This window comes from Lepisma saccharinum, chromosome 9 (genome assembly GCF_977018435.1).
Source record: "Lepisma saccharinum chromosome 9, izLepSacc3.1, whole genome shotgun sequence".
NCBI classification, from domain to species: domain Eukaryota; kingdom Metazoa; phylum Arthropoda; class Insecta; order Zygentoma; family Lepismatidae; genus Lepisma; species Lepisma saccharinum.
In genome coordinates, this window is record NC_139237.1 from 92,120,747 (window position 1) to 93,179,811 (window position 1,059,065).

General features: G+C 38.4%; 19 protein-coding genes and 1 non-coding gene across 38 annotated transcripts; 8 read left to right on the forward strand and 12 right to left on the reverse strand.

Annotated features, from left to right (window-relative positions):
• Positions 1-419: 419 nt before the first annotated feature.
• LOC145992251 (ATP-dependent RNA helicase DDX55) lies at positions 420-49,395 on the reverse strand. The gene is made up of 11 exons (XM_083128607.1): positions 49,189-49,395; positions 42,127-42,241; positions 35,933-36,040; positions 33,062-33,337; positions 31,058-31,422; positions 27,773-27,864; positions 22,564-22,769; positions 20,217-20,385; positions 17,710-17,836; positions 16,729-16,981; positions 420-538 (listed from the first exon to the last, which is right to left on the reverse strand). The coding sequence occupies exons 2-11, from the start codon at positions 42,220-42,222 to the stop codon at positions 455-457; spliced, it is 1,776 nt and encodes a 591-aa protein (XP_082984733.1). The 5' UTR covers positions 42,223-42,241; positions 49,189-49,395; the 3' UTR covers positions 420-454.
• A 7,349-nt stretch (positions 49,396-56,744) lies between these two features.
• Positions 56,745-93,774, reverse strand: LOC145992252 (uncharacterized). Of its 5 annotated transcripts, none has more exons than XM_083128612.1 (12): positions 93,297-93,774; positions 90,430-90,535; positions 84,255-84,462; positions 83,120-83,241; positions 79,666-79,790; positions 78,221-78,816; positions 74,277-74,543; positions 69,860-70,068; positions 67,050-67,224; positions 62,739-62,902; positions 61,366-61,846; positions 56,745-57,710 (listed from the first exon to the last, which is right to left on the reverse strand). In XM_083128612.1, exons 1-12 carry the CDS (start codon positions 93,332-93,334, stop codon positions 57,643-57,645), a joined length of 2,559 nt encoding a protein of 852 aa, XP_082984738.1. In that variant the 5' UTR covers positions 93,335-93,774; the 3' UTR covers positions 56,745-57,642. The 5 variants fall into 5 exon arrangements, with proteins under 5 accessions (XP_082984738.1, XP_082984737.1, XP_082984735.1 ...); XM_083128611.1 differs by having other exon boundaries at positions 67,050-67,236; positions 93,297-93,772; XM_083128609.1 differs by lacking the exon at positions 93,297-93,774 and adding an exon at positions 93,126-93,211.
• A 35,185-nt stretch (positions 93,775-128,959) lies between these two features.
• Positions 128,960-403,054, reverse strand: LOC145992253 (cytospin-A-like). 8 transcript variants are annotated; one of them, XM_083128616.1, is made up of 19 exons: positions 402,849-403,054; positions 324,356-324,467; positions 264,643-264,797; positions 261,357-261,512; positions 252,931-252,990; positions 196,752-196,974; positions 152,680-152,865; positions 151,821-151,975; positions 150,811-151,054; positions 149,763-150,029; positions 147,512-147,700; positions 144,897-145,166; positions 142,210-142,372; positions 141,853-141,993; positions 140,244-140,453; positions 137,608-137,808; positions 136,523-136,669; positions 134,291-134,565; positions 128,960-131,688 (listed from the first exon to the last, which is right to left on the reverse strand). In XM_083128616.1, exons 3-19 carry the CDS (start codon positions 264,777-264,779, stop codon positions 131,599-131,601), a joined length of 3,114 nt encoding a protein of 1,037 aa, XP_082984742.1. In that variant the 5' UTR covers positions 264,780-264,797; positions 324,356-324,467; positions 402,849-403,054; the 3' UTR covers positions 128,960-131,598. The 8 variants fall into 8 exon arrangements, with proteins under 8 accessions (XP_082984742.1, XP_082984743.1, XP_082984741.1 ...); XM_083128617.1 differs by lacking the exon at positions 402,849-403,054 and adding an exon at positions 383,988-384,003; XM_083128615.1 differs by lacking the exons at positions 324,356-324,467; positions 402,849-403,054 and adding exons at positions 290,002-290,264; positions 294,603-294,695.
• TRNAK-UUU (transfer RNA lysine (anticodon UUU)) lies at positions 339,929-340,001 on the forward strand. Its single transcript has one exon. It is a non-coding gene; the product is annotated as a tRNA-Lys (tRNA).
• A 21,532-nt stretch (positions 403,055-424,586) lies between the features above and the next one.
• Pp2C1 (protein phosphatase 2C) lies at positions 424,587-445,311 on the reverse strand. Its single transcript, XM_083128622.1, has 6 exons — positions 444,922-445,311; positions 440,122-440,256; positions 439,364-439,579; positions 435,977-436,191; positions 431,966-432,100; positions 424,587-428,624 (listed from the first exon to the last, which is right to left on the reverse strand). Exons 1-6 carry the CDS (start codon positions 445,223-445,225, stop codon positions 427,377-427,379), a joined length of 2,253 nt encoding a protein of 750 aa, XP_082984748.1. The 5' UTR covers positions 445,226-445,311; the 3' UTR covers positions 424,587-427,376.
• Positions 445,312-457,400: 12,089 nt separating this feature from the next.
• Positions 457,401-492,062, reverse strand: Lztr1 (Leucine zipper like transcription regulator 1). 2 transcript variants are annotated; one of them, XM_083128623.1, is made up of 16 exons: positions 491,833-492,062; positions 491,349-491,538; positions 486,562-486,714; positions 485,270-485,441; positions 483,720-483,856; positions 482,317-482,437; positions 481,504-481,667; positions 480,046-480,358; positions 475,520-475,720; positions 471,174-471,306; positions 469,570-469,634; positions 468,699-468,975; positions 467,807-467,985; positions 462,198-462,347; positions 461,759-461,893; positions 457,401-458,925 (listed from the first exon to the last, which is right to left on the reverse strand). In XM_083128623.1, exons 3-16 carry the CDS (start codon positions 486,702-486,704, stop codon positions 458,791-458,793), a joined length of 2,325 nt encoding a protein of 774 aa, XP_082984749.1. In that variant the 5' UTR covers positions 486,705-486,714; positions 491,349-491,538; positions 491,833-492,062; the 3' UTR covers positions 457,401-458,790. The 2 variants fall into 2 exon arrangements, with proteins under 2 accessions (XP_082984749.1, XP_082984751.1); XM_083128625.1 differs by having other exon boundaries at positions 492,040-492,058.
• Positions 492,063-492,293: 231 nt separating this feature from the next.
• On the forward strand, positions 492,294-502,297 carry LOC145992256 (actin-related protein 2/3 complex subunit 3-like). Its single transcript, XM_083128626.1, has 4 exons — positions 492,294-492,423; positions 495,212-495,385; positions 495,650-495,845; positions 501,403-502,297. The coding sequence occupies exons 1-4, from the start codon at positions 492,418-492,420 to the stop codon at positions 501,558-501,560; spliced, it is 534 nt and encodes a 177-aa protein (XP_082984752.1). The 5' UTR covers positions 492,294-492,417; the 3' UTR covers positions 501,561-502,297.
• Positions 502,298-515,677: 13,380 nt separating this feature from the next.
• LOC145992825 (GPN-loop GTPase 3) lies at positions 515,678-526,022 on the forward strand. Its single transcript, XM_083129216.1, has 4 exons — positions 515,678-515,841; positions 521,484-521,680; positions 523,118-523,438; positions 525,690-526,022. The coding sequence occupies exons 1-4, from the start codon at positions 515,797-515,799 to the stop codon at positions 525,973-525,975; spliced, it is 849 nt and encodes a 282-aa protein (XP_082985342.1). The 5' UTR covers positions 515,678-515,796; the 3' UTR covers positions 525,976-526,022.
• Positions 526,023-529,794: 3,772 nt separating this feature from the next.
• LOC145992826 (GPN-loop GTPase 1) lies at positions 529,795-560,403 on the reverse strand. Of its 3 annotated transcripts, none has more exons than XM_083129219.1 (6): positions 560,282-560,403; positions 553,513-553,738; positions 549,518-549,882; positions 544,546-544,775; positions 536,972-537,207; positions 529,795-530,051 (listed from the first exon to the last, which is right to left on the reverse strand). In XM_083129219.1, exons 2-6 carry the CDS (start codon positions 553,727-553,729, stop codon positions 529,945-529,947), a joined length of 1,155 nt encoding a protein of 384 aa, XP_082985345.1. In that variant the 5' UTR covers positions 553,730-553,738; positions 560,282-560,403; the 3' UTR covers positions 529,795-529,944. The 3 variants fall into 3 exon arrangements, with proteins under 3 accessions (XP_082985345.1, XP_082985343.1, XP_082985344.1); XM_083129217.1 differs by having other exon boundaries at positions 560,173-560,401; XM_083129218.1 differs by lacking the exon at positions 560,282-560,403 and adding an exon at positions 560,002-560,034.
• A 407-nt stretch (positions 560,404-560,810) lies between these two features.
• On the forward strand, positions 560,811-570,795 carry wbl (endoplasmic reticulum protein 29-like protein wbl). The gene is made up of 2 exons (XM_083128627.1): positions 560,811-561,000; positions 567,124-570,795. Exons 1-2 carry the CDS (start codon positions 560,890-560,892, stop codon positions 567,760-567,762), a joined length of 750 nt encoding a protein of 249 aa, XP_082984753.1. The 5' UTR covers positions 560,811-560,889; the 3' UTR covers positions 567,763-570,795.
• A 6,025-nt stretch (positions 570,796-576,820) lies between these two features.
• LOC145992258 (ran-specific GTPase-activating protein-like) lies at positions 576,821-587,106 on the reverse strand. 2 transcript variants are annotated; one of them, XM_083128629.1, is made up of 6 exons: positions 586,960-587,106; positions 584,983-585,119; positions 582,985-583,142; positions 581,767-581,895; positions 580,542-580,625; positions 576,821-578,358 (listed from the first exon to the last, which is right to left on the reverse strand). In XM_083128629.1, exons 1-6 carry the CDS (start codon positions 586,972-586,974, stop codon positions 578,162-578,164), a joined length of 720 nt encoding a protein of 239 aa, XP_082984755.1. In that variant the 5' UTR covers positions 586,975-587,106; the 3' UTR covers positions 576,821-578,161. The 2 variants fall into 2 exon arrangements, with proteins under 2 accessions (XP_082984755.1, XP_082984754.1); XM_083128628.1 differs by having other exon boundaries at positions 576,821-578,409.
• Positions 587,107-587,751: 645 nt separating this feature from the next.
• Usp32 (Ubiquitin specific protease 32) lies at positions 587,752-670,171 on the forward strand. Of its 2 annotated transcripts, none has more exons than XM_083128630.1 (29): positions 587,752-587,954; positions 597,454-597,581; positions 599,500-599,605; positions 600,537-600,658; positions 602,087-602,246; positions 602,810-603,049; positions 603,576-603,716; positions 608,680-608,810; positions 613,993-614,160; positions 619,546-619,817; positions 620,556-620,697; positions 621,812-621,952; positions 623,703-623,847; positions 625,262-625,431; positions 626,753-626,909; positions 627,734-627,872; positions 628,629-628,734; positions 629,966-630,139; positions 632,368-632,542; positions 633,125-633,276; positions 635,513-635,699; positions 637,701-637,864; positions 654,565-654,732; positions 656,266-656,456; positions 658,499-658,706; positions 660,629-660,820; positions 661,675-662,124; positions 664,679-664,771; positions 667,863-670,171. In XM_083128630.1, the coding sequence occupies exons 1-29, from the start codon at positions 587,897-587,899 to the stop codon at positions 668,031-668,033; spliced, it is 4,851 nt and encodes a 1,616-aa protein (XP_082984756.1). In that variant the 5' UTR covers positions 587,752-587,896; the 3' UTR covers positions 668,034-670,171. The 2 variants fall into 2 exon arrangements, with proteins under 2 accessions (XP_082984756.1, XP_082984757.1); XM_083128631.1 differs by having other exon boundaries at positions 587,753-587,954; positions 637,701-637,816.
• Positions 670,172-687,810: 17,639 nt separating this feature from the next.
• On the forward strand, positions 687,811-738,327 carry wkd (TBC1 domain family member whacked). The gene is made up of 9 exons (XM_083128632.1): positions 687,811-688,075; positions 704,198-704,356; positions 729,115-729,214; positions 729,892-730,106; positions 731,474-731,654; positions 732,568-732,642; positions 733,184-733,298; positions 734,531-734,685; positions 735,519-738,327. The coding sequence occupies exons 2-9, from the start codon at positions 704,220-704,222 to the stop codon at positions 735,621-735,623; spliced, it is 1,083 nt and encodes a 360-aa protein (XP_082984758.1). The 5' UTR covers positions 687,811-688,075; positions 704,198-704,219; the 3' UTR covers positions 735,624-738,327.
• A 3,283-nt stretch (positions 738,328-741,610) lies between these two features.
• On the reverse strand, positions 741,611-753,049 carry LOC145992262 (mitochondrial fission process protein 1). Its single transcript, XM_083128634.1, has 3 exons — positions 752,801-753,049; positions 747,267-747,394; positions 741,611-743,081 (listed from the first exon to the last, which is right to left on the reverse strand). Exons 1-3 carry the CDS (start codon positions 752,880-752,882, stop codon positions 742,785-742,787), a joined length of 507 nt encoding a protein of 168 aa, XP_082984760.1. The 5' UTR covers positions 752,883-753,049; the 3' UTR covers positions 741,611-742,784.
• Positions 753,050-764,218: 11,169 nt separating this feature from the next.
• Positions 764,219-792,135, forward strand: LOC145992263 (L-serine dehydratase/L-threonine deaminase-like). Its single transcript, XM_083128635.1, has 8 exons — positions 764,219-764,425; positions 771,700-771,882; positions 781,393-781,560; positions 781,967-782,067; positions 786,242-786,366; positions 787,768-787,870; positions 788,216-788,340; positions 791,156-792,135. Exons 2-8 carry the CDS (start codon positions 771,703-771,705, stop codon positions 791,353-791,355), a joined length of 1,002 nt encoding a protein of 333 aa, XP_082984761.1. The 5' UTR covers positions 764,219-764,425; positions 771,700-771,702; the 3' UTR covers positions 791,356-792,135.
• unc-119 (unc-119 lipid binding chaperone) lies at positions 792,136-850,823 on the reverse strand. The gene is made up of 7 exons (XM_083128636.1): positions 850,611-850,823; positions 827,396-827,476; positions 800,031-800,144; positions 798,973-799,087; positions 798,510-798,682; positions 797,529-797,690; positions 792,136-796,938 (listed from the first exon to the last, which is right to left on the reverse strand). The coding sequence occupies exons 1-6, from the start codon at positions 850,711-850,713 to the stop codon at positions 797,554-797,556; spliced, it is 723 nt and encodes a 240-aa protein (XP_082984762.1). The 5' UTR covers positions 850,714-850,823; the 3' UTR covers positions 792,136-796,938; positions 797,529-797,553.
• Positions 850,824-863,498: 12,675 nt separating this feature from the next.
• Osbp (oxysterol binding protein) lies at positions 863,499-911,544 on the reverse strand. 2 transcript variants are annotated; one of them, XM_083128638.1, is made up of 14 exons: positions 911,133-911,544; positions 903,173-903,235; positions 895,419-895,624; positions 893,074-893,327; positions 888,509-888,683; positions 885,695-885,834; positions 884,819-884,947; positions 883,537-883,719; positions 881,986-882,231; positions 869,829-869,976; positions 867,989-868,158; positions 865,872-866,038; positions 865,480-865,700; positions 863,499-864,244 (listed from the first exon to the last, which is right to left on the reverse strand). In XM_083128638.1, the coding sequence occupies exons 1-14, from the start codon at positions 911,258-911,260 to the stop codon at positions 864,102-864,104; spliced, it is 2,373 nt and encodes a 790-aa protein (XP_082984764.1). In that variant the 5' UTR covers positions 911,261-911,544; the 3' UTR covers positions 863,499-864,101. The 2 variants fall into 2 exon arrangements, with proteins under 2 accessions (XP_082984764.1, XP_082984765.1); XM_083128639.1 differs by lacking the exon at positions 903,173-903,235 and having other exon boundaries at positions 911,133-911,543.
• Positions 911,545-918,774: 7,230 nt separating this feature from the next.
• LOC145992827 (oxysterol-binding protein 2-like) lies at positions 918,775-951,568 on the reverse strand. Of its 2 annotated transcripts, XM_083129221.1 has the most exons (13): positions 951,397-951,568; positions 949,627-949,823; positions 945,548-945,750; positions 942,633-942,807; positions 940,907-940,989; positions 935,059-935,142; positions 934,321-934,425; positions 931,119-931,364; positions 928,557-928,704; positions 926,330-926,499; positions 921,859-922,013; positions 920,725-920,930; positions 918,775-919,047 (listed from the first exon to the last, which is right to left on the reverse strand). In XM_083129221.1, exons 1-13 carry the CDS (start codon positions 951,510-951,512, stop codon positions 918,905-918,907), a joined length of 2,031 nt encoding a protein of 676 aa, XP_082985347.1. In that variant the 5' UTR covers positions 951,513-951,568; the 3' UTR covers positions 918,775-918,904. The 2 variants fall into 2 exon arrangements, with proteins under 2 accessions (XP_082985347.1, XP_082985348.1); XM_083129222.1 differs by lacking the exon at positions 945,548-945,750.
• Positions 951,569-952,157: 589 nt separating this feature from the next.
• LOC145992828 (mitotic-spindle organizing protein 2-like) lies at positions 952,158-958,841 on the forward strand. The gene is made up of 3 exons (XM_083129223.1): positions 952,158-952,538; positions 955,195-955,340; positions 958,305-958,841. The coding sequence occupies exons 1-3, from the start codon at positions 952,536-952,538 to the stop codon at positions 958,474-958,476; spliced, it is 321 nt and encodes a 106-aa protein (XP_082985349.1). The 5' UTR covers positions 952,158-952,535; the 3' UTR covers positions 958,477-958,841.
• Positions 958,842-962,751: 3,910 nt separating this feature from the next.
• LOC145992543 (polycystin family receptor for egg jelly-like) lies at positions 962,752-1,050,539 on the reverse strand. Its single transcript, XM_083128896.1, has 34 exons — positions 1,050,403-1,050,539; positions 1,043,211-1,043,278; positions 1,041,447-1,041,702; positions 1,039,281-1,039,511; positions 1,036,914-1,037,079; positions 1,035,837-1,035,982; positions 1,034,405-1,034,550; positions 1,030,249-1,030,474; positions 1,028,539-1,028,695; positions 1,025,905-1,026,149; positions 1,024,721-1,024,924; positions 1,023,968-1,024,116; positions 1,023,016-1,023,130; positions 1,021,530-1,021,654; positions 1,020,742-1,020,938; positions 1,017,629-1,017,776; positions 1,016,739-1,016,864; positions 1,016,413-1,016,532; positions 1,015,105-1,015,410; positions 1,012,316-1,012,501; positions 1,011,835-1,012,002; positions 1,005,856-1,005,996; positions 991,495-991,634; positions 990,755-990,973; positions 989,315-989,430; positions 987,230-987,344; positions 985,070-985,498; positions 983,438-983,621; positions 980,207-980,338; positions 976,688-976,899; positions 974,293-974,444; positions 966,460-966,654; positions 964,416-964,642; positions 962,752-963,960 (listed from the first exon to the last, which is right to left on the reverse strand). The coding sequence occupies exons 2-34, from the start codon at positions 1,043,265-1,043,267 to the stop codon at positions 962,833-962,835; spliced, it is 6,864 nt and encodes a 2,287-aa protein (XP_082985022.1). The 5' UTR covers positions 1,043,268-1,043,278; positions 1,050,403-1,050,539; the 3' UTR covers positions 962,752-962,832.
• Positions 1,050,540-1,059,065: the final 8,526 nt, after the last annotated feature.

Here is a 1,059,065-nt window from a genome sequence, read left to right on the forward strand (position 1 = left end):
ATGCTGATTTATCAACAATGCATTAAAAAGGTACATGTCGTTGCTCCTATAATATACAACCACTTACATTAAGCAGTCTTCTTTAATTTCTCTTTTAGATATCACATAACATCAGTTGCATGCCCAAGGGGGGTCATAACCCACCCCTTCTTTGCTAAAAAAAAAAAAGAACATCGAAGGTAGGAAAAGATGGTAAAATGAAGGCTGACTACTGATAAAGCATATATAACCCTCACCCCCTTTCAAAATTCCTGGGCATTTCACTGCACAAGATGATTATGTCAGTTCCATTGCAAAGTGTGAGTTCACTGGCACAATGTATAACATTATGATTTCAACATACAAGGGCTCACACTTTCTTTTAATTAAAAGGATACACGTGTAAAGATTTACCACGTAGGTCAATCAAACAAAACACCTCTTATCATAACGACAAATATAATCTTTATTAAAATCATGATTTAGCACATTCTTCATTCGCAGGCTTTTCTCCTTCATTATCTCCACAAAACTCTGCCTCAAACTCTTTTTTTGAAACCTGTAAAAGACAAAAACAAATTAATTCCATTATCAGGGTGTCTACTAAATGTCTGTTTTTAAATTCCAGGTTTGTCCAGGTCCATTTATGTTATTTTCCAGGTCTATATTTTTTTAAACTAAGAAAAGTTGTTATTGTTAATAACCCCTACCAGAAGGCCAGTTGAGAAAAATTTGCAATAACTAACAAAAGCAAGCTGAGTTCTCACCGTTATCTGCCGTGTAATTCACATCACTTGGTAGTAGTATATTTTTTACATTTTGTTTTTACTACAAAAGTTCTAAAAATTATTAATTTAAATTCTAAGCATATGTTAATTTATATAATTACATGTTACTGCATATTCTTCTTGGATGGGGAATGGCCAGTTACTTTATTTTTACAAAATTTACTCATACAAATTTATTCATAAAATATACTCATACAAAATGTACTTTGCACTTGTACAATAATTCTGCAAGTAACAAAAACAATGTGTTCAAATTTGAGTTCTTAGAGTACAACATTTTCTAGTATAACTTTCTTGACATTTAAAAATATTACCAGCAGCAGTGCCGGATCTAAAAGCCGCAAAACCCCGCAGTGCAGGGGGGCCCGGAGACAAAGAAGCCTTTAGGGGGTCCTCGTCCATTGACATAGTAGAGGCTTCGCATATGTAAAAAAAAAACCGTTACTCAAGGGTTCAAAAACGAATATAATATATAAAGGTAAAGATAAAGTTCCCTGTGAATACAGCATCGTGCCATGAAGGCACATTTAGGGTTTGAGAGGTAGGGCCCATTTTTGATGTCTGACATCTTGGAGGTGATGTGATCAGCACCACGTTCCGGCCACCTTTACCGTCCACCTGGTACAATTTGATTTGAGGCTGGGTGGGCCCTGAAACTGTTTTATGTGGGTACAAATCCGGAAAAATTCCGATCTCAGATCACCCACCCTGGGTCTCCCCCGTGGCAGTCAGACTAGAATCAAATCAGGCTAGAGTTTTAAGAGAAATGCAGTGGTGAAGGTTTATTCAACCTATCTCTAATCAGGAGAAAGTTATGACTGTATGATTGTAACAAATGTATCATTTTCCAGGTGTGAGAAAACAGTGTCATATATATGAGGGGCAGTCAAATGAAAACCGAACACCCGCTACAAAGTGACAATGGAGTTTGTTTTGTTCAAAAGTAATTGCCACAAGTGTTAAGACATTTATCCCACTGGCAGACAAGACAATCAATTCCAGTCTTGTAGAAAGAGGTAGGTCGCTGACAGATCCACAACCTCACCCACTGTTGCACTTCCTCGCCCGAATGAAACTGACGTCCACGAATGTCTTTCTTCAGGTCACCAAAAATGTGGAAGTCACAAGGGGAAAGATCGGGGCTGTACGTACGATGTTCAAATGTTTCCCAGCCAAATGTCTGAAGCTTATCCCTCACCAGATTGGCAGTATTGGGACGGGCGTTATCGTGCAAAAGGATGATTCCGTCCGACAGCATTCCAGGGCGTTTTGACTTTATGTCGCGTCGCAGTTTCTGCAACTTGTCTGCATAGCTCTGCACATTGATTGTGGCTCCACGCTCTAGGGAATCGACAAGCAGAGGGCCCTTGCAGTCGAAGAAGAAGCTCATCATGACCTTACCGGAACTCATATGGACAGCCTTGGATTTCTTTGGCGGGGGAGAATCGACGTGTTTCCATTGTTGGCTTTGCCGTTTGCTCTCGGGCTCAAAATGGTGGCATCACGTTTCGTCCCCTGTGACGATACGTGACAGAAACGCATACTCTTCCTCGTGGTACTGCTGCAAATGACTCAGACATGCAGTCATTCTGTCAATCTTTTGTCCCTCCGTCAGTTGATGCGGAACCCACTGTGTGCAATTTTTTTGGGTACTGCAGATGATCTTTGATAATGGCATGCACAGAGCCATGACTAATGCCAACCTGAACACGAATTTCTTCCTTCTGGTCTTCCCGGATCAGACCATCGATCCTCGCAATCACATCAGGCGTAATGGCTTGATGGGCCTGTCCCTGGCATGGATCGTCTTGCAGTGATGTGCGTCCTTCGCAGAATCTATTCTGCCACTCGTGCACACTTGTCAAGGACATGCAGTGTTCGCCATACACTGCAGACATGCGACTATGAATTTCACGTGTTCCAGCACCCTCAGCCACCAAAAAACGAACCGCACCTCTCTGCTCTTCTTTGCTTGCCTCCATTTCCAATGCTGGACGAACACACTTTTCACTACACTCACCTCCTGACCAATGAAGAAGCAACTGTGTGGACCTGTGCGTTTCACTATGCATTTCTCCTACCCTACAGATGGCAGTTTCGATACGTAACAACAGTGTTGCCAACTTTTGCGAGGAATGTGTTTTATGGTGGGTGTTCGGTTTTCATTTGACTGCGCCTTATATATTACATCACCACGGGCACAAAACCAAGGGGGGGGGGGGTCAGGAGGGGCTGGGATCCCTCCAGTTCTTATTTGCCCCCCCCCCTATAGGGGGCCCAATCTATAACTATAAACATATTACATAACTTTTGCAGACAGAAACTTCACACACAACAGCAGGGAAATTACACAAGATTCTGCTCCGAAATGAGCAGAATCAATAATGAGGGACTATCGCTCCGTTTGAGTGTCTTTCTTGAGATTGTACGTTTATTAATTCAGTATTTCCTTTTTCAAACCGACAATGAATTAAGGAAAATGCATGGTATATTATGAATGAATATGTGCGAGAATAGAGGAAGAAGCATGGGAATCCTGTAGTCATCATGCTCTTGAATCAGCTAGTCCATTGCATAATAGACACTTTTGATTCCCTTTGGAAAACTTAAGCAGAAATTGAAAATATTGCATTTTCAATATGCCACTGTTTTAGGGCACATTGTAGGATTAGTATTTTTTTTTACATGTAACCGTAAACATGGGTGTGATACTGCATACTGCATTGATGTGGCTGAAAGTTGCAGTATTACATATTTATACCAGTACTTAACCAATGTTTAAAACAATACGTGTATGTGTGTGTGTGTGGAGGAGTGGATTAAGGCCGTGCAACCCAAACAAACGCCCGGTGCATCGCCCTCGACTGTGCCAGACCGGCGCGTCCTGATTTAGTAGAGCCAATTTCTTATTTCTGATTACATAAATGTGGATATTTGTTTCATAAATATCGTATCAATCCATAGGATTGTATGTTTATTTTATTAAGTCTCTCTGAACGCTTCATGTTGACCAGGGCATTCACTTGTTTTTCTCAGCTGTCTCAAGCCTCTTAGGCATGTTTACAATGCATTGTGTTGTGCCATGCAAACCTCCTGAGTATTCAGGAAGCAGGTAATACTTCTGGGTTTGGTGTCAGCGGTTTGCATGGTAGCAATTATAATAAACACGATTCGGCGATTCGGCATCGAGGAAGAGCTCGATGGCCAGGGAATATAGAGGTGAGACAAGCTGGGAAGTGACTGGACTTTGGGAATTGAGTTGGTAGAGAGAGGAGGTCAGCAAGACAGGAGGTCGATAGTGGAAGCACGCTTTGGTCAACAAGTTAGAAGCTTACAGAGGACTTCGCTATTTTCATTCAGCTCAGAGACTTCAGTTAGACAGGTAATTATCCTACACCCAGCCATGATACAGGTTCAACGGTTCACAAAATCCAACGAGTTGCCATTGTCTTTTCAGTAGTTTAATTCCTTTGTGTAATTTGTACCTTTCGCATGCCAAGCAATAACTCGTCATGTCAATGACGAGTGGTCTCATCAAGAGGATGAATGATGAGTAGTTTACATCACCCCATCAATTAACTGGTTCAGATCCCTTCATTCTAAAGAATGACACGTGGATGGAGGTGCTTAGGGCTTTCATCCATTTTTTCGGAAATGCGATGAGAAAAAAGTTTGTTAACCAGTTTAGGATTCAACCCCACCCCAAATTTTGACACGTAGTGGAGTGCTAGTTCAAATCCCACCCCAAAATTTTGCTCATTTGTTTAGTTTTTTTTGGTATGTCCTTGCCATATTTCAATTTTGAAAATACATAGGGCTTAAAGCTTTTTTGCATTAATGGGGGGAGAAGAATTTATATATGCCATGATAGATGTTTAGTCTAACATGAGGATGAATGCGATGAAATTTATCGATCTCGAGTTTGGGTCGATAATCAGCGAAATGTAAGAATGCGGAGGAACTGCGCCCTAGCTCCGTCGCGGTTACCCGCGTCGGGCTGGCGCTATGGTATCAGGAGCGTCCGGCATTCCGCGTGGCGGAAGGTTCGATATCGGATTTTAGGGAGGCCCCATTTCATCAAAAATGTGGCCGGCCCAGGGACGTCCGTGGACGATTCCCTATCAATCTGCTCCTGGTAGCTCTGTGGTTCACTCACGAACCCGGTACCATGGCTACAACAAATTCCCACCTGGGAAATTTTTACCATCCAGAATTTTACATAAGGAATAAGGGAAAGGCATTTAGATTTGAAGATTTCTTGCATTGACAGTGATTTTAGAATTTTTTTACATAATCTTGAATACGAAAATTATTACAACGTTGGTTATGAGGATGCAGTAAGCTACAGTGAACAGGAAACGATTTTACCCTTAATATTTTAATTAATTAATAACGTGGATTACAAGTGGATTTTAAAGTTATTTATGAATGAGGAAATTAAATTAGTGCCACCGAGTCAGAGTCAATCAGCACTATGGTGCAGTTTAACGAGTCATGGCAGAGAGTATGCTTGTTTGAGTCAATATATTGTTATTATTACTAATTGAAATTTCCTTAAACGTTTCATTTAAATTTGGTTTAAAACTGACCGTAACTTGTAAAGGATTTAGAATGCTTGAACTATGACTGCTAAGACTTTTTGCAACGAGGATATTACATTTTTATACATATATAGTTTTGGGAACGAATAAGGCCCCGAGGACCACTCATTTATATTCTTAATGACTGAAGTCTCCTAGCACCTCATGAAGGGAGCTTAGATTAAGGAGATAGTCAAGTTTATACGAGATAGTCACTTGCCTTACGTTACCTTAACTTACGCATACATTGCCTGAAAATTTTAATTCATGTTAATATGAAAAGAAACAAAACGCCAATTATATTCCTCGACACGCATGTACAAGGTTCGTACCGTGATTTAGGGTATAAACCGCCCGATTAATTAAAAGTTCTAGTTGAGAAGTAATAGATGTATTATTAGGCTGCAGTGACGAGAGATGTCCGTTCACAGGTAAGCAGTAGTGACGAGAATGAATGAATCCGTACACAGATATACATATACTTATATGCTTTAAGCAAAGTTAGGCACAGCCAACTTATTTTTGAATAACTAGAAGAGAATTATGAGAGCATCACACGGCGTGGACGTTTCTCACATATTAACGAGATTTTATTGTTAGTTTATATTTATATATTTTTTTCCTGTCCGAAACATTGTTTCGTTTGACAGTTGAATATTTATCCTTAGCACGTTGTAGCTTTGAATGTTAAAAACTTTAAAATGCAGATTATTTTGAAATCTTAAACATAAATATTGCAAGTTTGCTCCAAGTTACGGCATTTATTAAAGTGAAACAGGTCTAATATTTTAAATCCACTCACGTGATATAATAATAATTTATCATAGAATAGCACTAATAATATTAACAATTAAAAGCAGACTTATTATTTAATAATGTGCTTTAGGCACAAAAGTTTTTTTTGCAGTATGTAATAATACTAGCTCAGCGAATACATCACTAGAATTTTATAGTTACTCTTCAGAAGAAGGTATATGATTATATTAGCAAAGTTTATTTTAAGCGCCAGTTATGAGAATATTTATATTATATGAATATGTAGACGTCGACGTCAAGATTTTATTGCGCTCCACTAACAAGTATTTTCCTTCGGATATTGGATTGCAACCGATAATCCTGGAAATCCATTCTGCCATCGCAGAATGATAATGATTAAACCACAACGGTTTTAGTTTTAAGCTTTGCCACAATAATATGCTAAGCATATTTTAGAATGAGTTGAGAGAATTAAAGATTCTTCAAGTTTTAGTGATGTTAGTATTTTAATGCATTTAAAGATCGCATAAATAATAATTATTATTTTTCAGGTAGTCAGGAGTAAGAATAGAAATAACACCTGAAAGTAGATAAGAGAAGTTTGCAGTAAAATTTAAAATAAGATAAGTTAACCAGTGCTAATAAATTTAGAGAATAAATAAATTATATTAAATAAATAAATCACGCAGATAATTTGAGCCTAGAGTCAGAAATAATTAAAAGTTGAGTTCAAATATTTACTACTTAGACTAGGCAGGCTTAAAGTACGTATTAGCTTTGAAGAACTGTTTGTTTTGATTGCCTAAGCAACATGAAAATCATTGCGATTTTAGTTATTTTAAACGGATTTCTTCCATACGTAAAAGCTTATAATTTTATTTATCTGTTGAACAAGTCCTTTGATTATCCTTATAATATAATTACAATTTTATTATTAACAACATTTATTATTAGTATTTTTATAATTTTCATAATCTGTTATTTTCAATGTCAACGCAAGAAATCTATTACTTATGACCATGAGTGTACCAACGCATTACCGTTAAGCAAACTTAATGATTCACCGCCCATTGACCAGATTTATGACGATGTTGCGCCGATTGTTGAAGTGGTACCATTAAAAACGAGTCACCCGCCAATTCCCCCACCCCTTCCTCAGTCCATTATTATTCAACCTAGGGCACAAGAAGAAGTTCAAGACGTATCCAGAAATAGTTTAGTCACTAAAAACGACAATATAGATTTGCCGAAGAATATTTTATCCGTTAAAGATAGAGTTCAGAAAATTGCCGTAAGCAAGGGTCCTAATTTTGTTCAAAACAGTCGCAAAATGGAAAGTGAATTGCCTATTTCACACTGTGTTCAGCCAGTTGTAAAAGTTAAAGAGTCATTTGCTAAGCAGTCACCCGTAAAAATCGAGAAAGTTTCAAGTGTTACTTTAAAAGCAGAAAGTAAGCCAAATTTTCAGGTTTCCGAACCTGTTGTTTCGTTTACAGACCATATTTTCTACGACCTCATGTTCGACTAGAATTTTATATTAATTACGATTCAAATTTTAAGTATAATTCATTTTTTATGTTTGATTGTACCTTATGCAATGTTTATTAGTCATTTAGTTTGCTAACAGCTTCCCAACTGTTGTTATTACGAGGACGGAAGTGTTCAAGTAACACGCTGTCGCAAGAACAACGAAGTTTTCTCTCTTTCCATCCAATTTATTACGTCATTTCAAAGTCCTTGATTTTATTGCGAACTCCCGCAGCGCTTACTAGACTTTGTTCGTAGTAAGTTAAAGTTTTGTAAACAGTTACGCGTCATTCCATGTATCAACGAATCCTGGCGTTGCATTTTCCTTCTCAGTTTCTATGCCCGCTGCCCGAAGCAGCGACCTTTTTCCCTCCACCTCCCGAACGGAACCCGAACTTCCCCGAAGTCGCCGATCACGCCTGTCGCTGTAAAGAAATTTGTTCAGTCCATCCAAGCGACTACGAAGAATGCAACGATAAGCAGAAATACATTGCAGCTGAATTTGCAAATTCCTTTTCTGCACTCAAGCTCTCTCCCAAGTACTTTGAACACGCTGGAAGTCAGAAAACATTTACCATAAGCTTTGAATATTTTTTTTGAGTTAGTGGCGTTCGTTCAGTAAAATTTTAGGGGATCAGTTTAGTTACGCATATAGCCATCTGAATTTGATTTTTACGATAGAAGTTCACGTAAACAATGTTAGGGATATTTTGTTCCATATAGATAATTTTTTCGTAAAACGTCGCATTTATGCACTTCAGACTAATCACGACCAATAATTTTCAAAGGAACAACAAGACGAATTTTTTTTTTGCGTTTTTCTCGCAAAATTTTCCCGTTTTTCATAGAGATATTTATAGTAAGTAAGTTTTTTGGGAAATCGACGTACATTTGGTTTAAATCAGGATAAAGATAAACGAAATTTTGATAAAATCAGGGAAATTTCTACAAAAGGGCAATTTTAGCACTTTATGCACTTAGAGTAATCAAGATTATTAGCAACATGCCAGGCTAAGCCTCGGTGATTGGCACAGGCATGTGCAGCAAAAGTCGCCACAGCATCGTTAGCCTTTCCAAATTTAAACAGAGTGGTTTACCACAAATGTTATAATTTGAGAAATTATTATTATTAGTAATATTTATTATTAGGAAATTTAGCTCACTTACCCAATTTGCAACTTATTCGACAATGCAGCAATAAATTCATTACTTCTTACTGATTAACTTCATGTTAATGTTAGTACAGTAGGTAATAACTATTAATTTTTATTTATATTGTAATATATTGCATAACTATTCTCTATCTATTTTGTTTGAACATACCTAAGGGATTGACACACCATTCTTATATGGGTCAAGTATACCTTTTCCGCGGCGGGTCTGTTTACATGACCAAGTGATTTGAGGTATACGGCGGACTCAAGAAGTTTTGAGTGGTTAAATTTCTTTTGTTTAAAGAAAATTTGAAATTGAGAAAGTTTTATTATTTTTATTGTGTTTCAAATTTGAATATCACCTTTTTTAATTCCCTAATGCCATATTTTGTGACCACCTGGAGTTTCAACGACACTCAGAAGTAGCATTTACTGAAATTTTTGTCTTACATTGCATATTAATGAACCACGGCAAATTGCACCGGCCTATTGTTTATTAGGAGGCCATTAGAGGCTTGTCAAAGCAACCTCTTAATGACACTAATAGCTTGCTTTGCGCAACACAAATTTTATATATTTATTTTAAGGGTTCACAACATAATTTATTTTATAATTTTCAACAGAATTTAGAACATGCTTGCAACACTTACTTTGGTTTATTAATTCTACATTTTGTAATTTTGAAGTGAAGTCTAATACTGACAAGAAATTATTTCAGTTCATTAGGACACGTAATGGTATTTTAATATCAGGTTCAGGTCAATTTATTGTTATTCAGAATTTGAATAATAATTTGAATATGCACAGATTAATTCAGCTTAACGAAGGGGAATCTTTATTTTTTAATTATCAGGATTTTTCGCAAATTATTGTGGATCAACAAATTTTACACACAAGAATTTTAGCCTTCGAACAAGTCAAAATGCAGGAAATTGAGTTATTACTTAATATTCCAAAGAATTTATCTGATTTCACTATTCCCCAATGGACTTCGCTTGAACTTGCTTTAAAACAACTTAATCAATCAATTAGTAAGAACATTTCATTTCAGGAATTAATTCTAAACCCTTTGCCTATGTCTATATTAGTTTTTGTTATTTGGAATGTGTTATTAACCGCAACCGTAGGATATTATTTTTATAAGCATCATCAGCTTGCGAAACAGATTTATTTAGAGCAGCGCAGTAATAATTAATAGGTTAAGGCAACACATTAATCATGGACATTAATATTTTAATTACGGTTGGATATTTTATTTAAATTTTCCTTATTTATTTTCAAAGAGTTATGGCAATTATTTTATCAATTTATTTAAATCATATTTTATTTTTGATGAGACAATTTAATTTAATTTTAAAGAAAAGGCAGTGGAAATTAGTTGGTTTTGTGTACATGCATACTTGAATTATATATACCCATCCTATTGCAATTTCCTTTCTTTGTCATAATTTTTCCTTTTAACCTAACCTGTCTATACGGAGCACCATGGACAAGCAATGCCTACACCATCCATGGGCATTTTTCGTGACGGACATCCGCAGGCAGTCTATTACCAGGCAGAAAGACTGATTACCATTCTACGAGGGAGACATGCAGACATTTTAAGCACTATTTCAAGAAGAGAATCGTCAACACCAATTTGAGGGAGACATGCAGACATTTCTAATTATTATTACACGGAGACTACCTTTTACAGGAAGGATGTAGTCAACCATACATTTCCCAGTATAACAGACTACACATTATTAACAACAGCTAGTGATGGAGCTAGATAAAATTTCCCTCCACACTGCAGTTCGAACAACAATTTTTCCCCATCTCCCAAGTTCTACGGGTAATTTACCACATTTTTACATTGGCCAATGCAGTCAAGACGACAAGCAATCCAGAAAGAAGAGGAAGCAGAGAAAACATACATTCTACAAACAGCAGTTCTGGTCACAAACAATAATTACAGAATTGTGCTACAGTGTTTCTACACATACACATGCGAGCTCCTATCATGTGTATCTATTTGGTTATTTAACATGCATTATGGGAAACAATACTTTTCCATAGCTCTTATATACATTTTTTAGTTTTGTGTCATGCATAAGAACTAGTTTTATATGCATGCAAGTGTACATCATACTACAAGGAAGCGACACGCACCAGTGGTGTCAAGTGACCAGTGTTCGCATCAATTAGTGCATAATTTTTTTTACGATGAAATTTTGCACTTCGAATAATAAATGGACATGCAAGCAATACAAATAACATAATTATAGCACTTTCGAACATTTTAGAAAGCATGCTTTAGTGCCAATATTTTATGCATATGTTTGTCGCATGCAGGTATTATTGTTATTTTTTTTTTTTTTTTTTTTTTCTCTTTCTTCTCACCAACATGGAAGATTGAAAGCAACATATTTGTTCGCAAAACATTTTTGATATTTATAACTTAAGCACATAGTTTTGTCACTTGGAAGATTATTAATTTTGTGTGCAGTCATACAAAGGTATTCACCACGCCATAGTTGTGTATACAGTGTACAGTTTAAACGTAGAAAAGAAAATTGAACGCTATACTTAAGTTTTACCAGCGACAGTTTTCAGTGTAACTCACTATATGCATTTGAATATTGTATAATAATACATTGGAATGTGCAACACAGCCATGCAAGTTTATATATTTGGCGATGTTAGGAGTGCAGTGCTACATAGTTCGTAAAACATACGCATTTTGATATAATCAGGCTTTCACACGGACAAAACAGTGAGATGTGACAATGTTTTACATGCTTACTTACGTGTACTTATTTGTGCACCTTTTCAAGGTATTTTTTAGTTTGAAGAGTTTATATCGAGCGGCAATATAAACAAACATTGTGAATTCCGTTCCATCTTGCAAGACTTTCCCTCCAGCCGTTAGCTTCGCGGAACACACAGAGTCGTTACCGCGTGGCGAGGCATCACAGACTCTTGACTCGGAGCAAATGGATGAGCAATTATACATAATAAATAGTACGTACGCACAAAATGTGGTACATTAAGAGTTTTTCGCTTAACGACACGAATTTTTGTGATTTCTAGTCTTATAATAGTATATATTATTGTTTTTTACATCGTATAAACATACGAATTTGTTAGTATTAAGGGTATTATTCATTATAGAGTTTAGGGAATAAAATTTTTCTTTCCTTCAGGCTACGGCAAACAAGGGAAGGTATGTTTTGGTGGATTTTCTTTTGTATATTTGGGTTTTTTAAGAAAATATATGGAATTGGCGAACCTGAGTCATGTCAAGCTTTGCGATTTGACTTTTAAATTTTCAAAGAAGAAAATTTTTCCTAGAGGGCGCGAACGTATCAATCCATAGGATTGTATGTTTATTTTATTAAGTCTCTCTGAACGCTTCATGTTGACCAGGGCATTCACTTGTTTTTCTCAGCTGTCTCAAGCCTCTTAGGCATGTTTACAATGCATTGTGTTGTGCCATGCAAACCTCCTGAGTATTCAGGAAGCAGGTAATACTTCTGGGTTTGGTGTCAGCGGTTTGCATGGTAGCAATTATAATAAACACGATTCGGCGATTCGGCATCGAGGAAGAGCTCGATGGCCAGGGAATATAGAGGTGAGACAAGCTGGGAAGTGACTGGACTTTGGGAATTGAGTTGGTAGAGAGAGGAGGTCAGCAAGACAGGAGGTCGATAGTGGAAGCACGCTTTGGTCAACAAGTTAGAAGCTTACAGAGGACTTCGCTATTTTCATTCAGCTCAGAGACTTCAGTTAGACAGGTAATTATCCTACACCCAGCCATGATACAGGTTCAACGGTTCACAAAATCCAACGAGTTGCCATTGTCTTTTCAGTAGTTTAATTCCTTTGTGTAATTTGTACCTTTCGCATGCCAAGCAATAACTCGTCATGTCAATGACGAGTGGTCTCATCAAGAGGATGAATGATGAGTAGTTTACATCACCCCATCAATTAACTGGTTCAGATCCCTTCATTCTAAAGAATGACACGATATTTTGATTTGTGTAAAAAAAAATGATTGAAGTTACTTCTCAATGACAAATGTACATTGCAAAATCATATAGCAATCTAAACTAAGAGGCTACTGTTATTTTGATATCAACCTACAATATACACGTTCTTTGACATTAAGGCATTGAAAACACAAGGCTATTATTTATTGTCGTTAGAACCATAAATAAACAAAACGGTAATGTTTTTTTTTTTATTGGCCGAAGGTGGAAAGTAGTGGGACCAGGGTAGACAGTTGAGGTGGGGGGGGGGGGACAGGGTGGACAGTTAGGGTGCCAAAAATCGACCTCGCCTGGATGAACATTTTATCTTCGGCCTTCCTATTTTATGTAGAAATGTGTGAAGATATTAAACTCCTATAAACGATTGTAGGAATAAATATTATAAACCGAATATGATAACCAAATTCTCAGACAAACATGTAAAGAATTATGTTGTATAATTACATATTACAATTTTTCAAAGTTTAACTCAAGTACATTAGTTCCCAACTGTTTAAAAAAAAAACCTTCCGCCCCGCCCAAAAGCAGAAAGAAATCAGTATGTATGCTTTACTTAGCTTTGCCCCCCCCCCCTGCCCATTTAGAAGTTTTGAGTTGAATTCAATATGGCGGCCACCAATATGACAGACGTCCGCTTCGAACATACCAATGCGATTCTCCTTAAGCCTAACCTGTTTCTATCGTGTACCAAGCCTAATTCCTTTACTCTTTATAGGGAGTGTTAAGGGACTTTTGATTAACCCTGTAGGCCCATGTATGTGACAACATGAGATCAAGAATTACACACACACATAATATATGTGTAATTATATATAATGTGCGTGTGTGGTGTGTGAAAGTAGGTAGGTAGGAGGGGGGCCTTTGGTAATATTTTGCGGGGGAGCCCAAGATTTGTACATCCGGCACTGACCAGTGGCTATAAATGAAAGCATATGTTCTCATACATGTTCACACACTGTAAAGCAAATACAAATAACAAATTGCAGAACAAAACCTAATTCTTTGAGTACAACATGAAAGCATATGTTCTCAAGGGCTGTAGAGGGGGCAGTTTAAGGTCGTACCCAGGACCAATCTTTCACGGACGTTCTCAAAATTAAGGAAGACATCCCTTGAATCGCAGCACCCCCCTCCCCCCTGCCCCCAATGCAAATGGAGGCAGTGACAGAATCTGCTCAGGTATCCCCGTGGTCGCCATCCACGTACTCACATAACATAAGCCCCTAAGTGAAGTGGACATATGTAGTGAAAATGGTAACTTTGAGAAAAATCCAGGTTTCTGGTTAAATTCCAGGCTTTTTCCATGTTATCCAGGTTTTCCAGGTCAGTAAGACAGTATGTCCAAAAATATCTAGAAATATTCAACAATGCACCGAGTGTAAAATACTTTGTTACACATACAGCAAACTTGAAACTAACTATTATTTAGCTCGAAAATACAATTTGGAAGCAAATGCAAAAGAAAAAGATATCTGCGGGAGAGACTAACAAATGTAATGCACGAACTTGTTTAATTAACAAACAATTTTTGAGAAATGGACTGCGGCAACTGTTCGTATCACCACTCAAGAGATCACGCTAACAATGAGAACAGTGCACAGGTACTTTAAATCAATATAAGGGAAATAGTACATACATGCACTGGTCCATTCAAGATTTTTTTTACCACTCTGGTATTCGCCAGTTATTCACTGCTTTTATTTGAAAATGTTGATTTTCTGAAAATTTTAGAGAGGGCTGCAGCCCAATCAGCCCTCCCTCTGCGTACGCCAGTGGGGCTGAACAGTTATGCATTGGTAGGAAATTACTTAGCAATAACGACCGATATGTTTCCGATATTCTGGTCTTTCACGAGGTCCGTTAAAATGCATCACAGCACAGAGTCTAATTCAGTTTTCATTTCTTTAGCACCAACATTGCGTAAAAAATTACATGAATTTCATTCTTGAATATTTCAAATTAAAACTCTGGTAAATTGATGCTTATAATTGGAGTAATACTAACAAATATTTTTGAACAAATTTTATTTGTTACAATTTTCAAGCATCGGTATTGGCTGAACTTGATAAAGAGTTCAAAGTTCAAACTCAGCCCTACACTATGTAACCAAAAGTCACCAGACACCCAAGTGGATGTGACGGTGGTGTCATGGTCTGGTCTGGGCTCGGGCCATTACTTTTGGTCAATGGCAACATGAACAGTGGTGTTTATGAGAATGCTTTAGACAATAGCATGATGCTCACATTGTGGCAACAGTTTGGAATTGAGCACTTTTCTCTATCAGCACGATGATGTCCCTGTGCATAGCTGGCCGGTTCAAAGCCTGACTGGAACCCCATACAACATATTTGGGATGAACTGGAGTGTCGGTGGCGTGCCAGACCCACTTGAAACTAAAACCATCCCCTAAACGAGGCTACAGGATGAATGGAAAAAAAAACACCAGCAATATACCAGAACTTATTAGTGGCGAGCCTGCCCCGAAGAGTAAATGCTGTAAGGGAAGTCCAATATCTTAGTTACCTGGCTGGTGTCTTTGGAATGAACAGCACTGGGTGTCCTGTGACTTTTGGCTATATAACATTGGAAATTGCATGTGCTCTTTTATATTATGCATGTTATTGTATATCGTTCCATTTAAAAAAAATATGACTTTGCTCCAGATGCCCCATTTGTCGATATTTTTCGACCCACCTCATAGCTCCGATTTACGAGCCCCATTTGATATTATTGTTTCCCGCAAACCTCACACTGCTACTGTTTCTGGTTTCTTCGCTATTTCAGGTGGTACTTTTAGGTGCCTCACGAGGTATACCGTATTCACTCATGTATAATGCACACTTTTTTCCAAAATTTTTGCACACAAAAAGTGCGGTGCGTATTATGCACGGGATATTTTTTTGTGTTTACGGAACCCTATCATGTTACATATCGTTGTAAAGCTTGAATTCTGTTGTTTCTGAATATGGCAACAGTATTCCATTCAAGATGGCGACACTAATGTGCAATTCAGTTGAAATAAGCTAATTACAAAATGAAGGAACGTTCTGATTTTTGTGGTACTTTGGATGAAAGAAAAGATGAGAAAGAAAATCATAATTAAAATATATAACTGGCCAAATAATATGACACATATGGAGTGTGTAAATGCCTTAATGAAAGAAATCTTGTTCTGCTAACTGCTAGTTTGAGGGTCCTGAATGGGCCTCTCATAAAAGTTACGTCAGCCATGGAAAAAGTATATATTTTCACGTTGTTTTTTTTTTAGTATAAGTAAAGAGAAAATGAGCAAAACCATACATTCAAGTTTAAAGGCCATTTTCCACGATTTTTCACTTTGTAATCGAATGTTCTGCAACACAAGAAAAGCAGTGCTGTTCTGGCAGCATTGGAGCATACACCTCCCATCACATGGGATGCGTATCAGCAGTATTTGTTGGGTGAGAAATAACAGAAAATAACTTCCTGAGCACTGCAAATCCATAACATAATTTTGATCTCCCTTTCTACTATTACAGAATAAATAAGGTGGTTAAAGAGTGAAAGCTTTGGGATGCTAATCCTAGTGGAGGGAGAGGGGGGAGGTGACTTACTGTTTACACAAGAGGAATTCTCCTCTTGGTCCACAGCAACAGGTGACTCATTGAATAGGTATGATGTCACTAGCTCTTGATTGGTATAGCAACAGCTTTATCACCTACAACTAAGAAAGCCATTTCTTGAACCTGGATTATACTACGCATTATACGAGATAATTTTTTTTTTGTCACTTTTCCCATCAAAAACCAGGGTGTGCATTATACACGCAAGTGCATTATACACACGTAAATACGGTATGTAGAAAAAAAAGTAATCAACTTCAGAGTTCTGATCACAAATTACCAGCAAAATGTGGAAGAGGATTTCACCATACCTTTTGTTTCTTTAGTCTCTTCAGCAGATCAGCATCCCTCAGCAACTCTGCCACCTCATCCTCCGTGATCTGCTGCTTCCTCTTCTTCACCTTTGTCTTAGTTTTTTCTTTCCTTTCTTTCCTCTTCATTCTGCATTCCTTGCTCTTCGACCACGATACAGTCTCCTTTCTCCTTCTCTTCTTATCAGGCCACTCCCCAGTCGACCTGTACATCTCCAGTTTCTGTTGCCGTGATTTCTCACGCTGTTTGTCGCTGCAAGAGAAGAATAATACTTTTACGCACACGCATCATAATTGATTGCTTATGATTTGTTGTTTTAAGTCCACTTTATGCACAGTAAGGCTAATCGGGACTAGCCATACAGTTTTAAAGTGGATCCGAACCACTATGTGCCTCCACCGGGAATCGAACCCGGGACCCCTTGATTACAAGGCGACGACGCTACACACACATCATAAATATAAATATTTTACCAAGTTATAATTAAGATGAAGATCCATAGGAACAAAAATCTCAAAACAGGCATGCAAAAAGGCACCACAATGGTAAAATGAGCACTGAAAATTGGCAGCATGGATTATTTACAAAAAAGCTGTGAACTTTTAGCTTTAGAGGTGAAACAGGAAATATTTATTTATGAATATTTTGCATTAAACTGCAGTGTCCACAAAACAATGGACTACAGTGCATTGTTCTTTACATCTAAAAACCTCAAACACAGACAGCATGTTCAATACAGACCTGCATATGTATGGAAAATAACTTAAGTCTCATGCCAAACCTATCATCCCGCTACACTGTACTGCCATCTACTGAGAACTTTATAAACTACAATCTATAAGTGTTTGTGGCCTACTTACTGACTTCCCCTAATCATATTTAGCACACCATGACTTTTCTGAGCTTTCACAATTTGACAATTTAAAATCTCATATTTATCTCAAATGCAAATAACAAATGAGGCATTCCACAATACTCACCTGTATGGTATGGAATTTGTGTCCACCTCCATGGGTTCAAATTCAGACACATCTGCATTCTTCAGTTCAGGCATTTTTGGAAGCTTCAGCAGCCCAAATCCTTTCGCTAGTTTGCCAAAGTTTAAATCTGTGAACGAGAACATAACATGTGATTGCTATAGCCACATATTTACGGCGAATAAAACATCAAGACTTTGGTACAAAAACTGCTCACATTTCAGAGTGGTATAAAAAAATGGTATATTGGTGTTAAAATGATGAATAAAAGCATAAATCTGATTTAAAAACTACACTTATTACACAAAAGAAACATTTTCCTTCTAATAGAATATCTGTGTGTTTATCAGAATAATTAGAAATCCATTTTTGCTTCAAAAATATTTACAGCAGAATTAATCAATTTTCCGGGAATTGCATTAATTCACAGGATAATTCAGTGTCCCATTGGTAAATAAATTCTAAATTTCATGTTTACGGGTTTATTTCACTTTTTGCAGTTCATTTCGTGACAAAATATGGTAGGAAAATGCACCTCATAACTTTCAAAAACATGAAAAATGAACATTACAGTGTGTTATTTCATATTTAGTGTTTTCGTCAAAAATCTAATGATTGCAACCTGCATTGTTCATTAATGAATACGGAAATGTATCTTTAGGCTAGTTGTGTTGCAAGCTACTTCTGTGCAGAAACATGGACTTAAAAGATACAATTTTATCTTATTGAAACTGAATTTATAAAAAGAGAATTTAAGATGGAAGGTTCAGGTTATCTACAATTTCATAACAACAGAATTTCCTGACTTTTCCAGATAAAGAACCAAAATGTTCCTGACTCTGCACACTTTCAATCCCACTTCATCAACTTTTTATAATATTCACTTTACATGCAAAAGTAATGAATATATGGAAAACTCAACAGAAATTGACTGTTAGAATGGGGTATCAGGGGTGAGCTTTTATGTAATCCTTGGCACAAGGTTAAAAAAGATTTTTTTTAATAAAAATCATAATCATAGCATAAATAATTGGAGTAAAATTAAGTAATTAAACTAATCCGAATATCTACCACCCTCAGTACAAAATTTTTAAAAGAAAGTGGGGAAATCCAATAGGCACTGAGTGTAGTGGATTTCTACATTAAAATAGTTCAAAACATAATCCTTTCCTAGAGTATTTAATGTACAATTTCTACCAGTAATACTCAGCATATCAAATTGAAGTGTAGTTTGTCCATTGTCCTTTTTTTCTTTGTTCAAAAACCTACTGTTATTGAACTACCACAAAAATGTTGATTTTTTTTTTAGAAACAGTAAATTTCACTGACATTTCTAGAAAAAGTAAATTTCCTGACTCTTCCAATATTTACAGACTGGTAGACACCCGGAAGAAAAATAAAACTTAACAGTTGGGCTGAAAAGTTCGTAGGCTGACTCATAGATGGCGTTACTAGAATTAAATCCATGTGATTTTTACTTAGTACTAACCTTCAAAAGATACGTGTATAAATTTCACAGCTGCCGGATAATTAGTTCGTGAGATATAGCATTGTGAGTGAAGCAGCTTTTGTTATTGTGAAAAAATGGATAAAAAAGAATTTTGTGTGTTAATAAAGCATTGCTTTTTGGCGAAAAAAAATACTGTTGAAGCCAAGGCTTGGCTTGATAAACATTATTCGGACTCTGCACCAGGAAAATCAACCGTTGAGAAGTGGTTTGCTAAATTTAAACGAGGCGAAATGAGCATCGAAGACGATGCATGCAGTGGACGCCCCAAAGAGGCTGTTACCGACGAAAACATCAAAAAAGTCCACAAAATAATTTTAAATGATTGTAAAGTGAAGTTGATCGAGATAGCTGAGATTATTACATAGCGTTGTTGGAGCGTTTAAAGGATGAAATCACGAAAAAAGATTTGAAGAAGAAAAAAGTGCTGTTTCATCAAGACAATGCACCATGTCACAAATCAATGAAAACGATGGCAAAATTATATGAATTAGACTACGAATTGCTTCCCCATCCACCATATTCTCCAGATCTGGCCCCCAGTGACTTTTTCCTGTTTGCAGACCTTAAAAGAATGCTCGCTGGAAAGAAATTTAGCACTGATGAAGAGGTAATCGCCGAAACTGAGGCCTATTTTGAGGCTAAAGAGAAATCGTACTATAAAAATGGCATCGAAAAATTGTATGACCGCTATAATCATTGTATCGCCCTCAAAGGCAACCATATTGAATAATAAAATAAAATTTTGTCAAAAAAATATTTTTTACTATGTTAGCCTACGAACTTTTCAGCCCAACTGTTATGTCTATGTCTATATAAACAGTGGGAAAAACGTCATAATTCCATCTTTGTGAAATTGTTAACTTTGGTTAAGCAAAATGTATTCCGTTAGTGCTGCCGTATAGTCAAATGGTTATCAACGCTGCACACAACAGAAGAGAAGGACAGAAAGACAGGAGATTTTATTTACCCCCTGCATAAAAGAAAATGTTACAACACTCACCTTTGACTCGAAGAAGAAGATGACACTCGTGCTTCCTGTAAGCCTGGACGTAAGACACGAAGGCCCTTGTTGCCTTGTCCATGACAGCTCTGTCCTGCAGCTGGAGTTTCCTTATGGATTTCAACAAGTCTGTTCCCTTCTGTGGCAGTTCCATGCGAGCAAGTTTCACCTACCATGAAGTTCATATTTAAGTTCACATTATACAAATACAAAGACTAACTGGAGATCCATGTCTGTACCACCAAAATGTGCACCATCAGGTATCAAACTCACAGTAACACCACTAACAATACACCATTGGACACGTTGTTCACAAGGATATAAAATAAGGTACAGTTCCCCCTGCAATTTACCCCATGCCATGAGGCATATATAGGGGTATTCCAGCAGTCACATCATGGATGAAAAAAATGTCATCTGACATAGAGGGCAGGTCAGTCACCTGTACAATTTTAGAATTTTAACCCAGTGCCACTGTTGAAATTAAACTTGATGGATAACCAAGTAGAAATCTCACTGAAAAATACAGGCTCAATCAGAAAGAACTTAAAAGATAGGTCTTGGGCATACTGTGACATTGCTCTGCGTGTTCGGATGCAAATGCAATGACTGCAGCCACATATTTATGGGGAATGAAGGATCAAGATGTCAGTACGAAAAACGGGGCACATTTCAGGATCAAACACGGTATTTAAAATGGCATTTTGGTGTTAAAATGGTAAATATAATTCTAACTTGATATTAAAAACTATGCTTATTACAAAAAAATAAACATTTCTTACTAATAAAATATTTATGAAGTTGTCAGAGTATTAAGTTTATTCCCATGTAAAGGATTCTAATTTTAATTCTCAACTTTTTATGATAGAATTAATAAATATTTCCATACCTTTAAGTAACTCACAGAATAATTCAGACTTCAGAAACTGTCACATTGGTAAATAAACTCTAAATTTCGTGTTTAAGAGTTGATTTCGCATTTTGCAAATCATTTCATGACAAAACATGGTAATGAAATGTACCTCACATGTTTCAAAAACATGGAAAATATAAACTACAGTATGATATTTCACATTTCCTGTTTGAATAGTTTTAGCTAGGGATGGGGCAGATTCATCAGTATTCTATCGGTATCAGCCAATATAGGCATATCGGTGTTTCAGTAAAATTACTGATAATTATATCAATCCGATATATTTGGTATGGTCAATAAATAACCGGATTAATGGCAGAAATGGACTCATCCGTAATGGCATACTCCCCTGCGTTAAGGCACCTGACACTGTGAATGCCATGGCTCACCTCACTTCCACACAAAACCTCCCTTCCCTGCCAGTGCTGCCACCTAGCAACATGGTCTGGAACTTGTCTTGCGGACATGTGGTGTACCCCAGCCTGCCCTACATATCCCATAAGTTTCATTGCTCTGTCACTTTTTTTCGCTATTTCATGGCATAAAACCGGTTATTTATTGACCGCACCAAATATCTTACAATTTAGTGAAATATTGTGCCATTTTGTTACAATCTTAACGGATATAAACTAGGGTTGAGCCGATACCACTTTGAACCAACACCAATGTTGATTCTCTTACAAATTCCCACCGATACAGATACTTCAAAATTGCAATAATTAAAATTTGTTCAAAATATTCAATAATATTGGTGTGTAAATATTCTTCTCCAATTACAAGTATATGCATCAATTTTCCACGTGTTTTAGAATATTCAAGAATTACATCAGAATATTAAAATAAATTTTATTTTATCTATTTAAAATAGATATTATGTAATCACAAAATACAGTTTTTCATGTAAAAAGAAAAAGAAAGTTTCAATTTTGCATAATTTCCAGGATAATTAGTCTCCACCAAAGTGTTGCGCAGCATTTTTGCAGGTTTTCTGTCAATACAAATATGCCAAAAACCATAAGTTGGTATCGGTAGATGAATTCCAAATTATACTTTCTGATATCGATACCGGTGGTATCAGCTGGCTGATACCGATACGTCGGTATCAGTATAGGCTCCGCCCTAATATCAGTATAGGCTCCGCCCTAATATAAACATATAATCTCTATTCTGTACTTTATTTTTAAAGTACATAAGCAGCTTCTTTGGAATTGCAAAAGTTTGGTTCATCTGCTAACATACATTTATTAAGGATGTCAATGAATCACTTTATATTGGATATGCAGAATATCAGTTATCGGTAAATTTTATATTGGTACTTTATTGGTATCAGCCAAAATTTCATATCAGCACATCCCTAGTTTTAGAAATGATCTGCAATAGTGAAGGCAAAATTAATTGTTTGACAAGGGCAATGGAAAATTCATAAGAGATTACCTTCTGGTTTATGTTAATAAAGTCGACATATGTGTCTTCTGTAGGGAGCAGCATAACGAGTGCTGAGCCCTCATTTCCAATTCTGGCAGTCCTGCCACACCGGTGAACAAACGCAGCTGCTGAGGATGGAGGGTCAAATTGAATCACCCAATGAACAAGAGGAATGTCAACACCTCTAGCCATCACATCTGTACAAAACAATATACCTAAAGAAACATAAGTACATATTAGTGATGGTTTTATTATTATTGTACACTTGAATGAAAATTTTTAAACTTATTGAATCTAGATAAACGGTAACTTACACCACATGCAATCATTTCACTAAGCAGCAGAAGTTAAAATTGTCCAGCTTTGGCATGTACGAGGGAAAATTGAAAAGTCATTGCGCCTATTTTTTTTTATAGATTGTTATAAGTGTTATTACAAAAGCGATATATACAAGCAATGCAGTAGGCTTTTCTTGGAATGGCCCTATTGAGACTTCCGATTTATTCCACGACACGGTGCTGTTATCGGTTGGCAAAGATGGCTCAGGAAGACCATGCCATATGAGCAGTGAATTGTTATTCGTTTTTTATGGTGCAAAGGACAAACAGCCACAGATATCCACAGGGAAATGGAGCCAGTGTATGGGGACAAGTGTTTATCAGTGTGAAGTGTGCAGGGGTGGTGCAAGGGGTTTGAAAATGGATGGGAAATGTGGAGGACAATGAGCAATCGGGCCGACCTCGTTCCTTTCTGACACTGGACAACATTACCCATGTTGATGAAATGGTGAAAGCTGATCGTCGTGTTCATCTGAAGGACATTGCCACTGAACTTGGCATTTCCTATGGTAGTGTTTATGACGTTGTTCACGATTCTTTGGGATACCGCAAGATGTCGTATCGGTGGGTTCCTAACTTCTTGATGATGTCCACAAGGGCAAGCTAATGGTCATGTCACTGAAAGCGAAACCACACGTGACAAAAAAGACAATCGTGAAACTTCAGTCATGGGGGTCGGAGATTATGGAGCACCCCCCATACAGCCCAGACCTAGTCCCCAGTGATTACCATCTTTTTGGTACATTGAAGAAGATCCTGGCAGGACAGAGGTTCACGAACGACACAGAAGTACAGAACCTTGTTCGTCATTGGTTCAGTGATCAGCAACGGGCATTGCAAAACTTGTGGTACGGTAGGACAAGTGCCTCAAAGGTGTGGTGATTATGTGGAAAAATAGCAAAAAGTACGTAGAAGATTGTGTATATCTTGTTTTTCTTTTATGGTTTGTAATCTGGCAATAAATAGTTAGGCGCAAAGACTTTTTGATTTGCCCTCACACTAACTAGTGTTGGGTGATATACCCTCATGATATTTTAGCAATAAATATCATATCAGTGATATATCATCATGATATTTGGCGATATATATTGCGGAGTATCATATCATCTGTGATGATATTTTCTTGATGATATATCGCGATATCAAATTTCTGCTAAGCATCCATCTCTAGAGTCGTTTTCACGTTCAGAAGACACAATGGGTTCTTATGGGCAATGCTTTTCTTATGGGAAATACGAGCACGCTGTTGTGAAATTTCTGGATTTACAAATTTAGCTTAAGTAAAATCGGTACCTGCAGTTTTGCAGGAAATTTTGTAGAGAATACGATGGTGAACACAAAAAACTGGTAACTTGCTTACATAATTTTAGATAAATTAAAAATGCAAATTTAATGTGAAAACACAATTTTTACATTGTTTTCATTCCTAACGTTGAAACATGCCGTAAAATTGAAGCATTCATTATTAAAAAAATTGACACTGTTTTTTAATTGTCATCGGTGATGGTGGTACTCAGAATTTATCAATACTTTAAAGCATATTCGCATTAAAAAATATTCAAATAAAGTATGTGGAGATTTTTTATATTTGTGCAGTAGAAAATGTCGTCGCTGGCCATTTCTTGTTCTGTAACTCCAAGTAAAAACTTCCAGCGACAAAGTTGTGGAGAAAATAATGAAATTATTTTTTATAACCACTCAAAGGTTCCCAGAAATATTACTTCCATGCATTTGGAGTTTCTTTTTAACCCGAACCGCACGCGAAGTAAGGAGATGTTGTCTGGCCATCTTGAGCTGGCTCACCGCAGCATTCTGGCTAATCACCACCAAGTTTTCGAGTTGTTATTTTATTTCCATTCAGTAAAAATATGAACTTCATGCAGTTTGTTATAATGGAATTGAAATTACTTAAATTTAATAATTGACAATTATTTCCAATGCTGCTGTTGTGAGCAACATTAGTGCTGTCGCAAATACACAAAATACACGTTGTTTTTGTTTACATTACTGTCGACATTAATACTGAAATGAAGATCACCTTTCAGTTTCCAAGGTACACATAAATTCATAGACACCATATTAACCTTTGAAAAGCTTTCCAACACGTGGCAAAATATGGGGCTTCAAGATAGAAATATGACATGCCTTGCTTGAGTCATTCACGTCTTATCAGTTCACGTGGGCCATAACTCATTTGTTTGTTTGGGTTGCAACTTGAATCTAACCCATGTACTTGAGTGAGAGATCTGCTTTGGTCTGTTTAGACTTTTTCCCTCTCTCGAAAAAGTGTTTTCAGTTGTGTGAGCGCTCAGGGATTTTTTCTTTTTTAAGTGATTTCTGAAGTGTCATATTCGTGCATTACACTCGCGTGTGTAGTGATCGCAATGGATCATAGTAAAAAGGATAACTGTAACGTTCACAGTATAATATTAATATTAATAATTACATATAATTGTCATTATATATACAAAATACGTAACATCTTCATTGTGAAGGAAGGTCATCACTTCCCGGCGACATGAGCTAGCGCTGTATTGGCAACACTGTGCTGTTTCTCCATAAGTGCCGTTGTGTCTTCTGAACGTGCAAACGACTTTAGTACTAACTTATTTTATTCCAGCTTTTGCCACATTATGTGGTTTCTTCAGGAGTTAAGACAATAATCAATGTGGCTGCCTTGCTGACAAGAAGTAAAGATGTCAATTTGTTTATTGTACTCACAACAGGAACTGTGGCCATCTTTACTTCTTGAATGAAATAAATAATAATAAAAAAAAAGTTAGTACATGCCAAAGCTGGACATTTTTAACTTCTGTTACTTGTGGAATTTTGCTTGAAGATAAACCAAGTTTTGTAAGTCTCTCTGGGATTTGAAGTTTGGCTGTGAAGTGGCAAACCACATACAAGAGATGAAAGCTGATTCTCACTGATAACCATATACAGTAGAGCATCGATTATCCGAACGTCGGTCAACCGAACGACCGCTTAACCGAACTGTGTACTCGCTCACTTTCAGATATCTGTAATGAAAAAAGTACGTGACTTAGCTGCTCGTAAGCGTGTAGGCTTGCTTAGACAGACCAAAATAAAGGATTTTTTTAAACGTTAATTTTGTGTACTGTGTGTATTGTTCATGCAAAATGCGTATGTAATATGTACATATTTTTGTTTAATAAACTGTACCACATACTATATATTCCTACTAAAGTTGCCTTTGTACGTTACTTTGTAATACATACTTAAAGAGATGCCTGTTTTTATGAATAAATTTACTGTACAGTACTTCTTTTTGGCAAATAAACATGTACAGTTCGATTATCCGAACAAACCAGTTTTCCGAACACCCATGTCCCCCAATTACTTCGGATAATCGACGCTCTACTGTACTTGAAAATTGCAACAACTAACAAGTTGTTCACTGAATCTTGACTAGACCTTATGATGACATCAAGATTGAGTTGAAAGCTCGAACAAACTTTCAAAGTGGTTTGTATCGTGCTGTTTGTTTCATGATGGGTGCGGTAAATGCAGTTTTAGTATTGCATATGTGAAGTTTGGTGTTTCCACTTTCAGAATTTAGAGGATTTCCAATAAACTCCCCCCTCCACCCATCCAATAAATATGAACCATGTCCTAGCAAGCAACACAAGGCAGAAAACAACCCAACCTGCCAGTCACCATCCTGCAATGCCACCAGATGAGGGAAAGCAAAACAGCTGCCAGCATAAAACACAGCAGATGGTGACGCAAATCAAGAAATATGTACCAGATGGGGAAAAATGGAACTACTCGTACCACAGCTTAAGATCAAACAAAGCACTACCATTTCCATCCCAGATACTGCATTCTCTGTTAATGAAGGCAGTGTGCCTTAAAAGTTAACCGTAGCTTACGAGTGCCATACAAGAAACGTACTTACCTGAGGGGATTGGGGGGGGGGGGTCAAATGTCCACTTACTTTAATCATTAAAATTCAAGAAACCATTTCCTTATTGAATTGCTTCTTGCTTTCTTGTTTATAGAAGTTTAGTTATTTATTAAATATAATGACTTAAAAAATTCCCATCATTTATAAAAAATAATAAACAATTATTGCATGAGTGTCACACCCAATCTTACCATTCGCGAAAACTCACAAAAGCCATAATAATTTTTTCTTAATGCTTCTTTGTTTACAGACGTTCAGTTGTTTATTAATTATAATAATTACAAAAAATATCATCATTACCAACCAATTGTACTCTCTCACTAGCATGAGCGTCGCAAATAACATGCTTTTAAAGCTGGTGCCTGATACACCCTCCAAGTGCATTTTTCCTCCTATATACATTACATTTATGTTCTTTATGAACAAAACTAATATAGAATATTCCCTACAGAACAATGTAATTTATTTTCATTTCTTTATAAAAAATTTCAGTTGAAAAATTGAAAAAATAGAGGTGGTGGTCCTTACAGTGTGCTCCCACCCTGGACCTCTTGGGTATGCTAGGGCTATTAAAAAAAAAGAAACATCCTAATTCATGATGTGGAAACACAACACTTCACACATTCAAGAATTGTTCAAAATATTCCTTAATGTTACTTGGCGAGTATTCCATCCCAATGATAAGCACCAATTTACCAGAGCTCATCAAAATAATATTACAATACCTGTTACGTAATCACAAAATATAGCTTCTCACACAAAAATAAGTGGAAACTTCGAATTTTTCATAACCCCAGCATAATTATACACCATGAAAGTGTTGCATTGTATTTTTGAAGACCCCACAAAAGATCAAAATGCCAGGAAAGGATTGGCTCAGTCCTTTTACAGTCTAATATTATATTATTGCAATTATAACAATAAAATATAAAACTGCTTTAGTGCTACTTACCACTCTCCAAACTTCGGAAATCGTCAAAAACTTTATACCTCTTGTCCTTCATTTGTCCATGAAGACATCGTATTGGCACATTACGGATAAAGCTGCAAAAAATAAATCATTTTTATCAATTTTATGCTCTCCATAGATGAATATGGTTCACAGAGCAATTCCATATAAATGTCAAATTTGATGGTTATCATTCATGTTATCGGACTTTAGACATGGTAAGATATTAATATCCACACAAAACGTGCATAAGTGTCATGGAACAACGAGTTTCATGTGTATATTTCTATCAACTTGATGGTGAAAATTATATATCAGTGAAGAGCAATGTGCTGTACATATTTTTAAAGGAGAACATCTTTAGAATGTGAATATGCAATTCATGTGTTTCTAAACTCTAAAATTTGTCTGTAAGAAATTACTTCATCAACTATTATTCCACTAACTTTGATTCAGAAAATCCAGATTCATAGGTTGTAAATTATGTTAATCTGTTACCTTCAAAATTATTCTTATATACTGCTGGCAGAATATTGATTGATTGTTTTGATTTTGTTTATTTCACATTTCTGCCACTTTTGGCTAATTGCAAATATGAGTGATAAAGCGAGACACAAAATGCCCAGGCTGGGATTTGAAAACGGGACCCCTGACAATGTAGCATGGTGGCTGGCTGCTGGCAGAATAGATTTCAAGAAATATCCTGGGTTATATTATTTTCATTATATGTTTTATGAATCATATAAAACAAAATTAAACGTAAATATAACTGCTTGTAAAGTGCCAGTCTGTAACCTCTAGAAATCCTCTATACATATTCTATTCATAATTGGGAAAAGAGAGACCACTTCCAACCGCATAGCCAAAGTCCTTCTCCTATTTGGCATCAAAGTAGCGCACAAACCCAACTCCAAAATAACTGATAAACTGAACAAGCACAAACGGTACTTCCTCTCCCCCCTTGACAACCCAGGTGTATACGATGCAGAGTGTGAATGCAAGGCTCATTACATCGGCAGGTCCATCAGATCTGTCAATGAAAGAATCCAACAGCACCTAGCAGATGCGAAAAAAGCCCAACCCACTACTGGTCTTGCTAAACATATCAAATACAATAACCATAAAATTCAAAAGGTTCGAGTCAAACACACTGCCCACATGCTCGTAGACACCAAAATCAAGGAAACGCACGCCATAATGCACTTCCCGCACGAACTAAACATCGATAGCGGGGAAGCGCACCACACTTGGATTCCACTACTGCAGCAGTTATCGCCCGGAAATAGCAGACGACGCACCAAGATGCACAGCACACCTAACGGCAGCCAGAGAACTACGAACAAAAGACGCACGCCAAGCAACAGCGCAGCAAGTTCCAACGAGGATGGTGGCAGTGGCCACTGAAATTAATCGAAAAAGAAGAAAAAACAGCTTCGCGGATAAAAGTGAGTACTAGTTTCTCCGTATTTACAAATTCTAGTTTCCAAACATTGTATTTTCTACAGGATTACAGGATACAGTAACAGTTCACAAAATATGTGATGAAGCATAGAAATTTCCAACATACTGAGCAGAAGACAGGCAAGACCATGGAGAATAATTCTCTCTGGTCAATTCTCACTGATATCAAGGATTTTCATGCCAGCCCAGCAGCCAGTTGGAAAATGACACTACCTGGTAATCAAGGCACCTTGTTTGTGGTCTTTCAGTGGAGGACATTCCAGAACATCGGTATGGTATCGGGTATGTGACCATATCAAGCATTGAACCATAATCGTCGTAGATTTGGGACTCAGGGTGTCTACCAAAATAACAAATCAAAAATTATTGACTTTCTTTTGACCTTTTATTTTCATTTTCGACCCCTACTTATTTTTTTAATTAAGAAAATAATATTAATTTAATGAAAAACCCCTACCAAAAGGCCAGTTAAGATGAAAACTGAAGCTGTATTTAAGAAGAGAATTGGACTTCCTTTATCTATGAATGCATCCTGGACTGCATTTGGCAGACTAGCAAGGCTCCGGCATATGGACTCACAGCCAGTATAATCTTATGTGGGGCTTATGGTGTCATCCCTAAATATTTGTGATTGCCCCTTCATTCATCTTATCTTACCACCCCTCATTCTCATCTTCGCGATTAGCCAAAGGGGCAGAAAATTGAAGTAAAATAAACTAAATCAATGAATCAGTCATAGAAAATCATCAGTGATAGAAAAAATTCTTGATCACAAGCATAATTTCTTGCCTTTCATTAACTTCTTGACCTACTTGTTGATTTCTTTGCACTCTTGATTGGTAGACACCCTGTGACCACTCTGTTCACATGTTGTAATGTCTCTATATCACATTGTCTTCTTCAAACTGTACTGTGATCTAATGACAACTGTGTGTGGAAGAGCACAAAGTACCTACAATTAGAAACCTGATTCTATACACACACACACACACATATGCACAACATATATGAGGGGGTATCAAAAAGTTTTGCCTGTTGAGGTATAATTTGTTTAATAATGGAAAGATTGAAACAATGAACATACATATAGTTTCCTGTAGCATCCTCTACTCGGAGTTACCCTTCCACACAGTTGCCATCACGTTCGATGCATTTGTACCAGCGTTTTATCCAGCCATCAAAACCAGTTTGGGAAAATTCCACAGAACACTCCCTACCCCACTGTTCAGAGCTGTTTTAACCTCCTGTATGTCATCGAATCTCATGTCACGAAGCACAGACTTTATGGTATCCCAAACTCTCACTCATTGCATGTGCTGATCCATAGGACATGTATACTGAATCAGAAATTTCCTGGATGGTGATGCGTCTATCCTCTCGAATGAGCTCATCATCCCTGTGGCAGTTGTCGTCGGTCAACGACGTTGATGGCCTGCCACTCCTTGTCATGATCATACTTTCGGTTTCTCCCACTTTGAACTTAACTACTTAAGTCTGAGCTAAGTCTGTCCTTCGTGGCATGAGATTCGATGACCTGCAAGAGGTTAAAACAGCTCTAAACGGTGGGGCAGGGAGTGTTCTGTGGAATTTTTCCAAACTGGTTTTCAGGGATGGATAAAACGCTGGCACAAATGCATTTAACGTGATGGCAACTGTGTGGAAGGGTAACTCCGAGTAGAGGATGCTACAGGAAACTATATGTATGTTCATTGTTTCAATCTTTCCATTATTAAACAAATTATACCTCAACAGGCAAAACTTTTTGATACCTCCTCGTATATAAGTTCATCAACTCTTACTTTACGAGCATAAGCACTCATGACTCACTGTTTTAAAAGTATAGAAAAATACTCCACACATGCACATGTGGACATGAATATCATGAACTTCTTTTGACCCTGTTCCTTAATGAAAGATACGAGTTGGGAAAACTTCTTGTCAGCTTCGCACATGGTGTAATAATTGTCCAAGGTTGCCGGTGTGCGGAGGTCACTGTCCGTCCCCTTCTCCTTTACGGTGATCACGACGGGGTTTCGCAGACCGGCACGAATCAAGTTCTCAACTTCCTTGGTCTGTGTGGCAGAGAAGAGGCCCGTTCTCCTTTGGCGTGGCATGTACCGGAGGATGGAGTTGATCGTCTTTTCAAAGCCCAGATCTAGGAGTCGGTCAGCTTCGTCTAGCACCAGCACGTCCTAAATGGAAAAGAATTACATTTGTTAATTACATTGTGACAACCTTATGTGCAATCCTTTATGTAACAACTAGGGGTGAGCTGTTATTCTGTTTGAATACTAACAAACTGAAATGTATTGTTAATAAAAATGACCAATTTTCAGTCGTTTTCTTAGCTTGAAATGATGCCAATGCCAATTTCCAGGAGGGGGTGTCAAAGTACCAGTTCAACCACCCCTCCCAACGACCATAACCATATATTATTATGAATCATATTTGGTCCAACAACCTGCAAATACAATATTTCACATTAAAATCGTTAACAGATAATAGCAGGAAGCTATTAGCGTTTATTTTCAGTGCTGAGCACAGTATACAATCTTATACAGCACTAAGTCACATAAAAAGTACTAAATTACAAGGATAAAATATGCAAAATGCATAACAATATGGCAATCGTAACATATTATTAATTCAAATAACATATAAATAATACAAATCTTAGCAACAATAATAATGGTATACACACAAACAACGTAATAAGCAAAACCTGCTCTGTAGATTACAATATACTCTATGCACACACTAAATGCATGCCTCTTCCTCAATTGTGACGTTCAAAAGTGTTAAAATTACATCAATTAAATAATGAAAATTATTTGACTTTCCAAAGTATGTAGTAGGTGGGGAAATGACAGAGGAAATTAAGGCCCAGGAAGAAAAAGTGATATGTAATATTTAAGATGAATTATCATTAACATATGCCGGTTTGAACTATGTTCAAGCATAATGTTATGTATTTGCTTGTATGTGTGTGTGTGTGTGTGTAATATAAACTGTACTGCTTTATTGTTTGTGTCTCTGTGTTTATAAATTGTATTCTTTTTATTTATTTCCTTCTATTTAATTAGTAAACAGATGTAAGATAATAGGCATTATAGCCTTAACTTCCTCATGTACACAAATAAATAAGCAAACAAATAAATAAATAAATAAATACAGAGTGAGTCAAAAGTCAGGTTACATAGGGATTTATAGTATTATCTTCAATGTGTGCACCTTGAACATCAATGCATTTGTGTACACGATGTTTCCACATCTCCAGAACCCTTTGCAGAATGTCCGGCATTATCATGTCTGCACATTGCACAATGCGTTTCTTCAGATGCTGGATGTTCTGAATCTTAACTGAGTAGACGAACATCTTTAAATGACCCCAAAGGTAAAAAATCCATTGGTGTCGGTACGAAGACTCAACGAGATCACAGTGCATGCACAAGGAAACTGGTCAAAACAGACAAGGAAAACTCCTACGTAACCTGACTTTTGACTCACCCTGTATATATATAAAGGAAAAAGGTAAAGTGCTCCCTGTGCTTAGCACCACACCATGAATGCGTAGGGGGTGTGGGGGTAACGCCCCACACTGTCTTGATCCGGTCATCAGTGGGGGTGATGTGATCAGCATCACACCCCTGACCACCTTTACCCCCCAGGGTTTCCCCCAGGTACCCATGTCATTTGACGCTGGGTGGGCGTTAGAACGTTCCAACGTTAGAAAAGTTCCCAGATTTGAACAGGCCGGGACCTTTAGCATGGTAGTCAGATGCGTTGCCGACTGAGCCACCGCAGTCTGTATATATATATACATACACTTACCACTTCTTTTACGGCTTTTACTAAGTTGAGGTCATCTTGATTTGTGAGGAGGTCCTCTAACCGCCCGGGTGTGGCAATCAAAATATTGGCACCGTGCTTCTTCAACTTCGCAATGTCAGCAGACACATTGCTCCCACCTATTAGCAGAAGTGATGAGAACTGGGGAATATGCTTCAGGAAGGACTGGAGGACCTCGTAGATCTGCGTTGCCAGTTCTCGAGTTGGAGATATAACGATCGCCCCCACTTCCGTCTTCTTCAGCTTCTCTGATCGCTTCTGAGAACGAGAAGAGAAGATCTATTCAATAGCGACTGAAATCAATATATCGGAACTGATACAGAAATCATTAAAAGTTTCATGTTTAAGCCAACTGTGATACTCAACATCTTTGAAAATTTATATTTTCTAGGAATTGGACAGATTAATCCAAACCCTATTCGTATTGGCCAACACAGGCAATTGGTGCATTTGTAAAATGCATATTTTATACATTATTTGCTACTTGCAAGACTTGCAAAACAGATTTTGTACTGCATAGATATGTGACACCTGCACTGAAACAACAAAAATGGACCATTGAAATTGAAGGTGCTATACTTTCATTTCTGTCAATCTAGCTGTAATATTATGCTTATTAGTAGTTCTCACAAACTTACGGGGGGGGGGGGGGGGGAATTAAGTCAACCTCTGTGGTGGAGTGTTTAGGACAGCATGCTATGATGTCAGAGGTCCTGGGTTCGAATTTCGGCCGGGACATGTGTTGTTTGTGAGCGTCACCATATCAATTCTCATCCTCATCTTTGCGATTAGCCAGACAAAAGAGGCAGAAACGCGAAGCAAAATAAACCAAATCAATCAATCAAAAAAAAAAAGTTTTAGGTGCTTAAAAGTAAGAAATTAGACCCTAAACTAAACTCTTAAATTACATTTTACATAATGCTATAAAAGTTGTTATTATAACGAACTGCAGATTAAATGAAGTTTTATTCTTACACCAACGTCCATGTCTTTAAAAAATATATATATTTTAATAACAAAATTTTACAGCACTTGAGCTCCTCTTTTAATTTCACTTCATTTTAATTATACAACTTGGTTTTCATAATTAGCAGCGCAGTAAATTATGAAACATTTTCTCAAATTTTCAGTGAAACCAGTCAGTATCATTTTACAAGCAGAAAAAAAATCTCTTTACAGAGATTCACTTCTGGAGGCATGTCTTCACTTCAACTCATGTAAACTTATGCCACACAATTCAGACCCCTCCGGACCCTCACTCTAAATAAGACGTTGCTTACATACACTCCAATAACAAAAAAACAATAAGTTTCGTCTTCCTCAGACGAAGAACTCTGATACAGGGTTGAAACGTTACATGTTAAGTGCTTTTACATCTTAATAAACTGCCTTGGTCGCAACTTAGTGTTTTTAATATGGAAACAATGCTTAATTATATTACAATAACAATTGCATACATATAGGTATGTGTATACTAACTAAAAACGTTACTGCCTCCAATGAGCTTCCATGTAAAATGACTGGCAAAGGAAGGAAAATGCTTACAAGATGACGTCACAGAATCCTGTAACCGCGTTGATTGGTAGAAAGCACAGTTATGGACCTTCTCAGGCAGAAAGGGAAGATTCGGCAGACCTTGACGACAGATTGTGTACTTTAATCAGGGGTACAAAAATACAAGGTGCCCAGCTGCTTGCAAATTTTCACCTGGCACCTGAATTTTGAAACTGTTAAAAATATTTCAAGTTCACTTGCAAAAATTTCCATTACTTTTTTTTAAAAAATAAAAAGTATAATTTATGTCTTGTTTATTATTGTGTGTTTTCTGTATTGTGCATAATTATTAATTACAATAATAAACTTGTAATTACAACTTCTTTTCACTGATGCTAGCCACATTTTAAAATCTGCCGCAATATGATAGTCGGCCATACATTAGAATATATTACTAATGCTGTTACCTTCTTTAGGAAGGGCACTCCGGCACAAGAATTAATTACTTTTAATCCAATCTTATATTAATAAATTAAATACTTTAAGATCACATTTCAAAATATATAGCTTTATCTTAGTTGGATGAATGGCTTTCTCAGCACAGATTTTTAAAAAAATGGTGGTTGATGAGAAAAAGGATCTGGTGCATGAATTATTTATACAGAGCATTCCTTGACATTCGCTACAAGACTCGGCGATAAGCAGCCCGGCATCAGTGTTTGTCTTTCCCGGTGAACGGGTCCGCGACAATCACTTATATTAAACCTCGTAAAAAAGTTTAGAGTAACAGGGTCAGTTCTGAATAAAAGTGGAAAGAAAAATGGGGAAATAAAGTATACAAAGACAATCCGCACACCATCCATGAGTTAAAAGAGAGTATTGTACGAAAAATCCGGAGAATTACAGTAGACGAACTTGCACGTGTAAATGCCAATTTCCTTCGGAGATGCCAGGAATGTGTGGCAGCAGATGGACATCATTTTCAACACCTTCTGTAGTCAAGGTTAGTACACAATATGAAAACTGTAATTTTCATAGCCGTTTCTAGCGACTGTCACTGCCCCGTTCACCGGGAAAGACAAGCGCTGATGCTGGGCAGCTTGCTGCCGAGTCTCGTAGCGAATGTCAGGGAATGCTCTGTAGTTTTGTCTATCCCTGCTTATAATTTATGATAGATCCATTTTTTAAAAAATCTTCACTTTTTTCCCCAAATTATCACAGGTTTCTCAAGTTAAAATTAGGTGCATTTTATACAAAAAAAAAAAAAAAAAAAAAATTATGGTAACCTCTAAACTTGGTCCATGAAACTTCCAGTATACAACGTAATAAAAATTTTGAAATGATTACATGAATATTCACCAATAGCATTTCCAAGATAGGAATGATGAAAGCCAGTGTCTTCCCACTGCCTGTCACAGCTTCTGCTGCAACGTCCTTGTGCCTCAGAAATAGGGGGATACATGCTGCCTGAAAGCAGAAGAGAAACAATTTTACAGTAGTTGAAAATTATAACTTCCTATTGTTCAGGTATTTACACAAATTCAGTGAAAGAGCCCTATATGAGTGTGAGTGCTAACATGTACATATGAAATACAATCACAATAGACTGAACTGAACATTCTTCATTGGAAAAGAATAAAATTATATTCATGTAGAACTGATTCTTCTTTGTAGGTTGACTCATGATAAATGAGAATTGGGCTTTTAACCACTTTGTATCAAATCTGATTCCAACATTTAGTTGACTTCCATTTGTTTATGCCATAAATACAAATGAACTAGTGTATGATATTACGTTATGACATTGCAAGGAAAGAGTTCCAAATGTTTAATGATTTCCGCAAGTTTAATAGGAGTATTAGGAAGTGTTTCAAAATACTGGAGACAATTGTGGAAGTAACTTTAAAGCTTGCAGTGTTTCAAAAGACTATTTACCAAAGAAATTATGGTTTGAAAAGTAAATTTACACAAGGATCCTGCCCTTAGGGATGCAATACCCCTTTGCAACTAACATCAAGTTATATAGTATCAGAGGTGGTCAACATCCAAGACAGCAGTACCCAAATAGCAGTCTGAAAACAAATATGGACAGGGGGTATGGGAATGGGAAAATCATTCTCCAGGAAGGTCACAGTAAGTAATCACTAAGCCTTTGAATTATGTGTTAACAGACATATATAGAAAACAAACCATGCAAAAAAAGTATGTATTTAAAATTAAATTACCAGAATTTTGGCTCATTACTTTATTAACTTCTATGATTAACTCGTAGCGTTCCAACATGAACGCGGGGATCTTAAATAGGTATGTAACTTGGCCCTCCCGATATTACTATTTATGGTAGAGACAGCCCTGAAAGGGCAGGTACCAATATCTAAATTAACATTAAGATAAACTCATAATTAGGTTTTATACTGAGTCTGAGCAATGCGAATGGCAGATAAGGGTGAAGGATAGCTTACCCTGATCGGTTTTACAACAGATTTGGTGGTTTAGTAACGGTCCATTCCAGGATTCGGCCAGGGAAGCTAGCTAATTTATGAGCCAAGAGCTCGACCTAACATTACCTGGTCTTGTTTACCCGTTGCAGTTACCAATGATCAGATACTTAATTTCTTAATCTTGAAGATAAGGGAAACAAATAGAGATTTTTAACATATTTAATTAATGAACAACTAAACCTAGCATACTTACACGAGAAAAAGGATACACTTGTTACACATGTAAACCAAAACGTATCTCCAATTGACACTTTAATCAAACTGGCACTTTTACCACACACACGTGTACAACTTCATGATACCTTACTGTCCCGGGTTCGAACATGAGTCTTAACACACTTCTGTACCATAACTGTTACTGGCGCACTCTCGTGTTCTTAATGCATACTGTCCGTAACAAATCTCGGCGGGTACCCTCTAGTTCAAGTCTTGTCACCCATCGTCTTCTCTTCAAAACTATTTCCCCAAAACTGTAGCTTTTGGTGGATCACGTGTCCCCCTGGCCCAATGAGACTGTCCGGCGTTGTTTTTACCAAACTGTGGGAACAGCATATCCTGGTCATTTTCTGGATCCTACAGTTTCTGCCACATGTTACCTATATTAGTTCGGTGGCGATGGATCGTGTCCAGTCGAAGGGATACAGGGCTCATTTGTCACTTCTCGCATTCCTTCGTCCTGGTCCCTCCCTGGCTGGGGAGGGAAGAAATGTAGCCCACACAGGAAGAAACATAGTTCCCAACTCTCCGAAGGAAAGTATTTTCAACATGGAGCAACATAGAATTGCTATAGTTTATAAAATAGACCAGTAGCTCCTGCTTCTCCGATGATTCCAAGCAAAATGGCCTCGCGTTGCTCTCATGCACACCTATTTAAACTCTTGTTGGCCTCTCGTCACCTCTAGCCAAAGGCCAGTGTTTTTACCATTTCCTGTAAAAGTCTTATACTGCACATTTCTAACCAGGCTCTGGCAAGGTCTGCCAGGGTCAATATTTCTTAAACCGAGCGAATATGCTACGATCTCCCTATGGCAAAACAATTTCCCAAATTGAAATTGTAATCATTAAAATTTTAAATTGAACCTTCTGCCATTCACCAAAATTTAAAAGGTATTTTATTACACGAAAAAAAAAAGTTACATAAAATAAAATAAGAATGTCGGAAACACTTCACCTAAAATTAAAATTTGGTTGATCAAAATTGAAGCTCAAAGCTTGAACTGCAGAAAGAAAGGTCTTTCGTTTCCTTTAGCCACACACTGGAAGAGTCTTTCATTATCAAATGCTGAAGTTTGATCAACATGCGATAGCTATGCTACGAACTCTGCATGGTTTCAAGTTTCAATTTTGTTGTGAAGAATGCTGAAATCTTTTTAAAAAGCGTTGAAGTAGGCCCACTACACATAAAAGTTGGAATGTAATAGTGCAATGCTCATTGTGCTCATTGTACTTGAAATGGGTGGATATGATCTGAATACAGGGTGCAAAATCCTGGGGGGACAGGGAGGATGTCCCCCCACCAACAAATTTGCCCTCAAAAATCCTCCCAACCAAAAATTTCCAGGGGGGGGGGGAGTTTTTGTTATAACAAACAAAAGATAAGCACTTTTAATTTCAAATATACTTTAGTAAGAATAATATCAAAAACACACATAGTAGTGTGGTCGAGTGTTGAATGCTCTCACTCTCACATAACAAAAGTAAAACAAGAATGCAAGACGATATATAATAATAATAATAATCCGTTGCGCAACAGCCCATGAAGGGCCTTGGCTTACCTACATGAAATCTAATTGATTTATATTAACATAAAGCACAAACTAAACAAAAACTTCCACATAATAAAACCACTTCAACTATTTCATAATTTATTAACATCTTTAACCAGTTACTAAAGGAATTAGTTAGCTGCTTTGCAATACCTGATATGTATAAAAGTAAATTCTTCATAAATTGCAATCCAGATTTAACATCCATGGGAAATTTCTATCCTTACTACAAGACTATCTGAGTGCACGACAGCAGCCTGGCACCTCTTCCAGCTATCTTCCTGTTTTGTCTGGAGTTCCCCAAGGGAGCATCTTAGGCCCACTTTTGTTTCTTCTTTACATGGATGATCTCCCTGACAGACTGTCCTCTCTCGCTATAAATATACTTCTGTTTGCCGATGACTGTAAACTCTTCACAGAAATCTCATCAGAACACGATGCTTTAATCATACAGCAAGCTCTTACAGAACTATTTGTGTGGTGTCGCCAGTGGAAACTTCAATTGAATCCAAAGAAATGCTCCTGACTCACCATTTCCCTAAGAAGGAACAAACTCGATTCTGCTTACTATCTTGAAAACAATCCCATCAAAAAAGTTTCCTCTCAAAAAGATCTCGGAGTTATCATCGACGAAAAACTAAACTTTAATGAGCACATTACGAACACTACTAAAAGAGCAATGCGTCTTCTCGGTCTTCTGTACAGGTTCACTGAAATCCAAAACCAATCATCAATCAGCATATTTTACAAATCCCTCATCTCCCCCATTCTTGAATACTGCTCTCCTATCTGGACCGTGGCTTCAAAAACAAATCTTTCCCGGATTGATTCTGTTCTCAACTTTTTCCTCGCCATTGCTTGCCACAGAATACCTTCTCTGAGGCACCTTCACAAAACAGACATTATGTCTGTCTTCAATATCCAACCACCACACACTCGTCGTGAATTAGCAGACATTAATTCTTGCACAAAATCATGAATGGTAAAATTAAATCCAAACTTCTGCTCAACAAATTTCTTCTACGTGTTCCCACACGACCAACCCGCAACGTTAAGCTCTTCCACAATCCCACCACAAGGCTCTCCCTTCTACAGCGGTCTCTTTTCTATAGGCTTCCTCACTCATATAATAACCTGCCTCCAAATGTGGACATATTCTTGCCAGAAGAAAGTTTTAGAAAATTGTTAACGATATATGTATAATTTTGATTTGTTTTCTGTGCCATCTTGTACTCTATTTGGTTGTTGTTGTTATTGTTATTTTCCTGCTGTTACTGTTTCAGTGTAAAATGGTCATTCAGTACTGTATCTGAAACTTTAGGTAAAATAAATAAAATAAACAAATAAATTTCCTTTATTTAATTATTAATAATACACAAATGTGGGGGAGTGGGGTTTGTAGATTAAGAACTTGCTCTCCCAGTTCTCAATTATTTCGCACCCTGCCTGAATAGGAGAGAAAGAGTGGTATCTCTTCTATATAACTTATGTCAGTCCTACATGAAGGGCCGGATTAACCTATGGGCAACTGGAGCAATTGCCCCGGGGCCCCCACCAAAAGGAAGTTGTGAAGGGCCTCCACCAAAAAAAATATTTTAATCAGCTGGCTATGCTTTTAAAAAAATACATAAGAAGTTGTATTTTAAAAATAAAATAAAAAGTTCAATATTGTTGTACTACACTCTTCTGGATCATTCAAACAATCAATTCTCAGATATGATTAAGATAATAAATAATCCTACGAAATACATAACTTTCTTTCGTTAATAACATCGTATTAGAACTGTAAGTTTTTCTAGGGAAAAAATTGTGGAGATACTAGTGCTCTCCCTATCAAACTGTCGCAAAGAGGTTCAGTATTCTAAATGAACTTGCAGTGACAACTCCATCACAAATTACATCTGCAGCTCGTGAGCTTCTGAGCATCTACGAGGAGGATCTGGAACCCTCGCTAGAGAAGAGCTGATACAGTTTGCACACCTAGTAAGCAGTAGCAATGTCAAACATCAGGAAGACATCCCAATGGAACTGTCTATGTATAATATTGTATGTAAGGACTCGTTCCACAGTACATTCCCCAATGTCGAAATTCTCTTTAGAATGTATTTGTCTTAATAGTAACAAACTGCAGCGGAGAACGATCTTTCTCAAAAATGAAATTAGTGTAAAACAGGCTTCGTGCTGCCATGGGACAGGATCGCTTATCCAATCTTTGTTTATTAAGCATTGAACATGAACTTCTTCGTGAATTGGACTTCGATGATATAGTAGATGAATTTTCGGCAAAAAAGGCAAGAAAATGTGTCTATTATAAGTGTTAAGACTTTGGGAATTTTCTTGAAGAAAGTGTAGTTACTACAATTTCCACAATGAACCTGTCCAATAGACTGTAGAGATACTGATGTACCTAATTTATTATAAATGATATTATTTACAATTAAGAATAAATATATCACTACATATGAGGCATTGCCGATATGAAGGGCAAACCCAACAAAAGCACATTTTGAGGAAAATGTGTTTCAAGTTGTGAGGCATAGGGCAAACTCAACAAAAACCTTTTAAAAATCACGCAGGAAACTTTCCAATCTACTCTTACCAAGTTTATGTGGAGTTCGCACTGTGCCTGACAACTTCAAACGCATTTCCCTCACAATGTATGTTTGTTGAGTTCGCCCTTCGTCATCGGCAATGCCTCATATGTAGTGATATATTTACTCTTAATTGTAAATAATATCATTTATAATAAATTATGTACGTCAGTAGCCCTACAGTCCACTGCTCAGTTCTCTGTTTCCGTCTGAACCCTCTTAGTATTTACTATATATTGTAGTTACAGTGTTCACTCTTCATAATACACTGTAGACATTTAGACACAGAATTTTACTGCTGCTATAGCGCTACAATTTTCGTCCTGTAACTTTATTTTACTGCGGTATTCTCCCTGCAAACCTATCTGCGATATGTTCGATTGTGAATGACTACTGATTCTAAAATCAGGTCTACCTATTTCAACTGCTGAAAATTGGTGGTTAGCATATTGAGGTAACTTATAAAGCTCCCATAAAAAATAATTTAAAAAATGGGGGCCACCACAAAACAATTTGCCCAGGGGCCTCCACAAACCTTGATACGGCCCTGGCTACATGTTGTCATTCCTTTTAAGGATGGCTGTGCCATTAGCTCCCCTTGCACATGGCCCCAGAGAACAAATAATCGAACATACCACTAAAATGTCCGTTTTGAAACACGATTGGTGTTGTTATATAGATAAAAACAAGCATACCTGTACAGGAGTTAATTCTGTAAATCCCAGCTCTTCAACAGTCCTTAAGACAGGCTCACTTAATTTCACTTTCAATTGGTTCCACTTAGTTTCCATGTTCCTTGATTTCTTCAACCTGAAACATATATAACATTGCATTGCATGTACCTAATGAAATAAGTATCGAATGCATAAAAAATAAAATGTGGATAACTGAAGAGAAAATAATTTTTATGCTGGTTGTCCACAAAACAGCCAGTGTACGGTATTTAAAGGCACATTACAGATTAGCAATTATTTGTATTAGAGCTGTCAATTATCATGAAAGATTTGAAAACTCACTTATAATAAGGTTGTTTGATTTCAAACATGTGATTATTTTCAAAATTTATGACAAATCAGTTTAAAAATAAAGAAAAAATGGTACCCTTGACCCTCTGTACCTCCTAGAGAAAGTGAAAGATCTTGCATGTTTTATAAAGATTTTGTTGTTTATGAACGTTTTCAGTTGATTTTAGCTCTCGGAAATGTGTTATTCTGAAATGATTGATTGATTTAGTTTATTTTACTTCGCGTTTTGTGCCACTTGGCTAATTTGCGAAGATGGGGATGAGTGATGAAATGATGAAATTGATGAATGGACATTCACAAACAACCAAGCCCGACCGGGATTCGAACCCGGGACCCTTGGCGTCGCAGCGCGATGTTATTCTGAAATGAAGTATGTCTGTTCCTTAGTATGTACCTTTAATATTCAGTCTATTATTGAGATGATTTAACACAGGGGAATCAAATTGAAATGGAATTACATAATTTTGTGTCTCTGACTGGTCTTGTTAGCATAAATAATATTAAAAATATCAATAATAGAACGCTTGATCTAGTATTAACGAACGTAGATAATTTACCGGAAGTTCGAATGTGTACGGATCCTCTTGTGCAGATTGATAGACATCATCCACCGTCAACACTGGTAATGCAAAAAGTAATATTAAAAACAGAGCTACTAACATTCTTAATTTTTGGAAGGCGGACTTTTATAATATGTATAAAGACATTAAGGAAATGAACTGGGATGCATTAGGTAACTTTGACGATCCAGATAAAGCTGTATCGTATTTTTACAAAATATTAAGTGAAGTCATCACGAGACGAGTACCTAAAAAGAAACAGTCTTATCCATGCTGGTTCACTCAAGAAATTATAAATGTGTTAAAGTCAAAGGAAAATTATAGGAAGAGAAAAAAAAATCAGCTAATAATCTATTAAGATTTAAGGAGCTTCGTAAAGAGTCATAGAAGCTGAATAATGCTTCATATAGAGCATACATTAGTAACTCCAAAGAAGCTATTAAAACTAATCCGAAGTGCTTTTGGGATTTTATTAACATAAGAAGAAAGGGAATACTCGAGTGAATACAATGATATATAAAGGTACGGTTCTTGATTCTTGTCAGTCTATCGCAGACTCGTTTGGTGAATATTTTAGTAGTGTCTATGAAAAAGAGGATACAGAGCTGTTGGATATTGGTAATTTAACCATGGATGTGAGTCACTGTCTAGTTGTAATGGAGATCAAGGAGGATGAATGTAAACACTCTATTCGGAAATTAAAATCAAGTAAATCTTGTGGGCCAGATGGAATACCCTCATATGTATTTAAAGGTTGTTGTGAGTGGTTATGTTATCCTTTATGTAAAATTTATAATCTGATTTTAAAATCTGGTAAGTTTCCTACTCTATGGAAGATAAGTAAAGTTTGTTCCATATTAAAATCTTCTAACCCTAGTGACATCACAAATTATAGACCGATTTCATTAATATCTGTACCTGCTAAAATATTCAAACAAATACTCTACCATAAAATATTTGTGCATGTTAAACCCTATTTATCTTCTTGTCAACATGGATTTATACCGAGAACATCTACTGTAACTAATCTCGTTATAATAATAAATAAATAGTCCGTTGCGCAACAGCCCATGAAGGGCCTAGGCATACCTACCGACTGCCGGTCTCCCTCCCACGCTTTCCTTCGTCACCTCTAAGCGTGGAGATCTGCAACCAGTATTGGAACAGTCGGGGGGTCAGCCCGACGTATCCCCAGCCATTATAGTAGGTCTCCGTGACCGGATTATGCTCACTCACTCGGAGCTCAGCCAATTTCCTCACGATGGTGGCTCGCCACCGGCCCTATACGTAGGCCGAATAAATTCCGACCAGAGCCGGATTCGAACCTACGCCATCCCGCAGCGAACGATCTCAAGACGAGTGAACGCCTTAACCTGCCCGGCTACGGAGGAGGACAACTAATCTTGTTACCTTTACTCAATATATCGCTGAGGCAGTTAATCAAAATGAAGCAGTAGATGTAATTTACACTGACTTTGCAAAAGCGTTTGATAAGCTAAATCACCGCATCCTTTTACAAAAATTGGTACAGTTCGGTTTCTCGGATGATTTAGTTGCTTTATTTCAGTCTTACATATTAAATAGAGAGCAGTACATATATTAGTCATTTGGGTGTTCCACAGGGATCCAATCTTGGTCCCTTATTGTTCTTATTATATATTAATGACTTGCCTTCTGTTGTTAATTACTCAAAGTGTCTCTTATACGCAGATGATTTGAAACTCTACAAGAATATTGTAAAATTTAAGGATCTTACAGAATTACAGTCCGATTTGAGTGAATGCCATCAATGGTGTATAAGAAATAAGCTCTATTTTAATGTTGCTAAATGCTTTTCCTTGACATTTACAAGAATTTCATCTCCATTTTTATTTAATTATACTATTGGTAATGTTGGTCTTCAGAGAGTCAATATAATTAAAGATTTAGGAATAATTCTGGATTCTAAACTCACTTACAAGAACCATGTTGATAAACTAGTAGTTAATGGTCTCAAACCTCTGGGATTTATATTTAGAAACACAAAGGAAATGCAGTGCAGTAAAGCCTTAACAGTTGTGTATAATGCTCTGGTGAGGAGTAAATTGGAATACGCTAATGTAATCTGGAGTCCTTACTTCCAATTATATATTGATAAACTCGAACGTATCCAGAATAAATTTTTAAGATATCTATTCTTTAAAAAAATATAAAAAATAGTCTTGTGTGTTAAGAATACCTTATAATATGCTACTAACTGAGTTTGAATCTTCCTCTTTGAAAACTAGATCTGATATTGCAAAGCATATTTTATTATATAAAGTTGTTAATGGTCTAACTGAAACAGGAGAAGTTTTGCAAAGATTAAACTTCTGTACTAAACCTCAATCATTAAGATTGCGTCAACCGTTTATATACACTTTTTCCAAAAATTTGGTCCATCAGAATTCTGTGGTCATTACTATGTGTAGACTACATAATAGTATTGTTAAGGATAAAATTGATGTAGATTTTGCATTCCCTTACGCAAAGTACATAAAAGTAATAAAGGGCTACTATTCAAGACGAAGTTAAGATGTAACGATAAATGGTATTTAATTTTTTTATTTTTATGTTGTGTATTGTATGTATTGAATTGCACTTAACGTTATGGATTTGTATATTATCTTTAAGGTTATATGTTCGATAATCTGAAAAATATCAAAATGAGAGTTGGGTGTTTATCTCTTTCGTTTAGTGCAGGTTTTAATATGGAGTTTCATTATACTGTTTGAAGTCTGAAGCTTTAGCTTCATGTATATTGGTACTATAGTATTATTCTAGTTTTATAATTTTTCTTTTGTTGTATTATGTTTGTCGGTGGGTATATTGTATTGTATTTTGCATTGTGTGTTTTATCTTTTTATTAATTTTTTTGTGTTGGATAATGTGAGTATTGAGTTGTGATATCCCATTGCAGTTGGAGCATTGCTCTGTTATGGGACTGCTTATAAATAAATAAATGTTAATTTGCTGTGAAGCAGAACAGCCTGCAGGTTTCGCGCAAGTGAATATTGCACCCTGTTATGTGCCAGAACGGCAAATACAATCAAGTCGCAAAATGAAGTAGTTTGCGGGAGCGACAATAGATGTCAGCACGCTCTAAGGCAGAATAAGAAGAGAAGAAAGATGATTGTATATATAATAATAATTAGGAAACAAATGAATGAATAATACAAAATTATGTATGTTAAAGAATAGACAGATTGTAAATGATAAACTATTAAGATAAAGTATATATTAACATGAATGAAATTGAGGAAAGTTGATAACTAAGGAAACGATTATGAAAATGTATCCTTTTGTGATTTGAGAATCAGAATCATTTTTTAATTACCTCTGGCAAGGAGAAAGTTGTCAGTTTTATTATTGGTTGTCTGTCCCAGGAGGCGCTATTATAGTCGCCCCGAAGCACTTTCTGGCTGTGCTTTCTGTTAGTAGCACTGGGCCAGTGTCAGCGCTTCATGTTAGCGATCCGTGGTATATTCCCTTTGGTTTGGCCTAGGAGGCGGCGCTAGTTCTAAGATTAGACACCCCTAAAATTTCTTTGACTAGGTCGTTATGCCAAAGAAAAGAGGGAAGAGAGTACGTGAATTCATCTTGGAACGTCGACGACAAGAAGGCGAAGAGACGATTCAACCTCCTGTTACTGGCCGAGATCTGCTAGGTCTCCAATATGACATATCAAGGAGAGAGAAGGAGTTTAAGCTTGTAGCTATAGAAGAATCAACGTCAGCACAGGGCATTTATGACAATAGTAAAAGAAGCAATGATGAAGACCGAAGAAGAAAAGAAAGAAAAGAGACTCATCTTTAGAAGATAATATAAAGATGACAGAATTGCAAGTTATGTGCCCATAACAGAAATTTTCCAATGATTGATTGTAAATATAAAAAATAAAGTTCCAATGATTGATTGTAAATAGTAATTAAGAAGAAGAAGTTTCCAATGATTGATTGAAAGAAGAAGAAGCCTTTCACAATAGAAGAAGTTTCCAATGATTGATTGAAAGAAGAAGAATCCTTTCAACATTATAAGAAGTTGCCAATGATTGATTGAAAGAAGAAGAAGCCTTCCACAATAGAAGTAGTAGTTTCCAATGATTGATTGAAAGAAGAAGAAGCCTTCCACAATAGAAGAAGTAGTTTCCAAATATTGTTTGAAAGAAGAAGAAGCCTTTCACAATCGTAAAAATCCTAAAGTAGAAGCCTGTGGAATGTGAGAAGCAGCAACATAATCCATAGAATCATTACGACGTAGCAGGAAAGATAAATTTATTAACAATTAAAGGAAACTGTATAATAAAAAGAATACTATTCAGCATATAAATTGTAGGTATAATTTAACAATACAGGGAATTTCTCCAATTTGTTTGAAATTTCGGATACTTACTAATTTGGGTCTCCTAATCACGAATCTGCACTTAAAATTTGGCACTCACATATAGAAATTCCTGAATTATGGCTAGCCCCACGGACCATTGGCGCTAGCCCCACGAACCATTGGCGCGTGGTTAGGTTAGGAACATAGTTTAAAAAATTTAGGGTCGTAGTAATATCAGGAATATATATATTTCGTTCTTTAAGTATTCGAAACGGTAAATCTTGCGATAAATAATGAGCAATTGTGCATTGTCGGTTGCGATGACTGACCCTCTTATTTTGCAAGTTTGACACGTGAGCGGCAAATTTTAACTTCAGATTCATGATTAGGAGCCCTAATTTAGTGAGTATGCCAAATTTCAAACAAAATGGAGAAATTCCCAGTATTGTAAAATCGCTCCAAATTGTATAGATGTTTTTCCAGAATATATTTTCGGTTTAGACCTTCCGTAGGGGGTAAACTTTGTATTTTCTTTCAAGTACAAACGTTATTACTCAATCCTAATAGCCCTAGGTATCTTTTGTTTCTACCCTGAGCTAAGCTGGCTCATGTCAAATAGAACGTGGCAACCCAAAATGAATTTTTACAACAGTAGCTATAATTTTATGTAGGTCTAGTTAGGTTAGGATTGTTAGGTTTGGTAATGATAGTTGTCTTCGGCATGTTCTTTGCCTATTTTTGTGTACATACAGTATCTACTAACAAAAAGCGTCGAAAGTAGGGCTAGACTCTACTTTACGTCCTTACTGCCTTTTGGTGGTAGCCGATGGGAGTTAACAACAATGCAGGCTCATCTTCGTGCCCGCGTTGTGAATGCGTGTGCTTTGCTCATTTGCGTTCTGCATGGTGATAACCCCCCGAATCATTCACGGGGACGAGGTATGCCTACGAGGTTAGGTTAGGCTTGTTAGGTTCCATTAGCACTCATTTCACCCCTAAATACGTGCTTCATCATCGAAAAATTTCCTCAGTACGTTCAATTACGCATGGTACTACTTTACTATACCGGAGACACCTATCAATGATTTATTTTGCAATTTTTTACACTGATAACGTACTATTCTGCATTGCAGAACATTTCTTTAGGTGAAATAATGGATTTCTAACGAAAATAATGTCCATTTCTTACATACGATAGCCCCACGAACCATCACGGGGCCGAGGTATGCCTACTAGGTTAGGTTAGGTTCCATTAGCACTCCTTTCGTCCAATTTAGCATATACGGACAACATCGCATTTACAAATTCCACGGAATCTTCCACACCCGGCAACAACTTCACGACGCATCCTCGACACATCATGTTGTAGCAGCAGCAATAGCCCGTATTGTGCTGAAAGCAAATGGCAGCAGCAGAAATTGCGCGTCGGAAATAGATTTTCGTAGAAAACCACATGCATTCGCATTAAAATGGATCAAAACTACATTCCCGAACATCAACAACGCTACAGAAAATGATTTGCGTAAGTACTTTCTCCTGTAAATTTCAAGAAATCCGTCTCCGGTATAGTAAAGTGTTACCTTACGCATATCCGGACAACATTGGTTTTTATCGATTTCCTCCTCCAGGTAATTATTCCTCGCTTAGGGATTTTTGTTGAATTCCTTATACAATAAGTTTCCAACGATATATGACACGTATTCATTAGGAAAAGGACGTAAAGTAGACTCTTAACATAAATCGACGTAATTCTCGAGGGAGTACAGTGGGTAAACGGACCCGAAATAATTCAAAGACAAATAAAAGACATGTAAATAATCCTTGCACTTACACGTTGTGTACTGTCTGTTCCTCGCTACAACAAAAATCTCGATGAAATTATAACTACAACATGACATAATATACTTGCACATGTGATAATTCATTATATAATTTCAAAAACATAATAAACGTCACTGTAAACGTTCATTTAACTCTTAAACACCACATGCACGTACTAACATACGAAAAAAGTACAGCACACCAGTACCATCTAGTAGCATTTATCCCAATTACTTCAATTTAGGATGACGTCCTTCACTCTAGTTCAGCAGCTACAAGAACTTATCCATTGTAGATCATTACCTAGTGAAGCCAGAGTTTCATTGAAACACGTATACGTCCAAAACATTAAAAATATTCTAAATTAAGTTATAACTCTTTACATTCGCTTCTATTCCAGGAAAAATCGTAAAAACTACGAAAATCCGCACATATGCGAAGTCTTAGTGTTTGTCTGAATGGATCTAAAATGGCGTAAATTCTGAGAGAGAGGAAAGATTATAAACTGTGTGGAATGTTCGCTGGCTAAAAATCAATAATCAAAGTAATTATTAAGTAGAAGTTTAATTTACGATTAAACTAATATTCTTTATATCAATAAAATGCAAAATAAAACATTATATGGTATTAGTTTATCTAAAAACCATTACTTGATCTATGAAAATTGAAATTACGTATCGGAAATTTAACCGCAGGTGAATTGAAACTCAAACATGGACTATATATTAGTGAAAGGGAGGTTATGTCAGCCGGGAGGTCCGAAGCTACTGGGCTTGTGTTTCACGCCTACAATAAGTCATGAATTTGATTCAGTTAGTTCTCTCTCAGTAGTGACTTTGACCTCCTTTTTATTTCCTCTGTCGCTGCAATTATTTTTATTCAAAAATATTTTGCCCTCACTCCCAAATATCAACGTCAAAGTTTTATCAAAATAAGTGCATCCATAAGCAAGATTCTGATAATAATCCGTTGCGCAACAGCCCATGAAGGGCCTTGGCGTACCTACAGACTGCCGGTCTCCCTCCCACGCTTTCCTTCGTCACCTCTAAGCGTGGAGATCTTCAACCAGTATTGGAATAGTCAGGGGTAAGCCCGACGTATCCCCAGCCGTTATAGTAGGTCTCCATGACCGGATTACACTCACTCACTCGGAGCTCCCCAATTTCCTCACGATAGTGGGTTGCCACCGGCCCTATACGTAGGCCGAATAAATTCCGACCAGAGCCGGATTCGAACCTACGCTGTCCCGCAGCGAACGATCTCAAGACGAGTGAACACCTTAACCCACTGGGCTACGGAGGAGGACAGCAAGATTCTCATGCAGGCTGTAAATTGGATCTGTCCCAGTTGTTCTTCTTCAGGACATCGTTAACGAGGGACCCCAAAAAACTTTTACTGGCTTAGAGCAAAATTTGGATATAAAAAAAAATCCTAGCATTTCCAAAAAAAAGTCAACATGCATTTTTTTCATAAATACTGCAGTTGTCATAACACTCTTCAATATTTGTTTTCTGTTAAAACCATTGAAATACCCTCCTGTATTCTTTCATGTATCCAAATTTGGCTTCCCTCGTATACATCAGCCTAGCGTTAATGCATTCACTCGTCTTGAGATCGTTCGCTGTGGGGCGGCGTAGGTTCGAATCCGGCTCTGGTCGGAATTTATTTGGCCTACGTATAGGGCCGGTGGCAACCTACCATCATGAGGAAATTGGGGAGCTCCGAGTGAGTGAGCGTAATCCGGTCACGGAGATACGGAGATAACGGCTGGGGATACGTCGGGCTTACCCCCGACCATTCCAATACTGGTTGAAGATCTCCACGCTTAGAGGTGACGAAAGAAAGCGTGGGAGGGAGACCGGCAGTTAGGTATGCCTAGGCCCTTCATGGGCTGTTGCGCGACGGATTATTATTATTTATTTATTATCATCCCAGGTCTTCCTCCTCCAAGCACATGAGGACCTGGTGGAGGCATATTGCCAACGGAGTGGTTCAAGTCTCAATTAGCCTATCTGAGCATTAAAAAAAATAATAAATTGAGAGTTCCTGAGCTTCAAACTTTGGCGTGTTCTCCCATGTTAGCTGGTTTAACGCTGGTAAATCAACTTTTTTCATCTACAGTAGGCGCCCCCTAGTTTGGCCACCTCGGGGCCGAACTAAAAAATGACCGAACGAACCGAAGTCATGCAAAAAAGACCAATAAACCATCTTTAAGTGTATTTTACTGTTCAAAAAACAAACTACATCTGGCCTACTTAGTACTTACCGACAACCTGATGTTTTTCTCGTTGTCAGGTGTCATCTACTTTCTTTACCTTTACTCACAAATGCAACTGTTGATAGCTGGTTCATTAAGTATGAAAATGCAAGCAGGGGGTGGGGGCGCCTACTGTATACATAAAAAGCTGGAAAATTTGAAGTTGTCTGACTTCCGTTTTTGTTTTATTTGCATATCTAATTTACAGGGTGTCCCAATTGAAACTCCCTAATGGCAACAGTGTTACTCCACATGTATTTGATGTATCTACATGAATTATACATCAATGTTACATAATAATGTTTCTGTGAGCAAAGTAGTAATTAGTACATTTCTACGAGTCGCAAGTAGGATGTCCAGCCTATAATAATCGATATCCCGCCCCTTTGCCTGTAGCATGTGTGGTGTGATTGTCCCAAATTTCCAATGACAACTGTAATCCTTTCACGAAGCTGTTCGACAGTTGTCACTTTGGTTGAATACACTGGATCCATGCAACTTGAAGGGTGCATGTAGAAATGTACTAATGACTACTTTGCTCACGAAACTTTATGACTATGTATATCCAGTGATGTATAATTCATTTGGATACATCAAATACATGTGGAGTTACAGACAGTTGCCATTAGTGTGTTTCAATTTGGACACCCTGTATAATAAATGTATACAATAAAAAATGTTGCAGTAAACCAGGTTTAATTTTCAGAATAGGCCACTTGCAAACAGTTCCACCAGTCATTCACTGCCTCCCCTCTCTGTCAAATCACGACAAAAAAAATTTGTTTTGTATGAGGCCACTGTCTATGACACCTCATTTTTACAAAATTCAGATAATGAACAATCTCATTTTTAAAAAATGCAAAAATTCTGCTAACATTAACCGTACACATTGTGTGCATTCCTACAAAATTATTGTAGTTGTCAAATGGTGACGATATATTGCTGACATGCATCTCCTCCTCAACATTACGTCCAACATCACGATACAAGAAGTATTTGACCGTAATAAGCTCAGTGGAGCAATGGCAACATTATTTCAACCACCACCAAAAAAACAGGGTGTACTGATTGTAGCAGAAGGTATATGGTGGATATCATAGTATACTCTAGACTACACCCCTGTTGCAGTTCTTGCCTTGCTGTAATGAAAATACATTATCTCCCAAGGATAGCACTGAACTGTGTTTGTATAGAGAGCAACCATAAGTTCATAGTTACATATACACAGGATGATATTTGAGGGGGAATTCCTCCTCTAGCGATAAATTCTTGCTCCTTGACTGGGAATGCTAGAATTTATATAACATCCAAACACTTAGAAAGAAGTTACTGAAATTACCCCCGGAAATTCTTCAAATGCCATACTTTGTATGTACTTGATAATATGGAACTGTTCAACAAAAGTAACTTCTTGGAACACCAGCCATTTGAGGGCTAATTCTTGTAATAGGTGCATAGCAGTGGCAGCTGGCCAAGTGCAACAAGTGCAGATGTTTTCACCTAATTTTCAAATTAATATTGACATTTTTCATTTGCTTGTTAAATTAAACTATTTCCCAGCAGAACGCACACGATAATACTCAAATAATACACCGCTCGGTGCTAAGTACGTGAAGAGTTCATCGTAGCATAAACAAACCAAGAGCAGACACCGCCAGGTTGCGGAAGACTTTAGCCGGTTGTCATGGCAACGGTGACGTCACCTAGCATTGGAATTGAATGGGTGTCGCCATCTAGGTGCAGCAGTTCTCTCGTCGACAGAAAACATTGCATCCAGTGGTTGTGGCAAAATCATCGTGTTCTCGCGAGATCTTGTTCCACGTTTCCTATCGTGTGTTGTGTTCATGTGTTGAGCTGTGGTTTGTACAATGAACCCAGTAAATGACTTAGTGTGTAATTTGTTGCAGACACCATTTTCCAGATGGACGGATGAAGACAAAAAAGACTTTTTAAATTGTGGGGAGCCCACTGACACTTACTATTTGTTTTTCATTGCCTATAAATGTACTTCTACACCTGTTATTTTTAGGCACGAGCCGCTACTGATGCATAGTTCACTTAAGTAACATGAAATTAACTTGACAAAGACATGGCTATCTTCAAAATGATGTTTTTTTTCTTCATCTCAGCTCACTTACATAAGTGAAGCTTGAGTATAGAGGATAAGTGGCTTTTAAAGTGGCATCCAGTCCCACTTTCTTTGGATTTCAGGGATGAAACTTCTGCTTTTTTGTAACTTTTTATCCTTCGCAGCAGCCTGTAGTGCTTCGCTCTGCGCACTTGATTCCACCCCCCTTCTCCACTGCTATGTGCAGTCTTGCTCCAGATATACCCAGGACAGAATATAAGGATGCAATGTTGCATTCATTTCTGCAAGTTCATTTCCAAGTTTCATGTGTTGCTTCGGTGTGCAAGCTGTCTAATAGTATGCAAGAGGCCTCTAGAATGAAAGAATCAATTCAAAGTGCGTCACTTTGATCCCTCCCAACACTCATGTACCTTAGACTTATTTCATTTTTTTTAAATGACTCATCAAAAAAAGTGATTTCCTAAGTTCCAAATAATTGGATCTGTTTAGATTTCTCAAACGCTATTTGTAAAACCTTGTTGCAGTTAATACCACTCAGTTCTCTACATGAGAAAGTATGTGGCTAAGACCTTTTTCTTTTCACCATTTCAAACAATTACTATCCTGAAATAAATTTGTGTCGGGAAATTTATTTTGTGTGACCTCTCGCATAAAATATTCATTTAGCAATTTGGATAAACTCTCTTACTGGCATATTTATTCTGTTTTCAGTAGCAGACTAAGGAAACGTTAAAGTTCAGACTTCTTTTCTACATGCTGCATTATTTCAAGCAAACTTCTGTTTCAACGTGAATAAAAAAAAACAGCTTATATCACCTATCATAAATACGAGGCGTATTCGTAAAGTAAGTAGCGTTGGCAAATATTGCCGCTGTAGCGCTGCAGTCGCGACCGTATGAGTTCTCGCTGACATCCTTCATCCGTTAGTAAGCCACAGGCAGTCGTGGGAGCAGGTCATGTTTTTTCTTCGTAGGTTTATGAAGGTTTGAAATGTTCAAGAAAATCAATCGGCCCGCCGACTGTGAAGTCCGGTCTGTGTTTTGTTTTCTCAATGCAAGAATCGTGAAACCGGTAGACATCCACTGTCAACTGTGAGAGGTCTTTTTGGTATGTTTAAAGAAGGTCGTGAGACAGTTTACGATGAGCCAAGGAGCGGTCGGCCATCTGTTGTGACCGAGGATTTGGCGTGTGCGGTCGACGCGGAAATTTGTGAAAACAGACTCTTCACAATATCGTCGCTTTCCATGGAATTTCCAAAAAATTCAAGAAAACAGTCCTCTACGAAATTGTGACAGATCGCCTGGAATCGAAAATTGTGGTCAGTGTTTCTACGAGGATGATGATGTTGAAGCAGGAGTGCATGGATGGCTTTCATCACAGGCAGGAACATTCTATCACAATGGGATACAAAAACTAGTGCCACGCTTTGACAAATGCTTGAAAAATGGTGGAAACTACGTAGCAAAGTAGCTTAAGGTCTGTAGAATGCAATTCAAATAAAAAAAGGTACAACACTATTTTACTTTATTTCTTACACCCTTTCGGTACTTACTTCCCGAATACGCCTCGTACACGCCCTTTATTTTGTATACAATCAAATGAAGAATGTCAATTTCATCCCACTGCCATGTATTTGGTTAATATCATTATTATTTATCATATACAGCACAATTAGCCAATAAAATATTCCTTTAAACAATTTGAATTTGAAAATGAATATCATCTTGTACTAATTTAATCTATATTATTTTGTTAGTTATGCTTTTAATTTCAAATTTGACAAATTGCTTTCAAAACATAAAATTTCTCTTTCATTTACGTGCTCTTGCAAAAATAACATGGATAATTATTGTTGCTGATCATTATAATCATTAATCACTATAATAATTTACTCTTCTCATAATCATAACTATGCTGTTATGAAGAAAATCACAACACACAAATCAAATATGTCCGTGCCCAATTCTGTGCATTTTTCCAGTACTGACTGACCGTGCAAAATTATTTATTGTAATTACCAACTCCAAGCAACACAACCAAAAGTGCAAAATACATAATGTAACTTGCCTATCATTCCTACTTCACTATCCATTGCTTATTGCATGTACAGTAACGGACACTGCTGGCTTGTAATGAATATCAATTAAATCTTTACACGCCGGCAGTGTCAGTGACTGTACAATTTGTAGATAAAGGTAATTCCTTTTGATTCTACACCCATTGTTGTTTTGAGGAATGGAATTATAGTAAACCCCAATTTTACGTTCCCAGATTTTAGGTTTTCCCACATTATACATTCAATCTTGATGGCCACAGCATAGCAAAAGATTATAAGATTTTCCTCGATTCATAGAGGCATGCATATTTAGTTTTTGACAAAAACATGAAATGTGAAATAACACATTGTAAGCTAATTTTTCAGGTTTCTAAAAGGTGTGAGGTGCATTTTCCTACCCTGTTTTGTCACGAAATGAACTGCAAAATGCGAAATTGACTCAAACACGAAATTTACCGTTTATATACCGATGCAACACTTTCTGAAGTCAGAATTATCCTGATAGTTATGCAAATCACGGAAAATTGATTAATTCTGCTGCAAACATTTGAGAAGCAAAAATGGACTCCTTTATACAGGAATAAAATTAGTATTCTGGTACTGATTTAATGTGCTATTAGAAGGGATATGTTTATTTTGTGTAATAGTGCAGTTTTTAAATCAAATTTTGGATTATATTCACATTTTTAAAACCAAAATATCATTTTATGTGATGCTTTTTCACCGCTATACCAACAAAATTTCATTTTATTTACCACTTTTGAACCCGAAATTGACTGTTTTTGTATCGAAATTTTGCTTTTTTATTTACCAAAAATATGTGCCTCTATAGATTCATTTTTCCATATTTTATTTTTTCCAGCTAAGTCCTCTCAAAAGTGTAAAATCGAGGTTCCACTGTATCTTGGTCACATATTTATTTCAATTCATTACCCTCAAATTGAAGAAAATAGTGTGAATGACCATGACGACAGATAATTCACCTACTATTACTTTTGTCATTGGCTGTACATCATGCTGAGTGGAATGAATAAATATAAACAGACAAATTGTCTCTTTGTTCCATGTAATGAACAGAACTGGAACATTATCTACATATCAAAGGAAGGGGAAAACAGTTAAAGCAGTGCTATTAAGTTAATATTCATTTATTTTTTTTCAATATTTCATATAAAATTTAATCTACAAAGGGCACAGTAAGCCATCACCAGATGGAAACTGGACCACTTCTCTTCACTTTTTCCCAACCAAAATATTTCTTCTCTGTGTTCAACAATACTCGCAGCAAAACAAGATACAGAGCAGCTTCCAATCCTTGCCTTCAGGTTCCCACAATGACGTGCTTTGGCCGATTATGCATTCTGCTGATAATTATGCTACAGTTTAATCAGGTGGGCAACGACTTTCTCGCCTTGCTTACGTTCCGAGAATGCCAATCTCGTTCAGCCGAAATCTTGACATTCGCGACTTCTCGTAAATGTGTTTGTAGATCTGTCGTACGTTAAGTATATATATTAAGGCAACTGGCCCGCAGTTCACTCCTACCGTGCTAAGCCTTCAAGGAGTTTGTTGCACACGGAGAAGATTCTCAACGCGACTCATCTGTAGGACAGCAGCAATATTCTTCTACTGTGCAGTCTTGGGTTGAATAACTCATATTCACATTATGACATGTTAATTCGCTCACTCCATCCGTCACGCACGCACGCCACTCACTCGCATCATGCAGCCATCAACTCTCACTCACCACACGCACGCAGCTGCATATTATGCATCGTGGTACAACGACCGTGCATACCACCACACTAACATAGATCAATTCCCCAGACACTTCAGTTCATTTCTCTCCCCCTCCAAAGCTTTATCTACCGTAATATATAGATAAAGGTACAGGATCTATCGCATGCCAACGGAAAGGATAGAAGATAAAGTCCATCGCAGACGGACAAAGAGCACAGCATTCACAGAAGCTCCACCGGTTGTCCATTGCAAGTGAACGAAGCTGCCATCCCACAAAGAAGCAAACTCTCTTCCTTCCAATTCTGATCTACTAGTCACAGCCTCATTGACTGTGTGGTAGGATTACTTGTATATGGTGCTGGTTGCTTCCAACTGAAAAGAAAGGAAGGCCTTAAATATTTATAAACATATGTCAATTCTCAATAATGAAATTATGACCTACAAATAAGCATGAACTATACATATATTTTCTCATTTAACTCACTTCATGGGGTGAATTCTTTTATGTTAAGAATAAAATGCACAAGGGAAACAAGTGAAAATTATGAAAATAGGCTTGTTTATTCTTTCCAATCAATATAATATGCTGGGATATTTTCACATTCGTTTCGGTAGTGCACTTTATATGCCAACATTGCTACTATGCAATCATGGAGACCCAGCATGTGTATTTAATGATGGCTACATGAATATTACTATTGACCTCCATGGCTGAGTGGTTACCACACCATGGTACGATGCCAAGGGTCCCAGGTTCGAATCCCTGTATGTGTTCCTTGTGAATTAACCTTCAATTTCATCATATAATCATCACTCATCCTCATCTATACAATTAGCCAAAAGTAGCAGAAGTGCAAAATAAAATAAACCAAAGCAATCAATCATTGAATACTATCAACTCAGCAATTTTCAAGATAAATACATTACATTGCCTATGGCCCAATGCACAATAAGTAGAGGCATGCAAATTTCGTTTTTGACGAAAACACGAAATATGAAATAACATGTTCATTTTTCATGTTTCTGAAAGGTGAGAGGTGCATTTCTCTACCCTGTTGTGTCACGAAATAATGAGAAATGAACTGCAAAATGTGAAATATACTCAAACACGAAATTTACCATTTATATACCAAAGCGACACTTTCTGAAGTCTGAAGTATCCTGCGAGTTATGCAATTCACGGAAAATTGATTAATTCTGCTGTAAATATTTGAGAAGCAAAAATGGACCCCTTAACACAGGAACGCTGGTAACTACATAAATGTGCTATTAGAAGGGATACATTTATTCTGTGTAATAAGTGCAGTTTTAAATCAAATTTAGGATTATATTCACAATTTTAAAACCAAAATGTCATTTTATATAGCACTTTTGATGTGATTATAACACCAAAATTTTATTTTATTTACCGCTTTTAAACCCGAAATCGACTCTGTTTTAGTACCGAAATTTTGCTTTTTTTATTTACCAAAAATATGTGCCTAAGTCAATAAGACATTTAACACAGGTAAACTGCTCTCAGATGAACTGTTTTTGTTTCTTCTGTAATTTTATGGATGAAAGGTTTATCTGTAACAATAGGACACATTACACTGAAGAATTCTTTGAGAGTATATAAATAGAGAGAGAGAGCTGATTAATTTTGGAAAGTATAAGCTTAAATTTACTTCTTGGTACTTAATTCTGCTCACAAATTTGGTAGTAAAATTGGGCAATTCTTTGATAGATGAGTCTTTGTGTTGCAGAAGATACCTATTCAAATTGGAACTGGCCTAGCATTAAACTTTCTTTTCATAAACTAATACGCATGAGACTAGAAAACAAAATGCCCACATTTAAATCTAACATATGGGCATGGCTATGTTGCATTCAATATTCTGACTATTTAAAGTTCAAGTAGTAAATTTTGTAAGCAAACAAACTATGGGAGCCAGTGATTTACTCGCAAACCAAAAAAATTTCAACCCCCCCCCCCCCAAACTAAAATTTCACAAATGTCCAATTTATAATCATTTTAGCTCTAAATATACCCTTTCAACCCCTAAATGGAAATTTCTAGATAAATCCCTGTAGGGAGCTTTCAGATCAAAGTGTCATGGACCCCTTCAGTGTGCATGTGTGACCAACAGGCTGGGGTGACAACACACGCATTAAGAAAAACAGCCCAGTTCAAACGGGATGCAAGCAACAAGCAACACATGCAGCTTGTCCTTCATTAATTGATTTATTTTAATTCGCTTTTCTGCCACTTCTGGCTTCTTGCAAAGATGATGAGTGGTATGATGAAACTGATAAAAGGACATTCACGAAGAAAACCCGTGTCAAGACCAGAATTTGAACCCAGGACCGCTGGCATCATAATGTGCTGTGCTAACCACTCTGCCACAGAGACAGTGTTGAATCCAGCCAGTTTCCTCCGGAGGATATCCAACTTCCCGGGGAGAAATGCAACAAATTATAATACTAATAAGAACAATACTAATATTTGAAATTAAGGGTGGCTACTATGGGATCTTGATAAAATTCAAGTATAATTCCTGGTTTTCAAGACAAACTTTCCAAAAATTCAAGGGTACAGAATGATATTTTCTCCGTTTCAACCTTACGTATTACCACCTCCCACCACCATACATAGGGACTCCCCAATGGCACAGTGGTAGCGTCGTCGCCCTGTAATCAAGGGGTCCTGGGTTCAATACCCAGTGGAGGGACAAGTGGTTCGGATCCTACTTTAAACTGTAGGTCCAGTCCCGATTAGGCTTCCTGTGTATAGTAGACTTAAAACAACAAATCAATCAAACCACCCATACAGACATACACAAATATATTAACAATGTAAAGGGTCTGCGTGATTCCAATTTATCCAAAAATTTTAATTTAATTCATTCAAACGGTATATATACAAAAACAAAAAGGTAAACTGCTACCCTGTGCTTAGCGCCACACCATGAAGGCACATAGGGGTGATGAGATCAGCATCACGCCCCTGACTGCCTTTACCCCCTTCCCCCTGAGTTTCCCCCAGGTACCCATGTCATTCGACACTGGGTGGGTGCCGGGGGCCACCTCCAAATGTTGGAAAAAGAAAAGTTCCCGGATTTGAACTGGCCGGGAATCGGACCCGGAACCTTTAGTATGGTAGTCAGACGCGTTACCGACTGAGCCACCGTGGCCATTTATCTACCTGGGTATATAATGTAAGGTGCGGAGATTAAATTTGCCTTTTCACATACTCAGACTCGAAACAAATTGCAAACACTAGTCACAAATGTTGCGGGATATACTAATCTACGAAAAATTGTTACACTGTATAAGAATTTCAAACTGGAAATTTACCTAATCAACTTTCAAGATAAATCTTGCAATAATCTTCTGTCTTTCATAGATTGTTCTGAAAGGGACACTAACAAAGCAAACTGATTGACAGAATTATGTTTTATTTTCCACACAGCTTTCTTTTATTTTCCTTCCTCGATAAAAATAAAAGCTAAACTGTCACAGCCTTGCCTAACGGCATTAATAAATATGTATAAATTCAATGGGATTGGGATTAATAAAAGTTGCGAGTAGCCACCCTGAAATTGCTTTTATCTGTAATACATAGTTAAATTAAATGTAAATTTCGATAAGACTGCACAAGCACGTTAATACCATTCCTCAGCAAACTGTTGACTGACCAACTGTTAAAATAGCTGTTAGAAGTTGAAATTTGTTGCTACAATAGAAACTAATATTACACCATCTCTCCTGCTCTACACGTGCCCATCGTTGAGTTTCAATGAAATGGAATTTTATTACACGTTACTAGTTAACAGGTATCAAAATGGACGATCATTTAAATTCGTTCATTATTTTAACTTTTAATTGTAAGGAGGACTGAAACATTGCTTATTATTGCAAAAAACTCTGAAAAACTATGTTCTATGTTAAAGTGAATGAAAAAAGCCAAAGCGAACATGTCCGAATATCCCAAATACTTCCAATAGTCACGTGATGCTTGTCTGAAAGCTCCCTAACGTTCCAAGAGTAACGAGGAAGCACTTACCTTGTGCATGTGGATGTGGATGATGATGTATGTATTGAACTTGTTGCATCGACGTTACCGACGACGGCACCGACTGAGGCATCATGTGTGCATTTGGAGGTGGCATCTGCTGCGGGCTGATTATGGGACACATGAAGGGGAGTGCATGGGTGGTGGGGGGAGGCTGCGGGTAGGATGCAGCCGGCGACTGCGAGTTGTGGGGCGAAGGCTGCGACAAGTTACCCTGATGGTGCTGCATAGGTTGCTGGTACATGACTGGCTGTGGCGTGGCTCCAGAGGGGGTGGGGGGCTGAGGTGGTTGGTTCTGAGCAGGGGAGGGGGCAGGGTTTGGCTGAGGAGGGGGGTGGTGGTGGTGCTGCGGTGGGACCTGAGCAGCAGACATGTACATCTGGCCAGGTTGAGGCTGGGGTGACTCGTGGTAGCTCATGGAAGAGGGTGCCATAGGAACCATTCCACCCTGAGGAGGAACCATTCGCACCATCTGCAAACCATAAAAAGAAGAATACAGAACTTAACCTTGCATTTATCTGCATTATCAACACATGCAACTACAGTAAATAATTACCATATCTTACTTTCTCTCAGAAATATATACATACATTGGAACCTGCATTTTACATTTTCTCACATAATAAATTCAATCCCGACGGTCCTAACACAGCAAAATGCTATAAAATTGTCCTCATTTTACATTTTCATGTATTCTAAGTTTTTTCACCTTGGTCCCCTGATAAACATAAAAGCAAGGTTCCACTGTATATCTTGTACAACTACATACTTCTATTCCCATAATACTGACAATATATCTTGTACAACTACATACTTATATTCCCATAATACTGACAATATAATAAAGATTTTCTGTCATCTTTTTCTGAAAAACAAATCCTGTGAAACCCAGTCTATGTTCCAGGAGTTAAATTTTCCTGCATTCAATTCCCATGGTCCAAACAGTCAAATGTTACAAATTTCAGTAGGTTTTAATTTTCATGTATTTTAAGTTTTATCATGTTTGTCTCCTGATTAAACAAAATCAAGATTCCATCACTGTAATAAACAATAAACATCTAAAGGTTTCATAGTAATTCTTGAATATTTTGAAGCAAAAGTCTGATAAATGAATGCTTATAATTGAAATGCAATACTTACATACTAATATTAATCTATATTTTGAACAACTTTTAATTATTATTACAAAATTCAAGCATTGGTATCAGTGAGAATTGGCAAGAATATCGGCATCCGTATGGGTGCAAGTTCAAAGTAAACAAAAAATCATACTGCAGGAACCTGAAACAAATTTGAAAGACAATTTTTATACAGATGAATTTTAAAAAAATGGTAACAATTAAAGCAAGATAACATTCCTTTACCTGTTGATATGGTTGTGGTGTTCCAGGCATCATGTGGCCCTGTGGATTGTAGGGCACAGGGAATTGTGGATGAATCGGTGCTGGTGCTAGAAGAGGCTGCCCTGTGGCTGCTGCTACTTGCATCTGTGAAGTCATGTCTGGTCGGTGGGGCATGCCCATCTGAACTGGTGTTCAAAATAATAAAGAAACATGTAGTTGACATGATTTCATTATTTTACAGGTTCAACAGTGTTAAAAATGGAAGGAAAAACAACCCAGATTGCCCTTCCACTTGTTTCCTACTCCATCTCAAGTTGGCTATTGAAATTATGAAATTATTCTTCTTGTTCAAACTAGTGTTTTAATTCTAAGCCACTACACAGAAAAATTAAATTTATATCGTAGCTGGTAATGTTTCATTTTCAAATCATTTTTCTTACTACTTTTTTTAAAAACAACAAATTATTTACAATATTTATGTGAATGCTCTATGCATGGAACTTGTGGAAGCAAAATCACCACAAAACATGCATACAATGAAATTATTTTGAGTTGTCAATCACTGCATTAATTTTAAAATGCCAATCACCTTCATACTTATATAAAAATGGATGTCACTTGTACAGCTGATTAATTCGAGAAGAACATAGGGACTGAACCCAGGGCCACAGGCTTCATGTTACACATGAGGAACCCCCTCCCTCTAAATCAAGTAATGTCGTCTTGTGATACTTAAATCTAGTTCTACATTGTGAAGAAATTTTACAACTTTCTTGTTACTCTTTCATTTATTTAATTTATTCACATTCACCATGCATATGCTGTATGACAAAAACAATGTCTTAACATTATAAAAACATGTAAAACACAGTGTTTACCGGTTTTTCTGGATATATATATATAAAAATCAAATAAGGTATATATGGATAAAAGCAAGGAGGGCCAAAAGGGCTAAGTAAAAATCAAATAAGGTAAAAGGAAACACTCACCGGACAGTAGGAAAATTCAAAATTTTCGCTAATTTATAGCATCATCAGTGTGAGAAGAAACAGAAGACGGAACCGGAAGTTGGGGTCCTGCAGAGTTGCCAGGTCCCCATTGAAGAAGAAGCGGTGCGTAGAACGAAAAAAACACTGTTTCGTCACCAGGCTCGTCGTAAACTGTGAGTGGGTAGGATGAGTTGGGAGGGAGGGCGGGAGGGTTGGGCATTACTGGGTGGCCTTGTTCAGGCCAGGTGGAGTGGTTGCACTCATGGCCGATATATAGGCCCTCTCCCATCTTTTGCGAACAGAGGTGTTGGCTGGTTGGGGTAGGAGGTGGATGATCGCTACCCGGAAGCAGTCGTTGAAACTTCCTGACCCACCTAGCCCACCTTGTCCTCACTTGTAACAACTTCACCTTTGAAAACCAAAATTTCCTACAGATCCGAGGTACAGCCATGGGTACCAGAATGGCCCCATCCTATGCAAACCTCTTCATGGGCCAACTTGAGCAAGAGTTTTTGGCTACCCAACCCCTCCTCTGGCTCCGCTTCATCGACGACTCTGGACACATGGAGAACCATCCTTGTCAGCCTTCCTGGACCAACTTAACCACTTCCGTTCCCTAAAATTCACCTGGACACACTCCCCCAACCAGATCACCTTCCTGGATGTGGACGTGCACATCGAGGGAGGACACCTGACTACCTCCATCCACATAAAACCCACCAACCACATGCAATACCTACACTTCTCCAGCTCCCACCCGTTCCACACCAAAAAAGCAATTCCATTCTCTCTGGCCCTCAGGGGACAGCGCCTGAACACTTCACCCACCTCCCGCCAGAATTATAACCTCCGCCTACACCAGGCCCTGGTTAACCGTGGATATCCCTCCATCCTGGTCACCAAGCAAATATCATGAGCTGCCTCACATACCACTACCACCAAGAAACCTGCTGCCACCAACCCACCTGCACTCATCACCCAATATCATCCCCACCTCAACAAAATCAGGCACACACTGCACTCTCTTCTCCCAATCCTCCACAGTGATCCCGAAACCAAAAACATATTTCCCGACAAACCCAGGGTGGTTTTCAAACGCCCCCCTAACCTCCAAAACATCCTGGTCCACAACACTCCTTCACCACACATCCAACACCCCCCTGCCCATAAATGCAACCGACCTAGGTGCAAGACCTGTCCCATCCTCATCACTTCTCACACCCTCCAGGTGCACACGGCCACTGGCAAATTTACCCTCCATCCCAAAGGGACCTGCCATGCCTCAAACCTTATCTACGTCCTCACCTGCAACATCTGTGGTGATTTTTACATGGGGGAAACATCAACGGCCCTCAACCTCCGCATCAATAACCACCGCTCCTCCACCCACAACCTGGACTTCACTGTCGCCGTCCACACCAACCACCACAACATCAGTTTCAACGACTGCTTCCGGGTAGCGATCATCCACCTCCTACCCCAACCAGCCAACACCTCTGTTCGCAAAAGATGGGAGAGGGCCTATATATCGGCCATGAGTGCAACCACTCCACCTGGCCTGAACAAGGCCACCCAGTAATGCCCAACCCTCCCACCCTCCCTCCCAACTCATCCTACCCACTCACAGTTTACGACGAGCCTGGTGACGAAACAGTGTTTTTTTCGTTCTACGCACCGCTTCTTCTTCAATGGGGACCTGGCAACTCTGCAGGACCCCAACTTCCGGTTCCGTCTTCTGTTTCTTCTCACACTGATGATGCTATAAATTAGCGAAAATTTTGAATTTTCCTACTGTCCGGTGAGTGTTTCCTTTTACCTTATTTGATTTTTACTTAGCCCTTTTGGCCCTCCTTGCTTTTATCCATTATATATATATATATATATATATATATATATATATATATATATATATATATATATATATATATATATTGTACAGTCGGGAGTAAAGTATCCCTGTTAGGAAGTTACTGAAAAACAGGTTGAAGAATGTATTACCTCTATTTTTACCATGACCTGGTTTGTTTGCCAAATAAATTAGTAAAAGTTAGATGCATGCATATTTAGTTTTTGACGAAAACGCAAAATGTGAAATAACACATTGTTATGTTAATTTTTCATGTTTCTGAAAGGTGTGAGGTGCATTTTCCTACCATGTTTTGTCAGGAAATGAACTGCAAAATAGACTCTTAAACACAAAATTTAGTTTATTTACGGACAAGACCCAATTATGAAAGACACTTTCTGAAGATAGAATTATCCTGAGTGTTACGCAACTCATAAAAAATTGATTAATTCTGCTGTAAATATTTGGGAAGCAAAAATGGACCCCTTTATACAGGAATAAACTTAATATTCTGGTAATGACATAAATGTGCTATTAGAAGGAATATGTTTATTTTGTGTAGTAAGTGCAGTTTTTAAATCAGATTTTAAGATTATAATCACATTTTTAAAACCAAAATGTAATTTTATATACTGCTTTTTCACCGCTATATATATTTTATTTGCCACTTTTGAACCTGAAAATAACTCTGCTTTTGTACAGAAATTTTGCTTCTTTATTTACCAAAAATATGTACCTCTAGTAAAAGTATATCAGTTTTAATTTTCGATGATGCTATAAATTAGCGAAAATTTTGAATTTTCCTACTGTCCGGTGAGTGTTTCCTTTTACCTTATTTGATTTTTATATATATATAAATTAGCGAAAATTTTGAATTTTCCTACTGTCCGGTGAGTGTTTCCTTTTACCTTATTTGATTTTTACTTAGCCCTTTTGGCCCTCCTTGCTTTTATCCATTATATATATATATATATATATATATATCGGAGGTGTTCAGAAAAAGGCACATAAGTCACAAACTGCAATTTTCTGTGGCTTCCCACTGAATCAATTAATGAAAATATTGTAAGTATAATTTTATATTGGACATGTGTAAAGATTCTAAACAGTGATGATTCAACATGTATATATATCATGTCTTTATGTTTGTTATTATCCGAATAAACATACGTAACTGTCTGCTGTAAAATTGCATTTCTTGACTTCAGTGCTTTTTCCCTGAAAAGCCTTCAATTGTGCTACCTCATTTCATGAACTCAACTTATCCAGAGAACTCCTAAAATTTTCAAATAAGGCTAGAGAGTATAACTGAGGAATGACATAACTTGGCTAGCTATGGTTAAAACAGTTGAAAGTTACTTATTTTTGCCTCTTGTAAGGGTAAAAAAAAATCAGGTCAAAACAGTGAGGTATGTATTATGAGTAGCTGAACCTCACCTACTGAATAAAGACATATGAACCAAATAATGTTCGTATAAAAAAATTTAAAATACTAACCCTTTCTGTGGCGACCTCCTAGATTAGCAGGAGTGAAAGCCGGTTGGCTTGTTGTCACTACGTACGTGGGAACCACTGTTGGAACCATCGGCACGCCTGGTGGGCCTGGGAACTGAGGCGTCTGTGGAGTCTGGGGTGTGTGCGGCCTGGATGGTGTAGGAGTGCTTGGTGAACGCTGGAATGACAACTGCACAAAGTTTAATGCTTTCTCCTTTTATTGAAAACGGGCAGATTATTAATTACGCAACTTCAAGAAAAGACTCGTTAAGTAAATAATTCATCTTCACCTTACCTGTCAGAAGGAACACGGTGGAAACAACACTCCAACCACTAAAATAAAGGTTCCATTATTTTGTTGGTTTGTCAAGAATAAAATGGAGTTTAAAACAGAATATACTCTGAAGTGTCAAACTTCTAGATATATTTTTACGTGCGCTGTGTTTCCTCTTGTGTTCCTGCTCTGACAGGTAAGACAAACATCTTCTGTTCAGAATGTGGTTTTAGAAGCTCTTTGTGTGAAAATAATTCATGTCAACACAGATTTGAAAGCAGTATTAATAACTAAGTTTCAGTCACAAAATTCAGCTTAACCATGATGTGAATATGGAACACAATATTCAATCTACAATTCATGATGGTTGCGGTAAACGTGGTTTAAAATTACTTACGTGAAATTTAGAAAATTTCGCACTTCCGCATTGCACAGTTTAATGGTTAAATCCTACTAATTTCAAAGATCCACTGTCTTCATTCACAAAAGGGTACGGCGTTTGAAGCGGAGATGGTACCGCAAACAATGCAGTGATGTGGTACCATCTCTGCTTCAAACGCCGTACCCTTTTGTGAATGAAGACAGTGGATCTTCGAAATTAATAGGATTTAACCATTAAACTGTGCAATGTGGAAGTGCGAAATTTTCTAAATTTCACGTAAGTAATTCAATCTACAAGTTTTAGAACTGATTACGTGCATACACCAAAATTACTATAGCATTAAGTGTGTGTCTGATAAAGAGACAAACATAGCAATGCTCACGCTGGGACTCTATAACCACACACTTTCACAAAAGAAATTATAAGGGGGCCCCAACTCATCTCTAGTCAATATTTTTTTTTTCAAGTCAACTTTGTGCTCAGGTTAACAGACTGGACCTTTACTTTCTAATAGAATGCAAAACCACTGTACACTGGGAATTGAACCCAGGACCTCCTGATTACTCATTACATTATCAAGGAACTTCAAATTATTGAAGGTGCGATTACAAAAATTAAAGAAACTGTTGTTGCCTTTTCGGAGTTGTTAGAAAAAAAAAAAGGAAAATTAAAACTTAAGTGCACGTTTAATTGAATAACTGATTAACTTTCGAAGAAAGTACATTTTATCCAACTATGCATCATATATTGAACAGCACATAAGATCATGTTTTCAATAATTTAACGTTTAGCAGATGGCAACCTTTCTGGACACAAGCTTTCCACGTATGCACTTTTCAAATATGTAGTAATATATAAATAAATAAAAAATCATAACTGCTATAGAGAGGTACGGTATTTTTTTTTTTTTAACAATATGACTCACTAGAAGTGAAAAATTATACATTTTCCCTTCCAATAATAAAAGTTTATGAGAAAATGTGATGTGTAGCACTGTCTTGTTCCTTCCATCAGGCAATGTCATGTTGAAATTCATCCCATACTTCTGGGGGAAGGAAAATAATAAAAAAATGCTTAATGCAACTGTAAGCAGGGTATCAATCTTACTGAAGAAGTTTCGGTAACATCAGTTCTAGCACAGGCTCTGAACACTTAAAATTTGCACTGAGGCATAACAAAAGACTATTCATGATTGGGAAAAGAGAGACGCGGTAGTATATAAATACGGAGAAACTAGTACTCACTTTTATCCGCGAAGCTGTTTTTTCTTCTTTTTCGATTAATTTCAGTGGCCACTGCCACCATCCTCGTTGGACAACGAGGATGGTGGCAGTGGCCACTGAAATTAATCGAAAAAGAAGAAAAAACAGCTTCGCGGATAAAAGTGAGTACTAGTTTCTCCGTATTTAAAATACTATTCTTTGACAACATTTTACTCCCATTGCCACATTTAAAAAAATCCAGGATAGAATGCTGCCCGGAACAAAGACTACCATCTCCATCCGAGAAGCTGCATCTTCAGTTAATGAAGTGGGCTTATGAAATTAATCAAAAAACATCCAAATTCACAAAGTGGAAACACAAAACTTTACGTATGCATTATTAAAGCAGCATTTACCACATCCATCATGAAGCCAGAAAATATATTTGTAATTTTTTTTGGAAATCTGACATCATTAGCTGAACACCTAATTGTCACACCTCGAAACAAAGCTCCAGTCATAAGTGTACCTGCATCTGAATAGTTTCAAGTAAATTATTGTTTGGTTGAGTTGGTGTTTTAAGTCTACTTTATGCACAGTAAGGATAATCGGGACTGGACCTACGGTATAAATTTGGATTCGAACCACTGTGCCATGTGCCTCCACTAGGTGTCGAACCCGGGACTCCTTGATTACAAGGCGACAACGCTACCACTGTGCCATCGGGGAGGCCCAATAAATTATTAATTATGGTAATTGGAGTAAAAGTAGCAATTTCCTGCTAAGAAACAAGAGTTACAGAAATTTGGTTGTAGCATCAGCTCTATGAACACTGGACTTTTGAAATTTGCACGGAAGCACTGGCCATCCATCAACGTTAATTGGTCATGTCAATTTTATATTTTAAATCATGTAACTGCAAAAATGAATAGATTGCACTAAAGGTAATACTTACAGGGGTAAATGGTTTTGCATTAGGATTATAAACAAACTCTTTAGCATTTGGATTTAATGTTGACTTTTTCAGTGTATTGGTTACTTTGTCTATTTCACTCTCTTTGCTGTCGTCGGGAGATTGTTGAAGCTTATTCTTCTCCACTTCCGACTCGGTCAGCTTGAAGTCCTGACCAAATTTCTTCAGTTCTGCTATCTGTTCCTCCCTCCCTGTAAATGAAAATCGCATATATAAATACAATCAATTTAACATGGACAGAACTATATCATTTGTAAACAACTGCAGCATTGGATTTTCAACATTACAGTGGAACCTGAATTGTGTGTTTTTCGTGGGTGTGACCACAGCTGGAGCTGAGGGCTGGCAACTCTGGCTCCTGTCCAAGGGGCCATGCTACATAAAAATAATTGTTTTGTGGGAAGTCTTTTTTTATGCTTCCAATTAAGTAACTAATTTGATATAGCCTGCTTTCGTGGATTATCTTGACCTACTTAAACATATCCAAAATTACTGAAATCATATTCTAAACAAAGTACTACATAAACATAGTTTCAAATATTTGTATCAAAAATAGTTAATATGTATTGTTTGTTTACTCATAGAATGAAATTGTGCGAAAATATAATTTTATGAAAACATGTAAATTCACTTCAGTGTCAAAATTCAATGAAAAGAAAAGAATTATGTTATTGGTAGGAACCTAAAGGTTTCATTTTATTTTCCCTAAATTTCGGTTATTTTTTTTTTCTGCAATTCGATGTTATTTTTCGCAGTTTAGGGAAAATTCAGTGTTATTTTTACAAGTATATTTAATGTTCCTTTTATGCTTAAACTTACACATAGTTTTAGTTCTGGAAAATTGAGACAAATTTTGAGAAATGACAAAATTTCTTCCATTTGGAAAACTATTTCATCTCTTCAGCCTCCAAATTTGAAATGTTTATTGAATGATAACACCAAAATCTTTGAACACAATCATACACATCACATTTCCCAACAATGCCAGAAAATCTCTCTACAACCTTAAAATAACTACCATTTTTAGTGCACATATATCCCCCCAAAAAAAACAACAGGTGCTACTCCATAAAAAAATTTCCTATTCCTATGAAATTTCCCTCCCCGGAGCAAATTCTATTTCAGGACAAGGTTAAACCCTGCCAGTCATGTCAAACTGCAATAAGTGAAGCGTGATATCTCTTCTGAATCAAAGTACCACCAGCTAGACAAGAAATGACAGAATAGCATTTCAGGTAGTTCTTTTTGGACAGAAGAAGTGTTATCCCCAGTTTATATTGCATATTTCACGGCTTTTTTCACGTTAAACTGTAAAATTAAGTGTTATTCTGGAAAAAGGCATAATTTGCATTATTTCGCGATTCCAAAACACTGAAACTACCCAAATACATTTGAACACTTTATTATGCTTTCCTCAACTTTTCGGTGTTAACGTTAAAACGAAAACCTCATGTCCTTAGTTATTGGATATGATTAAATATTGCAACCTTTACAGTTAAAGTAACAGTTTGATATCGATCACACCCCTATTTGTAATTAAGTGTAATGAGTGTCACACCAGGAGTACATCAGAATTGAAATGAAACAATAATTTTGAAACTTTTATTAGCCTCATATAATTCTCAGTTTTAGCCTTCAATATGTTGTGCTAATTGCTCTTCGACAATAATACGAAACGCATATACATGAATTAAACGTAATAATGAAAATATTATGATTATATAGGACACTTGTAATTCAGACTAAGGAACACAAATTTGATAAAATTTTGATTTTAGGCCCTGCGAATATTGTATTCCCCAGGTCCCACACCTAGCTAGGGCTGGCTGGCCCTGTGTGTGACTAAAGAACTTACAATAAAGCAGCTGGCCCTGTGTGTGACTAAAGAACTTACAATAAAGCAAACATTTTCAACTCACTGCTTTACTGAGCCCACATTACAGGTCTGTCGAAAAAATGTAAAATTTAGGTTCCACTGTAATCTCTCTCTTCATTATGCACAGAATGCTTGCAAATTATTGACATTACAAATTGGTAATTCATTCTAATGAGTTCAAGTTTCATTTTCCGCACACTTTTTGTTCGCGTTAGATTTCGCCACCTGTCTGGTGGCTTCCTCGAGCATGTACTGGTACAGTGCATTCCCCCAAAATGTGCGGAAAATTGAAACTTGAATTCATTAGAATGAATTATCCATCTCCGTGTAACTGCCAAACAGATATCTTTAGATACAATATTACGAATTAAGTCTTCCAGGTATTTTTACATCTTTCAACTTGCTGTAACATGTTTTACATGTATTTCAAGAGTAGAAATGTTAAAACTGGCTTTAGCAGCAGGGCACAAGATCGGGGAAAACACAAAACAGGAGTTGTACCATTTGTTGGCAGGCAGAACCTTATGAAACCTGACAATTTTGGTACAAAATGATTACAATTTGGGTTTTAGTGACATTATGATATTTTGGTTGGTGAATAAAATCTCAAAATTGTTTCAGAAACTACACTTCTTAAAAAATGCAGCATTTTCATTTCAATAGTGCTTCCATAACCTTAATCTATGTGATTTGCAACTGAACCATAGGCACAAAATAAATGCTTAAAATGAATCCAAATAGATTTTATACAATTAAAGAGAAGTTCTGGTTAGAAAAACCTCCTTTTTTTGTGAGAATATCCGTCAAATTATTTATTTCTGAAGCTCAGCTCATATTAATGGAATGCTTTCTTCCTAGTGGATTTTTACCAGACAGAATTAACATTAATAATTATTTGTGTTAACAAAACAAATAGATAAAGATGCATGAATGTATCATGGTTAGAGCTATGAAAAAATATAAATATATATTCTTTTTTAGATAAAAACAATGCTAAACCTGATACCAGTCCATTTCACATAAGTAACAACCAGAAAACATTGTTTTTATTTTGAATTTCTTTGCATTTTTCAGTCTTTTTGGCTTTTAGGTCATTTCCAGTATTTTTGGCCACCTTTCTTGCATTTTTCTTCACTTTTGAGGTTTATTTTTCTTCTCCCCTAACGTGAATATAAAATACATTTGCTGGCATAATTTATGTATTTCATTCAAATTTCCTCACATGGTATTTTTAGCAAGTTCAAAGTACGGCCAATGGAAATGCACAATATTATATTTTTAGGTGAATGACTTACACAGAAAAATCTCAAAGTAAAAATAAAGCACTTAATTGCTTTTCCCCCTTTGTTTCAGTAGTTTAAAACACCACACCACTACTCTGTTGTAATTTATGAAAAAAATCAAAGTTTCATTTTAAGAGCAAACATTATTTTTAGGTCATAATTTTTACCATTTTAGTTAATTTTTAAATAATTTTAGGGTCATTATATAGGTCTTTTTTTAAAGATTTTTTTTTAGTTCCAATCTCCAATCATTGTAGCGTACCACTGGGTCTTGCTACATTTTCAAAGCACCACACATGTAACATATTTTCGTTAATGCTTTTCATGCATTCAGGTTATGTCATTATACACTGTCAGCTCAGCAGACACCACAAAGTACTTCAAAATTCTATAAAATTAGTCCATTAATGAAATTGCATGTCTAGAACATTACATTTTGTGTGAAATGTCACATAATGCTGAAGCACCACATTGTTTGTGTAATCATCAACAAGAATATTCTTGCCTTTCGTTTTTATTCCTTTGCAGTAAAACATAGGTATAATGTTTTGAATTTGTTTCATGTTGGTTCAAGACCAATGACTAGAGGCATGCAAATTTCGTTTTTGACGAAAACACGAAATATGAAATAACATGCTGTAATGTTCATTTTTCATGTTTCTGAAAGGTCTGAGGTGCATTTTTCTACCCTGTTTTGTCATGAAATAATGCGAAATGAACTACAGAATGCTAAATTGACTCTTAAACACGAAATTTACCGTTTATATACCGACGCGACACTTTCTGTAGTCTGAAGTATCCTGTGAGTTATGCAATTCACGGAAAATGGATTAATTCTGCTGTAAATATTTGAGAAGCAAAAATGGACACCTTTACACAGGAATACACTTAACACTCTGGTAACTACATAAATGTGCTATTAGAAGGGATAAGTTTATTTTATGTAATAAGTGCAGTTTTTAAATCAAATTTAGGATTATATTCACAATTTTAAAACCAAAATGTCATTTTATATAGCACTTTTGATGTGATTATTCACCGCAATAACACCGAAATTTTATTTCATTTACCGCTTTTGATCCCGAAATCAACTCTGTTTTTGAACCGAAATTTTGCTTTTTTATTTACCAACAATATGTGCCTCTACCAATGATGCATTTTGGCAAGGCAAGGATGGTGCTAGAAGGGAGGGGGAAGTTTCAGTGTGCCCTGCTTAACAGCAAAGAACATCCCACATTACCTGATTTTTCTATATTTCCAAGTTGACCAGCCACCATGGACTTGCCCCTTGCAGACTTCCTCTCTCTGTCCATGGTTCTCTGAGGGAGAGGAGCAGGAACTGGCAGGGGGACCGACTGAGAAACGTCTGGCATATTCTGGGCTTCTGGTTTGTGCATCTCGCTGGATCTGTTGTCGGGAGCAGCCACGGAAGTAGGGAATGGTGCCGGGGGAGAGGACACGTGATGCTTTGGCTCGTGGAAGCGACTGTCAGCACCTCGGATAGAATCTGCAAGCACACGATCAACTGGCATTAGCAGGGTCATCATGATAACTCAACATTTATTGATCTTCTGAAGAAATGTAAATTGCAACAATATTTAAGATTGGCTGTCCCCATCAATAGGGATTAGTTCACAGTAATTTCAGGTAGTTGAGATTTATAAATTTAGTTGAATTTGCACACTCCAAATGCAGACACCGATTCTGGTGGAAGCATACCATCTGTATCTTGGTGATAGATGAACAGCAAGAAAATACATATATAGTATGTTGTTTATACAGTACGGAGCTTTCAGACCGAAGCAAGAAGTGACATGGGCCCCTTCAGTCTACAAAGCATTCCCCTTGAATGAGAACAGAAGACAGACGTGTCACAATCCATGCTACTGAGAAAATGGCCTGGTCCTAGCAACATACAAGCAACAAGTGCAGTTTATCGTGTCCCTTTGGTTTGAAATGTAATATTGATTACTGAGGGTAAGTTTCAGTTTGATGTAATGGCTTCCAAGTATTAAAGTGTGTTTTCATTACATTAACCTATGTACATCAACGTGATGTCTAAGACAATGTAGTAGAAGTAATATGAATATTTGAAGTCTTCGAGAACAACAATACTCCCAAATGCAAACACTTTCATCTCCATAGAAGGTTTTAACCAGATGTTAATGTAGCTGAATGGTTAACACACTTTCATTTGGTTACAATTGGTATCAGATTTCATACATACGGAAGTATTGAAATATTGTGTTGCCCCAGAATCACGACAAAATGGACAAGCTACTTGAGAATAAGTTGTGGGCTCCAATCGAGAAACCTATGAAACAGTGACGTGTGACTGATTGAATTAGTTATTTTACTTCTCTTTTTCTGGACGAGTAATGATATGGTGAAATTATGAAGGGACACTCACAAAGAACACCCATGCCCAGGATAGGATTTGAACCCGGGACTCCTGGCATCATTAGCATGCTGTGCTAACCACTCCACCATGAAGGTTGGCCAGTGACTGTGTGACCATGCACTGGCCATGCATGATCTAATGAAAAAAAGCCACTTGACAGACTTTCACTCTCAATGGGCTGTTACACCTTGGAGCTCATCTTATCAATGTTCTTATCTCAAGATTTCATACAGGGTGTCATTTTAATGGTGCACACGGATCATGGAAACGTACAGAGGACATCAAAACAAACAACTTTTCTCAGTGTCATTTTCCTCGGTGCGTAGTTTCGGCGCTACAATCGTTCAAAAAAGCTCATTTTGCTGCCTGAATGCTGGCAACCACACACAACATTTGATTGCATCTGTGATGTCATTTCCTGTTATGAAGCGATGTGTTCCAGGGTTGCCAGGAACGCAGATATTCTGTGAAAACCGACATAGCCACAATCAGCCACATTATGTACCATAAAACAGAGCGAGAAAACACATTCTGTAACACAACAGCAAGTGAACAAACTACACGAAAAATGGTAGGAAAAAAGGAATTCAAATGGAAGTGGTAATATCGAATTACATATCAAATATTTGCAAATCTCATTGCCAAGTTGGCATCTACAGTTTAGTCTACCCAATGCATCCTTCTGATACTCGTTGTCTGTGACACACTGAACAGGTGACAAAATAAAAGTGAAAGAAACTCAAAATTTCAAAGGTAAGTAACACGTAATGTAACGTATATTCACAGCATTATGTGGCAAGAACAAAAATGGTTTAAAATTCAGGGATATAAGTTGTAGTAAATCAAGCTTTCTGACGACTGTGTTTATCTACGTACCGGATATACATGTAACAGTTTGCAACATTACTGACTATGGCAGTATATTCCCTGCTGATTAATAATTAGGTTGTAACAACCTAAAAACACGTGCTTGTTCGTGTTTTAGCTATAATGTATACTTCCTCTATCAGCACCACAATACCACAGTATCAGGACAAATGGCTATACAAACCTGTAGGTATCAACCTTGCAACGAGATTTGCAAATATTTGACTCGTATCTGGGCATGAACAGCCAGATGTAAACTGTAAGTCCAATAAAATTTATTGTTGATGATTATATTTGACATGTAGGCTGAGAGACAAAATCTGATATTTTGAATAAGTTCTTTTTCTACCATTTTTCATATCATTGGTTCAGTTCCCCCTTCCCCTGGGATGACTGGGTCTTCTGGCTGGTAGGCTGAGTTTCCCTACATGTTCAGTCAACTGGACGCGATTTTATCTTCGTTTTACAGATCATAATGTGGTTGGTAATGTGCCATTTTCCAAAAATTTGTGTTCCTTGCAAGACTGCCGAGCACTGTTACATCACAGGAAATGACGTCACAGATGCGATCAAATGATGTGTGTGGTTGCCAGCATTCAGGCAGCAAAACAGGCTTTTTTGAACAACTGTAGCACCAAAACTACGCACAGAGAAAAATGTTACTGAGAAAAGTTGCTTGTTTTGGTGCCCTCTGTACGTTTCCGTGGTCGCCATTAATATGACACCCTGTATAATCACACATACATAACAAAATAATGCGCTAAATCTTATTCTGAAATATGTCTGTCATTTCATTCTAGTTTCCCAGGGCATTTATACATCAACACTATGTTTAGTGCAATGACATGAGGTACAGCTGCGATAAATGTAACATTTACCAGATATCTATTTGGGTTACAACACTTACATGGATTCCTAGGACACAAAGTTCAAAAATTAACCAATCCACATCTTTTCTCATAATATAAGCAAAGAGCATTTATAATTGGAACCAAAAGCAAATAAGTTGGGTGGCTTTATATATGCGTGTGTGGTTACAGAATTGACTCAAGCATGACTTACTGTAAATTAGTGAAAAATGTTGGTCTGTCGCATTCCATGCCAATGTTTTACCACTGAGCTAGCAAGTCAATCACCATCCACCTAATTTCCACAACTCTAAAATCTCTGTGTATCTTTGTTTTAATGTCTAATTAGCATCATCAGATGTGTCATGATCTCTTTTGCATATCATTAATATACATTCTTGGGAGTTTTTAAATTAAATTACATGAATTATGTTTTCATGAAATTAAACAATATAACAACACAGTGTCACATGAACATATAAGGGACAGGGTAATGTCGAGGACATATACTGAGCAATAACTTGTTACAAAACTTATGCATAATGATTTATAATAATATAACTGTCCTGCTATGTTGACTAACAGTTGTTATTCATTTCATAAAATTTCATGTTAAGATTAATATATGGTATGAAATTATTAATTACTATCAATATATGTTTATTGAAAAAATTGATTGATTTAGTTTATTTTACTTCGCGTTTTGTGCCTCTTGGCTAATTTGCAAAGATGGCGATGAGTGATGAAATTGATGAATGGAGATTCACAAACAACCAAGCCCGAGCAGGATTCGAACCCGAGATCCTTGGCATCGTAGCGCAATGTGCTAACCACCCGGCCATAGGGTCTGTCTTATTGAAAAAGTGATGCACATGCATTTTCAATCAGTGAGAGTACAAAACTATTGAAAAACTAGGTATAAAAAAACAATAAAATAAAAATATCAATTCAAATTGTTGCTAATTTTCACATAAACCATTACAAGCTGATAGCCACAGTTTTATGCGTAAGCAATAAATTTCCTGCAATAAATGTTAAAAAAAATTAAGTTAGTGAATAAACGATCACCTGGTCTAACAGGAACAGACTCTGGCATGTTCCGAACTTTGTGGCCTTTGCCTTCCATTCCATTGACTTTTGCATCCATAATTCTACTTTGCGGAGGAGCGCCAGCCATGGCGGGGTTCTGTTGAGGGTTGGGGGCGTGAACCGTCCCGTATGTCGGAGGAGTCTGACTCGGCAAGGTGGGAATGGGCTGCGGCGGAGGGGGATGCTGCTGGTTTGAACTCGCAGCCACGGAGGATGATGTCTGGGCGAAGGGAGGAGTCATCTGACTCGACGAATGGTGCATGATGGATGCCGACGCAGGGGGAGTTGCGGTTGCCGGCGGGGAGGAAGAATGATAGGAGTTGTGAGACGGGGTGTATTGCTTTGATGGTCCATGATGTGGGGGTGGGGTCGATCGCATCAGCTTCCCCGTCTGAGGGTTCTTTCGTTTTGCTGGAGGCACGTACTTCCCATCTCCAGAGCCGGAATTCAACTCTGGTCTTTGTACAGCTGCATACCGTTCCTCTTCGTCACCATTTTCTAACTCCAGTCTCTTCTTGTATTGTGGACTGCTCTCGATCTCGTTTGCTATTTTTGCTGCCTTTGCTTCGGCATCCCTGCAATGACAAACAAAAAATGATGGGATACAAAACAAAACAGCTTGTCAGCATGCAAAAATAGTGATTCCTATAGTACCACACAAAATATACTTGTTCTTGTGGGTACATATTGCTTGCATTGCAGAATTATTCTTCTAATTTGCTAATTGATAGAAGCATGCATATTTCATTTCTGACGAAAACAGAAAATATTAAATAACATGCTGTAATGTTCATTTTTCATGTTTGGTGTGAGGTGCATTTTCCTACCAGTTTTGTCATGAAATGATGTGAAATGAACTGCAAAATGCAACATGAACTCTTAAAACACAAAATTTTAGAAGTTATTTACCGACATGGCAGTTTTTGAAGTTTCAATAATCCTGAGTGTTATGCAATTCACAGAAAATTATTAATTCTTCTGTAAATATTTGAGAAGAGAAAAAGGGAATAAACTTAATACTCTGATAACGACATAAATGTGCTATTAGAAGGGTTATGTATATTTAGTGAAATAAGTGGTTTTTACATCAAATTCAGGATTATATTCACAATTCTAAAACCAAAATGTCAGTTTATATACAGTTTTTGATCTGATTTTTCACTGCTATTACACCACAATTTGATATTATTTACCACTTTGGAACCCGAAATTGTCTGTTTTTGTGCCAAAATTTTGTTTTTTTATTTACCAAAATATATGCCTCTACTAATTGATTACGAAAATGCACCAAACTAAATATTACCATTACATTTTGCGACTTTCAACCACAAAATTTGACAGACTAGTCACCACTATAAAAGTCTAAAAGCCGATTGTTTGAATATGTTATTAAAATTTAACACTTAATTATCTTAACAACATACTTGTAATCCTTTGTATCCCTCTTCTGAAGCTTCATGGTGTAACCTTCCAAACTGTGGTCAAAGGTTGACTGAACACCATAAACTTGCTCATTCTTGCGAAACATGTCATGAGGGTCCCACCCATTCTGAAATTCAAATGCAGCGTTAAGAACCAGTAATTAATTTATAGTTAGGGAGTAATTAACATCATATTGAGGAATTCTTGACATTCACACTGGCATTACCGAAAGCCCAATCGATAACAGAACAAACTTCAAGAAACTCAAGACATTTTGCCTCCATATGTGGGAATTTCAAGGGTAAAATGCGGTGCTGCCACAAGCCCGATTTTTGTCGTCGTAGATGACACCTTCAGCTGCCAACATACACCCTTCGCTTGCAGTTCAGGGAGAGACAGAATCGAAGACACGTTTATTTGCTACCCTGTGGCCACCATTAGGCTTAGCCGGTACTTGGCCTTGTTAGGGGTGCCTTTGCCACACGTTTTGCAAACTTTTGCCATCAGGCATAAGTTTGGCACAGCAGAAAACCAGATTTTTCCCTTCAGAATGGCAACTAAACCAAGCCAAGAGTGCATGTGACCTTGATCCTCCCCGACTTTCGATGGAAAAGTCAAACATAGAATTTGAAGTTGGTTCTTTGGTCGAATGAGCTTCATTATATATCATCTGGATATTTCCTGCCACTTTATCTTAACTTCACCATGGCTGAATGCAAACTGCAATGGCATTATGATAGTCATTTCAACCTACATCTTTTTTCAAGAGCTAATAATACAATGAGATGAAATGTCAGCATGCCGTAACGTTGAGCATATGATAGAATTTCAGCCACAGAAGAAACAAAATGTAGTTATCAAAACGAGCAGTAAGGTGAAAGTGGGTGCCGAGACCATTTGCAAAGATTTAAAAATGCAATGACATTGTCTCACAAACACAACTGTTCCATTCATACATATCACAATTATTTTATTCATCCTGCCATTTCTGTTAACTTTTTAATTCATATATGTACGGAAGTTGTTCGCTTTATATCCGACCATTTTCGATTCGGTGCTGCCACCTGGTGCATCATGCTGGTACTATGGGTCTGCTGGCGGGAGTAGTGTTGTGTCTGATATTGTAGGTGCATGAGTGTTGGTAGTGTATGTTATCAAATGGTGCCGAAAATCAACCGGTATTGGGAGGGTTACGTAATGGCCCTTTTCCATGCTAAGTTTTCATACGTACGCATTTTGAAACAGTGTCGGGAGAATGGGTTAACACTCGGGGTGACTACTATGAAAGCTATTGCGGCCCGTTACACACAACAGGCTCTCCTGCAAGCCATGTACACCACCTTCTACCGTGTCACATTGCCGAAAGTAAGACGAACTGCAGGAAACTGTATGAAAAGTACCTGGCGGGTTCCCAATGGAAGAAAGTTGTCACAATGGATGAATCATATGTCCATCTCACTGCTGGTGACACACCGTGACATTGATGGCAAAGGGCGCAGCAACTTTGTTCGTCAGTGCAGGGAAAGTTTCCCTCGTGGCTTTATGGTTGTGACAGGATTCGGATATGAGGGTAAGTTGATGATACGCAAGGTGGACAAAAGCGTGAAGGTGAATGCCAGATAAATCCAAGACTCCATTCTGACACCTATCTATTGGAGAGACATCCCACAATTGTATGGAATGGATGCGAACCAGGTGATGATCCATCTGGACAAGGCTTCAAGTCATACCGCCAGAACATCAGTACGTTTTTATCAGGAAATGGCAGAGGAATTAGGAATTAGTGTCATTCCGTTTGAAGACATTCCTGTGAAAAGCCCAGATGCCAGTCCAATGGATTTTTGTGCATTTGGACTGTTGAAACGACGTCTTCAACATCACAGCCTGTGCACCCTGGATGGTCTATGGAAAGCTTGCAGGGAGGAGTGGGACAGAATTCCCATGCCTGTCCTGCACCGGAGCTTGCGATGCCGGGCGATAGTCCACAATGCTGGAGGTCCAATAGAACATGATCGGTGGTGGTTGCGTGGTATCTCCTGTCAAAAATGGTCGGATATAAAGCGAACAACCTCTGTATCCCCTATTTTACTTCGCACTACTGGAAAAATAAGGTGCACATTACTCTTATCATACATTTAATCACTATAAAACACACATACTTCATGCTTTGTCCCTTCAAATATGACTTTCCATCTTACGAGGAAAAACAGGTGCCAATTAAAAACATTAGGAGCAAAAGCCTCAGGCCTGTGTCCATTGGGTAACTGTTACATAATCACAACTTACTATGCAATTATTTTGTTTCCAAGAAGGACAACTCATTGGTGGATTGTCTGTAAGAGCAATTCATTCATTTGATAGAAACTTTGCACACTTTATTTACTGTTTCAACTGAATAGAATTGAAATTGCTCAAATAAATATTTGTTGCAGTTGACCGGTTCAAGCTGCTACAGTGTCACCTGATGATATCTGACAGGAAAGATGGATAAATGGTGATAATCGCATCACCTTAATGGTAGATGTAAAATCTGTTTTCCATAGCATTGTTCCAATCATTACACTATTTCCAAAAATATAACAGAAAAACCACTTCAAGATCATACAGGTAATGTTCACTAATTGGCATATATCTTTTACACATACGTAAAAATGGATTATTTTAAATGCAATGAAACTAATAATACGTTTAATTTTTAAAAATACATACACATCAACTACATCCTTACACATTGCCATTTGCGAAACATGCACAGTCATGTTCATGTTTTGAACACAAACATTTTCATCTGGTCCTGCAGGCGGCCACCATTTTGTCAATGACACACTGACAATCTACGGCATGATCCAAAATCTAAATATGCATGTTTCTATTGGTTTCTGCTTTGATGCACTTCCCATAGCTTCACAGTTCTTCACACACATTGCATTGGACAATGGAATAGGATCATGTCTCCAGAGATTAAAATAACCTTGATATTCTTGTCTCATAGTGGCAAGTGTCACCTTTTTATAAAATGCCCTCTCCACTCCCTCCCTCAAGCGATCAAGGTCTGTAACTGGCACACATTGGTGATGCAAGCAAATGACAATCAATAAGTGTTGCCAACATCATTAAAGAAACACTCCCAGTGAAAACAAAAAGAAAAATATGGCAGTCTGTATGTGCCAAAAATAGTGTGAACATTACCTGTATGAAAATATTGGCATGTGGTGGGAGTTACACTTTGACCAAATAAGGAGTTGCATGTGGTATACCTGCAGTTATTCTGTATCCTAATACTGCAATGCATAACCTACTTTAAACAGTCAACTCTTGCCACATGTGTATTGTGGAATTGATGAATACGAAGCGTATTGTTTATCTTGCACAAAACTGGATGTCAGAATAACTGAATCAGGTTGCTCAAGGAGCTGGTACAGTCTTTTTACACAGAAATGTCACTTAACCACTTACTGCGCTTCCTACATCCAAATCTATGTCGTCTCCATTACAAGGTGGCCCTTCCCAAGGCTCCAACTCTCTCTCTCCCATCTGGCCATTGTATTTGCTGATGGCAGTGTCGGTCAAGAAAGAATCTGGAAATACAGTAGAAGTTTAGCCAATTTATTTATTACATGTATAAACTGATAGAAGGAGCAGGATGATCCTTTATTCATGTAGCAAGAAAGCAATAAATTGTAATGGTTCTGGAACTGAGCAAAATACATTGGAATTCACTAATAAACACAAGATTCATGTTACTTGCACATGTCTCACATGAGATTATCTATCCCATCATGTGATCAGTACGATGAACCCCCAGTCATTGAAGGTTTCCGTGACCAGGTTACGCTACTCATTTATAGCTCACCGATTTCCACACGATGGTGGGTGGCCATACACTGGCCGAAATCTCAGGAGAAAAGTTGTTACGCTTCCCCCAGGAGACTCGAACCTGCAAACGTCCCGTAGCCGGAGCCTAAAGCCTGACACCTTGGACCAGAGGCCACAGTGGGGGACACATGCACACATACAAACACCTACATAGTTTATTCATCTCTTAATTCTTGAAGACTCTCTGCCACTATTCTTCTTTGGGGTCCAGACTATTAACAATATATCAACTGTGATTTAAGTAAAAAAAAATACATGGTAACGCAGCTTTAGCAACTTGTAGATATACAGTCAACAGTGACTGTTATGATATCACGTATTTTATGGTGTGGAAACAGCACTAAACTGAACATGCCTAACCTACTTACACATTTATTTCTGCTATTAGATGCATACATGTGTAGGTTAGGCAGGTCAGGTTTGGTATTTAGCATACATTTCCAAGTTGCTTTAGCTGTCACTAGCTGCTCATAATGTTGATGCTTTAATTTCATATTTGTTCACAGATGTAACTTGTACTGATGTTCCAGTTCCCTTATTATTATTATTATCATCATCATCATTATCATTAAAATAAAATCGGATGTCAAAGTTGATTGGCTTGCTCCTGGTCAGTGTTGAGAGTTTCTTTCTTACATACGATTATAATAACACATGAACAGTATAATGTTCAAGCAAGGACTTTACTTTTTATATCTAAACAAGTATTTCTTACCTCTTGATGCATATTCAAGATCAACATCACTAGCATGAATAGTGATAATGTCATCTGGCTTGAAAATTAGCTTTTCTACCACGCTCTCCACACTAATTTTCTTAGGATTCTGTGGATCTACTTTATGAGCCATTTCAATCACAACGTCAAACTGACTGGAAAAAGTGCGGAAGACTCCTTCAAACACAGAACCATTTTGAGTGTGAACCTACAAAGAAAGATAAGAGGGCATCATTGTACGCACACATCTCACGGTAGAACATTGTATCTTATTTGCTAGTCTTACTGTTCTCTGTACATGCAAGTCCAGGCATGAAGAGGAAGGGAAGAAGGGGGAGGGCCACTCCAAATATATTTCCAATGGAAGTGGGGATCCTGGCAGCTGGGTGCAAGTGAAGGGTCTCACAGTTTATTTTATCTCCATAGGCCTCACCATTTAGAAGGGTTGGTTAGCCTTTCTCAATAAATTAACCTACACTGTACCTTTCATATCTATAAAAGTAAATGAAGCGGAAGCATTTGCTTGTTTACTGATTTTGCCCATGTACTGCAAGAGTACTAATCGTTAAGCTAGTCTGTGACAAGATTTTTCATTGAAATAATACTATTAACATGGACCGAGAGCAACGGCGGCACCAGGATTAATCATGTAGGGGTGCTGAATGAAATCTAGCAGGTGTGATGTTGAAAATAAAGAAAAAATGAAGCGGCATGTTCTTGCCATCAAATCAAATACTAATCAACTTTTAGTACGCATCTGTGATAACATGCCAATGAAACTGAAGAATACTAGCTCTTGCTTCATTTTAGCACAACATGTTTACAAATTTGAAAGGAAAACCTTGTTCAAGGGAGAGGCAAGAACAGCAGTCTCACTTCAGTGCCTACCATTTGATGCTGGTATTACATAATTGGACACTGTAGGAGTTAGTGTTTTCGGTTGATCATTGGTTTTGAAACGGAGGTGCTGCCCTTAACTGAAGGACAGAAGATTAGGAAACTGAAGAAACACGTTCTAATATTACACTATGAAATAGGAATGGACCAATATAAAATTTTGGCCAATACCGATCTGATTTAAAATTCAAAATGGTCCTTGAAGATCCTGAAAGATTAATTGACCTCCTTAATAAATGAATGTTACAATGCAAAAGAAGCTGCATATTTAGACATTAGTATATGTTAATATCCATAAGCAGGATAACAAAGTGGCAGAACATTGCACTAAATTATAAAATATTTATAGGTACATTGGATTGGTTAAAATATCGGTAATCTTATTGATAAACTGATACACCTTATAATGAAATAAAACATTATCACTCTTCAAATCTCTCCTTAACAGAAGCTTACTATAAATGGCAGACACACACCTACAACCACCCACCCTCCCCTTCTTTTTTTACTCTTAGTCACTTTTCTACATCTCTATGTTATTCACAACGATGATCATTAATGACTACAATGATCAAACAAACCCACATCAATGCTATTTAAAGGATTTCAACCTAGGATCCTGTTATCATAGCATGATATACTAACCACAAGGACATCTGAACAATTAGGAAGGGGTGGTGGGGACAATGAAAATTATAACATCAGGGAACTTCATCATTGGTATTTAACCTGCAATTCCCAGACTGATGATTATGCTTTGAGAGATAATGAAAAAAGCCTGTTCTGCACCAAGAGCTTGTAACTGCATACTATTCTAACGTTATGCCAGTGCACATTACTCCAAGCAAATGTCCACTTTCTTCAAGAATAGCAACATACTACGAACAGCATGCCTAAGATATTTGTAACAGTGAGGCTTATGATTCATTAGTAATATAATTAAGCCTTGTTTCCATATTAAAAACACACTAAGTTGCTGACCAAGGCAGGTTTATTAAGAAATAAAAACACTTAACAAATAACGTTTCAACCCTGTATCAGGGTCTTGTTGTTTCTATTTCTTAATAAATCTGCCTTGGTCAGCAACTTAGTGTGTTCTTATGATTCAGTTTTAACTCTTGAGTGGTATATTTCGCATCCTTTTTAACCAGAAACTGTGGATGGATATAACACCCTCTAGACATACAATGAACTAATAATTCACTAAAAAATGCACATTATGATTGATTTGGTTTATTTTCCTCTCTTTTCTGGTACTTCTAGACAATGGTGAGGATGAGGATGGTGATGATATGATGAAGGGACATTCAAAGAACACCCACATCCAGGTTGTGACTTGAAGCCGCAACTGCTGGCATATCAGCAGTGTGTGCTAACCACTCTGTCCAAGAGGTCGGCCATCCACATTATGGTTTGAAAATAGTACACAGAGAAAGTTCATGTGAAAGAAACATAATTACGCAGTTCTGAAGTACAATACAATGTCTCCAAGATAGCTGAACAGGAATATCCTTTGAAACGCCAAATTAAATTTGCCCAACACAATCCACCTCACTGTTGATGACATATATTCTATTCTGTAGTAAAAATAATAATCAAGCCTCATACTTTATCAACAGCATGTTCATGTTAGCCATTAATGGCATTCTGTCATACTCACAAACAGTTGCGTGCCCCCCCCCCCAAAAAAAATGTCAAATGCAGGAAAACATGACAAAAGGAGGGGGGCTGACTGCTAGGAGAAAGTAAACGTAACCCCTCCCTTTTGAAAATCCTGGGCAAGCCACTGCTCACAAATTTAATTATATTCATATGACAGGGCATGTTAAGTGACCAAATTAAAACCTTGACATTCAAGTTCCAGTCAGGATATGTTCAGTCCATCATCCATTTCATGTCATCATTCAATCTTAACAACACAATTAATCCACTCTTTAACCAACCGAAATAAACTTAACAATAATAAACCCATTCTCATGTTTCTGTCTTCTTATTGTTAAACGATTCTGTTCATCGTATAAAAACACTAAAAAATGAATATTAAAAAAAAAACATATATATTAAAAAGTCCTTCAATACTGAATTCCCATTCCTAACAATAGACAAAGACTTGCAATCATTTTCACATCTGAACAGTACAATTGCCACGTCCGTTTAACCCTAATCATAAAAATCAAATACGAAAACAGAGGTACCAACAAGCTGATGAACATCAGAATCAGAATCCTAAAATTTTATAATCAATATGTATTATATAAATCATATAATGGACAGCCATTCTTTTATAACATACACCTCATAGCGAAAATTGAAAACTGTTTAAAATATCATATAAACTGCCTAGCTAAGCAGCAAATAATCTAGAATAACTATTTCAAGCATTTATTTCTTATTTCATTTTATTTTTCATCACATTTCCTTACATTGAAGTTGGAACACTGAGATGTGATCAGTTGTTAGTTAAAATCAGCTGCTTTGTAAACAGCTGAACATAATCAAATCATCCAGTGAGCTGTTCTTCTCAGTTATATGAAGAAATATTGATGTCTGGAGTATTGTTTACACTCAAGAGTTATTGATTTATGTAAGTATTAAGCTGTTTATTTGTTTATTAAGAAGGGGAAGAACAAATGTCACGTCCGTTACAAAAAACATGAATAAGTTTATATCACACCAACCCTAATAATGTGATGTAAGTGACTCTTGGTAGAAGTGGGGTTATGTGCATTGTTTATTGATTTCTAGTGTTTTCTGTTTTGTATAAAATAGCATTACCTGTGAAAATCCTGTAACGGACATGACAAACTTTAGTGTAACGGACGTGACAAAAAAAAAAAATATATATTTTTTGCTTGTTTTTCATATTTATTTTCCTCTCATTTAATTACTTTTAGAGCAGGGTCCATATTTCTGGCCTGATTTTCATATTTCTGTAAAAGTAGAACTAAATTTTCTTTATTTATGTAATTCAAAATTTATTTGTTGTTGGGAGATAAGATTTAATTCAGTTTTCAGACCATACAAGATAGGACTAAAATGTCTCATAAAATAGGTAGGCCTACCTAACCTAAAAAATATTTCTATAAATTAAAATGCAATTATATACTCAAAACTATAAGTTGTTTAATAAATAAGGATACAAGAACTAATGAGACTGAATTAACAACACTCAGATATAAACACCATGTGCAACTGATAGCAGAGCTTCAGATTCCATTATGCTACAAAGAAATAAAACTTTCCACATACTTCAAAATGGTATTAAGCTGTTAATGAAAAGCAATAGTACCTATTTTTAACATGTTTTGATAATAAAACAACCTTTTATTATGTTTAAAATCTATTTGAAACAAAACCAGCTGGAGCTGACCAACTTCAACATGTTTTTTCACAATTCTAACAGAAACTTATTAGCAAAGGCATGACAATAATATAAATATTCAACATTGCAACAAATGTTTATGTTAAATGTTACTTTTAGGTTGGCCCTACATTTATTTATAGGTTATTTGGCTCTAAATTTATTGTTTTGTTTCAGATTATGGCTCCCACTCCCAACAAGACAAGAATAGCTAAATGTAGAGAAGAGAGAAAAAAGAATCAAGAGCAATGGAAGGCTTATTTGGAGAAAGATAAATTGAGGAAGAGGAAAGTGAGAGAGAAGGAAAAAAATGAATTGACCAAAGATAAAAGACTGTTAGCTGAAAAAAGGCAGAAAGATAAAGAACGACAGCGGTTGTATAGAGCAAGAAAGAAGGTGATTCAAAATGGTGGTCAGAGTGAGCTCGGTTCATACAAAAGTCCAAGAACAAATGGCAAAGCAGTAAAGAGAATAAAAAATGCATTACCTAACAGTCCTACTAAGAAGGTTGCAATATTTAGAAAACTGGTAAGAGAAGACTTAGGTTCAGAATTAAAAAAGGATATTGTGAATGCTAAGAAAACTGGACCAAGAAAGATTCAATCAGATTGTCTTAAAAGAGTGAATGAGTTTCTCCAGTGCAATGAAATAAGTCGTCACGCATCTGGGAAAAGAGACGGGAAATCAGTGAAAGACCCTGTCACTGGTAAACGCAGTTTATACCAACTGGGTATTGGCGAGGCCTATGAAGAATATAAACTGCTGTATCCACATGACCAAATTTCAAAAAGTAAGTTCTATAGCTTACGTCCAAAACATGTGCTCCCGGTTAGTGATATGCCTCACACAGTGTGTGTTTGCATTAAGCATGCAATTTTTTATGACTGAAACACTGTCTAAGGCAGCAGCCTGTTTTCCAAAAACTAACAAGGAAGTGTTGAATGAAGTATGTTGTGACACAGTAAAGTGATAATTTACGACCTGTGCTGAGAAAAACATAAATAGTCTATAGACCTAGTGTCCACAAAGGTGTAATGTCTTTTTTGTTACTCAACCTGCTTATTAAGTGAGAATTAGTCCATAACTAGCAGAATGTAGCCTAATCTCTTTCCCAGACCTGTTTCTTTTATGTTAATTAATGTTAATTCACTAGAATTGTAGTATTAAACTTTTGCAACTATGTATAACTATATTATTATTATGTACAAGGATGTATTACATAATATTAGTGTTTTTTTCAAATAAAAACTGTCATTATAAATTATGCACTTTTTTGTCACGTCCGTTACAAATCCTTTGTCACGTCCGTTACAAAGTTAAACATTTTTCAATAAGACATCAAAACTTTTAACAGGTCATACTTTATAGTCTTAAAAGAGCAAATATTAACATTACTATAACAAATATTTACCAGTTAATTTGTCTGTCCAATTAACAGAAACTATGGAAAACCCAACCCTATGTTCATTAGAGGGTGTTTTACACGTCACGTCCGTTACACCTCTTTCATATCAGATAAAATCAAATACAGTTAAGTATTTGGCATGACAATTTTTGTGACTGTACATTTCAGTGACTACAACCTTTCTCAATAATTAAAATGGATACAAATCTTAATTAGTGTATTTTTTAATACTTTTACGTTGTGTACGTGTCACGTCCGTTACAAAAGAATGGCTGTGGACTTATTTCTTTTGTTTCAACTAATTTTGGTTGCAGGTGAAATTTAATAAATGGAAGCATATTTGTGTAGAATATGCGTAACTATTTGTATAAGTGAAAGCCTTATTAGTTTTCATTGTGTTAAGATAAAATGCTACATTTACTTCCCTATTGAATATACTTTGATCATTTTATACTTTATTATCTGTTACTATAATGAAAAATGGAGTTGAAAATAATCACTCTTGTACCTACCTGCACAATGTTTCCTACATGAGCAGTTATGGCATGCATAAAATGAGCATTATTGTAAATTCCTTCAGCAACCACATTTCGTTCAGGACCTCTGGTACGGGGAGACCTTTCAAGATAAAGCAAAATTACCATTCTTTACAATATTTTTATGTATCCTAACTAACTTTTAGACTAAAACCATAAATAACTGCATTTTTCCTTTAAGAAGTTCACCCTATATCAAGTTAATACACACAGACACTCAATATGCAATTTGGTTTTGCAATTACAGTGTCAGTTACCAATTATAATCTGTGCATAAGGTGTGCAAACGTTTCTTCTGCTTGAAAAAATAAAGCTTTCAATAACTGTCATGTACTAGACACATTTGAAAATAGGCAAAAACAAACAGGGGCTCAGTTGCCTTTAACGAAGGAACAGAAGGTGAATCGAAGTATATTAAAATTTGAATCAGAATAAATAATAACTGATCTTTCCAGATAACAGTGGGGTGGGGCCAATGCATTGACTTTGCATCACCCACTTGGCAGTTCTTGACATTACAAGAATTTTACACCACAGAGTTTAGTTTATAGCAAGTTTACATTACTCTAGTAACCATTTTAGCTACCTGTGTAGCTTTTCACTTCTACCACAAAATGTACTACATGATGACTATATGACTTGAATAAATTATGTATTTTCATCTGAACATCTCATTTATTTAAGTTTTACAGTATTCTAATAGTAAATATAATATGACAATTTCACAATTGATGGTCACAAGAGTAATGTGAACTTAAATATATATTTTAAAAGTCACTGTTATAGACACACTCTTTTGTTTTTTCTGATCAAACCTAGCAATTATTTGATATATTCACATTTCCACTCACCAAATATGATACATTGACTGTTCTACTGTTTAGTACTTGTAGCATGTATGTAAATGCACGTAATTGGTAAATTTCTCGTATCGGACAAACAGATTTCTTCAAATTTACAGGAGAAATTACTTACCGAATGCAGTTTCTTTATACTTGTGGAAGTTCGGGTAAGTGTTTTCTTGCATCGTTTATTGAATTTTGCCGGTAAATCTATTTTTCGATATAAATGTGTGACCGATGCACGAAAGCTCTTGCATCCATTTACTTCCAGGTGGATGTAGGCTGTGTGTGATGTAATCCCGGTCAGTGTTTCCAAACACGTGTTTTTGTAACTGAAGAAGGTACGTTTCCGCAAATGGTTTGTGGGGCTATGTGTCAATGGTTCCTGGGGCTATGCGAGAATGGTGTGTGGGGCTATGAATATTTTTTTCTAAACCAATTTTTAACTATTGTAACCTAAACATGACCCTACCTAACCTAACCTTACCGGAAATGGTTCGTGGGGTATGTATGAATGGTTCGTTGGGCTATGCGTCAATGGTTTGTGGGGCTACGTAGGTATTTTGGGGTGCAGTGGGGTGGAAACACTGCAAGCAAATTATGGTAGTGAAACTGCGACCGCCATTTTGCATGTTACCGAAGGGAAAAAGAAACTAAGAAAACTTACTCGATATGTCGCAAATAGAGCTTCTTTCCGTGAAATAAGCGAAATGCCACCTTCAGCAATGTTTCTCAATGCAGAATACGTAAGTACGAATATTCAAATTAAATGAACTAGCAAATTTCAGCCGTTTGTCCGACACGAGAAATTTACCCACGTAATTTACTTAGCCTACTTTTAACAATAAGTTACAAAGGGAAGAAAACATGTGGAAACTGAATTCTCATCTGAAATATATTGCATTAAGATTTTTCCATTTCACCTAAAGGGATGTAACAATCAATTACAAGTGCAAAAAGAAACTTATCCACATATCCCCCTAAACCCTTCAATTGCTCCCAAAACTCCTGAACTTTAGCACAAAACTCCAAATTATAGTAAACTTAGTGCTAAATTTGCCCTTACATGCCCTAACAAGCATAAAACCACCAGATGAAAAATCCTGGATAAACTCCACAGTGCAATTAAGAAAACAGTAACCTATTTCACAATATTTGTGATGAATGAAGTTTCATATTTCTAGAACAAAAAGTCATTCTGGTACTGACTACTTGTTCAAATCCAAAATGTACAACACAATGTTGTTACTTAGTAAAGTAAAACGAAGCAGATTAAAACTTCGCCTAATGGAGGGAAGGAGGCGGAAGCACAAATTCTAACAATAGTGATTCTGTACTGCACAAATGACCTATTACATAACTTGCAGATTACTCTTCCTGTCCCTGCACTTTTGCACCCGTACGCCCTTCACATGGCAAATAGGTGCAGCTCGAAGTTACTGAATGGAATAAACGTCCATTTCACGTAGTAGGATACGAGATTTGGCTTGAAAATAGGTCTATATAAAATCTCCAGCCTTTTGCTGCTCAGTGCAAACTTGATCATGGAAATTAATCATCCAAATTGTTAATCACTTGTTATATTTTGACATACATTGCACTTCTGATGTCAAACACAACTGAAACAGGAATTTACAATGGATTTCAACGTCGAAACTCCCCATCTGACCTGCTCAAAATTAAGCAGTAAATTTAGAACGTAATTTTTCGTCCTTACGATCCATATTTATGCACTTACAGGGGTAGTTACCGTTGCAGCCCATACAACAATAATATAATTAGTCACAATGAATTTACGAACTCTAATCAACGTAAGCTATTTTTAACAACCTGTGTTGTATTTCGTCAAACATCTGTGGTCTACGAGCTGCGCACAGGTCACTGTCCTGAATAAAATACATCACACACGCACATAGGTTCTACGACCACCGACGTACACTGTTCACGACGTATAACACTTTCATGCATATTGACATAATTTTATGGAATTCTGGTGCTCACCTTGCTGTGGTAGGACGATTTCTCCGCTTGTTATTCATCTTGCCTTCCTCGTTCCTGCCGGGATAGGCGCCTTCTCGTTTCCTTGTAGGGACCGGAATTTTGGCAAATTTTATTAAAACCCTCCCACAAATAAGATCAAAGACTTAACTGCCGATATTGCTGAACTTCCTTTCAAGTTCGGGTTCGATCTCCCTGTAACAGTAGTCCTTCAATTATAAATAAATGAGTTTCACAAAAATCTTGCTTCACTTTCTTCAGATTGTAGGCACAGTATTATACCTCAATGGCAGGTAATGATGGCGGCGGATGAACACTTCCTCAATGACGTAATTGATTATTTGTATGCAAAAGGAAGAATCGATCGTTGATGATTTGTATATAGTTTACGTTATTTTTCTATGAGTTCCATCTCACCAAGGGTCTTCATCTGTATTATTATCAAGCATTAATTTACTCGTAGGAAATTAGTTGGATTTCATTACTTGGTCGGAACCAATAGAAATGCTGGATGGGGTACATAGTGCCATCTGTTGGTTAAACGCAGAATTATCAAAACAAAATACGTGTTATGCGAAAAAAGGAGATCTCGAGATATGGGAGGGAAAACGAACAGCAGTTACGAAAATATAGCGCTGTAAGGAAAAACGGGAGAACTAATTGAATTTAACATAATGAATGTGTCAGAATTGGCCACTGATACAAAAGATACAAATTCAACACTAAATAAATAAACGAGGAAGACCTGTTAATTTGTATTTGTTCTTTTCTTATTTTACATAGTTTATGGATATGGATTAGTCTATTTAGGCTAATCGCGACGATGACGATGAATAGATTAAGTTAAATTGATGAAATTACACTTGTGAAGGTACACACATGCATACCGGACGTATTTAGGGGCGATCCGGACCTCCCGAAAGACTTATTAATTACAAAAATTAAATATTGAAAATAATGAAATAATAAAATAAATAAAATTAAATAGTTAAGATATACTTATGGTTATTCATTTCCGCCAAACGTTTTGGAAGACAAGGATTATATTGTAACCATACTACCAATCTGATACTACTTTGAATGACAGTGGCAAAGTAGATTTATGCAAGATGTATTACTACTTACAACGTAACATTCATAAAATATCACCAGCAACTTTACTTTTCGTCAACTGCATCTAACAATCTATTTTTTATATTTAATAAATATTCAATTCTTTATCTATTTGACATTAATTTCCTTGCCAGGGCAAGGTGCAAATTTTCCTGACCTTAACTAACACGTAAGCTAGATAATGAATAGTGTTGCCCACGAGACGAGACGAGACGAGACGAGACTTTGGTCTGTCCCGTCCCGTCTCGTGAAAATGCTGTCTCGTCTCGTGTCTCGTCTCGAAAATATTCGTTTGTCCCGTCTCGAAGGGTTCTGTCCCGTCTCGTCTCGTCCCGTCTCGTTTTGTCTCGCCTCGTCTCGTAAAAGTGATCAGGTATATCATGCCAACAAAAGTCAAAAGTAGCAGAAACACGAAATATTTTTCCGGAAAGTGGAATAAAGCTCCAAATATTTTACCCATTGCGTGGTGAGAATAAATAAGGTTCGTTAATCATGAGGACATTAATAATAAAAATGCAGTTGTTGGTTACTGATTTCTAGGTATCTTATGAAATCTACCTTTTGGTTTTTCTGGCTTCCATACAAGAGTGCTCTTTTCATTACTGCTATACCTTTTGGAAGTTTTGAAATGTTTTCCACTAGACCTTCTTTGTTTCTGAATGTCGAACTTCCGTGCACTATGAAAATGTATATTTCTTCTTTAAATTCTAAGCTTGGCGCTCGGGAGCAACAAAAAAGTTTTCAAATGTGTAGTACGAACACAAAAGACTATTTAAAATTTCAATACTTACTATATTACAAATCGAAAGCATTTATTGTTTTTAATATTGTTAAACATCTTCTATGACATAAGTTTCAAGAAGTGTTTCTTTGTGATATTGTGCTGTTTCTTATGCTCAGCTTATGACGCACATACTTCTCTGTTTTCTCTTTAGCCTCTAAGTCAGATACCACCACCGCTTGATCTAATTTATCCTTCGGCAGGCACGCATCTAGAAATATATGTCGGGGGAGGGTGTCCGAGCCAAGTATTTCAGAAAAAATGATAATAATAACATTAACGACAACAATTAAGCAAATGTTTAAATTAATACATTAATATAATTCATAGGTCTATTCACTTGAATATGTAAATTAATCAATTCTATTATTGTTATTACATGAAATGTTACAAATATTGTAAAAGAATAGTAATATAACAGCACGAATATTAGCTAATATCTAGCTTACGTGTAGTTAAGATCGCCTAAATTTGCATAAAAACAACTGTCTTGGCAAGAAGTTTAATGTCAAAAAAGGTGATGAATTGAATATTTGCTAAATAACAAAAAAGGATGTTAAGTCCACTTGACGAAAAATAAAATTCCTGATTAATATTTTATTCTCATTATTATAAGTAGTAGTGTACATAAATCTTCATTGATACTGTCATTCAAAGCCGTATGATCGCAATAAAATCCTTGTTCGGCATAAAAAAGTAACCCTCGATTATGCTAAAGAAATATATTTTTGTTTAGCTAGAGCAAGGCCCCAGGAGGATGCAAGAAGCCGTTCCTGCAAAAGTGTATGTTGTACGAAGCGAAGAAACGTGACAAAACCACCACGTATGGAAGGCAAACCTGCATATATTTTATATCGCACGTTTACAGAGCCGTGCCTCCTGAAGTTATAAAAATCCAAACTTCAATGATTCTTTTAGACATGCTATAGTTGAAAAAAATATGTTTAGATGCACCAAAAGTGCATCATTATCAGATTATACATATAACGTGTTATTGGAATCAACATATTTGTGTAAATTGGGTGCCTCCCCGATTTCGTAGTAATAACGTCGAGGTCTTGTAATCAAGGGTCCCCGCGTTCGATACCCAATGGAGGCACAAAGTGGATCGGATCGCACTTTAAACTGTAGGTCGGTTCGCGATTTAGCCTATTTGTGAATCAAGTGGACTTAAAATCCAATATCAACCTTAAGAATATTAGAACCCACTAATTCACCCGCAGCTAAGTCAAATTTCACATATCCCTCTTCATCCTCGTTCATAGACTTCCTGCAATACTTTTGTGCATGTGGGTTCCATCCCACCAGGTGCGAGAAATGTGAAGAGTTATTCTTTCCCTGTACTGCCTTATTTCTTTTCACAAGAGTAAGGCTAAATTCTCGTTTTATCTGAACTTTTAAAAAATGTGCAAAATACGTCTCTATCTTTAAACAACCACCCTTTCTCATGTATGTGTAAAATAATCCCACTCTGTCTCAGAAAACCTCTTCCTACGATCAAATGAAGGAAACAACTCTCAAGTCTCAACAATTATAATTTTTTGCTTAAATTTCCTATAATTTATACAAACAGTAGCACACATCACGTCCTTTGGTGCAACACTGTTAACAGCTAATGTTACTTTCCTCGTCCTAATAAATTTACTTCCAACCAGTGACGGCGCCAGGGAAATGTGACTGGGGGGGCGGAAGGCTGGCAATAAAATATTGTAAGGGGGCAGTCACATTAAAACGCCCGAAAACACTACACATATATATACATATATAATATAATAATACTTATAATATTTATTATTATTATAATTATAATAATAATTATTATTATTATTATATTCATGTATGGTGTTTTGTGTTTGTCTTTTATTTAGAGTGGACGTTTACTGCCTAAATTTACTTCTTGATTACGAATTTATCTCCACATGATTCGTTTTAATAAAGACATTAATTCTTTTTTATTGATAAGTTGCGTTGTCTCTAGTGGCCTATTTCAGTATTGGAAGACATTCATAATTTTATAATTCATCGTCATTCTATGATGAAACTACTGATATAAATATTTTAGTTATAAGATAATAATATAAATTACGAAAAAATGCTTCGAAGAGTTTAATTTTCTTGCAAAATAAACGTGACGTTGGAAGAAATGAATCTTCTTAAGTATTAGAAACAATGTGAGGCACTTCTCCTGTAGGACAATTCTGCTCTATGTGCTTTGGAGAACACATTGCCCACCTTTGGTACGTCCAGGACTTGACATTTCTTCTCAATGGCAAGAACAGCCAAATGAGGCAGTTTGCATCCAGCATCCTGTTTCGAGCAAGCCTTTTCAAAGATTCAAAGAATCATCTTCGTAATGCTGAAGAGTTTTGGGCAAAATTTGTGTTTCACCTTTCAGGGAAATGTTATCACAGGATAAAAAAATCAGACAAAGATTACAGTTATCTCATAATTCAAGAAATATTCTGACCCTGGCATCACTTACTCTTACTCTACCACTCCAACGTATGTCTGTGCTACACAATTACAGGCACCTATGGGGTTCGTGGGAAGAAGTTCTTCGATTTTGATATGTACGAGAAAGAGCGAACCTGCATCCAATGATTGAAGAGTGGCAAATCCTAATAAGCATTCTTTTACCTGCCCGCGATATGTTTTGAATCGAATTTTAAGTGTAATTTGCATTTTAAGGTTCACGTTCAATACATTTCCAAATAATATCCCCTCATTTTGAAATTAACTTCAAGAGTATCGAAGAAATTCCCTTTGTTAAGGTTTGCCTCAAGCTCATCATCTCGAAATTCAAGTCCGTGAATAGTAAGAAACCGCGATGAATCCACAACAACTGACATGTAGTGTCGAGTTTTCTTCGATCACCTTTGGTCCTGGGTTCGATACCCAGTGGAGGCACTTTAAACTATTTGTCCAATCCCGATTGGCTTTTCTGTGCATAAAGTGGACTTAAAACATCAAATCAACCAACCAACCAAATCTTGAATCAACTTTGAATGTCTTTTAATAATTAGCGTTGTCACTAACGACCACGATTAGAATAATTTGCCCGTACTACAGATGATGTATTGTGGTCCTGAAAATATTCGTGATTTTTTAAAACCATCCACATTCAACACTTTTTCCCGTTTCTTAAGACTGGTTAAAACTTAGGTTAATCTCGGCTATTACAGGACATAAATGAATGAGAAATCACTATGCCCAGGTCGGCGCTCGAATCTTTGACGAAGCATATTTGTTAATCAAGTTGGTATTATAAGCAGGAAAGTGATATCATGCAGAATACACCACTTTGAAAAAGTGAAAATCGTCATACTCTTATAAATGAACTCTCTTATTATTCGATATTTAATTAACTTCAGTTGGAGGGCCAGAGGGGGAGGGGTGGCGAAGTGTCTGACATGGGGCGTCCCCCTGCCTCTTCTGGCGTCGTCACTGCTTCCAACCCTTTAATAACTTCGCTGCTGATAGCCTCACCTTCGAAATGGAAGCTTGTGTGTCGGCGAATAATACAAAGCACTTGTGTTCACTGTCCCTCTTTCATTCAAAGTCTGCCGTTTTCCTTTTCAGCTTTTCCTGCAAAACTTACTGTCAGCAAGCAAAGCAAATTTCAGAATTTTTATTGCCCCTCCCTTGCATCAACCTTCATTCCTAGGCCTGGATTTATGGCACTTACCCGTTACTGCAGGTCAACCTCGCCCCTATGTTTGGTGTTTGCCCCCTGAAGCAACGGTGTCCATTGTTCAAAGCGAAACCTCTGTCAGTGAGGAACGGCGAAAAATAGTCTCGGAATACACCTTGCCGTAAACAGGCTCCCGCCACCCTGACATTGGTGTCAGCTTCCCTCTGAAGTTTGATAAAACTACTTTGTGAAATTTGTTTAGTAACGATTGAAAATGTAGACAATAGATGATACTACATGTATTTTGCTCATAAACTTGAAGGCTAAATTCACAGAATAAAAAGAACAGCTACAACATTCCTTTCATCTAATTCACAGGTGGCCGCGGTTGCTCAGTCGGTAACGCGTCTGACTACCATGCTCAAGGTCCCGGGTTCGATCCCCGGCCGGTTCAAATCCGGGAACTTTTCTAACGGTGGAAGCGGCCCCGGCGCCTACCCAGCGTCGAATAACATGGGTACCTGGGGGAAACCCTGGGGGGTAAAGGCGGTCAGGGGCGTGATGCTGATCACATCACCCCCACTCACGACCGGATCAAGAAAGTGTGGGGCGTTACCCCCACACCCCCTATACGCCTTCATGGCGTGGTGCTATGCACAGGGGAATACTTTACCTTTACCTTTAATTCACAGAAAGGCTAATCGAGACTGGACCCATACTTTAAAGTGGGATTCAAATCACTATGTTCCTTCACCGGGTATCGAACCCAGCACCCCTTGATTACAAGGGAGTCTCCATAGAACAACGTTTCTTTCTACGACGATTATACAGAACTTAGTGCACTTCCTTCATTTGAAATCTATTCTATATCAGGCTCAGTATTTCGTTATTACAATCCAAGGAATAGTATTCTCCTTAAATAATAAATAAATAAATAAAAAAAAAGCATTGGAAATAATCTTCAAACGGACGTAAAAAAATCGAATCCAACCACCTGTAGAATGCCTGAGGGAAACAACAAGAATTTTCTCTACAAAGACATTTCCAAAATTTCCATAACATTCTAAAAATTTCGCAACCCGTGCAAATAATCACGTGGTAAAATCTTGTTATGGTTCCCTGTAAACACTAAAATCATTAAATTACTTATTTCCATAATACCCGTATTTTCACCTCCTCTTTAGCTCTCAGCTGTTCGGAGTGGGATAATGCAAGATTATTTGTCCCTAATTATCTCTTGCTCTTAGTCTTGCTAATATCTTGGACTCCTTAATAACTTTCCCAACAACTCCTTATCAATTTGTACTGCCATGTTTCCCACAATGTTTTTCCTACTTCCTAATAACATTCACTTCTGTACACCCTTTGATGTAAAAATTAAATAATAATAATAATAAACCCTATCCGTCGGTCCGTTTATCTTTCCAACCTATAGAGCTGAGACTATGTTTACAAGATAAATCTCGGACTCCGATACTCCACGATCTTTTGGCCCCTCCTTCCACCTTCTCTACCTGCTCTTTTACTTGATGTTATTCAGAATTGTATTTGTATCTGGAGTACTATCGTAACATAAAATTATTAACCTGGAAAGAATTGAAAAATAAAAATGGGGAGTAACCCTGTGTTTCGAAAGAGTATAGAAAATAAGTTTAGGTATTCATTCATTCATTCCTCTCTCTAGAATAGTCTTCTTTTGACTTAACACGCGCTTATCAACGTTTCTAATTGAAATACCTTTTTCCAAGCAAACAAGTATTTGCAACTGATTAAATATTTTGCTTTTATTTTTTCGAGACATTCGAGACGAGACGAGACTTTTCAAAAGCCGTCCCGTCCCGTCTCGTGTCTCGTCTCGAAAACGAGACGAGAAAGGCATTCCGTCCCGTCCCGTCTCGAATTCCAAAAGGCTTGTCCCGTCTCGTGTCTCGTCTCGAAAACGAGACGAGACACGAGACGAGACGGGACATGTCCCGTCCCGTGAGCAACACTAATAATGAATACGTGCTGTTATATCACTATTCATATACTGTCCTTTACCTATTCATGAAAATATAATATTAATTAATTTGAATATTCTAATTAATACTAAAGGTACAAAAAAGGTAAAGTGCTCCCCTGTGCTTAGCACCACGCCATGAAGGCGTATAGGGGGTGTGGGGGTAACACCCCAAACTTTCTTGATCCCACAATTTTAATTAATTTAATATAATTATTTTTGTTTAAACATTATTATTATTATTTTTAGACATTTGGTTCGGACCCCCCCCCCCCCCGAAACATATATCTAGATACGTGCCTGGTATAAATTAGGGATGGCCAGATCCGGATCCTGGCGGATCCGAAATCCGGATCCGTTTGGCCATCCCACATGAGCGCTTCTTTGGAAAGTAAGAATGTATTTATAACATATTGTTACCTGCTAATATATATATATAGTGCGCGTGCGCGATTTGGAATTAATACACTAACAAGGGAGGTTATCTAAGTGTCCACTCCTATTTGTATGAAATTTGGCAGGTGTATAGAGGGGCCCAAAGGTAGAAGTACATGTTTTGTGTTTCAGCTAAAAAACGGATTTAGGGGCAACCCCCATCCCCCCCCCCCCCCGCTCAAATGTAAACATGAGGAGAAATTAAAGTAACGATCTGACCCCGAAACCACGTAAATATGGCATAGGAAGAAACAGGGGGCATAGGGTCCCTCTATACACATGCCAAATTTCATGGAAATCGGAGGGGGACACGGGTCAGATCCGCACGTCAATTTGTCCTCATCTTGACATTTTTTGACGGGTTTTGCCCCCTAAAACAGTTTTTTAGCCGAAGCAAAAAACACGTATGTCTTTCTTTGGGCCCCTTATACACCTGCCAAGTTTCATGAAAATGGGAGGGGGACACAGGGGTCAAATGCCCACTTCAATTTGTCCTCATTTTGACATTTGAGGGGGGTTTTGCCCCTTAAAACAGTTTTTTAGCTGAAACAGAAAACACGTATTTCTTCCTTTCCTTTGTGCCCCTCTATACACCTGACAAGATTCATGGAAATCGGAGGGGACACAGGGGTCAGATCCCCACTTCAATTTGTCCTCATCTTAACATTTGAGGGAGGGGGTTGCCCCCCAGAACAGTTTTTAGCCGAAACAAAAAAAACACGTATTTCTTCCTTTGGGCCCCTATATACACCTGCCAAGTTTAATGGAAATCGGAGGGGGACGCAGGGGTCAGATCCCCACTTCAATTTGTCCTCATCTTAACATTTGAGGGGGGGTTGCCCCCTAGAACAGTTTTTTAGCCGAAGCAAAAAAAACACGTATTTCTTCCTTTGGGCTCCTTTATACACCTGCCAAGTTTAATGGAAATCGGAGGGGGACGCAGGGGTCAGATCCCCACTTCAATTTGTCCTCATCTTAACATTTGAGGGGGTTGCCCCCTAGAACAGTTTTTTAGCCGAAGCAAAAAAACACGTATTTCTTCCTTTGGGCCCCTTTATACACCTGCCAAGTTTAATGGAAATCGGAGGGGGACACAGGGGTCAGATCCCCACTTCAATTTGTCCTCATCTTAAAATTTGAGGGGGGTTGCCCCCTAGAACAGTTTTTTAGCCGAAGCAAAAAAACACGTATTTCTTCCTTTGGGCCCCTTTATACACCTGCCAAGTTTAATGGAAATCGGAGGGGGACACAGGGGTCAGATCCCCACTTCAATTTGTCCTCATCTTAACATTTGAGGGGGGTTGCCCCCTAGAACAGTTGTTTAGCCGAAGCAAAAAAAAAAACACGTATTTCTTCCTTTGGGCTCCTTTATACACCTGCCAAGTTTAATGGAAATCGGAGGGGGACGCAGGGGTCAGATCCCCACTTCAATTTGTCCTCATCTTAACATTTGAGGGGGTTGCCCCCTAGAACAGTTTTTTAGCCGAAGCAAAAAAACACGTATTTCTTCCTTTGGGCCCCTTTATACACCTGCCAAGTTTAATGGAAATCGGAGGGGGACACAGGGGTCAGATCCCCACTTCAATTTGTCCTCATCTTAACATTTGAAGGGGGTTGCCCCCTAGAACAGTTTTTTAGCCGAAGCAAAAAAACACGTATTTCTTCCTTTGGGCCCCTTTATACACCTGCCAAGTTTAATGGAAATCGGAGGGGGACACAGGGGTCAGATCCCCACTTCAATTTGTCCTCATCTTAACATTTGAGGGGGTTGCCCCCTAGAACAGTTTTTTAGTGAAACAGAAAAACACGTATTTCTTCCTTTGGGCCCCTTTATACACCTGCAAAGTTTAATGGAAATCGGAGGAGGACGCAGGGGTCAGATCCCCACTTCAATTTGTCCTCATCTTAACATTTGAGGCGGGTTGCCCCCTAGAACAGTTTTTTAGCCGAAACAAAAAAACACGTATTTCTTCCTTTGGGCCCCACTATACACCTGCCAAGTTTCATGGAAATCGGAGGGGGATACTTAGATAACCTCCCTTGTTAGTCTTACACTTTGTAATTATATAACACTGAATATATTATAATGTTTTATTTTTATTTGTAAAACTGTAACTGTACAACAATTGTATAATTTTTGTATAACTTTTCTGTCTTGTTAAATGTGTTAAAGGTTCCATCCTGGAATGGTATGTCTCACATTTATGTGTGTTTCCATTTCCAATACATTCGAATGAATACATATTCCTTTCAATGGCATTTACAAAATCACCTCTGACATTTTGTGTTAAACAAGTAAGATTATTTTTGTGCACGAGTGTGTTAACCGATGCGTAGCAAAGTATTTTAGGAACAACACTTGAAAAAAAATCTTGAAGGACTAACTAATGAAAAATTTCTTTGTAATCGAAGATCATAATACCTTTTAAGGTGTGGTAATATTATAATGGGATTGAGATACGAAACTCTCGGATCCGGAACAGGATTTTCGGATGCACAAATATATTATTGTCCCCCTCTTCTCTTTTTTTTTTTTTAAAAAAAAAAAACCTTCGCTCGGAGACAGCAATTCCTCAACTAAGTAAGTAATCCAGTGCTGGAAGTGGAGGTCGCGGGGTCGCTACCCCAAATTGAGAACATTTTCATAAAGTATCCCTCACCTACTGCATTGTCTCCATAGAAAGCATCACCCCCTTCTATTCCCACTTCGAGCACGAAATAATCCGAACAGGCCCGTAGCCAGACTGGGGCCAGGGGAGGGGGGGCTCAGCCCTCCCTGGCACTGCCATCAGCTCCCCTTTACATTAGGTAAACTATTTTGCATAATTTGTTTGTAGTGAAGAGTGAAAATGTAGACAACTCACAACTTTAAGGATAAATCTACAGAATATGAACAGTAACTATTACAATCGCTCATTTTGTTTATGAGCAGAAGTAGCTGCAAGTATTTAGAATATTCTCTAGACTTCAAAAAGTTCTTTCATAGGGGAGCTTCTTTATCTGTACCTTCACTGTCCCTGTTGCAACCTCCCGCAACCTCTGTGACTTTGATGTCATCATGCAAGTTCCCTCCGCATCTGCGTCAAAGGTCAACAACAGCTCCCAAGTTTTCGGAAGGAAGGGGAGTTTAATTGCTTCGGCCGGGGTGGAATATACTGTAGCCACTGTGATTAAATATTGTGCGTTTATTGTGTGTGATATACATATCTGTATCATCTAAAATAGTATGGGGTGGGTAAGGGATAATTTCAGAAGACTTCAAGAGATGTTTTAACCTTTTGTTTACCAAGCCCATTTTGCCAGGTAAGCTCCTATCTACCGGGCCAATTTTAGGCAAAATGCAGTTTCATTTAGATGACTGTAGATCGGAGGCTAAATGCCCTAGACAGACGAATGATATATCGTTATACGCGGAATGAACCATACATTCGGACTACATACAATTTATGTACATTGAGTGTATATATGGATGCGGGGGAGGAGAGGAACTGGAAAATTTCAAAATCTCAGAAAAATGCCTCTCCGCCCCTGGACAACAAAGTACAGGACATTGTCAAAATAAACATGGAAATGATCGATGGCATGTCTGGAACAAGAAAATAATTGCACTATTACGATATGAACAATACAACACGACTTGTACCCCCAAAACGATATGTCTGTACGCCACTGAGCTATTCAGCAAAATGCGCAGTTACCTTGAAACGACTGTAGGTCCGAAGCTAATTGCCCTAGACGGACGAATCAAGTACCGTTATACGCGGAATAAACCATAAAATCGGACTATATAAAATTATGCACACTGAGTGTATATACGGTTGCGGGGGGAGGGGAGGAACCAGAAAATTCCAAAATTTCTGAATAAAAATGCCCCTTCCCCCCTCCGCCCCTGGACAACAAAGTACAGACCATTGTCAAAATACACATGGAAATGATCGCATGCATATTTGGAACAAGAAAATAATTGCATTATTATCATACGAGTAATAGAACACAACTTGTAACCCCCCAAAAGACATGTCTATTCGCCACTGACTCAGTTTCAAAGGAAGCCGCCATTTTCCCGCCATTTTTATCCCCTTTTTATGAGGGAAAGAGCCTTTACGGTGCAGTATATGTGTTAACAATAATATAAAAGAAGAAAATCGCAATTCCAGCGAAAAATAGCGACATTATGACGTAAAAACTACGACCTTGTCGAGGTATCTATATATACGTAGATAGCTGGTAAACAAGGGGTATACCTAGAGGTATCTATTTATAGATAGCTGGTAAACAAAAGGTTAAAAGATGTAGAAAAATGTAGTATTTGTGTAGTATAAGATATTTATGAATGAATGAGCGCCGCCCACACACACACACATAATTTACCTTCATTAAATATTTTTTTTAAAAATTGGACTTGGTTTACAAAGCCCCCCTGATAACCCGTGAGCCCCCCCTGGAGTTCAATTCTAGCTACGGGCCTGAATCCGAACCAGAAGTTATATCAATTTGTATCTCAAACGCGCTCGCTACGGCACCAGGGGTCCCGGGTTCAAATCCCGACCAGGGAATGGGTGTTTGTGAGTGTCCCTTCATTAATTTCATCATATCATCACTCATCCCCATCTTCGCAAATTAGCCAAAAGTTGCAGAAGAGACGAAGTAAAATGAAGCAAATCAATCAATCGTAGTAAGAGAACCGGAGAACCGTAATTCCAAAATTACATTTTTCACGTTTGTTTCAATAAACTCCTCTTAAGAGCTCTATTCGGAGTCAGATCTCCACTTCTAATCTTTAGCAGTGAGGTGAACGTGAAGTCACGTATCTCCATATTACCATATTAGGTCTATATAAGATATTTACACAGTACTTATCTATTTAATTAATTAGTTTTCGAACATAAGTATTTGTGACGAAACCGTTTTTATCTTGAAATGTGTACATTTTGTCGTTCCATTTTGACCCTTCAGGAAGAATATAAAAAATGTTCCGTTTTGTTGTTTCAAAAATCTGGTCACGTTACTGTAAGGGGGTCGAACTCGCGTGCCCAGGATTTTTGCAAGGGAGGGGTTACCTATACTTTTTCTTGGTAGTCCGCCCTCATTTTCTCATATTTTCCTACCATTGACGTTCCTTTGTTAGGAATATTGGGCCAAGGGGGGGGGTTATAATCCCTACCAACCCCTCCTTGGGCACGCCACTGATGCTGGAAGTGATGTGATTTCCTACACGCCCTTATAAATCACGTAAAATGAAAGAGAAAAATGAATGAAGATAGTCGTAGACAATTTGCCGAGCAATACTTATACATCCTACTGTACTTAGCCAAAAGTAGCAGAAAAGCGGCATAAAACAACACAAAACAATGCCAGTGGACACAAAGGCAGATCTATATTTTTCTGGGAGGGCACAGTCTTACAGAATATGCTGTAAGCATATGATTGATAAGATATAACACTGGAAATACAATGTGCATATTTTTGGCCATATTAAAACAGCAATTAATTACATTGATTCATTTAGGACCAATTGGTGGTCGGACTGAACCTTCAAAGTGAAACACGATAGCATAAATAGATTTTTTGTGAAATAGAAGTAGTTGTGCGTTATTTGTATTAACAATGATTACAGGAAGGGAAGCTTGAGAATGAATTTCCTCAGTTGAAACTTTCACAAGCATGGGAAATATTTGACCTGGAATCTTCTCGTCTTGTGTCTATTAGTAAACGTTATTACCTTGTAACCAACAACCCCCGGATGAATTCGATTTCCGGTGTCGTCTTATTTTTCTAGTAAATCTAACCAACTAACTCTCTAGCATTCTTAAGCCCGAAGGTTTATGGCTGCAGCAACACAAGCCTTCCATCTGTCCCTATCCTGGGCAAGATCAATGCAATATTTTCCATCCTTACCGATTTCCTTTAGGTTCGTCAACGTTATCCATCCACTTTCGTCTTGGCCTTCCTACAGGTCTCTTACCATCAGATTTCCCAACAAGAATCCTGTAAACTCTTCTTTCCTCTCCATTCGTGCCACATGGCCTGCCCACCTCAGTCTTCTTGATTTCATTATTCTAATAATATCTGGACATGAATACAAATTATGTAGTTCTAAATTATGTAACCTCTGATCCAAGTGATATTCTAAATAGATGGAAGAACTACTTTAATGACCTCTTAAATGTTCATGTAGGAGATAAATCAGAAGTAAATGAAGTACACACAGCAGAACCTTTAGTTCCAGAACCTAACTGGACTGAAGTTGAAGATGCTATTAAAAGGTTAGAGGACAACAAAGCACCTGGCATTGATTTAATACCAGCTCAGTTAATTAAATATGGTGGAAATTCGTTAATATGTCAAAATCATAAAATAATTAGTTTAATATTGAATAAAGAAGAAATCCCTCAACAGTGGATAGAATCCATAATTGTTCCTGTGTTTTAAAAAAGTGATAAAATGAACTGCAATAATTACCGTGGAATTTCTCTATTCTCAACAACATATAAAATATTATCTAACATTCTTTTAACAAGACTAACCCTATATGCTAATGAAATTATAGGTGATTATCAATGTGGATTTAAACGTAACAGATCAAATTTTTCACATCAGACAAGACACTTGAGAAAAAGTGGGAATATAATCAAAATGTCCATCAGCTATTCATTGATTTTAAAAAAGCATATGATTCAGTTAAAAGAGATAAATTATATAATATATTAATAGAGTTTGGAATACCTAAGAAGCTTGTTAATATGATAAAAGTATGCACCAGTGAAACATAAAGTAAAATTCGTGTGGATAATATGTCTGACAAATTTACAATTCATGATGGGTTAAAACAAGGAGATGCATTATCTCCATTGCTCTTTAATTTTGCCTTAGAATACACTGTTAGGAAGGTAAAAGAAACTAACGAAGGACTAAGACTCAACTATTAGCATATGCAGATGATATAGACTTATATGGGGATGATATAAATACAATTAAGAATAATGCTAAAATATTTTTTCAAATCAGCTAAAGAGATAGGTTTGGAAGTTAGCAAAGAGAAAACTAAATATATGTTTACAGGTCGAAACCAAGTGTTAGGTAATAATCAAAATGTAATTATTGATAACAACTTGTTTGAACCAGTTTCCAAATTCAAGTACTTAGGAGTAATATTAACAAATGAAAATGATATTAAAGAGAAAATGAAAAGTAGGCTTTATTCAGGAAATGCATGCTACTTTTCTCTTCATAAAATTTTGTTTTCTCGTTTAATATCCAAGAAACTAAAAGTTAAAATATACAAAACAGTAATTTTGCCTGTATTATTATATGGATGCGAAACTTGGTCCCTTACATTAAAAGAGAAACATAAATTGAGAGTATTTGATATTAAGATCCTTAGGAACATATTTGGACCTAAAAGGGATGAGGAGATAGGTGAGTGGAGAAGGTTACGTAATTTAGAACTACATAATTTGTATTCATGTCCAGATATTATTAGAATGATTAAATCAAGAAGACTTAGGTGGGCAGTCCATGTGGCACGAATGGGAGAGGAAAGAAGAGTTTACAGGATTCTTGTTGGGAAACCTGATGGTTAGAGACCTGTAGGAAGGCCAAGACGAAGATGGAATGATAATGTTGAGATGGACCTAAAGGAAATCTGTAGGAATGGAAAAGAGTATATAGATCTTGCTCAGGATAGGGACAGATGGAAGGCCTGTGTTGCTGCAGCCATGAACCTTCGGGTTTAAGAAGGCTAGAGAGTTAGTTAGTTAGTTAGTGAAATTATGTAACCTTCTCCACTCACCTGTCTCCTCATCCCTTTTAGGTCCAAATATTTTCCTACGGATTGTATTTTCAAATACTCTTAATTTATTTTCATCTTTTAATGCAAGGGACCACGTTTCACAAGCAGATCTAGTCCCGATTACTGTATTTCTGCTAAACCTCTTCTATTCTTTTACTATCTGCAAAATGATTGCTCGAACATGTTTCTCGATGTAATGTAGTGCTAGAATTTTTTTTTAATAATTCTTAGTCATCCCTTTTGGGAAGGGCAGGTGGCTCCGTACCCCTCCCGCTAAATCCGCCAATGAATGTGCACATTGCGAATACTCTTTCACAGACGGCACGGCATGTCAGGAACGTTTTATCTTCCAACGCTGTAAAAGGGACTTCCCCGAATTAATAAATATGACACGCATACTTTGATGCAATCGCATCGATTTTGTTGCCACGTGTTCTCATTCTGACTGTAAGGTGAAGCTTAGCTGGGCATAGGCACCGACTTTGGTGAAGCAAGGCACTTTCTGCCCCCAAATTCACGTAGGGCACATTTTATGTATGTTTACACACATAAAGTATTGTTTATGCCGATCTTGCCACTCCAAAATGTATCTTAAGCGCCTCTGAAGCTGGGTACCTTTGTTTTGAAATGTGGCACGCACGTTAAGTTTCAATATGGTGTCGTGTCAGTGGCGTGTCCAAAGCGGGTTTAGTGGGAGTCATAACCCTTCCCTTTGGCCCAGTATTCCTATAAAAAGAAGTAAAAGAAAAGGCAGGAAAGATGGCAAAATGAGGGCTGACTAACAAAAAAACGATACGTCCCCACCATTCGAAAATCCTGGGCACGACTGTCTCGTATCCTCAATTTAGGTCTTCAAAATGCAGTCTTTGAAAAATTACTTTTTAAAAAGTAAGGGCCAGTGTTTGTAAGCATCTAGTTACTTTTTTCGAGTAACGGCAACCATAACTAATTATAGTAATTACTTTTCTAAATTTGTAACTAACTCGGTTAGTTGCTCGCATAGGCGCCGACTTTAGGGAGTCAAGGCAATTTCTGCCCCCCAATTTACGCAGAGCGACTCTTGAAACACTATATATAATAATAAAAAATCAATAAACTTCATATTCAGCTTTAGATCAGGCGCGGCCAGGCTTTTAGCAATGTATTATTAAGTCTAATATTTTTCAAGACTCAAATGTTCCGTGTTTAGTTTAACAAGTTTGAGAATATTGTTAAAGTTTGATTTAAGTCCACTTCAGGCTCATAGTAGGGCCAATTGGAACTTGACCTACAATTTAAATTTGGGTTCGAACCACTGTGCAACATTCTCCAAAGATGATCGAACATGAGAACCCTTAATAGGCCTAGTAGGTTTCGTTTTCTTTGGTCATTCACTTTACTCCTTGTTCCGTTTGCCGTAGCAATGGAAAGAATAAAAATAACGACACAATAATTGCCTTGTATTCCAGCCCTGAACTCCTATTTATGCAAAACAATAGCTACTCTTATTTCCAGATCGTGGAAATCAGCTTGCAGCGGCGGCGCCAGGATTAATCATCAAGAGGTGCTGAGGGGGTGCGGGAAAAAAATTAGGGGGTGCGATGCTGAAAATAGGAAAACCATGAAACACTCATTCAACCTTTCAAAACTGGGGAGCAAGGTTTGAGTTGGTGTTTTAAGTCCACTTTATGCATAGTAAGGCCAATCGGGACTGGACCTACAGTTTAAAGTGGGATCCGAACCACTTGTGCCTCCACCGGGTATCGAACCCGGGACCCCTTGATTACAAGGCAATGACGCTACCACTGCGCCATGGAGGAGGCCCTTGGGAGCAAGGTGCCAAAACGGGGGGAGGGGCAAGGACAATTTAGCATAGTGCGGGCGCAGAAATTGCAAAAAGCGGGGGAAACTGCACCCCTAATCGTCGCCACTGATTAACAAAAATTACTGACTGAAATATAATAACTTTAGAATGACATTCATTTGCCAGGCAGGCTGTGCTCCTTTGCCTTCCCCCTGGACTTACATGATGATCGCATTAAGTCTTATACTCCAAGAAAGTGGTCGTACAGTGTAAACATTCAGATACACGTTGGAGTCTATTGAACTATGTAGTGAATAAAAAATGAAATTATCCTTGTCTTTAAAAACACAATTTTTGAAAGTTTTCAATGTAACCAATGGAGGTACCAAATACATAGTACATGCCGTCTGCCATTTCAGGACAAAACGCGAAGTACACAGCAACTTCGTCTTCGTTAAAATCCCTTCTCCCGCGCTATCCCCAACAACTAGGGTGACCAGATATTTGTTGACCAAAAAGAGTATAGTCTATAGGTTGAAGGTGTGCATGCACAAAACATAGAAAGAAAACTAAAATAAGGGTGGCTATTTGTTATTGCTTCTATTATATATAGCCCCTATAAAATAGGCCTACACTCTACAGATTCAAATTACTTATTGGTCTAATGTAATTAGCTAATTACAAATACTTACTCACCAATGGCACCATCGTTCATACTTCTGGGATGATTTTGCTTTCTTGAGAATGTTTAAGTCGTCCTTTATTGCCAGTCCAAAATCTTCACAGGTCATGTCCACATTGGATTTCACTTTCATTGTTTGTTCAAGTGTTGACACCAGGAGCGTACTTTTTCATCTCGCCAATAAGTTTTCATAACACACAATCAACATTTGTACCAGGCAGAGTAAACAAGAATTTTAAGAGGCATAATCACTTTTAAAATTGACCCAGCCTGTACTAAATCTTTGTACATTGACCTCCACTTACCCATCATTGTTTCTTTTCTTCCCCCCCCCCCCCAATCTTCAAGATGCTATTCAAATATATAATTATCATTAAATTCCAATGAACTTGAAATATGTTTTGCTTGTTGGTGGAATATGAAAATGACTCTTGAAATTGTTCATAGGAAATTCTTGACCCAAGGAGTAAATACCTCAGTTTGTTGACATCTTGACGTTTTCCGTTCTGTGGATTTTAACGCATTTTTATGCGTAAAATAATGAATGTAATTAAATAGCAAGGAAAAGAGTATATTTGGGAATTTTTGCAAATTGAATAGAGTATAGAGTATATGCACCTCTAAAAGAGTATAATACTCTTAAAAAGAGCATGTCTGGTCACCCTACCAACAACGAACTGTAAAATTTCTTCGTGAACATTGGGCCTCTTCCTAACTGGGTTTGAAAAAGCCTGAAATGGTACGTTTACTAGACATGTTACGTGGGACAAATACACTGAACGTATTAACAAGAAAACTACCCTTCACGTTACAACTGGCGTTCCCGAGCACGACTTGGTCAGTGACTTGGTGATACCTTGAAAGCAGCTGAATTTTTTGCTCCACTGTGAGGAAGAACAAATAGGCGGAAAATAAACAGTTTATCAACAATGCAAGAGAAGAAGAAAGAAAAATATAATTCATATTAATCTGTAGGCAATTATCGAAAACCAGAAACAGGCCACTTGAAGAAAAAAGGGAAGAAAAAATTCATAACAACAATGCTGACGAAAGAAAAAAAAACGGCCGCTGATATTTATAGAGGCTGCCGTCAGTACACGAAAGTATATATATCGACACCTCGGCACCTCTTTCAGTTCTTGCCTGATGCATACAATAATAACGGTCTTACTTCAGTACCTAACATTCGACGCTCGATATGACGACATGACATAATATGATAGATACTCTAAGGGTTAGTGTTTTCAGTTGAACGTAGGGGGTGCTGAAGTGGGTGCGGAAGAAAATTAAGGGGTGCGCAAGCACCCCCTCACGCCCCCCTGAATTTCTGTTCACAGTATAGTTGTTTACGTAAAACAGTGCAAATGTAGATTCTAGGTTGCAATTGGTGACGTGTGATACCCGACTGAAATTCGTCCTTCCCAACTGTAACTTCTGTGTCCGCCACTGATTTAGATTCGCAAATTGTTGCAGAAAATGCCTTGCTAACTTGCTTCTGTTACAGAGAAAAGAAAATGTTGCATTCCTTGAAACCAGTTTCGCACGTTGAAAGGAAAATGTCCTGGAAATTGATGCGTTAATGAGTGAGAATTTGACTTATCGTGGATTCTAGAGGCAATAAAACAGGGAATTATTATTTCGCCTGGCACGACTGCGGAAGTAGTTTTGGCGCTTTCCTGTTCACGCGCGCGAACTCGAGGGAATGTTCTCGAATGCTTTGATTTGTTACCGATACTTAGCCATGCGGAGAAACGTTTAAACGTCTGCAGTTCTGTGCGCAGATCTAGATTTCGATGCACGAACCGCAAGGAACATAATTTGGATTTAAAAAGAAAAAATCGGACTGGAGAATTATGCGTTAAAATAGGGTGACCAGATATTTGTTGACCAAAAAGAGTATAGTCTATAGGTTGAAGGTGAGCATGCATTTTGCTCTTTTACGGGGTCCGCAAAAATCCCGCGGGACTTCTTGACAGTCTAATTATCCTGGAAATTATGCAAAATTAAAACTTCCTTTCTATTTTACACTAATTTTGCACAAAAAACTTTAATTTATGACTACATAATATCTATTTTAATATTCTGATGCAATTCTTGAATATTCTAAAGCAAATTTCTTGGTATGTTGATGCATATAATTGGAGGAGAATATTTACACACCAACATTGATCAATATTTTGAACAAATTTTAATTATTGCAATTTTCAAGTATCGGTATCGGTGGGAATCGGTAAGACCATCGGTATCGGTATCGGTTCAAAGTGGTATCGGCTCAGCCCTAATAATTATCATTAAATTCCAATGAATTTGAAATATGTCTTGCTTGTTCATGGAATATGAAAATGACACTTGAAATTGTTCACAGGAAATTCTTGAGTCAAGGAGTAAATACTTCAGTTTGTTGACATCTTGACGTTTTCAGTTCTGTGGATTTTAAGGCATTTTTACGCGTAAAATAATGAATGAAATTAAATAGCAAGGAAAAGAGTATATTTGGGGATTTTTGCAAATTGAAAAGAGTATAGAGTATATGAACCTCCAAAACAGTATAATACTCTTACAAAGAGTATGTCTGGTCACCCTAGTTAAAAGTTTGTTTTTCTAAAACCAATTAATGCAAAACTGGGCTAGTCAAGAGTACCTTCAAAAATAAGATCCGTGACTACATATTTTTCCAAGGAAAAGAATGGGATTGGAAATGAAGAATTATCATGAAGTGGGCTATAATGACGTCATGTTATGTTTGAAAATGTTTGAAACTAAAATAAAGAAGAGAAGAGAAAAGGGGAAGAAAGAAACGAGTCACGCAGAGAGGGGGGGAAAAATAAAAAACCGAGAGACAGATAGGGAAGAATGAGAGGGTCTACGCGCGCACACAGAGAGAGAGACGTCAGGACAGAAAGGAGAGCGGCTATAAATTAGGGATGGCCAAACGGATCCGGATCCAAAAGTTACGGATCTGGATCCGGATCCGGATCCGGGTTCGAAAGTTTTGGATCCGAATCAGAAAATCCGGATCCGGATCCGAGAGTTTCGTATCTCAATATCGTTATAATATTACCACACCTTAAAAGGTATTATGATCTTCGATTACAAAGAAATTTTTCATTAGTTAGTCCTTCAAGATTTTTTTTCAAGTGTTGTTCCTAAAATACTTTGCTACGTATTGGCTAACACACTCGTGCACAAAAATAATCTTACTTGTTTAACATAAAATGTCAGAGGTGATTTTGTAAATGCCATTGAAACGAATATGTATCATTCCAATGTATTGGAAATGAAAACACACATAAATATGAGACATTGCATTCCAGGATGAAACCTTTAACACATATAACAAGATAGAAATGTTATACAAAAATTATACAATTGTTCTACAGTTACAGTTTTACAAATAAAAATAAAACATTACAATATATTCAGTGTTATATAATTACAAAGTGTAAGACTAACAAGGGAGGTTATCTAAGTGTCCCCCTCCGATTTCCATGAAACTTGGCAGGTGTATAGTGCGACCCAATGGAAGAAATACGTGTTGTTTCTTTTTGTTTCAGCTAAAGACTTTTAGGGGGCAAAATCCCCTCAAATGTCAAGATGAGGACAAATTGAAGTAGATCTGACCCCCGTGTCCCCCTCCGTTTTTCATGAAAATTCGCAGGTGTATAGAGGGGCCCAAAGGAAGAAATACGTGTTTTTTTTGTTTCGGCTAAAACTGTTTTAGGGGGCAAAACCCGCCTCAAATGTCAAGATGAGGACACATTGGCGTGCGGATCATCTGACCCCTGTGTCCCCCTCCGCTTTCCATGAAATTTGGCAGGTGTATAGAGAGGCCCTATTCCCCCTGTTTCTTCCTATGCCATATATACGTGGATTCGGGGTCAGATCCCCACTTCAATTTCTCCTCATCTTGACATTTGAGGGGGGGCCTCTATACACCTGCCAAGTTTCATGGAAATCGGAGGGGGAGACTTAGACCTCCCTTGTAAGTGTATTAATTAATTACAAATCGCGCACGCGCGCACACACTATATATATATATATATATATATATATATATATATATATATATATATATATATATATTACATATATATGTATATTAGCAGGTAACAATATGTTATAAACACATTCTTACTTTCCAAAGAAGCGCATGTGGGATGGCAAAACGAAAGTACCGGATCCGAAACCGAAAGTACTGGATCCGGATCCGAAAGTACCTGATCCGGATCCGAAAAATTTTAGGATCCGGAACCAACCGGATCCGGATCTGGCCATCCCTACTATAAACTTGAAATAAACCGTAACTGGCCCGGGCAGGGGTCCCTGAAGCGCGGAGCCTGGGCAGAGTGCCCCAATTGCCCTTCTGTAGGGCCCGCTCTGCTTCAAACTAAAGAAGTGTTTTTTGGAGGCAACGCCATTATAGGGGAAAGTATGCCTCGTTTGAGGGCAGTAAATATTTAGTTTTTACAATTCCTTTATTTAACATAAATTTCATGTGTGTGTGTCTAAACAAAAGCTAACTTAGTACAATGGTTCTCTTGTTGCATAACAACAACTAATTATTTTATTGGGAGACGCTTGACAATAAACTATCCTACCGACCTGTCAATGACATATTTAGGAGCGATGCCCACGTTTCCGGACCCCCCCCCCCCTCGCCGCAAGACTTACCAAGTACTAACATTAAACAATTAAAATATACATATTTAGCATTTGCTGTATAATCGAGGGTTATTTCCGCCGAACTTTGAATGACAGTACCAAATATATTAATCTCAAACTTTAATTTTCGTTAACTTGATCTAACATTCTATCTTGTTATTTAATAAATATTCAATTCTTTATCTATTTGGCAATGATTTTCTTGCCAGTGCAGTTGCTTTTATACACATTTTAGCGACGTACGCTATATAATGAATACATGCTTTTATCTCTCTATTATTACACCGATTTTTACCTACAATAAAATATTAATTTAATATTTATTAATTATTATTTTAATTTAATATAATTATTTTAATTTAAACGTTTATATTATTTATTATAATTATTATTTCACTTGGTTCGGAACCCCCCCACCCGAAATAAATTTCTAAATACGTGCCTGCTTGCTTGCCCCTCCCTGGAAAAATCCTGCGGACGTGTGTGTGTGTAGAGAGGGGGAGTAGAAGAAAATGAGACCAAAAGAAAAAATAAAATTAAAAAAAAACAATTGATCAAGAAAAGGAGGAATCACAAAGAAAGAAATAGTAATAGAAAGAAGATGCAAGATAAGAAAATGGAAAAGAATGCGTACAGACACTGTTTGTAATTTTCAGAGTGACCCTCGCAACGAGCGCCCATGCTGGGACCTATTGATTACGAGGGAAAGTTGTAATGTTGCGAGCATTTGCTCTTTTCTCGGTTTACATTAACAGGAAACTCGCAAGGAAACAACGATGCTCGCGCTTAGAACCCGCACTTTTCGGTGGGGAGATCGAGGTACCAAAACTGAATCTTTTGACTTTGAAACACTGATGACTAGAACGGAGGCCAATATTGTACTGATGATATTCAACTTGGCCTATCGCGTAGTAAAATGGTTAGCACTTTCGCCTTTGGTGCAAGCGGTCCTAGGTTTGATTCCCCTTGAATCACCCAAAATTTCTGCGTTGACCCAGCATGGTGTACCATGAGGACAATTAGGAAGCTACTGGAAAAGAAGAAGCTCGGACTCCTGCCTCGAGATCCAGAAAACGCGGCAAATGCGCTGACCACGCTTCACCCAATGAGAAAGCCGCTTAGTCAGCCCTTAGATAGCTGTTGCACACAAATAAAACAGAGGACGCGAAAAATCCACGCGGAACCAGAACTGTCTCGGTCAGTGATTTATCCACACCCCCCTAACACCCCCCCAACACCCTCCCAAATTTTGACCAACACCCCCCCAAGCAGAAAAGTGGAACACCCCCCCCTGTAGGGGGGTGTAAGTATGGATTTTTATATCAACAATAGAATAACAATACTTCAACATAAAGGAACCATTTGTAGCTCTACAAGAAGCGTAGTCCAATTGACCTTTCGATCAACTACAACCAAAGTGTCAAAGAAGCAGGGTGGAATTTTCAGCATGGTTATTTCCTGGAAACACCAGCTTCCTTGACAAGGCTTTGGAAGGAACACTGCCATCTGGAAAATGTCAAACTGACCTCTCGCCCTCCTTCCAGGGAGCACATACCGCACACAGTGTTGACAGTTCAGCGTTTGAATACCTAAATAAATATTTCTTAAATACGTTACAGATTTGTAAATTGAACCCCTGAGTCAATGAAATTTATATTGCGTTGCATTTTCCTTTCGATTCTTTCATGTGAAAATGTACGATAAAAGTAAGGGAAGATATTCAAAGATACAGGTTTGACTTCTTAGAGTGAATTGTGTTACTATGGTTAGCAACACTATTTTCTGTAACTTGGGCGAGATGGATGATTTTGGAGTGGTAGAGAAGAGAATGGTCAAATGCCTTAGGCCTTAGGTCAGAATCTTAGTGTAGCATCTCAGTTCGTGTGTTGTCGTTCTGCTTAGTGTAACAATGTCTGAAACTTTACTGCAAAAGTGGTTAAAGAAGATACGGGATTTTGAAAAAGAGAATGGAATCAGACAGAAAGAAACTGAAAGGGGTGAGTAGAGAAGCAGTGACACTATATGTAGGTATAATTTTTCCCAACGGATTCATACAGTACCAATATAAAATTTACTGACAGAGTATTCGCTATAAAACTGCAAGTAATTCATGAAGAACCAAAGTGATTCATTCACGTCTATAGTTGATGTATGTGACCATTTTTGTGGCTCTAAGATTTTTTACCTTTGTAAATGAAATTATATATTAGAAAGAGAGTTGTAAGAAAAGGGGGGGTTCGCACGAGGGGTTGCCTTGGAGCTAAGGACAAATGGGGTGTCGAACAAGCAAGAAGGATAAAAATAGAAAAGCGTTAATGTCGTGGTGTCCTGTGAAATTACTGGCATCCTATTAAATTAAAGTTATTGTCAGTTTGCAAAGATATAGATTTAGTAAAAATTGTCTTCCTCTTTTTATGTAGTCGGTTCCCTGACATAATGACATATTTAATTTTTTGCAACTTTTAAGAATAAGCAAAGGAAGTATGAGGAATTAAACATAAAAATAAATTTAATTTACATTAAGTCCCAAATTTATATCTGACCATAAGCGCACCAGTGGGGGCACGACGGCGCTTGCCACTCACTGCCTGCTGGAAAATGTGGAGATAAAAATTTTGTTTTGTTCATTTTGTTCCTTGTGCTGGAAAGTGAAATAAATGCTATTCAATTTTTAAATAATTGAAAATAAAACATTACCTCAATTTAGAAGTGAAAATTCCTTGCCTTCCCTTTGCAGCTAACATGCCATATGTTTATTTGCACATGTTTTATCATTTTCTTTTAAGGCAAAGATACACATGACTCCTAATTCCATAGTGTCTCTCGTCCAGTATTTGAAAGATAAATTCTCAACAGCGTGAATAGTATTTTCCAAAGTTTTGTAAGGGTATAGGACTTCAATATGAAATTGCTTGACCGATTTCGTTCAAAAGCAATACCAGGCATCTATCAACTTGCAACCTAACTTCCCACTAATTTTAAAGTCTTCATAACCATGCTCTATATATATAGTTTCATTACTTTATTTCATTTTGTGAATCATTGTTTAAATAGAGATTTGAAAACAACAGCAGTATTTGTAACTCACTCGCAACATAGAACTATTAAAATTATGCATATTTTCTAACTGAAGCTAGAACAGGAGGGGGCAAGGTGCATGTGCTTAGGTAAAGAGGACACCGAACGAGCAAAGCAAGATTGTAAAGAGTAAACATCGTGGGATACTGTGAAATAAAAGTATTGTCGCTATGTTTAATTAATAATATGCATTATCAGTTTGCAAAGAAATGGTTCTAAAAATTTTCTTGCTCGCTTCGCTCGCATTGTATTGATTTATTTAGGTCATATTATATCTGTATTCAAACATGCAAGCGCGCGCGCACCCAATGCATTCTCACTGATATTTCATCAATGAATTGCCCACCCTCTAAGATGAACTCCGACTTACACCTATGACAAGAACCATACAAATACAGTTTGACAATATTGCGCAAGTGTTCCTAATTTCTTTATAACTAGCTTAAGAATTGCATGAAATTATTTCTGGTAATAATGTGTTTAAATTTTGTGTTTTTCAATGTCATCTCGTGTCTTTTGTCTAACGATTGATTAAATCAAGTAGTGAACATTATCGGAAAGCAATACTCGAAATGTTAGACTGAAATGTTAACATTATCACAAAAATCTATTTCCCATCTTTTCCTGCATTTGACATATCTTTTTTACTGAAATGTTACGTGAAGGGAAGGGGGGGAGGGGGTTAATCTCTGGAAACATCTATGAACAAATTGAATTAGAAACTGTCCAAAATATTCACTTAACATCTCCAAACTTACACCCCCCCAAAAGTTTCCAACACCCCCCCAAGAGAAAAATCCTGGATAAACCCCTGGTCTCGGTAGTTCAGCTCAGCTAGACTCGACCGTAATCTGGATTCTGGAGCAGTAAACGCAAATCGCTAAGGCGCCAGATACAGGGTTCCTCGATACTGACTAAGATATGGACATTTGCGTGATCAATTGATATGAAGAAAATGAAAACAAGAGGTGCAAAGTTCTGGGTTCGCAGGGGCGGCTTTTAATGACGACATTTTTAGGTTTTAATGACGAAAAATAATCTTATTTTTAAAATTCATTGAGTATTAATGGTAAAGAACATGTTTATTTAATACCTACCTAATGGCATCAAAATAACAGTAATCTCTTACCTTAAATTGCTACATAATTTTGCAATATACGAAGTTGCATACTTATGAAGTTATGCAGCAGTACGTCAATTTACTGGAGTCAACAATAAATCCAACACTTTTAAAAGCAAATAGCACCGATGGAGACACACAGTGGTTCGGGATCTCACTTTAAACTGTAGGTTCGATTCCGATTAGTTTTTCTGTGCATTAAGCGGACAAACATAAACTCAAACAAATAGCCACCCTTATGTAATCAGAATTAAGCTTTGGGTGCTAATCAAGGAGGACTCTCCCCCAAGAACGGCACCCCGTGATGTGGGTTCGAATTCTGATTGTGTCCGTATTTTTCGCTTAAATTTCTACTCGTTGAATGTTTGCAGTCTCTAGCGAGAAAATCAGCCTGCAGTTAAATGTTTACTTCCGAACCTCATATCTTGGATATAGTGACGCTTAAGTCACTCAAATAATCCTCCCAAGAATTTCCGCTTTAAACACAAACACACACTAATTTATTTGGCATTGTACAATATAAAAGACCCATTAAGTCTTCGCAAGAAGTGATATAAATCCAAAATCTACGTAGAGTATAATTTAATGCTCTTCAACTTTAAGTTGTTTATCTAAGGGCTAATAAGTTTGTTCCTTACCTTATTGAAATCTTCAATCTCAGACTTCTTGAGCCATTTCACTGCCAGTTGAATGATTTGGCGAACTTTTCCAAAGTATTTTTTTTTCCAGATTTTCTTAACAAACAAAACAGATTTGAAATAAAGATAAAAGTACTTAGCAGTAGTAACAAGGATAATATCTTGGTAGAAATTTGCACCACATTTTGGCGAATATTCTCCAACAAAAAGTACATGGCAAGGCTCCAGAATTCTAATTAGCGTTTGCACTTCATCGAACACTTTAAAATGCATAAGCTACTTCCTCTTCCTCACAATGCGCAAATATCACGCTTCATCAGGACAAGGTGAATACATAGGTGGGGTCAATAACTTGTAGTGAAGTGTCATAGGTTGCTGAGGAATGACATATTTGACATGCGTGGTTGTAAAAATAAAATATAATCAAGAATAATCATTATGGAGTCTATTTCAGTAAAGTTTCCCAGAAACGTAACCATAAATTAAGAAGAGTTGCAATACTTCAATGTTATATTTCTTGAGAGGATTTAAAACTTGACTGTTTATGCAAACAGAATGAAGCACATTTTTGATGGATCATTTTCATTTATATTTAGACAAGTTTTGAGCTGCTGCTGCGAATACTACATAACCGTGATACACTCCATCGATACTAATCAGTACATTATCACATCCTCCAATTCACAATTATTGAGGGTATGTATAACAATCAATTTCATTAGCATTCAAATCTAAATCAATTATGCAAAATTTTCTCCTCGTAGCATATGCCGTATTCTACATAGCCAAATCGATATATCTATATTTATTAGCAGTGGTAGCGAGGGGGGGGGAGGCAGTTGCCCCTGCACTACACTCAACCTTATATACGTACAAAGGGAAAGTAAACTGTCCTTGCCTTCCCCACTTCTGGAACCTAATCACCGCCACTGTTTATTAGGTTATATTTTATCTGCATTTTAGACACAAAAACATGAATATTTTATTAGTGATGGAAAGTTGGTTATAATGCAGATTGTCATCAATTTTTAGACTCCCATTGATAGACAGATCGATTGAGGTAAATATTCTGCTGCACCAGCAGCTGGTATTTCTTCAGTTCACAAAATATCAGCAAGCAATCAACATACTATATCGAATGGTTCCGTTGTTGTCCAACAGACAAATGGACGAACCAATCAGGTCAGTTGGTTCACAATTGAATAATCTATATATTCAAATAACCATTATTTGCTAATACAGTAAAAAACTGCATCTCCCGGAACCTTTATAAGAAGGAAACCTGTAAATACGGAAAAAAGTTCCCAGAACGGACCGATTTTATACCTGAAAATGACCTGCTTAAGGCAGAAACGGAACACCATTTAAAGACCAAGGAGATGTTTTTATTCTCAGCAAGACGGAATTTTTTTCCTTTATTTTTTTCACTCGCAAGAAAACAATGCAATACTGTAAGTGGAACAAGCCTCTGTTGCCACTCGCTTATCGGTAACATTGTCGATATAAAAGAATGCGCTACAATACTCATAGCTGTTACGATTCAGTTTCTTTCATCTCTTACACTCTTTCTCCACCTTTCTTTGTCTATTTCTCCTCTGTTCTTTCGTCATCTTTCTATTTTTCTTCACAATCTTTCTTCACCTCTCTTATTCCATCTTTCAATTTTTCTCTTTCCCTCTATGCACATCGCGCCACGATGCCAGGGGCATGGATGTTTGCGAGTGTCCATTTTACTTCCCTTTTTGTGCCACTTTTGGCTAATTTGCGAAGATGGGGATGAGTGATGATATGATGAATGGATTCACGAAGCAATGAAGAAAGTCATCCCAGAAACAGTAAAAAAAAATATTCGTAAAAGCAAGTTTCCCTTGCGAGGACACAACTGTCGAGCATGATCAAGTCGAGGAGAACTTAGGTTGCATTGCAGACATTTGTAAAGAGGCTAATTTATCATTTGCAGCACAGGACATAATAAATTTCGACAGCGAATTGGCGACCGGACGTAGAGAAAGCTGTCGATTCATTACATCTGCAGCACATTGACGAAAAAGACGACGATGTTGTAGAAGAGGATGACGGAGGGGCAGAAGAAATGCCATGCGAGTTGAAGATATCCAGTTACAAACATGCACTCTTCAATGTCAACGAACTACAAGAATTCGCTGTTTCTCGCAACGACTCTGAATTGATACAACTCTTGCAAGATGTAGAGAACTATGTACTTGGTAGTGTTGCGAGCAAAAAAAATGTCAACCAACTTTGAAGCAGCTGTGGGGAAAAGATACGTAAGTACGTACTGTATGTTCTTACAATATTGTAAAAAGTGTACCAACATGTTGTGTAGTTACATAATTGTAATCTCTGCTATGCTTATTGAGACTATCACATTTTTATTCATGTATGTACATGCATTAGTACTAGGGATATGACGAAGCTGAAAATTCACCGATAATTTTTGGAACCGATACCGATGCCGATACATAAGGTTATAAAACAGAAATGAGATGTTATTTTCAGCATGACAAAAATAAATTTGCTATGTACATTTTTATTGCATATCATATGTATGTACATATATGTTCTCAAGAGATGCGAATGTACATTTCCATCTACAAAGGGTGGTTATGTAAACCTTTAAGAACATGGATTCTCAAGAGATTTAACATTAGTACACAAGCAGCTCTTTGAAATGCAAAATGAATTCCTGTTCTTAATGTTGGAAATTTACTGCTGCAGATTCAACTTCAGAAACACGAGTTTTGGAAGCACTTCAGGAAGTAACCTACTTCTTCTCTTATCGCAAATCTGTTCAGCAACACTAAACACTCAATCACTGAATACTGATGCAGCAGGTATGCCCAAGTATTTTCTCAGCACTTGCTTCAGGTTTGAATACTCACTTTTGCATTTCCAATACAACAGCAGATCCTGGTTCAGTAATGTACTGATTAATTTCCAATTTTGAGTTAGGTTGATCCTCTGAATGAGAGTTTGCAATATTTTTATTACAGAAACTCTACAATAATGATGAATCATAACCTAATTTTCAATAAATCTTACAAACCTAAAATATAAAACTTAATAGACGGTAAAACTCTAGTATAATCTGTACCGGTTTAAATATCGGATTTTTGCCGATTCCGATATGTCAATTTCTGCCGATTTTCATACATCTGTAATCTGCTTCGGCACATCCCTAATTAGTACTCTACATTATAAGTAATGCGAAATGTAAATCTGTCTTTCCATTATTTCCTGCAGCGCTCTATACTGTATTTAAAGTCAACCATGTATAAGAAGGAAAACTGTTAAGATTGAAAATTTTGCTCGGAACCATCATGTTCCGGGATAGACAGGTTTTACTGTACCATAATTTGCCAATTGATAATCATATCCTTTAAGAGAGACTTCAGCTTGATACACTAAATGAGTGATTGTCCAGCTAAAAACAAAAGGCCATGCTCAAGAGGCCTCTACCCAGGGCCTGCCAGAGTGGCTTTTTCCTTTGGCTGACTTGTGGTCAGCGCATCGAGTCCCATCACTACTGTTTGATGGCTTTTGAGACCGGAGGCCGCTACCAGTTTTTCAAGTACCCCAATACTTTTGGGGGCTCCCACCATACAGTTAATATACTAGCATGTGGTTCAACAAATATACTTTAAAATAAAGAGGGAAAATTCTAGATAAAGCTTATGTTGTGCACATGGATGTCTGAAAGGGGGGACCCCTCCTGAAAATTAAATAACTCAAAATTCTATATTTCATGCATACAATTTCATTGATATTTTATTTTAGGACATCTTAGGAACATGCTAACTTCAATTAGTGTGTTTTTTGAGGGGGCAATGCTATTATGGGGAGAAAATGCATCCTGTTCCACTGCTTCCTCCCTTCTAGTGCTGCCCTCTGGGTTTAAAGTTTGAAGCACAGTCATTACATATTCAGTCTTCTCTTTGTATCAATTTTGTGGCAGAGGTGGATGAGTAGAAATTAATGGAAACGAATTGGAGCTTCATGAAGAAATTAGGAAGCTATGAATGAGTAGCGTAACCTGGTCACTGAAACCTACAACTACTAATGGGGGTTCATCATGCTGACCACACATCACCTCATAACTCGTTGAATGATCACTCACCTCGACAGGTAGCAGTGGCACTGGCCCTAACTGGCTGTTACACCACGGGTTATTATTTTTATACTATACAGGGTGTTTCCGCGCTGATGATAAACTTTCAGGGATGATGGAGAAGGGCACATGTATCAATTTCAGATAAGGAACCCTGGTCCGGAAACGACTTAGTCGAAAGTTATAAGCGAAAATCTGAAAACCCCGGGGTCATTCGAACAATGTCACAGGCAGCGAGAATTCTTGCCAGGAGATCCTCTTCACTCTCGACAGGTGTCTCGCCAGAACTTTGTGTGACGATGTCATGCCTGCATGCGAAGCTGGGGGGACGCCACTTTGAACAACTGATGCGAGTGTAGCAGCTTGTGAAACTTGTGCAGATAATAAAAGTATTACATCTTCGTACATCGATTTTCGCTTATAACTTTCGAATGAGTAGTTTCCAGACCAGGGTTCCTTATCAAATTAATACATGTGCCCTTCTCCATCATTCCTGAAAGTTTGTATCATCAGCCCAGAAACACCCTGTATGAAACTAATCAAGGAAAATAAACTGATACGTGAATATTTAAACATGTTTCATGTGTATATGAATTAAATATACAATGAACCTAATTTTGCATTTTCTGTATTATACATTCAATCTTCATGATCCCAATAGATCAAAATGCAAAAGAAATAACACCAATAAGCCTTGTTTCAATGATATGAAAAACTAAATATGCTGACCAAGGCACTAATTTATTTTATTAAAAACATTAAAAACTCGACATTTTTGCCAAAGAAATACAAGATGAAGAAAGAGGGATGTTATTGGAACTTGAAGAAGAAGACAAGTTAAGCTACCTAGATATATTGATGAAAAGGAAGAGAGGACAAGAAATTGAAACCGCTTGGCATCAGAAGAAGTGTACAGCAGGGGTATTCTGCCACAAAAGAAGTGATGTAAGTGAGATGACAAAAATAAATTTTATAAAGAATATGGAGGACAGAATAAAGAAAATATGAATGAAAGAATGAAAAAGAAGGCAAAATAAATAGCCTATGGAAACAGCTAGAAAAGAATGGCTATGAGAAGCAGGATAGACTGAACATAAACAGAAAGAAGAAAAGGGGCAGGGGAGAATTGGAAGAGAAAGAAATAGAAGGTTTGGAATAAGGAGTATGGGGAAGACCACAGAAAAGATATGCAAAGTGCTTAGGAAAGCGGGCATTAAAACTTACAGGAAGGGAGGGAGGGAGAAGCATCTTAGGAATAGCAAAGAATGCAAACAAGAAAAAGGAAAACAGAAGAGAAAGAGGAAGGGATTATCTACGAAGTGAAATGTAAAGAATGTCAAGAATGTCAGAGTGTGTACATAGGAGAAACGAAACAGAGGCTGAAAGACAGGTTGAAACAACATAGGGATGATGTATGACTTAAGAGAGAAATGCGATATTTAAACACACGAGAGAAACAGGACATGACAGAGTGGGATGAGGCTAAGCAGATATGAAGGGAGAAGAGAATACTAGTGAGAAAATGGAAGGAGGCCAAGGAAATAGAGAAGAAAGGTGAAGAAGACACAATGAACTGGAATGGGGGACTGAAGATAAACAAAGAATGGAAGAATGTGTTAGAGTGGAAAGGACAAGAGAGAAAGAGGAGAGGAGAAGGAAGAAAAATGAAGGAAAAATAGCGTGAGATAAAAAGTCCAACCACATTCTATATGGAAGTAAATATATTTAGCCTTTTAGGTGAAGTACAGTTCACAAGGGAAAGCCACCTGCTAGAAAGTTCCATTAAAACTTTCTAATAGTCTGGAGGGAGTAATGTTTGTATATATACAGGGCGATTGGTAATTCGACCTATTCCTGGAAAGGGGGTAATACTAGAGCACATTTGCAACAAATTTGACCCTATGCACCAGGGGTCTGAAATCAATGGGTTTCGAGTTATTGCAGTTTGTAGATTTTCGTGACATATTCAGACTTGCGACCAAAAAAACTACTTCACCCTGGGCACTTAATCGACATGTTGCTAGCAGCTGACGAATGAGTGACTACTGAGAAAAAAATTCATGCCCAAAATTCCCATACTCAGAAAAAAACAGTCATTGGAGCACACGTCATGAAGAAATTTGGAAATTATCGTTTAAATCGAAGAGGATTACTCAAAAAAATGATAACACACTTAGCGTAAAAATTACAGAAAAAACAGTTTCATAAGCTCTCCAAAACTATACAAATGTTCTCAACTGGCACAAGGGTTTGGGAAAAAATCTGAATAAAAAGCGGAGAAGGCACGTTGTAGACCTCTTTGTAAAGTGAAAAGAAGTTGTCGGTTGTGAGAAATAAAGGAAAGAAAATGAGTGAAATAATAATATTATTTACCATTCTCATGATTCCAGGTTGTCAGAATTAACTGTTACGAAAACTACAAATCCTGTTCAAATTGCCTCCACGGTTACGTATGCAAGCACGCAGCCTGCGGCGTACTTCAGACACAGTCACTCGCATTAACACTCAGTCTCGTATATATTGTGTGGCTGTCACAATTCTCTCTCTCTCAACTCTTCTTGGGAATCCACTGGTGGACTGTAGACTAACTCTTTCATGTGACCCCAAATGTAAAAGTCGCATGGCGTCAAATCCGGACTCCTCGCCTCGATCAATCCATCGCATGGGATAATTGTCGTCCAGCCACTGTCTCACACCCCGGTAATAGTGAGCTGGGCAGCCATCATGTTGGTAAATCATACCCCCGTTTGTGGCGAGCGGCACATCCTCCAGCAGCATCGTCAATTCTTCCCTTAGTTTTCGTAGGTAATGCCATTTAGGTTTTGTGGCAGATAGAATGGCCCGATCACATGATTGTGGATGATTCCCATTTAGTGAGAATTTTCTCTGGTGAGCCTTTTCTTTAGATTTTCTGGGGTTATGACCAAAAATGCATATTATGAAAATTCGTAATACCATCGTGGTCGAATTTGGATTCATCCGTCCACAGAATTCTTGTCAAATGATGGAAGTCTACAACGTGCCTTCTCCGTTTTTTATTCAGATTTTTCCTCAAACCCGTGTGCCAGTTGACAACATATGTATCGTTTTGGAGAGCTTATGAAACGAAGTTTTTTCCGTAATTTTTACGCTAAGTGTGTTACCATTTTTTTGAGTAATCCTCTTCGATTTAAATGATAATTTCCAAATTTCTTCATAACGTGTGCTCCAATGACCGTTTTTTTTTTCCAAGTATGGGAATTTTTGGCATGAATTTTTTTCCCAGTAGTTACTCATTTGTCAGCTGTTAGCAACATGTTGATTAAGTGCCCAGGGTGAAGTAGTTTTTTTCACAATTAGTAGTTTTTTGGTCGCAAGTCTGAATATGTCACGAAAATCTACAAACCGCAATAACTCAAAACCCATTTATTTCCGACCCCCTGTGCATAGGGTCAAATTTGTTGCAAATGTGCTCTGGTATTACCCCTTTCCAGGAATAGGTCGAATTACCAATCACTCTGTATAATGCCCTGTTTTTGTATCTTGTTACATTTGTACTTGATACAGAGTCTGAGGAAGACCTTGCTAGAAGGTTGAAACGTTACGTTTAGTTTATGTTTTTAATAAAATAAATTACTGCCTTGGTCAGCAAAAGAAATATGTGTTGTAGGGAGCATGTGTTAAAAAACGTTACATCAAAAAGTGTGCAAGTGATTGTAACAACCACAAACTACAAGAGGAATAATTATCCTCGATTTTACATCTTCCTGCATTTTCACCTTAGGTCTAATGGAAAAAAAATCGAGTTTCCACTGTATCATTACAAATTTTTAAAAATAAATAATGCTTTATAGAAAACATATTTATTGCTTACATAATATTGAATATATTTTTTTTTACATATGGTAGACCTATACATTGCATAGGACCTTCACAAATCAAACTGGTGTAAATTTACAATGTTACAATAATACTGCTTCATTATATTTAGACTACACCTTCTCCAAGCAAATGAGCCACAAATTATAGGAACTTGGTGAAAAAACCTTCACATCATTGTGTGACTGCATTCTTATCTTTTTTGAAGAATAAATGATCCGTGCATACAAGGTGAAAATAATGTACAAAAAAAAAAAAGTGCCAAAGATTTGCAATCACCAACCGGCTCCAGCTTCTTTCTACAACAGAAAACAAAATGAAACAGCTTAACCCTTTGCTTGGTCTCTTTTCCTACTTAATATGACCTACATGGACTGTACATGTGAAATGCAGTTTTATTTATAAAGTGAAAAGAATATTATTATACATAGTATCTTATTAACAATTAGTTGCTTTGACCTCCATTGCAACTCAATTAGCCTTGTCGATTTCTCATATTTTGTTACTAAATTCATAAAAAAGTAACTGAAATGAATGTGTGTTTGATTGAAATGCAAGTTGAACTACAGTGATGGTTGAACCTCTTTAGTTAGTTGATTTGACATGTGTGGGAATGTAATTCTGTATTTCTTGAAAGGTGCAAGTGCTATGTGCCGGAGGGATAGGATATTAATTGAATATTCTTATTTTTAAAAAAATAGTAATATTGCAATTTATATTCTTCTGTGCTTGGCTTTAACACTTTAAGGCAATCAGCATCTCCTTATGTAGAGCATTAAGTGTCATAAAATACTTTTCAGTTAATAAAACTAAGCTACACATATCCAATAAGTTGCCAGGCGGTATAAAAAAAATGTGCAAATTTTACATCCTGATGTTAACCCCCATGCTGAATGTTACATTCAAGTAGCACATGTCAATTTTAATCCACATAATATCACTATAGTTCAGTGTAAATCTATTCAAACACAAAACTTTCAATTACTTTTTGGTACCTCTTCACTTAAGACATGTGCTGTTTACACTTACTCTTGACTAGATTCTAAACAGTCTGTTTTTATCAGCCTTAGGCATATACATGCATCCACAAACTCACTACGACTCATGCACTCATATGTAACTAAATAGCAATCTTAGTTTTATTTATTTAGTTTAGCCTATGAATCTTTGCCAACTTCATAATATGGATATATGAAAAATACTAATTCATTTCAAGGCTATTTCAGCATGGAAAACTTATTTGATAGACAAAACTGAAATATAGCATATCAGAATCAAAATTTTACTTTCCTCCTTAATTTTAGCAATTCTGAGAATTATTAAAAATGGACTGAGTACAGTTAATACAAGTCTTTTATAACATGTAACTTAAAAATTCACCTGAAACTTACTACAAAATTGCGATTTCTAGAATAATATGTATTAGAAGAAAATATCTTTAATTAAAAAAATTACTTCTGCACAATACAAAATTATTTTGACTTTACAAGTAAAAATTTAGTGAAAGTAATATGAAACTATCAATTTGTACAATTTCTTGAAACAGAACTGACCAATAATACTAATCATTTGTGAAAACAAAAGTTGCAGATTGGTTTATAAAATTATTTTCTTGCCCACTGATTTCCATGTGCCCCTGTGAATGAAACTGGATGTAAACAAATAGATCGACAATTGTTTTCTATGGTTTCATATTAATTAATTTTCTTTAAAACATTGTAAAAAACGTAACATTCAGACTCTCTCTCCCTTCACATGGAACACATATATGTACCTACACACAAAATATTTGAATTTATATTTTTGATGATGGTTACCACAAAACAAGGTTTTACTGTACAATGTAGAAATTTTTAACTGGTAATTTGTGCAAATGATTTACATTCAGTTAGCAACCTGAGTTTGAAATTTCTTTTCCTTCATAGAATTTACAAAGTTTACGCCATGTTCTTGGCAAGGCTGCCATTTTTGTCCAACATTTTGTGTGCATGTGCCAAGATTTATATATGAAAACATAATATGTAGTTATATTATATTTGTGCTTTAAAAAGTAAACAAATGCTAGCATTAAATGCATTTGTAGTAATATTAAGAATTATCAGGCTGATAAATTAATGTGTTAGGCACCCCGGTATGTGGTATTTTGCATAGACACGAATGTGATAGCAAGCTGCTGCAAGATTGCCATGAGCTTCTCATGCACGCACACACATACAATTCCTTACGATGCTTCAGCAGACAATACAATAACAACGTATATAAGTGCATATGAAAATAGCACAGTACAACCTTTGCAAGCACTTTAAAAATTGGCTATCTTTGCTGAAAGGCACAATTAAGCAGACTTTGGTAACAGCCATCAGTTCCTTTTATCCTGCTTCTCAACAGAATCTTCGATGTAGGACATGAGATGACAACAATGCAAGCAAAATATCTTCATATTGAACAGCTAAGCACACACTGAACACTTCAGTTCTGGAACAGGATCGGACAGTCACGTCAAGAGAACCGCTTTATATCACTTCAAAATAAATATGCGGGTTCTCTTCTTTGGCTGAAAATCCTGCTCCAAGAATGCACTGTGGTTCCACTCCAGTGCCTTACGCTTCAAGTTTCAAAGTGCTTGTAGATGGACGTTACGTATGCCATCACTTGCTGCCAATCTGGTCTTTCTTGCTGAATCATGTCAGTTATGTTCTGTAAAAAAAAAGGCATTCCACAATTAACCAGTGTTTGAAAAGTTACTTTTTAAAAGTAACAGTTGCAGTTACTCATTTTAAAAATAGTATTTCAATTACAGTTACTGGTACTTGGCTGGAAATTTCTTAGAAACAAATTACAAGCAATCAATGATCATTAATTGTAATAAAATAAATACATGAAGACTTAACATGTGTTATATTTGCAAACGGGTGGCCACAATCAACGTTGTCCTACCCAGAGCCTCCTGGAGCTGTTTTGATCCAACGGATTATGCTGAAACTTTGTGAAGAGGCTATAGAGACCTTGGGGAAGCAAATGCTGATGAAAAAAATAGTTCAAATTTTCACCACCAGGTTCAAATGTGGTGCTGAAATATGGTGCATAGTGAACATCATGGAAAACACTTTGTGCACCCATTGATCACACTGTGTTATGCTTCCAAAGGGTCGTTTGCGTTGACAGGGTGCACATTGATCACTGTGGTACCAATACACTCAAATTACTGGTGGATGTTACTCCAGCTTCACAATTTAACCTGGTGGTGAAAATTTGAAATACTTTTTTCATCAGCATTTGCTTCCTCATGTTTCACTGCAATCCGTTGCTTTGAACGGGCTCCAGAGCATTCTCAGTACGGGAATTTAATTTCAAGCACCACATTTCCACCTGGTGGTGAAAATTTGAACTATTATTTTTTCGTCAGCATTTACTTTTCCGTGGTCTCCATAGCCTTTCTACCAAGTGTCACCACAATCCGTTGCTTCGAAAGGGTTCCAGAAGGTTCCGAGTAGTGAAGTAAAGTGCTCCCCTGTGCTATGCACCCTGCCATGAAGGCATATAGGAGGTGTGGGTTTAGGGCCCCACACTTTCTTGATCAGAGCCGAAGGTGGGGGTGATGTGATCAGCACCACACCCCTGGCCACCTTTACTCCCCACTTTATAGGATGCTGGGTGGGCACCGGAGCCGCTTGAACAGGTGGGGCAACTTTAATTGTGGCCATCCAGTGAAAGTCTTCATATATTTATCACACACACACACAAATTCAACAAAACACTCAAGTCTTCAAGTGAAATTAGAAACGACAAAGTACAATAACATGTGGATTATCTAAATGTAACATGCAATGAACCTTAGCTTCCTTGCCTTAGGCAATTCTGGAAACAGTGTTGCTAAATTTCTCTCTCCCCCACCCCATTACAAATTTTTAAGTTAACAATTTAAGTGTTGTAATGCAACTGCTATTGCAAAATATAAATTGTTACAGCTACTTCCAGTTGGACTTTCTCAAAAGAAGTAACTTACTTGTAAAGTTACTTCCAAACACTGCAATTAACATGAACAACAGAACTGTAGCATGGAGACGCAAAGAAATTCATTTGTAAGAATAAATTCACACCTACAAATTGTGTAGGTCATCCTCATATTTTCCATTTTCATGATATTTTATCTGTGATAACCTATATTGTTGCATCTAGAATGGAGCATGTATTTTTTTGTCCCACCTACTAAAGTATTGTCCATGCACTGATCAGTCTTCTTGATTTTTCTTAATTCTTCATCTCTGCAATAAGATGCGTCATTGGAACCTTAAAACTACCCATTACACCTGAATACAGGCATTACCAACAGTTGACTGTTAGCTTATGATCATTCAGTTCTTAAGTATCTACGTTTATATCAGTATTGGACCTGTGCAGGTTACAATTTTGCATCAGTCCTTTTATAGCCAAAGACCAAAAGAAATATGCAAATGAACTAAGTGTGATAATATTGACACCACCAGCATAACTTGGGGCCTAACTTTAAGGAGGGGAGGGGGGATGTGAACCTCTGGTACCATGGGGTAAAAAAAAAAAAGATAAAGATGCCCCTGTGCATATGCACACATGCCATGAAGGGATATGTTTGATGTTCCCTACATGTTCTTGATCTTGGCCATAGTTGGGACGATGTGCAGCTGCAGCTGCCTTTACCCCTCAGGGTTGCCCCCAGGTATCCACTGATACGAGACTGGATGGGCCTCAGAGCCACACAGAAACTGGGAAATAACTAGAAATTCCTGTCCAGAGTACCGGCCCAGGGATTCAAACCTGGATCTTCCATATGGTAGCAAGATGTTCTACCAACTGAGCAGGTCCTGGTGGAGGGTTAATAAAAATCAATACCATAATTTGCAAACCTCTGCATAAACGTACTCCATTTTCTAACTCCATGTAAATCTTAGAATTATTTTGTGTTAGATCACGTTTACATTTGCATTATTTTGACAATTTTAATTTACAAACTTTAAAACCAGTATAACTACACAGTTAGGGTTGAGCTTTATTTCAGTGTTTTCTATTTGTGATCATTGTTATAGGGTTATGATTTTATGTCATAGTACTATCGTTAATAAGGTTTTAAAATGGTTGAGGGTAAATTGGCTTCTTACTGATTTTCTTCTTTCCTTCTTATGCAGACTGTTAGGTACTGGGATTATAGAACAGAGCATTTTTTTTTATATCTATACATGCGAAAAATTTGCATTCCAGACATGCATTTAATTAACTTTAGTTATGAACTAATTATACATGCATATTGAAAGGGGAACATTACCAGTGTTGTTGGAATGCCAACAGATTCAGCAGCCGAGAAAGCCAACGAGAAGTTTCTCCTCTTCTCGTTGGGCGTGAGAGAGTCGTAAGGAATTCTATCGGCGAGATATGTATGGAGTAAAGCACACAAGGCAAGCCCATCGTTCCACGAGCTGCTGAAATTTGTAATGTCTATGTTCCGGTAGCCAACAGTCTTATTCTGGCACCATTTGAGCAATGCGTTTCTCTTTGAACCTCCATTCTTCACCAATGCTGTCAGGGGGTCCTTCCTCTCGGCTGAAAAGGGAGAATCACCAGTCAATCAAATTCAGAGTTGACTGTAGTGTCTAGAATGCTTGTAGCAGCACTTATTTGTGGATCAAGCAGTAGTTTCATCAGTACGTTGACTGTAAGGTTACCACTAATGTTAGAAGAAATACAATGTACCTTATGCTCAGTGGGATCTGAGCCAAGAGATTGAGAGAGATCATGAGAAAGAGAAAGAGCGTGAGAACGAGACAAATGGAGAGATATCGAGAAAGACAGACCATGTTTCTTAATTATGTGGTCAGGCCTGGATTTAGGGGGGAGGGGTGCATCCACAACCTTCCGTCTACAAAAGGATCTCAATTGGGGAAACTGCTTTGAAAAGTGCCACACAATGGGAAAATAACGAGACATTAGAAATTTAGTGAAAATATTTTTAAAAAATATGCTAACCATCTGACAAAAATTGGCTTAAAGGTTATAAGTGAAATTGTACATGGGGGAGATCACAATGATTTTAGTCTCAGGCCTCCACATACACAAATTCAGGTGGTGGATGCCATTTTGTTAGCAGCAAAGAACACAATGTACCTACTAGGGATGGAAGATATCTGAAATTTGATATCGTGATATATCATCCAGAAATATAGTCACGGGTAATATGATATATATTTTTTCCGTATCTTTATATCGGCAAACATCATGATGATATATCGCTGACATGATATATATCACTAAAGTATCATGACGATATATCACCATCATGATATATATCACCAGATATGATGATATATTACCAACATATCATGACTATAGATCATCTAGTTGATATCACCTGGATGATATTTTTTCAATATCACGATATATTATTGTCTGTACGATATATCACCCAACACTAGTACCTACTCAAGACTCAAATTGATTTTTAGGATTAATATACTGGAAAAAATTGTTATATTTCTGCTTCCACAAGAGCCCAATTTCATTTTTACAGCTCGGCACTTTCTTCTGTATTTGCATTAACATTGAAGCTAATGTAAACTAAATAAATGATAAAGAGGTACATACAAGTGATTAAATTATGGTTCTATCTTCAAATATTTCAAAACCATTTCCAGCTTCTTCAGGGATGGTATGTCAATGGATCAATTCCTCAACATCCCTGAAGAAGAAACCAGAAACTGTTAAAAAACTGAATAAAGATCTGGGACTGATCATTTAGTACACCTTTCTCACATTTTATTCTGATCACATAACCCTATTAATCTATTGTTTTTTTTTTTAAAAATTTTACACACATATTCCATGTTTGTCCAGTTTGATTTATTCATGAAAATCACTGCTCCATATTTTTTAAAAAAATTAACTTAAAGCCTTATTTCATTCTGTTGCAGTGCTCGAAGTGGAAATTACCAGCTGGGGGATGCTTTGCCAAGTTTAGGGGAGGTGGGGGGTATGATTGTATGGATCAACATGGAGAAAATAGAGCCGCAGTGGTCTAGATGGTAGATGTGGAGACCCAGGTTCGATTCCTGGAGTGTGTGAACTAAGGTTGGAATTTTCCTAGCCTCGTTTTCACATAAAGTGGCTCTAGGGCTCACTCAGCCTCAAATCAAAAGGTACCTGGGGGGTAAAAGCAGCCGGAACATGGTGCTGATCACATCTCAAAAATTGCAGAGATTGAGAATGTGAGGAGCCCTATCCCCATGTCACCTAAATGTGCCTTCATGGCATGGTGAACATTATCTTTTACGTTAATATGGAGATAATGATGTGGATCGGGGGGATGCCTATGTAAATTATACTAGTCTGAGGGGGATATGCTTGATGGAAATTATATTAACTCTGGAGATAGCATCCCCTGTGTTTGCCCACTTCGAGCACTGTTCCGTTCCCATGGTTAATTTGTTGCTAACATCAAGTAATGAAGTTACTGGTTAGTACAATAAAAATAAAAAGGGGACGAAAACTTATTGCAGTAACTTACTTAAATCTGCGTAACTATTTCGGCGAGTGAATTCCATCTTGTTGGAGAGGATAGAGACAGGGTTGAGTGGCTGCACACTGTCCTCCCCCACCTTTCCGTTCCCCCCTTTCAGAGAGTCGTTCAGAGCAGGCTTCGTGTATATTGTGTCTGGAAAGGCCACAAGAATAAAATATTGCAGTGGATTTAAACCACATTTTCTGTTTTAAGTCTTGTTTCTAATTGAAGAATGGTTTCAACAATCATAAACAATGATTTGGCAAGATTTCACGATATCACGTCTCCCCACATCATCAGATCTTCATTAGAAAACTAAAAAAACATAGAACAACCATGAATCCTACCACTACCCAAAATCAAGGTAGCTAGAAAATTATGGCATTAAGAATCCTTAACTTTATCATTTTCAGTAAAAATAACATTACAAAATGTTTGCCATTCCTGACAGCAGTAAATTTAAACAAACTCTTACGAGTGAAGTACAATTAAAAAAACTGAATGAAATTTGGAACTTCTGTTGGGAAAAGGTCTTCGTAACTATAACCACATTGTTTTTCCTCTTGGCTGGCTTAGTGGTTGAATGCTTTCATTGGTCAATTTTAAATCTTGCCACTGAAGTTCCCTGGTTCAAGTTTTGGCTAGCACAAGAGCGTTCTTCGTGAGCATCCCAGCATTAATTTCATATCATTCAATTCTCACCATTGTGAGAAAAGTGGTAGAAAAACTTAAGATAACACACATTTGTTTCTTTGGGTTACCTCTGTTCTAGATTCATATTATACATGTGAAAGTAAATAATAGCAAACAATAATTAATATTATTTTAACACATTGTATTAGTGATTTGTTTATCACGTTATCAAATGTACAATTCATTATTCCTCTTTAATGTTTATACTGTTATGTTGATGAGACACATGATGCTAATTACATTGGAGTCAATTAACCTAACCTAACCAGATAGATACACAACCTAAAATAAAAAAAGGAATCACCTGCCATTGAATACTCTGACAGTAACTGGGTAGTTGTGGTACAACTTCACAATTACACCAACATTAAACACAGGAAATACTTGTAGATTCCTACCTGGAAAAGGCTTGCGTTGAAGTTTGTTGGCCGTCTGGTTGTTCTGCTGCTGGTCCCTCAGCGGAGCCTTGATGTAAGCTTCGGAGTCCGAGTTCCGAAACGATGGTGGGTTGGGAGTGGTGGGGGTCAGGGGAACACCTCGTGGGTCACTCGTAATGCTGCTCAGACTGGACGTTGAGCTGCTGCGGCTTCCACCAGGCCCTGGCAAGGAAAGAAAGATTAGACAGATATTACTAATTCAGTATTTGTCAAACTTTTACATTTTCAAGAATTCCTAGACAGGAACTAATATCCCTAATGACCACAATGATGTGGATGGTCACGGAGAGTGTGTGTGACAGAGTACGTTGGCTGAAATCTGAAGGAGTGAAGAATTGGATTAATGGTATAAGGCATAAGGAAAGCAGAAATGTGACTTATACATAGTATGGGGGCAGAGCATGCAATTTTGGGTGAACACAAGATGTAACATACCCAAAGTTCAAGCTAACACCCTTGGGTAAATTTTTTAAAAAATGTGAACAATATCACTGAAGTGTAAAGCTGTTGCTTGGACAAACTGATGTACATGTGTGATTTTTCAAGAGCAAGAATATAGAATGTAGAAAATTTTACAGGTTTGCATTGATCAACACATTGTGCGTTATGGAGCAACTCAATTATAACCAACTATTTTCAAATGCACTTTAAATAGGATAAGGAGAGTTCAAAGTAGCTTTTGACAAAATGTCTATTGGGGTGGTAAGTGATTATTCCCAACGAACAGTATATTGATTTAGCATCAAATAATTCTCTGAATGCTAGTGAAAATTGTTCTACATTAGCACGTCAATGTTAACTGGACATTATGCACTACCCAATGCTTTTAACTATACTTATGCTAGCACTACGTAACGAGAGAGCACCTATTCTCCCATCTTCATGTGAAGTAATTTCATTTTGCAGGTGGTGGGGATCAAACCTACGACACACCTGTTCATTTATTACAAATTTGGTGTGTTAACCAATTTGGGGGTAGTCACAGCAGCTACTTTGTAGGAAAAGGACGTATTGTCATAGGTTTGATCCCCACCACCTGCAAAAAGAAATTAGTTCACAAAGATGGAGAAAAGGTGCTCTCTCGTTACATAGTGCTAGTATATGTATAGTTAAAAGCACTGGACAATGTCTAATTTACATTGCATGCTGATTTAGCAACTGGCGGTTGTAGATTCAGTGCATTAAGATTATAGAGAAGCCCATCATACAATTATTGTCCAATAAGACTAGTGACGGGAATAGCGCATTGTTCACTACAAAATTCCATTTTGAATGAATGACTGGCTACAATCGCACCATGTCTCTTGCATGTGTTTTAGTTTAGTTTATTTGCGTCCAAGGACTACCGGTGTGTACAAATAACAGTACATGGTAATATAGGACATGTCAATACTTACATTACAATACAATACTACATTAATAGATTTTACACATACAAAATCCTGCTAGATGTCACATTTTCTTTGTTGCTGAATTGTACTTGCACTCATGTCGAATTAAGTTGTACTTTTGTTGATACTGAGCAGTGGTTCTCATCCTTTTTCAGTCCAGGACCCATCTTGAAGGATATTACACTTCATGGGACTGGCAGAATTACTTGTAGAGGTGTGCACTCAGTTTATAATCATGTTTTTGCTAACACCGAGTACTTTAAGAAGCTCTCTTTTAAGCTTGCTTAAACAAATTACACATACTTCATTCTAGAAAAGTAAATATGTAATTCAAAAGACTAATTTACTCTAGTCTAACATCTACCTAAACACACATACTGAAATTGAAAACATTCGTTTAAATCACTGAACTGTGATGGTTGGGGCTGCCTTTTCCACATAAGCTGGGGTATGTTGGGTTCAATGGTGGTTAACTTAAGTCTCACAAGCAGAAGCTGCTTATGTTCACTGCCCATTTCATCGTACAGCACAGAAAAAGTCTTGAATTTAATGGACAAGCTTTTATAAAGTTTACCATTTTAACAGCAAGAAATGTAGAGTTTAGACTACATACAACACGAGATTAAATTAAATTGTTAAAATAATATATCTGGGTAGTTTAAATGTAATGGGCTTTTAAGACAGTAAATAATTTTCCGAGCACAACTTCGTGACTCACCTAATGCCAACTCGGGACCCAGTAGTGGGTCACGCCCAATAGGTCGAGATGCAATGCTCTCTAGAGAATAGCATTTAATAATATATATAGACATTATGGAAATTTCTTACGAAGATTCCGCTTCAGATTTCGCAGTTAGTGATGATTTTGATCCTAATAGAAAGCCTCTACATTATTTTCATGAATTAATTCTATATAACCTATTCAAAATATGTTTTCAGTAACTTTTATGCAATGTTACATTTTTTTCACTTTTAAAAAATTGTTAAAAAAATTATAAATTAAAAATTTTCATAAAATTTAATATATTATATATCTGTGGAAGAGGAGATTATAAAAAAATGTTAATAACAACATACTTTACAATATATTTTCTATAATTTTTTTGAAAAACTGAAAAGAAATCTCCTGGGGAAAACTCAACATTCTAAGACCATCCGGAAAAGGTTAAAAACATTGCCCTACCACCAGACGAAGACTACACTTACCAGCTTTGGCTTGCTTCGTTGCATTCTCAATGCTCTCTATGAGAGACTTCACAGACAACTGGCTATCCTGACGACACACTCCTGCCTTCTGCCTTCGAGCAGTCATTTCTTGTGTGACTGAGCTGAGCACGTTCTCGTTGTTGGGGAAGCGGTTGGACACTGGTCGCAAGGCTCTCACTTCTAAAGGCGGCGGAGAAATGGGTTTCTGAGCTGGAAAACAATGCTTGTTGGTAACAGTGTCATAGAAAGCAACAAAATATATTATTTACAAAGAATGAAGTGGGTTCAAAGAAGTTGTTTGGCCAGCAAGTGTGGATTTCTATTCTGTGCATTATAAAGGACTTTGGTTATATTTTTGTTTAAAATTATTTACACAATGGAATGCATTTCCTATTTCTTGGTTTATACTTAATTGAAAATAGTCCTCACTTTACATTAGAAATTTATTTACCAAGTAAAAATAATATTAATGATAATACATTTGGAAATCGTATTATTAATCATGGATACTCATAGCTCAAAAGATTCAAATATCACAAAAATAACTTTTCATCTAAAAGACACTATGTTACAAAATGGATGATCTGGAAGCACATTTTTGTATATTTAACAAAATGAGTTTTCAAGAATTTGTATATCCTTCTGGTGTGATTTATAAGTATTATTTACAGTATATAGTGGTTAAATTATGAAAAGCATTGTGTTGATGATCAAGGCACTGGATGATCAAAGGAGACCCTATAACTACACAGATCTTTGTAGTATTTACATTGCATATGGCTAGTGTCATGCATATATTTAGTTTTTGATGAAAACACGAAATGTGCAATAACACATTGTAATGCTAATTTTTCTGAAAGGTGTGAGGTGCATTTTCCTACCCTGTTTTGTCACAAAATGATGCAAAATGCAAAATACTCAAACACGAAATTTAGAGTTTATTTACCGATGTGACACTTTCTGAAATTTGAATTATCCCGAGTGTCTTGCAATTCACGGAAAATTTATTAATTCTGCTGTAAATACTTGAGAATCAAAAATGAACTCCTTTACACAAGAATAAACTTAATACTCTGGTAACTACATAAATGTGCTATCACAAGGGATATGTTTACTCTGTAACAAGTGCAGTTTGAAACCAAACTTAGGATTATATTCACAATTTTAAAACCAAAATGTCATTTTATATACAGCTCTTGATCGCATTCTCACCACTATAACACCAAAATTTTATTTTATTTACCACTATTGAGCCAAAAATTGACTGTTTTCGTATCGCAATTTTGCTTTTTTTATTTACCAAAAAATATTTGCCACTTATACCATAGTGGTAATTCAAAAATTTACAAATAATATTGATGCCTAACCACAGATATTTTTACAAAACTTTGAGTGCGAAAACAAACAGAACATATTTTCCCATTTATCGTTATATGTGCATCAAACCTCCCACTTCTCTTCACTATAAACATCTCTTAGGATTAACAAGCAGACTGCATTCATAACAACTCTAAAACCAACTCCAAGCATACTCCAGTGCAAGCTACAACAGAACTATGATTGGAAAACTTGTACCCGCCACAGATACCTCCACCGCCAGTTCACTTACTTGAGATGACTTCCGAAATGGATCGCTGAATGAACTTCTTTGGTCTTAGCGGAACGTTGCTCCTTGCACTGGAGTCAACTTGATCATGCAAGTCATGCTGGACCGGATCCATGCAGGGAGAGGCAAGGCAAGTATTAGCGGCTGCAACAGTAAATGGTGTTACGGTTTGTTCAGAAGGCAGAGAATCAGTCATAGACTCTAGAGGAGAAACAATGCAATATTTCTCGCCTAACAAATTATCTTCTCCATCAGCATTGTTGCCAGGGCTATTAAATACCAACTCGCTACTTATACTTTTCACGTCATCGCTAAGATTTGTTTCAAACGATCGCATGCAAGATGGAAAGCCGGTCGTACCTTTCAATTTCTCCAACTCACTCTCTAGATTCCGAACTCTGTCCTTCAGGTTCTTGTTTTCCACGAGGAGCTTCTCGAGTTCTTGCTGGGCTTCTGTCTTGAAGTCGTTCGCTACACGGACGGTCATCAGAAGGTCAGACTGGAACTGTTCCCATTCTTCGTTCTGTAATCGAGACAAGTGGTCAAAGTGCAACCAAATAATTTATCTAAATATCTTGAATTAAGCAACAGTTGGAAAAATCAAAACACTGTACAAAATTATTACCGGTGCTAATGTATCAATACTGAAAGTATCGAATAAATCCAATTCATCCATCTCACAATAAACCAACAGTAAAAATTACATAAATTGTCTGTGAAATGTGCAAGCTCCCTTTCCTCAAAACAATTGTTCCTGCATTTAAAACAAAATCAATTAAGACAAGTGCTATTTCTCTATCTGATAATTTACAATACAATGCATTATGGAGAACAATGAAACAATGCGAACGATGCAAGCAAGAACATTTTTGGATCTAATTTTTTGCAGGCTGAAATCAATATTGATTTAATAGGGGTAACAAATTTCATGGGACGCCATGCATTCTCTCTAAAACTTTTGTGCCTCCCAAATGGTGTAGTGCTAACATCATCGCTTTGTGATCAAGGGTCACAGGTTCGATACCTGGTGGAGGCACATGGCACACTTTAAACTGTAGGTCCAGTCCCGATTAGCCTTTCTGTGCGTAAAGTGGACTTAAAACCACAAATCAATCAATCAATTTTACAACTTTTCTCCATTCAGATAGTTCGGCACTTAGGGCCGACTCCCGCAGCTCCTAGTTATGGTTATAAACTTGATAAAGACTGAAAAGCAGGAATTGCGAGTGTAGCGAGCAAGAAAATTTTACGAAAATGATTTTTACTTGCATAAAATGTGAATAGGATTTGGATTAATAAAAGTTGTAATTTTTCACGTCTACAGAGAAAAATTGAAGTAGAATTCACACATAATTCCCGGAACCAATAATTCACGCATAATTCCTGGAATTCCCGGTGAGTAGCCACCCTGTTGAAGTATTTTGTTATCGTCGACAGACTAAGAGTCAGATGTGTTGAAAGTTATGTGCCAAGCGGAAGGTAAGTTTTTTTGTGTGAGTGGTTCTTATTTCAGCTGCTACCCAAATGGATAAAACGCCTCGCAAACGATCGAAAATTGTTATGTTATCACAGCATACTTCAATGACAAAGAGGCAAATTGCTTCAGAATGTTGTATCGGATTGGGTACGGTTAATTTAATTTTGAAACAATACCGAGAGGCTGGATCCATCGAGCCTCAAAGGGAAAATGTGGTCTCAAACTGACGACTTCGTTGCAGGATGACCGAATCCTTATTAGAAAAAGCAAACAGAAACCCATACTGACTGCTGTGGATTTAACATGTGATTTTGTCGAGTGGAGTGGACGTCCACGTTACAACAGTGCATAGCAGACTACTTGCATCTGGATGAAAAGCTTGCAGGCCATTGAAAAAACAGTTGCTTACAAAAAAAAGTTTTTGTATAAAGTGTGTAATGTAGGAAAAACATCATCGGGACTGGACCGTGAGTGAGTGACTGGAAGAAAGTGCTTTTTTCGGACGAATGTCATTTTGAAGTGCATGGTCACAAGGTTTCTTTAGTTCGTAAAGGAAAATGTGAAAAACTTTCACCAGAACACATGCAACAAAATGTTCTGGGGTTGTTTCACATCTGAAAGGCGATGATGAACAGTGATAAATATATTGACATACTGCGACGAAAAGTCATACCTCATCTCATGAAATCTTTTCCTGATGGTGGTGGTGTTTTCCAACAGGACCTAGCAAAATGTCATACATCTTGAAAAGTCAAGGAGTTCTTTGATAATAACAATGTACAAGTACTCTCCTGGCGAGGAAACTCACCTGACTTAAATCCAATTGAAAGAAGGATGCCAAAAGTGAAAAATGCTTTGTGCCCTTGTTAATGTGTGGTACCATGATGAAGAAATTAAAAACATTTGTGCAAATTTAGTGTCATCCATGCCTAAACGTGTAAAAGATGTGATTACAAACAAGGGAGATCACATAAAGTACTAAGGGTATTTCTAAACACATGTATAGTTATGCATACTGCAGCACTTGCATTAAATGACAAAATGTGTATCTTGTTCGGATTAATTTGCATTTTCAGATTAAGCAAAATTCTGGTAAATTGATGCTTGTAATTGGAATGGAATACTCAATCCATTAATATTAATTAATATTTTGAGCAACGTTTAATTGTTACAATTTTGAAAAATCGATAAGAGTATCTGTATCAGTTTAAAGTGGTATCTACTCAGCCCTAAAAATTATCCAACTCAGTGTTTGCATCTTCAGATATCATTCGACTGACATCTGGACATCACACATTCTTGATAAGCCTGCATTTGATTGGTCATCTTCAAAGGACACAAGCCAATTGTCACTTCAGTGTGACAAGTCATTAGCCCAGTCTAGTTCAGTGCACTTACCGATGTAATGCAGTATAACCGATGTGCCAATTACAATTTCCATCGGTCTTCTGCATGGTAGCCAGATGCTCTACCAGGTTAGCTAGCGAGGCTCTTAGTGCAGCAAACTAGACAGGGCTATTAGCAATTCTCCCTCCTTTTGCCTATTCAGCAGCCAGAGCAACCAACTGACCTCTTCCTTCCGCAGCCTCTGCTCCTCCCTGAGGTCCCTCTCCAGCTCCTCGCACTGCTGCTCCTTCTCCAGAAGGTTCCTCTGGCTCTCCGACAGGTGGGCCTTCAGCTGCCGCTTGTCCTCCAGGTGGTGCTGGCACTGGAGCTGCAGCTCTGCCACCGAGTCCTGCAGATGCTGCACTTCCTCTGCCAACATCTGCTTGTCCTTCTGCACTTGGCTCATCTGGTACTCAAGGTCGCTCAGAGCAGACTTCGCATTGTTGCGGGCCACCTGGAAAGAACAGAACTGGAACTGTGAGTTTACGATTTGACATGGTAAATGTCAAAATGAATCCCAAGACTTGTAAAGCATACTTTTCTATGTTCTATTAATACCATGACTGGTCATTGTCACCGGGTAGGAACCTAAAAAATTACACACACTGGTAAACTAAGCACATTTTAAACATTATAAGAGTATAGTTGTCACGTATTTACTTGTAACAACAGGATGGTTACTCCAGCAACAAAGTACAAGTTTCCCAGGATAATTTTTCCAAATTTAAAGCCTAAATTTTTCTGTCCATTATATCTATTAGGGATGGAACATTAATCGGTACTCTATCGGTATGGGCCGATATAGGCATATCAGTGAATTACTGACCAATCTGATATATCTATATAAATTAATAATTTAGGTAAAAATTCTGCCATTTTGTTAATTTTTATGGATAATCTCCATGCCCTTCTTTGTAAAAAAAAAAAAAAAAAAAGTAAATGTCTAAATATGCAACTTCTTTTGCCCTGCAGCCACCTGGAACCCAACATTTACTAAGGTCGTCAATGATCCATTCAGGTTCTTCAAGGGCCATTTGGTATCTTATATCGGTATCAACCAAAATTTCATATCGGCCAATCCCTAATTTCTATATTAAAATTTGGTTATTTAGTGTCACTTCTTATTAGGTTAATTCTGACAATGACAAACAAGAATTATATGGAACAGATGAAAGAATTAACACAATGAAACAGCCATTCACTTGACCCAATTTGAACCCACCCAATCAGCTCAGTCACTAATGCTGCACCCATGGACGTCCACAGGATTTTTTCCAGGGGGAGCAAGAGAGGCATATTTTCCCCTATAATAGTGAAGTGTCCTTAAAAAAAAATCAGTCAAATTATCATGCATCTTCCACGAATTTTTCATAATTAACACAAATTACTGAAATGAAATTGTGTGAAATAGATAATTCTTAGGAGGACATTCATTTTCCAGCCACCCCCTCCCCTTTCCGGACCTCCATTCCTTTCTTTTTTGAGAATATTAATTGCAAAAATATCTCTAACTCAATCTACATATTTAAAACTAAATTTTTCAGGCTTTTTTTATAGTTTATTTGGCCAGTTTCCACCATTTTTTTCAAATCTAATTTTCCACACCTACTCAAGGAATTTCAATTACATTTCTAGACATCCTGTAATCTAAATGCACTGGCTCCAGGCACACGAGGGACCATAGTTTCAACATTTATTTTTTATTTTGTTCCAGTTAGCATATGTTGCAGCAACCTACAGGTAGCAAATATGTTTAGGAAGGAATGTTGAGCAGTTTAACAATTTCTGATTGTGTCAGGTTTTTGAATATTTTCAAGAAATTCCCTGGTTTTCCAGATCATTAAGAACTTTGCCAGTGTACATACTTTTACAGTTTGAGATTTTGTGCTATACACTAGGCTACTAGTATCAACAGATACAAATTGAAAACGTAGGTTCAAATTTAATTATAAATAAATGCAGTGGAACCCCGATTTTACATTCCTTGAGATTACATTTTCCAGCATTACATTCAATCTTGATGGAACCAACATAGTAAAATGTTATAAAATCTTCACCGATTTTACACTTTCCTGCATTTTAAGTTTTTACATCTGAAAAATGTAAAATCGAGGTTCCACTGTATCAATAAATAGCAATGTTTGAATATCCTGTAAATTATGCACTGGCAACTACTTTGCGAAGAAAAATGGATTTTGTAAATAATTATGTTAAATTAAGAACATTATGAAGCACAAAACTGGCAGATTGATATGGTAATAGATTCAATTAAAACTACATTTTTAAATTTATATATATATATATATATATATATATAAAAAAGGTAAAGTGCTCCCCTGTGCATAGCACCACGCTATGAAGGCGTATAGGGGGTGTGGGGGTAACGCCGCACATTCTTGATCCGGTCGTGAATGGGGTGATGTGATCAGCATCACGCCCCTGACCGCCTTTACCCCCCAGGGTTTCCCCCAGGTACCCATGTTATTCGACGCTGGGTGGGTGCTGGGGCCACTTCCATCGTTAGAAAAGTTCCCGGATTTGAACCAGCCGGGGATAGAACCCGGGACCTTTAGCATGGTAGTCAGATGCGTTACCGACTATATATATATTCTTCATAATATACCAGCAATGGTATTGGTATCAGATCAAAGTGGTATTGTCTCAGCCTAATTAAAACTTTGCACAATGTAACAAAAATAAATAAAAAACATAGCCTCTATGCACAGTCAACTTCCAATGTTTTTAAAAAACACAAACTTCAGACATTCTCAAGACCAGCTTCTGCCATCGACACACTACCTTGCACTCCTGCTGCAGGGAGGACACCTGCTCCTTGAGGCGAGTCGTCTCGCACTGGCTCCGAGCGAGCTGGTCCTGTAGAGACGCAGCCTTCAGATCCAAGGCATCCTTCTCCTTCCTCACGTTGTCCAGCAGCTCATCCATCTCAGACTTGTCTCCAAGCTCCCTGGCTTGCTCCAACTCTTCAATCTGCAAATACAGACGATCGTGATGGACGACAAAACAGAACAAAAGAAATGATACATAAATTAATGTAATAGGGTCCTTCCATACAATTCTAGCAACTGAAGAAACATGTACCAATTTTGGAATAAGTAGGTGGATTTTTCAACACATATCAACAGCATTTAATAAATGTCCACCATATGTGAAATTAGCCCCTTCGCTGAAAATATGAACTGAAGATAGAGCATAAACTACCTTAGCTTCTTCACAAATCAATAATTTTTCTTGTATGTACGCATTGCTTGCATTGTAGAATTATTTCTCTTGTAGTCTACGGTTCTAACAAGCATAACAACACAGTTTCTTTGTAGTGAAATACTTCTTCACAGATTAACTAAAACATGAAAAAGCAGTAATGTAATAACATTAAAAACTAAACTTTTATTGTGTAAACGGGTGTGGATCCATGGGGAGGGTGATGCAAGTGACTGACCCTCCCAATTGCCAGGCTTTTGGATATATTATTGTCTAGTATTTTTGAAGACTCAAATGTTCTGTCTTTTATCACTAAGTTTAATAGGTACAAGAATATTTTTTTAAGTTTCATGGAAGTCCACTTTATACTCATGATAGGGTAATCGGAACTGCACCTACAGTTTAAATTTGGACCCGATCCACTGTGCAACGTGCCTCAAGAGGGAATTGAACCTGAAACCCCTTGAGAAAATAGGTTTTTGTTTACTTCATTTATTCACTTTACTCCTCAAATCTGATCATTCAGTTTAATGTGGCAATGCACGGAATTATGGTAAGATGCAATAATAACCAACTATTTCAGCTCTGTAGCTCTATTTTCGCAAAACAATGCTCTAATCTACAGAACATGGAACTCAGCGTTGTTCCTGTTCAGTATGTTATATTGTTTATGTAAAACCGTGAAAAGTGTAGTTAGAAACAATTCTTGGTAAGGTTGACAAATTGACATCTTGCAAACAGTAACTTCAACTCTAATAATAATTAGGGCTGAGTCGATACCGGAAAGTATCGGTTCCAATTTATTTACAGATACCAGTACTTGATCTTTCATGGGGCGGGGTCTGCAGAAATACAGCATGAAACTTTCCCAGAATCTAATTATCCTGGAAAGTATGCACAATTCGAACTTACTTTCTATTTTGCACCAATTTTGCGGTAAAAAAATGTTTTTTTTTATTACATAACATGTATTCTGATGTAATTCTTGAATATTTTAAAGCAAAATTCTTGGTAAATTGAAGCACATAATTGAAGTAGAATACTTACTGATATCAATCAATATTTTGAACAACTTTCAATTATTGCAATTTTCAAGTATCTGTATCGGATCAGCCCTAATAATAAAAATACACAATTGATATTAATCTTTCTCAGGAGTGAATAAAGTAGTTTAGACACTAAGTACACTACAGTCCCGTTTAACCGAATCGCTAAAAAAAGCAGTTACTTGTGCACGACTGTTTTACGTGGGAGAACAGATGAAGCACTTTTGTCTTTGTTTTGGTCTAACAGTTTGTTATCAAAGAGTAAGTTCAATGTTACAATGCTTTGACTGTACTCACCCACTCCCGCATCTCCATCTATTTTTAGCATGCATACTGTGCTGTACGCTCAAGGACAAGAGACACCTGCCAGTTGAGATTTGTAATTTAGTTTGGTGCACCTGAAATCTGTTCAGTGAGTGAAACTTTTTTGGTGATCGGCAGTGATTATGGCGGAAAAGAGAATTGCATTTTGTACCAGACCCTTAATGTTACTGAAATTCATGTTCTTGAGTTAAATGACTACGAATTATTGTAAGCTATTTGTTTATGCTTACAAATGTACTGTATATCAAAATACTGTACTATATAACAAAAAAACTGTATTCCGGTTTAACTGAATTTTCTTTCAACCGAAGCACTATCGGTTCCATCAAATTCGGTTAAACGGGACTGTAGAGTAGTTTTTAAATTCTAGCAAGAACCTGACAACACAATCTGTCCACATTTATATAAATAATATTTAAAAAAAAAAAAAAAATGAGTGTAAAGACAATTTTTCTCCTCACCTTTGCCCGAGCATTATCCAGCAGGGTGGAGAGCCTGCTGATCTCAATGTGTCGAGATGAGCTCTCTTCACGAGCCAAGGCCAGCTCCTGGTCCAGCTGCTTTCTCTCGGCATGCGTCGCATCCACCGTGGATTCAAGGAGCCTGACACGGTCCTGCAGGTTGACCAGCTCGTGGACCTTCCCCTCCGTAGAGTCCCGGAATTCCTGGAGATGAGCATTTAACTCTTCCTGTTTTAGAAGAAGCATCTCTCGCTCTTCCTGGCCACTCTGCAACGATCACACAGGATATTACAACATACAAGATATACTACAATGCACAAGTCTATATTTCCCTTCTTACATGCATGAACACTGCACTTATGCACTCTGTGGGTGCTGAGAAGACTGGGTTCAATCAGTCAGTCAGTCAACATGACAAAGAATGATGATTAACCTAATGAAAACACCCATGCGTTCCTTGAAGCTTGAACCCAGGATATTTTTAGGGCAAGATATACGTGAGGCCGAAACACGCCCTCTCAATAAAGACGATATTATTATTATTATTATTATTATATGAGCCCACCACTTAGAGCATTTGACCACAGACAAAACAATTTAATCGAAATTTCACTGGAAATCTTTCAGAATTGTCCATATGCAATTTTAAAGAAAAAAGAAAATCAGGTGAAAATAGTGGTAGTAATGAAAGTGTCATTGCTGTAGTTATCTCTCATTCTAAAATGGAATCTGCTGATGTGTGTATCAAGTCTATAGTTATTACTCAGGGCCAACATCAAAACTTTGGATCTCCCACCAGAATAAAATTTGGGCCATCATACACTGAAGGTGAGAGAACTAACTATTTCACTAAGGAGCTCCAGTAAAAATATTTACTCCAACATATTAATTTATTTCAAAAAGCATGAAAGAGATTAAGAGTGAGGGTAGAACGTAAATGACAATAGGGCTAGATCAGCAACCAGAAAGCGATGCTAGAATCATTGGCTGACAAACCAAGCAACAACTTTCCAATCAGAGGGGAAAAAAACAAAAACATATCATTTACCTTGAGAAGATCCACCAGTTTCTGCTCCCGGTCAGGGCACGGAGGGTCTCCCTCCTTAAGCAGAAGCTGCTGGAGGGTGTTCACACGTCCACGTGTGTCTTCCAGCTTCTCAGTCTGCCGGCAGAGCGACTCCAGCAGCACAGCCTTCTCATCCGTGAGTCGCTCGTTGTCCTGTTGGAGCTCTGTTAGCTGCGTCTGAAGATCTGCCAGCTCCTGCAGAGTTGCCTGCAGTTCCTCGTTTGTACTGCGTTAGGAAGAGCAACAACAATTACTTACCGTTAAAAAAAACTTCTTAGCTCATGTGCCAGCAACATTATTGTTAAACAACATACAAACTGGCCAAGCTTTGACTCCATCTCTGAGTCATCATCAGGACTGGTCAAGAGATGGCGAAGACGTGGTTGAAGTTCAGATGATGCAAATATCATTCACGTCTTCGCCATCCCTCAACCAGCCCTGATGATGACTCCCGAGATTGAGTCAAATAAAGGCTCAGACAAACATTTCTCATATTGTGCTGTTTATTTTCCTTGTGTTGTATTAAAAGAACACTCATTTACTTCCCCTAAAAATTCCACTTATGTTAAATTAACTGATTGCATTCATTCATACTTAGTTCTTTCTGACACTTCTAGCTAACCACTAAGATGCGGATGAGCGATGAAGGGACACTCGCAATGATCCCTAGTGCCATATCATTCTATGCTAACCATTCCTCCACAGAGGTCAGTATTATGTTAAATTAAAATCAAATTCTGAGAACCTCATCAGTGTGGTTATATCTGGCAAATTTGTCACGAACTCACATGGTGACCTGCTTCCAAGCACACTGTGGTCAAGAGAGAACACTACAGCATGATGCAACATCAGCTACAAATTCAGTGTTCGAACCAACTATTCCACTAGCACCATACAATCGATAATGTCCAATTAACACTGCCTGCTAATGTAGAACCATCGTCTCTCTAACATTTAGAGAATTATTAAAAATATATGATGTGTTTTCATACCTGTAATGAGTCTCTTCCATCTGAAGAATGCGGTCCTGCAAACAGGCCACAGAGACTTCGCTCAGGCTGCTGCTGGACTGTTTGTCCCATTCTGGGGTGGGACAAGATGCATCCACTGTGTCACCAAGTTCTACTTCTGTGTGTGGTGACATTTCCTTAAAAAAAATAAAAGTTAAAAAATAATCAAGACACTTGAAAGAAGCGTGCTTGCACAAATTTATTAAAATAAGCTAACATATTTGATGCACAACTACGTTATTTCTCTATAATTTACCACCACAAAAATAATCTATAAAGCTCTACAGGAGATAAATTTCAAGGTAAAGATACATTTATCTAGAAACACATTTTGGGGAGGATTCCAAACCAAGTGTGTTAGAAATAATAATAATGTACATGTTAATATTAATACATTAATATAATGTATAGGTTACTTATAATATGTAAAAAGACTTAATAATAATACAGATATAACCACATGTATTCATTATTACGCTTCTGTGGTTAACTCACCATTTTTTAAATAAAAACTGTCCTGGCAAGGCAATTAATGTTATTCAATAAATATTTAATTCTTTATCTTTATAAGAAAAAGTTGTTAGATCCAGTTGACGAAAAGAAAAGTTACTAATTAATATGTTAAGCATATTATTATAAGTAAGAGTGTGCATAAATCTTCTTTGGTACTGTCAAATGATCTCAATCTAATTCTTGAATTCCAGTAAGTTTGGCGGAAAGAAATAATCCTCGATTATACACAAGTATACTTTCGTTATTTAATTTTAGTGGTTAAGTTTTTGTAAGGGGGGGGGGGTGTCCGGACCCCTAAATATGTCCTTGAAGGTAACAGAGCACTTACATGTCCAAGGATGCTCGGCGGGGCAGAGGAAGGGTGTCGTCGCAGGAGCAGCTCTTTCTCGGCGTCGGAGAGGGGAGAGCCCTCTGGGTGCTGGGAACTCAACTCCTTCAGTCTACTCCTCAGGGCCTTGTTCTCTGCCGTCAGCTGGTGCAGTCGCTCCTCCAGTTCTTCGCATTGTTGCTGGTCCTGGAAGAAGAGAGCGTTCGTGTAACAGCGCATGAATTGAGCAACTTTAAGTGCACATGCACTTGCAGTGTGCGATTTAACGGGGAGATGCCCGGGATTTATCCCCCTCAAAGAAAATAGAATTGAAAGCATACCGTATCTTAACTATGCAACAAAAACAATTGAAAAATCATTCGTGGCTAGTAATGGTCCGGAAGTGCAACCTCGTGGAAGTGGATGAAAGGACACCATTCGGTAACAGACCAACCTCATCGAGCTAACAAATGGCTGCTTTCCACTTTCGTTTTCATGGCGTAGTGATATTTTACATGTACGAAAGTGTTCCACAAGAAACTTGTCGGAAGGTTAGATTGATGTTAAGTTCGAACTTGGCAATAGACATTTGGTTAAATTTTAGGTGTTATTAGTTCGATAACTCTTTCTATATGAGTTTGGGTTTTCTGAGAATGTAAATATAGTAGTGTTTCTAAATTACACATAGTCATCATAAAATTTAATGACGTAGGTTAGAATCAATATTCTAAGGTGCTTAGAACCGCAAGGCAATAGAGTTTACAGACTTAAAATATATACAAATCTGCTGTAAACTCTTCGAAGAAATTTCATCTGAACGCGATTCACTAATCCTACAACAGGCCGTTACGGAACTACTTTTGTGGTGTCGCCAGTGGAAACTTGAATTAAATCCCCAGAAATGCTCCTGCCTCACAATTTCCTTAAACAAGAACAAAGTGCTCTCTTTCTATACTCTCGAAAACAGTCCCATAAAAAGGTTTCCTCTCAAAAAGATCTGTGTGTTATCATCGACGCAAAGCTAAACTTCAATGAGCACATTACATGTACTACTAAACGAGCCATGCGTCTCCTTGCTTGGCATTCTGTATACGTTCCATGAAATCCAAAACCAACCAGCCATTAGCATATTTTTCAAATCCTTTATCTCTCCCATTCTTGAATACTGCTCTCGCATCTGGACTATGGCTTCTAAAACTAATCTTTCCAGACTTGATTCTGTACTTAGCTGTTTCCTCGCCATTGCTCGCCATACAACACCTTCTCAGACAGCTCCATAAATATTTTGAACATCCAGTCACCACACACGTGTCACGAACTAGCATATATGAACTTTTTGCATAAAATCATTAATGGCAAAATTAAAACCGAATTCCTTGTCAACCAATTTCATCTACGAGTACCCGCACGGCCAATCCGCAACATAAAGCTCTCACATTCCCGCTACAAGGCTCTGTCTCCTACAGCGGTTTGTTTACCATAGGCTCCCCCACTTATATAATAACCTGCCTGTAAATGTAGATATTTTCTTGTCAGAACACAGTTTCCGACAATCACTAAGAATGTACATGTAACAATTTATTTTTCTTTTGTCTGCCATCTTGTATTGTCTTGTTCTTTAAATTATTTTTCTTGTTGCTACAGTTTCAGTATAAAATTGTCTTTCAGTACTGTATCTGAAACTAAGTAAATAAATACATAAAAAATAATAATTTGCACACTGTGTACTCGAGCATTGAATAAATCCTACTGAACCTTAAGATTACATGCCAAGTGAACGAATAAAAACTTCTAATTTCACTTTTTTAAAAAAGTTTAGGTCTACCATAAGGTAGTTCAGATCAAACTTTACTTTCACGAGTATCAAAGTTCATTACAGTTACCCTCAAGGTGGGTGTCGTCGAGATATCGCATGTGTAGTCTCACAGTGTAGGCCAAGCTATGACCACAAAAAAGTTTCCATTGTAGCAAATTCATTGGAAATGGATAAAGAAAAATAACACGCACAATGGTGCGCTTTCATTCTCTCAAAACAAAATACTATTTGTCTAGTGTGTCTCTGTGTGATGTTGCTCATACAAAAGGTTGACTGGAACAATAGTGTGCAGGCAGGGAATGCAATGTAAATAAATGAGTGAATAAAGTGGATATTTTTCCAAGAAAACGAACTCATACTGACGGCAGTTTTTGTTTCACCTGTTTATACTGTTTGTGTATGAATATTATGGAATGAACGCAAATATCTTCATTAAATGTGCGTGTGTTTGTATAATTAAATATATGAACCACAAACTCTCAACATACATGAAGTAAGTTTGTCGAATTTGCCAGCCTCCGTGGTGGATTAATTCGCACAGCGAGCTACGACGCCAAGGGTCCCGGGCTCAAATCCCGGCCAGGGTGGGAGTGTTCTTTGTCCCTTCATCAATTTCATTCCACTAATCTCATCCTCATTGTTGCGATTAGCGAAAAGTGGCAGAAAAGCGAAGTAAAATAAAATCATCTCATTTCTCTAAATAATGAGGTCGGCGCTATTGGCAGTTATTTGTTGACTTACGAACTCTTACTTTGTAATAATACACTCATGTTATGCGTCCTAAGCTGCAATGTAAACGTGTAGTATGTGCGAAAGGAGGCTAAAAAATCGTTCCTACACAAATACATTTTAAATGTCCCAACTGTACCGTTTAACGAAGTTAACAGTGCAATCATTGCCCCTTTTCATTCTAGGATCAGAAGAGTTAATAAAAAGATGTGGAAATGGGGACACAATAAGTGAAGCTGATAGCTTCAACGTCCACCCACGCGTTCCGATGTCGTCAGCTGTTAGGTGATAATGCGGCCTTGCAGACGTTGCAATTCACGGCACGTTCGCTTCAAGGTTGGGGTGTAGGAAGCAAACAGCTTGGTAGTAAACCTTCCCAACAGCTCTTATCAAGAGCCGAGGCTTCAATAGATGAAGAGACGCTACAGTCGTCAGATGGTCGAACGAAGAAAATTTGCATTACAATCTTTTCGTGGTGGGAAATGCACAGCCAAGTTCAAAGCTGTGTAGCCCCACAGTCATTCATTTTGTTTTCAGCTTCCAAAACTGTCCGTAAAGCAGAGGTTCTCTTCCTAACCACCCAGTACAAGGCCTTCCCATGTACAGACACTCAAAATGTAATATAATAGGCGTGTTTCACCTACGTTACCAACTGTTGCATTGTTGGTTCGAGCAGCCATGATTGATGCCAGTTCTTGTAAGCATACGGAATTCAAGCGGTAGTGAGGTACTAACACAGACATTCGTGATTTAAAAGAAACGTGCAGTTGGTGCAAATGAACGCTACGTGGTGGATATTTCCTCGCAAACGACAAATAAAACTGGCCGGAAACATGGCGGCTGTGCGCGTCCTTACGTCACATGAAACCCACCTATAGAGAAGGAAAATAGGGATGATACAGTACTGAATGACCATTTTATACTGAAACTAACAGCCGGAAGAGAACAACAAAAAATTAATACAATATGGCACAGAAAAAATTAACAACTCTCAGATACTGTGTTGTGGTAAGAAAATGTCAGCATTTAGAGGCAGGAGAAGCCGAAGAAAAGAGGACGATAGACTGTTGTACAGAGCATTGTACTGACATTCGCTACGAGACACTGCGGCAAGCTGTCCGGCATCAGCGCTTGTCTTTCCCGGTGAACGGGTCAGCGACAGTCGCTAGAGTCGGCTATTAAAATTTCAGTTTTCATATTGTGTACTAACCTTGACTACAGAAGCTGTTGAAAATTATGTCCCTCTGCTGCAACACATTCCTGGCATCTCCGAAGGAAATTGCCATTTACACGTGCAAGTTAGTCTACTGTAATTCTCCCGATTTCTCGTACAATACTCTCTTTTAACTCACGGATGGTGTGCGGATAGTCTTTGTATACTTTATTTCCCCATTTTTCTTTCCACTTTTATTCAGAACTGACCCTGTTACTCAACTTTTTTACGAGGTTTAATATAAGCGACTGTCGCGGACACGTTCACATGGAAAGACAAGCGCTGATACCGGGTCGCTTGCCGCCGAGTCTCGTAGCGAATGTCAGGGAATGTAGAAGGGAGAGCCTTTTAGGGGGATTGCGAAAGAGTTTTAAGTTGCGGGTTGGTAGTGTGGGTACGCTTATATTATATTGACTGATTTGAAATTTGGTTTTAATTTTACCATTGATGATTTACTATTCTTTGAATTTGACTGTTTAATCTTTCAGAATGTGTTCCAACTTCCGCTGCTTGTCTAATACGTAAAAGTACCCCGCCTCTCTGGGAATTGTGCGAGTGTTCAATTCAAGTGCCATCATCGAACGTTCAGAGTTGAGAGCCAAGTGTAAACTACGGAATCGTAGATTCATCTCATCAATCATCCTCATCGCCCTTAATTAACCTAAGAGGAAAAAAGTGACGTCAAAGAACCAAATACAATGTGTACCTTCCAGTACACAAGATAAATGTTACTTCGCAACAGGTTAATAAAACTGGAAACAAAATGCACTCACTTGCTTTCAATTGTCACTTCGTTAACTTCTCCCTGCATTGACTGTAAACAATAGCGTTAATTCAGAAAATTCACAGCGTGTTCAATTTTTAATTCCCGGAGCTAACAAATAAGGAAAACACATTGAGCAGTGTCGTATGGTGCCCACGGAGGAGGGGCTTCGATAGGCTGTGTTCCCCACTGGAACAGATTTCCTTTTAAAATACGATACAACCTCGAGACAGGTTATCCCGGGCGGAAACGACATTATTCCTGTATCCAAGTGATAATACAATGCAAATAGATAAGATATAAATTACAAACACCAAGACCTTGATACTGAATCTTCAACTAGGACTAAAACAAGTAGAAAATAATTACATATTACTCGTCATACTACACCGCATTCAAGGGGCGGACTGCATATTCATTTGGGTGGAGTTAACATAAGACTTGGGTTCGCCCAGCTTTTAAAAAGCTACGAACTTGCAACCCACGGAGTGGATGATTTAGGCGACATTTTCTTAGAAATCCTAATCCAATAACAAGTGAAAAAAAGTAAGACCTGTCACAGCGGCCACATTTTAGAACTCGAGATGATTGGTTGAGTCACGTGCGCGTTCTTGGGTTTTGACAAATATAAACCAAAGTATATTTTGCCCAACACAGAACTATCTGTCATTTAGTAACGCGAGAAACTGTCACGTTTAGTAACGTTCGCTCACTTGTATTAATGTTGTACAAAGATCGCAGTTTATTATGAACTTTGCACCAGGCCCGTGATCGTATATGTGGAGCAATGGCGTGCCCAAGAGGGGGGTTGGTGGGGGTCAAAACCTCCCTTTGTCCCAGTATTCCTAAAAAAGGAACGCCAAATCCACGAAAAAATGGCAAAACGAGGGCTAAAATATATGCTATATATATATACACATATATACATATATATATACACACACACATACACACACACACACACATACATACACGTAACTCCCTCCTTTCGAAAATCCTTGGCACGCCACTGTGTCGAGGTACTGTGCTAACAGTTACTCAAATCCTAAATTTATTTGTACCTTTTAGTTATGTCAGATGGTTAGTTGCACATAATATATTTTTTTTACCTAATTTCAGTTCCCATTTTTACATTCTTGTGGCCCTTTTCAAAGCAATTTCCTTCAGTGGATGAACTTTGCATATTGAGGCCCTCGACTGCAGACCCCTCCTCTCCCACCAAACTCCCCTTAAATCCGGGCCTGGCTTGCATACGGAATCGGGAACTTACAGTAGAATAATTTATGCATAATTAGTGGGTGGATTGTGTTAACTTAGGTCAATAACGTTGGACAGTGAATACAATGCTTTAAATAAAATTTTGTTGGCTTAGAAGGAAAAACCTGCCCCCGAATTTCTGTTACTATGAGAATTGCTGACAAAAAAAAGTTATCAAGCTTCCCTTATGAAAAATAAAGTTAAATACGTATCCAGAACACCAAAGTAAACAATTATGGATTACAGTTTACTTACAAATGAACAGTGGTGCCTTTTTAGCTTAACCAGGACAGTGATCAGTAAAGGAAAGTAACAAGACACTGAATCATGTAGTATTAACACGATTTAGTAATTCAAGCGATTTCCTTACATTTGTGACTTCCACGTCACGTCTTAATGCAAGAATGTAAACGTTTAACCAAAAACTATGTCATTGCTTGTGACAATCAGGAAAAACAAAATTAATTGATCACTATATCTACATTAATTCTGTACAAACATTTGGCTTGTTCAGAATGACTGCACTTTGAGTCAAAACCTTATCAATCGTGATGATGTCAGTGGAATGGTGTCCTCAACCAGAGTGAATTCCAGGAAATAGGAAGACCATTACCGGTACAAAATATGCAATGGTAGTGCAAAGGAGTACTTCTGTGTGTGTACTGGCCACAACGATATATTTTTCTCTGGATACTCAAGAGATCTTGAGAGCCGGGTTGTCTACTCAGGCTTGCGTAGATTGGCTACATAACGATTTATCTTTCTAGTTATATTATTGTAGAATAGGGTTTGATTCACAGGATGGGTGATGCGATTTTTTATGTTAGCAGTCCTCCATTTTTCTCATTTGACGTCGCTTTTCTTCGACTTTTGGTTAATCGCCAAGATGAGAATGAGTGATTATATGAAATTGATGAACACCAATGCCAAGGCTGGGGTTCGAGACCAGGACGCTCGCCGGCCTCCGTGACTGACAAGGGAGGTTATCCAAGTGTCCCCCTCAGATTTCCATGAAACTTGGCAGGTGTATAAAAGGGGCCCAAAGGAAGAAATACGTTTTTTTTTGTTTCGGCTAAAAAAAGGTTTTAGGAGCAACCCCCCTAAAATGTCAAGATGATGAGGAATTTAAGTGGGGATCTGACCCCGAAACCACGTAAATATGGCATAGGAAGAACACGCACAGCACAGAACTGTAGAATTGTCGGTACCAAACACAAGTGCTATCGTGAAGGACTTGCTAATAGTTCTGTGCTAATAGTACTGGCAGATACACAAGTGGGACACTTGAGATATGAAGTGCATATCACTGGCAAACACAGCTCTGGGCTGTGTGTGTTCCAATTATATGTGCGTGTTCTTCCTATGCCATATTTACGTGGTTTCGGGGTCAGATCCCCACTTCAATTTCTCCTCATCTGGACATTGGGGGGTTTTGCCCTCTAAAACAGTTTTTTTAGCCGAAACAAAATAACACGTAATTCTTCCTTTGGGCTCCTCTATACACCTGCCAAGTTTCATGGAAATCGGAGGGGGACACTTAGATAACCTCCCTTGTGAGTGGTTAGCACAGCGAGCTACCGAGTTAGGCCTGGGTGCTCTTTGCGAAGTGTCCCTTCATCAATTTCATCAAATCATCACTAATCATCTTTGCGATTAGGCAAAAGTGGCAGAAATGCGAAGTAAAATAAACCCCAGGCGTCGTTGCTGCCTCTGTGTTTTGCCAACCTGAAATATTAATCTACGATTGTCCTTGTATAAGTTGACCACGTTAATCCTCCACACCGACTACAGATTCAGGAGCAGAAGCGCCGATTCACCAGACGAGGGCATCAACCTGGTGGATGTCGCAACGGAAGGTTTCTTACCTGGCCCTTGCAGTTGCCACACGACGGACACGGACGCGGCCATTAGTTCCACCTGCTACGCCACGAAATTGGTTCTCAAAAAATAAACAAAAAACAAAAGAATTGCCTCGCCATTGTTATCTGCAAATAGCTAAATTTAACTGTCTTGGGATTATGGGTGGACAAGGAGCTACAGGCTTCGTCAGCAGAAGCACCGAGCCATCATGAGTCCTTTTCCCTCGCTTATTGCACGTAAGTCAAACACCTTTCCGGTCAAGCGCCGTAAATGCTTTAGTTGTTAGGCTAAATGTAGTGTATTTATGCTAAGAGATTTAAGCCTAACCTAACCACGAAAGCATTCCGCGCTTGCGTCAGAAAATTAAATACGGCGCTTGACCGAGAAGGTGTTTGACTTACGTGCGATGAGTCATACCATAGTTTGACCAAAAGGTTTCATTCACTGTGACGTGAGCTCGGTTCCAGGTGTACGTGATCTCGAATTTCCCATAAAATGTAGTGGTAACGCTGTCGCCTTTTAATCAAGGGATCCCGGGTTCGATACCCGGTGACGGCACATAGTGGTTCGGAACTCACTTTCAACTGTAGGTCCAGTCTCGATTAGACTATTTGTCCATGAAGTGGACATATCAATTTTCCCACTAATATTACTTCATATGTGGCTCTTGGTCTCGCCCAGCCCCGTACTTAGATAATTTGGCGCCATAGGCAGGATTGTAGTCCCCCGCCACACTACTTAGCACAGACATTTTATGTGCGTCTCTCGATATGATCATGGCATTCTTTATATTTATTTCCTACATATTTTGAAATTAGGAATCAAAGAAAAACTCATTAAAAATAATATAGGTTATATTTAAAGATTTATTGTTTGGATTTCAGATTTTTTAAAAAATATATTTAAAAATCACTATTACTACTACTACTATAGGAAACAAAAAATTCCAGCAATGTGTTAACAGAAAAAAAAATCAATGGTGCCCTAGGCTTCAGCCCCCTTAACCTACCCCTCGGTATGGACCTGCAACCTCGGGGAGGTTAAGGTATGAACAAAACCTCTGCCTTCATGGCACTCAGCAATGAACAAAGGAGAGCTTCGTTTTCTTTTACCAACTTCTAAACGAACTTCGTAATTAACATGGGCTATTAGAAGAAAGATAACCAGGTTTACTGTTTAACGAAATAACCACACATTTTTTTTAGACCGTAGATGGTTAGTGGCACAGTTTCAGCTCGAACTTTCAGATATTGCAGACATGCGTTGACTACAATGTAAAAGTTTCATATTCAGATTTTTTAGAAGGAGAACAAGCAAACGACCTGATTGTGTCAACCGCTCGGCCAATGTCAACAAGTTAGTCACCTCGATACGCTTTCTCCCCAGCTGTGGAGGTAAACAAGCAACAGGGAACGTTTCAAAACATCGACTTTGCCCTACAGAGCGCCATGACGAACGCAGAGTCAACCGTCTAAAACATGGAACTTTGGTAAACCTCATTTTGATAAAATCTACTTCACGTTAATCTGGTCTGAAGAGCGACTAGAGCCCCTAACTATACTTAGAATTCCTTCTGGAACGTTTAAGTGGATGTTCGTGGTGTTCTGCTTTCGCTGCTGTAATAAGCTATGTGGCAGCTTAGCCCTATGTTCCGCATTTTTTTTCAAAATAGAAGTAGTTTTCTGAAAAGTCTGTTTTCTTTATAGTTTCAAGTTTCGCCATACGGGTGGAGAATTTGATTTTACACAACAAAACATGTGTAAGTTAGGCCCTCTTTAGACGAAAGCGTTTTCCTCAACATATGTGCCATATGTTAAACATTGTAATCACAAAAGCTAAATGCTTCCGTGTAAAATACTATCGCTATGAGATTTCTGGAAGCATATACATAGATAGCATTTATGCTAGCAAAAATGTTAAAGGCAATGCTTTCGTCTACTCATTATGTTTCTTGTGTTCAACCCAGGAATCTAAGCCTGAGCTCTGATTACAATGTTCAACTCGAGTAATGCAAGTTTGCGGTCTGGCCTTCGCCTGTGTCCTGTTACTCATTTCACCGGTTAACAAATCATCATCATTGCCGAGATTAACCAATGACTTAGTGATGTAAAGTAACGGAAATAGAAAGTGCCAAACAGCTTGTTGCTCCTGTTCTCTCTAAAAGCACACAATTCTCAAGAGTCTGTATACACCAATCGGGAAACATTATTCGGCACATTTCCGATATTGTATTTACGTGTGTGTTCAATAGGTATCGAGAAATGGATACAATTTCCAAAAAGGGTTGAGCCAGAGATGTTTGCGAGCTCATTTGAAATGCATAGAAATGGAAAAGGTCAAATGAACAGAGAGCCTATTCTTCAGCTTAGATAGTTTCGAGGTTAGACCACAATTTTGAAAAAAGCAATTTATCTACAGAAATTGGAGTGGAAACTAAACTATAACCTCAGGTTCAGTTTAGCTAAAAATTACATATTTCACACAATTTCATTTCAGTTACAGTAATTTATGTTAATTATTGTAAGTGCCTTGAAGGAACGTGATAATTTCAGACCGAAGAAGTTTTTTGAGGGGCATCACTATTATGTCCCCCCCCCGATAAAAAATAGCTTGCTTGCCCCTCCCTGGAAAAGATCCGGCTGACGTCCATGTTGTGGGTTATGGATAAACAAACAGTGATTTACCAACGCCCTACTAGCACCCCCAATTCTTCACAAAAGCAAATTTAAGGTCATTTTGGCGCTAAATTTAATATTACACCCACTTGTCAATAGAAAATTCTGGACAAACCCCTAGCACACACATACACGCATGTGAAACCTCCGTTACTGCCACGTGTGGGTTCTCCGTCCAAACATAAAAAGCCCACGGGATGAAATCTCCAGTCAGCATATGAGGGGGGGGGACACTTAGAGCCACTAATCACGGGAGATGAAAGGTCGCCGTGACGGCCTCCGACCTTCCTTCCGCCAAGGAACACTGTGCCCATTGTGCTGAGGCAGCTGATAAGTAGCTGACAAGTTCAAAGCTCCCTGCTCGTCCAGAGAATGACTACACTTATACATTTCGAATTTCTTCATCGGCAGATACGTCGCGCAACCAAAACGGGACAACAAATTCTTCGTTGTTCAATCTTCAGCAAAAGCCACGATATATCATTTCATCTGGAAATGTTACACTTCTTGGAGTTCCGAGATAAGATTTTTCAGAAATGCAAACCAGGGCAGCCTCGTACGTGCAACCACTATTTAGTGCTTCCGCAGAATTATTTTTTTCGTTTCCTTACTCTGAATTGACTTTTCTGCTGCTCTGAGGGAAGTGTAAGAGGCGGGTTTTCGGAAGGCACTCAAATGTCAGTAACGAGTTTGGTTATACTTTTTGGTAAACAAACAAATTTGGTACCCCTAACTAAATTTGATAATTCTAGCCTTCTTAAACCCGAAGGTTTATGGCTGCAGCAACAAGTCTTCCAACTGTCCCTATCCTGGGCAAGATCAATCCAATCTTTTCCACCCTTACCGATTTCCTTTAGGTCCATCTCAACGTTGTCCCTCCATCTTCGTCTTGGCCTTCCTACAGGTCTCTCACCATCAGGTTTCCCAACAAGAATCCTGTAAACTCTTCTTTCCTCTTCCATTCGTGCCCCATGGCCTGTCCACCTAACTCTTCAGGATTTATTTATTATAATGATACCTGGACACGAATACATATCATGCATTCAAAATTATGCAACCTTCTCCACTCACCTGTCTCCTCATCCCTTTTTGATAAATTTGAAAAAATTGACCAAATTATTTGGCGAATAAGCAAATGTACACGATAACTAATAGAATTTATTCGTTGCCTATTTCAACATATTTTTGGATGCCATATTATCTTTTTTTTTTTTTGGTTATTCCAAATGAACTTACTTTCTCTATATACATCTTGGAAAACGCCTAGCACTACAGCCAGCACAATCTTCCGTGGGCATGTGTTTTGAGTCTTGGCACCATGAATTTTACCTAATCAACATTCATACTCAATCACGATCAGCCCAGAGTGTCACAGAAGCGACGTACAGTCACGGTCACTTCTGGATTGTAATGATCCCATTGAAAGTCAGTGGGGTTGATACAACATAGAAGCGTCCTTTACTGAGAACCATTATCTTGAGTAATTGGGACGATGAAGAACGAATAGCTGAGAACGGACATGCAAAGGAACACCTATATCCATGCCATGACTAATCCCGATTATTCGGTATCGAATTCGTGAGTCGACGACTGAACGCACTTTCCACCGAGACTGCTTCTAATTATGCTCCAAATAAAAGAAAGGCACTCATACCTGTGATAAGGTTTAAGTACGGTTGCTATATTTCATAAGTGAAAATCCAGGAGAACGCCTGGGAGGGGGCGGGGGTGAACCGACAAAGCAGTATGTGTGTACGCCATAATTATTAGACTATACACTGAAATTGACATAACGTTCCAAAGACGGTAAAGTATTGCAGAAACCATATCTACGAACGCGAAGAAAAGGAAGACAGGATTTTGCATCAAGTCACAGCAATTTTCAGAACTATATGTTCAAGCTTACATAATAGATTCGTGTACAGGAATGTAAATAACGAAATTCATGAAAGTATAATGTTAATCATTTCTGCTTTCCCATCCTATTCCGGGTCATTAGTGCGCCCCGAAGAAACTTTTCGGGACACTGGGACAACTATTCCGGGACTGTCCCGGCGAATCCGGGACGTATAGAAACTCTACGTATGAGAAATATTCGCAAATTCTGTCTAAATATAAATTTAGGAAGTGAGCAGTGACAACAGCAGGAGAGAGGTTCGAAGTTACGGTCACGGCTCTTGATAAAAACAGAAATGTTGTTGGCGCCAAAGCGACGAGAAACAAAGAACATCGGTTATCAGCCTGACTTTCGACCCTCGGTTCTTCAGCGTTATCCCAGGAGCAGGCAGAGCTCAAAGCGAAACAACCAACGCCTGCCTATCGGGATCCAATCCCTTTGATGGCTGCTGCAGGCGCTATCAGTCAATCGCTTCCAATTTGACACGCACCCAGGAGAAAGAAAAGGCTCATCCGATTAAGTGAGCTGATACACAACAGACGCTGTGGCTTCCCACCAACGGAAGCAACAAGGGATTCGGATTCTCACAGGGGCGACTACCCTGTTGCTGAATCGTGATGTTGCAGCCACAAGAAAGGTCTACACTCTTCTCAAATCGAGATGAATATGAGACATTCATCTGGTTCAATACTTTGGGTACATTTTCACATCAACCAAAATCACTTTTTCAGGGAGGGCATCCACCTGGTTATTTATAGATAGGTAAGGTAAAGTACCCCGTGCATATAGATAGCACCATATTTCTGGGATGTGGGGGTAGGGCACCACACATTCTCGATATCGGCAATTTTGGAGGTGATGTGGTCAGCACCACGCTCCGGCCGCCTTTACCCCCACCCCAAGGTTGATTTGGGGCTGGGCGAACCCCCGAACCGCTTTATGCGGGGAGAAGGTGCGAAAAATTACAACCTTAGATAACTCTCCCCGGGAATCGAACCTGGGTCTCCTGCGTGGCAGTCAAGACGCCCTGCCGACTAGACCACCGCTGCTCTCGACATAAAATACATAGCCTTTTCTATTCCTTTGTTATTATTATTCGAAGAATATATTTGTTTTCACAACTGCACAAAATGTATATGTGTGTGTAGACAGACGGCTCTGCTCGCACATAAGAAACCTACTAGGCAAGAGAGGAAGGAGGGAGCGAAAAAGAAAAAGCGAGACACAGAACAGTGAGGTAGAACACACATATGTACTTGTATTTCAGTTTCTCATTACACGTCTCCTTTCAACTTTTCTGGTTGAACAGACATAATAGAAGCAGCGTCTGTTCGGCTCACTCGAATTTCGCATTCCAAGTCCCCTGTCTTTATGTCACGTAACGTCAGCCGCTGTTTACAGGTTCCAGTCGTACCAGACGGCCGACCACATGCTTGACCACCACAGAGAAGAAAAACTGACCTCAATCGGCGACCTCCTTGCACGCAAAGTGGGTTTCCGTGCTTCGAGAATTGGTCGCAGAAGAAGGCAATAAAAAGTGCCTCCAAGTCGTGGCACAGGCGACCAATTAGAACCTTTCGACTTCACTTTTGAAGATGGAGTTTCTCATAGCTGTCTCAGTCGCGTTGATTGCTGTCGCGTGACTGACAGCTTCACTTGCTACAGTTATACCTCTCGGGCTAAACCTAGAAATGGGGAAATCGTTCAGATTCGTTTTCAAAGACAAATCTTCCACACACAGGGGCGCCCCATGGGGGAAACGAGGGGATGCTTGAGCAACCCTTGCATTCGGGTCGGCACCCTCTTCTGCACCCTAATTAACAAATAATGACCAAAATGAAAAGAATAAATATAGCCTATATGGAAGCAATACAGGTCTGAAGAAGACCCTGATACAGTAAAACCTCGTTAATACGGACTAAGTTGACCGGTTTAACGGAAGTCCGGATTAACTTAAATAACCTAAAAGAACAGCAGAAAGTGCATTAAAACTAAGTTTATAGCAACAAAACACGTTTATTATGGTGTATTTAAAGGACATAGGCCTAAATACACTAAACAGTACAAAGTCTGCGGGAAACAGAATATCATCAGTGCTCGACTTCCTTTTCTTTGGGAAGTTCTCTTGTTTACTTCTAGCCACATTTAAAACCTTGCATTCTGCTTTTTTTATTTTGCCCGTCAGGATTAAGCTAAGTCCGGATTAACGAGGTTTTACTGTATAGGGTAGAAACACAACGTGTAAAGTGTTTTTAGTTTATAAAACTGCCTTCGTCAGCACCTGTAGTGCTTTTAAATGTGGAAACAAGGCTTAACATTGTTACCATGAAAGCAAGTTTACTACAGTATATATTCCAATATACGTACAATACGATAGGCAAGTCAAAATTGTAATGCACTCACGATTAGCTTCTGTGTAACATAACTTGGTTTTTTAGTACTATTAGAAAACAATTATTTTAAAGCAGTAATGTGCACTATTTTTTTAATGTTTTATGCAGATAGTCGCTTTTATCAACAAAATAAGTTTTCCTTTGTGATTGTTACTTTTTCACCTATATTTTGCTTATAGGCCTACACTATTAGTGTATAATTACTCCTCTTAGTTTATGGATGTTGTATACGATTCGCCCTGGGGCTTGCGCCGTGGAAGTTTTTCCATAGTTCTGGATCTTACGGACACAGCAACACGATTGTGGTTTATACAAATCTTTTAATGTGGTTAACTATCCTACAATGACGATAACACGTTTGCACACAAACTGATGAATCACAAATGCCTAAATCCAAGTAGGCTGATATAAAGTGAAATGTTTATCTTGCTGCTGCGAGCCGACATGAACCATGTCATTGCCATCGCTCTCCCAGAATGTCGTGTTCTAACGAGTAAGTTCCCAGCGGGAGAAAAACAAAACAAATGAGGCACAGAAAGCACATACATTGAATCTTAAACAGTTGTTATAAGCATTTTAACACGTTTATTGATGACCTTTTCGGGAGAACATATGTTTCCTTCGTCGGACACATTTGTGACTTGGCTAGTGTATCTGTAACTGCTAATTTTTAGTAACCTCCCCCTCTTTCAATTTCGGAAATAGTGGAGGTGATGTACTCAGCCTCACGCTGGAGCCGAGGCCGGGTGAATCTAGAGCCGCTTTTGTGCAGCTACAGTGTCGAAAAATCCCTGCCTAAAGATCACTCGCGCCGGGAATCGAACCCATCTCTTACTTGGCCCTTCCGACTGGACAACCGCGGCCGTTCATGTTTAAACTATACTCTTGATGTCATCGGATATGTCCGGCAAAGTTCCAAGCTTTGTCTTCTAGCCGTGGTACATCAGGGCCAGGCGGTGTCTCAAAAGACTGTTCCGAATCCTGATCAATATTCCAAGTCCGGCTTCCAGACCGCCACGTCTTGTAGCACTGGACAACTGCCCACGAGATCACAATGATGTTAGCAATATTCCCGGCACATTCCACAATGTCCCATTGTCTTCAAGAGATACGCAGCACCGCGCACATCGACGTGCGTAATGGAACGGTGTCGTCTTTACTCACAAGGGTCTCTTCAAGACATCAAAGAACTTGCTGCATCCATTTTCTTGGAAAAAGCACACCCTGTGACACAGTCGCACGCTTAAAGAATAATATAATCCCCTTCTTCAAAGCTCACGGCTCAATGAGGAATCCTTTGCGTCCCAAGCGCATCAAACTTCCCTTTATGAGGAACACATGTTATCGACGCCAACATTAAATTGTCCTTTGTTCTTCTACAAAACTCTTACACTGCTGTGCAAAAAAATATATCTTGCTTTCACCCTGAAGCGATCTCTAGAACGTTAGATTCCTCAACTAGACTTCGCTTTTTGTACCACTTTTGGCTAATTTGCGAACATGAGGATAAGTGGTAAAGAATCAACAGAGATTTACTCCACTAGTGGCAATCTATCATATTTAAATTGCTGTTTTGGATTTGGATAAGGATTATGTTAGAATCAATTGCGAACTTCAGATATCGAGATGCTAAAAATAGCAACATAATTTGCTAGCAATACTTTTGCACATTCATGATTGATGAATGGACACTCACAAACATCCATGCCCAGGCCGGGATTCGAACCAGAGACCCCTGGCATCGTAGCGCGATGTGCTAACCACTCCGCCACGGGGGCCGGCGGCTGCGGGTTGGAAATTGAGTCGAAGTTCCAGGTTCAAACAAGCCAGGATTTGGATGCCAGAGGCTCGCGACATGCACATACCTAAACTCTGTGCCGGCAATCTCTGGAGCAAGCGAAGGAAAACAAGTGTGCGCAGGTAGCGACTCGGGAGGGCTCGACCAATTAGGGAGGGGAGGTGAGAGCATGGAGTGGAAACTGCGGCTGCCTCTATCAGCCGTTTGCAGTAATACACTGCTTCGTTCCGTCCACTCGTCCCCCTTCTATAACGGGACCTTGCTCCGCAGATTCCCGAGACAGAATGTACAGTCACGGACACTGCTGGGTTGTAATGATTCCATTGAAAGTCAATGTATTCACTACAACCCAGAAGTGTCCGTGACTGTACAAGTATATACATACATCCACATCAACATTGGGACTACTGTTAATTACTTTCTGAAGTGAGTAACCGTAACTTGATATCTCAACCCTCTTTCAGGTAGCAAGAAACTAAAATAACAGTTTGCTGTACGTTTCAACTATAAGAATGATTTGTTAAAAAATATAAACAAAACTTTAATCTTTGTTAGGAGGAAACGTTTTGACTCTCGTATTTTTTGTTGCAAGTACAATTTACTCTGGCTCTTCGTGTGTGTGTGTGTGTGTGTGTGTGTGTGTATGTATTTTCAGTTAACAAGTTACTTTTTGAGCAAAGCTCTTTTCATACGCATTTCTCAGATTCCTTTGTAAATTAACTCCCCTCCCCCCCAAAAAAAAACAAAAAAAAACTGGCCGAGTTCGAATTCCCTTTCGGAGAGAAAGTGGGCAAAGCAAGTGGCTCGACTGAAGACAAGAGGAAATGACTCTCATAATGAAAAGAATGAGATTTGCACAGCGCAGAAACATACGAAAAGATTGAATTTTTATTCCGGATAAAAAGAAAAGAAACTTGCCATTCCCCTTCCACCCTTCAGCGACCACATAGCAGGAAAAATAAAATTAAAAGAGGCTGCAGTCATCGTGTGCAAGCAGCAACACGCTTCCAAGAACTGTCGCAGCTCCCATTGCTTATGTGGACCGCACATGGCCGTAAAACATTTTACGACTCCCGATGCGTGTTTAGGCAGCCGCCTTCTGCATTCCCACTTCTTACTGGGCCATTCGCTTCCATTACAAGGAAAAATCCCTTCGACCTCTTTCCGATATGCGAGATCTCTTACAATTCGACTCCTTACGCTGCAGAAAGAGACTTGCTCAGTTTATTTATCGTCATTCGACAACATTCAGTAATTACTAAAGTTCGAATTTTCATGCAGGCAAAAATGCGATATATGTAAATAAACATTTAGAATAAATCAATTATGCAGTGGCGTGCTCAGGGGAGGGGGGTCATAACTCCCCCTTGGCCAATATGTCTAAAAAATGTATACGTAACCCTCCTCTTTAGAAAATCCTGGGCACGCCACTGACAGCAGGGAAATATATTAAAATATATAACTTGTAATTTTCAGTGACTTCCATCATTCCTGTCATATTACCAACATTAAAAAAATATTATTCTAAATTAATTATTTTCACGTCTAGGGCTTGCTGCTTCAATCATTGAAATTACTGATTTTTTTGGAGAAATCATTTTCAATTATTTTTTGGCAAACACACAAAAAATATATCTGCATTACTTAATGAAAACTAGAGAATTGGTGCAAATATCTCATTTTATATATATAAAGATATGTATGCCAAACTGAAAATATGTTATCCGCCTCAAAATATGTGACAAGGATTTCGTGTATATCGTTCGTAACATCGAGATTCCCGACATATGCCACTTTTGATTGGCTACACAAAAAGGGGGAAAATATGTACTAACATAATAGAGGCCTTAGTAATTACAGTTTGACAATGTGAAACATCACACCTTTCTCGTAACATTTTCCAAAACGTGATATTACATGGATAATGTTCGATGATGGGAGCGAGGAGCAGCAAACGGTTGCTAAGCGGAGATGTCTTCCTCGAGGTGAGGGGAAAGGGAGGGGTGCAGCTGTTTGGAGCTTCTGGCTGGAGGAAGAAAGCGAAGCTCATTGCAAGTGACGTAGGAGCATTATGCAAAGCAGGACGAAGGTTGGCTCAGAGCTGGCGTGAAGATCGCATTGGTTACGGAATCGCCTACATGACCTCCGACAGGTGATCGTGGGGAATTTCAAAGTAATTAGAGGGACTTTTGTGAATCAAGTAAGCTGGAGGCCAATAGCTATATGTGTGTAATCCTTCCTCTCGATTTAATGTTTAAAAAGTAACAATTTGCGTCTCAGATTTCGTAAAATATATTATCTACCAAAATTTCTTTATTTTGGGCTTTGTTGTTCTATGGTTTGACATGGAAAAGTTTAGCAGGTCCAAATCATTTCCATTGGTTTAGTAAAAACTTTGCACTAATTGTATAATGAAATAAACATCTCAAAATTAATCAAGACGATGGTTGAAAATGTTCGAAATTTATGTTAATATAAAGTAAATGTTTTGAATATAAAACGTTAACGTAATGAAGTTCATTGTACTAAAAATATATTAAGGTTTCGAAAAAAAGTTCTTGTTCATAGTTTTGAAATGATTATTAATAAATATACGTAACAACGACAATGAAAGTACAACCCGAAGCGCACTATTTTAGCTTGTCAGAAGCCAAGATTATGCATCATACACAGACTACCCAGTCAATACAAAAATTTAACAAAACAAGTACTTTTTTTAAAAAAAAATCAAGCACATTCAAGAAGGCTGTTGTGTAATAATGTGTAAATCACTTTACCAGATGTAATATTAGTTCACGTTATTTTTTCTTGTTAGTACATTCATCTGCATAATACTAGCTCGTTGGAATCTAAGTAAATAAATAAAATGAACTATCCTTGCGCTGCTGAAAGTTGAACCTCTTACATTCTTTCCGCGTATATGCGATAATGTTTTCTAATAAAGGCAAAATTCACCGAAGAATAGGTTAAGGAATGGAGGTAAAATCTTGCTTTCCAAGGGAATTTCTTACGAAAAACCTGCCACCGCTATTTACGGGCGTGACAGTCTCGGGATTTCACTTAAAAGCCATGAAGCAAGCCACTGTAATGGCTGTGTTTAGAGAAATGCAACTTTAATGCCTCCATTCAGTTGTCGCACACGGATGTTTTTCCTTCCCCCGTTCTTTAATCAATGCAGCTGCTGCTTGCAACCGATAGCCTCCATCCAACTCTGTTTGGCTAACGGTGGATACAGAGGCCTCCTTCACCAGGACGCCAATGACGCAGTATGTGCTTAACGCATTACGGGACAATGGGACTGTTCATATCCACGAGATTTACCCCTCCCCTCCCTCTTATGACTATATTCACCATCACGAGTTGCATGTTATGGAATCTGTTCCGGGAAGTCCTTATCTTCAATGTTCAGCTTATTTGGAGGAGAAAACTGTCACAGGTTCGATTTCTGACAAGAGGGCTCATGTCACTTTATATTAAAGTCAATCCCCGTCACGAAGGAGTAAACGAAACAAAAAAAATATTTATTTTCTGAGAAAATTCCCGATACAGTAGAAATGCAATTTGACGTTGAAATCGTCAACAATGAAAATAATAAAAATAAATCAAAGCTGGCATAATTTTATTTTATTTACCAACGTTTGTTCCGAGGAAAATATATCAACACTTGATGGGAGGTAATTGTGTGGGGAGGGAAGTACGTAGAAGATGGATCTATTTCTTATTTCCAGTCTAGGCTTTTCTGCGTAAATATAAAAGAGGTTTGTATTACGTGTTGTGCGCGCAGGCACTCGAAAGTGGAATTCCTGATAGTGTAGTGCAGCGGATTTTGCCATTGACAATTTTGTATAGATAATTGACATCATTCAACAAGCGACGCTGATAAGAGATTGTACGTTTATAAAGGACAAGAGCCATTTTACAAGTATTTTGACTTGGTAACATATTAATGTGCATTAACAGCAAATGCACTTTTTGGTGCATCGAAATACACAAATGCACAAAAGGGTACTTTTATCAGATGTTGTTCCGTGATGCAAATGAGATCAGACACGAATCGTTTCAGGGAAACCAAATTTCACATTTAACTTGTCCATTTTGTGCTGCACCACAGCGTATATTTCTTATTTGTTTCTATAGACACGGGCTAGATTTGCCCCTTGCGATGAGACGAAACTGCCTACCAAGTCTCTTGTCGATACCGTGAATGAAAATTAAAGTGCAGATTCAGCCATTATTATTAGCATATAAAGAGCTTTAAAGAAAAAAGAAGAAAGAACTAACGTTGGAATTACAGAAGCAAACACTGACATTTAAAAGAGGTCGCCACATGTTCCCTCTCGGTGCAAGCGAAGGGAAAGTTGCACCACATGAAAGGGAAACAGTCGTTTAAAGAACACTTCTGGAATAATTATTCGCGTTGATTTCATTACTCACAGGAGCAATTGAAGACTGGAATTGTCCATTAAATAAGTGACAGGGTGTGAACTGGAAGAGAAATCGAGCAGGACGATGCAGGAGTAAAAAAGCGAACACCGATGTATCTGATGTTTATTTGTATACTTAATCCATGGGAATTTTGTATTAGTGCAAATACTTTCACAAGTGTCCCCAAAAAAGGTTGCTGGAACGAAATGTAATACCATTGCCGGATGGGCGTCGCCAAAAATTTTTGTCAGGTTATTGATAGAACATGAATAGTAATATAATATATATAATAATGGTTATTATTGTACAACTGTTATAAAGTAATACAAACTAATTGTATTCCAAATTTATTATATTATATTCTTGGAAAGACTTCTACTCAATCTACCAGATGAGTGAATATCCAGAAGAACTGATTTTTGAATATATTTCATACAATTACTGACCTGAATCCATAGTTATTCTATTTCTTAACTTTTACACACAAACGTCAGATGGAAAGTTTAGTCATAAGTTTATGTTGTGCGACCTCTCAACTCTGGTTTATGGAATTTTGAAAATTGTGGAACTATTTATTATTTGAACTGATGGTAGTACATTAAAACATAAACGGTTCCTGTTATACCCTATTTTCTTGCTTGCTTGGTTCTAATATTAATTTAACTTTTCACTTTAATTGTTAACAAAAATAATAAGCCTTCTGCTTTTTTTTGTAACTTGAAATGAACTACGACAATTTCCAGGGGGGTTGATCCCCCCAAGCCCATGCATAGGCGAATATCGGGTTCCGAGCACTAACGAAAAAGAAATGTTTAGTTTGTATCTCCGTTTCAACACAAAGGTTTACACGCTATTGTTTTGTTGGGACTACAAGTTGCATTCGTTCGCATTGTCGCAGTCACTGTGCTCGTGGTGACATGTTCAAAGCGAGAACATATGTCCCGCTCACGAGACATTCCAGGAAGTTGTCTTTAGCTGCAACAAAAGGATTAATGTGCTTCCTTTGGCGTTCGAAAGATTTCAATGAAACCGGAAGTTGGCGGCTACAGTGACGCGGGTGGGTCGTCTTACTTTTCTGTTTGGGACATACGTTCTCTCTTGTACCCTAGAGTCCATTAAATATATTAAAATAAAGGCGGAAGAATCTTCAGCTCTTGGCGCAGACATGTAGCGTAAATGACCACGCCCAGTTTGATCATGTTAACGTTATCCTCCTCCTGGGGGGAGGATGTCCCCCACCAACAATCTTGTCCTAAAAAATTCCCCACCAAAAATTTCCGAGGAAGAAAGAACGAAAGATTTTGTCTATCCGTGTGTGTGCTTGTGTGTCTCATTCTCTCTCAAGTCAAGAAACCGTAACAGATCTTCGCCAATAACAAAATATGAACAATAAAAGTAAAACAACGCAAGACAAATATAAATATGAAATTAATTTATATGAATAAAAAGCAAAAATTAAACTAAACATAATAAAATAATTGCAACTATTTTGCAATTTATTGACATTTTGAACCAGTTGGTAAAGGAATTATTGCCAGTTTATAAATATCTGATATAAGTAATTAATGAATTTATTTACATGTATGTTAATAATATATTGTATCTAACAATAGAACTTTGCAGCCCTGTCGGAACGCAGGTGCGCACGCGCAGAAGTCTCCCACGGTTATGCAGCTGCAAGTCTGGCAATCAGTCTGACATGGAATCTTCACCTATTCACATATGAATCGTGGCATTGGACCCGTTCATCCGAACGGGTTCCATTCAGAAGACTCAGCAGGTACTGGGAAGACGTCTCCATCACGACGTGCCAGAGCATCACAACACGATACGATGTGTCCGACAATAGAAAGCAAATGGCAGCGTGCAGAAACAAGAAGTATCCAGGTCGGAGGAGACGCATTCTATGGTGTCATGCTTCTCAGTGCAGCACCTGCTCCGTCTCATCAATGGCACCCGTTCGAATGAACACCTCCAGCGCCACGATTCGTGTCAGCCTAAGAATGAGATACTTCTGCGCATGTGCACCTGCGTTCTGACAGGGTTGCCAAATGATATTGGTAGATACAATATGGGCCACCCTGTATTTAGTCATTTCCTAGCTTCACCAGTCTTCAACGATTTCACACCCTGGTTATTCTTGATATGTGTGAACTATCAGCAAGGTTTTTCTTCTTGCTTTCGGAAATGCTTTTGTTTGTGCAGACTGAGTAAATAACTGAGAAAAAATCGCAATTTCGCGGGAAACTTGCAACTTCGCAATTCTGGATGCATCGCTGACGGCAGCATAGGGAACCGCTGATTTCCTGTTTGCACTCTGAACCCAGACGGTGGCAACATGAAGGGCTGTGATTTGGTGTTCCATGCACAACTACAGTGATGCGCTCCGGTATTAGAAATTTGTTTTTAAGGTGACTATGATCAAACAGGCTACCTGAGACCTGATCTACAGTTTAAGGCGAGACCGCACAGTGCAATGTACCTCCACCGGGTATCGAATTCCAGGACCCTGTGTGTATGTGTGTTCCTGGCAGTAGTCTGTTCACGGGAGTTTACTGCGGTTATATACAAGGTGTCCGAGTGAATTACTACCAATAATAGCGGCCTCCCTGATGGAGCAGTGGTAGCGTCATCGCCTTGTAATCAATATCCGGTGGAAGCACATAGTGGTTCGGATTCCACTATAAACTATAGGTCCAGTCCCAATTAGCCTTACTGTGAATAAAGCGGACTTAAAAACACCAATTCACATCAACTACCAATAATAAATTGCAACATTTCTGAAACTAATACTGCTACACTAACAATATTTTGATTTAGTTAGGTGCCAAACGCTCACCAAACTTAGTAAATTGTTTTCTTTACTGGTAGTAGTGGTTTTGTAAAAATAAAAAATCATTAAGTTACCATTACTGGGTATATTTTCAATTGTCACTGGTAGTAATTCTACCAGACACCCTGAACTTTCTTATTCTCAGAATAAGAAAAGGTGAAAAAGCATAGGAGTGACAAACCAAAAAGTTAGGAAATTCCTGAGCATGCTACCGAATTGCGGTAGAACTAATGTAGAAGGAAGTAATTTACTTCGATCAAAATTGTTCTCGTTTTCCCTGCTGTTTTTGTGGTGGTTGTTTTTTCTTTCGCCGGTTTCTCTTAACAATAGCATTGATGGCGTGACGTGCTGAGAAGCCCCTAAAGCCACTTTCATCGAGATTTGGAATGCGCTGGTGTCAAGGGAACCTTGGGGGCAAATTAAATAATCGCCACCTGCAGCGCTGCGATCGCCTTGGGCAGAACTGCCACATTAACTCTCCTCCAATCTCGGAAGCCTCTTTATTCCAGTAGACTTCTACTAAGGCCAAGTGAAATTGTTGCCTGCAATCCAAAGACCTCCACAAAGGAAATTGAGGGATGTTGAAAGGAGTGTGGAAGATACGCTGGACACAATAACGCTCACAGTTTCATTTCAGAGTCCCATCAGTTCGGTCTTCCGTCAGAACAAACTTTGCTAAATAATATGAAATAGTGCCATTGATTGGTTGATTTGGTTTATTTTACTTCGCTTTTCTGCCACTTCTGTTAATATGAAGCGAAGATGAGGATGAGACAAAGAACAGCCCAGGCCCGGATTCGAACCCGAGAGCCCTGGCGTCAAATAGTGCCATCTTTGACTTCAGCATAAAATGGCCATGTATACTGTATGTGGAATTTTATAAATATATAAATAGCTGTTTGGGTTGTATGTACTCCTTGGTGACGAAGGTATTCTTTGTGAATATCACCATCACTCAACCGATCACCGCGATTAGCCAAAGTGGCAGAAAAACGATACAGAACGACAAGGCCATAATACAAAACTGCTTACGATTTGGCACACACAGGAGATGTGCTATGTAGAAATTTTAGCGAAAAATGCAGGCTCAATTTCTACACAATATAAAATTGGCATATGCGTAAACACATTGTTGAAAAGGGACAGATTTTCCTTGAGAGCCAGTGTATGTTGATAAGCTTATCTCCTTGAACTGGGAGATTAACGTATCTATATAAACTAATTCTTTTAATTACACTCTGATTCAAAAACACACAAATAAGAATCCAAGCTTCAAGAATGGTTTGAGATTTAACATTAGCTAAATTCCTTGGTGTCGAAGGCTTGAAGGTCGCTACACAATCACGTACGAGGCAATAATTCTACACGGAAATGCACTCAGAATTAAACCTCAGAAATGTTGAAACAAAAGCAACGAGTGAATGTTTACTGCAGAAGATTAAGGAAAGGAATTTGCCACAAAGGTACAGCCAGAAATGAGAATTACCAAGATTAATTCCATACGTAGGTTCAGTGCCAGTGTGCTGTCTTTAGGATATTCTGGAGGAGAAGTTTAGGAAAAAGAAAAGTAACCAATGACCGCCACAGCAAGATTTCATTTACAGCTAAGCCTTCTTTTGCGAGCATTTCACGTTACGGCCCAAGATGTAATGGTACCCTGATTTATATCACATGTATGTACAGTGGGTTGCATAAATGTTACCAAGCAAACTCTCGCATTCTGTTTTGGTTTGAGTTGGTTCACTTTATGCCCAGTAAGGCTAATCGGGACACGACCTACAGTTTCAAGTGGGATCCGAATCACTATGTGCCTCCACCGGATATCGAACCCGGGTCCACTTGATTACAAGGCGACGACGCTACCACTGCGCCATCGGGGAGGCCCTCGCATTCTGTTTTAAGGAGTGAAAATGTCCTGACGCTGGTGAGGTTGTCATACTGCTTCGTTGGCATTTTCTTTCAATTCTGGAACCCTGCAAGACTGGAATTTATCTACTACAACACTCAACAAATTTTGCATTTTGGAAAATAATCTCTGTTGCAAGTGGCAATTATAAAATGTAGAAGTGTTAAAAAGTCCAGCTAGGTGCAAGCTTTGGGCTCTGGCGCTGGTTCGAGTCTCCTGGGGGAAGCGTAACAACTTTTCTTCTGAGATTTCGGCCTGTGTATGGGACAGTTGGCTGCCCACCATCGTGAGGAAGTTGGGGAGGTACTAATGAGTCGCGTAAGCCGATTACGGAAACCTACAACACTGGGTTTCGTCGTGCTGACCACGTGTCACCCCGTAACTGGTTGGATCATCTCTAACTCTGGCGAGAGTGAGGCCCGCCGCGAATACAGATGTGAACGAAGAATATTCGTAAATACAACACACTCTCTCTCACACACACACACACACACATACATAAATATCGAAATTAATTATTTTGATGTCTTTTTCTGGTCGACGATACAAGTACAATTAATAATAACGTAGTATACTTGTTTGAAAAAAATCAGGAATTTCTTGGCCCCGTCCAAAGCAAAATAACTCGCAAGCAGAGTTCAGTTCAGCACTCGTCACTCGATCCGCGAATGTATTGTAATCGAACCGTTTGAACGCGGAGGGACCCGCTTCCTGCTTTCGAGCGGCAGGTGTACGCGGAAGCGTGTCTGCCGGGGGGCGTAGAAGCGCCGGGAGCGTTCCTTTCATTGCGGTAACTGTTCGGGAGCCCCGGGCGAAACCAGGAGGCGGAATTCTCCTCTCCCCTCCTCTGCCAGCGTCTGTTTGTCTGCCCTATCTGCAGCCTCAATCTTTTATGCTCGATGCGATTCAGTTAGCGAGCAAGGCAATCCTAACGGCAACGCAGAGGATAACAGGCGCTGGCCGAACACGAATCCTCGATCAATGCCTTTAAGATTAGACTGGATGCTGGGTTTATGCCAGCTTTAATTTTCTCACGTACGCCTCCTGTATAACGCACAAGCATTGCTCTTATCTGGCGGTGTACATGGGCCTCCCCGTTGGTGTCGTAACGTCCCCTTCTAACCATTGGATCCCGAGATCGGTGGAGGCCATGATGGTTCGGATTTCAATTTCAACTGTAGGTCAGGTCAAGCAAGATTAGCCCATCTCTGCATAGAATGAACTTTGAAATCACATTTGTGGCGCACACAACGCTACGTACCGTCAGAGGGAGGAAGTACAGGTCTCTCAGATTGAGTTTTGGTTTAAAGTCCACTTTATGCACAGGAAGGCTAATCGGGACCAAGTGGCCAACTTGAATGAAGTGATCCCGAACTCAATTCCCATGTTTGTCTCTACGCACATCCGGCTCCTAACAAGTCCCGAAAATCTGTTGCTAAGGACCCTAAACCTGGTCTAAGGTCTACTAACCTAGCCTAGACTAGGCATTCAAAATAGATCGCTCTTCCACACACGCCCCACTCAATTTAATAACCTTCCATCAAGTGCTATTTCCCACAGAAGAAATGTTGTTAAATAATATTAAATTGTGCTATATTGACATATTGTTATTTTCAGTGTAAAATGGCCACGTGCTGTATCTGAATAAATAAATAACAAGGTAAGACATTATTAGAATTTAATTGTGAAAATACTGCATCTTAGTTGGTTAGGAGAGTTAAGTTTTGATAAGCATGTTTTAGCATTCGGTTTTCGCAAAGTGTTGGAAGCTGAATGTGCCTCCAGTCAGATACTTCAATTGACGATGGAGGTATAGATCGACCACAAGGAAAAAAACCTTGGGACGAGAAGTCCCCGCGCAACTTTCCCTTCTTCCCTCCACCTCGGTCCATAAGGAAGCATGGTCAACTCTCCCCCTCCCCTGCTCGCGGGGGTACGTTGCACATGACTCGCGGGTCTGCGCAGGTTGTTTTGCTCGTGGTTCCACTTATACAGTGAGAGTTCACTCTGGCGAGGCCGGTCTCTGGTTTTACTCACACTGGAAGATCTAAAATGTTTTTGTCAACCCAACATTACATGGACAAATTAGGAACCACTTGAAAGAAGTAACATTGTCTTGAAAGGTAGATAACAGCCGTGATGGGAATGAGAAGTCGTCACACAACCGAAGTCCCTTCGCAGCGGGGATTCGAACTAGTTTCGAATACGATTGGGATCAGGTGTACATTTCACCTTTTACGATACAATGCCTCAACAGTTTCATCTCTAGAACCACTGCACTCCTCTGGACATGACGCAACATCTCCTCGCCGATCCAGTATCAACATTTCTCGCGGTCTCGTCAAGAATCTGCGGCGAAAGTGGGAACTCCGAAGAAATCTGAAGAAAAATCTCATAGAAAGTATTAACAGCATCAATAAACAAGGGAAGAGAAAGCTACGATTCGTAACAATTACGTCGACGTAGCACATCTTGGTGAACAAGGAAGAGCGGGCGAAGGATGGTTCCGAGGAGGGAACTATGGTGGTCGCCATCTTTCACTGAAACGCTTCATGCTGCGTCCCGAACGAACCTAAAACAAACTCCGCGGTGGTTTTATGTGGTCATTCACTTCTCCCACGCAACTATACTTTGTGATTATTAAAGTGTTTTCTCAGGTGGCTTCGACGTTCAAATAACCCACATATGCATGAATGTTCTGCATCGAAGAGTTACAAAGTGTCGCAATAATAAAAGGTGATGGTAAAGTGCTCCCTGTGACCAGCACCACGCCATGAAGGCTTAAAGGGGGTATGGGGGTAACGCTCCACACTTTCTTGATCCGGTTATGAGTGGGGGTGATGTGAACAGCATCACGTCCCTGACCGCCTTTACCCACCAGGGATTCCCCAGGTACCCATGTCATTCGACGCTGGGTAGGCGCCGGGACCGCTTCCAACGTTAGAAAAGTTCCCGTATTTTAACCGGCCGGGGATCGAACCCGGGACCTTTAGCATGGTAGTCAGACGCGTTACCGCCTGAGCCACCGCGGCCTTCAATAATAATAATAATAAATAATTATATTTAAATTCAAATATTAATTAAATATGTATTAGGCTAATATTGTATTGTTATTATTACATGAATAGGTAAAATATAGTAAAAGAATATATATAACAGCACGAATTCATTATCTAGCTTACTTGTAGTTAATATCGCAAAGAATTGCATAAAAACAACTGCCCTGACATGTCAAATAGAAAAAGAATTGAATATTTATTGAATCACAAAAAACGAGTTAGATCAAATTAACGAAAAGTATTTTATGGATATTATCATTAGTGGTGTGCATAAATCTTTGGAACCGGTCAAACCCGTATGAGCCAAATTCCTTGCCTTCAAATAAGTTCATCAGCGGAAATCCCATAGATTATATAGCAAATGCTAAACAATTATAAATTGATTATTTAATTTTAGTACTTGGCAAGTCCGGACCCCCCCAAATATGTCCTTGCTTTCAAGCAGGCCTCATCTCCAGGAAGGTATCAGTCCTGTAGGGTGAGAATGAGTCAAGGCAAGGACTTAAAATACATTTTCCTGCTCCTCCAAAAATAGGCAATAGTTAGGCTGTAGAGTTCAATGAACTAACAGATTACGCACTGGTAATCTGTGCGCCATTAAGATGTTAATAAAGCACACAGATTGCATCAGTGCGGTTTAAAGTACGGCCCGTGTTATTCCCAGCCACCAATAGCATATGAGCGCCGGCAGATTTCAAGAGCATACTTGTCTGATTGGCTGATTCGAGCTCCTGCTGTGACGTGTAGCAAAAGCAACTCCCCAAGTGATTGATCAAACACGTCGCCTATTTCAATACAATTATCCTTTATTGAAGGGCGAGGTTCAGCCTGCGGCTGTTCTGCCACCTTCCCCAAGTGTGACGCAACAGCTCTGCAACTACAAGTGCCCTCGTATAATACTGAATTTAGCAGTTTGCAAGGTACGAAAAGACTGCGCCGATTAATACGTAGAGTTGAAAAGTGGTCGTTGGCTTGTAAAAGTTTAGGAACTACTGCTAAATACCAACGAAGAATGTTCAGAAACCCATTACGCATACAATAAATGTACACACACACACATATGTACTGTGGAATTATTGCTGCTATCTTTGCGTGTTTGAACTATAGTCCACGCGACGAAACTGGGCCAAGGGTGAGTACAGTACTGCCGCTTTTTTGCTCAGTCTCATTCTCAGACAAACCATCTTTCGGCCAGTCAACATCTACCCTACCCTCGCCGTTCGCAATGATGGGGAAGAGAAGATACATTACATAAAATTACCCACTCCCTATCGCTAAACTTTTGGCACTGTTAAGTTTGACAATACCGTAAACAAATTATCTCCATGATAATGAACCTTCCTTGATTGGTTGAAGGGCCAACACAGCCCTATACGGCTACAAAAGTGACAAATGTTCACAGACAGTTCGGAACTCAGTCACTTTCAGAATACAAGGTCTTCATTATTACTATTTTATGGGGTTCACTATTCACACACTGTTCCAGTAATTGAAAATCAAATCTTTACGGTTACACACACACATTCTTAGCTTGGAGTAATTTGAAATTCTAAACATATATAGTCCTGCATAAAAATCTTAAAAGCCATCAGTCCTTTTCGCGTAAACAAGATGATTTCAAGTTTCACCTTTCTCTCCGCAATTTTATGCAACCCCTGCAAACAAGCCTGCTAAAGTTCTCTGCTTCCCACGAAAAAAACACAAGGTATTCGCTCATTTTGCAGTAAACAAAAGCAAGAATTGTCTTCACCTGAATGCACTGTCCCTCTCACTTGCGAACATCTTACTCGATTTCTCTCTTCCAGTTCGCACCGTGTCGCTTATTTAATGGACAATTCCGCTTTTCAATTGCCTCGCTAGCAAATCAACCCAAATGTCAACAACACCTGGTAGCTTCCACGGGGATATGCAGCTTTCTACCCTCTTCCAGCAAAACACCGGGTCTTACTTAACGGACACTATATTGAACACCGTCGTCGACTGTGTCCCCATAAATACTCTCCTTAGGTTAGGTTTAGAGAGCCCTTAGCATAAATAATTCCTTTTTCGTCAAGCCCCGAAAAATTGCAGTGTATGCTAAGATAAATAAACCTAACAGACCTGACAACGAAGGCATACCTCGCTGACGTCAGCAGATGACGGTGTTCAATACGGTGTGCGATAAGAGAGACCAATACAACTCCAAGCAAGACGTATGGATGGATGTCGACCGAAGGCGAGGTAAGATTTCAGAGCTACAAAAAATTCTTGTACTCGCAAGTGCATGTACTCTTACCATGCATTTCAAAGACTTGTGCACCGAAGAAACTTGATTTCCCTTTAAGGCGAATGTAACAAGTCAACGACGTGCTTATCGTGACAACGATGGAAGGATAATCCTGCATCCGGATATGACAGCTAGGAACTCTCCCTCACCAATGACCTCTACCACAATGCCTCGTTTCGAATAATCGCAAATTCTGGAACAGGTGAACTCTTTAGCATGAGGAAAATCCTTGTGCAAATCTTCATTAGATACTGACAATAGTTTCGTGCCACCCCATGCTTATTCTCAATCCAATTTCTAAACAATGTATTGTGGTAAGATCGCTAAAAGGAAGTAACCTGTTCACCACCAGCTGATTCTGTAGACCTAGGGTCATACAGATCACTTTATCCACCTTTGCCAACCTGACATTTACTTAGGGAGCCATAAACATTTCGGTGCTCTCTAATCTACTATAAAATGAAACACTTTTCAGATGGATCTTTCTAAACTTCAACCTCCGACCTACAGCTTCAATGAAACTCAGAACAATGAACTTTGTCTCCTTACAGAGTGTGAGGTGAATCAAACTACGTTGTTCCTTCCATGCTTATTTTGGGTAGGTTTCCAGTTCGAAATCTCATTTTTCTTCAATTTCTAACGATAAACAGGTATATTCTTCCTCATTTCGTACATTTTTTTTGTTATACACTCATTTTTATGCACTGGCGAAGGCTTCGGTTCTACAGATTCAAAATATTGCATCGCAAATTCCTGTATTTTTAGAAGATGGTAATTATTGTTACATTTCAGTTTAATACAGATTAACAGTCCATTATGAATCTTGATCCTTCACCGTATTCAGTCCCTGTGTGGTGGACAGAAGTCAAGCCTCTCCATCTTTTGTTGTCACTCCTCCCTTTCCACAGTCTTCCAATCCTGTTCCCTCTTCTCACGGTCCACGACCCGCTCTTCCACAGACATCTTAGTCGTCCCATTCGTGTTTTTCACTCCTTTCTCAGTGTATGCTCTTACTGGCAGTCCTTTAGTCCCCATCCCCTTTATATATCCAAACCAACTCAAGCGTGCTTGATCTGTCTTGCAGCTTCACTACCCCAACTCTTTCCAATCTCCTCATTCCTTACTGTGGTTTTCCTTCCTATACTCCTTAAGAATGCCACATTCACTGCCTAGATCTTACTTTCTATTTCCTTCACAATCTCCTGGTCCCATACATAATTACAGGTACGTTGTATGGAAATATTATGGAATTGTCATCTTGCTTCTAAACTGAAATATATCTATCGTGTTAATGAGCGTATATATCCAATGTTATATATCCATTATCTAGTGCGTTTATCTATCCTTACTCAACACTACGTTTCGAGAGATTACCTCTTGTCTCGTCCTCAGGTGAACCAATTCATTTTAGCCGATGGTGGGAATCGAACCGACGAAAGATCTGTGATTGTACTACAAATCCAGTGCGCTAACCAACTTTTCCACGGCTACCCCGAAATTCTATACTAACTTTTGTTCCTCTAAGTTACAATTTCTAAATTTTCAGGAGGAATTCTACACTTGGATGACTTATAAGGTTCTCGGCCACTGCTATGAAGGCTGCTTCGATTTTTCTTAGTTCCCAATTCGGTTCTGAGTGTAGTACTGTACTGGCAAGGAAACTAAGGAAAATCAAAAGTAGTATCATAGCAATGGCCGAAATGTCCCTCGTAACGTAGTGTTGGAATAAGTATAGTGTGGAAAGCACTATACAATGGGTAATGTTCAATTAACGTTGAACGCTAATGTACAACCCGTCACAACATTCAGTGAATTATTATATGCCCAATGTGCCTACAAGCCTATTGCTGCCAAAAATGTGACTCCCCGTACCATAAAAAGTTGAAGAACATTGCCGAAGCATACCACATTTGAAACAGCCAAGTAGTAAGATGATGTTGCAAATGTCGAGAATTCCTATTTCGTTCAACCCTTAAGTGATTTGAAACATGTCTGGACCGAACTAATACCATACTCGCACACGGGTTTCCAAAGAGACAAAGGCATCGAATGCAAAAGGTAACCCCAACACCAGAAACCACACAAAAAAAGAACCAAGTGGTTTATTTCGACGTCGCCTGACACAGTTTCTTTGTGGCAGTCTTCGCCAACATTCATTTCTTTTTTTTCAAAAAGGCTTCGTGGGGAAGGTATCAGCACCGCGAAGAGGGAACTTTACAATGCCAGCAATATTTCATCACCAGAGCTCTCGGATTTCGATATGGTCACGGAGAAGCGCTCGGATGCAGGACGTCGGCGGCACAAAAGCCATCGGGAAGTGGGTCGCGGCTGCAAAAGGCCCCGGGCATCAGCTGAAAGGCCCGTCTGTGCGACTCTTGAACTGTCTGCATTCACCACAAAAGCATCAACCTACTGTGCTGCACCGTTCCAATAGCCTTTTCTGTTCAAGGACATTTTCAGTCCCACCACACGAACAAAATAAACACACGAATGTCATCTGTTACACAAAACAAGTTTGGGAGCCATGGTTTGTATATTCCTCAAGTGCAACCTACAAAGGCTTCAGATGTGAGACTCAGTCGAGCCCTGTCTAAGATCCTGCATTGGATTTTGATGTGGATAGGATGAAAATTCAATGATTTGATTTGTTTTACTTCGCATTTCTTCCACTTTTGGCTAATTGCAAAGATGAGGTTGAATGAAGGTATGACCTCTGTCGTCGTAGAGCGCTGTGATAATTTCGCCACGGAAGTCAGCGGCTAACAATCAATGCTGGACACGTAAACAGAGGTCCTCGAAGAAGATATTGAGAACAATTAGTTCCCTTGAAAACAGTACCTGCGTGGTGGGAGGATGGGATAATGTCTCCGTTCAAATACACAGAACATATCCAAATATTGTGAACAGTGGCGTGCCCAAGGGGGGTTTGGGGGTATTGGTGGTTTGTTATACCACCCCCCTTGGCCCAGTATTCCTAAAAAAAAAAAAAAACATCAAATGTAGGAAAAAATGGCAAACTACCAACAAAAAGTGTAGTAATCCCTCCCTTTCGAAAATCCTGGGCACGCCACTGATTGTGAACAAATGATGTTGCAGGATAAATGTATTAAAAATGAAAATAATTTAAGTTCCATCTGATTTCACTGCCTTTAATAAAACAGTTTTACAATTCAACATTCATATAAATTGACAATCTAAGTCACGTACGAGATTATAGTTTGCATGAATACGAGTAAATTGAAAACAGGAATATTTCCCTGCAACCTCTAAGGCCATATTAGTATCGGGATAACTGCGAAGGCAATCAGACTAAAATCTGCTTCTATACTATTTTTCCGATTAGAGCCAATGACCACATAATGATTGCGTCTTCGGCCAAACCCCATCGGCACATTCTTCAGGATACCAAAACCAGGGCCCGAAGACCATTTCCCGAAGTGGAGGGAAAAAATGCGCCGAGCACGCTCTCCCACCCCCCGGAAGAAGGGATCACGAAAATTCTACACGCTACGGCATTGATCCACAGTGTGTACGACTTTTCTCCTCCTTTGGGAGACCAAATATTGCCAACTTCAAAACTGAATATTCCGGCAAAACGTCTACAACAGGGGAAGATACTTTGTGAAATTCGCATTCTGGACATCAGTAAGATAAACATTCAATGCCTTATTAGTCAAGGTTTTTAAACCAGAAAACAGAGATATCCTATATAGTAAGAAATTTTGATTAAATAAGTTTAAGTAATGGCACAAAGATAGTTTTAAATTGATGATTTGTTTCCATACTTTGGAAATGTATTTATTTATTTGCCTTCTACAGAGAAAGGATATCTCCAATTACAGAGGCATTAATATAACAAATAATCTAAATATGAATAAGTGAGATTAAATAGCATGCATACATATTACATAGTAATAACAACATAAGTATACTTATATAACGTAGAGTAATGATGTGCCCGCACAAATATATATATATATATATATATATATATATATATATATATATATAAACAAACACACACACCACAAATTATCCATATATCCACAACCAATATTATCACATTTCTCATGAATATACAAAATAAATATGACCATAATAGCATAGAAACACGTAGACTGTAATGTAAACGTTTAACATTTAAATTAACAAAAACATGTAAAAAAAAAGGCATTTGTGACTTATATTAAATTAAGGGCTCGGGAATCAAAATTGTGACATTTTGGTCATTATTGAGTTCATTAAGCTGAAAGGTTATTAAGCTATACTTTCACAAATTGTTTTCATTTTGATCAATTTCAGAAGTGTTCAATGCAAATTGCATGACCTGGCAATGACACGCGAAAACTGAAGGATGGCTCTTTTTACATTGTAACTTAGTAATAACAAAATGTCACCATGTTGTACTCCCGAACACTTCAATGTCAATTACATTGACAAAGCAAAACTGAAACATTGCCAAAACAAGAACCACAAGGTTTGTTAAACATAATTGACATGTATTTATTAATTTGAAGTGTAAAGGTAGGAAGCTATGTGAATCGTTATGTACATTAAAGAGACTAATGCCGGAAGAATAGCAAAGGACTGGCAAGGAGAGAAAAATGCAAGACGTAGTAGCGCCTGAAGGACCTATTACAAATCGCACAATACTCACTGATGAGCAATGACTAAAGGAAACAATGTTACTTTTTGCATGACCTTCCGTCTGACAAGCATATTTTTAAGAGTGATATGGCTGGCTGATAAAGGGACATTAGGCTGATAGAGGGAGGCCTGTGTGAAGGACCAGATAGATTCAAACAGTACAGATTTTTGACAGCGCATTCAGGGTATATCCAACTGATTAACTACGCGTGAGAACCGTTGTTATACCCACAAAAAGGCCGCAAACTTAATACTTATGTATTTGCTGGTTCTCCACAGCCAGACATAAAAAATCACTCACGATTAGATGAGGTAGAAAATATATGCGTCAGATATCTGGAGATAATATTGGACTTCCATTAAGTTTCCACGATAAGATATTACATAAAAGATTTCGATAACGATCATTATCTGCTAATATATACACAGAGAATATCTTCCAGTTTCTTCACATCGAAATACAGTACAAGACCACATTGAATATACTAATTTCTGCGGAATCGCAAGCAATGTTAATCGATTTTTTAATTTTATTTGTTTTACGTAGTTTCTTTGTCTACGATCGAATGTGATTGGGACTCATTCAAACCGGAACCTTCGGCAGTGGGGTCGCGAATGGATCATACGGTAAGCACTGCCACCGAGATGGCAACAATATTACTGTGGTATTGTTGAGGCTTTGTACCCAGATTCCAACCACTATGGAACTATATTTGCGAGAGAAGACTGAGTTAATGACAACCTACGTCGTCACATTTGATGGTTTCTGTTCAATATTTGGGCCACATTAAGTCAGATCGTTGGTACGTTTTGTATATTTTCACAACCCTCAAATTTATTTTATTTTGTGGTCTTTTTCAAAGCATTTTCCTCTAGTGGAGAAGCCTTAGCCCCTCCTTAGAGGGAGGCCTGTGTGAAGGACCAGATAGATTCAAACAGTACAGATTTTTGACAGCGCATTCAGGGTATATCCAACTGATTAACTACACGTGAGAACTGTTGTTATACCCACAAAAAGGCCGCAAACTTAATAAGGGGCACATACTCTAACACTATCATGGACATCTGCAGGATTTTTTTTTCCAAGGATGGACAACAAGCAAGGTATTTCTTCAAGCGATTTATTGATTAATTTGTTCTCAAGGAACATGTGTCACCTGTCACTTAGTTTGCATCAGCCATAGTTCTACGTAGAATCTTGTGAACTAAATGGAAATTTAAATATATTTTGACTTCCACACAATTAGATGTGTGATGGTCTGTACATACGTAAGCACATGCATAATTTATTATGTACAGACAATTCCTCAGACCAAGAATAATAACACACATGAACATTACTCAGATCTTGCTTTCATTAATTAAGATGTTCTCTTCCGGTTTTTCACACTAGGTACATTTACATCAGATAGATTTTATAATATTTGAGTAATCTACATGGATTTGTAGTCTTTCCGAATGACAATGGTCCCTCAAAAAGACACTCCTTCTGCAACGCCTTTCTGACCATTAACAAATTACTGTGACAAATTTGTGCGAAATATATATATATATATATATATATATATATATATAATTTTAGGTTTACAAATTACATTCACTTTCCAGTGACCGGACATCCCATGAGTAGTATCGATAAGTTCGACAAGATGTTGCGGAGGAGAAAGTGTGGTGTGTAAGTCACGTGGGCAACGGACGCCCATCCTCTTGCCTCTGGGGGACACGCAGATCGCCAAGTGGCGAGACCTTGAAGGTCTTGTTTATTCTGCGAAGCACGAACTCCAGGGGCGTTCTTGGGTTTTGGACCAGCTGTACGCAGCGAGTGGGATGCTCCTCCAAATTGCCTGTTGGGGATCCTGGGTGTGGCGAGACGTTCGTGACTGCCACGGGATGTTGCGCAACACCAGTCATCAATCCGTCAGGGGATTTAAACGTTCACGGCTTCTGGCACGGAGAATTTCACTCCCAAGTCTTCGGATCCATTACATTGTATATGGGAGAAGAGTATATTTTCGACGAGCAGCATGTCGGGAAAAAGAATAAAAGATTCGCAAATATAACATCAGGGGAAAATATGCAGAAAACCTGATACCTTGAAGATGTTAATCTTTGAAGTTGATCAGCAGGGGGAACTGCGATGTTGATGGATACAAAACAACTTCCTCGTGGAGCTTGGTCTTCCAAATAGTTTTGGCGTCACCGAGCAATGCACAAACAGAGTGGTTGCCGGGACAAAACTGAAATATAATTCCAAGTTATCTACAGTCATTTTTCCAAATTTACGATGTACATAAATCCCCCTTCCCATTTATTGAAACCTTTCTGGTAAAAATATTTAAGAAGTCTAATCCATGAAATATCTCGTCTATTTAAAATATATCATAATTCTTAGACTGTCCTCTACTTTAGATTATTTAATGTGATTGACAATCACGCTGTACATACATTGATAAGTCCATTTTCACACGAATGATGCGAAAGTTCAAAAGGACGTCACTTCCTGTTCACTTCAAATTTGACATCCTCTACAACAGGACACACATAGGTATCTCCAAAAAAGGGTTAGGAAACAGTTTTGTTTTCTATGGAGAAAGAGGGGCGGGGGTTCACGAAGCAACCGGTATTTCCAAATTTCGTAGCCAAATGTGAACTATGTTGAACATACATTAACATTATGGTCGTTGCAACAGAACAGAAAAAAGTAGTTTTGGATGAAAAGATTGAATTTTGTGGAAATATAACCGAGAGTTGTTGAAAAAATATTCACATACTAACAGTGTAAGAGTTAGCGCAACAATAAAACTGGTCCTTAAAATAAGTTCTCTGAAAGTATCTAGAGATGAGCAGACCCCCGTGGCGGAGTGGACAACACAGCGCGCTACGACTCCAGGGGTTCCGACATCGAATCCCGGCCTGCGCATTATTTGTGAGTGTCCCTTCATCAAATTCATCATATCTTTCATCCCTATCTTCTCGATTAGTCAAAAGTAGCACAAAAGCGAAGTAAAATAAACCAAATCAATTTTATCAGAGATGAAATGGCCGATCTCTTGCCATATTCTGTTTGCTAGTCTATTTTAGATTTTTTATTGCTTATCGATGCTTTTGGCACAACCTGTTCCTTTTGTTCCAAGGCAACTTTCTTCCTTTTATCTGCTGATCGGTCTGAGCGCCCGCAGTCTTTCTTTGAAGTCCCTGTGACGGAGTCTCCTGTTCGGAGAAAGGGGATCCACGTGTATCTCGCATCCCTGTTGCATCACTCGACAATGGAGCGGAAGTCGCTAATCGCGGTCGCCGACGCACGATGAATGCTCGTCTCCAGCCGCGATTCGCCATCAAAATGTTTTTCGAGACCATCGCACGCCGTCGCTCCGGACCATATTAGTAGATGGTGCCACACCTCGCGGGAAGGAAAAAACATCCTTGCAAAACTCTTCCGATTCGGCGACTACAAAGAGAGTGTAACCACGGACCTTAGCGTAAGGCAAAGAAGCATTGTGCAGATTGAATGTGTCACTGTTGCTAATAGCTGTGGAAGACCGCCAGTTTGCTCAGCGGGCGAACTTTGAACAACCCTTATAACACAAGTTAGTACTCGTTATGCAATATAATTGTCTAAAGATATGTGCGTAAGTAAGCAAGACGTTACGGGACGAAAATGTCGGCATCTGCGGCACATCACGTGCTATCTCGGCCCTGAGCCAAAACGAACGCACTGTACAGAGCACATCTCTTCTTACTGGCTTGCGTACCGATTGAATCAATGTATTAAAATTGTTTGGGTGTGTCAGTACCCATCGCCTAATACAAGTACATCGGCCACTCGTTTCAGCCAGTATATTAAAATAACTAATCTTATGAAGATAAACTTGCAACGCAGTTGAAAAATTAAACTCACTACGCCACTGAAACGAGTATAAAGCTGGGACTGTGGGAGGCAATGAGCACACAGACAATCCCACAGAGGACTACACTAGCTATGGGTTCAGGCGCCAGGACCTCGTTAGCCTCGCACTGCGAAGACAGATGTACTAGGTTCGAACTCCAGTTGAAGGTAGGAAGACAATTATATTTCTCTCTTGCTGCTATGCTGAAACAACGGTAAATACTGAAGCTCCAAAGAATATATACCCCCTACTGCACTAGTCTTTAGTTTTTTAAAAAAAAAAGTTTATGAAGAAAAGGGAAATAAGCTTGAAGAACACCTAAACAACACTTTTCCGTATCGAAAGGATGGCAACACTGAAAGAGTCCGGTTTCAGGTACTCACCCAGCCCCATTCGCTTCCACAAATGACAGGCCAAGGGCTGTCCACGCGTCCCTCCGCGGTGAGGGGAAGGGGGTTCTTTGCAGTAAAGACTGTACTCGAATTACAAATATTACATATTCTCCCTCTACTAAACATGTAACGTAAATTAGTTGAACGCATGGAGACAGTCAATCCTGCCCACAATCATGTCAATGCGAGGGACAAAATATCAATATACCTTACCATGACATTTGTATACGTTAGCCAATGCACTTTGTTTTAACAAGACAACGCCGGCCACATCAAGAGATCACACCGTACATCGCTGGTGAAAAGCAGGCTTTTTCAGATTGCGGAATTGAGCAAGACATCCTATGACATTTTCGCAAATTGTTCTACAGGTCGTGAAATATTAGCACCCCGCAACTCGAAATACAATACGTCTGCTATTTGTACAAAATCCAGCGGATGCCTTATTGGAAGAACTGACACATACGCTTATCAAACATGACAATTTTCCACTTCCACTCTTCAGATAGACAACACATTCAATCGCAGCTGTAATTATTTTTCATTAGGAGTGTACATACTATATGGCGTTAGTGCAGAACGGAACAGATATTTTATTCGAATCACCTACTCTAAACTGATTTGGAATACAACTCACTTTTAAAAACTCGAAAAAATCACCTGCAGAGTATGAAAATTACACTGGGACGATAGAAATGTGCTATTCACGTCTCATTATCGAAGTCTGTCGCCCACAATACCTGCAATACGGGATTGTTTGATCTGCTTTATTTTACTTCCCTTTTCTTCCACTTTTGGCTAATCGCGAAGATGAGGATGAATGGTGATAAGATAAAGTGGATGAACGGACACAACACATGCCCCACGGAAAAAATCACCTGCAGAGTATGAAAATTACACTGGGACGATAGAAATGTGCTATTCACGTCTCATTATCGAAGTCTGTCGCCCACAATACCTGCAATACGGGATTGTTTGATCTGCTTTATTTTACTTCCCTTTTCTTCCACTTTTGGCTAATCGCGAAGATGAGGATGAATGGTGATAAGATAAAGTGGATGAACGGACACAACACATGCCCCACGGAGGATTATACTAGCCAAGAGTTCAGACGCCAGAGCCTCGCTAGTCTGCGAACTTCTGTCCAGTGTGTACTACATCCAAGGGAGGTTGACAATTGAGGTGTCTTTTGAAAGGGTCACTCACCCTTTACACTACAACTTAGGTGAAATCAATACGTGGCGGGGATGTTCCCTCGCATCTCAAGATTATCATCAACTACACAAGCGTGCAGTAGACGCTTTGAAGCGAATTGTTTCTCGCCTGAAAACCAGGTCAGTGCTGTGAATCAAAAAAGAGTGGATGTGCCAGCACTTGGGCTATCTACACATGCTACCTAATGTGGCGCAATGAATTGAAATAAAGTCTGCACAATTACCAATCTTATGAAAATGGACCTTATCAAGGCTAATATCGATAAAAGCATAGCTATCAATGATAAAAGCTGATCTTGTAAGGAGGAACTCTGCACACATGGAGAAACCACAGGATAACCAGTGGCGTGCCAAGGATTTCGGAAGGGGGGATTACGTGTAGCCTTTTTAGTAGTCATTCCTCATTTTGCCATTTTCCCTGCCTTTTGACTTTTTTTATGGAATACTGGGCCAAAGAGGGGTTATGAACCCCACCAACCTCCCTTGGGCACGCCACCGAGGACAACACATCCCTAAAGAGAATTAATTATCCTGAATGCACATTATTCACATGGATTCAAGAGACCAAAAAATACCAGACGTCCTAATTTGTCATCCAAACTATTTACATCTGGTGATAAGGTCCTTACCGGGCGAAGCCTGGGGAGAATATTCTTTACAACCTCCCCCCCCCCCCCAACCCGACTTGGTAAATTGGTAAAATGAAATCATGGAGCAGAAATCGATGCAATTGGGAGGGGTGGAACAATGATAAACCTTACTAATGGTAAGAGGATACTGCAGGCCAAAAGACGAGCGGCTGAGGATTATGTCTCGGGTTGGGAATATAATTTTGCTGTTTGTATCAGGCCTGTTAAGGGAGATCGAGTAGTGAATTTACTTCATTTCAACTTCCCCTTATTCCGTGATCTATTGCTCACTCAGACCAGAATTCAAGTATGTGTTTCAAAGAAGGTCATATCCTTGATATCAACCTATGCCTAAATAAATACACGTATATCTGCACCGGAATCTTAGAAATAATCCGTTATTTGTTTTGAACTTACTGAAATTCTGATTGCCTAGGGCAACTGCACAACTAGACATAGGACACAGATTGTGAAAGAGGAAGCAGGGTGGACGAAGGCCAAGGTAGAGAAGGACAGTTGGAGGCTGAGTTCAAGGATCCTTTTCGGTTGACGACTTGTAATCCACGAAATGGAATATTTAAGAATGAATAATGTTCACCATTTCTGCTAGGGGTGTTACATTAATATGTAGAATATTTACCGATAAGATAGTTTAGTTGCATAATAGAGCACTGTTAGGAATTATACTCTTTTGTACAGGCACCTTCGATCCTAACTGCATACTCCACTTACACTGAATGTGAAAACGAGACTTCGCATAAAAGCAGCAAAATAACAGAGCCCTAGTTCGCAATCCCAATAAATGAAACTGTTCGAAAGAACAGATGTTTAGTATACAACCAACAGCTGTTGTCTACAAAACGCACAATGAGAAAGGGGTCAAAGAAGTTCCTTTTTTATTGCGATTTCATCCTGTTACGAATGCAATTTTAACATGGTTCGATTTCGATTTTGGGATTACTTAAGATTTTGTTCAATATATGCTTTCGTAGTTAGGTTAGGCAGGCCAGATTTGGTTCTTTTAGCATTAAAATAAAATCCCTAAATGCATTCTACTAAGGTTCCGATTTACTTCTACATTGATTCTCACTAGTATACGATACATACAATCGCTTGTAAACGGAAAATACACTGTCCATGGGAGGCGCGAATGCTTGCGTAAGGTAATTTTTAAGTTTTTATTCAACATAAAGTTTTTTCGAAATCCAAACAGTGCTCATTACTTTAAGGAACGTTCAAATTTCGTGTGACAATGAATTCTACGATAAATAGTCTTCCTGCTAGGAGAATTTGAAAAAAAAAATTATAAAACAATCGGAACCGTTACCGGGGAAGGTGTTTCAATCTGAAGACTATCACGTTCGAACTGATTTGTAGTAGAGAAGACAGAACCTTTCTCCCCTTCAACCTCCGAGTATATTTGTACTATAATAGTGATATTAATTTCTCATTCATAATTTTACGCTAAGAATACTTATACTGGCATGTCAAATCTTTGTGAAAAGATTAATCTCCTGAAAAACACGTTGTACAAAACTATTTTAAAACAAAAATGATCTGAGGCTGAATAATGCAGCATGCTATTATTTCTTGTTACTGTAATACTTTAACTTTTCTGGAAGTTTAACAATTGAAACGTATCGAACTTATTTCCCTCTACACTTTCTCCTTCTGGCACTGGCTAAATCATAGGGGCACATTTGACCACAATGAATATGAGTACGAGTTGAGGGTAAAATTCTTTACATTTGACCACAATGAATTATGACGTTTCGTACGTAGTACGAGTTGAGGGTAAAATTCGTTGGAATTTTAACCAAAAAAATAATAATTATACCAACATATCAAATCCAATGATCACTGGATCATGGGTCCGAATCACCATCAGCAAAGATTTCTTTTAATCCTGTGGGGCATTGAAGATACCTTTCGTCTGATTACAAGAAGAAATGTTCCTATTTGGTCCACTGTCTAGGTATTTGTAATAATTTCATAAAGGGGTTCGGTCTTGACCGATGGGGTAAAGTTAAATTTAGTACCAAAACGACAATACATTGGACCTTTGTGTAAATTTTGGAGAAATATGTGCGGAAAAATCGAGGCGTGTGGATAGAAATAGCTTAGAAAACCCATCTTACTATAAGTATATACGTACTCAACAGAAACTGCGTGGTACAACTTCTAGGTTGTAACAACAGGGTCATTACAACCCAGAAGTGTCCGTGACCGTACAAGACATTTTTCCGAACACTTCACGAGGCATTTTAATCACATCCACTTACAATAAAAGGACGCTTCTTCCAAACGCGGGAAATTTGGTTCGAAAGAGTATAGCGGAACCTCAAGATCACCACTTAGCAGGCTACCATGCAACCGGACATTCCAATCAAACTGTTACCACGGCAAAATAGACAAATGTATATCAGTTGCTTACCTTGAGCTGAGCTATTTCTCCTTTGAGGCTGTGGATCTCCGCCTGGCGGGAATCGACGCTACGTTGCAAGTCGGCGACGCGACCTTCCAAGGTTGTCTTCTCCTTGCCCAGCTCCCCCACCTGCCTCTCCAGGGACTCCAGCTGGAGGCTGCTCATGGCGGAGGACCCGTGGCTGTCCAGGCTGTTCACGGAGCCGGCCCCTCGAAGCCCTTTGCTCTGGCCCCTGCGGAACAAAGATTTGAACTTCATCATGGTGCGGTGGCGGAAACGGTCACAAACTGAAGTTACCTGTCGCTACGACGGCGACATCTTCATACACTCGCGAGTCGGGAGTCCATAGCCCGGGGACTGCCACGGCAACACCTGTTGAATAGCGACGCTTCGAGGAGCTTCGATGCACGTACACCATCACCTTCTGCTCTTCACCGTCAACTGGCGCTTCACGCGCCAATGGCACGTTGGGATCGCGGAAATTCCCCTCACGCGAAACCAAATATCCCTTCTCACAAAAAATCCCTCAACCTACATTTCTTTAGGTTCACATTTTACTTAGCTTTTCTGCTTCTCGAGATCAATCGCGACGATAAGGATGAACAATAATTGGCTGAAATCACTGGCGTACGCAGAGGGTGTTCATGGGGCTATAACTAACGTTACCAGACGTTCTCTTTTACCCGGGCATGTCCTCTTTTTCGGGCCCAAAAAATGATCCCGGCGGGTTTTTAGGAAAATGTCCTCTTTTGGGGGGGTACAGACAACTGCTTCAACCTCAACATTCGTAACGAAATTTTATATTTGTAAATAATTGTTAATATTGTTTCTATGTTCAATTTCAAAGCAAAGAAATACAACACTCTCGGTTGCAAGCGCAAATACAAGAAACTTTTCTTCCAACAAAGAAAAATTGTTGGGCGTTTGCGTCTCTTCTGTTGTTCCCACCGGCCCGCGTGAGGTTTTGATTTCAGATCATTTGAGATATCTACCAAGTTTCTAACAATAGGTAAGAATATGCGAGACTTTCTATGATTTGAGTTTTATGACATCAGAATTCGGTGAAGAGCAGAAGGTGATGGTGTACGTGCATCGAAGCTCCTCGAAGCGTCGCTATTCAACACTTCTGTAAAATCTTTTTTTTGAAATCTATAAATGTCCTCCGAAATTTTGAGAAAATCAATATTTTCAAATAAAAGTAGTCACTCAGAATGACCCCCTTTAAAATGACTCCTGATTACCATTTTGGAGAGTAGAAGGTTCTAAATGTAGGAAATGTCTTATTGTGTACCATCCTCCAAAAAATGGAGCTACGTACTATACACCTTTACAATTCCAGCCCCTCCCGAAATAAAATCCTGCGTAAGCCAGTGGATGAAATTATGGAAGGGACAGCCACAAAGGAACTCCCGTTTATATCTACTAGGTCGGCATCCGAACATAGAAATTTTCGGTAAAAACAAGAGAACTTACACTGAATGAAAAGGGGCTTCAAACACTACAACACACACAAATTAAAATTATGAAAACACCACACACAAAAATTGCATTTATACAGTTCAATATGTTTAATAACGAAAGTGTTCACTATCATAAAAACAAAAGCTGCATTCAGACAAAAGAACAACTGTATTTTACCAAATTGAAATTTCATAGGCCACTTCATTGTTTGGTTTGGTTTGAGTTGGTGTTTTAAGTCCACTTTATGCACAGTAAGGCTAATCGGGACTGGACCTACAGTTTAAAGTGGGATCCGAACCACTTGTGTCTCCACCGGGTATCGAACCCGGGACACCTCGATTACAAGGTAATGACGCTACCACTGCGCCATGGGGGAGGCCATAGGCCACTTCATTTCGTATGAAACAAGTGATAAATGAATTACTCGTAGTGTTATGACCTGGGGAGAGATTTTAGGTCGCTCTTCTACATATCTAGATAATCGAGACAATGAGGTTCAATGGAATGGTTGAAAAACAGTGAAAAATTGATGCCTTTCCACAGAATTCGAACATAGATAGATTTGATTTTTGTTATTTGGTGTCGCTTTTCTGCCACTTTAAGCTAATCTCGAAGATGAGATGAGTGATGACATGATGAAATTGCTGAAAAGGCACTAACACCACTCACGCCCAGGCTGGGAATCGAACCCAGGACACCTGTGCTAACCACTCTGCCACGCAGGTAGGCACATACGTGTTTAAAAGAGTAGTAATTGTCATTAAATTATTATTGTTATTTCATCGCAAAACTTCACCTTTTACCATCGGCGGCTAGTGGCTTTGAAATAGGTGAAGGAAAAATGTGATAGTAGAGAAAATTAGATCAATAGTTACTCATACTTATTACACCATTTTTTCCCCCTAATAGCTCTTCACATAATTCACAGCCACCAGCCACAGCAGCATTTTTACTCAACACGTATGTTTTTATTAATTACAAATTTCCTGAAATATATCTACTTAATTAATTGCTCAAATGTCGTTGAATTATTTTCAATATTTAACAAAAAAATGTTTCGTCAAAATGAACAATCGTCCCTCCAAACTTAATGCACATTTGACTGAAATAACCTTATGATTGATTGATTGCGTTGGTGTTTTTTAAGTTCACGTTATGCACAGTAAGGCTAATCGGGACTGGACCTACAGTTTAAAGTGGGATCCGAACCACTAAGTGCCTCCACCGAACCCGGGGCCCCTTCATTACAAAGCGACGACGATACCACTGCGCCATCGAGGAGGCCCAAACTTATTATTACATGGATAAATATAATCAGATATTCTGAATGAGTGAATGGAGAACTTTACATTTCAGTGTATTTTTCGACAATAAAATGAAGGAATATTATGGAAGGAAATTTCTAATGCAACGTCAGGGGCCTGTGGAGAGAAGCGTTTTTCATTCCATCCCTACAATTTACAGAAAGCGTTTGAAATTTCCCTCCGACGAGGAGGACTGGTCTCACCTTGAGAGAAATTTCCCTCGCTGAAACCTCACCGACCGCATTCAAAACGATCGGCCGCGTTGCCAAGTCGCACCCTCCTTCCTCGACGCGCGTCCCAGTTGCGTAACGACTTCTGCCTCGTCTTCCCTCGGGCTCTGGAAGGGAACCCACAAGGTGGATGGATCTACCTCAGGTCCCGTCGCCGCGATGTAGGCCAACGGACAGTTACCCGTCCACCTGGGTCCACATATGGGGCTGTTCACTGCCAAACTTTTCCGCTAGAGGCGCCATCCCCTGTTGTGTCCCTAAAGAATTTCGTTCATCTGGTTGTCCTCAGCTTTACATTGGAGAACGATAGGATGGCTATTCAACGTTATTTTCAACGAAAGTAAGAATTTCTCAAGTAAATCGATAACGGAAATGCGTTTAGCAAAGATTATGTAGCAAGTCATAATTTCCGAAAATTACATTCTCCTTAACCTAAGAATTAATATATTAAAGCGCAACGGCAGGGTAACTCAGGCGGGCCTAAATATAGTATGTTGATGCAAAAAGAGCACAGAACTTGACGTAATTTTGGTCGTTCCTAGCTGCCATGAGTCTATAATACAAACATTTAAGATTTTTACACTACGCTTTGATGTTTCCTCTTGTTGCGACTTGCGAGTATGTGCAACTCAAAGGCGGGAGTAGGAATAGGAGAAACTCACCACATTACAAAGAAAAATGTATTAAGTGAGTAAGCGCACGATATTTATTATTATACACTATGCCCTTTCCGATAACTTAATATTAACATATACTTTCTCTGTATTAAGCACACATCCCCCCCCCCCCGTATTTTCGTCCTTTTTGTTTGGATTACAACAATTTTAAAATTATAATTCCTGTAAATAAGAAAGCCCTAGAGGTTCCGAGACATGAAACAGAATATAAAATATTTTTTGTAATAACTATTCTTCTCGATAAATGTATATGTATCAAATAGCCATCATATATACTAGCCATGAGGAAAAGTATGATATCACGTAAAACAAAAGGAGTCAGTTATTAATAACAACTATAAAAATAAAAGTACAGTCGCGTGGAATTATTATGTATTATTCTTTACCAGATTGACAAGAATAAAGCACTTAAATTATGAAAATTGCAAGTGACGTAAACAAGTGCTGCGCAAATTTTAAGGCTATTCCGAGTTCCGATATATTTTCTGTTGTTGACGATCGTCTTATTAAAGTTCTTAGTTTCACAGCACTGATTATTGATTTATCTAATTCCGACATATTTTCTGAGGTTAAGATGAAATTAAACTTGCAATTTAATGTAATAGAAGCACGTTCAGCATAATAGTTCCCATGTATTTAAATGGGAGAACAATTGCCCATCAAAAGCGTGGGACACAACAGGGGTGCTGCCACCTACAATAGTTTGCTTTGACCAGGCCCATTGGCGAATGCTGGCATCGTGGCATCGGACAACCTCGGCCCATTTGCTTGGGTTTCGATTCGAAAAAGGCTCAACGAAAGGTACGAAGAGACACTGTGAACAAATGAATGATTTGATTTTTCACTTCGCGTTTCTGCCACTTTTGGCTAATTACGAAGATGAGGGTGAATGGTGATAAGATGAAGTAGATGGACAATTACAAAGATGAAGTAGATGGACAATTACAAACACACATAGACAGCACAAGTTTCATATGCCGGCCCCCGTGGCGGAGTGGTTGGCACATCGCGCTACGACGCCAGAGGTCCCGGGTTCGAACCCTGGCCTGGGCATGGATGTTTGTGAGTGTCCATTCCTCAATTTCATCATATCATCATTCACTCAACGCCAAAGGTGTACAAAAGCAAACTAATCATAGAGAATTATACCCTGTGCAGTGACCAGATGTCAGAGTCTCGTTAGTCTCTGAATGCAGTCCAGTGTGTTCTACGTGGAAGTGAGATTGAGATTTGGGTGATAATATCTAGCACATTTCTTCAATATTTTTATTGCATATCGTTTGTATACTTATACAACTTATACGGTTGTATACTTATACATTATACATCCATCCATGCCTGCCGAAGATTCGAACCTGCGACCTGTGGCTTCGTATGATTTTAGTCTGACCACGAAGACGAGTGCACTGGTACTTAACCAAACTTTATTTCAAAACAAAAAACTTTCCGTTTGTTCTCTAATTTGAAATGAAACAAATGTAATTCCCATTGGGAAGAGGGGGAAGGATCAACAGACCGTACCTACCGACACCCATGCCGCCACGTTTGGTTTACGTTTTCTAGAATGTACGTTACGTATGCGAAAATAAAGAGCGTGCAAAACAATATACAATTGAAATCATGATACAAGAGTATGTAACTGTTGGTCTCACAGTACGTTTCCTTTTGTTGATTTTCAAATGCCATGCAACAGGATTATAGCAACACGTCAACCACTTTATATTGCTGAGATGTTCGAACTGAAGAGGGGAGAGCAAGGAATCACCCCTCTCCACATTTTCTTCTCCGAGCACTATACCTATCTAAATTTATTCCCGGTAGATGCACATTGCACAGTCCCACTGTACTTCAGACCTGATTTACCTCTCTCTGTGCATAAAGTGGACCGAAAACAAAAGCCCCTTCTAGATGTATGCTAGATGGCTGCACTTTTTGACTCAATTTGACTCTCTTTGCACCGAAGCGTCAATAGTGCGCGTCAAATCTCCTGCATATGGCGATAGCCAATAGCAGCGCACTGCAGTGGTGCCATGTTGAAATCTCACACTGAAAAGAGGCAGCGTGGTTGAGCGAACTAGGCAACGCCGCACGTCTGTGATTCGCTGGTGCTGTTCGGCCGTTCAAGGCCATACGCAGGAGATTTTACGCGCACTCCTAGTTGGATGAGTGATGGATGATATGATGAAATTGATGAAGGGACAGTCACAAAGAACACACATGCCCAGGCCGTGTTTCGAACCCAGGACCTTTGGCGTTGTAGCGCCCTATGCTAACCACTCCACCACGGAGCCCGGCATTTTTTTTATTAGAGCAAAGTGGAAAATAGGAGGGCCAAGGTAGAAAGATGGGGGGCAGGGTGGAAAGCAGCGGGGGAACCAAAAATCCAACTCGCCCGAGTGAAAATATTTATCTTGATCCGCCCTTGTCGCAAATATACGAAAAGTGTGATGACAAGGGATTGTGACAACGCGACGGAGAGCCAACTGGCAACACTGTAGGCCTGCCCTTCGCCTGTCGTCTCGGAGGAGCTCCTCTTGAGCTAATCACTCGGAAAGTGCAACGTTTTTTAAAGCCGGAAGACGAGGCTCATTGTGTCTAGGCAAAAGGGTGCCTTCAGACTGGGACAAGATGCAAGGTCAAGACCAGCCTTACCACACGCGCCCTGCTCTGCTCGCAATCAACACAAAACCCTTCTTTATTGCCGACCTCCGTAGAGGAGTGGTTAGCACTTAGGACAGTGCGACTCAACGGTAGGGCTCCCGGGTTCGAATCCCGTCCTGGACATGGGTACTCTTTGTGAATGACCCTTAATCATTTCCATCATATCATCACTCACCCTCATTGTCGCGATTAGCGAAAAGTGGCAGAAAAGCAACGCCAAATATATATATACGTATATACAGGGTGCATCATAAGTAATAGCGCAAACTGACACAGTTTAAAGTACACGATAATAGAAGCAAAAAAGTCTCAGTAAACATGGGTCCGGAAACGAGCCGTTTTCGAGATAATTGCGAATGTGTGGTTACAAGCCGCCACTGACTTCATTGTTTGTAAACGCCATCCTAGTTGGTAAAATGCTAATAGTGTGTGCGAATGTGTGGTTAGAAGCCGTCACTGATTGCATTTTGTAAACACCGAGTGCTTTACTCCTTGTGCGTTCCGAGGTTTGCTCTTTGTTTACAAAACAGAACATTTCCGAGAGGTGGCGTTGTAATCAAACACGATGGATACAATCAGTACAGATAATTGTACATGCTTGTGACCAATTCCAAAATGAACCGGGGGTGTTCGAAAGAATGAAACTCAATGCGGAATCGCGTACAGAATTGTATCCACATGCAAGGACGACACTTTGAACACCTCCTTTAACAGGTACGAGTGTACAGTAATTGTAACATGTAACATACTAACGTTTGTTAAAGTAAGTTAAATGTTCAATAAAAGTAATAAGATCTCCATTGACTTTTCCTACTGTATTATTAGCATTTTACCAACTAGGACGATGTTTACAAACAATGAAGTCAGTGGCGGCTTGTAACCACACATTCGCAATTATCTCGAAAACGGCTGGTTTGCAGACCCATGTTTACTGAGACTTTTTTGCTTCTATTATCGTGTACTTTCAACTGTGTCAGTATGCGCTATTACTTATGATACACCCTGTATATAAAAAGCAATCAAATCTTTAAATAAAAAGGGACGGGGTTCCCTTTTTGTAAATTAGCAGACAGACTGTTAAATTTTAAGAGCAGAATATTGTAAAATATTGCGATTACTTTTAACAGTGTGGAAGCACATTGCACAGGTCGTCTGATCATGGACGTCCACAGAATTAATTCCAAAGGGGACAAACCAGATGCATATTTCTCCCATTATAGTATTGACCCCTCAAAAAACATTGCTCCAACTAGCTACAACGCCCTTGCAATAATTAGCATATTGTCCACTGAGAATGTTTGCGTTCCGGACCGTACAGGACCAAAACTGAATGTAGAACCTGTCCGGCTGTGAAGGACCAGAAATGAATGATGATCCGAACCGGTAGGATCTAAATGTAAGTGAAATTGTAGGTACCACTTACATCTCTCTGGTATGGATTGTGTCGCTACAGGGCAAAGTTCACCGCGATCCTCTTGGGAGTTGTAAAGAAAACACAGGCACACACACTGATAACTATAACTATGTATTATAAGATATATGCACATAACACTTGATTACACTTCCCATGCACTCCTCTCTAGGGAAAACTGTTTACACGAAGTTGCAGCTGGTGTACAACAACGCGCCACTAATGAAACGTAGCCACGTTGGGCTTACGGTATCCATAATTGTCCGCGACGGTTTCTGGCTGTGTCCCGAGTGGCCTCTCTACGCACACTGGCTGGAAGTAACTACCGCGCTAAAATGGCGGCAACTAGACACCGCGCTAAGATTGAATTAGCCAATGGGAGTGAAATACACAAATAAACAATTGAAGCTATATGCAATATAAAATATATAAAGAAAGAATAAACATGGTTACTTTTATAGATAAATCTCCAACATACTCCCCCCCGTTGGAATGTTCACATCCAACCTAACACTAGGGGATACATTGTCAATGTTTTAGCTCATGGAGCGTCTTCTTCCCAATGTGGTAAAGGCACAATTTTGCTTAATGCTCTCTTGTAGACTCCGTCTCTAGTACGAACGGTGACTACGCGCACTAGGTTATCCCTTCCCGGAAACACTTCTTGGACGACGCCGACTCTCCACGAGAGTGGTGGAAGATTGTCCTCCTTCAATAGCACTGGTGTGCCAGGCTTCAAATTCGACTGAACGGCTGTCCATTTCTGTCGCTGCTGCAGACTATGCAGATAGTCCTGAGACCACTTCCTCCACACTCGCTGCTGGAACTGCTGTATGCGCTGCCATCTGGATAATCTGTTGGCAGCCAGATCTGTAATGTTTGGTTCAGGAAATGAGGTTAGAGGACCTCCAATAAGAAAATGACCAGGGGTAATGTAGCTGAATTCATCATGAGAATCAGGGAGTGTGGAAAGAGGACGGGAGTTGAGGCAGGCCTCTATTTGGCATAGCAGAGTTACTAGTTCTTCGTATGTTAGCACGGCGTTTCCTGCTACTCTGCGAAGATGGTATTTCATAGACTTCACTGCACTTTCAAAAATCCCGCCAAATGATGGACTGCGTGGTGGAGAATACTTCCATTGGAAATTCTCTTCTGCTGCAAATCTGTTGATGTCCTTGTTGAACTCTTGTGATTGAAAGAGTTTACGTAATTCCCGCAATTCATTTTTAGCACCATGGAACGTGGTAGCATTGTCGCTAAAAATACTTGCACACTTTCCTCTTCTCGCGGTGAAGCGTAGTAGAGCTGCGATGAAGGCTTGCGATGTCAAGTCTGAGACAATCTCTAGATGAATTGCCCTTGTGGCAAGACAAGTGAAAACTGCAATGTAGCATTTTCTTGTGGATCTGCTTCTTGCGGCTCCGGTCTTGATGTGGTATGGCCCTGCGTAATCAACGCCTACGTGATGGAATGCCTTGCTGGGTCTCACTCTACTGGAGGGTAACTGCCCCATCAGCTGCTGGGCTGCTGAAGCCTTCAAACGATAGCATATGTTGCACTGGTGAATGATCTGTTTGACCACCTGTCGTATGCGAGGTATCCAGTATTTCTCACGAAGTGATGATATGAGAAGCTGTGGACCAGCATGTATAAGTCTCTTGTGTTCTGATGATATCAGAATTTTCGCGAAATGGCTCTTCGGATGAAGAATAATTTGATGTTTGCTTTGAAACTCCAATTCACTGTTTTCCAATCTTCCTCCGACACGAATTACTTTTTCATTGTCGAGAAATGGATGAAGGTTCCTCAAAATGCTTTTGTTGTGTACTTGCTGCTTGTCAGACAAATCCTTGATTTCCTGAGAGAAGAATGCACGTTGTGTTATCTTGATGCACGCAAGTGTGGCGCCTTGAATTTCAAAGGTGGTAAAGTCTTCACTCCTTTTCTCTCTTGAGTTTCTGCAATTGCTGATGAACCTTTTGCAGAGTGACACTACTCTCAGTAGCTTGGATAAACTTGAATATCTAGATATGATTTCTTCTTCAGTTGTTACATGAGTGACCAATGCGGTAGCTGCTACCTTACGCTGCTCTGGAATAGTGTTGTCGTCTGGACGGAATGCTAAACTGGATGATGGCCACTGTGTCTCCTCTTCTTGGAGCCAGGTGGGTCCGTGCCACCAAAGCTGAAGTGATCTGATAGTTTTTGCATCGACTCCTCGTGAGATCAGATCTGCAGGATTGTCTTTTGACGGAACGTGCTTCCAATCACTGACCTGTGTGAGTTCCTGTACAATTGCCACTCGGTTGGCAACAAAAGGTTTCCATTTACTGGCTGGTGACGCCAGCCAAGCTAGGACAATTTTTGAGTCGGTCCATAGGTGAATGGTGTCTATACATAGACGCAGTATGGACAATGCTTTGTGTACCAGTTTGGCTAGTAGAACTACCGCACATAATTCCAAACGTGGAAGAGTGGTTCTCTTCACCGGAGCCACCTTGGACTTTGAACACAATAAGTTCACACTTATGTGACCCTCTGAATCAATTGATCTTACGAAGATAACGCTGCCATAGTTTCTCTCTGATGCATCAGAGAAACCGTGAATTTGAACTTTACGTATGTCTCCTGGAGCCAAAACGAACCGTGGTACTTTTACTTCGTTAATACATGTGAGCTGCGAATGAAGACGACGCCATGTTTTCTGCAAATCTATAGGAAGCGGATCATCCCATCCTACATTGTGGAGCCATAACTGCTGCAGGAACGACTTGTATGTTATCACCACTGGCGATATTAGTCCGATTGGATCGAACACTTGTGCAATTATGCTGGCAACTTGGCGCTTTGAGAAGATCTTCAACGAGCCTACATCCACTGTTGTGGCGACCTTGCTGTCCATAAGAAATTCGTCCGTGGATGGGCGCCATGAAATTCCCAATGTTTTTGTGCCTTCTGTGTCGAATTGCACTAGGTCCTGTACTGCCTTCAATTCTTCTGGAATAGATTGTAACACTGCCTTGCTATTGGAGCACCATTTACGTAGATTGAATCCTCCCTTCCGGAGTAATTCTGTGAGACTTTCACGCAGCTTTATTGCACCTTCAATGCAATGATTTCCTCCCAGAAAATCGTCAACGTAGAAGTCATGTGTCAAGACATGAGTGGCTACTGTGAAATTTGATGATTCATCTTCTGCCAACTGCTTGAGGCATCTTGTGGCCAAGAATGAACTTGAAGTTAATCCATAAGTGACTGTGTTCAAACTGTAAACGTGGATCGGTTCGTCACGTGATGCTCTCCATAAGATGCATTGAAGTGGTCTGTCTTCTGAATGCATGTTAATTTGCCTATACATTTTAGCCGTGTCTGCAGTCAGTGCTATTTTGTGACTACGAAATCTGAGCAGGATTGAAAACAATTCTTCTTGTATCGTGGGACCAATCATCTGTATACTGTTCAACGATTCCCCCGTAGTTGTGGGCGAGCTTCCATCAAAAACCACTCTTAAACGTGTAGTTTTGCTTGATTCCTTGATCACACAGTGATGTGGAATGTAGTACCTTTTCTCCTTGTCTCTGGATACATCTTCCAATGTGCCAATTGCTTGCATGTGTTTCAGTTGTTGGTACTCGACCATGAATTCTGTGTACTCTCTTTTCAATTCCATGTTCCGATCAAGTCTTCTTTCTAATTGGTTAAATCGTGAAATCGCTGTTTGAAGAGAATCCCCAAGAACGGATCTGTCCTTCTTCAAGGGCAGCTTGACTGTGTATCGACCTTCTCGATCACGAGATGTAGTTTCCTGGAAATGTTTTTCACAGGTGATTTCTTCTGGCGAAGGCAACTTATCATGGAATTCCTCCAAATCCCAAAATCTCTGTAAATGGAAATTGACTGTATCTTCTGTGCGAACAAAGAATGACTTCGAAGGTCCGTTCGTAGATGGTGCATTGGGAATCCTTCCTGCTACAATCCATCCAAATTCAGTGTTTTGCAACGCTGGATAGTTTCCTGTTCTTGAAAGTTTCTCTGGCTTGAGAATCGTGTAGAACACATCTGCAGACAGAAGTAGGTCAATGTTGCCAGGTGTATGGAAGCTAGGATCTGCTAAATGTATGTCACTCGGAATTCCCCATGTGGAAGTTTCGAGCCTCTGCGCTGGCATCGAACCTGTGATGTTTGGCAAGATGGAACAAGATATATCCATGGTGAATCCACTTATGCTGGATTTAATCTGCGTCTCCATGGTGTGAAAGGCTTGCACTGTAGCTTCATTTATCCCTTGGATAGGTATTCGGCGTTTTTGTTTCTTGATGCGTAGCTGCTGAGCAAGATGCTCTGTCATAATATTACTCTGCGACGCTCCATCCAAAAGTGCACGACATGGGAGCCACTCGCCGTATGCGTTCTTGATTTTTATGACTGCTGTGGCTAGGAGAACTTGCGAAGTTTCTCTGTTCTTGACAGAACAATATGTTGCTTTAGTCTGGGCATCATTATCCTGAAAACTAGTATCATCGCCTACTGCCGATTTACTTCTGGATTTACTGGGCTGCTTCTGTGTTTGACGTTCTCTGCTGTTCTTATCTTCATGAAGAAGGGAATTATGTTTCTCGCCGCAATACTTGCAAGATCCTGCCTTGCATCCTGACCTAAATCCCTGGTGATCTGACTGTCCAAGACAATTGAAACAGATCTGGTTTTCTCGAAGAAATTTGTACTTCTGAGCTATAGTAGCTGCTTTGAAAGAACTGCACGCAAACAGCGGATGCTTATTATTCTTCATAGTATCCTTGCAATACAGGCATGAAGGAGATACAGTAGAAACATACGATCTTGAAGGAGAAGGATGCGCAGATTTGTAACTTTGTTGTTTGGTGTTGCCACTAAACTGTGGTTTGAATGTTGATCTTTCATTGGAAATTGGTTTGAATTTCTCTAAAGCCTTGGTTCTGTGCTCTAGAAATTGAAACAAACTGTCAAGAGTGGTGAATTCAGAATCATTCACTTCTAATTCAAAAGCCTTTCGTGTGGTGGCATCAAGCTGAGAGGTAAGATGTTGAACTAACACTATATCTGATAGTGAACTATCGCCTGCTAATAATTGTAACGCTGAGATGGAACTGATTGCTGTGTTTGTGAACGCTCGCAACTCTTCTGCGTTTTCTCTCGACACTTTTTTTATATGCAAAATATCATTGACGTGTGAAGCAGCTATGAGACGCTTGTTGTCAAAACGCTCTTGGAGTTGTTTCCACGCTACACCGTAGTTGGATGCTGTAATTGGTATGCTTTCAATGATTTGCAATGCCTCACCCTTCAGTGCGACACGTAAATACTGGAATTTCTGAATATCTGAAATATCCGAATTATCATGTATGAGCGAAGAAAATGTGTCTTTGAACGATACCCACTGAGTGTAATTTCCACTGAAATGCGGAAGCTCTATTAATGGCAACTTGACTTGAGACTTGCACGAAGCCCTGTGTTCATTTTCCGCGCCGTCTGTATTTGAATGATTTCCCTCAATTAATGTTAGCATCTGCGACTTGAGATCGAAATATGAAAGTTCGATTGTCTCTCGAACTGCCGTGTGTTCATCGTCTGTGGCTTCAAATTCAATGCAATCCTGAATTTCTTCTATCTTGGGCCATAATGTGTTCAGTTGCTCCAGCCGAACCTTGATCTGTTGAACGTTCGGCGCCTCTGGATCAACACTGCTAATGTACGACTGCAATCTCGTTATTTGCCCCCTGTAGGCGGCACGTTGCTTTAGAAGATGTGCTAAGTCTGCCATGCCTCAAGGTGGGAGGGACAAGCAATGCGTATTGAAATGAAAGGAAAAAATGAGGAAATATTGAACCAAACACTGTTGTACTCACCGATCTGGCATTCACTGGACCATCTGGGCATCTGAAATCCTGGTTAGGCTGCAACACTGCAGGTAGTCGTTGACACTGACGAGTACTGGAACAGCTGATGCACGGTCGCCATGGTGATGTCACGTCTGCACGCGTGGGCTGCTTGGTGCAACTCTCCGCGATACGTTTCTCCTCGCTCCCGCACGAAAACGAACGAAAAGCCAGTCCCGTGAAGGAACAGAAAACTGCAGTCTAAAAATAACTCAGGGACACACCACCGGTGTATGACGTCATGTCACTGGTCGCCGACTGTTCCTCACACAGCAGGAGGGGAGAAGGGAGCGGAGTGTGAAACGTCACTGACAAGTGAACAGCGAGAGCGTTCTCGTTCGGGGAAGTACCGGGCGTGTCCTTCAGCCACGTGGAAAATATCTCGCGCGCTACAACGAATGACGTAATGCTTGCAATAACTTGCAGTTACTGTACTTGAAAATAAAGTTTGCACAACACAATGTCACTAAAATCACTGATGATAACGTACCTCATGTTCAATACAAAGGAGATCGCGGCCTGCGGAGGACCAAAAATGTTTGCGTTCCGGACCGTACAGGACCAAAACTGAATGTAGAACCTGTCCGGCTGTGAAGGACCAGAAATGAATGATGATCCGAACCGGTAGGATCTAAATGTAAGTGAAATTGTAGGTACCACTTACATCTCTCTGGTATGGATTGTGTCGCTACAGGGCAAAGTTCACCGCGATCCTCTTGGGAGTTGTAAAGAAAACACAGGCACACACACTGATAACTATAACTATGTATTATAAGATATATGCACATAACACTTGATTACACTTCCCATGCACTCCTCTCTAGGGAAAACTGTTTACACGAAGTTGCAGCTGGTGTACAACAACGCGCCACTAATGAAACGTAGCCACGTTGGGCTTACGGTATCCATAATTGTCCGCGACGGTTTCTGGCTGTGTCCCGAGTGGCCTCTCTACGCACACTGGCTGGAAGTAACTACCGCGCTAAAATGGCGGCAACTAGACACCGCGCTAAGATTGAATTAGCCAATGGGAGTGAAATACACAAATAAACAATTGAAGCTATATGCAATATAAAATATATAAAGAAAGAATAAACATGGTTACTTTTATAGATAAATCTCCAACAGAGAATGTAAATGTTCTATGTCCAATTTCTCATTCTTCCAGGAGAGCCATTTAAAGTTTGACATGATATATTTATTGTACCTTTTCCACGATTGTGCTGAAAGTTTGTGCCATTGCAAAGGCTGATATATTGAAGCCTCTCTAAAAAGAAGTAGTTGTTTGGTTAGGTATTTATGCTGTAATGAATAATTGAAATTTCAATTGCACGCAGCTTTGATTTGAGAGTGCCAATGCTCTATCAACAGATATAACAGCATTCTGGAAACGAGATGGAGATGAAATAATTTCATTATAAATTTGTCATATGGTAGCAAAGTAAAATAAATAATTCATATTTTGGGAAATCAAGCAACTACTTTAATTCCACTACTATTCCAATTTTTTGTCTGTCAACAACAAAAGTAAGAACCGAAGACCACTACTATTGTTAAGCAACTACCAGAAGTGACTGAGGTTAGAATGCAAGTGGTTTGTCTCATACTCGGATGGCGCTTGTGGTTGGTTCAGGAAATTGTAGTAAGGTTTCATTGACTCCCGTAGCTGTTTCCAAATTCTGCACATGGACTCACAATATATCAATATTGGTTGTATGTAAGCATCAGGCGATTGCAGAGATGAAATAATTACGTCCTAAATAGACCATATCCAAAATATCTCGATTTGTTTACAATTTGGAGATAGAACATTTGCATTCTCAATGGCCGATATATTATTGTGACTGAAATGAAATTATATTTTGGGTTGACTTAAATCCCCTCCCTCTCTTGGACGATCCGATTATCCTATTTCAGCATAAAATGGACCCAAAGACAAACTTCGGCAAACGTTTTTAGCTAGTCTCAAACATCTGGTGACGGGCCCTGTCATCCCCTCCAATCAACCCGCCAACGGCCCCGGCTAACCGACAGATTCATGAAAGACTGTCGTGCGTGTCTGTGCTCACCCTTTCGCAGGCACGCAACGGCGACTATAGAATCGATGAAGTAACAGGGTGGAAACCCCGAAATGGGAAAAGAGGAGTCCACTACTATTGCGTCAGTAGCCTGAATGAGGAATCATCCACCAAAACACCTTGTTTATGAAGAACGGAGCCTCTCCCATAATCGAACAACTACTATTTTTGGGGAAGAGCTACATTAGATTAAAAATCAGAATAGGTACGTCAGCACTGAGGCCATTTGCACCCTTTTCCTAATACAAGGGACATAAACCCTTTAGAAAAACGAAATTATGCTCCGTCAGCTGTGAGAACTAAGTTCACATAAACAAATACACGAGGGTTGGTTTAAAATAACATTGTGCTTGCAGTTGATACATTGAATTAATTATGATTGATTGATTTGGTTTATTTTACATCGCTTTGCTGTCACGTGTGGCTAATCGCGAAGATAAAAACGAGTGAAGATATGATGAAATTGATGAAGGGCCATGCCTGGATTCGAACCCAGTATCACTGGCGTCGTAGCGCGCTGTGATAACCACTTCGGCACGGCAATAAGAACAAGTACAGTATTATGGAGAGGAACTGCTTGTCAAGAAAAAGTTAAACACGTCCGTGGCGAAGTGCTTAGCACAGACGCCAGGGGTCCCGGTTTGTAATCCCGGCTTAGGCATGAGTGTTCTTTGTGAGTGTCCCTTCATCAATTTCATCAATCATCCTCATCTTCGCGGTTAGCCAAACTGGAAGAAAAGCGAAGTCAAATAAACAAAATCAATCAATCAATACAGCTGTAGTTGCCTACAAGAGTGTAGTTTCTTACTTAGATGTAAGAAACATGTTTATCTTAGATGTTTATTTTAAAGGTACCGGGACTATAAGCGCGAGAAAGTATTGCGGGTGGAGATGGGATTTTTTCAGAGCCCCCCTTTATTCTTACTTGGAATAGGTTAACGGAGGTTTGAAATCAATTATTCCCACACAATCCCATTATTTAATTACGCAAGCACTGCAACTTGCGTAAATTAATCAACGTCAAAATTACATCATTATCGTTATCATCATCGCTTCAATTTAAATCTTGTACCAAACTGGGTCACATCCAACGGAAAGGTGAGTATATTCGTACATAATCCTGGATTCTTGCGTTTACTCGCTAACGATTTCTCGGGGTTCAGGGTAATTCGAGGGAAACGGCCAATCAAGTCGTGCATGAAGCGACCGACCTGTGAGGTGTTTCTAGATGAGGCGATAAGGAAATAAATCTTAGGTCCTTCTTCGCATGAGGCAATGGTATATCGAACGCATCTCAAACTCGCAAAGCGGGACGTCATTTCCATTGAAAATAACCGATGTGTAAATTCTGATCACGTGAAAAAGGGTAAATCCACTTGAACTATGTTAACGTTAAGACATTCTAGACAAGGACGTATTTAGGGGGGGTCCAGGGTATTCGGACCCCCCCGAAAGATTTATCAAGTTCTAAAATTAAATAATGAAAAATATATTCGTTTAGCCGTTGTTGTATAATTTCCTCTGAACTTATTGTAAGACAAGTATTATATTGGGATCATAGGGCTTTGAAGGACAGGAAGAACGTATTTAGGTGGTCCGGACCACCCCCAAAAAACACACACACACACACACACAAACACACATACACCCGAAAGATTTATTAAGTTCTAAAATTAAATAATGAAAAATATATTCGTTTAGCCTTTGTTGTATAATTTCCTCCTTAACTTATTGGAAGACAAGGATTATATTGGGATCATACGGTTTTGAGGGACAGGAAGGACGTACTTAGGAGGGGTCCATGCGTCCGGACCCCCCGAAAGTACTAAAATTAGGTACTGACAATATTAGCATTTGTTGCATAATCGATGGTTATTAGTTTCCTCTGAACTTTTTTTTGATCACAGAAACTTACATTTTCTCCAACTACATGTGACATCATTTTTTTTATACGATAAATATTCAATTATTCATCTATTTGACATTAATTTCATTGCCAGAACACTTGATTTTATGTATATTATTCCGATCTTAACTAAAGGTAAGCTACGTAATGAATATACGTGGTTAGCCTATATCTCTATTTTTATAGCTACAGTCTTTTTACCTAATCGTGCAATAATAATATAATATTAATTTATGTTTTGTAATTAGTAGTAATTTCATTTAATATAATTATTTTAATTTAAACATTATTATCATTCCTGAGACACTTGGTTCGCCCCCCCCTCCCCGAAACATATTTCTAGATACGTGCCTGATTGTGGATACCCAAATTGATATTGCGTAAAAAATCCAATTAACTTGCCGTAATTAGAAGAGGAGTATCATTCTTGTTTCTAACTTGAATGAATTAAAAAGTTCTGAAATTGACTTGCGACTAGGTTCATTCTGTTTGTCTATCCATGAAAATACAAAACCAAGCCCTGTGAATCAGCTTTTAACCGAGTGCCACGTGATTAGCCCATTAAAGTCCCAGCGTCGCTGTTATCTGGCTTTGGAGACCGGAGCTTGTACTTTTTCCTTTTTGAAGTATCTACCCAACTGTAAACTCACGACGCTGGGCCAAGAGGTAGGGCGCCACAGAGGGGATGGGCATCTTAAGATGTGTGGGAAAAGTTCATGTATTTCGATGGTGAAATTGTGTGGATATTTCATTACAAAGAATATTGTTTTATGTAATTTAGAGGCTGTAAGTTACAGCAATTAACTGCCATGTCCAACAAAATAATTACATAACGTTTTCACCAGACATTAAAAAATCATGTTGAGTGTCGTAACTATAGGGTGTGAGAATCGGGACTGTTCATCAACAAAGTGATGGATGTTTATGGAAAGGAAGCAAGGCGAATGCAGTCTCTATTTAAACAGTGGGCTCAAGTTTGAACTAGTCAACGTATTTTCAATTTGTAAAAAAATAACAATAACAATAATAAAAGTTTCTGAGATAAAATTCTGCGGGCGGCCACGGTCAAGAGCGAAATTTTAGAACTCGCACCGGATTGAAACTGGAACCGCTCGCACTGTCATTGTCTATGCGCCTAAGACATCATGTTCTTACAAACATCATGTACACACGATAGGAAGAAGAGAGAAGAAAGTTGACGTATAGAGGCAAATACAAGTACACCATCTGCAGCTTCTCGCAGTCTGTTCTGTCCAAGTTGCACACCATGCACAGAGGCTGCAAACCCTTCTTTGAAGGCCCAGAAAGAAATTAAGGTCAACCGAAGACGTCAGTCTTAATAGAGCTTCAAGCGCCGTCGCCTGCCGCGAGCAACATCGTCTGCCCTTGTTCAATTTTTCTCGCAAAATTGGTCTCTTCTCAACCATCTCTTTATTCGCCTCTGCCATTTCCCCACCAAAAAAAAAAGTGTACACATTTAATCCCGTCTAATCGCTTGATGATTTCCCCATCAAAAGTGGTTTGTAAACACTGGACCTTCGGCAGCCGTCAGGGCGATTTTTTTCAAATTTTCTCTCCATTCGAGAAACCGCTGTGATATTCCGAAATCTGAAAAAGTACATCAGTTTAGAATTCCTTGTAGAGCATTGAAGTGAATTTTCGTGTAGTTTGCTTTCACTGTTATCTGGATATTCTCAATAGTTTCGTGATTACGTAAGTCTATTAAACTATTGAGAATATCAAGATAACAGTGAAAGCAAACTACACGAAAATTCTCTTCAATGCTCTACAAGGAATTCTAAACTGATGTAATTTTTCAGATTTCGGAATATCACCAGTTTCTCGAATGGTGAGAAAATTTGAAAAAATTCGCCCTGACGGCTGCCAAAGATCCAGTCGAGCCTTAAGATCATTTTAGTCACAGACAGACACAATAATTGGGACTGTGTAACGAGTGCACTCCCGGTCCCCGAAATGACGTGTCAATCATACCCCGGCACGGGGCCAAACGTCGTTATGCGTACGGGAAACCGGTCGTGACTCACGGTCCAGTTATCGAGTTCGGTACTGAGACGGTCGTTTATTGTCATACTATTGCGAGGCGGAGATTAATACCTTGAAATGTTACACTGTTTGGTTTACCTTTGAGATGTAGATTCGAACAATCATAAAACACTAATAGCATAATATCCGGTACCTGAAAAACGTCAAATAACAACACTGACGAACGGTAAAAAAGTGAATATGTATTGTAACAACAAAAAAATATTGCAATCAACAACTGTTTACAAAGCCTCCCCACTCTCACAACATTCACTCTATCTCTCTTTCACACACATGAGGTATTTTTACATGTGAAGTATGGATACAAATCATGGATCTCATTAACATATCATTCCTTTTAATTTTTAAACCTTTATGTGAATTTAGGGCATTTGTCTGCCAGCTCCTGTGCTCTTTTAAATTAACTTAAGTGCCAGCCCTCGGAAAGCGGTTAACTAAGACAATTGGGTCGGCGTGGTCAAATATTCCGTTCGAATGAACGTGTGCATCTAGTCGTAAGCACAACATACTACCAGTTTCTCGGACGGGGGGTATTACACACAAGCCTCTCTCGTCCAATGAGAACAACTACACAATTACATAGTGATGCAAAAACTTAATTGGCTCCAGCTGCCGGAATACACTAATCAATCGTCGGCGCGAGCAAAAATTACATCAAAAACCACTATGCAACAAATAATACTACTTCATGCGCACGACCTTGCAATAAAAATTACGCTTTCACAATTAAAAAGGACACCTCAGTCAACTATTGACAAGTTAAATGGCGCAACGGGGCGGTCGGTTATACAAGAAATGGAGCACACTTTGACAATTTACACTAAATATTAAAGAAATGAAATGGAGCTTCTAACGCTGAATGCAGACAATTAAATTAGAACATCTGAACATGAAATAACCCTTTTTTACAATAATACCAAAAATTATCAGACGCGGGGTTAGGTTCTGGGTTTCCTGAGTAACTTTGCAGATAAATGAGACTTCGGCGTTAACTGTACGGTGTTGATACTAACGACGCACGTTTACATGTACATGAGACCCTCTGAAGTATACTGTACCAGACTCTGCTACATGGCGTGGTCATTCATCTCTCCTGGACGCGGGACTTGCACACGGTTCCTTTGTGGCGAAATTGTCCTCCGAGGCCGATCGCGACGAAGAATAATTGCGACGATCTGGTGTACTTGCACCTCCTTAGTACTTCGGGCGTTCCTCTTGCCACTAGCGTCGGATGTACGTGGTCACGCGCCGGTCAGGAATCTCTCCAGTGTCGGGCATCAATTCGGCGTCGTTCTGGAAGCGTCGTTCTGGAGTCGTCCTTCAATCTCTCCCTCTGGCTTCGATCAGCGTCGTTCTGGAGTCGTCCTTCAATCTCTCTCTCTGGTGGCGGGCTTCGATCGGCGTCGTTCTGAAAACGTCCTTCGGGCTTTGGGCAGTGTTTGGCTTTGGTGTCGTTTTTGGCGTTGGCTGACTGGCTTCGGCGTCGTTGCAGGCGTCAGGGGGAGCGACGGCCCCCTTCTCTATCTTTTTTTAGCCCTCCATCCTTATGTAGTCCACGCTTGGCAAAAACAAATCACCGCGTAATCTTCACCAAAATAAGGCGCACACTGGTAACGCTCTATCTGCGATTCGCTCACGGTACGTATGGAAACAAAGTCCACGGACACAAAACAATAATCACGCGAGAGTGTAGCGCGGAGATGCTCTCTCTATGAAATCCGGGTAAAAACTGTGTCTGGGATGGTAGCACCGCGTATTTAAGAGAGATTCGAATTCTTCCGTTGAAAATGACGCTCAAGTGGCTTGGCTTCTGTTTCAGAGGGATGGAAATGACCTCTCTCCATTGTCTTGAAACGCGGTCAAGTGCGCGTCTTCGATCCTTGCAGGCTTCGGACTCCTGCTGATTTTTCTGGTCATCCGTGAAGAATGGGTTTGACCGCCCGCTGACTTGAAGCCCGGTCTCGACGAAAATATTCCTTTCGTATCTCCGTGTCGGTGCAAATATGTCAAGTCCTAAGCCGAAAAGACAGTTCCGCTGTCACTCAAGAAAAACCCGTCCCCAACTCCCGATGTCTGGCTTGGATACAAATTTATCCACAAAATAAGATACCTTACACTTTTATATCTGAACATAACCTGAATCAATAAACAAAAATAATTTATATCGAACTGCGTTTCACATGTCACTAGATACCGTGACATCTCGTCCTCCTTCCGATCAAAAAATTCTGTAGGCGAATAAAATTTTTTTACTACTCCAGGGCATGAAATTTTGACTACAAATTTTTTAACACCCTGTACAAGAAAAAGTCAACCAGTTCGATAACACAAAACACATGATATAAATGATACCTCCAATTTTACATAACAGATCAACATATTATACACTCAATGATTTACACAAAAATAGGATAAATGTACCTCACATCCTAATCAAAATTCAAACCAAAGACTCGCCTGTGCTTTTATATCGCGCTAACCACTCTTGACGCTTTTCGTCGGAGCAGTTCCACCTTTTGCAGTTCTCTGTATGTTGCGGCGCTAGCGTCTTTCCGGTTGTGCAATCTACCAGTTCAAGTATGTTAGTGGCTAGCTTGCTCTTACAGAAATACGGCCCGTCGTACATAAAGAACAGCTTCTTTATCTTTCCCTCAATTTGCGAGCTGAGTCCGTGATTTTTCACGAACGCGAGGTCACCTGCTTTAACCCCTGCGCCGTCTCGTGCCCTCTTCTCGTTTGCTGTTTGTCTTGCCTTCCTCGTCCTTTCCACGGCCATTAAGACCTTTTGGTCGGCCGTTAGGTCGTGGTCACCCTCCTTGAGACCGAAGTGGCGGATTACGTCTCTTCGCTGCGTGCTGCCCCACTGAAGCTCTGCGGGCGCGAAACCTAGGGTGTCTGACTCCGTGTTGTTGAGAAGGAGCACAATAGATGGAATATGCTTGCTCCATTCGTTATGCTGCTTGTGACAAAATACTCGCAACAGACGATTCATCTCGCAATGCATGCGCTCTACTTTATTCGCCTGCGGTCGGTAGCTCGGTGTCCATATGGGCTTGACAGCATACTCTTCCAACGTCTTCTTCCATAGGCTACTCGTAAACTGGCCTCCTCGGTCAGTGAGCACGTAGCGTGGGGTCCCCATGTGTGCGAAGTAGGTGCCGGTCAATTTCTGTAGTAGTACTTTCGTCGTGGTTGTCCGGACAGGGTACGCCATGAGGAAACGGCTGCATCCATCCATAACGGTGAAAATGTACCTCATTCCGTCACTGCTCTTTGGAAGCGGTCCCACGCAGTCTGCGAAGACAATCTCCCGCGGCTTTTCCGCCACTAGCGACGTCGGGTTCTTGGCCGCCTTCGCACGGTTAGGTTTCGTCTGCATGCAGATTACGCAGTCTCGCGCCCATTGTGGCCGTACAGGCTAGCTCTTTCCCCCCTGGGCCGCTTGGTTGAAGCCGAACAATAGGCGGTTGGGGACCAAGCCGTCCAGGGTTCGATGCCCGGCTGTACCTGCACGGTGCACATAAACAAATAGAAAAATACAATTGAGATGGGGGAAAAGGATGGGTTGCATATGAAATTATAGCAATTTGATTGATGGACTGTGATATGTGAATGTGTATTGTGTTAAGAATCTCTACATGATATGAGAATTGCAAGTCCACACCTTAATTTCAATTCCGGTCACACTTACACTGATGTCCTGGCGCTGTGTATTGATGTCTCCATTGTCTGTCGTTAGGGAACCTGGTTGTCCCAACTGTCCGTGGTGTCAATCACACTGCCCTCCGGTGACGATTCCTACATATATATATCAGGCCGTCGAAGCACACGTCACAGTTCACATCTGTCTTCTGTACACTGACCAGTTACATATATAATAGTTTTATATGTAAGAAGATACAGTTTATCTTGTGACGAAAACTATCCCGTTCATCGTAACTTAAATGTTATGTGCAATACTCTGGGCACTGACGGACACTGGCTTCATAACGCAGACTCTTCATAACACAGACTTTTCTGTACTATTCCTAGACACACAGTTGTCACCTTAAATTCTCAACACAGATTCTTCACTTGCATTCCCAACACCGATGTCCTCTGTCTAGCTTATCGACGCACACTGAACCGCCAAAATTCACCGTTGGGTTAGGGGTTTTTGTCCATGTCCACTTTCTATTGGCTGGCGTGGAGGAGGGGGTTGGTTGCAGGGAAGAATGGAAATATTTCACGTTGGGGAGACAAAGGGGCTTCTGGGAGAGAAAGCGTAAATATAGCCGTCGCCTTTTGTGGGCAAGGCAAATGACCTTTGCTTGGCTTCTCAGATACTGACGGGGATTTCGAGACGTGCTGAAAGTTCGATAATAATAATAAATGTAGAAGATGATATATTTATATATTGATACTAGTGTGCACGTATGGAAATACGGGTACATTATGCCCCTCCCAAGTGCGATACTTGGGACTGAAGAGATCTCAAGTGAAGCACTGACACAAGTAATGATAAACATGTGGCCACCTTGGTCGCCTGACTTAAATCCTGAAATGCGTTGCATACATTAAATATGTTCCGTAGAACGTGAACAACAACATCATTGCATAAAAATAATAACATGTGTATCTATGGTTCCATTATACTACTACATGCTAGATCCCATACGTAAAATTCAAAATACTGTTGGAGAGTAAATACAAAACTAAATAAACAAGAAAATGATAATTCCCACAAATGAAATCATAAATCACCATTACTACATAAAACTAAGTACATATACATAATTACCATAGAAATACAATAGAAATGAAGTAAGACACTAAAATCAAATAAGAATGTTACATAAGAATATTAAATTAAATAGATAAAATACCAAATACACTAAATAGGTTGACAGATATAAAAGTAAATAATGTTAACGATTACAAAATTAACACAATATAAAACTTTACAATGAGAATAATCTTCTTTCTTTATATGCTTCTTTTCGTGTCATGCGACAGACTTTTAGCCGGACTTTCCTTGTTATCCTCCATTTTTCTGGACGTCTGGATAACTTTCTTATCACCTTCGCCATCTGTTCTTCACAGGTCATTGGTATGAAGTTAATACATTTCTTGATTGGAGTTTCATAATCCACCTTAATCTCATTAGTGTTTCTATTAACCGTGCGTGGTTCTTCACTGACAAGCTGCTTTTGTTTCAATAACAGTCGACGCGACATTTGTTGCTCCTTAGTCGATAAATAATCACAGCCTCGCACGTGATTCGCGATATCCTCTTCTGTGTATGCACCTTCCAAGTTAGCTTTCAGAACCTCTTTTCCCGCCATATTCGCATTCACACTTCTCAAGTAATTGCATGCTTCGTCCTCATGGTTTACATTAATTTCATTGATCTCGTCAACTGTATCAACCCACATGTGACATACGTTGCTGAGTGCATTCTCATTCGAAATGAAGGGTACGCTAACGCTTTGGTTAGCGACGTTAAGGTGCATTGTTTTTGTTTCGAAATCTAACCTGGCCTTGTAATCAAGCCACGTGTCACACCCTAAAATCAAGTCGTGCCGTAATCCAGGTACGACCAGAGCAGGACAACATAGTTTTGCTCCATTTATTTCAAGACTCAATAAAGCTTGTTCTTGAACTTTGACATCTTTTGCGTTCGTCGCTCCTCTCACAACGACGTTGGTTACTCTGAACGAAGGCAAAGAGGGGTCATTTCTTTTCAGCTGGTTGAAAAGATCTGCATTAATTCCCGCACAGGTGGCGCCTGTATCTACGAGACAATGGATGACTTGCTTTCCTACGCATGCTTCGATTTGCGGGAGGTAACGCACCCCTTCATTCTTGAGGGTGGTCCCGTTATCAGTGACGTCAATGGACGCTAGAGACTGGTTTTGAGCGCTCATTTCAATTCTGCACAATCCTGGGGCAGTGTTGCCATAAGCTGATCTATCAGCGTTAGAATTAAACTTTGTGCTAGAAAATGAAACATTGGAGGGCTCACTTTCACTTCCGACGAACGGTACTTTTACCCTTGTCTCTTCATCTGAAGCATTGCTTTGACATGTCATCGGCCTCGGGCTATCAGAAATAAGCGAAGGTCTCCTCTTCACGCCCTCTGAGTTTACAGTACCAGGAACTGGTTCTTGACTCAAAATCTGCTCTGCCGTATAAATGGGGAATTCACTCTTGGTTCCATGAAAATTCGCAACTTCGCCTGCAGGTCTCTCCCCGTCACCTGAAGGCGTATCTAGTTTAAATCTGGGTGATTGGTATTACGCGGGTTCAAGTCCCGGTTGCTTTCTTGTTCGCTGTGCCGCCAATCGGCTCTGTCCCGCTGGCTTCTCTGGAATCTCGGCGGCCGGTTGTTCCAGCGTCCTCGGTTCGAGTCCCGGCGTCGGTCATTCTGTTCTCTCTCCCTGTTAGTATTGCCAGGGCGGTCCGACGCCATTGCATTCTGATGAGCGACGTGCCGTCTTCTTTCCTGGGGGTATTCCCTGCGGGGTGCACTCGGCCTGTCGGAACTCACATTTGAGAGTTCTTTTAAAATGTTCATTAGTTCGGAAAGCGTGGAGGCGCCATGTGCAATCAGTGTCCTCTGAATACCTGGATTGAACTGTTTACTAATGGCTTTGATAAGTTCGCTTTCCGACAATGGAGTTCTCAGCGCTCGATTTATTTTCACCTGCCTTGCTGCATGTTCAGCAAACGTCATTCTTGAGGCGTTGTCGAATTTGTTGGTATACAGCGACAATTTCAGAGCAGACATAGTGTTATCGTCTCTGTACTCTTCTTCCAGGGCCGCCTTGAAAGTAGAAAGGTCCCGTATGTCATCCGCTCGCATCTCATATGCCTGCTTTGCTCTTCCCGCCAAGGTGTTGCGGGCGACGCAAACTTGCAACTCTGGAGGAACGTTGCTGAGCATCAAATAATCTTCCAGTTCTTGGAAATACGTCGAGAGATTCAGTGGACCTTCAGATCCGTCGAAGTTAGGCTTGAACAGAGCGTGAACCTTCACCGAATGTGACATCACAGCAGCGGCGTCCGGCACGGTGGGTCGGTTAGGCGTCTGATCGAAGAGCGACTGGCTGACGTTCGATTCACTGGACGTCGCGACTCGTTGTTGTTGTTGTCGCTCGCTAATCAAAGGGTGGCGAGTTGATCTCTCGGAATCGCGTGCTTCATGGCAAATGCTATTGCGCAACACATCTACGTCCTTGCGAACATCCTCCATCGATTCCAGTAGTCCCTTGATCGTATCCTGCGTAGCGCTACGAGTGGAATCCAATTCTGCTTTTAATTGCGTCAGGTCTTGCCGATTCGTAGCAATTGAAGCTTCCATTTGTTGTTGGTTTTGGCCACACGCTGATATTTCGACATCGATTCTGTTCAGGTCAGATTGGAATCTCTCAGCCAGTTTGTTGCGGTTATCCTCACAAATCTTCTGCATCTCAGCCCTTGCTCGTTCGCCATCTCTCGTCATTGAGTCCCTCAGTTTCTGATTTTCTTCGCTGATGTACGTGTAAAGGGCACCTATTGATTGCTCATGCTTTGATTGGACATTGCTGATTTCTTGGTGGATATGTTCCCGTAGTTCCTGGGCCATCTCTTGCGTCACGGTTCTCATGCTGGTCATTATTTGGGCCATCATCTGCTGCATACTCATCGCTTCTGGATGTTCCGTCGACGTGCTGGTCTCGCCACTCTTCTCGACGTCGTTTTCCCCGCCTGCCATTATTAATTTTGATTGTGCGCGGGTAAGCACCATAAACAATACGCCAAAATGCACTAAAGTTCAATTCAAGAAAAATGTTTTCCCTGTTGACAGCTCGTTGCAACTTTTATACTCGCCGATCGTAGCGCTTTGACACAATTCGAAAATTTTAAGCGAAGCACTCGCGAACATCCCAACGGTACATGCAAGCGACTACTACACCACATGCAAAAAAAATCAAGCTACATCTACGATACTACTGATAATGGAAACATACATGCACACAAGCAATTTAAAATATAAATGCGTCGATGTTGCTCTTCAAATGGTGGAAATTATGTCAATTGAAAACAAATATTGATATAAGTTTGTGTCATGAATTGAAATTGGTTTGAAGTGAAAAAATGTGAAATTTCATGAAAAGTGGGTACTTTTGAAGCCAAACTTTGGTTCAAATGCCTTACTGTTGGGCGCCATTTTATGTGGCCGTACAGGCTAGCTCTTTCCCCCCTGGGCCGCTTGGTTGAAGCCGAACAATAGGCGGTTGGGGACCAAGCCGTCCAGGGTTCGATGCCCGGCTGTACCTGCACGGTGCACATAAACAAATAGAAAAATACAATTGAGATGGGGGAAAAGGATGGGTTGCATATGAAATTATAGCAATTTGATTGATGGACTGTGATATGTGAATGTGTATTGTGTTAAGAATCTCTACATGATATGAGAATTGCAAGTCCACACCTTAATTTCAATTCCGGTCACACTTACACTGATGTCCTGGCGCTGTGTATTGATGTCTCCATTGTCTGTCGTTAGGGAACCTGGTTGTCCCAACTGTCCGTGGTGTCAATCACACTGCCCTCCGGTGACGATTCCTACATATATATATCAGGCCGTCGAAGCACACGTCACAGTTCACATCTGTCTTCTGTACACTGACCAGTTACATATATAATAGTTTTATATGTAAGAAGATACAGTTTATCTTGTGACGAAAACTATCCCGTTCATCGTAACTTAAATGTTATGTGCAATACTCTGGGCACTGACGGACACTGGCTTCATAACGCAGACTCTTCATAACACAGACTTTTCTGTACTATTCCTAGACACACAGTTGTCACCTTAAATTCTCAACACAGATTCTTCACTTGCATTCCCAACACCGATGTCCTCTGTCTAGCTTATCGACGCACACTGAACCGCCAAAATTCACCGTTGGGTTAGGGGTTTTTGTCCATGTCCACTTTCTATTGGCTGGCGTGGAGGAGGGGGTTGGTTGCAGGGAAGAATGGAAATATTTCACGTTGGGGAGACAAAGGGGCTTCTGGGAGAGAAAGCGTAAATATAGCCGTCGCCTTTTGTGGGCAAGGCAAATGACCTTTGCTTGGCTTCTCAGATACTGACGGGGATTTCGAGACGTGCTGAAAGTTCGATAATAATAATAAATGTAGAAGATGATATATTTATATATTGATACTAGTGTGCACGTATGGAAATACGGGTACACCATCTCTTCGCATCCTTGCGCATCCCTCTCCAGAAATAGAGGTGATCGAGATGCCTCCACATCTTCTTCCCGCCGAAATGGCCCGACTTGTCGTGCGCCTCTTCTAAGATTTTCTCCCTCGCTTCAGTTGGAACACACAGCCTCAGGCGTTCGGGGTTGTGGACGTCTACCTTGCATAGGATCCCGTTCGAGATGACGAAATGCTCCTTTACGCGTCGCTGGCGGCGGGCTTCGGCGGGTTGCTGACCCTCCAGTATACGGTAGTACTCCCCGGTCTCGGCATCTTCGCGCTGCATTTCGACGAATCGCTCACGGCTGAAGATGGTTAAGTACGGGGAATCAAATTGCATAAGATTCACGCGCACCTTGGTTAGTCCCTTTCCTTCGACGTATCTTGACAAGGCGTCTGGAACTACGTTGTCGCGCCCCTTCACATATTCCACATCAAACGAATATTTCTGCAAATGATGACTCCATCTCGTGAGGCGTCCGCTCCAGTTCTTCGCGCGGTGCAGCCACTGTAGGTTACGGTGGTCTGTCCTTACGACGAAGTGCCCTCCGGCCAGGTAAACATGAAAAATTTCTAGTGCCCAAACTACCGCCAGACACTCGAGCTCGCCGACGGAGTAGTTCCTTTCCGCCCCTCTCAGGGAGCGGCTGGCGTACTGGATGATCCGTTTTTCCCCCTCTTTTTCCTGATACAAGACCGCCCCTCGAGCCGAAATCGAGGCGTCGCTCTGCACATAAAACGTGTCCGAGAGGTCGGCGTGATAAAGGTAAAGCTGCTCACAGACGGCGTCCTTCAGCTTATCCAAGGCTCCTTGGTGTTCGGCTGTCCACTTCCATTTTTTTCCTTGCTTCAGAAGTTCGAAGAGTGGGCTCGCAATGTCACTGAAGTTCGGAACGAAGCGGCGGTGCCACGTGAATATTCCCAGCAGACGCTGCACTCCTTTTCTGGTCGCGGGGGCTTCTAGTTTCCGGATCGTCTCGAACTTCGCTGGATCTTGCCTCACGCCTTTTTCATCTATCACGTGTCCCAGAAACTTCACCTCTGATTGGAAAAAGGCCGACTTTTCGAGCTTGATCGTCATCCCCGCTTCTCGCAACTTGGTGAAGATGATGCTCAAATGTTCAAAATGTTCCGCCACGTCCCTCGAAAAGCACAATATATCGTCCACGTACCACAGGCAAAAATCTTTGACTTCGTCCCCTAGTACCTCCGCCATGGCGTGCGTGAAGGCCTGTACCCCGTTTGATATTCCAAAAGGAACAACAGTAAATTCATACAGGTTATCCTCAAACCCGAAGGCGGTGTATGGCATGCTTTTTTCCGTTAGAGATATTTGCCAAAATCCAGACAGCATGTCTATCTTAGAGAATACCTTTTTGTCGTGGAACAACTGCAGGGTGTCTTGTAATTTTAATGTCCGGACGCGCTCTAACTTGCACCTTTGGTTCAATCCGCGGAAGTCGCCACAAATTCTAAGGCTACCGTCATTTTTTTTCACAACTAGGAGGGGATTTACATGAACCGCACGTGACTTTCTTATGACGCCCCATTCCAACATCTGCTGCAACTGCCGACGCACTTCCGGGCGGTGCGTAAAAGCGATGGGGTAAGGTTTGCTGACTACCGGTTTTTCTCCCTCAACGACGATTTCGTGCACGTATTTGTTACACCTCCCTGGTAGCTCGGCGAGAACGACGGCATTTTCCTCCAATAGTTCGGCGAAGACTCTCTTTTCCCCTATGGTGAGGCTTCCGCAGGAGGCTACCGTTGAATCCACTTTCTCTTTAGGCTTCTCGTGGTGGTTGACCTCGGTGCACAATGCGACGTTTGGCTGGAACCCGCTCTCTTCTCCTTCCCCGGGCTTCATGAACTCGACGTCAAACTCTTCGTCGCGATTAGCCAGAGTTACGAAATGCTTGCCGATATTCAGGACCGAGGCATATCGACTGAGGAAATCCATCCCGATTAACAAGTCGACAGACAAAGACTGGACCACCAAAACTTCAACTTCTACAGGGTGATCGTTCATGGACGCATGCAGAACTGTGTGTCCAAGCGGCTTCTCTCTCGCTTTCCCGGAGAAATCTACGAGTCTGAAATCTCGTAGGTGGCGAAGTTGTGGCCGGCGTACCCCTTCTGTTACTCGCCGCCATGTTGCCTCGGAACAAAGGCTTGCCTCGCATCCTGTATCCAGAAGTCCAGTTACCACCTCGTTTCCAACTCGCAGCTCCACTAACGGTGATCTCGTAGGCCAATGGTCCTCGCGTTTCTCCTCCGCATCCTCATCGCCGTGCATATCTTCGCCCAACCAGGCAGCTCGAATCCGGATTGGCGTGGTTTTTTCTCCTGGGTGCTTTGGCTAGAATTTAGGTGGGTTGCGTGCAGTCTGTCCCGCATCTGAGCCCTGACGCGAGACTCCTAACGGTTTCCCGCGTGGTGGTAATTTGACGGCCCCGGCTGCGGTGATCCCTGTCTCGAACCCGGACCGTTCGCATTCCTAGTCGGGCTCCTCTGGACCCCCATCTGGCCGCGCCTTGTGTTCTCGTTGTCAGAACGCGGGCTCCCCGGTCTACTGTCCGGATGACGTTGGTAATAGCCGTTGCTTACCCGCCCGTTGAAGAAGTTGTTGTTGTCGCTGTTGCCATGGTGACCCGGCGACCTACGGCTCGGTCCACCTCGACGTCTCCTTCCTCGGCACTGGCGTCTTCGTCGCGGTGAAGGCGGATTGTCTAGAAAACGGCTTACTTCGGCTCCTGGAGCGTGTTGCTGCCCACCGTATCTTTGCTGGACCAGATGAACGCGTGGATGCTTATTTCCTCGGTTTCCTTCATCCTCCGGTCGTCTCCTTTTGTTCCATCTGTCACTCCGCGTCCTCTCGCGTTCTTCTTCGCACTGGTTTAGGTTCTCGAGCGTGAGCGACATGGCTTCTGCGTCGAAAACGCACGCCCCGTTGAGATGTCGTCTTATCTCTTGCGGGTAATGATAAATTAGGGCCGCAATTATCTCCGACGTGGTCATCTGTGGCTGGAGAGCTTGGAACTCATTGAACTTACGCCAGAAATATTGCGAAAAAGTAAGTCCCCCGTTCCTGTCGTGCCTCTCGTTCCTCAGCTGGATGAGCATCCTTTCCACTTGCATAGGGCGCTGAAAGTGTGTCAGGAACGCTTCCCTAAACGCCGAGTAAGAATGAAAGTGTCTTTCATTCCGATCCAGCCAGTTTTTTGCCCGATCTTGCATTAGGCCTTTCAGCACGAGTAATCGCTCCCCATCCGCAAGTCCTAACTCCCGGGCTGTTGCTTCAAATTCCTCGATGAAGGCAGACGGCAATATCCTGTCGGCCCCCGAGAACTTCTTGAAATGTTTTTTATATTCAGGCGGGAACAGAGCTCTTCTCGTTGGTGCTGGTTCAGACCGTATATCTTCCCGGCTTGAAGTTTGGGCTTCGAACGGTCGCGGCGATGGAAGATGTAGTCCAGGTTCCACTTCGCTTCCCCCGTTGACAAGCGTAGTCGGTCTTGCGTCACTCGCGCGCCTTGAAGACGAGGGGACCGCAGCTGGCTGCGATGACGTCATGGCTGCCGCCTCTCGCGATGATCCCGGAACGTCGGCTACGTTTAGTCGTTCCAGTTTGTCCTCTATTTCCTTTATTTTTTCGGAATTCCCTTCCGCTAGACTCGCTGCTCGCCGTACCTGTCGCTCGAGGGCATCGTTGCTCCGATTACAGGCTGACTCCAGCTGTGCACATTGTTGGCCGATGTGTTGCAAAGCTCCTTCCTGTTCACGCACGCTCTGCGCCAGTGTTGCCACCTTGGCTTCCTGTTCATTGAGGCGAACGTCGGTCCTGGCGATCCTGGATTCGATTCGAGCCTCGGATTCTTGGATCGTCTGAAGGAGCTGTTGCGTCACTTCTTCTCCGGAGGCGCGAACTGTCCCTTGGAGGCGTTCTTCCATCCCTCGTACGTCGGTCTGCATCCTAGTCTCCAACCCCTGGATGTTCGTCTGGACCTCGGTCTGCAATCTGGTTTCCAACCCCTGGATGTTGGCTTGCATCTCGGTTTGCATTTCTTGCATGTTGGCTTGCATCTCGGTTTGCAATTCTTGCATGTTGGCTTGCATCTCGGTTTGCATTTCTTGCATGTTGGCTTGCAACCTCTCGGAGTCGATACGCATCCCTTGGAGCATCTGGAGGATAAGCTGGAATTGGTTGGCACCACTGCCACTTCCTACGTCATCTTGTTCCTTGCTGTGGTCGCTGTCCGTACGTGACGATGTACCCCCTTGGGCACTTGGTATCTCCCTTTCCATTTCCAACGGGCCCTTGCACTGGGGACAAGCCGGTCTGGGCCCCTCGCTGTCGATTTCGAAATCAGCAAATTCCTTTCCACAAGCCTCGCAAACCATCATGACGTCACTCTTGTTCAAACAGTCTATACGACGATTTCTTAATCTCATGAAGGCCTTTCGTTAATTATCTGCTCAATCTTATGTCGCACTTTAGAACAGTTACGCAAACTTACGCGAGCTCACACAAAATGTGAATTACCAATCGATACATAAAAAGAAAAAGGAGGTCCGTCGGGAATCCCTTATCCCACAACTCAGCCTGAAACCATAAATTACGCCAAAAACCAAAAAAGTACACAAAAAGTACATAAAAATGCCCTATGCAGCTGCCCTTGCTGCTTTCGCCGAAAAAAAATATCTGCCCTATTGTTACCAATTACGCCCAAAAACGTGTCCTTACACGTGAACCTACGACAAATACATCAAAATAACCCTCGAAATACAAAACGAAAAACACACAAATAACCAGGAACCTAACACAAGAATTTTATGCGTGACGTATACAACAATGAAATTTCTACCGCTCTCGCAACCTGGCTTTCCTGGAAAGACATGACAAAAGTTGCCGTCCCATGTTCGCGGCGCCAAATGTAACGAGTGCACTCCCGGTCCCCGAAATGACGTGTCAATCATACCCCGGCACGGGGCCAAACGTCGTTATGCGTACGGGAAACCGGTCGTGACTCACGGTCCAGTTATCGAGTTCGGTACTGAGACGGTCGTTTATTGTCATACTATTGCGAGGCGGAGATTAATACCTTGAAATGTTACACTGTTTGGTTTACCTTTGAGATGTAGATTCGAACAATCATAAAACACTAATAGCATAATATCCGGTACCTGAAAAACGTCAAATAACAACACTGACGAACGGTAAAAAAGTGAATATGTATTGTAACAACAAAAAAATATTGCAATCAACAACTGTTTACAAAGCCTCCCCACTCTCACAACATTCACTCTATCTCTCTTTCACACACATGAGGTATTTTTACATGTGAAGTATGGATACAAATCATGGATCTCATTAACATATCATTCCTTTTAATTTTTAAACCTTTATGTGAATTTAGGGCATTTGTCTGCCAGCTCCTGTGCTCTTTTAAATTAACTTAAGTGCCAGCCCTCGGAAAGCGGTTAACTAAGACAATTGGGTCGGCGTGGTCAAATATTCCGTTCGAATGAACGTGTGCATCTAGTCGTAAGCACAACATACTACCAGTTTCTCGGACGGGGGGTATTACACACAAGCCTCTCTCGTCCAATGAGAACAACTACACAATTACATAGTGATGCAAAAACTTAATTGGCTCCAGCTGCCGGAATACACTAATCAATCGTCGGCGCGAGCAAAAATTACATCAAAAACCACTATGCAACAAATAATACTACTTCATGCGCACGACCTTGCAATAAAAATTACGCTTTCACAATTAAAAAGGACACCTCAGTCAACTATTGACAAGTTAAATGGCGCAACGGGGCGGTCGGTTATACAAGAAATGGAGCACACTTTGACAATTTACACTAAATATTAAAGAAATGAAATGGAGCTTCTAACGCTGAATGCAGACAATTAAATTAGAACATCTGAACATGAAATAACCCTTTTTTACAATAATACCAAAAATTATCAGACGCGGGGTTAGGTTCTGGGTTTCCTGAGTAACTTTGCAGATAAATGAGACTTCGGCGTTAACTGTACGGTGTTGATACTAACGACGCACGTTTACATGTACATGAGACCCTCTGAAGTATACTGTACCAGACTCTGCTACATGGCGTGGTCATTCATCTCTCCTGGACGCGGGACTTGCACACGGTTCCTTTGTGGCGAAATTGTCCTCCGAGGTCGATCGCGACGAAGAATAATTGCGACGATCTGGTGTACTTGCACCTCCTTAGTACTTCGGGCGTTCCTCTTGCCACTAGCGTCGGATGTACGTGGTCACGCGCCGGTCAGGAATCTCTCCAGTGTCGGGCATCAATTCGGCGTCGTTCTGGAAGCGTCGTTCTGGAGTCGTCCTTCAATCTCTCCCTCTGGCTTCGATCAGCGTCGTTCTGGAGTCGTCCTTCAATCTCTCTCTCTGGTGGCGGGCTTCGATCGGCGTCGTTCTGAAAACGTCCTTCGGGCTTTGGGCAGTGTTTGGCTTTGGTGTCGTTTTTGGCGTTGGCTGACTGGCTTCGGCGTCGTTGCAGGCGTCAGGGGGAGCGACGGCCCCCTTCTCTATCTTTTTTTAGCCCTCCATCCTTATGTAGTCCACGCTTGGCAAAAACAAATCACCGCGTAATCTTCACCAAAATAAGGCGCACACTGGTAACGCTCTATCTGCGATTCGCTCACGGTACGTATGGAAACAAAGTCCACGGACACAAAACAATAATCACGCGAGAGTGTAGCGCGGAGATGCTCTCTCTATGAAATCCGGGTAAAAACTGTGTCTGGGATGGTAGCACCGCGTATTTAAGAGAGATTCGAATTCTTCCGTTGAAAATGACGCTCAAGTGGCTTGGCTTCTGTTTCAGAGGGATGGAAATGACCTCTCTCCATTGTCTTGAAACGCGGTCAAGTGCGCGTCTTCGATCCTTGCAGGCTTCGGACTCCTGCTGATTTTTCTGGTCATCCGTGAAGAATGGGTTTGACCGCCCGCTGACTTGAAGCCCGGTCTCGACGAAAATATTCCTTTCGTATCTCCGTGTCGGTGCAAATATGTCATGTCCTAAGCCGAAAAGACAGTTCCGCTGTCACTCAAGAAAAACCCGTCCCCAACTCCCGATGTCTGGCTTGGATACAAATTTATCCACAAAATAAGATACCTTACACTTTTATATCTGAACATAACCTGAATCAATAAACAAAAATAATTTATATCGAACTGCGTTTCACATGTCACTAGATACCGTGACAACTGAGCCTACAGTTAAGTGGAAACAGAACTACTGGATGTGTGGCCCTTGGTCGAAGAAAATCCACAGAAACAATTCAAATTATTTAACGTGCACAGACACAAGAATTGCTTTTAAAAAAATTGGAAAATCATGCAGCCAGTGGTGCGTTGTAGGTTTGTAGCTAATTTTTGATCTGGAACATTGCGTATAAAAAATCATACATTGCGCGTTAAGTGGTCGACTTTCGATTTCGACACCGAAGTTTTCGGGTTCAATTGGAAAGGGTCTTATTTCTTTCATCACATCCAATCGTTACTAACCCATTCATCATGAATGAAAATAATGGAGCAACGTCGCAAACCTAGCACCGAGCTATGTTTCCTAATCCATCTGTTTTGAGAAGTAGGAGAGGTAATGAATAATTATGTTCTTTTACGTCGCTTTTCTGCCACTTATGGATACCGCGACGATGAGGATGAGTGATGATTGATTGAGTTTGAGCTTTTGTTTTAAGTCCTCTTTTACGGGACTTTATAGCACAGATAGGCTAATTGAGACTGGACCTACAGTTTAAAGCGGGATGGAACCACTATGTCACTCCACCGGGTATCGAACCCGGGACCCCTTGGTTACAAGGTGATGGCGTTACCACTACGTCATCGGGAAGGCACGGGATGATTGATTGAATGATTTGGTTTATTTTCTCTTTTCTGCCACTTTTGTCTAATTGCGACGATGAGGATGCGTGAAGATATGATTAAATTGAAGAAGGGACACTCACAGACAACACCCACGATCAAGCTAACTAACTAAAACTAACTAACTCTCTAGCCTTCTTAAACCCGAAGGTTCATGGCTGCAGCAACATAGGCCTTCCATCTGTCCCTATCTTGAGCAAGATCTATATACTCTTTCCCATCCCTACCGATTTCCCTTAGGTCCATCTCAACGTTGTCCCTCCATCTTCGTCTTGGCCTTCCTACAGGTCTCTTACCATCTGGTTTCCCAACAAGAATTCTGTAAACTCCTCTTTCCTCTCCCATTCGTGCCACGTGGCCTGCCCACCTAAGTCTTCTTGATTTAATTATTCTAATAATATCTGGACATGAGTACAATTTATGTAGTTCTAAATTATGTAACCTTCTCCACTCACCTGTCTCCTCATCCCTTTTAGGTCCAAAGATTTTCCTAAGGATCTTATTTTCAAATACTCTCAATTTATGTTCCTCTTTCAATGTAAGGGACCAAGTTTCACACCCATATAATACTACAGGCAAAATTACTGTTTTGTATATTTTAACTTTTAGTTTCTTAGATATTAAACGAGAAGACAAAAGTTTATGAAGAGAGAAGTAACATGCATTTCCTGAATTAAGCCTACTTTTTATTTCCTCTTTAATATAATTTTCATTTGTTAATATTACTCCTAAGTATTTGAATTTGGAAACTGGTTCAAACGAGTTGTTATCAATAATTAGATTTTGATTATTACCTAACACTTGGTTTCGGCCTGTAAGCATATATTTAGTTTTCTCTTTGTTAACTTCCAAACCTATCTCTTTAGCAGTTTTGAAAAATATTTTAGCATTATTCTTAATTGTATTCACATCATCCCCCAGTAAGTCTACATCATCTGCATATGCTAACAACTGAGTCACACCATTTAATTTTAGTCCTTCTTTAGTTTCTCTTACCTTCCTTACAGCATATTCTAAGGCAAAATTAAAGAGCAATGGAGATAATGCATCTCCTTGTTTTAACCCATCATGAATTGTAAATTTGTCAGACATATTATTACCCACACGAATTTTACTTTCTGTTTCACTGGTGCATATTTTTATCATACTAACAAGCTTCTTAGGTATTCCAAACTCTACTAATATATTATATAATTTATCTCTTTTGACCGAATCATATGCTTTTTTGAAATCAATGAATAGCTGATGGACATTTTGATTATATTCCCACTTTTTTTCAAGTGTCTGTCTGATGTGAAAAATTTGATCTGTAGTTGATCTGTTACGTTTAAATCCACATTGATAATCACCTATAATTTCATTAGCATATGGGGTTAGTCTTGTTAAAAGAATGTTAGACAATATTTTGTATGTTGTTGAGAGTAGAGAAATTCCACGGTAATTACTGCAGTTCATTTTATCACCTTTTTTAAACACAGGAACAATTATGGATTCTTTCCACTGTTGAGGGATTTCTTCTTTATTCCATATTAAGCAAATTAATTTATGAATTTGACATATTAATGAATTTCCACCATATTTAATTAACTCAGCTGGTATTAAATCAATGCCAGGTGCTTTGTTATTCTTTAGCCTTTTAATAGCATCTTTAACTTCAGTAAAGTTAGGTTCTGGAACTAAAGGTTCTGCTGTGTGTACTTCATTTACTTCTGATTTATCTCCTACATGGACATTTAAAAGGTCATTAAAGTAGTTCTTCCATCTATTTAGAATATCACTTGGGTCAGCTAGAAAATCACCGTCTTTATCTTTTATCAAGTTTACTTTAGGTTGCCACCCCTTTCTAAATTCATTTACACCTTTATATAAATCTCTGATATTTTTATTTTTGCTGTTTGTTTCAATTTCGTTAATTTTACTTTTCAAGTAATCTCTTTTTTTACTTCTGAAGGTGCGGTTAACTTCTCGCTTTATTCTATTATAATTGTTTAGATTTGTATCATCAGAGTTATTTAACCACCTAAGTCTAGCCTGATTTCTTATTTCTATTAGATTATGACATTCATTATCAAACCATGGTTTACTTTTTCTTGGTTTATGGTATCCTATACTTTCTTTAGCTGCTGATTCTATTGCATTACGTATGTGCTCCCAATTCTTATTTACGTCTGTTTCATTTATATTTTCATCATCATTTAAATCCTGCAAAACATCAAATCTATTTGACAGTTTAATTTGGTAATCTTTCTTAATTCTTTCATCAGCAAACTTTCCTGTATCAAATTTTATAACTTTTAGATTTTGTTGCTTATGATTTATCACTGAGAGTCTTTCTCTTAATTTAGCAATTACTAAATAATGGTCACTGGCACAGTCAGCACCTCTATGTGTACGAACGTCAATTATACTAGTATGCCTTCTCTTATCAATGAGAATATGATCTATCTGATTATGAGTTTTACCATCTGGAGAAGACCAGGTATATTTATGGATATTTTTATGTTTAAAAGTGGTACTTTTCACAATTAAATTCTTTGAGGTTGCAAAAGTAATCAATCTTATACCATTATCATTACTTAATTCATGAAGACTTTCTTTACCAATCGTGGGTTTAAATGTCTCTTCTTTGCCAATCTGTGCATTACAGTCACCTAACAGAATTTTCATATCATACTGGGAAAATTTATCAAAGATCTGTTCTAACTCTGCATAAAAATCATCTTTAGTATTATCATCTTTATCTTCCGTTGGTGCATGCATGTTTATTAAAATAATTTTACACCACCTACCCTGTAAAACTGCATATGATATCCTATCATTAATAAATTCTACTGTTTTAAGAGCCGAGATAATTCTATTATTTATGAAAAAGCCTGTTCCAAAATTATGATTTTCAGTACCACCATAGAAAAAAGTATAATTTTTAGTTTTACAATTCCCTTCTCCTGGCCACCTAACTTCCTGGACAGCTACTACATCTAATTTATACTTCACTATCTCATTAACTGTACACTGAAATGCCCCAGGCCGGTAAAGGCTCAGAACATTCCAGGTGCCTAATTTAATATCCTTATTCCTAACGTAGATTTTATCCTTAGTCCAGGGACCTCCCAAAGTAGTCCCCACCCGGAGATCCGAACGGGGGACTATTTTACCTCCGGAATATTTTACCTTGGGAACATCCATGGCCTTATATTTCTGTTTCTTGACATGTCTTTTTACAGTGCAGAGTTGTCAGCTCTACGCCTAACCCCCAATATGAATGGAGGAACTACTACACAAGACAAACACACACATATTAGACAGCACAATTACTACACAAGACGAACACAAACATATTAAACAGCATAACTACTACACAAGACACACACAAACACATCACAACTATAACACAATATAAACACAAACACACCACAACTACTACACAATATAAACACCACACACACACACACACACACACACACAAGACAAGAGAAAGTTAGAAGAAAACAAAAACAAGATGGGAAACAGAGGAAGAAAGGGACTGAGAGAAACGATGAAAGAAATAAAGAAACAAAGGAAGGAAGAAAAGAGAAATGAAATAGTGAAATAGGAGGAAGGAAAATGCAGAGAAAGATTGTTACTAGTTTTAGAAGTAAAATAATTCCAATAGGCTGGCTGAGGGCTACTCTGAAACCGCACCAGAAGAGAATCAAAGAACGTATTCAAAGGGACAAAATCATTTCTATTCCGGTCAGTGTTTGACTCTAATTGGACACTGGAGTGGAGACATTAGGAACTTCGTCCCTTGGATAGAAATTCAGAGCGAGCGATAATGCGGTTGAAAGCCAAGATTTTACATTTTACATTTTATGAGAAAATCGGGACGAGATACCTTGCTTCAAGGCAAGAGCAAACTTGAGTAATTACGTCATTGCGAAAATTGGGTTAGTTGAATTAGTCAGATGCCAAAGTGGATTAGCTAAATTAAACGCGACGTTATTTGGACCGATCTCGTCTTCAAGTTCCTGACTGAGAAGTGGGAAGGGGGGAACTTTGAAAATACTTGCGCAGGGAAGTAATTAAGAAGTTTTCAAAAAACTACGGGGTCAGTATCTTCCACTTCATTTTCTCCCTCTGGGAAACTTAAATTATTTACTGCAAACTCGAGACTCCTGTTTTATTCACTTCGTGTACGGTATGTTTCGGGGTAATAACTTTCCTATTGATCTCCGGATCTCGAAGTAGTGGTAAAGACTAGTGATGTTGGCGTCACAGAAACGCACGCTCAGATTTCCTTCCTCGCGAGACAGAAAAGGTTTGCACGGAGGTAGCACGTGCTTTAGCACTATCAACTATTCTCATTGGGTGACGTCACTGGATTGTGTGCAGGAAAGATGTGACTAATCACAAGCTACGAAGCCACAACATGTGCCTCACGTCTGGTTTGAGAAAACAACAACTTTGACACGACACATTGCGCTCGAGCTTCTGATCATTTTGTCACTTGTGCACAACAATCCCTACGGCACACAATGTAGTTCTAGTAAAAAAAAACGGGCAAATTAATCTCAATGAATTACTAAAAAATAGACACGAACTAATTGTATTGGAATTTGTGAACTGCCTTTCAGAAAAACTTACTTTTGAGCAGCGGTAGTTGCGTAGGCGTGGAGGACGATATGGCATCTTCTCTGTTTAGGTGTCCGAGTTTCGTTCCAACTCTTTCCTATACGATACAAATTTTCAAACATTTATTTTTCGATTGCGTTTATAAGTTTTGTTCCGAATCACCTTCATGAATTTCCTAGTGAATCAAAAACTAAGTTTGTTTTAAGTGCACTTTGTGATCAGATAGGCTAGTCGAGACTGGTGGTCTCCGAAGCACTGTACAACGTGCCTCCACCGGGAGACGAACCCGTGACTTTGTCCCTACCACCTTGAAAATTTCTGCAGAAGTGACAAGGGACACGGTCCCCATCTATTCTATACATCACGCACGTGCTACCAACAGACCGAATCGACACGATGCACTCTTCTGAGAAAACAACCCAGTCCGTGTGACACGCAACCCACCTCACTTCGAAACGAAAGGTTGCAGTTATTTCTGAAGGCTCGTTTAAAAGTGATCCGTGCCGCTTTTGCTTCGGTCTGAAAGCTCCCTCGCAGCGCAAGGGGCCGCTCTGAACGGAAATAAATATTAATATCAAAAATCGAATGTTTGATCACGCCAACCGCTATCAGTGATGGATGGCTTCTTGAATTTGTGGAGTAACTTCTTGAAGGCCAGTCCCACACGCACCACTTATCCTACGCGCTCCATTCTTCTCACGAATCAGACGACATTCCAGGATACTTGACGACCTTAGCCTCACCAAAAACCGATCCACCGGTTGGGATATGGCGGTGCAGCTCAGCCTCCACGAGCTCCTTATAAATCTCCGAGTGATTCACGAGCGTTCGAATTTTGCGCGCTCCTCATCGGAAAACCTAACGACAATTCGAAGTACTGGGTCAAGAGAAAAACCTGGAAATGTGCAGAGACGAGCTGTTCGTTTCGCAATGTCGACATCGGACAGGCTGGAACATTTTTTTCTGCCACGTATCTATTTAGGCTTTGTACGAGAGGTGCAAGACCGTACTTGAAGCGAGCATACTTCGAGAATGGTCCCGCAGTTCGGTCTCGAAGAAGTCTTTCGAATTGCACTTCGACTGCGGCGCCTCATACTGTCGGTTGATAAAACTACGAACGCATCGTTTTCCCCAAGCTGTATACATTTCTTTCTCACCATATAAATCGCATAGCGTTTAAAAAAGATCTTATATTTATATTTCCACCCAATAGAAAAACTACAAGCAGCAGCTGGCTCTTCGACTTCCATGATTTCAAACAAGTGAACAAGAAGCACAAGAGTGAGGCAGGGACGACGATCTGTGGTCCGTAGAGAAGTACAGGAGACTGCATCATCTAGGCCTTCCTGCGTGCTGCGGACTCGAATGCTTGTTCAATTGGCGAACTGCTAGGTCAAGTCCCTTCCGACAAAACTTACGGGCCTCCCCGATGGCGTAATGGTAACGTTGTCGCCTTAGGTTCGATACCCGGATCCCACTTAAAACTGTAGGTCCAGTCCTGATTAGCCTATCTGTGCATAAAGTGGACTTAAAACCATCAATTCAAGACTTACTTCAAGCCTGCATTTTGAAGCTTTCGGACACAGCTTCAAGATCAAGGGTTCTTACCTAATCGTAACGATGATTGATTAATTGATTTGCTTTGTTTAACTTCGCTTTTGTGCCACTTTTGGCTAATTTGCAAAGATGGAGATGAGTGATGAAATTGATAAACGGACACTCACAAATATCCATGCCCGTGCTTGGATTCGAACCCGGGACCCTGGCGTCGTAGCACGATGTGCTAACCACTCCGCCGCCACGGGGCCCGCTCGTAACGATGAGAATGGATGGTAAATGCATAATATAGATGCAGGGACAATCACAAAGGAACGCCCAAACCCATGCCTTGATTCGAACCAGTAGTCATCAGACACTCAGGCGGCAACAAACTTATGAATATGGAAACAGGATTACAATTGCAACCCTTTGTGGCCACCTCGAGGGAGACCTTGGGCGAGTCTTGGAGCTGACCCTGCAAGTCGACAGATTCCGTCAGCTGGGAATCCGATCACCCAGCTCCACTCTCCAACGTTTCCCCACCGTGCCACTTGAAGGTTGATGCCCTTCCCTCGGCGCTTCAAAGGACTTAAGGAGGTTAACGGTGCCTCCCTTTCCCCCGACAACCTTTTATATGTTTCCGATGGAAAACATTCTCCATGTGAGGCTCACGATTTTATTTCCTCCTTGCAGTGGCTTTCCATCATCTGGACAAGAAGAAAAACAGTCTGAGACCATCTGCATATTTATGTCAAGATAATAAAAAAGCATCAAGACAGTAAAAAAAAACAATGTGAACAACTTCTCTATATTTGACAATGCGTTACACTGGCATTTATTGCGGCTTTGAAAGTGGGCTTTCATTGTTTACCGTCGGTGGGAATACCCAAGGAACTGTGGAAGCAAAATGGTACACTCACGAGGTGTAGTAGATTGCGGTATATATATTTTTTTAGAAAAATGAGGAAGAAGTTGTCTGAATTAGCCACCCTATCCTTAAGATTAGGCAACCCACTATGCATGACTAGCTGGCGCGTTGCATACAATGTAAAGATCTCACTGTAAGAAGAAAAGTTTGATTGATTTGGTTCATTTTACTTTGCTTTTCTGCTTTGTTATTATCCGCAAGATGAGGATGAGTGATGATATGATGAAAACACAAAGAATACCCATGCCCAGGCCGGGAATCGAACCCGGAATCTTTGGCGTCGTCTGCTGTGCTAACAATCCGCCAAGGAGCTTTCCCGCTCTTTCTAGCTTTCTGTTTTGAGAGTCCCTCTACATGTTGTTGTCACCTGTATTTCGCAATACATAATGCTCGCTGAAAGAAGGATTTCACCACCGAAGATTTCTGGTTCAAGCCTGAGTATGGACATTCCTTTGTGAGTCATCTTTGATCCTCATTGTCGAGGTTAGGGAAACGTGGCAGAAAAGCGGAACTAAATGAAAAAACAAATCAAATACACAATATAGATATGAACGTAAAACAGGAGATTGGTGTTTCTTGGATCACAAAAATCCCAGTCCTAATAATAATCACCAACCAGGAGTTACGCAATATGTCAATTACTCTTTACTGTACCTTCCGTTAAGGCTAATTACACGACCTAATTCCAGCCAACCACTGCTCGCATCTGTACACCTAACCGCAAAAGTAATAGTAAACGAATTATTCATCATTTTAATTCAGTCTGTTTTCCACAATGCAATAATTATGAATCGAAATACAGTAAAAGCGTCAATAAGAGGGCAGAATTTCCTCAAAACAAATGAAAACCGATGGACAAATTGCTTGATGTCAACTGTACATTATCGATTGTCTAGTGCTTTCAACTACACTTATTCTAAAAGTTTCGAGAGAGCACCTCTTCTCTCGTCTTCAGGTGGACAAATTTATTTTTGTAGACGGTGGGGGTTCACATCTATGACAGACGTGTGCCTTTACTATTGTGCGCCAACTAAATACTCCACTAGCACTAGACAATGAATAATGTACAAGAAAGACTGCATGCTAACGACATCAATGTGTGGGAATAATTATAATACGTACTACATCTCGACACAATTGGCTAGAAATCACTAAGAATAGGCGGTGAGAGCCAACAAAATGACAACGACGACGTATGCTAATGTAGAACCACTGTCAACCAACCTTCAGACAATTATTCGATGGGCAATTTGTTTACTATTATCTTTGCCCTTGTACCACTCTCTAGTATTAGGGTAAGGTACCGTGAATACAGCACAAGATTTAATTTTTACTCCAGCTTGGTGTCAGTCTTTCGAACGTAAAGGTGAAACTTTTCCAGACGTAGTTTTAACTTTTGGTTCCTTTCTACGTATCGACTCTTAAGAACCGTGAATATCTTGGAATTCGTTCATTAACCTTGCAAGTGCAATGGAGACCCAATGAGCAGCCTGATGAAAGAACCAATTAGCCTCGATCCGAAAACTATGACGTAAGGCCTCGGAGCAATAACAATGGCAAGCCGTGTTCCTGAATATGCTCTCCCGATTTCTGCTTTATGACCTCCATCGCAAGCAGCATTAAACGTCCGATTTACAGCCATTCTTTTGCCCCCTCTCCTCGTGGGAAGGAGGGGCGGAAAACAGCCTTGCCGAGTTCCCACAATTCTTTCTGCAGGTGTCGAAGAAAAAGGAAGAACGCTTTAAAAACTTGGACACTAAAAAACTGCGCAGTTAAGCAGCGTGTGCTAATGTGGAAAACAAACCAAGAAATTATCAAGGTTCAAATGAGCCTTATGGTGGGTGTTAGTCCCTGAGCTTCTATACAAGAGTTGGAAGTGCAGAAATTCTTGTCTTTATTCAGTGCACAACTGGTCATTTTTTAAATTTTATTTCTATTGTGGTTATTTGAAATTGCTGTTCTACAGTTCTTGGATAAATGTGACATTGAGTGAATAAAACAAAACTCCAACACGATTCCGAGTGCCCTTAAGCCGGATATTTATTTTTTATGATAAAAACCACATTGGACATTATCCATTGTCTTTTTACCCACTTGTATTCTGCCATCGCGTTTCGATTTGATTTGATTTATTTTACTTCGCTTTTCTTTGCTACTTTTGGCTAATCGCGAATATGAGGATGAAAGGTGATGATGATAATGAAATACCGGTAATATCGATGAAGGGGCAATCACAATCGTATATAGACGACACAACAAGAGCCTCACAGAGGAATATACTGCCTGTGGATTCAGATACCAGAGCCTCATTGGTCTGCAAAATGCAGTCCACGAACTACTTGGAAGTGAGGTTGACATCTGCCTCCCTCAGAAAGCATTTCCTTAGAATTTTTCTTAACATTTATGCCATGACCAAAATGCTTCCGTGCAAAGTGAAAAATATTACATGGCATTCCTCAAGGAATCAGTCCTATGTCCGTAGCATAACCAATCAGAAGCGACCTCTAGGTCACGAGACAGACGTAATGGCGGCCAAGTGAGATGTAAACAATGTATCATTCACATTTTTAAAACCCGATAACTATTCAACCGAAATGAATAACGTTTTCTATAAAACGGTATTAGATACAAATAAATGGCGTTGCTTAAATATATACTCTATAGCGTAGAAGAATAAATTACTTGTTTCAATTGTAAACACCGGCCACTGGCTCATCTCGTGTACCTATCTAGCGTTCTCAGCACGCTTCACGTCGCTATCGCAAATGCTAACACAGGATATCCTTCCGTGTAAAGTATTGTCTGCTATAAAAACTACTATAAGATTTTCGGGAGCATTTATGCTAAGGGAAATGCTTCCGTCTACCCTTAGAATGCATCTTAATGAGAGACACGCGAAGATTCGTGTCGTTTCTGAACTATCCCTGGTAGCGACATTGAAGGACACTGATTAAAATCATGTATAAAATCAGTGTAAAATATTCGAGCACCATTCCTGAATTACTAGAGCGAAGAAACAGCAACAACATTACCTTTGTTCCCAAGCCGGCGGTAGAAACGCTCAACCTTACATTACAAGATAAAGTGCTCGTATGTGGAAGTTCACGAGTCAGTGTATTCAACGGAGCGGCGCATCTTTCCACAGTTCCGTGCAAGGGCAAGGACGCCAACATTTGTTTCAGGGTCGGCCACAACAGCGCGGGAAAGTAATTTGAGTTTCCTCCTTCCGAAATAACAATGCAGTTCCTGAGTTTACAACAACAAACAAGATGGAGTCTCGTAAGGCCAGGGAGAGATTCCAAGACTTTTCCACACATGCAATCAGGAGCTAAGTATGAAGCAACACAAGAGTCCTCAAGATCATCTCCACAGGACCTCACCGATGGCGCAGTAGTAGCGTCGTTGCCTTGTAATCAAGGGGTCCCGTGTTCGATACCTGGTGGAGGCACATAGTGGTTCGGATCCCACTTTAAACTGTAGGTCCAGTACCGATTAGCCTTACTGTGCACAAAGTGGACTTAAAGCACCAAATCAAACCAAACCACATAGGAGCATGGAAGTATTTTCTTTCCTTTTCAAAACTTTCTCTTCTGCCCCTACAGCTTGAAATTGAAACACTGCCTCTTACCACACTTCATACACCTATAACAACAAGTGTAAGGAAGCAACATCATCTCTGCAATTCGCCTTGTAATCAAGGAATCCCGGGTTCGATACCCGGTGGTAATTCGGAACCCACTGTATGTCCAGTCCCGAATAGCCTAGCTGTGCATAAAGTGGATTAAGAAAACTCACCATCTCTACAACGCCTTCTTAACCCATTACTGCCCACTGTCGACATTTGTCGACATAAAATTTAATAATTTAGTATAATTTTTTTCCCATGGGATATTGTGATATTTGTTTACAACGATAACTTTCGTGGGTGAGTTGGCAACTACTTCAGCGACTGCAGCAGAGTTACCTTCAGTTTCCCTCCACAGAGCTTGGGGAGTCATTGTTGTTCACACGTGTTTGCATTGTGTTTGCATCGTGCGCTATTGCTGCTAGCAATAGGTATGTTTTTTTCGTATTATCCTAAATCTTAATTAGGTTATTTTTATGTGTGCATAAATAGCACATGTTGGTTATATTTACGCTATGTTCACTTTCGTTAAATGGTTGTTATCATCTTCTACGTACGTCGTTATAATTTAGTGTCGACATTTGTCGACAGTGAGCACGGACGGGTCCACTGTTTTCATCACCGGCCCTGTTACGATATCAGTTGTATAATTTTTCCAGGTTAACTGTAGAGCAGATCGCTTGTATATTAGAAGAGACAGACGACCTCTTAGATGCAATTGTATACACCAAGCCCCCTGAGAATGTTCTTCTAAGCGATGGTGATAGTGATGAAGATGAACCCGTTGGAGATATGAACAAACTTTCTGGTAATCAACTTCGGACAGGTGCAGTGCTGGTTTGCTCCAAAATCACCGATAAGGGAATAGTGCATTTGAGACAGGGTGAACCAGATGATGATGCGTGCGATAATGTTGCAGCTGTTTCAGTGTCCGATGTGCCTCAGTTTGATTTTGGAAGTCCTGTGCAGAAGCGACCAAAATCAGAAGCGTCAGCAAGCAAAGATCCCGGTAGTTGTGTTCAAATCGAGAGTAAACAAATCAAGACTGGAGTAAAAGTTATACCTTCACATCAGAGAATAAAGTCTCAAGTTCGTAAGTGGGAAAAGAGTGACATCGGAGACAAACCTTCGATCGAGTTCACACGGCCCGACTTTCTTCAAAATGATTTCACACCGGTACAATTGTTCGAAATGTTTTTGGACGATGAAGTTATTGAATTTATAGTTCAATCCACAATTGAGTATGCCGTACAGAAGGGAAAACCTGCATTTACGTTGTGCAAGGATGAACTCAAACTTTTCTTTGCAATATTATTCCTTTCTGGATACAATGTAATGGCTATAACCAGAATGTATTGGGAATTATCTGAAGATGTACATCACGCAGGTGTTTCGAAAGCAATGTCAAGCAATAGGTTTGAAGAAATACTGCGATACAGACATTTTTGTGACAATTCAAAACTAGACGCTGTTGATCGTTTTGGGAAGATAAGGCCAGTTTGGTCTATGATAAATGAGCGTTGCCTTCAATTTTATCCAGGTGATACATATCTCTCAATTGACGAGTCAATGGTGCCATATTATGGGAGACATGGCGCCAAACAGAACATCCAAGGGAAACCCATTCGCTTTGGTTTCAAAGTATGGGCATTGTTGACGCGTCTTGGATATCTTATTCAAGGAGAGCCGTATCAAGGTGCTGCGACGGGAAATACAATACCAGAATTGGGAGTAGGTGGCTCTGTAGTCATGGATTTGATATCCGAACTTTCGGCTCGTTCACGGCTCTCTTTGTTTTTTGACAACTATTTTACTTCCATTCGTCTGCTGGAACATTTACAAGCAAACGGTCACGATGGAACTGGTACGGTTCGCCCAAATCGTGTAGAAAATGCTCCACTTCCGGATGTTAGTTCGTGCAGGAAACAAGAGCGGGGAAGTTACCATCAACTAACAGACAAAAGTACTGGCATTACTCTTGTACGCTACCATGATAACAACATCGTTACAGTAGCATCAACTGTCTCGGGTGTGTCACCTCTGGGACATGCAAGGCGATGGAGCAATGCGGACAAAAAATACATTTCAGTTCCTCAACCTTCGTGTGTTGCTCTATACAATACTTACATGGGTGCTGTTGACCGCATGGACCAAAACATTGCATGCTACAGGATTAGTATCAGGAAGAAGAAGTGGTATTGGCCAATGATAAGTTATCTGCTTAACGTTTCCATGAACAACGCATTTCAACTTTACCGCCTGACTGCTAAAGGAAAAGAAGATGGGCTTGATCTGCTCTCATTTACGAGATATGTAGTACGGAATTATATGCAGTCGTACGTGAAAAACCGTCCACTAGCAGGAAGGCCAAGCGTTAAAGTATCATCCAGAGTATTGCCTGAAGTGCGATTTGATGGCACATCACATCATTTGGAAACTGTTTCCAAGCAAGTACGTTGTGGACATTGTGGAAAGGCTACAAGGAAGAAATGTAAGAAGTGCAATGTCGGATGCCAAATACAGTGTTCAGAGGCATTTCACACACAGAAATAGATGAGCAACACTTACACAAAGTATGCATTGTTTTCTATTTCCAAAATTTAATTATGTTTTTATTTAGTTAGGTTCGAAAGTAGCAACTCAATTCAGAAATAATTGATAGAATTTTATTATGTACCGCTGCAAATATAAAAATATGAATAAGCATTGTAATTTCTTGTAAATATTTTCATGTATCAATATAATCTGAATGTCAAACAATAAAAATATAAAAGATGTGGAATTTCGTTGTAATAACTGCCCATATATTTAGTAAAATAATCATTTTTATTAAGGTTTTGTTATTCAGTATTGATGGTGCCATCCGTGCTCACTGTCGACATTTGTCGACATGCTAAAACTAAAAGACTATTGGTCGAAAAAAATAAAAATCATTATTTTGGCATTATTTTAGACAAACTACAAAAGGGTTTCAAAGGATACAAGAAATTTCGAAAAATAAATAATTTGGGCAGTAATGGGTTAAGTTGGTTTGCTCACTATTACGGCATATTAAAAAAAATCTTATGTTCCAAGTTTACTTCTTATAATAGATTTAGACCGCTTTCAAAATGTTTTGGTCATTCCTGCCTCTCCAAGAAACCAGTAACTGTCCGAATTAAAGCCTTGCACCGTCAGCTCTTTAAACTTTTTTCACGAATTGGTGGTAATCAATGAATACGAAATCCACAAAACCTCAGGAATGTTACTTGTAATATGATCACTTTATGTTCTAACTCACTGCGTCATCCACCTAACATTCAGGGCGTCGATGTATGTGTACCTACACAGAGAGACTAGCTGATTTGAACACGTAAACAAAAAACATAGTGATCATGATAATACAATGATAGAATAATACACTGAATTGAGTAGAATTTATATTGTTCTTAAGTCATGTAGGGAGAAGGGGTGTGCGTGATAAGTATGCGTTATATGAAGTGCAAGTGCAATTATTAAGATTCATGTAGGTTAAATGATGTTGGTGGAACGATAGTAAGTTTGTTTTTTCTTAAAACTATGATGGAAAATAATGTTAGAAGAAGTTGTTCTCAGTCGGCTGCGTATTGGACACAGCCGTCTCACCCATGGTCACTTACTGCAAGAATTGCAGCACAATCTTTTTGATTGATTGATTTGCTATATTTTACTTCGCTTTTTGTGCCACTTTTGACTATTTTGTGAAGATGGGGATGAGTGATAATACGATGAAATTGATGAATGGACACTTACAAACATCCATGCCCAGAACAGGATTCGAATCCGGGACTCCTAGCTTCGTAGAGCCACAATGTTTTTGAATTTTGCTTTCCTCAGACAGACTTTTTATCTTCCCAACTGTCTGTCGTCCCTGTTGAGAGATGACTACAGTGTTTTACCAAATATTCTTAGTAGGTTTTTGAGAAGAGTTGTTCTCTTCCACTGTCTGTGAGGAGTTGTTAGTGTATTCTTACCTTTCTAATGTGTTGTGTTTGTCTTGTGCACTTTTAGCTTTTCCGAAGGGGCTTTTTACACCACTTTTTAACTCTTAGGTAAGAATTGTAGATATGGGGGGCGGCTGCTATTTCACCGCGTACACTGAAGAGTGAAAAATGGCCATACGTGTTACGCACCCCAAAATTTTAAATCAATCAATGATGCATGCAGTTTGAGCCATTCCCTAATCCCTGTAACAATGAAGGACTTGACGTAGGTGGAGGTTTTGTTTGTAAGTATTTTTAGACTGTGTTTCTTGCGGATATCGTGTTCAACGAGAACAGATCTTATCGGATAAGTAACTGTCGAAAGTTAGGAACAGGATATGACGAATGGGATGATGCGAGAAGCTTCGCTGTGCAACACGGTTGAAACATGCATCCCTCTAAAACGAACAGTTCCCAATGCTTCGCAGTCTGTGTTGAGGTTCTTTTCAGAAACTGCTCTCTAATGCAAAGTTCCAATTTGCAAAGGAAGAGTTACGTAAGAAACGAATTTGCATCGGCACGACGGAAATTACACAACACCGCACGAACTCTCGAGCACACAATGAAGCATTATACATGACGATGTTCCTTGCTTTATTGGAAGACATTCATTAGCTAGTACTGCGTGCACACGTCACAGACGACGCACGTAGAACTGCGAATGCTAATCTGAACGTAACAAGGGATTTGGCTGTGGTTATGAATGATAATTAGCGTTTTCTTCAAATGTGTGTACCGTCACGACACTTCTGTGTTGTAATGATTGCATTGCAACAGACCCGTAGCGAGGGGTAAACTAGGGGGCTGAAGCCTAGAGCGATTTACAGCCACTAATTATTTATAAATAAATTTAAAAAATTAAGAAATGGAAATTTAAAACTCAGTTAGTGTGTTCAAATATATATTGTAACGTCGAGAAATTAAAACATACACTTTTCTACATAAAATTAACGTGGTTACATGAACAAGTTGCAAAGATTTGAAGTGTACATTCATCCAGAGAAATTATTCGTAAAGCTTGATATATTGTGGCATGGTTGTGATTAATTGCTCCAAAAGATTTTCTTCCGAATTTCTCTTCTTGTTCCCTAAAATGTCTGGACTTCTTCGTTTCTTAATTCTTGCCTTGTTTAATTCGGTATACACCGGGAATTAGGTTTATCTTTCTTCCCGAGGGAAAACACAGATAAGGGACTAAAATATTATATTTGCAGAGGATTCCAGATAAAGGCAGGTCTGTTTCCGAAGCCAATGTCATTCACGGCAGAGATACGATCCTAGCTTTCATTATCTACGAGGGACAACAGCTGCAACGAGATCTCACCCCATGATTTTATGCAATTTGTCAAGCACCAGGAGGATTATGACTCATCTTTCCATTTTTATGTTGCGACTACGGTACCAGGTGTGGGATACATGGACTAAAGGACATGATGAAACAGGAACAATACATGAGGGCAACATCATTAGATTTATTTAGTGTTGATTTGCATTAACGTGTTGCAATTTGAACATCGAAAAATTCCAATGACTGCTAATTGGGAAGTTATTATTAGGGGTGTGCAAGACAGAAATATTTTGGTCGTGACAAGATCTGGACGGCATTTTATAATCCTGACGTTCGGGACGGGAAAATTTTGCAACTTCACGATAAAGTCTGGAAATGTTCGAAATTTCATATCATCATTCATTCTCATCTTCGCGATTAGCCAAAAGTGGCAGAAATTCGAAGTAAAATAAACCAAATCAAGCAATGAACCAACCAATTCATGCACATGTTTGTTGGAGTTTTTTACGTCCACTTTACGATACAGTTTAGAGTGCGATTCGAAACACTATGTGACCCCGGTGGGTGTCGAACCAGGGATTCCTTGATTACAATTGGACGACGTTACCACTACGCCATCGGGGCGGCCCCTCAATTCATGCATGTGACCGTCGTTCACAGCGACACATTCCACCAACCCACGAAATGAAGAAACCAAGTGACATGATATCATGGACGCGTTCCACCACGTGATATGGTCGTCGGAACGAGCGCTGGGCTTCCGGGTCCCCGGGGAAGCGAGAGCATCGGAAAGGAGACTGCTCTGTGTGCCCAAAACCCAGAAACTGATTGAAACCTGTTCGGAATACAGGTCGCGGCTTATCAACGGCCACCTCACAAAGAGCGTGATGGGAACCTTCCCAGAAACGGCATTCCTCTCCTCTGTTGGAGCTGCGGTAACGCCACCAATCGGATGAGATCGCGCACTCGCGTGGACAACGACATACTAAGATAATTTATGATTGAGACATTACTTTGAGGGTATCGTGACCTAGTAGTGGCATATTTTTACAGTATCACTGTATTCCAAGTGTTCGAACCCGTAATATTCAGTGACAGTTTCACTTCCGATACAATTCAGAAGGTTCGTAGTGTCGAACCGAGGTGCCGAAAAACCTCATCAGGAAAAGTTGCTTTGAAAATTTGTGATGTGACACGATATGTTGTTTATATTATAGAGGGTGTCCGAATAAAATGTATACACACTTTGAATTATTATAACGTTAGTGTTTAGTAAGATACAGTTCATTTTCAAAATTTATAATAATCTACAGACATGAATAATTTTCTCTGCGAACGCCTGTTTTCAAACTGATGACCGTTCTAGTCCAGGCACTCCAGGAAACGCAACGCAATGGAATCGCAAACACCAAGAATCATCATTTGGTTCGCATTTTCTCGTTCAATGGCTTCAATTCGTCGCCTCTTGTCGGTTTTCTACCGTAAACTTAATCATTCTTGCATCCCTATACAAAAAACCTAGTAGCCTGAGGTCTGGCGAACGCGAAGGATTTTCTACTGAACGTCTTCTCCACCCAATCCACCTGTTTGGCACATTGTGCCAAATACCACCCACGAAACTGCACTCACCGGTCCGGATCATCTGAACTGAGATTGGACTCATCGTGGAATTGAACTGTTCCAATGCCAGAGCTTCAAAATGCAACGAACACTTGATTTTGAAATCCCTGTTAACGTGTGTATACATTATTTTGGAACACCCTGTATATTAAGAGACTCGAGACGAGAATGAGATATGGACACTGCCACGTCTGGTATATCGTTGCTATCGCCGCTCTCCCATAACTCAACGTGGGAAGGACCTCTTCGTAAAACTACAAAATTTTACGTCAGGTAAAATTTGAAATCGAATCCCTGACGAAGTAAATACCGCTTACGGAGTGCGATTGATGCATCGTGGAAACACTTCCGGCGTGAACTAATTATCCGTTTCCTGAGCTGCAAGCGAGCAGCCACGCCCCCTTGTAAGTTAACGAGTAGATTTTCTCGCTCTGCTTGTACGCGGGCGGGGAAAGAGACGGGCCTCGGCGAACTGTCACGATTTCACCTGCGGAGAACCATGTTTAAATGAACACTCATTAATTCCAGTATTTTAAAGCGCACTTTATACACAGATAGGCTAACCTGGACTGGACCTACAGTTTAAAGTGCTTTCGAAAAAATCATGAGCGTCCACATAGTATCGTACCCGGCACTCCTTGATTACACAGCGATGACGCTACCACTACACCATCAGTTAATTTCAGAGGGCGTCATTCGTTCGTAAATTGAATATGAATTGCTAACATTACACAAATCAGCAGTGATTACTCAATTTTATATGTGAAAAGGGGAAGGGACTTGCATTTTGTTTTTAGACGTTTCTAGATCGTCATATATTCGATGCCATGGCGGAGTGGTTAGCGTTAGCACAGCGCGGTAAGACGCCAATGGTCCCAGGTGCGCATTTACAAACCCTAAAGTACTGCAGGAACCTCCAGCGATATTTGGCTTCTCATTGGCTGCCATTCCGGAAGTTAATGCAGTGTTCCTTCAAGGTAACGCTAGATGGCAGGGTTCAAATTAACAGTGTAGATTTCAAATATCCATTCCAACAAGATAAAAAAACCATTTATACTAAGGTTGATATTTTAGCACAATTATTTAAATCAATGTTTTAGAAGACAGAAATCAGAACTCATCTTGAAGTGAATGATTTTTCTATTTAAAGTCACATCAGTGCAAACATTGTAACTACCAATGACAATTGAGAAAATTATGTATGTTCAACGTATATAATTTTAAACATTATATTTATTATATAAACATATATTTCTTAACATAATTTCGACAATCTCATTACAAACTTTATTACTATATAATCAGGAGTCTTATTTTTCCATACGAAGAAACAAGGAACAATGGACACGGACAATGGACATAAACACTTCCGGTGCACACAACCAATAATAAAGCTTTATGTACTTCTGGTTCTGCAGCACTATCGGGTTTGTAAATACACATCCCGGGTTCGAATCCCAACCTGGGCATGGTTGCACAAACTTTGCAATTGTGTGTCTATAACATACTCCTCATATCATCTCACATCCACATCGTCACGATTAGCCAAAATCGGAAGGAAAGCAATGCTGAATAACAAAAATCAAATCCAATCAACTTGACCATTAAGAGACGAAGCATGTATAATCATGGACACCTCTGTGTTGTAAAGATTCCAATGAAAGTTAATGGAATTCTTGTTGCAAAAGAGGAAAATCTACTCACCTTCCTTTGACGAGCGGAGCCCCGCGACCGCCCCTCTGGCTCCGAGCAGCCTCAGCCTCCCTGCGGAAAGACAACAAACCAATCAGATCATCAAGGATAAGAGGTATCAAAAACTTTGTAAATATCAGAAAAAAGTTGTGATGGAGAAAAGAATGACACTCGCAGTCGCAAGTAGCCAATGCGTGTACATAAAAAGTAAAAAAAAAGTAAAGTGTTCCCCTGTGCATAGCACCACGCCATGAAGGCGTATAGGGGGTGTGGGGGTAACGCCCCACACTTTCTTGATCCGGTCGTGAGTGGGGGTGATGTGATCAGCATCACGCCCCTGACCGCCTTTACCCCCCAGGCTTTCCCCCAGGTACCCATGTCATTCGACGCTGGGTGGGCGCCGGGGCCGCTTCCATCGTTAGAAAAGTTCCCGGATTTGAACCGGCGTGTACATAGGTTAGCATACTTCTAAAATATTATTTTTAAAATCGGCGTACGCAAAGAGTGGGCGGGGGGGGGGGGGGCACGGATGTTCACAATTTATTTCCCAGGGGGTAAATGAGGTATGTTAACCTCGTAATAGTGTTGCTCCCTCAGAAAACCCCCTTGAGTTTGAAATTATCATGTTCCTTGATCCTCATTATAATGATTAATGTAAATAACTGTGACTGAAATAAAATTATGTATGAAATATAAACTGTTAGGTTGACATTCATTTCCCAGGAGGGAGGTGCAGCCATTCTTGCTCCTCTTTGGGACGTCTATTAACATATATTATTAAAATCCCACCTAGTGTAGAGGAATCTTGCCGTTATTAAACGATATTGTACTCTTAAAGAAAATTAAGTACTTTCAACCCAATGAAAGTTCCAAGGAACTACGGGGGAGGGGGACGCATTATTTCCTATGTACTTGAATTATCTCGCTTTGTTCTCTAGCAAATGCATTGTTCTTAACACTCTCACATGATTTATTAGTCTGTTATGTTGCCTGTGTTGCTACATTTGCCTAAAATTACACTGAGGGTATTTTCTGTAGGTCTGGTCACACACTGTATACGCACAATACAATAAAACAGTGAAATGGAATGAGATTTTTCTTTCCCGATTGAAATTTCATCAAGTCCCCCCCCCCTTTGTGCACAACTATGGTTTTAGGTTTGTATTTGCTGCTACAACCATTTTCGTCTTCTTCTTCTTCTAAGAGAACCAAACCCAACAAGCCTAACCTAACCACCACAGATTAATTACCACCCCAAAAAGCTACCAGCCAATGGGAATGCTTGAAACAACAATCACTACCATGGTTTTAAATGCATCCACGAGGAATCGAACGAGGAACACTTTCCTTGCTATGCGACGGCGTTATCACTACGCCAACAGAGATGGCCAGCAACGCTGGTGTCAGCTCTTCCAGGAGCTCCCCCCCCCCTCCTCCCCAGAGCAGCGGGACCTGAAGCCGGGAACTCGAGTGCAGAGTCCCTCCGCAGCTGTTTGTGTTTGGCGTGACGGGAGATTTACAGGTCATCGATCCCTCGCCTCGCAGCGGCCACTCTGCAAACAATCCCGCGCGTCCTGCACTGTCTGGAGCGGCTGCACAGAATCCGTGCTCGCAGTCTACCCCAGATTTCAAGCGACGAGCCAGCTTCTTTCCAGCGATTAAAGGTCACTGATCCCCTGGAAAACTTTCCCCCCGCCTCGATCCGGAGCTTAAAAGTGACGGCAACACAACAGTGTCGTAACAAAACCATAGAAAGCACCTGGAAGTTCATTAATCCAATGAATTTCAAACATGTTTATAGAAATAAAAATCAGAGTGAAAAGATGTCCTGATTCTCGCAAGACAGGCCTTTTCTTTACGGTCAATCTGTGGTTGCAAACATCGCTACAACGGAATCGATCCACGGTTCCCCGAGAGGAGTTCTAAACAGATATACGAACATCACAATGGTTATTCGAAATGTTCTTCTCCTTGTAACAATAAAGTATTGGTTAAAAACGGTCAAAGATTCGATTCTGGGTGGTTCAGTGGTTCGGATGGCCAAATCCGCATAATTTTCTATCCGCATATCTCATATTCTGATATCGGATATCCTATTCGGATTATCCGAAATGTCTGGATATTTTATTGCTTGTCCGTTTTTACGGGCTATCCACATATTCTTTTATTCGTCATGTTTGCATTTAACTGTACCGATTTTCAACAAACCCTTCATCAAATCTGTACTATCCAAATATCCTGATTATCCGTTGCATCCGAAACGGATATCGGATAATTTGTTATCCGGATTTTGAGTCCATCCCTAGTTGGGATCTCACATGAAACTGCAGATCCAGTCCCTAGGGGTGCAATGTTGGCCAAAGAAACTAAAATATTCCATTAAAACCCAGTTGTTGCCAACGAATTTAAAACAATTTTTATATTATGTCAAAAACACCTAGGCATAATCGAACTAATTCTCTCTCTATGATTATCTATGACATAATTTATTTATTTAGAATAAATTTCAACGGCACATATTAATTAACGCCAGTGGCGGCGATTGGGTTTCAAAACCAGGGGGGGCAAGGTGCCCAAACTGGGGGGGAAGGGCGGTATATTTCCCTTTGAAGATAAGGTTTAGCATAGTGCCAGGGCAAAAATGACGAAAATTGGGGGGGGGGCAACTGCTCCCCCCTAATCGCCGCCACTGATTAACGTATAAAGTTCTAAAAAAATATTAAGCTATTTACGAGTAAAATTGTTGGGACCCAATTTACCGGGTCGCTGGTTCAAGAAGGTTGAGAACAACTGTAATAGACTCAGTGTACAAAGATGAAGTGGTATAATTTCATTGTAAGGTGAACAATCCGGCTCTTATCTGTCAACAGGAAATTTCTCCCTTGTTTCGAAGATGACGAAACATTAACCTCGTGAGTACATTGAGGGAATTAAGAAATTTCCCTCATCAATTTATATTGCTTCCTGGAGAAAAGTCCCCACGCATCAACCCCGGGCGCTTTCACCGATGACAGAACATTGGCATCGCTTTCCTTGCGTGGAAGAAAGCGATATCAACTCCCCACGGAGATGCTGTAACATCACTCTTTCTACCTTCTGCCAGTTCGTCGACTTGCAGTTGTTACAATCAGACAAATACACTTCTCTAATTTGCAAGTAAATGTTTGAGGGGGGGAACCAGGCACGTAGCCAGGGGGAGGGCTAGGGGGCTGAAGCCCCCCGAACTCCTACAAATATCTAATTTAACATTATTTTTATTGTTAATAACAGAAATAAAGTTATAACCACAGTACAAACTGCATTATATTGAAAAAAGTTTAGTGTATAATTGAGGAACCACGTTGTATTTTTATATTCTACCATATAATCCAAAGAATAAATGGATTCACAGCTTCCAAAACTTATTGTTTTCTTTGTGAGAGGTCACAGAATATAAACTTTATGAGTAAAATTTACCACTAACTGTTAAAGCCTTTCTTTGAACGATTGTGTAAAAGTTAATAACAATATGCAATAACTATGATTTTCAGTACACTAACTGTACAAAATTTAAGAAAAATAATGGACAACAATTGTGTTATTCACTGATACGGTGGATTGAATAGCAAAGACTCTCCAATTGTCTGATAATAACAATAAATTTGGATTGAAACTGGTATATTGTAATAACTTATAATAGTAATTATTGTAAAATAATAATTATTATTATTTTCATTATTATTTGTACTATTCAAGTTTGGCCTGACCCCCTCTACAAATATTTCTGGGTACGCCCTTGCTGGTAAGGGATGAGTTCCCCCCAGAAATAAAATTCTGTCTACGGGCCTGGGGGGAGCATATATTCTCCCGAAACGTCACGATAAAGTAGAACTGAGCTGATACCAAGTTTTATCGGTATCGGAAAATATAGATGATACCGGTCGATTATTTAAGAAGAAGAAGAAGAAAGAAAAAAAGAAAGAAAAAAAAAAAAAAAAAAAAAGCTCCGCGATACTTTTGCAAAGTCAAAGTAATGCAAACTTTTAAGTTTCCTTTGATTTTGTACCGATATTATATGAAAATATACTTTTGTGATTACATCACATATACGTATGTTTACATTAGGATGTAAATTTTGCATATTTTAAAGAAAAACTATAGTCAATTCGCCGGCTTAATGCTATTGTGTCGTATCTCCACTTTTCGTCGGATGGCGCTGTTGTGTTCCTTACAGGTTAATGCGTCAGATTACGAAGCAACGTAGCTATCTATTACCTGGGTGTCAAGTGGTGGAATTATCACAATAAAATATTTGCGCAAATCTTGTAGTGTACTCAAAAACCACTTATCTCAAACTTTAAATTAGCTCTTCTGCAAAGTCACTGACCATGGACATACGACAACATAGTATTCAGCTGGAGAAATGATTCTTATAATTGGAGTGGATTACTCACCCACTAACATTAATCCATATTTTGAACAGCTTTTAATATTTACAATATTCAAGCATTGGTATCCGTTGGACACAAGGGTACAAGAAAACTAAAATATTTCACGAGCGAACTTTTTAAATCAAATACTGTCTCAGAAAGTCATGAATGCAACTAACATAAAGCTACACATTTTGATATAAGATCAAAAGTCATTTAACTTATTAATTAATACACGATGGGATTAAAAGTAATTGATTCTTGAGAAGGGACGGCCTTCCTAAAGAAGGCTCTTGGGTGACAGCATGAATAACTATACTTCACATCCCAACACGTATATTGCCAACTCTACCATATCGCAGCAGATTTTAAAATTCGACTAGCAACATTGCAAAACTCTATAATGACACGTTTATTATTCTGATTTAATGATACATGTGATACAGCTACTCATTATTTTTTTAAAAAAATGCAATAGAAATTTCCATAAACGGCCTAGAAATATTACAAATAGATAGGCTTACACATTTTTTAGAACTGAATTTGAAAATTCAGGCTTCATGGCGACCGCGCCTGGGCAAGAGTATTGTTATCGGAATGGGTATCCGTTCAGTCCTAATAAAAAGTGTAATCTGGTTCCAACAACCGTAATTCGGCGAATGGCAAAATGTGTATCGAATAGAATAGTCTTTTCATTTTCTACTGAGCGAGGTTCAGCCTAGGGCTGCTTACCACCTAACTCAGGACTAGGTATTACATAGCATTATATGTGAAAAGCATTAAACAAAATGGTTTAGAATAAATGAGATACATGAAAAAAAAACTAAAAAATAGAAGCACACATACCAATTCACACACACACATGTGCAAAATTCAAAATCGTGTCGAAAAAAAGGAAAGAAAAGTACACAATACGCATTTATCGTGATGTCAGGCGGTTGTATGTATATTTTAGGGGTTTAGCCATATGAGGAGTGACTTAAGGCTCGGCTGGACCTTTGGCATGCAAATGGGCGATTTTTTTCAAATTTTCCTCTCCATTCGAAAAACTTCTTGTATATTTCAAAATATGAAACATTACATCAGCTTAGAATTAGAATTTAATACACTTATGTAATCACAAAACTATTGACAATATCTAGACAACAGTGAAAGAAAACTACACGAAATTTCACGTCAATGCTCTAGAAGAATGGAGAGGAGAATTTGAAAAAAATCGTACATTTGCATGCCAAAGTTCCAGCCGAGCCTTAATCGTTCTTTTTCCAGTAGGTATGGTATGATATTTTCTTTGAAGTGTTTGATTGAGGTAGCTGACCCGGTAAGGCATTCATTCCAAACTGTACCGGAGCAGAGAGAGAAAGAGCCATCAAAGCTGGCGACAGAGTGGACATGCAATTAATATGCTAATACAAGATGAAGTATACCTATTATCCTTAGCTAAGAGTCGGCGGCGAGCGACACGCGCGAATTGATATAGACCCAACACACGGAACAGATAAACAGTTTCCTTGTTTCAGGTTTTAAATCCACTTTATTCTCAGATATTGATCTGATATACTGAATTAGGTTATTTTGCATCACCTATCTATAACTTTTGGCTAATCGTGACGCGACGATGAGTGATGATATGATGAAATTGATGACGCGACACTCACGAAGAACACCCATTCGAACCCGGGATCCCTGACGTCGTAGCGCTCTGTGCTAAACCCACCGCCCACTCCCTTTTGTTGACCCACACATGCATCTCCCACCCTATCCCTAAATACGATCAAGCAATCCTCCAGCCTTGAATTTCCTCTTCGACTTCGAGAACTAATTCGAATTTAAATAAAGGTAAATAACATTCAATTGGAATGCACATCCGTCAATTCACATCTAAATATAAATCCCGATTTGTGCGTGTAAGCAAAACAGATTGTAGGCCACTGAAAATTTTTGCAGAACCGACACCTTCAGGGACTATATTTTGGTTTGATCAACGTGGCTTGTCCCCATTTCCGAAACTGTAACACTCCTTGTATTTACAACATTGACACCAGACGTCAGCAGCTACGCAAGCACAAAATGCATACCCTGGCAATGCTGCCACCTGGTGGCAGTTCTCGCAACTTCGACGAGACTGGACGACGTCTGCAGAAGATCCGAAGTGATGCGAACGCGACTGTCGATAAACCAGTAGAGGATGTGAGCGAAATAAAGGGGTCGGAAAGATGGCCGATTTTTTTTTTCAGCCATTCGTATATTGTAGTCTAAATATTCGGGGGAAAATATGCTCATTTTGAATGTAGTGCAGGAATGTGGGAAAAATAAATGTGACCTTGCACAATCTCGTACTGACCCCTTCAACTTCAAATAAGGATAAAATGTTACTAACATATAGAAGGAAGGGGTTCTGGCTCTTAGGGAGAGGGAGTGTGTATGTGTGTGTCTCTTTTTCTCAGGGGGGCACAACTCACAGGACACAACTGCTCTAAGTGGAGTGATGCTACCCCCCTCCCCCAAGTTCAGGAAACTCTCATCAAGCATCCCCACACTCGAAAATGAATGAAACCGAATGAAACCTTTTGCTTCGGGGGGGGGGGGGGGGGGAGGCCCACTCAGTGGCGTATTTGTGATTTCATTTTCGAAGGTAGGATATTTTGTGTATGCAAATTTGTATATGTTACCAGTTCGTCTGGGGGTTCCACGTGCTGACCACACGTCACCCCATTACTGGTTGAAAGCTCTCCACACCTCTAGTTAGGATTGTGGGAGGGAGACTGGCTGTTCGGAGATAGACCAAGGTTCCTACGTGCTGTAGAGCCACGGGTTATTATTATTATTACCAGCCAGTAAACTAAGCCTTGCAGTTCTAATTACCTTACCTAGGCCATTAAATCTTATGATGGCATTTAAACGTAATTTACACACATCCTGTATTTACATTCTAAGAAAACCCAAACTCATACGCAAAAATATCTATGGAACTAGCAACACCAAACACTTGGCCAAATTTCTCTCGCAAAGTTCTAGATTTGAGAATGGTGTTGTTCTTCCTTAATCCACAAGGCTGTATACTTTTATTTATTTATTCCAAGTTTCAGATACAGCACTTGCAAGGCCATTTTACACTGAGAACTCTAATAAATAAAATGTTTGATGACTGGACGCGGATGAATTTTCAATTGTATTTGTTACATAGTCAAGAAATGGCACACTATATGCTTTCAATCCCATTAATCTCTTGCCATAAATACACTGCAATTTATAGCATAGAAGAATTTGAAGAGACTTTGTAATATAACCTAACTCACTTCGTAGATTTTTCAGCGAAAAATGCAGGCTCGACCAGGACTCGAACCCGAGTCTCTGGCATTACGTTTAAAGAACCTAACTCACTGTATGTGCAACTTATATTATTAAGCTATGGTGTAATTTTATTTTGTAATAAAGATGTCAGTGGCGGTGACTAGGGGAGGGGGTCAGTTGCCCCACCCCGCCACTTTTACCCACTTTTGCATCCACACTATGCTCAACCTTATCTAACAAGGTAAAGTAAATGTCTTTCCCCGTTTTGGCACCTTGACACCCCCTAATTTTGGAACCCATTTGCCGCCACCTACTACATTATAACTTTTCTTGTATGTACGCATTGCTTGCATTGTAGAATTATTTCTCTTGTAGTCTACGGTTATTACAAGCATAAAAAAACAGTTTCTCGTTGTGACGTTTCAGGAGAACACACGCTCCCTTCATCAGACATTTATTTTTAGTTTGATTAAAGATACAGTTATAACAATGGGTAAAACTACATATTTGTACGACACTGTCTATTGCAACTTGAGGTTGCCTAACGACAATAAAGCATTCTAATCCAATATATTACCGAGTCAGAGTCAAATGCCTTCTTTGTTAGGTTAGGTTTATCACGTTTAGTTCTCTTGGCATAAAATACATTACCATTTCTAAAGGCGGGGCTGACCAAAAAGGTGTTTGAGATCCGTGAGAACCAGAGAAACAACAATAAACTAAGATAAAACTCACCGCGTCTGCGTGGAATTCTGACGAAGTGCGGTCCTTGGTTCGACCTTCCGATTGATCTCGGTGAGCGGCCTCCCAGAGGGGGTGGAGCTCCCGATGCGACTCTTCTTCACGTTGGGGGCAGGCGTCAAGTTGTCCTGGCTCCTGCTGACCGCCCGCCTGCGAAAAAAGGCCACCGTCACAACACAAACAAGAAGCACGATGCATAGCCACGCCATGGCGTCGCCCAGGCATATGGAAAATCAAGACAACGCAAAGCACTTCACCCTGTCCTGTATCTTAAAGATAATCAGTGATTAGATATGGACGTAATTGTTCCACAATAAGAACCTCACAACTGCCAAATTACTGCGCGAGGATTTTCTTCATCAATAAACTACCAAAAAATGTCCCATAACCTTTAAATATGGATTCATTCATTTCTTGTTCTGACCCTGTCAAACAAAAGACTGTCGACTTTGGCCAACGTTCCTGTTCTAATTGTAGGATTTCAGTTTGCAGCCTGTGTAATGTCAATGAATTCATGAGATTCACTCACCACACTATTTTGTAAATATATCCTGATTCTTGCACTTTTACACTTTATGTTCAGTTTATATTACGAGTTTACATTTGCGGGCGTATCCATGTAAAATCCAAATGAGTGGCGGGGATAAATCCGTTAACAGGGAAAAATAATGAAATAGGAAATGGAATTTTTAAGTGTATCAGACTTTTATATAGCATACTTCGTTGTTGACAGAATTGTCCGCATTCCAAGAATCAATGTTGGGCCTCGGGATTGTCATTACCACATGTGCAATTTTGTTGACAAGTAATACCTATTTTCGCTAAGTGTGCAGTGCTGGTATGGATAACGTTTCAATTGTGTTACATCATAATTGATATAAACATTTGTTTGTAAAGTTGTTTATGTCCAAAAATTTATGTTCAGACATGTTGGAGATTTATTTATCATTGCCACTCATTTCGATCTTATATGGATACGCCCGCAAATGTCAACTCGTAATACAAACAGAACATATTTACAAAATCGTGTCGTGTCACTGATGAATTCAATGACATTATGCAGCGAGTGAAAGATTTGTTACAAGAAACAGGAACGTTGGCCAAAGTCGACATCCTTTTTTTGACAGGGTCATAACAAGGAATGGAATGGAATGGCAGACATCTTACAAATAGGTCTGTAAGTTATGTATTAACCACGACAAAACCAATGATAATTTTGCTCGTTTTCTTAAATAGGGTAGAAATTAAGAATTTCAGCCAGTAAACTCATAATTATCATTAAAGAGTTTACAATTACTCAATAATATATTTGCTGTTAAACAATATCATTGTACATACATATGATGTGCACCTTTTAACAACGTTATTATTGTTCATTACGTTTATTGTAGTGCATTTACATTTCTTTCAATTTTTGAAAAATCTTTCAGAATATGTATGAATGTTCACTTTTCGAGACTACATAAATTAATTACTGCCAATTACAGCAATTTTTTTCCTTGACAAATTCTGAAACATACTTACGTTGTGAAGAAAATAACATTATCGTAATTGAAGAATGTGTGACCATCTATTACAGGGAGGTTATTGCAGCATGACACCGCAATAGCGTCGGCCGCTTGCCGGCCCAGTCATGCAACAGGTGCCGGCAAATTGCGTAACAGATAGCCCGTTACACAAACCGCTTGTTTTGTAATGTTTCCACTTTTCACAATTATAGTTACAATTACAACTTAAATAAGCACGTACCTTGTCGTAAGGATGCTGGAAAAGGTGTCCTCTAAAATACAAATATTTCTGGCACTTTATTTTTGACATGTAATCTTTCTTAGACACCGTGAGAGCGTCGGCCGCTTACCGGCCTTGTCATGCATCAGGTGCCGCCAAATTGCGTAACAGATAGTCCGTAACAGAAACAGCATCGCGGCGCATAAAGCAAACCGAAAGTGTAAAATTATTGTTTTGTGAAATAACTCGGCCATTCAATTCGAACCAAGCATCGTCTGAAAATATGATTAATTCTGGATTTACTCTGCCAGCAACAATATTATCCAGCATTATTATTCGCTTCTAGCGTCGGCTCTATAGACACTGGATGGACCAAATTTTGAGGGAAGCACAACAAAAGACTACTCTATGAGGATATGTAATGCTCCTGCCGCAACTTTGAAAAAAAAAAAAATATGGAAATTACGACGTTCAGAAATTTTGCGTAATTACGGGGAAAATAGAACTTTGGGATTTGGCCCCCGTTTCCCCCTGGACTCACAATTGTCGGAATTTACATAAAATGTTGCTTTTTGTTCATTCTTACATTTAGAATTTAAATTTCTTAAAAAGATGCAGTTGTTGAGCAGTTATAGCCTTTTATATTCAGTTTATCCCATAGTAGCAAAAGGGGAAAAGTGCTTATTTCAAATGGCGCTCTCAGAAAGAAAAACGCACACAGTGTATGATCGCTACTTTACTTCAAAAATATTCACACGTTAAAATTAAGTGACACTGTTAAATAATTCGTTTATCTGCGCTTTCGTTTTGCATAATAATGTATACGTAACCTCCCCCCTCGAAAATCTTGGGCACGCCACTGACTCTAGTGTTCAAAAGGATTAATCTTGTGTTATCTGCAAAATAAGAGTCACGGTTTTGTTTATTCGAAGGCAAGACAAGAATGAAAAATTGAATCCTTTATGTTGGATGAGTCATTGCTGTCAGAAGCGATATGGGCAGAAATAAAGTGCCAGAAATATTTGTATTTTAGAGGACACCTTTTCCAGCATCCTTACGACAAGGTACGTGCTTATTTAAGTTGTAATTGTAACTATAATTGTGAAAAGTGGAAACATTACAAAACAAGCGGTTTGTGTAACGGGCTATCTGTTACGCAATTTGCCGGCACCTGTTGCATGACTGGGCCGGCAAGCGGCCGACGCTATTGCGGTGTCATGCTGCAATAACCTCCCTGTATAAGTATAAATAATGAAAAATAACCGGTGGCTCGAAACCTTAAATAAAATTTTCAAAATGTTTCCAAATAATATAATGAAATTATTACCTGTTAATCTGATTATGTAATGATGCAAATTCATCAAAATCCTAGCTCCAATGACAACATTGTGGTAACACAGAAGTCAAAACTATCTCTTAACATTTTTAAGCATGTCATTGTATGATTACTAAATAATTATTCGCGTTGACAGAACCACTAAATATATTTCGCACAGCATCATTGTTTTGTTCAGCAGGGAAAACCAAATATAGAATATTGTGCGCAACTAACCTGCTAGGAAGGCCAGCCCTTGGCGCCGCAGAGGAGGCGACCTTCTGAGCAGACGCCGCACGCCCCTGTTTAGTGGGGGGTTGGGAAGGTGGGGGAACAACCCGCGAGATTGCGGGGGTCGCCCTCCCAGGCTTCATGCTCGTTCCTTTGGTTACCTGAAAGAACAAGAACAGAACGATCATTGGTTTGGTGGCGAGAATGCAAGAGTTTCAATGCAAAAGTAACATTCAAATTCATAGCATATAGTACAGTCACGGACACTGCCGGCTTGTAATGAATACATTGACTTTCAATGGAATCGTTACAACCCGGCAGTGTCCGTGACTGTACATAAACATACGCACCTGTAAGAAGATAAATTCTTTAATGAATGTAGTAAAAAAAATGTTATGGCGGCTAGGGATAATAGAACGAGAAAAAACTTGAAATTCATCGCGAATGTGCAGATTTGGTGTCCAAATTATCATAAATAAGGCTATGGCAAATAATTTGGATGAACAATGTAAAAAGCTTCACTGTTGGAAGTTTTCGTAAGTTTCACAATATTCTACCTGATAATTTGCACAAAAGATAGGACGCAGCCGTTTGTATTTAAATTTGTAATATTTTATCATGCATAGCGATAGATAATGTAACTGTAATTAAGAGCAACATATAAACACATTTTTGCGCTGTCAAACATTATAAGTACATGGTACGATTACTGAGGTGGGGTGAAACTGGCATCATACACGCAACTTGTCAAGAAATACTGAACTATGTGTCTGTTATTGTTGGCGAAAAAGAAATAAAGAAAGGTATGGATTACGGTGGGCCTCACAGATGGCGCAGGTCTAGTTTTTTTATAGGAACTAAGGGTTAACTGTAATTATAAAACTAGTAAATGTCAGTAGGTTAGGAGAGTTATGTTTGATACGGGGTTCTGGGTTCGATCCCCGGAGGACGTGGTTTGTATCGCACTTTAAACTGTAGGTTCAGTCTCGATCAGCCTGCCTGTGCATAAAGTGGACTTCAAAGAGCTTTTCTCGCGTTTCGTTATTCCTGCATGAAACGTTCGCAGAACAAAATGCACACGTAGAGATAATAATAATTATATTTTTTTTCTTTATTAAGCGGCGAGGTTTAGCCTAGGGCTGTCTCGCCACCAGATCGAGGGAATTTAAATATTTCTTGTGTAAGGAGACTTACAGACTAATATTAAGGTTTTCAAAATGCAATAACAATTCAACAGAAAGAGCAGTGGAACAGTGAATGCTCCTAATGAATTATTATACAGTTAATAATTATTTTAATGTTGCTACCCTCTAACCATCGCTAGTGACAATAATAATAACGCTCATACTGTACAACAGTATGTGTGTGCTCCACAAACACATCTCGTCCTCAAAGCAAAAAAAAGTTCATTCGTACGGCACAAAGCCAGTATAGCACCACAGCAACACAGTCGCGACGATTCTCTCAACTCACTTTCATACTTGCCAACTTCCTTATCCGTACAGGCGCACAACAAAGATAATACGTTCATTACAAGTCATTCCGCAGCACAGAAACAAACCTAAAAATCACACTCTTCGCACCTCCCATCACAGTAACACACACGCAGTATAGAACAGTTCGAAGTGCGAGACTTCAAATATCAAAACAAATGAAGTCGTTACCCGCGTATCTCGCAGAGGCTACGGGCAGGTTCTAACTTGTCAAGGTCATTACGGCACTTCCCTTCTCGTGGCAGTTGCTCACCCCTTGCAGGGAGGGAGGAGGATATCCCAAACTCGGTTCGAATCGAAATACAGCACGGACCACGCCCACCGCGTAAAAATCGCTGTTTGCATCCGTCTTCACACGCAATCGTATCTCACAACACATGCTGACAGTAGGTCCTCACGGGAACAAATATTTCCATTTCTTCTAAAAATTCCCTCAATTCAAAAAACTAATTTTATCATTAAAACCGTTAACAGTTCTTTCAAAACAATGACATACAAAGGAACTATATATCCCCATTTGTCCTGAGATATATTTTTAAAAAGTTCGATAGGTGGAAATGTGAATTATTGAACGCCACAAATCAACCGACAAACATTGAATTTCCCTGCGCAGAGGGAAATAGAGGGATATTCCCTCCGACACACTGTCGCACCGCTGCATCCTGTTTTGAAGTCGGTGACGTCACAAAAACGGTTGGCTCTCCGGAACGCAAGAAAAATGAAAAGAAAAAGGGGAGGAGGAAGCTCCCGACCGGCTTCACAACAAAACAAATCATGCAGCGGGGAAAAACAGAAAAGCAGCTGGGCTGAGTCTCGTTCTCATGGAGTGTTTATTTAACGTTCTTAATTTACATCTCACATCTCACCTATATTTCTCAACACTTTTACTCTCACATGTTTTGTGTTCACTTGCTTACTCATGTGGTTTTCGCTCAATAACATTCCTCTTTGAGCATAAACAAAATGTTATTCTATAGTCATTTAACTAACTAAACTAACCAACATATTTAAATTGATCTTTTCAACTGTATCGTATTTACCATAGAGGAACATCCTACACAGTGGCATGCCCAAAGGGGGTGGGGGTTATAACCCCCCCTATGGCCCAGCATTCCTAAAAGAAAGAACGTCAAAGGTAGGAAAATAGGACAAAATGAGAGCAGACTACCAAGAAAAAGTGTACGTAACCCCTCCCTTTCGAAAATCCTGGTCACGCCACTGATCCCACACCATTTTCTGGATACGAACCTAAAGACTCTGACTTCAATCAGTTATATAACAACCATATTGCCGCGTTGAGTGGTCGACTCACGATTTCGCTACAGAGAGTTCCAGTCTTGGCCTGCAGGGGTCTTTAATCAATTTCACCTTCATCACTCATTCTAATTCATTGATTGATTGGTTTCCTATATTTTACTTCGCTATTTGTGCCACTTTTGGCTAATTTGTGAAGATGAGGATGAGTGAAGATATGATAAAATTCATGAATGGACATTCACAAACATCCATGCACAGGCCGGGATTCGATCCCTGGTGTCGTAGCGCGATGTGCTAACCACTCCGCCACGGGGGGCGGCATCACTCATTCTAATCGGCTCAATCAGTCAATAGACGTAGAAATGAAAAGTAAAGCATAATTATTATTATTATTATTTTCTAAATCCTCCACAATTGCAGACAAGTTACATTCCACCAGGAGCGTCGCTATAGGTGGGCGAGGGGGCTCTGGCTCACCACGAAATATTGTTAGCCCGCCAAAATTGCTTACGTGAGAAATTGTCATAATTATTTACAGCACCTCCGAAATTTTCAGATGAAAATTTCCAATGATAGCAGTAAATAACTAAGGGAAGAATCAGAGTACAGAGTTGTAAATGCAAAGGCCTCGTTAAATGACCCCCAATTCCATTTTTGTCTTTCAACAATTTCCAACATGAAGGCTAAAAATAGTAATTACAAAGTATTGTGCTGTGTGTCCCGCCGCAAAACGCATCCATATAATATCCACCTTTACAATTCCTCCCTCCGAAAAAGAATCCTGCTACGCTACTGTGCAGAGATGAAAAGAAAAGAACAGAAAGAATAGGATATAGAGATGAAGAGAGAGAGAGAGAGAGAGAGAGAGAGGCAAAGAGAGAAAAAGACAGAGGGAACAGCAAGATAAATATGGATATAAAGGTAAAAACAGGCACTGAAAAGAGAAAGAAAGAATCACAGGCAAACGAAGAAAGATAAACAGAGTAAAATACACTGGTTGAGAGAGAGAGAGATATATATAACAACACATACAAATGTGGAAAGAAAAAGAGACAGAAAGATAAAAAATGATGTAGAGAGAGCAGAAGACAAGTAGAGGCAGAGAAATGTAGGACGGAATAAAAAGAGACGCACAGGAAAAAGAGAGAAGATATAAACCTGAAAATAAGCAAAGGATAAATTCTCTGGCGACGCCATAAACTCCACGTCATTTTCAAGAAAAATGTACATTTGAAATACAGGAAGTATCTATCGTACGTGCTGCCATCTGTTGCTCGAATTGAGGAATTAGCTCCGTCATCGAGCATAAAATACTGAACGTCACGGACATCTAGTGGCTGTTTTCCGAACTCAATTATAATCGCATTTCGCGTAAAAAAATGAGCTGTTGACCGATAACAGTTTAATTAAACACAGGAACTTCATTTGAGGTTATCTTCCTTACATTTTCGTTCCTTCGATTACTTTCCCATTTTCAATACCACTGCTACAAAGAGCTCTGTTCAATATCACCACAGCTCGAATGACATTACCTTATAAAATATGTAGTCCCAGAACATCGATGTCATTGAGTTTAATGGGTCATTTCAGCCAAGAAGTGGTAATGACTGCATAATAAATAAATATGTGGAATGATGCGAATATATAATTCTAGAAAACGTTTACACTGAATCAAAATATATACTCGAACGTGACCAAAATATTAGAAATAACTTCATCTAGTAATTATAACTAAACTTAAGAGTTACAGTTCATTCTTGTCGTAAAAGTAAACGCCCAGTTACACTTCATATGCCTGATCAGTAGGTATGCACACTTGTGTTGGTGTGTGTGTGTAATATCAGCAGTCATTAAGGGGATACATTATATTCTCAGATAAGTTAATCCGGACTGACCTACAGTTTAAAGTGGAAACCGAATCACTTAGTGCCTCCTCCGGGACCCCTTGATTTTTTTTTAGAAGACTTAGATAAGGGTTTTTTTCATCGTACACTTCGAAGGGTGCAAATGACCATATGTATCGACGTATCCAAAAATGTTAATTCATTCACTGATTCATTCACGGAGGCAGGCATACGTTAGGAGGACCAGCAGTCCATACCTTTTAGCATAGATTAACAATGAAAAAGCCAGTGATATGCAATGCACTACCCAGAAAACTTATGGTGTTATTGCTTTATTCTTGTTTTCTGTGTGCGCGTGCTTCTCATCTCTGTATTCTTACTCGAACATTGGGGGATTTGGCCCTATGCTAACAGGCAGTGGCGGCAATTAGGTGGCAAGGGGGGCAGATGCCCTCCACATTTTGCCACTTTTGCCTTCGCACTATGCTAAACCTTATATACCAATAGAAATATAGTGTCTTTGCCCCCCCCCCCGATATTGGAACCCAATCGCCGCCGCTGCGAACAGGGATAAAAATTGTTTTCTTTTGCCGGGGATAAAATATTTTGTGACGAGGTAAATCCTCGGCATCCCTCCGCTATTTCGTGCACCGGTCGAGGGTGTTCGTTCGAAAGGAGCGAAAATGCTATAGAGCAAAAAAAAAGGGGGGAGGAAGAAAGAACGTCTTCCGTAGAAGAGGCGAGTCACACGAGGCATGAAATGGAAACCACCGGAGCCACTGACCAGAGATTATGATTCCTGGAAACGGCCACAATGTGCTGGAGAAGTTGTCTCCGTTTCCGAGAGGGGCATTTTAGCACGAACGGGCATAATACGTCACGCCCGACTCGGAACGAGTCCAAATGAGTGGGTTTGGTTGAGAACTGTAAACCACAAGAAGAGGAGCTGCTATTTGGTGGGTGTGTCCCCTCACGACCTCCGCCTGTCAATGACTCCCTCCCAGCGAAAGACGATACCTTATGTGGCCATCACATCACAATAGAATTCCTTCCAAGTTCTGCGCTGGCTGTGCGAAACAGTGGAATTCGTAAAATACGACGTTGCTGAACTCTCGGATCAGGCACGCAGCCAGGAGGGCCAAGGGGGCTGAAGCCACCCCCGAAATCCTACAAATATCTAATTTAAATAATGTATAGTGGAAATTATTTTTACTTCCTTAGCAGGATTAAGCATTTTGCATAATAAGTTATAATATTCTGAAAAAAATCATTTTTAGGGCATCTACCTCCATTTTTTCACCTTTAGATGGCGGCTGCTGATAAGCATAGACGTTGGCAGGAGGAGCGTCGAACGGGTCCGTCGACACCCCTGGAGGTCGTTTAAGTTTTAAAAAGGCGGAAATTTGTTATTTTCATTGTTAATAACAGAAATAAATTATAACCAAAGCAAAAACTGCATTAGATCAAAAACGTTTAGTGTATAATAGATTGTTTCCTTGTTTGATTTGGCGTTTTAAATCCACTTAATGCACAGTAAGGCTAATCGGGACTGAACCCGCAGTTTAAAGTGGGATCCTGACCACTGTGCAATGTGCTTGCACCGGGTATCGAACCCGGGACGACGACGGCAACTACGCCACCGGGGAGACCCCAAATATTTTGATTTGTTATTTGGCGTCGCTTTTATGGCACTTTTGGCTAATCGCGACGATGAGGATTAATGATTAATGAAACACTCACAACAACCACCCATGCCCAGGCCGTGTTTCGAACCCAGGGCCTTTGGCGCCGTAGCGCGCTGTGCTGATTACTCTGCCACCGCGACGGAAGTCGGCTTTGGATCAAAGACACGATGTACATGAATTTGCCTGTAAAGGTTGCTCTAAACCACTGCTACCAAGCTTTCCTAAATAGTGATGACCAGGGATTTATCCAGAACTTTTCATCTGGAGGGCGTACGTTCGTATCTAAAGGGGTGTAAATTCACAGCCAAAAACATCATAGCTTTGTGAAACATACTGGGTGATGTTGAGGAAAATTGGGGTTGTGTGTCTATATAGCTAATTAACCGTTACGAACTATAGTGACAATGTTTACTTAAAAGTTGATAGATAAGCTGCAGGTTCTCCCTAAACCCTGTGTACCTCATCCGTTGGCGAAGAGGAAGGACCCACGGAAAATCAGCCATCGGATATTGGCGGGAGCGACTTCCTGGCTGCTGGTCATCAACCGAGGCGGTTCCTGCGAGGCGCGAGTGGACATCGGAATTGGTTCCTCGTAGCGCGATCGTGCCTTGCGTGAGCCTGGCGGTAATAGCCCCGTCGTGGCTTTGTATCGCACCCAAGTATGGCGTACCTTTTCGTCTGCGATCCCTCTTATGCGCGGTCGGTAATAAAGTGCCACGGTGATACCCCCCTCCTGAGAATAGGAATACTTGGAGACGCCAGTTTTAGACGAAAGCATTTTCCTTAGCATTTATTTTAACCAGAATGCTACCGTGCATATAGCACCTTGCCATGAGGGCACATTTAGGGGACGTAGGGGTAGGGCCCCTCGGCCATTTTGGAGGTGATGTGATCAGCACCACGCTTTTGCCGCCTTTATCCCCCCTCCGCCCTAGGTCCCCATTGATTTGAAGCTGGTGGAGCCCATAGCCGCTTTATGCGGGGACAAGGATGGAAAAGTTCCGACCTTAGATCACCCATCCCGGGAATCGAGCCCGAGTCTGCCGCGTGGCAGTCAGACGCCATATCGACTTTTATTATTATTATTATTATTATTATTATTATTATTATTAAAGGAAGATCCCTAAGCGGCAGCCTTCCCCACACATCATACTCATATCAATTAGTCTCAATTCTATTTTTTTCATGCAGGACAGACATCCATGTCTTAAGCGGGATTCGAACCCGGGACCTCTGGCGTTGTGGCGCTGACCACTGAGCTACTGCGGCCCATCCAGTTTCTGTCCTAGGTTCACTTTATGCACAGATAGTCTAATCGGAACTGGACCTATGGTTTAAAGTGGGTTTCGAACCACTGCGCAATGTTCTTCTACCGGGTAGCGAACCCGGAACCCTTTGTTTACAAGGCAATGTCGTTACCATCACGCCCCCAGCGACACACGATAAAAAGCTGTAAGCTCTCCGTTTATTTGTTATAAAGATAAGCACCGCATGTAGTTGTCCTATGTCGTCGATCGAACGAGGGGATTGTCATCTTGTGATTGTGACATTCTCGGAACCTTGAAGAGACCGCGCTGGAAACTGCTCCAGCAGAGTGGAGTACGACATCGGTTTCCGAAAAGTGTCCCCTGACTTCATAGAAATGATCCATCCAGCAGGGAAAGGAGGTTAGGCGCGACAGTGGAGCCCAAGGCGAAACCCAACCCTACCTGATGCACCCAACTGAATGGATACCTCGGAGATCTATCGCGTTACGTCACGTGAAGCTCAAAAGAGCCCAAAGTCTTCATTACATCGAGCACACAGATGTCAGAGGAGAGAAAAAGTCGCAATGGGGTGGACTTCATCCGCCAGTGGGACATTTTGGATGCTGACATCGCAAATATTCAAATATGCATATCTGTGTGTTAGTACGGTGTATTGAATTTCAACACATTCGAACCCGATCGCGAACAAAATGCACAAAATTGTTTTTGTCGGATGTGTTACGTACAATTGCGATGAACACAGAAGTGAATTGGGATATTAGACATTATTTCTTCTCTCATCGCCTTTTGTTAGCAAGCACGAAGTATATAAATATATTAATAAAGCACGTAATAACATTTATATGTGAATTTTATACAGGAAACTAATATCTTCTTAATGTCTCTTAATTTTTGTCCCTCCTCCCTTACGCAAATCATTGTTCATAGCATCAGTCAGTAGTACATTAAAATTCTCAATTTGCAATTACATTTTGAATGAAAGACAGTTGACATAATATATTGTATACTTTATAATATAATTTGATTATTTAATAATTGACATATAATATATTGTGTATCTGTCTGTCTTTTTTTCTGCTCCTCCCCCCACCAATCTGCAGTGATTTTGCACCCTGAACGGATCATTTCTACCCTGATCTAGGGGCGGAAATATTTTGAATCGAGCCCTGGGAACGAGGCCATCCTAACGTCCAGTTTTTACAATGCTGTACGATGCCACAAACGCCAAGCAAACAGCATCTGAACAGACTAGAGCTGCAATCGACAGCAATACAAGAGACCTGCATGTGTCCACGATGGCGGAAATAAGAGTGCTCTGCATGCGCGAGAACCGTGAAAATCAAAACTGCGCCAGTGTTGCCATAAGCAGGAAGCGCATTTTCCCTGCTAAATGAACAAACCTTCATCTCAGAAAAAAAATATTGACAGCACTTGCCCGATAATTCGAGGTGGGCGTGGCCTCGAATTACAAAAAAGTCTGACTGCCTTGGGACAATACGGAGAGGCTGAAGAAAAAACAATGTAACAAGAAAATAGTCTGTGAAGAAAGGGATACACAGTTTCGATGTGTATATTGCACTTACATTGCTCAGTACAGTAGTAACAGTGATGTTATGGGGGAAAAAATAGTTGTATCAGTATAGAAGTTATGCCTTAAAGAAATGGTCAAGTGTCTTCTGCTTCAGGGCCTTGCATCGCTTCCGAGCAGTGACGTCACGTGAGTAATAGATTGTCTGTAAGTGTTGCCTCTAGATGTTGTTCTACGCCGCACACCGCGTTTGGTCTTTTCGCTTCGGATTATCGAGACTCTACTGTATTTACTTTGATCCATTGGAAAACGTCAATTGCCAAAATACTATGATTGAGTGAGAGAATGACCAAAAAAAGAAAAAAAATACATGAATGACATCAAATTGTACACTTTGCTAACAAATATACGAAATAGATTTTCATGACGAGAGTTAACATTAGGTTAGCACTGGCGGTATATTACACGACGAAAGAAGTAAAAAGATGTATTACACATGAAAAGAGCTTCAATGTAGAATTGGGTATCTGCAAATATCCGTGCAATTTTCACTCTTTTGCTTTTCGGGGGCTTTCTGATGGCGTAGTGATAACGTCGTCACCTTGTACTCAAGAGACCCCATGTTCGGTGCCCGGAGGACACACAGTGGTTCCGACACGGAATCCCCCTTTCAAACTGTAGATCGAGCTTCAGTCCCTAGAAGTGGACCCAAAATTTAATCTGAATTTCCCTGCGACGAGGGAAAGCTGGCTGCCAGATCACGTGACCGCAGAGCATGATGTGACCCCACGTGGAAGAACGGGTTCTCCGCCCAGTGGACAGGCCTCGTGGCGACGTCATCACTCGCAATATTGCACGCGCTCCACTTCTCGCTCGGACGAGAGACCCATTACGACATTACATGCCGTAAAGCGGTTCTAAGTGTCCGGTAACGGCCCGCAATTAATTACAGCGTCCTTCTCCTTCCTGCTGCCACAATCCAAGGTCTCTTGGCCACCAAGCACCGTGACTCTTCGTTGTCGTTCACGGTTTCTTCCTAAATTGGGTCCGCACTAGAATGGCCCGGACTGGATTCCGGAGCAACAGTCCACTGCACGAACTTTTAAAATGGCAAGGCTATGTTTACGGCTGCAATTAGCCAATCACAAGTTCTCTATTTGGGGTGCTTGATGCCTCTAAGAGGTGAAAATATTGTATTGACCGAATTGGCTGTCTACTCTCTGCTACGTATCTCAATGTCGTATTCTGTAATTTTTTAAAACTTTTTGTACGAATTAACGGGCGGGGGATGTCGGGGATTCTTCCCCCTTCTCCCACACATTTTTCTTTCCCGCCAACAGAAAATTATTTTTATTCCTGCTTGGAATGAATTTTCCCCCTTGTGGATTAAAAAGGAACGCCATTCTGCAACTGACCAACCTCACCGAGTCGAGACATCAGGCTGTTTTTATGTGGCACGATGTTATCTTTAGTTCTCCTTCGTGCTTTGGATTCCGACGACATGGGTGCGAGTCCATCTGGGTTCAATCTCTGGGTATTCGGCCTGTGTATCGGACCAGTGGCAACCCACCATAGTGAGAAATTGGGGAGCTATGAGTGAGTAGCGTAACCCGGTCTGGAAAATTTATAACGGCTGCGGGTTCGACGTGCTGACCCCACGTCACCCCATTACTGGTTGAAGAACTCCACACCTCTAGGCAGGATTGTGGGAGTGAGACTGGCAGTTGGGAGATAGGCCAAGGTCTTTACGGACTGTAGAACCACGGGTTATTAATTGTTATTACGATGTTATCTTTAAGGAAAATAAGGATGTTTGCTCGCTTCTCTATCTGCAGTGTTCATACATTCCACATTACAATACACTGTCCTCTTCCATTTGTATATTTCGGATTTTCGTGCCGGTCCTGCATTCTCGCGAAAAAAAAATAGTTGCCATGACTTGTGGCCAACCCTAGTATATGTTGTGTCTGTGTGTGTGTAGACGGTATGGTGTCTGATTACGACACGGGAGACCGTTTAGAGAATATGCTTCGATGAGGCTATTACCAATATACAGGGACGGGCTTTATTTTCCCTTTAAAATCACTTATTTTGTATTTCAATTTGATATTATTTGTCGCGGTTTAAATTTAAAATCGCTACTACTTTTATTTTATTATACGTGTTATTTCAATATAATTTCTAAGCGTAAAAAATTCTCACACAGAATAAAGTGTTGTTTCGTTAGACAAGCTGAGTTTTGAGCTTTTGCACTTTATGCACAGATAGGCTAATTGGGGCTGGACAGTTTAAAGTGGGGTCGGAACCACTATGTGCCTGCACCGGGTATAGAACCTGGGACTCCTTGATTTCAAGGCGGCAAGGTTTCCACTAAGCAATTTAGACAAGTCACGAATTTTATAATAAAATAAGACCTCTGCGGCACAAATCTCCAAGGGATACTCATTGGATAAAATAATGTCCAATCGGATCAATGGATATACATTATGTATTCTGTTAGGGATATCTAATTCTGGATATCCATGAGATATACAGAACTGGATATCTAAAGCTGAACCATTTTAGATGACCAATACGTAGTCCAAGCATGTATAGAACTGGCTCTCAAAAACTCATCCAATTCTGGATATCCAATACAGGGCTAGATCTTGTACACAACTGGACATCGTCTAGGTAACATCCATAATATATTCTTTCCTGGATATCGCGAATGGATATGGATGTTTATTGGATATCCAGAACTTCCGATACGAATATCGAAGGGATATCCAATGGATGTCTTTTGGTCATTCTTGTCTGCTGTATGCAGTGGAGTGTCCAGGATTTTCGAAAGGGAGGTGTGATGTGCACATTTTTTTAAGTAGTCGGTCCTCATTTTGCCATATTTTCCTGCCCTTGACGTTCTTTTTTTTAATATTGGACCAAAAGGTGAGGATTATAAACCCCACCCCCTTGTGCACGCCACTGGCTGTATGGGTATATACACTTGGATGCGTACATTTTTGTGTGTACGGTGCCTAATTGTCGGCCTGTCCAAAGGAGCAAGAGAGATAATAGATACCGCTGCATTGACACAAACTAAAATTGATGGCCTCCCTCGGCGGACAAGCGCAACGTTCATTCGGCCAATTCGTCACCCGTCGATGCCAGTCGATCTTCATAAGGCGCGACGCTTCGCTGCCTGCGAGCACCGTGGTCGCTTGACCCCTCGCCCATCCGTCAAGGGACACGCTGGACCTCTGCTGAGCGGCAATTGGCACAAGCCCTTTTCGCGTGCGAATTCTTTTCGCATTAGTTTCACTAAGGTTATTAAAGTCAACATAGCTTTCTAAGAGAACAATGTCTGTTCATTTCTCATCTCCTTCTTTGCATTGTCTCTACTTATAGAATAAGTTCGATCTTCATTTAGGGTTCAGAGCGTTTGTTTTACTAATAAGTAGGGACACAAATTTATGGTAAATAAAAAATGAGGAGAGCGGTAAATAAAATGTTAGATCAGCGGTATATACCAGCGGTGAAAAAAAAAATTGCACACACTTTTTCATTATGAGAGGAAACAACATACAAAAGAGCTATAAATTGATAAACTACTTCATTTTTATATACTGTACACATACACAAGTACTTAGCTGTCCAACCAAAAAGAAAACATCAACACAAAATCACTTCATTTCTAAATTGCATATCTCAAGTGATTTATTCATTGTATGTATTTAAAGGATATCCTTGCTGTCCAACAAATAAAATAATCACTACTATACATACACAAACACATGTGGAAAATCACATGATGATAAACAAAATTTATACATGACTGGACACAAATGACACCATTGTTTCCCTTGATGTGCGGGAACAGACTAATGTTATCGCTGCTACAGCTAGCAAGTTCAATGAAACTGGAAGTTGAGTAGACATTCGGGGGAAGAAAGGAATGCAGCTCGACAGGGAGCGAAGTTTTCGAACTGAGATTATGTGCATGGGAAATCCCAATTTGCATCGTCTTCCCGATGTGATCGAAGATAAAACGTTCTTCAGCTGCAAGTGGTAGGAAACTTTAGGCAAACGTTTCGTTCCAAAACGACAGTTTGCGCGCACAACCTCGATTGCCGATTTTTGCGTGTTTTCTACTTAATTTGATGATATTTCACGGTTATTTCGCGAAAAAGCGTTCATTTCGTGGAAAAGCACACATTTCGCATTACTTCGCGAATAAAACTCATGCATATTTCATCATTGGGGGTGTAGTTACGTGCAGAATGTTCAAAATTGCATCTTTTTTTTCACATTTCGCGATTTCGCGCATCGCGAAAATTCAATGTCCCTACTAATAAGGCAACGTCATGCTCAGGGTATTCGCGACTGGACTTACAGTTTAAAGTGATTGATTGATTGGTTTGGTTTATTTTGCCTTGCTTCTCTGACACTTTTTGGCTAATCGCGAAGATAAGGATAATGAAATTCATGAAGGGACACTCACAAAGAACACGCAGACCGGGATTCGAACTCGGGCACACTGATAATTGCAATCTTGAAAGCCAACGAGGCTCTCCACTCAGCCACGGAGGACGGCTTCTGTGCACTGTTAAAAAAAAAGGACAAGAAGTGCCATTTAACGTCAAAACACTGTAATGGCCCTATCTCAATGTTATAACCACTGTGATATTTTGAAAATCTCCATGTGGGGAAAGCCGACCCCCGTGGCGATGGTTAGCCCATCGCACTACGATGCCATGGGTCCCGGGTTCGAATCCTGGCCTGGGCATGGATGTTTGTGAGTGTCCATTCATCAATTTCATATCATCACTCATCCCCATCTTCGCAAATTAGCCAAAAGTTGGCACAAGAAGCGAAGTAAAATAAAGCAAATCAATAAATCCATGTGGGAAAGACTCTTGAAGTATCGGCTATTATGTAAATTATAGTAAGTAGCGGCGGCTCAAGGGGTAGAGCCGCCGTGCCATGGCACTACCCTCAGAAGAAACGCATACCTCGCTAAGTATTGTTAAATGAATACATTGATAGTTTACAGACAAGGAGATTCGAATCTTGCAATAGGTCAAGCTGACGTGACGACCGCCCGAACCTCCTCACTGCATCACCAGCTGTTTCGTTCGTACCCTCGCGAGGCAACAGTCCGTGCCGTCCAAGAGCTGGCCTAACCCATGGACCTAACCAAGTTGACACACGTGCTGAGGGTTGAAGAAGTCTCCGCGAGGAACATTTCCACCAAGAGCAAAGAACAAAGTGGCAGGGGGCGGGGTTAGCCCATAAGAAACCGTGCCCTTCTTCGCCTGGCACAGCGAGGGAACTTTCGCAGTGTTGACACAGTTGCCATCTTCAGAGAAAAGTCGCTAAATACGACTGATTTGTAAGACGGGAAATAATTTCTGCCTACTTTTGGAGAAAGGAACCTAGTATTTTGCAAAGTTAAATGAACATTTTTGATAATAGATATAGTTGCACCAAGAGGGCCATCCAGACTTTTTTAAAATATAAAAGTAAAAAATCTATGATGATGCGAGTTTCCTTTGGCATTTCGACATCCAGTTAGAATACGTGTGCATGGGGGAGGAGAAGGTGATAGGAGTTATTTTTCCTTTCCTCTTGTAATTGTTATATTTTTAGGGAAGTGTCCTGTAGTGTATAAATAGTGTTGCCCACGGGACGAGACGGGACAGGCTTTTAAAAATTCGAGACGAGACGAGATTGATCATGTGTCCCGAGAACAAACGAATATTTTCGAGACGATTCAGCATTTCACAGCATTTCCACGAGACGAGACCGGGCAAAGTCTCGTCTCGTGGGCAACACTATGTATAAAGATAGATTAGTGAGTGAAGATGAATCGGATTAGTACGTTATTACTTAAACACACGTTGTATTCCACGTTACCAAACGAGGATAAACATCTTGGCCAGTGGCGCAACCTCAAGAATGGGGCGGGAGGGGGCACATTGCGGTTTTTTTTTCGATTTCTTGATCACGTTGGCACTACCCATCATAGTTGCCGCCGGCCGCCACTGATAGTAAGTACCAAAATTTAGTAACCAGAGGGGGTGTTCAGACACCTGGGGGAGGGGGAATCTCCCTCTCATCCCTCCATTCACATACGACCCTGTTTAGAGCAAGCGCTGTTACGTACGATACATCACTAGTAGGTATTTGGAACCTTTGCGCTCTGACACTATTTTCTTTTATAGTGTAGACAGACAAATAACAAACAACTGAATTGATTTTTAAGGTGACTTCCCAGAGGAAATAAAAAGGGGGGCTTCAAAAAAATAAAGCAGGTAGAGTCAATAAAATAAGCAATAACAGGCCCAATCGCCCGCAGGTGTAGGTCGGCTACACAAAGGCCCTGAATTAAAAATAAATAAATAAATCAGTCACGTCTCTGACGCAAGCCACAAAGTCAAAACACGTAGAAACGGAAATTCCATCATTTCCTGCCGTAGCTTTCCTGTCCATGTGGTTCTCAAATGAAACGCATACGGCTCAAGCTTTTTAAACAGCGTCATGCTTATGAAACACAAGTCGAAAATATAAACTGCATAGCTGCATTCGTTAAGTCACGTATCACATTAATAGTTAATCTGGCAGTTTGAACACCTATATATAAGAACCAGAAATGCGATTATTAAGTGTCGTCTTGTATTCAAGTTTCTTTCTTGGTCCTTATTTCTTGCTTCGTCTTATTCTTTCTGGTTAGAGATTGTATCGAGATGAGGATGAGAATGAGAAGGGGGGAGAGAGAGGGAGAGTTTTCCCCCAGCTTATCAGACTTGTTACTTCCCTGATTTTAAGGGAATAAATTTCCCTAATAGTGCTTTTTCTTCTTCTATTTACTTTATAATTAAATTAAATCAAGAAGACTTAGATGGGCACGTCATGTGGCACGAATAGGAGAGGACAGAAGAGTTTACAGGATTCTTGTTGGGAAACCTGATGGTAAGAGACCAGTAGGAAGGCCAAGACCAAGATGGAGGGATAACGTTGAGATGAACCTACTAAAGGAAATTGGTAAGGGTGGAAAAGATTGGATTGATCTTGCTCAGGATAGGAACAGATGGAAGGCTTGTATTACTGCAGCAATAAACCTTCTTGTTTAAGAATGCAAAAGAGTTAGCTCCTTGTCTGTCTTTCAGAGTTAAATCTGATGATAACAAATTCGAACTAAAGAAGTACCGAGCATTCCCTGACATTCGCTACGAGACTCGGCGGCAAGCTGCCCGGTCTCAGCGCTTGTCTTTCCCGGTGAATGGGGTCTGCGACAGTCGCTAGAGTCGGCTATGAAAATTACATTTTTCATATTGTGTACTAACCTTGACTACAGAAGATGTTGAAAATGATGTCCCTCTGCGTCAATACATTCCTGACATCTCCGAAGGAAATTGACATTTACACGTGCAAGTTCGTCTACTGTAATTCTCCCGATTTCTTGTACAATACTCTCACGGATCGTGTGCGGATTGTCTTTGTATTCTTTATTTCACTATTTTTCCTTCCACTTTTATTTAGAACTGACCCTGTTACTCTAAACTTTTTTTTACGAGGTTTAATATAAGCGACTGTCGCGAACCCGTTCACCGGGAAAGACAAGAGCTGATGCCGGGCCGCTTGCCGCCGAGTCTCGTAGCGAATGTCAGGGAATGCTCTAGATAGGGGAGCAAATACACATCTACGCCTCATCTAAATTCGAACTAGAATATGTCACTTTATGACTTTGTATTGCATAAATGCGTTTCTTCAGTACACTGAAAATAAATAAACTCAAATCTTATTTCATTCCATCTCAGCTAATTGTAGTGAAAATAGCCGGAAATAACGCTAACTCATTTCCTACCCTTCCGATACCGTCAAATTATTACATGAAAGTTGGGTTGCTAAAAATTCAATTCCGGTCCAGGAGAGAAAATCATCAAGCGTAAATAGTTTCTGGACCGAAATAACCTTTCTATCTGTAAAGTATTTCGATTCGGTCCAGGAACCTTTTTCCGGATCAATTTAAATACGGTCCAGGGAACATTTTTCCGGATCAAGTTAAATACAGTCCAGGAACATTCTTTCGAATGAAACAAGACGCAACTTGGGCCGTGCGCGATAAAAAAGGTTCCGGTCCTGCAGCGGAACCCAATAAAACCCATTAGAATGTATGAGTTCCTGGACCTTTTACAACCCTGCTTTAAACACAAACTCATTCATTCTTGAAAGTCGTTTCCTGATCCACTGCGTAGTGATTATTTATGTACGAATTTTTGTGTTGTTATTAAAGACAAATTTCTACCACTTCTGGTTGAGCACAACTGTGAGAACTAGTCATGCTGAGACATAGGCGCCGACTCCATGGGGCTTGGGGGGGGGGGGCTCGATGTGGGGGCAGAGCCCCTAAATAATTTTGCTTTAGAGGATCTAATGTATTATTTTGCTTCTCTTGTAAAGTTTACTCTGAATTGTGCCACGTGAACGTAACTTTAAATACACATTTGAAACGTTCTAGACCATCAACTTTGGGGGGCTGAGACCGCTAAACCTTCAACTTGGGGGGGGGGGGGGCTATGACCAGAGACAGCAAAACATATGACTTAATACTATATACTAAGTATGTAATTATGAGTATTGTTAAAATTTTTACTAAAAAGAGTTTCAAGAGACGCTGTGCATGAACTAGGGTAGTGGATGAGACGTTCGGGCTACAAATGGCTCTCACATGACATTCAGAACGAGATCATTGCTATATTAGAGAGATCTGTTTTGCGCTCCGTGGTAGCAGATATTAAAAGTCGGGAATATTTTGCTATTATGGTTGACGAAACTTGTGACATATCCATCCATGGCCTATTAATATTCTGCATTCGAACTGTGAATAAAAAATTTGATACTTTTGAGGAATTCATGGGCTTTTATGATATTCCGAACACTGAGGCCAAAACTTAAAAAAGGGAGAGAGTGAGTCATTTATTAATTTATTTCAGTGATCAGAGCCCCCCCCCCCCAATAATTTTGACAAGTCGGCGCCCCTGTGCTGAGATAACATCGATCAATGGACACTCACAAAGAATACCCACGTCAAAAATACTCAGGACCTTAGCTAAATTCGCATCATATTCAATTTGCGCACGCCAATGGAAGGGACACTGGCAGGAGAGGGAGGATGATGTTATTCCAGCGCCGGGAGGGAGGGGAATGCTTTCCAATGGCTTCTTATAGCCTGTAATTGGTTTACCTTCCAAGCAGTTGATAGGATTATAGAGCCTAACATCGACATTTACCTTTCACTTAATATAACTGCGAAGTACGAGGATGTTGGAACCCCCATTCTATCTTGGCTATTCTTGTGGTAGAAGCCGACCACCGTGGCGGAGTGGTTGGCGCGACAACGACAAAAGTCTAGGGTTCGAATCCCGGCCTGGTCATTGGTGTTCTTTGCGAGCGTCCATTCATCAGTCATTCTCATCAACGTGGTTAGCCAAATGTGACAGAAAAGCGACGCTAAATCACAAAAATTCAAATGTAAATCTTAAGACAGAAGACCCACCGCCCTCAATATGCACGAACCCGGTTTGGTAAAGATATGTGGGTTTATATTGGAACGGTACTCGCATTATAACTACATTTCTTACCATCTACCTCAGACCCTCATGGGCCGATTTGCCCTTCAAGACGATTTGCGAAGCTTTGCAATGTTGTTAACAAGCTTGTAAGCCCAAAATATAAAATAAACAAATTTATGAACTAAATATGTTTCACGCCTGTGATTACTTAAAACGTGACATAAATAGAAAATCTCCTGCCATCCGGGGATATGTTTTAAACAATTATCCTTTTTGTTGCTCTGTTACTTGTTTCCATGGAAACACATATTTAAAGAATCCCACGAATTTTCTCCACGTGAAATGTTGCAATGAGTGCATGTTATGTGTACAAATAAGCCTTTGCTGAAACAGAAGACATGAATCAGCAAAGGAATATTTGTTCACTAGAAGAAATTATCAATTAAAATATTGAACGCGTAAATGGAGTGATTATTTTTCTTATTGTAATTTCGCAGGTATGTAATAAAAATTGGTTATTTAAAAATGTGTCAATTTTCTGTTAAATTAATTACAAGTTAAGTTTGTCCAAAAAAGCCAATAATGTTAATATCATTGTGAAAGTGCTATGTCCATTTTGTAATTGAATCTTATATAAAAAGCGCCTCCCCGATGGCGCAGTGGTAGCCTTGTAGTCAAGTGATCCCAGGTTCGATACCCGGTGCAGGCACATAGTGGTTCGGATAAGGGATGGCCAAACGGATCCGGATCCGAAAATACCGGATCTGGGTCCGAAAGTTTCGGGTCTGGATCCGGATCCGAAACTTCCGGATCCGAGAGTTTCGTATCTCAATCCCATTATAATATTACCATTCGATTACAAAGAAATTTTTCATTAGTAAGTCCTTCAAGATTTTTTTTTTCAAGTGTTGTTCCTAAAATACTTTGCTACGTATCGGCTAACACACTCGTGCACAAAAATAATTTTACTTGTTTCACATAAAATGTCAGAGGTGATTTTGTAAATGAAATTGAAACGAATATGTATTCACTCGAATGTATTGGAAATGGAAACACACATAAATGTGAGACATACCATTCCAGGATGAAACCTTTAACACATTTAACAAGATAGAAATGTTATACAAAAATTATGCAATTGTTATACAGTTACAGTTTTAAAAATTAAAATAAAACATTATAATATATGCAGTGTTATATAATTACAAAGTGTAAGACTAAGAAAGGAGGTTATCTAAGTGTCCGCCTCCGATTTCCATGAAACTTCGCAGGTGTATAGAGGAGCCCAAAGGAAGAAATACGTGTTTTTTTTTTTGTTTCGGCTAAAAAACTGTTCTAGGGGGCAACCTCCCCCTTCAATTGTCAAGATGAGGACAAATTGAAGTGGGCATTTGACCCCTGTGTCCCCCTCCGTTTTCCATGAAACTTGGCAGGTGTATAAACGGGTCCAAAAGAAGAAATACGTGGTTTTTTTGTTTCGGCTAAAAAACTGTTTTAGGGGACAAACCCCCTCAAATATCAAAATGAGGACAAATTTAAGTGGGCATTTGACCCCTGTGTCCCCCTCCGATTTTCATGAAACTTGGCAGGTGTATAGAGGGGCCCAAAGGAAGAAATAATTGTTTTTTTTTTTTTTGTTTCAGCAAAAAAACTGTTTTAGGGGGTAAAACCCCCTCAAATGTCAAGATGAGGACAAATTTAAGTAAGGATCTGACCCCTGTGTCCCCCTCCGATTTCCATGAAACTTGGAAGGTGTATAAAGGGGTCCCAAAGGAAGAAATACGTGACTTTTTTGTTTCGGCTAAAAAAAAACTGTTTTAGGCGCAACCCCCTCTCAAATGTAAAAAATAGGACAAATTTTAGTGGGCATTTGACCCCTGTATCCCCCTCCGATTTCCATGAAATTTGACAGGTGCATAGAGGCGACCTATGCCGCCTGTTTCTTCCTATGCCATATTTACGTGGTTTCGTGGTCAGATCTCCACTTCAATTTCTCCTCATCTTAACATTTGAGGGGGGGGGGGGGGTTTGCCCCTAAAACAGCTTTTTAGCTGAAACACAAAAACACGTATTTCTTCCTTTGGGCCCCTCTATACACCTGCCAAGTTTCATGGAAATCGGAGGGGGAGACTTAGACCTCCCTTGTAAGTGTATTAATTACAAATCGCGCACGCACACACACACACTATGTATATATATATGTGTGTGTGTGTGTGTGTGTGTGTATGTTTTTATGTATGTATATTATATATATATATATATATATATATATATGTATATTAGCAGGTACCAATATGTTATAAACACATTCTTACTTTCCAAAGAAGCGCTCATGTGGGATGGCAAAACGGATCCGGATCCGAAAATTCCGGATTCGCGGATCCGGACCAGAAAAACTTTAGGATGCGGATCCGGATTTCGGATCCGGATCTGGCCATCCCTAGTTCGGATCCCACTTTAAACTGTAGATCCAGTGTCAATTAACCTATCCGTGCATAAAGTGGACTTAATACAATTCAATAAATCAATTCGAACATATTCGGGAGTTGGACTGCACGATGAGTTGCAAAAGCAAAAATTGTGACGCAATGTCACGATATTTCCGGTTTTATCGATCTGTCTCTCCGACCCCGTCAATTGTCCGAGCGGAAGTCCCGAATCACGCAGTCTCTGCCTGGAGCGTCGCCAATCGCCACAACAGCGTGTTATGTGCATCGCAAGTGACTGTGAATGCTTCGTGTCATCCAGCCATTTAGGGCGCAACAATGATCTCGTCGGTTGCTCAACACGTGCTCTGATTGCGTTCCCAGCTCAATTCCGACTGGCCATGTACTGGCGCCTTCGAACAGCGCATTGGCTATTTTATGTCGCGTTTCGAACTCGGGTTAAAGGTGTCAATAAGTGCACATACGAAATGCATGGGATTCGAACTCAAGACTCCTCGTTTCCAATAGGGTTAACATTTCAATGGTAAATCCCAGATGCGTATATTCTAGGTATATTCTCAGTTTCCAAAAACACCCTACCCGAATAATAACCGAAACGCATCGAAACCTTGGTTTTATATTGAAAATGGGAAGCGAAGTTAAAAAGAAAGATTGATTGACTGATTTGTTGTTTTAAGCCCACTTTATGCACAGAAAAGCTAATCGGGACTGGACCTACATTTTAAAGTGGTATCCGAACCACTGTGCCATGTGCCTCCACCGGGTATCGAACCCGGGACCCCTTGATTACAAGGCAATGACGTTACCACTACGCCATCGGGGAGACTTAAGAAGGTCAAAATATTATATATACAACTATTATGTTAGGTCAAAACTAGAATACGCATCTGCTGTCTGGTCTCCACAAACCCAAACCGATGTCGACAAAATCGAAAGAGTGCAATACCAGTTTCTTAGGTTCCTAACACTAAAAATATCCGGCGTATATCCCAAATATGTTCCAAGGGAAGCATTAAGAAGTTTTCTCAATATAGATTCCCTTCACAGCCGAAGCAGATCCATGAATTACTTTTTCTGCACAAACTACTCACAAATAAAATAAAGACTCCGAACATCTTCTTTCGAAAATTCAATTTTACGTTCCGTACAGCAAACTAAGGCTGCGTAAAGAACTATTCCAAATTTCCAGAGCGCAAACGAAATCTGCAGATGCAGCTCCAATTCGAAGAATGTGTAAATCATTTAACGAAGTAACAAATTAAAGGTACACACTGGACATCTTTCTAAGCACCCTAAAATTTAAATCCGAACTCAAGACCTACTTCAGAAAAGTGCAAAATACTATGCTGAAATAGTACACTTAATTGTTTACTTTCATTTTTATCACCATGTCTTACTTCGTTCACAGTCTGTGTCTACTGTTACATATTTTAAATACAATGCAAATATGTGTAACCTTCCTGTTGTTTATGCATCATTATATACTTGTATACGTTAATAATAATAGTACATGTATATATGTGTGTGAAAATAGCTTATTATGTAATCCCAGAGTTATGTATCCATCTTATATGCAATTTTATATATATTCATAGAATGAGAGTCATGTAGCCTATCAATTATATGTTTGTGTCAATTATTATGGTATGTACGTACAATACTATAAATGGGCATTTGCCTGTAGTGTGAAGTTCTTATAAATAAAATAAATAAATAAATCTGGCCCCAACCACAGAGACTAAAATACATATGGGACATGGACATATCTCAATTTTTGAAATTAAATAAAATGCTGTAACTTTATTATATCTTGTGAGTCAACATCTAGACTTGTCGTTTGGAAGTTAGAAGCTTTTGTTCATTTATTTTAACTTTTTTATTTATATTTGTTTTGTACTGTGTCCCAACCGTGACACCGAAAAGCAATTACTTTCTCCCTTAACTGTTTCATTTCCATTTCAACTGCAGCAGAATATTAAAATGTCAAATTATCTTCACTCTTTATCTTAAACAATTTATTTTTCATAATTTGAAAATTCACAGAAATTAAAATAAACTTCTTCTTAAGTGAAGAGGCAGTATTTTAAGGGTAGTTGTTTTCAATCAACAGTGTTTAGTTTTCATTGAAATTTTGAAAAAAAAAAATAATAAGTATGGAACACAGCCTCAAATGCAAATTTATTTCAAAATAAATAAATAAAATACATGAATATGAAACAAACCAAATTTTAAATTACAAAAACTTAATTTACAAATCCACCACATTGTGTGTAAATTGCGCAAACATTTTCCCATACATTTCCCCTATCCTAACCGTGGCAACAATAAATGAAATTGTGAAGATTTTGGGAACGTCGTGGAAAATCGTAGTAAGATAAAACGGTCGGGAGTCGAAAGGTTAGAAAAATTGTTGTGGAAATAAAAATGTGGTTGATCGAAAAAGCATACATACATTCACGGACGTAAGCGGGGGACAGGGGGGCGGGCCCGCCTCTCAGTACTCAGCAAGTTAAGTCCGAATTAACACAAATGAAAACGGACGGGTCAAGCCCACTTGCTGTTGGGCAACAATTCTTAGCCTACATGTAGATCAGTGAAAATTATAGCATTATAATTATAATAATTATAATTATAATTATAGCATTATAGCATATATATTATAGCATAGTGATTGTTCTCGAAAGAAAAAATTGGCTTGTATGCAAGGGCCTATTTAGTTGGAGGGTACTGTGGGTTCGGACAACCCCCACCCCTCCCACGAAAGACTTACCAAGTCCAAAATAAGCAAAAACTTATTTACTGTTGTATAAAATAAAGATTATTTATATCCATAGAACTTACACTGTGTTGAGAGTGCCTAAGAAAATGTATGCGTTCAAATAATAATAATAATACGCAAAAATAATGATCAGGGATTTTACATTTTATTAGCTTGAACTGACAACTTTCTTGGTATTGAATAAATAATCCATTTAAAAAAAAAGTATTATTTGGTAGAACGTGGTTTCTATACAATTTTTAGTGGTCTTAGCTAGACTAGGAATAAGTGTTGTTACAACTCTAGCTTTAAATCATCTTTTAACCTGTTCATGTAATAACAATTATAATAATTATTATTTATTGACCTATTTTACTACTGTTATCATTAGACAATATTGTTAACATATAACTATAAACTTCATTATTACGTATTATAATTACTGTTATATGTGAGACACGTGTCGAACCGTTCCAGAAATATAGTTCTAGTTACGTATGTGCCTGCTAGCATGGATATAGTGGAACCACGAGCAAAACAACCTGCGCAGACCCGCGAGTCCTGTGCACCGTACCCCCGCGAGAAGGGAAGGGGGAGAGTGGACCATGCTTCCTTATGGCCCGAGGTGGAGGGAAGAAGGGAAAGCTGCGCGGGGACTTGTCCTCCCAAGGTTTTTTTCCTTGTGGTCGATCTATAGTATTGCACAGAAAAAAGCGGATTTATTTGAATTGACCAAACACTTTGGTTAAGGTTTTTGGCAACTGCAAACAATAAAGGTTCGTAACCATATTAAATTTGGAAACCTTGACTATTTCTTTTGGTAATACTAAGCAAATGTGCACTCTTAGTAAATAATTTGGTTTTGGTGTACACTCGCATCAATTAGTACTCCGGCAGTTTGTTTCTACATACAGCAAAATTTGCAGAAGATACAATTCAATCTACAATATACGCTGTACAAAACACAATATGTTACTAACTTCGTTGACCCTGTCGCCTATTTACACAAATATTTGGTTATTGAAAAAAAAAGTGTTTTCTGTATGTAGCAATTTGTAACTGTTTGTGTTTTTCAATTCAAAAATAAGAAAAAATCAACTGTACTATAGGAAATCAGAAAATATATGACAGTTTGTTGTCGGTTTAAGTAAAGTGAATTCAGACTGAAAACGACGACAGTACAGAAAATAAATTTTATAGCAAACAGTAGTGTTACCGGCAGACATTTTTGAACATTTGTCACGATTAACATAGAAGGTAGAAACACGACTATAAATAGCCAACAATTAAAATATATATAGGATATTATAATCACCATTATTTCAATAATGGATAATAGTTAATAATAACATTTAGGTTCCATTCAAAAAGTATTGTTATACTCATAAAAATAATTATAATTTACGTCAACTCAAGGATATCAAGAGAAAAATAGAATTCCCACCTGTGATTGCCCCCAATAATTGGAAACTAGCGACGGCTATGCATGCATTGGGAAACGAAGGGCCGAGAGCAGAGCTCCATCACTTACCCATTGCGGCGCACAATCCTTCGCTCCGCCCGGCTGTCCAGCGACTGTTCCTCCGACAGGGACGCTCCACGTGAGTCACTGCTAAGTCCGTCAGGCAACGCCGCCGACGCGACCGGCAACGCTGCCTGCATCCACCGTCACGCACGGAACGTCACGAGTGACGTCACGCATCCCCTCGTTCCTGTCTCTCGCGAATCCCGCAGACACACCTACGCCGCTTTATAAACAAGGAGAGCGTGGCGGTCAGAGCTGCGGCGGCGAATCTGAAAGCATATGGTCGTCTGTTGCAGAAAACGCACCTCTTCCTCTTGTGTGATAATGACAAACATACCATGGGGCACTGACCCCTAACTTATTTACCCTAATATAAAAACCTTCCAAAATATTTACCACAAAACTTTGGATGTAGATCAATTGATTTTTTTTTTCATTTTAGCTGTTGTACTATGTGTGCGTAAATTAAATAAACCTATCTATATTCATATTTACCCTATTTCACCGCATAATCGTCGCAGATTTTATGCCATATTTTCTGCAAAAAAAAAAAGTAGGGTGCTACCATTATGCGAAGCTTTTTAAAGAAAAATGTGCCGTTATTACAGATACTGTAATAATATTACTAAACTGTATTTTGTGCAAGATTAGGGCACGGTACATTTATGGATTTATTGAATCCAAATCCAAGTCCAAATAGACGTACACCATTTCTTCGCGATAGTTTAGCGAACATTTCTCCATTTGAAAAGTATATATATATTTTTTCCTAAATTTGCAGCATCCCAAATTCATCATCCTAGCTACGCGCCTGCAAGCACGCAAGACAGGACATTATCCAGAATTCAATCGGGGTGAAGGTGAGGGGATTCAAATGTTGAATTCAGCACTAAGATGTGTGTGTGATATTATACACAACTTTGAGTAATTGACAGTAGTGGCGCAGAAATTATATGGAGGTGGTGTTAGTGGTGTGTGGATAAATCGGTGACAGCTACATTTCAATTACCTTTATCACAATTGTACTGGGATTATCATTTCAGAGGGCTTTGAATGCCAGGATCCTGAAGCGCCGTTGTTATTATTATTTGTATAATTGCAAGGTTTGTTCAGATATGCTGAGCCTACAGTTTAGTGGGATTTGAACCATTACGCAATGTGCTACCGCCTTGAATCGAACACGGGATCTCTTGATTACAATGTTATGACCAAAGGCGAGCCCTCGTATGATCATTATTTTGATGAAAGTCAGCTGAGAGCTTAAAAAAGCCACTAAAAGTCTAAACACGTAAGGAACAACGGCGAACACGATTTGCAACACTGGTATAAAAGTCAAATACGATTGAGGTGGCTCGGAATAAGCACGAAAGAAGTACCTACGAAGCTAACTCTTCAGTCCTTGAACAGAATTGGAATCGAAAGCAATCTACCTCGAAGATATAAGCGCGAACGTAGACAAATATCGGGATAAAATTTCATTAGAGATGCCTTGATCATTCCAGAAAAAAAAATTGCAAGGGCACCTGAAGTGTCCCTGTGCGAGCTGCCAAGATTTTATGTGGAAATCAAATCTGTGCTGTAAGGAAAGAACAGCGAGCCTCAAGTTTCACTGTCGCAAATGAATAGAAAACAATCGACAACACGAATTAAACCCAGCGACCGGAAGGCTTGAGTAAAGCAGCTTAGAAGCTTTTGAATAAGCCGTTAAAATTAGCCGAGGCATTAGAGCTTCGAACGGCCCTTTCATCAACTGCACCGATTCCGATAATGGTATATCGACTTGCAAAAGAAGTTTTAGTGCGTCGACACGTATTTTAGCAGTGTAGCCAGCGTTTCTAATTTATAAAGTTCTGTATTTGGGATTTTTTTTATTTCAGACGAACTTGAGATTTTCCACAGTACGAAATACAAATGCAGTCCACTGGTGTTTAATTCTCTCCTTCTCTTTCAAACACGCACGTATATACTATGTTCTGCTAATGAAAATTTGTTATTTTACCACGCTTTTTCTGTTTTCCTATGTTATTCGCTCGTGACAATGTGAGAGCAAAGTGGGCAAAGTGTAGTCCATTTCAACATTCATCGCCTATGCCGCGATTAACCCAGCAGATATAATATCGACGTAAATCAACCGAATAGAAAGAAGTAAGAAGAGAATATGAGAATTGAGGAAATACATCAATACAGACTCATACATGAATACAAACTGTCCACCAGCGTCCATGATGAAAAAAACAACAATAACAATGGTATAATAATAATTCTGTTGAGGCCTAGCTGATGGCGTATTGGTAACATGTCGCCTTGTAATCAATGGGTCCCGTGCTTGAGTCGAGACCCGGTGGAGGCACATGGTGATTCCGATCCCACTTTAAACTGTCCGTCCAGTCCCGATTACCCTGTTCTGTGCATAAAGTGGCCTCAAAACAAAAATTCAAACAAACAATAGTGTGTTGATGTGTCTCAAATCTGGACAATATGCAATAATGTAAGTTTAAAGAGGAAGATCGACTCTTACGAGTACTGACTTACTTGCAGAAATATATGCTAAAACATGCAGTAAAAATATTATAAAATCCATATAAATATAAACAACCATGACTCATGGCGAAATAGATCTGAAAACTTTTCGCGGTCCAAACTAGAATATTTTTTTAACGCGCCTTTGGAAAGACAGGTTTAATAAACTGATTACTTCAAGGGTATTGCCAATGCCATATTATTTTGAGTGCATTTGTGGCGGAGTAGCTACTGGGTAAACTACAGAAGGCGAAGAAACCGAGGGACAGAACTGCCGGAACAAAAGACATCCCCTCCCCCTTCTAAAAATACGCGCAGCTGTTCCTTCCCTGGCCTGAAAGAGGGGAGAGGGGCTGGAAGCCGGTTTGGAAGTATCGCCCTTGTATTCCAACGGAGAGGTACCATGTGTGGACTCCCAACAACGTATCCCACATGTTCCTACATACCCACGCTGCCTCTGAATGCACAGGGGGAAGGAAGGGATGGGTGTATTCAGCGGCAGACATAGGGGGGAGTGACCGTCGACAAATTAACTCCACGAGGAACATGATACACTATGATACTACTTTTCTTTCGGCGCTTTCTTCTGCCTTTAGGTTAATCGTGACGACGAGGATGTGTGTGCGAGCGCCTGTGACGGGTTCATCCAGAATTTTCCACCGGGGGGTTTAAGTTCGTACTTATGTACGGACAAATTTAGAGCCGAAATCACCACAGTGAAAACTTTTAGGGGTGTACGCGCAAATTTAGAACCAAATTCGTCACTGAAACATTTCTGAGCATGTACGGGCCAATTTAGAGCCAGAACCGTCAGTGAAATACATTTAGGGTGTGACAGGCAAATTTAGAGCTAAAATGATCTGTGAAAAAATTTAGGAAAGGCGTTGAGAAACTTGTGGCTAAAACACTGGCTGGTGAGCATTCAGACGAATAACGGATGAGCCGGTAGTTATTGGAAGGAGAATTCAATAAATGTGAATTCTAAGTTAGGTAGATATTGCTCATATTTTTCCCTAGACTGTTGCCCTTTCTCAAGAAATAATGATGATAAAAAAAAGTGAGTGACATAATCAAATATCACTCGGTTGAAACACACTGCACAGTGCTTGGGATCGCAGATTAAACTGTAGATCCTGTTGCGATTAGCCCATCTGGGCATAAGTGAAACTTGAAACAAACTTTTGAAAGTGGCATGGCAAACGATTAGTATGGAATTGTGGATGTTGTGGTTTCCGCCCTTTATCAACAACAATCCACATACCGTACACTGTTAATAAATATTCCGCACCAAGAGTATTCAGTTAATTATCTTGCGAGTGGCATCTTTACCCTCCTGTGTATTTCGCAAACACATATGCGACACTGTATTCGTCAGCATCAAGGTAAGAAAAGGAAAAAACTTGAAGAGATGTGCTCTCCCAAAAATTTCTAGTGTTATCACAAGGGAAAACTAGATAATTAAGTTTGAATGCCGGTGAAGACACTGTTCAGACAAAAATGACGGGTCCAATACAATACAATTGCTACAAAGCCTGGGGTGGTAGGTTCAAATCCTGAGTAAGGCATGATCGTAGTATCCTTGTCTCTTCGGTCATGTTCATCCTCACAGTCGCGATTAACCATCAGACGTAGACAGCGGTGGAAGATAAAAATTTACATTGCATGCAATTCGCGTGTATCAAACTGATACGATTGATTGATTTGGTGTTTTAAGTCCTCTTTATGCACGGTAAGGCTAATCAGGACTGGACCTATTTTTTAAAAGTGGAATCCGAACCACTTTGTGCCTCCACCTCGTATCGAACTCGGGACCCCTTGATTACAAGGATAAACGGATACGAATTATACTAAGATGAACGCGCGAAGATTAAAACCGACAACAGCACAAGCAACTAATGATAGTGTAACATTCTGCCTGTTCTAATCTCACTCTTTTATACTGTGACTGAGGAAGGAGCTCACACACGCACACAAGAGAAATTGGCACAGCACGAACAGACACCTCACAGGGTCTCTGTGCTTGACGCACTACACAACATAAAACTCTGAAACGCACTGTAACCACACGCACACAGATTCATACGTACACATAACGCGAAACCACAATATACGAGTATGTCTCACGCCTCCGCCAGACGCGTGTACTTCCGCACAGAACAACAACATCCACTCGCTGTCACAAAGTCGTCTATTGACTAAAGCCGGGGTGGGTAGAGCGATCCGCGTCGGAACGAACCAATCGATCGATAGGCGGCAGGGTTGCAATCTCCCGCGATCAAAAAGCTCCAGGATGAAATATCAAGTTGCGTCCATCTCGAAGCGGAGACTCGATACCATCCCCGACTCGTGAAGTGCCCAAGAGGGGGATTAATAGGGGGTCACAGTATTTCTAAAGAAAGGACCATCAAAGGAAGGAAAAGATGGCAACATGAGGGCTGACTACTACAAAAAAAGTTAACGTACACCTTCTTTCGAAAATCCTGGGAACGCCACTGGGTTAGCACCGTATTCTCATACTGCATCCGTTTTCTAGAGTGTGATGATCATGTCGCCACGCTTTGTAGTCGACTCACGCTCTCGCCACCGAAGAATTCTTTTTGGAATTTCAGCCTTGCCCTTGAATTTCATCTAACCGTCAATCATCCTAATCTCAACAATCGACCTAAAGTGGCTGAAAAAAGCTACATACAATTTGACAAATATGAATACAAAATACAAATTATACCTGCCAGTGGCGTACGCAAGGGGGGGGGGTTACGGGGTTTAACCCCCCCCCCTTGAGCTTTTGAAATATTATGAAAAATGGTGTGGAAAAAATAAAAATGACCAATTTATCACTGTCAAGGACCTGCGACAGTACTACTACTACCACTAATAATAATAATAATAATAATAATATAATTTTAATTATTATTCCCATGTAGCACGGAGAAAAGCACAGCATTCCAAACACGCGTCTTTAAGAGTGAATGCCTTGAAAATAAACACGAATTCTTGAAAATAATGTATAAGGGCAACCATGATTTTAAAGAGCAAAAAAGTTGTTTTGTATCTCTGCTGCAACAATGTTCAATGATCATTTATTTTTTTGTATGAACAATAAGCATTAACTAAAGAAAGTTCTTGGTTCGTTGAAAGCGGCTAACGTATAGACAAAGGCTAGGCCGACAAGAATAACTCATTCACCAGTCCACCTTCCCGCGGCACGTTTGAATTTCTGAATTCAAACGACAATAAGCTTAATTATTGTAAAATGTTTTGTTGGTAATAACAGTGAGACAATCCAGATGTGAATTATCGGGGATATTTATGCGGCGACAAAGCCGGAAAAATTCCAACCAATTCCGGGAATCGAATCCGGATCCCCCGCATGGTTGTTAGATGCCCTACTGACCGGACCCCCGCAGCTTCTTGGATGAGTTCCGTACTTTGATTATTTCGATTTACAAGTATTTTAATATATTTTCTAGTTTTTATGGATTTTCTTCACACTTAAAATGTCTCATCTCGTTAAGTAGACAATTATTTCGTAAGAAAGAAAAAATGCTCTAGAATTTGTTAAAAATCGAATTACTAGAAATTAATTCCGTTTTATTGCTTTCATAAATACTATATTTATGTAGATATCTACTACTTAATAGTAGTAGTGGTATTAGTAGTATTATTAGTAGTAATTCAACTAATTAATTAATTATAAGTATTATTAATTAATTATGAGTATTATTATTTAATTAAAGTATAATAAAACAATGGTAATGTGAATTTGGAGAAAGTTTTAGATATAACCCCCCCCCTTGATGAAATCCTGCGTACGCTACTGATACCTGCATTCATAAGGAGAGGAGTTGAGAATGATATCATTTTTCAATGTTTTGTACATAGTGCACTGGATTTTACTTGGGGGGGGGGGCATCATTTCGCTTACTTGATTAAATGTACATTAAATTGTAAAAAAGTTGCTTTTCAAACCAAACTATTGCTTCCTAGCAATTTTGTACATCTCTAAATACAATGTGTATGATATGTATATACGAACTACATAATACATACATTATTCGCGTACACAAATTTTACTTAATTGCTTATTACACTGTATAGAAACGTCCGTGTAAAGCGAAACAAAATTAATACAACATTCGACGGTAATTTCAATAAATCAAGTAGTCATTAGCCTGTCTCTGTGACGAAGTGGTTAGCACGGCGTGCTACGTCCTTCTTCAATTTCATCACTAATCCTCATCGTCGCGATTAGCCAAACGTTGCAGAAAAGCGACGCTTTATTTATCGTGAAAGTAAGACAGTGGAGAAAGCTCGCACGCGACTGAAACATTCGATGTTCTGTAAGAGTACGCTGAGGATGAGTCACTTCGTAAGCGCCGTGAGTTATGACCCAGCGTTGGAGTAAAAGTAGGCAGTTGGTGCCACTGACAAGCGAACAGACGCCCACAGGACGCTAGCGGGAGAGGCGAGGAGGGAGTCCTACAGGAACCACGGCTACGTGTTTACTTCCCATCGCCCGTCCTTTGGGAACAGGCTTTGGAAGACGGCGGAGACGAGAAAATAATCATTTCTCCACCGCGAACGTTACGCACATGGAAGAAAGTTATAACGTTTTACAGCATCCCTTCTTGCGATATTTATCCACTTGGAAAATTGTCTGCGTCCTCCTCGTTACTGTTAATTGTAATAAGCACATACGCCGTGGCGGGGTGGTTAGCACAACGAGCTAAGACAGTCCTAGGTTCGAATCCCGGACTGGGCATTGGTGGTCTTTCTATCACGCCTCCTCACGATTAGCCAAATTATTTAGCGACGCTATTCTGCCACTTTTGGCTAATCACCAAAATTAGTTTATAAGCCTTTCATCGGTTAATTGTCACATCGGCACGTCAAATTATTATTGATATATTAGTTCAGCATAGGATACATCTCCCAGTCTACTTACACAATACTTACACTAAGTAATGCACTTGTTGATTTATCTTTTCCCCTTCAGTGCACAACATGTATCTGTAACGGCGAATCAGATCACTGAGGTACAGGGAGGTTATTTCAGTCGTTTACCGCGAGATCGTCGGCCGCTCGGCGGCCCCTTCATGCAACAGCTCCCGGCAAATTGCGTTACAGGAAGTCCGTAACAGAAACCTCTCGTTTTGTCATGTTTCCACACAATTGCATTTACAATTACAATTGAAATAAGCACGTACCTTGTAGCAAGGATGCTGGAAAAGGTGTCCTCCCACATACAAATATTTCTGGCATCTTATTTCTGACATCTAATCTTAGATTAGACATCGCTACTTTCGTACAGTTTAGTAATAAATAATTTTTAAGTACCGGCAATACCGACACATTAAAAATAAAAAAATTAAGATAATTTTCGCACCCCACATTTTTGTACAAAAATTGGCATAAAATCTGAGACGATTATGTGTTGAAATACGGTACTGTAGAAAATATATTTATTTAGCTCTTGGCTTGCTCGACTCCACATTTTATTTTAGCTCCCCACTGGCGCACGCAGAGGGGAGGCTGGTGGGGCTACAGCCACCTACGAAATTTTGAGAAAATAAACATTTAACTAAAAAGGCGAAAAACCCGGGGGAAACTAGAGTGAGAAATGCAAACCTCCCTTGAAATAAACACGATAGCCGTTTTTGAGAGTAATTAACGAAATATTGTATTCCGCTCTCCTAGAAAGCAGCCATATACACTCACCGGCAATTGAAATGGGGCACCTAAATCCTGAAATATTCGCTTCTCTGCAAGGCGTTGTGTGTTATGCCATCTCTACAGCAGTAACTGGATTTTAATGGAAAATTTTTAATGGTAACTTGACGAACTTTATAAGGAAGTACATTTCTACATATACAGGGTGGCCCAAAAGTAGGTATACAGTACCAGTGACTTTATTAATCAACAAGTAATGAACAATTTTTAGTCACGCATTCGTCAAACATTCCCGGAAGACTGCGACACACAGTACGATACAAACGTTGGTCGGAATTAATATCTGTGAATGCATCAGAGATGAATCCTTTTAAATCGTCCAGTGTTTGAGGTTTCCTCTCATAAACCTTGTTCTTGACTACCCCCCAAAAGAAAAAGTCCATCGGCGTAAGGTCGGGGGAACAACGTGGCCATTCAATGCTACCCCGTTGCCCAATCCAACGCTGTGGGAAGATCGTGTCTAGGTAGTTCCTCACCACCAACGCATAATGAGGAGAGCACCATCAATACTTTTTTTAAAAGAAAAAGAGAAATGAACTTACAAACAACAACAACAAGAAGTTATGGTAGTACTACGACTGTGTACTTTCAAATTACCAGCCATCATTCATAGTATCAAGATATCTGAAAAGGATAATGAACTTACAAACAACAATGCCAGGCCGACAGTGGTATATACTGTATACCTACTTTCGGGTCACCCTGTATAAAGACTAAACTGTGCGTAGAAAGGATGAGCACCGGATTCCGAAGAAGATCCTAGGAGGAACCATGGGAGGAAGAAGACCTGCAGGAAGATCAAGGATCAGATGAGAGGGCAGTATCCAGAAGGACACAGACTCCATCCTTCACATCAGAAACTGGAGAAGAGCAGCCCAAGACAGGACGTTCTGGAGGAAGAAAGTTGGGGAGCCATGGCCAGAAAACGAGCCGAAGCGTCATAGGTAACAAGAGGTAACTTCTTCTGGCGCCGTAGAGTTAGGCAACACACATAACGCCTTGCAAGGAAGCGAGTATTTCAGGATATGTGACCCATTTTTATTGCCGGTGAGTGTACTATCCACCTTTACGATTCCAGTCCCTCCCGGGGAAAAAAAAATTCCTGCGTACGCCAGTGTAGCTCCCTAAGCTTAAGTTTCGTTTCGTCTGCGCTTCCAAACCCTTTCTTGGACGCCCCAAGATTGCATCGGAGGCCAACAACACGCCCTGGGACACGCAGCGAAGCAGTTACGGAGCAGAAATTGCAGCCGAGCACCGTTGGAGGAAGGAGTCACGCTCCGTGGCCGTCGCAGTCTGTTTACAGAGCGTGCCCCCCTTCCCCTCCCGGCCCGGAATAACGGAAGCCCCGCGGACGAGGAAGTGAAACCAATATCAAAAATGGCTCTTCATATCACACGGCGTTCTTACAGATAGGTCCATCACGAAAGAACTGGTCTGAACGAACCGTTCAATGAAATGGAGTGATATCGGAATCGGAAGACTTCGATTCTGAACCAGGATTGTTAAAGGTTCATAAAACCTATTGTGTTCCCCAAGAGGACAAAAAAATAAGGTGGCGTATAGTGGGTGTGGGGGTAACGACCCACACTTTCTTGATCCGGTCGTGAGTGGGGGTGATGTGATCAGCATCACGCCCCTGACCGCCTTTACCACCCAGGGTTTCCCCCAGGTACCCATGTCATTCGACGCTGGGTGGGCGCCGGGGCCGCTTCCAACGTTAGAAAAGTTGCCGGATTTGAACCGGCCGGGGATCGAACCCGGGAACTTTAGCATGGTATTCAGACGCGTTACCGACTGAGAGGGGCGGAACACAATTTTCTCGCAAAATTGAAATTCGGTTCAAGTTGCGTGTTGTTTAATTGAAAAAAGATTCTTGGACCGCATTTAAATTGATCCGGAAAAAAATGTTCCTGGACCGTATTTAAATTCATCCCGAAAAAAAGTTTCTGTAACGAATTGAAATACTTTACACAGATAAAAAGGTTCCTTACGGTCCAGAACCATTTACGCGTGATTTACTCTCCTGGACCGGAATTGAATTTATTAAAATTTCAATCTTCCAACTAGGAACCCTTTGATTACAAGGCACCGACGAATCTTTTATTGTATGTCGTTGTCGTAATCCAGCCCATTACTACGGTAAACAGACATGAGGAGGAAAGTTAATAAACAAAGCAAACAAAAACGCATCATCATGTTCAATTCCCTTCAGAGGCACACTAGTTCGGATCTAAATTTAAGCTGTAGGTCTGGTTTTCATTAGCCTGTTGACTTAATTAAGGTTTAAAATTTATCCTCTTAAACAAAAGACAGAACATCTAAGTCTTCAACAATATTAAGCATAATAATATATCCAAAAACCTGCCCTCCCCGTGGATATGTCATTGGAAGTTACACAGTACTTCAGTATATTTCACAAACTGCGTACCCATCCGACACAAGTCGCCGACCCAAAGTTTCTTCCCTTGGTTCCAGGATAGGCTGCCAACTGCGACCAGTGGCGTGTCCGAGAAGGGGTTGGTGTGGGTCGTAACCCACCCTCTTGGCCAAGTATTTTTAGAAAAAAGAGCGTCGAAGGCCATGGACGTCCGCAGGATTTTTTCCAGGGAGGGGCAAGGAAGGTATTTTTTTCCAGGGGGGGCAAACGAAGGCAAAATTTCCCCAAAAATAGTGTTGTTCCCTAAAAAACATTGCTTAAATATGAATTTATGGTGTTCATGCAATAATTAACACAAATTATTGTGGCTAAAATGAAATTATATGTGTGAAATACATTTTTTTTATTGACTTTCATTTTCCAGGGGGGCCACGGTCCCCCCTTGCCCCCCTTCCGGACGCCCATGTCGAAGGCAAAACGATGGCTGGCTACTAAGAAAAATGTACACGTAACCCCCTCCTTTGAAAATCCTGTGCACGCCACTGACTGAGACTGAAGATAAATATATTTTGGAAAGTCGGACGTTGGGTTCGCACAGCGTGAGCATGTAGACGACGGGACAAGGGCAAACGCCTCAATGCAACCACGCCTCGCAGTTAACGAGAGAGTGAAAGCATGGACATCCTTCGGAGATGAATGGAGAACGGACGCTCCCAGCATCCGAAGGAGAAAGCCGGCGGAAGTACATCTGTCGCCTTTCGCCCCTCCCCGCTCCCGCTTGCTCATTCACGACAGTGCTCGATGCTGCATGTCTGACAAATAACAATGTCGCTTAGCAGTAAGCAATAAGGACCTCTTGCAAACCGATATCATTCACTTCGAATTGGAAATCAAAGTACCACAAACATTATTACCAGGTAACGAAATTATGCCCTAACAAGGATTTGGATATGTAAATATGTACTTATAGAAAAAAAGGTAAAGTGCTCCCCTGTGCATAGCACCACGCTATGAAGGCGTATAGGTGATGTGGGGGTAACGCCCCATACTTTCTTGATCCGGTCATGAGTGGGGGTGATGTGATCAGCATCACGCCCCTAACCGCCTTTACCCCCAAGGACCCATGTCATTCGACGCTGGGTGGGCGCCGGAGCCGCTTTCAACGTTAGAAAAGCTCCCGGATTTGAACCGGCCGGGATCGAACCCGGGACCTTGAGCATGGTAGTCAGACGTGTTACCGACTTTTTTTTTTTAAAAAAAGGAAATACCCCCTACACGGAGGTATCCCCCACCATTTACACTTTTTCTCACTTTTACACTTTTCAATTGTTACAGTTTCTCAGTTTCGTATCATCTGGACAAACACTAATACCAATGCCTTACCCGGGACTCGAAACCGGAACCCCTGGCGTTGGTGCGGGGTGTAAGGGGTGACCTTCCACGTAGTACACCCAAATGTCAACCTCACTTCCACGTTAGTACACCCTGGACTGAAGACTAACGAGGCTCTGGCGACTGGCCCCATGGCCAGTATAATTTTGTTTGTGTTGTCCTGTTGTCCTTATGTGTGCTGAGTGCCCGTTTACAGCCTCAGCTTTTAACAGAAGTCAGAACATTTTAAGATTTTTAATTATGCAACGTTAGAGTTGTTCTTTGTAATGATAAGGGGCTGGCCCCCGTATAATGTGACGGGAGCAAAATAGCCTAAGTGCTGACGCTCCCACAATTTTAAAATCAAATTTAAAAAAATTCAACCCTGGCGTTGTAGCGCGCTCTGCTAACCATTCCGCTACGGAGGTCGACCGACTGAGCCACCGCGGCCACCAAATATGTCCTTTTTCATTTATTTATTTAAATTTTGAAATTTCCAGTACAGCAGAAGCCATTTTATGTTAATTACAATACGCATTAAATTCAATTACTTACATTTTAAATGCAACTATTTCACTAAGCTTTTCTGCCACTTCTGGCTAATAGCGAAGATAAGAATACAACCTCCAAATTGTTCGATTTATCAACGGCTGCAGGGCGCCCCTTAAAAAAAAAATGTTAAGCCAAGGGGTGGACTCGATCCATCGACCTCTGACACTTAACCTTAATCACCAGATCAGGCGCCCACCCATTCTAATCTCGACTTTTTCTTCTAATTTCATCTCGCCATGGACTATCAATCGTCATTATAGAGATTTCACCCATAAGAGGAACCACAAGGTCCCCAGGGCTCGGAAAATTTCGCTGCTTCGCAAATCAGCTTCACGAGGATCTACGTTCTCGAAACTGCCATCTAAATTATAACAACCGTGGGTTGGTGAACTGCGTAGAAGTAGGTAGGCAGTGTGCTGCTGTAATGCGAGATGTTTGTAATCCACGGTAAATTGTCTGATTTCATTGTGACTCCAATATTAATGCTAGTATTTCATCACCCATCGTCACGATTAACCGAAAGAGATTCGCAGACGATATTATACCGCGTGTGTTAGAACCTGTCCCTTTTCCCGCGTTAGCGATCGCTCGACAGTTTCGGTGCCAATGAGAAACGAGGAAAAATTCGTCTGCTGGAGAGCGAGGAGCGAATGGAAGCCAGAAGAGAGGCGCTTACGTAGACGCTGTTGCGACGTTGCGTATTTTAATTGGTTGCCTGGCTTTGATTTTCCCCAGCACCGAGAAAAGCCAGCGACCAGCTAGCGCGGGAACCGGGACAGGTTGTAACAAACGCGTTTTTTTTTTATAATAGTAGCTATTCCTCTATGATTGCAATGAAAAATCTTATCGCAGACGAACTTAACGGTTAGTATTGTTGCGGTACATGGTCGAAATTGGTAAACAAACATTAATCCTAACAGAACTTACACATTACATAAAATTAATGAGAAAGCGCGTGCATATTATTCATATCTGTAGTCGGCAGCGCTTGCTTCCGAGTTCCGCGTGCCAGCCAGAAGCCTCCGATTATGCTCTTATGTGATTACTATGCACTGCACACACGAATATTCATTTTTCCTATTAACTAAAGCACTTAATAACTGTACACGTCATCTTGAAACAGCCAAACGCAATTTGCAATTCAAAAATGATACCTTGTCTTCTGGAAATACATCATCTGCAACGTCGTCAGACCTGAACACTAATAGGTAAGGTAGGGAGGGTTAGCATTCTCGACATCTTATATTCCAAATCATGAGTTTCGCAGTGTTCATGCAAATTTTAGGGCAAAAATATCATATTTTGTGCATTTCAAGTTAAATTATGAACAGATACATTTCGGAACGACACCTAAGGTGTTCAATTCTTGTTCTCTAAGCATGAAATTCTATCTACATTGAGAGCTTTTTAGTTCGTTGTTGAACTCCAGATTCAAGATTTACATTGATTTTTGTTTTTTAAGTCCAGTTTATGCACATGAAGGGTAATCGCTACTGGATTAGTTTTAAGTGGGAACCGAAACTATGTGCCTCAACCGGTAACGAACCCGGGATCCTTTAATTACAAGGCGACGACGTTACCACTACGTCATCGTGAAGACTATTCAAAATTTACTTACAGAGTAAAAGGAAATAGCTGAAGAGTCAGAGACGCAGACTTTGCTTTATCATTATAACCATGTGTGTTTAAGTCTTTAACGTAAGAAAGGTGACATAGAATACTCTGAATAAACTAAGAAAAAAAGATTACTAATTTAAAAAAAAAAAATCTACATAAGACTTCGTATATTAATATTATAACAACAACAACAAAAGTGCAATGGAACGAAACGCTGAAGTCTTCAAATGAAACTAGAAATGACGAATTATAATAATGCGCGGATGTTCTAAATTTAGCATGCAACGAAGCCTAGCTTTCTTGCCTTAGGTGATTGCACGAAAATGCGTTCACCTTGGCATCCACAGAAGACATATAGTTGGAAACAGCGTTGCCAAATTTAGTTCTCCGGCGGTACAAATTTCACTGTCGTAAAATTAACTGTTGATAGAGTTACTACTATTACGAAAAAGTAACTGTGACTTGTAACTGCCTTACAAATACCTAGTTGCTTCCAAACATTGACACACACACATGGAGGTTGCACTTTGTACCCAACTTCAGAACACTGCGTCGGCCGATTGTTTTTGCATATTGACACCAGTACGTCAACTTCGACGGCGCGTGTGAAATGGACGAAAGCCATCATCAAGCCTTTCCTCTAGCTGCTAAACAAGGAAGGAAGAATAAAAAATCCACAGCTGGAAACGGGCATCACTTACCGCACACTTCTTAAACACCTTTTTGATCAAGCTCCGCCCTTCGTCTTCTGAGGTAAGTGCGGATTGCTTCGTTTCTTAGTTTTGATCAAGGCGTGAAAAATGGCAGCGTAGTTATGCTAAGAGGCCTAAACCTAACAACGAAAGCAATGCAGCCTACATCAGAAAGGGAAGGGCGGGACCATAGACGCCGACTCCATGGGGCTTGGGGGGGGGGCGAGCCCCCCCCAATGTTATCGATGTGGCGGCAGAGGCCCCTCCCCAAATAATTTTGCTTAAGAGAATCTAATGTATTATTTTGCTTCTCTTGCAAAGTTTACTCTGAATTGTGCCACATGAACTTAACTTTAAATACACATTTGAAATGTTCTAGACCATCAACTTTGGGGGCTGAGACCGCTAAACCATCAACTTTGGGGGGGGGGGCTATGACCAGAGACAGCAAAATACATGACTTATTACTATATACTAAGTATATAATTATGAGTATTGTTAACATTTTTACTAAAAAGAGTTTCAATAAACGATGTGCATGAACTAGGGTAGTGGATGGGACGTTCGGGCTACAAATGGCTCTCACATGACATTCAGAACGAGATCATTGATATATTAGGGAGATCTGTTTTGCGCTCCGTGGTAGCAGATATTAAAAGTCGGGAATATTTTGCTATTATGGTTGACGAAACTTGTGACATCCATCTGTGAACAATTGACATTTTGCATTGGAACTGTAAATGAAAATTTTAATATTTTTGAGGAATTCATGGGCTTCTACGAGATTCCGAAGACTTAGGCCAAAACTTAAAAAAGAGAGGGAGGGAGTTATTCATTAATTTATTTCAGTGATCAGAGGCCCCCCCCCAATAATTTTGACAAGTCGTCGCCCCTGGGCGGGACTTGACCAAAAAGTATTTGAGAAGTGTGAGATGATGAGCGAGACCCTTGGAAACTCGCTGTTCATGCTCAGCGGGGAAGGGGTAACTGACGAGAGGGGTAATATCAGATAACGTGCCATTTTATAATCATTCAAAAGCGCACATATAGCCTCCCGTCCAAAGAGCAGAAGAGACGCAAAAACAACAAACACGCAACAAGGATACTGCAATATCTGGACCATCATCGTGATTTTCTCATGATGTACCGCGAAGCTCCCTACGTTACGTGAACAACTATGCCAGTGGTTCTCAACCGTCGGGTATAAATATTAAAGTTTTTATAGGGGAAAGTCTTACAGTACCGACCGTCTTACAGTTCTCACTTCCGCTGATAGATTGCAGGGTACTACAGTGGTACGTGGAGGGATCCTGTAGTCATACCTCACATAGTTCGGACGCGATGTCTTTTGTTCAGTAGTTAGGGAACTGCGAGACGTTGAATAAGTTTCACGATATTTGGAGTGAGAAAAGTTATCTTTATGACACGATTGGTTCTTTGTAAGGTAAGTCCATCATGTGTTTTGCAATGTCTGTGAAAGGTACATGAGTTAGGTTAATATTTATGGTAAAAGTTATGTAATATATTCACTACATAGTGTGCCATCACCTGCAAGGTAACAACAAGTGTGTCGTCCAGTACCGACCACCCCATTGTCGTCCAGTACCGACCAATATTAACTGTAGAAGAAAATGTGGTCTAATTTGAAGATAGTGGTCAGATCCTTTTTCGATCATTACAGAGGAAAATGGCAACACCGAAGGAGAGGAAAATAGGAAATTAGGCGGAAGCCGTTATGAAGGCGGCTGTAGATGAAGAACTTCCTAAAATTCGCATATGATTTGGCAGAGCATCTAAAGCTACCTCATCAATTTAATTATTGCATATCACAGTATTACAAAATATAGTTATTACAATTGGGCAGACATTACTAATGTAAATGGTTTCTTGTTTTACTGATTTTAATAATTGTTTTGTATTTCACTGTCGTCCATATTTGGTGGTCGGTACTGGACGACATTTTTCAGTCTGTCGAAAATAATACATTTTTATTTTTCTCAATATGCAGGTATTTATAAGTAAATATAAAACATATAATATCTTTTTTATAGGAAAGGAATTCTGAAAGAATAGAAAATTGCTTTGAAATTCAGTTCTATCACTTTAACAGAAGTTATAATCAAAATACTTACGGTGGTCGGTACTGCGAGACTTTCCCCTATGGATTGTGTAAAGTGCAATTTAACACGTGTGTAGATGTTAAGTCAGTGGTTTGATTTGATGTTTGTTATTTAGCGTCGTCTTTCTGCCACTTTTGACTAATCGCGACAATGAGGATGCGTGATTATGTGATGAAATTGATGAATCGCAAAGAACACCCATGCACCGGGATTCAACCGCAGGACCCCTGGCGTTGTAGAGCGCTGTGCAAATGAAGTCAGTGGTGTACAGCTCAACCAAGATGAGAATAACCCCGGCAAACTCTCAAACTAAAGTGGTCGGTCATTACTTAATCCTCTCGATTTCCCTTCCCTTCTTCCCGAGTGCCTCGTGTTGCCATATATATCACGTTTCTTCCATGCTTCGCTGTCAAAAACTTCAAGTTAATACTACGCCTCACGATGGTATAATCACTTGGCACTGAATAATAGTTATGGAAGAAACAGGTCGCACATTTTGCAACGCAAGGGCAGGACTACATTGCAAACAGTTGGTTGCATCACCCACGCTATACCCATAGACAAACAACTATACCGGAACATGGACGTCCGCAGGATTTTTTCCAGGGAGGGGCAAGGAAGGTAGTTTTTTCCAGGGGGGGCAAACAAGGTAAATTTTCCCCAATAATAGTGTTGTTCCCTCAAAAAAAACATTGCTTAAATTTGAATCTATCATATTCATGCAATAATTAAGACATATAATTGTGGCTGAAATGAAATGATATGTGACAAATATATAATTTTTGGTTGACTTTCATTTTCCAGGTCCTCCACTCGTCTTGAGATCGTTCGCTGCGGGACGGCGTAGGTTCGAATCCGGCTCTGGTCGGAATTTCTTCGGCCTGCGTATAGGGCCGGTGGCAACCCACCATCGTGAGGAAATTGGGGAGCTCCGAATGAGTGAGCGGTAACCCGGTCGAGAAGACCTACAACGGCTGGGGGTTCGACGGGCTGACCACCCGTCACCCCAATACTGGTCTAAGATCTCCACGCTATAACAGGTGACGGAGGAACAGTGTCGGTAGGTAAGCCAAGGCTCTCACGGGCTGTCGCGCTATGGGTTATTATTATTATTATTACTGAGTGAGTGACCGTAATCCGGTCGAGACGACCTACTCTAACGGCTGGGGATACGTCGGGTTGACCCCCCGACTATTCCAATACTGGTTGCAGATCTCCACGCTTAGAGGTGACGAAGGAAAGTGTGGGAGGCAGACCGGCAGTCGGTAGGTAAGCCAAGGCCCTTCATGGGCTGTCGCGCTAAGGATTATTATTATTATTATTCATTTTCCAGAGGGGGCCACGGGCCCCCTTGCCCCCCTTCCGGACGCCCATGTACCGGAACTATACCTTTACTCGCTTTCACAGTTGAAAATTCGGCGATAGCGTCAGAGGTTTTTTTTTCCTATCTTGGTCAAGGCATTTTATTCATATTTACTTCTCTCACGATTCTACAGTTTCATTATTATTATTATTCAAGTGCAAAGACAGAGAGAAGGCGTCTTCTTAGTAACGCACAAAGTACAATTTTAAAATAGCGGATGTATTGAAAGTTTGCAGCCAAGAGCTTTCTAAAATCCATAAAATGTAACTTGTGAATGTTCGGCGACAGAGCGTGCAGTTGCGAGCACGTAGTTCTCAGTACCTTCGCCAGATGTCAGAAATACGCAGTACGGGTTTCTGCTTTCCTTCTTCGCTGGTAGATGGCGGGGAACATCAACTTTGCTTTCGTCACCCAAGGCAACACAGGAATGGATGGGTTGTTTAATCGAAAAACAGGGGGTGGGCAGACGGGTGTCGGGTGGTTTGGACTTATTTGTAAATTTTTAAGTTCGGCCCGTGTATAGGGCCGGTGGCAACCCACCATCGTGAGAAAATTTGGGAGCTACGAGTGAGTAGAGTAATCCGGTCTCTGAAATCTCTCTCAACGATTGGGGGCTCGACGTGCTAACCACACGTCACCCCATTACCGGTTGTACAACTGCACACCTCTAGGTAGGATTATGGGAGGGAGACTGGCAGTCAGGCCTTGGGCCTTGGGTTATTATATTTATTCGATTCTCGCTGAGAAAATTAATTTTCCTCACTTGAACTGAATTTCAGTTATTTGAGTAGCGAAATATGTCCTTACAAAACGGTGAATGTTGCCAAATGTTTGAATTGGAAGTGTTGCAGTTATTATTATTATTATTATTATATGAGGAAATTGGGGAGCTTCGAATGAATAAGCGTAATCCGGTTCCGGGAAACTACTATAACGGCTGGGGGGGGGGGGGGGATACGTCGGACTGGACTTTTCCAATACTGGTTGCAGATCTCCACGCTTAGAGGTGACGAAGGAAAGCGTGGGAGGGAGACCGGCAGTCGGTAGGTAGGCCAAGGCTCTTCAGGGCTGTTGCGCGAAGGATTATTATTATTATTATTATTATTAACAAAAATACAACCATTTTATTTTGGGGTAATACCTACGTGATGTTCCTCTTCTGTGGCCGTGCGGTATAAAGGCACCTTGCTTTGGACGGCGGCTGCGGAACGGCATGGGTTCGATCCCGGGTTCAGTTTCCGGGAATGTCCGGCCTGTGTATAGGGCCGGTGGCAGCCCACCATCGTGAGGAAATTGGGGAGGTCCGAGTGAGTGAGCGTAATCAGGTCGCGAAGTCCTACAACGGCTGGGGGTCGGCCGGGCCGACCACCCGTCCCCCTAGTCTGGCTGCAGATCTCCACGCCCCCCAGGTGGCCTGCGTGGGAGGGAGGCCAGCAGTCGGTAGGTAAGCGCTATAGGGTTACTTAATACCTACATGATAAAGTCGAAGTCATCATACTATACATATTCAATAAAGTTTGGTACGGAGTTAATGGGGATCCACGGCCCTATGCCAACACGCACCCCCCCCCACACACACATATATATATACCCCCACTTATAACTTCATCTCAGTCAAATTACTTTATGTTAATTATTATAAGACGTTGTCCTCCGTGGTCTAAGGCGCTGTGCTTTGGACTCCGACTGCGGGACGGCATGGTTTCGAGTTAGCCTGGGTTCTCGGCCTGCGTATAGGACGAGACCCCACGTCACCCAACTACTGGCATCCGGGAGATAGGCCAAGGCCCTTCAAGGGCTGTCGAGCCACGGGTTATTTATTATTATAAGGCTGTTGCAGGAACATAATAACTGCATACTGCAGAAGTGTTTTTTTTTGGGGGGGGGTAACGCTATTGGGGAAATATACCTCGCTCCTCCCCTCTCCTATCTGAAAAATATTATCTTGCTTGCCCCTCTTTGGAAAAATCCCGAGGACGTTTATGTTTCACTTCTGTTACTCAAACCAAGAAAGGTTTTGCAGAAGATGAGACCTGTCTCCAGAGAAACGCAGTGAAACGAGATTGACAAGAAACAAGTTGCACGTGCACTTCGGCTCCTTCGCCCACACGCATTCATATGCAGATCGAGCGAAAAGTGGACTTCGGGCTTCTCCTTCCCTGCGGCACGTTTCAAAGGAGCTCAATGCAATCCCATCCCTCGCCTTGCGACCGCAAACAATGGAGACGGACGGTTCTGAATGCCGCAGCAACGGTGGTGGTGTCAGCACCATTTGTATCCTGGGTGCAAGCCAAGCGACGTCATGGTGCAGTGTGTTGCAAGGCAAGGTTTGCTATGCATTCCTCTTTTGTAAAGACTGTCTTCTATCTCTTTCTTCTAGATTTTCTTCTTTCTTCTACCTCCTTCTTCCAGAGAGAGAGAGAGAGAGAGAGAGAGAGAGAGAGAGAATTTTAAAAAGCTTTTTCCACAGATATGGGGGGGGGATATATTGAAGTGTGACTCAAATAGTAAAGATCGGGGATCAAAAGTCACTGGGATGTATCCTCATGTATTATACCTCAACAATCAGGAGCGTATATTCTAGGCTAGCTAGGTTATCTGCGAAGCCTGAAGTCTAGAGAATAAAATACAGGAGGAAAATCGATCAGAAATTGTAAATATTATTATTCATATTCACTGAGATGATGATGATGGTGATTCTGGAGTTGGCAACCTGATTGCTTGAGAGTTGGTAACCTGATTTCCTATGAGTTGGCAACCTTATTTCCTATGAGTTGGCAACCTTATTTCCTATGAGTTGGCAACCTTATTTCCTATGAGTTGGCAACCTTATTTCCTATGAGTTGGCAACCGGATTTCCTATGAGTTGGCAACCTTATTTCCTATGAGTTGGCAACCTTATTTCCTATGAGTTGGCAACCTTATTTCCTATGAGTTGGCAACCGGATTTCCTATGAGTTGGCAACCGGATTTCCTATGAGTTGGCAACCGGATTTCCTATGAGTTGGCAACCGGATTTCCTATGAGTTGGCAACCTGATTTCTTAGGAGTTGGTAAACTTATTTCTATTCATAGCCTAGGACCACGTGACATAGTGAGATAGCCCAGATATTGGACTCAGTATACGCCACTGTCAACAATATATATACACACACACACACACACACCCACGCACACACACACACACACACACACACACACACACTCTTATATGTGCTTTCTCTATCCCTCCCCATTTTGCCTTTCTCTCTCTCTCTCTCTCTTTCCCTGCTTTCTTTCTATCTCTCCCTACCTGCCTCTTCTCGGCTTCCCTCTCTCTCTCTAAAAAAGAGAGAGGGATGTAGAGGAAGAAAAAGATTTGAGCATAGTTTCTCAACCTACGGGGCGCGACGCACTGCTGGGTCCCGAGGGGCCGTTTGATGGGTCGCAAAGTCGGGCTCGAAAATTTATTTACTGTATCTTAAACACCTATTACATTTAATTTAGTAAGATATATTGTTTTAATTTAAACCCGTGTTGTACGTAAACTCTACATCTCTGTTATTCACGCTCTACCATTCCTTTCTACCGGCTTCTCTCTGATGTTTAACTCAAGGGAACCGGATATCTGTCGATTTTGTTTCGGTGGCAGCAAAGAGTTCTTACTTATCTGTGTGTCGCATGCATGTCGGCTTGATATTTTCGACACACATGTGTGTGTGTATGCATGGCCGTAGGCAGGAAAAGATTTCGGGGGGGGGGGTCACTCATAATTGTTCCCATGCGCATCGCAAGAAATTTGAATAATAGAAATAACAACAATAATAATTATTAATTAATAATAATTAAAATTTCATTCTAAATAACTAATTGATACAAACGTATTATTATTATTATTATTATTATTGCTGTCCTTATATCCTTGAGGAGACTTTTCTACTCTATCCATCAGAAGTGTGAATGTGCAGCACAAATGTTTTTATTATTATTTTTACGTTTCATGCAGTGTGTACTGAGATGCACAGTTATTATATTTTGTTATTAAGTTTTAGGCACCTCAAGAAAAAGCTTTAAAAGTAAGAGAAGTTTTAGTCATAAAGTTTATGTTGTTTGACCATTCACATAAAACTTAATTTTTGGATTTTTGAAAACTGTGGAACCAGTTATTCTTTGGATTAAATGGTAAAACATAACATGGTGCCTGTATTGTAACCTCAATTTTTCGATCTAACGTCATTTTTCTTTGGTTATTCTGTTCGAGTACTAACTGGACATTATTTTTGTTATTAACAATAAAACTAACAAACGTTCTGCTATTTTGTTACTTGCAATAAACGATTTCAATTCGGGGCGGGGGGGTTCTATGGACCAGTTCGATCCAACTTTCCGACGCTCATATTGTTCCTATACTTACCAAACAGCATTATATACAACTACTACACATTATACAAGTATGTCCTTTATAGGACCGCATATAGGTTAAATGTATGTACTATATCGACCGCTGGGTGAAGAGTAGTGAATGTAATGCGCTACGAAGCTGGATATCCTAGGTTTGAACTCTTATAAAGGAGTTTTTAAACCCTTATCGAACAGAGAATTTAAAAGTTGGAACGGGAATTTTGGGACAATCACAAGGGAACTTTCAGTCTGATATAGGAACAGCACTGGAAAGAGGACAACAGAAGTGAAAATGAAGGGGTCGCGGGTGGGCTGCGATTCTGAGAATTAAACCCGTTTCGCTCAAATTGAAGAATTCAAAATGTTTGAAAATTCTAGCTCGATCATTTCAGAATTGTCTCGATGTTGTATTTTTGTGAAACTTCAAATATTTTTTTTGAAAATGTGTCAAATTTGGGATTCTAAGCTTCCATTAATCCAATATGCCAGAAGTTTCGGGGGGGGGGGTTGAACCCAAAAAACTCTAAATACGGCCATGTGTGTATGCGGTTGTCGAGAGGTATCAACTCTCATCGATTCACATTGATATCCAGACTGCTTGGATTACGAAGCTATGAACAAATGCATTGCGGCGGCTTACATATTTACTTTTCTAGAATGAAGTATGTGTAATTTGTTTAAGCAAGAGCAAAAGAGGGCTTTTTAAAGTACTCGATGTTAGCAAAAATATGATTATAAACCCTACAAGTAATTCTGTCGGCGTCTATGCTTATGGGTCCCATGATGTGTAGGGGTGTAATACCCTTCAAGGTGGGTCCGGACTGAGAAAGGTCGAGAACCACTGGATTAGAGGGAGAAAGAGAAATCTCCCTCTCCCTCTCTCTCTCTCTCTCTCACACACACACACACACTTTCTCTCAGGGGGATCCGCACCAGATAATAATTGTTTGTATATGGTTTATTACGAGTTTATAGGACAGTGGCGCTTCCAATTAACCAGCTAATCCGATTTTTTTTACTTCATGTATTCCTTTGACATGCCTAAAAATATCACAATTTACTGAAATCATAATAATAAAATAATAACCTATGGCTCTACAGCCCTCGAAAGGGCCTTGGCCTATCTCTCGACTGCCAGTCTCCCTCCCACAATCCTACCTACAAAAAAGGTGTGAAGATCTTCAACCGGTAATGGGGTGACGTGGGGTCAGCATGCCTAACCCTCAGCCGTTATAGGAGATTTCCGAGACTGGGTTACGCTACTCACTCCTAGCGATGGTGGGTTGCCACCGGTCCTATACACGGGCCAAAAACCCAGAGACTGAACCCAGCGGACTCGAACCCATGCCGTCCAGCGGTCGGAGTCCAAACTAGGGATGGCCAGATCCGGATCCTGACGGATCCGGTTGGTTCCGGATCCAAAAATTTTTCGGATCCGGATCCGTTTTGCCATCCCACATGCGCTTCTTTGGAAAGTAAGAATGTGTTTATAACATATTGTTCCCTGCTAATATACATACACACACACACACACACACACACACACACACACACACACACACACACACATATATATATATATATATATATATATATATATATATATATATATATATATATATACATTCATTCATTCATTCATTGTTTTCTGCCTAATTGGTAGGTTTTTCACTGCAATTTCCAGCTTTCCCTGTTCTCTGCCTTACGCTTCGTAATAGCATACGACCCAGTTAATTTAATATCATCCATAAGCTGATATCTCTTTCTTCCACGGACTTTTCTTCCTTCAACCATTCCCTCCAAGGCATCTCTTAGCAGGCAGTTTCTTCTTAGACAGTGTCCTAACCAGTTTCTTTTCCTCTTCTTGATGGTCTCCAGTATAGATCTTTTTTCACCAACTATTTTCAGTACGGCTTCGTTTCTTACCTTGTCCGTCCATTTTACACGCTCCATTTTTCGCCATGTCCACATTTCAAAAGCTTCGAGTCGTTTCTCTTCATTTCTTCTCAACGTCCAGGTTTCTGCACCATATAGTGCTACACTCCACACAAAACATTTCACTAATCTCTTCCTTAGACCTATGTCCATGGGTCCACAAAAAACATTTTTTCTTCTATTGAAAGCTTCTTTTGCTATTGCGATTCTCATTTTCACTTCTTGGTTGCAGCTCATGTCACTGCTTATAGTGCATCCGAGGTACTTGAAGCTATCCACTTGCTGGATTCTTTCACTGTTTGCTCTCACATTAATATTCCTTGGTTTCCGTCCTATAACCATTGCCTTTGTCTTCTTTACATTAATCTTCATCCCATACTGCTCACAGCTGCTGTTTAACTCTTCTAACATACTATTTATGGTTATTTCATCCTCAGCGAATAATGCCATGTCATCAGCAAATCTTATGCAGTTTATTCTTCTTCCTCCTAATTTGACACCTCCTGTGCCCTGGAAACAAGTTTTCACTATATCTTCTAAATAAATATTAAACAAAGTAGGCGATAGGCAGCATCCTTGTCGTACTCCTCTTCCAATTTCACAGCCTTCTGTCATTTCGTCTCCTGTTCTCACTTTAACTCGTTGATTCATGTATAAGTTGCTTAGAAGTCTTCTCTCTTTCCAATCTACACCAATTTTCTTCAGAATTTCTAAAAGTTTAACCCAATTCACTCTATCAAAGGCTTTCTCCAGGTCTACAAATACTACAAACACCTCCTTTCCTTTCTCTAAATATCTTTCCCCAATGGTCCTCAGTAAACCAATTGCATCCCTTGTACCTCTTCCTTTCCTGAAACCAAACTGTTCTTCCTCTAACTCGCCACTGACCTTCGAGTATAGGCGTCTGTTCAGAATTTTTAGAAGAATTTTTGCCGAGTGAGATATCAAACTGATTGTCCTGTACTCAGAACATTTTCTGGCATTGCTTTTCTTCTGCAGAGGCACCAAAACAGTCTCCGTGAAATCTTGTGGCCAATCCCCTTTCTCATAGATTTCATTGCATAAGTGCAGTATTTCTATTTTTCCATCTCCCAGGCATTTGATAAGTTCAACAGGAATTTCATCAGTGCCCGTTGCTTTCCCATTCCTCATTTCTTTGAGTGCTTGCTCAAATTCTTCATTCAGGATATAGTATCCTTTCTCATCGTCAGGCACGTCGTCTTCATTTTCTACATTCAGACTGTCTGGGCGATTCTCTTTCTGGTAGAGCTCCTCAACGTACTTTCCCCACACATTCGATATTCCTTTTTTGTCTGTGATTTCACATCCTTCCTCGTCTTCTATCATCCACATTGTTTTCCATTTCTTCTTTTGGAAGCCCAAGCAGTTTACTTCACGATACATCAAGTCATACCTTCCTCTTTTTTCCAGTTCTTCAATTTCTTCACATTTTTGTTTTATCCATTGTTCTTTTGCCCTGTCAGTTTCTCTTCTTAGCTGGTTATTCAGTATCTTGTAATTATGTCTTCCCTCTTCTGTATTTACATTCTTCCATTTTCTCCGTTCCTCCATTTTTCCAGCATACTTTCAGTAATCCATGGTTTCTTTGCACTTTTCCTTTCCCTGTAGCCTATTGTTTCATCCACTGCCTTCTGTAAGCAGCTTTTTATTCCATCCCACATCTCATCCTTATTGTTACAACTAGCTTTAAACTTATTATAGTTTCCTTGGAAATGTTCTGCAAATTTTTGTCTTTCGTCTTCTTCCCTTAGCTTCTCTAAGTGGGGTTTCTTGCTCACCTGGTTTTGGGTTATCTTCTTCAATGTAAGATTGATTTCTCCTATTAGCAAGATGTGGTCTGAATTAATGTCAGCTCCTGGCAATGTCTTCGCATTTTTCAAACAATTTCGAAATCTTTCTTGTACCAGTATGTAATCTATCTGGTATCTTTTACAATCTCTTGGACATATCCAGGTGTACCTCCTTCTCTTATGTTGTTTGAACAGTGTGTTTCCAACAATTAGGGAGTTTCTTTTACAGAAATTTACCAGGCTTTCCCCTCTCTCATTTCTCTCGCCTAATCCATATCTTCCTACTGTACTTCCATCCTGCATTTCTCCTACTACAGCATTCCAATCACCCATTACGATAATGCACGAACCCTTTCTCTCTTTTTCCATCAATTCCTCTATCTTCTCATAGTTTTCCTCCACTTCTTCTTCTGACAACCCACTATGTGGCATATACACTTGAATTAACACTAAGTCATTCTTCTTTCCTTGAAGTTTCACCATTATAATCCTGTCATCCACATAACGCACTGCTATAACTTTATGTTTCACACGTGGTCCTAGCACTATTCCCACACCACGGTTTCCTTGTTGATCACCTCCAGAATAAAACATATTGAACTCATCACTCACTATTTCACCATTTTGTTCCCACCTCACTTCTGATATTCCCATAACATCTACTTTGTTTCTTCTCATTTCTGCCTTTAAGTTTTCTATATATATACAGATGGGGGACAAAATAATACGAACACCTGTGAATGTAGAGAAAATCTTTATTAATAGGGGGTTGGATTACCCTGTGACTGAAGTACACTTTGTATGCGACGTGGGATGGACGCATAGAGGTCATGCACAATGTTTAAGGGAATATGGAGCCATTCTTCCTCCAGAGCAGTCTCCAATTCCGAAAGTGTGGCTGGAGGCGGACTTTGAGCACGAAGTTTGGACTCCGAATATCTCACAAATGTTCTATAATGTTCAGGTCAGGAGACTGTGGGGGCCATTCAAGATGTCCTACTTCATCGTCATGTTCTTCAAACCATGTTTGGACAGACCCAGCAGTGTGGATAGGAGCGTTGTCGTCTTGAAAAAGCAGCCGCTCCCCAGGAAATAAAGTCTGGGCAAAAGGATGGAGATGATCCCCCAGAATGCTGCGATAGTGACTGGCATTGATCTTCCCATGCAGAAAAACAAGTGGTCCGACACCATGCCAAGATATCGCGCCCCATACCATAATGGACCCACCTCCATGCTTCACAGTCGGCAAGAGGCAGTCAGGATGAAATGCATCTCGAGGCGTTCTCCACACACAAACGCACCCCGTGGTCTGAAATAACGTGAATGTTGATTCATCAGACCAGATGACTTGTTGCCACTGCTGTGGGGACCAACTTCTGTGAGCTCTGCACTATTGGCGTCGCTTGACAGCATTACGTGATGTCACCAATGGCTTACGAATTGCCACTCGGCCATGAATGTTTGCAGCATGGAGTTCCCTTTTGACAGTTTTGGTTGAAATGGGGTCCTGGAGATGCCTGTTCATTTCAGATGTTATCTCGGATAACGATTGCTTGTGCTTTCGGGCCACTATGCGCTTCAACACCCTCCTATCCCGAGCAGCAAGCTTTGTCTTTTGTCCACTGTTGTGCTTTGAAGACGCCATCTTACCTTGTGTTGTGTACGCGGTCATAACGGCTGATACTGTGCTCCTTGCACACCCAACAAGCTTTGAGGTTTCAGTCACCGTGGCTCCAACTGAACGTGCTCCAACAATCATGCCTCTTTGGAACTGTCAGGTCTGACATTGCGGTGTCTCTTGAGAGCGTATGATAGACGAATGCACCACCAATGACTGCTGTTGGCAAACTAATACCTTCCCCTTCACAGCCACTAGGTGGCAGACTTCAGTGCCAGGTGGTGCTGCTGTACTGCCAGTGTGAAATGTGGCATACTTTTTCACAGGTGTTCGTATTATTTTGAATATTTATATAGGAATATTTATCTTTCCAATCCTGAGCACACGACGTGGGTTTCGAGCAATCGCAATGCCCCTAAAGGGCTCTGGCTTCCACCTACCCTCATTGAAATTCAAAGCCGCACGCAATTTATCTCGGAAAGCAATTGAATGTAATGGAAGTGGTGAGAAAAGCCGCCTCGGATATCTTAAATTGTTCGCCTGTGACAGTCTCACTTTGTGTTATATTACTTACAATGTCAGGCCAATGGTTAACGAGCGGCCGGGCACAAATCGCGAAACAATTATGCTTCGTGACGTTTATCTGCGCCAAAAGAAGTTTCAATCCCTCGAAAATAGAAGCTAGGAATGTGTCACAGGGGCGGAGTACGTACGAAGGGTTTATTTTTCCCATTACTTCTGTGGCTTACCAAACATCTACGGAACCATTTTTCATCGTATTTTTTTCATTTCAGAGAATACTGACTACAAGTTTGAGTACAATTTAAAATTTTAATAATGTTCGATTTCCAAACGAAATTAAGGAAAGAAACCTAAAAATAGTGTAATTAATTATACATAATACGCCTGCACATTTGCTGGGTGAAACGATGCTAATTTTCAGCGACCAGTGGGATGCACAAGTATTGCTCGGCAAACTGTCCATGTCTATTTTCATTAACTTTTCTCTTGCATCTTACATGTTCTTAAGGAAAGGATTTTTACGTGTTATAGTGCAACGATTTAGCATCTGGCTTGGCGTTCAGTTCCAATTGTTGAAGCTCTCATTTCGTAATGCTTGGTAATACTTATATATCCCATTGTACAAAATACAGTAGAGCGTCGATTATCCGAAGTAATTGGGGGACATGGGTGTTCGGAAAACTGGTTTGTTCGGATAATCGAACTGTACATGTTTATTTGCCAAAAAGAAGTACTGTACAGTAAATTTATTCATAAAAACAGGCATCTCTTTAAGTATGTATTACAAAGTAACGTACAAAGGCAACTTTAGTAGGAATATATAGTATGTGGTACAGTTTATTAAACAAAAATATGTACATATTACATACGCATTTTGCATGAACAATACACACAGTACACAAAATTAACGTTTAAAAAAATCCTTTATTTTGGTCTGTCTAAGCAAGCCTACACGCTTACGAGCAGCTAAGTCACGTAATTTTTTCATTACAGATATCTGAAAGTGTGCGAGTACACAGTTCGGTTAAGCGGTCGTTCGGTTGACCGACGTTCGGATAATCGACGCTCTACTGTAAACCTCTTGCACCGGAGTGGCCTTCCTAAAGATACCCAGCTGGTAACAGCATGAATAACTATCCAATACATTCCATAACAGACTCTACCATATCACTGCAGTTTTTAAAATACGGATAGGAACAGTGAAAAAATTTATAATGACTTAGATGAACGTAACACAGAAAACTCACAAACATTAAAAACACATAGGGGAAGTTAGGGTAAAGTGGCCACTCTAAGGTTTGACGAATTCTTATCATACCCTTTCTAACAGCAAAGTTATAGAAACATAGACCAATAGTAAGTATAATAACTTTACTTCCAATTTCTATTTTATTATTTTTAATTCTTGTTTAGAAATGTACACCTTACTATTTTTTTAAAAAAAGTACGAAGTGGCCACTTTGCCCGCCTAGGTTGGGTAAAGTGGCCAGCCCCTTTCCATTTTACCTGCATAGGTAAATGAACAAATCACATTGATTCAGAGAGTGTATTTAATCAACACAAGCTGAAGTGATACACATTAAGCATAAGTATTATGTTTTTTAAGTATTATCTTAATGCGAAGAGGGACAATTACGCACCAGGCATGCATTTATTCCAATATCGTCGGAATGAGCAATGCTACTAAAAAGATCTCCGCCAGAAATGAAGAGTATGAATTTCTCCCCATGTGGCAAGTGGAAGCGGTTTCCTAAGTTGATTATTAAGCCTTATACGATTTTTGAAAAATATGATGAATTAGTATTTACCGAATCCCACGTATTCCTTATGGGACATCAACTTCAACTTCAAGTTACGGCTCATCAAATGGGAGTTTCGACTTTTCCTACTACTATGACATAGTTCAACGTGTCCTTTTTCCGTCCATGTACTTTTCTACGTCATCGGATGTTTGATATTCCCGAGAGAACGAAAAAAAATAATGGTCCCATAAGCCTAGTGCATTTCTCCTTGCCTCCTACGGCCATCCTGGCAGTGTTGCCAAACCTTATGTGCATAATAGAGCTAAATTTCACCATTAATATAGCTAAAGAGGACTTTCAAGGAGCTAGATTAACGAAGGCTGCATAAAGTGCCTACTAGGGTAATTTTAGTTGTCAGAGGGGTGGGGGTGCTGCTATTACCGTTAGCTTTAAAGTGATAGCAATTTATTCTTAGTTTTCACCGCCTAGATTTGGCGGCATCACCCATCTCAATAATCCAATGATGTTAATAAAAAATCGAAAATAAAGGGTTGCCGGATAACAAAATTGTCATCTTCATCTTAGCCACAGCGCTATATATAAAAATACATGGGGAGGAAAGAAGAGGTGGGTGACGCAGCCTATAGCTATACGAATATCACGTCACGTGCAAAATGTACACTCATGGCAAAAGTTGTTATTTATGGGCCGGAACCAGTGGTGGCATCATAGTGGGGCAGAGGGCGGAGGGCGGGTGCCACAGTTAACAGTCAAACGAGTGCACGAAAGAGCCAGATCTGGCTCCAAAATAGCGAAGTTGGCAACAGTGATCAGCAGCTGCCCCAGCGAGAAAGACCTAGGGGAAATTGTCCCTCCTCGCCTTAAGTATGAAATCTTTACAAGATAAAGTAAATAGTAATTCGTAATCAATAGTCTTATCAATAAAGGATTGGGCGTAGGCCTATTTGCAAAATTCGCACTCAAACTCATCATCTTCTTCGTCACAACCGGCGCACTCTTCATGTGCCCACCTCTTACATTTTAAACATCTAATCCATCCTTCATTGCTTTTTGAGTCTGTTTCGTGGCCCGGAATGACGCCATTACAAAAACTGTGGTCTAAGTCTAACCTACATGACTTAGCGTTTTCAAACACACATCATTTAAAAAGTTATTTCACGCTGATCAAACAGCACAAGAGCGTATAATTATAAAACTTACTATTATTTAGCTATAATCAACAATTTGTATCACTTAGCTAAAATCAGACTTGCGAAAAAACAATAAAATGAGCACATCTAGAAAAGTGCAGCCTCCCGCTTCAAAGTCACAGACAACACTGACAGGTCAGCAACCGTGGCGACTGTTTCGCCCGGCTCCCGCGTGGCGAAAGCGCTATCGTAAGCGAAGAAAACTCACATGGCCACTTTGTCCGCACTGGCTACTTTACCCTTCCTTCCCCTACAGTGCTCGTTAATTTTAGATTTATTTCTTTTTGTGCGAGCCCTAGGCTGTACGCACTACATATTTTTGATTTTTCTACACTATTTTGTTACCTTAGTTTTCGTTTAAGCTGTCTCTTACTTTGTTCCCTATATACACATTCTTCCCCTCCCTCGGAAGGTCTTCTTCCAGTCTTTCTCCTCACTTCTCCTTTCTTGCACTCTCACCAAAACACGCATACATTTTGCTTTACACACACTTACACTATAAAGATGGCTCGTCTGGAGCATGATCACTCATTTCGTTGCCTTCACTAATAGCTTTCCCCCGCCGTTCTCTTACTTCCCCCAGGTATTTCCCCACTTGCTGCCCCGCTTCCTTTATCTTTATTCTGTCGTCTACCACTTCTATAATCTCCCTGTCTGTTAAGTTTGCCATCCATTTGTCCCTTAGGTCACGTGTAGAAGGGCAATTCAGTAGGATATGCTTGTCCGTCTCCTCCCCATCGCACAAAGGACATATCGTTTCCCCTGCTTCGTTTCTCTTTCTTAGTTGTTTCCATCCCCCTAATCTGAACCATGCCAGCGCGCCTCTTTCATTTTTTCCCACCACCTGGATATATTTCGCTTTCCCCCATTCTCTTACTCTTAGCTGTTCCCTGATTGAGGTCTTTGTTTGGCAGTCTGCTATTATTTCTTGTCTGTCTATGTCGAGTAACCTGTCCCTGATTATGCTCGTCTCAAAGCCTAAGCCATGCATGTCTCAGTACAGACTTTACCAAAGTGAAACCGCGAATGGCTCATTACATATGCTCGTTAATTAATAAAGGCAATGGAAATTTCCGTAAGCGAACTCGAGACATTTAAAAAACATTTTTTTAGAACTGAGCTTAAAAATCCAGGCGTGAGATGAAAATTTTCAGGCACCATAACGACCAGACGCCTTGTATTTTTCTCTGGATCCAGCAATAGGCTGTTGGGTCCTGAACAATTTTGACAGAATTGTAAAGAATCCTGACAATTTATCAACGCCCTTAACGTACTTTACATTGGGAAACAAACAATGATTATAGGCTTGACAATGCTTAACAAGAATCAGGGCACCCACTCACTTGGAGCCACAACCTTGGAAGGTACGGCGGCTAAAAATGTTAGCAAGAAAATGAACCGCCAAAACCATGTTAAAACAAGACAACTGTCCGTGCCGGTAAATCACGTCGTGAATTCGGCGTTCATTGTGACCTTATCCTGAACACATGTTTACGAATCAAACGAGGGCGAACGAGATACGACGAAATTTATGACGCTACGCTTCTTAGCGGAGCAGACAGGCGTAGGCTAACAAGTTGCCCCGACCAAGATTTTCCCCCGAAACGCATTGTATTATAATGATGCTTGTCGGAAGTTTCAAGACTCAAAGACTTCGTAATTTGGAATTTGTTCACTTTGGTAGACGCGCGTTCCAAGACCCTTTCATAAACAAGCTCTGGTGTGTCGTGTCCTTCTGGAAGTCAATTGGTCGCATTTTCGTGTGTGACACCTTGCTGATTTATTTGCGCGATTCTAATACTGCGCACAATTCTATACCTACATGCAGTTTCGTAGATATACGTACATACGAACAGGAAAGTAAATGCATAAGTCTGTAGCTCAGACTAAATGTGTAACTACACCATCGAGAAAGATGCAGGAAGATGCATCAAAAACGGAACAATTGATGCACTAAAGAAGTGTTTCTCAACGGGGGCCCTGGCGTCAATTATACCGGGCGGTGAGAGTTTATCCTGAAGTTGCAGCCCGAGCTGGCAACAACCTGGAAAGTCTCCCGTGCAGCCTCAAAATTTGAATTTTAACGGTTGGGTCTTTCACCGAGTTATGGCTGGAATTGTAAGGCGACTTGCAGCCCGAGCTGGGAAAGATGGCTTTTCGTTCGGGTTTCGAGTTCGAGGGCGATAAAAGAAAATGCTTTCGCGACAGTCAGTGCTTCTAGAAGAGAAATCAAACTATCTGATCCGGGGACGTGTTCCTTCCCGCCTCCAAATTTGAAGGTTGTTGGACGTATTCATGTATTAAATCATGTATTCATGCATTAATTCATGTATTAATTCACGTATTACTTCATGCTTTCCCTTGAGAAACTATCGAAAGTCAGTCCCCTCGCCTACTTTTTAAGAAACAATCCTTCCTAAAATTTGAAGGATGCCTAATCTACGGCATCTTTTTAAAAACGCACGCGCATTTATACAATACAGTTCAATACTACAATTTCGTAATAAAAGTGCAATGTCTTAAACATGTACAAATTACAGCTGTCATAAAGTTCGTGATAATTTTGATAGGAGTGATAAAGGAAGATGGATTACAAGTGCTAATAGCCCGTGATTACTGATTGAGCTTTATCTGTGAGGTTACTGATTAGGTTGTAGGCTGACTTCAAGAAATACACAATGTTTTACAAGATAATGTCTCCATCTCTATTTCGACACAGTTTGAATTAGGCCTATTCGGTTCTATGACCGATGTTATTTCCAGAAACTACGAACTCGCGAAATTCGTACTTTGACTTACCCGACTTCCTTGGAGAAACGTCGCGATCTCGTGCAGCGTCTCGTTACAGGAAATACGATCTGCGCCTGGACCATGGGTTTCGATCTGCCTTGGCACGTCGTAGACAAACTCCCTGAAAAAGGGAAAGCAAAACAACTTAAGATCATGAATACCAGTAGGGTATACGAAATCACTGCAGATTGGCGTGTATGTGGGGGGGAGCAGACAGACACACATATATACATAGTCAATTATTAAATAAATTATAAAATATACAATACATTATATCGACTATCCTTCGTGTAAAATTCGATTGCAAATTGAAGATTTTAATATACCACTAATGCTATGAACAATGATTTGCGTGACTGAGGGGCAAAATTTAAGAGACGTTAAAGTTTCCTGTATAAAATTCACATCTAAATGCTATTACGTTTTTTATTTATATATTTGTATACTTTGAGATAGATGACGAAAGGCGATGAAAAATATGGAAAAAATAACAAGTCGGACTAATTTGTGTGTTTTGTGGATTGCTAGCTTCATTGTCCTTCTTTGTTGTTCGTTCTTTGTGCGTGTGTTTTCGATATTGTTCCAGTAAAGTATATTCGACTTCAAAACTGTTTATCTTTGTTGTTAGAAGAAAACCTCCTCTCCCCCCCTCCCGTCCCGTGCGATTTGGCACCCTGAATACCAGAGTGCTTATGCAACACACCACTGCGTGTGACACAAGCTTAATCAAATATACAAAGAATGAACTGGATCGCCATCAGGTTGTCCAAAAAGTCACACAACCGAGATTTTGAACGTACGTAGCTTTTGTACAAAAAGCGATGGGTATTAACGTTGTCTATGTAGATGTTTTTTAAACATTAAACAAGAAAATTATTCTCTACATGAACTGAAAAGTTACTATGATGTAAAAAAGTTTTGTACGAAGTAAAAACAAACATGCATTAAAGACCTTTATGGAGCAACTTGCAATAATTTTCGATGTGCATCCATGGTCTCCATGGGTATTTATCGAACTGATGAACGAACCACACATTTTAACGCATTGTGTGCATTATAGGACGATTTAAAGGGTTAATGATTGATGACATTCATAAAAATGTGTTTTTTTTCAATTACGAGGTGTACTGGCAACATTGGTCTTGTCAGAGGGCAGTACCAGGCGTGTCAGACATCTGGCTATGTTTTTCAATCAATGTCCAGAAGAAATAAAATATTTGAAATTTATCGCACACAATAGTAACCTACCTATATCAACTTTCAGTTTGTTCAATAACATAAACATTAGTATCATGATGGTGCTGTAGAATATCACGAACATCGGTTGATCACGCCAGCTACTTTTGTGTATGTTGATTGAGTGATCATGCCTGTTGTTTCAAAAACAGTTGAAGCACTGCTGTAGATGTAGAACCAAGGTTATAAGAATTACATGTGATCGAGTCGTCTGCGTGTTTACGTAAGATGCATACGACATGATGACGTAGTGGGATCATGTGAACCTAGCCCCCGAGCCCGAAAATTCACATGCGAACGCTCAGAACATATTTATCTTTTGAAAAATTACATGTATACAAAAGTAAAATAAAATGAAATTACAGTGTAAAATATACATTAAATATAAATGGTAAAGTTCCACGTGCACTTTGTGCCATGACATGACTATGAGGCATATGCATATAGGGAGATGTGAGAGTAGAGTCCTACACAATATTCGATCTCGGCCATTTTGGAGGTGAAGTGATCAGGAAGACCGCCTTTACCCCCAGTCCCTCCAGGTACCCATTTATTTCAGGCTGGCTGAGCCCCAGAGGCGTTTTATGCTGGAAAAAAGCCGGAAAAATCCAACCTGGGAATCGAACCCGGAGGTCCTCCGTCGCAGTCAAACGCCCTATCGACTGGGTCGCGGGTTTGAATCGCGGAATGTGCATGGCTATTTTTGTGAGTGTCACTTCATCTATTATCATCACTCATACTCACCATTGCCATTAGCCAAAAGCGACAGCAAAGCGATGCAAAATACTTGGTCAATCTTATATCAACAGGAAATTCTGGCGACGCCAATGACTCGACCGTCCATTTTAGTTCGCAGCATCAACACCAGGTGGCGTATATTTACAAGGTTTGTCTCCGACGCTTTCCTTCGTCCGTCCATGCAAATTTCCCAGCAAAAATCCCGTCCCGGCACTTAGGGAACGATAAATCAACTCCTGCCCAACCGGGCGAGTGTTGCGCCGACTTGAATGATTCCCAGCCCCGCTGCGTACGACACGTAGGCGTAAATAACGACGTTCCGAGACACGTTCTTCACGCGGACTTGACCCCCGTCGCCATTTACATGAAATGCCCATTTGGAGGCTTCCCAATCAATTCCGCTCTCCTCACGACTTCCCTTAGCCACGTTCGAGCGTAGCAAGATGCAAAATCTCATTTTTTGGTTCATCCAAGTGATAAAAAGATTTAAAAACTTCTGAAGTAATGCTCTCGCTTGCACTGATCTTGTACAGTAGCTGACAGTTCTAGCACAGATAAACCAAACGTATTATAGCTTGTTAGATGTAGTTCTAGGTTGTAAGGATTTCACTGGCTGTTATCGTGGTCCCTACAACCGTCGGCGACTGCCTCACCAACACTAACACATAAAAACGTAGTTTGCTGGCCTGCTTAGTATCAGCAATTTGTAAATATTTGAGTTTATCGTTTTCAAATTGTTGCAAAAATGTGAAAAAATTACGCTTAAAATCAATCAGACTAGGGTAAATCAAAGAAAATATGACAGCTTGTTGTCGGTTTCAGTGATAAGAATTAAAGAAACTCTGTTGTTAGAAAGCGACAACAATAAACAAGAAGATATAAACTTTAGCATTACCAGCAGGCATTTTTACTACCTAGACGCGACTACCCTAAAAATTACAAAAAAGCACAATAACAAAAAAATTATAAGTTATTGTTATTATTTTAATAATAATTAAAGTTATCTGGTAAAAGTAATAACAATTTGATTAATTTAAGGGTGTCCATATCTCGTCCGTCAGAGAAGACAGAATTCCAACAGGTTTCTAGCGACACTTTTGAGTTGACCAAAATAGGCAACGAACACAAACTTCTTAATTCTCTAAGTTACACACACGTTGACATCATTTTTTCAGTTTTTGGGGAAGTCAAAAACAAAAGAAGAGGAGGAAGAAAACATAGGCCATGTTGATACTTATTTAGTTAACTTCGTATGGGTGACCCCACTGTGCGAATTAAGCTTTTTGCTTCGGGGGGATGCCCACTCAGTGGCGTATTTGTGTTTTCATTTTGGGAAGTAGTTTTCTGGGGGTATGCAATTTTGTATATATGTTACCAATTATACCAAGCCCGAGCGGGATTCGAACCCGGGACCCTTGGCGTCGCAGCCCTTCGAACATTGGTTCTGATCTAGGCCATTAAATCTTATGATAACACTTACACTTAATTTAGAAGCACTTACTACGGTAAATTTCTAAGAAAGCACAAGCTCATACGCGAAAAGTGCTATCGAACTAACACAGAAAATTTGATCTAATTTCTATTACCTAGTTCAAACTTAACGTCCATCTAACCAAACCTACTAGTTTCTTGTAAACACTTTCTTTCACACATGTAAAATATCAACACCATGCCATGGAAACTTACGTGGAAAACAGCTTGTTGTTGTCTCGAAAGAGAGCTCGCTTGCAGAATAGAGAGAAAAGAGAGAGAGAAGAAAGAGAGAGGGGAGGAAAAGTGTGTGTGTGTGTGTGTGTGTGTATGACTCGGTGAGGTTGGTCAGTTGCAGAATGGTATCTGTTTTTAATCCACAAGGCTACATACTTTTCGGCAAGGAAATTTTTGATGGCTGAACTATTAACCTCTTGTTTACCAAATATCTCGATCGAGATATTTACCTGTAACCCCTCGGGTACCAAATATCTCGATCGAGATATTTCGACATGTTCGTAGTTTTTACGTCATAATGTCGCTTTCTTTCGCTGGAACTGCGATTTTCTTCTTTTATATTATTGTTAACACATAGTCTGCACCGTAAAGACTCTTCCACGTCTTGTTCTTCTATAAAAGGGGGGGGGGGAATGGCGGGAAAATGACGGCTTCCTTTGAAACTGAGTCAGTGGCGCATAGACATGTCGTTTGGGGGCTATAAGTCGTGTTCTATTGCTCATATGATAATAGTGTAATTATTTTCTTTTTCAGACATGCCTGCGATCATTTCCACGTGTATTTTGACAATGTCCTGTACTTTGTTGCCCAGGGGCGGAGGGGGAAGGGTCATTTTTCTTCAGAAATTTTGGAATTTTCCGGTTCCTTCCCTCCCCCCGCATCCATATACACACTCAATGTGCATAAATTGTATGTAGTTCGATTCTATGGTTTATTCCGCGTTTTGATTCATCCGTCTAGGGCAATTGGCCTCCAATATACAGACGTTTCAAGGTAACTGCGCATTTTGCTGAATGGCTCAGTGGCGTACAGACATATCGTTTTGGAGGTACAAGTCATGTTGTATTGTTCATATCATAATAGTGCAATTATTTTCTTGCTCCAGACATGCCAGCGTTCATTTCCATGTGAATTTTGACAATGTCCTGTACTTTGTTGTCGAGGGGCGGAGAGGCATTTTTTCTGAGATTTTGAAATTTTCCGGTTCCATCCCCCCTGCATCCATATATACAATCAATGTGCATAAATTTTATATAGTCCGATTCTATGGTTCATCCCACGTCTGTCATGGGCAATTAGCCTCCGATCTACAGTCATGTACCATAAATGAAACTCTGCATTTTGCTTAAAATTGGCCCGGTAACGGGGAGCTTATCTGGCAAAATGGGCTTGGTAATCAAAAGCTTAATGGATACAAACGATTTATCAATTGTAGGCCTTCCCGATGGCGTAGTGGTAATGTCGTCGGCATGTAATCAAGGGGTCCCGGTTCGATACCTGGTGGAGGCGCATAGTGATTCGGATCCCACTTTAAACTGTAGATCCAGTCCCGATTAGCCTTTGTGCGCATAAAGTGGACTTTTCAAACACAAACTCAATCAACTCAATTGTATTTGTTACATAGTTAAGACATGGTATAGGTCTTCTATATGCTTTCAATTTGCATTTTCTTTGAGGGGCAAATCTCCCCGTTACTGGTGACGACTGTCTCCCAGGGATGAGGAGTGAATTTCACTCTCCACAGACATTTTGTTCACCTACTCTCATCTCAGTCAAGGAAAATTCCACTGCGAAAATATAAAATAGGGAAGTACGATCGTACCGGAAGTGCAGGGACAAAAACCCGAGTGGTCTCGTTGGTAGTAAGGAAGGTTCACTCAATCGATAATTTATGTCTGACCGCTTCGCTCGAACAGCATCCGCGGGCAACAATTGACCATGAAGTTTCTTTGACGAACAAATGCTGGATTGCTGGTTCTCTCTTTGTTTTCCAAGGCGAACCGTCAATCTTCATAATTGTTAGAGCTCTCTTTCAATTCCAGCCACGAGGCCTGGTTCTAGACTACAAACTACGACTGTTCCTCGGGCAACATACAAACAATGAAAAGATTCGACAGCGAGAAAGTTAAAGGTGAAATATAAGGTACAGCTCCAGGGACCTATCGTTTCTGGTTCGCACAATGAAAGATAACAGAAAAGTGAATTATTGCTACGGCCTGTCAGTTCATGTTGACTGTAGACATCAGCCAAGATACACGACGATAAAATTTTGTAGACTCGAAGTTATTATGTTGAAAACTGTCTCATTCACTTGGGGGTCAACAAGGGTTTGTCTAGATTTTCCATTTGGTGGCAAATTGGCCATAAGTTGACCCTTCGTGATTTTCTCTTTGTAGGTGTGTGGATAAATTTGACAGTGAACAAAAGAAATAACGTTTTCCATGTAGCAGGGGTGGAAACTAGTTAAGTGGTCAAAATTACTGACTTAACTGACCTAAACAACAAAAAGCTGATCAAACACTGACATTTTTTCTACACTACATGTCAATAACTTATCATCCTAAAAGTAAAAGTGAGGTTTCATTGGATTTAAAAATGATTAACTGGTCTACACCATCCCCTCAGCCATCAAACACACATTTTTTACTGAAATTGTACAAAATTACGTAAGGCAATAAAACAACTTTTTTTAAAAAGAAAAAAGAAAAGAAAGAATGTGCAGGAGATATTGAAATGAAACTGCATGCATTCCTTTCCTTTCCTCTTCTGTTGTTTTATGAGCTGTACAGTGTTGGTCTCCACTATGTTTTTAATCATCGAACACAAAAAAGTGCTGACTAATAAAATGGACGGACGGTAAGACAAACACAACCCTGCAACATATTCAGGGTTCGATACTCGGTGGAGGCACATTGAGTAGGGTTTTTAAAAACGAGCTGACAAATTACAAAGATGAAAAAATGACTTTACTGATTGTATTGACCATTTCCACCCTGTGAATGGAGACAGAGATAACCAACACATTAAAGCCGACAATTTCATAGTGTTGAAACGTACAAAAGAGTAACTGTCAAGTATTACTTTCGTTACTCGTTACCTGAAGAAAGAAATTACTGTAATTATAGATACCGTTACTCACACCTCGTTACAAGTTAACTGCTACCATTACAAATAAACAAAAAGCTAGATAATAATAAGCGCAATCTCTCTGGCAGTGCATTGATACAGTTTCCCTACGGCCACCAACCTGTTTGATTCTACATCCACGGCGAATAGGTTGCACGACCCGTTGGATAACAAGAAAGCAACTGGTGGGAAATTTTTAATTCTTCCTCCGTAACCCTGCACCAAATCCAGCTGTCAGACACATCTACATCTGACGTCACCGGGGAGACGTCTTTCACACTCCACATCTGCTGCCCGACCGGCAAACACAAAAAATAGTCCCCGATCAACAAGGACTGCTGCACATCTGGTAATCCAGCGCCACCCGAAAAAAAGTCTTCATACGACACGAACGCACAACTCGGAAAGTAAGCTTGAAGCCTCAATCGTGATTCTTTTGCGCTGTGTGGTCCAACACGTGGAATGCCCCGAGAGTGGATGTTATGAACAAGTGGCTCTAGAGTTTACCCGACCTCTCATCAGTGGGCCTTTGGGGTAACGGCTGTCCAGTTGTGGTACTGATCCCACACCCCAACTGTGGCCGATATCGAAGGTACGACTTCTCGAGAACCATGTTCAAAGACTGCGCGTAAATATGAACAAGTAGATGGTATCCGAGATAACTCCAAACAATAGACCCTTTAATTGACATTAATGGCTTTTTTATTCATTATCGAGGGGTGACGCTATTGTTATTTAATCTAGCGCCACGTGGCGACACGTGTCGGGGGGTGGAGGAGGAGATGAGTCATCGATGACTCATGCACACGTGTGAGTTTGAAATTAATGGTTTTCCATTAGTGCACAAAAGATACTATTATGTATTCCGTTTTCGACCTAAGCTAACCTTTTGTTGTATATTATATATGCGTTTCTGCCGGATATGAGTCACAGATGATTTATACAGACGTTGGAGTTTGGAATTAATGGTTTTTCCATTAAGGTACAAAAGACACTATTGTGGAGTTCGTTTTCGGACTATTCTAACACTATTGTTGTATATTATATATGCGTTTCTGCCGGATATGAGTCAGGGGTGCTTTATGCACACGTGGGAACTTGGAATTAATGGTTTTTCCATTAATGTACAAAAGACATTTTCGGCCTATTCCGGCCATTTTGGCGTCGGTGGTGAGTCATATTTGGTATAATTGAGGAGCTCGAACGGTCCTGGGTAGAGGCTAGAAAATATTAACCAATGAGAGAAGGTTTTTAATAAATGATTCATCCAATCAGAGAAGAGTAATGAAAATAATATTTATATTGACTGTCCTTTTGTCTAAGAATCTATAAATATTGAGCGGAAGACGAAGCGGTCCAAGAGAGTTCTCAAGTGTTTGGCTTGAAAGTCGTACAGATTTTTTAGCGTGACTGAGTTGTTGCAGTGCAACTAAAGGCTTTTTAACTTGGTAAGTATCTCTTTTTGTATACTATTCTTTATTTCAAGTTGTTTTTTAACTGCCATGCAAACAAAGTTTAAGCGTTTTGCATTATTTTTGAAAATAACACTAACAATATGTATTGTTATTGTTCCAGGTTCTGTCACTTTCTCTCTTTCTGAATTCCACCCATTCTTTTGTCACGGCGATGTTTTTTAAAAAATATTATACAAAAATATTAGAAAATATCACTAACAATGTGTATTGTTATTGTTGCAGGTTCTTTCACTTTCTCTGAATTCGTCATACGCGGGAAGAATGGCTTCCAGCTCCAGGTCCAACAGCAGTGCGGTGAGTACAGCCGAATCTATTTTAACCCATTTTAACCTAGGATTTTTCACTTCTCCAGAAGATATTATTAATGCCTACTACAACTTTTGCGAGAGGGTGGTTATTTACTACGATTATCCATATTCTGATCCGACTTTGTTTTGCGAGACGGCTCACAATATATTGAATCAAATTGGTTCGGGCGAACCCCTTTTTTCAATAGCGGGGGAACGGAACAGATATTTCAGACGGTTTGCCATGCTAGGCAGGGAGGTTTCTTTTGATATCCCAACGCAGGTAGTCGGGGACCCTCATTCTTTTGTTAGATCGATGTTCAAGTTCATGATGAGAAGGGTTTTTTATGATGTTGTACCGGAGAGTCAAGTAGGGGTGATTATTTCTGCGGGAGGTAACGACAGGGATATCTATATCCCTTGGCGTCGCCTTTCAGCATTAAATGTGGACATTATCCAGCATTATGTTGCCAAAGTGCTCAATAGCAACGAGTCTTTCTTTGTAGGGAATACCATTAAATGCTCGGCGCATATTGTGGAACCGCGGCGCGGAAGAGGAAAAAGCAAAGTCCCTCTCTACAGAAAATACGCTCCGTTACTAACAGTGAATAATGCTAATCAAAGGCAACGGGCTATCACTGCAATTAACAACGATGATAATTTGTGTTTACCTCGGGCTATTACTCTTGCCAAGGCCAAAATCGATAAAGACACACAAAACATCCGCTCGTTTACACGTACGGATCATCTATTTAAAGAAGCCGCTATGCGTTTGTGTTATAAAGCAAGCGTCGACCCTTCCAACGGGTGTACAGTAGAAGATATTATGAAGTTTCAGAATAAGCTGGGGCCAGAGTACCAGATTGTTGTTTTTGCAATGAAAGACGGGGAAAGGGACTATGAGGTGATACGGACCACTCCGTTCGCCCCTAAACAAATCAATTTGGTGTATCATAACGAACACTTTGACATAGTCAATTCAGTTCAGAATCTTCTTGTGAAAAAATACTACTGTGCAAAATGCCAATTAGGTTATAATAACAAATATCAACATAGTGAGTGTACATTACACTGTTCCAAATGTGAAGGTAGTCATTTAGAGGAAAATACTAACTCTGTCCCGCGAAAATGTGGAGAATGTAACCGTACGTTTCTGTCTGGAAAATGTTTCCAGAACCATTTACGTACGGAAGGGCGTAAATCCAGTGTGTGTGAATCCATTCAACAGTGCACAATTTGTTGTAAAGTAGTGAACATGAGAAAGCGTAAAACTCCCCATAAATGTGAAGAATTTTTTTGCAAAAGCTGTAATGCTTTTGTCGACCCTACCCACAAATGTTATATTCTCCCAGTCAAAGTAGAACCAATCAGTAAATTTCTGTATGTTTTTTATGATTTTGAATGTATGTTGGTTGAAGGGGAAGATGCGCAGAAACACGAAGTGAATCTGGCTGTTGCCAAGCAGGCTTGTCACGCATGTAAAGACACTGAAGCAGATTTCTGCGAAATGTGTGGCCCTCGTATGCATATTTTCCCCAATATTGAGGAATTTATGCATTATATTCAAACACCCAGGGAAGGATTCGAGAAAATTGTGTGCATTGCACATAATGCGGGACGTTACGATTCTCATTTTGTGCTGAACTATTTGATCACTAAAGAAAATATTATGCCTTCAGTAATTATGAGAGGGCGTAATATTATTGAAATGAGCGTGGGCAAGAAAATCATTTTCCGTGATTCATTAAATTTCATGTTAATGAAATTAAAAGACTTGCCTACAAGTCTGGGTCTCGGAGATGAACTGCGTAAAGGCGACTTTCCCTATCTTTTCTCTACGCCTGAGAACCAACATTATGTGGGGCCCTACCCTGATATTTCTTTTTATGACGTGGACGCCAAGTCCACTAAAGAACGGGAGGAAATTCGCAAATGGCATGCGGAAACTGTTCAGACTGGGAAAATATTTGATTTCCAACAAGAGTTGCGTCAGTATTGTATTAGTGATGTTGAAATCCTTGCAGCTGCGTGTATTAAATTTTCAAATTTAATTGAACAATTATCGGGAATTCAATGCTTTCTGAGATGTGCCACACTTGCATCTTTAGCCTCATTGATATTCAGGGCTAAATTTCTAAAAGAAAACACACTTATCAAGATACCACCGATGGGATTCCGGGAGCAGGATACTTATTCTCTAATTTCGTTGAAATGGTTGAAATGGATAGAATATTCCAATAATATTACATTGAGGCATGCTGGCAATCTCGGGGAAGCGAAAGTAGGGCGTTATAAGCTGGACGGGCTCCATGAGGAGTCTAAAACTGTGTACAGTTTTCTGGGATGTTACTTTCATTCATGCCCGTTATGTTCCCCTGAAAATAGGAATCAACCCCTTAATGAAACAGGAGAAACATTAAACCAGAGGTACGAACGCACAGTAGCAAGAAAAGCGTTGCTGGAGCAAATGGGGTACACGGTAATTGAAAAATGGGAATGTGAGTTCCATAACGAAATCAAAACCAACCCGGAACTACGCAAATTTATTGGTGAGAACTGCTACTCGCTTGACTCCCCGCTTATCCCCAAACAAGCCTTCAATGGCGGACGTACTGAACTTTTCAGGGCTCTATACGATCGCCAAGATGGCGAGAATTCATGCATGAAACTTTTAGATGTTGTTTCCCTGTACCCGGCCATGATGAAACAGCGAAAGATGCCCACGGGCAAACCTGTGATTTACACTTCCGAGTTTCCCCCACTGGAGAACATATTCGGCGTAGTAAAGTGCGATGTTCTCCCACCTAAAAATTTATACTTACCTGTGCTTGGCATGGCATGCAATAGCAAGTTAATGTTTGCTCTCTGCCGTGCATGTGCACAAAGTGAGAATCAGGAAGAGTGCCCACACACCGAAAAACAAAGATACTTACATGGCACCTGGGTATCAGAAGAACTCAAGTTGGCTGTAGAGAAAGGATACAAAATACTAAAAATTTATGAAGTATGGGATTTTCCTTCAGCACAAGAATCAGATAATGTGTTCAGAGAATACGTAGATACTTTCCTTAGACTGAAACAACAGTCCTCAGGATATCCTTCCACTTGCAGTACAGAACATGACAAAGACAAGTATATTCGTGATTATTTCGAACATGAGGGTATTCAGCTTGTCAAGGAAGAAATTGGATACAATGCTGGGCTGCGTTACATATCCAAAATACTCCTTAATAGCCTCTATGGTAAATTCTCTGAATCTGTATTAAAAACTAAGTCAGTTTTTGTCAATACAGAGAAGAAATTCCATGATATTGTATTCAATCCGCAATTTGAGATTAAAAATGTAGTCCCTATTTCTGAAAAATGTTTGCTAGTAAACTTTGTCGACCTGGAAACGGCCAATTCGCCGCTAGTGCTTTCCAATGTCCTTGTCTCAGCATTTATCACTGCTTATGGAAGAATGCATTTATATTCATTCATGGATCAAGTAAAAGAATCTATTCATTATGTGGACACTGACTCTGTATTCTATGTTGAAAAGCAGGGTGAAACGCTGTTACCTACAGGTTCCTTTCTCGGTGAACTGACCGATGAGATTAAAGAGCCGTATGAAATCTCATGTTTTCTTGGTGGTGGCCCCAAGAATTATGCATATAAAATGGAAAACAAATATGATGCAACCGATGAGAAACATGTCATTAAAGTGCGCGGTATTACCATGAACTACAGGACGCAATTGCAAATTAATTTTGACTATTTCAAGCAACTTGTTAAAGGAGAAATTGAAAAGAGAGTGGTTGAAAACCCTCGAAAAATTAAACGTAAAGCTAATTTCGAGATAGTCTCGGAAAAGGAACAAAAAACTCACCAGGCAGTTCACACGAAACGCCGAAAATTGGAGTACTATGTATCTTTACCGTACGGGATGTAAACAAAATATAAATATCATTTTTCAAAAAAATATATTGTAAAAATAAATATTTACATAATTAGCCTCAGACACACACACACACACACGCACACACACACACACACACACACACGTATTTGTATATTGTTTTTTTCACGCACTATTATATGGTTTTTTATATATGTGGATAAATGTTATTCCCGAGTGCGACCTCCGCGAGTGCTGTCTTCTTTTTTTTCCAATATAGGGGGGGTGATGGAAATATAAATGGTCTATTAAGTCCTTCTTCCCCCTAAACCCTTGAAGGTCGCAGAAGGGGCACTCCTGCTTTATGTCTTCCTGAAAACAAAAAATGTACCATGTAACAAATATTATACTCTGACAGAAGGTTGGGGGTTATTTGACATCAAGCTTTCTCTCATGCATAAAGTGGCTCTAGGACCCACCAAGCCTCAATAAAATATAAATTATAAATAACAAAGAAACTCTAAAATAATCTGTTCTGTATATCTTTATTCTTTCTCCTACTATTGAAACTGATTTCACGGGGGTCTTATTGTGACGTATATTTTGATTATAGCAAATATCCCTTCAGTTGAGTGAGTGTCAGCCACAAAGTTGGATCACAATATGAGAGCCGTTATTGATTTTATAGGATTTCGGAATAATCATGGAAAATATATTCCGAAAGAAATAGCTGTTGTGGATCCAGATTCTAATTGTTTGCAATCATGGGTATTTAAACCTCCGTGCGCATGGGATGATCTCGATATCAGAATACAAAATGAAAATTTATGGGAAACTCAAAATGTGCACGGCCTCTCTTGGCAAGCTGGAGAAGTGAATTTTACCAATATGTCCACTATTTTATCCTGCTGTACCGAAAATGCCGCAGGCATTTATTCCTTTGGCGCAGAAAAGTGCCATTTCCTTTCTACCTTACTTCAACGCACTGTGATTAACTTGGAGCAGCTTGGATGCCCTAAATCAGCTCTACTAAGTTTCCCTACCTATACCTGCTGTGAGAAGAACCACCGCCTGAGAAAAATAGCTTGTGCTCTGAGAAACGCACACCTGTACGGTCAGTTTCTACACCACTACAGTTTCATTCAGCACGTTGTACCTGCATGTGCCTCAACCCAAGACGAGAACAACTCGTCATCAGACTACAAAGAAGGCAGCATCTCGTCGTCAGACGAGAACTTATATTCATTGAATTCGGCTGCAAAATGGATACCATAAGCATAGCCATGTCAGTGTTCTATCTGAAAGCTTCGTTGGAGTGTTTGCAGACAATACGTTACCGAAAAATATCAAGCTTCCAGCTTCCCTGATTATCAATACAGACAGAGATTCGGGGCCAGGAATACATTGGACTGCCCTGTACATTGATTCGAATTGCCACGGAACATACTTTGACAGTTTTGGTGAAAACCCCAGTGCTTCTGTGACAGCGTTTTTTTAAACTGAACTGTATAAACAGAACAGTTATTCAGAATCCATTGTCCAGTGTGTGCGGATTGTACTGTATTATGTTCCTCTATTATGCCAGCAGAAATCTAACTATGGAATACTTTCTATCTTTCTTTGGGAAAGATTTGAAAAAGAATGACCGCATAGTGAGAAAAAAATTTACAAATGCATTTTCTTGACTTTATCAACAGTGTGGATGCTGTGAGAGCCTAATCAATGAGCAGTGCCTCGTAGAAGCTGTGGCCCAGACAATAGTGTTTTACTATCCTCATCCTACTTGTGTGGAATGCGAGCTTGGAGAAAAAGAAGAAAGCAATCATAGATGCCTTAATCTTGAGTGCATAAAGAAAGAAAAAATGAAGCAGTTGATCAACAAATACAAAGGACGCGTGTGGGGCCTATTTCAATCCAGTCACAACAGAATAGTAGTGAGAAATAAACAAGCCTTTGAAACAAAAATAGACAGTCTGGATATTACTCTTGTTATGCAATTATATACCAAAATGCTATCTGATCTTCAGGTCAGCTTTGCATATACATGCAATGATCTGTGGCAAGGAAACAAATCAAGGACTGAGCAAAAAGGAGTAAGCCACATAAATAAATTTATCACCAATGATAATAAAGTGTATTTTTCTGGTACCCCCATACAGACATTACGAACAAGGGAGTTGTACGGTAATCCCGTACGCCACTGTTTGTTTAGATATAATGAAGTCCCGTCAAAAAAGTTTCACTTTTGTGGCCAGGGACCAATATATGTACCTGAGTCTACGTGTGCCTTACATACGCACCCTGCTCACATTCATGATCGTTCTTTAGAGGATGAGTTCTGGGAGGCAATTTGCAACAATCAATCCAAAAACTAGCTAAAAAAAAGAGGAGCTCTTTCTCAAACAATAATGTAATATTTACAAATGTATATTTGAGATAAAAAAGCGTTAGTATAACGCTACTTTGTAGTAGAATGATATGTAACAATTGAAAAAGCTTGATGTATTACATACTTTGTAGTAGACTAGTTTGAGAAAATAAAAATTTCGTGTGTAGAATCCATTTGTTTCATTTATAAAAAGCGGAATTGAGTTACTAAAAAGGTACTTGAAAATATAATTACAATACTTACAATACTGATAGGTAAAGATGCCATCTTTGGCTACAATCTGTCCGTTCTTAGCACTTCACTCCAAAGTAACAATTTGATATCAGATTACAAGAGGGAGCGTCTATATACCCCCAAGCATCATAAAGTACCTTATAAAAAATCCAGCTTTCATTTTACCCGCTAACTTTGCTATTCAGTCTTGCAGTCGCTTCGTAGCCCTCCCGGATACATAACTTATTTCTTCCTATTTATAGAATGTGAGATATGTGGCATTTCTCTTTCCAGTAAAACTATCTATATTCGGTAAACAATTATAGATGTTTTTTCACTGAAGTCTCGACTATCCCGGGGCGCGTGCAACTTTCCAAAATAAAATATTGGCCACACGTGCTAACCACTACAAATTTAAGCACCATTCAAAAAATCATAATAGAGGCAGGGCGTAATGCCCTATAGATGAGAGGAAAAAAACCTTTTAGCAAAGACCGCGAGAACTAACAATGGAGGCTCACCCCCGTGTGAGCGACTGGTGGGAAAATTTTCCCCCTGGGTTAGGGTCTGGCAGTCTTTCTTTGCTCCCCGCAAAACGTTTGTTCCACACTTGTTCAGGGGATTTTGTGAACCGTGTCTTCTAATGAATAGTAATGTCAACCTTATATTTTCCTTTCATACACATAACACTTGTATGCTATTGATCCCTTGGATATTTCTTAACATAACCAACTTTTCACGTGTAGAGCGCGTGCCCGGATAGCTTAGTTGGTATAGCATTAGGCTTTTAACCTATTGGTCCAGGGTTCGAGTCCCTGTCTGGGCTGTTACAATTTTTAAACTTTTGTCATCGGACTTTTGCAAAAGGCTATTTACATAGCAGAATCTGCTTTTGTAATTCTGTCTAGTTAGTGTTGGGGTGCAAGTGCTTCTGGTACATGTAGTTACTTGAATTAGGAAATATTGGCTGTGCAACTGGTAAAGCTTGCTTTTTGTAGTACTTTGCGCCTATTTTGAAAAATATATATATATATATATATATATATATATATATATATATATATATATATATATCCAACAAAATCACTAAGCATTGCAGTCTACTAGAGATACACATAAAAAACACAAGATGGAACCAGAAAGCCGCTACAACATTGATAACAACATGGATGTCATTATTCGAGGTACTTTCACCGACACTGAATTGATTTTGAAACATGAAAAAAATTACATTGTCCTAAATAGCGATGAGTACCCAGCATGCGTGTACAAATCAGATGCGATCTTCGACACTTACAAGAACAGATTCCCCACACGAGAAGACAGATTCAGATCTATAAACATTATGGGAGAACTTTACTTCACCTTCGAGGGCAGTGGAGAAAACATAAAAGTGGAAATCAGCAACGCCACCGGAGAAGTCACACTAAATTTTGAACAATGGCGAAAATTTCTCTCTTACTATGACACCCTCATGGAGGAATTCCAGCGACGACTAAATTGTAATGACTATGTGATTTTCGCTTATTGGTAGTCTACTTTTCGTGTATATAAATCTGATATATTCTTGAATAAAAATATACTTTTAAAAAATACTGCAATTGTTTCATTTGAATCCTAAATGAATATGTAAACTAAAAAACACATACAAATCAGCATTATTTCTCGAAGTGCACACTAATAAGGCTCTGGCGTGTGTTCCTATGCCTCTGTTACAACCCTCTGTAAAGTTCATATTGGCCCGTGCTTAACCATTCAACATGGTGTAGAGCCTAAGCTTTAAGCTTCAGTCAGTGGAATTTAGTCCTGATTGTAGCAAAAATAAGACTCACATGATATAACGCCCACAAATAATCCCTGGTATTACTAAACACTCAAAAGTCAATAGTTCTTGAAAAAAGGACTGTAAGGCTAAATAACAACATAGAAAACAATTATTTTTTCACAAATCTTTTATTATTTGCTCTAAAATACATTACATATTGGTAATTTTAGTATTGTACCAAGATACAAGTCTTTGTACATTTCTGAATGCACAACCTTGTTCTGATGGAGGCGAAGTATCAGAATGATACTTGCACAATCCTCCTTGAAACATGTACAAATTTCTAAGCGAAGGACAGTTTGCACTTTGCAAATCCACAATATTATAAATATTGAACAAATCTTTGAGAAGTTTGGATTTTTCTTCTCCCTTGCAATAGAAAGTTGAACCTTGACAGTTCAAATTTCTAATTACACTACGAACATAGTACACTTCACATCCCAGAGGAGTATCGTACGATAAAGCATGAATATTTTCTTTCACCCATTGGGATTCATTATTGTCTTTGAAATATTCTGGCACTTTTACAAGAGCATAATACACAGTATCCAAATTTGTAGAACTAACACACATCTCACGCAATATAAATTTATTATTGTACATAAAACCTTGCGCATCAATAATATATTGCGCCATTTTCACTTTAGATATTAACAAATATTGTTTCTTAACCACGAGCAAGCTCCGCTTCTCGTATAGGCGCTATAAGAGTTTTTACTAGTTCGAAATCATTTGAAATTTCACACAACACACTGTAAAAGTCTCTGTATCCTGTCGATTCCTCCTGTGTCTTCAAACCATCACCTACATCTTCATGATTAGCAAAATAAAAATCGAAAATATGACTTGTATTGTCCGGATCCTGCAGATAACGCTGGATTCTCTCGCACATCCACTCAACACAATGCTGGCATTTATTCTCTCCGCATTCCCCTTGGCAAATAGGAAAACATTCGGAAATCAGAAATTCATCTTTACAGCATACGCACTCGCATTCATAAAAATGGTTGCCTACATTTGAATAACAGCCCCAGCATGTAATATACTTGTAAGGGGTATACTTTTTCAAAGCCTCCAGCACACAATCCTTATCGATATAATCGAAGAAACATGGACATATAAGCACCAAATCACTCATCTCCCTGGGGTCCTGCTCAGCAACGTCCGTTTTCACAATTCGTTTCTTCCAATCGGGTTTTCAGTTCTTTGCAGAGTACTTCTCATCTGCTTCTCAGAAAGAACCTGCAACAATAACAATACACATTGTTAGTGATATTTTCTAATATTTTTGTATAATATTTTTTTAAAAAACATCGCAGTGACAAAAGAATGGGTGGAATTCAGAAAGAGAGAAAGTGACAGAACCTGGAACAATAACAATACATATTGTTAGTGTTATTTTCAAAAATAATGCAAAACGCTTAAACTTTGTTTGCATGGCAGTTAAAAAACAACTTGAAATAAAGAATAGTATACAAAAAGAGATACTTACCAAGTTAAAAAGCCTTTAGTTGCACTGCAACAACTCAGTCACGCTAAAAAATCTGTACGACTTTCAAGCCAAACACTTGAGAACTCTCTTGGACCGCTTCGTCTTCCGCTCAATATTTATAGATTCTTAGACAAAAGGACAGTCAATATAAATATTATTTTCATTACTCTTCTCTGATTGGATGAATCATTTATTAAAAACCTTCTCTCATTGGTTAATATTTTCTAGCCTCTACCCAGGACCGTTCGAGCTCCTCAATTATACCAAATATGACTCACCACCGACGCCAAAATGGCCGGAATAGGCCGAAAATGTCTTTTGTACATTAATGGAAAAACCATTAATTCCAAGTTCCCACGTGTGCATAAAGCACCCCTGACTCATATCCGGCAGAAACGCATATATAATATACAACAATAGTGTTAGAATAGTCCGAAAACGAACTCCACAATAGTGTCTTTTGTACCTTAATGGAAAAACCATTAATTCCAAACTCCAACGTCTGTATAAATCATCTGTGACTCATATCCGGCAGAAACGCATATATAATATACAACAAAAGGTTAGCTTAGGTCGAAAACGGAATACATAATAGTATCTTTTGTGCACTAATGGAAAACCATTAATTTCAAACTCACACGTGTGCATGAGTCATCGATGACTCATCTCCTCCTCCACCCCCCGACACGTGTCGCCACGTGGCGCTAGATTAAATAACAATAGCGTCACCCCTCGATAATGAATAAAAAAGCCATTAATGTCAATTAAAGGGTCTATTGTTTGGAGTTATCTCGGATACCATCTACTTGAACAGAATGGCATTTAAAAGAGTGGAGGGGGGGGGGAACACTCCCTCCATGATTACATTTTTTTTACTCCGAAAGGGAGACATTATATACAGGGTGATTAAAAAGTCCGGTCTGACAGGACAACTCCAATATTTGTGAACATGACCAAAAATGGAAAGAGAGGAGAGTTATGTCGGAAATAAGTTTCAATCAGTGGCGTGCCCAAGGGGGTGGGGGTTGGTGAGGATCATAACTCCCATTTAGCCCAGTATTCCTAAAAAAAAGAACGTCAAAGGTAGGAAAAGATGGCAAAATGAGGGTTGAATACTTTAGAAAAAAAAAGTATATGTAGCCCCCACATTCGAAAATCATGGGTATGCTTCAAACTGGTGTGCTTGAATTTTGAAACCTAACATGAACGGTTGAGTTTGTACGCTGGTAAGAGACTCAATGGTGGCCGAAAATGTGATGTTGCTACATGCTTATCTGGAATACCGCACGTCATGGTAATACCACGTAATACCGTGCATGCTACGTTGAAAATTTCAAGCATTTTAGATTTAAATTCAAACCTTTAAATTAAACAGAGAATACAAAACGAACGATATTCAGATAAACGGAAAACAAGAAGAGACAATGCAATAATAGCATGAATATTTAAAATTTAGTTTATTTTACTTCGCGTTTTGTGCCTCTTGGCTAATTTGCGAAGATGGGGATGAGTGATGAAATGATGAAATTGATGAATGGACATTCACAAACAACCAAGCCCGAGCGGGATTCGAACCCGGAACCCTTGGCGTCGCAGCGCGATGTACTAACCACAGGGTCCGGCATATATATATATTTGTGTGTGTGTGTGTGTGTTTCAAAAGTTTGGAAATACGAGTATGTAAAATAATTTAAATATTGCTAAAAGCTAACGTATACAAAATATGAAGAAAAAAATAATTTGGGAGCATCGTGTGAAGATATGTATTTACATGTAAATTCGTTCCCTGGAGTTATTACGCGTACTCTTACAGTTTATGTTACGCCTCCGTGGTCTACTTTTGAAACATTCGCTTGCACGGGTGCTCTGTTGCTCAACGCGCGGGTCTTTCCGCTCGGCCCTCGTAATTAAGGCACCTCCTTTCTCCAAGAGCCGCTTCGCCCAGCGCTAATTGGTGGAAATTAGTAGAGATTTTTGCACCTCCGTCCGGGAGATTTACTGCACGGCGTGGGAGACGCCCGAAGGAGATCAAGGTTCCGCCTTCCCTTTCCGATCAGGTAGGTTTGGACCGAGCGCTTTCTTTCATGCAGCGTTGTTCTGCGAGGCGTTATAGCCTATTATCCGGCCGCTCTGAGAACGCAGGTAATGTAAATAAATTCACGTGACTTGTGAGAAAACCTAAATTATTCAAATAGTAGCTGTGCAGAAATATTGCTCGTAGGAATATAGTGCATGTAATAATTGATTGATTAGGCACCGCCAGAAACTTTTGTAGGGAGGATCAGATAGTTGACATAAAATAACTGATACAAACTAATAAAATAAACACATTTTATTCCAAATTATATTTTACTACTACTATATAAATATTATTATTAAAAAAGGTAAAGTGCTCCCCTGTGCTTAGCACCACGCCATGAAGGCGTATAAGGGGCAACGCCCCACACTTTCTTGATCCGGCCGTGAGTGGGGGTGATGTGATTATATCGTTTTTTCTTTCTTTTTGGTTTTACTATTGCACAATTTATATTCTGCCGTCGGACAACTTCAATAACACAAAAGGAGACTAGCAGTGAATTTTTATATTTAACTATCTAAGTATTCATACACCACAAAATACAGTATTAATATTTATTAAAGGCCCGGGCACCTGACGTCTGCGGTTTACAAACGATTCCGGAATACACAGATTAGTCAGCTTCCGGTGTGAATTTGTTGAGATATTAGACCGAACTTAGTTCTTAGAGGTTATTTCGCTGAGTACTTACGTCTTCGATGTAACTTCTTAGGTATTCAATTCACTTGGCGATAAACACGCTGAAAAACACAAACGGTGAACACTTAAGGGGAGTTGGGGGGAAAACACAAATCTTGCTGACACCGAGTTCGACGTCTTCAATCTTCTAATCCTCCTGTCGTTGGTTCATAATAAACATGTAGCCTCTCTTCTTTAGTACCATGTTCTGGTAGAGATACTGCACAGACCGATAGTTCACTCACAGTTTATTCTATAGACTCTATATCTCTTTCCGGCTGAGATCATGGCCATTAGTTCACTCACAGCTTGTTCTTTGCCCGCGAAACCAATAACCAACGTGATATGGGTCCCAACCGTATCAATGCTTGACTCGGACTGTCTTCTCTGCAACGCACATCAAACGTTCCCTCGAAAAGACGTTAACGTCTCTTGCCGCCTTTTTTCCCCAGCGAGGGCGGGTCAACTTTTATAAGGGGTGCGTTAAGATCGGTTACATGATCAGCATAATGCCCATGACCGCCTTTAACCCCCAGGGTTTCTCCCAGTACCCATGTTTTTCGACGCTGGGTGGGCGCCGGGGCCGCTTCCAACATTAGAAATGATCTCGGATTTGAACCGGCCGGGATCTTTAGCATGGTAGTCAGACGCGTTACCGACTGAGCCACCGTCCCGAAACTTCTTATAGATCCACCAAATCAGTGGATATCCAGTAAAATTGTTTTTCATTATTTCCTTAAGTTTCATGCAAATGGTGCACTGAAATACATGCATATATTGAAACACACAAAGAAAGCTGAAAGTAGACGCCTAATGTTATATAATTTAGAATAACAAAACCTTTATTCTTCGTTGTGGCCTCTGACGCTCTCACTCTTAATGTGCACTTCGTATTTTGCCCCACTCCGCTTTTAATAAATGGTCGACCTTAACAAGTTATTTCACATCAATCAGAATTTGCCTCAACATGGCAGGTTGTGTTTCTTTATTTATAGAAGCACCCTCGTATAATCCCATTGGGGCTCGTAAGGAATCAGTTGTTACGCATGGGCGTACCATCTCGTGGTGCGCCAAAAGAATTGGCGAGAAGAGGTCTGCCACCTTCTGACCTTCAGCCATAATTTCCCGATCATGACACTCCCGCCTGGTCATCTAGCCCACGGCATCCACACCTGCTGCACTCCGCCTGCGATTTGTCCTCCACAAGTTTTTCCATTTGGGATTCTTATGATTTGTCTTGGCACAAATATGGCCGCCAGAAGGGAAGTTTTAACGCTTGCTAGTTGAGCTCACTTGCAACAAAATGACAATGAGGAAAGTCATGACTAGACCTCGGATTTATAGGTTCTAAAAAGTGTGCTTTTAGGTGCTAAAACAGGCTCTAAAAATCCGAAAATAGGCTCTAAAAATCCGAAAAATCTAAAAACCTTAAATTACGTTCCAAAAATCCTGAAATAGGTTGCAAAAAGACTTAACTTGGTACAACATGTCTGAAAAATACTGATTAGATACAATCGTTAAAAACAAAATTTCACAAGAACCGTAATAACCAAATATTAATTTTCTAAACAAATTCTAATTTCTTTATATCATTTTGAAAATTATCTACGAATTATTATAATACTGCACTTGTGCTGTTAGAAAATGTTACTTATTGATATGAAAAATGAATTACGTATGTCTAATCTAAGATTAGATGTCAGAAATAAAGTGCCAGAAATATTTGTATTTGGGAGGACACCTTTTCCAGCAACCTTGCGACAAGGTACGTGCTTATTGCAATTGTAATTGTAACTGTAATTGTGAAAAGTGGAAACATTAAAAAACAAGCTGTTTCTGTTACGGACTTCCTGTAACGCAATTTGCCGGGACCTGCTGCATGAAGGCGCCGCTAAGCGGCCGACACACTCGCGGTAAACGACTGACATAACCTCCCTGTATAAGTTGCTGCACAAGATCAGGGTGGCTACTCACTTGGAATTCTTCGAATTCTGGGAATAACACGGGAATTATTGGCTCCGGAAATTATGCGCGAATTATTGGCTCTGGAAATTATTCATCAATTTTGGCAAAACATGAAAAAAGGTACAAGCGGATGTCTTCTCTCTTCTAATTTTTTCTCCGTAGACGTGAAAAATTGCAACTTTTATTAATCCAAATCCCATTAAATTTATACATGTTTATAAATGCCCTGAGGCAAGTTTCTCTCAGTTTAACTTTTATCTTTTTAAGGAATAAAAAGAAAGCTACATGGAAAATAAAACTAAATTTTCTCAATCCGTTTATTTTGTTAGTGTTTTATTTAGAACAATCTATCTGACAGACGGAAGATTATTACAAAATAATATATCTTGAAGTTGATTAGGTAAATTTTTTGGTAGATTGGAATCATACAAAGCCTTTACACTGTCAATATTTTTGTGTGTGGAAGGGAGGGTGAGAGTCGGTAATACGTAAGGTTGGAATAGAGGAAACATCTGCTTGTATCCTTGAAGTTTTGGAAAGTTCGCCTTGAAAACCAGGAATTATACTAGTGACCACCGTCAATCTTTTTGCGTTATCTACACTCAAACTCCGCCTTTTGTCTGTGAGGATCATTTCATGTGCTGAAAATTATCTTTCAACAGAAACATAGTCAGTAGTGCTAACTTGAATGCTGAAACATTACTTCGCAAGGCGTGAATGACAAGAAGGACCAAACTGACACGAGAGTGGGCAAGGCCGCAAAGATCAGAAGTTTGCACTTGGGAGTGTGCAGGCAGTAGAGACGATTGGGTGCCAAAACTGAGAATGGGGAGGAGGGGGAGGCAAGGACAGTTTACTTTATCTTAGTAGGCAAGGCTTAGCATTAAGAGTCTATAGAGCACGGGTAAAAAGTAGGGGGGAACTGTCCTCTTTCTGACGTCACTGTTACCTGCAGATAACAGTGACGTCAGACATTTTTTGTTTTGTTTAATGCTTTGATAAAGATCATATACTTGAAGGGAGGAAAATCGACAGAAAACATGTTTCAAACACGCCAGTCATTGAAATATTATTCACCACCAAACCTAGTAAATACCTCTGTGAGATATAAAAATCATGTAAAACCTAAAAAAAGGTTTAATTTAGGCACATGAACCTAAAATAGGTTCTAACAAGCAAAATAGGTTATTATAGGCACTATAAAATTTCATCAGTTGTTTCCTTTTTTAATGAAACGCTGGTGTAACTTGTTATTTCTTATTTACCTGCAAAGGAAAGAAATAGGTTAAAAACCTAAAATACGACGTCTATTCATGAAAGAGTTTGTAGTAAGCGAAGAGATACACGCTCTGTCCGAAACATTCAAAAAGCAGTCTTGTCGGAAGTAACGCCACCTAGTGGAGTTCGAAAGCGCCAAGCTATCCGCACAACAGTTTTGCTACCTTGTGTTCTGACGTCAGACGAGGAATGCCTTAGGTTCCATTAGCATAAATACAATGAAAAATTATTATTTAGGTTAAGAGAACTAAACCTAGCTAGCCTAAAATTAAAAAGCTTTCTCCCGTGACGTCAGAACACAAGGTTGCTCAAGTGTTGTGCAATAAGTGAGACCCAGGGTGCAGCGCGCGAGATTGCAGACTTCTGCACACGTTTATTTTATTCACTTGTTTGAAATCGTGGAAATCGAAAGTCAACCAGATGTTGGTTGTAGTTCTTCTAATGTGTGGAAATGTAAGCATAAGAGCATTTTAAAGTGCTATGCGTGTTCTTTCCTAGTTTTAGCTGCTGATCGTATTTGGCGCTGCAGTCGAAGTGCAATTCGGAAGAAAATTTTTAGTATCTATTATTTTTGCTGTAACCCTGTATAAAAATAGTTATCTATGAAGTCATCAAATACGTAAAAAGAAACATAATGGTAACGATGTCAAAGCAAAAGTGGAAACCCACGTGGACTTCTGTTTCATTCATCGGCGTGGAGACTGTCCACGCGGAACTGAGCTCGCAATTGTGCAACGGAATTAAACCCCGTGATCCTGTTACGTGGGTGGGTGAGGCTTCCAACAGAAAGGCTTTCACGTCGGCCGATGAACTCTCGTGTTGAATGGGCCACGGATGGATGTTAGCACTCTGCTGAAAATGCCTCGGACACAAAAAGCCACTGCTCCAAAGCCGCCAAAGGCCTGCTGGAGATGAAGTCATTTCAAACTTGCTAAATGCCCAAGTGACGTGAGGTTTCCGCGACGAACTGCACGGCCAGGGATCTTGTGCTCGAATTTCGATAAGGATGAGTAAAGGGGTGTTTCTTTCTTTGTCTATTCCATCAATTTATTCTCCTCGTCGCGATCAATATATACAGGATGTAGACTGTACAGTCAGCGGCAATAAAAATGCAACACGTAATTCCTGAAATGCATGCTTCCATGCAAGGCGTTACGTATGTTGCCTAACTATAGTCCGATAAGTGGATTTTAATAGAAAATTTTCAATGACAACTTCTACCGCCACCGTGGAGTTAGGCAACACACATAACGCCTTGCATGGAAACAGGCCAACTGTACAATATGGACAAATTTTCACAACGTGCAGATGACATCAAGTTGAAAAAACATTTATATATTCTTCATGAACTGTAAGAAGAACGAACTTAATGTAAATAACTAATCCTTCTTCTTAAGACTTTAAACCTTATGTTCATTTGCTCAACCTTTTTTTGGACATTCGAAAAATGTAATGTTTGTTCTATCTTAATGTTGAAACTTTATACACACAGCACACACACAATGTGGAGGTAGGGTCCCACACATTAACAATCTCGGCCATTTGTGGAAATCATATGATCAGCACCACGCTCCAGTCGCTTTTACCTCCAGGTACCCATTTATTTGAGGCTGCGTGACCTCCAGAGCCTACTCCATCCAGGGAATCACCCACCCTCCTGGTATCGAACCTGGGTCTCCCGCGTGGCAGTCAGACGCCCCTTTGATAGATAGATATATAGTGTTATTTTTTTCTGGCGGTACGCAACCCTTTTGTAGGTGAGAACAAAAATAAAAGCACTTTAACGAATGAAATGTGTGTGATCATTTATGAATGTACTATAAGATTTTCTGTAGTCCTTACATAGGCGCCCGCAGAAAATTTTCCAAGGGCGAGACAAATTCGAAAAGTTCCATGCTTCAGTTGTATACAGGGTGTCTATAAAAGAACTACGGGATTTTAAACAATGATAGCGCGCAAACGGTATTAGGTAACTCAGGTTAGTTAATTACTTTGAGATCAGTAGTTCATCAAGTTTTATTCACACCGTTTGCGCAGCGTTGGCCTTGAAGTAGCCGAGCCGAGCCGAACCGAACGCTCAGTGCAGTTCACTGCAACGGTGACGCCACAACAGAAGGTGCAGTGTGTGATATGGCTGTTATTACTGTACAGCGGAACTTTCGACGGGAGTATGGTGGTGTTTAGCCTTCGGACACAACCATTCGTCAATGGCTTAAGGCGTTTAAAGAAACTGGAAGTGTTGATTGGAAGGAAAGGGCCTATTCCATGGCCTCCAAGAAGTCCGGACCTTACTCCCTTAGATGTTTTCCTATGGGGACACGTGAAGAACATGGTTTATACGGAGAAAATTCAAGATGTCAACCATCTAAGGCAAATAATTATCGCATCTGTGGCAACCATCACCCCAGACATGCTGGCCAGGACATGGCAAGAAGTTGATTATCGTTTGGATGTGTGCCGTGCAACAAACGGGGCACACATTGGAATTTACTAAATTGTAAACAAAACGTGATAACATTACCTTCAAAAATATGTTTTTACTTTTTCCTGAGTGTCACTATTTAATAAAATATTTAGCTTCAAAACATCGGAGTTCTTTTACAGATACCCTGTATATTGACATCATGTTTACGTGCCATCACAACAAAGAAGTGTTTTGAGGAAGATTGTAAAATTGGGACGAAAGAGACGAGGGAATATTTCGCGGTATGCATCGAAGGATGCAAAATGGCCTAATGTGCGGACGCACCGAACAATTTTAATTCAATCAAAGAACGGTAGAGAATGATAGAAAAGGATAGAATTAAAGACGTTACATAGAGAGAAGTTAATAGGGAAGCGAGACAGAAAGAGAGAAATGAGGAAGCGAAAAAGAGAGTGAGGAGGGAGAGAGAAATAAAGAAGCGAAAGCGAAATAGGGAGCGGGATATAGAAAAGAAAAAAGCGAGAGAGAGAACGAAGAGAATTAGCTGTATCTTTGCGGGTGGCCGTGGCTGTTCCGCGCAGAGTGAGAGATACGTTTAAGTAGTTGCCACCTACTCGCCCTTTGGGTGGTCGACAGCAATGACAGAACGCAAGGATAATGGCGCGCAGCCGGTAGCTCCTCCCCCTTGCTACTGCGCAACCGGGTTTGGGCAGAGTTCACCCGCAAAGATACAGCTCGTAAACTTTAGCAGAAGATCACTAGAGAGAAGGAAGAAAGATAAAGAAACAGAAAATGGAAGAGATACATAGAAAAGGAAACGATGATGAAGACTGTAAAAGGTCAAAAGCTAGGTAGAAGATACCCGGAAACAAAGAGACAAAGGTTTACAAATAAAAGGGAGAAAGGACGGAAGGAGGAATACACAATTTTACCTCATTAAAATAGGGTCAAGCGCTTCTATTTGACGCAATACAATAACAAACCAAGTCGAAGAGTAGCGGAACCTTTCTCCCCAGAAAAAAAGCATTGTATATATTTAAATGATGTGTTCAACCCTAAGGTTGGTTTGATCTTTTTTTCTTAATTTTGAAAGTTAGAGAGATGGCGATCGAAAGTTTTTCCACCCCTTGATTTAGTCTCCCGTTCATCATCACCAGGGAAGGGATTTTAAGGTGCAGCACCTATCCAAAAATATAGCTGTTTTCATACCGCTCGTTTGAGATATGTATTTTAGGATATGAAATCAAGTGAAATTAACACACTTTCTTGCACCTTTTGGTGAGATTAGCACATTTATTCCCTTTTTACCCTTTCACAAGATTCATTAACCAACACCCCCAGTTCTTTTCTATTTTCATTTACTTTTTATGTTTCAATGCAAGAGGCTCCCTCTGGTGCTACTCTGTTGCATGGAGGCCGATGAGTGTTTCGTGCGATGCGAACTTTCCGCCTGCACAATGCACCTAATAACCAAAAGAGTAGCACCAGAGGAAGCCTCTTGCATTGAAACATAAAAAAAATAAATGAAAATAGAAAATAACTGGGGGTGTTGGATAAATGTCATCGTTTTCGCAAAATTACCTCCCGTTTCTTCTGCGATGATAGGATGATAGGAAGAAGCGAGAGAGGCCTCACATGATGAGAGGTTTTCCATGGAACGAACACGACCGACGAGGCCTCCTGCCTCTCTCACTCCCTCCTATCCGCTCCCTGGCAACGCTTCAGCACCCCTGCTCCTTCTACAGTTTACTAATGTATTCGAGAAAGCTCTTTCACAAATACGGCTGGTGGACAAGTCCTGATTTTCTTATTGTTTTAATTCACTTCATTATCTTGTGAAAACCATATCCGAGCAAGTGTTGCTATTTTTTTCTTTACAGAGTGTAAAATTGGAAAGGAAAGTAAATGATTTTCATTTTTCTTTAGCAGATATAAACATCCTATAGTCTGTAGAGCAGAATGAGAGCTATAAAATAGTATAATATAATCATTGCAGCCCCAATAGTTCCTAAGATAATTTTAGCAAAACCCGCGAGAGAAAAAACAAACTTCAACAAAACCCATTCGGCAGAGCCACAGTTCTCTATGCGGTCCGCGCGCATTATGTACAGAAGGCGCAGAGAAAGAGAGCATTGAATAAAGGCAAATTATCCGCAGCTTTTTTGTACATTTTTGAAAACATTTTTCAGAACCTTTTTTTTTCCCCTTTCAGACAATAATTTTGCACCTTAAAATCCTTTCTCTAATCATAACTGTCCTCGTTACTACTCAGATATTAGAGCAAGACTTCTCTTGCGTTGTAGAAATTTGCCGTGACGCTTGATGTTCTGGCAAGTACGTACAAGAAATCTACACATTCCTGTAACCTGGTTTCGTCACGATTAAACCGTAGGCGAGGAATTAAGCAATAAACAAGGGTTTGGGATATCGAGAAAAGTCATCGGGTGCGTTGCTTTCACCTTCACGAAATACTGATACTGCAAGGTTCTCCCTGCGTCGTTGCACAACACCACCGCGCTATCAGCGAGGCATTTCTGCCCGCATCATTATCTGCAGAGCCCCGCCTGTTTATGGGCTGAAACTGCACTTTCGTCGGCCTTCAGTTAGCGCCTAGGAACCCCCTGATCTACGCAGGTACTCGTGTTTTCAGTGGAACACCATAAAAGAAAGAATGCTCTTTGAGCCGTTACCTGGCTCATATCTCAATTGGTCGAGCGCGTTGAGTGGCTGGCGCACGATCTCGCAACCCAAGGTTCCAGCTTAGCATGGCCATATTTAAAGGAGGGGTTTAGAGTGCAACCCCCCCCGCCCCTCCTTCTCCGAAACTTCTAGCAACCAAAGGTGACAAGTCATCAAATACTTATTCAAAACTTTTCAGAGTGTAAGAGGTGGCCCTTTCTGAATACACCCAAATGGAAGCAAATAATGGTTTCACTGGACCATAGGCTAGGAAAAGCTAAACTCCTTCCCCTCCCACATAGGGAATTTTCTATACTGCTCTCAAAAGTTTCCTTGTGTTACATAAAATACATTTAAAATTGTTTGCCATAATTAAACATACGAGGGTCGATCAAAACGTTCGTGGCGCGAGAACTAAGAAAATGAAATTACTTTATCTCCAACTTCTTTCATTTCTAAATAAAACCTTTGCAAGAACAAATGGAAATCTTGAATCTAAGTTATATAAAAAAGTATTTTCTTTAAAAAAAGGATTAGGGCTTTTAAAAATATACATACAAAATAATACACTATTGTTATTGGATTGACAATTTCAATTCATTATATATATGTATGTGTGTGTGTGTGTATGGGGGGATTCCATGTCAAAGTGTCCCTGGATCTCAAGTTTTGAAATGAAATGAAATGCTGTAACAATGTTCTATCTTGTGAGTCATTTGTCATTTGGATAAAAACTCAAGTATTACACATAATTTAATTACAAGGTAGAAGATATAATTTTACACATTGGTAGTTTATTTTAACTTTTTGATATACTTTTGTTTTGCATTGTGTCCAACCTGTGACACCAAAACACAATTAATTTATCCTCTAACTGTTACATTTCTCCTTCAACTACACTAGAATATTGAAAGGTCAATTATTTTCCCCCCTTTGTCTTAAATAATTTATTTTTCATAATTTGAAAATTCACAGATATTAAAATAATTTTCTTTGAAGTAAAGAGACAGTGTCCCAGATCTGTCCCACGCGTGACACAAAATTGTTCACTTGTAGCTATGTATTAAATCTGGGAAAGTATTTTAAGGATAGTTATGTTTAATCAACAGTGTTTAGTTTCATAATTCATTGCACAGAAACTGTAATGAAAATGTTGCTTAACTATCAGTAGAGCAGTTACTTTAATGACAAAAATGTAGTTTTGGTGTCCCACCAGTGACAATGGAATGCCCATATTTCCTGGTTCGATAGAGATCAGTGGCGTATGGTGAGTACAAGACCTGAACTACCTCACCATGACACGTGGTAATAGTCCATGGAGGAATGGAGGAGACTAGGCTCGACTAAACCCCCTTTATAAGTGGTTAGACACATCCATTGTGCTCCCTCTTGACGTCTTCAAGGAAGCCACGTTGTCATCCCGACGGCCAACTTCTAAGGATTGAGGTTGCCAACTCCTAAGAATTCGGTTGACAACTTCAGAATCACCACTATCTTCTTGTAGAAATAAGCAAGTTTATTCACAATTGATAATCGACTTTTTCTTTTGTATTTTACTTTCTAGACTTCGCAGATAGCCTAGAATATACGCTCCTGATAGAGATGATACTATAGTATATACTAAGTATACTTTAAACTGTAACCCAGTCCCACTGACCAAAAGCTGGACTTACAACAAAAGAACTATTTGCTATGGGTAATTTTAAGTGTGAAAACATAGCGCAGACGATTTTTGTTCAGTGCTCCATTAAGAAGTCTGGATCTGACCCAACCTTACAGAACACGTCAAATCCACCTGACACAAGGGACTAGATGGTAAGACAGATGGCCACGGCGCCTTGAATAGATACGTCGTTAGGAGCCTTACGGTAGTTTTTATCCATCGCAGCGTTTGACTTCGGAGCAAAAAAGAGTGGCAGGTGACGAGCAAATTATAAACGCGGCGGGACATCCCAGATTAGCATAACCCGCTCCAGAATCTCGAACGGTTCATTAGACTGAATCTCACGTCCTCGAAATGACCCGCTCCACCCATTGGCCATGGACGAATGGCTCATTCTGCGTCGATCGCTAATCCCCAAATAAAGTGGATTAGGTGTCTCAGCGTGTGCAAACAGAATATATATTTCCTTGGAATAGAAGCAACGTCCCAACAAACCCAGTCGATTTGGCAAAAGAAATTCCCTAGCCTTTTCCAAGCGATTTTAAAATACGGATATCTCATCTACATCTAATCGACGTGTACCTAGCCCATTCCATGTGAAAGTTCACCTGAACCTCAATTTTTAAAATTAAATACAATACTGTAACTTTATCCTATCTTGTGAGTTAACAATCTAAAATTTTCTTTTGGATAAAAATTCAATTATTATTCATAATTGAGTTAGAAGGTATTTTTACATATTGTTCTTTTATTTTAGTTTTTTGATTTAGCTACTTTTGTTTTCTATTGTGCCCCACACGTGACACCAAAAAAATCCTTTAACTCCTTTTTATTATTTGCTTTATTTTACTTCCCTTTTTGTGCCACTTTTAACTATTACATTTCCTCCTCAACTCCACCAGAATTAAAAGGTCAATTATATTCTCTGTTTGTCTTGCATAATTTATTTTTTCATCATTTGACAATTCACAGAATTTAAAATAAATTTCTTATTAAGTGAAGAGGAAGAATTTCGTCTGTCCCACCCGCGACACAAAATTGCTCACTTGTAGCTACAAAACCGGGAAAGTATTTCAAGGGTAATTATGTTTAATCAACAGTGTTAAGGTTCATATTTCATTGCACAGAAACTACTAGAAAAATGTTGCTTAACTATCAGTAGAATAGTTACTTTAATATAAAAAAATGTAGTCCGCTTGTCCCATCCGTGACAATGGAATGAATACCCCACCTGTGTTTGCTTAAATTGTAGAATGTTGTCTTGAAGGAGAAAGTGCCATTTTCAATAATAACAATTTGTTTACAGTTGAAAACAATCATATTTACAACAACAAAAAAAAGTTCTGGTATTTTCATTCAAGCAACAGCAAGCAATTGGGGAAAATATAAAGTGCAGAGATATGCTGTCTTTGTTTGCCTGGCAGGAAATTATTCGTAATTGTTAAGAAAAATACAAGGTATTTCTCACAATTCACTTGCATAATTCGTACACTATTTGCAACGTTGTTTACATAGACTATTACATCGTATACACTTTAAAATGTTGACGGTGTAAGACCGTTAAAAGAAACGAAATTCCTTACTTTTTTGGCTTTAATTATTTATTTATTTCGCCCCGGCGCCCACCCAGCGTCGAATAACATGGGTACCTGGGGGAAACCCTGGGGGGGTAAAGGCGGTCAGGGGCGTGATGCTGATCACATCACCCCCACTCACGACCGGATCAAGAAAGTGTGGGGCGTTACCCCTACACCCCCTATACGCCTTCATGGCGTGGTGCTATGCACAGGGGAACACTTTACCTTTTTTACCTTTTTATTTCGTCTTCTTTTACATGGCGAAGTTAAGGCTGTGGAGTCTTTTCTTCCACTTGGCCGTGTTTACAAAAAAAATTGAATGTGAAATAATTAAAATATTGAAAAAGAAAGAAAGAAAAAGATATAAAAATTACAGAGAAATAAAAAATACAAAGAAAAAATACATATAAGAATGTTAAACTAGCCTATAGATACGGGGACACTCACACTCACACATACATATTTTTGCCCTTACACACGTACAAGCAAATACATTCATAACACTACACTTACTTAAGCACAGTCCAAAACGGTATACTTTGACGATAATTCATCTCAACTATTACGTTAAATCATTTTTGTGCCTCACGTCCTTCTATCATTCTCTGCACCCGCCATATTATTAGGGAAATCAAACATTTCATTTTCATTACATAATATGTGTAACTTTAACAATTTTTCGAACGTCACGATTGAGGAAGAGACATGAATTTCAGGTGGCAACTTGTTCCAAAGGCCTGCTGAGGTAACAGTATAAAAGAATGTGCATAAAAGTTGGATTTGTGGAGTGGAATGGAGAGCAGAGACCTTTCGCGCGATCTGGTGTTGCGGCTGTGAAAGTCGGAAAGATGTTGAAATCTGTTAGAGAGATATTGCGGGTCTTTTATTTGGAGGATTTTGTACAGTAAAATTAACTTATGGAAATTACGTTTATCGCTTAATTTAAGCCACTCGACCTTCGCAAAGTACGATGTCAAATGCTCTGAATATTTTAGATCGAACACGAAACGAATGCAGCCATTTTGAATTCGCTGCAGTCGTTTAGCTTGTTCGTGATTGACATCCAAGAAATAATAGTCAACAATGGGAAATACAAGAGACTGGACCAGTTTAATTTTTATGCGTTCAGGGAGGAAGTTTTTGAGCCGATACAGCGAATGCAATGCACCGAAAGCTCTTCTAGATACCGAGTTAACGTGCTCTGCCCTGGTGAGATGGTGGTTGAGTATCGCACCCAGATTCTTAACAGTAGTGGAGAAGGGCAGATGCGTATCATTTACGTTGAGTCTAGGGAGGCTAAATTTATCTATTTTGCTCAAACTTCTAGGGGAACCTACAAGAATACACTGGGTTTTAGTCGGGTTTAGATGTAAGCCATGGTGTGCAGACCAAGTACTTATTTGTTTAAAGTAATTGTTCACAATTTCTATTGCATGCAGTATTTCTTGCGGGGGAAAAGAGAAATATAACTGAAAATCGTCGGCATAGATATGGTATTTACAGCATTTAAGCACCGTCGGGAGCTCGTTTATATACAGAGCAAATAAGAGGGGGCGGAGAACAATGATAGTTGCTAACGTTTTACTTTTTTCTAGAACACATTAGGAGGTGCCCAGGCACACCTGGTAAACGTCACACATGAAACTATTCTGTTCACTGGTGCACGTATAGGCACTGGTGGGGGAGGGGGAGCATGTCCCTTGGCTTGCACGCCATGCTTTTCCTTTCCACTACGATCGCCGTCTGGACCTTGAAGCCGGGGAAAGTGACATCCGGAACACAACGCAAACACTTGTCCTGCAATTCACAACTTCATCGAAAGCATGTTTTGTTTTGCACTGATTCGCACGGCCTTGCTTTTACTCGGATTATTTCTCCTTGCATTTACATCAACGCAGAAAAGTCGAACAAGGCTGGATCCTCTTGTAGTTGCTTCTCTCTCAGAAATCTTATTTACTTGACATAGCTCTTAGATTGTTTTATGAACTCATTTCTATGGAATTTTTCAGGCGTCATGGAGAAGTCCATTTGAAGATTAACATCCATTTTGTTAACCCTTTACGTGAGGAAAGTATATATCATACAGTGCTCATGTACGATATGAACAATATCCTACTATCGGGGACGAGGGGAGGTGAAAAAGGCGGGCTGATCGGGACTCGACTTAGAGTTTAGAGTGAAATGTACTTCCACCGGGTATCGAACTCGAGACACCTTGATTAAAAGGCGACAACGTTGCTACTACTATACTCTGTGAATGTCGGAGTTGAAAGAAAAATGTGGGATTTGAAAGCGAAGTGTCATTGTGTCCAATTGCTCTCATTTTAGAAATTGAAATCAGCAATCACATAATAATAATAATAATAATAATAGTTATAATAGTTATTATTATTATTATTACACCAAATTTGAAACAGTAAACAATATTAATATTGAAAATTATGATATAATTTTTCTTACAGAAAGTTGGTGTAAACAAGATAAAAATTATTTTATAGATTTAGATCCAACGTATAGGGTGCTAAGAAAAGATAGAAACCTTGATTTAAACAAACAAAAATGTGGTGGTGGTGGTTGTCTTTTATTTATTAAAAACACGGTTCAGTTTATGATTTTGGAATCACCCTTTACAGAATTAGATGTAATCTGGGTAAAATTAGTGTCTAATAATTCTGTCCCAACCATAATACGAGTATTGCATTATTTGCCACCTGATTTAAACTGTGACTTGTTTGCAAACTAGTTGAAGAGATGTTAATGAAACACAATAAAATAATTTTAGTTGGAGATTTTAATGCTGGTGGAATTGACTGGGCTACTGGAAATTTGTATTACTCTAATTATTATGTTAAAAGGAAGGCTGAAAAAATTGTTGAAATTGCAACACTTTTAAATCTAGTTCAGCACAATGTATCGTATGACCCGTCACTGCCTTTTAATGTTTTAGACTTTCTACTCACCAACATCTCCACTTGTAACATTAGTTTTAATGAACATCCTTTATCTAAAATTGATAAGATTGCAGGTATCTGTTATCTTGGAAAAGGATGTAAGTGATACAATTAACAAACTAAAAGGCAGGCCTTCAATAGGTCCTGATGGCATACCTAATTTTATTTTGAAAGCAAACAAAGATGTTAACTAAAATTGACAATATGTCACTTACTTCTGGAATATTTCCAGAGTAGTTGTATTTGTGATACAACCAGTGCGAGAAAGGAAGAGCTCCCCTCTTGCAGATTTGGCTACACTTAAAACTTGCTCAACATGCCCATATGAGCTTTTTGCTCAAGTGTGGAACCCTGCCTAATCCAAGATTTTTGTAAAAATGCCCTCAAATATTTTCTGAGAAAGGAAGAGCTCCCCTCATGCAGATTTGCCTACACTTAAAACTTGCTCAACATGCCCATATGAGTTTTTTGCTCAAGTGTGGAACCCTGTCTAATCCAAGATTTTTGTAAAAATGCTCTTCGGAAAGTATGAACCCCCCCTCAAGCAGATTTGCCTATACTTAAAACAATACCAAGTTCCCATATGATTTTATTGTTTATAGTGTGTTTTTTCTGTCAAAATCCCAGGAATCTTGAATTGATATAAAGCTCATAAGTACTAGATCTTAAAACCTAGTGGAGTGTGGTGCATAGTTTTTATTGCCTTGTAATCGGGAGGCTCGGGTTTGAATCTTAGTAAAATATGAAGCCTCTTCTGATTGCAAAGTGTTAATATTGTTGCCTTGTAAACAAGGGGCTCTGGTTTGAGTTCTGATAAAATATGAAGCCTCCTCTGATAGCAAAGTGTTAATATTATTGCCTTGCTGGGAATCACCCAAGCCTAGTTATTGCTGTTGTTTGGGTATAAAATCACCAGCTCAGCTATTAACTGCTGTTATATTTTTATGCAGGCAAAATTGCCCGATCAATACAATGGGAGACGAGCGAACAAACATAATTAATTGCTTCTATGTTCTTTATAATCTTTTGATCAGTCCCATGTTTCGGCCAACAATAAATTATTGCATGCCTGGGGGATTATATTTCTTGTATGCCAGCAGATATAATCTATATTGTGTCTTTTTAGAGAGAAATAACATATTATCCATCATCAAAAAGAAATTAGTAATTGCCTTCTTTCTGTATGCCTAGGAGATTATATCTGTTGGCATAACCTGCACTGTGCCTTTTCCGAGGGAAATTACATGTCATTTGTCATGGGACTCAAAGAGAAATTCTTATCTACACTGTGCCCTTTTTTCAGGGACCATCCATCATATTGAGGAAATTTCTAGTATTGGCTTCTTGGATATTGTCATGCAAACTGAATTGCATTTAGGTTTGGTCTTGTCGCAATAATATAAGCCCAAGTCTGTAACTTACAGAATAATTATTGCAATATTTCTGTATTTAAGCTTTTGGTAGATGTGCTATGTTATTTGGGTAGGTAATATATATAAAAGCTTTTCTGCCACGAGCAGAGGTGCTATAAAATTTGGGTAAGTAATATATTTTCTGACGGCAAAATGTTGGTATTATTGTTTTATAATCAAAGGGCCTCTGTGTTTGAATCGGCCCTCTAGAATTGCTCTGTGACCCTCTCATTTCTTACATCATAAACATATGATTTTTCACCTATGAGAATAACACTACATATAGTGTCATCAGGTAATGCCTCATGGAATTCACAGATAATTTTAATGTTTGTCCTGTCATTCACCACAACTTGTTTTCTTTTTGAAGTGTTGATTACAAACATGGTTCTCTGTGCTTTGAATTCATCTGGTGTGTAATACATGTCAGTATTGCCAGTAGTGACCCTTTTGTATGCTGTAAATGCTTCATATAATTTAAGGAAATCATCCTTGGAAATGTCTAAATTATAATTTTCTCTAGGAAATACCTCATTTCTGCCATTTTTAAGATATATGTTCTTGATGTTGCAGTTATCAAATCTACTTGAATTTTTTTCCTGATTATTGTGTCTTCCAGTCTGAAACAATACCACTACAAAATCTGGCATGTCATATTGTATACTGGAGAATGAATTTGTAGCATCAAACTCATAATAAGTACCAGATGCGGGCTTCTGTACACATTGATATGTATAAAATTGTAAAGGTACTTGTGGATTTTTTATTATATCTGCTTTGTATTTAAGAGCATAACTGGCCTCATATTCAACAACTGGGATTCTTAGCTCCATAGTCTGAATAATGCACTTGCCCTCATCAGGTAGGGTACTGGGCAGAGCTTCCCCTGTAGAGTTTAATGTGCTGTACCTCATCAAAGCATTATTATCATTGGCAGCTCTTCTAAATGTGATTCTTAAACCACCCTTCCACATAATATCTTTGTAATCTGAGAAGAATCCTGGCAACATGCGCATAGGGAACAGCACTGTGTGGCTCTTGGATAATATTTTATCACCAGCCTCAAATCCACCTATTTTGTAGTAAGAAGCCTCGGTTTTGGATAATTTTAGAGTGGCCAAAGCTGTGGAGGTAATGCCGGGATAATCCACTCTGTTTATAACAACACCATGCTTTCTGATCTCAATTTCAGAGAACAGATGGGGCACAAAATTGTCCACCAATCTTATATTTGAATTTGCCGGATAATCTGTTCCATCGAGCTTTACAACATCAAATTTGATGTATAGATCTGCTCTGTGGGGGTGTATAAATCCATCCCCTACATCAAGATCAACCTCAATTTCTGTGTTGGGTTGATTTAAATTTGCAAATGTCCTCCTGTTTGGAGGGAATGATTGTAGCTCATAACTCTCAATATTTTCCATTTTCTTCTTGTATGTATTTTTATTTAAATATTAATCTCTATGATTGCAGTTGTTGTGGCTCCAGCAAAATCAACTAATTCTTCTTTTTCATTAGTGACCATCAATTCAATATTATCTATTCTATTATGGCACACAGGAAAATATAATGTTGGGGATGGAGTGTAGATGATTGGCTCCATAAATTCAGAATTAGGTTTGAATGTTGCAATGATGCCAGTTTGTTTGTGAGTGCCTATTCCATTTGATTTGGTGATCATACCCTCAGCCACATTACAGTGAATATTTAGAGTCTCTATGGCTAAGAATTTAGGTATATTAATAGCAGTGTGTTTGATGGCCGCTTCAAGTTTTGTGTTGTTCTCAAAGCCTAACAGCTCTCCTATAGTACCCAGATCCACTGTTTCTGTAGCAGATACAATCTCTACTCTGTGAGTGACAGAATTTTGACTTAATACTACACCTCTGGGTAATTGAGCATTTAGAGTGGATAGATTATATTGCCCTGGAGGGATGACAATTTTTTGATCCCCTACTGCAATTTTGTTGTTGTGGTGTGTAATATTAGGGATCAAGTACATGCCGTAAAATGCTCTGAGAGCTATTGTTTTGGGATACACTATGTCATCATGCAATTTGAGTTTCAATATTGAATTTTGGCTGGTGAGATGGAATACCCCCATGATGTTTCAGATACAACAGGGCTTTTTGAAAATTTTCAATTGATGGTTTATTTATTTGAGACATATATCTAAGAACAGATAAACACAAATGTCCGCAATTAACATCTTTGAAGTTTTGAACACGGGCATTATTGTAAGAAAGATTAGCTGAATTTAGATATTTTATTAAATTTTCAGGTGGAACACCTCCAAATGAATCAAACACAAATGCCTCATTTTTTAAATATTTAAGATAGCAAATCCAGTGAGTGCCCTGATTTTTGTACTTATCCAAATTAACAATGCCACACTCTTTGTTGAGTGGTTGTTCTGGCAAAGAATCAGACATGTACACACCTCTAAAATTTTTGATGCCCAGTGGCTTGATTAAAGCTTCAATATCTTGGTTTGTAAGCGGCTCTTGTTTTTTTTAAACTTACTCATGGCTCTCTTAACACCTTTGCCTTGTTTCTCCATGGCAAGGTTATGGCGCTTCTGCTCATCTAATTCTGCCCTATTTTTCTTGGCATCTATTACTGTTTTTGCTATGGCAGCTGATCCCCCAGCCAAGCTCCCAACAGCCCCAAGTGCTGCTAAGATGGCAGGGATAGTAAATATGAATCCCCCCACATGTGATTTATTTCTAGATTGCTGTAATTTTTTTAATTGGGGGGTACTAAGCAACAATTTCATACCATGTCCCTTTGCAATACAAGAATTTTTTTTCTTGCGCTGCTTTTTAGTCAAAAGGCTATCAATAGGCCCAAGAGATTTAAGACCTGCATAAGGTATTTGATACATAACACCCTTGGCCTTCATTGTAGGTTTATTATATATATATTCACAAACCCCACCCCAGTTTTTGTTTGGTGTTCATAGCTATGGTGGTCCCCAATGCTGCTATTTTTTCACTTAAAGAAGCATCTTTGCTTACAAATCTACCAAATGCAGCCTCTTCTAATTTCTTGTCTGCAACATGTCTCTTGTCAAGATCAGAATGTGTGTTGTATGCTATGTCATGGTCACTACAAGCAGCATCTAGGGGATTTACACCAGGATTCCCTCTGTTTAATCTATGATCCAATTTTGTGCCTGGACCACAATACTGATAGCCTGGAATGTGTAGTTCAAATGGCAGCTTGTTTATAATGTCATTCACCAGGCCCCGACCCTCAGAAATATTCCAAAATTTAGGTGGTAGAGTATTAATAATTTTTATAAGATATCCAATCCCCTTAGTGTCATTCACTATAAAATTAGATAATTTGGTGCTTATCATGTCCATAATTCCAACCTTTTCATTGTAAAAATTGTGGTTCCCAGCATTTTCCTCCCCAGCTATCACCAATAACCTATCTACAAGTTTCCTGACATCATCAACCCACACAAATTCTTTAGGCAGGGTGTTGTATTGTTTGATTCCACTGCCAGTCTTAATTTGTGACCATATGGGCTTGATTAAATTATTGTATTTTGCCCCACTGCTAGACTTGACTCTTTTTTGTGTGGGATCATTGTTCTGGTATAGAGCATCTGATTTTATTAATATTTCTTTGTAATGTTCATAATCTTGATCTGTATAGCTGCCAGGCCTTTTCCTAGTCATCAGTTCCCACAACCCAGGTGTGCCGGGATATTTAACAAAACCACCTCTTTGTCCAAGATGAGATTTTGAATAAACAATTATATCATCTCCCATAAATGTTACTCTGAAATTGCCAATTCTATGTATGATGCTACCATCACGCTCTGTGTCAGCATATAAGCCAAAGACCTCATCTTTGTTGTCTTTAGGTGTGCTTAAATATTTTTGAGCAAGAAGACCCAATTCAATAGGATCCTGTGTAGCTTCAATTCTTCGAGGAGCAACAGGACTTGGTGTATGAATACTGGAAAGTGGGGTGATTGGATAATCTAATATGTTCCTTGCAGCTACAGGTACAAGCTATGTGATCAAATTTTGATTTTGCTCTGTAACAGTTTTGATATTTTTACCTAATTCACTAATAGCATCAATGATAGGCTGTTCTGTTTGTTTGTGTTGTTCATAAATTCCTCGGTTCTGTGATTTCCACCCCTTAAATCTTTTTACAAGATAATCTCTTAATTTAAGATCATCAATGATTGGCCTTTTCATGTTTATTTATATATGTTTCAATGTCTAGAAAATTGTTGATTTTATTTCTGTATTTGCCACTATTGGGTTTTCTTGTCATATCAATTGTGACAAACCCATAACTGTTTTGATTCCAGCACCTACTGCAAAACTTGGAAAAATCATTGTAGCTCAAGTCCCCACCTACATATTCATCATGTATGTGTTTGAGGTTGGTATGATCTTGATGAAACACACATAAAATTCCTGTTGTCTCGGATCAGCTGCTTCGGTATTTTTGAAAAAGTCTGTGCCAGGTAGAAGCAATCAATGTTTTTGTGTCGGCCCTGTGTAAAAAAATTTCTAACCTTGTTTTGATTATACAATATAATGTCATCAAACACAACAACAGAATTATCGAGACATTCATGAAGTGGCTTAACATCTGATTCAAAAGTGGCAATATCCAATCCATCATATAGCTTCATCACCTGCTGATATTTTAATTGTTCCAAGCTCTTAGAAAAAACATACAAGTGCCTGTTTTTCCAGTCTAACCAGTTGGGTGCCAATAAAAAATTATCAACTATTAGTGTAGTTTTACCACAAGCAGATGGCCCAACAATAAGACACCTAATATTATCAGGCAGCAAGTTGCCATTTCTCTTATTCTGTTGTTCAGGTTCTGGCAGCCTTTTTATAACATCCCAGGTGCTCATATTATTATTTTGTTTGCATCGATCCAGCTGTGTTCTGGAAGTCCTAGCCATTTGACAAGTATCTTGTTGCCTTTTCTGCGGATGATTTTTTCTATGAGATATGTGTCAGGCTGTTTAGTTTTGCTGAGCTCTTCTTCATAGAATCTGCCTTTGAGAATTTCTCCTCGATGATCCTTTATTATATATGTGTTAAGGGTCCCGGGTTTAACTTGAACCACTGTAAATAATTCAGTGCTCCAGTTTCTTGTAAAGCCTCTTTTGAATAAGTGCTTATATTTGCTGATTCTTACTTGATCACCCACCTTGTATTTGGCCTTTCTTGTTGTTGGCTGGTATTTAGGATAATAAACAGTCCTGATCAATTTTTGCTCATCAGATGAAGTTACTTCAGAGGGTTTCATGTTGATTGTGGAATGGACCGAGTTGTTATATTTATGTAGAAGTTCTGGAAGAATATTAATCCATTTATAATTACCTTGGAGGGTAAATTGTTTATACATAAGATTTTTTAGGGTTCTGTTGAATCTCTCTACAATTGAGGCCTTGAGATTACTGTAACTCGAATAATGTTGTATTGCCTGGCTTTTAATAAATTGTTGAAACACTGAATTATAAAATTCTTTGCCATTATCTGTTTGCAAATAGCGCGGTGATCTTCCACTCTGATTGATGATTGTCCTGATGGCTTCTGTAACACATGTTCCAGTCTTGGATTTGAGTGGCACAGCCCAGGCAAATTTTGAAAATGTATCTATGACAGTGAGTAGATAATTTGTAGCCCTTGTTGATTTTGTCTAAGTTTTTCAACTGTCCACTTGCCATTTCAATCAAGTCGCTCTGCCATACATCATCTATGCCCTTTGTGACTACTGGGAGTCTCTTAAAATTATGTCTGGCCTGTCTGTGTAATTCATCAACAATAATTTTTCTAGACATATAATGTAAACAAGAATATTGCAACTATGGGGTGTTCAGCAGCTGATACTGCAGGATTTTCTAAATATAATTTGTCCCCTATTTGTATTTTAAATTCCAGAGAGCCATCACCTTCAACATATGCTGTTTCTAATGTATTGGGATCTGTAAAATCCTCCAATTCTACACTGGTGATTTTTACTTTGTTGTCAGCATTTGTTATTGATAAGGTGGGGTAGTGGTGTGCCTGTGGTTGAAGCCAATATTTGATCTTGATTGGTCTCAATGTGCCCCCAACAAAAAATTGATAATAAAATTGTGCAGGGGATAGCATATATATTTTGCCACCTGGTGTAAATGGAGAATCATATTCTTTGTTGGGGATGCTGTACAATTCAAGAATTACTGAATGTTTTGGATTCTCGATTATGCCTGTTATTTGCTTTTCTGCTGTGAGCAATCTGCTTGTTACAGATTCAAGGTGCTCATTGATGGTCCTAACAACATCATCATGGCCTGGCTTGATTTTTATGTCCACAATAAGTTTCTTGTATTGTTGCACAATCTCTTGAAGCTGGGTGGCAAAAACAGACAGAGCATTTGCTTGATTGGATTCCATGGTTCCTAGCTGTTGCTTGATATTAGCTACAATTTGTTGCAAATTTTCAATAACTGCCAATTTTGAATTTTGAGCAGTAAGATCATGGACCTGTCTTCTGATATCCTCAAACAGGGCATGCAGTTCATTAATATGTTGATTAGTTGGTAGAGTGGCCACTGTCTGAGTAAGATGTTTGATCTCTGCTTGGATATTCTTGATATCTTCTGATTTCAATATCCTATTCACTGCCCTCTTTATATTTTTAAGTTCCTGTGATGTAGGAAGATTTGATACTGTATTTTGCAAAGATTCAAGTGCCAATTTTACATTGTTTAATTCAGAAGCATCAGCCACATTTTGCATAGCATTTTGGAGCAGGGCTATATCTGCCTGAGTGGGTGTGGATTGTTGTAAAATTTCAAGTTTTGTTTGAATATCATCAATCAAATGATGAAAATGAGATAGTTCAGATTCAGTGTTGAGGTTTTCAAGCTTTGTGATTTGGTGCTGGACACTAACAAGAGCATCTACAATACCGGGCAGGCGAGATTCTAGAGTTTCTTGTACATTTGCCAAATCACTTTGCACTGCTGCTATTGTACCTTCAAGATGGGTTATGGTACTTTGAATTTTTCCAAAATCTTCATATGTTTCAAGTTGCAGCTTAATATTTGCTACACTCCGAGTTATTGCACTCAAAGCATCAGAAGATGGCAAATTGTTCATAAAATTTTCAAGTGTCTCAATTTTTTCTTTAACCTCGGCTATGGCATTGTGCAGAGGATCCAGATTAGGTATCTGGAGTGACTGAATCTGTTCTTTTAGAGTGGAAATCACTAGATCAAAATCTTCTTGTGATTTTATGCTCTTGACAATTGTTTGGAGCTGTGCCTGGACATTATTTATTTGTTCTTCCAATTGTTGTTTCAATTGCTCAGAATTGGTGGCCTGGGTCTTAAATTTGGCTTGAAGAGCTGCTACAGCTTCTTCTAAACTTTGAAAATTATCTAATGTTGCCAGATCAGTATATTTTTGAAGCAGCACTTTGAGTTCAGAATCAATTTTAAGAAGAGGGTCCATGCATTGTGATTGCAAATTTGTAATTTCTAATTGAAGACTGGCATTGAGTGTGGTTTGTAAAGCTTGTAAATCACTTCTTAATTTCTTGACTCTGACATCAAGCATCAGAATCTCATCACTGTGATCTTCATGTCTTGTATGGCCAAATATATCATTAGGCATTTTTGTTTTAGCGGTTATTTATTATTGAATATCTGATTCTTAATTCTATAAAGAAAGGTATAAGCTTGTCATATGATCCAGGGACCTCAATATATAAGCAGTCACCAGCAGATACAGTATATACAGTGCCAGAAACCATGTTTGAGTGCTTAATTCTATAAATATTTCTCCCTACTGAAATTTTGGCATCACCCTCAGGGGTTGTAATAAATTGCAATTGCCCACCTACAGGTAATTGGTAATAATTTAAATTATTGTTAAATATGTACAATGTTTTACCTGTTTCATCATCCACATCTGTAAATATGCTGTTCAGATGAATAATTAACAAAGCACTTAGTTTAGATATCATATCAGAAGAGGGTTGTGGTGTTGGCAGCTCCATAATAGCCTGTTTTTTGAACCCAAATAAGTTCATAGGCATGTTTATTTATTTCAAATCATGCTCTGTAATTGGGCATTGATTGCCATTTTTCAAATCACAATGACCCCATGGTAGAGTATGTATGCCACATGATAAAATGCATCTCTTGTCATCATTTGGGTCCAGAGCCACTTCTGTTACAATATTGCTAGTCAATAAGTGATCCACACTCTGAATTCTATTTTCTGATGTTCTGATTGTGCTACATGATTTGAGACAATTTTTGTAATCCTCAAATTCAAGCTCTTTGTCAACAGTCACTTGCCAATGCCCTTGGCTTTCTTTTTGCAACAGCGCCACTACATGTTTCAAAACTGTACATCTTGGCCCTTAATCCAGCAAATGCCACAATAACATCACCAAGTGTCTCATCTTTTAACTTGCCAGGCACCTTTTTGTTGTGGTGTTGAATCTCTGTATGTTCACTGGTATCAAAGTATTGAAACAATTCAGGCTGTGCAATATCTTGATAAACATCTTCTGTTTGAATATCAAGAACAAAACTATCTGTGTCCATGTACATCAATTTTACACAATCACCATAAAAAGGTTTCAACACATCATAATACAATTTTAACATGTGTAATTTGGCCAATTCCAATATTACAGCCCCTACATAAATAGGGTTATCAAACTTAATTTTTGTTTTTTTCATGTTGAAAAGTGCCATATTTTCATCATAAATTCTTCTATAATTGAAATTAGGCTTTGCAACCAATTTTTTGCTCAGGCTGGGGTCAGTAATTATTTTAACATCGGTATGTTTTCTGACATTTTCAATAGTTTTGCCATACACTGAATTGACCATCAATTTAAACAAAGATTTATCAAATTGGCTCATTGCAGATGTTCGAAGTTCTGTATTTGTATCAATATAAGGCCTCAACCATTTTGAGTGCCTGAACCTCAAAACTTTGCCAATTTTGGTCACTTGAACACCATGATTCATCAGGAACTGGAGGTTTTTGTAATATATGACATATCCCTGTTTTGGCTCCAGTGTCATCATGAGCTTCTTCTGTTTAGAGCCAGGTGAGCACTGAACCTCGGGAATTGGGGGCAGATCAGAAAATTTGTTGTGTAAATTATCTGGAATTGTCAGATCAACCTCTAAGAAGAGGCCATAGTCACTGTCATCAAAATCCTTAAGATTCTCAATATTGAAATCTTCAACCCATTCAAGCCCTGCATATGGCAGTTTTTGCATCATGGCATAACCATACAGGCTGTTTGCATCCACATACAGTATATAATTTGATGGCCGTGCTGGATCATAATCAGGCATATATTTGTTATTTGCTCTGGCATATCTCTGAGAACATTGCACCATGCCTCCTCTTATACATTGTTCCATAAACAGATACATATCTTGATCTTGGATTAGATCCAATTACATTTTAGTGTTTAAAAACATTGCAGCCCATGCTAGGCCCGGGGCACTGTAAAAATACATTGGGTCCAGCTCATAATTTTGCATTGATGATTTTCTGAATGCTTGAAGTATATCAGCTAAGAGGGTCACATCAAGTTTTAAATAAGCCATGTGATAATCACCAAATGTCTGGCATTTTAAATTGTTCCACATCAATTGGGCATGGTGATAATCATCATCAGTGATTCCAGATGCTCTGATTTTGCTGTAAAACTGTTGTTTTGGTGGCAGAGCACACTCATCAAATTTAGGAAAATCTGTAACATAATCATATGGATATACCCCCTTCCGCCTAATTAATTTCAGGTCCTGATTTGGAAACAAAGCACATGTGATTTTGAATTGATCATCAGATAATTGAGTGGCCAGTGTAGCCAGGCTAGCAGATAAAATTCTGTAAGAATCAAGAAATCTTATGTGAATAGGAACACCATTAACTTTAATTATTTTGCTAATAGCAATATATTTCTCATCATTTTCAGCTAAAATATTTAAATTCTGCTTGTCAAACCCCTCGTATCTGATCAGATGATGGAAATCATAATTGGATGCTCCATGGCAAAATATGGGGACAAATTTTGGTCTCTGGATCTGAATATTGCAGCTATTACACAGGGCCATTAAGAATTTACCATCTGTATGAGAATGGTGTTTCACCTTGATATTTGTATCTGAAAATTCAGAATCACATACCGGGCATTTTTCTGCATTGTTGAAATCTTCAATCTGTTTCTCTGTTAAAGGCAACATGGGTTTTGATTTTAATAAAATATTAGATGCTATGTCATGGCACTCATTTTCTATTCTAAGTGCAAATTCTTTGATGGCATCTGCTCCCATGTATAAATTTTCTTTACTAACAACACCATCCTGTACAACCACATAATAAAAGCTGGAAGGTTCATGTAGCTGGTATGGTGTAATTGAAGATTCTTCAGGATCTGGATTGCAGAATGCAAGAGGTTTGAGGTTTGATTCAAAATCACAGACAATATATGCTGGGTGTTCCAACAAGGCTTCAAACTTTTTGAATTTTGCTTTTTCACTTGGATTAGGCATCACCATATGAACAGGTTTATAATTGCCACAGTATTTCAGATGCTCAATTAACTTGTTTTTGGCAATTTCTGCATTCTGTTCACAAACACCATTCACCATTTTTCTACCATCAAATACAGACAAACATCTTCTGCACAACTTGAATATTGTATGAGTTTTGTCTAGTTGTGTTCTCACCAAAGCTTCAAGACTGTGTATCAGAGTGTAATGATATGTGCCTTCCCCATTAATTAAGAGCAGATCAATCGGAATTGCAGATTCATCATCAAGTGTGCTGATTCTGAGAGGATCTATCAAGCAATTGTCACGGCCAGTGGAACAAATAAATACAAATAACAGATAATTGTTTTCCATTGATATTCCTGGCCTTTTTTCAAATTTATCAATATTCTGAACAGACATTGGATATTCTAAACCAGGGGTTTCCAACTGGCGGCCCCCGTTGCCTTTTTTGCGGCCCGCAAAGCCAGATTGCAAAAAAACATTATTTTTTTTTAAAAAAAAATACGTTCTATTTTTACTGAAGGAACGAAAGCTCTGTGAAGAAAGACAATATCACAGGTATAATTGATTTGGCAGTCAATAATGATCATCAGAAGAATCTAAAGTGACGCAACTTTCTCTTCACACCATGCATTCCACCCCTTCGCTATGCGGAATGAACTCCACAGCTTCCGCGAATGCTTCATTCACTCTTTGTGTTTAGAAACAAACTGCAGAGCGGCGCTATAGAGATCTGTTTTACTACGCACGAAGTACGAAGAGATTTCCAGTGTTCCAACTCGGATTGTACTGCGACTGATTGTTCAAGTTTGTGCAAATATCGAAATAAGCAATATCTTCAAAAAACGTAAGATTGAAAATGAAAATAGCTTCTCTCCAATTTGAATTGTGTAATTTGCAAGGCGATGTGTTCCTTCAAACTAGGCAAGAAAAGGGGCCAGAGATTTTCAAATACCTTTCAAAGGAACGCTTTGAAAACCTTCGTAGTTTTGGACAAAAAATGATATCGATGTTCGGCAGCACATACACTTGTGAAAGAGTTTTTTCTTCAATGAAGTTAATCAAGAATCGCTACAGAAGCAGACTGGCAGATTCTTCACTGCTTCACCTTCTGAGACTTTCAAGTTCAGAAATTGAAGTGGACATTCCAACTTTAATAAAAGAAGCACATCGACCACAATTTTCACACTGAATACTTACTATGAAGGATTCTTATTTGTATGGTGTGTATTTAATTTCTTTCAAATCATCCATAAGTATTGGGTTTTTGTGAAATAAATTGTAATTATACAATTTTGATTTGTGATTCCATTGTTTTTATTGCCTCATTTTAGAAATTTAGGTCATGCGAAAGTACTAAATTTTCAGTAGAGTACTTACAAGTTTTGTAATTTTTAGTCCCCCCCCAAAAAAAATGCGGCCCGCCAATCAACTGCTGGATATAATTTTGGCCCTCGGACCTTTTGAAGTTGGAAACCACTGTTCTAAACCCTCCATTGCCTCATCAAAATCATTTTCATGTTGTTTATAATAAGTTATTCTCTCAGGATTCCTTGAAACTGGATACAAAGCAGCTAAAATACACCACAAAAAGCATTTATCATCATTATTTTTTATATTAACCACGGCTGTTTTGTTTTTGATATTGGCAGGTAATGGCACATAAGTGGAACCTTGTAATGGGTTGAATTCAGAAATATTAACATATAACTTGTGTGGAGAACCGCATAGGCTCCATCCAGACTCTTTTGCTGCAAATTCAGAGTGTTTAATATTCAATTGATCTATCAAATTGCCTATTATTTTGTCTGAATTTGTATTTGAATATACCGGTACAGTTTCTGTTATGTGGGGCTGTGTAAATTTTGTGCCATTTGGCTTCTTATATTGTGCAAACAATTTGAGGGACAGCTTATAAGACCCATTTTGTGCATTTAGAATTGCCTGCACATTAGGATTTATACTGTTCAAAAAATTCTTAATACCACATCTTGGCTCTGATTCAAAACAATAATCACTAAGTTGGGCATTAAAACTGCTATGGATGGGTTCATAGCGTGGCTGCTTTACTAGCAAAGCATTAACAGGTGTTTCATGCTTCCTTTTCAGACCAGATGTAGATGGTTGTGTTGATGACTGTGCAGAGCAAGTACCTTTATGTTTATATGTGAAATATTCCATGTTATATTTTCTATGGCATTTGGGGCATATTTTTGTGGGAGTTCTGCATTTGTCTGGGTTACAAATCTTTTGGTGTCTGGCCCAATTAGAGCTAAATATATTTTTATGGCATTGGTCACAATATTTTTGTTTTGGCATTTTTCTTGTTGTTTATTATATAAGATTTTCTGGGCTTCAATTCAAAACTTTATACTTAATAAAAATATCAGTTAGGTTCAGCTGTGTGATTTGTATATTTAGTGTATATACTTAATATTAATATTATTAATATTATTATTAATTTTTATCCTCGGTTTATTATATAATTTTTTTTGGGTTTTTTAAATCAAAACTCTATGCTTATCTTATAACAGGTTGTAAAGCCAATAGCCTACAAGTGGAAAAAAAGAATAAATATTCATTCACACTGACCTAGCACAAATACCTGCACAGACATGCATGTCTAGAATGGCAATAACCTTGTTATGTATTGATTTTTGTATAACAGGCTGGGACAGATATAAGCCTGACCCTAAATAAGAGTGGATTACAACAAACAAGCTGGATGTAACAAATATCAGGCAAAATATTGTTCAATATACCAGAAATATGAATAATTATATATTAAAACAAACAGGCCTGTAAGTATGAGAAGCACTGTAACAACACATCTGTTCTCCTCAACCACTCTCACAATAGTGGCTGATGCAATTGTTTGCACGCAAAGCTTCATTACTCGGGAAGCAAAAATCAATACATAACACAGTGCTAGGTCATTGCCATTCTAGAGGGGCTCTGCATATAGATAAAAAAAATTGAACCTGGCATCCAATTGAACTTAAACCTGAAGTAAATATGTATATGTGGGTATGGGTTTTAGCTTAATTTCAGGTATAGCCAAAAAAATATCAATTTTTGACAAGTTTATGGACAAAAATCCGGCTGATGCAATTTTTGTAAGTATGGGCAAATCTGCTTGAGGGGGGGTTCATACTTTCCGAAGAGCATTTTTACAAAAATCTTGGATTAGACAGGGTTCCACACTTGAGCAAAAAGCTCATATGGGCATGTTGAGCAAGTTTTAAGTGTAGGCAAATCTGCAGGAGGGGAGCTCTTCCTTTCTCAGAAAATATTTGAGGGCATTTTTACAAAAATCTTGGATTAGGCAGGGTTCCACACTTGAGCAAAAAGCTCATATGGGCATGTTGAGCAAGTTTTAAGTGTAGCCAAATCTGCAAGAGGGGAGCTCTTCCTTTCTCGCACTGGTTGTATCACAAATACAACTACTTTCCAGATATCTGGAAAAATGTGTTTATTGTACCTGTAACTAAAAACAAAGATGGAAAAGTCAATGATATTAATAACCAATTACTATATTAAATGCCATGGCAAAGGTTTCTGAACACATAATTGCTGACTACTTGTCTTTCTGTGTTAAAAAATATATTGATGGAAATCAGCATACCTTTTTAAGGAAATGGTCTACTATTACATTTTTTTTTTTTTTTGGTTTTAATAGACTCACAAAAATCTAACATTATGAAGAAATCCCAGACCGATATTTTATTTATTGACTTGGCTAAAGCCTTTGATAGTGTCAGCCATCAGCTATTAAATTATAAACTCCACCAAATGAGGTTATCAACTCGATTTCTGAAATAGCTTTCCAACTTTCTAGTAAATAGAACTTTCTCTGTAAAGATTGGTGAAACAATTTCCTATAGAAAATAAATATTTTGTGCAGTACTTCAAGGGTCGCCACTTGGCCCAATTCTATTTGCTGTTTTTACCAATGATGTTACTTTATGTTTTAAATCTAGCACATGTTTACTATATGCAGATGATATAATAAAAAAAATTAAGAGTATTTTAACAAATAATGATGTCGTTCAACTTCAGGCTGATCTCGATAGAATAACATATTAGTGCAAGATTAGAGAAGTGGAAATTAACTTGAAAAAGTGTAAAGTTTTAAGATGTAGGCTACTAAGGAAGTTCATTACATAGTTTTCAACTATTATATTTATCAAAATAAAATCCAAATATGCGACAGCCATAAAGACTTAGAAATATTAATAAACTCCTCTCTCATATTTGATGAGGACATTTCAGAAATTTGCAAAAGAGCAAAGAAGATGCTTGGTTATATATTTTTCTCATGGAAAGTTTTTCAAAAAGAAGATACCTTAATATACCTGTATAAAACGATAGTTCGTCCTATTCTTGAATATACTAATGAATTATGGTTTCTGACAGCCACCAGTCAACTTCAAAAAGTTGAATCACTTTAAAAACTTTTTATCAGGTTATTACGTGTTTCTTTTTTCTTTTTTTTTTTTGATAGTATGACCAACATCACTCTGAATGGTTAACACAGTTGAATATGTTTACCTTAGAAGAAAGAAGAAAAATGAAAAGGATAAATTTTGTACAGAAGATCTTAATTTTCCATAGACAGTGAATACTTTTTGAAAAATACCTTATAAAATTACCAGATATTCCCAGAGGTATATCTCAATTAAGGTTTAGTAGCTGATCTTGTTGAAACCTACAATTTGAATTTATGATGATGTATAAGATTGTAAGATCCAGGGTATTATTTTATAATTATGTATTCAAGTCTGTAATTTTGTATGACCAATTTTGACATAGGGATGTACCAGGTTGTCAAATTGTGCTAATCACTTAAATCATTTATTATTATTATTATTATTATCATTATCATTATTACTTCTGTTGACTTGTTTTGATGGACATGAAACTCAATTAAATGAAAAATATATATATACATTTCGGACCTATGTTTAACGAGGAAAGAAGACAATATATGAAAGGAATAAGATTATTGATAGAAAATTATGAACTTTGCGAAAACAATACTAAAATCGAAAATTCGTATGATATTAAGACTAAGTTTTACTAGAACTAGAATAATTTTAATACTTTAATGTTTAATATTTCTATTTAATTTTGTGCGCATTTTACAATTCTTCAGTGTTTCAGTCTCCTGAATTAAAACCAGGGTGGTATTTGTAAGGGGGGATGGGATATTTCCTCCCTCTGGGTACTTGTGTGCCCTGTCTGCTTGATAAATTTTATCCATGGGGGAAAATGTTATATGGCATAAAGTTATTATCTCATGCTGTCCCTAGACAGTCAGTTGAATCCCCCCACTGGAAATTTCTTAAATACCACACTGATTATAACCCTGTATTATAACGAGTGTAAGTTTCCGTTAATTGCATAACTAGCAATGGTATAACTTCACTAATCATTCACTACATACGTTGTATTTGTATATTCTTGAAAAGAGCTGTAGGTTATTTGTGCTGCACTGACTGTCTTACGATTTGGAGGATTCAGAAGATCTATAATTTCCCATGATTTATTTTTGAATGCTCGTTTCGCCAGTTCCTAGCCGTGTTATGCGGGACCAGTTAGCCAGGAACACGAAAGAGCGATTACGTGCCGTTGGGCTTCCCTGCCACCACCTGCCGCTGGTCGTCGTCCACCTGTCGCTTTGCGAGCGGGAAATCTTCGACCCACGAGGCCATGAAGGAAACGAACGATTTATAGAAGGGCACCATTGACAAGCAGAACGGCAAATGCAAGACGTAATGCGACGTTGCTTCACCCTGAATCCCTAGACAAACGATTATCTAACTTTCATTTTAACATCTCAAGAACCGGTCGACGTCATCAGTTTTTGCCTGAGCACATAGACGTCCGAACGGGAGGGGGGGGGGGCAAGGTTGCAACCCCCCCGTAAAATGAAAGTCAATAAAAAAATTACATTTCACACATAGGCTCCCCCCACTTACTTATACTTTCCGACAATCATCCAAACTACAGTGGGATGCACAAGTATTGCTCGGCCAATTGACCATTTGCTATTTTCATTAATTTGCTTGGTAATACTCATGCATCCCACTGTATGTGTAACAAACTCTCTTCTCTCCCATCTTGTATTGTCTTGCCACAGATAAGGGTCTTGCTTTGTTGTTGTTGTTTCTTGTTGCCACAGTTTCAGTATAAAATGGTGTATTTCAGTACTGTATCTGAAACTTTTAAGTAAATAAATAAATAAACATATAATTTCATTTCAGTAATAGTGATTTATGTTAATGGTCGCAAGGGCGTAGCAAGAACATAACTTCAAACTGAAGCATTATTTTTTGAGAGGACAATAGTATTATGGGAGAAGAAAATGTGCCTCTTTACCTCTCCCCTCTTTTTTCTTTACTTCTGTCTTTCTCTGCCTCTTTCTTTCTTTCCTACTTCCTTACCCACTGGTATTTTTTCCTTCCTTTCTTGTCCATCTTTCTTTGTTCCTCTTTTCTTCCCATACTGCCTCGGAGACTAAACTCTATTGAACGCGAATATTGTGTTCTTATTACAAATTAGAAATATTTTACATATTTTAATTACACTAGTGCTAAATAAAGATTTATTGTACTTTCAGTAGAACTGGCAACACACATACAAAGCATCAGAAGAAGCGAATTAACTGGGAAAAAGTTTATTCACTATAATTGCTTCACACGAAACACAAAAGATATGATGCAACGTGTTTCTTATTTTGCTTTGCTTTGTCCACGCAGTGTTGTGTCTATGTGTTACGTAACCTTTAACAACCTTTAACGTCTTCCTTTTTATCACATGCACTTCTGTCGCATTCTCATTCATTCTTCCACGGATCGGCCATAACATGATCCAGATGCTAATAAGCATGAAATCTCTTTCTCGTTATCCGAGCAATGCCTTTATGCATTTGTAGTTAGTTTCAATCTTTATTTTTCCATCAAAAAAAATAGTAGTGGAAAAGTACAGATACACGGAGAAGCAGTGTCGGGATTCCTGACCAGGAGAAGTCAGGAAAATCAACGCATGAGTTGGGCGTCAGGAGAAATTTTTGTAGGAGGTGATCAGACCATGACAAGAATTGAATTATTATTGATGTAAACTAATAAACTATTGTTTCATTGCTCTTCAATTCATTTCATTGACACGGACTTTTACTCAAACCACTCACTATACTAATGAAAATCCTACGTGCTTTTTCTTTCTTGAAATGAAATGTATAGTTGTTTAATTATTATTATTATTACTACTATTTCTCTCTTTCTTAACTTTTACATGCCCGATCCTGTGGCCGAGTGGTTAGCACATCGCGCTGCGACGCCAAGGGTCCCGGGTTCGAATCCCGGTCGGGCTTGGTTGTTTGTGAATGTCCATTCATCAATTTCATCATTTCATCACTCATCCCCATCTTCGCAAATTAGCCAAGAGGCACAAAACGCGAAGTAAAATAAACTAAATCAATCAATTAACTTTTACACACCTGGTTCAAGAATAATATTTGAAAGTTAAGAGGAAATTTTGGTAAAAAAAATTGACGTTTTGTAACTTCTTGCAAAAATGTTATTATACCTTATAAATATTATTTTTAACATTTTGAAAGCTCATTTAGTACTTGGATTAAGTAGCAGAATATGAAAACATGAAGTTCTCATCTGGTTAATACATTTTACAATCAATTATTCCATCAAGTGCATTTTGTTACATTCATTATTCTGGAGGAATACTATTAATAATAATAAGCTTATTTTTCAATTTGAAATGGATGTAGTAAATTTGCAGCAAGTGTCGATGGACTGGTGTAGATGATCCTTTGTTTTTTAAGTTGCCCCAATCAATATACATATTCATTTAAGTTATATTGTTTGGGGGTCTCGGATGGATCCGTTGTAACACTGTCGGCTTGTAATCAAGGGGTCCAGGGTTCGATCACACTATAAACTGACGCTCGAGTTCCTATTAGTCGCATTTAAGTCAACAAGTGATGCTAACTACACACTCATATGGTACAAAGAAAATTTCAGTAAGTAATCTTGAAGCATAGGGATATTATGTAAATTATGTATATAATTCCCCTCAAAAGTAAAACAATAGCAGAGGTGGGGGAGAATTTCCTTCATCTCCCCTTCAAATATCACCCTGAGTACACCACTGCTGGATAAGTTGCCTTCATTACTGTTCAACCCTCACCCCCCGCAAAAAAAACTTGCTCAGTACTTATATTAAATAATGAAAATATATTTCTTCAGCATTTGTTATATAATCGAGGTTTATTTATTTGCTCCGAACTTATTGAAAGACAAGGATTATATTGGGATCATACGGCTTTCAATGACAGTGCCAAAGAAGATTTATGAACAGTATTATTTATAATAATATGCATAAAATATTAATCAGGAACTGTACTTTTCATCAATTAGATTTAACATCCTTATTGTTATTAAATTCTTTATCTATTTGACATTTACTTCCTTGCCAGGACAGTTGTTTCATACAAATATTGGCGATCTTATATACACGTAAGCAGATCATGAATACGTACTGTTATATCTTTATTATTATGCGGTCTTTTTACCTATTTATGTAATAACAACAATACAATATTAATTAATTTACACATTTAGTTCATATTATAGTTTAATTTAATGTCATTATAATTATTTTAATTTGAACAATTATTATTTCTGACACTTGGGTCGGACCCCATCCCCCGAAATATATTTCTAGATGCGAACCCGAGAGCAATGTACGCCAAACTGCAGTGGAAGCCTTGAAGATTCCAATCGATCTTATAGTGGAGCCGTAGACAATATCGTTTCATAAACTATGTTTTGAGTGAAGGGCGTTCCTTTGCTTTCGGGGAAATTACCTTCAATAATACTGCCAGTGTAGTAGAACCAAAAATTAGCAGCCGTGACTTGCATAGAAATGCCTCATCTTCCCCGATCACCCCGAGGTCCTTGTTTGCAATTTGCACAACGATAATCTCGACCATTAGGCAGACGTGTAATTATGAAAAAGGAGCCACATGAAAATATTTTCGCCAAGCAAGTAATTAGACGCTGAGCACCAGCATGAATAAACTCTGCCTGTACGACAGGCAATGCGGGACAACCACCCACGGCCATCGGCCATCAATCATTTCGGTCGTCAGCTAATGCTGGAGATAAGGAAACATCCTCCGCAACGTTCCTAACCTGGAGTCCCACTAATTGGCTCTGCTCCATCAAGGATATTTCTGTTGCGACTGCTCCCGAGGTGCGCGTGCCGGAGGATGCCCAGAAGGGGATGGTATTCGAAAATATCTTCGGCTTGAGTAGCAGGGGTGGAAACAAAGTCAGTCTGGAGGTAATGTTGACTGTTACGTTCATCTCCCCCTGCTTCCAAGAAGAGATACACATTCTCAGTTCATCACAGACACATAGTACATACAACGACAAAATAAATAGCAGGCGAATTGTCCATCACCATTTTCAGTCAGTCTGTTTTCGACAGTGTGATGGTCATTAATTGAAAAAAAAGTCAATAAAGAGAGAACAATATCTGCTTCACATCAACAACACAGGGAATAGAATACAAACGAACGAAAATAGTGATGGACAATTTACCCACTATTATCTTTGCCATTGACTGTACCAGCCCACAAAAGATGGATTCATAATACAAAACCGTGTAATGAGTCCGTGAGGCAGGTAAAATGTTGGTAGAGTAGGATGCATAGATATTACCAAGCACATTGTTCATCACCATGTTTATTGCTTTTGTTTTACGAAATAAAAGCTTCAGGAATTGAAAGAGAAAGCCAAATAAGCTGATGACAACTCCTGCATCATCACACGTAAAAATTCATTCCTTAAAAACACGTATTATGCAAGACAAAAATTAACTACAATAGTCATGGATAATTTGCTGAGCAATGTTTTTGCATCCCACTGTACCACTCATGCTGACAAATTTATCTAATTTTTTTATGTTTTCTATTCCCAAAGCCGTATTCAGCATCAACCCCCCTCCTTCCAGGGCAGTAAAAATGCCGCCCTATCCACGTTTATTTCCGTGAATGAATTGGGGTTTGTTTATATGCTATATTATTAATTAGAGAATGCAATGTCTCCTACAATTTCCAACAATTACTGCTACATCTACCGGTAAATGCAGCTTACTTGCATGGAAAAAAAATACTGCGTCACTCGTAGAATTACCGCATTTTCTGTCTATTCTGTATATTCTGAGTTCCACTCAACGACGTCCAGTAACCACTCATTAGCTTCACAAATATTATTATTATTTATATATAATATAATATTCCTTGTCGATCAAAACTTGTGCTCAAAACATAACACAATTTTTCCTGCCTGTTGACAAGTTAAACTTATTTGCGCGGCCTGGAAAACACTGACGTCTTGTTTTCTTTAGCTAAGAAATTCGGTTTCTAGCCTTATGTCGACAATATATTTCTGTATTTCCGTGCCGTAAAAACATCGGAGGCACTCCGTATGCGAGCCTAGATGGTAGTGAATGGCGCATTCCATATCAAAATAAACCTTGGTGAAGAAGTGTTGACATTGGCATCCATGTTGCCCACGTATCTTTGAAAGATAAAACACTGCAGTATTAATTTATTTACAGAATATATACTACCTCCAACAACAATATTCACACAAAGTTGTCAACACGCAAATAATGAATGACAGGCCACAACACGAAGGTGATAACCAGATAATTTACTTCCTTGCGCTTCAAAAATTACAAAACCAGCTTTTTTTTAACCTTGCATGATGAAAGAAAATTTATCACTCCCCCTTTTCTTTACAAAGCCAATTACGCAACAAAATATCTAAAGTTTCCATGACGAATTGATAGATGTGAACAAGCATAGAACAATATTTGTTTAGCACTTGCAGCATCCGATTTTTATCTATCACGAGAAACATACTGGAACCTTCTTAGATTTTTTCCAGTTCAAGCAACAATGACGAAATTACAAGTTCATCAATTGTTGTCTATGCCCTTGCCCTTTGCCTTCTTCCATTGTTAGCAACTCTGATCTTGTCACGAGTGTGAAGAGATAAGAAAAAACAAAGCTGTAATAGCACAACTGAAGCCTATTGTTTACGTGGCTGTTGTGTGCAGATGAAACAACAGCAAGCGAGATTATGATGGTTAGTTACATAACGCGAACTCAATGGAAGAAACTTCTTACCTGTTACAAGTATGGAAAATTTCGAATTCAAATGCAAATCTCTCATGAAATGTGGGAACTTTCGATGAATGGACATACTGGCGTACGTAGTGGGCTGATGGGGCTAAAGCCCCTCTAGAAACGTTTTTAAAAATTTTCAAGTAAAAATCAATTGAGAACTCAAAAAAATGAAAGGTGTAAATGCAACCTGCGATTAAATCACCACCGATTAACATCTTTGTCTTCGAGCACAGTTTTAATAGAGTAAAAAGCTCCAAATATACGAAATATTTTATTGTGAATATCGCCTCCCTAGATCGAATCTATGTATCTACCTTTACAATTTCCAGTGGCTTTCTGCCACTTCTGGCTAATCGCGAAGAGAAGGATGAGTGATGATATGATGGAATTGATGAAGGGAAACGCACACAAAGAACACCCATGCCCAAGCCGGGATTCGAAACCGGGACACTTGGCGTTGTAGGGCGCTGATAAGCACTCAGCAACGGGTTGCCCTGTGAAAGTGTATATTCACAGACGTCTGTGGCATATGTGGCACTATGTACATATTGCTTGTACACTTACCTCAATAAGTACTCCGGCAATTTGTTTCTTTATACAGCATATTTGCAGAAAATACAATTCAATCTACAGGTGTATCAATATACGCTATATAAAAACACAACCTATTACTAACTTCGTTGACCCTGTACAGCCAACGGCAAAAATAACAGTAGGCAAATTGTCCACCACTATTTTCATTGTATTTTATTCTGCACCCTATGACCTATGTTGTCTTATGGCATGGAATTCTGTTGATGGGAAGTACATATTTCCCTCTGCTTATTTATTTATTTTTATTTCAATTCATGATCAGCACGTTGTGGAAAACAGACTGAGTGAAAATGGTGATGGACAATTCGCCTACTATTTATTTTGCCGTTGGGTGTACCATACGTTTCTAGACTCGAGACTCTACATAATAATAAGAATTAAGAAAATTATTTCTCTTACCAAGTTCTTCACATCCACCATGACCTATATTTCGCAAGCATCCAATCCTATCCCCCTGCAAAGACACAGAGACAAGTGTACTTGCCCCTTGAAATCACCCTAAGCACTTGGAAAGTCCGTGACTCGAGATCCAATCATCCGCTCAACTTGTGTGGCGGAACGTGCACACAACAAGCCGTACACTAATTAATTCCATGCAAGCAGGACGCTAATTCACACCAAACGGTTGCGTAGCTCGAAAAACGAACTCTTACTTTCTCTGTTTGAAAACGTGAAGGAGGAACGGGAAAAAATCCTCCCACGCACGTCAACAATGCTCGGTCCTGTCCGCATTATCAGCGAGTGCCTGGCGAAAAGTTCCCGACCGCGTCAGGCATTTCCGCTTCCTTCATTAAGATCGGCTTCCTTCCCACTTTTCATTATGTCGGGTAAAACACCGCATAAAATTCTTCTTGTCAGGATGTGCAAAAGGTTTATGCTCGGAAGTTGTGTGAACGCATTGCAAGCGAATACCCCTATACCATCGATGAACTGAAGTAGAAAGCAAAAGCAAATGATATGAAACTATTGCAGTGGCGAATGAACGACCTTCTGGTTCTATAGTAGATGTCGGGTGAATATTTTTAGCTGTCGCCTCTTACTATGTAGGAGTATTGTGTTCATTCAATTGCGCTCGCAAGATTCTTTCGGGGGGGGGGGGGGGGGCGAAGTCAGATTTTACATCTTGACTTCACTCATAGAAACTTATACAGCTTTATTATTATTATTTTACAAATCATAAAATTGAAATTGAATTAAAAATACTTTGGCGTAAGTTCAGACTTCTGAGTTCGCTATTTAAATAGAAACTGATTTGCCTGGCTTCCTCGGTGGAGGCACATAGTGTTCGGATCCCACTTTAAACTGTAGGTCCAGTCCCGATTACCCTTACTGTGCACAAAGTGGATTTAAAACACCAAATCAAACCAAACCAAGCCTGGCTTCCTTTACATAAACATCTACAAATTGTTTATCAATAATTATTTGTCTTTTTGTACTTTTTCAGGATGCTCAGATATCAGACACCACTTAATCTGCTCTCCTTTACGCGTCGAAGGGTACTGTAAAAAAAGAAAGAAAAAAAAGTAATTCAAAATCACGACGCGTAAATTGTCATGGTCAGATCCCGAATTCAGGAAATGATTTCCAGACTTATCCAGAACAATCGAGAAAATCCAAAAGATCGTGTTTAAAAGTGGATACATCTTGGTATTATCTGCACTATATAAGTGTCTGAAATATTTTGAAATTAACAGTTCTTATTCCAGAAGTGCATAAACAATCACTTGAGGGGGAAATAGTGTGTAGAATTCGAGATTTCCAACGCGTTGGGAAATTTCGAAAATTGCCGTCGACCAAATCGGAAAATGGAAATCACTTGCAAAAGTCCATCCTCCTGCAAATGTTAAATATCCAAATAATCCAGTCCCTGTAATAGAGTCCCGTAAAAATTTTAGTTATGATTTGTCTAACCAATGGAACCTAGTAGAATTCATGTAGGAGAGTCAGAAAAACTTGGGTAGACATCACCATATTCTGGACCGGGTGTTTTAGACGCCATTTTCCAAAATGGCCGACAGCGACAATATTTTGCTTTTATTTCCGCTCCTGAAACCGTTAAAGTCATAATTTTGGTGTCTAAATATATGTTTTGAAGGGTGAGGAACCGAATAAAATAGTCCCTGAAGTTGTCTCGTTGTTATTTATTTCAGAAAATCTGTTTTTTGCATCTATATAGGATATTATGAACAAAAACTGACTACAATTATTTGGAAAGTTACATTTACACAACATAATAGATTTGAAAAAATATATATAATAAAATAAAGCACACATCAAAAAATTATATTCCAATAAAGCACACATGACAATTATGAAAACTCTGAACTTAAATGTTTTTTACAAGTTATTGCAACAATCTGCATAATAATATGATAATTTCTTATTTTTCTCCTACACTATCTTTTACATTCTTCGCCGCATTTGCAATACTCAGTGCATGGTAAATATTTCATAAAACATTTCCATCTACTAGTAGCACATGCTTTACAAGTACACTGTATTAGTAGCTCAGAAGGCATTTCATGAAGGCAAATATCAGGCTTTAGTACGCCATTTGCATCTTTTCACCATCCATAATCGGTTGGTTGCACGGTTCCATCAGGAAAGTATATATTCGTGAAAGTTTTAAGCATTTCTGGAGAACAAAAAAGAACTTCTCAAATGTCCATTTCTTATTGAGAAAGATGAGGGTGGTAGCTCAGATATGTGCTTCTGTTTGTGTAATGAATAACGAAGCTCATCAAATGTCTTATACTTTGAGGATGGATGTTAAACTTGAACAAGATATTCCTCTGCTTTATCAAGTGCTTCTTCAGACAGACTATTTTCTTCTGCAAATCCAATTAGTAATGTTTCTAGTGATGCTTTCAGTGAAGATGGCTTTGTTCCTATCTTGCTTGTAACATCACTACCTGTAACGATGTGTGCCTTAATTAAAGTGATGCAAAGCGTAGCTCCCATTTTTCTCCCCAACGTGTGAGGCACATAACGCAATTTGTCACCCACTCCCACTTTAATCCACATTTCTTCCAATCCTTTCGTGAATAGTTCAAATAATATCGAAGGACGAGAACAACTACATCAGGGTCATTACATAATATTATGAGGCATGTTATGCCTGACTCTACAGCATGGAATATATGGAGTATCATTCTGGAATCTGCTTCTTCTACAAAGGTCTGAAGGTCAGAGCAAGTTCGAAGTTCCTTGTTCATAACTATGAAGGCATCTCTGGTATCATTGTCCCCTGTAATGGTTCCACTTATCACTGTAGTGAAGTGAGTCGTTTTTGCATGTTCAATAAAACCGGTAGCAGCGGACAATTGAAGCAGCTGTTTGTTTTTACTTGAAGACCAGAATCTGTCCATCTGTATAGGAATTAGTGTGTCCCATTCGATTGTCATCATTTCAATTGGATCAGCAGGTCTCCGTCTTTCTATTTCACCTTCGTTTAGTGACTGCTCGATGTAACTGTCAAATACAAAATCCACTCTATTAGTTCCGTGGTATTGAGTTGCATTAGTCCAGACTTTATAAAATATACTTTTAAAAGTTCCCATACACTTAGTTCTGAGTTGGCGAACTTGTGACATAAAATCAACTACGACAGCAGTATTCATGACTTCACGTTCTTGAAAACAGTAATCAGTTGGATCTAGTTTTTTCTCCAATGTGAAACAGTAGATACTTTACAGGTTTTGTTGTGTAGCCATTATCATCTAATAACATATTAGTTGGCAGCAGATCATATTTCAAAATATCTTTCATTGTTTCTCCTCGTGCTTTAGCTATGTGTATACTTCTATCAGCTGCAGCAATATTATTCTTTTGGGAAGCAGGTGTTGTCTTCGATTTCGGAGCAGGCACTACGGTTTCACCCATTATTGTTAGGAGTCTTACCTTCGTGATGACAACAGAAAGTTTTGTAGTTTTCTTAACGAAACGTTCACTTCTGAATAGTTCATTACTCTCTTCTCCATGCTCTCTCACTTTCATCAGGCGGATAGCTTCCTCTCTAGGTACACATTGTTTACTGATAAAATTATGAAGTTGGGTCTGGCTGGATGTTTCATATGAATTGCCTCTACTGTTCATAAATTCAAATACTGCATTCACAAACATTAACATCTTGGAACTCAAGTTTCCTGATAATTCATGATGAAGAGTTACCTCACTGTAACTGGTATCATCAGCACCAAGTATTTCTCGGAAACAGTTGCTTATTCCTAGTACCTCGTGATATACCAACTCCCATTCAGTGACACACATTTGTTGCATTGTTTGTCCAATTATTCCTTTAGAACTCTTTCGAGATCGTTGGATAGTTTGCTCCAATTTCATGACCGGTGACACAGCACTAAATAATCGATTGGTTTGCCTCACTACAAAATGGCTTGTTTGAAAGTTCTGATACATTTCAGGATGCTCATCCTCTAACCATCGCATTTTTTCCAGATACCATGATGCATTCCTTAAATAGTTAATACTGTCAAATTCACAGAATATAGGTTGAAGGTTCTGAATAGCTTGAAGGTGGCTATTCCAATCGCCATCTCTGTCAGACGCTATGAGAAATTTCAACAAGTTTACCAGGTAAAGGAATGTATCCTAGTATCGGCACATTTAGAACTTAGTGGCACAATCATTTAAACATTTCTGAAAGTCATAGTACAAAACTGCTAAGGTTGCTAAAAGTTCATTAAACTCTGTTGGGCTTGTTATCACATTCTTAGTTGAAATACTTATTTTCAATTTTTCGGCTTGTTGAATGGTAATAGCTAGGGACACAAATTTATGGTAAATAAAAACTGAGGAGAGCGGTAAATAAAATGTTAGATCAGCGGTATATACCAGCGGTGGAAAAAAAATGGCACACACTTTTTCATCATGAGAGGAAACAACATACAAAAGAGCTATAAATTGATAAACTATTTTTTCATTTTTATATACTTTACACATACACAAGTACTTAGCTGTCCAACAAAAAAGAAAACATCAAGAAAAAATCACTTCATTTCTAAAATGCATATTCGGGGGAAGAAAGGAATGCAGCTTGACAGGGAGCGAAGTTTTCGAACTGAGATTATGTGCATGGGAAATCCCAATTTGCAGCGTCTTCCTGATGTGATGGAAGTTAGAAAACGTTCTTCAGCTGCAAGTGGTAGGAAACTTTAGGTAAACGTTTCGTTACAAATCGACAGTTTGCTCGTACAACCTCGATTGCCGGTTTTTGGGTGTTTTCTACTTAATTTGATGATATTTCACGGTTATTTCGTGAAAAAGCGTTCATTTCGTGGAAAAGCACACATTTCGCATTACTTCGCGAATAAAACTCATTGGGGGCGTAGTTACGTGCAGAATGTTCAAAATTGCATATTTTTTTCACATTTCGCGATTTCGCGCATCGCGAAAATTCAATGTCCCTAGTAATAGCATATTTTTCTTTGGGGTTACATTTCCAAAATTCTGACCATTTCATCTTAAATGTAGCTTCTTCAAGAATCAGTAATCCCTTGAGCGATCTCACATAATGACTTCCATTCATTACTGATTCGCATTTTTAACACCAAACACTTTGCACTCAATACGTGCATCCTTTGCACCACTGCCACACAGATATTTTCCAATAATGTGCCGGATGACCTTTGCGCAATAGAAGTTTCCAATCATTGGAATGATGTCAGGAAACTCAGAAGGGCTACTCATCATAATATCAGAAATGATATGGAATACACCCTCATCTGAAAATACTGGTAAGGCTAATTGTTTTAACTGTGAGCAAACATTCTGCAAACTTTTCAATGATAAGAAAACTGTAGCATGTTCTGTAACTGGCCTGGGGATGAATGGAAGAAATCCCACATGCATGAGAGGTGGTGTAGCTGTTGATACCAAAGCACGACATCCAGCCCATGTTGGAACAATTAGATCATCAGTTAGTTGTATCTTCAGGAATCCCATGTTTAATTAAAGTGATTGCAAATTCAGTTTCAGCATGTATCTTTTCAGTGCTCTCATTACAGAGCAGGTTTTCCTTAACTTTGAAACTTTCATGAAAACATGTTTTGCTGTCTGGTCTTTTGTAATGTAGACCCTTTGACATGGTAATTCCTTTCGTATGTAGTGACTTCGTTGAATAAGATTACTCTGAGATATCCTTGATTTGACTGGCAGTTTTGTTGGATCTGGACAAACAAATAGAAAAAGAAAATATTTTCTGAAATAAATAACAATCAGACAACTTCAGGAACCATTTAATTCGATTCCTCACCCTTCAAAACATATATTTAGACACCAAAATTATGACTTTAAAGGTTTCAGGAGCGGAAATAAAAGCAAAATATTGTCGCTGTCGGCCATTTTGGAAAATAGCGTCTAAAACACCCGGTCCAGAATATGGTGATGTCTACCCAAGTTTTTCTGACTCTCGCACATGTATTCTACTAGGTTCCATTGGTTAGACAAATCATAACTAAAATTTTTACGGGACTCTATTACAGGGACAGGAGTAAAACTCCTCAAGAGAGACATAGACTGGCTGACCATATATTTCTACACAAAATAGTGAATGGCAACATCAGAAGTGACCGCCTTCTTGAGGAAATTCACTTTCGTGTGCCTGCCCGCTCAACAAGAAGCACTCTACTTTTCGCTTCTCAGAAGCCGAGATTGTGCCTCATCCAGCGCTCTCTGTTCCATAGACTGCTCAGTGAATATAATATCTAGGAAGCCAAATAGACATTTTTGAAAATCTGGACCGTTTTAGAAGAAAGTTAGCTAAAAGTATGTAAGTCTCTTAACCACATGTAATTTTTCTGTTATTTTTTTTTTTGTTGTATTATGTTATTTCTTTTTGTCCTTATGTTCTATAAAATCGTTCCAATGTAAAATGGCTAACGCTGTATTTGGAATCTTCTATTAAATAAATAAATAAATAAATTATTTCAGTCCCGAAAGTCTGGATCATAAAATTTCTGATCCAAACCCCGTCCCGCACACTTATAATTACGGCTGCCAACATGATTCTAATGTCTCTGGTAAAAACGTTCTCTCGTGATTTTGTTGGATATGGTAGTTAACTTACAGCCTTTAATCAAAGAAAACAACTTTTCTTGTAATAAAGTATTGCTACAATTTCACGATTCGAATTCCATGAAATTCACCACATATCACCACATATCCACTACTAAGGAAGTCAAGTGGCCCCTCTGGCCTCCTTGGGATCATTGTTAACTTCAGACGTCATCTACGGAGGTATCGGACCCCTCCTGAAATTCTTATTAAATTATGACAATGTAAGGAGATTGTCAGCTGATCTTGAATATCTCGGTTCATTATTTGGCTGAAGCAGTAAGGAGCATAATTTCGAATGACGAAAAAGCACAACTGAAAATATAGACATTTTATGAACGCAGTAGTTTCGATTAACGTACAAAGCCATAGACAGGCCCGTATCCAGGATTTTCTTTCGGGGGGGGTGGGGGTGCTCATCCCTTATCAGCATAGGGATATATTTGTAGGATGGGCAGGCCACTGATAAAACTTGATTAGTAGAAATAATAATGATAATTATAATTATTACCACGGTTATAATTGTCATTTTACAATAATAACTATTATAAGTTATTAAAGTCCCCCTTCGTAGCCGAGCGGGTTAAGGCGTTCACTCGTCTTAAGATAGTTTGCTGCGGGACGGAGTAGGTTCGAATCCGGCTCTGGTCGGAATTTATTCGGCCTACGTATAGGGCCGGTGGCAACCCACCATCGTGAGGAAATTGGGGAGCTCCGAGTGAGTGAGCGTAATCCGGTCGAGACGACCCACTATAACGGTTGGGGATACATCGGGCTGACCCCCCGACTATTCCAATACTGGTTGAAGATCTCCACGCTTAGAGGTGACGAAGGAAAGCGTGGGAGGGAGAGGTAGGTAAGCCAAGGCCCTTCAGGGCTGTTGCGCAAAGGATTAGGATTATTATAAGTTATTAAAAATAAACCTATTTTAGTCTAAATTTATTTTTATTTTTATTATTATGTAGATGGAGAGACTATGCCACTCGATGAATATTCGGCTCAACTGTTGTCCATTATTTTTCATACATTTTGTACAGTTAGTGTACTGAGATTCATAGTTATTGTATTTTGTTATTAACTTTTACACGTTCCGTTAAAAAAGGCTTTAAAAGTTGATATTCTGTGACCTCTCACAAAGAAAACTATAAATTTTGGAAGCTGTGGATCTAATATAAAACTATAACAACCTGGTTCCTCTATTATAAGCTAAACTTTTTTCGATCTGATGATTAATCCTGCGAAGCAAGTAAAATTAATTACCACTATATACTATTTAAATTAGATATTTGTAGGATTTCGGAGGAGGGCTTCAGCCCCTTAGCCCTTTCCCTAGCTACGTGTCTGGTATTTCAGTACAATTTTCCCCCTGACTATTTTCCAATTGCATGGCTACGTAAGACTATTAAACTGGGCCTCCTCGATGGCGTAGTGGTAACGTCGTCGCCTTGCAAACAAGAAGTCGCGGGTTCGGTACCCGATGGAGGCACATAGTGGTTCGGATACGACATTGAACTGTAGGCCCAATCGCGATTAGCCTTTCTGTGCATAAAGTGAACTTAAAAAACAAAAATTCAAATTCATTCATGACTATTACAGTATTGCGAATATCTGAACAGCGAAAGGAAACCACATGAACATTCACGTGTATGTACTCTGAGGTGGGGTGACCAGACGTCTTGATTTTCTCAGTCCTTTTTTTAAGGGTCACGTCCTGCAGTCTGCGATGGCACTCCAAAATACCAAATATGTCCTATTTTTCAACAGCGTCCTGCAAAACATTTCTACTTAGTGCAGAGTCTGAAGAAGACCGTGCTAGAAGGTTGAAAAGCTACGTTTAGTTTAGTTTAGTTATGTTTTATAATAAAATAAATTTCTGCCTTGGTCAGCATATTGAGTTTTTCTTATTTCACAATGTATGGATGTTTTGTGGTAAGAAACCAAGGAACCGCAAAAAACAGAGAGAGATAGGAAGGTTAATCTGTAAAATTAAAAAAGGAGGAACGAAAAAGAGAGAAATGAAAAGGGAAATATAGCCTATAAGAAAGGAAGACCTGCGTGCGGGAGGTTGGACGCCAGGACTCCAGGGGTTCTGGGGTCGAATCAGGGGCATCAGGGGATGTGCCCCGGGGCCCCCGAGGTCAAAAGGGCCCCCGAAAGACTGTAATGGGACCTTAATGCCTTATCTTTTTGTTTCACTGGCCCATTGGAAGCACTTTATAGTGATCTGAGAAAACCGAAGCTGGTGGTTTCGTATAGGTGCATATCTACAGTAATTTTGCCACCATTTCCCACTATGCTAAGCAAAGAAAGCTATCGGGGTAAAACACAATTAAGCTAGAATTGCAGGGCTGGCCGGAATATCTGCTTACGTACAAAAAAGAACCCATCAATTTGCACCTCAAGCCACTAGCGCTGAAGGAATTTTTTCAAAGGGGGCTGGATTTTTTTTAAATATGGATATTACATAGCTGTGTTGTAGAGAAGGCGGTATGCGCAAAATAATATTTCGTAAATATAATTTATAACCTTTGTTTTAAGTTGTTAATACGTATATTGCGCCAGTCATGATTTAAATTTGGTTCTTAAAGATGGTGGAAGGTAACCGAGAAGTAGCCCTGTTGGTTTGAAACAGTTCAGAATATATATGTGTGTGTGTGTGTGTTTTGTAAGGAAGTTCTGCGAAGGCAGTAGTTAAAATATTTATCAAGAAATAAGCCGAACCCAACTTTCAAAGGCTTAAGTTGAGGTGTGACAATTTCGCATCAGGCATGCATTTATTTAAATATCGTCGGAATGGGCAACTGCTACTAAAGAAAATCCACACATAATTTGAGAGAATGAATTTCTCTCCATGTTGCAAGTGGAAGCAGTTTTTAAAGTTGATTATTAAGCTACGCGTAGATACCGTGTTTGAAAAATATGATGAATAAGTATCTACAGAATCCCATGTATTTCTTATGGAGAGAAACTTCAAATTCAAGTTATTGCTAAACAAATGGGAGTTTCGACTCTTTCTATAATATATAGCGCAAATATCATCTTCAATCAGTGGCGTCGCGTGGAGTAAATCTTTGGGTGTTCACAGCCAGCCTAAAATCAGAGAAAATTTACACCCCCTCCCCCAAACCGAGGGGGCTACAAACACACAGAGAGATCTAGTATTAATCACCATCGCAGAGAAGAGAACAGTGAACCTAAGTGACATTGGTTAAAGTTAAAGAATGCAAAAATTCATTTGCAAATTTTAATTATTGAAATTCCTTACTTTTCTCCTCGCCGAACTCCGTGGCAGAGTGGTTATCACAGCGTCCTACAACTCTAGGGGACCAGGGTTCGAATCCCTGCCAGAACATGGATGTTCTTTGTCAATGTCCCTTCATCAGTTTCATCATGTCATCACTCATCCTCATCTTGGCGATTTGCCAAAAGAGGCAGACAAGCGAAGTAAAATAAACCAAACCAATAAACAATTACTTTTCTCTTTATTTTAGTTTTGAAAATTCCTTTTCTTGCTCCTAAGAATTAACCCCCGCTCTCATTTTAGCTAATCATGATACCGTCGAATATGTGATTATTTTTAAATAGCTATTTGTAATTTCACAGCAGCTTCCCTATATTTCATTCGTAAGTCTCTCGCAATGCTCAAATTTCATGATGAGAATTGCAACTCGCGATACTTAAAAATTATTGTTTTAAAGCTTATCTGTAGGAGTTTATAACATTATAATTTCTTTTCCAAAATATGTAACTGGTAATTATCCATACTCGTTTTACATGTGTACCAAGATAAATATTATTTTCTGTAAACAGTGTCTTAGTCTTCCTTCGTTTTGACTCATCTATATTATCTAAAGGTTTAAGCAACACATTTTGATTATCGATGTAAGGGTAAATCTGCTCATTTTGGTGATATAGTGTTTTAAAACTAAAAACCTTCGGTATGCAAGGTTTTAGGTGCGCGACAACTATTTGCAATGGAGTTGTTGAGGAGGTTTGCGGTCTTCATTTTTGGTGAAATGTATTGGAGAAGAAAGATATTAGGTTAAAACATCGAAGATCTTAGGAATTACTGTAACAATGCAAACAGTGCTTGCATTATATCTTAACTGCTGCTTACTTTGCCCCAATACAGAAGTTAACGAAAGGAAAAATAAAATACCTCGTCCCCCCGTCGCTATCGGCATTCTCCGAACAGTTGCTGCCATATGTTGAGTGTGTTCTTTCGGAAGGCGCACGTGCTCCGATTTCCCCCTTGGTTTCTCTCGGCTCCTTCGGTAGAGCTACAACACAGGAAGAATACAGCAGAGGGAGTTCACTGCTCCAGATGTGCCCCGGACTCTCGCTGCCTCACCTGGTGAGCTTTTCTTGTCAACAGTCGGGGGAAATTGGGAAATTTGAAGCATTGTGAAGACTTTATGAACGAAAAATGCTGCTTAGTAAAATAAGTATATTAAAATGTAGTGTTGTATTGTGCAGAAAAGAAAACAAATTGAAATTTTTCCGTTTTCGGTTGGGGTTCGTGTGCTCCGTGAACCCCCTTCAGGCGGCGCCTCTGTCATCAATGGATCCTCTACCCGATCATATGTTTTTTTCCCGCCTTCGGAAGTTTGATATCCCCAAGAAAACAAATGAAATAATTCTTCCATAAGAGTAATGCATTTCTCCTTGCCTCCTACGGCTATCCTGGCAGTGTTGCCAAACCGGATGCGCATAAAAGAGCTAAATTTAACCTTAAATTGAGCTAAAGTTGACTTTCAAGTAGCTAGATTTACGAAGGCTGGATAAGTGCCTACCATGGTAATTTTAGTTGTCAAGGGGGTGGGGGTCGCAGCTATTACCGGCAACTTTAGAGTAATGACAATCAATTCTTAGTTTTCATCGTCTATATCTGACGGCATCACCCATCTCAATAATCCACCGATGGTTGTATGAATCGAAAATAAGAGATTACCGGATAACAATATTGTTATCTTCACCTCAGTCAAGGCTCTATATAAAAGTAGCTGGGGAGGTAAGAGGGGGGTGGGATGACGCAGCCAATATACGTAATAATATCACATGTTCAAAATCTATACGCATAGCAAAAGTTGGTCTATGTGGGCCGGGGCTAGTGATGGCATCATAGTGGGGCAGGGGGTGGGTGCCACAGTTCACAGCCAAACGAATGCACGAAAGAGCCAGATCTTGCCCCAAAAGAGCTAAGTTAGAAACGGTGCTCCCAGCTGCCTCAGAGAGAAGGACCTAAGGAAAATTGTCCTTCTTCCCCTTAATCCAACACGATGGGCACGAATATAAGAAGCTGTGTGTGCTCTTAAAGAGAATTTCTATGATGTTTTGAAAGTTTTGTCCTGATATAATATTAGCAAGCAGGAAGTCAAATGAAACAATTGAGGCACTTGGTTTCAAGAGGAAGTTTTAATCCCTCAGTTTCATTTTATTATTGAGTGTTCAATGTAAAGTCTTGGAGCAGATAAATATCACTTCCAAGTCATCACAAGCAGAATATCTTAGGGAATGCTCTCTTAGAGATAACTGAGCTTTGAGAATCAACATTTGAATCACTTGTTGAAGAAGCTAAGAAAGATATATGCCAAGTAGGAGATTCCAAGTGTGTTCTCTGACAAAAGAACCAAAAAGATAAAGTAGCACTATGATGAATTCTGTCAGAATCAAAGACTTACCAACCGAATGAGCTGGTTCAGAGTATCAATATTTTACCCGTGATAGACACAATTTGCTCACAACTGAACAACCGTTTTAAAGTATTGAAAGCTGTTGTAAACACATAGAAAGTGATACAACCTTCTATTTGTCTTGTTCTGTAGGCACTGAGCTGGAAAAATTGAAAAAAGCATTTCTAAATATTCATTACAGACAGAAGTATTATCAGTTAGAAGTTCTTTCAAACACAAGATTAAAATAAAGTAAAGTGCTCTTCTGTACTATGCACCATGCCATGAAGGCGTATAGGGGGTGTGGGGTTAGAGCCCCACACTTTCTTGATCATGGCCGAAGGAGAGGGAGATGCGATCAACACAAGATAAAGGACATGAATTATGTGAAAGAGCTTTCTTATCTCATTGTGGTACATCACGGTTTGTTTCCTTCCAGTTGTCCTTATGTATGCGTAGATCCTTTCATTTCCCTTAGTGTCCCTGTCGCAGTAGCAAAGGCATAGAGATAGTTTTCTAAATTGAAAATGAAGAGAAAAACACTATTTACGAAGTATTATGAGCCAGGAATGCTTTAGTGGTCCAGCTTTACTTTTAATTGGAAATGACAGAACAAAAAAATTCAATTTTAACAAAGTGATCGGTTTTTTTTGCAGTCAAAAAATCAAGAAATCAATAATTTAAGTCTTTAAGCTAACATTGTAAATGACAATCAGTAATGTAAGCACTGTAATTAACTAATCTTCATTTGTTAAAGAGCAAACAATGAAGTGTATTTCACTGTATCTATTTTATTAGTTATTTTGTACCCACACTCGTTATTATCTTCTATCATCTGTAAAAAATCTTTAATCAAAGAAGATAATTATATTTGCTTACACCCGACATGCTAAAATTAATTTTCTTTCTACTGGTAGATCCAGCCACTATAATAGCAGAAAATGGGGGCCCACTTCTGTAGTCTGCCCCGGGGTCCCCACGAGTCTCCCTGCGCCCATGCGTTGAATACCTGCTTCGGCATGGATGATCTTTTTGAGTGCCCATTCATGAATTTAATCATATCATCACTCATAATTATTTGTTGCAATTAAGCAAAAGTGACAAAGGCGACGTTAAATAAAAATAAAAATCAAGAAGAAAACAGATTAAAGAGAATTGTATAATATTTCAGGAGACATGTAAGCAGCATGACTTTTCCTTTGCCAAAGATGGAAGGGGATGCACTTGACCCTGTGCTCTTTCAGTTATAGCTCCAATCCCACCGTACGCATTCATGGATGTCCTGCTTTTCGTTTCAGAAAATCTGGTCACCCAATACTAAGGAGACGAAATTTTTCAAAATTTGAATATCATAGTAGAAGTTCTTCGAAGGAAGAAGACATTTCAAAAACGGCATTGACGGCGTCGGCCAAAGGTCCGGCCAAGCCTTAATTGACACAGTGATAACTTCCTTATTGATTCTGATCACCCAGCAGCCATTGTTAAAGGGATTCTGAACGTATCTCAATAGATTAAACAATGTGAAAGGGAAAACCCAGAAAATTATGTAAAAATTGCAGCAACTTTCACTTGTCTTCCTGAATCAGCCAGCGATATCATCGAAGTTACAAATAATGGACGCTCACAAGAAGGGTTAAGGTGGTTCTCCTGGTCACAAAAGAAAGTGTTTTATGGGTTCCACGTAATATAGTGCCCGCATCTAAAGCGAAAACATGGGTTATTCCACTAAGCATAGCATGGAAAAGAACAGCAGAAGTCTTTGGAGTTGTGCGTGTAGCTACAGTCATCATAGTAATAATATTATTCATAGGAATGCTGGGCGTTTGAATACACTACACATTTCTTACACAATGAAAATCTAATGCAAGTTACAAAAGATGATAACCGGAAACAATGTTATAACTAGGGAGACGAGAATCGAAATATTGCCTATATAGGTTGTGCAACATAGCAACATACACAGTGTATCACAGCCAGAGTACGAAATCATTGGGGGACAGAGGAGATTTCCCCATACCAACAATCTTGGCCACAAAAATCCCTCCCACCAAAAATTTCCGGGGGGTGAGTTTTTGTTATAACAACAAAAGATAAGCTTTTTTAAAATTTAAATATCCTTTACAAAAGATAATATCGAAAACACACAGTCGCTCTTTCAAGAGATCTTCAACAGATTTACAGCAATAATATATATATATATATATATGTGTGTGTGTGTGTGTGTGTGTGTGTTTGTATATATATATATATATATATATATATATATATATATATATATATATATATATATATATATATATATATGGCCGAGTGGTTAGCACATCGCGCTGCGACATCAAGGGGTCCGGGTTCGAATCCCGCTCGGGTTTGGTTGTGTGTGAATGTCCATTCATAAATTTCATCACTCATCCCCATCTTCGCAAATTAGCCAAGAGGCACAAAACGCAAAGTAAAATAAACTAAATCAATCAATCAATCAATATATATATATATATATAGCCCGTGCGTCTTCAACGATTTCGCAGCCTGGTGATAGCACAAATTTCTACCTTTCTTTAAGTTTGTTTTCTTGCTTGATCCCTCGTTTCGACGCTACGTTAGGAGTGAAACCGACCAACTTTGCAATTGCGATAAACAAAATAATATCACATATTTTAAAGCAATAATTTAACCATCCCTATATTTTACCGTCCCGGTACCATCGATAGCTATAACGAAGTGTTAAACAGAACATCTTTACAAGCAGCTACGTGAACAAGAAGTTTAGCCACTATAGATAGATATAGTTGTTGTTATTAATATTATTCACAAAACAGCAACTGGTTATTCTTAATTTCTTTCATGCACAAAATTTGCTTATTTGTGCATAATAATAATAATAATAATTATATTGTTATTATTATTATAAATCTTCCTTATTAGATCGGACCTACTTTGCTCAAAGGGCGTTTTTAAAGACTTGTGTATGATGATAGACCCTACCACTGATGACACTAATATCGTTAAGTGTCATTAATTATTGCTAGTTGTCAGTAGTTTATAATTCCTAGTGAACATTTTGTTTTAAGATGAACACGAGGCACTGAACTGCCTACATGTCTACATCGACAGTCAAATTTTAGAATTTTAAACTCCATGTTTGATTTTCACCGGTGATAAGCCTATCTTTACAAAGTCACTGAGGATTACACAACTAACTCTCCGAAAACTCAAATTGTAGTTTTGACAATGGAATGAAGTGTTTTGAGATAAGTAAATTTCCAATTCCAGCTCTCAAAATGTGTGTATGTGAAATAAACAAACTAAATGACAGCTGATAGGGGAAAACATGTCAAGTAGATGATAAAAAGCTGATAGATTAATATTTTCTTCGCGGCTGTTAAAAATGAATGTACGTTCTCATTAGAAAGAAAATTAGTACACCTTTTGCAAATATCAATAAAAAGTTTTGTTATTTAATTCTCCGTCAAGTGTGTGCTAGGTCTACTGCTGGTAGGTCCTCAGGGGTTAGCAAATACACATTCTAGCCTAGCGGTTGTCATGTCGAAGGCAAGGTACATCGCAATCGTAAGATTCACAGTGCACTACGACGCCAGAGTCCCCGGGTTCGAATCCCAATCTGGCCACAGGTGTGAGTGTCCCTTCATCATATCATCACTCACACTCATTTTCGCGATTAGCCAAAAGTGGCAGAAAAGCTAAGTAAAATAAACCAAATCAATCAATCAATCAATCGTAAGCTTAACATCGTTCATAATCGTCGTCCACCTATAGCTTTACTACGAAGATAAAAACCCCGGCAAACTCAAGAACTAAAGTGGACAGTCATTTGTTTCCTCCTCATGCCTCCCTTCCGACCTCGCCTACGTGTTCTGTGTTGTTGCCACATTCCTTACACTCAAAAGATATCATCAGAGTTTTGGATGCAAGTGTAGCGAGCATGTGTCTTATTATTTATACATATTTATTATATATATATTTATTTACACTGGACGAGCTTGCGACAGCGCTGAACGTGTTGATAATATAGAGACAGGGTAACAATGCAAGCGGCTGATTATATTGTTCTCTCTCGCCGCTCGCGTAAATTAGAAAACTCAACTACAGCGCCAGCATGTTTTTCTCTTCGTGATACATTCATGAAACACAGAACTGGCAAAGATTATATGCCCGGGTAAGATTCGATTTCTATATTTTCCTCGCCCAATGCTAAACTCTTGCAAAAAAGCAAATGTGTTGGAGGAAATTGATTGGTGTTTTCAGTCCACTTTATGCACAGTAAGGCTAATTGGGACTGGACCTACAGTTTAAAGTGGGATCCGAACCACTATGTGCCTCCACCGGGTATCGAACCCGGGACCCCTTGATTACAAGGCGTCAACGCACCATCGGGGAGGCCCAGTTGGAGGAAATATTTATGTAATAAATTACAATTATCAACTACTAAAAGGGACTGATATTACATTAATAACATTGATTATATTTGTCATGAATTGGCCATCACATAGATACTATTTTTAAAATTTTAAAAAGGTCAACAATTGTTACAATCAAATATTGACAGCACACCAATTAAGCTCGATCCAGTAATATTACAAGCAAAAAGTAAAAGTAAAGACGTCCCCTGTGCATTGCACCGTGACAAGAAGGCACATGTTTGCAGCAGCTGCCACTTCATCTCCCTTCTTCCAGAGGTAAGCCTCCACACATTCTTGTCCTCGGCCTCATTGGGGGGGGGGAGGTGTTCCCTTCAATAACCGCCCCAAGAATAAAGAAAATAGCCTATCATTTCATCCGATGTGGTTGTTAATCTTGCTTCGTGAAAAATCTCAAATACATTTCCATACAATTAAACCAGGAAGCAGGCGATGCAGAACCCTTTCACTATTATTTGCTTCCCGTCTGATATGGAGTGAAAGCGAAAAAGTTAATACGGTCTTGGCAAGTAGCTGGTCACGCTTCTATTACTATTTTTTGCATTTTCTTGATTCGTCTTTCCATGATCCATGCTTTCCGTGGAGAAATTTATGTCGAAATGCATAGATTTCCCGCATGCTGCACTGCAGTATACAATCACAACTTTCACCCCGCTTCTTTGCATATACGTACTAATAACACAATCTTATCAGACAAGGGCAATATTTTCATAACTTACTGGAAAGGGCTCTTGGTTGAGTTGTCCACTTTAGGCGCAGATAATACGTACTGGACCGAACAACCATGGCATAGTGGTAACGTTGTTGCCTTGTAGTCGAGGGGTCGTGGGTTCAATACCCAGCGGAGGCACAGGCTCCGACCCGACTTTAAACTGTAGGTCCAGTCCCGGTTAACTTGACTTAAAACTCAACCCGAAAATATTTGTGCATTACCTTAAAAGCGACGCTATTCTTATTATTGCTACGATAAAGTGATATTTTGATGTATTTCAATTAACTTAGTATTATTGCCGGCCTCCGTGGTGTACTGGTTAGTAGTTCGGAACAGACGTGGTCGTGCTCTCTAATTTATTTCGGCGGTTTCCAATGCAGTACCAGGCTGGACATAGCCGAATGATGTAAGCAGTGGCAACTGCCAACTACACGTTAAATTTTGAGCTAAGCTTCGTATTTCATTACGGCTAAATGAAAAGTATTTTCAACTAACTTATATTTTAGAAAATAATTAACACGCCTAGCAATTATGTTTAAATATAGCTAGAGTAACATGGATTTTGGCATTCCAGATAAGATCTTTCTTATCCTATTTAAAACTCTTGTTCAAACTTGATCAAAATATCAGCACTTCTTTTTTATATACTGAAATACACATATTTAATGCTACACTTATCTGCATTATAAACTTATGTTGTTCGTTACTTGACACAATAATGCTGATGTTTTAATGATCCATAGAGTATGTTCAGTGCACACACACATACACGACTCTCTCTACCTGTCCCTTTCACACGCACAACACAAACTGTCATTTCCGAGCTTAGATCCTTGTAAAAGATTAAGTTCGAAACCTTAACAGTTCTTCACACATATACGCACTGGCAACTCGATTGAAATTCTGTTCTTGCACCTACTGTTCAGCATACGCCAATTTAGAAATGTTAAATAACACCGCTTTTCGTTCATCGTTACATAATCTGTTTGCCTGTATTTTTTAACCTATTTCATCATTATTAGTTACCGTGCTATGGTGTGCATTATTCTGTTTTCTCGTTGTTCAATAATGTACGTACAAGCATCACAAGAAACAATCTCACACGTAGAGATTAATGAAATTCAAAATTTTAACCGGTTTTTCGGATAAATCTTCTGTTTGCATTTTTACATTTGTTTCATTTATGACCAAATATAATGCTTGCATATGGAGAGTATAAAAATTGGGGACAGCAACTAGCATTCTGAGATGCATTACAAATTATCATTTCACTGACAATACATGCACAGCTAACCTACGAATCCATTTGCCAGTGATATTTTTCTAACGAAAGAAGACGGCCTGAATCTAACAGAATCGAATCACTCACCTGTTTGAAATGTGGCGCTCCGACCTCTCCTGATATCTTCAACAGGTATTCACAAATGCACAGCTATTTCTCACTACACTATCACACTAATCAAGTAACTCGTTACACCACATCACTCCACGTTTCTCACTGATCGATAACACACCTGGCTGCTTTACGCATAAAACCGAAGCTTTCACGTTCCTTTGGTTTACCTGCAACAGAAGAGGCTCGCGTCGCGCCTTCTCCTCTCCGTTCCCCCACTTCGTCTATATTCGGAAATGTTCGGCCTCCGAGTGTTCCGAAGTACCCAGACAACAAACAAACCTCACGCCTTGCTACCATTTAAAAAAAATAAAAGAGACGTTCCCCGCTGTTTTTCTAGTGAAAGGATACAACTGTAACAGTCACACAAAATGCACAGCCAACAAGCGAACTGATTCGCTTTATTACTTGATGCAACCTTAAAACGCAAAATAATTTGTCGCCGAAACTGAGCTTATTTTCACATCTACAAACAAGTTATCTTCCACTGCACATTGTATGCAGCATGCATATCTTTTCATACATACACCTCAATAAAGTCGACCAGTATGAGTTAAGTAATGTCCAGTTAGCTGTGTGTCCAGGCGTGGATCTACGGGGAGGACGATAGGGGCGATCGCCCCTCCGAACTACCAGGTTTTTGGATACATTATTATATCCGTAGTCAGTAGCGTACGCAGGATTTCATCAAGGAAGGTGTTATTTCTAAAACTTTTTTCCAAATTCACATTACCATTGTTTTATTATACTTAAATTAAATAATAATAATCACAATTAATTAATAATACGTATAATTAATTAATTATCTAAATTAGTACTAATAATACTACTAATACCACTACTACTACTGTTAAGTAGTAGAGATCTACATAAATATAGTAAAAAAGGTAAAAGGTAAAGTGCTCCCCTGTGCATAGCACCACGCCATGAAGGCATATAGGGTGTGGGGGTAACGCCCCACACTTTCTTAATCCGGTCGTGAGTGGGGATGATGTGATCAGCATCACGCCCCTGACCACCTTTACCCCCCAGGGTTTCCCCCAGGTACCCATGTTATTCGACGCTGTTTTAGTATAGTATTTATGAAAACATTAGAACGAAATTACTTTCTAGTCATTCGATTTTTATCAAATCCTGGGAGCATTTTTTGGTTTCTTTTTTACGAAATAATTGTCTGGTCAACGAGGTGAGACATTTCAAGGGTGAAGAAGATCCATAAATACAAGAAAATATATTAAAATAAATTGAAATAATCAAAGTATGGAACTCATCCAAGGAGCTGCGGTGATCTGGTCGGTAGAGGGTCTGACAAGTGACAATCAAGCGGGAGATCCGGATTCGATTCCCGAAATTGGTTGGAATTTTTCCGGCTTCTTCCCCGCATAAATGTCCCCGATAATTCACACCTGGATTGTCTCGCTGTTCTTACCAACAAAACATTTTACAATAGTTAAGCTTATTGTCGTTTCAATAATTGTCTAGTCAACAAGGTGAGACATTTTAAAGAGAGACATTCAAACGTGCTGCGGTAAACAATACAATGGGAAGGCGAAATGGTGACTGTATTCTTGTCCGCCTAGCCTTTGTCTATACGTTAGCCTCTTACAACGAACCAAGAACTTTATTTTGTTAATTCTCGTTGTTCACACACACACAAAAAAATACATGTTCGTTGAACACTATAGCGTACGTACAGGGGTGGCCGATGGTGTTCCAGCCCCTACCAGAATTTTCAAATAAAAATCCGTTAAGAACTTTAAAAAAATCAAAATGTGTAAATGCGAAACCTCTTTTAAAGTGAATCCCGATGACCATTTTTGTCTTTGAACACAATTTTAATAGACTGAAAAGCTCCAAAAATACGAAATATTTTATTATGCATCCTGCCCTCCAAAACGAAGCCATGTGCTATCCACATTTACTATTCCAGCCCCTCCAGAAAAAAATCCTGCGTACGACAGTGCATTGAACATTGTTGCAACCGAGATACAAAACAACTTTTTTCTCTTTTAAATCATAGTTACCCTAACCTAACCTCATAAACTCGTGTTTATTTTCAAGGCATCACTCTGAAAGACGCGTGTGTTTGGAATGCTGTGCTTTTCTCCATGCTGCATGGAAATAATCATTCAAATTATTATTATTATTATTATTATTATTATTAGTAGTAGTAGTAGTAGTAGAAGTAGTAATAGTAATATTATTGTCCCAGATCTTTGACTGAAAAATTGGCCATTTAATTTTTTTACAGCATTTTTCATAATATTTCACAAGCTCAAAGGGGGGGGGTTAAACCCCGTAACCCCCCCTTGCGTACGCCACTGTCCGTAGTAATATTTTTACTATTTTTTATTATTCACGGCGTGGTGCAAAGTACATTCTATGGTACAGGGAAGCACTTTACTTTTTTTTTATTTATTTATTTAAGTCCACTTTATACTCATGATAGACTAATCGGAACGGGGCCTACAGTTTAAATTTGGATCCGAGAAAGTGGATCGAATCCGAGACCTTTTGAGAGAATGGGTTTTTGTTTCTTTGTTTATTTATTTTACTCCTCGTATCTGACCCTTTACCGTAGTAACGGGAGGAATTATGATAATGTACAATATAACAATCTATTCCAGCCATGAACCCCTATCTTTGCAAAACAATACTGCAATCAAGAAAATAATGAACATTTTCTTTAAACTTTAGTACAGTAGTATTGTTTTATTGATTTTCTTCACAGAGAGAGAGACAATAATGCCTGTTTATTGTTCATTCGAATGTTTTTCGGTTTTTCTTTGGAGTTCCACTGTATTTTCTATTCCTAAAATATATATCTTAATTTAGTGCAGAATTCTAGTGAGACAAAAGGCGGATTACAATAGAATAAGGCTAGAGGAAGGCTGAGTTAGTCAAAGAAATTAGTGAAGCAATTCGATGATTCTCGTTTGAAAACTTATTTCCAATACCATTCTTGCTCTGCTTACTTTTGCATTGCTAGTACTTGAACATTTTTAAATAAGTAGTTGTGTTTCATTTTTTTTTTTTTTGTTATTGTTTGTCATGTTTATATAAAGTTTGAGAGTCTACCCCCACCAAGAAGTCGGCGCCACAACCGTTAGGGAGCATTCAGATCGAAGCGACACGCGACAAGAGAAACATGTCTCTTGGAAACCATCAGTAATTAACGCAACCTTCCTTTCGAACCGAAGCGACACAAGCTGCACGTGTCGCCCGTCCCTTCGGCCTGGACGATCTCTAACGGTTATGAAAAGACTTCTGGCAGCATTTGAAAGTATTCCAACACCATACACTGGCGTACGAAGAGCGGGGTGGGGGTTGAAGGGGCTTCAGGCCCTCCCCCGAAATTTTGAGACAATCAAAATAAAATACGTATAAAACAGTGAAGAACTCGGGGAAAACCAGAGTGGTAAATGCAAACTCGCCTTAAAATAATCCACAATGGCCATTTTTGAGAGTGAAAAGTTTTTAATAGACGAAATATCTTTTTGTGTATGCCATTGCCACCCCCTAGAAAGCAGATACTATCCACTTTAACACTTCCAGGACCTCCAGAAGAAAATCCTGCACACGCCAGCGGCACCATGAGTACTGTATCGAACTTGGCCAGGTGAAAGAAGATAAGAAACAATTTATTACAAATCCACTGCGATGCAAACCAAAGCCAAATGTAGCGAAACTCCGCGGATGTTCAAAATGTCTTATCTTGGGATAGTTCGACGATGACGGGACAGATGATGACTGGTTTCCCAGCACTTGTGTGCGCCGCCAATCCTTCACGTTCAAGCGTGGAAGAAGAAAAAACATCGGTACACATATGATGGATGGTAGGAAACACATGCTGAGTTTTTACCAAGGTCATTACGCCCAACGCCTCCGAAGACATACGCCCAAGCCATGGTGGGCGTCAACTGGAATTAGGCTACCTCAGTGTTGTCACCATAGCTGCAGGCAGTGGCTCAGTTTGGACAAATTTATCTGGAGCCGTTTCTTCTCGTCAGAAGCAAGGAAATGCGGCAAACGTATGAAACGGAGACACAATACAGTGATGGAAATAGAAAATTTCGCGGTGAGAAATCCAATTGTAGCAACTGCACTTATAGCTAAAAATCAAACTATTCGTCATAATGTAATGAAATTTGCTCTTGTTGTATGATGACAAGCATGGTGACGTCATTCGAGATGTCGCCACAGTCTCTCTAGTCCTTGCGTGAGCATGCGCGTGCGTCTGGGCGATTCTGCCAATCGTACTAACGTGTGGTTTCAGTCTGAGTTCTTGGTTCTGCGGTTGTGATATCTTCCTATGGGTCATGCTGAAATCGTAATATGCCACAGACTATCATGGAACTGCAAGACAGCATTTGACGGTGAAATTGACACTGAGACTCCTGATGTGTTGGTAGCTACCTTCTGTAACAGGGAGAGGCGTGTGCAGGCATGAATTGATGCTAATGGCGATCACTTCCAACAGTCGCTGTGACGTCACCACGATTCTCGTACACCCATGCATGCCCGTAACAAATGTCATTACATTACGATCTATGACCAATAGTTTGATTTTTATAAGAGAAAATCTGGGGCCAGAGCGAGTGAAACATGCTGTATTTCATCTGGATTCTAGGACTGAAGGAACTTACATATTACACTTCTTGCTCATGAGAATAGTTATACAGGGTGACGCGTGATCGATAGCAATTTATTCTTATTTTAACGCCTTATTTTTAGTTTTAGACGCCTGGACACAATAAATTAATTTCAGTTGTCAGCACTATCGCCTTTTTAGACGTCTCGGAAGGAGGTGCCCCTCCTGGTTCCTCTAAATCCGATCATGGAGTCATATGTACCTATTTCACAGTTTTTCCAAATAATAATATCAAGCAGTCTAGTAGCGAACAGTTAAACTACAAATTAACGTTTCCCATTACCATGCTTCACAGCAAGTTGCCTTTATTAGCCCAAAACCTTCTTTCTGATTACACAAGCGTGGCTATTTGTTTGTTTGAGTTTATTTTTAAGTTCACTTTATGCACAGAAAGGCTAATCGAGACTGGACCTACAGTTAAAAGTGGGATCCCAACCACTATGTCCTCCAACGGATGCGTGGCTATGTTTTTAAAATAGTTGGATTTTTGTTTACAAGAATTAATTGAAGTTACTACTGCATAACATAATAATAATAAATATATTGTAAAATCACGTAGCAACTAAACTAAGAAATTACTATTATCATTCACGTCATTACGTAGGTATTAAAAGGGCCTCCGCGATGGCGTAGTGGTAACGTCGTCGCCTTGTAATCAAAGGGTCCCGGTGGAGGATATAGTGGTTTGAATCCCACCTTAAACTGTAGGCCCAGTCCCGATTAGCATTACTGTGCATAAAGTGAACTTAAAACACAAATTCAATCAATAAACGTAAATAAGCATATGTACCTACAATAAACATTTTCTCTAACAGTGCACTTCAAGTTGTAAAGCTGAAAGTCCAATAAGATGTGTTGTTGTTGATGATGAAAGTGAAGGTTGTTCTTTTTCGCTCTTGTTGAAGTCTTCATTGTTCCTTTTATTGTCGTTCTGGTCTTGTGCAGTACTTTTACGCACAGTGCCATTGCACGTTTACCCGTTTTTGCTCTTCTCCTTTGTGCAAAATATAATTTATGTATTATAGGTTATATACAATTTGAAACAGTAGTTTAAAAATACCATGAAGGTATAATCAGTGTGGTTGGGATTGTCTTGTGTAGTAGTTGTGCTGTCTGGTGTTTATCTTGTGTAGTAGTTATGCTGTCTAATGTCTCTCTGTTTGTCTTGTGTAGTATCGGTGGTGTCTATGTATGTATGTCTCTTGTGTTGTAGTTGTGCTGTCTAGTATGTTTGCGTAGTAGTTGTGCTGTCTAATTTGTTTGTGTTTGTCTTGTGTAGTAGTTGTGGTGTGTTTATATTGTGTAGTAGTTGTGGTGTGTTTGTGTTTATATTGTGTTAGAGTTGAGATGTGTTTGTGTGTGTCATGTGTAGTAGTTATGCTGTCTAATGTGTTTGTGTTCGTCTTGTATAGTAATTGTGCTGTCTAATGTGTTTGTGTTTGTCTTGTGTAGTAGTTCCTCCATTCATATTGGGGGTTAGGCGTAGAGCTGACAACTCTGCACTGTAAAAAGACATGTCAAGAAACAGCAATATCAGGCCATGGATGTTCCCAAGGTAAAATATTCCGGAGGTAAAATAGTCCCCCGTTCGGATCTCCGGGTGGGGACTACTTTGGGAGGTCCCTGGACTAAGGATAAAATCTACGTTAGGAATAAGGATATTAAATTAGGCACCTGGAATGTTCTGAGCCTTTACCGGCCTGGGGCATTTCAGTGTACAGTTAATGAGATAGTTAAGTATAAATTAGATGTAGTAGCTGTCCAGGAAGTTAGGTGGCCAGGAAAAGGGAATTGTAAAACTAAAAATTATACTTTTTTCTATGGTGGTACTGAAAAACATAATTTTGGAACAGGCTTTTTCATAAATAATAGAATTATCTCGGCTCTTAAAACAGTAGAATTTATTAATGATAGGATATCATATGCAGTTTTACAGGGTAGGTGGTGTAAAATTATTTTAATAAACATACATGCACCAACGGAAGATAAAGATAATAATACTAAAGATGATTTTTATACAGAGTTAGAACAGGTCTTTGATAAATTTTCTCAGTATGATATGAAAATTCTGTTAGGTGACTGTAATGCACAGATTGGCAAAGAAGAGACATTTAAACCCACGATTGGTAAAGAAAGTCTTCATGAATTAAGTAATGATAATGGTATAAGATTGATTACTTTTGCAACGTCAAAGAATTTAATTGTGAAAAGTACCACTTTTAAACATAAAGATATCCATAAATATACCTGGTCTTCTCCAGATGGTAAAACTCATAATCAGATAGATCATATTCTCATTGATAAGAGAAGGCATACTAGTATAATTGACGTTCGTACACATAGAGGTGCTGACTGTGCCAGCGACCATTATTTAGTAATTGCTAAATTAAGAGAAAGACTCTCAGTGATAAATCATAAGCAACAAAATGTAAAAGTTCTAAAATTTGATACAGGAAAGTTTACTGATGAAAGAATTAAGAAAGATTACCAAATTAAACTGTCAAATAGATTTGATGTTTTGCAGGATTTAAATGATGATGAAAATATAAATGAAACAGACGTAAATAAGAATTGGGAGCACATACGTAATGCAATAGAATCAGCAGCTAAAGAAAGTATAGGATACCATAAACCGAGAAAAAGTAAGCCATGGTTTGATAATGAATGTCATAATCTAATAGAAATAAGAAATCAGGCTAGACTTAGGTGGTTAAATAACTCTGATGATACAAATCTAAACAATTATAATAGAATAAAGCGAGAAGTTAACCGCACGTTTAGAAGTAAGAAAAGAGATTACTTGAAAAGTAAAATTAACGAAATTGAAACAAACAGCAAAAATAAAAATATCAGAGATTTATATAAAGGTGTAAATGAGTTTAGAAAGGGGTGGCAACCTAAAGTAAACTTGATAAAAGATAAAGACGGTGATTTTCTAGCTGACCCAAGCGATATTCTAAATAGATGGAAGAACTACTTTAATGGCCTTTTAAATGTCCATGTAGGAGATAAATCAGAAGTAAATGAAGTACACACAGCAGAACCTTTAGTTCCAGAACCTAACTTGACTGAAGTTAAAGATGCTATTAAAAGGCTAAAGAATAACAAAGCACCTGGAATTGATTTAATACCAGCTCAGTTAATTAAATATGGTGGAAATTCATTAATATGTCAAATTCATAAATTAATTTGTTTAATATGGAATAAAGAAGAAATCCCTCAACAGTGGAAAGAATCCATAATTGTTCCTGTGTTTAAAAAAGGTGATAAAATGAACTGCAATAATTACCGTGGAATTTCTCTACTCTCAACAACATACAAAATATTGTCTAACATTCTTTTAACAAGACTAACCCCATATGCTACTGAAATTATAGGTGATTATCAATGTGGATTTAAACGTAACAGATCAACTACAGATCAAATTTTTCACATCAGACAGACACTTGAAAAAAAGTGGGAATATAATCAAAATGTCCATCAGCTATTCATTGATTTCAAAAAAGCATATGATTCGGTCAAAAGAGATAAATTATATAATATATTAGTAGAGTTTGGAATACCTAAGAAGCTTGTTAGTATGATAAAAATATGCACCAGTGAAACAGAAAGTAAAATTCGTGTGGGTATTAATATGTCTGACAAATTTACAATTCATGATGGGTTAAAACAAGGAGATGCATTATCTCCATTGCTCTTTAATTTTGCCTTAGAATATGCTGTTAGGAAGGTAAAAGAAACTAAAGAAGGACTAAAATTAAATGGTGTGACTCAGTTGTTAGCATATGCAGATGATGTAGACTTACTGGGGGATGATGTGAATACAATTAAGAATAATGCTAAAATATTTTTCAAAACTGCTAAAGAGATAGGTTTGGAAGTTAACAAAGAGAAAACTAAATATATGCTTACAGGCCGAAACCAAGTGTTAGGTAATAATCAAAATCTAATTATTGATAACAACTCGTTTGAACCAGTTTCCAAATTCAAATACTTAGGAGTAATATTAACAAATGAAAATTATATTAAAGAGGAAATAAAAAGTAGGCTTAATTCAGGAAATGCATGTTACTTCTCTCTTCATAAACTTTTGTCTTCTCGTTTAATATCTAAGAAACTAAAAGTTAAAATATACAAAACAGTAATTTTGCCTGTAGTATTATATGGATGTGAAACTTGGTCCCTTACATTGAAAGAGGAACATAAATTGAGAGTATTTGAAAATAAGATCCTTACGAAAATCTTTGGACCTAAAAGGGATGAGGAAACAGGCGAGTGGAGAAGGTTACATAATTTAGAACTACATAATTTGTATTCATGTCCAGATATTATTAGAATAATTAAATCAAGAAGACTTAGGTGGGCAGGCCATGTGGCACGAATGGGAGAGGAAAGAGGAGTTTACAGGATTCTTGTTGGGAAACCTGATGGTAAGAGACCTGTAGGAAGGCCAAGACGAAGATGGAGGGACAACGTTGAGATGGACCTAAGGGAAATCGGCAGGGATGGAAAAGAGGATATAGAACTTGCTCAAGATAGGGAAAGATGGAAGGCCTGTGTTGCTGCAGCCATGAACCTTCGGGTTTAAGAAGGCTAGAGAGTTAGTTAGTTAGTAGTGCACTTCAAGTATTTTAAAAAACAAGACTATTTTCTCTCGCCATTAAAACCGAAAAATACATAACATGGTTACGTTTTTTATTGGAGAAAGTAGGATGACCAGGGTAGAAAGATGGGGGGGAGGGTTGGGAAGTACAGTCAACGGCAAAGATAATGGTAAGCAAATTGTACACTGCTATTTCCATTACTTTTTATTCTACATCCTGTGTTATTTTAAGGAATGAAACTATGTTGGTTGGAAGCAGGCATTGTTCTCTGCTTATTAACGTCTTTATTTCAATTCATTGTCATCATATTGTGTAATTCAGACCGAATGAAAATGGTGGTGGACAATTCGCCTACTGTTTCTTTCGTCATTGGGGTACGGTACCACTTTCTATACTCTATTGGAAGTACTCAAAGTAGGGAGGCGCCAAAACTTCACCTTGACCGGGAGAAATTTTTATCTTGAGTAGCTCCAACACGCATATAAAGAGTTTGCTCTATGTTTACGGTTGTTACAATTAATGTGATAGTTAAATTGCATTAACAGCCTAACGATATGTCAACCAAACGTTTCGCGTAGGTTTGCACTCTGCACACCAACCACAAACCAACGGAAGATTAAATTGTAGAACAGCTTAATAACTTTCCGATCACAATGCAACCATCAATTATGGTAGTTGTTTGTGGTCGTTACTTGTCTACGACGCTTCCTTCACTCTGGTTCTTCCATATAAAGCAATAAAAACTGGGGAATAATGCAAGCAAGGACGTTCTTTGACATCCGATACGTCTGGAGGAGTGACCTTGCAGCCTGAAATATTTGAACTGAACCACGACGGGGGCGACTTGGTTCGTGAATCACATGGCACGCAGTAACGAAGGACATTAAGGCGGAAATAGCAAGATGGCTTCTGTACAGGTTTACCTTTCTGGCAGTTACGCCGCCTCAAAGGGTGGACATCCCCCAGAAGGGCTATCCTGGTACCTACACTCCCTGACAAGATGATTTATTCCCGATTCAGGAACTATGGAAATTCCTATTAAATCCTATTAAAACAGTGCCATTTCAGGGAAGTTTGATATATCAGTGAACAGTCTTTCCAACTCAGGATGTTGTACTAATTATACCTCGGCTCGGAGGAGAATAAATTGGCATTTGAAATAGTTTGTAGGTACACCTGTGTATAGGCCCGTACCCAGGATTTTTTTAGAGGGGTATATACTAGCTGATTACCCGGCGATACCCGGGTATTTATTTATCCCAATCTTTTATTAGACAGGAAAATAATGAATTCTAACTATAGTGTAAAATGTAACTAATTTTAAATGTGATCGTGAATGTCACCAATTAGCTTAGCGACCCCGAAAACTATGGATTCGACACTAATCTAGGTGATTTGTGGCATTTTATTTTTCACCCCCTCTCACCCCCATGCCGATAGGTGATGAACTTGGAGTTGAACCGCATTGGGAGTGTCACGAAAACTATGGACCATTCGCAACACAGCCTGAATGTTAGACAACCCGAGAAACAACATCGTTGTGCGGATTGCATAGAGTCACGGATGTCTGTGCGGAATTTAATAGCGGTGGTTCTCGATTATTTTTACATGTCACCCCCCTTCCCAGCTCACCCCTAGGGGTGCCAGGTATGTCTTACCCCATATTATTATTTCCAGATTGCAAGTGATACGTGTAGCAAGTTTGGTTGAAATTGCTCCAGCCGTTCGAGAGTTTACTGGGGACAATTACAGTGTGATGCTTCCATTAAATGAAAAGTCCTTCACAGTCACAAGGCTAATGTTTATGTTCATAAGGAAGTCCATAAACAGAATATTCAATGCTTTTTATCTGATAACCCATTTTCGACAGATCAAAGCTGAATGGTTAGTGCTGGTAAGTTAATGGTGTGACGTGCTGTGTGAAACACGATTGGTTAGTCAATTTTTCATCAACGGAACCTTAAATGCTTAGGGCTACTTGGATTTGTTAAATAAACAGGTTTTTTCATCCTTGCTTTTGGAAGAAGGTACTTTTTACAGAGTTTTTTCGATAGGGAGGAACACCAGAACACTATGGGAACGTTGTGAAGCTGTTTCTGTTCAAAGTTAGTTATCATATGACAAGGGTCGCATATTCTGTTTATGAACTTCCTTATGAACATAAACATTAGCCTTGTCACTGTGAAGGACTTTAAATCAATGGAAGCGTCAGACTGTAAATTGTTCGCGACAACCACTCATAATGCGCAGCTCTTCGTGGATGTATCCGATTAAAATCGTGTGTAATGGCATGCGAACTTCTCTCCCTATACATCACTTTGATCTCGATGGATTACCGATGCGCTAAACAAATTTTAAGGCATTTTTCTACCACCTCGAAAAGGAGCAAATTGGTACAAGAATTCAGTCATAACTCTTTACTGGTTAAAGATACATAAAAAAACCTTCACCATTGCATTTCTCGTGAAATTCTAGCCTTATTTGATATATCATATCGCACCCTTCCCATTTAAATTTCTGAAGTTGATTTCAAGAAGGCGGACATCAAGATGGCTGCCGACCATGCGGGTGACGTCAATGTGGTTCCCCCTTGGCCTGGCAACGATTGGTCATCGCCATTTTCACGTTCCATGCCTCAGTGGCCTTGTACTGGGGGTGTTAAGTGACTTATTGAGCCACCCTGTATATATAATGTCATTAAATATGTGCCAATTATTAAATAATTATATTTCAAAATATACCATATATTATATCGACTGTCCTTCAATCAAAGTCTAAATTGCTAATTGAATCTTTTAATGTACTGCTGATCCTATGAACAGTGATTTGCCTAAGGGGGGGACAAAAATTAAGAGACATTAAGAAGATAATAGTTTCCTGTATAAAATCCACATATAAATGCTATTACGTGTTATCTAATATATATATAAAAATTGATGGATGTATGTGTGTGTGTGTGTTCTAACTCTCGAACACCTGGAGCGATTTCAACCAAACTTGGAACACCTGGAAAGAAATACTGTGGGGGTAAGACACCCCAGGCACACCCTGGGGAGGGGCAACATGCAAAAATAATCGAAACGACCGATGATAGTGTGTTAAATCCACAGTTTTCGGGGTCGCTAAGATGAATAGTGACACTCCCACTGCCGTTCAACTACAAGTTCGTCACCTATCGGGATGGGGGTTAAAATTAAAATGTAAAAAATGACCAAGAATAGTGTCGAATCCATAGTTTTTGGAGTCGTTAAGCTAATTGGTGACATTCACGATGACCAAAATTGGTACACATATGACTTACAATCTGGAAATAAATACTGTGGGGGTAAGACACCCCTAGGGGTGGGGCTGGGAAGGGGTGACATATAAAAATAATCGAAAACGACCGATATTAGTGTGGAATCCACAGTTTTCGGGGTCGCTAAGATGAATAGGGACACTCCCAATGCCGTTCAACTCCAAGACACCCCCATGAGAGGGGGTGGGAAGGGGTGACATGTAAAAATAATCGAAAACGAACGATATTAGTGTGGAATCCACAGTTTTCGGGGTCGCTAAGATGAATAGGGACACTCCCAATGTGAAACGCCCTCCCTTGCCCGGGAAAACAAATGCTACCACTACCTAGATAGAGGCGGCAAAATCTCCCTCGGACAAGCGAAATAGCGTTACGGTCCGGGTTGAGTTCGTGTGTAGGGACCGGTGACCAACAGTGCATAGTGATTAGCCAGATCGAATAGAAAACAAAAACATATATACTTTCAAATTACCACCTCTTTACCTGTAGCCGGGAAGCGGCTAGCTGCATACCTGAAAATCACGGGTAGCGACATTCGTACGAAATGATATAGCCCAAAATTAACATGAAAATAAAAAGTATATTCTATCCATAACAAAACAAGAATCAATTAGTTACATCTCCCCCTCTTTCACTCACGCATTCTCTCTCAGATTCTCTCTTTACTGGGTCATCAACACAAAATGATACATGACATGTACAGGTTTTTATGACGACAAGCCCTAATTATTGCATTCATATTTAAATTTACCTTGAATTTTTGCCTAATCAGGTCATTTGTGATTTTGCTCTAGCGCTACTTAAATCCTAGCCAGCCCTTACTTAAGTTCACCATTTTTAAAAAACTAGATCGGTGCGGTGACAATACATTATTTGTCCAGCATAAACAAAGGCGTCTCAACTGCAATTACGCTCACGTGGGCGGACGTTTTCCTTTTACATGACCTCATGTGGTTTTAAACATAACAATAACCTCCGTTGAGTGACGCAACATATACTCTCAAGCAGGCGGGACTTAAACACTTCGCCGCGACGAGCAATTCATATTACCAGGCAAATACTTTAACAAATAATCACATACGCGACCTGACGTAGCTAGCAGCGACACAGCGCTGACACATAAAAATGAACAAACCTCAAACAGATTAAACAATTAAGCGGGCGGCGCTTTACTCTAATAGTACGCACTTTAAACAAATACAAAGGAGCACAAACAACAACGAATTTAAGATCATTAAAAAATATCACAAGAAATAAGAAAAATTGACCTGAGACGAATAAATTACAAATGATAAGCGCGACGGGAGTTTGGTATGAAGTTTCGAGTTGTGTGGGCGTTTTCAAAATGTTGACGAATTTCAAGGGCGTTCTCTACATCAATCGAGCCGTCACGTGTTGACATTCACACAGATGAATACATTACCATCTCTCAGCTTCTAAGGTGCATCCTGGCGTCTTTATGGGCGATTGAAAACACATAGTATTCACACGAAAGGTTTTCCTATCCTTCCTTGGTCGCGACGATGAAGATGCGAAGAGCGTTCATACATCTGGTTCCTCGGCTTCTCTCCCTCTCGGGATCGGTGAACATCTCCGTGGTCTGGCGCGGTTCGGACGTCGCATCTGGACGGTCGTTCTTGGCTCGTCAGCGTCTTCTCCATCACCGTCGGGACGTCAACAAGGCAGCGTTCGACATCTCTCTCTCTCTGTGGCGGCTGCTAGGCATCGTCGGCGCGTCGGGACGTCAACAGGGCAGCGTTCGACATCTCTCTCTCTCTCCGTGGCGGCTGGTAGGCATCAGGCGGCGTAGCTCGTCGTTTCTTGGCATGTTGTAGGCATGGGTCGTAGTCTTGTCTGACATCGGGCGAATCGAGGGTAACGCCCTCATCTCTCTTCTTCCTCTAGCCCGCCATAATTTTCGATGTTCCTCGTTTCACAAAAACTATAAACGGCGTAAGATTATCACGGAAACACAGTCTCGCTTAAACTTCCTCCAGCGGTTGAGGTAAGCGCACTCGTGTAGACTTACTGCCTATCCACACTGATGTTCGCGAAGCACAACAAAGTCCACGGTATAAGGAGTGGTAACACGGAGGTGCTCTCGCTACGAGAATCGCGGCAAAGCTGTGTGTCGAAAAACCATGTCCTTCGTTTCATTTCGATTTCGAAAAAGGACGCTCGGCGCTCGTTGAAGGGACGCTTCCGGAGAGGTCATTCCACTTCTCTCTATTGTCTCCCAAACTGGACGAGTCGTGCTCGAAGTTTGGTTTCTACGGATTAAGCCTCCGCCTTGCTGTCGCCCATAGCTCAACTGCAATCAGTGCCCATAAACTGATCAATTACAACCAATTTGATCTGGCATCCGTAATTGTTGCTTGATCGCGACGAAACTCCACACACCCGTCCTTGCACACATGCTGCTGTGCTGGTAAAAGTTTCACATAAATCAGACCGCTGGGAACCGAGATATATAAATGGTTGTCATTACGGTCGAATTTCCTAAGCTTTAGCATAACGTGACCTTTCAGGTGCTCGCCCGTCAGTCTCGGGACTTCATTTCATTCTCCCGTCGGCTTGGCAAATCAAATATATATTCTTGCAAATTAAAACACTCAATACTTTGATTCAACACCTTATTTCACCGCTATGGATTTGAATAATAATAATAATAATGATAACGACGGTAACTCTGACTGTCACACCAATGCCATTCAACTCCAAGACACCTCTGGTTCCACTAGGGGTGGGAGTGGGGTGACATGTAAAAATAATCGAAAACTATCGATATTAGTGAGGAATCAATAGTTTTCGGGGTCGCTAAGATGAATAGTGACACTCCCAATGCCATTAAACTCCAAATCACCCCTAGAGGAGGACATGTAAGACGACCGTTATTAGTGTGGAATCAGTACTTTTGGGGGTTGCTAAGATGAATAGTGACATTACCAATGCCATTCAACTACAAGACATCCCTAGGGGTGGGGGTGGGAAAAGGTGATATGTAAAACGACCGATATTAGTGTGGAATCAATAGTTTTCGGGGTCGCTAAGATGAACAGTGACTCTCCCAATGCCGTTCAACTACAAGATATCCCTGGCACCCCTAAAGGTGGGGATAAGAAGGGGGTGACATGTAAAAATAATAAAAAACGACCGAAATTAGTGTGGAATCCATAGTTTTCGGGGTCGCTAAGATGAATAGTGATATTCCCAATGCCGTTCAATTTATTTATACTTGCTCTTGGAGGTGGAACTAAAAATGTTGTTAAATTTATATTATAGTGAATTTGTAAAATATATTACTTTATAATTTGTATACTGTACTTATACTTTTAAATACCTGTAAATAAAATTAGTTACATTTTACGGTAGTTAGAATTTATTAAGCACCCGGGCAATGCCAGGTGTAATCAGCTAGTATTAATATATTTATTACTTCACGGTTGGAAACGAAAGGCGATGAGAGAAGAAATAACAAGTCCGTCTAATTTCTGTGTTCTGGGGATTACTGGGTTCAGTGTCCTTCGACATGAGGCTCTTTGTTGTCAGTTCTTTTTGTATGTTTTCGATATTATTCCAGTCAAGTATATTCGAATCCCAAACTAATTGTTTATGTTTGTTGTTAAAACAAAAACTCTGCCCCCGGAAGTGTGTGGTGGGGAGGAAATTTCGAAGGTTTGTCATAATCAGACAAGTTTTTGTAACATGTGCATGTCACAGGGTTGCTTGGGTTTTCTTTCACGATTCCTACCAACAAAATATCCATAATGGATACTCATACATCATACATCCCTCGATTATTACTGGGTTGCCATGACTTACTCCCCAATCCTCGTGTGTGTATATATATATATATAAGCACACACAGTGTCTGCTATTTTGGGGGACCTGGGGGCAATTGCCCCCGACCTCTTTTGGGGTCACTTTTGCCCCATACTATGGCCTTTTAATGCTTGTCTACCAAGATAAAATAACTGTCATTGGTGCCCCCCCCCCCCTTTCCAAGTTTTGGCACCCAATCGCCAATACTGGTCACAAATATTCGGATACTTCTGAGTTTTGCAAATTTAAAATATTTTCAAATTTCCTTTATTTTTTTATACCAGAACAATCAAACAGCCACGATAATTCTATGTTTAGAAAATAATATACTTATTAGCAATTATTACAATAAACAACTCTAACCATAAGCTCCTTCTTCATAAATTACAATCCAGATTTCACATCCACGGTCAACTTCTACCTTTGCTAACAGACTATCTGCATGCACGAGAGCAGCGTGTTATCCTCCCTGGCTCCTCTTCCAACTCGTCCTGTCCGGTGTCCCCCAGGGGAGTGTCTTAGGCCCACTTTTGTTCCTTCTTTACATGGATGATCTGCCAGACAGACTATCTTCTCTTCCCATAAATGTACTTCTCTTTGCCGATGACTGTAAACTCTTCAAAGAAATTTCATCGGAACGCGATTCACTAATCCTACAACAAGCTCTTACAGAACTACTTGTGTGGTGTCGCCAGTGGAAACTTGAATTGAATCCTCAGAAATTCTCCTGCCTCACCATTTCCTTAAAAAGGAACAAACTGATCTCTCTTTATACTCTCGAAAACTGTTCCATCAAAAATGTTTCCTCTCAAGAAGATCTTGGCGTTATCATCGATGAAAAGCTAAACTTCAATGAGCACATTACATATACTACTAAACGAGCCATGCCTCTCCTTGGTATTCTGTACAGGTTCCCTGAAATCCAAAACCAATCAGCCATTAGCATATTTTTCAAATCCTTTATCTCTCCCATTCTTGAATACTGATGGACTATGGCTTCTAAAACTAATCTTTCCAGGATTGATTCTGTCCTCAGCTTTTTCCTCGCAATTGCTCGCCATAGAATACCATCTCTCAGACACCTCCATAAAACATATTATATCCATTTTGAAGATCCAGTCACCACACACTTGTCACGAACTAGCAGACATGAAATTTTTGCATGAAATCGTTCATGGCAAAATTAAAACCGAATTCCTTGTCAAACAATTTCATCTACGAGTACCCGCACGGCTGACCCACAACATAAAGCTCTTTCACATTTCCGCTACAAGACCTCTCCTACAGCAGTCTCTTTGCTATAGGCTCCCACACTTATATAATAACCTGTCTGTAAATACCGATATTTTCTTGTCAGAACACAATTTCCGACAATCGCCAAGAATGTATGTGGAATAATTTCTTTTTTTAGTTTGCCATCTTGTATTGTTTTGTTTTTGTTATTTTTATTTTCTCCTTGTTGCTACAGTTTCAGTATAAAATGGTATTTCAGTACTGTATCTGAAACTTTTGGTTAACCATACCCCGCTTCAATCCTTCATAGTGGGCTATGGGTTAACCAAAAAGATTTTTACCTGGTAAATTTTACTCTCTCTTAGTAGCCAGGTTTGTTTCAATTTTTTTAGTCCACTTTTATGCACAGTCAGACTAATTGAGACTGGACCTAACGTGGAATCGGAACCAGTATGTGCCTCCACTGGGTCTGGGTAGACAGCCATAGCTCATGAGCAAAAGTGAAAATAGTTATAATCACTGCCACTGCTGATAGCCTTGCATCGATGGTTATAAAACTAAAAGTACCCAGTATTGCAGATTGCCTATCTACACAACAAACTCATTCATTTATGAAAGGACAAAATCGGAATTTTTAAAAGTTTAAAAAATCGTCAATGTTATTTTCATAGCTTTTTATAGATTCACATGGCTCTAGGTGGGTGGGGGGCTTGAACCCTCCCCTGGGAATTGGCCTGCCTGCGTAACTGCTAGTCTAATCTACAAGCAAGAGATCTGCAATATACTCTTTCGAGCCCGAATATGCATTTACGTATAGTACGAGGGTCACTATTTATATTTTGAGCCTAACAATGAAAAAAACAGGAATTTGGCATTGAAAACTGCTTTATTGTTTTTAGAAGTATTGTTCTTTATGGTCAATACACTTTTGCATTCGTTCGAACCATTTGTCAAAGCAGTTTTTCCAATCTTCTTGAGACACCTCCATAATATGGTTTTTGAACACATCAACGGCATCTTCCGCCGACGAAAATCGTTGTCCACGCAATTTATTCTTGACATTCGGAACAACAAGAAGTCATTGGGTGCCACATCAGGACTGTACGGCGGATGACCCATCAATTCGATTTTTTGACTGTTCATAAAGTCGATTGTTAGACGAGATGTGTGACAGCTGGCATTGTCTTGATGAAGAATGATCCGACGGAGTTTGTTTTCCGTATTTGACCGAAGACCTCTGGCAAACAAATTGTTGTGTACCATTCAGAGTCGACCGTTCTACGTTCCTCTAAAGGCACAGTTGCCACACGACCAGTTTTCCCGAAAAAACAGGCGACCATTTGTTTCGATGTGCTTCGAGCACAAACAACTTTTGTTGGATTGGGTTCATCTTGAAACACCCATACAGTCGACTGCTGTTTACGTTCCGGCTCATATGCATATATCCATGATTCGTCACCTGTTACAATCTTATATACGTTTTTTGAAGCACCACGATTGTATTTATTGAGCATTTGTTTGCACCAATTGACGCGAGCGTCTTTTTGAGTTTTTGTCAAATTGTGTGGGATCCAACGAGAACATACCTTTCTCACAGCTAAATGATCACGTAATATTTTAAATATGCTGGTGGAACTAATGCCTATGGTTGCCTCAATCTCACAGTATGTCACATGACGATCTTGCAGTATTAGGTTTTGCACAGCATCAATGTTTTCTTGAACAACAACTGATTTTGGACGACCTTCGCGAATCTCGTCGGTGAGTGAATGGCGGCCACGATTAAATTCGTTATACTAGCGTTTCACAGTGGCAAAGGATGGGGCTTCATCGCCAAATGTGGAAGTAAGTTGATCGATGCACTCTTTGTCTTGATAATCCACGTCGAAAATCGTAAAAAATCATCGCACGAAAATGTTCACAAGTTAATTAATTTTATTGTTGTCGCGCAATCTCCAAGGCATCATAAACAACACAAATGAAGCTATTGACAAAACATTTGAAGTACGTTATGGTCAATAATGCCAGACGATTGCAAACGTCAAATCACGCCTAACTTCAATCAGTGTTGCCAAGGCTCAAAATAAAAATAGTGACCCTCGTATTTACGGGTACATTGACTATAGCTACCTCCTGCCCCCAGAAAATATTTGTCACAGCAGTGGAAAAGTTACTGTCACAAAAATTAATTGTAATAAGTTGTTCAATAGGTTTTCTTTATTCTAGTCCTATTTTCTTGAGGAATATTCACTCACAGCAAGAGAAACACAAAGTGAATATTTACGTAGCTCGTGTGCTTTCTAATTTGTGGCAAACAGTAGATCCAGTCATCCCAGTTATGTGTAAGAGATCAAATCTGACTACATGCATTTAGTACCTTCAAAGTTTAGCATGTGCAATGTGTATGGTAATAATGATTTCATTATATATTTAAAATTTTCTTTCCAAAACTGGAGGCCGTGGCCTACCGTCCCCCTTAGACTCCCCATTACCTCAGAGCAATTAAAAAATTCCACCAGGGGAACACCTAGTTCTTGGTAGTTTTGTATAAACACACGCAAACATCCTCCAAGTGTGTGGTCTTCAAGTCGTGGACTGGAAGTGAAAGTCTTTCGAATTGCACTTCGACTGCAGCGCCAAATACGATCAGTAGATAAAACTGAGTACTCATTGTTTTCCCAGCATTTTAAACACTTGTTTTTCGGCAGAGAAATCACATAGTATTTTCAAATGTTCATACACATACATTTCCACACATTAGAATAACTTTAAACTTGCTGGCCCATAACATATATTTTACCTGTATTGCTGGCTTTCTACCTCCGTGATTTTAAACAAATGAACAACGAGTGTGAAAATCACGTGACCTAGTCAGCAACCATCTGCAAGTCTGTACTTTGTACCTTTTGGACAGAGCCTGAGCTTTCAGACAACATGCATGCTATCTCGCCAGCTGGGAAATTTTTCATAAAACAACAATACAAGCTTTGATAATTCAAGTATCGCTCCACCAATTGCATTGTCTTCATGATAATCCATACAAGTGCCTCTCCCCAGCAACTGACATTGAAAATAAACCAATAACTTCTTACGAAAATCCTTCATAGCACATCGGAAATTTTTGCAAGCAGCTCCTGCCTTTATCCACGTTACATTTTACATTGTTCAAAAACTTTGTTTACACCTTAACTTTGTCCACATACTGAACATTCATGTAGACAATGGTTTTCTTGTTTAGTGTTTCAAAAATTTCCACATAGACAAAATTCACATGCAATGTAAATTACATGTCGATCACTTTTTGTACAAAAGTTACGTAATTCAAAATCTCGGTTGCATAACTTCTCAGACACTGTATAAACGGTGCTTCAAAGTAATCTTTTCACCCTAATTTTCAAAATCTAAACTCACGTGCTAACGATATTAAATTCTACAACTTAAATATTAACATTCTATAAAAATTTCCATCAGAAAAATTCTCAATGATAAACTTATTACTTGAATATGTCTTTTATTGATATATAAATTACTTAGAAGATCTATAGAGGAAAATGTAAGATGCAAGAAAATCTGTTTTCAACTAACACAGCAAATATAGACAATTTTAACAAAACCAATCTCCTTCCACAAAATATTAACACAGAATCTAATAATTGCAACTAATATTTTGCACGTGTGTCACTCTTGTTCATATCAATTATGAATGAATCCGAACAAAACATCAGAAAAGAACAGATACTGAATGAATAAATGAAAATGTGTACCTCGCCAAATTATTCTGCATGCAATGTAACACTGGCTATTGTCCCCATCCTCTAGACTCCTGAATAACACTACTGGTGTCATTATAAACAATTTTACATGAGAAAAAGAATAATAATAATATGTTTAAGGAAAGCAACTGAAATATACCTGACAGTGCTACAAAATCGCAATCAACTTAAAATAAATATACACTCAAAGAGAAATTTCAAAAACATCCTAACTTAACAAGATAAAATAAATACAGACAATAGTTTAAAAATATATGAAGTTCAACTGTGTATGTGTTTGCTTCAACATAATTACATAGTTACTTGTAATATTCAGGAGCTTTGTTTATGATCGATCATCAATCTTCCAATCAGGGTCCGAAATTAAGTGTCTTTTGGGTGTTAATGTAATGTTGCAACGAACGTTTTACCACTTATACAGCACCAAGAAAAAATGTGAATAGAATTTCCAATATAAATCGGATACTAGGCACCATGCAATACTAGACATATTTTCGCAACACGTACAGAAAATGTCTCCTGAATGTATGCAACGATGCAGGACAGGTTCATATTTTTAGACTTTCATATTTACTATGTGCGAATTACTCACAAGATTAACAAGATAAATTACAATTTTACTTACTTTTTTTTTGCGAGTATGATACGTTTTCTTCAATTACGACGTTTCGAGAGATAACTTCGCTCTTCTTTAGGTTTCGTTGAATATGGCAGAAATATCCTGACGAAGCAATGACTTTACGAATTGCTTATAACAACGAAACCTGAAGAACAGAAGTTATCTCTTGAAACATCGTAATTGAAGAAAACGTATCATACTCACAAAAAAACGTAAGTAAAATTGTAATTTACATTGTAGGTTCATCTTTGCCATCAGGGTGGAATTGTCCATTGGCATTTTGTGGTCTGATGGTGGGCCTGGGATAGAAAACTGTATCCTGTTGCACTATCAAAACATCAATTGGACACACAACATTGCACATAGAAATGCAAAGTTTTTTTTCCTTCATCAGTCCAATCTTATTGGCACGTTTCATGCAGCTTCAAACACCCCCAGAGATGTGCCGAAAGCAATTATTCACGAGAGAATTTTGTGGAACATAATTGTGACGAGTTGATTATATCTCTCCCCTTACCCACCAAACAAGAGTGGCCCACACAAAACTATATCCGAACATTATTACCATCTTTGTGTTGGGTATAGTTTTCCTTGGGCCACCCTGTACTTTACTAGGAATCAATTACTGCTACTTACTCATTTGTGTTCAGCATCTGTATATTGCAACATTGTTGCTTTACTTTGCATAAGTTCGCACCAATTACGATGGACCCCCTTTTTCCACATATTTTATTTTTATGTTGGATAATGTATTAATTTTTCTAACAATCTACGGATAGATTGGTCATAAAATCAAGATCACACAGCCCTTTGGAATGCAAATATCTCAGGACAAAGCATACAATTTCATTTTTTCCTTTTCTTACTGGAAATAACCTTCAACAGGATAAACATACTGCCTGGATGGTGAGAGACAAATACAATGTAATTCAAGGGAAAGGGGGAAACCTAGTGACTTCAGCCTGATGATGCAAGTTGCAATCCTGAATCTGTTCTGCATGGTTGCATATATACAGGATAGGAAAAGTAAGTTTCTGGGGGATCAATGCTGAAATGGGAATTCAACAAGCAAAACGTCAATAATCAATTCCTTATACGAGTTTCTATCCTATCTAATAATGATGGCACCAATTAGAATCTTTCTCTAACTTTTTGTTCCAAGCTGATAGCTATACATTTCAATAATAAATCACAACATGGAAGAAAGAAAGAAAGTATGCCAAAGGATTTAATTACTAATGCACTTCAAGCTGCATGTTTTCATATTGAAATATTTCTTACTCATTTATCAAATTGCAATAAAAACAAATTTTTAACCAAAGTAAAAAATACCCAATGGACGAGAGAAAACTGCATGAAAATACTTTTATATTTGGTTAAAGAATGGGTGAGCGGCAAACATTTTTGCAAGTGTGAAAATTGCCATATTCCAAATGTGGTAACGCCGATAACAATTACTGGAGCCAAACTTTATGACATGACTGCTGATTTCGAACCCTTTTTAGAACAATGATTATCAACTTCCTGTTTTATATTTAACGAGAACCTTACTGTCTGTATATTATTCTGGTTCTATTTAAAAATACTGCATTTATCTATCATGTGGAGAAAATATCTTAGGTACCACTCAATTTCACCAGAGAGAAAAAGAGAAAAGGATTAGGAAAAACTAAAGTAATCCAACAGCAACAGCTTTGTTGATCAATAAATAGCAAATATAAGGATTTACAGAATTATTTTTACATTTTTTTCACTTACAAAGAGTCTTAAGTATTATGTACCCCTCAAAAAAATTTGCACTAATCCTCATTTCTTTTCCAAAATGCCTTACAGTCCACAATAAAATTATCGTAAGTCTCTTTTATCACATCACCGCAATCACTAAATAATGTTCTTTGCTTTTAACCACAGACAATACTTTGAGCAAAACTATATTTGCAGCAACCTATATATATATAATTTACATATACAGCGCATACGCACTTCCGTCACAGCCTGTATAGTTTATATATTTATATATATATACACACACACACACACTTTTTCCCCTACAAATAAGGTACCCTACTTTCTAAAATAACATTCACAAATATCCCTTTTCCCTCACAAAAGTGTAAAATTCACAAAGTGTAGGAACTACAACTGCAGCTGTAACACTGCACATGCCAATCATTCCAATGCATAAGAGTTATAGAAAAAACATCACACAGTGTATCAATCCTTGTCACACTCCAACTAACAACCTATAAAAATATTGCATTTTTCTTTGATATGTTACAGTATACATGGTAACAAGAAGCAAAGCATGAATTACTGAGTCACGGTGTCCACCAAATGTTTAAAATATTAAAATCTGTGTGAAAATATCTCACTTAGTACACAAAGTATTTCAAAAACTCTGCTTACAAACTGCCCAGTACATTTTGAAATCCGTTTTTCTTTCTACAGTCGTATACGATAAGAGCTTTCCTTAAAAACTTTATCCTACTAGAAGAAAATAAGTTTCATTTCTGTAACCTTCTTATCTTACTACGTGTCACCATTCGTCTCGGAGATCCTGTCCACACAGTTGGATTCCGAGAAGAGACACGCACAGACTTAGGTACAGAAGACTCACTCACAGGCAACAAGCCACCTTTCCTTTTTGATCTGTCCACAGGCTGACTCACATTTATGTTTCTCGAACGTAAAGTCCTCGATGCAAGATTGTGTGTGTTACTCGATCGCAGAGTGCGAGTCGGTTCACTGACTTCACTCACTTCGGATGTCTTCCGAGCCTTCCCGGTCTCCGTTACCGACGACAACAGCAAGGATGATTTCAGTATCTTTACCTCATGGTTCAGTTCTTGCGTTCTCCTCGCCACTTTCTTCTCTATTTGCTTTATCTTTTCGTTAAGCTGTTTATACTTGAGGTGTACATCGTCCCATTGGCCGCAGCCGCTTTTGCCACGGAGCCTTCGGTGAGGCCACGACACCCTCTCATTTTCGGTATCACTGGTGCTGAATTCGTCCTCGGCTGGGCGTTTATCTTCCGATCTAGTTCTTCTCTTCTGACACGGTTCGTATCTTTCGTTCTGGTCACTTGTTTCCACTTTTGCAACACTGTGTCTACGCTTAACACCAATTCCAGCTGTTCCCGAACTACACACTTCATCTGTCGATGCCGGTTTGCTCCCCTTTCCCTTGTCCCTTCCAGGCTTGGCAGCATCCTGAGGAATCACCTTCAACTTGTCCACCTCTTCTATGGAACTTGACACTTCATTTATTTGGATATCTCCACTCTTCTCCTTCAAACTGAACTTGGAAGATGCATCCGTTTTGTCGTCGCTCTTCACATCTTTCACCACCTGCTGATCAGGTGCTTGGGAACCCTGAACGTCCGACTTGCACGAGTGTTCATTTTTCAATTTTGATTTCTGCACAGTCCGTTTCTGGTCGTGTAGTATGCGCGTGACCTCCCTCACCTTGCCACCTTCGCCAGACGAGCTGTCTGGGCTTAGTCTCTCGCCGGCTGCATCTCTGAGGCACTCTTTGCTCGAAGAACTTGCCATGCAGTCCATAGACTCCCCGGTCACGGGATGCCTCGTGAAGATGGCAACTCCACCTTTCGGAACACCCTCCAGAGACTCCGAGGTGCACGGTTCCTCCTGCTGTGAATCAGAAGAATGAGAATGACTAGGCATGTGAGGCGTATTTGCTTCGGTTCTCACTTGGTTTGATGCCATATCCCTCTGTTTCTGTCGTAGAAGAACCTGAAATTAAACATTAACCACATTAGACAGACAAAACTTTTGGAGTTCATGCATTCAATAACCTTTCTTACCTGTATGTAACAAGCAACACAAAATGAACAGTACAACACAACACATTGAAAAGTTAATAAAAAAACAGTTAAGTTTTTCTATTCCATGCTGCTGTTATTCATGAACATAGTAGGCAACCAACCTTTAAAATAATGAACTTGACAAGTTTCTTTTTAAGGCTCGACTGGACCTTTGGGCAACGCAGGACCAGGTTTTTTTTTCTTCATCTCCTTTCAAAAAACTGCTATGACACTCCAAAATCCGAAAATTACATCTGCTTAGAATTCCTCCCAGAGCATTCATGTCATTCTCTGTGTGTTTTGCTTTCCCTGTTGTGTAGATATCATCAATAGTTTAATACACTTATGTAATCACGAAAGATAATACCTAGGCAACAGAGTAAGCAAACCACATGAAAATTCAAGTGAATGCTTTAGAAGAAATTCTAAACAGATGTAGTTTTTCACATTTTGGAATATCATAGCAGTTTTTTTGTGGAAAAAAAAAAAGAAAAAAAAAATCGCTCGAGGCCTTAAAAGCTCACATAACCACAATTGAATATCAGAAAATAATACATTAAATGTTCCTATTAAAGTGTTTTTTTTATTCCTGCTGCAATGTTTTCTTCCAGAACTGTTTCAAGTGACTAATGTAGACAATACAAGGTACAGTCACGGACAGTGCTGGTTGTAATGATTCCATTGAAAGTCAATGCATTCATTACAACCCAGAACTGTCCGTGACTGTACACACAAGGTTGCGTGTACATATCTGGGTTTCTGGAGAAGCAGGATGAAAAAGACTGCAGAAAAATAACCAGTCTAATAGTAACATTTACTGTATTATTTTGTAACTTCCTGTCAAAATGATGACAATATGCATCAGTTCTGAAATTCCCAAATATTTGGCACTCATTATCTTTCAAGGATTCTGCATATTTTATTGTTCATTTGGTGTACTGTTATATATAGGTAAGACTGTATTCACATACAACTTTCAATCAGAAAATAAAGAAGAGTTGGGATGTAAACCAAACTATTAATCGTCTTACTTGAATTGAGGGTGTGAACACTCGTTCAACAATTTCCACATACAGTGCAATATATGGACAAAAGAACCTATCAATAAATACAATAAAATGTAGAATAGATTTTCCAAGTTTTCTACAACTTATACAAAATGTTCAGTTTTTGATGCAGGAGTCACTGCTGGCTGGGAGAGGGGTATGGTGGAACACCAAGTTTACATTTTTCCACATTTTATGTTCTTTCACCTTGGTCCCCTGAAAAACGTAAAATTAAGGTTTCACTGTAATTATGCATAGCATGTGTTTGGCAAGTGTGTGTGTTGGAGCTATTGGAGAAAGGAGCATTTCTGGTTGTATATTCTTGGTAATCTGTACACGTGTGTTGGTTTAGCCATAACTTGAGGAAGTTTTTGCATTTTTTTCTCCGTAAGGAATGCATGGCAATATTAAAATTCTTATTTACCATATTTTTCAAATATTGTGTCCAGGTTAATAATCAACTTGAAAAATTGCTTCCACTTGCAACATGGGGAGAACGTCATACTCTCTTGCATACTGGGGTTTTATTTTAGTAGCAGTTCCCATTCCGACGATATTGAAATAAACTGTCACTCCTTGTCTTGCTGGATTACAGTGAAATGTTTCATGTAATATGAAATATATTTACGGACATGTTAAGTCCAATTTGTGTTCAGCTATACTAATCGGAACTCGACCTGCAGTTTAAATAGGGAACTGTGCAATGTTCTTCCACTGGGAATTGAACATGCAACTCTCTGACTAGATACGAGGGCAAATCTTTGCACCTAATTTTTTTCTAGCTTGTTATAAGTGTTATTACATAAGCGAGATATACGAGCGATGCAGTAGGCTTTTCTTGGAATGGCCCTATTGTAACTTCTGATTTTTTCCACGGCACGGCCCTGTTATCAGTTGGCAAAGATGGCCGGAGTGCTCAGGAAGTTCATGCCAGATGAGCAGCAAAGTGTTATTAGTTTTTTTATGGTGCAAAGGACACACAGCCTCAGGAAAATGGAGCCAGTGTATGGGGACAAACTACTGTTCCACACTCCCCCATCTATGAGCAGCCATTAGGAAAAAGCGTCAGCGTATTCATGAAGTGAGCAATGTGATCTTCCTAAATGACAATGCGAAACCCCCACGTGGCGAAAAAAACAATCGCCAAACTTCAGTCATAAGGGTGGGAGATTTCTTGGCAGGACAGAGGTTCACGAAGGACACCGAAGTGCAGCACTTTGTTCGTCGTTGATTCAGCGATCAGCCGGCCACCTTCTATGCAACGGGCGAAACTTGTGGTACAAGTGCCTCAACAGGTGTGGTGATTATGTGGAAAAATAGCAAAAAGTACGTAGAAGATCGTTTTTCTTTTATGGTTTGTAATCTGGCAATAAATAGTTAACTGCAAAGACTTTTTGATTTGCCCTCGTATAACAATTGGATGTGATTAGTTTCTTTCTTTTTCTTTCTTCAATGAATGTTACACTATCCTACATTTTTTAAATAATTTTACGCTGTGACCGCCTAGCAATTCTCGTAGCACTGCTTGCAGCTGGAGAACAGTCGTGATCAACTTCCTTACTAGGATTTTTGCCTTTCAGGCCTTAAACATAATACTCTGTCAGGGGTTCCCAAACTTTTTCGTTCACCGGTGCCCTTAGTGTTTCAAGATTTTTCCACGGCACCCAAGTCAGAATGTAGTCCTATCTAACACTTGCAACACTCCGTTAGTGTGGTTAGGTTCCTTGCCTCAAGTTTAAAAAATTAACACATATTTCAAATTCAGAAAAAAATTATGTGTAAAAAATACTAAATAAGCACATATTTGGAAGTTAGTGTAATTTCACTGAAAACATTGGAACATTTCGTGGGGTCCCTGTAACCCAGCCGCGGCACCTCACACACATTGGGAACCACTGCACTAAGTGATCGAAAGTTCCAAAATAAAGTCTCAAGTTGGTGATTTCAAGTATTTATATGGTTTCACATGCAAAACATGCTGCAAATTATTCCAAAACAACGAGATCAACATGCATCGAAGTAGTTACAATCCCAGTGTCCATCAGAAGCAGCCACAGAATACCTCTACTCTCTTTTATACAATGTGATCGCGAATATGGCTTTTCTTCACATTGTTCGCAAAGTTATAATTTGCACAGGGTGATTGAGCTTGTGTAAAATTAATTTTTATACAATGTTTTAGAACTGAACATCTAATGATCTGTCATAACAATATCATACAGACCTGTGCACGTGGAGGTCCAGGTGGATCTAACATGACCGTAACAACGCTGGTGTTATCTGCACGCAGTCTCGTGGCAGTCCACTTCTCTAAGGCTCCATCAACCAGCTTTTTGGAAGGATTAGTCCAAGTACGGCCCTGCAGAATCAATGACTATGTTCAGAATATTATGGCAATATTATTATTGATATTTCAATAAAACCTCTTACATAATGTGCCGGCAACATTTTAGTTAAACACCACACAAAACAAATAAACAGCACGGCAACACACACTTTATTTTTGATTTCATTACAGATAGAAACTTTTTTCAGATATTCTGTGAAGTATGTAGTTGTGTAGAACCTTGATCAATTACTTAACAAAACTGTGGATAATATGTATATATTTTCTACTTCACTAAGTTATGAATGAAGGATAAAAAAATTAGAACATTTTAGGTTTGAAAAGATGCATTGCTGTTCCGATGGTGAATATAATCACAAATTTAATTTCAAAACTATCTTAAAAACAAGATGGAATCACAACACACACCTTGGATTACCAAGAAATACATTCAACTATCATTTTACCTAGTTTTTTCCACACAAAATTGGTGCAAAATACATTTTATGAATAGGAGAATTTTGCATAATTACATTCTGAATATGTGTTGAAGCAATCCTTTGCATCCTATGACACTTAGTATTGAATATTTTTATAAAGTATGGTATTAATACACTTATCTAAAACTATAAAAACGACAATGTGTGTGTAATTTCACACACTGAGCTTCCAGTATAAATGAAGATCAGCATTCTGTCATTCGTTTTTAGCTCATTTGGAGTTTACCTTGTATAGCACTAAGGCAGTGTAGAATAGAGCATCTCTTCACCTCAAATAAATATATATGAACTCTTGTAATCTATTTGACAGAATACATTTCAGAGTGTCTACCAAAATAACAATTCCAAAATTCTAGATTTATTCCTGACCTTTCTTTTCTTTTTCTTAACATTTATTTAATCAGCCCTTACTGAAGTATAGTTGGAAATTAAGAAAATATATATTTTTATTCAATGGAAAACCCCTACCACAAGACCGATTGAGATAAAAACTGAAGATGTACTTTAACAACAGATTTCGACTTCATCCTGGATAGGAAATTGCCACATTACTTTAATAATATTTTATATAACTCCAAGCATATAAGAATTTAATTCTTGAGAAACAAAGCGAAAAAATCTTAACCACAACACAATACAATTTCAGATTTCCAAATATTCTATTTTATCAAATCTCATTATATGTATATACAAATGTAAATTCACTATACTATATAAAAAAGCAAAATTTCTTGAAAAAGAAATTTCTGCACTGGTAAATTAAATTATTTGTTACCTTTTGTTTAGGTACACATTGGAGGTATACTATGAAGAAACTTGAGCAAAAGAGTGTAGGCTTAATCAAGACAAACCCAAACTGAGCTACTGAGCCATCCCAGATTTTTTGTTTCCATTAATTTACACGCATGGAAAATGTCTTACAGTGATACACAAGAAGATACGTTGCCTTGGCACTAAGGTTAGCTTAGTAGGGAGAGCAATGGCACCTAGCTTTGAGTCCTGCACTTTTACCAAAATTATTTGTATTTGGTTTTCTAACATTGCTTTCCTACTTGTTTATGTTTATGATCAGAGAAAAGAACATCATGCACAAAATTATCATAGATATTGAAAAATCTTTATGATATCATTACTTACTATCGGATTAAAAATTATAGTTACTTGATTTTGGACTCCAATTAAAAATTAATCAGTAGACAAACAAAAACAAGTTAAATCAACATTTAGCTTATTCAATTCTGCATTAATCGATTCTAACCAATCTTTTTTGAGTATGCCTTATATTTTTTATAGGCGTGAGAACAAAAAAAGGGCAGGTTTCTTCGAGTTTTGCAAATGATTCCTCTCTTTGAAATTCTGTAAATCAAAAACTAGTAGGGTGCAGGCAGAATGGTTTACGCAATTATTAATTTTCGGGTTCTCAAAATTTCTTATTTAACGTTAACGTTAACGTTATTTTCAATTTTGCCACACAACTTTTCCTTGGTATTGGGTAGCCCTACAAATTCAATATTGATTTTTCTTTTGAAGCTCTTTGTATCTGTTTTTAAAATGCATTATCATTGTCAATTTTTAATGCAAAACCGATTTTATACAATTTTTATTCAGCGGAGTAAAACTCTACGTAGAACATAACAACACTGCACACAGCGGTGTCTGTTGAACCATGGAAACTTCAGGCTGGCACTGCGAGTCAATACTTGCATTGTTGCCATGGTCCACGTACAGTTTTACTCCGCTGAATAAAAATTGTATAAAATCGGTTTCGCAAAATAAATTGACACTGATAATGCATTTTGAAAACAGATACAAAGAGCTTCAAAACAAGACTAATGTTGTAAAAAAAAAAAAAAAAAAAAAAAAAAAAAAAAAAAAAAAAAAAAAAAAAAGGTTGTTTCGCAAAATTGAAAATAACGGTTTTTTGATAAATTTTGCAAACCTCTCAGGTTTTTAATAATTGTGTTTAAAACCTTTCTGCCTGTAACCTACTAAAAGTTCATAACGAATGGACAACCCATTTTGGATTTACAGAATTTCAAAGAGGGCGATCACTTGCAAAACTCCAAAAACCAGTTTGTCTACAGGTTAATTTTTTATCGGAGTCAGAAATCGAGTATCTATAGTTTTTAATTAGATTATAGTGAAATTTGTGGCTTAACCTTTAAAGTTGCGTGGCACTTATGCAGTTTTTACCTCTGTCCCAGGCCATTTAAACGAGTTTTGTAAGGTTTAGCAAAAATCGTTGTAGCTTCCTTCCTATGGCAGATAATTTAGTGAAACAAGAAACATTTTACTAAGAATAAAATGTACCTTGACATAGAAAAGATGAAGTGTTGCTATCTGTATGTATTTGTTATTATTCGTGGCTTCAAATGTGAAAATTGAAAAAAGAAAAGACAAAATTTTGCACCCACCCCCCCCTCTCTGTTGAGACATGGGACATGAAGAAATTCTATGTCCTATTTGCAACCATATGTCTACATTATAATTCAATTTGTTCCTAATCCATTTTGCCATCAGAGGGGGAAGGGAAAAAAAAACAAGTGCAGGAGTAATTTTTTTTCCAAATCATCTAGCCGTATAGCCGAACTCATGTTCGCACAACACACACACAAAAATTAAAAAAATAACTCTCGCTACACTCCCACGACGATCAAAACACGAAAAATATCTCACTCCACTCGCAAACACACGCACATTACCGAAATGCCTCTGTGAACTCAAATGAAGCATCCTTTTCAAAATAAAAGGAACAGTAAGCTGGCAAAATTACAAGTGTTATTTTTAGCCCAGATCCTACCTCTTACTCCCCCCCCCCTTTCATTTTTCTTTTGAAGGAGGATTGGTTGTCTCTTTTTTGTTGCTATGACAACTCTGGTTCTACTGATCAGAAAAAAATCTAGGGACAGATTAATTGGTACTCTGATATAGGCATACAATGTATTGGCAAAATTACAGATAATTTTACTGATCCGATATACCTATAAATATCTTACCATCCCTACAAGTTAGTGCAATACTTTGCCATTTTGTTATAATATTTACGGACACAAACATATAATTTCCATTCTGTAATTTATTTTTACGCAACTGCCTAAATTAAGGATGGACAAATCCATATATAAAAATGTTTGCATATTCAAACTGTTTTATCGTTTATACATTTTACGGGCTATCCACTAATACTTTTATTCCGCAGGTTTGTATTCTATTGTATGGATTTTCTACAAATCTTTTATCAAATCTGTACTATCCAGATTTTGTGACCACCCCTAGTCTAAATAAGCAGTTTCTTTTGCATTGCAAAAGCTTAGTTCATCAGGTAATATACATTTATTAAGGTGGTCAATAAATTTTATATCTGTAGTTGATCGGTATTGACCAAACATTTCATATCAACGAAACTTACGTGACTTCCTTCCTGTGACAAAACATGCTTCTCATTGTGACGTTCTGCATTCAACACAATATGCACAGCTGCTTCGGGTGTTAGCATATTCCAAAGTCCATCAGTCCCCAAAATGAGACATCTGTGTTTCACTACATCAACAGGTATCACTCTAACATCTGGTTCTGGCGACACCACAAACTGGTCACGGGAGGAATTGTAACTCCAAAGATCACCTGTGGGACAACCAACAATATAGTAATGTTCTTCTTAAAATAACAAATCAAATCAAAACCATGCACATGACACTGTTGTCGCTAAAACCCACTAATATTAGCCACAATAAGTCGGTAATTCCATGGAATGATGGTAAGTATTCTACAATGACTACAAAGGTAATGTGGAGAATGAATTGTCTTGTTGATCATCAAGTGCATCATCACTCTTCATCCAGGAAATCTTATCTTGTTAGCCAGTATGAGCGAAAATTTTATAAATTATTTCTGGATGTCGGTTATGAGTAAATGGAGAACTAAATTTGGATTGGCGAAATTTGTAATGCTTACAATGATGTGGGTGGTGCACAGAACACCTACAAAAATAATTAGAAACATTTGGTTAGTTCCACTGAATATGTACGTGAATATACAGGGTGTCCACAGAAACATAGCTCCTAAACTATATGAGATAAAGACATGCAGTTTTTTGCAACGTGTTCTACAGCTCTCAAAGTTTTAATAAGTAGTGATATTTTATTATTATTTTTTTAATTTTTCTTTCTTGTTTTTTTGCAGATTATGTTGTGAGCAACAATGACGACAGCACAGGAGAAGGCACAATGTGTGTAGGATGCTGAGTCTGGTAATTGTAAATAAAACTTTGAGAGCTGTAGAACACGTTGCAAAAAAACTGAATGTCTTTATCTCATATAGTTTAGCAGTTAAGTTTCATTGTAATGGTAGCAGGACTTTGTGGACACGCTGTATATCTGAGATTCATTCATTTTATAATGGAACAATTTACTGGAGTGAAACTTAATTTTACACATTTGAGGGGAAGAAAAAATGCAAGATAGTAGCCACGATCCACTGTATTTGTTAGACATAAATTTTATAGCAGCAATTTATTGGCTGTGAAAATGACATGTTCCATAACATCTCTGTTACGGTTGGGAGTGATGTCAACTCTATTTGGGTTTCTTATTTTTCAGCATTTTCCTGTTTATATACACAAAATATGAAGATTAGGGTCTGGGACTTCTTGTTATAACTAGACCTCGGATTTTAGATTTTTAACCTATTTTTTCCATTGCAGATAAATACAAATTAACAAGTTATGTCAGCGTTTCATTACAAAATGCAACAAATGATGAAGTTTTAGTACCATTTTTTAGGTTTTTATATATCTTTTTAGGTTTTACAGAATTTTTGTAGCTCACAGAGCTATTTACTCAGTTTGGTGATGAAACAATTCAATGACATGTTTTCTGTTGATTTCCCTCCAAGTGTATGATGTTTTTCAAAGCTCTAAACAAAACAAAATGTCTGACGCACAGGCGGCAAATAGAGGGCCAGTTCTTCACTTTCATTTTGTACCTGCACTATGGATTCTTAATGCTAAGCCTTGTCTTCTAAGAGAAAATAAACCGTTCTTGCCACTCCGGCACCCAATCGCCTCTACTTCCTGAACAGTCCAAGGTGTAAACTCCTAATCCGTAAGGTCTTGCTCACTTTCGGTCCTTTTGTGGCATTCACACCTTGCGAAGTAATGTGTCAGCATTTAAATTTGCACCACATACTATGTTTCTGTTGAAGGTAATATTCAGCATAAAATGATCCTCACAGACAAAAGGAGTAGTTTGATTGTTGATAACATGAAAAAAAGATTCAGGGTGGTCACTAGGGTCATGATAAAATTCAAGTATAATTCCAGGTTTTCAAGGCATACTTTCCAAAATTCAAGGCTACAAGCAGATGTTTTCTCTTTTCTCTATGCCAACCTTATGTATTATCAACCCCCCCCCCCCCCGCCCAACACACACAAATATATTAACAACAAAGGATCTGTGTGATTCCATGTACCAAAAAATTTACTTAACTTCAAGATATCTTATTTTGAAATAATCTTCCGTCTGTCAGATAGATTGTTCTGCAAAAGACGCTAAGAAAGTGAAAGAATCGAGAACATTCTCTTTTTTTTTTCCATGCAACTTTCTTTTTAGTCTTAATTGGATTTGGATTAATAATAGTTGCAATTTTTCACGTCTACGGAGAAAAAATGGAACAGAGAAAACAACTACTCTTTGTTTCATGTTTTACCAAAATTCACACATAATTCCCAGAGACAATAATTGGCGTATAATTCCCAGTATTCAAGGTAGTCCAAGTAAGTAGCCACCTTCATATTGTGGACCAAATTATACATACAGTGGTTCATTTTTCATATCGACAAGTTCTTTGCTAACAGCACAAGCATAGTTTTACAATAATTTGTGGATAATTTCAAAATGATGTAAATAAATGAAAATTTGGTTAGAAAATTAATATTTGTTTGTTACATATACCTATTAAAATTTCTTATGGTTCTTGTGACATTTTGTTTTTAATTATTGTACCGAATCAGTAATTTTCAGAAATGTTGTACCAATTTTAGGATTTTTAGAGCCTAAAAATCCGAGGTCTAGTCATAACACATTTTCTATATACCATCGGATCGAGTAAGGAGGTGAGATCTTTACACATCTCATGAAAATCAGTCGAAATAGGCATATTTTGAAATTTTTTACCAATTTCGCATTTATACAACATATTTCTGTGTAATTTTGTAATTGTCTTCCATATAATCGGTTGTTTTATAATTTATTCTTCGTACCTTTAGCACAACGGATAGTTCATATTACCAATGTCAGGATTACAGATTACAAACGAAGAAATTAAAAGCAGATGATGTCTTTTCTTAGCAACTAATACAGAACAATAATATCCCCTCTTATAGTGAGCTGCCAATTATGCTTTAGTTTTCACAAAGGTGTAAATTGGACATAAGCCTAATAGTAAAGGAAACTTAGGATAATTGCAGAGAACCTCACGATATTTTCCCACTACATTCTTCGGTTAAAGGATTCTGACTTCATTTAATACCCCACTCCCAACCCTAGTCGCTGGAAGATACTGACATCCTGTATAATGAGAAATTCTAAAGTACTGTTATGCATATTTTACAGGACATACAGTACAGGGCCCTAGTGATGATCAATTTGAAAGGAGTACAAATGAGGATATGAAATGAATAGAAGGCAAAATGTGCTTCCTCTGGTCAGATATGTTTATTTGGGCATCAAATAAATTTTGGGAAATGCTCGGCTGAACCCACTCCTGGACAAGAAAATGAACCTTAACTTATGCTTACCTAAGGATCGTGCTACAGCTAGGAAAGGTATTTCATCAATATGCGTGGAACGACGAACAGGTCCCCTGTGTCCGAGGCGTGGTCTATTCCAAACAACTCTAGGCACTCCAGACTTGCAGATCACTTTTCCACCCGACTGCAGGATTCTCTCAGTTTCTGCCTCACATTCGGGTTTATGGTCTCGAGTAAGAGGGCGAGCTTTCCATGTGCTGTCCCCTGCAAAGTAAAGAACACTTTCGTGAATAAGGTAAACCACGGGAGTAATGAAATGGGCAAAAACCATACAAATAAGGCACATCAAAAACAAGGACCAGGGAGGGTATGGAAACACAGTGAACATTTTTAGCTGTAAATAACTGAAAATGGTCCAGATCAATTGCTATAGTCTCTCAGAGCCACACTGTAAAATCACAAAAGTTGATGAACATTTTGATGAATTTTGTCTACAAATATAAAAAAATTCTTGACTTTTTCATCAGTTTTTTGTTAACCGTTATTTATTAAATTGATCCCTACTTAGATAAAGTTGGAAATTAACAATTAAGAAACTAGATATTTATTTAAGAAAAACCACTACCAAAAGGGTTGATATCATCCAGGCAATACATCGCAATATTGAAAAAATATCACCCAGGCAATATCAACTTGATATATCGTCACGATATTTTGTTGTATCATATCTTCCGTAACAATATTTCCTTGACGGTATATCGTCCATCCCTAAATCCTAAGAAAATTATCCCCAACTGCACACTTGCCTTCATCCTGGTAGCCCAAAACAACAGCTGAATCGCCAACATGCCCAACGTAAATTTTCCCTCGTCTTATAAAAGCAACGCTGGCTGTAGTTCCTGATGTGCTGGGAAGACCAGAAGCAGTTTTTGGCCACGTTTCTGGAATAAAGAAAATGCAATATAGTTAAAGACAAAATGCAGAAAACTTACATACACAAGAAATGGAAGACAGGTATACAGCAAGATGTTAAAAACCAGAGCATTTTGAGGATGAAACATGGTTCAATTTTGTTTACTGAAGCTGTCATCGTACTCTTGTTGCTGACAAGATTCAACGTTGCTTGCTGCGTACATACTTGACCTGTGACATGAGAACTAGTGACCCCAAATTCCAGAACAAATTCACCAGGGTAGGGAGGGGGTCCCCTGGCATTCTACTCTTAAATAAGGTCAAAATGAAAGTCCTTGAGACACATTCCCCTGTACTCTCTAGGTTTAAACATGCCATTTGACAAAAATAGGCTTCGGTGTCAGAAAGCTACTACAATTATCTGAACATTTGCGAAAGCAAATCACATGAAGATTCAAATTCTAGAAGGAATGCAAACATACACACATACACATATATATATATATATATATATACATACATATTTTTAGATCACAGAACATTAATTTTTCTCTTTACTATGAAGAATTATTGTTTGTTAGTAGTGTCCAAGGAAGAGAAGGGACGGGCACGTACAGAGCGTTCCCTGACATTCACTATGAGACTCGGCGGCAAGCAGCCCGGCATCAGCACTCGTCTTTCCCGGTGAACGGGTCCGCGACAGTCTGTTTTTTTTTTTTTTTTTTTTTTTCGCTCTCTTTCCCTTTCTGTTGACACTGCAGACTGACACCAGTATAATCCTCCCTCGGAAGTTGTGTTGAAGATTGTGGCTTAATATGGCACCTCAAAAGTTTACATTACAATAAAGGATTTATCTTGTCGAGTGTAACTTCGGGAAAAGGAATTGTGGAGAAGTGCGACTACGTTTTGCAACAAAATTTCCTGGTGTTCCCGTTCCACATAGGACCACTATATTAAACCTCGTAAAAAAGTTTAGAGTAACAGGGTCAGTTCTGAATAAAAGTGGAAAGAAAAATGGGGAAATCTAAAAAATAAAGTATATAAAGACAATCCGCACACCATCCGTGAGTTAAAAGAGAGTATTGTACGAGAAATCGGGAGAATTACAGTAGACGAACTTGCACGTATAAATGCCAATTTCCTTCGGAGGTGCCAGGAATGTGTTGCAGCAGAGGGACATCATTTTCAACATCTTCTATCTTCAAGGTTAGTACGGAATATGAAAACTGTAATTTTCATAGCAGACTCTACAGACTGTCACGGACCCCGTTCGCCGGGAAAGACAAGTGCTGATGCCCGGCAGCTTGCCGCCGAGCCTCGTAGCGAATGTCAGGGAATGCTCTGTATATTTTAACATAGGGGCACAAAGTCGTGTATTATTCCACAACGAGCATATTTTAAACTAAATTGATTAATCAAAATACGTTGCATAAACCATTGTTATAAGTTACCAAAAATTCTTAGAAAGAAAAAATAGCATATGTTCTTGCACACACTGGTTCAGATAAAGTGGACATATTTCAACTGTCAAACTCTGTAAAGTGTGACACTTCATGAGAACAGGAGTGCTACAAAGAAAACAGGCAGTGTTGCTTGGGTCGTCCATAATCCAAGTGACAAATGTACTATGCAAAATCTTGATGTTCTTTAACTTCAATGTCCTTCATGATTTTTTTTTCAGACATTGATCCACTGTACTGCCTCGAGAATTATGTTGATTCTTTTAATCAACAGATTTCAATGTTTTGCATAACATAAAATTAGTTCCGGCATGTGGAAAACATAAAAAATTGATATATTTGATCCCAAAAAATGGACCCCGTAAGTAAAAAACCTGCTATTTCATAGTACTTTCGCCACTTTTTATTAGTAAATTAATTTATATGGACACTAAAATAGCGAAAGAACAAGTCAAAAATATTATCAGTCCCACTAACAATGCAAAATTATAGTTGTTCTTATAGAATGTCGTGTCGGCTGTTCTGCTTCACGGTAAGGTAACATGCTAGCTTACTTTACTTCACAACGCACGAGGTAAAAACAACTGAAAACATTCATAAATCAATAAAATTTTTAACTTTCTCAAGGGGATACAGAGCACAAGGATACCTTTTTCCCCCTCTAGTGTAATGCATAGATTGTTCAACTATTGTGGGTACCCTTGACCCTCTGTACCGGTAACGGTTCAGATTGTTCTAGGATTTTTTCAAAATTTGAACCTTCCTTAAGATAATGAGCAATGTTGGATTCCAAAAATGTAGCTATTAATGGTGATAAAAAAAACTTAAAAAATACCTTACGCAAGCATGTTTTTTGGAGCGATTTTACAATACAGGGAATTTCTCCATTTTGTTTGAAATTCGGCATACTCACTAATTTTGGCCCCCTAATCACGAATCTGCAGTCAAAATTTGGCGCTCACACGTGGAAATAGCAAAATAATCGAAATTAAGTTCTTATTTCCACACCCTCGATTTCCGAATTTCCCGCCGGTTCCGGGCTCCGCCCCTGGGGTAATCGACTTACCGCCCCCAACCGCTATCGCGGCCCCGCCTCCGCTCCGCTCCGGCTACCCGCCTATATCTATAGACTCCCTGTTAAGGGCATGTTAGAAATTGGCCGGATTCACCTGCCCCCAAATAAGCGCGAAATTTATACGTGAGCACCAAATTTTAAGTGCAGATTCGTGATTAGGAGACCCAAATTAGTAAGTAACCGAAAATTCAAACGAATTGGAGAAATTCCCTGTATTGTTAAATTATACCTGTTTTTTTTCCGACAGGCAAGTTATTTTCTGTTTATAAGGGTAGCTACGATTTTTTGATTATGAAATTCACTGACTTTTCCAGTTTTTTCAGACCAGAAATGAAATTTTTCCAGACATGTTTGTAGTCATTATTTTTGCTTCTGAACCTCATGTTTATCAATAAAATATGCAGGCACGTTAATTATTATGAATATAAATATACACAGTTATTAGCTGAAAATTTACCAAGCGATTAATACAATGTTATTGAGTACTATACTCACTTGGGCAAGTGAATATAGTACTCAAAACGACTTTCCACACAAGCAGCTATAAAGGTTAGGATTGGTACTTCGCGTAGTTATTTCCGATGTGTTCTTTCGCTATTTTAGTGTGCATACAAACAACTTTTACTAACAAAAAGCGGTGAAAATACTCTCAAATTGCAGGTTTTAACTTACGTGGGCCTTTCTTTGGCATCAAATATCTCAGTTATTTTTGCTTTCCTAAAGTTGGAATCACTTTTACATTACGTAAAACATTCAAATCTGTCTATTAAAAGAAAATTTGACGTAATTCTCGAGGGGGCTCAATGGGTAAACGGCGCCCTATTGTGCTCACAAACAAAATTTTGTGTCACTTGCTACAAACTTGAACAGCCCCATTACTGCGTTGGGTACGTTAAGCACGTAAGTTCACTGCTTTCTTTAAAAAATATTTGGTAACAGTTTCATACATAGGAGACACATTTCTTCAATTTTACACAAGAAACTACTTACGGAAATGAGTTTCTCCAAGGTTTACAACGTTCGTCAAGGTATTTCATTTCATCGTGGAATATATTTGACCAGGAAATCATATTTTTCAAGAGAAATATCTCACCGACGCACAATTGCCATTGCTTTCATTTGCTTGCCCTACGACAACAGGATGCTGCGTACGTTTGATGATGTAAGCCCCTGTCAGAGTTGCAACCCCCCCTTTTTTTACTATTCTTGCCTAACCTAACCTAACCTTATCGCAAATTGTTCGTGGGTCTATCCATCAGCTACCTGTGCATAATGTATAATTTTCACCGGTGACGAACACGATAGTAGGTACTTTTCGGTGATGAAGGTTGAAACACTGCATACCCACAAATTGAGTCAAGATGTGCCCGCCATATTGTGTGTTCCGGAAGCGAAGAAAGGAATAAAAAAAAGCACTCAGAATGTTGTGTTTGTTTTCGTGTAAAACGCCTAATGGCACCTTGAACTATGTTCCGCAATACACAATTGGTAAGTACGAACCATGCGAAACACAAAATATGCGATTTTAATGCATCTCCGATCTATGAAACTGGTACCAAATATTTATTTTCTCACTCCTTTAGAAGGGTGTTCAAAAGATTTAACTCATGAATCAATGTCAATCAGCAAAATAGGTCGAAAATTTCAATAAAAATCTAAATTCAACATCATGTAGTGCAAAAATTGTAAAGTTTCGGAATAGTTGAATGCTAATAATAAAACCGAGAATAGTTTCGCACTTTTAACAGTTTTTGATATTGACAAAGAAACACCAAATCTTCAAAATGTAAAATTAAAAATAGCATATAGAACACTTACACTAGACTTCACTTACTACTTTTATAAAAATAATGTTATTTTCTGTAAGTCACATGTATCATGTGTGTGACGTATTTTAATGGACATTTAGCTGTACGTTCACTCTAATCTTCAGCAAATATTCCGGGGCGTAGCCGTTGTCCGTTAACTGCCAACGACCCGTAATCATTACATAAACATTAGACGTACTTCTACCATGAACATACAAAATCATCAGAAATATCAAGAATATGAACTCAGTTAAAATACACGTAATTAAGAGAGTAGTATCGTTGTTAACATTCCATAAACATTAGAAAGTTGTGTGAAAGTCCGTTAAATGATGTCCATCTCAAACTTACCCAATTCTTTCCACATAGCATAATGCGTAGAAACAAAACCATCATGAATGGCTTTCAATACATTCTCGTCCTTGTCTGACCAAAAATTCTTCTGGCTTACAATGGAATCCATCAAATGTTCCTTTGCAAACATAGCTGCTTCCCGTCCGCCATGACCATCAAATATTCCGAAGAATGCATATTCCAAATCTTTCTCGTCTTCAGTTTGTTGATATGCTACAGAAAACATATCTTCCATGTACTTACGCCCGCCTTGATTACAGTGGCCCGTGACACGTAAATTAACCCCTATACTCGGTGCCATTTTTCACTATTACTTAAAACTGCATACGTCCTCGCATTACCCAACGGAAACATCCGCCATTATAAAACCTACGTCGACCTGTTTCATGTTCGGTTTGAAATCTATTGGCTCTCGTGAACTGACGTCAGGTAACTGTCAAACATGTAAAAATACGCTCAAACAACTCAACGTTCAGTACCCTTTCTCAACAGTTGCCAATGAGGCGATTTCGCACAAAATGAAATTACGCATTTTGTAACATTGATTACAGAACAGGTAAATTCTAAAACTATTAAAATTATACCATTATTAACAGGAAAATATACAGGGCCCATCACAACAGCTACCGTATGTATAGCATAATTCGATTTCGGGATTCCTGAACTGTTGGGAAAACAGTTCAGAATCGCGGCTACTGTAAGGACAGAATGATCAAGGAAAGAAGTGGCGTACCGGCGTATGCAAGGAGAACTGATGGGCTCCCGAAATTTTCAGAAAAACAAAATGTTCAATTGAAAATCATTTAAGAACTCGAAAAAAGAAAAGTATAAATGCAAACCCCCTCAAAATTTACCCCGGTTACCATTGTTGTCTGCGAATACAATTTCAATAGAATCAAAATCTACAAATGTACGAAATATTTTATTGTGTATCCCGCTTCATAGGTCGAAGACTCAAAAAGAAAGGAAATAAATATATAGAATCTGCGAACGTTAGCGAAGTGGTGTGCTTATGTTGTGTCAATACATGTATTCGTATCGCGTTGGTCATGATCTGCCTATGCGAATTAATGGTAACTTAAGGTGTAGAGTCTACAGACGTATCCTATAAAAACTTGCGTGATAAGAAGGGACCTCGATTTTTCGGTGTTATTTTCTTACAAAAGTGACGATATTTTCCCAAAAATTTGCGTTTTTATTTTAGCATATTTTATGTATTTTAAGTTGTAGGTCATGTGGCCTATGCCTGTTCCTGGCAAACTATTTTTGAGGAATATTTATTTTCCACTATTTCTCGCGCGACAAATGCCGATGTTATGGCTTCAGTTTGACGGTAGTTGACCACACGATCTCCGCCATAATCGCCCAACATGGCCCGGTAACGAAAAACGTTTCTAGCATGACAAATACCGATGTAGCGGTAGGTGACTCCCCTAGAGTCAAGGGCGCTCTAGGAGGAAGACACTCGCCCCCCCCCAAAATATTTGGAAGAACTCTTTTGAGGAAGGGAGAAGAGAATGCTAGTGAGAAAATGGAAGGAATCCAAGGAAATAGAGAAGAAAGGTGAAGAAGACACAATGAACTGGAATGGGGGACTGAAGTTAAACAAAGAATGGAAGATGATGTTAGAAAGAGTGGAAAGGACAAGAGAGAAAGAGGAGGGGAGAAGAAAGAAAAATGAAGGGAAAAGACCGTGAGATTAAAAGTCCAACCACATTCTATATGGAAGTGATTGTGTTTAGCCTTTTAGGTGAAAGTAAAGTTGGCAAGTAAAAGTCACCTGCTAGAAAGTTCCAAACACCTTTCTAAATAGTCTGGAGGGAGTAATGTTTGTGTATATATAATACCCTGTTTTTGTATCTTGTTGCTTTTGTACTTGATACAGAGTCTGAAGAAGACCTTGCTAGAAGGTTGAAACTTTACGTTTAGTTTATGTTTTTAATAAAATAAATTACTGCCTTGGTCAGTATATTTAGTTTTCCATGATGGAGACGTTATCACAGCATGCTGCGACGCCAAAAGTCCGTTGAGTTCGAATCCCGGCCTGTGGATGATATTTTTTGTAAGTGTCCCTTCATCAATAATATCAATCATCGTCATCTTCGTGATTAGCCAAAAGTGGCAGAAAAGCGAAGTAAAGTAAACCAAATCAATCAATTCAGAAGCAACGATGCCATTTGAAGCAAACCCAAAAGAGAGCCACTGGCTACTCTTAAAATGATTAAAATGGAATTTCGCAAAATCAGGGGAAAGTTTTCAACTCCTGAGAAATGAAGAAAATGTTCAAGTCCAAGAAAAGCTATAATAGACGATTTCGATAAAGGGACTATTATGAGGGTTGCAAGAGATTTATACGTTGTGTGTAAATAATACAGTGCGTTCAATTTAAAAGTGGTATGGAGCACAAATATAGAATATACAAAATATACACTTGTTTTTGAATAAACATGTTAACACGTTTTTCCATATTTCCTGCAACATTATGGAGGACATCTGCAGTTATACTCCTAATTTCCTCAGTGATGTGGTGCCTCAGCTCTTTTAAGGTGCGTGGATTCTGCCTGTATACCTTTTGCTTCAAAACCACCCACAAGAAGTAGTCCGGAATTGAAACATCTGGGAATCTGGCGGGCTAGAGTCCTTTTGAAATAATCCTGTGTCCAAAGAAATCTCTTAACATAGCCATAGCCTCATTGGAAGTATGCGGAGTTGCGCTGTCCTGCTCAAACCAGCACCGACGTTCCTCTGGTTCCAACATTGCAACAAACTGCATTATAATGTTTTGGTAAATTTCACTATCAATTGTGTTTAAAAAAAAAAAAAATGGGCCCTACCACTCACCGCCTGGATATGGCACACCCGACACCAACTTCCTGAGGGTGGAGGGGGGACTCCACAAAAAAATGGGTATTTTCAGAGCTCCATGTTCGATAATTTTGCGAAGACACGTAACCATTCACGTGAAACCATGCTTCATCTGAAAAGAACACATAGTCCAACACAGTGATGTAATTCCCAATGAAGTCCTTCAACCATTGACAGTAGTGCACACGATTAGGGTAGTCAATTTCTTTTAATTCTTGAAAAACTTGATTTTGATATGGATATAATTCCTCACTGCTGTATGGACTGATCCTACAGACATTTGCGTCTCCTGGCTTAGGTGTCATAAAGGTTTGTGGGGAGATCTTGTCATTATTTCATTAACATTAGTCACTGCCTCTAGTGTTAGTACAGTCCTCCTACGTCGGTGTTTCACGTTACATACAGACCCTGTCTCACGGAATTTATTGACCATTTTCTAAATTGAACTTACAATCGGAGCACTCTTACCGAACATTTCCGTGAATTTACTGCAGCTTTTTTTGAATGAATTTGTTCTGAAATATTGTTCAACAATAAAGGCACGTTCCTGAACACTAAATGGCATCGTAGAGGGCAATTTCTCACTCACTCAACTCAAGGAAGAACAAACACAAATCCAGCAGTACAGCGGAACACCTACAACTGACAATGTGTCCATCCCCTCCCTCCCTCCTTGTCACCTCCCCTTCCCTCTCTTCCGCTACAATAAACTTTTCCTGTAACAATGGGCATAACGGAATGGACAGAACGTAACGGACAACAACAAAAACAAGACTCAAATATACCTTACGTACCGATTTTAAATTGAACGCACTGTATAAGCTGCGAAAAATAATAATTCAATTTTCGATTTGGGACCACATTAAGGAAATGTTTACATGACCTTAGTTTTCCTTATGAAAGAACTGAATCCAATAGGAAGGTTTTGATGGAAAAAAACTGATATTGTTGTATTGCGTGGGGATTTCTTGAGATATATTCACAACTGCCGAAAGACTGGAAAAGCCTTTGTACTATTTAGACGAAACATACATACAAACAAAAACCATACCGTGCCAGTGGCAATGTGAGAAAGACGTTGTAGGGCCTCTACCACCAAGTGAAAAACGTAGGAGGCTTATAATGGCAACTATTGATGTAACGCAGCTTCCTGTGGACTTCCGCAAGTAAAATATTTGGGGCTCATAGTGAAAAATATATACATCAGATTGGTAAAATCATTGGTAATTTTACAAATAAAGTCCTACATTGGCTGATATCGATAGAGCACTGATTAATAGGGAGCGGATTTTTAGGTGCGGAAAAAAACAACAACTGAAAGATATTTATTTTTTATGTTCTAAAAACAGTGGAAATATGTGGTTAAAAATATTTTCATTCAAAACCTCCCAAATATAGATACTCACAATTGACAGCAGAACATTAGTTGCTTGTATTTATTACAAGGAGCAACAAAGAACACTTCCAAATTGTCCATTGAAAATGCACGCTGATTATCTCTCAACAATGTCCTGTATTGCGAAAATGACCTTACCACATCACATGAAATCAGATGTGCATATTTGAAGTGAGGGATATCAAGGTCATTTACACCGTCAATATCACCTATTAACCTAATAGGTTGCATCTGACTACCATGCAAGAGACCAGGGTTCGATCCCCAGCAGGGGAGAAGCAGGATTCTTTCCACCTGTTCAAGCGGCTCCGGCACCCACCCAGTGTTCTATAAAGTGGGTACCTGGAGGAAACTCTGGGGGGTAAAGGTGGCCAGGAGCATGGTGCTGATCACATCACAACAATCCGAGAGTGACGCGAAGGAAAGCAGACATACGTGTGCGACCTCTGCGTTTCTGCGCCTTTTCGTTCCGAGATAACGGCTACTTATGCGTTTCAGTGTACTGGGAATGAGTATATGTGAGTGTGTGTGAGTGTTTGTGTGTTGGTGAAGGGTGGAGGGATACTCTCCCAGAGAATTCTGGTAAGTACTGTGTTTTTACACACTTTTTACTTATGTGAACTGCCCTCCATATCTTCCCACGTTCGAGGAAGCTAACGCGAAGCACTTTGAACAGTCAGCAAAACAGCCGCGTGCTGTTATGCGATACGGTTTATTGAACCAGGACGATAAATTCTGAATTTTACGAAAGTGAAAAAACTGCAAATGCCCCAAGAAGGGGGCTCGAAGCATCAAACATCCCAAAGTCAGAAATCACAACAGAATGACACTCCCTCGTTTGTAATAGGAGGCCCGGTTTCGGACCGATCCGGTTTGAACTTACTCGTGTGTAATGCGATGAACGATAAACGGAAACGATCCCCAGAAACTCTAGAGGATCCCAGGAAGAGAAAAAACTTATTGAGGAGTGGCGGCTCCCAGACCCCCCCTTCCCCAAGTGCTGGTGCTCCTGCTGGTCAAGATACAATGAACGTTGCAATGGATAATATTCCAGATACAGCTGATATCCAACTGGGCTTGTTTATCAAGCTGTCCCTCGAATTAAATACCATTATAGCTAAAGATAGAAACATTCCTCCTGAAAATAAATCAACAATCCTCAAAATAGTAGCCAAAATGGGTCAGGTTCATCAAGAGACGGTGGCTGAAAACAAATCATTAAAAACCGCCTGCGACTTACTTCAAAGTGCAGCAAAGACAGAAGGTAATGCTAAACCATCCTACGCACAAACAGCGGCGTCACCAGCTATCGTGCAAACAGGCAGGGCAACTCAAATTCAAAAAAACTGTTCAAAATTTGAAATACACTGTCTTCATTTCAGATGAGAACAGAAATAAAGATGCAAAAAAGGTTCAAGAAACATTCACAAAAGTGATAAATCCCATCAGAGACGGGATAAGGATTAAACAAATGAGACAAACAAACAAAATGCTGATTGTGGAGACAGATACAAAAGAGGAGGTGGACATGGGGAACTAGCCAAACACAAAATCAGGGCAGAGCTCCCCAAAAAAAGGCACCCATTATTAATAATATATGAAGTCCCTGCACAAAAGGAAGAAACTGATCTGTACGAGGAGATATATTTATTAAACTTAAAAAACAAGATGTCCTGGGAGGAGTTCATTAAAAAGTTTCACTTGAAGTTCAAGACTGGTCCACGAAATAGGGCAACCTGCCACTGTGTTTTCGAGGTGGCTCCAGATTTAAGAAAAATCCTTTTGAAAAATGAAAAAATCTTCGTCGCATTCCTGTCCTTATCCCTTAAAGATTACATTGTCGTCCCAAAGTGTAATAAATGTTGCGACTATGGACATTTGAGCCGGTTTTGTAAAGGAAAGGAAATCTGCACCCAGTGTGGCCTGGAAAGCCATTCTAAGGAGGAGCAATGTCCTAAAAAAGATGGTCCAAAGATATGCATTCCTTGCATGAAAAGAAAAAAAGAATGTAATGGCAAGGACTGCCCCACTTACAAGTTACAGTTACAAAGGTTAATAGAAAGGACAGATTATGGATTGTAAATCGACTGTGAATTTTAGAATGACAAAGAAAAACAAAAATAGGAAAACTGCCAGCCATCTTCGCCGCGACGCGGCTAGAGCAGCAGCTTACAGGGAAAGGAAAATAAAGGAAATTAAGCTACTGGTAGCCAAAATTGAGAAGAATAAAATGGACAATTATCAAAACATAAAACTACCAGAAACGTTTTTCGAACATATAGAATCTTCTGCCTTCACGACGCAGGGAAATGAAAGAACCATAAACTTCATATTAAAGAACAAAATATATATCTAGATTCGAACCACATTAAAACACCAGTACAACCATCACAGCCTCTACTTAGCTCAAAAATACCCAACCTTCCCCCAAGTGTTTTTACCCTTTGTAACCCCCCCAGAATCGCCTCCTAATGAAAGACTCTTTAGATACCCAGTAGTTCCCGAACCACCCTTCCTGCTCAATAACGAAATTGAAAACGATATTGAAAGTGGGATACAAGAGGAAATAATAGTAACAAGCACAGAGAGAGATCAACATCCAGGAGTGAGCGACGCAGGCCCCACTTACACTAACATATCAGAGAAGAAAACGACGAAATTAAATCCAAACGCCCGTGCCTTTCATCCGTAGATCAAGTATAGTAATTTCAGTAAACCGCAGACTCTTCATCCGCCATTCTCTCCGGCGAGTGCTGAACCACCTTCGGGTCTGGTCGTGGAAGAGAAATGTAAAATAAATCCAGCAAAAATCTACAACAACTTTGAAGAAGCGCTGAGACTAAGCAGGCTCGAGGAAAAAGAAAATTTGGTCACGGCTTTGAGGATTTTGATTAGAAATAAGCACGAAAATGGAAAATCTATCATCTTCCCGTACCCGGAGGCGGTCGACATGATAACTCTAAAGTCTAACAATATTCCTACTGAAACGGAGGAATTATCATCATTGTTGGAAACAGTTTTTGCTCGCCGAGGCGTCTCCCTGGATATAAACGAAATTTACTCAGACTTCGCGAGGGCTCACGGGAGGGTGGTGTTCATCCCAAGAACAGAATGGCCGCAGTGCTTTCAGATAGCGAGACACACTTAATGGAAAGGTACGTAAGCGTTGCACAGGCAAACCTAATGGGGGCAAAACTGTCAACCGCGGAAATTTTTGACTTGGCTAAAAACAAAAAAACTGGATATTCTGGCCTTGCAGGAACCATATATTTTTAAAAACAAAATTCCATCTGCACCGATAGGGGCGAGAATTATAATGCATCATCAAAATGCCAAATCTGCAATAGTTATTCTAAACAGAGAGATTGTGCCAATTAAAATCGCTCAATTTTTTACCAGTCACATTAACTGTGTAGAATTATCCTTGGAAAATTTACCATTCATAATTATAAACTGCTACTGCCAATATAGCCATAATATCGAACAGTTTCTGGAAAAAATGGGCGACGCGTGCAACGTCTATAGCAACAAAGGTCTCCTAATAACAATGGATGCGAATTCCTCCTCCCCGTGGTGGCACGGGCGTGAGACGAATCCCAACGTGGAGCTGGTGGAAGAATTCGTGGCAGGAAATAATCTGTTTGTGGAGAATCTACCAGACAATCCTCCAACTTATAGAGGCAGGGCGGGGGCATCCAGTAACATCGACATAACTTTGTCCAACAATAGATTACTGGGAAAAGTAAAAGAATGGAAAGTGAACGACATGAAAACTACCAGCGATCACAATGTGATTACTTTTAAAATATCCAAAAATTCAACTGAAGAAGAAAGATCACCAAAAATAAGATATGACTGGGGAAGAACAAATCAACAACTTTTATTTAATTGAATCAATACACCTCCCCCAACAGGCGGACTCCACGAAAACGATAAACGAATGGGCAAGAGTGGTGACAGAAACTATACAAAACGCAATAGAAATTGCAACGCCTAAAAAACAGATTAAACATAACAACAAGCCGTGGAACAAGAAGCTAACTAAGCTCAGAGCATTCATGAGAAAAACACGGAAAATTTATCAAAAAACAAACATTAATGAAATGAGAATTAAAAACTTGGAATTATACAGGGTGGCCAAAAAAAGATGAAAATGAACTAAGATCCTACAAATGTAAACACTGGAAAAATTTCTTTACAAACAAATTAACAATTGATAAATGGGGACTGCCGTATAAAATCGCGTCTGGGAAAATTAAATTAGGAAAAGCTCTCTCAACACTAGAGAAGGAAGATGGAACACACACAATAGATTTGCGAGAGACGGCAGAACAATTACTGCATGGACTCCTGCCGGACGGTGCGATGGAGAATGAGGACGACTACCACAAAAATACAAGATTGAAACTCCAGAGACTTACAACAACGATCCAATTCTGCCTTTCGCGGAGGAAGAAGTAGCTCTCCAGATAATGAAAAAATCGCCAGGTCCGGATAATATTCCAGCAGAAATAATCCAGATGGCGGCGCAGAAGCTCATTCCAAACCTAACGTCCTTTTTTAACAGATGCTTGGAAGTTCAAAAATTTCTCACGCCCTGGAAGGAGGCTAACGTTATTATAATACAAAAGGATGCTGATCGTGACGAAACGCAGTCGAGATCGTACCGCCCAATCTGTCTCATAAATGTTCTGGGAAAGGTCTTTGAAAAAATGATAACAAAAAGATTATTAGAATTCCTTGCTTTGAAACCAAATACAGGACTCCAATACGGCTTCACAAAAGGGAGATGCACGGAGGATGCAGTAAATACTTTATTAAACACGGTCGCTTCGAACGAAAACAAATACGTGGTGGCAACACTGGCGGATATAACTGGGGCGTTTGATAATCTGTGGTGGCCTCACTTACTCTGTACTCTCAGAGAAATGAAATGCCCGGGCACCCTGTATAAAATTCTGGAGGACTATTTCAGGGATAGAAAAGTCACCCTACATATTCCGGACCAAGATATCGCTAAAACAATGACAAAGGGTTGCCCACAGGGTTCCGTTTTGGGACCCCATCTATGGAACGTAAACTTCGAACCTTGCATCAAGACCTTGCAAGAAACACTGGAAGTAGTTAAGTGCATAGCCTACGCCGATGATCTGATAATTATTACCACAGGAAACTCAAGAGCAGAAATCGAGAAAAATACTACCACCGCGTTACAAAAATTGACACAATGGTGTGATAAAGCTAAATTTTAATTATCGGATACAAAGACCAAATACATAGTTTTGAAAGGAAAATTTAGCCAACATCGGAATCCATTAATAAGAATGAAAGGCAAATCAATAAAAAGGGTAACTGAGATTAAATACTTGGGAGTGACGCTGGAAGAGGGCTTACTTTTCAAAAGCCACATTGAGAACATAACCTCCAAAGGGGAAGCTCTCATGAACAAAATAGCTACCATTGCATCAAACAGCTACAGACTTCCTCTGTCAGTTATTAAAACTTATCTAGTGTCCATCTACTTTTCAATCATCACTTACGGGGCATCGGCGTGGGCCTCGTCGTCATTGCATAAAATAACGTACATTCGTAAGCTAAGATCTTCTTACAGGAAAGTAATTCTCAGAGTTACCGGGGCTTTTAAAACTACTTCGTCGGAAGCGCTGTTTGTCATGATGGGAACTTTGCCAATTGATTATCAAATTAAGCTGAGGGCAATGACTTATCACTTCAAACATGGGAACGAGAGGGAGATAACTGAACAAATGGGAGAATTCCTCCCCACCATCCAGGAGATCAAGGCGAAGATTCATCGAGACTGGCAGCGAGAATGGGACGAGTGCGAGAAGGGTAGAAGACTGTATAACTTCCTCCCCTGCACGCAGGAGAACGTTTTAACAGGGACGTCTCGCCATCCAGAGGACTGATACATCTTCTAACAGGGCACGGACCATACGGGAGTTAGCTCACAAAAATAGGTAAAAGGGAAACCGACGTATGCCGAGACTGCCGGATGGAAAGAGACACGCCAGAACATAGAGTTTTTTCCTGCCCCGCCTCTGATGAACAGATAATATTGACCAGAAGAGACCTGCTGAATAACAACATCTTCGAACTGATAAGGAGCGAACATTTAAAGAAGTTATGCGACCTCGCAGATTTAGTGTCCAATATCGAGTTGCGGAGGTACCTGACGGAACCAGAAACCCGGCGCCCACCAGGCCCCCCTCCTCAACAGGAGCCCCGCAGAAGCAGCAGGATACGAAACCAAGTCCCCACACCCCCTCCCCGGAGACCGTCACAATCGCGTCGGGAGCAGATACCACAGGAAGAAGAGGAGTCGGCACCGGAAGATTCAACCCGAAGGAGAAACTTCAGAGTGTCCACTGGGAGACGAGGAGCCGCCGCCAGGAGAGGGTTACCCCCGTCCAATCAGCCTGGAGAGAGCCATGAAGGTTGCCCGGAGAGAAGTCGTCGAAGATGAAAATGACCTAAAAACCATCTCTAGGGATAAAATAATACAATAACATAATAACGGGGGGGGGGGGGGGACAACTTTAAAAGTAATATCAGAACCCCACATTAAATCGTGACTAAAGTTTCTTTAATAATACATCCAAGATGAGGGGCCATAAACTCTTAAAAATTTAACTTGAAAATTGCTAGACTTGGAATCTGCTGGAATCCAGTAGGCACCAAAGAGACTTAATATAAAAGGAAATTTCGAACAAACAAATTAAATTAAAATTAATTTTTTAACAATGTAAGTGTAGTAAAAACCATGAACATATATTTATATACTTATTATTAATTAATATAATCTAATATAAAAGTTTGTTTATCTTTTCCCTTTTTTTAATTTTTTATTATTATTATTATTATCAAGTCTACATATAATTATTTGCGTATTTTATGTCATATTTATTTATCTATTACATATCTAACAATTACAGTTTCCGCATAATTAGCATTCTATCAAAACTTAGTACCCGTTAATTCACGTTAAATTGTGCGGCTGTGATTTCATTCTGAGATCTCATAGCAGCCTCAGTCTGCACGGACATTGAACCTCGCACGGCCACTGTCGCTCCCGTGGAATGCAGAGTCAGCTTCATGTCGCATAACCAAGTTGACACGGAGTGCTGACGCCGGTATCTTATCGGGCGTGTGTCCTCAACACATAAATGCAACAACGGCGAGATAAATAAGGAACTACAAAACCTCTTACAGTAAGTGTATATTAGGAATCGACATCCACTAAATTAATGAACTAGCCCAGTATTTCAGTGCATTTAACTTCCAAATAGCAAATTCTCCCCACACACTACAATAAAGCCTGATCTGGAAACCAGACAGGGAACTTGCGTCCGTGCAGACTAATCCAAGCAATCATTCACCCCAATCTAAACTCTCACCCCATCATACTCTCCCCTCAAGCTTAAAACAGTTCTGGATACCAGAATGGTTGTCCCTCCTGTACATAGCATTTCCTATAGTACTATCTATACGATAACTAAAACTAACCAATAAACTAACATAAACTAATCCATAAATACTATTAACAAGTTTAATTAACTACCAATCATACAAATGCACAGTAAATTTACAAGAAATCTTTAAGACTTGTTCCGGTCACCAGAACGGTCTATTAAAATAATACAAACTAAAAATTATTAAATGTAGCTATGTATAGAATCTCCATGTATTTTATTTTATTTTTTGTAATTGTATTTTATGTATGAAAATAAAGATGAGAAGAAGTAGGATAAAAAGGCGGGGGAACCGTTTAAATTCAGGAAACTGACATCCTGGTTTATTTCAAGGTACCAGGACATTGAGAGCATACCCTCGAAAGTACGCGGGTGGAGGCAGGCTACTTCGGGAGGTTTCCCCCTTTAGATATGTATATGTATATGTGTATACATTCTAAAGGTCAATAAATAAATATTGGTTTGTTGATAAGACGACGTGAACATCACCCCCACCTTCGGCCGTGATCAAGAAAAGTGTGGTGCCGTAACTCCACACCCTATACACTTTCATGGCATGGTGCAAAGCACAGGGAAGCACTTTACTTTTTACCTAATAATCACCAAGAGACCAGCACCAATTAAATTACAATTTTTTTCCATTTCTACAGTATGGACTTTCCAGCTGTAAGAAATGTCTTATCAGGTTTGTAGTGAATAAGAACAAAACAAATATATATCACAGCATTTATTGAAAATAATTTTTACAGCAATTTATATCTACGAAAGGGATACTGTAATGCATATGATACAGGTCGCGTAAGAAGCATGTAATGTTTTTCAGGAAAATATCCCTGGAGGAGGGGGAGACTATGAGGGTTTCAAAGGGAATTTGGTGTAGATTCATTGAGAGACAGATTTTAACTTTTATTGTTTCAAGCTTTGATCTTCACAAAGATGTAATACAAAAGTAGATTAACTACTAGGCCATTCACAAAGACCTGATATGTAACAGATTTAGAAATCTACTAGCCTTGTATGTCTACGGCAATATATTCAAGGGTTTTCATGTTTGATTCATGGTAGCAAGCACCATTAAATTCTCTGACTGACATTCCAAGTAAAATTGAATGTTCAGATGCAATTACCATCTGTGTACAAACTTGAAATACAGGGTAATTCATAAAGAGAGTAACATTTAAAAAAATTCAGTATGTGATAATAATTATTGCAATTCCTGCCACATGTGGTTGAGCATATCATATGTAACCAGCGAGAATCACTTTGGTAATTCACCATTTCAGTTCATCTGTGTCTTTTCTTTGGAGCTTTGTAAAAGCCCAAGTGACCCCCTATGTCCACACCACACTGAGACAGTGAATTACCAAGCAATTTTGCTCGTTACATCTGACATGCTCAACCACACGTATTAGGAACTGTAATATTGTGTCACAAATAACAGATTTGACAAAAAAAACTTTCAGCCTCTGTGCCAATTGTCACTTGCATTGTTGCTGTATCTGCAATAATTAACACATACTGAATTTTTAGTGTTACTTTTCTATGAATTACCCTGTATATACTTTTGAATAAAGCCCAACACAAATAATAGCTTTTTTTAAAGTTTCAAAATAACAAAAAATAAATAAAAATGAATGTTGTTATCTGAACTGGAAAAAAAAAATCATAGTTTCAACTGTTCTGGAAGTTTTTCTAAATTAATTTGTAATTACGTGAATTACCTTTAAACCAAATATGGTGAGCTAGAAATGTATTTGATTAAGAAGAAAAATAAGTGATGAGATAGAGCTTTCTAAAACAAAGATGTGCGCAAATTTAATGTTGAAGTATTTATGTCAGATATTTAGGAAAGAACAGGTTCTTACCTTGTTGTCTGTATATTTCGCAACAAACAGAAGAAGAATGTGTCCGAGGTATGAGCTCATAAATTGAACGTCATTATAAAAATGATTGTACGAATTCCATTAGTGGATATTTTCCAATTTCCATGTCTTGATGGGGATGTGGTGTTGGTACCCCCTTGAAATCAACAATGCATTACTCATTCCATATTTGCATCAAAAATTAGGCCCACTCGTCTGGCATCATACACTCGCACGCTTCATCGTAGCTGTGTCAGTTCTCGCTGCTCAGACTGATGCTGGACATGTCCTGCAAGAGCTTCGAGTCGCTCATGTCATCTGCCAGGGCGTACAGGATGTCCAGCAGAAGATCTCGACTAAGAGTCTGAATCTTAGGAAGGCGAGCAACCTGTAATACAAAACAAAATATGAGACCAAGCACTAAAGAAAGACCCACCATTCTGCACATATATACATTCATACACTGAGATTAGCAGACAATAAGAGTAGTGCCTGTATGGAATAACATATGGCACTTATTGGAAAGCTACGGAATATGTGATTAACCAGGATCGAACATGGTCTTTAACAATAAATTAGCCAACTTCTGTAATATTTTGTTAATTTTAAGTACACTACAATGTTTCATTGCTTGTGACTACCTTTGGATATGAACACAAGTGTGATCTCCTTGCAACTAAGGAACTAATTCAAACTGAGGTAACGGCATGGAATGACACAGAAAACAAGCCCTTACACAGGTAGGTTGTTTTCATTTGCTCACTCATTAGTATCACCACCAGTAGATGTACAAGCCATAGAAATCGTTCCATTATGCACACCTAAAGATGGGTAAAATAATGTCTGAAAAAAGTACAATGTACAAGTTGTAAATTCTTGTCAGTTCTTATCATAACAGTTTACTTGCACACACACACTCTCACTCTCTCTTACCACGTGAATTTGCTTTAATTTTAAAACAAACATTCTGTTCTTAAGAAAGCAAGTGATAAATAAGGAGAAACTAGTACTCACTTTTATCAGCGAAGCTGTTTTTTCTTTTTTTCAATTAATTTCAGTGACCACTGCCACCATCCTCGTTGGAACTTGCTGCACGCACTGTTGCTTGGCGCGTGTCTTTTGTTCGTAGTTCTCTGGCTGCCGCTAGGTACACTGTGCGTCTTGGCGTGTCGTCTGCTATTTCCAGGCGATAACTGCTGTAGCAGACGACATGCCAAGATGCACAGTGCACCTAGCGGCAGCCAGAGAACTACGAACAAAAGACACACGCTAAGCAACAGTGCAGCAAGTTCCAACGAGGATGGTGGCAATGGCCACTGAAATTAATCGAAAAAAAAAACAACAAAAAAAAAAAAAAACAGCTTCGCGGATAAAAGTGAGTACTAGTTTCTCCGTATTTATATACTACCGCATCTCTCTTTTCCCAATTATGAAAGCAAGTGAGTTAAGAAGTCACTCTGCATTGATAAGAAAGTGTGTAAATGTAAACTTATAAATATATGAAACATTTCCAGAACACCACCCTTAAACTATTACCTAAGAAGGTAAGTGGTTAACGGATGGCTGGAGTTGTAGTTTTCCTGGTAAAGTGATTCCAACTGGTATTCTTGCGTTACCAACCAGGTAAAGTTGGCATTAGCATCAAATCTTTCAAGTGTATGCATGGATATCATCATGAGGATTCTTGCCAGACACGGGGTAAAAATTAATCATACACCACCACTCAACACAAAGGCATTACTCCGCTCAAAGATGACCTCAAATTCTGAGATAGTATACCACATATCTTGTGAATGTGGGACACCATATATTGGACAAACAGGATGCACCATAGAACCGAGATGAAATGAACATCAAAGTTACATCATACTTTTGATTGAGTTGGTGTTTTAAGTCTAATTTATGCACAGTAAGGCTAATCGGTACTGGATCTATAGTTTAAAGTGGGATTCGAACCACTATGTGGCTCCAGCGGATATCGAACCCGAAACTCCTTGATTACGAGGCGACAACGCAACCACTGCACCATCGTGGAGGCAGTTACATCATACTGTTCCAGCCAGAAAAGTCAGAACTAGCAGAGCGAAATCACCTAAGGTCATGAAATTTTATTTGCAGTCACCAAATTCATAGCCAAACATGTCTGTTACTGGGACATAAGACTAAAAGGAGCCATAGCCATTGCTAAAGAAAGCACGAACTGCATCAAAGACATGAGATCCCCAGCCCAGTCAATCTAGAATCCACTTCTCCGTAAAAGCAGGACATTCGCCAATGAAACACCCGGATCCAGAGTGACCCGATCACAGAACAGAGCTCTTCCTCCTCATCCATGAACAATTAACCTTACACTTGGTCTCCAATCAAAATTCTCTGATGATGGATCAATGTATGCACTCAAAATATTGGATGCTGCTAATGCACATATAAAATGGCTTTTAACCTGAGAGCACTTGATTGTTATGAACTTTATGCACTGTTTACTGAATACTTTTAATTTCTTCAAATTGAAGGCCTGGAAACAATGACAATGGAAGTCAAATTATATCTAAAGGAAAATGGAATATATAGGCTACATGAACAACATTATTCTAAAGCCGGCTTTAGACGAAAGCATTTCCTTGAACAGTTTTGCTAGCATAAATTCTATATAAATGCTTACAAAAATCTCATAACAGATAGTACATTACACGAAAACATTTTATGGAACATTTCGATTAGCTGATTCAATTACAATGTAAAATACATACAGCACGAAAGGCACGTCAAGTTACACCATCACTGCTGTGTGCACAGTGTTTACAATTTAAAAAGCTAAAATATTCTTCCATACACGTACATAAACATTGTAAAGTATGTATTTAATCAACGCCATTCTTCTCTACCTAAAACCATTTAATATGAAGCGATATTCCTCTCAATTGAATAGTTATTGTCGTTTAAAAGTGTGAAGTAATACGTTGTTTACATCTCATGCGACCACCATTACATTTGCAGTCGTGACCATGAGGTCACTTCTGATTGGTTATGCTACGAAAAATGCTACAAAAATAGAACCGGTTCTATCCTTGAGAAATGCCATGAAATATGCCATGGCATCTGAAATGCCATAACATTTCTCACTTTACGCGATAGTTTCTTGGTCATGGCATAAATGTTAAGAAAAATTCTAAGGAAAATGCTTTCGTCTAAAGCGGGCCTAATACAAGAGACTCACTCACCTTGGGAAAATAGTGAACAATGAGATTTAGTGCATATTTCTTCATGTCATGTGCTTGAATTCTGTCAGCAGCTTCAAGAATCTGTATTACATTTTCAAATGTCACATTCATCTCCAAATTCTGCTTGCAAAATGCCTGTAAACAGAAAAAAAATAATAACAATATGTTCCATGCGTACTCTATTTTTCAAATTGTATTACATACTGCAGAATAATATTTTTAAACTGTGAGTTTCATCCAGGCAAAAACACACAGTATGAAATAATTTTAATAATAATAATTGTTCTTTGATGCAAATACCCCATGCTCCCGCACTGTATCAAGAGTTTACCAATGAGCAGATCCATTCCATTTACTGACACTTCTGATACAGGCATCAGATCAGATCTACTCAATAATTTATTTAAATCCTAAATTTGTGCTGTAGTTTCTGCCTTACCTGCAGCCGGTTGTTTGTGAATCCATAGAAGTACGGAGCGCTGAACAGGTAGAGGGAATCTTCCGGAGGCATGTTCACGTCAGCGTAATAGATGTAACGTAGCAGCGAGTCGAATGATTGTCGGGAAGGAATCATTTCACCTATCTGGATCTGCAAAGTTTCAACACAAAAAACATAACATTAACCTTGCTTCTATTAGATCAGTTTTTACTTATAAATTCATATTTTTTCATAACACTAAAAACTAAGTAATATTACAGGGCATATTTTACATTTTCCCACATTATACCGGGTGTTTTATAATGAAATGAATGAAATGAAACCAGTCCAGAATGATTGAGGAACACAAACAGTTTCAGGGTTGTTACGATTTTTGGATTATGAAATTCCCTGAGATTTCCAGGTTTTCCAGTCCAAAAATGAAATTTTTCCAGACATTTCTACCATCATGATTTTTGCTTTTAAAACTTGCATTTTTCAATTAAAAATATAATACGGTAATTATTATAAATATTCACTTTCACAACTTGTTTTTTAGCAAATTTCATTTTACACACACAAGAACATGTGAAAATTCGAAGAGTAAAATGTAAAATTACAATCGGCATCAAATGTGCAATCACGTGCATCTAGCCTTCAGCTAGGTACATTATTTCACCATAACAGATCCCCACAATATACAAACAACAGAAAAAGTTCATAAACCATACACAATTTTTCATTTTCTGGCGGATTTCGTGTCTCATAGAAAATGCTACTTTTTGCTTACATTTATAAGTACACAGCATCTGGAGAAATTTTTGTTGCATATAGGAATTCTGTAGGACAAGATGACAAGATGGCGCCGAAGCCTGATGCACGCGCATTTAGTGCTCCGAAATTTCAACTGTTTTCGGGTTGTTTGTGTGCTATTGTGTTTGTGTTATTTGTGACGTGGATTCGTAGTATTGCGAGACATGAAATGCCGGATAACTGCAAGTGTGTGGAGGACTGGTCGTTTAGTTACAGGCGATTTTCTTTCTCGGCCATGGGTTCGGATCGGAGCTTCGTGTGGGCAGTTTCCAGAAGTCGCAAGAACAACTCTTCCCGCCAGCCACGTGGTTCGGCCCAGCACGGCCTCATCGTGGCTGCGTTTACCCTTCTGATAGCAGGTGACATTCATGTCAACCCTGGTCCCCAGGTGGCTTCCCGTGATGAGTCTGGTGTGAAAATATACTATCAAAATGTGCAAAGCCTAACAAAAAAGCTATCAACTCTACAAATGTTCTGTAGCGAGTTTAACGAGTACGATGTGATTGGTTTCAGTGAAGTGTGGTTCAATGAAATGATCGCCGATAATGAAATATCCCTTGACGGAATTTCAGGTATTCCGTAACGATAGAGGTTCACGTGGAGGCGGAGTTATGTTACTCGTAAACAACAAGTGGCCCTGCATCAGACGCCTGGACCTCGAAACGTCATGCGAGTTAATATGGACTCAAGTAAATATAGGCTCAAATAAACTTTTAATCGGTTGTTTTTATAGAGCCCCTAAATCTGGCACTGCAACCTTGTCAACATTATTGGACTCTGTGCTAAATGCTATGGAGGAAACTGACATCATTCTTATGGGTGATTTTAACCTTCATATAAAATGGTCATCATCGAACTCTGGCCTCTGCACAGACAATGATGACAGGTGGTTTTTCGACCATTACATCAAGGCGATTGGACTTCAACAATTTGTAGATTTTCCCACAAGACGCACAGAAACTCTCGACCTGTTGCTGTCCTCGCACACAAAGGTCAAGGCCACTCCCGGTGAGCAATTCATCGCCTCGGACCACACCCCCGTGCATGCCGAAATCCAAATCCCTGGAAAAGCCCCCAGGCCCTCCTCCTCCTCCAGACCTGTCTACAACTGGAAAAGAGTCAACTGGGAGGAACTTTCCCTTTTCACCAGCCTCATTCCTTGGACAATGATGGACCCCCTCCCCGCGGAAGAAGCAGTGGATTTCCTCGTGGACTGTGTGCAGGCTGTAATTAAAGATCACGTGCCCCTAAGGAAAACAAGAACATCCCGATTCCCTGTGTGGTATACTGAAGAGACTAAGCTTACGCTGAAGAACAAAAAGAATGCGTGGATCCTGTGGAAACAAATTCCGAACGTTCATACACTGAACACTTTTACTTACTTAAGGAAGTATAGCAAAAACTTAATTCAAAGGGACTATAATAATTATATTCAAAGTGTAACAGAAAGTGCTGCTAAAAATCCTAAAACATTCCGGACGCTAATTAACTCACGCCGGCAACATGACCGTATTCCCCCTCAAGTCTCCTGGAACGGTAAGTCTGCTACAAAGGATGAGCGATCATCGCTTTTTAACTCGTACTTCCATAGTAACTTTACAAAGAACGCTGCTACCACACTACCGGAAGTCAGGTCCATTATTCCTTACACACTCTTTCAAATCTCAACTAACTGCAATGAAGTTCAAGAATTATTAAAATCTGTTTCAAGTTCCAAAGCTACCACTCCTAATGATATTCCTGCGACATTTCTGAAACATTTAGCCCATATTTTATCCAAACCAATAAGCACAATCTTTAATAAATGCTTTTCCGAAGGTGTGTTTCCTTGTACATGGAAGCAAGCAAATATAGTCCCTATCCTCAAACACGGAAACAAAACTCATGTCACTTCCTATCGGCCGATTTCCTTACTTCCTGCACTTGCACTGCTAGCTGAAAAAATCATTTCTAATCGTATCCTTGCACATGTTTCTCCGTTTCTCTCTCCCACTCAACACGGTTTTCTCCCTCATGCTTCCTGTGACACAAACCTTGCTTGCTTGCTTACCAAAGCAGTTAACTGCCTGCATGCCAAGCAAGACATGGATGTCGTATACTTAGACTTTTCCAAAGCCTTTGACTCTATCTCTCACACGCAACTCATCCACAAATTATCGAATAGATTCAATATTCACGGAGCTCTTCTTAAACTACTTTCATCTTACTTGCACAATAGAAAGCAAAAGGTTATCGTATCTGGTTGCTCTTCGTCGTGGCTCCCTGTAGTTTCCGGTGTGCCCCAAGGAAGTTCTCTGGGGTCCCTGTGTTTCTCTCTCTTCATGGATGACATTCATGAATATATTTCTTCCGAATGTTCAGTATTATTGTATGCTGATGACTGCAAATTATTCCGAAACATTACCTCACTTCAGGACACATGCTATATCCAAGACAATCTCAAACACATTGAACGCTGGTGTCAAGACTGGAATCTCAAATTAAATCCGGATAAATCTGTTGTCATGAGGTTTACCCTAAAATCCAATAACACAGTGCCATCCTACAAGATATGCAACCAGGTTATTCCGTTCGTACGACAGCACAAGGATCTTGGTGTCATTTTTGATAGCAAACTGACTTTCAACCATCACATAGACTACATAACTTCGAAAGCGATGAAAACACTCGGACTAATTTACAGATTTACAGACATAACACACGTTTCTGCCCTCAAAACCTACTTTACAATGTATGTTGTTCCTATTCTTGAATATGGCTCCTGTATTTGGTCAATGGCATGTGAAAGCAATTTAAAGAAAACAAACAAAGTAGTAAGTTTCTTCGTCAGAATAGTCAAACACAGATGCCCAGCCCTTGCAAACTTCTCCAAACAAGAAATTCTATCCACTCTACAAATTCATGACCTTTCTCTTCGCCGTCAACTCTCAGATTTAACACTACTCTTCAGAATCATTAATGGACAACTTTTCACCAGCGAACTCTTGCCACTTCTTAATATCAGAATCCCACGTCCCAACAGTAAATGCAACAACTTCTTTTACATTAAATCTTCAAGGCTATCCTTAGAACAAAGATCACTTCTCTACAGGCTACAAACCATTTACAACTCATTAAGAGACGCTCCGGCCTTCCATTTATCAAAACAGACTTACAGAACTGCGTGCATAAAGCAGCTGAAGAGTAAATAATATTATTTTTTGCCCTAGTTGTTATTATTCTTGTTATATATGTATATGTGTGTGTATGTGTCCATCTTATTATTTTGTTTATTTCTTTTCCGGTTGATATCCTGATGTAAAATGGATTTTTCTGTATTCAGGACTTTTCAAATAAATAAATAAATAAATGTCAACAACAATAAGATCTATAAAATAATAGATGATTACCTCATCTTCACCAACCTTTCTGATAATTATGATCATATTATCATGTACTTCAGTTATCAATCAGATATCTGGACTGCAAATTTTACTTTGATATTCTTTCTAATATCTAGTATTATAAAAGTGAAAATTCATTATAGAAATTTGAAGGAAACATAAGTTTACACAGGACTGAGAATCCTAAGAACGAAAGAAACAAGTTTGTAAACTGAATCGTTTTTGGGAGTGGAATCACAAGAACCAAATCCAGAAGTGGAAGTGAACTGCTTGTTCATTTTGCAACTTTCTCTCTTGCAGACTCCAAAATGGAAGTAAATTCCCTGACATTTTCCTGACATTTCCGTTTTCAGGTTTTCCAGACGTTAGCAACCCTGAGTTTGTGCGTGTATGTTTTGTTAAGATGAAAGTTCATATCCCTTCCACTAGGCGACACTCAAATCACTCACACCACTCACAGTGTTTTGTAATGTTTGGTCCCCAAGATCACCGGAACTTATATCGTGCGACTTCTTTCTGTGGGGTTTCATCAAAGACAGGGTGTTACAGTTACAGGGTATTCGTCTCACCGATGCTGCTTGATATCACAGCCCTAAGGGAGCATATCATCGCAATGATAGATACTATCGACAGGCCCATGTTGATATGAGTGTGGCAAGAAGTAGACTATTGTGTCGATGTGTGCTGTGTCACCCGTACACACATTGAACATTTGTGGGTGTAAAAAAAAACAAAAAAAAACAACAGTTTTTCATTCGTTCTGGACTGATTTTGTTAACCTTAGTTCAATACTTTACTTGCAATAAATTTTTGTAACCCTTCAATTATTTATGAAACACCCAGCATATTCAACCTTGATGGCTCCAACATAACAAAATGTTATAAAATTTTCCTCAATATTACATTTTCCAGCATTTTAAGTAGTCCCCCGCTGAAAAACGTAAAATCAAGGTTTGTGATTATTTTAGCCAATATCAGCACATTGGATTATAATTATAATTTGATTTTACTTTTACTGAACCAATATTTTACCATGGGCTCCTGTGTAGCAAATGCTAAGTGCTTTTCCCTTTGGTGCGAGTGGTCCCAGGCTTGATTCCTGGTGGAGCCTGCAAAATTGGGAGGCTGATCTGCATTGTGAATACAATCGAACAAGAAGTAGCAGGCTTCAATCTCGAAAGCCCGAAAATGGTAAAGTAAAATTTTAACATCCAGCTTCAGCTTCTACAGCAAAAATTAAGCCATTTGAAATGGATCAGCTGGTTCATCACTAATACACAAATGTAAATAATCAGTGCAACTCTGTTCTTGTTTCTTGTGAAAGCTATAATTTATTTATGATTCTCAATCTGGTTTGCCCATTCCGATATAAATGCACCTTTTAATCATCTCACTTTTCTTTCTCATTCCATGCTTTCATTGGAAATTACTTACATGAACCGTATTATCCTCGGGCATAAAGGAGCGGAACATAGCTTCAAAATAACTGCAGCGTGCCGCAAGGACTGCCTTGTGAGCTGGAATTGGGATTCCATCCAACATCAGAATTATGTCACAAAATTCCCTCCCGACACTCTTAAGGAAGGACTCCATGTCCTGCTCCAGTGTCGTTCCTGAAAAACAGGAAATAATAATACATCTTGAATTCATAACAATTTTCTCCACTAAAATGTTAAAAAGTAATATTCAGAACCCAGTATACCCTTGGCGTGTCTCTGCAAAGATCCTTTAAAAAAATCTCTGAAAAATTGCATAAGTTTACAATTCCTTCCAGAGTATTCAAGTGAATCTTTCCGTAGTTTGCTTCCACTCTGTTGTCTACACATCTGCGATCCTTTCATCACACTGCAAACTTATTTTCTATCACAGGTATCCAGACAGCAGTGAAAGCAAACTGGATGAATATTCACTTGAACACTTAAATTTTAAATGGGTGAATTTCGTACTTTCTACAAACAAGACAGCTTTTTATGACATGCTTGGCTGAGACGGGTCAAAGATTTTGAGACACCTTACATGTATTTGAATGCTTCATATCGAAAGTATACATGTACAAGTTGAGCCTTAAATGTAATGTAACATGCCTAGACATAGCTAACTGCAACAGAAAGCTGCACTATACGTGGAATGAACATAACAGAAAAGTGTGAAAGTTGTGGTAAAGCAAAGGGTTATCTTGGTAACTGTCTTACTTGAGTAAATATTAGCATTGAATGCCAAGGACATTCAATTCCTAGTTGACACAACTTCACAACTTCCATGTTAGTACGTGTAAGTATTTCCAGTTTACACAAACATATGCGAGAAGAGAAATGGCGAAGCTTACCTGTTGAATCAAACTGTGGTTCTGTAAGTGAACGTATTTGCGGCATTTGTCGTCTTCGTATTATTTCGACCATCAATGGCTGATCCAAGGTTTCAAATTCTTTGCTCATTACGATTTGATTGTAATTGCTATCTTTTACTATAAATTTTAGACAGAATTCTTTGATAAAGTACAATTTCAAGTGCGAGGCATTGCAGAGAGCTTCTAGGACATTGCGATGGCTGATGGTCGCCTCTAGATACTGCACACACAACTGCTCCAGACGTCTCATGTGAAACTGAAACAGAATACAAAGTATTGAAAAACTGTAATGGAACATACTCAGGCATGAACAATAATATTGCTATTAGGGAATAAACAGCACATAAAACAAAGGGTCAATGAGTGTTCCAGATATTTTAAAAGTTGAAGCTAAGAGTATCATTTCATATATAAATATTTCAGACTTGAGTTTTCACTGATAAGCTTGCCAAATTACATGCATAAAAACTTGGCTATATAAAGCACTTTGTTAGAAACCTGAAACCTGAATATCTCCCTGGTGTTTTTCTTACACTTGTTTTATTTATTGACTTGTGGTTTGTGTTTTGAAATAAAACAAAAACTAGAAGCTAGCATTGATTTGAAATTAACTACCCAATCCTAACAGGCTGGCAACCCACAACACACCTTATGGATACATTGCATATCTTCAAATGAATTAAGTTAGCAATCTGGTAAAACGGTTGATTTGTCATCCTATAAAATACATTTCAACCTAATAAATTGATATTTTCTTTTTGTTTTGGATTCCTATCAACCAGCCAGTACATGATGCACTCCTATTTTTAACACATTTGATACAATTTAGTTATCCTAACCTGTCACTTACCTGAACTGCTAACCTGTAGACGTCCATCATGATTAACACCACCCTGTTGCAAACTGGGTCCTCTCCTTCAAGAGAAGAAGAGATTATGAAAAAAAATAATTCATTCCATGTCAACTATATACGTACTACATTGTTCTTGCCACAGTGGGCAGAAGTTCTGATTTCCAAGAAACCAAACCTCTTAGAAAACTCTACAAATACAATAGCTTATTTACAACTACTTCATAACTGATCTGTGATATGCCAACTTATAATTTTCATTGGGGTATGTGCCCGACCCTGTGGCCGAGTGGTTAGCACATCGCGCTTTGACGCCAAGGGTCCCGGGTTCGAATCCCGGTCGGGCTTGGTTGTTTGTGAATGTCCATTCATCAATTTCATCATTTCATCACTCATCCCCATCTTCGCAAATTAGCCAAGAGGCACAAAACGTGAAGTAAAATAAACTAAATCAAATCAAATCAAAAAAATCATTGGGGTATGTCAGAACATTATCCATTTATTTTTAGTATCGTGATTAGTAGAGGCATGCATATTTCGTTTTTGACGAAAACACGAAATGTGAAATAACACATTCTAATGTTAATGTTTCATGTTTCTGAAAGGTGTGAGGTGCATTTTCCTACCCTGTTTTGTCACGAAATGAACTGCAAAATGCAAAATAGGCTCTTAAACATGTAATTTATCGTATATATACAGACACGACACTTGCTGAAGTATCCTGTGAGTTATGCAATTCACGGAAATTGATTAATTTTGCTGCAAACATTTGAGAAGCAAAAATGGACTCCTTTATACAGGATTAAACTTGATATTGTGATAATGACTTAATGTGCTATTACAAGGGATATGTTTATTTTGTGTAATAGTGCAGTTTTCAAATCAAAGTTATGATTATATTCACATTTTTAAAACCAAAATGTCATTTTATATACCTCTTTTTCACCACTATAACAACGAAATTTAATTTTATTTACAGCTTTTGAACCCAAAATTGACTGTTTTTGTACCGAAATTTTGCTTTTTTATTAATCAAAAAAATGTGCTTCTAGTGATTAGTTAACACATAGTTCAAACCATATCGCAACAAGTTCTAATATCAAAACTTTGACATGTTTTACTGGATACTAAGGTTTAAAAACCTAAATTATTGGAAAATGTAAAATCGAGGTTAAACTGTATGTATTCATAAAACACGATTTGGCACATATGGGAGGAGAAATTGTAGTGAACAATCACCAGGCTTGACCAAGACTCAAACCCGGGTCTCTGGCATATCATGCCATTGCTGAGGTACCCTAGCTTTGCCTGATTTTTCGCTGTCACTGTTTTACCCGTGTGGATTTTTTACTTCCACCACGACACAGAAGAATAGCAGCAGCGAAAAATCAGGCAAATGCAGGGCTGGCTTGGTAGATAGGTTCGAGTCCTGATCGAGCCTGCATTCTTCGCTAAACTGTCTACACGAAACACTATATACAATTATTAAGGAGGTAACAATATATAAAAAATAGTTTTAGATTTTTTTTACTACTATTAAAGAACAAACAGTACACACTCAGATATTTTATTTACAACACCATCGCCAGCCTGTTGCAACTCACCTGTTTTGGTTGGATCTATTCGATCAGTGTAAATGTAGTTGAGCACCATTTCAAATGCTTCCGGAACAGCATCTCTCAGTTTTACTTCCAGCATTGGAATCTCTTTGAAAGGAACCTGAGCACTACCGAACACCTGAAAGACACAAATGGTTCAGAATTAATACAAAACAACCATTGTTCTACTTTTTCACTAAATACTGCCTGTTTGAATAATTCTGCAAAATATTTCAAACTGCTACAAGAAACATACAGTCAACTCTCGATTCAACGACCTTTCACAGTTCCCGGGAAAAGGGTCGTTATTTCGAAGGGGTCGTTATTGGAATTTGCACCAATTTTCAGCTTAAAGGGAGCTCAAACGGACACAAAGATGCCTAGGAGATGGTAACACCATTTACCCTGGTAGTTATACAACCTGTTATGCACAGGATGCGTGTTGTGAGAAGGAAAATAGAACATGAAAAAGTTTTCACAAAAGAGAATTTAAAATAATGTTACTTTCTTTCAATTGTGCACAGTCGTTGCTTTTCCAGGAAATTCTTACAATTCTAGTTAATGAGAAACCAGTTTCCACTGAGACCTATGGAAAGGAAAACAATCTCTCGCTTATTGCAAGCGAAACTCGAAGAATCTTGACACCAGTCAGACTGGTGCCAGCAAAAGTCGGGAGATAATCGGGCAGAATGAATGTTGGATTTTATACGGGTTTACTGGAGCATTGTCTGTTACAAGATTAACTGGTAAGATTAGATCTCTCCGGAGAAACAACACAACCTCTCTAGGTACCAGACAAAAAAAAAAATAAAGGCAGGGCTGTAATTTTCATTCTGGTTCGGCTGTGTAAAATACATCGTAAAAAAAAAAGTCACTTTTCTTTGCTTCAACCAACTTCATTCACACTCCTTCCCCATTCAAGGGAGCAGTCCAAACTCCTTCCTTGACTTGCATTGTAATCCAGCGTGAAAAAGGAAATGCGCAACTTGCGATCTATTTTCACCCAAAGCGTATTGTAGGACAGGTCATTAAACAACGTGGCAGTTGATAATCATTCGGGTTTGGAATTGAATTTCACTTTAAACTGAATATTTAGTCACGATTAGCCCATCAGCATAAAATGAACTGAAAACAAGCTTTATGAAACTGCGCATTTTCACATATCAAAATGGTAGATCGTTATTTACTCTCACCTTAATCGACGATTTAATGTTGGATTTAGGAGTATTCTCGATGTCAAACACCCACCCCTCCAAACGTTTTCGGCTTGAATAATGTCTTTTTAATCAGTCTCAGCGACCATTCCTACATTGAACACACTTTTTTTTTCCTCCACATGAATGGTTCTGAAGAAAGGTAAATTAAATTTACAGTTGTGGTTATCAGAATGCGCAGAACATGAAGTTATTTTAACTCTTGTTTTGTTATCGTCAAATCAAAACAGCTTTGCGAGATTCAAAACAATAACTCTTTTCTTCGCGCTGGATGAGTCATCGCTGTTATCTGCAAGCAAGAGCTTAGCAGACGCTAGACAAAACACTGGCGCCAGCTGCATCGTAAAAACAAAGAGACCGGCTGGAAGTATGGTGGCGGAAGAGAAAAGTCCCAGCATTTTAAAGATAACGCAACTGTCGAAGACGGATTAACAGCAGTGTAAAGAAGAAAGAAATGACCCTTGCTTTACGTTATACCGTTTTACCACGCAACAGACAATAATACGGGCAATATTTCCTATGCAGACAACAGCATTAAAAAAAATATATAATAAATAAATTTTAAAAAACAACTGAATTCTGCAATTATCAACATTGCCGTGTACACCAGTGGCGGAGAATGAGCTGGGGAAAGGGGGGGTCCCTTTTTGTTTTACTTGTTCTATGGTTTTTGTTCGTTTTCAAGAATATATCCAGAACTGGTTACCCCATTTTAGACGTCAAAGGAAAGGAAGAGGGATGGGTTCTTTTCTACCCTCGCCTGTAATCAGCCCGCATCAGCAAGAAAATCGTGGCTGAAACAATCTGCATCACAACCCCCCCCCCCCCTACGTTTCCTGACAGGAAAAGAGGGAGAAGTAAGTAAGCCAACGGAACACTTTTTTAGCAGATATTACGACATCGACACAATTAGGAAAAGATATGAAGTGGGAAACGGGAGTTATGATGCACGTAAGATCGAAGTAAACTTTTGTGGAAACCTGGATGTCAACGCATTAAGCGGGTTGACGATCTTTAGTTCACCTATGTGGTTTTAATTATCTCTAACAGTTTCGCTTTTTTATGAAGTGTTGCAGGGAACAAAGAACACATTTTGAATGAAAGCGGTTACCGAAAGTTCTCGGCTATAAGGCCGAGAGTTGCTCACTCACGGGAACCTGCTGAACTGGACAGATGGGCCAGACTTCCAGGCGCCACACATCTGTATTTTCGAACATTCCTGCGATCTTATCTCTCAAGGTGGTGTATTTATCGATGAAAGAGCTAGACCTGCCATACACATTGGCAAAGACTGCAAGTCCAGCAGTCATTTCGGGCTACTCCCACCCTCCCCCGCGAGTTTTCAGCAGCTCTTAGGACAAGGAAACAAAAGGTCGATTTAAAATAACATCCAAGCACATTGGATCTTCTCTTCTCGCGTATCCAAGAGAAAGCGTGGCAAAACAAGCCTGGCGCGTTGGGTAGCGGCCGTCGGGTGCGGGGTAACATTGGTGCGCTTGAGGGCAGAGGTCAAGTGCTATTGGATATCACTCAAGCATGGTGTGGTGGTGCCTATTTTTAGTTCAGACCCAATTGTGAGCGGTAGAGCGCTCGTGAAGGAAATGAGTGGGGAAAAAACAACGCATTTTTCGGCCGATTTCCTTCAATTTTTCAACTTTTTTTTTTTCAAATTTTTCTATCTTTTTCTAAATTTTTCACGGTTCCCGGGAAAAGGGTCGTTACTTCGAGAGGGTCGTTATACCCGGGGTCGTAGAATCGAGAGTTGACTGTATTATGTTTTGGCAGGTAAGGCGAATCACAACAACTTTTGAAGTAAAGTGCTGTTGGTATGACTTCATTCAGAAATAACGCAAGCAAAATTATTTTACATTTCATTTACACATACTCACAAAACAATCACAAATAATTTTGCACATATATAGTAACAATTATATTCTTTTAACAAACACTTTCATGAAGCAGTTATCATACAAACTACTGCATTTTACAGTCACTAGTTTCTCCAATAAATAATATCTTACATCTATCAAACGTTCTTAAATATCTCATGTTCTTTTAAAAGTTAACTGTTTTAAACAATTTTGGCATCCACGTGAAATATTCATTGCTGTAAAGTTATTTAGTATGATGAATGTATCACAGGTAAACATATAACATTTATCTTGATTAAAAAAAAAGGGAAAGTGCTCCCCTGTGCTTAGCAGCACGCCATGAAGGTTTATCTGATTATTATTATTATCAACTTATCTTGTTTAAGTTGCATTTATTTTGACATGTTCTTTCAGTCAAAAGAAATATGATTGAACTAAAACACCCTAAAAAAAAATGATCACATGAAGACCTTCAGCATTCACTTGATGCCTCTCAGGGTATGGGTAATATCTTTGTCATTTGTTGTTCAAATAAAATCAAAGTCTAGTTTTTACTAAGAACAGGATGTATACTTTGCTTCTTAGCAAGATAAAACACTTATATGCGTAAATATGAATTGTAGCTTTCCTGGCGACATGATTCAAAAAGGTGTTCTTGGGTTACCAGCCAGATTAAATCTGCGTCAGCTTCCAACATTTCGAGCGCATACATTGCTCTCATGTTCAGGACCAGTGTACAGTTATATATATGCGAAGTTTGTTATAATATAATATGCATAATTCCATAACTACTTTCTAAAACTCCAAACCCGAATTAAAGACAAAACACAGTCGTAATTCTCATGGCAACAGACGTTACAAGATATGTACATAAAGGTCAGTCACTATCCTGACATTATCAGTGAAAGGTCTAAATATTGAATAAATACAGAAATCAAGTTGAAGAAATCAAAAACTAACAATAAACATTTGTATAACAAGAAAGGGAATTAGGAAAGGACGTGTTAATTTCAATGCACCAAGTCAAGTATATAATTATGATGTACAGATAAAAGGAACTCTGTTGTTCTTAAGGGAGAAACGAGAGGGTGGGAAATACAGCCTGACTATTAGCTAATACCTCCCTACAGAATATATTGTTAATATAGTCTTTTCATAACTGAACATGGAGTTTTTCTAAAAAAGAAAAAAAATAAGAAAAAAAAAAGAACATTTTTTCAGCTCAGTGAAGATCCAAAAAATAAGTGCCATGGAAGCAGCATTGTACCTTCTCCAAATGTTTGTCCCGAGCTTCTCTTGCCTGCCTGATTCTGCTCCGCAGCCACTGCGACCGGGCAGCGACCATGGCCAGGTGGGCTGGGATCCTCACTTCTTCGCTCCCCACCACAAACTCAACATCACAGAACTGGCGGCTCTCCAGGAGCTTTCCAAAGTCCTCATGCAGGGTGCATTTTGGGTAACATGAAAACTGGAAGGAAGGCAACAGATTAAATGCAAATATACAATAAATAAAAATAAACACTGTAACTATACTTAGACAAAACTTGTTACAACAAGAAAGTCGAAATTCATAAATATAATCATTGTAATTCAATAATGAGATTCGGTATTAACTTATACTGAACATAGGGGTACACAAAACTAACAATAACTCAGGCACAGCGTCAGTCCCCTTTTCCAAGGAGCCAGCCATGAATCCAATTAATACAAGATGGTCCTCCTCTGTGGCCGTGTCAGGGTAGCTACGATTTTTTGATTATGAAATTCCCTGACTTTTCCAGGTTTTCCAGACCAGAAATGAAATTTTTCCAGACATGTTTGTTGTCATGATTTTTGCTTTTGAACCTCATGTTTTTCAATAAAATATGCAGACACGTTAATTATTATGAATATGAATATACACAGTTATTAGTTGAAAATTTACCAAGTGATTAATACAATGCTATTCAATGAAAAATAAAAATTATTGTACTTCCGCATTTTCACTAAGTCATTACAATTAAAGTGGTGTAAAAATCAATAAAAAATGTGGCATATATCAAAGCTGTACAATGTAACCTGTATACAACCTCAATTATATCACTACAAATGAGAAACAAAAGAAAATTAGGTCATGTACCTTTAGAAAACATGTAATAAGTTTAATGATTATATTTTTTAATTTATTGAAAATAGTACATATTTCGGAAATTCAGAACGTGAATGGGGCTGGTGACCCACCATACACCTAAAAAAAATATATACATGGGCCATTCTTTGGAATCAAATATCTCCATTACTTGAGTTTTCCACATGCTGGAACCAATTTTATATTACGGAAAACATAGAAATCTGCCTATTAAAAGGTAACAGTTCCGAATGTTTTATGATTTTTTCAAATTTTCCTAGCAGGAAGACTATCACAGAATTTCGGCAATCATTGTGACACAAAATTTGACCCTTCCTTAAAATAATGAGCACTGTTTGGATTCGAAGTTATTTATGTTGAAAAGAAAACTTCAAAACACCATACGCAATCATACGCACTTCCCACGGACAAGGTATTCTCCGGCTGACAGGCTACAGTATCGTAAACTAGTGGGAATGAATGTAGAAATAAATTGGAACCTTAGTAGAGTGCATTCAGGGTCTTTATTTTAATTCTAAGACAACCAAACCTGACCTTCCTAACCTAACCACAAAAGCATAAATTGACAAAATCTTAAGTAATTGCTAAAACTCTGCAGTATGTGTTAACAGACATACTAAATCTAAATCGAACCATGTAAAAGCTGCATTTGTAGTATGATGAAATCGTAATAAAACAAAAGGAACTTGGGCTCATTTTCACCACTTTTCAGCATAATTTCATTCTACATGCAAAAAATACGTAAAATTACTATTGGCATGAAACCAACATTCCTAACTTAACAACGATGTGTGACCAGCGTACGTTTAATTCCTCTATTTCGCACCAGTTTTTAAAAAAATAAATTCATTCTACATGCACAAAACACGTGCATATTCGAATAATGACGTCACTGATACTGCATAAAATCACAAATTTCTCGGGTGTAACACATCTCTGCAATGTAGAAACTACGACAATGAGCAAATGAACTAGTTGATCACGTTGCTTCTGAACGAGTCGCAAACGAAGAACTCAAATTCACAGAATGAGTTCACAGGGGGAAGGAAGTAGTGAGTCCCTTTGTTTTTACTAGGCATCCGCACCCGTCCAGTGTGACGTCAACCACAATCAGTTTACGTGAAATTCTGCTCTTCAAGGCAGAAAGTATTACATTGTCTTTGGTTCAAGGAGTATACAGTTATTGCAGATCCAAAACCAATGAACTGTCCGAACAACAACCTGCTCCGCTTCATGTATCAAAAGAGAACGGGTTCCGAACGGGTGTGTTCTTGCAGAATAATAATAATAATAATAATAATAATAATAAATTCTTTATTTCCGTAGACCCATATCCATGGGTGTGGAAAACGTCACACAATACTAAATATTACAAATGGAGTAGGATTACAATAAAAAGAACAAAATGCCAACACAAAAATAAAAATAAATCATATGGGTTAAAACATAGTTATAAGTGTCACATACTAAACTTGTAAAAGAGAAAATCCAAATATAGGAGACATACAATATCAAAAGAATCTAAATGCTTCAAATTTCTAATCCAGTTTAACTATTGAAATTCATTGATATTATATAGAGGTATATCTGTTAAATACTGTTTAATTGCTTTCAGTTTCTTGTGAGTTTCTGTAATTTGTTTGATGTGTGTGGGAAGTATGTTATGGTATTTTATTTCTGCAACATGAGGTGATTTGTCTGAAAGAACAAGTCTGTGTGCTTGCATGTGGAAATTCTCTTTTTGACGTGTGTTGTGGTGATGGACGGTCGAATTCTTATCTAATTTACGGTGTTTTAGTACATATTCAATTACTTTGTAAATATATAGGGAATATATGGTCATAATTTAATTTTTTCTAAATAATTTTTTACATGAGTTTCTAATTGGTATTTTGAACATATACTGTGTTGCTCTTTTCTGTAGAGTAAGCAATCTTTGAGTGTATTCCTGCGCAGCTCCTCCCCATGCTATTATGCAATATTCTAGGTATGGATATACAAGTCCATAGTATAGATTTGTGTTTATTTCAGACACATGATATTGTATTAGGAGTTTTAGGAGATAGAAGTTTTTCCCTACTTTTTTGCATACATGGTCAATATGATATGTCCATCTTAATTTGTCATCAATAACTAAACCTAAAAATTCAAATGGATTTTCATAATTTATTTGATTATCATCTATTTGTAAGTTTATATTATCAAAATTGGGTTTATTTCCAGGATTGAAAGTCATATACATTGTTTTTTGATAGTTTACATTCAAGTTATATGAATTTAAGTGCTGAGTTATTATATTTACTGATATGTAGGTTTGTCTTTCTAATTGTTCTTGTGTATTTGCACTGCATGTTATGGTTGTGTCATCTGCGTATGTTAAAATATTTGTATTGTCTGGGGAGGGTAAGTCATTGGTATATAGTATGAACAGTAGCGGGCCTAGTGTGGAGCCTTGAGGGACTCCTGTTTTTGCATATTCAGTGTCAGATATAATTTTGTGAACCACGGAGTTTTCAGTATGTACTATCTGGGTGTACTGCGGTCTATCCGTACGAAAAGAATTTATCAGTTTGTATGTATTTCCTCTAATGCCAAGATTGTATATTTTTTGCTTGAGCATAGAGTGGTGTAAGCAGTCAAAGGCTTTGAACAGATCCATCAAAATAGCACAGGGTATCTCATTATCTTCTAATGCATCCATCACTATCTCAATAAATTGAGAAGTAGTTGTACTTGTTGATTTACCCTTTTGGAAACCATGTTGTAGTGGACTAATTATGTTATATTTGGCACAGAAATTTAATCACCACACACAAAGCTAAAGCAACATTTTCTCCGCAAGAAATTCTGAGGATGGCTGGTGCGTAGGTTTCATCTTGAATAGCTTGTTCTCTAAGGAAAAATCTCAGGACTCTCCAAATTCCGGTCTTGAACAGGTTCAGAAGAACAAGTCGCAAAATGAACGGATCCAAGAACCTAGATCCAAGAGTGAATAAATATAGAATCGAAATGCAAAGGAACCGTAATTTTGTACGTAACAGACTAGAAGTCTTAATGACGAGAGGAACAAGTTTCTGAACTGAATCTTTTGGGGGAACTGCAATCACAAGAACCAAATTCGGAAGTGGAAATGAACCGTTCATTCATTTTGTAACTGGTTCTCCTGCAACTCCAAAATGCACGTAAATTCCAGAAAATATGCAAAATTCCCTGACTATTCCCTGACTTTTCCCTGTTTTCCAGGTTTTCCAGTCGCTTAGCAACCCTGGGTCACATGCTGACCTCATGTCACACCATCACCGGTTGAAGATCTGCACACCTCTAGGTAGGATTGTGGGAGGGAGACTGGCAGTTGAGAGATAGGCCAAGGCCCATCAAGGGCTGTCGAGCCACGAGTTATTTATTATTACAATTACAAGATGGGATTAAAAGTAATAAATTATTGCACTGGAGTGCCTGCTTCAAGAAGGCAAATATCGGTTATTGGTATCAGCCAAAATTTCTATTATAAAGTATATTAACTGGTTTGAAATAGAGATAAACACAAAGTCCCAATTAAAAAAGTCGACGAACATCTTCAATTTACATTTATTATTTTGATTTATGATGTCAAGTGTTTCATCCTCATGGCCATATAACAAGGACCTATGACTACGTGCACTTACTTGGAATCTGTACATTTCTCCACTTCTGACATTGTTATCAACAGTTCCGCCAAATATGTACATTGCATCCCCTATCACAGCTGCTGCGTGGAAGAGACGACCAGAGGGGACTTGGGAGTCTCTGGATGGTTGCACGATGGACCACGTCTGCGTGTCCAAGTCATAACAATGGAGATCATTCGGGAGGGTGCTGTCGGCAGCTCCTCCAAATACGTACAGGTGCCTGTCGAAGGCCACCATCGTGTGGCCGTAACGGCGAGCAGGAGGAGGAGGTGCCCCTCGGAGAATGTGCTCTGTTGAGATACGGCTCCAGCTGGAAACAATAGGAGAGGATCAAAATTTAAATGCAGGGTCCACCAAAAGTCAGGTTGCACAGCATATGTATGGGATTATCCTGAACACAATTCATATCTTCAGTACATACTCATTCTATGTCTAATTTATAATAAAGTAAATGATTTTGCAGAGAAAAGTGGGCATGAAAATATTAAAAATGAAGAACTGTTTGTTGGAGCTTAAGCATGCCCGTTTAGGTTCTGATTGATTTTATTGATTTCATCTTATTCTTCCTCATAATTAGACGTACGCGAGTTAGTAATTTTCCTGCGAAACTTACTTGTAGAGGTTCTATTAATTTCGGTGTCAGAAGTTGTTGCTTCACTCAAGAATGAATTAACAGAAATTCTACAAGTAAGTTTCGTGGAAAAAGTAAGTCGCCTACGTCTAATTATTATCAACAGTGTCATTTATTCCCAAAACATGAATTCATACTCATCATGGCAATTAACCCAAGAGATAGGAAAGCAACTATTTACCTTTCCTAGTTATATCAGAAGATTGATTGATTTGGTGGTTTAAGTCCATTTTATGCACAGTAAGGCTAATCAGGACTGGACCTACAGCTTAAAGTGGGGATCAAACCCAGGACCCGATGATGATAAGGTGACTACACTACCACTATGTCATTGGGGAGGCCCTTATATCAGGAGAATCAAATTGAAGTTATATCCTGGTGTGCTTATGCTGCTATACCAAATAGCAAGGGAATGGCACATATGCATTTTGCACATTGACATTATTATGTACAGATACTCTGTTAGGCATAAACCAGTGGAGGAAAATGTAAAGTTGCATGCATAGATATCTTAATGTAACTATTATTTAGATTAACTCATATAATTAATTAACAACTGCTGAATTGTGAAGAATTAGCAGAAAAATAGATTAAAGGTTCTTCCGGAGCCTAGACACTTACAATGTAGTAAATTATATCAGTAAAATGTAATATTGTGATCCCACTGTATAGTCTCATCCATAAATATATTACATGTTATGTTTCAATCATATACATATATCTATAAAATAACACAGAATCTGGAAGCAGAATATTCCTCTCCCCAACAACCTCCTATGCAGAATGAATTCCAAAATCCCATGCGAACTACATAAAAAACTAACCACTTGTCTTTGAAGTGGAACTGGAAGAGGCTATTCGTTATCTTCGCTCCACTCTGTCCACTGAAGACAAACATGGATTCTCGAGCCACTGCAACGGGGAAGTTACAGCACGTTGGGGGACAATTCCCTGCTTGCGCAACCTCTTCCCACCACCTGCTGTCACCCTGGAAGAGAGAAATTGAATTTCAAGGGATACAAAGACCTAATATTTTTGGTTCAATTCAAAATAAAAACCACCCATAAAAAAACCTGAATGATTTATTGAAGACCAGTATTAATGTACGTGCTCGTGGGTGCAAAATGGGTCAGTTGACCACCGCAGAAACTGACATCACTTGACTGTGAAACTTATATCAAAGACGATCACTACAAGAAACAACTTTCAAAGGCTAAAATTGTCTGCAATTGTGCTTACCACAGTGGACATTTTGTGACCTGACTTGAATACAAAAAATATTCTTCCTTCTGTGATACAAACTGTCCTCATTCTTGACAAGTACAATTACAATTACCTGGAAAGTTTAAATGCAAGACATGTGAAAGGTTAAAACATGGTTAAAATTGATTCAAAATAACTTAAAAAAAAAAGAAAAATAATTCACAGAATCTATTCAATGCTTTGTCAATATGAAGAAAGTGAAGTAGGAAGGAGCATCCGATTCAGTACTTCAAGATGCATAAACTGTATGAAACATGAACCTCAACAGTAAACACCGATAATGAATTTCAAACGACAAAAACTAAGAGAGGCATTTCATGAAAACTTGTACACATACACCTCATTCCATAAGAAGGTTCATTATAACAACTTACTAGTAAAGAAATTGTCCACATATCATTGAGCCTTGCATTTCCATCATATCCCGCAAATATCCACAACTTGCCTTCATATACAGCAGCACCGTGAGCTGAACGAGCAACTGGCAGTCTTGTTCTGGAAAAGAAATTAAGCACGAGCTACGGCAAACTACAGAGCAGTGTGTAATTTATTGATAGCAATGTGATGCTAAAAGTACTTTTGCATTAGGGACGTTGCTTCAAAGACAGATGGTGGAAGTCATGACATAAATAAACAAAGCAAATAGATGATCATTACCTTACTCAGGGTGTCTACAATGTCATAAAAACAAAATGCACTGCTTTTTCCAGGTTTTCCAGACCAAGAAACAAAATCTTTCAGACTAAAGCCAATAGGGCAATTCATATATTTAAACATGTAAGAATTTTACTATATTTTAAGAATTTCACTATATTTTAGCTAACACTACACTTAGAATCTGACTTACCCAAGTTATTATAATATTCACTTCACATGTAGAAGTGATAACTGCAGGACTGACTTATGGTTACTAAAGAATTATTTTCTTTATATAAAAAATGACAATCATAGCATAAATAATTCACAAATATGGTAAAAGTCAGTAATAAAATATGTATTAATTCTAATACCTCTGAAACACAACCCAAAAATTGTAACCAGAAAGTGGCAAATTCCAATAGCCACTTACTGTAGTAGATTTGTACATAAAACAGTTCAAAACACATCCTTTTTCTGCAATATTTAATACAGTGGAACCCGAATCTTATGTTCCTATATTTTACATTTTTTCACATTATATGTTTAATCTTCATGGTCTCAGCATAGCAAAATGTTATAAAATTTTCCGTATTTTAAGTTTTTTCAGCTTGGTCCCTGGAAAAAACATATAATCGAGGTTCCACTGTATACAATTTCTACTGTAACTAGCAGTAATATTCAGCATATCAATCTGAATTGTCGATTGTACCCAACAAATTAAAAAATTTCTGCTTGTCACTTTTTCTTTGTTCAAAAACCTACTTTCAGCACACTACTACAAAAATGTTGAATTTTCCAGAAACAAAGTAAATTTTCCTGACATTTCCAGGATTTCCAGATGCGTAGACACCCTGTTACTATTTGACACTATCAATTCTCAATAGTTTAATAACCACAAAATTATTGAGCATATCTAGACAACAGTGAAAAAACCACATGAAGATACAAATGAATACTGAAGAAGGAATTCTAAGCGTATGTAGATTTTAAGATTTTGGAACATCATAGCGGTTTTTCGAAAGGAGCGGAAAATTAAAAAAAAAACAAAAAAAAAACTGCCCTGGTATTGGCCAAAGGCCTACCCGAGCTTTATCCCAATGCAACACTCATCTCAGGATAAATAACTGCACTGGCTTACTTGCTGGGGAACTTCCACTCTATCCACTGGCCAGTTTGGAATTTGTACTCAAACAGGTCGTTCTTGTTTGTCAGATTGGAGTTGGAATGAATGTCACCTGTGTAGCCACCAAAAACAAACATGGAGGTTTCATGCACCTGAAAGAAAAAAAAAATCCCCATTAGTTGTGGGGTCATTCCACGTCATTAGAAGAACAGTCATGCACCCTCCGTCTCTGATGTTGCTGAAATTTGGTGCACACCCATCCTGTATGGTTGAAAGAAACCGCATGAATATTTATCACTCAACCTCAAACGGATTTAATTTTATACCACTTCAAAATATCATTAAATATGTGTTCGCTGTCACTCTTGAGATCCTCCTTACATTTTATTTTTTTCTCTCCTTAACCAGATGTCTTTAAAACTTTACACAAACTTCAATGAAATAACATAGATGTCAGAAAAAAATACATCAGCACTCAAAATATTTTATAAAAGCCTCAAAAAATATTACTAATGTACTTGTAGCCTTTTTTATTTGTGAAAAACTAGGTTAGGAAAACAAATATTTTCAGCATGTGGGCAAATTAGAACCAAAAGTCAGTGTTGAAAATTATTGCTCTCTCTCTCTCTCTACAAATAATGAATTATTATTATTATTATTATTTACTCTTGCAATGATCATTTTATGTTTTTCGGACATTGTGTAAAAAATGAGTGTTGGGTAGCCATTTTGTACAATATTCCTGCAGAAAAAATCACATGATGGAAGATTCATTACAATGTGGTACACAGAAAGGAGTCTGTACCCAATCTTTATGAGCCATTCATTTCTTAGGTTATCAAGAACCTTCTGAAAACACAGGATACCTTGAAAGAACGCTAAAATAGAGATCACATAATGTTTCTTCATTACAGTAGCCAAGTTTTCTCATTTGCTAGATGTTCCATTGAATCTTTCTCAGGAACACAATAATTTATTACAAATAAAATAAGCAATAGGATATTTAATAGCAATTGTGCAGAAAATTGATGTGATCGCAAATAAAGAACATAAAAGAAAGTATGCAAGACAGGAAAAACATAACAAATATAAGCTAATAAAAGAGATAATCCTAAAACATTGTGCAACCTTACCAAAAAGAGAAAGACTGGCAAACTAAAGTCAACAGTCATTTGTTAAAGTCTCTTGCAATCCCCGCAGAAGAAAATGTTCCTTTTCCCCTATGCTTGGGTGTCTCCATGTTTAACTTACTTCGCTTGTTTAGTTGTCAAAAAAATCAACATTAAGTATTCCGTCGCTGTTTTCACTGTATACAGTCTTCCCTTCACATTGATATAAACACTGAAACAAACTGAATGAAAGTGACGATGATGTGTTTATGTATACTGCACACTTGGCAATGCAGGGGCAGGATTACATGGAAAGCAGACACTCTCCTTTTAATCACTTAGGGTTGAATTAGAGACAGCATTAAAACTACAGCACATGCAATAAGTTATGGCAGCATTAGCCTGTTTTATCAACAGGGGCAGAAATGTTGCATGCAGGAGACAATACAAACTTACCACTGCAGAATGGTGATAGCGGGGAGCAGGAGGTGTGCCAGTTGCAAAGGCTCTCCCCCAGGACTTCTCCTTTACGTCGAACCTGAGTAGATCATTCAGCATGCTCTTTCCATTGTCTCCACCAAACACGTAGATGGCATCCTTGTATGCGACCACCGTGTGCTTACTTCGTCTGCAAGATAAATATTAATGGTCGGTGAGAAGAATTGACTTCTTTGAAACAATTACAATCACACTAGCACAATAATCCAAGAAATAAGTATCATTTGCATCTGCTCTGTGAATGAGCCTGAAAAATGACAACAATCTTGTGGTTTACATAAGTTATTTCAAGTAAATGCTGGGATTACATCTTTAAGGACATGACAAATGCTTCTTTCCTTACCAAGATAGCCTTCTCAAATTTCATTGTGAGTGGGAAAGGTATTATGCACTTGAACACTGCATAAATAATGTTTCTGGAATGCTCAATGAATGAACAAAATATATAAATATTATGAAGAACAGATAACAAACATTAAATATCAATATTATTAACTAATATTATACTAATCCAATATAAATTGTCAAGGATTTAATGTAGAAACTAGGAATGGATAGACATGAAATTTTGGCCAACGCCGATAAAGTACTAACATAAGACTCCAAATGGTCCTTGAAGAACCTGAATGGTTCACTGACCTCCATAATAAATGTATATTACAAGATGAGTGCAGTGCAAAAGAAGCAGCATGTTTTGATATTTACTTTAATATGTTACATGTTTATGTAAGAAAATGGCAACATATTGCACTAAATTATAAGATATTTATGGATACATGTGATCAGTAAAGTTACCATTATTTCACCGATAAACCAATCACTGACACCAATAGAGGACCAATCACTCTGTCCCATCCACAATGGATTGATTGATTGATTGATTTGTTGTTTTAAGTCCACTTTATGCACAGTAAGGTTAATCGGGACTGGACCTACAGTTTAAAGTGGGATCCGAACCACTTGTTCCACCACCGGGTATCGAACTCAGGACCCCTTGATTACAAGGCGACGACGCTACCGCTGCGCCGTCGGGGAGGCCCCAATCCACAATGGAAACTGAACGACATAATGTATGAGGCTTTCATGCATTTCAGAAAAAGAACCTAGAACAAGAGTATTAATTACATGCATAAGGTCAATAAATATTAATCAATATACCAAGAAAACATTAATAAATGATGAATCTGTCAGCAGAATAATTATAATAAAGAAAAAAACTAATTTGCTCCTCCCATTACTAGGAATCTTACCTTGCACCCACAAACTCGTCACATTCTGGCATCCGTTTCCATGTGTGAACGGTTTCAAATGGGCCAAAATCCAATGTTAAACATTCGGCTGTCTCTGGCCAGGAATGGTCAAACTCCATGCTCAGGGGCTGAGCAATTGCCATTGTAGAAGATCTGGAATGGAGGAATAATAACAGTGAGTTTGAAGGAAAGGCAAGAGAATAAGAAACAAAATCAAACATGGTGCCAAAAAAGCTTGTCACCCCCTTTCCACCCCCACCCATTTCATCTTAGCCAAAAACAAGGGTGATAATTAGGGCTCGGAAGTTGAAGACCTATAAATTGCCAAAAAAAAAAAGATCTAAAAATGGGAAAAAGGACGTATAAATGTGATCCAAAGTAATTAATAACTTCATTTTAATTACATATTTAATGAATAAAAAAATACAAAATTCTGGTGGTATGGAACACACAGTGCGAAAAAACTGAATGGTTCAAAACAAGAGAAAGTTGCCACTTACAGCACGACTTTCCACACAAGTTACGGTTAAAGGACTTTGTACCGTACCTGCTTCAGTCGTCCAAAAATGTTTTTCTCTCGTTTCAGGGATGGTTCAAATATATTTCTTTCTTTTTATTTCTTTACTACAGAAAGGATGTTTAAGAGGTGATGAACTGATGATGATTCGAATTGAGAATGGGCAGTAAAAACGTAGTCGAAAGAAGGTGGTTGCCAAAAAAAAGCCGTTAAGACCTAAAAACAGGCTAAAAGAGGACAAATAAGCCCAAAAAAATGCCGAAAAAGGGAAAAAGGACAAATAAAACCCACCTTTTTCTGGCCTACAATGACCCAAAATGAACATATATTATGTTGGGCCTCGTCTTCGGACACTAGGGAAAAAAAGGATTTTTCCTCAACTTCCGAGGCCTAGTGATAATGTTCTTACAAACACATGTACTTTAGTAGTTAGAAGTGGATATACTCGTGTAATTTGACTTCATCCCAGTGCTCAGTGGAAATTCCTAGCTGTGAAGGATGCTTGCATAATTCTACTTGGAGACAATGAAGCAAGTGATGCTTAATCAAATTATTCTGGCTGAGGGGATGTTTTATGCAAATTTTCATAACTGGGGCTGTAGCATCCCTCCATCCCCTCCCACTTATACACACTTTGAGCACTGATTTAGCACTCACCCTATCGGAAAGAATGCCAGGACTGTTTGTAAGGTTGGAAACATGTTGAAATGTTGGATGGAATACTCCTCATGCATTCATTTTTACTTTCCACATACACACACAAATAAAAAAAAGTCCTCTTTAAGTGAAATCCCTCATACAATAGAGTATTTCCACACTTCTTTCCTTTATGAAATCCATTGTATGCCCACAGGTAAAAACAAAATAAAATGCAAATATTAACAGAATCAAACCCAACACTCATAAACTATGAATGTAAAATGACATCTGAAGCAAAAACACTGGAAAGAAATGTACATTCATACCCTGGAATTATACTTTTCTTGCCACGTGGTAACAGGGACAAAACATGTCACATGGCAGAAAAATCACATAATAAAACATTAAGCAGTTCCAAGGTATCAAATATGCACCAGACTTAATCTTTAAAAACTTGTATATTAAAGAAAAATTTCAATATTTGTCCACTTTCATGATTACACCTCAATTCTTCACTACAAACGGGATAGTAAGAATTCCTAATTTACTCATGTAAGCATTATTTATTCTTTGTAGCTGATCAGTGGATTCATTCATTCTTAGTTTTGGAATTTTAACCACTGTGTTAATTTTAAAAATACCAATGTTTCAGAGGCTGATTCTGCCTCCGTCTTCATAGTGTGTAATCTACTAAATCATACTTCAGTCCCTGGACACATGATGTGTTTGGAGACTGTGTCCATGTCTATATGGAGAGTGACATAAATGATTGCCTTGGAGGATTATTCTCGGTGGCCAAGGCTCCCCCTCGTATGTCGGTCACAAGGACCTTTTGTACATGAATACAGATACATCTCCAACCCTGATTTGGCCAGTCAGCATACAAATGAGGATCAGTGTAGCACACGCATTGGAAGAATTGTATGCCCACTGAAGGAGTATTGCATTTTTGGGGTTGATTTCCAGCAGTATCAATCCTTTGACAGGGTGGAGGCTGGGCAACCGCAATATAATCCTCCCTGGCAGCTTACATAGAAAAACAGGTCTTGACATGACCACCAGACAAGGTGGAGCTTGGGCCACTAATAATCCTCCCTGGCACCTTCGTGTACAAGAGGTCTTTGTGACCGGCAGATAAGGTGGAGCCTTTGGCCACCAAGAACAATCCTCCAAGGCAACTATTTATTCCCACTCTCCATATAGACACCGCCCCCAAACACATCATGTGTCCAGGGACTGAAGTATGATTTAGTAGATTACACACTACCCTGAGGACAGAGGCAGAATCAGCCTTCGAAACGTTGGTATTTTTAAAATTGACACAGTGGTTAAAAGTCCAAAACTAAGAATGAAGCATCATTTAGTGTGGAAGTAAATGTAATAAAAATAACTCAGACAGGCTAGGTTTGGTGCTCTTACCACTTTTTACAAATTTCACATGGTAGAGAAATGATGCAGTATGCTATAGACCCAGGTTAGAGTCCTGGCCGAGCCTGCATTTTTGGATGAAATTTCTACATAGTAAATCTCTTGAGTATGTCAAATCACAAAGTACGAGGTGTGACTAGAAAAAAACCGGGCTGTTGCTACAAAATCTTTTATTTTTTTTATTTGTACCTTCCTTAAAGTTATGAGCACTGTTTGGACTCGGAAAAAAGTGATTTATGTTGAAAAAAACAACTTGAAAATTACCTTACACACTTCTCGTGGACAAGATATTATCCATCGACAAGCGACAGTAAATATCGTAGAAGCGCGGGTATGAATGTAGAAGCAAATCGAAACCTTAGTAGAATACATTTAGGGACTTTATGTTAATGCTAAGGGAACCAAACCTAACCTGCCTACCCTAACCACAAAAGCATATATTGAACAAAACCTTAAGTAATCGCTAAAACTCCGCAGTATGTGTTAAGAGACGTACATCGAAATCGAACCATGTAAAAATTGCATTCGTAGCATGATGAAATTGCAATAAAACAAAAGCAACTTGGGCCATATTTTAATCCAACCTCATGTCTAGAACCTTAAATTTTGTGTGTAAAAAGTCACACACATTACGCTGGAATGGATCAAGTCTAGCCTTGCAATACATTACACTTTAAACAATATGGGTAGGGGGGTTATGACAATGGAAACAACATACTTGAATGATGACAATTGCTCATACAGATCAAATGAAAATTAGAATTATTGGTAATAATTTTACTGAACCTACTGTACTTGATGTATATTCCAATTTGTATAATAGTTACTTTATGCTAATAAAAGCTATTCTGTTTAAATAAACAATATAATTCCTTTATTATAGCAAAACATAAGACATACACTGCAAAGAATGTCATTACCACAACATGGAAATAAAAAACAGAATCCTTGTAAAAATTAACAGTAACAGTTTGATATAGGCAAAACACATTTCTTCAATTTTACAGGAGAAAGTACTTACGGAACTGAGTTTCTGTAGACTTTTGAAAGGTCGTGGTAGAGTTTTCTCCCTTCATTCAATTTATTCGGCTGGTAAAACATGTATTTTTCGACATTAATGTCTCTGCGATGCACAAAAGCTATTGCCTCCATTACCTTCGACTACGTGAACAAAATGTTCCGTGCGTTTGATGACTAACCCCTGGTCTGTGTTTCCAACGTGTTTTGGCTATACCAAACTGTTACCAAATTAACAACATAAAAAAAATATGGTACTAGTTTACTATCCTTCAGACAGATTTCTTCACTTCTACAAAAGAAACTACTTACCGTACTAAGTTCCTGTAGTATTGTCTAATATCGGGAAGGTGTTTTGTGTGAAATTCAGATAAGTTTTCCGTATCCTGAAAACGGATTTCTTCAAATTTAAAAGTTTGGGGCTCATTTGGGGGCACGTGACTCCGGCCAATTTCTAACATGCCTTTAACAGGGAATCTATAGAGAAAGCCGGGGAGCCGGAGCGGAGGCGGGGCCTCGTTAGCGGTTGGGGGCACCCAGGGGCATAGCCCGGAATTGGTGGGAAATTTGGACTCAAAAATTTCAAACGAAAATAATTTTTTAGTTTAAATTTACCACCAATTCTGGGATGGATAGCCCCAAAAACCATTCACGGAATGTTCCGCGAAGCAGATAGGTAAGTATGAATGTCAAAAATTGACGAAACTAAGAAGTTATACATAGGTGTCCGAAGGATAGTAACTGTTACCAAAAATATAAATACCTGGTGACAAAGCTTGCAGGTTAGGAATAGTTAAGGGGTCTGGTATCCCATTCTACACCCTCGATTTCAGAGGGTTTTTTTATTTTTTATGAAGATTAAGTGATGCTAATTATGAAGAACAAAAATTTGGAGCACGGAAACAAGTATTTACGAATGTACAGCCGTTTGAAATTGTTGAGTCCAAATTTCGACAGATTCTGGGCTCCGCCCCTGGTTTAATTGACCTACCGCCTCCTACCACTACCGCAGCCCAACCTCCGCAATGCTCTGGCTACCAGCATTTATCTATAGAGTCCCCTTTAAAGGCATGTTAGAAATTGGCCGGATTCACCTGTCCACAACACTATTTCTCACTGTTTTACGCTTTGACACATGAAGATACAAAAAATGAAGGCTAAAATTAAACCTAAGAAGGTAACTTACCTCTTTTTACCAAGGCCAGGCACTGAATTGTGGGTCGAAATTAAATTTGTTAAGTCCAAAAATGAAGTAACTCCTACGTTGAAAGTCCAAGTTTCACCCAGGGAAAATGAGGCGAACGTCTCCAAACGATTGATATTAACATGGGTTCCATTTGTGTCCTCCAAATGTTCATATTTGAAACAGAAGTAAACTGAAACGAAATATATCTATTTTATACATGACGTTGGACAGCAATGAATTTTTAAAGGTCATGTGCAATGAACTGAATTCCAAGTAACCTTGATTTTACTCAACATTGGAATATAAAATCTCGCAATGAATTTAAAATATCTCGCAATAAATTTAATTATTATTTAACAACGATATTTCTTGTATGTTAGTTTAAGCCATGATAGTAATAAAACAACCATAATTCAATACGTTAAGTTATACTTTTCATTCAACACATAAAAACCTAAAACAATAATGAAAAAAGAATACATACTTCCTGAACCTGTAACTTAACCTTGCAATTGTCAAAATGCATCCATCACCCCCAAGCACTCAGACCGATTTCTGATCAGCATCAGAGTTCATTACTTAATTTTCGGCTGAAAACTCTTCTTGAAATTCAATTAATAATCAATTGCTACAACATTATGAGATATTATCATAATAAAAGAGCTACCAAAAACAAAACGGAAATAATTACAACTTCAGAAAATTTTGCATGGTGACCAGTTGCCTATGTTTATTCAATTCATCCCCTACTGCAGCCACACCACCGACACACGGTATATTTCAATTACTTTCAACTATACAGTTCACAAAGAAAATCGAAGTTATATGTTATGGACTCTCGATTAAATATGAAAATGATTTGGTTTTTATAGAATATAAATAAATTATTTTTCAAATGAATTCAAAATATCATTTAGCAGTGGTCAATTCTCATTGCCCAAAATTGAGTCAGGCCGGCTGGCAGTCAACAAATGTACGTCTTTTGTATCGTACTTTAAATAATTACTAGGACGCTGTTGAGTATTGCTGATTTGAGGAGTGACTTAAATTTAGGCTAAGATTTACAACAATGCCAGTAAGTAGACTTCTCTTGTTTATCATTTACTACCAGCAATATAATGTTCCTTCATCGCTTTGTATGGGCTAGCACTCCAATGGGGAGGGGCAGGATATGAAAAGTATCATGATCACCTTCCGTTTTTCCGACAAAAAAACATGACAATTATCATCCATGATTACCTTATCACACTATAAAATGTTGTTGCTGCATTAAATTGCAATCTACGTTCAGCTAACTAGAAAAGCGGAATTAGAGAAAATATCATCCTTGATTGTTTAATAATATAACGATTATAATCTTACTGAAGCTTTCATAGTAAAGTAAACGACAGGATTTTACTTTTCACCAGTTTGTTGTAATTTAGTACATAAAATTGATCTGTACCTGAGAACATAATTTCACCAACATGTATAGGTAAAACTTCGATAGCGTCCCAACACCTCTCCCTCGTTTATTTCGTGATTTTTAACATTCGTACTTAACATATTCTGCATTGCGAAAGATTCTTCAAGGTGCTATTTTGCTTTCACAAAAAAAAGGTCAATTTTGACATAAAGAGTAATTATTAAACCATTGATGTTAGCCCCAAAAACCATCCACGGCTAGAGTCTAGTTTACGTCCTTCTTGCCCACTCCTTCTTACCCGTTTACGTCTTTCTTGCACACTCCTTCTTGCCCATTTACAAAACCGTGCTAGCAGACAGCCGGCACTCCGGCATCCGTAGAGTAAGTAAGTTTTCCTTTTTACAGTTTCTGTCACTAACCATTCACGGGAACGAGGTATGCCTACGAGGTTAGGTTAGGCCTGTTAGGTTAGGTTCCATTAGTGCTCATTTCACCCCTAAATATGTGCTTCATCATCGAAAAATGTCCTCACTACGTTCAATCACGCATATCCGGACAACATCGTTTTTTTTTTTCGATTTTCTCCTCCAGGAAATTTTTCCTCGCCTTGGGATTTACTTTGTTCAATTCCTTATAAAATAACCTTTCCAACGATATATGACACGTATTCCTTAGGAAAAGGACGTAAACTAGACTTACCCCATCCACGGGTAGCCCAACAAACCATTGACGTTAGCTCCAAAAATTCACGATAGCCCCACGAACCATCAAGGAGACGAGGTATGCCTACGAGGTTAGCTTAGGTTCCATTAGCACTCATTTCGTTCAATTTAGCATATACGGACAACGTCGGTTTTTCTCGATGAAATAAAAGGTAAATATACGATATCGCCCGAACACCTCTCACTCGTTTATTTCGTTAATTTTAGCATTGATACTTACCTATTCTGCATTGCGGAAGATTCTTTAAGGTGAAGATATGCTTTTTTCCATAAAATAATGCCAACTTTTCATATTACGAGTCATTATTTGTATTCCCTGTTCCGCTTGGGTAACAGACAATATGGCGTGCACTCATCATGGATCATCACGCGTCGTGCTTGTGTTTTGTCGATTTGGAGTGGGTATGCAGTGTTTCAACCTTCTTCACCGAAAAATACCTACTTTCGTATTCAGTATGTCATCACAAACCATTGACGGATAGCCCCACAAACCATTGATGAATAGCCCCAAAAACCATTGGGTACTACTTTACTATACCTGAGACACCTGGGAATCATTTCTTTCGCACTTTTTTACATTGCTAACGTACTATTCTGCATTCCGGAACACTTATTTAGGTGAAATAATTGAATTTGTTAGGATAGTAATGTATATTTCTTACATTTACGAGTACTTACTGTTCTTGTTTATTTCCACACACAACATGGCGATAGCTTACCGTTGATCGTTCCTTGAGCCAGGAAAACCATTGACGTTAGCCCAAAAATTCACGATGGCCTCATAAACTATCACGGGGACGAGGTATGCCTACTAGTTAGGTTAGGCCTGTTAGGTTTGGTTCCATTAGCACTCCTTTCGTTCAATTTAGCATATACGGACAATACGAGAGCGTATTGTGCTCTCATGCAGGAAGCAAAGAGCAGCAGCAGCATTAGCGCGTCGGAAATAGATTTTCGTACAAAACCACATGCATTCGCATTAAAATGAATCAAAATTACATTCCCGAACATCATCAACGCTACAGAAAATGATTTGCGTAAGTACTTTCTCCTGTAAATTTGAAGAAATCTGTCTCAGGTATAGTAAAGTGTTACCAACCATTGATGGATAGCCCCAAAAACCATTGACGGATAGCCCCAAAAACATTCACGATAGCCCCATGGACCATTTCCGGCTAGGTTAGGTTAAGCTGGGTTGGGTTAGGTAAACCTAGTTAAAAAAAAAGAAAAAATTCTCGTAATAAAAAGGCACGTTTGGAAACACTGGCGAGACTGCGTGACTTTCGATGCTCGTGCCATCTTCAGGTACATAATGGAAACAACGGCATAATGTCAGAATATGCAAGTTCCTTACAGAAAAAGTGATTATTTCTTGTTCTGCAGCATTCTATGGTGAAGTTTTCAGTTTCCGCGAAAGAAAATACCTCGAAGAACTTCGACAATGCTACAGAAACTGATTTCAGTAAGTAGTTTCTCTTGTAAATTTGAAGAAATCCGTTCAGGCGATATCGCATATTTACCAAATAGGTAAAAATAAAATACCAACAAGATCTTCTAAATGCTACACAAAATCATTTCGGTAGATAGTTTCTTGTGTAAAAATGAAGAAATCTGTTGGGACGCTATCAAAGTTTTACCCATGTATAATCAGGCTATGAAAAAATGTCAAGCTCATTTTACTTAGGGTGTACAGTATCTTTCGGAAATTAAAACATGTTTATTTACCACGTTCACAGGCATATCACTCGCAATTTCTTGAATATTCTGGCTTGGTTGGGAACATAGCCTTGCTGCCAATCAGGACCCAATTCAGAGGACCTGCACCCAAGTTTGAAGGAGACATGGACATCATAGATGAGGCTCTATATTTCTTTAAGGCTAATGTGTTTTTTAGAACCTATGAAATAAAGGTAAGATCTGTTGCATAATATTTTCATTAGTAATGTAACAATCTTGTAATATATTTAGAGACTTTGAACTGTAGGCCCAGTCACGGTGAATAAAGTGGACTTAAAAGCAAACTCAAAAGTAACTGGAGGTTGTTTATTTGAAAGATATAGCTAGATTGTAAACTAATTTATTTGAATATGTAGGCATACCTGCTGGACAATTCTTCAGTTACTGTGTGTTTGTTTATGTGTTAAAAAATTCAGATTTTTAATATTTTCTTGTAGGGTGAATCAGACCGTGTGTTGATTTACATAACTCTCTACATCACTGAGTGCTTGAAGCGACTGCAGAAGTGTAGCAACAAGAACCAAGGCTTACAAGAGATGTATACTCTAGCCATTTCAAAGTTTGATGTTCCAGGAGAACCAGGCTTTCCATTGAATTCAGTGTATGCCAAGCCAGCAAATCCAACAGAAGCAGGTAATGTTTCTGCATATGTAACACTTTATTTTACTGTAATGTAACAACCTTTTCTCAGCATTTTGTGAATTCTTGTCCTTAAAATGCAACATGCAGTACCCTTTGCATGTTGCAAAAGGTTTGATAGCTTGTAGATCACATTGACTTATTATTATGCTGTCTGGATTAATTTTCATTCCAGTGTGGACAGTGGGAGTGTTATCTTTCAATTTCATTTGTAAGAATAGTGAATGTGTGTCTGTATATACTCCTTACATAGTACAAACAGGTCCCACAAGTCAATACCAGAAGTTTTCTGGTGTTTCCAAGTTAAATTTTAAGTGTGCTGTGCTGGAGTGACAGCTTCTGCCTATTTGCTGTCACATGTGCATGAATCTTTGGTAACAGTATGGTATAGGGAAAACACATTTCACTCATTAATTTCGTTTTTTTTACATTCGTACTTACCTATTATGCATTGCGAAACATTGTTTAAGGTAGAATTTTGCTTCTTTCACGAAAATAGCTTCAATTTTACACATATCGAGTAATTATTGTTCGTTCCTCTCACACACAATATGGCGGAGAAATCTTGACTAGCGTTGTCGATGATCAGTGGGTTTGCAGTGTTGCAACCTTCTTCACCAAAAAAAATTTCCGGGTTCGATAACCCCACGAACCATGCATGCACAAACCATTCATAAATAGCTCCACAAACCATGCACGCAAGGTTAGATTAGGGTCTGTTAGGTTAGGGAAACATAGTTAAAATTGTCATGTTCTGGCAAAACAATGGCAAGTTTGGAAACACTGACCGGGGGTTACGTCATTGAACGCATGAAACATTTGGTTCACGTAGTCAAACGTAATGGAGGCAAGAGCGTTTGTGCATCGGAGAGACATCAATGTCGAAAAATACATGATTTACCGGCTGAATAAGTTGAAAGAAGGGAGAAAACACTTCCACGATCTTTCAAAAGTCTACAGAAACTCAGTTCCGTAAGTAGTTTTTCCTGTAAATTTGAAGAAATGTGTTTTCCCTATACCATACTGTTACCGAATCTTCATTTTTATTACTCTTATTCATTGAATACCATCTCCTTCAAAGCATCAAATGTTCCCACACTTATTCACCTTCCATTTGCTTCTTGCTTCACCAATGTTTATGCCTGCAGGTGGTCTCAGAATGGCTGAGGCTTGTGCTTTTCAAGGAAGCTGATGGACAAGAATGTCACTGGGCCAAGATAGGCTCTCTTGATTGACAGAGAAAATCACCTGAGTATTTCAAATTTGTAATAGATCTTTTTTTTTTTGATGAAATGCAACTCTGCAATGGTCTCATTATCAATGAAAGGTGGGCATAACTTGGGTTGCCAATACATTTAGCATCATTATGTGTGCAAAAATGGGCATGAGTAATTGGGTAGGATATTACAGTTCTGGAAGCAAAGCTTTCGATACACACCAATAGACACAGACAACCAACTCTCACTGGTGCTGTGCATTATATCAACATTGGCATTGAGTAACCACATAATTTTACAGAATAAATGGGTATATTTTTCATGCAGGTTCATTTCCTGTGAGTAGATAGTTTTACTAATGAGGTATTAGAGAAATACAGTTGATATTAATAAAAGTATTTGTTAACAGTTTCATACATTGGAGACAAATTTCTTCAATTTTACACAAGAAACTACTTACGGAAATTAGTTTCTCCAAGGTTTACAATGTTCGTCGAGGTATTTTCTTTCATCGTGGAATATATTCGACCGGGAAATCATGTATTTTTCAAGAGAAATATCTCACCGACGTACAATTGCCATTGCTTTCATTTGCTTGCCCTACGACAACCGGATGCTGCATAAGTTTGATGACATAATGGTTCGTGGGGCTGTCGGTCAGCTACCGTCCATAATGGTTCATGGGGCTATCCGTGAATGGTTTGTTGTGGGACTATCCGTGTATGGTTCGTGGGGCTATCCATCAGCTACCCGTGCATAATGTATAATTTCCACCGGTAACGGAACACGATAGTAGGTATTTTTCGGTGAAGAAGGTTGAAACACTGCATACCCACAACGTGAGTCAAGATGTGCCCGTCATATTGTGTGTTCCGCAAGAGAAGAAAGGAATAAAAAAAAGCACTCAGAATGTGAAAAATTGTGTTTGTTTTCGTGTAAAAAGCATAATGGCACCTGGAACTATGTTCCGCAATACACAATTGGTAAGTACGAACCATGCAAAACACAAAAGATGCGATTTTAATGTGTCTCTGATCTATGAAACTGGTACCAAGTATTTTAACCAGTTTTTGAACTCAAGGAATTTGTCATCTTGTGTAATTCCATGTCAAATCAACAAAGGAAAAATATATTTTGGAATTTCATTTCATTGATTTGACTAATTTTTGGTATACACGTTTCTTATCATCTGAAATATAGAAAATATATATATTTATTTTCATGTTGCCAGATTTTGTGTTATTGAATATTGACAAATTGACACTTTTCATATGATACCAAAGAGATGCCACCTTGAAATTTTGACTGAACGTTCAGTAGATGTGTACCAATATGTGTAAAAGTTTCAAAAATTTCGTTTTTTAAAAATTGTAAAATGAAATGTTGAAAAAGCTTTCAAAATTTGTTTTTCTAAAAAAACCAAGCATGTTGTATATCAAATGAAAGCCCTCTTCATAAGTTTTAAAATGAGACCATGCCTAGCCCTGTAGTTGAAACAGGTCTCTTGCAAATTGTATTTACATTTTCAGCGGTGAGCAGTTTTTGGGCAATTTTGGCAATTTTCAAAATTCAATAACTAAAAAACCGGCAACATGAAAAATAATAATAATAATAAAAAATTCTATATTTCAGATGAGTTAATTAAATATGGTGGAAATTCATTAATATGTCAAATTCATAAATTAATTTGTTTAATATGGAATAAAGAAGAAATCCCTCAACAGTGGAAAGAATCCATAACTGTTCCTGTGTTTAAAAATGGTGATAAAATGAACTGCAATAATTACCGTGGAATTTCTCTACTCTCAACAACATATAAAATATTATCTAACATTCTTTTAACAAGACTAACCCCATATGCTAATGAAATTATAGGTGATTATCAATGTGGATTTAAACGTAACAGATCAACTACAGATCAAATTTTTCACATCAGACAGACACTTGAAAAAAAGTGGGAATATAATCAAAATGTCCCATCAGCTATTCATTGATTTCAAAAAGCATATGATTCGGTCAAAAGAGATAAATTATATAATATATTAGTAGAATTTGGAATACCTAAGAAGCTTGTTAGTATGATAAAAATATGCACCAGTGAAACAGAAAGTAAAATTCGTATGGGTATTAATATGTCTGACAAATTTACAATTCATGATGGTTTAAAACAAGGAGATGCATTATCTCCATTGCTCTTTAATTTTGCCTTAGAATATGCTGTTAGGGAGGTAAAAGAAACTAAAGAAGGACTAAAATTAAATGGTGTGACTCAGTTGTTAGCATATGCAGATGATGTAGACTTACTGGGGGATGATGTGAATACGATTAAGAATAATGCTAAAATATTTTTCAAAACTGCTAAAGAGATAGGTTTGGAAGTTAACAAAGAGAAAACTAAATATATGCTTACGGGCCGAAACCAAGTGTTAGGTAATAATCAAAATCTAATTATTGATAACAACTCGTTTGAACCAGTTTCCAAATTCAAATACTTAGGAGTAATATTAACAAATGAAAATTATATTAAAGAGGAAATAAAAAGTAGGCTTAATTCAGGAAATGCATGTTACTTCTCTCTTCATAAACTTTTGTCTTCTCGTTTATTATCTAAGAAACTAAAAGTTAAAATATACAAAACAGTAATTTTGCCTGTAGTATTATATGGATGTGAAACTTGGTCCCTTACATTGAAAGAGGAACATAAATTGAGAGTATTTGAAAATAAGATCCTTAGGAAAATCTTTGGACCTAAAAGGGATGAGGAGACAGGTGAGTGGAGAAGGTTACATAATTTAGAACTGCATAATTTGTATTCATGTCCAGATATTATTAGAATAATTAAATCAAGAAGACTTACGTGGGCAGGCCATGTGGCACGAATGGGAGAGGAAAGAGGAGTTTACAGGATTCTTGTTGGGAAACCTGATGGTAAGAGACCTGTAGGAAGGCCAAGACGAAGATGGAGGGACAACGTTGAGATGGACCTAAAGGAAATCGGTAGGGATGGAAAAGAGTATATAGATCTTGCTCAAGATAGGGACAGATGGAAGGCCTGTGTTGCTGCAGCCATGAACCTTCGGGTTTAAGAAGGCTAGAGAGTTAGTTAGTTAGTTAGTTAGTTAGATAAAAAGAGGCATTTTGCCAAACTTCCGGGCTCTAATTATCAGAATTAAAATATTATTTTGATCTTATTTTGGTAAATATCTATAAACTGATACGAGCATATCTACATTTGTGAACAAATGTTTTTTAAATTTGCTTATTGATATAATAAATGTTCAGCCATAAAAATGACTACCAGTCACTCAGTGTACCTGAAAACCAATACAATAAAGCACATGTCAACATTATCAAATAATTTATTTTCAGTGTTGGTTAAAAAACTTAATTTATAATTTTACAAATTTATTTATGGCTGGCATGCAACAAGGAGTTATAATGCTTAAGCTGCAATACAAATTATGAAAATTAACAATACTTTTAATGAGAGATGTCATGATTGGTTGCTTGTGGCCATGTGGCACGAATGGGAGAGGAAAGAGGAGTTTACAGGATTCTTGTTGGGAAACCTGATGGTAAGAGACCTGTAGGAAGACCAAGACGAAGATGGATGGACAACGTTGAGATGGACCTAAAGGAAATTGGTAGGGATGGAAAAGAGTATATAGAACTTGCTCAAGATAGGGAAAGATGGAAGGCCTGTGTTACTGCAGCCATGAACCTTTGGGTTTAAGAAGGCTAGGGAGTTAGTTAGTTAGTATATTTCAGATGATAAGAAACACGTATACCAAAATTTAGCCAAATCCATGACATCAAAGGTTTGTGCGCTGGTTGATATGACATGGAATTACTTTCTAGTAATAACATGAATAGGTTTTAAACCCTTTGCATAGATTTTTAATTTTAGAGATATGAAGTCTCATGTAGTTAGTTACAAGCATATAAACAAAATTTTTGTTGTAACTTTTTGGGAGAATATATGCCCTCTTCATCAGACATTTATTTTTAGTTTGTTTAATGTTACAGTTAAAACAATAGGATAAAAAGAAAATAATAAAAACTGATTGCTTGTTTCACAGTTATGTTGATATGTTCCAACAGTGTAACATTTTTTTCTTATTTTTTAATAAACTAAACTTCAAGGTAAATAATTCTACAATGTAAGTAATACATGCATACAAGGAAAAATGCAACAAACTTGTGATGAAATTTTGCAGTCTAATAAGATTGATTAAAAAAACAACAACATGATAGTTGCTTTATATTTATTACATTTCATGAAAGTCACTATTGAAGCACAAACTCCAAAGGTGTGTTTTTTTTTATTCCTTCAGATTTGATGCGCCAATACTTGCAACAGATGCGACAGGAAACCGGCATCCGTGTGTGTGAACGTGTGTTCAGTTCAGAAGATGGTCGACCATCAAAATGGTGGCTCTGCTTTGCAAAGAAGAAGTTCATGGATAAATCATTGTCTGGGCCAGGACAGTGAGGACTAGAAAGTAACTCGGGTTATCTCGGACCAATTTTGTGTAACATTGATCGTCATAAGTGCATACTTAATGACTGGTGGTGTGTTTATTTGGAACTTGCTTCATTTAAGTATCCTATTAATTCAGGGTAAGACTTATTAATTAAATGGTATATCATGCCATCAGAATTTACTCTACGTGCATCAGTGGTGACATTAAGACAAATTCTACAGACAGAATCAATAATGCTTCCTTTTAGAGATGCTGATGTGGTGAAAATAGCATAATTGTAAAGGAACAAATTATATTGTTATCAGACAACAATAATAGTAGAGGTAACTGACTGTAGTTTTATAATCATTGTTCTGTGTTAAATACTGTAAATGTTTCAGTGGAGCAACAATGAAGTCCAAACTGGTAAGATGACTGCTTTCTCACAACATATTTACATGTTTAAAATGTTATTGTCTTTATTCATGCTGTGTTTGAACTTTCTTGACAGGCTTTAGTGAAACATCTTCATTATTGGCAATTAAAAATATACAGGTTTACAGGTTTTCAAGAAAATTACTCTATGGAACTGTGTGGCTAAAAATAATGCAGTGAAGTACATGTTAATATACGTCATGGATTTACACATGATAAATAAAATCTTTTTTACTTATAGTATTTAATTCATGACATTTCTGGCGATCCCAATGTAATATCAGTGATATGTCCTCATATTCAGCTGTAAAAGTTAATAATTTATTTAAAACATGTAATGCCTTATTTCCTTCCGGGGAGAGTAACCTGCCTTGGTTCATTACATTCCCAGGCAAATAACAGTTGGGCTGAAAAGTTCGTAGGCTGACTCATAGATGGCGTTACTAGAATTAAATCCATGTGATTTTTACTTAGTACTAACCTTCAAAAGATACGTGTATAAATTTCACAGCTGCCGGATAATTAGTTCGTGAGATATAGCATTGTGAGTGAAGCAGCTTTTGTTATTGTGAAAAAATGGATAAAAAATAATTTCGTGTGTTAATAAAGCATTGCTTTTTGGCGAAAAAAAATACTGTTGAAGCCAAGGCTTGGCTTGATAAACATTATTCGGACTCTGCACCAGGAAAATCAACCGTTGAGAAGTGGTTTGCTAAATTTAAACGAGGCGAAATGAGCATCGAAGACGATGCACGCAGTGGACGCCCCAAAGAGGCTGTTACCGACGAAAACATCAAAAAAGTCCACAAAATAATTTTAAATGATCGTAAAGTGAAGTTGATCGAGATAGCTGAGACTTTAAAAATATCAAAGGAATGTGTTGGACATATTGTGCATGAATATTTGAACATGCGAAAGCTGTGTGCAAAATGGGTGCCGCGCGTGCTCACAATCAATCAAAAGCAACAACGTTTTGATGATTCGGAGCAATGTTTAGCGATATTCAACCGTAATAAAATTGCTTCCCCATCCACCAAATTCTCCAGATCTGGCCCCCAGTGACTTTTTCCTGTTTGCAGACCTTAAAAGAATGCTCGCTGGAAAGAAATTTAGCACTGATGAAGAGGTAATCGCCGAAACTGAGGCCTATTTTGAGGCTAAAGAGAAATCGTACTATAAAAATGGCATCGAGAAATTGTATGACCGCTATAATCATTGTATCGCCCTCGAAGGCAACTATATTGAATAATAAAATCGAATTTTGTCAAAAAAATATTTTTTACTATGTTAGCCTACGAACTTTTCAGCTCAACTGTTAGTTTGCATTACACATTAACAACTAACAAAGTGGTTCAATCAAACTAAAAGACATTGAATAACTGTCATGTGGACAATGTTATATTCTTTACCATGGATATTAGGGAAAACTCTGTTCTTTCTTCAATGATAGCCCAGACATTCAGTTTAAGAATATACAAAACAATCCTATTTATTTCTTGATTAAATATAGGAAAAAAAAAAGTTCCAAAGGAAATAACCCCCACATAAAAATTGACATGTTTCTCTAATTCCCTCCCTCCCTTTCTTGTTGATAAGAATAGCCACCCAAAATTATACTAAACTTTGTATGAAAATAAGGCAAACTATTTAATTATGCACTGTTTTTGAACTTACTTAAAACTGATCTGATTCCCTTGCCTACTGTCCCTTTAATCCAAGATTAAAGAAAAACAAGTCACCTTGATAGTGTCAGATCTACTCCTTTGTACGACGGTACGCGGAACCAGGTACCATCTTCGCCAACGGATAGAGTTATATTGCAAAATAAATGCATCCATTAATCCACCGGTTTTTGTTTCTGTTTCCCTTTCAGAGGCTCGAAAGACGTTTCTCTAAAAAGAAAATAACAATTATCCTCCAAGAACTAAGCATTGGCTTGTCACCAAATTAATAAAAAAAATGACAAAGCCTTATGTTTTCATTTCCACTAGCCACAGGCACTCTGCCTGTTCCGAGACAACTTTCCAAGGTCTCCCGTCTCGCCCAAAAAAACATAAGAATGTCCACCCCGTTGTTCAATCAGGTCCCCTTATACAGGGTGTTTCTAAAGGTCGTTTACAACGCTTGGGAGGTGATTCCTCACACGAAAACAAGCAAAAAGTCTAAGTTCCATTTTTACGACTGAGGCTTCGTTTCCGAGATAGGAGCCTCGCAAAAGGTGACAAAGTGAACGTCACACCTAACTGGGACGAATACTATCACAGATAGAGAGGCGGTTCCAAGGGAATCATAAAGGAATCGTATGTGCTCAGTCCGGAAGTCACTATGAAAAGTTCACTGCACGCATGCGCAATGGAGTCCTCAAAGGAATTGGGGATTTCCAGCAACAACAATGCATGGAAAAGGTATGTAACGCAGCAAGAAGGACCGTGACAATGAGAAATGCGTTCAAGACAACACATCCCGACCTCAAACATCAAAACATGACCACCGAACACAAAATCCGAAAAGTTGAGCACGGTTGCATACCCCAGTTACATGCGAGGAATGAACGAATCATGTCATGTGGCATACGAGAGACAGGAGGAGGGAAAGAAAAACACAATATCAGATGATTGCGACAACGTGTATTTTTACACGCGACAACTACGTAATATCCCCCCCACCACACACACACACAACAAACAACAAATGCTACAATATCATACGCACAGACAGTCCGTGTCACTGTACACCAACTGAAGATGTCACTTTCACCACACAAAGGGGGTGGGGAGCAATACCAAAAGTGTTCGCACGCGATCATTGTGACGTAAAAGAGACCAGTTTTGGAAGCGCTGCACAGGCAAGTCTGGCTCTCGTAGTCTACGTTTGACCTTCATGACTGCTGTTCCCGCGAGAGGAGCTCGAAGGGTTGGTTCTCTCCGGCAGTCGTCCCAATCGTGTTGCAGGTGCTGGGATATGATCAGCAGTTCGCTCTAGGTTGTCATACGCATTGAAGAGTACTAGTATGTTGCATTGAAAGAAGTTGACGTGGTGGAGTGGGCAAGTCAAGTATCGCAACAATTGGTCTGTGGTGTTCGTACGGTGATACGGCCAATTTGTGCAGTGTGCCAGTGTTAAACAAAAACAATACTTTGCAGTTCGAGCTCCCTATTACACAGATGGCTGCGTATACGACCCAGCAGCTAGCAGACATGCATCTCATGTATGGGGAGGCACGTGGTAATAGCCGTGAGGCAAGGCGTCTTTATGGAGAACGCTTTCCACATAGACGTTTACCGTCTCACACCTTCTTTCAGGTAGTGGACAGTCGACTGCGTGAAACAGGGTCAGTGTTACCACCGCGACAAGAAGTTGGAAGACCCCGAAGTGTACGCACACAATAGTTTGCAGAAGATGTGTTAACAGCGGTCGCAGAACATCCTGGCACCAGTACGCGAGTGCTCGATCGGGCACGAAACACGTCTCATGTGAATGTTTGGCGAGTGTTGTCAGATGAAGGAATGCACCCTTTTAAACTGCAGAAAGTACAAGAACTGTTACCTCGTGACTTTCGCCCTCGTATGGAGTTTTGCCAATGGTTGTTGCATCAGCTGGACACAAACCCTCACTTCGGGGCAAACGTATTGTGGACAGATGAAGCCATTTTCACCAGGATGGATGTCTTCAATAGTAGAAACAGTCATGTATGGGACTTTGACAACCCACATGCACTTTTTGTGGCCCATCACCAGCACAGGTTTTCAGTGAATGTGTGGTGCGGGATAGTACATGATCATTTAATTGGACCATACATTCTCCCTGTTCGCCTGAATGGTCGCACGTATCATGCATTTCTTAGTGAGGTTCTGCCTGAACTGTTGGAGACCGTACCTTTGGCACTGCGGCAAGAAATGTGGTACCAACACGATGGTGCACCAGCTCATTTCAATCGTAATGTACGACATTTCCTGCATGACGTGTTTCGCAATAGGTTCATTGGTAGGGATGAGCCTGTGCCTTGGCCACCGAGGTCGCCAGATCTCAACCCTCTCGATTTTTTCTTCTGGGGAGAAATGAAAACCCTCGTATACGACACACCTGTCACATCAGCTGAGGACCTCGTTGCTCGCATCAACGTCGCCGCCGCGACGGTAGCAGATACACCTGGCTTGTTTGCTCGTACTCGACAATCCTTGATTCGTCGCTGTCATCTCTGCGTAGAAGTAAACGGCAGACATTTTGAAAACCGTCTGTGATTATTGCCCTCGGCAAATACCAGTGAGAACACTTTTGGTATTGCTCCCCACCCCCTTTGTGTGGTGAAAGTGACATCTTCAGTTGGTGTACAGTGACACGGACTGTCTGTGCGTATGATATTGTAGCATTTGTTGTTTGTTGTGTGTGGGGGGGGATATTACGCAGTTGTCGCGTGTAAAAATACACGTTGTCGCAATCATCTGATATTGTGTTTTTCTTTCCCTCCTCCTGTCTCTCGTATGCCACATGACATGATTCGTTCATTCCTCGCGTGTAACTGGGGTATGCAACCGTGCTCAACTTTTCGGATTTTGTGTTCGGTGGTCATGTTTTGATGTTTGAGGTCGGGATGTGTTGTCTTGAACGCATTTCTCATTGTCACGGTCCTTCTTGCTGCGTTACATACCTTTTCCATGCATTGTTGTTGCTGGAAATCCCCAATTCCTTTGAGGACTCCATTGCGCATGCGTGCAGTGAACTTTTCATAGTGACTTCCGGACTGAGCACATACGATTCCTTTATGATTCCCTTGGAACCGCCTCTCTATCTGTGATAGTATTCGTCCCAGTTAGGTGTGACGTTCACTTTGTCACCTTTTGCGAGGCTCCTATCTCGGAAACGAAGCCTCAGTCGTAAAAATGGAACTTAGACTTTTTGCTTGTTTTCGTGTGAGGAATCACCTCCCAAGCGTTGTAAACGACCTTTAGAAACACCCTGTATAGGCCATTTGAAAAATTCCACCCCCTTCAGGTTTGATAGGACACGTTACATTGCAGCACGTTACATTGCAAATTGCATTAAAAAAGTATTAGTCACTAAACAAAAAAATAATATTGAACATACACAAAACAAATTATTTAAAAAAATGATCATTTGGTGATTCTATCATTACAAACAAATTAACATTAATGAATACAGCAACAAACACAATCAATCAATTCTCACTTGGGATTCCATGTGTTTTGAAAGAATAGAGATAAATTTTGAAACCTTGTCATTTTGGCATGAAAGTAGGGAAATCAAATGCATGGCAAGAAAATTTATTATCTTCCACATATCTTACTGAGTCAGTCCTGCTGGTAGAAATAGTCTTCAATGATATTTGTTTTTGTTAATTTGTATTTTTTTTTTGTGTGTGTGTGTGTGTGTGTTGTGGGAATTCGAATTAATAACGAGTCCACTGTATTGGGAAATGTTACTAGGGAAGATATTGAAATGGACATCCTTGTTGGCATGTTTACAAGCACATCTTTTCTCTGTTTTGGGATTATTTTTTTGTTCTTTATTAAGGTTTAAGAGAAGTTCAGGAATTAATGCATTATGATGGTTAAAAATGGCTGTAAAAGCAGAAAGCAGAACCGTGGTTCTGGTCCTTAAAAATTGTATAAAAAAAGGAAGTGAAAATAGTTACAAACACTGGAAACAAGATCTGGAATTCAACCACTTCTAAGTACACAATTTTCACATTTTTAGATGTTTGATCGATTGATTTGGTGTTTTAAGTCCCACTTTATGCACAGTAAGGCTAATTGGGACTGGACCTACATTTTAAAGTGGGATCCGAACCACTTTGTTCCTCCACTGGGTATCACACCCTGGACCCCTTGATAACAAGGCGACGACACTACCACTGCGCCATCGGGGAGGCCCTACATTTTTAGAAGTATTTATTTCATTTGCATAATTCAATGGACATATATGTACAGTAAGGAATAATATTTTGCTAATATGCAAATTCATTAATTTATACAAATCCTCAGTTCTCCTCTTATCACTAGCCGGACCCTGTGGACGAGCTGTTAGCACATCGCGCTGCGATGCCAAGGTTTACCGGGTTTGAATCCCGCTCGGGCTTGGTTGTTTGTGAATGACCATTCATCAATTTCATCACTCATCCCCATCTTCACAAATTAGCCAAGAGGCACAAAAAGTAAAATAAACAAATCAATCAATCCTTTTATCACTAGTTTATCTTCGTATTGTTTACTTTCTATTATAATACTACATCACTCGTGTGCTTGTCTGGATTTCACATATGTATTTTTCTCTCAGAATATATTTTAAAAATGCATTTCCATCCTCAGACCTGTATGTTATTACAGGGTGTCTACCAGTCTGGAAACGTCTGGGAATTTCGAAATTTTTATAGTAGTGGAGGGGATGGGAGGATTGTAGATAGGTATTAGGATTAATACATATATTACTCAATTGTACCATAATTATGTACTATGTATGCTATAATTGCTATTATTTTTTATATAAAAAATAATTCTTTGTCCATCATTATCAATACTTGCTTCCCTTCTCCTACCCAACAGAAAATTACTTTGGGTATCCCTTGTCCTTGTTATCTTTACATGTGAAGTGAATGTAGTAAATCTTGGTAAGTGGGATTCCAAGTGTGTTTAGTTAAAATATTGTAATCTTCCAGACATGTTCATATACACTAATTAATTGTCCTAATGATTTGGTGTGGAAAAGTCAGGGAATTTTGTTTTTACGAAGTTGTACACACACTGTATTATTTTCCTTACTGTCACACACACACACTCACTCAATCACTCACTCACACTCTCTCTCTCTCTTAATCATTCTCATTTTTCTGTCACTTGTGTCAGTGTCCCCATTTTACCTATTTATAGCTTCCCTCCCTGTGTTGTAAAAAAATCTACATTAAATGTTACATCTCTTCACGATGATACAGACATCTGGCACTGAATAAAGGCATTGTCTGTGTGTGTTGAAGAAGGCTGCACTTTTGGTTGGCAACACCGGGGCAGAATTACATCATAAACAGATGCTTGCTTTGCTCCCTAAGCTCGTTTACTGTTTAAAATTCAATGTCATATTTCTCCAAACACCTCCAGTAATTATGGATTTTTATTTACACAATGAGAAGCTTGTGAATTTTGGTATATAGATGTAAAGGGTACTCCGTTCAGCTTTGGGTGCCTTGACGGCGGCATGCTTAACGGCCGCCTGGACGCCAACTCCCGTGCAATATCTCCGCTATGAAAGCCGCTAGCTTCGAAATGATTTCAAGTTCTCAGAATTATAGTTAAAATTACATTCAAAATAAGCACGGTAATTGTCACGGGGGATGTTGAAAATGTTGTCCTTGTGCAGCCACTGGTTTTTGGCATGTTTTTAAGAAATTTCGCGTAGCTTTAGTAACAAGACACGCTAAAAGGGAACTTAAGTTTCGTAACACATCGTGACGCCAGAGTGCCAACTGAAACACATGGCTTTGAGCATAACTTGTGGATTTCATTCTTAACCCCATTCCATTTCAGTAACTTTGCGATCTCAGTTCAGTCGTATTTTGAAAGTGGGTACATGTGACAAGTGTTCTTGCGATTTTCTATTGTTTTATACAGTGCTTATTAAGTGTATAGTGTTCCAAGTGTTAGTGGTGTTTTGCTATAGTTTTAATGATGGCACACATGCACACATTACAACAAAACGTAGGGCCTCCCCGTTGGCACTTTGTAATCAAAGGGTCCCGGGTTCGATTCCCGGTGGAGGCGCATACTGGTTCGGATACTACTTTAAGCTGTAGGTCTAGTCCCGATTAGCCTTTAAGTGAACTTTGAACACCAACTAAATCAATCAATACAACGAAACGTTTTTATGTACGATTCGTATCTGATTACAAATTCTTGAAGGGATGTTTGTAGACGATTTTCAACAGAAGTCCCAGGTGTGCCTGTTCCACACAGAAATACCGTGCGAAACCTTGTGAACAAATTGAGAACGAGAGTGGGTTAAATTTCTGTAAATGAATTATGGGGAATGTTAGTGGTGGGGTAATTGATCCACGATTAATATTCTTCTCTAACGAAGCAAGGTTCCATTTACAGGGAACAATGGAACCTTACTTCCGTTGGGAAATCATTTTGAATAAGGATATCTAGCCTATCTTTCTAAATTTAATTTTATTTGAAAATAAACTATTCTTTTATCACATTTTGATAAAAAATTGTGACTTTATCTCTCCTTTTCGAGCAGAAATTGGACCTATCGTCCATTGTTGAACTAGTTTTGAAAAAAGGATATGTAGTCTTTTCTAAATTTAATTTTCTTTGAAAATAACTCACTGGCCTACAATACTTTTATCACATTTTGATCACAAGAAGTGTCTTCCTTCATCTGTCGTTTTTCATCAATGAGAGAGAGCTTTTGTTCCATTGTTGTACTTTCTAAGTTTCAAATTTGCAGCCTTGTTTAAATTTAACTTTCTTTAACAATCTCGCATTTCTGCAATGTTTCTCTCACATCTTTATCGCATGTTGTGCCATTTCCCAGTTTCCCGCCAAATTTAGCGAAATCAACCGATTCAGTGTGCATGGCTGCATGGACGTAACTGTTTCGCGCTCATCTCGTAACATCTCAATCCCTAAACTAACATGGCTTCTTCTCCCGTTCCTCTTTTGTCACCCTGACTTACCGGTTAGCGTTAGTAAGGTGTTTATCTATGGGGGAAATTGTAAAATAAAGTCAATTCAACAAACCTTCAGACATTAGAAGAACTGAAGAAGAATATCAGGAGAGAAACTGTAGCGATTTCAGAAGCTGAACTGTTGCGTGTAAATGGATATTTTACGAAAAACATGCCAAAACCGTGTGGATGCATCAGGACAACATTTCCAGCATCTCTTGTGACAAGGTACGTGCTTACTTTGATAATAATTGTAATTGACACTTTAATGGTTGTAACTGTATTTGTTGCAGGAATTAATTTGCAATAATTTTCATAACATAGTAGGTCATTACAGTAAAAATTGGCATCTCTGCGAGTCCGATCTGCCACCTTCCAAAATATTTTTTCTTAATTATTAAGGGCCGTGCCCTCCCATCCCTACGCTTTCGACGCCAGTATTGCCATGAAGCCAGAAGTACACCCAGTGTAAAGAAATTATTGTAGTTTACTGAAACAAAAATAGGGGACAGTGCCAGTGGCATCAACTTAAATGAGCCTGTGTGGCTCGAACCCACACATTAATTTGCCTGTTAGATTTTATTTTTAGAAATGAAGTCTCTGCAATTAAGAAAAGTTTTCACTTTTATTTCATCATTAAAGACTGAAAGAATTCTCGCAAGTTTAATTACTGACTGTTTTCAAAATGTTACAGCTGTCTCCATAGCGGAGATATTGCACGCGATTTGACGGGAGTTGGCATCCAGGCGGCCGGTAAGCATGTTCAGCATCCAAGGCTGAACGGAGGACCCTGTATTTATGATAAAAGAGTTACTTTGTAATGTTTAATGCCATGTGCTGAACACAATTTACTCTTACCATCTTATCCATACAAGATTTAAAAAAACAAAAAACAGCGCAACAAAATAAACCAATCCTACGAAGTACAGTTTTTTTCAAGTACATCTTTAATTCACCTCAAAACTTGACGTTAACAATGTACTTGTTTACATTCCTGCTGTTTACAGTAGAGAGAATCTACTTTTATCTACAATGTACTCTGGAGCCTAATGAAATCCAATTATTTTCTATCTAACAACTTCAGTAATTATATCTAATGTAAACCTGCAGTCCATGTACTGTTGAGAAACTACAAGTGAAAATATATCTTCAGTATTATATTTAATATGGCATGAAATGTACGTGAGAAATGTTTTTGTGTTGCCTTGCAATTCTCTTTGAGAAAAAGTGGTATTGTCAAATATGAAAGTGCAGAAAGCACAATGAAGGTGCATAATTTTAGGTATATTTGGCAGAAAAGTGTGCTAAAATAAAAACTGAATTTGTGAGGAAAATAAAAGTGAAAAATTGAGGTGCCTGGGTATGGAATATGTATAACTTAACATGATGACTGACTGTGAATACAACTTTCCATTCCTCCGAGTTAACAAGTTTTATTAAATATCTATTTGAATGAAAATCTCAACACAGTAGATGGTTCAAAACACTGCAGCTGGGAACTATCCTAATAATGGCATGGCAAGTTTAGGCTGTGTTTGTATAGTGGAATGCATAAGTATGATCAAGTAGATGTGTTCAGATATAAGCTTCTTGAATTCAGAAAACATGTAGCTAACCACCGGTAATAGGTAATTATTGTCTTCTACTGTTTTTTATTGTTTTTTTTTTTTCACTTATTTTTACTTCAAAATGTGAATTATTTGTCTAAAATCGTGAACAGTACACATGTTTAAGAAGTGTGAAGCACAGATGCATTAATTTGCACTGATAATATTGCATCCAAAATAAAATGATCATTTATTGTTATACTTGTGTGGTAAATTTCTATTTCTTTCTTTTTTTGTAAATACCAATAATTCTTTTGCTTTTCTTTTATATAATGTAATCTTTTCGATTTAACATATTCTAAATTTGCATGTCAAATATACTGATAATTTTATCAATTACAAATTTACTTGTACCTGTATGTGGGCGACATGTATATTTGTAGCTGTAACTTTGAAATGTAATTAGCGGAGACCTATAATGGGGCAGCTAGATGCCTGTTGGTCCCCCAAACTTAAATAAATAATAATAATAAAAATACCAAGAGAATTGTTCATTGCCACATGCTTTCTCTTTGTTTTTGCCAATCAGAACTTCTATAATTCAAAATAAAACTTTAAACAAGTAGATGGCAACCTCTGCACCTGCACATATACTTTTTATTTGGTAGTCAGCCCCCTTTTTATTTTTTTTTCAGATTTACTGGACCCCACCAACCCTACTTTGGGTACGCCACTGGTCACGGGAGAAAGCTTTTTAATTTTAGACTAAATGCCTTACGTTGTTAGGTTTGGTTCTATTAGCATAAATACACTGATTTTTTAAATTTATTTTTATTTGAAAATTTCCTCCCGTGACGTCAGAATGGAAGGTTGTTCAAGTGTTGTGCAATAAGGGAGGGAGCAGCGATGCCAACCCTAGCATAATTTAACTGTCTTTGGCACCTAGCACCCTGTGTTTGGCATAACAGCCAAATCTATAGTTCAAATCACAAACCCTGACACCTTCTGTGAACAAAACCACCTGCATGCAGAAAGCATTGCAAACTCATAGAAGTAAAATAATCCACACGAAAATCCAGCGTTGTTACAGGATTCATTACGTAAGGTTAAACGATGGCAAATTTGTAGTATGGGAAATGCTGCCGCAAATGACGTCTCACTTTAAACCCAATGCTCTTTCTTTTTTTACTTATTGCTTCACCTTTATGGTTAACTCTTTGCACCAGTAATCATTTCCCATGAATTTGTCTTCTTTCTTTGAATATATTTTACTTGCATTTATTAGACAAAATGATATAACATGGTAATGTATATTTCTAAGGTTTGACATAAATAGGAGTGTATTTGAAATTTGTTTGTACATTTTATGTAAATAAAATATATAATGGGCATAAACAGCCATATGCATTGCTGTAAGTCCAATAAATATATTGATGATGATCAAAACAAGACAAAAAGTTCGTAAATTTATTGCGGTTGGAAACTTTGACAAGCATCCTAATAACGAATTTTGTTCCGCCAAATATAGTGCACTTCGTAAAATAACTTGGTGACATGGCAAGGCAAGATAAGTGTGAACATTTTGTAGTAATATGCATTGTAACTTTCAATGAGCTTAGAGATTTGTGTACATAATATTTTATAACATTGGTTATTTTCTAAAAATAATCATGTGAACAGCAAGGAAGTAGTGCAACTTAGTAATATTGCCTGACTTAGCCTTAGAAAAATAACATGCCGAGTTCTATGCGTGAGGGAAAGTCTCCGTTTACTCCGAGCTTGTTTTCAAAACACCAGCAAGGACAGCCTTTGAAATGGGGTGAGAAACAGATTCTACTCAATATTTATGTAACGTTCTGTCAGTAGTATCCTGAGAAACCAGTAAATGAATTGGTTAAGTTCGTATCCCAGTGCAGTGGTGTGTCAGTGTCTGCAGTTTTAAGGGTTATGAAAGAGAGAATGACCGGGAGAGTAACAATGTATGCGGCTGCATATTCGTCTGATGTTTTGAGAACGGGTTCTCACATTCAGAGGCTCTTATATAAAATGAATAGGTGCGGCGAACTATGAGTTTAACAGCAGATGATTGCGGTCATGGATCAGCTGACGCGGAGTGATACATCGAATCGGTGAGACCTTTTGTTTACAGAAAGTCTCAGGGATGGTGATTTAGACCTTAGCATAATCTGCAACCGTCGATAGATATTGAACTCAAAGGAAAGTGCTCTGAAGAAGTAAAAATAAAAGTAACTGCACAGGTTTCCAACAAAAGAGAGTAAACCGGCCAAGGGATCCCGTCCCCCACCAACGGCCCACCCTCAAAAGTTTGTCCTTTCCCAGCACCGACACAAGGGGTCAGCCATTTGCGGTGCCTGTATTTTCGCGAGGAATGCTTATGTTTTTTATATATATATAGTAGAAAGTTGGATTGGCAAATAAAGCTCATGTGGCGCCCTCCTTCGTCCACAAATTTTGACCATCTTTGTTTTCAGCTTGTGTTCGGTTCGGTTCAGTCGATTCGGAAGCCGTCTCCCGCGGCGAAAAAAGCGTTGTTCCTGTGCATGATCATGATTTTAATTCCTCGTGCGTGCGTCTTTCAGTGTATTTTTGAGTGTGTGTTTGAGTGTATCTGAGTTTTTTCCTGCTTTTTAATTTTTTATATATAAAATATATTTGGAACAGTTTCGAGAAATGAGTACTAATAGCAAAAGAAGTAAACTCCCGAAAAGATAAAAAAAAAAAGACTTCGTGGGGATTTAAACCAGCAGCAAGGTGTTGTTGGAGGTGGAAATGGGTTAATAAGTCCTTCCATATCACTCAAAAATATGCAGTTATAACCTGTCCCTCTTCCCGCGCTGGCGATCGCTCGACAGTTTCGGTGCCAATGAGAAACGAGGAAAAAATCGTCTGCTGGCCAGCGAGGAGCGAATGGAAGCCAGAAGAGAGGCGCTTACGTAGACGCTGTTGCGACGTTGCGTATTTTAATTGGCTGCCTGGGTTTGACTTTCCCCAGCACGGAGAAAAGCCAGCGACCAGCTAGCGCGGGAACCGGGACAGGTTGTAACAAACGCGGTATATACACGGACCTCCCCCCATACCCTGGCAGTAATTAAAAGGTAACGACGCTTAACTGTGCCATGTCATCTTACCTCTCCCCACCTGCTAGAAAAAAAACATGGGAAGTATTTTTACAAATTTACTGAGCCACATGCCCTAGTTCGACCCTTGATAAGATATGGACATGCAATTATATTTTTTCCATCCCATAGTCCATTTCATCAGTTCTCCATTCATCCTCATTGTCGTACTTACACGCAGAGACCCTAAGGCAAAAAAGCGACTTAAAATAAATAGATCTTAGGGTGGGATAAAATATAACATCTAAAAATAGTAATAAAATATATTGTTAATAATAATAATGCATTCTAGCATTATTTCACAGTTCGAACAGCACTTTTCGTAGATAAGGGGTTGGCAACGCTGGGAAGGAGTGACATGTGATCTGTGTGGTTTGCATTCGGCATACAAAAATGAATGGCAGTTTTGAAGTATTGTGCAAAACGTTAATTTATTTTAAAGGCTGAACAGCAATAAATCGACAAAATGAGGTACGCGCAATTAGTAATGGGACCAGCTGGAAGTGGCAAGGTACATACATTTCTTGTGTGAAATCATAATATAAACAAATGCAAATTTACGGTATTTTATTTTTTAAGCAACACGTTTATTTTGTTTAATTCCAAACTAAAGCTGCACACTTATTTATTAGATGATTTGATTTCGTTTTAAGTTTGTTAACACACGTCAGAAGCTGGGTGATTATTTACTTACTGCGTGCTTGCTGTAGAATTAATTTCTTTTCGTATACTCCTACATGTGCGTATTTGCACACTGTACTTCCTTGATAATTAAGTCAATATTTATTTAATCGACAGATTTCAATGTTTTACGTAATGTAAAAGTGGTTCCAGCGTTAGGAAAGCACAAATAACTGAGATAATTGATCCCAAAGAATGGCCCACGTAAGTAAAAACCTGCAATTTCGGAGTGCTTTTTGTTATAAAAACTGTTTGTATGCACACTAAAATAGCGAAAGAACACGTCGAAAATAACGTAAGTATCCTAAGTAAGTATGTAAAATTATACCTACTGTTGTGGAAAGTTGTTTTGGGTGCTATATTCACTTTATATATAAAGTCTTCGGGCTGTTCTGCTTCACAGTAAAGTAACACTCTACAATAACAGACATTGTTTACTTCCATACTTTACTTGACAATAACACATTTCCGAGAGCTAAAATCAACTGAAAACGTTCATAAACAACAAAATCTTCATAAACCATGGGAGATAATTCACTTTCTCTAGGGGGTACACAGGATCAAGGGTACCCGTAGGCCTACTGTGTCATTGTGACATGATATTATTTTGTTAAATTATTTCTTACCTTTGGAATCATAATTTCTTCGGTAAATAAGGTAACAGTTTAGTATATTGGAAACATTCCTTCATTTTTACAGAAGAAACTACTTACGGAAATGAGTTTGTCTAAGGTTTACAACATTCGTCGAGGTATTTTCTTTCATCGGTGAATATATTTGACCGGGAAATCATGTATTTTTCAAGAGAAATATCTCACCAACACATCAATTCCCATTGTTTTCATTTGCTTCCTGTACCTAAACCAGATGCAGCGTATGTTTCATGACATAACCCCCTGTCAGTGTTTTCAACCCCCCCTCCCTTTTTGTACTATGTTGTGGGGCTATCCGTCAGCTACCCTGCATAATGCTTTGTGGGGCTATCCGTGAATGGTTCGTGGGACTATCCGTGACTGGTTCTTGGGGCTATCCGTCAGCTACCCTGCATAATGCTTTGTGGGGCTATCCGTGAATGGTTCGTGGGACTATCCGTGACTGGTTCTTGGGGCTATCCGTCAGCTACCCTTGCATAATGTACAACTTCCACCGGTGACGAACACGATAGTAGGTATTTTTCGGTGAAAAAGGTTGGAAACACTGCATACCACAACATGAGTCAAGGTATGGCCACCATGTTGTGTTACTGAAGCGAGGAAAGGAATCAAAGAAATCACTCTGTATGTGAAGAATTGTATTTGTTTTCTTGTAGAAAGCATAATGGCACCTTGAACTATGTTCCGCAATACAGAATTGGTAAGTACAAACCATGCGAAACACAAAATATCCCATTTTAATGTGTTTCGGATATACTAAACTGTTAACGTATATAATACTTTAACTGTGCTAATTAGTTTCTCCAAGCATAAATGTTACTTGCAAGTCTTTTCCAGTATTCTAAAACATTTCCCAATACTCCTTTTAAACTTGCGAAAAATCATTCAACATTTGGTACCGTTACCTTTGTCAAGATTCATTCCTTTATTTTAGACCTAACAGCTTTTTTACCATAATTGTTTTACATTAAAATTATCAGTCTCCCCCTATTTTACAGATAATAGATTAAAATAAGGGAATTGTATGTTATACTTCCTTAAGTGTGTTAACAAACACCATCTGCACATCTGAATTGACTTGGAAACTGAACCTTTAGATTATATAAAGTTTTATGCAAGATATTTCTCTCTCGATTATATTTTGGGCATTCCAGTATTATATGTTGCATGTCTGCACTTTTCTCAGCCATATTCACATCTCTTATTGTTTGTTATTCCAATTCCTTATAAATGTTGCCTAGTATACAAATGGCCTGATCTCAGTCTTACGAGGCGCATTCAGAAAGTAAGTTTCCCTATTTTTTTCCCATGAAAGTAAACATAATGAGCCGTATAAATTGCGCATGTGCAGCAGAGCTAAGACATATTAATCATATGCCAGGCGGACAGATCCCACCCGGCGCCAGTAGCGAGGCAGCAGTGGTCCAAAGTGGAAGCTCGTATTCCTTCTCCCGCCGCATGCGAGGTTCAGTCGGTGATAAAGTTCCTGAATGCACAAAGCATTTCGCCAATTGACATTCATCGTCAGCTCTGTGAGGTCTATGGGCCGAACATTATGAGTAAGCAGAAGGTGCGTCGCTGGTGTCGGCAGTTTTCGGAAGGTCGTCAAAGTGTCCATGATGATGAGCGCAGAGGACGTCTGTCCCTCATGACTGATGCTCTGGTTGAGCTGGTGCGGCAGCGCATCGTAGAGAACCGTTGCTTCACGATTATGGAGTTGAGTAGCCTTTTTCCGCAGATATCGCGATCCGTGTTGCATGACATTGTCACGCAGCGCCTGCTGTTCAAAAAATTGTGTGCCTGGTGGGTGCCGAAAAACCTGACACCCGAACACAAAATGAAACGTTCAGGAGCAGCACTGACATTCCTGCAACGGTACCATGATGATGGCGATGATTTCCTCGACAGGATCGTCACGGGCGATGAGACGTGGATTTCACACTGCACCCCGGAAACCAAGCAGCAGTCAATGCATTGGCGGCATAGTGGATCTCCGGTCAAGAAGAAATTCTAACAGACGCTGTCGGTACAGAAAGTGATGTGCACCGTGTTTTGGGACAGGAAGGGCATTTTGCTCATTGACTTCCTCCCCAGAGGTGAAAGGTGAACGCTGACCATTACTGTGAAACACTAAGGAAATTGGGACGTGCCATTCAAAACAAGAGGCGTGGCATGCTTACTGCAGGTGTTGTGCTCCTCCATGACAATGCTCGTCCACATACGGCTCGGCACACAGCAGCTGTTTTGACGGAATTTGGCTGGTAGTTGTTTGATCATCCACCGTACAGTCCTGATCTGGCTCCCAGCGATTTTCACGTTTTCTTGCACCTCAAGAAATTCCTGTCCTCCGGTGAGCGTTTTGGCAACGACGAAGAGCTGATGACGTCTGTCACACGCTGGTTCCATTCACAGGCGGCAGAGTTCTACGACAGTAGGATCCAAAAGTTGATACCACGATATGACAAGTGTCTCAATTCTGGTGGTTGCTATTTTGAAAAATAGCTGAACCTTTGCTGTACCTGTTGCCAATAAATGGTTTCCTGAAACTGTGTTGGTTTTTTTTTTTTAAAAAAATAGGGAAACTTACTTTCTGGATGCGCCTCGTATTAATTAAAACAATTACATTTCTTGTAACACTAACATGATGAAACCATGGTTTGTGTGCTTTGAATTCAGCAAATGGTCTGTATGATTATCCAACTGTTACAAGTTCATTTAGACACCAATCAAACCATTCATTCAAAATTTTCTTCTTTACTCTAGGGAGAAGTTCAGTATAATACAATGATACGTTCATAATATTTGGAAGCCATGCTGCTCTTTGCACACTCATCAGCATGGAAATTGCCTGTAACATTACTGTGTGTTTTAACCCAAGTAAAATCAATGGTTTTTCCAGTTTTTTTTTATTGTTTGGACTAATTTAATATGATTTCTAATATAAGGGGATAATTTGTGAAGACTCTTGTAAGAGGATTTAAGCGTCTGTAAAGCACTTTGCAAGTCACTCAGTATTAAGAACTTTCTCAGATTTAAATTTTGGACATATATTAAAGCATGGTAAATTGCGTAAGATTCTGCCATAAATATTGAACAGTCGTGCGGAAGCCGAAATAATAGGTATGTTTTCTGTACACTGCAAATTCAACTCCTGACTCACTTTTAGACCCGTCTGTGTATATAAAATAAAAACTTTGCCACTCAGATCCATATCGGCTTCCCATGTAAAATCTGCATAGTACTTTTCTGAAATTAGTGTTTAGTCTATAGAAGTGGGATTACTCCCATTTTGAGGTATGAGTAGGAGATCTATCATTTAAACTGTTCCACTTCCTCCATTCAACAACAGTTCGACCCAACTTACCTGCTGCCTGTCAACCCCACAATGGGTGGTAATTGAAATCTCTAGTTATGATTAATGCAGTCTTGAATGTATATACCTTAATTGCTTGACTGTAATTTTATGCAATGTATGAGAAGTGCACTTGGATTCCCACTACCTCCACCCGATACTCTTGAAAAATCACTAAATTGGGATTGAATGATATTGGTTAAAATGCAAGACTTTCGTGAACAGATATACCCACTCCTTTTCCACCTTTTTGATTAAGCATTGCTTGATAATTTTTTATTTCTATAGAAACTCTTCTGTCAGTTTCGTGAGTTCTAATTTTCTTGAAGGGAACTTGCAAAAATTAAATTGTACAAACGAGAACATATTTTTCATGTAATATTTGTTAAATATTGTAGTTAACATTGAGCATCTCATGATTCAAGATCTTTAGTTAATTTCAGTAACTGACGTTATATTTGCACAGTCGACCAGAATAATTTTAATTCTCTGTCGATTGTCATCCACAGATATATTCGAAGTTAGTTAAGATTAAACTGATGGACTTCTACAAACTCCGTGGTAATACTGGAACTTGAATTCATAACAAGCAATTTGACAAAGCGTGAGGCTGATATTCAGCATATTTTCGAAGTGCAAATTCTGTTGTTTTTTTTAAAGGGGAGGGTAATCTCACCAAACGTGTTGTTTGTATAATTGCTGAAGGCTGCCAGACATCCAAATTTAGTTGCGACAGTATCTTCTTATTAACCCCAACCCCCAGATTTTTCCTTACTAGTTGGGGGCATGGAAATACTCTGATTTCTTGTTGGAACATATTCAGGCACGTTTTATTTTTTTTGTTGCCATTCTAAGAATCCATACTGATATCTTGCATTGAATTATTTTTTTTCATTTTAAATAGTACCAGTGCATAGGAAAAATAAATTGAGGGATGTTCATATTATATACATTTCTTATTTGTTTTTGTTTCTTTACTTGGGATGCCGGGCAATAGACAAGAAACTTCCTGAGTTGAGACAGTAGATTGAGGGTTACTGTTTACTAACAACACACCTCAAGACTTCGGTAACAATTAAAGAATTCATATTCAATCGTCATTGAAGCAAAGTATGTTCCAAAGTCAGAAACAAGTCTTCATTCATATGCTACCAAGCTGTATTGTAAGGGGTAAAATCGGCAATTAAGAATATTGCTATTTTCTTACTAGATAATGTTCCATCATCTAATTCTCTGAAACTTATTTTTTCTTACGTATATACTTATTATTGCACAGCCTACTATTTGATATAGTAGGCTTTCCTCGTGTTGAATTTGCATAGGTTCCTTACTTATCCAATGAGTTTGAAGTTTTTGTACAGCAGCAGCATTTATAGAATTAAATAGTATGTAACGAATGGTTCATTGATGATGGTAGCAGACATTTTTACAAAATGTGGCATCTAAGATATTTTTTTCTCATTTCAGTCAACCTTCTGCTCGACGATGAAAATGCATGCTGAGAACTCCAAGAGAACAGTGAACGTTGTAAACCTGGATCCAGCAGCTGAATATTTTGACTACCAGCCGTCTGTTGATATCAGAGAGTTGATCCACCTAGATGATGCTATGGAGGATGAGGATCTTCGATTTGGCCCAAACGGAGGATTAATATTTTGCATGGAGTAGGTATCTGCATAAGGGACGATTCTCCTAAAATATGACCTTGGTTTCCTGCACTTGAAAGCATGATGGTGTATTTTTAACCCTGTGTAGGTCGCACACGTTCTGTAATTCTGGGCCTCGCATGCAACATAAAAATGTTGATCTGGAAAATTACTTATTTTTCCCTGTATAATTATTTTTTTTACTAAAGTATACATTTCATAGTTTTATACAATTTGATTTGTTTGTATATAAAGATTTAATTGTAATAATTGATGGTTTGGCATTTTAGACCATTAATTGAATGTATTTTAGAAAAACCTGGTCTCTCACACCATGCATAATCAATGATGTAATTTATCTCACACTAACCATAAAGGTTAGGTGAAAATTTAATTAATTTTAGATACATAGAGATTTGCAGTGGCAAAATTTTGTTCACTTAGAGGAAAGGAAAGAATTCAAGCCAAAGTTAAAAAGAAAAGTTAAAACACTTTAAATGGGTGGTTAACAACACTTCAAAAATTTATTTACTCATAATCACAGCAACTTTATCTATGACTAATATACTTAACTGTCCTCCTCCGTGGCCGTGCGGTCTAAGGTGCTGTGCTTTGGGTTTTTTGACTGCTGGACAGCATGAGTTCGAGCGTGCCTGGGTTTTCAGCCTGTGTATAGGACCATCGTGAGGAAAATGGGGAGCTATGAGTGAGTAGCGTAATCTGGTCTCTGAAATCTCCTATAATGACTGAGGGTTCGACGTGCTAACCCCACGTCACCCCATTACCGGTTGAAGATCACCACATCTCTAGGTAGGATTGTGGGAGGGAGACTGGCAGTCGGGAAATAGGCCAGGGCCCTTGCATGGCTGTGGAGCCACGGATTATTATTATTATTATTATATATACTTAAAAAAGTGAAGTACTCCCCTGTGCTTTGCACCATGCCATGAAGGTGTATAGGGGGTGTGGAGTTAGGGCACCACACTTTCTTGTCACTGCCGAAGGTGGGGGTGATGTGATTAACACCATGCTCCACCTTTACCCCCCAGAGTTTCCTCCAGGTACCCACTTTGGTACGATGCTGGGTAGGCACTGGAGCCGCTTAACGGGTAGTTAAATATATAATATATATACATAATATACTTAACCATTTTAAATGTAGCTATAACTTCCAATTCTTGCTTTACCGGTTTCTTACAAAGGACAAGGTTCTAAAATTTAGAACTGGAAATCTAGATTCATGTTGAGAAGTGATCTAACTGTTATAAAGCAAGTTCTTTTTAATTTATATTTTAAAACCAGGCCTCCATGTTAAGTGTAACATCTTTGTATGTACAGTCAATAATTGAAAGTACTGTGTTTAAGTGCCAATTTACTTCATCTCATAATTACACTGGGTAGAAAATAATTCTGATTTGTACAATTACTTGTAATAACAACTCTGCTTCCCTTCAGGTACCTGCTTCAAAATCTGGACTGGCTGGAGGAGCAGTTGGGTGACGAAGATGATGATTACACAATATTTGATTGCCCTGGTCAGATTGAGTTGTACACTCACATGACAGTGATGAAGCAGTTGGTGGAAACGCTTCACAATTGGAATTTCCGAGTGTGTGGGATCTTCCTCATAGACTCTCAGTTCATGGTGGACAGTTCCAAGTTTCTGTCGGGAACCATGGCAGCGCTGAGTGTGATGGTGAACTTGGAGATTCCCCATGTTAATGTGTTGAGCAAAATGGATCTTCTGAGCAAATCGGCTAAGAAACAGCTAGATAAGTGAGTTTTTCGTGCAGTCACACAAAATGAAATTTCCTTATATACCTTATTATTTTCCTGTAGTTTACGGTTATTACAAGCATAAGAAAACAGTTTTTCTTTGTGACATTTCAGGAGAACACACGCTTCCTTCATCATTTATTTTCATTTTGATTAAAGATAGTTATAACAATGGTTAGTAATTTTTTAAACAAAAAGAATCCGTTATATAATGGATGCTGTCAATGTTACATTGTTGTAATATAGCAAATTAACTGTCTGTTTTATTTTTATTTAAAATTATGAATCCCAAATATCATCAGGTAATTCAAATTCATCATTGTTTTCACAAAGTCTCTTGATGTTTTCTGTTACATTAAATTTTAAAGATGGTGGCTTAATCCATTTGTGAAAAAGAAAACTCCATACTGGATCTATGTTACCATTTTCATTATTTAATTTATTCCAGTGTTCTTCTGCAATGAACGAAGCTTCCCAGACATTCAACTCTGTGTTTCCCGTCAATCTTTTTAAAACCCTTCTCTTTTTAATCAAATGCTTCTCTTCGATGATGTGAGCTGACAAACCTGTTCTTGGGTTTAGATTTATAATGTCCAAATCGTGTTCGTGCCATCTTATTGCCATTTTCCTTGCTGTTTGTCCCACATAATCTTTTGAACATGAACAACTTATATTAGGGATGAAGGGAGCGTGTGTTCTCCTGAAATGTCACAAAGAAAAACTGTTTTCTTATGCTTGTAATAACCGTAAACTACAGGAAAATAATTCTACAATGCAAGCAATGCGTACATACAAGAAAAACTTATATACCTTGTTTATCAAATGAGGTGCATGTTGCTTATGCCATATTTATGCTGTTAATGGAAAAAATTGCACATTTAAAACGTCTGGAAATGTCACGCAATGTGCCTTGGTAAATTGGGTGGAAACCATGCCAATGCAAGACATGGTAATATCTGTTCTATGCTCCGTTCCCACTACAATGGGAAGAACCCTCAAATTTTCAAGTGTGAAATGGTACAACACAAAATCGTTTATTGCGAGAGAGTGAAATCATCATTTCTTTCAACCTCTCCAGTGTGGAGAGCGTGTAACTCTTTAAACATGATTCGAGGAGATGCTAGTGGATGCAGGCCTTTCACATTCTGCTGCTCTGGCATGGTAGTTCCTTCTTTTGCCACGCATCAGGATTTTGGTGCTGTCCGTTGCCGGTCCGTGGGAAGGTGTTTGTTTTCACTTGCATGGGCAGATGTTTTTTTTTTTTTTTACAGGCTTTTAAGGTTTGTGCTGTTTTGTAAGGTTGTCGTGCAGGGAGGATGGGTTGGGTGCATATGCATATTTCTGATGGGTTGGTGGGAGTGGTCACCATGGCAAGTCTTTCTAACGTGGATCTCACTTGGGCACAGTTCATGCTTGGGTTTCGTTGGTGAGGTTGCACGTAAGGCCTATTCTTCTTCTTCTGAGCCGGTGGTCCATGTCTATCCTTCAGTCGACACGTCGTCATACTTACATACTTGCTTCCACAAGTGCAGGTGATCATGCAGATGCCAGTTTGTGCACTGGGGTTGGTATAGTATTGCTTGAAATGGGTTAGGTGGAAGGGGGCTGTTCTGTTATCTTGAAACTGTGCCTAGTTAGAACTTTTTGTATATTTTTTTTTTGTTGGGTCAGGATGTCTGAGGAGGCTGATCCATTTTTCTTTTACCTTTTCATTCTGGTTGCGTGGCTGTTTATTTTTTCTTTTGGTTGCATCTAGGAGGCGGAGGATAATATTTCTAATAATACTATGCAAGTCGAGCACTATAATTGCAATCAGCCTATTGGGCTCTATAAATAAAAAATCGTACTTGTGCTTGTAATGCAAAGGGATTTTGTTTGCCCTCTTGTTAGAACTGTGTTAGGATTATGGGGATTTAGCACATGTGTGTAGTGAAGCAGCAACCTCCCTTTTCATCTTATTTCTAAATTTTTGAGGCCATAAATCCAAGCCCTATTCGTTAGCATTGTTACCTTTAACCTGGTAGATATGGTTAAGAAAACAATTTTTATTTGTTTCAGAAAATGAAAAATTCAGTAGGAAATTAATGTAGTGGAATATAATACTTGTCTGTGTAACTGATTTATTGAAGTTCCATTTACTTTAGTGGCCACTGTAACAGTTTCATGGTCAAGTAAGTACTTTATTCCAGGATATTAATGTTATGCATTTTCTAAGCTGCAAACAGCAGTGTTACAATCTCTCCCATTACAGATACCTGGAACCTGATCCCCATAATCTGGTAGGTGACATGGAGACTGGGTCCAAGTGGAGTGAAAAGTATAAGAACTTAACAGAGGCCATTGGAAAGCTGATAGACGACTACAGCTTAGTGAGGTTCTGTCCTTTGGATATAAGGGATGAAGAAAACATTGGCGACCTTATGTTGACGATAGACAATATCATTCAGTTTGGTGAAGATGCTGATGTGAAAGTTGCCGAATTTGAAGAACCTGATGAGGACGATGATATACCCTCTGCAGGACTTCCCTTTGATTGATGTGAATAAAGTCAATGTAATGTGTAAATAAAATTCCTCTTTTTTAAGAGAGCATTTCTCTTCGAACCATTCCATGGAGTAGCTCGCCTCATTCAGTGTGAATTGTGCAATTCTATTGCTACAACTTTGAGCTATCAACCAACCTTTGTGCTTTAGTAGCCTGGATCTATCAATTTTTTTTTGTGTGTGTGTGTTTAGACACATGGTTATCACACAATTCCATTACAGCTGTTATTTCACATTTTTCACTGTTTATTATACAGCTCACGACATATGATGGCTGCGCAGGTAGACAGAGAAACATCACAGAAGACAGGTTGGCAACATTTGCCAGAATTCTTGGTGGCCATGCCTTCGCTTCAATACAAGGGGTGCAGATTGGCTGTTTCTGTCATGTGACTCCACCATGTTGTGCATATAGGTTCATCGGCCACCATATAAAGCAAGCTGTATAATAAACTACAGAATTAGTTTCTTCTTGTTCGGCAATTTATTATGAAAATGAATGTTTGAATCTTGCAGTCAGGGAAAAATTGCTGTTACAGAATCATGATATAAAATAGTTTTTCAGGATAGTTTACACGTCTCTAACACCCTCTCCTGACTACATAGTTGCCCAAAACACACGATTGGAAATACACAATATATCACACCAGGTGGTTAGAATTCAAGTTGCCCTACTGAAAACCCTATGGAGACCATGCGAAGTAATGAAGCTTGGTACAGAGGCTATGCAGACAATGGCGAAATGAATGCCGATAGGGAAAAAAAAATCAAATTATTGCTGCCAGTGCTTCGAGTAGGACAACTTCAATTCTAGCTGCCCAGTATATTAGTAATAACAGCCAATGTGCTACATCATCAATTACCAGCAGATAAAATACCACATGAAACCACACTATAAATTTCGCAATGACACTTTCGTAACTAGAAAATAATGTAATATTTTTTGTTGCTTTTCACATCAACCAAGATGGATATATTACCTCGCATGTAGAAAAGTTACACAGAGAAGTAGGTCGTGGACAGAGAATGTAGATAATGATTGCCCTTTTCATGCGTATTCTTTTAGAAGTACCGAGATCCGATTTCATAATTCACACAATGTTAGTAAATTCCTTGACGGAACTTGTTAGTTGTGTGCACAATTAGGTTGACTGACTCGGAACTTGCTCAATTTTTCAGATAGATGTCAATTGGGGATGGTTGATATCGGAAATTTGAGATCGCAATATATCATCATATATTTTTCAATATATCATCTCCATGATATATATCACCAAATATAGTGATGAAAAATTGCTAAAATATGACGATATATCATCTAGTTGATATCACCTGGATGGTATTTTTTTCAATATTGCCCAATACTATGTCAATACACACTTTATATCTATAATAATTTGATTATTATAGAATGCTTGCTCTGATGTATGCGTGTCCTGCCCAATGAAACAACATACACAGATGACAAATTCCAGAAAGCATTTGTGCATGATGTTGAAATGTGGAGAAGAAATAAATTATCAGTAGAGCCCGGAAGTTCAGGTATTTATTTTCGTTAAAGTAGGCCAGCAAAAAGGCATTTATAATGTGGAAAATGGGCACTAAAAATGGGAAAAAAGGCAAAATAAACTGAAAAAGGCACATGTGAAAGTCACTTACTTTTATCTATAATTTCTGGCAAAATGTTAATGAAGCATACATAAAATAAGCAAATGTAGCTGGACTCATTTCGATAACAGCATTTTCACCTTTTAGAATATCACAAATTGTCTTCAATTGTTTCAAGTCATCATTTGCACTCATTACCCATTTGCACTTTTCCACAACAGCTGACACTTCCATCATCTGCTGCATAGATTCCTCGAAGATTTTCATGGATGCTACAAGTCTCACCTCTTTTTTCTAGCTTTGTAATTGTCTCTTGCAATGCACCATAATGTGCAAAAATAAACGACAGTTCATTCTTCAGTTCTGAATAGCACAGGAGTTTTTCACTTAACGAATTGAAGCCGCTTCATTTTCTGGAAGAGCATCGATCACCTCACTGATTTTTTCAAGGTGGTTAGCATAATATATAGCTGCTGATATCCAGGCTCCCCATCTGGTCAAGACTGGTTGCGGACGTAAACTAAGCTCAGGTGCAACTTCCTGAAATGTTCGGGTTCGAGAGGGAGATTTCAGAAATATCTTCTTTGTGTTCGAAATCAACCTGTCGACTTCTGGGTGCAACACTGGTGCAACACACTAACTTTTTCGGCGATTCTGTGCATTGCGTGGGCTACACATGTGATATGAAGCATGTTCAGGAAGAGAATTTTCAATGCTATGGCAGCCTTCTTTATATAGGGAGCTGCATCACTGATAAAAAGTAACATGTCATCATGATGTACACCATCTGGCCAGAGCAGAAGTAGGGAATTTGAGAATAACTGAGCTATTGACGAACCATTGGCTCTCTGTAGTTGTTCTGACGTGAGAAGAAATGACGAGGATTCTCCGCATGTTGGTTCCATAGTTCATATGATTATGTTGGCTATTCAGCATCCCATAGCGTCAGTACTTTCATCTGTTTAAATCCAAACCTTCTTTCCACCAACTTCAGCACGAATTCTTTGCAGAGCTTCTTCGTAGCAGATACTTAAATATGTTTTCTGCGGCATAGATTCCGACGGCACCGTTTCTTTAGTGTATTTCTCCAGGAATTTCCTGTGACTTGTTTTCCACTATCCAGAAAGGTATCCCTGCTTCCATGAAAGCTTTGCACAGTTCAAGAGAAAACTTGAGATTGCCTGTTGGATGAAGTGCCCACTGTTGAAATTAGGGATATCTTCTTCTGTCCAACCTTTTTGGCAACTGCAGATTTATGTTTTGCTGTTGACACATGCTGAGATATAAAGTATTTTTTCTCATGGTTGAATGTTTTTTCACATCTTGCAGAGAAGAATAGTACCATCTGTCAAAAATGTGCTTTCACCAAATTCATGCACGTAACCATGTAACTTACCACTTAATAGCACACTAAATTTCGGCATGATGACAACTACACGATCCTTTCCTTCCAAAGTGCAGAACTAAACTAAAGATAGAGAAGTTGATTTTGGAATCCATGCAAAGGCCCTTGGGCATTAGTGTTGTTTCTTGTCAATAACCTCCTGACACGGACACTGGACGTGATGACGTAATTGTGCAGGTGTTCTGCAACAGGTTTCCAGCAGTCAATCATTCACAAGGACATGTTAACGGAAAGGCAATATCTTAACTCAAAATGAAATACTATTTTTTTTAAAACACACTTTTCTCCTTCAGCAATGTTGAAACATACCTGAGTTCAATATTACTTAAATAAGGCGAAAATTATTCACATAATAAACGGAAGAAAAATAAATGCCAACAACGTTTTTTGGGAGAAAAATGATTTATTTACACATTTTTTTAAAAAAAATGTTCAAATTTAATTGAAAAAGGCAAAAAAAGGCATTATAATTAAAAATAGGCAGTGGGGTCCGAAATAGGCAAAATGAAAAGGCTTCCAAAACATTCGAAACAACATAAAAAACGTATATCCGGAAAAATGTTATCAATATATGCAGTAGATAAAAAGAGGCATTTTGCCAAACTTCCGGGCTCTAATTATCAGAATTAAAATATTATTTTGATCTTATTTTGGTAAATATCTATAAACTGATACGAGCATATCTACATTTGTGAACAAATGTTTTTTAAATTTGCTTATTGATATAATAAATGTTCAGCCATAAAAATGACTACCAGTCACTCAGTGTACCTGAAAACCAATACAATAAAGCACATGTCAACATTATCAAATAATTTATTTTCAGTGTTGGTTAAAAAACTTAATTTATAATTTTACAAATTTATTTATGGCTGGCATGCAACAAGGAGTTATAATGCTTAAGCTGCAATACAAATTATGAAAATTAACAATACTTTTAATGAGAGATGTCATGATTGGTTGCTTGTGCTGCTGTGTTCCTGAGATGAAGTCGTGGCTCTTTTCTGCTGTTTCAGGAAAGTTTTGAAGAATTCAAATTCTTTTTGTTCTTCCATATCTACAACAGAAAGATTCAAAGTTGTTGATTACTAAATGATAAACAATATAATAAGGTACAAGAATAACAAATATTACTGTTTTTTCACTCCAACGGGTTTGAGAGAGATTATTTTGAGATTTATGAAAAATTGAGCTTAGGTTTAGAGCATATGCTCTTCATTTGTTTTATAAAATGTATTACTTCAGCACAGTTATTAACTAATTGTCATTATTTTAAGACTTACCAGAATTTATTTATTTAATTACAACTGGTAATTAAGGCTGTAAACACAACTAAATTCATTCTTTAGATTAGTTGCAAGACAATGGTCTCCAACTCAAGACCCTTCCCTCAGGCCACTTCCCAGTTTTGAATATTAAGGGGCTGCATTAATACTAATAAATTTCTTACGAATAAATACCAGCTTTTCGAAACTGTACAGAGTTCCCACAATGAAATCTAAAGGTATTTTTCCTGAGTTTTCCAGAATCCTCAAGTAGGCAGGGGTAGGATGGTGGCAGTAAGTATCAGAGTGAGCTCTTTCGACATACTTGCCATGTACTGACTAAAGCTTATTCTGAAATTTATAAGAATTATACTGTAAAAAATACATGTAATTATATTAAGTTTACTTCAAAAAACTATTTACCAAACTCCCCCCAAAATTGCAACAAGTAGCAAATACTAATAAGTATAAGTGCAGTAGATTTCTCCATGACTAAGAGTTTTCCTACAGTGACATAAAACTATGAAGAATTTACATTACAAGATGGCAATGCAAATCAGTAAGTTGTTTCAGGGTGGCAACAGACCGGGAAAAGTCAGGGAATTTGAGAGGTAAAAAAGGTCAGGGAATATTGACTTTTTTTTTGATGGGATGCAATGAATGTGTCGGGCATTTGCTTTGAAGGATTTCATTATGTAGCGCTGCATGGGAACAGGAAATCTAGTTGCTAAATCTCGGCCTCAACTTTTAGGCACCTTTTATGCACAACACAACTACAGCGCCAGAACATAAACCATGATGGGGGGAGAGAAATTTCTGGAGGGAAATAAACATTTGATAAGCCTCTAAATATCATGTGGAAAATGCATTGAATTATCACTTTTCTTGTCTATGGAAGTAAGAGGACAGAACAGTCAACACATGGAGGGAGGGGAGGGGCATTACCACTGTGGCACTGTCTGATAGTTGTTGGACGTCATAGCATGTCTTTTTGTCCTTATCTGCATGCAATTTTTGTCTAACGTAGCAGTTCGATACTTGCCATTCTGCGACATTCAACAAAAATCACATGCATTGCGTTCTCATGAATCCGATGTTTCTTGGAAGTTCCAGTATGACATTTTTGGTCGTTTACGACGTTTGTCAGATGCAACATCCAACAAAAATGGAGCCTTAGTCTGCTGCACCACTGCAAATATGCTGCTGGAATTTTATTACTCTTCTGGCTCACTTAATCTTATTCAATGTAGAAAAGTGTACGAAGGTTTTCATCATCCAGACGTACGCGTAATACTGGTTTTGCATAGGTTAACATTCATTTACAATGACATGGAACTGTACTTCCATGTCAAGAAGACTCCAACGAATTGGGATAATTGAATAATGTCACTAAAAAGTAAAACAGAAATCTGCATTGGTAAATGTTATATAAATTTGAAAAGTTCAGGATGCTCCCAACCTCAAGTTTTCTGCAACACTCTTATTGCAATTTGCAATTTATGCCCCCCCCCCATTGGTCCTGTCTGTTTATACTCATGGAATGGCCAATGTTATAAAATAAAATTATAACAATAAATACGTGAATATTTTAATATCATAATTACTCGAATGATTTAATCCTAAAAGCATATCACTTTCTTCAGTAATTTACATTTCTCTGCCCGACCTGTTAAATATTCATTTTTCATCTACTGATTTATACGAGGGGTATCCAGAAAGTAAGTTCCAATTAGTAGGGACCTTGATTTTTTGCAAACGCGATAATAGTGAAAAATGTCATTTGCTGCGAAGTAGTGTGTATGAATGTGTACTGAGATGTGTGGACACATTTTCACCCGTTCGAAATAGTGAAATAACGAGACTTTGGCATAAAATGTAAATTGTTGACATTTTTCGCGAATTTTAAAAATGTGCTTAAACAACAAAAAATACCTCGAAATCCAACATTCTTGTCTTTTTTATGCTTAAAGAAACAAAATGTGCCATATTTGTTTATCTGCAACACAAGAGTTTTCCAAAATTTTATCCAAGAGAAAACTATAATGCATGTTGTACGTGGAATAATTCCGACAGCCATATTTAATGAAATATTACCCAGGATTTTCTCAACTTCTATCAGAACAATTTGTACCACAGAGCAAGGTGGTGGGGTTCACCCAGAAGGCACATCATCAGTATTTGTTGCGTGAGAAGTGTTTTGAATCACCGAGCTAAGTGGTGCAATTTTGGTGGTGATCGAGTGCTCACATACCACCACAGGGGAGCCATAACATCAGAATTTGTCGAGCGAGAAATAATGGAAAATAACTTCCTCAAAAATCGGTTCCAACATACCAAACTCTCACGAAAATAAGTACACCACAGGACGTACAATTTAAAACAGTAACTTAAAAACACCACGAAGGTATAATTTTAAAGGTGCAAAATTCTGATTGCAGCACATACCTTGCAGTCGGTGGGAGACCGTATGAGAACTGCCATCTTTAACCTAGAACTATCCTAAAACAGCTCTGTTTTACTGCACAAGATTAAAACCACATGACACTCCTTCCTGCCTGCATATGCATGTTGGGCTCCGACCACTATTGCCGCGTACAGGTGCCATTGGAACTTTTTTCTGGATGCCCTTCATACATAAACTTTCCGAAGCTGTTATCAACAGCGTGTTCCCCTTCTCGCCAGTAATAATGGTATAACTACATGTTGGCAGTTTCGCAGTACTTCACTTGGATATACTGTGAATGTTTGTACTGAAGGAGAAGTCCCATTGATAATGTAAGGAAATATGACGCTTTGTTTTGTATGATTCAATTGTTTCACTTGTTTATTTATTTATTTATTTATTTACTCAGAGTTTCAGATACAGTCTTATTTGGCCATTTTACACTGAAACAACATAAAGTAGAAACAAATAATAACAAAAGATAAAAAAACAATAACAAGATGGGATAGATTTACATGTTCTTCGTCAGTAATATACAAAAGTTACGTTCTGGAAGGAATATATCTACATTCAGGGGAAGTTTGTTGTAGATTTCTGGGAGCCTGTAAAACAAGGAGCGTTGTAGAAGGGATAGCCTAGTGGTTGGGTTGTGGAAGAGTTGCAGGTTGCGCGTTAGCTTTTGGGGTACCCTAAGTGAGAATTCACTGATTAGGAGATCTGTTCTGATTTTGCCATTTATTATTTTGTATAAAAATTTCATGTCAGCTAGATCACGACGAAAGGATGGAGTGTGAATATTCAGAGCAGCCATGGTGTCTGATTTGGATACATGTCGAAAGGAAGGTATTCTATGGCGAACAATTGCAAGAAAGAAACTGAGAACAGAATCTATTCTGGTGAGATTGGTTTTTGAGGCCATTGCCCAAATTGGGGAACAGTATTCAAGGATGGGCGAGATGAAAGATTTAAAGAATAAAGCAAGAGATGATGGGTTTTGAATTTCGCTAAATCTGTATAGAAGACCGAGAAGGCGCATGGCTTTTTTAGTGGTAGCAATAATATGATAATTAAAAGTGAGTTTTTCATCCATGATAATACCTAGGTCCTTTTGGGTGGAAACGTTTTGGATTGGTTTGTTTTCAATAGTATAAGTAGACACCACTTTGTTCTTTTTTAGGGAATAAGTAAGGAAAGAGCATTTCTGAGGGTTTAGTTCTAAATTCCACTGACGACACCACTTAACAAGTTCTGTGAGAGCATTTTGAAGAATCATCATGTCATGATGCGATGAGATCTCCTTAAAGAGTTTACAATCATCCGCAAACAAAAGTATATTGATAGGGAGGGAGGACAGTTTTTCAGGAAGGTCATCCATGTACAGAAGGAATAGGAGCGGCCCTAAGACACTCCCCTGGGGAACTCCAGACAAAACGGGAAGAAAGTTAGAAGAGGTACCTGAAAGAACAACACGTTGTTCACGCTCATGGAGGTAGTCCTGGAGTAAAGAGAGAAATTTGCCATGGATGTTAAATCTGGATGATAATTTATGAAGGAGAAATTTATGATTAATTTTGTCAAAGGCTTTCGAAATGTCCAAATATATAGTGTCAAGTTGGGAGTTATTATCAATAGCTCTGGCAGCATGCGAAAGTAAGACGGAAAGATTTGTTAGGCAAGAGCTGCCTGGAAGAAAACCATGTTGTGCTGTGTTGATATATGGTGACGTAAACTGAAGTAACCTGTTTTTGATGATTTTTTCACAAATAATTGATAGTGGCGATAGAAGCGAGATTGGTCTATAGGATTTTACACATTTTTTATCTCCAGTTTTGTGAATGGGCACAATGTTGGCCCGTTTGAAGTTTTTAGGAAACACACCCTTAGAGAAACATTTGTTGAGTAAGGCAGACAGAGGAAGAGCCAAGGAGTTGGCAGTTTTACGTAGGAATATTGTGGGGATTTCATCTGGACCTAGGGACCGGTGGAGGGGCAATGAAGCGAGAAGGTATTTTACTTCCTCGGGGGATGTTTTGATTGAAGATAGTGTGTGAGGACAGACAGCATTTAAGTGGGGGAGAGGGTCGGAAAGTGAGGGAGGTGAGAAGTTCTGATGAAAAAAAACATTAAAAAGTTCGGCTCTTTCTTCTCCACTAGCAATATCAGTATTATGAACAATTTCTTTAGGTATAACTGGGCTTTGTTTTCTTGAATTTAGTAAAGTGAAGAATCTCTTAGGGTTTGTAGTACATTCGGTTGTTATGTTATTTATATGTTCACTATATTTTTTTCTGAGTAGGTATTTTGAATGACGTCTGATGTCAAAATAGGTACCGTGAGTGTGAACATTAGGGTGCTGCTTCCATAGGTACCAAGCCTGTTTTTTATTTTTTAACACAAAGAGAACTTCTCTGTCGAACCAGACGGGGTATTTGGTAGATCTCGGTCTCGCAGTGGGCACGAAGTCCTTTATCGTGGCATGCAGAATTTCGACAAAGTTCTCAACGGCTTCGTTCACTTCCTCTTCCATCAGCAAAAACCAAGGGTAGACATTGAGCGCCCGCTGGATGGCATTCCATGGAGCTTTTCTCCATAGGTGGTGGGGGCGTTGGTTCTGCTTGACGGATTCCTTGTCTTTCTTCGTGGTAGGCAGGTGCATTGTGACGTCGAGTGAGTCATGGTCGGAGGTTAGAAGATTTTTTCCTGTAGTTACCTGCATATTAGGCAGGGTTGCCAGTACATAGTCAAGGTTACTGTCACCACGTGTTTTATGCAAGTTGAACTGGTTTAACCCTATTCCGTGAATGAACGTATCAATAAACCACTGATCATTTTGGCAGTTTATAGTTCCCGTATTTGGGCTTTCCCAATTGATGGACAGGTTGAAATCACCAAATAGCATAATATCACCACTTGTCATTGCTGCTAATACCGAATCCCTGCAGGCTTCTAGGATGGAAATAGGAGAGTTCTTATGTGGACGATAATACGATCCAATTAGAAGTTTTTTGTTTTTTTGAAAATTGAGTTCTATCCAAATAATTTCACAGTCTTTGATTAGGTCTCTTCGTATTTTACAATTCCATTTAACATTAACGCAGATCATCACTCCTCCACCACGACGACTTGCACGGTCATTTCTAAATACATTGAAATGCTTTAAAAATGGTAATTCACTATCCATCACCGTGTCGTTTAGCCAAGTTTCGGTGAAAACTAAGCAGTCATATTGCAGTAGCTCGCTTAAGTGAATGTCACAGTCAGAAAGTTTGTTTTTTAAACTTGCACGTTCTGGTAATACACGGAAAAAACAGTATCATTTCCTTGGGAGGGTCCCGGGTTGACATGGATGTCACCGCACAAGAGCACGAGGCACAAGAGGTGAAAGTAACCGAGAGTGGATCGCTTACCTCGCGGTCGTTGGTCCTCGGACGTCCGTAGTCCCATCATGGCTGCGGTCAGGCCAGAAGAAGTTCCAGCGGCCGGAAAAAGAAAGTTCCTATATCCTATTTTCCACGTCTCCAATAATGAGCCACTAGGGTTAAGTTTTTTGTACAGAAAAGAGAAGTAGGTTTGCACTCATGGTTCTTGCAAGCAGAGGGTTCCAAACCTCCTTGGAAATATCAATATATAACAACAAGAAAGGCTAGAGAGATTGAAAATTACAGAATTCCTTTTTGCATCAATCACTTCATTCTAATCTCATTTAGTTGTAACTTTAAAAATAATGAAATATTTTATTGAAAAACTGACTGCATATGAAAAAATCCCTAATTCCTCCCTAGTTTGCAAATAGTAATAATTTTCCAAATTCACTATTTTGCAGTTTGAATGCAAATCATAGAGAAATGAAGTCAATTTCATGGGTGCTAATATACAATATTTAGGTACTTAATATACCTGGATCTGTATGACATTCTTATTTTCATTTGCAAAAACATGAATTTAGTTTATAATTGTCAGGGAAAAATCTAAATTTTCTCCTGGAAAAATCAGGGAATTTCATTTCTGCTTGTCTGTAGCCACCCTGTTGTTTGTATACATTATAGAAACATAAAAATCACTACAATTCTCAACATTTTTACTGCCAACCTCTGTCATGTACTCCAAGGTTCCCGGATTTGAATCTCAGCTTCGACATCGTGTTCTTTGTGAGTGTCCCTTCATCAATTTCATCATAGTGGTATACAAAAGTGATTCTAACAAAAAACAATCAATCAACATTTTTACTAATATGCACTTATCACGTAATACTAATTATCCAACCTTTACCTTCTTCTCTGATTGGATTCTTGTCCTCTTCTCCTTCTTCATCCTCGCTACTCTCGTTGCCTGGGTGTTTGAGGTAAACCTCCGCCAACTCGGCTCCCTGGCTCATGGACGTGATCAGAGGAATCTCCTGGCCCTCGTTCATGTCCTTCTCCACTCTCCTCAGCTCCTCTTCCTTCTTTTCTTTTTCTGCTTTCTCCTTCTCCATTCTCAAACGCTCATACTCAGGCTTGTAATCCCTGGAAATATGAATGTGAAAATCCTGCAGATTACACGAGATAGTAAAAAAAAAAAGACTTTGCGAGCACTAGCTTCCCAGGAATAAAATTGTTATATTTTTAATCACATTAATTACAGGAGACATTTTTTTAAAAAAATTAAACGAAAACTGCCTCACTCAATTTTCTTTGTCAGTATACAGGGTTAGCCTAAAGGAAATAGACAGTTTAAATGCTTTATAAATTCAAATTTGTTTGCTACATCAGAAAGCATTTAGTACTGTTGTATATAGAAAGTCTTCAAGTTTGCAAGGTGAGACAGAGAACGAGAGAGCAAAATCTCTTCTTCTTTTCTTTCTATGACAATAAAGTTACTATACTGTCATATTTAGATTTAAACTGGTTGAACCTGGATGAAGATGTTTATACTCGAGTAGAACTCTTGCATGTAAAAAAGAAAAAACTGATTCTTCTTTAAGATGACATATTTTCTTTATTTAAATTTCATTTGTGTGTTATAAATTATTGTATTCCAATGCATCATTTGATGTTGTTTTAACTTTTTTTCTTTGTTATAACAATATATTTTACATAAAATTATTCATAACTGTTTCAATACAAAAATTCTATTTCTTACTAAATGTATCCTTTTCAGCATGTAACCGTAGCTCCAACTGTAATTCACATTTATTTGAATTCTGATTGTATGCAATGACATATCAGGCAGTTATATGATGTGTTGATCAGAACTTCAGATATAACAGAGAGCATTTACCAGTCATTGGTGAGACATGATGTAACAGAATTGGTTGACCATGCTGTCTTCTCTATACTCTGTCTTGTTTTATTGTCTCCTCTCACATTTCTCCCTTGTCACCCTCCCCATGTACAATTATGGGAAGGGAGAAAAGAAAGAGCAGCATACAACCTCCACTCTTCCATCTATCTCTCACATCCTTCCCCCCAAGAGAAAAAACACCTCCTTTTTTCGTTCTCCCACTAGCAGCTTGAGAAGAATAGGGATCTACTCCGTGACTTTAAGGCTCTTATTACATTATATAAATTCATTAAAGTTTTTAAAAAAAGTCTAATGCTAGCGATTTTAATGTTTTTATTACTTTGGCATGCATGAAAGTTAAATTCCTCATGAAAAAAGAATAACCCTTCCTATCTTTTCTCTTTTTTATACAACGTTTTTGTCAAGTTAGCTTTTCTACATGTGGTCAAAGAATTATAATTTATACATTGTGATTTGATTCCATGCAAAATTAATTTTCACACAACATTTTACTCAGGGTGGCTACAAACAAGCAAAAATGAAATTCCCTGACTTTTCCAGGTTTTCCAGGTCAAAATTTACAATTTTCCCTGACAATAAAAACTAAACTAAATCGATGTTTTTTACAAAATGGAAATAATAAATTCATACAGATCCATGTATGGTTTTGTTAAGTACCAACATAATCTTCTTTGAAATTGACTGAATTTCTCTATTCTCTATGATTTGAATTCAAACTGCAAAATAGTGAATTTGGAAAATTATTACAATTCACAAGCTAGGGAAGGATTATGGAATTTTGTCATACGCAGTAAGTTTAAAATAAAATATTTGATTATTTTTAAAGTTACGAGTAAATGAGATAAGAGTGAAGAGTGATTCATTAAGAAATACAATTTGTAATTTATCAGTCTCCTTATAACAGTAATTAAAAATTTTAAGTAATAAAGGGGGGCGTTTAGAGGTTCGAATCTAGGTTACGTTACTTACTTATGGCATGGATGTTTAAAAATGGAGAAATTAAAATGTACCATTAAATTTAGTCACGGTCCAAGATACGGCCGATGGAAAAAGACGAGGAAGTTCCCTTTCCATCGGTCTTCGTTTACAAGCCAAATGTTGTTTTACAGGTAGGGATCAATAATTGAGAAAATCAGAAATCAGAACACTGGACACTGAAATATGTTACAAAATAATGTTTAATTCATTTCTGTAGGAATACTTACAATCTCTGGTCGCTCGCCGACACAAGACAAAACACTCGCGGGCCCATGATGCCCCGCTCTAAACAAGAGAGCAACGCAGACCGCTGATGGTCGGTTTTATATGTAAACAATACATTCGAGCACCATGGCCTAACCAGTTACGTTAAAGAAGTTTGAAATCACAAAGCTAAGATTTTAAACATGGTCCAGAGAAGAGAAAACAATTTCTCTCTCACCTATAAAGGTGCTGAAAGTTTTAACTGCGAATGTTCTAAACTCTCACTTTCCACTGCTTCTTTCCACTGCTGCTTTCCACTACTTCTTTCCACTGCTTCTGCTAAGTCCTTACTTCGTCTTTTCTTTCCGTTCTCCCAAGAATTGTCCTTCACTCTATTGGTCGTTGAACTTTTTGCTCCGCCCACACGTGGTCACTTCTGGATGTAGGGGCGAGAATCGTAACACACGGGGGTGTTAAGGGCGAGAATTGCTTACTGAGAGGTGATAATCGCATAGCATGAAAACCACAATAGCACCTTGTTTGAGAGCTGATCTCGAGGAATGAAAAGCATCTGTTCTAATTAATTTTAATGGCTCTCAGCTCAAATTTTATCGCACACAACTCGGACACTTCGGTAAAGTTATTCCTTCCTTTGCTGTCGAAATCGCATATATACGAAGAGAAATGTTCTGGCAGGGTTGGAGTTCAAGATTCTCTGCTATTTACTCTTGTCAATTCGACAGACGGGCTGGCGGCGATCGTGGAAGTTATGCGTCTCGTGGAGAACACCATGTGTGGAGCAATTGTCTCGATTCCGAGCCTGGCCACCTGCAAAATCTCACGAGGACAGAGGATCTTTGTTCAAAACAAGGGAGAAAGTCTTCTTGGGGTTTTAAATTTTAAATGCCTGAAGTTCCAGGTGATTAGCTCCTTCTCGGCCGAAATCATCTTGATAGGCTCCATCTGGGCTGAAATTATCTTGACGTGAGCCAGAGTTTAGATGAATTTGTACGGGACAGATATGGGAGTTTATTGTTGGACACACTGTTTCCTTCACCTTGAAGTAGGGGCGTGATATATGGAAGGCTTCATGGGAACGAACGCTAGGCGAGGCAGCTGGGTTTCTTCTCAGAGAGCAGAAAATAAGATTTTGGGGGAAAGCGTAGAAAGACCGATGGAGATTTGTAATTGGCACATGGAAATGGTAATTGGCACATCGGTTATATCCTTATACATTCTCGGTATTATATGTTGATATTTCCACTGAGGTTTGGAACCCTCTGCTTACAAGAACCATGAGTGCGGACTCATTTTTCAATGCATAAAGCTACTTCACTCTTCTCTGTAAAGCAAACAACTTAACTCTTGCATATAAGTGAAACAATTGAATCGAACAAAATAAAGTGTCATATTTCCTTACATTATCAATGGGATTTCTGCTTCAGTACAGTATATCCAAGTGAAGTTCTGTGAAACTGACAACATACAGTTAAACCATTAATGCCGATGAAAAGGGTATGTAGGTTGCCTATTAGAAATTTAACGCAAGGAATTTATAGAATAGCATTGTATATGTACCTGATGTAGCTAACCACACATTAAAACAGGAACACTAATAATATAAGCTTCTGAAAGTTCATATACGAGGGGAGTGCTGAAAAAAGCTCCAATGGTGCCTATACGCAGCACTAGTGGTCGGAGAGCGACACACACACATGCAGGCAGGAAGAAGTGGCATATAGCTGTAATCTTGTACAGTTGCAATGCAGCCGTTTTAGGACAGTTCTATTTAGGTTAAAGATTGCAGCTCTCACACAGGCTCCCACCGACTGCGATGTAGCACACTCAGAATTTGGCACAGAGCCACCAGCAATCGTGTGAGGTGTGCAGACCGGATAGTATGGTCAGACGATGGTGCAGACAATTCACGGAAGGCCAGTCAAATGTGCACAACCCAATACAGCTGAGTACACACGGGCCCTTTGCATCACTTCAGGTGAGAGATCTTGGACCACTCCCTGTACAGCCCTAACCTTGAATGTACAGATATCTTGAAAGTTATTTTCCATACCCCCTTTTTAATTTTAAGGTAGCTAAGGATTTTAGATAATGGAATTTTTCCCGTATATACTGAAGGGTGCATAATGACCATAAGTGGCCACCGAAAAAAAATAAAATCAATCAATCTCACGTGACAGATAACGATATATTATGGCACCAAAAATTGGCATTATCTTTTATTGACTTGTTAGTGTTAAGTTTCCCAAAATTCGCATTTTTATTTTAGAACATTTATCTGCCAAATATATATGTGCTTTTAAACTATTCTTTTAAATTGTAGGTCACATGGTCTACGTATTTTCGTGACAGTTTGATATGTTGGAACAGATTTTTGAGGAAGTAAAAGTAAAGTGCTCCCCTGCACTTTTCCATGACGGTGTATAGGGGTGTGGAGTTAGGGTCCCGCACTTCCTTGATCACGGCTGAAGGTGGGGGTGATGTGATCAGCACCACACTCCTGGCTACCTTTATCCCTCCAAGTTTCCTCAAGGTACCAGCTTCATATAATGCTGGGTGGGCGCCGGAGCATTTTGAATAGGTGGAAAACATCCCAGTTCTCCCCCGCAGGGGATCAACCCCGGGCCTCTCGCACAGTAGTCAGACGCCCTAACGACTGAGCTCCATTATTACTCGCTCGACAATGCCGATAGTGCGCACTTAGCTTGGTAATTCAAAACATATCTCGTGCGACAAATACAAAGATGTGGCTCCCGTGTGACGGTAGATACGCACTCGATCTTCTGTTAGAACCCTGCCACTTTGCTCTGTGATGCAAATGATTTTGATAAAAGTTGAAAAAATCGTGCGAAATACATGATTTAACGTAGCTGTCGGAATTATTCCATGTACGTATAACTCTATAGTTTACTCTTGAGTAAAATGTTGGAAAACTTGCATGTTCTATGTACACAAACATGGCCTAGAAAAGACAAGAATGTTGGATTTCATGGAATTTTTTCGTTGTTCTAGGACATTTCTTTAAAAAATAAATCGCTAAAAACGCCAACAATTCGCATTTTATGCCAAATTCGCATTATTTCGATATTTCGAACGGTCGAAAAATGTGCCCAGACATCACTGCACATTCATAAGCACAACTTCGCAGCAATTACAATTTTTCACGGTTTTGGCGTTTGCGAAAAATAAATGTCCCTACTAATTGGAAATTACTTTCTGGCCACCCCTCGTATAAATCATTAGATGGAAAGTGAAAATTTAGCAGGGGTGGCAGAGAAAAGTCAATTCATGAAGAAAGTGATTTGCTTTTATGATTGAATGATTCGAGTAAATACGAGTATGATATTAAAATATTTATGTATTTATTATTAGTATTTTATTTCATAATATTGGACATTAACCTTATCAGTGAGAGATTAGTAACCATCTCTCACGAGTTTAAAGAGACAGGACAGAGAGTGGCGTTAATTTCATTGCAATGCTAGTGTTGCACTAAATTTGAGGTTGGGAGCATGCACTTGCCAATTTTTATAACGTTCATCAATGCAGTTTATGTTTCACTTTTTCGTGATATTATTCAATATATATCCCATTTGGTTGGATTCTTCTCGATATCTAAGAATAGTGCAATGTCAGGGCCTCTCCATGGCGCAGTGGTAGCGTCGTCGCCTTGTAATCAAGGGGTCCCGGGTTCGATACCCGGTGGAAGCACATAGTGGTTCGTGATTCCACTTTAAACTGTAGGTCCAGTCCCGATTGGCCTTACTGTGGACAAAGTGGACTTAAAAAGATATGTTAACTTGTGCAAAACCAGTAATACGTCAGGATGATGAAAGAAAACCTTTGTAAGCACTGCTACATTAAATAAGGCGAAGTGAGCCAGAAGAGTAATAAAATTCCAGCAGCATATTTGCAGTCTAAAGCTCTTCTTGTTTATCCATGCGATTTTCGTTGGATGTTGCAGTCCATGCAATTTCTGTCGCATGTTGTAGTGAGATACTCTGTCGGGTGGCGATATTCGACAAAAATCGTATGTATCAATGGAACCTATTTGTTTCCATGTTCCTTCAGTTTGCCCAACAAAATGCCTTACTACGACGTTCGACAACTACCGACGGCCCCACCCGCTCGTATCTCCTCCATCTGCTGACAAGTCCCCTTACTACTCCAATACGGACAAGAAAAGATGATAATTCAATGCATTTTCCACATAATATTTAGAGGCTTAACCTTTACTCCCCCGATGATACCATATGGTATCATCAGAGTAAGGTCGTCCTGTCCCGATGATACCATATGGTATCATGGTGCTGATTACGAAATGAATGTGCATTTTTGGACCTTCATACTCTTATGTTTGGGTGGAAACTCTGACACAGGTCTGGAGCAAACCTGGAAAATTCATATTGATGACCAACCTCCCCCCCTCTCCGCAACATATCCATGCCACATTTCCGAACGGAGTTTCACATTTTGGCTCATTATTCAACTTGTATGGCACCCAGGAATATGCACTATGTTTCATTCTCTTGAGAAATGTCAATTCTTTGAAAATAATACTAAAGTTCGCGCCATCTTAACAAATAGCGGGAGATTTTTATGTTTTTTTCATTGAAATTTGGAGATCGCGCCCCCAAACCCCCCTTCCCCGGTTCGGCGTTCTAAATTGTATATGGTTGCATGCTCTGATGTTCTAGCTGGAAAACAAAACTTATCCGAAGTAGATTGCTCCCATAGTGCCCGAGTTATAAATAATTTTCTGAGCAATATGCAAATTACCTATTTTTCGTAAAAACAAAAATCACATTTTGGCTTATTATTCAACTTGTATGGCACCCAAGAACATGAAACATGTTTTGTTCTCTTTGGAAACGTCCATTCTTTGAAAGAATACTAAAGTTCGCGGCTTCTTCCCAAAATAGCGGGAGAAGAGGGAGCAAACTCCAGATTTTTGTTTTTTCAATTGAAATTCGGGGTACGTGCCCCCCCAAGCCCCCCTTCCTAGGTCCGATGTTCTAAATTGTACATGGTTGCATGCGCTGATGTTTTAGCTGCAAAACAAAAGTTATCCGAAGTGGATTACTCCCATAGTGCATGATTTATAACAATTTTCCTCCAAAGAGTGTTCGAATTTAAAATTCCCGGAGGACGAAATTCCCTGACATTTCCCTGACTTTTTTTGACACCTCAAATTCCCTGACTTTTCCCGGTTTTCCAGGTCTGTCGCCACCCTGTTTACTACAATTCAACAACTTTGATGATCTGTCATGACTCTCTCAAGGAAAAGGGATGGGGGATAAATAAATTAAGAACATTACACATGGAAATAAAAAACGTCTCCCACACAAATCCTTACTCACTTCTCATATTCCTCAGCAGCCTCTGCAACAAGAGAGAAGAACTTGTCGATGCCTGCACCAGACACTGCAGACACCCCTACGCTCCTCATTGTACTGTAGAACTCATCTAGAGCCAACGACATTGACCTTGTCAGGTTTGAAATATACGTTGTTTCTGCTTCCAGAGCCTCGTGGAAAGCCTCAAAATCCTGCATCCACTCCACTGCATACGAGTTCTCAACCACGTCAATCTAGAAAATAAACATCTTGTTAAACTGGCCATAGAAATTGTGATGCATTCGTAAACAACTTAACATAAGTCTTTGCATCCTGGCATGAACCGCGATGTATGTTTTTCTTCCTTCACACATCTCCATGATTATGATTTGCTTTATTTTCCTTCACTTTTTGTGCCACTTTTGGCTAATTTGCAAAGATGCGGATGAGTGATGATATGACGAAATTGATGAATGGACGCTGAGAACATTCATGCCCAGCCAGTATAACAAGATTTCTATTTTAATTTTTGGGGGATACAATTGTCATTTCAGTTACAATGATCCACCAGCAGTTTACATTCAACACAAATGTAATCTGAGTTATACAAAAATAAGCTGGCCGTCATAACACCAGTGGTCTCGGGTTCGAATCCTGGTATGACATGGGTGTTTGTGAGTGTCCCTTCATGAATTTCATCATATCATAACTCAAGCTTATCTTCATAAATAGCCAAAAGTGGCATAAAAGCGTAATAAAATAAACCGAATCAATTATAGAAAAATGACAATCTCCAATTTAATTAGTACTAACATGCAAGAAAGAGCCCCCATCGTCCAGTTGGTTGGTCATGTGACCAGGGGCACGTCACGGGAATGTTTGGGGGGATCATTTTGTTCGATTGACTTATTGATTTTAGTTATGGTTATATAGTTTTTTTACCTACAGGTGGGTGATCGTGGCAATGGGGTTGAAATGAAACTCCACTTCTTAACCCTTTGGAATCGGTTTGGAAAGGGGGTAGGGGGGGGCAGGCTGTTCGCATTAATAAAAGGTTAGTCAGGCACACATGCTGTTAAGAAAAAGGTTCAGTACACTAACAATGCCAGTGACCCTGAGCAGTTTTGTACATGAAAGAGAGCCTAAAGTAATCATATATTGCTTAAATATGTCTGTATTATATTCTTCCCCAAATTTTATCTGACCAAAATAATTTGGCATAAAGGCGGAGCCAAGGGGAATGTTCCACCTTTTTGGGGGGCATGGGCACCCCGGCATGCGACTGCCACTGGGAGTGCATGAAGGGTTGCCAGGCATCTCAGATTTTATGGGACAGTCCCTTCCTTGTTGAAGTAATTTCTCAGAAATATCCATATTTCTGAATGCTTAAGATACTGAAATTTCTTTCACCATCTGACTCATGGGACAGATGTTAAGTACACTTCTGCACCTATCTGTTACCATTACACACCCAGCACTATTTCTACTTTCTTCTCAGCAAATGATACTGTGTGCTGTTATAAGGTCTGTTCAATAATTCAAGATGGGTGGTAAAAGTAAAGTAGTCTTCTGATACAAAAAAAAAAAAAAAAATTGATTTGCATTTATTTTACTTCGTCTTTCTGCCACTTTTGGCTAATAACGAAGATGAAAATGAGTGATAATATGATGAATGTACATTCACAAAGAACACCCATTACAAGGACAGGGTTCGAACCCTGGCATCGGAGCATGCTGTGCTAGATACAAAGTACTCTGCAACGGAGGTCGGTGTACATTTTGCAAGTCATGGTTGGAGTAAGAAGATTTTCTCCTGTGGTTGAACGAGCAGGGTAATAAGTACAAGGCAAGTTACAAATACCACTAAAAAAACTCTTCAGGGCCTCCCCGATGGCGCAGTGGAAGCATCATTGCCTTGTAATCAAGGGGTCTCGGGTTCAATACCCGGTGAAGAAACAAATGGTTCAGATCCCACTCTAAACTGTAGGTCCAGTCCCGATTAGCCTTACTGTGCATAAAGTGGACTTAAAATACCAACTCAAACTCAAAACAAAGACTCTTCAATAGCACCTGGCACTAATGTACAGCAGCATGCTTGAGAAATAGAGCACATTGGGGGAATGTTAAAGTAGTACAAAATACTCTAGAGCAATATTTTGTTTCATTCATGTTCTATGTCGGGAAAAATAACTTTTACTATTAACACATGTCAGTCCACATACACACACATAGTCATGTAATTACAAAAATCTTATTCGTACATAAAATACAGGGTGTCTGAATTTTCAAATTCAGTTCTAAAAATATTTAAAAAAAAATATATTTGTAATTTACTTATGGAAATTTCCATTACCTTTTTTTTAAAAAAAACTAGTACTTATTCATTTTTATGTGTCTTCTGTATCATGTGTATCATTAAATCACAATAATAAACATACCATTATAAATTTTTGTACTGTTACTAGCCGAAATTTTAGAATCTGTGGCGATATGGTAGAGTCAGCCATTTACTAGACTGTACCACGTGGCCCATAAATCAGTTGGCAAATTTGCAATGTATTGGTAAACTGCTAGTGCCAACTGGTATAGTGTAGTAATTCATGCTGTTACCAGAAGAGCCTCTTTTAAGAAGGCCAGTCCAATGCAAGAATTAATTACTTTTAATCCAATGTTATATTAATTAATAAATTAAATGCTTTAAGATCATATTTCAATATGCGTAGCTTTATCTTAGTTGCATTAATGGCTTTCTTCCTCCTCTGTGGCCGTGCGGTCTAAGGCACTGTACTTTGGACTCTGACTGCGGGACGGCATAGATTCGAGTCCACCTGGGTTCAGTCTCTGGGTCCTCGGCCTTTGTATAGGACTGGTACCAACCAACCATTATGATGAAATTGGGGAGGTACGAGTGAGTAGGGTAATCCAGTCTTGGAAATATCCGCTAACGGCTGGGGGTTTGACGTGCTGACCCCATATAGTGGCGACTCGTGGCTTTTTTGAAGTGTATGAAGAAGTTATGGTAAACTGAGGAAGATTTGAAAAATTCATTCAATTACAGTCGCACAAATCGCTCGTACTATCCATTGCATTTAGAATGTTACCTGCATGCCCACGCACAAGGTAGGGCAAGGGGCCCCTGCCCCCTTGAACTATAAATTTTTTAACGAAAAAAAACAATGAAAATACATGACGATATTTCAGATTTTGCAAGAATTTCGATTTTGTCCCCTCTCCCTGTCGTGTGGATTGAGGATAATAAAAAGTGCTGCTTAAACTCTGAAATTATGATAAATGCTTCTAAATTGTGCTAGGATTTATTATTAATTACTAGGGGCATGCATATTTCGTTTTTGACGAAAAAACGAAATTTGAAAAAACACATTCTAGCGTTAATTTTTCATGTTTTTGAAAGGTGTGAGATGCATTTTGTGACCATGTTTTGTCACGAAATAATGCGAAATGAACTGCAAAAAGCGAAATTAACTCTTAAACACGAAATTCACCTGCTGAGGTCTGAATTATCCTGAGAGTTATGCAATTCCCGGAAAATTGTTTAATTCTGCTGTTAATATTGGAGAAGCAAAAATGGACTCCTTTACACAGAAATAAACTTAATACTCTGATAACTACATAAATGGGCTATTAGAATTGAAATGTTAATTCTGTGGAATAAGTGTAGTTTTTAAATCAAATTTAGGATTATATTCACAATTTTAAAACCAAAATGTCTTTTTATATACCACTTTTCATCCAATTTTTCACCGCTATAACACCGATATTTCATTTTATTTACCGTTTTTGAACCCGAAATTGACTCCGTTTTTGTACCGAAGTTTTGCTTTTTTATTTACCAAAAATATGTGCCTCTATTAATTACTTTTTTCTGATAACTACAGTTTTAAGTTCAATTATGCATATATTTTGAACTTGCGTTACTTATTATTCACTACACAAAATTGTGTAGAATGGCTCTACAAATGAGATGGGTTGAGCATAGAACTTGAAACGGTTTCAGAAAATGGTTTGTTTACTGCCGTAAAATCTCCTCAGGAACAAAATCGACAGGATAAAGAAAAGAGAGAGGATGATGGATCATCTCATGGTTGTAAAAAAAGTGTGTCGTCGTGTGTGCATACTCCCTTGTATTTGAAACAAGTCCGCTGGTGAAGTATAAATAAGATTTGAACGTAATTTTATTTCAATTTCCTGAAAACCTATTCCTTTGAATTCGATTCCCCTCTCCCAGGGACTCGCGTTTGCAGATTATACTAGATTTGACCATTATGCCAAAAGCAGGATGCTAGGGGCCAACAAAGATCAAACTGTGCTACGTTTAGTACCATATTGATGGGGTTAGCACCACTGGTGTAAGAACCCCTCGATGATTCCTCGCTAGATACTTTAAAACCGCAACCTTCCCTCTGCCCCTTTTCCACTCCTCACCCATCTGTTTGTAGTGATACCAGCAAGGTTCCTCAGGCAGGGCAGCAAAACGTGTGTGTCCATAGTCTTTTGGATGCACCAGGAAGGAGCGCCACCAGTCAACTCTTGACAGTAGCTAACCTAGTCAATTGTACGTACATTGAGCTCACAATTTTATAACACGCATTATTATTAAACTCCTAAAAAGTAGAGAAATGGAAGCCAGTATAAATGAACTGTAGGAAGTTCCTCACTTCCTACATGGAGGAATCGCCCCTGACCCCACATCACCCCATTACCGGTTGAAGATTTCCACACCTCTAGGTAGGATTGTGGGAGTGACTGGCAGTCGGGAGATCAGCCTAGCCCCTTCAAGGGCTGTCGAGCCTCGGTTTATTATTTATTATGGGACCCTATTAAAAAAAAAAGTTTTTTCTACCCCTGATATCACCAGGTTCAGTCCCCCCAACCTCAACAACAAATAAATCTGGTTAGAATACTGAAAGAGACTTGAAACACATCCATGGGGCATATGAGAACAACTTCTACAGCATGGAAACACTAAGACATATACCTTGTTCATGGCCACAATGAATGGTAACTTTGTCTTGTACAGAATCGAACAAGCATACAACATGTTGGACATGAAGGTGACGGGGTTCACACTCCTCACTGTATCCATCACATACACAACCACAGTTGGAAACACTGATGCCAAACTTTCGGTTATGATGTTGCCCGATGCTGACCATGTGAACACTTCTATTTGTCCAGGGGTGTCGAAAATATAATATTTACACTCGGCAGTCCTTTGAGCCATCAACTGCATCACTTGATCGAATTTGGTGGCAAACAGGTTTAAGGATGTCACTATACCGCCATTTGGTCCAAGGCTATATTGTTTCATCACTTCTTTGTACTTCACTGTATCACGGATATCTGAAAAAAATAAATTATACGGTTGATTATATGAGTGCTTGAATGAGAAAAAAATATTATACTAAATCAGAGAAACAAGGGGGTCCGGACAAGGCTTGCCAACTTTAAAAAATAAAATTCCGGGAATGAAAGAAAATTGGGTGGAAGGAAATAAACAATCAAGTCTCGAAATTAGACGTAGCAACTTGCATCCTCCCACTTACTTAACCAATGACTCACCTTTCACCATTCTTCAAAATAACATTTTGGAGTTTATTTGTATGGTTTGAAATACATAATTTCTTTGCTCCGCAAATGCATGCCAAAAGAATATCAATTCGTATTTTCAATAAATTAAAAATACAAAACTTTGTTATTTACATGAAATGAGTATCTATTTTGTGCAACGACATTTCAGAAACAACTGTTTCCTTCTTCAGGTTTTCCTCTCGGCTATCCGAAATATACCATAGCCTCGTTACTTATAGTGATAGTTTTAACAAATGGTAGAAAAAATGGGGTTAGCAATGGCTTTAGAAGTGTTTTCCAAATTTTACCTTTACCAAATTTGTTCAGTTTCCTTTTCCCTGGCGAATATATATATGTATATTTTGGATAGCCGAGTGAAAAACCTGAGGAAGGAAGCAGTTGTTTCTGAAACGTTGTTGCACAAAATAGATACTCGTTTCACGTAAGTAACAAAGTTTTGTATTTTTAATTTATTGAAAATATGAATTAATATATATAAAGTGAGTAAGTCGCACATATCGTGAATTATGTATGTCAAAAGAAAAGAAAAACTAAATCTAGTCATTCTGGGAGATAAAGTTTGTTCCGGGACACTCCTGGCCATTTCAGTAGGGTTGCCAAGCCTGGTTTGAGTCTAGATTGAACTTCAACTTGTTGCTCCTTTTATGCGATAGAACATCCTCCGCACGTGCCCCATGCCAGGGCTCCACACACTCTCGATATCAGCCATAGTGAAGGTAATGATCCTGCCATTTCAACTCCCTACCCAGATACCTGCAAGTAGAACATTACATTCTACTAACAGGATCATCATGCCTGAAAATTCGACGTAATTGGTTTAAAATTTTAAAACATACTTGTTGCCAAGGGGGGGATTAAAAATTTATCCATATGTTTGATAGTGCCATTTCAATAATGCAAGTATGCAAATACATTTCACACATGAATCATAATCTGCATATCCTGAATCATATAATGAATATGTTTTGTGCCTACTTTGTTGGTATCGAACAACTTTTTTCCCATCCCATTCCTATATGGTCACGAGTAGGCTATGGTGGGCATCAATTTTGTTGCTCTCACCAACATAATTATGGTCCTATATGTTTAGTGTATTATGTATACATTTGAAGCTTCATACAGCAGCCGCTTGTAATCTACTTCTCAGAATTATTCACTTTTTAAATATTTTCCTGCGCAACTTGAAGAGATGCAAATTAGTTCTTTCAAACATCGACCCCCGGACCATGGGATTCAAACCCCGACAAGTACCCACAACTTAAATGTTTACTATGCAACATTACATACACACATAACCATTAACTTCAACACTCTCTCAACAATAATTACTTTCTTGCACCTACACCTTAACCTACCTATTCTGACGCATCCCAGGACCCACCCTTCCTGGAGCTTCCAGAATAGTTCCTTCTTTTTGAATTCATTCCAATATAACTTCCTCTTAACTATGACCACCCACTTTTAATATCATCTAATGCTACCTTCCTTTCTACATACTTTTCAGGCACGTATATTCTAGGCTACCTAGGGTATCGCTGAAGCCCAGATTAAATACAGAAAATAATCGACTATCAAATGTGACTGATGCTTCACTCTCAAACAATGACCACGGGAAAAAATTATATTATAGCATAAAACCCGCGACTCCTGTGCACCGTACTCCCGCGAGGAGAGTATGCTTCCTTATGGCCTGAGCTCAACGGAAGAAAAGGCTGCACGGGGATTTTTCAAAGGTTTGTTTTCCTTGTGCTCGCTCTATATATGGGGATGGACTCCTTTCCTTTAAAACTACCACGGGCTTCAGCGGTTAAATTCTTCCCCGACCAGTGCCTGGAGGCGGTCGGTGACGTATTTCTAGTGGCTTCTTAGACAGGGAACTCTACGTTTTCCAACGGCGGTACAACCTTACAGCGATGCCAATGCGCTAACCAGCATTGGATTTTCCCAGGTAAGGGAAATTTTGAAACTAAACTACTATTACAGGAACGGGAAAAGAGTGGCTGGCATGTGATAGGGAATTTATCCTCTATGCCAAAACAACACTGTCCCATTGAACACATGCAGAACTCACAGACCGCTGACCTTCAACCAATCACGCTTTACGATGTTTTCTTCCAACCCCTCTGCTGCTTTTTTCCTGACTGGCCGGAGATGACAAATGGCATTCTTCGAGTGGAAATAACGTTGAAGGAAGTATAAGAAAATTAGGTTTCTTACTGTGTGAATTTTCTTCAGTGAATTGAGTGAGTGAATTATGTATATATGTTTTGAATGATCTGCATCGTGTAGTGAACGAAAATTAATGACATATTCAACGAACTATTACCGAAACAATTTACTCTGCTTTGGCATGAGGATAAACTTCAAATCGTGAAGATATGCAGGCCTCTGGCATCGCAAAGAAGAGAAGAATGGATTTGATTTGTTATTTTGCGTTGCTCTTCTGCCACTTTAGCTAATCGCGACGATGAGAACGAGTGACAATACGATGAAATTCATGAAGGGTCATTCACAAAGAATACCCATGTCCATGCCTGGATTTGAGCCCGGGACCCCTGGCATCATAGTGCGCTGTGCTAATAACCATTTTACCAAAGACGTTGCCAAGTGAAGAATGGAGTTCCTGGCAAATTAAATATTCAAGGTAAGAAGTTTATTATACGTGTATATTTTATTCTCGCACGTAGGCCTACATAAATATTCCACAATATGGGCCTGTATATTTTATAAATAACCATGAAATACTTGAAATGTTTTTCTTATTGTCACATCACCTTAAATTCCAAGAAATTGAACGAAAAAAAGCCTCCCATTTGAACATTATGATATAAAGAGATAGCGCAGGTTTTAAACCCAGCATACGCCACTGATACTTTTATATATTTTATTTCCCTTATATGCATTATTACACACTTATATTATACCAGAATGCTTATACTTATTGTAATATATATTTGTAAACCTGTGCTGTCCAGGACTGCCGAACAGCCTTGGTACCTGATGCCTGATCCTGCAGAATGTCTGCACAAGACACCTGTAGAATCAAGACAACTTGTAAAATTTAAATAAAGAAAAGAAAAATGGGGAACCAACATTCATGTAAATGACATCCTGGTCTTTTTAGGCTCCAGGACATAAGCACATACCCTCAAGTGTATGTGGGTGAAGCCTGGGCATTATTTTCTTCTTCTACACTTATTCCCAGAAAGCTAATGCTTCTCATCCTCCTGCGGAGGTTGTAAAAATCATTACACAATCAGAAACCAGACTGATCAAGGTATCAAATCTTGGATACCAAACAAAACTAGTGTATCAAATTACAAAGATCAAGCATTTCTGAAGAAAATTAGTACTCAATTATTAATAATAATAAACACATACCAACATTTGCAGGATATGGAACTTCATGACAGGCAGGATCCAAATTGATAACATATGGAGTATTTTTCTGTGCGTACAAATGGGCTGTGATTCTCTGGACAAATGTTGTTTTCCCAGAACCAGCCATGCCCAAGACAATTAAACAAATTGGTTTGTTCTCTGCAGTAGGCCCTTCATTGGACGATGCAGAATTTGAAGCTGCTTCTTCTGATGCCATTGCAATTCCCTAAAAGCAGTAAAATAAATATGATATATTAATAAACAAAAATACGTTAGAGTATTCAAATTGGTCTACTTACGCAAGTGAGTATGTATTCTTACGTGGACGACGTTTCGGAAGCTTTACTGCTTCCTTCCTCAGTTTGTCGTTTTCAGCTCGGAATATCAAGCCATGTCAGAGAAGTGTAAGGATACTGGGTGAAAGGTTCGGGTTAAAAAACACTTCATAGTGCTTGACCTATACAGAATTAAAACCACTTTGCTAAAAACCCCTTAAAACTCACATTAAAACATGTAAAAACCACCGCTACGGTAAACTAGAGTGGCCGTTGAGAGTCTAAACTCCCTGTCATGGTGAAGCGAGCGGGCAGATGGCGCCGCGCAGCGGAGTGGTACTTCCCCTCCCACGAGAGATCCCTCCCCACTCTATATTTCTTCCCCTCGTCACCAATCCAAGGAAAATTCCCGTTCCACCTCGGCTGCTTTCCTTACTTCCGATGTGACATGGAAGCCCATCGGGGCCCTTTTATTATTCAAATTGTCCCACTTTTTAAAAAAACTAATCCATACGTCATCTAAATTGCCATCGTCCCGGTTCAGTTTATTTCTGTGTCCCGCGCATATCAATGCCGTTTCGTACACGTTCCTATCCAATTTACTATTACTTTTTTTGATAACCTCTCTTTTTATTATTTTATGCCCACTGTTTATTATATGCTCTGCAAGCCCCGTTTTCGGATCCCTTTCTTTGATGTTCTTATCATGTTCGCCCCATCTAATACGCATGCTCCGGCCGGTTTGTCCAATATATTCCATCCCGCAACTGCATTCAATCCTATACACCCCTTTTTGTTCATCAGGGTTATCTCGAATTTTTACCCCCCTCTTATAATCCGTGAAATGCTTTTCAATATTTCTAGGTGCTCTCGTCCCGCATTTCACACCATACTTTTTCACTGTTTTTTCAATTTTCTCGGTGAGCCCTTTACAGTACGGTATCCCAACATAGTTAACTTTACTATCTAACCCTCCCTCCTCTTTTTCCTCCTTTTCTAATCTGCTATCAGAAACGGGGTTCCCCTTTGAAATATTCTTCCTTGCTCTCCTAGCTAACACGTTCATTTCATATTCGGAAAATCCATTCTTCATTCCTACCCCTGTTATCCACGATATTTCCTTTTCTTTTTCTATGGCATTATTGCATAACCTCTCAGCCCTTATGAAAAAGTTTAAATAAACATTCGATTTGACCCTACTTGAATGTTCCGATGCCTTATTAATATAAAGACTGCCTGCTAGGGGTTTGTGAAACACCCCTGTCTTTATCCCCTTTTCAGATTTGGTAATACTTAGGTCCAGGTAGTTGATTTTACCTTCCACCGAATTCTCCCTAGTGAAGCTTATTCTGTCCTCTTGTTTTCCTAACTCCACAAAAACAGTGTTAAGATCTTTTTCTTTTCCAACTACAAGGATATCGTCCACATACCTACAGTAATATTTTATGTCTACTCCCACCCTTTCCATAACCGCTTTTTCTAAGTAATGCAAGAAAATGTTTGCCGCAAAACCCGATATCGGGTTGCCCATCGCTAACCCTTCTTTCTGTCGAAAGATCTTATCGTTTACGCGAAAATAATTGTACCCAGATACAAGAAAAAACCACCTGACATATTCCCATGCTACCAATATATCCACGCCATGGTCTAGTAGCCATCTTTGAAGGCAGTCACCGGCTTTCTCTCTCGGTACACTAGGGTACAAATTTGTTACATCAAAACTGCTAATTTGGTCATCCCTCCCGATTTCTAAATTTTCAATTGACTTTTTTACTTCAAAGGAGTTTTTAACGCTATACTGGGAAAAGAAAAAGATCTTAACACTGTTTTTGTGGAGTTAGGAAAACAAGAGGACAGAATAAGCTTCACTAGGGAGAATTCGGTGGAAGGTAAAATCAACTACCTGGACCTAAGTATTACCAAATCTGAAAAGGGGATAAAGACAGGGGTGTTTCACAAACCCCTAGCAGGCAGTCTTTATATTAATAAGGCATCGGAACATTCAAGTAGGGTCAAATCGAATGTTTATTTAAACTTTTTCATAAGGGCTGAGAGGTTATGCAATAATGCCATAGAAAAAGAAAAGGAAATATCGTGGATAACAGGGGTAGGAATGAAGAATGGATTTTCCGAATATGAAATGAACGTGTTAGCTAGGAGAGCAAGGAAGAATATTTCAAAGGGGAACCCCGTTTCTGATAGCAGATTAGAAAAGGAGGAAAAAGAGGAGGGAGGGTTAGATAGTAAAGTTAACTATGTTGGGATACCGTACTGTAAAGGGCTCACCGAGAAAATTGAAAAAACAGTGAAAAAGTATGGTGTGAAATGCGGGACGAGAGCACCTAGAAATATTGAAAAGCATTTCACGGATTATAAGAGGGGGGTAAAAATTCGAGATAACCCTGATGAACAAAAAGGGGTGTATAGGATTGAATGCAGTTGCGGGATGGAATATATTGGACAAACCGGCCGGAGCATGCGTATTAGATGGGGCGAACATGATAAGAACATCAAAGAAAGGGATCCGAAAACGGGGCTTGCAGAGCATATAATAAACAGTGGGCATAAAATAATAAAAAGAGAGGTTATCAAAAAAAGTAATAGTAAATTGGATAGGAACGTGTACGAAACGGCATTGATATGCGCGGGACACAGAAATAAACTGAACCGGGACGATGGCAATTTAGATGACGTATGGATTAGTTTTTTTAAAAAGTGGGACAATTTGAATAATAAAAGGGCCCCGATGGGCTTCCATGTCACATCGGAAGTAAGGAAAGCAGCCGAGGTGGAACGGGAATTTTCCTTGGATTGGTGACGAGGGGAAGAAATATAGAGTGGGGAGGGATCTCTCGTGGGAGGGGAAGTACCACTCCGCTGCGCGGCGCCATCTGCCCGCTCGCTTCACCATGACAGGGAGTTTAGACTCTCAACGGCCACTCTAGTTTACCGTAGCGGTGGTTTTTACATGTTTTAATGTGAGTTTTAAGGGGTTTTTAGCAAAGTGGTTTTAATTCTGTATAGGTCAAGCACTATGAAGTGTTTTTTAACCCGAACCTTTCACCCAGTATCCTTACACTTCTCTGACATGGCTTGATATTCCGAGCTGAAAACGACAAACTGAGGAAGGAAGCAGTAAAGCTTCCGAAACGTCGTCCACGTAAGAATACATACTCACTTGCGTAAGTAGACCAATTTGAATACTCTAACGTATTTTTGTTTATAGATAGTGAGTAACATGCACGAAACCAATATGATATATTAATATATGTAATTAGTAACTACCAACGAAGTACATACCTGTTCTACGGCTGACAGAACAAAACTGGGGCTAAAAGCCCTCAAAGTAGTCACCTGCCATGTGCACCACATGCTGCCAACGATGTGGGAGACCTTGCGACGTGGCGTTCGGGAGAAATGTCCGGACCTTCTGGACAGTGCAATCATCCTGCATGACAACGCTAGACCACATAAAGCAGTGTGTGTACGGCGGCAACTGCAACGTTGGGGATGGGAAGAAATGGAGCACCCGCCGTACTCTCCTGACATTTCACTCTGTGACTTTCATCTCATACGCAAGGTTAAGGAACCACTATGTGGAAGGCAGTTTGCGACACGAGACGACATTGCCAATGCTGTGCAACAACAGATGACCAGATTCACACATGGTGCGGCCAATGGTGACGTAGATGGTATTCAGAGTCTCCCACATCGTTGGTAGCGTGTGGTGCACATGGCAGGTGACTACTTTGAGGGCCTTTAGCCCCAGTTTTGTTCTGTCAACTGTAGAACAGGTATGTAATTAATTTTGCACGATCAAACCAGTATTGTCCTGTACACTATCGTAATAAATATGTGAGGCACAATGTTCACGTGTTTCAACTGTCCCCACATGTAGTTCCCCCCTCGTCCTTTCATCTGTATATGTCGCATTTTCCAACCGGGCTGGTATCTACAAGAAAAAAAATAGTTGCAATGACTTTTGCCCCAACCCTCGTAGTAGGTTTTTTTTAAAAAAATATATAAAACGAGCATTTCCGTTTCTCTCTCAACCATAAACCAGTTTAGTTCGCTGCTCTTGAAAGTGTAGTTGTTTGCATGGTGCAACATCGACTTTGCTGACTGGTGTCAAGTACCTAGTGTATTTGGTGTCTGGAGCATTCTGGTGCAGTACAACATGTGGTGCATGCTAACTAATCAAATGGATGTTTAAAGCAGCAGACAGGCATTTGTTGAAACTTCTGAACTTATATATCCATTTACTTGGTTGAACGTCACTTCCTTGCACCAGCCTGACACCAGCACTATACCATGTGCAGTGAACTTGATGGGGCTAGTGATTTTTTAATGATTGCTATCTGTGTCATATTTATTGAAAAAGAACTATATATATTTATTTATGTCGACACCAGACACACGTTAAAATAGATTGGTGCATATCGATGTACATGAAACATTCTCTATATTGTACATTCATACCGAAAATAAACATAATGGGTAAAAACACAGAGGATCTTGCACAAACACTTTTCACTAGTTTCTATCGTCATTTTCAACATTTGTACTTACCGATTATGCATTGCGAAAGGTTCTTGAAGGCCAGATTTTGCTTTTGTGAAGAAAATGACTTCAATTTATCACAGTAACAGTAATTATTGTTTTTGCTTTCTTTGATTGCGTACCACAAAATGGCAGCAACATCTTGAGTAGTGTGTATGCAGTGATTCCAACCTTCTTCATTGAAAAATGCCTACTTTGGTGTTACTGATTTCAGATTTTTCCTGGGTTCGAACCCCAAAAAACCATTGACGGATAGCCCCACTAACCACTTCCGGCAAGGTTAGGCAAGCATAGTTAAAATTTTGTTCGTAACACAATGCGTAACTATGCTTGCCTAACCTAACCTTCCGTGAATGGTTTGTGGGCCAATGATCACTTTCAATAAGGAATTCCTAGTTTTGTAGCACGTAACCGACGAAAAATGTTTTGCGGAACATGCCATTTTTCCTGAAATCAGCGGTGGAGTATATGTGTAGTTTTACGAAGGAAATATTATAACTATGCTTGCCTAACCTAACTAAACCTAACCTTACCTGAAATGGTTATCTGTGAATGATTTGTGGGCCAATGATCATTTTCAATAAGCAATTCCTAGTTTTTTAGCACGTAACCGCCGGACAATGTTTCATCACTACGGAACATGCCATATGGAGAATTATCGCGGTAAATGACAATGTTATTTTACAACTTCTACACGTAAATGTAATTTTAACATGCGACCCCCACATTGTAACTCCAGATACGTCACCAGGAGTGCGTAAGAAGTGAGTATAAGAACTAGGAAGTGAATTAGACTTTCTCCTGTAAAAATGCAGAAACTCTTTGAGAGAGATCGCACCGTTATCGTTATGGGGTTATGCATGTACTTTTCAACACTGTACACTTCAAAAATTGGGTAATTATGCGATATCGCCCGAACACCTCTCACTTGTTTATTTCGTTAATTTTAGCATTGATACTTAATTATTCTGCATTGCGGAAGATTCTTTAAGGTGAAGTTATGCCTTTCTCCATAAAATAGTGTCAACTTTTCATATTACGAGTCATTATTTGTCTTCCTTGTTCCGCTTGTGTTTTGTCAATTTGGAGTGGGTATGCAGTATTTCAACCTTCTTAACCGAAGAATACCTACTTTCGTGTTCATCATGCCATCACAAACCATTGACGGATAGCCCCACGAACCCTTGACGGATAGACAAAAAAAAAACTTTCACGATAGCCCCACAAACCATTTCCGGCAAGGTTAGGTTAGGTAAGGTAAGCATAGTTAAAAAAAAGAAAAAAATACCAAAAATCGTAAAAAAAAACACTTTTGGAAACAATGGCGAGACCGCGTGACTTTCGAAGCTTGCGCCATCTGCACGTAATGGAAACAATGGCATAATGTTGTCGCTTTACAGAAAATGCAAGTTCCTTACATAAAAAAATGATTATTTCTTGTTCTGCAGCATTCTATGGTGAAGTTTTCAGTTTCTGCAAAAGAAAATACCTCGAAGAACTTCGACAATGCTACAGAAACTGATTTCAGTAAGTAGTTTCTCCTGTAAATTTGAAGAAATCCGTTCGGGCGATATCACATACTTACCAAAAATTGTGCATTATCACACTTTCTTGTCAAAAGCAGGGTAATATATTGCTTTCATAAATTCAATACCATGTGATTTTTAATGTAATAATCATGTAGCCAGTGTGTGTTTGCAGTAATATAATGCAACATATGAAATTTCGTTTTAAATGTCCGCTTCTCACGTCCGCGAACATCAATGACCAACACAAGATAACATACAAACATGAAACTCTCAGATAGATCATACTGTAGACTTGCCTTAATAGTATTATCAACCATGGAGGTAGGAAGGGTCATAGTATCCTTTCACTCATGTTAAACGCTTCGGTTGTCATTTTTACATCATACAGACACGAACAACAAACACCTTCGTTCTTCGCACAGATTACTTCCATGTGTTTTCGCGTTTGTTTTATCTACTTCTTTGCAAGTTGGCAACACTTATGTTTCCGGATGTTTCGATCTCGATCATTTCCGTTTTTGTCTGATGAAACGAAACTACCAATCATGTGCACCAACGTAGTGAAATTTCGATGGAAGTCGCTTATCGGTTTTCGATTGTTTGTCTAGTCAAAGGCTTTCTAACGAAGAAAAGCTCAAGTTACTTCTCATATACAGTGGGATGCACAAGTATTGCATGCACTTAAAATCTAGAAAGAAAAAAAAACATCGTGAGTTAAACACTTTCATACATGACCATTTGAAATTTTCCGAATAACTTGTATCCAGAAAAGTTGAAAAATCATTTCCCGAAGTCAGGATCGGTGTGGAATTCCCCCTCCCCCGATATCTGTAGTGACTTTTCGGGATCGGTACACCCCAAGAATCATGAAATGTTCGATGGAAGCGCCAATCGTGTATTGCATTCCACATCTTGTAATTGAAATATATGGAAGTTGTTGAAAAGACGTACGGCTGACAGCGACACGTACTTTCGTACGCCACGAAGCAGAAGACAGATAATACTCGTTAGAAATGAAGGCGTTATTATTATTGATAGTAATTTTTCTTGTTAGTTTGGGGACATACAGTGAAGCTATAAACTGTAAAGGATGTGTTCCTCTGGATAATTTAACGTTTGACAAGGTACGGATATTGAAACTTTTTCAGCAGAATTAATATTTTTTGAGAAAATATGCCGGCTTCTCTAATAATTTTGAAGGAATTTTGGTTGTGGCGGTTGTAAAGCAGTTTGCGAAGCTATTGAATTTCTGTAAACATTTTGGTAACATTATCGTATGCTATTGCAACTTGAGGTTGCTTAACGAAAATAAAGCATTCTATTCTATTATAATTTATTTCATCTTCAGAATAGTTAAATTTGCAAGTTGTTGACAGCGTACGAAGATGACAAGTTCATACATTGTTAGGCATGAGTTTACAATACCGGACCACTCTCCAATTTCTATAAAATTTTGCCTACTTACTAATTTCGATGTCCTGATGACGTATCTGTAGTTCATATTTGGCGGTCACTTGTTAAAACTGTACATTTACGTGTACAACTTGTAAAATAACCTTGCGATTTACCATGGTGATTGTCCATACACAGCAATTCGGAACCATCTTTCTTTCGCAATTAATTACCTAATGGTCTTCCTTTACGCACAACAATCTTGTTGACGACAGACGAGGAATGCCTACGAGGTTAGGTTAGGCCTGTTAGGTTAGGTTCCATTAGCATAAATACAAACAAAAATTAATATTTTAGCTAAGAGAACTATACCTTATCTTGCCTGTTGATTTCTTCACGTTGGAAAAATGGCGTCTTCCGTGGAGCTATTGTTCTTATGGTAGGGTTACGTTACGTTAAGAAAACATAGTTTATTTCATTTTTTTCTCGATTTCCATACTTGACCGCCAATTATTACATGCAGATTCGTGATTAGGAGTTCACAATTAGTGAGTAGCCGAAATTTCATAGAAATTGGAGAGTGGTCCGGTATTGTAAACTCGTTCCCATTGTTATAACGTTGTTAGTTCATCTTTACTTCTTTCACATTGAGTAACAGTTTGTTGTATCGGAGACACATTTCTTCATTTTTACAGAAGAAACTACTTACGGAAATTAGTTTCTCCAAGCTTTCCAACGTTCGTTGAGGTATTTTCTTTATCGTGGAATATATTTGACCTGGAAATCATGTATTTTTCAACAGAAATATTCTCACCGACGCACAATTGCCATTGCTTTCGCTACGTGAACTGGATGCTGCGTACGTTTGATGACGTTCCCCCGGTCAGTGTTTCCAACCCCTTTTTTCTCTATGCTTGCCTTACCTAACCTTATTGGTAGGGAGACAAATTTATGGTAAATAAAAACTGAGGAGAGCGGTAAATAAAATGTTAGATCAGCGGTATATACCAGCGGTGAAAAGAAATAAATTGGCACATACCTTTTCATCATGAGAGGAAACAACATATAAAGAGCTATAAATTGATAAACTACTTCATTTTTATATACTGTACACATACACAAGTACTTAGATTTCAACTGTAATTGCCAGTAGCGGCGATTGGGTGGGGCAAGGATAGTTTGCTTTTCTTGCTAGACAAGGCTTAGTATTTAGAGGCCATAGTGCAGGGGCAAAGAAAGCTAGCTAGTTCAATGAAATTGGAAGTTGAGTAGACATTCGGGGGAAGAAACAAATGCAGCTTGACAGGGAGCGAAGTTTTCAAACAGATTATGTGCATGGGAAATCCCAATTTGCAGCGTCTTCCTGATGTGATCGAAAATAAAATGTTCTTCAGCTGCAAGTGGTAGGAAACTTTAGGCAAACGTTTCGTTACAAATCGACAGTTTGCGCACACAACCTCGATTGCCGGTTTTTGCATGTTTTCTACTTAATTTGATGGTATTTCATAGCTATTTCGCGAAAAAGCGTCCATTTCGTGGAAAAGCACACATTTCGCATTACTTCGCGAATAAGACCCATGCATATTTCATCATTGGGGGTGTAGTTACATGCAGAATGTCCAAAATTGCATCTTTTTTTCACATTTTGCGCATCGCGAAAATTCAATGTCCCTACTTATTGGAAATGGTTTGTGGGGCTATCGGTCAGCTACCGTGCATAATGGTTCGTGGGGCTATGCGTGAATGGTTCGTGGGCTATCCGTCAGCTACCCGTGCATAATGTGACAAACACAGTAGTAGGTACTTTTCGCTGAAGAAGGTTGGGTACTATTATAGTACTATGAGACACCTATAAATCATATATTTCGCACTTTTTTACATTGCTAACGTACTATTTTCGAATGCGGAATATTTCCTAAGGTGAAATAATGCATTTCTAAGATAATGTCTATTTCTTACATTTACGAGTACTTACTGTTACTTGTTATTTTGATTCTGTAACACATTATGGCGGGCGATAGCGTACTAGTTCAGGGCACGTTGTGCGAGTGTTTTGTCGATTTATGCAGTGTTGCAACCTCGTTCACCGGAAAATACCTACTTTCGTGCCCGGATTTAAAATTATGCTAATACGTAGCAAGCCATTGACGTTAGCCTCACAAACCATTGACTTTAGCCCCACAAACCATTGACGTTAGCCCCACAAACCATTTTCCATAAGGTTAGGTTAGGCAAGCATAGTTAAAAAAAAATAATTAAGAATACTCGACTCTTCATGTTCTAGTGAAAACACGGCAAGTTTGAAACACTGACTATGGGGTTACGTCATCTTAACACACGGAGCATTGTGCTCTCGTGCAGAAAGCAAATGGCGGCAGCAGAAACAGCATGTCTGACAGAGATTTTTGCAGAAAACAACATGTATTCGCATTAAAATGGATCAAAACTACATTCACGAACTTCCACAAAGCTACAGAAAATGATTTCCGTAAGTACTTTCTCCTGTAAATTTGACTAAATCAGTCTCCCCTATACTATAATGTTACCGAAGGTTGAAGCACTGCATACCCACAACATAAGTCAAAATGTGCCTGCCAATAGTGTGTAACAGAAGCGAAGAAAGGAATCAAAAAAATCACTCTGTATGTGAAAAATTGTGTTTGTTTTTGTGTAAAAAGCATAATGGCACCTTGAACTATGTTCTGCAATACGCAATTGGTAAGTATGAACCATGCGAAACACAAAATATCAGATTTTAATGTCTCCGATATAACAAACTGTTACCTCACAGTGTTCTAGATCTATATATGCTTACAAAACTGGACACCGAAAACATCACAGTGATGTGTAGTTAAAATCTGTGCTCGAGGCTGCAATTATTAGGAAGTTGGAGATTGATTGAGCTTTGGGGCAAGGGGGTGATTTGCTCACATACTTTTATGAGGGGCAAAGAGTTTGGTGGGGGATACTTTGATATTATCCTAGCTTTACTTTACTAGCTTTCCCTTTACTTCGAGCACCGATTGAAATAGAAGAGCACACATTATACAGATTGGCGCAAGTTCTGATATTATTGTTATGTACACTCGCTCCCTGGATGAATCAAAATCTATACATTTGTGCAAGAACATGCTGAACAGATTTTCTGATTGATTTTTAACTCTTTGTCTGTAAGAAAGTTGGTTAGGTAGGAGGCCTGTCCGATGGCGCATTGGTAGAGTCGTTGCCTTGTAATCAAGGGGTCCCAGGTTTGATACCCGGTGGAGGCAAATAGTGGTTCGGATCGCACTTTAAACTGTAGATCCAGTCCTGATTAGCCTTTCTGTGCATAAAGTAAACTTAAAACAACAAATCAATCAAGTTGGTTAGATAGGGATTATTAGTATTATAATTATGATCATGTAAGTTCACAGCATTACTATTTATATGCTCTGAATAGGTTAGGTTTGTCACACCTCCCTTAGGGTACGTAATCAACTTTACAATTTCTACCACGGCTACAGATATCTTAATCTCAGGGTTAATGGGTTCATGTTTCAAGAATACGAATAAGAAAGCGTTCATAGCCAAAGGATATGTTTAAAGGCGAGTCTATATTCTGAAACTTAACACTGTACAGAGAAATATATAGCAGGGTTGAATATACATGAGTTCTGTTCTTATCATATGTGAATAATTAAGCTTCTTCTCTATTAAAGAAGGCTTCTTCTTTCATCAACTTCTTCCATGATGAATGGAAAAGGCTTCTTCTTCTTTCATCAACTTCTTCTATGATGAATGGAAAAGGCTTCTTCTTTCAATTTCTTCTATATACAAATGGTTATCTCCCTTTTATTCATCGCTGTTCTTATTTCTTCTATTCATATCAATTCTTATTTCTTCTTACGCAGCAATTCTTATTTTCTTCTATATTCCACCGAGATATTTCTATTTCTTGTATTCTTGATAAATTCTTCTATTTATTCCTTCTACTACAAATTCTTATTTCTTTTATTCTTCTTTGGCAGCAAAAAGTCTAATTTCTCTTATTTATTGCAAATAGGCCTATTATCTTTACCATATCTCTTCTCAATAATATAAAAAATCATTATACTGCATTCCTTGTCGAGAATTGAACCAAAGCTATAGAGGATTTTTAGGGGCGTGTAATCAGACAATAGCACCACCTCCTAAAAACCACGCTGGCGAAATAACCCATGATTGCTAATATCCAGCGTTGCCTATGGCCCAGTGCGACTAATAAAAGAGCCCAGTCGTAAAGTGCTTCGGGGCATCTAATGTGACAATAGCGCCACTGGGGACAAACAACCAAAAACCTGACGACGTTCTCCTCGCCAGAGGTAAATAATATCAATCATGTAATCATCTCCTCGCTTATTAACTTTCTTTAATCTTACGTATATGAATATATCCTTTATCATGATAATTTGCTATTTACAATGTGTCATTTATTTCTTCCGTACATTCTTGTACGCTTCATTTGTTTATATTCTAATTATTATAAATCATATAATCATTGTTATCCTCTTCCGATTTCCACAATGAACCCTCTTTCTCATTCTTTGGCACGCTGCCATCTGTCATCGCTTTCGTGAACTCTTCTGTCTCACCTTCATGATTGTGTCTGCCGATTGGGCACAAGACAGGTTTCATTTGCACTGTCTACTTTTTATGACAATTCCTCACAAATAATTATATCTGTGACTCAAACCTAGTTGTTCACCACTTCTGATATCTGGATGTGGGTCCGTTGACTCATTGTACTTCCTCAAGAATTAAGTTTATTTTTTTTTAATTGACAGACTTTGATGTTTTACGTAATATAAAATTGGTTCCAGCACGTGGAAGACACAAATAACTGATATATTTGATCCCAAAGAATGTAAGTAAAATCCTGCCATTTCTGAGTACTTTCACAACGTTTTATTAGTAAGAACCGCTTGTATACTCATTCAAATAGTGAACAATCACATGCAAAAAATAACATCATCGAACTTAACACAGTTTATAGCATACTTTGCTTCAGTACTTACCATTCAGTGTTTTTAAGGCAGCTGATACAAACTCACATCGAAAACACAGTAATCAGTAGGCCAATTGTGAAATATACATATACATGATACAAGATTAAGTACAGTAGGCAGCTCTTGAAATTGTTAGCTTGGGGGATGTTTGGACAAGCCTTGGGGTTAGTTAGGGGAATCTTCCTATGGTTTAACATGGTGAAGATGAGACAGCTGGCGTATATCAACCCCTTTCACTTCGAGCACTGAATGTAGGCTGATCAAAAACTTAGGCTGGTGACTTTTTTTTTAATATGGGCTACCATGCTCTAGTACAAAGAGAGATATTGTTTGAAATTTAAATAAGTTCAATTAAATATGAATGTTGAATCAATCATATGCCCTCATTTAGAGTCTGTCTTACGTAACCTAAGAAGTTACTGGCAGGTTCTGCCACCCATGAGGGAGCTGCTTGCAGGAAAAGCATGCTGCATGAAGCTTTATTGCATTTGGTTTTGCTAACTCATGGTTCCAGTGTAATGTTCAATAAGAAATATTCTTTTAAACAGGAATACTGTAACTATATAACAGCTTTTTATCTCTTGGTGGGAAACTGATTAGATTGCAACACTACAGTACACATACATACGAACATGGTATCCAAAAAGAGAATTACTAGACTTTATGGCAGCCTAAGTGTAATACAAGGTGTTGCTTCGCAAGGACCTAGTACAAATAGAATCACTGTATTATTTGTAAAAAAGCACCATGTGTCACTAATAGAGTTTTTCCCTAATAGAGTTTTTATTATAACACATATGTTTTATTGCTGATGATTATTGTAATTTTCAGCTGGTTCCAAGATTTAAAGCATCACTTGTGAAATTTGACGTTGCATACCCTTACGGTGATAAACACAATGAGTTTGCAAAAGTTGCGGAATCGTCGTTTTCTCTACCGGATGTGTTGATTGCTGAGGTTGGAGTCAAGGATTATGGCGAGAGAGAGAACTCCGATCTTGCAGACAGGTACAATGCGAAGAAGGAAGATTTCCCGGTAGTCAAGCTCTTCGTCGATGGGAAGCCGGAACCTCTGACATTCGAAGGTGACTTCACGGCTACCAACCTGAAGAGATTTATTCGCACAAATACTGAAGTGTACATTGGTCTGCCAGGATGTCTGGAGAAATTCGACAAGATGAGCACGAAGTTCATGCAGGAAAAGGAAGTTGAGAAGAGGAAGAAAATCCTCAGGGAAGCCGAAAATGCATGGGATAGGGCGGTTGGTAAACTGGATCAGAAAGCAGCGGAAACGTACGTGAAGATGATGCGGAAGGTGTTGGAAAATGGTGACGATTTTCCGGAAACTGAGGTGAAGCGGCTGGAGAAACTCAAGAGCGGGAAAGTTAGCAGCGAGAAGAAGGAAGGGATCCAGCACCGAATAAACATCCTCCAAGCTTTCCTGCAAACTCCTACGCACGACGAATTGTGAACAACGTAATGTGCCTTCACTGGGTTTGAAGTTTGGAAATCATTTTCCATTTGTGATAAGTTTGTTGTGGAAATTTTTACCTTTTTATTTTGTATGAATGAAAGTTGAAAAGAAAAAAAAAGTAGTCAATTTGTGATTTAATCACTTAGTTAATTTAATGTTCTGCAAGTAAAGTGGTTGGTGGTTGATAGATGTTTTAGCTAGTTATGATCTCATGTTTATATGTATTTTAGAAATAGCTGTGTCGGTTCCCAGTTGCAAATGACCAGGTGAAGCAGGAAACTCAAAATATGATGAAAAAAATTAAAGCAATATAGGTTTAGTTACTTTAATGACATACTTTTTTTTATTCTTGCCTTTGATAAGTTATTTCAATGAAAACCTGATCCAAAGATATTATTGTTGCAAGTCTTGAAGCTTTCCTGGCGACGAATGATGAAGAGATTATCTTGGGCTATCAAGCAGGGAAGTTGTGAGAAAAAGATTCCAAGCTTTCGAGAGCTAACATAGCCTGAGAGAATATTTTCATCTTATTATTGGTTTAGTCTGTATCTTATATTTAACGAGCAACATGAGATAATCCATAAAATATCACTTTCAGATATTGTCATACTGTACAGAATTAGAATTTTAGAACATTTTAGAAATGTCTTGGGATATATAATTCGATTGAATTTTCCTGTGTTCAATAAAATCACGATTTCTTGTCAGATTAGCAATGGTAGTAGTTAGGAAAAAAACAAACTTTTTTTACAATCTAGTTTTATTCCTAAAAGTTATACGTCAAATGATACCAAAAGCTAACCAAGCAGCTATCAAAATGTTTGTGCTAATGGTCTATCAAAATGTTTATGTGGTGTTGGTTTCAAGATTTTGGGATGCACATGTACGTTTCTGGTTTATTATAAATTATCATTGGGTCCAGGCAGTGAAATGTTTCATACAAAAATATTTACTACAAACTTGTATATGTACCAAGCATGCATTTGACTTTTAAAGGATACTGAGGATGATTGTAAATTATATCCAGGAAATTTTCCCAGCTTTTCTCCCCATAGAGAAGCTGAATAGTAAATGGTGCCAGTATTTGGGGACGATTTGTTTGATTCCTAATGTTCTGGTGTGGAGCATAATCACAGTATATTTTACAAATGTAGATTTAGATGCCAAAGATAAAATGCTTTTATTATATACATTCATTTGCATTCCATTTTTCTACAATACCATGATGCATGGACATTTTATTTATGATTCTGGTATGGAAATGTAAAAGCATTATTCAGATCTGTTTATTACAATTGTATTAGTCCATGTAAACACCAGTATCAAATTAGAGTAATGAACTAAAAGTAATAATCTGTTATGATTTTTAGTATAATTTACTGTAGGTTCTCATGTAGAAGTGCTTACCATCTAACCGTTAAGTTTCTTACCTTCGATGTATGGCTGTATCTGCCGCAAAATAAAATACAGCCATGAACCATCACCAAGGACAAGTATTTTTCACGCACCCAAATGGAAATACTGGCAACTGTTGAAAGTATAGTCCTAAGTTGTGCTCCCATTTGGAAATCAACATTTTTTAGTTACCTGAAGTGAGCAACTCAAATAGGTCTTATACAGCATGTCCCACAATCGTGTTTGCACTCTGAACGTTAACAGCAGCAGGTATGAACGTTTTTGACGTCGCATACCTTAAAGCTATAGATGTTCATTGCAAGCAAGACTCGTGGCTTTGTGGCAGACACATGGTTCTTCACGGATCCCCACAGGTAGCCATCTAAAGCTGTAAAATCAAGAGATCTGGGTGGATATTCAACATTTTCATTGCTCGAAAGAAAAATTGCTAACTTGCTGCTTCTTTTGTGTACTATAATGCTCACTGCGTGGCAGGCTGTGACAGAACTAAACACGTCTGAATGCCTACACAGGCTCATACACACTTAACTTACACTTACAGCTTCAAATACAGAAAGTCTAGTCAAGTTATCTTTAATAGTTTCTCTGTTATTAACATTCAGAATGTGAATACTATTTTGGGGTACACTCTATGTGAAGCAATGGACTTCACGAAATGTGCATTTGTGGACTCATTTCTACAAAATTTTTGCTAACTGTAACATTACTGCAAAGATTTGTGTATCAAGTTATTTTATACTGGAATTACGTAAACAAAAAATACTATTAGCTGAATCTCTACAGTCCACACATCTTCTCTCAAATTATCATGTAGTCTTCAGAAACAGTCACTTTGCTCTTCAAAAGCTTGGAAATTTTTTTTTACAACTCACTTGGATAACCCAAGATCCTAAAGCTTTAAAACTTATTGACAAGTCAACTACATGATATAATCAATTTATAATTTCATTCATTATTGCAGCATGGCTTTGTGACAAAAATAAGCACTTCTACATTATGATGTTGCAATAGCAAATAAGGTTCATTTGAATAAAAAAATGTCTGCATAGCAGAACAATGTTTTGTTATATAAACCTACATTTCCGATTCGTGGTTAGATCAGTTTTATTAGGATGTTAAAGATTTATGTATATATTTTATTTTCTAACATTTTGTTAATTTTCACAAAAAAGTATCTTAGCTTTGAAGCGATATGGTATGCCATACATAAAAGGTATTTATTTATAAAGAATATAAATCAAACATTGTTCTTGCCACCATTACATCACATGAGCAATAATTCTAGAACTACTTTGTCATAATTTGCCACTTGAACAGTTATACAACTTTCAGTGTCAATTACTTTGTGGTATTAATTTAAGGACTGAGTTCAATATTTGTACCTGATTGTAAGGAAATGGATTCTTAATCAGTTACTACAGCACTTAGTTCAACTCCTGCATTTCTGCATTTAAAATATTGCGTGTTAAAAATGGTACAAAGCATGTTTGTAGCCAGAAGTAAAGTTTGAAATAAAGGATAAGGAAAGTAACTTTTGTGATTCATTTAGTTTTATGGTATTTGTTATTTAGCATTGCTTTTCTGCCACTTCTAATTGCAGGAATGAGTGATGAAGCAACTCCTACAATTAACACACACACACACATACCATTGAACCTGGGAACTCCAGCAGCGAGATCGAAAATAAAATGTAATGCACTCGGCCACTGATAATGCTGCTTGCAATTTTCTCAAGCTTAGGCCAGCTGCAGACAGGATCTGACATGCCGCGATGCGTCATTTTTGTTGCAAACTGACTCGAGGAAGATTTAACATGAGGCTCTTCTGGGTGCTGTACACCGGACGAAACATTTGACTAGTCACATTGCGATGGTTTGTGACAAAGCAATGAATGTCTGGGGAATTTGGTATCGCAAGGAGCAGCTTGCAACAAAATGATCCATTCATTCACCCACAGACTACAAATGGGGGCAACTTAAGGCCAAAATTTCCAAACTGAGGAAAGTATCATGGTGGCGTATAATATACATGTTCCAGTTTTATAACGATTCACGATATCATTGCGTGAAATAAATATTGTTCCACTCTTATAATTCACAAATGAAGGGCTCTGGTGTAAAACATGGTGACATTTTGGTCATTTCAGAGTTCATTAAGAAAAAAGGTTATTAGAAGCTATACTGTAGATACGTAAATTGTTTTCATGTTGTGCTTACCAATTTCAGAAGGCTTCACCGAGTCTAATGCAAATTGTATGACATGGCAATTTCACTTCAAAGTGATGGCACATTTTACTTTGTGACTCAAAAATGACCACAATGTCACCATGTTTTACACTCGAGCCATTCAAATATATTCTGGATGATTTTGTGACTTTGTACTCAATGTGAAAGATGAATGTTATAGTCTCTCTCCGTTGAAAGTTTGTGTCAAAAAGAGCTAATTTTTATGATTACTGTGGTGAAGTTAATGTAATATGAACCTGTCACATACCAGCAGTCAATCTGGACCAGGGGTGCCAAAAGGAAGGGGTTAATAACGCAGACCACGCCATCACAATTCTTGGGGAGGGATATTTTTCCTTTCAATAGCATAAAATTCAACATATTTTTGTAAAATATATGTATAAAAAGGACATTGTGCTGCAATGTGTGCGACGCGACTGAGAACATATTTGATTAGTAATTAATTCACTATAATTGGTTCCACCAAGTCCCTTTTGCTACTAGGTGCACCATATTTAATCCGGTAGATGAAGAAAGGAATACTTTGGAGAAGGGGCAGATGAAGTAAATTGCTCAGCAAAACAAAAAATGACTTTCAGTAAGAGCACAGTGTCGTAATAAAATACTTTATGGGAATTATGGCATGATCTGAAGGGACGCGCTATTGGCCGGGGGGGAGGGGGGGGGGGGCGGCTGATCTGGACAATTGTTAGAAATTCATTATACAAATATTCATGAACTATTTAACCTGGGGTTTATTAATTTTATCAATTTCAGGAGGGGATGTAACCCTTCAGTTCAACCTCTGTGTACGCCAGTGATAAGACAGATATTTTACTTTTTTGTCATCACAGAATATCAATATTTCATTCCATTGCCGATTGCAATCGACTTTATGTAATCCATTTCTCTTCTTGACATCTGAGATACTGGGAAATATGCCACCCTCAACTCCTCCTTGAGAACAGCAATGCTTTACAGCACACTTTTTTACCATTCCGGTTCTTCCAGATTCTATTTGCATTCCTGAACACTTTCTTCTGTCGATTTTCAATCTAGCCCTATAATTTAAAAAATGCCCAGTTCGATCTCCACAGAGCTTTCCTCTCCAGATATTAGTCTTGAACGAGGGTCCACGAAGAGCCGACTGGGCTCTCTGCAGGGTTGCCCTGTCAAGAAAAGCGAAAATAGAGTAAAATGAATGAATGAATTAATTTTCAGGACGTTGATGCAGAAAATGAAAAATATTAATCAGTGGTTCTCTAGAAACATCCTTTCTCAGTGTGCAGTTAAAAATTGTAATTTCTTTGTCGACTGGTTCTGGAGACAGGAGACCTTTGTCGGGACAGGAGATCGCCTTAACCTGAAAAGTTTGTAGAACTGTGTTTACATGTTCTCTTTGATGTATTTGTTGTATGAACAATGAGTTGAAAAAGAACACTAATGCAGGACAGCAAAGCAGATCGCGAGTTACTTCGTGATTCAGATATATGCTGTCTTAGGTCTAGTCTGAGGGAGGAGTCAGCATAAAAAAAAAAGGGCTTGGTCTGTGGGACAGGTTTTGATATTTGGGGTGAGTCTATATTTGGAGTTTGCTTTTTACACTTTGGTAGTGAACGTGTTAAGGTAAGAAAATTTGTTTTTTGTTTAGTCAAGAAAAAACAATACTAAACAATGGGTTTTTGCTGCTTTCGACAACTCATGGCACAGCATCCATCTATCAAACTTCCAAATAACCTGTGATAACCATGAAAGGAGGAAGATAAAAATGTATTGCAGCCATTGTTCCAGAGCAATGTGTGGAGAATACCAAACAAATTGCTCTTTTAAATGTAAATATGAACGTTAAATCATGACAACTCTTTCGTTTGTTACTAATACTATGAGAAACAAAATATATTATTAGCCAATTTTAATTGCCAATCAAACTCTTCCTATAAAGCAAAGGAGTAAGGTCATCAAAATACACTACACCTTAGCTTCCTGATTTTCCACCTTAGCGCTCTAGTGTTAATGTAGAAGGAACAATTACTTGCACTCGGAGGAATTCTAACTAGCTAGCTACTCTTAAAAGTGAGTTGTAACTTACTTTTTTGCAATGGAAGTATCATTTTCAATAGACTTGAATACACATAAATTGTTAACTTGAAAATTTGTAAGCGACCAGTATAAAATTACGTTCATTCAAGCAAAGCTGACTCCTTGTTTCTTCATTGTATTTGTTGGAATAATATAAATACAGTGGAACCTTGATAACTCGAACTTGAGGGGAAAAAGAACAAAATAGAGGTATCAAGGATTTCGACTTACCAAGGTTAGAGTTAGAGGTCTGAAGTTTACTGACCCTTCTGAATGTCTGCACTAGTTCAAGTTTCGACACAATTGTTATCACCTGACATTGTACATATGCACCCTGCACTTTGACTTATTGAGGTCCGTGCGACTAAAACTTCAGAGTCTTAGAGGTGATTAGAATTTTACTTCGACTCGGAGGTTTTTCATAGTGTACCTTCGAGTTATTGAGCTCGAACGGCATCCCATAAACTAGGGATGGGACCGATTAATCGGTACTCTATCGGTAAAATTACCGATTATTTTACCGATCCGATATATCGATAAATATCTTATAATTTAGTGCAAATTCTGCCATTTTGTTGTAATTTTTATGGACAATCTCGATGCCTTACTTTCTAAAAAAGTAATTGTCTAAATATTCAACTTCTCTTGCACTGTTGTCACCTCGAAACACACTTTTATTAAGCAGATCAATGAACATTTCAGGTTCTTCAAGAACTTTATATCGGATCGGTAGAATATCGGTATCGGTAAATTTTATATCGGTGCTTTATCGGTATTGGCCAAAATTTCATATCAGCCCATCCTTACCATAAACTATACAAAAATTCATCTCAAGGTTTTATTAGTGTTGAGGTAAAATTAGTATTGAGTCAAGGTCCGTCGAAGCCCACTTTCCCCCGCTCTAGAAGGTCTGGTCATAACCTGCCTTTCTGTCAATCCTCATGTTTACGACCTCGGCAGGGTTCTGTGACATCATCAGCATGATACTCTCTGCGTATCTGCTATTTTCAGCACTGTAAAGCATGCAACGCTCTTGTTTTTAAGAGGAAAAATGCATACTGAAGAGCATCGCCAAACCACTTACACAGAATACATGAAAGTAATGGTGTATAGAAGAATTATAAGTACGTAAAAGCATAAACTTACCCACGGCTAGTGCTAAAAAGAACTTGAAGAAGAGCAGCTCTGGGTCCATTGTTTTTGTTTCATTTGTTTTCTATTACCACCACCTAGATCCGAAACTATAGCGACTATTTTATACCCAGCTACCCCAACCATTGATATAATATCAAACAACAAAGCCTTGGTCATAGCCGTATCAAAGTTATAGTGTACTGGCTGTTTCCATTCACCTGTCAATCCTCGAAGCATTGCAACCTGAACATTTCTATGGAGACCCAAAACTCTGTAATTTTTCACTGTCATAGCACTCGTCCGTTAACATTCATTTCATCAAACAACAGGACACTCAGTTTTTCCACTTCAGTCAAACACTCCCTGCTGTTTCATAATATTCAAAACTGTTGCAAGAATTCCCGGTGGGAGTCTCAATTCTGCGCCCAGCGACGAAGTGTTGCAATGCTGGGTAATGGAATTCCGACCTCTGATCTCATGTGGGTATACAATCGTTCACTGATCGCCCGTTGTGTTAATGCAGGAATTATATCTTCCTGTTTCCACCTATGCTTTCTTTTCCCCTTAATTAACATGTTGATTTCAGTAGCGTGCCCAAGGAGGGTTAATGGGGGTTATAACCCCCCCCTTTCGCCCAGTATTCCTAAAAAAAAAAGAACGTCAAAGGTAGGAAAATGACAAAATGAGAACTGACTACCAAGAAAAAGTATACATAACCCCTCCCTTTCGAAAATACTGGGCACGCCACTAGTTGATTTGCCCTGGAGTAAAGGTTTTGCTCAAAATTTCTCTCACTTTTTTTGTTCACCATAGTTTTCACTTTCTTCCGCTCCCTTGTTTTTAAAGCCACTTTTGACTGCATTACCTTCTTATACCTTGCTTGCCATTTTTGTAAATTGATTTTAAGGTTTTTGATTTCCTCATGAGCCCGACCCTGTGGCCGAGTGGTTAGCACATTGCGCTGAGACGCCAAGGGTCCCGGGTTCGAATCCCGGTCGGGTATGGTTGTTTGTGAATGTTCATTTATCAATTTCATCATTTCATCACTCATCCCCATCTTCGCAAATTAGCCAAGAGACGCAAAGTAAAATAAACTAAATCAATCAATCAATCAATTTCCTCATGACGATTATTTATATCTGTCTTTAGCTTTTCATTTTCCCCACGAAGCACTTCCAGTTGTTTTGGGTTTTCGATTTTTTCACTTTCTATTACCAAACTAATGACAACACAGATGTAGGCTTTTGTTCTTGAGGTGGCACGCTGCTGTTCACATATAATTGTTCACTTACCTTAGAGAGAACCCTTTTCCTAGCACATCTTGCCTTTACACATCTTGCACGAACGCTGTTGTCGTCACTGACCTGCACATATGTGACTGGAAGTAACAATGTAGGAATGGCATCTTCCTTCAGTCTCCTCTTTGGTGTAATTCCTAATAATTCAGATTTTAAATTGTGTTTGTAACATTCTGGTGAAAAATGTGACCTGAAATTTGTCTTTTCGATAACATTTGCTCTCCCAGATTTTTCGGAACTTCTTGTTGGGAGGAAATTTATGGTAAACAATATCAAAATTTTTAGTTTTCCTGAGATAGTTTCGACATGTGCTTACAGCACAGTTAGACATTATTATTATCACTCACACTACAATATGAAAAACACAACAAAATGACTAAAAATACACGCGAATACACGAGCAAGGAAAGAACACAGAAACAAGTTTTCCCTGCTAAAACTAGCGGATACTAAACTTTCCCCAGCGATCTGTCATGTCTATGACATCACAGTTTTACAACCACCTCGGCTTGCTCGAAAGGCGCATTATGAACGGACCTTCCAAAGCAGGCGGCAAACACAGGTCAACGGACCTTGGTATTGAGTTATGGACAATTCAAGGGGATTACAAAAAAATCGACTTATCAAGGTTCCACTGAATATGTAGACTTAAATACAACACATGTGAATCTTCATACATTTATAATAATTAATGGTCGTCGATTGCAGTTATCTGGAAAGAAAGTTTCCACCACAAAGTACCTAACTCTTTTGCTTTTTAAAAAATAACTTTGCAAACACTGATGTGTGCTAGTTCATAAATCTTTCTCTCTAAGGACCTGAGTAGATTTGGAAGTTTCGGCTAATGACTAGGAACACACTTTATTATTAGGTGGAAAGTAGGATATGAGAATAAAAAATAAATTCGGTTTGTGTACAAAATGTATTCAATTAAATTAATGTACACGAATTTTCTTGCACTTCATTTCATTTATGACAGAGCTGGAGAATACAAAAAAAAAAGCTTTACAATGTGTTGTTAGTAATAAAAGAGACAACAAATTTTCACACCATTTTCAGGGTCTATGTTGAACAGCAAAACTTTACAGATTTTAACAATCATGGTATAAAATACAAACTGAAGAAAACTAGTGTAGGTGTTATAACAAAACCATGAAATTCAAAAAGGAATGTTCACTAATGGAGATCACATTCTGCGAAAAAATCAAATTACTTTTTATGTCCCAACTTAACTATTTTTTCTTTAGACAATTCTTAATCCTCATGATGTGCAGGGGAAAGAGCCTAGATAAATGCAGAATAACCCAACAGACATACTAGTTGAGTATTAACACCCCCTCCCCCCAACCAACCCCATCTCAAATCTCCTTGTATGCAGTCCAAATAACAATAAGATACACTAGTCAGATCTTGATATAAGAACACATTTACTTAGTCAATTTGATCACTAAAAAAAATAACCTGCTTAGAATTAAAATAGTTTTACAATTCTAAACAGACCACATTTCAGCAAATCACCAATATTATGCTAGATTAGAAGTGCAGAGATACAAATTTTAAATAACGTACCTCGCATATGAAATATAAAAGATCTAAGTTCAGTGCAGTATGGAAAACGCCAAGCATGCATCATTCTCATGATGGAGCACCATAGAAATTACACATACTATTTACACTCACGCACACACATACCACCCATGTCAAAAATCTTCACCTTTCACTCTTATGAACAAAATTTTATGATACCTACCAGTACATCAAGAACAAACGATCCGAGTTTAACAGGCACTATTCATTAAACCTTAAGTGTTTTTTTTTTTAAAAATATCAATCAATCTGTGACAGACAAGTATTAAACTATTTTTTTGACCAGTACAAATAGTTTACCGAGATTGCATGGGCGAGGCTTATACGTAAATTTTTGCTGTTGAAATAACAAGGCAGTATAGATTTCTATATATGAGCATAAATGCATACCTTTATGTAAGGAGGCAGTTTAATGTCAATAGTGACAACTGACAAGAGGATATAACGAGGATTATTTTCACAAGCAGAGAAAAAGGTAGGTGTCGGAAATGAAGATGCCACAATACAGTGTCGTTCTGCGCAATCTTCTTGCTGCAGTTCTTCTGTCCCTATGTAAAGGTACGTGTCATCATTGAAATCTTGCATTCATGTTACTACAAACCCATTTTTCTTAAGTTGGCATGCACCTTCATTCTTAAAATTTATGTGAGAATCTTCTTAGGACACGGCAGTCTTTTGCTGTTCTTCAGACTCTTGCTGGTGGTTTTCTGTTGTATCGTTTTCTTTATCCTCCGTTTTATCTTCTTTATCTTCATTTTTACTTATATGCAACTTCTCCAACTCTTTATCAACCTCTTCTTCCTCGTCACTAACTTCTTCTTTACTTTCGTCTTCATAATCCCCTGCATCGCCACCTGTTAAGGAGCAGAAGAAGGCCATGAGTGGGTGACAAGACTTAACATCGACTGAAAATAAAAAAGTGCATATATATGTTATTTTTCTTTTTAGTCTACTTCTGCATTTTATATTTTGAGGTTTTTAATGGCACAAAATAGAAGTATAAAAGTAATATATAAAAAATTGCCTAAATTTGCTGCTGTTGTTGCTCATGATTTAAAATTATGTGGGTACGCCAGCATCAATGCCTTTCACCCTTGCACAAACAGAACATATTACAATGGTGAGTTTTATTCACTATCAATTGAAATAAAAATATACATAACTTAAGTGAGTTTTGAAGTTCTGCACTTTCCTCCCCATATCGGAGATTACAAACATATTATTAAGGAAGGTGTACCTAAAACAGGCCTATCCGAACATCATAACGAGCGGACATAGGATTATAAAAAGGGAAACAATTAGGAAAGAGGAGAATAAATTAAACGGGAACGTTTATGAAGCTGCATTTATATGCACAGGAAAAAGGAATAAGCTTAACAGAGATGATGGTAATCTGGAGGAAGGGTGGATCGCTTTTCTTAAAAAGTGGGATGAAGCGGTAAATACCGACACTAAAATGGGTTTTCATGTCACTCCCGAGGTTGTGAAGGGCGTTGAAGAAGAGATCGTAAGAGGGGAACGCTGGAGGGGAAATTTCACCTTCCACACAGGATAGGAGTGCTCACAATCCATGTGTTCTACCCAACACTGACGGAAGTCACTAGGGGACTGTAATAGTTCTTCAATTTTTGTTTTTAACGTAGCGAATTTTTAACCAGCGAGGACTTCCATCGGAGTTTTTATGATGTCACCGTAAGTTTTTTTACCTTTTCTATCCTCAACCTGAATCCTCAACAAACGATTTAACAACGCGGTACCATGTTTGGCACCTAAAGTTTTTTATTTTATTACCCGATGAAGGAAGTAGTACAGACTTCCGAAACGTCGTTCTGAAACATTGCTCCTCACTCACATAAGTTATATATATTTTTATTTCGACAAACAGAACAAAATAAAAATACTTTTTCCTAGCTCTTTACAGAATCAAGATTTTAAAAATCAGTTGAGCATGTGGTGTATGAATGAACCGATACAGACGCTGATGTATTGGTATGGGCTGAAAACAGTGGCATCAGTATCGGAAAACATCAGTTTGTCTTATTTAATGAAATTGATTGATACTTTTCCAGCATTTTGGTCTTTTGCCGGGTCTGCATGAATGCCATGCAAGACTTGCATGGTGTCTAATTATCCTGGAAGTTATGCAAAAAATAAATGAAGATTCCATTTATCTTGCACTAATGCACTAATATTGTGTGAATAACTATTTTGTGATTACATATTAGACATTTCAATATGCTGATGTAATTCTTGAATATTTTGAAATGAAAGTAGTAAATTGAAGTGGAATACTTGTCTATTCATTTAATTTTCAATCATTGGTGGGAATTGGTAAGTCTATCAACATGGGTAGAGGTAGACAAAAACAGGGTGCCTGGTCAGCATGGTGACGTTTTGTTAACATTTTGCGTTTGCTTATGGAAATTTCAATTACCTTTTTTTTTAAAAAAATAATACATACAGTATGTGTTTTTTTAATGTTTGTGTGATATCTGTATCACGCATATAATTAAATCAGAATAATAAAAATACCATTATAAATTTTCCAACCAAATCTTAAAATCTGAGGTGATTATTCATGCTGTTACCAGTTGTCTTATTTAAGAATGCTATTCTGGTGCAAGAATTAATTACTTTTAATTCAATCATATTAATTAATAAATGAAATGTTATAAGATCATATTTCAAAATGTGCAGCTTTTAGTTGGATCCATGCCTCCCAAAAAACAATGGCCCCTGAGTTAGTTTCAATCTTTTCTACCCCTTGGTATGGGTATTAGCTCACCCTTGGCTATTTATCATGCAGTTGTTCCAAGAAGATCATCAATCTACTCGTACGAACTTATTAATTGTTTGACATAACTTCTCTTCTAGTGTCTTGAGGCGTGTACATGTACCATCGCTTGTCAAAAAATTACATGGAGCAATGAACAAGTTGACCTGCTGAAAGTAAATTCTAGTCACGGTGTATGGCATCTAAGTATGAATAAACGTTCAAAAGTTTTATACGGATACAAAATAAGAAAAAGCTGCTCACCTCCACCCTCATTCTTCTCTTCTGAGAAATATTCCTTAGCAATATCTTTCGCCTCTTCAAACTTACTCTTCCACTTCTTGGCATCTGAAAATTGAAAGCACATGTCATTAACTGGACATAAAAATTAAACATGTACATATTACAGATATACACATGGGAACCTGATTGTTCTGGATAGGGTACATACATAAAATAACACTTTTATTTCAGAATACAAAATGACACATTCACCTCCATCAATGCATATCATCAGATTAATGGACTTTTCTGTCTCAGAAGGAGCAACGTATTTAGAAAACTTTACAACAAATCCATACTGGGCAAATCCACATAACTAACTAATGAAACAACATGTGATCTTTGTGGCTGAGAATGCTCAGTGGTTAACTCCAATCTAATCTAGTCACCAGTTCTGGGTTTGAATCCCAGTTTGGGTGTTCCCTTGCACGTGTTCTTTCATCAATTCAATCATCTGTGATTAGCCAACAATGTCAGAAAAGGCATTCACAATCAGAAAAAGACAAAGGAAATGAGGTATTTTATCTGTTATAATTCGAATTCCAACAAAATTACAGGCTTGAGGTAGTCAGGGATGGCTTATAGCATTGTATACGAGACCAGCGAAAGCTACTATGTAACATATTTGGAAATGATACTATACCATTATTTGCCAATACCAGAAGATTAAGCAATTCCATCCTTGCTACGCACATCGTACAAAATTTTCAATTACTTTTTAAATACAAAATATTTAGAACAGTGGCAAAACATCCCTTTAACTGTTTAAACATGGTTGATTCAAGATTTAGTACATAGTTCATGTGCAATGTTGTTTCTACTTCAACTCCAAAGTTGAAGTGTCTCATAAGCAGGTTTTTGAAGTTGACTAAAATATCTTGCCTTTCAAGATTAATTTCAATGCTAAAATAAAGCCTGAGTTCATTTTATTTCTTGTGTGACCCTAAGCTTCTTGCTATTGAATCACATTTTGGCAACTAAATTGTCACAATCATTGCATAAATATTACGCATTAGTTTCCAAATGGCACCAAAACATCAGAGTTTATTTTGAACCTTGCCACGCATCAAGCTCATTACAACCAAACTCTCACAGCAATTATAATGACCGAGAGACCATTGTGTTTTGAGTCTATTACAACTAATTTCTTGTCTGGATGCCACCCTTTCCTACACATGGAAAATGCAGTGGTTTTTACGGTACTTACTTTCAGGCGTTGCAAATCTGATAGCAAGTAATTCAGGTCTAGGAATTTCATCAGCAAAATCTGCTGGCACACTCCACACCCAAGCCCTATCACTTCCACAATTGGGTTTAAGCTCCATCCATGGTGTAACTGAAATAAGGGAAATATTCAGAATGCAGTTATTTACATTGAAAAGCTTGAAAAACTATATACATTTCAGTCGTATGGTCTTGGGTCTCAAGACCAACTGAAAGGGGAGGGTTTCATCTCTATTCCAAAAAATTCAGGCAACAAGTACTTGTTTTTACAGCATTTTGTTCTTTTGGAACTACGCAGGTTGAATGTGGAATGCAGGAAAATGTAAAACCAGGAATGTAAAATCAGGTTTAATTGTATATACTTTCCAGCAAACTGTGCACTTCCTCTCAGTAAAGAACTGTAGATATTATTACCATAAAAATTGTTCCACTTGTCTCACGTTTGTTGTCTTTCTTTTCTATGCACCATATTCTTATAAACTGTGCTGCTGAAATCAAGTGTTCTGTAACACACAATGCTTCTTTGAAGAAAAAAAAATCTTAGAAATAACAATAAAGACAAGTGTAAAACATGTTTATCACTTGTATTTAAAAAAGACAATTTTAAGAGAGTTACAGCTGATAATTTTCTGGCAGAAGAGAAATGAGGCTGCACGGGTGTGATTTAGGCACATTTCTTCACTTTGAAGGTGTTTTTTTTTATATAGTAACATTCAAAGACATTCTCATTCTTTCCCAGTCAAAAATCTCCGCTCAGACACTGAACGGGCAGTTGTAGCTAGGTGTGATTTTTATTATAAATATATTTGCTCATCTGAAAAGAAACTTATTCATATTCTTGACTAGTATGTTTCAGAATCAGTCATTATCAGTGTGCAATATAATGCTCCATTAATGTGTGCCTGCATGTTGATACAGGGTGGGATAAATGTCTCTTTCCCCAAAAATGTACATTAGTAATTTCTTTTGGTAAAGCAACTTTCATTCCATCCTGTATTACATATGAAAAGTCCTACCAAAGATGGATCTTATTTTTGCAGTTCCTGGAGGAAATAGGTGAATTTGACAGAGTGGAAACACTGAATCAGATGGGGTGGTTGTATCAGCTCTGTGATACACAGTATTGCCATCGCACAAACTAATATACTTTTTAATATATTATTATTCAGGATTTTACTTTGTAACAACATTATCTACTTACCAAAGTGGTTTGCACATATCTTCAGTGTCTTGTCCCTTCTCATAACAACCCTTACTGTATTCCTCTGTGGATGTCGAAGAAGCTTCACGTCCCCTGTTCCCCTCTCTTTCCATTCTGATGGTGTTTCACTTGAATCAAAGCGGAACAACTTTGCCCGCCTGCAAGAGTCAAGCAAAAAATGAGAAATGATTTAACACAAAACCTGTTTGTCATGAACTATAGTTAGCAAGCATAAATGCCCTGAATCAGTAATGTTTAGGCTCTGGTTTTTAATTTTAAAAAAATATTATTTAGCATCACTTTTTTGTCACTTTGGCTAATCACGAGGAGGAGTGATATGATTACGGGGGACTCACAAAGAACAGCCAGGCCAGGATTCAAACCTGGGATTTGGCTCTGCTGCCTGGATCCAGATCCAGTACAATTCTCTGTGGGGTTTACCAGGTGTGCCGGTTAATAATTCGTAATTGATCCGAAAGAAAACAAGTGTATCTGGGGAGAAAGGTAACAAATGCTTTATTCTAAGTATGCACCATCGCTAGCTATACATTGTGCCCACCTGTCAATCAAACTGTGGATGCCCTTCCAGAAAAATCTTTCACATTTTGAGGTGATCCAGTCAGCAAGCAATTGTTCGACATCTTCATAGTTGTTGAAGTGTTGCTGGGAAAGTGAGTGAGACATCGATGAAAACAAGTTTCTGAAGGGGCAAAGTCTGGTGAGTATGGCAGGTGGGGCAAGAATTCACAGCCAAGTGCAGAAATGGTGTGTATGACTCCTTTCGCTGTGTGTGATGAGGCGTTGTCGTGCTGCAAAATCACTTTTCCGTATCTTGTTGACCAATCTGAGTGCTTCTCGATCAATGCATGGTTCAAATTGATGAGTTGTTGACGGTAGCGAACGGCATTCACTGTTTTACCTGGTTTAAGAAGCTCATGGTACACCATACCCTTCTGATCCCACCAAATGCACAGCACTGTCTTCCTTCCGAAGCGATTCGGTTTTGCGGTCGATGTTGAAGGTTGTCCTGGGTCAACCCATGACTTTTTGCGTTTGGGTTCTCGAAGTAGATCCATTTTTCGTCCCCATTCACTATCCGATGCAAGAAAGACTTTCTTTCATGCTGAGAAAGCAACACTTCACACACAGTTTTTCGCTTTTCCATTTGTCTGTAGTTCAGATAATGTGGGACTCATTTTCCTGCCTTCTGGATCTTTCCCATGGCATGAAGACGATCAGATATGGCTTGGCGACGAACATTTAACTTCTCTGCCAGTTGTTGTTGCGTTTGCATATTGTCTTCGTCCAACAGTGCTTGCAATTCTGCATCTTGGAATTTTTTCGGCTGGCTCGGGCGATCTATATCTTTCAAGTGGAAATCACCACTTTTGAATCGTCAAAACCAACGCACACACGCGTCTTGCGTTAAGACATTGTCACCGTACGTTTCCACAAGGATACGATGACTTTCACTCGCGTTTTTCTTTTGACTGAACAAGAAATGCAGGACGTGCCGCACATGCCCCTTATTTGGTTTGAAGGTCAACATGTTTCCCACACATACCCAATATCACGATCACTCGCACTCGGTTGCACATCCACAGCGTTTTGACAGTTACTGACACACTGGCATAATAGTTGAGACTGTGCACCAACCCGGTATGTAATGATGCCCATTAAGTTCTTTCATCTCATCACTATTCATCTTCATTGTCGCCATTAGCCACAAGTAACAGAAAAGCAAAGCACAATAACCAAAATGCAAATAATTTGAGACCCTGAACAGACTGATTCAGATAGTTCCAACAAAACATTGTTAATAAACTATTAGCATAACACATTAAAGCAAGTTGGGCAAACTTTCCAATACAATGACTTGGAGGAATAAATTCCTTTATGTGAATGGAGTGAAAGGAATCAAATCCACAAAAGGAACATAAACACACACAGATTTATATTTTACTGCATTACAGCCTAGGAAAAATATATATAGCTTACAATTTGATCATTTCCTCCTCCTCCTCTTCTAATGTAGATATATTTACTTCAGGCAGTGTAATGATAGGTTCAAAATGAGGATCGTGATCTGAGACATTTGAGTCATTCAAGGTTGCCTCATGGTCCCCACAATCACCCTGTAAGAGAGGGAAAAAAAAACATCAAACTGAAAAAATGCACAGAATTATTATCATCAATTAACCTAAATGCCACACTGTCAGATAAATATGTGTTTGTTTACCACAATGTTGCCTACATATACTATAAACTTTTCTGATTTCTATCTGAAAATGGTGGAGGCACATAGTAGTTCGGATCCCACTTTAAACTGTAGGTCCAGTCCCGATTAGCCTCACTGTGCATAAAGTGGACTTAAAAACCAAATCAACCAACCAACCAATCTATCTATCTGAAAATAAGGAGTTAATTCTACTCTCGTCATACTATATGGTGTTACAGAATTTTATCATCATGCTTTAGGTGCAATCTCCACTATTTTAACCAAAGCTGTAATTGATGATTACCTATCCTGGCAGTGGAGTAAGTACAGACCAACTCTCATCCCTTTGGAAAGGAATGTAGCAATCCACGAACACAAGGGAAATGGCTCAAAGTTTCAATATGAGTATGAATTAATGTTTGAAGTTTGTGGAATGTGCATAAGTTGTACCGAAGCCCATGAAAGCAGTAACTGTACAGAAATATATTTTTTTAAAAAAGTTTGAAAGTAATCATTCTAGGAATTTTGTTTTGGGTCAGAAATGTTATATGCATGGTGTAATCAGAAAAAAGGAAGCATGGAACACAACCAAACTGAACCTGCCAACTCTCATGAGAAAAATAAATGCAGAACTAAGCATGATGTTATACGAGGGATTGTCTAATAAAAATTTCTGCATGTGTATTTCCAGAAAGTGTGGTTACTAATATGCTTTGGTTACAAGGGCATCATCCTTCTTTCGTCTGACACACGACCCTTTCCTTGCAAAGGACACCAGCATGGAGAGTAGAGGTGTGTTGCAATCGTGGACAATGGATGAAGTGCAAAGTGAAGTAACTTCCACTTTTTCCGTTCTGAAGAAGGCACTGAGAGAGAAGCATTTCACCACAACAGCAGAAGTGGAAGCTGCCGTACAAAATTCATCCATAACCAGGAGATGCAGCATGTTCCTTCTCCAGAACGAAACTATATGCAGATGGCAAGCTAGGGTAACTATTTTCTATCTATCCCTCGTATATTTCATTCCACCACTAGTCAGTATCCTGGGCAATAGTTTATGAATGGCTATTCTGTGTGAAACACTGTATGGAAGTACATACACGAAAACTGTTCTGAAAGAAGGTGCAGTAAGTATTAATAATGACTGCATGTATACTTGCAGCCAATAAACAATTTATAACGGGTGCATACATAATTACAAAATTAGCAATCGTGGGGTTGTCCTAATTAAAATGTGCCATTAAGTGCCTGAAGTCCATAAGCAATGAGTTTATCCTAGTGCATAGACAAATTGTGATATAGCATGGGTTCAGAATGACTGTTTATCATCTACATTTACATTGTTTCCGTCAAATTTGAAGCCAAGTTAGTTTCATGGGGACGGTCTACACATACAAAAATAAGAATAAAAAGTGGGATATAAATCTTTAAAATATGCAAACGGAAAAGAACTGTGGAAAAACAAAGCAATGAACAAGGGAAACTGCAGCGACTGGTCCGTTGCATGTGTACATATACACCAAACTTTTTTACAACTTATACACTCTGTAGAATCAAAGCATACGAAATGTTACAATATTAATATGTACCATTTACGTGACAATTAACTATTTGGATACCTCACAAGTTCACATATACACACCAAAGCATCTCGTGCATCGAACAGAGGTGCATAGTATATTTTAAGACATTAATTTACCAATATTGCACTAATTTAAATTTATGTATGTTTTCCTAGACAAGTTCCATAATGGTACCTTTTCATCTGCCATTTTTTGATCCTTAATAATACCGGGCTTCTTTCTTTTTTCAACGTTTCCCTTCACTTCCCGCCAGCACGACTTCAATCTACTTAAATCAAGGAATCATGGGTACTGCATTTTCCGACCACCTTCAAAATGGTGATGGTGCAGAATAAAAATGAACAATTATATCCTTTCGAATTACTAACACAAAAATGAAATGAAAATAATAAACATATTAATAATTTATTAAAAATTCCTTTTAAAATTATAAAAAAAATAGTTTGCGAGTCAGTTAGTCCCAGCACGCACGACGCAATTTTTTGCGCAGTCGAGTCGGTGACACAAGAGGGGCAAATAGTTTGCACGTTAAGATAATGGTTGGATTTGGAATATATATTAAAAACATAAAAACATTGTTATATCATGTCATATTTGTTTACTAATACTATTTCGTAACATTTTACGGAACTCCTTAATTCCTTGATATTTGCAAGAATTCCATTTTTTGGAGGTATTAAATTCAAAGTCTGTAATAGATTTCGTGATTTCGTGATACATTGCTAATTAATTAATCTATTAATCTACAAAATAAAATAAATGAATTCCATAGTTTGCCAATAATGCGGAAAAATCAAAAGTCTACCAACACTGCGAAAGAAGGGTCATGTGATTTTTTCTGAGTTTTTTCGGTTACATTCTTTAAAATATTTAATATTCAATGCAAATAATCATTTAAATATATATATTTAAATCAACATATATCCACATATATTGTCATTATAATAATTTAAATGGAAAAACGGAAACATGGAAATCTGACTGACACTCCTCATGTATGGTTTTCCAAGATGGAGTGTATTCGACGTGTGGTTGTTTTGAAGAAAGTATTATTTGGCCCTTAATGTGTGTCTTTAATGCATAGGAGCATTTTAAAATAAATTAAACTAGAATGGGAGCAAGAGATTCTAAACCTTGCTGTATAACGTACGAGGAGGCAGTAAAGAGAGGTATGTATTGGAGACAACTTTAAAAGTAAACTATTCGTCTGCTCCAGTTTGATATCGTCTGTTTTCATTTGCTCGTTACTGTGAATGTAACTTTTCTTGTTGCATTATTATACGTATTATTTGATCCAGTCACAAAATAAAGAATTTGTTTACAGACAATATTTTTATTGTTTTCTTCTGTAAATTAAGGAGATCATTAAATCAATCTTAATGAAGAATGACAGACGTGGACTAGTTTTGGTAATTAGAACTTGGATTTCCTTCACAGTAATTGACATTGCTGTTCATGCGATAGAGATATGAGTAGTTTTTCTTATTTTCTTTTTACACAAGAGAGAATGTCAGTATTTATGTAAAGCTTCTCATAACTTCTCGGTGCATATTATAAATTGGTGGTGAGGATTGAGCAGGTGGTTCTTTTTTTCTTTTGCTGAAATTGAGCAGTGTTATGCCTTACACAATTCAACATTCAATTTTTAAACAATATATAGTTCACTTACTCTGATTTCGATAAAATTTAATGATCTTGATTATGTCATAGGAGAATATTAAAAAAAAGAGGTTGTGTGTCAATTGGTTTTGAAGTTAAAGGGTGCTAAAGTTATCAGCTCATACCAAAATTTGAGCAAAGCTATTTTGCACTTATCGTGTGACTTAGTTGAAACCAACAGAAAATAGGAGTTTGTGACTTATAGTGTTATTTGTCCAAAACTGTAAATACATAGTGTTATTTGTCCAAAACTGTAAATGTATTCTAGTGTGCATCTTGGTATGAGAGAAAAATAATACTCAACTTCTAGGAACCCCTTTTGGTAATTATCCGATAAGGTCCGAACACCTCTCACTCATTTATGTCATTAATTTTAGCATTGATATTTACCATTGCCGAAGATTCTTTAAGGTGAGGTTACACCTTTTTCCATAAAATAGTGTCAACTTTTCATATTACGAGTCATTATTTGTCTTCCTTGTAACAGACAATATGGCGTGCACTCGTTATGGATCATCACACGTCGTTCTCGTGTTTTGTCGATTTGGAGTGGGTATGCAGTGTTTCAACCTTCTTAACCGAAATATACGTACTTTCGTGTTCATTATGTCATCACAAACCATTGACGGATAGCCCCAAAAAAACATTCACGATAGCCCCAAAAATTATTCACGATAGCCCCACGAACCATTGACGGATAGTCCCCAAAACCATTCACAATAGCCTCACGAACCATTTCCGGCAAGGTTAGGTTAGGTAAGCATAGTTAAAAAAAAGTTCTCGTAAAATAAAGGCACATTTGGAAACACTGGCGAGACCGCGTGACTTTCGATGCTCGTGCCATCTGTTACAGAAAATGCAAGTTCCTTATGTAACAAGTGATTATTTCTTGTTCTGCAGCATTCTGTGGTGAAGTTTTCAGTTTCAGCGAAAGAAAATACCTCCAAGAACTTCGACAATGCTACAGAAACTGATTTCAATAAGTAGTTTCTCCTGTAAATTTGAAGAAATCCGTTTGGGCGATATCGGACATTTAGCAAAAAGTTAGCATGTCTGTGACATTATGCCACTTTATATCAACACAATGTGTGTTATATAGTTTTCAACAAAGAACTGTAAAGTGATAATTCATGTAATGAATGATCCAACAGGATCCCACTTTGACACTTGGGATGAATTAACAGTATGGACCAGGTGGCGATTGGGTTCCAAAAGCAGGGGGGGGGGGGGCAATGTTCTACAACTGGGGGGGAGGAACAAAGAAAGTATATTTCCCTTTGTAGATAAGTGGAGCAGGGCAAGAGTGACAAAAAAAGGGGGGGACTGCCCCCTCCCCAATCGTCGCCACTGGTATGGACTGTTTTTCAAAATCTTTAAACTAGAGCTTTTAGAGAAAATCATTCTTGTTATTGTGCAGGAAAAACTTATTACAAACCCTTTTGTGTTGCCACATGTCAAATCACTTCTGTAGTGGGTAATTTTAACAATTGCGAGTCCTCGTCACTCTCCAAAAGTGCATCATCTATACTCGAAAAAGTACGTAGATGGCTCTTTTTGCTGCTTTTAGCCATCGTGGATAGATGCAAGACTTACATTTGAAGACTTCAAAATGCTAGAAAAATACTCTCCTAGCTCTTGATTTGGCATGCACTTCGGCTCCAAGTGCAAGAGAGAGACAGGTGTCAATGTGGAAGCAGTGTTTCCATCTAGGAGCGGAAATATGGATGTGCGCAGATTTTTTTTTCAGGGGTGCAAAGGAGTCATATTTTTCCCCATAATAGTGATGCCCCCTCAATAAGCACTATTTCAGTCTGCAATTATCACGTTTCTTCAACAAATTTATAATAATTAACATAAATTACTGTGACTGAAACAAAATTAGGTGTGAAATATATAATTTTTATGTGGACATTCATTTTCCATTGGGTGGGGGGAGGGGGCTCCTGGATGGTGCAATGGTAGCATCGTTGCCTTGTAATCAAGGGGTCCCAGGTTCGACTCCCGGTGGAGGCACATAGAGGTTCGGATCCCACCCCACTTGAAACTGTAGGTCCAGTCCCGATTAGCCTTACTGTGCATAAAGTGGACTTAAAACACCAACTCAATCAATCAATTTTCCAAGGGGTCCCCTTCCGGACGTCCATGGGCAGAAATGTGAACTAACTCAGTAGTGAATTAAGCAGGTCTAACCCACTGCAGATAACAAGGGACCATGACAAGATGTATCTACCATTACAACTACATAGTTTAAATGGCATAGTTGAATTACAATTTTAATAAATACGATTTGCTTTTTTTTGGTAAAAGTCAAGAATTTCAAGGATTTCTAAGTTGTCAAGGTAAGTTGAGTGTTTCCTTTATATACATAATAGCATTTAGAATACTTAATTTCTGATATGGTTCGGGGTGAAGGACTTGGTAATGAGGATTAATAACCAGACGGTGAACAATTAATACATTTAATATACACTGGACGTTATGTCCGAAGCCTTCAAATACATTGAACCATGATATAACAAACATTACACAGAATATATCTGCTTATGATTTTTCTTCTTCTTGCCGTGAAGACTAAGCCTTGTAGCCATACCTAGACCGTATCATCCCTCCAGGTGTCCCATAAAAAAAATCAGATATGCTGATGACCGTATCGATCTGGTGGGCGGCGAACCCTGGTAGACCTTCTCGGAGATGAGTGAGGTGTGCTAGGACCTGGTCCTGGGTATCCGGCTCTGCCTGGGATAGGTTCTGGTACTGTTCCACTGGATGATACGGTCTAGGTATGGCTACAAGGCTTAGTCTTCACGGCAAGAAGAAGAAAAATCATAAGCAGATATATTCTGTGTAATGTTTGTTATATCATGGTTCAATGTATTTGAAGGCTTCGGACATAACGTCCAGTGTATATTAAATGTATTAATTGTTCACCGTCTGGTTATTAATCCTCATTACCAAGTCCTTCACCCCGAACCATATCAATTTGGCGCTGTGGACAGTGAATAGAAAATTTGAAGGATTCTAATCGTATCGTCAGGATGACTTTATCGGCACGGGATTATAACAAGTAAGATTTCTGTAGCAAATCAACAAGACGGTCTTACATGTAACGTTTAAGTTTGCTAATTTTCTACATGCAAGTTTCAGTTACACATCGTAACTTTCATACATGCCAGTGATTTCTATCAGTTAATGTAATTTGAAGTTTCGATAACATGGCTCTCAACATTACATTCAGCAAATTTGCTGAAGAAAATGAAGATATCGAGAGTTATTTCATGCGTTTTGATCAACTCTGTCTCGCCCAGAATGTGGCAAATGAAAGAAAAGCAGCAGTTCTCTTAGCAGTCATAGGTCCTAAGGCTTTTCAAGTACTTCGCAATATTACGGCTCCTGAAATGCCATGTAATCTAACATATGCTGTCATTCACGACAAAATGGTTCAGCACTTCAGGCCCAAAACCAACAAGTTTACAGAGAGGTTCAAGTTTCGAAATTGTATCCAATCTCAAGGAGAATCAGTTACTCAATTCGTAGTGAAAATCAAACAACAAGCAGCCAAATGTGCGTATGAGCAGTATTTAGATGAGGCACTTGTTGAACAATTTCTTGTTGGTGTACAATCTGACAGTACTCGAAAAAGATTATTATCTGAAAGTGATCTTTCCTTTGCTAAATGTCAAGAAATTGCTTTGCATTGTGAGTTATTAGAACGAGAAGTTAAATTATTCTCGAATAAGTACAATGCAGATTCTGTGACTTTTGCCACCAGCTCAAGAAATTTGACGCGGATGAATCCAGATCGCCACACAGGCGCTTCAAAGAGTTCACGCTCGGGCGAAACGAGGCAGAAGAGCTACAATCAACCTCAGAACACAACTGCTACCAAGCAAAATCCTCACTCCCAGTGCGGCAACTGCACAAAGAATGTCCGTCAAGAAACGCAATCTGTAGCTACTGCAAACGACAAGGCCATTGGAATATACGATGCAGAAAGAAGCAAAAAGATAGAGCCGTGAATAGAACGTCCAGTTCAACCTCACGGAGCACAACACCCGATGAGTTGTCTACGTTCAGCTTCAACCATCTCAACACTTGTGCGCTCAGTCATCGTTCCACACTGATTACTTCTACTCAACACATTTTGGAGCACCAAATCAGTTCGGATAGCTTCATAATAAATCTCCAAATCAATAAGTGTATTGTTAAATGTGAAGTAGATACTGGGTCTGCTGTTACTCTTTTCAACGAGAAGTATTTTGATCAGTTGTTTCCACACTATGTTAAATGTAATTCTAGCCTACGATTACGAGGTGTAAACGAAGGATATGTTCGTGTTACAGCACAAACATCCGTCAAACTATACTTAGACAATAGGGATTATACTTTACCTGTCTTTCTCTGTCAGGAGAAACTTTTATATCCATTGATCGGTCGTACATGGTTGGACATTATTCAACCATCTTGGAGGCGATTATTAGTTACGGCCAGTGTTCTTTCAACTAACACAGTACAAGGTACTATTACTAACGCTGGTGCCGACGACCTAAGGCGAGAAATTTCTTCTAGATACGAGAAAATCTTTGATGGTGATTTGTCCAAGCCAATTACACCTTATTTGGTCGATATACCACTGAGATCCAACTCTGCACCAATATTTCGTAGACATTACGAAGTTCCTTACGGTATTCGAGACCGTGTTCAGGATTCTATTCAAAATCTAGTGAAAGTAGGGTTATGGGAACCGGTCGGATATTCTGATTGGGCCTCACCACTTGTCGTTGTTACCAAGAAAGATGGCTCACTTCGTCTCTGCACTGACTTCTCAGGAACGGTGAATAAAATGACTGAAAACGTCAAGTTTCCCATTGCTAGAGTCGAGGATATTTTCTCTAAGTTGGCCAGGTGTAAATACTTTACGGTAATTGACCTTCAAATGGCTTACGGACAGTTGGAACTTTCTGAAGCTGCCAAACGCATCACTGTCGTCAACACACCTTGGGGCTTATATAAACCTCACAGACTACCTTTTGGCATAAACATAAGTGGAGATCTGTTTCAAATGGTCCTAGCGAAGATTCTAGATGACATTCCCGGAGTTTCTTTCTACTTTGATGACGTCATCATCGGAGGTGAAACATTGCAAGAATGCTTCACACGCACGTGTGATGTCCTGAATCGTCTGGCCAAACACAATGTCAAAGCGAGCGCCAGCAAAAGCCAATTCCTAACCTCATCTATCGAGTACCTAGGATACAAGATTGACGTCGTCGGTATACGGCCGTCAGACAAGAACTTGGAGGCCATCCTAAATTCTCCCCCACCTCAAGACAAATCACAATTACGTTCCTTCATCGGGATGATCAACTTTCATCGAAAGTTTGTACCGAACTTAGCTTCGAAACTTCACTTTTTACTTTCTTTACTCAAGAAAAACGTCTCTTGGAAATGGGACGATAACTGTCAACACGAGTTCGACAGCATCATGGCGGAACTTCGACAGATAAATCCTATTGTGCCTTTCGACCCAACAAAGCCAGTTGTACTTATCACTGATGGCTCTCCTTTCGGCTGTGGCGCACAATTGTGTCATCGAGTTGATAGCGGTCTACAGACCATCGCCTGCTCTTCTACCACCTTCAGTGAGACGGAGCGCAGATACTCCCAGGTAGAGAGAGAAGCTCTAGCCATAGTTCACGGTATCAAGCGATTTCACAAATTTTTACTCGGATCCAAGTTCGAGATTGTTACAGACGCACGTGCTGTAAAGTTTATATTTTCTCCGGATCGAGCCATTTCAAAACATTCATCCAATAGATTGATGAGATGGGCTCTACTTTTATCTTCATACCAATATAATATAATTCATTCCAGCAAGGTAGAAGTAGCTGACATGCTAAGCAGGTTGCCTACGCAAACACGTGACACAATACCAGCTGGAGAAGAAGAACTTAATGCATATTTCGGGTCCATTGAAGACGCTGTAGCTCCTCTTTCTCGAGACTCAATACAGAACGCCACTTCAGAAGACCCACTGCTCTCATTAGTTGTCTCCTGTGTAGTAAATGGTTGGCCAGATCAACACGACACGTCTACCGAACGGAAGAAGCTCGCACCTTTCTTCGAAAGAAGAGCTCACCTAACGTACGAGCAGGGAACGTTCATGTGGTCGGGTAGACTTATCATTCCCACAGTTAAACGGAATGAAGTTCTTAGAGCTTTACACGATGGACACATTGGTTCAACTCGTATGAAAGAGTTGTGTCTTTCCAGATTTTGGTGGCCAGGCATGTCAGCAGAGATTACGGATTTTGTAGCGAGCTGCAATACATGCCGAGCAAACGCTCCTAAGGTCCGAAACGGACCCGATTCTTCATGGCCTCTCGCTTCGTACGTGAACGAGAGATGGCATATAGACCATTTTTTCTTTGCAGGGCGTAAGTTCCTACTGATAGTAGACGCCTTCAGCAAGTGGACAGAAGTATGGCCTCTACACACATTGGACACAAAGGAAACGATCCGCTGGCTTATGCAATCTTACGCCACGCTAGGGATACCAAATACTATCGTATCCGACGACGGCCCAACGTTCACTTCTCTCGAATTTCGTAACTTCTGCCTTAAGAATGGCATCAAACATGTTACTTCACCACCTTATCACAGCCCTAGCAACGGCTTAGCCGAACGATACGTTCGTACCGTCAAAACCGCTCTTGTCAAGCTTATAACTGACAAACCCAATCTCAGCACGCTTGAACTTGATATGGGGATCGCCAACCTTCTTTTCATCCTTCGGAACACGCGACTGGGTGGAAAAGGAAGCCTGCCGACACTTTCGGTCTTGAAATACCGACCAAGATTTTGGTGGGAACCAAACAATGTGCCTCTGTCGAGTGAATCTCCGTTCAAGCCGAGGAAGTCAGCAAAATTTCAGAACGATTCTTCATCGAGATATGGTACTTTCACCATCAACTCAGCAGTTTGGGTTCAATCACCTAAGCATGGTACTCCAAATTACATCCCAGGAGTTGTCATTCGTCGAATTGGGGATAGCATCCTCTACGAGATAATGTTGGAAGATGGAATCAAACGAGTGGTACATCCCAGGTGGTTGAAGAGACGTGTTTCACGTGACACTGCAGATGACGACGACTTCAACGTTACAATATCAAATAGAAATTCAACAAACCCCGGTGGAACAGTACCAGAACCTATCCCAGGCAGAGCCGGATACCCAGGACCAGGTCCTAGCACACCTCACTCATCTCCGAGAAGGTCTACCAGGGTTCGCCGCCCACCAGATCGATACGGTCATCAGCATATCTGATTTTTTTTATGGGACACCTGGAGGGATGATACGGTCTAGGTATGGCTACAAGGCTTAGTCTTCACGGCAAGAAGAAGAAAAATCATAAGCAGATATATTCTGTGTAATGTTTGTTATATCATGGTTCAATGTATTTGAAGGCTTCGGACATAACGTCCAGTGTATATTAAATGTATTAATTGTTCACCGTCTGGTTATTAATCCTCATTACCAAGTCCTTCACCCCGAACCATATCAATTTCATTAGAATCTGAAACACAATTTTGATTTGATGTGGGATAGCCAATCAAGAAATCTCTGCTATTACTTTAAAGGTAAATAATGTAATAACAGATGCTTGTCTTGGATCATATAGATATAGCCTATGTACTTAGTTTAAGCTGGTTTCCCCTGATTTGAAGATCACATTTTTTTGAACTAGATAACATGAGTTCATCTGCATAATTTATATCATGCAGGTAAAATTTTCCCACTTAACATTAATTGAATTTCAAGTGTTTAGGATGTGTCTTAATGTTATATAGGGTCGACAGTGAGGTATGTGTATTCGAGGAAAATCATTTATATATGAGCAGATACTCTTGCTTCATGGAGTCCTCCTAATTAAATATCTAAAGCCTAGCTTGGACTCCAAATCATAACCTTCCGACTTGAACACTCAGCATACTTGGCCACCGAGGTTGGCTGTAGAAAAACAAATGAAGTAAAAATTGATCCGCTTTATTTTACCAGACTGAATGTGGCAGCACAGACATTTGTAAAGAATTTAACATTTTCGAACATTCATTTTGAAACAAATTGACATACTTGCTAGGGTTAAAGAGGGAGTAGTTAATCTCGAGGAATGTACATTCTCTGTGTACTTATTCATTGCCATCTTCAACTTTTCTAACCTATGGACTGAAACAAAGGAATGTATAATAATAGTAACCTATGACATAACAGCCCTACCTACCAATTGCCAGACTCACTCCCATTTGCCGATGTGGGAGATATCAAACTAGTTACTGGGTGACATGTGGTAAGCAGGAAGAACCCCCAGTCAATTCGGTAGGTTTTCCATGACTGGCTTATGCTACTCATTCATAGCTCCCCAATTTCCTCAGGATGGTGGGTGGCCACTGGTCCCGTACACAGGCCGAAATCTCGGGAGAAAAGTCGTTACACTTCCCCCAAGGAGACTTGAACGTGCATGTGTTCCGGAGCCCAGTGCATGATGCCTTAGACTGCATGGCCATGGTGGGACTGTTGTATTATAATAACTAACACTCGAGCCTTCTTGAACCTGAAGGTTTATGGCTGCAGCAACACAAGCCTACCATCTGTCCCTATCATGGGCAAGATCAATCCAATGTTTTCCATCCTTAACGATTTCCTTTAGGTCTATCTCAACGTTATCCCTCCATCTTCGTCTTGGCCTTCCTACAGGTCTTTAGCATCAGGTTTCCCAACAAGAATTCCCATTTGTGCCACATGGCCTGTCCATCTAAATTTTTGATTTATTGATTGATTCTTCTTCTTCATTGTATTATAATGGTTTTGGATATTGTGTTAATGGGGACAATTAGAAGGAGATTTGTTCCAAGTGAAACTCCTCTTTGTATTTGTTACGAGACTTGTTTCCTTGACCATTATGAAGATATTGAAAGAAAAGGAGGTTATTTCTCTATGTATATCTATTGCAGTAAGTGATGCAGAGCTGAAGCGACTGAAGGAGGCCTTCAAGCGAGTCTCCACTCTCAATGGGTGCATTACGAAGCAATCTTTCGTGAAAGATGTTCTTGGGGAAGGTGTTCCACCAACTATAGCTGAGGTAAGTTGTGATCACTTATAGACGGAGAAGTGATGTAACAAATATTTTGGAATGCTTTAAGACCAAGAGCAATTGAACGTTCTTGAAAGTAATGTTCCCAGCGATTAAAAATGCTAAAATTGCTGAGTCCACGATTATATGCATGTGATCTTGCTAGACCTTCAGCCTTTTTCTTTCTTCATGCTGGAATTCCTTTCGATTTGTGAATGGATTTTGTGGAGTTAACATGTTTGTCAATCTTTCTCTCCTTTAAGATCTTCACATTCTAGACTTCAACACTTCTACTCATAATTTCATTTTCAAGTTTCAATTGCTATGTTCCACAATGGCAAGTTACATGTCAGTCTTCTCTCCTCTCAGTCATCAGATTTTCACCAAAAATACTTATTTTTGCTACACAAAGAATTCAGCAACCATACAAAATATATATATTTTATAACCGCTAAGACTTTGGATCAGTTATTTGTGCTCAGCTTATAGAGTTCCAGTGCTGTTATTCAGTGGCGTGCCCAGCATTTTCGAAAGGCAGGTAGTCAGCCGTCATTGTGTATATTATCCTACCTTTGACTTTTGGGGGGGGGGACACTGGCCACCCCCCCCCCCTTTGGGCATGCCACTGCTGTTATTTAACTTACTGAAGTATACTTCCACCAATCTAATGACACTGGACCACTTAATATTGATTGCACAACAGAACATTGAACTTTGTGTGTGCATCCACTCACACAACTCATTCACTCAGTCACTTTCTGCATTCATTACCTCTACAATCAAATGAATTACGTAGTTTCACTTTTGTTTCTAAGTGTTCTCAGGTGCAGTAATGTTAGATGATCTGAGAATGCAAAGGGAAGCCAAAGGTGGCCCAATTTACTTTAAGTGGGAAAATAACTGGATATGTGCCTGTATCTTGGGCAACCAATGTGAAATGGCTATTCACTATTTAATATCAGGGTGTCTATCAGTCAAGAAATCAACAGGTAGGTCATGAAATTTAAGAAATTGTGCTTGGGGTCAAGAATGTTTGCTATTTTTTTTACAGTATAGTAAATTTACATTGTTATTCACTTCTACTGGGATTTGTTAAAATTGAATATTTGGAAATATAAAATTGTATTGAGTTTTGGTTAAGGTTTGTTCACTTTGTTTCTTAACAATTATGTTCTTGTGTGCATGAAGTTGTGTAAAAATATTAAATAAAGTAATGTGGCCATTCCTCATTGAGGATGAAGTCGGAAGCATTATTTTTTACATGCACTAATAATTAAAGCAAGTCTAAATGTGTTGTTAAAGTACACCTTCAGTTTTCATCTTAACCAGCCTTGTAGGAGTTTTTCATTGAATAAATACACATATATATTCTTAATTTCCAACTATAACTAAGTAGATAATATAGATTGAAAATGAATTTTAAGAAGAAGAGAAAAAAGGTGAAGAGAAAGTCGAGAATTTTGGTAGACACCCTGAATATGAATACTGAAGTGTGATAATTATTAAGTAAGCATCAGATGTGTGTGTGTATTTTGCGAAAGAACTATGTAGAGAAGATTGTTATGTAACATGGGGAAAATTTTCCTACATATTATTAAAGTAATATAGAAATGGTTTGTAAATATCAGTTCTAAAAGAATTGAGGGTCCATTCATCTTGAATTTGTTTAGTGCTTCATACGTAGTTAAACGAGGAATTCTAAATATTAGTATAAATTGCTGATTAGAAGTGTCTAGAAGTCCACATGAAAATATTCGTGCAAATTTAACATTGAATATCATTTTAAAAAATTAACTATATTTTCAAAGTTTTCATGTACTTACTCTTATTTTTTTATAGGAACTTGTATTTACAGTCCGTTTTTCTAGTATCAGATGCTGTCTGATAGCATGGTTGTTACATTCTCTGTCTTTCCCTTGTGTTTCAGTATATCTTTGCAGCATGTGGTGGGACACAAAAGGGCATCACTCTCAAGGACCTCCTGTGTGGTTTGGTTCTGCTAACAAGAGGAAGAAGAGAAGAGAAACTCAAGTGTAAGCACCTCCATTGCAGTACTTGGTTCAAATTTGAGCTCCACTCCTGTATTTTTAAATGTGTTAGCAAATTCAGTGCACAGATGTATATAAAATATAAGAAATGTTGCATTTTGGGTGGAATTTACAAAAAAATGCTGATTTGTAATTAACAAGTGAAGGAGGACACAGTGGAGCTTCATTTATTTTTATTTTTCCATGGTTTGGCTGGATTCCTGGGTTAGACAATTCCCGGTGGGATTTTTACTGACCATATCCCTGCATAAGATGGCTCTGAGGTTCACATAGCCTTTAATAAAATGGGGCACTTTGGTGCAACCCTGTGAAGTAAAGGCAGTGAGAGCATGGTGTTGATCACCACTTCCTGATGGCTACTTGGGAGGTAACTTTGGTGGACCAGAGTTCCATCCTATAAAAATAACATTGAAGATATGTGCTAAAAAACAGTTACGCTTGCGAAATTACAATCATTATCTTTTATTACTTCGTGCCTCAGGTCCCAGGAGGTTCACAGAAGTAACCCTATCTTTTAAATATTAATATACCTGAAACTTTTCAGGTACAAGTCCCCCCCCCTCCTTTGTTACGTCTATGCCTACCTCCACTTTCCACTGTGAGCTTCCATAACTTGTGCAGGGAAGGTTTTTTTTTGTTGTAAATAACTTGTAAAACAGAAAAATACTTTGGAAAGTTTTATAATACACATGGATCTGGACGGTTCTATATATAATTGAGGACAATGTAAATGACTGGAGAGCATAATCAGGGTTCAAGCAGTATCTTGTATTTTGCATGTTCATTTGCTGCATAAATTATTTGTTCTGAAATTTTGTTTCCATGAAAAATTTGCAGTCACTATATTTCTAGTATGATGAAGTGTGTGTCTTTTGAAATATGAAAAATTGTACGTTTTCTGTATATTTTTTTTTAGTTCTCTTTGGCCTGTATTCAAACGAGAGTGGGAGTTATGTTGTTAAAGATGAGATGGTTCGACTAGTCCATGCATGTGAAGGAGGCTACGTTCCAGATGCTGTCAGTAATTTATTTCATGATGTAAGTTGCTGTCTTGTTTCTGTGTTAGGACATTTCATTCTTTCTTAGCGTTAACATGATGATTTACGTTTGTTTTTTCAACACTGTTAATTTTTATATTTTCTTCATTGTTGTGAAATTATTTCACCAGTGAAGGTTTTGTAGCTAAATTTGAAATCCTTGTACTTAAAACATTTTGTGCTAATTTTATTTGAATTTAGTATTAATAACATCTAGCATTTCCCACCACAAAATGCATATGCATAATTTTTCATCATTTGTACATGAAACTTAGATCTTTGGCCATGTCTGATTTTGTAAATGCTTTGTTATGTTCCTTTCTGGTATATTCTTCCAGTGTATGCATTGAAAGCTGAATGTTTATACCAAACAACATACACAAAATAAAGATTCTAATCGGGTATTATATTTTAAGCATAGTGGCTATCAATGGTGGCATATATGTCTTAATTCAACATTTTCCATTAAATATTCAGTGCCATTAAATTATATATTGAGGCCAGTTCCATGTCCAGGCACTTTAAGTGATAACTTCCTATGGTGCTTTTTAGGGTTGAGTTGTCTGTAGAGTGGCGGCTAGCGTGCCAGGCAGTAAAAGCGTCTCTCCCGGCAAGCTGGATGCAACATCTGCACAACTGGAACCATTAATTATGTAATGAAATAGGCTCGTACAATTACATTGACAGTTGCAATTGAAATGAGCATGTACCTTGTTACAAGCTGTGTTGGAAATGTTGTCCTACTGCATTCACAGATTTCCGTCATCTTTTTAGGAAATTCTCACTAACACGTATCAGTTTTTCTTCTGAAATTATTTCAATTTCTCTCCCAATATTTTCTTTCAATTCTTCTAATGTATGACTTCAGGTTTAAAAGCTTGGTAGCTCGCCAGGCAGATGTCATGGATATGTCTGTTTCTTGTGCAAGGCACCAGATAGATTTTTAAGGAGTATGTTCTCCAACTTTGTCTAGTTTCTCCTCAGTAAGCATACAATCAAGGACAGACTCTGTTTCCCTAAACTTGTTCACAAGTTTTCGAGCTCTCTTGTCTGTGTGGAACAGGAACATCTGGTAAAAAAAAAAAAGAAGTAAGGTACAGCAACAAATAATGCAAACACAGTTTTATATTGTGCATTGTACAAACAGTACCCTAGCCTCTTGAATTCTAAACATAGCGCTGAAGACAAATGCCAGAGATTTGAGTGGTAAACCAGCAGGAGTACGGTGGTTGCTAGGGACCAAATTTTAAATACATTTAAAATTTAATATTACTAGTGTGTGTGTAATTGATCTGTTGATTGTGTTTTGTCATTGTAATGAATATATTTGACAGTGGAGTGAAAGAACTGGTTGAGAAGAAGGGGAAAGGAGAAATGCTTTATAGTTACCAAAGTGGAGTTTCTCTTCTAATGAAGTGTGTTATTGCAGCGGGACAAGGTGTCGTTTGAAGAGTTCCGAGACTGGATCTCCTTGAATCCTGATGCCACATCTCTTACACGGTGGCTTCTGTCAGAGCCATGCACTGTGACCCTGTCTAATGAAATGGAAACCCCTACCTTCTATCAAACACTGGCAGGAGTCACTCATTGTAAGTGTCCACAATTTTCTTTTCTTACATTTGTTTCCTATAAATTAGTAACGAGACAGATTAATCGGTACTCTATCGGTGTCTGCTGATATAGGCATATTGGTTTAATGGTAAAATTACAGATTATTTTACCGATTCAATATAAATATCTTATAATTTAGTGGAAAATTCTGACATTTTGTTATAATTTTTATGGGTAATCTCCATGCCCTACTTTTTAAAAGAAGTAAATGTCTAATTATGCAACATCTTGTGCATTGCAGTCACCTTGAAACACTTTTATTCTGGAGGTCAATTCACCATTCAGGTTTTTCAAGAACCATTTGGAATTTTATATCTGATCAGTAGACTATTGGTTATCAGTACTTTATCAGTTTCGCTCAAAATTTCCTATCGGCCCATCTCTACATTAGTAATAATATATCTCATTGTTTCACAACTGCAGAGGGCAAAACAGATTATTACAGAGAACTTGCAGCAGTTTGTGTTGTTTGTATTTTCAATATGCTCTCACAAGAACTATGAACTCGTATATTTGCTAATATTGAACCTTCTTGTGACAGTGGAAGAAACTGACATCATTGAGTTGGAGAAACGTTACTGGTTGTTGAAAGGTCAATCTCGAACCGGGAAGCTTGACTTGGACACCCTGATTCCTTTAATCTGTCCACCAGTGCCTCTGTCTGTCTGCCAGGGTGTGTTCAGTGCCTTCGATGAGAATCGTGACAACCACATTGATTTCAAGGAGATGGCTTGCGGAATTTCAGCTGCATGTAGAGGTCCACTCACGGAGAGACAAAAATGTAAGTTGTTTGTGTTTTCACCTTTCTATGTCTAAGTCATGGAAGTCAAGAAAAAGAAATCAACAAGTAGGTCAAGAAGTCAATAAAAAAAACAAGAAATTGTACTTGTAGTCAAGAATTGATTGATTGATTTTAGTTTATTTTACTTCACTTTTCTGCCCCTTTGCCTAATTGCAAAGATGAGGATGAATAGTTGTAAGATGGCTGTGAGTTCAGACGGCAGAGTTTAGCTAGTCTGCCAAATGCGGTCCAGTCCCGATTAACCTCTCTGTGCATAAAGTGAACTTAAAACAACAATTCAATCAGTTCAATAAATGTTAGTGTGAAATGTCAATATACAATAAGTTTTGATTATAAGAATTATTATTTTTCTCCTTGAATTTTTGGAAAATTCACCTTGGAAACCTAGAATTATATCTGGTTCATAGAGCATCAACCTTGTAAATATTTTCTTGCTGTTTGTCCAGTACCTACCTATATATACTGTTCCTATAGTTTTAATAATATGCATTTGCATTTGTTGCAGTCTGTTTTAAAGTATTTGACACTGACCGAGATGGCATTCTGTCCCAAGAAGAGCTTGAGCACATGGTGGATGTCCTTCTCTTTGTTCACTGTGAGAACAAGACTCAGGAGGTGCTTGCCGCTGATCCGTATGGCCAAGTTGGTAAGTTGACTGGTGGAAGTTTGCCTGTGTTGTAGGTCTAATATGAATTGTGGTTCACTAATAAGACTCTGCTAGTGCTAAAATGAGCAAACACTAACACACACACACGCACACACACACACACACACACTCTCACTCTCTCTCTCTCACTCTCTCTCTCTCACTCTCTCTCTCTCACTCTCTCTCTCTCACTCTTTCTCTTTCTCTCGCTCTCTTTCTCTCTCTCTCTCTCTCTCTCTCTCTCTCTCTCTCTCTCTTTCTTTCTTTCTTTCTCTCTCTCTCTCTCTCTCTCTCTCTCTCTCACTTTCTTTCTTTCTTTTTAGAGTGAATGGGGATCTTGTGTGCCAGCTGTCAGTGTCATTCATAATATTATTCAATGTTATTTTATTGATATGAATAGCATGACATTCTCTCCTCTCCCTTTCATTTATTGTGCAACTGAGTAAGTGGTATAAAACTTCTATTACATCCCTTGCAAAGCAAGATTTACAGTGATTTCACAAATGCTATCACTTAGTACTGTTTTGTTACAAATTTCCTAAGGGAGGTGAGTTGGTTTAGGTTGGTGCATGGTCTAAAATTGCCAAAATAATGTTATGGATTACATATAATTTGTACAGACAAACCATGCACAAGATTACTTACTACCATTATATACAATTTTAAACTTATAAAATTTCCGGTAACTTTTGTTTGAACATATGTTTCATATTTTTTCTCTACGAAAAAGTTACTATGAAATTAAAGTTATTTTTTTCATCTCAATTATAGCATTTTTCAATTTTATTCTGAGATTATGAGGGAAATAGTTGAATTTAGAGAAAAGGTACAGACCACCTTTTACATTTGGCATAATGTTAGGAAGGGTAAATGAAAGATATGTCTCTGTTGAGTACTAGAGAAAATGTCGAAAAAGTTAAGTGGACAAAAATGCAATATAGCTGATGTTTTTCAAGAGAGTGGATTCGTTGAGGTAGGAGATGTTGGGAATTTTAAGCATACTTCTAGAGTCACATGCTGAACACAACCCAAAATTATTTTCCTGTAGTTTACGGTTATTACAATCATAAGAAAACAGTTTTTCTTTGTGACGTTTCAGGAGAACACACGCTCCCTTCATCAGACATTTATTTTCATTTTGACTAAAGATACAGTTATAACAATAGTTAGTAATTTTTAAACAAAAAGAATCCGTTATATAATGGATGTTGTCAATGTTACATTGTTGTACGAGGGTCATTATTTATATTTTGATCCTAACAATGAAAAAACAGGAATTTGGCATTGAAAACTGCTTTATTGTTTTTCGAAGTATTCTCCTTTATGGTCAATACACTTTTGCATTCGTTCGAACCATTTGTCAAAGCAGTTTTTCCAATCTTCCTGAGACACCTCCACAATATGGTTTTTGAACGCATCAACAGCATCTTCCGCCGACGAAAATCGTTGTCCACGCAATTTATTCTTGACATTCGGGAACAAGAAGAAGTCATTGGGTGTACGGCAGATGACCCATCAATTCGATTTTTTGACTGTTCATAAAGTCGGTTGTTAGACGAGATGTGTGACAGCTGTCATTGTCTTGATGAAGAATGATCCGACGGCGTTTGTTTTCCATATTTGACCGAAGACCTCTGGCAAACAAATTGTTGTGTACCATTCAGAGTTGACCATTCTACGTTCCTCTAAAGGCACAGTTACCACATGACCAGTTTTCCCGAAAAAACAGGCGACCATTTGTTTCGATGTGCTTCGAGTGCGAACAACTTTTGTTGGATTGGGTTCATCTTGAAACACCCATACAGTCGACTGCTGTTTACGTTCCGGCTCATATGCATATATCCATGATTCGTCACCTGTTACAATCTTTTATACGTCTTTTGAAGCACCACGATTGTATTTATTGAGCATTTGTTTGCACCAATTGACGCGAGCGTCTTTTTGAGTTTTTGTCAAATTGTGTGGGATCCAACGAAAACATACCTTTCTCACAGCTAAATGATCATGTAATATTTTATATATGCTGGTGGAACTAATGCCTATGGTTGCCTCAATCTCACAGTATGTCACATGACGATCTTGCAGTATTAGGTTTTGCACAGCATCAATGTTTTCTTGAACAACAACTGATTTTGGACGACCTTCGCGAATCTCGTCAGTGAGCGAATGGCGGCCATGATTAAATTCGTTATACCAGCGTTTCACAGTGGCAAATGATGGGGCTTCATCGCCAAATGTGGAAGTAAGTTGATCGATGCACTCTTGTCTTGATAATCCATGTCGAAAATCGTAAAAAATCATCGCATGAAAATGTTCACGAGTTAATTCCATTTCATTGTTGTCGCGCAATCTCCAAGGCAACATAAACGATAGAAATGAAGCTATTGACAAAACATTTGAAGTACGTTATGGTCAATAATGCCAGACGATTCCGTGCAAACGTCAAATCGCGCCTAACTTCAATCAGTGTTGCCAAGGCTCAAAATATAAATAGTGACCCTCGTAATATAGCAAATTAACTGTGAAAAGAAGCAGTCTGTTTTATTTTTATTTCAGATAAAATTTTTTGATCACATTATTTTTTATTTAAAATTATGAATCCCAAATATCATCAGGTAATTCAAATTCATCATTGTTATCACAAAGTCTCTTGATGTTTTCTGTTACATTAAATTTTAAAGATGGTGGCTAACTCCATTTGTGAAAAAGAAAACTCCATACTGGATCTATGTTACCATTTTCATTATTTAATTTATTCCAGTGTTCTTCTGCAATGAAAGAAGCTTCCCAGACATTCAACTCTGTGTTTCCCGTCAATCTTTTCAAAACCCTTCTCTTTTTAATCAAATGCTTCTCTTCGATGATATGAGTTGACAAACCTGTTCTTGGGTTTAGATTTATAATGTCCAAATCGTGTTCGTGCCATCTTATTGCCATTTTCCTTGCTGTTTGTCCCACATCATAATCCTTTGAACATGAACAACTTATATTATATATTCCTGTGGTTTCCACATCTGGTAGAGAGTTTCTTGTTTTGAATTCATTAAATGTACATTCCAAACTTCTTGGTGATTTAAAAACAATTTTGAAATTAAAACTTCTAAAAAATTTTGCAATTTTATGTAAGAATCCCTTGTGGAATGGAATGCACACAAATGTATTTTCAACAGATTTTTCATCTTTGTCTGTATTTCTCTTTTCCTTTAATTTTCTTGCAGCTTGTTTTTTGATTTGGTTTATTCTGTTAGTGTGAAAGCCATTTTCTTTTGCTATATTAAAGAGCCTTTCTTCTTCATTTTTGATATCCTTATTATTAGAACATTGTCTTTGTGCTCTCAGGAAAAAAAATAAAAATATGTTATCCATTGATATACGGGAATGTTCTGAATTGGCATGGATGTATTTTTCCCCTGCTAATTTTTTCCTATGGACTGATGTTTGAATTGTTGAGTCAGTTGTCTTAATTTGCAGATCAAGGAAAGAAATTACATTGTTATTCATGGGTTCGCAAGTGAATTTTATGCAACAATGTGATTCATTTAACAATTTTAATATGTCCATGATGGTGTTCTCATTTTTACTGATGTAGAGTTTGATATCCGCACCTATCGCATTAACAATTGGAGATTCTATGTAGTGAAGGAAAATGCTGGAGATGATTCCGGATACTGGGTTTCCCATTGATAGACCATTACTTTGTTGATAGATTTTGCCATCAAATATAAGGTAATTGTAATTTGCACATACAGTAAACCATCGAACCATTTTCCATGATTCTACTGGGTTAATCTTCATCTCAATAAGCCATCTGTGTAATGCATCTGTGGCACTTTCTATTGGGACACTGGGATATAAATTTTCAACATGAAGACTTGCAATACGATACTCATTATTCCAAACAATATTTTTTAGTTTGTTTCACTTCATATGCATTTTTAACACTGAATGGTGTTTGTTGTTTAATTATAGTAAGCCTTTCAACTAAATATTTGGATAGTTTGTATGCAGGATGTGTGAAAGTTGCAATGATGGGTTGTATTGGAGTTCCTGGTTTGTGAGTTTTTGGTAGTCCAAAGGTAATCAGCAAGGTTGAATTTTTGACAATGAGTTTTTTCTTCATTTCTCTTGGTATCTGATACAGCTTTCAATTATTTTCTTTACCTCATTTATTATTTAGTTATAGGGTTTCGAGAGCTTTCTGTGAAATTGTTTACTTTCCATTTTTTCTTTATAGTCCTTAATTCGAATAAGGACAGGTTTATTTTCCTTGTCCGATTTTATTAAGAAAATGTCGTTTTCTTTCAACCAGATCTTGAAACTATGAACTTTTTCCCCCAACCTTATATGCTCTTTCTCCCATTCTGTGTATTTTGCACCTCTGTTATTTCTTCTGTTGTATTCAAAACTTAACCGTTCATCAAGAGCATCATGTGTGAGACTTCGTAATTTTCTCTTTTCCTCCTCATCATCTAAGAAATTCAGTGCTTTTTCTATTGAAATCACAAAATCTTCCTTGTGTATATAAGCACTACCAACTGAAAATTTCATTCCGAATTGAAAAATTTTTATATACTCAACAGGTACTTTAATATCCTTAAGATTTATAAATAATCTGTTAATGTTCTTAGTTTCTATTTTACCAGTGTCATCAACTGCTTCCCTTCATTCATTGTTGTTGTATATGACTTGTTCCTCCTGTATCTTTAGTCAAAATGAAAATAAATGTCTGATGAAGGGAGCGTGTGTTCTCCTGAAACGTCACAAAGAAAAACTGTTTTCATATGCTTGTAATAACCGTAAACTACAGGAAAATAATTCTATAATGCAAGCAATGCGTACATACAAGAAAAACAACCCAGAATATTTAGATTTATTATTCTTAGTTGGGTGTAGCCCAAAGTATGTTTCAGTGGACTAAAATAGAAATAAAACGCTTACAGTGTACAATACTGTTTTGTTTAAGATGTGAAGTCAGTGATAGATGACATCAGGAGGTATGCACCAAGCAGTGACAAAGGACTGACAACAGAAGAGTACCTTGTGTGGACGGTCCAAAACCCTCTTTCAATGGATTTCCTTAACCTTCTATTTCAGGTATTTGAAAATTTCATTAATACAAATGAGAGTACAGGGATACATAGGCTTAAAGTATATGTAAGTGAAATACTGAAGGAGAATTTTCTGTCTTTTGTTACTTTCAACTGCACGCAAGAGACTTCATAGACAAGTATCTGTAACATACAGTGCTCAAAAAAAGTTTTGCATATTCAGGGTTTGTGATCATTTTTTGTACTAGATACATGGAAGAATCTTATTTAAGAGTACAGGGGAGACATACAAACAGGAAGAAAACAGTGCAGCCATACAGTTGAAACAAAATCATACCAGAATCACACCACAAGAACAAGATTGAAAATGTGGGATGCGAAACACAAAAGAAGGCAGTGCAATGCCATGTACCTACAGCTCGAAGGCATGCTTGGGATCAACATATGGGAGTTCAGTACCGTGTTTAGCCACCTCGAGCTCGAAGGCATGCTTGGACACGACGGGGCATGCTAAGGATAAGACCGTTCAACTTCTCCTGAGGAAGACTGTCCCACTCTTGAATGGCAGCCTCCCGCAATTGCACCTTGTTCACTGGAGGATTTTTGCGGCTGACAATTGCTGGCTTCAGGTGTCCCCATGCATGTTCCACACAGTTCATGTCTGGTGAATATGCCGGCCACACCATGTGTCGAATGCCATGCACATCAAGGAACTCTTGAACCACTCTGGCTTGATGTGGTCGAGCTTTATCATCCACCAGCGTGAAACCATCCCCCACAGTTGTAGAGAAATGTGCTACCACGGGTTCGAGAATAGTGTTTCTGTACATCAGACTGGTCAGGTGACCCTGGAGAGAAATTTGGGGCGTACGTCGACCAAACATGATTCCACCCCCAAAACATGATGGAGCCCCCCTGCTGTTGGTGATGTTCCTGGATGAAGGGCTCGTTCAATCTCTCATCTGATCGTCTCCAAACCCTTATGTTTTTGCTTAACGGGTGCAAACTGATGGTGACCTCGTCTGTAAAGAGCCTGTGCTCCCACTGTTCCTGACTCCATTCACTGTGCATTGTTGCCCACCTTACACGGTCTCTGTTATGGTGTGGATTAAGAGGAAACTTGGGTATGCATCTTCTTGACGTCAATCCTTCCTCATGAAGTCGATTCTGCACTGTCTGATTGGAAACATTCGCTCCTGAGGCTATCCGCAGATCTTGGCACAAACTGGTAGCAGTTGCAATAGGTCTCGACGTGCCGAAATCACCACGTACCGATCTTCCCTGCATGTTGTTTTGCGTGTCCGCCCTGTCCTTGGTCGATTAGCAACTGATTTTTTCACCCCTGAACTTCTTCCACACTCGAGAGACATCACCTTGGCTCACTCCAACACGAGCATCGACGTCTACTTGGCCATATCCCTCTTGCAGCAGCGTTACAGTTCGAATCCGGTCTGTAGCAGAAATGGTTGCTCGAGGCATGTTGCCCTACGTTTTCCACCTGCTCTCTGTGCAGTTTTCAACTCACAAGTGCGGATAAGACACGGACAATGCCTCCCATCGGGCTGCTTTCAAATCTGATCAGGGATCATGTGGCAAATACTGCCTTCTATCTGCTGAATATCGAACTCACTTGGGGCATTATGTCGGTTTCTGTCTCGGGCATTGCTCACATAATGAACATTGTATACCTTTTGGGAATATCGCGACTCAAACCGCATGCAATCATAATATGCAAAACTTTTTTTGAGCACTGTATAAAAGTTTGTAGTTTACATAGAGACTGATATGTTTGTACTGTTAACAGAATCTGGAACCTCTAGGTTACAAGCAAGTTGCCTTCACACAGGATTTGAAAATAAACTTTGTTAGAGCAACACTTAGCACCAGACATCACAAACTGCCACCGAAAGTCAGAAGTCGACTTCGAAATCCTAAAGAGGGCCTCCCCGATGGCACAGTGGAAGCGTCGTCACCTTGTAATTAAAGGGTCCCGGGTTCGATACCCGGTGGATGCACTTAGTGGTTCGGGTCCCACTTTAAACTGTAGCTCCAGTCCCGATTAGCCTTACTGTGCATAAAGTGGACTTTTTTGATAATGCATGCACAGTATATATGAGTACAGTGAAATAATATAGTGAATATTTCTACACAGGATCATAATATCATATCACTGTAGCATATACGAGAAACCCATACCTGAAAGAAGCGTGAAGGTGTTTATTGTAGAGGAACTGCCAGGTCATCACCACCGCTCTCGTCGTCTTCCTCGGTCTCCGTGTCACCGATTTCACTAATTTCCGAGTCTCACTCCTGGAGATTAATGATTAGATTTTGCACTATGCTGTCTCGGGCCACTTCCCTGTGAAAATCCTCTTCCTGAAGCTTTTCGACGTGCGAAACGTGACTAGCCCAGTCCTGTATGGCGACCTTGTCAAGGGCCTGATGCATAAGTATTTCAACGTCCGCAAGTCGAAAAGTATTATTTTGAGTTGCAAGTTCCCCCTTTACTTTAGCCCAAATTAATTCTATGGGATTGTACTGGCAGTGATACGGAGGTAAACGGATAATTTGGTGTCCCCTTTCCAGTGCAATTTGGTCTAGCTCGTATTTTTTGTCTTGTGTTCTGAACTGATTAACCTTCTGTAACAAATCTGCTCTTGTTTCAGAGGGATTGAATGATACGTTATTTTTGCGCAGCCAATCTTTGAATATCCTGTTTTCTGGAATTTGTGGAGGGAAGTTTGTCAATGACTCTGGAATGATAACTAGCATTATCAATTACTATGAGAGACCCTTCTTCCAGTAAATCTATGAATTTATTTACGAACCAATCTGTGAAACGGTTTGCATTCATTTCTGAATGATAATCTAAATTTTTGTTACCTGGTTGGGAACGGAATACCCATTTACTCTCGCGAATGAACCCTGTACTTGCAGAACCAACATGACAAATTATAAACCTGCTGCCTTTTCCTACAGGGACCCTGAGCCCACCTCTTCCTGTCGAGTCTTGCCAAATGTCTTTTTTTGAGTGATTTTGGTTCACCCACGTCTCATCGAGATAGAAGATGGGACAATTATCAGCAGCCGCTCTCAGATTGTGCATTGTTCTTAAAAATTTAATTCTCGCGGAAACTATATCACCCCTTTCTAACAGAAATTTACGCCCATCATTGGTTTTTTATATTTGAAGTCCAAGCGTTTTAGTATTAACCCCATAGAAGTAGAGGAACCAGTGTAATGAATTCTTTCCCTCATGACACGCACAAGTTTCTTGATAGAAGGATATCCGCCATTGTAATAAATTTCAAATATTGTACGACGGAGTACATCTTTCACTAAGTCATCTAAGCTAGTAACACTTTTCTGTTTTCTGACATGTTTCACAGAAGATTTATAGGGGTTCACCGATTTCTGTGGTAGATGTTTTACCGTTTTACAGTACTCGACACGGTATGAACACTTACACCACACGCTTTTTCCGTAAGTTCTCTAGTATGTGAAAACACTGTTTCAGCACGCACTTCTTCCGAAGCCAATTCCTTGAAGTACGAAAACACTTTAAAAATAATATTTCTCCCTTGTGAATGTATTATTTTACCCTTGGTGCCTGTACTACTGGTGCTAGGTTTCGAGAGTGACATTATTTAAAATAAAAAGAACACACACTATTGCACGAAAGGGCTGTATTTAATCTTTTCACAAACTGTTCTTTGTGGCGCACGAGTGAACGATAAGTGAATAATTTTACTCCGGCCTTACTACGAAAGTGCTGAACTCAAACTGACCCAGACTTTCAATGTTCGAGAATGCTAAGAACAATGAAGGGTCATTGTTTATATCGAGTCAAATTTAACACACACAGTTTTCCCTAGACACAACAACTCAGCTGCGTTAACATGGTGTCAACGAAAAAAAAAAACAGGTGGAAGGAAATGAAAGGTGTTTCCCTTGTTTCTTCAAGGAACGATAACTCCGGCTGTAGGCGACGGAAATTCATGGGACTTGGACAGTCAGGTTCAAAATGTCGTGCCCCATCTTATGATGAACCTTAAAGTAGCAAGTTTTATGAAAACTTCTTGCGTGCAAGAAAAATACAGAACACAGCTTTTAACTTCCGCACCACAGTCTCCTAACTGTACAACGTTGCACTCCATCCATTGGCTGGTCGCCACGCACACCCTCTGCGTGTCCCCGCCCTATATCACTTCTAAAAGCGTGCGTCGTATACCTAGGACAGAAGACACGCGGGGTTTACCGTATCATCTGTTCCTGCTGTAAAGTCTACATTGGACAAACGGGGAGGACAATCGAACAATGTTGCAAGGAACATGCCAGCTACATCAAGAATTTTCATCCAGAAAAATCGGGGATAGCAGAACATTTCACCAAAATCGTCAACAAGTCAGCCAATTACTGGGACCGTATCATCAAAGAAGCAATAGCCATACATGGAGAAGAGGAAAGCCTCAACAGGGACACTGGTGTATAACTGAACCCAGCCTGATCGTCGACTGGGAGTGTGGGCATCATAGAGATGCCACCTGTTTAGCCTGCTGCCTGCATCCAACCCTTTCCACACCAAATACATACAACCTTACCCTGACATATCTCTGCACTTCAATCCCTGAAGAGTGACGTTAGCTCTTGAAAGCTCGGAATCCTATCCAGAAATTACAGTTGAAAGCCTGAGAGAACCTCTTCACAACTTTGGTGTCATTTTGCATATAATGCATGTGCCAAATGTGCATAAAACTGCAGTGTGAATGAAAAGTATTAAAAGTTATAGCTATGCACATTTTAGTACTACATAACAAGGAACCATAAAATTAATGCTTTCATAATTTATTAAAGAAATGTTTATTTTCAGTTTCAGTGTATGAGAGGTGAAAGATTCAAATCAGCATGACACTTGAAGGTCTATCAATGTTGAATAGTGTAAGTGCATTGAATGCATATGCTCCTAGGTTGTTTGCCTTATCAGTTGTAAATCATATTGCCCTCTATGCAAGTATACGATCAAGAAATAGTACTTTATGGTCACCAGATCTTGTACATTAAGATGTGAATTTTGCCCCATGTATCGAACCCGGGAGATCTTTGGTCTGGCCTAAGTCTTGTTCAGGAGTAGTAAAAATTTATAAAGAACCATTGCAATTAATGTGAATCACTGTATTTTGTTGTGGAAATGTGACCAAGTGTCTAATTGTTTGACTTTTTCAATTTAGGTGTGCCACATTGTTCTTGGATTGCGTCCAATCAGTAAAGAGGAAGAAGGCGACATAGTCCGTGGCTGGAAAGAGAGAGAGGAGAGGAGGGGCTTTCAAGTTGGTCAGTTCTGGTACCTTGTAGCAATGGATTGGTGGAAGAGCTGGAGTGAATATGTGTCATTTGTGGTAAGTATTGATTCATTTTTTTAAAGCTTGTTCAGGTAATTTCTTCCTACCAAAAGCATGTTTGTCAGAAGCCTATAATACTATATATTTTTTAGTTTTCCACAAGAGAATTACATGAGGAACAGATTAAGTGAGACAGATTTTAATATGTAGAAGGTTTTTCACCTGACATAATTGTTAAGAGAATATACAGGGTTCCCACACACCTGGAAAACCTGGAAATCTCAGGGAATTTGAAAAAAATACAAATCTCAGGGAAAATCTTGTAATTGATTAATGGTTCCCAATGAAGCAAAACTGAGGGATTATAATAATCTCCTGTCTGTGAATAATCCAGGCTGTTGTAGCATTTCTCTTTCAGCAAGGAACTCGTATCTATTTGTTTGTCTGTTTCTTGTTTTTAAATGTCATTCCAGGGCTGGTGACCAAGTGTATACCCTCATAAATTTTGCGCTTTTTAAAATTTTATTAACCGATTTCGTAAAATATATTTCAAGATGTGGAAAACGCATAATAAAGATAACCTGATGTCCAAAGTTAACCAGTGTTCATCTGATTTCCCTTATTAGGGAGTAGTTTCAGTGGTGTAGCATTATAGTATGCCCGTACGCCCAGCATTCCTAGATTTAAAATTTCAAAAATGCTTAAATGCTGTGAATATAAAGTAAAACGTGACTCATTTCATATATGTTTGACCTTCATGGCATTATAATAGCTATTTTTCGCGATGCGCTTGCAACGCTCCACTCTCAACACTCGTTCTAGCATCTCTTTTCAATGCCTTTCCTGGCCGGACGCTGAGCAGGTTCGGCGTACAGAACCCTATATTCCTTGCTGCCTTTCTGGAGGGAAAGCTTCGATTTCTACAGCACGCGTGTAAATGCTCTCTCGTACGCCAGCGTACGGAGCAGAGAGGTCTACCGTGATTGGTTCATGCGACCCTTCCTGCCTTCTGAAGCAGACAACAGCAGTAGAATTCCTACCTGGTTCTTCGCGCTCATGCAACTCGTGCTATGTGATGCTACAATACGCAATATTGACTGACGTAACTTTACCAATCTCAAATATACCGCTTCTTAATGTCCACTGCATTGTATAATTTATCGCACGAACAGCGGTGTGCATTAGAAACTAAAAGATCCACACAGTTTTTGTCAAATAAGTTGGTGAAGTCCTCGTGGTAGAAATTCAGCCTGTGGCTGCTCTACCACTCAACCTGCAAAACTATTATTTTTTTTACTGTTATTATTTTTCGTTATTATCTAACTGCTTAACATTGTGTCAATGGAAATGTATAGCATTCATTTGAAAACTCTTAACATCGAATAATCTCTGGACAAAATTATTTTAAAATGTTTATCAGCATTCTCAAGATGTAAAAACAGTGGTCTGAATTACTAATCGGTACTGTTACGGCAGTAGAGTGAACGATATTTGGATCATCCACTGTGCTTTGCACAATGCGCCAAGACGACAGAAGTCCCTGGTTCGAATCCCGGCGTGAGCACGGGTGTTCTTTGTCAGTGTCCCTTCATCAGTATCATCACTCATATTCATATTTGCTATGACCAAAAGTGGTAGAAAAGCGAAGTAAAATAAACCAAATCAATCAGTAGTTGGATCATCCACAACAATGATGTCTACTGTTGTGCAGAGGCGCTTGTGATTCAGGTAGGTTTTTAATGACTTGCGTCATGCAGAAAGATATAAAAAAAGGTATAAAACACCAGAGTTTAAAACATTTGTGGCATAGTGAGGCATCTAATTTTCTAGCTAAAACATGCATGGATGATGTTTTATTGAAAACCCAGCTGACTTCAGGCAAATAAACAATACCTGTGGCGACTAATACCATAAGTAAATTATTAAGCAAGAAAGGGCCGACCCTTCCTTCAGACTTGGTGTTCTCACCCGAAATGTCCATGCTACGCCACTGGTAGTTTTAAGTTTTTTCTTCCTTCTTTTTTTACAAAATAGTAAAAAATGGAGTGTCCTGTTTTTTAGGGAAATATTTATTTTCTGCCATCTTTTGTGTACAATATTGTTGATTGTGTATTTACTGCATTTAGAACAGAATTTTAAATATTTACTTTCTAGTGCCATATATGAATTATGTACTGTTCATAAATACTTGTTGATATTTTAAGTTTTTGATCATGTTCAACTATTGTTATAGTCATGACATGACACGTGAATTTTTACATGCCTCAATAGCTCACATATGTGTAAAATGGAATTACTTGTAGGACCAGCAGATCTACATTAATATCATGTAGTGAAATTGTTTTCTCAACAGATATGCCAGAATGACATATTTGACAATGTTCCAAACCCCCAAACCTATGTTCCCATTTCTTCATGACTCCCTAGAAAGTGTTATTAGAGATGTAATGGGAGATTCATAAAAAGTGACATCTTGAACAATGCAAAAAATAGTTTTAAATTAATGCAAATTGATGTCAGGAATTCTGACAACTTGATTCCTTTGACAAAGATTGATATTGGAATTGGTGCCAAAGCTGCTTTGGAATCTAAAGAGGTGAATGAAAAGAAGAAGCTTATGTTTTTTACTAGCTGTAGAATTTTTTTGCAACCAACAACAGAGAATATTGTGGAACGTAGTCCCCTTAAGTTCAGGTTGGTGAGAGCCGCCAGTTGTTTAGTTCCGAAGCAAATGACTCAGTTTCCAAAGGGATGTGCTCAGCGCATGGAAGACCTGATACAGGAACTTCTCAGGAGAAAGAGAATGGAGGCTGTAACTGGTGATAAAGTAATTCGCCAGTTTAAGACATTGTTGCACAATATCAGTAGTGAAAAGGAATTGAAAGATAAGTTTTGTAACTTTTCAATCAAAACTGATGCACTAGATTATTTTTTTTTTACGTATCATGAAGGGCAAGGATGACTTCTGTGAGTTATGGAGCACTGTTGGTTTTGATTTTATCGCATGATAATGCATATGTGGAAAGTGGGTTTTCTGTAAATAAGCAGGTTTTAATAGAAAACTTGAAAGAAGTTTCGGCAAGTTTATGATGCAGTGAAAGTGGTAGGAGGAGTGTCAAATGTAGAAGTAAGCAAATATATGATCCAGAGTGTTAAAGGTGCACGTATTAGATACGAAGAAGCATTGCAGAAGATGAGAAAGAAATGAGATTACAAAGAAAACAAAAGGAAAGAAATGAAATGTGAAGCAAGTGAGATCTGTGCTTTACTAGCCAAACAACAAAAGATGCAAGAAGAAGCAAAGGCTTATTGCAGAACAATTAAAAAAACTTGAAGCTTCTGAGAAGTAAAGTTTCTTAATTTGCTGTATCCGACATTAAGTACATTTCTTGTTTTATATTTCAGTCTCAGTAACTTATTATTCCTTTTTAAATTGGTACTAATAATTGTCACTTCATTTTTATGTTTTAAAAATTCCAATAATTTGTTTGTCTTAATTATTATTGTACACATTACAGATTAATTGATATTGTATCCATTTATAAACATCTATGAAAAGTGTGAAAATATTTCAATGTTCTATATCAGATATGTTAGAAATTGTTTCAGAGTTGTTTAAAGTTCTAGAAAACTGCTCATCTTTGTTCTTAATTACATGCAAAGAAGTGTAATTTTATTTCATTATTGAACTAGTTTTGTTATTTGCATCATAACATATTACAACAGTAATAAAGAAGGTGAGGATGGTATGGCTATGAGGGGAAATGGAGGAGGCCATTGTAAAATTATAGTAGTCATTTACTGTGCATTCAATACTCTGGAAAAAATATGAGGATTCTGGAAAACTCAGGGAAAATGGATTTGGAGTTTGCGTGGGAACCCTGAATATACTTTATCTCTTTGGCCCTTAGACACCCATGCTGTTTTCCAGGGTATTAGGCTCTTATGTAACATATTGACTTTGGATTTATGAAACTAAAAATTATTCTTGTAATGTAAGAATGTTATTAATATACACACAAAATGTATTTACGTATCCATGTAATGGTTTATTTTATTCAATAAATTTCGGTCACCATTTTCACCATTCACATCGAATGAAAAATCATTCCTTGGATATATACAGGGGATGGACAAAAATATGGAAACACCATGACATCGGAATGGGTGATATCGACACAATTTTTCCACTTGAAATCGGACGCGTTGCGGCATTTTTTTGTTTTGCGCCGTGAGATAGGACCCTGTCGGACTGGTAGGAGTCAACAGTTGTGCTGTAGATTGCGTGCAGTGCAGTTGATGCTGAATCATGTCGAAGCTGGTGTTTCAAAGAGGGCAAGTTGTTGGTGCCTGCAAGAGGCGTCTCTGTTACCAAAGTAGCCACGTTAATTGGCGTACCGAGAGGGACTCGATCCAAGTTCATGATGACATAATTGTGTTTCCGGAAAGACATCATCAAATCAACACCTGCGTAGATGAAAATGCGCCTCCGTGACAGAGACAGACGGACACCGAGAAGGGTTGTGACCATGTTTTGCATGAAGAATGGTGCAAGATCCCATTATCACCATCCAGGACTTGTATTTGTCTATTCCTCGGAGACTGCAGGCCGTTATGGAAGCTAAATGCGGTCCTTCATCTTATTAGCTACACCATTCCAGCTTTTCTTTGCAGGTGTTTCCATATTTTTGTCCATAAGTCGCATAACATGAATAAGAATGCTATTGTTACAAGTTGTAAATTTTGTTCAATATAAATGAGGCTGGGGAGTGAGGGGTGACCTTCCATGTGGTATACCAATTGTCAACCTCACTTCCACCTAGTACGTCCTGGACTGCATTTGCCAGACTAACGAGGCTGTGGCGTCTGAACTTACGTTGTTCTTGTGTGTGCCGAGTGCCCTTTTACAGCCTCAGAAGTCACAATGTTTTACTTACATGACATTGCAGTTACGTTATTTTAGTTATGGTAACGGGCTGGATCCCGTATAACGTGACGTGTGCAAAATAGCCTAAGTGCTGACGCACCCAAAATTTTAAATTCAAATTCTTTCAAATAAATGAGGCTGTAAGTTATTGCTTGTAAAAAGCACGTGTTGTCACATGAGAACCCGAGCAACATAACTCCAAAAATTCAGTTTTCCGTTTTGTTTAAATAATCTCCTCTGGAGTCGGAGCGACATATTTTCACTTCTAATGCTTAGCAGTAAAGTGGAGTCACGTATCTTCCAATTTACTGACTCTCTTTAAGTCACATATTCCTATTAATACATTATTTCCTCTCTCCTGAAAATTTGATAAATTGTAGTTGTGTCCATCTAGTTCTCATATGACAATATACTTCAGTAAGTAGATGGAAGAGAAATTGGAAAAAAGACATGTTTTAACAAAATATAAATGAATTGAACTATAATAATAATATTAATAATACGTTAATTCTCAGCCTGGGAGTGAGAGTCCTCTGAGTACAGCGAACAGCAGCCCCGTCAGCAGTAATTACGGCAGCTTGAAGAGGTCAAGGCTCCAGAAGAGGTCTCAGAATAACCTTGAGAACACGGTGGCTCTCGATTGTTCCAGCGTCATTGTGACGGGCATCAACAGTCTTCCAGGTGATGGTGGAGATGGGGATTCCTGCAGATATAATCTGCAAAAGACATCCAGTCCAAAGAAAGCCAGCACTAACTCCCTGACTGTGCTGGGCCAGGATTGTTCCAGGTACACCGAGTGAATTGGGTTATCCTGTTGTGTCAGTATTTGCAGTAGGGAGGGTAGCATAAATTGGGTTATGCAAAACTGCAGGTCCAACGAGAGGTAGAAGTGATCATGTATCTGTGTGTGGAGGGAGAGAGAGAAGGGTAATCACAATAGACACGAAAAGCAAAGCTGTGACAGATATATTTTGCCATAGAAAAGATATTTCACCAACATTAATCATGATGATATTATGTATAAAGGTTAGATATGGTTAATGGCAATATACATCTTGGTTTCCCTAACTTAGAGCTAAACACGGGATCTAATTTGATTGAAACAAACTTAGATCTTCTGATAGAATGTTAACATAATCATGTATAACAGGAAGAAAAAGCAAGGAATTTAAATTTTTGAGCTCCCATTGTTTACTGGATTTCTTTGGTCTATTATTGTTCCTATCCTGATTGTTTTGTAATTCAAATACATTGTTAAAGACATTTTTTTTCTCCTCCTGACAAATACACACACACACATGTATCAAAATATGTAATAAATATAACAACACAAAGCACATTTTGAAATTTTTTGTTTACAATTTTAGGTGTCTGTATCAGTAAGACTTTCGATGAGCATGGTAAGGACTACGTGTCAATGTTGGTAAGAGTTCAATCTTAATGTTTTACCTTCAGCAACAATAACAGCATGTTGATTGTAACTAAATTGAAACATAGAAATTTATGGTGTCTTATTTCGTTTCAGGCCTTCTAGCGGCACACCTAGTCCAAGCCATTCCCCCAGGCAAAACAGAAAGCTAGTGAATTCACTTGGTGGTGTGGCAGGACCACCTTCTCGTCCAGGACCGATAGATAACTCTGTTCTTATAGCTCCAGCAACGTACAAGGTACTTTGAAAAAAAGTTCACGTTACTCTTACCAACTATCATGTTTCTGAGATTTCTGTTGTGTGTGGTTCTGAAGATGTAAAGCTTATAGCACACAGAAGATATACACCTCTTTGGCTGCAAATGGTGACTCAAACAAGGATCAAACCTTATTAAGGACACAAGTTTGGTCCGTGCAATTGTTGTTATTCGTTGTAACGTATTCTGTATTCTATAAACTATTTCATAAAGATAGCAATTTGAATTAGTTCTCTTGCTTTCAGAGAGATGGCACTAGTGTTCACGTACCTACAGCTCAACCAAGGTGAGAAACACACTGGCAAATTTGCAAACTAAAGTGGACCTTCATTTCTTTTCTCCTTTCAATTCTCCTTTGCTTTAGCCAGAGCACCAACATATTGTCATATGTATAACTTCCCTCCTTTGCTTTGAATGACAAATTTTATCGCTTTTTGCAGTTTCCAAACCAGATAAAACGTATCGAGAATTTTGGTATTTTCACACAGAACTAAGCCTTTAAAATGCATATAATGTGTCATTTCCACAGTATGGTCCCAAATTTCATTTTTATAAAAAAATGCTAATTTTCCACAGAGTGAAGAAAAATCTCATTTTTTCCAGTTGTGTCAAACTTTCAACAACATGGAATATTACATCTCTGCTTCCACTGTGTATATTTTTTTCCATTCATAATAATGAAAACACTTGGCACTGAATAAATGTGATGACAGCATGTTAAAGAACATGACACATTTTGGCAATTCAAGGGTAGGGTTACATGGTAAACAACTGATTGCATTCCTGCTCTCCTTCTGCTCACTTTTGGTTGAAAATTTGAGAACAGTGCCAGAGGTTTTTCTCATCTTGGTCAAGCTGTAAGCATTTTAATCATATTTACATCTCCCAGAATTCCACAACAGAAAATTAGTCTTATTTTGGTTCAAGTGCTGAGAGAGGCTTGCAGTTTTTAAATAGTTATAAATTGAGCCAAAGCCAGAAGTTGATTTGGTAGCTTGGAGAATCGGGACATAATACCAAAGATCAAGTTCAACCTCTGGTTGAGGCGCATTTCTCACATCTTTTCAGTAAGTTCCAATGTAATTGTGTGTTGCAGGTAATAACACTAACCGGAGAGGGAGGAAGGTTGAAGCAGAACATGGTGCTCGTGAAGGGACGTGATTTTGAATTGGTTCCTGATTCCCTATGGAAGGCTCTGTTCCAGTGGTACGGTGGCACTCCTGCCTTGCCAAGACAGGTATGATTGCTTTCTTGAAATAACATTTGCCTGTGAAAGCTTGTTAAAAGCACCTCTGGTAAGTGATTATGACATACAAGGTTGATTTGCCAGTTATTTGGCAAATGTTTTACTTTAATACATTGTAGGGATGGGACCGATTAATCGGTACTCTAACGGTATCGGCCGATATAGGCATATCGGTGTATCGGTAAAATTACAGATTATTTTACCGATCCGATATATCGATTATTTTCTGATAATTTAGTGCAAAATTCCGCCATTTTGTTGTAATTTTTATGGATAATATACATGCCCTACTTTCTAAAAAAAGTAAATGTCTAAATATGCAATTTCTCTTGCACTGCAGTCACCTTGAAACACACATTTATTAAAGAGGTCAGTGAACCTTTCAGGTTCTTCAAGGACCATTTCTAATTTTATATCGGATCGTTAGAATATCGGTTATCGGTATCGGTAAATTTTATATCGGTACTTTATCGGTATCGGCCAAATTTTCATATCGGCCCATCCCTAATACATTGCATTGCAAAATCATGTGCGCTGTTCTGAAATTGGGAAATTGCATCCCCCCCCCCCCCCCACAATACAGCACATGATCATGGAAACTAATGTTGAAAGCAATGCTTAGTTTCAACATTCCCATATCCTTGACAGATTTAACATTTTTCATAATCAAAATTTGCCTCATCCTGTCATCCAATCAGAATGCATTATTAAATAGCATGGCCATTTAACCTTGAATTATTTCATTGTCTTTCAATATGGACAAGGAAATATGTTAGATATCAATAATACTTATCATTACAACTCATACAATGTATTAATTATTTAAGTAATAAACCTAGTTGTAAACATGTAAACAAATTAAGTTCATGTATCCTTTCTTATTTTAGTGTAATAGAAATCAACTGCATTCAGGTTGCAGATAGTTAAATTTGAAAACAAAATCTGACAAATCCTTATTTTGGTATCAGAATCCTCCATGTCCAGTCAATGTTTCCCTATAGTGTGCTTGTTTACGAACTGAGGCACACGTAATACTGCAAGAATAATTACTACCATGAAAAGATTCTCTCGGGCTATTGACCATGTGAGTTGTGGAATAGATTCCAAGCTTGGAGTCTCCCCGGGTTGATTGCCCGAGAGAATCTTTTCGTCATTCATCACCAGGAAAGCTTCATGACGTAATTACTTCGCTTGCATGTATGCAGCCACGGTGATCTAGTTGGTAGGGTGTCCGACTATCATGCGGGAGACCCAGGTTTGATTCCCGGGGTGGCTGATCTAAGGTCGGAATTTTTCCACCCTTGTCCCCACATAAAGTGGCTCTGGGGCAGGCACGTAAAGGTGGCTGGAGAGTGGTGCTGATGACATCACCTCCAAAATGACAGATTGAGAATATGTGGAACCCTATCCCCACATCCCGTAAATGTCCCTTCATGTCATGGTGTTATGTGCACGGGGAACTTTATACCTTATGGTAAATGAAGAATTAGAAATGATTTACCTACACTGCATGGTTAATCAAGTACAGAATTTCCTGAAAATTTGACTAAGTTTGGAGGGTTTTGATGCTAGGTGCCTCACATGCTATGATTCAATAGGCAATGTGATGATACACTACAAGCCTGGATGTAGATCAGCAGAACCAGATCGCATCCTTATACAATGTGATTGATAGTTTTGGAATGAGTATTAAGTACATGCAAGGTAGATGGGTAAAAGAAGAAACTTGTTGCTATTTCAGGTAATACTTCCAAAAAATAGCCAACATGTGGACCTAGAGCTGTATCCTCTGAACTTACGACTTCTGCGTCATCAGGCCCAGCAGAACAGGAACCCTCAAACCACGTGGTCGGGAATGGTTGGGGGTTATGGGGCCGCAGCTCTCAGTAAGTACATATCAGTTGTTTGTTCTGTCTTTGAAATAGAACTGCTTGATTTAATGGCTTTTAATAGATTTATCATAGTTAATAATTGCATTATTTCTGCAAGTAGTCTGTAATCTTTATTGAGTTAATGTTAAAATTACAGCTTAGCCGATGTCGATGTATCAGTATTGGCAAATAAAAGTGTTGTTGGTATTGGTTGGATTTTATACACTGATAGTGGCCAATACCATTTTAATATTTTGCGGGATTCCAAAAAATGTCATATGGCACTTTCACAGAATGTAATTGTCATGGAAACTATGCAAAATTCAAAGTTTGCAGTTGATTTCTACCAATGTTGTGTGAGAAACTGTATTTTGTGATTACATAACAGCTTTTTTTAATATATTTTGATGTAATTCTTGAATATTTTGAAGCAAAACACTGGTAAATTGGTGCATATAATTGGTGAAATTGGTCAGCAAAAGGTTATAATGCATTTACCTGAATACCTTTTCAAGTCACATGCTGTTACTAGCCAGCCCCCGTTTCAGAGTGGTTAGCACATTGTGCTACGATGCCAGGGGTCCCGGTTACTAATCTCAGCCTAGGCATGGATGTTTGTGAGTGTCAATTCATCAATTTCATCATATCATCACTCATCCCCATCTTTGCAATTAGCCAAAAGTGGCACAAAGCGAAGTCAAATAAAGCAAATCGATTTTACGTGTCACTGTCCAGAAATAAAAATTAACACAGAACAATAAAAGATAGTGGAAACCTGATGTTTCTTGGGTTTCTCACTTGCAAAAGTAAGAACAAGGAAGCAGGTTGAAAACGTCACAATGAAAAACTCTGTTCTTATGCTTGTAATAACCGTAAACTACAAGAGAAACTTCAGGTTTATTGTTTATATGTAAACATTTTGCAGTGACCTGGAGACACCCTCAGAGAGTGAGTGAGTGAGTGTCCATCCCTCCCTCCCTCACCCTCCTTGTTTCTAGTTTTCCTGGATTTCCCTTGACAATGTGAGAAATCCATGAAAGTTTGGACTTTTAGTGTGTTTCATTGTGTTGTTTCATTTTTATCTCCAGACAATGTGAATGACAGCTGAGAATATTTTGCTATGCATGTGTTATATTACACCACCGAACTCTTATATCTCACTGTATTATTTACAGATTAAAGATGCCAATATGCTTCAGTATACAGTCTTATTTATCTAAATAGAATGAAGCCTTGATTATATGTTTGTCAAGAGTATGAGTGAAAAAATTAAAAATATAGTGAAAAGGTTTGTGACATTTATTTGTATTGGAACAAGGTAAATTGTGTGAGTAAATTTTGAAATCTGAAATTTTAAATCTACAATTAACAGAAAAGCAAACTTGGCAGAGTAAAATTTGTGACATTTTTTTTTTATTGCTTGCTGTAGGCACAACAGGTTACGCCTACGTAGCAAATCTTCCAACACCTCCCAAACGCTACTTGGCGTACGTGGCTGCTTTCAGTCGCATGGCAACGGTGAAACAGGTGTACGACTTCCTGTGTGCTCGACTGAGGATACGTCCAGAAGATACCAGGCTGTGGCTTTTCAGAGATGAGGTGAGGGTCTCGACCACAGGTAGACTGTGGGTCCATTTTTACATTGCTGGTTAGCGTGTAACTAGAGTACACGGCAATTAGTAGCTTCGAGAGAAGAGGTGGCACACTAGGAGAGTTCTCTATTGACTGTAAGTTTGTGGTTATTAATTTCTAAGATAACTTTCAAACCCAAGTGACAAGCAGCAAGTGATGGCACACGGAAAAGGGACCAGTTAACTTGGTATGATCACTTGGAAACAAGGCTTCAGAAGTAAATGCAACCTTTGTATCATAGTGGCATGTAGATTCCCTGCCTCTTGTTATTATTGTAACATACTACCACTACTCTACATCTCTTTTTAGTGAAATGATAATTCTCGATATTACTTTCTTGTTGCGTTTAAAAATTGAGAAAATTGGTCAATGTTTCTGTTTATTTTTTTGACCTAATTGCATCATTTTGAATAAATTTGTTACAGAGATCTTAAAAATACACACAAATGACATTCCTGATATGCATATTAATTAAAAATTTGAGCTCCCACATTCATAGAAATTTGGGTAAGATAATGTAATTTACTTTTACATCACATTAATATTTTCAGTATCTTTGGAAATGGAAACTTTTTTCATTTTTGCAATTTTAGAAAAATTAAAAATGACACAGTACATTTTGAGGGCATTTGCCAATTCAGGGCACCAAAATGAGTAAGAAATTACTTAAAATATGTCAAGTGGATCTTCATTGAGCCACAGAAAGCTTCCAGATCTTGTAGTCAGAAATGTTTCTCTTCATTTGTTTACTGTTCCTTGCACATGCAGCTATCAGTAGTAGGGATGGGACAGATTAATCGGTATTCTATGGTATTGACCGATATAGGCATATTGCTGTATCAGTTTATCCTTAAAATTACCGATAATTTTACCAATCCAATATATCTATAAATATCTTATAATTTGGGGTAATATTTTGCCATTTTGTTGTGATTTTTATGGATATAAACATATAATTTCTGTGCCTTACTTTTTGTTAAAAGTAAATGTCTAAATATGCAGCTTCTTTGGCATTGCAGTCACACAGATTAAGGAGGTCAATGAACCATTCAGGTTTGTATGGAGCATTTGGAATATTATATTGGAACGGTAGAATATTGGTTATCTGTATAAGTAAATTCTGTGTCTGTACTTTATCGGTATCCGAAAAATTTCATATCGACCCATCCCTAATCAGTAGGAATATTTAACTTATTTATATGACTTATGTTAGATGCATGCCACTAAAAGTACATATTTTTTATTATTAATTCTGCCACCTTAAGTAGTAAGTACTGTTCTGTTGTAGAACAACATGCAGTGTCTGGAGGATGAGGAGCTGACCCTGGAGGAACTTGGTGTGAGGGACGATGACCAGCTGCTCATTGAGGTTCGGAATAAGGACTTGACGTGGCCTGAAGAAATGGGCTCCCTTGCCATTCAGCTCCAGGACAAGAGAAAGCAGGGTGAGTGTAGCATTAACACCCTTTTCCATGTTTAACATGCAATGCAAATAGGTAGAGGTAAAAAAAAGGTAAAGTGCTCCCCTGTTCATAGCACCATGCCATGAAGGCTTATAGGGGGTGTGGGGGTAATACCCACAAATAGGTAGAGGCATGCACATTTTGTTTTTGATGGAAACACGAAATGTGAAATAAATTCTTAAACATGAAATTTAGATTACATGTAGATTTGGTACACACAGGAGATGTACTACGTAGAATTTTCAGTCAAAAATGCAGTCTCGACAAGGCTGGCTCTGTAGCTCACTGGTAGAGCAATGCCAAAGACCCTGCTTTGAGTCCTGGTTGAGCCAGCATTTTTTGCTGAAAATTCTACGTATTTCGAAATTTAGAGTTTATTTACTGATGTGACACTTCCTGAATTCTTGATTATCCAGTGATGCAAATCACAGAAGATGGATTAATTCTGCTGTAAATATTTCAGAATAAATGGAACAAAAAGTAGCGTAGAATTTGCGGTGTGCTGTGGAGTAGTTTGAACATACCAGATTTTTAGTAAATCACAGGTTCTTTGTGGGTTAGATACCCGCAACCAGCAAACATAAATTTCAAAATGTACTGTTAGAAGCATGAGCACTAGACGAGGATCATGTCCAATTAAAACTACGTGCTAATAGAGAATCACAGTCGGTGGTGTATTTTCCATGCTTGTTTGTAAAATATATGTTCTGTATGCTAATAAATATGACCAGGTTACAATGCAGTGAAAGGTGGAGGTCCCTAACTATGAATATTAATTTTTATTGTCTTGTATTACTTTATAACAGTTCCTTCGGAAAAAGGTGCTACTGGCCTGAACAACTTGGGGAATACATGCTTTATGAATGCTGCCTTACAATGTGTTAGCAACACCAGATCACTCACACAGTATTTCACAGGAAACATGCATTTGTATGAGCTTAACAGGTATGTATTTTTTACAGCTGACTGAATTAGAAAAGGTTCATTCTAAATCATGACATTGATGATTATATGAATAAGCTAATATGCTGATTAAAATAATTTTGATTGTATTTCAATGTGAACAGATCAAAATACTGACTTTTTTACTGCTGGTATGAGCATGTGATAACCTTGAACTGAATCAAGTTTTTGTAATGATTAATGCTGGGAGGTGAAGAAAATTACAATTTAAATGACATGCAAAAGTATCACTTAAATTTTATGTACAGGGTGGTCAAAAAAGGCTGGAACAAATGGGAGAACTGATGGAGAGAACATTTTCTTAATGTAAACCTGCTCCAAATGTCCGATACTAGTCTCAACACACGTCATCAAATGTTTCAACATGTATCCTTGAATTCTCTTCAAAATGATAGGATCCAGAGTGATCGTTGCAGTGGTCGTCCTTCCCTGGAAATGATCTACATGCAGGATTTTTGTGCACTGAATTAAGAATACTTGCTCAGTGAGAGAGAAAGAAATAATCTCCACTTGGTCATAGCTCACTCCCACTGGTTCCAGAATTTGTGGCTGCCTTGTATACTTTTTCAAATTTCAAGTCAGAATATTTATGTGTATTATAAATGTTTTGTTGAAGATTTTTGTGATAAGCTGAATTTCTTTAATTTAATAGTTAACATTTTTGTGATCCTGGGAACTTCCAAGAAATATATTCCCGTAATGATTACACTTGTTAAGTTACTATGGTTTCTCTTCCAGAACAAATCCTTTGGGAATGAAAGGTCACATAGCTAAGAGGTATGGAGATTTGATTCATGATATTTGGAGTGGAACTGCCAAAACTATTGCACCACTGAAACTCAGGGTGAGTGGGAATTTCCTACCATATTGTACCATCCATCTTATTCATGTATAATGCAGCCTCGGTTATACATTTTTCTGAGGTGCGTAAAGAACATATAATGCAGGAAAATGTATTATAATCCAGGAATGTAAAACTGAAGCCCCCTCTTTGTGTGTGTTTGCCAGTATGGATGAGTGTAATTCTACTGATCTGCAAACATTCCTTAAAGAGCCAATGGTTCAGTCACCTCGGAAGAATCAACTCTGTATTTTGACATTTATCATTACAAAAGCAGAGTATGTGAACTGTACCTTTTTATTCATAAAAATAACAAAAAAACTAATAAAATTGTGCACTACTTTAAATACTATTTATAGAAATATTGCATCTCATCAATATGCTGATTGTTTTATGACAGTAAAAAACAGATGGAATAGAAAGCTAAGAAAGACCTTTAAGGTGTTTTTTATCGTGTCGTTTGCTTGTTTTGTGTTGATTTTAATAAGTATGCTGATTGTTATTGGCAATTTTAGTGACGCAATAAATCCCTATCTTAATTGTTACCACTCATTAATCTGTTTTGTCCCTAATATATATATAGTACTGTTTTTCACAGCATAATCGTTGCACCCCATTTTTCAATCCAAAAATTGGTTTGTAACCTTTGTGATGCGTAATTGTCGCATCAGCAAATCAGTTAACTAAACCAATGTACAGAATCTTCAGGGACAAAAAATTAAATTTTCTAAGTCCTTACTTTGCGACACTGTACTACATTTTTTTTTCAAGTGTAATACTTTGAGTATAATGCACAAATCAACAACTAATTTGTTAGCTTATTTTTTCAGATCGGAAATATGTTTATCTGTCACGTGGAAATTATGTGTTGATTTACACTATTTCATTTTAATGTATATTCATGAATATTCCTTGAGTCTTAATCTCGCACCAGACAGTTTAGTAATAAATTATTTTTACCGGTAACTTGTATTTTATTGTGCCAGTAATACCAGCACAATAAAAATAAAAATAAAAGATATGCATAATGGTTGCATCCCACCTTTTTGGCATAATATCTGCAACGATTATGCAGTGAAATACGGTAATTGGTTCTGTATTTTAACACTGTGTAAAAAATGAAACCGGGGTAAAATTAATGAAAGACACCAGACTTGAGACATTTATGTGTGCGTAATACAATTTTTGTGCACCAATTTTTTGAAGTTACAACTGACTGTTTTGATTGTTTCAGTGGACCATTGGAAAGTATGCTCCTAGGTTCAATGGCTTCCAGCAGCACGACTCTCAGGAACTGTTAGCTTTTCTCCTTGACGGTCTACATGAGGATCTAAACAGGGTACACGATAAGCCTTATGTAGAGTTGAAGGATAGTGACGGTAGGCCTGATGTTATTGTTGCTCAAGAGGTAAGTATATTATATTATGCATGTAGTTTTTTCTAACTTCATCGGTTAATTGTGATGATGATGAATTATGGAATTAACGCAATTAAGCATCGTTATTTTCTCAGGGGTGACTAGTTGGCCACAAGTTGGGATTGGTTATTCAGATTTTTTACAGTATATTAAAGCTCCGAAAGAAGCTATCAAACATTGCATGCAATAAATGTATGAATGCTGAGGATAAAATGCTTTCAGTTTACTCCTTAAGTGCTGTCCAGTAAAGTTAATGCTGAACTTGGACACTGTAGATACGTGAGCTTTAAGTACAGGTGATACAGTTTCCTTTACAGAGCACAAAGAGCCGAATGAAGGGCAGTTGTGTGTAGTTGGGTGCCGAGTGGAAGCTGGAATTTTACATAAGTGCTTGTGGAAATAAGCACCTGCAATGTTAGCAGGCCAACAAGGTTCGGGCATCTGGACCTACAGCTAGTATAATCCTCTTTACAGAGTGTGTACCAGTCAAGAAAGTCATGAAAAAGTCAAGAAATTATGCTTGTGGTCAAGAATTTTTGTTATTTTTTTACGGTATACAGAATTTACATTGTTATATACGTACTTGCACTGGGATTTGATAAAATTGAAAATTTGGAAATCTAAAATTGTATTGAGTTGTGGTTCAGATTTTTTCATTTTGTTTCTTAAGAATTACATACTTGTATGCGTGGCCTCCCAGATGGCGCAGTGGTAGCGTCGTCGCCTTGTAATCAAGGGGTCCCGGGTTCAATACCCGGTGGAGGCACAAGTGGTTCGGATGCCACTTTAAACTGTAGGTCCAGTCCCGATTAGCCTTACTGTGCATAAAGTGGACTTAAAACACCAACTCAACCCAACTCAACTCAACTTGTATGCGTCAAGTTTTGTAAAAATATTAAAGTAATGTGGCCATTCCTCATCCAGAATGAAGTCTGAAACATTAATTTTTACATGCAATTAATAATTAAAGTAAGTCTAAATTTCTTGTTGAAGTACAGCAGTTTTCATCCTAACCGACCTTGTGGTAGGGCTTTTTCACTGAATAATTTTTTCTTCTTCTTAATTTCCAATTATATGTAGTAGGGGGTGATTAAATAAATGTTAAGAAAAGGGACAGAAAGGTCAAGAAAAAGTCAAGAATTTTGGATTTGTTATTTTGGTAGACACCCTGCTGTAACACGATTTTGACCTTATATTTGCTAATGCCCCTCTACAGTTTCAGTTTTTAACATAGGCAAGGGATTTTTAGTCCTCAATCATGTAGATTTTGCCTATGGTAAGGGGCTTTCCTTACCTCATTCCCTTTATCTGTGCTATTAGTTATGTGATTGCTGTTGTGGTTATATGAAGTAATAGAACGTGGGGGACCTTTTTCATAATTTTAAATTTGGTTCTGAAAACAGACTTGGCATTGAGGCTCGCACCATGAAAGATAATTTAGCAGTGGCTGAAAAGATTTTGTATACAGTGTGTTGAACTGCCTTATTGGCAGTATGGGGATATAGAGGTAGAGATACTTGCATTAATTTCTGACCCAATATTTATTACAACACCCAGATCATACGGACCCGAACGTGGACAGGAAAAAGACCCCTCTCACTTACCTAACACAATCTCTTTCCTACCTGGTACCTCCTCACTTCCAGCATGCCACTCTCTCTCTCTCTCCCTGGCACCACCTTCTCCCAATGATCCCCAATCGGAACTCCCCGATCAGCCACAACTTTTTCCCGGCCAATGTGTCTCACTTTTCATTACTCAGCAATGACATTGCCCGATTGGAAGTCGCACCTGCATTCCTATTTCAAGATCTCCTTCTCTGTCCACAAGTAGCCTCCCCGATGGTGTAATGGTAGCATCGTCACCTTGTAATCAAGGGGTCCCTGGTTTGATACCCGGTGGAGTCACAGTGGTTCGGATCCCACTTTAAACTGTAGGTCCAGTCCCAACTAGCCTTTCTGTGCATAAAGTGGACTTATAACACCAATTCAATCAATCAAATCTGTCCACAAGTGTCAGAATATTTGATAAGAAGGAAATACACCACTAAGTACAGCAGCTAATGTGAATTATTACAGAATTGATGACCGCAAATTCACAACAAATGTCTACTTTAAAATAGGAATAGAACTTTTAACCAAGTTATATGGTTTTCATTCTGGGTTTGTTGAATTTAATTTTTTGGAAGAATTTTGATGTTATTGAACACCTACTTTCAGGCATGGGAGAACCATATACTTCGGAATAAGTCTATAATAGTGGATCTGTTTCATGGGCAGTTGAAGTCAAAGGTAACATGCAAAGTGTGTGGCCACGAAAGTGTGAGATTTGACCCTTTCAACTACTTATCCTTGCCATTGCCAATGGAGAGCTACATTCACATTGAAGTTATTGGTAAGTTTCCAAGGGTTATTATCTTTATATTATGCAGTCTGTACAGTTTTTGTGCTCAGATATTGTTGAGTGATAAGTAGAGGCATGCATATTTAGTTTTTGATGGAAACCCTAAATGTGAAATAACCCACCATAATGTTCATTTTTCATATTTTTGAAAGGTGCATTTCCAACCATATTTATCGTGAAATAATGTGATATGAACTGCAAAAATGTGAAATAAACTCGTAAAACACAAAATTTAAAGTCTGAACTATGCTGTGATTTATGCAAATCATGGAGAGAATATTGATTAATTCTTCTGTAAACATTTGAGAAACAAAAATGGACTCCTTTACACAGGAATAAACTTAATACTCTGACAACTACGTAAATGTGCTACTAGAAGGGAAATCTTTATTTTATTAATATGTGTAGTTTTTAAAATCAAATTTAGTTTATTATCATTTTGACACTGAAATGCCATTTTATATACGTTGATTCCAAAATGTGCCCAGTTTTTGTACTGAAATTTTGTTATTTTATTCACTGTAAATATGTGTCTCTGTTGTTAATTGTGTTTGTATTTCATTTCCATTTCAGTGATTCGATTAGATGGTTCTGTTCCTATTAAATATGGTTTACGTTTGAACATGGATGAAAAATACAGCGATGTAAAAAGTCACTTGGCACCATTGTGTGGGATTTCTTCTCATCATCTAATGCTTGCAGAAGTTTCAGGTGCTCAAATAAAGGTACGCACGAGATTAGTCTTTTTGATTTTAACTGTTACCATTCATAGTTTTCTTTCTTTTCGTGTTAAGTACAATGTATTTATGCCTTCAGTTATTGAAAAGAGATTTGTTGCATCGAAAATTATGTGCTACTTCGTAGCGCTTAAGGGTTGCTGGATATTTTATCATTAGACCCCGGATTTGTAAGCGAAATGCATATTCTTTTCCAGACTTCTAATGGTAAGGAGAAAGGTTATACTTCGTATTACATACCTTGACGAGCTATTTAATTAAGGTTGAAAGTGCTTATAAATGCTTATTTCTGCAGGAAACTGTTATGCTTGCTTATTTTATGATTTTGGTTTAAAATAGCATATTTTACCCAAATCTGTCATATTTCAATCCTATTTCAATCACACAACGGCATTGGGATGACGAGATCAATGCTTCTAAATAGCCGCACGAGAGAAATAGCATCCAAGAAAAGATGTAGTACATCCAAAATCATTTTTCCAAATTACCTGATATAACACAGTTAAAAGCTCGAAATAATCCATTGCAACATTCGCTTTCTCTCATTGATAAAATTTCAGTAATGTTGTCTTCAGAAAATCACGGTGTTGCTATAATTGTGTCCGACAAGCTCAGTCAGGTATTACTGAAAACTCCCGGTTATAAAACACTGTCAAATTTATAAAAATATTTCTGGTGAAGAAACAACATTGAAGAGGAATTCTCCGAAGAAGAACTGTGGTGTTTTTCACATGCACCTGTGATGTCATGCTACGTGGAAAGAACATTTTCACTGTACAAATCATTCTTCACTGACAGACACAGGAGCTTCACACAAGAAAATCTCGGGATGACCTTCCTTACATACTGTAACAGCTTTGAATAAGATAAGAGATCTAATAATTTTCCTGTATTTGTTTATGCTTATTTTGGTGCTTATTTTTTTCATTTTTTGTGCTTATTAACTTGCTTATTTTACTGTTTGATTGTGCTTATAAATTCGGGCCCTATTTATCAGGAATGTTCTTTTAATTTTTCTGGTTGGAATAATCTAATGTTGCGCTAATGTTCCGTATGTCGCTGTTCAGTGGTACGTCCTGTCTTGTCCAATCAGGACCAGAAAAGTCAGGATTTGCAGAGCACAGAGGAACACAGGATTTTTATTTGCTGACATTAAAATAATAGCCAAATGTGCCGGGTACGGACTGAAGAGTAAAAGAAGTCATAGCCATTTCACAGGAAAACATCAATTTAAACAGGGACGTGTGACTCCAGCTCAGTCACGCCTGGAGCACACTCCTCCATATAAACAAAGTCAGCCAATACGAACACCAGGATACATAATGAGCCAATAGGAAAAATAGACTTCAAACTCCGCCCCATCATAGTCATATACACTGGTCTCCATTTCTGTATTCCCTGATGAGAGCAATGTATGTGCTCGAAACGTTGGAAGCCAACATCGACTTAACCTGGCTGGTAATTCAAGAACACTTGTTCGAAATGCAAAATTGTCTTTCATTTGGAAGAACCTCAATATTTCTAATCCAGATAATCAGATGTGTTTAGAAATTATCCTAAACATACATGAGTCTTGCCAATACAACAGCATGCGTCCCTAAAAGTTATGGATACCTCATAAAGGGAAGAAAATATGAAACACTAGGCAAATTAAAAATGGAAAAATCAGTGTTGCTACTGTGCAAAGTTCTGGTAGAAATTAAGGTTACAAATAATAATTATTTCTTTTTGAATTGGTGAAAAGTTCAAATAAATATTAGTAGCGACTGAACTCTGATCCTTGATCAGTAGTTGCTCTTTACTTGTTTAGTGCTACCAGTACATTGGCTTATGCTTTTATTATTTAAGTGATAAATTTTAATTTTATTGAAAAACTTTACAGATTACGCCTAAGTATTTTTTTAATAACAATTTCAGCACTTGCCCTGTCCACAATTATGAACTGTTACTTACAGTGGAACCTTGATTTTACATTTTTCAGGGGACCAAGCTCAATAAATTTAAAATGCAGGAAAATGTAAAATCGAGGAAATTTTATAATATTTTGCTATATTGGAACCATCAAGATTCAATGTTTTATGCTGGAAAATGTAAAATCTGGGAGCATAAAATCAAAGTTCCACTGTATTTTTCTAATACAAGATATAGTTTAAATTTTGGTCATATATTTGGTTGTATCTAATATTGTTGCAAAATATCCCATAAAAACACCATTTTTTTTCAGTGTGTCCCACCAGATGAGCAGAAAATCAAATCGTTGATTGGAGGTTCGCTGTTTGCCTATGAGCTTCCATCGTACGTGGAGTGTCTGTCAGATGAAGAAAAATCCAGCACCAAATCTCAACGAGAAGCACAGACGTTCACTCAAATACAACGCTCTATCCAGCCAAAGAATGTAGGGATTTCTCCAGGTAAATGAAAATATTTATCAATTGATAGTTTTACCAGGTGCCAGCAGATTCATATTTTCAACTACAGTCGTGAAATAATTTTTCGGGTAATTGCTTTATTATTGTTATTCACAATGTTTTTCAAAAATCATTTAGCCTCTCCTCATCCTCCTTCATTGAGGTCAATGTCTGATCCAGACATTACAGCATTGGTGACAGTTGAAATGTATTCTTCGTGTTTCTATCACAGTACAGTTCCAAAGTTGCATATATGTAATTTTAGCACGTTTGCATATGGGCAATTTTTGCTATTTGAACATTTCAGGATTTAACAACAGTATAACAATTTCTTGTTCATTTTCTTTCTTGTATTGGATGAGTAAATGGTGGAGTAAATATGTAGCCAATTGTTTCCACTGTATCACCACTCTCCACACTCTTAATACTGGGTGGCCAGAATTAAAGATACCCAACTCAGAACCCTCTGTAGCCTGTTTGAGGCATCGTAGAACTCTGAAATTTGGTGAATCCACTATGCAGACCATGGAGATGGTTCAATTTTCCACCACCAGGTTGAAATGTGGTGCTGTACTACCATGATGGGTTGTACAAATAATCACGTTAAGTGATTTAGCTGAGTTATTAATTAGAAAGACATTTGTTAGTGGCTGGAAGTTGCGAGAAAATAATCTCTTGTTTATTGCAAGATTGCAAGGTAAAGGCAAATCCATAACCAATTGGAGCAGTTTACGTCATTATTACAATCCATCATGGAAGTACAGCACCACGTTTCAACCTGGTGGCGGAAAATTGAACTTTTTTTTTATCGCCATCCTCTTTCCCATTGTCTGCATAGTGGATTCACCAAATTTCGGAGTTCTGCGATGCCTCAAACAGGCTACAGAGGGCTCTGAGTTGGGTAACTCTGGCCACCTGGTATAAATATAAAAAAAAATCTTAACTGCCTACATTGTTGTTATTCATGATGGGTGCCGTAATTGCAGTTTTAATATTGTATGGGTGATGTTCCGTATTTCCACTTGCAAATTTAATTGGCGTTTCCAATTAATTTCGAAGGACCACTGCCTTATTAACAAAGGTTACAGCATCTGGGATGTCGCCCATACAGTTACACAATATTGTTTTTATGTAAACTCAAAAATCAAAACTAAACTCCATGCCAGAATAGTCTTCTTAGGCCGGCACCTGAACTTACACTTTGTTGCCATAGTAACTGTGTCCAAACTTTTTGTATGTATTATATTTCAACTTTTGATGATGGCAGTTGCAGCACTGAAAGTATTCGAGAGTGTTTGAAAATGTGTATGTTATACATTTTTTGGAACTTTTGATGATGACAGAATTATGAAGTTCATAGTGCAAGTTGAAATCATTTGTGTGCCAGTTAATTTTTTTAGTACATTTACCATTTTGGTGTAAATAAAAAATTAAAAAATTATGTGTTTTATATTTTTTGAAACTAAATATTAGAAGGTTGGCAAAATTGTCTGTTTATCAAATAAGACGTTATCTCAGCACATTTGAGAGTGCTTTCAGCGGAATTTTAAAGTTCAAGAGCAATGTTGCCTTTGCCGATAGATTTGTTCCAACATGAACATAACAAAGTCATAATTTAAAATGCTCACAGGTTTAATTTAAAAAATCAAATTAAAAACATTTCAGTTTGCATTTTGCTTTGTTTCTTTGTTTTCATTCCAATCCTATGTTTCCACACTTCAGGTTTATGCACCTTACTCACTTTTATATATATTCTTTCGTATTTCTAAAAGTTAAAAATACAAAATTATTTATTACTTACGTAAAATGACTATCTATTTTGTACACCGACAACGTTTCGGGAACAACTGTTCCCTTCTTCAGGTCCTATATTTCAGCTATGTGTTGGATATTCTGGGGAAAAATATTACCAACTTCAGTGCTTTTGATGCCATTTGTTCTTATAGTAGGAAGAAAGTTTTTTATTTGGCATCAAGTAACATCTTTGTTTTTCCATTTGTACAGGAACAGTAGTGTCTACAAAAGTTAACACCAAAGCATTTGGAGATGAGAATGAGTTCGATGGTATCGTCAATAAAGATTCTAGTCAACCCCCTGTAACCAATGGTGTTACAGTTGAGGTAAGGTGGCACGACAGTTTCTGCATGCCTGCAATATTGTGCTTTAAGGTAATGTACTCACGTAGTTTGCATGACTCTTCTTTCTAGATTAATTGCAAATGATCATTGTCACTATTTTTTCTTTTTTGTAGTTGCAGGTGGTGGTGTGTGTTCATTGCTTGATGTTGAAGAAGCACATGTTGCAGTTTTCAGTCATTACTATTAGATTTACAATAATTAGTTCTTTTTTTCTGTAGTAGGGTAAGGTAAAGTTTCTAATGCTCTTTGCACCATACCATGAGAACACATATTGTATAGGGATGTGGAGGTAGGGCCGCACACATTCTTGATGTTGGCCATTTTTGGAAATCATGTAATCAGTACCATGCTCTGGCCACCTTTATCCCCCAGGGTTGCCCTCCCCCCCAATGTACCCATTTATTAAGGGCTGCGTGAACCCCAGAGCCACTTTATGCATTGCCAAAGTTGGAGAATTCCCACCTGAAGTTGCCTACCTTGGGTCCCAGACATGGCAGTCAGATTGGACGCCAGCACCTCCAGTTATTTTTCTATTGTTACAGTATTTTGCACTTAAATTGTGTTGGTTTAAATAGGGTTTTTTAAAATAAAAGTTATGCACCAATTTGCTTTTAAAAGAGTCTATTGTTTACTATATCTGATCATGTTTGAAGCTCCATTGCCTTGGTCATCCTCGGGTGGATTTCACCTTTGATGCGGCTGACTAATATTATCTGTGCATAAAGTGGAGTTCAAACAAAACTCGAAAACAACCTCAATTAGTTCAGTGGAATTGAACATACTAGGTCAGTGGTAAAGCATTGGCCCAGAGTCCCAAACACCTGATTGAAACTTAACTTTTCAATAATATATCCTTGGTGTGCCATGCTATCACATAGCTCTAATGGCAACCAACCTTCGTGGCAGAGTGGTTATCACAGCATGCTATGATGTCAGATGTCCCGGGTTCAAACGCCATGGCTATTCTTTGTGAGTGTCTCTTCATCAATTTCATCACTCACCCTCATCCCCACGGTTAGCCAAAAGAATGGCAGAAAAAAGAAAGTAAAATAAACCAAATCAAAATCAAAAACATAGCTGTAACATTACTTACGTGAAATTTAGAAGATTTCGCACTTCCGCATTGCACAAATTTAATGGTTCAATCCTATTAATTTCGAACAAACAATGCAGTGACGTGGTACCATCTCCGCTTCAAACGCCGTACCCTTTTGTGAATGAAGACAGTGGATCTTCGAAATTAATAGGATTGAACCATTAAATTTGTGCAACGAGGAAGTGCGAAATCTTCTAAATTTCACGTAAGTAATTTTAAACCGCGTTTACCGCAACCATCATGAATAGCTGTAACAGATTTTATTGCAGTACCGTAAGCCAATTACACAACACACACCATTTCTATTGAGGATTCCTGACAACAAGGAGCAGTAATGACCAGTATTCAACAAAACCTACAATTATAAACAAAACTGTGATAAGATACAGTCTGCATCCAAGATGAAATTTCCCTGAGGATAAACAGTAGGTCAATTAGGAAGGAAACTCAAAAGTTTCATCTTTGTGTATCAACTTATAACAATTTGCATTATGAAGGTCACTATGCATTTTGTCAAACATATGTTAAGAATGAGACTCGTGAGAAAAGATGAGTCATTTATCTGGATGAATATAATTGATCTTTTGCTAATAAAGGCTAGACCAAAGTGCACGATGCAACAAACCCCTGATCCCATTGCTAAAATGTACCCCATAAAACCACCAACCACCTACCAAAGAAGACAGGTCAGATAGGGTTGATTAGTTACTATGCAGTTGGTTTTGACATACTGATAATTAAAAAAATGCTAATTTTTGTATTAAACTGTCTACAAGTACAAAAACACATGGAAAGTATCTAATAATGTAGCTAAAAAATTAACTCTTCCAGGGTTCCAAATCTGGGACAATCTTTCTGAAGAAAGTGAAGTATTAGCAATATAAAAATGTGATGTAAAGTATGATAAAGAGCAGGTTGTTACTAGCATTTATTGGAAAAATTAAAACTTGGTCTTCTGCTATGTAAATAATACCTTTTTCCTCCCTCGCCAAATATGAAAACAAATTATCCTAACAGACATAAATGCACAACCTCTCGGACATGTTACAACTTTTTAATACAAGGTGACCCTTATCAATAGATTGATTTTTAGAGATTCTACAAATATAAAATTCTGTCATACTGTTGATAATGTACTGCTTTAGGGAGTGATCAAAGTGAAAAAGCCTAGATAGGGGATGCATTCCCCCTCCCCCACTTTGGACACTGCTTTTAATAAATGAATAACTTAATGAAGAAATTGCTGCAAAGGTAAATCACTCAAAAGTTTTATCCACAGGAAGAGTTTTAATAATATGTTCAATTCAGTTAGCGCATTGTAGTTCTTGGTGACAGAAGATTACAAAAGGGGCTTCCATATGGAGTAGAGATAAGACTGTTTCCTTTTAGTCAAGGGATCCCAAGTTTGATCCCTTAAACTGTAGGTCCAGTCCCCATTAGTTATCTGTGCATAAAGTTGACTTGAAAGACAAACTTGGATTTTATGGTTATTGGATGAAGTCATGAGAAATATATCTAAGTAATTATTCATTGGTGACACCTCGTTTATTGTGTGTTGACCAAATGCTAGTGATGTTTCACGTTATATTGTTCCTGCTGTGAAAATTGGGTTACGAAGCTAAGAATTTGTTTGTTTGCAATACATCTGATATTATTTTCTTAGTAGCTGATTTGTTAATTTTAACACCAAACGGTAATGGAAATACTGCTTAGCTTAAAAATCTCTTCTGAACTTGCACAGTAGTTATGTAGGTTATGCAATTGCTGACATCAATGTATATGAAGCTGTACATTTGTCAGTTTCTTTGTAATGGAATCCTTTAAACTTTTTGCATGCTTCTATATTTTTTATTCTAAATACAATGCTTCTCTTTACGTTTGGCTTCTCTCTCTCTCTGTTCTGTATCCTGTTTCTTTTTCATCTGTAGAGGATATTTTTTTCTTTAGTGCCTTCGTGTTTGTTAATAGAAGCAGTAAGTACTCTTGATACTAAAAAATTATTCAATTTGATAAGGTTTTTAAAAAATGTACTATACCTTGTTCCTTCAATAATTTATGTACATGTGTCTTAAAAATCTATTTTTTATCTAAGGAGGAATACAAAAGTAATATGCATTGTTCAAAATGTTTTTGTTTTTTAAAAATGTGTTTATTCATAGTTATTTGTTTTCATGGTTTTGTGATATAGATATTTTTATCTCAGCATTCCACACACCCCCCCCCCCCCATGAACTGAGTGCAACTTTTTAAATTTCATCTTTATCTAATATATATATATATATATATATTATTATTATTATCCAAAATGCAAGATAGAGCATTCTGTTATCCTGTTGAGAATTAGGAGCAGAGTAAGAACAAAAAAGAGCATTAAACAGGGTGGCGACAGACCTGGAAAACCTGGAAAACCGGGAAAAGTCAGGGAATTTGAGGTGTCAAAAAAAGTCAGGGAAATGTCAGGGAATTTCGTCCTTTTTTTTTTTTTTTTTTTTTTTTAAGATATCGTTATGGAACTCTGTACGGGAACAGGAAATCTCGTTCGTAAATTTCGGCCTCAACTTTTAGGCCCCTTTTATACGCAACACAACCACGGCGCCAGAAACCAGTGATGGCAGGAGGGGGAAGAGAGAGAGAAATTTCTCTAGCCCGGGGTTCTCGGCGGGAATTTTAAATTCGAACACTCTTTGCTGGAAAATTGTTATAACTCGGGTACTATGGGAGCAATCTACTTCGGATAACTTTTGTTTTGAAAATAAGCCAAAATGTGAAACTGTTTTTTACGAAAAATAGGTAATTTGCATATTGCTCAGAAAATTGTTTATAACTCGGGCACTATGGGAGCAATCTACTTCGGATAAGTTTTGTTTTCCAGCTAAAACATCAGAGCATGCAACTGTGTACAATTCAGAACGCCGAACCGAGGAAGGGGTTTTTTGGGGGTGCGACCCCCGAATTTCAATGAAAAAACAATAAAAATCTGGAGTTTCCCAGTTCTTCTCCCGCTATTTGTTAAGAAGGCGCGAAATTTAGTATTCCTTTCAAAGAATGGACATTTTTCAAGAGAATGAAACATGTTTCATGTTCTTGGGTGCCATATAAGTTGAATAATAAGCCAAAATGTGATTATTATTTTTTACGAAAAATAGGTAATTTGGATTTTTGGAGGAAATTTGTTATAACTCGCGCACTATGAGAGCAATCTACTTCGGATAAGTTTTGTTTTGCACCTAAAATATCATAGCATGCAACTGTGTACAATTCAGAACGCCGAACTGAGGAAGGGGTGTTTGGGGGCACGACCACCAAATTTCAAAAAAAATAAATCTGGAATTTGCCCTCTCTTCTCCCGCTATTTTGGGAAGAGGGCGCAAACCTTAGTATTCTCTTCAAAGAATGGACGTTTCCAAAGAGATTGAAACATATTTCATATTCCTGGGTGCCATGCAAGTTGAATAATGAGCCAAAATGTGTGTGTGTGTTGCCCGACCCTGTGGCCGAGTGGTTAGCACATCGCGCTGCGACGCCAAGGGTCCCGGGTTCGAATCCCGGTCGGGTATGGTTGTTTGTGAATGTCCATTTTCATCCATTTCATCATTTCATCACTCATCCCCATCTTCGCAAATTAGCCACGAGGCACAAGACGCGAAGTAAAATAAACTAAATCAATCAATCAATTAAAATGTGAAACTCTGTTCGGAAATGTGGCATGGATATGTTGCGGAGAGGGGGGAGGTTGGTCATTAATATGAATTTCCCAGGCTTACTCCAGACCTGTGTCAGAGATTCCACCCAAACATAAGAGTATGAAGGTCCAAAAAGCACCATGATGTCATATGGTATCATCGGGCCAGTACGACCTTACTCTGATGATACCATATGGTATCATCGGGGGAGTAAAGGTTAAGCCTTTTAATATTACGTGGAAAATGCAATGAATTATCATTTTTTCTTGTCCGTATAGGAGTAGTAAGGGAACTTGTCAACAGATGGAGGGGATACGAACGGGTGGGGCCGTCCCATAGTTGTCGGACGTCGTAGTAAGGCATTTTGTTGGGCAAACTGAAGGAACATGGAAACAAATAGGTTCCATTGATACATACGATTTTTGTCGAATATCGCCACCCGACAAAGTATCTCACTACAACATGCGACAGAAATTGCATGGACTGCAACATCCAACAAAAATCGCATGCATAAACAAGAAGAGCTTAAGACTGCAAATATGCTGCTGGAATTTTATTTCTCTTCTGGCTCACTTCGCCTTATTTAATGTAGCAGTGCTTACGAAGATTTTCTTTCATCATCCTGACGTATTACTGGTTTTGCACAAGTTAACATACGTTTACAATGACATTGCTCTATTCTTAGATATGAAGAAGAATCCAACCAAATGGGATATATATTGAATACTATCACGAAAAAGTGAAACATAAATCTGCATTTGTGAACGTTATAAAAATTGGCCAGTGCATGCATGCTCCCAACCTCAAATTTACTGCAATACTATTATTGCAATGAATTTAACGCCACTCTCTGTCCTGTCTGTTTAAACTCGTGAGAGATGGTCATTAATCTCTCACTGAGTAAGGTTAATGTCCAGTATTATGAAACAAAATACTAATAATAAATACTTAAATATTTTAATATCATATTTACTCGAATCGTTCAATCATAAAGGCAAATCACTTTCTTCAAGATTTGACTCTTCTCTGCCAGCCCTGCTAAATTTTCACTTTCCATCTACTGATTTATACGAAGAGTGGCCAGAAAGTAATTTCCAATTAGTAGGGACATTGATTTTTTGCAAACGTCAAAACCGTGAAAAATGGTAATTGCTGTGAAGTTATGTTTATGAATGTGCAGTGATGTCTGGACACATTTTTCGCCCGTTCGAAATATCGAAATAATGCGAATTTGGCATAAAATGCGAATTGTTGGCGTTTTAGCGATTTTTTTAAAGAAATGTCCTAAAACAACGAAAAATTCCATGAAATCCAACATTCTTGTCTTTTCTAGGCCATGTTTGTGTACATAGAACGTGCAAGTTTTCCAACATTTTACTCAAGAGTAAACTATAGAGTTATACGTACATGGAATAATTCCGACAGCCACATTAAATCATGTATTTCCCACGATTTTTTGAACTTGTATCAAAACCATTTCCATCACAGAGCAAAGTGGCAGGGTTCTAACAGGAGATCGAGTGCGTATCTACCGTCACACGGGAGCCACATCTTCGTATTTGTCACACGAGATATGTTTTGAATTACCAAGCTAACTGCGCACCATCGGCATTTGTCGAGCAAGTAATAGTGGAGCTCAGTCGTTAGGGCGTCTAACTACTATGCGAGAGACCCAGGGTCGATCCCCTGCGGGGAAGAACCGGATACTTTTCCACCTATTCAAACTGCTCCGGCGCCCACCCAGCATCATATGAAGCTGGTACCTTGAGAAAACTTTGAGGGATAAAGGTAGCCAGGAGCATGGTGCTGATCACATCACCCCCACCTTCAGCCTTGATCAAGAAAGTGTGGGGCCCTAACTCCACAACCCTATACACCTTCATGGAAAAGTGCAGGGGAGCACTTTCCTTTTATTTCCTCAAAAATCTGTTCCAACATATCAAACTGTCACGAAAAGACGTAGACCATGTGACCTACAATTTAAAATAATAGTTTAAATGCACAATGGAGTATTAAGTTTCGGTATATTTGGCAGATAAATGTTCTAAAACAAAAACGCGAATTTTGGGAAACGTAACAGTAACAAGTCAAAAAAAGATAATGCCAATTTTTGGTGCCATAATATATCGGTATCTGTCACGTGAGATTGATTGATTTTAATTTTGGGTGTGTCGCCACTTATGGCCATTATACACCCTTCAGTATATACGGCGAAAATTCCATTATCTAAAATCCTTACCTTAAAATTAAAAAAAGGGATATGGAAAATAACTTTCAAGATATCAAACTCTCACGAAGAGGCGTAAGCCATGTGACTTACAATTTGAAACAGTACTTTAAAAACACCATGAAGGTGTAATTGCAGATATTTGCCAGAAAATGCGCTAAAATGAAAATGTGAATTTTGGGGAAAATAACACCGTATAGTAAAAAATAAAAAATAAGAAAATACACCAATTTGTAAAAAAATAACAAAATATCAAGGTCCCTACCGATTAGGCATAAATAAAACAAGAATATCAGTTGTAATTTATTACATTAGTAACAGTGAGTCCTAACCTAATTTTCGGCATAATCACCACCGTTGTTCTGGCATTTGTCGTAGCATGGCACTAAATTTTGTATGCCCATGGCATGTGTGTCTGACAGCAAAGACTGGAACTATCTCTACCGCAGTGTAGCTGACAAATCATTTCCCTGCCAGAAACTTCTTCAGTTAAGCAAAGAGATGAAAGTCGGTACATTCAAGGCCAGGGCTGTTCAGGGAGTGGTCCAAGATCTCTCACCTGAAGTGATGCAAAGGGCCCGTGTGTGCTCAGCTGTATGGGGTTGTGCACATTCGATTGGCCTTCCGTGAATTGTCTGCAACATCGTCTGACCATACTATCACTCACGACGTCCGGTCTGCACACCTCACACGATTGCTGGTGGCTCTGTCTGTGCCAAATTCTGAGCGTGCAATGTAGGCTACATCGCAGTCGGTGGGAGACTGTATGAGAGCTGCAATTTTTAACCTAGAACTGTCCTAAAACGACTGCATTGCAACTGTACCAGATTACAGCTACATGCCACTTCTTTCTGCCTGCATGTGTGTGTGTGTCGCTCTCCGACCACTAGTGCTGCGTATAGGCACCATTGGAGCTTTTTCAGGATGCCCCTCGTATGTGATCTTTCAGAAGCTTTTATTATTAGAGTGTTCCTGTTTTAATGTGTGGTTAGCTAAATCAGGTACCTATACAACGCAATTCTATAAATTCCTTGCGTTAAATTTCTGATACCTACGTACATATCCTTTTCGTCGGCATTAATGGTATAACTGTATGTTGTCAGTTTCACAGTACTTCACTTGTATATACTGTACTGAAGCAGAAATCCCATTGATAATGTAAGGAAATATGATACTTTATTTTGTTCGATTCAATTGTTTCACTTAAATGCAAGAGTTAAGTTGTTTGCTTTACAGAGAAGAGAGAAGTAGCTTTATGCATCGAAAAATGAGTCCGCACTCATGGTTCTTGCAAGCAGAGGGTTCCAAACCTCAGTGGAAATATCAACATATAATACCCAGAATGTATAAGGAGACTGATAAATTACAAATTGTATTTCTTAATCAATCACTCTTCACTCTTATCTCATTTAGTCGTAACTTTAAAAATAATCAAGTATTTTATTTTAAACTTACTGCGCATGACAAAATTCCGTAATCCTTCCCTAGCTTGTGCATTGTAATAATTTTCCAAATTCACTATTTTGCAGTTTGAATTAAAAACATAGAGAATAGAGAAATTAAGTCATTTTCATAAAAGATAATATTTGTACTTAACAAAACCATATCTGGATCTGTATGAGTTTATTATATCCATTTGCAAAAACATCGATTTAGTTTAGTTTGTAATTGTCAGGGAAAAATGTAAATTTTGTCCTGGAAAACCTGGAAAAGTCAGGGAATTTCATTTCTGCTTGTTTGTAGCCACCCTGATTAAAGTTCTGCAGATGTCTCACCAAAACCACAAACCTAGTGTAGTTTCTGACTACTTTTTGTCTATAGATTCCTATGCTAACTTATATGACCTTATAAACAGCCACAAGTAGGTACGAGTACATATTTCACCGATGACAACATTTATCCAAATGCAAAAACTTTTTTCTTTTTTTTTCGGGACCTGGATGTTAAAATGCTTTTATCTCAAAAGTAACATTTAGCACATTCGTGGTTTTGGCATTGGTGAGATAATATGTGTGTTTAACATATTCACATCCAGCTCTGGGAGGGGCATTTAAACGGCCAGGCCAGGCATTTTCTGAATCCAAACAAACTAAAAAAAAAATGTGGCTGCCATCTTGAATTCTCGAGTTTTTCAAAATGACACCCTGGTGACTGCAAATGGTCCTTTTTGATTGCCTTTTTAAGCCCTGTGCCAACGTCTTCGAGGGTTCCTGGTGGTGTCTCCTACCTCTGACCCCCAAGGGTCCTCCAAGGATCAGACCCCTGAAGTCCTCGGTAATTTGGTACCCTGAACATTCTCTCTGGTACTGCATCGTACCTCTTCCCCTCCAAAGTCACATGGTGCACCCCTTTTTGTTTGCCAATCAACATATGGGGAGAAAATGCCAAAAAAACATGATGAAAACAACACTGCAGCTAAACAGCCTTAGTCGTTTATGGTCAAATACAAGAACATACTTAAATCAACCATGGTCGTTTATGGGTGGGAATGTGTTAATTGTTATGAACCCATCATAAATGAAATTGCCACATTGGTTTAGTTCAGGTGCTGTCCTGGTACCTTCTAACAAGCATACAAACAAGAGTTTGTTTATCTTTCGGGATCGTTGATAGGCTATGTGAAGCCTGATATTTGAAGTTAATTGGCTGCGAGAGGTGTATCGTAAAGGGGGGTATAGCTCTGAAGAGTTACGTCTACACTTAACCAAGCAAGCGGCTCTAGGCCCGTGAAATAAGAACTACACTCACGATTAACTTTAAACACTACAATTGCCTGGTCTGGCAGGGGTGTGAGAGAATGATAGACAAGGATTTTAGGAACATTCGTTACCTGTAGATCTCGAAGTGACGATCAACTCGCTGGTTCGTTGATGAAACTCTGATGAACTCTCCTGAAATAAAGCTCCTTTCCGATAGAGTACTACTTCTAGCTGTAACTTCTTTTGTAATGTTCGGTAATCCGACTAAGTTGGAGGCCACAACTATTCACCCCATAACTTTCTTAGTTCAACAACTTGTATAATTCCGAGGCACCGACTGTGCACGTGATAGATTTCAGATACCGACTGTTTGTAGAAATATTCTCCCGAGCTATTTAAACAAAATTCGAACTTCGGTCGTTGAGAGAATGCGTCTCTCAATAACGGTGCTTTCAGCGTAAAGCTGTGTTTGCAGTATCTTTCCTGCGATTCCGGAAGAATTCGTATCAGTGGATTTTTACCTCCGCTGAAGATCGCAGGTGGCATTTGCTTGAAAGAAGCTCTTTCCAGCTTCTTTCATACTCGTACCCTTTTTATGAAATGATTAGACTATCGGACTATGGCGCCCCGGGGCCCGGATTCAAGTCATGCCTTCGGCATGATACGCAAAGGAAGTGTGCATCATCCACATTGATATATTTTTTTTTTTCTGTCTTCTGCACTGAATGGTAGCTCGTTTGTACCTGGTAGCAGTGCACACAGCATTGATGTCAGCCATGATGTAGCTGGCAGTCCAAACATCATTGTACCCACTTCTTTCAACCTGTTTTCCTGGTTTTTACTCTTCTTGTGCAATGTGGGTGGGAAATGCGCAGGATGTTGAGTGTTGTGATTTTGTCTGTGTTGTTTCTGGTTCAGGCAAGAGAATGGAGAAAATATTGATGTTTATACTTGTTCTGTTGTCCATTTATCAGTTCATTTTTGACATCATCGTAATTAACCTAGAAAAGTAGAAAGGAACTAACTAAAAATAACAGACAAATTCAGATTATGAAAGTAAATCCAAGGTTAAAAAAATAATAAAATGAAACTTAAGTCATTACTTGAGGCTAGAACAGTGACCATTAATGAACATGAGCACTGACACAATTACAAAAGTGTCTGCGTTACAGTGCTGGAGGAAGAGCATTTTGCTTGAGTGCCAAATAGTTTGCACAGATGATGCTAGAGTGGAATTGAGAAATTCAAATAAAAATATATAAATAACTTCGTGACTGAGTAGGAATGTTTCAGAATGACGTTTCGGAAGTTTGTACTACTTCCTTCATCAGGTAATAAAATAAGAACTTTAGGTGCCAAACATGGTACCGCGCTGTTAAATTGTAAGTTGAGGATTCAGGTTGAGGATAGAAAAGGTAAAAAACTTACGGTGACAGCATGAAAGTCTTCGCTGGTTAAAAATTCCCTATGTTAAAAACAAAAACCACAACAAATAAAAATCGAAGACCCATTACAGTCCCCTAGTGACTATCAGGTACATAAAAGGGGGTTGGGGGGGTGGAACAAGGATAACCTGGAAGAAGAAAAAAGGGTATACTGAATCGAATGTGAATGCAGGAATGAATATGTAGGGCAGACTGCGCACTAGATGGGATGAACACGATAAAGATATTAAGGAAGGGGTACTTAAAACAGGCCTATCTGAACGTATCATAATGAGCGGACATAGGATTATAAAAAGGGAAATAATTAGGAAAGAGGAGAATAAATTAAACGGGAACGTTTATGAAGCTGCATTTATATGCACAGGAAAAAGGAATAAGCTTAACAGAGATGATGATAATCTGGAGGAAGGGTGGATCGCTTTTCTTAAAAAGTGGGATAAAGTGGTAAATACACACACTTAAATGGGTTTCCATGTCACTCCCGAGGTTGTGAAGGCTGTCGAAGAAGAGAGGAAGTTCACCTTGGAATGGTGACGTATACGATCGTAAGAGGGGAACGCTGGAGGGGAAATTTCACCTTCCACGCAGGATAGGAGTGCTTTCAGTCCATGTGTTCTACCCAACACTGACGGAAGTCACTAGGGGACTGTAATAGGTCTTCGATTTTTGTTTTAGTTGTATTTTTTGTTTTTAACATAGGGAATTTTTAACCAGCGAAGACTTCCATCAGAGTTTTTATGATGTCACCGTAAGTTTTTTACCTTTTCTATCCTCAACCTGAATCCTCAACTTACGATTTAACAATGCGGTACCATGTTTGGCACCTAAACTTTTTTATTTTATTACCTGATGAAGGAAGTAGTACAGACTTCCGAAACGTTGTTTTGAAACATTCCTACTCACTCACGTAAGTTATTTATATATTTTTTATTTGAATTGATAGTGAGTAAAACACACCATTGTAATATGTGGAATTGAGAGCTTTGCTTGAGCGAATAATGCTTGAACAGGCAAAATGAGTGGTATATGCTCTAAAACCAGTAGTACATGTATGTTCATAATTTTTCTGTGGTGGTGGGCCCTCGACTATGGATCATGAGGTGAAAGATGCAGTGAAATAGAAACTTAAGTAAACATAGTCATCATCTCCATGTTAAACTGTAGTTCAGTCTATCTTACCAATACAGTGATGTGTGAAAATGAAACAGATGAAGGCGGAACGTGCCAGTATGGATATTTTACGTGTGTGTCTATGAGTTTTGTTCCATTAAAATGATTTTCCGTTGTAAATCCTCGAGCCTGGGAGACTCAAACAGGGTTGCTACGCGACTGGAAAACCTGGAAAACAGGGAAAAGTCAGGGAATTTGGTTGGTCAGGGAAAAGTCAGGGAATTTAGCTTATTTTCTGGAATTTACGTGCATTTTGGAGTTGCAGGAGAACCAGTTACAAAATGAACGAACGGTTCATTTCCACTTCCGAATTCGGTTCTTGTGATTCCAGTCCCCCCAAAAGATTCAGTTCAGAAACTTGTTCCTCTCATCATTATGACTTCTAGTCTGTTACGTACAGAGTTATGGTTTCTTCGCATTTCAATTCTATATTTATTCACTCTCGGATCTAGGTTCTTGGATCAGTTCATTTTGCGACTCGTTCTTGTGAACCTGTTCAAGACCGGAATTTGGAGAGGCGTGAGATTTTTCCTTAGAGAACAAGCTACTCAAGACGAAACCTACGCACCAGCCATCCTCAGAATTTCTTGCGGAAAAAAATGTTGCTTTAGCTTTGTGTGTAGTGAGGAAATTTTCTTTCTTCAAGAACACACCCGTTTGGAACCCATTCTCTTTTGATACGTGAAGCGGAGCAGGTTGGTGTTTGGACAGTTCATTGGTTTTGGATCTGCAATAAAGCTTGAAGAGCAGAATTTCACGTAACTGGCTGTGGTTGACGTCACACTGGATGGGTGCGGACGCCGAGTAAAAACAAAGGGACTCACTACTTCGTTCCCCCTTGAACCCGTTCTGTGAATTTGAGTCCTTCGTTTGCGACCCGTTCAGAAGCAACCTGATGAACTAGTTCATTTGCTCGTTGTCGTAGTTTTTACATTGCAGAGATGTGTTACACCCGAGAAATTAGTGATTTTATGCAGTATCAGTGACGTCAATATTCGAATATACGTACACTGGTCACACGTCGGTGTTAGGTTAGGAATGTTGGTTTCATGCCGATAGTAATTTTACGTATTGTTCGCATGTAGAATGAAATTATGCTGAAAAGTGGTGAAAATGAGCCCAAGTTCCTTTTGTTTTATTACGATTTCATCATGCTACAAATGCAACTTTTACATGGTTCGATTTTGATGTATGTCTGTTAACACATACTGCAGAGTTTTAGCGATTACTTAAGATTTTGTTAATATATGCTTTTGTGGTTAGGTTAGGAATGTCAGGTTTGGTTGTCTTAGAATTAAAATAAAGACCCTGAATGCACTCTACTAAGGTTCCGATTTATTTCTACATTCATTCCCACTAGTTTATGATACTTACTGTAGCTTGTCAACCGGAGAATACCTTGTCCGTGGGAAGCGTTTATGATTGAGTAAGGTCATTTTGAGTCCTCCTCCGTAGCCGAGCGGGTTAGGCTTTCTCTCGTCTTGAGATCGTTTGCTATGGGATGGCGTAGGTTCCAATCCAGCTCTGGTCGGAATTTATTCGGCCTACGTATAGGGCCAGTGGCAACCCACTATCGTGAGGAAATTGGGGAGCTCCGAGTGAGTGAGCGTAATCCGGTCGCGAAGTACTACAACGGCTGGGGGTCGGTTGGGCTGACCACCCGTCCCCCTAGTCTGGCTGCAGATCTCCACGCCCCCTTGGTGGCTCGCGTGGGAGGGAGGCCCGCAGTCGGTAGGTAAGCCTTGGCCCGATATTGGGTTGTTGCGCTATTGGATTATTTTAAGGTCATTTTGAAGGTTTTTTTTTCAACATAAAACTTTTTCGAATCCAAATAGTGCTCATGATTTTAAGGAAGGTTCAAATTTCGTGTCACAATGATTGCCAAAATTCTATGATAATTAGTTTTCCTGCTAGGAAAATGTGAAAAAAAATAATCATAAAACATTCGGAACTGTTACCTTTTAGAAGACAGATTTCGATGTTTTCTGTAATATAAAATTGGTTCCAGCATGTGGAAAACTCAAATAATGGAGATATTTGATTCCAAAGTATGGCCCGCGTATATATTTTTTTAGGTGTATGGTTGGTCACCGGCCCCATTCAAGTTCTGAATTTCCATAATATATGTAGCCTACTATTTTCAATAAATTAAAAAATATAATCATTAAACTTATTGCATATTTTCTAAATGTACCTGACCTAATTTTCTGTTGTTTCTCATTTGTATTGATGTAGGCTAATTGAGGTTGTATACAGGTTACATTGTAAAGCTTTGATAAATGCCACATTTTTTTATTGATTTTTTTACACCACTTAAATTGTAATGACTGAAAATTGGGAAGTACAATAGTTATTTATTTTTTTATTGAATAGCATTATATTAATCACTCGGTAAATTTTCAGCTAATAACTGTGTATATTCATATTCATAATAATTAACGTGCCTGCATATTTAATTGAAAAACATGAGGTTCAAAAGCAAATATCATGACGACAAACATGTCTGGAAAAAAATTATTTCTGGTCTGGAAAACCTGGAAAAGTCAGGGAATTTCATAATCAAAAAATCGTAGCTACCCTGCTCAAACAAGTATGAGTGAGCGAGTTCCATGCAATACTGTAGTCTCGTGTAGGTGTTCTCAATACTTCAGGAACATAAGGAGAAAATGTGCATTAAGTGACAGGTAGGTGCTCCCCTGCATTGATTTTTATAGATTTAGTTTATTTAGTGTTTCATTTCTGCCACTTTTTGGCTAATCGTGATGATGGGATGAAATGACAATCATGAACAACTCGGATGACACAACACAAGCCGAGAGAGAATTATACCGGCTGTGAGTCCAGGCATCACAGCCTCATTGGCATTACAATTACTGGGATATACTATGTGGAAGTGTGGTTGACATTGACTTTTGGGTGTCCTCGAAGGTCATCTCTCCTGTATAGAGACTGAGCTGCTTTATTTCCTTCCTGTATGACACCTTTGTAAGTAGAGCAGTGGTTCTCAAAACTTTTTCAGTCCGGGACCCACCTTGAAGGATATTACACTTCATGGGACCCATAAGCATGGGCGCTGGCAGAATTACTTGTAGGGGTGTGCGCCCAGTTTACAATCATATTTTTGCTAACACCGAGTACTTTAAGAAGCCCTCTTTTACACTTGCTTAAACAAATTTCACACACTTCATTCAAGAAAAGTAAACACGTAATTGGAAAGACTAACTGTGAAAAAAAGAATCCAGTGAACTTTTAAAACTTCTGCAATCCATTTGTTCACAGGCATTTGGTTAGCTTTGCAATCCAAGCAGTCTCGAGAGCAATGTGAAATGATGACAGTTGACACCTCTCGGTGACCACATACACACACACAGGCGATCGGAAATATCAAGCGACACCTTAAGTCGACATGCATGAGACAACTTATTGCTGTGACCAAAAAAAAAAAAAAAGACAGATATCCGATTCCCTTAAGTTAAACATCAGTGAGTAGCCGGTAAATTACAATAGAAGAGCTCGAATAACAGAAATGTAGAGTTTAGACTATGAACAACATGGGTTGAATTTAAATTGTTAAAACAATATATCTTAGTAATTTAAATGTAAGAGGTTTTTAAGACGACAGTAAATACATTTTCGAGCCCGGTTTCGCGACCCACCAAATGCCCTTTCAGGACTCGGCAATGGGTCGTGCCCCATAGGTTGAGAAATGAGCACTAGAGGGTGCTGGTTTCAGTATGTCATAATTAAGTACAGTGGCTGTGTGTATTTTTAACAAAAGTAGTGCACCACTATGGATTTAACTTACCATTCTACAGGGTGATTCTCTTGTAAGAGGCCCAAACTATTCCCTATAAAAATTATGTATATTGAGAAGAAGAAACTAGCTCCATCCTTTGCATTCGTGTAACTGACAAACAACAGGGGATTGCTCCTGGAAAAGCTAAATTCATGAATTGGAGAGAAGGAAACAGTGTTGAACACAAAACAGTGATGAATTTGAATTTTTCTTTACATGGGTGCCAAGAATTATCAATTTCTTATCATGTAGGAAGAAAATGATGTTATAACAACTGGAAAAGTCTGCACTGAACACGTGTACCCATCTTCTGTGCTGGGTGTTACCTAATACACATCTGCGGTCTTCCTGATGGTGCAGTGGTAGAGTCGTCGCCTTGTAATTAAGAGGTCCTGGGTTTGATACCCGGTGAAGGCACATAGTGGCTCGAATCCCACTTTAAACTGTAGGTCCAGTCCTGATAGCCTTACTGTGGTGCATAAAGTGGACTTAGACACCAACTCAAGCAATCAATCAATGATACACATGTTAGTCTAAACGATTCAGTGGTTCTAAAACTATTCCAGTAAATTGCATGTTCATGAAATGTAGTTTTAATGTTTGTTTCATTGTAGACGTCAGTCCCATCAAACTCTGCAGAGGAAGTTGTGCATTGTCGGCATCCAAGCAACGCAAGCAGTACCAGCCACAGCACAGCAGCCTTGAGTAGCAGCTTAAGCAGCAATGTCTCTGTTAGCGGGGACAGTCATCAGGGCTTCATCGTAGCTTTCCATAGGAAAATGGTGAGTCATTTCAGTGTGAACTTGTTAAGGTTCACTTTATGTAGTATTATGGGACAAAAAAAGAAAAAAAGGTTTCCAATAATTTTGTGGATGCAATATTTATACATGATGCAAAGGTCCTTTACACTATTGGTCCTCCACAATAGCATAATTGCTAGGGGTGTTGCCTTTTAATCAACGAGCCCTGGGTTTGGTACCTGGGAGAGACACACGGTAGTTAAGATTCCATTTTAAGCTATAGGCCCAGTCCAAATTTGCCTATATGAGCAGAAAAGATACTTGTCAAAATGTATACTGTTCTTTTGTATTTAACATGCTCTCTGCCAGGCTTGTTTCACCAATTCTTTTCTCCTGCGCCAAAGTGGTTATTGGACTGATTTTGAAAATTTGCAAATTTTGCTTTTTTTCCTGTAAAAAATAGAACAGCCAAAACATTTTTATGTTCCCTCGACTCCCCATGCCTTGTCACATCATTGTTATACTCCTGACCGACGGCATGCTAGGAAAACCAAAGTCAAGCCACATGTTTTGGTCATCATGACTAATGTGTGCCAGTTTCGGTCATTATGGCTAATGTGGCAGAGAACATGTTAAATAGTTTCCCAATCCAACCTAAGTTAAAACTAATTACAGCTAAATGGTTAAATATAATTATTGAGGAGGTGAATCTATCTGTCTACAGGGCTTGAAATAATGTTTTTCATATCAGTACAGTTATCAACAGGGCCCGGGACTTTATGTCCCATAAAACTTTAAAATATGTATGTAATTATGTTATAAAAATGGAAAAATATGTCATGAAGAATTAAAAATGTCAGAAAAATTCAGAAGTATCCCCAGTAAAGCCAAAGATATTCACAACAGTACTTTCGAATGTCTCATTATACGGGATGAGTATCTTCCAGGAAAGATCAACTAACATGGGGGTGGGGTATTAAATAAAGTCAGAATCTCTTTAACCATATAATGTAGTGGGAAAATACTGACAATATATTGTGAGGTTCACTGCAATTATCCAAAATGTTATTTGCTATTATGTCAGATTTACACCTTTGTGGAAAGTAAAGCATAATTGGCAGCTCAAATATAAAGAAGGGGGGTATGTTTGTTCTGTACTAGTTGGTAAGAAGAAGAAGACATCTGCTTTAATTTCTTTGTTCGTAATTTCCTTATCCTGCCATCGATAATATGAACTATCCGTTGTGCTAAAGGTATGAATTATAAAATAACCGATTATATGCAAGACAATTACGAAATTATTACGAGAAAATTGAAGTAATATGTTGTAAAAACATGAAATTGGTAAAATATGTCAAAATATACCTTATCAAGTTTGTCTATTTCGACTGATTTTCATCAGATATGTAAAGATTTCACCCCAGTATCCGATCTGATGCCAAATAAAATATATGTTATAACATAAAGTCTCTCCATAAATTGTAGAATGGTACTCTATTAGACTCCCTAAGAATTTCAGAATATTTCCTTAAATCACTATTCTCGTATGATTGGAGTTTTCTTTTTTCTTTTCAGATCCGACAAGATGTGTATTTCCTCTCATCACAAAAGACGAAACCCAGTCTGTTTGGCTTGCCAGTGATTATTCCATGCGGAGAAATGACCACCCATCAGGATTTGTATCAGGCTGTGTGGGTGCAGGTGGCAAGGCTAGTCTCCCCATTGCCACCCTCTGAAACAGCTGCTCCAAACCATGCACAGGACTGGTAAGGAATTGCGTATAAGTGCATCTTGTACTGTGTTGGGACTGTTCTCAAAATATTACTTTCTTGCTTACTACATCATCCTTCACACTTTCCTAACACTCCTCACTACGCAATTGCTCTGCCAACTCCTTTGCCTTTTCTCACTGCTTGTGCACTTGGGGTCCAAACACATGTCTCAATAATAATAATGGTATACTGGGTACAGATTCTGGGCTATCTCACTATATCATTGTTCAAATAGACAAAAAAATTGATTGTTGAGAGGGATTTTAATTTTTAGGGATTTTGAAATATCTTGAAATATTTATGTAGGCCTAGACCTGAGAATAAAATATATAACAAACTTCTTACCTTGTAAATTTCTTTTGGAGTGGTGAGTCCTACATATCTTCACGATTTGAAGCTTGAAGCCTCCTCGTTGGCATAATGGCAACGTTGTCACCTTGAAACAAAGGAGTCTGGTTCAATACCCGGTGGAGGTGCATGGTGGTTCAGATCCGTCTCTGTGCACAAAGTGGACTAAAAACAAAAATTCAAGAACTATTTGAAGCTTATCTTGATACGTAAGCCGAGTAAATTGCTCGTTAATTATGTCATTCATTTAGTTCACTACACAACACAGCACATATCATTCACAAAAATATATCCACGCACTCACTCCCCACATTACTCAGCAACCAGTCTTGAAAGAAAAACGTTTCGCGCACCAAGGAAATGAACTCAACGCGATTCCACTTGAACTACAGAACAAGAGTATCTGGCAGCTGGCACTGTCCTTTGTCAGTTCGCAGTCAGTTCAGTTATTTTTAGGTGTGGTCACAAGCATAAACCATAAACTGACAACCAACAAACTCCCCAACTTCCCCTTACCCTTGCATCTACTCTGGCTGTTTGAAGAGGTCAGCAGCCTCTCCCTTTTGTCCTAATTGGCTGGAAGTGGTGTGCTTGGCCCAGAGTGGAAATTTCTGTCACAAGCAACCAGTTTCCCTTTCCTCGCTCCAAAATTCAGAGTTCCTGTGAAGATTCCATGCTTGGAACAGGGGGTTTGAAACACTGACAGAATTCCTGCTAGAAGACTGCCGTCCTAAACTCACGGGTATCCTTCATCATTCAAAGAAAGTGGGCAAGATTGCCAACTCGGAAGAAATTAGTGTAACAACTTCTAAGAAATAAGTGTGCCAACTCCTGAAACACCATCATCTTTTTATTAAAATGAAAAATTTTATGCACATTTTCTGATCTATTTTTCTGCTCTTCTGAGTCTGGGCTTCGCAGATAGCCTAGAATATATGCCTCTGTAATGATAATACTTTAAGTAAACAATTATATTTAATTATAATTAATTAATTAAATATGTAAATTAACTAATATTGTATTGTTATTACATGAATATGTAAATAGATGGTAAATGAATAGAGATATAGCTAACACGATGTATTCATTATCTAGCTTATCAAAATTTGTGTAAAAACAACTGCCCTGGCAAGGAAATTAATGTCAGTTAGATAAAGAATTTAAAAATTTATTGACTATTAATAAAGAGTTGGATCCAAATGTAAAGTTCCTGAATAATTCCTTGCCTTCCAAAGATAGTGAAGAAAAATAACCATCGATTATTTTTAAAAAAATTCAAAACAATTATATTTATTATTTAATTTTAGTACTTGGTAAGTCTTTCAGGGATGGGGAGCTGTCTGGACCCCTAAATACATCCTTGATAGGGAGGTAGGACCCCACACATTCTTGATCATTTTTGAAGATGATGTGATTAGCACCATGCTTGGGCTGCCTTAACTTCCCCCCTCTCCAAGGTTGCCTCCAGGCACACATTTATTTGAGGCTGCGTGAACCTCAGAGCCACTTTATGAAGGAACAAGGCTGGAAAAATTCCAGCCTTGGAAATTGAACCTGGACTTCCCACGGGGATGCCCTACCAGCTAGACCAGCGTGGCTCCATTTACATATTTGAGTTTCACATAATTGTGCCTTGTTGCATTTTTCTTCTGCTTGCCATCTAATTGTCCTTTCCATTATCTTTTCAGTGATGACAGCTTGGGGTATGAGTTTCCCTTTGTGTTGAAAGCAGTGCAGAAGGATGGTAGCCAGTGTGCATGGTGTCCGTGGTACAGGTTTTGCCGTGGTTGTCGGATTCAGTGCTGTGATGCTGACTTCAACTTCAGCAGCAATTACCTCGCAATTGACTGGGACCCGACAGCTTTACACCTGCGATATCAAACCTCTCAAGAAAGGGTTGGTGCTCTTGCTTTATTTACTTCAACTACATGAATTATGGGTAGTCATCTGTGGTGGTACAGATTTTTTTCCATGTGATGAAAATAACCGTATGTGTACTAGAATATTTAGTTTAGTTTGATATTCATATCAGGGCCAAAAGATTTATAATAAAGGTTTATGTTTATGTGTATGTATGAAATGGCAGTTTCATTTTGTAATTGCATTTTAAAGAATAATAATGTATGTAGCAAGTTATCTCATTTTTGCACAAGTAACCAATGACAGTGGACATTGCAATTGATGTTGTAGTATAAATCTGATAGTCTCAATATTAAGAGATTTACAAACAGGAAATTTTGTTGAGGTTAGAAGTTAGATTGGTACCTCCATGTATGTAAAACAATGGTAAGGATTGCCCAATTTTAGACAAAAGGTCAGTAATTTTAATAGGTGTTGTCTTTTGTCAGTATCATAATTCACTTAAAATGTATGCCATTTTAGATTTTTAGAAATAAATATCAGTGTGTCTACCAAAATAACAAATCCAAAATTCTTGACTTTTTCACGATGTTTTCTGGCCTCCCTGATGGTGCAGTGGTAGCATCGTCGCCTTGTAATCAAGGGATCCCAGGTTTGATACCTCGTGGAGGCTCATAGTGGTTTGTTATCCCACTTTAAACTGTAGGTCCAGTTCTGATTAGCCTTACTGTGCATAAAATGGACTGAAAATACCAAATCAATGAAATAATCACGACGTTATTGTGACCTTTTTTTTTTTTACCTTTTGCTTAACATTTATTTAATCGTCCCCTACTTAGGTATAGTTGGAAATTAAGAAAATATATATTTTTATTCAATGAAAAACCCCAACCAGGGCCCGGTTAAGGTGAATACTGAAGCTGTACTTTAACAACAGATTTAGAATTGCTTTGATTAATGCATATAAAAATCAATGCTTCAGACTTTATCCTTGATGGGGAATGGCCACATTACTTTCATATTTTTACAAAACTTTACACGTATAAGAATGTAATTCTTAAGAATCAAAGTGAGCAAATCTTAACAACAACTCAATACAGTTTTTCTTGTATGTACGTATTGCTTGCATTGTAGAATTATTTTCCTGTAGTTTACGGTAATTTAATTTTAATGTAACAGAAAACATCAAGAAACATTGTGAAAACAATGATGAATTTGAATTACCTGATGATATTTGGGATTCATAATTTTAAATGAAAAATAATGTGATCAAATTTTTTTTATCTGAATTAAAAATAAAACAGACTGCTTCTTTTCACAGTTAAGTTGCTATGTTACAACAATGTAACATTGACAACATCCATTATATAACGGATTATTTTTGTTTAAAAAATTGCTAAACATTGCTATAACTGTATCTTTAGTCAAAATGAAAATAAATGTCTGATGACGGGAGCGTGTGTTCTCCTGAAATGTCGCAACAAAAAAACTTTTCTTATGCTCCTAATAACTGTAAACTACAGGAAAATAACTCAATACAGTTTTAATTCTCAAATATTCAATGTTATCAAATCCCAGTACAATGTAAATTCACTTTGCTGTAAAAAATAGTAAAACTTCTTGACTACAAGCATAATTTCTTTACTTTCTTGACCTACCTGTTGATTTATTGACTTTCCTGACAGTGACTGGTAGACACCCTGTATATGTAATAAAATAAATGACAATGCTAAATGAAGTTAAAACAACTAAGTTTCTCCATCACCTGCTTTGACCATGATCTGTCATGGTGAGGTGATTGAAGCTACAGCAGATAACCTGACATCCAGTTCTGAGTTGATGCCAGGAAAAATTGTATTTATTTTGGTCCTTTGAAGCTCAAGTCTTTGTAGTGCGTCAGTGTATATTTATAACAATGATGATTTCATAGTAGTGAATTTCTGTATTCGTTTGTGCAGGTTTTCATTGAGCACGAAAGCGTTCCTCTCACACGCCAGCAGCAGTCTGAACCTATAGATCTCGATTACTGCTTGGAGGCATTCACCAAAGAAGAACATCTAGGAGAAGATGAAAAGTATTACTGCTCCAAATGCAAGCTTCATCAAATGGCCAGTAAAAAGCTTCAGATATGGAGGTTACCTCCAATCCTTGTGAGTATTCATTGACAAGATTCATTGTATAACTGCTTCTTTTTTGTTTTCTTTTAAAATTTATCCCATTGTTTTAACAGTAACATTATCAAACTACAAATAAATGTCTGGTGAAGGGAGTGTGTGTTCTCCCAAAACATTACATCAAAAATAATATTTATATGCTTGTAACACCTGTAAACTACAAGAGGAATATTTCTTTTGTAATAGCACATTTATGTAGTTATCAGACCATTATGTATATTTCTCTGTAAAGGAGTCCATTTTTTACTCTAATTTGTACAGCAAAATTAATCAATGTTCCTTAACTCTCAAGATAATTCAGACTTCAGAAATGTATTGTGTCGGTAAATAAACTTTAAGTTTCATGTTTAGGGCTTTGTTTCTCATTATGCAGTTCATTTCATGACAAAACTTGCTAGGAAAACATCCCTTACACCTTTCAAATATTGAAAAATTACATTGTGTTATTTTACCTTTCATGTTTCCGTCAAAGACTAAATATGCATGTCTCTAGGCATGATTCATGTAGTCTTTTTTTTGTAAGGTAACTGTCAAAATATGGAGTTTGTTTTTGAAGGCAAATCACCTGGTAACATATATTAAGGAGATGAATGAACCATTCAGAGAATTCATACAACACATGAAATTTTACATTGGATTGCCTCATCTCTAAAATGTACGTAGTCAGAACTAACCTATGTTAGAATAGTGAGATAGAGTTTGGAACTTCCATGTTTATGGAGCTCTGTCAAAGGGAAGTGGCAAACCAATAGTCTATTACACAGCCATACAAATAATACACACATACTAGAGTTTCTTATGACTATGTGATCCTCTCTTTGTTGTTGCAGATTGTGCATTTAAAGAGGTTCCAGTACGTGAACGGGAAGTGGATCAAGTCTCAAAAAGTAGTGAATTTCCCATTTAGTAACTTCGACCCCACGGCTTACTTAGCCTCAGTTCCACGGCAGACGGTCATGCGACATGAAGAACTGAAAACTCGGAGGAAAAACTCAGACATGTTGACTATTGCTCAAAACAACACCAGTGAAACACCATTGATCACAGACTGCGTGAAAAGTGAAACGAATAAGGAAGAAAGTGCTTCTGTAAATAAGGAATCCCGAGTGCCAAATGGTGACGTGAACCATACGTTGTCATCATTGAAACGAGAACGTGTCGAGTCGACGTCTCTAGTGAATAACCCAGTGATAGACGGTGCACTTCAAGACTTCCACCAGCACAGGCTGAATGAAGGTCATGATCCATTCGAACTGAAGTACAACTTGTACGCAATTGTTGTAAGTGTTCTCACCCAATCCATACTACACTGTACCGTGAAAGGTGTTTTTGTGGCCTCCTTGGAGGCGCAGGTGAAGGATGAATCATTATGTTTTCCCCATCGTTCATTTCATAACCGAAATAGAGCTGACCTCCATGCCAGGTGTCCAGGTTTCAAATCCTGGCCCAGGCAAGAGTGTTCTTTATGAGTGTCCTTTGACATCAATTTCATCGTATCATCACTCGCCCTCTTCTTTGCAATTAGTCAAAAGTGACAGAAAAGCGGTGGTAAATAACAAGACACTGTGGATATAGCACCGTGCCATGAAGGCACATTAGGGGATGTGGGGGTAGACACTCGCACATTCTCGATCCTGGCCATTTTGAGGTGATGTGATCAGCACCTTGCCCTGGCTGCCTTTATCCCCCAGGTACCCATTGATTTGAGGCTGGGTGAGCCCCAGAGCCACTTTGTACAGGGTCAAGGTCAGAAAAATTCCGACCGGGAATTGAACCCATGTCTCTCGCATGGAAGTCAGATGCCCTACCGACTAGTCCACCGCAGCTCTCAAAAGATAAAACCAAAATATAGAAATAATTTGCTTTAAGTTTTGACGTCTGCTAGAATTATTAAGTAGAGGTAGGTATACTGATACAATTTTGAACAAATACAAATACACCATACTAATTTAAAATTGTAAGTTGAGTGTCTGTTCAGCCACAATTTGCAGATAATTTTTCAGTAAGTTGCTCAGAAAAAAGGGTAGAAATCTCTTTAGTAGCTTTCACCTAGAGTGACAAGTGACAAACAACTGGCAACACTTGTCACTTGAAAATGAACCATGAGAAATAAATGCAACCTTTTGTACATGTTGCTTGTTGTGAATATGCTGTGTGCTGTGAGTGTGCTCTTTCAGATTGAAGGAGCCTGGGTGGTTTGTCATTTGTGTGTGTTGCGTGTCAATTCGTTCTGCCTTAGAAATTAAACCACAGTAATGTATAGTTTTTGGCTTAAAAATATTCATATAAGAACCAGAATATTAAAATAGTTTTGTCATTTACGTAATCACAAAATCATGGAGGCTTTGCAGCTGGTTTCTGATATTTGAATATGAGCAGTTCTATTTGAATGGCATTGGCACAATGGAGGCCAGCAGGTGAGAATTGGCTTATTCATTCAACTACAGAACTGAGACTACAGTTACACACAGTACTGCAACAAAATTTCAGTTTTGATTTAAACTCTTATGTTAATTATCATAAAGAGTTGAGCTTGATATTGACAAGACATTATTTCTATTTTTTTTTTACTTGTTCTCACCAGGTGGTGCAGGTCAACATGTAAGACAGTGTTATTTATCTCTGTGTCATTAGGTGTCATACTTAAATATATCGCCTAAGTTACTTTGAAACCATTACTCTATAAGTAGAGAGACAGCAAAACATGAAGACTAAACTGACTTTACCTGTTTAACTTGTTAAAGTTCTGTAGAAATTTCAGCGAAAATGTAGGCTTGACCTGGGCCCGTACCATTGCTCTACCAACTCAGTCCTAGCTTCGCCTGATCTTTCGCTATTGTCACCCCCCCCCCCTTCCCCTGCTGAAATTGGTACAGATATATGGAGTTTTAAGCTCACGTGATGAAAGTAATAATGGCACCATGGGGGATATGGGTGACAGGGTGAACATAAAAGAATATACCAGTTTCAACAATTTTTTATTACTTGTTTCTGAGAGGGTACGAGACAAATGTTACATTAGATGAAAGAAGAACTGTCAAAGTTTGTGCAACTTACAAGTGTTTAATGTGTGATCCCTTGCTGACAAGGCATACATCCAGTCTGAAGTCCATATCCTGTCAGATGTGATGGACTGATTGGCTGAAACAATCTGGTTTCTCGGTTCAGGCAGATCAGTCGGTAGTGGTGGCAAGTAAACATGGTCTTTCTGTTCCAATTGCCACCACAAGGCCCGCTACACAGAAACTACCGAATCACACATTGCAAACTCGAGCACACAGAATGCTTCTGCTGAGTCTCCATTTCTCAGCAGTGAGGGAAAGTACAAGTTCGCTAGTATGTTTAAAAAATAATCTTTCACAGTTCTCCCTTCGTTAAGTGTAGAGGGGGTATTGACCTGATGGTGCAGTGGTAGTGTCGTTACCTTGTAATCAAGGGGTCCCAGGTTCGATACCTAGTTGAGGCACATAGTGGTTCGAATTCCACTTTAAACTGTAGGCCCAGTCCCGATTAACCTTACTGTGCATAAGGTGGACTTAAAACACCAACTTAACTCAACATTCAGTGTAGCATCTGTTCTCATATCCCATAGTTTCGAGAAAAAAAATCTGCTGTATTATTTTATGTACACCCTGTGTTATGCAGGTGAATACTAAATGCTACTACCTCCTCTGCCATGAAATACATTTCTTCTGGCACCTCAAGAGGTGAAAGCTAGAGAAAAATATAGAGGTATTTTGTAGAAATGTTTGGAATAGTGACTGTACTTATTTGTACTCATGAAAAAACGTGTTGCTACTTTTTCATGTGATTTATTGTTTTTTCTTCTTTCAGTGCCATTCTGGTATTCTGGGCGGTGGGCATTATATATCATATGCCTGTAATCCCAATGGAAAGTGGTACTGTTATAATGACAGTAGTTGCAAGGTATGCCTTGTTTATTTTTTCTGTATGTGCACTATAGTTATAATAGAAAGTGATAATTCAGGACATGAATTAAAAATAATGATATATATAAACCAAATTTTGTAACTGGGGAATCTCTATTATACATTTTTCAGGTGACCAAATTAGAAATATGAAACAATTTGTAATCTGTGAACCATTTATAACTTTTTGATTCATTGAAACCAGAAACATAAAATGTATGAAGTGGGAAATTGTAAATAAAATGCATGTTTCATTACTTAACCTGCATATTTGAACTCATCAAACATAGTGAGATTTATACACCACAATCAAGTAAATAAATGAGCTTACATTATTATAGATCCGCCAAGCTTTCTCAAACCTCAGAATATATGCGAACTGCAGGCTTCCCCGTAACTTTAACTAGCAACACTGCTCCCGCACAAGGGTTTCAGATGGGTTGGTGGATCTATATGAAGCAAGCCTTACAAATTTTTGCATTTCGTGAAAAAATGACTTATATCTATCAGTAAATAATTTGGCCACAATATTTTCTATCGCAAAGAGAGTTCTGCTGGCCCCCGTGGTTGGAGTGATTAGCACATCGTGCTACGATGCCAGGGGTCCCGGGTTCGAATCCTGGCCTGGACATGGATATTTGTAGTATCCATTTATGAATTTCATATCATCACACATCCCCATCTTCACAAATTAGCCAAAAGTGGCACAAAAGGCAAAGTAAAATAGAGCAAATCAAACCAAACAAAGCGAGTTCTATTCCAGTCTTGGATTGAAATGTCTGATTTATTAGTGCTGCATTGAGAGCTTTTTACTTGAGCACATAATAGGTCCGACATTGAGAGCTCTTTGCTTGCCATGATGTCACGAGCAAATAAAGCTCGACAAGGCAAGACAATCAGCATACACTCGTAACTCCAGTAGTACTCGTGTAACTGTCATTTGTCTGTGGTAATGGGTCGTCAAATATGGATCGTGAAGTGAACAACACCGTGAAATTGAAACTGAAGTGAACATAATCATCATCTCCATGTTAGAATGTAGTATAGTCATAGTCTATCTTACCAATACACAATGATACAGCATGGACAATACACAATGATACAGCGTGTCTTGCTTATACGTATAATAAAAGAAAAATTCATAACTTCTAAACAAACTGTCAGAATGATGTGATTGTTGTTTCATTTTAAAGAACAACTCGGAAATTTTTTTTAGCAACACATTCAGTGGTAGTTGCGCATGCGCAGTAGCCAGAATGTCTTGAAAACTGACATTATCAGTTCCTCAGTAGCCATTCGTCATGTGGTCGCCACAAGAAAAGGTGTTTTGTGTTTTAACGTTGTCTGAAGTGAAGTCTGCGACACTTGTGCAGAGACGATTTCGTGCACGTTATGGTTTGGGTGCTAAAGAAGTAGTTCCATCGTACATTTCAATAAAGAAATGGGGAAAAACAGTTACTCGAAACCAGTTCATTTCTCAAATCTCGTTAGACTTCCTGGACGAGCATTTCAATGGAACATTGATAGGAAGAGGTTCGAATTTTATTGAATGGACCCCACGGTTACCAGATCTCACTGTGTGTGATTTTTTATTGTGGGGGTGTGTTAAGGACAAAGTTTACTGTTAGAGATTTGCAAGACTTGCGTGAAATAATTGTGGTTGCAGTAAGCAACATTACCCGGCACATGCTTCAAAACATGTGGCTTGAGGCTGACAACCGGTTTGACATTTGCCGTGCCACTAACGGTTCACATGTGGAAGTGCGCTAGTTTTTTTGATTTGTAAAAAAAAATTCTGAGTTGTTACATGTTTGTACAAAGTTTGGACAAAACATATTGGTAAATAAAAAAGTTGTGATTTTTTCTTTTATTATATGTATAAGCGGGACACACTGTATATGAAAATAAAATAGGTGATTGTGGGCTAAAACTACTAGGCTGGATATTTTACGTGTGTGTCTACTATTTTTGTAACATTAAAATTCTATTCCATTGTATACACTTGAGCGTAGCATGCTCGATATCCTTGCATTTGATATATTTATAGGCAGATTTTATGTAACTAGCTCCTCTCCGCCACACAATATTCTTATCCTCAATCTGCCTGAACATGCATTTTTTGGTATCATTAATGTTAACAGATTTTATTTGGTAACCCCTGTACATAATCTATTTAAGAGAAGATGCAACAGTGAAAATTCAGGGAAAGTACACCCCTGTTCACATAAAGTGGTGGTTAAACAGTTGAAGTATGTGCCACTTTATCTGAACAGGAGTGTACAAAAACAACAAATTTGAGCTCTTTACTTCAATCACGTTTTATTTTTAGATATAAATGACATGTTTCAAGATTTTTGTACTGGCTTGGCCAGTGGACACGTTTGGTGGAAGCTCGTAATACAATTTATGAAATGAGTATTAGGGACACAAAGATGTGGTTATTTTAACCTGCAGATCACCTAAGGATGTCCAGAATGGTCTCAGAAGTAAACATCCACATGTGGCAAGATACTTCACCAACTGAATCCTTATTGCAACATTTGCTGTCCATATAGAAAGAACCTTATGCACAGTTGAATAACAATGTTTTAGATAACATTATTTATGACCAAGAGTCCTATTTTTTAAGAACATTACAACCCCTTCCCCCCATTTCCTTTTCATAAGAATTCTACCGTACAGTTGGTAGAAGAACAATAGACCAGGAACAAACACTGAGTGGCAGTGGGTCAAGAGAAGAAGAAATAGCCGTTACTAGTTGTCAATTCTTAGGAAACAGGAAAACATGACCTTTATCTGCCTATTAAATAGTAAAACAATTTAGTTATTATCTTTATGATAATATGCATAATATTCTAAATACATTTCTTTTAAGTTTTCTGAGGCACGAAAACACATCAGTCATGGTAAAATGCATTTAGGAGGTAAATAAATTTTTCAGTTTATCTGCGAAGTGTCTGCGAATAGACATTGGGTTATTGGTTATGGGTAAATTTTATGTGTGTACTGTGTTAGCTGAAATCTCATTTCGGTACATCTCCACTGGTAAGATAGCAAGTTGTACAAATTTCTCTACTATGTATTTTCAGGAGGTTTCTGAAAGCCAAATTGACACTAGTTCTGCATATATGCTCTTCTACGAACGGGAGGGAATTTGCCAACAGCAATATATGCCAAATGTGGAAGGAAAGACTCCGGACACTAAAGACTTAGATGATGAGTTTGACTCGGACCTCAAGAAATTGTGCTCTGTCATGTAATGTTAATGTGTTGAACTTCCAAATCCAGTTGACTATTATCTGAAAGGTATAATTGTATGTAAAGATTGTACATAGCGTTTGTATAATGAGAACGAGTTGTAAAATAGAAGAGTATTTTATGTCCTATGTGGTAGCGAGCAATAATGGCAAAGAACATATCAAATTGAGAAGGATTCTAAGATTCGTTGTTATGAAGAGAAGACTGTGAGTAATTTTAGAATAGATTGTTTTCAGTATGTAGAGGCGAGTGATGTGGATGGGTTATTATAAAACAAAAATGTTTCTTCAAAATACGAGCTTTAATCAATACTTATTTATTTGTAATTTTGTGGGTGCGTTATTAAAGTGCCCAATGTGGTATTATATTTGTTGCATCATTTCATAAACAAATTTTTTATCATATTTCAACAGTAAATTTGTATGATTGTAGTGTTATTTTCTTTCTTTTTACAATTTCGATTCATGACTGGAAATATTTTTCAACATACACATTTTTTCCTCTCAATTGAAACAGGTTCCACATTGCCTGTACTATAACTTGCCGTATATTGTTGATATTTTGTTTAATTAGGCAAACTCTTTAGCATTTATTGCCTGTGTGATGTTGTGAAGTTATTTCTGAATTGTTAATGTTCCAGTGAAAGTCCATTTTTTTTGCATAAAAGGAAAACTCATAATGCAAAATTTGTCTCTAAAATATCCATTTGTAATTTAAAGAGATCCAAAAAAGAAGGTGTTTATGAAATAACCAGGCAAGGAAAGAAAAGAAGAAAGGAAATTGTTAAGGAACCTTTAAGTATTAGCCAGAATGAGGACATGGCATTTGTTATTGTACAAGCATGGAGAATGTGCTTGGTGTTTACAACTGGTTCAGAAATGTCTGAAAATTGCATGTTTTGTATGTCTTTGTTTGTAAAAGGCATTTATATTCCAGTGAGCTTTCTAGTGATACTTGATGCCTTAATTGTTTTTATTTTTTTCTGTAAAAAATAAATTTGCAACAAATAAAGAGTAAGGGTCTGTTTGTCCAAGAACCGCTTCAAATAGTTTCTCACATGAGTTATTTACACTGGTATGTAAATTGCCAGAAAGATGTATTGATGTGTGTGTGAGTGTGTGTATCGTATATGTGTATGTTTGAGTGTGTAAATGCAATGCTTATACTGATATACATCTTTGAAAGTGTCTCCTCCGTGAACAATTAAGCAAGCACTTCAAATGTACCAACTAACTTTGATAGACCTATTGTTGTTAGAAACTTGTGAACTCTGAATCTCCAGTGTTTATCTTGCCAAAAATTTTGTTCAAAACGATCTTAAGAGCATTTCTTGCAGGTTGCATGTAATGTGACATACAACTGTTCTGTCCCACAGAAAAACGAAGGATTTTTAACTGGTTTAGGGTAGATAGCCTCCATTTGTTTTTGAGTAATTTTCCTTATAAGTTGTGATTCCTTGTAACATGATACCAGGCATAGAAGGACAATTCTTGGAGACTGCATGTATCTAGTAGTTGTTAACGGCACAGAAAATTGTAACTGTCCGGTTGTCCTGAATTGCTGTCATGCACACAATGTCAATTGCATATCTATGTGTTTTGCAGTACTGTTATTGTTTATTGGCATGTCTTGGTTAGAAATATTTTTAAAGCTAATCAAAATATATTGTGTGCTCTAAAATTCTACGAATTTGTTCAACATTGCAAATCTTGGTTTGATAACAACTTTCTGTTTTATTTGTGTTGTTACAAATTGTTTAATTTATATTGAAGTTTGGTTTCAGTACTGTTTTCCCCACATTGTTGGATGGTGTTAATGCATAAGTAGACCACCTGTACCATTCATTTGCAGCTTTTTATATAAATGAACATAAACTCTGCATTAACCATCCATAATTTAAATAAATCACACATTCTTGTTTTACATGAGGGAATTATGAGATTGCATGAGCTAACGTGATTTGTATATACTGTATTATTTTCATATAAAGATATATAAATATATATTATAAATCTATGTATATAGTATATAGTTAGAATGATTTATATGATTTGTGCCATTATCATTGCTGACGTATTGTGGAAAGACCCATCATCAAATACATCTCTGCCTTACTCTTGCAGTCCATTGTAATTAAAGAGAAAGCAATGCATAATAAGTCTTTTTATTTCCTTCCCTACATAGTTTTCCCATGATTCTGTGTGTACACCATGCATTCAAAATGTTCCGGGATGAATGTATATGCAGGTTTATTATTTAACATTCAACATACATCCCTTCCCCCTCTCTACATGTTTGAGACAGCTCATGCAGGACTGGAAGGTGTGTGTAGTCCTCCTATGGGAGCTCAAAATGGCCATCGCATTATTTTCAATGATATCCTCGTCAAAACACTCTTACTTTGAATCCTGTTTTCAACTTGGCAATTAGTAAAAAATCAGCCAGAACCAAATCTGGGGAGTAGAGTGGATGTAAATGATTTTCTACTGAGAAATTGCAACAATATTGAAGTGTTGTCATTAGGGTGAAACCATTCTGACGTATGTTTTTGGCCAAACCCTGTGCATTATTTTCAAAAGATGTGTGTGTGTCGCAGTCTGGCAAGGCCATGAATTTGTGGTGGATTGTTCCCTTGATTCGAAAAATATGATGAGGATTGTGTTCTGATAACATCGTTGGGTTGTTGGAGGACAGTGCAGTTCAAACATGCTCAACATTATCTTGTCTTTATCATGGAATGACACCCTCTCTCAGATAGTTGTCTTCCAGCCATTCGTGACAGTTTTTAAAATGTGCATACCATTTGAATGCCTTGCTATAGCCTAAACAGTGCTTTTGGTATGCAATTTGCAAAATTGCAAATGTCTGTTCCAATTTTCCAAAATGTAAGGAAAATTTGTCTGCAGCTCTTTGTTCTATCTTGAAAATTGTGACAACAAATGAAAATGCACACACTTTCAACGATTGCGGCACACCAAAGGAGGAGTGTTATGCAATGAATTTTTCGTAGGAGATGAAGGTTCATATTAAGTAGTTCTAGCAGCAACACCTGTATGTCTGCACTAACAATAGTCTCTGAACTTTTTTTGAATGTGCATAATATATATGCATCCTTACTCTTGCAGTGTGAGAGAATTCTGATTAGACAAATGTGAAAGGAATGCCTAACCCTAATTCTAGCTATGGGGAAAAGTTGGTGGAGGGGACTTTACATTCAGTGTTCCAACTATAATCTACTACGAAATAAGTTTCACATGACCCCAGTAACTTGTCCTGGCATTGATCCTATTGCTGGAAACCTATCTGGAAGTTCTTTTATTCCTAATCATACCTTGACTTTTAAATTGGGACCCTTTGAACAGCAATTTCAGCTTTGGAACAATCCTGAATAACAAGGAATCAAAGATTGAGAGAGAGTGTAGAGACCCAGGAATTCAATGCTTGACCAGGATATTCTGGATAGGGCTTCAACTGTTTTCTCATGATGCAGCTGTAACTCGGAGGTGCAATCTCTTGCATTGTCCATTAAAATAAGTGCAGCACTATTTCTAATCCTAGTGTTAGCAATTTCGAGAATAGTGAACTTCATTATATGAAGTTGTACACTCAACAGCAAAATAAATAGTTAGAAAATAGTCCGTCACCATTTTAATTGTTTTCCACATTGCGATGATTGCGATTTGGAAAAAGACGTTGGTAAGCAGAGTAAAACATCTACCTCGAATCAACAGAATTTCATTGCTTAACACAGGATGTAGAATAAAAAGTATGCCTACTATTAATTTTGCCATTGGCTGTACATTCCATGATGTCTGGATTTCAGCTTGACAATATACCAGATGTAGGTTATTGCCAACCAAAGTTCAGCCATTATTAAACCAGTTAAGTCATTCCTTAATTTGTCTAATCCTGTGCATCATTCCTGAAAACCTCTACAACCTTAAAAATTAGTTATCAGCAAAATTTACTCAATGAAGCTTTCAACATCACACTAGCATAATAAATAATTTTATAAATAATAATAATAAAAAATATAAATATGCTGACCAAGGCAGTAATTTATTTTATTAAAAACATAAACTAAACGTAACGTTTCAACCTTCTAGCAAGGTCTTCATCAGACTCTGTATCAAGTACAAAAGTTATGTTAGTTTATGTTTTTAATAAAATAAATTACTGCCTTGGTCAGCATATTTATATTTTTTCATAATCATGGAAACAAGGCTTCATGGTGTAATAATAATAAATTTATTAAGTGGGCGAGGTTCAGCCTATAGACTGCTCTGCCACCTAATCCTTGTCAATGTAATGTTACAGCTTTGAGAGAGGTACGGGGATTGTGCCCTGCACCTCCACCACGTATAAAGTCTAAATATGTGGGGATCGTTGATAGGCTGTGACAGCCTTTAGCCACTCGCTTGCTAAGCGAGAGGATCGTTGTAAGAGAGAGTGGGTTAGCTCTGAAGAGCAACATCGAGACACAAACTGAAATGGGACTAGCCCCGTGAAATAAGAACACACGGACATATATTTAAAAACACTACCATTGACTGAACAGGCGATGTGAGAAAGGACATAAGGAATGTTCGTTACCTGAAGCTTGGAAGTTCTCGTCTTTGGAAGTCCTTGCTTCAATGTGGTTGTACCCTGTAATAAAGACGGACGCAGGAGCGCTTTTCAGGGCTCCTAAACTCTAGACTCGCATATACCGATGTTCTAAATAATGTTCTTCAACTTTCCGATCGTTCGTTCCTCCTCCTTAATTAATAATAACTAAGGAGCTCTCTCGCGATAACTGAATAGGCGTTAACTGAAAGCAACTAAGACAGTTCTTTAACAACTACTGACTTTGATGGAAAACGGGAAACAACTAAGACAGCTTTTCTCACGAGACCTATTTAAGTGAAATTCGAACTATGGGCCGTTACGACGGTTACTTCAATCGTGTCCTTTGACAACGGCAATTTTGAGGAAAAACGCTGATTCCTTCTTTCGTTTTCTAATGCAATGTCAGCGGAGTTGGATGAGCTTTTAAGAAGCTCTTTTTCAATGCTTCAGCGGGGCCCTTTTTATAACATGATTTCCTTATTTATTTATGATGCCCGGGTCCTAGGTTCGATTCACGTCTGTGGCATGATACGGTTTCTTACACTTCTTACTCTTCTTCCACTTCATCTCCACTTCTGTTTGCAGGAAGAGGAAAAAGAGGCTGAAAGACAGGTTGAAACGAAATGAAAAGAAAAAAAATCTAGGTCCTTCTCTCTTCTCTTTCGGTCTCTCACCCTCTCTCTCCTTTCTTCCCTTTGTCTCTTCCCGTTCTGAGAGGAGAGGGAAGGAGCAGTTTTCTCTTCCAGAGGGGGAGGTGGTTCCCCTCCTTCCTGGGAGAGGAAAGAAGTCTTGTTATTTCTCGGCCCTCATTCTTTCTCATTTTGTTTAACCTTTCTGCCTTTCATCTTTCTTTTTTCTCTGTCATTAATAAAGAAAGACAGAAACAAGGAAAGAAAAAAAGAGAGAAGTACGAAAGTGAAGGGAAAAATGAAAAAGAGAATGTTTCTGCCTTACCAAAAAAAAAAAAAGCAGAAGATAATCCCTTCCTCTTCCCTGTTTTCCTTTTTCGCAAGCGAGAGAGCGGGAAGAAAAAAAAATAGGATGGGAAGGAGGAAACATAGAGTGCCAATAATCTTATTTCTTTGTTTTGAAGAAGGAAGTAAGGGGAAGGATAGAAAAAACTTCCGCGCCGCGCCGCCGCCGCCCGCGCAAAATGAAAAACAACATCCGCGTCGCGCAGCCGCCGCCGCCGCACGCGGAAAAAAAATAAACACAACATCCGCGCCGCGCCGCCGCCGCTCGCGCTAAAAAAAAAAAAAAAAAACATGCGCGCCGCACTGCCGCCGGCACCATCGCCAAATAAGAAACAACATCTTGGCCGCGCCGCCGCCCCCGCAAGATAAAAATTAACATCCGCTCCGCGCAGCCGCCGTCGCACGCGCAATAAAACAACATCCGCGCCGGCGGCAGAGCCAGCGCAAAATAAAACACAACATCCGCGCCGCGCCGCGCCGCCGCCGCCGTTCGCGCAAAAAAACAACATCCGCGCCGCGCTGCCGCCGGCACCCGAACAAAATAAAAAACAACATCCGCGCCGCGCTGCCGCCGCGGCAACAATAATGTATCCTAACCTACACTACGACTGTATCCTAACCTCCACCCGCATACATTCGAGGGTATGCGCATGTCCTAGTGCCTCTGATACAGGCCCGTAGCTAGAGGGGGGGCAACTGCCCCCCCTGAGAGCCTGCTTTGCCTCCCCTGTGAAATATACAGAACACCTGATATTCTCACTAATCATTACAATTATATCCTGTATTACTCTAGCAACCTAACAAAGACACTTATTGATTTTGTGATTTAATGAGATGTGTGATTCCGAATAATGTCGTACTATACCTGCCGCAAAATTAGTTTGGTATTGACACTTGTGAACCACGTGTTGAAATCGGGTCTACGTCACTGCGGGAGGGTGGGTTGCTGGCATGCGAGCCAATCAAAATCTTCCCAGTGCTTCACCCAGGCCCTGGTTACCTAGCAACAGAAAACGTTTTTCTCGGTGTTGCCGGTTATCGGGCGATTCTTCCTGCGATCAGATTTCATGTTGTTGGGAGAGGACGTGTTGTTTGTTCCATTGCGTTACTGTGATATTTTAACCAGTCCGTTTGTTTAGTGTTTATTGAATTTAGAGTATTCTTTGTTGTATATAGCGTGTTGTTTTAGTGTGTTATTTTTTGTACATAATTTTCTGTGTTCTGCTTGAGTGTGTCGTGTGCTTGTGTGAAGAATGTCAAGCACAGGAGGCAATATTCGAGATGACAATGTACCAAAGAGGCCAAGCACTAAAAGAAAAAGGAATTCTTCTCAAAGGACAAACGCGGGAGATGGTTTGTTCTGAGCGCAAATAATTTGAGCAAGAGAAAAAAATGGGGGGTCGAATCATTTCTGTAAACAAAGTTCTGGACAGGACTGCTGCTGCTTTCGGCGTGTCTAAGAACACTATTGTTACCATAGGGAAAGAAAAATATAATGTCGTAGAAATAAATAAATAAATAAATGCGAGGCTTCAAAAGTGGAAACCCCAGGAAAGAAGAGGAATATCAGTAAACGCGTGTCAAATTTAGATACTTTTCAGCAATATGCTATTCTCGCCATATTTACTCTTATTATAGGAGGAAAGATCATCCCACTGCTGGGAAACTGCGCGTTTCGTTGAAAGATTCGGCATTTTTTCAAGGTGGGGAAACATCTTTAAGGACAGTCATAAAATATCTGGGATTCTCATACAAAAAAAAATGATGGACCCAAAATAAAGTATGGAGGCATATGGAGATGTGGAGGTAGAGCTCCACACATTCTCGACCTCGACCATATTATGGAGGTAATGCGGTGATGTGGTTCACCAACCGCCTTTACCACAGATTTGCCCCAGGTACTCACTCACTTGGGCTGAGTCGACCCGGAGCCGCTCGGGATATTTGAAAAAGTTCCACAAACCACCGCGGGTCTCACGCGTCAAAGTCACACGCCCCACCAACTGGACTTTGTGCCCTTCAGTTGCGGTATAATTGAAAGACGGGCAGACTTTAACGGCGACTTCGGAAAGAAATGATTATTGAAAGTGTATATACAGTATGGATTGAAAAGGTAACCTGTAAACAATGCTCGTTTCATTAATTCGTTCATGTTGTAAGGGAGCATTCATCATTGTTGTCATCATTGTTATTCCATTTTCCTCGAAAAACAATAACACATTTCATCATTGTTGTTCCTTTTCATAACACGTTTTCCTCGACACAGCGTCAGACGGCTGCAGTGCGTACTGTACCGCATGATATGGCAACACCGTGACGCGCGTTCCTTCAGCTCTCAATACCAAACTAATTTTGCGGCAGGTATAGGATTCAGACTTTGGGAAATTATTTCGTAATTTTCAGTATCTAGACATGGACGTCCGCAGGATATTTTCCAGGAAGGGGCAAGGAAGGTATTTTTTTCCAGGGGGGGGGGGAACAAAGCACATTTTCTCCAAAAATATTGTTGTTCCCTAAAAAAACATAGCTTAAATTTGAATTTATGGTGTTCCAGCAATAATTAACACATATTATTGTGGCTAAAATGAAATGATATGTGTGAAATACATAATTTTTGATTGACTTTCATTTTCCAGCCCCCCCCCCCCCTTCCGGACGCCCATGTATCTAGAACAGTTATGATATTTTGAGAAGTCTTATATTAAAGGTGCCTAATGTGTTTGGATGTTTTTCTTGGATGTGTTGCTATGAAGTTTGAACTACTTAATTTTTCGTTTCCCAAGTCTACCATTTGGTAATAGCGATTCATGCAGTAGAGAGGGGGAATGGATATTATTTTATTTTTGTTACTTAGCTTTGCTTTTCTGCCACTTCTAGCTAATCACGACAATGAGGATGACGTCAAATTGATGAAGAGGAACTCACAAACAGTGCCGCAACCACAGGGGGGCAGGGAGCATTGTCCCCCCCCCCAACCTTGAACGGAAGTCCATTCTAGGGACGGGGGGCAAACATTTAAGTAAAAATCAAGACTAGCAGAATCTAAGAATAGTAGGACAAATGGATACTCAAGATGGAATTAGTTTTTTCTTACTGGCGGCCAAGGGAACTTGCAAGGGGGACACAGAGGGTGAATTGCCCCCATTGATTTAAAATTTTCGTAAAATTTTCTTGCTCGCAATGTCTGCTATTATTATAATTCAAGTTCAGAGCCATAGCTATGGGGCAAAACGGCCTGAATGAAATAAAAAAAATGTGTTAAATAGAATGCCATGGCGCCCTGTGAAATTTTTGCACCCTATTAAGTTTTCAGTTAGAAAAATTTGGATCTAAAGATGTTCTTGCTCGCATCGATCCCAATATGATTGTTTTCTGTAATGCATTCTAAATTACAGGAGAGAGAAGTAACACCAAATATGTAGCTACTTCAGACTGTTGCTGCTAAAAAGTTTTGTCTCGAATGCATGAATAATTCTTTTGAGGAAAAGGAGACAAAATTTGTATTATTTTTACTGTTGATTTGTTATGAGGCGGATGAATTGATTTTGTAATGTATTTAATGTATTCCCACATATTATATATTCAAGAAACTTTGAATGCATACACAATTTAGCGTTAACATGTTGCATACTTATATATTTTCTTATTTTACGTCGTTCCATGTTGCATAAATAAAAAAATATGTTGTACATGAAAGTAATACATGTCATATGTACAGTGGGATCCATGAGTATTACCGTGCAAATTGTCCATCACCATGTTCGTGCACTTTATTTGACCCACTAAGAGCTTCAAGAATTAAAAGAAAACTCAAAATAAGCTGTTGATAACTTCTTCACCAGCATACATAGAAATCCATCGCTTAAAAACACACAGGATGTACGAAAAAATTAATGAAAATAGTCATGGACAATTTGCAGTGTAATACTAATGGATCCCACTGTACAAATAGAATTATGTACAGCATGCATTTTGTGTCTTTCAAAAATACAGTTGTGTGCTTGTTTTCCAGTATTAGCTAATGTGAAATTGAACGTGTTAGAAAAATATTTTCAAATCATTTGTTCCATCACAAATACTTTAGCACACACTTCTAACCCCTTCTTGCGTGATTTTTAATAACGTCATTATGCTACTATTATTACTACCACTACCACCACTATATTACAATTATTATTATTTGCATGTTTGTCCTAGTGCTGGCCCCCCTCCAGACAAAAATTCGTGGTTGCGCCCACTGGCGTACGCAGGATTTTTTTTCTGGAGGGGCTGGAATTGTATAGGTGGATGCTTTCAGTGGCGCAAACTTATAGGGGTGCGTGGGAACATAGCGCAACTAAGAATTTGTCGTGTTATTATTATTATATTTGTTATTGTTATATATTTTCGTATTAAAATCAATAAATAATATTTTTAAAATAGCGAGTATGTTGCATATTAATATCATAATACATGGAAGGAAGAATGACATTTTTTTAACTTATAAGAACCCAATGTTTTTCAAAATTTGGCATCCCTGACTGCTTTCTAGTGGGCGGCATACACAATAAGATATATCGTATATTTAGAACTTTCCACTCTCACAAATGTCAACTGGGGATAATTTTATAGGGCTTGAATTTACCACTCTGGTTTTTCCAGAGTTTATGGTGCTTTTACTTGAAAATGTCGATTTTTCAAAATTTCGGAGGGGGCTGTAGCGTACGCCAGTGGTTGTGCCTCTGCTCACAAAGAACACTCATGCCCAGGCTCGAAACTGGGACCCTTGGCTTCGTAGTGTGTTGTGCAACCATCCCACCATAGAGGTCGGCTGGTGAAAGATGTAAGACAGCTTAGTTGGTCAAATTATTATCAAACATGATGAAAATGTGATAAGTGTTTCACATTTATTATTTTGGTTAATTTTATAATTTTGTAGTTGGATTCTCATTATATTCCTTTGTGCGTAAAATCTTGCATACTGGAAACTAGTGGGAAACATTACGATTTATAAAGGACTCCCTTAATCAGCTCTGCAGAGAGGCTCAAAGCTGTTGGTACATAGGTACATAGGTACCATCGTATCGACCTGTAAATATCGAGTAGATACAGTCCCTACTAGACTTTATCTTTGTATTCTTTGGCAGCCCGGAAAGGTCATTATCGAAATACTGTCATTTTAATGTTGCTCGAACTTTTTTTTTGTTCGTTGGTGTTTCAAGATATCATCCCTTTCCTGTTACTTATAGCTTTTGCTATATCTGCCAATGCGACACAATATATTAAAAATTTGCCCCCTCTGGAATTGACTGCCCCCCCTACTAACAATTCCTGGCTACGGGCCTGCTCTGATATAAACTGGGACGGCAGTTGCTCGTATTACGGTTCACCCATTATTGTTGCACACTACCTTTATTTAAATTATCCATTAATACAGTGTGTATATATATATATATGTTTATTTTATTTCTTTTCACATAAGTTTTTTTCTTGTTTTATTTATGCACTGTAATCCGGATTGCGGGCTCTATAGTGTGTTTGATCGATGCCGCAAGACGAACCGCCAGGGACAGATCGCAATAGGTTGAGGACCTTGAATTATTTGAATTTATTGTTTGGGAGATTGCTCACCTCAGAGGCTAGGTGTTCTTATCCCTGTCGGTTCGTCCTACTCCTCCTATTTCAGTCCATGACTTATGTAGCCTGAGTTGCGTTTGAAATATTTTAAAGTTAATATTGATTGTACAAAAGAGTAAATAAAGTCTGACAACAATAAGATAAAACAATATAGAAAAGCTAAGTTGTCGATCAAAATGGTACACTCTGATCTTCATTATGTAACATACAGTGAATTAAGTTTTTTGAGTGTTAGAATTTGAATAAAGAGAATTTAAATGAATAATAATATGGTGCTTGTTTAATTTGTTGTTAATTAGTTTGGGGTTTAGATTAGACATTGGAATGCCAATATCACCGGGTGCTGGAATACCAGCATACCATAATTTTTATTTAATTACTATATATTTAACCTGGCTTCCGCCACTCTCAACAAATAATCTTTGTGCTTTTCCCCGGGCATCCGAACAGGACGAATTCTTCTTCTTTCTGTGGCTTCCCGTCTTCCAGTAGATACCACGTAGTGCCTTCTTCTACATACAGTTGGTGGTGCCTCATTGTTCATCATTCTCTTCCTCCTGCTCGAGGGCCAGGGTGATCCTTTGGATTTGTATTCTCGTACTTCTCCTAGGTTCTTCCAGTGTTTGTTGGCTGTTTGTGGGGGCCCTGTTATGGTGTCGTGGGTTAAATTTCTTCTTTACTTCCTCTGAGACTTCGTCAGCCAAGATCTTCAGATTTTGAATTTGCTGCTCGCATAGAAGTGTTATAATATCAAACGTAGGAAGTTCTCTTCGCAAAGTTTTGATCCTGTCAGTTGTTTCCGGTCAGAAGAAGACTCTATGCTCGGGAGAATCCTCCGAAGCTCCGCAGTAGGTACATTTCGGTTCTAGGGCACTGCCAATTCGGTGAAGATATTTCCCATACGGCCCATGTCCCGTTAGAAGATGTAACAGGCTCCTTTTGTAAAATCTTTTTGTCTATGTCAGGCATGTCAAACACGCGGCCCGCGGGCCGCATGCGGCCCTCGATATATTTTTGTGCGGCCCCTTTGCTATTACCTGTTTTTAAGTAGTAGAACCTTCAGATGTAGTAGTTGCTAAAATATCTGTGTTATTATATAACACGATGTGAAATTTCACAAGTTTTCCTCTTGGACAGGATATACCCGTTGGTAGGTGAAAAAAGGTGGTCGTGTTGCATTATTGGGGTGGTTGACGAATGTAGTTGTTCAGAGTCCAAGGTTAAGTCTTCTGCCTGCGCAGTTTTCCCTCCGGAATCTAGAATGAGGGGAGGGTTGAAGGGAAAGGGGAAGAAGCTGCCTTCGCCCGAAAACCTATTACCGCGTCTTATAGTCCGTGCGACTCACCCCTCCCTTGCCTCTCCCGCATCTTTGCTACCCTCTGTCGGTTCCATTTTCCAAGAAGTTTGGGTCTAGCAGTCTATTCGGGTTGCTTTGGTTGTGCTACCAACAATGTCTTTGTCGAAACCAAGTGGTAGTAAACGAAAAATTTCTGATGAACATCGTAGTTTTCAAGAGAAATGGGAGTTGGAATACTTTTGTTGTGAAGTGAAAGATAAAATTGTTTGCTTGGTGTGCAGATTAACCATTAGTGTACCGAAGTTATATAATGTCAAACGTCATTATAAGCAACACAGAGCTACATACAACAGATTAATGGGGCAAGACAAGCTGAGAGAGTTGAAGGCAGGATTAAAACAACAACAAGGTATGTTTACTAAAGTAGCTCAAGAAAGCGAAGCTGCGGTACGCGCAAGCTACGCATTGTCGGAGTTGATAGCAAAACACTCAAAACCTTTTGCCGAAGGCGAGTTTATTAAACGGTGCTTGGTAAAAGCTGCTGAAATAGTTAATCCCGCACGTGTAAAAGCTTTTCAAGGCATTTCACTATCCCGCAACACGGTTGCTGAAAGAGTAACCGAACTGGCCTGTGATTTGAGTGATCAAATTAAAACAAAAGTGTCAAATTTCATTGCTTATTCCATCGCTTGTGATGAGAGTACAGACATCGGTGGCGTAGCTCACTTAGCTGTGTTTCTTCGTGCTTGTGATGAGGAGTTCAACATTTTCGAGGAGCTATTGGACATTGTACCGTTGCATGACACTGCTACCGGTGTGGATATATTTATTGCTGTTCGTGAACTTTTGCGGAAGTATGATTTACCTCTGTCAAAGTTATCCTGTGTAGCTACGGATTGTGCCCCTTCAATAACGGGAAAAAAACAATGGTTTTGTGACAAAACTGCAAAACGAATTTCGTGAAACCTGCGATAAACACATGTTCCATCATGTGCATTGCATCATTCACCAAGAGGTCTTGTGTTCAAAAGTAATCAACATGGAAAGTGTGATGAAGCCTGTGAAAAAAGCTATCAACTTCATAAGATCCCGTGGCTTAAACCAGCGACAATTTTCTGCTTTCTTAGCAGATTTAGAAAGCGACTATTCTGGAGTGCCCTACTACACAGAAGTGCGCTGGCTATCGTGTTCTATGGTTCTTGAAAGATTCTGGAACTTGAAAGATGAAATATGTCAATTTTTGGAAATGAAAGAACAAGATACCAGCCTTTTTTCGCAACCAACGTGGTTACAAGATCTTTCCTTTCTTGTTGATATAACGAAACACTTGTCAGATTTAAATTTGAAACTGCAAGGAAAAGATCAATTAATCACCAACATGAATGATCAAGTCAAAACATTCGAGCGTAAGTTATTGCTTTGGGAAAAACAGTTAAGAAACGAAGACTTGACGCACTTTCCAACTTGTTTTAAATACAGATCAAGTTCAAAGGACCCTGTTTTGTACAAAAAGTATGCTGAAAAAATTCAGCTTTTGAATACTGAATTCGGGAAAAGGTTCCACGATGTTCGTTCTTTCGAAGACGAGATCTCCTTGTTTTCAGCCCTGTTTACGACTGACGTAGAAAAAGTGGCAGCACATTTGCAGATGGAAGTAATTGAAATTCAGTGCGACTCAACTTTGAAACAAAAGTACAGCGAAGTGGGTATCCCTGACTTTCACAAGTACTTGCCTGCACGTTTTCCAGAAACCCGCAAATTTGCGTGTGAAATAATTTCCATGTTCGGTAGCACTTACCAGTGTGAAAAACTTTTCTCACTCGTGAAAGGAAACAAGTCACCAACGAGATCCAGATTATCAGACGTTCATCTTAGCTGTGTTCTGAAAGTAGCTGCTTTGAATAACATGTCTCCTGATATTGATAAGTTGGTGGCAGAAAAAAGATGCCAGCTGTCAGGCAAGAAGCAATGATCAAGTTTCAATGAATGTTCAATATACTTTATTAAGTGTTATGTTAGTCATTCTTTAAAATAAAGTATTAAAGAAATAATTATTTTTTTCCTTGCGGCCCGCCCTATCGAACACTACTGACTATTTGGCCCAGTTCAGATTTTGAGTTTGACATGCCTGGTCTATGTGCTACTTCGGGCATCCGGGATAAAGGTATATGTCCCGCTTCCATTTTCGGCATTGTTCCATTCCTCTTGCCATCTGTCCAACAGGGATTTTCTCATTTCATGCAGGGTTGGGGTGAAGTTTCCTATACAGGAGATCATTTTGTCTTCATTTCTTTTCTTAAAAAAAGTATCTACCCGCCCTCCATTTTACTTCTAAATCTAAAGGGAGATGTCCAGTCAGGATTAGCAATGCTTCTGTGGAAGTTGTTCCAAACGCGCCTGTTGTTCTTAACAATATTCTTCGTTGAGAAGCCCTGACAACTCTGACGTTCTTTTTCAAAGCTAGACTCTCAAACCAGGTTGAGGCTGCGTAAGTCACAATGGAGTAGTATATTGCTCGGATATATGCTTCGATTGTGCTTGGTTTCAGGCCAAACTGTTGGGATGCCACTCTGGTGAGTTTACCCATCGCCATTTCCGCCTTTGCTGTGATGTTTTGGATATGCGCTCCGAATGTTATACCCTCTCCCATGTTCACGCCGAGGTATTTAAAGTTGACCGATCTCTGTATAGCTGATCCCAGTATCCTAATGGATGGATTCCTGCTCGTGCTAATATGGCCTTTAGCAATAATATATTTAGTCTTCTCTGCCGACAGTTCTAGTTTAGCGTCTCTGCACCAGTCTCCCAAGGCTTTTAAAGCATTGTTTGCCTGGCGTTCCACCTTAGCTCTCAAGTCGTCAGCGCAGACCAGGACGATATCATCCGCGTAGGCTATAATTCTGATCACGTCCGGATTCTCACCCAGGGCACGAATACAAGGTTCTAAGTTAATATTCCACAGCTGAGGACCCAACACTGAGCCCTGTGGACATCCTTTTGTCGTGTTTTTTTGTTAGTTTGTTATCCCTAACCTCCGGGAGACCCTGCGAATTTCTAAAATAGTCTTCCAAAATTTGAAACAGTGTGCCTGGACAATTTATGTTCTTTAAAGTCTGAAAAAGGTTAGGCCACCAGAGGTTGTCAAAGGCGCCGCTGATATCAGCGAAGATAGCTATAACTATTTTCTTGTTTGATCTTGTAACTTCTTCCTTCAAGGCGTTTATTGCATCTTCCGTCGATCGACCCTTTGTGAAACCGAACTGGCTACCTGTGTTGCCACACATGGTTAGAAATTCTTGCAATCTTTTGTTTAACATTATCTCGAATAATTTCCCTATAGTATTGAGGAGGCAGATGGGCCTGTACGACTTTCTCTCTCTCTCTCTCTCTCTCCAACAAACTTTTTTCGTCCTTCTTGGTTTCCTTCTTAATTACAAGTTTTCCTTCTTTCCACGATGCAGGGAATTCCATGCGAATCAAACACAAATTAAACGGCCGTTATGAAGTTAATTATTTCGGGGGCGGATAGTTTAAGAATTTCTGCAGGAATTCCGTCTGGCCCTGGTGCTTTACCATTTTTTATAGTTGCCAATTCTCCAATGACCTCCTCCGGCTCGAACGGTACATACAATGGGTATGGGATTTGGACATTGTCTGCAGCTTGTTCTAACCTCCTTGTTCTTTTCGTTGTCGGTTTCCTTCCCGTCATCCGGCAGTAATCCATGTAGTAGCAGTTCTCCTGTCTCCTTCATGTCTCTTGTAAAAGAGCCATCTGGTTTTCTTAGTGTTGTAATACTTTCTTCTACTTTTATTTTATTTGTCATTATTTTGTAGGGTAATCCCCACTTGTCCCGTTCCAGGTTGTTTTTAACGAACTTGCACCAGTTTTTGTATTTAAAATCCTTCAGCTCCGCTGCGTAGCGGGCTTTATCCCTGCGATATGCCTCTAAATATACTGCTCTGTTGTGAATATTTGTTTTCTGGTATTGCCTTCGGGAGTTTCGCATGTTGGCTCTAAGCTTGGTGAGATTTGTAGACCAGGGTTTTTTCCGGCTATTGTGTACTCTTCTCGGTGTTGAAGCCGCTATTCCAACCTGAAGATTTTTTGTTAGAATTTTCGCCCATTCATCTGTACTCTTCCATGGTCCGGGATTTTCTGGTAAGTTGATGTTAGCGAGTAAGATCTCCTTATCGGTCTTATTCCAATTGTACGCCGGAGCTGGTTGGTCAATTTCTGCTTGTGATGATTCCAATCTTACATTGAAGGAGATCACATTATGATCACTGGTTGTGATCATATCATGCAGCATCCAATTTTCTATTAATTTCGACAGTCTGTTATTTGTCAATGTTAAGTCAATATTACTACTTGCTCCCGCTCGTCCTCTATATGTAGGTGGATTTCCCTGAATATTTTATATTATTAAATTTAGTTCCGCTATTAAATTCATCATTTTATCTCCATCATTATCTATTTTCTTTCCAAACCATAGGGGAGATGAAGCGTTGCTGTCCAGTGTTAAGAGCAGTTTTTGATTTGGATACGCTAGGCAGGCATTCCTGATTCGGGCAGTATACACTTCAATATTGTGGCTGTATTGGCAGTAGCAATTTATTATAATAAAATTTAGTTTGCCATGATTTACTTCTATACAATTTATATGCGTGTCGGAAAAGTGTGCAATTTTCAAAATGGTTGTAGCCTTATTAAGTGAAACTATTGCATATTTCGTATTTTGATCTGGATTGTATATTACCCTTGCTCCAATAGGGGCATGGATCATCTTCCCGTTTAGGAAATATGGCTCCTGGAGTAATAGCATGTCCACATTATTGTTTCTAGCTTATGTAAAGATTTCTTCAGTCGCTAACACCCCACCGTTCACGTTTACCTGCAGCATCTTTAGTTTGTTTTCGTGTTCCTTAATTAATGACGTACTACCGAGGTCCATAATGGCCATGGGTTCGCCGAATTCTGTACAACCCTTCCATGACTCCTAGCAAAATCTGCATATACTTCTTCCAAATGTAATTTTAGGTCTCGTCGTTCATGCAGTTTATCAGGGTCCACCGGGATATTGTTGCATCTTAGAAGCATTTTGTCCACGACTTCCGGATGCTGGAAGGCAATCTGCTTTCCTCCATCTTGTTTCAGACGGACGAGCAGGCGGAGGGCGGTTATTAGATTTTCCTTTTCTTCAAGTCGACTTAATTGGAGATTTGGTTCGAACTTTTGATATATTCGAGTGGGATCAATCGGGGAGATTGTGGGATACGGTGGGTCCGGGTTCTTTATTTCCATCATAATAGGCTTTGTGAAGTTTGGGTACCTTACTTTTGTATCTTCTGCGGGTTGAAGGGAGTCTGGGTTATGTGACGTTCGAAGTTGGATATTGTCGGGTTTGTTTCCAGTTGGTGATTTAGATTTTGGACAGAAGGGAGTGGCTTCCGGGTTCATTGTTGAATTCGAATTGACTTATGGTGTGTCTGGTGGGGAAAGGGGTTGGGCGGGGTGGATATGTGTCTCCATTTGGGAGTATGTGGGGAAATGGTCATAGCTATCCGGAGATCCTAGACATGTCAGTGACGAAGCAATCGAGGGTGTTTCTGGAGGGGCGGCTGGTGGTGAGGGGGAGAATTGACTCAGGGGGCGAGGCTGGGTCGACTAGACACGTGGATCCTTTAAAGGGAGGTGGAACAACAAAAGCACATAATTTCAGACCAGGGTTTTTCTCGCTCAATAAAGGTTGGTAACGAACAGAAGGAGAGCCCTACATCATGGGGGTGGGAAAAAGAAGGAAGAAGTTAATGTATTGGTAGGTTTGGGGGAGGATATTTCGTCTATTGGGGTTGAATTAGACAGTTGAAGTGAGAGCGGGGTTCTAAACGTGTGATTTATTATATTCCTAAGTTCTTGTCTTATTCGGAGTTCGTAGGCCGCCGCTCTTGCCGCATTTCGACGTCGGAGGCTGGGGGTGTTTTTGCTTTTTCTTCTATTATTATTACTCTCCATAGTTCGTCTTTGTACCTTTTTACCCAGAGAGAGAGAGAGAGAGAGAGAGAGAGAGAGAAACCCAAACTTTTAGCCTCCAGGATTGCGCTCTATCTCCCTGATTGAAGGAAAAAACGAGAAAAGTTTCTCAAAAAAAGAAAGAAAAATTAAAAGTGGTCCTTGTCTTTGAGGACTCTCCTCCTCATGCTCTTCTTCTCCTTTCTTTTTTCTCTTCGCTTTTCTGTCTGTTCTTCCCTTTCCTCATTGCAAGCTCGCTCTTTCTTCTCTCTCTTTCCCTGTCAAGAGAGATGAAGAAAATGTTCATCGTCTTCTATGATGAAAGGGAGGGGGGAAAAGAGAGAGAACAGGAGAAGAAGGAACGATAGTTTTTCTTTTCTTTCTCTCTCTGGAAGCTCCCCCTTCATCTCTCTAAAGAGAGAAAATAATACTCTCCTTTCTTCCCTTTTTAGAAGAATTTTCATCTGTCGCTCTCTCTCCTTGAAAAGAATCCGTGCTCTCCCTTTTCGAACGAAAAGAAAGCCCTTCCTCTTCTTTTATTTTATCCTTTATTTTCTCTTTTTCTTTTCTCTCTTCTCTTTTCTCCAGGAGAAAGATACAAGAGAGAAAGACGAATTCAAAGAAAAGGGAGGAACATGTGGTCCAGTCCTCTGATTAGGCTATCTATGCAAAGTTCTATGATACAATGTACAAAGTAAAAGTAAAAAAGGTAAGGTGCTCCCCTGTGCTATGTACAGTGGGATCCATGAGTATTACCGTGCAAATTGTCCATGACTATTTCCATTAATTTTTCTCTTACATCCTGTGTGTTTTTAAGCGATGGATTTTTATGTATGTTGGTGCAGAAGTTGTCAACAGCTTGTTTTGAGTTTTCTTTTAATTCTTGAAGCTCTTATTGGGTGAAATAAAGTGCACGAACATGATGATGGACAATTTGCACGATAATACTCATGGATCCCACTGTACCACTCTATGAAAGCCTTTATGGGGATGTGGGGTTAGGACCCCACACTTTCTTGATCACGGCAGAAGGTGGGGGTGATTTTATCAGCACCACACCCCTGGCTGCCTCTACCCCTCAGAGTTTCCTCCAGGTACTCACTTTATACGAGGCTGGTTGGGCGCGGAGCCGCTTGACCAGGTGGAAAAAATCAACCATTGAGCGTCACAATGTACAATAGCTCATGAATGACGTTTGGCAAGTGTTTAGTGTAGACCACAGATTAAATATACGTCGTACAATAAATAGTCTGTGTCCTTCCTTCACACCACGGTCGGGAAATTACGTCACATTGGGGTGTATATGTATGTGTGGCCACACAGGTCTGTTAGTGAAATTTATATACAGTGTAGTGGAATAGTGAATTTGTGATAGTTGTCGCACATTTTATTTTAACAATTCTTCGTAAGACTTATTAAGATTCGGAGCAAGACTGTTTGTGAAAAACACATCCGCGAGATGAACAGATGTGCAGTGACTATTTGTTTACTAATTGCCATATAAACTTCTTAATGTCAATGGCGACATTATAGATTAAGGTAAGTTTCGTTAGTTCAACCCCCCCCCCCCTCCTCCTCCTCGTAATATAATGTAATTCAGTTCGGCTACAGTCAACATTGCCGATAGCAAATTAAATTCTAAAATATCACTTTGTTTTGTTAAGGAATAGCTTACTAATGAGTAAAATAACATTGCTAGTATGTGTTAAAAAGCTACGCTGCATATACGCCGGTTTAGAATCTCGTGAAATGTTATTGTGCTTCCAGGCATTTATTTGAAAGTAGTCTTGGAAATCCTAGAGAAATAAGTTTCATATTCTTACTTGCACAAATTTCGTGGTAATGCTCTTACTAAGTTCTTAAGAACTGAAATTAATTAGTGTGAGGTTTCTTAGAAGGAAGTAATCTATATTTGGAATTGCATAATACGTTAGAGAAACCAAACTAGCAATGAGATGCCATGCCATGTAGGACTTGTATGTATCAGTAGGAATTTACAGGTCCATCCTATCAGTTCCCCAAAATACACATAATTGATTTTATAGAACTGCTATTGAAGGTTTCCTTCTTTTTACCACAACTGGTGATGTGCCTAACTGTGTAACCATGAAAGCATTTTGGGGAAAAAATTTACTATAGTTCAAACACCTAGAATTTCTTCGTTTCCTCAATTTTTGACATTCGTACTTACCTATCGGCTTTGCGGAACATTTCTTAAGATGTATTGACGTTTTTTTGATCCAAGTAATTGCAATTTTTCACATTACGAGTACTTCTTTCTCGTAATCTTTTCGCTTGCCTCAAGACACAATATGGCGTGTATACCTTCCTACATAATCGCGCGTCGTGCTCGTCTTTTGTCGATTTTCATTCATTATGCAGTGTTTCAACCTTCGGAATCCAAAATATACCCGTGAACAAAGCTCAACTGTTGCAATTGTTTTAAAAAAAAATTCACATTTTTTTACGAAGGAAATTGTATTGTTTCGTGGCGCTACCCGTGAATGGTTTTTGGGGCTATCCATCCCGGAATCGGTGGGAAATTTAAACTAAAAAATTATTTTCGTTTGAAATTTTTGAGTCCGAATTTCCCACCGATTCCGGGCTCCACCCTGGGGTGATTGACCTACCGCCCCCAACCGCTGATGCGACCCCGGCTTTCTCTATAGAGTCCCTGTTAAAGGCATTTTCGAAATTGGCCGGAGTCTCAACATGCATCCACGATATGTCATGTTTCTAACTTTCGTTGCAATGCAAACACAGACGGATAGAAACACTGGATACCCAATGAACATGAACAAAACACAATCATGACTTGTGATGATGTACGAAGGTGTACGTGCCAAAGGCTATTCTCCGTCGGAGCATGAATTTTCAACAAAGAACATGAATTTCCGCTATGAAACATTCCCACATCGCAAAAAACACCTTCCCGATGTTAGACAATGCTACAGGAACTTATTACGGTAAGTAGTTTCTTCTGTAAAAATGAAGAAATCTGTTTGAACTATAGTAAACTAGTACCGCATTTAGTGTTGGTTATTAAAATTCCAAGGGAGCTAAGCCTGACCCTCCTAAACTAGCTACGGAAGCATGCATTGAACAAAATCTTGGAACATTTTGGCTGCAAGAATTATATAAAAGTATATGGAAGTGAAAATTGAGTGTCAAGGAAACACACAGTAAGTAAACTCTGCAGTTGTGATAACAGACGTAAATCGAAATGGGTAACACTTTGAGCTAGTCAAAATGGACTTCTTAATTTTTACAGATGAAACTACTGACGCAAATCACTTTCTGTAGCATTGTTGAAGTTTCCGAATGTATCTCCTGTCATCGTTTCATCTTTTTTAGCGGTAATTCATGTTTTTATGTATAAAAATATCACAATTGCCATTGCTTCCAGGTACTTCCTCTCCGTCAATCGGATGTTGCGTGCGTTTGATGACGTAACCCCCTGTCACTGTTTCCAACCACCTCATGTTTTTCAATGGTTATACGACCCCAAATTTTAGGTATCAGCATAATTTCAAACCTGGGAAAAAATAGAAAATTAATAACACGCAAGTAGGTATTTTTTTGTTTAGAAGGTTGGAAACACTGCAGACCCACTCCAAATCGACAAAACACAAGCACGACGCACGTTGATCCTGAACGCTCGCGCCATATTGTGTGTTGCGGAAGCGAAAAAAGGAACAACAATAATTACTCGTAATATGAAAAGTTGAAATTATTTTCATGAGAGATTCATAATTACACCTTATAGAATGTTCCGCAATACAGAAAAAGTAAGTAGCAATGTTAAAAAGGATGAAATAAATGAGTTATAGGTGTTTTGACTAGATCAAAGTAGTAATAAAAAATGCATATGCAACATGAGGAAATCACAATAACACAAAAGGAACTTGGTCCGGCAAATATAACCTTTCAGAATTAATAGGTACATCTTTATTTTCCGTTTCTTATCTGGGTAAAATTTTCGTTTCTGCAAAACGTATTTCTTCAATTTTACAGGAGAACGTACTTACCGAAATGAGTTTATTTATACTTTAGGAAGGTCTTGGAAGTGTGTTTTTCCCCTCGCTTAAATTTTTTTGCTGGTAAATCATGTAATTTTCGACATTAATTTCACTCCGATGCACGAAAGCTGTTCCCTTGATGTCCGTCTACTACCTGAACCAAATTTTTGCGTGTGTTTAATGACATAACAACCGGTCAGTATTTACAAATATGCAGCTTTGTAACTGTGTAACAGTTGTAGAATGTAAGTAAACGTGCTTTACTGTTCATCATTTCTGATTACGAACTTGCGACAACATAACGTGCACAGGATGAGTGGTGAAATTGCACGGTGTTGAAGATCCAGTCGAATTTGTAATTCACCATGGAATTGTGAAGGAATTGGAATGTCCCAGAAAATAAATTATCTTCAATTTTTCTAATTTAAAAAAAAAAAAACAATTTGAACTATGTTTGCCTAACCTAACCTAACCTTGCTGTGCATGGTTCGTGGGGCTATTTATGAATGGTTCGTGGGGCTATTTATGAATGGTTCGTGGGGCTATTCATGAATGGTTCATGGGGCTATCCATGAATGGTTCGTGGGACTATCCGTGCATGGTTCGTGGGGTTTTCGAATGCGAAAAAAATATTTTTCTAATTTTAAAAAACAATTTTAACTATGTTTGCCTAAACTAACCTAACTTTGTCGTGCATGGTTCATGGGACTATTTATGAATGGTTCGTGAGGCTATCCGTGAATGGTTCGTGAAGCTATCCGTGCATGGTTCGTGGGGTTTTCAAACCCAAAAAAAAATATTTTTCTAATTTTAAAAAACAAATTTCACTATCACTATGTTTGCCTAACCTAACAGAACCAAACCTTGCCATGCATGGTTCATGGGGTTTTCAAATGCGAAAAAAAATATTTTTCTAATTTTAACTGTTTGCCTAACCTAACCTTGCCGTGCATGTTTCGTGGGGTTTTCGAACCCGAAAAATAAAAAAAATTCTAATTTTAAAAGACAATTTTAACTGTTTGCTTAACCTAACCTTGCCGTGCATGGTTCGTGGGGCTATTTATCAATCGTTCGTGGGGCTATCCGTGCATGGTTCGTGCATTTTTCGAACCTGGAAAGAAATACAAAATCAGTAACACGAAAGTAGGTATTTTTATATGAAGAAGGTTGCAACACTGCATAACCACTGATCATGGACAACGCTAGTCAAGATTTCTCCTCCATATCGCCTGTAACGCAAGCGAAAGCGAACAAAGAAAAATTACTCGATTTGTCTAAAAGTGAGATTATTTGCGTGGAAGAAACAAAATGCCACCTTCAAGAATCCTTAGGAATGCAGAATACGTAAGTATCAATGTGAAAAATAAGGGAATTAGATACGTTTGGTGGTTACCGAAATTTTACCCTTATCTGTCTTCTCAAGTTAACCTTGTCAATAGAAGTGGATGGCAACTGAAGAAATGCATGATGGATACAACACACGTTTTTTTTTTCTTTAACGCCACTTCTCTACACCTATGGAAAAGCTAGTCGCAAGAATGAGGTAAATGAAAATTGGATGAAACAAAACTCGATAGAACATCCATATCACAAAAAAATGACACTTAATGTAACTTTCCTTCCTCAGAGAAGAAATGTTGCAGTACCTCTTCTTGTTTGCATGCAAATCTGGTTTTATTTGTTTCATGTACACTAGCAGTAAATTAATTATCTGTAAGCCAATTAGATACTTAGGCCTATAGTATGTACACCATAGGATAAATAAAACTGAGTGGAATATGGAAATGATTTGAGAGAAAGATACTTTTCTCACAAATATAATCATCACTTCATGTAACGTAACATGCAGATATTACAAGCACAGGGAAGCTTTTGTAGCATACAATTTCCTGCCAGTTTTACGGTGTATAGGTCATGTTTTATAATTAGTATCAATCATAATTTTAAAAGCTTCCATTATGAGCCAACATAATAGATATTACTGACACACAATGAAATGCTTCTAATGGTTCTTCTGAAATTGAAACTGGCAGGTAAGGGTATGTGGAGGTAGGGTACCACATATTATCGATCTCATCCATTTTGGAGGTGATGTGCATTGATTTGAGGCTGGGTGAGCCCCAGAACCACTTGATGCAGGGACAAGGCTGGAAATTCCAACCTTAGATCACCCACCATGGGAATCAAACCCAGGTCTCCCACATGGCAGTCTGACACCCTACTGACTAGACCACTGATTTTATTGAATGGCATTGTCATGCATGTTGATATTCATTAAGTCGGCTTGTGAAGGTTCTGACTCTTATGTTCAGCTATGCTGTAAGCTCCTGTAATAATAGTAATAATTATAATGCTCTAATTAACCATATGGCAGTTATTGACGGGAAACTCTTCCATGAAATTCACGCCATGCCAATGTAATCTGAAAATTTATGCAGAATGGATTGAGTGTCTGTTCTTCTTTGGACAACAATATACAATCCATGAACTTATCATTTATATCAGCCACGAAGGTTGGCTCTTGTGGGCAGGTGAGTTCTGGTTAGGCCTTGGAGCGTTCGAGAACTATCAAGCTCTCACAGTTTGAAAACCTATCCAGGACTCAGAAAGCATTCCTTTCCTTAATAAACAATGTAATATTCTCCTCTACTCTGCCATGAACGCACATGGTAAGTGTGGAAACTCAAGATCATAGTAGAAGATGCAGTGGCGTCTTGTGAAGTAAATCGTTGGGTGTTCACACACACACACACACACACACATATATATATATATATATATACACACACATTCAATTTCAATAGCTATTTGTAATTTCACAGCAGCTTTCCGATATTTCATCGGTAAGTCTCTGGCAATCCTCAAACTTCATGATGCAAATTGCATCTTGCAAAACTTAACATTATTGTTTTAAAGTTTACCTGTAGGAGTTTATACGAATTATAATTTAATTTCGATAGAAATGTAATGGATATTTATCTATACTCGTTTACACGTGTACCAAGATAAATAATATTTTCTACTAGCAGTGTTGTCATCTTCTTTCTTTTTGACTTGTCTACATTATCTAAAGGTTTAAGCAACACATTTTAAATGTTGATGTAAGTGTGAATCTGCTCATTTTGGTGATATAGTGTTTGAAAACATAAAGCCTTCACCATGCAAACTTTGGGTGCATGACAAATATGTGCAATGGTGTTGAGGAAGTTTGCTGCCTTAATTTTTGGTGAAACACAGGAAGAGTATAGCAAAGGGAGTTCTCATCCCAGATGTGCACCAGGCTCTGGGTGCTTAATCTGGTGAGCTTTTCTTGTCGACAGTCTGAGGAAATTGGGAAATTTGAAGCAGTGTGAAGACTATGAACAAAAAAGCTGCTTTGTAAAATAAGTATCTTGAAATGTCGTGTTTTATAAAGCAGAAAAGAAAACAAATTGAAGTTTTCCCATTTTCAGTTGTGCTCCGTGAACGCCCTTCAGGCGACGCCTCTGAGAAGATGGGTGTGGTGTGATCCGTAGAAACTGGATGTTAGGAAAAATGCATAATCACAGCCATGAGAAAAATACCCTATATCCTCCCAACAAAGCTTTTATTTGGATGCTCCAAGTAAGGTTAAAAGTCCAATAAATTATTCAAAATGGCACATGAGGATAAAATTTTGGGAAGCTTAGAAATGAAACTGATTGTTAATCGGCAATGATCACTCCCCAGTTTAAAATTACAATTTTATTTTGTACATGCCATGAATATTGTGTAAAATGGAAGAAAGTGTAAATATTATGTAGTCCGTGAAAATAAGTGGTCTAGTATATTGCTATGGGCATCAAACATAAATTTTAGTAGCATGTTGACATTTCCGATTGTGATTTTGAATTGAGTAACACCTTCATCATTATTGTAAATAATAACATTAATAGCCGGCCTCCATGGCAGAGTGGTTAGCACATCGTGCTACGACACCAGGGGTCCTGGGTTCGAATCCTGGCCTGGACACGGATGTTTGTGAGTGTCCATTCATCAATATCATCACTCATCCCCATCTTTGCTAATTAGCCAAAAGTGGCACAAGGAGCGAAGTAAAATAAAGCCTCACGGGCTGTTGCACCACTTTTTTTTAATATAAATAATGCCATTAAAACGGGTGTTTCTTGTTATTCATGGTCAAATATATGATTACTATGTAGAACATATTTTTATTTCCAAAATTTTATTTCAATGTTGTTATAATAAATTGCTTTACATACATCAAGTATCTAGAGAAGGCTGAAATGCAATGTTTTTTGCATTCCAAATTTGGAGTGATTTCCTTAAGAAATAAAAATTTGTAATAAAATTCTTCCAAAGATTACTTAAACCCCTTCCCCATATCTTTAAAGAGCTTCCCATATAATCATCAGCTAAGAAGTGTAATTTGTAAGTGAATGGATAAGATATAAGAAAGAGTCCACACATTCAAATGCGATAATTCGACGTTTTATCACTAAATTGTGTATTTAGTGTTCCTGTGCTTATCGCAAGTGCTTTCCAGCCTCCATCTCTTGTCGCACCTCCTCCCCCCTCATTTGAAGCACTGATGTCTTGTTATATTTTTGTGGCGACATTGCTGCTGGTGTGGATGTAGGGATATTTGTTTTTGCAACATGATCTCTCCGACTTAATGAAATGAAATTGGATGCAATCATTTGGCATTCCATTGTCGTGCACTTTTCTTTTTCTGATGGCAATGTAACTTTAACTTTCCATTCAATTCTGCACACATGAAAAAACGGTCTTGGTACGTCAACTCCATAATATAGTCATAACGGGAGATGTACATTATTACAAGTATTACGTTTTTAAATTTTCGCCTGAGCAGAAGGCTATTTGAAGTTACAACAGGCGATAAGAAGGGAAAGCGTCCATACTTTTGGCGCGTATCCAGTTGGACGCTGTAGTCAGTGTTGCCACATGAAGGGAAATTTGGAGCTAATTTTATGTGAAAAGGGAAAAGGGAAATTCGATGAAAAATAGCGAATTTTCAGGGAAATTTTAAGACTGACGAAACATTAATTATATTAAACATTATAACAGATTCTAGTTTTGAAAATGAGAACTTATTTTTATTTTTCTTATTTTGTCGTATACTTTGTTCTGAGAGGAAGGGTGGAATTTGGGTTGACCCACATCTGGCTACCGTTTGGGGCCGGAGGTCTTTGGCCATTCACCCTTATGGGAGTGGGAGCCCGAGGGTATTGTTTATCTAAGCTTTCCCAGGTTCTCTGAATTTTGCCTCAAACACTACACGTGCAAACCATAAAGTTATCTTTGTCGCAAACCTATCTTTACTTCAGTCTTCATTGGACACTGGGTGGGTTATTCGTTCTGTGCGAGTGTTTGGTGGAAGGCTGTGCCCGTCTTGGACGACGGGAGAACAAGGGAAACAAAGGAAACTATCTTCAACTCCAGAATATATTAGAAAACGTCGTGGAGAATTATCGGAAGATGAAAAAAAACACCGCGGAAACAAGTTAAAAAATTCCGTGCAGAGTGGCAAGAAGTGACCAACAATGGATTAAATTTTAATAAAAAACTTGCTGTGTTTTAGAAGTTTCCAGCTAATATGTGAAATTTATCAGAATAGAACATTTGCTCAGGTATGTACTATATATCTTTTTTAATAAAACGCGTATATCCATGCGCCGAACTTAACATTTTTATGGGGAGGCAAAAATGTGATTTTCCACACAAACTCTTCATATGTGCGCCTTACTAGAACAGCATTTTGTGTAGAATATTCTTAATTTTCTTCTGATGGTGTGATGAAGACAAGGGGCATTGGACTCCCTAAATCCAATCTCTGTTTGAGTGTTTTGCTTTTTACTGATGAAAGTCTTCAGTTGCCAACTATAACATAGTTTTAGCTTTCATCTCAAAACAAAAAAAAATAGCTTTGTTTAGAAATAAAATCTAAATCTTCCACAAAAAAAACATTTAAAAGTTATTGATTTTAATGTTTATTAATTTGGTTTATTTTACTTCGCTTTTCTGCCACTTTTGGCTAATTGCAAAGATGGGGATGAGTAATGATATGATGAAATTTATGAATGGACACTCACAAACAGCCATGCCCAGGCCAGGATTCGAACCCGGTACCCCTGGCATCGTAGTATTTAAAAGTTAAAATGATTAACATTTTTACATACATACGAACATGGGTCAACGATAATATTTAATTATTATTATTAATAATAATAATAAAAATAATAATAATTCTCTAGATGAAGGGAAAAAATTAGCGAAAAAGGGAAATTTCACCCCTTCTAAAGGGAAATTGTGCTTACAGATTGTGGCAACACTGGCTGTAGTGGCCTTGTCCGCAAGCCAATGTCACATGCAACGACCGTATGTTCAATTGTTCATACGTTCGCTTTTTGTGAAGGACTGTGTTCACACTGTTGGATTGGCTTTCTCAGACGATGATGATTTCAGCCGTGGTTTTCATACCACAGTGCAATAATACTAATCCCTTTATTTAGCGGGCGAAGTTCGGCCATGGGCTGCTTTACCACATAACCACCGGCCTCCGTGGCAAAATGGTTAGCACAATCAATTTCGTCAATTTGATCATATTCATCATATAATCACTCATTCTCATCGTCGCGATTAGCCGAAGTGTCAGAAAAGAGACACTAGAAAAAAATCAAATCAAATTTACCACTTAGCCCTTATCGTGAGCTAAGCATATGCAATTTAAGGACATGAATACGCATAGGAAGAAGCAATGATGAAAACTAAACAACAGTATTTGGTGGAATGGAAAATGTATTTATTTTTATAATATACAAGGTCATTTTTCACTGGCTACGTTTTTAATTGTAAGCAACAAGAAGCATGCAGTGCTGCCACAATATGAGGGCACAATTTCCCTTTCTAAGAGTCAAAATTTCTCTTTTCGGACTAATTTTCCCCTTCACCTAAAAATATCAAATAATAATAACAATAATAAAGAAAACATGTAGCAGCAGCAGTTGCAATTATTATTATTAGTGCTGGTAGCAGTAGTAGTAATATTTACGTTGGTCAATTTCGAATAAATAAAATATATTAAACAAATTTTTCACATGTCAGCTTCATCGCTTTTTTGCCAGATGTCCCAGATTTGAATCCTGGTCAGCAACCATTAAATCGTTAATCCTCATCGTTACTATTATCCAAAGATGCATAAAAGCGACGTACGTACAATAAACTTAACAGAAGTAGATACAGGCTTATAGCCTATTCAAAGGATCAGAATGAGAAGGAACAGAAAAAAAATTGAAAAAATTAAAATGTGGATATGAAATTGGAAATTAACATAAACTGTAATAGTGTAGAGTCAGTTGTCTTAAAATTTCCCTGAAATTGTGGTATTTTTCATCAAAATTCCCTTTTGACTAAAAATTCTGTCCGAATTTCCCTGCAAAAGTGAAATTTCCCTTCATGTGGCAACATTCGAAGCATGCAGAAAAATCTCAAGATTTCGTTTACGAAACATATTTCGCAACAGTTGAACGGTACTTGCCAAAACTGGTTGAACGAAAATAACAGCGGCTTTGAGTGAAACTGGCTCCTCATCTTTGAAAAGTGTGATATAGACTCATGAGACCCAAGATCATGGTACCGAGGATTCTAGTTCGCTTCCAGTCTCAGCGTGGGTCTTCCTTGTTGTTTCTCCTTCAATTTCATCGTGTCCATTAACGTAAATAAGTAGCATTTTCAGGAAAACGCAAATACTGTTTGTTTGTGTAGTTGACTCGCATGGAGTCATTAAAACATGCTAACTTACGATCATGGGCATCGCCAGAAATTTTCCTAGAGGGGGTCGAATCGAAGATGTCGAGGACACCCCCTCCCCTCAAAAATATTGTGATGCAGACCAATGCCATAAGCAGAAATTTGTCAAGGGGAGGTTCTTTTTTAAAATTATTGCATTATAGGTATTTTAAATTGTTATTATTATTATTATTACTAGTAGTAGCAGTTGCAGTTTTAGTTTAGTTATTTTAGCATCCCTTAAGTTTATATAATATATATATAATATAATTAAGCCTTGTTTCCATATTTAAAAACACTAAGTTGCTGACCAAGGCAGTTTATTAAGACAAAAACACTCAACAGATAGATTTTTTAGTTTAGTTCTTCGTCTGAGGAAGACCCTGATACAGGGTCGAAACGTTACCTGTTGAGTGTTTTTCTCTTAATAAACTGGCTTGGTCAGCAACTTAGTGTTTTTATATATAATATAGTACTTGTTATAACCAAGATTACATAATAGTTACTTCGAACATTAGTAGCAGTACAGCAGCAAATGCAGTAGTATAAGAAGCTTCGAAACGTGTGGAAGTTACAAATTAGAAGATTTTCAGTGTTGCAAATTATACGTAGCCGCTTTATGCAAGTGTGCCCACAGGGAGGGGGGGATTATGGCGCAGCCTGCGCCATCGAGATTTTTTAGGGGGATTTTTCCCCTTCAAGTAATATAAAATTCAACATTTATATATTTTTCCAAAATATATGTAAATATTTTACACCTTTAATGCACCATATTTAATCCATTAGATGAAGAAAAGAAGGTGTTAAAGGGTATTATCGAAGGAAGGGGAATGGGAGAAATATCCACCTCCGAATTATTAGGCCTTATTTTACACGTGGGTTCTGGTGGGTATTTTAGTTAGAGGGGATTGAGCATTAAATTGAGGTGGTATCCAATTCTTGTGTATTACTGTTGCGGAAATTCTTGTGTGGAGACTGAGAATTAATTTTTTGGAAGAGGCAATATCAACAGTAAGTCTAAAATTGGCTTGGAAATTATGGTGGTACGATTGAGTATTAAATTTAAAGGGGGAGATAGGAAGCTTTTGATAAAGTGTTAAATCTTAGGTTGTCAAGGAATTTCTAGTGGAGAGAGAGTTCGGACATAGTTTCGACCCCGAATGTGCCAAAAGAGAAACTGGAAATGACTAATTACCAGGTATCCAAAAAAGTTCATGCCGTACTTTGCAGTGAGAAATAAAGACTGTAATTTCTGGCAAATGTGTTTTATTCAACAAAATAAGCTCCTTCAGCTTCAGTTACGTGTTCCCAACGAGATACAAGCTTATAAATCCCGCGTTTGTAAAAGTTCTGGTCCCAAGAAGCAAAAAAATTGTCCTATGACGTGCGTGACATCATCTCTGTTTAGGAACTGTTGCTCACGCAAATGATTATCCATGGCCAAAAACAAATGAAACTAGGGTGGGGAATGTCCGGGGAGTAAGGAGGATGAGGTAAAATTTCCCAACCAAGTGTGTTGATTACCTCCTTGGTCGCTTTCGCCGTATGAGGTCTAGCGTTGTCTTGAAGAAGGATCACTCCTTTCCTGTTGACTAGTGCTGGCTGCTTCGCACGCAGTGCAGCTGCAACCCTTTGCAACTGGGACGAGTACACCTCGGATGTGATGGTTTTGCCATGCTCTAGCAATCCAAAGTGCACAACGCCAACGCCAGTACCTTCTGTTGATGAATGTTTTCTTTGGGGGTCAATGGAACAGAACCAGTGGACGACCAATGATGTTTTCTTTTGCGGTTACTGTATAACAACCATTTATCGTCACATGTCAATATCTGGTCCCTTAATGGATCTTTCTTGTGGCGTGACAGCAATGGTGAGCCACTTTTGTTTCTTTTCCTCGGACAAAACGTGAGGAACCCACTTACTGAGCTTCCAAGTCTTCCCAAGGTTATGCAGATGCAATCGAATGGTTTCCTCCGACACTCCAAACCTTTGTGCAAGTTCTTTGCACGTTTGCTGTGGATCACGCTCGATGGTCTCCTTTAGCAGGGCTTCGTCGATAGTGGCGGGGGCGTCCAGCTCGAGGCTTGTCCTGGAGGCTCTCATCGCCCGATGCAAATCGACTGAACCACTTTTGTGCTGTGCGCTCACTCACTGATGCCTCTCCAAACGCGGAGCATATCTTTCGAGCAGCGGCTGCAGCATTGCTGCCAAATTTGAACTCCTACAGTAAACACGGCCGTAAAACGTCCTTTGACACTGACATGTTCTCTTCAGGATTGTAGTTCCTACAGACCTGCTGTCTATGCTACCGACACGCCTCCAAACTCTGCACTGACTGACGGTTGCCGGGAATGTAAACTTCTGATGTCATCCAGACAGGATTGCAGACACATGCCGTTTGACTCACTTTTCGTTTCAGCGGCACGAACTTTTTTGGATACCTGGTATCTCGGGATCCTAAGAAAGTATTGACACCCCATTCAATTGATTTTCTTGATAGCCTTCAAAGAGATTGATGTAAAAATTTTCTTGGTCGCTTCGCTCGCATTCATGTGTTCCAAGAATGTGTGTTTGTTTGGCGCTTTATTGATGCGAATGTGAAGTTTTATACTATAGGTGCATTGCAAGGCATAAGCGATATTCTCGATATTCATTAATAACATCACTTAATTCTTAGTGTTGCTATACTGCTTAATTTAAAGCAGGTGCATCATCTGGAAAAAAATACGCGTAGGCTTTATCGAATCCGCATTTCTAACTTCTTGACACAGGAATATCTTACTTGAACAAGTTAAATTTGCACTGGAGATAAAATCCACGTAATTATTGTTGTTATGGGTTACTAAATTAATTATATTTACTTCAATAAAACTGGGGGGAAAGAGGAACCGTCGCCCTGAGCTTTACTTTGTGGGTATTACTATATGGTTTGAGTGCGCAAATAATATAATTTAGGGGGGATTGCACCATTGGCCTTGGGGGGGATGGGCACCCCTGTCTGCATGCACAATAAGATATTTCGTATACAACTTTCCATTCTCGAAAATGGTAATTGGAGCTGGAGGCCATTTTAAGAGGGAGCATTGCATTTACCTGTCTGGATTTTTCCCAACTTCTTCACTGCTTTTATTTGAGAATGTTGATTTCGGAGGGGCTGTAGTCCCATCAGCCTCCCTTTTGTATACGGCAATGCTTCTAGTAGCTAAGGATAGATATTATGTGATTTTGATAGTATTGCAATAACACTCATTTCCTCCCAACAGCAAGTACACCCATTCTCCATTACCTTAGCCATAAACAATCGTTACGTTTGATTACAGCTTTCTTTGAGAATTTGCGGAGCCTCCCCCCACCCTTAGGTGTATCGTGACAGGAACAGCAAAGACCTTTACGTAATAATTGCTGGAATAAATACCAATGGCGACGCCTTTAATGTGCATAATGTTTAATTACACACGTTCACGACACATGAAGCTAATGCACACGCTCGCATTTATAATTTCTGTTATAAAGTGACCATTTCACATTCCTGAATCATGCCCACTGCGGGCGTTTCTCGATTGGGCCACGGCGTGTGTAAATATATCCCTTCCAGTGGCTTTCTAGCGAGCAGAAAGTCTTCTTGAGAAGATCGCGACCTCGTTTTGGCGCTCATCAAGGCTCAGTTCTTATCAGCACTAAATGAAAGCTGCTAGTCACGATACAAATTATTCCTCTTCTGAAGGGACCTATACACCTCTTTTCTAATATAATCCAGTGTCATTCTCTTTCTTGTCGAATGTTTCTGGCCGGTTTTGGCTAATCGCGTCTATGAGCTTGGATAATTATGAAACTGATCAAGAGGAACATAAAATGACCCAAGGGCCAGAACTCGGAACTTTCGCTGGTAGAGACCACCAGTGTACACGTCTGTCGACTGTAGAGCCTGAGCTTATTTGAGACCTTTCAGTGTCAAGTGCTTTGATTTCAATTATAAAGAACCAGCTTCGTTATATTAAATTTTATGGAAGTCAAGAAAATGATATCAACAAATAGGTCACGAAGTCAGTAACAAGTCAATAAATTAAACTTGTGGTCAAGAACTTTTGCTATCACAATGACTGATTGATTGGTTTAGTTTATTTTACTTCGTGTTTTTGCCCCTTTGGCTAATCGCAAAAAAAAAATAATAAATAAATAAAAATGGTATTAAGATGGAAATATACAGGGACGACAACACAAGTCCCACATAGGATTACACTGGCTGCGGGTCCAGACGCCAGAGCCTCGCTAGTCTGCCAAATTCATTAATACACTCCTCACAAAAAGTTTGGAATATTATTGCTTGGCAATAGGTGATAGGCACGGTGGCATATGTCAGTGAAAAGACGAGAATGTCCACCAGACAGATACCACGTGTTGTTGAATTCCAAGGCCGTTTGTATCACCTATTGTCAAATATAACAATATTGCAAACTTTTTGTGAGGAGTATAGATAAAGGAAGTCTAATTGTCTTGTTATATACAGCTTCAGTTTTCATCTTAACTGGCCTTTTGGTAGGTTTTTTTTTCATTAAATAAATATTTATTTTCTTAATTGCTAATTTCGAACTTTACCAAAGTAGGGATCGTATAAATAAAGGTTAAGAAAAACGTAAAAGAAGGTCATGAAAAAGTCAAGAATTTTTGATTTGTTATTTTGGTATGCACCCTTTGTAAGGAATAAAGTTGTAATGCTGGCCGATCTAAAGGGTGGAGAGAAGCCTGGAAAAGCGAGAAATGTCAGGGAATTTTGTGTTGACATGTTTGTTTGTGGAACTATTGGTGCGATGCAATGAATCTGCCAGGCGATTGCTTGTAAAGAGGTGGTTGTGAAACACTGCACGGAAAGGGGAAATCTTGCTCCGAAGCGTCAACTTTTACTGTTTTAGGTCTAGTACATTTTGTCGGACATTCTCTGATAGAATGCCGAAACAAATTAAGATATTTATGCAACCGAATTTTTTTGTAGGATGTTGTGGTGTGATATTTTGTCGGACAAACAGTTAGGCTGCGTTTATGCGTGCGATTTTTGTCGGATATCACCGTCCGACTAATGTCGAATCGTGACAAAGTGTCGCACTATGACATATGACAAATATGGATATTTTTATTTTTGGATATCTTCGTACTCAGACAAAAATCGCATGTATAAACGGGGCCTTATGCACCAGATTATTTTGATGTGGTGCGACATTTCGTCGGACAAATTTTAGACTCCGTTAATGCATGCGATATTTCACGGGCGTTCCACATTTTTGTCACTGCGACATCCGACAAAAATCGCATTCATCGCACTCTTACCTTACGAGTCCGATGTGTTTTGAATATGACACTTTTGTTGGGTGCGACAAAAATCGCATACTTATCATGTTTACAATGACACTGAATGAACCGTTCTTCGAAGTCACAAGAATCCAACAACTGGTATATGTCTAGTGAGTAGCATCTGCAGAGCATTCTAAGCAAAATCTGTAGTTCTTGAAAATATCTATATAGTTGTTTTTTTGTCTTTAATGAAATAAATGTGCAGTTTTATTTTTAATGAAAGTCGCAATATTCTGCAAAATTAATCAAGAAAACAGGAAGTCACGAGGGACAACTGTTCAGATATGCTTTTCCGTCGTTAGCTGGGGGGGAGAGGGGTTAGGGCTCAGGTAGAAACATTCGCAATAATTTAGAAAAATGTTTTATGTCGTACAACATGCCCCTCCATAACTCCAAGGTAACGACGCTTAAATGCAGGCACCAAGTGCAAACGATATATCTATAAGTGCAAATGTCATTTGAGGAGTACTTATTGTTGTGCAATTATCAGTGTAACTTTCCCTTGCAGGAAGTGATGTGTCTCCGAGGCCATGGCTTCGTGTCGAGATGAGGACGTGGAGTTGGACGACGAATCGGACACCAGCAGCGTTCTTCACAATGGCTCCGTCATTTCCACCGTGCCCGACAGATATGGGTTCCTTGGTGGATCGCAGTACACGCCGGAAGAGTGAGTAAATACAATGAGACTTGTTTCTAAATATTACCATATGTTCTTGGGGCACGGGGCACTACCCCCTCCCCAAGCTCCTTTCTAACTTTTTTCCAGCGTCGCCACTGCAAAGGAGTTATTTTGAGCAACAAAAGCGTCTTGCGCTGTCTCAATAATAACTAACAAACTACGTAAGTCTAGCCTTCTTAAACCCGAAGGTTTATGGCTGCAGCAACACAAGCCTTCCATCTGTCCCTATGCTGAGTCAGATCTATCCACTCTTTTCCCTCCCTACCGATTTCCTTTAGGTCCATCTCAACGTTATCTCTCCATCTTCGTCTTGGCCTTCCTATAGGTCTCTTACCATCAGGTTTCCCCAAGAATCCTGTAAACTGTTTTCTTCCTTTCCCATTCGTCCCACATGGCCTGCCCACCTAAGTCTTCTTGATTTAATCATTCTAATAATAATAATATAATTGGTCTGTTATTAATGATATCTTATTAAGAAGAAAAGGTTTCGTTGTTATTATTGCATATGTAGGTAAATAGATGGTATAGGAATGGGAACAATAATTTCACGTCAAATACAAAAGTTGTTCATCCCAATCGAATCCTTATCTTCATTTTTTCGGCCGAAAAAAGTAGTTTTTACATTATTGAAAAACAGTAAACAAGTAACTTACTTTTTTTTTAGTAACGAGATATCCGAACCCCTGGACCCCCATTAACTAGGTCCGTACTTTAACCGATTATTTACAGGTCCATTAAAGTGAAGAACCTGAATGGATCATTGCCCTCTGTAATTAATGCATATTACCAGATGAATACGGTAGTTTTGCCGTCGAGAAAGAAAGTGCGTATTCAGGCATGGAAAACAATTGCATATGAATTAATCTTCGATGTACATAAAAGTGACAACGACATTCGGAATTTTACATTAAATCTTAGATTATTTGTGGAAATATCGACAATTTTACCTATGCACCAATATGCCAACGTTGATGACTGCAACAAACTCTTCTTCCCCTTGTTAGCGAGTGACATGACAAAGGTGGTTATGTTGTTTTCTGTTCACGTTGTGTATTTGGATGGCATGTGTTTTTCCAGTGTGCATTTAAAAAGTGGGTCATTCCACGTCAAATCATCCAGGCCATGTCACCCACCATCTCCGATTTTGATGAAATTCGGTATACTTATAGAACTTTTGATGCTGATTACAAAAATGACAACTTTTTTTAGATTGGTCAAGGGGTTCAGAAATTACGCGTTTTTAAAAATCTCCCTGTACGCCACATGCGGCTCCACTTTGAATGACACGCATTAGGCTATAAATTATAGTATATTCTCTCAGGTTTGCCGTAGAAACTTCAAGTTTGATTTCTTTTGCTCAGGATAGTGTAAGCTTTCATTTAAATAAGGTTTCTGATCAGTGTATCAATAATCATGTATTTTATGTATAGTTTCATGTATTTTTTTAGAAAAATAAATGACTAACTTCAAGAGCGAATTTCGTGCAATGCCCCCCCTTCAATTTCACCCAAATTGTATATACAGGTAGCTGAGAGTGGGTACTAATGCTTGATGGAAAAAGTGGGATGGGCGGTTCAGAGACAGGGTGATAAAAAAATCATTTGCATTAAAAGTTAATCTTATTAAAAATACTTATGTATTTAGCACAAAGTCTGAAGTACAATATGTTTTGAGGTATAATATTCAAAATTTCTGTTCACTATGTGTGAAGGTAAGCATAGGCGTAACCTGGTGGGGGCAAAGGGAATCATTTTCCCTATCCAAAATTTATAGATTAATTAAAACCTACAAATAATAATTGCAGTGGAACCCCGATTTCAAGTTCCTCGATTTTACATTCAATATTGGTGGTCCCAACATAGCAAATTTTCCTCGGTTTTACATTTTCTCGCATTCTAAGTTCTTTCAGCTTGGTCCCCTGAAAAACGTAAAATCGAAGTTCCACTCTATCTAAGTTAGTTTCAACTGTCTTCAATTTTTTTAAAAAATTATAATCATAGTCATTAGCATTCCCAAGCTTAGCAAATTTTCTTCGAGAACATTCTTCTTTTGGTGCATTTTATCTCAATATGGAATTTTTTTTATACTCTTCACGGAGATATGTAATATGAAGTAAGAATTAATAATACACATTTGTGCTGATTGAAGTTTTTCCAAATGGAGCTTTTCTTGCCACATACCAGAGAAAATCTCCTTGTGATGGGGTGGTTGGAACACTTAAAAGACTTGTATAGACATCAACAGTATCAAGTAACAAGTTGAGCAATGAAGTACCAATTCCATAGAAATAGTATGAGATTCATAAATTTCTTATTAATCACGTAAAGTGAAATGATAACAACCCGCAGTACAATGTGTCAGCGATTGCAAAGGACTATACAACAGCACCAGGAAGATTAAGTATGCACTGTTTTAAGCTTAGGCTACAGGTTATTTACAGTGTTCGGTCAGTTACTTTTTACAAGTAACCGAGTTTCAGTTACTCATTTAAAATGTAACTCTGTTACAGTTACTGGTACTTTGAAAGTAACTGAGTTATTTTCCTGTAGTTTACGGTTATTACAAGCATAAGAAAACAGTTTTTCTTTGTGACGTTTCAGGAGAACACACGCTCCTTTCATCAGACATTTATTTTCATTTTGACTAAAGATACAGTTATAACAATGGTTAGTAATTTTTAAACAAAAAGAATCTGTTATGTAATGGATGTTGTCAATGTTACATTGTTGTAATATAGCAACTTAACTGTGAAAAAAAAACAGTCTGTTTTATTTTTATTTAAATTATGAATCCAAAATATCATCAGGCAATTCAAATTCATCATTGTTTTCACAAAGTCTCTTGATGTTTTCTGTTACATTAAATTTTAAAGATGGTGGCTTACTCCATTTGTGAAAAAGAAAACTCCATACTGGATCTATGTTACCATTTTCATTATTTAATTTATTCCAGTGTTCTTCTGCAATGGACGAAGCTTCCCAGACATTCAACTCTGTGTTTCCCGTTAATCTTTTTAAAACCCTTCTCTTTTTAATCAAATGCTTCTCTTCGATGATATGAGTTGACAAACCTGTTCTTGGGTTTAGATTTATAATGTCCAAATCATGTTCGTGCCATCTTATTGCCATTTTCCTTGATGTTTGTCCCACATAATCTTTTGAACATGAACAACTTATATTATATATTCCTGTGGTTTCCACATCTGGTAGAGAGTTTCTCATTTTGAATTCATTAAATGTACATTCCAAACTTCTTGGTGATTTAAAAACAATTTTTTTTACAGTTACTGTGAAAGAAACTTACAGTTAATGATCATTGATTTGTGTAAAAATTACAAATTGTGTTTCTAGTACATAATCCGTATGTCTTCATATACCTACATTACTACTGCAAATAAATGGTGAAACACAGAATCAACTTTGCTTGAACGATTTTAATTAAGAAATCATTTGAATGCTGACCACGGTATTTTGAATATGGTGTCATTGATTCCACTTGCACCTATTTCTTTCTCCTCCATTCCAAGTTCAACAACCTTCAAAGATCCACTCCTTCAACGATGACTGTTTCCTAGCTCGACAGTCCACCTAAAACACTGAAGTTTTCACATACAAGTGGATATGAATTGAAGTAAAGCGTGGATGAAGTTAGCATGCAACAAACCATAGCTTCCTTGACAGGCCAGCAATTACAAGAAAATCCTTTTACGTAGCATCCAGAGAAGGTACAGATATATTTTTTCTACAGTTGGGAACAGAAAATGTGAACGGCACAGTTTATAGTGCGTGAAATTTTGGCAATGCATAGAATACAGTCGAGTAAGTATTTTTCGGTACTATCTTCATGGTCGTAACTTGGGAACTTGGGAACTATCTTTGGTTGAGAGAATCAAAGTTTTCAGTCCCATAAAAATAGTGTCAAAGATTATTTGTTAAATACATTTGAAAAATCTCAGTAATTACTCTTTTTTTGTTTGTTCCTCAAGTGCCAGGAGGTTCACAAATTATATTTAACTTGTAGGTTTTAATTAATCCATAAATTTTGGATAGGGAAAATGATTCCCTTTGCCCCCACCAGGTTACGCCTATGCTTACCTTCACACATAGTGAACAGAAATTTTGAATATTATACCTCAAAACATATTGTACTTCAGACTTTGTGCTAAATACATAAGTATTTTTAATAAGATTAACTTTTAATGCAAATGATTTTTTTATCACCCTGTCTCTGAACCGCCCATCCCACTTTTTCCATCAAGCATTAGTACCCACTCTCAGCTACCTGTATATACAATTTGGGTGAAATTGAAGGGGGGGCATTGCACGAAATTCGCTCTTGAAGTTAGTCATTTATTTTTCTAAAAAAATACATGAAACTATACATAAAATACATGATTATTGATACACTGATCAGAAACCTTATTTAAATGAAAGCTTACACTATCCTGAGCAAAAGAAATCAAACTTGAAGTTTCTACGGCAAACCTGAGAGAATATACTATAATTTATAGCCTAATGCGTGTCATTCAAAGTGGAGCCGCATGTGGCGTACAGGGAGATTTTTAAAAACGCGTAATTTCTGAACCCCTTGACCAATCTAAAAAAAGTTGTCATTTTTGTAATCAGCATGAAAAGTTCTATAAGTATAATGAATTTCATCAAAATCGGAGATGATGGGTGACATTTTCACAAAATTCTGGATGATTTGACATGGAATGACCCAAGTGTTATTTATGTGTCTTGTAGAATGTCTATGTTTTGGTCTATCTGTTTTGTGAATAATATTTGTGCCATATTCTCAGTCAGCGTTAAATTACTAGTAAAAGTTAAACGAGTAGCAAACTTAGAGAAGTTGGGAAAAGAACACTTCTAATTGTAATACTAAAAACTAAAGAAATAAGAGCTTATTAATCACTCGAGGGAGGGTCTTAGAGAAGTTGTAAACATAATTATTGTAGACAGAGCTGTCGACTAGCTTTGGTAGACTTGCTGTAGAATACGTTCTTGCCTCCCGCGGTGTTTCGTGTGTACACAGCCAATGTCATTTGTGCGTCCAGATGTTACAACTGCATGCTGTAGAATTCGCATAGGATAGTGTTGGAACGCATGGCACTAGCGCAGAGAGCATGTGGTCTATGCGATGTAGTGGTTAGTGTGGAGCTGTGCGAATGCGCGAAGAATGGGACAAACAGAAAGCATAGCATTGCGTGTGCAGGAGAGGAGCGAGTGATTTTTCGATTAGTGAAGCAGATTGGCCTTGAAGACCTACGAGTGGTGAGGAATGGAGAGTGTTCGTGGCAAGTGTTTTCTCCTCGGTGGCTGTGGGCAGGACAGATAGCGGAGAGAACGAACAGACGCAGTATGTGGTGGTACGGGAGGCAGATACGCCCACTTGAATTGCTTGGAGCTCAGGTTACGAAGCAGGCAGCTGTGAGTTGTTATCGGTTGGAATGTACGTAGGCGACATTCTCCCCCATTGCATGTTGAACATTGGAGATACGAGTGAATACTTTTAAAACGAAACAAACTTGCGATTTGAGACGATCGATTGAGAGTTCTTATTCCAGATAACATATATCTTGACATACTGAACACTTGACTATCCCATTTTCATGGGACCGTATAAACAAAATTTCCAAAAAATTCTCAATATATTAAACGTGTACTGTATATTAAAAATTACAGTAAATACGACACAAACTATAACCGCACAGCATCGGAAATTATGAAATTAGTGTTACCATCGTCAGAGAGTAGTTACTGTTGTCAAGAACAAGATGTAAATTGTGAACGCTTGATACACTGTATTTTTGTTGTGCAGCGTCGCTTGTCTGCCACTTTGGCTCATCGCGACGATGAGTGATGTTTCGGTGAAGTCAGTAAAGGGACACTCGCAAAGAACAAACGTACCCAGGTCGGGAATCGAACCCGGAAACTTCGAGAGTCAACCACGTATTACGCTTGCCCACCGAGTCTGCGAACACAGTGTTCTAATCGAAGCTGAATAATAATAATAATAGAGTTACAGTATACGGTACGTGTACGGTCACCGGCAATGCAAATGAGACAGACAGATTCTGAAATACTCGTTCCTATGTTGCCCAAATCTGTGGCGGTGATAGAAGTTGTCGTTGAGAATTTGCTATCAAAGTCCACTTCTCGGCGTAGAGTTAGGCAACACACACAACGCCTTGCAGGTAATCGAGGATTGAGGTGTCCCACTTTTATTGCCGCTGACTGTACAATTTTATATCCCATAGAATCACTTTTGTACGCTATTATACTGATTACAGCGACGCAAAAAAGAATGCAAATTTTAAAAAATTTACTAAAACTCGTCGAATTTTTTGTTATTTATATCATTAGAGTGACGTTGGACATTAAGCCGCGCATCAGGCTAAGTTTGCAGCAGGTTTTATGTATCAATCCGCGCGAGAACTGAGCTCAGAATCTTCCCTGCCAGTCTTGCCTCAACCGCCGAGCTGCTTACATCGCAGACACTGAGAAAATCCACAGTATTGCCAACCGCACAACACATCAAAACCGGCATGCATGTCAGGTGGAATGTATTTTTGCTTCTCTTTGTCTCCTGAAACATAAAATTTTAAAAGTACTTTCTGCGCATATATTATTTAATAAATGTGTCATTACTTAATATAATATAAGAGCGAAATAACATCTAAACATGAGAGCATGTGTGTATATTTCGAGCACGCAAAACGAAAAATAAAAGGAGATAAAAGTAAACAACAATAGGCCCCTCTTGAATTTAATTACAAATTATTGTTTTTGGTTTAGAAAGAAATACATGTATGAAAAACTTGGTTGCTTCGTTTGCAATACATCCGTTACTGTAAGACACACGCACTTCAAGTTATACCACCAAAAAAGCATGATTTGTTATTGGTGATATATACAATCAGGTGTATTGTCTGGCGCTATTACTCTGATTTCAATTTATGAATCACTTCACTAAATCAGGATTCAAATCTTGGTCTGTCCATTTCTTGCTGATAATCACCCTTTCCTTTCTTTGCACGGAACAGTAAATATGCGCCTTCAACAAAGCTTTCATTGCCGCCAGTGGGTGAAACAATAAGGCTCCCCCTTCCCCTCTCCTTTTATCGTTGGTTTCTTCAGCCCTGGCGGTGGTTTTGCACGGTGGTATCCTTCCATGTTTTATTCCCCGTTCCCCCACCGAGTTGAAGGACGTCTCGTCCAAATAATAAACATGTTTCTTCTCACGGTGATATCGTTTAATACCGCGGAGATTATTTTGTCGTCAAACAACAAGCAATCGTTTCCTCTTGCTAAACTCAAACCGCAAATCAGTCAACACCCGTGATACAATTCGTGCGCACATTGATGGCAAATCACCTCACGCCCTGTTTTACTTTGATCTTGTTGCCGCAAGGAGGATTATGCATTTAAAACAACTTGCTTGACTTTGAAGAGCATTTCCCTTCGCATGAAGCCCAAAATAACATTCGGGTAAAACCGTGCGCTGAACAGGAGTTTCAGCCATTCTCGCCGCTCTACAATAAATATAGGGTTAAAATAGTGGGATGTGCAACACTGGTATCACCGATTCCACGCGCTCTGCAACGCATTCAGTCTCGCTCGACTCGCTCTAAAGTTTCAGTGTCTCTTCAACGCAATACACATTCGAGTTGGCGAATCTGCGGTTCTAAGTTCGTCTGCACGGTGATTGCAACCAATTAAGTCCATACCTGCTAATGGATGTATAATTTTGTCTGTATATTACAAATTAAATAACTGTTTTCTTGCAAGTATGCAGTTGTGTCGGAATAGAACCAGTCTCAGTGGAACTATATTCTGCGCGCACGTTTGGATCTACATATGCTAAAACCTGCTGCAAGGTTGACTTGACGCTTGGCTTAGGTATTTTCGAAAATGTCTCTCCTCCTTTCGCAAAACCAAAATAGAATGCGTTGTAGAACATATGCATGTCGTCGCGTGGATTGCCTCGTCTCGATATCTGTAACGGTTTATTTGCATCGTAAACCTATTTTCTATGACATTCCAGGCAACAGCGAAAGCAACCACACACGGGTTCCGCAATCATCTAGAACAGTGGTTTCCAACTTCAAAAGGTCCGAGGGCCAAAATTATATCCATTAGTTGATAGCCGGGCCGCATTTTTTTTTGGGGGGGGGGATTAACAATTACAAAAATTGTAAGTACTGATCTGAAAATGTAGTACTTTCGCATGACCTAAATTTCTATAAAATGAGGCAATAAAACAATGGAATTACAAATGAAAATTGTATAATTACAATTTATTTCACAAAAACTCAATACTTATTGATGAATTGAAAGAAATTAAAGACACACCATAGAAATAAGAATCCTTGATAGTAAGTGTTCAATGTGAAAATTGAGCCCGATCTGCTTCTTTTATTAAAGGTGTATTTGAAAGTCTCAGAAAGTGAAGCAGTGAAGAATTTGCCAGTCTGCTTCTGTAGCGGTTCTTGATGAACTTCATTGAAGAAAAAACACTTTCACACGTGTATGTTCTGCCGAACATCGATGTCATTCTTTGCTCAAAACTACGAAGGTTTGGAAAGCGTTCTTTTGAAAGGTATTTGAAAAACTCGGGCCCCTTTTCTTGCCTAGTTTGAAGGAACACATCGCCTTGCAAATCACGCAATTCAAGTTGGAGAGAAGCTATTTTAATTTTCAGTCTTACGTTTTTTGGAGATATTGCTCATTTCGATATTTGCACAAACTTTAACAACCAGTCACAGTACAATCCGAGTTGGGACACTGGAAATCTCTTCGTACTTTGTCTGAACACAAAAAGTGAAGCCTTCCCGGAAGCGGGCGAGTTTATTCCGCATAGCGAAGGGGTGGAATGCATAGTGTGAAGAGAAACTTACGTTACTTTAGATTCTTGTGATTATCATTATTGACTGCAAAATCAATTCTACCTGTGATATTGTCTTTCTTCACAGATCATCCTTTCCTTCAGTAAAAAAAGAATGTATTTTAATAAAAATAAATAAAATTAATGTATTTTGCAAACTGGCTTCGCGGGCCGCAGAAAAAGGCAACGGAGGCCGCTTGCGGCCCGCGGGCCGCCAGTTGGAAACCTCTGATCTAGAATGAATTCGCGATTCCCAGTTGTGAACCACTGCTTCGATCGAAACCACATTATACGACTTTCCATATTAACAGCCCGTTCTCGTATTGCAGCCGTTATTTCCTCATTTCAAGCTGCCGCTAGGCGGGTCAACATTTCCTGTCGTGGTTATGGAAACTCAACGCAGAAATCTGTGAGCTCATCGCGGGAAGAAAGTCAAGGCTACCGCGATAGCGACATTTGAACCCGAAACCTTTCGAATCGGAGCGTGTCGATTTATGCAAGCAACTGCAAGTGTCCTTCAGAGTCGCTAGTTGTAAACAAGATTCTTATCTTAGGCGTATGTTTTCTGGTGGCAGGCATGTGGACATAAAGACACGACTGGTATTTTTATACATATTATATTGCTGTTATTAGGCCATTATATTGTGCACAGTATAGGATGTGTGAGGTATGGAAATTTTTAACCGGAATCCCGCTTCTGCACCGATTGTGCATTAATTTCCTCAGACAGCTGATTCATCCTATTCAATTCGTATCTTTATGTATGCTCAGCAGAAATGAGGAAATTTCGTATTACACAACCCGCCTAAAAGCGTGTTTGCTTGAGAATAAACTAAATCAATCAATCACTCTCACATCTCTAATTATTTTCAAATCATAGTATTTATTGTCTTGTTGAAGCCACAGTTCTTACGCAACACTTTTTTTGCGCGCATCTCGTCCATCGTCCAAGGCAGGCACGCTAAAGTCCGCCCGGCTAAAGAATGGACTGAGGAAACCCAGATTTTCCACCTGCAGTTCAAGGGGGAGAAAAGCGGTGTTGCTACACGCCTGATTTTTGTCAAGTCGTCCTCGACACATCTTCCTGTCATCATGCCCCCCCTTTCGCTCGCATTTCAGGGAGAGGCAGGGAATCTGAGACCCATTCGCTTGCTGCGCTGCGGCAACCATTAGGCACCGCTATGCTTGGCCTTGTTGAGGATGCCACCTGTTTCGAAAACGACGAAACGAAAAATTTGGCAACTCGACAAAGCCGATTGGTTCAGCGGTTCATGTGACCCTCTTTGGCTTTCGATAGAAAAGATAAAAATAGAATTTCCGAGTCAATTCTCTAGCCGGAACAACTGTAGCTGGCTTCTCCTCCGCCTCACCTATTCTAGGTAGAAACAGCCACCCGAAGGGAAAGTGAAGATTTCTCCCTCTACCTCCCCTGCCCCCTCGCCCCCCGCTGCAATGGTTGGAAGCCCGTGCTTTCAGGTCCCCCAGTCTACCTCCTATAGAAACAGATAAGGGATTGGTTTTCCTTCGATCCCTTTGTAAATACTCTAAAGAACTCAGGAGGAAAGAAATTCTGCAGTACTTATGCTCTCTATATTTACACCACAACTCCTTACACGTTGTACAATGTGTATGTACAGGGTGAGGCAAAAGTCCGGCACCACCCTTGTAATTTGGAAACGACTGGACGGAATGCGATGCAATTTCGGATATGGATAATTGGGGTGGGGGCACACCAGAAGGGGCTAGTGTGTATCAGGCGACCATCTTGAAAGCCGCCATCTTGGAATTATATTCAGATCTTCAAATGGGAAGGGGGTCATGTAGCATATCATTTTACATGTTCGTTTTCTCAGAAATAAGAATATGCAGTTACTTTTCCCCTAACTTTATTTGGTGAGGATATATGGGGTGTAGTTGTATTATTTATGAAGTGGGAACGTATTATGTGCAGACAAAAATGTTATGTTTTCTTTCTTTTTTTTAAATTATGGAATATATAATGATTAAATAACAAATATTTGCTCACGCGCTCGTTTTAGTAGTGTTTTATTTAAATATACTAATCTCTTGGCCTCCAATAAAACAAATGGGTAAGCTAAACAGTCGTAAATACGAATGTATTTATTTGGACAAGAGAACACGCGTTCTTAAATTGTTGTTGTTGGTTTAGTTTATTTTACTTCGCTTTCCTGTCACATTTGGTTATCGCGAGAATGAGGATGAGTGATGATATGATGAAATTGATGAAGGGACCTCACAAAGAACAATCCAAGCGTGGATTTGAACCCGTGACGAGCGCGCATTCTTGTTTTTGTGTGTTGTACTCTGCAGTGAATAATGAAATAATTTGGAACGAAAAGTTTATCCCAGAACTCGGAAAGTCAAATTAATTTTATTGAAGAAACTACAAAAAAGTGTGTTTTGTTACCTGTTTATCCCCCTTAATATATTGATTTTTTGCCACCTCCTCTCACCTTTTCTAGCTGTATAGATTTAATCGAAATAAGTAGCTAATGGTTTATGGAAGTCATGAGGGACATTCATAAACAGATAACTCCGGTCTCCTGATTTCACAGTGCCCTGCAGATGCACTGGGAGGAAATAATTATTAATTAAAAAAAAAAAGCGTTGCTCTTTCATCACTTTACCTAACATCTACCATGACGAAGAACGTTGATTAAATGTGACGGGTGAAGAGTGGTTACAAAGAAATACTCATGCACAGGCCAGGGCTCGAGCCCGGATCCTTCGGTAACGAGATCGTGAGATGGAGGAATGAGGGAAATCAAGCAATACAAAATCATTCAAAAAAACATGAATCATATGCAAAGATGGCGTTTCAAAAATCCGATTGAAAAACACTACTGCGGAAAAATGCAGTTTGCTTTACCGATACCCACGTATCCGAATGGTTAGAACTTTCCTCTCGTCTTTGTTGTCGGCCGACCTCCGTGGGGGAGTGCAAGTGGTCCCGGATCAGTACCCGGTGGATGCACGTAGTGATTCCGATCCAACTTTAAACTGTAGATCCAGTCGCGATTAGCCTTTCTGTGCATAATGTGGACTTACAACACAAAATCAACCAACCGTAGGAGAGTGGATATCACAGCGCCGTACGACACCATTGGTTCCGGGTTCGAACCCCGACCTAACATCCGTGTTTCTTTATTAATTTCCTCGTATCATCTTCGCGATTAACCAAATGTGACAAAAAAGCGACGCTAAGTAACAGAAAAACAAATCAAATCATTGATTGATTGTTTGATTTGGTTTATTTTTCTTCGGTTTTCCACCATTTTTGGCTAATCGCGAAGAAGATGCGATAAAATTCATGAAGGGACACACACAAAAACACCCATGGCCAAGCCGAGATACGAACCCGGGATCTCTGGCTTAGTAGCCAAATCAAATCGTTTTTATTTCCGAAAGGGGGTGGAAGTTAGGTGTACTTTTTTTAGTAGTCGCATTCCCCATTTTGCAATCTTTTCCTGTCTTTGACGTAATTTTTTTAAGGAATACTGGGCGCCAAAAGGGGGGGGGGGGTTGACCCACGCCAACCCCATTTGGGCACGCCACTGTAGCAAGGTTTAAGAGTGTGAGTTTCCAGTGTAGAACGTGTAGACGCTGATTTCGCTGAAATACTGCAGTCTGTGACATTCTTTAGACAACAATTTGCTCTACTGCATTTGCTGCCGCTACATATGGTATTCAAGTTATTGATAGGCAGTCGCGTTCCTATTCCTCGGCAAACAACTGTCCATTCCATAGTCATTTCTTTCATCCTCCTGCATTCTTTTCGGACACTCGATATGTTATTTTGCAGCTGCTGTTCCCTGAGTCATTTTACTGAATACTATAGCCACCACACAATGCACGGAATCAAACTACTTGCTGCTTTTGTGTAACTGCTAAGTATGAAGAAATTGACATACGATTCCTGCATGTTAAAGGACAAAGTGTAATCAAATACAATGCTTATGTTGCCACTTACGCAGAGGCCTCCCCCATGGCGCAGTGGTAGCGTCATTGCCTTGTAATCAAGGGGTCCCGGGTTCGATACCCGGTGGAGGCACAAGTGGTTCGGATCCCACTTTAAACTGTAGGTCCAGTCCCGATTAGCCTTACTGTGCATAAAGTGGACTTAAAACGCCAACTCAAAACCAAAACCAAAGCCACTTACGCAGAGAAAACTCCAAAGCTGTCGGAAATTTGGAATAATCAGTGCAGAAAGAAAGTTATACCGACGGATAGTATCAGGCAGGCGTAGACTGTGAACTTGGCAAGCGACAGTAATCTTCCCCAAAAACCTTTATAAGATAATCACGGAAACTTAAGATTACAAAGTGCTAAGTGCAAGATGAAATCATATGCATGCAATAGTTTAAATTTGTATGCTGGTCTCTAGAGAAATGTAACGCCAGTTTCCATTTTCAGTACACCTCACCAGTCACCACTACTAAAATAATGTGAATGAGTGGTGTATTTGGTACAGAATCCAGATTGGAACTGTGAGCGAGTTGTGGCGAAAATCGAGCCAAAGTGGACCTTTTAGACCGAGGCGGCAGGAGCTATTGAAATGAAAACACGGTGAACGACTCGTGTTGCCTGTCGCTTCGGTCTGAAAGAACGCTACGACGCCAAGGGTTCCTGGTTCGAATCCCGGTCTGAGCATGGGTGTTCTTTGTGAGTGTCCCTTAATGAATTTCATTGTATTATCATCACTCATCCTCATCTTCGCGATTAGCCGAAAGTGGCAGAAATGCCGTCGAAAGGACCAAAGAAGCTTGTGTTCGATGAAATTGTTGGTAGTTGCCTTGGCCGCATACTACGACAAGCCTTTCTAAGCGCACGATGTTTGTGGTTTTTCGTTCACCTGTCGTGTCGTATTCGCATTTTGCTTCGTTCACAGTTAAGTAAAGAAAATCGAAAAATGTCAAGAGTACATTTCTAAGAAGATCGTTAAATAAGTAAAGATAGTGATTCGGTCGGTGACGTTCACGGGACGCATGTGCTAAAGCAGCATACTTTATCTTATTAAACTTTTGCAGCAATAAGTGTCCAGACACGTGTTACGACCAACGCAAGGTCCCCCCCCCCCCCCCGCTGTTGTCTCTCTTGGCAGCTATCGCGATTTAAGCTCACTTCTAGTGTACAATAAAATGTTACGAGACAATAAAACAGTAGCTCAGAACAGCAGACATTCTTGAAGTAAACTTCCCAGCCTTTGCACTGAGTAGATATTTCGTATTGCGTTGCATTTAGTTAATGTTTACATAAGAATTCAGAGCCCTTTCAAGTAATTCTAAAAGCTGCAATCAGCAAAGTTTCAGGGAAAAAAAAGTGTGCCCTCATACGGGATTTGTCTTCGCCCATCCATGTGAGTTGTCTCTACGTATATTGAGAACTACTACAACTAGAAAGACAATTTTCATAAGAAAGATGTTACGAACATTAAGTTTGGCAATGAGAGTTCGTCAACCCTGAATCAGTAATTCACATCACGTGAGTTTGGGTTACGGACGTTCGCAGGATTTTTTCCAAGTGTGTGTGCGTGGGGCTGACGTATTCCCCCCCTCTTAATAGCGCTGTCACCTAAAAAAACACCTTCGTTTGAATTCATCATGTTCCTGCTGTGGCTGTAGTTAAATTATGTGTGTGAAATATATACTTTTAGGTTGGCATTAACCCCACTTCCGGACGTTCATGCTCAGAAAATAGAGGTAGATGCTTGAAAGTAAATATAAAAGTGTGACTGATATAACACATATTTTGTTCGTCCTAGTTCGCATTTGTTGTTTCTGGTATACGTAGTTATAATAAGCCACGTTACATGAATTGTTGTTTTAAGTCCACTTTATGCACCGATAGGCTAATCGGGACTGGTCCTACAGTTTAAAGTAGAATCCGAACCACCGTGAAATGTGCCTCCACCGGGTGTACTTGGCGATTGGGTGCCAAAACTGGTTGTCAAGGACAGCTTCTTTCTCTTGCAGAGTTTAGCATTAAGATGCAAAATAGTAAGAGGGAACTAACTGGCCCTCTAATCGCCGCCACTGGAAGAATGTATGTTCCAGGAGGTTAAAAAGAATATCCCTAACAGTAAATTTTAATAAAGCTGGGAATTTTGGGGGCGAGTTTCTCCCTTTGCAACCCGCCAAGTTACACCCGCGTGTTGCATTCACGGCAGGTTTTTGAATTCACCAAGTGTCATCTTCGTGCGCCTAGTAATTTCTAAGATACATTTGACTCGACGCGTTCCGACATACCTTTTAAAGAAAACTCTGGTTATTAATTTATGGCCACGGTGAGTTTTGTGTTCGTCAAGACAAAATTATTTCCAAATTAAGTAGTGGAGAGACTATTATGCTGTCTGTCTGCGTGTGTCCACTTGGTAACAGGTGGAATAGGTTTGTGCAGCAGCGTTCGCTTCCGAACGTGCACGTATTGTTTGTGTAGGAAGATCCCGTGCCAGCCGCGCTGGGAAGAGGAGGAAGTAGTAATGGACGCCAATCACGTAGTCGTCGCCGCTTCCTTTTCCGTAGCCTCTGTTCGTTGTGTTGGAGCTTCCCGTCTCCCGATTAGTTTTGGTCTCGAACCGAAAGGAGACAATTGACGTTTTTGTCTAGTCGCGCTGATTACGCAGTAGTAACCCTAACGCAGCAGGGTGATCGTTTGTTTTTCAGTCCAAAACAAGCAAAAGGGAAAAGAAAAGATCTACCAGTTCCGTGCCCAGGATTTTCGAAAGGGGCTGGTTACATATACTTTTTATTATTATTATTATTAGTCCGTCCTCATTTTGCCATTTTTTCGTGCCATGACTTGCTGGTCCAAAGGGGGGGGGGGGGTTATGATCCCCACCAACCCCACCTTGGACACGCGTCTAGAACCCCGTGAAGAATTGTGTTGCTAATTCGGCTCTGCCCGAGCGATCTTGCTACCCAAGTTGTCAGGTTCAATTTTATTGTATTTTTATAATTTAGCGTCGCTTTTCTTCCACTTTGGCAAATGGCGACGATGACGATGAGTAATGATATGATGAAATTGATCAAACACTCGCGAAGAACACCCATGCCCAAGCCGAGATTTGAACCGGCGTCGAACAGCGTGTTGTACTAACCACTCCGGCACCGAGGTCGGCTCCCGGCCTGGGCATGGTGTTTATTTGTGAGTGTCCCTTCATTAATTTAATCTAATCAACTCTTATCTTCATCGTCATGATGAGCCTAAAAAAGCTCAAGTACTAAAAACAAAAATTCAGTCAAGGCGGTCCAATCTATATGCAATTGACGCACTGACGTCAGGCTAGGTTAGGTCCATCCTCGGCTATTTAAAGATGCCGAACGTGGGAAAGGTGCTGGAATTCCAACAATGGAGTCAGTCTGTCGCAATTACCAGTACGTAGTTATAGAAGCAGTTAGTTCATTGAACTCTCCAGCCTAAATATTGCCTATTTTGGGGGGAGCAGGGAAAGGTTTATTCAGTTCTTCCCTTGACTCGTTCTCACCCGACGGCTCGTAGGCATGGCCGTAGGCAGGAAAAAATTTCGGGGGGGGGGGGGTCATCCATAATTGTTCCCATGGGCGTCGCCAGAAATTTGAATAATAGAAATAATAACAATAATTGTACAATAATAATTAAAATTTCATAATAATAAAACAATTTTATTCCATAATAATAATACTAATAATAATAATTATTATATTATTGTTATATTCTTGAGGGGGCTTACTCAATCCAGCAGATGAGTGAATATCCAGCACAAGTTTGGTTGTTTTTTTTACGTTTCATACAGTGTGTACTGAAATGCACAATTATTATACTTCGTCATTAAACTTTAGATACCTTCAAGAGAAAAGCTTTGAAAGTTAGATGGAAATTTTAGTCATAAAGCTTTTGTTGTTTGACTTTAAAATTAAATTTTTGGAATTTTGAAAAGTGTGGAACCAGTTATTCTTTTTAAAAACTTAGCCTGGTGCATGGATTGTAACCTCACTCGCGAACGTAATGCGCTACAAAACTGGAGATCCTAGGTTTGAACTCCTATCAAGTTTTTTTTTTGACTTTATCGGACAGGGAATTTAAAAGCTGGAAAGGGAATTTTGGGACAATCATAAGGGAATCTTCAGTGTATATTCCTTGTGACGCAGGAGCAACACTGGAAAGATGACAACAGAAGTGATAATGGTGGGGTCGCGGGTGGGCTACGATTCTGAGAATAAATCCTGTTTCACTCAAGTTTCAGAATTCCAAATGTATGAAAATTCTAGCTCGATCGTTTCAACATTGTCTCCATGTATTTTTGTGATGCTTCGAAAAAAAAAATTGAAAATTTGTTACAGATTTTGGTTTCTGAACTTCCATTTATCCAACATGTCAGAAGTTTCAGGGAGGGTTGAACCCTAGAAACCCCCCTCTAAATACGGCCATGCTCGTAGGCAGGGTTGTTGCAGGTCCTGGGATTTTAAATAAATTCAATTCCGGTGGAGGAGAGAAAATCAACAAGTGTAAATGGGTTCTGGACCGTAAATAACTTTTTTTATCAGTATAAAGTATTTCATTTCGGTCCAAGAACTTTTTTTCGGATCAGTTTAAATACGGTCCAAGTTGCGTATCGAAATGAAACAGTAGGCAAATTGGACAGAATTTAAATTGTGCGAGAGAAAACTTCCGGCCCTACTGTGGAATCTAATAGAACCCATTAGAATTTGTGTGTTCGTGAACCTTTAACAACCCTGGCTGTAGCTTACCAGGGCTTGCCGCGAGTTGATACCTTACCAGAGATAAAACCTGCTCGGAAAGGTTTATCAAAGGTGTTGAAATTGACTAGCAGCTTTTAGAAGGTGGAATCGGGAAACAAATCGAGACTGTTGCTAGATTAGATTCAAACTACAGGAGAAAAAAAACTGCAAAATAATGCCTTGTGTGTGTGGAACGACTTCATGCTCAGACAGACTAACCAGGACTATAGTTCAAATCGCAAACCCTGACACCTTCTGTAAACAAAACCACGTGCATGCAGAAAGCATTGCAAACTCATAGAAGTAAAATAATCCACACGAAAATCCAGCGTTGTTACAGGATTCATTACGTAAGGTAAAACAATGGCAAATTTGTAGTATGGGATACGCTGCTGCAAATGACGTCTCACTTTAAACCCAATGCTCTTTCTTTTTTTACTTATTGCTTCACCTTTATGGTTAACTCTTTGCACCAGTAATCATTTCCCATAAATTTGGCTTCTTTCTTTGAATATATTTTACTTGCATTTTTTAGACAAAATGATATAACATGGTAATGTATATTTCTAAGGTTTGATATAAAATAAAATATATAATGGGCATAAACAGCCATATGCATTGCTGTAAGTCCAATAAATATATTGATGATGATCAAAACAAGACAAAAAGTTCGTAAATTTATTGCGGTTGGAAACTTTGACAAGCATCCTAATAACGATTTTTGTTCCGCCAAATATAGTGCAGGCTCGGGTACCCTTTTCTACACCCTCGATTTTTCGCACATTTCCAATATTCTCATTACGAAAATTAGTTCTTCATAAGAAACGATGTTTCTAAATAGCGCGGAAAGTAATTTTTTTAGATCTACGTGCTAGGAAACTTACGTTTTTCAATATTTAGATTCCTTATGTAACGTCGAAACGGTTTTGCAGGGATTTGATCATGGCGCATCTTAGATTCATGTCACAGGCGCACGTCTGAACATTTTCTTTTTCTTTTTATCTTTGACTTGTGCAATGGGATAATTTGCAATTTTTTCTTGTTATGAATGACTTGTGCAATGGGATAATTTGCGATTTCAATATATTATTTATGTAATTTATTGGCGGATTGCAGGGGGTGCTCGTTCGGCGGCGCAGATCGTATGCGCAGTTGTCCGTGGATGCATGACGTCACCATCGAAGCACTCGGCACGGAAAAGGCTGGTTCCTTATGCAAATATTGAGAAATTTGACAACGAATATCTTCTAAAATATAGTAGCAAGGGAAAAGCTACAACTTTTACTGTTAAGATTCATCCTTTCTAATCAATTTATCACAAAGTTGATTCAAATGTGTAAAATGGTTTTCAAGAAATCGTGTTACGAAGGAACCCCTGCTTTGTTCTCTCCAGGCTTCCAATGTAAGGGAGTTTTAACTTAAGCGCGTTGGATTTCTCTTTGCTCTATGTTTTGAAATAATATAATTTTGTTCTTGTCAACTGAAATCATGCCTAAATGCTATGGAAAGCTGTGAAAACTATTATCAGAAAACTAACGGAATAAACCTAAAATATCACAGCTTGATTGATATAAAAATGCGAGATTGCCCATTTTTGTGAAAAAGGCATTGTGCGAGATCTAAAAGCAAAACTTTATAATATTGTATGTAAATGTAAGGGTGTAATAAACGTGACTGCTTCCCAGGCACGTATCCAAGGGGGGGGCTTAGTGGGCTCAAGCCCCCCCGAAAGTTTTCGGTTTACAATAGATAAAATGATATTTTTTGTTTCTTGGGGTGTCAAATAAAATAATGTGACGTTAATTTAAGGAGAGAAATAATTATCGAGGCAAGACGGAGAATATTTTATAACCCTGTTATTGGTAACAGCTCGTATCCAAGGTGGGAATCAGGGGGCTCAAGCCCCCCTTCAGAAAATTTTCAGTTTACGCTAGATTAAATTAGGTTTTTGGCTTCTTGAATAATATGGTGATAATTTGAGAGAGATAATTATCTAGGCAAGACGGAGAATGTTCTATAAGCCTGTTATTGTTAATAGCGCGTATCCAAGGTAGGGATCAGGTGGTTCGAGGCTCCTCCCCCCGCTCCCCAAGGAAATTTTTCAGTTTACACTGATAAAATTAGGTTTTTGACTTCTTGAATAATGTGACGATAATTTAAGGAGAGAAATACTTATCAAGGCAAGACGGAGAATGTTCTATAACCCTGTTATTGTTAATAGTGCGTATCCAAGGTGGGGAACGTAACTCGTGGACTCCCCCCACGAGGAAAGTTTTCATTTTACACTAGATTAAATTAGGTTGTCTTCTTGAATAATGTGACGATAATTTTAGGAGATAAATACTTATCAAGGCAAGACGGAGAATGTTCTATAACCCTGTTGTTGATAATATTGCACGTAAACTTTTCTTACGCTTTCGGTGTTGTCGTAGCGAACTTGAACACTATGTAGAAGAGACTTGTCAGCATTTGGAAGCTACACAACAAAGGTAGCGCCGCAGGTAGGGCGATTCGGATTCATCGTAATTTTTTAATCTCTGGAAAGCGCGAGAGGGAACGTTCTTGAAAAAGAGGAGTCGAACTACTGGCAATATTTACGAATGGTGATATCTGCGGAACGTTCTAGAATATAATGATGATATTAATACGCGGCTTCAATTTCCCGGTTGATCTGTAGAACAGAATACGTGGAGACTTCAGAGGTAAGTGTGACAATTCATACAGTCGATTAGTGATCAGTCAGTGTCCATTGGTTGCTTTATAAGATCTAGTGATTCGAAAATGAAATGGACTAAATACCGTAAAGTAACGAAGTCTACCACTAGTTCCAGTTCGGTCCCAAAGCTAAAGACATTGACGACAGCGGAACTTCGAGTAGTGCTGCGAGTAGTTCGGGTCGAAAGACGAAGAGATCGAAGGTCTCTCTCTCTAAAGTGAATATTTCGGCAGTATCGGGCTGGACATTGGAGCGATTTATTAAAAAAGAAATAAGCTGCACAGATCAACTGAAAATCAAAGTTTTGAGTGATGATTTGGTTGTACCAGGACCAAATATTGTGTATGCAGTCCGAGAATTCCATGGCATAAAAAATACTTTTGTTTAAGGCTACTGGGTTCGACACACAGTCAACAGGCAATTTTGGACACTTGCGAGTGCTTAGGCATGAATATGAACAATTTGGTGGGTTTCGGCTTTTATAAGAGCTGCAAACATGGGAGGACAAGACACATTAGTGGTGTTCAGGCTCGAATATGAGAGAAATATTTGTGAACTGTCTGATTCCAGTTGCCAGCACACAGTTTCAATCTTGCGTTGTCGAGTGGATTGTGCATTCCGTGCATGTGTAATAACTTCGTAAAAACACTTCTGGTACATAGATGTTTTGATGCCTGATGAGAAGAAATGGACAAACATACATACATACTGAGATGGTTCCGGCACACAATATTAATGCATGGAAACAGAGGAGTTGAGTGGTAGAAAATGTCCCGATTTCACGTTCTTATTAAAATGACAGCCTTAAACGCCGCACCCCGTGGCCGAGTGGTTAGCACATCGCGCTGCGACGCTGGGGGTCCCGGGTTCGAATCCCGCTCGGGCATGGTTGTTTGTAAATGTCCATTCATCAATTTCATAATTTCATCCCTCATCCCCATCTTCGCAACTTAGCCAAGAGGCACAAAACGCGAAGTAAAATAAAACAAATCAAACAAACAAACAAAGACAGCCTTGAACAGTGGCGACGATTTAGGAGATAGTTTCTCCCCATTCTTTTGCCTCCACACTATGGCCTCTTAATGCTTGTCTCCTTGTCCACCCCCCCCCCCCCACATTTTGGAACCCATTTGCCACCACTGGCCTTAAACATACAATTGTGATACCCCTTTAAAAAATGGTATTCAGCCGCCGCCCCGAAAGGAATTCCTGGATACGTGCCTGCTGCTTCCCGTAAAATATCACTGAACTCTCCGTTCTTCTTCTTCTGTCTTTTCTTTGGCGCCGTCAATAGCTTCAACACGTTGTTTTTTATATATATATTTGTCACATATTTGTTTTAATTAGTATTCTGCTCGTTCCGCCACCTGAACGCAGCAGCTACGGCTCAAAGGGCAGTGTAGTTACACCGGAAGAAGGCTCGGAAATGGCAGGCTTCAGAAGTTAACTCATCCAAATTAAATTAAACAGGTATGTGCTCTCTCTAAATTTAAATCATAGTTCACAAATAATTTGATTAAAAGTTTTAAAAGTATCTATTTTACTTAATAGCGTATTAATTGGTGCATTCTTCTCCAGCATAGCCATAGGCAGTGACCACACTACGGGGGGGGACAGGAACGCCCCCCAATTCTCGTTCGACAATTTCTCTCTCTCTCTTATCTGCCCCCAGTAAAACGACGGAATAATAAAAATGATTGCCCCGGGAAAATATGATTTTACCCCTCCATCTTTACTATTGCGCTGTCACTAGCTACAACATATTTTGATTTCTATTGTTCCCACATATTTATTTTAATTTTACTATTGGGAATCATATTCCACTGTGTTACCTCACGTAGCCACCCCCCCCCCCCCACACACACACGTACGACTTCAGTTGTAAGTTTTAGACTAAGCTTGTCAAATATCCACTTATATCTTTGTATTCTTGAACCATTTAAAAATATATATATATTTCGCCCCTTCTTCTGGACTATTTCATAGGTATGTTTTCCCACTGGAAGCCCCTTTGCAGATCGAGATCCGGGGCTATAACCTTCCCAAGCCACCGTCCCCTCCAAAAACTCTCTTGGCCTCATGAAAGACAAATATATGTATTTCTACGAAATATTAATTTCACTTGGCAGTTTCTTTTTTAGAACAGAAATAAGTTTTAAATTTTAATAGCTTATAAATTTACACTAGCAATTTTGAGTAAAGGTTTTGCGTAACCCTAAAAGTACATTTTGAAACTGCAAGGTCAACTCTCGATATTTCAGATATATTAAAAATTTTCATCACAACGTCTTGTAATAATTATTTGTTACTTCAATAACCTCCTCGCAAATGTTTCTCGCATATTAAAACATAGATGCCAATTTCTGTTTATTTCCTTGTAATGCTGACCTCCGTGGCGAAGTGGTTAGCACAACGCATTACGATGCCAAGGGCCCCCAGGTTCGAATCCCCGCCCGGGCATGGGTCTACTTTCCTTTCTTCAATTTCATCATATCATCACGCATCCTCATCTTTGCGATTAGCCATATGTAACAGATAAGCGAAGTAAAATAAACTAAGTATATTAATCAATTATTTTTTAAAACTCTTTAATTCTTCTTTAGCATGCCACGTTTTTGTTAAAATTATATTACGATTTGTAAAATGACGAAATTCTAAAGGAGAACACGCAAATTTCTTTGTAGCGCATCGGTCAGAAAGTTTCAGGAATATTCATTTTCAAAATACATTTTTTCACATGTACTTTGCCCCCTTTTAAAAGTAGCGCGTTTTCAATTATGTTACTAATCATTAAAAGGATGCCTCAATACCATCTTGGAGGATGACAATTATTATTTTCCCCCTCCTAAAAGTAATAATATACTTTCGCTCTCTGAATCTCCCATATAAATGCTAGGGGCCGTCTGCTTCAGCCGAGCTCACTGCTTCTCCGGCGACGTCACGCGTTCGTGTAAGATCGGCAATCTTCGGATGGCTTTACCTAATCTCTATATTCCTTGGGCGGATTGGATCACGATCTAGAATCATGGATCAGCTGACGCGGAGTGATACATCGAATTGGTGAGACCGTTTGTTTACAGAAGGTCTCAGGGATGGTGATTTAGACCTTAGACACACAGTCCATTATGTGTTTGTGCATACCCCAACTGGAATCGAACCCAGGACCTCTTGATTACAAGATGCCACTGTTAGCCACTACTGATCTCATACTCCCAGGGCCTGTGGCTAATCTTTAATTATCCCAACCCCACCCTCCCCAGGAAGTGAATAATACATGAATTTGTAAACCTCAGCAAATTTCAATGGAGAAGAGGATAGACCCTGATATATTTGTGTTTTCCTTATTTTAAGACACTTTTCTGCCTTGTGAGGATGAGACTGAATGATGATGTATGAAATTGACGATAGAAAACTTACAAAGAAAGCCCATTCCCACGCCATTACTTGAGCCTGGGCTGTTGGCAGGAACTCAGCACATGACCTCTTATATGACAAAAAAGAAAAATCAAAACTGGGACTCTTCGATTATGAGTATGTTTGTAACTGATGGTAATAATAATAATAATAATAATTATTATTATTATTAATTTGGAAACTTATAATTACTGATTATATTACTACTACTGCTGCTTACTTTTATGAAAAGTTCTGGCAATCCTCAAATATAGCAGCATATTACCAGTGGGATGTATTCAATTCCCTCAATTTCTTAATTTTGCTCATCAATCCTATGCCTGGACTTCATAGTATGAAAGGGTAGAGTTTGTAAAAGGCCTTGCTCATTTGTCTGAGCAACTGTAACACAATAAGTTTTCCCCCTTCATGTTGAATAACTAGAAACTATAAAATATATCTGATCATGTTTTTTTCTCATCTATGTCAGTTGTGATATCTTGGAGACAAGCAATCTGTTTAAAAGCCTACCATTGTGAACTCTGAATATGGAGAGCTCCAACTTTGGAGGCATGATTTTATGGGTGAATAGCATATTAACAAAAATCGTATCTGAGTATAACGCATAATAAAAAATCTGTGTGAACTTAATTGCTCATTTGTCACATCAGCATCATCCAACCTGCCAGACCATTATATTCTAATCTATTGTAAATGCCAACTTAATTCTTGTGGAAAGAAATAAGTTTCTGTCATGTAAATCTAAGGACTAATTTCTGAATGTGATCTACAAAAGCTTTATGTCAGTTCTTCTTGCATACAGTAGCTAAAATATGCTGTACCCAGCTGTTGGCGAATGTTTAAAAAGCAGCTAACAGTATCCAACGGCTAAGTCCTCTTGAAGTACTAAGAGTGTACAGGAGTGAGATCAGACTGCCATTTAGTTTTAGTGAGGAAAATATTTATTTTCATGCTCATTGTTAGTACTTTTGCATTATTTTTTTTTCTTCCAGAAAGCAAGTCATTCCTGCCAGTGTCATACTTCGAAGAGAACAGAAATGGCTGCACATGCTGGCAAATTGGGAGAAATTCATGACAAAGAAGTACAAGAAGGTGAGACTTATTGGTATATGCTTAGAAAAGCTGCTGTTGACAGTAATTATACATCCTTTTCATTGCAATTTACAAAGTATTGTTACTACAATAGCATGGTTTCTCCAGATGGTGGGTTTGTAAAATTGAACCTTCTTTTGCTTGCTATTTCATTTTCTAAAAATAATAACAATATCAGTCTCAACTACCTAGATTAAGATTTTGGTGGAATAGTGGTACATAGCCAAGTTTTGAATCTGTCCTGGTTTCTGTGAAAGTTACTTCCAGTTCACTTGGTTAATGATATAGCTAGGTATTATGCCATGTGGTATCAACATTATAAAGACCTCAAGAAATTTGAATTTGCAAAGGGTACCTTTGTTTAGTAGTCCTGATTTTTGGATTGAACGAGCCCTGGTAAAAATATTACATTGGTTAAAATTATTTCTCGTTTCGGGAAAACAGAAGCTCCATTCGTCAGACATATATTTAGACTAACATTCTAAATACATTCTCCCGAAATGTTTTGTCAAAAATTGTGTTTTTGTGCTTCCAAGAACCGTAAAACTACAAGAGAAATTATAATACAATGCAAGCAATATGTACATACAAGAAAAATTAGGTTAAAGGTTTAAAAACAGGATTTATTGAACATCTTGGTGAAATGCAAATTCCTTACCGAGGATTTTTTGTTGCAGGTGAAGGAGCGCTGCAGGAAGGGAATCCCCCCTTCCGTCCGTCCACGAGCATGGCAGTACCTGTGCGGGGGGAAGCTGCTTCTGGAGCAGCACAAGCACTTCTACCTGCAGCTGGTGTCGGAGGAGGGGGACCCCCGCTGGGTGGAGGACATCAAGAAGGACCTTCACAGGCAGTTTCCTTTCCACGAGATGTTCATAGCGCAAGGAGGGCACGGGTGAGTAGAGATGTCCATTCTCCAAAAATTGTTTCCACTCGTGAATTTTATTTTTAACTTCATGTAACTTGTCTAATACTAAATATTCATTATTTTCATGAGATACTGTCATTAAAACTGTTTACCATGATCACTGTTAGTAATTTTACAAGTAGAAGTAATGTTGTGAGAACTTTTATGGCTTGGAGGTATTTTTCATTCATCATATTGTGATTCCATATATAGTGGAGTCTTGATAATTCAAGGTGGACAGGACTAATACCACCTCGAATTACACACACAAACCCTGGACTACATTTTGCAGACTAACGAGGCTCTGGCGCCTGGAGCTGAAGCCATGATAATATTTTGTAGGAATTTCATCCATTGTATCACCATACATTCCCATTGTTGCGATTAGCCAAAAGTGATACAAAAGTGTCATAAAATAACATAATTCAATTAATCAATTACACACACAAACTGACCATACCACCTATGGAAATCAGAAAAGGTGAAACTATGTGAATAATACGATATGTAGTATTCTTATGAATATTGTACTTACATGGATCAGTACAGTAGTAACAGTGATGTTAAACAGTTCAGAGCAGGAAGGTCGTGCCATCAGCTGAATAATAGATTGTCATGGGCGTCCGGAAGGGGGGGCCACGCCCCCCCCCCCCTGGAAAATGAAAGTCAACCAAAAATTATATATTTTTTACATATAATTTCATTACAGCCACAATAATATGTGTTAATTATTGCATGAATATGATAAATTCAAATTTAAGCAATGTTTTTTTAGGAAACAACACTATTATTGAGGAAAATGTGCCTTGTTTGCCCCCCCCCCCCCCGGAAAAATAACACCTTTCTTGCCCCTCCCTGGAAAAAATCCTGCGGACGTCCATGTAGATTGTATGTAGGTGTTGCCTCTGGCAGTTGTTCCAGGTAGCATATCGCTGCCTCCAACATCAAATGTTTTTGTTTTTTAAAGTTTTGGTAGGGTTTTTGTCTTGGATTATCATGTCTCTACTCTAGTACCGTGTAGTATCTATGCTATCTGAAAAAGTCAACTTAAGCAAAATGGTATTTCCACCTATTGCCTTACTCTCACATAAACTATAAGGTGCAGAATAACTTTTTTGGAATGTTTTTGTGGAAACTGCTTTGGAATATTCTCATGGAACAGCAGGTGGATCAAGGGTGCTTTTGTGGAGATACTTCAATATGAGAGAGGTTAATCCCTTTTGTACATCATTTATGTTTAAATTGAACTAGGATTACAGGCATTTTTTTGTGAAAATAAGAGAAAACATCGAGTCTGGTATTGAACTTTTGGTATTAGTATGTGTGTGTGAGTGCTATCACATTTGACTTTTCAGGCAAAAAGATCTGTTTCATGTGCTGAAAGCCTATTCCATCCTGAACTCCACCGTAGGCTATTGCCAAGCCCAAGCTCCCCTGGCGGCCTTCTTGCTGATGCACATGCCGGCAGAGCAGGCCTTCTGGTGCCTTGTGTCCATCTGTGATAAGTACCTGGCCGGATATTATAGTCAAGGAATGGTAGGTCTTCTTTTCAAAGCCTTGCTTAGTTCTTTGCATTCAGAATGCATTTATTTATTTTCATACACAAAGCTAATTTGGTTTTGCTATGAAATGTATGTGTGGAGAAAGGGGATAGAAACCGATTCCCATTGGCAAATATTGCAGTGGATCAGATTCCACTTTAATCTGTAAAATGAACTTCTAGTAAATTTTGTTGAACAATTTGGTTGATTTTGAGCGGATTTTTTTTTAGGTGAAACGGAGCTTCGTAAATACTTGACACCTAAAAGTTTTTATTATTAACCGATTCTGCATAACAAAATATAAAACTAGTGTCTTGCTCATTGCCTTATGGATGCAAGATAACTCAATATGTTAACAAAACATGTTTCTCAGTGTAATGAGAAGCATTGTAAAAGTTTATTATTGTGTGTGTTTTCTGGATGTTACTTCGCTTTTATTGCACCAATTAAGAATTTTCAGGTGCAGCATGAACTGAAATAACTTTAATTTGTTCAGGATAACTGCATGTGTGTTCAGGTGTACACATTTCAGTGCATTAAGGTGATTTTTCCAATTTTACATCATTGTTCTATTGACTCCGTACTGTATATTGGCAAATAAGCTCATTGTAAGCATTAAAATAATAATAATAATAATAATAATAAAAAAATAAAATATCAAGGACCTTGATCTCCACTCTGGCATTGAACATTTGCACTAAACTGAACTTTATGTTGAATTTGTTTATCTTTGTATGGATGAATCCACACAGGAAAGTAGAAAGTTAAGTAAATACATTTCAGTATAGGATTAAGTCTCTTTTAAAGACTTGGGAAGTAGCCAATACTTGTGAAACTACAATCTGGAAACATTTTGTGATGTGAATATCATCTGTAATTCTGAATTTGTTATTAATGTCTATTTGCAGGAGACGTTGCAGGTAGATGGTGAGATTTTGTTTGGCCTTCTGAAGAAGGTTGCTCCAAATGTTCACAAGCATCTTGTAAGTACCTTCCTATAAAGTTCTGTGTTTTAATAAAACATGAGTTGAATCCTGTGCAAGAGAGTTCAGTTACAAAATTTCTAAATTGGACACATCTCAAATTCATGAAAATTAAATTAAAAGTTACGTACTGTATTGTCGTGATTTCTTTTCAGTCAATGTTTCAATGAAATAAATATTGATTTTCATGGAGCAGTAAGAAATTCTTTAGTTAAAAATTACATGGTATTAAAATATTTAAATGTTCAAGTTAAAAAGAATAAAATGTGTTGGCATAATTTGGAATGAATGGGAGTTTCTTATTTTAAGTACGACTGACATCTTATGCCAATATTATTTCTAATAAAATAATAAATACATACAAATCACTTAATAATAGCATTTTATTGTAGTTGTGACACATGTTTTGATTGATGCCATCATAGGCGAGTATAAACAAGAATACACAGCGAGGTACAACCTGACAACAGGTTAATCTTCGATATTTTTCCATGTCCTTTTTAGGTTATATTTTCCTTATACCTGCATTTTATATTTTCAGAAAAAGCAGAAGATAGAACCCATATTATACATGACAGAATGGTTTCTGTGTGTGTTCACTCGCACACTACCTTGGGCAACTATTCTCAGGATTTGGGACATGTTCCTGTGTGAAGGTTAGTTATGTTCTTGTACCTTATTTGCAAATGTGTCTACCTTTTTGATTAATTTTAAATGGTACTCGGAGAGTGTATGACAATAATGAACGAGCTGTGATGATTGCAGCTCCACTGTGCAATGACATGACACCAGGGGTCCTGGGTTCGAATCTCAGCCTTGGCATGGGTGTTCTTTGTGAGTGTGTCTTCATCAATTTCATCATATCATCAGAGCCCGAAAAATCCCGGTCGACTAAAAATTTCAGCCTGGCTACTGTGATCTTTTTGCTGTAATATGTATGAAATTTTGATGATTCTAAGTTCAAATTGCAGTACATCGTAAGTTAGCAATTTTTTTTTTTTTTATCAACGTCGTGAACATTCCATAGAGTCGGTAACAATTTCTTACCCTTTGTCCCCCAACACCCAATTTCCTGCTTTCTCAAATAATTTAGGCATGTTTTGAATACCGTGAAGTTCAGCATTATATACAGTGTGTTTCAAAAGTCGCACAACCCAGACTTCGGAAACGTATATCATGAAAACGTAAGAGATATTTACACCTGGTTTTCTGCATTAATAAAGCCTCTGTTGCTTTAATTGATTCAGCATGGAATATTCATGGGAGCAGTGCGTGTGCATTGCTGAAGAGTCTTTTACTACTCATTCTTACACTCACGTGCAAGAGATTTTCCAATAAAAATGCCCTGCTTCTGCTGTACCTCACAAAGCAACTGTTTAAAAAGCAGTCAAACACCAACATATGATCCCACAAATCGTTTAAGAGTTGGTATTTTTTGTTGAAAATCAGTTCTCAGATGTTTTCAGCAAGTTAACAATGTTTTCTTAAAATAATGTAATTGCTTTTATTTAGTTTAAGGCTAACATAAATTTATGAACCCAGTGATAGCCTACAGGATTAGTTTAGTGCAGAAAACGCAGTGTAAATATCTCTTACGATTTTCATGATATACATTTTCAAAGTTTGGATTGTGCGACTTTCGAAACTACTGTAGTATGCACAATTGCTAATAGGTGGTTTCCTGGCACCTGATTTTCAGAGCTGGCGCCTAGCTTTGAAGAACATTTTTCAAGCACTGCATATCATGACTCATCCTCATATTCATGATTAGCCACAAGTGGCAGAAAAACGAAGTAAACTAAATCAAGTCAAGGAATCAATCAATAAAACCAACTAAAAAAAAAAAGAAAAAAAGTATAGTTACTCAATGCTTCCCTGTTTGTTTCAGGAGTGAAGATAGTGTTCAAGGTTGCTCTGGTGCTGTTGAAGTTCGGACTGGGGAAAACCGAGACTTTGAAGAAATGCCCCACGATGTACGAAACATTAGAAGTGTTACGGAACTTACCCCAGCATGTTATGGAAGAAGAATTCATTGTATACCAGGTATAATTTTTTCCATGCTAAAGAATCATATTTGCTCCAATGCATGATCTTAATTTTATTTTTCCACAAGATTTCCATATTCTATAATATAAATTATTATGTATTTCAGTATTAAGTATGCTGTCTTCCCGATGGTGTAGTGGTAATATCATTGTCTTGTAATTGAGGGTTTGCCCTTGTTGAAGAAATTCAGCCTCTTCACTGCATAATCTTCGTAGCTGATGTCTTTGCTTTCGAATTATGTCATTCCATACTCTGCTGTTTTGTTTCAGGCTTAAATGTTCTTCAATGTTCTCCTCCACACATAAGTAAACAGTGGAAACTCGATTGTAGATTTTCGTGCATTATACACTCAATCTTCATGGTCCCAATAAAGCAAAATGTTATTTCCCAGATTTTACACTTTCTCACATCTTAATAAAATAAAGAGTTTCAACTGTGCTCACTTTTGGCGCCTCTTGCTTTCATCATTTCATGTAGCTTCATAAGGAGGAGAGACAAGATTTAAAAATGAAAAACTAATTGTGGTTAAGCCCTGCCAAGATGTTTACTTCTTCATTTTTGGCTGGCAACTTTTCCCCCCTTCTTGTGTATACATATTGCTTACATTGTAGAATTATTTCTCTTGCAGTTGACGATTTTTACAAGCAATAAACACAATTTTCGGTGTAACATTTTGGTTAGGTTAGGTGTATCATTGTGTTTATTTGATTGTAAAAACTCATATACATTAGGATAGTGTTTGAAAAAGTTATAATGTGAAACTGACTGTCTCTAATTTGTTAATAACATGCCTTTTCCTAGAAATTGACAGAGAATCTTTCATGTTGCAGGTGCATCGTGTGAACCTCACAGATGAAGATTTTGAATACGAGCACCAGAGACAGGTTGCAAGGCGAAGGGCCATGCAAGAGAATGGGCGGAAGGCTTCGAGGTAACCTCAGGTGGAGTCACGAGGGAAATCTGACTTTGAAACCTACCTACCAACTGACCTCTGCACTCTTGTGTGTGTGCATGCGAGTTGGACGTATCTTTACCCCTACAACGTTGTGCTGCATAAGACACTTCATCCTTTGACTTAGTCTTGGCTCTCTGTGTTCTTCCAGTTCAGGTGCTTTTTAGTTGCAAGTTATCCCTACATTCCTTTATGTGTGTGTATATATTGTTTTCAGCTCTTTCATGTGATGCCAAACTACCGTACGAATTGTATTTTTTTGATCGCTGCGCAGGCAGTGAGCAAAAGGTAATGCCAATTGAAACGAGATTGATCCTTTATGAATCGTACTCCCAGGAGGTAAGACCATCGATATGTTCCACTTTAAGTCTACATAAAAGAAAAGTGTTGCATTTCTGTAATCCAATTCATGCTTTGTACAAGTGCTAGGTATAGCTCCATTTGCTTTTTGCAAAAGTTTAAAGGCAAAGAGCTGCTTTATGTTGATATATATATATGTACTGTATATTGTTCCTTCCTCTTCAGTGACAAGGAAACGTGGAAGATAAGAGTATAAAAGTTTTGAGAATTTCCCATCACTATTCCCGTATCTTCCTTACTTTAGACTGAAGCCCTTTGTAGGGAAAAGTTAACTTTGTTGTTGCTATTTTTCGGTTCACTTTTGATAGGAATGTTTGTATAAAAAAAAGATAGATTACTTATATCTGCGAGAGTACAAAGATTTGAATAGTTCATTGTTGGCATGCGAGTAGTATGCCGTTTCTATTATTATTATTATTATATTCTTGTAAATTGACGTGTCAGTAAGCTGAAAGGTGGTGTTGCAATCTCAGTTTCTAATGTAACCTTTCCAGTTCACCCATGATGAAGCCAGGCCAGATCTTAGGAAATCCCGCTGGAACAATTATGTTATCTCAGAATAAGACATCATTTTTACTTGAACAGGCTTTGAATATTTTTTTTTTTAGTTGTGTTGCATTTCACAAATATTGGCTAGCATTGTAGTATTTCAGTTTCTTTTTGAGTGGCTCGAGTTCAGTAACTCCCAAATTAATAAACAAACAGACTGAATATGACATTACAGCACCTGGCATTTCAGAATATATGATTGTTTAGTAGGAGAATGCTCTTGTTTCATCCTCTCACACACAGGATGAAGCATAGATGCAATGATATTAACTTCCCTACACATGATAGAATAACGACCCATGTAATGTTTATACCCTTCTTCTGCTGACATCGGTGTCATAAAGTTGGAGAATACTGTTTTATGCTTGTCATTACCATATTTTCCAACACTTGGAAATATGGTGTAATGACTTAATGACAACATTCTTTCTGTTTTAAGAACCACTGAACTGGCACATTTGTCTTCCCATGTGCATATCTAGTCCTGAAATTAGCTGCTAAGAATTAGTATTTGCTGCTTATCAATCCCTACAAGATTTCAGGTAAGAATATCAATGCGATTGTAGATACATTATTGTGGAGGGTCGAGTTGAGTTGCAGAGAAAATGTATTGAATCCTGCTAAATAGGCTTGGTTATGCTGGTTTATCAGAAACCGATAAAGCATAAAACCATTTTGCAGTAACCAGTATACAGGGAAATTTATACCAGGTGCATTTGCAAATTGTGTAAACTCAAATTAGTCAAGACACGATTTATATTATCAATTGCAATTATGGGTTGCTTTTCAATTTGTCACATTTAGCACTAACTGCTTTGAGGGCTACTATTTTTTTCATTTTTGAAATAGTTCATTTTGTAAAATATATCAATAAGGAAACTCTCAAGGGTGGGATACTGGAATAAATTATCTTCGTATTAGATAGAAAGATGGACTTTTGTCAGTGCTTTATGAACATTGAACTATTTCAGTTGCGATTTGTATTATTGAAAACTAAGGAATAACAATTTGGAGAAGCAGCAAATAATGGTAAAAAAAGTTTTATAAAGCAAAAAAGCTAGTAGCCTTTTTATAAATAATTTTATTTCCAATGTGAGAAAAGCTATACAGCTGTAGAAACAAAATGTTCTAGCATTTCAAAATCTTAGTGTTTTTTTTAAATGTTTTTTCCCCATATTTTGGCCATAGAGATATTTGCATCACATTCAAGGCAAGTGCTGTGAATGATGAGCCCATAGAAAAGCTAAAGGTGAAGAAGCAGCAAATGGAAAATTTTATTGACCGAATTAAAGGACTATTGCAGTATGACAATTATTTCATTATATTCTTGTTGCGTACTTTGACGAAGTAATTCATATCAGCATTTTTTGTGGAGAAAAATGTAAATATTTAACAATAAGTAGCATGCCAAATAGTAACATTTTGATGCGTAAAATAATACCATGTATATTTGTGTACATTTTAGGTACATTGTATTCATACGTAGCTCTTGTGTGGAAAACACATTCCTGCTTAGATGAATGTTGTTAACTAGCTTGAAATGCTCTTCCAGTTCCAAACTTGTATTTGTACAAAAAATGAAAACAAAAATTATTTTTTAAAAGTGTTACTTCCATTTTGTGTAGTGTACGACAATTGATATGGTACATTCCTGATAGCAGATTATCTTTCCTTTGTGAACTGTTGGTGTCCATACACATGCTGAAATAATGACGTGCAATAAGCTGTTATAAAATATTGTACACTAGTTCAAATATAATGTTTTCTTACTTCCATCACTGTGACTTCTTTTTTTGAATTGCTACGTTGTCACTGTAATTAAGAAATATTAAGGATCAGTTAGACCTTTGGCCAGCGAAGCAGTTTTCCAGGATGTTAAAAAAAAAGCATGATGCCAAAGGTAAGGAAAATAGTTAATTTCCAGGTTTCTTGGCATGGCTGGAATGTAGCAAGAGATTTATTTTGGGGGAAAAATCTCAAATTTCAAGTAGCAAGTTACTAAGTTTTCCCGCAAAACTAACTTTTATATGGTCTATTAATTGCAGTGAAGCTACGAGTTCTCAAGTGGATGGTGACTGAAGCCACCAAAATTAATAGAACCTTCACAAGTAAGTTTCGCAGAAAAGATAGTAACTCGCTTACTTCTAATTATTGTCAACTGCGTCTTTTATTCCCCAAACAGGAATGTGTCTTTTATGTTGCTAAAAGTCTATTTTCTTGAAGGTGATAAGCTAAACTACAATTTGACTAACAATATTACTTTATTTGTAATAACTAACAATAGTTTTCTTTGGCAATAACTTGGAAGAACAGAAATGTTACACAACAATCCAAACACAACTACTTGGTTAAAAAAAAATCAGATCTGGATAATGCACATGTTTGTTGTGGATTCTGATTCGACATAATGGGCATCTACAGACATTCGGTACAGAAAACCAAAAGAACAAAGTGTAATTTTGAATAATTTGTTTGCAATTATGAAAATTCATTACATGAGAATATGCATTATCAAATACTGTCCATATTTTTTTATGTACGTAAGTTGCATTGCTGCTTCAAAATAACTCAATTTTTTTTTTCTATCTTGTTAAGCTACAATGGTGGCAAGATAAGTTTCACTAAATTGTCTTAGTGAATAATGCATGTGTGTGGTGCACAAATAAAGTTATGCTCAACTCTTCAAAATAAACACTAAATACATAAATATCCTCAATTGTAAAACTCTCACTCATTATTGTCATGTGTACTATGTTAACAAACAGGTTATGTGATAACACTATAAATATATATCTAAAATAACACTTCAAGCAGGTTATTGAAGTATCTTCTTTTAGGAAGAAAAAAAAAAACATGCAGCCAAATTTGCTGATTCCACCATTAAAAATATGAGCTATATTTATGTTCAAAAATAGTTTAAAATATTTAAGACAGCTGCACTTTAAAACAATAACTTCATATATATTTATTTACCCATGGTAACATGTAAAATTCATTTCACAAGAAAATTGCAAAATTGATTTCCTATGCAAAATGGCTGCTTTATTATGGCCACTATTTAGTGGTCCTTTGTATCAATGAGAGCAAAGTTTCTATTTAAAAAAAAAACAGTGTTTTTAATGTAAAAGAGTTCAAAGCATTTCATATGCTTGATCATAGATGACAACTAAACGTAAATTTTAAAATATATTTTTGACTATGCATTATTATTGGTGCAGGATATATAATCTTCAATCCCTTATGCTTCTGTGAAAAAGGAAAAGCCCAAAAAGGGTTGGCAACTTAACATGTTTACTTCTGAATCAACTGAAATTAAATGACAGATCTATTTTGTACCCTGCAACTCTCATTGTATGTTGATGCTTTGTTATTGCTGTTGAGAGTCTGCGTAACCCTGGCTTACATTTGAGCAACTAGAACTAAAATTATTTGCAATGCAAATGTTTTATAAAAATATGTTATTTCAAAAGAAAATATTATAGATAATATAGAAATAACTTTTCACAAGAACACTTAAACACAAAACATATGATTAGAGAAAATTGCTGTAAAAATTAACATTTTAACAAGTAACAATTTGCAAATATCTTGTATAAGATATTTTGAACACATGATTTGAGTATTAGTTTGTGACAAACTTCAGCGTGCAATGTATTCCTTCTTATTAATAGCTGTATACATGGAATCAAAGGTAAAAATATCCTATTCACTCTTGCCACTTTCAATAAACACAATTTGATACAGATTGTGTTTGGAATGTGAAAAGAAATGGACAGGTGGAGCCGAGGATAACTGAAAGTAAGTAAAAGATGTCTTATCATATTTGAATGGTTGAAGTTATGAAATTGGAACGATTGGTCTGCCTTGGTTACTGTGTTGATGTTCCAAATTATGAACCAGAACAAGCTTGTCTTGTTTACATGTGATTGAAATAAAGTTGCAGCACCAGAAACTATTACAATAATGCATGCATGCATATGGATATTCTGAATACTTTAGGCAGTGGCGTACGCAAGGGGGGGGTTACGGGGTTTAAACCCCCCCTTGAGCTTTTGAAATATTATGAAAAATGCTGTGGAAAAAATAAAAATGACCAATTTATCACTGTCAAGGACCTGCGACAGTACTACTACTACTACTACTAATAATAATAATAATATAATTTGAATTATTATTCCCATGCAGCACGGAGAAAAGGACAGCATTCCAAACACGCGTCTTTAAGAGTGAATGCCTTGAAAATAATGTATAAGGGCAACTATGATTTTAAAGAGAAAAAGTTGTTTTGTATCTCTGCTGCAACAATGTTCAATGATCATTTATTTTTTTGTGTGAACAATGAGCATTAACTAAAGAAAGTTCTTGGTTCGTTGAAAGCGGCTAATGTATAGACGAAGGCTAGGCCGACAAGAATAACTCAGTCACCACTCCACCTTCCCGCGGCACGTTTGAATTTCTGAATTCAAACGACAATAAGCTTAATTATTGTAAAATGTTTTGTTGGTAATAACAGTGAGACAATCCAGATGTGAATTATCGGGGATATTTATGTGGCGACAAAGCCGGAAAAATTACAACCAATTCCGGGAATCGAATCCGGATCTCCTGCATGGTTGTCAGATGCCCTACTGACCAGACCCCCACAGCTTCTTGGATGAGTTTCGTAATTTCATTATTTCAATTTTTTTAAATATATTTTCTTGTTTTTATGGATTTTCTTCACACTTAAAATGTCTCATCTCGTTAAGTAGACAATTATTTCGTAAGAAAGAAAAAATGCTCTAGAATTTGTTAAAAATCGAATTACTAGAAATTAATTTCGTTTTATTGCTTTCATAAATACTATATTTATGTAGATCTCTACTACTTAATAGTAGTAGTGGTATTAGTATTATTATTAGTAGTAATTCAACAAATTAATTAAATATAAGTATTATTAATTAATTATGAGTATTATTACTTAATTAAAGTATAATAAAACAATGGTAATGTGAATTTGGAGAAAGTTTTAGATACAACCCCCCCCCTTGATGAAATCCTGCGTACGCTACTGACTTTAGGTACATGCTTTTGAAAATTTCAGATGGTGTAGTTGAGAAAGAAGACTTACTGAAAATATCATTGATAAGATAGACTGATGGTTTAGCAGTAGCTTAATTGTCCAACCACATCAACTGACTTATTTGTGCACAAGTGAAATCCTGTTTCACTTGTTGATTGATACTTCTTAAGACTTTGCTGTACATTCAAACAAGCAAAATATTTTCTCCTTCAATAAGAACCTAGAAATATTTGGATATCAGAATGACCAAAAACCCATAAAACACAGCTGAATGTATTCTTTATCGTGGTGACCAATAAGAAATCAATGTGTATGCTGGATATGATTTTTGCCAGTCTAAAATATTGATGAAGTGAAAAACCCACATACAGGGAAAACTTGCATTTTCCCAGCCACTGGCTTTAAATGTTTGCATGTTAAAAATGACATTACGTACTGTACTTATATTTTTTTTCATAATAAACCTCTCGGTCATTGTGTAAAATCAATTGAACAAGCATAAAATTTCTTTGCAGAGGTACTGAATGAATTTTGTACATACGTAATGTGTTTCTTTTTTAGTTAATAGAAAAGAATGAAGTTGTCCATCGAAATGACAATGAGCACATCACAGATGAATGAAGGTGGTTTGTAATTCAGGGAAGCGCACGAGAGACAGAAAAGGAACTTCCAAAAGTTTTGAGCTATATTAAAAATAAACATGCAAGAGATGTTAATAAACTGATCATTCCAATAAAATAATATGCAGTATTATTTCCAGGCACTTATAAAAAATAAAGTACAAGGCTCCTGTGGTCTTAACAATGTTTCCTTGTACTATAAGAGAATAGGCTTCTATACTCTGAAATTCACTCGCTGCCTACCAATCCCAGCGGGTGTAGCAGGAACACACGAACAACGTGTAGTGTTCTTTGGAACGCACATCTCTATTTGCATGTTAACATTCCTCAATTAAGTACAAATTGTAGCCTGCAAATTGCAATTTTTTTGTCCTTCACAAAAACTACTTCGTTAATTCACCAGTTTTCCTTTCTCACACTTGCATGATGTTACGTAAAGCTACATTACCTGAGAAAGGGCAAAACCTTGAGTTGTTATTGCCAAGCTACCAAACATACCGAATCTCTACAAAATGAACTACGACTGTTGCCCTCTGGAAATGAGGCCCTGCAATTAAGTAGGTCCAGTACCAAGCATCTTGCGGACAGTGTGGTCCATCCCATAATGAACAAGCGTGTCAATTGGATGGACTATGAACGGAATGCAGGAGAGGCCGATGGCAGTCGTAACCCACTTCCTCGTGGTGGTGGGAAGTTTTGTCGACTTCTTGAGAAGGTGGAGAGACGCTGCACACACTCTGTTGATCGTGAACCCAGGTATGACGACAGAAGCCAAGGTCTGCCATATCAAGGTATCGATGACTGCATTCATCACCTTGTGTTTCCGAGCAGTGTCACTTGGGAAAGGCATCTAAAAAAATAACATACATCCCTCCAACAATATTTTCAACCAGTGGAACAAGTCTTTCACATTTATGTTCAAAAGAAAAAGTCATCCCTAGTGCACTGCATTGCACTATACCATGAAGGCACTTTAGGGAGGGGGATATGATGACCCATTCTCAATATCGACCATAGCAAAGGTGATGTGATCTGCACCATGCTCAGACAACATTTCCCCATCCAAGGTCACCCACCAGGAGGAACTGAAACTCCAGGTCTCCCCTATGATAGTTCATGCCCTGCTGACAACCTTTCATACACTTCTGTTCTTAAAATATTTCAGAAGATAGGTATATGTTACTACTAAACAAATTATAGCATTTTCACCTGTGAATTCATGTAACACCCTACTTTATACACACACAAGTTAATCAGTTCTCAATCGGTATTAGTATAATCGGTAGGGCATTGGAGTGCCACACCAGAGACCTGGGTTTGATTCCCAGCATGGGTGATCTAAAGCAGGAATTTTTCCAGCTTTGTCCCCACATAAAAGTGGCTACAGGGCTAACTCAGCCTCAAATCAATGGGTATCTGGGGGCAGGGGGGGGGGGTAAAGGTGGCCAAAGCATGGTGCTGAAAAAAAAATGGCCGAGAATGTGTGGGACCCTGCCCCCGTTGAAATATAATTATTTTATCAATGTACTACATTCCTGCAATGAAGAGCCAGGAGAGACATACAGTAGAGTAGCACTTTTCACCTCCTGTAACTGTACAAGTATAAGGCCCCGAGAAGAAAAAAAAAGATTTCTTACCTAGGTCAAAGCTACAAGTGTACACAATTTCAATGAAAGTATCTGAGGGTGCAAGATTTCTGCAGACGTTTTGGTGCACTTTGCATGCAGGTATGACCTATGACAACAAACTCAAACATCTTGTGAAGCACGGTTCATCTTCTGATGTAAGCACCTAAAGCTTTATTTTTTAGGTAAGGCTTGTTAGGTTTACATCTCTTAGCATAAATACACTACATTTAGCGTAACAACGAAAGCATTTAGCATGATGTCAGAAGATGAAATACAGCACTTGGCCAAGAACGTATTTCAGTTTGATGCAATAAGTGGGTCCCTCATGTCACATAATACTTGGTTTTATTGTTTGTAAACATGGGCGTGCATCTGTAGTGTTTAAGTGCTTGTGAACCAAAATGAATGTTGGACAGTGTTCCGATATATTCAGTATTACTGCATTTTTCAGCTGGCAGCCAGTGATTTATTTCCATGAGTTGAAGGAAGATGGTTTAGTAACCAGGAACAAGAAACTGTGTCATGTGCAGAACACAATTTTATAGGAATGGAGGGTTGTTTGGTGGAATACCTTTTTCGGTGTTCGAAATGGAACTTGGATTGCTCCATGCTAACCAGAACATTTTTTGACAATATGTAACTGTCTCTGACACATTTTTCAATTACACTTCTGTGGTCTTACAGATTCCCCTCGTCTTGTCTTGTTTTTGTTCATACTGGAAATATTTGTTAGGTTAGGAGGCAATAGTAATTTGACGTTCTTGTTACATTGCTGCTGTTTGGAAATTTTTACAGAAAAAAGGAGTGAAGTGGTCCAGAATAGGAGTTTGTTTTACTTGCAGGCCATACTTTGGAATCAAATACCTCTGTTATTTGTGTTTTCGCAAGCTGGAACCACTTTTGTATTACGTAAAATATCAAAATCTGTCAAAAAAAAAAATCGATGTAATTCTTGAGGGGGCACAGTGGGTTAACGGCCTCCCAAAAAGTTATTTTTACCAGCGAAAGGAAGATGCTAAAGGTACCTCATGCAAATATTCCATGAAAAGGCATTCCACAGACTACTGACAGCATCAGGCTCGAAGGAGTTTATGGAAAATACTGTTATGCTAAGACTTAAACCTGAACTACCTAACCTAACCACAAAAGCATTTAGAGACTTTATTTCAATACTAAAGAGTCCTAAACCTAACTTACCTAATCTAACTACAAAACCCCATAACACCACATACGTGACTCAGATGGCAGCAGCAGTCTGTAACCAAGATGGCAGTAAAGAAATGGTTGGTTTCAAGAGGAGAATCATATAGGAGTATACAGAAGTGAAAAATCATTCTCAAGCAAGCATGCAGTAAGTAATCGCTAAAACTCCAAAGTATGTGTTAACAGACATAAATAGAAAAAGAACCATGAGAAAATCCCTGTATACCACGATGAAATCGGAACTTGCACCCTGCATGTTTTTGTGCTGTACTGTGCTTGCACAGAGTAATGTTACATTTTCCAGAAGCCATCTGGTATCTCCCAATATGCAGTAATAAAAACAAGAAAATCACAAATTGCTGTGTTTGTATCTGTTTTATTTAGCAACTTTTGAGAAGGAGTGGTGATTGATTACATGAACTTTGGTGGCAAGATCAAATGCTTTGCTCCGAAGTCAGAATCACATATCACACTCGTCAAAACAAAAAATACAGACTTGACTGCCCATTTTTTTAAAGGGCAAATTATAGACCAAGATGAAAAAAGCTGACTTTTACTGATCATTTTCCACCGTTCCATTGCAGTCACCTGGTTACATAGAATGCAACAGTTACGTAACACTGTTTATATTACATCATTAGGGGCATGCATATTTCGTTTTTGACGAAAAAACAAAATTTGAAAAAACACATTGTAGCGTTAATTTTTCATGGTTTTGAAATGTGTGAGGTGCATTTTGTGACCATATTTTGTCACGAAATAATGCGAAATGAACTGCAAAAAGCGAAATTAACTCTTAAACACGAAATTCAGGGTTTATTCACCGACGCAACACCTTCTGAGGTCTGAATTATCCTGAGAGTTATGCAATTCCCGGAAAATTGATTAATTGTGCTGTTAATATTGGAGAAGCAAAAATGGACTCCTTTACACAGAAATAAACTTAATACTCTGATAACTACATAAATGTGCTATTAGAAGTGAAATGTTAATTCTGTGGAGTAAGTGTAGTTTTTAAATCAAATTTAGGATTATTTTCACAATTTTAAAACCAATATGTCTTTTTATATACCACTTTTCATCCATTTTTTTCACCGCTATAACACCGATATTTTATTTTATTTACCGCTTTTGAACCCGAAATTGACCCAGTTTTTGTACCGAAATTTTGCCTTTTTATTTACCAAAAATATGTGCCTCTATACATCATTAGGCCCAAGTTCCTTTTGCTTTATTGTGATTTCATCATGCTACGTATGCAATTTTTACATGGTTCGATTTCAATGTACATCTCTGTTAACACATATGGTGGAATTTTAGGGTTTCTCTGTTAACACATACGGTGGAAATTTAGGGTTTACGTACTTCTACATTCCTCCCCGCTATTCTATGATACTTGCTGTTGCTTCTATCAAAGGAGAATGCGTTGTTCATGGGGAGTATGCATGCTTGCGTAAGGTAATTTTTAGGGCTGGGCCAATAGCACTTTGAACCGATACTGATGCCAATACTATTCCTGACTCCCACCGATTTTTGAAAATTTTAATAATTAAAAGTTATTAAACATTCATTAACAATAGTGTATAAGTATTCCACTCTCATTATATGCATCAGTTGACAAAGATATTTGCTATATAATATATACAAAAATTGCATTACAATATTAAATCACGTGCTATGTCATCCACACATTTTTTTTCACACAAAACTGGTGCCAATTAAAGAGAAAGTTTTGCATAATTTCCAGGATAATTAGACTGGGGGGGGAGTGTTTACAGGCATTCTTGTGAAGTCTGTCAAAATGCGGAAAAGTATCTGTAAAAAAGTTCCAGTCGATACTTTCTGATACTGATACATCGGCATCGGCTCAGCCCTAGTAATTTTTAAATTGTTTTTCTCTTCCTTTTTTTTTTGCAACATAAATAACATTTTTTTCTAAATCCAAATAGTGCTCATTACTTTAAGGAAGGTTCAAATTTCATGTGACTATGCCAAAATTCTACGATAATTAGTATTTCTGCTAGTAGAATTTAAAAAAAAATAAAACAATTGGAACCATCACCCATCAATACTATTCATTGGGTAATTTATGAACTTTGATAACAAACCCGAAACATGAATATTTTTGTGTTTCTTATGAAATGTTCCTGTGTCGCAAGGACCCAATAAAAAAATGTTTAAAACCATAGGCATATTTTACTTACCTTACTCGTTTTGATACCCTTATCATATGTGTCTGCTGTCACGTAAGCCATGGCAACTCCATAGCTAAGGCGAACCCAATTGACATGCAGCTGTGCCCTGAAAGCTTCTCCAACCTCATTTGCATAGCCTCAAGTAGTAATTTGAAAACATGGAAGGATAGTAAAAAAAAAATACTTATAATGACCCACATAAAACACTATTTTTTATTGAAATTTTTCCAGTACAGCAGAAGCCATTTTAAACTGGAATGAAACAACAGTAAAACAGTAGATTACAGTTAAAAAAAGGATAAAATAAAATATAAAAAATAAACTAGCCTAAACAGTACCAAGGCAAACCGATCAGTTTCACAAAAGCATTACTAATGTACAATTTTCAGTAACAATTCGTTATATCAGAGACAATTTTCTTCAAATTTACAGGCGAAACTACTTACGGAAATCAGTTTCTGTAGCATTGTCGAAGTTCTTCAAGGTATTTTCTTTCATCTTTCAATCTATTTCAGTCGGAAATCAATTCCCGTTGCTTCAATTTAAGCGAAAATGTATTTTTGCCATGCCATTTTTGAACTATGTTTGCCTAACCTAACTGAACCTAATCTTCTGTGAATGGTTTTTGGGGCTATTCGTGGATGGTTATACGATCCCAAATGGTTTTTGGGGCTATCCATGAATGGTTTGTGGGGGCTCGCATCATGACGTGCATTCCTTAACACTTCGAGAAATGGCTTATTTTAGTGTAAAAAATGTTTCTAATCGTGTGAAAACCTTAATGGCACCTTCAAATATGTTCCGCAATACACAATTGGTAAATACGAACCATATGAAACAGAAAATATTTAAAGTGTCTCCGATATAACGAACTGATACCCAATTTTCTCTATGTTGGTGATAAAAGATAAATATGAACTGAATAGCCTATATCTACTTCGTTTGAGATGATATTGAACTGATTCGGTAGCCTATGGAATTATGAACGTTGTACGAGAGCCTGGGAGTTGAATTGTGAAAATTTTCCTTGCTCCATGTTTAGGCACTGTGAGGGAGAGTTTGTGGAGTGGGATGCTGCATTTTAAATTTCCATTAATGATCTCGTGTAGCAATTTCATATCTGAAACATAAGAGTTTCTGGAATATTACAAGCAGATCTCTCTTAGGCAGGCTTTGTGTATTGAACGATGGAGAGAAAAAAGCTGAGAACACTGTCAATCTTGGAGGTACGAGAAAGTGCAGCCATGTTCCAAATTGGTGAACAGTATTCTAGAATGGGGACACAAATGTTTTGAAGTAAATGGAAAGTGCTTTTGGGATATTGATTTCAGTGAATCTGTACAGTAGGTCTAGCATACACCTTTTTTGTGATTCATATGTGATTATCGAAAGTTTTGAATCTATGAGGATACCTAGATCTTGCTGTTGTGCTTCTTTTGTTAGAGGGAGGTCAGTGACTGTGTAATTACTTCAAGAATGTCTTGTTTCAATGAAATTGTTATGTAAGAGCATTTAGAAGGGTTTATGGACAATTTCCATCGCTTGTACCATTCAGAGAATCTGTTTGTCACTTTGGAGAAGTTGCATGTCTGATGGCCATTATATTTCTCTAATAATCTTGCAATCATCAGAAAACATTAGAATAGTGCTTGAAATGGAGGAATTATAGAGGTCTGTGAGATCATCCAGATATAATACAAATAATAGAGAGCCAAGAATGCTTCCTTGCGGCACACCAGATATAACGGGTACAGGAAACCAGTTAGAATGAATTCCACGAAGTATAACATGTTGTTGTCTGTTTCTTAGATAGTCCTTCATTTTAATGTATTTCCAGTGATGTTAATTATGTTTATGCACTAAATAATGGTGATCCACTGAATCAAAAGCTATTGACAGATCAAAGTACACAACATCCAACTGATTACGATTAGTAATGGCAATTATAGCATAGGATTGCATAGAAGACAGATTGGTAAGTCATGAAGAATTTGGAAGAAAGCTGTGTTGTGTTAATGTAAGGAGATGTGAATTTCAGAAGTCTGTTTCAAAATTTATTCACAGACAACAGCAAGTTGGGAAAGGAGAGAAATGGGCCTGTAACATGTAGTATCGTTCGCATTGTCAGATTTAAAAATAGGAATGATATTTGCTTTCTTCTAGGGATGTGACGAAGCTGAAAATTTACCGATGCCGATGTACTCGCCGATAATTTTTGGAACCGATACCGATGCCGATATTTAACCGATTCCGATACATAAGATTATTAAACAGAAATGGGATGCTATTTTCAGCATGACAAAAATAAATTTGCTATGTACATTTCTACTGCATATCATTATGTAGATACATATATATTCTCAAGAGATGCGAATGTACATTTGCATCTACAAAATGTTATGTGAACCTTTAAGAAGAACATGGATTCTCAAGAGATTAAACATTAGTACACAAGCAGTTCTTTGAAATGCAAAATGAATTCCTGTTCTGCCAGATTCAACTTCAGAAATACGAGATTTGAAAACACTTCAGGAAGTAACCTACTTCCTCTCTTATCTCAAATCTGTTCAGCAACACTGAACACTCAATCACTGAATACTGAACAGCAGGTATGCCCAAGTATTTTCTCAGGACTTGCTTCAGGTTTGAATATTCATTTTTGAATTTCCAATACAACACCAGATCCTGGTTCAGCAATGTACTGTTTTATTTCCGATTTATAGTTAGGTTGATCCTCTGAATGAGTTTGCAATAATTTTATTACAAAAACTCTACAATAAGGACGAATCATAACCAAATTTTCAATAAATCTTACAAAACTAGAATATAAAACTTATTAGAAGGTAAAAACTCTAGTATAATCTGTACCGGTTTAAATATCGGTTTTTTGCTGATACCGATGCCGATGTGTCAATTTCGGCCGATTTTCATACATCTGTAATCGGCTTCGGCACATCCCTACTTTCTTCCACTGAGTGGGGAAGCAGCCTTCAGACAAGCACCTATTGTAAAATAGCCCTGTCTATTTGGCTGCACTTTTTGACTCACTTTGCACCGAAGCATCTGGTTGGTTGCACGGTGCAACACTGAGTCGTCTAGTTCGTTTATTTCGAGTCAAGTAGCATATTTGGTGTCTGCACCGTCTGCAATACCTTTCGGACCGGTGTATGTTTGGTGTATGGTCACGTGGTGCATGCTAACTAATCAAATGACTGTTTAAAGCAGCAGACAGTCATTTGTTGAATCTTCTGAACTCGAACACCGCTTACCGTCTAGTTGGTTGAATGTAATTTCCTTGCACCACTCTGACTGAATACACCTGCACTGCACCGAGTGATAAAATGTGCAGCCAACTAGACAAGGCTAATGCTGCAAGAGATATTTTTTGAAGGAAAATAGTGGGAATATTGTCTGGTCCAGATACTCGGTGAGAAGAAAAGGAGATAAGAAAGTGCAAGTCTTCACCTGGTTCTGGTTCTGTAAAGACAATAGAAAGTGTGAGAGCAGATAGGTGAATGATCTAAAACATCATTCGACTCAAAATTATTTTGAAATGTTTGATTGAATAGTTCAGCTCTATCATTACCAACAGCTGAAATGCCATTGTGTGTCACTTCAAAAGGGATGTGTCTGTGAATTGAATTTATCAGTGTCCAGAATCTCTTCCGATTAGTAAGGAGTTTATTTGTGACTGTGTTTACATTTTCGGTGTATTTTTGTTTTATGAGGTCTTTACTATGTTCTGTTTCAAAAGGTTAATTAAAAATAATAAAACACGAAAAACAGACTGCAAAAAGTGATTTATAAAAATGAGACGTTAACTTTCCTTCCCCACTTTACACAACGGTAACAGTTAGATATAGTGAAAACACATTTCTTCAAATTTACAGGAGAAATGACTGGAAAGTACTTATGGAATTGAGTTCCTGTGGACTTTTGAAAGCTGGGAATAGTGTTTTTTTCCATTCGTTCGGCCGGTAAATAATGTCATTTTCGACATTAATGACTCTCCGTTGCACGATAGCTTGTGCCACCATTACAGTCAACTATGTGAATCAAATGTTCCGTGTGTTCAAATATGTAACCCCCTGTCAGTGTAGCAACCACGTGGTAGTTTTGCCAGATAAGGTGAGCTTTTTTTTTTTTTTTTTTTTTTTCAATTTAATTTTCTACGTTTGCCTAACCTAACCTTCCGTGAATGGTTTGTGGATATGTTAGCCTAAAAACCATCGGTAACACTTTACTATACCGGAGACGGATTTCTTCAAATTTACAGGATAAAGTACTTACGCAAATCATTTTCTGTAGCGTTGTTGATGTTCGGGAATGTAGTTTTGATCCATTTTAATGCGAATGCATGTGGTTTTCTACGAAAATCTATTTCCGACGCGCTATTCCTGCTGCCGCCATTTGCTTTCTGCACGAGAGCACAATATGCTCTCGTATTGTCTGTATATGCTAAATTGAACGAAAGGAGTGCTAATGGAACCTAACCTAACAGGCCTAACCTAACCTAGTAGGTATACCTCGTCCCAGTGATGGTTCGTGGGGTTATCATGAATTTTGCGGATACCCGTGGATGGTTTGTGGGAAATAAGGAACAACAGCAAGTACTCGTTAATGTAAGAAATAGACATTATTTTCATTAGAAATTCATTATTTGACCTAAAGAAATGTTCTGCAATGCAGAATAGTACGTTAGCAATGTAAAAAATTGCGAAATAAATCATTGTTAGGTGTCTCCGGTATAGTAAAGTAGTACCAAACCATCATTTTTCAGTTAATAAGTGTTAGTGTAGCAACCACACGGTAGTTTTAAAAGATGACGTGCGAGCAGTTTTTTTTTCTTAATTTAATTTTCTATGTTTGCCTAACCTAACTGAACCTAACCTTCCGTGAATGGTTTGTGGATCAATTTTCGCTTAAAAACCTTTTGTGACTAGTTTGTGCGGCATTTTTCGGTCCATAAGTTTGGAAACACTGCATATCAGCTGACGACACTGCATTGCATATCAGCCGACGATAGACAACGTGAGTCAAGATATGCCCGCCATATAGCAACCACCAATAAATACTTGTAATGTGAAAAATTACGCTTTTTCAGTGAATAAAACAATCCCAAGTTGAAAAATGTTCCGCTATGCATATAACGTAAGTACAAATTTAAATAATTCGGAAATAAACGAGTTAAATGTGTTTTCACTATATCTAACTGGTACCTATACAACTTCAGAAAATTCAGATCCATTCTACCAGCGGATTAGGAGATCTTACTTCAATTATCTCCACAACAGCTTGTTACTAATGTTCATTTTCCAATCATACGAAACATAATTTTTCTTTTATAAAATTTCCCACCCTTACGAAAAATCTTGTTGATTTTGTAATCTCTGAAAATTGAAAGGTATTCTGTATTTGGTTATAAAAACTAAAACTGTAAAGAGAATTTTGTTAAGGCACTCTCAGTTTCAACAGCGCTGAAACAGATGGATTCGATATGTAATTAACACTTTATTATAGTCAACTGATGAATTTTTACATACCAAGTAAGCGCACTGGAGTATCTCGATATATGTCCACTTCCTTAGATTGGGGCACCTTTTTATCATCAGACATCCCGATCATTTGTTCGCTATATAATGACAATAACAATCAAGTTAGTGAGGGATAATGTGTTGAACCACAGAAAGCATGTGTCAACATTACTCACACACGATATCATCAATTGGGTGCCCAATAGCCCAGTCAATAAAGGTTTCATGTCGGGAATAATTTCGTAAACGTTGAATTTTGGTCAGTTAGAATACTACTAGTAGTGCAACATCCCAAAAGTTCCCGCCCCTCCTCGCGGTGCTTCCCCCCCCAAACATCAATTTCGTAAGACTGTCAGTAATGACTTGTATCTCCGTAACCAATGGTCGTAGGCAGGTAATCCTTTTTTAGTCTTAATCCTCATTAGATGGACTACAAAAAAGATTCTGTTTCATTTTTCTATAATGATGGTTTTGTCGTAATTTAAAAAATAATCTTCACAAAGTGGATTTTTCCCAGTACTTTCTGAAGTTTTTGCCTTGCAACTTTTGAACAAATTAAATGACAAAAAAATGTGTCGAATAAAAGTTGTGGCTAATTTTTAAGCTTTAGAACGATGTTTAAAATCTTTTGATTACAGAGTCCATTTTGCCATGTAAGCCCCCCGGGACCGGGCCAATTTTTAGCAAAATTCAGTTTCATTTAAGGCCGAGTCTGCTGCCACGCACGTGTCAGCAGTAAGAATAAGCTTCAAATTTGCTCCTGCCACGTAATTCGTCTGCTAAGAGGATGTTACAAATCTTAAGAACAGATTGAGACGAGAGAAATGCAAGTTTATGATTAGTGGGAATGAATGTACAGGAAATTTAGAACCTTTTTCTTTAGAAAGCCATATTATTTTAATGCTAAAGCTCCTATCACACGGAACTGGATTTCTAGTTGGAATGCCCTAGTTGGCGATGAACTGACTTTCTAAAAAGTAAGAATCACGAACCTTCCGCCCTTCTGTAAACAACCGTCTCACTTCGAGTAACGTATCACTCCGCGCCAGCTGTTCGTGAATGGTGCGGCCATCATATGGTGCTCACTCGCAACCTTTAATTTTACGTAACATGGAAAAACGTATTCTTATTTTAACTGATAATCTACACATTGCAGTATAATAAATTTTATACAAGTGATTAAATACGTGTTCTTGTTCAAGAATGAACATTTTTCTACGCCAAAAGTTCAATTTATCTGACACTTGGTTAACAGATCCCCCCTCCCCCTCCTCTCACAGTATGACAGCGCCAAAGTTATACAAGAGAGAGAGAGAGAGAGAGATATTCGTTTCAGTAATTCAAGCCTTTTGGTTTTATTTCCACCAAATTATTGCCCAACATTGTTGACATGTAGAGTATTGTTTTCTCCTTTGTGCAGCAAATATACCGCCAGTTTTAGCAGAAGCTGAACAAAGATAAGCCGGGGTATAAAAAGAGATTGTTTATCTTTCTCTCGCTTTCTCGTGCACTGGAAAACAAGAAGACAATAATAAGCACATTATTTACGCTCGTCTCATGCAAGTAATGTATTTTCTTACCTTGATTCAGCAGTTCCTTTTTTAACTTGAGGCATTTTCGGCGCTAGACATCATCCTGTCAGAGTACGGTCTGTCAAATTTGCTTCCCAAAAAGGAACTCCACGTGGCACAAGAGGCGATTTAACGTCGACTGCTAAAATTGGGGAGATCATCATCAATCATCACTATTAACATCTTCCCCACAGTGGACAGGACGGCTCTTTGATTGAAAGAATGCGAAAGCACCTCGCTTTGTATTGCGCTTATCTCAAAATCGGTGTACTTGTTTATACGAGCAACGTGTTTTTTCCGCGGGACTCACAACTTGACCGGTCGTTTTCCCTCCTTTCTTTCTCCACACCGAAAACACAAAGACGCAGACACACAATTACACTTGGACACCAACTTCAAGGCTTGCTTAGGATAGTACCGACACAACGTCACATAAACGTTAAGAGCAACCTGCTTCTTGCCACTTTTCAAACTGCTGTATTTCCGAAAGACTACTCTGAAAACACGGGAGACCTTCCTGCACGCATGGAAGTCGCCATGTTCGAAACTGGCGCTATTTTCTTGTTGTTCACGTGATCGATTGTAATTTATACAATAATCACGTATTATTATTATAAACAGAAACCTTTAATGAAAATATATTTTAAAATGTATAATGCAATGTAATTTACACGTTTTTCTTCCATTAGTGTACTTTACTTTCATAGAACGGACTACATGATGCGGAAGAAATCCGTTATTAGGCTGTTGCCAACCACAATACTTCTCACTAAAGTACAGAAACGGAAGTGGTATGTCGATTGTCGGCATATGATAGTATATTTTCACATTGTCAGTGACGATCCTCCGGGGATGGGGAGGGGGGTGGGACGCGGGAGTCGATCTATAATACAGAGGTGTTCACCATCTGGATGGTGACATCCCTCACACTCCGGACAGGCACGTATCCAGAGGGGGCGGCTTAGGGGGCTCGAGCCCCCCCCGAAAGTTTTAGGTTTATACTAGATAAAATGAGGTTTTTGATTTCTTGTGGTGTGAAATAAAATAATGTGACAATAATTTAAGGAGAGAAATAATTATCAAGGCAAGACGGAGAATGTTCCGTAACCCTGTTATTGATAATAGCACGTATCCAAGATGGGGCACAGGGGGCTCGACCCGCTCCCCAGGATATTTTTCAGTTTACGTTAGATAAAATTAGGTTTTTGGCTTCTTAAATAATGTGAAAATAATGTAAGGAGAGAAATAATTATCAAGGAAAGACGGAGCATGTTTTATACCCCTGTTATTGTTAATGGCTCGAGCCCCCCCCCAGGATTTTTTTATTTTACACTAGATATAATCAGGTTTTTGGCTTTTTGAATAATGTGACAATGATTTAAGGAGATAGACAATTATCGAGGCAAGACGGAGAATGTTCTATAACCTTGTTGATAATATTGCACGTACACTTTTCTTGCGCTTTCGGTGTTGTCGCAGCGCACTTGAGCACTATGTAGAAACTTGTCAGCATTTGGAAGCTGCCAGGCGCGGAGCGTCCGTGTAAGCCGGGCTTACACTTTATTAATTCAAGTAAAATGTATGTAATTATATGGCAAAATTCGTAAAAACTTCAAAGTTCATCTCGGCCTGATACCAGTCTTCGAGATCCTGTTTGTTAGATTGCAACACTTCACACCAGATGGCACATGAGAACTCCCGCCTTTTGCATGGGGAATGTTGTAAGCCGTCTGAATGTTGCCTTACAAATTTCTGACCGCGAAGGAGCAGTGCCTACCGTCGCCCACCGTATCTGGAAGGAGGAGAACAAGGAATATAGAGAGAAGAGCGCGTCGAAACCCTAGGTGTGTAAACCTACGGGCAGAGGCTTACAGCAGCGTTGCAAACCTCATGTTTAGAAAAAGTGTTGTTCATGGACGTCCGCAGTATTTCTTTCCACCAGGGAGGATTAAGCAAAGTATTTTTTCAGGGGTTGGGGTAAACTAGGTATATTTCCCTTCTCAAAATATACTAATTCAATTTGAAGTTAACCTTTTTTCTGCAACGCCCTTACAATAATTAACAATTTGATGTGACTGAAATGAAATTATATGTGTGAAAATGGTTGACATTCATTTTTCAGGAAGTGCCTCCTCCCCTTGCCCCTTCTGGACATCCATGGTGTCGTTTAAACTCCGAAATTATGCTACATACTACTAAATTGTTCTGGGATTTTCATATTATAAATATTAATTTATAACAAAAACAAATATAAATTCGAATGGTTCAACCAACGACATGGGTTCCACGTTATGTGAAAAGTTTGAGAAAATTCAACCACAACGAAAAGCGGCCCTGTTGTTTTATTTATATCTCCAACTTACAAACGACTTTTTAAACTTGTGCGAGATTTAGCACCATTATGCTTGGGTTGGCTTCACTGAATACGCGCCAGCGAGAGAGAGGTCCTGTAAGAGGAGGGGCTCCAGCTTTGTCGGGTATGAATGGTTGGCTGTAAAGGAAATTTGAGCCGGTGGTGCTTCAAGGAGGTTTTTTTCCCCAGGAACAGGCAATTCTGAAGCAAAAAAACTAACAGGAAGGGGAAAAAGGAGAAACCTAGAAATGAGCGGGATACGGGAAAACTAGATACACATTGATGTGCTAAATTCTTGTTGCTTCTGTTTTTCGCTTGTAGGAGAGCATAAACATTAGACGTATTAAGACTCTGTTTTCCGTTTATGTATGAACTCAGCTGGTAATAATTGATCTAAAAAGTGAAATAAATAAGTAAACAAATAAATAAATGTTAATGAAAACTGAAGATTGAACCAATTTTACAAATTTTATGTCAAATGTGAACCAAATATTATTAATTACATAGTCCGTGTTTCAAACACTCTTCGAACAACGTACGAAAAGCCTGTTTGTGTTTATGATCTTTTAGGTGCTAGATTTGCTTTTACAGTATCCTAAGAAAACACTTACATGTCCTTTGATAGAAATTTCTGGATATATATCCCTACAATTTGTGAGCATTTCTTTTATATTTTATATTGTATTTTTTTTTTTTTACTAACTATAGGGAATTTTAAGGCAAGAGAGGGAATTTATTTATATCCGAAAGGGATATTCCCCTCACAGTCCGAAAGATCACTGCTTTGAGCAGTGACCGATTTTGGATCTGGTTTCTTTTTGTTTTCCCCTTCTTGCTGTGTGTTTGTTAAAGTCTCGAGGTATTGCTTTTGCGAATTCCATCTATTGAAAAGCGGACTGTCGTCCCTGTGCTGTGGTGTAATACAGTAGTGAAGTGCATTATGGAATAAAATGAGTGTGATTGTGCGGTGGGGTGGAGAACTTGTTGAAGACGCCGTTGTCCAGCAAGGATTTTGCTGCCAAGAAGAAACTTGTGGATATAGGTAGGCGCACCCCTTCCTTCTCTAGCAGACATAGTAACAGAAACGAAAAATAAAGTGCGCCGATTTTGCGATTCATGATACGGAGCTGATACTTGGTTATGCAGTTGTAAAAAGTATTCAGCACTTTTCTGTTTCCTTCTGTTTTCGTTTGTTTATTATTATTATTATTCATTTTATCTAACTTTGCATATTTTTTATCATTACGTTACTCATTGTGATAGGAATAACACTGACTTAATTATCAGATATCCAGAATTTTTAATTTGGTGAAAAATTCCAGGGAAGTGTTCTGAAAAAATTGGGGGGGGGGCGGGGGTCGATGTGTGTGGATAAATCACTAACCATGTCAGCCCAAAAATAAGCACAACGGGAAATAGCCTTCGTCATGCTAGGCTTACACTGTTGGAAAGGTCACGCTCCGCCACTGGAAGCTGCACAACAAAGGTAGCGCCACACGTAGCGCGATTCGTTGTAATTTCTAGTCTCTGGAAGGCGGGAGAGGGTACGTTCTTGAATGAGAGAAGGAGTCAACTACTGGCGATATTAACGAATCGTTTTATCTGCGAAACGTTCTAGAATATAATGAGGATATAAATACGCGGATTCAATTTTTCGGTTGATCTGTACAAAGAATCGGTTAATGAGATTTCAGAGGTTAAGTGTGACAATTCATACAGTCGATTAGTGATCAGTCAGCGTCCTCTGGTTGCTTTATAAGATATAGTGATTCGAAAATTAAGACATTGACGACAGCAGAACTTCCGGGGCCTCAGTGTAGTGTTAGTTCGGTTCGAGGGCCGAAGAGATCAAAGGTCTCTCTCTAAAGTGAATATTTCAGCAGTACCGGATATTGGGGTGGTTTATTAAAACAGAAATAAGCTGCATAGATCAACTGAAAATCAAAGTTTTGAGTGATGATTTAGTTTTGCAAGAACTAAATTTCGTATATGCAGTCCGAGAATTTCATGGTATAAAAAAAAACTTTTGTTTAAGCCTACTGGGTTCGAAACACATTCAAACACTTAACTACCATAAAGAGACAGCCGAAAATTTTATGAATGTCGAGAAGAGAAAGCAAGAAGATGTTGCATGTAGACATTTTAGGCGGAAATTGCAGGCTCTACCAGGAACCAAATCAGGGCTCTACCAACTGAGCCACCTAGCCATCCTTGACTTCAACCGATTTTTCGTTAAAATGTCTACACAGTATATGTTCTGTGTATATCAAATCGTAAGGTGTCCTGTATAGTGAACAAGCACAGAAAATATAGGAGAGAGAAGAAAACTGAGGAGCATTATCACCGGTTGAGGATAATTTTTTCTGTGGTCAACAAGAGCTACTACTTCGAGGTGACAATGATAGTGGCCTAATAAGGGAGATTTCACACCGTGTCGCCTGAAGATTAGGTTTGTGCGGCCTTTTGTGTCGCTACGGTGTGAAACGTTGCTGTTGATTGGCCCATTCCAATCAACATATATTGCGTGTCCTTCGGTCTGAAACCTTCCTAAGTCTTGAAAATCCAAGTCACAAGGATGGAAAATTAGGGCCTTGTTAAGGTTAGGTGTGAAGGCAGGCAGACGACAGCACCCTAAAGGATCATATCCAAACCTGCAGGAAGAACGCATCTTACTTCAATCTCCAATACGGAATTATAAAACTTCTGGTCAGTTGATTTTAAAAAATGTGTCCGAGATAAAGAGAGGCGTGCCAAGGATTTTCGGAAGGGAGAGGGGTTACGCATACTATTGTTGGTGGTCGGTCCTGATTTTGCCATTTTTTCCCTGTCTTTGACATTCCTCTTTTCTTTTTTTTTTTTTTAAAAAGGAATACTGGGTCAAATGGGGTTATTACCTCACCAAACCTCCCTTGGGCACGTCACTGGAGATAAATGAGTAAGCATTTCATCATACTGGGAGACGAAACATTAGATGTGTTGGGAACGGAAGGGTTTTCACTGTGCATTAATTGTTTCGTGATCCACCTGTATTCGAGAAGACTTCCTTTGTTTCGTGCCGATATATGACAAGACAGTGGAAGCTGTGACAGGCATTTTTGAACACTTGTGAGTGCTAAGGCCTGAATCTGAACAATTTGTTGGGTTTCGGCTTTTATAAGAGCTGAAAAAATGGGAGGACAAGACACGTTAGTGGTGTTCCGGCTCGAATCAGAGAAAAATATTCGAGAGCTGTCTGCGTCCAGTTCGCAGCCCACAATTTGAATCTCGCGTTGTCGAGTGGATTGTCCATCCCGTGCATGTGTAACAGCTTCGTAAAAACACTCAAAGACACAACAGATGTTTTTATGCCTGATGAGAAGAAATGGACAAACCCACATACTGAGATGGTTCCGGCACACAATATTAATGCATGGAAACAGAGGAGTCAAGTGGTAAAAAATGTTCCGATTTCACGTTCTGATTAAAATGATAGCCTTACAGTGGCAACGATTTAAGGGATAGTTGCTCCCCATTTTTTATTTTTTTGCCTCAACATTATGATCTCTTAATGTTAGCCTTGCCTCCGCACCCCCCCCCCCCGTATTGGAACTCAATTGCAACCTCTGGTCTTAAACACACAATTGTGAGGTTCTTACTATACCCCTTAAAAATTGTGTTGAGCCCCCCCCGAAAGAAATTCCTGGATACGTGCCTGACTCCGGAATACTTTTGCAGGTGAAGGAGGGCAGGCCGTAGGGTGAGGGAGGTTGATTTAAAATGAACACCTCACAACAAGAGAGAAGAAAAATGTGACAATATTTAAAAATTCACTCCCCCCATATGCATTTTATTTTATATGTAGCGTACATTAAAATGTGACTGCCTCAAAATATTTCTGTATTCTACAGTCTTCTTTCCCCACTTTTATGCTTCTCTAAGTTGCCGTTTTAGTTTTCCTTGGTGTCTTTGCTGCATAATTATTAATTTAGTCAATCAAATCATATGTATTAGCTTACTTTCATTATCTACAGGGTGTCATTTTAATGGCGCCCACGGACCACAGATTCGTATAGAGGACATCAAAACAAACAACGTTTCCCAGTAACATTTTTCTCGTTGGTGCGTCGATTCGACGCTACAGCCGTTCAAAAAAGACCGTTTTGCCGCCTGGATGCTGGCAACCCAACACAACATTTGATCGTACCTGTGACGTCATATCCTGCGGCGAAACAGCGCACGGTAGGGTTGCAAGGAACACATAATTTTTTTAAAAAAAATGACGAACTACCAACCACATTATTATCTGTAAAACGAAGCGAGAAACAAGTGCAGCAGACCGAACATCATAGCCTACCAGCCAGAAGATAAGCAGTCATCTTAGGGGAAGGGGGAAGTGAACCAACGATATGAGAAATGGTAAAAAACGTATTCAAAATGAAATGTCAATGTTAGATTTTGTCTCAGCCTACATCTGAAATATCAACATCAATAAATTTTATTGGACTTACAGCTTACACGTGGCTGTTTACGCCCAACTACATGTCAAATATTTGCAAATCTCGTTGCAACGTTGATATCTACAGGTTTGTATCCAGATGCCATGCGGTACTTTTGCGCTGATAACGGAAGTATCCGAGGTTCACGTTGTTACATTACGGCTAAAACAAGTACAACCACAGTAACAATCTAATGATGAATTAGTGCCGAATATACTGCCCAGTTCACATTTGCAAACTATCACATGTGTATCCGGTGCATAGATAAACACAAAGTCGTCTTAGAGCTTGTATTACTACTACTCATATCCCTGTATTTTCAATCATTTTTGACACTTACCTCTTGCTCTGAATATACATTATATTATCTGTTGCTTACCTTTGGAATTTTGAGTTCTTTCATTTCTATTTTGTCATCTGTTCAGTGTGTCACAGACAACTAGTATCAGAAGGACGAAGTGGATAGACTAAATTGTAGATGCCAACTTGGTAACTAGATTTGCAAATATTTGACATGTAAGCTGAGACAAAATTCGACATGACCACTTCCACTTGAATTCTATTTTCTTTCTACTATTTTTCGTATCGTTTGTTTACTTCCTGTTAGGTTACTGAACGTGTTTTCTCGTTTTGTGTTACGGTACATAATGTGGCTGATTGTAGCTATGTCATTTTTCACAGAATATGCGTGTTCCTGGCAACCGTGGGACGCATCGCTTCACCACGGGATATGACGTCTCAAATGCAATCAAATGTTGTGTGTGGTTGCCAGCATTCAGGCGGCAAAACTGGCCTTTTTGAACGACTTTAGCGCCGAAACGATGCACCAACGAGAAAAATGTTACTGAGAAAAGTTGTTTGTTTTGATGTCCTCTATACGTTTTCGTGGTCCGTGGGCGCCATTAAAATGACACCCTGTATAATAATAAATCATAACACTTTCCAACATCAAATAAATTTAATGAAGAAACGATGGTTTCAAGACGTAATTTATCTCATGTGTCACATTCTTCTAGCAATGTTTTTTTAGTAAAATATGAGAGAAAATTAATCCTTTGGTACGGAACCGTCTTACTCCTGGGGGATAAGATGTAAATTTTGTATTTCATTTTTTTTATTTAGCGTTGCTTTTCTTCCACTTTTGGCTAATCCCGACGATGAGAATGAGTGATTGTCAGATGAAATTGATGAAGGGATACTCACAAATAACACCCATGACGGGGTGAGCCAGGGAACTTCGGTGATGAGTCTGAAAGTCGGCCACCAGGCAAGATGTACATTTTTTTAAACTTTTTTTTAAACATACATTCAATAACTTTCAACAGGTCATCACTCAGTGATACACTGCATATTCCGCATCTGTTGACAAATGGAATGTTTTTACACCTTGTAGGCTATGTGGATTATTTTTTCTTTCATAAGTTTGCAACACTGTTAGGGTACACGTGCTTTTGTTTACAGAAGGTCTGAAACAGACCCTAACCTAACTACGAGAGCATTTATGTTTATTATTAGAAGAATGCTAAGGGACATGATCTTAAAACATTTTTGTGGAAGTAATCGCTACAACTTCACTTCACAGTATGTGTTACAGACGTAATTGCACACACAGCATGATGAAATCACGATAAGACAAAGACGAGTTTGCTGCCACGCCCATCTTTTTTGAGGTTCCAGCAGAAAAAAGAACGTGGCAGCAGACACTACCTTCATTGAAAATGGGCCGAGTCTGCTGCCACGGACGTGTCAGCGGTGAGAATAAGCGTCAAATTTGCTCCTGCCACGTAATTCTTCTGCTAAGAGGATGTTACAAGTCTTCAGAACAGATGAAGACGAGAAAAATGCAAGTTCGTGATTAGTGGGAATGAACGTACAGGTAATTTAGAACTTTTTTTTCTCTAGAAAGCATTTAGCGATATTATTTTAATGCTAACAGAACCTAACCTAACTACGAGAGCATTTTTTTTTTTTATTAGAAGAGGGACCTAATCTTAAAACATTTTTGAGAAAGTAATCACTATAACTTCACAGTATGTGTTACAGACGTAATTACATACATAGTATGATGAAATCACGATAAAACAAAGACAAGTCTGCTGCCACGCGCATCTCTTTTGAGGTTCCAGCAGAAAAAGAATGTGGCAGCAGACACTACCAAAACCAAAAGGTAATGGTACAGACATGGGCGTCCGGAAGGGGGGGCCGTGGCCCCTTCCTGGAAAAAAGAAGTCAACAAAAAAATACATATTTCACACATACAATTTAATTTCAGCCACAATAATGCGCGTTAATTATTGCACGAACATGATAAATTCAAATTTAAGCAATGTTTTTTGAGGGATGAACACTATTATTGGGGAAAATATGCCATGTTGGCCCCCCTGGAAAAAATACCTTCCTTGCCCCTCCCTGGAAAAAATCCTGCAGACGTCCATGGGTAGACGAAAATTTTAACGGCACAAATTAAATTCTACACAGCGATTTGCTTGAATTTCCGTTCTGTCATGGTGGGGGGGGGGGCAACTTGACAGTTAGGAAGCATTTAGTAGCTTCAAACCCTTCATTTTTTAAAATATTAATTACGGGATAACCGAAAGTTTGAACGGCAGAAACGAAATACTATCTATTTCACATGTTCTTTGTCATCCGGCATTATGTGGAGGGGGGGCAGCCCCGCCAAATTTGAATTTTCTCGAAAACCATTACGGCACAAACGAAAAAAATGTGGCACAAACATCAAATATTCGAGTGTCATTATTTTTTGACGCTACAAAACTGGGGGGGGGGGCTGCGTCAAGTTGCCTCCCCACCCAAATTCAATGTACGATTCCTCGAGAACCGTAACAGTACAAACGAAAGTAAAAGCGGCACAATCCGGCACAGACGAAGGAGAATCTAATGACATATTTCAATCGTTTGTGCCATGTGGTGGTAGGGGGCAACTTGACAGGGCTGCCTGACCGTCTAATTGGTCTGCGGGTTCCCAGTCTTCTTATTGGAAAGACAGCAGTGTCAAGTGTAAGCGATGCCTAAGTACGGGAAAACCTTGACCTACCCACATGGCTAAAAACTACTGTGTCGTTCCGTTTGCCTTTGTGCTTAAAATCCAGTTCATTCTAATGGAAATCTTATGTAATCTCCCTTATCTATTCACGGGTCACAAGGGACCAAGGAAACCACAGTTGTGAAGTGGCCAGAGCGACCTTCTGTGAGAACGGCTACTCCACAGAGAGAGGTAAGAATTCGCGTTATGCGCCACTGTGTGCTAGGTTAAATGTATCATTTTAGGAGTAAATTTGAATTTAAGTGGATTTTAATAATCTCTGATTCGGTTTCTGCGTTTTCGGGTAATCACATTTACAATGAATACTCCTACCTTAACCCCCGCCCCAAATATTGGTTTGCTTTGCTTTTTGTTGAAAATGGAACAACAGGAATATGATGACTGTACGATAAGGTTAACGAGGAAGATGAAGAGAGTATTGAAGAAAACAACAAGTGGGTGTTAGAGCGTGGTGGGGTTTGTAATCCCATGTCTTTGACCCAGATTTTCTAAACAAAGAAAATAACGTCCGATACACACACAAAAAGGAAAAATACAGCATTAACTGCTGAAAAAAGAAGCCACAACCCGCCTTACGAATTTTCAGAGCATGCCATAGATAACGATACACAAGATGAAAATAACAAATTGTGAAGTGAGTGGACACACTGATACTTTTAAGGGGTGGAATTGAAGTGCAGGTCTTTCGCAAGGATCTTCATTTCATTTCATAATAAAAATACCAGGGACGTAGCTAGGTTGATCAGTTGGGGGAGGGGGAAATATCAGAATTTTCTCTATCAAACCATTAAGAAAATCAGGGACGTCGTTAGGTGGGGCCCCGGGGAGGCACTGCCCCTCAGAAACGTTCACGTGGCTCCGGCAAACTGTTCTACATTTGCTGAGAATTTTACTTTCATGACAAATATTGCAAAATAGTTTTCCAGTATTTTTTTCTTTCAGTTAGAAACACTGTTCTTAATTTGAGTTGCACGAACCCAAAACCACATTTCTTTCTCGTTTTCCTGGTTCTAGCTATAGTGGATGTCAGTGTAGGAACCTAGAACTTCGTTGTTTCTCGGGATTTTGAGGGAGCGGTCTTTCCACCCCTAGCAGTCGCAGGTCAACAACAGGCAGGGTTGGGCGTTGAGTGTTGCCGTTGCGTCCAAACAATGTTTTGAGCTTGAGTAGATTGAAGAACGACCCGCTTGTGCAGCGGTAAACTACATATATGCAAACAGTTACAACTGGTCCCGAATCAGAGCGCAATACACGCTAAATAAGTATAATGGTGGCAGGATGCCTCATATCTCCGGGTAAGTAGTATTATTCGCACCAAATATCTATTCTACTATTGAAACAGTCTAAAACACGCAACGTGTTAAAAGTAATTATCTTCACAAACTGTACGATTTTTCGAGTCGCATATTTTTCTCGATATCGTGAAGACCGATTTTGAGAATCATCCTTAACGATGCCTCCCCGATTGCGCGGTGATAGCGTTGTTGCCTTGTAATCGAGGGGTCCCGGGTTCGATACATGGGTGGAGGTACACAGTGGTCCGGATCTTACTTTAAACTGTAGGTCCAGTTTCGATTAGCCTTACTGTGCATAAAGTGGACTTAAAAACACCAACTTAACTCAACTCCTTAACAAACATTTCGAAGAATCGAAAATTTAAACAAGAACAAGTAAATACATTTTTGTAATTTTGAAGTAAATTATTATTATTATTATTATTATTTTGGGTATTTTGGTTCGTATGATTTGAGTTGATGATTTAAGTTCACTTTATGCACAGTAAGGCTAATCGGGACTGGACCTACAGTTTAAAGTGGGATCCGAACCACTTGTGCCTCCATCGGGAACCCAGGACCCCTTGATTGCAAGTCGACGATGCTACCACTGCGCCATCGGGGAGGCCCTTGGTTCGTATGAATCTGCCTCACACAGTAAGCTTATTTTGTCAAGTATTGAGTCAAGTAAAATAACAAACCCTTGCAATAAGTCACTGCAAAGACATGTAAGGTTGCACATATATTTAAGAATCTGTAAATAAATAATAACCTGTAGTTTGACGGTCCTGGAAGGGCCTTGGTCTATCTCCCGACTGCAAGTCCCTCCCACAATCCTACCTAGAGGTGTGGAGATCTTTAACCAGTAATGGGGTGACGTGGGGTCAGCACGTCGAACCCCCAACCATTATAGGGGATATCCGTAAAGAATAATTATATTCTTGTGGTAAGGAGTCATTGTCATTTAACAAACTTAATTGATTTAATCCATCAGCATTATTTAAAATGTACTGCCATACTGAACTTACCAACTTGACGAAGGCACATTGATTGCTAAATGAGGCATTTTCCTTGTGTTGCAAAGTTGGTTCAGTTTTTGGAGTATTGCAATGTTCAATGTTTTACACAGTCTGTTCGAAGAATTTTGAGAATATTGATGTTTTGTCAAAGGGACCATCCCCGAATAAATATCTGGATGTTTTACAGGTTTCATCGTATTTAAGAAGGTAGTTTTTCTGGTGCAACTTTCCTCTGTACTGTACAACATGTCTTTTGCCACTCAAGCTGCAAGGACCTTGGCAGAAAGAAACTCTGATTGGCACCATGTTGACAGAACTCAAAGCGCTCGGATCCTACGGTGACACACTTTAGTTGAACACAACGGATCCATTGGTAGAAAATGCAGTGATTTTATGAGCCGTGCCTTTCTGGGAAGTAGGGGACCTTTTGAAAACACATTTTCCCTTCATGCACACCAGGGGGCCTAAGCCAGGTCATCCCTTCCCACAAAATCTTCTCTTCATCTGGCTCTGGTTATCGGCCACGCCGAAACGTACTGCAGGTAGCTAGGACATTCTGGGTTAATTACTTTATGGTTCAGCATGGACATAGGCTTTTCAAATTGCAAGGGACAAAATTCTACTGTTTGTCCCTTTTCTGGCGGGAGATGAATGACAAAGATGTCGCGGTTCCTTCATGTTCCCACACTCAACCCTTGTGCTCATAACCTGCAATGAAGGGAAAGGCTATAATAAGCCTTTGTAATGTACATACTTTATATCCTTTCTTGGTAACTTTCCACACATTTTCAAGAAACATTGCTTCTTTTTGCCCTACTGTGTTGACTGGTCGACAATTGATGACTATCAGCTAGTTTGAAGAACAGTTTGATCCAAGTGGTTTCATAGCTAGCTTCTGTAAACGTGCTTGAGATCTCATTTTCATGCATTGCGAGTGAAATTTCGATTGATTTGGTTCATTTTACTTTGCTCTTATGCCACATTTGGCTAATTGCGAAGATGGGGATGAGTGATGATATGATTAAATTGATCAATGGACACAACAAACACCCATGCCCAGTCCAGAATTCGAACCCAGCACACGTGGCATCGTAACACGATGTGCTAACCACTCCACCATGGGGTAGGCGAAGTAAAATTTCGAGTGTGAAGCTGCCAGCTCGTTTTCCTCTTGAAAAAATTGAAGTAGGATCGACTGATCGACCAAATGTCCAACACATTGACTTTCTAAATTGGTGTCCAACTACCACACAGGAGACCGGGTTTGACTCCCAGGGCGGTTGATCTCACATGTGATGAAGAATAACTCATATTTCAATTAAGGAAGGAAACGAGGTATGTAGTCAACTTTATATAGTAGTGTGCATGCTTTAGAAATAATACGTTTCAAAATTCTGCATATTTTGTGATTTTTCTTAATTTAGCCTCCACCAGGGTTGTCAAAGGTCCATCTACCCATAACTTCTATGGGTTCTATTGGGTTCCGTTGCAGGACCGGAACCTTTCTTCTTGCACAATTTAAATTCGGTCCTAGTAGTGTATTGTTACATTAAAAAAAGGTTACTGGATCATATTTAAATTGATCCGGAAAATATTCCTGCACCAAATTTTAATTGATCCTATAAAAAAGGTTCTTGGACAGTGTTTAAATTCAGCCGGGAAACAAGGTTCCTGGACCGTTTTTAATTTTACTGAAAAAAAAAAGAGCTCCTGCACCGTATTTAAATTCATACGGAAAAAAGGTTCCTGGACCGAATTAAGGTCTACAACCCATTTACACTTGCTGATTTTCTTCCCTGATGTGAAATGAATTTATTTACAATACCTGGACCATTAACAATCCTGAAATTGTTAAAGATTAGGGAATGCATACATTCTAATTTGTTCTATAGGATTCCGTTATAGGACCGGAACCTTTTCTCTCGCACAATCTAAATTCGTACCAAGTTGCAAATTGTTTAATTTCAATACGGAACTTTGACCCCATTTAAACTGATCCGGAAAAAAATGTTCGTTGACCCTACTTAAATTCTTCAGGAAATAATGTTCCTGGACTGAAATTAAATTCAACTCGAAAAAAAATCATGGACCGAATTCAAAACGTTACTGATGAAGAGGTTCCTTACGGTCCAGAACCCATTTACACTTGCTAATTTTCTCTCCTGGATGGGAATTCAATTTATTTAAAATTCCTGGACTTTTAACAACCCTGGCCTCCACCCACGAATGCAGACGCTGTGCGTGCTGCTTAGGTGAGAAAGTTGACTAGACATACAAATAAAATTTATCCAAAGTTATATAGTGAATAATAGTTACTTACATAATAATATCATGAAATATGGAGAGCCAAATTACTTATCAAGCATTTTTTGTTATTTGCCAATCCTAGTGGGAGCAAAAATCTTTTACCCTTGCCGGTGAACTCGGTCCCTGCAAATTCAAGATGGCATTTTCTAATTTTCATTTCTATTTGGGACGACAACTCTGTGGTGGAGTGGTTAGCAGGTTACGCTACGAAGCAGAATGTCCCATGTTCGAATCCCGGCCTGAGAATGTGTCTTCTTTGTGATGGTCCTTTCATCAAGTTAATCTCAACTCATTCTCATCTTCACGATTAGCCAAAAAGTGTCAGAAAAGTGAAGTAAAATGAACCAAGTCAATCAATAATTTCTATTTTGTTATTTTATGCCGCTTTTCTACCTCTTGGGTTAAATGCGACGATGAGATTGAATGATGATCCGAAGGAATAGCGATGCGAGACATGATGCAACCACACCGGTCCAAGGTCCGAACCTTGGACCTCTGGTTTCGTAGTGCGTAATGCTCATGCTTCGGGAGTGGAATCCTTTGAATGAAAAACTATAAAAGTAGGGTGAAAAAAAAAAACATTGTACTGTGCAAAAAAAGCCATATTTAGGTCCTCTAAAGAAAACTACAGTTATTCAGTAAAATTAATTTTGAAGGACAAAACCTCCTAAGTGTTTTTCCATTCGGTGACGTGTGGTCATCACATCGAGTCCCATCTAGTTTTGAGAGTGGAATTCGCTTACATATTGATTTCAAGTAACTTCTCAATTGTCCTCACTATGTTAGGCCATCACAGAAATTTTGGAGTTTCTACCAGGGATCGAACCTTGAAAGACTAGAGTGCGATAATTTGAGCACGTGGGAATTTTGTTGTTTCTATTGCCATCATATTTTCAGTTTTGGACACGCAAAGAAGATTACTTTTAAGAAACTAGATGTGTGCATAAAATTTCATATATATCGTCATCATTCTCCAATGTGTACAGTACGACGCCACAAAAGACTCGTGCATATCCCATAGAATTGTGGTTAAGGGTGTCACCTTGCACTAAAGGCCACCGTATTCAATTCTGGTATAAACAATATACATGGGATGCCTATCTTGAACTCATTACACAAACATTTCATTTTCGCACCGTTGTCATACTTGTACGTACACCACCAGCACCTTTTATATCTAAACCCACGGAAGAGGGTTTTCTCTACTTCTCAATTTTCTTCGAGCAAATTTACAAATCTAAGGAGTAAAGACTAATCACATTGTTCTTGGTGTCTCAAAAATCTGACATAAGAGAAAATACATGGATTTTTAAAGACTGTCTAGATGCCATTAAGTTAATAAGTTCATTATGCATTTAGATTCCCGAATAATGGCTGTGGATTTCACGAGTCTATATCCGTAAATTTTTGGGGGCTACAGGAGAAAATAATGTTCTCTTCCAACAAGATTTTATATATATATATATATATACACACACACACATATACTGTACATATACCTTATGTAGGCCTATATGGTATATTAATAGTTTGTTAGTTTTTAATGGTTTGATAGAAAAAAATCTTCAAGTTTTGGGCCCCCTGAACTGATCAACCTAGCTACGTCCCTGAAGAAAATTAACATCATTGTTTATCTACAGGGATTACGCTTTTAACATGGAGGTATCCAATCTTTTCTCATGGGACATAAATTTGTAGCTCAACAATTTCACAATCATGGTGCTGAAATCAAATATATTACAATCATGGTTCTAACATGGGAGGTAAATTATCTGTAGTTCCAACAATTATATTAAAATTACGCTTTTTAACATGGAGGTATTCAATCTTTTCCCATGGGAGGTAAACCTGTAGTCAGGCCTGTACCCAGCACTTTTTTGAAAGGGGGGGGGGGGGGTCAAGCGCGAAACTTTGTTATATATATATATTATATATATATCATAAATGTAGCAAATTAACTTGTTTATAACTTGCAAATTAATTCCATTAACGACCCGTTCAAAATGTCAAGAAATTAGAAGATAGGTGAAAAATGTTTCTAATAAGTGTTACATATTATTTAATTATTGCTTTTTATTAAAAATGATAATTAATTTTCATACTTTTATTGTGTTATGTTTTTATAATGGTGTAAATCTATTGTCTCTCGAAATGAAATATTTCCTTATCAGAGTTGCAGTGCAACCTTGAAACTACATTCTTGCAGATAAACTGGTCTCTGTGATTGTCTGTTAATCCATTTAATTTTATCACACTTCATATTATTAACTGACAATAGTCAAAGTGGCAGAAAAGTGATCTAAAATATACCAAATATAACAACATCAGAGGAGCGCAGAATGAGGTATCCAGCTTTATGTCTTGAAAATCAAGTTTTTAAATTGTCCTATTCGATATCCACACCTTGAAAATGCTGAGTAAAAATGTAAATAGTAGAGTCCACAGTTTTTCCAGATTTAACCTCAAAAGAGAAATTGAGATGATAACAGTTTGTCAAAGTGTATATTAGATTATTAATATAATTTAAGTTTTTCTTGGAGAAACCTTGGTGTCATGAAATATTGATATACAGTCCAATACAATAATGCAAATGTCTTTTCAGTCTCATTTAAATGGATTTCTGCCATACTGATGTTTAAAATTTCATTGTATAATACTTCAATAAACATAAATTGATTTGATTTTTAACATACCTTGCGTGATTTATCTTCTTTTAACCTTGTATGTTCCATCTTCATGAACAGGCATCCACGTCACAAATAACAGTTAGGATATTATGTTTGCAATCTTTTAGGATATTATGTTTGCAATCTTTTATTCATTCTGTTTTCTTCTCTCTTTGTAGAGCATGGCAACATCTGGCACGATGGATCCTAGTTCAGACATTGGAAATTTCCACGTTGTCACTCCTTTAATACACAGCAGAACACTCTCAAAGGTGGCAAACACTGATGTGTTCTTGAAATTAGACAACCTGCAACCAACAGCCTCTTACAAATTGCGAGGGATGGGTAGAAGTTGCCAAAAGGTAGGTATGAAGATTCAAAAAAAGTTAAAAATGAATTGTGAAATGTGTAATTCAACTGAAAATTAGAATTGGGAACTTTAGGTTTCCTCAATGTTCCAACATACACCACAACAGAAGAGCTATATATTTGTAAGAATCCCTCTAAAAATATAAGGAAAACAACTTCCAAACACTCAATGGTTCATTGGTTTACTCTGCTGCTAGAAAAATTACATATTAAAAGCATAAGTAGTCGGCAATTATCCTGTTTCTTGTTATATCTATTTTATTATCAACATTTCCTTTTCCCTGAAGTATGTTTGGAAAGGTTCTTTAAGAGGGAGGTGGAGTTTGGCGAAGGTCGCCGTGAAAAGTGCTTAAATTTAACATGGGCTTTTTTGCATTTTGTTGAATATAATGTTTTAGGACAAAAATTTGCCGGAAAACACGCAGTAGATGTGAACTTACTTTATGAAACTTTGAGTACATGACACATTTATGCAATTTCAGTTCGATAAATGTGCACAAATTCCATTATTTTTTTTCAATTTCCCATAAGGAAATACGTAAATAAGCACAGAATGGTTATAGGATTTATGGGTAGCACCAACGAAAATGGCCATTATGATGCATACTAACGTAATGCTCAATCCTTCTATGACTAAGCTAGGGAGGGCTTTTCTTTCAAAAGTCACTTGCACAGCCCAAAATGATTGTTTAAAAATGTCATGTATTATCGACGGCGAAAGATACGGCCAGTGTTGCCACAATCTGTAAGCACCATTTCCCTTTCCAAGGGGTAAAATTTCCCTTTTTCGCCCATTTTTTCCCTTCATCTAAAGTATTATTATTATTATTATTATTAATAATAATAATAATAATAATAATAATAATAATAATAATTAAATATTATCGTTGACCCATGTTCGTATGTATGTATAAAATGTTAATCAATTTAACTTGTAAATGCTTCGACGCCAGGAGTACCGGGTTCGATTACCGGTCTGGGCATGGCTGTTTGTGAGTGTCCATTCATAAATTTCATCATATCAATACTCATCACCATCTTTGCAATCAGCCAAAAGTGGCAGAAAAGCGAAGTAAAATAAACCAAATCAATAAACAATAACTTGTAAATGTTTTTTGGAAGATTTAGATTTTATTTCTAAACCAAGCTAATTTTTTTGTTTTGAGATGAAACCTAAAACTATGTTATAGTTGGCAACTGAAGATTTTCATCAGTAAAAAGCAAAATAAACAAACAGAGATTGGATTTAGGGAAGAAGAAAATTAAAAATGTTCTACACAAAATGCTGTTCTAGTAAGACGCACATATGAAGAGTGTGTGGAAAATCACTTTTTTGCTTCCCCATAAAAATGTTAAGTTCGGCGCATGAATATACGCGTTTTATCAAAAAAGATATATAGTACATACCTGATCAAATGTTCTATTCTGGTAAATTTCACATATTAGGTGGAAACTTCTAAAAGACAGCAAGTTTTTTATTAAAATTTAATCCATTGTTGGTCACTTCTTGCCACCCTGCACGGAATTTTTAAACTTGTTTCCCCGGTGTTTTTTCATCTTCCGTTCTCCACGACGTTTTCTAATATATTCTGGAGTTTCAGATAGTTTCCTTTGCTTCCCTTGTTCTCCCGTCGTCCAAGACGGGCATAGCCTTCCACCAAACACTCGCACACGACGAATAACCCACACAGTGTCCATTTGAAGTAAAGATAGGTTTGCGACAAAGATTACTTTATGGTTTGCACGTGTAGTGTTTGAGGCAAAATTCAGAGAACCGGGGAAAGCTTAAATAAACAATACCCTCGGACTCCCACTCCCATAAGGGTGAATGGCCAAAGACCTCCGGCCCCAAACGGTAGCCAGATGTGTGTCAACCCAAATTCCACCCTTCCTCTCAGAACAAAGTATACGACAAAATAAAAAAAATAATAAGTTCTCATTTTCAAAACTGGAATCTTTTATAATGTTTAATACAATTAACGTTTAGTCTGTCTTAAAATTTCCCTGAAAATTCGCTATTTTTCATCGAATTTCCCTTTTCCCTTAAAATTAGCTCCAAATTTCCCTTCAAAAAGGGAAATTTCCCTTCATGTGGCAACACTGGATACGGCCACTTCAGCCGAATTTCATTCATGATAGTTCGCCACTTGGCCACTAGATGTGTCTGTTCGAAAATTGCCCCAGGCTGACGGGAGGGCTAGTTCGCGTGGGTGTTTTAATTCTCTGCACAGCTGGGTTCCGTCCCCTCGTCAGAAGGTCCCGTAGCTGTCACAGCTTGATTTATTGCCTCTTTCCCACGCAAAAAACCAAGAAAGCAGGAAGGCCATGAGTTTGTGTATGTTTGAGTGTAGAGAAGCAGAGCATATTTACCGTGAATTGCAACCAGTGACACAGTAACTTTATCTCGACCCCTACCGCGAAGGACGTATTTAGGGGGTCCAGGTGTCCCAACCTCCCCCCGAAAGACTTACCAAGTACAAAAATTAAATAATGAAAATAATGAGATTATAAAATAACTTCAATTAAGTAATGAAAATAAGGTTGTTGTTTAATCGCAAATTGTTTATTTCCGCAAGAATATTGGAAAGCAATACGATTTTGAATGACAGTACCAAAGAAGATTTATGCAAGAATTATTACTACTTATAATAATATGCTAACAAAATATTACCAGGAATTTTACTTTCGTCAACTGGATCTAACATCATTTTTTCATACTCAATAAATATTATATTCTTTATCTATTTGACATTAATTTCCTTGCCAGGGCAGTTTCTATTTATTTACAAATTTTGCCGACCTTAACTACACGTAAGCTAGATAATGAATACGTGATGTTATACTCAGTAGCGTACGCAGGATTTCGTCAAGGGGGGGGGGGTTATTTCTAAAACTTTATCCAAGTTCACATTACCTTTGATTTATTATACTTTAATTAAATAATAATAATCCCAATTAATTAATAATACTTATAATTAATTAATTAGCTGAATTACTACTAATAATACTACTAATACCACTACTACTATTATATAGTAGAGATCTACATAAATATACTATTTATGAAAACAATAGAAAGAAATTACTTTCTAATCATTCAATGTTTATCAAATCCTGGGAGCATTTTTTTGTTTTTGTTTTTGTTTTTTGTCTGGTCAACGAGGTGAGACATTTTAAGGGTGAAGAAAATCTATAAAACAAGAACATATATTAAAATAAATTGAAATAATTAAAGTATGGAACTCATCCAAGAAGCTGCGGTGGTCTGGTCGGTAGAGCATCTGACAATCACGCGGGAGATCCGGATTCGATTCCCGAAATTGGTTGGAATTTTTCCGGCTTCTTCTCCGCATAAATGTCCCCGATAATTCACATCTGGATTGTCTCACTGTTCTTACCAACAAAACATTTTCCAATAGTTAAGCTTATTGTCGTTTGAATAATTGTCTAGTCAACAAGGAGACATTTTACAGAGAGACATTCAAACGTGCTGCGGTAAATAATACAATGGGAAGGCAGACTGGTGACTGTATTCTTGTCCCCCTAGCCTTTGTCTATACATTAGCATCTAACAACGAACCAAGAACTTTCTTTAGTTAATTCTCATTGTTCACTCAAAAAAAATACATGTTCGTTGAACACTTGCGTACGTAGAGGCATGGCCGATGGTTAGAGATGGTTACTTTTGGTAAATAAAAAAGCAAAATTTCAGTATAAAAACAGAGTCAATTTCGGGTTCAAAAGCTGTAAATAAAATGAAATTTCGCTGTTATAGCGGTGAAAAAGCGGTATATAAAATTACATTTTGGTTTTAAAAATGTGAATATAATCCCATTGATTTAAAAACTGCACTATTACACAAAATAAACATATCCCTTCTAATCATGGGCGTCCGGAAGGGGGGGCAAGGGGGGGCCGTGGCCCCCCCTGGAAAATGAAAGTCAACCAAAAATTATGTATTTCACACATATAATTTCATTTTAGCCACAATAATATGTGTTAATTATTGCATGAACATCATAAATTCAAATTTAAGCAATGTTTTTTTTAGGGAACAACCCTTTTTTGGAGAAAATGTGCCTTGTTTGCCCCCCCGGAAAAAAATACCTTCCTTGCCCCTCCCTGGAAAAAATCCTGCGGACGTCCATGCTTCTAATAGCACATTAAATCATTACCAGAATATTAAGTTTATTCCTGTATAGAGGAGTCCATTTTTGCTTTTCAAATATTTACAGCAAAATTAATCAATTTTCTGTGAATTGCATAACACACAGGATACTTCAGACTTCAGAAAGTGTCGCGTAAGGATATAAACGGTAAATTTCGTGTTTAAGAGTCTATTTCGCATTTTGCAGTTCATTTCGCATCATTTCGAGACAAAACAGGGTAGGAAAATGCACCTCACACCTTTCAGAAACCTTAAAAATTAACATTGCAATGTGTTATTTCAAATTTCGTTTTCTTTTTGTCAAAAACGAAATATGCATGCCTCTACCGATGATATTACAGCCCCTACCAAAATTTTGAGAAAATCACAATTTTCAAATAAAAATCCGTTAAGAACTTTAAAAAATCAAAATGTGTAAATACGACACCTCTTTTAAAGTGAGTTCCGATTACCATTTTTGTCTTTGAATACAATTTTAATAGACTGAAATGCTCCAAAAATACGAATTATTTTATTATGCATCCTGCCCTCCAAAACGAAGCCATGTGTTATCCACATTTACTATTCCAGCCCCTCCCCCCCAAAAAAAAACTGCGTACGCCAGAGTATTGAACATTGTTGCAACTGAAATACAAAACATTTTATTTCTCTTTTAAATCATAGTTACCCTCATATTTCACTTTCAAGAACTTGTGCTTATTTTCAAGGCATCACTCTGAAAGACACGTGTGCTAGGAATGCTGTGCTTTTCTCCATGCTACATCGAAATAATAATTCAAATTATTATTATTATTACTAGTGGTAGTAGTAGTAGTAGTAGTAGATGTAGTAATAGTAATAGTATTGTCCCAGATATTTGACTGTGGTAAATTGGCCATTTAAAATTTTTTCCACAGCATTTTTCATATTATTTCACAAGCTCAAGGGGGGGGTTTAAACCCCGTAACCCCCCCCCTTGCGTACGCCACTGGTTATACTGCACTGTTGTTATACCGCCTTCTTACCTATTCATGTAATAAAAATATATTAATTAATTTAATATAATTATACTTATTTTAATTTAACATTATTAATATTATTATTTTGAGACATTACGTTAGGACGCCCCTCCGAAATATATATCTAGATACGTGCCTCGTGTTCAATTTGAATAAAATGTAGAAAAGGCGGGGAGGGTGGTAGTGCTTCCTCTTTTTACATTTCGATAGTTTTACCTCACATGTAGTACTTTGTGCAGATAGGAAATACGTGTACACACACACACACACAATTGATGATTCGCAAAGGAACTTCGTTAAATTCCCATGCTTGTTCCGCTCACAAATCACATCCTCCAAATTACAATAGCCTACTATTGTTGTTGCTTACATATATGTGTGTGTGTGTGTGTGGTTCCTAGAACTTCACTACTTCCAATCATAAACTTGATGTGACTCTTGCAAAATATTTGTTTTTGGAGTGGAAAGATCATGAAAAGGTCTACTGTTTCTTTGCAAATCTTCAATTAATGTAAAATTTAGTATAAAAACATAATTTTGGCTGACTTGCTAACTTGAGATTTAAAGAAATTATTAATTTGAATTCTTCATTAACAATAACAAAAGTGACATAAAATGTAGAAGGACAAGATTCTTGGCTTGGTTGAGAATTACATTAGAGATGTACAGGTTAGGAAAGGGGAGGGAGAATTCCCTGTCTTCTTCCTCTTCAGCGCGAACCCTGCCTCCTACATTCTACATGTCCATTCAAAATGTCTTCTTAGTTTCGGATATATTTTGCCTCCCCTATAGCGTAATGGTAAAGATGAACCTCATAATGTCAAAAGGTCCCGAGTTTGGTACCTGGGGCTCCAGCTACGGGACGCGCGTAGGTTTGAGTCTCCTGGGAGAAGCGTAACAACTTTTCTCCTGATATTTCGGCCAGTCAAACTCGCGGGCCGCATGTAGGCCCCAGCATACGTTAATGCGGCCCGCCTTGGCCCCACTTAACACTTCATGCTTGAAATTATCTATACTTGTAGTTATCCCGTTTTCTCTTTTCTCGTGATACAAGACCAGACTCATCCAAACTTCAACACATTGACCAATTTTCCCTACACAGGTATACATTCCATTATAGAGTAGGTGTTGTGTCAACTAAGCAAGGTGATTGACAGGTTACTTCTGAAGTACGAAAATATCTTGCCAGCTGGGGGAGGGCAGCGTGCATACTTTCTGTCGCCTATGAGTCTGTTTCTTGATTTTCAAGGATTTACCTGGAAGAAAAGCCAGTTTCTGTAAAAGTTTCAGAGAACCATATCGCTGCCCAAACTTCGTTGGAGTAAGAAAAGGACTATAGAAGAGGAATGTAGATTTTTCAAGTGAAATGCTTACTTTTGTTGTGAAGTGAATACTGAAAAGCGTAGAACTTTTGTACCCTGATAAAATAAATCCATTCAGAAGTATTTCTTTATCACAAAATAAATTTGCCATAATCTGTGGCGGAGTGGTTATCACAACCCATTGCGACACCAGAGGTTGCGGGTTCGAATCCTGGCCTGAGCATGGGTTTTCTTTGTATGTGTCCCTTCATCAATTTCATCATATCATTACTCATCCTCATCGTCGCCATTAGGCAAACGTGGCAGAAAAGCAACGCTAATAAAAACATCAGAAATACAGTTGAGGAGAGGATTTATGACTTAGTCAATGAACAATTGAAAGCGAAATTTGTTCGTGTTGTTGCCTTTTCCCTCACAATATGCGAAATTACGCACGTCTGTGAGCTAGCTCCGTTAGCTCCCTTCATTCGTGGATGCGATTCTTATCTCGATATGACAGTAAAACTACTTGAATGATTCCTCCCCGTGACACAAGGGCTGATATTTTGAAGGAAGTGGAGGTCATTTTGCAAAGGTACAGTCTTCCGTTATATTAAAACTTTTTAATAAAGTTATAATTTGTCCTTCCCAACTTCTCAGGAATACTAGGAATGACAGGAATATTTGTCCACAGTAAAAATACTACGTGATGAAGTTGGAAACAGGTTTCAAGACTTCAGAGGGTGCGAAGGGCAATAATCTTGTTCTGCTCTGCTCCCTTTTCTTTTGATGATGCGTGTGCAAGTCCTGACTTCGAATGGAACTTATTTAATTGCAGTGCAACTCGTATAGGTGGGCTATCCTTGATTTTTCTTATATCTCCCATAGCAGGATCCTCGAATAAGCTATTTTGCTGTAGAAATTTTATTAATTTTGGTTGCACTTGCCTTGGTGAAAAGTTGTTTTCCATAATGAAGATTAATGAAACAGCCGAATGATCAAGAATGACTGACAAAACATTTGTTGTCTGCATTAAGAGTTTCATGCTAACAAAAAACTTATTGCACACTTTTGAGAAGCTTGTTAAAAAAAACAGTGAAATCTGTGCGAAACGAAACTATAATTGCAAACAAACAGTTACAATTGTAACCAATTTATACTCGAAAGTAACATGTAAAATACTATAACCATGAAAAAATATGGGGGGAGGTCTATATAATTTACATATCGATGCTGCAATAATAATCACTGGAATCCCCCCCTCCCTTCGGCCCCCTTGGGTCGAACCACTTAGTTCTGGATTTTAAGGTGTTGGGGTTCTAGATGTGTGGCCCGGATAGTTTTGACATTATCGTTATGCGGCCCTACTCACGAATTGAGTTTGACATTGCTGGTCTATAGGACCTGTTGAGGAGATATATGTGTGTGTGTGTGTGTGTGTGTCATAGAACATCACTACTTCCAAACAAACTTGATGTGGCTCTTACAGAAACATCTGTTTTTGGAGTGGAACGATTACGAAAAGGTTTACACTGGCCTCCCCGATGGTGCAGTGGTAGTGTCGCCGCCTTGTAATCAAGGGGTTCAAGGTTCGATACCCGGTGGAGGCACGTAGTGGTTCGGATTCAACTTTAAACTGTAGGTCCAGTCCCTCTTAGCCTTACTGTGCATAAAGTGGACTTAAAACACTAAATCAATCAACCAACAAAAAGGTTTACTGTTTCTTTGCAAATCTTCAATTAATGTAAAATTTAGTATAAAAACATAATTTTTGCTGACTTTCTAACTTGACAAATTATTACTTCGAATTCTTCATAACACGTATAGTGCTGACCTTGAAGATCATACTATCATTAGTTGGACTGAAATTTCACTTGGGAAGCAATCAATTAACATTGGGAAAAATCACAATAGGAGAAAGCAACTAATGTGATGCAGGAACTGGTCATATGTTTCCACAGGGGATTCCCATCACCACTGAGAGTTTGTCCCCACCCTAGGCCGATTAGCCGGCCCCGTGGCGGAGTATTTATCTCATTTCGCTACCACGCCAGTGGTTCCGGGTTCAAATCCGGTCTGGGCATATGTGTCCTTCGTGAGCGTCTCTTCATCGATTACATCATATCATCATTAGCCAAGAGTGGCAGAAAGGCGAAGTAAAATAAACAAAATCAATCAATATTGGCTGATTAAAGCTGCTGTGAACTCCAACGATGAGAACTGTGCAAAGGGACTTAATTCAGATCATAACAAAGAAAACTACTTCATCAAAGTGTATGTTCAATATTATACTATTGTTTCCTGACATCTTTGTTACTACTGTACATTTTGTTACATTGTTTTGTCCGTCTTTCTCCTTTTCAGTTTTTCCATATGTTATTACGCATGTCCACGTTTCCCCTTTTTAAATTCCAGGTAGTTTCGCTCCTGCCCATCTCTAATAGGGACTCGATTCGTTAATAGTTGAAATAATAATTGTTACTAATTCTTGCCTTATTATTATCATTATTATTATATATCGATTTTGTATAAAAGAACACCCCCTTAAAAAAAATACTTTCTTTCAACTGATATTCTCTACCTCCTTCTTTACTCTCAATTGATAATTCCAATCTGAACAAGAAAATTCAACATAATTATAGTAGCCACTGTAATCAACCAAATTTATTCAGTCAAAACTTCAGTGATGAAGGTTCCGCCTCGGGAGACTGCCACTCTTCTCGTTCCATGCAAGAGTCAGCCAGCAAGCAGTGAAATGCGAATTGCTTTGCCAGTGGAGAAATTTTAGCCTCCGAAACCAGAATGAAAAGAAACAGGTGGGTGTCCTTTTCCTGGAAACCTCACTGCGGGAGTCACGCGGAGGGGAGGGGGTGGTGAAGGGAGGAAGGTTCTCTTCCTAGTCCTCTGATATGTCGCTAGGTGTCTCTGTATCGCATCGGGCCAGGAAACTACTTTCATGCCAACCTCCAGGCCACTCTTAAGCAACTTCGTCCCACTTGCCTTTCGTGGAATCTGACACACTCTCTCTCCCATTAGAAAGCCATGGAAGGATACACGAGGTTCGTTGGGTCCTCTGGAGGCAACGCAGGCCTCGCTATGGCATGGTCATCTCGGCTGCTGGGCATCCCAATGACTGTGTATGTTCCCAACACGACGTCGGTTTTCATGAGGCAGAAGATTCAGGCGGAAGGAGTTGAACTTATTGTAAGTATGTGCTTTAGGCAAAATTAGGCTTTGCAAGTTCTTCTGTTGCATCCTTGCTTTGGGGAAGACAATAATGAATAATAGGTAATCATTGAAGTGCAGAATATAATTAAACTATAAACAAACATAAAATTACAAAAAGCATGATGGTTAGGTCATTTTAAGATGAGCTGACCAACACTAAATTTGCAAAGTTAATGCACTTTGACACAATTGGTATAAAACATCAAATTAAGTAAAAGCTGCTGTGCGCTTTTAGTTGTTACATACTGGAGGTTTAATACTGTAAACTACTTGAGCCTCACCACACTTGAACTACTCATAGAAGTTCAACAATGTACTAAAAATTGTTGAGACTATTAGATGTGAATTCTGGAATGATTTATAATGAATAGTATTATTTTAGGTTCATGGAAAAAACTGGGATGAAGCAAATGAAGAGGCACTGCTTGAAGCTCAGAAACCTGGAGTTGCATTGATCCATCCATATGATGACCCAGATGCATGGTTAGTTTCCTTTCTGTCTTTCAAACAGAAAATTAATTTCAATAATATGCAAGTCGTGGTCAATAATACACAGTGGTCTAGTCGGTAGGGTGGCTCAGTCGGTAACGCGTCTGACTACCATGCTAAAGGTCCCGGGTTCGATCCCCAGCCGGTTCACATCCAGGAACTTTTCTAACGTTGGAAGCAGCCCCGGCGCCCACCCAGCATCGAATACCATGGGTACCTGGGGGAAACCCTGGGGGGTAAAGGCAGTCAGGGGAGTGGTGCTGATCACATCACCCCCCACTTACGACCGGATCAAGAAAGTGTGGGGCGTTACCCCCACACCCCCTATATGCCTTCATGGTGTGGTGCTAAGCACAGGGGAACATTTTACCTTTTTACCTAGTCGGTAGGGTGTCTGACTGTCATGCAGGAGACCCAGGTTTCATTCCCAGGGTGGGTGATTAAGGTCGGAATTTTTATGTCGCACCTCACCTCAACCTAATTCATATCCATACCCATGAAAGAATGGGTCTGCAGAATATATTTAGAAGTTATCTTTGTAAAAATTTCCTGAATGTGCAATCTGCTCCAATGTCTATATCAGTGGCATGCTGCGACATTTTACCCATATGACACACAATATGCTTGTCAAAGGTTTCCAAAACATTAGCAGAATGCCAAATAAATCCAAAATATCTCTATGAAAAGTTTCTTATAAGGACAGTTATTTTTGTGTGCCATAATCTTAGTCAATCTTTCGAGAATGCAGATTAAGGCTTGATTCACATCTACGCTCAAGCAAAACTCAGGTCACTCTCCCCTAATGTTCTGCTCACAGTCAGGGAGTATCCACACTAGGGGTGAAGCTTCGCCCCGGTCAAGGTACGATCAACGTGAGTCTGGTGTTGGTTTCTTCACAAAGTGCACCGATTTTTCTGTATAAAAAGCCTGCCGATTGTGCTAGCTGCAATGTTTAAGAGATTTTCAATGACGGACTTGGCTGTTGATTCACTGGCATTAATTATTTGGTCTAGGAATTAATTTGTGCGGTTGTTACGCACACATTGAAGCTGTAGTTCAAACACAAAATACATAAATACCTTAAGAAAAATATTGTCCATCGCGAGCCACCACTTTCGCCCATCTGTCAGGCAAGTTACGGATTCCGTGGCGAAAGAAGCCCTCATCCTTTGAAGCGATCCAGAGACCCATTTTTCGATATCTTCTGAAGAAGTGAACCGCTGTCCAATCAAATCGTTATTCATGCAATCAAACAAGTAGTAGTCCGAAGGAGCAACGTCTGGTGAATACGGTGGGTGGGATAAAACTCCCATCCGACATTTTCTAAATAGGTTTTGACCGGTTTTGCGACATGTCGGCGAGCGTTATCGTGTTGAAAAATAAGTTTATCATGTCTGTTCTCCCATTCTGGTCGTTTCCTGGCCAGAGCTTGCTTCAAATGCATTAATTGTCGTCGATAACGTTTTCCATTAATAGTTTCACCCGGTTGCAGCAGTTCATAGTACACCACACCTTTCATATCCCACCATATGCACAGCATAACCTTTGCACAGTGAATATCTCGTTTCGGTTGTGATGGACCTGGTTCACCTGGCTTCACCCAGGCCTTTTTTCGTTTCAGGTTCTCGTAATGGATCCACTTCTCATCGCCAGTAACAATGCGATGCAAAAACCCCTTTCTTTTCTGTCTTTGAAGCAGCAATTCGCAAATGGTTTTTCGTCTTTCAACGTCTCTGTCTTTCAATTCATGTGGAACCCAATGTGACATCTTTTGAATCATTCCCATGGCTTTGAGGCGTTTGGAAACTGTTGTTTAATCAACGCCTAATGCTTCAGCTAGTTCTTCCTGAGTTTGACACGAATCCTGATCAAGCAATGCTCTCAATTCTTAGTCTTCAAATTTTTTTGGCTGTCCAGGTCGCTCTTGGTCTTCCAGGCCGAAATCACCACTTCTAAACCGTGCAAACCCCTTCTGACACGTTCGTTCAGCTAGCGCATGGTCACCATACCCTTCCACCAAAATACGATGACTTTCGGTAGCACTTTTCTGCATGTTAAAGTAATGAAGCAGAACACCCCGCAAAAACACTTTATCTGGCACGAACTGCGCCATGTTCAGTTGACTACAAAATGCTGTTGTTGATGCGTCAATCAACTGCCCTATACTACGAACGATGCGCGCTGACAGGAGTTTTCAACGCATGGGTGGCTACACGGAACTGTGGGACGATACGCTTGTTACGCCATCTCTTGTCCAGGTGCACAAATTAATTCCTAGACCAAATAGAAGAAAATGATGATGAAGAAAAAGAATTGTGAAAGCGGGGATTCATTGACTTGGTTGATTTACTTCGCTTTTATGCCAGTTTTGACTAATCTTGAGGATGAGAATGAATGGTAATATGATTAAATTGATGAAGGAACAAAACAATGAACATCCATGCCCAGGCTGGGATTCGAACCTGGTGTCGTAGCATATTGTGCTAATCGGACAGGTGGTCAGCTATTTCAAATATAATGTTGTTTATTGATGTTATACTTTTGGTTAGAAATCGGCAAACGTTTATTTGCAACTACAATGTGCAAACTGTAAATGTCAACAATGGTAACACTACTTTGTCAGTCTAGGTTTGACATGAACAATTTCGAGCTCATTGTTTCATATCGACATTGTTGACCATTCTTTTATTAGAAAGTTTCCAATACAACACATGACAAATATACAGCAGGTTGTAAGCCTAGTTTCAAGAATGCACATCATGTGAAACGTGGCCTCCCTAGACTTAGAAAAAAAAATAGGGAGTAATTTTGTATCTTTTTCCGTAAATGTAGAATAAGTTTGTTGTTAATCTTGATTCGGGGCTGGATATCAAGAATGATTTTTCCCTTGGCAGAGGGTCGACCACCACCTCCTTTCTCTTTGCACACACAAAAATGACAATTTGGTTGTTAGAGAAAATATGATCGCCAATAGGTTAGTTTTTTGATTTAAGAATTTTAATTGATGCAACAGGTTGGAAAAAGGTCGTTACAACTAGTGTTTATGGATCATATTTGTGGTTAGTCCCCTATTTATTTATTTTTTTCATTTGCTAATTGTAATTTGGTTGTTTCGGTCAGTTTTTTCTTCTTAAAATTATTTTACTCTGGTTCATGAAATCGCATATTTTGACCGATGTTTTACAAACAGAATTGAGAAGAAAATATTGTGGGATTCTTTTGCTTAAATCAAATCAATCAATTTTATCATTACTCGCCTTTTTTGTGTTTCAATAGGTCTTTGCCTTCTGACGGCTCATCATCTATGCCCAAAACTGGGTTACATATCCTCTGCAATGGGGCTGAAGACTGCTACTGAACCTTATCAGACATTCACATCAACGACCGAGCTTCGCAAAGTCAAGCTCTGCCCCTCACGCTCCCGTCAATATTCTTTCCATCCGATCATGACTGGACCCTGAGTTGAGCGCAATTGAACTAACCTTGACTGGAGTACCATGTGTCAATGCTTCTCTTTAAAAAATATTCAAAGGATTATGGGGAGAGGGTGATCCGAGCATAGATGTGAATCAAGCTTAACCCTTCCATGCAGACGCTAATTCTCCCATTGTTTGTACTGATAAGGCTATAAGCATATGGAAAAAATAAAAAATAAAAAATGAAATTTGAACTTTGTCAGGCCTCCAAGTAGGCAACCCTGGGACATGAGGGTTCAAAATGCTACTTGTGTATTGTCTGTGTGTTTCATCTTTGTGGCAAAAACTGCACACTCTTTTTCTTCGAAAAACTGGTTTTCAAGCACCAGAACTGAGAGTCGACTTTTCATGCTCCGCGAAGGTGGGGAAAAAATATTATTGCCGTTTGTTGTTGTTGTTTGTGAATCAAGGTACTAAAACATGTTTAGAGCGAAAGTTTGGCTTCTTGCAAATGCTTCACAAACAAAGTTTTCATTTGCAGGGATACACAGGATGAAGAATATCACAGCATGGTCCGAAAAAAAAGAATATGCGAGATTTTTAAATGGCAACAAAAAGCTGAACTATTGCCCTAAAAGGTATTCTTGACACCAAGAACGAAATATATTGAACGAAGTATGAAATTAATAAATGAAAATACATGTAACTGATTTTTGGTGACTTGTGAAAAATGTAACCATCTGCTTTTCTAGGGAAGGCAACGCCACTGTCGTGACAGAGATTGCTAATCAGCTGAAAAGGAAGCCAGCCGCCATTGTCCTGTCCGTTGGAGGAGGAGGCTTAATCATGGGGGTTCTCAAAGGGTTGGAGGAATTTGGTGAGTTCAGTTCAGCCCCGTTTGTTTCTTTGTATTTTGGTTATTGCATTATTTACCTCTAGGATGAATTACGGATTGAAATAAAGAACCACCACCAAACTATGGCCTGCTTTACCTAGAATTTGAACCTAGGACCCTTCCACGTAGGCTGGTTTAATTCAGTCCAGCCATTCATTTTAAATATTCAGGATGCCCCACAACTATTTCCCTGATTTCAACAATTACACTTTAAAACAAACAGAGGTATAGTACATACACCACAGTGTGCACACAGAGGTGCACTAACACTGCAGTTTTCAATCATGCATTTATGAATACTTCAAAACCCCTCAATATGCACACCTCTGGTGACAGAAAATATCAAAATGGTACCACACATGGTGCAACATTTGTGTGATGCAACATATCCATATCCAACACAGGTGCGATACACACTATGTCTCTGATGTATCCCCGAAAAAATCTAACAGGATAATGTTAGGTGATCTTGGGAGGCCATGGGATAAGCCTGATGGCTATCTCGTACATTAAGACACACGACATATTCACGCTGTCCTGGATGCGATTCTTCATAAGAATTTGCTTTTCGTATCCAAATACAAGTACACATTGTGCCTGTTTTACAACACAACTCAAAGAGAACCCAGAAACACCATTTGGTGGAAGAAAAGTTTCAGTCGCTACACAACACACTGTACCTTTTCCTATGCAGGCACCATTTCACACATTCTGCAACAGCAATGATGGAACCGTGAAACTCTAGGAGAGGACCTGTACTGGAAAACACAGAACCAGAGGTCAGTGGCAACACTGAACTATACTAACCATCTGCAATCAGGGGACATCTTACAGATGCTCCTTCTAACAGCCTTCATGAACAGATACTTTTCTTCCTGTAAGGTTTTGCAGGGAAACGTGTTATAGAAGAGTAATGCCTTAAGGCTGAAAGAACAAATACAGAGAATAAATTTTCATCTATAGTGTTCTTTGCATAGGTTTCATATCCCGTTTCTTTCAATCACTGAAAGCTTGTATCATACAAGTTTTGTTTTACGTCCACTTTATGTACAGATAAACTAATCGGGACTGGAACTGGAACCACTGTGTGCCAGGACTCTTGATTACAAAGTGATGATGTTACCATTATGCCATCAGGGAGGGCTCCCAATCAGTCAAAGATGAAGACTGCTTCAATAAGTCAACACAGCAAAATATTTACTAGAGTTGAATTTGCCTTTTGGTTGGCTCTATCACTGTTTTAATCCCAGCAACTAGTTATTTCAAGTCCTGTGCGCATTAGGTAATTCCTGATTGCCCATGCGAATTCTAAAAATCACATTGAAATACTCAATGCACAGTGATTACTTGCAAAAATTTTTATGAGGTTTAATTTACCATCAGGTTGGTGTGATGTTCCTGTTGTAGCCATGGAGACCAAAGGTGCCGACTGCTTCAATCAATCAGTACAACAAAATAAGCTAGTTGTATTGCCAGCTATAACAAGGTATGTCATTTTCCTCTTTTCTGTGATCATGTTGTTATATTATTACGATGAAAATTGATTTTGCAGATGTAATGCGATTTAAATACCTTGTTTGGATATTCACTGAATTTCTACATTTCAATAGTATCTACAATTATACAATATGTCTACAATTTCTTATTTAATATGAGACTTCTGGGTTTGAATCTCTCATTGTGTGTGTGTGTGTATGTATGCGTAGGGGAAAAGGGAGTGATGGAAATTCTAAACTATCGACCCAGCTTTCTAAACATTCAGTTTAGTATTACAGCAGCCTTGCACTGGCTTTTAAGACAAACCAAGTACATGAAATTCAATTTCTTACAGTATTGCAACAACTCTTGGTGCCTTATCTGTTACACCAAAATTGATGGAGATTCTGCCAGACTTCAACGTGATTTCTGAGGTCATAACAGATGAGGAAGCACTTGACGGTTGCATACACTTTGCAGGTAAGTAATGTCGATTTGTAAAAATCTCTTTTAAAACACTGTAACGAACATTTATTGACATCAATGATCTGTGGGGGAAGAGACGAACATAGTGTCAGAACTACCTCTTGCCGTATGTTCACCACATGAAGACTAATAATAATAATATCCCGTGAGGGCCAGGGCTTACCTACCGACTACTGGTCTCACTCTCGCATGCCTCAGCAGATCATCCAACCAGTTGCGAGGCGACTTGTGGTCAGCACGATGAGCCCAGTCATTATTGTGGGTTTCCATGACTTATTTGTAGCTCCCCAATTTCCTCATGATGGTGTGTGGCCACTGGTCCCATACACTGGTTGAAATCTCAAAAAAGTTGTTACGCTTCTTCCCTGGAGACTCAAACCAGCATGTGTCCTGTAGTCAGAGCCCAAAGCTTGATGCCTTAAGACTGCATGGCCACAGTGCGGGACATCATATGAAGACCGATAAGGGCAAATAACGTAGCTCATTGTGTAAAGGTAATGGTTAAGAAACAGGACGTGGCCCTAAATTACACCTTGATACTGTCCCAAGGTTACTGTCAGAATATGTCAGCAAGAAAACAAACATCAGTCATTGTGGTGGCTATATATATCTGATATCAACTCCTGAGGAAGTGGACGACAATATCACCTGGGTTAGTGATTGAAGTGATGGCACCAGTATGACAAATGAACAGCTTTAAGTCCAGGAGTAATTGTCATGAAATATATGTCAATTATTAAATAATTAATATCATTCATTTATTTATTTATATATATTTATATTTATAAACAAACAAATTAATTTGCTACATTTACGTATAAACTAGCAAATTAATTCCTTTAACGACTCGTTCAAAATGTCAAGAAATTAGAAGATAGGTGAAATGATTTTAATAAGTGTTAGATATTATTTAATTATTGCTTTTTATTAAAAATGATAATTAAATTTTCATACTTTTATTGTGCTATTTTTATAATGGTGTAAATCTATTAATAGTCTCTTGAAAGGAAATATTTCTGTATCAGAGTTGTAGCTAGAGATTTCAGCACCCAGGACGAGAATGATTCTCACACTTGCTGCACCGAATTTGCACCCCTCCCCCTTACCTAGATGTAGCTGGCATACTTACACATTGTAGAATTTTATGTACTTACTCTTTTTCCGTTGAATCCTCTGAAAAGAAAACTTCGCATTAAAGAAATGTGGGTAATAAAACGAAAGCCGGATGTCTATCCCACACCATCTTCATTGAAGCAGTGTGTGTTATTGTTCACATCTGAAAAATAGATTGCAATTTAAAGATAACTAGGTGGAGGGACAAAAAATGAGAAACTTTAAGAAGACATTAGTTTTCTATTAAATTAACATGTAAGATCTCCCGACGAAAGGAGGTGAGAAATAACAGGTCGGTCTAATTTCTATGTTCTAAGGGCCTAGGGTGACAATGACAACCACCTTCGCAGCTACGGCTCCATTTCTTACTAGTCCTATTTGATATAATTTTAAAATCTTATCTATGACTGTAGAAGTACATTTTTACACTATGATGTTACCAGCCCTAAAAAGAGAGAGAGAGAACAAGAGATGTATACAACTTTCACACACAGGCAGACATCATTCTTTGTTATTCCTTCTTTGTATGTGTTTATGATGTTATTCTTATTGTTAGTAAATTACACAGTGCGGCAATTTGAAATCAAGACTGGTGCTGTAAAAAATAAACAAGTCTTCATAGAAAGTTACTTACCAGGGATCATTCAAAGTAGGTCTGAAATTTCAGTCTTCAGTAATGACTGTCCTCACTTTCTCAACCAATTTTGGTGTTCTCACTGTCCCTGCCACACCTGGATGCTTGTTGTGTTCAATTGGCTCCTGTTCTTCACTGAAATGCCAGACACATTCAAATACAGGCGTACAGGATAAACAATTGTCCCTATAGACTTGCTACAACATGTGAAACGTTTCCGCAGCAGTTTTACCCAAGAGCGCACACAACTTGATGTTTGCTGTTTGTTCCATGTTGAAATCACGATGCACTTTCATGACACGTGCCCACATTCAACAACGCCACAAGCGGCAATGTCACTCAAGGTCAACGAGCTCTGCGTCGATTGTTCATGAGATACCAGTTACTTGTTCGCACCACAGAACGCTTGCACAGTGGCGCCACCTACCGAGGTAAAAAATAAGTCTCTATTTCAATTTGCCGCACTGTGTATGTTTTAAGTCCAAAGTAATTGCTTATCTTTGTTGTTATAACAAATTCTTACCCTCGGAAAATTTAATGGGGGAAAATTTTTAATAGAACAAGATCATTGGTGGGAAGGTGGGAATTCGTACCCTGAATGTGACCACCAATGGTATGGAATTATCCTTATAATGAAGAACATGTCTGAATGGGAATTAACCACAAAAAAGAGGACATTTCCTCATTAAGACCGCAGTTCAAAAGAAGTCAAAACAGGGAGTAAATATGGTGAATTGTCCTGACCAAATTGGAACATTTAGTAGCCTCGCATAAATGGTTATAAAACCAAACTTACTAAATATAGTAGACTGCAGACTTCTGGAGTCTGCCTCTCTCCAGAGACAACCCATTCATTTATACAGGGAAAAAAATCAAAATTCTTGCAAAATCTTAAAAATTATCCATGTTATTTTTGTAGGTTTGCATCAAAATATTTCATGGCTTGAGGGGGGGGGGGCATGCTTCCCTTGGTACAGGCCTGACCTAATTAATCTATGTATGTGGAGTTCTACTGCACTGTACAAGTTTTCCACTCATTAGCAACGCTTACTTCCATTCCAGATGACCATCGGATGCTGGTGGAATTAGCTTGTGGTGCATCTCTTGCTGCCGTGTACTCAGGCATCCTTCTGCAGTTGGAGAAAGAAGGGAAGCTGAGCTTAGATGGACCAGTTGTTGTCATCGTGTGTGGCGGGAGTGCAGTGACACTCAACATACTTGAGCAGTGGAAACAAACACTGGCAATCAAGCCCAGCAGTTGATGTTTCCTTAGTTTTAACTCTGATTTAACATACAATGTCTGCAGTAGTTTAAATTTCTCACTTAAGAAAATTATGGTAAAATATCTTTTCAATCTGTGTTTATAAGGCTTACATTTTTTCCCAATGTGATGACAAATAAGATTACAATTGAACTGCATGGGTAGTGTGCGAACAATGTGGAAACTGGACAAAAAACTAAATTGTTGGCAGTTTGTGTTCAGTCTCAATATTGTCCACTTGGTCCTCCAGGGTATTCAATTAGCATTAATTTAAGAGGTCTACAGGAGCTTTCAGATCAAAGTGGGAAGTGACAAGTGTCATGGGGCTTGGACTCTGAAGCACACACTGGAACAGAGCTTCTCCTCTCCAGTCACTGGAAAAGCATTCACTGCATGTGTACGACCATCAGACTGATGCAACACAATAAATGCTATAGACAAATGGTTCATTTCCACTTGACAGGTGTTGCTTTTCCCTGCTGCTTTTCACTTGATCTGAAACCTCCTCTAGATGTTCATATTATGTTCTTAATGCAGTAGATTCATGGATTTCAATTTGACTTTGCACTCACATTGTACTTACTACTAACTGCACAAAATTGTAGATATCTTTGTGTGATTTAATTTAAGTGCTTTAATTTTAATCTTATATTAATAAATTAACAAGCACCATGCTGCTATTACAATACCATTAACATGAATTACAAATATTAAATTCACTTGAATAATAAATATAAATATCAATTATGTAATATTTTGATTGTTGAAAATAAAATCCAAATAAAAGATATAAGCTTTAATTCATATATTCCCATATATATATATATCATAATATATCATCTTGTGAAGGTAACACACACCACACGCAAGTGAACACAACCTACAATACTCTGAGAACATCCACGGGAGTCCGGTATATCTTCTGACAGCGTGAACACATTCACATACACCAGCAATCAAGAAAGTAGACACATTTCTGAAGGTAGGAGTACATTATTTTGGGAATAATGAGAGAATTTTATTATTTTTTTCAAAATTTAGAAGTGATGCCATTATTATCTGCTTTGGTTAAGGCACAAGTTATTACAGCGGCAGCTGAGAAGCCCCGACTGAATCGAAACAAAGGTCAAATGGAGAACGAAAACCTTGGGAACTCATGTACATTTGGTGGTATTTGGGAGTTACAATAAACTTTGACCACTACAAGATAAGAGAAATATATACATACATGAACTACAAGTAACTACTTGCTACGAATAAATGCTTAAGGGTAACACAATTGGTAAAAATTATGAATTCAATGAGAATTCATTACTCAGATATCACATTATTCAATTTCAGGTAATTGTCGAGAATTCTTTATAGAACTATGATTTTTGAAAATTGTTAAACTACAGTCTTATCCATAGAAATTACACAAATTACAGCTTCTACATTCCTACATTTGATTACATTCAAAATACACAAGTACCATGTTGAGAAGAAATATGACAGTCAGTTTTTCCATCACGATGCTTCTAACTTTTGCTGATAACCACAAGTCATTCAAATATTGCATAATGTACATAAAAGTAGTTTTAATTATGATTTTCCTCTTTACTTCCCGGCCACAAGTTGTTCCGGAACTAAAACTAAATTCATTGTGTGAACATGTAAAGGAGAACTGTTTGTTCAGTGCAATGAAGTAATAGTGCCACCTGCTTTTCATTTCATTCGCTTAGCTACACATTTTCGTACGTGAAGTTTCCAAAATAAATTATGCAGAAGCTTCCATTGAAAAGTATAAAATGCTAATTGGAAAACATAACTTAGATAAGCAAATAAATAAACATTTACGTGAACCACACAAAGTTTAAATTCTGATGTCCTGTTGTTCTTATTCTATTAGATTGTATTTATGTACTTCAAGACTGCATGTGTTTTCAAATAAGGTTGAATTAATGCTGTATTTACCTGGACATTATAGAAAACATAAAATTCTAAATAGTTATAAACATTTACAATTTTATACTGAAGAGGGTTAAGTCCAAACATGGACAATTTGATCACAGGTGTATCTACAGATGTACCTTACATTCAAAATACAAATGCAGTCTGTTGGTAAGAATTTGTATTTGTATTTTGAGAAATCAGTTGTGATAAGCAATAACTACATTTTCTTGTGTCAAGAAGATTTTGAGGGGAGGGGGGGGAGTGCTCAAGCTCATTAGGAATCCTTTAAATTTAACATTAGTTGTAAATCTTTGCAATTGTAACTCTATTTCCAACAGATCTTAAGAGGAAGAATTGAGATCAGCTTGAATATCCGAGCGCTATAGTAAAAATACGTAAGTGAAGTAACACTGCTATCAAAATTATCGAATGACTCGAATCATCATAATAAATAACATAATCTATTTTCCTAAGTACAACTACTACACTAAGAGCTTCCTTTGAATATCCATCTGGTTGTTCCAAGTAGGTATCGCACAGAATTAAGAACGAGAAGTCGAAGCTCTCTGAAATTGTACGTGAATTTGAGACAACCAATCGCCTGCTTCTGACCGGTACCACTTTGCAAAAAAAAAAACCTTCATGAGTTGTTGTCCTTGAAATTAAAGGATTCCTAATGAGCTTGAGCACTCCCCCCCTCCCCCCAAAATAGCTATACTAAAATACATCGGCACATACTTAAAATCAGTGATCAGAATGCTACATTTTGAAAGTAGCTTCACTACAGCTACAACTACTTTTCGAAAAAGTAGCTCGCTATGCTACTCCTGTGTGCTACTAAGCTACTTCCAAAATGTAGCATTCTGATCACTGATTTTAAGTATGTGCCGATGTCTTTTAGTATAGCTATTTTAATCTTCATGACACAAGTTATAAAATGTAAGGTGTTATACCATTGTACCATTTATGCTTATGCCAAATCACCATCGATGCAGCCATGGTATTCCCACTGGTTACAAACATACAGGTACATTTATTGAAAATAAAAGTGTTGCCAAGTGAAAATTGGACCATGGATATTGCTTTGCTGATGCGAATGAATCCACTAACGGTAAATTTCAATTGCAGCTTAAGTTGAAAATGTTATTTGGAGGAAATGAGAGAGGAAATTGGATCATTCCCAGGTTACAGATACTGCTCGACAAAGAGTGGACGTGGCAGGAAGTTCTGCCTCATCCACAGCAACTACCAATAACTAACTGCCTAAGAACAAAAATTTCAATTTTTTTTTATAACAAAATCTCTTTTAACTTTTGTATATTGGAATAATGGCAATCACGTGGTTGATTATGATGGAAAAATACTTTAATGAAATTTTTCTGCAGATTAAAAATAGCAAATTTTATACAAAAGATATGTAAATCTATTTGGCATCAATTTCACAAAACAAATTCACTTGCAAAACTGGAGCTGCTTAATTCATAAAGCAAACAAAAAATAATGCAAAATTTAGAGACAAGACTGTGATTATGTTGAAGAACATTCTGAAATCACATGATGTATAACAGTGTGTGCTTGGTTCAAAATTCATAATTCATTTTCTCTGGAGTGGTTTTCCTTCAAGAGTGGTGACGAGGGAAAAGTCTACCAGTTCTGATTATCTTACAACCATATTCCATAACTGAACAAATCTTTGTTACTCACTTGTTCACATTCATATCATGTGATGTCTTCACAGAATTACCCTGATCTTTGGATCCACTGGATAAATAAATTGGTGCATTTATTGAGATCAAAATAAATAACGAGTTGACAAAGTCAAGATATACGAATGTTGTAGACCTCAACTCATTGAATGAGGTATCTCAGCATTAACTGTGGCATTTTGTAATTGCACAACATTTATTATTGTAATACAAATAAGACCTGCTACACCCACGTTCATTACCTCTTTGCTTCGCTTCATTCCTTCTACAATAGAAATACATAACATATTCAAAAAGTTCTCACTGGCAGAAACTGCAAAATAATGCAACTATAAAACTACATCACAGTGGGTGCCCACAAGAAAATTCTCCTCAATATTATTTTCTGCACACACACCGTATTTGTAACTTTTTACCCACTATTCTACCACCACAAGCAATGGAATCTTTCGAGCGATAATTACAAACTTTATAGATAGTTAAGATATCACATTTCTATGTGGAAAAATCAGTTCAGGTAACTTGCAATTTAAACCACTGTTGGAAAGTGACAACAAGCTATCACTGGCAATTGTCATAATAGGTGAATCATCTCTTACGCAGTAGTAGCCAATCTACCTTAAATCTTCAACAAAACGAATGCAGAGAATTTGTTTACCCTTCATCTTGGCCCTATTCTAAAGCAATTTTTGAAGAGAAGATGCAATATTCCTCATACCTGTAATTGTCCACCTCACCATAACTGCCTACATTTACAAATGCTTCCTTTGAATTGCATGACACATGCTGATTCGAATTGTTCAATGGTAGAACATTTCTTGATAAAAGTTCATCTTCTAGTCTCCTTTTATTGTATGTTAGGAATATGTTCAGGAATTCCATTAGAAAGTGAATAATCTTCCTTCAGTTGAGTTCTGATGCTTTGTTCAACTGTTCCAACAGAGTAGGTAAGGTAATACCGCCTCTCCCCACCAGGCATTATCACAATTTGAACCAGTAGATTCTGCAAGGTTCAGGAATTTTTCAAAACAGCCAATCGGAGTTCATCACATACTAGACTGAAGGCATAATTGAGATATTTACACATATTTGTTAAGTCCTTGACATGCTATAAAATTTTAACAAACTTTTTACATTGAACAAAATTTTACATAAGGTGGCTCTCGTGTTTGTCGAGCGTGATTATGCAGGATTGGTACTTTAATTGATTATCATGCATTTAAGACCAATTCTATCACATAAACTCCTTTGGAAAAGTGGCATACTGCATCTGGTATTTCTCATACCCTACTATGGTTCTGCAAGTTGTCCTGTCTTGTATAAGGCAAGAGACCTAACACACAAGCCAGACTAACTGCAAAACACTGCAAATTCACTTATATTTTTTTCGTAGCAGTTTAAAGTACAAATTGCCTTCACAAAATTGATTTTTCCTCATACAACTCCGAATGTACAAAACAGTATTCTTCAGGAGTATCCGACCAAAATGAGAAACACTGATCTACATGAAATACATAAAACTACATGGAATGTTATGTACAACCATTAAAAAAGATCCAGAATCTATAACTTTTTTCCACGAAGGTTAACAGTGAACATTACAATTACTAAAAATAGTTCACCATCATTTTGGTATTCTATTCACAAATACATTTTCTTTTGCTTTAATTTAATGTAATTCATTTCAACAAGAAGAACTCAGAATTCACAGAATGAGCAATCATCGTGCCTTCGCTCCTCGTCGATCAGGCAGGCACACTCACTTTGGAAAAATCATCACGTCACTTCGACATTCAAAATTTCCTTCGCACTTAAAAAGTTTACTACTATACTGTCAATGAGATCATCACGAACTAATGTAAGTCTCCCAAAATATCTGCGCTAGGGAGCTTCAATGCTTCACTGTTTGTTATTGAAAAATAAGATATCTTCAATATGAATAGTACCTGCAAAGAAATTGCACAACTAAGTGGACATAATTATCGAGCAAAGTTACATTGTGTCTTTTGGTAAAATACAGGGAATAAACTCGAACCTAACTTTCCAAATTAGAATTTTCCTTGGATTCTGAAACTATTCTCATTCATAGATTAACCTTGCAGTATGGTTACATTATTTTTTTCAGTGGCCTTATTGATGTTGCTTCAAACCTGGGTCCCTGGGATACTGAGCCATTGCTATACCAACTGAGCATTGAATGTTAATAAATAACCTTTTTCACGGAATTCCAAAAGTTTGTCGAGGTTGGTTTTAAGTCCACTTAATGCACAGATAAGGTAATCAAGACTGAACATACAGATCCAAGTGGAATCTAAACCCCTACGTGGCTCCACAGGGGAACGAACCACCCAATTCCTTGATCAGTGAGATCAGCCACTAATATTCAGAAATGAAACTTTCTTCACTTCTCCCTGGCACTCCCATCATGGCTCAATTACAATACATTGCTATTGGAGAGAATGCACTTTTGTTATTACTTATATCAACCACATACCCAAATACACTATGAAACAAATGTGTGACTATAAGTACTCACGTTGACCCTGTTCATGGGAGGTGATTTATTTTGCTATATGCGGAACCTTTTGCAATCCTCCATCAAATGCATAGTCAGCTTTATTATGCATTATTAAGTGGTCATCCACGAAATAGAAACTATCAGAACGTGTTTCAAAGGGATGGTTAATCATCTCTTTTACTGAAAAAACAACAAAAAAATTAGAAAATTATGAAAAGTTTAATTTATAATATAAATTTAGTAGTACATTAAAATGACATCATCAAACAATTTTAATTTACTAAGAGTCAATTCTTCTTCTCCCTATATTCTGTGCTCAGGCTGGTTTTTGCAAGTAGACCCAAATAGAACTTACAAAGTCCATACCATCAACTTCTATCTATTGCAGGAAGCTGGAAACTTTTTGATGTTGAGCTGAAACAGTTTCACTCAAATTGACTTGGAGCATGGTTTTATTTTTAAAAAATGCAAGTGTGACAAATCTGTTTGTGTATTATATAATTCTTAAGCAATTTTTCAGTAGCTTTGTTGTAGTTGTTGAATTGTTGTTTTAAGTCCACTTTATGCACAGAAAGACTAATCGGGACTGGACCTACAGTTTAACGTGGGATCCGAACCACTGTGCCATGTGCCTCCACCGGGTATCAAACCCGGGACCCCTTGATTACAAGGCAACAACGCTACCACTGCGCTATCGGGGAGGCCCTATTTTTCAGTAGCAATTAACAAGAAATGCAAACAAAGAGACAATCTTATGACTACATAATTTTAAATTCCATTTCAACCAGCCTATATCACCAGAGTGATAACCACACGTAACGCAGACTAAGAAACTCTAAGAAATGGAATAATGAATTAAAGGTTACAAGTTGGAATGGATATATTAACACTATTCAGTGCAAATGCGCACCAACAAATATATTTGTAGGAAAAAGTATTAATCTAAATATGAGAGTTTCGCATAATTAACACAAAACACACACACAGAGAGATACTTACTTAAATCTGAACTTAGTACCGGGAACTCGTAGATGTGCTCACAGGTATTTTTGCTGTTTGGTATACAAAACCCAAACTCAAAGTCAAAGCTCTTCAAGAGTTTGTCCCTGAAGAAATGCCTTTCAATCATTCTGAATTTGTTCACTGGTTTATTCCCTACTGTGAATTCAACACTGAAATGAGACACAGATAAATAACACATACAGTATTTCAATACTTCAAAAATCTTGCAAGCTATATTTGCTATGCGGACAGCTTCACTGGTGTTGCCTTCCAAAAATGTACCATGCTACAGTATGATGTGAAAATCTAATAATCTGAACATTACAACTTGCCTCTTTATGTATTGTGGCAATCACTAATGCATGAACAAAGTAAAAAGGACACCTATTTCCAGCCATTTCATCTGGTGCACACCCATATGCCCAGAAGCAAAAAAAAAAAAAAACTAATGAATACTCACGTGGCTCCGACTGTCTTTAGTTTCAGGAACTGAGGTGTAAATTGGTATCGTACAAAACGACCTGCATTTGGGTCCGCATCTTCTTGGTCCGATTCTGTTTCCTCATCATCTGGATCTGAAAGAATACAGTACAAAGATGAATTTTTACAGTTGTTTGAAATAAGAATGTCTTGTTCCCATTTTCAGGTTTTATCTATATCTGAGTAAATACCAATTTCTTTGGAACTTCTAGTTATCAAATTTGTCCTTCAGGTTCTGCATATAAATGAAAGATACTTTGATTGAATGTAGAACAGCTTCACAACTCATTGTCATATATAAGTGTGATTTTTTCTAAATATTGGCTAAATATTGGCTGGCTTAAATTAGACAAATACAGATACCCCAGTTCATAGCATTCATTTCATTGTACACCATAAATATAAGTAACAGGCACATTGCAGATGAGGCCTCACATCAATCTCACCCATACCACAAGTGATCGGCATTAAGCTTTAGCCACCTTTATCATATGTATGAGTGTGTCCCAGAGCTGCTTTATGCAAGGGTACTGTCGGAAAAATTCCCACATAAGATCACTCCCTGAATCTGGCCACCTGTTTGATAGATGCCCACCTACTTCAATTTATTTGAAGGGCTCGTGTGTAAAACATGGTAAGTGGCATTTTGGTCATTTCTGAGTTCATTAAGAAAAAAAGGTTATTAGAAGCTATAACGTAGATAAATTATTTAGGTTTTGTGCTTACCAATTTCAGAAGGCTTCACTGAGTCCAATGCAAATTGTATGACATGGCAATTTCACTCTAAAATTGAAGGATGGCACATTTTACTTTGTAACAAAAAAAAAAAAAAAAAATGACCAAAATGTCACTTACCATATTTTACACACGAGCCCTTCATTTATTAAATTTTTAGTAATTATGTGGAGCCAGAAACTCCCAAGTTCAGGTTATGGACAAGGACTTCTGCTTTCACACAAAATACATTAAAAAAATTCAAGTTTAACACACTTATATTTAAACCATGGTAATGTAATCCCTTAAACTACTACAACCTACCAGCAGGTGGAGGTTTGGCTATTTCAAATAGGACTGTCCCTGTCTCTAGGTCCCGAATCTTAAACCGAGTGAAGTCAATGTCAAATACATTGGCTTCTGGTGAGCACAAGTAATCTGGAAAAAAACAAAGAATAAACATAATCAATTCATGTTGCATTACATTATAGGCGCATGCAAAGACTATTTAGAAAGGAACATTTTTAGTATGGTACAAACTATATCTATTACATGCAACGGAAAAATAACCACTTGCACAGAAATGTTTATATGTGGCCGCACGCACCATACACATGTGCACACATGCACGTGCACACACACACACACATATATATTTTAGTTATCATTATTGCCTTGAGCTATGTTAGATGGTGTAAGTAAGGGATTATTGAATTATGCTTTAATATCGAATACCACTGTTTCTCGCAAACCAAGTGTTTCTCTCTAGCGGCAGTAAGTGTAAAGAATAGGTCTTATATCAGCATAGGGTCAGTCCTTGTGTGACTGGCTGTTGAAGTAGTGTTTCTTTTGCGAAAAATATTGAATCTCCTGGTTGGGAGTTTTTGCAGTCTCATTTGTGTGTCATGGCATCGGGTATTTGTGTGAATATTCCTAATATCCGATACACAAGGGTATACATACAATGCCATACATTGCCATACATTGAGTATCCAATATTTGAACACCTCTTTCACATTTTTTTAATTCTAGATGCCATGGAAGATGTGGAGGAGTGGGACATTGTTGCTTCTATTCTTGATTGTTCCCTGAATTCTGATAAAGTGTCAATTTCTGACAATCAAATCAATCACATCCAAAAATCAATATTTTCTGCTCTCTCACTTCACACATTGTACTGTACAATAAATATTTCTTACTTTCTTCAGTAATTTATTATTTGATTTTCTCTTCGCATTACAATGTTATTTGCCTACCCGATATTAGGGTACATTTTTTTGGACGCAATTTTTCCTACTTTTTCTTCTATTGGGCTCTCTACGAAAAATAAGAAACTTTTTAATAAAACAAACTTGGTACATTGTAGTAAAGGAATAAAGGTGATGCAGGAAGCATGTAGAATTTAGTGGTCATTAAGGCCATAAACAAAAAGTATCTGATATTCGAGCACCTTCCCTTATATTTTTATCACATTTCAAATATTTCATTTTTTAAATTTTATTGATCTTTAGGAAACATTTTCCCCTTCCCAGTGGACCAGGGCTGAAGCCGTCCCCTGCTTATTAACAATAACTAGGGTGACCATAATATTTTGACCCAAAAACGGGACATCTCAAGGAGATCAGTTTACCCCCTCCCCTTTCTGAAAATTCGGCTAGGCCTAATTAAAAAATAAATGTTATAATTACCGTATTATTATAATTGTTATTATTAAAGGATGTATCACTTGTGATACATCATAAACAATAAGTGAAATATGATCACCCGTTGTCAAAAGGTGTTAATGATTATAATCTCGGTATGACTTACACAGTGTTTCTGGTCCCATCTGATCAACCTTTGACGTTAGTCCTACACTAAAATTGAAGATTACCAGAAGTATTTATCAGAAGAACCAATCTTATTCTTCACCAACAATTTATAAATCTCTCCGAAAAACTTACCCCATATATCACACACACAACACGAGATTTGTCTTGTGAGTTTGTGTCAAGACGCAGTAATTTAAATTCTTGTTGCAATTCCGTATTGAAACGGCACGTACGCTTCTTGGCCATGCTCATTCACTTTTCTACAAATAACGGAACATACATAGACCATCTTTTTTTTTAGCATGAAATGTGTCTCAAATTTAGACTTTGTTTTCAAGATAACTCCTAGACTTTTATAAAACGGGACAAATTGTGGCTTTTTAACAATATCAACGGGACGATCGGGACATGCTTCTAAAACGGGACTGTCCCGGTCAAAATGGGACGTATGGTCACACTAACAATAATCCTATCATACATTTGACTTTTTTTGGTAAACCGCTAATAAAAAAGGTTAAAAGTTGAACCTGTTTTCGCAAGATAGCTACAGCGCCATGTTTAGTTAAAGAATGCTTTGGTCCAAGGAAACAGGAACTCATCCTTCACGTTTTGCTGCGTGAAGTAAAACTCAAGGATTCCAATAATATACAGAACTGATAAGTTATGCCGGTCACACCGAAGAAAAATCTGATGTATATAGATTTAACATACTGCAACGGAGGCGTAATAACTTGCAATAAGCGAGACATTTAGGACTCGGAGGCAGAAGGGAAAATCAACATTTGAGAAAAACCCGCAGAAGAAGTCTTAAAGAAGGCGGGAGCTTCCCCCAGGGATCGGCCATAATCAAAAGGAAGAGCTTTTCCTTCCAACGAGGAGACGTACAATTCCATAAAAGCCTTCCACTCGAACGGGCATGGAAGGAGTCGCTCTCGCATGAACGGTTGTTTCTTTCGTGCCTCTTATGGAAAGCAGCCGGGAATGCAGGTAAAGAACAAGACCTAATTTTTCCCCAGCTGCCAGGAGAAGCGGTGTTGGTATGTGCATAAAAAATATGGCAATGTAACCACACGTAAAACCACCTCGCGTGTGGAATTATAACATTTTCTTTAGAAGTCTCCGTGGTCGACGGTCCCGAGTCTCGGCTTCGGCGTGGATGCTCCTTTGGGAATGACCCTTCGTCAGTTTCATCTAACCGTCAATCATCATCGTCGCTGCGATTAATTACACCGACAGAAAATGTACGCTCCGTCCCGGGAATCTCTGGAGCAAGCAGGACAAGAGAGGGTTCGACCAATGAACGCATCAGAGAAGAAGCGAGTGCAGCTACCAACCGCTTGCAGCAGCTTGCACTGCTTTGCTCCGCCCACTCGCTCTCCCCTTCTCTTCCGTTATGCTCGGCCCTATTCCACAGATTCCCGAGACAGAGTATATGTAAAGTATACAAAAATAATATATTTCGATTTTGCGGAGAAAAACTCTTTTCTATAAGCGATTCTCATACATTTTCCGCTACTGTCACATCCCGACATTCACTCTGTAGATGGGCGATACTCTACAGTCACAGTGGCGGCGATTGGGTCCCAAAACCGAGGGGGGGGGGCAAGATTCCAGAACTAGGGGGGCAAAGACAGTATATTTCCCTTTGTTTGTAGATAAGATTTAGCATAGTGGGGGGCCAAAAGTGGCGAAAACTGGGGGGGCAACTGCCCCCCTCGCCCCCACTGTCTACAGACCGAATAATAACGGAAATGCACGTTTTGCAAGTTTTTTCAGTAATTGAGAACTCGTGCATGCAAGCTGCCCTTCCAATGGCGTAATCACGGGGGTAATATCCCGCCAGGTGCCACAAAAATGAAAGGATGAATGAGAAAAATAATTTCACCAAACGTTTCCAGCATTGCCTGGAATTTTGAAGAGCTGCTTGTGTTACCTTGACGAAACTATACTTTGTAAACGTAGTGTTGCAGCAGATAAGAACACTAAATACCTGCACATTTACATAGTACCCGAAAGAGCGAAAACAAACCTGATTGAAACGGCGTGGCAGGATTTTCGAAAGGGATGGCTCATACATCTTTTAGTAGTTATCCCTCATTTGGCCATCTTTCTCTGCTTTTGAAGTTTTCCTTTTCCTTTAATGAACATTGGGCCAAAGGGAGGGTGTTATGATCCCCACCAACTTCCCTTGGGCACGCCACTGGCTTCAAATGACCTGGTTGTGGCTTCAACAATTAAAATAATTGGGAAAAGTCGGCTTTTAAGCGGTCAAGTTTTAATCAAGGTGTGAAGCTGCATTCGAAACAATAAATACAGCAACGTTATGGAAAGTGACACAACAGGAAAAAAATAACAGATCGATAAGATCTACTCTGCCGCGGTGTTCTAGTCGGTGGAGCGTCTGACTGCCATTACGGAGACCCTGGTTCGATTCTCGAGGTGGGTTTAAGTCTGAATTTTTCGGGCATTGTCCCTGCATAAAGCAGCTCTGGGGTTCACCCAGCCTCAAATCAATGGGTACCCTGGGGAAGGGGGGGAAAGGCAGCCGGAGCGTGGTGCTGATCACATCACCTCCAAAATGTGCGAGGGCACACCCTAAATGTGCCTTTGTGACACGGTGCAATGTACACGGGGAACTTTACCTTTACCTGCGACGAAAGAACAGCATCCCGCAAGAAGCAGTAGAATGGAAGCTCCATGGAAAAAAGACCCAGGGAAGCGGAAAGGACTGTACCCTGAGAGTGTACATAGGCAGGAAAAAGCTGTGAGAGTAGAAGGCGTTGGCCCAAAACAAGTCCGACGGACGACCTGTGCTTCATCTAAGTCGCAGTGAAGTGCTTCCTGGCGAGGGAGAAAATCAGCCAGTTGAAGTCAATACAAAGCACGCCTGCTACATTTCCGCACAATAACATTTCTAGAAGGAATATTCCCCTACCACCCACGTAGAATATTCGTGCTGGCAAGGGCAAAGGAGAATTAATAATTAAAATAGAGTTGAACGTGAACTTTCCATGTTTCTCTCAGTTTCCTTCCTTGATGCACCAAGTTGAAAGTTTGCAAGTTGGAGGAGGAAGCAGCGAAAATAAATGTCTACCACTTCTTTACAAACTTTCGCTCTGTCTAGACGGATAAAAGTTGAATTTGTGCCAAATTAGGATATTCAGCAATAATGAGCTCTGCACGCGAAGCGGTCACAGGGATTGCGGTGGTAGGCTGTCAAAGGGGAGTCATGCGAGACAGGACAGCTGTTTACGGTTACTGTGCTGTGTTCCTTTGACATTTAACTCTCGGTAACCTGGACAAAAGTTACGACAATGAAAGTGTATTTCACCCACAGGCCCCGTTGGTGGCGAAGCGCGTGGAGTGGTTGACCCCCGGTCTCACGACCAAAAGTTCTAGGTTCGAGTCCTGACATGTGCGCTCATTTGTGTGTACCTTCATCACTTAATCTGATCACCACTCACCTCTCATCGTCAAGAACAAGTTCACGCACGAAACTGTCAACAGTGTTAAGCAGTGTCTTTCTTGTATCGACCATTCTCCAAGAAATTAAATTATTATGTGCTAACTAAATTAAGGATTACAAATTATCTACGGATGTGACTCAGTAAACGCACCAGAAGGGATTTTCACCAAAACTCATAATAAGCCATTTCAAAGTTTGTTTGAAGTCCACTTTATGACCGGACCTGCAGTTGAAAGTGGGATCGAAACCACCATGTGAATCCACCGGCTATAGAAATCGGGACCGCTTGATCAAAAGACGACAATGTTTATTGCGTCTTGTTTATCATGGCGAAGTTAAGGCTTTGTAGCCTTTTCTACCACTTAACCATGTTTACAACTTTTAAACCATTACATAGAAAGGTAAATTTTAAAATATAAAAAGAGAAATATAAAATTACAAAGAAAAAAATTACAGAAAAAAATGATAAGGAAAAAAAAATACATACGGGAATAAAAACCTAACCTATACACACGAACATACAACAAAACACACACATACACACACACACACACACACACACAATCAGATATTCATGACAGTAGTCAGGGATTTGAAATATTAAGGTGAATAAGGATTTTCAGTGTCGTTCTGCGCTTAACTGTATGCAATTTATCACTAAAATATAATGTGCTAACTATTTGTGCCCAATAAAAAATGTTTTAATTGCGTCTTAAAGACATATACTGAAGATGAGTTTCGGATTTCGAGGGGCAGTGAGTTCCAAAGACGAGAAGTAGAAACGGTGAAAGATTTTGAATAAAAATTTGAGTTATGAAGGGGGATGAGTAGTTGAGTTCTCCCTCGCGATCTGGTGTCGAGGCTGTGTGATTCGGAAAGCATTGAGAATCTGCTCGAGAGATAAGCCGGTTCCTTTGAACTGATTGCCCTATAGAGAAGGGTGAGGTTGTGTACCTTTCGCCGATCAATTAATTTGAGCCAATTTAGCTTTGTAAAGAAAACGGATAAATGGTCCCTATATTTCAGATCGAAAATAAAACGGACGCAGGTGTTTTGTACTCGTTGAAGACGTTGAGCGAGATCATCTGGTAATTCGGAATAGACAGAATCGCAGTAATCGAAGTGTGGAAAAACAAGTGCTTGCACCAGTTTGATTTTAATGCTAACGGGTAGAAAATGTTTAAGCCGAACAAGAGCGTGTAATGCAGCGAAGGCTCTTTTACTAGTGAAATTTACGTGATCTGACCATGAGAGATGCTGATTAAACATTACGCCCAGATTTTTGGCTGTTTTACTTAATTTAATAGCTTTCCCTAAGACCATTATGGGCGGGAGGGAAGAAATTTCAAACGCGGAAAGCATTTTTTGTGAACCTATAATAATAGTTTGGGTTTTCGAAGGATTAATTAGTAGCCCATGATTAGCTGACCAAGTACTGATTTTGTTCAGATCATAATTTATATCGCGAATTGAATTTTCAATATTATTTGGAGGAAAGGACAAATGCAGCTGAACATCATCTGCATAGATGTGATATTTACAGTGTTCGAGTGCGTCAGGAATATGGTTAATGTACAGAGAGAAGAGAAGTGGACCGAGGACGGTTCCCTGGGGGACACCGGCGCTGATTGATCGCCACGACGATTTCTCACCAGAGTTGAAGACGCATTGTTGGCGTTCATTAATATACGAACGGAACCAAGCTACGGTTGAGTCGGAGAAGTTGTACAGGAAGGATAGCTTGGATAGCAGGATGTCGTGGTCAATAGTCTGAAAAGCTTTACTAAAGTCCAGAAGTACGAGAATAGTTACTTCTTTAATGTCCATGGCGTGTCTTATGTCGTCCGTCACGTTGATGAGCGCCGTGCAGGTGCTATGGTTGCGCCGGAATCCCGATTGGAGGGGATTCATTAGATTGTTTCGTGATAAGAAATTACGCGTTTGGTTACAGACAACGTGTTCGAGAGCTTTGGACAGAGCCGGAAGAATACTTATCGGCCGGTGGTCGCCGAGGCTGAGAACTTTGTTTGTTTTCGGCAGAGGGCGAACCTTAGCCAGTTTCCAAATCGACGGGAATATGCCGAAGGACAGGGAGAAATTAAAAATGCGTGTTATAGGAACGAGAACGTACGGGAGAATTTTTTTAATCATTAGAACAGAGATTTCGTCTATTCCCACAGCAGTAGATTTTATTTTATTGAGAGCTGACTGAACGTGTTCTGGCCGAATGGGCGAGAAGAAAAAATTTGGTGCGGTGCCGTGAACGGTGGTCGAAATCGTTCGTATTGTTTCTTCCCTTACATTATTGTCCAGTGTTTGAACTTCGCTGAAATATTCGTTCAACGTTTCTATGGAGAAGTTTAATTGATCGTTCCTTTTTTGTTTACCAACCCCTAAAGTTTTCAGTTTTTTCCAAATAACATCCGACTTTTTCTCATAATTCAGAAGATCGTTCGCGAATCGACGCTTTGCTTTCCTGACCTCTTGGTTACAACGATTTCGTAATATTCTGAAACTTTCGAAACTGCCACTTGCTGACTGACCGCGCTTTACGTCCCTCCGATGTTTGCCGTAGGCGCGATCCCTGGCTGCCATGAGCTGCCGCAGGTCGTCCGTCAACCACGGACAAGGGGGGCGAGAGACGCGTTTCTTTTTCACCGGGGCGTGCTTGTCGTACAGCTGGAGAATGAAAGTGTTAAGGAGATTCACCTGTTGGTCGAGAGTGGGCACTACTACGTAGTGTTACCACTACGCTATTAGGAAGCCCTCCTAATAAGCAAGCAACCTAACTCCCACTCACGCATGTCCCGGCGGAGGCAAATAGTGGTTCTGATCTCATCTCACTTTCAACTGTAGGTTCAGTCTCTTTTAGCTTATCTCACTCACACATATCTTGCGCCCAAAATCTGAAATGTAATAATGGTATTATTATTATTTGCTTACTTACCCTTACAGTTTTTAACTTTATGGTATACAATTATGCCAACGATTTATATAAAATATCAAGTAAAGCAAATTTCAAAGATCTAGAATCTTAAAGACAATGACAAAACGAGAAACAATATGTTGATGCAATTTCGTAACCAGTGTGTGCTAATATCATAGGGACGCAATGAGGTGCTGTGTCAACACTCGCACGTTAACATCAAAACGAAATTGGTCAATTTTTCTCTCGTTTTTGCAGTTTGCTGGCAACCGATTTCATACTTTACCGACCTCCACGGTGGAGTGGTTAGCACAGCGCGCTGAAACTGTAAGGGTTTCAGGTTCGAATCCCGGCCTGGGTATGGTTTTAGTTTGGGAGTGTCCGTTCGTCAATTTCATCATATCATCACTCACCCCCATCTTCGCAAATTAGCCAAATGTGGCAGAAAGGAGAAGTAAAATATACCAAATCAATCAATGATTCTAGACTTCACTTGCCAGAGGAGACAGTGATTTGACATTAAGGAACACGGGTACTATTTCGATCGCTTATTGGGATAATGTACATTGTTAACGTCAGTAAGCGTTAATTTCATTCTGTGTAAACAGCCCACTTTTGCTTCTCGTTAAACGGGTCGGCGGGAAAGCCATTTCGCACGCAGAAGCCTTTCTTCGCTTTTGTCTTCGGTGTTTATTCTGAGCCTCCGCGGCCAAGTTGATTCTTGCTTGGGTCTTGAATCAATATCCACTAACCCACTATTCCACTTTCCCCCTCGCAGGGAACGCAGCGCCTGTCCGTCACAGCCGAGAGCTTCGTTATGTTTCTTCTCGGAAGATTTAGGGAATCCCTCCACTGGACTTACGAAAGGTATCGAGACGAGATATGGCAGTGTCTCGGTCTCGTTTAAATCAATGTTCACGATATGTAGGGAGCACAGAGGCAAATAACTTTTCTGAATAACGTTTTTCTGTTGAACGCCTCCTCTCTTAAAAAAAAAAACAAAAAAAACTGATTTTATTCTGAATGTATGAAACCACGCAGCACGAGCTCAAAATTGCCACTAACGATTTGTCTTTGTGCTTAAAAGGCAACGGATTTGCATGTAAATACATATGATGCTAAAACCAATGTTATTTTGTAATATCTTTGGGGCATTCCAGCGTTACGTGTGTGATATTTTACACACAAAATGTACGGTTCTGGACACGAGATTCAATTTTATCGAAAACGTGTTACGTCTGTGACGCTTTAAAAATGTAGCAAAAGTTGACTTCAAGCATATAGGTTACGATGCTAATAATGTTTGTTGGTGAAATGTGCAAATTATATGCATTTACAAACATTTAAACGTTAATACAATTAAAAACACTAATAATTTTCAGATTAACTCATTTTGTTACTTGTATGCAGTAGGAGCACTTTTCGTGGAATGCCCCCCTTTGTGAATGGTGGTATCTAAGCTCGCAAAACGCTTTTATTTCCATACTTTTACATATATTACCCTTTGGACATATTTTCGTTATTTTTACATACAACTGACACTTTTCTATTATTTTCCGACATGTATTCCATATTCATGCTATTACTACACTTTCCCTTCTTGTATGAAATTCCAAAGGTTTTCCGTTCATCAGTATTATGTTCGTTTCGTACTTATTTTAAATCTTGACAATATACCATGTATCTGTTGTAACGCAGTAAAGAGATTTTCACGACCTGATGTTTTGAACTTACAAGCTCCTAATAAGCAAAAAAAACAGTGAAATTTCACCAGAGAACGCCTGTCCCACAGCGACCCTCTGCCACTCCACAGGTAACCCCATCCAGGCATAGAAAAATACAGGGCGCCTGAAAATTTTTCCTGGCTCTTCAATTTTCAATTCAGTTCGAACAGATGTGTAATTTTTTTTTACATTTCGAGTTCGCGTATGGAAATTTCTATTACCTTTTTAAAATAACGAATACGATATGTGTTTGTGTGTCTTCTGTATCACGTGTATCATTAAATCAGAATAGCACACATGCTATTATAAATTTTTGCAATGCTATTATAAATTTTTGCAATGTTGCTTACCGAATTTTAAAATCTGCGGCGATATCGTAGAGATGGCCATATGTACAGCATGTGTAGTCGTGTTTTTCATGCTTTTACCGGTAGAGCCTTCTTTAGGAAGGAAACTCCAGAGCAAGAATTAATTACTTTTAGTCCAATCTTGTCTTAATTAATAAACGTTTTAAGATCATATTTTCAAATGTGGCTTTCTTGGATCGTATTTGTAAAAATTAATAAATACATAAAATTAAAATTAAATATTAAAAATCTGGCTTCTGAGGAAATGGGCTGGCGCCTGAATTATTTTTTTCTACCCCTCAAACCATCGTCCCCACCCCCTTTGGGAACCATCGTTCTAATGTACCCCACTCTTTCAAATACATAATATATAAAACCATGAACGTCCGCAGGATTTTTTCCAGGGGCAAGCAAGGTAATAGTGACAAATGAAATTATGTGTGTGAAATATAAGTATAATTTTTGGACGCCCACGTATAAAACATCTCTCTCTCGGCAGGGAATCTCTTGACAAATATGCGTCCGTCTTGCACGGTGTTCTTCACGGAACGCCGATTTTCTTCGTAACCGCCCGCCCTTCAGACAAACACAAGGGTCGATAAATAAATTGCACGTATGGGGCACTTGGCGGCAATGGCTGTTCGCAGTCTTCAGTGCGACTCCTCCGAGCATCCAGGCCATCAATATTCGGCCTAATAGGACCGCCATCGATTTGCAAGGTACACAAGGCATCTTGCAAGAATCCCTCCATATCGACACATCACCCTTTCGCGCCAGTCGATGAATCTTAAATGCGGATTCGGTGCCAAGGTCCTCGTCCAGGTCGCGTGCGTGAGGTGCACGACACACACCACCTCCCGTTCGATTTTCTTCCTTTTCTTTTAACATAAACGACACAGCCCTCAATTACGTGTAGATGTTCTGTGAAAATGTCCTCTTTATATCTGCTGATGGAGTTTGAGTTTTTGCTTTAAGTCCACTTCATGCACAGATAGCTAATCAGGACTGGTCCTATACTTTAATGTGAAAAGTGACAGTTTCGCACCAGCAGGCTATGCATTTACTTCAATATCGTCGGAATGGGCACTGCTACTGAAAAAAACATAATACAAGAGTATGAATTTATCCCCATGTTGGAAGCGTTTTTTAAAAGTTCATTATTAAGCTAGATACGGTCTGTAAAAACAACCTTCAAGTTACGGCTAATCAAATTAAAGTTTCGACTATTAGCACCACAAACAAAATCTTCAACCTGTCATCTTCCCCTTCATGTGTTTTTCTACAGCATCGGGAGCTTTACATTCCCAGGAGAACAAGTAAAACAATACTGCCACGAGCGTAATGCTATGTTTTCTCCCCTTCTGCAACCGTCTACCGCACGGACCTCTCTTTCTCCGGCCCGCCGCGGGGAAAGGTCGGTGGGGAAGGAGCAGTTTCGGGTCCTCGGGTCTCGCTGCAAAGAATGCAGTCTAGGGTGCATTACGTGGCACATGTGGGTGTCCTCTGAAAGGGTCCCTCTTGCACCGATGGAACATCATCATTATAATTCCTTGTTCTTACTGTATCACGATAGCGAAAATGGGTGGTATGTAAATGGCAACTTCCACCAGGAATTCTCCGCGGAAATATTTGGCGTATACAAACGGATATGACAATAACAGGAACCACTTTGAAGGGATGCAACGCGGTTTTCGCAGTCGAGAAAGCTCCGACAAGGCATCCAACCCGAGCGGCAGACGGCGTTCAACACGCGATATCAGCACGCAAGCATGTTTCGTGACGCACGGATTATTCGAATATTGAAACGCATTTGAGGAAGCAGCACAGCGTATAGTACAGAAACAGCAAGTAACGAAGGCACCATTCACAATTTTCAGACAAGAGGAACCAGCGTAGCGTTCATTCTAGAAAGTGACCTCTGCCAACCGCAACAGGATAAACTGTAGTTTTCTTTCAGTGTGGCCACACCTGGTCCAATTTATCCACGAGCGCTAATCGGAAGTAACATTTGTAAATGTAATCCGGATCACATCAATGTGGGGATCGAAAAGATATCTATTTTCTGTAGAGGTCCAATTTGACTACATTTCCGTGGTTCGGAGATACATACTTACTGCTAACTTCAATACGCACTACTGCATGTCTTAGATATTGTAGATCCCAAGATATTTACAATGGTATCACACCCGCATCAATCGAAATAAGCAATGTTGCTGTAACCCGTAATTTAGTAGACACTTCCGTCTATACAATTTTACCACCATGCTTGTAATAGTTCGAGTTTCCTTGAATGGTTTTTCGCCTCTGTATCTCTAAGTTGAGTGCAATGAATGAATGCCGTTGAAACAGGCGAAGAAGAAGTACACTGGAAGACCTGAATGCAAGCGACCTGAAGACGGCGGAGAGATCGGGATTGATTGATTTTGTGTTTTAGGTTCACTTTATGTACAGTAAGGCCAACCGGAACTGGACCTACAGTTTAAAGTGTGATCCGAATACTACGAGCCTCCACCGGGTATCGAACTCGGGATCCCTTGAAAACACGACGATCTCGACCATCGACCTGGTTCCAAGCTAGAACAATACGATTGTTTCATAAGGTGGACTCGGTGTAATCTTTTGAGGAAAGTTGGTAATGCTGACATTCAGTCAACTTTACGGACAGATATTGGTCGGATTCGATCACAGCTCCTATCGAGTATGAAGGCTCTACTATTATGTATCAGGGCGCTTCACTATTGACGCAATTTCTCTATCTATCTGTGTATGTGTGTGTGTGTGTGTATGTCTGCGTTTACAGATTGGTTGTTTCGGGGCCTTAGGATTGCGGAAAAAATATATCTAAAACGCATAACAATAATGCCCTGACATAACTAGAGTTGATTCTGGAAAATTCCCCATACTGAGGAAAATTTTCATAAACCAAGTATTCCAGGTGGCAGCACAATTGCAGAAGCGTGCACGTCCAGCTCATTATGAAATCCCAACGTATGTATTCAGTCTCAAAGGTGGCCAGAAAATTAAGTAGATTGCGGAATTAGATAGTTCCCAGATTTTAAATTCTCGTAAACCATGGTATGTGTGTGTGTGTGAAATTTAGCTCTCTTCTTTTCACACAGAAGTAAAACTTAAGCTTGCGTATTTTTCGCTTCTTGGCGAATAAGACCGAATAAAAAACTACGTCTTGTCCGATGAAAACGGAGTTGGCAACAGGGTTTCCTCTCTGTTGACCACGCGAGGAAATCTTGTTTTCTCCTTTTCTGCTTGAGAGAAAAGATTTAACTCTCTCCCTCTACGGCGGGAGACGAAGATTTTGACAAACTACTACGGGTTTCTTTGCTTAGAAAGTTCTCTTAGATCACTTATTATCATCAAAAGCTTTATCGTGTTCTTAAATGCACAGCCGGGAGAGAATTGTCCTGTTGCTGAAATTCTAAAAAGCTTACACGTCATTATCTTTTTTTTGTAACCTGTTGCTAATAATTTCGAAAGAAGTGGTGGAACAAATGAGGAAAGGACGACTACGAACACGGTTAAGTAATGTACATCGGGATAAGAGTGAGGGGAATAACTCCAAAAAGGATATTTAGCGAAACTATCCTTTACAACAACAACGAGATGAACATTTCCAACACTTTCGCTTTCACACACGGATCGATTCGATTAATGATCGGTTTACGCCAGCCAACCTTTAAACTGCAACACTGATATGTCCAGGAAAGCACAAACAACTGTGTAAATATGTTTGGAACTGCAGGTTTTCGGTATTTAGGAATCGTGAAATGAAGTGAATTTTACATATTAACACAAGAAATGCAAGGAACTGCAGGGGCCATTGTTCTCTTAAAAGCGAATTTTCTAAATATTTTTTGTTTTCAAAATACAAAAATCTTTCCGAAGAATGATGTCATTCGAAACGCGAGAATATATCTTTGCGGAACTTAAAAAATAATTTTAAAAAAGTAAATTTTATTTTGTGAACAGAAGGAATGTCATCCAAGTTATATTTTTAATGTTAAGTAAATATCTAAATCTCAAATATGTTCATTTCGCACAAAGGTTGGACTAAAATAAATCTTGTTAATAGAATTTATGACTTGTCTAAACTTAAAATTTTATTAAATCTGAAAACTTGTACGCCTACAAACAACAAAAATAATGATTTTTGCACTAAACAGCAAAAAAATACATCCAATTACAGCATCAAAACATCGATTTTGAGGAAACAAAAAAAGTTCATGTATCTACTCCCTTAAAGGCAAAATTACCGTGGATCTCGAGGGCAAACCCAAAAACAATGCCACAATATTCGATTGTACATTCATTTATAACGACGTCCTTTATGGGAACTTTTTCGAGGACCACTGGAAACGTCATCGTGCCTCCTTTCCCAACCTCCAAAATAAGGTGTGCATAAATGTATTTTTATCTCTCATTCACTCTGCCACAAGCATATACAAAAATGGTCTCCCGGGGGGGGACTCGAAAAAGAAGAAAATGTTGCTACATTGACATTTTTGCACGCGGAAACGCCCGTGGTGTGGAGAATCGAATAAAGGGTGGAACTGAATCTGCCAAGCACCTGGGTTTTCACACAAAATTAACGATGTTAAATTTCTGTGAATTTCTGTGCATTTTTCAAGTTTTACAAATAATGTTTACTTCAGAATGGCAGTGACGTGCGGTGACGTCGACACTTGGGGTAGCAATGAGTGGCGTGCCCAACGGGTCATAATCCCCCCCCCCCTTTTAGGGCCCAGTATTCCTAAAAGAAGAACGTCAAATACAGGAAAAATGGCAAAGTTAGGAATGACTACAAAAAATTGTACACATAACTTACACCCACTTTCGAAAATCTAAAACCATTTGATTTGACTACTGAACCAGAGATGCCGGGTTTGAATCTCGGCTTGGCAGTGGGTGATCTTTGTGTGTCCCTTCATCAATTTTTATCGTATCGTGTTCGCGATTAGCCAAAAATGCCGGAAAGCGAAGTAAAATAAACGAAATCAAACAATCAATCAATGAATGATTTGATTTGAATCGCTTTTTTGACACATTGGGTTAATCGCGAAGATGATACGACAAAATTAATGAAGGGACAAACTCAAAGAACACCCATGTCCAGGTAGGGGTTCGAACCCGGAACTCCTGGTGTTGTAGCGCGCTGTGGTAACCACTCCCCCCCCCCGGTTGGTTGAGTTGACATTTTAAGTCCATTTTATACACAGAAAGGCTAATCGGGACTAGACCTATAGTTTAATGTGGGATCCGAACCACTATATACCTCCATCGGGTACAGATCCGGGACCACTTGCACTCCCCCACGGAAGTCGGCCGACAACAAACATGTGAGAAAGGCGCTAACCATTCGGATACGTGGGGTATTGGTAAAGCAAACTGCATTTTTCCTGACTAGTAATTTTCAATTGAATTTTTGAAATACCATCTTCATTTATGATTAACGTTTTTTCAAAAATTTTGCATTGCTTGATTTCCTTAATTTCCCCATCTCACGATCTCGTTACTGAAGGATCCGGGCTCGAGCCCTGGCCTTTGCATGAGTGTTTCTTTGCAACCACTTTTCACCCGTTTAATTTAATGAACGTTCATCGTCATGGCAGAAATTAGGTAAAGCGATGGGAGAGAGAAGAAAATACAAATAATTTCCTCCCAGTGCATCTGCAGGGCACTGTGAAATCAGGAGCCTAGAATTCTCTGTTTATGATTGTCCCTCACGACTTTCCAAGCTCTTATTCCGATTAAATCTATACAGCTAGAAAAACCGATGGGTAACAAAACACACCTTTAAACAAAACTTTTTTCTACTTTCTTCAATGATATTCATTTGGCTTTTTGAGTTCTGGGATAAATTTTTCATTTCTATTTTTTTCAATATTCACTGCAGGCAGAGTACAACACACAAGAACAAGAATGCACGCTCCTCACGAATTCCGGCCTGAATTGTTCTTTGTGCGGCCCCGTTCATCAGTTTCATCATATCTTCACTCATCCTCATTTTCGCGAAAACCAAATGTGGCAGAAAAGCGAAGTAAAATAAATCAAACCAACAACAAGAATTAGAACGAGCGTTCACTTGCCCAAATAAATACTTCCGTATTTATGATTGTTTAGCTTATCCATTTTTTTAATTGGAGGCCAAGAGATTAGTATATTTAAATAAAACACTACTAAAACGAGAGCAACAGAGAGCGTGAGCAATTATTTGTTATCTAATCATTATATATTCCATATTTTAAAAAAAGCATAAAATTTTTTCTGCACATAAGACGTTCCAATTGCATAAATAATAAAAGTACATCCCATATTATACATACATATTGTACAACGTGTAAAAAGTAGTGTAAATACAGAGAACAGAAGTACTGCAGAAAAATTTCCCCTTAGTTCGTTAGAGGATTTACAGAGGAAGCCAAGGGAATCCAATCCCCTATCTGTCCTATAGGAGATAGACTGGAGGACCTGAAAGCACGGGCTTTCAACCATTGGAGCGGGGGCGAGAGGGCAAGGGAGGTAGAGGCAGAAATCTTCTCCTTCCCTTCGAAAACCCGTTTCTACCTGGAACTGTGAGGCGGAGAAAGAGCGAGCTAGGCCGCTGAACGCACCGAGGGACGAGAAGCGCGTGAAAAAAAGTGTTGCATATGAACTGTGGCTTCAACAAAACAATAAATATTGTGATTTGAAAATAATTAGAGATTTGAGATTGATTGATCTATCTCTGCTAGACTAGCTACTCCTCAGTGCACGTCACTGCAGAATGGCAACATATGGGGAAAGTTTCGGCGGACTATGTTTCATTTAGATGTTTGTGTTCGGAACGTCCGAGTCCCGACCATCATTTCGAGAAATCTCGAGTGCGCTGTTTTCCAGGAATTCTAGCGAAACGCCGAACCGAAATTCCTCTGAACATTGCATTTCCAAGTATTGTATCATAGACAAGTTTCATAAACAGATGAGAGGGTGTTTCAGCGAACGACGTTACTAAAGCCTTTGCTGAGAAACCAAAACATTAAGCGGAATTTCTCAACCCTGAATAAATTGGAAACAGTCGGTTTTGTCAAATGTCGGCTAAATACGATATCAAAGATTATAAACGTTGGAACTGCGTTTACGACACACAATTTCAATACTACACGTACCGTATTTAATCGCGTTATCGTTGCACCCGTTTTTTCAGTCCAAAATTTAGTTTGTAACATTTAATTGCGTAACCGTCGCATCGGCGCGTCAGATAACTAAACCAATAATAGCGGCGCAGAATATTCCGACGCAGATTACATTTTGTGACGTCCGTACTTCGCAACCGTTTAAATTTTTTTTCTCAAGGATAATATTTCGAGTGCAACGCACAAATCAATAACAACTAATGTGTCAACATTTCTTTCAGACCAGAAAAATGTTCACTAAACTCTCACGAAGATATGATGTGCGTTGATTTGGACTACATTCAATTTTAAAGTATATTCACGAGAATTTCGTGCATCCTAATCTTGCACCAAAGACAGTTTAGTAATAAAATGCTCTTTAAATACCGGTAATACAGGCACAATTTTTGTTATTAAAAAAAGCTTCACATAATGGTCCCGCCCCACGTTTTTCGCAAAGAAATATTGACATAGAATCTGCGACGATTATACGCCGAAATACGGTATTTCGAATGAACAGAACGTCGACCTCCGTGCTTGGCACAGCGCGCTACGACGCCAGCTGTCCCAAATCGAATCTCGGCCTGGCCATGGGCGTTCTTTGTGAATGTCCCTTCGTCACTTTCGTATCATCCACCCTCATCGTCGCGATTAGCCAAAAGTGGAAGGAAATCGACGCGAAATAACCCAATTCAATCAATCAACGAATGGATATAAGGTATGTCAAGAAGTCGCATGCGCCCTCAAAGTAGCATATATGCACGTATACGATATCAGATTTCACGCACACGTCACTTGCACTGTAACTTCCAGGACATTTCGCTCTGAACCCCGCGCATGTTAGTTATACCTCTACAAGTCACGTGACAAATTGTGGCCTCTTACTGGCTGGTCCCCGTTACAACATTTACGTGATATAAATGAATTGTGTATAGTTGTATGTCCATGCATGTGATGTAAATAATTCACAAAGACCAATAAAGACATGGTCAAGGCTCACCAAGAGCAGCAGTGCCACAAAAAGAGGGAAGGCGACTGTCTACCACGTGTGTTCATATCATACGCAGTACTCGTATAGAGCTTAGGCGTAGTGGAATGGTCGGCGCTCTTTCTTTTGAAGCGGATGTGTTCAATTTCGTTCCCCGGGTGGAGTCCAAAAAATTTAGGTGTTCATCCAGCACCATGAGGTCGAATGGAAAGCTACTTTAAAAGCAGAATGGGAACTCAGGTCTGAAAAGGCAGGAAAAAGGCTGTGATAATGGAGCTCGAAGCGTTGACCATGCGACACCCAATGAAAAAACAACAACTTGGTACTCAGTCGGTAACGTGTCTGACTACCATGCTAAAGGTCCCGGGTTCGATCCCCGGCCGGTTCAAATCCGGGAACTTTTCTAACGATGGAAGCGGTTCTGGCGCCCACCCAGCGTCGAATAACATGGGTACCTGGGGGAAACCCTGGGGGGTAAAGGCGGTCAGGGGTGTGATGCTGATCACATCACCCCCACTCACGACCGGATCAAGAAAGTGTGGGGCGTTACTCCCACACCCCCTATAAGCATTCATGGCGTAGTGCTATGCACAGGGGAGCACTTTACCTTTCTTTTTAGGCCCTGGTTGTCAATGGGCTGTTGGGTCACGGAGTTTACGGAGACAAGAGTTGAAGAATGGGGGCTGGGGCGTGCCGTACACTCGCCTCACTTAATAGTACAGTAATTCACTTCTTTGTACATCATTTTTGTCCAAGGTGCAGTTCGGCCGATATTATTAGACTCTTTTGAAGGATTTTTTCCTACTATTATTAGTTTCACTATAAGTGAAATCTCTCCTAATTAATTTTTAGAAAACGTTACAATGGGCTCATCAAAATTGCGCTGAATAAATTACACAGTACTACTAAACTCTTTGAGTATATCCGACGTGGCAGTTTTGCAAAACCTACTTTCAAGGAGGTAGATTTACGAAGTCTGGATAAAGTGCTTCCTAGGGTAATGTTAGTTGTCAAAGGGGTGGAGCGCTGCTATTACCGTTAACTCTAAATTGATGACAATTTATTATTAAATTTCACCATCCAGATCCGGCGGCATCGCCCATCTCATCGTCGTATGAAATCGAAAATAAAGTATTCCCTGATAGCATTGTCAATTTCACGTCAACACGGCGCTATAAAAGAGTAGCTGGGGATATAAGAGGGGATGGGGCGATGCAGCCGATATAACAATATCACGTCACGTGCAAAATGTATAATCATGGCAAAAGTTGGTCTATGCGGGCCGGAACCAGTGATGGCACCATAGTGGGGCAGGGGGGCAGGCGCCCCAGTTCACAGTCAAACGAGTGCACTAAAGAGCCAGATCTGCCTCCAAGAGAGCTAAGCTGACCACACTGCCACGGTGGAAGAGCCCCGTGGAGACTGTTCCGCATGCTCATGATTGAGATGGGTGATGCCGCCGAAACTAGATGGTGAAAACTAAGAATAAATTGTCATCAATTTAGTGTTAACGGTAATAGCAGCGCTGGCCACACTGGTACCTCTTTGACAACTAACATTTCCCTAGGAAGCACTTTATCCAGACTTCGTAAATCTAGCTCCTTGAAAGTCAGTTTTAACTCCATTTAAGGCTAAATTTAGCTCTTTTATGCGCATCAGGTTTTGCAACACTGCCAGGATGGCCGTAGGAGGCAAGGAGAAATGCATTGGGCTTATTGGAGTATTATTTGGTTTGTTCTCTTGGGAATATCAAACTTCCGATGGAATAGAAAAATATATCAACGAGAAGGGCAGTTTAAAGATGCATTTCACCAGCGGAAAAGTCGAAACTTCCATTTCATTAGCCGTAACTTGATGTTGTAGTTGATTCCCCATAAGGAATACATGGGATTCCGAAAATTCATAATCATCATATTTTTCAAACATCGTGTCCAGCTTAATAATCGACATCAAAAAACGCATCCACTTGCAACATGGAGAGAAATTCATACTCTTGGATACATCCAGTTTTTTTTTTTTTTTTTTTTTTTTTTTGGCAGTGCCCAGTCGGGCGATATTGAAATAAATGCACAATTAGTGCGTAACTATATCTCCTCATATTATATATTCTCATAATATATCCCCCAACAGGAAAACTTACGTAGGCATCCCCTCACCTGCTGCATTTACACCATGCTCATCCATTCAAGCATCCCTGAAGTTTCCCCAAACTGGTTGTTTCAGATACCTACAACACCCGACAACTATAGAACGTGAGGCTTTTTCAATGTCAACAGACTTTGAGAAAGAAAGGACCTCTCAATACGCGCAAAATAATTGTGCAGCTATAGGAGCTGCTGGCTCCTGTTCAGGCGATTATCACCTCACATGAAACGGCTGACCAGCTGTCCACGAAACATGCGAAATCTTATCGGAACACTGGTAGATTAGAAGCGGTTGCATGAGCCTTCAATAAACAACTGGCCAAGTGCCGCCACCAGAGCTGCATGTGCGGATCGATAAGCATCGGGTGTACAAGTCACGCGTTTCGCGTTTCGATGCGAGGGGAACGACCCTCGCCTAAAATTACCCCCGGTCGCTGACTGAGACCCCGACATCGAGGGTTACGCGACGCCGCTATTAGGTAGCTGATGACAGAGACGCGATTGGAGTGGCGACAAGTGGCGTATGCTGAGTTTAGCTCACTATGACACCTGGTCCTAGGATATGGAGGAGGTGACGTCTTCAAGGAACCCACGTTGCCATCCCAACGGTAGTGAAGTTGCAAACTTATAAAATACAGGTTGCCGAATTATAACAATTCAAGTTGCCAACTTATAAACATTCAATGTTGCCAACTTATAAACATTCATGTTGCCAACTTATAAACATTCATGTTGCCAACTTATAAAAATTCATGTTGCCAACTTATAAAAATTCGTTGCAAACTTATAAAAATTCATGTTGCCAACTTATAAAAATTCATGTTGCCAACTTATAAAAATTCATGTTGCCAACTTATAAAAATTCATGTTGCCAACTTATAAAAATTCATGTTGCCAACTTATAAAAATTCAGGTTGCCAACTTATAAAAATTCAGGTTGCCAACTTATAAAAATTCAGGTTGCCAACTTATAAAAATTCAGGTTGCCAACTTATAAAAATTCAGGTTGCCAACTTATAAAAATTCAGGTTGCCAACTTATAAAAATTCAGGTTGCCAACTTATAAAAATTCAGGTTGCCAACTTATAAAAATTCAGGTTGCCAACTTATAAAAATTCAGGTTGCCAACTTATAAAAATTCAGGTTGCCAACTTATAAAAATTCAGGTTGCCAACTTATAAAAATTCAGGTTGCCAACTTATAAAAATTCAGGTTGCCAACTTATAAAAATTCAGGTTGCCAACTTATAAAAATACAGGTTGCCGAATTATAACAATTCAAGTTGCCGAATTATAACAATTCAAGTTGCCAACTTATAAACATTCAGGTTGCCAACTTATACACATTCAGGTTGCCAACTTATAAACATTCAGGTTGCCAACTTATAAACATTCAGGTTGCCAACTTATAAACATTCAGGTTGCCAACTTATAAACATTCAGGTTGCCAACTTCAGAATCGTCATTATCTTCTTATTGAAATCAGGTTAATTCACAGTAGGCCTACCTAATCGATTGTTCTTCAGTATTTTACTTTCTAGGCTTCAGTCTTCGCAGATAGCCTAGCTAGCCTGGAATATACGCTCCTGCTCTCTACGCCAATCCCAAAGACAAGTACTAGGAGGATGAGCTGGATGAACAGGTGGAGAATTCACTGTTTAAGTCATGCTATGAATGTGCAAAATATTGTGAATGTAGGCTAATTATTTACATCTTCCAGTTTTAGGGAGATTTCAGACAAAAACAATAAGCGACTCCAAAGTGACAAGTGGCACGGTCCTCTTCCGACTACAAGCAAGCAAGCACAACGAGGTGATACATGCACATCATTGAAAAAACGGCCATTTCGAGCGACACGTGCAGCTTGTCGTCTGTCGCAACGGTCGGGAAGTTCCCTTAAAGGATCGTTTAAAGTTGAACTTACTATGTATACTTTGATATGGTATTGATATGTTTATTTTACTTCGCATTTCTGCCACTTTTGGCTACTCGCGAATATGAGGATGGGTGATGGCGAAGGGACACTCACAAAGAACATCCATGCCCAGGTCGGGATTCGAACTCGTGATCCTGAAACCACTTGATGTATGTTGAAAACAATTCATTAGTGGCAAATGTGAACCTATGCAATGTGGTTGCGTATATTCAGGATATAATTAGGTTTTACGAGGATTCCTTGCGCAGAAACGAAGCTTCAAACAGTATGACATCATTGTTTCTCATTGCATGTATTGAGATTCGAGATGTGGGCGACATCTGCCCGTCGAGATTGAGAAGGATGTTCATAACTCGAGACGAGAAGGAGACAGACCCTAAGTGCCGCATGTCCAAAAAAAATCCCACTCTATTCCTCAACCGAAAACGTTGAGAAATCTTAAACTAGCACACAGGGCTGCCGTTAGAAAATCCGAGGCCCTGTGATTTTTAAGTTTTACATTTTTTGATTTTTGAAAAGTAAAAATACAGACAACTTAGATTTCTCGTATAAATTCTACACTTAAAGTTGGGAGACTTTGCCAGATATCATGGCGTTAGAACTCTGTCGAAACGGGACCATACTAGCAGAGAAATAAAGATTTATCTTAAGGGAGAATTCACACCGAAGAAACACGCGACACGAGTGTTTCACACCGAAGAGACAAGATGCAAGCGGCAAGCGACACTGGTTTCCTTGTTCACTTTGCATGATGGTACCGATATAATTGCATTTATCAGTTTATTAGTCACCCGAAAATAACGTAACAACAGACATTGTTACATGTAAATTGCGTTGCAAAATTTGTGCAAGTTATTGAAACTTGGGAGAGGCATGTTGTGCACGAGAAAACTGAAAAATAATATGCACTGACCTCAAACTGTATACGCTAGACTTTTCAGCCTGAATAAAGCGAATACCTAAACACTAGAGAAATGGATCTCGACCTTCGTGAAACCATGTCACGGTATTTTTTTTAAGTCAACCCCTTAGCCGAAGAATTTTCCTCGTAAATCTTTACAGTATTTAAGATTCTATGCATGAATTAACATGTACCTATGAAATTAAATATTGATAAATAAATTCTAGCATAATCATAAAAGTAATAATAGTTTGATTACGTGTGTAGGAATATTGACAAATATAAAAATATGGAAGACAAAGTGGTAACGTCGTCTCCTTGTAATTAAGTGATCCCGGGTTCGATAACCGGTGAGGCACCGGGTAGTTCCAGTTCTGATTAGTCTATTTGTGCATAAAATGAACTTAAAAAACGAAAACTCAACTCAAATATGATATTGGGATTATGATAGTTGTCAACCAGTTTCAGCAGAACATTTCGGTGCTCAGTATAGTTAATACGAGGGCACGGCATCGGGTCGCGGCACGGCAGTTGAAAAACAATGCACTAGACTACTTTACCATGTTGACTAATATATTTTGGACTAAAGTGCCTCATAAGCTGACTTTTTCAAATAAAAGCAGTCAGGTAAATGGCCAAAACACGGCCTCTTTTCACGATGCTGAAGGTAAATTACAGCCGATAGATAACTGCATAAAAAAAAACTTGATAAAGCGAAATGAACGATGTGTTTAAATCTTAAAACATTGTACATATCGATACTTTATTATATCAACAAATTAGAGGTTCAAACATAATGCCGGTTGTGCTCTCTTCTAGTGTCTAAATATAGCTCGTTGGAATGAAGCATTCGCTGTGCATGCGCGAAAAACAAACTGAAGCAACACGATGCACGGTATTGAGAAAACGGCACAGTCCGAGAGGCACGTAAGCGACACGCGACACGTGCATCTTGCCGTGTCTCTTCGGTTCGAAAGGTTGCATTGGTGACTGAGTGTTGGCTTCCAAGCGACACGTGTTTCGTGTTGCATGTCGCGTGTTGCGTGTTTCTTCAGTGTGAATTCTCCTTAACCCTTTCGCTCAATTAACGCATTGTCGAACGGTATTTAAAGCAGGGAACATTTTTCGAAAACACCTTTCTGATTTATTAAAAAAAACATTATGTCTGTTCTCTTTTTAGCCTTTAACAAAACTAACTGGGAAAGGTCAAACCAATCTTTTTCATCCTTACCGGTATCCTTTAGGTCCATCTCAACGTTATCCCTCCATCTTCGTCTTGGCCTTCCTACAGGTCTCTTACCATCAGGTTTCCCAACAAGAATCCTGTAAACTCTTTTCTTCCTTTCCCATTCGTGCACATGGCATGCCCGCCTAAAGAAGAATTCACACCGAAGAAACACGCAACACGCGACACGAGTGTTGCACACCGAAGGGACAAGATGCACGCGGCAAGCGACCCTGGTTTCTTTGCTGACTTTGAGAAAACGGCACAGTCCGAGAGGCACGTAAGCGACACGCGACACGTGCATCTTGCCGCGGCTTTTCGGTTCGAAAGGTTGCATTGATTACTGACTGTTGGCTTATAAGCGACACGTGTTTCGTGTTGCATGTCGCGTGTTTCTTCGGTGTGAATTCTCCCTTAGTCTCTTTGATTTAATTATTCTAATAATATCTGGACATGAATACAAATTATGTAACCTTCTCTATCCACCTGTCACCTCATCCTCTTTAGGTTCAAATATTTTTCTAAGGATTTCATTTTCAAATACTCTTAATTTATGAGACAAAGATAGGAAGCGCGAGGATCTGTGCGATGGGACGTGCCCTCGTCCTCAAGAAATCACGTGAACAAGGCATGGCAGTCCTGGACACTTACTTCCGAAGTAATTGTATTCACTCAAAGAGCGTGGTCTCTCAACGTCTTCCATCCTGACGAAGACAAAATATTTTGGCAGAAAGTACCGTGTGCAGACAGACACACTATCGACCAGTTTTTAACTCATGCAAATTACCAACCCCCGCGCGGTGTGTGTGGGCGACAACACCAACCCACCCCCGATTCAGATTCCTATCGGATGGGCGGACTAAACAACGGCAGCGATGTTGAACCCTGGCGACTACCATCGATTGATTTACACAACGAAGCTTCAATGGCAGGACTCGTACACTTGAAAACGTCCCCACAGTAAATCAATACGAGCGTCTATCAATTCTGTTGAATGGATTATTGTTGCCAATTAGCACCTTTCCACCCCAGCTCAACGGAGTCCTCGGGTTACAGCAACACAAAAAAGTCAAGCCAATCCATGGCATTATTAATTCACGGGAATCAACATATGCGGAAACAAAGCATTCACTTAAAATGGTGGTGGTCCAGGTTACGTGGCATGTCGGAAGAAACCGGGACAAGTATCTTGGGGGACGGGCAGAACGCAACCGTATGCAAACAGTCTCCGCAGACAATTATTACTATTATTGCATTTTTCGTATTGTATTCTTTATTTTTACAAATTTAGCATTGTAATCCTGTATTTTATGCCGTTTTCCATACACACCGACTAGCGGTGGAAAAATACAGATTGCCTGAAAATTTTCAAATCCAGTGCTAAAAAAAAATTAAAATATTTTGAGTTCCCTTATGGAATTTTCCATTACCTTCCTTTAAAATAACGACAGTGTTGCTCACGGGACGGGACAAAACTTTTGAAGTTCGAGACGGGACAACTTTTGAAAAGTCTCGTCTCGTCTCGAATGTCTCTAAAAAATAAAAGCAAAATATTTAATCAGTTGCAAATACTTGTTTCTTTGGAATAATTTGAATTTAAAATTTTGGGTGCGTCAGCACGTAGGCTATTTTGCACCCGTCACATTATTCGGGGTCCAGCCCCTTACCGTTACGAATAGCAACTCTAACGTTGCATAACTAAAATCTTAAAATATTCTGACTTCTGTTAAAAGATGAGGCTGTAAACGGACACTCAGCACACATAGGGACAAAAACAGGACAACACACAGAATTATATAGGGCCAGTCGCCAGAGCCTCGTTCGCCTGTAAAATGCAGTCCAGGGTGTACTACGTGGAAGATCACCCCTTACACTCCGTTTGCTTGGAATAAAGTATTTCAATTAGAAACGTTGATAAGCGTGTATTAAGTCAAAAGAGAGTAATGAAACAACACCTAAACTTATTTTCAATACCCTTTCGAAACACAGCGTTACTCCCCATTTTAGTTTTCAATTTATTCCAGGTTAATAATTTTATGTTACGATAGTACTCCAGATACTAATACAATTCTGAATAACATCAAGTAAAAGAGCAGGTAGAGAAGGTGAAAGGAGGGGCCAAAACATCGTGGAGTATCTGAATCAGAGATTTATCTTCTAAAAATAGTCTCAGCTCTATAGGTTGGAAAGATAAACGGACTGACGGATAGGGTTTATTAAAAAAAAAAAGTAAAGTGCTCCCCTGTGCATAGCACCACGCCATGAAGGCGTATAGGGGGTGTGGGTTTATTATTATTATTATTATTTAATTTTTACATCAAAGGGTGTACAGAAGTGAATATTATTAGGAAGTAGGAAAAACATTGTAGGAAACATGGCAGTACAAATTGATAAGGAGTTGTTTGGGAAGTTATTAAGGAGTCCAAGATATTAGCAAGACTAAGAGAAGGAGATAAACAGGGACAAATAATCTTGCATTATCCCACTCCGAGCAGCTGAGAGCTAAAGAGGAGAAAATACGGGAAATATGGAAATAACTAATTTGATGATTTTAGTGTTTACAGGGAACCATGACACAAGATTTTACCACGTGATTATTTGCACGGGTTGCGAAATTATTAGAATGTTATGGAAATTTCGGAAATGTCTTTGTTGAGAAAATTCTTGTTGTTTCCCTGAGGCAATCCACAGGTTGTTGGATTCGATTCTTTTTACGTCCGTTTTGCTTTTATTTTATTTATTTATTTTTATTTAAGGAGAATACTATTCCTTGAATTGTAATAATATGGCACGGTGAACTTTACCTTAGACTAGATAAAATACCATTTCTGTGGTTATCTGTCAGGCGCCGAAAATTAGTCTGGTCTTCCATCTTGCACATGATTTAAGAATTTTGGAGGAAGCGAACACCAGTCGAGTGGCAGAGGACAAAAATATAGTTCACAAACCTCGATGCTTAGCATGTTCTTCAAAATCTCGTTTAACTCCTTTCAAATTTTATAGTCCTGTAAATTACGTATTCAAATTCACCTGTAAAAAACGAAAAACCCACTTACTTTCAGTTATCCTGGGTAGGCGGAGTACATCGTCTGGCGAGACCACTTCCTTCATTATCAGAGCCTCCTCCGTCACGGGGTCTGGAAAGGAAAGAAACAGGAAAACGTAACAGCTAGAAGACCCACACAATACATATTCACAACTAACACTCGGTAACAAATTCCCTTACAGGGGGTAGTAGAGAAGCGTTGAGTATACAAGACTGAAGGTCGGAAACATCTGGATAAATATTTGAAAACTGGAGATAAGAGACCGACTTAAGGGTAGTAGGCATTTGCTTGACTGCGCCACTGATTCTTCTTGCCATAAGGACTTCGGAACTTTTTGAAATTTAATCATTCACAGTACAGAAAGATAAGCATAATCGACAGGCACGAAACATCTGCTAAGGAAATTTACATCGTTTCATGCAAAACGAAGTTGGTTACAGAGCCAATTGCAGTCGACGGGGTTGCAATTGCAATTTATACTCCGTATAAAGAATATAGAATGGTATTTGGAGGACTCTGTACAGTTTCATCTATTTTTCATTACAAAATAAACCATATAATTACCATAATTTACAATATAAATATCATCTTAAATATAATATTCAGACTTAAGAACATTTTCAATTTGTTGTTCAACCATGTCATGCATTTCTCCCTTTGTAAAGGGATTTAACCAAAATTTTCCAAGGGTTGTTTGTGGATGGGGGTGTAGACAAATTACTGCTTTCACGTAACTTGGTAGATGATAGAATAACGTAATTGCCATCAGTCTCAATCTGATGAAGCACGGTTTTAAAAGGCATTTTTCTCGAATGTAATATTTCTGGATAGGTGTATCCTGCTGGACTTCCCGTGGAAATATATTTTTAGCACATAGTGCAGTTCCATATGTAAAACAAAGTCAGGCAGGCAGGGTTGTTTCTTAAATTATGTTCTCAAATAAACTTTCCTATGTGAGCAGAGAATTACATTAGGACTGAGCAGATACCTATAGTCTTCACGTGGATTAAAAATTGTAACTAATATTGATTAATATTAATACGTGATCATTCCACTCTGATTATAAGCATCAATTCGCCACTTTCATTAAAAAAATATTTGAAAAAATAGACCAGGGTATAAGATACCTTTTATGTAATCTCAAAGTAGAGTTTTTTCACATAATATTGAAACCAAAACATTGGATTGATTGTCTTTTTTACTTCCCTTTTCTGCCACTTTAGGATAATCGCGAAGATGGGAATGAGTGATGATATGATGAAATCGATGAAGATACTCACAAAGAAAACCCATGCTCAAGCCGGTATTCGAACCCGGGACCAAATTATTGGAAACTTTGAATTTTCCATAACTCCCAGGATAAGCGAAAGCGTCGTGCGGCACTTTTGCGGACGATGAAACGCGGGAAAAGTATTGGCTCGGCTCTAATTAAAACAGTCTCTTAAATGACTATCCACTGGCCAGTGCATCCAGTTCTGAAGCAGACGGTAGATTTTTCTACGCCAAAACAGTGCTTGTTGCCTTTCCAGCCAGGCATCTTCATCAGACGCGCTCGTATATCCCCTGCACAGCAGGAGCAGGCAGGCTATTTGTTTCGTGTTTAATCCGCCGCAGCTGCAACGCCATCCATCTCGCACCGGCGCTTCGTCTCAATTAAGGAGCCCCGACCTCTGACCTTCCACCTCACTCTCCTCATCATTTCCCCCGCTGCCCTTCTTCCGAGGAAGTCTGGCAACTCATAATGACGAACTCGCGTAGAGGTTCCGGGGTTGGTCGATTTTTTGCTCAAAGTAACACGTCATTTTCTGACATTTAAGGCCACGAGGAACAGTTTCTGCCCAGACAGATACGAGGTTCTGGAAACACCCTACGCAGCCCATGCCACATCGAGAGGGAGAACGAGAGGTCTGTGCGCTGGACTGCTATAGCATTACGCTTATGGGAGTATTATTTTACTTGTTCTCTTGGGAATATCAAACTTCCGATGGCGTAGAAAAACACGAACAGAAAGAGGATAGGTTGAAGATTTTCTTTGTAGTGGGGAAAGAAAAGTCGGAACTTCCATTTGAATAGCCGTAACTTGTAGTTTAAGTTGTTCCTCCATAAGAAATACATGGGATTCTGTAAATAGTGATTCAACATACGTGTATTTTTAGAGATCGTACCTATCTCAATAATCAACTTGATCCCACGATATTGAAATAAACACACACCTGGAGCGAAACTGTCACTTCGACTTAAATGGTGACGCCCGTAACACACAGTACAGGGTCCGGCAGAGGAGTTAAACGGTTTTGAACTCTGAATAACACACTTAATTTTCAAAGGTACAGAAATGTATTACTACAGAAATACAGGTTATTGTATGCCATTTTTATTTACCACGGCAGTTCGTGTAAAATAATGATCCCTTGAATTTACTTCTACACACATTCGAAGGCCTTTTCCTTTCCTTTCAAATGACCTACGTAAGATTTTGAGTCAGCGCTTTGTCCATTTGAACAATTGAAATAAATTCAAATCAACAATCAGCGATCCGGTGAGAAGTTGGTGGCCTGCTTAACTGTCAGCCCAGTAAGCATGGAGCCCTGGAATGTGCAACATCGAGCGTTTGTTGTGGAGGGATTCTTCAAGACTGGAGAATATCTATTGAAAACGCAGCCAGTCTTTTTCGACGTCATTTTCATGTGGCACGCCATGGACGTGTACCAAGCCGCAAACAGGTGGGTGCAGAATTTCAGATTGACAGCATCAGCTATGAATAGGTCACCACCTGGCCGTGTTCGAACCGTAAGGACATCAGAAAACATAGGACGAGTAAGGGAAGCTATCGTTAGGAGCCCAAGACGTCGCTCTGTACGACGAATGTTACATCTGGATCTAAAATTTCACCCTTACAAGATTATGCTTGTGCAGAAGCTGCACGATGAGGACTTTGTCAATCGTAAAAGATTTGCTGAACGGATGCTCCAAACGTCCGAGGAAACTATTATTCTTATGAGTGACGAGGCACATTTCCATTTAAATGGATCTGTAAACAAGCAAAACTTTAGATGTTGGTCAAACGAAAACCCGCAGGAGCTTCATGAACGGCCGCTTCACAGTTCACGAGTGGCGGTATGGTGTGGTGTAGCTGCATTTGGTGTCATCGGCCCGTATTTCTTCGAAGATGAAAATGGGGATTGTGTGACGGTGAACTCCGAACGCTATATCGCAATGATGAATACTTTTGTTTTACCAGAACTTCGTCGGCTTCGGCGTAGGATAAATCAGCAAGACATATGGTTCCAACAAGATGGAGCACCGGCTCACACATCTACATCCTCTATGGTTGTTGTTCTTCAACTTTTTCCTGGACATGTCATTTCCCGGTTTGGTGACATACCCTGGTCTCCTCGGTCACCAGACCTTACAATCTGTGATTTTTTTTTTCTGTGGGGATTCCTCAAATCCAAAGTGTATGTGAAAAAACCTCGCACATTAGACGACCTGAAATGTGCAATTAGAGATGAAATTGCAAACATTGATGGTGAAATATTGCAACGTGCCGTCCGCAACTTCTGGGAGAGGCTTCGAATGTGTGTACACGTAAATGGAAGTCACTTGAAGGACATTGTTTTTAAGTCATAAAGAGTTGTCATGCCAATTGGCATACAATAACTTAAAATGGCATAAATGTATTCCTGTAGTAATACATTTCTGTATCTTTGAAAATTAGGTGTGTTATTCACATTTCAAATCGGTCTAACTCCTCTGCCGGACCCTGTACATACGAGTCATTCAATGTCAATAAGACCCAAAACCTTACATTCTATATCATTGAAATTTGGCATCCTGAAAGAACCACATAAGGTTTGTACAGTATACGTGGCATATATTATTATTAAAATACCAGTTTTTGAGATAATGGCTACGTAAATTTTGATTGCACCATCTTTTCATCTTTTTTACCCCCCCCCTCCCGACATAAGCATGTAATATATCGTGTTAATGAGCTCCTCATGATCATTACAACGGCAACTGATTCACACTTATAGTTGTATATTGACGAAAAATTATGTTTGGAAGTAACTAGTTATCTATAACTGAGTTATAAGCAACTTCTTAGAGGAATATTAACTGTAGCTAGTAACTTTTAAAAACAAGTAACTAAGCGATTTACTTTTTTGCAATAGAAGTCACGTTATCAACAGTAACTCTACATTTATGACACTTGAAGTATTAAATTTGATATTCGTAACTTGCGCGAAGACCTAAATTTGGCAACTATGTATCCAACTACTGTATGTGTATTCTCTCAATTCGAAGGAAAAAAATATTTTCGTGGAATCACCTAACGCAAAATATTTCCAACATGCTCTCCCCTCCCAGTCGAAAAGTTCACCCATCGAACGAAAACTTGACAAATAAATGGTCTTTCAGCCAAATATATTTTTTGGAAGGTGTATGGTTTACGATATTAAAAATAAGGTTTCTGAAAGACAATGTCGCCAAAGGACAAAGTCTTCAAAAGTCAGTCGCCAAAAGATAAGATCTCCAAAAGTCAGTCACCAAAGGACAAAGTCTCCAAAAGACTGTCGCCAAAGGACAAGGTCTCAAAAAGACAGTCGCCAAAGGACAGTCTCCAAAAAACAATGTCTCCAAAAGACAGTCGCCAAAAACAATGTCTCCAAAAGACTGTCGCCAAAAAACAATGTCTCCAAAAGACTGTCGCCAAAAAACAATGTCTCCAAAAGACTGTCGCCAAAAGACAAGGTCTCCAAAGGACAAAGTCTCAAAAGAACAAGTACTCCGAAAAAAAGTTTCGCCAAAGGACAAATTCTCTGAAAGACAGAATTGCCAAAGGTAAAGGTCTCCAAAAGACAAAGTCGCCAAAGGAAAAGGTCTCCGAAAGACAAAGTCGCCAAAGGAAAAGTTCTCCGAAAGACAAAGTCGCCAAAAGGAAAAGGTCTCCGAAAGACAAAGTCGCCAAAGGAAAAGGTCTCCAAAAGACAGAGTCGCCAAAGGACAAGTTCTCTAAAAGACAGCGTTGCCAAAGGAAAATGTATCCGAAAGACCGCGTCGCCAAAGGACAAAGTCAGAAAAAAAATATCAAACACAGCGTCGCCAAAGGAGAAGGTCTCAAAAAGACAGTATCTGAAACACAGCGTCGCCAAAGGACAAGGCCAAAGTACAAGGTCTCCGTAAGACAGTCTTTCCAAAGGACAAGTTCTCTGAAAGACAGCGCTTCCAAAGGACAAGTTCTCTGAAAGACAGCGCTTCCAAAGGACAAGGTAACCAAAAGGCACTATCGGAAACATAGTCGCCAAAGTACAAGGTCTCTGAAAGACAGTCTCTCCAAAGGACAAGTTCTCTGAAAGACAGAGTTGCCAAAGGAAAAGGTCTCCGAAAGACAGTATCTGAAACACAGCGTCGCCAAAGGACACCAAAAGACAGCATCTGAAACACACGAGTCGCCAAAGGACAAGGTATCCGAAAGACAGAGTCGCCAAAGGACAAGGTATCCGAAAGACAGAGTCGCCAAAGGACAAGGTATCCGAAAGACAGAGTCGCCAAAGGACACGTTCTCTGAAAGACCGAGTCGCCAAAGGACAAGTTCTCAAAGACCGCGTTGCCAAAGGAGAAGGTCTCTGAAAGACATAGTCGTCAAAGGAAAAGGTCTCCTAAAGACAGTATCTGAAACACAGAGACGCCAAAGGACAAGGTCTCCGAAAGACAGAGTCGCCAAAGGACACGTTCTCTGAAAGACCGAGTCACCAAAGGAGAAGTTCTTAAAGACCGCGTTGCCAAAGGAAAAGGTCTTCCTACAGGTATCTTACCATCAGGTTTTCCAACAAGAATCCTGTCAACTCCTCTTTCCTCTCCCATTCGTGCCACATGGCCTGCCCACCTAAGTCTTCTTGATGTAATCATTCTAATATCTGGACATGAATACAAATTAATTATGTACTTCTAAATTATGTAACCTTCTCCACTCACCTGTCTCCTCATCCCTTTTAGGTCCAAATATTTTCCTAAGGATCTTATTTTCAAATACTCTCAATTTATGTTCCTCTTTCAATGTAAGCGACCAAGTTTCACATCCATATAATACTAAAGGCAAAATTACTGTTTTGTATATTTTAACTTTTAGTTTCTTAGATATTAAACGAGAAGACAAAAGTTTATGAAGAGAGAAGTAATATGCATTTCCTGAATTAAGCCTACTTTTTATTTCCTCTTTAATATAATTTTCATTTGTTAATATTACTCCTAAGTATTTGAATTTGGAAACTGGTTCCAACTTCTTGTTATCAATAATTAGATTTTGATGATTACCTAACACTTGGTTTCGGCCTGTAAGCATATATTTAGTTTTCTCTTTGTTAACTTCCAAACCTCTCTCTTTAGCTGCTTTGAAAAATATTTTAGCATTAATCTTAATTGTATTTATATCCTCCCCTAATAAGTCAACATCATCTGCATATGCTAACAACTGAGTCACACCATTTAATTATCTCCTTGTTTTAACCCATCATGAATTGTAAATTTGTCAGACATATTAATACCCACACGAATTTTACTTTCTGTTTCACTGGTGCATATTTTTATCATATTAACAAGCGTCTTAGGTATTCCAAACTCTACTAATATATCATATAATTTATCTCTTTTGACCGAATGATATGTTTTTTTTTAAATCAATGAATAGCTGATGGACATTCTGATATATTACCACTTTCTTTCAAGTGTCTGGCTGATGTGAAAAATTTGATCTGTACTTGATCTGTTTAAATCCACATTGATAATCACCTATAATTTCACTAGCATATGGGGTTAGTCTTGTTAAAAGAATGTTTGATAATATTTTATATGTAGTTGAGAGTAGAGAAATTCCACGGTAATTATTGCAGTTCATTTTATCACCTTTTTTAAACACAGGAACAATTATGGATTCTTTCCACTGTTGAGGGATTTCTTCTTTATTCCATATCAAACAAATTAATTTATGAATTTGACATATTAATAAATTTCCACCATATTTAATTAACTCAGCTGGTATTAAATCAATGCCAGGTGCTTTGTTATTCTTTAGCCTTTTAATAGCATCTTTAACTTCAGTCAAGCTAGGTTCTGGAACTGAAGGTTCTGCTGTGTGTATTTCATTTACTTCTGATTTATCTCCTACATGAACATTTAAAAGGTCATTAAAGTAGTTCTTCCATCTATTTAGAATATCGCTTGGGTCAGCTAGAAAATCACAGTCTTTATCTTTTATCAAGTTTACTTTAGGTTGCCACCCCTTTCTAAATTCATTTACACCTTTATATAAATCTCTGATATTCTTGTTTTTGCGGTTTGTTTCAATTTCGTTAATTTTGCTTTTCAAGTAATCTCTTTTTTTACTTCTACACTTGCGGTTAACTTCTCGCTTTATTCTATTATAATTGCTTACATTTGTATCATCAGAGTTATTTAACCACCTAAGTCTATCCTGATTTCTTATTTCTATTAGATTATGACATTCATTATCAAACCATGGCTTACTTTTTCTTGTTTTATAGTATCCTATACTTTCTTTAGCTGCTGATTCTATTGCATTACGTATGTTCACCCAATTCTTATTTACGTCTGTTTCATTTATATTTTCATCATCATTTAAATCCTGCAAAACATTGAATCTATTTGACAGTTTAATTTGGTAATCTTTCTTAATTCTTTCATCAGCAAATTTTCCTGTATTAAATTTTAGAACTCTTATATTTTGTTGCTTATGATTTATCACTGCGAGTCTTACTCTTAATTTAGCAATTACTAAATAATGGTCACTGGCACAGTCAGTACCTCTATGTGTACGAACGTCAATTATACTAGTATGCCTTCTCTTATCAATGAGAATATGATCTATCTGATTATGAGTTTTACCATCTGGAGAAGACCAGGTATATTTATGTATATCTTTATGTTTAAAAGTGGTACTTTTCACAATTAAATTCTTTGAGGTTGCAAAAGTAATCAATCTTATACAATTATCATTACTTAATTCATGAAGACTTTCTTTACCAATCGTGGGTTTAAATGTCTCTTCTTTGCCAATTTGTGCATTACAGTCACCTAACAGAATTTTCATATCATACTGAGAAAATTTATCAAAGACCGGTTCTAACTCTGTATAAAAACCATCTTTAGTATTATCATCTTTATCTTCTGTTGGTGCATGTATGTTTATTAAAATAATTTTACACCACCTACCCTGTAAAACTGTACATGATATGCTATCATTAATAAATTCTACTGTTTTAAGAGCCGAGATAATTCTATTATATATGAAAAAGCCTGTTCCAAAATTATGATTTTCAGTACCACCATAGAAAAAAGTATAACTTTTAGTTTTACAATTCTCTTCTCCTGGCCACCTAACTTCCTGGACAGCTACTACATCTAATTTATACTTAACTCTCTCATTAACTTTACACTGAAATGCCCCAGCCCGGTAAAGGCTCAGAACATTCCAGGTGCCTAATTTAATATCCTTATTCCTAATGTAGATCTTGTCCTTAGTCCAGGGACCTCCCAAAGTAGTCCCCACCCGGAGAACCGAATGGGGGACTATTTTACCTCCGGAATATTTTACTTTGGGAACATCCATGGCCTCATATTGCTGTTTCTTGGCATGTCTTTTTTACAGTGCAGAGTTGCCAGGTCTACGCCTAACCCCCAATATGAATGGAGGACCGCAACTGTCGTTGGTCAGCGGATCCCTCGGATCTAGCTGGGAGGATCACATTGTAGTCCACCAACCATACCCCACTTCTGCCGATTTTGGGACGCTCATAGAGCCATGACAGGACAGATCTGTAAATCCCAACAGAGCAAAATGTTGACCATTTCACTCAGTTGGTTGACTAACTGCAGTGAACAAGTCACTTGGCGATGAGGTCGTCACATCCCTATATGGAACTATACTGAAAAGATTTCTAACTTTGGTCCTGACCTTGGTGGTATGAATACGCTGAAAAGGTCTCCGAAATACAGCGTCGCCAAACAAAAAGGTCTCCGAAAGACAGCGTCGCTAAACAAAAAGGTCTCCGAAAGACAGCGTCACCAAAGAAAAAGGTCTCCGAAAGACAGCATCGCCAAAGAAAAATGTCTCCGAAAGACAGCGTCACCAAAGAAAAAGGTCTCCGAAAGACAGTATCTGAAACACAACGTCGCCAAATGACAAGGTCTCCGAAAGACAGCGTCGCCAAAGGACAAGATCTCCAAATGAAAGTATTTGAAACACAGCGTCGTCAAAGTACAAGGTCTCTGAAAGACAGTTTGTGAAAGGAAGCATCGCCAAAGAACAAGTTATCCGAAAGACAGAGTCCCCAAAGGACAAGGTCTCCAAAAGACAGTTTGTGAAACGAAAGGTCACCAAAGAACAAGTTATGCGAAAGACAGAGTCGCCAAACGACAAGGAGTCCAAAAGACAGTATCGAAAACACAGCGTCGCCAAAGGGCAAGTACTTCAAAAGACAGAGTCGTCAACGAACAAGGATTCCAAAAAATAGCGTCTCGAGAAGCGACAATTTTAGTGCACTTAACCTTCCATACTCGCATGATTTCATTTGCTATGTTTTACTTTGCCTTTTGTGCAATTTTTGGCTAATTTGCGAAGATGGGGATGAGTGATGATATGATGAAATTGATGAATGGACACTCACAAACATCCATGTCCAGGCCAGGAATCGAACCTGGTGCCTCTGGCGTCGTAGCAGCATGCTTTATGAAAATCACAGGACAGAAATATTTTATGTTGATTTTAGTTTGTGGCGACCTGATATACAGAAGTATTTAGACAAAAAGCCATGAAACTGCTTCAAGATATAGGAATATGTGCATTTGGAATATTTTTTCCTTACACACACAATGATAATTTGTAGTGAAATTGCTCAGGATATGTGGAGTTTGGGGAATGCTGGTCATGCTTCAGGAGGAAAGGAATCCTTCATTTGTGTGTGTTTTCTGCACCTTGAAATAAAATTTGTTACATAAAACATCAATCTCTAGAGATTAAAGAAAGTAAAAGTTGTCTAATTTTTTGAGGGTGTGCAGCCTCCAGTGTCCAGTCCTAGAAATCTGTAATAGCAGTGAAGCAGGCAAGTTGTATATTTATATACTTGCACACTTGAAATGTATGCTTACTTCATTGCATGATTGATCTCGGTACCTTTGACCCTCCATACCCCTGCTAAAAAGTGGAAAGATTTTCAAGTCTATGAAGATTATGTTGTTTGTGATCTTTTTTTAAAATTTTTACCTCGTATGTGTGTTTCATATGATTACATCATTGCCAATGGCATGTGAAGTGGAAAATTATGTATAATGCATTGTTATTTGTTCAAATAAAGCATGTTTTATGTTGTGTGTCATTGCTTACAGAAGAACAGGATATGCATTGCAAAGCAAGTTCCATGGAATCAAGTATGTTTAAGTTTATATTGTAAAAGGTTTACTGTATCTGATGCTAACAGGTTGCAACACTGCTCTGACATCGGTGACCTTGCTGTGGCAAGAGTTCTGTTGAATGTGTGGTACTGTTAATCATTCATGTAGGTGAACTCCAAGTGCTGATATTAACTTTATGTTTTTGTTAAGTTTAATGCTGATGTTGTAATGATAGAATCAGTACATGATCCCTTTTTATTACTTTTTATGCAGTTTTAAAATTAACATACTAGAGGCTTGGCATACGTGACTGGAAGCAGGGAGGAAGTTAATTTTAAAATATTTAAGGGGAGGAAATTTCCAGTTGACTGGTCTTTCTTCGGAGAGCCTCTATAAAGGATCCAGCTGAATAGTGGGGATCGGCATTCTAACATTTTTTTTGGACAAGAAGGGAGAACTTGAGGGTTCTTTCGGCGTCAGTATAAAGTGGCTGTAGCTAGCTTTCTGACTAGCGGCCAATGGTAGTTATTTATTCTATGTCTTTTAGTTCAATTGTGTAAAGCAAACTATTTGCCTGGGGAAGTAACGAAAACACGTAACAGGTCGAACCAAGGCAGGTATTTTGTTCAAGGAAGAACCATGAGAGGGAATTTGTAGTATGTAGTTTCACACTGCCCACAGAGCGAAAAATACATATATTTCTTGACTATGATTTAATTTTACATACCATATTTCATCACACAATCAACTCAGATTTTATGTTAATTTTTTTTTTACAAAAAAGTGGAGTCTGACCTTTATGTCAAGCTCTAAAAAAACATTGTGCTGCTATTACGCATACTTCAAAATCATTTTCTACGAAATTGCTTTGGTGCAAGATTAGAATGTATGGAATACTCAGGATACATCAATGTTAATGGTCCAAATTGACATAAATCATCTATTTGTGACAATTTAGCAATCATATATCCGATCTTAAAAAAAGTAACATATAAGCTGTTACTGACTTGCGTATTATACACTTGACAAAATTTACTAGTGTTACGAAGTGCAGACTTACAAAATGTAATCTATCATGTCTGAATATTCTGCACAGCTATCATTGGTTCACTCTGTATATATATACAGTGGCGACAATTAGGGGGGTGGTTGCCCCCACTTTGGGCCCCACACTATGCTAAATCTTATATACAAAGGGAAATATAGTGTCTTTGACCCCCCCCCCCCAGTATCGGCACCTTGCCCACCAGTTTTGGAACCCAATCACTAATATATATAGGTATGTCTTGTGCACAATACGGGGGAGGAGGGTTGCCTGCGACTATTGCCACTAGGTGGAGACACTAGCAGATTTTTAAAATTAAGAACTTATGCTATTGGGTCATTCCACGTGAAATCGCCCACAGCAGGTTGCCTCATAGTTGTGGATATGTTTAAAATTTTTTGTACTGATAGATACTTGGTTCAAAATGACAAATATGTAATATTAGACTTGTCCAACAAATATTTTGAAAGTTACGAAGTTTTGAAAATTTGAAGATTTTCAGAAATTGGGTGGACAAATGAACGCACCATGTGACACAAAATACGACATATCTCGGAAACTATGGAGTATTTTGATGATTTAGTTATTGTTGTAGAGGAGAACATTTTCCTAACAGAAAATGACTATATTACCACTCTTACCTACTCAGAAAGTAGAAAAATCTGTAAATAAAGTAATATGTTGTGATGAAAAAAAAAACTCCACTTGATAGCGAGTCCCAGGTTTTACCACAATGAAAATTGTTACACAGCATAATCAATACATGTTCAACAGAATATTAAAAAATCAGAAAGGTAATATTTTTCATAGTGAAAATATCACAGGATTCAGCATAGGATGTATGAATCAAATTCCCACTGGCATACAGCTATATTTTTGACAAATTTGACGTCCCTGCAAATGGTCCTAAAACACTCACTAATAACCACTAATATGAGTACACATAATATTGTTAGAAATGTTGAATAAGTGGGAGAAGCATTACTATGATGTTCAACCACTTTTAGTTCATAGAAATTGTACTAAGACGAGATTTCTTGTCCAGAATGCATATGGGTCAGTCCATACCGAATGTTCCAGCACTGGTTGCTTGACCACTTTTATAATTTTCTATATTTTTGTTGTTTTAACACACATGCAGCGGTAGTTCAGAGAGGCATTATTTTTTTAAAACTTTGTTTAAAAAAGCTGGCCATTTTTTTTTGTTTCATTTTTGGGCTTTGCAGACAGTTGCGATAATTATGATAGCTCAGCTAAGGAAAATGATAGAAAGCTGTGGTACACAACATTGTTTTCAGTACATTTCAAGCAATATTTTATGTTCTGTGCATTCTTGCACCATCTCTAATGAAAATGGCTGAAATTTTAAGGCCAAAATTGATATTCAATTTTGAACAAAAGTCAAATTTTAGAATTTTTCTAGTAGGGAAGTAATATAATATAAGAGCTATATTTATTTTAGATAAAACATATGAATCCAAAGAATTGGCAGAAAATATTTCAGCTCTGCTACTGGGTTCTTTTTCTAGTTAAAGCTCTTTGAAAATGCTTGATTTTAATTTATTTTTAAAATTTCAGCCGAATCCGGTCACGGAGACCTACTATAACGGCTGGGGATATGTCAGGTTGACCACCCGGCTATTCCAATACTGGTTGAAGATCTCCACGTTTAGAGGTGACGAAGGAAAGCGTGTGAGGGAGACCAGCTGTCAGTAGGTAAGCCAAGGCCCTTCATGGGCTGTTACGCACAGGATTATATCTCTGATAAAGAAACTAAACAAAATTGATATTTGCAGTGTAAAGTGTACTCTGAGAAGTACCTGTAAAAAAATCTAGATTTATATTCCATGGATAATGGGGAAATTGAGCAAAAAAAGGTAAATTTACGATATTGGTTACAAATAAATATTTGCCTTCAATGAACTATCATGCAATGAAAATTATTGTATTAATTACATCATGCAAATGGCATAGTAAGTCCATTTGTAGCTATTATGAATGAAAAGATGTGTAAGGCAGAGGTTAGTCTGAACAGGTTGACTTGCATGTGTAACACCAATAGTGCATCATTCCCTCCCTCTTGTGCTAGCATCCTTTCTCTTATAAATCATTTTGTTTTACATTTGAAAAGTCATATTTGAAAAAAAATGATTGGTTTTTGCAATAATTTTCTTATAAAATGATTCCATTAAGTATTAAAACAAGCAATTTGTACAACTGAAGAGAGAATCCCTTTCTTTCACAACTTGAAATACCACACAGATGCTTACTTTCCAAGCTGCATGTCATCAACATTTTGAATGATGATGTAAATCAAGTGGCATGCTAAAGAATTATATAGGGTGTTTTTCTTAGAGTGATAGAACTTTGAATTGAAATAAAGCACATAAAAAAATAAGTTTGAAGCCAATTGTGTTTTTATTTGAAAGATAACTTTCTGACATTTACTTTTTGAAAATAATTTCCGGCATATGTCCACCACGATTAGCTGTGATGGACCAGATTTAATCAGTCCAATTTTGAACCACTTTTTCAAATAATTGGGGACGTATGTTGTTAATAACACGAGTTATGTTGGCTTCCAAAGTGTCAATTGTTGCTGGTTTATCGGCATAAACCAGAGACTTTAGATATCCCAAAGAAAATAACCCAGTGGCGTTAGGTCACATGATCTTGGAGGCAGTGGCGATGCTACATAAAGGGCAACTAGGGCACTGCCCCACAACAATTTTAACATAAAAAGTTCATCTGAAGAGACGATCGGTATATACGCGTAAATATTTTTTTTGTTTTTTCCCTCGACCCCTACGTTGCTGCAACCAGACTTACAGGGTATGCACCCTGTGCGAGGTTAATATATTTCTACGTCCTGTTGGAGAGAGTCCAATCTCGGCTCTGATCCAAACATTTACAGCATAGGCAAGGGACGGTCCCCTCACAATGGAAAAGCGCAAAATTCGTAGCCGTCTCTGGGCAGTTAACGAGGTGCCCTGCCCATTCATGTTTGCCTCGTTCAGTGTTTCCAACGCTTGGCAGGCAGTTCATTCGTTCTTCCAGCATGCAGCAATAAGATAGAAAAAAATCCCTCGAATGCTTTTCTTCGCGCTTGTTCCGGCGACCTGAAAAGTTGACAACACTTTTTATTGCTCAAACTAGTCCCTCGTATTTTCAAAAAGGTCCTCCTTTCTTCCCATTGTAATACGGATTTGGATTTGAGTTAGTGTGTGAGTTTGCGTTGCGTTCCGTCTGTACGTATTGGTCGCTTATGAAATAATTCGTTTTTCGCGAGTTTATAGTTACTGTACGTGTTTATTTATTTGTGTGATTGTGTCTGTGTTCCAGCAACTTGACATGCAGAATATCTTCGTAAGTATAAACGAAATTTTTGGGGGTACATGGCCAATGTAAAGTGTTGTTACTGAACTTAACGCTGCGTCATCTTCCAAGTTAGTCATTGATATTAGTGGATACTTGGTGAATATAGAATATTTCTTTTCATTATTTTGGAAGACATTTTGCGACGCTAAAATGACATTGAATCATGTAGAAACTTTAATATCTACGCCTTTCAATTCATTGACAATGGAAGAGAAACTGCAGATAAAGCTACTAGAACCACATCGACCAAATATTTCAATTCAGCATTCAACAACATGTAAGGGAAAGCAAGTAAATCGGAATTTTAACATGGACTGGTATCATCGAAAAGTGTGGCTTTGTGGTTGCGATAAACGCAGCGCTTTATTTTGCTTTCCTTGTATTTTGTTTGGGGGCGACTTTGCTTGGACACGTACGGGTATAAAGGACATGAAACATTTGTCAGAAAATATAAAAAGCCACGAATCTTCCAAATTGCACATTAATGCATGTACGGATCTTGCATTACTGGGTCGTGTAAGTATTGCTAAAGAACTGGACTCATCATATCGAATAGCAGTGAAAAGGCACAATGATATGGTTGACAAGAACAGGAAAATTCTATCAACTATTATAGACTGCATTAAATTTTGCGGTGTATTTGAATGTGCATTGAGAGGTCATGATGAATCTGCAGATTCACTTAACAGAGGAATATTTCTTGGCCTTGTAAATTTTGCGGCAGAACTTGATTCATCATTGAAAGAACATCTTGAGTCTGCTAGTGTATTTAAGGGAACCTCAAGCACGGTTCAAAATGAAATTTTGGACTGCATTTTGGAAGTATGCAGAGAAGAAATAAGCATTCAGATAGAAAATGCTCATTTTGTTGCAATTCAGGCTGACGAAACTACAGATTCTTCTTCACAGCTACAACTTGTTCTCATTTTCCGCTATGAGAGATCTGGAAAAGTTTACGAACGATTCTGGGGATTTTTTAATCCTGCTCGTGCCAGAGCAAACGATATTGCAGAAATATTGTTATCCGAAATAGGTCAGTTCTTAAAAGATAAGCCATATAAATTAATTGCTCAGTGCTTCGATGGGGCAGCTGTAATGAGCGGGCAACATGCAGGTGTTCAAACACTTATTAGGAAGCATTATGAATGTGCATATTTTATTCATTGCTATGCCCATCAATTAAATCTCACCATGCAACAGGCTACTCTGCATATAAGTGGGGTCAGGACATTTTTCATGCATCTTGCTGGCTTTGCATCATTCTTTTCGAGGTCACCTCAGAGAATTGCTGCTTTAGAATCAGTTGCATCAAAGCGGTTGCCCAGGGCAATTCCTACGCGGTGGAATTTCAATAGCAGACTGGTGAACACAATATTTGAATACAGGACGGAAATTATTGAATGTCTTGAAAACATAGAACAGAGTGCCGAATTCGACGGTGTGACAATTCGAGAGGCAGCTGGTTTATGTCATCAATTGAAAAACAACACCTTTATGTATTGGCTGTCACTCTTTCACAAAATCATGCCGCATGTTGACCACTTGTACGCCGAAGTTCAGAAAACGAACACGGACCCAGTACAAGTGCATGCTGCTATAAACAAATTCCAAAATGCAGTCACGGACGTGAGAAATGGCATATCCGGAAGAGAACGTTCATCCGAGGAAGGAAGCGATCCAAAACGTCGGCGTGAATCGAACTCAGCAACAGGGAAGCTAGCGGCATCTCTAGAAGTTTGCGATACCATAACAACGCAAGCCCGTGAGCGCTTCTCATTCACAGGGCATCTTGTGGCTTCAACACTTTTTAGCTCAAATAAGTTTGAGACATATGCTCTAAAATTTCCTGAATGTGAGGTAAACGATGCTGTTCATGCATACCACTTTCTAAATAAGCCACGGCTGAAAACTGAACTAACTACGTTGTACACGAGGAAAGATTTCAGAATCAGTGGTGGAGCAACCTCCCTCCTTCAGTTTTTCCTTCATAACAACTTAGAAGGGGTATACGCAGAAATTGTGAAGCTGTTACGTGTTATTGTAACCACTCCCATGAACACTGCGGAATCAGAAAGCTGCTTCTCTACGCTAAAGCGCATTAAAACTTTTATGCGTAACACCATGAAAGAGAAGAGATTAAATGCATTGGCCATGCTATCTATCGAAAAAGAACTTGTTCGTGAAATTCCTGACTTCAACAAAAGAGTAATGGAGAAGTTTGCATGTTTGAAGAACCGCAGAATGGACTTCTTATACAAAGACATAACACATTAATATTAGTTTACATTATTGGCATGGTGAGGTGCAGAAAGGATGAGGAGCAAGATTCCCTCCCCCCAGTGTTAAAAGTGTGAATGTGTGAAATTTTGACATATTGTAGTGAATCAACTACTCTGCACTATATAACTTTGTGTGGAATCCAAGTCCATGCCCCCTCCCTCCATTAGAAGACGAGGAGCAGCCGCTCGCCTGGAGATAGATGATGCATATAGGCTTCATTCAAAGTTCATCGTAGGAAGGAAAATATTCATCGCAGAAACTGGAGAAGCTCTTCCATCATTATAAATGGAAAGAAAGGTATTTTATTTTCTCTTATTTCTGTAATTAGTATCTTCACTTCTTCATTTTATTTTGTTATTGATCAGCAGTGAGGGGTGCTGACCATTTCACAGATTTCACCGTCGTTGTTGAAAGTACGTTTCGCATTGCTTCCTTTCTCATGCACTTTATAGCAGAGTTAACAGTATAACATTTTCCTAATCATTCCAGTATCTACCCAAATTTTAGTTACTGCAAGAGTATAGGGTTCCGACGTCAGTATTCGAGTTTTTTTTATTCATGTAATTTGTTCCATATGTTGCTGATATTCCGTAATCCTACGTATCTTGATCAGAATGTTAATTTTATTCCAAATAGTGACCCATTGTTCGAACAATTTACTTACTCCATGTCAAGGAACTCCACTCAAAAACCTTAAAGAGGAATATAGAGGTTAACTGCCCCCCCCCCTCCCCACTCAAAAAGAAAAATGTGCCCTGCCTGCCTGAAAAGGCACGCGCCGCCCCTGCTTGGAGGCCAATTCACTGACAGTACCGATATTTTGGAAGTGCTCTATACGTTTGGCGAACAGAACATTGATTTTGGAAATATATTTCCACAATTTGTAAACGTTGTTGCGGCGTCACTCTTTCCATGATCATTTGCCAATGCTCACTGATATGAAATGACAAAACAACATGTCATCAAAACAAAACAAATGACAGCTATCCCTATCGAAAGTTCTATCACTCTTAAAAAAAACACCCTTTATTTGGAGTTCGGATAATGATGGAAAGGGGTTATTAATTCTCTTGACATTAAATTTAATTTGTATTTTCCAAGGATAGATGTTTGTTTAGAAAGTCAGATATCAGATTTCACGTTTTCCCGGAATCATACCATTTTTTTGCTAGTCCTGGCAAAAACATTAATTCGTAAATTCACTGCACTTGGAACAATTCAGATCAATCATGGGGTGGCTACTCTAAGACCATGATAAAATTCAAGTATAATTCCCGGTTTTCAAGGCAATACATTGAAGGGTACAAGCAAGAGTTTCCTATATTTCAACCTTACTTCATATTAACCCCCCCCACACACACACATATATATATAAACATATATTAGCAACACAAATGGATTTTGTGGTTCCCATGTGTCCAAAAGTTATAATTTAATTTAACTGTAAGATAAACATCGTGATTCATTGTTAAGTGACCAGAGTTCGAATCCCGAGGTTGGTGATTTCAGGTGGCAATATTCAGAAAATGTCCCTGCAGATGATGGTCTGGGACTCACCCAGCCTCTCATCAATGGGTATCTAGGGAGTAAAGGTAGATGGAGAATAGTGCTGATCACATCACCTCCAGTATGACCAAGATCGAGAATGTATGTAGCTCTATCCTCCACACCTTCTGTATTCCTGAATGGCATGGTGCAATGTACGGGGGAAACTTGACCTTTACAACATTTCTTGTGTTTTAAAAAATAATAAGGGCAAAAACACTAAAACACACAATATACCTATATAAATGGCGTCGTATTTCTAAAATGTATGTCGTTCAATAAACACAATTCAGAATATGCTTCTTTTAAGTTTGTCATTTTTTCAGAATTTATGGACAAAAAAAATTATGTTCGCCCAGCATTTAATATAGACCCTATTGCAGGCATGACATTTAAAGTTTGAAGTCAGTCGCCGGACTAAAATCTCTGGTCGCCACTATTTTATATTGAGAAATAATAAAAATATGAGTAATTATTAAAAAGAACATACCTTAGGAATTAATGTTTGTGTAGCGATGTCGTTCTGCACTGAAGTACCACTTATCAATCGCAGCTGCTGGGTCAACTCTGACAAGGGGGGGCGGGGGTGTCCATTTATGGAAACTCTGGGAAAATCATCCAGTGTCTCAGTCTTCAGAGAGTTCCTATAAGTAGTCTTGAGTCTGTTGTGACAGCTGAAATCTCTATCACATGAAGCTGTGCTCACTGGTAGAACAGCACAAAGTGTCAAAATCTGGAGCAAATTGGGGAATCTTGTTGAACACTCCTCACTGTGAATCTTCTCCAGCATCTGATTCAAAGTCAGAGAAGGAAACAAAAGTTTGTATTCTGTCCACTCCGCTAACAGAACATCCACTTTCTCACTGTAAAGGCTCGGGTTCAAGTACAGGTAGAGCTTCTTTATTTCTTCTATCCCAAACTGAAGAATATTTGCTTTGGAAGGCCAACCCAAGGCGTCGAAAACATGCAGAGATGCAATCACATCTGTTGATATAGATTGCAATCTTTCTGTGATGTACACCTTCGCATTGTTAATTAAGTTTTCTCTAACAGTCAAACTCTTGCTCTCCATTTTGAATGTTTGTGAGCTGCACATCCCTGATCTTCCCTGAAATGGATTCATGGTCCAAGAAATTTGGTTTGCTTGGTCCAACATTAGATTCTAGGTCATCCAGTGTTCAATTCTTATTTTCAGAGATGCAATCAAAAGATTCTTATTTTGTAATGCCACACTTAAAGGGTTCAATAGAAATCCAAAAGTAAGTACAGAAGCTTATGAAATTTAAACTGCTTCAAACTTTTCAGCAAACCCTTAGCTTTAGTGCCATCATTGTCTTTTCCATGGGCCACCTGTTCAAGATGGGTCACAACAGCTTTCCATGAATGCAAGAGAGCTCTCACAGCACTGGCTAACCACCTAATAGAGTGAATATCACTCAGTTTTAGAATTTATTTTCCTATAACTTCTGGCGCTTCTTTCAAGAGGTGAACTCTTTTAGCAGAGCCATGATAACACTGAAAAATATTCCTAATCACGGAAACAAATACTCTAAGATATTCAACTTCACCACATGCACAGCTAACTGCAAACTGTGTGCAAGGCAGTGAATGTTTATAATTTTATTACAAATAGCTTTCATTTGCACAGCCAATCCTGATTTGTGCCTGACCATATTTGCTGCAGTACCCAAGCCTACAATGTAACACTTGTTTCTGTATTTATTTGAACCTATTGCCTTATCTAAATAATCAGTTATGGCTGTGAAGTAACCAGCAGGAGTAGAGTTTGGAAGCTCTATTACTCCTAAAATGTCCTCCTTGATGTGACCAATCATTTGCATCCACGTATCGAACACACACATCCATCAATCAGAAGGCTAATGTATGTATTTCTCTGGAACCACTTCACTCACACGCAACTACCACCGAACCAAAAAAAATTAGGTAAACAGAACGTCCACGAACATTCACGAGTGCATTTATCGCATTCTCTTGTCAACAAAGACTGGACACTGGCGAGCGCGAGAGCAGTTCACATGTGAAAACAGTTGGGCCACGGTCTGCTCCACTCTACCCCTCCCCTTCCCACCTCAAGTCCACGTGGTGCATGGTGCACACATACCATACTTTCTGCAGTGTCGCCATTTTGAAAAAGAGTGGAGGAAAAGCAAAGCAGGGAAAATGGGTTGGGTTGCATGTGCATCCAAAGTGGTAGCATCCCAACAGTTGCAGAACTGTTGTGTCGATTAGATGGTGTAGGCGTTGAGTGGACACGGGGTTTTCAATCAGCCCGCTTTCCAAAACCATGTACGAACGTTGGATTGAGATGTTCGGGCGTGTTTGACACACATTTGAAAAAACAAAATTTTAGTCGCCTGCCCCAAACTTTTCTTCACCAATGGCGACTGGAAGTTTTGCACCCTGCCCTATTGCATGCTCAACATGAAATAAACCCACATACTTCACGCCATTATTTCCATTAAAGTGGGTAGCTTTTTCTTCATTGAACATTCATGCTTTAAAGTCGCATCTAGCCAGAAAGATCACTAGCAAATAATTTCAAAATTTCCTAGTTCGAGTCCTGGTAGAAAAACTTTCTCTGAAAATTTCTAGTTTAACAGATTGTTTTGCATAAAACAAGATTTTTTTGTGGGAGAAAGCTTGGATAAGAAGAGTACAAGATTTTTGATAAAGCACATCAAGCAGGTTTCATAAATTACTTTCCAGAACTGTCACAGATTGTAGCAAACGAGAAAATTTTTAAATATTTACAGATCTGGAAAGTAATACTAGACTTGCTGTTTCTATCCTAAAGAAATATAAATGATGCGCAGCACTGGTCCATTTCTGATATTATACTCGTACATAGGCTAACACATACACTCATCAAGGTCCGGATTTCCCAATAGGCCTCATAGGCCCGGGCCTAGAAAGGCACTAGGGTAGGAGAATACCTAATTCTCGGATAGCCTCTTTTTTTCTCCAGACACATGAATGGAATGACTTAATGTAGTTGTATTGTAAATATAAGTTAACGAAGAATATTTCTTAAGAGAGAAAGGCTAGCAGGACTCGGAATTAGTTTACTAATTTGTTGTTTTAATTAACGACGTCGTTGTTTCAAATGTAAAGTATTGTGCTGAGCCGGATCGGCGATTGCGGCAAGAACGTGAAACCTGCTGCTTGCTTTTGAAAGACAACCGGCTTGGGTGCGTTCCAGGAACACCGTTCCTCGTTACTGCCGTCATTGGCCGCATATCAAAAGCATGTGATTCGCGTTGAATTGTTGAGAATTAAACTGTCGGCGCAAGCATTATTAAAGGAGTTTTGGATTGTACTATTCTACTGTTGCTAGAGAATATTTTTCAAGAAGTAGGTGGTGTGTTGCGTCTCGTGTGTGTCAGTTTCCAACGTGTGTTTGTTGGGGTAAGTTTAAAACGTAATTACACTCATTATGAGTGATCAAAGAGCAACACTCAGTGGGTCACAATACCAAAAGAGACAAGCAGAGAAAGATGAAAAGCAGGAGGCATTTCTGAAGAAGGTTCCGAAAATCAGTTATTTTTTTAATACACATACACACTAACTCTCCTCCTCTCTCACACATCAGACTAAACAACTCAGTATTTGACCGGTGAAAACATTGAATTGATGGGTTATTCACAGTATAGCCCTGATTTAGTACCCAATGATTTCTTTTTGTTCCCGTATGTGAAGAATAAGCTACGTGGTCAACGATTTTCGACGCCAGAAGAAGTGATTGATGCGTTCAAGATACATGTTTTTGAGATACCTCAATCGAAATGGACAAAGTGCTATGAGAATTGGTTCAAACGTATGCAAAAGTGCATCGATCATCATGGAGAATATTTTGAAAAACAAAAACAAAACATTTTCAATTATACATATATATTTTTTTTGTTTGTTATTCCGGATACATAAATAGCAACCCTCGTATTATATTACTTCCCTACCAAAAAAAATTCTAAACTTTGGCCTTAAAATTCAGCCATTTTCATTAGATGGTGCAAAAATGCACAGAACATTTACAGATTTTTCTACTTTCTGTTAGGACTGTCCTCCTCTCCAACAATACCTAAATTATCAAAATACTCCAGTTTCCGAGATATGACATGTTTTGTGTCACATGGTACATTCGTTGTCCACCCAATTTCAGAAAATCTTCAAATTTTCAAAAATTCGTAACTTTCAAAATATTTGTTGGACAAATCTAATATTACATAGCCTATTTGTCATATTGAACCACGTATCTACCAGTAATAAAAATATGAAGCAAATCCACGGCTTTGAAGCAACTTTTTGTCTTTCAATTGAGTGATTTCTCGTGGAATGATCCTATTGAATTTCAAAAATTGCCAATGTTTTGTGAGTTAAATCACTCACACTATCCATGAGACATAACATGGTAAAAATAATGATTTCCTTCACGACAGTGAAGATAACTAAAGTAATTGTGCAAACATTTTATTGCACTCGAGCAAACAAAAACATTTCTTCAACTTAGATGAACCATAAAACAGACATACATATAATATTATTCCTTACCCGAGTCTAGGATCGCTTGATCTTTCCGGGATTTGGTTTGTCGTACTCCAACGTTCGCTACATTGCCGTTTTTCTTATGTGACGAATTACTCACAACACTCATCTTAGATAGTTCTACATAAATTCACTGAAGCACTAATTACTAAGCACGCGGTTTTAAACTTATCTCTCTCACTTTCATATTCAGTCAACTACTAACACCAACATCATTCCTCTTCAATAGCAGAACGCAGAATGCACAGATTACAGAATGGCACAATGCACAGATTACAGAATGCAGAGAATGACAGAATGTCAATCTCTTATTTCACTGTTCGTTTGAAGTGTATGAAAAATTCAGCTATCACAACTCGCAAATTTTAAAATAACAAAAAATTCTCCATTTAGTAAATGGCGTATAATTAAATCTATTAAAAAATGAAAACTTGGTAACACTTTACTATACCTGAGACAGATTTCTTCAAATTTACAGGAGAAAGTACTTACGCAAATCATTTTCTGTAGCGTTGTTGATGTTCGGGAATGTAATTTTGATTCATTTTAATGCGAATGCATGTGGTTTTGTACGAAAATCTATTTCCGACGCGCTATTGCTGCTGCCGCCATTTGCTTCCTGCATGAGAGCACAATACGCTCTCGTATTGTCCGTATATGCTAAATTGAACGAAAGGAGTGCTAATGGAACCAAACCTAACAGGCCTAACCTAACCTAGTAGGCATACCTCGTCCCCGTGATGGTTTGTGGGGCTATCGTGAATTTTTGGGCTAACGTCAATAGTTTTTCTGGCTCAAGGAACGATCAACGGTAAGCTATCGCCATGTTGTGTGTGGAAAGAAACAAGAACAGTAAGTACTCGTAAATGTAAGAAATATACATTACTTTCCTAACAAATTCAATTATTTCACCTAAATAAGTGTTCTGGAATGCAGAATAGTACGTTAGCAATGTAAAAAAGTGCGAAAGAAATGATTCCCAGGTGTCTCAGGTATAGTAAAGTAGTACCGAAAACTTTATAAAATAGCGCTTAATTGTTCCTAAAAAATACTAAACGTGAGAACAATTAGCACTGAAGCAAAGAAACGAGTTAGAATGGTGGAAGATATGAAGTCGATTGTCATTTTTTAATGGAAATTGAACTTGAAGTTTGCCTTACTATTTACGCTAGCTTTCGGGCCGTGCAAGATATATTTCTTTGCTTTATTTGTTTTCTTATATTTATTATAATTGTGGGATTGCATTAGGGGTGTGCGGGATCCCCAAAAGTCGGGACGGGGATTAAATTTTAGTCACAGTAATTTGCGTTATCATAAAGGACAGATAATTATAAGTACGACTGGTTTCTGGAACGTAACTTCAAACTGAAGTAGTGTTTTGGGAGATAATGTCTTGCTTCATGTGAATGGTACCATGTAAATCTACAGGGTGTCAAAAGTCCCTGTCCACCCCTTATAGAATGAAGGGGAGTGTGGATTGCAGCAATTGGTCATGGTAGTTATATGTTAGGCCTAGGGGGAAACTTTTGGTGCATGTCATGACAACGTCCGCCATCTTAGAGAAAACTTCATTTCTTTAAATGGGAAGGGGATTATGTGGGGTATGGTTTTGGGCTAGAATTTCACCAGGAATTCAGTGGTGAAGTCAGATTTATGAAAACTTTAATGATAAGGAAGTTATGGGCATATGAAACTGATAATTACGTATCATTTGCAGGATGCTGAACCATGCCATCGACCAAGGCCGAACCGTTCCAGATCATCAAGCTGTGGGGGGAGGGCAGAAGTGCCTGTGCTGTAGCTCATGATTTCAAGGAACTGAACCCAGTGTCACACGTTACAGTGTCCCAATTGCTGACTAGGTTCGAAGAGAGTGGTGCAGTCCAGGACAGGCCACGATCTGGTAGGCCCAGAACTGCCACTGTCAAAGGAACAGTTATGGCAGTGCTAGCATCGCTTGCCAAGTCTCCGTAGTGCAGCACATGTCATATGTCTGTGCAATGCGGTGTCAGCCAGAGTTCCATTTGCAGGGTGTTAAAGGTGGTTAAGTGGCACCCGTACAAGCTGCAGCTGCAGCACCATCTCTCTGAGGACAACCCGGATAGGAGAATGCAGTTTTGTGAATGGGTTGTGGAGCAAATTTGCTAGGATCCACACTTTGCACTGCATATTCTGCATTCTGATGAAGCAATTTTTTTATGTGAATGGGGAAGTGAATAAACCGAACATGCAGTATTAGCACAGATTAACAAGATCGCTTACTTCCTATCTCTCCTTTGTAATCTGTGCGTATACCAAAAATGGCATGTGGAGCCACCCTACGGTGCCTTCGAAACTTAAAGCGTTGTCATAGCAACCTCTCCGCCAATCACGTCTTACTCTTGGCAGTGACAGTTGAATGCGTCTCAGCGCAATGATCCGCTAACCCCACCCTTCCATTCCTGCTTTTATTTTCTGCTAATAATTCGGATATATCTCGTAAGGTCGTATTATTTATTTCATTTAAGTGCATAAAAATGTTCTACAAGGATAAATACCGTTGTTCAGTTAATGCATGTTACGTTTGAATGATTTCTACATCTAAGTTACGAGATATACCGTATTAGTAGCCCAGAAGCACAACATAGGAATATAATTTCAAGTTTCTGAAATTCCAGCACGTAAATCATTTCGTTGTGCATGAAAAATGGTCCGTGTATTATCCGTGGCAATAAGTATTTTTATTTCGTATTCTCCCTATTATGCGTTGCTTTTCTGACATTTTGGGCAAATCGCAATTTTATCTTGTGTAAACTCTACGGCGATTACTTTGTTCGTAGGTCAATGCGTTTTACCCCTCCCTCGTCGTTGTTTATTTAGCGTCTCATTTTTTCTATTTTATGCTAATCGCGACGATGCTATGAAACATTGATGACAAAGAAAGCTCTAACAGGGATTCGAACCCAGGACCCCTGCATTAACTGAACAATGGTATTTATCCTTGTAGAACATTTTTATGCACTTAAATAAAATAAATAATACGACCTTACGAGATATATCCGAATTATTAGCAGAAAATAAAAGCAGGAATGGAAGGGTGGGGTGAGCGGATCATTGCGCTACCCAAGGTGTTCTAAAGGGCGCTCGAGCCATCTTGCAATATTTCCCAAATTATCTCTTTCTCTTCATAACAATTGCTGCACAGTTTAACGTGGGCGGCAAACTGCAGGATACAGCACACTTAATATCAGCAACTGTTTCTGGTGCCGTCACTGAATGTCTAGTATTATAGGGGGATCGGCTGTAATTTTCTCCCTTGTGTACCATATTCAATCGCAAGATGTAGACATTTGTGATTTACCAACGTAGAAAATTCCATTCATGTGTCTATGGACTCATAAAACGAAAGACAAATGCATCCACTTTCTCTGCAATTGATGTCAGTGAAGTACCCATTTGATGCTGAAAATGCCAAGGAAACAAAATACAGGATTGGAAGGTTTTGTCTCAGGAAATAAGAATAAAACATAAAACGTATTATTAAGAACTACTAATGGAACATTAGCGTTATTCATCTAACGAAACCATTACAAATCGGCTGGGGGCTTGTACGTAGGTATGAAATATACTGGAATAAAAGATATATACATATAGCCAGTACTTGTTTTCCAAACTTAAAATGTGATGTAATATATTAACAGGACATTCATCGCACAGTTTTTTTCTTACGGGCTTGAGTCCACCTGGGTTCAGTCTCTGGGTTTTCAGCCTGTGTATAGGACTGGTGACAACCCACCATCCTGAGAAAATTGGGGACCTGCAAGTGAGTAGCGAAACCCAGTCTGGGAAATCTCCTATAACAGCTGAGGGTTCGATGTGCTGACCCCACATCATCCCATTGCTGTTGAAGATCTCCACACCTCTAGATAGGGTTGTGGGAGACAGACTGGCAGTCAGGAGATAGGCCAAGGTCCTTCCAGTGCTGTAGAGCAGTGGATCTCAACCTTTTTCAGTCGGGGACCACCTTGAGTAATATTACACTTCATGGGACCCATAAGATGGGCACCAGCGGAATTACTTTGTAGGGGTGTGCACCCAGTTTATAATCACATATTTGCTAACATCGAAGTCCTCTTTTACAACAACACGGCCTGAATTTAAATTGTTAAAACAATATATCTAAGTAATTTAATGTAATGGGTTTTTAAGACCCAGTAAACAAAGTTTCGAGCCCAACTTCCCGACCCACCAAATGTCCCCTCAGAACCCTATAGGTTGAGAAACGATGCTGTAGAACCATGGGTTATGTTATGCTGTACATAAAAGTAAATATTTTACACTACAGTTAATTTCTATCATAACTTACATTCAGTGTTCTGTAGATGAAATAATATTTTGGAAAATACAACATGGAAACTAGTTCAGTGCCATTATGTAAATTATATTGTTAACATTAAATATACATGGAATCTAGAATAAAAGACTGAAATAAGTCTTAAAAATCCTAGATCAATTAATTTCCACTGTATTCAATGCTACCGTAATACTGTCAATGAAAGTCCATCAAATAAACCATTAACAACTAACTCACTATGGTGACATGTTCTATTTCTCGTGGAATTCTCAGAAACATTCCCGAAGAAAATAACAATTTCACAGTAAATGCACTACACTTTATGAGTTATTAATGATTCCGTAGAAAAGTAAAACAAAATATATTATTGCTAATAACAAATGAAAGGGATAATAAACAAACACATTGTTATACAGGTACATGTATTTATTGAAACATTGGCAATTAATATTCTTTGCTTAACATATGACAATGCATTGAAGTCCTCCAGACTTCTTTATAAAAATATAAGACTTTAAACAGAACAGTAAAATTTTAAAATCATATTTTAAATAATCTAAAAGTAACTTCCAGCGTCCCATTTAAATTTCCTACGAAATTTTTCACACACGAAAAGCATTGAAATAACGTCCAAAATTGTAAGATTGAATGATTTAGATCATATCACTAGTACCTCTCTTGAGAATTTAGAAGAAAACAGTATATGCTAGCGGCATGCCACGGGGGCAAATGTTGGTGAAGCAAGTGAGCAAAGTGAAGACAGCATTGACGACATTCACAATCCACATTGCAATGTACTTACTTGGTTCTACATCTGGGAATGCATCATACATTTCTTTCCATGCATATCAGAGCTGTAAGAGAAAATAAATTATTTTAGAAACATGTAATAATATAACATAATGCAACAAGATTTACATATTTTCCATTTTTTTGTCATTCAAAAGAGATATTTTCCATGGTGCATAGTCATTTGTGATCTGAGGAAAAAGCTTGCCATCACAAAGAAAATATACTTAAAGGAACATCCATTTACTGGATCATTGTTAGTTTCTGTTGAATTGAGACCATACAAAAATAGCCATGTATAAAATGAAAGAAGGTCCATTATATTGGGGGGAAATGTTACCTGCTTGTAAATATTTTATTTAATGTAATATGTTCAATTTCTTCATATTTAGTCAATTTTTACATTATTTCTCATTGTAAGTTACATTCTTTGCTTGGAACCATAAAGTGTAGGACAATGCAAATACAAAAATTACTGTTATTGTAGAAGAGGGACATTGAACTAAATTTCCGAACCTACTCAACAGTTATGTCCCACTGAACCTTACTACCTAACCTAACTGGTGCCAAAAAAGAAACAACTTTGACTTACAATAACCCCGTCTAGTTCGCTGCACTTTTTCATTCTCCTTGCACTAAACCGTCTAGTTAGTTATACGGTGCAACACCAACTCGTGTACTTCGTCGATTTGGTGCCAAGTAGTACATTTGGTGTCTGCAGCGGGGCTAATGTAACTTGGGTTCTACACCAAAGAGTTAAATATAGTAAGATGCAACATGAATCTGAAGGAAATAAGGGAACTGTACGTTTGAACTAAAGCTGAATCGAATTCTGTTCATGTAGGTATATAAGTACACATTGATGAACTTTTATGTAGATAACTGTATTTCCATCACTCTAATGCATATGTTTATGCTAGGTGTAGGTTTGAGGGATTTTAGCATTATAATTATGCTCCTATGTGATTATGTTGTAACAATCCGTATGTTTTAAGTGTGATAGGTTTCATCGTCTAAATATTGGTAGGTTTCATCGCCTAAGTATTTAGAAACTTTCCATGATGTGTTAAAGTTTATAATGTTTTCAACGTGGAAACAAAAAATCGGAAGCAGCGATTAGGAACTGGAGTAATCGAACAACATACGTTTCAATACATCATTAGTACTCACACATTACAATTTTCTGCATCTTTAACACGGACAAATTGTTTTTCTGAACTTTCAAATCATTTCAATGGTGATTTCCAGTATTTACGATGCCTTCGTTCTCCTGTGAAACTTGTAAATATCAATACATTACACAATCTGCACCATTACCCGTTCACATGTACACTAATAATCAACATATGATATGATCCCATGTGTCATTCTACTTAAATGAAACAATACTAAAACCGAATTATTCTCTTTGACAACTTTTTCCCATAAACAAAATCATTTTTACACTGTAAATACACATGTCCCACATAAGAGTGAGCACAATTCATAACTAACTAACCTTTCAAGATTTCCTTTATAAAGATCAGCTCTGGATTCCCCTTCTTGGATTAGAACGACATACAGTATAGCACATTTTAGTTGTCCTTTTTTTTATTTCGAGAAATTCTTGAAGCTTTTGATTTCAAGTTCGTCGATTTATCAATCAACATCACACTCGTATGTGACGTCCATGATGGAACGATGTTTCGTCACGTCATGTATAAATAAACAGTGACTACAAAATACGATTTTTATTATACATGTTTAAGAAGCGAAAGACGATTAATAAAATATAAAATCACGTACAATTGATTATTATTGATTAATAGAGACTTAAACTACATTTTCAATGAGAAATTTAGGATTTAGCATCGATGATCGCGCCGACTGGTGGCGACTTCGTTCATGCACAGACAAACGAATTCTGAAATTTACCTTGTTCGGCTTTTTGCCGCCGGTGCAACGGGCCTGGTATTAGTCCTCCAAGAACCCGTTGCAGAGAGATCCAAGCAATATGGTTGGTGCTGGGAAGGTTATGGTGGGCTGTGATTTGGGGGACACGTATCATTGGCCCATTTCATTATGACAATTTAAATGCAGAGGGCTACTTGCAGTTGTTACAAGAACACATTTTACCATCAGTTTTGATGGAGGATGGCAGCTTCCCCTCATATTTTCAGCAGGATGGGACACCCCTTCATTATGGGTGACAGGTTAGTCACTATCTGGACCTCCAGTTCCCTGGTTGATGGATTGGTCGACGTGGGCCAGTGGAATGGCCTCCCCGTTCAACATATTTGACCCCACAAGATTTTTACCTCTAGGGTCATGTGAAGTCAATCATGTATGCCGAAAAGATTCGGGATGTGGGTCACTTGGAGCAACGGATACTGGATGCCTGTGTACAAATCACACCTGAGATATCACTCCGTGTCCACCGAGCACAGGAGAACCGTTTCACATGTGCATAGCACAAGAAGGACAGTACATTGAACACATTGAGTAACTTTCATATGCACATAACTTCCTTATTATTAAAGTTTTCATAAATCTGATTTCACCCCTGAATTCCTGGTGAAATTCTAGCCCAAAACCATACCCCACATGCCCCCTTCCCATTTACAGAAATGAAGTTGGATCCCAGATGGCAGACGTTGTCATGACATGAACCAAAAAGTTTCCCTCTAGGTCTAACATATTACTACCATGACCAATTATGGCAATCTACACTCCCTTTCACTTTATAAGGGTGGGGGGATCAGGGACTTTTGACTCACCCTGTAGAATCAAAGGTTATTCCCAAATAAATAGTTTGAATTGTTGTTTTAAGTACACTTTATGCACAGATAGGATTATCAGGTCTGGACCTAGAGTTTAAACTGGGATCCAAACCAATGAGCAATCTGCGCTTCCAGCAAATAAATAAAGGTTTTAACAATATGTATATTTAGTTTATTATAGACCTCACCTTGTTGTTTAGATACATAGTCACTTTTTAGCAAAATCATCATAATTGTAGATTTTTTGAAAAAAGTCGTACCGATTTTTTTAAAAAAAGTCTAATATCTATAATTTTATTTTCTAATGTCTGAACTGCAATGACTGCCTACCGGTAGAACTAGGGAGCCAACACATCTTGGAGGCACATTGCCTCCGGAAACCAGTTGGGCAACAAAACAAAAAAAAATGAATTTACAGTATTTACTTTTCTTCACAACTAGCTATACATATCCAAAAAAAAAAAATACAGCTCCTTGTAACACAAAGTGTGTAAGTGAAATTTAATATGAGCAGGTAAATTGAGATGCACACACACTGATTATCTTCATAATTTTCATTCATATTAGTTTGGCTATCTGATACATGGAACAAAAACTGATATATGAATAAAGCACTATAAACAAAGTGTTTATAAATTTAGATACACTGTCATAATCAAAATTAGAACTGAAGAATTAAAATATTTAGCCAGTTACATAAGTGCATGCAGTATGCGTACTACACTACTGTTTGGCACATTACCTTGTCTGCCAATGATGCACATTACAGAAGAAAAAAAAATACACAAGTGCATTCTGAGTTCATCCTTGGGGCCCAGTCTTTCGAAGTGGTCTTGGTGTCACTTACGCCTGAAGAGAAATGGAGGGGAGGGGGATGCATGAAATTATTGAAGTCCTCCAGTCACCCGCTGTTTAACAGCTAAAAGCACTGGTGGGTTCCTTGGTCTCTCCGGTTCAGTTCATTTCTGCAAGTTTGATCACTGTCTATTTGTTCTGCAGGTACCTTAACGTTGGACTTGGCGTCACCAAATTAATTATACCAGATTGTGTTTTAGCACTTGCCCGTTCATGCACTCAAGCTGCAACAATCAGCACTGCACACATACACGTACAAAAATAACTTCTCGTGAGCCACCACTTTACCTCCTTACTTCTTCACTGTTTCAACTTCGACGGTTTGTCACAGGACTCCACTTCTGGAAACACTATTATGCTCCCTTGACCAATCAGGAGCTTGCACTATCTACAATGGACAAGGAGGGTGTGTGACCTCGCAAGTTTACAACGTTATATATTTTACCCTTTTGTTAAAGTGGGCAGAAACATCCCTAGGGTTGAAATCAATGTAGGTAAATTGTTTTCTTTGGAACTTAATTCTGAAGTTCACACGCAAGGGATGTTTTGGAAATGGACAGGTTTATAAATATTCGAGTGAAAATATATGGTCGCACAGATGGACAGAGAATGCTTGACATAAGAATGTCCGAAAATATGGTGGAACTCGAATTGGAAGAGACACTGTTATTGACACTGATGATGCAGATGCAGATAATGATTGGAAAGGTGGGTGATCTTTGCTGAAGAACTGAACTGTCAACTTTTGGTCCACGTAGAAAACTCTGGGAAGCATCTTTGTAGGCTAACAAGGCTTTGGCGCCTCGAATCACAGCCAGTATAATCCTCCATAGAAGTTTGTTTTGTGTAATCCATGTGCGTTTGTGGATTGCCCGTTCATCTAATCCATCACCATTTATTCAACTGTGGTACCAGCAACCTCTACTGAACCAATTCGCTTTTGCAAATATAATTCTTGAGAAATAATATTTTCAGCAACAAGGAGAGAAAGATCTTTGTTATTGAATAAGGCATTGCTGTGCTCGAGACTATAATTGCAATCATATACTAATTTACAACAAATTTCTGACAAAAAGGTTTGCAAAACTTTTGTGGCATGGGAGTGTCTATTTTCTATCACAGATATCTAGACAACAGAAAATACAAACTAACAAAAGATTCACTTGAATGCACTAGTAGGAACTCTATAAACAGATGTAATTTTCCAGAATTTGGATTATGACAGCTGTTTTCGAAAGGATGGGAAATTTCAAAAATGACTTTGATGCTGCTGGTTGAGTGGGAAATTTGTCGTCATGATTAGACAATGGAATTTGAATTTTACCTGGATTTCTGGTAGATGCAGCATTTTTAATTGTTTTGCTTATTTAAGGTCACTCTTCTGCTGTTTGTATTAGGTTAATCACAACAATGATTTGACAAAATGTGAGAAAGAGCAAACACACAGGTTTGACCTATGTACTAGGTATAACTATTTCAGTTTCAACGAAGAAGTATACATACAGAAAGAGGGTTTAGCCATGGGCAACCCTATTTCGGGGATATTCATGCATTTTATAGAAAAAACTGCCTTAGAACAAATGGTAGGAAACAATAAATATTTCGGGAGATACGTCGATGACGTTCTGGTTATAGGGTAAAGCTTATCTTCTGAAATTAGTTGATATTAAATTCACAAAAGAGATGACAAAAGATATAATGGGCTTCTTAGATTTAAAAATCATCAGAACCGGAACAAAAATTAAAACTGGGGATTTCCATGAAACCCTTGCCGGAGATTTATACATTCATAGCAAGTCAGAACATGCCAAAAGAACAAACCACAACATCTTTCTTAACTTTTTTATCTGGGGAATATGATTATGCAGTCAAAGAAACGAGAGAGAAAAAGAAGAAGAATGGATCTATAGGATGGGAAGAAAGAATGGATACAAAGAGGAACATCTGAATAAAATATGCAGGAAAGCGCACAATATATGTAAAAAGGATAAGGGAGGAGGGAAGAAATGAACAGTGATAAAGGAAAAAAGATGCAAGAAAACGAAATTAACGCGAAGAATAAGAAATACAAATATATCAGCACTCCGTATTTCAAAGAAATTTCGGAAAAGATAGAAAGAGTAGCTAAAGAATTTGGCATTAAATGCAGAATGAGGGCACCACGAAAGGTAGAGAAACATTTCACAGGCTGGGAAAGAAAAGGAGAATAAAACGGAAAATGAAAAAGGGGTTTATAATATAACATGTTCATGTAATAAAGAATATATAGGTCAAACCGGCCGGAGCATGAAAATTACGTGGGGGGAGCATGACAAAGACATAAAAGAAGAAGAAACCCCAAGACTATCAGATTACGTGATAGAGGAAGAACATGAAATTCCGAAGCGAGAAATAATGAGAATTGATCATAAACCATTAAGTTGGAATGTATACGAAGCAGCGTATATCTGTAAAGGGAGGGATATAAACAGAGGATGGGAACATTGATGAAAAATGGATTAAAATGTTCAAAAGGTGGGATACAACATGAGAAAAAATCAGCTTCCAGGTCACCCCGGCTGTGATTAACGAGTCTCGCGAAATAATAGATTTCGAGCTACAATTGACGTTACCCAAAGGAAGTAGGGGGTGGGAAGAGGAGTAAGAGGGAAATGCACCGCACAACTTTCGGCATTCCATGAGAGGCCTCCTTAGACAGCTGTACTGCGTTCACCGAGTCACTACTGGAAAAGTGTTTTTAACGTGTTTTAGAAAATTTGTTTTAGACTGTTTTTATGGATTTTTGCATCAGGATTCTAATGTAATGGCAGGAATAAGGCACCTACACATGTTCAGCTGCCTTATATCACATTTTAACCTTTTATCCATGTCTTGTTGGACGCAACCAATGGTATAATTAAATTGGCATAGCTCATCTACCTGATGAAGGGAGTAGTTACATCCCGAAATGTAATTTCACGGAAATCCTCTGTACTCACCAACGTAAGTACTTTTATGTATTTTATAAAAGATTTTATTTTTTTATATTGTACTGATAATAAAATAAAATTATCCTAAGTTTAGAACCATAATGCATCACTGAATGAAGAAGCTACTGCTTCTTCCTCGCTGGCCATTAAACTGAGCAACCCCCTCCCCCTCCCTTCCCCACTCCTCACCTATCCTGCTGTAGGTGAAAGATCGAGTTTCCTCAGAAGCAGGGAAGACTGTGTTCTTTGGCTGGCAGCTGGGGCAAGCGAGTGATAGTGAACCTAGTCAAGTGTACATGCATTGCACTCATAATTTTATAATGCGCATTAAACTCCTAAAAAGTAGAGAACTGGAAATAAGTGTAAATGGAATCGTGCCCTGGGAAAAGTAGAAAAAGTGTTACTGTACTTGCTACATTAAAGTAAGAAATGCCATGGTAGTTTTAAGAAATTCTTTATTAGCCCTGATACTCTTTATATGGTCTCACAGAGGCCACAACAAAGTTTACATCAAACCCACCTTCTGTTTCTCTCACCAAGGTTCATAACAAATAATTACAAGACCGACCATAAATATATACAAGGTATACACACTGCATATTTATACTGATTTAAAAGAATTTTCAATGATTATATATATATATAGCGGAATGAAAATGGTGAAACTAGAGCATACATGGAGCATGACCTATGAACTCATGGATTTTCTAGCTCAGCACTTACTGTTTCCTAACACAAAACTTAATATTTGAAATAGAATTTGTGTAGAAACTACACAAAATCTGCAGCAGTCAACCACTACATATCTTGCTGTATAAAAATACCACTTCTTGAATGGTTATAGTGTGTAGAAAAATTGGGCAAGTACTTAACGTTGAGTTCTTGTCTTACAGAGAATATATGCAATGACACTACTAACAAAAAATAAGTATATATAGATGTTTATATATGTATTTATATATATATATATAATATGTATATAGATCAGTACAGTGTAGTAGTATATCAAAGTGTACTAGCATGCTTCCCTTCGACTAGCAGTTATATAGGACAAAGGTGTGAACAATAAATTTCTCAAATTCTTGATTGTCTTTCGTCCTGAACAAAAAAAAAATCCTTACAGCAAAGCAACCAACACTAAGAACTCAGATTATGCAAAACAAGGCAAAGTTCCTTTGTGTGAACAAATGAAAGCACGTATGTTCCTTCAGTTTGTAACTTTTTACTCTAATGTGGTCGATCGAACTTCGGCAACTGTGGCATAATTTGTTCTTCACTAAACTTGAAATAATGATGAAAAGTATATATTTCATGTATGACGAATTAAAGGTTAAGAGTTTGTATTTAGCAGCGAAGGAAGTAAGTGCTACGTGTGTAATATACAATCTTCAATAATAATTACAATAATATACAGTTTCATAAATAAAAAACATGCAATATTATTATTCTTTTTACATCATATTCACACTCCAGTCTTATAGTACAATCACTTTGTTTGAAAAAACAAACAAAAAAAATATAATACAACACAATGTATCGTACTAAAAATTATTCTGCAGAAAATTTTCACTAAAAATATATCAGCAGTAAGGCTGGCTAGACCAGAAAAAAAAAGGATCTGTTAAAACAATAAAATATTCTTGCATGGGTTTAAGTGCAAACTATTTCTTAATAGATGAAAAAAAAAAGTCCTTGTTATAATGAAAGACCTGTACTGCAACTTAGACCCATTAGCAAAGATCACTGTATCTCACCTCTCCAAGATTACGTTTTACCTATGAGATTACTTGAATTAAAAAATATCTGGGCACACACTCCAGTCCTGTTCGTCTTTACACTCCCAATATTTCCCTTGGTACATGTGGAATACGTTTCCTGTCCATTGTTCCTTCTGCTTCTTGAACCACACTGGTTCATACGGTGGGTACGGTCGTCCTGAAATTCAGTACATGAAGTGATTGAAAATAATGACAAATGAAATACAAAGTAAAAATGTGCAAAAAGGAAGTTAGTTTTACTTTTCACACTACCGAACAAACGGACTATGTTGTTCAAAATAAAAGTGTGGGAATGATAAATTGCAGTGGCTACGGGCTCCAGCTACAGGATACGTACAGGTTCGAGTCTCCTGAGGGAATGGTAACAACTTTTCTATTGAGATTTCGGTCTGTGTATGGGACTGGTGGCAACCCACCATCGTAAGGAAATTGGGAAGCTACGAATAAGTAGCTTAACCCAGTCATGGAAACCTACAGCAACTGGCAGTTTGTCATGCTGACCACATATCACCCTGTAACTGGTTGGAACATCTCCCACCTTGCCAGGTGGGAATGAGGCCGGGCTGTTGCGCCACGGGTTATTATTAATGATAAATTAGAAAGAAAATGGTAGAGATAAAGGGGAAATTTAGTTGATCCTTGAATCTAGTGCTCCATCTTCAAGATGACTAGGCCTTAGCTGATACCAGTGGTATCAGTATCGGAAAGTATCATGAGAAGTACAGAGATAGTTCCTGATATTGGAATTTTTATCATCTTAGCACACATATTATACAGTGGAACCTCAATTTTACATTTTTCAGGGGACCAAAGTGAAAAAAAAATTAAAATGCGGGAAAGTGTAAAATTGAGGAAAATTTTATAACATTTTGCTATGTTGGGACTACCAAGATTGGATGTATAATGCGGAAAGCTGCAAAATCCATAAATGTCAAATTGGGGTTCTGCTGTATATAGAATTTTCAGTACAATGCATAAGACATATCTTGTCTTTGAATAATGAATTTGTGATTGAATTGCATATGAATACAAATGAAGGGCTCGGGTGTAAAACATGGTAAGTAACATTTTGGTCATTTCTGAGTTCGTTAAGAAAAAAGGTTATTAGAAGCTATAATGTAGATAAATTGTTTTCGTGTAATGTTTACCAATTTCAGAAGGATTCACCGAGTCCAACCCAAATTGTATGATCTGGCAATTTCACTCAAAAATTGAAGGATGGCACATTTTACTTTGTAACTCAAAAATAACCAAAATGTCACTTACCATGTTTTACAACTGAGCCCTTCAGATATGATATTTCTTCTACTTCACACCTACTGGTTCTGGTCCAAATTACAATATCAAAATAAGTGAAACCACTTGAGAGTACTCAAAATCCAGAAAATTTACCTTCTGCAGCAGCCTTTTCAGCTTCAGCTTCCCTTTTCCTGCGAGCGGCTCTCTGCTTCTCCTCCAAGCGGACCTTCTCTTGGTTGGCCTCGTCCCACCGCCCTTCTTCCATCAGCCGCTGGTCTGGCCTTTTTCTGGTGTCGGTCGGAGCGACCCCTTCCTCCGGCTCGTTCAGCTGGCAAGCCATTTCCGTGAAGTTGTAGTACTTCTCTGAGTCAGAGCTGGAACAAAACCAAAAGCTGTTGTTATGTCGCATATTAACCGTTGAAACTGACAATGAGCAAACACATTACGGACGTTCCATATGGAAGTTTTAGTAACAGGAATAGAATATGGATGTGGAGTTATGCACATAAAACAAGATTTCGTTACTTGCAGGGAAATGAACTTACTCTGGCATTCTTCTCTTCCAGACCAATCTGTAAGGTCCTGTTTTGAATACTGGGTTCTCTATGCTTCCCTGGGAACTTATAACTTCTGCTATTTCTATTTTATTGTCCCACGTCCCAGTAACAACCCACTTCACGTTGCCATCCTTATCCATAACACAGCCTTTTACCTAAAAAAAAAAAATGAATTTCAACATTTTGAAAATAAGTCAAATTTTGTTAGGAAAATATAAAGAATAATCACTTCTTTTTTTAATTTTCATGTCACTGTTTCAAAACCATCTACATTAAATATGGTTACATTTTTTTTAAGGCATCAATAAGGTATATATTTCTGGAATCCTGCAAGGTATTTCAGCTAAAAATTAGTTTTCTGTTCATGCCACTAAATGCAAGTCATACTGCATCATCAATTGAACATCATCATGACGAGAAAATTGGTAAATATTGTGAATAAGTAGCTATGGTATGTAACTTCAATTAAAAAAATATATATATCTAAGTGACAAATAACATTCATATAACTATATTTAATTTCAGATTGCTTCAGATTAATATTTGACTGGCTCACACTGTGGAACATGTTAAAATTTTACTCCTAAACATAAAACATATATTAACTCATTATTGATGAGTATCTTCTCATTCTCTCTTTTTCTTCTTCTTCTTCTCAGCAAGTTTTGACAATTACGCAAAGTGATTGCCAGCACTTGTTCAAAATTCAAGATACTGAAAGAGCTTTGAAAAGTTTTTAGTAAACTTATAAGTCACTACTGTAATACACTACACAATAGAATCTTAATTTCTTATGGAATGATATACAGTATCATAGAGAGCTCCAAGGCAGTTTTACAAATGCAGGTTTCTCTCATTTACAAAGAGTTGCTTTCTCACAAGCAAATTTTATCTAAATAAATACATCAAAAATTTTCTTTCAACTCAGTTTCCTTACACTTACACAAATATAACCACTATCCCCACCAAACTACTACACTCCTTGTCAATGGTTTGCAAACAGCTGGCTTAGTGATCATCATCTGGGAAATGCTCAACAAGCAAGTTTACACAGTAACCAAACATCTACTACTAATCTACATCAGGAAATGTCTCAAACCTTGAGACGAACAGTCTGCCAGCAGATCATTGGGGGTCGGAATTAAAAATTGTCCAATGTTTTGTTAACATTACCGTATTTTGAAGATTGGTTTGTTCTCTGAGCTAGTCTGAAATTCAATCCAAGTTGCATGTTTATTAAACTATGGCATTTGCAGGTTTAAGTTGTCAAAGTGTGGTCTGGCACTAAGTAAAATTTTACATACGTGAAGATTCGTGTTCCACGTTGCACAATTGGATAGTGTTTTCGGATTAATTTTGAAGGCGCACTGCCTTTATTTACTAAGAGTACAGGGTCTGGAGCAGAGTACTTAAACCACGTTTACCTCATCCATCGTGAAGTAAAATTTTGTATTTCAGAAATTATTTTTCATTATTTCCACATTTATTCTTTATCCGATATTTATTCTCCAAACTACTTTTTCTTTAGTCTCTGATGGTGTCCCCAGCTGTATGAGTTGAAATGTCAAATAGGTACAAGATCACTTCATTTGAATTTTATGTTTAATTTTCAAGCTACTTTATTTTTTCTATCATGTTTCTAAGGGCTCCCACGTAGCCTTCAGTATGTTCAGTCCCAGGTTCGCTTTGGTGGGAACACCAAACATTTCGGCATGGTCCAAGTATCGTAAGGACAATTGAAGAGCTACTTGAACAGACGTAGCTGCTCTTGAAAGCCGGAAAACAGGGACAATGAGACTAGATGTGCTGACCATACGTCAACATCACCTGATTGAAAGACCACTTGACAGACACTGGCCCTCATGGAGTTTAATTTAATCATGTTTCTAAACACATTCTCTCCAGGATCAGGCCTGATACTGAGCAATTTAATCTTAATAACCCCCACTGACATTTGTTGTTGCAGAAGTGAAACAGTCAACTACATTGAATCCACTGTCACTGAATGCTAACAATGGTTCCCAAAGTCATCAACAGTGTATTCTGGATACTTGAGTATGCCAACTAAAAAATAAGGAAAATTAAGGATTTTGTTAAATAGTTACCTTTCTCTGGACATCCCTTGTGAAGTAACTGTATGGAATATACTTCAGGTGACATTTGTCCCCTGTTCTATGATTAACAATGTCCATATCGCCATGTTGATCTACCCACAATTTACCAACAATAATGTTATGGACGGTGGTTGTAACTTTTCGCCAAGTATAATGATTTCCTAAAAGAGACAGAAGTTCAAGGAATCACCAGGAAACACATGCTTCATGCAGGATTATAACGACAACATACGTAAAAAATTACTTCTACTGAAATCCCCACGATTCGTATGCACTTGGAAGGGTGAAATTGTGATAACATGCAGAATCTCAACACAGTATTTAATCTATAAAACATTGTAACAAATCAATAATCCCAGAATGCATGCTTAAACTCATTTTTTGTTTGTGATTTGTTTTCAACTTTTAATTCTTCTGTGTGGCATGAAAATGTTCATTCTTTTCAAAGTGGTTTACTGAAATTGCACCAAAGCTTTAAACATTTGCGGGGTTAATGGAATATGGATATATACAGTGAATTTATCTTTCTACACAAGCCAAGTTCAAGACACTCTTACCACATGATTATCCCTGTTGTTGCTACTTGAATAAAGATTTCTAAAGTGGAGGCACATAGTGGTTTGGATCCCACTTTAAACTGTAGGTCCAGTCCCAATTAGCCTTACTGTGCATAAAGTGGACTGAAAATCAAATCAACCAACCAAAGTTTTCTAAAATAATCCAAACCTTTTCCCTTGGCATGGAATTAATTGTTTATTCTTGCTTTATTAGGGCTGATCTAATAATACTTTCACCCCATAACGATTACCACCGATACTTCGAAACAAATATTTGAAGAATATTTATAAATTTTAAAATATAGATTTTAATTGGAACTATACCATATCAATCTTCCAGAGTTTTGCTTCAATATCATCACAATTACTTAATCACAAAATCTATTTCTCTCTACAATGTAGTTACCAAAATATTTAAAAAAAATATGCATTTTTATTTTTTATAATTCCAAGAGATTTAGACTATGCAAAAGTATAGTATGGCATTTTTGCAGATCCAGAAAAGTATTGGCTGATACCAATACATGAGCATCAGAATTGGTTTATCACACACAATTACATCAGGACAAATTGTTGAGGCTGGGATAATACTAATAACTAACATGTTGGTGAATGTCAGTTTTATCAATTTGAATGTAACCACCAATACTAGCCAATATAATCCAGATATTCGGCAGGGTATAATTTGTGCTAAAGGGGTGGGTTTTCTAATTAAATAAGTTACTTTAATATTCTTGATTGATTGATTAATTTGCTATATATTACTTCACATTTTGTGCCACTTTTGGCTAATTTTCAAATATGAGGATGAGTGATGATACGATGAAGGGACACTCGCAAACATCCATGCCCAGGCCAGGATTCGAACCTGGGACCCCTGGCGTCGTAGTACGATGTGCTAACCACTCTGCCACGGAATCCGGCTATTTAATATTCTTATTACATATTATGTAAATAAATAACAATCTAAACCAGAGTAAATTCTGATTTTACATTTTTCTAAATTGTACACTTAACTGATGCCGAAAGAAAGAAAAAATAGAAGCAAGTAGTTACAGAATTTTTCCACATTTTACATTTCCCACAAAGTAAGTTATTTGGGCATAGTCACTGAAAAACATATACTCAAAGTTTGGCAAGTGTCAAGAAGTTAATTCTCTCAGAGCTTTATTGTAGACTGTCACGTTTCCATTCAACTACTCCTACGGATATTACTCGTGGTTCCTTAAAAGCTGGTATCCAACTCCAAACAACAAAACTCATATTATACATACCTGATTTATTGAAATCTAGGTGAGCAGTCCCAAGAGGTATAACTTGCAAGTACTTTCCTCTAAATTTGGAGGCCATTGTAAACTCCTGCCAACATCTCCACTCTCTGCTCTCGCAGTACTGTGCCACCATTGGAGGGTGATGGGACACCTGCAACAAATATCATTCCAGCCTCACAATACTTTCATTGGAATTTCTAAATAAACCACACAGCTCAGTTTTTATGAAGCTGAGCAACTCGTTGAATATCTGAGTCCCTGGTTCAGCTTTGCAGCCAAATAAGAATGCACGAAATGAAGGGAATACATAACCAGTAGAACCCTGATTTTATGTTGCCTGGTTACACATTATACATTCATTCTTCATGGTCAAACATAGCAATGTTCCTCGATTTTACATTTTCCCTCATTTTAAGTTTTCAACTTGGTCCCCTGAAAAATGTGAAATCGAGGATCCACTGTAATTGTATATTTCCACATATCACTAAGTAGTCTAAGGGCATCTGATGCTGGCATATAAGCATAATCTCTAGTCAACTTGAAAACTAAAATGAAATTCTGTTGCAGAACAGAAAGAACTCCTTTGTAGGCATAGCCTTATTTTTAAATACTTTTAAGTATTACTGTTAAAGCATACATTTATTGTAGGTATACATTTATTTAATACATACATATATCAAAATAACAGCGATCTACCAACACGGGAGGGTTTATTCGTTGTTTTTTTTTTCAGATAAAACCCAATAAAACCTGGGCAAAACTGGGTTTTATTGGGTTTTTTCAGGTTATGTTAATAAATACATATATTTTAAAAATGATACACATTTTTCCCTGACAGTAATATATTGGAAAATTCAATTTGTATTGTTTTAGTTCACTGAATAAAAAACTATTTAATATTTTCTGTTAACATAGCTAAGAATTGACAATCAAGGTCTCACACCTTGAAATGATTAAACTTAAAAAACACATAACCCGTGCCAGACTATTTAGGGCCCAGGCCTACCTACCGACTGCTGGCCGGACTCCTACCTGATCCTACTCTTACGGGGTCAGCATGACGAATACTATGCTACTCATTCATAGCTCCGCAATTTAATCATGATGATGAGTGTTCACCAGTCTCATACACAGGCAGAAATCTCAGGAGAAAATCTGTTACATTTCCCCAAGGAGACTCAAACCTGCACACGTCACACAGCCGGAGCCCAAAGCATGACATCATAGCCACAGTGCGGGACAAATGATTAAATTATCTAAAATACTATGTTCTGAAAAAAGTGACCAACAGTTTGATTCTACTCTTGCTGGATGGCGTAACAGTTAATAGATCTATGATCAGTTCTCAGGGTTGCACATTTCAATACTATAGTAATACTCGATAGCTGTGGTGGTTTAGTGAACCTCCGTGGTGGAGTGGTTAGCACGGCATTGCTGCAATGCCAAAGGTCCCGGGTTCGAATCCTGGTTTGGATGTGGATGTTTGTGTTTGTCCCAATGATAATACAGAGAGCCGGCCCCTGTGGCGGAATGGTAAGCACATCGTGCTACGACGGCAGGGCTCCCGGGTTCGAATCCTGGCCTGGCGAGTGTTCTTTCATCAATTTCATCATATCATCACTCATCCCCATCTTCGCAAATTAACCAAAAGTGGCACAATAAGCGAAGTAAAATAAAGCAAATCAATCAATCAATAGATAATACAGAGAAAATAGAGAGAAGAAGAGGGATACTACTGCTCAGGGGTATTACTTTTATTACAAGTGTAAAAAAGAAAGTAGGGTGGGTGATCTAAGGTCAGATATTTCTAGTTTTGTCCCTGCATAAAGCAGCTTGAAACTCACCCAGCCTCAAATCAATGGGTCCTGGGGGGTAAAATCAGCCAGAGTTTGGTTGTGATCACATCACCTCCTAAGTCGCCGGGACAAAGAATATGTCGGGCCCTACCCCCATACCCTGTATCACCTGAATGTGCCTTCACGGCACGGTGCTACATGCACAGGGGAACTTTACCTTTACCTACTATACAACATACGGTAGCTGCGCACACACTTTTAAATGTACTTCAATACAGTTTGTTCACAGTTGTGTTTTCTTATTATTTTTGTGGATGTTTCAAGTTTAAATATCCCCTCCGTGTATTAACTATGCCAAAATTATAAGGCTGACATATTTGATTGTCTTCACTGATTTCATCCAAATGAAATACTGTATCCTTTCTCCAAAATATCTGGTTGCTATGAAACTAACAGTTCCCTTGGACAAAACATTAGTGGCCCCCTTTTGGATCCCAACATACATATGCACTATATTGTTCAAATAATTAATTTGTCAAGCCATAGCTTTAGAAATGTCCAAAAATGTTTAAGTGTCCATTCTTTATGTCCAAAAATATAATTCTTGTGAAATCTGTTCTCTCAGCTGGAACATTTTTAAATAAATTGTACACTGCTCTTAAGAATACCACTATGTTAATACCAGAACTCTGAAAAGATGCTTTGAAACACCATGAAGAACATAAGTCTGCAACTTCCTACTTCCAGCAATGTTGTACTTTCTGGCTCATTAATAGCCATATTTTCCTTGAAAAAGGTGAGAAATTTCTAGTTAACTGCTGGTCCATCCATGGATATTTGCACTGTTTTTCATGAAAAACTAAATATGCTGACCAAGGCAGTAATTTATTTTATTAAAAACATAAACTAAACGTAACGTTTCAACCTTCTAGCAAGGTCTTCTTCAGACTCTGTATCAAGTACAAAAGTAACAAGATACAAAAACAGGGCATTATATATATACACACAAACATTACTCCCTCCAGACTATTTAGAAAGTTGTTGGGAACTTTCTAGCAGGTGACTTTCACTTTCCAACTTTACTTTCACCTAAAAGGCTAAACACAATTACTTCCATATAGAATGTGGTTGGACTTTTAATCTCACGCTCTTTTCCCATCATTTTTCTTCCTTCTCCTCTCCTCTTTCTCTCTTGTCCTTTCCACTCTTTCTAACATCTTCTTCCATTCTTTGTTTAACTTCAGTCCCCCATTCCAGTTCATTGTGTCTTCTTCACCTTTCTTCTCTATTTCCTTGGCTTCCTTCCATTTTCTCACTAGCATTCTCTTCTCCCTTCCTATCTGCTTAGCCTCATCCCACTCTATGTCATGTCCTGTTTCTCTCGTGTGTTTAAATATTGCATTTCTTTCTCTCTTAAGTCGTACATCATCCCTATGTTGTTTCAACCTGTCTTTCAGCCTCTTTTTCGTTTCTCCTATGTACACACTCTGACATTCTTTACATTTCACTTCGTAGATAATCCCTTCCTCTTCCTCTTCTCTGTTTTCCTTTTTCTTGTTTGCATTCCTCGCTATTCCTAAGATGCTTCTCCCTCCCTTCCTGTAAGTTTTAATTCCCTCTTTCTTAAGCACTTTGCATATCTTTTCTGTGGTCTTCCCCATACTCCTTATTCCAAACCTTCTCTCTTTTTCTTTCTCTTCCAATTCTTCCCTGCCCGTTTTCTTCCTTCTTCTGTTTATGTCCAGTCTATCCTGCTTCTCATAGCCATTCTGTTCCACAGGGTGGCTACAAACAAGCAGAAATGAAATTCCCTGACTTTTCCAGGTTTTCCAGGACAAAATCTACATTTTTCCCTGACAATTACAAACTAAACTAAATCGATGTTTTTGCAAATGGAAATAATAAACTCATACAGATACACGTATGGTCTTGCTAAGTACCAATATTATATTCTATTAAATTGATTGAATTTCTCTATTCTCTATGATTTGAATTCAAACTGCAAAATAGTGAATTTGGAAAATTATTACAATTCACAAGCTAAGGAAGGATTATGGAATTTTGTCATATGCAGTAAGTTTAAAATAAAAGTAGTCACCTTCAGCATTCACACACTTCTGCATTCGGTGCTACCATTGCTGGTAACAATGCTGGAACGAGGTTTGTGGAAGGCCCTTCAGGAGATTCTCCGTTTCAGCCTGAACCTCATGAAATGAGGTAAAATAGGTTCCCTTTAAGCAAGATTTAACTTTAGGAAATAAAAAAAAGTTGCAGGGGGCCAAATCAGGTGAATAAGGTGGATGTCCCATCACAGTAATGTTTTTGCTGGTCAGAAACTGCTTTACAGATAGGGCCGTGTGAGCGGGTGCATTGTCCTGGTGCAACAGCCATCCATCCCTCCTCAACTGTGGCCTGTTTTTCCTAATTTTTTCACGAAGTCTCGTTAGTACTTCAATGTAATAGTGTTGATTAACAGTCTGACCATTGGGAACCCACTCAATCATTATAATTGCCTTAATGTCGAAAAAGACAAATAACATTGCCTTGAATTTTGATTTTGACATGCGTGATTTTTTTTGGTCTTGGGGATCCTGGAGACTTCCACTGTATCGACTCGCGCTTACTTTCAGGGTCATAGGTAAAAATCCATGTTTCATCACAAGTTACAACAGATTTCAACAAATTTGGCTCGTTTGCAATGCGTTCTAACATGTCCACACACACGTCTTTACGGCACTGTTTTTGGTCATCGGACAGAACTTTTGGAACAACCTTCGCACAAATCTTTCTCATGTGTAATTCCTCAGTTAAAATGCATCGAACAGATTCCCTATCCAAGTTTACCAACTTCGCCAACACGAACATTCAATCTTCGGTCCCCCCCGGATCACATCACGAACTTTGGCAATGTTTTGGTCTGTAATTGCTGACCTTGGACGCCCAGCACGTTCATCATCTTCCACACTGTCCCTTTCCTCCGAAAACCGCTTATGCCATTCCAACACACATGCACAAGACAAAGTTTCATCTTCATAAGCCTCGGTTAACATCTGAAATGTTTCCGTGGCTGATTTCTTCAGTTTCACAAGAAACTTGATGTTGACTCGCTGTTCGGTTTTTACATTAGACATTTTTCCGGCAGAATGCAGTTGCACGTGTTCACTCACTGACGCAGTACTCCCAACTGGCATGACCGGTTGAGTCAAAACTGGCCGCATGGATAGAAGAAGTGTGTGGGATGACGTCACCAAAACAGTTGTTGCCAACCCCACTACTTTTTCAAGTTACACACTTAGTCTCGTTTTTTTTTTGTGTCACTCCTCGTATACCATGGGCATACAAAATTTAGTGCCATGCTACAACATATGCCAGAACAACGGTGGTGATTATGCCGAAAATTAGGTTAGGACTCACTGTTACTAATGCAACAAATTACAACTGATATTCTTGTTTTATTTATGCCTAATTGGTAGGGACCTTGATATTTTGTTATTTTTTTTTCAAATTGGTGTATTTTCTTATTTTTTATTTTTTACTATACGGTGTTATTTTTCCCAAAATTCACATTTTCATTTTAGCGCATTTTCTGGCAAATATCTGAAATTATACCTTCATGGTGTTTTTAAACTACTGTTTCAAATTGTAAGTCACATGGCTTACGCCTCTTCGTGAGAGTTTGATATCTTGAAAGATATTTTGGGAACGTCATTTTTCCATACCCCTTTATTAATTTTAAGGAAAGGATTTTAGATAATGGAATTTTGGTGTGGAGTTAGGGCCCCTCACTTTCTTGATCACGGCTGAAGGTGGGAGTGATGTGATCAGCACCACACTCCTGGCTACCTTTATCCCTCAAAGTTTCCTCAAGGTACCAGCTTCATATGATGCTGGGTGGGTGCCGGAGCAGTTTGAATAGGTGGAAAAACATCCCGGTTCTCCCCCGCAGGGGATAGACCCCGAGACACTCTCACATTGTAGTCAGATGCCCTAACGACAGAGCTCCATTATTACTCGTTCGACAAATGCTGATAGTGCGCACTTAGCTTGGTAATTCAAAACATATCTTGTGCGACAAATACAAAGATGTGGCTCCCGTGTGACGGTAGATACGCACTCGATCTACTGTTAGAACGCTGCCACTTTGCAAATGGTTTTGATAGAAGTTGAAAAAATCATGGGAAATAAATGATGTAATGTGGCTGTCGGAATTATTCCATGTACGTATAACTCTATAGTTTACTCTTGAGTAAAATGTTGGAAAACTTGCATGTTCTATGTACACAAACATGGCCTAAAAAAGACAAGGATGTTGGATTTCATGGAATTTTTTGTTGTTTTAGGACATTTCTTTAAAAAAAATCGCTAAAAACGCCAACAATTCGCATTTTTTGCCAAATTCGCATTATTTCGATATTTCGAACGGGCGAAAAATGTGTCCAGACATCACTGCACATTCCTAAACCTAATTTCGCAGCAATTACCATTTTTCACGGTTTTGGCATTTGCGAAAAATCAATGTACCTACTAATTGGAAATTACTTTCTGGCCACCCCTCGTATAAATCAGTAGATGGAAAGTGAAAATTTAGCAGGGCTGGCAGAGAAAAGTCAATTCTTGAAGGAAGTGATTTGCTGTTATGATTGAATGATTCGAGTAAATATATTAAAATATTTACGTATTTATTATTAGTATTTTATTTCATAATATTGGACATTAACTTCACTCAGTGAGAGATTTAAGATCATCTCTCACGTGATTAAACAGACAAGACAGAGTGTGGCATTAATTTCATTGCAATACTAGTGTTGCAGTAAATTTGAGGTTGGAAGCATGCACTTGCCAATTTTTATAACGTTCACCAATGGAGATTTATGTTTCACTTTTTCGTGATAGTATTCAATAGCCTATATATATCCCGTTTGGTTGGATTCTTCTTGATATCTAAGAATAGTGCAATGTCATTGTAAACGTATGTTAACTTGTGCGAAACCAGTAATACGTCAGTATGATAAAAGAAAGCCTTCGTAAGCACTGCTACATTAAATAAGGTGAAGTGAGCCAGAAGAGTAATAAAATTCCAGCAGAATATTTGCAGTCTAAAGCTCTTCTTGTTTATGCATTCAATTTTTGTTGGATGTTGAAGTCCATTCAATTTCTGTCGCATGTTGTAGTGAAATACTTTGTCGGGTGGCGATATTCGACAAAAATTGTATGTATCAATGGAACATATTTGTTTCCATGTTCCTTCAGTTTGCCCAACAAAATGCCTTACTACGACGTCCGACAACTATCGGACGGCGCCACCCGCTCTTATCCGCTCCATCTGTTGACAAGTCCCCTTACTACTCACATACGGACAAGAAAAAATGATAATTCAATGCATTTTCCACATAATATTTAGAGGCTTAACCTTTACTCCCCCGATGATACCATATGGTATCATCAGAGTAAGGTCGTACTGGCCTGATGATACCATATGGTATCATGGTGCTACCATATGGTATCATGGTGCTGATCAAGAAATGAATGTGCTTTTCGGACCTTCATACTCTTATGTTTGGGTGGAAACTGACACAGGTCTGAAGCAAGCCTGGGAAATTCATATTGATGACCAAACCTCCCCCCCCCCTCTCAGCAACATATCCATGCCACATTTCCGAACAGAGTATCACATATTGGCTCATTATTCAACTTATATAGCACCCAGGAACATGAAACATGTTTCAATCTCTTTGAAAACGTCCATTCTTTGAAGAGAATACTAAGGTTTGCACCTTCTCCCCAAAATAGCGGGAGAAGAGGAGGTAAACTCCAGATTTCTATGTTGTTTTTTTTTCATTGAAATTCCCCATGCCCCCTTCCTCGGTCCGGTGTTCTAAATTGTACACCGTTGCATGCTCTGATGTTTTAGCAGCAAACCAAAACTCATCCGAAGTAGATTGCTCGCATAGTGCCCAAGTTATAACAATTTTCCTCCAAAAATGCAAATTACCTATTTTTCGTAAAAACAGTTTCACATTTTGGCTCATTATTCAACTTGTATGGCACCCAAGAACATGAAACATGTTTCATTCTCTTGAGAAATGTCCATTCTTTGAAAAGAATGTAGCAAACTCCAGATTTTTGTTTTTCCATTGAAATTCGGGGGTCGCACCCCCCTTCCTCGGTCCGGTGTTCTAAATTGTACACCGTTGCATGCGCTGATGTTTTAGCTGCATAACAAAAGTTATTCGAAGTAGATTGCTCCCATAGTGCTAGAGTTATAACAATTTTCGTCAAAAGAGTGTTCGAAGTCAATGAAGATGAAATTCCCTGACATTTCCCTGACTTTTTTTGACACCTCAAATTCCCTGACTTTTCCCGGTTTTCCAGGTCTGTCGCCACCCTGGTTCCAGCTGTTTCCATAGGCTATTTATTTTGCCTTCTTTTTCACATTCTTTCATGCATATTTTCTTGATTCTGTCCTCCATATTCTTTATAAGGCTGATGAGGAAAATTAACAACTGGAAGGACTTAAAGAGGAAAGAAATACACAAAGACGAACAAGAGAAAATGTTTGGAGAGAGGCACAGCGCCTAAAGGATTAAAAATAAGTAAGAAGGGAGTGGTTTGCAACACCAGGAGATGGAGGATATTGGTTCAGAAAATGGAAAAAGAACTGATATGGAATGAAATAAGGGCAAGAAGAAAGGAGATAAAGATAATAAAGGAGAACCTGACAAGAATTGAAAAAACTATTGAAGATGGTCTCACCATTTTTACGAGAGAATATACATTTCATGAAATGAAAATCTGGCAGGAGAAATTTAGAGAGAAAATGAAAATAAAATTGAAGAAGAAAGGAGAGGGACTAGGATGGAAAGAAGAAAGAGGAGAAGAGGAAGAAGAAGAGGATACCAGAAGAAGAGTTGTGGTAATAGGGAATGTAGACCTAACAAAAGAAGAGGAAGCTTTTTTAAAACTAGGAAGAGGTTTCAAAGTTAAAGAAAGAAATGTAGATTATGAGGAAGTTATATATGACATTGAAGAAGCAGTGCTCCATATAAAAGAAGAACCAGAAAGAGACAAGATTAGAAGAAGAACAGCAGCCATACTGAAGAAAGAAATGGGAAAACAAGGAAAAGTAGATAATTTGAGTCAAAAAGAAAGGGAAGGGATGAAGAAAATCAAGAAAAGAAATGATGTGGTGATAGAGAAGGCAGATAAAGGAGGAGCAATTGTGGTGATGGAAAGAGAATGGTACGAGAGGAAGTTTGAAGACCTAAAAGAAAATGGATATAAGGAGATTTGTGGAAGAGGAGAAGAACAAACTATAAAAGAAAGAATCATAAAAGACTGTAGGAGGAGAGGATTCAAGAAATGCATAAAGGAGACAGGAAGACTACCAAGTTTGAAAGGCTTTCCAAAGATACACAAAGAGGAGATAAAGTTAAGACCAGTAATGAACTGCAGAAACAATATTTTGGAACCCTTAGAAAAGAAATTAAAGAAAGTTATTGACGTGTTAGTAACACAGCAAGAAAGCAGAGCAGTTAAGAACAGTGAACAAGTAGTAGACCTCATAAAAGGACTTAAGTTAAATGAGATGAAGAGGACAATGTTTAGCTTAGACGTGAAAAGTATGTTCCCGAGCATCAAGAGGGGACACGTTTTGGACATTATTAAAAAGAGAATGGGACAAGAAATTATAGGAGAATGGGATAGTGAAAGGGTAGTGAAGGCGCTGGAAACCATTTGGAATAACGGTTACAGTATAATGGGAGATAAAATAATGTTAATGAGTGAAGGACTAAATATAGGTTCCAGTCTAAGCCCAGCATTGGCTGAATTGGTTATGAATGAATGGGAAAAGAAAGTGATAGAAAAAGGAGGTGACAAAATAATTCTGTTTTGCAGATATGTGGACGATTGTTTTGGCATAGGGAAGGGAACGAAGAGACAGCTTGATATTTTTGCCAAAGAAATACAAGATGAAGAAAGAGGGATATTATTGGAACTTGAAATAGAAGAAGACAAGTTAAGCTTTCTAGATATATTGATGAAAAGGAAGAGAGGACAAGAAATTGAAACCGCTTGGCATCAGAAGAAATGTGCAGCAGGGGTATTCTGCCACAAAAGAAGTGATGTAAGTGAGGTGACAAAAATAAATTTTATAAAGAATATGGAGGACAGAATCAAGAAAATATGCATGAAAGAATGTGAAAAAGAAGGCAAAATAAATAGCCTATGGAAACAGCTGGAACAGAATGGCTATGAGAAGCAGGATAGACTGGACATAAACAGAAGAAGGAAGAAAACGGGCAGGGAAGAATTGGAAGAGAAAGAAAAAGAGAGAAGGTTTGGAATAAGGAGTATGGGGAAGACCACAGAAAAGATATGCAAAGTGCTTAAGAAAGAGGGAATTAAAACTTACAGGAAGGGAGGGAGAAGCATCTTAGGAATAGCGAGGAATGCAAACAAGAAAAAGGAAAACAGAGAAGAGGAAGAGGAAGGGATTATCTACGAAGTGAAATGTAAAGAATGTCAGAGTGTGTACATAGGAGAAACGAAAAAGAGGCTGAAAGACAGGTTGAAACAACATAGGGATGATGTACGACTTAAGAGAGAAAGAAATGCAATATTTAAACACACGAGAGAAACAGGACATGACATAGAGTGGGATGAGGCTAAGCAGATAGGAAGGGAGAAGAGAATGCTAGTGAGAAAATGGAAGGAAGCCAAGGAAATAGAGAAGAAAGGTGAAGAAGACACAATGAACTGGAATGGGGGACTGAAGTTAAACAAAGAATGGAAGAAGATGTTAGAAAGAGTGGAAAGGACAAGAGAGAAAGAGGAGAGGAGAAGGAAGAAAAATGATGGGAAAAGAGCGTGAGATTAAAAGTCCAACCACATTCTATATGGAAGTAATTGTGTTTAGCCTTTTAGGTGAAAGTAAAGTTGGAAAGTGAAAGTCACCTGCTAGAAAGTTCCCAACAACTTTCTAAATAGTCTGGAGGGAGTAATGTTTGTGTGTATATATATAATGCCCTGTTTTTGTATCTTGTTACTTTTGTACTTGATACAGAGTCTGAAGAAGACCTTGCTAGAAGGTTGAAACATTACGTTTAGTTTATGTTTTTAATAAAATAAATTACTGCCTTGGTCAGCATATTTAGTTTTTCATAATCATGGAAACAAGGCTTAATGGTGTTATAACTGTTTTTCAAATTGATACTTTTTACACCTTCTTGAAATGCCAGTAGCAAGTCACTAGCTTTGGTATGGTCCAGAAACAAAAATACAAATTTTTCAAGAAAAATAGCAAATTTCCCTGACTTTTCCAGAAAAATAAAATTCCCTGACTTTTCCAGGTTTTCCAGACTGGTAGTGACATAAAAATCCTGTAAAACCTTTAAAAATATATAAAAACCTTCAAAAAGGCTTGATTTAGGCACAATAAAACGTCATCAGTTGTTGCATTTTTTAACGAAACTCTGACATAACTTATTATTTCTTACATACCTGTAAAGGAAAAAAAATAGGTTAAAAACCTAAAATCCGACGTCTAGTGATTAGATTAAATTGATGGACACACTCATGAACACCAACGCCCTCATTGGGATTTGAACCTGACAATATCGAAAATTTAACCTGCTGGGCCACTGAACTGGCTGATGAGACCAAGTATGATTTAAGGAGAAGCCACCTTCACCTTCAACCAGGAGGGGCATTGTGCTGTGGAGTTTAGTTTTAACCAGAACAGCTCTGTAGGTAAAGGCCTGGTAGATGAATTTCTGTGCATGCCTAGCACAAGCCTCATGGCTCTATTCTCTGGCTTTCTAAACCTAGATTCTCCACACTCTTGCTTTTGGGTAGCTCCCAATTGTTCCCACAATGCTACATTAAGAGAATTCCTGCAGGGAAAATATCTGGGAGCATTCTAAAAACAAAAGAGCATTAACCAATTGGATACTTGTGAGTCTGCCTATCATATTACCTATTATTTCTGTAAACTGTAGCAAGAGTGCACAACTCTGTTGTTTTAAATACGAAAAAAAAAAAAAAAAACCTAGTACTCACTTCATCCACGAAACTGTTCTTTTCTTCTTTGTTCTATTAATTTCAGTCGCCACTGTCACCATCCTCGTTGGAACTTCTACTGTTGCTTGGCATGCTTCTATTGTTTGAACATGCCAAGCAACAGTACAAGTTCCAACGAGGATGGTGGCAGTGGCCACTGAAATTAATAGAAGAATAAAGTGAGTACTAGTTTCTCCATATTTATTTACTACCGTGTCTCTCTTATCCTAATTATGAAAATCTGTTGTCTTGTTAGAGTTATCAATATAACTGCCAAAGCTGAGCAAATAACTGCATTCTCTTACCTGTTCTGAAACTGCCTTCCAGCCTAAATCATCCGTCCGATCACACTCGAAGGTCTCGCCTAGGAGGGGGTTGAAAGGCTTTCCTGTGCGATTGCTTGTTGTAGAGTAACTAGAAACAGTGAATGCTGCAACGTATGCCAGCTGCTCGCACGAGTCTGCACAGGTTGCAGCCTTGTCTAGGATTTCACTGTATTCATAGTCTTCCGTAAGGCGTTGCAGCATAGACAAGGGCTCCGAAAAGTTTACCTGCAATAAAAGGGACATTAGCTCAGCAACGTACAATGCAGCTTAACAGAAAACAACACACATTAAGGTGGGCCAAGAGTTTCACAGAGGGGGACAGTTTCAGCTCCAGCTCTCAACCGGGAAGAATAGATGGCTTTGAAAAGGGCCACAGAATAAACTTGACTAAATAGTTATAACTAGAGCTATGCTGATACTGCTCTGAACCAATTCCCATACAGATGCTGTTACTGTTGCCGATTTCCACAGATAGCGATACTTGATTTGATTGATATGATGAAACACTTACAAAGAACACTCATATCTAACTGGTAACAATCCTTAAAAATTTTAATAATTAAAGTTGTTTAAAATGTTGATTAATATTAGTGTGCAAGTACCATATTGCATGTTAATTATAAACATCAATTTATCACTTTTGCTTCCAATATTAAAGAATTACACCAGAGTATTGAAATATCACTTACGTAATCACAAAATATAGTTTTTCCACACAATATTAAAGTGTTTTTTATTCTGGCTATGATGTTTCATCCTGGTTCCCCAGAACTCTTTCAAGCTTACACTACCATGATACACATACACAATCTTACGTGGTTAGATTAGGGTGGAGTGACCAGCCATGCGTACATTTCTTGGTAGTGTAAGCTTCAAAAAGTTCTGGGAAAAACATGACAGCAAGAATAAAAAACAGTTTAATAGAAGCATTTACTGTACATCAGGAGAGCTACAAGTACGTTGCTGAAAGTAACTGCCTGATATGTCTGGTGCAATGCTAACAAGACGTATGTATTAGGAGCTCAGGAATGTTACTTTTTTCCTTCATTTTTTTATCCTAATGATGGGGAATGAGAAACCCCCAAAATACCAATAGCCACTTGCAGCCTTTTATTTTTGAACAGTATGTTGTCCTGATTTTCATATAAATCAAATCAATTTATCTGAAAACTGAAACACAATCAGAAAGAAGATCTGGGTCTTCTGGCATGCAAATCTTTTACCAGTGACAGACTATTCGTTGAACCACCATTTGCATGTAATTCTTCAATATGGTATACAATGATATTTGATGATGATGTCAAAAAATAAGTAACAAGAAAATTCTAGTCCATCTGTCACAAGGATAGTGGGCCATTAGTACTGTATCAAACTATACTAACTATCTGGAATAGAAAACCATCTACAAATGAACATGTGCCACCTCCCTGCAATCGAGGTAAACTGAACTATATGAATGGGACACTTCTCCCTCCATCTGTCAAGACTTTCTTAAATGGTCATAAAGTGAAAAGAAGAAATGGAACTTACAGGCATGGGAATTTTAGATAACTCTTTCCCAATGCAATTCTTCATTATGCTCCACAAATTCAGAGGATAATTAGGCTTGTCTGGCACCCTGGTTCTCCTCTGCCGCCTTATGCTTCCGTTCTGCTTGAAACTAGGAGACGACTGGGAATCCCTCTTGTCAGATGGATTAGGATTAGGATTCGGCTGTGGAAACATAAATGTTGAATTAGATAACGTTAACATTTTTAATCAGGTGACCAAATTTCAATCACCTACAAAAATTGTGCATCAATTCCATGAAAAATGGTTAATATTTAGTTTAGAACTTGTATCTTACGTTCATCAGTGCATGCAACCACATGGTTCTGTCCTAGAAAGAGCAACTATATATTCAGAACCGTTTCAAAAGAGAACAGCAGATCAGGTAAGGTAAGATCAGTTAAGAATGTATACTCTATTTCTGGAACAAGTGAACGAAAGCAAATCTGTGCACAAGGAGTGGCACAAGAGGGCTCGGCCAATGAACACTTGCGAGGGAATGGGATTGCGTAGAGGGGGGAAAAATCAATTGGTTACCAGCCTTTGCAGCATGTACTGCTTCGTTCCATCCACTCGCTTTCTCCCTTCTCTACTGTTATGCACAGCCTTGCTCCAGAGATTCCCGAGATAGAGTATAGGAAAATACACTAAAATTACATTTATAATTGCCCCTACAAACAGATAGTGAATATTCCTCGATAGCCACATGGAAAATGACAGTGTTAGAGGCAGAGGCGAATACTCCATGTAACCAGGAGTAGTGCATGCTACCCCTGTCTAGGGGTGGATCGTTCTGTAGTATTGAACATTTTGTTTAATATGGTGAGTTGGGAAAAGAGAGGCCTAATGTCATACATGTATGAATACATACATACTTGAAATATGAAGGAGTGGATGGCCGCTACTCTCTTTCAGAGGGAGTGCTCACCACTGATCTTGCTGAAAACTATACAGAGGCTAGATGATGAAATTTAAAATGTGCGAAAATGTAAAATCCAGGATAACTTTATAACATGTGGCTTCATTTAGATCATGAGAACTGAATGTATAATGTGAAAAAATACCAAATCTAGGAACATAAAATCAATATTTCACAGTAATTTTGATTATAACTAAAATATAAATACATTGCTCTTTCTATACTATTCTATATATTACATATTTTATCTGTGTAACTGTGTACTTTTATCTGACTTAGTGATGCATTATGTTTTATACTGTGCCTGACACTTAAATTATGTTTATTACTATGAATACCACTTACATTGTGAACTGCATTTTCTGTCTTTGATGTGATCACACAAACAGTTGTTTCAGCTGCATCATCTACTTCGCTGCTAGAACCTGAAGCCTCATCCTGCCCATCTTGAGACAAGTTTCTTCCCACTGAAACCTGGAATTACACTTACACTCATCACAATCTGGGTCTCTCACAAGCTCTATGAAGCACAGCACTTACTCAAGTATACTGCTGCAACATTCTTATTTCTTGAACAACAAACTGTTTTATTTAATTCTTTCAGGAAACATTGCGAATTTACAAATATAGGAATTTAAACAAAATGTATCTAACTTTTCACATCATAATATATTTCTGTGGAATTCGCAAATTACATAAACCAGAAGAACAAAATCCTTTCATGATACTTTGTATCTTTTGAACTGTGCACTCTGATGAATAATAAATATTTCCAAATGTATCATCATTAACATTCTTTTTAGTTTGAAGTATATGTATTCTTTACTCGACATTTATTTCAATTTTATTTTTGCCAATATCCACTTTGATATTTTCAAAAGAGACTTAATGGCTAGTTTCCAAAATGTGTGTTTCAAAAATCAATGTAAAGTGTATTAATCAGAAGATAGGATAATAATAAGTCTAATACCTACATCAAAGTGAAACACTATTACAGTCAGCGTACTGGATAGGGCTCCACAAAGTTACATGTTAGTCCCTAGTGCAAAGAGAGCATTAAGAATACTATAAGAATACTAACCACTGAAAATATCTGCCCACCAGAACTCAAACTGAGACCCCTCAATTACACTGCAACATCAACAGGAAGGACAACCAAGGCATCAGTTGGGTTTCCCAAACAAACAAACCAAAAAAAGGGCAGACAGGCTGCAGATTTACCTGTGATGCATTGCTCATTCCAGAAGAAGTCCTTCTGTGCCCAAGAGGAATGGTGAGGATGAAGTTTGCTTCAGTCTCTTCCATTGCATCATAGAACTCATTCTCCTCATCATCATCAGATGGAGATGAGTGATTGGTATCTGAAAATTAACAAACAAATAACTCTTCTAAACTTCTAGTGAAAATATTTTCCTGTACTTTACTATTATTACAAGCATAAGAAACAGTTTTTCGTTGTGACGTTTCAGGAGAACACACGCTTCCTTCATCAGACATTTATTTTCATTTTGACTAAAGATACAGTTATAACAATGGTTAGCAATTTTTTAAACAAAAAGAATCTGTTATATAATGGATGTTGTCAATGTTACATTGTTGTAATATAGCAACTTACTGCGTCACAGTAATGAAAATGGTAACATAGATCCAGTATGGAGTTTTCTTTTCTCACAAATGGAGTAAGCCATTTAATGTAACAGAAAACATCAAGAGACTTTGTGAAAACAACGATGAATTTGAATTACCTGATGATATTTGGGATTCATAATTTTAAATAAAAAATAATGTGATCAATTTTTTTTTATCTGAAATAAAAACAAAACAGACGGCTTCTTTTCACAGTTAAGTTTGTACTTGATACAGAGTCTGATGAAGACCTTGCTAGAAGGTTGAAACGTTACGTTTAGTTTATGTTTTTAATAAAATAAATTACTGCCTTGGTCAGCATATTTATATTTTTTCAGGTAAATTCAGTGTAAATTACATGATTTATAAACATTGTAGGGCAAATACCTGTAAAATCTATTTCTATTTTAGTTGGTTTACCTCTTGAGTAAACCATGAAAATAAATAAAAACGATGAAATGGGTGATAGGATACATCCAAGCCTTGATCAGGGTTTGAACCTGGGACCTCTGATCACTTCACCACAGAGGCCAGCAATAACCCTAAAATCCCAGAAAAGATTTGATATGATCTGGAGATTATGTTTCATATTTTCCTTGCCTACATGATGAAAACAGCTAAAGGAGCATCCAGTATAATTAGACTGCACTGCTGTATAAATGAATAAATGAAGAAAAATTCTTGGGTGCTTCAGCACACATGGCCATTTTGCACCCTTCATGTACACAGGGAAATAGCCCATTATCTAATATCCTTACCAGTTAAAAAAGGGGTGTAGAAAGCCCCTTTAGAAAGGCTGTAAAGGGGCCTGCACAGGACAAACACAACGTATTAAAAACGTCAGCACTTTATGCCTATTATCATTCTTAGATGTCATACTGCATTGCTCTGGACAATTTAATTTAAGATACTGAGTGAGTGTAAATTTTACAGCAATTAACAATTAATTTTACTTACAACTTTCACATTATTTCATCCTGAAAACACATTCCTGACAATGTTTTCATTTGACAAACCATTTGTGTCTGGACATAGAAAGCCTCGGCACTTCCTTCCTCTCTCAACTTCAAAATGCTGATGGCTTCAGCTTATCTCAACAGGAAACAGGAAGTTGATGTTCACATTAAATTGATAACAAGAACCCCAAGATATCTTCTTAAAGATGATAAAATAAGGAACAACAACTGGATTGATTTGCATATGTTTACCAAAAGGAGTATCTTTACTACATTTTGCTGGAAAAAGCACAAGCTCCATCCTGTAGGTGAATGTAAAATGGGGTCAAATTCAGCGGAATTGTAAGGAAAGTTTGTTGTCATTGAAGGGCCTATCTATGTACAGTTTTGTGTGGAGTCGATTGTGCAAATGTATTTTCCAACCAAGATTCATATCCAGGAACCCTTTACTAAAGAAAAATAGAACAAATTGCTAGAATTACAGTAGTTCTCTTGTGAGAAAAAGATTCAGCACAGACATTTTCTTCTACACCTGCCTATGCCAAACAGACATGGAAACCAATACCAATGCTCAACATCTTAAGCTTTCCCACACACGCCAATATCAAAGCTTGAAACTTGTAACTATTAAAAGTTGTTCAAAATATTAATTAATACTTATAATATTCCACTGCAATTATATGCATCAATTTACCTGGGTTTTGTTTTAAAACATCCAAGAATTATATCAAAATATTAAAAGATAATCCATTTTTCACACAGTACTAGTGCAACATAAATTTAAACATTGATCGATTGAGTTTATGTTTTAAGTCAACTTTATGCACAGTAATGCTAATTGCAACTGGGCCTAGTTACAGGGATCCAAACGACTTGTGCCTCCACTGGGTATCAAACCTGGGGTCCCTTCATTACAAGGGACCCCATGTTTCATTACCACTATGCCATTGGGGAGGCAGCTTAAAATTGAATTTTGCATAATTTCCAATGTGTCACATTGCATGTTTGTGGACTCGGTTAAATAGCAAAACCTTGGAAAAGTATTATCTGGCACTGATGAATAAATTCCAATTGGTATACCAGCCAATACTAATATATTAGCATCGGTATAGGCTCAACCTTGGGTGGTATATTGGGATCTGTCCATCCTTGATTTCCATCCTTACTTTCTACATGCATTATTTTCATCTGTTTAAGATGTTCAAGGTATGCACAGAATTGATTGATTGATTGATTTAGTTTATTTTCCTTCGCGTTTTGTGCCTCTTGGCTAATTTGCAAAGATGGGGATGAAATGATGAATGGACATTTACAAACAACCAAGCCCAAGCAGGATTTGAACCCGGGACCCCTAGCGTTGCAGTGCAATGTGCTAACCACTCGGCCATGGGGTCCGATTATGCACAGACTATCCTACCCTCTACCCATTTCCATGTATTTCTTGTAAACTCACTCCTTCCTGGCATGATGGTCTGGTGTTCCTTTGCGGCCTGTTCCAGATGGGAATGCTGCCTGGCTAGCTGCTCAACCATGTCCTCCAACCGCACACGCTGGTCCCTTTCATGCTGCAGCATCTTCTGCCACTTGCGCCCCTGCGTTTGTGCTAGATCCAAGTAATCTGAGCAAGCCTGGAACGGCACAAGAGTTCTACGTTGGCAAAATGTAATCAAGGAAAAAGCAGGCTTATCGCTTTATAAGATACGGTATACCAACATCTCTCAAAAAACTGAAGCAGGCACGGTTGTAATCTTTACTCTGGTGCAAACTTAAGCTTCATTTCTTTACACCTATCTTACATGAAACAAAGTTAAGGCTTAGCTGGACCTTTGCAAGATGCCAGGGCAGGTAAAGGTAAAGTTTCCTGTGCATATAGCACCGTACCATGAGGATACATTTTAGGGGTTGTGGGCATAAGGTATGGCCCCACACATTCCCGATCACAGTCATTTTGGAGGTGTTGTCATCAGCACCATGCCCCAGCCAGCCACTTTATGCAGAGACAAGGCCAGAAAAATTCCAACCTTAGATCACCCACCCCGGTCTCCCATGGCAGTCAGACGCCCTACTGAATAGACCACCACGGCTCCTGATGCCAGGACAGCCGTTTCAGAATTGTTCTCCTTCCTTGGGAAATACTGTTATGATATCAAAACAAATTACATCTGGTTAGAATTCCTTCTAGAGAATTGTGAATCTTCACATGGTTTGCTTGTGATGTTGTCCAGATATTATCAATAGTTTAATACGGTTAGGTAGCTACAAAACTACCGAGAACATCTAGGCAAGAGCAAAACCAAACTGTATGAAGATTCACGTGAATGATCTAGATCAGGGATCGCCAAACCATTGATCGCGAGCTACCGGTAGCTCGTGAGGGGTTTGGCTACAATATACTGTAAATAAGAGAGGCAATTTTTGAGTGGAATTTTAGCAGAAAGATCTGCTTTCCCACAACTGGACAACTCGTTCCAATTCTGTGATAACCTGTTCACCCACCCTAACAAATATTGTGGATGAAAATGACTGTTATCGTTCTCATTAACCTGGTAAGAATGATAATTATTAGGGACAAATTTTAAAATTTTACTCTGTAAGAAAAGTATTTACACGATTTTAACTCTCTTTAAGAAATGACAGCCTCTGTATGTTTCAGAAAAATTAAAAATAATAATGTGATGTGGTTTGTTTCCATTCTTGTTATTTGGCATCGCTTTTCTGCCAATGGCGACAAGGACGAGTGATGATATGATGAAGGGACACTCTCAAAGAAAACACATATTCATGCTAAGATTCGAACTCGAGGCCCTGATGTTTTAGCGCTGTAAAAATCATCATCATTTGAAGTTTTTATAAACCAACAAAGAATCGTTAAAAAATAAATCTGCACATGGTAGCTCATCGTGTATTTTCAAATGTGGGGACACATTCTACAACAGCTGCCCTGGTATCTACCAAAAGTCCAGCTTTATTTCTTTACCTGTATGTTATATGAAACAAGACAAATATTTACAATTAATCTTGTGTATAAGGGACAGGTAAGTGCTGTAATTTTTCACCTTAGCTACAAATTACATGCGACGTTTGGAATTCAATCCAAAGTTTCTGCTTTCTGTACAAAGTTCATTTTGGCAATCAAATATCTTAATATGTACACAGAATGTACTTACATATCCACATAATGGTTTATCTCATTCAATTAATTTTGGTCACCACCATCACCAAGTGTAGGGAGGGCCCTAACGCCACATTCTCTATACACCTTCATGGCATGGTGCATAGCACAGGGGAGCATTTTAACTTTTTTTCCTTTTTACCGTCACAAGCTCATTGGAACTTGTAATTATCAGTTGTTACTATCATACCATGTTTATGTCCAGTAAAATGAACACATACCTTAAACTTTCCAGGCACTTTGTAATACATGTCCAGACCATTCCAGAATGTTCGGACATACAACAACTGTTTTAGAGTGTAAATAAAAAAAACACTTGTTTCCAACTGAAACAGATATCATTTTTTAAAGTAATTTCTTTTCTAACAAAACTTTGGTAGCAGATGTCAGACTGCTAATGTTTAGAAAGATGTAAAAAATTTATATTCAAGGAAAGTACAACAATGCTTCACTTTTTACACTAATGTGTAATATTTCAGTGTAACTTTTTTGTGAACAAAGCTTGAATTGTTCGCATATCAATTCCAATGAGTCACTGCCACAGATGGCTGTTGGTTGACATTTAATAATCTTAGAATAGACCTAGTACAACAAAGTACATGACTGATTTTGCCCATATTTGAGGTTGTTGATTTTAGGCTTGTTCACTAGATGTCACTTGCATTTATGCAGAAATTCTTTTGTTGTTTGAAATTTTTTTTAAACCGGTTGCCAAAATTGATGGTTGATTGATTGATTAAAAACAAAGTTAAAGTGCTCCCCTGTGCTTAGCACCATGCCATGAAGGCGTATAGTGGGTGTGATGAGATCAGCATCATGCCCCTGACTGCCTTTACCCCTGAGGGTTTCCCCCAGGTACCCATGTCATTAGATGCTGGGTGGACACCTGGGCCGCTTCCAATGTTGGAAAAGTTCCCAAATTGATTTACTTGCTTTCTTGTGCCACTTTTGGTTAATTTGCGAAGATGGGGATGAGTGATGATATGATGAATGGACACTCACAAACATCCATGCCCAGACTGGGATTTAAACCTGGGACCCCTGGCATCGTAGCAAGATGTGCTAACCACATCGCCACGGGGGCTGGCCCAAAATTGATGGTGTCCTTGGTCTGTTTTATTTATTTATTTGGGATTACAGCTTTTTGCAGTTTTTCCCATATCAGTGTTCATGAAGTTACATATTTCTTTTTTACTTTGTCTACAATCTTTTTTATTTTTTAACCCACTTGCTATACTGATTTTCCACATTTTCTAAAAAAAAAATGATAATATATACAGGGTGGCCCATAAGTCAGTTGGCGACAACTACAAGTGTCTCATAACTGCTAGTGCCAACTGACTTATGGGGCCACCTGTTATATCCGACTACAAGGTTGGTCTGTGTTTAGAATTGTAGTGAATAATTTCATTGCTTTCTTTTACAACAAAAGAATTTTGACATAAATGCAAGTGACATTTATTGATCCTGTTCACTGGCAACAACAATCACAGACATGGGCAAAATTGGGCATATACTTTGTTGTACTGGATCTGTTGAAAAATAATTAGAATGTCAATCAACATCTTTCTGTGAGTTGCAGAAATCGATAGGCTAATACGTAAATTAAGGTTTTAGTGTAACAAGGAAATTTATACAACAATAATATTATATATTCCCCAACTTTTCCTTGAACTTCTTAACCCTGATCTCTCCATGAATTTTCCAGATCAGTCACATCAATAGGAACCTGTTGTATGAAGAAATATTATTTTGATACGGGAATATTGAAACATGACCATCTGAGACAATCTATTATTACTGTTGGAGCACCCCTACTCCCACACACACAGCTCCTATCTCAGAATACAATTATCACACTTTGTATCTGAAGACATTTGTTTGGCGGTTACGTGGAGATAGGTAATTTACTCTGATAAGCTTACTTTTCATTTTTCCGTGCATAATTACACTGCACACTGTCTACAACATGCTTATGTTCATTTAGAACACAATTATAGCATGTCAACCAAAGAACACATCCAAAATTCTTGACTTCTTTTATTTTTCTTAAACTTTATTAAATCGACCCCATCTTAGGTGAAATTGGAAATTAGCAATTACGAAAAGAATTTTTTTTGTTTAATGTAAACCCCTAGCAAAAGGGCAGTTAAGATGAAAATTGAAGCTGTACTTTAATTTAATTTAATTAACAAGAGAATTAGACTTGCTTTATCTATTAATGCATGAAAAAATAAATGATGTACACAGCTCAGCTGGTCATCATTGCAATAGTATGACGTAAAGGGATGACCCCTTCCAAAGACATCCAAATGTCAACCTCTCTTTCACGCTGGACTAACAGCCAGTGTAATCTTCTATGGGGCATCCCTGTCATCCTCCCTTCATCCATCTCATCTTATCACCATTCATCATCATCTTTGCAAATACCCAAAAGTGGTGGCAGAAAAGCAAAGTAGAAAAAATAATAATACATCAATCATTGTGGTGGTAAAAATTCTACACCACAAGTATAAATTATTGACTTCTTGACCTCCCTTTTGATTTCATTACTTTTCCTTGACTGTCCTGACTAACTTGACTGAATTACCGTAACACAAATTTGGGGATTTTCAAAATAGTTCATTTTTGCAGGACAAATTTTGCCATATAGCACATACCTCATTGAATATCTGGAATGGTACTGTTGGTATCAGTAATTGAAAATTCTTACTAAAGTGTCGCAAAACATTTGTATCCCTGATGAGCAACTTATTAATAACTAAGATTCTAAAACCAGTCATCACACATCCTGAACAATGACAACATACTGGTATCAATACATCCAACTCATTCTATTCACTTACATTAATCATTGCGGTTGATGTTATTCTGAATAAGGTGGCTCTCTCGTTGACTGCTTTTATTTTAGAACCAACATCCTGATTATTGTCGAGGGTCTCTAATTCTGACAATGAACGGTGGAGAGCTGCCCCGTGCTTCACGATCAGTTCGTTGCAAGTCTGAAGGTCCTCCAGCCTTCCTGCCAATGCTTTCACCACGTTCTGCAACTCATTCTTGTCTGAGTGGCTCTGCACTTCATCAAACTCTTCCTCCTCTTCTGCAACGAGACAAGAGATAATGTTACAGACTTATACGAGCAATGAACTATAGGGTCAAGTGCCCATATTTCGGATACTTAATTTCAAATTAGATTTTCAGTACCTAAATGTAAACAAAATAAGCCGTAAATGTGTTGATAAACATTGAACATATATTTATTAATGTTTCTGAAAGTTATATTAACATTTATAAGAAATACTTAGTATATTTTATGAAACAAAGAATTGTATGCATATTTTTAGTCTGACAAAAAGGTTGCCTAATGTCGGATAGGGTATTTCCTAATTTCGGATAGGGTTACTAATGACAAATTTCAGCTTTCAATATAGTTAAAATATTTGCTAAACTCATAAAATGAAATCAACTGACTGTCTAGAAAGGACGTGTATGTTCTTACAAATTGAAAAATATCATGAAATCAATTTGAGTTGTCTTTATCACTGACAGTATTCACACTTGAAAGTCTTCCATTTATTCTTGTCTGTTTTTGCACACATCTCGTGGACCCATTTGAGGCACTGCACACATCTTATTCAATGGCATTTTTCATTGCTTCTTGGGACCAGTTTTTTCTTTTTTGCCCAGGCATCTGTGAAATAAATAACACATTATGGGTATTTGGAAAGAGGGCACAATTTCGGATAGTCGAATTTAGGTACCTGTGTAGCATCCGAAATTAGGAAACCCAGTCGCATATTCAATATGGCGATTCTCTGCGTTCCCCCTCAGAAATAATGTGACTGAAACTACGTAAAAATGTTTGCTGAATCTCTCAAGATTATATAAAATTTAGACAGAAGTGAGTAAATACTAAGCTTCTAGTTGTAGGTCTTAAGTTTGGATGGTGAAATATTACATCAAAAATCCGGAAAAGTTAAAAATATCAGCCACACACTAAAGAAACATTGCTCAAGGTCACGCACAAGTGTGCAACTGCGGGATGAAGTAGCATGATAGTTGGCACTATCTGCACTTCAGTGCTGCTGTTCTAAGGTGGAAATTTCTTGGTATCCGAAATTAGGAACCTATCCGAAATATGGGCACTTCACCCTACTTCGAAATTCAGGTTCTATGGAAACACAGTGGAACCTCCGTTTTATGTCTCTCAGGAGACCATGCTGAAAAACTTAAAATGTGGGGAAAATTTTATAGTTTGCTACATCGGGACAATCAAGATTGAATGTATAATGCAGGAAAATGTAAAATACAGGAATATGGGTTCCACTATAATTTTATTTTTTGCCATGTAAAATTATGCTAATGTCGAACTTTTTAGTTTTTCAAGAACCATACAGCTGCTTTGAGTTCACAATCTGTCTTCATTCAAGTTCATTTGTATATCCTTGCCTTCTAGATAATTAATCAACATACTTATTTTAGCAACATCATGTATTAATAAATATACCTTACAAAAACAACTTTTAATAACACACAACCAGATTGTTTTTGATATTTCGATAAGTCCATTTGAAAGGTCAATTTGCATGATGATGTCTCAGGAACAATTAATCAAAATACAAAATACCATCAATGAACTGAAGGACAACATCCGAAGGGAGATAGCGGCCATCCCAGCCGAAAACCTGCGCAAAACCATGCTGAACACGACTGTTAAGAGCCAAAGAATGTTCTAGTCAAGATGGTGTCTATCTCAGGGATGTAACCTTCAAACACTGAACACAGTGCAAAACTCCCATCCTTTGGCAGTTTTTTTCATATAATTGGTAATAAATGTTGCTTCCTACATGCTCCACATATGCATTTGAAATGTGTCCCATCAATATGGCTCACGCTATATTTATTTTTACCAACATCATGTATTAATATACCTTACAAAAACAACACTTAATAACACACAACCAGATTGTTTTTGATATTTCTTTAAGTCCATTTCAAAGGTCAACTTGCATGATGATGTCTCAGGCACAGTATTCCCCCCTTTTTCATTTGGCCTCTGCTATTTTATTTAAACTACTATTGCTTTGCTAAGATCTAGGTCAATTCGAATGTGATTATTTCAACTTCAAAATAGAAAGGAACTATACAACAAATTGACATGTTGTTTCCATGCACAAAATAACGAACTCACCCGATTCCATGGCACGAATAGCTTTTGCCTTGGCCAATTCCAATGCTGTGACCCAGCGCTGCCTTTCCACTTCCGAGTGTGCCTTTATGTGGAAAGTCTGCGTGCCTCCGTTCGAGATGACAAACGTGCACGAATCCTCCGTGTGGATCAGAGCCCCGTGCAGACTAATTGTGCCCCTGCAGGTGTGTGCCATTTCCGCCTGGTTCCTGAAGAAGGAAACAATGTGGATGGGTCACTTATAATGTGCATACGGCCACTTTTTTTAAAGCATTTATACACGGTTAATCAAAAGTATCGGGACAGGCCAGTAATAACGAGATGCACGGACGGAGGAAAATCACATGTTGCAAGTGGGTATTGGTGCGGAAACTGCAATGAATGGGGGTGTGGACATCATGGCAGCCATCTTGGATTCCGCCATATTGGATATCACACAATATTTTCAAATGGAAAGAGGTATGTATGAGAAATCAATTTCAGCTAGAATCATCCCACAAACGACAATCTGAGCTTATTTTGGACCTATCGCCATTCGTGGAAGAGGTAGGGTGTGCTACGTTTGACTGCAAGATATGAGATTTTTCTGAAAGAAGTGTTTACTGTAATCCTGTGGGTAACTATACACTGCAAATTACAGAGAGCATGAACAAGAAAACATGACACTGACTTACAGTATGCCCCAAAGCAAGTGCTCACAATGTGTCCTGTCGACTGACAATATGCCAACCGATCATAAAAACTGCAAAGTGCACGTTGTAGCATATCCCGAGAAAGTCTTGTCCACAATGCCATTCCGTAGATCATTCAGGGAGTGTGGTTTTGTGCAATACACTTTGTCCTTCATGTGCCCCTTAAAGTAATCCAGGGGTGATAGATCGGTTTTCCTCAGTTCCCCAGGCCAATGCCAGGATGGTACCTTACTTCGAGGCTGTGACCTCTACTTATGTTCGTTTCTTCCTTTCCTGCCTCTAGTCCTTTCCCTGGGTTGTTTTGATAATTTCTTGAAAGCAACATAATATCGTAATATACTGAATTATAGAATGCCAGTCTAAATAATCCTTCCTTACAACAGAGGAACATACTCTTTTGTAGCTAACAATCCTATTTGACGAATAAAGAGCATCAGGTACGTATTTGTTTTACTTTCCCTTCCATGGACAGCAATAACAGTATTCGTCTGGATGTGGACTCTACCTGCACACATCCCTTCTAGATTGCAGTCAACTTCCTTGAAGGTCAGTTGCATTTGTTATCATCCTTGCGAACATTCTGCATGTCGCTCATGTTGGTGAGTGTTGTGCCAAAGGAAGGAGATTTGTCAGTGGTAAAAATGGAGCTCAGTGAACGAGAACATATTACGTTATTAATGATGCAAGGCTATGGAGATGGCAAGCAATCATATACCGAGGTGCGACAGTTATTTAATGCTACATTCCCTGAACGTAACCCAATTTCAAAGTCAACCGTCAAAAGAACCACTCGCGTTTTGCAGCAAGTGGAAGTGTGCAATTAGGAAGGCCAAAATTGTGTAGCAAAGAGGCAGTTTCTTTGGATGTGTTACAATCTTTTCTGGAAAATCCTCATACATCGACAACCTAATAATGCAAAATATCGATAACGATAGTATTCACCTAAATGATATTGTAGTCTCTGATGAAGCGACATTTATGTTAAACGGGCAGGTGAACCGACATAACTGTCACTATTGGAGTGATGAAAACCTGCATTGGATGATGGAACATCATATCCAATATCCACAAAAACTGAATGTTTGGGTAGAAATGATGGGAGCAATCATTCTTGGCCCTTTCTTCATTGACGGCAATCTGACAGGTGAGAAGTATTTGAGAATACTTCGTGAACAGATTGTCCCTGCCATCCAAGTGTCCACACACAACTTTAATCGTGTTAGGTTCCAACAGGAGAGAGCACAGCCACACGATGGACAGGATGTCTGACAATACTTACATGAAACCTTTCCACAATGATGAATTGGAAGATGAGGTATGATCAAATGGCCTGCAAGATCTCCCGATCTTATCACTCCTGGATTACTTTCTATGGGGGCACATGAAGGACAAAGTGTATTGCACAAAACCACACTCCCTGAATGATCTATGGAATCGCATTGTGAACAAAAGAAGAGGACTTTCTCAGGATATGCTACAACGTGCACTTTGCAGTTTTTACGATCGGTTGGCATATTGTCAGACAGTCGACGGGAAGCAGTTTGAGCACTTGCTTTGAGGCATTCTGTACGTCAATGTCATGTTTTCTTGTTCATGCTCTCTGTAATTTGCAGTGTACAGTTACCCACAGGAATACAGTAAACAATTCTTTCAGAAAAATTTCATTTCTTGCAGTCAAATGTAGCACACCCTATCTCTTCCACGAATGGCGATAGATCCAAAAGAGTTTGGTTTGTCGTTTGTGGGACAATTCTAGCCTAAATTGATGTCTCATACATACCCCTTTCCATTTGAAAATATTGTGTGATATCCAATATGGCTGTCATGATGGCCACACACCCATTCAATGCAGTTTCCGCACCAATACCTATTTGCAACATGTGATTTTCCTCCATCCACACATCTCGTTATTACTGGCCTGTACCGATACTTTTCGCTAACCCTGTATAAACCTTCTAGAATATAATCCAATATAAAACTTCCATTCCAAAGTGCAGTTCGGTGTTGTGTGTTTGGATTCAATTCTAGCAACAAACAAGTGCTGCAAATGACACTGCTTCACAGACAACAATGTGTTCTACATATAAGTGATCTGATCTGACAAAATTTTAAAAAAATATATTACAATAAGGTCAAGGTAATTAATTAATTATAATGAAAATTTAACATCACAAAAATGTAATTGTAGTGGCATTTTAAAAAATGTTGAAAAAAAACTACTTATTGAGATATAACATTAAAAAATATTACATTTTGACTGGCAACATTTTAACTTTGCAAATAAGACTTGTACGAGCCCAAGAAGAAAGTCAGATGTGTAAAAGGAAAAATGTTGCCAGTGAACATACATTTTTTTTTATGCAAGTTTAAAGCCTAACAATTTGAACAAGCAATGCATACAATTAAGTCTACAGGTTGAAACAAAATTCTAAGAACAGAATCTAAATATATTCCCAAAGTTTTGGAAACTACAATAAAATTTAAATTCTTTTTTTTAACAGGTATCCCATATTGAAAACTAAAAAAGCAGTTTAGAAGTAGCAGCTGTATGTAGATTTTTTCAGAGGTAATTGGTGTAGATAATCACATTACAACATTGCAAGCATTTCGGTACTGTTGATTTGTTCATATTCATTTCTTTAAGAAATTATCACTAACCAAACTGTTCTCGAAGAAGTGCATTTAGTGTTGAGATTTTAACGTGTCGAACGTAAATAGTGAACAATCATGCAGTCAAGTTGTTCAGAAAACACCAAGGCCAAAAAATGATACATCCAAGTTGGTTAACGTATTGCAGCATTAAGGAATATCATATTATATTGCACAACACACAAAAATCACAATATAAGTTTAAATTCAAACAAGTACGAAATTTGATACCCTCACCGGATAGAATAAGATCACCAAATCCTCAGTTGTTACTTGGCAGAGTGGTCAAGGTTGCAAGAGACGGAAATAGTTGTCTTTTTTGGTAAGGGTTGGGACATTACAGGTTGATCACTGGGTCGTCGTAATAAGATCAAGGAGTACTTGTACAGGGTGAACAAAATTAGTAATAAGGTGTGTTTTATACAGCGTATATTGATACACTTGTAGAGCAAATTGAATCTTCTGCAAATATGCTGCATAAAGAAAAACTGCCAGAGTACTAGTTGAGGCGAGTGTACTCATGGTCAATATGTTAAGCTGTATGCTTCAGTTTTATGATCAGAGTACGTAGAAAGTGGTGATGGATAAGTGCTAGCCAGAAGCAATCACTAAAGGTGGTATACCATCCTGTAAAGTTCCCAATTCTCATGATAATTATAGCATAAGTACTACTCTGACCACCTTCATATCTGACCTGGCCACTCTGCAGTGTTGAATGCCAGCTTTCACCTACCAACAGAGGATGTGGTAATCTTATTCTGTCTGGGAAGAATGTCCTATTTTTACATGTTGTCATTACAATTTTCTTTAATTTTTTGGTTCTTATACACACACACACATGCATTTTTCTGAGGAAAAAATGTTCAGTACTCTTCAAAGTTGATGACATGTGATAGTCATGAAAAGTTAATCATGACAGGTACTATAAAATACTGTCTAATATTATGATCACATCTTTGTACTATTGTACATATTAATCTATATTCTTTTGTTAACATAAATGATTATTAACTTTATTCTCAGCTATGAAAAAGATGGCAGTATGGAGGCACAACACTAAACTCATTCTAAACTACACTTATTGATTTCAAAATCCTAATTAAAAATGGAAATAATTCCTATTGTCAGGGTTCCACTCTAAATATATATTACTACATGTAATTTATTAAATTAGCTGCAACAGACTTTTGTTGTTTCTCACTTATCGACCTAACATGTTAAAGAATTTACTGGACTGAGTAATTGTATACCTTTCTCAACGTGACATTCTTCAAGAACATTTGTTATTTACTCCTGTTCAACCAACCAACTATGATTGAATATCTGGCACACCTAAGTTGTGGAAATTGAGGGAAGGTTTGCACCGTAGTCGGTGGTGGTGCATTAACATGGAATGCCAAAAATCCAAATTGATTCCTGGTCATTTTCTTTAACTTTTCAGGCAACATCCAGCAGATGGAAGTTGGTCATATCATGGCTGAAAGTTTAGGTGATCTACACGTAACAAATCTTCTACCAGATAAGTGATGAAAACATTTGCAAGATTTAACTTAACACAATTCATCTTCATTAATTATACTACTATTTTTATTATTTCAAACAGGTATAGGTATGTTGCTTGTGATGGATTTGTGGTATGTCTTTTCTTTTGCTTTTGAAAATAGTCGTGCAGTTTTCAGATCTGGCACCAAGGTCCAACAAGCACCTGTTTAAAGGATTAACGTCCAGTCATGCATCTAGTATTGCAGAAACCTACCACACTTCATGTAGTGGACTACAGTACTATAAAATTTTACAAACATATGCCATGTCATATTCATTCTGTGGATAAGGATGAATGGAAAGTTTGATTTAATCAAAATGTAACATTGTTTTCATACATAGGGACCTCAAAACTCCAAGCATGATTCATGAAAAGTAGCTACTACATGTCAAAACATACATAAGCAAAACTATTTGTGAATTTTGCTTTAAAATAATTTTATGGGAGGGGGCGTGATCACACAAGGTAAGAGTTATGTCCAGGATAGGTTCACGTCTACTGCACTGGTGTCTTGTAATACCGTTAGCATGGTTGCCTCAACTGCGTCAGAAAGATGGGCCTATGTTTAACTGCTTTCGTTGCTAGTTGAAGTATTTTGTTTGCAAAAAAAAAAATCTCGTCATTTACAGACAATTTTACATTAAAATAACACAGGCTTTTGGCTGCCACTTTTTACTGTGATTTTTCTGATTTTATACAACATTTTTCAGGTCCCTATTTACATAAAATTTATACTCTTTACTAAAAGACAATCTTTCATGTTTTATAACCTCTTGATTTTCATAATTACTTGGGCCACTTGCTTGTAAATAGTTATTAATCACAATAATTTTAATGATTTGAATAAATTCTGGATTTTTCCTGATGTGCATGAATGCATTCACCATAAGTGCTTCTGTGCAGTACAGCAAGTACAAACATATGCAACCCAGGTTATTCATAACTTAGTAATTTATTTGAAATCTGATTTACACAATTCCCTATACTCTGTCCTTGGAATATGTGGAGCAAGGCTGCACATAAAGGGAGTTGCAAAGCAGTGCACGCTGCTGCAAACGACTGCACTTACTTCTCCTCTCACAAGTTCATTGGTCGAGCTCTCTCCAGTCATCACTTCGGCACACTTGCTTTCTTTCGCTCGCTCTAGAGATACCTGGGACAGAGTATACATTGGGAATAATTAGGCTGTGGAAGTACAAAGAATTATTTCTCACGAGGAATTTCACATACTGGTGCGTGATTCGCTTGCTTACTTTCTCTTTGAACTGGTAATGGAGCTCTGAGGTCAAGTTGTGTTGCCAGTTAGGTGGATCTCTCAGAAAAAGGTCTGCTTAGCACGCAACCTCTAACATGTAATAAGATTTTTTTTTTTAAATGTAGAATTTAATCACACATTATTCATGCATACATCAACACAAAGAATGTTACAAACTGCCCCACTCAAAGCAACAGTTACATGCAACTTCCACCAATTTTTCAACTTGGATCCTTCTACACATATGCAACACACTTAATATTAAGAGCAATTTACACACAACATATTTCTTCTTTACAGCAGCCCACACACAATACACTCGTTGAAAAGGTGGTTTGACAATTCTACCTAAAGCGCAAAACTTGTTTGTACAACCTAATATCCACTCACAAATAACTGTGCCTAAGCGTTGATTAAAAAAACATCTAGCACAAATTAAAAAGGTAACAACGCAAAATAAAACAAAATCAAAGTACTGTATTTTTGTGCTTCCTCCTCACATATGTTTACCACAAAAGTATCTTTGGATTCAGAATTAAAATATGTATGAATTCAAGACAAGTATTTTGGTGCACATATCGATTATATTGTTGCAGTGGGTAACTGTGTGACTATGCATGCAATGTAGTTCTAAAGCCTGGGGGAACTGTGAGCATTCAATACTTTTCCGTGTTATGAAGCAATTACTAAAGCATGATTTGGAGTTTAAGTATTATTTTGTGGTAGAATCCATTCTTACATGCAGTGTACAACAAATCTTTCTCAATTTTAACCAGTATAAAAAGTATTACTATTGGTGATATAAACTTTACATTTCTAAACTGAGAATAAACAGACACCTTACCTCAAAATTTATTGAATACTGCACATTCCTTTTATAGAGATTCAAGTATATATTGAAAATGAAAAACATATTACTATTATGGTTGAGTGATTTATTGCACAAATATTTAGAAGTGCATTTAAAAATCAGTTGATGTTAATTTTGTTTTATATTTATTTATGAAAATAACAAAACATCAATGTACCTATTAAATTGGTAAAATAATCAACATATGTCATTATTGGCACATGCCGATATGAAAATAGATTAATCTGTCTTCTATCTCTCCTAATTAGGATATTTGAGACTTGAGAAAAATCCCCTGCATATTTTGAGCCTTACTACTGAAAATGCTTAATATCTGAGGTCCAACTGGTACTGTGAAATAAAAAAACCTGTTCATTAACAAATTTAAAATTAAAACTGTTCAAACAAAGTCATCCCTGGATGTAAAATCTACCCCTCCCTCCCACGCGACAATTATTGCAATTTGTCTAGAATAATTATTTACTACTAATATACTTTTGAAACGTTCTCCCATTGCAGCAAAGACTGTTTGTGAAATAAAATCAATTAAATACTACCTTTTAGATTGTTATTGCTTCTGTACCAGTATTCTACAACATTAATTACTAAAGGATTGCGACTTGTTGCTTGCTTCCCTTTTAAGCCTTACTAATCACGACTACAAGTTCAGCTACAAAAACAAAGCATCAATGTTACTGGCACAAATCCATGGTTAAAGTGGATAAGAACATTGTTCATGCCATACAAAATTAAATCAACTGTACTTACTCCTCCAATTTTTGTCCTTGTCTTCGTCGCATTGAAAGTTTCTTTCCCCCTGAATTTTCGACCCTAGAATAAACCCTATTTGTACAGAGATGTGACGTAACATGCCACTACAAGAGAGTAAGCTACAAACATTTATCTACATTTCACCAAATTTAACAAAGCAACATTTTATGTAATTTCACTACGTACACATTGACCAGACAACGGTGAAACAAGAACACTGCGGGCGAGGAGTTTGTGCAAATCAGCAGACAACTATCTCTTTCTCCAACTCAAAGTGGTTTCACTATCATCTTACTTCCACACCCACACATACAAGAAATGCAACAAGGGATTATTTTAATGGCAACACCTGTTTGTTTTGTTTGTGGTATTCACACAAAATTATATTAATTGAAGAAATATGAACAAATCAAACAAAACTTAGGAAAGCTACTTGCAATTTCGAATGTGTTTACAGTTGTAAAATTTTCTAAACTGTTTGATACAATTTCCTAATCAAATCAAGGAAATAAATGAGGTTTATTCCATTATATCTGTAAAAAGCATGAATCTTATGACCGTTCTTTTCTTGACATCATGGTAATACTCTTTGTAAATCTTTACAGATTCTTTGCAGCTACCATATACGACAGAAATAAAAGCAGTTCATTTTCATGGTTTACAATTTACTTTCACATTGTTTTAAATTTGATGCGTGTTGTGTGAAAACAATGAGACGATAAATTATAAACTACGTTATTTATGCATGATAAAAGGTAAAACTAATTTAGGCTAATGTCTTCTTTTCTATTTATTGTTGCTTTTCTGCCACTTTTGTCTAATTGCAACGAAGAGAATCGAATGATGAAACTGATAAAAGGACACACACAAAGAACACAAAGAATCCAGGCCAGGATTCGAACCTGGGACCCATTGCATCATAGTAAACTGTCCTATACTATTTTTAACTTCTTTTAGCACCTTCAACTACAAAACATCTTACTCCAGTACCTCACATATTCGAAAGTTACCTCATTTTGAAAACTAATTCATAAACAGATGCCATATGATATGCAATGCTAAGAAACAGATTATTTGTAATATCATCCTCCTCAGGAGGTGGTGCAAAAATCAAGAGGTGGAAGGAGAGATCTACTTGATTCCACATAAATATATCCTTGCAAGAAGAATAGATGTGAACATGCAACACTCATGTGGGCACGTGCACGTAAAACACTCACTCACAGACAGTTTATTGTCAGACAGCACTACCATGTAATAGCACTACAAGAGGCTATAGTATGTCCTGTAAATATACTAATCATGATGCTATTGCTCATCAAATTTCTCTCCAAGCCAGTATGTTAAGGTAAGCGTGTGGAAGATAACAGGTGTCCCACTAGCTTTCGAACCCGAAAAAAACGTTATAATTTCCGAACAAACATACATAGGAAAATGAAATTCACAGTACACGTACCATGTTTCAAGCTGAACACGAGGCAGGGTTGAACGTAAACGCACGCGTCAAAACATTGAACGTAAACGCACGCGTCAAAACAAAGACGGTAGATGATGCCAGGGGAAGTGGTGCGTGTGGGTTAGTGTGATGCGCGAGGCCCTGCATCGCGAGGATGGAACGGTACACCGTACAAGAAAGCGTGATCATTGTAAAGAAATATTGGATATCTGGATCGTATCAGACCGTTCAACGTGAATTTGGACGCCGTAAAGGACAATTGAAGGTGGGAGTTTGGTGTGCAATTTCCCGACAGCGTATCATTGGACCCATCTTCTTTGAAGATACAGTAAACACACAAGTTTACTGTCACATCTTCAGTGCATTTGTGAATCAGCTGGATGATGAATAACTGCATCGCGGTTATTTCCAACAAGACGGAGCGACATGCCATACTTCCAACGTCTCCATGGCAGACATTGAGTCCTTTTTTGGTGACAGAATCATCTCCAAAGGATTGTGGCTGCCAAGATCCCCAGATGTGACACCTCCGGATTTATTTTTATGGGGTATCCTTAAAGATTGTGTCTACAGAAACAAACTACGATCACTGCAAGAGTTGTGAAACATCGAGAATGCGATTCACGAGATCACACCGGATGCATCGAACTTTTCACAATATGGGACGCCGTGTACAAACATGTCTGGACGTCCAGGGAAGACACTTGAAGCACCTGCTGTGGCGATCATGTATTCAGCATGAAACAAGGTACGTGTATTGTGAATTTCATTTTCCTATGTATGTTTGTTCGGAAATTGTAACTTTTTTTCAGGTTCGAAAGCTAGTGGGACACACTGTACTTTCTCCAACATCGGCAGAAACAAGTCAATAAAAAGTTCATTTGTGGGTGAGAATTTATAGGTTTCTAACTTGTTTACATTAAAATTTCCCATTGTTTACATGAGTATCGGTCATAGAAAAATACGAACACATTTTTTTTTGCATTGTAATTTTAGTTTCCTCTTTCCACTGCAAATAGTGAATATTGGCATACATCGACCACTGTGCCAGGATTGTAGTTTAATATTTGAAAATAATCAAAATAGAAATGCCAGCAAAAGACAGACTTATCTTCGCGATTAGCCAAAAGTGGCAGAAAATCGAACAGTAGTTTCACTTTGTGAACAAGAGCTTGCAAACTTTTGGTGCTATACATAGTCTTATTACAAAAATGGTTTAGAGTTTATAAAAGAACATAGCCAGTTATTTAGGTAACACCACCTTCATTCTATAAGTACGAAATGGACAGTTTTGCAATTTTAATTTTTTGGTATACGAGAAATAAAAAAAAAACACATTTATTTTATGCTGCTTTATTGCTAATATTATTCCAAAAATATTTGGTGAGTGGCACATCCCTTGATTGTGCTCAGCACTTCAAAGTACTTTGCTCCCCTGAAACATGTTTTCATTAGTAACATTGTACACTCAGATTTCAACAACATATTCCTGAAAGAATCTATTCCTTAGCTGGCTCACTGAAACCTGTCCATGTCATTTGGATGAAAAATGAGGCATTCACTGGCCAAAAAAAATCCAACAAAGAATGTGGCAGAGAAAAGGCAATGTAAACTATAGGTAGACACTAACTATGACCACGAAAGATATTTAATACATAAAGGCAGATATAGGCTATTCAAAATTTTGCAGACAATAAGAAAAATTCTCTTTTTATAAGATGTTATCTTCTGTACATTCTGCATGCATTTTCAAAAATTATCTACCTTTCTCTCTTCTAAATCAATCATGGCAATGATTATTTACCACAATGGAACAAATTAAATAAAACACTAGGGAACCAGCATTCGTCACCCAGGATCCCCAGCTCCTGACTGGTTTCCCAGCAAATAGGCTCATTTCTTGGACATATGTCAGAATATATACCAAGAGGTTTCATACCAGAACAAAGTACCACAACCAGTAATGAGCAAAGACCCTTGAAGGAAAGAAGTTTTGATACGCATACTGCAGAAAAGGCTTTATGGCACAGATGCTCAAACATGCACAACGTACAAGAACATGCAACAATGCACTCAGACTAGTAACTAAGAAGATTAATATTAGCACAACACAAATACAAAACAATCCTATACTTTAATGTTTGAATCACAGTGACAAAAATACTTGATGTAATGATTCAAAAGTTTTCCTAACCAGAACCTAGTACTTTATTTTCACTGCCACAACTAACATTCAATTCACTTGTGTCCTTTGTAACAGTCAATGAATTCAGTTAGCACTGCATAATTTTCATTCTCACTATTTGATTAGGAAACTTCTACTTTCAGTATGAAAGACTAATTGCACACAGAAATAGAAAATATGTAATAAAAAGCCAATTCAATCATATCCACCAATTTTGGTAAAACTAATTCCCTGACTTTTACAGGTAATTTTAAAATAAATTTCCAGATCATTCTGTGGTGTTAAAGCATGCTAATAACCAATTTCTTCTTTGTTAAACTGCATATGCCACTCAAGAGAATAAAGTTTAATCAAAATGTCATATGGAACACCTCCCATCAACAAGATGGATAAAAAAAAGGAAAATTTACTTTCATTCCCAAATTATTGTAAGTGAAAAGTGAAGTAAGAAAAAAATCTCTCAAACATCTCCATGTTTTGGGTGCATTTTCAAAATTCCCTAACTTCCCTCTCCCAATACTGGAATGTAATCCTGGAAATCCCATATTTCGTAATGTTTACCAAATAAACTAAATATAACAATAGAAATATGTATTTTCATTATATATATTTTTTTTAACTGAGAAACTGTACAGAAGTTTTTGTCCCCTGCATAAGAAAACTAATCTGTCTCATGGTATTAAATTAAAAACTTATGATGCTACACATAAAAAGTGCAATTTACTTTCTATCTTATTCAGCCAAAGGGAAGAAGCAGGCAAATGAAATGAGTATGAATAGTAGGGTAAACAAAGCTCTCCACTCCAACATATTACCAAACATTCCTACCAAGATTTATTAAGCTGCTATATCCCAAAGTACAATAAAAAGTTATAGTTTTATGCTTTTATGCTGAGAAGAATACACAAATATGAAAACTTACAACTGTCATATTTTAGAAAGTGGAAATAGCTCAGAACATACCATGCAAAAATGAGTCCAAGCTCTAATTTTATTGTGTTATTTATCCTGTTGGGGGATTGCAGTGACAATTTGAAAGAAAATTGGAATGTTAATGGCTATAAGGCAGGAAAAAGTACTCTCACTTTTCATGTGCACGAAAAATATCACTACTGATACAAACACATGAAAACATCAAGTTTAACAAAAGGATAATTTTAATATATGTGACAAACATCCTGACAAAAATGTAAGTGCAAACATGTTTTTAGGTGAAATATAGTTAAGCAGCCAAGTATAACTAGGATGTTTCAAGTTAAGTAAGCATTATGAATGACTACAAAAAATACAAAAAATGATGCCAATGGATCAGAGTTCCAATTATGTTATGATATTTACTAGTTGTACAGAAGGCATTTAGAATACTGAAAATGAGTTAAAAGTTTGGAAAAATTTAGTCTGTGAAAATATTACATTGTGAGAAACTGTGCTTTTTAAAATATGTTGCAGAAGTGGCCATTCTCATTAGTCATTGCTGTCTGAAGCTTTTCTTTCCCACATGAAATATGTGTGCATGGAAGGAAAATGTAAGGTGCTAGCCTAATCTGATATTCCCCGAACAGATTTCTTCATTTTTACAGAAGAAACTACTTACCGTAATAAGTTCCTGTAGTATTGTCTAACATCTGGAAGGTGTTTTGTGTGATGTGGGAATGTTTCATAGCGGAAATTCATGTTCTTAGTTGAAAATTAATTCTCCGACGGACAATTGCGTTTGGCACGCACCCACTTCGTACATCATCATGCGTCGTGATTGTGTTCTATTCATGTTCATTGGGTATCCAGTGTTTCGAACTGTCCGTGTTTGCAACAAAAGTTAGAAACATGACGTGCCATGGATGCGTGGTGAAATTCGTACCGGGTGTGGAAGATTCAGTGGATTTTTTCATTTAATTGAACATGGGATCGTGAAGAAAGGAAAGGAATGTCAAAAATGTGGCAGTGAATGTAAGCTACTCGTTAAAAGGAATGGGCTGTGGGTATATGCCTAATACGACGTGTCGTGGATGCTTTTTGAAAATCAGGGAAGTTTTCCGAATCCTGGAAAGTGATTTTTACAAATTTCAAAGTTTGGGGCTCATTTGGAGGCAGGTGACTCCGGCCAATTTGTAACATTCCTTTAACAGGGATTCTGTAAAGAAAGCCGGGTAGCCGGAGCGGAGGCGGGGCTGCGGCAGCAGTAGGTCAAATACCCCAGGGGCAGAGCACCGAATCGGTGAGAAATTTGGACTCAAAATTTTCACCCAAAAATATTTTTTAGTTCAAATTTCCCACCGATTCCGGGATGGATAGCCCCAAAAACCATTCACGAAGAGCGCCACGAAACATGACAATTTTCTTCGTAAAACAATGCGAAAAAGTTTAAAAAAAATAGATCAGAGGAGCTTTGTTCACGGGTATTTCTTGGGTTTCGAAGGTTGAAACACTGCATAACAAATGAAAATGGACAAAACACAAGCGCGACGTGCAATTATGTAGGAAGGTGTACGCGCCATATTGTCTCTCAGGCAAGCGAAAAGACTACGAGGAAAAAGTACTCGTAATGTGAAAAATTGTAATTACTTTGATAAAAAAAAAACAAAAAAAAAACGTGAATACACCTTAAAGAATGTTCCGTGAAGAAGATAGGTAAGTACAAATGTCAAAAATTGACAAAGCGTAGAAGTTATAGGTGTCCGGGGAATAGTAGATTTTTACCAAATGTAACTATAGTGGGACCACAGGCAAACGAGCTTGCGCAGACCTGCAACTCCTGTGCACCGTACACCTGTGTAGGGAGGAGGGGCAGAGTGCTTCCTTATGGCCTGAGTTGAACCAATGGAGGGGAAGGTGCATTGCGACTTTTGGCCAATGGTTCTTTTCCTTGTGGTCCCTCTATACTAAGGCAATAAAAGCTTACTGTTCTAACCAACCAGGGAATACAATAATCTAGGTAGCGAAATAGACATTTTTGAAAATCTGGACCGGTTTAAAAGAAAGTTAGCTAAAAGTATGCAAGTCTCTTAACCACATGTAATTTTTCTATGTTATTATTTTTGTTGTATAAAGTTATTTCTTTTTGTCCTTATGTTCTACAAAATTGTTCCAATGTAAAATGGCTAACGCTGTATTTGGAATCTTCTATTAAATAAATAAATAAATATAATAAGCATGTAGAAGTGCAAGTCCAGTATATGTTTATATGCATACAGAATTAGATGTAAGTAAAAAATTATGCATGTGGCCACGGTGGCTGTCGGTAATGCGTCTGACTACCATGTTAAATGTCCCGGGTTCGATCCCTGGCTGGTTCAAATCCGGGAACTTTTCTAATGTTTGAAGTGGCCCTTACACCATCCAGCATCAAACAACATGGGTACCAGGGGGGAAACCCTGGGGGGTGGTCAGGGGCATGATGCTGATCACATCACCCCCACTCACGACCGGATCAAGAAAATGTGGGGCATTACCCCCACACCCACTATACGCCTTCATGGCAAGGTGCTAAGCACAGGGGAGCACTTTCCTTTTTTTTTTGCATGGGTATAGTAATGATATCAGAACTGAAGAATAAGCTTGGGACAATCTTATGCTTTACTACTTCAATTTAAGCTAACAATGTAAAGAAGATAGAAACACTCTACAAGCATATTTTTAAACTGGAGTGTCATTATTATTTACCAACAAACATAGAAATGTAATATAAAACAATGGACACAATAAGGATTATTATAGAAAGGGGTGGGGAGAGTTAGTAAACATTAGTAGGCTAGTTATATAATGTCACCCAAAAGTTGCAACAGGAGATAACTAAGGGTAGGAAAAAAGAAAATAGTGTAAATGAATAATGACTCGAATCTGGATTGTGCCTACATATATACATCTGTCTTGTGTAAAATCTCTCAAATGTTCTCACCTCCTACGTTGTAAACGCTTGTCATGTTACACTCTCTTATGGATTCATGCCAAAGCAAACTTAAGACACTTGGACTGACAATTACATTCAGTGTTGACTTATTTCAGCACGAATGCTGATATGAAATATGTATGGGATTCCTGTACTAAATTCACCATATGTAATCAATCGCCTTATTAAAATTCATCAACATTCGTGAGTTAATGACATCTTTTTATAGAAGTATTCATTAGTTACTACGCAGAACTATCTTTGATTATGGTTTTAGAAAATAATTTCACTTCACTATAGTAGCTTCCCAGTAAAATTTCGCACAATGTGAACACATACAAAAACACCATACGTATTAAAATCACTCTCCTTTCACTATTAAACACAAACTTGTCCTTCGTACGAGCAAGATATTTTTACTTGACCTCACCTGTAATACGATAACAAGCCATTTGACAGAACAAACCAACGTCTCTGGTAACCTTTTAGATAATTTGTCCACTTAAATAGCCAGCCCTTCATTTCGGGCTCGCTATGCGTTGCTTTACCGTCGGTCATTTTTCAAGTCACTCCTTTTCACTCGACATTGCCTTCCACGTCCCGACGACCACCATATTTTCAAGATGGCAGTGAGCAAATTATAATATCATGTGTTGAAGTTCTTCCGCCAAAGAAGTATAACTTCTCCTTCCTATTAAGCGCTATTTAAGACAATTTTGGCAATAAACTAAATCAATTTTCATCTGAAAATGTGATTATTGTGTTCATGAAGCGAAATATTTGCCATCACAAGGCTATTACTTTATAATTTATAAACAGTGGATGGACCGAATTACGTCATGAGCAATTCGGAAATCATTGCGCAGCAGACAGCTCGTCAGTTTTGTTTACTGAAAATTTAGATTTCCTGTTTCAGGCAACCGAACGCAGTTTTCGTAAAGTTTGTTACGAGTTCAATCAAGCTTTTATAAAAATTCCATTTCTGTTTCTATTTTATATATATATGTATAGAAAACGTTAACTAGATGATCATTCTGCTATGTTGGTTGTTGTTTTACCAAGACAGCTTTCGTCAGTAACTGCGAAAAGTCGCACAGATAAGACAGACCACAGACAGACTGCTTGTTTGGTAACGTAGACAGGTAAACAACATATTGGAAGCGTTTCAAATATAAATGAATAAAAGGTGTATACCCCCCCCCCCCCTAAAGGCAATTAAATGATTGGTTGCACTTATGAAAATACGAAATACTTGTGCTTCTGTAAGAAAAGTACAGAAAAGTTAACATTGCATTTTCATCTTACGCTTCTCTTTATCCTGATAAAGTTTATCGCTCTATATAAATCTGTTAATTTTCTTCAGGCGCGCATGAATTGAAACAAAGGGCAATGCTAAATTTACATGTAGTTGATCCAGTTTGTTTTTCGGCATATGACTTTTAATCAAGATATTCCAGGTTCGATTCCCACTTTGAAATAACTCGGGGGCCGGAATCAGAAAGATTTCATCCCGCAAAAATAGTGTCCAAGACGCCTTGGCGTAACTTAGTGGGGGGAAGAGGGCACTTGCTCCCCAAAATGTTCAGGTTGGGGGGATCTTTTGTTAACCTCCTGGGACCTAAGGGGCAAAGTAATAAAGAGTAATATTTCTGATTTCGCAAATACAACAGTTATTTAGTAAATAATCCTGAACATGGGCGTCCGGAAGGGAGGCAAGAAGGGGCCGTGCCCCCCTCTGGAAAATGAAAGTCAATCAAAAATTATGTATTTCACACATATAATTTCATTTTACCCACAATAATATGTGTTAATTATTGCATGAACACCATAATTTCAAATTTCAGCAATGTTTTTTTTAGGGAACAACAGTATTTTGGGGGAAAATGTGCCTTGTTTCCCCCTGGAAAAAAATCCTGCGGACGTCCATGATCCTGAATGCTACTTTTATAGGATGGGGGAAAAAATTGAGTCTGCCCCCTAAAGTTGAACCTCAAATTTTGCCAATGCCAGGACTAAATTGCTAAATAATTGTTACATTTGTGTCATGGGGAAGAACACCTGCAATATATTTTTCACTCTATTCTCCGATTCATAATTGTGTCGCAATGTTTTATTGACTTGCAAGTCCAACCTATCTCTTAAAACATTCTGGATGTGCCTATTTATAGTTCTATCAAAAACGTTCTTTATATTATGACTACTAGGACACATCAAAGTACATACACAATTTAAATGAAAAACAAATACGAATAAATAATCACAACAGAAGGAGGTGGTGAAGTAATTAAATAAATGAAGGAAGAATATCAGATAGGATATGTTGAATAAGCATTCCCTTCCTATCCCAAGACTCGACCAGTCCCCCAGATAGGAAGGGGGAAGTGAGATGCTATCCCTCAAGTTAAGAAAATTTGCAAAACATATTCCCAGTTAGGATAATTTTGTGTAAGCAGCCCCCCCTTCCCCCCACTGCTTCATTGTTTCCATGTTTATCCATACAAGCATTCCCCCACTTTTCCAATGCCAATCTCCATGGTGGCAGAGTGGTTAGCACAGTGTACTACGACACCAAGGGTACCAGCCTGGCCATGGGCATACTTTGTGAATATCTCTTCATCGATTTAATTGTATCATCACTCATCCTCATCATCACAATTAGCCAAAATTGGCAGAAAATCAATTCTACATGACAAAAAAATCAAAACAAACTTGATCAAGCAACATCCCAGCTAGGAATTACCACTTCCAGCACTGCCAATTGCTATGAGAAATGATCTGTACACCATTATTTAAGTAGGTGCCAAGAGGTTACTCTTTTAGCCCAACTTAATTATCTGTGACATCATCCCCCGTAGCTAGAAGCATGGATACTCAAGAGCGCAATAGACTGAACACACTGACAGTCTCTGCTTTTTCCTTTCAATGTTGTAACTTTTACAGCTGCAACAATATCTTACTTTGTTCATTAGATTTATTACAAAATCAAGATGTAGATGATTAGCTAACTAACTCTCGAATTCTTAAACCTGAAGGTTTATGGCTGCAGCAACACAAGCCTTCCATCTGTCCTTATCCTGGGCAAGATCAATCCAATTTTTTCCATCCTTACTGACTTCCTGTAGGTCCATCTCAACATTATCCCTCCATCTTCGTCTTTGCCTTCCTACTGGTCTCTTACCATCAGGTTTCCCAAGAATCCTGTAATTTCTTCTTTTCTCTCCCATTTGTGCCATGTAGCCTGCCCATCTAAGTCTTATTGATTTAATTATTGTAATAATATCTGGAAATCAATACATATTATGCAGTTCTAAATTATGTAACCTTGTCCAGTCACCTGTCTCCTCATCACTTTTAGATCCAAATATTTTTTTCTAAGGATTTTATTTTCAAATACTTTTAATTTATGTTCCTCTTTTAATGTAATAGACAAGGTTTCACATCCATATAATACTTACTACAGGTTAAATTACTGTTTGGTATACAAGGGTCGTTCAAGGTTGACCAGGATTTTCGTACGTAAAAATCGATGAATAGCCGGATCATGATGAAACGTGCAGGTGACGTAATGTATTCCTTCGAGAGTAACTAGCGCCCGGCATGACATATTTCGCGCATGCGCAGCAGTTGCAGCGAACATGGCGGCAAGCAGTGTGTCTGTGGCTGTGGAGCAGCAGTGTGTAATCAAATTTCTCGTGAAGGAGAAAGTGAAACCAGCTGAGATTTTCAGACGATTGCAAGCACAGTATGGTGAACAAACGATGTCGCGGACAAGAGTGTACGAATGGTGTGAGCAGTTTCGCGAAGGACGGGAGCTGGTGACAAATGAAGCGCATGGACACATTCGCCCGACTGCAGTCACACCAGTGAATATCGCACGTGTTGAGCAAATGATTCTTGAGAACCGGCGAGTAACAGTGCGGGATATTGCAGCCGAGGTGAATATCAGTGTTGGGAGTGTTGAGACAATCATTCACGACCACTTACGCTTCCGTAAAATCTGTGCAAGTTGGGTTCCCCGCCAGCTGACATTCGATCAGAAGTGGACACGCAGGACAGTCTGTGAACAGCTTCTGAATCGGTTTCAAGCAGAAGGTGATGAATTGTTGCAATCCATCATCATGTGTGATGAAACATGGTTTCACAATTCAACCCCAGAGACCAAAAGATGCAGCATGGAGTGGCAGCATAAAGGTTCCCCGCCCCCCAAGAAAAGCAAAACGCAGCCGTCCGCTGGAAAGATCATGGCAAGTGTCTTCTGGGACATGAAGGGCGTTATCCATGTGGATTTTCTGGACAAAGGTAGCACGATTAATGCCCAGTATTACTCCACATTGTTGAGTGGTGCTGTACGAAAGTCCATTCGCAAGAAAAGACCTGGGATGTTGTCTGGAAATGTCCTTCTTCTCCATGACAATACCCACTCTCACAAGGCCAATGTGACAACAACTCTGGCCGACATGCGCTGGGAAGTTCTGCCCCATCCCCCCTACAGTTTGGATTTAGCCTCCAGTGATTATCGTTTGTTTGCACCCCTTAAAGACCATCTGGGAGGGAAGAAATTCACGACAGACGAAGCACTGCGGAGTGGCTATGACAACAACCAAGTTCTTTCTACGCCAAAGGAATTCGGGAGCTGCCAGAACGGAGAATGCTTTGAAAAACTAACATAGTTTGGTGTTTCTTCTGCTACCTATTTCCTCTGCAGAAATAAAAGTCCGGGTCAACCTTGAACGACCCTTGTATTTTAATTTTTAGTTCTTAGATATTATACGAGAAGATAAAAGTTTATGAAGAGAAAAGTAACATGCATTTCCTGAATTAAGTCTGCTTTTTATTTCCTCGTTAATATAGTTTTCATTTGTTAGTATTATTCCTAAGCTGATTAGCTGGTATTTTTAAAGTTCAAGTAGCAATTTCCACAGTATTATGCATGTCTTCAAGCATTAATCTTACAATATGTAAGACTCACCTTTAAGGTTACATATTTCATCAATGCTGATATTGGGGACAACTATTTCTTCACTTCGTCCATTTCTTTCCCTAGTAAAAGTGCACTTACTATTTCATAAATTCTCTTTTGTATACCTTGATCTTTTAATGAAGACTTACTACTGAAAGTTCTTAACTTCATCTGTCCTTGGTTCCTATCATTATTTCATTGCCCTGTATATATCTGAGTTTTCATGGCAAGTGGTTAGTGTTACTCAAGGAGTCTAGGTTTGAATCCTGAATAAGGCATAGATTGTTAGCTTCCCTGGCGACGTGATTTCAAGTGTTGTTGGGTCACCAGCCAGGTTAATTTGATGTTAGTATCCATCAAGAATGCCCTGATGATGAGAACAATGTATGTGCTCGAAATGTTGGACACTAACGTCAAATTAACGTGGCTGGTAACCTGAAAACACTGAATCTAAACCACAGATGTTTCATTGTTATTCTTCCTTCATTTATTTAATTAATTCACCACCCCCTCCTGTTGTGATAAACCTACTATCTATAAAATGATGCAAAATAAGCTAAATACAAAACAGCATATGCACTGGAGAGGTTTTCTCAGTCAATCAACCAGGTGATTTCCGGAAAGGCTTCCGAGCTTTCGAGAGCTAACGTCACTTTCATCTGCAGGGAATGAAGTGCAGAGATATGTCAGGGTAAGGTTATATGTATTTGGTGTGGGAAGGGTCCGGTTAAGGTGGCGGGCCAATCAAGTGGCATCTCTACGTCGTCTGTGCTCTCACTCGACTATCGTTAACCAGGCTGGGTCCAGTTCTAGTAACGTGTCCCTGTTGAGTTTTCCCTTTCCCCGTGGATGGCTATTGCTTCTTTGATGATACGGTCTCAGTAATTGGATGGCTTGTTGATGATATTGCTGGTAGTGAAGTCGATTCCATGGCCCTCCTAGATGGAAATGTTCTGCTATCCCCGATTTTTCTGGATGAAAATTCTTGATGTAGCTGGCGTGTTCTTTGCAACGTTGTTCGATTGTCCTCCCCGTTTGTCCAATTTAGGCTTTACTGCAGGAACAGATGATACGGTAAACCCCGCGTGTCTTCTGTCCTAGGTTGTCTGTAGGATTTCAAAGTCGGCTTCTGCCTTCCAGTGGTGGTTTGTGGATCGTCTTAATCTTGTGATTTGAAAGCTTCTCGAAAGCTTGGAAGCCATCTGGAAATCAACTGGTTCATTGCCCAAGAAAATCTCTTCATCATTTGCGCCAGGAAAGCTTCAAGAAGCATATGTAGTGTTTGTACCTTGCATCTTAGCACTTTACAAGATAGAGAAATCCAACGCATAGTTATTTTAACCAGGTGTTTGCTGAAAAACAAACAAAATAAGAGGGAGTTGTAGATGTTCAATGGTTACTAACATACACACATGAGTAGGTACATGTCTGCAATATAATACAGATATGCCCAAAAAACGGGCATGGTGTAATTCTGTTGCCTGTTTCGATGTTAACAAAAGGCATGGTCGTCTCTTGATGTTGTTGCTCGCAGACAGCCTTAACCTTGCCATCGTCGCACATTTGGAACTGAGTACACAGGTAGGAAATAGCACCTTGAGGCAGTCCAAGGGCTACTGTTACCTCTCGCTGTGTCTGCCCCTCTCTCATCCTCCCCACAACATAGATTCTTGTGAATCACAATGTTACAGCATTGTGCCACTTGCACATCTTCCTCCATGAACTCTTACACTCAAGCCTGTAGCTAGAACTGATCTCCAGCTTACCGGTTATCATGGGGGACTTTGTAAACCAAGTCCATTTTTCAAAAGTTTAACAGTATTAAATGAAGGTAAATTATGTGTGTCGGGGGTTATTAAGTTAATATTTTAGAAATATACCTTCTAAAACATCTCTTGAAGTGCTAATGACGGCTACTGACACCATCCCTTAATAGACATTCCATACTATTTTTGACGATACAGATATTCATATCATACATGTTAAAATGTACAATATTCACTTCAATCATAGTGCCTACCGTACATTCCACCTCTGGCCGAAGCAACAAAACTTCGTTCCCAAAGCTTGGAATCTGTTGACATTTGACGCAGATGTGGAAGGAATGTGAATGATGACATCAAAGTCACAGATTTCTGTCTAAAGGGGAGGTTGCAACAGGGCAGCGAAGGTACAGATAAAGAAGGCTCCCTATGAAAGAACTTTCTAAAGTCCAGATAATCTTCTAAACACTCGCTGCTGCTTAGACTGCTGCTATTAAACACGTATTTTAAAATACAAAAACTTTTTTTACTTACATTTCGCGAGTATCTGGATTTCCAATGAACGACGTTTCGAGAACAACTGTTCCCTTCTTCAGGTCCTTAAGTTACATAGGCTATCCTAAATACACCATAGCCACGACTTCTGTTCATAAACAAGATGAACGAACAAAGTTGTGAAGAAAATAATATATTCTGTCTACATTTTCACTCTTCATCTCAAACAAATTAGAATACAAAATAGTTTTACCTAATGTCAAGGGGGCTGGCAACCCTGCCAGAAGGGGCTGAGTCCCCCTGGCCCCTGCGTGGCTACGGGCCTGCTTACACTGTCCACAGACTGCTACTGTTGTTAGCATAACTGCAGCTGTGTACCTACCCTCAGACAGCAAAAATGCCTGAGTCGCATGTCTTCATGCAGCAATCTTGCTGTTTCTTGTTACGGAGAGATATCACACACTTTTTTTGTTCATAATGTCATTGACGACACGTCAACCTCATGATCCCCAATTCTTTTGAGCAGTGTACAAAGAATGTTTCTCACATACTTCAATATCTCTGGCATGACATAAGTGTTAATTATGCACTATTAGTCCCAAAATCTTACACAGACTCAAAAGTAAATAATTTTTTTTTTCTAATTTTCTATCACTTTTGCTGTCTATAACCACGCACTGGTCTCAGCCATTGTGGTGGCTAATGCTTCTAAATTTTTCCATAATTAATATTTTTATACAATATTAGTTTAGTACTTAACCTAATGAAAACTGATAAATAATAATAATAACAGTAAAACAAAGTGCTAAAATTGCACAAACCAGATTAATACACAGAAATAGAAAACAAAAAAGTGTGTGAAATGGGAAATTTTACTTTGTAAAAGTGCAAAATACAGTGAATTGTACATTTGCAGTGAGAAGTGTATTTACTAGCATTGTCATCTACTACAGAAATATCATACAAGCACTCAGGAAGGAGACATCAAAAAATATCCGGACATCTGCTCCAATCTTGAACTTCTTTGCACCTCCAATACTCTCCTCCGAACTTGTACATTTCGTCTTGGGTGATGGGGTCTTGGCTTTTGTAAAACCACGCTGGCTGGTAGGGGCCACTTGTTGATACTGTGAAAAATATTCAAATATGGGGAAATGATACTTGTCTTTCTATGATGATAATGAACTGTACAGCTATACCCATAATAACACACGAAGGGTGCACATTTAGGATAATATAGTATTTATTTTCCTTGTTTGATGGGAGAATGGGTATCCATCCCTCCTCTGATTTCATTGTTAATAAGAAATGCGATTCAACATAAATTATTTCCAACAAAGATATAATTGAACAGTGATGGCGCCAGTGGAGGGGCATTGTTTGTATGACACTGCAACCCCTCCCCCAGGAAACAAGAAATACTAAATTATTGCTTTTGTAGCCCAATATGATTTTTTGTATATGATTTCGGAGTATATTATCATTGTTTTTTTGTTTTTTTTCTTGTACTGGCGCTGAATATGAGGCAACAAATTCTCGTGGTACACTCTGCTGATCAAGAAATTTTCTGGTGAAAATTATTTGTTAATAAATAATTTGCTATGTTTTCCATCTAGGACTGAACCAACACCAGATACTCTAATGGATAAATGTGATACAAAGAGCAAAACATTATAGCAACATAAAAGAGGTCAGTATAATGATGAATGTTAGAACATTCAACTATCCCATATCAATATACCAAAGTTTTGCTTTGAATATCCATATATTCACACACAATTCTTACAGTGTGTATTTGGTAACACTGGTAAGCCTTGCTTCCATGTTAATAAAACATTAAAATACTGACCAATGCAGAATTTATTGTATAAAAAAATATATACACTAAAAAGATAACGTTTCTATCCTCTAACAGGGTTTTTTTCAGATCTAGTGTGAATATTCGTCTGAAGAAGACCCTGTTAGAGTGTGGAAACATTACCTTTTTAGTCTATATATTTTTTATACAATAAATTCTGCGTTGGTCAGTATTTTAATGTTTTAGTAGTGTGTATTTGTGGTGCCAATATATCAAACCACATGTTTTCTTTTTCATGGCAATACTTCTTACAGCTGTTACTTGCACAATATTCAGATGTAAACTACATGTGAGATTCAGACTACCACCTACAGCAAATATAGTCTTGAAAGGGAAAAAAGGAGTTTTTGAACCAGTGGCAGCACTCACTTCAACAAGGTATGGGGAGCTCAACACCATAAGTGCTGACTTATATCTTTTTATTGCTTTATTCAAAAAAATTCCAATTACCACATAGAATCAATGAAAATTGCACATTTTACAACACATAACACTGTGCTTCTTTCACAAATAACAAGCGTAATCAACATTAAATTTCAAATGATAAGAAGGGATAAAGAGTTAGACTTTTGATTGATTCGTTCATTTGGCTTACTTTACTTCGGTTTCCTACCACGTGTGTCTATGACGAAGATAAGAATGAGTGACGATATGATGAAATTGATGAAGGGACACTCACAACTAACACCCATGCCCAGGCTGGGATTCGAACGGGGACTTCGTAACGTGCTGTGCTAACAACTCTGCCATGGAGGTCGGCTTTGCTAAGGTTTTACCTGCCTTGCATGCATTTTTATTTATGCCAGCCCAAGGAAAAAGTGATTTCCCATCCATGTCGCACAAACTAACATTCTTAAATTAACTTCCAATGTATAGTAGCTGGACTCAAATATGAAAAGAAAAGTAATGTGTCGGTTTATGAATCGTGCCTGTCATTATTTCCCACCTGTTGCTTGTTCCTCCAGTTTCTTACACTTGACTCTTTGTTTGTTCTCCAGGCGAGTCTTCTCGGCATTTGCATCGTCCCATTTGCCCTCCTCCATCAGCCTCTGGTCTGGCCTGTTTCTGGAATCAGTTGGCGCCACGTCCACCTCCGGCTCATTCAGCTGGGCAGCAAACTCCCCAAAGTAGTAGCACTTCTCTGCATTGGGACTGTAAAAGGATTCACAGAACGCTATTCTCCCTCAAATCGATACAATACAAAATTACATCGAGTCAAGTAAATGTAAAATTTACATCTAATGATGATAAGTGGATATTTATACCATGCTCAAAGTTAATTTTTACCATGTATTACGGAGTTTCACCAGGAATGATACATACCGTATCCATGAGGGCACATCCTTCCTAACAATTTGATGGGGGACGTTGCATTGCATTTGGTGGATGAGACTTGTGTTGAGACCTAAGAGCCAATGTGAACTGTTCCAATATGTTAAATTAAGTATTATGCAACCTGTGTCTTATAACAGCAGTTTGTTTGATGGTTCAAATTTCATTTATATGCATATTACTTGATGTTTTCAAATTAATATGATTTTGGCATTTTACAGATATGTTCTGCACTTCTCGTGTGCAACTTTTCACATACAATTTCCATTCCTCTATGTAGAACATGCCCATACTCACATTTTAACCTACATCTTTTATTGTGAGTCAAGTTTAATTTTCATATGAATATAACATGAGACCAAAGAGTTCCAAAAACTCTGGTCCATGACTATTTCATAGCAAAAATTTTGTTCCATTGTAATTTATATGTTCTCATATTATGCTTGCATTTTTCTGAATTTTCTGAGATGACCTGGGAATTGAACGAGGGTCTCTCATGTGGCAGTCAGATGTCCTACCAATGATGGTTCTATATTCAAATGTATGCATCAGTAGGATCAGCATTGGAATTGGTTAAGTGGTCTGGGTCCAGCACTATTTACAAAATGATAAAATGTCTGCGGAAAGTAACGTGTGTTCTGTTTGTTGTGCAAGTCAAGTACCAAAAGGTAAGTTAATGAAACATTCTCATAATGTATTGTTTCTCTAATACATAAAAACAACACTACAAATATTAATCGGTACTTACTTTACTGCTTTCTTCTGCCAAATTGTGTTATATCTTTCTGCTACTGGTTTCCCTTGAGCATAGGTGGTGACTACCCCTATTTCCATGGCATTGTTCCAATGGCCCTGAAGAAGCCACTTTTCTTTGCCCAAACTGTTCATGACAGTGCCAACCACCTACAAAAATACATTCAAGTCTTAATCAACCCAAAGACAACCATGCTCGTCACTTGTCAAACTTAAAAAGTTTCAAAATTAATCAACAACCTAGAACAGCTACCTCGTTGCGAAGCAAAATCTTGCCATTGCAAGTTCTGTGTTCGTGTCATGATCTAGGCGTGGGTCTTCTTTCATTAGATTCCATCCACATACCTCTCTCTGTTATTGTACTGCTTTTTCACCTCTTGTGTTCATTGTGGCAGTGAGGATGAACGATGAACTGACAAAGGGACAAGCACATCCATGCCTTACTCACGGGTAGAACCTTAGATTTGTATTTTGGTAGCACATGACACTGTCCACTCCAACACAGAGGTTGGTTTTCATCAATTTCATCCTTCATCCTCATCGTCTGTATTAACCTGATGAAGTAGAAAAAAGCAGCATAAAATAAGAATGGTACATGTGACTATCTTCCACACTCACAAATAAGGAACATTTATTCATTTTCTGCTGCACGTGCGTTTGTCAATTAACAGAGATTTGCTGAGTTCAAGAATCCTGTATAAATGTCAATGTTTTAAAGGTTGTTGATTTTGACTTGTTTTTGTCAAGTTGGAAGATGGATTTAATGTAATGTCTTGTGTTGAAATGCAAATTGCACTTAACGAATTATTTAAAAAAAATTATATCTTAAGAAGTAAAAATTAGGTTCTAAATCTCGTAACAGAACTACCATAAAATTATGTTGAGCAATAAGGACTCTTACTGTAACTATTTGTTATGAACAACATTAAATTACTGTAATGTTCAAGTATCAGTAAGACCCATCAGGGTTGATTTAAAATATAATTTCTACAGCACTAATTTCATCACAGGCATTGTTGGTAAAGTGAAGGGAGGGGTGGGGGATGAAGAGGGAGCTGCCATAATCCATCATGCTCAGAGGCACATATGAGGTTTGTTCAAAAAGTATCAGACCTTAATTTTTATGGCATAAACAAATGTAGTTAGCGAGGAACGGTTTCATGCACGTATATAGGTGATCCTAATGCACATTTTTTTCTCCAGCCTGCAGAAGCAGTCAGTCACCGGCAGGCTGCCAATGAGTGAGGAGGTATAAGTGAGCGGCGTTGGAATTTTGTTTTTGACAAAATGGCTGAAAAACTTGAACAACGCTACTGCATTAAATGTTGTGTCAAGCTTGGAGAATCCCAAGTGGAAACGATCCGCAGGATTCGACAGGCCTTCGGGGACGAAGAAATGGGCACCACACAAATAAAGGAGCGGTACAACTGCTTCAAAGATAGTTGCACCTCAGTGGAGAGTGAAGCACGTTCTGGCAGGCCCTAATATCCAGAATTGAGATCGTCATTAACTAAGTGAGAACCCTGGTAATGGAGGATCATCGAATCACGATCAGAGAACTTTCAGACGAGGTGGGGATCAGCATTGGATCCATTCATTCCTTTTTGACTAATGATTTGGGCCTCAGGAGAATCTCAGTGAAGTTTGTGCCGAAGCTGGCACCTCCATCACGATAATGCACCTGCCCATTCTTCACATTTGATACAGACTTTCCTGGCCAATGTTCGATTCTCGTGGGATGCCTAATTGCGGGGTGTGACACCAAACACAGCACACCTGTGCTTCATCAGGCTCCCTACTCTCCCGACATGGCTCCATGTGATTTCTGGCTTTTCCCCAAGCTGAAAATGGCCCTGAAAGGAACCAGATTTCAGTCCAGAGAAGACATCATGCAAAATGCGATGGACCAGCTGCACGCAATCCCAAAAGAGGCATTCCAGCGCTGCTTCCAACAGTGGGAGACCAAGGGGTGGCACCAGGGGGGCACGACGGGGTGCTTGTGCACCCCTTAATTTTCTTCCGTACCCCCTATCCAAAACCTATATTCTACCGAAAATATTACCTCTTACAGTGCCATATTGAGGGCCGAATGTTAAGTACTGAAGTGAGACAGCTGTCATGATTTACAACAGGCAAGGGATGCCACATTTATTTTCCTGTACTGTCAGCAGCCTATAAAGATCAGAGACCCTCGTCTTTATTTCTTCAGAATTGTTGTTAAGAATTATTTCTTCTTGTGGTTTTCAATAAATGTATTTATCTCAGTGTCAGTTGTATGTTTTCCTTTGCACTGTTGATACACGGTTTTGTTGTCTGCCTATTTGTTCTTCCTCTTTTCTTCAAGTTGCATTGGAACAATAATTTCAGTTGCTTTGAAGTATCATCAGGTCGCTCTCGGGAAATAATTTAATGCGAGTCGTATCATGATGGTAGTTTCCTTGTTTGTTAATTCGTTCTATTTGTTCTAGTAAACATACTATTTCAGACTTTTTCAAAGACTGTTAAGAAGAGGCCAAAAATTCGCGAAGAAATGTTATAGTTCGTTGTTGGGGACAGTGCGACCCAAGGGATTTCAACAATGAAGTTGCTGTGCCCTTAGCGTTTTGTCCTGACACCACAGCATCTGGGCAGACGGAAGGTAGGCTATGTATTATGTAAAACATTCGTATATGAAAAGAGGGGTAATAAAGCAACGGAGCATTTTGAGAAAAGTGAAGCAGTCCAAAAAAAGTGAATTGATAATTACATAAAAGTGACTACATGATTCCGTAGTTTTTGTGTTATTTTCTTTTTCAAATTGTGGTACTTTAGGTTTCATAGTAGCTATTTCTGTCTTTTACCCAACGTACACAAACTGAACACTTGTATAACGTATTTGACATTTGATTAATAACTGAATTTTGTACCTCAATTGGTTGTGCCTTCTAATCAAGGGATCCAGGGTTAGATACCCGGTTCAGGCACATAGTGGTTCGAATCCCACTTTAAACTGTAGGCTCAGTCCTGACTAGCCTATATGTGCATAAACTAGACTTAAAACAATGGATGTCAATCTAAAAGTGTATATTTCAGTCACTGTCATTTATCATTTATGTTAATTATTATAAGAGCGTTGCAGGAACATGGTAACTTCAAACTGAAGTTTTTTTTTGGTGTTGTTTTTTTTTTAATAGAGGAAGTGAGCAACACTATTAGGGGGAGGAATATACCTCGACCTCTTTCCATGGAAAAATGCCTTGCCTCTCCATGCAGAAAATCCTTCAGTCATTATATGTCATTGGCTTCCCTTGAACATACCATTCTCTTAAAATTAACAAACGTCGTTCTTGTGTTAAAATTAGGCAAAAATGAAGTAAGTCACTAGTATTCTTCAGTTTCATTAGTATATTATCATAGATGCCTACTAAAACATGCACCCCTAGATGATTAATCCTGGGACCACCGCTGGGGAGAACCGTTGGGAGAACTGTGTGGCAGTCGAAGGAGAGTAATGTAAGATTGTGGTATCTGATTACACAATTTTTTTATTAATAAAAGTCTGATACTTTTTTAACAAACATTGTATTTTTGGTTAATAAAAAAGCAAAATTTCAGTACAAAAATTGAGTCAATTTCAGGTTCAAAAGCAGTAAATAAAATAGAATATAATCTCAAATTTGATTTAAAACCTGCACTTACTACACAAAATAAACATATCCCTTCTAATAGCCCATTTATGTCATTACCAGAATATTACATTTATTCCTGTATAAAGGGGTCCATTTTTGCTTCTCAAATATTTACGGCAGAATTAATCAATTTTCCATGAATTGCATAACTCACAGGATAAGTCTGGTGGCTGCGGTGGCTCAGTCGGTAACGCATCTGACTACCATGCTCAAGGTCCCGGGTTCGATCCCCAGCCGGTTCAAATCCGGGAACTGTTCTAACGTTGGAAGCAGCCCCGGCGCCCACCCAGCATCGAATAACATGGGTACCTGGGGGAAACCCTAGGGGGTAAAGGCGGTCAGGGGCGTGATGCTGATCACATCACCCCCACTCATGACCGGATCAAGAAAGTGTGGTGCGTTACCCCCACACCCCGCATACGCCTTCATGGCGTGGTGCTAAGCACAGGGGAGCACTTTACCTTTTTTACAGGATAACTCTGACTTGTCGGTAAATAAACTAAATTTCGTGTTTAAGAGTTTATTTCGCATTTTGCAGTTCATTTTGTGACAAAACAGGGTAGAAAAATGCACGTCACACCTTTCAGAAACATGAAAAATTAACATTTCAATGTGTTATTTCACATTTTGTGTTTTTTTTGTCAAAAACGAAATATGCATGCCTCTAATCATGCTATATCATGTACATATCTGATTTTAATGTACTGTATACCATCTCCCATTTTGCTTCCATAATTCATACATTAAAGGTGATGTTTCTATTATTCTACTGTGCAGAATCCTTTTCTGACTACTCACTTTTCTAAAGCTGTGCCTTTGAAACATTGAAGTTGCCATAAATTGTAGAATGCATTTTTCATTTGTCTTGTGATTTGTGACTTCCATGTCTCCAATGTTCTCAATAAATAAGCTTCCAACTATAATGTTATTTACTACGCATGTCACTTTATTCCAAGAATAATAATTTCCTAAAAGAAAGAAGCAATGGTTTTATAAATTACAATTTTTAGTAATTAATAATTCTGCAACCAGATTTAATGCACCTTGAATGTGTGTGCTTGTGCACTGGGCCATTTCATGTCAAACCAACAAGGTACTCAAACTTACATTTTTGATTCATTTGAAATTTGGTATACTGGAAGTACCACCTGAGGTAGGCAAATATGCAAAGTTACAGATCCATATATTTTGTATTTCCAAAATTACCTGGGTGCAAAATGTGAGAGTTTGATCATTTTTACATCATCTTGTTAACCTTAAATTGCAATATTTTGGCAATCAGGACACCTATAGAAGCAATTCGGATGGCGTTGGAAGTCTTCAAGGTTTTCACATGGGATATTTAATGACGGTTAGGGTAAAAAAACAATTGAAGGTGGCAAATTTCTTCAAGGACTTTTTCACACGGGATATTTAATGACGGTTAGGGTAAAAAAAACAATTGAAGGTGGCAAAATTTAAAAATGGGATGCCAATGGGATTAAGAGTTATGGAAGATTTAGGCTAGTTTAGATTAGGTAACTATAATTCAAAAGTATAACAGAAATTAAACACAATATTATTTGAATTAACGTACATGAAGCTGGTGTTTACATTCTCAGTTAGAAATACAGGGCAATTCGAAAGTCCGGCCTCATAGGCAACTTCATTGTTAATGCACATAGTGAAAATTTGAAAGAGGGGAAAGCTGTTGGAAATAGGTGAGTTTCAATCTAAAGTGCTTGAATTTTAAATGTACCATGCACCGTTCAGGCTGTACACTGGTACAAGCTTCATTCCTAGCTGAAAATGCTGCATGCTTGGTCTGGAATACTGTATGTCATCGCATTACCATACAGTACTAGGTATATTAGGAATTATTTTCCTGTAGTTTACGGTTATTACAAGCATAAGAAAACAGTTTTTTGTTGAGACGTTTCAGGAGAACACACGCTCCCTTCATCAGACATTTATTTTCATTTTGACTAAAGATACAGAGATAACAATGGTTAGCAATTTTTTAAACAAAAAGAATCCATTATATAATGGATGTTGTAAATGTTACATTGTTGTAATATAGCAACTTAACTGTGAAAAGAAGCAGTCTGTTTTATTTTTATTTCAGATAAAAAAAATTGATCACATTATTTTTTATTTAAAATTATGAATCCCAAATATCATTGGGTAATTCAAAGTCATCATTGTTTTCACAGTCTCTTGATGTTTTCTGTTACATTAAATTTTAAAGATGGTGGCTTACTCCATTTGTGAAAAAGAAAACTCCATACTGGATCTATGTTAGCATTTTCATTATTTAATTTATTCCAGTGTTTTTTTCTGCAATGAACAAAGCTTCCCAGACATTCAACTCTATGTTTCCCGTCAAACTTTTTAAAACCCTTCTCTTTTTAATCAAATGTTTCTCTTCGATAATGTGAGCTGACAAACCTGTTCTTGGGTTTAGATTTATAATGTACAAATCGTGTTCGTGGCATCTTGTTGCCATTTTCCTTGCTGTTTGTCCTACACAATCCTTTGAACATGAACAACAACTTATATTATATATTCCTGTGGTTTCCACATCTGGTAGAGAGTTTCTCGTTTTGAATTCATTAAATGTACATTCCAAACTTCTTGGTGATCTAAAAACAATTTTGAAATTAAATCTTATAAAAATTTTGGCAATTTTATGTGAGATCCCTTGTGGAATGGAATGCACACAAATTTATTTTCAACAGATTTTTCATCTTTGTCTGTATTTCTATTTTCCTTTAGTTTTCTTGCGACTTGTTTTTTGATTTGGTTTATTCTGTTAGTGTGAAAGCCATTTTCTTTTGCTATAGTAAAAAGCCTTTCTTCTTCATTTTTGATATCCTTATTATTAGAACATAGTCATTGTGCTCTGAGAAATTTTCTCAACCCAGAAGAGATTTCGCTTTTTATCGCAACATTTAAACCTTACAAAGTTCTCTGAAATGGAAGTTGTTTCCCTATGTACAAACAGAAAAATGTAATGCTTTTTTTGTTGTTCAACCTTAGCACATACCTGAAGCATCAAATGTGAGACAAATCACACCTTGAGGAATGACTCGCAAATTATTTCCCCGGAACTTGGATGCTATTGTAAAATTCTGTATGCAGTTCCATCCCCTACCTTCACAAAATAAAGCCATCCCTGGAGGATGATGGGATGTCTGTGGAAACAAAATAACATTACATCGCTCAGTTTACGGTCGTTACAAGCATTTAAACACATGTTTTGATGTAATAACTGTAAACTACAAGAATAATAATTCTTCAATACACAATATGTACATAGAATAATAATAATAATAATACAGGAATCACATAATGAACAATTTTTCTCTACAGACCAGCGTATGGGAAAAAAATATTTCTGTGTTGCATGCAAATCATGAAAATTAAACTACGATACCAGCAAGTTACAACTTAGTTTCAAGTCATGTATTTGAATTTTACAATATTCTAGACTGGGAATCTTTACAGTATCAGGACCTAAAAGGGATGAGGAGACAGGTGCGTAGAGAAGGTTACATAATTTAGAACTGCATAATTACGCTGTTATCCCTAAGGTAACTTATTCTTTAAATCACTAATAATGGATCCAAATAACAAAAATTATTGAATATTAAATAAAAAGAGTTAATTATTACCTTCCCATCACCCCCAACAAAATATTATCTAATAATGTAATCATAATATCTAACCAAAACATTATTAAAACAAAATAAAGATCTATAGGGTCTTGTCGTTCCCATGTTCAGATATTATTAGAATAATTACCGTAAATCAAGAAGACTTAGATGGGCAGGCCTTGTGGCACGAATGGAAAAAGAAAGAAGAGTTTACAGGATTCTTGCTGGGAAACCTGATCGTAAGAGACCTGTAGGAAGGTCAAGAGGAAGATTGATAGATAAGAGATAACGTTGAGATGGACCTAAACGAAATCGATAAGGATGGCAAAGAAAGGATTGATATTGCCCAGGACAGGGACAGATGGAATGCTTATGTTGCTGCAGCCATAAATCTTTGGGTTTAAGGAGAGTAGAGAGTTAGTTAGTTTATGGTTGATAGATAAAAAGAAAACAAAATCAAGTGAGTATCATATGGAAAAGGTTCTATGCTGCTCTTCTTATTCTTGCAGCCATTAATTTTTCAAGGTCCGCTGCTTGGTGAAGAGGGATGCAGAAACATGGAATATTTTTCCATTCAAAAATTGAAATCCCAAGATGAAATGCTTCTAATGTTGCTATTAGTCATATTTAATGTATTAAAACAACAAGGAAAGCATTTTGTGCCTATTGCTAAATATCAGTGTTGACTCCAACAGTATCAAGAGTGGGTTTTCATGGAGCTCCTCGCCTGTATATAGTCCTCCCTTTGAGCACGTAATCACTCAGCCTAGTTATTCATACAAAATGAAGCACATGCTCTGTTTTATTCATACGTCCCTTTTATTCTTGTGATTAGACTGCAATGGGGAGGTAGACTTGGTTTTCGGTACGACACAGGCTAAACTTAGGAATACGTTAAAGGGGTTTTATTGTTAAACAATAGATTTTTTATGAGGATTGGATTTATTATACTGAAGACTGTTGCATTGTTTGTTATGCATATTTTATGTGGTTCAGGTGAAATGCGTAAATACCTTAAAAGTTATGTTGTTACAATTAAGCAGCAAATTTGCTCTGAACAGCAATATATATATATATGTATGTAGTATGTATCCTATGTATTTTGTGAAGGAGGCAGGAGGGAGATGTAAATACTGTACATGTAAATATGATGATGTTACCTTCAGTAATAGAGACTTGTCTCTGTTCAAGGTGAATAAATAAATTAATTCCTGTCCGTCAGTCTGCATATTACTACTCTAACCTTTAGCCGACGGAGCCTGGCACACCTGTATTCCCATTGAAGCAGATGCCTTTTCAAGCGTGCACTTTCCAAACTTGCCATGAAGTACAAAAAAAATTCGTAGCTCTATTGATTGATTGATTTAGTTTATTTTACTTCGCATTTTGTGCCTCTTGGCTAATTTGCGAAAATGGGGATGAGTGATGAAATGATGAAATGGATGAAAATGGACATTCACAAACAACCATACCCGACCGGGATTCGAGCCCGGGACCCTTGGCATCGCAGCGCGATGTGCTAACCACTCGGCCACAGGGTCGGGCAATTCGTAGCTCGAGAACTAATTTCCGTAGAGAGAGGATATTGTTTTTTTTCTTTCTTAAAGACAGCTTTTAGTGGAGGTAAAATTTATACATTGTCTCTCCAAATAGTTAGTGTTAAAGGAAGAAGAAGAAAATGGATTCTTATAAAAAAAAACACCATCTGTCCTCAATGGAAATACAAGCATGGTTCCAATTTCGACCATCTGGATGCTAAAGGTTAAATAGTGGCGTAATCATGAAATTTATTTTACTATGTGGTGAGATAGGATACAATCGGGCCTAGCATATGGAACCAAGGTTTGGTGGAGGCTAGAATACGGAAATAGAAGGTAGCTAGTGAATAACTGACAGAAAACAAGTTTACAGACCTCCCTCTGTTCTAGACCCTGAAGCTTGAGGACACTTACCTGTTCAGCTATTAAGCGCCACCCGTAATCATCCATGCGGTCGCATTCGTAGGTTTCACCAAGCATAGGGTTGAAAGGTTTGGTGAGCCTAACGTCAGTGTTTCCGTAAGTCGTGACTGCAAACACTGCTACGTATGCCAGCTGGTGGCAGGAGTCGGTGATGTTGGCTGCAGTGTCGAGGAGGTAAGTATATTCGTAGTCCTCTGCAATGCGCTGTAGCATGGACAAAGGCTCCGAGAAGTGTACCTGCAACAAAGACAATTTTCAGCACAATAATTTGAGAGTGTCTGGGAACCATGGTGATAGTATATGCTGAAACATAGTACATTCAGTCGGATGCTTTAAGGATTTTACCACAGTACACAATTAAAGTAGGGATAAGAAAACAACAATTGCTCATATATAGTAAGTACGGCCTCCCGTCAATTATCACCTTGGACAGTCATTGTTATTTTCACTTTTTATTTATTTGGGTTCTTGCTATGGGACTTGTGCAGGTTTGGGTCTCCTTTGGGTCAACTTTTCTCCTGGGTCAATCCACATGAAGTCATACAACATGGTTGCTTGACCATTTTTAAGAAAGTTTATTTTTTGTATGGTGTGAGCCTCATATGTTGACAGTTCAGAACCACTGTTATTTTATTTTTACTATCACCGATTTCAAGATGGTGGGCATTTTTTTTATCATGGCACGCATCATTTTCTCCATTCGTAAGCATCAGCGGAAACGTTTTTATCTCAGCTCTGGTAAGTCCTACGACAATGAGACAAAATCTGTGATGTTAAGCACCTTATAGGCTACAATTTTATTTCGGTGTAATTTTCTAAATAATATTTCTTCATAATAAATTTTAAGGTCAAAATTGTGTATTTTAATCGCTCAAAATGACATTTTCAGACATTTTTTTGTGGGGGAAGGCAGTTTGTTTGACACTTGTATTTTTTTGTGCAAGTACCTGTGTATCAATAGAGTATGTCAAAATTATTTGAAGCTTGAGACTTTAATCCTTTTTTTTTTCTACAGGGTCTTAAACATGTACTTTTTGTTAAAAAATTCCAAGTTCAGGGTTAAATATCTCTGGTGGGCAGTTGTTTAAAAATCTGAAATTTGTACACAATACAGTACTCAATGATAAGTAACTTCAGTAAAAATTTTGAGTTTGAGATTCAATTGGTTTAAGAGATACAAAACTCGTGAAAAATTCAATATTTTGCATTAAATATGGTATGCCTAATGTCATTTCTTATTAACATTTTGTGTTAAAATTCTGCAAACTGTAATTTGGAATGTCAATGAACAACATTACAATCCTGAAATGGATCTACAATAAAGTATATATACGAGGGTGTGCTGAAAAGTAAAGCTTCCCACGTTTTTATTTTTTGTTACCTTGTAAACGCATTTTGGATTTTGAGCAACCATACATTGCACTTATAAGACTTTCCTGCTTCTCCATTGAAGTTTTCAAAACTTCTATCGCCAGGGGGTGCTGAACTATTGCGAGGAAAATGGCAGCATGTAACCATTCAATGTTGGTGAAGCGCCTGAAGTAGCGTGCAGTGATCGAGTTTCTAACTGCAGAAAATATGCTACAAATTGACATTCATCTGAGACTGAGGGCATTTTATGGGGATGAAAATGTAGACATCAGTACTGTGCGATATTGAGTTCAAAATGCTCTTTATGAAGGAATAATATTTAGAAAATTACACCGAAATAAAATTGTAGCCTATAAGGTGCTTAACATCACAGATTTTGTCTCATTGTTGTAGGACTTGCCAGAGCTGAGAAAAAAAAGTTACCGCTGATGCTTACGAATGGAGAAAATGATTGCGCCATGATAAAAAAAATGCCCGCCATCTTGAAATCGGTGATAGTAAAAATAAAATAACAGTGGTTCTGAACTGCCAACATATGAGGCTCACACCACACAAAAAATAAACCTTTTTAAAAATGGTCAAGCAACCATGTTGTATGACTTCATATGGATTGACCCTTCTGAGATTTTGGTCCGTGCATAAAGCTTGCAGCAACCAACTATTGTGAGGAAATGGGGGAGCTACAAATGATTGATTGAGTTTGTGTTTTAAGTCCACTTTATACACAGTACAGCTAATTGGGACTGGACCTAGAGTTTAAAGTGCGACCTGAACCACTTGTGGCTACTGGGTGGAGCTACAAATGAGTAGCGTAACCAGGTCACGGAAACCTATAATGACTGGGTGTCCACACGTCACCGTAAATGGTTGGATGATCCTTCCCCCTCCCCCCACCTCAGCAGGTGGGAGTGAGGTCGGCAGTTGAAAGGTACGCCCTAGCCCTTGTGGGCTGTTGCACCACAGGTTATGTTATTTATTCCAAAAATCCTAAATACAGATAAAATCCATTTTAAACTCTGTCTGTCCATAAAGTGGCCCTAAAAAACCTCTGGCATACCATAGAAAAGCTATTTGAGTTTTAGTTCGCTGTTTGTTTACTATTCGTGTAACAAAATAATGCAATAGTATGGTTAAAAGGGAAAAATGTTGTAATGTTTTTTCTACCACTTTTAGGTAAATTCTGATGATGAGCATCAAGGATTATTACGTAGGTGAAATAAATCAAAGAACAAATTGGATGGCAGCAGCTGAAGTGGAAATTCTTATGTGGGGAGATGTTTAGTCAAGTCTATGCTCCTATGGTTTAATATGGTGACAATGAACAAGGTGGAGGGTTGCTTTTCAAAAATTTTCTTCCCATCTCCCCACACCATCTTCTAACACTACGGCCAGGACTTAACCATGAGTGACAATATGGGTGGAGTGAGAATGAGAGTTAAACAATTTGACATGCTTGGTTACGGAGGTGAATTATGAAAAGCATGCTCGCAACTACCTTACTTTATCCTTATATTTTTAACCTGTTTTTCATGCAGAAAGTTTCCTGGAGAAAAACTTAAATGTTAAGGCAGGCACAGATCTACTAGTTGAAGGAACAGTCACGGACACTTTAGGGTTGGAATGATTCCATTGGTAGTTAGTGGGATTAACCCAACCCAGAAGTGTTCATGACTGTACATATTAGTAATTGTATACATGCTTATGAAAAGCATTGATTTTTTTTTTTACAATATTTCATTTGTATCAGTCATGTGGTAAACTAGGACGTTCTATTACTAATTATGATTATTATTCTACTAAAACTGCAATCACCAATACTTACAGGTAATGGTATCCTGCTGAGGTCCATGCCGATACAATTTCTGAGAAATGACCAGAGGTTCAGGGAGAGATTTGGTTTGTCTGGCACTCGTGTCCTCCTCCGATCCTAGGAAACAGTTCATTTTCACTAATATATTTGAATCTTCGAACCTGATAGAACTTTCGTAGGCTTAGAGAATAAATACATACCACAAAGGTCCATGTGTAAGTCTCAAGGCACTTAACATAAAATCAATTAATTATTTGTGTATAGTTGTTAAAAGACTAACACTTTTGGTGAATAAGTAATAATTTCCCTTTACAATAATTCTCTTAATAATTATTATTGAAAAAAATACATATATGTGTGGAAATATTGAATAAAGAAGTTCCATCCACAAGAAGTACATTTATTATATTGCTGTTTACTTACACAGACAATAACTGAAGATTTAAATATATATTTATAAAAATATTGCAAATAAATTGAAATAAATTAAATGTGAACAAATACTTTAAACATCATTACTTAACCCCAGTTTTAACACACGTGAAGATACCTACTTCCATGTCTAGAGCGAATGCTGACATTTTACATCCTGATTAAAAATATTATTACCATATTATAGGAGAAAAATGTAAATTGACATTTGAAATACAAACAATTGTTATTCCTTAAAGGCAGGCAAAAGTGACAAAGATATGATTGGCTCAGTAGCTAAGGGGTTAGAGAATTGGCAGGTTTAAAATAAAGTTTTACCTTGTTCGGTCTCCTAGGATGACGAACTCCATATGAGTGACGTCGTCTGGTGCTAGCTTGTGATGATCCACTGGCAACATCAGACTGTATAATAAAAAAAGACACATGTAAAAAATTATGGAAACAGTGCTGAAATGCATATATTCTAATGTTCTAACTAACTAACTAACTCTCTAGTCTTTTAAACCCAAAGGTTCATGGCTGCAGCAACATAGGCCTTCCACCTGTCCCTATTATGAGCAAGATCTATATACTCTTTTCCATCCCTACCGATTTCCTTTAGGTCCATCTCAACGTTGTCCCTCCATCTTCGTCTTGGCCTTCCTACAGGTCTCTTACCATCAGGTTTCCCAACAAGAATCCTGTAAGCTCCTCTTTCCTCTCCCATTCGTGCCACATGGCCTACCCACCTAAGTCTTCTTGATTTAATCATTCTAATAATATCTGGACATGAATATAAATTATGTAGTTCTAAATTATGTAACCTTCTCCACTCACCTGTCTCCTCATCCCTTTTAGGTTCAAATATTTTCCTAAGGATCTTATTTTCAAATACTCTCAATTTATGTTCCTCTTTCAATGTAAGGGACCAAGTTTCGCATCCATATAATAATACAGGCAAAATTACTGTTTTGTATATTTTAACTTTTAGTTTCTTAGATATTAAATGAGAAGACAAAAGTTTATGAAGAGAGAAGTAACATGCATTTCCTGAATTAAGCCTACTTTTTATTTGTTAATATTACTCTTAAGGATTTGAATTTGGAAACTGGTTCAAACGAGTTGTAAACAAAAATTAGATTTTGATTATTACCTAACACTTGGTTTCAGCCTGTAATCATATATTTATTTTTCTCTTTGTTAACTTCCAAAGCTATCTGTTTAGCAGTTTTGAGTCACGCCATTTAATTTTAGGCCTTCTTTAGTTTCTTTTACCTTAATAACAGCATATTCTAAGGCAAAATTAAAGAGCAATGGAGATAATGCATCTCCTTGTTTTAACCCATCATGAATTGTAAATTTGTCGGACACATTAATACCCACACGAATTTTACTTTCTGTTTCAGTGGTGCATATTTTTATCATACTAACAAGCTTCTTAGGTATTCCAAACTCTACTAATATATTATATAATTTATCTCTTTTGACCGAATCATATGCTTTTTTGAAATCAATGAATAGCTGATGGAAATTTTGATTATATTTACACTTTTTTCAAGTGTCTGTCTGATGTGAAAAATTTGATCTGTAGTTGATCTGTTACGTTTAAATCCACATTGATAATCACCTATAATTTCATTAGCCTATGGGGTTAGTCTTGTTAAAAGAATGTTAGATAATATTTTATATGTTGTTGAGAGTAGAGAAATTCCACGTTAATTTTAAACACAGGAACAATTATGGATTCTTTCCACTGTTGAGGGATTTCTTCTTTATTCCATATTAAACAATTTAATTTATGAATTTAACATATTAACGAATTTCCACCATATTTAATTAACTCAGCTGGTATTAAATCAATGCCAGGTGCTTTGTTATTCTCTAGCCTTTTAATAGCATCTTTAATTTCAGTCAATTTAGGTTCTGGAACTAAAGGTTCTGCTGTGTGTACTTCATTTACTTCTGATTTATCTCCTACATGAACATTTAAAAGGTCATTAAAGTAGTTCTTCCATCTATTTAGAATATCGCTTGGGTCAGCTAGGAAATCACAGTCTTTATCTTTTATCAAGTTTACTTTAGGTTGCCACCCCTTTCTAAATTCATTTACACCTTTATATAAATCTCTGATATTTTTTTTTTTTTTGCTGTTTGTTTCAATTTCGTTAATTTTGCTTTTCAAGTAATATCTTATTTTTTCTTCTAAACGTGCAGTTAACTTCTCGCTTTATTCTATTATAATTGCTTAGATTTGTATCATCAGAGTTATTTAACCACCTAAGTCTAGCCTGATTTCTTATTTCTATTAGATTATGACATTCATTATCAAACCATGGCTTACTTTTTTTTGGTTTATGGTATCCTATACTTTCTTTAGCTGCTGATTCTATTGCATTACGTATGTGCTACCAATTCTTATTTACGTCTGTTTCATTTATATTTTCATCATCATTTAAATCCTGCAAAACATCAAATCTATTTGACAGTTTAATTTGGTAATCTTTCTTCATTCTTTCATCAGCAAATTTTCCTGTATTAAATTTTATAACTTTTAGATTTTGTTGGTTATGATATCACTGCGAGTCTTACTCTTAATTTAGCAATTACTAAATAATGGTCACTGGCACATTCCGCACCTCTATGTGTACGAACGTCAATTATACTAGTATGCCTTCTCTTATCAATGAGAATATGATCTATCTCAATATGAGTTTTACTATCTGGAGAAGACCAGGTATATTTATGGATATCTTTATGTTTAAAAGTGGTACTTTTCACAATTAAATTCTTTGAGGTTGCAAAAGTAATTAATCTTATACCATTATCATTACTTAATTCATGAAGACTTTCTTTACCAATCGTGGGTTTGAATGTCTCTTCTTTGCCAATCTGTGCATTATACTCACCTAACAGAATTTTCATATCATACTGAGAAAATTTATCAAAGACCTGTTCTAACTCTGCATAAAAATCATCTTTAGTATTATCATCTTTATCTTCCTTTGGAGCATGTATGTTTATTACAATAACTTTAAACCACCTACCCTGTAAAACTGCATATGATATCCTATCATTAATAAATTCTACTGTTTTAAGAGCAGAGATAATTCTATTATTTATGAAGAAGCCTGTTCCAAAATTATGATTTTCAGTACCACCACAGAAAAAAGTATAATTTTTAGTTTTACAATTCCCTTCTCCTGGCCACCTAACTTCCTGGACAGCTACTACATCTAATTTATACTTAACTATCTCATTAACTGTACACTGAAATGCCCCAGGCCGTTAAAGACTCCGAACATTCCAGGTGCCTAATTTAATATCCTTATTCCTAATGTAGATCTTATCCTTAGTCCAGGGACCTCCCAAAATAGTCCCCACCCGGAGAACCGAATGGGGGGCTATTTTACCTCTGGAATATTTTACCTTGGGAACATCCATGGCCTCATATTGCTGTTTCTTGACATGTATTTTTACAGTGCAGAATTGTCAGCTCTATGCCTAATCCCCAATATGAATGGAGGACTGCACCTGTCGTTGGTCAGCGATCCCTCGGATCTAGCTGGGAGGATCACATTGTTGTCCACCAACCATACCCCACTTCTGCAGATTGTGGGACGCTCATGGAGCCATGACAGGACAGCTCTGTAAATCCCAACAGAGCAAAATGTTGACCATTTCACTCTGTTGGTTGACTAACTAAAGTGAACAAGTCACTGGGCGATGAGGTCGTCACATCCCTACGCCACTATATAACTAACTATTTTGAAAAACTTTAATTGCTACATTGTTCAGCGAGTGTTGGCACTATTCATTATTAATTAGACGCTTTGGTAGTTTGGTTTTATATCTCAGGTCTCTTAACCCATTTGCTTACAAATTTTCACCCCTTCGATCCTGATTTAAAAAGCCCTGCGTTAAGTACTCTCTACGGCACTTCACATAATACTGAATATAAATAAGTCTGCTGGGAACAGCATTGAGAAGAATTCCTATTCTAACAGTGAATAGAATTTCATATGAAGTTTGTGTGTAGTATGCAACAGAAAGCTCAGAGAGATTGGAATGGAACTCCACATTTCTTGTCCTACCATGTTGTGTTACTCCATTTTTCTTCTTGCTTTGCTTCTTCTTCTTTTCAGAAGATGGAATAAGCAAGCCTGTTATTAGCTTGCAGTCTTAGGTGTTGCGTCTGCAGAAGGCCTAACTCTCTGGCATTGCAAAGTTAAACAAGCACCTCTAGAAAAGTTTTAAAATAGTTGAAGAAAAGATAGATATAACTGTGAGCAATATACAGGATGTTTCACTTGCTCTTGGCCCCTGATTTTTGCTTATAAAAATCAAACTATTGGTCATAATGTAATGAAAATTACTATGGACATACCTTGGTGTGTGAGAAGCATGGCGATGTCATTGGAGATGGCGCCATAGTCTCTCTAGTCCTTGCATGGACATGCACGGGCTTCTGGGCGATTCTGCCATTAAATGCCGATCGTACGGACGTGTGCTTTCAGTCCGAGTTCTTAGCCCTGCTGTTGTGACATACCTGATAGTGGTTCGTGTTTGTTCGGATTTGGTTGAAAGTTCATGCTTACAATCAGTGCAACAGCATGCGATTTCTTCCTATGGGGCATGCTGAAAGGAAAGGTTTACAACAACAAGCCATGGACTATCATGGAACTGCAAGACAGCATTCGGTGGGAAATTGACGCTGTGACTCCTGATGTGTTGGTGGTTAGCTTCTGTAACATGGAGAGGCGTGTGCAGGCATGCAATGGCGACCACTTCCAACAATCGCTGTGATGTCATCATGCTTCTGTACATAGCAAATTTGATTACATTACGACCAATAGTTTGATTTTTATAAGTGAAGATCTGGGGCCGAGAGTGAGTGAAACATCCTGTATTAACAACAGGGGCAAGAATAATAAGCTCTTCATGTTTGCATTTCGGGCACATCCAATGAAGTGAGGGTGAAATTGAATCATACAGAAATTAGACATCAAAAGAGGCAAATGGGCTAATACAAAGCTAGGTAGTACTTATGCGTTTGTGTACCCAAAACATCTACACTACAACACTCATTCACTAATTTTTTAATACCTGCATCTTTACTTGTTCATGGGATAGGATACGTTTTGCCATGACATTTTCTGGGCTCAATTTCTTATATAAACAACTATGTGTACTGATAAGAATACAACTGGTCCCTCTTCCTGCTAGTCTGGGCTGTAAGGCATGTACACCGTGCTCCCAGGGTGTGTGTGTGGATTTTGCTTAGAGTTTTTCTGTGAAGAGGAGTGCTCCTTTGAAACCTGCTGCTGTTGCTTGTCAAGTGCCATGGTGCTTTGTTTTACTCTCCTGGGCCCAGACCATGCTGCTGTGCCAAGCACTTGTTGCCAAGCGCCTGACAAAGGTTATTGTTATATTATTGCACAGTTTAACCATCACCATATTGTTGTTTTTTCCCTTCTAAAAATACATCATAGTAAATTATGTTAATTTTTAAGCAATGATCTAACATTACACCTGGGTACAATACCGTATCTTCTACAGCTCGGGCTTAGCACTAATACCAGTGCTGGTATTAGTCGATACCAGTGGTATTGGTAATTATTTGTAGGATTATCTTTACTGATACCAAGCAATACATTTCTAGCACTTTGGTCTTTTTGCAGGGTCCGCAAAAATACCAGGTGACATTTTTGCAGGGTCCAATTATCCTCGGAATTATGTAAAATTTGAAGTTTCCATTTATTTTGCTGTTTTTTTTTTAAAGTCTACTTGATGCACAGAAAGGATACTTGCGACTGAACCTACAGTTTAAAATAAGATCTGAACCACTATGTGCCTCCAGTGGGTATCGAACCTGGAACCCCCTGGTTACAAGGCTTGCACCAGTAGTGTGAGGAAGTATGTAATACATACCAGGAATTTTAATATTTTGTTGTAATTCTTGAATATTTTGAAGCAGAACTCTGGTAAAGTGATGTTTATAATTCGAGTAAATATTATTCATCCACTAATGTATATCAATATGTTAAACAACTTTTATTAGTTACGATTTTCAAGCAGAAGTATCTGGCTTCTACTATCTACAACAATAAGTATGGGAATGAACTTGCTGTGGTTATAGTCACTACATATATTGAGGTTTTATATATATGCAGATGTTATTAGTACTAACTTGCAAATTGACTGCATCCTCATACGTCTTTACTGTAATATCCGAGATTGAATCTTCATCAAGTGAAACTTCATCCAAAAGTTCTAAAAGCAGAAAAAAGGGCAATTCGCAAGGTTTAATATAGGTTCAATGCTCACTGGTGTATTATCAAAAAGAAAATAAACTATTTTGGAGATCCTCATGGTGGAATGAACCCAGTAAAGTGAAGAATACACTGATATTGAAGTCTAGCACAAAAATTATATTCTCGGTAAAGAGATTTGCTTCCTCAGTCCTGGAGGAACACAACTTTTAACCTTCTGACAGGTTTTATCATTTCATTTGTTTCTTATTTTCCTGACAAAGGCTTTTCTTTTTCATTCCGTGACGATGCTCTAACACTGTGCTGTAAAACCAACCTCTACAATATTCACAATGGACATGGTACCAACATAATGTTTGTGATTGAAGTTTTGCTTTAAAACCACTTTGTGCACAGATAGGCTACTCGAGGCTGGACCTACAGTTTAAAGTGGGATCCACCACTATGCGCTTCCACTGGGTATGAAACCTAGGACCTCTTGATTACAAGGCACCTTACATAAATGTATAAGCACATACAGAAGGCCAAAGATCCATGGTTAAACCACAATTTAATGGGTTCATGAGCCAGTAATTGCACATCAGTAAGTCAGTGTACTTGCAGTAATTTTAAGAATCCAATATATATATTTTTTTATAGATTTTGCAAAACTTTTAAGTTATCTCATTTTGTGATTTTTAGAATGGTATAAAAATAATATGTACAAAATGTGCATGTTTAAGCAAAAATTATGGTATGTAAAGAATTAATGAACTTCATAACAGTAACTGAACTTGTCGGAAAGTTCTACCTAGCAGAACTAGAATTGATTTCTTGGAGTAACGCATTGTGTAGATAAGGAATAGACACAACAAAATGTGGATCTCTGTGGAGCAAAGTCTCTTTAAGGGCAAAAGTCTGGCAAGGATGTTTTCATTAGGTGAAGTGTCGTTATCACATGAATCCCATCACTAAGGGAAAAGCTGCTTCTGACTTTCTAGGCCAGAATCACCAATTCTTCAACTATTCAAGAAGCTTCTTCTAAATTTTCCTGATGACAGTGATCATACCAAAGGCAAGAGTATCTATTCATATATATATATATATATATATATATATATATGGGTAAATGAAATAAAGTCATACTTTTTTATTCTTGAACTAAATACTTGCTATTTTATATGCATCAGTGCATTACCATTTATCTTTATTAATTAATATATAATTAAATTCAATTTTATCAGTTCATCCATAACATTTAACACAAATAAAAAGCAGTCGTCTCGGTGGCCAACTTTCAATCCTGGAACTGAAGGTCCTGGCTTCAAATATCAGCCTCCTCATGTGAGGGTCCCTTGAAATTCATCTAAACACCGCTCAGACACAAGCAGAAGGAAAGCAATGCAACAGAAGTGAAACATTACTACGTGCTATGGAGGCAGGAGAGAATGACTTTACCATCCCTCCCGCAGGTATCCATTTATTAGAGGCTGGGTGAACTCCAGAGCCACACAATGCAAGGAAACTGCTATAAAAATTCCCACCTGAAATAACTCGCCCTGGGAACGGAAACTGAGTCCACCATCGTAATCCAGCACCCTGCCTACTGGACCACCATGACTCACAACAAATAGAAATCAGAACTGGAATATTTCTCAACCTTACCATCATTTATTTGACCTCCCTGTGCAAGGTGAGACATTCTTGTGTTCTCCAGAGCAATTCTCCCCAACAGCCTCTCCAGGTTACCCCTTTGCTCTCTCTCGTGGCTGATGATTTTCAAACATTTTGACGTTTCCAAGAAGGCATATTCTGCCCCATGTGCTGCTGCCGTTAGATTCTGTAATTATCACAAGAAATCATCTATATACAGGGTGACTTAAAAGTTACACAAATATAACTTTGATTCTTAATAATGTACCAATCATAAGATATTTGGTAAATATGCGATATCGCCCTAACGGATTTCTTCAAATTTACAGGAGAAACTACTTACTGAAATCAGTTTCTGTAGCATTGTCGAAGTTCTTCGAGGTATTTTCTTTTGCAAAAACGGAAAACTTCACCATAGAATGCTGCAGAACAAGAATTAATCACTTTTTATGTAAGGAACTTGCATTTCCTTACAACATTATGCCGTTGTTTCCATTATGTACCTGCAGATGGCGCGAGCGTCGAAAGTCACGCGGTCTCGCAAGTGTTTCCAAACGTGCCTTTTTCTTACGAGAATTGGCCTCCCCGATGGTGCAGTGGTAGCGTTGTTGGCTTGTAATCAAGGGGTCCCGGGTTCGATACCTGGTGGAGGCACAAGTGGTTCGGATCCCACTTTAAACTGTAGGTCCAGTCCCGATTAGCCTTATTGTGCATAAAGTGGACTTTAAACAAAAATTCAATCAATCAATCAATCTTACAAGAATTTTTTTTATTTTTAACTATGCTTACTTAACCTAACCTTGCCAGAAATGGTCCGTGGGTCTATCGTGAATGGTTTTTGGGGCTATTGTGAATGGTTTTTGGGGCTATTGTGAATGGTTTTTGGGGCTATCATGAATGGTCTTTGGGAATATCCGTCAATGGTTCATAGGGCTATCCACCAATGGTTCGTGGGGCTATCATGAATGGTTTTTGGGGCTATCGTGAATGGTTTTTGGGGCTATCCGTCAATGATTCGTGGGGCTATCGTGAATATTTTTTGGAGCTATCCGTCAATGGTTTGTGGGGCTATCATGAATGTTTTTTTGGGGGGGCTATCCTTCAATGGTTTGTGATGACATAATAAACACGAAAGTAGGTATTTTTCGGTTAAGAAGGTTGAAACACTGCATACCCACTCCAAATCGATAAAACACAAGCACGACGTGCAATGATCCATGACGAGTGCATGCCATATTGTCTATTACCCAAGCGGAATAAGGAAGACAAATAATGACTTGTAATATGAAAAGTTGACACTATTTTATGTAAAAAGGCATAACCTCACCTTAAAGAATCTTCCGCAATGCAGAATAGGTAAGTATCAATGCCGAAATAAACGAGTGAGAGGTGTTCGGTTGATATCGCATAATTACCAGATATTTTCCACACATTATAATAATAATAATAAAGTACAATTCATACTACTGTAGCTAGCTAGAAAAATTTGTAGCTGTAGCTTTGGTACAAAATAGCAATTTAGTTTGAAATACATTAAAACTCCGTGATAAATTGAGGGTAGAGTGAGGTTTGGAATCTGACACTTACCTTAAACACTAATTCTGCTTTTTCTGTCTCTACACCCTCCCCAGTGGTGTTGCGGGAACACTGTTGTCTTGTAATCGAGGGGTCACAGAATAAATCCCTGGTGGTAGCATACTTCCACTTTAAACTGTAGGTCCGGTCTCGATTAGCTTATGTGAGGATGAAGTGGACTTAAAATGAAACAACCTGTAACTGCCACTTTGTCCCTTGCTTACAAACACAACTTTATCATCAACAATTTTGTTACATTTGTTTTTTTGATAAAAGTTGGAACGAAAAAACTCCAGGCATGCTTCGTTTACTTGCAGTACCATTCAAGAAGGTAAATATTTCATGATATAAACTGCACATCAGCAAGATGTTATTCTCATTTACTGCTTAATATATTATGTACCATTGATTCTCCTGAATTTGCTATTACTTTTAGCGTTTTACATATATTTGTCCTGTTGGTAAGGCTTCCATTCATAACTTTAGTAAATTATGCTGCAGTTGTCATAAATCTTTCATTGAATGTTCCGACATTCTCTTCCTAGATTATCCTTTGTGAGAAAGTTTCGGTCACAAGCTAAGAAGCAAATTTTAGAGAGATTTAACTGCTTCCTTTAAATAGAACAGGATGTGATATGCATTTCTTGGTAATAGTATAAAGCAGTGGCATATTCTCCCATCTTACCTGGATTACCACAGGAAAATCAACTTTTTCCATATATTTAGAAATTCCCAGAAAATTTGAAGTTGTCGGACTTCCGTTTTCTCTTTACTTATATGCTTGTAATGGTGATTTTCTTTTTATTATATCTAATTCATATATAATAATTATATACAATAAATAAGAAATGTTGTGGTTAGCTAAGTCAAATTTTCAGAATACACCACTGATTGATTGATTTGGTATTTTAAGTCCAATTTATGCACAGTAAGGCTAGAATATACCACTGGTATAAAAGATATCTACATGAAAAAGGTTAAGGTGATCGACATCTGGTTGGAGCATGTTGCATCTTTTGGAGCCATGTATAAATGAAAAGTTGGTAAGAGTGGCTGCGTGGAATTGCTTGAAGCCTTGAATTACCACAAGGGAAACGTATCTTGGAATGATTCAATTCTTTTTTAACCTTGCAACCTTTAAAGAAAACTGCTGAATGTTGGGTTACCTTGCACCTGCTCACAGCTTTGAATGGTGAACCCAAGTAAAGTTCTACTACTGGCTTGCTGCTCCAGGACAAGTGGTGCTTCAAGGCCCAAGTGGGCATCAGGGAGTAAAAGGCTGGCATTTATACGAACCACGTCGTGACATTCCTACTGCATACTGGAAATTTATATTAGACAATAAAACCTACCTCAGTCATCAAGGAGCAATCTTTTTGTAGCATTGAGATTTTTTCATTTTCTGCAACAATAGATGAAGCGAGTTGATCCACCACAACTAGCATGTTCTTATTCAATCCTTGCATTTCTTTTATGACGCTCTGGAGCTTCTCAGCCTCCGAGATTATTTTTTCTATATCAACAGATGCAACCGAATAACCCAAGCCCAATGCACCTAAAACAGTGTATCCATATACATTAAATGAAATTGCCTGATGTGATGTCATCAAAGCAGTCATCCAAACTACCACAATTCTAACCTACACTGGATTTGTAATATATTTTTCTTTAACTTGTCATCAACTTTGTGCACAAATTCTATTATAATTATGTATAAGACATACTAATCTGTGTTGGCTGATCAGGGATATTGGTGAAATTGCCAATAATTTGCACACTGGCAAATATCAAGTTTGTTTAATGCACTTTCAGAAATGGCACTACACCGATCACAGGCCCAACTGGCAGCTGACCTACATCTGTCCACCAATTGTCTTCGGGGAAGTGTCGCTTGACGAGTGTCAACAACCTTCGTTGCGAAGCAAAAACTGGAAGGGTAACATCTAGTGTTGGGCGATATGTCGCAATATTGAAAAAATATCATCCAGGAGATATCAACTAGATGATATATACCAAGTCGGTGATATATCATCACGATATATGGCAATATACATCATGTCAGCGATGTATCATCATGATATTTTAGCGATATACATCATGTCAGCAATATATTTTCATGATATTTGGGGATTTATATCGTGGAGATACCACAATATGGAAAAATACCGTATGTTGTCTGTGATGATATTTTCTTGACGATATACTGCAATATCAAATTTCCAATATCATCGATTCCTAGTAACTTCTCTTCCATTACCATGTTGTAAGCGTATGTGTTTCTTTGTTAGTTTTTATTATCTTCTTTGTACAGTGTTTGGGTGTTTTATGTACTATTTTCCCATGTTTTGTGTACTATCATTCAACTTTTATCCAGTAAGTCTCCCCAGTTTTACAGTACATTTGGCAACATGAGGTATATCCAACACTTAATTGTTTTGTCCCACCATCAACATTCGGGTGACTTGAGACATGAAAATGCCCGATGTCAGTTGTAGAGAATTCAGCAGATCGCTGATTCGTTGTTTCCCAGCCGCCAGCTGGAAATTTGACCGGTATAGTTGCACACAAATTCAGAATCGCCTTCATCAGAGTTCTATAATGGGGCTGTCCAGAGAATTCTTGTTATTTGTTGCTTATGCTGCATGGAAAAAGTAGAGGAGAACTCACACATGCCAAAGGGAAAGCTGAGATGAGTGAGGATCCTGATGTAGTCCACGTCATTAATCTTGTCTACGTTACAGACAAAGAGGAGAACAAATGTAGGTGAATAATATAACCTCTTGTAGGTGAAAGGAATCAGAATTCATGAGCGTAGATGCATTTATTAGAGCTGAGTTGATACCAATACTGATGTATTGATATTGACTGATACCAATGGTATCGATGTCAAAAAGTATTTATTGAACCGGCTGATACTTTCATGGCAATTTTGATCTCTCACGAGGTCTGCAAAAATGCCGCATTGTGGGGAGGGGATGGGAGTGGATGCTTGAAATATGTATAACAATTGGTTGCTACCTTAAGGGCCAAGGTTCCTTCATGTCACCGGTAGTGAGGAGTGCATTCAGTGACCCAATGGGAAGGAAACCAATGGTACAAAGAATGGTACAAAACTAATAACGCATGAAAAAAGGAAGTGCCAGAAACTGAGGCAGATGGGAAAGAAATGAAGCCTTGCCTCAAGTGTGTCCAAGAGAGGAACCAGACAATATTGTCAGGGAAAGAGTTCAGAAAGCCAATAGTTTTTTTCCCCTTTTTGGAGAGACAGGGGTAGCAAGCAGGGTTTCTTGCGCACCAAAAATTTGCAATGTTGGATTTCGTCTCTCAGCCTACATTTCACATACTTGCAAATTAAGCATTTGCTTTTATTCAGAGTGGCCACTGTAAAACCATTATAAAATTAAAGTATAATTCCCGGTTTTCAATGTGAACTTTCCAAAAATTCAAGGGTCTAAGCAGATGTTTCTCTATTTCAACCTTATGTATTACCACCTCTCACCACCCATGCACGAATATATTAATATAAACGGTCTGTGTGATTCCAATGTATCCAAAAATTCAATTCAATTAAATAGTACATATACTATTTTAAATATTCAATTTAAGGTGTGGAGTTTAGATTTGCCATTTCACATACTCAGACTCAAAATACATCTACGCACAACTCACAAATGTTTCGGAATATACTAAGCTACGATTAACAATTGTCAATTGTATAAGAATTTCAAACTTAAATTTAACTAATCAAAAAAGGTAAAGTGATCCACGGTGCATAGCACCACGCCATGAAGGTGTATAGGGGGTGTGGGGGTAACGCCCCACACTTTCTTGATCCAGCCGTGAGTGGGGGTGATGTAATCAACCTCAAGATGTCTTATCGGTAACAGTTGTATAAGTCTGGAGACGGATTTCTTCAAATTTACAGGAGAAAAGACGAGAAAGTACTTACGGAATTGCATTCTTGAGGACTTTGTGAAGCCGGGGAAATTGTTTTTTCGAATCGTGCAACTTCTTTGGCCTGTAAGTAAGGTATTTTTCGTCAATCATGCATCTCCGTTGTACGATAGCTCGTGCCGCCATTACCGTCGACTACGTAAATCAAATGTTCCGTGCGTTCGATTATGTAACCACCTGTCAGTGTAGCAACCACGCGGTAGTTTTACAAGATGACGTGTGAGCGGGTTGTTTTTTTTCCAATTTAAGGTAACACTCTAGTTTACGTCCTTTTCCTAAGGAATACGTGTCATATATAGTTGGAAAGCTTATTTTATAAGGAATTCAACAACGTAAATCCCAAAGCGAGCAAAAGTTTCCTGAAGGAGTAAATCGAGAGAAATCTATGTTGTCCAGATATGCACAATTGAACGTACTGAGGAATTTTTTAGATGAAGCACATATTTAGGGGTGAAATGAGTGCTAATGGAACGTAACCTAACAGGCCTAACCTAACCTCGTAGGCATACCTCGACCCCGTGAATGGATAGTGGGGCTATCGTGAACAGAAAGTGTAAAAAGAAAATGGTACTTACCCGAAGAGATGCCAGGTGCCGCACCGCGAATGCAAAGAAGCAATCACCATGCAGATAAGGACGTCAAGTAGAGTCTAACCTCAATTTTCGCTTAAAAACCTTTTGTGAATAGTTTGTGCGGCATTTATCGGTTCATAAGTTTGGAAACACTGCACATCAGCTGATGATACTGCATATCAGCTGATGATAGACAACGTGAGTCAAAATTTGCCCGCCGAATTAGCAACGACCAATAAATGATTATAATGTTAAAAATAACGCTTTTTTAATGGAAAAAAAGTGATCCCCAGCTTGAAAAATGTTCTGCTATGCATATGAGGTAAGTAGCAATGATTTCTATTTGAAAATAAACGAGTTTAATCTGTCTCCGGCTTATACAACTGATACCATCTTATCTTGCAAAGATCTTCCATCTGTAGGACAGATTGTTCTGCAAATGACACTAACAAAGTAAATGGATTGAGAGAATTCTGTTTTTATTTTCCATGCAGTTTTCTTTTATTTTCCTTCCTCAATAAAAATAGAAGTTAAACTGTGAGAAACTTGTCTTGGGCATTTGTATGAATTCATTTGGAGTAATACATGTTTACAGATAAAAATTCATGTAGAATTCGCGTATAATTTCCAGAGTTCAGGGGATTCCTGTTATTAACCTTTTTTTTAGCGACGCAAATGCAATCAAATGTTACGTGGGCCACATTTTAATGACACTCTGTATATAATTTCTTATTGCTGTTCAGTTTGAAATAATACACTTCACATGGAATAACAAAAACAATAATCATAACCTACAGTGCAACAACCCTTGATGGCAAGGGCAGTCCTTCTGACTGCCGGCCTCACTCCTACGTGTCTCAACAAGTTGTACACACACTACATAAATCACTGACAGCAATACAAACCTCCTTGCCGAATGTCATCTCCCTTAGCTTTTTCTAATAATGTAATCCATGCCTTTTGTTCATCCTCTGACTCTGCACGAAGGCGATAATTATGCCTCCCATCATCCACACGAAATTCCACAGGAGATTTAATTTTAATGTTAGCCTCATGTAAAAACATTGTTCCTTTGCAATGACGACCCATTTCTTCTTTGTTTCTGAGGAAGTAAAAATAAATAAAAACATAAGGTTCCTAAAAATGGTTAAATTTGCAGATGATTATCAGTGAATTATCAGGTATTGTTGCAGTTCTAATTTTGTATGCATACACACACAAAATCAAGGGGTGTCAGGTTCAAATTGCACTCTAAACTGTAGGTCCAGCGCCGGTTAGGCCATCTGAACATAAAATGAACTTAAGAGGAGCATTTTTTTAACAATATGTGGTACAACTAAAAGGGGTCATTACGATGTTATCATAGATTGAGTCATCACAGTGGTTTTCACAAAAGTGAATACAACCCCTACAAAAGTTGAGCCCATATTGTTATATGTCCGGAATCCTGAGGAATATCCTAACAAAAGATAAGATGAAAACTCTGTACCATGCAATAATTAATTCAAGAATAACATCCGGGATACCATTCTGGGGCCTATCATCAAAAGTAGAAACTATTTTCAAACTCCAGAAAAAAATTGTAAGAATAATAATGCAAGGAGCTCCTAGAGTGCCTAGTAAACCAATCTTTGGTAAGAATTGTCAATATAGAGAAAGTTTCCAATTTTGTTAATAACCAAAACTAACCTGCACACGTAAATGGTTCGTGAGGCTAGTGTCAATGGTTTGCAATTATTTTGCAATTTCTAGATCCTTCCTAACCTAACCGAAACTAACTTAACCACACGTCAACGGTTCGTGGGGATAGCGTCAATGGTTCGCAATTACTTTGCAATTTCTAGATGTTTCCAACAAATTTTAACTTCAGATTTGTCACTAGCCTCAATTAGTAAGTATGTCAAATATGAAACAATCGGAGAGGGGTCCAGTCATCTTAAGTCATACCATGATGCTATTCATTGAAAATGCATATTGGGGAGTGTATCGACATTTTCAGTATCGTGGCATTCTTTGGCCGGGTAACCATGTAGCAGAAAATGCATTGTTTTAAGGTTAGTACTATTTAAAACTATATATTCTCGATCGTATTGGAAATGGTTGTGGCATGATTTTACAATAATGGACGGTTCCCCAATTTTTCATTTTTCACAGTCAATAATTTAGGCCTCATAATCACGAATCTGCAGTTAAAATTTGGCGCTGACGTCATGCACGGGTAGCCCCACAAACCATGGACGGTTAGGTTAGGTAATGTTAGACAAACATAGGTAAAATTTGGAGTTGTAGTAATGTCAAGGATACGCCAGGAGTGTTAGTTTTGCTGCTGTTTGGGAAATTTTTACCGGGAAAATGAGCAATAGTAGTACGGAATAGGAGTTTCTTGTGCTTACGCGGGTCATACTTTGCGATCAAATATCTCCGTTATTTATGGTTTCCTAACGCAGGAAACACTTTTATATTAACTAAAACGTTGAAATCTGTCGATTAAAAAAAATTGACGTAATTCTCGAGGGAGTACAGTGAGTCGACGGCCCCGCAATTTATCCCATGTACGTAGTATACTTTGTGCATAATTTTAATCCAATTAAAAATTTATAGTGAAATGTTATACAATGACAACCATGAGTAATGATTCTGAAGGTGAATAAAACTATCTATCTATGAAAGCTTACTTGTAATATGACAGCACGCCTCCAGCGTAGACAAACCATCGTCGTCTGTAGCGTCTGATGTAATTGCCATATTTGTACAACCATCCTTCCATTTTCCACGTTGGAATTTTTTGCATCCATATACTATATAATACAGTAAGGAACGCTAATATGTAGATTATTTTTGAAGTAGTATGTTGTGTTTAGGATAGTGTAAGTTATATTCTGATGGGCATTTGTGAACATTCAGCCATTAACAAAAAAAATAGGCATACTCAGGGCTTTTTCAGGAGTCGGGAATGAATTTTGCCTCTATCACACAGCTGGCGCTTATTACATATTATCATTATTAAACCTTTCAGCACAGATCATATAGCCCCTTTTGAGTTTGAGGACGCCGCTTTTTCTAATTTTTTTTAAAGAAATCTGGCCACGCCCACGGGTAAGCAAGGTGCCTCCAGAACTACTCAACATTGCAGTTGGATTGAAATTCATAAAAATTCTTAGCTACACCGTCAGCACAGCACAGATCTGTCTCTCTTTCGGTTTCGACAAATGTATACCAGTCTTACAATAATCAGTCCTATGTAATAAGTAACACAAATTTGGCTCTTTCCTGAGTAAAGTCCATTTGCTAATGTATTTAATTTCTTGCATGATCCAATTCGTAGTCTAAGTCCTAATCTAAACGACGCTAAACTCAAACACCAGTGATGATATGCAATGGATGCAACCAATATTTCGGCCATTACGATTTGTCCTACCCTATGCTATTCACTTTTCAGGCGACAGCAAAATATCAAAATCACAATTTTCACGCCAATTCACATTTCAATGTGCAATATTTAAATTATATACGACCACTCTCAAATTACAAAGTGAACCCATTTCTAATCTGTGAAGTGAACTCAAGGAAACATTTAACGAGACATTCATCTTGTGACAGCTCGAAGTCAGGGACAATAAGCGATATCTGTTGACGTAGTTTTCAAACAAATTGATTTGATTTGCCACTAGAGAAAAAGTATTTGAATCTATTAAGGGATATATGAACTGCATCTGCATCAGAACAACTGTCGTAGTTGCAATTCTCCTTTTCAGAAGGCGTTGTTTTAAAGTGATTCACAATTTCTTGTTTATGGGAACTCCTGCACTGCTTTATGGTAAATTATACTGTTTGCTTCATGTAAGAGTAATCATTTCAGAATGATGTAACATCACTATTAAATGTTAAGTATCCCCGAAACGGCTGGAATTCTTTTATTTTCTTCTTTTTCACATTGGTACTTACGTATTCTATATTCCTAAGGATTCTTGAAGGTGCCATTTCGTTTTTTCACGCAAATAATCTCAATTTTCGACATAACGAGTAATTCTTGTTTGTTCGTTTTTGCTAGCGTTACACGCAATATGGCGGAGAAATCTCGACTAGCGTTGTCGATGATCAGTGGTATGCAGTGTTGCAACCTTCTTCATCGAAAAATACCTAGTTTCATGTTACTGATTTCGTATTTTTTTTCCAGGTTTGAAAAGCCAACGAACCATTCACGGCAAGGTTAGGTTAGGTTCGGTTATGTTAGGCAAACAGTTAAAATTGTCATTTTAAAAATTGGGTAAATATGCGATAACACCCAGACACCTTTCACTCATTTATTTCCTTAATTTTACCACTGGTATTTACCTATTTTGCCTTGCGGAAAAATCTTTAAGGTGAAGTTATGCCTTTTTCCATAAAATACTGTCAAATTTTCATATTACGATTGATTATTTGTCTTACTTGTTCCGCTTCTGTAATAGACAATATGGCGTGCACTCGTAATGGATCATCGCACGTCATGATGCGCCAGCTTGTGTTTTGTCGATTTTCAGTGGGCAAGCAGTGTTTCAAACCTTCATGACTGAAAATTACGTACTATTTCGATTTTTTTTTTCATGTTTACCTCCACAAACCATGCACATTAGCCCCAAAAACCATCCACAGATAGCCCCACAAACCATTGACGTTAGCCCCAAAATCCATCCATGGGTAGCCCCAAAAACCATCCACGGATAGCCCCACAAACCATTCACACAAGGTTAGGTTAGGCCTGTTACGTTAGGTACCATTAGCACTCATTTCACCCCTAAATTCATCGAAGAAAGAAAGCGCGGCGAACATAGTTAAAAATAGAAATTTTCGTAAAAAGAAGGCACGTTTGGAAACACTGCAGAGATCGCGTGACTTTCAACGCTCTCGCCATCTGCACGCACACAATGGAAACAACGGCATAATGTGGCAGGCAATGCCAATTTCTTAAGTAAAAAGTGATTAATTCTTGTTTATTCGGCAACATTAAACTACGAAGTTTTTACTTTCCGTGAAAGAAAATACCTCCAAGAACGTCCAGAATGTTAAAGAAACTCATTTCAGTAAATACTTTCTCCTGTAAATTTGAAGAAATCCATCCGGGCGACATCGCATATTTACCAAAAATTGTTAAAAACATTCATAAATATCCCCACGAACCATTCACGGATAGCCCCGCGAACCATTCATAAATAGCTACATGCAAGTTAATTACGTTATACTACTGTTACACAGTAGGAAAACCGCATGTTTGGAAACACTGACCGGTTGTTACGTCATCAAGGGCACAAAATTTGGTTTAGGTAGTAGAAGGACATCAATGGAACAGGTTTTGTGCATCGGAGAGACATTAATGTTGAAAAAATATATGGTTTTCCGCAAAAATTTATTCAGTGAGGGGGGAAAAAACACTTCCTAAACCTTCATAGAGTATACAGAAACTCTTTTCGGTAAGTACTTTCTCCTGTAAAATTGAAGAAATTCGTTTCGGGGATACTTAAATTTTACCGAAACGAGTTTCTCTAAGGTTTCTAACATTCGTCGAGGTATTCTCTTTCATCGTGGGATCTATTTGACAGGGAAATCACATATTTTGCAAGAGAAATATCTCACAGACGCACAATTGCCATTGCTTTCCTACGTGAACCAGATGCTCCATAAGTTTGATGACATAACCCCCCTGTCAGTGTTTCCAACCCCCTTTTTTTTACTATGCTTGCCTAACCTAACCGTGAATAGTTTGTGGGGCTATCTGTCAGCTACCCGTGCATAATGTGCAATTTTCACACGTGATGAACATGATAGTAGGTATTTTTCAGTGAATAAGGTTGGAAACACTGCATACCGACAACGGTAGTCAACGTGTGCCCGCCATATTGTGTGTTAGGGAAGCGAAAAAAGGAATAACAAAAACTACTTCCTATGGGAAAAATTGTGTTCGTTTTCGTGTAAAAAGCATAATGGCACCTTGAACTATGTTCAGCAATACACAATTCATAAGTACGAACCATAAGAAACACAAAATATCAGATTTTAATGTGTGTCTGATATAACGAACTGTTACCATGATTTCTGTTGTTTTTAGCTCATGGAGATGTATTATAGTAGAGTAAGGAGCGTTTTAGGTGGTGCTAATTATTACATCATTTTCATTGACGCCATCTCCCTGTGGTATGAGGAAAATCTATTGGGTTTGTAGTGTTAAGTGCAGAATACTTAGGTTGGGTTAGGCTTAAATTTCGTAGCATAAATACACTATATTTAGCCAAACAACGAAAGCATTTAGCCTGATGCCATTAGGCGAAATACTGTGCTTGACCAAGAAGGTGTTAAAAGTTCAGTGCAAGAAGTAAGACCAGCATGTCGCATGATGCTTGTTTCTTATTTTGGAAGGTGGAATGATATGAATCATTCCAGAATGTGTTTTATCTTGTGTACACTTGTGTACTTCATTGAATAATTTTTACCCCCAGACTGCAGGCCAATCCATGTCCAACGTTCCTGCACGAGGAAAAATGCAGTTTGCTGCACTAAGCCGAGGAAATTTAACCCAAAGCCAGATGGAGCTAATTGCACTAGCTGAATTGGCTGGGGTTACAGTTCAGCCAAATGTGCTCAGGTACCATTTAACATTATGCATTTATTAAGAAAAATTCTACTAACTCTTTTGTAAGTGAAATTTTCTTGAGTGATGAAGCTGACCAGGTGGAGTTTCTCATGTTCTTTTATTTTCATTCTCTGCCAATAAAATATGCCAATCAATTTTTATCTTGACGTGTGTGTTTATTTTATGCCCACATAAGGACAAGAGGTACAGCTTCCTCCACAGAGTGCAAGAAAAAGATCTATGCAGTCTGGTGTTGGATGGACACTGAAATTTTATATCTATACTGTACATGCTTATGAAATTATTACTATTTACTCTTGGAGCATGTTACTTAATACACAAACACATTAAGGAAAAAGGCCTAAGAAAATAATGTCAGATTGGAAATGCAACACTGTGACTTTCAATAGTGGAAATGTTAAGTTAAAGAGGGAATTTTTCATCATTTATAATAGGTACATGAAAATCTAAACACGTGTGTTTGTTTTGCTTTTAATAGCTTTTATTGAGCTTAATAATAGACATAAAGAATTAATTTTTTGCTTGAGGAAAGCTTGAATAAGATGCGCAGGAAAGCATACAAAATATGTAAAAAAGATGGGAAAGACGGAAAAGGAATAACAAAGGAGGCAAGATGCAAGATAATGAAACCAACTTGGAGAATTAGAAACACAAATACATCTGCATTCCGTATTTTAAAAGAATTTTGGAAAAGATAGAAAGAGCAGCCAAAGAATATGGCATAAAGTGTGGGATGAGGGCACCACGAACTGTTGAGAAACATTTCACACAATATAAAAAGGACTGAAAAGAAGATAAAAATAAAAACGAAGATGAAAAAGGGGTTTACAGTATTATATGTTCTTGTAATAAAGAATATATAGGTCAAACCGGCCGGAGCATGAAAATTAGGTGGGGGGAATATGACAAAGATATAAAAGAAGGTACCCCACGGACCAGACTTTCAGAACACGTAATCGAGGAAGAACATGAAATTCTGAAGTGGGAAATTAGGAGAGTAGATCATAAACCGATAAGTAGAAATGTATACGAGGCAGCGTATATCTGCAAAGGGAGGGATAATAAACTAAATAGAGAAGACGGAAACATTGACGAAAAGTTGATTAAAATGTTCAAAAGATGGGACACAACAAGGGAAAAAATCTGCTTTCAGTTCACACCGGCCGTGGTTAACGCGTCTCGCGAAATAATAGATTTCGAATTAGATATGACGTAACCCAAGGGAAGTAAAGGGGAGGGAAAGGAAGTAGAAGAGGAAATGTACCATACAACTTCCGACATTCCACGAGAGCTCCCTTCAGTCACTGTACAGCGTCTACCGAGCCACTCGTGAAAAAGTGGTTTTTAACATTTTTAGAGTATTTCTGTTTTAGTGTTTTTATGGATATACACATCAGGATTTTAACGTAATGGTAGGAATAAGGCACCTATACACGTTCAGCGGCCTTAAGTCAAGTTTAAACCTTTTTACCCATTTTTACCATACCTCTTAATCCATGTCTCATGTGATGCAGCCAATGTCATAATTAAATTGGCATAGCATGTCAGCCTGATGAAGGGATTAGTTATATCCCGAAACGATGTTTTCACGGAAATTACATACTCGCCAGCGTAAGTACTTTTAAGTATTTTATAAAAATATTTTTATATTGTACTGATATTTAGACATAAAGAATATGCTGGCATGGGGAGAAATACTGTAGATTACATGTATTTTTCAAAATTCAAGTGTATCTTGACAGAATTGAAATAAATTTGCACCTATGTGAAAATGTATCTCATTTGCTCTACACGAATACTTAATCTTTGTACCGTTTATTACATATGTCACATTCACAATAAACCAAGATTTGGTCACATTGTATTCTTTATAATATTACCTTATTTGTAACAGTGAAGATGCCTGATTATACTCGACACTCTTGGCAGCCATTGCTCTTCATGTAAAAATGGGGGAAAATCAAACTTCCTGTCCCAATCATTTCTTTTGCTACAGTTTACGGCATATATCACCAGAGTCCTGGAGCCACTTCACAAATACATGGTGAGCTCCCAAGGCTGGATTGAAGTTTTTTATGTTAATTTCCTAGTTCATAATAACTGTAATCAAATTATTATTTGCAAGATCTTTAATATTAGAAACATTTTATATCTTCACAATTATTAGTTTCCAAGATATTGACTTAGCCAGAAAGATTGAATGAGTTAATGTATGTTGCCTTGAACTACTATTTGCTAGAATTGTAGTAAAATTTAGTTGTAGTATCTGCATTAATCATAATATCTACCAGACACAACAAAAAAAAAATGCATAAAAAGAAGGGAATTCCGATGGCCACGTACTGTAGTAGATTTCTACATACAAATAGTTCAAAACACTATATACAATTTCTACTGTAACTACCGGTAATTTTCAGTATATGAAATTAAAGTATAGTTTGGCCCACAAATATTTTTAATCGGTTACTTTTTCTTTTCTTTCCTTATTCAAAAACCTACTTTAAGTGCACTACTACTAAAATGTTAATTTTTCCAGAAATTAAAAATCCTGAGTTTTCTAGACTGGTAGACACCCTGTCAATCCATGCGTGTTTTGCTGGTTTTGACTTCCTTCATCTTTGTGTGTGTTGCTTCTGTTCTATTCTATCTAGCCTGCAGTGGGTGACAATTAGGATGAAGTTGCAACGGTTTCCCCTTGAGTTTGCTGCCAGCATCATGTGTGTGTAGGCTGATGATATATCTTAACTCAGTGGTTTCGAGGAAACCATATTTATCTTCAGTGGCATTAACCTATGGGTTGAGACTAGGATAGAAATTGTGCTCGTAGCATAATTGAGGTTTAGGGGCTGTGTAGGTCTTGTGGACTGGGGAATCCCTCATTTGTATTTAGATGCACGATACATGTTCTGAGAACCAATAAGAATTTGAGGAAATCTTAAATTTGAATCCTTTCAGGATTTTGATTGAGCTCCTGAGTTTGAATGTTGAGCCAACGGCAATATTCTGCATGCTGAGGGACGTGTCTGGCCGGAGTCGAGTGCAGAGAGATTCCTCATCATCTTCAACATCAAGAGGAAGTCGAGGAACAAAATCAAGAAACATTGACAAAAGTGGGCACTCCAAGTAGGGTAGTTTGTCTACTATTATTCTGAATGCCTCGAGAAATAATAATTTGTTTATATCTTCAGTCCCACGTGCATTTATTTCTGCATTTGATTTGATTTATGAACTGTAAAAGTGATTTACATAATATAATTGTTGCATTATTAGGTTTGATAATGCAAGAGCTCCAAAATGCTGTTGTGGAATACAGTGTTATTTTTTTAAAGTTATAATTGTACAATGTTTTCAACGCATGATAGCTTTAAGTAATCATAAAAACTCCTTGCATGAAGTGTGAATAATAATTTGATGAAGTTCTGTTCTGCATATTTCAAACAATTTTTTGTAGCCTATTCAAGACTGATGCATAAATAAAACTGTGTAAATAGTTGTCTTTGTCTCTGAATAATGAAATTCCAATGGATATCAAAATATAAATGTACAAAGTGTTGCATTTGTTCTTTGTGCTGCATGGAGCCCTGGAAACAGTTTTTCCCTTTGTGAACTTAGTGTCTTACAGTGTATGTAGGAAAGAAATAATGTCTGCATTCCTTTTGTGCAGAAAGTAAGGTATAAGATGTATTAAGCATTATTTTTCACAGATTCAAGGCAAAGGTTTTTGCAAGTGCTCCTCTAGGTGGTGAGGCTGTGCCTACCCCACGTGTTTGCTTTCATTATAACTTTGTTGAATGCCATTTAAACAATAAAAGTAAAATTATTTGTTTTACTAGATATAGGGTGTTTTTTTTAGTGATAGAACTTTGAATTGAAATAAAACACATAAAAAAAAATAAGTTTGAAGCCAATTGTGTTTTTATTTGAAAGAGAACTTTCTGACATTTACTTTTGGAAAATAATTTCCGGCATATGTCCACCACAACTAGCTGTGATGAACCGGATTCGATCAGTCCAATTTTGAACCACTTTTTCAAGTAATTGGGGACGTATGTCGTTAATAACACGACTTATGTTGGCTTCCAAAGCTTCAATTGTTGCTGGTTTATCAGCATAAACCAGAGACTTTAGATATCCCAAAGAAAATAATCCAGTGGCGTTAGGTCACATGATCTTGGGAGGCCAATTCACTGACAGCACCGATATTTTCGATGTGGTCTATACGTTTGGCGAACAGAAAATTGATTTTGGAAATATATTTCCACAATTTGTAAATGTTGTTGAGGCGTCAGTCTTTCCATGATCATTTGCCAATGCTCACTGATATGAAATGACAAAACAACATGTCATCAAAACAAAACAAACGACAGTTATCCCTATCGAAAGTTCTATCACTCTTAAAAAAACACCCTTTACCATCACTGTCCAACCTTGCTCGGATCATGAATTCCACGCGATTCCTAGTAACAAAGGGCTGTCAGCTCCAATACTGTATCATTTGGAGGCTACCTCGAGTTAAGTCCATTTTATGCACACATAATCTCATGTTCATCATTTCCTCATGGCAATTTTAAAGTGGAAACCTATTCAGAAAAAATCAAGAATAACCTACATTTTAAGTGGGATCCAAACCCCCATGTGCTTCCATCGGTTATCTCTGGGACAACTTGATTTAAATAATGGCATGCTTTTAGTTTTTGGTGAAAACATGAAATTTGAAATAACACACTGTAATGTTCATTTTTCATGTTTTTGAAAGGCGTGACATGCATTTTTCTACCACATTTTGTCATGAAATGATGTAAAGTGCGAAGTAAACTTGAAAACACAAAATTTAGATTTTACTTACTGATGTGGCACTTTCTGAAGTCTGGATTAATTCTGCTGCAATATCTGACGAGCAAATAATTGACTTTTTTACACAGGAATATACTTATTTCTCTGATAACTACATAAATGAACTATAAAAGGGAAATGTTCCTTTTATGTAATAAGTGTAGCTTTTAAATCAAATTTATGGCTTTATTCACCATTTTAACACAGAAATGCTATTTTTTATACCACTTTTGTTCCTGCAATGTGCCCCATTTTTGTACAGAAATCTTTGTTTTACTTACCACAAATGTGATGGCATTACCACTACGAGGGGGGGGGCTCCCCTATGGTGCAGTGGTAGCATCATTGCCTTGTAATCAAGGGGTCCCATGTTTGATACCCCCGGTGGAGGCACAAGTGGTTCGGATCCCACTTTAAACTGTAGGTCCAGTCCCAATTAGCCTTACTGTGCATAAAGTGGACTTAAAACAGCAACTCAAATCAAACCACTATGAGGGCTGCTGGAAAAGTTTCTGCAATCAATAAGAAAAAAGACATTCTGGGAATGGCTTTATTGTTTTTCAAAGTATTCACCCTTAAGATTGATACACTTTTGCATATGCTCAAACCAATTTTGAAAGCATTTTTTCCACTCTGAAGCTGATACCTCAGAAACTGATGTTCGGAATGCGTCAACAGCTGCTTCAGGCAACACAAATCGCTCACCACACATCTTATTTTTCATGTGTGGGAACAAAAAGAAGTCATTAGGTGATAAATCAGGTCAGTAGGAACAATGAGTCATTAATTCGACATTTTTACTGGACAAAAATCAACAGTTTGGTGTGCTGAGTGGGAACTGGCGTTGTCGAGGTGAAGAATAATGCGATGAATTGGGTTTGTTTTACACAATTCATTGTTGACCTCTGGCAAACAAATTGTTGTATACCACTCAGCATTTACAGTCATTCAATCTTCTAAACCTATTGTTGCCACATGTCCGGTATAACGGAAGAAACAAGCAATCATTTGCTTGGCAGCACTCCTTGAACAAACAACTTTTGTTGGTTTCGGCTAACTTTGAAACACCCAAACAGTGGATTGCTGTTTAGTTTCGGGTTCGTATGAATAGATCCAAGTTTCGTCCCCTGTAACGATATAGTACACCACATTTAACTTGCCTCGGTTGAATTTTTCGAGCATTTCTTTACACCAATTTACACGAGCCTGTTTTTGAGCTTCGGTCAAGTTGTGTGGGATCCAACTGTTTGAAAGTTTCCGTATGTTCGGATGACCATGCAAAATCATATGTATGGCTTTCATGTCAATGTTCAAGGATGCCTGAATCTCACTGTATGTGGCATGCCGATCTCTCTCAATCATTTCACGCACAGCATCAACATTACTGGCAACAGATGTGGATGAATGACCTCGTATCACAAAATCCATCACTGAGAAATGTGTGACCATGCTGGAATTCAGAAAAACAATTATACACACATACACTGCCCCCTTCCATATGCCAAAACAATCATTCACATATCTGCAAAACAGAATTATTTTGTCATCTCCTTTTTCTATCACTTTCTTTTCCCATTCATTCATAACCAATTCAGCCAATGCTGGGCTTAGGGTAGAACCTATATTCAGTCCTTCACTCATTAACATTATTTTATCCCCCATTATACTGTAACCATTATTCCAAATGGTTTCCAGCGCCTTCACTACCCTTTCACTATCCCATTCTCCTATAATTTCTTGTCCCATTCTCTTTTTAACAATGTCCAAAACGTGTGCCCTCTTGATGCTCGGGAACATACTTTTCACGTCTAAGCTAAACATTGTCGTCTTCATCTCGTTTAACTTAAGTCCTTTTATGAGGTCCACTACTTGAACACTGTTCTTAACTGCTCTGCTTTCTTGCTGTGTTACCAACACTTCAATTACTTTCTTTAATTTCTTTTCCAAAGGTTTCAAAATATTGTTTCTGCAGTCCATTACTGGTCTCAACTTTATCTCCTTTTTGTGTATCTTTGGAAAGCCTTTCAAACTTGGTAGTCTTCCTGTTTCCTTTATGCACTTCTTGAATCCTCTCCTCCTACAGTCTTTTATGACCCTTTCTCTTATAGTTTGTTCTTTCTTCTGTTCCATAAATCTCCTCATATCCATTTTCTTTTAGGTCTTCAAACTTCCTCTCGTACCATGTTTGTGTATATATATCATCCTGTTTTTGTATCTTGTTACATTTGTACTTGGTGCAGAGTCTGAAGAAGACCTTGCTAGAAGGTTGAAACGTTACATTTAGTTTATGTTTTATAATAAAATAAATTACTGCCTTGGTCAGCATATTGAGTTTTTCAGAATTGAATGCATTGTCTAATGATCCTACCTGAAAGAGAACAAGTGGTGTTTTGGACCCAGGAAGAAGTATAATATTTCATCTGCATGTTGCAATTAAATTTCTTTCTACGTCAACATGAAACAAAAACTACCAAAACCAAACACAAAGGTTATATATTAATAAATTTATTTAAAACGTACAGTGCTTGAAGATGCAGACTGTAGGAAAATTGTGATTGGCAAAAACTTTTTCAACTTTTTTGCATTAATAACAGAAAATAGCAAACTTACAATTTGCACTACTTTTTATGCATCACATTAAACTCCATCTTTATATCAAATCTTCTATTGCCATTATCCTTCTCTCTAATGCTTGCATTGTTGTGGAGGTTAAAATCAAGCTGCAAGCTAAGTTTTCATTTTCCCTCATGTTGAGCACAGCCCCTACCCCTGTGGGAACAGGCTGGTGCTCCTTCTTCACCAACGAGCCTTCCATGTAATCCACCGAAAGTGCAGCCATGGCGCACAGCTTCTTCTCCACAACCGCCACGTTGAGCAACAGCTTTTTAGCGAGGAAGGCAGAAACAATATGTTTCATTGCCTCCAGCTTCGTCAGTCGAGTTTCTTGCGGAAACTGCATATTTGAAGACCTGTCTTCCTGCTCGCGTGGCTGGTTGCGAAGATCAGCAGCGTGAAAGGAACTGAAATATCGCTTCAAGAAACCACGAAGGCGTTTGTGTGGTTTTACCATCCTTATAGAATGCCTGGCTCTTTTTAGTGCACCTACGTAAATAACTACACACATAATTCTTGCGAAGACCAAAACTACCCCAAAACATGTAAAGACAGTCACAAGGTGCAAATATGATTTGTTAATAGCTTCAAAACTGAAATTACGCGTGAAAATTTCCACGATTGAACAAATGGAGCAGCAAAAATTGTGAAACTCAAAAGTTGAAGTTCCATACAAGGCACGGCCAAATCCCAAAAGACCTCCAAAGAGAGTTGAGAAAATAACAAGGTATGCAAGAATGGTTCCCACTGCCAAACCCAAAACCACAGTAAATGTGCCAAAACAGAATCTACCAATTACAAATCCTAATTTTGCTGTTACAAAAGCCAGCATTCCTGCAAGAAGGCACATGAGTGCATCGTCAGTGTAAACGGCAAGAGCAAAACTATGAAACCTGTTGGCATCTGCCTGCATCAGCTTTCTCTCCATGTCATGCTCAAACGTCTTTTGCTGAAAGTACACAATGATTGTGACAATCCCACAAATGACAATAATAAAATCTGCAATGTGCCAGATGCTTGTGAAGTAACACGAAGGAGTGTGGAAAGCCATTTTCTTGCCCTCAGAGTGCAAGCAGTAGAGAAGAACAAAAATTAGAGCAATAAATATCGTAACCATCACAACTTCTGTTGGCGAAGTTTGTGGCCTCACCTTAATTGACGTTACCTGCAAAGAAAAATAGGATGTTATGTAAATTATTTTCTTTACTACTCAGCACAATTTCTAGATCAATGAATGTCTCGGTGGTCTGCAATACAAAAACACAAATACACACACTATGGTGGGTGCAGATTTACTTTACTAGATCCCACAGCAATTGTTTCCTCTGAGGGAAGGTTAGTGCATATTGAATTATGCCCCCCCCCCCTTTGACAGATATATTAGGAATGGAATGATATTAATTTTTTTCTGATACCGATGAAACACCAATATAAAATTGTGCAAGTTCCTTAGAACTGCAGTTTAAACATATTTCCTTGTTAAAGATTTCATTTTTGGCACAGAACTTGGCCATAACTACACCATGAAGAAGGCTAACTTTCTCAAAGCCACAGTTATGCTCTTAAAAGTTGACTGTGGGTTCAGGTGAGCAGAATAGCATACAATATGAAAGTACATACCATTGGGTAGACCGTGAAGACATCTGTTATCCCTTTCTCCATGAGAATCGTGATGCTGGACAGAATGTTTCTGTTGGGGTTGAAGAGGTTGAACTCCACAAACACCGCCCTTGTGTACTGATCGAACCACCCTGATCTCACGAGGTAATTCATCACAAGGTACGAGTTTTCTCTTGTTCTTCCTAAGAGGGCAACATAGCCACCTCCTGAATAATGAGTGAAGCCACCTGAAATCATGAAACAGAACTTACAGTTCATGTGTGATGTACCATATTAAAGTTGAAATATGCATAGTTTTTGTTTCCACTCACTTTTTTCCTTTCTTCTTCTTCTTCCCTAAAGTACATTTATAAATATACTGTTTCATCATCTAAAGCAAAATCTGACAGTCACATGAAGAGGCTGATGCTGATCACATCACCCCCACTCACGACCGGATCAAGAAAGTGTGGGGCGTTACCCTCACACCCCCTTTACGCCTTCATGGCATGGTGCTAAGCACAGGGGAGCACTTTACTTTTTACATGAAGAGGCTCTCTCAGGATAGCAACCAGATCAGTATCAGAGGTTTCGAAGTTTTCAAGAGCCAACATTATCTTCAGGGATTGAAGTCTTTGTGAAGATGATTTATTGATTGACTGATTTACTTTATTTTACTTCGCTTTGCTGCAACATTTGGCTAACTGTGAAGATGAAGATGGATGCAGGGACAACACGACATGAGTCTCACAGAAGATTGTACTGGCTGTGAGTCAAGACAACAGAGCCTCGCTAGTCTGCAAAATGCAGTCCAGGGTGTACAGAAGGTTGTTCGCTTTATATCCGACCATTTTTGATGGGTACTCACCTTAAGAGATACCGGGCCGCCACCATCGATCATGTTCTATTGGACCCCCAGCATTGTGGACTATCGCCCGGCATCGCAGTTTCCATTGCAGCAAGCTCCGGCACAGGACAGGCATGGGAATTCTGTCCCACTCCTCCCTGCAAGCTTTCCATAGACCATCCAGGGTGCAAGAATCCATTGGACTGGCATCTGGGCTTTTCACAGGAATGTCTTCAAACTGAATGACACGAATTCTTAATTCCTCTGCCATTTCCTGATAAAAACGTACTGATGTTCTGGCGGTATGACTCGAAGCCTTGTCCATATGGATCATCATCTGGTTCGCGTCCATTCCATACATTTGTGGGATGTCTCCGATAGATAGGTGTCAGAATCGAGTCTTGGAAGTATCTGGCATTCACCTTCACGTTTTTGTCCACCTTGCGTATCATCAACTTATCCTCATATCCGAATCCCGTCACAAGCATAAAGCCACGAGGGAAACTTTCCCTGCACTGACGAACAAAGTTGCTGCGCCCCTTGCTGTCAATGTCACGGTATGTGACACTTCGCTTGCAGCCCTTCTCCTGGTGATTTTCGTGGGTGAATGTTTCGCAAGGAGAGCCTGTTGTGTGTAACGGGCCACAATAGCTTTTGCAGTAGTCACCCTGAGTGTTTCACAATGCGTACGTATGAAAACTTAGCATGGAAAAGGGCCATTACGTAACCCTCCCAATACTGGTTCATTTTCGGCGCCATTTGATAACATTCACTACCAACACTCATGCACCTACAAGTTCAGACACAACACTGCTCCCGCCAGCAGACCCATAGTTCTAGCATGATACGCCAGTTGGCAGCACCGAATCGACAATGGTCGGATATAAAGTGAACAACCTCTGTAATATGTGGAAGTGTGCTTGACATTTGAGTGTTCTCAGGAAGGGGCCCCTTGATGATGATAATGGCTATCCAGAACTGAACTGATCGATATCCCAAGAGAATACCTTCGTTTTACCCACCACGAAAGCTTCATGATGCATATCCAGCAGTCATAGTGATGAATGAATGATACAAGTTCATAGCATGTTTGTCATTTCATACCAAATCAGAACTGATACTGATAAATTTTGTGACAGTGATCAAAATTGCGTATCGGTACATCTTATATATTTTGTGATTTATCTCGGACTATTTTATTGATAAAGGAATTTTTACCCCACATAGAGAAAGTGAACGAAGACCACCAATTTGTGTACTGCCATGGCAGTCGTGAGGTCCTAGCTCTTCGGCTTCCATCCTCAGGAGTCGTCCATCCAGGAGAGTAGGATTTCACATCGCCTGTGAAGAATGACTGCTCCATCTCCTTACAATGACTGGTTGCATTGAGGTCCGATTCCTGTTTACAAAATCCTGGGAATCGAAAGAAAGAAGAATAACTTTCCACATGAAAATTAATTGTAGCTGCCTTTCTCCCATCAGCTTAAAATATTAGTTACACCCTGATGGTGTAGTGGAAACACTGTCACCTTGTAATCAAGGGGTCACAGGTTTGATGAGGCACATTCCACAATGGTTTAGATTTCACTTTAAACTGTAGGCCCAATCCCAATTAGCCTCTCGGAGCATACAGTGGACTTAAACAAACATTGACAGTAGCACCGATGTGTTACTCTTACTGGTGTCTGATATTTGCTTTTCTATATTTTTCAGGATAACACAATGAGGATGAATGGTGATTACATGAAACTGACGAAGGGACAATACGAGAACGATCGATGATTTGGTGTTTTAAGTCCACTTTGTGCACAGTAAGGCTAATCGGGACTGGGCCTACAGTTTAAAGTGGGATCCGAACCAGTGTGCCTCCACCGGGAATCGAACCTGGGACCCCTTGATTGCAAGGTGACGATGCTACCACTGCACCATCTGGGAGGCCCACGAGAATGAACGTAAACACAGCCAGGCCAAGGCTCAAAGCCAGAACCTTAGGTAGAAAGATCATAAGTCAACCACAGAGATGTTTAATGGGAAGAGTGACAATTACGCACCGGTTGTGCATTTATTTCATTACCGTCGGAATGGGCATTACTACTATAAAAACCCTTGACTATACAAGAGAGTATGACCTTTTCTCCATGTTGCACGTGGAAGCGGTTTTTTAAGGTGATTATTAAGATAGACACGATGTTTGAAAAATATAAACAATAAGTATTTACAGAATCCTATTCTTTATGGGAGTTTCGACTTTTCCTACAACTAAGACATAGCTCAACGTGCCCTTTTTCCGTCCATGTACTATTCTACGCCATTGGACGTTTGATATTCCTGAGAGAACGAATAAAATAATGGTCCCATAAGCGTAATGCATTTCTCCTTGCCTCTTACGGCCATCCTGGCAGTGTTGCCAAAACCTGATGTACATAAGAGACCTAAATTTCACCTTAAATAGAGCTAAAGTTGACTTTCAAGGAGCTAGAATAACAAAGGCTGCATAAAGTGCCTCCTAGGGTAATTTTATGTGTCAAGAGGGGTGGCGGCCCTGTTATTACTGTTATTACATTACAGTGATAGCAATTTATTCTTAATTTTCACCATCTAGATTTGGCGGCATCACCCATCTCAATAATCCACTCATGCTCATATGAAATCGAAAATAAAGGATTCCCAGATAACTTGTCATCTTCACCTTAGCCAAGGCGCTGTAAAAAAGTAGCTGGGGAGGTAAGACAGGGTGGGGCGACGCAGCCAATATAACAATATCACATCATGTGCAAAATATATACTCATGGCAAAAGTTGGTCTTTGTGGGCCAGAGCCAGTGATGGCATCATAGTGGGGTAGGAGACGGGTACCACAGGTCACAGCGAAGCGAGTGCACGAAAGAAGCCAGATCTGGCTCCAAAAGAGAAAACCTCTTAACAGTGCTTGGCAGCTGCTGCAGAGAGAAGGACCTAGGGGAAATTGTCCCTCTTCCCCTAAACTAAAATTATTTATAAATGTGTTATGCCTGCTTTAGATGGAAGCATTTCCTTTAACATTTTTGCTAGCATAATTGCTTCATAAATGCTTCCAAAAATCTTATAGCAGATAATTAGAGGCATGCATATTTCGTTTTTGACAAAAACACGAAATATGAAATATCACATTGTAATGTTAATTTTTCATGTTTCTGAAAGGTGTGAGGTGCATTTTTCTACCCAGTTTTGTCACGAAATGATGCGAAATGAACTGCAAAATGCAAAATAGACTCTTAAACACGAAATTTACCTTTTATATACCGACGCAACACTTTCTAAAGTCTGAAGTATCCTATGAGTTATGCAATTCACGGAAAATTGATTAATTCTGCTGTAAATATTTGAGAAGCAAAAATGGACCCCTTTATACAGGAATAAACTTAACATTCTGGTAATGATTTAATGTGCTATTAGAAGAGATATGTTTATTTTGTGTAATAGTGCAGTTTTTAAATCAAATTTAGGATTATATTCACATTTTTAAAACCAAAATGTCATTTTATATACCGCTTTTTCACCGCTATAACAGCGAAATGTTATTCTATTTACCGCTTTTGAACCCGAAATTGGCTCTGTTTTTGTACCGAAATTTTGCTTTTTTCAGGGTAGCTACGATTTTTTGATTATGAAATTCCCTGACTTTTCCAGGTTTTCCAGACCAGAAATGAAATTTTTCCAGACATGTTTGTTGTCTTGATTTTTGCTTTTGAACTCATGTTTTTTAATAAAATATGAATATGCAGGCACATTATTATGAATATGAATATACACAGTTATTGATTTTTGATTTGATTGTAAAATTGTGGGAGCGTCAGCACTTAGGCTATTTTGCTCCCGTCACATTATACGGGGGCCAGCCCCTTATCATTACAAAGAACAACTCTAACGTTGCGGAATTAAAAATCTTAAAATGTTCTGACTTCTGTTAAAAGCTCAGGTTGTAAAGGGGCACTCAGCACACATAAGGACAAAAAACAGGACAACACACACAAAATTATACTGGCCATAGTGCCAGTCGCCAGAGCCTCGTTAGTCTTTAGTCCAGGGTGTACTAACGTGGAAGTGAGGTTGACATTTGGGTGTACTACGTGGAAGGTCACCCCTTACACCCCATACACAGTTATTAGCTGAAAATTTACCTAGTGATTAATACAATGCTATTCAATGAAAAAATAAAAACTATTGTACTTCCGCATTTTCACTAAGTAATTACAATTAAAGTGGTGTAAAAAAATCAATAAAAAATGTAGCCTATATCAAAGCTGTACAATGTAACCTGTATACAACCTCAATTATATCAAAACAAATGAGAAACAACAGAAAATTAGGTCATGTACCTTTAGAAAATATGCAATAAGTGTAATGATTATATTTTTAAATTTATTGAAAATAGTATATATTTCAGAAATTCAGAACGTGAATGGGGCTGGTGACACACCACACACCTAAAAAAATATATATGTGGGCCATGCTTTGGAATCAAGTACCTTCATTACTTGATTTTTCCACATGCTGGAACCAATTTTATATTACGGAAAACATAGAAATCTGTCTATTAAAAGGTAACAGTTCCGAATGTTTTATGATTTTTTTCAAATTTTCCTAGCAGGAAGACTAATTATCATAGAATTTTGGCAATCATTGTGACACAAAATTTGAACCTTCCTTAAAATAATGAGCACTGTTTGGATTCGAAAAAAGTTATTTATGTTGAAAATACACCCTATACGCCCCCTATACGCCTTCATGGCGTGGTGCTATGCACAGGGGAACACTTTACCTTTTTTTTTTTTATGTTGAAAAGAAAACTTCAAAATGACCTTACGCAATCATACACACTTCCCACGGACAAGCTATTCTCCGGTTGACAAGCGACAGTAAGTATCGTAAACTAGTGGGAATGAATGTAGAAATGAATCGGAACCTTAGTAGAGTGCATTCAGGGTCTTTATTTTAATTCTAAGACAACAAAACCTGACCTTCCTAACCTAACCACTTACTTCTTCTTCCCCTTCGTGCTGTTAGGCGTCGGGGTCCTTCAGCCATCTGCTAAAACTCTTCCTATCTTGTGCCATCCATTAGTGCCTTTCTTCTTTTAGTAACCATCTCTGACAGGTATTGCTCCCATTCTATCCGAGGTCTTCCTCTTCCTCTCCTTCCTTCTGGTCTCGCCTCCATTACTTGTTTCGGTTTTGTTTCTTCTCCCACTCTCATGATATGGCCATCCAAGTGTTCTTCTCTCTATTATCTCTTCAGTTGATTCTACTTGTAGCTGTTCCCTGATTTTAGTGTTCCTGATTCTATCTCGTCTGGTTTTTCCTATGACTCTTCTGAGGTATTTCATCTCTGTTGCTCTTAATCTACTTTTATGCTTATTTTGGAGCGTTAAGCTTTCTATGCCATAGAGCATTGTTGGTATAATTATGGTTTTGTAAATCCTTAATTTAGTATTTTCTTGTACCTCCTTTTTCCCTACTATTGTATTACTTATTTGGTAATATATTTTATTTGCTTTTTGAACCCTGCTATTTATTTCTTATACTTTTCCATCGGCTGTTATTATTGTTCCCAAATATTCATATCTATTCACTTGTTCTAGCTGTTCTCCTTGCCATTTTATTTCCAATCTCTCTTCATTTCCATGCTTTGATATATGAATTACTTTACTCTTCTTTGGGTTCACTATCATTTCTCTATCTTGTATTGAACTGGCCCATTCTATTACTGTATTTTGTAGTTCCTGTTTTGTTGGTGTTATTAATGCTATGTCATCAGCATACAGAAGTGATTGTACATAAACTGGTTTCAGTTTCCTATTTCCAACCTTACATTTTCGTGTTCTTCTTCTACTTTGTATATGTATTTGATCCATTAGTATTATAAATAGTAAGGGGCTGAGGCTATCTCCTTGTTTAACTCCTTTGTTCATCTTAAATTCTTTTGATTTCTCCCCTCCTATTCTCACTATTCCTTTAACTCTCTTGTATCAAAGGCTGCCTTTAAATCCAGAAAGGTTACAAACAGTTCTTTTTCTCTGCTAAGAAATTTATCTATGGCTTGTCGTAGCGTAAAAATGTGATCTTGCGTTTGTCTTCCTCTTCTGAAAGCTGCTTGTTCTTCTTCTATGTCCTCTACTTCATCTCTTAAACTTCTTTCTAAGATTCTTGTGTATATTTTTAGAGCTACTGAAGATAGACAGATTGCTCTATAGTTTTCACATTTTACAGTGCTACCCTTTTTGTGGATTGGTATGATCATGTTTCTTTCCCAATCTTTGGGTATTTTAATTCTCTTCCATGCTTCATTACAAATCTTCCACAACCATTGTACAACTTTCTTTCCTCCCATCTTTATTAGTTCTGGGTATACTCCGTCTGCTCCTGCTGCTTTTCCTAATTTCACTCTCTTCATTGCATCCTCCACTTCTTGCATTTTCATTTCATCTCTTCCATCCTCTTCTACATTTGCACTCTCTATTGCATCTTCTTCATTCATCTTCCCATTTTCATCTCTAAATGTGTTTTCGTAATACCTACTCCATGTCTTGAATATATCTTCAGTTTCTGTTTGGATCTTTCATGATTCATCTTCTATGTTTCTTATTCTCTTCCCATAATTTCCTTTCATTGCTTTTACTGTCTGCCAGAACTTTCAACTATTCCCTTGATAGTTTTTCTCTATTTCTAACCCAAGGGGCGACCCAGGGTAAGGTGAAGTGAACATATAACCTCTCCCTTGCCAAGACCGCAGTGCGTGTTCGATGAACACATCCTTCTCGAGGTGACCCTGATTTCGATAAACACTCTGGATCTAGACTGGGAAGTCGATAAAAATCCCTGAAGAGGGGCAGCAGCCTCTTCAGTACTGGCCTAGAGTCGATGAGGACATCAGTCCAAAAGAGTGTAGAACCAGACAGTCACAGGCGGAGTTGGAGCAAAAGAATGGCTGTGACACTGCGAGGGAGTAAACCCTCCAAACTGGCAGGCCGGAAAGCCATAAGAAGGCCGCCCCTTCATTCGGCTAGACTCACCGTAGGGCTAATAACCCACGTGGTGTCGAAAATTCATTTTATTCAGAGAAGACATAAGGTAGAAGCCCAACAGATGAAATGGAAACGACAAGGCAAGAAAAGGAAAATGATTATTGGAACATGGAATATAACCTAACCACAAAAGCATATATTGACAAAATCTTAAGTAATCGCTAAAACTCTGCAGTATGTGTTAACATGCTAAATCGAAATCGAACCATGTAAAAGTTGCATTTGTAGTATGATGAAATCGTAATAAAAAAAAAGGAACTTGGGCACATTTTCACCACTTTTCAGCATAATTTCATTCTACACGCAAAAAATATGTAAAATTACTATCGGCATCAAACCAACATTCCTAACCTAACAACGATGTGTGACCAGCGTACGTTTAATTCCTCTATTTTGCACCAGTTTTTTAAAAATAAATTCATTCTACATGCACAAAACACGTGCATATTCGAATAATGACGTCACTGATACTGCATAAAATCAATAATTTCTCGGGTGTAACATCTCTGCAATGTAAAAACTATGACAACGAGCAGCAAATGAACTAGTTGATCAGGTTGCTTCTGAACGAGTCGCAAACGAAGAACTCAAATTCACAGAACGGGTTAACGGGGGGAATGAAGTAGTGAGTCCCTTTATTTTTACTAGGCACCCGTCCAGTGTGACGTCAACCACAACCAGTTTACGTGAAATTCTGCTCTTCAAGGCAGAAAGTATTACATTGTCTTTGGTTCAAGGAGTATACAGTTATTGCAGATCCAAAACCAATGAACTGTCCGAACACCAACCTGCTCCGCTTCACATATCAAAAGGGAACGGGTTCCGAATGGGTGTGTTCTTGCAGAAAGGAAATTTAATCACCACACACAAAGCTAAAGCAACATTTTCTCCACAAGAAATTCTGAGGATGGCTGGTGCATAGGTTTAGTCTTGAATAGCTTGTTCTCTAAGGAAAAATCTCAGGCCTCTCCAAATTCCGGTCTTGAACAGGTTCACAAGAACGAGTCACAAAATGAACGGATCCAAGAGTGAATAAATATAGAATCAAAATGCAAAGGAACCATAATTTTGTACGTAACAGACTAGAAGTCATAATGAAGAGAGGAATAAGTTTCTGAACTGAATCTTTTGGGGGAACTGGAATCACAAGAACAGAATTCGGAAGTGGAAATGAACCCATTCGTTCATTTTGTAACTGGTTCTCCTTCAACTCCAAAAGGCACGTAAATTCCAGAAAATATGCAAAATTCCCTGACTTTTCCCTGACCAACTAAATTCCCTGACTTTTCCCTGTTTTCCAGGTTTTCCAGTCGCGTAGCAACCCTGTTTTTTATTTACCAAAAATATGTGCCTCTGCAGATAGTACTTTACACGGAAACATTTCATGTAACATTTCGGTTAGCTTTTGCGATTACAATGTATAATACATACAGTATGAAAGGCACATCGAGTTACACCACCTATGGTGAGTGCACGGGGTCCGCAATTGAAACAACTAAAATATTCTTCCATACGTGTACGTGTAGATGTTACCAAGTATGTATTTAAGCAGCACCATTGCTTTGTGCCTAAAACCTTTTACAGGCAACATTATTACTCTCGGTTGAATAGTTATTGGCTTTTTTAAATGTGAAGTGATACGTTGTTTACATCTCACTCGGCCACCATTACATCTGCACTCATGACATAGAGCTCGCTTCTGATTGGTTATGCTACGAAAAATGATACAGAAATAGGGCTGATGCTATCCTTGAGAAATGCCATGAAATATGCCACAGCATCTGAAATATCATAAGATTTTTCACTTTACATGGTAACATTTTGGTCATGGCACAAAATGCTTTTGTCTAAAGTGGACCTTGTACACCATAGATTAAAACTATGACATGTGAAACTTCTAGAGTTTCACTTAAAAATATTCCTTCTCACATGATGAGAAGAGTATTAAAATAGCTGTCATTATTGTTACGCATCTTATTTTCTACATACCGGGAGGGAATCTCAGCTGCCTTAACTGCACAACCCCAACTAGCTGTGAGTTGTAATCCTCTGTCCATCCTCGTCCTTTTACTATGCTCCCATTGTACCAATACATCTCATACGCACTGGGTATTATTGTAGTATTTATGTAATCTATTACACTGAAAAGAAAATCGGTCTTAGTTTATGTGCATAAAATTAGAATTTTCAATTCATATGACAAGACATGTAAAGAACTTCATATTTCCCAAGCTACTTCATAAACTAATTATGTAACGTAGGCAACTACGAGGCACATGCAAAAAAAAAAGGGCCGATAATTTTTACGCGGGGTTGGCAACACTGATGAAGTTGAGCATGCGCAGGAGCATGCCCTAGTATTCTGTGCTTGCAACAGAGATAGAATCGTCAGAGTGGGGTTGCGTACGTGCGAGTAACAGTAAGGTGAAATGGCTGCCGTAATACAAAATCCCGCCAAATGTGAAGTGAGATCTGTCATACGATTTCTGAACGCCAAAGGACAGAATGCAGCTGACATCCATCGGGAATTGTGTGCCATTTATGGACCGACAGTGATGAGTGAAGGGAAGGTCAGGCAATGGTGCAGAGAGTTTCGGAAGGGCGTTCAAATGTACCCACTGGGGGGAGGATGGGGATGACCTCTTTTCGCACATAGTGACGGGGGATGAAACGTGGATATTGTACGCCACTGGGGAGTCGAAGCAGCAGTCAATGCAATGGCGGCACTCTGCTTCTCCTAAAGCGAAGAAATTCAAACAAACACCATCAGTTCACAAAATCATGGCAACAGTGTTTTGGGACCAAAAGGATGTGATTTTTGTGGAATTCTTGGAACCAGGACGAACAATTACAGCAGAGGTGTATTGCGAAACACTGAATAATCTACGACGTGCCATCCAAAATCGGCGGAGAGAAATGGTACGCTCTGGAATTTTTCTGATCCATGACAACGCCCGCCCACACACAGCTGCTCGTACTGTTGAGACAATTGAAAGATTTTGATGGGAACTATTCATCATCCCCCTTACAGCCCGACCTTGCCCCCAGCGATTTCTTTCTTTTTCTTCACCTGAAAAATTGACTTGCATTGAAGCGTTTCAACGACAGTGACATGCTCAAGACATTAGTTCTGGACTGGCTGTACTCTCAGGCGGTAGATTTTTACACAGAGGGTATACGGAAGCTTGTGCCACCCTATCAGAAATGTCTGGAGGTTAATGGTGACCACATCGAAAAATAGCCAAGGTATGTACTTGGTTATCAATTACAATAAATTTATTCTCCTATCATTTTCTTGTTTTTTAAAAAATATCGGCCCTTTTTTTTGACATGCGCCTCGTAGTTAGGGTTGAACACAACAAACTCTTGCAAAGAAAGATTGACTGACAATGAAATGAGTTTTCAAGAAACTACAATGGGTAAACATTTACTGTTTCTGAGGTCATGAATCATGACAATAGATCAAAAGTAGGGTAGGGCAGGTACAGAAGAGCTGAAAGGCATTTATTAGTATGGAGCAACACATATTTGGCTATGAGGAAGTGATAAATAGTTTGTTTAAAGTACAGCACTATATAATTGATTGATTGATTTGGTGTTTTAAGTCCACTTAATGTACAGTAAGGCTAATCGGGACTGGACCTACAGTTTGAAGTGGGATCCGAACCACTATGTGCCTCCACCGGGTATCAAACCTGGGACTTCTTGATCACAAGGTGACGACACTACCACTGCACCATCAGGGAGGCCTCTCAGCACGATATGTATGTTCCTGAAGAATGTTAAAGATCACATAAATAGACACGGTAAATGAATATTAATTGAATTGAAAATTGTGGATGCATCAGCACTTAAACTATTTTGCTCCCATCATACTATTCAGGGCCCAGCCCCTTAACATAACTAAAATAAATGCATGTCTGGGATGTACTACATTTGGGTGCCTTACCAGAAGGTCACTCCTTAGATGACATAAGAAATGTAGAGAATCTTGTGAAAATTGACCATGCAATCAAGATGCAGTATGGTATGTCATATCTCGAGGCACAAAGGAATAATGACCACAGTAACCGAAGGGTGAATACCAAGGGGAGCACATTGCTCACAATGGAGTACATTAAAGAAGTCAAAAAGGGTGTAAAATCAAAAAGCTGCAGAGAAAATCAAGATTTTAGCAGAAGACAGAAAAACACAAAACAATTGGAGTCATGCAACACAGTAAGAACGAAATATAAATCAGTACGATAACTGCCCTACAAAGGCATTGGAAAGAAAGAGAAGGAAAATAGGAAGTGAGAAAGATAATGTAAATGTAGGGGTGGTGGAGGGGGAGGATTGAGTACTAGAAAACTTATGACGATTGATGCAAATACATTTTACTTACTCATACAATGTAATTACTTCATTAAGAGAAGTTTTCCCAAATCTACTCCTCCCAGAATACGCTTTCAACAAATGTACATTGTTGTAGAAAGCCATTGAATCTCTAAAGGCAGCGACAATGCTAAATAAAACCACTATCAGCAGAAGAAACAAGCTCATGTCGGCTAATCCTTCCCTCACTGCCTGCTGAGTTCTGTAGTTCTTATGAAGAACCTGAAGATACACAATCAAAATTATTTAATGAATTAATTACTCACATGCAATAGTAAAGAAAAGATCCACTTTCCTTGTAAAGAGATTTAATAACAGAGAGATTTGAATAATTAGAAATACAATGTTCATTTGTTCCTCTTGCATACTCTTATGGATTTTTATCCAGATTTTCTCTTTGGATTATTCAATATAAACATCAGTATTGGTTCAAAGTCTTTACTGCCTCACCTCTAAATTTACTGCAACTTTGCATAGTAGATAAAACAAAAGGGTACATTCACCTTGAAGGAAAATCAACATCATATTCGATGCATGCATGATTATGTAAAGTTTGTTACAGTTCAACCAAGTAACCACAGCCATTGCATGTACAAGGAATTATTTATGTAACTTCTGTGGTTTCATGTTTTTCTTGATGTTTCTGTATGACTGGCAGGTGTCTTTCTCAGATCTTTGTTCAGGATCCATGTTAGAACTGGCAAAAAAAAATGTAATAACATAGCCCCCAAACAAATAACAAATATCCTAGGGATGGGACAGATTAATCAGTACTCTATAGGTATCCCAATATAGGCATATTGGTAAAATTACTGACATACCTATAATAATCCTATAATTTAGTGTAATATTCTGTTGTTTTATTATAATTTTTATGGATAATCTCCATGCCTTCTTTTTGAAAAAGTAAATGTCTAAATATGCAGCTTCTTTTACAATGAAGTCATCTTAAAAAAAAAAAAAAAAAAAAAAAACATTTCTTAAGGTTCTTCAAGGTCCATCTGGAATTTCATATCGGAGCGACAGAATATTGGCTATCAGTATCGGTACAGCATCTTGAATAGGCAGTGTGGAAAACGGGACGGTTCTGCACACTCTGGCAGTTACTCTGAATTATGATCCGCTAGAGGCACTGGTGTCGGCCCTGCTATGTGGTATTCTTCTGCTTATAATGGAAGTAAATGGAGTTTTCGCTGCGACGTCTGATTCTTTTACATGAAGCATTTCTATGAATGTGATAATTGCTATGATGTTTGGTACCGTGGTCGTGAAGATATTAACGAACATTCTAGATAGTTGACCACGTCCTGTTATTGTGACTTTCATTAATAATACGGGAGAATATATACACGTGGAATGCTCTTGGTAACTAATTTTTTGTGTATGAATTAATTAGGTTCATTATTATTATTAATATTATCATCATCATTTCTTTTAAAAATAGACACACTGAAGCATTTGTATTTTTGATATTTACTGTATATTTTCCTCCGCTTGAAACTAATCGGCATGAAGCGACAAAAGGAAACCCACAAAACTTTCTTAGTACCATCAACATGAGTGTTAGGAAACTTTCACACTAATGGGACAAGCGACACAGGATGTTCACATTGATGTGACTAGTGACACAGACACTTCCAGACTGTAAAATAACATTCATTGTGCATGAGGGTCCAAACAGCAAACTGTTCAGCACAAGTTCATATGTTGTATTCGCGTGCTGCTATTACTTCGGTCGGAAAGCTCCTTAACTCTTTCGCTGCGGTTGTCGCTTTTATGCACAGCACACCAGGTGCCTTGCTCCGCGGAAGTCGCATTATTGCGAGTTCATACTTCCACTCGCTGCGGGTGTCGCATTTCTGAAGTACGTCGCTTTTAGTAGCCTTCTGACATCTGTTGATAGTATTTTGAACAATTTGAACTTGTAGTTTTGTTTTTATCCGTATGATGTCGCTAATTACGCCTCCGTTTAGAATTCTTTGACATACGAGCGTTGAGTGCTCTGACATGTCAGTTTCAAATGCATGTTCGAATGTAAACAACATGGCTTCGTCAAGTTGTCAACACTTGTCTGATAATGATGTTACTCAACTGTTATTTGCCGATTCAGAATCAGAAGGTGAATTAAGTTGTGACGATAATAGCGACAGTTGTTATGAGACTTCAAGTGGTGACAGTGATTGTGTAGTGTCTGATGAAGAATTTGTACCGCCGTCCGTAACATCATGGAGCAGAGTGCAAGACAGCATTGATCTAGATGCGGGAATTTCAAATTTTTTCAAAATATCATACCACCAGGGACTACAGAATGGTTTGCCAGTGCAAGGAATGACTTTTGCAAGTTCTTTATAACATATTTTGGGGTGTAAGGGGTGATTTTCCACGTAGTACACCCAACTGTCAACCTCACTTCCACATTAGTACACCCTGGACTGGCCCCATGGCCAGTATAATTTTGTTTGTGTTGTCCTGTGTTTTGTCCTTATTTGTGCTGAGTGTTCTTTGCAGCCTCGGCTTTTAACGAAAGTCAGAACATTTTAATATTTTATGATTTTAATTCAGCAACGTTAGAGTTGCAATGTGTAAAGATAAGGGGCTGGACCCCGTATAGTGTGACGGGTGCAAAATAGCCTTAGTGCTGACGCACCCAAAATTTTAAATTCAAATTCAAATTCAAATTATAACATATTTTGCAATGTAATTTTGTAAAATTATTCTTTCTAAAAAAATGTTTTTTTTTTTTTAAATTTCAAAATTTTTCAAAATATCATACCACCAGGGACTACAGAATGGTTTTCCAGTGCAAGGAATGACTTTTGTAAGTTCTCTATAACATATTTTGCAATTTAATTGTGTAAAATTATTGTTTCTAAAAAAATGTTTGTAAAATTATTGTTTCTAAAAAAATGTTTTTTTTTCTTCAAAATTTCAAAATTTTTCAAAATATCATACCACCAGGGACTACAGAATGGTTTTCCAGTGCAAGGAATGACTTTTGTAAGTTCTCTCTCATATATAATGCAATGTAATTGTGAAAATTATTTTTTTTATAAAAAAAAATATATTTTCAAATTTAATTACGCAGCCAAGGGATATTGTGTGCCAGATAATTCCGCAGCAAAAGAGTTAAAGGAAGGGTACTTAGACTGAAGCGACGTGCCACAGGAGGAGTTCCCAACGAAGTGACAAGCGACATGGTGCCTTCAGTCTATTAGCAAGTGTTGCTGCTAAGTATGCAAACAACAGATCGGATGTAGTATCAGTAAATTTTATATTGCTACTTTATCAGTTTCGGCCAAAATTTCATATCGGTCCATCCCTAAAATATACTTCAAGGGGATACTCCTCACACCAGGTGGAGGTTGACATGAACAATAAATCCTTATTACACCATGCTGTCAGCAGTGAGGAAACATTAATGCAAACAGGACACTACAGAAGATATGTAAAGATTTATTTTCTTATATTATGCAAAGATATATGAACACAAGTACTTTTAATGCATCTTAGAAAAAGAATAATTACTAACTTTTACCGCTTCCAGTGGTAGTGGTTTGTACATATCTGCACAGCGTTCACTTCTTACAGGACATGTGTGGAAATAGATTTCTGGATCCTCTACAGTTAGTGCTAAGCGAGATCTGTCTTGAATGGAGAAAGTCTGGAATGAAAGAAACACATTGGACTTTAAATAATTCAATGTTTCTTTTAAAGTATAATTATCAGTAGTAATAAAAACATCCCAAGACATATCTATGGGATATCATAATTGAATTAATTTAGCATAATAGAGAATTGGTATAAAAACATGAACAATTTTAAAAACATTTATTCAAAAATATATAAGTTAAGGTAAATTGTTCAAAATATTACATGCTCAAGCTAAAAATGACAAGAAATACTTGTTATTCTTATGAAAAAATATAAATATGCTGACCAAGGCAGTAATTTATTTTATTAAAAACATAAACTAAACGTAACGTTTCAACCTTCTAGCAAGGTCTTCATCAGACTCTGTATCAAGTACAAAAGTAACGAGATACACAAGAAGGGCATTATATATACACAAACTTCACTCCCTCCAGACTATTAGAAAGTTGTTAGGAACTTTCTAGCACGTGGCTTTCACTTTCCAACTGTACTTTCACCTAAAAGGCTAAACATAATTACTTTCATATAGAATGTGAAGAGATATTCATATAGAATATCTCACGCTCTTTTTCCTTCATTTTTCTCCCTTCTCCTCTCCTCTTTCTCTCTTGTCCTTTCCACTCTTTCTAACACTTTCTTCCATTCTTTGTTTAACTTCAGTCCCCCATTCCAGTTCATTGTGTCTTCTTCACCTTTCTTCTCTATTTCCTTGGCTTCCTTCCATTTTCTCACTAACATTCTCTTCTCCCTTCCTATCTGCTTAGCCTCATCCCACTCTATGTCATGTCCTGTTTCTCTCGTGTGTTTAAATATCGCATTTCTCTCTCTCTTATGTCGTACATCATCCCTATGTTGTTTCAACCTATCTTTCAGTCTCTTTTTTGTTTCTCCTATGTACACACTCTGACATTCTTTACATTTTACTTCGTAGATAATCCCTTCCTCTTCCTCTTCTCTGTTTTCCTTTTTCTTGTTTGCATTCTTCGCTATTCCTAAGATGCTATTCCTAAGATGCTTATGTAAAGAATGTCAGAGTGTGTACATAGGAGAAACAAAAAAGAGACTGAAAGATAGGTTGAAACAACATAGGGATGATGTACGACTTAAGAGAGAGAGAAATGCGATATTTAAACACACGAGAGAAACAGGACATGACATAGAGTGGGATGAGGCTAAGCAGATAGGAAGGGAGAAGAGAATGTTAGTGAGAAAATGGAAGGAAGCCAAGGAAATAGAGAAGAAAGGTGAAGAAGACACAATGAACTGGAATGGGGGACTGAAGTTAAACAAAGAATGGAAGAAAGTGTTAGAAAGAGTGGAAAGGACAAGAGAGAAAGAGGAGAGGAGAAGGGAGAAAAATGAAGGAAAAAGAGCGTGAGATATTCTATATGAATATCTCTTCACATTCTATATGAAAGTAATTATGTTTAGCCTTTTAGGTGAAAGTACAGTTGGAAAGTGAAAGCCACGTGCTAGAAAGTTCCTAACAACTTTCTAATAGTCTGGAGGGAGTGAAGTTTGTGTATATATAATGCCCTTCTTGTGTATCTCGTTACTTTTGTACTTGATACAGAGTCTGATGAAGACCTTGCTAGAAGGTTGAAACGTTACGTTTAGTTTATGTTTTTAATAAAATAAATTACTGCCTTGGTCAGCATATTTATATTTTTTCATAATCATGGAAACAAGGCTTCATGGTGTTATAATTGTTATTCTTATATACAAAGCACAGACACCATATACATTTTGAACAAATGGTAAATTTCAAATGTCATACATGAACTAGTATTCATTAAACTCCTCTAATATTACAAAATCTTTATAATCTTTAACAACTGTATTAAATAGCATGTAAATATAAATTATCTATGATGTGTGCAAGATAGAGAACTAACTCATCCTGGCAAATACATGGACAATTACATTACATTTGTTCTTTGCTGTATTGATATCTACATGTTTGTTTGTTTTAAAACATTCAAAATTAAAACCACATTTGTTACAAAACTCACAAAATTCATGTCTTACATATTCTACTAAACACACCACACACACACACACAACTACACAGATTAAAGCACAATGTTCAAAATATATATGTGTCACCAAACCTTCAAACTGAAACTACAGATTTATTACTACAGTATGTACAAAGTACAGTCAAAAAATAGCCAGAAAACTGAAATAACATTGTGGTTTATTGAGAAAATGAAGAAAATGCTTATAATTCAACATAATCCCCCTGCAGTTCAATGCACTTGCTCCTACAGGCAACTAGCTGTTGTATTCCAGGGGGAAAAAAATAACACTTCTGGATGGCCCCTGAGCACCTCATGAACTGCAGACTTGATATTGTCATCAGAGTTGAATTTGCAGCCCTGCAAGGACCCTTTCAGAGGGCCAAAAATTTAAAAATTACAGTCCCAGGTGTGAGGAATAAGGAGTGTGTGGCAGGACCTCAAACTTCATGTTCTGCAATGTCACCGTCATGGCATTTGCTGTGTGAGGCCTGGTGTTGCCATGCTGGAGATTTCTTTGGACATATAACTCTGGATTGTACTGTGGATAATTGCTTCATGGCTTCAGTTGGCTGTCATAGTAGCTTCTGCTATTCACAGTTTGGTTCTCAATGGCTTGACCATGTCTGGATTCACGATGCTAAGAGGATGGCTAAGCATCTTGCAGAGCTGTGGGGTCGTTCTTCATTTTTTCTATGAACTCATACATGTGGCTTCACCATAAATCACAAACACCGTTGATGAATCTCAATTGGTTTAAGCCTTCTGCACGCAAAAACCACATAGCTCCATGCAATTAAACTTTGGTGAAACACTCATTTTGACCTGCAATGTTTGGCGCCGGCGGAAGACACCAAAGCACCTACCATGATACTATATGGCAGGACACACTCTCCCTGAGAATAATTCAATGTTTCTTTTGAAGTATAATTATCAATAGTAATAAAAACATCCCAAGACATATCTATATATATTACAATTGAATTCACAACAATTCTTTCGTAGTAAGTTTACAACAAATTGCAGGTTATATTTTGACTGCTCCTTGGACATACATGTGAAATTAAAAATAACACTGAAATAAGACTAGCCTTGCTCCACACCGTTCGACACAATGCAAAAATAAAAAACTTGAATGGTTCAATGACAAAAATGCTTAAAAGAATGGCAGCAGCGAAGGACACAAGCCATCTCATGCTCACTACCCACCCATACGAGAGAGAGTGGAGGGCAACGAAGTAAGAACTGAATGCAATAGTAGCTGAACACAAACACCTGTGGGATAAAGAAATGTACTAATTACTAATGCTCATGTTAGTGTAGTAATACCCAAGCAGATATTTTAAAATGCAAATATTAGAATACTTGAATAAAATATTTGAGGGTGAGTTCAGAGTAGTTCGTCAATTGACGGTATTGATCATAGCTGTCAATATCACTTAAAACCACTTTTACTGTCAGATTAAAAATTATAGATACTCAAGTTTCGACTCCAAATAAAAATTAACTAGTAGACCTACATAAAAAGGGGTTACGTCAAAATTTAGCTTATTCAATTCTGCGTTAATCTATGTTAACAAAATTTTTTCGGTATCCATTCTATTTTTTATACTAGTGAGGACAAAAAAGTGGCTTTTTTTTTACTTTTGCAAACAATTGCAATCTTTAAAATTCTATAAATCAAAAACAATTGGTCCGATGGTGACGAAATTTTAGTATGTGCATGCAGAAAGGTTTTAAACACAATTCTTAATCTTCTGATTTTTAAAATTTGTCAAAAAACTGTTATCATCAATTTTGCGAAATAACTTTTTCTTAGTATTGGGTACAATATTGGTCGGGCTTTGAAGTGCTTTGCATCCGTTTTCAAAATCCATTATTATTGTCAATTCACATTGCGAAACCGATTTTATACAAATTTTTATTCAAGATGCATGTGGAACATGGCAACCCCTCACGCAATACAACCTGCCGTTTCCACAGTTCAACGGACATCACTATGTGCGATGTTGCCACGGGTTATGTACATCTTTTATTCTTTGAATAAAACCAATCGTTTTTGATGTATAGAAGTTTAAAGAGAGCGATCGTTTGCAAAAGTAAAAAAAGGCAAGTTTTTGTTCTCATGACGATAAAAAAATAAAAGGCATACTAAAAAAAAAATTGATTAGCATAGATTAACACAAAATTGAATAAGCTAAATTTTGATGCAACTCGTTTTTATGTAGGTCTACTGGTTAATTTTTAATTGCAGTCCAAACTCGAGTATCAATAATCTTTAATCTGACAGTAACATAATATGAGGATCGGTCCGTCGGTCTCAATCTCATGACTTGGAAGGACAAAGTAACTGCAATAAATTTTTAACAACTGTAATTATTTTCTTGTAGCTTGTGGTGGAAAATATATTCTGATTGTTACTAAAATGAAAAGAACCCATGGTGACATTTCACAAACATTTTAGTATGATTAGTGTATTATTTGCACTGTTATACCACACATAAGACACTAAATTATTCAAGGGAATGAAGATAATGAGAACTTCTGAAAATAATTTTGAAGATACATTATTATTCACTGTATATTTATAAATAGCACATTGATCATTTTATAACATGCAACATTTTGATGTTTTTAAAACTAACATCATCCATGGTTAGGGAGACATGTACAACTCCATGTTGCATTTTTACATAACTTGCAAATCTTACACGAAAACTCACCATGTAATATATCTGAACCAGTATGGCAGTGGTTTCCTTGCCAAGGCTAGCTTCACCCCTTGCAGCTGAGGGACAAAATGGTATTCGCAGTGTTGCAGCATCGACTCCCCAGCAGAGAGCCTCTCCTGCACCATGGCATTCCTCCGCATCGACAGACTTCTCCTCGTCTCGCCTCCCTCTCTTTGCCTTCGGTAACCCAGGAAGCTCACCAATTTCCCCAATGGCCCACTGTTTTGGCTGCTTGGCTTGGAGAACATCCAAGGGTCTATTAATTTATATGGCTCGTTGCTTGCATCATGGTCCCCACGTTCTGGACTGTCAATTACATACGGAACACTTTCAGCATGGTACCTTTCTTCTTTGATGTTCAGTTTCAGCTTCTCCTTTATTTCCTTTCCAGACATTTCTTTAGCTACAGGATTTGACCACCTGTTAAAGTATAAAATACAATCCCTTTGGTAATTTCACCACGACCATAATAACTAAACTAACAAACTCTCCAGAATTCTTAAATCGGAAGGTTTATGGCTGCAGAAACACAAGCATTCCATCTGTCGTTATCCTGGGCAAGATCAATCCAATCTCTTCCATCCTTACCGATTTCCTTTAGGTCCATCTCAACGTTATCTCCCCATCTTCGTCTTAGCCTTCCTACAGGTCTCTTACCATCAGGATTCCCAACAGGAATCCCGTAAACTCTTCTTTCCTCTCCCATTCCTGCCATACAGCCTGCCCACCTAAGTCTTCTTGATTTAATTATTGTAATAATATCTGGACATGAATACAAATTATGTAACCTTCTCCACTCACCTGTTTCATCATCCTCACTCACAATCATAATGCACAAATATTAATTATAACTACTAATAACAAAACTTAGCTCTCACATAGCTGAATAGTTAGCAGTCTCACCTTGTGTGCAAGCAAAATGTTGTCATGAAAATTTAGGAACTACTAGTGGACTCAGGTTTGGAAAGCTAGAAAACAGCGGTGAAGGGACTCAAATAAGCCAATGAAAGGCTGCTTGACAAGCCCTGGCACTCATAGGGTTGTTGTGCCATGAAGTGTAGTTTAACTAACACACCTTGACATAAGGTGTATGCTATTCACCTCTTCCTGGTGTGAAGGAAGTTACCTCTTTTACCCCATGTAAAACTTTTTCTTCTCAAACCCTGAAGAAGAGACCAGATGAGTTTGAAAATCTGGATCATTTTAAAGATACATAACCACACATTAGTCTTTTACTCTACTTAACAAATGTTAATATCTTGCCTACAGTTTCTTTCTTCTGATGGCCACAACCTGCTGCCCAATTATTACAACTGTGCACAAGCAAAATGCAATACAAAGTGCCTCATTTAGGCCTTCCCCCTATCTTATGCAGATACAGTTCAAACAAGATGAGAAAAAAACTTTGCCAACTTGCAAACTAAAGCGAGCAGTAATTTGTTTTCTCCTCTCGTCTGTGTGCCCCCATATTGCCGTATTTATAACTTCTTTCCCTTGCTTTGTTGTCAAAAAAATTCAACAACCTTAAGTTTTATGTCTATGCTTTGTGTATGGTTTTCCCCTTTCATGATGATCAACACTTGGCACTGAATAAAGGTGAAGACTCACATTTTGGCAACACAGGGGCAGGAGTACATGGTGATTACGAACACGTGTTCTCGGGTTACCAGCCAGGTTAAATTGTAGTTAGCTTCCATCGTTTCGAGGGCATACATTGCTCTCATCTTCAGGGAATGAGAAAAGGGTTCCAGTGTAGGTTAATATACATGACTATAATGTGGCGGAGTTTGGACTCTGTCTTCCTATTGGCTCTCTCTGGATCCTGGTGTTCTCATTGGCTGGTGTCTTGTTTTTACGGAGGAGTGGGTCCCAGGCGTGACTGAGCCGGAGTCCCACGTCCCTGTTGAGATTGGTGCTTTCCCGTGAAATGGCTCTGACTTCCTTTACCCGTCCGTCCCAGTAACCAGCACATTTGGGTATATATATTTTTTTTTGTCGGCAAATAAAATCCTGTGGTGATTACTTTCCCTTCTTTTTTAGTATTGATAATAATTCAACAGCAGCAGAGACTATTTCTGTTCTTGGTTGAATTGTAAGATTGCAAGTTACTAGAGAGAAAATAATGCAAGAGATAAATACGTGGGAACATACCTGAATCCTATAATGAGAAGCAGCTGAAGGGGCATGACAATGCATGCAGCAATGAACCCAGAAAAGGCATCATCCCAAGAAAACAGGAAGTGACCACCTTCATCCAACTGACCAGCTGAAAGCAACATAATTAATTTTTATTCACTATGTAATATTATAGACAGCACGCTTCTTGTTTTTAAAAGGTGTGACATTTCAGACTTATTGATATTTACAGTTCCAGGAATTGATACAATAAAATATTTAACCCATAGCACCCTCCCTTTTCCTTCTTCCAACTACATGAAGTCTGGAGAGATTCAAAAGAGAAGTTTGTAAAACGTTACTTCCTGTAAAACGAGGAATGTGCCATTGTAATGTTAAATAGTGAATCAACATGTATTTTTCAGCACAAGCTGCAAGACAACATCTTGTGTCACGTAATTAACTTCATTGCTAAATGAAGCATCTAAAAACCTTCATATAACATAACATAGTTTTAAAAATGTTCATTACTTGCTTTGTAATAAAACTTTTATTATGGTACACTTATGCATTGTGACTGACTACTGTTTTAATCTAATTTTTTGGGATACACAGTTTTGAAACTTTTACCAATACCAACAAAGTACTAACATACAAGTTGCTGATGATGGCGATGGGATATTGATCCGAAATAAAATGCATGAAATATTTGCAAGTTTTTACTGGTATTGAGAAATTTTCAGACTGGTCCATCCCCAGATTCTGGCATCGACAATAGTTGACTCAATATCAATTAATACGAAGGCTAGTCAAAAAGGAGTGAGAATTTTTTTTTTATATATCTCACAGTGAACATACAGCGGTGAAACAAATTTGCGCGAGAAGAATGTGTCTCATGGAATCGGCAGATAAAATTGCATGTGCGTACGCGGCTTTGAAATTTTGCGTCAGTCTGAAGAAATCTGCCCGGAAGCATACAAAATGTTGCATACGGCGAAGATGTCCTTCCACAATCAACCGCATTTCAGTGGATCAAATAGTTTAAGGAGGGTCGTATTTCGACCACAGAGCAGGGCCATCCGGGTGCTCCGGCCACCGCAGTGAACGAGATCATGGTTAACACAGCTTCTGTCATTGTTCGGCAAGATCACCCAATAACAACAGATAAACTGGTGGATGTGTTACACATTTCCCATGGTAGTGCATTCACCATTCTGCACGATCACTTGCACATGAGACGCGTATGTGCAAGATGGGTGCCGAGATTGCTAACATCTGAACAGAAGCAGGTGAGAGTGGAGGTGTGTCGGGAGCTTCAGCGTCTCGTAGCAGAGCATGGTGAGGCCTACCTGAATTCCATCATAACTGGTGACGAGAGTTGACTTCACCACAAAGATCCCGAAAGCAAACAGGCAAGCACAGTCTGGAAATCACCCACTTCTCCGACACCAAGGAAAGCCAAAGATGTTCCGTTGGCAAATAAGGTAATGGTGATTTTCTTCTTCGACTACCGTGGAATGCCACAACATACCACGGTTACTGGGCAGTATTACGTGACAGTTTTGAAGACCCTGGCTGAACACATCCGTTAAAAATGCCCTGAACTGCATCCATCTGTTTGGCGCCTACACCAGGATAATGAACGCCCTCACGTTTCCAACATTGTTGCCCAATATCTGGCTTGAAAAAAACATTGAATGTGTCCCGCACCCTCCATATAGCGAGGATCTTGCTCTGTGTAACACTTTTTTTGTTCCCTCGTCTGAAATCGGAGCTGTGGAGCAAGCGTTTCGACTCATCAAAGGCCGTTCTGAAGAAGGCTGAAGCGGTTCTGAAGACAATGTCAAAAGACAGGTTCCAGCACATCTTCCAGGACTGGCAGACACGTTGGGCCAAGTGTATACAACTCGATGGGGACTACTTAAAAAAGACCATATCAACCTGTACCCTGCCTAATGTATTTCATGAGTAAAAAAATCATTCTCATTCTTTTTGGACTAGCCCTCGTAACAACAACTGAAATTTACTTGTATGTATATTTTAAAGGCATTCACTGAAGTAAAGTATTAATACATTATTTCACAAAAAGTATATTTTTCATCATGATAATAATTTACTGACCTGGGTCATCTACACAAGGGATGCCATATATCCATATGAGTACAAACATCGTATTGGTGATAAAAGCTAGTGTTGTGGCTACCCTTTGCCTCCTGGTGAAGTTACTTTGTGGATGCCTGTGAGAAGATTTTGATACCTTAATAAAATAGATAGCTCATATCTAAAGTGAAGTACAAAGGTATGAGTTGACGATCTGATCGACATTTTTCAGAACTCAAATGTCCTCAGAGTATGCAAAATGCACATCTTTCTTTAATTCTACACCAATATTGAGTAACAAAAGTTATTAAATGACCACCATTTTAACACTCTATTCTCGCTTTTAAAAAAAGCAGACAGTGTGTTTGTTCTTCATTTGTTTCCCAAGTGGGTGTAATGTTTTCACACAAAAAAATAAATGGAAACATTATCACATTCTGGGATATATAGCTTTCAATGTAGTTGCAAATGTAAATAACTAAACTCAGGGGTGCAACAGCCCTCGAAGGGCCAGGACCTGTCATAGCAGCTTTTCATTGGGTGATGCGTGGTCAGCGCATCAGTTCCCATCGCCACTGTTTTCTAGCATTCGTTACTGGAGCCTGCTACGCCTTCTTTTCAAGTAGCTTCCCAATTGTCCTGACGATGCTGGGCCAATGCTGAAATTTTGGAGGCACCCACCAGGAATCAAACCTGGGACCGCTTGCACCAAAGGCAAAAGCGCTAACCACTGGCTACGTGGGAACCTTGCAAATGTAAGTATGTTGATCAAATAAAGCATCTTGTAAGGCAAAAACAAGTTTTCCATAAGCAGAAATAAAAATATATATATGGGGTGGCCCAAAAGTAGGTATACAGTATATACCACTAGTCGGGCCCTGACATTGTTGTTTGTGTCGTTCTGTGTGTCTCAGTCTTCAGGGAAGGTTTAAGGAATGTTGCAATGTTGATGGAGGACATTTCGAACACTTGCGTGGCTAAAAATTGTTCATTAATTGTAGATGAATAAAGTCACTGGTACTGTATACCTACTTCTGGGCCACCCTGTATATATATATTACAACAGAAGGAATTAGACATTATTGAGTGAACTAGTACACAAGCTTTGTGTGCAGGTTCAAGTCTCTCGGGGAAGCATAACTTTTATTGAGATTTTGACCTGTGTATGTGACTGGCGGTCACCCAGCATCGTGAAGAAATATGTTTATGGAAACCTTCAACAATGACTGGGGATTCAGCTGACCGCATGGTTGGACGATCTTCCACCACCCAGTCAGTGGGTAGGCACTGGCCCCCATGGGCTGTCACACCTAAGGTTATTATTATTATAACTACAAACTACTGTAATAATAAAGTATCGGTGGCAACTGAGAGTGGGTTGGCTCAACCATAATATTCATTGTCAGAAAGCTGACAATAAAAAAAATTCGAAAATTTACTTGCATGAATTGAATGACTTACCTGTAGAACATCCCTATCCAACTGTGAAGGCCGTAGTCTATCTGCTTCAGGGCAGTGCCCTTGAAATAACGCCTCTGGACAAGGAGGTCTTTTGGTGCGGCGGAAGACACGCAGAGGCTGGCACTGCCATCCCCATGCCCTGGTGCCAGCCACTTGTCAACAGCAAAGTACCACACTTCGTCTGTGTGTATGTCGTGCACTACGATCTTCTCACAATACCTATAATACCACAAGTTACATGATAGTACACACATTTTATTGACATACAGCATTTCGTTAAATACGAAAACTCATAACTTACATTTAATAGATTTGCCAGTCACAAGTAGTAATAGAGAACATGAATTGAATTAAGTTTCCAGTTCTGTTTTGGAAAAAAACACTACATATCCTGACCACGGCAGTATATATTTCAGGAAAAACCTCAGAGTTTGAGTTTGGTGAAAGACCCTGATAAAGGGTTGAAACGCCACATTGTTGAGTGTTTCTTTTTACTCAAATATAGACTGGTCAGCATATGTACTGTTTTTTTTAAGTTTCTTTAAGCTCATGTTATGCTCTGGTAAGTTAATCAGGACTGAACCTACAGTTTAAACAGAACCACTCTGGAATGTGAACTGTGCAGGAACCAAACGTTCGACAAATGATTTTTCGCAAATGCAAACACACTGAAAAATGTTGTTGCAATCCATCCATGTCTCTTTAATTAATGTAAGTAGAGAAAATCAGTGAAGCCTCACCAACTTGGACTAGCTCCAGAGAAGTCGTGCCACAGATGCACCCTCTGGACTTTGCCCAGTGGCCTCTCCACCCTCACGATGAACCAGTCCTCGTCTCCAGTTTGGAGAACATGTCTCCTGCAGCTAGCCAGGATGTGAACCTATTTGAAAAAGAACTGGAGTTGGTAACTGCATCATGGATTCTCACCAAATAATTTCCTCACAATTGCCTAATGTACCCAACGTCGTACACAGAGGAATCGTGGAGTGTGGCACTTACCACAACTTACACCCCATCCCTATGTAACAAAATGCACACAATTCCCATTTAACATCTGTTACAAATTACTCAAATTTAGATCACTTTGTTGATCTTGTGAGGAGCCGCAGTGGTCTAGTTGATAAGGTGTCTGGCTGCCACATGGAAACCTTGGGTTCGATCCCCAGGGTGAGTGATTTAAGGTTGGAATTTTCCAGCCTTGTCCGTGCATAAACCAGTTCTGGGGCTCACCCAGCTTCAAATTGATGGGTACCTGGGGACGACCCTGGAGTATAAAGGCAGCTGGGGCATGGTGCTGATCACATCACCTTCAAAATGGCCACGATAGAGAATGTGTGGGGCCCCACATCCTCTAAATGTGCCTTCATGGCATGGTGCTATATGCACAGGGAACTTTACCTTTTATCTTTTTGTTGATATTAGCTTGTGCAACAACGAAGTGGTAAAAATGTTTTTCAGGTGAAAGTTGTCATCAGCATGGAATCGCATTTAGACTGTTAATGGAAAATTTCAATTGCCAGTGATATCAAGTAGAAGTAAATTCTTGTCAATCGTCCCTTTTAACAGATTTCCCCACTTAAGTATGTATTGTTCTTGCATTATCAGGAGTGTATTACTTGTGAGTTGATTTGAGGTTTTACTTAAGTCCACTTCATGCACAGAAAGGCTAATCGGGACTGGACCTACACTACAGTTTAAAGTGGAATCCGAACCACTGTGTGCCTCTACCGGGTATCGAGCCAGGGACTCCTTGCTTACAGGGTGACGACACTATAACTGTTTTGGAAGTGATTTGTACCAATTGTTTTGAATACTAAGTTATGCAATAATGGCATCATGACAACCTGTTATCTTAACATTTGTATCATAGCAACAGCTCTTCAGAGGAAATCCCCCTCAAAAGGAAATTCTTTGAGCATCATGTCCCTAAATTTAGGGATCCTGAGCTCTTTGAATTTTCTTACCAAAATTATCTGCTCGTGAAGAACTTGGCAATGCAGAACAAAAATATTTGGACAGTTGTAATTTCAATTATAAGTAAATTGAAGGATCAGCATGGCTTCACGGTTGACGATGTCACCAACGATATTCACAAAGAATACAAAGCTAATGTCTCCAAAGTTTTGCTACGACAGGCAGTTCGTCAAATCCTGCAACAAGAGGTTTGCAGGGGAACCTTGGAGGTTAAGAATGGAAGGTACAAGATGACGAAGAAATTCCTTGGAAAAAAAGTGATGCATCTTCCCAAAGCAGAAGCATGTCAAAAAAGAATGAAGAGGCTCAGACAATGCACACAGGGTTACACAGTTGACAGTCAGTGTCACAAGTCAAATAAGAAGCAATGCTCAGGAAGAAAATTATCTAGGGAAAGGGAAATTTACAAAGGAAGAGGAAGATCGAAATGCAGAAGCATCTCAAAAATAAAAAGGAGGAAGGCAGTTTCTCATATCCAAAGCAGAAGTCAAGTGAGCCCAAAAAGAGTAAGCGAGAGAGAATATGCACGAGAAAGAAGTAAATCAAAAGCGAAGAGAAGGAGGTCTCACTCAAGGAAAGAAAATGGAACAGCAAAGAGTAAGTCAAGGTTACCGAAACACAGCAGGAGTCGAGAGAAGAGCACGGGAAGGAAGAAAATAAAAAGAGAGTGATCACAGTCAAATATAAAGAGCAGGTCAAGATCTAGATTAAAGTCAAGTTTAAAATGCTTAGTAGTTTATGCGTCCCGTAGAAAGTCACGAAACAGATCAGAAGGTCACAAAAAACTGAAAGGTGGGAAACTTAAGACCATGAAGAAATCAACACGAAAGCCCTCAAAGAAGCAAATAAAAGATGGATCAAGACATGAGCCAAGAAGCAGATCCCCATGCAAAACTATAAAGCATCACATGGAAAGAAGAGACAAGTCTTCAAAGCACCACGTCAAAAGGAAATACAAACGTGCAGAATGTCGTTCAGAAAGCAAGCAAAGTCATCAGTCAAAATATAGAGCCAAACCCAGGCATAAGAGATGCAGGTCAAAAGATCTATCAAGAAGCAGGCCATCAAAACGTCATGCTCCAGCACGAGGAAGCAGATCGAGATCATCACAAAGCTCCACATCACAATCATCGTCCACATCGTCAAACTCGAGGCACAGATCAAAGAGAAGGGCAAGGCGCACATCTCGCAAGAGCACTTCAAAAGACAGACATACATCACGATCTAATTCACATGTACGGAAGAAGCCGTGCATTTGCCTGGAACTTGGAATATACATGTAAATAGAGATGAAACCAATAATGCCATTCAAAAAGGTGTTTTTCATTTTATACCTGACTCTGTAAATAAATTACATCTGTGCATTCTGAGTACACATGATGATTGGCAATATATATTCCTTTTGAAAGATTTGTCACTACAATTGTTTTTTTCCTATTCCAGCCTTAACCTTTGGGAGAGAGGTTTTCAAATGCACACTTTTCAAATCTGCAGTTTTGCACAAAGAAATTATTTTTTATTATTGTTATTATTGGGAAAGAATCATGATCTCATGGGAAAGGAAATTTTGGTAACCTTCCAAAAACAACACAATCAGAAGAAAAAATCAACTTTATGCAAAAATTGCTATTTGGAGAGCTCCTGCAATAAATTCTAGTGAATAATAAAATTCTGATATGTAATTCTGTTAGGGTCCTACAACTGCGAGAAGTTCTAATGTTATTGTATACACAATACTTAAAAAAAAATATGATACTTGCCAATAAGACCCTACTCTAGAAGTATGCTACACTCCACGGCAAAAAAGAATTGCCCCCTTGTGATAAAATCTAACATTTTTTCAAGCAGTGTTTAATTTTTTAAAATTATTTTGACAATTGTACATACTGTACGTAATTTTAACATTTTCTGATATTTTACTTACTCTAACAATGAAGGTAATAATGAAGAAATCAACAAAGAAAGCAGTTAGTTGATTCAATTGTTAAGCTTATGGCCTTTATTTCCTTCCGTTATTGTTTAGTTATTTCTTGAAAAATGTAATATACTCTACATTTGCAATAAAAAATATAACAAAGAATTTTCGTAATTTGAGTCACAATAATAATAATAATAATAATAATGTGCAAAAATGTAGGAAAATGTAAGAACTCCCTCCTTCATCTACATAGTATGTACCCAGTTGTGCCATAAGTTCTGATACAAAGTGATCGCCTGTCTGCTGGCACTGCAAACCCAGCACGATCTAGTGGCAAGATGGTAAAGCACACGTAGAAACATAGGTGTTGTCTGTTCAAGCTTTGTGTAGTCAGTAAGAGCTACGAAAGTGTGTAAAATGGACATCGAACAGGAGAGTGCAGCAGTGGTTCCCTTGTACAAGGCAAAGAAGATGCCCGGTAAGATTTTCAAGGACCTAAAACATCTGGGCATTAACAGATTATTTGTAAACACTAAGTTGCTGACCAAGGCAGTTTATTAAGATAAAAAAAACTTAACGGGTAACGTTTCAACCCTGTATCAGGGTCTTCCTCAGACGAAGAACTAAACTAAAAAAAATTTTTAGTTTAGTTTAGTTCTTCCTCTGAGGAGGACCCTGATACAGGGTTGAAGTGTTTTTATTTCTTAATAAATCTGCCTTGGTCAGCAACTTAAAGGTAAAAAAAAGGTAAAGTGCTCCCCTGTGCTTAGCACAACGCCATGAAGGCATATAGGGGGTGTGGGGGTAACGCCCCACACTTTCTTGATCCGGTTGTGAGTGGGGGTGATGTGATCAGCATCACGCCCCTGACCACCTTTACCCCCCCAGGGTTTCCCCCAAGTACCCATGTTATTCGATGCTGGGTGGGCACCGGGGCCGCTTCCATCGTTAGAAAAGTTCCTGGATTTGAACCGGCCGGGGATCGAACCTGGGACCTTTAGCATGGTAGTCAGACGCGTTACCGACTGAGCCACCGCGGCCACCAACTTAGTGTTTTTAATATGGAAACAAGGCTTAATTATATTACAAGATTATTTGTTTATCGCACGATAAAAAGGTTTACTGAGACTAATGGAATTGCTGGCCGAGTTAGAAGTGGTCGTCCGCGGTCAGTCTGAACACCAGCTCTTGCCAAAGCCGTCAGGGAGTGAATTCGATAGAATCCCTGTTGCAAGAAGTCTCTCCTTGCAAAGCAGATGAATGTGTCGACAAGAACAATGGGTATAATTACAGAATACCGGAAGTATCTCCGATTGCTTTCAAATTTGGTATACTCGCTAATTTTGACCTTGAAATCATGAATCTGCAGTCACGTCTAGAAAATGAGAAATACCGTGCATAAATTATAGCTATGATTGTCGATACACTAATGGTCGCCATGTTTGATGATGTGAACAACTGAAGTTCGCTATCCGTTCCATGGAGCGTTGCTTTACATGTGACAATATAGCATCTTCAGTAAATATGAAAAACATACTTGCCCCACGAACCATTCACATAAGGTTAGGTTAGGTAAGGCAAGCTTAGTAAAAATTCAGGGTATTCATAAACATAGTTTTTGAAAGCTAATCATTGCAAAAGATTGTTGTTTCCTTCATAAATCACCAGTGTTTACTTCGTTCACGGATTCCCTTATTTCCACTTATTTCGCATTTTCTAGACGTGACCGCCAATTTTGAACTGCAGATTCGTGATTAGGACACCAAAATTAGTGAGTATGCCGAATTTGAAAGCAATTGGAGATACTTCCGGTATTCTGTAATTGCTCCGAACAATGTGCCACATCATTAACGAAGACCTTAGACTCAAAGGTTATCGACGAACAACTGGGCATTTCCTCACAGCAGACCTACAGTGTAAGCGACAGCAAAAAGCAAAGGCACTCTTCAACATGGTCGAAACGGCCATAGAAGAATTATTTTTACGGACGAGAACATTTTTGACATAGAAGAATCCTATAACCGCCAGAATGATCGTGTGTATGCTCGAAGTGCTCAAGAAGCTAAGTAGAAGAAGAAATGTGTGCAGCGTCCCCCATCAACCTGCATCCATCATGGTGTGGTGGGGCGTTAGCTTTGAAGGTGTCACACAGCTGAACTTTTGATAGAAAGGGGTTAAAACTACTGCAAAAGTGTATTGAGATACCATCTTAGAGCCAGTGGTGAAGCCCCTCAACAAAATACTTGTTCCATGGAGAGGATTGGACGTTTCAACAAGACTTGGCCTCGGCACACAAAGCGAAGACCACTCAGCGGTAGTTCAGGAACAATGTGCCCCACTTCATAGCAGCTGATGATCGGCCCTCGAGCTGTCCTGACTTGAACCCACTGGACTACAGACTCTTGTCTGTGTTGGAAGGCAAGGTCTGTCAAAAGCGTCACCCTAATTTGGAAAGTTTGAAACGGACCTTGACGAAAGCAGCCGCTGAAATTCCGATGGAGGTGATCCGTGCTGCAATAGATGCATGGCCAGACAGACTTCGGGCTTGTGCCAAGGCAAAAGGTGCCCATTTCAAGTGAATGTTGTATTACTGTACATCTGAGAGGCACAATAAAGCTCATTGACCTTTCAGTTGTCAACCTACGTGTACTGTGTTTTATTTCTACTCCCTGGCATGTGTATCAGAACCAGTGGTAAGAAGTAGCGAGCTACTTGTAGCGTCGCTACTGTAGCTAGCTACAATATTTGTAGCTGTAGCTGTAGCGACGCTACATTTTGAAAATTGTAGTTGTAGCGGTAGCGAAGCTACAAAATTCCTGTAGTTGTAGCGAAAATTTCGCTACAGCTACATTTTTTCTAAGCATTTTGAGGTGAATTTTGAATGTGGCAACAGCGTCAGAAAAAATCGACAATAACCCTTAATTTTGCAGGAGGTTCATAAAGACAGTCTATTACATGGAGGTACAGATTATCTAGATTGTAGATTATAGATATCTGCGTAATTTATTTAATTAGTAGCTGAATAATTCAGATATCCAGATAACTAACTGACATATGAATATATTCCTGCTACCAGCTACGTCTTTTTAGCTGCATCGCTATTTTGGGGAGAAACATGCCTCGTTTGCTGCACCACTGGAAAAAAGTGCCTCGTTTGTGTCACCCCCGGAACAAATCCTGTGGATATTCATGATGTAAGAGACACCAAAATGTAATTAATTGCTGTGTAAGACACAACTTGCAGTGCAAAAACGAGTGATGGATTTTCCACTGCACTGACAAGGGAATAGTGCCAGCAATAAATGGCTCAGTACGGTAACAGCATTGATCATTGTCAGTATATAGGATCTCAGCAGCAGGAAATTATTGTTACAAGAATGATAGAGTTTCTGGAATTACAATTATTTTCGCGATAGTATTTGTTCACAAATTTTAAAATTACAATACATTTAGAACAGTCAGGTTTACACGACAGTTTCCTCAATAATTTTATCATATTGCAAAAAGTATGTAGGTCTACGAGTTATTGACTTTCCTGCAGGAACGACAATTTTCTTTAGTTAATACGTATACATAATTTTCAAATTTATGTATATCTCCTACTTTTGTGTCACTTTTCTGTAACTTTTGCTAATCATGACATCAACATCATCATCCCTTGCCATTTCCTGCCTCTGACTGGGTTGGCATAGAAGTCAAGCCTCTCCATTTTTTCCTGCTCTTCCACCACTCCTCTCTTTCAATGGTGTTCCAATCTTGTCCTCTTCTCCTAACACTCTCCGCTATCTGCTCTTTCCACCGACATCTTGGTCTCCCCCTTGACCTTATTCCCACTCTTTGTGCATTCTAAGCTCTTACTGGTAGTCTTGCTGCATGCATCCTCTTCATGTGTCCCAACCATCTCATCTGTGCCTTATCTATTCTGTCCTGAAGCTTCACTACACCCACTGTCTGTCGGATCTCCTTATTCCTTATTCTATCCTTTCTAGTCTTCCCCAATATACTCCTTAAAAATTTTATCTCCACTGCCTGCATTTTTCTTTTCTCTCTCTGTCATTGTCCAAGTCTCTGCTCCTTACGTAATTATTGGCACATAGTATGTGTTTCATAGGTACATCCCTGTTCCATATTAATCTTCGAACGCTTTGATATAGTCCACCACCCATTTGTCCTCTTCTGTTTACCTCCTCATCTATTCTTCAACTCATCTCAATCATGGCAATGAGGATGAATGGTTTATTTAAATATTTTCTTATCTATTGTCGCTTTCTGCCACTTTCGACTAAGAATGATGAAGAAGAATGATGAATGATGAGCAGTGTAGGGAATGGAGGAGCAGGAGGATCCCATCTTCCCAACTTGGCGTCTTTCCTAGTTTTTGTTTTGAGTCTATTTTATGCATAGATAAGCTGATCGAGTCTGGATCCGAACCACTATGTGCCTCCCCTGGGAATCGAACCTGGGGCCATTTTGTAGTTAAAGGGCTCCAGGTACTTTTCATTCAAAATGCTGACTTCATATCAGTCTATAAAAAATGAAATATTTATTCTCAAGAAAAATATGTTGATGTAAACATAAATACGTAATCCTACCAAATTTGATTTGTGTATAGTTGTAATCATTAATTTGGGTAACATCCTAATTGCAATATTCATTTTTGAATTGATATGCCACTTGCATAGGTATGGTATTCTCAAAACCTATAGTAAAAATAAGTAACTGAAGTAACACTGCTATCAAAATTATTGAATGACTGGAATCATGATAATAAATAACAGAATCTATTTACCAGTAGTAGGAGATTTTTAATACCCATATGGTTGTCTTTTTTTTATGCAGAAGTAGCGCAAAAAGTAGCGAAGTAGCGAGTAGCGAACAGCAGTAGCGTAGCGAGCTACTTTTTGCTAAATGTAGCTGTAGCTGTAGCGTTGCTACATTTTGGGAGAGTAGCTGTAGCTGTAGCGAAGCTACTTTTAAAATGTAGCGTTCTGATCAGAACTTATGGCACAACTAGGTACTTTAAAATTATTACACTGTTGAAATAAATCCACAAATGAAGAAATACTGCTTCAAAGAAAATTTTTTACACTTCATTATCGAGGGGGGATTCTTTTTGCCACAGAGTGTAGGTAAACATTGTCGTATTACAATAAATATTATAGGGATTATGTATGTCCTCCTGTTGTAAAGATTTTCTTGTCATGTGCTAAACAGGGGCCAAGCAGGGATGGGATTTTTAAAAATATTATAGTATATTTTAATTTCACAAAAGATAATATTTCCCCCAAGAGGTCTTTTGTGGTACATAAATTCAATAAACAATAAACTCATTACTAGAACAATAGCCTACTTAGGTTAAATTGGCAACAATACTCTTCAGCTATTGTATAATACATTTTAATTCTTTTTTTAAAGATGAACTATGGCACAATTTTCAACTATAGATGATTGTAGGTACATAGCAGTGTTACATTTGATTTGGGAACTGTCCCATTCACTTCAGTTTAATGTGGGGCTGCAGGTGCTCATTGAGAAGGGGGTTTCTTGAGTAAATTACCCCTTTTTTTATTCTTCTAAATAATTTTAAAACATGCACTTGGAAAGCAATTTAAAATTCATATTAAACTACAAAAAAAAAAAAAAAACTTTTAACGAACATTCAATACTTATATTGCATTGTAATTCTAGGATGACACACCTTCACGTGTATATAAATGATTAAAAAAAGACAGAAATGAAATATCTGTAGTTAATTGCTGTCACATGGTGCCAACTCATAAATGGACCAGCCACTTGCTAAAGGTTAATAATGCCCCATGCTGTTCACATTACATTTATTCACAGAAATTTAACCTTATTTCCATTAATGCAATTTACTTACGCAGGGGGCATGATGAAACAAGTGAGTCACAAAATCCTGCAGTTTTCATGGCCTCGTTGATTTCAGTTCTGAACTTGACGTTGCCCTCAGGGACCACTTATCAAAAGCAACTGTTTTTATAAGGACACGTAAAGGAAATTCAAAATGATTTGCTATCGTGCATGCTTGAAATTTGCCACGAAAAGATAAAAGATGAAATAGCGAGTGCAGACTTTGTGTCGGTAATTGCTGATGAAACAACAGACATTTCATCAATTTTTCAATTGGTTCTTGTGCTGAGGTATGTTTTGCCCAATGGAAACCCAGTTGAATGGTTTTGGGGCTCTTTCACTTCCCCCGACCATGATGCTAAAGCTCTATCAGCATGCCTCAGAGAAGCACTAATGCAAATCGTTGGGGACCCGAATAAAGTAATTTCTCAAAGTTATGATGGTGCGAATGTCATGGGTGGTCGCCACTCAGGTGTTCAGACTTTGCTCAGAGAAGATTCTCAATACGCATATTACAGACGTTGTTATGCTCATGTTTTAAATTTAATTTTGGCACAAACAACTAGCCAAAATACAGATGTACGAGTGTTTTTTGCTGATCTGAGCGAAATTCCCACTTTTTTCTCACATTCCTCACAAAGAACTGTGGTTTTAATCTAAATTGTTGGGAAAAAAGTACCCCATGTTTCAAATACAAGATGGAACTTTAATTTAGAACAGTACAGGTTGTGCAAGAAAACAAGAAATCCTTAATTGAGTGTCTTGAGAAAATTGAAAGAACTACTCGTCAAACTTCCACCATAGCTCAGACAAGAGGTCTTCGCTTAAAACTAGAGAATGAAACTTTCCAGTTTTGGTTGTCAGTATTCTACCACATAATGCCCCATGTCAATATATTATATGAGCAATTACAGAACCGATATAGATCCTATACAGGTTAAAGATGCAATGCTGTGGTTCGAATTGACAATTCACAAAGTAACAGACGTACATATTGAGAGAATTGAAGAATCATCCCAGGAATTTTCACAATCAGCAAAGTGAAGGTGTCGGGAACCAAACACATCAAAGAATGTTGCTGCAAAAGAAGTTTGCGATGTTATAATCAGTCACACAAAGGAATGCTTTCAGTTTACCAACCATCTTCTTGCAGCAAATCCTTTTCTCTCAGATAAATTTGCCACTTACGAAAATAAATTTTCACATGTGTTCCTTCAAAAAACTCTAAGAGGCTTACCCCATCATTAAAGAAAACAAAATTCGAACAGAACTGGAAACCCTTTACATGCGTCAAGACTTCCGGGAGGTGTCAGGAGCTTTAGCACTACTACAGTTCATGATGAACAATTTATATACAACTTTCAGGCAGTGTATTAAGTTATTAAGAATATTAGTGACCATTCCTGTGACAACCGCAGAGGCTGAATGCTGTTTCTCCACCCTTAGACATGTGAAGACTTTTCTCCGGAGCACAATGACAGAAGAGAGGTTAACAGCTTTGGCCATGCTTTCGATAGAAAAGGAGTTCATTGGTAGCATCCAAGACTTCAACGAGGCTATTATTGATAAATTTGCAAGAAGAAAGGAGAGGAGAATGGACTTTCTCTACAAACATGCACAGTAATGCAAGTAGGTGAACAATATATTTTGTTTTAATATTTCTTGTGTGCTTTGATTCTTGTTTAATTCTGTTCATCGCAAGAAACATATTGCATAGAATGGAATCAAATCATTTTAATTAACAATATTTGTACTTTTGAATAGTTATATAAGAATTATCTTGTAATCAAGGGTCTTGGGTTCGATTACTGATGCATACTCATTTTAGCAGGCAGATATTTGTATTTTTAACTGTAGGTTCAGGATCCAGTTCCAATAATATAGTCTATTTGACAGTGGTGGGACCAGAAAAAGTGGCAAGAGTGGAAGAGGCAAAATTGAGTCGAGAATATTTTCTGAACTCTGAGATACCCCTATATACAATACCATACGAAAATCTTAACTTAAAAGGATCTCTCCCTACACACACACTCCTTGGTGCTGTCACTGTTATCTGAACATAAAGCAAATTAACTTTGTCAGTAATTTACCGGCCAAATTTTGATAATTTTCCCAGTACTATCTCTATGAACCAAAGTGTGTAGTGTCTCAAAAGGTTTAGATAAGTCCACTTTGCATAATTTTGGTGAACCCCCAGGAAAATTATGCATGAGCCGCACCTGGTATGCATGCAGATCCTTCGAATTACTTATTGACAGGTCCTCGTATGGACTGTTCCTGACTTCATTTAGTTCCAAAGGCAGCAGTCTCTATTGAGGTCTAGCCTTAACCTTTTTCGTATTCTGCATCACAAGCAAGTCCTAATGTATTTACGGACAAAACTGGCGCAGTTACTTTTGGATTCACCTAATCTTCAGCATCTACATTTCACTGAACTAGCTTTTCCCAACCCTTGAGGCATCGGCTGGAATGTGCCACCAACTATACTTCCTAACAACCGCAAAGTGTGAACTCGGTGCCATGGTTGGAACGTGCATCCGAGTTGGTGCAGCGATTGTGTCGTGCAACCAAAGTGCTATGGTACTGCGACTGAAACGTGCATCCACTGATGTAAACCAAAAATTTTCACAAGGGGTTTGTAAATGCCTTAATATATCAAAAATCTTTTAGGAGAGACAAATTTATATCATCACCTCAACTTCTTACAATTTGCTATATATTTACATATGATAATTTTAATTTAAGTTATAACATTCACATATACATCTATTATTTTATTCCTTATTTCTTTTTAATGTTAGCAATCATTACTAGAGGCATGCAAATTTCGTTTTTGACGAAAACACGAAATATGAAATAACATGCTCTAAAGTTCAAATCACAAACCCTGAGACCTTCTGTAAACAAAACCACGTGCATGCAGAAAGCATTACAAACTCATAGAAGTAAAATAATCCACACGAAAATCTAGCGTTGTTACAGGATTCATTTCGTAAGGTAAAACAATGGCCAATTTGTAGTATGGGATACACTGCTGCAAATGACGTCTCACTTTAAACCCAATGCTCCTTCTTTTGTACTTATTGCTTCACCTTTATGGTTAACTCTTTGCACCAGTAATCATTTCCCATAAATTTGGCTTCTTTCTTGCATGTGAATTGAATATATTTTACTTGCATTTTTTTAGGCAAAATGATATAACATGGTAATGTATATTTCTAAGGATGATATAGATAGGAGTGTATTTGAAATTTGTTTGTAGATTTTATGTAAATTGTATCTTATGTAAATAATATATATAATGGGCATAAACAGCTATATGCAATGCTGTAAGTCCAATAAATATATTGATGATGATGAACAAAACAAGACAAAGAAAGTTCGTAAATTTATTGCGGTTGGAAACTTTGACAAGCATCCTAATAACGATTTTTGTTCCGCCATATATAGTGCACTTCGTAAAATAACTTGGTGACATGGCAAGGCAAGATAAGTGTGAATATTTTGTAGGAATATGCATTGTAACTTTCAATGAGCTTAGAGATTTGTGTACATAATGATATTTTATAACATTGCTTATTTTCTAAAAATAATCATGTGAACAGCAAGGAAGTTAGTAATATTGCCTGACTTATCCTTAGAAAAATAACATGCCGAGTTCTATGAGTGAGGGAAGGTCTCCGTGTTCTCCGAGCTTGTTTTCAAAACACCAGCAAGGACAGCCTTTGAAAAGGGGTGAGAAACAGATTCTACTCAATATTTATGTAACGTTCTGTCAGTGGTATCCTGAGAAACCAGTAAATGAAGTGGTTAAGTTGGTATCCCAGTGCAGTGGTGTGTCAGTGTCTGCAGTTTTAAGGGTTATGAAAGAGATTTTTTGATTTTTTTATTTGATTTAGTTTATTTTACTTTGCGTTTTGTGCCTCTTGGCTAATTTGCGAAGATGGGGATGAGTGATGAAATGATGAAATTGATGAATGGACATTCACAAACAACCAAGCCCGACCGGGATTCGAACCCGGGACCCTTGGCGTCGCAGCGCGATGTTTTAACCACTCGACCACAGGGTCGGGTGTTATGAAAGAGAGAATGACTGGGAGAGTAACAATATATGCGGCTGCATATTCGTCTGATGTTTTGAGAGCGGGTTCTCACATTCAGAGGCTCTTATGTAAAATGAATAGGTGCGGCGAACTATGAGTGTAACAGCAGATGATTGCGGTCATGAATCAGCTGACGCGGAGTGATACATCGAATCGGTGAGACCGTTTGTTTACAGAAGGTCTCAGGATTGGTGATTTACACTTTAATGTTAATTTTTCATGTTTCTGAAAGGTGTGAGGTGCATTTTTCCACCCTGTTTTGTCACGAAATAATGCGAAATGAACTGCAAAATGCGAAATAGACTCTTAAACACGAAATTTACCATTTATATACCAACGCGACACTTTCTGAAGTCTGAAGTATCCTGTTGAGTTATGCAATTCATGGAAAATTGAATAATTCTGCTGCAAATATTTGAGAAGCAAAAATGGACCCCTTTACACAGGAATAAACTTAATATTCTGGTAACTACATAAATGTGCTATTAGAAGGAATAAGTTTATTTTGTGTAATAAGTGCAGTTTTTAAATCAAATTTAGGATTATATTCACAATTTTAAAACCAAAATGTCGTTTTATATAGCACTTTCGATGTGATTATTCACCGCTATAACACCGAAATTTTATTTTATTTACCGCTTTTGAACCCGAAATGAACTGTTTTTGTACCGAAATTTTGCTTTTTTATTTACCAAAAATATGTGCCTCTAATCATTACTAACACTTTCCTCTCGTTTTACATTTCTATAAACAGCTTGATAAGCATAAATAGTAATTTTAAATTTTCGACCTAGTGCTGCCATCTATATCAGACTTCAGTAAACTTTACATGTACTGTGCTCTACTGGCACGTAACAATCTCTGCATGAAAATAGTTCAAAACATGACAACTTTTTCTAGAGTATTCAATATATAACTTCTACTGTAACTACCAGTAATACTCACTATATCAAACTGAAGTATAGTTTGTCCGCAAAACAAATCAAAATCTTTTTTGTTTGTCCTGTTTCTCTTAGTTCAAAAACCTGCTTTTAGTGCATTACAAAAATAAAAATAAAAATAAAAAAATAAAAATCCCCGAAAGACTGTAAATTTCCCTAATTTTTCCAGAAAAAGTAAATTTCCTAACTTTTCCATGATTTCGCTGTTCACAAAATATGTGACCTGTATGTCCATTCCAGCTACCCTTTTCATCTAGCATTACAAAAGATGACCTTGATTCAACAGATACTCACACTACTATCTCCATTTTCACCTTCCAACTTGATAGCAACGTTAGATGTTGTTCCAGAGTGTGGTCGGCGGCCTGTGCAAACAACAACCAGATAAGAATATCTGTGATCTGGGTTATTGTCCTCCAGAAATATCAGCATTCTCTGGAAGAAAAATTCTGAATTAAATTCTTATAGTTACATGAGAAGAGGAATAGCTTGAAATCAAGGAGAAATCAAAGGTGACAAGGCATGCAACTTTGGGACCACAAAGAAGCAAGTGTTTGCAGAACTCGTGGGACCCGATGCTTCGCCATGACAGACATGATGGAAGAATGAATGTGGATGCCAGCATCTTATTCTTATGAAACTGTGTGTACCTAACAAAGAAAACTCCTATCAGAATGGATTACAGAAGAACAGAAAATTACTAGGGTCAATATTAGTGGTATTTTATACTGGAAAGCATTACTTCAAAGTAAATCACTAGTATTTCTCCACAGTATGAGTGAGTTATACACTCAGTCCAATTGTATGCATTGATTTTGCTCCCACACTGTGTAGCAAACATGGATTTAATGATCAGGACCCAACATTCCTTTGAAGGGTCAAAGCCTGTTAAGCAGTTTCCAGGGTGTTTACCAAACAGCAAATCCCAGATTCTTGACTTTTTAATGACTTCTTCTTGCCTTCTCTTCCCTAATCTTTATATATTCGACCTCTACTTGGGTAAAGTTGGAAATTAGCAATTAAGATATTAAATATTTATTAATGAAAAATCCCTACGAAAAGGCCAGTTAAGATGAAAACTGAACATGTATTGAACAACAGAATTAAACTTGCTTTATCTATTAATGCATCCTGGACTGCATTTGGCAGACTAGCAAGGCTCTGGTGTCCGGACTCACAGCCAGAATAATCTTATGCGGACTTGTATGTTGTCCCTAAATATTTGTGATTGTCCTTCTTCCATTGTCTTACAACCATTCATCCTCAATTTCAAGATTATCCAAAGGGGTAGAAAATTGTGATTGCAAAGATTCTTGACCACAAGTATAATCTCTTGACTTTTTGACCAACTTGTTGATTTCTTTACTTTTCCATGACTTTCTTAACTGGCAGACACCCTGGTTTCTCATTGAATGCTGCAAGGCCGGCACATCTGCTTCCATCATTACTGTTATTGTGGCTAAGTAGCTCCCCAATTGTCCCCATAATGCTGGGTCAGCACCAAAATTATTGGGCTCCCACGGGGTTTTAAACCTGGGACTACTTAAGTCGAAGACAAGGGTACTAACCATTATTTATGCAGGAGTCCATGATTAACCTCTTGAATCCCACGATCATGCTATGCGGAGAGCATTAGGCAACACCCAGCAATAGTGCAAATAAATCATCTATCACATTAGTTGCTAATTCTATTGTTGTATTCAAAGGATTAGATTTGTGATTGTGATTGATTTGTTGTTTTAAGTCCACTTTATGCACAGTAAGGCTAATCGGACTGGACCTACAGTTTAAAGTGGGATCAGAACCACTGTGCCACATGCCTCCACCGGGTATCGAACCCGGGACCCCTTGATTACAAGGTGACAACACTGCCACTGTACCATCGGGGAGGCCCTCAAATGACTAGAATTAACATTATTCAGTCCCCAATCAGACACATGTACAGGGGTGTTGAAAAACAAATAAACACAAGAAAAAAATGTGAAAATCCAAACTATATTGCAAAATTGTCAATATCGGATTCCGATTTAGCATACTCCATGTCGGCTGGCTCTCTTGTTAGTCCATGCACACAAATATTTTACAACATACGAAAAAAAAATGCTTCAAAACTTTTGCCAGGTGTTGACAGTTTTTCAGCCACAACGGCAGGATGAAAATCATAAGTCATTTTCAAACTTATAACAAGGATTGTCACGTGCATCACTGAAAGGATCGTTTACATATGTCTAATCTCCGACAGGCTTGCCTCGTCTTCAACATTGGATATATCTGTATATTCAGACTCACTGCAGTCACTCTCCTCTTCTTCTGGAACATAATCCGACAAACTACTATCCTCTTCCTCCATATTTTTCTGCTTTTGTTTTACAAAATATGCAACAAAACAAGAACACACAGGTCTCATCAATAGCACGGTTACGTACATTCAGCAACACATGGCGTAACGAGCATGCTTTGCTCATTGCTTGCGATAGTCACATGCTCAAATGATGTCACAGCAACACGCAGACTTTGGTCCTTCCCGACCAGAGGCATTCATACGTTTTCTTGGCCATTACCATGCAAGAATATTTCCCTTTCAGCCAATAGTACCAGCTACGTACGAGCCGTACGTAGTGGTAGGAGAGCATGCAAGCTTGACTACATACGGGCTGTACGTAGTGGTAGTCAAGAGGTTAATAATAACTAACTCTCTAGCCTTTTTAAACCCGAAGGTTCATGTCTGCAGCAACACAGGCCTTCCATGCTAATCAGGACTGGACTTACAGTTTAAAGTGGAATCCGAACTACTATCTGCCTCCACCAGGTGTCAAACCTGGGACCTCTTGATAACAAGGTGATGACCTTACCACTACACCACCAGTGAGACCCAAAAGCAAATGTATGGAAGTTTGAAGCAAATTTCCGCTAGATACTTGCATTTATCGAAATTGAAATTGCTACCTTCTTCAATTAATATGAATTGGCAAGACTGTTGCTATTGGTTTCGCCATAGCCCTATTCAGTACAATGCACATATCACCGTAACCTTAACCTACACAAGTTCTCAGATCTCCCTAGATCCATTTTCAGCGATGAGAAGGTTTCTAATGACATTGTTGCAGGTAAAAATATGAATAAAATCAGCTGAAAGGTAAGGAAATAGATCCAGAATCTCATGAACGGAGAGTGGCCAGCCATTTCCTACTTCTAACTCTTGTGTGACAAATAGCATCTAAAGCACCTATCTTCTATTCTTTCAATTAGCATCCTGGAATAACCACTAGAGGACTCCTACGTAGTTGAATGATTCGAGATCTTGCCTTTGGCACAAGGAGTCCTGTGTGTGATTCCCAGTGGGAGTTCTGAGATGTCATTGTTGACTCAACATCTGAGCACAACTGGAAAGTTGCTTGAAAAGAAGTAACGGGTTCCAGACAAAATTAAAATGGAACGTAATTTACCGGCCATGTGTCAACCAGAGATAGGTCAAAGGCTGTTGCTCTACGGAGTTTAGACTAATTCACTTCAAATTTAATTTTGAAAATCCACAGGGAAACATCCAAGTTCTTAATTATAGCTTTCTAATATAACTGCATGTGTTGCTTACGCCGCTTTTTTAGACAAGGCACACTACGTAATGTTTGTATTTTACACTCTACCTCCAAATAACAAATGCCCACTGAAAGACACACCTTGCACTTATCTTGCTGATCCTTCCATCCAGCCCACACCAAGAGAGCGAGAAACAAGAAGAGAATCGCACAGAGAAGTGCAATGATCACAGGATTGTCAACAAATGAAATGGTCACTGGCGAGTCTGCATAAAAGCTCCTAACGTACTGCAGAGGCGTGTACGATGCCGACACATACGACCACTTGGTATACTCGCATGCAGCCACTTTGGAATCAGTCCGTGGAAGAATCTGCAACAGAAGGAGTAGAAATTGCATTCGAGCTTCAGCAGGAAGGAAATGTGATCGAGTGCTGATGCAAGTCTTCCATAGTTCAGATGTAAAAAAAATTAGTAGTGACAAACTAACATGAAATCCCTGGTAATGTCAATAAAAAAAAAAATATCAATACTGATAGCTGATAGAGTACCAATCCAATATACAATGACAAATATTCAACTTGTGTTATTTGTTGATTGTTTATGTTTAGGTCCATTTTATGCTCAGAAAGGCTAACTGGGACTGGACCTATGGTTTAAAGTGGAATACAAGCCAATGTGCAATGCACCTGCAGTGGGGCTCAAACTTGGAACCCCTTGGTTGCATGGCAGACAAGGGGATACCATTGACTTTATGTATCAATTTACACGACCAGACACGTCTGACTGTTTTGCTACAGAAAAATACACTGCATATTTAGAAAGTCATTTGAAAAATCAGTGTACATGAATTTGGTGACATACTTATAAAACATAATGATACGATAGCATTTTAAAGCAAGTTACAGATTATTTACAGATATATTAGGTCAGTAAAATTACTGACAGATAATCGCTATCAAGCCATTAAGGGATAACATCAGAAACTAATGTTAATTTATGTGACTACGAGGGTCGGTCATAAAGTCTTCATTATCGTAGTGAAAAACACGAATGGAGCCAATGTTTATGTTTTTCAGGTAAGTGCACGTCCCTCTAGTGTCAGCCCAACAGAACTAGCCAGCACCATAGCCCTGTGGAACTCTGCTGGAGCATCGCTTCCAAGATGGAACTCCCAGTGGAAGTTTGCCCAGTGATTAGTTTCCTGTTTTTGAAGGGGAATAACGCAAAGGTGATCCGTGCGGAACTGATCAGTGTGTATGGCGAAAATGCTCCATCTTATGACAGTGTGGTAAAGTGGCGCAGGTGCTTTCAATGCGGGGCAAACAAGTTTGGAAGACAATGACCCAGGCGGCCATACCTCAGCGAAGAACCAGGAATTGCAGCAGAAGTGGAGGCTTTGGTAGTCGCATATCGACGCATCACCGTCGACGCAATAGCGCAAACTGTCCAGATCGGTCATGGATTCGTATGCATCATCCTTCACAACGTTCTGCATATGACGAAGGTCGCTGCCCACTGGGTTCCACGAATGCTGACTCCTATACAGAAGGAACGCCGAAGGGACATTTCTGTGGAATTTTTGCAGATGTGCCAGGCTGATCCTGACAACTTTTTTCATCGGCTGGTAATCATGGACAAGTGTTGAGTATACCACTACGACCCTGAGACAAAGCAACAAAGCATACAGTGGTAGCACACGGCATCCCCATCTCCAAAAAAGGGGAAGATGGAGAACGTCATCGGGAAAGGTGATGCTGTGCATTTTTTGGGACTTCCAGGACACGCTCCTCACAGATTATGTATGCTCAGAAGGGTCAAACGAGGCCATCAAATCAAAGCACCGAGGAAAACTCTCCAAGGGTGTTTGTCTGCTCCATGAGAATGCACCAGCTCATTCTGCGCAGCAGACGGTGATACACGCAGCTGCGTTGGGTTTCGAAATTCTGCCCCACCCATCCTATTCACCCGACTTAGCACCCAGTGACTTCTTTCGCTTCCCTCGCATGAAGAGCCCGCTGCGTGGAAGGTGTTTCCAGGATGACGACGAGGTGATTGCTGAGGTGGAGCAGTTCTTCGGCAGCCAAAGAGGGCACTTTTACAACAAGGGCCTCCACCAGCTCATCCACCGCTGGGAGAAGCTCATTGCTCTCTGTGGTGCATATGTAGAGAAGGACTAATCCCACCCCAGGCATAAAGACTTTATGACCGACCTTCATATTAAGTATTCATAATGTTTTAAAGAGGTCCATTTCTATACAATTTTCACAATTTCAAAAGTTTGTTGATTGATTGATTGATTTGGTTTATTTTACTTCACTTTTCTGCCACTTTTGGCTAATTGCGAAGATGGGGATGAGTGATGGAATTAATGAAGAGAGAGACTCACAAAGAACACCCATGCCTAGGGACCCGTAACATGCTGTGCTCATCAATCCACCACTCAACACTGCGCATCTAGAACAGTTGCGTATCTCGACAATCTGTGTATCGCAAAATTTGTTACCTGATTGAGATCCAATGTGCTATTTCCCTAACATGTTGATCGATGGATTGAGTTGGTGTTCTAAGTCCACTTTATGCACAGTAAGGCTAATCAGGACTGGACCTACAGTTTAAAGTGGGATCCGAACCACTATGTCCTCCACCGGGTCCATTATCCAAGCCTCAATGAGCAGTTCCTTCTTAATTTAAGCCACGTGTTCGTAACATTAATGCAACACGGTACTCCTTGTTACCTTGCAGCTGTCTTGATGCCATTCCCGTTCTGTCGAGTTCCAGAGCAAGCACGTGGCACTAAAGAAACTGACAGTGAAGTTCAAAGTCACGTTTGGCTTCTTTTCAACCACCCTGGCAGAAGCTGGCTTATTCAGTAGTCCTTGTGGCTGTTCTTCTGAACCCTGCAGCTGAAACAATGAAAGAGTCTTTGTTCAAGCCAATGTACAACATTGACGAAGAAGACAGAATGAATCTCTGAAATGTAGGTACAAATAGAAATTAAACACAGTAGTTAAAAGACCGATAATTTAACATGAATACGCATTTCGACATGAAAAACAATATTTAACAAATAGGAAAAAGGAAACACCTACCAGATGCTGGGAGAATTTGAAATTTTTTTTGCCGTGAGCAGTATCTACATATGTAAACATCAATATCTAGTTATATGAGTGGATTATTAACTGCTTACTCACTGAAGAATATCAATTAATATCTCACCTGCAACAACTCTCTCAAGGTGTCTGTACGAGGTAGAAACCCCACATAGTAAGCGTCCGATCCTTCATCCTCTCTCTCCACCAGAAACGAATAAGGGTCTTCTACTCCAGGCTCAGCAGCAGGAATACTTTTACCTCTTGTCCAAAAGTTGTGCAGGTCAGGCCGCTCTTTATTGGAGGCCATTACCTGAAGCACAGGATAAAGGAAGGATGTGTAGATTAGTATTTTACTTATACAAATAAAACAATGGATAAAAAGTAAGACTTGAAGTTTTCCTGGCAACGAATGATGAAAAGATTCTCTCGGTGAGTTGTTGAAAAGATTTAAGCATTCGAGAGCTAACGTCACTCTCATCTTCAGGGTAGAAGTGCAGTTCTGAGCGTCAACACGGTGTATATATGTTCGTGGAGAAGGGGGGGGGGGGTCCCGATGAAGATGGCAGACCAATCGGGTGGTGTGTCTGCTTTGTGCGTTAACTATTGCTAACCAAGCTGGGTCCAGTTCGAGCTCCGTGTCGTGATTAAGATTTTCTTTTTCTTCATGAATGGCTATTGCTCCCTTGATGATGCGGTCCCAGTATTTTGAAGTTTTGGCTATGATTTCTGTGTTGCTGAAATCTGGTCTATGTCCCTCGTTGATTGAATGTTCTGCTAGTCCTGACTTTTCAGGATGGAAATACTTGATGTAGTGTTTGTGTTCTTTCTTGTCCTACCCATCTGCCCAATGTATGCTTTGCCACATTTGCAGATAATATGGTATACTCCCGGTGCTTTGAGTCCTAACTCGTCTTTGGGGTTACGTAGCAGACTTCTGATCTTCGGAGGTGGTTTGTGAATGGTTTTTATGTTATGTTTCTTGAGAATTCGGCTTATAATTCCGGAGAGATTTCCAATGTAAGGCAGGATGGATATCTTCTGGTCAGCTTTGTTCTGCCGCCTTCTACAGATACGTCGACGACACCTTCATCGTCTGGCTGCATGGTAAAGAAACTCTTCAGCCATTCCTAGACCACCCAAAAAATCAACGCCCAAATATCAAGTTCAAACAAGAATAACAGCCTGCCGTTCCTGGATATTCTCATCAAACGCAAGCCAGACAGATCCTTGGGACATAGTGTATACCGGAAACTGACTCACACTGATCTATGTCTTAATGCTAACAGTTTTCACTACCCGTCTCAACGAGCTACAGTACCCTCTACTTTATTTCACCGGGCCATCTCCATCAGCGACGCGGAGCATCTATGAGAAGAAATACAGCATCTTCGCACAGCTTTCAAACTGAACGGGTACTCTGAACACATCATCAACAAAACATTGAAATGAGTACTGTCCAAGACCAGCACATCAGGGAATCCAGACATGCCAGGGAATCTGGACACATTGGGAAATCTGGACACATCAGGGGACATGGACAAGTCAGTGAATCCAGACACTTGAGGGAACCCGGACAAAGCTGACCAGAAGATAGCCATCCTGCCTTATATTGGAAATCTCTCCGGAATTATAAGCCGAATTCTCAAGAAACATAATATAAAAACCATTCACAAACCACCTCCGAAGATCAGAAGTCTGCTATGTAACCCCAAAGACGAGTTAGGACTCAAAGCACCGGGAGTATACCATATTATCTGCAAATGTGGCAAAGCATACATTGGGCAGATGGGTAGGACAAGAAAGAACACAAACACTACATCAAGTATTTCCATCCTGAAAAGTCAGGACTAGCAGAACATTCAATCAACGAGGGACATAGACCAGATTTCAGCAACACAGAAATCATAGCCAAAACTTCAAACTACTGGGACCGCATCATCGAGGAAGCAATAGCCATTCATGAAGAAAAAGATAATCTTAATCACGACACGGAGCTCGAACTGGACCCAGCTTGGTTAGCAATAGTTAATGCACACAGCAGACAAGCCACCCAATTGGACTGCCATCTTCATCGGGATCTCCCTCCACGAACGTATATACACTGGGTTGACGTTCAGTACTGCACTTCTACCCTGAAGATTAGAGTGACGTTAGCTCTCGAAAGCTTGGAATCTTTCCACAACTCACCTGGTCGATAGCCCGAGAGAATCTTTTCATCAAAGGGTTCGATTGCCAGGGTGTGTAATCTGGGCTCCGGGGTTCATGCAGCCTCTAAACAATGGTACCTGAGGGCAACTCTGGGGGTAAAGGCAAATGAAGCATGTGATTACATCACTTCCAATATGGCTGAGATCGAGAATATGTGGAGCTCTACTTCCACATCATCTACTTGTATTTGCTTTGGCATGGTACATCCACACTTCTTTTCTTACACTGATAACATACAAATGCAATAGCTTTACTTTTTTATTCCCACTGATAACTCATAATACACCTATGCTGTCTATAGAAAATTAGTTCATAACATAAATGTACATAAAGAGTAATTCTAATGAGTTTTGTAATGTAAAAAAATATAAGTGCTTCTTGTACACATTTTGAAAGCAAAAGAAACCTAAGCAATGCAATGCAACTTTGATTTTCTAATCAATAAAAAATAAAAACTTTCTCTCTTTCTCACTGTAGTTACATGCAGTAATGATAAGGAAAACAGCATTAACATAAAAAATCTTAAAAGGAACTGATACTTCTGGGGCTGTCTTGCATACCCGCTTAACAAAATTTAACCAAATATGTTTTTCTTTTTGTTTTAGGTTTGAATTTTTTTGTCTGCAAAAAATTAATAGACCATGGAAGGTGATCTATCCTTAAAAAAAATCAGAGCAAGAAATATTTATAAATAGAAGAATTTACCTGAATGTGATAATTATTAGGGAGTGGTTCAAACTGCAGCACCAGCCTTCCTCCAGGAAGCACCTCAATTTTGTAAACAGTGATGTCATCATCACTCAACATCCTGTAGGGAAGGATTTCAATGGATGCATTCAACATGTTCTTCTCTCGGTTCAGGTAACATTCAAAAATAATTTTCATTGGGACAGATTCGGACGTCAATTCCTCTCCGGTCGCATAATCCTTCAGCCGGAACTTCACCACGGGACAATTCACCCTTTCCAGAGAAGAGTGCCACCAAAAGGGATTTCTATTCATAACCAGAATCTACAAAGAAGACATCTTCAAGTGTATCCAAATTACAAACAATATTAATGTGAATAAAAAATGAAAAGAAGAGAAACAAAATCAAAGCAATAAAGCAACAAATCAGCAATCAAAAGGCCTACATGAGATAAAAAGTAGTTGCATTAGAAAATATATAATTACAGGGTGTCTACCGAAATAACAAATCCAAAATTCTTGACCTTCTTCTTTGTTTTTCTTAACCTTTACTTATTTGACCACTACTTAGAGTGGCCGCGGTGGCTCAGTCGGTAACGCGTCTGACTACCATGCTCAAGGTCCCAGGTTTGATCCCCGGTCGGTTCAAATCCAGGAACTTTTCTAACGTTGGAAGCAGCCCCGGTGCCCACCCAGCATCGAATAACATGGGTACCTGGGGGAAACCCTGGGGGGTAAAGGTGGTCAGGGGTGTGATGCTGATCACATCATCCCATTCACGACCGGATCAAGAAAGTGTGGGGCGTTACCCCCACACCCCCTATATGCCTTCATGGCATGGTGCACTTTACCTTTTTTAATCTTTTTTTTTACTTAGGTAAATTTGGAAATTGGCAATTATGGAAATAAACATTTACCCTCTACCAGTTAAGATGAAAACTGAACATGTATTGAACAACAGAATTACTCTTGCTTTTTCTCTTAATGCATCCTGGACTGTATTGGGCAGACTTGCGAGGCTCTGGCATCTGGACTCATATGTGGGGCTCGTGTTGTCGTCCCTATATATATATTTGCGATTGTGATTGTTCCTTCATCCATCTTATCTTATTCACCCTCATCTTCGCAATTAGCCAACAGAGGCAGATAAGTGAAGTAAAAATAAACTAAACAATCAATCAGTCATTGTGATAGCAAAAATTCTTGACCACAAGTATAATTTCTTGACTTTTGACTTTCTTGACCTACTTCTTGATTTCTTGACTTTCATGATTGGTAGACACCCTGCATTAATGCACATACCAATACACATAAATATAAATTTACCTGTGTTTCTAAAATTTTGTGTGTTTCATTCCATTCACCAGGAATAGCATTAGATGTATTTATTGCAACTTTATTTTTGAAGTTCAGGATTGTTTCATTAAAATAGGTGGATGAATTAATCTGAAAAAAAAAAAAAAAATAAAGTACAAATCAAAAACTATTGTACACAATCACAACAATTTAGCATATTCTTACGAAATTTACAAATTCCTTGCATTTCGTGAATTATGTTCGCACATGAATTAATCAAGCAAGAAGTGTACAAAATCGATAATAGATAACCATTCTAAATGTATACTAAGAGTATTACAAAATCAAATTCGTACCTGGTATGACAAAGAGCATCCAAGTGTCTTCAGGACTGTTTCGCGTTCTCCAACTCCTCTCCTCTTGCCATAGAGGGTCACAATATCCAGCATTTCATTAACTATCTTTTCTGTTACGTTGTTGTACTGAAATATAAAAGCATTCAAGAAAGATAACAGGACTGGAACCCCTATAAATGCAAGAAAGGTTTTGTCTATTTTGAATGGCACTATTGGCCTAATTTCATCAATTCTGCTGCAAAACAAAGGATAAGGACTTGCGGAATACAGAATATTTTAAAGAGCTGATTGAAACTGAAGTAGAAAGAAAATGGGTCATTAGCAACGGCCAACTCAAGGCTGACATATAAGAGCAAATACAATGAAAACATGCAATTTCTGCAACATTTTAATCAAATGCATGATGTTATAGTTGTAATTGCACAATGGTGTATAACACTCCGTTGATCTTACTTTAACAAAGCTCTATCTCCTGTTGAAAAACATGAGAAAACAATGTACATTTCAATATTCATTTTATTGTAGCAGAAACATTTCTATTTCCATCCCACCCATCTAATTTGGTGGCCGCGGTGGATCAGTCGGTAACGCATCTGACTACCATGCTAAAGGTCCTGGGTTCGATCCCCGGCCAGTTCAAATCCGGGAACTTTTCTAACGTTGGAAGTGGCCCCAGCGACCAGCTAGCGTCGAATGGCACGGGTGCCTGGGGGTTAAGGCGGTCAGGGGCGTGATGCTGATCATATCACCCCCACTCACGACCGGATCAAGAAAGTGTGGGGCGTTACCCCCACACCCCCCTATACGCCTTCATGGCATGGTGCTAAGCACAGGGGAGCACTTTACTTTTTTTTTACCTTTACCCATCTAATTTGGGATACATTACTTACATAGTCTACAACCATATAATAATCTTCATTGAATTCCTTAGTAAATTCCACATCAGCTTCTTCATCCTTGATAATCCTGTTAAAGGCATTTTTGATGGATTTGCACACTGGGCTGTCCAGTAACTTCATAGACACTGACATAAGACGTCTGAAAGTGGAACAGATATGTTAGACTTATTAAATAATCGTACGTTAGCCTCACTTAGTAATGCAGTTCATTGTTTTTGATACAACATATGGGATATAATGTAATACAATGGACATTATTCAATTGCGTGTAAGTTGTATTGTTCATTTCTCCTCATCTGATGTCTGGGAGGAATTTGAAAGAAACCCTGCATTTTTTACTCCTCCTACCTTGCATTAACCCTCGGATGCATGTCACTTTTTTTTTTACAACTTTACATATGTGGGGTCAATTTGACCCCAATGCAATTATGCATTGAAATAAGTGCGACAGAGTAAATAGTTCAGCTAATATGGTTTATTGATCAATAATTTATCTGAATATAACATAGGAAATAATTACCCTTTTATTATTATTATTATTATTTAAGACCCCCCCCCCAAAATAACAATGTATTGACAATTCACTGTTCTACATAATAATGGTAGTTACACTTCGCTCGCAATTATCAGAACTTCAGTTGACCTGAGAAACAGTATTTTAGAGATAACACAATACAGCACTAAATATTATTTTATCTAGAACAAATAAATTTTAAAAAATAAAAAAAAAGAAGAATGTGCCGGCCTCTCATGGCAATTAAATACACCTCACTCGCATTCTGAGCACACCACAGTCACACTGCTGTGGACCTGCACACAGGTTTCCCACATCTTCGGCAACGTTCCGTTGTCTTCCTGGCATCTTACTCTTTTCTTTGAAGATCTTTCCTCCAGTCTCTGTGCCTGCCTTACTATGCCGCAAAGTTTCATAGCCTCGGTTACTGGTTTCTTCAGGTTCAAGCTTTGGCACCTGCCGCACATGTGAGGAAAAATCAACTCATTCGCCAACTCGATAAGGAACAAACGGCGTCTGTGACTGACGCCTGATTGGTAATCAGAATGCTGTGACAAGTAGCATGTGTATGCATTGAGAACGCCTACATTGATTACATTATAGAAGAGAGTTATTGGCCATCGAAGTGTCTTGTGTTCTGCAGGTGTACGTTTGAAGCAGTTTGTCCATGGCGTCTACTCCACTCTTTGTTTGGTTGTAAAACTTTATGATCTGTGTCTTCTTCTTAGAATCATCATCATCAATGTGTATGTCATGATGCATGGTGCTGAGTAGAATGACATTCTTGTTTTTCTTCGGCACGCAGCTTACCAGGGTCTCATTTTCATGGAAGGCGAATTGTGATGTGCAAGGCTGTCTTGTCTTGATATTGGATAGTGCAGGTGGGATTTCACGCTTGTTTTTCTTTACTGTTCCGACAATGGTTACATTTTGTAACAGGAGATCGTTAGCCAAGCCATGACTTGTGAAGAATTGGTCAGTTGTGATATTTCTTCCAAAATTCCGCAGTGTGTAGCACAGTTTCTTCACGACGTTGCTGACGAGGTTCTTTGAACTGGCTCTCCTGGCTGTCGTCCCAAGTAGATTAGACCGTCCTTGGCGTAAAAGTTATCAGCATCGCACAATCAGAAGATCTTGATGCCGTATTTGGCCGGTTTACTTGGTATGTATTGCACGAACATGCATTTCCCACGGAAAGGCACTAACTGTTCATCAGTCGTAAGAAAGACGCCGGGTACCATAATTCTGCGGCAGTTTTTGATATAAAGTGTCCAGATATATCGAAATGCAGCCATGTGATCAGTCTCCTGACGTGCAGCGCCAGTACGTATGTGTCATCAGATCAGAGCAGTCTTCTGATGTCATCAAAACGATTTACTCCAAAGGTTGCTTTGTACTTCGGGTTGGAGAATTAATTGAGAAATAGCTCACGAACAGGAACATCCCAACTTCTCTCAGGTGGCCTCAATGCGTGCCAAATACATCTGCGCATGCGCACTTTGCAGTGAGTCATGGCAGGGTGGGTGGTTGACCTTGAAATGATTTAGTTTAGTTTGGCCATAATTGATCATAATATGTAGGATCAATTTCCCTTTATGAATGTTTTCCTGCTGTTTTTAGGCTGGGGTCAAAATGACCCCACACATGGAAAGGAGGGGTATTGTTAAAAAAACGTTACAAATATAATTTAAAATAAATTGTAAGAAATTTATTTATACATGTTCCTATAGCTGAAGTAGCATGGTAAGATGTCACAGAAAATCAGAATTTTTTATTTAGATTTTATTATAATACCAGGAAATAAACAGACAGTGGGGTCAAAATGACCCCACACATGCATCCGAGGGTTAAGAAAACTTATTTTTCAATGGGGAAAACAAAAAATAAGAAGAAAATTTGAGAAAAATTACTCCTTGGAGAAGTAGCATATACTTGAAACTAGGGGTGTAAGTGCATGTTACTGAAATCTTGGAATTTATATCCTATTCCTATCCCAGCTTCGAGATAAAAATTCCCAACTTTTGGTATCTCAAACCATCAGGAAATTTTTAATAGTTACGTATTAAGCATGCTTAATTTGTGAAGTTTATTGAAAAGGACAAGATTCATTCAGCAATTATGAGAGAGAAATAGCATGTAGAATATAAGATTTTTCCAGTGTCTGGAAATCCTGAACAATGAAAACTTCCAGACTTTATCTGGAATGGCAAACATCTTCCATCCTGAACTCCTGGATATTTTATTTGCTGTCATAATCTCATCCTGACCAAAAATATTCCATCCTGCACATTCTTACTGAAATACATTTGATACTTCTTGGAATCTTAAAAATTCTGTGCTCAAGGTTTCATTTCTAAAACTTTCTTGAACTGAAAATGTGCCATTTGCACATTGTTTGGAAATATTTCCTATAAATTATATTTCCTGTAAATGTGATTGTGTCCTACGTTTCACTTATAGTGTCTCTCAACCACTTCCTTACCTGGCCCCAGCCTTCTTCGATGGCTTCCCAAATATGATAAGAACATGACAAGAAGGCACAAAATCTACTGAATAATAATAGTAATAATAATCTAAAAGGAACGCTCACATCAAAATATCTTCCATTTCAAGAGTGGATGGCTTCTCCCCACTGTAGTATTCCTTGTAAAGAGCCCTCAATACTCTGTCCAATGTCTTGACACCTAGGACTATCGCCACGTCGAGTTCTTGCAAGCGTTTCCCTTCCAACAAGGCATCCAGAGCTTCTAAGGTCTCCCTTACTGAAGGGCCGTCAAGTACAGGCAACTGCAACAATGAAAAGGAGAAGACATTACTGCCACTTTCACAATGTATGAGATTAGCTATCGCCTCTTCCTGCAGTTGATTCAGTACAACGGTAGAAATGTACGGAATAAGCACGTACGCATTTTGCTCAGAGGTTTCGTCAATCTTGAACACTGAGGGAAAAAAACAACATATCACCCTGGTTTTTGACATCCAGCTACATTTGCTGGATCGGAATAAAACAATACCAGTTACATAAAATTAATTCTAATACAGAAAAAAACTACAGAAGAATGTTTCCTAATACACAAGTGAGTATTGCTCAATATATTACAAGTGTGATGACACAAGGTGACTTTTATTAAAGTCATTCCTTAAGTTATTCTCCTATTTATTCCTTGAATTTTCATTATATCATCACTCATCCCCATCTTCGCAAATTAACCAAAAGTGGCACAAGAAGTGAAGTAAAATAAAGCAAATCAATCAAAACCTTGAATTTCAGATGCCTTACAAATTAAGAAACAAGTGTTTCATGACTAAACTGAGAAGTTATGTGAAGTGAAAGTTGACCCATTCTTCATTTCATTTGTGTGCATGTGTTTCCCTTACCTGTGGAAGAAATCGCATAATTTGTTCTCTTATTACATTTAAATCCTGCATCAGAATACTTGTAGAATGCTCAGCCTCGAAGTACATAAGTGAATACATGGTAGCTATAATTCTTTGGGTAACACCTAAAAAACAAATAAGAACTTTTAATGTGTTTCACGGCAGAAATCAACTCCCCCTAACACACACAAATGGTTATCAAGTGTAACAAATATTTGGGTTTCTCATCCTACTATCATATCAAAATACAAATTTCACAACCAGTAATATTCGTATGACCTACGGCACTATAAATTCGTACGGAGAAATTTAAATGGATAAGAAATCAACAATTTATAAACAACTTCAATGAACAGCATGCTTCATTACAAACGGTATCTGGAAATGCTTAAATGCCAGTAAGAGCTTATAATGCACAAGGAGTGAGAATGAGGCCAAGAGGGAGACCAAGATGTCAGTGGAAAGAGCAGATAGTGGAGAAGACCAGAAGGAAATGGAGAGGCTTGACTTTTATGTTGACCCAGCCAGAGGCAGGAAACGGTGAAGAATGAGGATGATGATCTGGAAATTCGATGGCAACAATGAACAGTTAAGCATAGAACTAAAAGTAATGAATAACGATAAGATGATTATCTTTAATTGTCTTGTACAAACTTTATCTGCGAAGTGATACATTGCTGCACTATCCAATGAAATTTCAACATGCATAAGTTTCTTAAAAACAGAAATACAATTATACTGCGAAAAACAAAAATGGATTAAAATGTTTATGTTCAATCTCTAATGGTGTGATAGCCAACTTTCTCAGACTATGGGGGTGAAATGTACAAGGGCTGGAGGAAGTCACTAACTGTTGATTTTTCTAAGTACTGCGGGAGTAACTCACTCGAGACTACAAAATCAATGACATCTTTGCCACAGAAATTAAACAAAATAATTTGAGGGTTGCATGAGAACCCTGGCAGGCTGAAAGCCCTGTAGATGGCCATTCCTGTTCTAATGTATAAGTAGCGAGAAAGGAATGGCAAGAAGAAATGAGACTGGAAAAGTTGACAAACAAAGATTTAAATTCATAATTGGGAAAAGAGAGACGTGGTAGTATATAAATACAGAGAAACTAGTACTCACTTCATTCAGCTTCGCGGATTAAACATATAAATTATTTTCCTGTAGTTTACAGTTGTTACAAGCATAAGAAAACAGTTTTCTGTTGTGACGTTTCAGGAGAACACATGCTCCCTTCATCAGACATTTATTTTCATTTTGACTAAAGATACAGTTACAATAGTTAAGCCTTGTAGAATTATTTTCCTGTAGTTTACGGTTATTACAAGCAAAAGAAAACAGTTTTTTTGTTGTGATGTTTCAGAACACACGCTCCCTTCATCAGACATTTATTTTCATTTTGACTAAAGATACAGTTACAACAATGCAAGCAATGCGTACATACAAGAAAAACATTTAAATGTTAGTAAATCCTACATACCTTGGAAATTTCCACCATACAAAACATGTGCAAAAGGTGATTGGTATCCCCTTGAAAGATACTCTAAATACTCAATTGGAGTTTCAAATCCTTCTTGCTGAACAGGAGGCAAAACCTGATGGAGGAAAAATGCAAGTAATGCAATTACAATGGTAAATTTGTCTACAAATGCAAGTCTTAAACTGTTAACAGCTCAATTTACATGATAGGTTGCATCTGACTGTAATCTTAAATATAGAATAAATCTTGCCTTTGAAGGGATTACCTTACTATTACTTGACCTGCAACAATAACATACATGCAAATCATTACAGTTATGTTACAGCAAACTGTTTTACTTTAAACAAATATGTTCCAACACCAATAGCTTTTAGACTCACTGTAAATACATTGAGTGATATAGTCAGTGGCAGCAGAGTCTATGAGCTGTAGCCTTGAATAACAAGGATATGGGAAATTGCAAAAATAGTCAATAAGTGTCTTCTTTTGTAGTTGCTTTCTGTTCTTACAAAATTACAATACAGTAATTATGGCTAACTATGCAGAATGGAAAATAACCAATTCACTCTTCTTGATCTGTGAAAGAATCTCAGGTAGTCAATGCCAATATTTAAGACCACTGATCCCATGTTCAAATCCCAGTACAATGGAGACTGTTGTGTCACTAACAGGACATGGCATGTGAAGAGTTTCGTAAGGAACTGTGCATTGCAAATGAATTGTCATTAGAAAAGTAGAGCAATGAGTGAACCTTTTCAGGGTTTCTCAGAGAGACAATAGATCGATTAGATACATGATTTTCTCTATGCAAGGTAGCATCCATAGCCTGACTGCTAATAAGGGTAGCTTAATTATCTCTTAAGATAGCCTATTTACCCTTAGGCAAATAAATTAGTAAGATACCGAGATGCACCATTGTAGAACAGCACACAAAAATATAAGTGAGTCTCACCGTAACATTCATATAAATTTGCGTGTAGATACCAAGAGAATTTGTTATGAGAACTCGAACTCTTGTTAAATACTTGATCTCAGGAAGCCCCGGAGATAAGATTAAGCCATCCATTTCACCATACATGTTGTGACCAACAAGGGTGCCAGCTGGAAGAAATCAACCACAAATAAGCTTTCACTAAACTGAGATTAGAATACAATAAGTTCTAAAAATGTCTGAGTACAAATATCATTAAATTTTCATATCAATACTTCTTTAATATTTGTACATGCATGAGGAGACACTTTATATATTACAAGAATTGAATGAAAACCTTAAAAGACCAATAAAAAGTGACGGGCAGACTGTATACAGCTCAAATTTAAATGAAGTATCATCGGTTACAAAACTACCTCAAGGGTGCACACTAATCAAGTGAGCTTCAAAACGCCATTTCAGTTATTTTAAAGATGGCGACTCCTCCTGTACACACTTGCAGCAGTGAAGAGGAGGAAGATTTCTTGCCCTCCGTCAGCCTAAAACTTACAGAAATTTCTTGGCAAATGAGCAGATGGGTGGAAAGGCCTTCGCAGTGGTTCATAAGTGACTTATTCTTCTTAAGGTATGCAGGCACTAACTCAAAGTTGAAAATATGTGTAGATCCACAATAGGTCTGCTAAAATGCAGCAAACTTGCACAACCCTACATACAGAAATCTACTACATAACAAAAACAAATTAAGGTTTTCAATTGATTCTCCCTTGTACTAACTTGCAGTGGTGTCAAAACTCAGAAACTGATACACTTCATAAAGCAACGGCTGCTCCTCCCCTACGAAGTCATGGCAGTTTATTCTGAACTGTGTCGTGAGGCTGGATCCTTCCAGTGGCTCAATGTTGCACGATCCGTCTGTTGGCGGGCTGCCAGTCACGACAATTAATGAAGCCAATCTCTGGGGTTTGTTGTCCAATTCACCTGTCAGAAAAAAAAATATTAAGTGGAAAATTCATCATTGAAAAATAAATACAACAAATATAATTGCGATAAGTATTATAAACTAAAGCAGATATTTTTCTGATGATCGGAGTATAAAAAACGCCAACTGATATTTCCCGAACATTCTGGGAATTGAGACTCATTTTTCAATACTTCTATTGAAAAAAAATATTTAGTGGGGATGGGACAGATGAACCTGTACTCTATCGGAATGGGCCAATATAGGCATGTCGGTAAAAGGTAAAAAGGTAAAGTGATCCCCTGTGCATAGCACTACGCCATGAAGGCGTATAGGGGGTGTGGGGGTAACGCCCCACACTTTCTTGATCTGGTCGTGAGTGGGGGTGATGTGATCAGCATCACGCCCCTGACCGCCTTTACCCCCCAGGGTTTCCCCCAGGTACCCATGTTATTCGATGCTGGGTGGGTGCCGGAGCCGCTTCCATCGTTAGAAAAGTCGGTAAAACTATTATTTCAATTATTTTACCAATCCAATATATCTATAAATATATTATTATTTAGAGCAAAATTCTGAAATTTCCTTATTAATTTTATGGATATCTCCAGCCATACTTTTTAAAAAGTAAATGTCTAAATATGCAACTTTTTTGCACTGCAGTGACATGGAAACAAACATTTATTAAGAATGTCAATGAACCATTCAGGTTCTTCAAGCACCATTTGGAATTTTAAATCAGATTGGTAGAATATTGGTAAAAATTATATCGTACTTTATCGGTATCAGTCAAAATTTTATATCAACCCTTCTGTATTACTTAGGAATCTAATTGCCGTTATTGTAATGTACAATTGCAGCTTTCCTGGCAAAAAAAAAAAAAAAAAAACTTGGGGATACATGGCAAACACCTATAACTGCTCTAAACTGTATCAGAAGGAATGATTTCTAATGGTACTGTCTCAGCTCCAAATGAAATGTCTTATTTAAAATGACCACTTACTTGCAAACTCAAAAGTGTAGCTGATTCCTTCCTCCAGTACATTCTCGTAAACAAGTATTTCATTACTAGGTAGATATGGCTCATACAAAGTGTCTCCATTTTCATCCACAAGGTTAAGCAATACTTTATCCTGATACACGAACCACCGGTAGCCTCGGAGTTCAGACTTCTCGCAATACACACATTCTGCTCTCAAATGCAAAATCTCTGCTGGACTAGGCCTTTCTTTGCAGTTTCTCAAGCATCTGGAGACAATAGATTGGTATCAAAAACTTTGAGAAGACTCAGCATTCTTGCGGGGTTGACAGGATCATTGTAGTAAATTTGATTCTAACACCACATTAGTGCAATTGCTAGTGGTCTTACAAAATGTGCCAACATACAACTGGCTGCCGAATGAATTACAAGTTATGGATGTTATTATATACATATAGGGTGGATGAAAGGAAAGCCAGAAGAGTTAATATAAAAATGAGGGGAATAGGAAACACTTGACGAACAGTAGAAATCTAAAAATATTCATGGCTGCATCTTCAGATCTAGGTAAAAGAAGGCAGAAACAGATACAAGCGTTGGACCTGGAAGTTCGATACATCCACATCAAGGAAAAGTTTGACATGGAGAAACCTGGTTCCAGGCTTCAAACAGTGGGCTAATGGAAGACATTGATTGATTGATTTCTATATTATAGGCAGATCAGTACATAGGCTATTCTAGCCCATCGCACAATACGGGGAAATGCCCTCCTGAAACAAAACTGAGGAGAGGATCCTAAGCAGATAATAAAATATGTCTGTTAAAAGATCCCTCAATCAATACTTAAAATGAATAAAAGTCACAGATTCCTTAACAAGAACTAAACTTAATGTAACAGAAAACATCAAGAGACTTTGTGAAAACAATGATGAATTTGAATTACCTGATGATATTTGGGATTCATAATTTAAAAAAATCTGAAATAAAAATAAAACAGACTGCTTTTTTCACAGTTAAGTTGCTATATTACAACAATGTAACATTGACAACATCCATTATATAACAGATTCTTTTTGTTTAAAAAATTACTAACCATTGTTATAACTGTATCTTTAGTCAAAATGAAAATAAATGTCTGATGAAAGGAGCGTGTGTTCTCCTGAAACGTCACAAAGAAAAACTGTTTTCTTATGCTTGGAATAACCGTAAACTACAGGAAAATAAGAACTAAACCTATACTGTCTCTGAGGATACAATTGTCATACCCTAGTTGAAAGCTGAGGCTGTAAAGGGACACTCAGCACAAATGAGGACAACACGACCCCACAAAGGATTGCACTGGCTGTGGGTCCAGGAGCCAAAGCCTCGTTGGATGCAAGACTGCAGTTACCGAAGTGTACTACTTGCAAGTCAGGTTGACTTTTTTGTGCCTTCTCAGGTCATCCCTTACATGCTCCGTAATGTAAGAGGAAAGGGAGGGTTGGGAATGAGAAGTGGAGATGGGAATTGGTTTCAATTCTGTGTGGCCTTATTCAGGCCAGGTGTGTGATGGTGTTTATGACTGATAGGTAGACCCTATGCCAGCATTTTCACACAGATCCCTCCTTCCTTTCTAATATATATATGGCAACCCAAAACTCCGACCTCACTGTCGCCACCCACACCAACAACATAACACTACCTTTAACAAATGTTTCCATGTGGCTATTATCCATTTATTACCCACAGACACCTCCTGCAGACGATGGGAAAGGGCCCCACATATCAGGCAAGCATGCCTCTATACCCCCAGACTAAAGCTAGCCACCCAATGATCACCCCCCCCCCCCTTTCCTTTTCCTTTCCAAACTTCATCAACCATGCAGTAAACAGTGGGCAAAGTACTTTTCTTGGGCCAGTAACCTATCACTTCTTTCTGCCTATGCTGCTGCACCAACGCCATCTGTGTTACTTCTTCTGTAAACATGAGGCAAAATATTGAACTTTTCTTTCTGTGTTTCGGAAGTTTTTACTGTCTCCTACTTATATATTTTTGGTTAATAGAAGGAAACAGTACACATATCACTCAAAATGAACAACTATATTTCGCAGCCTAGCTGCATGTTCGCATAAAGATGACATCATACTGCAGTGTAGCCAGACAATGGGAGAATATAGCAACAGGTGTTAAACAACAAAGGCACTTTCACCAATATTTGACTGTTGGTTCGATGGTGAATGGGTGGGATGGTTACTGAGCCACTAGCTTCAGTCCGGTGGCTTTGGTAGCATGCGTAACTAATATGTAGGATTTTCCTCGGCATTTCTGAAAGGATGTGTACGTTGATAGTTGGTGGTTAATTTCTACTTGAAACAGTGTTAGTGTGGCTGTTGGTGTTGGTGTCAATGGAGAAATTGGGAATTTCGGGGGGGGGGGTGAGGTTTAGCCCAGGTAAAAGCCACCATGGGTTGAATATATAATGCAGGAAAACATAAAATGGGGGTTCTACTGTATATGATTAGCAAGAATTAACACAAAATTATCAGCTAAACAATTACTGCTACAAACTACAAACAACATTAAGATTGAAAGTACTTCAAAGTGTAAAGAAATCGGAGAAAAATGTATCGTTTCTACTATTTTTCTGAGCAAGCTGAAAAATGCTTAAATTAGCCTACATTATTCTGACAACTGGAACATCTTCATCCACAACCTCAACCACTTGAACGGCAGTCGATGGTTCCAAGTTGCGGTCTTCTGCATCTCTGACCACCACTTCAAACTCGTAGGTGACGTGGTTCTCCAAAGCCCTTGAAGGAACTCTATGAATAACTCCTGAAAAATAGCAAATACTAATAAAAGTTAGCATGAGATACTTATTTATAATGAAAAAAGTATTTTAAAAACTTGGGTTCAGGGGAAAATGTAAGCTTTTTCACAGCTTCTTGCGACTGTCTAGGCTAGAGGTCTATGATAATATTTTGTTATATTATTTTATTTTATATTTTGAATGTAACTGAATTTAAACCATCATTTAAACTTTCCTATTGGTTCTATTTAACACCAGGGTGTCTACAATTTCGCAAAAACAAAATTCCCTGACTTTCCAGACCAAGAACCAAAAGTTTCCCAACGATAAGAAAGTCACTACATTTTAGTTAACACTACACTTAGAATCCCATTAAAACAACTTTTTAGAATATTCACTTCACATATAAGAGTTATAACAGGGTGGCCACTCTACAACCATGATAAAATTTTAAAGTATAATTCCTGGTTTTCAAGGCATACATTCGAAAAATGTAAGGGTCTAGAACATGTTTTGTCTATTTTAACCTCACGTATTACTGCGTCTCCCCCCAACCCCAGAAATATACGTGAACAATGTAAAGGATCTGTGAGATTCAAATATATCCAAAAAATCTACTTCAATTCAATTAAAGGGTGTTTATGTATTTAAAATATTTAATTTAATTGCGGACTTTACATTTCCCATTTCACATATTATTCAGACTCAAAATACATCTTCAAACACAAGTCACAAATGTTATGGGATATACTAATTTACGAAAAATTGTTAATTGTACAAGAATTTCAAACTCAAATTTAACTAATCAACTTCAAGATATCTTATCTTGCAATAATCTTCCATCTGTCTGATTGTTCTGTAAACAACACTAACAAAGCAAACAGATTAAGAGAATTCTGTTTTATTTTCGACGCAGCTTTCTTCTCTTTCCTCGATAACAATAAAAACTAAACTCTGAAAAACTTGCCTCAGAGCATTTATAAATATGTATAAATTGAAATAGGGTCTAGATTAACAAAATTTGCAATTTTTCACATCTACGGAGAAAAATTCACGCATAATTCCCAGAATTCAAGGAATTCCCAGTGAGTAGCTACACTGGATAATGGCAGAATTGACTTATGAATATCAAAGAATTGTTTTCTTGAAAAAATTCATAACAATTATAGCATACATAATGTACAATTATAGTAATATTTAGCAATCAAAAAATCTGTATTAATTCTATTATCTACCAAAAACAGCCCAAAAATTGCAACAAAAAAGTGCCACATTCCAATAGTCACTTACTGTAGTACATTTATACATGAAACTCGTTCGCAACGTGACCTTATTCTAGAGTAATTAATGTACAATTTCTACTGTAACTACGTTACGCTACATATAGTATAAAATAGTTTGTTTACAAAAAAAATTTAAACTTATTCCATGACCTTTTCTTCTTTGCTCAAAAGCCTACGTTTAGTGCACTGCAACAAAAACATTGATTTTTTCAGAAACACAGTAAATTTCCCTGACTATTCCAGGTTTTCCAGACTGGAAGACACCTTGCAATTCTTACTTGTCTCTTCATCCTTACCTTCCCAAATCTCTGGGTTTGACCTGTCGTGGCAGTAACTTTTGTATGCCTTGAACGTGGTGCGTGAGCATGACCAGGAGTACAGGATGTTCTTCCTCAAGGAAGGGTTGTTTGGGTTGTGGGACCCAGAGGCATTCAGCACGAGCAGCCTATTCCAATTGGCCTGGATGGTGTCTCCTCCAAGCAGCCTGGCTCGTAAAGGTTTCTTAGCTATCTGCAGCCAATACTAAGCAGGAAAACGAAAATTAAAAATCACACATACTCACAGATTACTACTATTTATTTAATTGAAAACCAGTTACAAGAATAGACCTGATTAGTGAGCCAATGATTGCAAATCTGTAAATTCAATTAAAATTGTTAACAATCTCACATTTATAAAAATAAGAAGTAACATATGGCAAGGCAATTAATAGCACACTTGTGTTTCACGCAACCCAAACTTTGAAAATGTATATCCTGAAAACCGTAAGAGATATTTACACCAGGTTTTCTACATTAGAAAGCTGCATGCATCGAGATATTTTTCAATACTTAGCATTATCAGTTTACTCCATATAGAAAATTATATAAATTAATAACTTGCCAAATATAGAGTTAAAAATTTTCAAAAATGCCACTTTTAAGTGGAAAAAGTATGCAAGAAATTATCGAATGCTCATAATTAGACGTCTGATGACTGATGTCACGTAAATATGTCCTTTGTGACCAATGTTGATCATGTGCAGCATTTGATGGATTTATCACTGGCGATTATATGGGCAAGTGAAAAAGTGCCATTTTAGAAGCATATCACCTTAGCTGGCAACACTAGCAGGTCGAAATTTTGTCAGTAGATGCAAGCAACATGTGACTAAACATTGGCCGTACAATTACATGAGAAATCATAAATCTTAATTTTGCACCGAAATTGGACTCTTGAGAGGATTCTGCGCTACCCTGACTTCTCCTCACCTATGCCCCGTGGCTTGTCGACCGCTGAACCAGCACCACGTGATGGTATTTAACATGCCAAAACTAATACCGATTTTTCAGTTCTTTTCTTTCATTTTGTTCATTAATATTCATATTATGATTTGATGACATATTAAATAAAAAATAATACTAGATTGATTGAGTTGGTGTTTTAAGTCCACTGTATGCACAGTAAGGCTAATCGAGACTGGACCTACAGTTTAAAGTGGGATTCGAACCACTATGTGCCTCCACCGTTAAATACTACATTTTTTTTAGTTCTTCAATGTTATTGAAATTGGGCTACGGTATCATATGTAATGCAAACATAGGTTGAAAGTTTCTAGAAATCATGACAAAAGACCACTCTTTGACGATGCATTACACGTGTTCCCGCATTTTGAAGAAAAACAAAGAAAGAGAAAAGGAATGTGCAGTTTGGACAAAATCGGGACATCTACTCACCACATTTATGATTCATTCTTGCAGTTTCAAAACGATGTGTGGCAGATGCCATTCAATTGCCAGGTGCACACAATTATACATTTAAAAGTGATATTTAGGTGCAAAATTAAGATTTATGATTTCTCAAGTAATTGTACGGCCAATATTTAGGCACATGTTGCTTGCATCTATTGACAAAATTTCGACCTGCTAGTGTTGCCAGCTAAGATGATATGCTTCTAAAATGGCACTTTTTGACTTGTCCATATAATCGCCAGTGATAAATCCATCAAATGCTGCACGTGATCAACATTGGTCACAAATGACATATTGACGTGACATTAGTCATCAGACGTCTAATTATGACCATTCGATAATTTCTTACATACTTTTTCCAACAAAAAGTGGCATTCTGGAAAATTTTTAACGCTATCTTCGGCAAGTTATTAATTTATGTAATTTTCTGTATGCAGTAAACTGATAACGTTAAGCATTGAAAATATCTCAATGCATGAGGCTGGGTTGCATGACTTTTGAAACACTCTGCATAATGGTATATCTTCCAACGCATCATTTGTTAATCTGTGAAAATGCCAATAATGTTGTCCATCAGATATTTTCATCAGGGTGTCAAACAAATAAATCCAAAATTCTTGACTTCATGACTTTTTCTCGACTTTCTTTTCTTAACCTTTATTTATTCGACCCCTACTTAGGTAAAGTTGCAAATTAGCAATTAAGAAAATAAATATTTATTTAATGAAAAACCTCTATTAAAGGGTCAGTTAAGATGAAAACTGAAGCTGTATTGAACAAAAGAATTACTCTTGCTTTTTCTCTTAATGCATCCTGTAGTGCATTTGGCAGACTAGCGATGCTCTGGTGTCTGGACTCAAGGCCAGTATAATCTTGTGGGGCTTGTGTTGTCGTCCCTAAATGTTTGTGATTGTCCCTTCGGCATCTTATCTCACCACCATTCATCCTCATCTTCACGATTAGCTAAAAGAGGCAGAAAAGTGAAGTAAATTAAACTAAATCAATCAATCAGTCATTGTGACAGCAAAAAATCTCGACCACATGTATAATTTCTTGACCTTTTATCGACTTCTTGGCCTACTTGTTGATTTCTTTACATTTTCTTGACTTTCATGACTTTCTTGACTGGTAGACCCCCTGTATATAAATAGTTTTTAATTTTCCTCCAAAACTCTCTCATTTTGTTATTTTTATGACAACGCCTGTGCACTATTTTTAAAGTTAATGTCTTAATATGAAGTTTCAACTAAGATGATAATGTATAAAAATTAGGTTCGCATGAAATAATTGCATTGGATTTCATATTAGTATATTACGAGGTATTTCAAGGCTGTTGAGTGTTCCAGTTAGTTCATTGAGTAACCGTAACTAGTTACTTTTTGAAATAAGTAACTGTTACTCAGTTACTTTCATGAGTAATGAAATTAACAGTTACCTAGGGAGAAATTTTACTTTACATTCTTGCACTAAATGAAGAAACTACAAGTAATCACCTTAAAAATTTTTATTAACATTTTGAAGAAAACAATCATTCATGTATCTAAAATTTTCAGTGGGTACAGGGGTTCACTCACTAAAATAATTAATTGCATCTAACAAAGTATATTTCTTACTCGTTATGAGCATGTGTTTGTCATATTGTATTTTCTCAAGTGTAGGGGTATATCAAAATATTTGGCCTATATATTTTCATATTTAATCATCATCATCATCCTTCGCCATTCCCTGCCTCTGGCTTGGTCAGCATAGAAGTCAAGCCTCTCCATTTTTTCCTGGTCTTCCACCACTCCTCTCTCTTTCCACTGTGTTCCAATCTTGTTCTCTTCTCCTAACACTCTCCACTATCTGCTCCTTCCACCGACAGCTTGGTCTCTCCCTTGGCCTTATTCCCACTCCTTGTGCATTATAAGCTCCTACTGGTAGTCTTTCTGCACCCATCCTCTTCATGTGTCCGAACCATCTCATCTGTGCCTGATGTATCCTGTTCTGAAGCTTCACCACCCCACTGTCTGTCAGATCTCATTCCTTATTCTATCCCTTCTAGTCTTCCCCAATATACTCCTTAAAAATGTCATCTCCACTGCCTGCATCTTTCTTTTGTCTCTCTCCGTCATTGTCCAAGTCTCTGCTCCATGCGTAATTATTGGCACATAGTATCTTTTGTATTTTACCTTCTTGCATTTCATAGGTACATCCCTGTTCCATATTAATCTTCGAATGCTTTGATATAGTCCACCACTCATTTGCACTCTTCTGTATACCTCTATTCTTCCACTTCTCTCAATAATATTTAAATACATGAGGTTAAATAATAATGGATAGAAAATCATTAGTGTAAAAAGAAAAATTTGTGCATATTGTATGAGCTATAAAGTATCCATTATAGTAAGTTCCAGTTATGTTTTAAAGTAAAAGTAACTAGAAACAAATGACTTTCTCTGTAATGTAAATGTATCTTAATTTATAAATCTGTGACTTTTCAGATTATCTACTGGTATTTTTAATCAATGTTTGATGGTATTTGAAAAAAAAAAGAGCATAATTATGTGTTTCTTATATTCCCAGAATGTGAACTTTAAGAGAGTATTTGAAAAATAATTGAAAAACAAGTTCAAATTCTGCACTAACTAGCTCTATGTTGCTGTTAGCCTATTTCTAAATTCTGGTGGTACTGGAAATATAAATACTACAAGCAATGAAGATACAAATAACCTATACTTACAATGCTAAAATTGCTGACAATCTCAGGGTAGATCAGATTAACAGTTAACACAACTGCATAAAATCCATCAGGCAGGCTGAAGTGGGGGAACTCAATGTAGGACTTGTTTGTCTCTGTTACTTCATCCAGTCCAAAACTATTGTCACCTTTAAAAAAAAAATGGGAGACATTTGTTTCTAACAATTTCTACAAAGAGTATTTTTTGAAATGTGCACTTTTGTGAAACTATTCATTAAAAATTATTCATTTGCATAAATATTGCTATATTTACATTACCATATTACTTACAAAATATACCGGTATATTATAGCGTTAGCCACACATGGAACTAATTTTAGAAACATTCTAAAATGGTAAATATTGCATTTGCAAAAGAAATGGACTCTATAATTTACTTTATTCTAATTTCAAATGTAAAGATAAAGTTCCCCGTACATGCAGCACCATGCCATGAAGGCACATTTAGAGGATGTGGAGGCAGGGTCCCACACATTCTCGATGTCGGCCATTTTGGGGATGATGTAATCAGCAACATGCTCCAGCCACCTTTGCTCCCCCGGTACCCATTGATTTAAGCCTGGGTGAGCTCCAGAACCCCTTTATGCAGGAACGAGGCTGGAAAAAAATCCAACCTTGGACCACGCACCCCGGGAATCGAACGTGGGTCTCCCACGTGGCAGTCAGAAGCCCTACCAACTAGAATACATACATGACTAGGTTTGAGTCAGTACCGATCCATATTAGTGATGTCATTTCGAAGTTCATCAGCAATATCAGCTCATACTTAACCAGTTTCCCGATATCCTACACCTGATATGTCATTTTCATCATTTCAGAGCCCCCGTTGCGTAAAAATATTGGATGCTCATGTTACATTACAACTATCTTGTGTGTGAATTACAGATCGGACAAATGAGTACACTAGCTGTGTTTGAGAAGAAATTGATACAATTGCGAATTTTACTAATCCAATATATCTAAAAATAGCCTGTAATTTAGAAAACAATTTCAGCAGTTGGTTACTATTTTTATGTGTCTCTTGCACTCACCTGTTTACATATGTCTCTTACAGAGGTTAATGAACCACTTATTTTCTTTAAGGAACATTTGCAATTTTATAACAGACGCGGAGAATCTTGGTTATCAGTATTATTAAGTTACAGATTTCCATTTAACCAATATTAGTTAACTTTTCAGATGATTGGAAGATTGGGTGGTATGGCTGCAATGCAATGTTTATCATCTATTCTATAGCCTTATCAGTACCATGGAATGAATAACTTTAAAATGCTCCAAAATTCAGGTATTAGTTTTAAGTTTTCTTTAAAGTCCGCTTTATGCTCACACAATTCAGCTGTTAGTATTAGTAAAAATTGGTAAGAGTATCTTACAGAATATAATTCAAGACTATTTTTTACAGGTAGCCACTTACTTGTTATTCTGGGTTCATTTTCAGATGTTTTGTAGAATGACCATTCATAACTATATTCAGGAAATTGACAGTTTGTGGTTGTTGTAGATGTCAATATTACATGGCTCTTTCTCAAATACTTTGTAGCATTTCTTGGGTCTCTGGCACTGAAAAGAAAGATATATATTAATATAGGAGAAATTGAATCATATACTTGCATGCCTATAACATGTACCTTAAAGTTGAGAAAGTTGTTTATTTCCACCAGTTTCTAATAATTTTTAATTGGATATTACATCGAGTACGTTTTGATTGTAAACTGTCACTGATTTGGTTTAGTCTCCTTCTCTTTTCTGCAATTTTTGGCAAATCGCAAAGATAAGGATGAGTGATGACACTGATGAAGGTAGACTCCCATAGAACATCCATGTCCAGGCTGGAAATCGAATCCAGGACACCTGACATAGTAAGTAGCATGTTATGGTAACCACTCTGCCATGGATGTCGGCTGCTTTATAAACTGCGCAAAAAGTCACAATGTGCATTGTCTGAATTTTTGGGTCAGTCCTGGCTCATGTTCAGAAAGGAAATGAATAAATCTTATACTACTACAGCAGATTAATCATGATCATGGGGTGGATCCAGTGTGCCAGTTGTATGAAAAATTAGGAAAAGGGTGGTGGAGTTGTCTTTGCAGTGCTGTTCCGTGGGATTATTATATTTCATTATTTATAGAGACCAACAGAAAAGCTTGCCGAGTATAATGGATAATTGTGAAAATGCATGGTGAGTGCCTTATAGGCTGTACTCCTCCTAGGGACTCTGTGCCACTGGTGAATATTTTGCAGGTTTCCTGTAAAAAAAAAAAAGGGGAAGAAACAGACTGGACATGTGTAACATTTGCACATCTTTTTTGAGCAAATTCCACAATTGGCTTGCTTTAGATATGCTTTGAATTCCCCATATCGCATACAAACAACGTATCATACTGGATTACGAAATTATTCAGTTTCTTTATTACTCTGAAAATTGCACTTAATATAAATGTACAAGTTCTCAATACACATAATTTATTAATTTTGCTTAAATATATCACACCTGTTTGTTATTGATGAAATCAAATTACAGGAATCTGCTAAATAAACAACACGGATCTGGTAAACTGCTGAAAACACAAGTTCTTCCCAATTTGTATACATTATGGATATGTTGAAAACTCTTCCAACAGAGTATGTATGATTAAACTGATAAATGTAACCATCACCTAAAAATAATAAAATAAATGAAAACAAATATTATAAAAAAAATTATAAAAAACATTAATGATATTTTTCTTTTCAGTTCAACAATTTTACCATTATGTCTTCATTGGCCAACATGGACACAGTACCTATCAATCTCTCTCATCTCTAAAAATATTATTACATGGAGATTTGAAGTAGCTGATAAATCTTACATTTTGTAATAAAACTTAAAAACTGCATTTTACAATATAAAACCACAAACAATAGGCAAAATCATTTTAATTCAAGTTGGCTACACATCAGGTTTGGGAAAAAAATTCATGCTGGAGACCTGAAATGCGATTAATCAAAATTTATTATTATTTTCAGTATTGATCCAGTTGGTAAAACATTAGACTGAAAGAAGCCTAGGTTTGAATCTCTAGCAGGAATTTTACTATTAATATCCCTGAAAAAATAGCTGTTGGACTCAACTTGCCTCTCATCTCAAGTACCTGGAGGTGAACTCTTTCCAGGGAGAGGGACGACCATTGTATTTCTTGCGTGATGTTTGTACATTTTTGTTTGTTGGAATTTTTAATTCTTGCTGAAGGGTTGGCAGGAGTAATTTTAGATGCCAGTTCAGGTTATTTTCCAGAAGCCTATAAGAGGAAGGTGGGAAAGGGATTGACAGAATTTTAGCAGAATACTGCAAGGTGAGAAAAAGGTACGTATCTTTCATTAGGGGAGACCATGGGAAAGGTTTTTGCAACCTTTTCGGGTTCAGGAAATACTATAAAATATCAATGACCCAAGAGCGATAGAGTTGCTTCTTTAACACACACACTTGTTCATCATATTATTCCAGTGAGCTAATTCATATGGGAAGCAGGACACACACACACCTTTCAGCCACCTTTTTTTGGTACTACAGCGATATTCTTTTTTTCCTCATACTAGTCCTTGGCTAGTCTGGTAAGGTAAGAGGTAAAAGGGTTCCTTCTGAGATGGGAAAACCCCTTTACTTAGAAGCATATGTAATTACAGAATAAACCATACATTATCTTCAACCATTCTGGGGTTATGTTAAAAGTTTGATTGGAAAAACTTATCTACAGCCTTAAGTTGTTAATTTTCCACAATTTTCAAAGAACTTTTTTGCACTTAACTCAACCTAGGGGTTCGTTTCATTCTTGCTGGTGTAGTTGAAGGGAAAAGGTGAAGAATCAGTGGACGTAGAAGTTCACAGTACACAGTAAAATTACAAATACACCATTACAAACATAGTTAAGCTGATAACGATACTAATTTTTGGCTACAGAACATTTCCTTAACATTATCCAATAACCAATATTTGCATGGTTTTTTAGTAATGCCATGGAACTACAGTGATACTTGTGATGGCTCCAAACCATACGAAGAGGTTTGAAGAATATTTGTTGATCTTCTCCATTTCAGAGATTGTTATTCAGAAGTTACAAGGAAGGATGTAGATTACTTTTTTGATTCAGAAGTTACAAGGACGGATGTAGATTACTATTTTCGAAGTGAAGCAGAACCCATTTCTGGCTATTGCATTTTCTTTGACAGATGTAAGATTGATCGATTGATTGATTGAAATATAACATGTATTTCAAAAATATTCAAAAAACACAAAAATTGGTACTTACGTTTTATGAGTATGTTATTTACAAAACGACGTTTTGAGAATCTACTGTTCTCTTCTTCAGGTCCAGCGAGGAAACATTCTGGGGTTACTACGGGTATTGAAATGACGCGGGCCAATTTTAAACTTTTTAAAATTGTTCCATGTTGAAATACGTGTGTTAGATGGAAAGTATCTTTCAACTTAAGGGACTGTTTATTTGTACTGGAATATAGAGGCCACAATAGTTTTAGGCATAGTTTTTCGTAGTCGAAGTTTTGGACCTGAAGAAGAGAACAGTAGATTCTTGAAACGTCGTTTTGTATATAACATACTCATAAAACGTAAGTACCAATTTTTGTGTTTTTGGAATATTTTTAAAATATGTGTTACCGGTATATTGCTATTGTGAGTAATTCGCACATTCATAATTAGTACAATTGATTGAGTTTGTGTTTTAAGTCCATTTTATGCACAGCAAGGCTAATCGGGACTGGACCTACAGTTTAAAGTGGGATCCGAACCTCTACGTGCCTCCACTGGGTATCGAACCTGGGAGACAGATGGAAGAATGTGAATGGTGGCCAAACCACTAACCTGCAACCTCATCTATCACGGGAAACCTGAAATTTCTGAGCTCCATCAGATTTCCACTCCTCCGAAAGATGTGGGTAGAATACCTTTTCCCGTCATCCATGTCTACCAACAACCGGGGCATCAATCCCACCTGCTTCGCATAGAAGGCAAACATCAAGTTCCTTCCCACATAGGACAATGGGTAGAAGGCGAAGTGTGGCTTCTCGAGCGTTCCCATGTATTTTGGTTTACCTAAAAAGTGACGAAAGCAACCGTACAGAGCTTTGAACTTAGAATGAAAATTATGAATATCGAAGACAGTGATTGCCATTTCGCTAAGTGTGGAATTCTACGCTCTAATGAAAAAGGGAGAATGACCGTAAAGATATGTAGGTATTAACTGAAGGGCTCGCGTGTAAAACATGGTAAGTGACATTTTGGTATTTTTTTTAGTTACAAAGTAAAATGTGCCATCCTTCAATTTTCGAGTGAAATTGCCAGATCATACAATTTGGGTTGGACTCAGTGAAGCCTTCTGAAATTGGTAAACATTACACGAAAACAATTTATCTACAATAGCTTCTAATAATCTTCTTATTAATTAACTCAGAAATGACCAAAATGCCACATGTGATACACTACACACAAGCCCTTCAATTGTATTTAGGATTGAGGGTCAAGAAATTCAGATTTCCAATTAACTGGAATCAGTTTTGAAAGTAGTAGATAATCTGGATGTCTCATACCTGCTCTAAGGTTTCAATTATATCTGAATCTAGCTATTTTTAAATCATATCAGTAAAATTTACAGTTTTTGCTATGCTGAAGTGATACTGACAAATCAGGAAAATCAGTGGCGTATTCTCCCATGTTAACTGGTATATTGCCGGTAAACCAATTTTTTTTTTCATGTACATAGAAATTGCTGGAAAATTTAAAATTGACTTCTGTTTTTGTTTTACTTGCATGCCTGCATTGGTGTTTTATTTCTATTATATCCAATTAATACAAATAAACATACACAATAAATACAAATTGTGGCGGTAAACCAGGTCAAATTTTCAGAATATGCCTTTGGCCTTTGGGGTGTACCTCTTACCTTACATGTCATGAGTATTTAAAAATTGCAGAAGGTAGCAAACTTCATGAATAACAGTAACAAAATGTACCAGTAATAGTCAGTTTATTTTTATTAAAAAAAATAATTTTATATAACTTCCAGGATTTGCATTCAAAGTTTTAACATGCCAGCAGTACAATTATTAATTTTCACAACTTAATATTGAGTTAATAATTGAAAGTTAACTAAGAGAGTAAATGTACAGTGGGATCCATAAGTATTGCTCAGCAAATTGTCCATGACTATTTTCGTTGGTTTTATCTCCATCCTACGTGTTCTTAAGGACTGAGTTTTTACGTCTACTGGTTCAGAGGTTGTAATAAGACAGTTTGGTGTTTCGTGTCGGTTCTTGAAGCTCTCATTGCATAAAACAAAGGAAGTAAATGTGGTGATGGACAATTTGCTTAGTAATAGTCATGGATCCCACTGTACAAGGGACAGTAAAATGAAAACCTTAAAAGTGTGATAAAAATTATAAGATTGACTATGTATTGCTGAAATTTACAAGATATATTAAATGTTATGTCATAACACGAGCGTCAAAATGCCATTTGTGTCATTCTAAAGATGCACCAATGAAGAGGAGTGGTTTCCTGCTCTCTAGTGTTCTTAAACTGAGAGAAATTCTGTGGCAAATGAAAATTCAATATATCTATGCATGCTTACCACACCAGCAAGGTTATGAATGGAGGAGGAAATTCGACGATGACATCGGGCAGATGGGTGGATAGGCCTTTGCAGTGGCTCATAAGTGACTGCACATGCTTCCCAGACATTCTTATTCTTGTGGTATGCAGACACTAAATCAATACTAGAAAATATATGTGGATCAGCAATAGGTCTGTGCTAAAATGCAGCAAACTTGTGAAACCCTATGCACAGAAATCTACTAGATGAAAAAACAAGATCAAATTAAGGTTTTAATTTGATTATCCCTCGTATTATATGAAACTGTATTTCATTGGTTGGGAACAAATTCAGAAATGCAGTCTTGGAATTCAAATCCAGAGAGAAAGGGCTCTCCCTCCACCCCATTCAATTGAAACAACTGTTTGTTAGAAACTTACTTATGTTGCATGTGATGCCCATGTAAGACGAGGGACACTTGCAGGTGTAGCTTCCAAATGTTGATTCGCATCCCAGTCCTTCCCTGCAAGGACCTGACTCGCAGTAGTTGAAGGCCAGCCTGCAGTGCTTCCCTCCAAAGTGCAGCAGACACTCGCACACCTGTTCTCCTTGCTCGTTGAAGATGCAGATGCCACCATTTTCACACACTTTACTGCATTCTTCGTTGCTTCGTTTCGTTCTGTTGGACATTTTTAGCTGAAAAGTTCACAATACAATATAAGCACTTTGCTATGTATGTTTTGCAAAGAATATAATTATAGTCACCTCGTCAATTATAAAGGTTCATTGCCAGTGGCTAAAGCAATGTTTCACACGTCATGATTAATCTCCACAAGAGAAATAAAGTAAGCATAAAGACAATAAAAAAAACTATACTCTTATCTCTGGTATTTGTGGAACAATGCCGCACAAAAAAGGAAGAGAAGGAAGGGAGAAATTGACTGAAGCAGTTGCTTTCCCTCCCTCCATGCAATCCCGTTCCCTCTCACATATTGGTGGAGCCACCTCCCGTCACTACTTGTTCAGACTTGTTTTCATTCACTTGCTCCAGAAATTTCCGGCACAGAGTATAAACTAGTAAAAGAGATTCAAATATTCTACTTGATTTTTTTTTTATTTGTTTTGTTCTGTTCGACATTTTTTTTAACATTATAATCAGTCTTTGAGCAACCTTCCTAGCTGATATTTACTATAAACCAGGGGTGCCCACAAAGGGGTTTCAAGACGTGCATTTTTGAGGGGGGACAAATTTTTTTTACCAATTCTATATACAGTATCTTCACACAAAAATTGGGGGGGGGGTCGTTTTATTTCATTGACTTGTTATTGATTTTTTTTATGGTTATTATGTACGGTTTTTCTACCTACCTGTGGGTGATCGTGGTTGAAATGAAGAACCACTTCTTATGCCTTTAGAATCGTTTTGGTTGGAGGAAGGGGGGGGGGAGCATGCTGTTCGCGTTATAGCAAGGTTAGTGAAGCAGACAAACTGCTAAGAATAAGGTTCAGTACACTAACAATGACAGTGAGCCTGAGCAGTTTTGTACGTTTTATGTTACCAAACATGCAAATGTTCCACAAATTTTGTCTGACCAAAATAATCTGAGTAAATAATTCGACCCAAAAGGGGGGACGGGCGAATGTTCTACATTTTTGGGGGGGAGTGCATCATAGGCCTTGGGGGGATGGGCACCCCTGCTATAAACTACTGGTTTTTCTGTTATATGAGATAAACAATACAAAGCTTGTTCAAAAAATATTTTTATTGAGAACTGTCTACTCTACATACATAGAATTCACAGTTAGCAAAGGTACATCTTTCAGCTACACATCATCAAAATAATATCAATTATGGCTATTTTAAAGATAGTTTTAAAACAGGTTTTAAAAACATGCGGAATTCAGGAACACGTAAACTCTAGGCTCCATTCAATTTATTTACACTCTTTTTAAACAGTTTTTACTTCCTCATGCAGATTTCAGAAATCATACACCAAGTGAGGTAATTGTAGTACTGTGGTTTCAATTGTTTTGGACGGGGAGATAACAGTAAAAAACAATATTGATCTACTAAAAATGAGATTCATTGAATTTGTTTGATTTGAGGTGGGGTTACAATTCCGATCAAAACATTTAGGTGGGTGCTGTACCCCTTCTTAAAAAAATTGGGGGTTTAATGCAAACACTAGCAACAATTCACTTACCTCTGCCATGAAGGATTGCACCATGGCTAGAATCAGCAGAACACTTGCATAGTCCATGATAGTTGATGCTGAAAAATTAGGAGAAATATATCAGAAGTTATATAACACAACTCAAAACCAGAACATTAGAGAACTAACACATTAACACACAGTGCTCAAAAAAAGTTTTGCATATTATGATTGCATGCGGTTTGAGTCGCAATATCCCCAAAAGATATACAATGTTCATTATGTGAGCAATGCTCGAAACAGAAACCGACATAATGCCCCAAGTGAGTTCGATATTCAGCAGTAGTTGCCACATGATCCCTGAGATATTTTGAAAGCAGCCCGATGGGAGGTATTGTCCGTGTCTTATCCACACTTGTGAGTTGGAAACTGCACAGAGAGTGGGTGGAAAACGAAGGGGAACATGCCTCGAGCAAACATTTCTGCTACGGACCGCATTCGAATTGTAACGCAGCTGCAAGAGGAATATCACCAAGTGGACGTCGCTGCCCGTGTTGGAGTGAGCCAAAGTGATGTCTCTCGAGTGTGGAAAAAGTTCAGGGAGACACAATCAGTTGCCGAAACGACCAAGGACAAGGTGGCCATGCAAAACAACACGCAGGGAAGATCGATACGTGGTGATTTCGGCACGTCGTAGACCCACTGCAACTGCTACCAGTTTGTGCCAAGATCTGCGGATAGCCTCAGGAGCGAATGTTTCCAATCAGACAGTGCGGAATCGACTTCATGAGGAAGGATTGATGTCAAGAAGACTCATACCCAAGGTTCCTCTGAAACCACACCATAAGAAAGACTGTGTAAGGTGGGCAACAATGCACAGCGAATGGAGTCAGGAACGGTGGAAGCACACGCTCTTTACAGGCGAGGTCACCATCAGTTTGCACCCGTTAAGCAAAAGCATAAGGGTTTGGAAACGATCATGTGAGAGATTGGACGAGCCCTTCATCCAGGATAGCATTTTGTAGTTTAGTCGCATGTTACTCACAAATCCAAAATATAAAAAATGTAAAGTTACAGTGACAGTTGGGTAGGAATGGCCGAACCTGCAAGTTGCATTGTTTTTCAAGCAGGTTTTTTAGATTTTTAACTTTTTTTAACTTTTTACCTGTGAATAGGTCTATAGTACAAGTTTTCTTAGGGAACGACATGCTTTTTACGTACTTCTAATAGCAAAAACATAATATTTTAAATGTATCCAAACCAACCCTTAACCACAATCCTCATATTACATTTTTGACTCAGTACTATGCCAAGTACCTAGTTTTTTTATGAACCTGAAGAAGGAGATAGTCAATCTCTGAAACGTCGTTCTACAGTTGGACCATATACTCACATATGTAAGTATAATTTTTAACTTTCCATTTTTTATACTTCATCCAGGAACGTCACCAGCAGCAGGGAGTTCCATCATGTTTTGGGGTGAAATCATGTTTGGTCGACGTATGCCCCTAATTCCTCTCCAGGGTCACGTGACTGATCTGATGTACAGAAACGCTATTCTCGAACCCATGGTAGCAGGTTTCTCTACAACTGTGGGGGATGGTCTCACGCTGGTGGATGATAACGCTCGACTACATCGAGCCAGAGTGGTTCAAGAGTTCCTTGATGTGCATGGCATTCAACACATGGTGTGGCCGGCGTATTCTTCAGACATGAACTGTGTGAAACATGCATGGGGACACCTGAAGCGAGCAATTGTCAGCCGCAAAAATCCTCCTGTGAACAAGGTGCAATTGCGGGAGGCTGCCATTCAAGAGTGGGACAGTCTTCCTCAGGAGAAGTTGAATGGTCTTTTCCTTAGTATGCCCCGTTGTGTTCAAGCATGTTTTCAGGCTCTAGGTGGCTATACACGGTACTGAACTCCCATCTGTTGATCCCAAGCATGCCTGCGAGCCATAGGTACACGGTATTGCACTGCCTTTCGTTTGTGTTTCACATCCCACATTTTCAATCTTGTGCTTCTGGCGTGATTTTGTTTCTTCTGCATGGCTGCACTGTTTTCTTTCTGTTTGTATGTCTCCACTGTACTCTCGAATATGATTCCATGTATCTAGTACAATAAAATGATCACAAACCCTGAATATGCAATACTTTTTTTGAGCACTGTAATTTATGTGTGATACAGTGTGGTCATAATTCATGCAGCGAGTCACCGACAATGAATGAGATGAGACAAATATATTTTCGTGCGAGGAATAGGTCATTGTCTTTGACTAAGGATATCCATGTTTCCTGGATACTTACATGGACGAATCTTCCCCCTCTCCCTATTCCCAATGCCATGTCCATCAATATAAGCATTTACTTAATTTCCGTTCATTAGATCATAATGTGTGTAAATGGACAGAATGTTGAACATCCCAAGCATTCCCCCAGTAAAGGAATTCTACTTCCTGCACTGTTTGCAATACTATAAGTAAAAAAAACACTATATTGCTGACCAAGGCAATGGAAACAAGGCTTAATTATATTACTATAAGTAGTAAAAATACTAATATTTAGACACTAAATTTAGACTGTTGCAATACATAAACAGGAAAAGATATGTAATTTTTACATGCTACAAAAGTTAGGATATAATATAATGTTCCAGGGGCACAAGTTCCGATTGTTTAATTATAAATTCATCATGGCACACAGGCATTTTTTTTTTGTTTAGATTACTATTTATGTCTGTTAGCACATACTTTGCAGTTTTTAGCAACTATTTACTGCATGTTTGCTTAAGAATGGATTTCACTTCGGTATACTTCTAAATGGTTCTTCTCTTGCAACCAGCCATTTGTTTACTGTCATCTTGGTTATGGACTGCTGCTGCCATGTACATCACATGTGTGGTGTGAAGGGGTTTCGTAGTTAGGTTATGAGTGTCAGGTTTAGGGCTCTTAGTATTCAAATAAGGTTTCTAAATGCTTTTGTGGTTAGGTTACGGAGGCCAAGTTTAGGGCTCTTGGCATTACAAATGTTTGCTAGATGCTTACAACATCTCATCATGTTTGTTCTTGTCTTAGGCATGAAACCCTTTCGAACCTGATGTCAGCAGTAGTCTGTGTAATGCCTTGTTGATGGGAAGCAGATATATTGGTGTAAAATACCTTTAAAATCTTCTCTTTGCTGATAAATATGAAATTTTCGAACTGCAAAGTGTACGAATTACTTTCAGAAAGCTTCAAATTTACTGTCACAATCATTTCCACTAAGGTGCGATACTTTCTCTTTCTTCTCTGAACGAAAAATGCCTTGTTGATGGGAAGCGAGGATGATTGCATAAGGTCTTTGTAGCAGTCTTTTTCACTGATAAATTGCACTTTTCCAAACTCCAAATAGTGGTAATTTTTCACCACGGTTCAAATTTACTGTAACAATCATTTGAAGTTCTGCAATACTTCATCTTTCTCCTACGAAACTTTGAAAAGTCATTAAACATTCAGAACCGTTGCCATTCCATGGGATAACTTTCCCAGTACAGGAATATAAAAGAATATATGATTGATTATACATTATGTCACTCCTGTGTAGCTGTCAGTGACCAAGGTGACTATTTTCTTATTGTAATCAAAATGACATGTTTCACACCATTTGTGGCTCAAAAGCCACTGTAATTTGGTCAAAGGAATACAAATAAATAAATCACAAACCTTCAAATAAGGTTCAAATGTTTCAACCCACCTTGGATTTTCCAGTGGTCGGAAGTAGTGTGCTACTTGTAGCGTCGCTACTGTAGCTAGCTACAAAGTTTGTAGCGGTAGCTGTAGCGGCGCTACATTTTGAAAATTGTAGCTGTAGCTGTAGCGAAGCTACAAAATTCCTGTACTTGTAGCGAAAATTTCGCTACAGCTACATTTCTTCTCTGCCTTATGAGGAAACTTTTGAAAGTGACCACAGCGTTAAAAAAAATCGACACTAACGCTTACTTTTGGAGAAGGTTCATAAAGACAGTCTATTACATGGAAATACGAATAATCTAGATTTTAAATATCTTGATATCGCAGATTATAGGCATCTGTGCAATATATTTAATTAGTATAGAATAAATCTAATATCCAGATAAATAAACTGAACTGGATTATATGAATATATTCTGGCTAACGGCTACGTTTTTTTAGCGGCATCGCTTTTTTATGGAGAAACATTCCTCATTTGCTCCACCCCAGGAACAAATCCTGTTGATGTCCATGGTGTAAGAGGCAGGTAAATGTCATTAATCTCTGTGTAAAACACAACTTGCAGCGCAAAAACCAGCGATCCAGTCTCCATTACAATGACAAAGCAATAGTGCCAGCAATCAATGGTTCAGCATTAATCATTGTTAGCATATAGGATCTCACCAGCAAGAAATTATTGTTACAAGAATGATAGTCATACACTTTCTGGAATTAGAATTATTTTCGATATAATATTTGTTCAGAAATTTTAAAATTGCAATACGTTTAGACCACTCGAGTTTACATACCACTTTCCTCAATATATTTTATGATATTGTAAAAAGTATGTACGAGATATTGACTTTTCGGCAGAAACGATAATTTTCTTTAGTTAATATAAAGTTTCCAAATGTATGTAATTCTTCTACTTTTACGTCGCTTTTATGTAACTTTTGCTAATCATGACAATGAGGATGAATGGTTTATTTTGTTATTCTCTTATCTTGAGTCGCTTTCTGCCACTTTTGGCTAATTGTGAGAATGAGGAAGAATGGTGAATGATGATGATGAGCAGTGTGGGGAACAGAGGAGCAGGAGAATCCATCCTCCCAAACTAGGTGTCCTTCCTAGTTTTTGTTTTGAGTCCACTTTATGCACAGAGACAAGCTAATCCAGACTGGATCTGAACCACTAGTGCCTCCGCCAGGTATCTAACCTGGGATCCTTTGATTACAAAGTGACAAAGTTTCCACTGTGCCTTCAGGGAAACATTCCCAACAGGAAACTTACATAAAACATATCTCCACCTGTCGCTCATTTAGCCATACCAAAGAAGCACCCCCCTTCCCCCAGCTATCCGCAAAGTTAGAGCAAACATCTAACAAATTACGCTCGTATAACGATCTACGATCGTATTTTCCAGTAAGTACAACTATCATACTAGAGGCTTCTTTTGAATATCCATGTGCTTGTTTCAAGTTTTTTTTTCTTATGCAGAAGTAGCGCAAAAGTAGCGAAGTAGCGAGTAGCGCACATGAGTAGCGTAGCGAGCTACTTTTGGTAAAATGTAGTTGTAGCTGGAGCAAAGCTACATTTTTGGACAAGTAGCGGTAGCTGTAGCGAAGCTACTTTTAAAATGTAGCGTTCTGATCACTGGGATTTTCATCTCGGCAGGAAAGAACTAAGTATTACATGTAAGCACCTGGTATGAATTTCAAGCTTTTTGATTTGCAAAATTGGGTAACAATTTAGTATATCGGAAACACATTAAAATCGGATATTGTGTTTCGCATGGTTCATACTTACCACTTGTGTATTGCGGAACATATTTCAAGTTGCCATTATGCTTTTTACACGAAAACAAACACATTTTTTCACATACAGAGTGATTTCTTTGATTCCTTTCCTCACTTCCGAAACACACAATATGGCAGCCACATCTTGACTCAAGTTCTGGGTATGCAGTGTTTCCAACTTTCTTCACCAAAAAATACCTATTGTGTTAGTCACTGGTGGAAATTGTACATTATGCACGGGTAGCTGAAGGTATATCCCCACGAATTATTCACGGATAGCACCACGAACCATTATGCACGGTAGCTGACGGATAGCCCCACGAACCATTTCCGATAAGGTTAGGTTAGGCAAGCATAGTGAAAAAAGGGGGGTTGGAAACACTGACAGGTGGTTAGGCCTACGTCATGAAACGTACACTCCACACTGTTTATGTACGGGAGGCAACTGAAAACAATGGCAATTGTGCGTCGGCGAGATATTTCTCTTGAAAAATACATGGGTAACAATAGTATAAGCCGGAGACGGATTTCTTAAAATTTACAGGAGAAAAGACGAGAAAGTACTTATGGAATTGCGTTCTTGAGGACTTTCTGAAGCCGGAGAAATTGTTTTTTAGAATCGTGCAACGTATTTTGCTTGTAAATAAGGATTTTTTCGTCAATCTTGCATCTCCGTTGTACGATAGCTCGTGCCGCCATTACTGTCGACTACGTGAATCAAATGTTCTGTGCGTTCGGTTATGTAACCCCCTCACAGTGTAGCAACCACGCGGAAGTTTGACAAGATGACGTGTGAGCGGTTTTTTTTCCAATGTAAGGTAAGACTCTAGTTTACGTCCTTTTCCTAAGGAATACGTGTCATATATCGTTGGAAAGCTTATTTTATAAGGAATTCAACAACGTAAATCCCAAAGCGAGCAAAAATTTCCTGAAGGAGTAAATCGAGAAAAACCGATGTTGTCCGGATATGCGCAATTGAACGTACTGAGGAATTTTTTAGATGATGAAGCACATATTTAGGGGTGAAATGAGTGCTAATGGAACCTAACCTAACCTCGTAGGCATACCTCGACCCCGTGAATGGATAGTGGGGCTATCGGGAACAGAAAGTGTAAAAAGAAAAAGGTACTTACCCGAAGAGATGCCGGGTGCCGCACCACCATCGCGCACCGCGAACGCAAAGAAGCAATCACCATGCAGATAAGGACGTAAAGTAGAGTCTAGCCTCAATTTTCGCTTAAAAACCTTTTGTGAATGGTTTATGCGGCATTTATCGGTTCATAAGTTTTGAAACACTGCACATCATCTGACGATACTGCATATCAGCTGACGATAGACAACGTGAGTCAAAATTTGCCAGCCGAATTAGCAACGACGAATAAATGATTATAATGTTAAAAATAACGCTTTTTCATGAAAAAAAAAGTGATTTCCAGCTTGAAAAATCTTCTGCTATGCATATGAGGTAAGTAGCAATGATTTTTATTTTAAAACAAACGAGTTTAATGTGTCTCCGGCTTATACTACTGTTACCACGTAGGTAGTTTCGTCTGTAAAAATGAAGAAATGTTTTTCCGATATACTAAACTGTTACCCAATATTGTCTTTAGCAACATGTCTTACTTTATTAAATGCAAATTAGAAAGCAGAAATATTTTTATGGCATGTGGAATTTTGAAACGGTACACTTCACCCTCTGCGTTCTTTATTCTGCGAAATCAAATCCATTAACTTTACACACACCTCTACAGCTTACAGGTATCCTCCAACCTCTGCAATATTTCTGCCGGGTAATTTGCTAAATCATCATGCATTTATTGGCGTTTGAACTTTCATTAAATTTGAATCAAAGAGAATAGGATTTATTCTTTATGATTTGAATGGTGTGGTGTGTCTCTACTTTTGACACAGATCATATGTCCCCTTCTTTTCTTCTTTCTTTTGACATGCTTTTGACCCTAACCGCCTGGAATCTGGTGTTTCCTTTATTGCACAACGCGAGACCAACTTCGTGTTCCGACACCAAGAGAAATTATAACTAAGTTTTTAGGTTAGGTCTGTTATATTTGGTTCTATTAGCATAAATACACAGCAAATGTATTATTTATGCTAAGAGAACTAAACCTAACCAAACAACTTAGGCATTTAGCGTAACAATGCAAGCATTTTATAGTGACGTCAGAACGCAAAGTTGCTCTCGCGATGTGTAATAAGGTATACCCGGAATTAGCAGTCAGTCTTGTCTTGAGTGGATGTAGATTACGCAGTGGTAGTGATTTGATTTGAGATTTGTTGCACCACCCACCGAACACCTTCTATCCTATTTAGGGGTGTGCAGGACTGAAAAGTCGGTACCGGGATCGGAGAAACAATTTTCCCGTCCCGGTCGCTACTTCGGGAAATACCTTCCCGACTTTTCGGGATCCCGAGAAATAGGGAAATTTAAAATGTTCATTTTCAAAAGTGGTTAATTCTCGATGTTTTCTACATTATGTCTTGAAACGTGATGTGAAAATCCATGTTTCTGAAACTTTCTGATCGATGTGTTACAAAGAAAGTTGTTCGTGTTCTCTCATATAGAATGTCATCATTCTATAATTATAGTAAAATTTTAACAAAAATGTCGCATGCTAAAGAATTGCATGAATGAGAATTAAAGAAGAAATGACTGCTTGATAGATTTATTTTGTTTCAGTTAGCATTTCTGCCACTTTTAGCCAATCGCGAATTTGAATTTAAGTTTTTGGGCGAGTCAGCACTTGAAGGCTATTTTGCACCAGTCACGTTATACGGGGGGCCAGTCCCCTTACCTTATCTAAAACATAAGCACACAATTGTACCATAACTAAAATAACTGTAATGTCGTTAACTAAAATATTAAAACATGCAGACTTCGGTTAAAGCTAAGGCTGTAAAAGGGCACTCATCACACACAATGACAAAATACAGGACAACACACACACAGTCATACGAAGATTATACTGGCCGAAAGTCCAGACGCCAGAGCCTCGTTACTCTACAAAATGCAGTCCAGCGTGTACTATGTGAAAGTGAGGTTGACTTTTGGGCACCTTAGCAGGAGGTCGCCCCTTGGCCAATCGCCAAGATGGGGGTCACGGAATTGCCTTCTAACCATAGTGAAGGAAATTACCCTTCAATAAAATACTCATATATTCCGGCTTTATAACATTATTTTCACGATGTTGACTGTGAAAAACATAATGCCCATTACTGAAGTTTAATGGGTGGTTGGTGGGAAGGATCTTGGGAGGAAGGGGGGTGGGGGCAAAATTTGATGGGTTTCGTTGGTTGTGGTCTTCAAGGAGGGTTTTTTGCAGGCGCAGCTTGTGCATAATTTTCCTGGGGGTTCACCAAAAGTATGCAAAGTGGACTCTAAACCTTTCGAGACACTACACGCTTTGGTTCGTAGAGATAGTACTGGGAAAATTATCAAATTTTGGCCGGTAGATTACTGACAAAGTTAATTTGCTTTATGTTCAGATAACAGTGACTGCACCAAGGAGTGTGTGTGTAGGGGGCGATCATTTTAATTTAAGATTTTCGTATGGTATTGTATTTAGGGGTATCTCAGAATTCAGAAAATATTATCGCCTCAATTTTGCCTCTTCCACTCTTGCCAACTCTTTTCTGGTCCCACCACTGTCAAATAGACTATATTATTGGAACTGGATCCTGAACCTACAGTTAAAAATACAAATCTCTGCCTGCTAAAATGAGTATGTATCAGTAATCGAACCCAAGACCCCTTGATTACAAGATAATTCTTATATAAGTATTCGAAAGTATATCGTAAATCAAAGCGATTCTATTCTATTCTATGCAATATGTTAACTTCTCGCACAGCAACAACTACACTCCTTCCAATACACAATCCACCTCACTCCACTCAACGTATCACCACGCCAAATATATTTCAATCATCAGCCACGCACTTCAAGCACGGTAAAGCCCCGAAAATTGTAGTGTATATATTCTAAGACAACTAAACCTAAAAAGCCTCAACGAAAGCATTTAGTCTGACGTAAGAAGACCAAAAGGTTGTTTAAGTCTTGTCCGATAAGCGACCCCTCGCCCTCGCACTATTTTTGACTTTTCGGCTCCTTCCACCTGAAGTGTTTCCATCTTAAAGATGAAAACTCTGAATGTGGAGGCAAGTTGTTTTCTATCATATTTATCTTATTTGTCCCATCATCTTTACTTCTGGCTTTCGTTTGGGGTCACCTCTACATTTATATTACAACCTCTTCATTAATCTAATAAGTCTTCTAAAATATAAATAATACAAGGAGAATGCCAAATGAATTCAAATTGAAACACACAGTGCAACACTGGAAGAGTGAAGAGCGTGGTTCACTCCAGCTCGCTGGTGATCCTACGAACTGCGCATGTCCGTTTTGACGAGACGACTTTCCTGGAGTATCAGACTTCATGTATTTTCTCCATATGTACGCGTCGAGCTTCTGCTAGCCATCCTATGCTTTTAGCATGGTAGGGGTTGCCTTGCGGAGGTTCAGCGGAGGCTTTGAACGAAACGGAATTAGAGGGGAGCCGAGTGGCTCTGGCCCACGGTTTCTCCTTCTCACTGAGAGAATCTGGCACTCTACGCTTATGAACATCTCAGTTATTGTTTATTTTGTATATTATTGGGGGTTCACTGCACATTTGCGCTATACAGCCAACCGCGCCTGTTTTTTTGTTCAGTTTTTTTTATCCTCCACAACCAATTCCATTTGCTTTTTGACATTCACACATTTGCCCTAAACATCACCATAACCAACGAAACCCACCCAAAGCCACCTCCAATTTTGCCTCCCTTCCTCCAAAGATCCCACCCATGGAAAGGTACATCACTGCCATCATCTCCACCACTTCTGACAGCTCATTCCTAGATCATTTCCACAACAAACCTAATCCATCAAGGTAGTCTTGAACTCTCAAGACTACCTGTCAGAAGCCACTCGCCAGCTGGCTGACTCCTCCACCATACAATATCACCTACCAACCACACACCTCGACAAAATCCAGTACTTCACACAAGGACCCCCTGAGGGCCTGACAGCCTCCACCATAGCCATACTCCAGACAACCCCCACCATTAACCTACTGCCTAAAATCCAGAAACTTGGCAACCTGGCAGATGCATCGTGCCCAGCTACAACTCTCCCACCGAAAGAATTTCAGCCTTTGTTGACTTTCACCTCCAGCCTCTTGTGAAAGCTCTGCCCTCCTACCTCCATGATACCAACCACTTCCTTCAGAAAATCAACATCCTTGCCACCATTGTGTTTTGCTATTTGCATTGTGCTATTTCCGTACTAGCTTTTAACTTGAATCAGAGATAAAAATCCCTTTTCACACATGTATGAGGTGGAGAATGGCATGAGCAACTTTAATGCCTCATTCGAAAGTCCAGGATACTCACCTCTTAAAGATATCCAAAACAAAATTAAGTCAGAATCTAAAAATTTAGTTTTAATGCCAGAATCACAGCTGATATCACATAGTTCTTGTCTTAGTTTTACTGACAACATGCGTGAATTTTCAAAATACTAGAATGGGTCTCGAATCCAATTGAATTCACTGTAACTTTCTGGAAAGTAATTTTCAACCTCGTTACCAAGAGCAGAGATGAGATAACACAATCACAAAACTCACTAGGTAAGGAAAGAAAGGTCATTCTCACTTACAAAAGATCCTAAGGCCCAAAGGCAGAAATATCATTTTTTTACATACTCTGATTTATTTCTAGAATGCCAAAATGGAACGGACAGATATCAATATTCTCTTGAGTTAAACATCAGATATGCCGGTAAAAAACAATGGTAGAGCGCAAAAAACAAATATAGAGTTTAGATATGTACAACAAATGAATTTTAATTAAATTGTTAAAACATATCTTAGTAATTTACATGTAATAGGTTTTTAAGACTGTAAATACATTTTCAAGCCCGACTTAACGATCCATCAAACGCTCCCTCAGGATCCAGCAGAGGGTCATATGTTGAGAAATGATGCTCTACACCAACATTCTTTATTCCCATAGCCTCCACTCCATGGAATCCTTCCTCACCAACAGACCAAAACCCCACAATTCCAGCACTATCTTGACCCGCCATGTCCTCATGTGCAACAACTTTACCTTTGAGGACAAGCACTACCTTCAAATCCCTGGCCCCATCCAATGCCAACCTTTTCATGGGCAAACACTCGAACAAGAGTTCCTGGAGATCCAACGCCTGAAACCTTTCCTCTGGCTGTTTCATCCCTGTTCACCTTCCTAGACCAACTTAACCACTTCTACCTCATCATTCCATCAACCAAATCACCTTCCTGGATGTGGATGTGTATATTAAGGAAGGTTATTTGGAAACTTCTATCCATATCAAACCTACCAACCATATGCAATACAGTAAAACCTCGTTAATCTGGACTAATGGGAGGGGGGGATAAGTTGACAGGTTTAACGAAAGTCCGGATTAACTTAAATAACCTAAAAGAACAGTAGAAAGTGCATTAAAACTCTGTTTATAGAAACAAAACACGTTTATTATGGTGTATTTAACCTTCGAGCGGGCGCGCCTGCGCAAAATTTACGCCAAAAGTAATTTTCTTTAATTTTCTTGTGTTTCCTTTGATTTCGTCGACCTATGCTTTTTATGTATTCCTCAAATAGGTATTTTGTGTTGCATATTAGCAGTCATTGTTACTAATCCATATGTTATACTCTGTCAATTGTTGTTTATTTCAGATCAGATCACCGTGTTGTAAAGTTTGCACTGCGCGCCTGCTCCTGTTCAGTAATTATTTCGTCCGGTCATTGTTGAAAATGAGTCGACAAAACGTAGACATTAGCGAAATTCAACGTATCCTTCAAGTTTCTTGAATAGAATAGATTGATTGATTTTGTTTTTGAGTCTGCTTTATGCACAGAAAGGCTAATCGCGACTTGACCTACTTTGGTAGCTAGGCTCGTTCCCAGGATGTTTTGAGGGGACAGACATATCCGAAAATGTGAAAGTAAGTTCTTATTATTTGGTTTATTTTACTTAGTTTATACGATATATATATATACATATATATATATATATATACAGAGAGAGAGAGAGAGAGAGAGAGAGAGAGAGAGAGAGAGAGAGAGAGAGAGAGAGAGAGAGAGAGTGAGTGAGAGTGAGAGAGTGTGAGTGTGAGTGTGAGTGTGTGTGCGCGCGCGCACGCGGTGAGGGAAGGGTGAAGCGGGAGTGAGTACACAGGATATTGCCATAGACTGCCCATAATTTTTCATATGACGTAGAGAACTTTTACTAGACTCGATCCCTCTTGAACTTGGATTGTAAAGTGTTTGTACATAGACTTGTAACATTTAGGTTTTCAGCAGGAATATCTGTCGTAAAAAGTATGACACGCGCCTGTTGATGAAAAGCGTGGTGCGCTATAAATATGTAATAAGTTACGTACTTTTTTTTTTTTTTTTCAGCATTCTAACTTGTATTTCAATATGTTTCATTTATATTAACCTCAGATATGATATAAATAAATGTAGACCCAAAATATTTACGTTCATATTATAAAAATCCTCGCTCATAATGAATGATACTAAATGACGTAAAAAATGCGTCACGCGCCCGCTGGTGACACGATTATGAACGCGCCCGCTAGAAGGTTAAAGGGCATAGGCCTAAATACACTATACAGTAGTACAAAGTCTGCAGGAAACAGAATTTCATCAGTGGTTGACTGCCTTTTCTTTGGGAAGTTCTCTTGTTGACTTCTAGCCACATTTAAAACCTTGCATTTTTCTTTTGGCCTGTCTGGATAAAGCGAAGTCTGGCTTAATGAGGTTTTACTGTACTTACACTTCTCCAGCTTCCATCCATTCCACACCAAGAAAGCCATCCCCTTCTCCCTGGCCCTCAGAAGTCAATGCAACACCTCCTGACAGAACTACAACCTCCGTATACACCAAGCCTTGGTCACCAAACCAATATCCTGAGCTGTTTAATGCACCTCCACCAAGAAACCTGCCACCAACCCTGCTGTACGTGTCACCCAATATCACCCCCATCTCAACAAAATCACACACAAACACTACATTCCCTCCTTCCCATGATCCTGACACCCGAATCACCTTTCCCGACAAGCCCAGAGTTGTTTTCAAATACCACCATTAACCCCCCCCCCCCCCAAACCCACACCAAGGTGCAAAACCTGCCCCATTTGTCACTTCTCGCACCTTCCAGATCCTGTCACTGGCAAATTCACCCTCTATCCCAAAGGAACCTGCCACACCTGTAACCTCATTTATATCCTAACATGCAATATCTGTGGTGGCTTTATCTGGGAGAAACATCCACAACCTTTTACCTTCGAATCAACAAACCACCAATCCTCCACCCAAACCTGGACTTCACTGCTGCTGTGCGTACCAACTACCACAATATCCCCTTCAATGACTGTTTCCGGGTAGCGATCATCCACCAAAACCTCAGTATGTAAAAGATGGAAGAGAGCCTACTTATCAGCCATGAGTGTAACGACATCCCCAAATTCACACGCTTTGTTTCTACTCCTGAAGATGCAACTTGTGGTCGCAAAAAAATTGAATTTCTCGTGTGTCTGGTTTTTACTCTTTCCCCTCTTACTTGTTCTTTTGTACTTGGAGAAAGTGGGAGGGAAGATTAACTCCCCCCAAGAGAGAATTCCTTTACTCCATCCTCCTATCTACAAGGGCAACTCCAGGGGCAGAAGTGTGTGTGAGAGAGAAGGACCCCCTTTAGCCCTCTCTTAAGAGAGAGTTCATCTCTCCCCTTCCCCCCTCTCTCTACATTGGGGAAGGAGGGTGTAACTTTAGGGGTTAGAGGGAGAAAAGAGAGAAAGATGGGAAAGGGGGGTTCAGCAGAGACACTGAACTTTCTCTATCTCTCTCTCTGAGGAAGAACGAAGGAAAAAGGGAAGGAGAGAATTTCAGGGGGGGGGCGAAAGAGAGTAAAAGAGAGAGAGGTGGGACCCCCCATTTAGCACCCCTGGCTTGAATGGAAAGAGAAGAGGAAGACTCTCTCAGAGACACTCCTTACCCTCCTAAAAATAGAGAAAAAGGGGGTGGTCCTCTCTAAAAAAAATTAATTTGGTTCGGAGTCTGAGGAAGACCCTTATAGAGGGTTGAAACGTGTTTCTACTGAAATCTGAAATATAGACTGCCTTGCTCAACATACTTAGTATTCCTTTCATGTTGCATGATACATCATGGACGTGGCTGGCACTGGTGGACACCAACTGTTTTTGCAATGGTCTATTTTGGCGATTCCATTTTCCAATCCTGACTTTTGTCAACCCTGTGCGCTATGCTGTCTTTTGCGAAACACTCTTTCGGATTCAATCTTGTGACCATGTCTTTTGTTGACAAATCGCTAGTTAATAGAGTTGAATGCCTGAATATAAATACAACTACATCCAATCGTATCATGCTAGTCCATCAATATTTCTTCTGCGCTAGGAGTATACACCTGAATTCATTTCCACAACAGTTACAATATCAATCCTCTAACCATCCCCCCAAGCAAAAAGCCAATGTGTGGTTGAACTTTTATCGAAGAGCCTTCTCCTACTGTTGCAGAAAAGAGGATCTACGAGAGGAGACAGCCACCATCACTGAAATAGCCCTGAAACATGGCTACACTGAAGCACAACTTTCCACTTTGTGCAGTAAGGTCTAAATACAGGTCAGACACCCTAACCAACCACAATCAACCCATCCGCAAGCAACCCAGCCACAACCAACCTCCAGGGCCAATATAAATGCCTTCCTCTAGCATCCCACCACTTCCAACTGCATATCCAAAGCCTTTCTCCCATATGGCATCAAAGTATCGCACAAACCCAATTCCAAAATAGCTGATAAACTGAACAAACACAAACGGTATTTTCTCTCCCCCCTTGATAACCCAGGTGTATACGATGCAGAGTGTGAATGCAAGGCACATTACATCGGCAGGTCCATCAGATCTGTCAATGAAAGAATCCAACAGCACCTAGCAGATGCAAAAAATGTTCAACCTACTACTGGTCTTTCTAAACATATCAAATAAAATAGCCATAAAATTCAAAAGGTTCAAGACAAACACACTACCCACACGCTCTTAGACACCAAAATCAAGGAAATGCATGCCATTATGCACTTCCCGCATGAACTAAACATCGATAGCGGGCAAGCACACACACCACACTTGGTTTCCCCTACTACAACAGTTATCGCCCGGAAATAGCAGACGACACAGACCCAGATGCACAGTTAACAACAGCGCACCTAACGGCAGCCAGATAACTACAAACAAAAGGTGCACGCCAAGCAACAGTACAGCAAGTTTCAACAAGGATGGTGGGAGTGGCCA

Bases quoted from the DNA above. Each gene is read 5' to 3' on its own strand.
- LOC145992251 (XM_083128607.1), bottom strand. From the start codon at position 42,222: ATGGAAACTAAGTGGAACCAATTGAAAGTGAAATTAAGTGAGCCTGTC. The intron at 33,338-35,932 runs GTGAATATTCAT...TCTCGTTCTCAG, and splicing joins CTATCTTGGAAATGCTATTG to AAGCGATCAGAGAAGCTGAA. The intron at 22,770-27,772 runs GTAAGTAGCACT...ATGTTTCTTTAG, and splicing joins TTTCCGAAGTTTGGAGAGTG to GTATATTGTTTTGTACAGAT.
- LOC145992252 (XM_083128608.1), bottom strand. From the start codon at position 93,196: ATGTATTTTATTCAGGACAGTGACCTGTGCGCAGCTCGTAGACCACAG. The intron at 84,463-90,429 runs GTAGGTACAAGA...CTTTCTTTGTAG, and splicing joins ATGTAGGAAACATTGTGCAG to GTTCACACTCAAAATGGTTC. The intron at 62,903-67,049 runs GTTAGTATTTTA...TTTGAACACCAG, and splicing joins AGGAGGTCGCCACAGAAAGG to TTCAGATGGGCATGCCCCAC.
- LOC145992253 (XM_083128613.1), bottom strand. The intron at 252,991-261,356 runs GTGAGTTTTATC...GTCTTTCCGCAG, and splicing joins CAGAATTCCACGCAGACGCG to GGAGGCTGAGGCTGCTCGGA. The intron at 140,454-141,852 runs GTAAGTGAACTG...ATTGTTTTCCAG, and splicing joins CATTTCGGAAGTCATCTCAA to CTCAGAAACCCATTTCTCCG.
- Pp2C1 (XM_083128622.1), bottom strand. From the start codon at position 445,225: ATGGCACCGAGTATAGGGGTTAATTTACGTGTCACGGGCCACTGTAAT. The intron at 440,257-444,921 runs GTAAGTTTGAGA...TCTTTATTCCAG, and splicing joins TGCTATGTGGAAAGAATTGG to AAACGTGGCCAAAAACTGCT. The intron at 436,192-439,363 runs GTAAGCATAAGT...GTTGTCCCACAG, and splicing joins AGCTGTAGCACGATCCTTAG to GTGATCTTTGGAGTTACAAT.
- Lztr1 (XM_083128623.1), bottom strand. From the start codon at position 486,704: ATGGCAATTGCTCAGCCCCTGAGCATGGAGTTTGACCATTCCTGGCCA. The intron at 468,976-469,569 runs GTAAGTGACAGG...ATTCTGTTTCAG, and splicing joins TCTACAGGTTAGCAGTTCAG to TTTCACATGAGACGTCTGGA. The intron at 461,894-462,197 runs GTAAGGCAGAAA...TTCTGTTTACAG, and splicing joins TCACAAACAACCGGCTGCAG to GCATTTTGCAAGCAGAATTT.
- LOC145992256 (XM_083128626.1), top strand. The intron at 495,386-495,649 runs GTAAGATCTGTT...ATTTTCTTGTAG, and splicing joins TTAGAACCTATGAAATAAAG to GGTGAATCAGACCGTGTGTT. The intron at 495,846-501,402 runs GTAATGTTTCTG...TTATTCCTTCAG, and splicing joins AGCAAATCCAACAGAAGCAG to ATTTGATGCGCCAATACTTG.
- LOC145992825 (XM_083129216.1), top strand. From the start codon at position 515,797: ATGAGGTACGCGCAATTAGTAATGGGACCAGCTGGAAGTGGCAAG. The intron at 521,681-523,117 runs GTAGGTATCTGC...GCTTCCCTTCAG, and splicing joins GGATTAATATTTTGCATGGA to GTACCTGCTTCAAAATCTGG. The intron at 523,439-525,689 runs GTGAGTTTTTCG...CTCCCATTACAG, and splicing joins GCTAAGAAACAGCTAGATAA to ATACCTGGAACCTGATCCCC.
- LOC145992826 (XM_083129217.1), bottom strand. From the start codon at position 560,211: ATGACCCTTCCTACCTCCATGGTTGATAATACTATTAAG. The intron at 553,739-560,172 runs GCAAGTCTACAG...TACTGCTTTTAG, and splicing joins TGGTTGATAATACTATTAAG to GGAATTGCAATGGCATCAGA. The intron at 530,052-536,971 runs GTAAAGGTTGGA...TTTCTGTTGTAG, and splicing joins GAATCCAATCAGAGAAGAAG to ATATGGAAGAACAAAAAGAA.
- wbl (XM_083128627.1), top strand. From the start codon at position 560,890: ATGAAGGCGTTATTATTATTGATAGTAATTTTTCTTGTTAGTTTGGGG. The intron at 561,001-567,123 runs GTACGGATATTG...TGTAATTTTCAG, and splicing joins ATAATTTAACGTTTGACAAG to CTGGTTCCAAGATTTAAAGC.
- LOC145992258 (XM_083128628.1), bottom strand. The intron at 583,143-584,982 runs GTAAGCTATATA...TGACTCTTGCAG, and splicing joins GAGGAGGAAATGATCAAATT to GCGGGCAAAGTTGTTCCGCT. The intron at 580,626-581,766 runs GTAAGTACCGTA...TTCAATTTTCAG, and splicing joins CAGATTTGCAACGCCTGAAA to ATGCCAAGAAGTGGAAGAGT.
- Usp32 (XM_083128630.1), top strand. From the start codon at position 587,897: ATGGGAGCAAGAGATTCTAAACCTTGCTGTATAACGTACGAGGAGGCA. The intron at 620,698-621,811 runs GTACTTTGAAAA...TGTGTGTTGCAG, and splicing joins TAGCTCCAGCAACGTACAAG to GTAATAACACTAACCGGAGA. The intron at 656,457-658,498 runs GTAAGGAATTGC...TTATCTTTTCAG, and splicing joins CCAAACCATGCACAGGACTG to TGATGACAGCTTGGGGTATG.
- wkd (XM_083128632.1), top strand. From the start codon at position 704,220: ATGGCTTCGTGTCGAGATGAGGACGTGGAGTTGGACGACGAATCGGAC. The intron at 704,357-729,114 runs GTGAGTAAATAC...TTTTTCTTCCAG, and splicing joins TCGCAGTACACGCCGGAAGA to AAAGCAAGTCATTCCTGCCA. The intron at 734,686-735,518 runs GTATAATTTTTT...TTCATGTTGCAG, and splicing joins AAGAATTCATTGTATACCAG to GTGCATCGTGTGAACCTCAC.
- LOC145992262 (XM_083128634.1), bottom strand. From the start codon at position 752,882: ATGATCGGGATGTCTGATGATAAAAAGGTGCCCCAATCTAAGGAAGTG. The intron at 747,395-752,800 runs GTATGTAAAAAT...TTACTACTTGAG, and splicing joins TACTCCAGTGCGCTTACTTG to GCTATGCAAATGAGGTTGGA. The intron at 743,082-747,266 runs GTAAGTAAAATA...TTATTTTTTTAG, and splicing joins AGGGTATCAAAACGAGTAAG to ATGCCTTTCCCAAGTGACAC.
- LOC145992263 (XM_083128635.1), top strand. From the start codon at position 771,703: ATGGCAACATCTGGCACGATGGATCCTAGTTCAGACATTGGAAATTTC. The intron at 771,883-781,392 runs GTAGGTATGAAG...CTCTCCCATTAG, and splicing joins TGGGTAGAAGTTGCCAAAAG to AAAGCCATGGAAGGATACAC. The intron at 781,561-781,966 runs GTAAGTATGTGC...GTATTATTTTAG, and splicing joins CGGAAGGAGTTGAACTTATT to GTTCATGGAAAAAACTGGGA.
- unc-119 (XM_083128636.1), bottom strand. From the start codon at position 850,713: ATGAGTGTTGTGAGTAATTCGTCACATAAGAAAAACGGCAATGTAGCG. The intron at 827,477-850,610 runs GTAAGGAATAAT...TTTCCTTTCCAG, and splicing joins TCAAGCGATCCTAGACTCGG to ACCCCGTGACGGAGGAGGCT. The intron at 797,691-798,509 runs GTAAGTATCTCT...TTGTTTTTTCAG, and splicing joins GGTACTAAGTTCAGATTTAA to TAAAAGAGATGATTAACCAT.
- Osbp (XM_083128638.1), bottom strand. From the start codon at position 911,260: ATGACCGACGGTAAAGCAACGCATAGCGAGCCCGAAATGAAGGGCTGG. The intron at 888,684-893,073 runs GTAAGTGAATAG...GTGCCGTTCCAG, and splicing joins CATCAACCGCAATGATTAAT to GCTTGCTCAGATTACTTGGA. The intron at 865,701-865,871 runs GTAAGTTCATTT...GTTTTGTTCCAG, and splicing joins TGGAAGAGAAGAATGCCAGA to CTCTGACTCAGAGAAGTACT.
- LOC145992827 (XM_083129221.1), bottom strand. From the start codon at position 951,512: ATGCAAAAAATTCCAACGTGGAAAATGGAAGGATGGTTGTACAAATAT. The intron at 949,824-951,396 runs GTAAGCTTTCAT...TTACTTCCTCAG, and splicing joins GGCGTGCTGTCATATTACAA to AAACAAAGAAGAAATGGGTC. The intron at 919,048-920,724 runs GTGGGAAATAAT...TATTTTTCACAG, and splicing joins ACTGGAGGAACAAGCAACAG to TATCAACAAGTGGCCCCTAC.
- LOC145992828 (XM_083129223.1), top strand. The intron at 955,341-958,304 runs GTACCATTTAAC...GAATCCTTTCAG, and splicing joins GTTCAGCCAAATGTGCTCAG to GATTTTGATTGAGCTCCTGA.
- LOC145992543 (XM_083128896.1), bottom strand. From the start codon at position 1,043,267: ATGGACTATGCAAGTGTTCTGCTGATTCTAGCCATGGTGCAATCCTTC. The intron at 1,017,777-1,020,741 runs GTGAGCGTTCCT...TTCCACTTTCAG, and splicing joins GAAATGGAAGATATTTTGAT to ACGTCTTATGTCAGTGTCTA. The intron at 990,974-991,494 runs GTGAGGCTTCAC...GTGGTATTATAG, and splicing joins TCTGGAGCTAGTCCAAGTTG to GTATTGTGAGAAGATCGTAG.